The sequence below is a fragment of the Bubalus kerabau genome, chromosome 4, assembly GCF_029407905.1.
Source record: "Bubalus kerabau isolate K-KA32 ecotype Philippines breed swamp buffalo chromosome 4, PCC_UOA_SB_1v2, whole genome shotgun sequence".
Lineage (NCBI taxonomy): Eukaryota > Metazoa > Chordata > Mammalia > Artiodactyla > Bovidae > Bubalus > Bubalus kerabau.
The window spans coordinates 80,946,810-82,092,575 of record NC_073627.1 but is presented as its reverse complement, the minus strand read 5'-3'; the positions used below and the strand labels follow the sequence as shown (position 1 = coordinate 82,092,575).

Below are 1,145,766 nucleotides of genomic sequence, written 5' to 3'. Positions count from 1 at the left end.
CCGGTGGGCTGCCGGTCCCCCAGAAAGTAAAGTCGAATTGATGGCTGTGAATTGTTTTGTTTGTTTTTGGCAGGTAGCGGGCGTTCAACAAATACTTGATGAATGAGTGGATTTATTTATGACACAATTCAGTGTACTGTAACTTCACCCCAAGTGTCCTTAGGCATTTTCCTTTCCCACAATATATAGTGATCGCAGTTTTGTCTTCTTTACATATAAGCATTTTCTCAGGCATGATTTTCACATCTTTAAAGATCCTATTAGCCAGTTGCACAATGTGAATGAGTGGGGGTTTTACTAACCTTTAAAAATATATTATTTTCTGATGTGTTGTAAGATTTTTTTTTTTAAACCTCGAGTTAAATCAGCCTTTTGGTCTGCACATGTGTATATTCAGGTTATTTGCTGCAGATGAGTAGCACTTAACGTTTTAAATCTTTATAAATATCGAATAGCATATCTTTATCATTCAGAGGAAGAAATACACAAAATGATTCTCTCACACCTGTACTCTCTGTGGAAATAGACCCCTTTGTGTTTTATGCTTATATCAGACACCAGAAAAGTTATCATTTGTCTAGTTCCTACTGTGTCTTTGGTGTTGTGCTTCTCAGCCTACATAAAGAATTACGCCCAATCCTCCTAACATGTTTAGATATAGATATCGTCATCCTTGTTTTACAGAGGATTTGACTAAGGTTCAGACAGATTACCCAAAACCAGCTGGCCAACGGACTCAGGCCAGTTTTATGCAATTCTAAGAGCCCACTGAGTTCTGAGAATACCAGGCTGATACTGAGTTGATGACAGTCTTTCTCAGATAACACCTAGGGGGGATAATACCAACACTTGCAGTTTAGAGTAAGATTGGGACTCAGAGTAAGTGCTTGAGAGAGGAATACAGTGCCAAGAGCAGTTTTTCCTACTTCAACATTCTGCCTCAAGACAAGATAACTTCCCTTGTCTCCAATTCCTCTTGGAGACAATGGAAATTGTTTCTGGCTTTGTGCAACATCAACCCTAGAACAGCTATGCTTCCTGTGAGAGATATAATCAAACACCAAGGCCTAAATTCTGCATGGCCATGAGAAATAAGATACATAATGAAAGTGGCTCTGTATGCAGGATGCTTTATAGTTAGTAAATGTGAGTTTTCCCCCTCACATCTAATTGAACAATTTCTGTAGGCATTGTGCAGCAGTAGCTTATATGTCTTTCAGAGAATCAGAACAAAAAAAAAAATCCAGTTGCAGGGACAAAACAGTTGTGACAGTATTGTGGTTCATGGTATTTGCATGCTCCAAGGTGTAAAATAGGAAGACAGGTATCCTCACACATTGATTTCTTCAGCAAACCAAAGAGAAAATGGAGTTAACTATGTAGTAAAAGTGTTAGTTGATAGGTTGGGTCCAACTCTTTGTGACCCCATGGACTATAGCCTGCCAGGCTCCTCTGTCCATGGGATTCTCCAGGCAGGAATACTGCAATGGGTTACCATGCCCTTCTCCAGTAATGTGATCCGTATTAGCAGCTGGAAAGGATGGCTTGGGAGGACTTTAACCCTTAATCCCTCCAAGTTCTGTTAACCCAAATAAACCACCCCAAATATTAATAACTATACTGTTTAAGGGCAAGTAGGTTTTGTTATTGAAACACATCTTCAAGCAAGACCCTTAGTTCCTCATTTCCAACCAGAATGATAGCCCTAAAATCTTATTTAGAAATGCGTGAGCTCACCACCAGTCCACATATAATTAAGGAGCAATTATACAAAAAGGCTTTGCAACTAAGGGAGCCATGAAGCACCTGGCTAAGAGTTTGGGCTCTGGCATCAGAGCTGGTGTATTGTCTCTGCCTTTGGCTAATTATTAGATTTTGAACAGTACTTCACTTTCTTGCCTCAGTTTCCTCAGCTGCAAAATAGCAAGCAGAGTAAGTTCTCAAAGGGTTCTGTGAGGCTTGCCCAGGATCAAGAAAGCTAAGAATTTAGAATAGCATACTCAAGAGATAGGGACTCTGATCTCAGTAACAGAAGCAATAACAAATGACTCATCAATCTCTTCAACAATGTACATATTTATAATTCCAATAAATAGGCAATCAGAACCCAGGGGACCTTTCTGCTACATCACAAATGTCAGTTATGGTCAGGGAACCTTTCCTCCATCTTCTGTTTATTACTTTATTTCAGAAACGTGTTATGTGCTGCTTCTGGGCTGGAGCTGGGGACTTGTTGACTACCTCCCATTTACCAAGATCACAGCAAATTAGATTCAGCTGTGACTGATGCGGGCACTCCACTGTTGGACATGGATGAGAAATATTGCTGAATAAACCACAGTGAGTTTAATTTCTTTCAAGTAAAAAGATTTTATGTGGTTGCCTTAACCATTGCAGACTTAACAATATGTAGTTTAGTTTACTGTTTGGTGGGAATAGGAGTGAGCCAACCCCCAAATGAGGTACTTGCAGTTGGAATCTTGATTCCTGGATATATCAAGTTAGTTCTGTGAGTTAGTGTGGATATACATGGTTGAGAAAGCTCTAGTGGGTCCATGTTTGGAGCTCACAGTCTCTAGTTCTAATGATGCTCAATGTAGGCAGTGACCCTGCACGAGAACATCATTAGGATCCAATATATGTTTCTTTCTGGGTCCTCTGTGGGACTTATTCTATAGGCAAGTCACTAAGCCTCTAGTGGGAGGAATCACACCATTGGCCAGATATTAACCTCCGTTCCTTCCATATTGGTGATCTGAAAACAAGTTGTGAATGATCTAAGGCTCCAGATGAGAGTCTCCGAGGGAAAACTCTCAGTTCAAGACAGTCTCATGTAACCCGCAACAAGAAGGGCAGAAAGAAGCAGGACGACAGGCATACCCTTTTCTGTTCTTGGCATGCTGTGTGGCATGTGAGATCCTAGTTCCCTGACCAGGGATTGAAGCCATGCCCCCTGCATTTGGAGTGTGGAGTCTTAACCACTGGACCACCAGGGAAGCCCCCCGTTTTCTAAATTCTTAGACAAGATCATTAATTAACTTCATATGAAGTTTTAGCTTGAAAAGTTTATCCTCCTTTGATGGAATTTAGGTGCAGTCAACAGTGCACAGTGATGGGTCTGGTGCTGCCCTACTGGGTGTCTGAGTCGCAGTGACCAGAAACAGGTGAAAGGCAGCAAGCTCAATGGCAGTGACTCCCTTACTGACCCTGTGCTTTCCAGACCCGTCTCCCTGAGCACATCTGCCCACGGTTACCTCTCTGCTCGCAACTCTCAGCACTTTTGTGTTTATACTTGTACTTTATTGTACTTAATAGAATGTTGCTTTGTAAGTAGGTTCCTCATTTCCTGTGTGTCTTCTGCCTCTTAACTTTATCCCAGGCTATTTGAGGCCCAGGGCAGAGTACTTACAGTTTCGTCTTCTGACTCCTTTCTTTGGATTGGCAAATGCCAGATGGATGATTGAACTATTTCACTCCAACTATCATTATCCTTAGACCAGACACCTGTGGTGTAAGTGCTTCTTTTGAAAATAGTTTTTGTCTTTATTTAAGAGTCAGGGTTGCTCTGTGTGAGTATCATGGTCCCTCTCATTTAAAGTGGATGAGGAGCTGTGAAGGAGACCATCTCTTTTTGTCATCCATGTCATCTTTTCTATCTCCCTTCTTCACAGTTTCTTTAACCAAGCAAAAAAATATAAAAGCCCAATTAATGACTCTGGACCAATCTTGGGTCACTTAAAAATTTTTTTTTTAAAAGAAAGATGGTATGGGGAGGGAGGAGGAAGGAGGGTTCAGGATGGGGAATACATGTATACCTGTGGCGGATTCATTTTGATATTTGGCAAAACTAATACAATTTTGTAAAGTTTAAAAATAAAATAAAATTAAAAAAAAAGAATAGTATCCTTCTTAAAATAAAATAAGTTACAGTTCAGTTCAGTCGCTCAGTTGTGTCAGACTCTTTGAGACCCCATGAACTGCAGCACGCCAGGCCTCCCTGTCCATCACCAACTCCCGGAGTTCACTCAGACACACGTCCATCGAGTCAGTGATGCCATCCAGCCATCTCATCCTTTGTTGTCCCCTTCTCCTCCTGCCCCCAAATCCCTCCCAGCATCAGTCTTTTCCAATGAGTCAACTCTTTGCATGAGGTGGCCAAAGTACTGGAGTTTCAGCTTTAGCATCATTCCTTCCAAAGAAATCCCAGGGCTGATCTCCTTCAGAATGGACTGGTTGGATCTCCTTGCTGTCCAAGGGACTCTCAAGAGTCTTCTCCAACACCACAGTTCAAAAGCGTTAATTCTTCGGCGCTCAGCCTTCTTCACAGTCCAACTCTCACATCCATACATGACCACAGGAAAAACCATAGCCTTGACTAGACGGACCTTTTTTGGCAAAGTAAAGTCTCTGCTTTTGAATATGCTATCTAGGTTGGTCATAAGTTTCTTCCAAGGAGTAAGCGTCTTTTAATTTCATGGCTGCAGTCCCATCTACAGTGATTTTGGAGCCCAAAAAAATAAAGTCTGACACTGTTTCCACTGTTTCTCCATCTATTTCCCATGAAGTGATGGACCAGATGCCATGATCTTCGTTTTCTGAATGTTGAGCTTTAAGCCAACTTTTTCACTCTCCACTTTCACTTTCATCAAGAGGTTTTTTAGTTCCCAGGTATACAATATAGTGATTCACAGTTTTTAAAGCTTATAATTCATTTGTAGTTATTATAGGGGCTTCCCAGGTGGCACAGTGGTAAGGAATCTGCCTGCCAATGTAGTAGGTGCAGGACACTCCCTAGGCCTGATAGATCCCTTGGAGGAGGAAATGGCAACCTGCTCCAGTGTTCTTGCCTGGAAAATTCCATGGACAGAGGAGCCTGGCGAGCTCCAGTACATGGGGTTGCAAAGAGTCAGACATGACTGAGCATACACATCACATCATCATAGTTATTATAAAATATTAGCTACATTCCCCATGTTGTACAATATATCCTTGTGGCTTATTTTATACATCATGGTTTATACCTCATAATCCTCTACACATATCTTGCCCCTCCCCTCTTCACTCTCCCCTCCTGGTAACCACTAGTTTGTTCTCTGTATCTGCCTGTCAGGTCACTTAGTTTTAAAATGTTTTAACACCTGGGGAGTTTTGATATTTCCTCCTTCTTCAAAATCATCTTGACCAACTTGGCCCTTTTTCTTCTGTGAACATGAGGACCAACTGGCCTGTGAACTTCCACAAATAACCCTTTTAGATTTTTATTGGTTTTGTGTTGAATTTATAGATCAGCTTCTTGTCTTTCCATTTATGAGCATGGTCTGTCTCTCTACTTAACAACTTCTCTTGTACTCATGAATTAGATTTTATAGTTTTCTCAGAAAAGACACTTTCCATCTTTTGGGAGTTTTTCCCGAGTTATGTTTTAATTAGGTTCCATTGAAATTATTTCTTCTAAAAATGACATTTTAAATTATTTGTTGCTAGTATTCAGTTACGGAAAAGGGAATGGCACCCCACTCCAGCACTCTTGCCTGGAAAATCCCATGGTTGGAGGAGCCTGGTGGGCTGCAGTCCATGGGGTCGCGAAGAGTCAGACATGACTGAGCGACTTCACTTTCACTTTTCACTTTCATGCATTGGAGAAGGAAATGGCAACCCACTCCAGTGTTCTTTCCTGGAGAATCCCAGGGACGGGGGAGCCTGATGGGCTGCTGTCTATGGGGTCGCACAGAGTCGGACACGACTGAAGCAACTTAGCAGTAGCAGCAGCAGTATTCAGTTATACTCATTTTGTATGTTCATCTTCTTTTTTGACATAAATAATTAAAAGCAACAAAACAAATAATCCCCAGACAAGAAGGTACTAATCATTTTACTTTCATGTCCCTTAACTTTCAGCAGCTGCTTATGTTCTTTATAGTGTCCAGGGTCCTTAGAATGGCTCTCAAGGCTCTCCCTAATCTGCTTCCAGTCGACTTCGCAAGACTTCATTCCTCTTGCCTTTTCCCCTGTTGCTTTCTGATCCACCAGCATTCAGTGCTCTGTAACCATTCGGTTATCTCAGCCTGGAATGCCCTTACCTTCTGGTTGTGTGTAAAGAAATCTTGTTAACTGCAGCCACGTGGTGTCATCTGCAGGAAGGAATTAATGTGTCTTGTGCACCGTTAATCTCCACTATTAATATAAAAGCCAAACTCTTTGTCATTTATACTTTACATTTTTAGGGCAAATAATGGTCTTATTTAATAATATTGAGGTTAGAATCTTTTGGAGAGGGTTGTGTGTGTGCTCAGTCGCCCAATTGTGTCTGACTCTTTGTGACCCCGTGGACCTGCCAGGCTCCTCTGTCCATGGGATTCTCCAGGCAAGAATACTGCAGTGGGTTGTCACTTCCTCTTCCAGGGGATCTTCTGACCCAGGGATCGAACCCATGTTTCTTGAGTCTCCTGCAATAGCAGGCGGATTCTTTACCACTGAGCCATCTATAAAGCCTTTGGAAATGGTTTCTGGAACACTATGTAGGGTTTAAAGGTATTGGCTTTTAGACTTGAATCAACCGAGGCTTGAATCCCAGCCCAACCACCTTGTAACTTTGGGTAAGTTATGTAACATCTTTTTTTTTGCTTTTGTTTTTCGATAAAGGGTTTCATAAAGAGCTTACAGACTAAGAATAGGAAAAAGAGATTGCCTTATCATTCCACATCACAAAAAAAAGCATTTTTTCCTGATAACATGAATTTGGCCCTGTCCCAGGAAACAGCAAACAGGCCAAAGTTAAACAGGCAAGCAGGACTTTCTACAGCTACTGTGACAGGGAAGAGAGACAGAAAACTCCATGAAATAATAGTTGGAAAAGTTTTTAAGAGCTAAGATCTTTAAGCCCTAAAGAGAATCTTAGGTTATCTATATTTATTAATTGCCAAAAGAATAAGCTCAAAATTCTCCAAGCCAGGCTTCAGTAATATGTGAACTGTGGACTTCCAGATGTTCAAGCTGGTTTTAGAAAAGGCAGAGGAACCAGAGATCAAATTGCCAACTGGATCATCAAAAAAGCAAGAGAATTCCAGAAAAACATCTATTTCTGCTTTCTTGACTATGCCAAAGCCTTTGACTGTGTGGATCACAATAAACTGTGGAAAATTCTGAAAGAGATGGGAATACCAGACCACCTGACCTGCCTCTTGAGAAATCTGTATGCAAGTCAGGAAGCAACAGTTAGAACTGGACGTGGAACAACAGACTGGTTCCAAATAGGAAAAGGAGTACGTCAAGGCTGTATATTGTCACCCTGCTTATTTAACTTATATGCAGAGTACATCATGAGAAACTCTGGACTGGAAGAAATACAAGCTGGAATCAAGATTGCCGGGAGAAATATCAATAACCTCAGATATGCAGATGACACCACCCTTATGACAGAAGGTGAAGAAGAACTAAAGAGCCTCTTGATGAAAGTGAAAGAGGAGAGTGAAAAAGTTGGCTTAAAGCTCAACATTCAGAAAACGAAGATCATGGCATCCGGTCCCATCACTTCATGGGAAATAGATGGGGAAACAGTGGCAACAGTGGCTGACTTTATTTTTCTGGGCTCCAAAATCACTGCAGATGGTGACTGCAGCCATGAAATTAAAAGACGCTTACTCCTTGGAAGAAAGTTATGAGCAACCGAGATAGCATATTAAAAAGAGAGACATTACTTTGTCAACAAAGGTCCGTCTAGTCAAGACTACGGTTTTTCCAGTACTCGTGTATGGATGTGAGAGTTGGACTATAAAGAAAGCTGAGCATTGAAGAATTGATGCTTTTGAGCTGTGGTGTTGGAGAAGACTCTTGAGAGTCCCTTAGATTACAAAAAGATCCAACCAGTCCATCCTAAAGGAAATCAGTCCTGAATGTTCATTGGAAGGACTGATGTTGAAGCTGAAACTCCAATACTTTGGCCACCTGATGTGAAGAGCTGACTCATTGGGAAAGACCCTGATGCTGGGAAAGATAGAGGGCAGGAGGAGAAGGGGACGACAGAGGATGAGATGGTTGGATGGCATCACTGACTCGATGGACATGAGTTTGGGTGGACTCCAGGAGTTGGTGGTAGACGGGGAGGCCTGGTGTTCTGCAGTCCATGGGATTGCAAAGAATTGGACATGACTGAACGACTGAACTGAACTGAACTGAAAAGGATAAGCAGTCTTTCCCTTATCTTCACAATAGGAGATAGCTTTACAACCTGGAGCAAGACTGCCTGCATACTGAAGGTAGGCTCCTTCTCTCTCATGGAGATTGGGAGAGGGGTTGCTCTCTTCCTTGATGTATATATTTCAAAGGTATGATTCCAGGTCCTCAAGAAAGACATCCTTGGGTTGTTAAACTTGCAAGAGACTTAAAAAATTTTTGCATCTCTGTAGGGAAGATATGGAATTTACCTTGACAAGTTTTCTAAGGTAAAAACTCTAAAGCAAGAGTGATAGGAAAAAAAAGAAAAAAGAAAAAAAAAAAGAAAAAAAAAAAAAAAGAGTGATAGGGACTAGAGTCAGAGAGAAGCCAGTCTGAAGTTTAGACAACTGAGGGGAACATGAAGGCCATCTTCCCATCTTGATCAACTCATAACTGGATCACCACTTTGAGGTAGCGTGAGAGAGACAGAATTCAGTTATGTTCCCGAAAAATAGACTGTTTCTAAGTATAGGGCTGTGTGTCTGTGTGTGACAAAGAGAAGAGATAGAGAGAGAGAGAGAGAGAGAGAGAGGGAGAGAGAGAGGGAGAGAGAGAGAGAGAGAGGGGGAGATTTGGAGAAAGAATGAGATGGAAAGAGAATTATTTTTGAGAAAATAGGACATTTTGAGATAATGAGTTGGATAGCATCCCCTACTCAATGGACATGAGTTTGAGCAAGCTCCAGGAGATGGTGAAGGACAGGAAAGCCCAGCGTGCTGCAGTCCATGGGGTCACAAAGAGTTGGACACAACTGAGCAACTGAACAACAACAAATAAATAGAATGTTGGTAAATATCAGCAAACCAAAATGAAGGACCATTAAAATGATTAGAATTCTTGAGATCCAGAAAGACTTGAGTAAATTTTCCATTATATGTATTAGATCTTATTAAGTAAGTCACTAAATAAAATATTATGGTTTTATCAACAGGTATAGGTTTTTCCAGTAATGTTTCCAAAAAAATTACAATTTCTTTTTCAGTCTATCTCCTAAAGCAATGGTATGCCATCCAATCTTTTTTAAAAAAAATTTGTATAGCTTTTTTTTTTTAATTTTTAAAATTCTGGCTCTTCTGGGTTTTTGTTGTAGCATGTAGGCTTTCTCTTGTTGAGGCAATCAGATTCTCTAGTGTGGTGCATGGGTTTAATTACCCCATGGCATATTATGGCTTTGTCAGTAGGTATAGGTTTTTTGTGAAAACATTGTTGGAAAAACCTGTACCTGTTGACAAAGCCATGTCTCTTAATTGCCCTGTAACATGTGGGATCTTAGTTCCCTGACTAGGGATCGAACCCAGGTCCCCGAGTCCCCTGCATTGGAAGGTGAATTCTTAACCACTGGACCACCAGGGAAGTCCTACCATCCAATCTTGGGTTGTAAAAGTGGAACTTGATGCTAGAGCAAGGCTGATGACATTGTCCTTTTTACAGACCTCTCCAGTTTTTTTTTTTTTAATTTAAATTTATTTATTTTAATTGGAGGCTAATTACTTTACAATATTGTATTGGTTTTGCCATGCATCAACATGAATCCACCACGGGTGTACACGTGTTCCCCATCCTGAACCCCCCTCCCACCTCCCTCCCCATACCATCCCTCTGGGTCATCCCAGTGCACCAGCCCCAAGCATCCTGTATCCTGCATCAAACCTGGACTGGTGATTTGTTTCTTAAATGATATTATACATGTTTCAATGCCATTCTCCCACATCATCCCACCCTCTCCCTCTCCCACAGAGTCCAAAAGACTGTTCTGTACATCTGTGTCTCAATTGTTCTCTCGCATACAGGGTTATCATTATCGTCTTTCTAAATTCCATATATATGCGTTAGTATACTGTATATATAGCAACACACACACAAATTGTTTGCTTGTTTATTTGTTGTAGGAGATGGTAACAGATTACTAGATAATAGTACACTGTTTTCTGATGTTTGTTAGTAATGCACTGTATTTATTTAAATTATTTTTAACCTTTGATCCACTTCACCCATTTCTCCCACCCTCCCCCACTCACTACCTCTGGCAACCATATATCTGTTCTTCACATTTACATGAACTTGTTTGTTTTTTCCCATATTTCACATGTAAGAGAAATCATATAGTATTTGTCTCTGTCTTATTGTTCACTCAGTCGTGTCCGACTCTCTGCAACCCCATGAACCGCAGCATGCCAGGCCTCTCTGTCCATCACCAACTCCCGGAGTCCACCCAAACCCACGTCCATTGAGTTGGTGATGCCATCTAACCATCGCATTCTCTGTCGTCCGCTTCTCCTCCTGCCTTCAATCTTTCCCAGCATCAGGATCTTTTCCAATGAATCGGCTCTGTCTGTCTCATTTCATTTAGTGTAATTTGCTCAAAGACCATCTGTGTGTGTGTGCGTGCTAAGTTGCTTCAGTTGTGTCCAACTCTTTGCGACCCTATGGGCTGTAGCCCGCTGGGCTCCTCTGTCCATGGGATTCTCCAGGCAAGAATACTGGAGTGGGTTGCCATGCCCTCCTCCAGGGGATCTTCCTGACCCAGAGATTGAACCTGCATCTCCTGTGGCTCCTGCATTGCAGGCGGAATCTTTACCAATGAACTGCTAGGGAAGCCCCAAAGTCCATCCATGTTGTTGCAGATGGCAAGATTTCCTCTTTTTTATAGTTAAATTATTTCATTATATAGAGCCACAATTTCTTTGTCCATTCATCCACTGATGGACACAGGTTATTTCCATATTTTGGCTATTGTAAATAATACTGCAATGAACATGGGAGTACAGATGTCCTTTAGTATTTTCATTTTCTTTGGATGAATACCTAGAAGTGGAATTATTGGATCATGTGATGACTCTATTTTGTTTTTTTTGAGGAACCTCCATACTGTTTTCCATAGTGGCTGCATCAGTCAACATTCCCACCAACAGCATAGAAGGGTACATTTTCTCCATATCCTCACCAACATTTATTTCATGTCCTTTTTGATAACAGCCATTCAAAACAGTTGTGAGGTGGTATCCCACTGTGGTTTTGATTTGCATTTCCTGATGATTAATTACTCTGAGCATCTTTTCATCTACCTGTTGGCCATCTGTATATATTATTTGAAAAAATGTTTATTCAGATCTTCTGCCCATTTTTTAAAATCAGATTTTTTTTTTTGCTGTTGAGTTATATGAGTTCTTTAAATATTTTGAATATTTTAGCCCCTTTTAAGATGTATGATTTACAAATATTTTCTTCCATTCACTGGATTGCCTTTTCTGCTCATGGTTTCCTTTGCTATGCAGAGGCTTTTTAGTATAATGTGGTTCCACATACTTATTTTTGCTTTTGTTGCTTTTGCTTTTTTGGTGTCTGATTCAAAAAAAATCATCACCAAGACTTGTGTCAAGGAGCTTACCACTTGTGTTTCCTTGTAGGAGTTTTATGGTTTCAGCTCCTGTGATCAAATCTTTAATGCATTTTGAGTTAATTTTTGTGTATGGTATAGGATAGTGGTCAAGTTTCATTCCTTTTCAGTTTTCCCAACACCATTTATTAGAGACTGTTCTTTACCCATTATGTTTTCTTGGCTCCTTTGTTGTAAATTAAATGACCATACATGTGTGGGTTTATTTCTGAGCTCTCTGTTCTGTTCAGTTGCTCTGTGTGTCTGTTTTTAGGTCAATATCATACTATTTTAATTACTATAGTTTTGTAATAGTTTGAAATCAAAGAGCATGATACCTCCAGGTTTGTTCTTCTTTATCCAAATTACTTTGGCTATTCAGGCTTTTTTTGTGACTCCACACACATTTTAAGATTATTTGTTCTGTTTCTTTGAAAAATGCCATTAGAATTTTGATAGGGATTACACTGAATCTGTAACTTGCTTTGGTAGTGCGGACATTGAACAATATTGATTATTCTGAGTAATGAGCACAGAATATCTATTTATGTCTTGAATTTCCTTCATTAATATCTTGTAGTTTTCAGTATATAGTTTTTTCACCTTTTTGGTTAAATTTATTACTAGATATTTTATTCTTTGTAATGCAATTATAAATGGGATTGTTTTCTTTATTCTCTTTATGATAGTTATTGGTGTATAGAAATGCAGCAGATTTTGTGTATTGATTTAGTATCTTGCAACTTTACTCAATTTATTAGTTATAATAAATACTAATAAGAGACAAAGCTGACATTATATGATGATAAAGGGCTCAATCCAAGAAGAGGATGTAATATTTTACAAGTTTTATACACTGAACATGGGAGCACCTAAATATTTAAAGCAGATGTTAACAGACTAAAAGGGAGAAATGGCTAGCAACACAATAATAGCAGTGGATGTCCATTCTGAAGGAGATCAGCCCTGGGATTTCTTTGGAAGGAATGATGCTAAAGCTGAAACTCCAGTACTTTGGCCACCTCATGCGAAGAGTTGACTCATTGGAAAAGACTTTGATGCTGGGAGGGATTGGGGGCAGGAGGAGAAGGGGATGACAGAGGATGCGATGGCTGGATGGCATCACTGACTTGATGGATGTGAGTCTGAGTGAACTCCGGGAGTTGGTGATTGACAAGGGAGGCCTGGCCTGCTGCGATTCATGGGGTTGCAAAGAGTTGGACATGACTGAGCGACTGATCTGATCTGATAACACCCCATTTACGTCAACAGATACATCATCACACAGAAAATCAATAAGGAAACATTAGCCTTAAATGACGTTAGAACAAATATATACAGAACATTCTGCACCTTTGTGTGCTAACAAGGTGTGAGCTCTTTCCACATTATCAGCTTCAGGTGAACGTAAGTTTTATCTCCTCACTAGACTAAGCTTTCTGAGAACAGGGGGCTTCTCGGATTCAGCTTTGTCTGCCCCTTTGCCTCTAAGCTCAGTGCCTTGCCCAGGTTAGAGTCTCAGTAAATGGTGAATGCAATTTAACCTAAGAGAATTCCCACCAGGAATGAGGATAAATTAAGAAAATTTCTCCAATCAGTGCATAGATTTGACTTTGGAGAATTTTGCTTAGCTCCAAATATAGTACAGATGATCTTAATAAAGAAAAGCTTAACTTGAAATGTTATTGCATTGTTAGGTGACACAGGCTGCTTGCATCAAGATTTCTAGATAAACATTTCACACACGACTAAGTGAAAAGGATGAGAAATTCTGGCATGTTATTTTTAACTGGCAATTGTACCCATGGTGTTAATCATCAGTTAAAGCTTTTGTTATGAAAGATAAGAAAGAATTGCTTTTATGAAAGTAATGGAATTTGACAAGTTGTTATCATGAAGGTTAATTTGGACTCTTTGTGAGAGCAAGTAACTGAGTCACAGGCAGTAAGTCTGTTGTTAAAAACATAAAAAGGAATGAGTTATCATGTCATTGTTTTTCATCTTAAAGAATGATAGAGAGATACTCATCTTTTTAGTAGCTTGCCTGGGAAATTACAGAATGTCTTTTTTTTTGCTGTAATTAAGATTTTGCAACTTTTCATAGAAATTATAAACATACAGACATGTGTAAATCATTTAGTATAGAACAATAAACTCGATAGATAGATGAGAGGTAAGTTATTACTATGAAATCAAGTATTAGTTCTCTCTAGATTTATTTTCCTGCTCAGAAAGACTCATTATTTGCTTGCCCATATTCCATGTGCAGCGACATAAAAGAGAAACAGTGCTCAAACATTGCTCATCACATCTCAAGACTATCACCTGCTTTTACAATAGTGCTTAAAATAAAGAAGGAAAATGCTGCATGGAAAATCACGTAAGGATCTAATTCTAAAGCACTTTTTCCTCTAATGAACTATACATGATAAGTCAGGCGATGTGCATATTTCTTTTCCGAACACAGGGGAAAAAGAAAAGAAAACCAAGTGGCCCTTTTGATGAATAGCAAATACCTAATACCCTTCTAGTTTTGCTACAGCAAGATCCAATTATCTCCCACATTTCTTAACAGTTTTTACAAACTGCTTGTGTATTCAAGTACATGAAAAAAATCCCAGTGAAGAAGAAGAAAAAAAGGACAAAGTAAAGTTGCAGTCCAGATGATTTTTAAATGCCTAAATAATGTCATTGTGGAAAAAACACCAGAAAAAGTGCACTTCAAATTCATAGTTGGTCTAGGGCAGCTTGTCTACAGGCCAGCTCAGGCTGCCAAGTGCTTGTTAAAATTAATTATCATACAGCAGCTTCCTCGCTCTAAGTGGAACTCACAGAAAATGTGCTTGGAGTGGGGAAATGCAAATTGGGTGATGAGGTAATTTTATACTCTAGGGACAGATTTTCTTTTTTTTTTTTTTTTCTCATTTCACATTAGTTCTTGTTGGAAAAGCTTCATTATTATTTATAAAGCAGAACAAGCCCCAAAGCCAATCCATTTCCAACCTCATTGTCACTTTTCTGCATTCCAAACACCACTAAATTCCCAAATGAGTAGGCTAATTCTTTCCTTACAGAGCCATAAAACTTGCTTGGGGATATTACTGACTTAGGAGACAGCGCTTTATTCAAAATAAGTCTTATTCTCCAGGAAAAGCTTTCCAAACACCTTATTTCTAGGTGGCCATAACCCTGATGGAGGCTAAGTAGGCTTGCCTCCTATTTGTCACTATTGAATTTTGTTGCTTTGAGCACCTGGGTCCTACAGTGGTAGGGGGTCCTCGGACGCTTCAGAGTGATGCTTAGGACACAGTTAGCATTCTACTTGTCATTTTACATGTTTAAGATGCACTCCCGAAAATTGTTACTTTTCAGGTGAATTTGGTCCGTTAGAGGATAAATGGTACATTGAATACAGTATGCTTCTATTTTGCGATTAATCTAAACACTGTTACCTAATTATTTTCAAAGCAAAAGTGCCAGTGTTTGTTTAGAACCCAACAACAGGGATTTCCCTGGTGGTCCAGTGGCTAAGACCCCAGGCTTCCAATGCAGGGGGCCTGGGTTCCATCTGTGGTCAGCAGCTAAGAGTGTGCATCCTACAACTAAAAATCCTGCGTGCCACAACTAAGACCCAGCACTGTCAAGTAAATAAATAAATGTTTAAAAAAAGGAATCCAAAGGCAGCAAAAACATTCATTCTCTTTCCCCTTCCCACTCCTGCATCCTGACTCCAAACTAACGAAAGCCATAGAACAGTTCTTCTAGTGTGACAAGTTTAACTCATGTGAGATGAGTTTGCCTTGTCTGCAAATTTGTGGTTAGCCTCAGAACTAGGGGCTTGAAGATAAGAGATTTTCCATCTCAACATAAAAGCTTGCATCCAGATGATGGTGGTAGTGAGTTCCCATCACAGGAAGTGTTCAAAGGTGGGCCCCCTGTGCCAAGGAGGCCATTCAGGTGGGCAGTTCCAATCCTGAGCATCAGGGCAATGACCCCTCCCAGGTGCGTTCCCTCTTCCCTTCGCTATAGCCCTATTGTGCATGTTTAGTTGCTCCTCAGTCCTGCCCAACTCTTTGCTCCCCTGTCCGTGGAGTTTCCCAGGCAAGAATACTAGAGTGGGTAGACATTTCCTTCTCCGGAGTATCTTCCTGACCCAGAGATCAAACCCGTGTCTCTTGCGTCTCCTGCATTGGCATAAGCACTTACAAAGCGATATCTCTTTGTAAGTGTAGGACAGGAACAGAAACTTGCTGTTCCTCTCCTGATTCTGGCCAACCCATGCAGAGGAACTGTCTATGAAAGCTGACAAAGAGAAAAACTTCCCGAGGTGATGTGAAATTTTAAGTGAGAAAGCAATAAAATACAGTAGTATAACTTTTTGAATTGTTTCAGTGCAGACTCTGATTTCTGTGTACTATTTTTATTTTAAGGAAGGACTGAGATGACCAGGAAAACCTAATTTTGTGACATTATTCACTTTTTGATAATTGAGTAGAAAGGATGGAGCATCTCCTTCCTGCCTTCCCATTACATTCCCTTACCCTCAACCCCCATTCAGAAAAATCAGCATAATCAAGGTGGTTCTGGGAGAAAAAAAAAAAAAGCATTTGTACAGAAAAAGTTCACTTTTTTCTGTGGAAGAACTTTTTGTGAAAAACGTTTAATTTATATGATACCCAAGACTGAGCTCCAGTTTTACTTTCTCTGAAGCCTTTCTGGATGAGTTCAGCAGTAGGACTTTTCTCTCTTGTGATCTAGAAGTATATTTCCTTCAGTATTTATTTAGCTCTATTGTACACCATTGATAGGTATCTTTTTATCCAGGTGTGTCTTGTCTCCTCTAAGATCATATTCATGCTGGGCCCTGAGGCAGGGAAGTACAAGTCAAAGATGGAAATTTTACTCCAATACGACTTATACACCATGAGTTCCCTTCCTCCCTCAACCCCCATCAACCAACTCAGACACTGTGTCAGGCACACTGATGCTCATAATTAATCATTGTAGCTGGTTTAAAAGTGTTACTATAGTGCTGAACACAGGGCTTTCTACCTAGCAGGTAAACAGTAAATACATCTTAAGTATAATTTTATGAATAGGTAACACAGTCACCTGTTAAAAAATCAAAATGATCTTAAAATGAATACACTAGGAAATCTAGTTCCTACCTTCATCCTCATTCACTCTATTCTTCCTACCTTGGTAGGAAACCACTTTATTCTATTCCAGTTTTGTGTCTAGCACCTCTTTATGTAAATGCAAGCAAATATAAATATCTGTTCATTATACCTTCCTTTCTTTGATTAAAACGTCTCCGACTGTGTGGCCAGTTTTATACTTTTTTCATTCAACCATCTGCCATCCTTCTTTGTGTGTAGAGGGCTTCCTTGGGCTTCCCTGGTGACTCAGTAAAGAATCTGCCCACAATGTGGGAGACCTGGCTTCGATCCCTGGGTCAGGAAGATCCCCTAGAGAAGGGAATGGCAACCCACTCCAGTATTCTTGTCTGGAGAATTCCATGGACAGAGGAGCCTGGTGGGCTACAGTCCATGAGGTTGCAAAGAGTCGGACATGACTGAGTAACTAATACACACACACACACACACACACACACAGACAGAAGGCTTCCTCATTCTTTTTCTGGGCTACAGACTATTCCATTTTGTGGCTGAGTCATAGTTAGAGAACTGGTTCCCTTAAGATGGATATGTGAGTTGCTTCCAGGTTATTGCTATTACAAAGAATTCTGTGATGAATAACCAGTAATAAATATATGTTATTTTCTAAGTATGTAGGTATATCTTTAAGGCAACCCCCCAGAAATAGACTTGCTAGGATAAATGCACTTATCATTACAGTTGTTACTGAATTTACTTTCATTGGTGTTAAATGATTTTCACTGCCTCCAATAGTGCATGAAGAGTCCATATTTCTTCACAACTTTGCCAGCCAAATGTTTAAACAAACTTTTGGATGTTTGCAAATTTGACAGGTGGGAAACTGCAACTTAGTGTAGTATTTTTTTTTTTTTTGCACCGCTTTTACTGTGACTGCAATTGAAATCTTTTCATATATTTAAAGATCATTCATACGTGGCAATTTTTTCTATTGGATTGTTGGTCTGTGTTTTTTATTTCCAGCAATTTACTATATATTATAGAGATAAGCCCTTTGTAGCATGTGTTGAAATCAAATTTCTAGTATTTTATTGTCTTTTGAGTTTGTCACAGAATTTTTTTTTAGTATTTTTATGTAATGAATCAGTTGATCTTTTTTTTTGTTTGTTTTATGACATCTGAATTATGAGTCATAGTTGGAATTGCCTTCCTTTCTCCAAGATCATAAAATTTTTCCATTTCTTGTAGTTCTTTATGTTTCATGTACAGTCTTTGATTCATTTGCAGTTTATCCACGTGTATAGTGTGACATGGGGATGTAGCTTCATCTTTCCTTCCCAGAAAATCACCCAGTAGTAATCCAGAAATATAGATTGATTATAAACAGCTGTGACCTATTTATAGTTAAACCAGTATATTGATTTGTTTAATTCAGAGAAACAACTGATCAGATTAGCAAAGCCAGAAGCAAGCCAAGAAACAAACATATAACCAACAAAAAACAAATCAACAGATTTCTTTGTGTTTCCCCTTCACCTGCATTTGATCTTCATGAAATGGTTTAAAAAGAGTTCTGTTAAACATAGTTCCTAACAGTGAGGTGCCAGACACGGTACTAGGCACCGCACATGTCACCTCTGACCTCTTTACCTCTGATCCGTCCAGTTTCATGTCAGGTGGTTTTATTATCCTCATTGTGCCCGTGAGAAACTGAGCCTCAGAGAAGTGAAGTGATTCGCTCAAGAAAAACTAACTTCATCTATGCAGAAAAGTAAAGAGAAAGCCATTTAACCTTGTCACATCCTTTGGGCTTTTCACTCTGCTTTTAGGTCAGATTACTTGATTATGATTGCCTCTATTAAAACTGAAGATCTAACCTATGCAGAAATGAAATAAATTTTCTATTCGGAGTGGGTGACCCAAGTGACACTGACTTGAGGGTGAACATAAAAAGTAAAATAATGTTAATACTGACCAGATAACTTACGTTATGCTTGAAGTGTAAAGGTGTATGAAACAAATTATATGTAAAACTCTCATTATATATAATATAGCTTTCAGACATTTAAGTTCAAAGAATGGCATTTATTGGAATTTTGTTGTGGAGTTTCTTAACGTGAGAAAGACTCAAATTCTCAGCTTTGTGTCTCAGTTTCAGTGTTTTATTTGATTCTTTCTTTGAAAGATGAATTGTTCATGTATTTCCATGATGCAGAAGGTTATGTTTTACCATAAGCCTAAAAATAAAACCGTATATTTTCACAACTATCTGTTAATCCCCTAAGTCTCTGGGGCACACCTGTTAGACTGCAGTGGGCCAGAAATTGGGGCATCTGCGGCAGTGAACGCACAGGCAGGAGCATCGTGGGGCTGGCTAGTGAATCTGTGATAGGGTGTCTACTGTGACCGTGTTGGTCAGGCCAGGAGGTGATGCCCTAACTGGGAGGAGGACTAAGGTCTTAGCCAGGCTGAATGAGAGGGGCATCCAGTGAAAACAAAAATAGGACTTTGAAGTATAGGACACTGCTCACCAAAACAGCAGGCAGATTATTTCCAGTATTTTAGCAAGTTGAATCTGAGACCAGCATGCTTTAGCAGAGTCTAGCTTATAAATGTGGACACCCTCACTTCTGCTTGAAGCTGCTGTGGGATTGTATGCCTTTAAAATGGAAATTATAATTAGTAGCATTTTTTTTTTTTTGCAATTTGCTTTTTTCCCCTCAAGATATATTTTTGCGATATGTCAGGATAATACGTATGTTTGGGGATGGAGAGAAGGAAAGTAAAAGCAGGAGAATAAAGCATGACCCACGTACATACCTGCTCTGGGAGATGGAGGGGAAAGCAAGGCGGAGGGTGGGAGAGGAGCTTTCAGTCTGGGTAAGTGGTTGTTTTAGTCTCTGCACTTTCCTGTATATTTTATATCTTTGGAAATTTTTACTTTTAATTGTGGTAAGATGCACATAATATAAAATTTACCATCTTAACCATGAAGTGTACATTTTGGTATTAAGTATGACCACATCGTTGTGCACCCCATCTCCAGAACTTTTTCATCTTGCAAAACTGAAACTGTGTACCCATTAACCCACAAGTTTCCATTCCCTTCCCAGGCTCCTGGCAACCACCATTCTGCTGTCTGTTTCTATTTTTTCCTTCCAGTTTTATTGAGGCATTGTGTGTTTTTTTTTTTTTTTTTGACGATAAATGCATATCATCGTTTATTTAATGTTTAAGCTCTTGCACTAGATTTTTACAAGCTGGTGAACACTGACAAATTATTTCTCCCACAGATCTATAACCACTTGTTCCCGGACAGTATAAATATATGGTTGAGCTAACGTTAATACACATCACCATTTTATCAATTACATAATAAAACAAATTGTCAAGTATCCAAATATTAAGTTACACAGCTCAAAAAGTATATAAAATATTAAATGTCTGCTCAATTCATTAGCAGAAACCCACTTTTTTTTGCAAGAGAGGCTGGGAATCACACTTCAAACAAAACTAAGTTGGTAAACAACTTCAGGTAAGTATGAAAAAAAATTACAAGAATTTCAGAAATTTTGATTAAGAATTGTTTTAGTTACAGTAACAAAGTATTTCTACCTTTTAAAAAAATATTTACTGAATTAAAGCACATATTCTACATGTTCTGCACAAGACAAAGGCAACATTTTACTAAAAATACTTAATAGTCCCCTCCCATTCTTTTTTCAGGCCCTCCCTGTAAGTTGCACCCCAAAGTGCAAACATTAAAATGAACTGTAAGGCTTTTATCTGGAGACATTAAAGACATGTGCTTCTGTACAATGTAGATTTTCAAAATGGAGGCCTTCTACAACATAAAGTGAGATTTATAGAAAGATATTAAATAATCACTGTAAGACTTGGTTAATTAAAAAGGGAGCAAATCTGATGGATACTGGTATGAGTGTGGGAGATGTAAACATATTGTGAGCAAACAAACCTCATAGGCCCTATTTTCTATGTTTGAAATGATGCAAGGAATAAACCACATAAGGTCCAGAGTGTTCATAGTTCCTGGGATTTGTTCTATATGATACTAAAAATATACAAGTATTGTGCTGGGTATTTTGGCACCTAGTCTTTCTAAATTTCTTACATATTGGTAAGATTCTGGCATGGAAACAGATTTAATGACATGACTCAATACTGCATGATTTCAGGAAAGGTCAAATGGTACAAATTATAAGCACATATTAAATGCTGAACAGCAAGAATTCTTTACTAGTATCCAAATAGGTTGATCATAACCTGAACAGAGACTACAATTCTGCCAGGCCTATGGCCTGGTAAAACTGCTTTTCAACACTCCTTATGGAAGCTTCATCAGACTTATTCACCAAGTCAACCGGGCTATCTGCTATGTACGACAAATTCCATCCTGTCTCAGGTTCCACTTCCAATCAATGGCATCATGCACCCTGGTTTTATTGAATGCAACACAACAGTTGTTTCTATGCCCATTGGAGTCTTTGAAGCGCAGCCGCATTTTAGGACGATACTTCTCCAAATACAAAAGTTGCTTGCTGTTAAAAGCTCCTCGCCGCTTTTGTCTTATGAACTGTACTGCATCTTCATATTTCATTCCACCTTCAATTAATGCTAGGGCAACAAGCACTGGAGCTCTGCCAAGGCCTGCAACACAATGAACAGCAATACAACAACCAGGGTCTTCACGAAACTTAATTTTCACAAGACTTAACCAACCATCAACAATCTGGTTAGATGCTGGTGCGCCATCATCCAAAGGCCAATCAAGGACATGGATGCCTTCTTTCTCCACAAGAGTAGTGTCATAAGTCGCTTCACATACTCTTATGATTGTGGTAACTCCATACTTCTTAAGTTCCTCTATAAATTTGCTTAACGTTGCATTAGTTGGGTTGTGTGTAATAAGAAATCTCATGTTCCTGTATGTAACTTCCACAGGAGTTGGGCGGTTCATTCGAGCCATGTTAATTTAGTTAAAAAACACTCAATAGGGATATGAAAGAATTTAAAAAATTGAATACAGAAATGATGCAAAGAAACACAGTCAACTTTAATATACTCCACTTGAAATTCTCAGTGCTTTTAAGTATGAAGCTGGGAATAATGAATGAATGAACCTCTTAACAAGAAGCAGCAATTCTTCAATCCAGTAATACTGAGGCAATAGAAAGGAAGTGCACTGAGGTTTACCCCATCCAGATCAGAACTCTTGTATAAAAATGCTCTGTGGATTTCAATTCAACACTTCTGTGTCCAGGTTAACCAGTCTTTTGGGGGCTTCTTGGTTGAGCAGTAATGAATTTCTGCAGTTCACTTGTCTGCATAGAGGTCGTGCTGTGCCTGGCAGTAATCTCCACTGCCCTTCAGAAACGCCATAAATGTGTGACCGAGAACGCCACAGAACTGAGGAATATGTCTACTCATTGAAGATTGTGGCCTAACCATACAGCCGGTCCCGAGGCGGCGGCGGCGGCTGCGGGGCAGGGGCGGCGGCTTCGCAGGTGGCAGGGGCACCGGAGTTGGTCCTGCAGTGAGCGGCCGGGGAAGAGCGCAAGGCATTGTTAATATACAGCATTGTATAGGCTTAACGTGTACAGAACAATGATGTGATTTACATACATCATGAAACGATTATCACAGTACGTTTAGTGAGCATCCATCATCTCATTTAGATGCAAAATCAGAGAAATGGAAAAGGAGAAACAAATTTTCTTTATGGTAAGAACTCTTAGGATTTACTTTCTTAATTTTTATATGTAACGTGCTAAGTCACTTTAGTCGTGTCTGACTCTTTGCGATCCCATGAATGGTAGCCTGTCAGGCTCCTCTGTCCATATAGCAGTGTTAATTTATCATGCTGTACATTATATCCCTAGTACTTATTTGTCTTATAGCTGGTAGTTTGTGTCTTTTGACTGCCTTCATCCAATTCCCCTTCCTCCCACTCCCCTACCTCTGTAACTACAAATCTGATCTCTTTTTCTTTGAGTTTGTTTGTAGGTTGTTTTTTTTTTAATTAAAAAAAAAATTTTCACTGTGGCATGAGGCATTCAGGATCTTAGTTCCCAGACCAGGGATCAAACCCATGCCGCCTGCAGTGAAAGCTCAGAGTCTTAGAAATGGACCACCAGGGAAGGCCCTGTTTGTTTTTGAAGTATGTTTGACTTAAATATGTTAATTACTGTTATACAACATAGTGATTTTTTCCCATACATTTCAAAATGATAACTGCAATGTTTAGTTATGCTGTATCACAAAGATATTATTTATTGACGTGATTCCCCACACTTGGTTTATTTTATGCTCATGACTCATTTATTTTGCAGCTGGAGGTCTGTACCTCTTAATCATCCTCACCTATTTCCTTCTGGTAACCACCTGTTTGTTCTCTATCTCTAGCTTTGTTTCTGTTTTGTTGTGTTTGTTCATTTGTTTTATTTTTTAGATTCCACATATAATTGAAATCATACAGCATTTATCTTGTTTTGGTCTGACTTATTTCACATAGCATAATACCCTCTAGGTCCATCCTGCTGCTGCTGCTGCTAAGTCGCTTCAGTCGTGTCCGACTCTGTGCAACCCCATAGACGGCAGCCCACTAGGCTCCTCTGTCCCCGGGATTCTCCAGGCAAGAACACTGGAGTGGGTTGCCATTTCCGTCTCCAGTGCACGAAAGTGAAAAGTGAAAGTGAAGTCTCTCAAGTCATGCCCGACTCTTAGCAACCCCATGGACTGGAGCTTACCAGGCTCCTCCATCCATGGGATTTTCCAGGCAAGAGTACTGGAGTGGGGTGCCATCGCCTTCTCCGCTAGGTCCATCCATGTTGTGGCAAATAACAAGATTTCATTCTTTTTTATGGCTAAGTGGTATTCCATTGTATATGTGTACTATATCTTCCTTATCCATTCATCTGTTGATAGGCACATAGGTTGCTTCCATATCTTGGCTATTGCAAATAATGATGCAATGAACTTTGGGGTGCATATATCTTTTCTAATTAGTGTTTTTGTTTTCTTTAGATAAATATCCAAGACTGGAATTTCTGGATCATATGGTAGTTTTAATTTTTTGAGGAATCGCCGTACATTTTCCATAGTGTCTGCGCCAATTTATATTCTCACTAATAGTGCAGGAGGATTCTCTTTTCTCCACATCCATGCCAACATTTGTTATTTTTTGTCTTTTTTATAATAGCCATTCTGTCAGGAGTGAGATGGTATCTCACTGAGGTTTTGATTTGCATTTCCTTAGTCATTAGTGATGGTGAATATCTTTTCATGGGCCTGTTGGCTATTTTTTAATCTTTGGAAAAATGTCTGTTCAGATCCTCTGCCCATTTTAAAATCAGATTCTCTATGTTTTTGATGTTGCATTATATGATTTCCTTGTATATCTGGGATATTGACCCTTTATCAGAAATATTGTTTGCAGATGTTACTATCTTCTCCATTCAGTAAATGGCCTTTTCATTTTGCTAATAGTTTCCTTTGCTGTGCAAAAGCTTTTTAATTTGATGTGGTCTCATTTGTTTATTTTTGCTCTTGTTTCCCTTGCCTGAGGACATATTTCCAAATTTTGCTTTTGTTTCTCTTGCTTGAGGAGACATTTCCAAACAAGATTACTTGACATCTTAGATGTCAAAGAGAGCACTGCCTGTGTTTTCCTCTAGAAGTTTCATGGTTTCGGGTCTTACATTTAAATCTTTAATCCAGTTTGAGTTTATTTTTGTGCATGGTATGAGAAAGTAGTCCATACTGATTCATCTGCATGTAGTTATCCAGTTTTCCAACATCATTTATTGAAGACACCTTCTCATTGTATATTCTTGCCTGCCATGTTGTAGACTAATTGCACATACAAGTGTGAATTGTTCCTGCTAATCTGTTTGCTCTATATAGCTCATATAAATGGAGAGTCATACAGTACTTGTCTTTTTATAACCTACTTGTTTCACTTAGCATAATGGGTGCAAGGTTCATGCATGTTGTTGCATGTGTCAGAGTTACCTTTCTTTTCAAGGCTGAGTAATATTCCGTTGTATGTATAAATCACATTTTGTTTATCCACTCATCCATTGACAGACACTTGGGTTGCTTTAACATTTCGGCTATTACAAAAATGCTCTTAGGAGAATAGGTGTACTAAATGTCTCTTAGAGGCCTTGCTTTCAATACCAAAAAGTGTAGTTGCTGGATTGTATCGTAATTCTGTTCTCAGTCTTTTTGAGGGAGTGCCATACTGTTTTCCACAGTAGCTGCATCATTTTGTATTCCCACATATAGAGCACAATGCTTTCAGTTTCTCCACATCTTCACCAGCATGTCTTCTTTTCTGTTTTGCTTTGTGGTGTTTGAATAGTAGCCATCCTAATGGGTATGAGGTGATGTCTCACTGTGTTTTTGGTATTTTCCTGATGATCACCTATCTTATTTCAAAACATCTATATTGTGATCTAGGGTAAGGGAGATGAGTGGGTCTCAGCCGGTGCTGAATAAGGGGTGGAAGAGACAAGGGCCCAGTTGGGCAGGGAGAAGGGAGAGAGAAAGGCTGAACTGTTCCATGTCCCCAGCAGATGCAGGGTACAGTTGGGAGTACAGAGGCTTTTGGGGAAATAATAGCCCTTACCCACTGACAGAAATGTACTTGCTCTGGCAGTGGGGAGAGCTAGAGGGGTCCGTGTGCCTTTGTTTGGGTCTTTAACAGACATCACCTAAAGTCAGTGGTGGTACAAGCAAATTTAACACCTGAGTCAGTTCGGTGTCCCGCACACATGCTGATGGGTGCTGGAATTTCACACAGATGTCGTCGGTGCTCCCACGATGCCTGGTTCCCAGGGACATGCGTCCTTTTGCTCCCCATCCCTTTCTCATCACCTGTGCCCGAAGCCCCACCCATTCGCCGTGTGCTCCCTGGTCTGCGGGGAGCACAGGAAGAGTGTCACACTGGTCGAGCCTTTCCTGGTCCCCAGTAACCAGGGTAAGCTGAGACAGAGGACTCCAGCATCCATGCCCCTGCTCTGTCCTGTTGGAACCTGGTTACTGAGGAAAGTCATTCCCAGTTATGGCTGTCTTCTAAGCCCTGCCAGGGCCAGTTATGTGTGTTAGGACAACATGTCTATGATTTTACAGAAACTATTGCACACGAATAGAAATATCAGTATTTCTGATTTTCAGGCTTAGTGATATTCTTTGAGAATGACCAGAAATTGTCATTTATATACAGCTGTGTTCCATTTAGATAATGCTAGAGAACAGAGAATGACTTGGAAGAACATCAAGATTCATGGCTCTAGGGTCAATGTTTACCCCTCTCTAGTCAATGTAATGTTAAAGCCGCTAGCACAGCTTACATGAGGGAGAATCGATTCCTGCCCCCCTCCCCCCATTTTGTTGTTGTTGTTGTTAACAAATAATATAGGAAGTCCTGTGTCATTTGAGTGTATTTTGTAAACTTCTTTTTAAAAGGAAGAATGTAACATATATTCAGAAATATGCAATGTTCATAGGTACACAGCTCAGTGAATTATCACAAAGTAAACACACCTGGGAAGTCACCACCTGGGTCAAGGAAAAGAATATTACCAGCCTCCACTACCCCAGGAGGGACTTGTGAGCTTGTTCTCGGTCACTAACCCCCTCCCTCCACCTTCTGCATTGACTGCTAACAGGATTAGTTTTGCTTGCTTTGGAATTTTACGTTGCATATATTCTTGAAACCTTTTTAAATCAAAGCATCTGGAAACCGTTCCTTCTATGATATGCCATCTCAGAGGTAGAATAATTGTTTCTTTGTAGGTACCTCCATTGGGAAGATGAATAGCTAACTCCATAAATCATCATCAGAAAGATGTATTTGTAATTTACATGAGAAATCAGCATGAAGAATAACATCACAACCTTGTGATCTAACATGTGAACACAAATGGAATTATTAAAAACAAAGATGAATGAATACTGAAATTTTCCACTTGTGAATTAGCTGGTTCTCCTTGCTCTATACTTTCTATCTTGATAGTAAGGTGACTCTAACCTTAGGGACATAGTAGCATCCTTTTGATCATTTACATTTTTTTTCTTTCTACCAACTTTGTTCAAATGAATTTTCCATAACAAAATGTCTTAATATTTAATAGTTTAAAAGAGAAATGACTTCAAAACCAATAATATGGGGCTCTCCTGGTGGTCCAGTGGCTAAGACTCCACAGTGTCATTGCATGGGGCCTGGGTTCAATCGCTGGTTGGGGAACTAGATCGCACATGTCACAACTAAGAGTTCGCATGCTGCAACTGAAAGATCCCAAATGCTGCAGTGAAGATTGGAGATCTCAAGAGCTGCAACTACGACTTGGCACAGCCAAATAAATAAATATTTTTTTAAAATCCAATAATATGTAGAGAGGTGTCTATTTGGTGACATACTTCTGAAATGAAGACTGACCCTAATTCCTGGGAACCCATGTGAACATTCTGTTTACTCAATTGCAAGGGAAAATCAAGTGTGAGGTACAATGAAGAAGGAAAAAGAGTGGCCACATGGAATGTACCAGTCGGGTAGAAGGTATCATTCAGTGTCAGCAGTGCTGAAGCGTGTGTGTGTTGGTGGGAAGAGTGCATCTTGGAATTCAGGAATTATAGTAGTGCCGCCTGCTGATGCTGTCAGCAGATGATACTGGCCAGAGGTGGTTTGACGTTGGTAGGGTTTTCTCTAAAAATCAAAACAGTGGGGAAAAAAAAGTCGAGGTCACTCTAGAAATTTATATTGCTGCCCATCAGCTGCCACTGAGGGTAGGGATGAGTCACCATTTTGATGTAATGGGGACATTTGTGCAAAGTGCCATTCCAGGATTTCTGTAGAAACACTCTGCATGCATGCTCAGTTGCTAAGTCATGTCTGATTCTTTGTGACCCCTTGGGCTGTAGCCCACCAGGTTCCTCTGTCCACAGGATTCTCCAGGCCAGAATACTGGAGTGGGTTGCCATTTCCTCCTCCAGGGGATTTTCCTGACCCAGGGATAGGACATGCATCTCTTGTGGCTCCTGCATTGGCAGGTGGATTCTTTACCACTAGTGCCACCTGGAAAGCCCCATACAAACACCACTTGCCCTCAGACATTTGTCTTGTCTCCCCTGCCTTGCTGCCAGCTTAAGAACCACCCATGTTTTGAGTCTGTCTTGAGTAAGTTTATGTAAGATGTCTGGGAAGGGAAATGGGCTCCTGGGTTTCTCCCGTAGCTTTCTCTTAGTTCATTGGCACAACATAATTTTATGTGTTAGCTGATTGTCACTATTGATAGCACAGATCCTGACCTTGAAGGGAATGAAGTGCAGCATAGACACCTCTTAATTTCCTGACTGCAGTCTCAGTTTTCTGAGAACAGAAAACTCCCTCCAAGGCCTGTGCATGCTCAATTAACATAGAGGGAGTTTTGAAGAACACAGAAGAGGAAGCCACAGGCCCAGTTTGTTGTTTCCCTGCTTCTAAGTTTGAGTACTACCTCTTTTTCCTGAGCTTTGAGGAGAAGTCAGTACAAATCACTTATTTCAAGTTGTTTCACTTTGACTCTCTTAATAGTTGTCATTTGCTGTACTCTCGTAAATATCCGGACTATTACTCTCTTAATATTTTTCTTTAAATCAGTGTTAGTTTTTGAGATATAACTTGTTTTCAAGGAAGATTTTATTTCACTTCTATAAATAGAAAAACATGACACCTCTCATAAATGAAAGTCACATATAAAAATAAAGGCATTTCTTTAAAACCATCTCCCACTTTGGGAAATGGCTTAGAAGAGTGAATTTGGGATTTGCGAATCAAAGGACCTTGGCTTGGTTACTTACAAGTTCTTTGGTTTAGGAAAAATCACTTAACTTCTTTGAGTACCAGTCTCCTCAAAAGGAAAAAAAAAAAAAAAAAGCAGGGGAAATGATACTAATGCCCACTGCAAGATTTATGAGGATTAGAAATGACATATAATAACTGGCACATTTTAAGTGTAGGGATCCAGAAGTTGACCACTAGTTTTATAATTATGTCCTTAGTATTAGTCTATGAACTTGTTCTTCCTGGCTTTCTTCTGAAACTTTGCCTTCTTTCTTTGTCCAAGCAACATTGGCTAAATCAAGCTACAGAGGAAAACAGGTGACTTATTTTTAAGCCTAAATTCAAGCGAGTATGGCAGATGGAATTCTTCTCAAGTGCAAATGCCTTTTCATAGGCAGTGGTGCCTGGATCACTTTTTGGAAAAGGGCTGTGATCACAGGCTGTGATTGAGTAAGGCTGGCTGTCTGCTCCAAGCGTGGGACGCGAGAGGCTGATACTGCCTATTTGACAGCCCTTAACTCCTGCCTCCTCCACACCAGTCCCTCACAGCTTGCCAGAATCTGCATCTTGCAGGATACCTCTATTTCAGCCATAACTGCTTTAAAAGAGGCCCCAAGGTCCCTTCATAAATCACACTCATTAAGTCTATTTCCCGTCCTAAAAGTGAAAGTGTTAGTTGCTCAGTTGTGTCTTACTCTTTGCAATTCCATGGATTGTAGCCCATTAGGCTCCTCTGTCATGGGATTCTCCAGGCAAGAATACTGGAGTGTGTTGCCATGCCCTTCTCTATGGGATCTTCCCGACCCAGGGATTGAACCTGGGTCTCCTGCATTGCAGGCAGATTCTTTACTGTCTGAGCCACCAGGGAAGCCCTTCCCTCCTGAGGAGGTCTGCTAGAGCAAAGCCCTCTTGCATTCTTCAGATTCTGTCACCTCTTTCCCAAAAGAACTCACCCTCCAGGCCAGCTGATTCTTCTTGTTGAGAGAGAGAAGAGCTGCTGGTGTAACTGTGATTGTTCTATTACTTTCCTCGCTCTGTGATGTACGGTAAAGATTTAGCAAGTACTTGCAGGGGCTCCTTGCTGGGGTAAAGGGGACGTGTGTGCAGCCTGTGCCCCAGTTAGTGCTGGGGTCTCCTCAGCAGCTTGCCCAGTGGGCTCCTCAAATAGTTTTTGGCAGAGGGCAGCACTATCAGGAGTGACACAGTAGAAAATCATGAGACATGAAAGACTCCTTAGGACACTTCCGCTTCTGCTGGCTTGCCCTCTGAAATGAACCAGTAAACAAATCATGAAAACAAGAGCAGAATTATTCTTCTGGGATTGAAGGGCTTTGTCCTAGTAGGAAAAGAGCACTGGAGAAAGAAGTTTGACGAAGAATACTTAAAAGAACTGAACTTTCAAATGACGTTTGGCTGCTGACAGATTCTCAGAGCTGACATAGACATTTCTAATACTTGTCCATTACCGTTTAATACGATAGGTTAAGTGTTGCTTCTGGGAGCTTGGACTGTTTACTACCAAGAAGTGAAAAGATGCTTGTTATTTTGCTGATTACTTCTCTTTAGAATTTTCATAGCTCTTACATCCACAAACTGCTCCTTGGTAATTTTTCTTACTAGCAAACCCATAACCTGATTGGCTTTTCCTGAAATAGAGGGTGTTGTGAAGTCACTCAGGATACAGCTATGGTGCTGATGGGATCAATTAATGTGAGTCATAGCCCGAGGGAAGGTGTTTTGTGGAGTGTTACAATGTGACAAAGATGAGTTTAGAAATAATAGCTTGTTTTATGACCACATTTCACAATCTTGTTCACCCAGATATTTGTGACAGTCACTTTCTGGGGGAAATGTAAAAGGTGAGAGAGGAAGACAAACTGGCAAACTTTATGATTTAGAAGGAATCGATGTTTATCGACGAGCACTTCATCATTTCAGAGGGCTTTAAGAAAAGGCATCTCCTTTTACAGACAATGAAAAGGGACTGTTAGTTCAGATGGCATCACCCGAAAGCTCTCCACACCTCCTGCTTACTTCACTTTCCATTTTCTTTTTCTCCTTCTTGTTAGAAATCACAGCACCTCTGTGCGATTGGATTTGAAAATGACCAAAGAAGCTTTGACTAAAGGCCAAGGTTTGGAGAAGGAAATGGCAATCCACTCCAGTATTCTTGCCTGGAGAATCCCATGGACAGAGGAGCCTGGTGGGCTACTGTTCATGGGGTCACAAAGAGTCAGACATGACTGAGTGACTAAGCACTGCACAAAAGCCAAGGTTAAGTGGGTGTGTGAAAATGTGCTATTTTTTTAAATTGAATTTTGTGGCTGAGCTTTTATAGTTTTGTGGCATTCTTTGGGAATCTGAATTTGATTATTATGTGAAAATTTTCTAATACGATGAGAGGTTTGAGTAACTCGCTGTTGGAATTTTCTTCCTTAATTTCAGTTTTCATCCACAGTCTTCTTGACTCTAACTCTTCCAAGGGGCTGCCTTATTTCTGAGGAACACAAAACCTCTGCCTGGATTTAAAGACTGAATGTCTTTGTATCCCCTCTGTCTTCCTCCTCCTCCATCCTCATCAGGCTTTCTCTTTCATCTCTCGCAGACTGCATCTTCTCCTCTTCCTGTTTCTTTTCTTCCTTCTCGCTGAACTTTCACTCCATAAATCCATTTCCCAGACTTGACTTTCCTTTTACTCTCTCTGCCTCTCCAAATTCAGCAAGCCTCATTCAGGTCCATTTCTGCCAAGGGTGTCAGATTATTCCATTCCCTGTAAGTTCTCATTCTTCCGAAGTAGTTTTTAAAGCCGTGTTATCGACTAGAAATGAAACACAGACCCTATAGGTAATTTTATACTTTCTGGAAATAACTAAAATGAATTTCAATAATATATTTTATTTAATGTAATATTTCCAAAATATTTTCATTTCTGTCTGTAATTAAGATTATTAATGAGATAGCTTTATTTTTTCCTAAGTCTTACAAATCTGATTTATATTTTATTCTTATAACACATCTCAGTTTGGACTACTACATTTCAGGTGCTCAGTGTGGTGAGTGACTGCTGTATTGAGCCAGGCAGGTTAAGAGTTGGTACCAGATTCTACAGGAGGCACTGCTGCTGCTGCTGCTGCTAAGTCGCTTCAGTCGTGTCCAACTCTGTGCAACCCCATAGACGGCAGCCCACCAGGCTCCCCCGTCCCTGGGATTCTCCAGGCAAGAACACTGGAGTGGGGTGCCATTGCCTTCTCTGACAGGTGGCGCTAGTGGTAAAGAACCCATGTGCCTAGGCAGGAGTCATAAGAGGTGTGGGTTCGATCCCTGGGTTAGGAAGATCTCCTGGAGGAGGGAATGGCAGCCCACTCCAGTGTTGTTGTCTGAAGAATCCCATGGACAGAGGAGTTGCAAAGAGTCGGATATGACTGAAATGACTCAGCACTCACGCACCACATTCTCCAGCTCTCAAACACGCTGTTTCTTATTTCATATCTTTTCACTTGAACCAAACTGCAAACCAGTCCTTAGAATTGGAGGCTATATTTTATACTTCCTCTGTCTTTGTATTTCATTCCTGAGTGGACTGTAAGCTGTTAATAATTGCCTATTGATGGATTGGTAATATCATTGCAAGGAAAGTTATGACTAACCTAGATAGCATATTCAAAAGCAGAGACATTATTTTTGCCAACAAAGGTTTGTCTAGTCAAGGCTATGGTTTTTCCAGTGGTCATGTATGGATGTGAAAGTTGGACTGTGAAGAAAGCTGAGTGCCAAAGAATTGATGCTTTTGAACCGTGGTGTTGGAGAAGACTCTTGAGAGTCCCTTGGACTGCAAGGAGATCCAACCGGTCCATTCTGAAGGAGATCAGCCCTGGGATTTCTTTGGAAGGAATGATGCTAAAGCTGAAACTCCAGTACTTTGGCCACCTGATGCAAAGAGCTGACTCATTGGAAAAGACTCTGATGCTGGGAGGGATTTGGGGGCAGGAGGAGAAGGGGATGACAGAGGATGAGATGGCTGGATGGCATCACTGACTGTATGGACGTGAGCCTGAGTGAACTCCGGGAGTTGGTGATGGACAGGGAGGCTTGGTGTGCTGTGATTCATGGGGTCGCAAAGAGTCAGACATGACTGAGCAACTGAACTGAACTGAACTGAACTGAATATCATTCTTATCTGTGACCCCCATTTAAGTAAAACTTACTTCCACTATAGTGTCCTCATGCTTAAAATTTCCCTCCTCTTTCCTGTACATCTAGTATGATTCAATCACCGTATCACCTCTGTTTTGTTGCGGTTGAAACTTAGGGGGTCTGTGTCGGATGGGATTATAAGAAATAGATACGCTTTGTTTGCAGTTGCATTGCACTAGAGAGCAGCATTTTCACAGAACACTCATCACTCCAACAGCTCAGGCAAAACAGGGTTTATAGCTGAAGTCGGTGGAGCAGTTGCCCCACTGTTCTGTCACTTCCCTGGCGGAGACTGGCCAAAGGCTCCCAAGAGTCTCCTGGTCACAGGACCCAGCCGTGACTCAGAGGCTCTCCCGTTTGGTTCTGTAACAGCAAGGATACAGTTTTACAAGCTGAAACCAAATCACTGGCATGGAAATAGCTTGTAAAACTGCAGGGAGGGAAGGTTGTGGGGAAGGGAAGGAAGCCCTAGAGAGGACCAGTGAGCAGATGGGGTCCTGCAGTAGAGGATGCTTCCAGACTCTGACAGGGGTGCTCGGATGGGGGGAAGCAGGAGGAGATGACACCCCTTTTCTGTTCCACAGTCTCATGAACAATGTACAGTTGTGTGTTATTTCTAGCCCTCTCATCAATTTAATTGAAGGCAAAGGTCTCAAAGACAGAATGCTGGAGTTATAACTCTAGAACTGTGCTAATAAGCAGTAAGTCAAAGTCCATGATTTTTCTCATCACATAAAATTGTCATATTAAAGTTACAAATGTTATCTCCATACAGCCTAATGGTGAGCACCTCTTACAATCTTTATTAAGAATCTGTCAGTGGGCTCCTAAATGAACCACTTATTTAACTCTAAAGTCTTGTTTCTGTTTCTTATTGGTAAGATCAATCTTAGTTCCCTGTTTACTTTTTCTCCCCACATGATAGCAAATATATCTGCTACTGAGCAGAATTGCTTAGCTGGGCTTAAGTTTGCATTTTAAAAAATGTTCACATTCCAAACCCTCGGTACCTTCACAGGTGAGTAGAATTTTGACAATAAGGTCTCAGTGAAGTGAAAGTCACTCAGCCGTGTCCGACTCTCTGCGACCCATGGACTGTGCAGTCCATGGAATTCTCCAGGCCAGACTACTGGAGTGGGTAGCCGTTCTCTTCTCCAGGGGATCTTCCCAACCCAGGGATATAACCCAGGTCTCCTGCATTGTAGGTAGATTCTTTACCAGCTGAGCCATCAGGGAAGCCCAAGAGGACTGGAGTGGGTAGCCTATCCCTTTTTCAGCAGATCTTCCCGACCCAGGAATTGAACTAGGGTCTCCTGCATTGCAGGCAGATTCTTTACCAGCTGAACTACTAGGGTAGCCCCAAGTGGCTACAAGTAAGCCCCAAGGTCTTAGTATCACACTAATTCCATGGAAGCAAAGGTACAAGTCAGGACCCACATGGCTTCAGATGAAGGGCTTGGGAGCTTGCTGTGACGGAAGTGTGAAAATTCTGTCGAGCTTCTGCTGCCGACTTTTTTCTCTCAGGACAGTGCATGCTGTCCATGCCTGGCCCACTCTCTGATCCAGAGCACAGGCCTGGACGTGTGCATGCTGACTCTGAGGGGCCTGGAAATCACCCCAGTTTCAAAGCACACATACTGGCCACCTGATCCTGGCACTCTGAGTCAAGGGCAGCCCTCCTTTCATTCCTGTCTTTGTCGATGGCAGTGGACATGCCCACAGGTGAAAGATCTTGCTTCTTTATGCTAGTGTGTGGTGAAGCATAGTGTGCAGATGAGCCTTGTGATGATTATTTTTTCCTGCATTATGTATGCCTTGATTCGATTACTTGAAATGTAATTTTAAGTTTCTTAAAGCGAATAATAAAAAAAAATAGGATTTGTATTTTGTATGTCTTTGATTGTTAAATTTCATTTTCTAGTAATTTGTTTTTATTGCGTTTTATGAAAGTACTGGTCTTCAGTGTGCCCTTTGTCATAGATATTTGAGAAACTCTAGTTTTATTCATTGAAGAAGGCAGTGGCACCCCACTCCAGTACTCTTGCCTGGAAAATCCCATGGATGGAGGAGCCTGGAAGGCTGCAGTCCATGGGGTTGCTAGGAGTCGGACGTGACTGAGCGACTTCACTTTCACTTTTCATTTTCATGCATTGGAGAAGGAAATGGCAACCCACTCCAGAGTTTTAGCCTGGAGAATCCCAGGGACAAGGGAGCCTAGTGGGCTGCCGTCTATGGGGTCGCACAGAGTCGGATATGACTGAAGTGACTTAGCAGCAGCAGCAGCAGCAGTTTTATTCATTAGCATATAGAGGTGGCATGAGGTTTTTTTTTTTTTTGCCCTGAGAGTAGATTTTGATATGGGCAGGAAAAAGGAACCACAGAGCCCTGGAGACCAGAAGGAATAAAGAAGATAGGATATTGTTTCAGTGATAAAATGGCACCCTCATTATTTGGCCTGAGGCTTGCTCTTGAATCTATTAGTAGATCTACCATTCTACAAGCTCTTATTGAATATGTAATGTTTTCTATATTGAAGGCATTGTCCTTGGTGGTGCCTTTTCCTCTTGCTAAAGCTCCAGGTCAGTGGTTCCTGCAAACCTGGTGGCTATACATCAGAATCACATGGGAAGCTTTATAAAAATGTTTAAGTTCCAGGGCTCCATCTGAAAACCCACTGAGTCTACATCTTAGTGGGTGACATCCCTGAAGCTGTATCTTCAAAAGGTGATTTTGGTGCTTGGCTTGGGTGGGGTAGCTTTAGCCCTTGGTCATCCATTGAAATGAGGTCAAGTGGAATTAGCAACTACTGGAATATGAAAAATGTAACAAACTCAAAACGCATTTATTCAGTATTTTATTCTCTCACCTGGTGGATACAAAGAAGTTGTACTAACCGGGAAAATTAATGTTAATTTCTGTAACCAGAACACACACATCTCAATGGCTCAATATAATAGAACTTTATTTTTTGCTCTTATAGCATCCTGTGCAGACGTTCCTGGTCAGGCTGTTCTCCTGGTGAGTACTTCTTAAAATGGTGAATCAGAAATACAGGCTTTTTAAACTTGGTGCCCAGCCATCCTTACCACATAGCCTCTAGCTTGCTCATGAAGGGGAAAAAGAGGAGACTCATGCCTGAGGGAGTGTTTTTTTCTTTTTTTTTTTTTTTTAAGCCAGGCCTGCAAGTGGCATGGATTCCTTCTGCTCACATTGCCTGTCTAGGTGTTGTCATAACAGCTCCATTAAATGAAGGGGAGCAGGGAAATTAGATCTTCGTAAGTATCCAGGCAGCATAGAAGACGTTTTGGTGAATATGTAAGTATTGTCTGCGCTGCACAAGTATGAAGTGTAGTCTTTGTTAATATTTTAAGCAATTTTATTTCCTCCAAGGTAGTAGGAAATAAGACCACTGAAGAGATCTGGTTTAAGCAAATACAAATTTTAGTAGTTTCTATGAAGAGACCTACAAAGAGGGTTCTGCTCTTAATTCGACCTTTCAAATAGTAAATGGTGATAGAGGCATTTGATTTTTTTTTTAACTTTATTTTTGGCCTTGCTGAGTCTACGTCGCTATATGTAGGCTTCTCATTATGGAGGCTTCTCTTGTTGCGGAGCACAGGCTCCAGGGTGTGTGGGTTTCAGTAGTTGAAGCATGTGGCTCAGTAATTGTAGCTCGTGGGCTCCAGTGCGTGTGCTCAGTAGCTGTGGCCCACAGGCTTTGTTGCCCCTCGGCGTGGGGGATCTTGGTTCCCTGAGTAGGGATCGAATCCATGTCCCCTGCATTGGCATGTGGATTCTTAACCAGCAGACAGCCAGTGACGTCCTGAGGCATTTGATTTTGTATTGTAAATTATAGCATCAGTACCTTTAATAATAGGTGTGTATTGGCCACCTCCTGTGGGGTTTTCCAATGCTGATGTTGCCATTCTACATTCTAGATATTTTGAAGTCAGGTTCTCGTTTGATCTACCTATATGGTCTTTGATAGAAAAAGATTCCTTGATGGCTGGTGACAGTACAGGAACAAGCTAGATCTTAAGTCTCACTTTCCAGGTGATCTCACGCGTTATCTTCCTGTCTCCTCAAGGTCCATCCTTTCTCACTGCCGTTACATTCCGTCTCCTATAGTAAGGGCCTCAGGAAAGTTTGGCTGGGGGAAGGTAGGAATGTTTATTTTTATGTTATGTTCCATAATGAACTGTACTGCTAGTATATTCATTTGGATTTGAATAGCTTCAATTATGGGGCTTCCCAGGTGGTTCAGTTATAAAAGAATCTGCCTGCCAAACAGGAGACACAGATTTGATCCCTGGGTTTGGAAGATTCCCCTGGACCAGGAAATGGCAATCCACTCCACCATTCTTGCCTGGGAAATTCCAGGGACAGAGGAGCCTGGTGGGCTACAGTCCATGGGGTTGCAAAGAGTAGGACACGACTTAGTGACTAAACCACCAACTTCAATTATTGTTGTTTTCCAAGTACCCCATATTTTAGAAAGTTTTAATTAATTTATTATTTGTTTTTTTTTTGGCTGTGCTGGGTCTTGTTGCTGTGTGTGGGCTTTCTCTGCTTCAAGTGGGGGCTGCTCTCTAGTTGCGGTACACCAGCTTCGTGTCTGTGGTGGCCCCTCTTGTGGAACAGAGGCTCTAGAGCGTGGGCTCCCGCAGTTGTGGCACTTGGGCTTAGTCGGCCCACAGCACGTGTAATCTTCCTGGACCAGGGATTGAACCCGTGTCCCTGGCATTGGCAGGCAGACTCTAAATCACTGGACTGCCAGGGAAGTCTCACTTCTTATTTTAAGATTAACATGGAATCTCGTAGACCTAGCACCAAAACAGGCGAAGTGGCCAGGACCAGAGTGCCTTGCCTTATAGTACAATGCCCTTGAGTTGATATAAATATTGGTTTTCTGTAAGGCTTCTCTAATATTCGTTTTCTTCAGACTTGTGAAATGTAAGTTCTCACCGGTGCTTTCTCATTTTTTCTTAATTATTCTTGAGTTGTTATTTACTTCGGGGCCAAAAACCTGAATCCTAGCTGCATCTTACTGAAGGGGTCTTTCTTGAGGCCATTTGCTTCCAGCCATTGAAAAGTCTAGAAGGTTAGCCCCTACAAGGGCCATCATCTCCTTTACAAATATTGACTGTTAACTGACTCCTTATTTGAGCAGACGCCAGGTGTTTGTGTGTTGAAATATGTTCTTTCAGTAAACTTTTTTCCCCATTAGTCCTCTTGTTTAGTGCCAGATGACCCTGGTCTTTCAATGGCTCTTCCAACATATGTTGTACATACATTGTACTTCTTCCATCAGTTCATCAAGGTTGGTCTCTGGTCACTGCATACATGAGGACACTTGTGAATTCACTTTTCTAGTGTGTTGATTCGGAGAAGGCAATGGCACCCCACTCCAGTACTCTTGCCTGGAAAATCGCATGGACGGAGGAGCTTGGTGGGCTGCAGTCCACGGAGTCGCTAGAGTCGGACACGACTGAGCAACTTCACTTTCACTTTTCACTTTCATGCATTGGTGAAGGAAATGGCAACCCACTCCAGTGTTCTTGCCTGGAGAATCCCAGGGACAGGGGAGCCTGGTGGGCTGCCATCTATGGGGTCTCACAGAGTCGGACACGACTGAAGCGACTTAGCAGCAGCAGCAGCAGCAGTGTGTTGATTGGTATCTGAGTCTGAAGAACTGGCATACACAACCCAGTCTTGTCCAGTACAAAGGAGCGTAAAGCTCCATGAAACTAGGTGATTGAAGCAGTCACTTAGCTAGTTAAAAAGTTAGGTGCAGTTAGAACCACCAGGTGATCTAAGTCCACATGTAAACATCTTATTGGGTTAAGAAGATTGGCTACTTAAAATCGTTTTCACTTATTAGGATTGTGGATGAGTAATAATTACCCTTCTGAGTAATTACCTTTTGAAGTAATTACACTCCTGGGATGTATCCCTAGGAAATATAATCTGACAGAAAAAAAGTTACATGTACAGCATTGTTCATTGAGCCATTATTCAAAATGGCAACAGTGTCCAAAGAGATGAATGGTTAAATAATTGATGATGCACTCAAATGATCGATTATAATATAATTGTTGAAAAGATAATTGATGACTTTATAGCAACTTGAAATACAGTCTGTAACATGATGTGAGATTAAAATATCAGGATACAAAGATGTGGGTTTTCCCACCTAGTAAACCAAAATTTCCTAGAAGAGGGAGGGACCATGGGAAGCAATCAGACAGTGATGAGGTAAAACTTAAGTGAGTCGCTTAAGTGAAGTCGCTCAGTCGTGTCTGACTCTTTGCGACCCCATGGACAGTAGCCAACCAGGCTCCTCCGTCCATGGGATTTTCCAGGCAAGAATACTGGAGTGGGTTGCCATTTAAAATCCGCTATATCTGTGAAGGGGTCTTTCTTGAGGCCATTTGCTTCCAGCCATTGAAAAGTCTAGAAGGTTAGCCCCTACAAGGGCCATCATCTCCTTTACAAATATTGACTGTTAACTGACTCCTTATTTGAGCAGACGCCAGGTGTTTGTGTGTTGAAATATGTTCTTTCAGTAAACTTTTTTGGACATTTGGAAATATGGACAAATGAAAGGCAAGAGAGGCTGGAAAGGTTGCAGTGTTATCCATTCATCAACTTCAATGCACCCACATTGTTGTAGATACTGTGAGGAAATAGAGAGAGAGATGGTTTTAAAATTGTTCCCCCATGGATACTTGTCTATACAAGGTCACAATTTCTTTGAGAACTCTTTGTTTACATGGGAGCATTTCAGTTATGAATATATTCAGGTGATATTTGAAATTTCTCAACAAGGTAAAACTTATCTTTTAAAAATGATAGCATTTTCTAGAACACACATGCTGCACATACAGTTACCAAATATTTGAATTTTAATAGTTCTTAGAACTAATTTCTGCCCTTGAATTGAGTTTCGGTTAAAATAGTCTAAATCTGTCTACTCTAGTAGCAAAGCTGAGGCTAAGCGTACCCCAAGGACTCATTATTTTGCCACTAAGCGAGTTGCAGAAATAATATTTATTAAGCTCCTGGGAGCATGTATTAAGAACAAAACAAGTTACTCCAAAGATGTGGTTTTGCAAGAAGCATACCCCAACTTTGGACATGGACTGTAAGGTTGCAGCACAGAAGCAAAAGGCCAAAGGGCACTCAAGAAATCATATTTCCCATTATCTTCTTTCATGCAGAACCTCAGCTAACTCATCCTAGAAAAATAAGACCCTGGTTTTTAATGACATCCAGGGAGGCATATTGTAATCATATTGAGGGATGGCTTCGTGAATGGACAATAAATATGTCTGCATAATGGTGTTACTACATTTGAAAAAGTGTTGCTCAGTTATTGCAAAAGCCTCAAGGATTAAAAATGCCTGTGTTAGGCACTGGCTCTGGGGTGGCAGTTAATTTTTCAGGATCTCTGTGGTCTATGTTCAGGGAAGCAAAACAGCCTCATACCATAAATTGAGCACTCTGATAATACACACAGATGCTTGTTATCTTAATAAAAATAAAGCTACAACTGTTTCTGCACAGGACTCCATAATTAAGTGTAGTTTTATCATCAAATAATGTGTTAAACATCTTCAGAGCAGCCTAGAAAACCTAGTAATCTCATTTGCTTATTTAATAAATATCTATTGAAGATAGCCAGCAGGAAGCTGCTGGATAGCACAGGGAGCCTATCCCAGGGCTCTGTGATGACCTAGAGGGATGGGATGTGGCGGGGGGTGGGAGAGAGGTCCAAGAAGGAGGGGATATATGTATACATGAGCTGATTCACTTCATTGTACAGAAGAAACTAACACAACATTGTAAAGCAATTATGTATATATTTAAAAAAACCTACCAAGTATCATATGCATATCATGCTATTAATATACAAAGTACCATCTTAGGTACTTTAAACCTTATGTACCACAAAAAAGGGGTCCTTCCCTCAAACAAACTTGAGGTTGGAGAGGAAACACAGATAACATGAGCCAAAGAAGTGTATGATAGAGGACTGCGAGGAGAAGCAGCTGGAGTTATTAGGGACCTTGAGCTTGGCCTTATATGTCAAATGTTCTCCTGGTAAGGACATTCATTCTCTCAACAAATATTTATACTGATTCAATGACATGTACCAGGCCCTGTGTTGGTAATGAGTGTTTAATGGTGAAGACTGATTTGGTCCATTACTCTTCACACTCACAGTGTGAAGAGGAGCTAGGCCTGAAACAAATGATCAGCAAGTAAAGCCCCCCAAAAGTCATCTCAGCAGTGCTCGGCTGATTCTGAGAGTGAGAACCCACTTCTTGTTGCCAGTGGAGCAGAGACTGCATCAGCTGTTCTCCCTGTAGGCTGGTGGGGAGCTAGGGCTTTTGTGAGATAAATTTTAGTTGGAAAATGATACTTTAAGAGAGCCTCCTGCTGCTGCTGCTGCTAAGTCGCTTCAGTCGTGTCCGACTCTGTGCGACCCATAGACGGCTGCCCACCAGGCTTCCTGTCCCTGGGATTCTCCAGGCAAGAGCACTGGAGTGGGTTGCCATTTCCTTCTCCAATGCATGGAAGTGAAAAGTGAAAGTGCAGTTGCTCAGTCGTGTCCGACTCTAGCGACCCCGTGGACTGCAGCCCACCAGGCTCCTCCGTCCTTGGGATTTTCTAGGCAAAAGTACTGGAGTGGGGTGCCATTGCCGTCTCCTTAAGAGAGCCTCCTAAGCACTAGCTTTCTGCCAAAAGTGACTATTCAGGCGGTTCTACTGCAGAGAAAAGGGGAGAAAAAGCCCTTCAAGGTTCACCTTTGTTATTACTGTACTTTGATCATTTTATCATTGGAACCTGTCCTTTGTTTGACATTGTGGCTGATTATGTAAGTCTGGAAAACATTCAATAATTCTCATTTCTCTAGTATATTATACAGTGTGCTATTGGTCTCTCCCCGTGAATGATAATATGTGAGCATCTATGCCATTATCTATAGTGTCCCATTTAATCCCATTATCTGTAGCATCTCCTTCTTATTATAGCACCACTTCAGGTTCCTGGATGCTGATATATGGATGCACAGCAAAGAAACTGTATTTAAAAATAATGATCAAAGCCAGGAGCGATACACTTCAGTGCCTCACTTCTCAGAATACCTGAGGCTCTTCCCTTTCAAGATGCTTCATTAGTGGGTATTTATTCCCAATTACACAGCTCACAGTGATAATGTATTAGTTTTTGATCCAAGTAATTTGCTGCAGAAGTTTATCTCATCAAGAAATTTGAGACTATCCCCAATGTAAACTTAAATAGTTAACTCTGGATTTCTGTATTTATGAGTGATGGGATATCGTGAATAAGTCAAACCCAGAGAAAATACACAAATGTAACTCTGAATCAGTGATTGTCAAACTGCACCAGTCCTGGGAACCGTTCTGAAGCATGATGTTGTGCATTAGCCTGATGAAAGGGGAGATGCTTTGCTTTAAAATGAGGTTGGAAGCTGGATATACCTACTTTTCTAGGCTGCAGGGAAGCTCCAAGGAGCCTCAAGTCTTCTCAGAGTTCTGAAGCCTCCACCACAGACCAGGGGGCCTCAAAGTGTGTGATCCATAGGCTCCTGTGGGCCGTAGGCGTCCTCCTGGTGGGCTGTGAAGTGATCGTTTTCATAAGAACATGATACACATTTCTGTAGATTTTCTTCTTCCCTGTATGATGCTGTGTGTGTGTGCTCAGTCATGTCCAACTCTTTGCGACCCCATGGACTGTAGCCTGCCAGGCTCCTCTGTCCATGGGATTTCCCAGGCGAGAACACTGGAGTGGGTTGTCATTTCCTAGTTCAGGGGATCTTCCTGACCCAGGGATCAAATCTGCATCTCCTGAACTGACAGGTGATTCTTTACCACTAGTGCCACGAGTATGTGGCTAAAAGCTACTTAATCATGATCTATCCCAGTTATTATAGGATACAAAAATTTGGTACTGTGTACCCTCGTCATTGTTTTTGCCTTTTTTGTTTTTAAATTAAATTATTAAAAAAAAAACCCAAAACAAAAACTGAGTTCTTTTCCTGTTGAAAAGTAGAAGCCCAAATTGTAGGTGGGTCTTAGGTTTCTTAGTTTACCCAAATGAGCTGCAAGGAAAAAATGTTTGAAAATCTTCCCCATAAAAATACATTCAATTTCTTTCCTGTCTACTTTTGGCAGCTAGTACTTGTCTATACAAGTAGACAAATGAGCATGTTTTCATTCCAGTACATTTTATTTCCTCTGTGGCCACCTTCTGATGGAGGTATGAAAAACCAAAATGTGGATAGCTGGAGGGAAAAGTAGAAACAGTGAAGGGCCCTATTAATGGAAGTAGTGAGACGTGAAAGAGCTTCTAGATGCTGAGAATACAACTGTGTAGCAGTTTATTGCTTTGTTTTGTGCAAATTCAAAATCAGCAGGAAGTCACTGCCCAGTTCCTGGCCATGTCCCAGCCTCACTAATCCTACCCTTTGCATAACCTAAGCCTCCTGACTCCCAGAGGCAGGATCAACTCCCCCATCATCTTAGAAAGCCATCTTGAATATAGCCAGGAGGGACATAAGTGGCTGCCACATACTCTCACATCTGCATTACTTTACTCTTCAAATTCTTAACCCGTTTTGTCACTCATCGGAAAAGTGGAGCTTTTCTGTGCATAGTGATACAAGCCTTCTAGAACGGTTCAGGGCTTCCCTGGTGGTTCAAATGCTAAGGAATCCACCTGTTATGCAAGAGACACGGGTTCTGTCCTTGGGTCTGGAAGATACCATGGTGCAGGAAATAGCAACTCACTTTGGTACTCTTGCCTGGAGAATCCCAGAGACAGAGGAGCCTGCTGGACTACAGCCCGTGGAGTCGCAAGAGTCGGACAGGACTGAGCAACTAACACCTAGAGTGGTTCCGGGACCAGTCATGTCAGCATCACCTGGGATTTTGTTGGGAAATGTAAAATCTTAAAGTACCCCGCTTAGACTCACTGAATCAAAACCTGCATTTTGGCAAGATTTCCAGGTGACTCCTGTATACATGAGTGGTAGAGAAGCACTTGTGCAAATGCGTTTCCCTTTCTTTCCATCCTAGTGGCTGCCTGTAGCCTTAACCCCCAGGGTACACAGCCGCCTCGTGGTGGCTGCCGTGCACCCCTGCCTGTTCCTGGGGCTACCTACTCACAGATTGGCTGTCACCATATTGGGCTCGGCTCTTTCGGTATTTTGCCGCCTTGTCTCAGATGGTGTTTCCTCTCGTTTATCTTCAGTTGTCTGCTTTGATGACTTTCAGGAAAGTCATACTACTAATATATCCAACTGGAATCTCTCCCAGTATGTGGAACTCTGCAATCACCCAGCGCCTGTCCACCCAGTCCACTGTTCCTGAATAATGTTAACCACCTCATTCTCCTACCCAGGAAACATCTTTAAATTAGATGTTAACCTGAAGAATTCTTTTAAAAGTGATTCTTTTTCTGGCTTCGCCACACCACTTGCATGATCTTAGTTTTCCAACCAGGATCGAACGTGGATCCTTGGAAGTTAAAAGCACAGACTTCTAACCACTGGACCACCAGGGAATTCCCTAAAAATGATTTTTTTGAGATTCTCCAGTGATTAAGTATCACCTAAAAAGGATTAAACAGAGTCCTATATACTATCTAAAAGAGACTTACTTCAGAGCTAGGACTGTGAGCCCACACAAAGACTGAGAGTGAGGGGATGGAAAAAGATATTAATGAAAACAGAAACAACAAGAAAATGGGGGCAGCAGCACTCACATCAGACAGAAAAGACTTTAAACAAAAGACAGAGACATTATACAGCAATAAAGGGATCGATGCAAAAAGAGGATATTGTACCTGTTAGCATATATGCACCCACCATAGGAGCACCTAAATATATAAAGCAAATAGTAACAGACATAAAAGGAGAAATTGACAATAATACACTAATACTAGGGGCTTTAACACCCCATTTACATCGATGGATAGATCATCGAGACAGAAAATAGAAAAGGCAGCAGCGCTTTTAAAAGGCAAAATAGATCAATAGGCCTTAATAGATATCTACAGGGCATTCCATCCCAAAACAGCAGAATATTCATCCTTTTCAAGTGGATATAGAATGTTTTCCATGAGAGATCATGTGGTGGGCCTCTCAGCATATTTAAGAGGATAGAAATTATGTCAAGTATTTTTTCTGACCACTAGAAACTAGTGGTATAAAGCTAGAAATCAGTTACGGAAAGAAAAATGGGAAAAGAATAAATGTGGAGAATAAATTACATGCTACTGAAAAACCAATGGATCAATGAATAAATTAAAGGGGAAATCATAATACCTTAAGACAAGTGAAAAATGGAAATACGGCATTCCAAAATCTATGGGCTGTGGCAAAAGCAGTCTAAGAGGGAAGTTTATAGCAATATAGCCCTTCAAGAAAAATCTTAAATAAACAGCCTGACCCACCACATAAAAAATTAGAAACAAAAGAATAAATGATGCCCAAAGTCAGCAGAAGAGAGGAAATAAGAAGATATAAAAAACAATGGAAAAGATCAATGAAACCAAGAGCTGTTTTTTTAAAAGATTAAAAAAAAAATGATAAACCTTTAGCCAGGATCACCAAAAAGAGGAGAGGACTCAAATAAAATAAATGAAAGAGGAGAAATAACAAGCAATACTACAGAGTTACAAAAAAGAGAATGCTACGAACAGTTACATGCCAACAAATTGAACAATCTAGAAGAATTGGACAAGTTTCTAGAAACATACAGCCTGCCAAGATTGAATAAGAAATAATCTGTTTTGTAACAAACAGATCATCATGAATTTGCGATTAAAAGTTTCCTAGAAGAGAACATTGGCAGAACATTCTGACATAAATTGTAGCAACATTTTTTGGATCTATCGCCTCAGGCAAAAGAAATATAAGCAAAAATAAACAAATGGGACATAATTATACTTAAAAGCTTTTGCGCAGCAAAGGAAATCATTGAAAAAATGAAAAGACAACCTACTGAATGGAAGGAAATATTTTCAAATGATATAACCAATAGGGGCTAATGTCCAAAATACATAAAAAGTCGATATAACTGAATATTGAAAAAACCCTCAAACAAAGAAACTAATCAAAAAATGGGCAGAAGATCTGAATAGACATGTCTCCAAAGAAAGACAGATGCATTAGGCACATGAAAAGAATCTCAACATTGTGAATCATCAGAGAAATACAAATCAAAACAACAATGAGATATCACCTAACACCTATCAGAATGGTATCCTTCAAAAGACTATAAATAAAAAATGTTGGCAAGGATGTGGAGAAAAGGAAATCTTTATACACTGTTGGTAGCAGCCACTGTGGAAAAATAATTTACAAGATAAAATTCCACAGCCACTGTGGAAGACAGTATGGAGGTTCCTCAGAAAACTAAAAATAGAACTATGACATGTTCCAGCAATTCCTCTCCTGGGTATATGTCTGAAGAAAACAAAAGCACTAATTCAAAAAGATACATGCATGTCAGTGTTTACAGCAGTGTTATTCTCCATAGCCGAGATACAGAAGAAACTTGTGTCCAGCAACAGATTAATGATTAAAGAAATGATAGTTACACACGCAGTGGAATATTACTCAGCCATAAAAAAGAATGAAAATTTTGCTATTTGCAACCACATGGATTGACTTGGAGGATATTATGCATGGTGAAATAAGTCAGACAGAAAAAGATAAATATTTTATGATATCACTTATATATGAAATCGAAAATAACACAACAAATTTATGAATATAACAAAACAGAAACAGATTCACAGGTATAGAGGGAAGGGTGAGACAACATACAGGTAGGTGGTTAAGAGGTACAAACTACTGTATACTAAATAAATAAGCTACAAGTACATATTATACAGCACAGGAAATACAGTCAATATTTTATAAGTTTAAATGTAGTACAATCTAGAAAAATATTGAATCACTGTTTAATTAATTTCACATGTGAAATTAATATATTATAAATCATTTCTACTTCAATAAAAAACTGTTGCTCATAACCAGCAAGAACAAAGAAGCAGTAAAATAGGCTGTTACACTGTTGATGTGAATGTAAACTGCTACAGCCTTTGTATAAGTTACTAAATTAAAACTGTACATATAAATATAAAAATATTAAAATCATTTGACCTCTTTGCAGTAGAACTTCTTGGAACCCATACTAAAAAAATATCATATATATTGTGCAAAGATGCACAAAGATGTATGTATGTTAGTTGAAGTATACTTTTTAATTATGAAAAATTAGAATAAGCCTAAATGCATGTGAATAGGGGAATAACTAAATAAGTTATGGCCCATTGATGTTTTCAATTACTCTGCAACTTTTATAAAGAATGAATTTATATATATAGAGAGAGAGGAAGATGTACTAGAGATTATAGACATGTTCCTCCTTAGGCATCATTTTATATACTCATGTATATATACATTTTTTCTCCAAGACATGTAATTTGATTGCGAAAACAAGTCATAGGATAATATTTATAGTGAAACTCAGTTCATTTAAGTTCAGTTCAGTCTCTCGGTCGTGTCCAACTCCTTGCGACCCCATGGACTACAGCATGCCAGGCCTCCCTGTCCATCACTAACTCCCAGAGTTTTTTCAAACTCATGGCCATTGACTCAGTGATGCCATCAAACCATCTCATCCTCTCTCGTCCCCTTCTCCTCCTGCCCTCAATCTTTCCCAGCATCAGGGTTTTTTCAAATGAGTCAGCTCTTCTCATCAGGTTGCCAAAGGACTGGAGTTTCAGCTCCAACATCAGCCCTTCCAGTGAACACCCAGGACTGATCTCCTTTAGGATGGACTGGTTGGATCTCCTTGCAGTCCAAAACTCTCGAGAGTCTTCTCCAACACCACAGTTCAAAAGCATCAATTCTTCAGTGCTCAGCTTTCTTTATAGTCCAACTCTCACATACATGACTACTGGAAAAACCGTAGCCTTGACTAGATGAACCTTTGTTGACAAAGTAATGTCTCTGCTTTTTAATATGCTATCTAGGTTGGTCATAACTTTCCTTCCAAGGAGTAACCGTCTTTTAATTTCATGGCTGCAATCACCATCTCCAGTGATTTTTGGAGGCCCCCCAAAATAAAGTCAGCCTCTGTTTCCACTGTTTCCCCATCTGTTTCCCATGAAGTGATGTGACTGGATGCCATGATCTTCGTTTTCTGAATGTTGAGCTTTAAGCCAACTTTTTCACTCTCCTCTTTCACTTTCATCAAAGGGCTCTTTAGTTCTTCTTCACTTTCTGACATAAGGGTGGTGTCATCTGCACATCTGTGGTTCTTGGTATTTCTCCCGGCAATCTTGATTCTAGCTTGTGCTTCCTCCAGCCCAGTGTTTCTCATGATGTACTCTGTGTATAAGTTAAATAAGCAGCGTGACAATATATAGCCTTGATGTACTCCTTTTCCTATTTGGAACCAGTCTGTTGTTCCATATCCAGTTCTAAATGTTGCTTCCTGACCTGCATACAGGTTTCTCAAGAGGCAGGTCAGGTGGTCTGGTATTCCCATCTCTTTCAGAATTTTCCACAGTTTGTTGTGATCCACACAGTCAAAGACTTTGGCATAGTCAATAAAGCAGAAATAGATGTTTTTTTGGAACTCTCTTGCTTTTTCAATGATTCAGCAGATGTTGGCAATGTGGTCTCTGGTTCCTCTGCCTTTTCTAAAACCAGCCTGAACATCTGGCATTTCACGGTTCATGTACTGTTGAAGCCTGGCTTGGAGAATGTTGAGCATTACTTTACTAGAGTGTGAGATGAGTGCAATTGTGCAGTAGTTGGAGCAATCTTTGGTACTGCCTTTCTTAGGGCTTGGAATGAAAGCTGACAAAAAGATAGGCAAAAAGAAAGGACATTGAAGGATGAACTCCTCAGGTTGGTGAGTGCTCAATATGCTACTGGAGATCAGCGGAGAAATAACTCCAGAAAGAACGAAGGGATGGAGCCAAACCAAAACAACACCCAGTTGTGAATGTGACTGGTGATAGAAGCAAGGTCTGATGCTGTAAAGAGCAATATTGCATAGGAACATGGAATGTTAGGTCCATGAATCAAGGCAAATTCAAAGTGGTCAAACAGGAGATGGCAAGAGTCAACGTCGACATTCTAGGAATCAGAGAACTAAAATGGACTGGAATGAATGAATTTCACTCAGATGACCATTATATCTACTACTATGGACAGGAATCCCTTAGAAGAAATGGAGTAGCTATCATAGTCAACAAAAGAGTCCGAAATGCAGTACTTGGATGCAATCTCAGAAACCACAAAATGATCTTTGTTCATTTCCAAGGCAAACCATTCAATATCACGGTAATCCAAGTCTATGCCCGACCAGTAATGCTGAAGAAGCTGAAGTTGAATGGTTCTATGAAGACCTACAAGACAATTTAGAACTAACACCCAAAAAAGATGTCTTTTTCATTATAGGGGCCTGGAATGCAAAAGTAGGAAGTCAAGAAACACCTGGAATAACAGGCAAATCTGTCCTTGGAGTACAGAATGAAGCAGGGCAAAGGCTAATCGAATTCTGCCAAGAGAACACACTGGTCATAGCAAACACCCTCTTCCAACAACACAAGAGAAGACTCTACACATGGACATCACCAGATGGTCAACACCGAAATCGGATTGATTGTATTCTTTGCAGCCAAAGATGGAGAAGCTGTATACAGTCAACAAAAATAAGACTGGGAGCTGACTGTGCCTCAGATCATGAACTCTTTAGTGACAAATTCAGATTTAAATGGAAGAAAGTAGGGAAAACTACTAGACTATTCAGGTATGACCTAAATCAGATTCCTTATGATTATACAGTGGAAGTGAGAAATAGATTTAAGGGACTAAATCTGATAGATAGAGTGCCTGATGAACTATGGATGGAGGTTCGTGACATTGTACAGGAAACAGGGATCAAGACCATCGCCAAGAAAAAGAAATGCAAAAAAGCAAAATGGCTGTCTGAGGAGGCCTTACAAATGGCTGTGAAAAGAAGAGAAGTGAAAAGCAAAGGAGAAAAGGAAAGATATACTCATCTGAATGGAGAGTTCCAAAGAATAGCAAGGAGAGATAAGAAAGCCTTCTTCAGTGATCACTGCAAAGAAATAGAGGAAAACAATAGAATGAGAAAGACTAGAGATCTCTTCAAGAAAATGAAAGATACCAAGGGATATTTCATGCAAAATGAGCTTAATAAAAGACAGAAATAGTATGGACCTAAGAGAAGCAGAAGATATTAAGAAGAGGTGGCAAGAATATACAGAAAAAATATACAAAAAAGATCTTCATAACCCAATAATCACGATGGTGTGATCACTCACCTAGAGCCAGACAATCTGGAATGTGAAGTCAAGTGGGCCTTAGGAAGCATCACTATGAACAAAGCTAGTGGAGGTGATGGGATTCCCATTGAGCTATTTCAAATCCTAAAAGATGATGCTGTGAAAGTGTTGCACTCAGTATGCCAGCAACTTTGGAAAACACAAGAGTGGCCACAGGACTAGAAAAGGTCAGTTTTCATTCCAATCTCAAAGAAAGGCAATGCCAAAGAATGCTCAAACTAGCACACAATTGCCCTCGTCTCACACGCTAATAAAGTAATGCTCAAAATTATCCAAACCAGGTTTCAGGAATACATGAACTGTGAACTTCCAGATGCTCAAGCTGGTTTTAGAAAAGGCAGAGGAACCAGAGACCACATTGCCAACATCCGCTGGATCATTGAAAAAGCAAGAGAGTTCCAGAAAAACATCTATTTCTGCTTTATTGACTATGCCAAAGTCTTTGACTGTGTGGATCACAACAAACTGTGGAAAATTCTGAAAGAGATGGGGATTCCAGACCACCTGACCTGCCTCTTGAGAAACCTGTATGCAGGTCAGGAAGCAACATTTAGAACTGGATATGGAACAACAGACTGGTCAAATAGGAAAAGATATGTCAAGGCTGTAGATTGTCACCCTGCTTATTTGACTTCTATGCAGAGTACATCATGAGAAAGGCTGGGCTGGGTGAAACACAAGCTGGAATCAAGATTGCCGGGAGAAATATCAATAGCTGCAGATTTGCAGATGACACCACCCTTATGGCAGAAAGTGAAGAAGAACTAAGGAGCCTCGTGATGAAAGTGAAAGAAGATAGTGGAAAAGTTGGCTTAAAGCTCAACATTCAGAAAACTAAGATCATGACATCCGGTCACATCACTTCATGGCAAATAGATGGGGAAATAGTGGAAACAGTGGCTGACTTTATTTTGGGGGGCTCCAAAATCACTGGAGATGGTGATTGCAGCCATGAAATTAAAAGATTCTTACTCCTTGGAAGGAAAGTTATAACCAACCTAGGCAGCATATTAAGAAGCAGAGACACTACTTTGTCAACAAAGGTTCGTCTAGTCAACACTATGGTTTTTCCAGTGGTCGTGTATGGATGTGAGAGTTGGACTATAAAGAAAGCTGAGCACCGAAGAATTGATGCTTTTAAACTGTGGTGTTAGAGAAGACTCTTGTGAGTCCCTTGGACTGCAAGGAGATCAAACCAGTCTATCCTAAAGGAAGTCAGTCCTGGGTGTTCATTGGAAAGACTGATGTTGAAGCTGAAACTCCAGTCCTTTGGCAACCTGATGAGAAGAGCTGACTCATTTGAAAAGACCCTGATACTGGGAAAGATTGAGGGCTGGAGGAGAAGGGGATGGCAGAGGATGAGATGGCTGGGTGGCATCACCGACTCAATGGACATGGGTTTGGGTGGACTCCGGGAGTTAGTGATAGACAAGGAGGCCTGGTGTACTGCGGTTCATGGGGTCGCAAAGTGTCGGACATGACTGAGCGACTGAACTGAACTGAATATATACATATATATATGTATAATTTTATAATGTATATTAGTTGCTCAGTCATGTCCGACTTTTGTGACCCTATGGGTTGTAGCCCACCAGACTCCTCTCTGCGTGGAATTTTCCTGGCAAACATAGTGGAGTGGGTTACCATTCCCTTCTCTAGTGTATCTTCCTGACCCAGCAATTGAACCCAGGTCTCCCGCATTGCAGGCAGAATCTTTACCATTTGAGACACCTATAGAAAGCAATAAAGGGGGAAAATTGCCCATACCAGACTGATGATAATTAGGGTCATGGTTATGATACCAAGCTAATTGTCATGGGAAAGTTCCAAGAGGAAACAGACAAGTTCCTCCTTGAGCCACATTTTCCTCATCTCAGAGTTCCTCAGGGTGGAGAGATGGTGAGGGGATAAAATACATTTTTTACTAAGATTTTTCCAACTGAAAATTCCATGTCAGTATCAGTTCAGTCTCTCAGTCGTGTCCAACTCTTTGTGACCCCATGAATCACAGCGTGCCAGGCCTCCCTGTCCATCACCAACTCCCGGAGTTCACCCAAACTCATGTGCATTGAGTTGGTGATGCCATCCAGCCATCTCATCTTCTGTCGTCCCCTTCTCCTCCTGCCCCCAATCCCTCCCAGCATCAGGGTCTTTTCAAATGAGTCAGCTCTTCGCATGAGATGGCCAGCGTATTGGAGTTTCAGCCTCAGCATCAGTCCTTTCAATGAACACCCAGGACTAGTCTCCTTTACAATGGACTGGTTGAATATCCTTGCAGTCCAAGGGACTCGCAAGGGTCTTCTCCAACACCACAGTTCAAAAGCATCAATTCTTCGGCGCTCAGCTTTCCTTATAGTCCAATTCTCACATCCATACATGACCACTGGAAAAACCATAGCCTTGACTAGACGAACCTTTGTTGACAAAGTAATGTCTCTGCTTTTTAATGTGCTGTCTAGGTTGGTCATAACTTTCCTTCCAAGGAGTAAGCGTCTTTTAATTTCATGGCTGCAATCACCATCTCCAGTGATTTTGGAGCCTAGAAAAATAAAGTCAGCCACTGTTTCCACTGTTTCCCCATCTATTTGCCATGAAGTGATGGGACCAGATGCCATGATCTTCGTTTTCTGAATGTTGAGCTTTAAGCCAACTTTTTCACTCTCCTCTTTCACTTTCATCAAGAGGCTTTTTAGTTCCTCTTCACTTTTGCCATAAGGGTGGTGTCATCTGCATATCTGAGGTTATTGATATTTCTCCCAGCAATCTTGATTCCAGCTTGTGCTTCTTCCAGCCCAGCATTCCTCATGATGTAGTCTGCATATAAGTTAAATAAGCAGGGCGACAATATACAGCCTTGACGTACTCCTTTTCCTATTTGGAACCAGTCTGTTGTTCCATATCCAGTTCTAACTGTTGCTTCCTGACCTGCATATAGTTTTCCCAAGAGGCAGGTCAGGTGGTCTGGTATTCCCATCCCTTTCAGAATTTTCCACAGTTTGTTGTGATCCACACAGTCAAAGGCTTTGGCATAGTCAATAAAGTAGAAATAGAGTTTTTCTGGAACTCTCTTGCTTTTCAATGAACAGTATGAAAAGACAAAATGGTAGGATACTGAAAGAGAGACTCCCCAGGTCAGAAGGTGCCCAATATGCTACTGGAGATCAGTGGAGAAATAACTCCAGAAAGAATGAAGGGATGGAGCCAAAGCAAAAACAATACCCAGTTGTGGATGGGACTGGTGATAGAAGCAAGGTCCGATGCTGTAAAGAGCAATATTGCATAGGAACGTGGAATGTTAGGTCCATGAATCAAGGCAAATTGGAAGTGGTCAAACAGGAGATGGCAAGAGTCAACATCGACATTCTAGGAATCAGTGAACTAAAATGGACTGGAATGAGTAAATTTCACTCAGATGACCATTATATCTACTACTATGGACAGGAATCCCTTAGAAGAAATGGAGTAGCCATCATGGTCAACAAAAGAGTCGGAAATGCAGTACTTGGATCCAATTCAAAAATGACAGAATGGTCTCTGTTCATTTCTAAGGGAAACCACGTCAGTATAGCTGCTTTCAAAATGTTTTCCAATGTGGTAATGTCATTTTGCATTTTCACCATCACTGTATGGGAATTTCAGTAGCCCTTCCTTTTTCAGCATTTGGTATTGTCAGGGTTCTTTTTTGTTTTGTTTCTTAATTTTAGTATATAGTGGTATTTCCTTGCAGTTTTGATAAGCATTTTCCTAATGCCTGATGATGATGAACACATATTTTTATGTGCTAATTTGTCATCTGAAATGGATCAGAGACCTAAAATCAAAACCTAAAAGTATAAAATTGCTAGAAGTAAATATAAGAATCTTTTTGATCTGTTTGCTTAGCTTTGAGCTGAGCTAATACGCAACGCTAAGTAAGGATTTCTTGGGATAAAAAACCCCTACAAAGCCATGTAAGAAAAAAGTTGTTAGATTGGACTTCATAAGAATTACAGACTTGCTCTGAAATAGAGCATCAAGAAAACAAAAAGATAAGTTATAGACTTAGAGAAAAATACTTGCAAAAATGCTTACCTGATAAGGCTTTGTATTCAGAATGCATGTTGCTAAATCACTTTGATCGTGTCTAACTCTGGGACCCCACTGACCGTGGCCTGCCAGGCTCCTCTGTCCATGGGATTCTTCAGGTAAGAATACTGGAGTGGATTGCTATTTCCTACTCCAGGGTATCTTCCCAGTCCAGGGATAGAACCTAGGTTTCCTACATCTCCTGAATTGGCAGGCAGGTTCTTTACCTCTAATACCACCTGGGAAGGCCTTGCATTCAGATTATATAAAGAATTTTCACAACTCAACAAAAAGAACACAACTGAAGAGAAAATGATCTAAAGCTTTGAATAGGCACTTCATCTGCTTCTTTTAATGTTGATGAAAATAAAAGATGAACTGTCCTTTTCCGGGCATTGATTAGTCAGTAGCTGGAGATTAGAATTCCAGTGCCGATGTAGCTACTTTTGCTATACTGTCCTTTTATGATTCTTATTTAAAATTTTTAGTAAGTGATTTGCCTGAGAATGGCTCATTTTTCACTACAAGTATATAATTATCAGAATTAATAAACACTGTGTTTAAAAGTGTAACTGAGTAGACCCATCCTATACGAAGTGTGAGCTAACTTTATCATTCATCCTTTGACAAGGAATTGGTCACCATTCTGTGGACAAGGATGATTAGGTCATCATCTCAGCTCTTTACTTAGATTTCCTCTTCCCCATGTTTAATAAAGTAGGAAATTCATAGTATAAACTCATCATTTCTCCCTTTGTTTTGGAGCAGGAGGTCGTACAGTCTAAAACAAAGTGGCTTTGCCATTCATTGGTTAGGCACCTATGTGGAATCAGAGAATATTCTAGAGGACTTTGAGTGGGTGAGATTTCTTAACCAACCTAGAATCCAGAGTAGCTTCGATTTGGGTGTGGATTTTCTGGTCTCTTCAGCTTGTTCCTGAATCTCAGGGACCACACAGCCTCTGGTATTAAGAGCAGAATTATCCTCAATACCCTCTTTCTTGCATCCTCTCTATTTTTCTCTCCCTATCAGCTCCTTTTCCAACTGTTTGTTCCCTCCTCTAGGTTTTGTGTTCCTCAAATCCAGTTCTGATGAGGCCCCAGACCTATGGGTGAAGGAGAGGAGAGGTATGGGGCTGACTCTGTGGTCTGGCCTCAAGGTGAAGCCAACCTATCCCTGATATTTTTAGGTTCCAGGCAAAAGTGCAAATGGCGACTCCCCTATAGTCTCATTGTTTGGATTGATAATTAGTCTTCATTTAGTTAAGAATGGTTTTTCATGTGGTCATGTATGGATGTGAGAGTTGGACTGTGAAGAAGGCTGAGTGCCGAAGAATTGATACTTTTGCACTGTGCTGTTGGAGAAGACTCTTGAGAGTCCCTTGGACTGCAAGGAGATCCAACCAGTCCATTCTAAAGGAGATCAGCCCTGGGATTTCTTTGGAAGGAATGATGTTAAAGCTGAAACTCCAGTACTTTGGCCACCTCATGTGAAGAGTTGACTCATTGGAAAAGACTGATGCTGGGAGGGATTGGGGGCAGGAGGAGAAGGGGACGACAGAAGATGAGATGGCTGGATGGCATCACTGACTCGATGGACGTGAGTCTGAGTGAACTCCGGGAGTTGGTGATGGACAGGGAGGCCTGGCGTGCTGCGATTCATGGGGTCGCGAAGAGTCGGACACGACTGAGTGACTGATCTGATCTGATGAAGTTGTTGGAATTTTGTCTGACCTTTCCATGGTGTGAATTTAATGTGAATAGTTCATTGCTTATTTGGAATGTTTTGATCATAAGTAACTCTCCATTATAAACAAAATTTGTAGTTTCACAGCCGTTAAGTGCATCATGCTCAACAGATGTTTGTTCACTCCCGTTGTTTTCAGTTTTTGTAAGTATAAGCGGGTGTCTCTTTCAAGAGTTCCAGCTTTCTCTTCGCCTGTTTTCTTCTCGAGTTTCATTATCATATATTCTGTTGCTATTCTAGTCTTGTACTCCTTTGCACTGACTGTGGTAGGGGGAATACTTATCCCGTTAAGATCTCCGTGTCTAAACCTTGGACCCTTTTTCATGGCGGAAAGCTGTGCTGTGAGGAATCAATCTGCATTTGTTTGGGCTGTACTGGGTCCTTGTTGCTCCATGGGCTTTTCTCCAGTTGCGGTGAGTAGGGAGTGCTTTGTATCTGCGGTGCACGGGCTTCTTCTTGCGGTGGCTTCTCTTGTGGCACATGGGCTCCAGAGCACGTGGACTCAGTGGTCGTGGCACATGGACTTAGTTGTGCCAGCATGTGGGACCTTCCCAGATCAGGGATCAAACCACCATTGTTGAATTTCTGGCCTATAATAAATCTGTATTGTTTTAAATTACTGAACTGTGGTAATTTGTTATAGGAGCAAAGGATCAAACACTCAAACACAGTTAACTTCATTTGCAGTGTACGGAATTTAGAAACATTTTCATCTAAAATTTAAGTTAAAATAAATGGAAAATTTAAAAAATTTTACTTTTAAAAACCTTTCTAGTAATGTTTATTAAATATTTGATAATACTATCAAAATTTTATAATATAATTAAAAGAAAACCAACTAATATAAAAATTTTAAATAAAATTATTTAAAGTTTTGAATTATTTTAGTTTAATTTTTATAAATTTGACCAAATCTTAAGTATTTTCATAATCATAAAAGTTTTTGCACTTCTCATGTTCAGTTTCCACCTAATTGCTAATACTTAAAACTCATTACATCTAAGCCTATGTTTACACAAATTTAAGGCTGCTATAAAATATTCAATATTGCAAAATGTTCCTAAGCAACCATGTTTAATTTTCAAAAACTAATCTAGCTCATAAGTACCTTTGGAAGTATGAATTGAAACATGAAGAGAAGCAAAAAAGATAGATACATGACAGTTGGGGAGCTATATTTCATTATGCAGGAATCTATTGCATTCACTTTATCTGAGAGGAAGGAGTTGACAAGATAATTAATTTGCCTTTTCTCTTACCTAAGTGCTTCTGCCATTCAAACATTCCCTCATCTAAATCGGTGTTTGTATCTGATTTCCACCCACAAAATTCACAGAATTCACGTGTATTTGCCTTTGGTTTTGAAGTCAGAGGGCCAGATACGTGGAGAATCATCTCCCTGGGGCTTGAAGGGTGTGAGTTGTGTAAACAGATTTTGTGGTTGTTGGTCATGCTGTGCCGGTGCTGAGCATCGGGTCCCAAGTGACAGAGGCACATGCATGCTCTTGATAAGCTGACTTGTTCGTCTGCTATATGCCAGGCTGTGTAAAGCACAGAGCCCACCGGAGTGACACCTCTTGTGGGCTTCAGGGCAATATTGAAATATCTAACACACCACCAGTTCTCTAGACCATGAAGAGCAATCTCCAGCTCATTGTGCTAACGGAGTGTTTTCTTCAGGGTTGAGTTGTATTACAAATGGTCCCCACTTAATTTTTTTAGTAACAGAGGTGCTGGGTTCCAGAAAGAGTGAGAGGAGGCATTTAAGGAAACCCATTTCCTCGTACTAGTGAATATGACTCACTTGCTGTTATCTCCAGTATTTTATTACTTGGGCTTTGCCCTGTTGACTCCAAATCCTTATGATTGAATTTGTTCCCTGACTTTCATAATACACTCATTCTTCGTTCTCTGTAGTTTCTCTCCCCTGCCACACTCTCATGTGACTGCACACCAGGCATTTGCAGTGGGCCTTGGCATCTCTGCTGTCCTGACTTTGCTCAAGACATCTCCCCGTGCCCTGGGCTGCCCTCATTCCATGCCAGCCAGCTCCCACCTCACTGCATTCACTTCCTTATTCTGTTGCGCTTGTTTTTATTTCATTGAAAAGCAAGGGAGTCCCAAGAAGATCCTGGCAATCTAAGTGTTCGTCTGAGAATTCTTCGCAGTGGTGGAATGAAGGTGGATGTTGTAGGTTTCGAGAGCAGGAGAAAGGGAGGTATTGTCCATATGCAAGTGTCCACCTGAGAGCTCTAGTGTAAGCAGTCCAGCAGGGCTGATGACCAGTTTGAACACCAGTGGGCCTAATAATGAGTGCCTATCACTCATTATGGAGAAGGCAATGGCACCCCACTCCAGTACTCTTGCCTGGAAAATCCCATGGACGGAGGAGCCTGGTAGGCTGCAGTCCATGGGGTCGCTAAGAGTTGGACACGACTGAGCGACTTCACTTTCACTTTCCACTTTCATGCATTGGAGAAGGAAATGGCAACCCACTCCAGTGTTCTTGCCTGGAGAATCCCATGGACGGAGAAGCCTGGTAGGCTGCAGTCCATGGGGTTGCACAGAGTCGGACACAACTGAAACGACTTAGCAGCAGCAGCATCGCTCATTATGGAGTCATACTTCATTATCTAACATTTATTTCAACAGGACATAGTGACATTATAACAAAAATGAGGATTGTTCAGATATTGTAGGACAGATATCAACATGGCTGCAGCTCAGCCATTAGTAAGCATCACTAATGCTAAAGGCCCTCTTGGTACCATCTGTGTGTGCACCCTGTTTGAATACTCTGAGCATATATACCTTTTGCACAGTCAGAGGGATGTTTTGTGCTTGTAGAACCTTTTGGGAAGATCAGGCCCAGCAAGCCAAGAAAAGCCTTTCTCTAGACCAGTGGTACCCAACCTTTTGGGCACCAGGGTCTGGTTTTGTGGAGGGACAATTTTTCCACAGACTGGGGTTGAGGCGATGGTTTCGGGATGATTCAAGTGCATTACATTTATTGTGTACTTTATGTCTATTATTATTACATCAGCTCCACCTTGTATCATCAGGCATTAGGTCTCAAGGTTGGGGATCCCCGCTCTAGAATAGTTCTAGGTTCTCTCAGAAGAGCTTGCAGAAGCAGAGGCTTGCTGGGAACTCCAGAGCAGAGCAGCTGGCTGACCTGTAACTCTTCACTGCCCACTCTGTATAGGATTTAGGAAAGGCAAGCATGGTGCTGTTTTCAGATATTTGAAGGACCTCCACAAAGGTCCTCCCTCTAACTGCTAATGTTCCTAAGCAATAACTGGCAATCTCAAAAGATAGCATAATATTAATAGAAGGCTTTTAAAGAGTGAAAAAGGAACCAGCAAATGAAAACTTCCTCTTTTTTTTTTGTTAATGAAAGAAAAGTTAAAAAAAACAAACAAACAGGAGTTCTGCAATATGTCAATTCTTTTTTTCTGTTCCTTTTCTTGTCTTGCAAACTTATTAATATAATCATAGCATAAAATCCTAAGACTGCTAAAAAATGCAGTTAAACACATTAAACTGGAGAGAGTGAATAAGATCTACCAAGCCTAGTCACCTAGGCTTTTCAACAGTTGAAGATATTTCATCCACCTCTGTAGACTGAACCCTGAGCCCTGCCCAGGTTTTAACAGTGATCCTTTTAAATATGGTATTCTTTCCCCTGCAAGAAAAGTCTGGCTCAGTTGTTCTCAGCCTTAGTTGCTTATGAAAAACAGGTAAAAAGCCTTTATAAAATACTAGTGCCTAAGCTCCAGACTTCCCAGGTGGTGCAGTGGTAAAGAATCCTCCTGCCAGTGTATGAGACGCAGGAAACTAGAGTTCAATTCCTGGGTCAGGAAGGTCCCCTGGAGAAGGAAATGGCAATCAGCTCTAGTATTCATGCTTGGAAATCCCATGGACAGAGGAATCTGGCAGGCTCCAGTCCATGGAGTCACAGAGGCAGGGACCCCTGAGCAACTGAGCACGCACAGGGACTTCTCTAGTGGTCCAGTGGTTGAAAATCTGCTTTGTAATGCAGGGGAAGTGGGTTCGATCCCTCAGGGAGCCAAGATCTGACATGACACAGAGCAACTAATCTCACTGCTGAGCCTGTACCCTGCAACTAAGACCCAATGCAGTCAAATAAATAAATAAACGACTCAGGTTCTGTTCTTGAGTTCCATCCAGGGTTCTATCAGTTCAGTTCGGTTCAGTCACTCAGTTGTGTCCGACTCTTTGCGACCCCATGGACTGCAGCACGCCAGGCCTCCCTGTCCATCACCAACTCCCAGAGTTTACCCAAACTCACATCCATTGAGTTGGTGATGCCATCCAACCATCTCATCCTCTGTTGTCCCCTTATCCTTCTGCCCTCAATCTTTCCCAGCATCAGGGTCTTTTCAAATGAGTCAGCTCTTCTCATCAGGTGACCAAAGTATTGGAGTTTCAGCTTCACCATCAGCCCTTCCAATGAACACCCAGGACTGATCTCCTTGCAGTCCAAGGGACTCTCACGAGTCTTCTCCAACACCACAGTTCAAAAGCATCAATTCTTTGGTGCTCAACTTTCTTTATAGTCTACCTTTCACATCCATACGTGACTACTGGAAAAACCATAGCCTTGACTAGGCGGACCTTTGTTGACAAAGTAATGTCTCTGCTTTTTAATATGCTGTCTAGGTTAGTCATATTTTTCTTTTTTTAAAATCAATTTATTCATTTTAATTGGAGGCTAATTACTTTACAATATTGTAGTGGTTTTTGCCAAACATTGACATGAATCAGCCACGGGTGCACATGTGTTCCCCATCCAGGACCCCCCTCCCACCTCCCTCCCCATCCCATCCCCCAGGGTCAAGCTACCAATGGTATTTTTCAGAGAACTAGAACATATAATTTCACAATTTGTATGGAAATACAAAAAACCCCTAATGGTCATAACTTTTCTTGCAAGGAGTAAGCGACTTTTAATTTCATGGCTGCAGTCACCATCTGCAGTGATTTTGGGTTCCATCAGTGGCTCTCAATTAAGGGCGACTTTTGCCCTCCTGGGGACATTTGGCAATGTCTGGAGACATTTTTGGTTGTCACAACTGGGAGGGTGCTACTGGCATCTAGTAAGTAGAAGTCAGGACTGCTGCTAAGTATTTTGTACTGCACAGGACTTCCCAGGTGGCTCAGTGGTAAAGAATCTGCCTCCAGATTGGGAAGATCCCCTGGAGGAGGAAATGGCAAACCACTCCCGTGTTCTTGCTTGGAAAATTCCATGGATAGAGGAGCCTGGCAGAGTACTGCCCATGGGGTGGCAAAGAGTTTGACATGACTGAGTGCACGAGTCACAATGCATAGGACAGCCCTCCACATCTATGATCTGACCCAAAATGTCAAAAATGCCAAGGTTTAGAAACTCTGATCTATTTCATAAAACAGGGGAGATAGACCTGAGTCAAAATACATCTGTGTTAAGTGAGTGGCTTTCTCTAGGATAGAGACAGGTGAAGTTGAAAGGACTCTTGTAATTTAAGGGTTATGGTTCTGCCTATTTTGTGTGATCCTAGAGTTTCTGACCATCAAGTATTTTATTTTTCTGAGACAGGAACTTGAGCCATAATTACGGCAAGGCTTGTGGGTGAAAGCATGCAGCTAGTGAATAAACCTAGCTGAAGCCTCAGCATCTAAATATTGATATGGCTGTGTTCATTCATTCATCAGGCAGCAGACTAGTCTTGGAGATTTGGAGATTAAGAGAACTTGACCTCACAGAAGAGACAGATATTAAACAAGTAAATAAAGAAATGGGCTTCCCAGGTGGGGCTAGTGGTTAAGAACGTGCCTGCCAGTGAAGGGCATGTGGGAGTCACGGGTTCAGTCCCTGGGTCGGGAAGATCCCCTGGAGGAGTGCATGGCAATCCACTCTAGTATCTTGCCTGGAGAACCCCATGGACAGAGGAGCCTGGTGGGCTACGGTCCATACAGTCTCACAGAGTCAGACACGACTGAAGCGACTTAGCATGCCTGCTGTAATAAGTACCATTAAGAAAAATAAAGTGGCTGCTGCTGCTGCTGCGTCACTTCAGTTGTGTCTGACTCTGTGGGGCGAGGGATAATTGTACATTATGGTGGGAAAGTTGTTGTTTTTCAGTTGCTAAGTTGTGTCTGATTCTTTGTGACCCCATGGACTGCAGCACGCCAGGCTTCCCTGTCCTTCACTGTCTCCCAGAGTTTGCTGAAACTCATGTCCATTGAGTCTATGATGCCATCCAACCCATCCTCTATCTCCCTCTTCTCATCCTGCACTCAATCTTTCCAAGCCAAGAAAAAAAAAAAGGGAAAGAGGACACAGTTTTAATATAATGCTCAAAGAAGAGTTCTCTAAGGATGTGGCATTTGATGGAAGCCATATTGATGGAAAGAAGTAAGCCATGTTGCTGCCTGGGGGAACCTAAACAGAGAGAATAGGAAGGGCAGAAACTTGAAATCCAGAAGCAGCAAGAAGGGTGTTAAGGACTGAAGTGGAATGATGAAGGAGAATGGTTAGAGGTGAGCCAGAGAGGTGAGTAGGGGCCAACTCACGAGGAGGTATGGTTCGTGTAAAGGAATGCTGAGGGCAGCCATTGGATATTTTGAGCAGGGGCTTGACAGGATCTGAGTTAAATTTTAAAACATCACTCTGGCTACTGTGTAGAGAATTGACGTGGCGGTGGGGGATGGGAGGGTGTTATAGAGCGAGGGGGAGAACAGTTAGGAGTCTCTTGAAACAGAACAGGCAATAGATGTTCTTGACTCAAGCAACTGGGAAAATAGAAATGGTATTTGTTGAGATAGAAAAGAGTAGGTTTGGAACAGATTTTTTGGTTTGTTTTTGAAATACTTTAACAGTCTTCAGTTTACAAAATGGTTGTGAATATAAGTAACTTATCCCCCTGAACCATTTGTAAGTTGCCAACTTAATGCCCCATCATCACCTTTAAATATTTTGTATACTTTAGTGTCCCGAGTATTTAGTAATCAAAGTATTCAAATATTTATACTCATGTGTTTGTTTATTATTAGTATTTCTACTAACAAGGATGGTCTCCTAAATAACTGTAAAACCTTCATCAAAATTAGGAAAATAATATTGATATACTTCTACCCTCTGATTCTCAAACCACCTTCAAGTCTTTACAGTTGTCTCAGTAATACCCAGAAGGATCCAGTTCAGAATCTTGCATTACATTTGGTTCTTATATTTCTTTTGTCTCCTTTAGTCTGTAAGAGTTTCTCAGTCTTTTATTGACTTTAATGACTATCCCTGTTTTCTGTGCTGCATAAAAAAATTAACATAAATTTAGCAGCTTTAAACAGTGCATATTTATTATCTCAGTTTCTGGAAGTCAGGAGTCCAGATAGGACTTAGCTTCAGGGTTTCAGCAGGCTGTGGTCTCATCAGAGGCTTGAATGCAGAAAGGTCTGCTTCATAACTCCTTCAGATTGCTGGAAGGTTGTTGCCAAAGACTACATTAGCTCCTGCAGTTTCTTACCATGTGGGTTTTTTCCAACATGACCACTTCATGGGAGAATCCTCCTTCAAGGACAGAAGCTGAGACTCTGTTGGCGTGATGGAGCCTTATACATACTGTAATGTAATCATGATAGGACATCCCATCAACCTTTGCTGTATCCTCTTGGTTCTGCCCAAACTCAAGAGATAGGATTGAACAAAGTCATTAACACCAAGAAGCCGAGATTATTGGTATTCATTTTAGGGTCTGTCTGGTACAATGACCTTGATGTTTTGAAGGATTACTTCATAGACTACTCCTCAATTTGGGTTTGTTTGATATCCCATCATGTTTATAATCCAGTTGATCTTCTTCCAGAATATTACAGATATGATTTTGAATTGTTCTCATTGTGTCTGGTGGCTCATGATTTCAGTTTGCCTCTTTATTTATGTTTACTTTGTGGCTCAGCTGGTAAAGAACCCGCCTGTAATGCAGGAGACCTGGGTTCCATCCCTGGGTTGGGAAGATCCCCTGGAGAAGGGAAAGGCTATACACTCCAGTATTCTGGCCTGGAGAATTCCATGGACTATACATATAGTCCATGGAGTTGTAAAGAGTTGGACACAACTGGGCAACTTTTTTTTTTCTTTTTTGTTTTTTGGCTTAAATGTGTCCTAGAGCTTCTCCACTATAAAGTTACTCTTTTCCCTTTTGAAATTAATAAGTGTTTTGTGGAGAGTGACTTTAAAACTATTTAACTCTCCCATTTCTCTTCTCACTTAAAATCAATCATCAACTTATTTAGTATGGACTTAGAGGTTTTGATTAAATTCAATGAGTTATAATCCACTACTGTAATTATTTATTTTGATGCTGAAATTTCCCCATATTTAGTCATGGAAAATCCCTTCAGAATGGCTTTTGTCTTCTCATATCTCTATCATTCTTTGAGTGCTTCCTTACTTTTGGGAACAGTGAGTTTCTGTGACTCATGTACTTTTATTGCCCCAATGCTGAAATCACCTATTACTCCAAGGAGCCCTGAACTAACAGAGAAAGATATAAAACAGCTGAATTCTGCAACCTAGTTGTTCTCATTGATGGTGAAGCATTGTTCTGAGGTGCTCTGAGAGGTCAGAGTTAGGGAATATTTACCTTTCTAGCTATCTGTCCTTATATGTATATCTGCATTTCCATATCTGTATTGAAGTCATGACTTTTCACCTATACCTACAATTTCAATACACTACCACAAAGTATATTCCAGTTTTTTTTTGTTTCCCATTACATATTTGTAACTCCTTCCTTCAACAGTGAGAAACTTGGCTCCCATTAGTCTTCTGTATTGTCTGATCAGTTATCCTATATGTGACCAATCTCACATTGTTGCTACACTACCGCACGAAAATACCCATCTTACCCAACACAGGCTTTGACATCCCTAGCTGGGCTGCTGTTATCCACCTCAACACCCCCCTCCCAAACCGTGGGCGCCCCCATCAACTTCCGCATGCTTCAGCAATCCAGCCTGAGTCACACCTGATTGTCCTCACTCTGCTTGGGCTCTGACACCTCAAATTAAGTGTTTTAATCAAGCTTTTGTTCCAAGGATCATAAGAGACTACTACAAGCAACTATATGCCAATAAAATGGATAACCTGCAAGAAATGGACAGATTCTTATAAAGATACAGTCTTCCAAGACTGAGCCAGGAAGAAACAGAAAATATGAACAGACCAAACACAAGTAATGAAACTGAAACTGTGATTAAAAATCCTCCAGCAAACAAAAGTCCAGGACCAGATGGCTTCACAGGTGACTTCTATCAAACACTTAGAGAAGAGTTAGCAGCTATCCTTTGGAAACTCTTTCAAAAAACTGTGGAGGAAGAAACACTGTCAAACTCATTCTATGAGGCCACCATCATCCTGATACCAAAACCAGACCAGTTGATCACAACAACAAAGAATTACAGGCCAGTATCACTGATAAACGTGAACACAAAAATCCTCAACAAAGTACTAGCAAACCAAATCTAACAATACATTAAAAGGATCATAAACCATGATCTAGTGGAATTTATCCCAGGGGTACAAGGATTTTTCAATATCTAAAAATCAATCAGTGTGATACACCACATCAACAAACTGTAGAATTAAAAAAAAAACACACACACACACACAACAGGTGGATTCTTTACCAGCTGAGCTACAGGGAAGCCTAAGAATACTGGAGTGGGTAGCCTATCCCTTCTCCAGGGGATCTTCCCAACCCAGGAATTGAACCCATGATCTCCTGCAGGAGGATTCTTTACCAACTGAGCTATCAGGGAAGCCCAATTGAAGAATGAAAACTATATAATCTCAATAGATGCAGAAAAAGCTTTTGACAAAATTCAACACCCATTTATGATAAAAACGCCCCAGAAAGTGGGCAGAGAGGGAACTTACCTCAGCATAATAAAGGCCATATATGATAAACCCACAGTAAACATCATTCTTAATGGTCAAAAATGGTAAGCATTTCCTCTAAGACCAGGAATAAGATGAGATGTCCACTCTCCCCACTATTATTCAACAGTTTTGGAAATCCTAGCCATGGCAGTTGGCAAAGAAGAAAAAAAAAGGAATACAAGTTGGTTAAGAAGTGAAATTGTCACTGTTTGCAGAGGACATCATAAAAAATCTACAAACAATAAATGTTGGAGAGGGTGTGGAGAAAATGTTGATGGGAATGTAAATTGGTATAGCCATTATGGAGAACAATATGGAGGTTCCTTAAAAATCTAAAAATAGGACTACCATATGATTCAGGAATCCCATTCCTGGGCATATACCTGGAGAAAACCATAATTAAAAGAGACACATGCACCCCAATTTTCATTGCACCACTATGTACAATAACCAGGATATAAAAGCAACCTAAATGTCCATCAGCAGAGGAATGGATAAAGAAGATGTGGTGTGTACACACAATGGAATGTTACTCAGCCATAAAAAGGAAAGTAATGCCATTTGCAGCAACATGGATGGACCTAGAGATTGTCATACTGAGTGGAATAAGTCAGACACAGAAAGACAAGTTTATGATATCACTTAAATGTGGAATCTAAGAAAAAGGATACAAATGAATTTATTTACAGAACAGAAGTAGAGTCACAGATGTAGAAAACAAATTTATGGTTACCAGGGGATAAGGAAAGAGTAGGGATAAATTGGGAGATTGGGATTGACATATATACACTACTATATATTAAATAGATAACTAATAGGAACCCGCTGTATAGCACAGGAAATGCTACTCAATACTCTGATGGCCTATGTGGGAAAATACTCTTTTAAAAAAAGTGGATATATGTATATGTGTAACTGAATCACTTTGCTGTACACCTGCAACTAACACAACTTTGTGAATCAGCTATAGTCCAATAAAAAGGAAAAAAAAAATGAGAAAAGGACACTGCCTGGAGGCGGAGGGAAGCTTTTGTTTCTATTAATTGTTATAATTCTCTAACACAAAGTGACAGCTTTTTTTCTTTATGAAAGCAGCCACCAATATTATTATGACATCCCTTGAATATTAAGGCTCAGCTATGTTTATTTGTTGATTAATTGTGTAAATAAAATGTATGCAACAAGAGAAGTCATGACAGACACCCATTTTATGACTCTAATGAGTTGTGCATTCCAAGGCTCACTTTTGCTTCCTGACGTCATGGTACTAATCCCTCTTAAAAATATCTAGAGACGAGAGCAGAATTTAGGAAAGACAAAGAATCTTTTTCTTAGAGCAGCTGCCTTCCAGAAAGAAAGGATGCAAGAAACAATACACTGACGTAAAGTTTGGATTGAAGTTCTTTGTTTGTGAATTGGTAATAGCCTTTTTACTAGAAAACCGTGAAACTTTTTAAGAGCATTAGTAATTGGGAATGTTTAAGTCTCCAGAAGTGTAAGGGCTGATACTTGAGGGTGATGAATCCTGAACTCATTGTGGGTTGTGATGCCAATTTCTTCAAGAGATACCGCAGCTGACTAAGATAATTTTTTTTTTTTAACCAAATAGCCCAGGGGGAAGATATATTTGAGATTCAGGGTGCATCTTTCATTGATAAGTACAAAACAAAATGAAGAAACAAGGTGAATTTGATTGTCAGCCATTTTTATGATTCTGCTAATCTTTGTAGCCAAGTTTCAACAGCCCAAATAGGAGCAAAGCAGGCTCTGCATTTGATTGGATTCAAAGCCCAAAGCCATTTGAGTGGATTCCAGCGCACATTAAAGACGGTTTTGGAAAGGTACTTGCAGTTTTTACAAGATCATTTTCTTTTTGTTTTCCTCCAATATTTCTAACACGCACAAAATATACTTTTGAAATCAGAAATCCTTTCCCTTTCTTGTCAAAACTGGATAAAAACAGTTCCAGAAACAGAAAGACATTTGGGCTTAGGTCCAGGATGCATCTGGTGGTGTGCCCATTACCTACCTCCCGCAACACTGGGACAGGGTACAGGGGCAGCCACAGCTGGAAAACGAAACTGTTTAGACCAGCTGTTCTCTAATCGTGTGTCAGTATCACCTGGAAATTAAGAAATGAAAGTACTCTAGCCTCACCTCAGACCTTCAAAATCAGGAACTCCAGGAAGGGGGGCCAGAAGTCATATCTGGTTTTTAAACCACTGTGTTAGAGTAAGCTACAGTTGACAAATGTTGAATTCAGTAGATTGTCTCCACCTCTCCACGTTTTCCTCTCAGAACATGAAGAGTTTCTGTAACTCTTAACACCGTGAAAAGTAGTGAAAGTGTTAATCACTCAGGCGTGTCCGACTCTGCAACGCTGTGAACCGTAGCCCACCACGCTCCTCTGTCCATGGAATTCTCCAGGCAGGAATACTGGAGTGGGTTGCCATTCCCTTCCCCAGGGGATCTTCCTGACCCAGGGAAGGAACCTGGGTCTCCTGCACTGCAGGCAGGTTCTTTACTGTCTGAGCCACAAGGAAGCCCACTTACCACCATGGAGGCTACTAAGTTTTGAAAACATAACTTTTTCTTGTGTGTTTAAAGAAATACTTTTCACACTCTTTTCTCATACGTGGCCTGTATGCTGCTTAATACAGGAACTGGTGGGTGGTAATGACAGTAAATATTAGTTCTTCTTTTCTTGTCTCTCAGATATTGGCCTGCTATTCATTAACCAAAAGAGATGGAGATAAGATACTGGTACTTCTAAATGATCTAATGGTAATTTCAGTGAGTAAATGGATAATTATTCTTTATATAAATTGTACTCTTCAATTCAGTGTTTCAAATATGGCAATTCTAAGAGCAAAGCAAATGAAACATAACATATTCTTTATCTTCCTGAACAAACCGATGTCTTTACATCAATAGAGTACTTTTAAAATTAGGATTAAACATACATCTCATATTTTTCTGAAATTCCTATATTTTCCCCTTAAAAGCAAAAATTAAATACCTGTTGTCTTTATTATCCTTTCAGAAATTTTTAGCACTTTCATTTTCACATGTGTGCAAGTATCCACATGAAAACTGGATATCTAGACAGTGTTCCTCATGGTCTCCATTACTGTAGACCCTGCAGCCTTTGACAACCCACATTTCAGATAAATGTCAGTACTGCTGCTATGGCACGTATCTATTCTAAGGGAAGACCAGCAGGATGTATGAGAATACCCACATTTTGCATATCAACAAATCTAAATTGTGCTAGTGTTTACCTTAGCCTACCTAGCCATGGTTCTCAGTACTAGACCTATGCAAAATCATCTCATGCTCTTGTTTAAAAATTCAGAATCTGTTCATCTCTTCAGATTATTGATTTAGTATTTGGGGACTGAAATCTAGAGGAAGAATATAGATCATCGATAAGCATGAAGGTGTGCTTTGTGATCTCGGTGAGGTAGCAGTGAGCAGTGATGTGAAGCAAGATCTTCATTCCCTGCCCAGAAATTGGACCTGGGTAGCTTGGATGAGACCCAGAAATCCTCGTCACCAGACCAGGAAGGGCTAGAGGCTAGAAGCTATTTTCCCTGGAAATTTGCCCCTAGTGAAAAATGTGTTTAACATGGAGGCAGAAACTGTGAATGTAGGTACAACGTTTATTATTAGAGACGTAGCACAACAACAAGTGGGAGAGCATATGGAGAAGTGGTTTGTTTAGTTAAGACAGAAGCAAGGCAGAGATGCAACCCGGAAAGAAAGGGGTGTGCTTCGGCTGCTAAGTCGCTTCAGTCGTGTCCGACTCTGTGCGACCCCAGAGACGGCAGCCCACCAGGCTTCCGGTCCCTGGGATTCTCCAGGCAAGAACACTGGAGTGGGTTGCCATTTCCTTCTCCAATGCCTGAAAGTGAAAAGTGAAAGTGAAGTTGCTCCGTCGTGTCCGACCCTCAGCGACCCCATGGACTGCAGCCTACCAGGCTCCTCCGTCCATGGGATTTTCTAGGCAAAAGTAGGGTGCCATTGCCTTCTCCGTCTGGCGAGGAGGAGCGCAGTGAAGAGGTGGTTAAGTCATTTATACAGGGCAGTTCTTCCGGGTCTTTGTCTTCCTTCAGGCCAATTATGTGGCTTCTTTTTCCACACCTGACCTACCTTTGAACCCTCTGGGTGCTCACATACCCCTCACCCAAGATGGATCTCGAAGTGAAGGCTTCTGGGAGAAGCAGGACTCATTATGGCCTTGTGTTATCCCTTTTGACCCACAAAGGGCCTTTCTATGTGTGTGTAGTATCTCCCTTGTCCCAAAAAAACTGAGAGCAGAGATGCTTTAATTCTTTACTCAATCAGACTTTTAACTGTCTTTGTCCTAGCCATGACTATTACCTTGACTATTGCCATGATTATTACCTTAAGGTGTTTACAAGAGACAAACACTGGCTATTACCCTGTTTCTGCTGTTAGTTCCATTTCAGAGGGCAAACGGGAGGCTGATTGTAAATGCCTTAACTTGAGCCCATCTATCTTTTGTCTCAGGAAATGCTAACAGTTTAAAGTATCCAGCCTGAAGCCCGCTTCTTCGTGTCCTGTGAAATGCAAACAGGCGGCCAGTTGTAAATGTCTAACCTGGAGCTCTTACATCATTTGCAGGTCTTCAGGAGCCAGACACTGAGAAGAACAGTCTGGGGGTCTCCCTTGATTCTGTGCCTATTAACATTCACATTGGTGTAAGAGGATTTGTTGCTAAATGCAGAAACCCTCATTCCTGCCACCATTCAGATATCACCCTGGGTGGTGGTGGGTGGAAGGGTTAGGAGAATCTTGTGAACAGATGGTACCTTTCCAGGATCAGGCTTCTTGAACTGGTTTTGAAACACCCTGAATGAAGGTAGTAATGTCAGGAGCTCGCTTCATGAGATTCTGAGCACAATGAGCCCTCAAAATTCAGTGACCGCGTGCATCACCAGTGAGGAAGACAGCGGTCTCTTCTGCACTCTGGCCTTCTTTCATAGGAATCTCTGGGAATATCCAGAGACACGAACATTTGTGTGGACAGTGCCGTTCTCAGGATGGCTAAGGCGAGTGGTCAGGTTTTTCTGGCTGACTCTGGAAATGTGATGTGGGTGATGGGGAGTGGACCGGAAAAGGAGAATCTGGGCTCTGAGTGGGGACTATCCTAACTTGAAATACATTTAAAGGACTTCTTCTATATCTCAGAAATAATAATGGGACAGCTTGAGGGCCAGGCTAAGTTCTTCATATTATTTTAGCTAGGTCTATTAAGGCAGAAAATACTTGGGCCTTGTATTTTATGAACCCTGGTATGCGTTTTTTTTTTTTTTTAATCTATCTTAGGGGAAGTCATTGTACTGAAGGGGCATCACTCACTGATGTTGTTAGATGGATGTTGTTGGATGTTCACTCAGGACAATTAAAAACTGTTGGGTGCCATATAAAACAGAGCAGTGTTATTTCACTGCAGGAGGCTTTTTCATACCTGAACTCGTGAGGAGGTGTGTGAGTGACGGACACTGCAATCCCTGGCCCGCTGGTGAATTCAGCCATTCAGAAGCCAGCAGTGTCCTGGCTGCGGGTGGTCTGCAGGAATTCTTTATTCCAGCTACAAAAATTCAATAATTATACTGTGTTCCTGAAGTATTTTATTAACTTCAGTTCAGTCACTCAGTTGTGTCCAACTCTGCGACCCCATGGACTGCAGCACGCCAGGCTTCCCTGTCCGTCACCAACTCCTGGAGTTCACTCAAACTCATGTCCATTGAGTCCGTGATGCCATCCAACCATCTCATCCTCTGTTGTCCCCTTCTCCTCCTGCCTTCAGTCTTGCCCAGCATCAGGGTCTTTTCCAATGAATCAGTTCTTCACGTCAGGTGGCCAAAGTATTGGAGTTTCAGCTTTAGCATCTGTCCTTCCAATGAATACTCAGGACTGATCTCCTTTAGGATTGACTGGTTGGATCTCCTTGCAGTCCAAAAGACTCTCAAGAATCTTCTCCAACACCACAGTTCAAAAGCATCAGTTTTTCGGCACTCAGCTTTCTTTCCAACTCTCACATCCAACTTTCTTCCCAACTCTCACATCCATACATGACTACTGGAGAAACCATAGCTTTGACTAGACAGACCTTTGTTGGCAAAGTAATTATTAACATCAGTTGAAACAGTTACCTGGGGGTGATGACAAATAACATACTTATAAAATATAGAGAAAAATCCTGTGCTGTAAGAGAGATCATGAGAAGGACAGAAAGTTTGCATCAGAATTGAAAGGACCCAAAGCTTTTGACTTTGGGAGATTGCAGCTCTTTGACACAAGTAAGAGCTTCTTTCACGAGAGCCACCGTTTTGTCCTGGTGGATTCATTCATTTATTAGGTGGTGTGGATGGTGGGGTTGGGCATCCATAGATGAATCATTGAGTCATCATGGTTTCTTGGAGGTTTCCTGGAGGCCAGGAACAGATGCTTGTCATGGAATGTGGGATTGCTTCCACTATTATGCACATCAGTGATTTTTATCTGGTAGAGAGAATGAGCTGATGGGGCCTCAAGGGCATTCTTTTACTTGTTGAAAATGAGTCATTGGCTTTCAAGTAGAGATAACTAAGCACCCAAAAAGTTGTAAATAATAAAATACATCTAAAGTGTGTGTACACCTATGAAATGCTTAATAGTTTAAATTAGAGAAGAAAAATAACAAGTGAGTTATGCCTTTTCCCCCCTCTCTTGAGGATCTCTCAAACTTTTATCCTTCTTGCTTGAGAACTGTAAAAGTGATCAATCTTAAGTTGGGAAATGTTTTCCTAATACAACTAACTATGATATATGGGTATAATAAATTACTGGAATTTATTGAATGATGACTAAGTGAATTCAGGTAGCTGCATGAAAAATCTATGTTTTTTCATGCAGCTAAATATAAATAAAAAATAAATAAAATAAATAAATAAAATAAAAAATAATTTGAACATTTAGGTAAATAGTGATTTCACTGAATGCCAATGATGTCTCTGTAATGATAAAGATTAGGAGGGGCCCAGCTTTATGATAAACTTATTGTTTTAAAATTGACATTATTGCAGTATAATTAATATGCAATAAAATGCACAAGTTTTAAAAGTGTTCAGTTCAGTGACCTTTTGCAAATGTACACAGCTGCGTGTCTGCCCTCTCAATAAAGACCTTCTCATTACTCCAAAAAGCTGCCTCATGCCTCCGTGTAGTCAGCTCTCTCTACTACCCCTGTCTCTACCCTCAGTCAACTACTGGTCTGCTTTCTGTTACTGTAGATTAGTTTTGCTTTTCTAGAATTTCATCCAGGCTGAATCTTACACTCTCTTTTGTGTCTGGCTTCTTTCTTCAGCATAATAATATTGATGTTCATTTGTTGTTACTCGGATCAGAACTTCATTCCTTTTCACTGCTTGAGTATTATCTGTTGTGTGGATATGCCATAGTTTGTTTCTATATTTTGTTATGGATGGAATTCTGGGTTGTTTCCAGCTTTTGGCTATCATGGATAAAGCTTTCATGACCATTTCTGTGAGTCATTGTATGGACATGTGTTTTTATTTCTTTTGAATAAATATATGGAGTGGAATTGCTGGCTAAACATTTCTGTTTAAAATTTCTTTATTTATTTTGCTTGCATCTTTTGTGATTTGGTCTATTTTAGCCTCCAATAAATACCTCCATATTTGCAATACAATTATTTGATCAAAGTTATTCTGATAGAAAAGAGCCATTGTCTAATTTTCTTTTTAGTTGATGTTTAACTTGCTGGGCTCTGGAAGTAGTCCAGATCCACTGCAATTTCTTTTGTAGTGTTGCCTCTATTTCAGGAAACTGAAAGCATGTCTTAGTTTATAAGGGGAAAAGAAGAAATACTCTCTGTGGTAAAATTTAGAAAGACAAGAACTGGAGACAGAGGGACAGTTGAGTGTCAGAATCATCAGCAAATGAGTTGGGTGGAAAGACTTGGTCGGCAAAAGGATTAAGATGAGCACAGAGGCAGGAGACTTAAGTCTCTTGAATAAATACCAAAGGGTAAATGCTGAGCACAGAACAGACTTCATAGTCATGCATATGCAAGACCTTTCCATCTTTCAAATATGGGAAGTGACAAAACACCAACATATCACTTTACCCTGGGTTCTTTAGAAATTCTCCGAGATGATAACTTTTAGGAAATGATACTTTCTCATGAAAAGAAAGCAGACGTAGGGTCTTTCTTTCTTTCTTTATGGCTGTGCTGAGTCTTCACTGCTTTGTGCAGGCTTTCTCTAGATGCAGATTCAGGGGGTTGCTCTCTCCTTGTGGTATGCAGGCTTCTCACTGTGCTGTCTTCTCTTGATGCAGAGCATGGGTTCTAGAGCCTGGGCTTCAGTAGTTGTGGGGCACAGGCTTAGTTGCTCCAGGGTGTATGGGATCTTCCCAGACCAGGGATTGAACCCATGTCCCCTACAACTGGGAGGCAGATTCTTTACCACTGGGCTGCCAGGAAAGTCCCAGTACATTTGTTTCTTAAAAGCACATTATGTTGGATGTTAGAGAATTCTGCCACATCAGAAGGATTGTTTTTTTTTCTACAAAACAGATTTTTTTTTTCTTGCCTTCTCTTAAATCCAGATATAAGCTAGTTCCATCTACTGCTTGAAAGCATCTTTTAACACGGTTTTGTAATCAGCATTTGTTTGCCTAAAAGGCACAGTTACTCATATCAGTTCAAGCAAAAATGTACATGGAAAAAAAATATAAGGCTGTGTCACTAAACTAAGGGTAGGAAGTATGGCCAATTTTCATGGGCACTGGGCCAGGAGGTGGAAAGCCAGTGGGAACTCAGGAGTTCTGTCTCTGACGCTGCCATTCTCTGAACCTTACTCTGTGTCTATGTCTCCTTCACTGTGTCTCTATTATAGTGCAGTATGTTCTTTCAGCTCTCATTCTCTGCAAGTCTCCTTCATTCTCTCCTCTACTGGATGGTTTGAGCTTCTGATCCATAGCCTCAACTCCTTTTTTTTTTTTTTTTAACTCCTTTATATTTTTTGATGTAGACCATTTTTAAAGGCTTTATTGAACTTATTACAATATTGCTCTGTTCTGGTTTTTTGGTGGTGAGGCATGTGGAATCTTAACTCCCTGGCCAGGGGTCAAACCTACACCCCCTGGACTGGATGGCAACATTTTAGCCACTGGACCACCAGTAAACTCCCTCTACTCCTTTTTAATGAGGCTTTCTTTGATACCAATTCTGATTTCAACTCTACATAGTCTTTCAGCTTGTCCTGACAATAATCTATGTGTCTAAGAATTTAAATTCTCAAGAGATAAAGAGAGAGAATCCCATTGGTAACAGAGAGGCCAATAGGTTAACAGGCATAGAGAAAGCTCTCCATCTTTTGTCCAATACTATGGCTATGATAGCTCATAGTGTTCTAAGCTGGTCAGTTAGCCCTTCCCCTTTAAATAAGGACCAGGGGTGGGGGAACTTAAAGAAAACTTGGGCATGGCTGGCACAACAGAATGGTATGTCTGGTATGAATAAGCATCTACTTACTGAAAGTGGTAGAAAAGCTGTCATAGTAGGCAGCAGTCATCTAATGCTTCCAGTAGCAAGAAAAGCAGGCAGGCCAGTAGACCAGCAGCATCAAACTATGCACTTAGTCATACTGCAAACTTTGTAGTTATTTTGAAAGAACATTCTTTCCTCAAGTCTAATTAAAATTGACTAGATTGCCAATGGCCTCCTAACTGATTTGACTTAAAACAGCTACCATTAATGCATATTGGATAAAGCATGAAGAGTAAGCACAGAGGTGAGTCAATTTAAGGGATAGTGTCTCAGAATCTGCATAGTATTGAAGAAAATATCTGAGTTTGGCCATGTCTGCTACATTGCCATCATCCCATCCAGCATTTTAGGATCCAAGCCATGAACTTGGAGCCTATATTTTGACTAGTCTAATGTGTCATAATACTTGGATTTAATGGAAGCCAGCTATCAGCTTTGGGTTACTTTGTCTTTAACTCATCAGGGTGTAAATGGGCTTCAAGGTAATTTTTAATCTATATGTAAATTAGCTGTTTCTATAACAGCCGTAGTATGAATTTGAGTATTTGCAGACAAGAAGAATTGGATGCAAGCAATATTTTGAAAATAATGTCAAGAAATAGGCTGTACAAATGATACATGACATTCAGTGAATTTGAATATAGGTTATATTAAGACACTTTCAATGAAATTATTGTCAGTAAAAACTTTCTGGGGCTGATAATGCATGAAGTAATGTCTAGAACAGAAGGTGAAAATAAGATTTTATTGGAGGTTGTCAAATGATGCTAAAGGTCATACAGTAAAGAGCTTCCATTTGGCAGGTTTTATATAAAATTTGATTGTATTTTACTGAATTTATTTTTTCTTAAATGGTAAAGTGCCTTAAATTTAAAGTGATTAAAACTCTTTGGCTTTTTGACATGAAAATGACATGCTTTATCTATTATTTAAAACTAAGTTTATTAGTCAATAAGCTTGTCTTGTATTTCTCTCTGTAGGCAGATGAAAAAATCATGAAATCTTTATTTTTTTCTTAATTTTGATCAGTGTGAAAGCTGCTTATTTGATCTCCTAAATCTTCTAATCAATTATTTCTTTTTTAAGGAACAGTGTAGCAGGAAAGGGCAATGGCAACCTGCTCCAGTACTCTTGCCTGGACAGTCCCATGGACGGGGGAGCCTGGTAGGCTGCAGTCCATGGGGTCTCTGAGAGTCGGACATGACTGAGCGTTTTCACTTTCACTTTTCACTTTTATGGATTGGAAAAGGAAATGGCAACCCACTCCAGTGTTCTTTCCTGGAGAATCCCAGGGACAGGGGAGCCTGGTGGGCTGCCGTCTATGGGGTCGCACAGAGTCGGATACGGCTGAAGCGACTTAGCAGCAGCAGCAGCAGCAGTAGCACAGGGAAATGTTCTGAAGGACATTAGTGAAAGTTGTTATTTAGTCATTAGTCATGTCTTTGTGACCCCCTGGACCATGGCCCACCAGGCTCCTCTCTCCATGGGATTTCCCAGGCAAGAATACTGGAATGGGTTGCCATTTCCTTCTACAGGGGGTCTTCCCGCCCCAGGGATCAAACCCAGGTCTCCTGCATTGCAGGCAGATCCTTTACCTCTGAGCCACTGGTAATAAAAGTTACAGATGTTCAAAATTCATTAAAAGTTCAATGAGTATTAAGTCTCCAAAAGTACAAGGAACACAATAGAAAGCATGAAAAGTACAGAATGGCTTATTATAACTACCATTTTCCCTTCTCTAACAATTTAGTTAAATGGAAGGTGGAATATTGTCAGAGGCAGTGTCTATACCAAAGTTAACTAGTAACTTCAGACCACACAACTTGACCTTTTTTAGTTGCAATTGGTTTTAATTCAGTATGCTTTGAATTCATTTCCAAAGGGGGATAAATACATTTGTTAATAACTAGACCATTCAGGTCTGACCTAAATCAAATCCTTTATGATTATACAGTGGAAGTAAGAAATAGATTCAAGGGACTAGATCTGATAGACAGAGTGGCTGATGAACTATGGACAGAAGTTCGTAACATTGTACAGGAGACAGGGATCAAGACCATCCCCAAGAAAAAGAAATGCAAAAAAGCAAAATGATTGTCTGAGGAGGTCCGACAAATAGCTGTGAAAAGAAGAGAAGTGAAAAGCAAAGGAGAAAAGGAAAGATATAAGCATCTGAATGCAGAGATCCAAAAAATAGCAAGGAAAGATCAGAAAGCCTTCCTCGGTGATCATTGCAAAGAAATAGAGGAAAACAATAGAATAGGAAAGACTAGCGATCTCTTCAGGAAAATGAGAGATACCAAGGGAACATTTCATGCAAAGATGGGCTCAATAAAAGACAGAAATGGTATGGACCTAACAGAAGCAGAAGATAATAAGAAGAAGTGGCAAGAATACACAGGAGAACTGTACAAAAAAGATCTTCACGACCCAGATAATCATGATGGTGTGATCACTGACCTAGAGCCAGACATCCTGGAATGTGAAGTCAAGTGGGCCTTAGAAAGCATCACTACGAACAAAGCTAGTGGAGGTGATGGAATTCCAGTTGAGCTATTTCAAATCCTAAAAGATGATGCTGTGAAAGTGCTGCACTCAATATGCCAGCAACTTTGGAAAACACAAGAGTGGCCACAGAAATGGAAAAGGTCAGTTTTCACTCCAATCCCAAAGAAAGGCAATGCCAAAGAATGCTCAAATTACCTCACAATTGCACTCATCTCACACGTTAGTAAAGTAATGCTCAAAATTCTCCAAGCCAGTATTTAGCAATACGTGAACCATGAACTTCCATATGTTCAAGCTGGATTTAGAAAAGGTAGAGGAACCAGAGACCAAATTGCCAACATCTGCTGGATCATTGAAAAAGCAAGAGAGTTCCAGAAAAACATCTATTTCTGCTTTATTGTCTATGCCAAAGCCTTTGACTGTGTGGATCACAATAAACTGGAAAATTTGAAAGAGATGGGGATACCAGACCACCTGACCTGCCTCTTGAGAAATCTGTATGCAGGTCAGGAAGCAACAGTTAGAACTGGACATGGAACAACAGACTGGTTCCAAATAGGAAAAGGAGTACGTCAGGGCTGCATATTGTCACCCTGCTTATTTAACTTATATGCAGAGTACATCATGAGAAACGCTGGGCTGGAGGAAGCACAAGCTGGAATCAAGATTGCCAGGAGAAATATCAATAACCACAGATATGCAATTGACACCACCCTTATGGCAGAAAGTGAAGACCTCAAGAGCCTGTTGATGAAAGTGAAAGAGGAGAGTGAAAAAGTTGGCTTAAAGCTCAACATTCAGCAAACTAAGATTGTGGCATCCGGTCCCATCACTTCATGGCAAATAGATGGGGAAACAGTGGCAACAGTGGTTGACTTTATTTTTGGGGCTCCAAAATCACTGCAGATGGTGACTGCAGCCATGAAATTAAAAGACGCTTACTTCTTGGAAGAACAGTTAAGAGCAACCTAGACAGCATATTAAAAAGCACAGGCATTACTTTGCCTACAAAGGTCCATCTAGTGAAGGCTATGGTTTTTCCAGTAGTCATGTATGGATGTGAGAGTTGGACTATAAAGAAAGCTGAGCGCTGAAGAATTGATGCTTTTAAATTGTGTTGTTGGAGAAGACTCTTGAGAGTCCCTTTGACTGCAAGGAGATCCAACCAGTCCATCCTAGAGGAGATCTGTCCTGAGTGTTCATTGGTAGGACTGATGTTGAAGCTGAAACTCCAATCCTTTGGCCACGTGATGTGAAGAGCTGATTAATTGGAAAAGCCCCTGATGCTGGGAGGGATTGAGGGCAGGAGGAGAAGGAGACGACAGAGGATGAGATGGTTGGATGGCATCACAGACTCAATGGACATGAGTTTGAGTGAACTCCAGGAGTTGGTGATGGACAGGGAAGCCTGGCATGCTGCAGTCTGTGGGGTTGCAAAGAGTCAGACATGACTGAACTGAGCTGAATGATTGGAATTATTGTTGTCAGGATTGATTTAGGTCTAAAAGCATTGTCATTAAGATCAGTATTAAATGCCCTTTGGATTAAAGAACTCCTGTACCTATCAAGTTACTATTTTGATTGTCCAGAGATGTTTAACACCCTTGTTCTTATAATATCAACTGAAAGGATTTTAAACATTCTTACTTTATTTGTATTTTTATAACCCCCTGGCATTTAACTACCATGCTGGATGATTCTCACTGTGAAGCCACTCTCATGAAATTGTATTCTTGCTGGGAAATGATTTTATTGCATAAGAAAATGAATGTGCAGAGACCAGTGAGCTGTGTCCACTGATGGACTATAATTTGCAGACTGTGATGTCAAAGCAGATTTGAGATTTGTGACAACAGTTGGGGATTGCACTGCTCTCCACTCCTGTGGCAGCAATGAACCATGCAATCTCATTCCACGTTTTGCACACATGAGTTTAGTTTACGTAGTCATATATGGAGAGCTTTCATGAACACAGGAAGTATTAACAAGGATTAATGTGTTGGCTCTGCGTATTTCATTACAGTCCTGTTGGCACTGAAATGTTTTTATCCATTGTCCAGAAGGAGCAATTGTATCCCATTCCATCAAAGGACTGAGAAAGGGGATGTTTACCACTGCCCAAAACTGTTTACTGCTGGGCACAAAACAGTAGCTATTATTATTACTGAACCTACTGTCAATGTTTTTTGATGACTTTGCCTTAAAAATAGGATGTGTTTTCTGTTGACTTGTGCACTAGGAAGTTCTCTGTCTTTAACAGTTCAAAACAGTTGGGTGTAAACCAAATTGATTTGGTTACCTTTTGAGGAAAGAGGCATTGCTGCATAGAATTTTTTTTGTTTGTTTGTTTTGTTTTGTGCTCATAGTTTGGAAGATAGCCTGCTGGTTTTGGAAGCCACATTCTTTCAAGAACCTTTGTGAGTCTGGGTCCCCCAGGAGGCAGTAATGCTGATGGAAGGCAGAATTTTGCCCCTGTCCTCCTGTGAACCCTACCCTCTGATGGCCTGCTCTGGGTTATGCTACATTAAATGGCTAAAGGGGCTTTGCGGATGTAGTTCAAGTTAAGATCTTAAGATAGGAAGGTTATCCTCAATTGTCCAGGCAGGTTCAGTGTAATCGAACAAGGCTTTGAAAGTAGAAAACTTTCTGGAAAACTTGCTGGAGTCAGAGAGAGAGATGGCATAAGAAGAAATCTGACCCATTTAAAGCATCAGGAGGACTACTGCTGTTGCTGGAGGAGACCACATGGAGAGCTAGAGAAAGGAAATGGGCAGCTGTTAGGGGCAGAAGCTACCCCCCTTCCTTGTGTCCCCAGGATTACAGCAGCAAAGAAATGGGAACCTCAGTCCTGCAACTGCAAGAAACTGAATTTGGCCAACAATGTGAGTGTGCTTGGGAGCAGATTCTTCCCCAGCACCTTGACTAAGGAGCAACCCTACCAACACATTGATTGTGGTATTGTGAGACCCTCAGGAGAGGATCCAGCCCAGTCCACCTAGACCTTTGACCTTTAGAAGCTGTAAAATAATATATTTTCATTGTTTTAGGTCATTATGTCTGTGATAAATTATGATTGCCTCAATGGGAAACTAATATAATGTCCATCCCTGAGAGATCTCCAGATACAGGTCTAGTATTTCTGTTGCAGGGAAAAGCCAATTCTGACTCCATGTTGGAACTGTTTCTTTGATTTGCTTTCTGTTACTTTTGTTATTATTGTCATACATAGTGGTCTGCTTCAGAGAATCCTGCCCCTCTGCCTGACTGTTAAAGTAACTGCCTTTGTTCAGGACTCTGTCTACCTGTGGAGGGCAGGAAGGAAGAACTTAACACATCCCCTGCCCATGGTTCTAGCCTGTGGTTCTAGGAGATATTTGCAAGATTAATGGCCTTTTTATAATACTTTGTTTCCTCGCCTCCCCCCCCCCCCCCATCTGTGTTCTATAAAAGAACCTGGCATCTAGACCTTGATAAGTTGGTTATTTTGAGACATTAGTCTGCCATCTTGTCTGTTAACTGGGTTCTTCAAGTTGTATTCCTTTCTTCAGCACCTCATCTCTCAGATTTATTGGCCTGTAGTGAGGCAAGCAGAGCAAGCTTGGACTTGGTAACATTTCCACTGGTCAGATTTCATCTATTAATACTTCCCTGGTGATGTGTTCCTTGCCATTTAAATTCAATTCTTGTAACTCCTGGTCCACCCTGTGATTTGGTATAACAACTCTTAGTATCCTGTAACTTCTAGGATACATACAAGATTCTTGTAACACCTGTGATAGCCTATAACTTCTTTGATTCACACAAAATGAGTCTACACAGGTAGAAAGTGTAGTTGGGGAAACCACTTATCTAATCCAAGTAACCTGTATCTCTAGAAAATGATGAAGTTACATCAAAATCTATTTTTAAAACATGCTAAGTATCTCTTTCCTACCTTCATACTTTCTGCTGACAGCCTCCCTCCCCATGAGCAATTGATTTTTAGTGGTATGCAATTTAGATTTAGAAAACTGAAATTTGTCATATGAGACCATAATGTTAGGCTACTTCAAGGTTGTCATTAACAAACTCAAACATTACTTACTCAACAGAGAATTGCCTCTCCTTGGTCCACTCTAGCTCAGAGAGCAAATTAACTCATTTGTTTTCTCAGAAATTTGCTTCTGGAGTTAGATGGGAAGAATATGAGTTTACAGCTGAGTTAACTACAGCTATGAGAGCCCTTTCCATTAATTGCTGGCTCTTGCAGGAAGCGTATTATAGCCATTACTTCATTTCCTTTGCCAATTTTTGAAAACACCCAGAGGTTTAATAAGTGAAATGTGCCTTTGCATTCTGAAATAAATAAGCAGGACAGCCAATTAAGGATACATGCATATGAATCAAATTTTTCTTCAACATTTGTGCTTGTGGGAAGAAAAATGATGTAGAGGGCATTTGTAAAATTTCCCACAAAATGGGTAGGGTTGGGAGGTTCACTGGATTAAGACTGGCTACTCATTTCCCACTCCAGTATTCTTGCCTGGAGAATCCCATGGACAAAGGAGCCTGGTGGGCTACAGTCCGTGGGGTCACAGAGTCGGACACGACTGAGCAACTAACACACACACACCCCGCCACACACACTCATTTCCTTAGCTTTGAAGTCACAGAGCTGGGCTTGAATCCCAGTTCCATCATTTACTGACTTTGTGAGGTTGAGTGACTTACTTAGCTTTTCTGATCTTCAGTTTTCTCATCTTTGCCGTGGAGATAATGTCACATACCTTGAATCTTTAAAGTACTTGGCACAGTTCTCCCAAATGACCCTCAGTAGTGGTGCTTTCAGTCAAGACAAGTCAAAGTTCTTTTCTAGTTCTCTGCACACAGCACGTTCTATGTAAAACTTTAAGCAGATAGAAATCTCAGCTCATTTCTCCCCCTAAGCATGGTTAAGCATGGTTGAAAGTTTTCTATACCTCCCAAAAAGAAAAAGGATGACAAAATAAAACAGACAAGAGAGAAGGGATGTACAGAGGAAAGGCGCATGACAAGGACAGGTTGTACATGGAAACTATGCTGTATTAGCTCTCAGAACTTAAATCACTGACGTTTAAATATCACTGACATTTAAATATCACTGTTGTTTGTCCCCTAGAGCCAAATTATTTTGAAAAGTCTTTAAATATATTTTTAAAATCTTTTTTTTTCCAGGCACTGTCTATGACATGTTAACATGATATCTTTCAAGTCAAATGTCAGTCTTGAATCTGAAGTTACTTCTTGTGCATCTGAGAATAGAAATTGAATTTCTAATGTGCTGTGTTTATGGTGGTAGCAGGGCATGTCAAGACAGGTCTGAACATAAAAGAAATGATTGTTTCACCTTTTCTGAGAATCTCAGAGAACTGTCTTCTTAAATAGAGTGCTAATCTTTTTCCTATGATAGAAAGTTACATTGTAAAAAAATTCTTCTCTGCTTAGATATCCATCATGCCAGCAGCCATGTGGGAATTTGTTCTTTATCTTAGTGGAGGATGTTATGCTGATCATTTTGGGTAAAGAAGAAAACAAAAACACTGTCTTTTAAACAATAGTTTTTCAAAAAAAAGTATTTTTCTCTTTAAAAATAACTTAAAATATGAATCTCAGGTGAGTTTTTCTTTGCTGACAGAGAGGATATGTTAAACTGTTTGCAATAAATAAAAGACATTCTTTAATATGAGGTGGAAAGCCTTTCCATGTCAGAAGTACTGACTCTAGAGTCAAAAGTCATAAAAACCCAGAGTGAAAGTCATTCTGTTGTGTCCGAGTCTTTGCAACCCCATGGACTGTAGCCTGCTAGGTTCCTCTGTCCATGGAGATTCTCCAGGCAAGGATACTGGAGTGGTTTGCCATACCCTCATTCAGGGGATCTTCCCAACCCATGGACAGAACCCAGGTCTTCTGAATTGCAGGCAGACTCTTTACTGTCTGAGCCACCAGGGAAGCCTTAAAAACTCAGAATTCACCTTCAGTCCCCTATCTCGCTCAACCCACACACTCAGGATCGTTAAGTTCTACCTCTTCTTCCTATCTATTTAGTTTTTCTCACCTCTGCAACTCCACTTCCTCCATTTCCTCCTGCCTAGACTTTGCAGGTCTTCTAACTGGTTTCCCTGTTTTCAGTATTACCGCTGCCCCTCCTGCCACCACCGCAGTTCACCTCCGTAGTTCTGTTAATGTGATCTATCTGAAACAAATCAGATCAGGTTGCTCGCCTACTTGACTACTGACCAATTTCTATTGCTTAGAGAATGAAGACCAAACTTAATGCTTTGCTGTGTCAGGAGCTCATGGTCTGGCCTTTGGCCATTTCTTTTTTTTTGACCCCATCCTCAAGCCCTGCACCCCACCTCCAACTTGCTATTTCCAGCATCTGTCTGACTGTTTCTTTCTCTGTATCTTGGCTCTATCTATTTTGATTAACCCCCCATACCCCGATTTTCCTTATAAACCTGCATCCTCTAGACTGAGCTCAGTACTAACTCTCTGACTCTCCCTGCCCCGCCCACATAGACCTGACTCCCCCCACTTCAAGTCCCCTCTATGTTCTGTAGAGACCTCTGGACATGGTGCCCACCATATATTTTTACATTTGTTTCAAGTGACCATTTCTCAGTTCTGGGCTTAATCTAATTGAGATTAAAACTGCACCTTATCTGGCAAGGAGTAATGTGCTTGGCATCTAGCATGCACTTATTACATTTGTGGAAAGGAGGAAGGAATGGAAAGATCTGGATGGAGCTATATGCTTGCCAGCTGTAAGAATTCTGAGAAGGCATGTAATGTCTCTGAGCTTAGTTTTATTCACCTGTAAAGTGACAGTAATGTTGTCACCCCTTTCATTGAACTTAAAACCCTTCATACATTGCCTGTTAGTCCCAGCTTTAAATACCATCTGCGCTCTGCTTTCCTCTGTGACCTCATTTCAGACCTCTATCTGCTTCCTTCCCAGTTTTTTCAGAGGAATTTACCTTCTGAAAGTTTCCAGAGTATGCCAAGCTGTTTGTCCACCCTGTACAGCCCCCTTGCACACACCACCGTTACTCTTGCTGATTTCTCTGAATGGGAGGTGCTACCCCAGCCTCTGCTGGGTTGTCTGTTTCTCATCAAACAGCACCTCCTCTTGACTCATCCCCTCTCTAGAGTAGGGCTCCCTGTGTATGTCTGCTTATTTGCTTTGCTTTATAGTATTCTTACCGACTCGATGGACATGAGTTTGGGTGAACTCCGGGAGTCGGTGATGGACAGGGAGGCCTGGTGTGCTGCAATTCATGGGGTCGCAAAGAGTCAGACACGACTGAGCGACTGAACTGAACTGAACTGATAGTATTCTTGTTTTTTTCCTCTTTATATGGTCCTCTGTACTTACCATAAGGTCTTTGTTCACTCTGTTTTTTTTTTTTTTTTTTTTGGTTGTATTTCCTTCCCACTGTAATTTCAACTTCAGGTGGGAGGCAAAGATCATTTGTCCTGTTTGCTATTTCTTTCCGAGGGCCTGACACAGAGCAGGTTCCTCATAAGTACTGATATATGAACCAATCTCCAAGGGTGATTTTCGAAGATCGGTACAGTATGTGATTCAAGTTTATAAAGCAGAAGCTCTATACAAATGTGAAGCATGGTTGTTATCACAACTGGAACAGACATAGAGGAACCTGGGAACATACCTTTCATTCCCCCAGGAAATGAACATGCAGCTTGACAACCAGTAATTACTCATTTTCCAAGTGTGGATTAGTCCAGCAAGAGAGGGTTCCTCTAGGCCAAGGGCAGATCTTTTTTCCTTAACATATTTTCTTCCATAAGTTGACTAGAATATGGGTGATAAAGAGGGCATGCTAGTATTTTTTCTTTCTTTTTAAAAGATACTTAGATATGTCTTAAACTTTAAGTTCTCTATACACAAATTTCTTTGCTACTGAAAATTGAAATATGGTCGTGGTTCAGCCACTAAGTTGTGTCTGACTCTTGTGACCCCATGGACTGTAGCCTGCCCGGCTTCTCTGTCCATGGGATTCTCCAGGCAAGAATACTCGAGTGGGTTGCCATTTACTTCTCCAGGGGACCTTTCTGACCCAGGAATCAAACCCAGGTTTCCTGAATTGCAGGCAGATTTTTTACTGACTGAGCTATGAGGGAAGCCCAACTGAAAATTGAAATAGCACATCAAAACTTTTATTACAGTTCAGATTTTTGAAAACCAGAGAATGTGGTTCATATGTGCTATTCTAATTATGCTCTGGTCAAGCTACCCACTGTTTTCTTTACATTCCTTCTACACAAGTTAATTAGCTTCAAATCCTTGATATTGAGTTTCATCTTCAAGCTTCTAAAATACGCAGTCCTTGAGACCTGTTGGGCTTCTTTTGGTCGAATCAAAAAGTGGAACTAAAGTATATTCAAGTCATGCAAATCCAAACTACATGTATTCTTAATGAGTTACCTGTATCGAGGTAGAAAAGACATCTTAGAACTTACAGGTTATCAAAATTTTAGAATACAGTCTGTCCTAGCGTGGGGTAGCTTTCCCAAGCTGCTGTATAAGGATGCGAAAATTACTGGCAAGAAACAGCAGCACAAGAAGTACAGGAATAAGGATTATGGCTAAACTGACTCTGTGTCATGATTATGCTTCACGTTAGTATCCTCGGCGAGATCTCTGTGACACGGGCAGCCATGACAGCTACATCGAAATCTGTCCATTCTCGATTCAGTCTCAGCTTCCGTGGTTCTCTGTGAAGCGGAGGAAGCTGGTATTCAGTAATGCACCATCCTTTCCACCCTTTCTTTCCGGGCAGTTAATAATGTCCTCACCTCTCTTCCTGTGGGTATGTCTCCACCAAACCCTTGTAAGTGCTTTTCTCTGTCCTGTCCACCCTGCTGGGGTGGACAGCCCTCATACTTTCATCTGCTAGTATTAGCATTCATCTGTAGATCTTACCTACAGCAATTTGAGTGACTTTTTATTTCCTCATTCCGCCCCCACCCCCATTTATGAATTGGAATTCATCTGAAAAAAAAAAGTTATTTTTTCTCTTCCATTTGCTTGTTTATTCAAGCAGGTATTTATATCAGTATAGATCCATGTATATTAAATTACTTTATTCTGTGGGTCATAATACAATGCTATCGTTATTTTCTTGCTCAAATTGTTTCATTTTTTGGCCACTGTCAGCTCTTTCCGGTCGGCTCCTATGTCCTTTCCACATCCCCCCTCCCCATCCTTCCTTGAGCACTTGTTTACTTTTATGAATTAAAAGATGCTCCAGACTCATTCAGTATTTTTCCTGCCTCAGCTTTGGAATCCGCCACTTCTTCAAAGAAACACTGTGGTTTCTTTCATTAGAGAATGGCCTTTAGAAACTAAACTGTGAGTAATGAGTGTGCTCATTGCTACCAGGGTATCATTTTCTTCCTTTTCTCCTTATTTGTAACTTCTTTTCTGAACATGAGAAACTTGGTCCTTATTATCTACAATGTAGTCACTTATTTTGTTCAACTCTAGTAGAAGATAAAGTAGTTTCAGAATTGATAGCTCATATCTCTGGGAAACAAATTTGCTGACTAGAGTACAGGATTAGTTCACAATTTGAAAAACCCATAATACATTTTGTGTTAAATCAGTATCTGAATTGTGATCACTGTTATTATATTTTAGCTTTTATTTTTTTTCCAAGGGAGGAAAACTTGCACAAAGTATTCCCACACAAACCAGAGGGTGCTTCACCTTGTTTATTACATTTCCTCAAAACTTCAAAAATACTCTTTTTATCCAGTAAGTTTGTTTGGAAATTAAGTTTGGAAAGATTGTATTTAATAAATAGTTTAGTTTTTTACATATGTTCATACTTTACTGTTTTAGAAAGTTTATGTTAGTTCTAATTAAAAAGTTGAGGTTGTCACTTAATTCCTTTAGGTATATTTGTTGTTGGTGGTGGTTTTTTTTTCTTAGTCAGGAATAGCATCCTTCCCAGTATGTGAAGCTGTACACTTGCCCTAGGGAAGCATGACAGCTGTACCCAAGATGCAGGGGCCCAGATGGACAGACTGGGTAACTCGCAGCTCTAACAGAATGAAGGCAGTTTCTCTTTGTGGGTGGCAAGCGTATGTGTCCACTCAAATGTTCATATATGCAGGCACACACGTGTGCACTTACAGACGTGTGGCCACACATGTAGTCCAGGCCAGCTGCTTATTTTGCAAATCGGTCTCTGCATCTCTTTAATGGGAGAAATTTGTTTTTAAAATTTGTTTTGTGTTTTAAACATCTACACATTCTGAGGAACCTTTAAATGTGTGTGTACAGTTACCTGAGATATTTTGGAATTCTCCTTTGCCATTGTGTTCATAAACAGCTTACAAGTTACTCAAGGTAATAAGCTACTTCATAGTGATATCTTATATGTTGATAGTAAATGGCATTATCTAGTTTGACCCTTTGCTTTACTTATCATCCTTGGCTCTGATTAAGTTTTGGTTATTTCAAGTATTCTTTTAAAGATAAAAAATTTCCACCCCTGACAAAATAAACCTTCAGGGATGTTAAGAATGATGATAATCCCAAAGAGGACTCCCCCTGCCCCTAACTGCTCCTCTCGCCTAACACAAGATTTGAAGCAGTTGCAGCTTTGTTAAAATCACTAGTCATTAAAAGCTCATCCTTTCTCCTGTGATACACATTCACTGATGTTTTGTTTTTCAAAAGGATGCAGCGTGCACATTTTTGTGAGTTGATTGAAGATCCTCTGTTTTTGTTCAGTTTCACATTTAGAGAAATGGGATGCCCCAAAAGAACACCACATGCCTCTAACAGCAAGCCAGTGCCAGGCCACTGTGCATGACCAATGAGCCTGCCACTGCTCCTCTGTTTCCATCTGATCCACAGAGACTTGATGACAAGGCTGTGATCCATGGGATGCATACTAGGTCAGAATCAGAAGACCTGGTTAGGAAACTGGTTGTTGATCTAATGAGGGGTGACTTTCAAAGCACGTGTGCAATATTTGGTACCCAGTTGGTCCTCAGATGTTGATTTACACATCTGAAATTTAAAAGTAAAAGCTGTAAAAGTCAAAACTTACTATATTTTACATACACAATTTCATAATGGGATAAAAATACGCTATAAGAGGTTGGGCTTTTAATAATGCAATACAGTGGATCTCTTAATTCTTAATTTAAAAAGTGTAAAAAGATGAATGAATCTAGCCTATAATTACTCTGCCAGGTTACAAGGTATAAGGAAGTAATTTTAGAATAATGTATAATTGTACTTTAAACCCTAGATTGCATTAAGTCAGAGGAGTAATTTTTCAGGTCTCCTATGGTAGGGTTAATTTTTTCAATATAGAAATGTTTAATTCATCATGCAAAAATTTGTGTGTATGTTAGACCTCTTTTCCATGCCCTCAGTATTCCTTGCTTCCGTCTCCCCATGTTCATCCATAGCATACATGCAGTGCACTTGTGCATGCTTGTTCATACACATGTGCAAGCATGTGGGTACACACACACACACACACACACACACACACACACACACTCTCAGAGTACCTGCAAACTAAACCTAAAGTGTTGGTTGCTCAGTTATGTCTGACTCTCTGCAACCTGATGGACTGTAGCCCACCAGGCTCCTTTGTCCACGGAATTCTCCAGGCAAGAATACTGGAGTGAGTTGCCTTTTCCTTCTCCAGGGGATTTTCCCGACCCAGGGATCAAACTCCGCTCTGCTGCATTGCAGGAGGATTCTTCACCGACTGAGCCACCAAGGAAGCCCTAGACTAAAGGCAAGCAGGTATGATTGGTCACCATTTACCTTATGATTTGGATTTTTAAAAAAAACCTCTCTCTTCTATTTTTCTCCTTTTGAGAAAACTAAAGATAAATGAATTAACATCCTCAAATTTACTGGCCTCACGCATTTGCTTTCTTCCCTTGCCTGTAAGCCTCCTAATCTTGCCAAGGTTTTCTACTATCTGCATGTCAGATGCAGATTACAAGCCCCCAGGGGCTGGATTCACACTAGCCTCTTGGCTTTTTTACAAAACCTTACATAGCCTTGTCACTGGCTTGATGCTCAAGCAAATAATGCTAGCATCCGTAGTAAGACCTTTGCACTGAAAACTGGAAATTCAACCACAATGAACATGCTGAGAATAAAATCAGGCACTGCTGTAATTATTAGGTCAGAGGCAGTTAAGCACAATTATTTCTGTACTGAACAAAGACAGGTGGGGATGTGGCTGGCTTTCCCATGAGAGGGCAAAGTGGGTGAGGGCTGGGGATGCTCAGTCTATAAAGCCCACACGCGTCCAACACCCACATGCTGCCTCCTAAGTATTTTTCCCATCTATGCTTATTCTTTCTCTTTGTTTCTAAAAGCAGTCCTAAATTGCTTAGCACTTTTTTCTGCTCTTTAAACTCTTTTCTGTGCTTGCAGGCAAGGACAGTAAATTAAGCATATCTAAAGACTAAATGCTCAAAATCACCTTGGATAATTGGCTTAAGGGCTTGGAACATACTTTTCCCTCCATTTCTAATCCTCATGCTACTTCTCCTCTGAGGGTACATCTGTCAATAGTTGATGGAGCTTTCTTGGGTAAGTGAGCTGTTGCTTGGGATGTTATAAATCATATTTGGAATCAAGTGTATTTTCAAGCTGCTTTTAAAGTCTCAGTGCTGCGCTAACCGAATAGAAAATGCTAAATGTTTGAGGGAGCAGCTCAAGCCGTGCTAAAGGCATGAGCTGGACTTCAGGAAACAAATGGAATTTGTACCCTTGCAGAAAAGAACACATCTCTGATCAGAAAAGCATGCAGGTCTGGCAAGGGCCTTCGGAAGGAAACTGCTTGAGTACCTACTGGGTGCTGAGCACGGTGTCCTAAGATTCCCTGATTGTGCCTGACTCCCCTGGCAGGTGTTTGATCACTGTTGCACAGGTCAAGCAACTGAGGCTCAGAAATGTTGATAATATCCTCAGTGCACGCGGTCAGCAACTGATAGGCTTAAAATTAGAATCGGTTGGACTGTGAAGTGCTTGCCCTTCTCACTCCACACTAAGTCAGATGTAATCTGTGATAGGGTCTTCAGTCAGTGGCATCCTGATACTTTTCACGTTTGGCTTTGAGAGTAAGGCCAGTGGCCCCTGTCCCCAAACCTAACAGCTCTCTCAGCTCTGCTTCAACCAGTGCAGCTCTGCTTTGATCTATTTTATTTTATTAGTTTTTAATTGAAGTATAGTTGATTACACTCTTTCAGGTTTACTGAAAAGTTATTCATATATATATATAATTTTTTTTTCTTTCAAATACTATTACAGGTTACTATAAAATGTTAACCCACCTGGCCAATGCAAGAGGCATAAGAGACATGAGTTCAATCCCTGGGTTAGTAAGATCCCCTGGAGGAGGACATGGCAACCCACTCCAGTATTCTTGCCTGGAGAATCCCACAGACAGAGGAGCCCTGGTGGGCTACAGTCCATGGGGTTGCAAAAGAGCTGGGCACAACTGAAGTAGATGCAGATTACAAGCTCCCGGGGCTGGATTCGCACTGGCCTTAGTACATAAGATGTTAAGTATAGTTCCCTATGCTATACAGTAGGTCCATGTTGGTTATATAGGTTTATGTAATAGTAGTGTGTATCTGTTAAACCCAAATTCCTAATTTACCCTGCACTCTGCCTTTCGCCTTTGGTCACTGTAAGTTTGTTTTCCATGTCTGTGAGTCTATTTCTGTTTTGTAAATAAGTTCATCTGTATCGGTTTTTTTAACCACATAAAAATGATATCATATTTGTCTTTCTCTGCCTTCGCTTAGTATGATAATCTTGCAGTCCATCCATGTTGCTGCAAATGACATTATTTCATTCTTTTTATGGCTGAGTAATATTCCATTTTATATATGTATCACTTCTTCTTTATCCATTCATCTGTAAATAGATATTTAAGTTATTTCCATGTCTTTGCTGTTGTGAATAGTGCTGCTATGAACATAGGCATATGTGTATGTTTTAACATTAGTTTTGTCTGGATACATGCCCAGGAGTGATTGCTGGATCATATGGTGGCTCTGTTTTTAGATTTTTAGGAAACTGCAGACTGTTCTCCACAGTGGCCGCACCAACTTACATTTCCACCAACAGTGTAGGAGGGTTCCCTTTTCTCCACATCCCCTCAGACTTTTATTTGTTTGGTATACAGAGCTTTGGCATGACACTTATCAACATTTTTGGTAAAAAAAGCTTCTGCTGAAAGAAGTTTAAAGGCCACAGCTGCATGAGAAAAGTAAAAATCAACTTTATAAAATATAGTGCATGTAAGAATGTGTTTGATATGTAAAAAAACTGAGAAGTCTTTTACTTGTTTGTCTCCTTCAAAAGACACGCCCAAAGAACAGTCTGCACTGGCCTAAGTCTAAGTATTGCTGCAGGGAGAGAGCTGAGCATGGACTCAGGAGTCCTAGGCTTTCAGTTTTGATCAGACGTGAACCTCCTGTATGCTGATCCTTTCCTCAGTTTTCACATTTATGGACTGGGATGATACTATTAATATTTGTCCTACCAATCTCAGAATCATACTGTCATGATCAAAGGAGACCAGAGATAAGTAGTTTGAAAAAGCAAGAACCTGGCTAAAATATAAGGTATTTCTTACTACTGCATTTTCTGTTTTTTAGCAATTGATCTGAATATTTTAATCTTTCAGTGGCACAATGGAAGAGTTGAGGGTACTTTAGTATGGACCGTATGGGGGTGTAAAAGGCATTAAACCATTCTTAAAAGCTCATTCAGAACAATTATTTTAGAGATTATGGTTTATTAAGTTCATTATATTCACCGTTGAGTTTTAGTTATTCACAGTTTTGGCTTCTGGCGTTTTTTAAACTTTCTAGTGAAGAGGTGCAACGTGAATCCCTCTGGCTTTTGTCTTTCTTCCAAATTGTCAAGGCAAGTCTGTGCTACATGTGAAAGGATGAAATGACTGATTTGAGACCAGAACTACCATCTGACGCCACCTGATTAAGGTGAAGAGGACTTGCCTCCTGCATGTCTGTCTGCTTGTCTTTCTTCCTTCTTTCCCCTCTCTTCCTCCTAGTTTTCTTCCCTCCTTTCCAGCAAACATTTATTAGACACCAGCTATGCATGCTCAGTCGCTTTAGCCGTGTCTGGCTCTTTGTGACCCTATGGACTGTAGCCTGCCAGGCTCCTTTGTCCATGGGATCCTCCAGGCAAGAACACTGGAGTGGCTTGTCATGCCCTCCCCCAGGGGATCTCCCTGACCCAGGGATCGAACACGCATCTCCTGCATTGCAGGCGGCTTCTTTACTGCGGATCCACCGGGGAAGCCCAGGTACCAGCTACATGCAACCTGAATAGAAGATAGTGTCTGCTCCAAAGGCATTCAGTCCAGCATCTAAACAAATACCCACTTCACTGCGGTCAGTACTGTGCAGATCTGCCTTCCCCTTACATGACACCGCTGCAAACAGCTGAAGAGCCTGGAGCACAGGATGTCCTCTGTGCCTGCTGGGATTGAACGGCATTTCTTGGGAAACGCTTAGTTACTAACAGAGTGGGTGATTTTCTCTCCACATTTCTTCACTTCTTTGTTTCTAATTCCTCTTGAACCCACTTGAAACCTACTCACTCTCTCAGGCCTTGTCGGTATACATGGATGTTCCTCTGATAAAATCCTGAGGCCTTTCTTTATTTCGTGTTCCCTTGGTTATCCCAGCTGCAGCTCTCCTTTGACCTCACAAAGACCTCCAGTCTGCAGGCCCCTACTTCCCTGATCCTCCTTCCTGTTCTTCCTCTGCGCCTTCCTGCTGATCCCACTCTTACCCTTTTACCTCCTTCTCACTCCCTCTCTCTTCCTGTCCTCCCTTTGGGAAATTAGGGACCAGAAGGTTAGATCAGTTATGATAGGAGACCTGGGGAGAATGAGTGGAGATACTTGAGAAGAAAAACAAAATTGAGAACCAATAGTTTAATATTTTAACTGTCTTCTCACTCTTACACTGAATCCTCTTCAGATTTTCTGTAACATTCTCGACTTTGATTTTCAATTATTTTGGCCTAGAGAAGAAGCAAATTGTTTCTAAGTACGACCTGTGGGAGCAAGCTCTTTTTGCAGACAAGATGGCCATTGATAGAGCTTGTCTGGGTGTGCAGTTAATGTTGCCTGGCACGACCAGACCTGTCTCAGGAGGATGCTGTTTCTTGAAGGTGTTCTGTGTTTCTGCAGTTTTAGGACAGTAGTGCCAACAAGCACTTCTGACAGCAAGGCCAGGTCTGCAGTATACTTCAGTCTAAGGGGTTGTTTGCTATGAATTAAAATGAGAATTAAATTACAGAGAAAGAGTGAAATAAATGAAAATTGCATGAGCCTACTTGATCCAGCTCTGTACTTAATCATATCCACTTTTCCCTGTAGGGCTGTTTTTCTTTCTTGATTGCAGGTGGCAGGCCCATGCTGTCTTGGCAGGTCTGGGTCAGGGGGAACAAGTCTTCAGGTCTCAGGGAGGTCTGCTAGCGTTCCCTAGAGGTGTACAGAGCACACTGCCTTTGGAGCCAGACTGCCCTGGTTCAAATCTCAGTTCCATCACTTTCTGTAGGTGAGCTTGGACAAGTGACTAATCTCTCTAAACCTCTTTTTGTTTGATTTTTTAAATTACAAGACTTTACTTATATAATCATTAGTTATAAGACTTGGAACCACCTGAATCACAGAAAAGGTAGGGAAAATTGGGAGTATAGAATGTATGTTTTCACATGGTTGAATGTTTAAACCTCTTTTTAAAAAGTTTTTTTGTAAAATGGACAAATAAAATGATCCTTGTCCCAGAGTTGTATGAGCTTTAAATGAGATCATGATAGCTCTGTATCTGTTATACCATGATAATGATAATATCTGGCATTTATTGTAGGTATTAAATTTCCCACAGAAAAATGAGATGTAGGACACTAGAGGAAAGTAAGCTCTTCCTCATTCACCTGAAGTTAGGTGTTTTTCCAGGGAAATTTATATCACTCCTGTTAGTGTTTGTTTTTCTTGAAATATCGCCAGATGATCATACTAGCTAAGAGTCAGATGCTGAGATGACTGTTTTAACTTTAATAACTCATTTGATTCTTCTCCTAATTCTGCAAGGAAGGTGAAAGATAAGACTTTCTTATCTTTGCAAAGAGAAGACTAGTGAGGCTTAAAAATGTTAGGTAATTTGTCTTAGGATTCACACCTAGGTCTTTCTGCCTCTAAAATCTACATTCACCTCCCACAGCATGGCTTTTGATCAAGTAGCTCATCTTTTCTGAAATCACCTGCCACTTCCATACTGGAGATAGAAATGTTCCCTTTTCTACCTCCTTAGGCAGTTACTCAAGATTCAGGCAGTTAATTTATTCCTGTGTCTTCTGTGAATTCAGGGATCCATAGCCTTCTGACTGTTTTCCCGTAGGAAATGCCCTTTGCAGATCTAAAGCAATTCTTTCTCTAAGGATAGGCTCAGAACCAAGACACATCTTCTCTAGTGATGATGAATACTCTGTCTAGTGTCATATGGCTCTCTCCTTTTATGAATTTTTATTTGTGCATTATAAACAGTATAATATTGAATAGCACTTAGTCATATCTTAAACTGAAATAGTAATCAGCACCTCATTTATTGAACACTTGCTTGTGCTAAATTGTTTATAAGCATTATCTCAGTTTATCTCATGAGAACCCTACTAGTTAGGTTCATCTGTTATGATCCCCATTTTGCAGGGGAAGAAACTGAGATGTAGTGAGGCTAAGTGACATGCCTAAAATTACAAAGATGGCGGCTCCAGGATTCAAATATTCTCACTCTGGAGCCCAATCTCTTACTCAATGCATCTGCCACCTCCTTCAGTCTTGTGCTCTCAAATGCAACGTGAGGTGGTCCCTAGCATGAATCCTGTAGGACCCAGCACTTAACGAAGGGAGCCTGAATGATTGGTTTGTCAGTGGATGCTTTGAGTAACTATATTGTGCTTGGCATTAAGGATGATTCAAAGGCCAATTCTAACCCTCACCTGGCTATCTTCCTAGGGGCATATCATACCACATAATCCATAGGAAGTGCTTCGAAGTCCCTCTGGCCTGCAGAATGAGGGATGGGGAGATATTGACTTGTAATTAAAGACAGGGAACAAATCAATGGATGGGTGTCCAGTAGCTTGAATTGATGATACTGTTTCCACTACTCCATTTCTGATGGACATTTGGATCCACCAATCATGTTTACCTTCATGGCTTTTGGGAGAAAATGTTTCAGTTTCTTCCATGTCTGAAGAGAAATGCATGCAGCTATTTTCTTGAAAAGATGAAGTTGTGCACGAATGAGGAGATCATTAACAAGGAGGTTAAGGAAACAAAGGAAATTGCAATCAATGTAATCTGGTTCTCTGCATGTCAAATCAACATAATCACAGCAGTTGCTGGAGTGTTTACTATATGTCAGGCACAGCTCTAAATACCTTTCATGTATTTCGCTTGTGGAAATGGCAGCCCACTCCAGTATCTTGTCCGGGAAGTGCCTTGGACAGAGGAGCCTGGGGAACTATAGTCCATGGGATCGCAAAGAGTCAGATATGACTGAGCAGCTAACACTTTCACTTCTTTTAATCCTCACAACAACTCCACAGGGTAGGAATAGTTTTCTTCGGATTATTATAGTTTTATAAATGGTCTCAGAGAGATTAAAAAATGTGTACAAGTTCACACAAGGCCAAGCATTATCAGTTAGTTGGCCTGACACCGGTAAACAAATTCTAACCTCTTACTGTCTCTGGTAGGCTGGAGAAGATGGAGGGTAACTTCTCCTTGTGGGTTTTAATGGGGAGGGGACAGGAAAGTGAACAGAAAGAGAAAGGACTTGCCTAACATGTGGCTTCCCTGATACCAAGCTCAGTTGGTAAAGAATCTGCCTGCAATGCAGGAGACCCCAGTTCTATTCCTGGGTCGGGAAGATCCACTGGAGGAAGGATAGGCTACCCACTCCAGTATTCTTGGGCTTCCCTTGTGGCTCAGCTGGTAAAGAATCTGCCTGCAATATGGGAGACCTGGGTTCGATCCCTGGGTTGGGAAGATCTCCTGGAGAAGAGAAAGGCTACCCACTCCAGTATTCTGGCCTGGAGAATTCCATGGACTGTATAGTCCATGGGGTCACAGAGAGTCTGACATGATGGAGTGACTTTCACTTTCACTCTCAACATGTGTTGAACTCCCATTACCATGAAGGCACTTTGTATACCTAAAACTCCTTAAGATAAGTATTATTTCTTTGCTTTACAGATGAGGAAACCAGACTGCAGATGATAAGCAATTTCCTCAATATCACTCTGTTGACAAGTGTGGAACTTGGCTTTGGGTCAGCCTGTCCTCTTCCTTCCACCTTGGAAGGTTTAAATAGGAGACCTGTTTTGTTCCATAAGGTATCTATGATCCATGGCAATATATAAATTCTATGCTCATTTCCTTTTGATAAATAGCTTATGTCTTGGAACAGTATTTCAGTAAAAAAGTGTATTTGCTGCAAAAAACGGTTTAATAAAATTTGAGTGGTACAGTGGAACCAAAGGTCACCAGCTGGGTCAAGGTTGAAATGTGGTGTTTTTCAGGTTTCCATATCCTATCCTTAACTCTTTCATCACTAGTTATTTGGGGAGGTCATAAAACTACTGTCTCTTCCTGGGGTTTACTTTCTACAATGGAAGAGCTGCATGAGATGGTCTCTATGTCCTTTACAATCATAGAATTCTGTGATGGTTTCAAGGCCAAACTGCATAGAGTCTGAACTTTGGAAATGCCCTTGAGTGCCCCAGTTCCATCTCCCATACCCAACGCAGGCCCTCACATTGCTTGGATTCTTACCCCAGTCTCTTGGTTTTCTTTAGATTTCCAGTCTTGCTTCCACACTCCTAACAAGTATCTTGTTTGAGACATTCTTGTATTATACAAGACTAAATAACCCATTAAAAAATGTTGAACTATTATGAAGCTCTTCACTTACTTGGAGGAGATGTGGAATTATCACAAGTATGGAATATAGGACCACCAGTCCTCATCTCAAACATTTTAGTAATGACCATGTCTTCATCTAAAGCACAGATCTGACCAGGTCACGTATGTGCTTCTGATCCTTGAATGGCTTTGTCCAAAGGATCACATCGAAGTTCTTTTCTCCCTCTCTGCTTTGCCTTGTCCCTCGCAGCCAGCACTCTGTGGACACGCTGTGCTCTTCCTCACTTGTGTCTGTGCCATCTGCCCAGCGTGCCTGGCCACCTGGCTTGTCCTTCTTCATCCGAGATGTCTCAGCTCTAGTGCAGCCTCCATCAGGCCCCTTCTTTCAGGCTGAGGAGTGGACCTGCCTTGTTCTCCAGGCAATACTACTGCCTCTGTTTATCTTGCAACTACATGTTTTCTTGGTTTCTCCCTCCAAACAACAAGGTCTGTGTCTTCCTCATTTTGTATTCCCAGTACCTTGCATGGTCTCTGGTGCACAGTACATGCTCAATAAATGTTTGCTGAATAAAGAAATAGATTGACCTTTCATTGATAAGGAAATAGCAGCTTTTAATCGCTAAGGCATTCTTCTTTTTAACCACCTGAAAGTTCTTTGTCTCTTGGCCTAAATTTTGACCCCTGGAATTATTCAGAATAATTCCTTTTCTTCCAGAACAATACAATTTTTTCAGTATTTGAATTTGGCTAAACCATCTAGCTGAATATGATTAGTTCTTTTTTTTTTAATTTAATTTTATTTTTTAACTTTACAATATTGTATTGGTTTTGCCATGTATCGAAATGAATCTGCCACAGGTAAACATGTGTTCCCCATCCTGAACCCTCCTCCCTTCTCCCTCCCCATACCATCCTTCTGGGTCATCCCAGTGCACCAGCCCCAAGCATCCAGTATCATGCATTGAACCTGGACTGGCGACTTGTTTCATATATGATATTATACATGTTTTAATGCCATTCTCCCAAATCATCCCACCCTCTCCCTCTCCCACAGAGTCCAAAATGTTCTATACATCAGTGTCTCTTTTGCTGTCTCGTATACAGGATTATTGTTATCATCTTTCTAAATTCCATATATATGCATTAGTATACTGTATTGGTGTTTTTCTTTCTGGCTTACTTCACTCAGTATAATAGGCTCCAGTTTCATCCACCTCATTAGAACTGATTCAAATGTATTCTTTTTAATGGCTGAGTAATACTCCATTGTGTATATGTACCACAGCTTTCTTATCCATTCATCTGCTGATGGACATCTAGGTTGCTTCCATGTCCTGGCTATTATAAACAGTGCTGTGATGAACACTGGGGTACACGTGTCTCTTTCCCTTCTGGTTTCCTCAGTGTGTATGCCCAGCAGTGGGATTGCTGGATCGTAAGGCAGTTCTATTTCCAATTAGTTCTTTCATATGTCTTCCTGTGCCAGTTTTCACATTTCCTTACCACCCTACCTGGCCTTCCTCTTAACATGAGATGCCCAGATCAGAACTGAAGATTCTAGGAATTATTCCAAGTGGCAACCGACCCCAGAGGAGCAATCCCCTCTTCTGCCTTGGACCCTAAACTTAAAAGTTACTGAGAAGTTGCATAAAATAGCAACTGACTTTGCCAATGCAATACATATAATAAAATATACATGTAGCAACATGTATTACCATATTTTCAAAGGAGTAAAAATGTAACAAAAATACCAAAAGGCTCCTGGTGCTTTACCTTGTGAGTTACTTACAGTAACCCTGGAGTGGGGGTAGGTACTGGTGTTGTTATCACCCCATGACAGGTGAGGAAACTCAGAGTGAAGAGACGGTAGTGTTACTTTTTGAAAGTGAGTGGTGGGGACAGACTTGAGTCCTGGACTGACTGTGGACTCATATAGAGTAAGTCCCATGTTCTAAAGCACTGATGGCCTGTGGGCTCTCTGTGAGCTTCTTGACTCAGTGCAAAGTGTACTTGTTTCCAAGCTGAGGTACTTAATTGTTGTCATGCCCTCAAAGGAATCCTTGACTCCAAAGAAGTTATGAACCATTGTGGTAAATAAAGGTAGACTGACATGGAGCTTGTAGCCAATTCAAACACCAAGTTCATTTTCCTAGGCTATCTACCACTCTTAAGGGGCTTGCTTGGTAGCTCAGCTGGTAAAGAATCCATCTGCAATGCAGAAGACCCCAGTTCGATCCCTGGGTTGGGAAGATCGCCTGGAGGAGGGAAAGGCTACCCACTCCAGTACTTTTGCCTGGAGAATTCCCATGGACAGAGGAGCCTGGCAGTTCATGGGGTTGCAAAGTCAGGCACGACTGAGCGACTCAGCACATAGCAGTCTTAGTTTTCTTCCCTTAACTTGTATAACCAGTTTCCTGGGTTTACCTTTAGCATTATTGGCTTATCTCTGCTGAATTTCCTCTTAGCAGTTCCGTCTATCACAGGGCCATTTCTTTTCACTAGCGCACCCCTGTTAACATTTGATATTTAAAAAGAATGATCTATTGAGCACTGTCTCTTTATCTTTATTGAAATCATTGCTGAAATGAGGGCTGACCCAGGGGAGGGTTAGTGGCTATGAAAATCTTTTGCATTTATTTTTCTCCTCAGATTGCTCCCTGGGAGTTCAAGAGTTAGTCTAGATAATCTGTTGTTCTCAACAAGTGGTAGCCTTGCTGTGTCTCTAATTCTAGATTTCCGAGAGTACACTCACCATGCTTTGTACACGAGGCTCTGTCTCAGTGTGGTGTGTTCCACAGGCCCTTCCATCAAAGGCCTGATGATTAACCGAGAGTCGTTTTCTTCTTGTAACTTTTTTTAAAAAGTAATTTTTATTGGAGTATAGCTGCTTTACAGTGTTGTTTTTTTCCTACTGTCCAGAAAAACGAATCAGTCATACATATACATAACCCCCCTCCCTTTTGGACTCCCGTTCCCATTCAGCACAGTGCACTAAGCAGCGTTCCCTGTGCCATAGAGCAGGGTCTCATTGCTTATCTGTTTATGCATAGCTTCAGCAGTGTCTTCTTGTAACTCTTTGGAAGTATATCCCATCTCCCATGAATCCCCAGCCATTTCTCAGAAACCAGACTTCTGTGCAGTATCAGGTCACAGAAATGAGATCAGCCCCAGTTTTTCCCTGCAAGTTTTCAAGTTATTAAGGAAAAAAAAAACCCTACAGAACTCTGTTATTAAGTTTGGAACAGACTCAAGTCTTCCTGTTTATCTTCCAACAAATTTGCAGTACTGCCTGCATCTGAAGACAGCAGAATATCCTTCAAATATATGTATTTTCATTTCTGGAAGAAAAATGACCAATGGCTTTTGCTTTTTCTTCAGTTGTTATACTGCATTTTTTAAAAATCTTCTTTGTGATTGGTAATAATCTACACCTTTGCATTATTTTTAATCTTGTAGTTCTTGTACCTATGTTTTGTCATCTCTGATTTTCCTCCTTGTTAACAAGTGTTATATTCATGATGTTCAGGTTTTATTTTATCCCATTTTTCAAAGTGATCTTTTCCCATCAAAAGGCTGATTGAGTCTGATTCTCCCATTGCATTTCCTCTCCTCTACCTTTTCTAATAGCATTTGGAACTATTTATTCCCCTCACTTTGATGTGAATTGTGTTGTTTTTGTCACTACTCAGAAAACATGTAAGTGTTGGCTCATGATTGCCTTTAACTTTTAATAACTTTCAGCATCACCCCCACCTTCACGAGCCAAGTAAGTGCGTAAGTTCCTCCATAGCAATCACCACTTTGCCTATCTTTTTCTAAACTGGGAGACACTGGACTCTTTGGCCTTTATTCTAGAGTCTTATGGGGAAGACATTTTCGATGTTATTGTTTCAAGGCTTACTTTTCAAAAGTTTTCATTATATACTGGGAAAAAAAAACTAGACTTGGGTTTGAGTCTCACCTGGATCACTCACTAGCCTTGTTCGACTGGGCACCTCACTTTTCTTCTTCAGTCCTGCAGGATGGCCCTGCATTTAAAATGGAGTAGCAATGCCTGCCCCACACTGCCCAGGGACTATTGATAGCATCAGTTGAGATGAACAATATGAAACACTGTTAATTACACAGCCCTCTGTAACATTGGGGCTTCCCTCGTAGCTCAGCTGGTAAAGAATCCACCTGCAATGCAGGAGATCCCGGTTCGATTCCTGGGCTGGGAAGATCCCCTGGAGAAGGGAAAGGCTACCCACTCCAGTATTCTGGCCTGAAGAATTCCATGGACTGTATAGTCCATGGGGTCACAAAGAGTCGGACATGACTGAGTGACTTTCACTTTCACTTTCTGTAACATAGCAGGTACTGTCTTTGCAGGCAAAATAGTGCTAGGAATTACTGTGCATACTCTTGTCATTCTCAATCATGCTTAATATGTCATAATTTCTAAATATATAGGATTTAGATAATTTATATCTAAATTATAGGATTTTGAATTCCTGTTTCTCCTCATATGTCTCTGCCATTTCTGCTTCTCAGTCTTTCTTGTTGAGGACTCAGGACCTGGTCCTCACTTTTTTCTTCTCAGTTACCTCATCTTTATTTTTATTTAAAAAGAAAAAAAATCTTACTGGAGTATTACTGCTTTACAGTGTTGTGTTAGTTTCTGCTGCTGCTGCTGCTAAGTCGCTTCAGTCATGTCTGACTCTGTGCGACCCCATAGATGGCAGCCCACCAGGCTCCCCCGTCCCTGGGATTCTCCAGGCAAGAACACTGGAGTGTGTTGCCATTTCCTTCTCCAATGCATGAAGGTGGAAAGTGAAAGTGAAGTCGCTCAGTCGTGTCTGACCCTCAGCGACCCCTGGACTGCAGCCTACCAGGCCCCTCCGTCCATGGAATTCTCCAGGCAAGAGTGCTGGAGTGGGGTGCCATTGCCTTCTCCGTGTGTTAGTTTCTACTGTACAGCAAAGTGAATCAGGTATACCTCCACACATATACCCTCCTTTTTGAATTTCTTTCCTATTTAGGTTACCGCAGAGCACTGAGTAGAGTTCCCTGTGCTGTACAGCAGAGTCTCATTACTTATCTATTTTATACATAGTATCAATAGTGTATATATGTCCATCCCATTCTCCCAATTCATCTCCCCTTTCCCCCCTTGGTATCCATATGTTTGTTCTTAGGTCTGTGTCTCTGTTCCTGCTTTGTAGATAAAATCATCTATACCAGTTTTTTCTGGATTCTATGTATAGGCATTGATATATGATATTTGTTTTTCTCTTTCTGACCCGGTCCCCATTTTAAGTTCAGTCATCATTTTGCTAGTGCTCAGGCCAGTGAGCGCTTCAGCCCTGCCCAGGCATCCTCGATAGACAGAATCCTAGATGTGGTCAACAGCATGCCTTGACTTTGATTTTTCATGTCTCAACATCCGTCCTTGGCCCTGACTCCAGGTGCAGTCTTGTGACTTGCTTTGGCCCGTAGAGTATGAGCAGATGTGCTGGAAGCAGAGCCTTGAAAACTGCGTTGGTGACTGTGTTGCTGATGCCGTGTGAACAGGCCCAGCTTACCTGCAGGTCCTAGGAGGAGCGAGGGCGACATGTGCGCTAGAGTGGAATGTTCCAGTCGCCCCAGCTGAGGCCAACCCGTATCAGACAATAACCAGCTGACCCCAGGTATGTAAATTTTCTCTGCCAAGATCACTAGAGTGATGCCCAGCTGGCCCTCGAGAATGTGAACAAAGCATTTATTGTTTTATGGCCCTGAAGTTTTGAGGCTGCTGCACATTTTAATTATTGAGTAGAACGTGGGTATAGTAGTTCTCATAACCGCCTGCCTTTAAACCCTGCCTAGTCTCAGAGCTTGTGATCCTGAAATGTGTCATTATCGGCAAAACTCAGGGCTTCACAGGTGGCACTAGTGGCACAGAACCCACCTGCCAACGTGCCCAGGCTTAAAGAGACGTGGGTTTGATCCCTGGGTTGAGGAGGGCTTGCAACCCACTCTAGTATTCTTGCCTGGAGAATCCCATGGACAGAGGAGCCTGGTGAGCTACGGTTTATGGGGTCAGAGAGAGTCAGATACAACTGAAGCGACTTAGCATACATGAGGCAAAACTGAAGTTTCATAAATAATAGAGGTCTAGGGAAGGCATGACTAACATACTATTAAATATATTTTTAAATGCACAGGTTCTTCAGCCTCAAGAGCCTTCTCCAGGGGGGCGGGTAACCCATCTCTTGAACCACCTTCATTTAGTTAAGGAGAAATGACTTTGGCATTGCAATTTGCTGAAGCAAAGCCTCATACACATTAGGCTTTTCAGAATGTGCCACTTTTAAAAGTTTTCTATGGACCTTCTTAGTCTGAAATGAATGCATTTTTACTCCTATTTTCCCTCTTTTCAAATGTCAAATTTCTGACTGTTAAAGTTACAAGTCTTAACTCATCTTTCTATATTTTCCCTTAATCTCTCCTTCCTGTCCCCACTCCTTCACTGGATAAAGGTGCTGCCAACTGAAGGAAGAAGGTTGGAAGCCCATAAAGAGAGATAGACATTAATTTTAGGGCTGAACCCCCTGTTTGAGCCAAGTCCCAATTCATGAGACAAATAATGGGCAAAGAGACTATAAAACACCAAGCAAGTGTAAGGGCAGAGGGGCAGAGGGAGCCAGGACTGCAGAGAACACTGCTACACTGCGCTGGGGTTTGGGCCTGCTGTGCTTCTAGGCACATGGGGCGTTGTATTTTTCCTCTAGGCTTCCCAGATGGCTCAGAGCAAAGATTCTGCCTGCCAGTGCAGGAACTGCAAGAGACGTGAGCTTGATCCCTGGGTTGGGAGGATCCCCTGGAGAAGGAAATGGCAACCCTTCCCAGTATTCTTGCCTGGGAAATCCCATGGAGAGAGGAGCCTTGGTGGGCTACAGTCCATGGGGTTGCAGAAGAGTTGGACATGACTTAGCAACTAAAGGACAAAAATTTCCCCTCTGCCTCAGAGCCAGACATGACCCTGTGACTTGCTTTGGCCAATACATTGTTCCTGGAAATGACATAGGTCACTTCTGTGTTGAAGCATCCAATTATTGGTGCTGGACTTTCCAGCCTGCTTCTTCTCTTTGTAATCTGGAAGGCTGAGCCAATGTGCCAAAGACAGCTGTCAGGCGAGAGTATTCTGGACTCGCAATGGATTTTGAGTGAGGAATGACATTTTGTTGATCTTGTGGGCATTTTTAGTACAGCATAACCTGCCCTACCTTGAGTAGAGTAAGTGTTGTGTTTCCCATCTGGATGACTGAATTCACAAAGATTCTCGTGTCATTCAGCATGGGTGTGAGAGGTAGAGAGGGCTTGAGAACAGATCCTAAGTATCCCATTGCCCTGGGGAGATGTGGGGTAACAAGTGAACCTTGCTCAGTTCTGGAATAAAAATGTCTATTTTAGTGGAGAGAGAAATCCAGGTATCCAGAGGGGTCTCAAGGTCATGACAAGGGGAGGCAGCTGTCAGTGGCGGCAGGGGCCATGCAGTGTGGGACCAAGTGCGTGGAAGCCTGTATGGAGGTTGGCAACACAAAGAACCAGACAGGATTATATGTACATCCACGAATGCCACTGCGTAAGCACAGAGACACGCTCTCGTAGATATTACATTACTGTGTAAACAGTGGAGTTACAGTCAGCCCCAGGGAGAAGACAAAAGGAGACAGTCCCTAATGTGATTGAGTATAAAATAGATATAACTAAGATAATTACTGACGTGGTTGAGCTTACTTAGAAGTGCCCAGATTCAATTTTCTATCAGGAAACATGCAGAGCTTGTGATAGAAATTATTTCAGTTATAAAGAAAAATCTCAGGACTTCCCTGGTGGTCCAGGGGTTGCAAATCCACCTTCCAGTGCAGGGAATATGGGTTCAATCCCTGGCCTGCGAACTAAGATCCCACATGCGGCAAAGCCCAGGCACCTCAGCTACTGAGCCCACACTCTAGCGTCCATGAGCTTCAATTATGACTAAATAAAAAAAAAAAAACTGTGAAAAAATATTTCATGGTATGAATAAATGACATTAAAAAACCTCTAATATTTGCAGATCTGAGCTCGTGGGTATGAAAATCAGGCGTGCCTCATATTTTTATAAAAGAACTGAACTAAACAAAACTTTCAAAGAATGGGATTTAATGATTTTATTGGGGAACACAAAGCCATGTTATTTTACAACATGGTTGTGGTTGTTGCTGAGGAATTATTGTGGTCCCTCACCCTGCCTGGCCTCTTGAGAACCTGGGCTATTGGACATTGGGCTATATCTACCTAGCTGTCCTGTGTGGTCAGCTTCTGTGGCTTAGGCATTTAGCCCCTGGATTCCTGTGGTGGGTGGGTCACTAGCCACGTGCTGGCTTCTTTAGGGATAAAACCATGAGATCAGGCCGCTTTGCCAAATGATCAGCCGGCCCGCTGCCTCTTGGTGTTCAGTGGCCCATAGCATTTGGGCTCCAGAGTTGGATATATCAGGTTGTTTTGTTGGTTAACATTTCCTTGTTGGTGTAGAGGCCTTGCAAAAAGCATTTAAAAAAATCTATACCTGAGATTAAGATACAAAGGTATAGAACAATGCCATAATTTTTATTATGTTACACATTTGATAAATATTCAGAAAAATAAAATTAAGTTGCAAATAGTTTTAGCTCAACAGGTTAAAATAATCTGTCAAATGCCAAGAATGTGGCAAAGAAGAAAAATAGCATGCCTGGAGTGATGTAAAAAAAATCTCAAAAGAAGTTGAAACATGAGAATAAATTGTTTCATTACCGTATTATTATATTAAATCTACGTAACACTTCATGGGGACAATTTATGTGGGTGGATGAGAAAACTAGATGCAGAAAATAACTTAAGTCATGTAACCAGTAAAGTAGGAGAGCTGTTTTTTGTTTTGTTTCTAACCATCAGGTCTCAGCTCCTTCTAATTTAGTTCCTTTCTGAATGGATTTCATAGCATCTGGTTTGGTGGTTTGGAGACTGTGCTTATGCTGTTGGTGTTCCTGATGGGTGGTGGTGGTGTTCAGTCGCTCAGTCGTGTCTGACTCTTTGCGACCCCATGGACTGCAGCACGCCAGGCTTCTCTGTCTTTCAGTATCTCCTGGGGTTTGCTCAAACTCATGTCCATTGAGTTGGTGATGGCATCCAACATCTCACCTTTGTTGGCCCCTTCTCCTCCCACCTTCAGTCTTTCCCAGCATCAGGGTCTTTTCCAATGAGTCGACTCTTCACTTCAGGTGGCCAAAGTATTGGAGCTTCAGCATCAGTCCTTCCAAGGAATATTCAGAGTTGATTTCCTTTAGGATTGACTGGTTTGATCTCTTTGCAGTCCAAGGGACTCTCAAGAGTCTTGATAGGTGAGATTGCTTTAGGCAGACTTGGACGAACACTATCAGAGTTTTCATTTATTGGTATTTTTTCTTGGATGGACTGTGGTATGGGGAGGCAGCCTCAGATGCTGCATAAACAAAATCCCCACATAAGTTTGCCACGTCAGTGTTTCTTTGTCTTGGCTGTGCATTAGATTCGCCTGGGAAGGTTTTTTAAACCTTTCTGATACCTGGGACCCACTTCAGTGCAGTTAAATTGCAATCCCTGGGGATGGAGCCTGAGCATTTAAAAAGGATCTTTGGTGATTCTCACGTGTAGTCAGGCCTGAGAACCACTGGCTTAAGTTAACATTTCAACACACTGAAAATCAGATTCTAACAGGATAAAGCAATTAGCACAGGTGCTAAGTCAAGCCGCTAAGCAATCTGTGGTATCACAACAAGTAATCAGCTGTAGGAGGTAAAGAAAAGAACTCTAATCAGTCTTTAGGAAGGACCGCTGGGATTGGTACCTCAGTATGTTATTCCAGAACTTGAGAAATGCATGAGCTCTCAGTTTCAGGATTGGCATTGAAATGTCTTACCAGTTCAGATTTTTGAAAGTGAGAAGGGGGAAAATAAATTAGGAAACTCACTGGGGACTGATGCTTTGGAATCTTCTCAAGCTTTCAAGTTTGTGAAGCAGTGTCTGATCAGGAATGGCGTGTCTGCATATTCATAGAACCATGATCAAAGAGGAAGCCTTGTGTACCAGGCACATGCTCAGGGCTGAGGACACACCAAAGCCCATCCCTGCCAGAGAGGACTTTTACAGTCTATCTAGAAAGACTGGATATGTATTAGGAGTGACCTTAAAGTTAGGGGACGGAATCCTCCAAATAACTGCATTTAAAACCCAACTCCTCGTTTAAAGTCATATCTTATGGTTAAAAAGGTGTTACATTTAATTATAGTAAGGTATCCTAAGGACTTCTCAGGTGATGCTAGTGATAAAGAACCTGCCTGCCAGTGCAGGAGACCTAAGAGATGTGGGTTCCGTCCCTGAGTCAGGAAGATCCCTTGGAAAAGGGAATGGCAACCCACTCCAGTATTCTTGCCTGGAGCATCCCATGGGCAGAGGAGCCTGGCAGTTTACAGTCTATGGGGTCCCAAAGAGTTGGACACAACTGAAGTGATTTAGCATGCATGCATGCACAGGACATCCTAAATGTTAAATGAGATTACACATCTCAAATCATATCATATTGTGAAAAAAATTAAATACCATCACCTGTTTCCCTTATCTGTGCTTCTGTTGAATACCATCTTTTCAATTTTACCTTTTAAAAAATTTTGAAGTCAAGATGAGTTAAATGTTTTATTAGTTTCAGGTATACAGCATAATGATTTGATATTTTTATATCAATAGCTTATACTCCATTTAAGGTTATTACAAAAGATTGGTTATTTACCTTTGTAAATGACTCAATTCATCTTCTCTTTATCTTTAGTGTCTTCAGTTTGGGTATTTCTTACCTGGACCATAGGGAGAGTCATACCTGCTTGTAGCTTTTTTGAATTCTAGTCACTCTCATGCTAGAGAAGCCACAAGATCTGCAGGAAAAGGTTTAACACCTAAAGTGTGGTGTGCATACGACCCTGTGGACTGTACCCCACCAGGCTCCTCTGTCCATGGGATTCTCCAGGCAAGAATACCGGAGTGGGTTGCCATTTCCTCCTCCAGGGAGTCTTCCCCATCCAGGGATTGAAACCGTGTGAACTTAGTCATGTCCTAAGTCTCCTGCATTGCAGGTGATTTCTTTATCACTGAGCCACCAGGGAAGCCAAAAGTGTGGCACACAGCCTTAATTATTCATGCCTTAACTAGCCACGTTTGCCTCATTTGGCAGCTAATTTAGAAATGCAGAATCCCCAAGGCTCTACTTCATACCACGTCAACCAGAACCTGCATTTTAACAAGACCCCTAGATAATTGGTGCATGTAATACAGTTTGGGAAGCACTTGTGTGTCAGAGGGCTGTTAAAATCTGTCTTCAGCCTACTTTACTCTCTTTCTCCTTCTAGCCATTGTGTATTCCAGAAATACCAAACATACCTCACAGGGACCATCCTTCTCAATACTGTCCTCTTTCTCTGGAGCAGTTTCCTTTGTCAAGTGTTCCCTGTCACTTTCTAGAGAGTCAATCCTACCCTCTTCTAATGACTTTCATTGTGTATGGAAGACTCTAGAGCTGAGATTGCTTCTTTACCTGTTGCTTTCACATGTCAGATGGTTATTACCTAAAAAGCGAGCGTTATATGTTTCTCATCTCAGTGTCTCTGGTTTGTAGTACAGCAGGGCACACGACCCTGAGCATTTCAGATTCATTGCTCAGAATCTGATCTGATAAAAGCTGCAGATGTAATTCTGCTTCAGGTTCTGGGATGGTCAAGCCTAAGAGAGTCTATTAAGCTATCTTATTCCTTGTAATAGATTAGTTTTAATTTTCTTCAGTAAAAGCCAGTGGGTATCCATATTTTCCCAATTTAATAGCTTTCCTCTTTATCCACAGTGCCTTCATTTTGGCCCAACCTTCTGCATTGGGCTTTTAGGTTGTATCTTAGTTTTATAACTTGGAGTTGTAACATAGCTCCGACATCAACGGGAGAGTAGGAAGCAGCTGGTCAAGGGTCATCTGTCCTCGTTGCTCTTTGGACTGGCAGCCCCTGCTCTTTCCTAGCTACACTTGGTCCCTGGAGTCTTTTGCTGGACTGCATATGCTTTTTATAAACAGGAGGGAAGGGGACAGGGCACAACCTGCAAAAGACTGACATGGCCATAGGACATGACAAACTGGTTAGAACCAGCTAGGTGCAAGATGGTGGAAGAGTTGACTTCCAGCAGACCCTGAGCCTCATCACACACTCCTTGTGATACACTAGCATGCTAAGTGATACAACCACTGTGCCTTGTTGGTTCCAAGGCCAACTGTCTAAGACCAAAATGTGGGCAGTAGCCCAATTCCTGAAAATCTTTGCCCCTTCCCTCAATAATAGAAATGATCCTCCCACTCATTAGTCAAAGAAATTAGCCCATACACTTACCATGCCATATTATGAGGCTCTCTCTTTCACCTTCTGAGATGGTCCACATTCTGTCTGAGTGTGTTTCTCTCTAAAGAAATCCACTTACTGATCATTTCATCTCCGAATTCTTTTGTGAAGAACCTCAAATTCACCGACAAAAGTTTCATCTGCCTAGACCCTCTCCCTCCTGCTTTTTCTAAGATACTCTGCCTGTTGTGTGAATTTTCTGACCTTTTACATCCTCCTTAAACTATCTGAGTTTTCCCAAGGAGAGGGTTGACAGGTTTAGCAATTAAAAGGATACCCAGTTAAATTTGAACTTCAGATAAACTATGAATAATTTAAAATATAAATATGTTTAAGACTTTGCATGGGATATACTTATAGTAAAAATGATTTGTCATTTATCTGAATTTAAATATAACAGATTACTGGTGTTTTTTTCTGCAACTCTCCGAAAGGTTGTTTGGGAATCTTTGAGAAACTCACACCCTTTATCTTCCTGAAGTGAGGAAGTAGAATTGCCACCAATATGAAAGAGAAAGGGAAAAATCTGGGGGAAACAGTCATGTGTTAAGATTTCATGGTGTTATCCAATTGAAATAACTATACTGAGTGTATATAATGTACTCATTTCCAAGCAAAAGAGAAATCTTTAGTGGTATACAGAAACTTTGGAAATATTTCATAGGTACTTTGAATTTTCAGTGAAGTTGGTTTCAGTAAAGTTGGGAAGCAGCAGAGAGTGTTAGTAAAGGGTGTGTGTTATGGACGGAACCCCCCGCATTCTAATCCTGACTCTATGTGTGTGTGCATGCTAAGTCACTTCAGTCATGTCCGACCCTTTGCAACCCTATGGACTGTAGCCCACCAGGCTCCTCTGTCCATGGGATTTTCTAGGCAAGAATACTGGAGTGGGTTGCCATGCCCTCCTTCAGGAGATCTTCCCCACCCAGGGATCGAACCAGCATTACTTACATCTCCTGAGTTGGCAGGAAGGTTCTTTACCACCAGCACCACCTGGGAAGCCCAGTCCTGACTCCACCACCTACTAACTGTGTAACCTTGGGCAAGGTCATATCTTCTGGGCCTCAGTTTCCCTCCTCTGTGAATGGAGATAACAATTGTATCTGCCAAACAGGGCTTTTTTGTTTGTTTGTTTGTTTGTTTTTTGAAGATTAAATGAGTTAATCCATTTTCTGTGGCACATGGTAAACACTCAATAAAAGGTTACCTGTCAATATTCCTCCTGCTACTATATGATTCTCCCTAGTCACTGTGCTAAGCATGTTTCTAGGAAGACTTTGGCACCCCACTCCAGTACTCTTGCCTGGAAAATCCTATGGATGGAGGAGCCTGGTAGGCTGCAGTCCATGGGGTTGCTGAGGGTCAGACATGACTGAGCGACTTCACTTTCACTTTTCACTTTCATGCATTGGAGAAGGAAATGGCAACCCACTCCAGTGTTCTTGCCTGGAGAATCCCAGGGATTGGGGAGCCTGGTGGGCTGCCATCTCTGGGGTCGCACAGAGTCGGACACAACTGAAGTGACTTAGCAGTAGCAGCAGCAGGAAGACTTTTATATTCGAATACCAGTACCTTTGAGAAGAATAATAGGTAGGAACAGGACTTCAGACACAAGTGTGGTGTGAAGCTTGCCCCAGGTGATTCAGACAAAATGCCTGTGGTCTTCCCTGGCCTAGCTGACTACCAGTGACTTGAGGGGCTGCATAAAACAAAGTTGCACAGTATCTTATACTCTTGAGCTCTAAGTAGATAGACTCTTTTCACATTTATCCAGTGTCTTTATAAAAATGTAATGTTTTGAAGTGGTTTTTGCTTTCTAAGAAGTATACTGAGCACAGGGTGGAGGAAACAGAGTAAATGAGATTCTGTTTTGGTTGTTTTAACCTTATTTTCCAAATAAATTAAGAGACAGATGCACTTACAAAGGAATATTTTATTAATTTTAAATGCATGCTCATCTCCCAATTGCCCACTCCAGTATTCTTGCCTGGAGAATCCCAGGGACAGAGGAGCCTGGTGGGCTGCCGTCCATGAGGTCGCACAGAGTCAGACACGACTGATGTGACTTAGCAGCAGCAGCAGCAGCATCTCCCAATTATAGTGTAAAATAGATAGCTAGTGGGAACCTGCTATAAAGCACAGGGAGCTCAGCTTGGTGCTCTGTGATGACCTAGAGGGGTGGGGTGGAGAGTGGGAGGGAGGTCCAAGAGGGAGGGCTTCACTGTACAGCAGAAACTAACACAACATTGTAAAACAACCGTGTTATTGCTTAGTCGCTAAGTTGTATCCTATTCTTTTGCAATCCCATGGACTGTAGCCCACCAGGCTGTTCTGTCCATGGGATTTCGCAGGCAAGAATACTGAAGTGGGTTACCATGCCCTCCTCCAGGGGATCTTCATGAGCAAGGGATCGAACCCACATCTCCTGCATTAGCAGGTGGATTGTTTACCCCTGTGCCATATCTACCCACCAATGTGGGAAGATCCCCTGGAGAAAGAATGGCAGCCTGCTCCTGTGTTTTTGCCTGGGAAATCCCATGGACAGAGGAGCCTAGCAGGCTACAGTCCCTGGGGTCACAAGAGTTGGACATGAGTTAGCAACTAAGCATGCATGCACATACACCAGGAGGGCAACTATACCCTAATAAAAAATAAAAATACAAAGCAATGCATGCTAAAATGTGTTCATTTGAACTATTTTAAAATTAAATTAATATATGCCTTTTATTTAGGATTTTTGAAATTTAAATATATAAGTAGTCCTTGGTAGTTATAGGAGAAAAGTCAGTGAAGATAAATAAAATAAGAAAAAGCCTCAAAGATGAGATGGAGATAAGCCCTGTAGATATTTTATTGTAGGCATGTGATGTTTTGAATAACTAGAATATCTGTACAGTATATGTGTGTGTTAGTTGCTCAGTTGTGTCCAACTCTTTGTGACCCCATGGACCATAACCCACCAGGTTCCTCTGTTCTTGGGATTCTCCAGGCAAGAAGACTGTAGTGGGTTGCCAGTTCTTTCTCCAGGGGATCTTCCCCACCTGGGGATCGAACCTGGGTCTCCCACATTGCACTCAGATCCTTTATCATCTGAGCCACCATAAACATGTGTGTGTGTGTATATATATATATATATATATATATAAAACCAGTGAGTTATCTTATATGATTTTTTATTTGATTTTATTACTTAACTAAGTCTTGTAAACATGTTTTTTTTAATATAAGTGGTGTTAATGCAAAAGATTTGAATAGTCTAAGATAGTCTGAAGAATTCTGAAATGCATAACAATTACATGGGTGAATTTGATTATGATGTTCCAAATGATCTGCCAGATATTTTAACAAGTAACAAAACCACTAGAATTTTCACAATATTCAAAATGTCATAATTTTGTAACGCTAAAATAATTAAAGCAGTTATAATTATTTAATGCTTCTGTTAAATGCTAAGACCCTAACTCATTCACTTGTTTATTTGTTCTTTTATTCAGTTGTTCAGTCATTTAAATATGATTGAGGACATTATAGACACTAGGTCTATTGTTATTTAGTCACTCAGTCATGTCTGATTCTTTGCTGTCCCATGGACTGCAGCACACCAGGCTTCCATGGTTTTCACTGTCTCCCCGTTTGCTCATATCCATTGAGTTGATGATACCATCTAACCATTTCATCCTCCGACACCCCTTTCTCCTCCTCCTCCACTAGGTATGTAGTGGTTAATGAAATGGATATGGTGCATGCCCTCCCAGAGCTTAAAATCTAATTTGACGTAGGTAATAAAGAAGTATACAAACAAATTAATGTATAATTGAAAAATTTGATAAGTAAATTAGTGGGTTTTGATAACAGATAATCTAGAGATTACTGATTAGAACAGGCTTAGATATAGTACAGTCAGTAAAGAATCTGTCTGCAGTGCAGGACACCCAGGTTTGATCCCTGGGTTGGGAAGATCCCTTGGAGAAGGAAATGGCAACACACTCCAGTACTCTTGCCTGGGAAATTCCATGGACAGAGGAGCCTGGCAGGCCATAGTCCATGGGGTCGCAAGAGTTGGACCTGACTTAGCAACTAAAGCAGCAGATACAGAACAAGGGAAGAACGGTTGTACTTGGGGCTCAGTGTTCTAATTCTCATCAGAAATCAGTGAGGAAGCGTCATTATATTCCTTCTACAGATGGAGACTGTGAGACACAGAGAAGTCACATAAACAGGAAATCATGCTGCCATAAAATCTAACCGTGGTGTGAGAGAACATTCTGAAGTGCACGTTTCCATTTTTACTGGTTACCCACTAGGCCATTCCTGTTAATAGGGCTTTTTGTAATGCCAGAGTAGCCTGGAGTGATCCCTGGAGGTTAAAGTCACCTGATGTGCATAATGAGTAGTGACAGGTTCCATTCAATCTTCCTTTCCCATCTTTTATTTATTAGGGAACAACTCTGAATTGCATTTTAATGAGAGAAGGAACTATTGACTTTGGGACAAATTTTGGAACATTTGGAACAGTGGATGCATGAATCTATTTTAGCATCTTTACCAACATGAATTTGGGTAGCTGAGATTTGGGGATGAATGGAAGAGCATAGTTCAGGCTCATCAGTGCTACTAAGCCCCTGGGTTATGGTGACGACTATGGAGGACAGATCCCCACGCTTGGACAGTGAGTGGTGCAGCAGACAGAATAAAAATCCTGTAGAAAATAAGAACTCCTCCCCTCTAAAACAGGAATCTAAGATGTGCACTTGAGTGGGTGCTCACATCCCATAGGTTTAAAAGCTGGCCTCAGAGCATCTGTGATCAGGACTAGAATCTTCCCCAGAAAACGGCCCTGTGTGTACGTTAACACAGAAGTTTGACTAGGTAATGGAGTCCCAGTGTTTTGCTCTGTATCATGGCACGATCACAGTGTATTTATCTTATGTAATTTCCCATACAGGTATTTCGATTTTTCTTCCATGATTACAAACAAGAAGAAAACCCAATCAATAAGGTGTCTAATTGAATAGTATATCTTGTTGAATCTGGAGGAAACAGAATAATTAGCTGTTGGCTATAAACCATCTGAATGTTGGAGAATATTTTTCCACCTGGAGAGACCTTGGAAAGGGTGGCTATGGATAACACCAGAAAACTGTGTCCTCCTCCCTTTTTATAGTTGAAGAAATTGAGAAGGGGCCGCTGATACTCACTTTGGCCAGAAGCTCCCCCCATGAAGTCCTTTCCATAGAAGAGGGCCACTATCCTGTTGCCATTGTGAGGAACTTCACAACTATTTATTAGTCGTCAGACCCACTGCATTGGCTTATATGCGACTGAGATCTTCATCTTAACTCTGAAATGGGTAACTAAATCTATAGGGCTTGGGGTGTGTCTTAGATACCCTCTAAACCTTCTTGGGTTTGGGTGAACTCCAGGAGTTGGTGATGGACAGGGAGGCTTGGCATGCCGCGGTTCATGGGGTTGCAAAGAGTAGGACATGACTGAGCAACTGAACTGAACTGAACTGAAACCTTCTTGATAGTCAAGGAGAGAGGCAATGGGATTTTAACTGGAACTGGCCTTGAGACCTGAAAGACCATTTATTGGTACAGTCTGTAAGGCAGTTTAAGATTAGCTGGTTGAATGCCCTGTGTCACAGTTGAGAAGTTAGATGTTAAAAAAAAAGGCAAATTCCATGTCAGGTCACCTTTAAGTAGATGTTATGAAACTTTAAATACAAGTTACTTTTCTTCTTAGTGGGAGGCTGCTGAAGATTGCTAAGGTGACTCCCATTTATAAGGAGCCAGAGTAAAAGATCTTGGCAGCTATTGTTCCTGGTAATCAGTTCCTTCTCTCCTATCCTGAAATTACTTCCAAGGTAGTTCATAAACAGATTTACACTTATTTTATGGCTCTCTGTTTAATAGTACCTCCCCAGTCTGAATTTTGCTCAAGATATTTTACCAACAGGGCTTAATTTATTGGCTCTATTAGATATGGATATCAAGTTAGAGAAGGCTTTGAAGTGTTTTTTTTTTTTTTTTTTTTCACTAAGAAGATCTGCTGGATTTTTAAGCTCACATCTGTTATCATGCATTTGGCAAGAACTAAGTCTATTATTTTCCTTGAGAAACAATAAAATGTGATACAATTCTAGTACCTCTCCTAGTACCTGGTATATAATAGACACCCAGTGAACAATCAATGAGCATTTGTTTATTGACAATTTATTTAAAAATTTATTGGTCATTTACTCTGACCAGACACCATGTCTTACACATAAAGTCAGTATAATACATCCCCATACTTCTATGGATGAATGAATGACTCTACTGAAGGTCATTATTATATAGGAGGAAGCATCTGTATAAATAATAGAAGAAGTAAGTGGAATAAGATGAATGTTTGATGGCTAAAAATAAAAGTACAGTTAAAATATTAAGGAAGGAAAAATTGCTTCTGTCTTAAGGTAATAATGGTAAACTTCATAAAGGAAATTCTCTCTGTGCCCCACCCAGGTATGTCACCAACTTTAGAGTGTAAATGACACCTGTCACCTCAGTGTGCCACTTGGGCTAAAGGAAACATTTAATGTTGGAGTTATCCATGTTTCTGGAGAAGGAAATGGCAACCCACTCCAGTATTCTTGCCTGGAAAATCCCATGGACAGAGAAGCCTGGCGAGCTACAGTCCACAGGGTCACGAAGAGTTGGATATGACTGAGCAACTTCGCTTTATCCATGTTATTTCTTCAACATTATGAAAGGTTGGAAAGATTTGGTGTTTTTTAATCGCAGAGCTCATTAGTCTTGAGCCCGAGCTTCAGTGAGTCTGTCCCAGATGCTCACAACAGTAGTTGCTTTCTCTACAGAATAACGTGAGTTGTTAAGAGAGAGGAAAGTGAAGGAGAGGGAGAGAAAAATCTCTTTGTAGTGACTTTTTAGGAGTTCTCTAAATAGACAGCAGCAATAGAACATTATGTAGGACTTGAAAAAATATCCAAATGAAGGTTAAGTAGACAGAGTCAATTACTTCTGATCCAATCTTAAGTGAAATAAAAACAGATCTAGAAATACACATGAGAAGCAATAACTATGGTAAATACATACAACAGAGTATGTGGTAACAGACTCCTGAGAAATACAGAAATGCATTGTAACAATTGCTTTAGGATGGAGAAACCATTTTTTAAAAATTCCAACAATGATCATATTTTAACTGTGAAAACAGAAACTTAATTTTTTAAAATTAATTTTTATTGGAGTAATAGCTTTAAAACTTTACTTTTTAAAGAGAGACTTGACGTTTAGGAGAAAAACCTTGCAGGAAAATGAATCCCCTTTAAGATCATACCAAGGAGCAGGGAGAAGATCTCTTCACTTAGCTTTAGACATTTTGTCGTAAAGGATGGAGAAATGCTTTAGCTCTTTATCTTGCTGCAGTGCTGTTTGATATGTGCACATTTGATATGTGCTCATAATACCAACAACGGCACCCCACTCCAGTACTCTTGCTTGGAAAATCCCATGGATGGAGGAGCCTGGCAGGCTGCAGTCCATGGGGTCGCTAGAGTCGGACACGACTGAGAGACTTCACTTTCACTTTTCACTTTCATGCTTTGGAGAAGGAAATGGCAACCCACTCCAGTGTTCTTGCCTGGAGAATCCCAGGGACGGGGGAGCCTGGTGGGCTGCCCTCTATGGGGTCGCACAGAGTTGGACATGACTGAAGTGACTTAGCAGCAGCAGCAGTAGCAGCAGCAGCATAATACAGAAGTATTATTTTCTGAAAGCGTTCTGAAACCATGCTAGTCTTAGTGGGTTCAAGGTCACACAGTTCATCCTGCATACATGGCTCCTTGGAGGCAGGTTAAGGAGACCACACAGAGCTGACTGCTCTTGGACACACCCCATTATTGAGGTTCAGAGAGAGCTCAGTCAACACTGTGATGGCTGATGTGAACTAGCAGAAAAGGCCGCTAGGAACAAACTTCTACTAAAGTATCTACTAGCATTAGAAATCCTCAGAGTTAGAGTCTCCCTTAAGTCAATCAGTAACACTTGTTGGAATCCTGTCTCACCTCTTTCCAGGATATGGCTGACTCTGTGTTAGGATAAAACAATAGCACCTAAATTCTTTTTTTTCTAATACTCTTTCCAGAAGAGCACGTGTGCATGTGCTAAGTCTCTTCAGTCATGTCCGACTCTTTATGACCCCATGCAATTAGCCTGCCAGGCTCCTCTGTCCATGGGAATTTCTAGCCAAGAATACTGGAGTGGATTGCCATTTCCTTCTCTAGGGGATCTTCCCAACCCAGGGATTGAACCTGTGTCTCCTTTTTCTCTTCCATTGGCAGGCGGGTTCTTGACCGCTAGTACCACCTGATACCAACAGCTAAAACTTCTCATGAATAGCTTCAACTTATAATGCACAGTAGATTTATAATATAAACTATTTGTATAGTAATGATGATGAGGGCTGGAGTAAGTTCTTAGAGAAATGGTATATTTATTAAACTTTCCCTTTGTGATTTCAGATCTAAATTATCCCTTTTATGTTACATGGCTTAAAATTCTAGAATCTCAACTTCTTTTTTCCCAGAAGATTCAGAATTCTCTCCTTGAACAGATCTTTGATCTTAATTTTGATCCCTCTGAGACACAGTTATTTAAGGAAGCATTAATCTTGTTGGTCCCAACAAGGCTGACTTGCACTACGATTTCTGTATGTGTTTGTTACATGGCGTAAATAAGCCCTGTTTTCTTTCTGCCTGTCTTCGTAGCATCTGTGAGTTATGCTCCTGCATCAAGTTGTGTCTGAAGTGGCTTGGGGGCTTGACCAAGGCAGGGGTGAGTGTCATGTCCCCTGTAGGCTCCCTTTCTCTTAGGGGAGTTGGCCTTCAGTTTTTGCTCATCCTTCTCACTCTATGTTCCCGACCCTTCTCTTTACATTGGATTCTTTTTGCTGCATGGTCTTCAGATACGACACTCTAGTGTGTCTCTGTGGTTCAAGCAACCGCCACCCTGCTGTCCCTGGAGGGGACTTTGGAGGAAATGTCAGCCCAATTTCATTTCTGAAGCAACTGGCATCTCAAAATCTGCCTTCAGTCACCTTAACCCAATTTAAAACTTTCTTGTCCTCACAGCTTTTATAGATCAGCAGCATATGTCTTGCCTAGCCATCAACTCTAATAAGAGCAGACAGACTCGTCTCTCTGAAGGTTCCTGTGGAATCAGCCTGCATCCATGTGTCATCCGACACAGAACCCTTTGTCAGGTTGGGAAAGTGAAATTTATCAGTTTGAAAATAGAGGACATCCTCAGTGGAGTTGCAGCCGTGCCAGAGTTACACTTTCTTCCAGAAGGGAATACACAAACACAGCCAAGCTGGCAGGAGCAGCCTGGGAGTTGTTGACTCCCTTAGAGGTGGAGTCTAAGACCCCTGGGCCATCTGGCACTGACAGCGGAGTCTTGACCACCCATTAGCACGTTTCCTGGGCTGAGCATTGCCCTTTGGCTGAACCCTGTAAACACAGTCTAAAGCTGCTGTTGCTTTAGACCCAAGAGTGTCTTATCAGCACTTTTTGTTTTTATTGTAATGGCCTCCTTTGGTTCAGATGCCACGGTGCTATACCAGAAAGAGAAAAATAAGAAGAATAAGCAAAAATAAATTAAAAAAGCAGGCTGGAGATAATTATGTATAGCATAATCATTATTAGGTAAAAAAAAAAGGTGCTGTGTTAGAAGGTTGTATCACTTCTCGAGCTGACTCTGAATTAGGATAGAGCAAAAACAATAGCTCTTAAATTCTGTTCTCTAATATGTCCACCGGAAGAACATACCAGCAGTTAATAAGTTCAGCTTGTAATACATAGTGAAAGTGAAAAAGTGTTAGTTGCTCAGTTGTGTCTGATTCTTTGCGGCCCCACGGACTGTAGTTCGCCAGGCTCACCTGTCCATGGGATTCTCTACGCAACAATACTGGAGTGGGTTGCCATGCCCTCCTCAAGGGGATCTTCCCGACCTGGAGATCAAACCTGGTTCTCCTGCATTGCAGGCAGATTCTTTACTATCTTTACTGCGGGCTTCTACTGAGGGAAGCCTATCATATAGGCTTGTTTGAATAATAATAGTGATGATGAGGATAAAGTTATTTACAAGGTTATAACTAAACATTTTGCATATAACTACTCCTTCAATAATCTGTTGCCTCTATTGGATATTACATCAGAAACAAATGGACTTCTCAGGTGGCTCAGATGGTAAAGAATCTGCCTGCAGTGCAGGAGACCTGTTTTTGATCTCTGGGCTGGGAAGATCCCCTGGAGGAGGGCATGGCAACCCACTTCAGTATTCTTGCCTGGAGAATCCCCATGGACAGAGGATCCTGGTGGGCTATGGTCCATGGTGTCATGGTTGGACACTACTGAGCGACTAAGCAGAGCAGACTCCTTCAATACTCTGAAGAGGCCCGTAAGGAGGGAATTATCATCCCCATTTTACAGATGACTGAACTGAAGCTTAGAAAAGTGACTTTCTTGAGGTCACTCAGCTAGTCATCTCAGGAAACATAGTTTAATTGCGGGCCTTTTATGTATCAGTTAGTGTCTTATTAGGGAAGCAGAGTAGCTGTAAGTGACATGGAATAAATCAGTCACTAAAGGGATTCAATCTTTCTCAATTATGGGAGCTGGTGAAGTCTAAGGAAGGCCCTTGGCCCTGCCTCTCCAGTGGTAGGTTTGAAGTCACTGTTGCTAAGTCTTGAGAATTTGTTGTAAGGATACAGAGGTTTTTTTTTTTTTTTTTTTTTAATGGAACTATGGACCCCAATAAGTGCCTGCAGTTAGCAACTGGCAAGGCATCAGGATCCGAGGTGCTGATTAATTCTCTTGTCAATTTGTTCCTATCTCTTCTTCTCTCTCTTGGCACAGACTTTTGTCTCCATTTCTCTCAGAGATTTACTGCATCTTCTCTTTGCAAAGTGGTCAACAGAATGACTTGGTGCTGTGAATCCTCATAGAAATTCCAGGATTGCAGAATCTCAGTGACCTTACCTGGATCAAGGGTCCAATCAACCAGGAAGGAGTAGAGTGAAGACACGGAGGGTCATGGGTGGGCAGCTTCCTCCAAAAGTATGATGTAACTGTGATGGTTCTAGAGCTCTATAAAGAGTGAACACAGGAAGTGGTGACGGAAATGGGAGAGCCATGAACACCCTCTTACAGCTTCTCATTTCTGTCATTTGGGCCAGTGTGATAGTGTTGGAGGTGGACAGATGTGGTCAGACTTTGGACATTTATGAAAGTCGACAGGCTTTGCTAATTGTTTCTGAGACAGAGTCCCCTGAAACTGATCAGACACTGGAGTTGAAATCTTATTTTTTTTTTTCTTTTTAAAATATTGGGAGAATGGCATTGAAACATGTAAAATATCATGTATGAAACGAGTTGCCAGTCCAGGTTCGATGCATGATACTGGATGCTTGGGGCTGGTGCACTGGGACGACTCAGAGGGATGGTATGGGGAGGGAGGAGGGAGGAGGGTTCAGGATGGGGAACACATGTATACCTGTGGCAGATTCATTTTGATATTTAGCAAAACTAATACAATTATGTAAAGTTTAAAAATAAAATTTAAAAAAAATAAAAAAAATAAAATAAATTTTATTTTTTTAGAGAAGTTTTAATTTTCAAAGCAAAATTGAGCAGAGTATAGAATTTTCATGTATTCCTTGCTCCCACACGTGTACATCCTCCCCCACTGTGAACATGCTCTATATAGTGGTACATTTGTTACAAATGATGTTTTTTTTACCCATTTCATAGCTATGTTAGGATTCACTCTTAGTGTACATTCTGTGAGTTTTGACACATGTTTATTGACATGTATCCACCACTGTAGCATTAAACATAATAATTTCACTGCCCTAAAAGTCCTCTGTGCTCTCCTTATTCGTCCTTCCTTCTAGGTGAATACTGATCTTTTAACTGTTTCTATAGTTTTTACCTTTCTAGAAAGTAATATATTTGGAATCAGACAGTGTGAAGTCTTTTCAGATTGGCTTCTTTTACTTAGTAATATGGATTTAGGATTTCTCCATGTCTTTTCATTGCTTGATAGTTCTGGGAGTTTACTTTTTAAGTCAATGTATTTGTTTCCAGGGCTTCCCTGGTGGCTCAGCAATAAAGACTCCGCCTACCAGTGCAGGAGACACGTGTTTGATTCCTGGATTGGGAAGCTCCCCTGGAGACGGAAATGAAAGCTCACTCCAGTGTTCTTGTCTGGAAAGTCCCATAGACAGAGGAGGCTGGCCGGCTACAATCCATGGGGTCACAAAGAGTCAGACATGACTTAGAGACCAAACAACAACACAAAATTTGTTTCCAAGTGGATATAAAAATGAAGACGACCTTGGAAGGATTACATTCTGTCTGGATTTTCATGGTTTTCAGATAATTGTAGAATCACTATCGAGATATAACCCCACCACTTCTTGAATTCATGAAAACAGAAGAACAGAGATTACAAAATCTTATAAATTTAATTATATTTTAACCATAACCCTTTATCCAAATTGCATAGATCCTTTTGGAATGTGCTTAGAAAAGAAACTCAATGACCAGAACTCCCATTTGACAGATTGGGTTCATCTTTAGTTTTTCAAATGAATTGGGCTTAAGCTGAATAATTCTCACTATACTTGAGAATAACTACCCTCCCTCCCAGAAGAACATACATTTAAGTTGACAGTCTCTTGGTTCTGAATCTGCAGATGTCTGTATTTTGAACATACTGGGATAGTACTTACCACCTGTGCTGAAATTTTTGCAGACACTGGGGATTTGAGACCAAATGTCAGCTCCAAGTCTGATATTTATTGGCTTCAGTAACTCTTTCCTCATAACCTTCACCCAACCTTTAAATAGTTTGAGATTATTATATTTATCTGAGTGTTAGTAACAAAGTCATTACTCTGTGGTGGAGAACAGTATTTGAGTAACTGTGATGACTTGTTTCAATTCTAGAATATTGTACTTTTGTCATTTTGGGGCTTTCTAAGCCACTAACTCTTCCCCTTAATATATTGTAATAAATATATTTTTGTATTTTATCTTCATTTTTATAATTTCATCATCTTAAGTGAATTTAAAGTCATTTAACAAAAGGGAAAAGGGTAAAAGACTCTCCTTAGGCTCCTACACATTTAACTTCTAGTACTGAAATACTGTTATGCTGTTCTTATTTTATTGCACCTATTAATATTTATGTATAAATTCCTTTATAATATTTTCCAAGAGACTAAGTTTTAATATTATAGGCAGAACAATGTGACATGTATAATATAGTGAACGTTGAGGCAATTTACAATAGTTAGCCTGCAGGTAAGATACTTCTTAGCATAATATATCAGAAAAAATATATATCTCATCTTACTCCACAGACTTGAAATGGCTGCTATAGCCAAGCAGGTTTGAAAAGAAATGGTAACAAGCTTTATAGAAAAGGGTGGAACAGAATGAATAGAATAATCAGGGGCTGAGGTAGACTACATTGACTTGATGCTTATGGACTGATTTTGGTCAGATGTTCAGTTCAGTTCAGATCAGTCACTCAGTTGTGTCCAGCTCTTTGTGACCCCATGGACTGCTGCACACCAGGCTTCCCTGTCCATCACCAACTCCTGGAGCTTACTCAGTTAAAGCTTTTTATATCTGATCAAAGGGGTACATGTAGACACATTTCAATTAATTGATTTTTTTGTTCTTCTTTCATAAACGTTGAATATGAGTCTTAGGCATATTAAGCAGCTTGTCCAAAGTCATTTAGCAGTGAAGCACTAAAAGAACTAATGAAAAGAACAAAGCATTACATCTTAATTCTTAGATTTTCCATTCTGTGCTTGTCCTACTGTAGGAAAAGGACTTATACAAATTTGGCCCATACTAGGTACTAAGTAAACACTTGTTGATTGACTGAAACACTAAGCCTCAGTTTTCTTATCTCTAAAATGGGTGTAATGAATTCTACCCATAGAATGGAGAAAATTGATGATTTACATGAAGATCCCTGAAAAAGTTTATCGAGAAGGCAAAAACTAGAGTCATCTAAGGATTTAGAGATTCTGGCTCTAGAGCTCCCTTGTCGTATTATTGTAAAACAGAATGTAAAAGCAGAGATGTGTCTCCTCATGGTTAGTCAGCATGTGGTTATAAGAGGAGAATATTGAAAGCATCATAAAAATTATGGAGAAGGAAGAGAGGCCACGCAAAGTTAACCTTGGGAAGAACAGAGGGTGACAGGGGCTAAGGGTGACAAAATTCAAGGCCACTGTCCCTTCTCTGCACTGGGCATCAGAGGATAATGTCGCCCCTTGGCTTTTGAATTCTCTGGTGCTCTGCTTCCATTTCTGCTTTTAACTTGCCCCCCCGCCCCTTTCTCTAAAGCAAGCCATCATGTCATCCCAGTGAGGCTGTGGGCTCACCGGCCGGTTAGAGTGCTGCCTTTATCTCATCTCCAGCATATGGTCTATGGGGAATAACCCTTCTATTATTTGCACAGCTGTTGAGTAATATTACGTTAAAACATTACATGCACAATTATGTTCAATTATATGAAATGAATCTATTTTACCTAATGCTTATTCTCTAGGGTTTGTGCATCTTTAGTTACAGGAAGTTTAGCACAGAACAGCAGATGGTATAACACCGTGTTTGTCAGCTAATAAATTTAAATGTCATGGCATGCTACTTTTTTTTTTTTTTTTAGCATATATCTCTATATATCTCAGTCAAATGCCTCAGCTCGCTTTTGAAGTAGAAGAACACCTGTCCTGAGCTTCATGTGTTTCTACCATCCTTTGGTGTGATGATGGGACCTTGGGGCTGGAGGGCACATGGCACGAAGCCGTGACGTGTTCTCCTTTGGTCTCTGGCTTCCCCCAGGACACCGCCTGTCAGAGGCACGTCTGTGACATTGCTCTGTCCTCCGCTCATCCGTTCTTCCAGCTTCTCATTCTCACCAGATGGTCATGGCTCTGCTGTGGCTGGGCTGGCTGTGTGCGCTGCTTGCCGTGATTCTAGCAAACCCCTCCGTGGTGTCCTGTAGCATTACATGTTTACTCTACGCCGTGTGGCTTGAGAAATTTCTGTTCTACTGGCTCAGGTGCTCGTGGGGGAGACAGATGTTTGTATTTGATATACAGACCACGGGGCAGGTATAGATGGCCCACCTCTTCCAGGCCCCTGCTCCCATTTCCTGCCTTGAATGGAGGTATTTCTTGCTTCTAGGCTGCTGTTCCGGAGAAGGCAATGGCACCCCACTCCAGTACTCTTGCCTGGAAAACCCCGTGGATGGAGGAGCCTGGTGGGCTGCAGTCCATGGGGTCTCTAGGAGTCGGACACGACTTCACTTTCACTTTCACTTTTCACTTTCACGCATTGGAGAAGGAAATGGTAACCCACTCCAGTGTTCTTGCCTGGAGAATCCCAGGGACAGGGGAGCCTGGTGGGCTGCTGTCTCTGGGGTTGCACAGAGTCGGACACGACTGAAGCGACTTAGCAGCAGCACCACTGCAAAACGGAGGAGGCTCACAAAGGCAAAAGACTGCAAGGTTACTGTTAGTTATATGAAATTTTTTTTCAAATCAAGAATTATAATTGGAGCTGGGAAGAAGTAAGGATGCTTGTTAAGTAAGGATTAGTTGGGTCTGAAATGGTTGCATAGTTACAAAGGGAGACCCTATAGTTACATAGTTACAAGGGGAGACTGGATGTTGTTCTAAGTACAGCTGGTGATGTCCTTGGGTCAGGTACAGCTCAAAGAAGTTCAGGTTCTCAGTGGTACAGGGACGTGTCAGAGACCAGATCTTTGATTACTGCCTGACTCCAGTCATGTATGCCTGAACTGTGGTCACTCCATTTTAATTTCAATTTGTCATCAGGACTCAAGACTTCATTTCTTTGAGACTAAGTATTCACTTTCTACCTGGATCTGAAAACTTCTATAAGAACATTATGTTTTTCAAATGATCCTGCTTTCTGCCTTCAGATTTGACAAATTCCTGTTCCTCTCTGACAACATGGACTGCACACTTCCTGAGCTTATGTGGCCTTTGAAGTGCACCGGAGGATGCCAGAGCAGTTCGGGTTTGCGCTGTGGACAGTAATGCCACGCCACATGCCAGGCTGTGATAGCTGGTCTGCCTGTGGACAGTAATGCCATGCCACATGCCAGGCTGTGATAGCTGGTCTGCCTGTGGACAGTAATGCCATGCCACATCGCAGGCTGTGATAGCTGGTCTGCCTGCCTTGAATGCTTATTTCGTTCTCTTTTCATCTCTGAGAACTTCTGCTGAGCCTCTGCTTTGTGAGATACACTTTATATGAAGAAGTTCATCCCATTCCCCCCCCCCTTTATCTACATCACCTGTTCTGACTTATGGTCTGTAAAGCTACTGAGTTTCATTAGCGGTTGGGGGTGAGGGGAGCGGTGAAAGGCAGGACAATGGAATGATGAAGAGCCCAGGCCATGGGGGCCCAGGTCTATTTGACACCTAATTCTGTCATATGTTGGTTTTCTAATGTTAGAGGAGTTTTTCCTCTTTCTGAGCCTCCATTTCCTCATTTGTAAAATGGGAATAATAAATTTTACTTAGGAGAAATCTTGTGGAAATGAAATAAATCATTTCAAGCACTTACCATAGTGCCCGATGGAGAGTAAACACAAAATGAATAGTAGCTATTATTACAGTGGAGCGAAACTAATTGGGGATCCAAATTTACTTACTGAGTGAGCATATGGAGCTAACAATGACAGCTAACATTTATCGAGCATGTGTGTGGCCCTTTCTCTTCTGAGGCCTATCTTCTTCTGTGGAGCTTATGTTCTAGAATTTCTGCAGTTCCCGCAGGTGTTGACTTTAGTGGACTTCTGGTGTGTGAGTCCAGCTATGTGGGGATCTGGGAGGAGGGGGAAGCACCAGGTCCGAGTTCAGATGTGGTTCTGCCACGTATTTTTGCTTTGTTTTAACAACTTACTTATCCTTTCTGTTTTGCTTCCTTATTTGCTAGTGGTAAAAATAACAGCTTCCTTGTAGTGAGCTGATAAAGGTGAAATGCTTGACCCATGGTAGGGAGTCATGCTGCTGCCTCCACCCCCGTTCCTTTTTCTTTACTTCCTCACTGTTCCCTACCAAAGCATTGGGCACTCAGTCGTGTCTGACTCTTTGCGACCCCATGGACTGTAGCCCGCCAGGATCCTCTGTCCATGGAATTCTCCAGGAAAGAATACTGGAGTGGGTTGCCATTCCCTTCTCCAGGGGCTCTTTCTGACTCAGGGTTTGAACTCCCATCTCTTACGTCTCTTTCATTGGCAGGTGGGTTCTTTACCACTAGTGCCACAACTGGGAAGCCCTTCTCTACCAAACTGACTTCTAACTGGCTGAAATTTTCCTCAAATAGAGCTGCAGGTTTCTAGACTGTGAAAATTCTTTCAGTTCAGTTGAGTCACTCAGTCGTGTCCGACTCTTTGCGACCCCATGAATCGCAGCACACCAGGCCTCCCTGTCCATCACCAACTCCTGGGGTTTACTCAAACTCATGTCCATTGAGTTGGTGATGCCATCCGACCATCTCATCCTCTGTTGTCCCCTTCTCTTCCTGCCTTCAATGTTTCCCAGAATCAGGGTCTTTTCAAATGAGTCAGCTCTTTGCATCAGGTAGCCAAAGTATTGGAGTTTCAGCTTCAACATCAGTCCTTCCAATGAACATTCAGGACTGATTTCCTTTAGGATGGACTGGTTGGATCTCCTTGCAGTCCAAGAGACTCTCAAGAGTCTTCTCCAACACCACAGTTCAAAAGCATCAATTTTTTGGTGCTCAGCTTTCTTTATAGTCCAACTCTCACATCCATACATGACCACTGGAAAAACCATAGCCTTCACTAGACGGACCTTTTTTGGCAAAGTAATGTCTCTGCTTTTTAATATGCTGTCTAGGTTGGTCATAACTTTCCTTCCAAAGAGTAAGTGTCTTTTAATTTCATGGCTGCAGTCACCATCTGCACTGATTTTGGAGCCCCCAAAAATAAAGTCTGCCACTGTTTCCACTGTTTCTCCATCTATTTGCTATGAAGTGACGGGACCGGATGCCATGATCTTAGTTTTCTGAATGTTGAGCTTTAAGCTAACTTTTTCACTCTCCTCTTTCACTTTCATCAAGAGGCTTTTTAGTTCTTCTTCACTTTCTGCCATAAGGGTGGTGTCATCTGCATATCTCAGGTTATTGATATTTCTCTCGGCAATCTTGATTCCAGCTTGTGCTTCATCCAGCCCAGCGTTTCTCATGATGTTCTCTGCATATAAGTTAAACTAGCATGGTGACGATATACAGCCTTGACGTACTCCTTTCCAGATTTGGAACCAGTCTGTTGTTCCGTATCCAGTTCTAACTATTGCTTCCTGACCTGCATACAAATTTCTCAAGAGGCAGGTCAGGTGGTCTGGTATTCCCATCTATTTCAGAATTTTCCACAGTTTATTGTGATCCACACAGTCAAAGTCTTTGGCATAGTCAATAAAGCAGAAATAGATGTTTTTCTGGAACTCTTTTGCTTTTTTGATGATCCAGCAGAAATTCTTTAGTCTTCAATTAAAGATATTAGTGTTTCTCTAAAACATCAGGTAAACTGAACTTTGTGCTCTGAGAGGGTAGTGATTTGACCTTGATCTTGTATCTTTGTTCAATGAGTTGAGATTTTTAGCTGAGTGCTAGAAAGTGTTAGTTGCTCAGTCATGCCTGACTCCATGTAACCCTATGGACTAGCCCACCAGGCTCCTCTGTCCATGGAATTCTCCAGGCAAGAATACTGGATTGGGTTGCCATTCCCTTTTCCAGGGGATCTTTCTGACCCAGGGATCAAACCTGGGTCATCTGCATTTCAGGCAGAATCTATACCATTGAGCCAGGGCCAGAAGGGAGTGGTAATGCTTAACTGGGGATTGCCTTCTTTTGTAGATTTGTCTACAACTTCTTACTCTGCTCCCAAGTCCTAGAACATGAATTTCTGTGTGTTTTATCCACATTCTTACCAAATCCTACTAAAGATGACATTATGTTTAATATGGATGAACTAAAAAGAAAAAATAGATAGCCATTGTTGTTGTTGTTGTTTTTGTGTAAGCCTGAGTAGGTGCAGTCTAGAGATCTGAAGCTTAGGCACTGTGTTATCAGGGATATGGAATCGTCTGGAAGTCTACTTTGATTTTTACCTCAACCTGAGTACTGCCAAGCACTGGCTTGTGCCAAACATCTTCTCTGACACCAGTAAGTTACTGATTTTGTGAGTGTCGTTCAACTAGGATATGATGGTAGATATTTGTGAGAATTTCAATTCAGGTGGCCTTGCTGTTCCACCTAGTTCTCTCAGGCTGCCCAGTTTCTGGGACTTCTGGGATCTGGTAAGCATCACTAGCTTGGAGGTGCTTCAGCTGCATAAACTTGCATTTACTAAACAGAAATCTTCAAACTTAATAATTTTGTTGAAGAAAGGCATCTTATTTCTTTTTCCTGGCTGGTGGCTTGGGAGGGTATCCATTTTATTATTGTTCCTCTCAGCCCTTTCATGCTTTATGCTTTTATTGAGAGTTTGAATAATAGTCTTCTTCTCTGTTTCCTTTGGAAAAGGTCATTGTCCACCCTCCCCATGCCCCACCAAGTGTTAGAACTATGACATAACAGTGATAGAGGCATTGGGACTTGAATAAACTAAAGGAACTAGAAAGAGAGTTGTTTCATGTTTAGGACATCAGGGGCTCAGTGGAATGATGGAGTTGTCAGGCAACTGGAAAGACAGGCTGGGTTTGGACAAGGAGGGAGAGGAATCTACTGCTGCTGCTGCTGCTGCTAAGTTGCTTCAGTCGTGTCTGACTCTGTGCGACCCCATAGACGGCAGCCCACCAGGCTCCCCCGTCCGTGGGATTTTCCCGGCAAGAGTACAGGAGTGGGGTGCCATTACCTCCTCCGCTACTGATGCTAGCAGAAAGTAAACAGTAGTAGCATGAAAAGTCAGGAGAAAAAGACCCAGACATAGAAAAAAATCTGTCCTCAGTGCTGGGCAGTGTTGTCCAGCCTGTGGCCGGAGGGAGGGGGTGTTATCTTCTTGCTGTTGGATCCTGGAGGGAAAGAATAGGAATGACCCATGAAGTGTAATGTGGGAGGGTCATGATCTGGCCTCAGTAAGGACAGGAAGGAGTCTGAGGAAATTGATTGGAATTTTCCTCTTCATACGGGGCTTGGGTATGAAGGTTTGGTTACTTTTTGAAATAGTTTTTTCATGTTTTAAAAGTTCATGCCCAGACATTCCCCTCCTCTGTGCTTATAAATTCCAATGGTGGGGAACAAGAATATTGCTTGATTGGAATGGGATAGGACAAAATATTTTCAGAGCCATGAAAGGTTTATGCTTTGATACAGGGATTTCTCTCCTAGAAATTGCTCTTAAAGAAATAATCTGATAAAGGGGTAAAGCTTTATGCACCATGATATTTGTTGCAGCACTGTCTGTCTTAGAAAAAATCTGAAAATTGCCTAAAAGTCCAATATTAGAAAAGCATGAAATAAGTTAAGCTCATCAAATCAATGGACTGTTCTGTAACCATTAAGAGTTATAATGGAAGAGTTTGCAGCAATAGTGGAAAAAATTGTTGATAACCTAAAATGAAAGCAAAACTACAAATATTGTGTCAGAGCTATATCCAACTGGGTAGCATTTATTTTCATGGTTAGGCAGAGATTAGAAGAATGAAAATAGAAACTTTGTGAGGGCGATGGAAATGTAGGTGATTTTGTTTGTTATCTTTTCAATGTTCTTTTCTACAGTTGCAATGTCTGTGCAACTCTAGAATTTTTTTTTTTTTTGACATGCTAAGGAGGAAGTGGAGGTTGGACACAAGAATAAAGGCTTTTAGTGATTCTTCCTTCCTGTTAAACCTGACCTAATTGAGATTTTGTTAACTCTGTTTACTAGTTCCTTGTTCTTTTGTTTTGCAAGAGGCTGGGACCGGTTACTAAGGGTAATTCCAGAGAGTTAAAAACAAAAATCTCTTGAGAAGTCAAGATAATATTTTTGTTGAAATGCAGTCGCAGCAGAAAGACACTGAATGTGGGTCAAGGAGCGATTTTCCAGTGGAAAAAGTGAAGATTGTTCTTGCAGATGCTGATGAAAATATGAGGTCTGCTGGATGTCAGCTTTCTCTGGGGACAGTGGATGAGGTTAGAGTTTGACCTTGAATATCCTTGAGAATGCACCGAGATTGGAGGCTAGCCCTGGCTTGATGAAAATGCAGATTCTTGGAGACATTTTGCAAATTCTGTTTATCTCAGTTATGGGGGTCGTGATCAAATATATCTCTGAGCTAAAAGAATACAGCAGCTCAAGGGCAAGGCTCGGCCTTAAGAAGCCTAAGAAAGGCTGGTGCCCAGTCCAGCCAGGAAGTGGTGTCAGAAGCAGAAGAAACTGGAAGCAGAGGAGGTGAGGGAAGCTGCCCTGGAGGTCAGCACTGGTCACCTTAAACAGGTGTGAGTGGAGTGGAGCGAGCTGACCCCTGTTCAGGAAGATTCTGGTGTGAACCCAGGCCACTCAGTGTGGGAAAAAGGGAAGCGTGGCAGGTGGGCATGGTGGCGGGGACCGTTGTAGCTATTATATTTTCTGAGGACTCAAAATAGGCTCTCGGGGCCTTGCATCTGTAATCTGTCCCCGCAGGGTCCCTGCATCCCCTGTACACAGTTGTACGCATGTAAGTACACGTCCATTTAAATGGATCCCTTCCCCTTTCTGTGTTTCAGTGTGTGTGCCTACTATGGGAACACGGAGGAGGAGTAGTTAGAGATCATTTAGTTCAATATCTTCACTTTTCAAAAGAAACCGAAGTTTTGTAGGAGAAAACATACAAGTCCTTCCTCTTCCTGTCTTTGGTCTGGGGCAAGTCAGTTCCCCATTCCTTGCCCAGTGGCTGCTTGACTGCCAGGCTTTATTGCCAGCCTGACAGCCTCCAGCAGGGCCTGGCACCTCTAGTTGTGTTTTCTGATTAAAAGCATGGCTTACGGAAGACTGGCAGAGGTCTGGTGTACTGGGAAGCAGTTTGACTTGGGTTTTGGGTGAGATTGTGAAGGTCTGTAATACCCCAGGATAAAGCACAATGGAGATATGAGAGCCAGCGGAGTGATCTGGAGAGAAGGGGTGGGAGGAATTGAGGGCCTGGTGAGTGGGGTTGAGGGTGTGTGAAGTTGGGGCACCCATGGGAGCATAAAACACTGAAATCCTGATTGCTCAGGTTCAGGGAAAATGGAAATAGTCATAAAAAGCAAGCATCCCTGTCTCATGGTGCAGCAAGATTGTGGTCCAGGCCATGTGGTTTATAATTCTGAAAAATCTCTTCACCAGAGCTCCTAGGGCCTAGGGTTCTGTTGGGGCTCTAGCTGATGTACATGCATGCATGCTAAGTTGCTTCAGTTGTGTCTGACTCTTTGCGACCCCATGGAGTGCAGCCTGCCAGGCTCCTCTGTCCATGGGGTTCTCCAGGCAAAAATACTGGAGTGGGTTGTCGTGGATCTTCCTGACTCAGGGATCAAACCTGCATCTCTTATGTCTCCTGCATTGGCACGTGGGGTCTAGGTGATGTATACTGGTCTCCAAAGTAGGAAACACTTCAGAAATAGGCTCTGATCTCCTTTGTCTCTTTAAAAGAAAACACTTGTTTTCTTATTTTTTCTTCTTACATCTTTTTTTTTTTTTTAAGAAAAATAATTATTTCTTTATTTGGCTGCTTCAGGTCTTTGTTGTGGCATGGGGGATCTTTAGTTGTGGCATCTGAACTCTTGGGTGGGATCTAGTTCCCCGACCAGGGATCAAACCTGGGCCCCCTGCATCGGCAGCATGGAGTCTTAGCCACTCCACCACCGGGGTAGTCCCTTCTTCCCTCCTGTGCAAATCCTTAGCACCCATTTGTTCTTCTGATGGAGACAATTTGTTCTTCTGATGGAGACAATCACAGATGGGGCCAAGGTCAACTGTAGGTGTGAGGCCAGAGTGGATGCAGGGGAGTGGAGTGGACCTTCTGTGGGAAATGGGGGGGCCAGGAAACAGGCCACGTGTGGCTGAGTCTCCATATCCTGAGTTAGGCCACTGAATCCCATCATGGAAAAGTGAGTTGCAGACTTGGTGAGAGCCCCCGAAGCCTGTGCTTTTTCATTTAGGGCAGGACTTGGTTGTCAGCATAGTAGAGTGGCAGCCTTTGGGCAGCCAGTTTCAACAGCAGCAGCAGGAGGAAAGCAGTGTGCATTCAGGAAGCGAGAGCTCCTTCTGGAGCTTTGCACAAACGGCCCTGTGTTCCTGAGAAAGCATGTGGAACAGAGGACCGCTAACTGCATCCATCCCCAGCATCTCAGTGACATCCATCGATTTCAGGAAACGATTTCTAGCATCACTTTCTACCGATTAGCAGAGGCTTGTAGACTAGGCATGAGGGGCTAAAGATGAGGAGTGGGAATTCCACTGGTATCAATGGGATAGGCTGTGAGATGACCCCGTCTATGAGGATATGGAAGAGCAGAAGTGAAACATTGAGGGTTGGTCCCAGTATCCTCTGCATTGTGTCTGAACCCCACTCTCCCTTGTGAATGTAACTGGCGTCCTGGCATCGACCGAGAAGTTCTCTCTAACTTGCAGAGCAGCAGACCCATTCCTGGCAGGAGCCAAGCTCTCCAAGGATATAATTCTAATGCACCAGGGGAATGATGTTTATTTTCCCTTCCCACCAGTGGGGAAATGGGAAGAACAGCTTTCAGTCCAGATGGCTAGGACTCTGCTGGAAAGAAGAGACCAATAGCAGAACATAAAGAGCAATACAGACCTTGTTTTCCCCTAGTCCAATCTGACCCATGGACGCTGTGTAGTCCTAACAACAGTAATAGCAACCAGTAATTGTTCTCTTAATCTGTGCAGTGCTTTTTACATATAGCATCTCACCTAATTTCACAGTAGCCTGATAAGGAGGGCATTATTATCCCAGCTTCACACAGGATGAATCAGGACTAGAAATGTCCTGTAAGTTGTTCAAGGTCACACAGGTAGTAATTGATAGAGTTGGTATTGGAACCTGGTCAGTCTGATAGGCTGTTCTATTCCAGTGGCCGTCATGTGAATCAGAAAGATGTTGGCCATTATAGATAAGAATTTGGGCAGATGGCCTCCAAGGTCCCTCCTATTATTCCAATTCTATAGTCCAAAGGAGTTGAAGGAGGATCTGTCTTATGGCCCATCTCACTGGGCGCTTTGCTAGATTTGTTGCTGGAGTGCCAGGGTGCAGCTGTCCCCGGGGGCTCTGCAGTCACCTGGAGTGCGCGTGGAGAGTGCGTTCACCGCTTCGCTCCCCGCCCTCTGTGATCTTGCTCCTAGCAGACAAGGCTGAGACTCTCTTGCCAGTGCAGCCCTGCAGGCCAGAAGTATCCTTGGGCACTCATGCAGACTGTGAGCAGCAGATCAAAGCATAAGGGCCCTGGAGCGTCTTGCAGCCCTGCTGGGATGCAGGTTCCTGCCCTGGGGCAGAGGAGAGAAACACAGCCTCTGGTGGCATAGCCAGAATGGTCGGGAAGGAGCAGGTGCATGCAAAGCCCTGTGCGTGCTGGAAAGTAATGGAGGCCGAACGTGGGGTCAGGACGTTATTATCCTGGGGTGACATCTGAGATTCTGGGAAGCTCTTTACGGAAATCTTCCTCTCCCCAGACTCCCAGGGGCTGAAAGTAGGTTATGAAGGGGAGAGACGGGGAAAAGGGGGGATGATTCTCCACCCTGAAAAGAGGAGCTGTGGGGGAGGGACTAGACTGCGGGATGACAGCAGCAATCAAGACTTCTTTTTAAAATTTTTTTCTTTTTTTAAAATTAATTAAAAAAATTTTAATTTAAATGTATTTATTTTAATTAGAGGCTAATTACCTTACAATATTGTATTGGTTTTGCCATACATCAACATGAATCCACCACGGGAATTTTCAATTTGTTTTTGGTGCTCTGGGTCTTCCTTGCTGAGCTGAGGCTTTTCTTTAATTGCGGAAGTGGAGTCTGCTCTTCCTTGCGGTTCTCAGGCTTCACGTTGCCCTGGCTTCTCTGGTTTTGGAGCCTGGGCTCTAGGGCAGGTGGGTTTCAGTAGTTGTGGCATGTGGGCTCTGTAGCTGTGGCTCCCAGGCTTCAAGAGCAGCCTCATTGGTTGTGGCACACGGGCTTAGTTGCTCTGCAGCATGCGGGATCCTCCTGGATCAGGAGTCCAACCCGTGTGCCCGGCACTGGCAGGAGAATTCTTATCCACTGCGCCATCAGGGAAGTCCTCAACTGAGACTTCTGAGGACTTATTTTTCTCTCAGTATTGCCTCAGCTAGAGGGAGAAGGTGGCAACATTCCAACTTGAAAAAGTTCCCAGAAGTTTGACTAAAGAAGGTAGAATTTATAAAATGCTTCACACCTCGGGAGTATCTCTGAAATCCTGGCCCTGTAAACTGTGCCTGGGAGATTTTGGCCAACCCTCAAGCATCTCCCAAGGGATTCTCAAGGACCCTGGACCCAGAGAGCACCTTCAGGTATCTTTGCAGATGGCTCTTTGCCTGCTTCTGCTTCTCACTGGAGCCGCTCTGAACTTCTGCCAGAGGGACTTTCCTCAAGGCACACCTGCTGAGCACCCACGGTGACCTTGTACTGCACACCAAAGCCAGTGTAAAAGCTTGGCTCTGCCAAAAATGTTCATTTCCTTGGAAAATAAGAATGTCTGGTATAAATGGTTTTTTTTTCCTCTAACAATTATAGTTTTACTTTTTACACATAGTAGACTCATAATTTTGATTTGTATAGGTATGAACTCTACATGTGATAAAGCATGATTGTGTATTTAAGGGAGCTGATATCTCAGACAGTAAGGAATCTGCCTACAGTGCAGAAGACCTGGGTTCGATTCCTGGGTCAGGAAGACGCCCTGGAGAAGTGAATGGCAACCCACTCCAGTATTCTTGCCTGGAGAATTCCATGGACAGAGAAGCCTGGTGGGCAACAGCCCGTAGGGTTGCAATGAGTCAGATACTCGTGACTCATTCTAACATTAACACACTAACATTCTAACACTTTCACTTTCACTTTATGTATTTAAACAGACATTTTAGGGAGCTGGAATTTTGGCTCCCAAATGCATTCACTCCAGTGTATGCCTGTTACTTCCAGCTAAGGAACCCCTTAAGCTTCCGGTTGTGTCCAGCGTTAACCCCTTAGCTGCTCAGATTGGTGGAAGCTTTCCATCTCCTTTCTCTTCTAACTGCCCCCTGTCCTTCAAACTGCACTTCTCTGTTCTTGTTGGCTTTTCTTTGTTAAGAATATCATCTCTTCCTCTTTTTGCTATTTAAATTATTTTTCCCTCTCTCATTCTACCCAAGGTCTCCCCACCTGGAGAAGCCTGCCCTGAGTACCATCCCTTCCCCTTCCCTCCTTTTTCATCCTAGAGCACTTAACAGTTTTTACCACCCAGTTCAGCCTGACTTTTTTTTTTTTTTTCCCTTTCTGAAAATCTTAATCAGTGTTCTTGTCTCAGTGGCTCAAGGGCATTTCTAACCTGGAGCTCTGAACTTAGTACAGACATGTCATTTTCTTCAAGGTGAGGAAGATCAATTACTCCTACCCACCCTTCAGCCCCTTTATTCATACAGATGTGGGAAGGAAGTGATTTATCTGATTGGTGAGTTTAGGAAGAATAAATCAGGTGCAAGTAGCCTCGCTCTCCCTACCCCCAAAACCCTCCTCTCTGCCTTGGGATGCCTCACTGCAGAGAATATTTTTCTCCACTGTTCTTCCAGGAGCAAGTCTTCTCCACTTCTACTGAGAAGTGTGTGCAAATTGGCCTAATTCTGTGTTTCACTTCCCAGCCTATTGGCTTTCTCACTAAGCCACATCTTTCAGTGTGACCTTTATCAGTAATGAAAGTGATATTTTGAACCTCAATCTGCCAGTTTCATTTTTCAAATTATTTAATGTTCAAATGAGGAAAAGCTGTAATATTATTTATTGAAGCTGCATGCTCTGGCGTGTCTGAATCTTTGCAACCCTATGGACTGTAGTCCAGCAAGCTCCTCTGTCCATGGGGTTCCCCAGACAAGAATACTGGAGTGGGTTGCCATTTCCTTCTCCTGCATTGGCAGGCAGATTCTTTACTACTGCACCACCTGGGAAGCCCAGTATTATTTCAGACCCTAAAACTAAGAAGTAATGGCTTTGGCCTAGGTGAGTTGAGGCACGAGGCACCCATCACCCAGAGTCCATGGCGGTTGCCCTGTGGCTGCCGGATCTCACTGTGTTTTGAACAGGCTGAATCTCAGGCTGAGACCCCTCCAGTATGAACCCTCAGCTCCCAGGTTGGGTCATCCGGTAATAGGAGCTCTTGGTATAACTTGTTTGAATGCTTAAATATCCAGGCCAAAAGAGGCATTTTGGTTTTGTCACTGTGAACACTGAGCTCTTCCTTCTGTTAAAAAGTGATCAAGAGGTTCAGCTACTGGAACCAGAAATGAGCCCAGGTCAGTGGGAGATGCTGGCTTTGTAGTCTCCCAGAGCTGAAGACCCAAAGTCCAGTCCATCTCAACCCTGGACCCCTATGGTCAGTTCCAAGTTAGAAACAGAGTGATCAGGTTTAGGTTTTACTTGACTATGGATATAGCTTTTAGAGTAAATATGGCCCCAGGCTACAGACTTCACTGCCTGTTTTCCTTGTCTCCAGTGTACAGAATTAGGAAGTTCCAAGAGATGTCCAAGAACCCTGTATGTGAGTTCAGGTGTTGTCATTAGGTCTAGAAGAGATTTAATGGGTTTGAGATTGGAATCACTAACAGAGCAACAGCAGCCCTGTGGAAAGGTTTAAGTTGCTCCTGGGGGATTTGGGTATCAGACAGATGGAAGAGCAGCGTTGGCTGCAGGGAGAATGGTTAAGCTTCATGCTGTGGTTGTGTCTGACTCTTTGCAGCCCCATGGACCGCACGCCAGGCTTCCCTGTCCTTTACCACCTCCTGGAGTTCGCCAGGAGTAAGCTTCATACACTCTGGTACTGTAGGCCGTGTACTGGTTTGAATGACCACGGGTTGGCAGATGACTGAGAAACCCTGGTATGCAAGTGTAGGAAGACTTCTCAGCAGACAGATGGGCCTCTAACTTAGAATCATGAGCATGTTTCTTTCAAGAGATTTCAAGGACAGACTCTGTACGTAGTGTCTGCTTATATGACAGAAGTCCATCTAGTCAAAGCTATGGCTTTTCCAGTAGTCATGTATGGATGTGAGTTAGACCATAAAGAAGACTGAGCGCCGAAGAATTGATGCTTTCAAATTGTGGTGCTGGAGAAGACTCTTCAGAGTCCCTTGGACTGCAAGGAGATCAAACCAGTCATTTCTAAAGGAAATCAGTCGTGAATATTTATTGGAAGGGTTCATGCTGAAGCTGAAGCTCCAATACTTTGGCCACCTGATGCAAAGAGCTGACTCATTGGAAAAGACTCATACTGGGAAAGATTGAAGGCAAAAGGAGAAGCAGGTAGCAGAGGATGAGACGGTTGGGTAGCATCACCAACTCAATGGACATGAATTTGAACAAACTCTGGGAGATAATGAAGGACAGGGAAGCCTGGTGTGCTGCAGTCCATGGGGTCACAAAGAGGCGGACAGGACTTAGTGACTGAACGACAACATGGACAGACTCTACTTAGGTCCCTCCCATGGGATTGTGTCTAAGAAGTGAAACGTGCCTTAACTCTCAGAGAAGGTTTTGCGCTTGGTATCTGCACATGTCCTTTGGGCTCCAGTTCTGCATCCCCAGCCCTGGGCACAGGTGCTAGAGAGACTGACTCATCCTAGTTTGCCTGGAATATATACCCAGTTTTAGCCCTGAAAGTCTGGCATCCTGGGAAACCTCTCAGTCCTGGGCAAACTAGGATGATTGTCGCTCTCTGGTGTGATGTATAAATGAGTGATCCTCATGTGAGTGGTGAAGGCATGTGAATAAAAACCATGGCCCCAGTGCAAGTATCATACAAGGAAGAAGCATAAGCTCTAGCCTGAGATAGTCCTGGGTTAGAATTCTCACCCCTGCGTAGTGACTGTGTAACCTTCAATGCCACAGGGTGTACAGAAAGATCTGAGATTGGGCTCTAGTATCAGGTGTTCAATACATGGTAGCTGTTGTGTGATTTGATACATAAAAGTGATGTTTCAAGATGGTTGTGATCAGATGCTCCTCATTCTGAAAGAGATACGCAGATATTTATGAGATCAGGGTCTATGAGATCAGGGACCTTTTTGAGGTCTTGATGTTGAGTGTAGTTTTATGATATGAGTCTTTCTAGGTTGTATAGGTTTGGAGGTATCTCTGTATTGCTCTTCATGTCACTGTGAAGAGATTTAGAAGAAGAGGAAAGACAGCAGGTTTCCCTCTCCTCTTCCAAAGCGTGTCCTTCATAAGTTCCTGTTTCTTGGGGGCTCATGGCAGCTATCATTTGGTGTGGTATGGATGGAAGGCTAGCAGTCCATGCTGCAGGGGACATAGTTGTATAGACTTGAAGAACCTTGGAGATTGGAGAGGCTTCCTCAGTGGCTTAGTGGTAAAGAACCACTAAAGGACACGGGTTCAATCCCTGGGTTAGGAAGATCCCCTGGAGGAGGGCATGGCAACCCACTCCAGTGTTCTTGCCTGGAAAATCCCATGGACAGAGGAGCCTGGTGAGCTACAGTCCATGGGGTCACAAAGAGTCAGACATGACTGGAGCAATGGAGTGCACACACAGAGTTTATCTAGTTCAACTCCTCTGTTTTATACTTAAGTTAACTGGGTGGGACCCAGAGAGATAAAGTGATTTGTCCAGTGTCGTACACTGAGTTAGTGGAGAGCTGGGACCAGAACTGAGGTCTCTCGATAGCTGGTGAGTATGTTCTCCACCATATGTATTTCTTCCTTTTGCACCATGACCATATCTTTCTTTATTTTCATTAGAACTTCCCAGGTGGAACTAGTGGTAAAAAAGATGCCTGCCAATGCAGGAGATGCATTCAGATCCTCTGGAGGAGGGCATGGCAACCCACTCCAGTGTTCTTGCCTGGAAAATCCTATGGACAGAGGAGCCTGGCAGGCGACACAGTCCATGGGCTCACAAAGAGTCAGATACAATTGAAGCGACTTAGCTTGCACGCACCATGGCCTTAACCTTCTTCATTTTGATTCTTGTTCATAGCACACTTTTCGACTGGTTTTGAACTTTGTACTAGTTCTCTATTTCTGGGTGACAGGTTATTACAAACTCAGGGCTTAAAGTGATACACAGTTGTTGTCTCATGGTTTCTGGAGGCCAGCAGTCTCAGTATGGTTTGGTTAGATCCTTTGCTCAGAGGCTCCCAAGGCTGTAATCAAGATTTAGGATGGGCTATGCTCCTTTCTGGAGCTCAGGATCCTGTTCCATTTACACGCCTGTCCATAGCTTAGTTTCTTGTGGTTGAAGGATTGTCTGCAACTAGAGGCCACTCCCTTGCTGTCTGACCCTCTCATAACACAGTAGCTTACTTCTGCAAGATCAGAAGAAGATTCAGAAAGCACAGTCCCTCTTTTCTAAGGGTGTACATCTGATTGAGTCAGGCCCATCCAAGATAACCGTCCTTTTGATTAATTCATGGTCAACTGCTTTGCGACCTTGATTACATCTGCAGTATCCCTTCAACCTTGCCAAATAGTATAACCTAATCACAGGAGAGAGATTCCATTACATTCATGATCCATGAGTGTGTCCTGCCCATTCTCAAGGAAAATGGCTTATATAAGGTGTGTACACCTGCGATCCTGAAGGCTGTCTTAGAATTCGGCTGACCACAGGGGTATAGATCAAAGAGATAAAGCCTCTATGGCAATTTGGTCCCCACTGTTGAAGGGTGATGCCTGAGCTGAGTGCTGGAGGATAACACAGAGGTTTCTAGTTTTCCCACTAACTTGCAAGTTATTGAGGACACATTATTCCTCCTTCTTTCAATCTCTAATGCTTAGCCCAGTGCCTGGTACATCATTAGGTACTAAGTTTCTGTTGTGGAATTAAATATACATACAAAAAGACCAGCATGAGCAACTCTTAGAGATTTGATAAAGAATTTTGAGTTCTAGAAACTACCATGGGGTCAGGTTCAGGAGAAAGCAAGAAAGAGATTATAAAGCCTCTAAGGCAATTTGGTCCACACTATTGTTCATGGGTTAAGAGACTCAGGTTTCCAGATCTGATTACTGTTGCCCATAGTATTGCTTTATAAAGCAGCCTGGTTAAAATGTTTCATTCATCCCTTTGGTGGAAGACCCTACTGCTGATCAGTCGACTGTTTATTTCATGGTCACTGGATTTTCTTGACTCTCAGATGCCTCTGTATCCACTGATGTCCTGAGACATATGGATTATTACCCCAAGGACCAAGTGATGCTTTAAAAAAAAAATCATTTGTAGGACCTTTGAAGGAGAATTGGGATTACAGTTAATATTCTTTAAGCTTAAAATGAGCTTCAGTCAAGAGGAAGAAGGAAAATTGCTTGTCAGACCCCACAGCTAAAGGGAAAAAAATGCCTGGAGTCTTTGAAAACTTTAGTTTGAAAGCATTTCTAGTGTTCAGCTCAGCTAAAGGGAAGGGTGCTTTGTCACAGAACAAATGACAGTTCTAGAAAATAGCAGCCTCTATGGCTTGCTGACACTGGGAACATAGATGTAGGAGGGGAAACAGGTTTGTGAAAAGCTGCCTTATTTGGAAAAAGCCTCGGTTTAAATAACATAAAAAAGGGCCGTGAGCTTTGTAAGTATAGAAATAAATAGAAACAGATATTCCGTAGCAAACCTACCTAGTGTATGTAAGTGGCCAGGATGAGAGGGTTGCATGGCACTGTTTTTTTTTTTCTATGCAAGTTTGAAAATATCTAATTCTGATGGATATTTAGTTTAACTTTATCCATCGTTCATTTTTTTTCTGTGTCCCCTACTCAAAATTTTCTCTTTTTGACATTTTCCAGTAAAAAAAACTTGTATAAAAGTAAAGTTGAATCTTCTATGTTATTAAAACTAGCAACAAAACCACATATGGACCCAGTCCCCTCACCCCCAGCAGCATCATCATTTAGGAAACTTCCCGAATGTGTTTTTGTTCTCTGTTGTATATGTGTGCCACCTGTATATATATTTAATGAACAGAGTCTCAGTTATTTCTAGAATTTTGTTGGCAGGACCCATCCCATAATAGGGCTCACTCCAACAAACTGAAGGATTATAAAATTTTTCTAGACCTAAAATTATATCTACCCAGTCTAAGAAACATAGCCTATTGAGATGCATCGTTTGTGTGCTCAGACCCAGACATGTCCAACTCTTTGCAGTTCTATGAACTGTAGCTTGCCAGGCTCCTCTGTCCATGGGATTCTCCTGGCAAGGATGCTGGGGCAGGGAATAGCTGCTATTTATTCCAGCTTGATTTAAACGGTAGGGAAAAGTAGATTTCCCTTCATATATATGGGGGTCAGAATCTCTGAAAGGCCAGAGTTTTTTTCATATAATGTACCTGGAACTTGAATGTGTAAAATGTGATCCTGTGAATTGTTTGTTGAAAATAGAATGAGTAGATCCCTCTAGTCCACAAGAATCCATATCTTTAATAAGCATCCCAAAGGTTCTGATGCAGGGTATCTATATTGAGAGAAATATGACTGGAACATAATTTAGGGGAGCAGAGCCAGTTTTTAAGGAAAGAAAGAAAAGTTCAGGAAGGGTATTTATAAATAGAAAAATAAATAAGCCTTAGGTTCATTGTGAAAATCAATGGTGAAATCTCTGTTGCATGTGCTGTTGTTTTTAGATTTATGTTCACCGCCCCCCATAAGTCCAAAGCAAGCGCTCTGAATTTATATTCTCAGGAGTCTTCCTAATACTCAATGAGCTCTAAAGCTTTGCTTCAGTAATGCTTGGCCTTCTTCATTTCCATCTCTGCTGTGTTTTCACTTATCCTCCTATTTTGTAGGTCAAAGAGAGCGGACTCTGGGGTTCTGGAAAGGAACTTCCTTCCTTCCTTCCAGCATTCTAAATACTTAACTTGCTTTAGGTTAGGGCAAAAGCAAGGGTACCAAGTGACATTTTTAGCTTCTGCTAAAGGGCATTTTTTTTTTGGGGGGGGTGAAAGATCGAAAGCTTGCCCAGGGTTCTGAATTTAAAGATTCCTTCCTTTGTCCTTCTGCAGTTCTCGTCAGATCATCTATGTTCCCTCAGCATGCACTCTAGAAATCCATGACATTTTCATGTGAAGTGAAATGAAAATCTGCTAAGCCCCTCCATGGCATTTTCTGACAACCATCTTTGAAAAGGAGAAAAGGAATTAATTCTTCAGGGAGGCTAACTGTGTTACAGAGGTATTGACTTCCCCTCCCTCCCCTGGAGGGCTTACCCACCTGATTGACTTCAGTTGACCCACATGGGAGTTTCCCGAACCCATAGCTGTGGCCCTGACTTTCCTTCTCAACTTCAACCCTACCCTTCTATCTGATTGCTGGCCCCACATGTCTTAGCTGGGAACCTCAACAATAATAAAAACACCCTTATTATCTCCCTCTGTGCAAACCAGTCACCCTTCCTTCCCTACTTCTGTTATTCACTCTAAGCTCCCAGGTAAGAAATATGAAGTCATATTTCACTTCTCATTCTTCCATAATTCTACAGATGGTCACTCACACAGTTCTGTTTCCTTTATAACCTCTTTGATATACACCTTTTTTTTTCTATTGCACATTCTAACTCAAACTCTTCATATCTCACATTTGAAATATTGCAGGAGGCCCTTAGACCCTTAACATCAATTTCGACTTGTTAATGACTTGTCTGACACAGCTGCACAAACCCACATAGGATGAATGGGAAAAGAATCTCTCCTGAGATTTTGATAGATTTAATTCTGGGTTTGCAGTTTCTACACCTTGGGCTCACCAATTTACTGTATCTAACACAGTAAGTATCCACATTTTGGAAAGCTTTCCCTCAGCTGCAGTTAGTTTAGCTGCCAGAGGACGGTAGTGTACAATTCTCCCTGTTCCGCACATGACCACTTCATGCAAGCCCACCCATGGTCTCTACCAACCCCCAGTGGTCCCTCTCCTAGACCAGAGTTGTCAGACCTCTGTTCAGGAAACTGGAGCAAGGTAGGAGAATCTTTAGAATCTCTAGGAAGGCTTGTGAAGGCAGGCCTTGCAAAAATAGCATTCAACCACTGCACACTGGAAAATAAAAGCACATAAAACCTGAAGAAAACTGTATACGCTCAGCCCTGTGTTACTCAGATGTTAGTTGGAGTTCCTGTAACTCTTGTGATCTGAATTAACTCGCCTTGCATCTCCCATGCCATAGACAGTGGAAGTCCCTAAACCCCCTTGGAATTTCTGCTACTCATTAAGTGTGTCTTGTCATCCCCTTAACGCGTTTTCATCCCCAAACTCATGCAATTGCCAGTGAGTCTACTAGACTCTGGGAGAAAGTTTTGCTTCATCTTGGTGGATGTTTCAGCTTTCTGTCCTTACATTGAGTCCCTATCTTCTCCTGGTCCATCTTTTCCTGCCATCGCCTCCCTGTTGAGTTGCCTTCAGAAGCTTCAAGTTCTGCCTTCTATTTTACAATTTTCCTTCCCCCTCTGAGCATTGGTGTCAGCTAACCCTTAGTTCTTAGTTCAAGTTGGGGTAGGGGGAGTGGGAGCTGACTTCCTTCCAAGGACTTAGCAGAGTTTTGTTTTTTCCAAGTCTCTTCTTTCCTTGACATATATTTTCCTGTTAGCTGTTAAGATGAAAACATTGTCTCCATGTTGGTATGTAATATAATGATAGATATCATATGAATATATATATATGTGTTCTGAACATTTGAAAGTGAAAGTTGGAGTGGAAGTGTTGGTCACTCAGTTCAGTTCACTTCACTTCAGTCGCTCAGTCGTGTCCAACTCTTTGCGACCCCATGAATCGCAGCACGCCAGGCCTCCCTGTCCATCACCATCTCCCGGAGTTCACTCAAACTCACCTCCATTGAGTCGGTGATGCCATCCAGCCATCTAATCCTCTGTTGTCCCCTTTTCCTCCTGCCCCCAATCCCTCCCAGCATCAGAGTCTTTTCCAATGAGTCAACTCTTCTCATGAGGTGGCCAAAGTACTGGAGTTTCAGCTTTAGCATCAATCCTTCCAAAGAACACCCAGGGCTGATCTCCTTTAGAATGGACTGATTGGATCTCCTTGCAGTCCAAGGGACTCTCAAGAGTCTTCTCCAACACCACAGTTCAAAAGCATCAATTCTTCGGTGTTCAGCCTTCTTCACAGTCCAACTCTCACATCCATACATGACCACTGGAAAAACCATAGCCTTGACTAGACGGACCTTTGTTGGCAAAGTAATGTCTCTGCTTTTGAATATGCTATCTAGGTTGGTCATAACTTTCCTTCCAAGGAGTAAGTGTCTTTTAATTTCATGGCTGCACTCACCATCTGCAGTGATTTTGGAGCCCCCAAAATAAAGTCTGACACTGTTTCCCCATCTATTTCCCAGGAAGTGGTGGGACCAGATGCCATGATCTTCATTTTCTGAATGTTGAGCTTTAAGCCAACTTTTTCACTCTCCTCTTTCAGTTTCATCAAGAGGCTTTTTAGTTCCTCTTCACTTTCTGCCATAAGGGTGGTGTCATCTGCATATCTGAGGTTATTAATATTTCTCCCGGAAATCTTGATTCCAGCTTGTGTTTCTTCCAGCCCATCGTTTCTCATGATGTACTCTGCCTAGAAGTTAAATAAGCAGGGTGACAATATACAGCCTTCACTCAGTTGTATCCAATTCTGCAATCCCATGACTGTCCATGGGGTTATCCAGGCAAGAATCCCTACTCTAGGGGATCTTCCTGACCCAGGGGTCAAATCAGGTCTCCTTAATTGCAGGCAGATTCTTTACCATCTGAACCATCAGGGAAGCCCCTGAACATTTGAGTAAAATCACAAATAGAAAATATTCTCTCACCACTACCCTCCACAGACACACTAAGGAAATACACCAAAATGTTAACAGTGGTCATCTCTGAGTGGTGGGATTATCGATGGTTTTATGTTTGTCCTTATCCTTTACCGCATGCAATTTTAACGTTTATATGTGTATTACTTTGTAATATAGAAAGCCAGAAAATATATCTGAACGATAATAGGGAGAGTGCAAAAAGCTGGCACGCTGTCACAGAAGGCAGGGGAGGGGAGGCCTGGTTCTGGCTTTGCCCTTTGTGACTTGGGGATCACTTCTCCACTCTGAGCTACTGGGGACAGAGACCTGACCCTTATATCTGACAGGTGGTGGTCCTTGTTGATTTTGAAACGGTTGTTTGAGTGCAGTGGTGGGGACAATTCTGATTAGCAAGTGGGTTTGTATATTGTCGCTCACTCACTCAGTCATGTCCGACTCTTTGCACCGCATTGACTGTAGCCTGCCAGGCTCCTCTGACCGTGGGATTTTCCCAGCAAGAATACTGGAATGGGTTGGCATTTCCTCTTCCAGGGGATCTTCCTGACTCAGGGATCAAACCCACGTCTCCTGCATTGGCAGGTGGATTCTTTACCATTGAGCCACCTGGGAAGCCCTGAGTTTATATATATAGTCTGCAAGAAATAATTGACTTGTAGAGCAATAAGCCCCTTCAAAGACTTAGTAGTGGAATATCTTTTTCTTTATTTTTCTGGACATGAAAATCATATAATGTCATCCCCTGAATTAGAATGGGTAGGGCAAAATGGCTTCATTGTGAATCTTGGGGTTCATTGTAATGTCTCCTCTGGAAAAGGCACAGTATAACTTCCTATGCTGTAGCTGACATTTAATGCTTTCTGTTATTGACGAAGGTGATGCTGTTTATCACTGGGGATCAAGTTAAGTTCATGGGTTTTCCCTTGCAAAACCAGACAAGACTTTTGAAACCTGCATCACCCCTCCTCATGTGAGTCCTCTTGTGACTAGAGGACCCATTTTCAAGACGGCCAGCCAGGACAAGGGCATATTTGTGCTCTTGAGAACACAAGGTTTGAATCTAGACAGACAGGGAATTACATTCCAAGATTAGCTCTTGCTGGCTTGCTACCTTGGGCAGGGGTTCAACCTCTGAAATCTCAGTTTTCTCGTCTATATATGGAGGTAGTGGTGCCTACCACATTGATTAGTTGCTGGAATTAAATGGGGCAGCATACGTCCACAAAGGTATCTTTCATCTATAAATGTCAGTTCTTTCTCTCGAAGAACTTTAAAGAAGGAAGCAGAGCTTTTCTACCCATGCCCTTGGGGTTAAATTTGTGACTTTGGCCCCCTAGGCAGCACCAGCTAACTGGTCCAGTTGATCACTAAGCCATCCAATGTGTCATGTGCATTTCTTACTTGGAGGCATTTTTTGTCTTGATATATTTATATCATATTTACCTGCATCAGGTAAAAATCATTTATTGGACCATTGTCTTCCCACTCTGACACAGAAGCAAAGGCTTCCCATATGCCACAGTGTCACCTATGCAAATAGGCCCCTGCTTAGCCAGCATGACACACATCAGGTTGAACAGGACACCCGCAGGGGCTTGGAGAAGATACCATCAGGAATCAACAAGAGGCATTCTGTATATTTCCAATTTTGGCTTTCCCATCTCCCCTTCCATCTCAAAATTTAGTCCCTAAAGATACAGCATCTCATGCGGTAGGGGGCTAAAAAAAGTTGTTAAAGGTATTCCTGCTTTTGACCCTCTTGTAGCTGACAGAGTCCCAGAGTGAGCAGACCTCATTTTCTAAGGCAGAAGCGGAGACCCCAAACGTTGCTGTAGCAGTGATGCAGAGACGACCAGCAGGTGGCGCTGCTGCTCCATGTGTGTCTCTTCTGAGGCCCACAAAATGGCTCAGGGAAGAAAGTTGCATTTTCAAATGATGGAGAAGCGTTTTAATGATGCCCGAGCAAGCGTCTGCTAAAAAGAGTAGCCCCTTATTGTGTCAGTCAGAAGTAAGCTCCCCTGGAAGGGGCTTAGCTCATTTGACCTTGGAAACCAAAGGCTTAGCTCCACCAACAAGAACAGAAATCAGAGGGAGATTTGCAAAGAACATAGCTTTCCATTCCCCCATAGAGAAATAAGGTTAGTGGTCTGGAGACAGCAAGCAAAAAACAGCACAACTAAAGATATTAGCCTTGGGGTTAATGTGGTTGGTAAGAGCCACAAAGCCGGACTACATGCTAATTTGGTTGGTTAACTTATTACATCCTTGAGAGGATTCTACCCTCCCCCACACCCCGCCCCCAGACTGGATGAGGAATTCCCTTGAGCTACAGAGGTTTTTGTATTAGGAGATTAAGTAGCATAGAAAATTACTGCCTTGCATTTGTGCTATTGGAATGAGGGTGGTGTCAGCATTCCTATTTTAAGCCCTTATTTTCCAGGGTGTGAGTGTGCGGAGACCTGCAGATTCAGCCCTGGGACGCCACAGAGCAGGACATGTGTGGCAGTGGACAGGCTCAGGCAGACAAGCAGAAGCTCTGGGGCAGATGGGCTACTTGTGTTGACTCACTCTCCCTCTTAAAAACCACCACAGAAGTACGTTAAAAATCCACTGCGGAAATATGTAATGAGTTAGGAAAAAAAATGTTGCAGAAAGATTTTGTCGTGCAAAGATGTAGTACTCGTGCATGACAACGGAACTGACAAAACACACTTACTAGCTTTTAATGATTATTTGGGCCAGTGGTCTGTAAACTGAGATAGATTTCCATGAGACTGTAATGGCCCTAGAGGGTATCTGGGTAATAAATACACATTTTAAAAATTGGGTTGCACATGGCTATGAGCATTAGTCTGGAAGGCCAGCTGGCTGGATTATGTGACAACAAAGCCAAAATGTATGTATGTGTGTGTATATACATATGTATATATATATATATGTCTCACGGAGACTTAAGAGGTATGGGTTTGATCCCTGGGTCAGGAAGATCCCCTGGAGAAGGGCATGGCAACCCACTTCAGTATTTTTGCCTGGAGAATCCCATGGACAGAGGAGCCTGGCGGGCTACAGTCCATGGGGTCACAAATAGTTGGACACAACTAAAGCGACTTATCATGCATATACAGCATCTCACACTCTGTGTGCTCATGGCTGTCATGAGAGAAGGGAGGTAATACATACTCACAGAGGTTTTATTATGGTCCAGACTCTGTTCCATGTATTCGTTTACTTATTCTCACAGTGACTCCTGCAGCTATCCCTGTGTAATTGGATTTATTGTTCCCATTTTAGAGATAAGAAAACTGAGGCTTAAGTTTCAGGTGAAGCAACCTTCTTTGAATATTCAGTTGGTGGGTGCTTGACATTTAAACCTAGGTTCTTCTGGTCTGAGGCCCATCTTCTTTCCACAGTAATACCTTATGTATCTGCTCCTTAGAAGAGATTTGATTCAGTGGCTTAGTGTCAGTTTCCTCATCTACAGAATAAGGGTAATGTTTTCAGCTTCTCAGGGTGGTTGTGAACACGACTTAGCCCAGCGCCTGACACGCAGAAACCACTCCACGCATGCTCCCCATCACTGTTGTTACATTTGAGAGAAATGGAGACGAGGCCATGGTGAACCGTGTGCTTTGATTGCAGCTAGGCCTTTCAGCTTTTCAGGGAATTGTGCCACCGAAGTGTTAGTTCCCTCAATTTTCTCAGATTCATGAGGTGCAAGAATAGAGTACATGCATCGATTTTCCAGCCAATAAGTAGACATAGACCAAGAAAGGGAAAGAGGCATGGAAAATTGCACGTCAATACTCAGAGCAGCAAGGTGCTGGCAGTAATTGAGTGGAACCAGATGAAGTCACATGTGTGATTACTGGCTGTCCTCAGGGAACAGGACTATGCTGGTGTTCACAGTCTTTGAATGGACCAGGAGAGATCATGTAGATATGACATCTTCATCTCAAATCAGGAGGGTCTATTCTTCAGTAGACTATTACGCACGTGTGATGAAGTGGCTTCAAGGAACAGAAATGCTGCCAGACACTTTGACAGGAAGTCTACATATGTAGAGGTGGTCCAGCCTTACACAAAGTCCACTGGCCTCTCATGGGTGTCATGATGGCAGGAGGTCCTTCAGGCTCTGGACTGTGGAGGTCCCTGAGATACTTTGGGGACAGTCTCCAGTTTGGGGGAGTTCTTTGTGCACAAAGCTTCTTTATCCAGAAGGAGGAAGCATTCGGTGGGGAAAGGAGGAAAGCAGAAGATAGATACAAGGAGAGAGAAAAGGGCAGGGCAAGAAAGGGTAAGACTATGGAAGGAGAGCCAAGAGAGAAACGTGTGCTCCAAAGTGGTCACAAAGAGTGGAAGGTGACCCAAAGAAGAAGCTGCATGGGTCTCAGATTTTTGGCCAGTCTTGGGTGAGAATTTTCTGCACAGCGGTCTCAGACTCACGTGTACTGTGTGCACACGTACCCAGCCCATGCGTTCTAGAAAGGCAGATCGCTCACAAAGGAACTCTATGTGCCTGACCACAAGCTGCTGCCTTCACAAGCGAGACGATTCCTACTAAGTGCACCCTCCATTTCCCCTTATTAAACCTAAGGAAAAGACTCAGCAATAGGTCACATGCAGAGTAAGAGGCAGAGCAGAGGTAATAGCCTGCCCTTGCACTTCTGCTCTTTCCAACTACTCGTATGGTCAGTTACTCAGTCATGTCCAACGCTTTGCAATAGTCCACCAGGCTCCTCTGTCCATGGAATTTCCCAGGCAAAAATACTGGAATTGAGTTGCCATTTCCTTCTCCAGAGGATCTTCCCGACCCAGGGATCAAACCCACGAACCATCGAACCGTTGAACTCTTACATCTCCTGCACTGGTGGGCACATTCTAACTAGCTTAATGACGGGTAATTGTTTTCACTGTACTGTGAGATGTTGGTGGCAGCACCTTTTTCTGAGATTGGCTATGAGAATAAAAATGGACAAGGTCATTCATACACATGTATATATCCCCAAGGACATGGCCTTGTCCATAGTAAGTGCTCAAGAAATGTTGCTTTATCTTCACTCCTTCATTAAGCAGTCAGAACGCAGGCAACCCGGTGTCTCTCAGTCAGTTGCCAAGCTGGGCTTGTGTCAAACCTTCGCACTTTGGGGGAAAAAGATTTTTGTAGGAGAAAAACTTTAATTTTTATGAAATAGCCTCTAAGAGACCTGGGAGATTGCTGAGAATCGAGTCCTCGGTTTCAGTATATATAAAAAAACAATAGAAGCCTCTGGGCAAGGCAGGGTAATCAATTACAGGTGACTGTCATCCAGGAGTCGTATTTATTGGGAAGCAGTCTAGGAGCACAGCAATATTGAAACACAGTGTGAGTTGCGTGTTCCTTAATGGCTCTGGCCCTCTAGATGCAGGCAGATGTGTGGGATATAGGCTTCTTTCAACTACATTATTCCACCTCCTGAGGGAATTTCAATTCGGCTCCACGAGCTCATCTGCATACCATGCAGGTCATCGCTGGTACAAAGTGTGTCTTTGGAACAGACTGTGGTGAGACTTGGAATAAAGAATCAACTCCTGCTTAATGCAAAGGAAACACCAAAGCTAAGTAGAGGACTGTGCAAATTAACACCATCTGGGTTAATAAGGCCACTGTTGACAGAGCTTAGAATTGCTTCCGCAATTAAAGAGCCCAAGGAAATCTATATGTTTGTGTCTGCATGAGGACACACCAAATAGTAAGGAAGATTCTTGTTTCTCTAAAAATAAAAGCAGCGGGGCTTTACTTCCTACATTTAAAGGGAAGGGGGTGAAGTGAGATAACCTGACCCACGCGATGCCCCAGCCAGCATCCCTGGCAGCAGTCTGTTTATGGAGCAGCCAGGTCACAGCACCTCTTTCCCAGGGGATTCAACCAAGCCTTGGCACATTCCCTGGCATAGAAGGAAAGCACTCTTTTTTTTCCTCCAGAGTCCTGTGCCTTGCATTGAATAAACACTTGTTATCTTGTACTCCCTGAAGCTGCATTTTACAGAGTAGAAAGTTGAGGCACGGAAAAATCCAGAATCGTGGTCAGGGAGTGGCAGAGTTTGCATCAGGTGTGCTTTGCTCCTCTGTCTCCAGGGAAGGTGCATGCAGGCTCTTGGTTGTGGAATCAGGCTTGGTGGCACCCTCTGTTCTGTATTGAATGGTGGCCCTTGCAGGGTGGCCAGGCTGGCCTCTGAGTATAGCATCGGGTGTCACATCACAGACATGCCTGGAACTCTCCCAGACTCCTCTCTCCTTGCTCATAGCAATATATCTATGACAACTCAGTCACTTGAGTTGACTTATTTAACTTTTGCAAATAAAGCAAGCATCAGGTCAGCAACTTGATAAGGAAGTGGAACCCACCATGTTGCTAAAATGCCAGCAGGGAATGTCCTTCCTTCACTGGTGAGGTTGGAAGTCGGGGGCTCCTAGGATCATCCTCCCTGGCCTCTTCTGAGCGCGTCAGCCTCAGTTCTTTAATGTCTGCGTTCCTCAGCATCTTCTCCAGTTGCGACGTGTCCTCAGAGGGGGCTTACGTTCCAGGAAGCTTTTAGAAACCAGCTGTTCCTGCTTTTCTTTGTGGAGAGAAGTAGAAGAAACTGCAGTTCTTTCCTTGGTGACTCATCTTGATCTGTCTTTTCTGTCTTATTCCTTCCTGCCTCACACCAGGACTTCTGAAGTTGGGCTCCGCCCATGGGCTTCACAGACCCTCAGGAATTACAGGCAGATTTCTATGTGTGTGTTCACATGTTTCTGAAAGGAGTGTCTGTGGCTTTAATCAGATTCTCAAAGAGGTCTCGTGACCGTCCAGAAAGTTAGCTTGCATGGCTCTGTGATTTTCCCTTGGGGGAACAGATAGGGTGTTTTGGGTCTTGGGTCCTTTTTTCCTAGTATTTCTCTCCACTTTATATTCTGTATTATATTCAATGTTTAGATTTCTATAATGCAGTGTAATAAGTATGCCTGTTTGTTGCTGCCAACTTATTAATTTTGGACTCCAAAAAGGTGGGACAGTTTTTGTGGAGAGTAACTTATCTTTTTAAATGGTTGCATATTGGTTACCCATGGATCAACTGTGACCTGCAAACAGTGTTTTTTGGATGATTATAATTTTTCTTAACGGAGACCAATCGTCAAAAATCGAGAACCTTTTCCATTAAAATTGGGCTTCCCCTCGTGGCTCAGTCAGTAAAACATCTGCCTGCAATATGGAAGATCTGGGTTCACTCCGTGTGTTGGGAAGATCCCCTGGAGGTGGGCATGGCAACCCACTCCAGTATTCTTGCTTGGAATAAGCAACAATCCGTTAAAATTAAGGTTGTTGGCTTTTCATACATTTGAGGGACCTACCAATGCTAGGTTCATATTTCCACATGAAAACACAAGCTGGCTGAGTTTGTCCTCCAGCTTGCCCATCTCTACCTCTCCCTGCTTTCTCCCTGATGCCAGGGTCATGGGAGTTATTTCTGACAGCAATGTATTTTTTTTTTTTTCTTACAGTAGAAAAATATTTCTCTGTACCTATGGCTTTCTCCTTCATTTCCATGCTTCTTCCTGTAGGCATTTAAACTTAGGTTCCCTGGTTCTAAAATGTAGTGATGAGACTATGAGAAGAAAGGTGAAAAGAGTGAGTTTCTATGGGAAAAACTTGGTTTCCAGCCCAGATCTCCAGCTTCTCTGAATGTTGGCTGTTAACAGCTCACAGATTCCACGTTCTCACTTCTGCCACCTTGTTGGGAAATTTACTGCCCTTCCAGACTAAGTTACCTCCCAACACACACATCCCCCTCAGCCCTCAGCCAATGACTGGTTAACCCAGGATTCAGAGATAACAGGGCCTTGGCTGAGCAGTGTTTGTCCAGAGTTCCCTATGGGGTGAGGCTAATATGAAGCTTCCGCCAAGCTTCCCACCCTGCCTACCTCCTTGCTCCCCATCTTTTGAGGGCACCCTCCTGAGAATTCCTGCCGTAGGCTCCTTCAGGAAATCTAACCTGATGAGGTGCTATCTGTGAAGAGTTGCAGTAGAAATGGTGATGAACCTGTGATCAACCGGGTGAAGTTTTGTGATGGGAAAAGTGAGAGCCTGAACTGAAACAGTATTTTAAGATTCTTGAATTTCTTCTTTACAAGAATAATTCCTCTTCCAGGGATGGCAAATGCATTTTACCCCTCATCCCAATACCGTTAGATGGGTGTTCCCTACTTAGGGTACTTTATTGGAGATTTGACAGGGAGGCTCAAAGGGACAGAATCAGTCAGTTCAGTCCCTCAGTCATGCCTGACTCTTTGAGACCCCATGGACTACAGCACACCAGGTTTCCCTGTCCATCACCAACTCCCAGAGCTTGCTCAAACGCATGTCCATCGAGTCGGTGATGCCATCTAACCATCTCATCCTCTGTCATCCCCTTCTGCTCCTGCCTTAAATCTTTCCCAGCATCAGGGTCTTTTGCAATGAATCAGTCCTTTGCATCAGGTGGCCAAAGTATTGGAGTTTCAGCTTCAGCATCAGTCCTTCCAATAAATATTCAGGACTGATTTCCATTAGGATGGACGTGTTTGATCTTCTTTCAGTCCCAGGGACTCTAGAGAGTCTTCTAAAATACCACAGTTCAAAAGCATCAATTCTTCAACACTCAGCTTTCTTTGTAGTCCAACTCTCACATCCATACATGACTACTGGAAAAATCATAGCTTTGACTAGACAGACCTTTGTTGGCAAAGTAATGTCTCTGCTTTTTAATGTGCTGTCTAGGTTGGTCATAGCTTTTCTTCCAAAGAGCAAGCATCTTTTAATTTCATGGCTGCGGTTACCATCTGCAGTGATTTTGGAGCCCCCCAAAATAAAGTCTCTCACTATTTCCATTGTTTCCCCATTTTTGCCATGAAGTGATGGGACCAGATGCCATGATCTTAGGTTTCTGAATGTTGAGCTTTAAGCCAACTTTTTCACTCTCCTTTCAGTTTCATTGAGTCTCCTTAGTTGTTCTTCACTTTCTGCCATAAGGGTGGTGTCATCTGCATATCTGAGGTTATTGATATTTCTCCCAGCAATCTTGATTCCAGCTTGTGCTTCATCCAGTCTGGCATTTCGCATCATGTACTCTGAAAGTTAAATAAGCAGGGTGACAATATACAGCCTTGACATACTCCTTTCCCGATTTGGAACCAGTCTGTTGTTCCATGTCTAGTTCTAACTGTTGCTTCCTGCATACAGATTTCTCAAAAGACAGGTCAGGTGGTCTGATATTCCCATCTCTTTCAGAATTTTCCATAGTTTGTTGTGATCCATACAATCAAAGGCCTTGGCAAAGTCAATAAAGCAGAAATAGATGTTTTTCTGGAACTCTCTTGCTTTTTTGATGATCCAGCGGATGTTGGCAATTTGATCTCTGGTTCCTACGCCTTTTCTAAAACCAGCTTGAACATCTGGAAGTTCGCAGTTCACGTTCTGTCGAAGCCTGGCTTGGAGAATTTTGAGCATTACTTTGCTAGCATGTGGGATGAGTGCAATTGTGTGGTAGTTTGAGCACTCTTTGGCATTGCCTTTCTTTGAGATTGGAATGAAAACTGACCTTTTCCAGTCCTGTGGCCACTGCTGAATTTTCCAAATTTGCTGGCATATTGAGTATAGCAGTTCACAGCATCATCTTTTAGCATTTGAAATAGTTCAACTGGAATTCATCACCTCCACTAGCTTTGTTCATGATGATGCTTCCTAAGGCCCACTTGACTTTGCATTCCAGGATATGTGGCTCTAGATGAGCGATCACACCATCATGATTATCTGAAGATTTTTTTTGTATAGTTCTTCTGTGTGTTCTTGACACCTCTTGTTAATATCTTCTGCTTCTGTTAGGTCCACACCATTTCTGTCATTTATTGTGCCCAGCTTTGCATGAAATATTCCCTTGGTATCTCTAATTTTCTTGAAGAGATCTCTACTCTTTCCCATTCTATTGTTTTCCTCTATTTCTTTGGGTTGATCTGAAGAAGGCTTTGTTATCTCTCCTTGCTATTCTTTGGAACTCTGCATTCAAATGGGTATATCTTTTCTTTTCTCTTTTGCCTTTAGCTTCTCTTCTTTTCTCAGCCAATTCATAAGCCCTCCTCAGGCAACTGGAGAAGGCACTGGCAACCCACTACAGTGTTCTTGCCTGGAAAATCCCATGGATGGAGGAGCCTGGTCAGCTGCTGTCTATGGGGTCGCTAAGAGTCGGACATGACTGAAGCGACTTAGCAGCAGCGGCAGCCTCATGCTACGCGTGAAAAAAGATAAGGTCTTTTGGAAGTCAGGATGTTGGAGGGGGTGGTTTGCACCATTCCTATCCCACTCTTTTCTTCAGGGCTCAGCCTGGGTGTCCTTCTTTCAGGAAGCCTCCCAGGACCTACGAGGAGGTGCCTTTCTCTGAGCTTCTTCAGCAAATTGTGATGACTATATCGCCACATTTCCCAAATTGCATTTTAATAGTTATTGAGAAGCAATGGATGTCCATATTTAATTTGTGCAACCTGATAAGTTTCAACACATGAATAACCTGTAAAGCCATCTCCACCATTATGTTTAGCAATATATCCTAATCACTTCGCAGCCTTTCGGCTAAGATCAAGTGTGACAATATACTCACTCCTTCCTTAAATGTCCTTACACTCTTGGCGATCCCTCCTGGGAGTTCCTCCCCACCCCTCTCCCACTCCCGCCCTCCCCAAGCAAACACTGATCTGCTTTCTGTCACTGAAGACCAGATGGATTTTTTGAGAGTTTTATATAAATAAAATCATTTGCTATAGGTTACTGTTTTTTTATAATAATTTGGCTTTTTCTTTTAGTTTGAAACCTGTATTTCCCATTTTGAAGTCAGTTTGTCCAGATAAAATTGCCAGTGAAGATCATGTGGCAGGCCAGTGTGTGCTGCCTGGGAGCTTAACTTCTGATTCTGTCCCAGAGTTGTTCTAGTCCCTTCTACATGTCTGGGTCTCCCAGTGGAGTATAAGACTTCTGCTCAACATAATTAGTTTGAGGTTCATCAATGTCATGTGTATTAATGTTTTATTACTTTTTATTGCTGAGTATTCCATTGTATGAATATGTCACAATTTGTTTATCCATTCGTCTGTTAATGACCACTTGTAGTATTTATATTCTAAGTAAAGCTGCTGTGAACATTCATGTACAAATTAGAAGAATGGTAAGGCAATCCATAGATGAGGAGAAGACAGTTGCAATGCATGTATCTGAGAGAGGACTTTTATCCAGACTATGTAAAGACCGCTTTAAAACTCAGTAGTAGAAAAATAAACCAATAAAGAAATGAGAAAAGTATTTGAACAGAATAAGATATGGAAATGATAAATAAGTCCATGAAAAAGCATGTGAGAAGATGCTTAGCATCATTGGTCATTAGAGGAAGTTTAAATCAAAGCGAGATATCACTGCACAGTGATTAGAAAACCATTTGTATGTTTCTTAAAAAGTTATACCCACATCTACCATATAATTCAGCTCTGCTACTCATATGTACTCAGACTGAATTTTGATTTCTAATTATTTGACTTTTTCTTTCACTAGAGTGTAAGTGTAAACACTTTAAGATTAGGAACTTTTTTTTTGAATCTTATTTTGTCTTTTTATTTAATGTGTGTATTCCTAGAATCAAGTATCCTGCCTGGAGTCTGATAGTTACTCAGTATATGTAATCCTGTGAAGCCTATGTTGTCCTGATTGAAAGGTGGGCAATGAATCATATTCCAGAATTTGAGTGTGGCTGGGGAGGATTATCATTTTCAAAAACAAAGGGGATCATATGGTAGCTCTCAATGAACTTCTTTGAACTTCTTTGCAAAGCAGAAACAGAGTCACAGATTAGAGATCAAACATATGAACCCCAAGGGGGGGAGGTGGGGGTGGGATGAATTGGGAGATTGGGATTGACATATATACTATTGATACTATGTCTAAAATAGATAAGTAATGAGAACCTACTGTGTAGGGAACTCTATTTAATGCGCTGTGGTAACCTGAATGGGAGTGAAATCCAAAAAAGAGAGGATATATGTATGCCTATAGCTGATTCATTCTGCGATACAGTAGAGACTAATAACACGGTAAAGCGACTATACTCCATGATTTCCTTTGCATTTCTAGCAAGAGATTTTCCAGGATCGCCTCACCATGGCTACAGCCTCTGCTTATGGAGACACTTCCCAAATCATAATGAACACCAGTAGGCACCTTGCCTCCTTGGTGACACTTACCTATCTGCTTTCATAGTTATTAACGTGTATGAGACGGTTAAGTTGTTTAAGGGTAGAATTCAGTTCTGATTTATTTTTATGCCCCTCACAGCTTCTCATTTAGCAATTTGTACATACATTTGCTCAACTAAATATGGTGACTGGATGAATTAAATACAGCTTGACATCCCGAGCATGCTTTTTTACTCTCAGGAAATATGGGAGCTATATACAAAATAGACAATTATTCTGTCCTTATTTAGGTACTGGTGCTATCTCTAAGACTGGATTGAGAAAGTGTTAAAGCAAAATCCAGAAGTGATTTTCCCTGATATAAATGTTATTTATGCCCATCACTGAACATGTAGAAAATATGGAAAATGCAGTGTTAGTGGAAAAGTAAATGTTGTGCATGTCTTTTTGGAGGAGAGTCTGGCAACCTACCATATCTTTTGACATTTGTCTTTGGCTGCTCTGGGTGTTTGTCGTGTGTTGGCTTTCTCTAGTTGCTGTGAGCGGGCTGCCCTTCCTTGCAGTACATGGCCTTCTCATTGTGGTGGCTTCTCCTGTTGCAGAGCGTGGGCTGTGGAGTGCTCGGGCTTCAGTAGTTGGGGCTCCTGGGCTCTGGAGCACAGGCTCTATAGTTGTGGCACATGGGCTTAGTTTTTCCTTGTGGCATGTGGAGTCATCTCAGACCAGGGATTGAACCTGTGGCCCCTGCATTGTCAGGCTTAGTCTTTACCCCTGGACCACCAGGGAAGTTCCCCCAATTTTTAACTTATTTCAGTTTTTTATCTGATATGTCTATTTTAAGAAAATTATCCTGGCCTTCCATGCTTTCTCCTATGTAGTTTTTAGTGGTGATGGGACGTGGTTTTGTATCCACATTTTGTCATTTGACACAAGATTATTATGAAAGAATAATTTCTTTGTGTTGTTTCAGAGTCTTTTACATACCATTCTTAATGCCTGCATGACTGTTTATCATGAGATGGCACCACAGTTCTCCTCTTGTTAGCCATTTGGTTTCTTTGCTGGGATGGGAGTAACTTACAAATACTCTGTGACAGATATCTTTAGAATAAAGCTTTTCCTATGTATCAGGTTCTTTCCTTATTTATGCATATCATTTAATTGTTCTTTGGAAAGGTTTCCAAAAGGCATGTGCCATTAATTGTACCCCTAGAAATGCATGAGTATTTTAAAGGAAATTTTAATTGCTTTCAGAAATTCACTTGATTCTGAGTCAAGTACTTGGCTATAAGAAAGGACAGGCCAGGATTGATGGCTGTTTATTCAGTCCCTGACACCAGCTACAGAGCATCTTCCTGCTATGTGCATTTTATTTTCACTATTTGCTTATTAAATAAAGCAGAAGTTTAAATATAGCAGAAGACTAATGATTCTTTGCCACAGTTGATGTTCCATCAGTTACAAGCACTGATGAAGGATCAAAAGAATCTTGCAGTTCTGTGCTCTAATTTTTGCATCAAAGCCTTCATTTGGCACTCAAACATCCTTAATGATATGAAAGTATGGCAAGCAGTATCCTGATTAATTTATTTTCTCTGGTCTACACTTTCTCACTGCTTTCAAATAGCTACCAGAATCTCCTGAAAAGTGAAATTGAAGGGATTTAATGATCATCTTGCAGATAAAACAAAATCGCCAAATTTCTAATCTAAGGTTTGCCTTCGTCCAAGTAACAAGGCTTTTCAGCGTTATGGAGAGAGAGGTACAACTCTAATCGGGGTAGAAGAAATGGCAACCATCAATATGGTATGGGCTTTGAATTGTGAATAGGAGAAAAAGGAATAATAAAAAATGTAATAAGAGAAAGTGAATATGAAGCTCTCATCTTTCTTTTTGAGCATACTGTTGGCTCTTACATTTGTGAAGGGATTTATATTTACTTTGTTTTCACTGGAGATACTTATTTTTATCTTTATATTTCTATGTATGTGGGTATGCCTATCTATCTATCTATCCATTTATAAATAGCAGTGCTAGGTATCAAATGACTGCCTCTCTGCTCCAAGTCTGCTGCTGTTTGTGAGTTGTGATTTGGGGTGAACACTGCAGACATTTCACCTTTGAGAGCACGTTCAATATTGTTCAGTCGCTAAGTTATATCCAGCTCTTTGTGACTCCATGGACTGCAGCGTGCCAGGCTCCTCTGTCCTCCACCATCTCCAGGCATTTGCTCAAATTCATGTTCACTGAGTTGGTGATAGTATCTAACCATCCCCTCCTCTGCCACCCCCTTCTCCTTTCACCCTCAATCTCTCCCAGCATCAGGGTCTTTTCCAGTGAGTCAGCTCTTTGCATCAAGTGGTCAAAGTATTGGAGCTTCAGCTTCAGCATCAATTCTTCCAATGAATATTCAGCTTTGATTCCTTTAGGATTGACTGGTTTGATCTCCTTGCTGTCCAAGGGACTCTCAAGAATTTTCTCCAGCACCACAGTGTGAAAGCATCACTTTTTCAGTGTTCAGCCTTCATTATGGTCTAACTCTCACATCTTTGTGTGACTACTATAAAAACCATGGCTTTGTCTATATGGACTTTTGTCGGCAAAGTGATGTGTCTGCTTTTTATGCTATCTAGATTTGCCATACCTTTCCTTCCAAGGAGCCAAGTGTCTTTTAATTTCATGGCTGCAGTCACAGTCTGCAGTGATTTTGGAGCCCAAGAAAAGACAATCTGTCATGGCTCCCACTTTCTGCCCTTCTATTTGCCATGAAGTAATGGGACTAGATGCCACGATCTTCATTTCCCAATGTTGCTTTAGTGTCAGGTTTTGTCAATAGAAGGGGCTAGAGAGACACTGCGGCAGAGCAAAGAACAAAGCTTTTCCTCTGCACTTTTCTCTTCTTCCTTCAGCTGACCAGTTGCTCGTGGTGAGTGGGTGGCCCAGTGGCTTTTCATTTCCAGTTAGATTCTCCAGCACTTGGTAGAAATCTTCGTGCAGACCAGTTACAATCTATCGGCACTCCCTTGGGTACCTTCCGGTGAACCAGCTGTGCCCCATGGCACCTCAGTTGAACCTCACCAACGCCCCACCACATGACTCCAGCAGCTCAGCTCTGGCCCACTGCACCCCTTGAATTTAAGAATTTTTTGGTATAAATTATTTTTTTCCTGTTCAAATTCCTGATGTGATGTCTTGTTCCTGACTGGACCCTGACTGATTCTGCAACACAGTTACTGAGCTCCTGTTATGTTCCAGACTCTATGTTGACAGGGTTCCTGCCCTCAATGCCCCTACAGTTTCTGTGATGAACAAGTCAGGTGTTAGGCTTGGCAGGGAAACCTGTTTTAGGATGAAATGCATGGCGTGGGGTCAACGTGTTTACAAGGAAGTGACACTTCAACCCTAACTAAAAACCAATAGAAAGTGGCCAGATGAACAGGCAGGGGGATGCGTGTCCCAGCAAAGGAACTTGACAGCTTGTTCTAGACCAGTGTAAGAACTGAATGGCGGTTACAAGACCTACCACTTGGGAAGCACACTGCTGAGGGGCTGGGAGAAGAGGCCGAGATAGACGTGGAGGCCGGGTGTCTGGGAGCAACCACAGATGACCACGTTTGAGATTCTAAACTTGACTCAGTAGCCATGAAGGCTGTTGAATCATAATTTTTTAAAAATACATTTTTAAAAGATTTTTTTTATGTGGACCATTTTTTAATGCCTTTATTAAATTGCTTACAATATTGCTGCTTCTTTTTTTTGTTTTTAATATTTTGATTTCTTGGCTGTGAAGTGTGTGGGATCTTAGTTACCCAACTGGGAAACTAAGATGTGCCCCTGCATTGGAAGGGGAAGTCTTAATCTCTGGACTTTATATCAGGGAAGTCCCTCGATCGTAATTTAGAGTGGTGGTTCTCAGTTGAAACATGTAGGGTACTTAAAATCTGGGCTGACCCCAGACCAATTAAATCAGTCTCTCTAGGAGTCTGGGGTATAAGAGGTATCAGTAAATTTAAAGTTTAAATTTCTTCAAGTGATTTCATAGTACAGGCAAGGCTGAGAGTCAGTGATCTTGAGTAACCAAAAAAAAAAAAAAAAAAAAGACGGTAATGAGGATTAAATTACCAATTGAAGGACAAAGCCCATTTGTTGGTGAAAGTTTTCTAGTCTAAAGATTAAAGTAATCTATAATTCTGCTTCATTATGTCAAAGTCATTTAGAATTCCAGAGGCACTGATTTTGGCATTGTTGCCAAATAGAAAGTAGTTACAGGTGGCAAATATTTTTGATGTAAATTTCCTCTGATACTCAAGGCAAGGGTGATATCACTGTGGAATTAGGCAAATATTTAAAATGAAGAAAATTAATGCAGCATGGAATTTGCTAGTGAATTTTGCTTTAGTTTTTTTTTTTTAAAAGGCTTCAGATGGTTAAACAAATATTTACTAAGTGAGTAAATGAGTGAATGAATGACCTCTCTGTGATTTGATTTTAATTAAACAAAAAGGAGCGTATCTGCCACCTCTTGACTAAAATTAATTAAACATCAGTTTCTCATCGGAGAGTAACCTCAAGATAAAACCAGCTCTCAGAGCCATGTTTGACTAACTTAGGAAAATCTATATTTAGCAGGTGGGTGAGGACCACCGGTACCTTTGATTTCGTTTTTTTTTTTCCGGGCACTAAAAACTCAAGTCAGTTTCAAAAGAATCTTAAGCACTTTGTCTGGCTGCATCACCGCTTCTGTTGCTTTCTGACCTGCTGTGCTGACCTCCAAACCACGCTGTTTACCTTACTCGAGAGGCTGAATCAGATGTACCACCTCCAGAGACTACACAGGTTAAAGAAAATAAAAATCATTAGGTTTTGCATTACAGAAGCATTATAGGGAGCGGGGACTGAATTCATAATGTAGCCACTGCCGATCAGCTAATCTCTTTCAGTGGGACACGGTTCTTGTCGTCTGATCATGTGGGCTGACGGTGGACCCGCATGTGGCTCTCAACAGAGAAGAAATCAATTGGTTATCAGGGGTAGTCTAGTCAATCCATAAGGTAGCTGAAGCATGAAAATTAATGTTATTATAATTCCCATTCAATCGTATATCCCCTTCTGGGGTACTTATTTTCCTATCTATCTTTTGACCCTCTATTTTAGAAGATGCTGTTGTACATTTTTCTGTAGTACTGGGTTGCGTGCTTGCAAATAAACCTCCATGAGTGTAAACCCCACTGAGATGATAGTACCAAGCTCATTATAGAATACTTCCCTTTTATGCACCTGCCTAGTGAGGAACTAGGGTCAGAGCTGGGCTGTGCAGTCAGTGGTTTTGGAATTACATTGGACAGTGGCTTGGGTTTATAAGTCATTCCATAAAGAAAACATGTGACTGAATCCATGGTTATTGTAAAATATTATAATATGCTGTAAAGTAAAAGACCACATCATTCCCTGGGGTTTCACTGTACGTTATTTTGTACTCACTCAGCTCCCTCATGCATATTCCAGCTCTAAATTGCTGTGATACAGGAAACTATGTGTAATGGGATCTGAATTAGGAAAAAGTAGCAAACAAATATGTTCTCAGCATTATGTGTGAGTGGTATGTATGATGTATCATAATGTACGAATGGTGCCTGAAGACTCAAGAACAATTCTTAGTGGAACATAAAAGTAAGTGGAGACTGTTATCTTAATGACTGAGAGAATTAGGAAATCTCCTAGTTGCTCAGAGGCTCAATAAGACCCATCATTAGGGTTCCACTGATAATTACAACTATTTATATATTATTGGCTATGCATGCATGCTCAGTTGTGTCCAACTCTTTGTGATCCCATGGACTGTAGCCCACCAGGCTCATCTGTCCATGGAATTTCCCAGGCAAGAATCCTGGAGTGGGTTGCCATTTTCTACTCCAGGGGATCTTCCTGATCCAGGGATGGAACCCATGTCTCCTGTGTCTCCTGCATTGGCAGGCAAATTCTTTACCGCTGAGCCGTCTGTACTGACCTCCATTTTGCTTCTGGTAATACAATGCTGGATTCTTCATTAGTCAACTCATCACTTACATCTCTCATTAATAGTCCTATTGAAAATATTACCCAGCTATAAAGAGGAATGCATTTGAGTCAGTTCTAATGAGGTGGATGAACCTAGAGCCTATTATACAGAGTGAAGTAAATCAGAAAGAGAAAGACAAATATTGTATATTAACACATATACATGAAATCTAGAAAGATGGTGTTCATGATCCTATTTGCAGGGCAGCAAAGGAGACACAGACATAAGAACAGACTGGGTCATGGTGAGGGAGGGAGAGGATGGGATGACTTGAGAAAGTAGTATTGAAACATGTACATCACCAGCATGTAAAGCGGCTGCTGCTGCTGCTGCTTACTTGCTTAGTAGTGTCCGACTCTGTGCAACCCTATGGACTGCAGCCCCATCAGGCTCCTCTGTGCATGGGATTCTCCAGGCAAGAATACTGGAGTGGGTTTTCATGCCCTCCTCCAGGGGATCTTCCTGGCCCAGGGATCAAACCCAGGTCTCCTACAATGCAGGCAGATTCTTTACTGCTGAGCCACCAGGGAAGCCCATGTAAAGTGGATAGCTGGTGGCAATTTGCTGTATGCTTCAGGGAACCCAAAACCTATGCTCTGAGACAGCCTAGACAGGTGGGATGGGGAGGGAGGTGGGAGGGAGATTGAAGAGGGAGGGCACATGTGTATGCCTTTGGCTAATTCATGTTGATGTATGGCAGAATCCAGCACAATATCGTAAAGCAATTATCCTCCAATGAAAAATAAAAATTTTAAAATAGTCCCATTGGAGAAGGGAGGTAGAGGAAAGAGAATTGGGATGTATCAGTTCAGTTCAGTTCAGTTGCTCAGTCGTGTCCAACTCTTTGTGACCCCATGAATCCCAGCACACCAGGCCTCCCTGTCCATCACCAACTCCCGGAATTCACTCAGACTCACGTCCATCGAGTCAGTGATGCCATCCAGCCATCTCATCCTCTGTTGTCCCCTTCTCCTCCTGCCCCCAATCCCTCCCAGCATCAGAGTCTTTTCCAATGAGTCAGCTCTTCTCATGAGGTGGCCAAAGTACTGGAGTTTCAGCTTCAGCATCATTCCCTCCAAAGAAACCCCAGGGCTGATCTTCAGAATGGACTGGTTGGATCTCCTTGCAGTCCAAGGGACTCTCAAGAGTCTTCTCCAACACCACAGTTCAAAAGCATCAATTCTTCAGTGCTCATCCTTCTTCACAGTCCAACTCTCACATCCATACATGACCACAGGAAAAACCATAGCCTTGACTAGACGGACCTTTGTTGGCAAAGTAATGTCTCTGCTTTTGAATATGCTATCTAGGTTGGTCATAACTTTCCTTCCAAGGAGTAAGCGTCTTTTAATTTCATGGCTGCAGTCACCATCTGCACTGATTTTGGAGCCCCCCAAAATAAAGTCTGACTTTGTTTCCACTGTTTCCCCATCTATTTCCCATGAGGTGATGGGACCAGATGCCATGATCTTCGTTTTCTGAATGTTGAGCTTTAAGCCAACTTTTTCACTCTCCACTTTCACTTTCATCAAGAGGCTTTTGAGTTCCTCTTCACTTTCTGCCATAAGGGTGGTGTCATCTGCATATCTGAGGTTATTGCTATTTCTCCCGGCAATCTTGATTCCAGCTTGTGTTTCTTCCTGTCCAGTATTGGCTCTAGCTTTTAGGCTTAGCCATTGAATAACTATGCGGCCTTTGGAAATTCCTTTGCCTTTTGGTAGGAGATAGAGGTTTGGAGGGGATTCCAAACTTTTTAGCCAACACAAAGGAATCTTTGCTGGCAGAGCCTCTTGTAGATTCAGCTTCCTTTCCTTGTAGGCACTTCCCTTCTTTAAAGAAAGAGCCAGATCATTATTTATGATATAACCTTTTCTTTTGCTGGGCAGCTCCAAAGATTTAACAGATTTTATTTACATTGAGCTAAAATCTGTTCATATGTAACATCCATCTCTTGATGCTAGTTCTTTGAAAGGTGGGGTTTGGCACATAGAAAACACATGCAAATGTTAGTCATAATCATGCTAACTATTGTTAATAATCCCATGTTACATCACCACCTTTGGGGGGAAAAACTCTTTGAAAAGCTAATATAGCGGTAGAAGGAACCAATGTTTGGAGTTAGAAGACTTCAGCATGAATTCTACTTTCTAATGAAATGATTAGAAGGTAGAAGTATAAATTCTACCTTCTAATTATTAATTAGAATTGATTAATCTATTATTTATGAGACTCAATTTTCTTTTATCTACTATGAGGAGAATTTCTAGCTCATAAGATATTGTCTGTATAATGCTATGATTGACTTCTTATATTTTTTTGGATTTTGTTTTGTTCTATTTTTGTGGTGACAATCGTCTCATTCCTTATAAGTCCCTCCCTCCTTCAGTTTCAAGACCCATGAGACGAGTTCTGAAATGGCAGACCCACGGTAGCCCGTGCCCTTCTTTCTGTCTCTTCTCCCCTTCTGTTGCTGCTGCTGCTGCTAAGTCGCTTCAGTTGTGTCCGACTGTGTGTGACCCCATAGACAGCAGCCCTAGACTCCTCTGTCCCTGGGATTCTCCATGCAAGAGTACTGGAGTGGGTTGCCATTTCCTTCTCCAATGCATGAAAGAGAAAAGTGAAAGTGAAGATGCTCAGTCATGCCTGACTCTTAGCGACCCCATGGACTGCAGCCCACCAGGCTCCTCCATCCCTGGGATTCTCCAGGCGAGAGTACTGGAGTGGGGTGCCATCGCCTTCTCTGCCTCTTCTGCTAGCGCCTATTGTACCATGTTGATGTCTGCTTCCACCACTGTCTATGAGCTCATTGAGAGAAGACTTTACATCACTGCTTCTTTTCATCAAACTGAATTGGTTTACCTATATGTGCTGTGCTGTGCTAAGTTGCTTCATCTGCGTCCGACTCTTTGCAATGGGCCATAGTCCGCCAGGCTCCTCTGTGCATGGGATTCTCCAGACAAGAATACTGGAGTGGGTTGCTGTGCCCTCCTCCAGGGGATCTTCCTGACCTAGGGATCGAACCCACATCTCTTGTGTCTCCTGCACTGGCAGGCGGGTTCTTTACCACTAGTGCCATCCCTGGGAAGCCCTCGTTGACCTATAGGGAGCATTAATGTGAAGATCACATGTTATATTGCAAGTGAAAATAATTTTGAACAGATGCTGTGTCAGGTGAAATTAAGGCTGAATTGTTGCTATTGGTTCCCTGTTAAAGAAAAAGCACTCTGTTAGCATCTAGAAATACCATGATGTACTGTGTTTTACACCTGGAGTTAACATAATATTCAATGTCAACTATGCTTCAGTAAAAAATAAAAAGAAAAAAAAACCCATGATGACATAGTGAAGAGTAGAAGCATGTTATTTTCCGCTGATCTAAGATGGTTTCATAAACTTTTGTGTTTCTGAACCTAACTGATGACTGACTTTGTAAAACACACATAATTTTACTACTTCTTCCTTTCCATCCTACAGATTATTTCTTTTTTTAAAATATAAATTTATTTATTTTAATTGGAGGCTAATTACAATATTGTATTGGTTTTGCCATACATCATCATGAATCTGCCATGGGTGTACATGTGCTCTCCATCCTGAACCCTCCTCCCTCCACCTTCCCGTACCATCCCTCTGGGTCGTCCCAGTGCACCAGCCCCAAGCATCCAGTATCATGCATTGAACCTGGACTGGTGATTCATTTTATATATGGTATTATATATGTTTCAATGCCATTCTCCCAAATCATCCCACCCTCTCCCTCTCCCACAGAGTCCAAAAGACTACAGATTATTTCTAAAGGACTAGGGTAATTCCTGTAGAACTGTTTAATTCTGGAATCTCTGTGCAATTTCTTTACTGACAGAATACAGATCTCCTCTAAGTATTTGTAAAAAGGATCTTTTTTGTTGTCATCAAAGTGAGAATCTTTATTTGTTGAAATTCATAATGCAGATTCCTTCAACTCAGTACAACACCATTTCATCTTTTTTTCTTAGTTTCAATACTAGTATCTTCTTGGACAAGGATCAGAGCATTTTCCTGTAAAGGGCCAGATAGTAAATATTTTTTAGGCTTTATGGGCCTTAAGTTCTCAGTCACAACTATTCTACTCTGGCGCTGTAGTGCAAAACTAACTAGACCGTGTGTAAATGGTTGGGCGTGGCTGTATTTCAATCACACTTTACTTACAAAAGTAGGCAACTGGCCAGACTTAGCCATCAGGCAGTAGCTTCCTAAGCCCTGATTCAGTACGTGGCTACTTAGAGTGTGCTCTGTAGACCGACTGTCAGCGTCACTTGGGTGGGAGCTTAGTAGAGAGGCAGAATCTTAGACTCCACCGAGACCTACTGTCTGGATTGGAATTTTTCTTTTTAAAGATAGAAGTTGATTTCTCACTTACTTCCCCGAATGCGTTTTGATGAATGTTCTGGGTTCTCTGAGTGTTGGTGACTCTCCAGAGAACAAGGAAGAGAATGTGGAGGGTGTCCTGGAGATTTTATTCATTTCTTTTTGGCTGCATGCGGCCTTTCTCCAGCTGTGGCGAGTGTGGCTGCTCTCTAGTCACGGGGTGCGGGCTGCTCATTGCAGTGACTTCGCTTGTTGTTGAGCACAGGCTCCAGCTGCACACGGGCTTCAGTAATTGCAGCACAGGGCTTAGTTGCTCTGCGGCATGTGAAATCTTCCCAGACCAGGGATCGAACTGGTGTTCCCTGCATTGGCAGGCGGACTCCTAACCACTGGACCGCCAGGGGAGTCCCTGGATCTGCATTTTAGCATGAGTTCCAGGTGATACCCAGGCATGTGTGAGTTTGAGAACTGTAGATGAGTAGCACAAAGGAGACATCTGGGAGCATATTGTAGCGCGCCTACCGGGGTGGGCTGCCTTCTCAGAATGCAACTCGCGGGCCTTTTCCAGTCTCTCCTTCCTTTGCCAGTTTTCTTCCCCTGGTACGTTCTCACCCACTAACTGCCTGCTCTGCTTCGGCTGTCAGCTTGCCTCACCACCTCCTCAGCCTAGCAACTGCTCATTCCCCAGCTTCTCTATGTCCTCAAGGGAGGGTGTTGGGAACTCATCAGATGGAAAGGGGGTTTCGTTCACTTGCAGCGCGGCTCACTATGATTTGGAGGTGTGATTTGTAGATTACCCAGTGCCCCAGTGCCCCTGCCCCCCACCCCCTCTTCTGTGCCCGCCTCTCCTTTCAAGAGTCCATGTAAATGGAAAAGGAAGCTCCAGGAGCTGAGGTGGTTTCCCTTCCATGTTGTGATGCTAAAGAGCCAACACTCACGATGAACACTACTCAGTCACATAATAATGGTAACAGCAAGAAAAAATCCTAAAGAGTACCAGGGAGCAAAGCAATTGAGCTGTTCCAGCATTTTCTTAAATGGAGCCCGAAGGCCTTAATTATGATGTATGTGTCTTCAGGTAAGACTTTCAAGCAATTTGGAATAGGCAGTTATGTAATTTTCCTGCTGTTCTCTCCGCCCCTTTCTCTTTTATCTTTCTTTATTAATATAGACACCAATTGGAATGAAGGGGCCCACACGCAATTTTGCATCGATTCAAGTGGGTGCAAGTTGATTATTCAGCCCAGAAACCTGATTAACACTCTCTATCCCCTGGACTAGCCCACTCGCTGCATTTGCTTTTCTGCTTTTCTGGGGTGGAAGATGCCCTCTGCTGGCTCCTGCCATCCCACACTTAATACACACAGTGACAGACAACTTATCTACCTGGGGTCTGGTAGCTCTTATATATCAAGTCCTTGATGTGTGTTTGTTGAAAGCATGCCTTTTCTTCCAGGGCAGTACCTGACACCTGGTAACGGACCTTACTGAAATCTGTAATGTCCACCTCTTAATCTTTTTACTGTCTTGAGATACCCTAGCATGGGTCCTAGACAAAAATGCCCAGTAAAAAAAATTTTTTTAAATAATTTATGGTGCCTGCCACTGTACATTCATTTTCTCATTTAATTGTCACCATAAGTAGTGACTATTATGATCCCTATTTTAAAGCAAAGGAATCTGAGGCTTTGAGAGGGTAACTTGTCTGAAGTTACAATTAGAAAGTGGAGGAGCTAAGATTTGAATCCAGTGTAACAGAAATGGAAAGCCTCTTAACCACGAACAATACTGTCGGGTTCATGGTAGAAATTTAGGGTGTATGGGGTTTTCCAGTGACTAGCATTTTCAGAAGCTTGGAAGTATCAGTTGCAAAGTGAGTCCTGGATACGCACAGGAGGCTATCATGCATGGGTCATCAGGAAAGACATTGAAAGCAGCTCTGACATCCTATTAGTCCCACTGAAGTGGAGCAATGCAAAAATCCCTCCATTTGTCAGGGGTCCTAGTACAATCGGAAGCGTGGCTCTGGTAAACACATAAATTAGTGGTGGTTCCCCGCAGAGTTAGCAGTAGAGTCCCCGAGGTCACCTTTCACTTTCTCCTTAATAAAAGGTGTTCAGGCTTCTCACCAAAGCCTCTAATGCAAACCCAGGATTGCCAGCTGTGCTTCTTGGTGTAAACAGTGCATTAATGGTGTGAAAAATTGCAACTCACAAGCCCTTCCTCGAGCAACTGCAGGGACAAACAGGCTGCTTCTGCTGCCATGGGGGCAGGTCTCCTGGCAGAGTATACAGCTGAGAACTGGAGGAGCCTGGGTCACTTCAAATGCATGGAAATTAGCATTCTGTTCAGATTTCTGTGGTCATCAGCCTGAATATTTACTTGGAGCCCTGCTGTTTCAGGCAGTTACCGAGGCCAATAGACCTGGGAGAGAGAGGAGCCAGAACAACATCTCAGCTACTCTGCAAGATCAAACCTGAGAGAGCACACTGTATTTTTCCGTTCCTCTGATTGATAATGACAACACACCATTATTTATGGGTGGATGCCACAGAAGTTACCTTTCTGGATGGTGGACTGAGAAATGTGAAATCATTTTATGAAATTCAAGTGTTAAACACAAAGGCAAGAAGGATGCACTTCTGGTGAACACTGGATTTGCTCCTGGAAGAATAGAAGGGTCTGGGCAGACAAGGAGAGGAGAAAAAAGTGTGGTGAAGAGACCAGCATGTACATGTAAGCTGACAGCAGGTTCTGTCTTGAATGTCATGTTGCAAGCATTGGAGTGGAGGAGGCTACCAGGGTGGTTTAAATCCATTTCAAAACCGGCCGCGATAACTTGCAGCACCCACCTCTCCTGGGAAGACATACCTGTAACTGAGCCGGGGCGTTTGTTTCAGTCCGTCGACCTCCCTCAGACAGCATCTAACTTCCCTCATTCTCCTACTCTCCCATTGCTAGCCAACACCCTTCTATTGACACCTTTTAGTTCAGATCCATTCAGTTACCCAATAGATACCTATCGAACCCTTGCCACATGTCAGACACTGGGACACAGATAAATAAGATGGGCACTGCCCTCAATGTCTGGTAGGATGAGAGACAAACACAGGCAGGAAAAGGGTGTTATGGATGGATCCTGTGAACTAACTTGTATGGTGTATAGTTGGGAAGGAAGGGAGAAGGGAGCGGGTCCCCTCTGAGAGGGAATAGGATGGAGGCAGAGCAGGAGCGTCCTCAAGCAGGTCTCTGTAGTCCTAGACATGGTTATGGCTCTGCAGGGAACTTTGCATATTCCTGAGCTAATCTATTGCATCTAGTCTAGAAGGAAATCTTATTTTCCTTATTTCCAAATCAGTACTGGGTTCCATGCCAGGCACCGTGCTAGGAAGTGTGGATTTGGGAACTTACAGTCTAGTCTGGCAGCAGACATACAATTAATTCCCTGGGGGCTCAGCCGTAAAGAATCTGCCTACAATTCAGGAGACGCAGGTTTGATCCCTGGGTTTGGAAGCTTCCCTGAAGGAGGAAATGGCAACCCACTCCAGTAATCTTGCCTGAGAAATCCCATGAGGAATCCACAGAGGAGCCCAGTGGGTTACAGTCCATGGGGTTGGAAAGAGTTGGGTATGGCTGAGCATGCCTGCATGCATGCACAGAAGTCCAGTCCAGAAAAAAATTAGGTGGCCTTCACACGTGTTACTGTCTTGAAATATGTCTAGAATTCTTTGCCCCTGACCTCCTCTTCCACTTCATGGGACTAACTAGGACCCTGATTTCATGGTTGCGTCAAGTTGTTACTTGCTCTGCAAGCCATTACTAAGCCCCTGGAGGGTGCACTTCCTAGTTGGGTGCAGTCACATGATCTGTCTTGGCTCAGGAGAAGTAGGCAGAGTGACAGGCGATATACAGGTGGACTGGATGCCGCTGTTAGGCTCTCGGTGCTCTCCTTGTTCCTGTGCTTTTAACATTTGATGCCATTGGAGGTGATGACTGTCTTATCACCTGGGTCCCTGTGTTACCATGATTAGCAGAGGCTGTTGGTAAACTGCAGTGGACAACTAGGGTTAGCAAGGAATAAACTTTTGTTGTTTTAATTCTCTGAGATTGTGGGTTGTTAATTAGCACAACAGAACCCAGGGTGCTTTGTGGCACATTTTTTTGGGAAGGCCACCAAATTCCACTAAATAGGTTAGGTCTCTCATCTGCATGCATGATTGTTCCCTGCACACACTCCTTCATTTAAAAAAAAATCATGCTTTATTATGTGTTTAACAGGTTAGGCTCTAAAAGGAGGTGAACCATACTTGTCTTGTTTATTACCATATCTCTAGAGCCTAGCACAATGATTAGCATATATGAAATAAGTCCTTTTTGAAAGAATTAATGAATGAATGAGTGAACACACGAACTGGGGATTGTTGTATGGAATCATAACATTTTTGAAGAGACTCAGCTCTTCATATAAATACGAAACAGCTTAAAGTCCTGGGAGCCTGTCAATAACTTCAAAGCATTTTTCTCCTCCTCCACCTCTATTCTCACCACCAACAAGCTTAAGGTCAAATAATTCTAATTCCAATAAGACAAATTATAGTTCCCAAAGGAATCAGTTTTGCATGATCTGTTTGTTGGGAGCACGAATTTTCCCTTCACCGACCCAGAATTTGCTCCTTTGCCTTTTCCTGTGTTGGAGGAAGTACAGTTTCCCACAGGATGTTGCCCTTGGGCCTCCAGTTAGACCATGAGCCTCTGATGTGCTCAGTAGCTCACAGACTCTGGACCAACACACATCTCCTGAAAACATCTTTGATGAAGCTGCTCCCCTCCCTGCACAAACACAACAATTAACTAAAGCAGGTAAAATTGTGTCTTGGGAAGATAATGAGGTTTGCTTCCCTGCCTGTATAATTTTGCCTGTGTGTGTCTGGTATCCTGGCTTGGATCTCATCCAGCCCACCCCAGGGGAAACATAGCTGGTACCCTCCACAGCACTTTAATGAAGCGCCCGCCTGTGCTAAGAAAACATCAAAGTTGCTCCAGCTTCAAAACAAGTTAAATTTCGGCAGCTGCAGTTTGGGGGGGCAGTATAGGGAACTAATGACAAGAACACAGGAACCCCTACCATTGTGTGTCATGTGTATCCCTGGGCCCTGAGTTTTAGCTCATCTATTTCATATGCTATCTCTGCATTTAGTCTAGGACATAGGAAACGCTAGTGGTAAAGAACCCTCCTGCCAATGTGGGAGTCACGAGAGATGTGGGTTTGATCCCTGGGTGTACAAGATACCCTGGAGAAGGGCATGGCAACCCACTCCAGTATTCTTGTCTGGAGAATGCTATGGACAGAGAGGAACCTGGCGGGCTACAGTCCATGGGGTTGCAAAGAGCTGGACACAACTGCGGTGACAGCACCCAGCACACGGGAGGCACAGGGGACAGGCAAGCCGGAAGGTCCTTCTACTCTGGCTGGCGGTCCAGAGGCCTGTGTTCCTTGAGGAGACTGGGCAGCAAATGCCAAGGCCCCCACCAATCACTTCCAGCCCCTCTCACCTGTTCTTGTCCTGGCATCTCCAACAATCACTTCCAGCCCCTCTCACCTGTTCTTGTCTGGGCATCTCCAACAATCACTTCCAGCCCCTCTCACCCTGTTCTTGTCCTGGCACCAATCACTTCCATCCCCTCTCACCTGTTCTTGTCCTGGCACCTCCAACAATCACTTCCAGCCTTTCACCCTGCTCTTGTCCTGGTACCAATCACTTCCAGCCCCTCTCACCTGTTCTTGTCCTGGCACCTCCAACAATCACTTCTAGCCTCTCTCACCTGTTCTTGTCCTGGCATCTCCACCAGTCACTTCCAGCCCCTTCTCACCTGTTCTTGTCCTGGCCTCCAGCTGACTGACAGTCTCTTCTGCCTCAGGTATAAACCTGTTTCCGGCACTCCCTCTGAAGCCCAATGAGCATTCATGCACAGGGGCATTGGCTGCATGGCTGATGCAAGCATGGTCCATGCTCACTGCCTCCTCTCTCGTTAACGTTTGCTTCCAGTCCATCCATCTTGTTGCTAGTTTTTATTTCCCTGACTGTTTGGAATTGCCTGTGTTCTGCCATCATAGGACTACTCATCCTTATTTTCCAGTGACAAGGACAGTTTCCTTTGTACAATTAGGGGAAAACAAGTATAAATAGCATGATTTATAGACCAGAGTGCCCAGTGGGGTGGGGGCAAGCTCTGTAACCTCTGTAATGTTCATTTAGGGATACATGCAGTCACAAAATCAGGAAATGCAGAAGGTAGGTTGTCCATTCAATGTTATTTGTCTTCAAGTTGGAAGGACAATTCTGTTATGTTGAAGAACTTATTATGAAGCTGCGTCAGTATGATAGCAAATCCATTTGGGCACATCTGCAGGGGGAGGGTAAAAGCATAATTCTAAGGAAGGATGTCTGTTCAAGCCCTAGTAGACCTGTATGTTTCCATAGGTCCTGTGGCCAGAGACAGCGGCTTCATCCTGAACACTATTGCTCGGAAAGGAGCCAGGGCAGGGGCGGGTATATGAAGGAATCAATGATCATAGGCACTGAGACAGTGCATACAGTGTGCTTAAGAAATCCAAGCCATATGCCTGGTCAGTATCCTTTGCTTATATCTCAAATCAGTTTTTGAGTTCAGTTGATTGGAGGCTTCTGTTCAGAGTTTATTTGTGGTTCTGAGCCTGATCCCCTTGAACCACTCAGTCAGCAATTCAGTCTGTTTGTAAGCCAATGGAGAGCAAAGGGCCAGCATGTCTTATTTATCTTCTTTACCCAGTCCTTGGAAGGAAGCTGCACACAGAGGCCCTCTGTGTTTGTTGAAATTACTGAACTACTGAGTGGAGAAGGGCTAATACATGGTGAGCACCTACTGGGTGTGCTAGGCACTGATAATACAGTGAAGAATAGAGGCCTCTTTGCCCTCAGGAATCCATATTCAAGTCTTTCCTCGTGAATAATGAATGTAGAAAATGATCTGGACAGTGTAACACTGAATTGCCCGAGTTTGTGATTAATGGCTTGAAGGAGGTTTGTGGTACATTTTGGGCCATCTTTTCTTCTGCACATATTCTTAACCTGCTGGGAGAATGGAGAGATGGGCCTCCAGCATCCACCTGGATATGGCATGGAAACCTGAAACCAACACCTCATTTTCCCTTCTCTTGATCAATAGATGTTGACTCAGAGCAACGCACTCATTGATCAGGCTGGCTCCTCTTAGGGAAATGCTAATTCCCTGCTTTGGGGTTGATGGCTGGGATCATCTCACAAACACACCATGGGTCATGCCTGCAGTCTAAGATGTTGTTCAATAGCTCTCAGATCTAACTCTGTCACCTTAGTGAAAATGAGGCGGTAACAGAAGGCACCTGGGACGTTCTGAGTGGTCCCTCCTCATGCTCCCTCTTAGCATCTGTACATCTCTTTTCCATAGACCCTGTCGTTGCAGAGTGATCATTTATTGCTGTGTCTTCTTCACTTGGCTATGAGCTCCTTGAAGATCCAGACTGTTGTATGTGTCATTGACCCAGAATCACCTGCAGGGGGAGTTCAGAGCCACGATGCTAAGCGGGGAAGCATTCCCTGGCAGAAGCAAGGCAGTTAAAACCTCTGGCTTCCAGAATTGAAAGAGACATGTGTACCCCAATGTTCATCGCAGCACTGTTTACAATAGCTATGACGTGGAAGCAACCTAGATGTCCATAGGCAGATGAATGGATAAGAAAATTGTGGTACATATACACAATGGAATATCACTCAGCTATTAAAAAGAATGCATTTGAATCATTTCTAACGAGGTGGATGAAACTGGAGCCTATTGTACAGAGTAAAGTCAGTCAGAAAAAAACACCAATACTGTATATTAATGCATATATAGGGAATTTAGAAAGATGGTAATGACGACCCTATACACGAGACAGCAAAAGAGACACAGATATGAAGAACAGACTTTTGGACTCTGTGGGAGAAGGCGAGGGTGTTATGATTTGAGAGAATAACATTGAAACATGTATATGACCATATGTAAAATAGATGACCAGTCCAAGTTCGATGCATGAAGCAGGGCACTCAAAGCTGGTACACTGGTACAACCCAGAGGGATGGGATGGGGAGGGAGGTGGGGGGGAGGTTCGGGATGGGGGACACATGTACACCTATGGCTGATTCATGTTGACATATGGCAAAAACCACCACAATATTGTAAAGTAATTAGCCTCCAATTAAAAACAAACAAACTAACAAACTTCTGGCTTCTACTTTCTGTTTTTGGATGGCAGAGCCTGGTAGGCTGCAGCCCATGGGGTGGCTAAGAGTCGGATGTGACTGAGTAACTTCCCTTTCACTTTTCACTTTCATGCATTGGAGAAGGAAATGGCAACCTACTCCAGTGTTCTTGCCTGGAGAATCCCAGGGGTGGGGGAGCCTGGTGGGCTTCCACCTATGGGGTCGCACGAGTCAGACACGACTGAAGCGACTTAGCAGCAGCAGCATCAAGCTTAAAGGACATACCTGTTTTGGTCACACCTTCTGTGCTGCTAATTTGCTGAGATAAGCCCAGGAGTCCTCTTTGCCCTACACTTTTGAAAAAGTCAAACAGGAACCAGAGTGGGTCCTGGGAAAATCAGACAGGAAGAGAGGCTCATGCAGGGCCGCTCATTGCAGTGGCAGGGGTACCAGTCATGTGGAATATAATGTGAATGGTATGCCCTGGAGCTGCTTCTGTGAACACTTGCCTTCCCCCACCAGTGGTCACTTCCGTGTAAAGGGGCTGCCAGTTCTCCAAGATTAGAGAGAGGATGGGGATTTAGAACCATAGCCTTAGCAGTGTTGGCAGCAGCAACCTGCCGTGTATTGGATGGGTGACTATGCCTCAGGGCTCTGCAGTGGGGACAGTCAACAGGAAGAACACAAATCTAGGCATACTTTACCATCACTTACAGTCATTGTCTTGATATCTTATTCATCTGGTTATCAGCCTTAGGCAGTCAGCCCATGGTAGATCTTCAACAAGTGATGGGGAAGGACTCACTGGATGACTGCAGCTCATCCTACATAATTCCTCTTACACAATTATACACAGTAAGAATCATGAGTAAGGTAAGAAGACTTAAGGATACATTCAGACCTTTCATGCCCACTGATGGACTGGGTTTTCTGCTTTTGCTCTCACATATTCCATTTTCTTGACAAAGGTCCATATAGTCAAAGCTGTGGTTTTTCCAGTAGTCATGTATGGATGTGAGAGTTGGACCATAAAAAGGAGGCTGAGTGCCGAAAAATTATTGCTTTCAAACTGGAGCTGGAGAAGACTCTTACAGATACCCTTGGACAGCAAGATCAAGCCAGTCAATTGTAAAGGAAATCGACCCTGAAAGGGTTGGAAGGACTGATGTTGAAGCTGAAGCTCCAACACTTTGGCCACCTGATGCAAAGAGCCAACTCACTGGAAAAGACCCTGATGCTGAGAAAGACTGAAGGCAAGAGGAGGAGGGGGCAACAGAGGAAGAGATGGTTGGATGGCATCACTGACTCAAAAGACATACGTTTGAGTAAACTCAGGGAGATGGTGAAGGACGGGGTAACCGGGTGTGCTGCAGTTCATGGGGTCACAAAGAGTCAGACACGACTTAGTGACTGAACAACAAATCCCATTTTGAACATTTTAAAAAGAATATAAACTTTAGAATCATTTTCAGATTCTGGCTTTATTACTCGTATGGTCTTGCACAAGTTCTGAGCCACATTTTCCTCATCTGAAAAATGGGGATAATGTTACCTAGCATAGATGCTTGCATGCTAAGTCACTTCAGTTGTGTCCATACCTCTTGTGACCCCATGGACTGTAGCCCTCCAGGCTGCTCTGTCGATGGAATTCTCCAGGCAAGAATCCTGGAGTGGGTGGCCATGCCCTCCTCCAGGAGATCTTCCCGATTCAGGGATTGAACCTGTGTCTCTTATGTCTCCTTCATTGTCAGGCGGAATCTTTACCACTAGCGCCACCTGGGAAGCCCAGCATAAGTTGCTTAGTGGTTATTATTATGCTTATTATTATCTGTCCTCAAAACCTGCATCTTTGCCTCCTTTGTGTCCAGCACCTAGTTATCCTTTCCCACCGTGTTTGATTTCTCACAGACTTTTGGTATGACTGTGGTATGCCATGAGTTTCTAGTTTTCATCCTGACATTCTGGATCTGTACTGTCCAGTATGGTAGCCACTACCAGACGTAGATGGTTGAAATTTGAATTAATTAAATTAAGAGTTAAGCAGTAGGCACACTTTAAGTGCTCAGTGGATACATACAGTTACACGTTGGACAGCTAGCTATGACATATTGCATTACTGCAGAAAGTTCTGTAGTTCTGTGATGCCCTGGATACTCTTTTCTCTGACATCTGGACTGTCACAGATTGAGTCCCCCAGGAAACGGACTCGGTGGCAGAGATTTACATTCAGGAAACTGACTGGGGAGTGGTCTTGGGAACCAATCTGGGAGTGAGGGAAGTAAGATTAAGCAAAGGGAGAGGCTGAACTGTGAAGCACAGAGGGGGCCTCAGTGTATCTCAGGGAGAGCTCTGAACCTGGGATGGCTCTTCAGAAATACCTGAAATTGAGGCAACCATGCCAAACCTCTGTTCCCCTTCTCCCACAGTCATTGGATACTGGCTGACCCACTCTCCTCCTGAGGAAGGGGCATGTCCTTGGGGAAACAGATTTCTTCTTGTAAGGGGGCATCCCAGGGAAGGGACTCAGCTGTGAGCTGGCAGATGCCAACACTGCTCGCAGCTGAGGAATAAGTGTCTCGGTCCCGAAGGAGCAATGGGGTGGCTCAGCAGTGTCCCCTGCGTGGCCCCGTTGGAGCTTTGATGCTCTCTCACATTGTAGTCTGCTGATAACTGGATATCTTTGCTCGGGGCTTCTGGCCCATCGACTCCTTTCTGGGGCTGTTCTTGTCCAGTGAAACAACTGATGGGCCATAAATGAGAGCGTTTTTCAGAGATTCAACATTGTTTCCATCTTTCAAATGATGGCACTAATTAAAGCCTAAAGCAAGTGATTTTGGAGCCATATATATGTTATCTCTTCAGGTCTTAATCTTCTAACCTTTAAAATGAAAAGAAAAGGTGGAGTGAATAGAGAACAACCATGCAGCTGGGCATCAGCTGTCTTCTGCAGTCCAGTGTGGAGTGCTGAGCACAACAGTTGTCTTTGGGTGATTCTGATGTTAAGTAATAGAAATCAACTCAAGTTAATCTAAGCAAAAGGGAAATTTATGAGAAGGATACTTGTATATCTCATGAAATCCAAGGGCAACCCAGCTGGAGTCCCATCCATGCTGTTAGACCAATTATCATGTTAGGTAGAACCACTTTTCCCCCCAATCATACTCACATGTGGAAAGACCTCTGTTAATATTGGACTCTTGGCTACTTCCCACCCCTTCACTCACTCCTCCTTGGGGAAGGGTGACTTATTTAACTGGAGAATTTGGAAGAATACATTGGGCATATTTGGCTTACCCTCTTTTGGGGATCTACTGCTTGCTGAGAACATACACTCTGCTCTGCTTCTTCATCCTGTGTGTTTAAGATGCCTGGAAGGTGCTTTAGGGAAGTGCTGTGGTGTCCAGCACTGGCTGTGACTGGAAGGGTGGTTCTGCCTAACCTGAAGTTGTGAACTGGGACGCCAACTTGGTCATATACCTAAAGCTGCGGTCGCTAAACTGCATCACAGATAAAGGGGCGTTTTGATTTCAGTCTATATCCCATGTCTCCTCCTGGATTCATAACTCAGGCAGGGAAGACGGATCTTTGTATTGGGCCTTTTCCAACTCCATTGCATCTTTCTTCTTTCCATTTACTTCAGTTAAGCTTTTTCTGATTTTTTCATGAACGTGGGAGATGAATGGTTTCGCATTCTTCAGTTCCAAAGCCACTTGCAAAAACTGACTGGTAGCCTTGCAATCTCAATTCCAAATTCATGAGATAAGAATATCTGATTGACTTAACTTTGGTCAGATGCTCACCTTTGGTTGAAAAAACTGGGCACAACTGGGTGGGGAAAGTGAGTAGGTAAGCTTCCATATTACCAGTTCAGTTCAGTCACTCAGTCATATCTGACTCTTTGCAACCCCATGGACTGCAGCACACCAGGCTTCGCTGCCCATCACCAGCTCCCAGATCTTGCTCAAACTCATGTCCATTGAATTGGTGATGCCATCCAACCATCTCATCCTCTGTCATCCTTTTTTCTGCCAACAGAGGATGAGATGGTTGGGTGGCAATACAACATTAAAAGCCTACGTATTATAGAAATGACTTTTCTGGGTGGCAAACTAGCTGTCAGAGAGTGAGTTGTGACTTCCCAAAGCAGTCTTTTACACATCCGGGACAAAGGTTAGGTATTTTGGACCAATAAAATGTTTTCATTATATTGATTAAAAAGTGGCTTTTAAGTCAGTTCTTGTCATGGTGGTCTTCGTGCTTCTGTTGCTATGAATCTATATTCTTTTGAAATTGAGCTTTCAGCTCAGAGCTGTTTACATGCTGAACTCTAGATGGAGCCCTGGAAATCATCTAATTAAATAATTTCTTCAATCTGTTCCCCCCCAAAGGTCACATGCTATTGAAAGTTTTGCTGGGCCATTGTGTGCAAAGGAAAAGATAAAAGGGGCAAAGTCAGTATTTCATGGGACACAGATCAAGCCAACAGGTAGTAGATTTCCCTTTATTTAGAGTCAGATATCACCAAACTTCATACAAATGGTAGCCTTCAGTAGCTTTTCAAACCATCAGATAGTCTCTTACTTGAGTTGTGATGCTCCATAGTAAAATATATTATCAAACCAGAGCATCCTTTTTGCTTTTATTTCAGAGTAACTCATATTTTCTGGAAACCCAGAGCCTGCTCAAAGTAGTTTTCTTTAATAATCATTAAGGTCATCTGACCTATGTCACACTAAAGGCAGGCTATCGATGATGAGCAACCCTGCTGAGAAATTAATCTTCAATCAACATGTGTATATGTGTCCTCTAGAAGTCACCATTGATATTGTGTGGTTTCTTTTAATGTAGAACCGAGGGGCATGTTACATGTCAAGATGAAATCAATGTGAAATTGATGGGCTGAGAGGAATTTGGTCTTAAGGGCTTTGCAATACTATAACAATCAAGTTATTCTTTCCCTTGCCTTACTGAACTCTCTTATTTGCAGCAGCAAATTCTCCACGTAAAAGTCTGTGTTCGCTTCCAACATAATTCCTTTTTTTTTCAAATGCTCTTAACTTCATCATTATATTTATTTTTGTTTTATTATAACATTGATATCTGCTCACTTTTAAAGTTGGTAAAATAAAAAATGAGAAAGATGAAAAATTATTCATAATCCTACCATTATAACATTTTGGACTGTTTTCTACTAGTTTATTTAAGCTTTCAAAAATTGAGTTTATTTTATATCTGTAATTTTGTTTCTGCTTTTTTCCTAACTACTATTATAGCAGACATTAATCGTATTGTTATAACTGTCCTTTACACCCATAATTTTTAGTGACTGCGTGACCATTCTCCTTTTGTTGGATATTTTGTTTGGTTTCAATATTTACAAAAGGTTCTATAACTTTAGAACTGTATAGATGATACTACAATTTGTATATTAGATGTACATTTATATATATGTATATATGTATTTTTTTTCCTTCGAATTAATTCCCAGAAGTGGAATTGGAATTACCTGGTCAATGTTTCTTTTTAACATTCTCTCCTTGACTCAGACCCCCAAAGATTTGCTGGATGCTTGAGAAAGATATGCTTTCTTGGTCTGAGATCGTTTGGGGATCTATTAAAATATGTTCTCTTCATTTCAGCAACAATGATTACGTCCCCTTTTGCTTTGGACCTTTTTGAGATGTGTTCATTCTCTCTGGCCCCTACCCCCCAACACTCCCCAAAACGCACATGATTCCATCATAGAAAATGGGAAGTTCCTGCTGATCTTGTCTTAGCTGGGAAAGAAATCTGGCGGTTCTGAACACTATAGTTGAAAGTACAGGAGTTCTAAGTGATTTTAAGGTGATTCTTTTTTTCTTCTCTTTGGGCATGCTATACACATTTGCTACTGAAATCAGTGACCTCAGATGCCTGTGGAGTTACTGGGCTGGCCACAAAATTCGTTTAGGTATTCCCACGTTATGGAAAAACCCGAGCAAACTTTTTGTCCAGCCCGATAAAAACCCTGGGTGGGCCCTCGCGGGACGGAAGAGGTCACGGTGGCTTTGGAGTCATGATATCTGGCTCAGGCTCTGCTGTCCTGTCACCCTTGTGTCTGTTTCACTCCACGTGAAATGCTGTATTTCCTCTCAATGGCCTCATTCAGTCCTTATGGTGACCCCCTGAGCTAGCCATCATGTCTCCCATTCTATGGCTGGGAATACTCAGGGTGAGCAGTGACATAACTGCCTAATGATAGGCTTTAGGAAAATCAGAATTCTGATCCTACACATTTGTCATTCCCATTGTCCCAGGCTGTTCTTGTTACCCATGTTTCATTGAACAAGTACGTAACCCCTCAGAGTCTTACTCTTTTTAAGTTGAAGATAATCACACATACCCCACAGGGCTTTTGTGACAATCAGATGGGACAGTTTAAATTGAGTGTGCTACTTAAAGTGGAATATAAGTGTTAGGATTTATGAGCATGCTAATGAAAAAGGTGACTAATGTTGTTGGTTTTTCTTCCCTGCCGGGGGTATTGCTTGCTCACTTGCTCTCTTGATTTTATTTAATTTTGTTTCTGAACCAAACTTGGGTCCACTTGGTGGTCTGCTGACACCAGATGGTGGTGAAGGAAAGTGCATCATTTATTGCAGGGCGCCAAGCAAGGAGGGAGTCCAGGGCATCTAGTGGTTAAGAGACCTGAACTCCCTGAAGGCTTTCAGGGAAACGTTTTATAAAGACAGGGTGAGAGGGGGGGATTGTGGAGTGGGTGATCAGCTTGTGGACATTCTTCTGATTGGTCATTGGTGAGGTAATCGGGGCTCAAAATCATCAACTCTCTGTCTGGGGTCTATGTGCTTGTGGGGAGCATACAGTTAACTTCTTCCACCTGGGGGTGGCGGTTAGGTTTCTGTATCTGTGAAAAAGCTCAAAAAATATGGTTCAGAATATTGTCTGTAGCCCTTGAGGAGGAACTGAAAGTCTCTGACTGTGTATAATGGCTAAACTATTGTTATTTTGTCTTGCTTGACTGTTTTCCTATCTAACTGCACTTCCTCACTTCTCTGATTCAACTTATTCTTTGACCAAAGTTTTCCTACAGACAAAAGACAGGGACAGGACATGAGGGTAGTCCTATTCTGGGAAGGTCCCATAGGGCCTTGCTTGGTTACAATTTTATTTTTTAATTGTATATAGTTGATTTAGGCTTCCCTGGTGGCTCAGTGGTAATGAATCCACCTGCTAATGCAGGAGACCCAGGTTTGATCTCTGAGTCGGGAAGATCCCCTGGAGAAGAGAATGGCAACCCACTCCAGTATTCTTCTCTGGGAAATCCCATGGACAGAGGAACCTGGTGGGCTACAGTCCATGGGGTGCAGAGTTGGACACGGCTCAGTGACTAAACAATGACAACAGTAATTGATTTATAATGTTGTATTAGTGTCAGCTGTATAGCAAAGTGATTCAGTTGTACATATATTTATGTATATACATGTGTATATTGTTTTTAAAATTCTTTTCCCTTATAGGTTATTATAGGTTATAATGTTTACTTACATTGGCTCATATAGGCTCCTAAAAATTTTAAGATTTAATTTTTTAGTTCCCATTTTGTTTTCATTTTATCTGTTTTCTTTTTAAAATTTTTTCATCTAGTAAGTTTCAAGGAAATGAGATGCAAAAACAGTTAATAATTAAATGTTAAGGTATTGGATTAAAGCAGAGCAAGAGGTTTCAGTTCTTTTAATGTAAGTTTCTCTATCTCATCACTATCGACATTTCTGGGTGGGATAATCCTTTGCGGTGGGAGCCTCGCCTGCATGCTGTAGGAGGTTTATCAGCATGCCTGGTCTCTGCCCACTAGATGCCATTGGCACCCCCATCCCAACCGTGACAATGACAAGTATCTGCAGATATTGCCAAATGCCCCTTGAGAATAGGGTATGTGTTTGTTCCCATTTAAAAATTACTACTTTAACAGAACGTCTGTCTCAAGAGATGCAAATTTTATTTACTGGGATCTCGCTTTGACTGTTTTTATTCCTTATTATGTCAAAGGTGTAATGTAGGAGGGTTAATTCTGCAAAGGAAACTATCTTTAGCATTTATTGCCTTTAGCAGGTTGCCTTCAAGTTTTTGCAGCCTTGTTACTAGATGAACATCACTGTTGTCCTGATCGCCCAGACACTTTTCACTGACTGCCAATACCAAATCCGAGCGCAGGAAACAAGAAATAAAGAAAAATAAATATGCACACAGTTATAATGAGAAGCTTGTTCTGGAGATAACAGCTCCTGTAAGACTTCCCGTTTTTATTACCATTTTTGATCTCAAGAATGGATTGGTATTGTGCCAGTTTCAGTTCTTGTTACCATCTCTGTCACAACAGGGAATGAGCCGAATTGCAGTGCGGAGGAGAGTCCGCCACACGTGATCGTGTGGGGGCCCTGCTGACCTTGTGTTATTCCAGAGCGACAAGGAGGCACAGTCGCGGACCAGTGAAGACACGATCTCTGGAGAGATCGGAGGCCACTGAAGCCTGAGTGGCATGCGGTTTAGCCCTGGAGGTTCTGTTTAGCAGTCTACATTGCAGCCGCTCCATCTGTCCAGAGCACAGTATGGCACACAGGTATGTGACATCACTCGGAGGGAATCCTCATCAAGGGAGAGAGGAGACCAAGAAGAGACCTAATATCCTTAACACCTACAATGTGCCATTGGACTAAGAGCTTTACAGGCATTTGTTCACATAACCTTTACACCAAATGTATGATGTAAGTATTAGTATATCTAGTTTTTTACTCCAGGAAGTAAAGTAACTTGTCTAAGTTCAGGTAGAGCTTGGAGTTCAGATCATGGATTGAAAATCTCTATTTTTACTAACTCTGAGCACTTAATATTACTGAATTTTCAGATCTTTTCAGCTCATAGGAGGCTCAGTTCTTATTTTCCTTGTTGAGATTCTAAGAGATTTTGTCATTTAAGTTCTTTTTCTGACTCTAGTGTGGAAAATTCTGAAAGAGATGGGAATACCAGACCACCTGATCTGCCTCTTGAGAAATCTGTATGCAGGTCAGGAAGCAACGGTTAGAACTGGACATGGAACAACAGACTGGTTCCAAATAGGAAAAGGAGTACGTCAAGGCTGTATGTTGTCACCCTGTTTATTTAACTTATATGAAGAGTACATCATGAGAAACGCTGGACTGGAAGGAAGAAACACAAGCTGGAATCAAGATTGCTGGGAGAAATATCAATAACCTCAGATATGCAGATGACACCACCCTTATGGCAGAAAGTGAAGAGGAACTCAAAAGCCTCTTGATGAAAGTGAAAGTGGAGAGTGAAAAAGTTGGCTTAAAGCTCAACATTCAGAAAATGAAGATCATGGCATCTGGTCCCATCACTTCATGGGAAATAGATGGGTAAACAGTGGAAAACAGTGTCAGACTTTATTTTTCTGGGCTCCAAAATCACTGCAGATGGTGACTGCAGCCCTGAAATTAAAAGACACTTACTCCTTGGAATGAAAGTTATGACCAACCTAGATAGCATATTCAAAAGCAGAGACATTACTTTGCCAACAAAGGTTCATCTAGTCAAGGCTATGGTTTTTCCTGTGGTCATGTATGGATGTGAGAGTTGGACTGTGAAGAAGGCTGAGCACCGAAGAATTGATGCTTTTGAACTGTGGTGTTGGAGAAGACTCTTGCGAGTCCCTTGGACTGCAAGGAAATCCAACCAGTCCATTCTGAAGGAGATCAGCCCTGGGGTTTCTTTGGAAGGAATGATGCTAAAGCTGAAACTCCAGTACTTTGGCCACCTCATGCGAAGAGTTGACTCATTGGAAAAGACTCTGATGCTGGGAGGGACTGGGGGCAAGAGGAGAAGGGGACGACAGAGGATGAGATGACTGGATGGCATCACTGACTCGATGGACGTGAGTCTGAGTGAACTCTGGGAGTTGGTGATGGACAGGGAGGCCTGGTGTGCTGCGATTCATGGGGTCGCAAAGAGTCGGACACGACTGAGCGACTGATCTGATCTGATCTGATCTGACTCTAGTTAAAATTACAGTGGGTTTCTCATCCTTCTGACCCAGTGGGCTTGGACCAGAACATCTGGCTACACTGATCTTGCCATTCTCTGAACTTCCCATTCACTTAGTCTGTGCTGTTCATTGTCTAAATCTATCAGGGACTCCTTAGTCCTTTCGTGTGGCTGCTTTTGCAGTGTATGCCCATTTCCCCAGACTTAAGTTCTTTAAAGGCAGAGGTGATACCTCATACTTGGAAGGCAGTGTAGCATACTGGTTTAGGGCACAGATCCTGAAGGTAGACTGCCTGGGTTCAGATACCATCATTTCCACTGTATCAGGCAGGGTAGGCTGGAGTGTGTGTCATTAACAGACAACCCTAGACTGTGTGGAGGCTTGATACACCCAGCAAAGGTGTGTTTTTTGCTCATGGTAAGTGGCCCACTGAGGTTGGCAGGAGGCTTATAAGCATCATAGTCACTCAGAAACGTGGACCAGTGGAGGCTCCATCCCAGTACCTCCTCAGTGATCACCAAGCCAGGGCACAGATAACCTGGCAGATCACACCCTGGCTCACAGAGGCTCTGTGAGCGTGTGTGTGCTAAGTCGCTTCAGTTGTGTCTGACTCTCTGCGATCCTATGGATGTAGCCTGCCAGGCTCCTCTGTCCATGGGATTTCCTGGGCAAGAATATTGGAGTGGGTTGCCATGCCCTCCTCCAGGGGATCTTGCCAGCCCAGGGATCAAACCTGTATCTCTTACCTCTCCTCCATTGGCGGGTGGGTTCTGTACTGTTAGGGCCACCTGGGAAGCCCCCATAGAGTTTCAAGGCACGTTAAATTCTATCACTGCTCTGAGTAGATCAGAGGTATTTGCAAACATCTCAGGTCTTCTGTCGGAGAAGGCAGTGGCACCCCACTCCAGTACTCTTGCCTGGAAAATCCCATGGGCAGAGGAGCCTGGTGGGCTGCAGTCCATGGGGTCCCTAAGAGTCGGACACGACTGAGCGACTTCACTTTCACTTTTCACTTTCATGCATTGGAGAAGGAAATGGTATCCCACTCCAGTACTCTTTCCTGGAAAATCCCATCGGTGGAGGAGCCTGGTGGGCTGCCGTCTATGGTGTTGTACAGAGTCGGACACGACTGAAGCGACTTAGCGGCAGCAGCAGTAGCAGCAGCAGCAGATCTTCTGTAATTTCTTGCTAGCAGTGAAACTTGAGGCACGTTGTTTAAAATTTTTGTGCCTATTTCCTTTTATTTAAAATGCGGGTAATAGTAGTACTTAGGTCTTGTGAGAATTGAGTGTGACGTGTATGTAAAGTGCTTAGCGTGGATGGCGTCCAGCTCATTGCTGATGCGGTACGAGTGTTGGCTGGTGCTCCTTGTAAATACTTAAAGTCAGAGCTACTTGCTTGTTTCTTTTTATTCACATATCTACCTGGGAATCCAAAATCCTGAAGGTACCAGCACTGGCATGCTTCTGGGACGACATCTTGATAGAGTTACTTTCTGATCTTCTTTCATCTCTTATTCATGTAGGGACAGACATTTCACTAGTGGTTGTGTGTGCTGTTCTCTTGCCTTATAGCTTAGCTTTCTTCTGAAAAATCGATTTTACTGCAAAGGTTCGGCTATCGCTTTTCCACTGCAGTGCCTACCCCCCCTTTCACAGAAAATGGCATTCTAAACAACAGTTGATAGTTCAGAAGCATAATTACCTTTTGAAAATAAACTTCACCAGATGGGCCAAGTTAAATATCTGCCTAGGTTTGGTTTAGAGATTTTTGTTCTTTTGGTGGCTCAGATGGTAAAGAATCTGCCTAAAATGTAGGAGACCCAGGTTCGATCCTTGGGTCTGGAAAATCCTCTGGAGAAGGGAATGTCAACTCACTCCAGTATTCCTGATTCCATGGACAGTGGAGCCTGGTGGACTACAGTCCATGGCATTGCAGAGTCAGCTACAACTGAGCAACAAACACACACATTCTTATTTTCTGGATAGACTCCCCTAAATAACTTATCAGATCCTTAGCACTGTTGGGAAGGAGTTTTTATTGGCTCAAATTACTGTGCTCAGCACTGCTTTGGGGCCTGGGTGGGGTGGAGTGGGTGGGCGGGGAAGCATAGGATTACCAGCTGCTGAGCCCTGACAGAACTTTCAGGCTTTCCATCAGAAATTATTAGCATTAGTTAGGAAAAAGAAAAAAACGAGTTTTAGAAAAGCTGCCTAGAATAATAAAAAACGGGCTCTATTCTAATAGAGAAGAAATGTGGTTTGGCATCAACAAGGGAGTGGATAAGATTCAGTGTAACCAGAAAAATGCAGCTTCCAGCTTCATCCTGTGATCAAAGCAAATGTGTTCTTCTGAGTGGTTAGTTGCTCAGATATTTGCTTTAGCACACCCACCAGGGGGCCTCAGTGAGTTTTTTTTCTCTCTCCAGGAAGGATGGTAAATTGAACTTTGATCCAATGGTGAGTGTCTATTTGCATGATGTCTCCAGCTTTGTCTTTCTAAATCCACAGAGCCTCCTTCCATTCTATTTAGGGCTCCACCAAGCCCACTACAAGCAGGGGTTGCACCTGGTGCTTTGTGCTGACACACCCTGCCTTGAACTGAACCTTAACCTGATTCAGCTGGTGGTTTTTCTATAGCTGATTCTAATTCCTCTGGGATGTTGCCTCTCTGTTCACTTTCCTTTTGGTCATCTTTTGTACCCTTTCCTCTCTCACCATTTCTGTTGATCTCTACTGGTCTAGCTTGGATATCAGATTTTGCTTGAGTGTCATTCAGCTCAGCAGGCTAGGTATTATTTTGTTCTGTTTCTTGATGGAGGAAAATAAGACTAAAGCAAAAGAATGGGCTTCCCAGGTGGTGCTAGAGGTAAAGAATCTGCCTGCCAATGCGGTATACACAGAGATATAGGGTTTGATCCCTGGGTTGGGAAGATCTCCTGGAGCAGGAAATGGCAAACCTTCCCAGTATTCTTGCCTGGAAATTTCCATGGCTAGGGTCTGGTGGGCTACAGTCCATGGGGTTGCAAAGAGTTGGACACTGCTAAGTGCGTGCACACACACACACACACACACACACACACACACAGAGCAAGAAGGTGTGGGCATCTCAGCGTAGCTTCTGTGCTTGGCGCCCTGCAAGTCCTATGTGTTGGATCTGGGCTGGAAGTTAGGACTCACTAGTGGGTAAGTCACCCACTGACAGAAGTTTGACACTGCCGACGACAGCCTTGGAATTACCTGTCTACATATGGCATTTTGATTAACATAGCAACCCAATGAAGTGCTTGCCGTTATTATGTCCACTTTACAGTTAGGAAAAAGGAAGCCTGAAGAAGCGGAGGGATTGCCAAGGTTATACAGATTTGACTCGAGAAAGTCAGATTCTGAAGTCTGTCATCAAAATGAACGTTTGTGTCTCCTACAAAGTTCTTATGTTGAAACCTCATCCCTGCTGTGAGGGTATTTGAAGGTGGGGCCGTTGGGAGGTGATTAGATCCTGACGGCAGCGCCCTCGTGAATGGAATTAGTGCCTGTATAAAAGAAACCTGAGAACGCGCTCGTGACCCTTTAGTCATGTGAGGACTTGGCAAAAAAGATGGCCACGTGTGAATCAGGAAGTAGGCTCTCGCTGGACCCCGAGTGTTCAGACATCTTGATCTTGGGCTCCCCAGCCTCCAGAACTGTGAGAAATAACTTTCTGTTGTTTAGAAGCTGCCCAGTTGTGGTATTTTGTTGTATCAACCCCGTCAGCCTAAGACAGAGCCCGAGCTCTAAACCACCTGGTGATGAGATGTTAGCCTCTTTGGGTCTTAGTGTCTTCCCATGCAAAATCATTCAGTTATCCTGAGGTTTCTCAGTCATAGCACTACTGATATTTTGGCCAGATAATTCTTTGTTATGGCATTTATTTTGTATATTGTTAGACATTTAGCAGTATTTTTGGCTTGTACCCACCAGATGCCAACAACTCCCCTGCCTCCCTCGCCCAGTTGTGATAAAGAAAAATGTCTCCAGTCTTTGCTGAATGTCCTAGCCAGGGCGAGTTGGGGGTGGTGTGAAACTGCCCCTGGCTGAGAACCACTGGCCTCAATAATTTCCATGGTACTTTCCAGAATCAGCCGTCTATGGTTCCTTGTATGTTTCTCTGGTTTCCCTTTCTTAGTTCTGCTTTTGTGTTCTTGTTTATCCTTCTGTAAGTTAGGGATAATTAAAGTGCCCACCTTCACATATGGTTATTTTGAGGATCAAATGCTGTAATGGTGCTAGGTCCTAAGGACCATCTTGGGCACATTTAAGTGCTTGATGGAACCATCTGTGTTGTTAAAATCCTTGTCCCTATGAGCAGATTAACCCTATCTCCATTTGTCAGAGACAAGCTCTGTCTCAGCTCACTGTGAGGCGAGAGGAGAGAGGAACACAGCCACTCTGGAGACCTAAAGGAAGCCCTCCTCTGTCCTCTTGGTCTGCAGTCCATTTGCAGTATTGCAGGCGAGAGGTTCTTGTGGTTTGGGGGAAATAAGAGCAGACTTTAAGTGGAGTCAATTAATTGTAGCAAGTCACTCTCCTTTCAGTCAGATTTAGGTAATGGCTTATCTCACATGACCAACCCTGCTGTTCGTCATCTTCACTAAGAAAACCCTCTGCTGCTTTCCATCTGTGAATTCTGAAGAGAGGCTGATAGGTTTCCCTTGTTTAAATATGGCACAGATGTATTTTTAAGAACCCATTCCTCCTGAAGGGAGTGCAATTCACAGACTCGTACCTGAACGCTCATGTGATATACCGATACACTGTGGAGCTTGGTGAGGCCGTTTTTCAACCCACCCTAGCGCATTTTCTGTTTCTTTCCTTGGTTCTATTTTAGACTCCTACTTTACATACTACCTGCAACTGAGGCCAGAAATTATCTTCCCCAGAGAGAAAACTAAGAATATTTTTCTTCTGCAAAGTTTTAAGATCCTTCTCCCTTCCTCTTCATAACCAGACATATGTAATGTTCCCATTTACCTGAAAGATATTTATAGCTTTGCCTTCTGCTTACCTTTCAAACTGCAACCATTGGGTCAGCTATCTCTTTAGCCAAAATCTTTTTGGTTTAGAATGGATACATTCTAAATGGATACATGTATATGTATGGCTGAGTCTGGGCTTTCCCAGTGGCCCAATGATAAAGAATCCACCTGCAATGCAGGAGCCACAGGAGATGCGGGTTCGATCCCCAAGTTGGGAAAAATCCCTGGAGGAGGGCATGGCAATACACTTCAGTATTCTTGCTGGGAGAATCCCATGGACAGAGGAGCCTGGCGGGCTGCAATCCATGGGGTTGCAGAGTCAGGCACGACTGAAGTGACTGAGCACACACATGGCTGAATTCCTTTGCTGTCCCCCAAAAACTATCATAGTGTTGCTAATTGGCTTTACTCCAATATAAAAGAAAAAGTTTAAAAAAGAAGGGAAAAATTCTTGTTTTGGGAAATGAGGCCTTGTGAGTGGTTGAACTGGGCCAAAAGTCTCCTTTGAAGCCATAGTTTCACTTGCCTGTTGACCTTTTGAGGTGCTGCTTCAGGAAACAGCGTCAGGTACCTTCTACCTTTCTTGCACTATCTCGCCATCCTGTATCCTTTACAGTTTCTGTTCTGTCCTCTGCATTAGTCTCGTTCTTTCCTTCTCACTCTCGTATGATCTTCATTTACCATCCAGAGGAGGAAGAGGCAGAGAAGTGTGTTTCCTACTGCCTTCTTGTCCAGAGGGAACTTGTAGGCAAAGGCACTTCTCACAAAGATTTACTCCACAGACGATCGATCGTTGGATCTTGTCACGGAATTGAGTACTGGTGGGGGTGAACATCAAGTGTGCCAGGTTAAACATTAGTAATTTTAAAAAATTAGAGCATTTCTCAGACTTTTGAACATGGTAATATGAATTGTGAATTTTTAAGAAGAAAGATGACAAATTCAAGTTTCTCACATTTATTGCATATTCCTCCTTTTTACAGCAAAGGATCTTACAGTTTTTGGTGCAACACATTTTGGGAAGCAGTGTTCCAGGATATTTTACCTGTATTCTAAATGCTCCTTGAAATTCTATATTTTTGATATTTTAAAACCAAAATTTTCTTTCTTTTTAATCAAACAGTGGACCTTCTTATGGCTCGACAGAACATGAGTTTACAAAAACACAAAAAGCATAGCCTAGGTAGGATTCCTTCTTGAAAAGTATTAAAGAACACAATGCTTTGTGTTACTGATGTAATAAATGAGATGAACTTAATGAGGATACACCTGTGGAAAAGATTTTACTTCCTTAATGATGACTTTAAAAAGGCAAGAGCAGTGCTGACTTGCTCACCTCTCACTGTGTCTTGTTTAGACACGACTTTCCAGGCACTTTGAGTTAGAAAGTACTGTAGTTCCCCTGTACCCACAGTTTGGCTCTCTGTGGTTTTAGTTACCTGTGGCCAACTGCCTTCTAAAGTTATTAAATGGAAAATTCCAGAAATAAACAAGTCATAGGTTTTAAATTGCATGACATCCTGAGCAGCGTGATGAACTTCCCTCAGTCCTGGTCAGTCCTGCCCAGGACATGAATGATCTTTCTGTCCAGAGCATCCTGCTCATTATTCACTTAGTAGCCATCTGAGTTATCAGATTGACTGTCGTGGTACCATAATGCTTGTGTTCAGGTAACTCATTTTATTTAATGATGGCCCCAAAGCACACGGGTTCGATCCTTGCCTTGGGAAGATCCCTTGGGGAGGGCATGACAACCCACTCCAGTATTCTTGCCAGGAAGATTCCATGGACAGAGGAGCCTGATGAGCCACAGTCCATAGGGTCACAAAGAGCTGGACACGACTGAAGTGACTTAGCCCCAAAGTGCCAAGAGTAGTGGTGCTGGCATTTGAGATGTTCTCTTACTGTGCCTATAAATGAAACCTTACCACTGGTATGTATGTGTAGCAAAAAAATAGTATATATAGGTTCAGTGCTATTTGCAGATTCAAGCATCCATTGAGGATCTTGGAGAGTATCCCCTGTGGAGAAGGAGAGATTATTGTAGTGTCATTTAGGGTAATTAAGACTCATGTATGGATATGAGAGTTGGACTGTGAAGAAAGCTCAGCACTGAAGAATTGATGCTTTTGAACTGTGGTGTTGGAGAAGACTCTTGAGAGTCCCTTGGACTGCAAGGAGGTCCAATCAGTCCATTCTGAAGGAGATCAGCCCTGGGGTTTCTTTGGAAGGAATGATGCTAAAGCTGAAACTCCAGTACTTTGGCCACCTCATGTGAAGTGTTGACTCATTGGAAAAGACTCTGATGCTGGGAGGGATTGGGGGCAGGAGGAGAAGGGGACGACAGAGGATGAGATGGCTGGATGGCATCACTGACTTGATGGACGTGAGTCTGAGTGAACTCTGGGAGGCCTGGCGTGCTGCGATTCATGCGGTCGCAAAGAGTCGGACACGACTGAGCAACTGAACTGAACTGATATATGTATTTTTTATCTGATTTAGGGTAATGTAAACCACAGGTTCAATCTCACATCCAGTTCAGCCTTCTCCCTTCTCTCCGGCAGGCTGGAGTGTGGCTTGGGGACCTCTAATGGGGCATGTGGTGTGATTGTTCTTCTTTGCTATCTCCTGTTCAATTATTTCTCTTGTGTATCCTAAGTCTCATAGATTTGGAGGAAGCAGAAAGAAGACTGGAGGAAAAAAAAAAGGCAAAAGTCTTTTGCTTTGTCTTATTGCTACTTGCATATGGCTTACTGTAATTTATGCTTTCCACAATGGGTGTCTAAATGCTGGCTCTTTTTGTCTTGGGCATTGGTGGATATTCTGCAGGCTGACTGGACCACCGCAGTGCGCCCAGTAAGGGCAGTGCACTTTCTAACTGATTTCCTATAGCTTCTACTACTGCTGGTGCTGGACCCAAATCTTGGGCTGCTGGCCAGAGCACTTAAAAGGTGGCCCCTTTATCTTCCAAGGCATCCACTTAGTTCTCAAGAAATTGATGCAGCCTTACTGGGCAATCTGTCTTTGCTATGCCATCAAGGCTTCTCCAGCCTGACTCCTGCCTTCAGAATTCTCCAGATGAGAGGCAGATCTACTGTGGATGTGAAATTTCAGTGGATACATATCAAAGTCTCATGAAAACTTCTTTATCCCCCTTCATTCAGGTGGTGCACTGGTTTAGTTCTCCAAGTGTCTGCAGCTCAGGAAACATCTAGATGACCTGAGTAAGGCCAGCCTCCTTTCACACAAGGCTGTCACTCTGTGGACACTTTTTTGGCCCTTTCTTTTTTAATTTCTGAAGGGGGAGGCATTCTCTATCCTTTCCAAATAGAGGAGGGGCAAACAATCCATTGCACTTTCACCTCAGGAAAATCTCCTACAAATTCTCTCCTATTGCCTCTTGGAATTTCTTGTTTTCCCTTATTGAGACAATTAGGTAGGTGTTGGGATTAATAATCACTGGGGGCAGTTCTATTATTTTTATTATGATAAAACTAGCATTCTTTTTTTAAGGAAGTGATGAGGCATGAATCTTTATTATATAGTTTATTTTGTTACAAGCTTATATAATTTAAATTTCAGAGGTGGTTATATATAATTATCAGCTCATAAAATTCCTGAAATGTTAACAGTTGGCTCTTATGAGCTTGTGAGCTGGCTTCAGCATACCACTGCCAAAGTGATTTTTTAAATTAATTTTTATTGGAATGTAGTTGATTTGCAATGTTTCTGCTGTACAGCAAAGTGAGTTGGTTATTCATATACATATATCCACTCTTTTTTTAGATTCTAGCCCCATATAGGTTATTACAGATTATTGAATAGAGTTCCCTGTGCTATACAGTAGGTTTTTATTAGTTATCTATTTTATATAGTGTGTGAAATTAGCATTTTTTCTTACTGTTAACTTACAGTCTATTGAATTGCAATAGACAACAGGAAAAGGCTGATTTAGTTTCTCAATGCAAATATTCTTTATAATATTTTCTTTTGTTTGTGTTGATTAATTTCTAAAACAATTTCCATTGTCTGAAAAGTCTTTTGTTATTAGAGTTATTGCAATGTGAATACGTGCCTCCTTCATATGCTCTTTTCTTGTGCTCTCTTCCCAGGAGCAGCACATCTAGGTGAAACAGCATTAAGGACTCCCCAGCTCTTGCCACTTGATGGCTAAAGCGCGGAGTAAATGACTGCTAAGTGCTTAGAAGGGAGTTTATTAAACTTTTGACTAACACCACATGTACATGTACAGGAGCTAGAATAGTAAGCACTTAGTGGATTTTATATTTAATTTCAGGAAATGAAATGGTCTAATTAAACAATTCTGGGTAATCATTTTTAATTTTAGCTACCTAGAGCTGTATCCTCATTGGAAAAGACCCAGATGCTGGGAGGGATTAAGGGCAGGAGGAGAAAGGGGACGACCGAGAATGAGATGTCTGGATGGCATCACCGACTCAATGGACATGAGTTTGGGTAAACTCCAGGAGTTGGTGATGGACAGGGAGGCCTGGCGTGCTGCAATTCATGGGGTCGCAAAGAGTCAGACACGACTGAGCGACTGAACTGAACTGAGAGCTGTATCACCACACCAGTTCCGTGACCTGGTTGGGCTGGTTTCCCATGAAGTGTTAGTCTCTTGGTCACGTCCTACTCTTTCCCACCCCATGCACTGTAGCCTGCCAGGCTCCTCTGTCCATGGAATTCTCCAGGCCAGAATACTGGAGTGGGCCCTTCTCCAGGGGATCTTCCTGACCCAGGGATCAAACCCGAGTCTCCTACATTGCAGGCAGATTCTTTACCTCTGAGCCACCAGGGAAGCCCCTGTTGTTTGCTTGGTCTCAGGTAGTATTTTCTGCTGGCTTCTCCAACTGTGAGTCACTCCCTTACTTCTCCCGCCCCCACCCCCCCCAACTCCCCAGCTGTCTCTTTGGGCAACATCAAACTGTTGATTTTTAACATATTTGGTTAGCATTTAGTTGGGCCCAGGGAACTCTGGGTTAACTTCTAAAATGTGTTTATGATGCAAAGGAATGTTTTGTAAGCCTTTCACTCAAGGGAGGAATAAAAAGGTATAGAGGTTTGAGATTTTAAATAGTTGCCATCCCAGAAAAGCACAGAAACCAGACAAATAAGAAACCCAGGAGTCCAGAGGAACCCAAAGCCCACAGCTCTGTTTCCTCTTGAGTTGGGGGCTGACATTGTTTTGCCTTCACTCAGGCTGGGCTGTCTACTGGGAAAGCAGCACTAATACCTGTCAGGCAGGAACCCCTGAAGTGGACAACACAAGAAGCTCCTTTTATGAAGGCACTGATTTTCAAGTGTTCCAATCTCCTGGAGGTATGTTGTCATTTCTGAAGCGTTCACAACATGCAATGGCAAGAAAGAGAGCCTTTGTTTGCTCTATTTAAGGAGGAAAATTGAGATGCAGCTGGGAGAAGCAGGAAGCATCCAGTCAGCAAGATAGCAAGGAGAATTTATATTACATGGCAGCCTGTGGATGCGTTTGCTTTAGGACAGACACAGTGCTGCCTAAGCAAGGCAGGATGTAAATGATTTTTAAAAAAACAAGTGTTAACCCATGTTTTGACTTGAGGTGGTGCCCTGTGAACCTGGGTATTCAGTAAACGCTCTGAATGAATGGGGGCTGTAGTCCAGAGCTTGCTACAGAGCAAGCCCTCAATACAGTTCTTTGACGGTCTTGCTTGCTATTTTGTAGCATTCCCAACTTGGCATACAAGGAGCATAATAAAGTACATGTGCTGGCCTCACTTGTGTCTGACTCTTTGTGACCCCATGGACTGTAGCCTGCCAGGCTCCTCTGTCCATGGGATTTCCCAGGCAAGAATACTGGAGTGGTTTGCCATTTCCTACTCCAGGGGATCTTCCCGACCCAGGGATCAAACCTACATCTTTTGCATCTCCTGTATTGGCAGTTGGATTCTTTACCACCTAAGGAGGCCAATAAAGTACATAACGATAGAGAAGCTTTTCCATTATCCTGACTGCTAGTGCCACTTATAGCAGGATATGAGGAAAATTCATGGGGTTCCATTGTTTCCAGTGAACCACTTCATCCCTGATCATCAGATGTCAATGACATTCAGGAGGCCTTCAGAGCTCTGTGACTTCCTAGGAAAATCCAGCACGCTTTGCCTCAGCTCCATAGCCTCCTCACCTCTCCTGAAGTGTGTCAGCTCGTGTCCTCCTGGAAGCAGACTCCAGGGCAGAGTTACATGTGTGAGAGACTTATTGTGGAAGATGTCCATGGGAGATGATGGGAGAATAGGCAGACACAGGCAAGGAAAACCTCAGACCTAGAAACAGTTTTGACATCTGTAGGAAAAAGAGGGGGATGGAAGGAGATTGGTAGGGACACCCTCAGACTGTAGGGTGGCCCTGAGATGGTCTTGACAAGGGCAGTGTGGGGACCTAGACAAAGAGAAGTCCTGCAGTTGACAGGAATGGTCTTGTCTCTAGCACTTCCCCCTTGCTTGGTCTGGCTGGGAGTAACCCAGCAAAAGTGTGGTCTTGGGGTGAACACTGCAGTGGGTCACTAAGACGAGGCAGCTGGTGGTTGTGAGTTAAAATAAGGTTCCCCTGAGCAGGGGGATCAGAGCCGCTGGCACCCCACGCTGCCATCCATGACACCATCCACTACTTTACCAACTGTGAGGTGGATTCTAAAAAGAACGCTATCATTAGAATCCACATTCTATCAGACCTAATCATATTATGCTTTATAGTCCTGTTTGCCTCATACCCAGTCAAAAGCTTAAGCTTCAGGAAACCTATTGTTATTTCTTTGAGGTATAGTACAACAGATGTTTAATGTTATGTGAGTTTCAGGTACATAATATAGTGATTCACAGTTTTTAAAAGTTACATTCCATTTACAGTTATTATAAAATATTGGCTGTACTTCTGCATTGTACAATATATCCTTGTAGCGTGTTTATTTTTTACTTAGTAGTTTGTAACTCTTAATGCTGTGCCCCTATATTAACCCTCCCCTCTTCCGTCTTTCCACAGGTAACCACTAGTTTGTTCTCTATATCTGTGAGTCTGTTTTTTTTTTTTTCTGTTATATTCTCTATAGTTTATTTTTTTAGATTATATGTGTGCATGATATTATACAGTATTTGTCTTCTCTGTCTGACTTATTTCACTAAGCATGATACCTTCCAAGTTCATCCATGTTGTAACAAATGGCAAAAATTTCATTCTTTTTTATAGCTGAGTAATGCTCCATTGTGTGTGTAAGATGCATGTGTATGTATCACATCCTCTGTTGTCCACATGTAACACCCATATGGCATTCTTTTTTACTTATTATTTTTAAACTTTACATTTTGTCTTGGAGTATAGTCAATTAACAGTGTTGTAACAGTTTCAGGTTAACAGAGAAGGAACTCAGCCATACATATTCATGTATCCATTTTCCCTCAAACTCCTCTGGCATCCAGGCTGCCACATAACATTGAGCAGAGTTCCCTGTGCTATACAGTAGGTCTTTGTTGGTTATCCATTTTAAATAGAGCAGTGTGTACATATTCACCTCAAAATCCCTAACTATCCTTTCCCCTTTGACACTGTTATTCCCTGAATCTCTTTCTGTTTTGTAAGTAAGTTCATTTGTATCATTTCTGCTTAGATTCCACATATAAGGAATGTCATACAGTGTTATACATCTGACGGTGTTGGGTCTTAGTTGCAGCCCCTGGGATCTCTTGTTGTGGCATGTGGGCTTTTCTACTTGTGGTGTGTGGGCTCAGTAGTTGTGGCGTGTGGGCTTAGCTGCCCTACCACATATGGGATCTTAGTTTCCTGACCAGGGGTCGAATCTGCGTCTCCTGCATTGGAAGGTGAATTTTTAACCACTGGGCCACCAGGGAGGTTCCCTTGTGTGGCATTCTAAATATCTTAATGAGATTCTGACGCTACTCCCTGTCCACCCAAACCTTTCCACCTGCTCTCTTGACCTCTCAGAGTGTCATGAGCAAAACTGCCCATATCCTCAACTCTTTGAAGAATGTTGTCTTCCCCTTATTCTCACGGAACCTGACTTATCCCAAAGACAGTGCTTCCTTCTCAAGTGGTGATTATTTTTTGTCTCATAAGAATATATCCTAGTTATGGAGGAGAGTGGAGTGGACTAACTGCTTACTTATTATTTCTTTCTAAAATACATTCTCCCTCCTTCCTTTCTCAATGTAGTATCTCCTTTAAAGCAGTGGTTCCCAACCTTTTTAGCACCATGGACTGGTTTCGTGGGAGACAGTTTTTCCCGGCTCCCCATGGGGAGCGGCTCTAAATACAGATGAAACTTCGCTTGGTTACCCACCGCTTACCTCCTGTTGTGCAGCCTGGTTCCTAACAGGTCATGGACCAGTAGTGGTCCATGGCTCAGGAGGTTGGGTACTCCTCCTTTAAAGACACCGTCAAATGATACTCCATACTCACTTCCTTGTTACTATCATCTCTCAATCCAAGGTCACTCTCCTCATTCATAGAAGATTTAGTGCTGTCTTCCTTTTTACCACTACCTCTGTTTTTACTTTTTTTTTTTTTTTAAACTGGCTGATCTATCCAGTTTTCTGGCTGATCAGGTGGATGAATTATTCCTGGTTTGAGCTAGGGTCATCCTCTCTACTTGGCACTGGATCCTTCCCCTGCCTACTCAGGGACATGACTCTTAAAATTATCTCTTCTGCATTCAAACTGTGCCCACTTTACCACTGGATTATTCTTATCAGCTGGTAAATTTCTTATTTTAATTACATAATAAATAGTAATAAAATAATTGTTTTTTATTCTAAAATAAAGCCCCTGTCTTGACTTAACATTTGCCCTAGTTGTCACCCCATCTAATCCTCTCCTTTAAAGCAAAATGCCTCATTTATACCTAGATGTCCTCACGTCTCTCAACATTTCACATAGTTTTTTATGCCCTTATCTTTTCACCATTTCCTTCACTTAAGTTCAGAATCACCATACTCACTGGCTGCCTCTGCTCCTTCACTTTTGGTGGCTTCTCCTCCATTTCCTCTCCCTGGCTTTATTGAGATATAATTGAAAAATAACATTGAGAAAAATAATATTCATCTTAAGTTGAAGGTGTACAACATGACAATGTGATGTACATGTATATTGCAAAATGATTACCACAGTAAGGTTAATTAGCACATTCATCACTTTATGCAGTTACCATTTTTTTGGTGTGTGTGAGTATATTTTAGATCTGCTGTCTTAGCAAAGGGGAAGTGTATGATACAGTATTGTTAACTACATTCATGGTGCTGTGTATTAGATTCCCAGATTTAATTCATCTTATAAATGAAAGTTTGTATTTCCTGACCAAGTTCTCCCAATTTCTTCCACCCTGGAACTCCTGGCAATTGCCAATCTATTTCTTTGAATTTGACTTTTTTTACATTCCACATATAAGTGAGATCGTGCAGTGTTTATCTTCCTTTGTCTGACTTATTTCATGTAGCATAATGCCCTCAAGATTCATCCATGTTGTTGCAAATGGCAGGATTTTCTTCTTGTTTATAGCTGAATAGTATTCCACTGTATGTATAGTTGGCCCTCTGTGTCCGTGGCCTCCACATTCAAATATTCAACCAATCACAGATCTAAATATATATATTTTTAATTCCAGAAAGTTCCAGAATGGAAAACTTGAATTTTCCAGCAAACTATTTGCATAGATTAACACTGTATTTGTGTTTTTACAGAGCATTTATATTATAAGTAATCTAGAGATGCTTTAAAGCAGGGGTCCCCAGCCTCCAGGCCGCAGACCAGTACCTGCCCTCAGATCGGTGATGGCTTTAAATTAAAAATAAAATACATAATACATAAAAATACATAATACATAAAATACATAACCATCCTGAAACCATCCCCCTCCCCAGGTGTGTGGGAAAATTGTCTTCCATGAAATTGGTCCCTGGTTGGGGACCACTGTTTTAAAATATATGTGAGGATGTGTACAGGTTATTTGCAAATACTATGCCATTTTATATAAGGGACTTGAGCATTCTCAGATTTTGGTATCTATCAGTTCAGTTGCTCAGTCATGTCCGACTCTGTGACCCTATGGATTGCAGCACACCAGGCTTCCCTGTCCATCTCCAACTCCCGGAGCTTGCTCAAACTCATGTCCATCAAGTCAGTGATGCCATCCAACTATCTCATCCTCTGTCATCCCCTTCTCCTCCTGCTTTCAATCTTCCCCAGCATCAGGGCCTTTTCCAATGAATCTATGGAAATCCTGAAACCAGTTCCCAACAAATACTGAAGGAATGACTATAAATCCTCCTTCATTTTTTGAACTTAGAATGTTAGCATGCCTTGGGGTTCAGGCCCTCATATTTCTCTATTTACACCAACCTCTTAGCTGATTTCATGTAGATTCTTCACTGATCACTACATTCCTACATATAGCTGCCTAATGACAGTTCACCAAGTGCATATGAAACTAACCACAGCCAAATAGCATCACTGGTTTTCTTTTATCGTAGCATGTGCATATGTACATGCATATATACACTCCTGCATTCTTTCTTCATTTCAGGTATGACACATACTCCCCCAGTTGCTAAGACCAGCAGCCATGGGGCATGTTTAATTCCTCTCTCTCCTTCACAAACCATATCCCTTTGCTTTGTCAATAAATCCCATTAGCTCTAGCTTCAGATCATATCCTGAATATGATATCTTTTAGCCATCACCACTAATAGCATCCTGTTAATGCTCACCATCACTTCTCTCCTATGATTGCAATGATTTTCTCAGTGGTTTTTCCTTTCTAATTTTTCCTCACTGCTGCTCGTTCTCAACATCATAGACAGATTTTATGGAAATAAGATCACATTGTATGCCTTTGGGGATGGTCATAATCACTCCGGATATTTCAGTTTAATTGATAGAGAAGAGTATTACATTTAATAAAAACTTGCTTTGAACTTTCCATTGTTTCTTCCTTTTCATATGTCTGCATCTCTATCCACATACAGTCTCTAAAGCCTGACAGATCTTCCCACCACTATACCCACTCAGCCTTCACTTGGCCTTGCAGACCTCTGGCAAGAAATAACTCCTCCACGTCTAATATGATTCTCCCAGGCAGAGTTGGTTGTTGGATCATTTGTGTCTCACTATACATGATTTTCACCTCTTCATGGGATTTGCCTTATTCTTTTGTCAACACATTTTATCTATCATTTAACTTCCATTGGGCTGTTGGCTCCTTATATCCCCAATACTTTGGCCACCTGATGCAAAGAGTTGACTCATTGGAAAAGACCCTGATGCTGGGAGGGATTGGGGGAAGGAGGAGAAGGGGACAACAGAGGATGAGATGGCTGGATGGCATCACTGACTCCATGAACATGAGTTTGGGTGAACTCTGGGAGTTGGTGATGGATAGGGAGACCTGGTGTGCTGGGATTCATGGGGTCGCAAAGAGTCAGACACGGCTGAGCAACTGAACTGAACTGAACATGGTGTGGCACAGAATCATAGTAGGATACAGCATGTGTGTGCAGAATAATTAAGCAATGTGGTGTACAAATTTATGCTTGTGTTGTAGGGAGAATATGATCAGTGAGCATGATGTTGAATCTTTTCCTAAAAAGAAGAAGAAAAACAGTCCATTTAGGACAAGTTACTCAGAGTACCAAAGATTGTTGTCTCTTCATTAATGAAAGGAAAACATACCCATGATGTCTAATCAAAGAGAATGTAACTGGGTTTTCCTTATGAGAAAATCCTAAAGTTAGTCATGTATACCTTGGTTATAAAGAAATAACTAGAACTTTTCCAGCCTTTGAAAATGAAGGATATGAATCTGTTTGCTGACTTTAAACAGATACTTTCTTATGTTCTGTGGCTCCATGAATAACTTCTGTCTTGGTTTGGGGTAAAAGTAAACCAAAAAGCAAAAACTGTATGTTTGAAACAACCTTTCATTTCAAAATTATTGCTGAACTATAGACTCATTTTCCATTCATTTTCAAAAAACAATGTCTGCTCTGTGTAGTAAATAGTATTTTAATCTTTTCTGCAGAAGTGTGAGTGGTGTGCACACTAAGGGGTAATTCTGTAGGAATAGACTTTTAAATTCAATTCAGCACTTTTATTGAGAATGGAGAAGCTTAAAAATTAAGCCAGCAGGCATCCAAAGCCTGAGAGAACACTACTGGATGCATTCTTAATTAGAGCCAATAAAGTGTGTTTTTAGGGAAAGCTTTCCCACCGAAAGCTCAATGGCAGAACCCAGAAGAAGCAAACAAATTAAATTCTTTATATTAACTGCTTGGCACACTGCTTCTCAATGAGTTATTTAGCCCAACACGATAGTTGACGAAATTTCACTTTCAAAACTTCAAATAACCTGAAGATAAAGTACCAACTACTTGCACATTTTCCCCAAATACACAAGAATCCATACTAATTTCAAGTCTTCCTAGGATACTAGAAGAAAAGAGAATGCTGGAGTTGATGAGTTGAATGATGGATGAAGCCTCAAGAATTTTAGGTTTTGTTTTCATCACTGATTTTTTTTCTTTAAAAAAAAAAAAACTCAGCATATTTATGTTATGACTTGGAGTATTTGTAGACACATGTATAACCCCCATGCAAATACACAGGTACTGTTCATATGAGGCATGTGGAGCTTCTGAGAGATGTTGAGTACTGTATTTCAAATATGGTGTAATAAGTAGCATTTTAGTCTTTTTTGAAGATATATGAGTGGTGTACACAGCACAGTAAACTGATTACCTGAAGGTTAAATTAATCTGAGAATTTATTTTCCTCAGTTTGCAACTAATAAAACATACATGTACCTAATGAATTAAATGTAAAATATTATAGACCATTGTGTGATGAATATTTTACAATATTTTAGGTGTACAAAGTATTCATAAATAGATTGAATTGACATTCACTAGACTGTGAGTTTCTGAGGGCTTGTGCTTTATCTCACCCATACATCGATTCATTCATTTATTAATCCAACAAATGATTTTTAGAAATCTTATTTCTGAATTCCCAATACCTTGCACAGAGTTTTGCATGTAGTAGGTGCTCTCCTGTGTTGTTGAACATATGAGTGAATGAACAGTTACTAGTCACTCGTTAAGACTTGGGCTTTCGTGATGGCAGAGATGGTAAAGAATCTGCTTGCAATGCAGGAGACTCAGCTTCGATTCGTGGGTTGGGAAGATCGGGAATGGCTGCCCACTCCAGTATTCTCGCCTGGAGAATTCCATGGATGGAGGAGCCTGGCAGGCTGTTGTCTGTGGAGTCGCAAAGAATCGGACCCGACTGAGCAACTAGGACTTTTACCTAGACTTCCTTTCCTCTTAAAAAGCTTCCTAAACTTCCTTTAGAAGGAGAATACATGAGAAAATTATTTTACTATGTCTCTGCTCCTAGCATAGTACTTTCCACTTCAGTGACACTAAATAAATACTTGGGAGAAAAACTCAAAACTGTAAGAGATGGGAATATTTGGAGAGGAGAAAGATTAGGTTCAACAGCTAGGAGGTCTTCAAATATTTAGGTCTCCCATTGCATTTGGGAGAAAGATTAGACTTTATATTGTTGAACATGCTTTAATGAGGACCAGCTGTTACTAAACCAAACTTGCATCCATTTGCCCACGTGCAGTAAAGCCAGCCTGCTGGTACTATGCTGTGTTGAAGGAAAGGGCAGCATTTATTGCAAGAGCCAAACAAGGAATCCGGGTAGCTAGTGTTTAAAAAGCCTGAATCTTACTCTGAGTTTTACTTTGTTCCTTTTAAAGTTATTATGCATACCCGACAGGGCTTTTGTGACAATCAGGTGAGACAATTTAAATTGACTGTGCTATTTAAAGCAGAATGTAAGTGTTTGGAATTATAAGTATGCTAATGAAAAAGGTGACTAATGTTGTTCCACCCCCAGGGGATATTGCTTTATTTATTTGTTTAGTTTCATTACTGAACCAAGCTTGGGTCCATTTGCCTGTGGAAGTAAAGCCAATCTACTGACACCAGGGTTGTGGTGAAGGAAAGCATAGCATTTATTGCAGGGGCCAAGCAAGGAGCCCAGAGCAACTATTGCCTCAAAGGCCTGAACTCCTGAAGGTTTCCAGGGAAAAGTTTTTAAAGACAGGGTTAGAGAAGGGGGTTGTGGGTTATGTGATCAGCTCATGGATATTCTTCAGATTGGTTAGTAGTAAGGTAATTGGGAGTTAACATCATCAACCTTCTGGTTTCAACCAGTCCGGGATCTGTTTGCTTGTGGGGAGCATACAGTTGACTTCTTCCGTGTGGTGGGTCTTTCAGTATCTGCAAAACAGCTCAAAAGACATGGTTCAGGATATTATCTATATCCCTTGAGGAGGAACCAAAAGTTCTTGACTTTGTTTAATGGATACATTATTATTATTGTGTCTTGCTTGACTCTTCCCTTTTCTGAATTTCCTCACATCTCTGATTAAATTTACTCTTTGTAAATCAAAGAAGGCCCTAGAAGGCTAAGCTTTTTCTACAGGCAAGAGGCAGGCGGAACACATAGGGTAGGAGGTCTGTTCTGGGAAGGCCCCATAGAGTCCTGCTTGGTTGCACAATGAGTGAGAAGCTCCAGGAGGATTTTAGTTTATGATCTAAGAAGGTCCGGAACTGCTCTGGGATATATCAATTTCTATTTTTTTCTCTTTCTTTTTTAAAATATGAAAGTATGATAACACATTTACAGGAGACTTGGAAAATACAGAACAAAGTTACATATAGTCCCACTATATATTAAAATTATTTTTTTAAAGTAGATAAATTGAGATTTTTAGTTGGAGTTTCAATATCAAACTCTCAAATTAATAGGATAAATATACAGAAAAGTAGGATATAGTAGACATGAAAATCACCAAGAACCAATTCAACATAATTAATATTTATACAGTTTTCACACAATAGTAGGATATAGATTTTATTCAGGTTCCTATACACTGTAAGCCATGAGGCATTGGAACATATCCAGGGCCATAAAACAAAGTGCAAAAATTTCATGATCTAAAAGTATGAAATCCTGCAGAGTCTGTCCTCTTACCACTTAAAATTATGTTAAAAATCAATATCAAAAGATATTGGAAAATAACCCACATATTTTCAAGTGCAATGTGACATTTACCAAGAAACATCTTTGTCTTGGGGCTTCCCTGGTGGCTCAGCTGGTAAAGAATCTGTCTGTCATGCAGGAGACCTGGGTTCATTCCCTGGGTTGGGAAGATCCCCTGGAGAAGGGAATGGCCTGAAGAATTCCATGGACTATATAATCCATTGGAGAAGGCAATAGCACCCCACTCCAGTACTCTTGCCTGGAGAATCCCATGGATGGAGAAGCCTTGTAGGCTGCAGTCCATGGGGTCTCTAAGAGTCAGACACGATTGAGCGACTTCACTTTGACTTTTCACTTTCATGCATTGGAGAAGGAAATGGCAACCCATTCCACTGTTCTTGCCTGGAGAATCCCAGGGATGGGGGAGCCTGGTGGGCTGCTGTCTGTGGGGTCGCACAGAGTCGGACACAACTGAAGTGACTTATCACTATAGTCCATGGGATCTTTGATTTAGCCATTGAAAGTCTCAATGAAGTTAGAAGACAAAACACACAGAGGGTGATTGCAGAGAAGAAAGCATTTAAATAAGAAATTAGTATCAAAATGAGAAATTAATATCAAAGATACTTAAAAAATCCCATGTATTTGGAAATTGAATATCCACTTTTAAATGATGGGTGTGGGATACATCAGTTTCTGTTCACTGGAAGAATGTAATAACAGTGGAAAAAATGTGTTGAGCAAGCTGAGGAGAGCATTTCAGTCCCAGATGGATGTTTGAAGTGGACGATTAGCAAGGTTCCTTCTAACACTAGAATTCTTTGATTGAATAAAAGAAGAACAATGTGATCCCCCACTAAGACTCCACTTGAATAAAAGCATCTGATGGTTTAAGGCTATAAGTCTTCCCATAGCCTCTCTGGAAAATGTTCTATCTTCACAAAGACCCAGGTAAATGCAAAGCTAGGGAGAAATATTACTTGGAAAAGGCATTAATTTCCCTGGTTTCTTCCAGTACTTTAAGAAAACACTTTTGAGTGTCTTGCTTTAACCAGCTCCACGTAAAGTTTTAGTTACTACTGCTACAGAAAATTTTGTTTGTGAGTGGAAGTGAGGGTTGGTGATGGTCTTAGGGGTTCTTTAAGAGTGCCCCCTTAGATTTTTAAGAGAGAAATTGGTAAAAATTAGTTTATGTTAGTCTTTCTGGTTCTATGAATGTGTAGTCATATGAGGCTAAGAGCTGTCTTATTTCCTTGATGAAAGAGTTTTCCAGATATGTCTTTTTTTAGCTCATGCATATTACATGGACAATAAAAAAAAATAATTAGCTTCTATGTGAATAGAGAACTCAGTCTTTTCAGCATATCAATCTAATTATGTTTTGGAGAATTTCACATGAGTCTGGGGTTAATTATTAACCAGCAGTGTAGGTCAACGCTTAATGTTTAAACTATTATTAGTTTACAAATAATTATAAGCAAAAAAAAAAAATGTTTCCTCTGAAAGGCAGTGCTAAAGAGGAAGTAACATTATTATTTATAAAGTTCTATTTAAGCTCAATTTCTACGTTAAATTGCCACTGAAGTATTTAAATCGACTGCATTTGTGTTTATTGCCCAGCATAAAGCATGTAAACAGAATAATAACATGTGCTTCAAAGTAAGTACCTACTAATGTAATAAGTACCTGAAGAAATACCTAATTATTTTTTATGAACTTGCAATGGTACATGTGATATTTCATTATTTTATTGCTTAAGTAATCAATTATTCTTTTATTCTTATAATGGAGAAAAGGGCCACTGATGCAGTTTCAGTGGAGACTGTTCAAAATTCTCACTGAATTATTGATATAATGAAATCAATGAATAAAGTATCATAAAATTAGAGCTGAGGGAGCCAAGAAAAAGCAAATATAAAAGACTCTCCTGGAATTCATCCAAAAGGTAGAAAATTAAGAAAATTCACGCTTATGAATGCAATAGGAAGAAAAGAACTGTATGAGGTCCTGTGGTTCTGAATAACACATTGCAGACAGTTTGTTACACTGCAGATAGCTTCAATAAATATACTGAACACAATGAAATTTTAGTAATCAAAGATACATATGAACAACAGGAAATTTATTGATAGAAATCTCTTGTTTTATCTTTCATTGGATTACACATCACTTATTGTTTTTTTTTAAAAGTTATATATTTTTGTTTTTATAACAAGTTAAAGATATAGTGAAAAAATTCCACAAGAGATTTTTTCTAGTTATGGTGGAGTAGCTTATTGGAGATCATTGCTATCACTGAAGACAATGAAAATGCTGAATTAAAAAAAAACTATTTAAAGGCATGAGAGATCTGTTAGAGTAAGCAGGTTGACAGGGGCCAAGATTGTGGGAAAAGGGTAACTGCAGAGAGGTGAGCTGAACTTCTTCAGTGTCATTAATTGGGGAGGCACTTGCTGATTGTGAGTACAAAGCAAGAGGCTGTAAGAATCCATGGGTTTCCCAGGCAAAGGGGCTGTGTTGCAGGACAAAGTAACCAACAGAGGTTTGGGATCTTATGGGACTGCTGCTAAGTCACTTCAGTTGTGTCTGACTCTGTGTGACCCCATAGACGGCAGCCTACCAGGCTCCCCCGTCCCTGGGATTCTCCAGGCAAGAACACGGGAGTGGGTTGCCATTTCCTTCTCCAATGGAGAGACTAATAATTGGAGACTTTGGGGGCCAAGATCCAGTGAAAAGGGTGGTATAGAGAACACAAACTGATTTCCTTTTCAAGATACTGGTTGAATTCTGAACAGGGCACAAGACCAAGCAGAAGGTCTCTGAAAAACCAGGCAGATATTTCATCAGCCTCAAGATACTGATGTGGATAGATTCAGGACCCACCAGGTGCACCAGTCTCTCAAGTATGAAACCCTGGAGGCTTACACCCAGGAGCAGAGGTGAACTGGAGGTAAATGGGAACTTACCAGGGTGTTGCCCAGTTCAGCCTCAGAGGAAAGGGTGAACCTTTTCTGAAGGAAAATAATATATCGAGACTATATATATTTTACAGGTAATACCTGACGTTCAATAAAATGTTTCTAGGCATGCCAAGATACAAGGCTATAACTTAAAATGTAAGATTTTTTAAAAAAGAGTTTAACAGGTGATTTAGTTATTGGAACTAGCATAATAAGAGCTTTAAAATAACTGTTTAAGTAATACCCCACCAAAATAGAGGGAAATATAAATGAAATACGTAAGAACATGGAGGATTTCACCAGAGTACTAGAATATACAAAAGAATAAAGTAGAAATTTTAGAATTGAAAAATACAATAATTTAAAAAGTCAGTGAGAGATATTTTAAACAAAACACTGCACACAAGAGAAGGTCAGAATAGTGAAAGTAGAACAAAAGAAAACAAACTGAAGCTTAGAAAGAAAAAAGGCAGGAAATACAGGGGGAAAAAGCATAAGAGACATGTTCTAGTGAAAAAAATTTATGTACGTGAAATAGAAATCCTAGAAGGAGAAGGTGGAAATAATGGGGCAGGAGAATGTTTGAAGGAAAATTACAGTTCAGTTTCTCTCAGAAATATAAGCTGAAGAGTTACAATTTGTATTTTCTGTATTCATGTTTCCCTTAAAATTTAAAAGGACAAATACTTGTCTTATTACAGCAAAATTTGGTATTTTATGATGTGTATACTATTAATATGATACTGAAACTCTTGCCATATTGGCACTTAGCAGAAGAGCTAGAACAGAATGGCAAGTGTTTTTAGTTTTTTATTTTCTGACTTCAAAATTCTTTAAAAGTTTTCAATATAAAATATATGTCAGAAGATGAAAAACTGTAAGATCCCGTTATATGTGTCTGTATGCATTTGTATTTTCCAAATAAGAATATAATCGAATTACACATACTATTTTGAGTTAAACATATATTGTGGATATCTAGTTATATAAATATTTCAGATTTAGTAATGGATGCTTAATATTCCATAACTTATATATTAACAATTTGGGTTGAAAATATTTTTCAAAAAATATTTCTTTTTATGAACAAATAAAAGGCTGTTTCTTCAAGGGAGGTGATCAATATTTCCATCTTGGTGGTAGTGGTTTAGTTGCTAAGTCGAGTCTCTTTGTGACCCCATGGACTGTAGCCCGCCAGGCTCCTCTGTCCATGGGATTTCTCAGACAAGAATACTGGAGTGGGTAGTCGTTTCCTTCTCTAGGGGATGTTCCTGACCCAGGGATCAAACCTGCATCTCCTGCATTGCAGGTGGCCTTCTGCATTGCAATGGATTCTTTACTGCTGGGCCACCAGGGAAGCCCACTATCATCTCACTGGTTCTTTTTACTTCCTCATAAATGCAATTTGGGGGTAGTTTTCCCTTGGTGGCGATAGCACACTTAGGTTTTCTTCCATTCAAGTATATTTATGGTTTCCTTCTATATACCAGGGACTGTGCTAGACAGTGAAAGTAAGAGTAAACTGCACACACATATTTGCTGCCTTCAGGGAATTTCGCAGGAGGGTATATGCTGGACATGCTCCAGTGATGTACAGCAAGGTCTAGTGGAAGGAGGGAGTGATGTCAGGAAGGTGTTCCCGAAAGAAGACTCAGAGTGGGAGTAAGTTTCCAAGTGAACAGGGACAGGGGAGAGGTCTGTGTATGTGAGGAAAGATCATTAGGTTCAACAAAGGCTATTTTACATAATCTCAAAGCCTCATACTGTAAACTTTCAAAAGGAACAATTATTCTAGAAATTTATAGTGCCAATGTACATCTGTTATGCTTGGATAGAAAGCTGATTGACTATAGAACCTGGTGAATGGTTTACATGTAATATGGATATAAGTTTCCTTTAGATAAATGCATTCTTTTTTTTTTCCAGAGAATTTTGGAACATTGATTGACCAAAAGTCACAAGAACATGATGTCCTAAGGCAAAAATTTACTTGAAAGTCTAAGACAATTTGTGAAAATAAAGATTCCAAATAGCCCCTTCCTTTATTTATTTTTAAAATTTTCTTTATTTATATTTGGCTGTGCTGGGTCTTCATTGCTGTACGCAGCTTTCTCCAGTTGCAGCGAGAGAGGACACTAGACTAGACTCTTGTTGCAGCGTGCGGGCTACTGTTTGTTGTGGTACATGGGCTTCTCAAGGTGGTGGCTTCTCGTTGCGGAGCACGGGCTTAGTTTCTCTGAGGTATGTGGGATCTTCGCTGATGAAGGATCGAACTTGTGTTCCCGGCATTGGCAGGCAGATTCCTTATTCACTGCTCCACCAGGGAAGTCCCTATTCCCTTATTTAAAAATGCAAAATACCGTAGTCTATGAGGAAAATGAAAATGAGAAACGTTTATGGATCCAGGGTTGTTCTCCGTGTCCCATATCCTCGGGCACGGTTTGGAGGGTCATGTACCTGCCTCTGGGCAGCACACTGTGAGGGCAGCGTCACCGAGGCCACACTGGGGCAGCTCCCTGAGAGCTGGAGCAGAGCTGCAGTAGAGCCCAAAGCAGCCAGAAGCCACCAGACTGAGGCCGAGACTAATGGCATGACGACTCAGTTCACATAACTGAACAATCTCAACTGTTTTCTTGTTTTTTCTCCAGAGGGGCAACTTGAATAATGAAAATCTTGTATCTGCAGTGGCTTCACTTAGAGGTTGGAGAGATACTAGTATGGTTAACCAGAAGGTCAAACAAGCATCAGTTCAGTTCAGTCGCTCAGTTGTGTCCGACTCTTTGTGACCCCATGAATCGCAGCACGCCAGGCCTCCCTGTTCATCACCAACTCCGAGAGCTCACTCAGACTCACATCCATCGAGTCAGTGAAGCCATCCAGCCATCTCATCCTCTGTCGTCCCCTTCTCCTCCTGCCCCCAATCCCTCCCAGCATCAGAGTCTTTTCCAATGAGTCAACTCTTTGCATGAAGTGGCCATAGTACTGGAGTTTCAGCTTTAGCATCCGTCCTTCCAAAGAAATCCCAGGGCTGATCTCCTTCAGAATGGACTGGTTGGATCTCCTTGCAGTCTGAGGGACTCTCAAGAGTCTTCTCCAACACCACAGTTCAAAAGCATCAATTCTTTGGCACTCAGCTTTCTTCACAGTCCAACTCTCACATCCATACATGACCACTGGAGAAACCATAGCCTTGACCAGACGGACCTTTATTGGCAAAGTAATATCTCTGCTTTTGAATATGCTATCTAGGTTGGTCATAACTTTCCTTCCAAGGAGTAAGCATCTTTTAATTTCATGGCTGCAGTCACCATCTGCAGTGATTTTGGAGCCCCCCAAAAAAGGTCTGACACTGTTTCCACTGTTTCCCCATCTATTTCCCATGAAGTGATGGGACCGGATGCCATGATCTTCATTTTCTGAATGTTGAGCTTTAAGCCGACTTTTTCACTCTCCACTTTCACTTTCATCAAGAGGCTTTTGAGTTCCTCTTCACTTTCTGCCATAAGGGTGGTGTCATCTGCATATCTGAGGTTATTGATATTTCTCCGGGCAATCTTGATTCCAGCTTGTGCTTCTTCCAGCCCAGCGTTTCTCATGATGTACTCTGCATCTAAGTTAAATAAGCAGGGTGACAATATACAGCCTTGACGTACTCCTTTTCCTATTTGGAACCAGTCTGTTGTTCCATGTCCAGTTCTAACTGTTGCTTGCTGACATGCATATAGGTTTCTCGAGAGGCAGGTCAGGTGGTCTGCTATTCCCATCTCTTTCAGAATTTTCCACAGTTTCTTGTGATCCACACAGTCAAAGGCTTTGGCGTAGTCAATAAAGCAGAAATAGATGTTTTTCTGGAACTCTCTTGCTTTTTCGATGATCCAGCGGATGTTGGCAATTTGGTCTCTGGTTCCTCTGCCTTTTCTAAAACCAGCTTGAACATCTGGAATTCATGGTTCACGTACTGCTGAAGCCTGGCTTGGAGAATTTTGAGCATTACTTTACTAGCGTGTGAGATGAGTGCAATTGTGCGGTAGTTTGAGCATTCTTTGGCATTGCCTTTCTTTGGGATTGGAATAAAAACTGAGCTTTTCCAGTCCTTGGCCAGTGCTGAGTTTTCCAAATTTGCTGGCATATTGAGTGCAGCACTTTCACAGCATCATCTTTCACGATTTGGAATAGCTCAACTGGAATTCCATCACCTCCACTGGCTTTGTTCGTAGTGATGCTTTCTAAGACCTGACTTCACATTCCAGGATGTCTGGCTCTAGGTGAGTGATCACACCATCGTGATTATCTGGGTCATGAAGATCTTTTTTGTACAGTTCTTCTGTGTATTCTTGCCACCTGTTCTTAATATCTTCTGCTTCTGTTAGGTCCATACCATTTCTGTCCTTTATTGAGCCCATCTTTGCATGAAATGTTCCCTTGGTATCTCTAATTTTCTTGAGGAGATCTCTAGTCTTTCCCATTCTGTTGTTTTCCTCTATTTCTTTGCATTGATCACTGAGGAAGGCTTTCTTATCTCTTCTTGCTATTCTTTGGAATTCTGCATTCAGATGCTTATATCTTTCCTTTTCTCCTTTGCTTTTCGCTTCTCTTCTTTTCACAGCTATTTGTAAGGCCTCCCCAGACAGCCATTTTGCTTTTTTGCATTTCTTTTCCATGGGGATGGTCTTGATCCCTGTCTTTTGTACAATGTCATGAACCTCTGTCCATAGTTCATCAGGCACTCTATCAGATCTAGGCCCTTAAATCTATTTCTCACTTCTACTGTATAATCATAAGGGATTTGATTTAGGTCATACCTGAATGGTCTAGTGGTTTTTCCTACTTTCTTCAATTTAAGTCTGAATTTGGCAATAAGGAGTTCATGACTGAGCCACAGTCAGCTCCTGGTCTTGTTTTTGTTGACTATATAGAGCTTCTCCATCTTTGGCTGCAAAGAATGTAATCAATCTGATTTCAGTGTTGACCATCTGTTGATGTCCATGTGTAGAGTCTTCTCTTGTGTTGTTGGAGGAGGGTGTTTGTTATGACCAGTGCATTTTCTTGGCAAAACTCTATTAGTTTTTGCCCTGCTTCATTCCGTATTCCAAGGCCAAATTTAAATTTGCCTGTTTCTTGACTTCCTACTTTTGTATTCCAGTCCCCTATAATGAAAAGGACATCTTTTTTGGGTGTTAATTCTAAAAGGTCATGTAGGTCTTCATAGAACCGTTCAACTTCAGCTTCTTCAGTGTTACTGGTTGGGGCATAGACTTGGATTACTGTGATATTGAATGGTTTGCCTTAGAAACAAACAGAGATCATTCTGTCATTTTTGAGATTGCATCCAAGTACTGCATTTCGAACTCTTTTGTTGACCATGATGGCTACTCCATTTCTTCTGGGGGATTCCTGCCCACAGTAGTAGATATAATGGTCATCTGAGTTAAATTCACCCATTCCAGTCCATTTTAGTTCGCTGATTCCTAGAATGTTGATGTTCACTCTTGCCATCTCGTTTGACCACTTCCAATTTGCCTTGATTCATGGACCTGACATTCCAGGTTCCTATACAATATTGCTCTTTACAGCATCGGACCTTGCTTCTATCACCAGTCACATCCACAGTTGGGTATTGTTTTTGCTTTGGCTCCATCCCTTCATTCTTTCTGGAGTTATTTCTCCACTCATCTCCAGTAGCATATTGGGGACCTACTGACCTGGGGAGTTCCCCTTTCAGTATCCTATCATTTTGCCTTTTCCTACTGTTCATGGGGTTCTCAAGGTAAGAATACTGAAGTGGTTTGCCAATCCCTTTTCCAGTGGAACACATTCTGTCAGACCTCTCCACCATGACCCGCCCGTCTTGTGTAGCCCCAAGGGCATGCATGGCTTAGTTTCATTGAATTAGACAAGGCTATGGTCCTAGTGTGATTAGATTAACTAGTTTTCTGTGAGTATGGTTTCAGTGTGTCTGCCCTCTGATGCCCTCTTGCAACACCTACCGTCTTGGGTTTCTCTTACCTTGGACGTGGGATATCTCTTCACGGCTGTTCCAGCAAAGCGCAGCCACTGCTCCTTACCTTGGACGAGGGGTATCTCCTCACTGCTGCCCCTTCTGACCTTGAACATGGAATAGCTCCTCTAGGCCCTCCTGCGCCCGCGCAGCCACCGCTCGTTGGAGGTGGGTTTGTTCCTCCCGGCTGCCGCCCCTGGCCTTGGACGTGGGGTAGCTCCTCTCACCCACGCTAAGTGCCCCGGTTGCAGCCGGCCCTACTCCTGAAAGTCTTGAATGGTTCAATTCAGAAAGTGATCACAGTAATGTAATTGCTCCATCACTTTGTATTTTTTTATTTCACGGCAACAAATGCATGAGGGAGATATGGGTAGAAAGTGACATCAAAAATAAGATAATTCTGCTAGGTAACAAGAGAATTTGTGTATGAGACCTGTCAGATGCATTCTTTGATCATTTATTGATCCCCTGAAGTCAGTGAGATTTTAAATAAAGAGTTCAGCGTGTGTTGACAGTGTATTGGGTACTTCCTATAAATTAGATAGTAGAGAAGTCTATAGGAAGTTAGTGCTGGGTCTTCCTTGTTGTTGCTTCTATGTTTTTAATACCTAACTAGCTTGGTTATGGTTAATTTGTTTTTTTTTTTTTTCCCTTTAGTTTATTGGTATAGTGAATTATATTGATTGATTTTCAAATGATAAGCCAACCTTGCATTCCTGGGACAAATGCCTCTTGGTCATAATTTATTGTCTTTTTTGATGTAACACTAGATCTGTTTTGTTAATGTTTTACTGAATAATTTTTCATTCATGAGGAATATTGGTCTATGGTTTCCTCCTAAGTATGCTTTCAACTAGCTCATAAACTGGGAGGTTTGCTCCTCTTTTTTTCTCCCTGAAGGAGTTTATATGGAATTGATATTATCTCTTCTTACTTTTTTTCTTGAGAAATAAACACTCAATTTTATCAGGCTCAGACCAGGTGTCCCTGGGTCTTGAGGGCCCCTGTGTATTTGTCAGTTTTTTTCTCGATGTTCTTTTTGGCCTGTTTCCTTGGCCTCACGAGCTTTTTTTTTCTTCCTATAATGGGTCTCGGCCTTCTCCTTCCTCTTCTCCTCCAGGGTAGCTGTTTTTGCCTTGTACTTCCAGCAAATCTATACACCTGGCTCCCTCAGCAGAGGTGGTGGTGGTGGGGTACTGAAATGAAGTGATAAGGAAATGAAACCAGGGTGCCTAGGGGAGGGGTGTTGACAGCTTGTCCTACAAGACCTCAGAAATTTAGTAATTCAACTTTTCTCAGCAAGCCTAAGCTCGAAAGACACCGCAACTCCCTATAAAGTCTCCCTCTTCCTCCTGGCATATTGTTTCTTCTTTAAGTGTTTGACATACTTTATTAGTGAAGCCATTTGACTTGGAGTTTTTTGTGTTGTAGTTTTTAAGTATGAATTCAATTTCTTTAATACAATAAGCTATTCAGATATCTTGTTTTTCTTCAGTGAGCATTAGTAGTTTATGTCTTTAAAGGAATTTAATCCATTTCATTTAAATTGTTAACTTTATGCATATTAAGTTATTTGTAATATTTTCTTATCCTTTAAACATCTGTAGGGGGTCTTTGTTTCCTCTTTTATTTCTAATATCAGTAATTTGTCTTTATTTCTGGCTTGAGGTCTATCAATTTTAGTAATTTTTTTTTTTTCAAAATCTAGCCTTTGGTTTTATTGATTACTATAGTTTTCCCTTTTCAATGCATTAATTTCTACACTATTATTTACTTTTATGTACTTATTCTAGGCTTAATTTTTTGCTATTTTCTAGTTTCTAAGGAGAAATCTTAAATAAGTGGTTTGAGATCTTTACTAATGGAAGTATTTAATATAAATTTTACTAGAAGCACTGTTTTAACTGCATCTCACAAATTTTTATGTTCCATTTTAATTTTCATTCAGTTAAAAAGATTCTCTAATTTCCCTTGTAATGTATTTTTGTTAGAAGTGGGTTGTTTAGTTTTCAAATATTGAAGATTTTCCAGATAGCTTTCTGTTATTGGTTCCTAGTTTAATTCCATTATAGTCAAAGACCCTATTTGTAAGATTTCATTTCTCTAAGGCTTTCAGTTAGTGAAAGTTTCATGTAAACTTGAAAATAATGTATATTCTGCTATTGTTGCTAGTGTTCTATAAATGTCAGTCAAAATGGTTGATAATTTTGTTCAGGTCTTCTGTATCCTTACTGATTTTCTGTCAGCTTGTTCCATTGATTGCTTGGAAAGGAGCGCTGAAGTCTCTAATCAGAACTGTGGCGTTTTCGTTTTCTCTTCCGTCAGTTTTTGCCCCATGTATTTTGAAGCTCTACTGATAGGCGCAGAGAAGTTTAGTTATGTTTTCTTGGAGAACTGACTCTTTTATATTATGTGATGTGTCTTTTTATCCCCAGTAATGTTTCTTATTCCAGGGAACGTTGATTGTGATTGTTGCTGTTTCTAGGAGGTTACCAATCTGTTCATTTTCAGATCACAGGCTTCCGTTCACCTTCTGTGGGCAGTGTTTCCAATCGCGTTTTCTTGTTGTGCTGCTTGTCCTGTTCTAGCCTGTCCTGCATGTGTGCCTCTCAGATGTTCTGTGATCTGACCTGTGGTTGGAACCTTAGGTCTTTTCTTTCGCTTCTTCCCTTCCTTCTTGCTGCTTTGGGTCTCTGTTGCTGTGTGTGGACTTCTCTAGCTGTGGCCATCAGGGGCTACTCTCTGGGTGTGGTGCTCAGGTTCTTCTCATTGCCGTGGCTGCTCTTATTGCAGAGCATGAGCTCTGGGTACTCAGGCTTCAGTAGTTGTGGCTCACAGGCTTGGTTGCCCTGTGGCATGTGGACTCTTCCTGGACCAGGGATCGAACATATGTCCCCTGCAATGGGAGGTGGACTCTTAACCACTGCACCACCAGGAAGTCCTTAGGTCAGTTCTTGAAGCCTCAACTCTCATGCTTGGGTCTCTCATGTGCTGGCTTGGGGGTGAGGCTGACACTTATCTTTAGAGTAAGAGTCATCCCATACCTCCCCTGTCAGATTTCCCTCACCTTCTCAACCTACTAGGCCCTTTACCACATTCCTCTGGCCAGAAATAGGATGTTTATGTGGACGTTTTGGCTACCTGAATTACTGCTCAAACTCTGTGTGGTTTCCTTCCCTAAGTTCTGACTTCCCTCCACAATCCACTGTATTTTATTTCCTTTTCAGGGTCCTCAGGTAGTTGTTTTCTGTATTTTGTTAAGTAGTTTTACTTACAATGAGAGGTAATATAAGCTGTAGTGGAGTTTTCCCTACAACGTTGGAAGAGAATTTCTGCTGTCTTTTGAAAAGCATCTGGGGCAGGCTGAATGCTTTATTGTTATGGGACCATTAAGAATGGTGAAGTCTTCCTGACTGGGGGAGGACCCAGAGAAATAATAGTCATATGGGCTGTGGAAAGCTGTAGGGACAAGGGAATATAAAAGATTCAGGCAGAGCTTTGCCTGTAGCTGTTTTTCCTTCTTTTCCTCCCCTTGGTCCAAAGAAATTTACTGATTTTTGCCTGTAAAACTACTGAAAGAAACTGAGCCCATACGTTCACAGAGGATATAAATCTATTCTTCCCAGAAGTCTGTTGTCCAAATTTGAAATTGTTCATTCAATTGCTTTATTGCTCCTGCAAGACCACTCTTAGACCACTCTTTCATTCTTAGGGTGGGAATTGATTTTTCTTCTCTTATTTTGTCATGTGAAAGTACTAAGTATATTACCACCACAGAATTTTCACACATTATTTAAAAACCTCTTCACAATGTGAGAAGGTCTTGCATAGGCTTGTCTGCACCAGCGTGTAAAAACCTCCAGCTGCCTCTGAAATTGTGAAGACAAGTTCTGTTCCTCATTAAGTGCACAGATTAATGTCTGAGGAAAGTGAACACTTTCTACAGAAATCCTCCAAAATCTGAAGTTTTCTGTATTTAAAGTGACATCACCCTAACCTTCTACCCGTAATTATAAAAATTGTTTACAAAAAAAAAAATCCTCCTAGACATTTAAAATTAGTTAGGAAGCTAGTGGGAATTTTTTATTTATATAAGTTAGTGCTTTTTGAATAAGGTGGCTCAGTGGTAAAGAATCTGCCTGCCAATGAAGGAGATATGGATTCGATCCCTGGGTTGGGAATATCCCCTGGAGAATGAAATGACAACCCACTCGAGCCTTCTTGCCTGGGAAATCCCATGAACAGAGGAGCCTGGTGGACTACAGTCCATGGGTCACAAAGAGTCAGACAGGACTCAGCAACTGAACAACAACAAAAATAGTTACACTGAAAACATTGCTTTGTACATATCCTGCATAGATCAAAATTAGGATGACAGTTTACAGGCTGGTTTGGGGATGAAACACTAACTGATCTATACTTTCAGATTTAGCTTTACTATGTTTGAGTCTATATTTTATTTCTTCCTCATCCCCCAACTTCCTTTGATTCTTAACTTTCAAACAGTAGTCTATTCAGTAAAAAGTTTTTTTTTTTTTTAGAAGGTAGGCTATTCAATCCTTTTTTGTTGTTGTTGTTGGTAGTGGTGAAATACATTGAAATATTCAATAAGGAAAACTCAAAAATAAAGTATGATGGCATTTCCATAGCATTATTCATGAAATGGAAGGACTAATTCATTGGAAGGACTGATGTTGAAGCTGAAACTCCAATACTTTGGCCACCTCATGCGAAGAGATGACTCATTTGAAAAGACCTTGTTGCTGGGTAAGATTGAAGGTGGGAGGAGAAGGGGACAACAGAGGATGAGATGGTTGGATGGCATCACTGACTCAATGGACATGAGTTTGAGTGAACTCTGGGAGTTGGTGATGGACAGGGAGGCCTGGCGTGCTGCAGTCCATGGGGCCACAAAGAGTTGGACATGACTGAGCAACTGAACTGAACTGATTCATGAAATGGGCTTGTGCAAATATGGTACATACTGGACTCCACAGAAAGAAGAATTAGAAAGTAGGTGGGTATGCTGTTCTCTCAAAACGGCATGTCTGGGCATAGCTGGCCATGTTCTGAGAATAGAATCTAGGAGGGACCCTTCCCCCCTTGGTGTACATTTTTACAGAGCAAGTGTGATGGCTAGCTTGCCACTGGAGACAGAGATTGAGATAGACTGCCAAATAGTCTGGGCTTTAGAGCTGGTTGTTCATAGGATTTATTGGAGACCTTGGGGGAAGGTGAAGTCATGTCTAGCCTCTCCTTCTACAAGAAAGGCAGGACCTAGGCCCAGCTAGCTGACTCTCAGGCAGCCCAGAGAGAGCTCTAAGGGGGCCTTAGACATTCCTGCATGTCCTTCCACATATATTTTTTATGTACTTTCACATTTTGGATAATTTTACGTTTATAGAAAAGTTTCAAAGATAGCTGCTTTAGACTGAATGCTTGTGACAACTCAACATTTATATGTTAAAACCTAATCCCCAAAGTGATGGTGTTTGGAGGCGGAGCCTTTGGGAGGGGGCGAGGTGAACGGGGTGGGGGTTGCTTCCCAGGTGGCACTAGTGGTGAAGAAGCCACCTACCAGGGCAGGAGATGGAAGAGGGGATGGGTCTGATCTCTGGGTCAGAGGGCATGGCAACCCACCCCAGTGTTCTGCCTGGAGACTCCCGGGGAGAGAGGAGCCTGGAGGGCCACAGTTCACGGGATCACAAAGAGACACGACTAAAGTGACTTAGCAGGCATGCCCGCACGCACACACGAGGTGAATCTGATTCCTGCCCTTGTAAAATAGCTCCCTCTCGCCTTCCACCAAGTGAAGATTCAGTGAAGAGAGGACCCACCTATGACTCAGGAAGCAGGCCCTCACTAGATGACGAGTCTCTTAGTACCTTGATCTTAGCCTCCAGAACTGTGAAAAATAAAGTTCTGTTATTCAGACTATGGTATTTTTTGTTATAGCAGCCTGAACAGACTAAGACAGCGGTGCAAAGAATTTCTGCACATTCTTCACTCAGTTTTCCCTAATTGTAACGTTGCTATAGTATACGGATCAAAATTAAGAAGTTAGTCACTATTTACAGAACTTCAGGTTTATTCACATGTTGGCAGTTTTTCACTGCGGTCCCCCACCTTTCTGGCATCAGGGCTTGGTTTCACAGAAGACAGTTTTTCCGCAGACTAGGGCAGGGGTATTTTTTCAGGATGATTCAAGTGCATTGCATTAATTGTGCACTTTATTTCTATTATTATCACATCAGCTCCACCTAAGATCATCAGGCCTTAGATCCCAGAGGCTGGAGACCGCTGCACTAGGTCTTGTTTCTATTTTAGGATACCATATTTCATTTCATTTGTATCCATTGTTTAGATGGAAGAGTGAATATTGTGACTTTCTGTTACTGATAATTTTCTGACCATCACCCTCTGGCTATAGTCATAAGCAAAATTGTATGCTAAAGCAAACCAGTTGTAAAATTCAGTCAGGGAATATGCAGCATTGACATTTCTCTTTAAAGACTTATCCGGTCCAGGTGCCAGGTCTTGATCAGAATGACTGGAGGTGGTTGCGTGCATGTGTGGTCAGTTGTGTCTGATTGATTGCGACTCCGTGGACTGTAGCCCGCCAGGCTCCTCTGTCCATGGAGTTTTCCAGGCAAGAATACTGGAATGAGTTGCCATTTCCTACTCCAGGGCAGTTTCCTGACCCAGGGCTCAAACCTGCATCTCTTGTGTCTCCTGCATTGGCAGGCAGATTCTTTATCACTGTGCCACCTGGGAAGCCCTTGGAGGTTGGGACTTATTTTTATTCAATCCATTGTACTTAGTACAGTGCCTTGTACACCAGAGACATGCAGACCACGTTATACAACTGATGAACAGATGAGTGTCACTGGCTGATGCTTACTCATCCTAACCAAGCCTATGTGTCAGCATAGCAGCGCCACTTTATTTTCATAATTCAGATGGTGTCCTGGTGAATCTTTAGTTTCACAACAGTATAAATTCTTACAGAAAAGTGGAAATCATGCTTTGCCTACTTAAATTTTTTTTTAAAGCAAACCCAGTAGGTAAAACTATAACAACCCATTATTCGTATATAATACAGATTCTGTTGGACATTACTAGACACCACAACTACCTCCTCTGCCTCTATCCTGTTTTTCCTTTTTTTAAAGAAAAACTAATGTCTTTAGTGAGATTTTTGAGAAGTTCGATATTCAAGGAGATTTTACCTGGCCTGTGCACTTAAATGCATGAGGTTTTATTACAGAGTTCCACAGAGTCAAGTTATAAATGTGAAGAGGTGAGAGATGAACTAAGCTTGGATGATCTAAAGCAGGCCTGGAATTTCTGTTTCTGATAATTAAGAATGTGTATTTATAAAGGGTGTTGCTGACACTGGCCAAAGACATAAACACACACACACACCCTCTCAAAATCAACTGTGGACACACACACACACACCCTCTCAAAATCAACTGCTCTGTCAATGCATTTTGAAGAAAGCACCTGTAGTAAGAGTAAAAACAAGGCAGTGAACCCATTCAGTTCAGTTCAGTCACTCAATTGTGTCCGACTCTTTGCAACCCCATGAATCGCAGCACTCCAGGCTTCCCTGTCCATCACCAACTCCCAGAGTTCACCCAAACCCATGTCCATTGAGGCAGTGATACCATCCAACCATCTCATCCTCTGTTGTCCCCCTCTCCTCCTGCCCCCAATTGTGCCCAGCATCAGGGTCTTTTCCAATGAGTCAGCTCTTTGCATCAGGTGGCCAAAGGATTGGAGTTTCAGCTTCAACATCAGTCCTTCCAATGAACATCCAGGACTTATCTCCTTTAGGATGGACTGGTTGGATCTCCTTGCAGTCCAAGGGACTCTCAAGAGTCTTCTCCAACACCACAGTTCAAAAGCATCAATTTTTCGGTGCTCAGCTTTCTTCACAGTCCAACTCTCACATCCATACATGACTACTGGAAAAACCATAGCCTTGACTAGACAGACCTTTGTTGACAAAGTAATGTCTCTAAGCCATTAGAAACTGCTTTTGAGCAGAGAAATCACTAGCCATATAGAAACCATTTAAATTTAATTTAGCTGAAATAAAGTTAAAATCCAGTTGTACTGTCCACATGTCAAGTGCTCTAGAGTCACATGGGGCTGGTAGCTACTAGAATGGGCAGCAAGAACATTTCTGTTATCACAGAGAGTTCTACTTGCCAGGGCTGCATTCAGAGCTACTTGTCTGACACTTGCCACCATTTGAGAACTAAATGTAAATGATTCTGAAATTAAGTATATCTGGTTGCCTTGGTTGAGTTTAAAAGTTTTACTTTAATTCTGCTTAGGTTCAATCTGAGCAAATAGCCCTCATGAATGTGAAACCTTCTAACCAGTATTTCCAGCTGGAATTGTACCCATTTTTCCATTTTCCAAAACTGACAGATTTCCAGTGTAGATCTAATATTCCAGAAATAAGTTTCCAACTTTTATGCTCTAGTCTAGTCAATACTGGAGAAGGCAATGGCACCCCACTCCAGTACTCTTGCCTGGAAAATCCCATGGACGGAGGAGCCTGGTGGGCTGCAGTCCATGGGGTCGCTAAGAGTCAGACACGACTGAGCGACTTCACTTTCACTTTTCACTTTCATGCATTGGAGAAGGAAATGGCAACCCACTCCAGTGTTCTTGCCTGGAGAATCCCAGGGATGGGAAGCCTGGTGGGCTGCCGTCTATGGGGTCGCACAGAGTCGGACACGACTGAAGCGACTTAGCAGCAGCAGCAGCTAGTCAATACTGTTGCATTCTTCAGGGTTTATTCTAGTTATGTACTGGATGGGCAAGAGTCTGTCACACAGAGTGAAGTAAGTTAGAAAAAAAAAAGCAAATGTCATAAATTAACACGTGTGTGGAATCTAGAAAAATGGTACAGATGAACCTATCTGCAGGACAGGAATAGAGACTCTGGTGTAGAGAACGGACATGTAGACGCTGGGAGAAGGGGAAGCGGGATGAATTGGGAGGTTGGGGTTGACATACGTGCACTGCCATGTGTAAAGCAGTTGGTGGGAACCCGCTATACAGCGCAGGAAGCTCAGCTCAGGGCTCTGTGATGACCTACAGGCTGGGATAGGGGGTGGGTGGGAGGGAGACTTAAGAGGTAGGGGGATACATGTATGGCTCTAGCTGATTCACTTTGTTGTATAGCAGAAACTAATGCAACATTGTAATGCAACATTGTAAAGCAACTTTAACCCCCACTGCTCCCCCCAAAAAAACTGAAAGCTCTACTTCATGGTTCTTTTTATAACTAAGGTTATTTTTCAGGCCCGGCTCTTTCTTTCATACTGTTCATATTTTGCTGTCATTGCCCTGTGTTTGGCAGGGCATGGAAGTAGTGGGTACAGATTTGCGTGAAAGCATTCCCTGACTCCACCATTTGTACAGAAGAGAGCTACCATCGCTCTAAGACTGTTTTCTTTAGAAAGGCCTTCCTGTGGAGTGGCCTTTGGCTGGCAGCTGGGAACTGGGCTGTCAGGACATTCCTGATAGTCAACACTTAACTGATAAGGTTGATTTGTGTGCTTAGATTATGCAAATGTGATTTATGCTAAATATGTGTGTTCCTTCTTGGAGTCTGGAATATTGGTATGTACAAGGCAGAGAGTGCCTATGTGATTAGCCATCAATATAAACTTTGGGCACAGAGGCTCTTGGGCTTCCCGGGTGGTTCAGTGGTAAAGAATCTGCCTGCCAATGCAGGAGATGCAGGAGTCATGGGTTTGATCCTTGGGTGGGGAAGATCCCCTGAAGGGAAAAAATGGCAATCCACTCCAGTATTTTTGCCTGGAGAATCCCATGGACAGGGGAGCCTGGTGGGCTGAAATTCATGTGATTGCAGAGAGTTGGATAGAGCTGAACGACTGAGCATGCACAGAGGCTCTTAGGGGCTTCCTTGGGCAGAAAAATGCCAACATATAATGTGTTTTTGTTCCTGTGGGAATAACATGCTTTGCATGGTCCCTCATGGGAGGGAGAGAGCCCAAGAGAGCCTGTGTGTGGATTCCTGCAGACTCTGCCTACCTGTTTTCACCTATGATCCAGCTGTTTATTCTTCCTCCTTTCACACAATAAATCTTAGACATGAGTACAACTGTATATGAGTTCCATGTATCCTAGTGAATCTGTGAACAGGAGGTAGTTCTGGGGACTACTGACAGACCATCTTTAACAGGATTTGTTTTTGATTTTTAGAGAAATGATAAAATGTCTTTCAATGTGGGCTACTGAAAAGTCCCAATGCTCAAACTGGAACAGATTTAAATTCCATTCAGATTGCAAATATTGTCCTGAGGAGGTTAGAGAAAAATAATGTTTTAACTATATGTCAAGGTACCCAGCACATAGTAGGAATTTAAATGTTATTACTTTCATTTCTCTTTCTCTCATTCCTCCCACCCTTACCCCATTAGAATGCAGTGTTTTTCAGTGGGTGGACATTATGACACATTTTGTGTTGCCTGTTTTCCTGCTGCTATTTTCTTTGCACACAATATATTTAAAAGTTAGATCATTAACCAGGTTTGTTCTTTTGGCATCTGGTGTTTAAGGCAGTTTGAGTTTTCACTCCATTTTTTTTCATCACATGTTCCTACCAATTGAATCTCACTTGCTCTTTCTAAAAGGAGAAATATGAAATGCAGAGAGAGGGATCATTTTATGGTTTCAAAGCCAGCAGGGTCAAGTAGGAGAGCTCATAATTGAAATGTTAAATTTGTGTGGCTTTTCTCTTCTTTGCAAGAAAAAGAGAAGAAAAGAGGCCGTGACCTGAACCAGTAGCACTTTGGCTTGTGGAGAATGGTTGATGAGGCAATTATCAGAGCTCAGATTTCAGGTCTGGGATGTATGGGAAGGCACACAGGCACTGACTGGGGAAATCATTCAAGAAATTTCCTTGTTCTAACACTGCGCCCAGTGTTTAAAGTTTTTAGCTACTTGTTTTCTCATGAGATGCATGGAATAAGCATAGTTTATAAGTTGGGTCACTGACCAACCAGTGATCAAAGTATAAGTGACAAGGTAAAGGACATGCATGGTGATGCTCACTTCTCAGAAAAGGATATTCTTGTCTCTGATGCACAGTTACCAGTGACCCATTTTCCTTTCTACCCCTTCTCACTTTCACAAACCTGCCCATTTTAAACTTGAACCATACCTTCACAGTGTCCCAGTGAATATGAATATCTCCATGTAACAGTCTCTGCTGCTGCTGCTAAGCCGCTTCAGTCGTGTCCGACTCTGTGCAACCCCATAGATGGCAGCCCACCAGGCTCCCCCGTCCCTGGGATTCTCCAGGCAAGAACACTGGAGTGGGTTGCCATTTCCTTCTCCAATGCATGAAAGTGAAAGGTGAAAGTGAAGTCGCTCAGTCATGTCCGACTCTTAGCGACCCCATGGACTGCAGCCCACTAGGCTCCTCTGTCCATGGGATTTCCCAGGCAAGGGTACTGGACCGGGGTGCCATTGCCTTCTCTGGTAACAGCCTCTAGGCATCTCAAATTTACTGTATGCAAAATGAATTTAATTCAGAGGAGATGTTAACTTTTAGAGCAGGGATCCTCAGCCTCTGGGCCATGGACACTCTGTGGCCTATTAGGAATCTGGCCTCACAGCAGGAGATGAGTGGTAGGCAAGTTAGCAAAGCTTCATCTATATTTACAGCTAATCCCCATCACTCGCATTACCACCTAAGCTCAGAAAAACAAGCTCAGGGCTCCCACTTCTGGGATTCTGCATTGTCGTGAGCTGTATAATTATTTCATTAAATATCACAGTGTAATAACAATAGAAATAAAGTGCACAGTATGTGTAATGTGTTTGAATCAGCCCCAAACCACCCACCCCCCTAGCCCCCACCCTGGTCCCTGGAAAAATTGTCTTCCATGAAACCAGTCCTTGGTACCAAAGAGGTTGGGGACAGCTGCTTTAGAGAATACCTATTATGCATCACTCACAATATGAAGGCTACCTACATACATGATCTTACTTGATGTAGTTCCATACCTGAGATACCATGTCATGTCCTTGTAGGGGAACTAGCCTTGGGTGAGAGAAGCCTCAGTTAAGTGTCTGGGGATGTCTCTTCATTAGCCCACTGCTACTTCAGAGGTTGCATGGATTGAAATGGTGCCTGTTGATCATTTCCACTTGTGTAAAGCAGTCCCATGTAGGAACTGGGAGGCCTTTATCTCAGTCTCTCCACCTTTCTCGGACAAATTGTAAGTAGCTTGCAGTCAGCAGGAAAATCACTAAGTCTGGCTCTCCATTTCCAGTGCGGCTTCTTTGACGAACGACACAATTATAAAAGGGTCAGAAACACCCCAACTCAGTGTCACAGATTCCCAGTCCAGTAAATACCCAGAGGCCATTTCTCAAGTCTGAGGCTGTTTATTTGATGCATTTTGCTCCTTATCTCTTTCTCCTGCTGCTGTTTTCTTTTGGCTCCTGCCTTACCTGTTGATCACACATTGACCTTTTGGATGCCAGACACTTCTAAGCCCCATAGCTAACTTCAGATGTTATTCTCCCTCCTCTGCCTGCAATGTTGCCAAACGTTCTACTTCAAAAAACATTGGCCAGGAGTATGTGTGGTTATCTACTATTTGCTCACACAGGCAGTACATCCTGTAGTCCATCCACTCTCTCTCAATGTAGACTTCTGTTTTCACACATTGTAATCCACTGGCTCAGAGAAAAGAAGAGGGTTGATGCAGGTGCAGGAGAATTAAAAAAAAAAAAAAAAAGAAAAACATGGTTGTGTGATTTGATGTAACCCTGAGCATGTTAACCATGAAATTAAAATTGTAGGTGTATGGAATCTGTGGAATTTTTACAAACGATGAGTGTTGTGAGATTCTAGTATACTACCCTGCAGTCATCTTTGATGTAGCTGAGGTTAGATTCAGCCAGAGGAGGAGTGGCACAGAATAACAATTGTTGAGCCTCTATCATGGCTCCCTTATTTCTCAGACTGTCCCTGAGAATGGGTAATTGGTGAGAGTGGTTATTCAATCTAAGCCCGTCACCTGAATTGTCTATGAAAATGAGTGTTTATGAGTAGAAAAAAGTGATACTCTAGGGAGGATCAGCTCTTTGTTTTCTTAACAAGTGCTGTACAAACATTTCTAAATCAGTGGGATATTTTATTTTCCCTCAGATCAAATAGGAATCATTACAAAACAAACACCTTTGGGCACATTCTGGATATCCTCAGAGTAAAAAAAGATGGAGTCTTAAATGTGTCCTCTCTTCTTGGAGGGCCCTGAGATCGTACCCCAGAACCCTGGGACTTTGTGGACCAGACTGGGACTGTATGATTTGGTGGAGAGAGAGCAAATTCTCAAGTCAGATGGACTGGGAGTTTGAGTTCCAGTTCTGCTGATGCTACCTCTTGATCTCTGTAATTTATTTAATTTCCCTGGACATTTATTTTCTCAACTTCAAAAAAAGAAAAAAAAAGGCAAACAGTATTTATTTTAAGAGCTAGTTGTAAGGAGTAACACCTGGAGTAACAGGCAAATTTGGCCATGGAGTACGGAATGAAGCAGGGCAAAGGCTAATAGAGTTTTGCCAAGAGAATGCACTGGTCATAACAAAAACTCTCTTCCAACAACACAAGAGAAGACTATGCATGGACATCACCAGATGGTCAACACTGATATCAGATTGATTATATTCTTTGCAGCCAAAGATTGAGAAGCTCTATACAGTAAGCAAAAACAAGACCGGGAGCTGACTGTGGTCAGATCATGAACTCCTTATAGCCAAATTCAGACTTAAATTGAAGGAAGTGGGGAAAACCACTAGACCATTCAGGTATGACCTAAATCAAATCCCTTATGATTATACAGTGGAAGTGAGAAATAGATTTAAGGGACTAGATCTGATAAGTGCCTGATGAACTATGGACGGAGGTTCGTGACATTATACAGGAGACAGGAATCAAGACCATCCCCATGGAAAAGAAATGCAAAGAAGCAAAATGGCTATCTGAGGAGGCCTTACAAATAGCTGTGAAAAGAAGAGAAGCAAAAAGCAAAGGAGAAAAGGAAGGATATACCCATTTGAATGCAGAGTTCCAAAGAATAGCCAGGAGAGATAAGAAAGCCTTCCTCAGGGATCAATGCAAAGAAATAGAGGAAAACAACAGAATGGGAAAGACTAGAGATCTCTTCAAGAAAATAAGAGATACCAAGGGAACATTTCATGCAAAGATGGGTTCGATAAAGGACAGAAATGGTATGGACCTAACAGAAGCAGAAGATATTAAGAAGAGGTGGCAAGAATACACAGAAGAACTGTACAAAAGAGATCTTTGCCACCCAGATAATCAGGATGGTGTGATTACTCACCTAGAGCCAGACACCCTGGAATGTGAAGTCAAGTGGGCCTTAGAAAACATCACTACGAACAAAGCTAGTGAAGGTGATGGAATTCCAGTTGAGCTATTTCAAATCCTGAAAGATGATGCTGTGAAAGTGCTGTACTCAATATGCCAGCAAATTTGGGAAATTCAGCAGTGGCCACAGGACTGGAAAAGGTCCGTTTTCATTCCAATCCCAAAGAAAGGTAATGCCAAAGAATGCTCAAACTACCTCATAATTGCACTCATCTCACACACTAGTAAAGTAATGTTCAAAATTCTCCAAGCCAGGCTTCAGCAGTATGTGAACTGTGAATTTCCTGATGTTCAAGCTGGTTTTAGAAAAGGCAGAGGAACCAGAGATCAAGTTGCCAACATCCGCTGGATCATCAAAAAAGCAAGAGAGTTCCAGAAAAATATCTATTTCTGCTTTATTGACTATACCAAAGCCTTTGACTGTGTGGATCACAAGAAACTGTGGAAAATTCTGAAAGAGATGGGAATCCCAGATCACCTGACCTGCCTCTTGAGAAACCTATATGCAGGTCAGGAAGCAACAGTTAGAAGTGGACATGGAACAACAGACTAGTTCCAGATAGGAAAAGTAGTATGTCAAGGCTGTATATTGTCACCCTGCTTATTTAACTTCTATGCAGAGTACATCATGAGAAATGCTGGGCTGGAAGAAGCACAAGCTGGAATCAAGATTGCCAGGAGAAGTATAAATAACCTCAGATATGCAGATGACACCACCCTTATGGCAGAAAGTGAAGAGGAACTCAAAAGCCTCTTGATGAAAGTGAAAGAGGAGAGTGAAAAAGTTGGCTTAAAGCTCAACATTCAGAAAACGAAGATCATGGCATATGGTTCCATCACTTCATGGAAAATAGATGGGGAAACAGTGGAAACAGTGTCTGACTTTATTGTTTTGGGCTCCAAAATCACTGGAGATGGTGACTGCAGCCATGGAATTAAAAGATACTTACTCCTTGGAAGGAAAGTTATGACCAACCTAGATAGTATATTGAAAAGCAGAGATATTACTTTGCCAACAAAGGTCCGTGTAGCCAAGGCTATGGTTTTTCCAGTAGTCATGTATGGATGTGAGAGTTGGACTGTGAAGAAAGCTGAGCGCTGAAGAATTGATGCTTTTGAACTGTGGTGATGGAGAAGAGTCTTGAGAGTCCCTTGGACTGCAAGGAGATCCAACCAGTTCATCCTAAAGGAGATCAGTCCTGGGTGTTCATTGGAAGGACTGATGCTGAAGCCAAAACTCCAGTACTTTGGCTACCTCATGCCAATAGTTGACTCATTGGAAAACACCTTGCTGCTGGGAGGGATTGGGGGCAGGAGGAGAAGGGGATGACAGAGGATGAGATGGCAGGATGGCATCTCCTACTTGACGGATGTGAGTTTGAGTGAACTCTGGAAGTTGGTGATGGACAGGGAGGCCTGGTGTGCTGTGGTTCATGGGGTCTCAAAGAGTTGGACACCACTGAGTGACTGAACTGAACTGTAAGGAGTAAAGGTGATATGTAGAGGTGTGACTCACAACTGGTATTTAATGGATATTAGTTTTCTTTCAGTTAGCTTCAGTTAAGGTCCCTCCTTCAAGTTACAATAAGAAGAAAAAGTATTAAAAAGTATTAAAAGTATTAATAAAAGTAGTAAAAGTGTTAAAAAGTTAATACACACAGGATGATATTTGAGAGTTAGATTTTGACTGTTGCCTTAGGGCTTCTTCCATGTCTGAAGTTTGCTTTAGATAGGATTAGAGAGCCAGCCTAGAGAAGGTAAGAATGAGAGCTGATTAGGTGAGGGATGGGAAGAGAAAGCTTGTCATCAGGTAGAGGGAGTCATGGGGAGCAGTGGAAGTGAAGTCTGGTGTGGGTGTCCTTGTGAGGTATAGCGTGCATGCTAAGTTGCTTCAGTTGTGTCTGACTCTTTGCGACTCCATGGACTATAGCCCACTAGGCTCCTCTGTACATGGGATTCTCCAGGCAAGAATACTGGAGTGACCTTCTCCAGAGGAGCTTCCCGGCCTGTGTACCAAACTGGTGTCTCTTGTGTTTCCTGCATTGGCAGGAGGGTTCTTTACCACTAGCACCACCTGGAAAGCACCTGTGAGGTATAGAGGACAGTGAAAAGTGTCTGGGCTAAAAAAGGAACATTATAGATTGATGTACAAGGCAGGGGATACTGATTAAATTGTAAGTTATAGATTTCCCCAATAAATTTCACTAATTGGGATTATATGTTGATGCCCACTAACTGGGCTAGACCAGTTGTTTCACAGAAACTCAGAACTTGAACTGAGCTGGAAGGGGATTTATCCTTCTTTTTGGTCCACTTCCCTTGGTTTATGGATGAGGAAATGAGGCTTAGAAAGTTTAAGTAGCTAACCCAGAATCCTGCAGCAAGTTAGTAACAGGATCACTGTTCTGGTATATTTCCTCTGTAATACATTGCCTACTCCTATAGACTTTCCTTTTATTTCCAGGTCAGGCTGCACACGATTCTATAGTCTCCCTTAGCAACCGGTTACAATGCTCATGATCCAGAATATAATTCTCAAATGAGAAATTATGTTTTACATATATTTAAATCTCAGCCACTAAACATACTTTTTGATCTTTTCTAAAGGTCACTCTACTGGCAATAAACCTGACAGCCTTAGATAAATTAGTAGTGTGTTGAATGCAGTAACCCCTTATACATGAGGAATAAATTCATATAGATAAAAAGAAGGAGTTTTGACAAAGAGGAAAATCCGATGTCAAACCCCTTGCCAAACAGGAACCATAACCATCTGATTAGGAGCAGGAACATTAAGATACTTTTCCAGGTCTAGATCTAATCCAGTTACCATCACAAAATGTATTCTGGCTAGTGCAGAAAAAGCACACAGGCTGATTAGTGCCTTCATGAAGAGTTTTAGAAGATAATTTGAAATTGTAGCAAAGTCAAAGGAAATAACAGAGAAGGCAATGGCACCCCACTCCAGTACTCTTGCCTGGAAAATCCCATGGGCGGAGGAGCCTGGAAGGCTGCAGTCCATGGGGTCGCTGAGGGTCAGACATGACTGAGCGACTTCCCTTTCACTTTTCACTTTCATGCATTGGAGAAGGAAATGGCAACCCACTCCAGTGTTCTTGCCTGGAGAATCCCAGGAACAGGGGAGCCTGGTGGGCTGCTGTCTATGGGGTCACACAGAGTTGGACACAATTGAAGTGACTTAGCAGCAGCAGCAGCAATAGGTTATAAAAATGAAAATTAAAAGAGTAATAAAGAACTTAAAAATTAAAAAAATTAAAATTAAAAAATGATAATAGTAAAAATATATCAAGGAATTTCTCTGGAGCTGTTGAGGGCAGTGTGGGGTCAGTTCAGCTTCAGATAGTTCCTTGTTCCAGCTTATATTTCTTCTCAAGGTCTGTAGGCCTGTTCCAATCCTCAGTCGGTGTTAAGTACAGGATTTTAATCTGTTGCACCTGTCACTTCCAGAGCAGTTCCCTCTTTGTTTATTTTGGCCTCCTCTGTTTGCAAGTCTCTTCACTGTCTAATTTCCGACACAAGGGGGCGAAAGTGGTCACTTATTTAGGCTCACTTGTTCAGTTGTGTTGTGGGGAGGGAGGAACACTGCAAACAAATATCACTGGCGTGTGTGGGACATGCTTACAGTGAATGGAACATATTGGGTTTGCCCCAGCTCATGGCGGCATGTGCTTTCCCAGTCTACACTGCTCAGGCTCCAGGTTGCGCTGCAGGGGTGCTGTCCAAAGTGGGCCCTGTGTTTCGTGCACTTCCTAGGTCTAAGCTGCTCAGGTTGAGGTTCTCTGGTACTCTGCAAGGGCACAGAGTCAGTTGGGTGTGCGTTTTGTACCCTTCCCAGGTCGGAGCAGCTCAGGTGACCAGGTGCTTGGCGAGTGCACTGTCCCAGGTGGGCCACATGTCTTAATCACCTCCCCGGTCGGCTGCTTGGTTTCCCGGGTGTGCTGCAAGAGCACCGTCTCAGCTGTGCTGTGTGTCTCCTCTGGGGAGCTGATCTCTGGCTGCTACACTCCTAGCAGATGTCAACCATCCAGGATCCCAGAAAGACTTGGTTAGCAGTTGGGAGCCTGCACACAGTTTGATGGAGGATGCTGTCTCTGGGGCTGAGATTGCCCTTTGCCTTCTGGCTCTGGCTGTTGCCCGCCTGCCTCTCTACCTCTGGCGGCGGGGAGGGGCTGGTCTGCAGCTGGCTAGCTCTCCTTTGGTATTTGCTCAATCCTTTGTTCTGTGAGCAGGCCATGCTGTGCCTTAGGTTAGAGCTTTTCATGAGAAAGTTCTCTCTTTCTCTCTCTTTTTTCTCTCTCTCTGGCTATCCCACAGTTTGAGTTGCTATCTCATGTTAGCTCCTTCAGTTCAGTTCAGTTCAGTCGCTCAGTTGTGTCTGACTCTTTTTGACTCCATGAATCACAGCATGCCAGGCCTCCCTGTCCATCACCAACTCCTGGAGTTCACTCAAACTCATGTCCATCGAGTTGGTGATGCCATCCAGCCATCTCATCCTCTGTCGTCCCCTTCTACTCCTGCCCCCAATCCCTCCCAGCATCAGAGCTCCCTGATTGTCCTCAGGGCATTCAGGCCCAGTCCTTAGCTTAAGGACCAATGATGCAGTCTGCGCCTCCCTGCCCAGCCCCCACTTGCTGGTGGTGGACATGAGCTTCTGGGCTATTTCACTGCTGACAGTTATGGTTAGGCGTGTATTCTGTGGGTTTTTTCCCTCCCTGTTATTTGTTTTCCTCTGAGGTTCCAAAGCTCCCCACAGACCCACCTGTGAGAGGGTTTCCTACTGTGTGGAAGCTTCTCCTCCTTCACGACTCCCTCCCAAGGATGGGTCTCCGTCCCTAAATCTTTTGTCTCTGTTTTTGTCTTATATTTTTTCCTACTTCCTTTTGAAGAGAATGGGCTGCCTTTCTGGGTGCCTGGTATCCTCCGCCAGTGTTCAGAAGTTGTTCTGTGGAAGTTGCTCAGCATTCAAATGATCTTTTGATGAATTTGTGGGGGAGAAACGGGTCTCCCTGTCATATTCATCTGCCATTATAGGACTGCCTTCTGTCCCAAGGAAGTTTAAGCTTGCATGGTACATACATGTTCTCAGTGTGGGTTAGTATATGAACTATGTCTAAAACCCACAAAATTACTAAACAGTGGCTTATAGAGTATACAGTGAAAGCTATTTGTGTAATTTTTATAGTCAGTGTCATCAAGCTGTGATTATCTGATGAATCTGTCTCCCTGCTATAGGAGTAGGCTCCATCGTGACCTAGTTTCATAGGCAAGAGATCCTTTTTCCTGAGTGGTTCTGGAAACAATATTATAAATTTATATCTATATACCTAAACATAATAAAAATATGAATCTTATTGTGAATGCTCAAAAGGCAGAACATCTCCTTTATGATTGACATATTCTTTTTTCATCCATTGGTTCAGTATTTAATGAACACCTACGATTTGAGGAACAAAACAGGTAGCAGCCCTACAGAAATTAAGGTCTGAAGATTGAAGATACAAAATTAAATAAGCTATGAGCACAGAGGGTAAGCAATATGGTAAAGGAGGTACAAGGTGCTGTGGAGGTGAATAAGAGGGGCATGTAACCCATACCAGAGACTGGGGAAGTCTGCCTGTAGGAAGTGGTATTTTACTTGTGACTTGGTTGAATTCCTTAGCTAGCTAAGGGGCAGAACATGTCCCAGGGAGGGGCTGGTGTGAATAAAGATCTAAAAGTAAAAGACAAGATACACTTAAAGAAAAAACAGAGTGAGATATTCTTTCTTCACAAGTGTGGAATTTTTTTTTTTTTTCCTTTTGAAGATAATGTACATTGCTGGTGAGTGTAATGGTACATACTCTCATCCAGGGCTCTGTGTGCATATGCGCTCAGTTGTGTCCAGCTCTTTGCACTCCCATGGACTATAGCCTACCAGGCTCCTCCATCTATGGGTTTTTCCAGGCAAGAACACTGGAGTGGGTTGCCATTCTCTTCTTCAGGAGATCTTCTCAACATAGGGATTAAACTCGCAACCCCTGTCTCCTGCATTGGCTGGCTGGTTCTTGACCACTGAGCCTCCTGGGATGCTGGGAAGCCATCCTCCTGGGAAGCCATCCAGGGCTCATAGGAGTATAAATTGATGTGTTTTTTAGAAGGTAATTTGGCAATATTATGCCAAAGTTTAAAGGTATGTGTATATTTAATACGGTATTCTTTTGATACTGTAATTTTAGATACTTATTCTAGGGAAATAATTATAGATGTATAAAAAGATAAAATATCCTAGGTTTTGGTTTTATAAAGAGAAAATTTGGAAACAATAGAGAAATGGTTAAATAAACTATATATACTGAAAGATATCCTACACAGCTAATGAAAATATTGTCAAAACATCGAATTTTCTAGACCAGGGGTTGGCAAACTATAGTCAAACTATGACCACAGCATGACACAGTACTACTTTTTTAAGAAACTTTTTATTTTGAAGTAATTATGAATTCACAGGAAGTTGCAAACATAGAGTAGAAACATCCTGTGTATCATTCCTGTCATTCCATCAATTGGTTACCTCTTACATAGCTGTAGTACAATATCAAACCAGGAAACTGACATCAGTACAATGTGTGTGTGGATTTCTGTCATTACAGCCACAGTCCAGGTTATTCCATCATCACAAAGATTTCTCCGTGTTATCCTTTGATAGTCGTACCTACTTCTTCTCCCTTGCCACGTCTAGACCTTGGCAGTTATTAATCTGTTTTCCATTTCTGTAGCTTTGTTATTTTGGGAATGTTATGTAAGTAGAATCATATATTACCTTTGAAACTGGCTCTTTTTTCTCATTCTGTGTCATGTCCTTGATATGTATCTAAATTAGAAATATCTCGATAGTTTACTTCTTTTCAGTGCTGAGTGATCTTCCATGGTAAGGATCTATCAGATCTTGTTTAACTGTTTACCTATTGAAGGGGGTTTCCTTTTTTTTGGCTGTTACATATGAAACTGCCATAACCTTTTGTGAATAGGGTTTGATGTGGACACAGGTTCTCATTTGTATGGGATAAACAGAAATGTGATTGCTGAGTTGGATGGTAAGTGTATGTTTAGCTTTCTATGTAACTGCTGAGTGGCTATATCATTTTACAGTCCCTCAAACAATGCATAAGAGATGTAGTTGCCCTGCATCCTTGCCACCATTGGGTACTGTGATTATTTTTTATTTTAGCTGTTTAAATGGGTCTGTAGTAATATCTAGTCCAGCAAGTTCTTTGTTAGTATGTGGTTGGTACTACCACACAGTCTTGATTTCTGTAGCTATAAAATACATCTTAAAATTCGACAGAGGGATTCCTCCCACTGTAGTTATCTCTGAAAATTGTTTTAGCTCTTCTAGTTCCCTTGCCTTTTCATATAAATTTTGGAATGATCTTGTCATATTTACAAAAAACTGTTGAGAATATGACAGGAGTTAGGTTAAATGTGTATCAATTTAGGGAGAATTGAGATCTTTGCTGTGTTCAGTCTTTCATTCCATGAACACAATATGTTTGCTACCTGTTTTTGTAAATGAAGTTTTATTGGAGCACAATCATGACCATTCATTTATATATTGTCAAAGGTTGCTTTCTTGCTATAAAAGTAGAATTGAACAGTGCCAAATACTGTGTGGCTCAGAAGACTCAAAATATTTACTCTCTGAGTCTTTACAGAGAAACTTTTCAACCTTTGGTTGCAATCAATGTTTATGCTATATTAGTGAAAAAAGTATAAAATAGTATAAATGGTATCATAGCATTTTAACTTTAAATATGTTAATCACACTCATATGTCTACCTATGCATATTAAAATGACTGAAAGACTATGAAACAAAAATTTTAACCTTGGTTCTTTTAGGACAGTAGTATCATGGTGATTTAAAAATTTTTTGTTGTATGTGATTTTTTTTTGCACCTTCCACTTTCTATTCTAGCTAGCGAAAAATAATGTATCAGGTTAAGGAAGGATTTTGCTTTCCAGTCTCTCACCAGTTTTATAAGACTCTTTTCCTTCCAAGTAAAAAGAGACTTTCAGATTACAACAGATATGACAATCAACTGTTTGTGTTAGGGATACTGAAATGATGTTTTAACAATATGCCTTTTCAAAACACAGATGAATTCTCATAGGTTCATAACTTAAGCATACCCTTGGTTGATAAGCACAGATAAGAGAATGCCATAGATATTGACTCTTAATCCTTGGTGTTTGTTCTTGATAATAATAAAGGAGTGCTCCACCCTTGAGGTTTATTTACCAGCAACCCCATGCAAATGCCACATGCTTAAGCCTGCACACTGAGATGAGCAAATTGGTTATCGCTGAATGACTATTTCAAATTACAGAGATTAGCAAAATGAACATTTGCATGTTTGTTGCTGTAACCCATCTTAACGAATACTGACAAGCTTCTTCCAGTTCTGATAGGGCATCAACATAGATACAAGACAGATCAAATGGCAAGTCACACCATGAGAGTAACCTGCCATTTGAGAAACTGAAAGTAGGGCATAAAACCCAGTGATTACAGCAATGCTTTCATCTGGAAAGGGCCCTGATAGGGTCATGAAAGACCAGAGAGGTGTTTGGAACAGACCTAGGTCCCTGACAGGTTAATAACCCACTTCACAGAGTCACAATGTACCTTAAATTGACTGCATTCTGATCCTAGAATGATTATTTCTTAAACTCTCGGTTCTCAACCGTACTCTGAATGCTCATTTGTAGGGTGTGAATTAAAATAAATTAACATGATTTTAATATATCTAGGAATTATACATTAATAGTTCTTTGATCCTAACCACTGAAGAAAGTTGGTATGGGAAAAAGACAAAATTCTAAAAGACTCTAATCCTGCTCAGAAATAGGCACACATTTTTTGCAAATGAAGACGTTTATTACATCAAGGCTGCAGATGCTCGGAACGCCTTGTCATCCCTTTGCTTTCAGGTGATGCCCACACAGCACTAAGAACAGCAGAGATCTGTGAATTTTCTAATTAATCGTGATCAATATTGACAACCAGACAGCACTGTTCTGCCTCCAGAGTAGATTCCTGGCCCACGAGAATTCTGTTTGTCTGTCTACATTGCTCACATTAGCTGGTTAAATCTCTGCTTCTATAATATCAGCCTTAAAAAGAGAGGGTTAGGTATTTGCTCAACAGTAGAGAATGAATAAAAAGTGTTCATTCATTCATTTATTTATTTATTTTTAAGAAAGGTTGATAGTCACTCACTTCTATTCTTCTTGGTGTATGGGAATTACCATAATGAATAAGGCATGGATCTTTCTCAATAAGAGACTTAGAAATTATGATAAAAACAGGATGTATAATCATGAAAGTGTGTTCTAAGGCAGATATGTCATAAGAAATATATAGATTCAGTACACTGGGAATTGTAGGATGAAGACATCGCTCCTGTCTGGGGGGAATCTGAAGAAGCTTTCTGAAGGAAGTGGTCTTGACCAGGGACTTGAGGCAAGATGTGGATTAAGGCATAGACCACAGAAACAGATGCTGAGTAGTTATCTAGAGCAAGCTTAAGAAATGGCAGAAATTAAGGATTCAAGGGTGTTTGTGGGGAACTCAAAGGCAGACATGCATCCAGGTTTTAGGAAGGAATTGGAACTAGAGTTGGGAAACACTTCAGGAATAGAGAGAATTCTTTACTGCTTCGTTCATGTCTCTGAACAAACTTGCTTCCTTTGCTTCTTCATTCACAGAGTGGACTATGGGTACCCCAACTTTTTGACTGAAGAGAATCTTCATGCCCTACATTATGTCAGTTTCATGAACTACTGCTAGGAGAGTGAAGTCACACATAAACAGTGTCCTGGGGAAGATTTAGAAGTTCCTAGATAAGAGGTGATGACTTGCATGATGATCAGACATTCCCAAATGGATAGGTGCTGTACTGTGTATGAGGAATTGTAAAACAGTGCAGTTGGAATACAGATTTAGAAGGGCAGTTAGGGAAGGATAATAACTTTGGGGCAGCACTGAGAAGCATAGTGATGTGAAATAAATTATACTCTAGGCAATCAATTTGATAACACTGAGTATGATAAAATTATAGATTTCTTTTTGTCTTATTTTTGTATTCATTGATCTCACTGCATTATATGCACTTCTGTGAGACACTAATTTCTTTTGGATACAAGATGAATGATGATACAATGATTATAAATATTAAAAACGAGTACCGATGTAGGTAATAAAAATTTGACTTAAAATTTGTGTTATCTATTAATTTGTCCTGTAACCATCGCATATCCCCAGACCACTAAGGGTCCAAGTTTTCTACTGTAAAAAAAGGTGTGAGAAAATATGGGCTTCTCTTCTCTTCAGTAAGAATAATTGTACTACTTAAAGCAGATTTCTCTACAACCAGAAATTCTGAGTGATAGAATTATCTTCCTTGAAGAAAGGCACAATGTTGCTGACTTTGTGAATGTGATGTGCTCTCTCTCTTTTTCTTTTTTTCTTTGAATTTTAGGAATTTTTTTTTTTTTTCACTGTTTCTTGTGGCATTTCAAAGCATCCAACTGATCTGGATTTGAATTCCAGATCTGCTATGTAGAAAATGTTTGATTTAAGCAAATAAACTTATGAGGTTAAATTAGTAATACCACTTCCCTAAAGTTTTGTCAGAGCAAAATTACTCAATAAAATGAGTTTGGGAGATCATTTGAAAAAAAAAAGTGAGGATTCAATTAGAAAAGAAATGGCTCTTGTGTGCCCCTCATCCCACTTGTCCCATGCAGACTGTATTAAAGCCCTTGGATCCTTCCCTCTGAGGTTGGCCTGGACCTCAGAATCTTTCTCCATTCACAGGCAGCTCATAACACCAATCCACTGAAGGTGTCATTCAAGGCCAAAATATTTGCCGTCCCCTGACTGTGATTGTAAATTGTTAGGCTTTTATATCCCAGTGTGAAGATTAAAATTTTTGTCCAGTCTTCTTCTTTTACATATGACAAAACCGAGGCCCAGGAAGAGTGATTTGGCATAACATCACACGGCCAAGTATGCTACAGCCCAAGACCAGAGTCTTCTTTTGGCAATTTTAATGAAACAATTATCTTTGCTGTTATAGTCCTCCCTGAATGTGATCACTGAGCTTTGGTTTGTTTTTCTAAATACTTGCAATTGGAATTTCTGTTTTTTTTATTTTTTTTTAATTTTATGTTTTGTAACAAACTAATGGGACATAACTACTTGAGCTTACATTTTCTAGATGTAATCTGACCTTCAGTGGACCACGGCTGGCAATACTGGAAGTTAGCAATTAGGTGAAAGCAATTACCTTAGTATTGTGAAATTGGAATTTTAACCTGCTTATGCATAAATGAATGTTTTGTATTTTGGTGGCTTGTCCAAAAAAAAAAAAAAAAAAAAGAGATATAACTCTTAGTGAGCATTACCTGGTCTGCTTAGGAAGTCTGAGCGCTGCCCCTGTGTTCTATTACTCTTGTATTACTTTCCTCTTCTGGCCTGTGTGCCGTGATTTCTCAACAGCTGGGGGAGTACAGCCTCAGAATCCTAGAGCCACAAGGTTTTCTGTGAAGTCACCTGACTGGTCCTTGGAGTCCAGCAAGGTGAACGTAGTAAAACAGGAAACTTCTAAACTTATTCTGAGTGAACTCAATAAACGCACATCAGAAATTTATGTCTGTCTTTGGTACAGATCTTTGTTTTAGCTTATAAACCCCCTTTAAGTGGCACTCATTGCATTAGGTTGCAATTTTTTGTTCTTCTGTTTATCGTCCCTTGGAAACACTTGAGGACATATATTTATATTCACATATTTATCATCTCTTAGAGCACCCAGTACATCATAGGGGTTTGATAAATGCCCATTGTTCCATACATGGTACGGGAGGTGACTTGAATTCTGATTTGTTATACAGCATTTGTTGGTTATACAGCATAGTGGAAGCCTGCATCCTTTTGTTTTGCCCCTTCAGATGGGCCCACATCCCCAGCACAGGGACTCGTACAAAGTGACCCATCAGGAAATATGCATGGAATGAGTAGATGAATAAAAGATGACTTCACACTTTCTTAAGAGTCTATGCACACCTTCATTCTTGTGTTATCCTATATTTTCCCAGCTTGTATTGATAAATGTAAGACATTTACCCCATATAAACCTGTTCATGCCCTGTTAAATTTCAAAATATTAGTCATGTAGGAGATATAATAGGCAAAGAATCCCAATTATGTCATGGCTTTTCATGCTGGGTCCTTTGTTTACATTGCCAATTAAATTTAACAAGCAGTCTTGAGCATCTCTGTGTGCATGTCACCAGGGATAGGGCAGCTATTTAAAGATTTATCAGGGGAGGAATGACTTGACCAAACACCCACACTTGGTCACCTCTTCAATATGACCAATCCATGCTGACTTCTTGACAATTAGCCTGTTTCCTTTGATGTCTTGGCTTCCGCTTCTGCTGTTCCTCTACCTAGGCAGTGAAGCATCCTGTTGGCTATTCAGTCATATATCCTGGCTTTGAATTCTACCATCTAGTTTTGTGACCTTGGACAAGTTACTTTAGCTCTGACTCTCAGTTTCCCTGTCTTTAAAATGGGCATAATTATTCCTTCAGAGGGTGGTTAGGAGAGGAAAAGAGATAATGCACATGAAGTGCTAACCAGAGCACCTGGCGCTCAGTAAATGCCAGTTTTTTTCACTATTAGTGTGAACACGCTTTCATGCTCCATCTTGTCATACCTTACCCCGCCTTTAAGGCCTGGCTCCAAGGTTGCTGCCTCTGCAAAGATTTCTCTGATGCCAGCCAAAGTGATCTTTCCCTTTCCGAGTGTCTTTTGTATTAACTCACTTAGCCTTATAGTTACTCCCTCATTACATGGCACTATGCTATTCTCAATGGCCTGTGGTACACAGGTTAGCACTTGGGTATAAAGAAATTCCCCTGGAGAAGGAAATGACAATCCAGTCCAGGACTATTGCCTGGAAAATCCCATGGACAGAGGAGCCTGGTAGGCTACAGGCCATGGGGTCGCAAAGAGTAGGACACGACTGAGCGACCTCATTTCACTATAGAGAAATTCAGTAGCATCTTGCCTTGTTCATAATTTGCTTATTCCCTGCATTTGTCTTCTATTCAGACAACATCTAAGCAACATGTGCCAAAGACTCTAAGACAAAACACAGGATGTTTAAAAAACACAACTGAAGGGGCAGGGCCATGCCTTAAATCTCTCTCTCCAATTTTCTTCTCTTGTTAATTCCTGCTTTCAGTTAGCTTTCTGATTTAAACGAGCCCATTTTTTCTTTAAAAAGGCTATCACAGTCAGTTTTATGAGCATACAACAGTGTGACAGTCACTGGTTTGTGGTTTTCTGTGCCAGATTCACCCATGTTTGTTAGTCAAAATGCTCAGCGTTCTGTACAGCTGTATGGAATTGGCATTTCTATATTAGCCACATCAAATCAGCTTGGGAAATAGCCAAGTCCAGGGTCTTTATTCATTCATTAAGACAGTTCTAGGAAAATTGCCTCAAAGACTTGTCAGCCAACGGTAGGCTATGCAGTTCAGAGAGCTGCTTGCACTGTGTTGGTGGGAATCTCATTGCCTGCTTAACCCAGAGATTCCTGGCCCTCAGCTCAAAACACTCCAGCAAACTGAGAAAGGAATTATACGAATTCCAGGTGGTAGTTAAATTTTGGGATGAGGGTTTGTGTGAGAGAAGGGACATGGGAAGGGGAAGAAACAAAGGAACTTTCCAAAACAATGCTAACTCTCTCTCTTTTTAACTTGTTAGTGGTTACTTGGAGGTCAGTTGTATTGTTATTTTTTTATACTCTACAATATAACAATTTTAGATATACTTAATATATAATTTTTTAACACGGAAAAAGAACTGTGATCCTGGAAAAGACCTTGATAGCTGGGAAAGATTGAGGGCCGAAGGAGAAGGGGGTGACAGAGGATGAGATGGTTAGATGGCATCATCGACTCAATGGACATGAGTTTGAGCAAACTCCAGGAAATGGTGAAGGATAGGGAGGCCTGGCATGCTGCAGTCCATGGGGATGCCAAGTGTTGGACACGACTGAGCGACTGAACAACAACGATGAGTCTGCTGAGTATTATTTACTCCCTTGCCATCTTACTCCTGAATTCAAAATGCAGAGTCATCCAAGGATTCTAAAACTTAACATGGAAAGGTCGTCTGGTGATGCCCACCTGGTTGGCTTAGTTTACATGACTAATTCCTAGGGTTCTGTTGCAGGTGGCTCATGCACTATCCCAAGGGGCAAAGGGAGGTCAGCAGGTAGTCAGGTGGAGTCTGGAATCATCACCCCTTTCAACAACATTTGATTTCTGTTTCACATATTAAGATTCCAATTAAGAAATGGTTAAAGAGCCAGGAGGGAGGTCATAATGGTTCTTTTCTAATTTTCGAAGGGTATCTAATGAAATTAGGCTGATGTTTATGGCTTCAAAGGGAGAAGTAGGGTGAATGGGCAAAAATTCTTGAGAGGTAAGATTGAATTGCTACATCTCTGTTTACTTGAGGCAACCCAAGTTCATGGCTTTATGCTTGCTGCAGTTACAAAGAGCACCTTCTTTCTCTAAGTATACCAGTGTGAATGACAAGTTGTAAGGTCAGTCTAGTTATAAGGAATACTTTAACAGTTATATCTAAGATTACAGAGGACTAGTTCCCAAAGTGGGAACAGAAAGTGAAATAAATAATGAGGACCAATTAGGGAGATTGTTGATCTGTTGTTTCAAACTTTTTTTTTTTTTTAAGCAGAATTTCTTTTCCTCTGGTTCTTTAATCATTTCTCCTGAGGCATAGTTGGCAGATTTCCCACCTCTTGGTCTCTCTGCTCTTGGTATGTTTCCATTCCCCACCCCTCCACCCCCAAGTCTCTGGAAACAAAAATGATAATTCAGTTGGGGTCTACTCAGAGTGGATTGAAGAGGCTTTCAGAATTATAGAATGTTTGTAATAGAATGAAATACAATACCATTAAGCTCATTCCAGTAGGAATAGCAATATGGTGAACACTTACGTTCCATGTTTACATAAGAATCACTAGAGAATTTGCTGTGCATACATATTTCTAAGCCTGTCCTTAGAGGTTCTTTTCCATAATTAAATTTAGTAGGTTATTTTTATTAAGGAAGGAAAAGGTGGGCCAAATTAGGAGATTCTTAGTAGGTGTTTCTGGGATGATACCTGGGAAGCTGAATTTAAACAATATCTCTGGTGTTCTGTCTCTTGGCCATTTTGGAGAATCCTCAGGGGTCCCACTGGTTCCCCAGTTGTGGGCCATGACTCCCAAGGGTGCAAAAGATATGTCATTGTTTTAGTTATTCTAAATGCTGCCTTTTTTCTTATCAAATATCATTTTTCTTCCTCATTTAATAGTTGTTAAACCTGCAGGTGCTATTGCAATGGATAAAATACATGTTTAAGAATTATCTAATTTATAAAGCTACTTGTTTTTATGTTTAAAGTTTGTACTGAGAATACAAACTTCATCATGTATATGTCTGATACCTCGCTTTAGTTCATAATTAATTGGGTTCTTATAGTCTAAAAGATGAAAAATGAATTCATTTGACTTTACAGTTAAAGACAGATAAATCCAATCTCACAAACCTAGGTCATGGCCAGTGGTGTCCTGGTAGGTGTCTAATCACCAGCTGTCGGTGGAGGGTTGGAGAGAGAAGTGGAGGGTGGCGGGAGGGAGTAAAGAAAGCCCTGATTTGTAAAGTGTAACGATTTCTGTAGTGTAAATGTTTTCATTATGGCTACCAACCTGACTTTACTCAATGTGGAACTGAGAAAAGAGGGACGTGATTGGCTCTTGTTGAGCTAGTGCAAGCTGGCTCCAGCAGACCTCTGGGTCGGCTGAAAATCTAGTTCTCATAGCTAGTTTAGTGATCTCCTTTTTACTGTACAGATAAACCTGGCATGTTAAGAAGCCCTGGTAGCATATTATATATGGAATCAGGGGCTATCATTTTGCATTTGATTTCCAGAGCCACATCAGTGGAAAATCACCCATATCTGAATTCCTGTGGGTTTTCCTATTGCCTCTATTACACCTTGTTCTGACCTTACAGTTGCCAATTTTGGCTCTCCAGAAAGTTTCCACGGGCTTTGCCTTCTTCCTTAGCCTAGTTCTTTTGTGACAATCTAATATATCTTCAGGGTAGCCCCTCAGTAGGACTCCACTTTGATGAGGGTCAGCTTGCTTAAGTATGACTTTCAGGTTCTATCAGATCTGGTTTCTCAAGGATCATGAGACAAGCATCATTATCATAGACTCTTAATTTTTATCAGCTCTCCTTAATTCAGTGCTTTCAAAATCATTTTTAAAGAAACAGTAGTCCTTGTTGATGTTCAGTGAGCAAAAGTGTTTCATAGTTGATATGTTTGGATATCAAAGGTTTCATATTTGGACATGAGTGGGAAATGTGGCATACTACATCTTACAGCTATTCCCCTCTCCTCCCATGCTGGAGAATCACGGTCTGTTTTCACAAAGTAATAACTCTGAGCAGTCTTGCAGAGAGAAATTTACTTACTTTGGTCTGATTTTTGTTGCTCTTGTTCAGTCACTAAGTCACGTCTGAATCTTTGCGACCCCATTGGCTGCAGCATAGTCTGATTTAGCTTTTACAAAATTTATTCAAGCATGTACTTCTTCCTCACTGATCCTGATTTAAATCCCATGGAATATGCTTAGTGAAAAAATGATGTAATAGTTCATAGTAGTGTATATCTTACGACATTTCAAAATCCATATTCCATGTTGGATTACTTCTTAGTCCCCCATGTCTGAATGATGGCCACCTGGCACCAGTTGATTTGCTGATGGGGAAAGAGTGCTGTATTCTGAGATCAGTAATTGGCCCAGCTCTTCAGGTTTCGGTGGCCAGCCCTGTCTTTCAGAGTCCCTTCTACTCTACTGTTGGATGTCTTACCTGCATAAGAAAATGGTCTTCTGTATACAGAACCTTTTTCATTTGGAAGAACTACCAGACAATACTTCTGTTTTTCTTTACTCACACATACTCGACTAAAACAGGCAGCACAGAATGGGTAGCTGTGAATGAGGATAAGGAAATAGGGTTAGAAGGAAGTAGGATAATAAGGGACCTTGACAGTCAGGCAGAGCAATTTAAATGTGAAACAGGAAATAGAACAGTTACCTTCTTCTGTTTGAGCAGCTCCTTCAAGGGAAAGTAGTAATGCCTTGATTGAATCAGCTCATTTATAATGTATTGAATTGGCCAAGTGGTTTGTTTGAATTTTTCTGTTGCATTGTATGGAAAAACACAAACAGACCTTTTGGTCAACCCTATATTTCTTTCTTTTCCTTAGATAAATAGTATGGCTTTAAATTTGAGCATCAACACCTCATGTGACCCAGAAGAGACTACTGTTTCTTTATTTTATTTTATTTTACTTTATTTTTTTTAAATTTTATTTTATTTTTAAACTTTACATAATTGTATTAGTTTTGCCAAATATCAAAATGAATCCACCACAGGTATACATGTGTTCCCCATCCTGAACCCTCCTCCCTGAAAGCACGGAATTAAGGAGAGCTGATAAAAATTAAGAGTCTATGATAATGATAAACCTCTTTTTACACTCTTACTTTGGTAATCCTTGACTTCTTTATCTCTTTCTAAAGTGGTGCCCATTTGCTTGATTCATTGTAACTGTGCCATTTATTACTCAGCCTCAGGGCCCATAACAATAGTCATGAATTTCCTCATTGCACAGGGTGATATCCTTGGAGAGTCAAACCTACCTGGAAGGAACAATAAGGTGACTAATATTTTTTTCATGAGTGCTCAATGGGATTATATCCTTGCTTTGAATTTCTCTCTGATAAGACTTCTTGTCTTTGGGGAATATCTGTTCTGGAATTGGTTAAATCTCTATCTGCAGGGAATAGAAATATTTTGTCACCCATGATTGTTTTGAAGATATTTACCTGCCCCAAGAGCCAGTGAGAGAAACGTAGGAATCTTTTAATGCTGCCTTCTTCCACTGCCTCAGTCACCAGTATCTGCCTTGAAGAACTGCTTCCTGACATGAACGTCCTAGAGCCTGCCTCCTCTGCCAGCCTGGCCATGTGCAGACTGCCAAACATTTCACCTATTGCCCACTCACTGCTAGCCGTATTGTTCTAATATTCAGATCTTATCCGGTCAAATATTATTACTTTCTGTGTGTACCTGTTTTTGCAATCTAGTAGGGTCATGGTTGGGATTCCCAGGTGGCTCCATGGTAAAGAATCCTCCTGCCAGTGGAGGAGATGCAGGAGATGCGGATTCAACCCCTGGGTCGGGAAGGTCCCCTGGAGTAGGAAATGGCAACCAACTTTAGTACTCTTGCCTGGAAAATCCCATGGACAGAGGAGTCTGGTGGGCTACAGTCCATGAGGTCGCAAAGAGTCAGGTACAATTGAATGAGCACATACACAGGGTCACCGTATACTCATCCACTTACATGATTTTCTGGGAATTTACTCTCCCACTCAAACCTGATAGCAGATTTGAAAACATTCTTTAAAAGAAGCCACTGAATTTGGAGAGGATGTGTTGAAACCTTCTTAATCTTTTTGTTCCCTTGTGACTTAGCTGTGTCTAGGAACTCACAGTGGAACTTAGGAGGAGACCATGGCTGGAGTTCCTAAGTGATTAAAACTGTTGAGTCTGGTACTTCCTGATGACTAGTTGAACTGAACACACAGGTGTACTCAGTTCCCTGAACAGGTGAACTGGTGTTTTGCATACAGGTGCTTTGCCTAGTTTTAATTATTCCCATGTTTTCCCTGCCTTTTATCCTTGGTCCTGTATTACAGCTGGTCTTTCCACCCACAGTGTATTTGCAGGCACCAAGATGGCTCCGTCTAGAAGGTCAGTTCCCAGTACGAGCTCATGGCCCTCTCTCATTTATACCGTGCCTACTGCTTCCTGTTCATCCCTCTGGTACTGTGATTTCTGATGTTCTTATGTGGTGCTCACCGTTTCTTTTGGGCTGTGTGTTTTTTGACCTTTTGGACTCTTGCTTATGAACAATTTTCTGTCTTAAGCTCTTTGCCAAGCATACTCTCTGTTTTATGCAGTCCTCCAAATTCTGCTTGAATGATGCTCAGACTATCCCATACCTCTGTGAAAGCCTCCTAGCTGGGCTGGGCTCCTTAACCTAGGGAGGAGAGAGTTTCGAAATTTTATTTAGTATCTGAAGTCCTTAGTCCTTCACCTATTGCAGCCCAGGGACAGTGGATGAGGCCACCAAGATACTGTGGTAATGGAGGTCATGTTCTATCTGGTGGTGCTTATGGTGGAGACGAGGTTGCAGCCACTGAGGCTTCATTTGGACACACACTGGGATGAAACCTCTACCTTCCTCACGCTCATAATGCTATTGATCTTGCTGCTAAAGAAGTCCAAGTGGAACTCTAACAAACTACCAGGCAAATATCTACAAGTTCAATTTCACGTGTAAATTCAGGGTTTTGGGTCCTGTGAACACTCCATTGTTTTCCGGGTTGCAAAAGACATTTTTTTTAATTGAAGTTTCTGTTTATTGAAATAATTGCAGATTTACATGCTATTGTAGGAAATAGTGATCCCTCTGTTTGTTGGGGATGGAGAACTGAGCAAAATACATGATTCCCCTCCAGTAGCCTGGGAGTATCTCTTTAAGGTGTTGTATGAAGCTCTAAACTGTCTTATGATTGACGTGGTTGCTGGGCTCAAATGGAATTGAAGTGAGCGATGCCCTTATCTAGCTGAAGAGGTAAAAGGTTGGCTTCCCTTTTGTGATCATTTATGTTCTTTTGTTTGATTGCTCTGCTTAACATCTTTAATTCTTCATTTTAGGATAGGGCCATCTGCTGTCATCCTGTATTCTTTTTGGCTTGAAGAATTTTTATAGGCCCCTTTGTGACTGGGTTATAAACAATCACCTGTTAGCCATATGGGGATGTCTGTAGCTCATCTTTGACTTATGGGTGCCAGGCACCAGGGAGGACACATTTGACTTTAAGTGATAACCGCGGCGCTGAGATAGCAAGCCCTTGGGTCCATCTGGAAGCATTTAAATTGCTAATTGGCAGAGGCTGTGTATCACATGATAAAGAACCCAGAAGAAGTTGCAAATATGAGCAGACCCTCATTTAGAAACATCGGATATTCCTCCTCTGACTTTTTTGCGAGGTGCTTTAAATTACAGGGTAATTGGAGAAGTGAGAAGAAGCTAAATTGGGAGTGGGTTGCAAAAGACATTTTTTTAGTTGAAGTTTCTGTTTATCGAAATAATTGCAGATTTCCATGCCATTATAGGAAATAGTGATCCCTTGTATGCTTTTCTTTGTATTCCTCAGTGATAACATTTTGAAAAATTATAGTATAAAATCACAGCCAAGGTAGTCAAATTTGTTTAAGCCACTGATCTGGAGATTTCCCCAGTTTCACTTGTTATTTGTATGTGTTCTGTTCTCTTTGTCTCTGCGTATTAAATTCTATGCAATTTTGTCACCTGTATAAACTTGTGTCTCCACCACCACAGTCAAGATATTGATCAACTGCAATTACTTCCCCTTGCTCTTTTATGGCCACACTGTCTCCTGTTCCCATTCTCTACCTCCTCTAGTCTCAAACCTTTGGCAGCTACTAATCTGTCTTTCAAGGTTTCCCAGATGGCTCAGTGGGTAAAGAATCCACTCGCAATGTAGGAGGTGTGGAAGACATGGGTTCGATCCCTATATTGGGAACATCCCCTGGAGGAGGGCGTTGAAACCCACTCCAGTATTCTTGCCTGGAGAATCCTGTGGACAGAGGAGCCTGGTGAGCTACAGCCCATAGGGTGACCCAGAGTTGGACATGACTGAAGTGACTCAGCATGCACATGATCTTTCATTTCTAAAATTTTGTCAGTTCAAAACTCTCATACAAATGGAATCATTCATTGTGTAACCTTTCAAAATTGGCCTTTTTTTTTTTGCTAATTCTCTGGAGATTCATCCAAGTTTCTGTGTGTATCAGTAGTTCATTGCTTTTTATTGCTAACTAATATTCCACAGTATATATATATATGCTATAGCTTATTTGAACTTTCATTCTCTGAAAGGACATTTGAGCTGACTTCTGTTTGGGGATATTACAAATGAGGCTGCTAGAAACATTCATGTAGCAGGCTTCTTGTATGGATTTAACTTTTCATTTCCCTAGGACAAATGCTCAGGGGTGATTTTCCTGGGTCATAAGGTAGTTGAATGTTTAGTTTTTAAGACACTGTCACACTTCTTTCCCCCTGCCCCGAATGTTTTATCATTTTCCATTCCTGCTGCTTCACTGCTGGCATTTGGGTGTTGTCACTTTTTTTTTTTTAATTGTAGCCATTCTGACGGATGTGTGATGTGACCTCATTGGGGTTTCAGTTTGTGTTTATAACAGTTAATAATGTTGAACAACTTCTCATGTGCTTATCTGCCATCTGCATATCTTTTTCACCGAAATGTCACTTCATTTTCTTTGTGTCCTGCACATTGTCTAATTGTATTGTTTTCTGTTGACTTTTGAGAAGTCTTTATTTTGGATACTTAACTTTTGTCACATATGTCGTCTGCAAATATTTTCTTTCTACAGCTTGTCACTTCATGTTCAATGTATGGGCTTCTACAGAATAAAAAAATTGTTTCATTTTGGTGAGGCTCAGTTGATCAATTTGTCCTTTTATAGATCGTGGGGAGGGAGGAGGGAGGAGGGTTCAGGATGGGGAACACATGTATACCTGTGGTGGATTCATTTTGATATTTGGCAAAACTAATACAATTATGTAAAGTTTAAAAATAAAATAAAATTAAAAATAAATAAATAAATGAAAAAAACAAAAAACTAAAAAAAAAAAAAGAAAAGTCTGCATAGCCCTATTTCTCAAAGATTTCCTCTGATTTACTCTTTTGTTTTCTGGTTTGTTTCATAGTTTTATATTGACTCGCTAAATCTATGGTCTGTTTTGAGTTAGTTTTTATATAAGATTTAGGTTAAAACTGATCTTTAAGATTTTTTTTTGCCAATGGATATCCAGGTACTCTAGCACTATTTGCTGAAAAAGGTAATTCAGTGTAAAAAGGTTAAATTATATCAGTGTCAGGAAAATGTTATCCCAAGCTACTGTGTTACCCTGTAATGCACATGTTCACTGTGAGGCTTTTAAAGACCTGTAAGATCTTATAAAGGAAGATTCTGATTTACTCTGTACTTCATGGAGGGCATTACTTGTGTTTCCAAGTGACTTACAGCCTGTCCAGGGGTGGCCTAGTAACCATAAGAACATTCCTCTTTCGTCAGAAGATTGAGTAGAATAAGATGTGTGTCTCATTCTAATTCAAGAAGACCAGAAAGACCTTGAGTCCATTGCATGGTCAATAGAACAGGAAAGTACACCGCTAGCTTCAGGGCTTGTGGGCCTGGCCACCCTCCAGGGAACGGGTCTCTGCAGCCTCCATGTCTCAGAGGGGATGGAATAGCATTGTCTACTTGACCAACCAATAGAATGGAACATTCTGTCCAGCATCCTGCTTATGCTCTAGTGTCTCCAGAATGTCGGCAAACTAACCTACCCTAGTTTAAAATTTCCTGGCTCCTCTATTACCTCCAATTCAGAGGTCTTTCCTTCCACTCAGCTGTCACAATAAAGGTTGGCAGGCGTGTGTTTTTCAGCTGTGATGCTACAAAAAGTTTCTATAGCAGTCAAAACACACACTACTACTGGCCCCAAATCAAGAAATCCCTTTTCTTGGAAAGGTCTTCAGTTCCATGCCCTTTGGACAGCTGCAGTTCAGCAACAAGTGCCAGGGGAGCAGCGAGCCATCGGGGAAATGATACTAGATACAGCTCATAGGGTAGGAATTGCATCTAGTCCTCACTGTCCGGGGGACCTTAGATGGAGCCTCTGACCTCCTTGCACTCTTACCTGCTTGGCTATGCCATTGGGAGGCTCACATTAGACAGTAAGGATGACAGTTGTTGACCACGTCACAGTTTTCCAGATTGAGAATGGCCCTGAAGTGTGCAACAGAGGGATCCCCTGACTACTCAAGCCCTAACTGCTGGCTGCCTCCTCCCCACCCTCTCACTGCCCACTGGGCTAATTTAAAAAAAGAAGAATCTAGTTTTGAGAGGATATAGATCAGGAACTGAACACAGTGCATGCTAGCTAAATGTTCAGTAAATCCTAGCTGTCATAAGTGTTCTGTCATATTTCTTTGTACATTACTACCCTTTAAATCGGTGGTCCCCAACGTTTTAGGCACCATGGGCCAGTTTCGTGGAAGACAATCTTTGCATGGACTAGAGTGGGGGAGTGGTTTTGGGATGATTCAAGAGCATTACGTTTATTGGGCACTTTATTTCTATTATTATATCAGCTCCACTTCATGTCATTAGGCCATAGATCCCAGAGACTGGGGAACCCCACTCTAGATGACAAAGCTTGGCTGTGGGCTATGGCATAGATAGCGAACTGTCTACCAGACAGCTGTGCTCCCCTCTGTAGCACACAGTTGTCACTGGGAAGTCCTGGCCACCACTGATTACATTTCCAGAACTTTCTAGCAGCTAGACTTGGCCATGTGGCTGGGTTTAAGTCCAAGGCATATGAGTGAAAGTGATGTATACTACTTAAAAGATTGACCCCAAGAACTCCCCTGATGCTCTATGCTCTTGTTTCCTTCCTGCTGCCTGGAATGGTGGGGATTCCCACAGAGGCTCTAAAAGGAATGAAAGGAAAGCCTCTGCCAGACTCCCTGACATGCCAGGATGTCTATACAGAGGAGGACTGCTCTACCAGTCAGTTTCTCTCTCTGGGAAAACTTACCTGAGCAAGAAATCCATTTCTAATGGGCTTAATTGCATATTTTTATTTATATATTTTTGACAGCAGTTAGCCTATCATAAGTCATGGTTCACATTCTCATTTTCTATGTGAACATGTTGAGGGACTCCAGACGTGTAACATATTGGACTTGGCTCTTATGTTTCCCTTATGATGTGTAAACATCAAATTACACAGAGCAGTAGTGTCTCTGGTTGAAACAAATCAATCAGAACAACTTTTTATAATCTAGTCTTTCAAGACTACACTTTTCTAGAGTTGACTTTATTAAGTAAAATGAATGTAACCCACAGAAGTTCAGTTCAGTTCAGTCGCTCAGTCGTGTCTGACTCTGCGAACCATGGACCACAGCATGCCAGGCCTCCCTGTCCATCACTAACTCCTGGAGTTTACCCAAATACATGTCCATCGAGTTGGTGATGCCATCCAACCATCTCATCCTCTGTCGTCCCCTTTTCCTCCTGCCCTCAATCTTTCCCAGCATCAGGGTCTTTTCAAATGAGCCAGCTTTTTGCATGAGGTAGCCAAAGTATTGGAGTTTCAGCATCAGCATCAGTCCTTCCAATGAACACCCAGGACTGATCTCTTTTAGAATGGACTGGTTGGACCTCCTTGCAGTCCAAGGGACTCTCAAGAGTCTTCTCCAAAACCACAGTTCAAAAGCATCAATTCAGCCACCAATTTTTGAGCTGTATTTGATAGAAGGCATTTTTTTTCTTCAGAAGGAGCTTATCTAATCAAATTTTCTAAATGTGGCCCACATTTGGTGCAGTCCCAGAAACTGTAAACTCCTCTGTCTTTACTTTTTATTCTCCCCTGAGTTTGTCAGACATAGTGCCACTGCTGGCCCTTTGGACACATAGAAATCTTAATTTGGGCAAACAAGAACCTAGGGCTGGGAAATGCTAGATATCACATGGGCATTTGACTGCTGTTGTCACTTTGTCCTTTGAAGCCAAAGAGATCCAGGCTTAACTCCAGCTTAAACTTCAACAGGTCAGTGAAAACTGACCTAAAGACTCAGCTTCCTCAGCTGAAAGCAGAACTAATAATAGTATTCACCTTCCATGTAGGATGCACGGCATAATGTGTACAGATTGCAGAGATGTTTAAAATGCATCCAGTGAAAGTCAGTTGTTCTGTTTATAAGCATTCTTTGTTAATTGCACCAAAAGCAATTTAAAGCATTTCTGCCTCTTCGTTAAAATGAAATGATTTTGCTGTAGTATGTACAGTTATATAACCAGCCATAAAACAATGAGTCTACTAGGAGACTCCTCTCTGACTTGGGACCAGTGGTATATATAATTTTGTGTGTTTGCCTGTGTGTATTTGTGTGTGTGTGTGTGAGAGACAATGGAAATGCACATGGAAGCCGATGGAACAAAGTCTCTGAAATATTAAAAGAAAAACAACTTTCATCCCTGAATGCTAAAGCCAAGTGAATTTTTACTTTTTTAAGAAGCTTCCTTTGTAACTCTCCTGATTTCTTTGTGCAGATGTGAAGACCTTTTGCCTGATATCATATTCCTACTGCCTGAAGAATTTAACATTTCTGTAGTCCACATCTTCTGATCATGAATTTTCTCAGTGTTAAGTTTGTCTGAAAGTATTTTGGTTTAATTATTGCCTGGTGTAGTTACATCAAACCCCCTACCCTCTGCAGTGGGAGGAGGCCCATCGCTACACGGGGGTGAAATTACCTCAAGGCACACTGCTACAAATTTTACATAAATCTCTTGTTTCTTTTCCCCTAGAATGTCAGTCCCGTTAGAGCAGGAATGCTCTCAGAACTTAGTGTGGGAACATCTCAGCCACCTTTTCCTCTGCAGCCGCCATCTTGGCCGCCGCCTCCTTGGTTGCAGCTGCAGCCTGGCCCTCCTTTGGCTTTTCTGGTGTTCCTCCAGAGCCTTCATTGTCTGTCGCTGCCACCCATCCCTATCACACCCTTTTGCGTAGAAGGGTGATGCGACAAGGTTCTACTGTCGTATCTGCCCTGGTGACAGTGAAGCAGCCAGCTGCCTGTGGGAGTGAAGATGGAGAAGCAGGAAGTGGGGGTGGGAACAGGACAGACGGTCCAGGGCGGGACCACATCAGGGATGGGCAGGATGAGGAAGCTCAGCAAGTTGTGGCTACCTGGGACTCCTGGAGACAGAAGATGCCATTTGGAAAGAGGAAATGGAGCTGAGGAAGATGGTGATGGTGATATCACAACCTGGGATGGAGAGATGGATGTGGGGACAGGAAAGGTGGGGTGGGGACGGGTGTGTGTGTGTGTGTATGTGTGTGAATTTAAGAGAATTCATGACAGGCTGGTTTTGGAAACAAAACAACTTAAAAAATATTAAAGAAGCTGTTTACCAGGCAAGCGAAAGAGCCTCTAGGCTAAGGAGGATGTAAAGAGCATATTAGAAATACTGAGTTAAAGTCTTGGACCTGCTGATAAAGAGGTCTACACATTTATGACCAATTACAGGCTGTGTAACCTCTAAAATCTCATCAAATCATCTGAAAGGTGGAAAAAACATAACTTTTGTGATGGTTTATTTTATGTAGCAACTTGACTGGTCCATGGAATACTCAGATATCTGGCTAAACAATTTTTCTGGGTGTCTACAAGGGTGTTTCTGGGAGAGATGAGCATTGAACTGGTGAACTGACTAAAACAGATGACCCTCTCCATTGTGATTGGGCATCACTTCACCTGCTGAGCGCCCACCGAGGACAGAAAGGTGGAAGAAAGTTGAATTCTCCCCACCTGCTGCATGATCTGAGCCTCGGATCTCCTGCCCTGACTGGCACTCATTCTGTCAGCGCTCCTGGTTCTCGGGGCTTCAGGCTTGGACTGGACTTGAGCCATGGGCCTGCCAGCTCTCTGCCCTTGAACTTCACCATCACTTTTCCTGAGTCTCCAGCTAGTGGAGGGCAGGTTGTGTGACTTCTCAGCTTCCATTATCCCATAAGCCAATTCCTTAGATATGCAGGTTGTGTATTTCCTAGAGAACCCTGACTAATATACCTCCCTTGTATGACAGTTGATGTATCCAGTGCCCTTCTTCTGGACTTAGAGCAGAGGGTTCAGTGGTAAAGAATCTGCCTGAAAACTGCAGGAGACGTGAGAGATGTGGCTGATGCCTGGGTCGGGAAGATCCCCTGGAGAAGAAAATGGCAACCCACTCCAGTGTTCTTGCCTAGAAAATCCCGCGGGCAGAGGAGCCTGGCAGGCGACCTACTAGGCTCTCATCTCACCTCAGCTCCATTTCCTCCTTCCAGGTCGCATTTTCTGCCTCCAGGGAGTGAGAGGTATCCATAGCTTGTCCATGGGGTTGCAAAAAGCTGGACATGACTGAGCACGCACGCACAGACTTAGAGCATGCAAACCACACAGTGAGTGCTACTATTATTAGACTCATGAAGTTGGAAATCAAAATAGGATTCATCTGCCTTCCTAATTTAAATAAAGAGGTCTGCACATTCGTGACCTCCATGGCTCTTTTGGGGGTGTATCTGCTCTTTGTGAAGTCCATAATTTAATTCCCTAGATTTTGAGTAGAAGTTCTCATTTGCATGCCAGCCAGACATAGATAAATGCATGTATAGAAAAGGCTTGAATAGTTTTCAATATATTCTAATTATTCATCTTGGTGATTTTGTTTCATGGAAAATTCCTCAAAGAATTGAGCATCATCATCATTTGTCTAAATCAAGTAAACTCAGAATGTTTGGTAGGCTATTTGTCTGTGCAAATAGAACTACTCTACTGTTACAGAAATAACAGAATAACTTAGTCCATATTAAGCCACCTTCCTGTGTCAGATTTCTTTTCCCCCTCGTGTTCAGCTTTTACGCTTTACCAAACTTGAATTTCTAAAGCACACATCCAAGTGTGTCTCATCGCCAACCCTAACCCCCCAGGGGCTCCTCACTGTCAGAGGCTTGGTCTGACATGCCCGCCACACCTTTCCAGCCTCAACTCTTACATCACCCCTCAGAGACCTTATGTTCTAGAGAAACTGAGACATACTTTATGCCATGTCCCATACTTCCCCAGTGGGAGTGTTTAAATTCTACCCATGCTTGAAGGCTTAGCTAGAATGGCACTTCTGCCTTGCAGCTTTCTTTAATTCCCTTTCACAAAATCCAGGTTATCACAGCACTTTTATTTCACCTGTCTTGCAGCAGATTGTGCCTGCCTGTTTGTTTGCGTAACTGTTGTTTCCCTTCCTTCCTTCCTTCCTCACTGTGTATACCTACTATGTGTCACATGGCGTGCTACATGCCGAGCCGGCAGCCAGAAATAAAACAGGAAAGATCCATGTTCTTGTGGATGTGGACAAAGACAGCCAGCCCCTAATCAACCAAAAAGCAAATTTATAATCACAAAAGGAGTTGAGTACTGCCAAGAAAAGCACAGAGCACCATAAGCTAGCATAACAGGGATGCATCTAGGATTTAAAGTAGGGAGAGAGATTTTGGTCAGGGAGGTGGTATAGACCTGGTCTAGCCTACATGCAGGTACTGACAAAAGACACGAGTAGATGTCATACATTCAGGTGTCCTGATCCCCAGCCTACACCTAAACTGTTATGCTCTCCTGGAGAACTTATTAAAACACTCATATTTTCTTTGGTGCTCATCCATCTACCTAAAGAACAGAACACCTTGATTAGCCCCCCTGTTTAGCTAATTATCCCTTTATCCAAAATTTACTGTTTTTAAACCATCTGTGGGTTTCCCTTCTCCCTTTCTTCTTTCTCGTATGAATCCTGATACTGTTTTTGCTAAGTGCAAGTAACAATGATTACTAAGTTATTTTTGGTTTCTTCTATGTATAAGTAAATGCCATGCTAATAAATATCCACCTGCCACTTATTTTTTGGCAGAACTGCCATTTACTGAGCTTTGTTTATGTACCAGATGTCATGCTAAGAGTTTTGAATATATATTTTATCTAATTTTCGCAACAGATCTCTAAGATCAGTTATCATTCTTTTATCCTCAAAATGGAAGCTAAAACACAGAAAGATAAATCAAGAGAGGCCCAATATTTCAATGTTCTATTTGACTCCAACACCTGGGCTTTTAACTATGATGCCATATCATTCCCAGTGGTACAAGTTTCTTTAAGGGAAGGAAAATACTTCATCCATAGTGAGTCCTGACATGCGAGATGAAAAATCAGGTGGGATAAACACACTTGTTACAATGATATTTTAGAAATACAGGGGCTTATGCTGATTCTCTGAAAACCTGACTCTCAATTTTAAGGTCCCAAATCAGTCCAAATTCAGATACCAGGTTCCCATGATAACTGAAATAGGTCCAGTTCATAAGCAGTAACTCCAGATTTTTTTCAAGAGAACTGTTAGATGACCTTGTAAATATATATATTTTCTCTGAACATACTTTTACCAAGTAGATTTTAAATTGTTTTTCTGTGTACCCAGATATCTGTCTGCCTTCTCTCCTTTTCTTTCTTCTTGGTTTCATTGCTGTTGTATTTCCTTCCTTTTCCTGTTTCCTTTCTTTTCTCCCTCCTCCTTTCATTCCTTCTCTTCTCTGTCCATCCATCTTCTTTTTTCATTTAATACACGAGTCAAGGAGTGACAAAATAGTTGACATTTCCAGAAATTCTAAGGATCCTTGCCTCCCATGAAAATGGTTCTCAATCATTAGTATTCCTATAGCTGGGTTCAGGATCTGGCATATAAGTCATCTTAGTTGAATAATTTGTGCACCTGTTATTGAGGGTGATTTGTAACTTTATTTAGAAAGGAGTTTTGTTTTCTAAAAGATGATCAGAGGTACTACTTGCTTCCCACTAGAGAGAATTTCTAAAGCCTTCTGAAAGCATTCTACCATGAATGAAAAATGAGACTAGGTGATAAATATGTGGACCTTGAAACCTTAAACACTGAGATGCTCATCTGAGCCCAAACTTTTACAGCAGAATAACCTGATTAACTTCCAAGGTTTGACGTTTCCTATTATCAGTCAAGCCAGAATATCTCTTAAGGAAGAGCCATTTTGCTGTCTTGTTGGTGCTGTGCTTCAAAAAATCAAATAGGTGCAGACTGAAAGTAATCTTAAAAATTTTGTAACATGTGCTTGTGGGTATGTATTCAGATATACATGTGCAGAATGAAACTTAGATGTGACTGCATCAGAAGCAGTCTAATGATTTGGCATCCTAAAGCAATACTCTTTAAATACCAACATATAGTTAGTAATATAGGAGACCATATTGATAAAAACTATGCCTCTCTTTACATTCAGAATAAGAAATTTATTAAAATACCTGGATAAAATATTTTAAAGCTTTTTGTAGCCATTTCCTTCCATGGTTTTTAGCCATTCATAATTTAATAGTGTGTCTTAGTTCATAATTTACTAAGGAGAGAAGTAACTTACATGAATATGACTACAGGTTTGTTACAAATATTGTTTAAAAGTATTTTTTCTTTCCTGCTTGATGTTAGCTAAACATTTCCAATTTTACTCTGGTTCTAGTTGTTTATCTAGCTTTCCGTTGTTTAAACTGGAGCTTTATTGTATGTATTCATTTTTTTTTTCTTTTTGTTGGAGGGGTTGTTGTTTTTCTTTTAGTTTTAATTAGCATTAGTTGCTCAGTCATGTCCGACTCTTTGCAACCCCATGGACTGTAGCCTACCAGGCTCCTCTGTCCATGGAATTCTCCAGGCAAGAATATTTGAGTGGGTTGCCATTCCCTTCTAGAGGGAATCTTCCTGACCCAGGGACTGAACCTGGGTCTCTGCATTGCAGGTAGATTATTTACCATCTGAGTTAGTAAGGGAAGTTTTTATTTTAATTGTAGTTAATTTACAATGTCATGTTAATTTATGCTATACAGCAAAGTGATTCTGTTATACATACATACGTGTGTGTGTATATATATGTGTGTGTGTGTATATATATATGTATGTATGTGTATATATATACACACACACATTCTTTTTTAAAATATTCTTTTCTATTATGGTGTATCACAGAATATTGAGTATAGTTTCCTGTTCTATATGGTAGGACCTTGTTGTTTATTCATCTTGTATATAATAATTTGCATCTGCTAATCTCAAACTTCCAACCCTCCCTTCTCCCACCTACCCTTCCCCTTGGCAACCATAAGTCTGTTTTCTGTGAGTTTCTATTTCTGTTTCATAGATAAGTTCATTTGTGTCATATTTTAGATTCTAAATATAAAAGTATATATAGTTCTTTCTCTTTCAGACTTACTTCACTCAGTATGATAATCTCTTGTTGCATCCATGTTGCAGACAATGGCATTATTCCATTCTTTTTTAATAGCTGAGTAGTATTCTGTTGTGCATATGTACCATATCTTTATCCATTCATCTGCCAATGGACATTTAGGTGGTTTCCATGTCTTGGATATTGTAAATAGTACTGCTGTGAATATAAGGGGAATGCTCTTAATTTTTGAAACTTAGATAAATAACGTTTCTAATGTACTACATCATACTTTTTTCTGTTTCTTCAGTTTTTCTTTGACCTTCAACTGACTGCTCTCAGTGCTTATAGCTTGGATCAAGGTGCATGGAATAGAAAATTTTTATACTCATAAGTTAATAGCCAACAGTGAACATCTTCCGATCTGTGAGTTTTCCCACTAATTTGAGTTAATTTGAACTGGTTTAACATGTGAAGAGTTGACTCATTGGAAAAGACTCTGATGCTGGGAGGGATTGGGGGCAGGAGGAGAAGGGGATGACAGAGGATGAGATGGCTGGATGGCATCACTGACTCGATGGGCATGAGTCTGAGTGAACTCCGGGAGTTGGTGATGGACAGGGAGGCCTGGCATGCTGTGATTCATGAGGTCACGAAGAGTCAGACATGACTGAGCAACTGAACTGAACAGAGAAAAGTTTTCACACGTTTCTTCTTTCACATGGCAAAGAGGTTTTCATGTCTGTAGATTTACAGAAAGTTGAATCTGGCAGGATCTTCAAAGATTGTATAACTTTTTAGTTTTGCTGGGAAAAAAAAAAAGAAATTCTAGCTGGGACAGGTGCTGTGAAGCCCCCTAAACCTCCTGAAACAGGTCCCCTGATCTATATGCAGGAGAATGATGGTTCTGCCATGGTCTTTTTGTATTTTTCCCAGTTTTCAAGCTTCAGTGGCAACCAGGGAGTTTTTAAAGCTTAAGAGCTTTCTGACTGACTCTCTTCTTTAATTCTGATGGAGCACCACCGTGCAGTCTGGGAGCCACTTGTGGGATGAAATATAAATGGAGCTAGCCAAGAATTAGTTAAATACAGTGTAAATACTATGGAGAAGTAGAGTGTATAGAAAAGAAGGATTTGTCCTTGTCAGGGGGACTGGGGAAAACCTCCAGGAAGGCACAATTAAGCTGAAACCATCAGGATGTTTAGGAATTGTCCAACCAAGAGAGACAATTGCACCAAGAGCTCTATCATGAGAAACATCCAGTTGTTCTTAGAATGTAAGATTTTTGAGACCTTGGACTCTGAGGCTGACTGCCTTAGTGAAATTCTCTCCTTTAATAATTTGTCTGTTTCTGTAGGCCAGTCACTGAGGTTTTCTGTTCCTCACCAGTCTTTTCTGTAAAATTAGCATAATAATACTATAGGGGTATTATATTGTTATCATACTGTTATGAACATTCCATATGAGGCTTGAGTTAAATAATGCATTAAAGCACCTTCGTATAATGCCTAACCATCAGAATATAACAACTGCTGGCTGTTATTAACCCAGAACTTTGTAAAACATGTTTATAGACATCATATCATTTGATCCAATGCTTCCATCCTCAGTCCTCAGGACATAGTACCTCTGCTAATGGTACTATCATTGTTTTTGGAGGAAACAAGTAAGCACCATGGTCCCCTAGTAGGGGCCAGGAGTGTCTCAGAGAGAGAAAAGAGGTAGACCCTGGGTCTTAGGGTCCCGAAGAATAGGCAGGAATCATACTATCTAGACTGGAAGTGCATCAGTACTTAAAATGCAAGTAGTCTCTCAATAAGAAAGGAAACACATTTAAGGGACGAGGTTACATTAAGGATTTTGACAACATGACATTTATGGTTTAAGTGCCCCTCAGGAATCGCGGCCTCAAACTGTTCAGTAATGATGTAAAATGGGTGAGCAAACAATTCAAGTATTACTCTAAGATAATCTTAGCGGGAGCACGATGCTGTAAACAGTCCTCTCCACATCTCCGTTTTGTGAAGTAGCTGTTCATTGTTGTCCATTTATTCCTTTACAGCTCTAAGTCTTTGACTAAATCTCTTAGTATCTTCTAACAATTTTTGAAAGATTTTCTCAGGAAATCCAACATAAGATGGTGTGGGCTATTATACTAACTGTAAAGGATGTGATTTCTATTGTAAAGAGCATCTTTTTCGATTGCACACATTTAACCTCTTTATGTCTGGTATTGTGGCTCAGGTGAGGAAAAGTATGGTGGCATTCATTGTGATAATTCTACAGCATGGAACGTTGGTAGATGCTTGTATTGCTGATAAGTACATTATCCATTTGATCACATTTAATTCTCTGAACAGCTTTTCCCAGTTTTTACTTAGTGAAACTGAGACCTCAAGCAAGTTCAGGTAGTGACAGAGTCAGGACTTGAACCCAATTGTTTGGTCTCCAAAACGAGTGCTCTTGTCACTGAACTGATTTTTGCCTTGTTTTCAGAGCTTGCACGTGAATACAAGAGCAAGTGTTTTAGAGTTTGTAAGATTAGTAGACTGTAGAAGTGTATCATGGAGGACCCCACTCAACGTAGATTCAGTTCCAAGGAAGTATTAAGACTTCAGAGAAAGGCAATATTGCAGTAGCCACTGTGTGACCTACTGATCCACTGGGAGGCAGATGTCAGGGGTACAGAGTTAGAGTCAGCTACATGGCTCTGTTATACTTTTCATCCTGGGGCATTCCTCAGAGGAGAAAGGCCCATGTCCTCTGAAGGTCTTTGGGAACTTGCAACCCTGTTGCAGCAGACAGTTTCCAAGCATTTTCTGCTTAAGGCAGCCACTGACAAGTTGCTAATGATTCCCTTAGGGTCCCTCACTTCACTTTAAGGATTATTTCACTAGAATTTGAATCAGGGCATTTTTTTTTTTTTTTAAAGAAAATTCAGCTTGCTTTTTACCACCTTCCTTTGGGATTAAGTTAAGGAAACTAAAGTCATTATCTGCTTGTGGCTTTGCTGAATCAATGAATTTTACTCACTATAAACCCACATGAAGTAGTTCTTTTTCATGAAAAGATGGCATAGGCAGTTTTGAGCCTTGAGTTCTGAAGAATGCACAGAAAGCTCTCTCACACTGGTAAATTAGAGCTGACGACAAGGCATGGTGCAGAGCAGTGGTGGGGCTTCTCCTTTTTCAATGCTTTGAGAGCAGAGGTACCAAATCTTTTTAAAGTAAAATGATAAAAAGAGGGGCAAGGTTAGGAAGGGATAAATAACACTTGGAGATCACAGCGATGGTATGTTTTTCTTTGAATGTTGTTCTAAATTGTACCTTCTTTCCAGTTGCTTAAGATATCTTGTGTTCAAAAGGAATACAGCTTCAATAATCTTGCTTTTGGGGAGGGGCAAATATAATGGACTGCACACTTGGTTCAGGCTGAGCAGTTATAACTAGAAAAGCTATCATATTTTCTTAAATCTAAGACTTCATTGATTCTCAGATGTACCATATTATGTTAATAGATCACTGAGAGAATGAAATGCTAGCCTTCTGTAGCTTTGACTTGTGTCTTGTCTTTTTGATAGTTTTGGGAATTTCTCCTCCTTTTATTTTATTGCTTGGCACTTGGGAGTCACAGTCTTTTGCCCGTGTACCAATAACACAGTTTAATCTACATCTTGGTTTTATCTCCATCCAAAGAACATGTTTGTTGTCTAGTAAGATGTTGACTAAAAAGATACACAACATGAGAGTTGTGAGTTAAGTTTTATTTGGGGCAGAATGAGGACTGCAGCTGGGGAGACAGCACCTCAAGTAGCTTTGAGGGACTGCTCCAAAGAGGCAGTGGGGGAAGGTCGATATATAAGATTTTGGGGAAGAAGGAGTTCTATGCAGTCAAGCACTTACTTTACAAAAGGTTTTCTGCTAGTCATGAGGAGCTGATGTCACCATGAAGGGATTTCGTTTTTCTAGATGTGAGGAGATGCAAGGATAGGGGGTCATGAAATCAGTTCCTGAAAATATCTATCTAAAGACCTAGTCCACCAGTTTCCTTGGAGCACAGAGAGCCTCACTCTCCACCCTGAATTCCCATCAGGCCATACTGAAAGTCAGCAGCCGCAGCACAGGATTCAGTTCATCAGAGGCAGATGACAGATGCTCTTGTCGTTCAGTCACTGGGAAATGATCATTGCAAGTGCCAGTTTGTAGTTGACGTAAGAAAATGGGGAATTTCAATCATTACTCAGGTGGTAAACAATCTGCCTGCAGTGCAAGAGACCCAGATTCAATTCCTGGATCAGGAAGATCCCCTGGAGAAGGTAATGACTACCAACTTCAGGATTCTTGCCTGGAGAATTCCATGAACAGAGGAGCCTGGTGGGCTACAGTCTAGGGATCACAAAGAGTCAGACTCGACTGAGTGACTAGCATTTTCAGTTTAACAAGAAATATTTGCTTCCCAAATAATACCACATTTCCATGCTATGGCTCACTTCAACAAAATGATTCTGTTTCAACAGTAAACAACTTAGTTTAGTCTTTTTGAAGACAGGTAAGTTAGGCCATTTGATTTGTCATTACTGCCACTGGCCAACAATGATGATAAAACAATATCCCAAATTTGGAAAAGTTAAAAATGTGAAAAAAAAAAACCTGTGACTTAGAATTGATGAACTATGAGAGCTCATTGCCTAAACAGCCAAGAGGTGAGAAGACCATCCAGCTATGGGAATTTCAGTTCCATTGACAAGAAAGAATTGAAGCAGTGAGCTGGTAAACAAGAAGACCTTACTATTCCTCTCAGCTTGATTAAACTTTACATATATTTCTTCATGACTTTAGGCCCTGACTTCCTTTTTCTTAGTGCATATACTATAGAAAATTGCAATTACAAATTCTTTCTCTGATCCTTTGAGATGCAAATTTTCTACAACTCATCAACGTCTTCTTAAGGACCATCTCTTTGAAATGTAATCCTTGAAAGAGACAGCACCCCTATCTCTGTGTCTCTCTGAGAGGGTGGGAGCCTAAATTCTATAGGTGCCAGTTAGCAAACACAGATGGCCTAACTATGTGGACCAATCTCTCTGCCTAGTACTCCAGTATGTTTCCATTAGCTCATCCCAGATCTTAAAAATAACCAGAGTTGTTTCTTCATGCTCCTCTATGCAGTAGTCTTGAATAAAGGCTGCCTTGTACATGGTGACTGCAGCCATGAAATTAAAAGATGCTTGCTCCTTAGGGAAAAAGCTATGACCCACCTAGACAGTATATTAAAAGGTAGAGACTTTACTTTGCTGATAAAGGTCTATCTAGTCAAAGCTGTGGTTTTTCCAGTAGTCATGAGAGTTGGACTTTAAAGAAAGCTGAGCACTGAAGAATTGATGCTTTTGAACTGTGGTGTTGGAGAAGACTCTTGAGTGTCACTTGGACTGCAAGAAGACCCAACCAGTCAATCCTAAAAGAAATCAGTCCTAAATATTCATTGGAAGGACCAATGCTGAGGCTGAAACTCCAATACTTTGGCCACCTGATACAAAGAACTGACTCTGATGCTGGGAAAGATTGAAGGCAGGAGGAGAAGGGGATGACAGAGGATGAAATGGCTGGATGATGGCATCACTGACTTAATGGACATGAGTTTGGGTAAACTCTGGGAATTGGTAATGGACAGAGAAGCCTGGCGTGCTGCAGTCCATGGGGTTGCAAAGAGTCAGACATGACTGAGTGACTCAACAGACCTGAGCTATTTAAGTGAGCCAGAGCAGTTTTTCTTTTATACTAGAGTCCTGGTTCTAAAGAAATGGGCAGCATTAAAAGGATCCTTTATGCATACTTAGAAAGTCAAAATTCAAAGCAGAAAGTGCCTTTTCTAAAAAAAAAATAAAAAAATAAACACGTTTTTTGGTCTCCCACATAGCTTGTATAGTTTGTTTTTTGAGAGTAAAATCCCTGTGATATACTCGCCCCCTGTAGTATTCTCTTTCATTTCTTTTTAAATTAAATTTATTTATTTTTAATTGAAGAACAATCACTTTACAGTACTGTGTTGGTTTCTGCCAGACATCAACATGAATTAGCCATAGGTATACATACCTATGTCCCTTCCCTCTTGAACCTCCCTCCTACTTCCCTCTCCATCCCACCCCTCTAGGATGTTACAGAGCCCCAGTTTGAGTTCCCTGAGGCATAAAGCAAATTCCCATTGGCTATCTACTTTGCATATAGTAGTGTATATTTCTGTTGCTCTCTCCATATATCCCACCCTCTCCTTCCTCCACCCCCTGCCCTGTGTCTATAAGTCTGTCCTTTATGTCTGTGTCTCCACTGCTGCCCTGCAAATAGGTTCATCAGTACTATCTTTCTAGATTCCATATATGTGCATTCAGTTCAGTTCAGTTCAGTCACTCAATCGTGTCTGACTCTTTGAGACCCCATGAATAGCAGCACGCCAGGCCTCCCTGTCCATCACCAACTCGCAGAGTTCACTCAGACTCATGTCCATTGAGTCAGTGATGCCATCCAGCCATCTCATCCTCTGTCGTCCCCTTCTCCTCCTGCCCCCAATCCCTCCCAGCATCAGAGTCTTTTCCAATGAGTCAACTCTTTGCATGAGGTGGCCAAAGTACTGGAGTTTCAGCTTTAGCATCATTCCTTCCAAAGAACACCCAGGGCTGATCTCCTTCAGAATGGACTGGTTGGATCTCCTTGCAGTCCAAGGGACTCTCAAGAGTCTTCTCCAACACACAGTTCAAAAGCATCAATTCTTCGGCACTCAGCCTTCTTAACAGTCCAACTCTCAAATCCATACATGACCACAGGAAAAACCATAGCCTTAACTAGATGGACCTTTGTTGGCAAAGTAACGTCTCTGCTTTTGAATATACTATCTAGGTTGGTCATAACTTTCCTTCCAAGGAGTAAGTGTCTTCTAATTTCATGCTGCAGTCATCATCTGCAGTGATTTTTGAGCCCAGAAAAATAAAGTCTGACACTGTTTCCACTGTTTCCCCATCTATTTCCCATGAAGTGATGGGACCGGATGTCATGATCCTTGTTTTCTGAATGTTGAGCTTTAAGCCAACTTTTTCAATCTCCTCTTTCACTTTCATCAAAAGGCTTTTGAGTTCCTCTTCACTTTCTGCCATAAGGGTGGTGTCATCTGCATATCTGAGGTTATTGATATTTCTCCCGGCAATCTTGATTCCAGCTTGTGTTTCTTCCAGTCCAGCATTTCTCATGATGTACTCTGCATATAAGTTAAATAAGCAGGGTGACAATATACAGCCTTGATGTACTCCCTTTCCTATTTGGAACCAGTCTGTTGTTCCATGTCCACTTCTAACTGTTGCTTCCTGACCTGCATACAGATTTCTCAAGAGGTAAGTCAGGTGGTCTGGTATTCCCATCTCTTTCAGAATTTTCCACAGTTTATTGTGATCCACACAGTCAAAGGCTTTGGCATTGTCAAGAAAGCAGAAATAGATGTCTTTCTGGAACTCTTGCTTTTTCCATGATCCAGCGGATGTTGGCCATTTGATCTCTGGTTCCTACGCCTTTTCTAAAACCAGCTTGAACATCAGGAAGTTCATGCTTCACATATTGCTAAAGCCTGACTTGGAGAATTTTGAGCATTACTTTACTAGCGTGTGAGATGAGTGCAATTGTGCGGTAGTTTGAGCATTCTTTGGCATTGCCTTTCTTTGGGATTGGGATGAAAATGGACCTTTTCCAGTCCTGTGGCCACTGCTGAGTTTTCCAAATTTGCTGGCATATTGAGGTCAGCACTTTCACAGCATCATCTTCCAGGATTTGAAATAGCTCTACTGGAATTCCATCACCTCCACTAGCTTTGTTCGTAGTGATGCTTTCTAAGGCCCACTTGACTTCACATTCCAGGATATCTGGCTCTAGGTGAGTGATCACACCATCGTGATTATCTGGGTCGTGAAGATCTTTTTTGTACATTTCTTCTGTGTATTCTTGCCACCTCTTCTTGATATCTTCTGCTTCTGTTAGGTCCATACCATTTCTGTCCTTTATTGAGCCCATCTTTGCATGAAATGTTCCCTTGGTATCTCTAATTTTCTTAAAGAGATCTCTAGTCTTTCCCATTCTGTTGTTTTCCTCTATTTCTTTGCATTGATCACTGAAGAAGGCTTTCTTATCTCTTCTTGCTATTCTTTGGAACTCTGCATTCAGATGCTTATATCTTTCCTTTTCTCCTTTGCTTTTCGCTTCTCTTCTTTTCACAGCTATTTGTAAGGCCTCCCCAGACAGCCATTTTGCTTTTTTGCATTTCTTTTCCATGGGGATGGTCTTGATCCTTGTCTCCTGTACAATGTCACGAATCTCCGTCCATAGCTCATCAGGCACTCTATCTATCAGATCTAGTCCCTTAAATCTATTTCTCACTTCTACTGTATAATCATAAGGGATTTGATTTAGGTCATACCTGAATGGTCTAGTGGTTTTCCCCACTTTCTTCAATTTAAGTCTGAATTTGGCAATAAGGAGTTCATGATCTGAGCCACAGTTAGCTCCTGGTCTTGTTTTTGTTGACTGTATAGAGCTTCTCCATCTTTGGCTGCAAAGAATATAATCAATCTGATTTCGGTGTTGACCATCTCGTGATGTCCATATATAGAGTCTTCTCTTGTGTTGTTGGAAGAGGGTGTTTGCTATGACCAGTGCATTTTCTTGGCAAAACTCTATTAGTCTTTGCCGTGCTTCATTCTGTATTCCAAGGCCAAATTTGCCTGTTACTCCAGGTGTTTCTTGACTTCCTACTTTTGCATTCCAGTCCCCTATAATGAAAAGGACATCTTTTTTGGGTGTTAGTTCTAAAAGGTCTTGTAGGTCTTCATAGAACTGTTCAACTTTGTATACTATATTTGTTTTTGTCTTTCTGACTTATTTCACTCTGTATATAGGTTCATCCACCCCATTAGGATTGACTCAAATGCCTACCTTTTGATGACTGAGTAATATTCCATTATATTATACCACTTCTTCTTTATCCATTCATCTGTTGATGAGCATCTAGTTTGCTTTCATGTCCTAGCTATTGTAAATAATGCTGCAGTAAACATTGGGGTGCATGTGTCTTTTTCAGTTTTGGCTTCCTCAGGGAATATTCATAGTAGTGGGATTGCTGGGTCACATGGTGATTTTGTTCCTAGTTTTTGAAGGAATCTCCATACTGGCTTCCGTACTGTGTGTATCAATTTACATTCCCACCAGTAGTGCAAGAGGATTCCCTTTTCTCCACATCCTCTCCAGCCTTTATTGTTTATAGATTTTTTGGTGATGGCCATTCTGACTGGTGTGAGGTAGTTTCTCATTGTAGTTTTGATTTGCATTTCTCTAATTATGAGTGGTGTTGAACATCTTTTCATGTGCTTAGTAGCCATCTGTATTTGTAGCCATGAAATTAAAAGATGCTTACTCCTTGGAAGCAAAGTTATGACCAACCTAGATAGCATATTAAAAAGCACAGACATTACTTTATCAACAAAGGTCCATCTAGTCAAGGCTATCATTTTTCCAGTAGTCTTGTATGGATGTAAGTGTTGGACTATAAAGAAAGCTGAGAGCTGAAGAATTGATGCTTTTGAACTGTGGTGTTAGAGAAGACTCTTGGGAGTCCCTTGGACTGCAAGGAGATCCAACCAGTCAATCCTAAAGGAGATCAGTCTTGGGTGTTCATTGGAAGGACTGATATTGAAGCTCAAACTCCAATCCTTTGGCCCCCTGATGTGAAGAACTGACATTTGAAAAGACCCTGATGCTGGTAAAGATTGCAGGCAGGAGGAGAAGGGGATGGCAGAGATGAGATGGTCGGATGGCATCACCAACTCAATGGACATGAGTTTGGGTAACTCTGTGAGTTGATGATGGACAGGGAGGCCTGGTGTGCTGCAGTTCATGGGGTCACAAAGAGTTGGACATGACTGAGCAACTGAACTGAACTGATGTCTTCTTGGAAGAAATGTCTATTTAGGTCTTTTCTCCACTTTTAGATTGGGCTGTTCTGGTGTTTTTTTGCATGAGCTGCATGTATATTTTTGAAATTAATCCATTGTCAGTTGTTTCATTAGCTATTATTTTCTCCCATTCTGAGGGTTGTCTTTTACCTTGTTTATAGTTTCATTATCTGGGCAAAAGTCTTTAAGTTTAATTAGGCCCCAATTATTTATTTTTGTTTTTATTTCCATTACTCTAGGAGGTGGGTCATAGAGGCTCTTACTGTAATTTATGTCATAGTGTGTTTTGCCTATGTTTTCCTCTAAGAGTTTTATAGTTTCTGGTCTTACAGTTAGGTCTTTAATCCAGTTTGAGTTTATCTTTGTATATGGTATTAGGAAGTGTTCTAATTTCACTCTTTAACATGTAGCTATCCAGTTTTCACAGCAGCATTTATTGAAGAGACTATCTTTGCCCCGTTGTATATTCTTGCCTCCTTTGTCAAAAATAAGGTATACCCATAGGTGCATGGGTTTATCTCTGGGCTTTCTGTCTTGTTCTAATTCGTCTATATTTTTGTTTTTGTGCCAGTACCATACTGTCTTGATGACTGTAGCTTTGTAGTATAGTCTGAAGTCAGGAATTTTGATTCCTCCAGCTCCATTCTTCTTTCTCAAGATTAGTTTGGCTATTTGTTCCCCTGTAGTATTTTATTACTGGAAATGCTTGAGTGCAAATATGTTGAGAATTAAAATTCATGTTTAGAACTGTTCATCTTCATTTTTTAATCATAGGTATCAAGGGGTGAAAGAATATTCTTTCTGATCCAAATATCTAATTTTTCAGGCTTAATATTCCATAGCCCAGAAATACTGCTTCTCTTAAGATCACATTAGCTAGTTAATGGTCAACCAAAAACAATCCAGTGTTATTTCCAGTTGACCAATGATCCTCCACACTGAGCTGAACATTAAACACCTGTGGAGTTTGAAAAAATGCTGATGTAGTTTTACAAATCAGGATCAACTGATTCACAATCTCTTGGTTTTGGGTCTAGGCATTTGTGGTTTTTAAAAAGCTCACTGAGTCTTTTCAAAGTGCATCTAAAAAATGCAACCAGGTCTGAAAACTACCAGAATATGTTTTCTCCCTTTAGGTAATATACTAAAACCAAGCAAGATACTAATTGCTAGTTTATGTCCTGTACAGAGCAGCAGAGGGTAAGTTTTGAACACTTTTTAGCATTTCTTTTCAGTCACAAATTCTCATTCTTAAAGCACCAGTACTTCTCAGTTATTCCATTGCTTTCTTGCCCTAGAAGTGTGTAAAGTTTCATGTAGTCAACTGCTTGACTGGTTACGGTAGCTCACAGAACCTGGGAAGGTGGCCTTTTTGTGAAAGCAGATAGCACTTAATGTATTTTTGAAGCTGGTCTGTTTGCAGATTGAGCTGTTAGGCACACAAGGAAAGAGTTTTCAATGAACATTTCTATACAAATCTACCAGACTGCTGGCTCATAAGTCTGTACAGGTGATAGGATATTTTTTTGCAGGTGAGATATGCTTCATTAGAATGAGCTCCTAGGAAGAAAGGAACTGTATAAATGCAAATGATTATTTTTATTATACAAATAAATAAGCCTAATACAGTAATAATTGCAATTAAAGAGAAAGCCAGGTCCCAGTGCCCTAGAGAGCAACATCTTTGTAAGGAAATCTAATGAACCTTTTATAACTATTATTACATGTCTTAACTGTAAGATTTTGAGTAAGAATGAAACTTTTAGGTGGGTGTTGGCTTTTTTTTTTTTTAATCCATTAGACATAAATTAAACCAAACCAGGAGATTGAAGTGTTTCCTCCCTCTTCCTCCTACACCAGTGTGGGCTTAACCTCAATTTGCTGATGTTGGCAGTATTTGTACAAGCACTGCTATCTTCTAAAGCAAAAGCAATGCTACTGCGATGAGTCAAGGAAAGAATTAGAAACTATATATTTAAAAATCTGTCCTTTTATGAGCAATTTAAATTGGCAGGAAAAACACAATTAAGCAATTTCAAAGGTGTAATTTTATGGAGATTTAAACACTACATCTCTAAACACTGTTTTTAAGAAAGACATCGGTAATTAAGTTTTTCTATTATTTATAGTTCTAATCTTGGGGAGACAGTGGTGAAGAAAATTGCCAAGAATGTAATTTTTCACAAAGTACAGTTTGAAAATTCCCAGCCTAAAATGTCGAAACAGAAAAAGTGACAGTGCTTAGAGGTTTCAGATGTGGGAAAGAGCAGAGATGTCCTTCTAGCATGGCCCTTGATCATTAACCAAGGGAGTCATCAGACTCCGTGCCTCAGCTGGTGTTGGGAAAATGTCTTACCTGGAAGTAAGAGAGAGCTTGCTGGAGATACTATTGAGAGACCAGGAAATTGCCAGATGCCTTTAACCCTTCCATTTTCACACCCTATCTTTTTTTTTTTTTGATTTTATTTTATTTTTAAACTTTACATAATTGTATTAGTTTTGCCAAATATCAAAACGAATCTGCCACAGGTATACATGTGTTCCCCATCCTGAACCCTCCTCCCTCCTCCCTCCCCATACCAGCCCTCTGGGTCGTCCCAGTGCACCAGCCCCAAGCATCCAGTATCGTGCATCGAACCTGGACTGGCAACTCGTTTCATACATGAGATTTTACATGTTTCAATGCCATTCTCCCAAATCTTCCCACCCTCTCCCTCTCCCACAGAGTCCATAAGACTGTTCTATACATCAGTGTCTCTTTTGCTGTCTCGTACACAGGGTTATTGTTACCATCTTTCTAAATTCCATATATATGCGTTAGTATACTGTATTGGTGTTTTTCTTTCTGGCTTACTTCACTCAGTATAATAGGCTCCAGTTTCATCCACCTCATTAGAACTGATTCAAATGTTTTCTTTTTAATGGCTGAGTAATACTCCATTGTGTATATGTACCATAGCTTTCTTATCCATTCATCTGCTGATGGACATCTAGGTTGCTTCCATGTCCTGGCTATTATAAACAGTGCTGCGATGAACATTGGGGTACACACCCTATCTTTTTAACCTTCCAATATTAGGTTTCATTTTATAGGTACCTTTGACAGCATTAAGATCTCTAGTTACCCAGAATACTGGCAACTCCTAGTTTTTGAATCAGTTCCATTGCCCAGCTTTGCCATGTTTTTAATGCCTCAGTGAAAATCTGATTCCATAGTTTTTTTTCCCCTGAAGTTGCCCTCTTTATAAGTCTGTGTGACATCAGATTAGAGCTGAAATCTGCCACAGTGAGATTATTCAGAAGAAAAGGGAATCTATAAGTTCAGTTCAGTTGCTCAGTCCTGTCCAATTCTTGGCAACCCCATGGACTGCAGTGTGCCAGGCTTCCCTGTCCATCACCAACTCCTGGAGCTTGCTCAAACTCATGTCCATCAAGTCGGTGATGCCATTCAACCATCTCGTCTTCTGTCATCCCCTTCTCCTCCTGCCTTCAATCTTTCCCAGCATCAGGGTCTTTTCAAATGATTCAGTTCTTTGGATCAGGTGGCCAAAGTATTGGAGTTTTTTCAGGTTCAGCATCAGTCCTTCCAATGAATATTCAGGACTGATTTCCTTTAGGATTGACTGGTTTGATTTCCTTGCAGTCCAAGGGACTCTCAAGAGTCTTCTCGAACACCACAGTTTAAAAGCATCAGTTCTAAAGTAATTAGCCTCTAATTAAAATAAATAAATTTAAATTAAAAAAAAAGTATCAGTTCTTTGATACTCAGCTTTCTTTATGGTCCAACTCTCACATCCATAAATGACTACTGGAAAAACCATAGCTTTGACTAGATGGATCTTTGTTGGCAAAATAATGTCTCTGCTTCTTAATATGCTCTCTAGATTTGTCATAGATTTTCTTCCAAGGAGCAAATGTCTTTTAATTTCATGGCTGCAATCACCATCTGCAGTGATTTTGGAGCCCAAGAAAATAAAGTCTCTCATGGTTTCCATTGTTTCCCCATCTATTTGCCATGAAGTGATGGGACTGGATACCATGATCTTAGTTTTCTGAATGTTGAGTTTTAAGCCAAGTTTTTCACTCTCCTCTTTCACTTTCATCATGAGGCTCTTTAGTTCTTCTTTGCTTTCTGCCATAAGGGTGGTGTATCTACATATCTGAGGTTATTGATATTTCTCCTGGCAGTCTTGATTCCAGCTTGTGCTTCATCCAGCCTTGCATTTCACATAATATACTCTGCATATAAGTTAAATAAGCAGGGTGACAATATACAGCCTTGATGTACTCCTTTTCCTATTTGGAACCAGTCTGTAGTGCCATGTCCAGTTCTAACTGTTGCCTCTTGAGGTGCATACGGATTTTTCAGGAGACAGGTAAGGTGGTCTGGTATTCACATCTCCTGAAGAATTTTCCACAATTTGTTGTGATTCACACAGTCAAAGGCTTTGGCATAGTCAATAAAGTAGAAATAGATGTTTTTCTGGAACTCTCTTCCTTTTTCCATTATCCAGCAGATGTTGGCAATTTGGTCTCTGGTTCCTCTGCTTTTCTAAATCCAGCTTGAACATCTGGAAGTTCATGGTTCATGAAGCCTAGCTTGGAGAATTTTGAGCATTACTTTGCTAGTGTGTGAGATGAGTGTAATTGTGGGGTAAAGAGCATTCTTTGGCATTGCCTTTCTTTGGGATTGGAATGAAAACTGACCTTTTCCAGTCCTGTGGCCACTGCTGAGTTTTCCAGATTTGCTGGCATATTGAGTATAGCACTTTCACAGCATCATCTTTTAGGATTTGAAATAGCTCAACTGGAATTCCATCACCTCCACTAGCTTTGTTCATAGTGATGCTTCCTAAGGCCCATTTGACTTCACATTCCAGAATGTCTGGCTTTTTGTGTTTCTTCCGTGTATTCTTGCCACTTCTTTTTAATATCTTCTGCTTCTGTTAGGTTCATACCATTTCTGTCCTTTATTGGGCCCATCTTTACATGAAATGTTCCCTTGGTATCACTAATTTTCTTGAAGAAATCTCTGGTCTTTCCCATTCTATTGTTTCCCTCTGTTTCTTTTCATTGAGCAGTGAGGCAGGCTGTCTTATGTCTCTGTTTCTTATCTTTTTTATCTCACTGTAGAAGCCACTGGCAAACCACTTCAGTATTCTTGCCTTGAGAAGCACATGAACAGTATGAAAAGGGAATCTATAAAGGCTACTGTTAATCAGGGAATCTTGGGGCAGCTGGTTGTCATGTCTTTGCTGGCACACGACTGTCTCTGGAACTAGCTGATAAATCTGCTTCCTCATCTCTACAATGGCCTTTCAAATACATGAAGGTTTCTGTCCTGCCTCCTTTTGTTTTTTTCCAAATGTTTCTTCTTAAATTTGTGCATTTCTGATTAGACACCAGGGCTAGGTATATGTTTATTTCCAACTTTAAATTGAATACAACATCTTGTGAGGACACTTGGTGGATTGTTGGAATGGGGACCCCAAAGCCTGTTTTGCTTTTTTCTTGCGAAGAGAGCTCAGTTTCTGTTAAGCCTGTTTTTAGTTGTGTCCTACTCTTTGAAACTCCATGGACTGCGGCCTGCCAGACTCCTCTGTCCATGGGATTTCCCAGGCAAGTATACTGGAGTGGGTTGCCATTTCCTTCTCCAGGGGATCTTCCTGACCCAGGGGTTGAACCTGCATCTCCAAGAGCTCTAATTCATTTGAGAATACTTGCTTCAACTTAATCTCTCATCCTGACAGCATAATCTCTGATCTGAAAAGTGCATAGATTTCCTATACTATTCTTCTTGGCATGTTTTTCTGTCTCTCAGACCCTATAACCCACTCAGTCTTCTGTCCACAATTACCTGCCTTTCCTCACCTAGAGTCCTTAAGATGTGTGACATTCTCAATAAAAGAAAAGGAACCCAGCTGTGGTTGGTGACATGCTAAAATGGCCTTCAATTTTTCCTCCTCCTGGTGTCTATGTGCTATACAGTCCTCTTATTTTGAGTGTGGATATGACTGAATATGATGGGATAGTACTCCTAGGATGAGTTTATGTCATATGGCAAGTTGACTTTAAGAAAGGGAGATTGCCTTTTGTGAATAGGCCATAATTTGATGACTCCTTTAAAGGGACTGGAAAAAACTAAAAGTGGAGCTACCAAACGGGCTTCCCAGGTGGCGCTAGTGGTAAAGAACCTGCCTGCCAATGCAGGAGACTTAAGAGATATAGGTTAGATCCCTGGGTCCGGAAGATCCCCTGGAGAAGGAAATGGCAACCCACTCAATTATTCTTGTTTGGCGAATTCCGTGGACGCAGGAACCTGGCTGTCTATAGTCCATAGGATCACACGGAGTTAGACACGACTTAAGTAACGTAGCACATAGCACATATGGTCTTGAAATCCCACTCCTGGACATACCTCTGAAGGAAACTATAATTCAAAAAGATACCTGCATCTCTGTGTTTGTTGCAGTACTGTTTACAATAGCTAAGACAAGGAAGCAATCTAAATGTCCATTGACAGATGAATAGATAAAGAAGATGTGGTATATTTACACAATGGAATATTATTCCACCATAAAGAATGAAATAATGCCGTTTGCAGTAACTTGGATAGACCTAGAGATTATCGTAATAAGTGAAGTATGTCAAACAGAGAATGACAAATATCACTTACATGTGGAATCTAAAATTTAAAAAGATACAGATGAACTTATTTAGAAACAGAAGTAGACCCAAAAACATAGAAAACAAACTTATGGGTTACCAAAGGGGAAAAACAGGGAGGGATAAATTAGGTTGCAATTAATGTATACATGCTAATATAAATAGTAGATAACTAACAAGGACTGATTATGTAGCACAGGAACCAATTGTAATAATGCATAAGGGAGAAACATCTGAAGAGTGTGTGTGTGCATAATCACTGTGCTGCACACCTGTAACTAAGACAACATTGTGAATCAACTATGCTTCAATTTACATACACTGAATTAGGAAAAAAAGGGACTGGGCTCTTCCTGATGTCTGAGGTTTGGAGCAGGAGATGGATTCCATGGGAGAGAGATGGTCTGTTGCTTGGCTTTAAATTAGACGGAGTTGACTCGTAAGGATCTGAGGCCAGTGGCCAGCCAGAAGATGGGAACCCCGGCACACAGCCTCAAGGAACGAATTCTGTCAACAACCAAATGAGCTCGGAAGTGGATTCTTCTCCCAGAGCTTCTAATAGGAAACTCAACCCATCTCACAACTTGAGTGTGAGACCCTGAATAAAGAAACTTGCTTAGTCAGGATGGACTTCTGACTTAGTGTTATAATAAACAGCTGTTGTTTAAAGCTGCAAAGTCAGTGATTGGTTATGTAGTGATAAAAAACTAACACACCAACTCTCACGTGTTCTCATAGTATTCTCTTCAGTGGAAACAGCTCTCATCCTGTCACCTTATTGGCAGGTTCTCATCAGCCATGGGAGTTTCCTTCTGGATTGTTCTTTCTTCCCTCATGTTCTCTCGGAAATGGGTATCGAATGACTGCCTTTTATCAGTGTTCTGGCTAACTCTGGTTCAGTGCTTGCTGTCTTGGACAGGTAAAACATAAGCTAAAGTAACGCAGTAAATGTAGTTTTTTTTTGACATAAAACGCAGTAAATGTACTTTGAAAAAGTGTAAATCTTTTCGGAAGCAGAGCAGGATAGAAATAAATAAAAAGGCTAAAAATTAGACCCATCTCTCTACCACGGCTTTCTTGGCACCATCGTGTGATGATTAACACTTTGGTCTCCTGTATGAACTTGAGAGCGAGGGTCTGTGATCTGTTTATCTTTAAATGCTCAGTATAGGACTCGGTATATATTGGGTGCTCAATAAGCATCTTCTACATTTACCTCAATCGGAAGCATTTGCAAATGACAGGATTTACAGCTCGCTGAGATTCACTGAATTTTTCCTCCAAAGTTGAAAAGCAACAAAGAGAACTATCTTCTCAGAAAAACAGGAAGGGGCTGAGGTGTGTACTGCAGAGTAAATGTTTTCACAGAATCAGAAAGCAATTTTTCTGAAGCAGGAGGTGTTGGGTGAGCTCTTTCTGGGTGGGAGATAAAGAATAGAAAAAATCAAAATGAGACACCTTTAGGTTTTGCCATCGAGCAAACGAGACAGGAGGTGATAACACAGCATTGAGAACAGCTCTGAAAGTGTGTTTTCTCTCATCGGGGAAGGGCACTTTTTCTCCTTTGAGAGAGACTAGGTTATACACACAGATGTAGCTGGGGGATTTGTCCATGGTAAAATAGCCAAACTAATATTAAGAGAAGAAAATCCACTCTCAGCTGAAAGATGAATGGAACAAAGAGATAGAGACTGAAGTGCTGCAGGCAAGTCCAGGCTGCCCTACAGGGAACTCAGTTAGTACTTTCCTAACTCGGGCTGCCAGTTTCCCAGAGTGTAATCTGGGGACTATCCCACGGCAGCAGACAGTTGTGGAATAACAACAAGCAAAAGCAAAACTGACATTGCTCTTTGCAGTCTATCTGCTGTGTGCATGTGTGTCAGATCACTGACAGTCTCAGCAGTTGGGAAGACAGGCTCACAGGGTAAGTGACCTGCTGAAGGTTGCAGAGCAGATAACTGATATGGAGGACTGAGACTGAGGCTGGGAGTTTGATATCAGTCTGTGCTCTTCCAGAACATCAAATTGTCTCTCCAAGGAGGAAGCGGGAATAGAAAAATATTTATGCATCTTGAAATTAACACCCAGACTCCTCAGGGCTATGTGAGAATCAGGTGGAAGAGTTATGTTCTTGAAAAAGTCATTTAATTTATCTAAACAAAAGAATCCTGTAATCCAGTCAACTCGAGTAATCTTTGACCTCCTGACTCTAGCAATTTATTGGTACCTAAAATGAGTAATGTGCCAGGCCTGAGACACTATAGGAAATATAGAAATACAGACTCTCTGTGCCTGCATGTCACTTATTTAACAGACATCTGTTAAAAGGCTTCTTTGGGCCAAGCAAGTACTTGGAAATGCTATGTTAGATTCTGGGACAGTCTTCTTCAACCAACTATGCACAGATTTTTGTTGAAATTTGGCTCATAAATTCCCATCTTTGATGTTGGTTTTACATTAGTGATGTTCCTACAAACAAATCAAAAGATGCTATGTCTTTTATAAGTTTCTTTTTAAAAGCAGGAAATGTTAATGTTAAAAATGTCATGTTTAACTTGAAAGTAAAAATTCTACTTGTGTTTTTTTTTTCAATAGCTATAGATCATAAACCACTGACTATCTCTTTTTATTACAGAGAAGACCAATTGAAGATAATTTTTTTTATTTTATAAAATATTTTGGCAAATGAAAAATGTATAATTTATCTTTAAGGTCTGTTACTTAAAAAAAACAAACTTTGCCACTACATAATAAATATCTGTGTAGAACAAAGTTATGATTACTTACTGTCTCATTACAAAGTATTGCATTGCTTCTATCAATTGATATGATATAATCTTCAAATCTATTTATTGAGGCAGAAATGAAGTGTAAAACAATCCATTAAAAGTGAACAAATGATTGAGGATGTCACCCACAAGTTCCCTCCTTGTGGTAGAACTTCCAGGATAGTTGGCTTGCTATAAGTGATAAGCATTTCTCTAACATAAGGACAAGAAGTCCTTATATATAAATCAAAGTTCTCATATTTTCTCTCATTACCTGATATATCAACTTGTACCATTTTATACCAGTACAGTCCTCACTGCTTCCCTGACATTGTCCTCCCGCCCTCTTCCCAGATGAGTGGAGCTCAATTTGGAGAGCACTGGTTAAAAGGTGGCTCAGTAGTAAAGAACCCGCCTGCAGTGCAGAAGATGCAGAAGACATGGGTTCAATCCCTGGGTCAGGAAGATCCCCTGCAGGAGGAAATAGGAACCCACTCCAGTATTCTTGCCTGGGAAAGCCCATGGACTGGGGGCTTGGTGGGCTGCAGTCCATGGGGTCACAAAAGAGTTGGATGCAGCTTAGTGACTGAATGCATAATACATACATCATACATTTAAATAATAAATGTTGACGGCAGAAAAACTGAACAACACTTGTATGTGTAGGGAAGAAATTGGCAGAACTTCTAATCCAGCACTTCAAAACAAAGTTATTTGACACAACTGAAATTTTTGTGTTTGAGGTGGTTAGTTGATATGTGTGTGTGCAGCCTTTAATATTTTTATTTTCATATATCAGTACTTTATAACAATTTTTAATGAAATTCTTATTAATATAAATAAAATAATTTTTAATATATTTTATCTAACCATTTTACTAAACCCTGGTTACTTTTTTATTGGAGTTTAAATTTTCCTGGTATATGGTAAAATAATTAGCAAATTATTTTTCAATTTTTAAGTCACATGACTCATTTTCTAATCAAAGAGCATTTTCTAGAGCCTGTAAGATAAAATGAGTTCTGTAAATGTAACTTAGCAATTGTAGTGCAATGGTATTACTAAATAGCCTCTCATTATCCATTGGATTTAGCTCTGTGTACTGCAAGGTTCATGGCTTACCACTAATTGCTCTGTTTTTCATCCTCTTTATCTTGAGGAAATCTGCCTATTTAGCAGGTAAGTTTTAACCTGCATGAATGGGATTTGGTTCCTGGCCCTGTGTAGTTTTGTCCCAGTTATAATTTTTGCATGGTCATTCCATTCCTTCTATTCCTGGCAGTAATAGGGAAAGTGTTGTTTTACTCTGCTCATCTGGTCTTTGTAATTTCATGGTCCAGCAACAGGGGATCTGATATCTGTTAAGTGTCAGGAGTCCTCTGGCTGCCTCTTGATGCTAGGATTCTTGCATGTCCGTCATGATGATTCTAGTATCGTTTGACATCTAAGCCATCTGTCTCTTTGCCATTAATCTGACTGCATTTACTCAGGCCAGTGACTAGTGAGTTCAGTCATGAGGTTAAGTCGCTTGTGTCATTTCCTTTGCTTTTCCCTTTTTGGCAAATTCTTTGTCTGCAGTGTCTAGATAGGATGCTCCAGCTGTGAAACTGATGTTTACATATGAAAGTCTATGAAATTTCCTCAGGCAAAGTAAAGCAATGGATCTACAATGTCCACTGATGTGCTTTGCATACAAATGTGCAACTGAAGTTACCGGTTTTCTCCATTTTCGTTTAGTTGCTAAGTTGTGTCTGACTCTTTGCGACCCCATAGACTGCAGCCCACCAGGCTCCTCTGTCCATGGGATTTCCCAGTCAAGGATACTGAAGTGGGCTGCCGTTCCCTCCTCCAGCAGATCTTCCCAACCTTGGGATCTGAGGTGGAGCTGATGTAATAATAATAGAAATAAAGTGCACAATAAGTGTCATGTGCTTGAATCATCCCCAAACCATCCGCTCCCCCAACCCCACCCCCGGTCTGTGGAAGAATTGTCTTCCATGAAAGTGGTCCCTGGTGCCTGAGAGGCTGGGGACTGCTGCTCTCTAGGACTCTCGGCGTCCAGCACCTGGAAGCACTGGTGGAGCTGTAATCCTAGGTAGGATGTCCCATCATGAAAGCAATGTTTACAAATGAAAGTCCGTGAAGATTTCCAAGGGCAACGTAAAGTCATGGACCTACAGTGTCCGTGTTGCTTTTGATACAAATGTGCAACTGAAGTTACTGATTTTCCCTGTATGTGTCTGTAAACAAACAAACAAAAAGCTTTAAAAGCCTTTTTTTTATAAAAAAAGATTTTTTTCAATGGTCTCTTCATATTTATAGCATCTTTTGTATCTATGGCCAGATCTCTGTTTCTGTCTCAGTTGTGTACAGGCATGCACTCTTTTTCTCTCTCCCCCAGAACCTTTAGAAATTACAAGCTGTCATTTCTGTGCACTTCAGGAATCTCTTCTTGAGTTGTATGTGCCATTGAAAGAGAACTGTATACAAAGATGAAAAGAATTTAGAATCAATCTAATTTCTATTTGGATTGAAAAACAGATATTTCTGAATTCCAAGTGAGTTTTCCTTTTTTGTTTTACAATGCTTAAATAAAAAATATGGGGTAAATTAGGAAGATGGGATTACAGATACAAACTGCTGTACATAAAATATATGAGCAATGGAACTATACTAAAATAAGGAATGAAAATGTGTTGCAAAGAAAATGCTGGTTGAATAGAAAGTATTACTTCTGGTTTCTCCTGAGTTCCATGGCCCTTCATTAAGACCTGAAAAATCTGGAGCATTCTGAGTGCATAAACTTTTCATCTCTCTTGAATGTAATAGAACAATTTTAAAGAAATCCACAAATGAGCTAAATCAGATGTGGAGAAAACCTTTGAAAGGTTAGAAAAAAGTAGGGGGAAAAACCCTTAGAGTCCAGACCCTATCTTAATGCACAGTCCAATTGGAATAATGTTAGAGAAGATAGTTTCTATGAAATAGGGAGAAATGGCCCTAACTATAACCTCCTTATGTTGGATTTAGGAAAGTTTGTTCCCAGATTAAGATAGCTGCCCAAGAATCAGTACCAGGGAAAATGACTTTACTATAGAGAATATTGACCTGAAAATTTCCCTACCTAACCAGGATGTTGATAATATTCCTTTACTTTGCGAGTGTTCATGGTTTTCTGAGCAAATAGGTGGAAATACTTTTACCTTTTTGGGAGGGGATTAATAGATTACATTATAAAGGTTCATATTTAAAGGCATTCCTATTTCGATTGACTTATGGAGTGTTTATTAATAGGACTTCCATACTCCCAAGATAAGATAACTAAAAAATTCTTAGACTACAAAGGAATTTAACTTCTATGCTTTTAAATGTCCTGGCTTTTAAAGAAAGCTCTAGACTCTTGTTGGAGTTGTAACTCGGACAGAAAAACTTAGTTGCAAATTAATGAATATTGTTAGATTATAGTAAGTGATATCCAGCTTTTTAAAAAAAAAAAAACCCCACTGGGGAGGTTTAGTATTAAGTCTAATTGAAGAATTGTCTTCTTAGTTTTATTTCAGAGTAAAAAAATGAATATTCTTGACTGTGCCATTTATCATACTTTTCTGTCCCCTTTTCTATCAAGTTCTTTCACTTAAATTCTTCAAGTGTCCTAACTATATCATTTCCAAACAATTTCAGTGGTTGACAGCAAAATTTTCAGCTCTTGGGTGGACATCTGGCCCCAGACTTCTCTTGTAAAGTTCTTATAGCCATATGCATATATATCCACATTCCATTTTATAGTCAACATAGAAATATAACCACAATAATTAACTACTGTAATTAATATATCTTATAGATCCTCAAAGAAATTCACAGGAAAGGGGTTAAAATGGACTTGGAATTATGCAAGCTTTGGTCCAGTTATTTCTCATGAAACTATGCAGAGATCATTACAAGATCTGTTTAATTCACTAATTTTTGTCCTGTACCATAGTCAAATCAGCAAGGCAATGGGTAGCAACTATTTATCATAAATAGCACATTTGTAGACCTGCCAGATGCAACTCTCAGGGCGTGTGTGTGTGTGTAACTAGATCTGTTGTTCAGATGGCCCTCCTGTGCTTGCCACATCAAAACATAACCTCTACTTTTGATAAGGCCATTTTACCTTCTCATGTATTCAAAGGCACCCTTCCTCTTCAATTAGTACTAATTTATCTAGAGCCTGATATTTACCAGGATGTATCTATAACATTGAATATTACTAGTGTATTTGGTTAGGGTTAGGGTTACTTTGTTTCGAAGTTTCCAAACTAGAATGTCTGATCCTCAATTTAAGACTAAGACCCAGATAGCAAATGAATCAGCTTAAGTGTTAGAGACCTAACTTATACTTAACCCGGTACAGTAGCCCAGTAGTCCAACTTAGACCTAACTAGCAGCCATGTGTGTTAGTTGCTCAGTCGTGTCTGACTCTCTGTGACCCCATGGACTGTATGTAGCCCACCAGGCTCCTTTGTTCATGGAATTCTCCGGGCAAGAATACTGGAGTGGGTAGCTCTTCCCTTCTCCAGGTCATCTTCCCAACCAGGGATTCAACCTCAGTCTGCTGCATTGCAGGTGGATTCTTTACTATCTGAGCTACCAGGGAAGCCCCTGCCAGCAACAATAGTCCTGAGTAAAAGATTTTCTCTGAACTATTTACTAACCAATCACAGCAAAGCTTGTACAATGTCTAAAATATCATGTTGTGCCTGGATAAACACTTGAGGAATACAAAGCCATTATGAATTTAGAGGAAAGACCTCTTGATTATTTAAAGTTAACTGCTGTTAACCATGGAACTTACTCCCTTGATTAGGTCTTGGGCTTCCCAGGTGGTGCTAGTGGTAAAGAGCCTGCCTGCCAACGCAGGAGACTTAAGAGACACTAGCCTGATCCCTGGGTTGGGAAGATAGCTTGGAGGAGGGCATGGCAACCCACTTCAGTATTCTTGCCTGTAGAATCCCATGAACAGAGGAGCCTGGTGGGCTACAGCCCATAGGGTTGCAAAGAGTTGGACACGACTGAAGTGACTTAGCACGCACGCCAACTGAAAAGAAAACTGCACACAAACTGGGTTTCAGTTTTCCTGATGGCTTTTTGGTTGCTCTCACACTTTCTGACGTTCTCCTCTGTCTGACACATAGTTGATTATATGTTACTGTGCAGCCAGTATCCTAAGCAGATATTCAGCTGGTGATACAGAATCAAGAAGAGAGTCAACATTCCCATGGTCAACTCAGTTCTTCTGGAATCTGAAGTAGACTTAAGGGGAGACAGAAATTCAAAGGAAGTGGTATGGACCCAACTTAACTGAACCCATCAACGGGTCACCAGCAGCCCTAACTCCAAGACTGATGCGTTACATTCCTGAAACAGCAGTTTCCTAGAAACCCCTGAAGTAATGAAAATTGCCTCACTCAACAACTCTTATCTACTGCTAATGGATAAACTCTCCTCCTTGGCAGATTTCAGTCAATTAGGTGTGTTAAAGTGCTGCATTCCACAGACCTTCTGCAATGTTGCTTTTAAAGCATGGCCTTTGCCTTTGTTCAGTGAGATAATCTATACATGTTTTGTCTTCCTCATATATGAATTAATTTTTGTTGTTCAGCCACTCAGTCATGTCCAACTCTTTGCCACCCCATGGACTGCAGCACACCAGGCTTCCCTGTCCTTCACCATCTCCTGAAGTCTGTTCAAACTCATGTCCATTGAGATGGTGATGACATCCAACCATCTAATCCTCTGTCGCCCGCTTCTCCTGCCCTCAATCTTTTCCAGCATCAGGGTCTTTCCCAGTGAGTCAGCTCTTCGAATCGGGTGGCCAAAGTATTGGAGATTCAGCTTCAGCATCAGTCCTTCCAATGAATATTCAGGGTTGATTTCCTTTAGGATTGACTGGTTTGATCTTGCTGTCCAATGGTCTTTCAACCTGTACTGTTTACTCAGGGGTGGGCAACCTGTTATCTAAGGTCAGATAGTAAATATCTTTAAGCTTGGTTGTATAATTTTTGTTGCAACCACTCAACTCTACTGTTGTTGGCAAAATGACTGTGAGTGTGTGTGTGTGTGTGTGTGTGCGCGCGTGCTCAGTCGCTTAGTCCTGACTCTTTGTGACCCCATGGATCGGAGCCCGCTAGGCTCCTCTGTCCATGGGATTCTCCGGGCAAGACTACTGGAGTGGGTTGCCGTGCCCTCCTCCAGGGGATCTTCCCAACCCAGGGATGGAACTGACATCTCTTATGTCTCCTGCGTTGGAGGCAGGTTCTTTACCACTAGCACCACCTGGGAACCCATAGATAATATGAAAGTGAAAAAACAAGAATGTTTTCTTAATTAAACTTTATTTATGAATATTCCTTATCTCCATACAGACATATGAACATTTGTATCTTGAGATATAATAAAGACAATTTTATTTTTTCTTTTGTTTTATTAGGCTATAACTGACATATAATACTGTATAAGTTTAAGACATAGTGCACAATGACTTGACTTGCATTTATTGTGAAATGACCCAGTAAGTTTAGTGAACATCCATCATCTCATATAGATTAAGAAAAAATAGAAAAAAAATGTTTGTTTTATTCCTGTTATGAGAACTCTTAGGATCTACTCGGTTATCAATTTTCAAATATGTCACACAGCATTACTAACTGCAGTCATCATGTTGTACATTGCATCCCTGGCACTTTTTAATCTTGTAACTAGTTACCTTATAACTAGTACTTATTTATCAATTCCCTCTACCCCCACCCTCTGCCTCCATGATCACAGTCTAATCTCTTTTCCTATAAGTTCGATTTTTGCTTTTTTGTTTGTTTTTAGATTCCACGTACAACTGAGAGCATATAGTATTTCTCTTGTCTAACTTCTCTTAGCTTAACGCTCTCAGGATCCAGCCGTGTAAATGGCAGGATATCCTTCTCTTTTTTTTGGCCAAATGATATTTTGTTCATTCATCCTTCAGTGAACACTTCAGTTGTTTCCATATCCTGGCTATTGTAAATCATGCGGCAATGAACACAGAGGATACCTCTTCAACTTTAGGTAGAGTCCCAGAAGTGGAATTCTTGATTGTATAGTAGTTCTCTTTTTCATTTCTGAGAAAATTCCATACTCTTTTCCATAGTGATTGTACCAGTTTACATTCCCATCAACAGTTCACAAGGGTTCCCTTTTTTTCTACATCCTGCTCAATATTGAATATCCCTTTTTGTTTGATGATAGTCATTCTGATAAACCTCAGGAGGTATCTTGTGGTTTTGATTTGCATTTCCCTTGTGACTAGTGATTTTGAGCCCCTTTTCATGTATCTGTTGCCCATTTGTATATCATCTTTGCAAAAATTTCTGTTCAGGTGTTTTGCTCGTTTTCTGACTGGATTATAATGATGATTTTGCCAATGAGTTACATGAATCCTCATGAATTTTGGATATTAAGCTCTTATCAGATAGATAGTTTGCAAATATTTTTTCCCATTCTCTGGATTGTCTTTTAATTTTGTTGATTTATTGTTTTGCTATACAGAAGCTTCCTAGTTTGGTGTAGCCTCACTTGTTTATTTTTGATAGTGTTACTTGGGTTTTAGATGTCTTATCCAAAAAAATCATTGCTGAAACCCATGTCAAGGAACTTTCTCCCTAAGTTTCTTTCGAGGAGTTTTATGGTTTTCATGCTTATATTTAAATATTTAATACATTTTTGAGTTAGTTTTTGTGAGTGATGTAAAATAAGATTCTAGTTTCATTCTTTTTCATGTGAATATCCTATTTCCTTAGTACCATTTATTGAAGATACTATTTTTTCTCCACTGAGTATTCTTGATTACCTTGTCGAGTATTAGTTGACCATATATATGACTGCATAGGTTTATTTCTGGGCTCTTGATTCTTTTCCATTTTTTGGGGGGGATCTATGTGTCTGTTTTTATGCCAGTACTATGCTGTCTTTGATTACTATAGTTTTAAAACACAGCATGAAACCCTGATGCCTCCCACTTTGTTTTTTTTCCTCAGCTTTGTTTGTCTATTAGAGGTCTTTTGTGGTTCCTAATGAATTTTAGGATTTTTTCCTACTTCTAAAAAAATGATATTGCAATTTTCATAAGGATTGTATTGAATCTATAGACAGCTTTGGGTAATATGGACGTTTGGGTAATACTTGACATTTTAAGAATATTAATTTTTCCAGTTAGTGAACACAAGCTACCTTTTCATTTATTTGTGTCTTTTTAAAAAATTTCTTTCATTAATGTTATAGCTTTCAGTGTGAAAGTGAAATTGAAGTAGCTCAGTCGTGTCCAACTCTTTGCGACCCCGTGGACTGTAGCCTATCAGGCTCCTCCGTCTATGGGATTTTCCAGGGAAGAGTGCTGGAGTGGATTGCCATTTTCTTCTCCGGGGGATCTTCCTGATCCAGGAATCGAACCCGGGTCTCCCACATTGCAGGCAGACGCTTTACTGTCTGAGCCACCAGGGAAGCCCACCAGGGAAGCTTTCAGTGTAGGTATCTTTAACCTCCTTGGTTAAATTTATTCCTAAGTATTTTATTGTTTTTGATGATATTTTAAATAGGATCATTAAAAAAAATTTTTTTCAGATCATTTTTTGTCCGTGTATAGAAATACTACTGATTTTTGTATGTTAATTATGTATCCTACAACTTTACTGAATTTTTAAATTAGATCTAACAGTTTTCTGAGGAGTCTGTAGGATTTTCTATATATAAAAATCATGTCATCTGCAAATGAAGACAGTTTTACAATTTCAATTCTGAAGTCTTTTATTTCTTTTCTTGCCTGATTACTCTGGTTAGGTCTTCCAGTACCATGTTGAGTAGGAGCAGTGAATGAGCACCTTCCCCTTGCTCCTGGCCTTAGAGGAAAAGCCTTCAACTTTTCGTCATTGAGTATGACGTTAGCTGTGGGCATGTCACATATAGCCTTTATTTTGTTGAGGTACACTTCTTCTATACCTGATGTGTTAAGAGGTTGTTGTTGCTGTTGTTTTAATCATGAATGGATGTTGAATTTTTTCTAAAGCTTCTTCTGTGTCTATTGAGGTGATTGTAAGATTTCTTTCTTTAATTCTATTGATGTGATGTATCACATTTATTGATTTGTGTGTATTGAACCACCCTTGCATCTGAGGGATAAATCCCACTTGATCCTGATAATGTGTTTTAATGTGTTGCTAAATTCAGTTCGCTGGTATTTTATTGAGAATTTTTTCATCAACATTCACCAGGGCTGTTGGCCTGTAGTTTTCTTTTCTTGTAGTGTTCCCTCTTTGATTTTTTGAAAGCATTTGCAAAGGATTGGAATTAATTCTTCTTAACTGTTTAGTAAAACTCACCAGTGAGGCTATCTGGTCCTGAACTCTGTTCCCTTGGGAGAGTTTTGATCCCTCATTCAGTCTCCTTACTAGTAATTGGCCTGATGGTACTTCTAGTCCTTACTGATTCACTCTTGGTAGGTTGTATGTTTCTAAGAATCTTTCTATTTCTTCTTGGTTGGCCAGTTTTGATCGAGTGTAGCTGTTCTTAGTAGACTCTCATAATCCTTTGTGTTTCTCTCAGTTCAGTTCAGTTCAGTCCCTCAGTCATGTCTGACTCTTGTGTTTCTATAGTATTGTTTAATAATGTTGTTCAAGCCTGCTGTTTCCTTATTGATTCTTTAGGTGATCTATTTATTATTTAAAATGGGGGTAATAAAGTCCCCAGCCATTTTTGTATTGCTGTTTATTTCTCCTTTCAGCTCTGTTAGCTTTTGCTTTATATATTTCTGTGCTCTGATGTTGGGTGCATAAATGTTTGCAGTTGTTATATCTTCTTGATGGATTGACCCCTTTATCATTATATAACAGACTTCTTTGTCTCTTTTTACAATATTTAAAGTCTGTTTTGTCCTATATTAGTAGAGTTACCTCTGCTTTTTTTGCCATTTATTTGAAATATCTTTTCCCACCATTCACTTTCAGCCTATGTGTGTCTCTAAATCTAAAGCAAGTCTGCTTTAGGCTGTGAGTTAGCTTCTCTGCCTGGGAAGAATGGAAGGCCCACTTCAAAGAGCCTTCTGGATGTTCCTATTTAGACTTTCTAGTTGGGAGGAGCCAGACAGTACTCTCAGCAGTAGGTGGGATTATGAATTAGGTGCCCTGCCTAGGTGGACCAGAGGAGGTCTTCAAGCCTGGAAAGGCTCTTTGTGATCTTGACTCAAGCCAAGCTGCTCCCCAAGTTCCTGGCTGAGTAGTGCCCCTGGCTTTACTCTTTAGATGATCAGTTCTGCCCACTATACTCTCTGCTTGGACATTGCTAGTTAAGTTACTTCTAGGTGTTGTGGCTAACCTTTCTGGTTAGTTAGGGCCAGGGACTACACTTAGCTGTGAGCCCCTCTTTCTGGGCGGGGACAGATCAGGCTCCAGGACTGGAAAGGTTCTTCCTTTGAGGGCCTGAATCAGGAATCCTGCTGAGTTACCTGGTCAGACGGGAAACTAAACTCTTAGCTCTGCACGTGAGCCAAGCTGCTGGTTGGTACTACTGTTTCCACACTGCAGGTGGGAAAGTGGTCTGCCAAGATCCAAGTTCTCATTGTTGTGAAGTCCTTCCCCCTTCTTTGTCTCCATCAAATTCCCATTGGTCAAACCCTGCAGATTCTGCAGAGACCCTGGGTGGCCCAGCCTGACTAGAGAAGCTCACAAACTGATTCACAGCACTGGAGGAGCTGCAGGTCCACCCTTGGCTCTCTTTCCCTCATGAAGAACTGTGTTCTCAAGGGAGACCTCTTGGTGTGGTATTATGTCTACCTGGGGGAGGGGATGTGGTCATCGTGTGTGTGTGTGTGTGTGTGTGTGTGTGTGCGCACACGCCTGCACGCGCTCAGTCGTGTCCAACCCTTTGAAACCCTATGGACTGGAGCTCACCAGGCTTCTCTGTTCACAGAATTTTCCAGGCAAGAATACTGGAGTGGGTCACCATTTCCTGTTCCAGGGGATCTTCCCACCTGAGGGATCGAACCCGTGTTTCTTGTGTCTGCTGCATTTGGCAGGCAGATTCTTTACCATTTGCCACTTGGGAAGCCTGTGGTCATTGTGCAGGCAGATCTTTTACTTTTCTAACGTAGTCTGTCTTGGTCTCTGTGGTGGAAGGGATGTGCTTCAGCCTCGCTCCTGTGTTCCAGGATTTTCTCAGCCATGTATTGTCCAATAGTAGTTGTTACTTATTCTTATGATGTGGAGAGGAAATCAGGAAAGACTTATCTTGGTGATGCTACCTGTTATTTATAGGTAGTAAAATTTGGTTGGTTTTTGTATATAGTATTCTGTTATTGAATATTATTCTTTTGATTTATTTTAACCATTTGTTAATGTAAAAACTGTTCTTAGCTCATGGGCTGTACAGAGGCAGGAAAAGCCTGGATTTTGCCTGTGGACTGTCGTTTACCATGCCAACTACTCCAACTGGGTATTTCTGAGTTGTTCTTTGTCACAGTCTGACACGCAGAAAAATACGAGGAAACAAGAGGAACGTAAGGGGAAAATCTCCAAAGTAAGCTGATTGTGTGAAAAGAGGGATTGCCTGCTGGGAAATGTTCACCCTGAGGATATTCTTGGTAAAAAAATGAGAAGTGGCAAGGAAATGAACTGCAAGATGGGTTAGATATTTTTCTCATTTCTCCTTTTATTTTTTTCGTTTGATGGATTTCAAGCTTCACAATGGAAACTGCTATCACCTCCTTATTTCATAAACAGACTGCAAAAGGAGTTAGAAATACCATTTTGAAGTCATCCAACTCCTCTGGTATACACGCACTGCAGCATATTTATATCTTCCTGATGGCCTTTTCACCTCCCATGCTAATAGTGAATTAAATTTTTGTCTCAAAGAAGCAGAGCAGCGTAAGATTTTCTGAAAAATTGAGACAAACAGTGCTAACGTCTAGCAAGTGATTTCTTCAGAGTGCTTTAGGAAGAGGAAGAAATAAATGAAGGTTGTTGAATAGCTCCTATAAACTAAATATTATGTTCGTATGTGTGGAATGCTTGGTATACGTGTTTAGCACAGACTCAACACTAAATACATTAAACATACTGTATCAGTTATAATTATTACAGTCTTTTTTGATCTTAACAAAACATGCAATCAAAATACTATGATGTCTGCCTTGCACTTAGAGAAAATAAGGATTGTGAGAGTAAGTAGTTTTTGTCATGTTACATAATTAGTAAGTGGTAGCACTAGCTACGTGGTAGGCTCTCAATAAGTATTTGCTGATTTTTTTTTTTTTTTTGTGATGAGGACTCTTGGCATGAGATTTACCCCCTTAACAAGTTTTAAGTATAATATACAATATTGGTGACTATGGGGACAGCATTCTACAGCAAATCTCCAAGATTTAATCATCTTGAATAGTAAGCTTTGTAGGCATTAAATAGCAACTTTCAAATGGTGTGTTACTAAATTAGTGACTGAGTAAATCTACTGGATTTGAAGTCAGTTCTGTCTAATGTGAAACTTTCTTCTGCCTGCCACAGAGTGTATATAGTCTATCCAGGTGACAATTTTTATGCTAAAGGAGCTCCTTGACGTGCTTCTGGGGTCGTACCTGATGAATCCAAGAAAAGAAATTCATTAGCAGCTAAGGGAGAGTGAGCTTCTTGACCCAGAATAGTTTGATGCTCTTAAGGGATTAGCAGTGCCATGCACAGAGTTATGATTAGCTAAATAATTGGTGACACTTAACATGGGGCTTTTGCTAAGAGGCAAAAAATAAATAACACTATTTGTTGTTCATATAATTAGATTTTTCACCTCAAGTGAAAAAGTAAATTGAGCACAAAATGCAGTAGACCTGAAGTGGCTGCTGCAAGGTGATGTAGGTCTTCAATTACAGGACTCATCAGATGTAGGACTTCCAACTCACCAGGAGATGCTGCTTTGAATTCAGAAATGTTAAAACTTCTGAGGCAACAGATTACTGGCCAGTTCTGTAACCACCCTGGCCACCAGGAAATGGGAATCATTTAGACTGCTGCTTCATTAGGATGTGCAATCAAATCCCACTTGAGGTGCCTTGAAATAATTCCGCTGCTCTGCTCTGGGAACTCGTGTCAATCAGTGATCAGGGCTGCCCTTCCTTCCCTGTTCCCCACTCCAGCTTGGCAGCCGTGAACCTTTGCCATCAGAGATTTGCTAATGTATCAGCTCAAAGGCACACGTTTCATGTTTCTCGTGCCCTCTCATTTTCTGCCTCTCAAGATAGTACCTCTCTAAAGGATTCATTTCAGTGTTCCTGGTAATTACCCTACTCCTGAGGCAGTGGCTAGGAGACAGACTTCAGTGTCACTGGTCTCTCATTTTCCAAAATAGGATCGCCTATTGCCTTATCTGAGTGTTCTGGAAAATCATATATTTCCTGTGCTATCGATACTGTGACTCAAATTAGGAGGAGTGAAAGATTAGAAGAGAGGACGATTTTGTACTTGGGGAATGAGGTAAGGAAAGGAGGAGTATTCTGTGTTTCTTTGAAATATAACTTTAATAGCAATCAATCGTGGGCATAGTTACCTATAGCATCCAAGAAAAAATGTATTTTCTGATAGAACAGTTTAATTCCAACAGATCAACCATTCCTCTTTCAAGTCTCCCTAACTAACTAGAAACTGAAGAGTAAATTTCTTGTTGTTGACATAATGCTCTTCTTCTTTGTATTATTTCTGAATCTTTGTTTTCTGTATTTTCTGGTGTCAGTTTTTTATCTTATGAACATGTGCTCATATTTTAGTGTCAGCTGCCTCAACACTTTTTGAAAGTGGGGATGTACAAACTATCTCCTGAAAAAGAGTAAATGACTCAGACTGAAAGGATGCGATCTACTGATTCAGAACAGATACATAAGACCCTTCTCTGCTGCTGCTGGTGCTGCTAAGTTGCTTCAGTCGTGTCTGACTCTGTGCAACCCCATAGACGGCAGCCCACCAGGCTCCCCCATCCCTGGGATTCTCCAGGCAAGAACACTGGAGTGGGTTGCCATTTCCTTCTCCAATGCAGGAAAGTGAAAAGTGAAAGTGAAGTCGCTCAGTCGTGTCCGACTCTTAGCGACCCCATGGACTGCAGCCTTCCAGGCTCCTCCGTCCATGGGGTTTTCCAGGAAAGAGTACTTCTCTGGTTCTGATTTAATGTTACTTTTCATGGTCTGCTCTGACTGGTTATTGAATTGTGGGCTTATATTTAGTAGCAAATGGATACACCACTATTTGGCTTACGTAATTCCGAGTTTTGCTTAGAGTGCTGCCATCTGTAGACATGAACAAAAAGTTTCTCTGTTCACCAGCAAAAAGCCAAAGTAGAAGATCCTGAGCCATTGGCTGAGAAGCCTTGAGGACATTTGTAGAGATGACTTGGTAGAAGAGAGGCCAGTATATTCTGTCCCCCACCTCCCACCCCCAAGAAGAGAGGGCTGTGAGGGGTCTTCTGGGCTGGGACTGCATTAGGGAAGTGTCCCTATCCTCAAGGGCAGAAAAAGTTACTATGAATGATATTGCGATAGCTGTTCTATCTTTAAATTGCTGTGCCTATGGGGCCCCCATGGAAGGTGGTTTCTTATGTATTATGAAAGAGCAGGCCTTAGGAGGATGAGAAAAGGGGTTTTCTCCCTCTTTAAATTTGAGACTCTGTTTTTTTCCTTGACTGCACTTCCATTGGTTCTGTCAGTGTTTACTTTTGTTTTGGTGTTACAAGTTGGGTGAGCATTCTTCTGGATTTGCCTAGGACAGGTAGAATTTACTACTATCCCAGTATAATTATGACTAGCATTCCCTTTCACTTTCAAAAGTGTTTCATCTTGGATGATAAATCAGGTATGTCCTCAGTTAGGAGGTAAAAGGATGGCCCTGTAGGTTTTTCTCCCCATGCTACTGCTGCTGCTAAGTCACTTCAGTCGTGTCCAACTCTGGGCGACCCCATAGATGGCAGCCCACCAGGCTCCCCCGTCCCTGGGGTTCTCCAGGCAAGAACACTGGAGTGGGTTGCCATTTCCTTCTCCAGTGCATGAAAGTGAAAAGTGAAAGTGAAGTTGCTCAGTCGTGTCCTTTCTCCCCATAGGAAGAGATAAAAGATAGAGTGCATGTATATGGTGCACTGAGAAGGCAATGGCACCCCACTCCAGTACTCTTGCCTGGAAAATCCCATGGACAGAGGAGCCCGGTGGGCTGCAGTCCATGGGGTCACAAAGAGTCGGACACGACTGAGCAACTTCACTTTGACTTTTCACTTTCATGCATTGGAGAAGGAAATGGCAACCCACTCCAGTGTTCTTGCCTGGAGAACCCCAGGGATGGCAGAGCCTGGTGGCTGCCATCTGTGGGGTCACACAGAGTTGGACACAACTGGAGCGATTTAGCGGCAGCAGCATATAGTGCACTGATCACAGACCAGTATGTTGTCCTGAGCACTATGGGATGGGGAATGAGGAAGTCAATCTGGAGCCATAACACTGGGTAAAAGCAGGAGGGTCCCTCCCTGGGGACTGAGTCAGGCTGACCGAAGGAGGGGTCGCATGAGGCCAGGCAGTTGAGCAGGGGGCCTGACTGGGGATGTGATGTCTCCTGAGCTTCTTTCTTTCTGGGGAGTTTTCCTTTTGATTATTGACTTCCTGGCTTTATCAGTAAGACATAAAATAACCAAAAATTATATACTTTGGCAAGTGGCAGAGATTTAATAAATCTTAGTTTCCGTAGCCTTTAACCTTGCTTTCACTTTTTGCACATGGATGCCCAGAAGTTCTGTTGAGGTCCTGCTCCCATCTTTCATTTCTAAGGGTAGAGTCATCAGATTTTATTCTTTCCCAGGCACACTGTTTCTTTCAACCTGATGACAAACTCCCTCACTCAGTGACAGTGAGTCCTGGGTCTCTGTGGACGTTGGTCTTGTTAGGGTCCACTTGCATCTTGGGTACCCAGATGTAGCAAGCCCAATGCCTGTGAGGCCTGATACAGCTCTTCTTCATGGTTTCCCATTTTCATTGCAAAGGATAAGGAATTTACTCCAAGTAGGGTACTCAAAGCAGACATGTGAGAAATGTCACAGACCTCAAGGAGACCGGAGGGTATTGTGTTATCTGCTTGGCAGGGAAGATTCAGGACAAGCAGACTTCCAGAATTGAGTATACCTATATTTATTATGATACTCCTACATGCATTTGTTCTTTTTGTGAATTCATCAATTTTTTAATTTAATAATATTGTAGCATTCTTTTTTAAAAAATTATTTATTTGACTGCTTTGAGCCTTAGTCATGGCACACAAGATCTTCCATCTTCGTTGCAACATGCAAACTCTCAGTTACGGCGTGTGGAATCTAGTTTCCTGACCGGGGATCGAACCGGGGGCCCTGCATTGGGAGTGTGGAGTATTAGACACTGGACCACCAGGGAAGTCAGGTGTTCATTTATTGTCATTCACTATGTTGGGCCTTGGGGACACAGAGTTGAATAGATGCAGTTCTCCTCCTTAAGTAGCACATAGTCAAGAGAAGGGGCCAGAAAAGAAAACCAGGTTTATTGTGTGGTGCAATGTGTCCTGATAGGATTTGCCAGAATGCTATAGAAGCAGAGGAGGGACATATAAATCAGTTTTGAAAAGTCAAGGAGTGCTTCTGAGGATGGCTGTAGTTTTCCATCAAACCAGCGATCAATGAAATGGAGGTTGTCGTGAGAAGTGGTGCCGGCGAGAGGAAGAGAAATAACAGTATTGTGACTCTGGTCAATAGATGGGCATAAAGGGAAGTGCTGTTCTTTTAGCAGTGCTCTTTCAGGGAAACAGAATTCTGTGGTTATGCTGCATTAATATTATACTTTATTATTTAGGTTTTAAAATGGGAGGAGGAAGACTTGTCTTCTGTGCCACAAACAAATCGTATTCAGCATATGGTGGCATAGCCATACCTCTACCAACTCTCCTCACCAGTCACCTCAACCTGGTAGCAGTTAGGAGTATGGCGGGCTAGAGTTGTTCTTTTATCTCAAGCAATTACTGCTTACATTTGGATCCCATCCCCACCCTCCCTCCTTCTTATCCATACTTTTCCAGAGCTTTGAATAGAGAAGCTGGCCTCTCCTAGGTCTGTGACGAGGGAGAGAGTAGCCTAGTGACTTAAAAGTCTCTCGCTCAAATATAGTTTCAATTATTAAGGGAGACATAAAATGTACATAAAAACATACTTCAGGAAAGTATTTTTTTTCTATTGTATTCATTAAAGCCTCTAATGGAAGCCTTACCAGATTTCATTGCTGTGTAGTTTGTGTTGTGTAATCCTAACAAATGACACATGTCAAAGTTAAGCTTCTGGAATATAGTTATGACCCTCTAGTTATGACTCTCAAACTCTGAAAAAAGAGAATCCATAATGCTGTTGTGGCCTAGTAAGCTGTGAAAACATGTTTCTCGTGAATATTACCCTGTTCTAAAGACAGATTCGTACAAGGAATGACAAGTCCATCTGGCTTATAGTTAAAGTCATTTGGAAACTTGATAAAGGCAGAGGTTTTCAAACACTCAGGATGAGCTCAAATGTTTAGGATTCAAGGGAGATAGGCGACATCCAGGGTTTGAAATCAATGGAATTGTACAGCAATCAGACTATCTTTAACAATCCACATCTCCACCTCAAGCAATTCTTAGAGTACGCTTTCTCAGTTTATCTGATTGTGATACTTTGATTAAAAGTAAATTAGGTTATTAGTGAAAACAAAGATCTGATACCTCAGAGGAGTTGGCTGTCTTGCAGAAGGAAGGGAAGGAAGAATACTTGCAGGGAGATTGACCTGGGGAAAGTTGTGCGTCGTCAATAACTTAGCTATTACTTGCTGGGAGTCCGAAATCTTTGAATCTTAGAGCATTTTCTTCGCCTCATAAAATCACCAGAGCGCTCTGGTAATGTTGTTTAAATATTGATCATTTCACCCAAGAGGATTGCTTGTTATTTGTGCCTGATTGGGCAATTTTCTAAACTGAAATGACTTAATAATTGTGAATGGAAGAGTTTATTTCAGGTTTCCCCCTCGATTATGACATCTCCTGGGATGGATCATCGAAAAAGCAAGAGCGTTCCAGAAAAACATCTATTTCTGCTTTATTGACTATGCCAAAGCCTTTGACTGTGTGGATCATAATAAACTGTGGAAAATTCTGAAAGAGATGAGAATACCAGACCACCTGACCTACCTCTTGAGAAACCTATATGCAGGTCAGGAAGCAACAGTTAGAACTGGACATGGAACAACAGACTGGTTCCAAATAGGAAAAGGACTATGTCAAGGCTGTGTATTGTCACCCTGTTTATTTAACTTCTATGCAGAGTGCATCATGAGAAACGCTGGGCTGGAAGAAACACAAGCTAGAATCAAGATTGCCGGGAGAAATATCAATAACCTCAGATATGCAGATGACACCACCCTTATGGCAGAAAGGGAAGAGGAACTAAAAAGCCTCTTGATGAAAGTGAAAGTGGAGAGTGAAAAAGTTGGCTTAAAGCTCAACATTTTGAAAATGAAGATCATGGCATCCAGTCCCATCACTTCATGGGAAATAGATGGGGAAACAGTGGAAAACAGTTTCAGACTTTATTTTTCTGGGCTCCAAAATCACTGCAGATGGTGACTGCAGCCATGAAATTAAAAGACACTTACTCCTTGGAAGGAAAGTTATGACCAACCTAGATAGCATATTCAAAAGCAGAGACATTACTTTGCCAACAAAGGTCCATCTAGTCAAGCCTATGGTTTTTCCAGTGGTCATGTATGGATGTGAGAGTTGGACTGTGAAGAAAGCTGAGCACCGAAGAATTGATGCTTTTGAACTGTGGTGTTGGAGAAGACTCTTGAGAGTCCCTTGGACTGCAGGGAGATCCAACCAGTCCATCCTAGGGTAGATCAGTCCTGGATGTTCATTGGAAGGACTGATGCTGAAGCTGAAAGTCCAGTACATTGTCCACCTCATGCGAAGAGTTGACTCATTGGAAAAGACTCTGATGCTGGGAGGGACTGGGGGCAAGAGGAGAAGGGGATGACAGAGGATGAGATGGCTGGATGGCATCACTGACTCGATGCACATGAGTTTCAGTGAACTCCGGGAGTTGGTGATGGACAGGGAGGCCTGGTCTGCTGCGGTTCATGGGGTCACAAAGAGTTGCACAGGACTGAGCAACTGAACTGAACTGGGGATGGATGGCTCAAGCATTCTGAAACAGTAGTAATAATCAGGTGAATGTGTTCACTAAGAAAAGGGAGCCTCTTTCCACAGAACTAGCCAGCCAATTGTACACTTCTGTTGTTGTTTAGTTGCTAAGTCATATCTGACTCCTTTGTGACTTCATGGACTGTAGCCCGCCAGACTCCTCTGTCCATTGGGATTTCTCAGGCAAGAATACTGGAGTGGGTTGCCATTTCTTTCTCCAGGGGATCTTCCTGACTCAGGGATCAAACCTGCATCTCCTGCATTGGCAGGCAGATTCTTTACTACTGAGCCACCAATATAATTCTTTTACATGAGGCAAAAAAAAAGGAAGGCATTCATTCGTGTAACTAACATTTACTGAAAGAAAGCATTTGTTCTGGGGTATGTATTAAAGACAGTGCAGTATAAGCTTGACTAAAGAACACTCTACGTGGAAGGGTATGACAGCCTAGGGGAAAAGTCAGAACTAGACACAGAAGATCCTGCAGTGTGTTAAGTGCCCTAACAAGGGCCCATAAAGAATGTGGTGGAGCTCAGAGGAAGGAACTGCTCATTTGCCTGAGGTTGTAAAGCAAAGTTTTCTTGAGGAGATGGCATCTAACCTTGCCCCGAAGGTAGAAAAGGAGATAGACAGCAAGAGGGGAAAGGTATTCAAGGCATGAATCAGAAGTCCAGGGAGACAGTGCCGACAGGGTGTGCTGAGTTGTATCACGGTGGTGAAGAGATGGCCAGACCAGAGAAGGTCGGGGAGGACAGGATGGATGCTCCTGCATGCCAGGCTGAGGAGTTTGGTCTTACCCTGTTTGCAGCAAGAGCAATTGCTTCTTTCTTTACATGTAGGCAGTTGATTGAACAGAAAGTGCTCATTAGGGTCCAATCAGGAAAAAGCTTAATTCCACCATTGTCCTCTAAATCTGTTCTGTTTCTCTGCTTCAGTTGGGAAGATTTCACAGCTTTCTGTTGCTTTCAGTTATAAGTGATCAGAACCTCATTAGAAGCTCCTATGTGCTGTGAATGAAAAACTCTCATTCCTCCGCCTGTGGACATCTTCCCTTGACCACAGCTAAAACCTGACCTAGGTGCAGGAGACGGGGGTGGCGGGGGGAATGGGGAGGGTAGGTATGGTCTCTGAGCTTGGACTGAGAGGAGCCCCTCCTTCAGTCTGGCTCCTGGGTGGCTGTCTTTCTTCACCCTCCTCTCAGCCAGGCTGGTAGTTTTAATCCCCACCCCCTACCCCCATTTCTTACCTTCCCCTTGTCTCCCATTCATGATGCTGTTTTCTGGTTCCTTCATGGTTGGGAAGGAGAGGGAATGGCAGAGAGAGGCAGACGTGACTTCTACTTGGCTGGTGTGGTTTGCTTCTTGATTATTAATGCCCTTGGTCATTACAGACAGTGGCCTGCTCTTTCAGGGCATAACTTAGTGGATTTTGGGAAAGCCTCTGGACCTTAACCATGGACAGTTCCCGGGTGTGCATTATACATTCTCTAGCTGACATGGAAAAGACCCTGATGCTGGGAAAGATTGAAGGCAGGAGGAGATGGGGATGACAGAGGATGAGATGATTGGATGGCATCACCGACTCGATGGACATGAGTTTGAGCAAGCTCTGGGAGTTGGTGATGGACAGGAAGCCCAGCGTGCTGCAGTGCTGCGTTCAGTCGGATGCAACTGAACTAAACTGACTGAGCTGACATCTTCTGTCTCCTCCTCGGTGCCTACACCAATTGCATGACCACGTACGGAAGTGGACGCACCCAGAGGCTGATGGTGACTCTGCCTCCGAGCCCTTCACCTGGGCAGGCTCTGGTCAAGGCCCTGGGAAGCGTCCTAGCAGTGTTCACAGGGTCATGTGCTTTTGTAAAATGTGGAGGAGGTGCTGTTTTGACACAAACAGCTGTTGACTTTGTTTTCCCTCTGAAATACTTCTCCTGGTGGCTAGTGAACTGGGAGGGCTTGTGGGAACTTGAGGGAACTGACTAAGAGGAAGTTGATTTGAGATTTATTTAGTTAGGGTAGAGAGGGATATATTTGTGTGGTTCAAAAGTCACAAGATTTTGTTACCCATCCAACGTGAAAAGGCTTCTAGAGATATTCCAGTTGTCACTGTTACAGGAAGCTTAAGGGGCAGAGGTTTTACTAACATTGTGTCTGATGGCACCTGGTCACTGAAGCATGTGGCTCATGGAGAAGAAGCAGGATTTGAAACACAGGAGGCTCAGAGGTAGTGTGTGAAAAACCCTTCCAGATATTACAGATATGAAAGACACTGTTTAGAGTTTGCCCAACTTGATAATCTTAAAAACTCACTTTGCATCAATAAAATAATATTTAAAGCAGAAAGAAACTGTCTCAGCAATACACAGTTTTCAAAAGTCAATTCAATGACACCTGAGGGAAGACTAAGTGATCTTTCAATTCTTCTCTTGTTTCATAGGGAGCAGGTTTTGAAAGTATGCAGCCAAAAAAAATTTTAGGGAAGAAACTATTATGGAAGAGTGTCAGACTATTAATGAAAGTATTATTTTCTGGATTTATGCTGTTGGAGGCATTTGTCCAGCTTTTACAAATTTGTGTTTCATTCAGTTCAGTTTAGTCGCTCAGTCGTGTCCGACTCTTTGCGACCCCGTGAATCGCAGCATGCCAGGCCACCCTGTCCATCACCAACTCCCGGAGTTCACTCAGACTCACGTCCATCGAGTCAGTGATGCATCCAGCCATCTCATCCTCTGTCGTCCCCTTCTATTTAAAAAAAAAAAATGTTACTTTTTGGCTGCCCTGGGCCGTCATCGCTGTGAGGTCTTTTCTCTGGTTGCGGTGAACAGAGGTTACTTTCTAGCTACAATGCGCGGGCTTGTCACTGTGGTGGCTTCTCCTGCTGCAGAGCGCAGGCTGTGGGCGCTCCGGCTTCAGTGGTTGTGGCACGCGGGCTCGGTTGTTGCGGCTCCCGGCTCTGGAGCACGGGCTCAATGGCTGTGGTGCATGGGCTTAGTTGCTCCGAGGCACGTGGGATCTTCCTGCGTCCTGGATCGAACCCATGTCTCCCGCATTGGCAGGCGGATTCTTTACACTGAGCCACCAGGGAAGCCCTCCTTATTTTCTTATTCCAAATAAACCTTTAATTTTGTGGCTGGTTTTATATACATAAAAGTAGACTCCCCCAAATTCTATATGTATTTCAGCCAGGCCCCACAAAACCTCAAATATTCCTTTCTGATGGACTTATCCTTTTTTTTTTTTTTTAAGCTTTTATTTTCTAGTTTTAACATTTATACTTTCTCACAGAATTTTTTTCAGTTTTATTATTTCTTTTTACTGAAGTGTAGTTAATTTGCTATGTTGTATCCATTTCTGCTATACAGCAGATTGATCCAGTTATACTCATATATACATTATTTTAAAGAATATTCTTTTTCATTATGGTTTATCCTAGGATATTGATTATAGTTTTTTGTGCTGTACAGTAGAACCTTGCTCATTCATTCAATACGTAATAGTTTGCATCTGCTCATCCCAAACTCCCAATTCATCCCTCCCCACCCCCTTGTCCTTTGGGAACCACCGGTCTTTCGGTTGTGATACCTTTTCAGTTGGGTATCCTCTTCAGCAATCAGCTTTCAAGATGATTCAGGCTCAGTGATTTTCCGTGTTACTGAGGCCGCAGGAAATATTTACCTCCCTGTCTTACCAGACTCAGGAAGGGTGACTTGCTTCAAAGAACTTGTTCTCCCTCAGGTCCAACAGGCAGGCCAGTGAGTGTATGTGCTCAGCTCATCAAACCTCTAGCCTGGGGCACTGAGCAAGCAGGGTGCCCTCTGGCAAGGACTCTCCTAGCCCCAATCCTGTCTCCTACATGCCCTGTTGCTTTTGATGCTCCTTTCACTTACCTCAAGGCAGAGGAGAACAGGGGATGGAAAATGCCTTAGACTCATCCTCCGAGGTCAGTAACTAAATCACTGCAAATAAATCTGCTCTGATTATTCTCCTCAGTGATTCTGTAGCCTTCTTGGATGTGTGTGTTGGACAAACGTACCCAAACCCGTTTCACTGTCTTTAATAGGCAAGTCCTATAGGGTGTCTGAGCTTCCCTGATGGCTCAGTGATAAAGAATCTGCCTGCCAGTGCAGGAGACTTGGGTTCATTCCCTGGGTCGGGAAGATCCCTTGGAGAAGGAAATGGCAACCCACTCCAGTATTCTTGCCTGGGAAATCCCGTGGACAGAGGAGCCTGGTGGGTTGCAAGAGAATTGGGCATGACTTAGTGACTAAACAACAAACACAGTTTGTCTAGCACCTCTTTTTAGAGAATGGGGCAGTTGTTATCTATTGTCTGCAGCGGAAGGTTCTGAGAGGCAAATTGGGGGATAACAACTTTTTTGGAATGTGTAGTCCTTCCCTGCACCAAGGCTTTTAACTTCGTAAATAGGAAAAGAATCAAACAAACAAAAGGAATTCCAGGCAGATGATTCAAGCCAGTCAAAGGCAGTAAGAATAGAGAGAAAACTGGCTGCCTTTGGGGATCTCTGGGATGTTAAGGCAGCTACAGTAGAGGGTGTATGAGATGAAGTGCAAAGAAAAGGTGTTAGAAAAGGGCCATATTGTAACCTTTTGTGGGATGTTTCATTGTTTCCCCAAAGGATCAATGATGAAATCTAAGGCAGCTCTTTAACCTTTAGTAATTTTCCACATTCATTTTCTTTCTTTTATAGTTCCTTTACCTTTCTAACACCCTAAAGTCTAATTTTGTACCTCCACAGAAATTTCAGGAATCTGCTTTCATCCCTTAGAGTAATTGATTGCCAGAACACACCTCTTTGCCTTCTGAATCTCTTCCTCTCCAATTCGTCACAGTCTTTGACCACTTCTAACAGCAAACCTCTTTCTGTGAAAAGATTTAGTGTCAGAGGAATTAAGAAGCCCTTCATGGTCTTAAAAAAAAAAAAATCAAGATCTGAAATCAGAAAACAGGAATTATATTGATTGATTTTTTTTTTTTTTCTTATACCGTGCTAGGAATGTCACTCTCCACACCTCAGTTTGTATACCCTTTTAAGTTCAGAACAGTGTCAATATAGGTGTTTGTAGGTGAAAGATGGTGGGCCAGAGATATGGGTACTTTTGTTCTTTTCCAAATGGTTTATTGGACTGTATTCCATCGGATTCTCACAACAGTAATGAGAAATGTGTTTCCAGTTATTACATATAAAGAAAGAAAAATAAAGATAGAACAAGTGTGGGTTTGATCCCTGATTGGGGAGCTAAGATCTGACATGCCTAGTGGCTGAAAAAAAAAAGCAAGCAAAATGTAAAACAGAAGCAATACTGCAACAAACTCAATACACACTTAAAAAATTGTCCACATTAATTTTTTTTTTTTTTTAGGAATTTGGATAAGGAATTTGGATAAGGAAATTGGCTAAGGCCACTCTGCTAGTTAGGAGTAAAGTCAGGACCATGATTCTAACTTCCTAATGCACTTTTGTATGTGATGGTCTTTCCCTGAAAAGGCTCTGGACAAGGAAACAGAAGGGAGCAGAGCCAATGGAGGGAATGGAGGAAGTAGTGTAAGCATAGAGCTGGGCTATGGACTGGCCTGCCTGCTGCTACAGGAAGACTATGGGTAGCTTGAGACTCCAACTGTAAGCTTTGGCCCAAAGGAGTTGTTTGGAGAAGGAACAGAGTGGATCAGTCCCCAGAAATTTCTCCTTAAATGAGACAATTGGAGATGTCCTCCTGAACAGAGTAGAGGAATACAGTTCTGCAGCAGTTTTACAGTGCTATTTTGTATGTCTTTTTTTTTTTTTTTTTTGAGTATAGTTCATTTACAATGTGTTAATTTCTAGCATACAGCAAAATGATTCAGTTATACATATATCCACTCTTTTTTAGATTCTTTTCCCATATAGGCCAGTACAGATTATTGAGTAGAGTTCCCTTTGCTATATAGCAGGTCCTTATTATCTATTTTATATATAGTAGTGGGTATATCAGAGAAGGCAATGGCACCCCACTCCAGTACTCTTGCCTGGAAAATCCCATGGATGGAGGAGCCTGGTAGGCTGCAGTCCATGGGGTTGCTAAGAGTTGGACACGACTGAGCGACTTCATTTCACTTTTCACTTTTCACTTTCATGCATTGGAGAAGGAAATGGCAACCCACTCCAGTGTTCTTGCCTGGAGAATCCCAGGGACGGGGGAGCCTGCTGGGCTTCCATCTATGGAGTCACACAGAGTCAGACACGACTGAAGTGACTTAGCAGCAGTAGCAGTAGTGGGTATATGTCAGTCCCAATCTCCCAGTTTGTCCCTCCCCACCTATTCCTCCCTCATAACGATGTTTGTTTTCTACATCTGTGACTCTGTTTCTGTTTTGTAAATAAATTCATTTGTACCATTTTTTAGAAAAAGATTCCACATACTGTTGTTGTTCAGTCTCTTAAGTTGTGTCCCTCTTTGAGATCCCATGGACTGCAGCATGCCAGGCTTCCCTGTCCTCCACTATCCCCCAAAGGTTGCTCAAACTCATGTCCATTGAGTCGGTGATAACATCCAACCATCTAATCCTCTGTTGGCCCCTTCTCCTATTGCCTTCAATCTTTCCCAGCATCAAGATCTTTTCCGATGAGTCGCTCTTTGCATCAGGTGGACAAAGTAGTGGAACTTCAACATCCGTCCTTCCAATGAATATTCAGGGTTGATTTCCTTTAGGATTGACTGGTTTGATCATCTTGCTGTCCAAGGGATTCTCGAGAGTCTTCTCCAGCAGCACAATTCAAAAGCTTCAGTTCTTCAGTGCTCAGCCTTCTTTATGGTACAACTCTCATACCCATACATGACTACTGGAAAGACCATCCTTTCACGATGCAGACTTTTGTCAGAAAAGTGATGTCTCTGTTTTTTAATATGCTGTCTGGGTTTACCATAGCTTTTCTTCCAAGGAGCAAGCATCTTTTAATTTCATGGCTACAGTCACCATCTGCAGTGATTTTGGAGCCCCCCCAAATATAATCCACATATAAGCAGTTATCATGTGATATTTGTCTTTCTCTGTTTTACTTCACTCAGTATGACAATATCTGAGTTTCACTCAGTTAAACTTCACATGGATGACAATGGTCCATCCATGTTGCTACTAATGGTATCATTTCATTCATTTAATGGTTGAGTAATATTCCATTGCTCTTTTGCATCTTTAAGTAAGTTCCTTTTTTTGATAGTCTCAGTATTCTAATTGCATAAGATGAATTTTCTTAGAGTCATTAGGCAGAATAGAATGTCCACTATTGAGTGTTGTTAAAGTAAATGACATCTAGTGCATGATGTTTGCCTTTACTGTTCTTGCCTTACCTATATGTTGAGTCAAATTAGCTACAGCCAATTAGGCTATTTTTTGAGATTAAGGGCAGGAAGAGAAGGGGACGACAGAGGATGAGATGGTTGGATAGCATCACCGACTCAATGGACATGGGTTTGGGTGGACTCCGGGAGTTAGTGATGGACAGGGAGGCCTGGCGTGCTGTGGTTCATGGGGTTGCAAAGAGTCGGACATGACTGAGCGACTGAACTGAACTTTGAGACTAACATTTTAAGATATAACACAGCATAAACGGAGGTTTTATTCTGTCAATTTACTATTTTGATCCCTCTTCAGGATTTTATTTCTTAGCATATCTATCTAGATAACAGTCTCAGAGACCATAGAGACTTTGTATCTCATTCAGAGATTGTGTGACTGTCGAGGCCTCTCCACTTACTCTAGTTGGTAATTATTAGAATGCATCTGATATGAGCAGATTTAACAAATTATTTTTGTTAACTTTACACATAAATTTCTGAAATCCAAAGTTTTCTAGAACTGCACTTTAGCTATTATACAGAAGAGAATAATTTATTTTACATGCTGGGTGAGAATAAAAGCTATTACAATGAGTTTTCAGCATTTACAATATTTTTTTTCATGGAAAATGAATATATCACCAATTTTGTATCATTTTAATAATTTTGGTTGGCATACAATATAGTGTCTTGGCTGAAGTACAACAACAGATGTCTGCAAATTTTTAAGTTACTCATTTGTGCGATGAAAGCAAATATGCACATACAGATGTCTAGGAGAAGGGAAAGAAGACAGCTTTAGGACACTTATCCAAAAAAGGGCTACCTAGTGAGAATGGTAGCTTAAAAGGAAGTGATTTTGAATCTCTTGATTGTCAAACAGTGAAATAAAACCAACTCATTCCAAACAGGTTTGATTTATTGTGTTGGCCACAAATTTCATTTGGCTTTTTCTGTAACATTTTATGGAAAAACCAGAACGAAATTTGTGGTCAACCCAATAATGTAACAAATATTTTTTGATCACCTACCATCAGAAAATATCTTTGTGTGAGCACTAAATAGTCTGGAGTGGCTCAGTGGAGAATGCATGAGATAAGGAAGTGTGGATAAAGTTCTTGATAGACTTGGGCCTTAATCATATGGGACTTTGAGTCTTTGGACTTTCTTGTAAAGGCAGTGCAGAGCCACTGAAAGCAAGTGAAGGAAGATTAATTCAGAGGCAGGGCATAGAGTAAATTAGAGGAGAGACGGGAGATAGGTACGTTACTAGTATATTAGTACACATTAGGTTAATGGTACACTAGTATAGATCTTTAGGAAAGCAATCTACAAACCAGAACAACAGGGGCACTGTGCATTGAAAGTGTTGGGTGGTTTCACATATCATATTATACATGTTTCAATGCCATTCTCCCAAATCATCCCACCCTCGCCTTCTCCCACAGAGTCCAAAAGACTGTTCTATACATCTGTGTCTCTTTTGCTGTCTCACGTATAGGTGGGAGGGGGGTTCAAGATGGGGAACACGTGTACACCCGTGGCCGATTCATGTTGATGTATGGCAAAACCAATACAATATTGTAATTAGTCTCCAACTAAAATAAATTTATATTTTAAAAAAAGTGTTGGTGGGAGATACAAGAGATATTTAAAGCTGCAGTTTCTCAAATGTAGCAACTGATTGGTAGCAAATAGAAACATTAAAGATATGTTCAAGTACTTGTAGCCAGGGATATACTGATTGCATTATAAAAAATAGAATGTCTATTGATGGATGAATGGGTAAGGAAAATGTGGTCCATATAAATATATATACACACACAAATATGTACATATAATGGAATAGTTCAGTTCAATTCAGTCACTCAGTCATGTCTGACTCTGTGATCCCATGAACTGCAGCACGCCAGGCCTCCCTGTCCGTCACCAACTCCCAGAGTCCACCCAAACCCATGTCCATTGAATTAGTGATGCCATCCAATCATCTCATCCTCTGTATCCAGTCCTAAAAAGAAGGAAATCTTGCCATTTGCAATGATGTGGATAGACCTTGAAGGCATTATGTTAAGTGGATAAGTCAGAGAAAGACAAATTCTGTCTGATCTCACTTTCATGTGGAATATAAATCAATAAAACAAATGAAAATCCCCAAAACTGAGCTCATGGATACTGAGAACAGATTGGTAGTTGCCAGAGGCAGGGGGTAAGTGAAATAAGTGAAAGGAGTTAAAAAGTATAAGCCTGTGATTCTAAAATAAGTCCTAGGGATGTAACATATGGCATGGTGACCATAGTTAATTATATTGTAAATTTGAAAGTTACTAAGAGAGTAGATCTTAAAAAGTCTCATCACAAGAAAAAAAGAACTATGATGACAGATGTTAGCTAGACTTCAGGTCAGTTCAATCGCTCAGTTGTGTCCGACTCTTTTCGACCCCATGGACTATAGTACGCCAGGCCTCCCTGTCCATCACCAACTCCCAGAGTTTACTCAAACTCATGTCCATTGAGTCGGTGATGCCATCCAACCATCTCATCCTCTGTCGTCCCCTTCTCCTCCCATCTTCAATCTTTCCCAGCATTGGAGTCTTTTTAAATGAGTCAATTCTTTGCATCTAGACTTGCATAAATTTGCAATATATATAAATATCTAATCATTGTGTTGTATACCTGAAACTAATACAATGCTACGTGTCAATTGTATTTCAGTTTAGAAAACTGAGGTTAACAGAGGAAGCTCTTGGAGAATATGGCAAGTTATAAGGATATTTGGATCTAGTTTCTTATTAAGTGGGTGAAGTGTTATTTGGGACTTGGTGAAGAAGATGGGGCATTAGTGTATGTATTTGGAAATATTTGGAGGCATTACATTTATGGTGTGGTGAAAAAGCACTGGATGTAAGAGCTGGGGTTAAGTTTATAGACCTCCTAACTTTGAACCCCTAGGCAGTTGACTTCACCTCTCTGAGTCTCTCAGTTTCCTTCTCTGTATAATAAAAGAAGGTTGTTGGGAGTATTAAAGGAATTGCTGTGTTCATTTTAGAAAACTTCTAGTGGCTCAAACGGTAAAGAATCTGCCTGCAATTCGGTAGACCTGGGTTTGATCCCTGGGTCAGGAAGATCCCCTGGAGAAGGGAATGGCTACCCACGCCAGTGTTCTTGCCTAGAGATTCCATGGACAGAGGAGCCTGGTGGGCCCCAGTCCATGGGGTCATAAAGAATTGGACATGACCGAGTGACTAAGACAAAGATAAAGTATAATTGTATGGAGAGAGCTGATGGTGAATTTATGACGGGAGAACTAATGGGATTGCCAAGACAGTAAGTACAAGGAGATGCAAAAGGATTGCCAGGGAATGCCTGCAGTGATGTGTCTGAGGGAGCGTCGCTGGTAAAAGAACTGAGAGGGGCTGGCCACAGATGGGAATCACCTTGATGTCATCCAAGTCAACAGAGTTTCAGGAGTAAGTAGAAGGTCAATGATGCCAAAGGGAATCAAAGATGACTTGGAGGATCCTATTAAAAGGAACCTATTGAATATATATATAGTGTCACCAGAGACACTCAGAAAATCAGTTTCAACGAAGGTGTTGCAGCAGAAATCAGACGGATAAATGAATAGGAGGTAAGAATGCTCTCTGATGAGCTACTTTTGCCATTCACCATAAGCACAGCTCCTTAGTACACACAGGAAGGCCAAGATGCTCCTCCTCCTGGGTGTTTAGCCCTCTGTCCTGGTATCTTCAGTTGTCCTGTGAGAGGTGCAGGAGAGGCAGTGGGAAGAGCAACAAAACCAAAACTTCGTAACTACTCGTCCTGCAAATGAGTATGTGATACCGTTTATTTTGCCTTTACTCTTGTATCTGTAATTACAGGAGTGTTCCATCCACTTCTCCTCAAAAATAACCATACAAGAGCCAAGGGCAGATTGTATTAAAATGGTCATTTGTTTCATTCTGATTTGTCACCAAGCTCCTGCTGCTGTGTTCTGTATGGCAATACTTCTTCATATTCTGGATATTAGCCCTTGCAAACTCCCTCAATCATAATAGCCGGGGCTTCCCAGGTGATGCTAGTGGTTTAGAATCTGCCTGATGATGCAGGAGACACAAGAAACGCAGATTCAATCCGTGGGTCAGGAAGATTCCCTGAAGTAGGAAATGGCAACCACGCCAGTATTCTTGCCTAGAAACTTCTAAGGGCAGGGGAGCCTGGTGGGTTACAGTCCATGGGCTCTAAAAGAGTCGGATGTGACTGAGCACACCATCACCACCAGTATACTTCTCAGTCAAATCTGAATACCTTTCAGTCTGTGTGTATGCGTGGCAGCTGTTAGTGATATGGGTGCACATAGTTCTACGGAATGATCCACTCTGCCTTGCTTATAATGCTTGTGATTCAGAACACAGAAAAGTCTGTGTTCTTGTGTTCTGTTCATGATATGTTTTCTGTTTTATTTTTGTTTTTTATTGAAGTATAGTTGATTTACAATGTTGAATTAGTTTCAGGTATACAGCAAAGTGATCATTACATATATTCTTTTCCAAATTCTTTTCCTTTATAGGTTATTATAAAATATTCAGTATAGTTTCCTTGGTTATATATAGTCATGTGTATATATTCATGATGTTTTATGAAATATTTAGGATCTATATTTTGGGAACCATGAGAAGTCAAAATTTACCTTCATGTGAGAAGAAACTTAAATGTCCATTGAATTTGTCTTTTTCTTTTTATGGATAAATACCAAAGGGAAAATTAGCATGGTAAAATATCTCACATTAAAAATTTCCTTATAATCATAAGCAACACCCTAACAATGCTTAAAATCTTACATATATTGGTAATCTTTACTATGGTTAGTCTTTTATTGGGACAGAAAAAAAAAGTCCATTTTGCAGCACTAGTCATATGCAGGTGATTTGCATATGACAGATAGATATGCCCAATCACATGCCTTATCACTAATTGATTTTATTAGCTCTTAGGCCAGATAGGGTCTTCCCAGGTGCTCAGTGGTGAAGAGTCTGCCTACCAAGTAGGACATGCGGATTCAATCCCTGGATTGGGAAGGTCCCCTGGAGAAAGAAATGGGAACCCATTCCAGCATCCTTGCCTGGGAAATCTCATGGATAGAGGAGCCTAAATGGACCGTAATATACACAGGGTCACAAAGAGTCAGACAGAACTTAGCTACTAAAACAACAATAGGGCCAGACAGACGTTGACAGGCCAAAGAGATCAGATGGATCTACACAGAGGTTATCTATGATAACCCATTGTCTTTGCGTCTCAAGTTTCACCTTTATAGTAGTTAGATGAATTTGTGGCACAGATCAAAATAGAGTGTCTTGCAAAGAATATTAGAGTTGAAGAGGTGACCTAAGGGCTTAAATTCCTGATCTGTCATGAACCAACCATGTGTGTGACCTTGAGCAAATCACTCCACCTCCTCTGGCCTCGTTCAGTTTCTTCAACTGTAAAATGAAAGTTTGACTACATCATCTCTAAGGGCCCTTCCAAGTCTGTGATTCTCTGCTTAAGTTTTCTTTCTAGTTGAAAAGATGAAGGATTGAAGGATTGCCTTAGCGCTGAGCGAAAGAACACATGATTTTATGCGTGCCTGTCTCTCTCAAGAATCCACAGTAGGAGATTCAGGGCCTGTCACCTTGACACATTCATGTTTGAGCCGGCTCCCTGGTGCTTTTGTCAGCCGTGGGCTTTTCTTCACAGAAAGTGCCTACAGGCTGCAGCACTCTCATCTCTCAACTATCTGAACATCTTCTGCATTTGTAATCAGTTTTTTTTTTTTTTAAGCCCTGGTTTTCATTAAATGAGTTAAGTCACCTTAAGTGGCCATGAACCGTATGCTTCCCTGTACACTCAGAGATCCCTCAGGTGGCCCCCTTCAGATCGCTTCACTTCATGCATGCCTACTGACTGATCTACTCAATTCTCTTATACTCTTTCCCAGGTCCAAAGAATACTGAAATAAGATGAAGCTGAGTTCTATACAAAAAATGGCTTTATTCTTTGCCATCTCATTTCAATTTTCTCTTGTTTCTGGGTTCACAGGACCCTCAGGCTTCCAGACTCCTTCGTCTCAACATTTGTAACCCATGGTAGACTAATAAACTCATCCCTCTGCTAGGTACAGCTGGATCCATGTCCTCTTGGATCTGGTGTTGTGATAGAGACGACACCAGAGCCCAGGTCCTTTAGCATGTGTATTTCTGCTGTAACGAACTCTCTCTCATGACATCTTGGACTCTATTTCAATTGAAAGTATATGAAAAAGGGTCAGATAAAGCAAGGGATTCCTAAATCCTCTTTCCAGATAACCCTGCCTGCACTTTTAGGTGTCTGACTGGTCAATACCCATTGTTCTTATACTCATTCACACTACAAGTTAGTTCCTCTTTCCCAGAAAGGCCACCGCCTTTTGCTGTACTCTCTTGTGTCTTTGAAGCCTCTGTTACTACAAGAACAGCAAGGTACGATAGATAACCTTCAGTGCAAAAAAGATAACTTTATTCAATCTGGCCATAGATCTCTCAGAAACTCCCTGAAATAAGTCCTCTAAGTCAGTGGTCCCAAACCTTTTTGACACCAGGGACCTGTTTTGTGGAAGGTAGTTTTTCGAAGGACCAGAATGAGGGGGTGGTTTCACGATGGTTACACATTTACAGTATCCTTTATTTCTACTGTTATTACATCAGCTCCACCTCAGATCATCTGGCATTAGATCCTGGAGGTTGGGGACCCCTGCTCTAAGTGTTAGAAATATTACGGAAGGTTTTGCTCCCCTGGTGGCTCAGCTGGTAAAGAATCCGCCTGCAATGTGGGAGGCCTGGGTTTGATCCCTGGGTTGGGAAGATCCCCTGGAGAAGGGAAAGGCTACCCACTCCAGTATTCTGGCCTGGAGAATTCCATGTTCATGGTCCATGGAATCTCCGAGAGTCAGAAATGACTGAGCGACTTTCACTTTCACTTTGCTTTCTAAGTCATCCTAAGTAGTTACACTCAGGGATTTTTATCTCAGCCTGTATTCACCTCTTGTCTAAGTGCATAGCCTGTCTTTGCAACTGTTGATTTAGAAAGAATAGAAATTTTGCACACATTTGAACAACTGACTTCATTTTGGTTGTAGATTACACGAAAGCCTATCAGGTGTCATATTTGTAGGCTCAGCGGTAAAGAATCCTCCTGCAATGCAGAAGCCACAGGAGATGTGGGTTTGATCCCTGGGTTGGGAAGATCCACTAGAGGAGGACACAGCAGCCCACTACAGTACTCGTGCCTGGAGAATCCCATGGACAGAGGACCCTGCTGGGCTGTAGTCCATGGGGTCACAAAGAGTTGGACATGACTGAAGTGACTTAGCACTCATAGCACAGAAGGCAATCTAAAGCTGGACTTTTCCTTTTTTGTCCCTCAAAAGCTTACAATTCTGATTCTCTTTTTTTCTTGGAGTCTCCCTTTGTTTAGTTTGGGCTTTGTAGAGCTGAGGTTATGGAACCAGTATCTTTAGAAGGCAGACACGCCTGGTAAATCAGGTCATTTGGTTATAATTTATTTCTGTTTGTAGATTCCTTAGCCTTCATGAAGTCTTTGATTTTTTACAGCTAAGATTGAGTTATTAAGAGAACCACTTGTTCTTTCTTGGGTCAGAATGTTGAAGGGGAATCAATATCACATTCTGTTCTATTATGTTTTGGTAGTGATTGTCATCAATTAGTAAGGATTAACTTTAGGAATTAATTCTTATTAATTAATAATTTGTTAAGAATTAATAATTTGTTGCCTGGAGCACATGCTTCTCTCATGGTGTGTGTCAAGAGAGAGAATAGGATTTTTTCTGAAAGGGCAAAATATTATCATGATATTCACAAAGGGGTCTATGTCCCCGCCTCAAAGTTAAGATTCACTGTTGTAGAATAGTGTGACTCTGGAAAGAAGTTATGGTCTGTGAGATCCAGTAGAACTTTTCCCTCTCTCATAGACCATAGAACATATGATTCTAGTTTTACCAAGAATGGTGAAGATTTATGCCAACCATCCTTTGATATCCTGACCTGTTACAATGAAAACTTAACATCTGTCCATTCTAGGCAGCAGTAAGGCCCTTAGCTGTGTCACTGAGCTCCAGTGTGTTAGTTGCTCAGTCGTGTCTGACTCTTTGCAACCCCATGGATTGCAGCATGCCAGGCTCCTCTGTCCATGGAATTCTCCAGGCAAGAATACAGAGTGGGTTGCCGTTTCCTTCTCCAGGGGACCTTCCCAACCCAGGGATTGAACTGGGGTCTCCTGCATTGCAGGCTAGTCTTTCCGATCCGAGCCACCAGGGATGCCCAGCACTGGGCTCATCTCTGGTTTGTTCTGCTCCCTGCTGGCCAGACAAGTTTTTTTTTTTGACTGTACTGGGTCTTCAGTGCTGGTTGGCTTTTCTCTAGTTGCGGCAAGCCGAGGCTACTCTCTAGTTGCAGTGTGTGGGCTCCTCATTGTGGTGGCTTCTCTCATTGTGGAGCATGGGCTCCAGGTGCTCGGGCATCTGTAGTTGTGGCACATGGGCTCAGCAGTTGCAGCTTCTGAGCTCTAGAGCACAGACTCAATAGTTGTGGTGCCCGGGCTCAGTTGTTCCATGGCATGTGGGCTCCTCCAGGGGTCAGGGATCAGACACGTGTCTCCTGCATTGCCAGGTGGATTCTTTACTACTGAACCACCTTTGAGGCAACCAGTAAATGCTAAGAAAGCCAGCTATTCATAGGCTGGTGATAGATTTCTTAGGAACCTCCAAAGCGAAGCACACAGGAGGGAAAATTTTTAGTGAAACTTTTATCTTCAAGGGCAACTCATGGTCAACTCTTTTTTTATATCTAAGTTAGATTCTCAAACAAAGGAGAGAGTTAGTTTGCAGTTCTCCTCTCTTGGACCTCATTAGCCAAAATAATCGCTAACTTATTTGTTAGACCAAGTCTTTTTGGCTGGTCTTTGTGTCTCAGGTCAGGACTTATGGCTGGGAAAGAGAAATAAAAGTGCTATTCTAGTGTTAAAACACCAATAGAAAGCAAAAATATTTCTAAATGTATGCTTCACCGATAGGGTCTCTAATGTCATTTACGATTAAGTTTTCTTAGGTCCAGGGAGAGTAAAGGACCATGTGCAAGTAAAAAAGGTAGCTGATGGGGCAGTCTTATGTCTTTTTCAAATGGATGAATCTTGGCTCCTCAGAAGCCTATTGGACAGTTCTCTGGCAAGGAAAAAAAAAAAAAAAAGATTTATTTATACCCTTAACCCATACAGAAGGTTTAGGAATTTATAAACCAACAGAATCTCTTCTAGACTCCACAAAACCTTATTGTTTAGGGCCATGGAGAGTTGAAACTTCATAAGCTTGATTAATACGACTGCCCAACTTAGAAGTTCTTACCTGGCCAGACCCAGTGTGGAGTCTGTCTTCTACATTTATTGCAGCTACTATGACATGTACTTGGAGAAGGGCATGGCACCCACTCCGGTACTCTTGCCTGGAGAATCCCATGGACGGAGGGCCTGGTGGGCTACAGTCCGTGGGGTCGCGAAGAGTCGGACACGACTGAGTGACTTCTCTTTCACTTTTCACTTTCATGCACTGGAGAAGGAAATGGCAACCCACTCCAGTGCTCTTGCCTGGAGAATCCCAGGGATGGGGGAGTCTGGTGGGCTGCCGTAAATGAGGTCGCACAGAGTCGGACATGACTGAAGCGACTTAGCATCAGCAGCAGCAGCATGACATATACTAAACTGAGGCAACTGAACTGGAGTCATACTCTTATCTGCTCCTCTCCTGATTCCCTTTAAGACTGGGCCAGATTTGGACACACTTAGAACTCTAAAGAAAGCAGTCTCATTATATTCAGTACAAAGAAAGGAAAAAAAATGTAGAATTGTATATTCAGCAAAAATGGGTAACAGAAGGCAAAAAAATAAAGGGATGTTTTAATTTTTTAAACTTTTAATTTTGTATTGAGGTGTATATAGCTGATTAACAATGTTGTGATAATTTCAGGTGAACAGTAAAGGGACCCAGCCATACATATGCATGTATCATTTCTTCCCCAAAATCATGTCCTGTCTACGCTGCCACATAACATTGAGCAGAGTTCCACACTGCATGCAGTAGGTCCTTGGTTATCCATTTTAAAATAGCAGTGTGTATATGTCAATCCCAGACTCCCTAACTACCCCTTCCTCCCCATCCTTAAACCCAGCTACTGTAAGTTCATTTTCTAAGTCTGTGAGTCTCTGTTTTGTAAGTAAGTTCATTTGTATCGTTTCTTTTTAGAGTCCATGTATAACGGGCACCATATGATATTTCTCCTTCTCTGTCTGACTTACTTCACTCACTCTGACACTCTAGGTCCATCTGTGTTGCTGCAAATGGCGTTGTTTTATTCTTTTTAATGGCTGAGTAACATTCCATTGTATATATATACCATATCTTCTTTATCCATTCCTCTGTCAATGGGCATTTAGGTTACTTCTATCTCTTGGCTGTTGTAAACAGTGCTGCAATGAACATTAGGGCACATGGATCTTTTGGGGCTATGTTTTTCTCCAGATACATGCCCAGGACGGGGACTGCAGGGTCATATAGTAGCTCTATTTTTAGTCTTTTAAGAAACCTCCATACTTTTCTCCCTCGTGGCTGTACCAATTTACATTCCCACCAACAGTATAGGAGAGCTCCCTTCTCTCCATACCTAAAGGGACATTTTTAGACAAGCAGAATCTGAGAGCATTTATTGTTAGCAGACCTGTACTACAAGAACATTAAAGGAAGTTCTGTTCACTAAAGGAAAATGGTGTTTTATTCTTTAAGATACATGAAATTGTTTCCTTGATTTCCCTTTCTCATCTTTAATTTTAGTGTATAGAAATGCAGCAGGTTTCAGTATATTAGTTTTGCATCCTAGAATTTTACTACATTCATTGATGAGCTCTTATAGTTTTCTGGTATCATCTTCAGGACCTTCTTTGTATAGTGTCATGTCATCTGAGAACAGTGGCAGTTTTATTTCTTCCTTTCCAATTTGGATTCTCTTTTATTTCTTTTGGAGAAGGCAATGGCACTCGACTCCACTTCTCTTGCCTGGAAAATCCCATGGATAGAGGAGCCTGGTAGGCTTGCAGTCCATGGGGTCTCAAAGAGTCGGACACGACTGAGCGACTTCACTCTGACTTTTCACTTTCATGCATTGGAGAAGGAAATGGCAACCCATTCCAGTGTTCTTGCCTGGAGAATCCCAGGGACGGGGGAGCCTGGTGGGCTGCCGTCTATGGGGTCGCACAGAGTCGGACACGACTGAAGCGACTTGGTAGTAGTAGTAGTAGTAGTTTATTTCTTTTTTTCGCCTGATTTTTGTGGCTAGGACTTCCAACACTTTGTTCAAAAAAAGTGGTGAGAGTGGACGTTGTTGCCTTGTTCCTGACCTTAGAATAAATGCTTTCAGCTTTTCACCTTTGAATATAATATTCCCTGTGGGCTTTTCATATATGACTTTTATTATGTTTAGGTATGTTTTTGCTATGCTCACTTTCTGTAGAGTTTTTTTTTTTAATTATAAATGGTTGCTTAATTTCATCCAAAAGCTTTTTCTACATCTATTAAAATGATTAAGGGGTTTTTATTCAATTTGTTAATGTGGTACATAAAATGATTTGCAGGTATTGAAAAATCCTTGCATTTTTGGGATAAATTCCACTTGATCATGATGTATAATCCTTTTAATACATTATTTGATTAGTTTGCTGATATTTTGTTGAGAATTTTTGCATGTATGTTCATCATTGATATTGACCTTTAAATTTCATTTTTTGTGATATCTTTGTTTTCGGTATCAGGGTGATAATGGCCTTGCAGAATGAGTTCAGAAGCACTCCTTCCCCTGCAATTAAAAAAAAAAACTTTGAGAAGGATAGGTGTTAACTTTTCTCTAAATATTTGGTAGAATTCACCTGTGAAGGCATTTGGTTGTGAACTTTTTGTTATTGGGAAGTTTGTTTTTGTTTTTATTAAACTGATTCAGTTTCGTTACTAATAATTGGTCTCTTCATAATTTCTACTTCTTCCTTTTTCGGTCTTGGGAGATTATACGTTTCTAGAAATTTGTCCACTTCTTTTAGGTTGTCCAGTCACTGGTATATAGTTGTTCTCAGTGGTCTTTGACTGTCCTTTGTATTCCTCTGGTGTTGGCTGTAACCTCTCTTTTTCCATTTCTGACTTTATTGATTTGGGCTATTACTCTTTTTTTACTTGATGAGTCTGGCTAAAGGTTTATCAATTTTGTTTATATTTTCAGAGAATCAGCTCTCAGTGTCATTGATCTTTCTTTCCTGTGGTTTTTCAAGTCTCTGTTCTATTCATTTCTGCTCTGATCTTTATGATGTCTTTCCTTCTACTGGCTCTTGGCTTTGTTTGGTTCTTTTTCTAGCTGGCAAATATTAGAATTTCCTTCCTTTTACAGGCTGAATGATATTCCATTATGTGTGTGGGGGGTGTGTGTGTGTGTTTGTATGTATATATACATATACATATATATATACACACACACACACATATATATATATATACACACCATATTTTCTTTATCCATTCATCTGTCCATGGACATTTGGATTTTTTCCATATCTTGGGTATAGTGAATACTGCTGCAATAAAATAGGAAAACAGATACACATTCAAAATCCATTCTAGAACCATTTCAGCTCTAGAAATGGTATTAGTCGATCATATGGTATTTTAAGTTTCTGAGGGACCTCAATACTCTTTTCCATAGTAGCTGTTTCAATTTATATTCCCACCAATAATGTGCAAGTGTTCCCTTTACTCAGTATCCTAGGAGCCTTTTTTTCAGTACCTAATGAGTTTCATGATTTTGACCTTCCTGTGTTTCAATCTAGTCAGTGGAACTAACCAGCCACAGGTACTCAGTAAACATGGTTTATCTATGATGAAAGCACAGGGGGTAATTACTGGAAATCTCTATGTGGAAAAATTCATTACCTACTAATGCTCACCTGAACACTCTTTCTGATACTGTGTTAAAGAAGTATACAAAACAAATTAATCACTTCTACCACATATTATTTAGAATCTTTAGAGGAAGACAGTATTATAAACACTGACATCTGTACTTAGATATTATATTACAGGAGCCATTATGTGATGTAAAGGTATCTCTGGAAAGAGACCCAACATAGATTTACAGTGGGCTAGTTACTAACTTATGTGCTAGAGATGTTTGAATAAACTTGTAAACCCTTCACAGCTGAGGAAACTGAGGTCCCAAGAAGAGACATCCCCTTATGCCCTGTAATAGGGTGATGCAGAGAAATTTTAATCACCTTTCTATCTGGAATATTTATCTGAAAAAATAATTCCAACTCTGAAATAAACTTGCTAAAATTGCATATGCAGTTCAGTTCATCGCTCAGTCGTGTCTGATTCTTTGCAACCCCATGAATTGCAGCACACCAGGCCTCCCTGTCCATCACAACCCCTGGAGTTCACTCAGACTCACGTCCATCGAGTCAGTGATGCCATCCAACCATCTCATCCTCTGTCGTCCCCTTCTCCTCCTGCCCCCAATCCCTCCCAGTATCAGAGTCTTTTCCAATGAGTCAACTCTTCACATGAGGTGGCCAAAGTACTGGAGTTTCAGCTTTCTCATCAGTCCTTCCAGAGAACACCCAGGACCAATCTCCTTTAGAATGGACTGGTTGGGTCTCCTTGCAGTCCAAGGGACCCTCAAGAGTCTTCTCCAACACCGCAGTTCAAGAGCATCAATTCTTTGGCGCTCAGTTATCTAGGGCTTTTATTCACTCTTTTTGTCATTGCAGTTAGAGGTCTGTGGAGGTAAGGGAATTATAGATTTGGAAGTTACCTATAGCTGTAGCCATTGAGCTAAATTAATAATTCCTTCTAACTTTCATCTGAACTACTCTACTAAACTACACAGAATAACGAGTAAGTAATTTGGCTTCTGATATGTGATCTACTTTCCCCATATACATTTCTTTCTTATTTATTTGGACTATGTGTCTTTCTCCTTTTACTTTCTGTCTTTCTGGCTGTACCTTGGGGCTTACAGGATCTCGGTTCCCCAACCAGGGATTGAGCCTGTGCTTTCAGCAGTGAGAGTGCGGAGTCCTAATCACTGGACTGCCAGGGAATTCCCAAGGACTAGGCTTACTTTTCATACCCAGTACTGATACAAGCTTGTGGTCGGTTGCTTGTTTTAGTGGTGGCCTCCATGACAAATGGGCTTCACTGGCAGCTCAGTCGTCAAGAATCTGCCTGCTAATGCAGGAAACATGGGTTTGATCCCTGGGTTGGGAAGGTTCCCTGGAAAAGGGAATGGCTACCCATTCCAGTATTCTTGCCTGGAGAATTCCATGGACAGAGGAGTCTGGCAGGCTACAGTCCACAGGTTTACAAGAGTCGAATATGACTGAGTGACTAACACTTTCACTTTCCATGACAAATAATGATGGCTTGCCAGTTATTTTAATAATCAATATGTATCAAAAATATGTTCATCTTGATTTTGTTCTTTCATTTTCACAAATAGATAATAAACCGTGGTGGTGGTTTAGTTGCTCAGTCGCATCTGACTCTGCTAATCCATGGACTGTAGCCTGCCAGGCCCCTCTGTCCATGGGATTCTCCAGGCAAAATTACTGAAGTGGGGTTCCATTTCCTTCTCCAGTGTATCTTCCCAACCCATGGATCAAATCCAGGGTCTCCTGCATTGCAGGCAAATTCTTTACCAACTGAGCCACCAGGGAAGCCCTAATAAATTGTGGTAGAAACATTTTTTGTAGACTATTTAGTTTGCGCACAAATTTTAAGTAGAATAACTTGTTGAGTTAAAATATTATACCATTTGATATTTATTTCTTTAGTTCTTAAGAATTATTAAAGTCTACAGCTCACCTAAATCCTTTTTTTTTTTTTAAACTGGAGCTCATTATTTTGCAGTGGGATATCTGCTACTTTCTTTTCCTATCCTTTTCATTCAAACCTATGTCACAGGCAGAGCTAGTACTCTTCGCTCCTCTACCTGTGATACTCAGCAAGATGGTCTGAGTCATTGTTCTTCAAAGTCGAACTGTTGGAGAAAAGTGCTGGGGAGTCATGCGGATTATGTATCTCTAGTTACTGTAAAGAATAGTAGAAGGACTAAAATTAACATTTGTTGAGTCTACAGTTATTCTGTCACTACACCAAGCGATATATCTACCAGCTCACTAATCCTCATATCAACTTTGTTATGTATTGTGAACTCATGCTCAGTTGCTTCAGTCATGTCCAACTCTGTGATCCCATAGACTGCAGTCTGCCAGGCTCCTCTGTCCATGGGATTATCCCGGTAAGAATACTGGAGTGGGTTGCCATTTCCTCCTCCAGGGGATCTTCCCAATCCAGTGATCAAAGCAGAGTCTCCTGTGGCTCCTGCATTGGCAGGTGAATTCTTTACCCTTGAGCCACCTGGGAAATCCTATATTATATATTATCTTCATATTATTGAGAAAAACTGAGGGTTGGGAAAGGTTTGTCTGGTTCCAAAACTCATTATGTTTCTTTTTTTATTTTCTATTGCCTCTAAAATTGTTGGTATCTGAATAAGTAGGTTTGGAAATGAGAAAAAATAAGACTCTGAGATCCCTAAGGTGGGGGGTGGGGGTGGGTACAGATTTTTAATGGGAGATAAAAGTTACCAATGTCAGCGACTATAAACAATAGTAATAATACATCATAAAAGATAAAAAAAATGTTAAATAAGCTGTATGGAATTCATTAGGGATTAGACATGGTTCTCAAACTTTAATATGAATTAGTCAACTAATTTGTAAGTTTGATCAAATACAAATTGCTGGGGTGACTTTAGACATCTTGGATCAGAAACTGTTGGGATGGCTCATTGGTGATGATGGCCTCCATGATCCTATATTTCAAGGACACTGGGATAGAACATAGCTTTGACTATATGGACTTTTGTCATCTAAGTGATGTCTCTGCTTTTTAATACTCTGTCTAAGTTTGTCATAGCTTTTTTCCCAAGGAACAAGCATCTTTTAATTTCATGGCTGCAGTTACCGTCCACAGTGATTTTGGAGCCCAGGAAAATAAAGTCTGTCACTATTTCCACTGTTTCCCCATCTATTTGCCATGAAGTGATGGGACTGGATGCCATAATCTTAGTTTTCTGAATGTTGAGCTTTAAGCCAACTTTTTCACTCTCCTCTTTCACTTTCATCAAGAGGCTCTTTAGTTCTTCACTTTCTGCCATAATGGTGTTGTCATCTGCATATCTCTGGTTATTGATATTTGTCCCGGCAATCTTCATTCTGAGACAAATATCAATTATGCTTCCCTGGTGGCTCAGAGGTTAAAGCGACTGCCTGCAATGCGGGAGACCCGGGTTCGATCCCTGGGTGGGGAAGATCCCCTGGAGAAGGAAATGGCAACCCACTCCAGTACTCTTGCCTGGAGAATCCCATGGAGGGAGGAGCCTTGTAGGCTACAGTCCATGGGGTCACAAAGAGTTGGACACGACTGAGAGACTTCACTTTCACTTTCTTGATTCCAGCTTGAGCTTCATCTGGCTGGCATTTCACATGATGTACTCTGCATAAAAGTTAAATAAGCAGGGTAACAATATACAGGCTTACCATTGGGGGATGGTTGTGTAGTATCAACATATAAAATGGAGGCTTTGTCACTCAAATCCTAAATCTTTTTTCCCATTAAAACCATCATAGACTATATTGTACAGTTATGTTGCTAATTTTCCTTTGAAATATAAAGTATTTTAAGCTTTCTTTTTGTCAAAAGTGGTAATCTCTTAATGTATTAATACAAATAAAAACCTTTTTGTTGTTGCAAGATTTAGCTTACAAATCATTCAAACTGAAGTGAAAGAATTACCAGGTCATTGTTAATGACTTCATCTATTAAGAATATATGTATTTTTATAAAGGAAAAGCACTTGTAAATATTTAATCAGTACTACATGTTTGTTCTGCAGAAATAAAATGCTTCTTAGAGATTCTCTATAAATATTTTTTATTTTGGGGCTCAAATGTATTTTCTGTTGATCTATGGAATGTTCTGTACAAAGCTTATGGTTGTAATGTTCAGCCAGATATTTTTGTTTTTCAAATCTGGACTTAACTGAGTATATTTGACCATGTAAAGTAATGCTTAAAATTCTCCAAGCCAGGCTTCAGCAATACGTGAACCATGAACTTCCAGATGTTCAAGCTGGTTTCAGAAAAGGCAGAGGAACCAGAGATCAAATTGCCAACATCTGCTGGATCATCAAAAGAGCAAGAGAGTTCCATAAGAACATATATTTCTGCTTTATTGACTATGCCAAAGCCTTTGACTGTGTGGATCACAATAAACTGTGGACAATTCTGAAAGAGATGGGAATACCAGACAACCTGACCAGCCTCTTGAGAAACCTGTATGCAGGTCAGGAAGCAACAGTTAGAACTGGACATGGAACAACAGACTAATTCCAAACAGGAAAAGGAGTATGTCAAGGCTGTATATTGTCACCCTGCTTATTTAACTTCTATGCAGAGTATATCATGAGAAACACTGGGCGGGAAGAAGCACAGCTGGAATCAAGATTGCTGGGAGAAATATCAATAACCTCAGATATGCAGATGACATCACCCTTATGGCAGAAAGTGAAGAACTAAAGAGCCTCTTGATGAAAGTGAAAGAGGAGAGTGAAAAAGTTGGTTTAAAGCTCAACATTCAGAAAACTAAGATCATGGCATCCGGTCCCATCACTTCATGGCAAATAGATGGGGAAACAGTAGAAATAGTGGCTGAGTTTATTTTTCTGGGCTCCAAAATCACTGCAGATAGTGATTGCAGCCATGAAATTAAAAGACAGCCATGAAATTAATTTCTTTCCTTGGAAGGAAAGTTATGACCAACCTAGACAGCATATTAAACAGCAGAGACATTACTTTGCCAACAAAGGTCTGTCTAGTCAAGGCTATGGTTTTTCCAGTGGTCATGTATGGATGTGAGAGTTGGGCTATAAAGAAAGCTGTGTGCTGAAGAGTTGATGCTTTTGAACTATGGTGTTGGAGAAGACTCTTGAGAGTCCCTTGGACTGCAAGGAGATCCAACCAGTCCATCATAGGGGAGATCAGTCCTGGTTGTTCATTGGAATGACTGATGTTGAAGCTGAAACTCCAGTCCTTTGGCCACCTGATGTGAAGAGCTGATTCACTTGAAAAGACCCTGATGCTGGGAAAGATTGAGGGCAGGAGGAGAAGGAGACAACAGAGGATGAGATGGTTGGATGGCATCGTCGACTCAATGGACATGGGTTTGGGTGGACTCCGGGAGTTGGTCATGGACAGGGAGGCCTGGCGTGTTGCAGTTTATGGGGTTGCAAAGAGTCGGACATGACTGAGCGACTGAACTGAACTGAAAAATAATATCTTTGTTATTAAAATTTTGATTGCATAAAAAAGTGTACTACAGAGTAAAGATCACACAACTGGTAGTATTAAAGGAGTAAAACAGGGCCACCCCCAAAGCGTTCAACTCTCATGATCCGTGTTAAATTATTTAAGAACCCTGATAGAATTTATGAGGGATTCCTAAATAAAGCTGATGATTTTAAGGATATGCAGAAAACAAGAAAGGAGTCAGAAGTAAAGATGTAACTAGGTAGTCTTGGTTTTCCAAAAATGAAATGTAGAAGACTCTGGAATATGATTCAATAATGCTGATGGGGCCCCTAGGAAGAAATTTAATAAGATTCTTCATAAAGGTTGTTTTTGACCCACTTAAGAGGAAGCATTAATCATGAATACAACTGTGTCAGGAACAAATTAGGTTAGATAAAAGTTCACTTCATTCTTTCAAAGGACTACATAATTAGCAATTCCAGGGGAGAGTTAGGGCATCTTGGCATCTTGCATATACCAAAGCATTTGAATTCAAATCTGTACCACCACAGGCCATTAAAGTTTCAGACATTTTTCCTTCTAGGTTTGCTTAATTCCCTAATCTTCCATCTATCTTCAGCTAGATCAGGGCTTGCAATGTGGAGAAAAGCAGAGTGTTCACAGGGCAAGTGATCACTGTGGTGTGTCTGGGCTACCTGTCTGTCAAAGCAGACAGAGAAGGGCAAATTACCACACCATTACAAAATCTATAATTTGGATGTTTTGGTAGGAAATGTAAGTGAGGATTCCCTTAAATTAACTATTTCTATTTCATAGTATTTTTCTCACTTTTATATGCAATGCAGGAATCCCTGGTTCGATTCCTGGGTTGGGAAGATCAGCTGGGAAAGGGATAGGCTACCCTCTCCAGGATTCTTGGGCTTCCAGTGGCTCAGCAGGTAAAGAATCCACCTGCAATGTGGGAGACCTGGGTTCGATCCCTGGGTTGGGAAGATCCCCTGGAGAAGGGAAAGGCTGCCCACTCCAGTATTCTGGCCTGGAGAATTCCATGGACTGGATAGTCCATGGGGTCGCAAAGAGTTGAATACAACTGAGCGACTTTCACTTTCACATGCCTCATTATTAACTTTTTTTTTCCCTAAAAAATAATAGACATACATGCTGTAAAAAATTAAAGTTCATAGAGGCTTTAGAATTCAGAAAAAATATTGAGTCTTCTAGCTCTTCTATTCAAGAAAACACTGCTACTAATAGTTTTAATAGTTTTCCAGAAAAAAGTGTATTTTCCATATACTCAAACATGTTGAATCGTATGTACTCTTTTGTATCTCTTTTTCATTCAGTAATATGTCTGAGATGTTTCTATCCATATCTACACATATAAAATTCTTATCCTATATTTGTGATGGTCAGGACCTTAGCCTCCAGTCACATTTAGTACCTGAAATTGGCTACTTCAGCTTGTGATGTGCTCTATATGTAAAAGACACATATTGACTCTTGAACACTTAGGACAAAGATATGTGAAATATTCCATTAGTAATTTTGCAATATTGTTTGCCTTTGAAATTATATTTTGGTTATATTTAATTGAACAAAATGTTTATTAAAGTTAGTTTTACCCATTTGACTTTTAAAAACGGGGCTTAACAGAAAATCCAAAATCACGTATATGACTTACACATGTAGCATACGTTATATTACTATTGGAAGTGCTGTTGTGTATCTACAAAAATATAGTATATACTATGTGTTACAAGGAATAAAGAACACTCATATATCCAGGACTGTTTCTTACTCAGATGGTCGGCATTAGCGTGGCTGCAGCGCCTGTGGAAAGCTATCCATACGGGCTGGTAGGTAGCTGCTGATCTGAACCTCCAAGTACCTCTTACCCCACTGCCCCATCTCTTTGGATCTGAACCTCTCCAAGATTCAGGTCTTAAACATATAATGCCTGGAAAGCAAGGCACTGTTTGGACTCTGACACATTGCTATAGCAGTTTTCCCTTTAGATTTGTTGGTAGTTAGACTGTTTGGATTATTGTATATTTTGAATATCAACCCTGCCTATACCTACCACCCAGTTTAAGAATAGATTACTAATATTTCTAAAGCCCTTTATGTAGCTTTCCCATTAGGTTTTCATTTTATTTCTTCTCTTCTCCTCCCATAGGTTTAGAAATTTTTCTCTATAGTTTTGTTATAAAATTTGCACCTATAAATTACTTGGCAGTGATTTCAAATTTCTATATAAATGCAATTGTGGTGTGAGTATTCTTCTTCAACTTATATTTTTCATTTAATGTGTTTCTGAGATTAATTCATGTTTGAGATATGAATGTGGTTCTTTCTTCTATTCTGCTGACTAGTGTCCCTCTTTATCAATGCATTGTGTCCATTTTCTTCTCGGTAGATATTTGTAGCTTTTTGTTGCTGTCGTTATTCCGGTAGTGCTGCTGTGGACATTCTTGAACATATTCTTCACATGTTCAAGTTTGCCTTGAGTGGGGTTTTTCAACTTTTATTTTTAATCAGGATTCAGCATTATATGGGCTTGGCAGGTGGTACTAGAGGTAAAGAACCCGCGGTGCAGTGCAGGAGACATTGGAGACTCAGGTTTGATCCCTGGGTTGGAAAAATCACCTGGAGGAGGGCATGGCAACCCATTCCAGTTCTCTTGCCTGGAGAATCCTATGGACAGAGGAGCCTCCAGAGTTGCAGTCCATGGGGTCGCAGAGTCAGACACGACTGAGATGATTTACCACGGCACATGCACAGCATTATTTAGGTTTTGTGATGTGTAAGATGTATACACACATGTGATCTCTTCCACTGTCCTCTCTAGAGTGTAAGGTCCACCCTATACTCTCCCTAAAGAAAAGAGTTGGTCTGTTGGCAATTCTTGACCCTTTACTGTTCCATATAAGTTTCATAGTAGATTTCTTAACTTCCATGCAGGTCCTTGTTGGGATTTTGATGGAAATTGAGTGGTCAAGAGTAATTAGTGAATAGTTGCTAATAATGCTCTTCAGAAATTTGTCTACTTTTTTTCCCAAATAATTGTTGGCTTTACTTTTTCATCTCCTTTGTTTCATTCATTTCTTCTTCTTTGTTACATTAATTTTTACTTTTCTCCTTTTCTAACATAAGCATTGAAGGCTTAAATGTATCATCAAGGTTTTTGGTGCCTGTTCATAGTTCAGCCACGTGATCTTCTTCATTATCTGAGTCATGTATGTTGACCTTCCAACAGCCTGGCTGTTTCAGCAAAGAAATATTCTTAAATGTTTTCCTTATTTAAACATGGATGTCACATGGTACTTTGCCCACCTTTTGTCTTCCTCTTATTACCCAGCTTTCATTTTGAGTAAGAAATATTTGGCAATACTTATAAGCAAGCTATCTTAAACACATATTGTAACATTTTAATACAGTGCTAAAATTCTTTTAAAAAGTCAATGTGTTCTTCAATATCAAAATGCATTTTTATTAAAAAAATAACAAATTGACTAAAATTGTCAACTTATCTTGGGTCTAGAAGCAGTGTAGGTACATGCAAAAGTCTCAAATATTTGGAAGAGTGGAGTGCTTTTGAAAAATCACCATATCTCCAGCACTATGCTTTGTATTGGCTAATGGTGAGATAGCTCTTTTTGAAGCTGGAGTTGTTCCAATCTGAATGTTGTCACCATGGAGATAAGCAGAGAGCCTCTCTCCATCTTCTTTAGGACAAATGACCAGGAAACTCATCACTAGGTACTTTGCGGGGACCGCATCTCTTGGTACACAGATATATTTTCTGGGCAGACTGTCCTAACTCATTTTAAGTGGTTTCAAATTTTGTGTCAATTTAACTGTCAAAATGTGAAAAAAAAAATTAAGTGTGCAAGTTGAGCATTGAGTACATTGAGAATGAGTTTAGTGGGTTTTTTTAAATGCATTTTTTTTGCTTTTTGGTGTGCAAAAGATGTGTCTTACAAAACAAAAATACTGGAAGAGCCTGACCTGACCGGTCTGTGTCCACGTCTGTGTCCTGTGTTCACATGGAGGGCCTGAGGCGAGGTCAGCCTCCAGAGCACTTCCTGCCTTCTCTTCTTGCCAAAATTCTCCACTGCCTGGATGAGGTGGCCATTGATCTGTTGCTTCTGGTTTGTTTAGATGGAACAGATTTGGGCCCCACTCTTCCACAGCACCCCACCCCCAACCCTTGCCTCAAGTCAACACAGAGCTCAGGGAGTAGGTGAGGCCCATGGGGACTCAGGACCTGCCCCGAGTGCTTTGTCCTGAACTTCTAAATTAAAACTTCTCTAGACACCAAGCAATATGAATATACTTATCCATAGAAGTCTCTCAGACTTTCAGACTACAAGGAAATCAAACCAGTCAATCCTAAAGGAAATCAACCCTGTATTTTCATTGGAAGGACTGATGTTGAAGCTGAAGCTCCAGTACTTTGGCCACTTTGGCAAAGAGCCAACTCATTGGAAAAGACCAGGATGCTGGGAAAGATTGAGGGCATGAGGAGAAGGGGCTGACAGAGGATGAGATGGTTGGATGGCATCACTGACTCAATGGACATGAGTTTGAACAAACTCTGGGACAGGGGATCCTGGTGTGGTGCAATCCATGGGGATCACAAAGAGTCAGACATGACTTAGTAACTGAATGACAAATATCTATAGAAGAGGATACATTTTTAGAATAATTAAATGTATTTTTGGAAGGTTGGGAAAAGTGACTACATTTTTCATCTGCCACTGCTAAGTCGCTTCAGTCGTGTCCGACTCTGTGCGACCCCATAGACGGCGGCCCACCAGGCTCCCCTGTCCCTGGGATTCTCCAGGCAAGAACATTGGAGCGGGTTGCCATTTCCTTCTCCAATGCATGAAAGTGAAAAGTGAAAGTGAAGTCGCTCAGTCGTGTCCCGACTCTTTGAGACCGCATGGACTGCAGCCTACCAGGCTCCTCCGTCCATGGGATTTTCCAGGCAAGAGTACTGGAGTGGGTTGCCATTGCCTTCTCTGATTTTTCTTTTCATCTAGAAAATTTCAATTATTAAATTATTAAATTGTATTACTGTAATTAAAAACGTGTTCCTTGGATGTGCCGATCAAAAAATCAAGTACTAATTCTTGGTTCACCTCAGTGGTTAGAATTCATAGGACAGCCACTCCGGTTGGTCATTTTTCCTTTTTGATTTATAGTTCAGAGTCAGGCACTGGGAGGACCCTGAAGAAGTGAAGAGTAATTCTTTCTTTGCTGATAGGCAGCTCTGCTGTGGAAGAGGTGACATTTTTGTTACGTATCTGAAAGTAATGGAGCTGAAGATCTTCAGTGGCCTGAGTTTAATTTATATTGGTAGAGTGTACTCATATCCCCAGGAGGCCAGTGAACACTGTCAAGTCCCAGATGAGCATTTAGCTAAAACAACATTTCAAACAAGTGAATGCTGACATTTGCTGCTCCGTTCAATAAGAGTACAGAATTCTCATACAGTTTTTGACATTGTAACCCAGATGTAGACATATTATTGCAACCACTTGGTCAAGACGTGAGAATGAGATTGCATGAGAAAAAAAGGAATCCCAGGTTTTCTGACCTTTTAAGAGTCGTGTGGATCTCTGACCTGGAAGCAGAATCAAAAGAAGTATTGTGTTGGCCAAAAAGCTCATTCAGCGTTTCCCCCTGAACAAAATTTTTGTCCAACCCAGTATATCTGTGCCCCTCAGAGAAGCTATCCAAGAGCTTATAGGTACTGGTTGGAATCCTTCTTTGTGGCATAAGTGGTGATGACCTGAATTTAGCTTTCTCTGTAAAGGGGGAGAGGGAGAACCTAGAACTCATGTCCAGTCTCATGATAAGAGTTTGAATGAGATGGAGAAGGTAGAGGAATTGTTATTTTCTTGCTAGGTCTCTTAAGGACCTACAGATGATCTAGCCCTTTGAACACTGCTCTTCTGAAGACAAAAAGCTTATTCAAAACTTACATTTGTAAAACTTTTAAAAGACATTTATTTATCTTTTGACATTCCCATATTTGATTCACTGCATGTTATCACAAGATAATTAAGTGATGGAATTAAAGATGATATTGTAGTTGGGTACCTGAACAGTCCCCAAGCTTTTTAAAGGTAAGAAAGAGGCTTTAGAGAGTTAAAGCCCTAAGGACCAGCAACTAATATATTTCTTGCAAATCTTTTTTATTTTTCTATTATGATTGCTCTGATGAGCTGGTGTGAAGCAAACCAAGCTGTGTATCTCAGCAAAACATCTCTTGAAGTTAAGCTAGTAGTTATAATTACTTTCAAAGTCTTCAGGGTGTGGAAATCCAAAATGTACTTCCTGTTATAGATGATATGGAAATGGTGGAAGGGTAGAAATTGGACGATAGTATTATCCACTATTCTTGACATACTCAAGACATGGGGATCTTGCGGGGTGTTCTTGTTTAGATTACGTGGGGTGGGGGCTAACCCAACCCAGAAACTGACATTTCTCTTGTAAGCATGAAAGCAATGAAGCTCGTGCTTTTTTATGAGTTTTGCACCATTTGGGAGGATAATATTAATGTATGGTATTTAGAAATCTACACAGTTAAGTAGTTCTTTGAATCTATATAGAATTGCTAGGAGATTTCTAGGAACCAGGCAAAACTTTGTGGGGTGGTGATTTCTGTTTTCTTGCTACACAATACTTTTCTGCCCTAGACTGTTGATTCTTGAGAGAATGTTGAGACTCTTATGTAAACTTGAACAGAGTAGGGGAAATATTTGTTTTTAAGTTTCAATCTTTTCTTAAGTTTCAGCATGGTAGTAACCTTTGTCCTGGTGATCAGCAGAAGGAGATGTTCCCTAAACATCCCCCACTGAGAGAGAGAGGCAGGAAGACAGGTTGCTGCTGCTGCTGCTGCTAAGTCGCTTCAGTCGTTTCCGACTCTGTGCGACCCCATAGACAGCAGCCCGCTAATTCCAGCAATTTCGATAAATAAACAGGGACCCAAATGGGATCTTCTCTAATTGCCCAGGTGTTGAAGTGGAATATGGATTTGCTTTGATACTGAGCTTTCTGTACAGGAAAAGCCTTCTCTGGGCCATTTTGTTATGTGACTGGGGATTTCAGTGGATGTGATTTGGGGATTTCTGAGGTCATCAGCTAGGGAATCCATGTTTTTACAGTTCTTTCATAGCTCTAGAGGTCTGAAGGACAATAGGGTGCTGAGGAATCTAGAGGGTTGTGTGGTAGCTCTTACAGAGAGGGTTCTAGAAACCCAGCTAGAGTTGTGAACCAGTGTTGGGCACTAATGGGAAGACCTTGGATCCCACAAGCTTAGAGTTGGTTTAGAATCTCAAATAAATGCATAAATACATTTACATCTTCTTGAATGAAACCAGATTCTTCAGATTCAGCAGCAAAGGGAGAATTTCTGTATCTATAACCAGACTTTGTATCTTTTCTTGAGGGTGTTTCTTGGGAATTTCTGTTGCCACCATTTTGATGGTGTAGATGTATGGTATTGTTTCCCTGTGGACTTTCTTGTCTAAGAGGGAATCTATCCTTCTATTAACAGTTAAGCGAAAGTTGGGATGTTTACATTATTTGTGTAAGAGTTATCTGAAAGTTGGGGAGGAAAAAAAAGAGAAATAAAGAATAACATGCATCCATGGTTTATAAGAGATGACTGGCTTCTATGGGCACATGCCAGACTACCTGAATTTCAGTAGAGATGGAAGCTTAAGGGAAGAAAAGCCTTCACCTCCTTAACAGATAATTGATGGCAGTCTCCAGGAGTGACCATGCCTGTGTATAAGATTAGAAAATCACATAGTGATCCACAACTCATATGTACTAATATGAAGTCATTGTTTCAGAGCTATGTGGCAACTCCCTATATTACTTTTATTTATTTTTAGTTTACTGAAGTATAGTTGACTTAAAATATTATTAGTTTCAGGTGTGCAATGTAGTGATTTGATATTTTTATAGATTATATATTGGACAGAATTATAAAACATCAACTGTTATTTCCTATGTTATATATTCAGTTCAGTTGTTTAGTCACTCAGTTGTGTCCGACTCTTTGCAACCCCATGAACCACAGAATGCCAGGCCTCTCTGTCCATCACCAACTCCCGGAATCCACCCAAACCCATGTCCATTGAGCTGGTGATGCCATCCAACCATCTCATGTTCTGTCGTCCCCTTCTCCTCCTGCCCTCAATCTTTACCAGCATCAGGGTCTTTTCCAATGAATCAGCTCTTCGCATCAGGTGGCCAAAGTATTGGAGTTTGAGCTTCAACATCAGTCCTTCCAATGAACACCCAGGACTGATCTCCTTCAGAATGGACTGGTTGGATCACCTTGCAGTCCAAGGGACTCTCAAGAGTCTTCTCCAACACCACAGTTCAAAAGCATCAATTCTTCGGTGCTCAGCTTTCTTCACAGTCCAACTCTCACATCCATACATGACCACTGGAAAAACCATAGCCTTGACTAGATGGACCTTTGTTGACAAAGTAATATCTCTGCTTTTTAATATGCAGAGACATTACTTTTTATAACTTTCCTTCCAAGGAGTAAGCATCTTTTAATACATCCTTATAACTCATTTGTTTCATGGCTTGTAGTTTGCATCTCTTATTCCTCTTTACCTATGTCACTCATCAACACTCACCATCCCCCTCCCCCCAGATACCACCAGTTTGTTCTCTGTATCTATGAGTTTGTTTTTGTTTTGCTGTGTTTGTTCATTTGTTTTTTAGATTCCACATATCAGTGAAAACATACAGTATTTGTCTTTCTCCGTCTGACTTATTTCACTAACTATAATATCCTCTATCCATGTTGCTGCAATGAGCAATATTTCATTTTTTTTTATGGTTGAGTATTAGTCCATTGTACATGTGTACCACATCTTCTTTATCCGTTGGTCTATGACTAGGCCCTTAGGATGCTTCCATTACCTTGGCTATTGTAAATAATACTGCCATGAACATTGGCGTACATGTATCTTTTCTAACAGTGTTCTTATTTTCTTGGGATAAATAACCAAGAGTGAAGTTGATAAGTTATACGGCAGTTCTATTTTTAATTTCTTATGGAACCTCCCTGTTGTTTCTCCTAGTTGGCTGTACCAATTTACATTCCCACCCAAAACTGTACTAGTGCTTCATGCTCCCTTTTCTCTACATCCTCATCAACAATTGCTAATATTTTTGTCTTTTTGATAGCCATCTGACAAGTCTGAGGTGATATCTTATTGTGGATTTGATTTATATTTCCTGGCTCCTGAGTTTTAAAAGTAAGAAGTTGTAGTACTTTGTGCTATTTACAAAAATGTCAGATTATCTTAATACCCAAAAGGGTAGAATACTGTAGCCTCTTAGGGAGAAAATATTTGGGACTCTAGAATGGCCCAAAGTAAGGAAAGAAAAGAAGACAAGGCCTCAGAATTAAAGGGTCTAGATGCATCTCCACATATGGCTATGAACATGCTTATGACCAGATCAAGAGACTCTGGTGATGGGCCATCTGGAAAATAGACATCATTATTGTGAAATAAGGACATTTTTGTGAATTTGGTGTTTTCTTTCTTCTGAGTCTTATCTGGGCACAAACTTTGAGGTTGCTGGGCTGCTGGGTAATGTTTAAGGAATGTTCTGGCTTTTAAAGTTACATGTTAGCAATAAATGGGTTATCCCAATGGGGGAAAAATGTATTTCCAGGATACGGGTTGGGTTTTCCTCCTAGCGATAGGAAAGCAGTCTGGAAGAAAGGAAACAATACTTAATAAATCATGACAAGTAAAGATCTTGCCCAGATAGTCTGTGTTGACATCTTTGTTTTCCCCGTGGGACGCATTCTAGTGGAAAATAGCGTGTAGGTGAAGCCACTGTCGCCTGCCCTACTGTCTTTTGTATTTGTAACCGTATGTTTGCGTGTCGGACACTCAGTTTCACTGTGGACATTTAAGAAATTGATGTATATCTAAGGAAAAATGACAGCTATAGTGGAAAGGCTAGAATTCATATCAGATGAAAATCTTTGTTAAGTATTAGAAATATTTAAGTCAGAGAAGTGAAGATTAGAGCTCATTATGTAAATACTGCAAGCATTTCCCAGTGAAAGAGGAGTTTGTTCTGTATGGGTACAGAGGGTATGCTGGGTACCCTTACTTTCATGGTAAAATTTAAAGAATTACAGATAGACCTGTGCCAAAGAAACCCAAATAGTTTTGCAGCTCATCTGAAGTCAATCAACATACTTATTATGATCTAAGCATACAGATCTTTCTTTTTCATACACCCTTTAACCCATTGACTGAAAAGTAGTAAGTGACTCATTGACAACAAATGATTATTGAGTGCCCACAATGTGCCAGCCAGTAGTGATCATAACAGCCATGGTCTCTTTTCTTGCCCCTTTTGCAAAATCCAGGACTTTTATAAATTTTGCCTCTAATAGCACCTCTTTTGTAATCCTACTAACTTCTTTTAATCATCCCCTTTACCATGAAAGCGAGAAGTGTGAAAGTCTTAGTTGCTCAGTCATGTCCAACTCTTTGTGAACCCGTGGACTCTAGCCCGCCAGGCTCCTCTGTCCATGGGATTCTCCAGACAGGAATACTGGAGTGGGTTGCCATTTCCTTCTCAAGGGGATCTTCCTGATGCAGGGATCAAACCCATGTCTTCTCACATTGCAGGCAGATTCTTTACTGTCTGAGCCACCAGGAAAGCCCTTACCATAGTATATCCATTTATTAAAGCACATTTTATATCACATTGTGTTTAATTTTCATGGTTATTCAAGAGTCTCTTAAGGTTACTTTTCTCTTTAGGTTTACAAACTTATTTCCTGGTATATACAGGTGTCAAATACATGTTTTGTGAATTGAAGGAATGAAATTACAAACATGTCTTTCATGTCCCCATTTAGTAGGTTTATTTAAGGGGCAACTCTAATGCTTGTGTCAAAGACAAAACTTAAATACTTCTTTTCCCCATGCTTTTTATAATGAATGTAGATTGTTCTAGTGTTAGTATTGCCTGTACCAGAGAGAGCAGGATTATCATGGGAGGGAGCAAACCTAGGCCCTACTTGATCTGCTATTAAAATTAAATCTTATCAGTACTTATTTATGTTGTCAGTCACCAACAAGAAATGGCAACCCACTCCAGTACTCTTGCCTGGAAAATCCCCTGGCTGGAGGAGCGTGGTAGGCTACAGTCCATGGGGTCGCAAAGAGTCGGACACGACTGAGTGACTTCACTAGGTACTTCACTTACATACCATGAGCTTTCCTGGTGGCTCAGACAGTAAAGAATCTGCCTGCAATGTGAGAAGACCTGGGTACGGTCCCAGGATGGGGAAGATCCTCTGGAGAAGGAAATGGCAACTCATTCCAGTATTCTTGCCTGGGAAATCTTATGGACAGAGGAGCCGGGCAGGCTGTAGTCCATGGGGTCACAAAGGGTTGGCACAACTGAGTGACTAACACTTTCACTTTTACATACTATAATTGCTTAAATTCTCATAACCATCTGTAATTTGGCACATTATTAAGATGTTGGGATAAATTCTCAGAGATTAAATTATTTGTTCCCAGTTCTGTTCTTGATATGATTGCTAGAGTAGAAAATTGTGGTGTATCACTGAACTGGTATATTTGAGTAGATTGTTTTAACTTAGATCATGAAAGCTGTCACAGAGGGCCATCAGGTAATTCTTTACCACCCCAGGCCTACTGAACTTTAGTGGGAGAGAAATAATGATTATTATTGACCTATTTAAACCTTCTTTAAGTTGATGGAAATAATCATATTTATCTCAGAGGCTGTCAGTTACTCAGACTTGATCAAACTTCTCTAACTGGTTAAGAAGGCTGTTCTGTGGATGTAAGATGTAATATTCTCAGTTCTGGTCTTTCATGTTGATTTCCAAGACTGGCATTGGAGTCACTCAAAATGATCCTGTCAGTAACTGAGAGCTAGTCCAGCTCTTTGATTTCTTCATTAGTGTCTATACCCAGAGAAGGCAATGGCACCCCACTCCAGTACTCTTGCCTGGAAAATCCCATGGACGGAGGAGCCTGGTAGGCTGCAGTCCTTGGGGTTGCTAAGAGTCGGACACGACTGAGCGACTTCACTTTCACTTTTCACTTTCATGCATTGGAGAAGGAAATGGCAACCCACTCCAGTGTTCTTGCCTGGAAAATCCCAGGGACGGGGGAGCCTGGTGGGCTGCCGTCTATGGGGTCGCACAGAGTCGGACACGACTGAAGCGACTTAGCAGCAGCAGTGTCTATACCAGTGTCATTATTTTTCTGGAGATGCATCTTTTGATGGGATTATTTTAATTTTCAATTAGTTCATGTATTTATGTTATTGCTAAATGAGATAAAGATCAATATCAATTCTATTCCTATTTTTCATTTTTATAGATGTCTGAAGAATATTATTTACTGACAAGTAGATGGGAATGGAAGGAGTTTTGTGATGGAAATGTCACTCAGTTTAAAATCTTTTTGATATACATGACAAAAATCATATAATGATTAATCGTCAAAAACACTTTTAGGAACAGCTGTCAACTGATAAGTCCTTCAGTCAGTCTAGTTGAAGGCAAAGAATTGGCAACTCCTTGACTTATAATAGGATTAAAAAATCCAATTATTAGAGTCATTCATTTTCTCAACATTAATACCAGTATTTAAATCATCCATTTGTTTGACAGTTTAAGTTTCTTTCTCTGCAAAATGTGAATACTAGTCTGCCTATCTCTTAGGATTATCGTGTGATATACATGAATTATGTATTTATCATACTAATAAGAATTTCTCAATAAGTGGTAGTGATTTCATGATGCCCTGCCAATGCAGGAGATGTGGGCTCGATCCTTGGGTCAGGAAGATCCTCTGAAGAAGGAAATGCAACCCATTCCAGTACTCTTGCATGGGAAATCCCATGGGCAGAGGAGCCTGGTGGGCTATGGTCCATGGGATTGCAAAAGAGTTGGACACAACTTAGCGACTGAGCATGCTTGCATGTCATGAGTTTGGGTCTGAAGTAGGTAGGCAGTCTTAACTAAGGATGAGTGGGGCACACCACTGGAATATTCGGGAACAATGACTAAATAGAAAAGACATAGCACTATCAACATTCTGGTGTGTTTTTCATTTTAAAATAGATTTTCTTCCAGTGGAAACATCTCATCTGTTTGGGGAAAAGATTGGCAAAAACTAGGTTGTGTCAGGAGTCCACACCATGGGCTTTGGTTAAGAGAAAAGTCTAATCTCCAGCAGGGACAAAGTACAGAGAAAAAAATGAGTCAGAAACTCAGGTTTACAGGTGGAACCAACATAGCAGTGTAGTGTAGGATGTGTAATATGGGATGAACATAGAAGTGTAGTGTGAAAGTTTAAGGGTGGCTGTGGATGGGTATGCAAAGCTAGGTTTCATCTTCCCCATACATACATGCACACATGTGTAAACACATGATCAAGAGCCTAGAGAAGGGCAGGCAAATGAGTATCATCTCTAGTTCTAATTCCTGTGTTGGTAGAGGCTTTGAAATGGTGAGAAAGGTTTTTAAGGCCAGATATCAGTTCATTAAAGATAAACATTCTTGTAGGTGAGGTTAGTTAGCATACAAACATTCTTTGCATTCAAAGCATTCTTTGTCATGCCGGGCCAATGGCAATAAAATTAATTCTGTTGATAGTGATCAACTGTTTATTGAACTCGGTGTCTTGCTCAGGATTGGTTCAATTCCCATACAAGAAGGGTTTCAATAAAATAAAAGAATTTCCTTAATTATGTTCTGGATTCCGTAAGTGAGAAGCAGTACAATGTACAGAGTCATATGCTTTTAAAATCTCTATCCAATCCAAGGTTGCACGTGGAATACAAAGTGATCAGTGACTGTCGTTGACTGTAACAGTTTCCCTGGAGCGCCTCAGCAAGATACCAAAAACTAGGTGGCTTAGAAAACAGAGGTTTGTTTTCCTACAGTTCTTTCAGTTTCTTACACTCCTGAAGAGCAAAACTCCAAAATCAAGCGTTAGCAAGATTGGTTCCTTGTGAGGGCTGTGAGGGAGAATGTTGCACGACCCCGTCCTCATGTCTGACAGTATCAGGGATCCCTTGGTTTGTAGATGGATTCTCCATGTGTCTTCACACCATCTTCCTTCTGTCCAGGTCTCCCTTTATGACCAATTTTCCCTTTTTATTCGGACACAGTCACGTGGGAATAGGGCCCAGTCTAATGACCTCATCTTAACTTGATTATCTCCCCTATAAAAACCTATTTCCAAATAAGGTCATATTCACAGATGCTGAGAGATAGGAAGGACCTCAACATCTTTTTCAGGGCTATGTTGTTGCTGTTCAGTCACTAAGCTGTGTCTGACTCTTTGCAACCCCATGGACTGCAGCATGTCAGGCTTCCCTGTCCTTCACCATCTCCTGGAGCTTGCTCAAACTCATGTTCATTGAGTCGGTGATGCCATCCATCCCTCTCATCCTCTATTGCCCCCTTCTCCTGCCCTCAATCTTTCCCAGCATCAGGGTCTTTTCCAGTGAGTTGGCTCTTCTCATCAGGTGGCCAGAGTATTGTAGCTTCAGCATTAGCATCAGTCCTTCCACTGAATATTGAAGGTTGATTTCCTTTAGAATTGACTGGTTTTGTCTCCTTGCTGTCCAAGGGACTGTAATTCAACTCATAACACTGACATATCCTCAAGTAAGAAGTAGGCAAATCTTAGACTCTTAAAATCACCCAAGGATTTCCTTAGGAAGTAGAAAGACACTGAATAGGAAGCTTTTGTTTAAGCCCTACGTTTGTCACTTATTGACTATAATACCCCTGGAAATAATTCAGAAGTTTTAATCTTAGTTTTCTTATCTCTACAGTAAAATGTCATAGTTTTGTTCAAAGCATTATAATAAATGAGAAAATTGGTAATAATGATTTGTATAAACTGTGCTATACAGATACTATATGTACTTACAACTTTTATTAATGCATTAATTTTGTGCTGTACCATTCCTAGATTATTCTAAGCACTAAGTAAAACAAGTTGGAAGCTCTAAAGTGGCTAAATGACAAGTAGAAGCAGGGACCATTATCTGTATAATTAGTTCTTGAATTAGCAATGTATTTCATTATCAGCATTAACATAGTTTAATAACTGTTTATCATAAACATAATTTAAAATACATTGCTTGTCTCAGAGTTTCATGTATGGAATGATTTTCTTTATTAGTATATGGAATATTGAGAGCCATACAACTTTAAAAATATTTGCAGATATTTGGAAGAAAAACACTGTGTTGAACACCCATGGGGGAAAATATACTGCATTAAAGAATACACACACACACACACACACACACACACTTCTGGTGTCAAAACAATGTGGGTGTAAGAGTGTGCAGGGTCAAGCTGGGCTCATAACAGCTATGACTTAAACTACTGCTGGCTAAATGAATTTCCCCAGGCTTTTATTCTGCCTGCTTGCTAAAGGTTTTGGGGGCTGACAGATTGCTATTATGACCACTGCAGACATTGAAAAATGGCTTAGGAGAAACAGCCACTGCTAGGGAAAGACAAATAGCTCCCCAGGAGAGAGAGATTCATGCAAGAGGTCTTTAACACATATTCAACTATTTGAACCTCAAATATGTGTAGACAGTTCAGTATCTGGCAGATTCAGTACAGAAGTTACCTTCTAATTTTTCCTATTTTTCCCTCTTTGTCCTCCTTCCTCCCACTGATTCTGATACAACTTCTCCCCTGCTTTACACATCAAATAGAATCAAAAAGCAAATGAGCACTGCCCATTGCCTAGTCCCTGTACAATGTGACTTCATTAGTATGGTCTCTGTCCTTTATATGAGTAATAGTACAGATAGCTTTGAATTGAGCCACTGGAGAAAACTCTTGAGAGTCCCTTAGACAGCAAAGAGATCAAACTAGTCAATCCTAGAGGAAATCAACCCTCAATATTCACTGGAATGACCAATGCTGAAGCTAAAACTCCAATACTTTGGCCACCTGAAGCAAAGAACTGACTCATTAGAAAAGACCCTAATGATGGGAAAGATTGAGGGCAGGAGGAGAAGGGGACGACAGAGGATGAGATGGTTGGATGGCATCACCGACTCAATGGACATGAGTTTGAGTAAACTCAGGGAAATAGTGAAGGACAGGGGATCCTGGTGTTCTGCAGTCCAAGGGGTCACAAAGAGTTGGACACGACTTAGCCGCTGAACAACAGCAGCAACAGTAAAGATAGCTATATTCAAGACTACAACATGTGTATAAGTGCCAGCTATATTTACTCACTGGCATTCAGTAGATATTTAATAGCTAAACACAGCTCTGGACACTATCCTAAGTGCAGAGAGTAGAGCTGGAAATAGACAGATACCCTTCATGGGCTTTCTGGTCTAGTGAGATGGTAAACTTAGCAGACAGTTATGATATGTTGTTCAGATTGCACTGATTGGGCGCATAAGGGGTCTGTGGGAGTATAGTAGAGGGTTACCTTCCCTAGACTGGAGATGGGTGTGATGAAGGATAAGGAAGATTTCCTGAGAAAGGATTTTCACTTTTCCCATATTTGAAAGTGTGAGCATAGCAAATTTTATTCCCTTCCTCATTCTAATAAAGGAGGAGAGGAACATTCAGTTTGAAGCTGCTGCTGAGAAGACATATTAAGTCTTCATTTAGCTAATTTGGACATGTTCTTGACTGCAACTTGGCTCTTTCAATCCGTTTGCCTTAGCAGCCAAGTCGGGGTCCAGCTTGTGTGTAGGAAATACTGGTATTCTGAACCACTAGGGTATTTGTAGAGCTGTACTTCATTTGTCTCAAGCTTCCACCTGAGAAAAATCTCTCAACAGAGAGTCTGACACACCCACATTCATTCCATGCCTCAGAAGTACCCAGGATATCAAGTCTGAGGCAGTTCATCTATTTAAATATAAGAAAAATCAATAAATGTGGCAAGAAATATTGACCTTCAGAAACCCCAAATCCCACAATGTGTCTTGATCCTACCTGGATTTAAGTCTCATGTGACTCACCATTCCTGAATAAAAAATGGTTTTCATAGCAGAGGCTTTTGTCACCAGAAATACCACAGAAAAGCCAATTGAACCTCTCCTTTTGCTGGAAGGATTTTGGGATTGTCAACATTGGGTCCTGCCGGGGTCCAGCCCTGGTGGATCCAGGGAATTCGAAGCGGGGACGGCGTCGGCGAGGATCAGGAAACAACTGCTTAATTAAACTTTAATTAAGGATATAAAGAGTAATAGAATAAGGATAGTTCAGTGAGGAAATTCAGTGGAGAAAAGAGGCTGAAATAAGGGTAGCTCAGTGAGGAAATTCAGTGGAGAAAAGAGGCTGAATAATTCAGCCAGAAGGTGAGAGAAAGAACGACATGGGGATACCAAGTTTTGGTGAACAAGGCCCGCACTTTATTTTCCAAAGTAGTTTTTATACCTTAAGTTATGCATAGAGGATAATGGGGGAAGGGGTAGAGTCATGCAGCAAGCCAGGCTTTCTTCCTGCAAACTTATCATATGCAAAAGCTTAGGTGATTTGCATCATCTTCTGGCCCAGAGGCCTGTTAACATTTTAAGACCCTTTCTTCAGAAAACTTATTTTTCTCTAAAAGTGATTGGTCAGGAGCCACCCTCCAAAAGCATTAGATAAAGTTGCATTCCTACAGAGCAAAGGTGTGGTGGGCTATAACAAGAAAAAGAATTAACTCAAGGGTCCCAGGTTACAAACATTAAAGCTACTACTTACACCAATTATATTAATCAATACACTGCCAGGGACACAGCAGGTAAGGGATATGGAAACTTAGCAGCAAACATTGGCCCAACAAGTGAAAATCCCTTCACCAATACAATTTTTAGACAGTTTAGAACATCTCATGCCTCTCACAGTTGGGAGGCTCTGAGCAATCGCATGTGGCCAGAAAAACCTATTCAGGCAGGCTAGAGGACTTCCAAAGGAATTTGTAGGTTGAAACACTGTCACACCCAGGAACTTTATTAACTGGAGCTGTAAGTTAACTCTTTTTTCAGAGAGAGGTAGTGGGGGACAGCCCCCGTAAAGTCAGAGGTGTAGGTGAAAGCACAAAGCAGAAAGTAGGCAGACTCTGGTTTTGGGGGGTAGATGCTCGAGAATTTCCAGGGGGACTCCTGAGGCTCGATCCCGCCTTTGCATATGCCGAGCCTCCTTCCTCATGACCTCTGTCATGGGTGGAGCTCCTCACGCTGGCTCCCAGCAGTGATAGAATTCCAGTTGAGCTATTCCAGATCCTGAAAGATGATGCTGTGGAAAGTGCTGCACTCAATATGCAATATGCAATATGCACTCAATATGCAATATGTCGGCTCCCGGCAGGGTCCACCTCTCTTCAGCCATAATCTGTGTTATATATGCCAGCAATGTTGTGGCACCCTAATTATACCTTCCCTTATCAGAGAACTACTGTAATATTATGCTGTCCTAGTTCAATGAGGTAAACCTCAGATGGTTTTCCCTGCAGTAAAGGATTATTTGTAGTAACTTTCCTTGTCCAGAACTGCTTGGGAACAGAGTAGGGAGATATCTCATTTAAAGGAAGTCACAGTGGCCAGAGTAAATCACTCATGTTTTCCTTATAAGAAAGCTGTGGTACATATACACAATGGAGTATTACTCAGCCATTAAAAAGAAAACATTTGAATCCGTTCTAATGAGGTGGATGAAACTGGAGCCTATTATACAGAGTGAAGTAAGCCAGAAAGAAAAACACCAATACAGTATACTAACGCATATATATGGAATTTAGAAAGATGGTAACAATAACCCTGTGTACGAGACAGCAAAAGAGACACTGATGTATAGAACAGTCTTATGAACTCTGTGGGAGAGGGAGAGGGTGGGAAGATTTGGGAGAATGGCATTGAAATGTGTAATATCATGTATGAAACGAAAAAAAAAATCATGAATGGATGTTAAATTATAAAAAAAAAGAGAATGCCACTTTTGTGTTAATACACACTTTTATAAAAACAGGCATATATATCTGGCCTTTCAATTAATTTTCATTGATTTATTCTTAAAAGTAGCTCATTGTTTTAAATATTGTAATTTTGTAGTGTGTGTAATACATTTTCAAATTTACAATACATTCAAGTTTTTTAAAAGGGAATATATCAACTTATACTCTCATGGTAGGTTGTGAAAAGTCCTGTTTCTCTACATCTTCCCCAGTAATTGAAATGATCAGATTTTTTGGTTATTGTCAACCTGATAGCTGAAAAACAACATTCACTGTTTTAATTTGAATGTGCTCAATTATGAGTGAGGCTGAAAAGCTTTTTTATCTGTTTATTTTTAGTTCAGATTTCATCTTCTCTGATTTGTCTTTTATGTCCTGGCTTTGAAAAATAATTTTATCTTGTTTGCTTTAAAGAATTAGTTTATATATAGATAGATAGATAGATTACAATGCTTTCTTTTAAAAGTATTGTAAATATCATCTCCCAATGTCTTGATTTCCTTTTAATTATGTGTATGACCTTTCTCTGAGGACAGGAGTTTTTAGTTTTAATGTGGTCAAATTCAGGAGTTTTAATATATGTGCATTTTGTGTCTTGTTTAATTATACCCTCCCAAAGACATTCTCCTAAATTTTCTTCTCATTTTAAAGCTTTGGGTTTTTGTCCAGGTCTTTATTTTTGTTGGACTTCCCAGGTGGCACTAGTGGTAAAGAACCTGCCTAGCAATGCAGGAGACATAAAAGGTGTGGGTTTGATCCCTGGGTCGGGAAGATCTTCTGGAGAAGGAAATGGCAACCCACTCCAGTATTCTTGCCTGGAGAATTCCAGGGACAGAGGAGTGTGGTGGGCTACAGTCCATAGGGTCGCAGAGAACTGGACATGAGTGAGCAACTAACACTTATTTTTGTTATGGTTCAAGACTGAATAAATTATAAACTTGAAAATGTTCATATATTATGACCTAACAACTCTCCTTATAGGAATAAACTAATGAAACCTTTGTACATATCCAGAAAAAATTGTGGACTCAATGTTTTAAATAAAGCATAGTTTTTAACAGGCAAAAGGACAACAACTTGAAAGTTAAATGGAATGAACAATGATGTGTGGTAAATTCATGGGGCGGAATAGCATACAAACATTATAAGGGAAACATCATCAATGAAGATAGCGTTCAGATTTTTAAAAATGGGTAAAAGTAGCAGGTTACAGAAGAGCATGCTGTATGTATGTATGATAATTTTATATTTATGTTTAATGTGTGTATTGTGCTCAGTCGCTCAGTTTTGTCCGACTCTTTTCGAGCCCATGGACTGTAGCCTGCCAGGCTCCTCTGTCCATGGGGATTCTCCAGGCAAGAAAACTAGAGTGGGTTTTGCCATGCCCTCTTCCAGGGGATCTTCCCAACCCATGGATCGAACCCAGGTCTCCCGCATTGCAGGCGGAATCTTTACCATCTGAACCACCAGTTTAATATCACATGTAAAAACAACATTATATGTTCCTTTATGGTTATATATTAACATAAAAATATTTTAAAATGGCATGGAAAACTACCTGTGAAATCCATGATGGTAAAGACATGAATGTAAACATCTAAAAGCTTAATGAAGCTCGAGTGGGATGAAAAGGAGGAGACCCGCACTGAGGCATATATAACCAACCTGTTAAAAGCCCAAGATGGAGAGAATCTTGAAAGCAGGAGGAGAGAAGTGTTTCCTCACATGTAAGGTTTCTCAGTAAGAAAAATAGCATATTTTGCATTGGAAACTTTGGAGACCAGAAGGCAATGGGTGGGTATATTCAAAGTACTGAAAGAAAGATCTGTCAACCAAGAATCCTCAATCTGGCAAAACTGTCCTTCAAAGTGAGGGAAAAATTAAGACATTTGCAGATAAATGGAAGCTGATTATGTGTTCATTACCACTAGACCTATCCCGCAAGAAATAATAAAAGGAGCCCTACAAATTGAAATGAAAAGGCAAGACAGTAACTCAAAGCTGTATGAAGAAATAAAGAGCTCAGTGAAATTAAATGCAAGAGCATTTATAAAAATTAGTGGTACTATAACTTTTGTTTGCTAACTATACTTTTTGTTTTTTACATGATTTAAGAGACTAATGTGTTTAAAAATTAGTCTAAAAGTTAACATTATTGTAACTTTGGTTTGTAACTCTACATTTTCTTCTCTACATATTATAGAGATTAATGCACAAAAAGTATTAGTTTATGTTTTTAGATTCACGACAATAATAGAAAGGGGGTAGGGATACAGCTGTATAGGAGCACAGTTTTTGTGTGTTGTTTAAGTTACTGCTACTGCTACTGCTACTGCTAAGTCGCTTCAGTCGTGTCCGACTCTGTGCGACCCCATAGACCGCAGCCCACCAGGCTCCCCGTCCCTGGGATTCTCCAGGCAAGAACACTGGAGTGGGTTGCCATTTCCTTCTCCAGTGCATGAAAGTGAAAAGTGAAAGTGAAGTCGCTCAGTCGTGTCCGACCCTCAGCGACCCCATGGACTGCAGCCTACCAGGCTCCCCCATCCATGGGACCCTCCAGGCAGGAGTACTGGAGTGGCGTGCCATTGTTAAAGTTAAGCTGGTATAAATTCAAATTAGAATATTGTAACGTTAGGATGTTAAATGTAATCTCCATGGTAACCATAGAGAAAATAGAATGTACACAAAAAGAAACGAGGATTAAAATGTTTCACTGCAGAAAACATAAAAACCAGCTAAACAGGAAAGATGGCACAAGTGATAAAGAATCTGTGTGCCAATACAGGAGACACACGAGACATGGGTTTGATCCCTGGGTGAGGAGGATCCCCTGGAGGAGGAAATGGCAACTTGTTCCAGTATTCTTGCCTGGAAAATACCATGGACAGAGGAGCCTGGCAGGCTGCAGTCTGTTGAGTTGCAGAGTCAGAAGCGACAGACAAATAAGCACACAAATAAGAAAGTAGTAATGCAGGAAATGAGGGACAAAAAGCTATAAGCCATATAGGAAACAAAGTGACAGAAGTTTTTCCTTATCAAAATCATTTTAAATGTAAACAGATTAAACTTTCCAACCACAAAGATGGATAAAATGGATAAAATTACACGGCCCAACTATATGCTGTCTATAAGAGATTCACTTTAGATCTGAAGACATAAATAGGTTGAAAATGAGAGGATGAAAAAACATAGTCCATGCACATAGTAACTGAAGGAGACAGAGATGGATATATTAATATCAGACAAAATAGGATTTAAATAAAAAGCCTGTTAAATAAAAAGATTACAGGGGAAAAAGGAAGACATTATATACAAATACAAGTTTCAATACATCAAGAATATATAACAATTATAAATATTTATGCACAATAAAACTAGGCCATCCAAACATATGAAGCAAAAATGGACAATATTGAAGGGAGAAATAGACAGTAACTGTTGGAAATTTCAATACCCTACTCTCAATAAAGGATAGAACAACCAAATAGAAGACAGAAGTAAGGAATTATAGGACTTAACACCATAAATCCATTAGATCTATCTTTTAAGGAACACTCGATCCAACACTCTACTCAACCCAACAACAAGAAAATATATATTCTTCCGAAGTGTACATGGGCATACTCAAGAGAGACCATTTGTTAGGCCACAGATTGTCTCATTAGATTTTAAAAAGACAGATTTAATACAAGTATTTTCTCTGACTTGCAACAGGATAAAGTTAGATTTCAATAATAGAAGGAAAACTGGAAAATTCACACATATGTGGAAATACACTGAAAAAAAAAAAAGTGAAAGTTAGTTGCTCAGTCATGTCTGACTCTTTGTATCCTGAGGACTGCAGCCCACCAGGCTCCTCTGTCCACAGAATTCTCCAGGCAAGAATACTGGAGTGGGTAGCCATTTCCTTCTCCGGGGGATCTTCCCAACCCAGGGATGGAACCCAGGTCTCCCACATTGCAGGCAGACTCTTTACTGTCTGAGCACAGTCTTGATAGCCAATTGAGCATGAAAAAAATCACAAGAGAAACTAGGAAGTATCTTGAGACAAATGAAGCAGAAATATACCAAAAGTTAGGGGACACTGTGAAAACAGTGCTAAGTAGGCGGGATGGGGGTGGATTTATAGTTGTGAATCCTTGCCTTAAAACCGAAGGGAGATCTTAACACCGTACAGCCTGACTTTACAACTTAAGGGAATAGTACAAACTAGAAGAAGGAAGGACATATTAATACAAATTAAAGAAGAGATTAAAGATTAGATTAAAGGAGGTACAAATGAAATATAGGATAGGAAAACAATAGAGAAAATCAATGACACTGAAAAATTGGTTCTTCCAAAAGTTCAACAAAATTGAGCTAGCAGCATAGACTAAGGGAAAAAAAAAAGGCCTCAAATTATTAAAATCAGAAATGAAAGTAGGGGCAGCAGCCAGGTGTGTGCTGGTTGCACGGGCCTGTGCTCTTTCTCAGGCTTGACTGCTGGCACTGAGCTGTGTTGCAGGTGCTGAACTCGCCTCTGCTTCTTGTGTTGCTTCTGCTGCTTCTGGCCCTCTTGCACATCTCAAGCCTTCTGCCCTTGGTCCTTGACACTTGGTCTTTCAAGAATGTAATCGATGCAATGTGGAGGACACTAGCATCTGGAGGTGTATCCTTGGATGCAGTTGAGAGTGCTGTGTGTGAGAGCAGTGTGATGGCGCTGTAGGTTTTGGGGGAAGTTCTGACGACTTTTGAAAATTCTGAAGGTGGGACGTACTGCTGCTGTTTTATGTACATGTGGTGTAAAATTCAAGTCACATGGTCAGCTAGGAGATTTGCCAATTCCTAGAGCTAGGCATATGTTGATGATGCTACGGGGCCAGCCTTGGTCACTGGGGATGGTGATATGTTAAGTGTTTTCTACCAAGCTGAAGAATATATGAGATGACCCATTCATTACTTGATAAAAAAGTGATTTCAAGAATTCAGGCTGTAAAGTAGGCAGTCCAACACCTTCCAGGGTAAAAGCTGGGAGATGGATATTCTGTGCCTGCTCCGTCACCTCTGAGCCTTGGGGGATGGATTCGATGAGTATTCATGTAACAACTGCTTCATTGTTTGCTATAGCCATGTTGGATTTCTGGAATGTAAGCCTCATTGAATTCCAGACCTAGGTGATTGGGGTTCCTGACCTTGGGTGGCAGTGTTAAATGTTGGGGCACTACATGTGTGGTCTAAACCCTTCACAAGAAACCACCCAATAAGAAGGGCTCTGCAGACAGGGAATCTACAAAAGTGACCTTCAATCATAAAGGTAGGTAATTTTGGAGACTAGGTCCCATGATCCGCCCCCTGACATTTGGAGACTCAGGAAAGTCGGTGGTGTCATTTAGTCTGAGTGTGAATTTGAAGGCACAAGAATCAGGGGAACCAACTTTAAATCCTATTCCCAGGGCCAGAGAAGATGTAATAAGATATCCTAAATCAAGTAAGGAGTCAGGAAGCAAAAAGGGCCATTATATAATTTCTTATGTATCATTTATCTCTCTCTAAAAAAAGTAGTGGGCTATATAACTATTTTTTCATTATTTTTTTCATAATAGGTCCTATAAAGTTGGCCAAATAAGCACACCCTCACTTCATAGACCAAAATATCCTGCCAGTACTCCTAAAATTAGCACCATTCAAATAGTCACGCCAAGACCTAAATGTTGTTATAATAAGTGTGTCTGTGGGAAGAGTGGGTGGCTGACAGGGGAGTTTTCCTGTATTCTCAGGATGGAGTAAATGTGGCAAGGTTATTTTTTGTTTGTTTGTTTTTCTGTATTAAAGATTTTTTTGATGTGGGCCATTTTTAAAGTCATTATTGTTTTTGTTACAATATTGTTTTGGTTTTATGTTTTGGTATTTTGGCCATGAGGCATGTGAGATCTTAGCTCCCCACCTAGGGATTGAACCCACACCTCCTGCATTGGAAGGCAAAGCTTCAACCACTAGACAACCAGGGAAGTCCCTATGTGGCAATGTTTTAAAAGCTACATAAAATAAGATGCATGTTCTGATCAAAACCATTCCCAACTATGAATCATGAGAGGGGTACATACACCCTCTCAGTTCAGAGACAGAGCACCTGAGGAGGAGTGAGATGAAATAGCTCTGCAGTGAAATCCTTCAAGTCAGGGATAAAATCTGAGATTGCAGTCCAAGAAGTTCCCATAAAAAAATTCCTACAATGCTTAAAACATATGTGACACCAGCTAAATTATATAATTTCATAATTTGTACAATAAGAAGACAAGCAATGACATGCTTTATGCCTTGGAAAGGGGTGTCCATCACACATATTCAATACTATTATAGCTTGAATCTGTGTTATTCAAGATTGTCAGGTAGGAGATATTAATAACCTTTTCTATTATCATACGAAAGGATACTGGCCAGTTCAGGAATTCAGATGTCTTTGCTTAATATTACCAATGGAATTTCTTTTTGTTGAAAGTTTTGTAAAGAAAGCAAGATAATGTGAAAGAAATATAACCCACAGAATGAACAGTGCCTGTTAAACAGGAAATAAATATTTTATGATGTATTGTTATGTGGACTGCTCTTCACTTCCAGACTGCTGTTCATTTCCTTCTTACCAGGATTCAAGGGGCCCTCCATTTTTATGCAAACTACAATGTAGTCACTACTTTGATTCTACTTTTCAGAGCTTTACTCCATTGCAATCTAATTCCGTGGTAGTCATCAGTGTTTCTCAATGAGTATATCTAGCTTTCTTCCATTGAGACACATGATAGAATTGTACTTCTTGACTCTTCTGTGGTTAGTAGGGACATGATGACTTTAAAGGGACAGTGTGGTCAATTCTGACAAAGGAGGAGAAGTGACATGTGCCACTTCCAGGAGGAATTTCTGATTTCCTGTAAGGAATTTTACAGAGTGTTCTTTTCCCTTTGGGATGGCTACTGGATTGGCAACATCAAGATGGTGCTTTTTCCATCAGACTATGTCTCTCAGTGAGGAAAGATCCCCCTTCCAGACCCTTGATGAATATGTAGTGTGAGAAATGAATCTTCATTTTTCAAGCCATTAAGAATTGGGAGATTGTTACTGTAGCATCATCTAGCCTTTATTGGTTGATACCATGCATGCATGTTTGCTAAGTCACTTCAGTCATGTCCAGCTGTGCAAACCTATGGACTGTTACCCACCAGGCCCCTCTGTCCGTGGGATTCTCCAGTCAAGAATACTGGAGTAGATTTCCATGCCCTATTCCAGGGGATCTTCCCAACCCAGGGATCGAACCTGCATCTCTTACATCTCCTGCATTTGCAGGTAGGTCCTTTTCCACTAGTGCCAGCTGGGAAGCCTGACTGACATTTGTGCAGTGTGATATTTCATACTGCTAGATCCAGTACTTTGGCCACCTCATGTGAAGAGTTGACTCATTGGAAGAGCCTCTGATGCTGGGAGGGATTGGGGGCAGGAGGAGAAGGGGACGACAGAGGATGAGATGGCTGGATGGCATCACTGACCCGATGGATGTGAGTCTGAGTGAACTCCATGAGTTGGTGATGGACAGGGAGGCCTGGCGTGCTGCGATTCATGGGGTCACAAAGAGTCGGACACGACTGAGCAACTGAACTGAACTGACTGAAATACAGTTTCTCATCATGCGTGACATGCATGTCATGTCGTGTGCATGCATGCACAACCACTAAGTCGTGTTCAACTCTTTGTGATCCCATGGACTGTAGGCTGCCAAGTTCCTCTGTCTATGGGATTTTTCCAGCAAGAATACTGATGTGAGTCACCATTTCCTCCTCCACAGGATCCTCCTGATCTTGGGATCAAAGCCGAGTCTCCTGCATTGCAGGCAAATTCTTTACCACTGAGCCACCTGGGAAGCCCCAGAGAGGTCACATGTATATACTAATTATGAAATGATTTCAGTCTCAGCTGTTCTTGTTTCAAGTTCAGCTTTTAAAGAACAGAAAACTTCTGCTCAGACATAGCAACCTACCAAGGGAATTTATTGCTCAAGGATTTTAGTTACTACTTATCATCACATGGATGTTTCAGTTTGGTTCATTTGCTCAGTCATGTCTGACTCTTTGCAACCCCTAGCAGCACACCAGGCTTCCCTGTCCAACACCAACTCCTGGAGCTTGCTCAAACGCATGTCCATCGAGTCAGTGATTCCTCCAACCATTTCACCCTCCGTCATCCCCGTCTCCTCCTGCCTTCAGTCTTTCCCAGCATTGGGGTCTTTTCCAGTGAGTCAGCTTGTCACATCAGGTGGCTAAAGTATTGGAGCTTCAGCTTCAGGATCAGTCCTTCTAATGAATATTCAGGACTGATTTCCTTTAGGATGGACTGGTTTGATCTCCTTGCAGTCTAAGGGACTCTCAAGAGTCTGCTCTAACACCACAGTTTAAAAGCATAAATTCTTCGGCGCTCAGCTTTCTTTATGATCCAACTCTCACAACCATCTGTACATGACTACTGGAAAAACCATAGCTTTGACCAGACGGACCTTTGTTGGCAAAGTAATGTCACTACTTTTTAATATGCTATCCAGTTTGGTCATAGCTTTTCTTCTGAGGAGCAAGTGTCTTTTAATTTCATGGCTGCAGTCACCATCTGCAGTGATTTTGGAGCATAAGAAAATAAAGTTTATCACTGTTTTCATTGTTTCCCCATCTATTTACCATGAACTGATGGGACCAAATGCCATGATCTTAGTTATCTGAATGTTGAGTTTTAAGCCAGCTTTTTTGCTGTATGCATAGATGTATACAGATGCACAAAAGGCTAGCTATATGAGTGAGAACATATATTGCCCTCTAAAATAATGCTGTCTTCAAAATCCCACAGCTTTGATTGTGAATGTTTTATAGGCCTTGATGTTATGCAAGTGATAAATGGAAAATGTTTGGACTGAGTATTTTCTGGGAGATGCTTCCATTCTTTGGAAGTCTTTCATCTGTTGTTATCGCTCACATGAATAAGTGAACTTTGGTTGTAGTTGCTGGTTGTGGCTGTTTTATATCAATAAAAAAGTGAATTACATACATACATAATGTAGCCTGAATAATATTGAAAGGAATTTTAAGACCATCCTGTCTTCTTTGCCTGTGTAAAAATCTAGTAATTATCTCTTACAAGCTATTTTGCTATTCCTTTAAACATCCCCAAAGCACTGAAAAAAATCACTATATACATTAGTGGCATACGTAATGGTGACATCATTGAGGTACTAGAGTGATTGCCTCTGTTGGGAGGAAAAGTCTTGGATTCCACAGAGCTGATGCTTCTATCAAATATGACCTTGATAGAGAAAAAAACAAGAGTGCAGTGACTACTTCACAGGGTTAAAAACAGTCACAGTAAATGGAAAGAAAAGGGGCTATGATTCGTAAGGGGAAGGAAAAAAGATCAATGCTGCCTACATATATTGCATAATTTCATGGAATAATTTCTAATAAACAAAAGCTTTTGGAAATTTCATTTATGTAATAACCAGTGAAAATGAAATATGAACCCCAACAAAACCAAAAGGATATAGATAGGTATAGATATAAAAATCTAGGTTATTGATATATAAGATGAGATTTCAGGGGGAAAATTTGCTTATGCAATTACAGAGGCACCAGATATGCTATGATGTGGCCTGCCATTTACAAGCTGAAGAATCAGGAAAGTTGCAGTATAATTCAGCCCAAGTTCAAAGGCCTAAAGACCAGGGGAGATGATGATATAGCTCCCAGTCTGAGGCCTGAGAAAGCCCAAAGGCTTGAGAAGGGAGGGGAGCACATTGCCAGCTATTGGTGTAAATGCCAGGATCCAAAGGCCTGAAATCAACCAGGAGTTCCTGTGACTGGGGACAGGAGAGGATGGATGTCCCAGCTCCAGCAGAATGAGCATGCACCTTTCCTCTGCCTTTTTGTTCAAGTCCTTTATGGATTGGATGATGCCTGTCTGCATTGTTTAGGGTAGATTTTCTTTACTCATTTTGTAGATTCAAGCTCCAATTTCTTCCAGAAATGCCCTCACAGACCTCCAGAAATCACATTTTGCCAACTATCTGGGCATTCCTTAGCCCTGTCAAGTTGACATAAAACTAACTGTCCTAAACACCATCCTTGAAATGCTAATCATGAAATCCCTTCCTGTGGGGGCTGCTAGTTTTTCTTCTCTTGGTAGCAATGTTAGTGTCTCTTCCATTGTCTTCTGCAACTGCAGAATTATAACTTCAGCTACTTGCAGTCTCAATTAACTCCTCTCATCATGCTTTTCATGCAAGAATTTTGTTCATATGCTTCCTAGCTAGAACACAATGGGTTTTTCCACAATTATTAAGAATTATGGCTATGGTTCCTGGAGTGTTTCTAAGTTTTACCTAGTCCATTTGAGAATTAATGATTTTTTATATATTAGCACCTTTTATTTTATTTCCAGTTGTTTACCATAATGAATCAAATGGCAAAAGACTGACTTTTAGTGGTGACCACATGTTTTTCTACAAGGAGATCTATGGGGAAAAAATCTGATAAATTCCACCAAATCATTTTTCTTTTTATTTAATTTTTGTTAATTATATAGGTCACAACCACCCAATTTTGGGGATAGTGTTTTATTTATGCAGTTATTTTGTTTGGAATAAATCATATAATGTATTATATATAGAGATTAATAATAATTTGGGCAAGTAATAACGTTAAAATTTTTTTCTCTCCCTTATTTTTGAGTATTTAAAAGCTAGGAGGATTCTACAATGACTGATTCTTAGATTATTAGGGTTTGTGGGGAAACTTTTGGTGTCTTCTAATCCATCTCCTTCATGTAGTTAATATCTATTTTTTTCTCACCAACATATGTTTGCATTTTCTCTTCTAATAGCACCTGGACTTCTTTGAATTGTATTTGTGAGCATGAGACTCAGTCAAGCCAAAGTTTCCATGTCTCATCTTGGTCATGGTTGTTGGTTCAGGAGCTGATGTGGGTTCAGGTTGGATGAGTGAAACTTTAGGATTGCCAGCTCTAGGACCTTTGCCGAAACTATTGGGAAATGTTCTCTCGTTCCACTATTGTTACACAGCAGGTAGAATATCAGCTGAAGTTTCCAAAGGCCGTTTTTATATCCTGTTGAGAAGGGCCTCTCTGAAAAGGAAGGTCATACATAGGACGATGAGTGAAGGGTGGAGAGAGACAGGTCAGTAGTGTCCTGCTTAAGCACCGAGATGCAGCCTTTCCTGGAGTATGTGATCTAGAAATTTTGATTATGTGAGATAATCCAATTTTTAGAATCTAAAGTACTTTGAATTGAGTTTCTATAACTTAACAAGCACAATGAGCCCAATTTATATACTTTGTTATGTATACAAAAAAACTATGACCCAGAAAAGTACTGTGATTTGCTTTAGATTCACAACCCTGAATCAGAATCTGAAAGTGAATCCCGTCAATCCAGAGCCTTTCCATTCACACCCTTCCCCTTTAGAAGGGGACTGTTTGGGGAGCTGACAGTTTTCCATCATGTTCTACGTTTATTTTCCATCACTGACTATATTAGCCTCCTTGTGTCACACGCAGAATTAAGTTCCCAATCGTTTATGCTTCTGATATAGAAGGCAATAGACTGACAGATTCAGAAGGAATAAAAAGATGTCTTTTATTTCTGGATATTTGTCTTGTCAGAAATAAATAAGGCTGAGCTTTGATAAGGTGCCTTGTAAATAATTTTTAGACGGAATATACAGAACACTCACTCTGCCAGGGCCTATGGCAGCTATTATAAATTGAGGGGGTATGCTTTCTCTTATCTAAATGAATTTGAAAAGTTGAATATTTAATCTTTCTTCCAATATGAAGACTTTTAAAACTCTCCCTTCTATTCCAAAGTAAGGGCATTCTCTATGCCTTATTTTGATGGGAATCTTACTACTACATTGAATGGTCTAATTCTAAATTTAGGAGAACATAAGATATTGCCCTCTAGGTAAAAGGCATAGGAGGCACAACTCAAGCAATTCTTCAGTTCCCCCATGTGGCCATATAGCTATAGAGATATTTAGTAGTTTCAGTCAACCCTCAGGCCAACTCAGGAAAAAAATCACTCTTTGGTGCTTTACAAACTGGTCTTGACTTGAAGATTCAGTGGTTTAGTTGCTAAGTTGTGTCTAACTCTTTATCTCCCTGTGGATTGCAGTACACCAGACTCCTCTATCCATGGGATTTCCCAGGCAAAAATACTAGAGTGCATTGCCGTTCCCTTCTCCATGACTTGGAGAAAAGTTTTGCTGAAGATTCTTGTTGCTGAAATTCTGATCTGTCAGAATACCTGGGAGGGGGGCACTCATAGTATTACAGTGAACTTGTGTTAGTTTGCTGGTAAACAAAGTTTGCTCAGAAATGCAGTGTGACATTTCCTGCCATCTTTCTTCTTTTATGGAAGCATCGTCTTAAAGGTGGCATCAGAATGACACCAGTGTGAAAGGAACTAATTGCCTGTGAACCCAGCAAAAGTGCAGCAAGCAAGAAAAAAAAACAAAAACCAAAAATGAGCAAGAATAATGAAAAAACTAAACACAAAACCAAAACAAAACAAAAAAAAACTCAGACAGCTAAAAACATACATACAATACAAAAATTCCAATTTTAAGAATTTCTGTTTCCCATCCCATGAGTGAATTGATGGAAGGCAGAGATGATTTTCATTATAAGAATTTTTCTTATGAAATAAGACTTCTGTTGTTATTTCAAATGCCATTCAAATGCTGTTCAAGATCGATACTATTAGTCTCTGTTTTTTTAAAGCAGGGCTGGGGCTGGTTTCTTTCTTTGTGTACTAATACATAAATCTCATCTTCTAAATTTGATGTGACACTTGAGAGCTAACAGTTGGCTGGTAAGAGTTACCTGGGAAAGGAGTTGGTCTGTCATTCAGAATAGCTGGTTGCAGGTGTGGAAGGCAGATGCAGATCTAGCCACATTGCAGGCAGACTTGGTAATCTATTGACCTGAGGGCTAAGTTTAGGAGATCAAAAGATACTTTTAAGTCCACAGATGGAACTCAGTCTTTCAATGCAGTTCCTTCACATTTCTTCTGTTTTCTGCATTCTTACCCTCTTCCCACTAACATTTGGAATAAGAGTACAGTAGCTTTAAGAAGCAGAGAAGGCGATGGCACCCCACTCCAGTACTCTTGCCTGGAAAATCCCATGGACGGAGGAGCCTGGTAGGCTGCAGTCCATGCGGTCGCAAAGAGTCAGACACGACTGAGCAACTTCACTTTCACTTCTCACTTTCATGCATTGGAGAAGGAAATGGCAACCCACTCCAGCGTTCTTGCCTGGAGAATCCCAGGGACGGGGGAGCCTGGTGGGCTGCCATCTATGGGGTTGCACAGAGTCGGACACGACTGAAGCAACTTAGCAGCAGCAGCACCTTTAAGAGGAACCTAGTCCCATTTAAACTCTGCAGAACTAGGGAAAAAAGAGTGGTTCCATCGATTTTAGAGTCTTGGAGTCATGGAAATAAGTGTTCCTGGGTTGGACACTTTCTCTGAGATCACTCAGTAGGAGGGTGGAATTCAGAGTAGTTTACATTCATTAAACCCAGTTACTTGATTAGAGATGAAGAAGTGTTGAAATGTGTGTATGTGTGTGTCTGAGAGAGAGAGAAAGAGAATTTGTGTTTTATGATATGCAGTGAAGGAATTTTGAGAGGGAACACCACCACGCCTCTTAAAATATAGGTTCAATGTACCATTTAATGAATGGTACCCAGTCAGCCCCAATACTTGTGAGAAGCATTTCTTTTTCTTTAGAAAGTTCATGATGGTTCTCTAAAACATGAAATCACTCTGAAAAGGTATGAGTGAGTGAGTGCTATGTCATGTCTGACTCTTTGTAACCCCATGGACTGTAGCCCGCCAGGCTCCTCTGTCCATGGGATTCTCCAGGCAAAAATAGTGAGTGGCTTGCCATTTCCTACTCCAGGGGATCTTCCTGACCAAGGGATTGAACCCATGCCTCTTATGTTGGCAGGCAGATTCTTTACCACTGAGCTACCTGGGAAGCCACTGAAAAGTTATTTTTGTTGTTCAGTTGCTTAGTTGTGTCCGACTCTTTGTGACCCCATAGACTGCAGCACACTAGGCTTCCCTGTCCATCACTGTTTCCTGGAGTTTGCTCAAATTTATGTCCATTGAAAAGGTATTGATATTCCTAATTAAAGAGGTAGGAAACTGATGTTACAGAAAGGTTCAGAAACATCTTTGTCACTGATTGCCTTGATGGATAAGCCATATCAGAAACTTCACTCATATCCAAAGATTTATCTTTTATACTTTGGCCCTTTGGAAAGAGCAGACCCTCCAACACACAACACCAAGCCTCAAACAGGACAGACGGAAGTAAATGTTTCTGAGATCTCTGAGCAAGGAATAGCATGGATCAGTTTTGTGATGCCTGCCAAGTAGATTTGCTCAATGCGACACATCACTTTCCCAGGAAACTGTGGAGCTAAGAGATGCTTTGGAGAGTGCAGGAGGCAAAGTCTGTGGCTTACAATGAAATCAGTTGATCATTCAGGCTCTAAAGGTTTAATGAGATCTTTCGAATGCCTTTCTTTGCTGTGGGCACAGTGTTGCTGAAAATTATCTTCAGCTGTTTGCTGATAGATGCAGGTCTTTGTTATTTCTGTGTAGCTGGCATCATGGCAAATTGGGAAACTGAATTGCTCTAGTAATTTAACATTTTGGCCCACAGTTAGACACCTGCTTTCTCCTGACATTAGGATCATCTCTCTTTCTCTTTGGGTCTCTCTGCCAGCCCTCTCTTTGTCTTCTCTTTTTCGTCAAGTTTTCTCTCAAGATGTCCATAAAGAACTAGAACTTTGGAAGGACAAAGTTTGCTCAATTTGACAAGAAGGACACCTTGGCAAAAGTATAGGCTCTGTATTCTGCAGATGTTTCAGAGTCCAATTATAGACCAAGGAAAAGAAATAGATGAAACAGAAGTGCTCAGCAATGGAACACGCTAACCTCGATGATTTGCGTTCTCCTGCTCCTGGAAGTTTACAGACAGTAAATGGAGCATAGCGGTGGACAGCATGGATTTGAGAGACAGACTGCCCTGATTTGAAACCCTGGCTCTACCCCATGACAGCTGTTCACCTCAGGAAGCTTAATGCTCATTTGTAAAACGGGGACAGTAATACCGATCTCACAATGTGAGTATTAAAATACAGTAAATACAGATCTTTATAAAGTGACACACAGTAGGAACTATATGTAACTGTAGAAATTAGAAATACTGTAGGAAGAGTCTGGCTTAAGCAGCCAAACATATTTCAGTCCACATTCTGCTGTTCTTTTAGGAAATAATTATCTTAGGGGATGGTTCAGCGCGTAAAGAATCTGTCTGCAATACAGGAGATGCAGGAGACGTGGGTTCAGGAGATGCAGGAGACGTGGGTTCAATCCCTGGGTTGGGAAGATCCCCTGGAGGAGGAAATGGCAATCCACCCCAGTATTCTAGCTTGAAAAATCCCATGGACAGAGGAACCTGGTGGGCTACAGTCCATGGGGTCACAAAGAGTCAGACACAACTGAGCGTAGAGCATAGGCTTATATCTTTCTTGTATTGATTTTCATCATTCTATCTCAAGAGTTTCTTCTAAGAACCTGTGGTAGTACCACGTCATTACTTGGCTAATCAATGTTTTTTTGTTTTTTTTTTCTCTTTTGGTAGGGGTTAGCCACTTAAACTCTGAAAGTTAGAAAGTGTCAAGAACTGAATGAGGTAGTACTTGGAGAGTTATACACACCACCCCAATTTTGCCATTAATATTTTACTAAACTTGCTTCATCACATATCTATTTATCCATCAATTTTGACACATTATAATGTAAGTTACAGATATTAGTACATTTTATCCCTAAATATGTTGGGGATAAATATGTTCTGTAATAGCTCAGCTGGTGAAGAATCTGCCTGCAAAGCAGGAGATCCTAGTTCAATTCCTGGGTTGGGAAGATCCTCTGGAGAAGAGATAGGCTACGCACTCCAGTATTCATGGGCTTTTCTGGTAGCTCAGACAGTAAAGAATCTGCCTGCAATGTGGGAGACCTGGGTTTGATCCCTGGGTTGGGAAGATCCACTGGAGGAGGACACGGCAACCCACTCCAGTCTTCTTGTCTGGAGAATCCCCATGGACAAAGGAGCCTGGCAGGCTGCAGTCCATGGGGTCGCAAAGAGTCAGACATGACTGAGCGACTAAGCACACACACATCCACATAATTACTTATAGCTTAATTTTTTGCCATGCTTTTATTAGGCAAAATTTACATAATTAAATATACTTAGTGAAATGTATAAATCCCAACTGTACTAGTCTATGACTTTTGACAAATGCAGACACCTGTATCAGATCAGATCAGTCGCTCAACAGAATGTGAAAGACTAGGGATCTCTTCAAGAAAATCAGAGATACCAAAGCAACATTTCATGCAAAGATGAGCTCAATAAAGGACAGAAATGGTATGCACCTAACAGAAGCAGAAGATATTAAGAAGAGATGGCAAGAATACACAGAAGAACTAACTATACAAAAAAGGTCTTCACGACCCAGATAATCACAATGGTGTGATCACTGACCTAGAGCCAGACATCCTGGAATGTGAAGTCAAGTGGGCCTTAGAAAGCATCACTACGAACAAAGCTAGTGGAGGTGATGGAATTCCAGTTGAGCTATTCCAAATCCTGAAAAATGATGCTGTGAAAGTGCTGCACTCAATATGCCAGCAAATTTGGAAAACTCAGCAGTGGCCACAAGACTGGAAAAGGTCAGTTTTCATTCCAATCCCAAAAAAAGGCAATTCCAAAGAATGCTCAAACTACCGTACAATTGCACTCATCTCACACGCTAATAAAGTAATGCTCAAAATTCTCCAAGCCAGGCTTCAGCAATATGTGAACCGTGAACTTTCTGATGTTCAAGCTGGTTTTAGAAAAGGCAGAGGAACCAGAGATCAAATTGCCAACATCCGCTGGATCATAGAAAAAGCAAGAGAGTTCCAGAAAAACATCTATTTCTGCTTTATTGACTATGCCAAAGCCTTTGACTGTGTGGATCACAATAAACTGGAAAATTCTGAAAGAGATGGGAATACCAGACCACCTGATCTACCTCTTGAGACACCTGTATAGCCCAAACCAAATCAAGAAAGAGAGCATTGCCACAATCCTAGCAAGTTTCCTCATGCCCCTTTCTAGTGTTGAGTTTACCTCTAGTGGCAATCCCTATGTTGATGTTTTGTTACCATATTTTAGTTTTACCTGTTCTAGAATTTTATATCAAAGCCTAGGGTATGTACTCTTTTTGTGAGAGAATTCTTTCATTCAGCATAATAATACATTGTTACCACTGAGTAGTAGTTCACTGTATTTAAATATATGGCAGTGTTTTATAAAACTCTATTCTCCTGTTGATAAACATCTGGACTGTTTGCAGTTTTTGGCTATTACGAATCTATGAAATTTCCTCTACATGACATTTTGTAGACTTAATGCTTTCATATACCTTTGGTAAGTGCTTATAGTTTTTAAGAATTACAGTTAATGTACTTTCTTTTCAACAACTGCTGTATTGGTCCTTTAGCTATTTTGGTGGATGTGTAGTCATACCTCATTTGTAGCTTGAAGATGCATTTCTATGAAGAATGATTATATGGAGCAGTTTTTAGGTGCTTTCTACCCACTTGGTATCTTTTCCAAAGTCTCTGTTCAAGACTTTTGTTCATTTTTAAATTGGGTTATTTGCCTTTTATTACTGAGTTGTGAAAGTTCCTCAAGCATCCTCAAGACCAATCCTTTGTCAGATACTGTACATATTTTGTGAATATTTTTTCCCACTTTGTTGCTCGGCTATTTATTTACTTAATAATGTCTTTTTTTTAATGTTTATTTATTTAATTATTTGGCTGTGCCAGGTCTTAGTTGCAGCATGTGGGATCTAATTCCCTGACCAGGGATTGAACCCGGGCCCCCTACATTGGGAGCACAGAGTCTTAGCCCTTGGACCAGCAGGGAAATCCCTGTAATGGTGTCCTTTGATGAGCACATGTTTCTAATTTTTATAAAATATAAAACATCAGTTTTTTTCCTTTTGTGGTTATTGCTTTCTGTGTGCTGTTGATGAGATATTTCCTAACTTCATGTGGTAGCCCTACTTTCTTAGATGCTTTCAAATTTTGGCATCTGTAGTTAGATATATATTACACCCCCATTTTTTGCATATAATATGAAGTAGTGGTCAAAGTTTATCTTTTCTTTATGAATATACAGTTGTTTAACATCTTTTGTTACTTTGATTTCTTCATTAATTTCTTTGGTGCCTTTGTGAAAAAATTCAAAGGGTCTTATAAAGGTGGGCCTACTTCTAGACTCTCTATTTAGTTTTGTTGACTATATGGTCAATCCCATGCCGATACCATATTGTCCTGAAACTTCTTAGTAAGTCGGCATCAGGCAGTTTCTATGTTCCAGTTTTATTCTTTCTTTTCCAGCTTGCTTTTGCTCGTCTGTGCCATTTCCATATAATTTTAAAAATTGACTTGTCTATTTCTACAGAAGTCCTAGTGGAATTCTAATTAGGATTGCATTGACTTTATAGATTATTTTGGTAAGAATTGACATCTAAGCACTGTTGAATATCCCAATCCATAAGTATAGTATCTCTCTCTGTTTGTTTAGGTCTTCTTTAGTCACTCTGAGCAGGGTATCGGAGTCTTCATTGCAGAAGTCGAAGAGGTTTGTTTGTTAAATTTGTTTCCTAGTATGTATGCTATATTTTTGATGCTTTATAAATGAAAATTTTCCAGTTGATACCACTAGTATTCAAAAAAATATAATTGACTTTAACTATTAACATATCCTGCAACCTTTCTAAGTTTAGTTGTTCATTCTAATAGTTGTTTTATAGATTCCTTAGAATTTGCCATGTAAGCAGTCTGTGAATAGAGATAGCTGCACTCTTCTTTTATGGTCTTTGTTTCTTTCTCTTGCCTCACTGTAGTACTAGGACATCCAGGAAAGTGCTGAATAAATATATCAGGAGTGGCTAACCTTATGTTGCTCTAAGTTTCAGAAAAATCCTTAAATGTTTCACCTTTAAGTGTGATTTTAGCTCTAGGTTTATCAGGGATGTCCTTCATGAGATTTAGGAAATTCTTTTATATTTCCAATTGTTCAGAAGTTTCTGTTTTGGAAAGTGAAAGTGTTGTGTCTGACTCTTGCGACCCCATGGACTGTAGCCTGCCAGGCTTCTCTGTCCATGGGATTCTCCAGGCAAGAATACTGGAGTGGGTTACCATTTTCTTTTCCAGGGAATCTTCGTGACCTAGGAATTGAATCCGGGCATCCTTCATTGCAGGCAGATTCTTTACGGACTAAGCTATTCATGCCACTGTTTTTCCTACATCTTTTGAGTTAGCTGTATGCATTTTTCCTTATTCTATTAATATGATGAATTACAGTTATAGATTTTTGAATGTTAAAACTACCAAACATTTCTGGAGCAAATCCTACTTGGTAATGATGCAATACCATTTTAATGTATTTCTAGAGTTGAAAATATAAAAGATTTTGGGTTACCTGAATATAAAATTTTTCTCATTTATAAAACTGCTTGAAAATAATTGAATAGCTCAACAAAATAATAACACTTTGTCATGAGGTTTCTGATATATGTAGAAGTAAAATATGGACAGTAGTTCAAAGAATTGTGCAGATGAATTTATAATCTCATAGCAGTCATATATTTTACATGGTGTATTATAATATCATTTGAAGTAAAACTGAGGTATATTAAAGATGCATATTGTAAAATGTAGCATAATGACTGAACATAAAGCAAAGATATAAGGCCAATTAGGGAGTAATGGTAAAAAATAGAATTGTACACAACCCAAAATAAAACTGTAAAATAGAAGAAAAGAAACAAAAAGAAAAAAAAGAGGGAGAAATAGAAGGCAAATAACAAGACAGTTGATTTAAACCCAATGATATTGATAATTATAATACATGTGCATAGTCAAAACATGCCAATTAAAAAAGGTCATGAAACTTGATAGAAAAGATGCAACTTCTGATTTCCATGAAAACCCATTCTACCACTGTGATACTATATGATAGTTTTTACTTTAAGCAGCCATATGTATTTTAAAGAAAGTAAGGGGAAATTTGGTTTCTTTTGATTACAATTTCAACTTAATGAAATCTCAGTGAAGTTTTTCTTTTATGGTTAATTTCTGTGTCCTGTTGAAGAAACACATGCCTGTCTCCAAGAGGCACACTGTATTAGAGCAGAAGTCACATTTTCTGATTGCAGGTCTAGTGATATCATCACTATATCATGGTGAAAATCTGCCCACGGGAGTGCTGTGTTCATTGTCAAGACCCACGCAAATGCATTTAACATGTAGGTTCTTTTTTAGAGACCCCTGGAACACAGTCATTGCAGAAAGTACCTTCCAGTCGCTGGTCTCTAGGAGGTTAGGAGTTGTGCCCTGCAGCTGGGCATTCTTGCCATGGGAAGAGTTCCAGCCCAGGTGTCTGGCTTGTGAATGCCTGCGGCCATTTTTGCCTGCCAGAGGAGCGTTTTCAATGGCAGGTGCCCAAAGATGACCACTTGGCTCTCTCCACTTCCAGTCCTGTTCCCCATGGTCTGGACAGTTTCATCAAACTTGTTGTAACACATAATATGCACATGAATGGGTAAAGCACAAGCTTGGGTTAGTGTACCCTCATCCATCAGAGGAGTGAATGTTAGCTGGAGCTAGAAATAGGAGACTGGAGGAGGTGCAAGGAGAGAGTAAATGGAGAAAGACCTTCCATGTGTAGCATGTACATGGCTCTAGAGTGGACTGGGGGTATCAGTGTTTGGTTTTTCTAAATCCCAACCTGACGGAGAAATGAGTTTCAACTCTCCCCCACCCCCCATTTAGCTACACTCACTTTTTAAAGTAAACTTTTGTACAGAATAGTATTAAGAGATAAAATTCCAGCACCATCTCTGTAAAGCAATGGTGAGTAAAGTTAAGTAAGGTAAATGACTTAAAGGTCTACTCTTTACCCTCGGTGGAAGCCTTGAACACCGTCTAAAAGGATAGCAAATATAATTTGTTGTCAAGGTTGGGAAAGAAACCCAGTCAAATCTACACTATGTTATGCTAATTTACCTGGATAAAGAGCTACAATATAAGCATGATATTTCTAGAGAAGATTGTTGAATTTACCCATGTAATAGTCTAAAATTGTATAATGGCAAAAACAAAGCTAAAAGGGAAATAACAATCTAGGAAAACAGATTTTCAACACCTAAGGCACATGAATAACTCCCTTAGTTCACTAAGTGCCCATACAAACCAGTCACAAAAAGAGTGACAACCTTAAAAATAAGAGGAAAGCATAGAGACATAAGCTTATAGAAAAAAATAAACACACATATTAAAAAAACTCAAAATATTAAATGAAGGTCAACTTCATCACAATAAAAAAAATGCATATCAAAACAACAGTGAGATACATTCCATTGTTGATTGTGTTCAGAACTAGTGGTGAGAACATGAATAAAGGGAATCTTCATACTTTGTTGCTGAAGATAAAAATGACCTAGAAGTTCCTTTGCTAGGAATTTACTCTGTGGTTATGCTTGCAAACAATTCACCAAGACCTATCTCTTGGGAGAGAGTGGGTATCTCTTCTATATTGTGATGTTTTTCTCCCATGTTAGAGGGACTTATGCCAACATGAGACTATCAGTTCAGTTCAATTCAATTGATCAGTCTTGTTTGACTCTTTGCGACCTCAGGGACTGCAGCACACCAGGCTTCCCTGTCCATCACCAACTCCCAGAGCTTTCTCAGACTCATGTCCATCAAGTTGGTGAAGCCATCCAACCATCTCATCCTCTGTCGTCCACTTCTCCCACTTCCTTCACCCTTTCCGAGCATCAGGGTCTTTTCTAATGAGTCAGTTCTTTGCATCAGGTGGCCAAAGCCTTTCTTTACTCCCTCATTCATTCTTCCCAAGAGGTGTAGGAATGACATACCTGATTTGTGAGCTTGGAAGGAGAAACAGACATTTGCACCTCTGCCCCATCCTCTCACCCTTCTTTAGGGAACTTCCTGTCTGCAGGGAGTACATATTTCACTTGCTCCTCCAGGCTATAGTTCTGGGGGGGGGGGGCGTGTGTGTGTGTGTGTGTGTGTGTGTGTGTGTGTGTGTGTGTGTAAATATCAATAAGTCTGAATTCTGCATTGAATTTTAAGCCTCATCTGCAGTGTTTTTAGTAACAGAAGTGGTATTTTGGTCTCTGTATGCCTTAGTCTTTCTTTTTCTCTCATATTTGAGAACTATGGTGAGGCAAAAGGGATAAGACTTGAGAAATATGAAAAGCTATGGTTTTTCCAGTAGTCATGTATGGATATGAGAGTTGGACTATAAAGAAAGCTGAATGCCAAAGAATTAAGCTTTTGAACTGTGGTGTTGGAGAAGACTCTTGAGAGTCCCTTGGACTGCAAGGAGATCCAACCAGTCCATCCTAAAGGAAATCAGTCCTGAATATTCATTGGAAGGACTGATGCTGAAGCTAAAACTCCAATACTTTGGCCACCTGATGCAAAAAACTGACTTATTTGAAAAGACCCTGATGCTGGGAAAGATTAAAGGCAGGGGGAGAAGGGAATGACAGAGGATGAGATGGTTGGATGGCATCACTGACTCGATGGACATGAGTTGGAGTAAGCTCTGGGAGTTGGTGATGGACAGGGGGCCTGGTGTGCTGCAGTCCATGGGGTCACAAAGAGTCAGACATGGCTGAGTAACTGAACTGAATATGAAAGACATGGAATTTCAGATATAAAAGGAACCATAGAGGTTTTTACCTTGGCAGATTGATGAGACATTATGTGGGGTAATATACTGCCTTTCTAGAATCCTGTTCTGTTTTTAACTCCTGCAATTGGAATCCCTAGATTTTTAAGACTTATTTCACTTTTTTTTTACTTTTTATTTGTATTTGGTATAGCCAGTTAACAGACAATGTTGTGATAGTTTCAGGTGAACAGTGAAGGCACTCAGCTGTACATACCTGTGTGTCCATTCTCCCCCAAACTCTCCTCCCATCTAAGCTGCCACATAACATTGAGCAGAGTTCCATGTAAGTCCTTGTCATTTATCCATTTTAAATATAGTAGCGTCTTCACTTTCACTTTTCACTTTCATGCATTGGAGAAGGAAATGGCAACCCACTCCAGTGTTCTTGCCTGGAGAATCCCAGGGATGGCAGAGTCTGGTGGGCTGCCGTCTATGGGGTCGCACAGAGTTGGACATGACTAAAGCGACTTAGCAGCAGCAGCAGCAGTGTGTACATCAAGTGGTATTTTGACTTTAGCAAGATAACCAGCTTTTGACATCTTTGTCCTCTAGCTAATGGCTATTTTTTTATGTGCCACACCAGCCTTATGTAAACATTCAAGGGCATTAGGGAAGACACAGGTCTTAGAGAACATATATAGCTCTATACCTACAGTCCTCCAGAGAGCTAGTTCTACCTATGAACTACCTATGAGGGATCATCTTTGTGATAAACTTTGACTCTCAACTTTGCCAACATCAGTTGAGCACCTATTTGGATTCTATTGATCTTTGCAGGATCAGTGGGATAAGAATACAGTGGACTTGGTTACTACGTAGATAATAAATTAACACACAGCAGAAACTCTTATTGATTCAGTTATTTATGTGTCTGATGCAGAAGAAAAAGTAGAGCCTATTCTCTGACATCCCTCATCTTCTCCTCTGATCAGGGCACACTTTATTCTCCCATTATCTATGCCAGTGCCTTGTCAGAGCAAATAAAGATAAGGCAACCCCACTATAATTCTGTGTCAGCGCCTTTGCTCCTGTGTCCTTCTCGCCCTGCTCTGTCCATTAAGACCTCTTATATACCTCACGGCCCAGGGGTTGTCCAACTTCTTCCTTGAACTCACTCTTGATTGTTTACACTTGTCTTCTATGAACTTAGAACTTCATATCAAATGGTCTTGTAATTTTTTTTTAACTAATGTTTCTAATGAGTTGGCTTTAATTTGTTATAGACTCAGACACCCTGAGGGTAGCATTTTACTTGTTCCTTTTACCCTTTCTCTTTGTTAATACATCACAGTGTTCTAAAAGTATTCTATGACTTTTGAGTAGTTTATAATTTTCTAATTTAACAGATTATGAATCTGATTTTTTATTAATATTTGAAAAGTTAATATAATTTCCCTAACCATCACCAGGAACCATTTTAACTTTATTATCTAGCTTTCTTTCTATGCTGATCTTGCAGATCTACACTGTATATAGCATTCTGAATTCTGCTTTTTTTCCCTTACCATATAGCATCATGAATAAGTCCATGCAGCTATACAGTCATCAAAATTATCATTGTTATTTGTTGCATTATATTCTAGCTTATTGAAGGACCATAATTACCATGTGCTTTCCTTTTGTTGGACATAAAGATTATTTACAGTTTTTTGCTCTATTGTAAAACTGACATTGTAGAGCTGACAGCTTGGGGCTTCCCAGGTGGAATTAATGGTAAAGAATCCACCCGCCACTGCAAGAGACATGGGTTTGATCCCTGGGATGGAAAGATTCCCTGGAATAGGAAATGGCAACCCACTCCAATATTCTTGCCTGGAAAATTCCATGGACAGAGGAACCTGGCGGGCTACAGTTCATGGGGTTGCAGAGAGTCGGACACGGCTGAGCACACACACACTCAGAGTTGACATTGTCAAATGTGTAGCTTTTTAGGCTTTGTTATATTTTGAAGATAAATTCCCAGGATGTTAATGTGATTCATAATAGGTGTCAATAATTGAATGTCATTGATTTTGTCCCCAAACACTTTTGAGTAACTTCACAGGGTGAGTCACTATAAAATCTTCTCATTTTCTTTTAGTTAACAAGATCCACAAAGAATATTTATGCTTATGAAATCACTTTCTCCTCAATATCCAGCTTCTTTGGGATATGTGGAGGCACTGGAATTAAAGTCTGCCAGGACTCATTCCATGGTGTCGTGAGGAGTCGGACACGGCTAAGCGACTTCACTTTCACGCATTGGAGAAGGAAATGGCAACCCACTCCAGTGTTCTTGCCTGGAGAATCCCAAGGACGGGGGAGCCTGGTGGGCTGCCATCTATGGGGTTGCACAGAGGCGGACACGACTGAAGCAACTTAACGGCAGCAGCAGGACATAGACTTTTTCCTCTGGAATGTCAGAACACCAGAAAAAAACAGCAACAAAACCACCCACATTTTGGCTCACAAGGATAAAGCTTTCATGCAGAAAATCCTGTAACCTAAATAGCATTTTCTCCAGACACATGGCAAATATAGCAGTGTGTCCAGGGATATATTGATGGGTCCCTCTCATGTCTTCATCTGCATTTCAGCTTTGCTAGTTATTAAAAATGCAAGAAATTTTGTTGAAATTTATCTTAGGCTTACCAGCCTACCTTCCTTTACAGAAATAATCACAAACTATAAAACATGCAAGGACTGAAACAGAGTGTATGACACTCATATAGAGATGGTTGTAATTTAAGAGACAGGAAATGTAATTATGTGCTGCTGAGGTTCTTGTCCTTGCTTATGCAAGGGCATGGTAAATATAAAGTGTCCCTACCCCAGGCAGGGCCAAGTCTTGCTATAACTTGTTGGAGAGATCTCTAGAATTGAGATAGAAAACCACCTTTTCTCACACAGCATTTTGTGGACTGGCATAAACAGATTTGTATTTATTTTAGATGTGTTGTTGAATCAATAAGCCGATAAGTACAAGAACGGTCCATCTCCAAGCCTCATGCAGAGGCAATATAGTATCTCTGTTCTTTACATCTGGGATTTCTAGGTCATGTCTTTTTACCCTCTTTGTTCTGTCATGAATCCACTACAATATTCTTCAACTTAACAGACCAAATGGAAAGGAGACTAATATGAGTAGCAAGGGAAAGGAGAGGAAGAGAAGTAATCAGGGGCACACAAGGAGAGGCACCATCTTAATTCTACAATTACGAGGCCACAACTATTCCTTATCATTTGCTATTTTCGTTTCCCATTATTAAACAATTCACATTCCCCCTTTCTCTCTCCATTATCTCAGTCATAATTCCTTCCCTGATATGGTAATCTAAATGTTGTGAGAAGATAAGATTTGGGATGGTCTAAACTATGTGTGGAGAAGGCAATGGCACCCACTCCAGTACTCTTGCCTGGAAAATCCCATGGACGGAGGAGCCTGGTGGGCTGCAGTCCATGGAGTCGCTAAGAGTCGGACATGACTGAGCGACTTCACTTTCACATTTCACTTTCATGCATTGGAGAAGGAAATGGCAACCCACTCCAGTGTTCTTGCCTGGAGAATCCCAGGGACGGGGGAGCCTGGTGGGCTGCCGTCTATGCGGTCGCACAGAGTCGGACACGACTGAAGCAACTTAGCAGCAGCAGCAGCAAACTATGTGTAGTTTGAGAGAGTCTACCCTTAATGTTAACAGAGTGAGACAGGAGGTCGTTTACGGTATACTTGGGTTTAAACTCCTTGTGGTCCTTACTGTGTTGCAACAACAATATTTCCTGTTATTGTCAGTGTCAGTCACCTCAGCCAATCCCGTGAGCTCCTCCTTTTGCATAAAATACATGAGCTACAAATGTACATACTGAAACTCAGCTTTTATCTAATGGAAATATTAGCTATGTTCAAGTAGAAATGTCCCTCACACAAGTATTAAACCTGTGGACCAGCAGAGTGCTGAGTATGTTATCAAGAGACAAATATTTTGAGTGTGGACCATTAAATGTACCATCCAGAGGTACTATCCACATTTCCAATGTTTTGTTCCCAGATGTGTTCATTGTGTTGTGGAGGAAAAGACACATTATATTGGGCATGAGTTTAGGCATGTGTAGCACTTGTGGTAAAGAACCTGCCTGCCAATACAGGAGATGTAAGAGACATGGGTTCGATCCCTGGGTTTGGAAGATTCCCTGGAGGAGGAAATGGCAACCCACTCAATTTTTATTGCCTGGAGAATCCCATGGACAGAGGAGCCTGGTGGGCTACAGTCCATGGGGTCGCAAAGAGTCAGACACGACTGAAGCTATGTAGCACACAGCACACATGTGTTCTAAGACATCACTCCAAGGCTAAAAGATATTTTCTCCCATCTGGGATTATATTGATTTCCAATGCACTCCAAGGCTAAAAGATATTTTCTCCCATCTGGGATTATATTGATTTCCAATGACCTATTTTAATATTTTTCAATATCAGCCAGTTTGGGATGGTGAACAATATAATAAGACTTCTGGCTTCAGACAGGGTTTAGGATGAGGAGCCTGCTTAGCATCAGATCAGATCAGATCAGTCGCTCAGTCGTGTCCGACTCTTTGCGACCCCGTGAATCGCAGCACGCCAGGCCTCCCTGTCCATCACCAACTCCCGGAGTTCACTGAGACTCATGTCCATCAAGTCAGTGATGCCATCCAGCCATCTCATCCTCTGTCGTCCCCTTTTCCTCCTGCCCCCAATCCCTCCCAGCATCAGAGTCTTTTCCAATGAGTCAACTCTTTGCATGAGGTGGCCAAAGTACTGGAGTTTCAGCTTCAGCATCATTCCTTCCAAAGAAATCCCAGGGCTGATCTCCTTCAGAATGGACTGGTTGGATCTCCTTGCAGTCCAAAGGACTCTCAAGAGTCTTCTCAAACACCACAGTTCAAAAGCATCAATTCTTCGGCACTCAGCCTTCTTCACAGTCCAACTCTCACATCCATACATGACCACAGGAAAAACCATAGCCTTAACTAGACGAACCTTTGTTGGCAAAGTAATGTCTCTGCTTTTGAATATGCTATCTAGGTTGGTCATAACTTTCCTTCCAATGAGTAAGTGTCTTTTAATTTCATGTCTGCAATCACCATCTGTACTGATTTTGGAGCCCAGAAAAATAAAGTCTGACACTGTTTAGCATAGAGGGCTTCTTTAAAGAGTTTACAACTGAACTGAGAGTTAAGTCCTGAGAAGTCATTTGCTAGAGAGAGGGAGAGATCTCAAGAATTGAGATTGAAAACCACCTTTTCTGACCTGGTATTTTGTGGACTGCCATAAGAAGATTTGTATTTATTTCAGATGTAATCAAGGGCACACAAGGAGCAAGAATGTTCCAGGCAGAGGGCATAGAATATGCAAAGGGCTTGTGGTGGGAGAATGGATAGTGCATCTGAGGAATCTAAAGGTAAATACTAGGATAATGAAGTGCACAGACTGAATGAAAGAGGAGCATGAAATGAGGGAGATGAGGATGGAGATGTAGGTGGGGCCAGAGCATACAGAGCCTTAGAGGTCAGGTTAAGTATATTTGGTATTTATCCTAAGCATAATAAAAATTTATAAAATTGTTCTAAGGGTATGTATGTGTGTGTATGTGTATTCCTTCATCCTGCATGCACATGTTGCACATAGAAAAGTTTTTATATAATCAGATTTGCTCTGTAAAGCTTTCACTCCAGCTGTAGCATGGAAATATGGAGGACATGTTGCAAGGGTGCTGGAAAGGATACCCAAAGACTGTTGTGGGAGGGCCCATCAAGAGTATGAAAAAAACGGTGGTAGATTGGTGGCAATGAAGACTGGGATTAGTATATGGAATTCAAGAGATTTTCAGGATATAATTGAAGATGTAGAAAGATGCAGTTACCCAAGGAGGGAGTATAGAGTGACGACCAAAGGAGGGAGGTTGAGACTGGAGGAACCGCAGCATTTTAAGAGTGGAATGGAGGAGGGTACAGCTGTATAGGAGGCTGATGAAAACATCACAGAGGTCAGAGGAAACTAGGGGAGATTTCTGCCATGGAAGCTGAGGGGGGAAAGCTTTGTCAGTGATGGATTTGATTAATGGTGTTAAATGAAAAATGTCCTTTGGATTTAGTGCCAGAGAGGCATTGATTATCCTTCAGTTCAGTTCAGTTCAGTCACTCAGTCGTGTCCGACTCTTTGCGACCCCATGAATCATAGCACACCAGGCCTCCATGTCTATCACCAACTCCTGGAGCTCACCCAAACTCAGGTCCATCGAGTCAGTGATGCCATCCAGCCATCTCATCCTCTGTCATCCCTTTCTCCTCCTGCCCCCAATCTTTCCCAGCATCATGCTAAGTCAACTCTTCGCATGAGGTGGCCAAAGTATGGGAGTTTCAGCCTCAGCATCATTCCTTCCTAATGAACACCCAGGACAGGTCTCCTTTAGGATGGACTGGTTGGATCTCCTTGCAGTCCAAGGGACTCTCAAGAGTCTTCTCCAGCACCACAGTTCAAAAGCATCAATTCTTCAGCACTCAGCCTTCTTCACAGTCCAACTCTCACATCCATATGTGACCACTGGAAAAACCATAGCCTTAGCATGCGGTATTTTGGTGGATGGATGCAGGTGGAAGAGAGTGGGAAGTGAAGAGATAGAGCCAAAGGGATATTGGCTATTGCACACTATTTCAGAGATTCTGTGCCAAGGAGAGAAATCAGTTGCCAGGGAAGAATGTGGGTTAGTGGCTAGTGTTGCTTTAAAAGGAGACTTTGGTGAGAAAGGACACCTTTTCTCACAATAGTGCGATAGTATAAGTTTGCTGAAATAAATGAGATAGAATTCAGAGAAAAAGGGGGCCGGACAGTTCCTCTGTTGTGATAAGAGGGAAGAGAGTTTAGATGTAGGAGTCCTAGGAATTTGATATCAGGAAACCGAGGAATTCCCCCTTGATAGCTTTGCATTTCTGTGAAGTAGAAGTTGTCTTCCAAGAGTGGGGAGCCATGGGGAAAAGACTGGAGATTTAAGAGGAATTTTGAAATTGGTATTAAGGAAAATGAAATATGGAAATAATGATAAATGGAAAAAAGAACCAGAGCAGGACTGCTGGGTAGTGTTGGTGATTATGAATTTATACATCTGAACAAATAGGCTGATGGGTAGATTGTAGAGGATGGAGAAGTAAGTTCAAATGAATTCACTCAGGCAGGTGATTCCCAGACTGAATGGAACAGGTCTTTTGTTAAATACCTAAGGTGTGAACAGCTCATTTTCCAAAAATAGAATAGTATGTCCTTTTCTTAAAATAGAATAGCATGGCCTGCAGCGAGGGGGTGGTGGGTGTTGGGGAGGGGGGTGTGTTGGGGGGGAACCTAAGGAATTCTGCCTACTCTCTCCCTTAAATAGCAATTCACAATGTCCTTCATTGTACTGTGTGTCTGCGAGAAGTCTTAAAATGATTCAACTTGTTAAATTTTGTTTAAACTAACTCCCCCTGCCCCCTAGAGGTCTTCATAATCAGGCCTCTGCTACTTGTCTGTCTCCTAACCTACTGCCCCCCTCTCCATTTCTCCTGAACTATTTATATTTCTTTGAAAGGCCCCAACCCTTCTTTCCTCAATTCCTTGCTACAGAGTGTTCTCTTAGCCTGAACATCCTTTCCTCCACCCACTTTTCATATGACTGTCTCTGAGTAGAAATCACTGAGGCTGAAAAGCCTTCCTCCTCTTGCCCAGGCTTTGTGTCAGTTGTCTGTATTTGTCTGCTCTCCTGTCCTGAGGTCAGACCATCCTAACTCCCTGCTGGCTTGTAGACTCTGCCACTGAACTGTAAGCAGCTTGAAGCAAGGAAATTTGCCTGCTTTAGTGCTGTTTCCCCAGCACAGCATTCATTCAGAGCTCCTGTTCTCTCAGTGGCTGGGGAGCCATTGATGAATGGTCCTTCCTTTCACCTTTTACCAGGAAGGGGAGGGGTGCCCGTTTGCCAGAGATGCTAAGTCAGGTGGATCTGGCCCTGGTTGGGAACTGAGTCAGTAAGCTCTGGGCTGGTGCTGGAGCCTTATATTTCCAGAGTTAACTTTTGTCCTTGTTTTTCTGCACACAGTTACATATATATGCATGTCCCTATCATGCCTCCCTGAACACACACACACACACACACACACACACACACACACAATTTGCAGTTTCTTTTCTCAGCTTTTACTTTCATCTCCTCCATCAGCCCTAGATTCCTTATGGAGTAATGGTTGTTTTCATACTCCTTTTATTTATCATGATCCCTTTCCCTCCCTTATAATGTTTTCCAGAGTCATTCCTCTGGGCCTTTTGCCCTTTCATTTTGTCTTTTATTTCTTCAGCTTCTTTCTAGGCTGTTCAAAGCGCCTCCCAACAGACTTTCAGTAGGAACGTGGAGGCGCGCTTTGGCGGTGCAGATGTTAAACAATGGCAATGTTCAGTGCTTTTTTCCTTCTCTTTTTACTATAGGGACTTGCTGCAGACTGCGTTCCACTGCTCATTCTTTGTAAAAGTACCGCACAAGCAAAATGTTAATCAATTACAGCAGCAGAACTAATTAAAAGGCATGCATTATACATCTTGTGGACACACTCTTCATTAGCATAGATTCTCGGAATTACAGATTTGTGTCAGAGGGAATGAAAAGGAAAAATTTTTAAAAAATAAAAAGGCATACAGAAAACCGGTAACTTTGGTTTTCTTAAAATTTTTGCCACGTGTATCTCCTTGTGGATTCAACAGTCCCTTTCATTTTTTGTGTGATTTTAAAAGAAGCACACGATATTCCCTTTTTATATATTTAGAAAAATTCAATGATCCTTAAAATGATAAAGTTAATCCTGCTTTTACCCCTCAGAAGCTTAAATGATATTCAGTGAGTAGGTTTCTAGAAGCAGACATGTACCTTTAACTTAGTACTTCCATGATATATTCCAATAGACATTTGATTATGAATAGTTCAGTCACTGGCCTCTCATATTTGCAATGCCATTGCCTTCCACTCAGTTCTTATTCAAGAGCTCTGCTTGGTCAATAGCAAGACAGTCCAAGGGTTGAGGGAAAGGGCTGCTGAGAATTGCCGTAGAGTCCCTCCCAGTTATTTGACTTCCTTCTAAGGAGGATATGTTAGCTCAGGCTTTTTGTAATAGTTTGGACATAAAGATACTGGGCCACATATTGTCTGTGCTGAGAGTTCCCTTGTGCATAAGCAGCTCTCATAACTTGCTGTGTGGACACCTTCACGTGGAAACCAATCCGACAGTAGAAGTGCTCACATGAGGATGATCAGGCATGGTTTGTCCCTGAACCAGGCCATGTAATGACAGAATTCTGCTTTTAACCATGAGTATTCATATCACTTTTTAGTTTCTTGCCTCCTCCCAAAATTAGGATTCAAGAGTATGAAATGCTGAGTTGATAAAACTCTTCTAAGAGCTTTGCAACTTGTCCCTCTGTGTTTACTCCTGACCCATAGTCTATTCTCCACTTAACATCCAAGTGGTATTTAGGAAATATAAATGGGATCACGGTCCACTGTTGAGTACAACTCTCAAATGCTTCCCATCATCTGGGAGGAAAGTCAGTCTTCTCAGCGGCCAACTGGGCCTTCCTTGATTTGGCCGCTTCTCTGATCTCATTTCTTATCCCCATCTGTCTTTTCCACTTTGCTCTAACAACACTGGCGTGCCTGTTCCTTGGACATGTCAAACTCACTTTCTCCTCAGGACCTTTGCACGTGACCTTTTTTTTTTTCTTTTTGACAGTCTTATGTCAGATGTAAGTATGGCTTGATCAGTCAGTTCATCCAGGTGTCTCCTCAGAAAGGACTTCTCTGACTACCTTTTTTAGAATATAAGATAATACTTATGCCTACCTGGTATTATAGTGTCTGTTTATTTGAAATGTCTTCTATCAAAATGCAAGTTTCTTGTGGTTATGGGTTTTATCTCTCTGATATCTCAGTGTTTTTAATAACAATAGATGAGTACTTGGTACATAGTAGTCAGTGTGCATTTATTGAGTAAATGAATAAGTGCACTTGAGTGAATACTGGCATTTAGATTTGACCACTTATCAAATTCAAAAGGACCTGTTAGGCACATGTCTGTTAATGCAAGAGCTTGGGAGAAAACTATGTAGGAAAGTGGAAAATATTGTAAAGAGGTGAGGTTGGTAGGACAGTAATTCAGGATCAGGTAGGATCTGATACTTTATATAAAAAGAGTGACAATATTATAGATGCTCTTATCAAAACCTAAAATGTTCATAAGCATTCAGAGAAAAGAGCCCTCTTGTACCTGTAAGCTGGCACCTCTCTGGTATCACCATGTATCAAAAACTTTAAGAAGTTACATTAACTTTTGACTCAGCAATCCCATTTCAGATAATATAGCTTACAAAAGTAGTTAAGGTCATAACTAAAGATTTAGCTCCAAAGACACTCAGTACAATCATTGATAATAAGAGAAAAAAATTAGAAGCAGCTTAAATATCCAACAATATGGCATTGGTTAGATAGATTACAGTCCAATTAGATAGTGGAATTCTGTGCAGCCATTTAAAATGGAAAGATATTCACAATAAAATGCTAAGTGAAAAAAAGTTTATGAAACAATATGTACCCACTAAAATACATAAGTATATAGTAAAATTGGTTGATGCTTATGTTGACTTAACCACCTAAATATTACCAGTAGTTATCTCTTCATTTAGAGTGACTGGAAATTTTAAGTTTTCTCCTGTCTATCTGTTTTTTAATGATTCTATAAGGAACATTTGCTATGTGCATACTTGACACACAACAAACCCCACAAAGAATGAATTTGTGAGAGTTTCATGCATACAGGTTTGCCTGTGAATATGCTTCCCCATGCTGTCACCTGTCTGTGGGTTATGCACCCATTTATCTGACATACACTTAGTGAGCACCTGCTGCTGCTAAGTCGCTTCAGTCGTGTCCGACTCTGTGCGACCCCATAGACGGCAGCCCACCAGGCTCCCCCGTCCCTGGGATTCTCCAGGCAAGAACACTGGAGTGGGTTGCCATTTCCTTCTCCAATGCATGAAAGTGAAAAGTGAAAGTGAAGTCGCTCAGTTGTGTCTGACTCTTAGCGACCGCATGGACTGCAGCCTACCAGGCTCCTCCATCCATGGGATTTTCCAGGCAAGAGTACTGGAGTGGGGTGCCATTGCCTTCTCCCATGTAGTGAGCACCTACTGTATGCCAAACTCTGTATTAGGCTGCCCCTTCACTTGGGTTTGTTGACTTCATATAACACTTTCCCACCATTGTAGGCATTTCCCTGGAAGAGAGGAAGTTTTTTCCCACACCCATTTATCTCTTTTTCCTTGAAGATATTCCCAAAATGGTTAAGTATCTGTGTTAGCCCAATCCCAAGGCTTTTCCTTTTGGATAGCCCACTCTACTGAGACTTTTTTGACTGGAAGCGCTGCTTCTTGATAGTAAAATGGAGCCTTTGACCTGCAACAGTATCTTTTTAAGGTTGTCTCCTAACCATGTCACTGGACTGTTTGCTGGGCCCAGCTTCCCAGGACAGAACTGGTATACCTACCTTGCCTTCTATCATATAAGCAGGAGAGAGGCAGGAATAAAAGGCACCTTGCTGAATGACTTGCACACAGAGAAGCAGCTGAAGGACAAGCAGTGATGTGATACCTCCTTTTCTCAGTTTCTTACTTAAAGTGAAATCCCTTGAATATTAGCTGACACTGAGTAAGCACTCAATAAATACTTGAGTGATTTACCAAGAGTCCAGATGTCAGTGCATGTGTTTCTTATCTCACTGAAAGCACCCTAGACAAAGGTCCTTTTTCCTTCTTCCTTTTTATACCAACTTGGGACATGTTAAAATGTAAGGAATTTGGAAAGAGTACTATGTATAATGGGCTTCCTTGGTGGATCAGTGATAAAGAATCTGCCTGCAGTGCAGGAGACCTGGGTGTGATCCCTGAGTCAGGAAGATCCCCTAGAGAAGGAAATGGCAACCTACTCCAGTATTCTTGCCTGGAGAATCCCAGGGACAGAGGAGTCTGATGGGCTACAGTCCATGGGGTCACAGTCGGACGTGACTTAGCGACTAAACAACAACAATAATAACTCTGACCAATGGAAGCATGCTTTGACAAAATGACCAAGATGAGAAGGTGTGTGAATAGCACATGTTACATAGTAAGATTGCAAAAACACAGACAACCAGCCTGGCCCTGCTTAACATGCAGGCATTTAATTGGAAACCTAAATAATAAATTAAGCTTTCTGTGTTAGAATAACTCTCTGTCACTCGGCTTATCTGTCCCTGAATGAGATGAATTTCCATGGCGTGCTCAGATTGCTCTATTTGACACCTACAGGCAACCACTGTTAATGATTCTTTTCTCTCCTGGTAGCTGGAAGGGAGTTTTCATCTTCCTGGGGGATATGGTTGGGCCAGAGTCTCCACACATTGTCCATCTGCATCATTAACCTTTAAAAAGAGTGCAGTCTCCACCTCTCTTCTTTAATAATTAGCAGAAATTTCCTCCGTACTTAATACACAATATTCCCAAATTTGGCAAATGTGCTTCATATACCCCAAGACTTACATCCTTTCTATTAAAAAAAAAAAAAATGAAGGTCTGCAAAAGAGAGACGATCTCCTCTGTAGAGCACATGGGGTTTCCTCTACCTGTGGGGGGCACAGTCTAGTCTTGTCTTCTGTTTTATTTCAATCCCAGGAAAATCCATTCTCATCAAGAAAAATGTGTCAGAAAAAAGAACCCAGTCTGCTCTGTTGTAGGTGGGCTTTATAACCAATTTCCCAAACCAGCTAATAGGAGGAGGCTTTATCGGCATGAAGGCAGGAGAGTTTTGAAGGTGATGAGGAGCAGCAAGCTTTCTCCCTGTGGTGGTTGTGACCCCAATCACGGGGTGATAACTTCAAAGGAAGAAAAATGCCCCTTTGCCCTTTAAGATAGTCAATACGTTTTTACAAGCAGGCGCCAAAGAATCCACACTGTCCTCTCATTTAGTTTTTAATTAATGCCCAATTACAGTCGTATTTTCAGAGCATCCCTAGTTGGATCTCCATTAGCAGTGAGAGAGTACATCTGGATGGATATTATTGTGAAGAACACCAGGGGACTGAGTAGGAGATTCAGAGCTGCTGCAGGCGGCAGGGTGGGGTGGGGCACACACTGAAAAAATGAATCTCTACTGAATGGCGCATGCAGAACAGCCGTAAACGGAAGCCGCCTTATGAAATGATTATAAGGTTTTGTTCTACGTAGGGCAGTTTCAGAGTTGAGGAGTAGCATGGCAGAGTAGAAATAGGAGGATGTTGAAATTAGACAGCATTGGGTAGAAATGCTATAAAATGAGAAAAACTAGTGGTTGCCGGTGGGGAGAGGGAAGGACTGAGATGGGGCGAGATAGAGTATGGGATTAAGCGACAGACTACTCTGTATAAAAAATAGATAAACAACAAGGATATATCGAACAGCACAGGAAAATCTAGTCATTGTTTTGTAAAACTGTAAATGGAGTATAATCTCTAAAAATCTTGAAGCACTATGTTGTACACCTGAAACTAGTGAATATTATAAATCAACTATACTTCGATTAAAAAAATAGATAGTGCCCACCACTTCCGGGTTTCTGGGAAGATTAATGAGCTTGTTTTTATAAAGATCCAGGTACACAGTAGGTACCTAGTAATTGGTAGCCATTATTGCCTCTTATTGGAGAAGGCAGTGGCACCCCACTTCAGTACTCTTGCCTGGAAAATCCCATGGACAGAGGAGCCTGGTGGGCTGCTGTCTATGGGGTCGCACAGAGTCGGACACGACTGAGCGACTTCACTTTCACTTTTACTATTGCCTCTTATTTGTGTCTGTAAATTTCAGAGGATCATATAGACTAGACTGAGTAATTTTTTTTTTTTTTTTTTTTAAGAAGAAGAATGTGAACTTTTAAGGATACTTTTAAGTGATCATTCCCACCATGATCACTACCTAGGGCTTTCTCAGGCACTTTTCTGGCATCCTGAATGATGGAGGAGGCAGGTTATTTCTCCTTCTGGAGCTTTTTGGTTGGTACTTCACCAGAGAGAGCTGAATGGAGAGATGGAGCAGGAAGAGGAGGAGGAAGAGGAGCGGGGTCAGGCATGGACTGTGGTGGTAGCAGCAAGACCTTTGCACTCTAAAGTTTACTATTTAAAGAAGGCTAAAAAGAATGGTAAGAATTGTACTGTAATGATAACTGTGATTACGTTTGAAAGATAGGAGGATAAAGGATTTTTCCCCCTGACTTCTCGATACTTTCTACATTTCCTCGTAATTTTTATTGGTGTATAGTTGCTTTACAATATTGTGTTAGTTGCTGCTGTACAGCAAAGTAAATCAACCATACATAAACACATATCCCCTCCTTTTTGGATTTCCTTCCCATTTAGGTCATCACAGAGCACTGAGTAGCATCCTTTGTGCTATATATATATATATATATATATATATATATATGTATTTTTTTTTTGCAATGAGTCAGCATATATTAATAGTACTTTTATAATTAGAACAACTAAGCTAAAACAACCCCTTATTAATTACTTCATTATCCTATGTCTCGTTCTGGATGCTTCAAAGAGTGATGTTTGAGGAACTTAGCTGACTCTTGGCCCCATGTACACTAATAGGACATGAGGAGTTTAGAAGTTCAAATTGTGGCCTCAGAAATCAGCACTGCCCGGGAGGCTAGGACCCTAGACTCCTTTAGAGCTTATAAAAGGCAAGGACAGAGTGTCCTCTATAAAAGAATCTGGTTTTGTAAATACACCTCTAATTTTAGAAAAAAGAAAAGTTGTTTTACTTGAGGACTCGGACTCTTTCTCCCAGGTCCCTCCCTGATTTCTGGAGCATTGGGCTCCATGGCCTATCCTCTGATACTGAGTTTTGGTTCTCTGGGAACCTCAGTGAACACAAATAACTTGCGACAAGTGCTGGCTTATCACACTGAGCCTCGCGCCCTGGCTTCTGTCCTGTTGGCAAACCCAGGAGAAACAGCTACAGGGAAGCTTGTGGGCAGGGTGAGTGAATTTGAATTTAGGCTGTTATCTTCTTCAGACAGATGGTTTGGGGCTCCTTAGGTCAAGCAAACGGTCCTAGCAAACGCTGTGGTGCTTGTTTAGACAAAAACACTTTGATTGACATTTCTGCACCAAAATAACTATGGAGAACAAGCTAATAGCCTGGCACTTAGCCAATATGGGTAAGCCATGAAAATGGGACAGCTGACCTGGAATGTGAGCACATTTTGGATCATGAGGGAATATCATCTTATCTTTCTCTTTAGTGGATGGGGAGAAGGGCAGAGTCAAAAGAGAACTTGAAATGTTTGAGAGGAGCATCAGATGAAGGATGGCTCGTCTAGAAATTGGTTCAGTTCAGTCGTTCAGTCGTGTCTAACTCTTTGCGACCCCATGCACTACAGCATGCCAGGCCTCCCTGTCCATCACCAACTCCTGGAGTTTACCCAAACTCATGTCCATTGAGTTGGTGATGCCATCTAACCATCTCATCCTCTGTTGTCCCCTTCTTCTCCTGCCTTCAATCTTTCCCAACATCAGGGTCTTTTCAAATGAGTCAGCTCTTCGCATCAGGTGGCCAAAGGACTGGAGTTTCAGCTTCAACATCAGTCCTTCCAATGAATACCCAGGACTGATCTCCTTTAGGATGGACTGGTTGGATCTCCTTGCAGTCCAAGGGACTCTCAAGAGTCTTCTCCAACACCACAGTTCAAAAGCATCAGTTCTTCGGTGCTCAGCCTTCTTCACAGTCCAACTCTCACATCCATACAGGACCACTGGAAAAACCATAGCCTTGACTAGACGGACCTTTGTTGACAAAGTAATGTCTCTGCTTTTTAATATGCTGTCTAGGTTGGTCATAACTTTCCTTCCAAGGAGTAAGCATCTTTTATTTCATGGCTGCAGTTACCATCTGCAGTGATTTTGGAGGCCCCCAAAATAAAGTCAGCTACTGTTTCCACTGTTTCCCCATGTATTTGCCATGAAGTGATGGGACCAGATGCCATGATCTTAGTTTTCTGAATGTTGAGTTTTAAGCCAACTTTTTCACTCTCCTCTTTCACTTTCATCAAGAGGCTCTTTAGTTCTAGAAAGGAGTATATTAAATAATGATATTGCATAGGAGAGAAAGAAATTTAAGAGGTTAAGATTTTTGCAGACTTGTAACTCTGCAGATGTGTTGTAAAAAAAGAGAAGACACAGCTCTTTAAGAACTTTGGTTTAACAGAACGAAAAGTCATGTGTCATTGCAGAAAATGAATGACAATTAGGCCAGAGTCTTGAAGAATCAAGGTGCAGTAAAGTAAGGGAAAACAAGGAGAGGGTTTTTGTAGTTGTTGAAATCCTTTTTCATTTTTTATATTGACTTCTCTAACTTATCTTCCTACTATTGTTACCAGACCATGTTCATTTGCCTCACGCACAGCAAGTCAAAACCCTGAGACTCCAAGATTAACAGCAAAGAAAGGGCTTATATCCCCTCAGATCCACCTCCCTAAAGGTGAGGGGCTTGGGATATTTATGGGATAAAGAAATAGGATGGTCTTGGGAGTAGAGAGAGGTGATGGAAAGTAGGGAAAAACCAAGGTAATCTATGTTCTGTGCAGTATCTGAGTTGCATGCATTTTTATGGGATGTATGTTTAAAATGGAGGTGCTTAGCATGATCTGAAGGTGGAGTTTTTGGCTCCACCATGATGTCAAAAACATGATGTCAAAAGGTCATTCCTTGGACACCTGCACAGGTCCAGTTTTGGGGCCGGTTATCCCAAACAGTCTTAGCCAGTTAAAGCAGACACAGGTGACTCCAAGTTCCTGAAAACAATTCTGACAAACATTGTATTATTTGGACTAGGTGAAGGTTGTAGGGTAGACAGTTGACAACAAAATAACTAAGGCAAGCTTGCTCCATCAAAGTGCGCTGCAAGCATATGGGTTTTTAACAAGCGGGAAGACTAGCTCAGGAGTTTGTTAGTCACCAGTTTCTGTCAACCCTATGGTGTACCGTTTCAGGACAGGCCATGGTTTCAGTATTATATACTGTCTCTCATGCTCGTGGTAAATAAAGGTGATGGAACACTTGATTAATGTGCAGAAAGCAATTGCTATGGATGGAATTGGGCTTCCCACATAGCTCAGTGGTAAAGAACCCACCTGCTAATGTAGAAGATACCGGAGACGGGGAATCCTAGGGTTGGGAAGATCCCCTGGAGAAGGAACTGGCAACCCACTCCAGTGTCCTTGCCTGGAGAATCCCATGGACAAAGGAGTCTGGTGGGCTAGTCCATGGGGGTCGCAGAAGGATCAGACACAACAACTGAGCATGCACATATACACGCATGGACAGAATTATGTCTCCCCGCCCCCAATTCATATGTTGAAGCCTTAACCCCCAATGTGATTGTATTTGGAGATAGGGCTTTTAGACAGAAATAAAGGTTAAATAAGGTTATAAGAGAGGGGTGCTAATTAAATAGGGTTGGTGGGCCTAATAGGAGGAGACAGAGAAAGAGATATCTCCCTCTCTATATGTGTGTGTACATGGAGAGGCCATGTACGGACACAGTGAGAAAGCAGGTGCCTGTAACCCAAGGAGAGTGCTCTCATCAGAGACAGACCCTGTGGCACCTTGATCTTGGACTTCCCAGCCTCCAGAACAGTGAGAAATACATTTCTGTTGTTTCAGTCACCCAGTTCATGGTATTTTGTTATGGTGTTCATGCATGCTAAGTGACTTCATTCATGTGTGACTCTGCAACCCCATGGACTGTAGTCCACCAGTCTCCTCTGTCCGTAGGATTCTCCAGGCAAGAATACTGGAGTGGGTTGTCATTTCCTCTTCCAGGGGATTTTCCTGACCCAAGGGTCAAACCCGAGTCTCTTGGGGTTCCTATGTCGCAGGCAGATTCTTTACCACTGAGCCCCTTTGTTATGGAAGTCCAAGCTAAGATATCAGCAATGTTTTTGCTTTGTTTGGTACAGTTTTTCTAAATTACTATAGCAAGATCTTGGCCCAGGAATACTTCAAAAGCCAAGTTTAATTGTTTTCATCTAATTTCTTAAAGTTTCAACAACTGACAGATAATATCTCATGGCTATTTCCCATCACTAGCAGTGACAATTTTTGCTGAAAAGAAAAGAGTCATATTACTATGCTCCTTGGAAAGCCTATTTCTTCACACCCATCTGTCTTAAGTGATTCTGTGGTTGGCCTTGAATGTAGGTCCCTCAGAACGGGTTCATCTAGATTTTTTTTCAATTGTAAATCTTGAACAATTTTAGTTTACTGTTTCCCAAGTAGATATTTAATAATTGAGCTATAGTAATGAATGTAGGAGAAGGCTGAGCTTCTGTTATAGTTATGATTCAAATATGATTAGTAATGCAATACTATTATGAAATAGTAAAAGGATGAAGAGAAGAATAAATGGTGTTTTAGAACATTCAAAAGCCAAATACATTTTTTAGGAAAAGTATTTTATTTTTGTGTCTCAACAGATGAAATTCATAACCTTGTTTTCTGATAAGACAATTCAAACATACAAATCAATTACAACAATGTGTTTATCAGCTCTCCCCTCCCACCCTTGTATTTTAAAGCAACTGACAGTTTTGAAGGACACCAAGACAGTAGGGCTTAGCTAAACAATATGGCAATTAAAATTGGCCCTCTTAAGAAAATAATCACAATGGTTGTTGAAAAGAATTGTCCTTTGAGCAAAACAGACGGCATGAAAAGAATCATCATGACACGAGGATTATAGCTTGCCTTCCAACAAAAGGAAGAAGGAGATGTGTGTGAAAACAATGGTACAGAAAGCTGGGGAGTCGAACTGAAAAACAACAGAAAACCCTAGGCAATAGAGTGCGCCAATGAAATGCATCCCCTTGAAGATAGCCATTCAAACTCTTGTTTCATATTAGAATAACTACCCCACCCTCAGCACCTGGAAGTGAATCATTGCATAACCTTTCGTTAAAACTAGTTTAATCATTTTTCCAAGCTAAAATCTCTCAAAAAGAAGGGAATTTGTGATGATCTCCTGGACATCATATATTAGAGATAAACCAAGCTAATTGATGGTCAATGCCATTTTAGATTCTAATTATAGAGGGAGCTGACCTAGGCCTCCCTGGGGAGAAGGGTTCATATGCAGTGACTTCATCTAGCCACCCTAAATCCTGTAGCCCCTTTGTGTTAGAGCCCCAGTTCTCCACACCGTTCCCTCATGCTTTCACAGTAAACCTCACAGCACCCCTGTGAGGTAGGTAGTGTTATGGTCGTTTCTAGAGATGGGGATGCAGAGATGCTAAGTATCTTGCCCATTGAGAAGCATGAACCCAGTGACAGAGCCCTTAGAACTCTTACTCCGGATCCTTGTCTTTTTAGAACTTAACTACATGGACTCCCTGAGAGTGGATCATTAAAGCAGGTAGGTCCTTAAAGCCAGATTAGTACCTGGCCATTTGGACACTAAGGCCCATCTCTAAACTACATGATTTGAATGATGGAATGAGAAATCAGTTATGGTCAACGTGGAAGCCAAAGAAGTTAATATGGAGAAATGCAGGATTAAAGTTGGGGCTGCAATTGATAGCAGTTTTATTTATTGATGTGCTGTGAAGTTAGTATGATAGTGGCTACTCAGTCGGTGTTAAATGATTAAATCTATGAATGAGTAAATGAGTGAATGAATGGAGATTGTGCTTGTATAGGTGGAAAATTAAATTTTGTACACATTTTAAAACTAGAACTGGAGAAATCTGATTTCCAATTTCTAATCAAGAATGAGAAGGAAAGAGTTAAGTAGATTCCTAAATTTCCTGTGGGCATGTATTTGAACTAATACTGGCAGCATTTCAAAGGATATAGATACACAGACATTTAAAATAGCTGTTAATATATAATCTGTGTACTTACTGGTTTCAAATCTAAACTGTAATGATCACTATTAGAGGCATTGCCTCATACAAAAACATCATCCATTCACCTTCAAAAGAAAATTCCGTTATGTATACCTATTTTCTCATTGTCATTTATTTGAAAAACTTGTGTTTTCCAGTTCTTATCAAATCCTGTTTTGAAAATACATTGAACTGAAAACAATGAACTACTTCTCTCTTGAACTCACCAGCCAGGGAACACTTTTCGGTTACTTTCTATTTGTGTAAACCCATTTTTAAAAAATTTTTTATTCCTGAAGACTCAGACAGAAAACAGCTGCCATGTATCAAAACCAGCCCTGTGTTAAAACCAGCAATTTTTCTTTTTTTAATTGTAGTGCCATGGAAGGCTCTTGAGACCACTGAAGTAGAGGCAACTGGATTCTCCAAGTGTCGCTAAAATAGAAGAGCTTATGTAAATCAAGATGGTAGAGTTGAGTTGGTAATCTCTTTGCATTCACATTTGTTCTCTGTTTAGTAAATTAATTCCCAGTAGGATGTTTATACTGATGGTAATACACAGGCTTAAAGAAGCTCTGAACACCATGGTGTAGATTTGTGTGTGTGTGTTTTAAAAAGTGATTAACTTCCACAAGAGCACTGAATGTATATAATATGCTGTGCTTGGTCACTCAGTCCTGTCTGACTCTTTGTGACCTCATGGACTGTAGCCCACCAAGCTCCTCTGTCCATGGGGATTCTCCAGGTAAGAATACTGGAGTGGGTTGCCATGCCCTTCTTCAGGGGACCTTCCCAACCCAAGGATCAAAGCCAGCTCTCCCACATTGCAAGCAGATTCTATACCACCTGAGCCACCAGGAAAGCCCAAGGAAATTGGAGTGGGTAGCCAATCCCTTTTCCAGGGGACCTTCCCCACCTAGGAATTGAACCGGGGTCTTTGTAATCTTTTAGACTTTCATACATCCAGCTAATAGCCCATGAATAAAAGAATACTGTTGGAGAAGGAAATGACAACCCACTCCAGTATTCTTGAGTGAGAAATTCCATGGGCAAAGGAGCCTGGCAGGCTACAGTCCTGGGGTTGCAAAGAGTCAGATAAGAATTAGTGACTGAGCAAAGAATACTGTAGATTAAAGGTAGTGAATTGCCTCTGTGCTATGGCACCAGCATGCTTGATTTCTTGTGCTTAAGAATAATATGAGGAGCAATGCTGTGGATAGAAAAGGCTCATATAAATGAGGAGTATCTGGTAAATGAATTTATCTCCCAATGTGACAGCAAACAAAATTGTTCAATATATGACTAACTTTCACAATCATATATAAGATTTAGGTCTTTCAAGCAAAGAGATAACCCATGTAATAGTATGCTGTTTTTCACAGAGACTTTCCTTGGATTTTCATCTTTCAGACCCTGTCTTCTTAATGATTGAGTTCTGTTCTTAGTTTTCCTTATTAGAAGCAAACAGCATCATGGGAATTCTCAGATAAGCCATATATTTTCCATCTGCCTTTTCTTTTCCTTTATCTTTCTCCAGATGGTTCTTAGTATGTGTGGTTCTTAGTAATAGTATGTGTGTGTGTATCTGGCATTAAATGACATGTACTATATAGAGAGACTTATTGACATATTCTAATATTCTGAATTACATAGTTCAGAGTATTATGGAGTGATATAATGCCTGTATAGCTATAACAAGGGATTTCCTTCTCAATCTAATTTTTTTTTTAAATAGAGGGTCATAGTTTTTGCATTTAGGTGTTTATAAGGGTTAATGAAAGGCACGGGAGTGAGGAGCCCTACAAGCCAGCGTTTTCAATTTTTCCACCCATCAGTGGCAGAATTCCCAGGTGAATTTCCACTCAGGAATCCCATTAAGGTGTTTCAGTTCCCTCCTTAACTTGGTCTTATTCCACATTAATCTTCACATTTTGTGTTTTAGGTCTGACAATGAGCTGATTATGAAGAGAATATTGAGTTCTACAATATATTTATCTGCCTTAATGGGAGTATCTAGGAACTCTTAACTCTTATTTTAACTGTATCAAATGACATCTGGAATCACCTGGAGTGATATACTCATAACCAAGGAAAATGAGAGGGAGAAAAAGTCCAGCAACTCCCATCCCAACTCAGAACTCTGATGGGCTTCTAAATGTATGAAGCAACATACGGACAGAATGTCTTTATAAGGATAGAGAAGCCAGGCTGCTGAGTTGAGTATGCTGCTAAGTCGCTTCAGTAATGTCTGACTCTGTGTGATCCCATAGACGGCAGCCCACCAGGCTCCCCTGTCCCTGGGATTCTCCAGGCAAAAACACTGGAGTGGGTTGCCATTTCCTTCTCCAATGCTTGAAAGTGAAAAGTGAAGGTGAAGTCGCTCATTCGTGTCCGACTCTTCGGGACTCCATGGACTGCAGCCTTCCAGGCTCCTCTGTCCATGGGGTTTTCCAGGCAAGAGTACTGGAGTAGGATACCATCACCCTACTTCTCCGGAGTTGAGTATATTTAGTTCTTATTTAAAATTTTGACTCCATTATATTGTCTTCTTCCCTCTTATCCTTGTTTAAGAAAAAGTCCTGAAGTATTAGGGCTATCTTCTCCCTGATCAGGGAGTTTATTGGACAACCTAACTTGATGTATTAGTTGACAGAGATGTATCCCTAACTATTTATGGAAACATTTTTTTGTTTTGGTCATGCTAGTTTAGTGGTATAAAATGAAAGCCCACCATCAGGTGACACATAGCTTTGGCAATACCAAAAAAAAAAAAAAAAAAAAAATCTGCCAGGAGAAGGAAACCCCTTTCTGGTGGTAAGCTCTTCATCCTATAATTAAAGAATAGCAAGGTGGCCTTTTCTGAGAGCCTGCTGCTGCCTAGCGGTGATCTTGGGCTTTTTTGTCATTTATCAATATGGCTTCCAGGTTCCATCCTTGCCAACTGTCTGCTTCCTCCACTCACTCCCTCTTCACTGGAAGGCATCTAGCGTGAGCTCTAGGGGTGAAGATGAAAACACAGGATGACAGCTACCTGAGCATACCTCCCCAAAACCCGTTCCCTTAAGCACCAAAAGTAAAGAGAGAACACTTTTGCTCTCAGAAGAAAGATTGCATGAGGGCAGTTTTTACATGGTCAGTTCTTTTCCTCTTTTACGTTAGACAGTCTTCTTTCCTTTGTTGTCAACATGCCTGAAGATAAAAGACTTTTCTCTGTTTTAATTTTTTGTGCCTTCCTATCTTACACAACGTCTCAATCATAGATGGTTGGCTGAGTGAAAGCTGACTCATTGAGGATGACTAGATGGTCATGTTGTGTGTTTGGCTTGCTTGACCCTACAGTAGTTGTTCAAATATATTTCATGCCTAAAGTCATGGCCATTACTTGCCTCTGTAACCAACTGTAATGGATGGGATGATTTTGCAAGTGATACAGGATTTATCTTCAGTAAAGTAGAGTATTTTTCTAGTATACATGAAAGTGAAAGTCGCTCAGTCGTATCTGACTCTTTGCGACCTCATGGACTATACAGCCCATGGAATTCTCCAGGCGAGAATACTGGAGTGGGTAGCCATTCCCTTCTCCAGGGGAATCTTCCCAACCCAGGGATTGAACTCAGGTCTCCTGCATTGCTGGCAGATTCTTTACCAGCTGAACCACCAGGGAAGCCCTCTAATATGCATGGTATGACCTAAATTTGGATTTTCAGCAGGTCAAATCATGGCTCATTGGACGTTTTGCTTATGAAGAATATGAAAGCCTGGCCTCAGATTCCTCTCTGAGTGGTTTCCATTCATCCCAGCAGTAGATTGATTCCCCTGGGCCTACTGCTTCTCTGACTGGAGTTATTTATTTATAGATTATCTGATCTAATCACAAAGATATTTAAGTATTAAATATTAAAGTTAAAGATATTTAAGTAACCTTATGTTCCTCATGAGCAAGGCTCATATAACTGACCTCTCTCAATAGGGAGTATTTTCTGATAGATGACTCCAATTGTTTTTTTATTACATTTCATTTTTTCCCCTTAATAATAGCCAAATGGTTTTAACTGAGATATCATATGCTTAAGCCCTTTACATTAGTAAAGAAAACATGTGTTCTTAACTTATTTTACATGTTAATAAAATAAGTTAACTTGTTTTTACAAGTTAAAAATAAAACATGCCCACAATAAGTCAATAATAATAGTCAGTGATACACAAATATAAATCAAGGTACTTTTGTCATTAGCACTATTTTTTTTTCTTTTTCTTTTTTTTTTTTTTGAGAATAAAAACAAGCTATCAGGCATTAAAGAAAAAAAAAAGTTTTAAAGGTTGTTGGTTAGTAACTTCCAATCATGGGATATTCCCAGAATAGGACTTTGATAAGACATTAAAGAAAAACACACACACACATTCTGTTTCTCTTTTTCTCTTGCTCAAGCTTATCAGCTTTTAAAACAGTTACGTTTTATTTAAACACTTAAAAAAATCAAATCACCCTCCCCCTCATATTTATATATGTATATATAAACAATAGTATTTAAGTTAATTATTATCTGGGACATTTCATACTATAAGGAAAAGGATAAAAAGAACACAACTGACTTGTGTATCAAAGCAACACACGTGTGTGTGTGGTACACCTGATTTTATAACTGGGGAGGAGAAGAGCATGGTTCTTTCCAAACAGCCTCTAAAGAGTTTGTTCATGACGTAGCTTCTGTCTCTTGCCATCACACAGATATGTCTGACTCAGTGTGTTGCTGGACACACATTGTGGTAAAGATTGAATTTTTTTGTTGTTGAAAGTCTGATTTACTCTCCTGCATAATCATTGTTTGTTGATTACACTGCATTACAGTATTGATTTCATGGTAGTGGGGATCAAATATATTAAAGTAATTTAGAATAGGAGGTTTGCAAGGAAATGAGGAAAGCTAACATGGCAACTGAATTTCTGGGGTGATTTTTTGTTTTTTGGGTGTTTTCTGTTTTGTCCTTGTAGGATAGATACATCTTTGACGCTGACCCATTTGTAGTATGGAAAGTTATCTTTTGAACTTTTTGGAATTAATACAGTTGACCAATTTAGGAGAATGTGCATTTGCATGTTTGTTGTCTTCTAATGGCTATTTTGCATATTAAAGGTAAAGCCTTCCTTAAAATATGCAGTACTCTCTTGATTATGCCAGCTCTTTGCTCATTCTGTTAAGGCTATAAATAAAGCTTCTATTTAAGGCTGGCATTATATCAACCCACCTGCTTCTGAAAGAGAGAGAAAAAAAAAATCAGAATCATTCAACCTGCAGATTGCTGTCACCTTGTAATTATGTGAATGGTAAGTCTTAACTTTTAAGTGTTCTGTGAGATAGGCTGGAGGGCTTTTGAAAAAAAAAAAGGAATTTCCGGTTTAACAATTAGGAATTTCTGAGTACCAATGAAAGGAGACTTTTCCCTCGAGAGAACATTCATTGATAGGGTGTGACAGCAGCTGGGAGATGCCAGTGGTGGGGCAGGGAGAGCTGGAGAATGCGGAATCCTTTCAGTGGTGGCATCAGGAAAGGAGGCAGGAATTGGGGGTGGGGGTACCTAAGCTTTCCTGTCTCCGTGAGCTGTCTCAGGGGACTCAGTGGTCCATGCTCTCTTCCTCCTTCCTATTCAGCATGTTCTTAGGGAGAAGGTGGGGGGAGGGGGAGGGAGAAGAGGTCTTAAAGACTTTGGCCAACTGGAGAAGGACAGTCTGGGGTACATGTAAGTTTGTCTTGATTATATTCCCATATTTTGGAAGAGGAACATCAATTTCAGTTCAGGCCTGTTTTAGAAAATCAAAGCTTTTACAAACTTCCTAATTGTCTTTTTTTTTTTTTTGGTGCAAACATTTATCCTAGACAACTTGTTGAAAAACTTACAACACGGTTTCCATTCTCTGATGTTTTTTGAGAAAATATTCAGCTACGTTTACTGCTATCAAAACAGAAAAGCCAACGTCAGATTTGGAAACCTATCTTTAATCGTTAATGGAAAACGCAGTTTACTTGGCTAAATCTTGCCAATCCAGGCCGATGGCTCCTCAACCTCTTTTGCTAGGTAATTTAGCTAAATATTGTGGTGAATCGGTTCACATTTTGATCTTGTTCATTGTGAAACTGTCCTTCCCTGTAGCGGGACTTTTGCCGGAGTGAGACTGAGAAGGCTCCCCATGGAATGGTTTTTGAAGGAGTTAGGGGAAGAGTAATAGAGTTTCATGTCAAATGTTTGCCAAAGTACTAGGAAGCACACTCTGCTACCTAATGTGGAACTCAGAAATCAACAAGCCAGACAATACTTCATCCCTCAAGGCCTTCCGTAAACAACTGCAAGGATAACTCCAGAACTCCTCCTTCAGAAAATAGCAAGGATTTTAGTAGAAAGGAGAGTACTCTTAAAGCCAACTGTGGAAAGTCAATGGAAATTACCAGGCACCTGATGTCTTAGTCTAATGGGGAATGTTTCTAAGGCTTTACTCCCAGGAATAAAGGGATAAATCTTTACCTAAGTACTGTGTAGAGTGAATGGCTTTGGCCCCACATGTTTTGTTACTAGGTTCATGTGGCACAAAATCCATTTGGAATGGCTTATGTGAGTTCTATAAAGGTGACCTGGACATAGGTAATAGGGATAAAAAAGACATTGATGAAAGTTAAAGAAGATGCTTCTTCAGTTAAGAAGATAACTATAAAAATTAGAAAGGAAATAGGATTAAAATAGATTCACGTGTCCCCTTCCAACCTTTCTTTAGACTTTTGAGAGAGAGAGAGAGAGATATATATATATATATATATATATATATATATATATTTTTGGTCAGGACTTAGCCTTCTAAGTTGAAAATGTTTTTTTTTTTTCCTAGAAAGCTTCAAGACATATCTGTGATGCTGAATATCTTCTGAGAAAAGTTACTAAAGTTAAAGTAAATGTCTTGATGTGGAAATAAAGGGAAGTCCTGGAAGGGTAAGTAAATTTACATGGGGCTCCACTAAAGTTTTTTTCTCCAGTATCACATCCTCTCTTTTCTACCTTATATGTTTGTTCCTGATTGAGTTATGGAAAGTGACAAAAGTCAGGCTTAAAATTTAAGATTTGCAGGTGAGATTTAAATGATTAACAAAAAATCATACAAGATTATAATTTCTTCAGTTCTCCTCTGAGAACTGAAGAGAACAGATTTGACCAAACAATGGAAAAAGAATCCACCTTGAAGACTGTAGAGCAAATCCTGAATGCCTTTATACTACTGGGCGGGGTGGGGGTGGGGTTGTTGGCAATAAGAAAAATTTCTGAGAAACTTGAGCAAAGCTAGAGTTATGAAAATGTCCTCTGGGACTAGGAAGTACAAGTCTTGGCAATTCTAGGGTTATATTTTCAAACTTTGAGAATATTTGAAAAACCCATAAATGCAATGAAATTTTTAAAAAAGTAACATGAGAATTTGGAAAAGTAGAAATTACTTGCCAGAAACACATTAGGCCAAATCATTTGAGTGATCATACTCTAACAGAATAGATCAATTTTCTGACCATTAGGTCTTTAGCCAGGGAATTTTTCTTCTTGAAATTTAATGCCTGGAGAGTATACTTCATTGAAGATGCTTAATATGCACAGGGAACTGGTCAACCTAGAATTAAACGCTGAGCCAAACAACTGTATTTCTTCTTGGGATAGTTTGAAAAAAAAAAAACACTCTGGGAAGATTGATGAGCCCTAGATGCTACTAGGGGAAAATTTGTCCCATGTGCTGATGTAAGATATTATTGTTTGTCACACTCTAGTTGGATCTAATAAAGAGGTAAGCTGAAGTCACAAGGGAAAATTCCCTTTGTGAAGGTTGATACTAGAGCCTCAAAGTTCTAGTCGATGGAACCCAAGATCAAAGCTTTACAGTTATAAAAAGGAACCCAAGATCTGAACAGACAGAATGTAGAAAATCAAGTGGCCATTTCAGTTACCTGTAAATCCATTACTATGGTGCTTCAGACAAAGTCATAGCTCCTCCTAGAACTTTCTGGCCAGTTCATTTGTATGATCAGATCATTCATCCAAGTGGCATACTTTTTGGTAATCCATTCGAACCCAATTCAAATAGTAATTTTACTCTTCTTGGAAACATTGGGTTTAGGAATAATTCAGAAGAGCACAATTCCAGTCCAATGTTAACTGAACTGGGTTCTGTGAAACTCTAGTTTTTCAAGATGTTTAACAGTTATATCATGAAAAGAAGTGCCTCATGCTCAGATAAGTTGGAGAAACTTCAAGGTAAGCAAAATTAAATAACATTCATGTTTATTGAACTTCTTAGAAGATTTATTAGGCTCAAATATATTTTGAACCTCTAAGAGGTTGTTACAGCATGCATCATTTCCCCAACTTATTAGTTTATGAGACTTTTTTGGAAAGAACACTTATTAATATCCTAAATAACTTGTTCCAGGGATCACAGTATATAAACCCCCAAGAGAGTGCAGTCTCTTTACTTCCTGTGGAATAATAACTAAATCTTTTCATGGATGGGTTGACTTTAATCCAATTTCATTTGCCTAAGCTTTTTGGTCCACTTTTATTTTGACAGAAAATAGCAGAATCTCAAAGCCCTGTTATTAACTGCTAAATGTTTCTCTCTCTCTCTCTCTTTTTTTTTTCCAGTTGGACAATTAGTTAAATACTTATTCCAAACAAAGTACTCTCCACTAACTTTTGGAAGACTCTCTGTCTACTTTAACTTTGTTCATTTTTAAATTTGAAATATTTTGTTCCATTTCCATACAAGTTGGAACTGTGATAGAATTTATAGCAGATCTTGACTCATTGTTAGATATAAATAAGGTAATTTCCATAAGAGGAAAATGAATTTCTAAATGGTTTATGATAATCATCAGGAAAGTCAAATGAAAAATTACTCAGGCAGTCCATTCTTCAATCTTTCTATCTCATTTCCACCCTTTATTAAGGGAGAAATGTGTTTAAACATGCTGCTATCCAGTTGGCAAAACAATTTTTGGACCTGTCACTTTTTTATTGGGGTCACTTTTATTTTACTGAAGTTACTCAAAATTTCAAATACGCAAAAAGTCAGCTCTTTGAAAGTTAAACTTCCAATGTGATATGTCAAGAAACAAATGCCAGACACCTTCTATTCCATTTTACACACTGTACCAAAGGGTACTCTTTTTAAGATTCCTCTCAAAGTGTGAAAAGTGTAGAAATCTATCTCTTCTATGCTAATTAATTATATCACATGTCATGAATACACTATAATCAGTGCTTTCCCAGATCATATGATTATAGTTGACCTTTGAACAACCTGGGTGTGAACTGTGCAGGTCCACTTATACACAAATTTTTTTTCAACCATATATACTACATGTATTGATACTATGAGATCTGAGGTTGGTTGAATCCATGGATGCAGACTTGTGGGCCAATTATCAGTTATATGAAGATTTCAACCGCACAGGAGGTCATCACCCCTAACTAACTCCCATGTTCAAGGGTCAGCTGTATCTGCTTTGAAAACCACTGACTCAGCCTTCAGCCAAATGGAATTATGTCTCATTTGAACCAGATCACTGGTGGGAATGGCATGATGCCATTTTTTTTTTAAACTATAATATTTTCACTTGAGTAACAATCATTAATACAAACTGAATTGGACAAATTCATTCAGAGGGGTGAAAGTGTCAGCATAGTTTAACCTATTTATAGGAGTAAATGAGCTTTTCCTCAGTGGAGAAAAAAAAAAATATTAGTAAGTGCTTTTAAATCCACCTTATTTTTTGCCACTTCTTTATAAACAAGACAGAGTCTTCTTTGTCTACACCAGACAACTTTCAAAATAAAAATCAATATCTTCTCGGAAAGGAAGCAGGGAGACACCCTGGAGTTGTGCATTTAAGATGATACTGTGTGTAGAGTATTTGAATAGACAACATCAGAGGTGCAGTAGCCAGATGATTCCTCAGACTGGCAGTGACCCAGCCTTCAGACAACATTGTTTTTTAAACAGATCCTTAGTTGTATGGATCGCCCTGGTTTCTGTTGGCATCTGAGAAGAACTTATTATCCAGAGAGCTTTACACATCTGATTTTTTTTTATCTCAGCTATGAGCTGAATATTACCCTAGGAGTAGATATAAACATCACATCCTCTTCCCTTAGTAGCAATTGATGAAAGTAAAATCAAGTTGTGGTTAAAGGAGTAAGTAAGTTTCATTATTGACACCTACCTTGCATTTTACAGGTATAAACAGTGACACACCAGTTTCTGGAGAAACCAAAGGCTTCGTTACAGTAAACTGGTCCAATGTGGTATCACAAGTATAAAAAATATTCCATTCTGTATCAAAACTAGGCACATGCCTTTATTTATAGTAACAGAAGTTAACAGAGTTGGGCATTTTTGCCTTGGGTCCTATCTCTTGGCATCCTACATCAGACAAAACTCATCTCTCCACATATATCCACCCATAACTCCAGGGATCTAGTCTCAGGGTTATCTCTATGTAAAGGAAGGTGAAGTCACACTTTTGGGTCGATAGTGGTGTGTAACTAAAAAGCACAACCTCTCATTCATATTGCTTTAAAACATATACAGCATATATGTTTCCCAAAAAAAAAAAAAAAGAGTAAAGAATATACTGATTTCTTTGTGGTGTTGAACCAACAGTATGGGATGATGCAAGGCTTTTAACAAAGGAGAATCATAGATACAAATTTTTCTGTCGAGTATGGTTTAGACAAATGCGTCTTTTTAATACGTAAATCCTACATTGTAGGTTGTTCCTTTTGATTTCTTATTTTGTTTTTGCAGTGGTAGAAAAGGTTGAGTAACTGTCCATGAGCATGAGCCGAAGCTTCAGGTTCATTACTGAGATCCCCAGAATGCCAGTATTTGCAATGCAAACAATTTGTACCCCACTGTGTGAAGGGCTCTGACACATGCCTGCCTGCCTCTAGGTGGAGCGTCTCCATCACAAGTCCTCCTGCTGCTGCGGACCCTGCTTTGACACAGGGGAAGCTGCACTAAGCTGCCTTTTAACCTAGTACTTTTCTTGTGCCAGGCCATCTCACTGGTTACAGACAATGACACGGAAACAATAGTTGGAGCGGCCAACCCTCAAATCATTTTCATGTTGAACCTCCTGGGTCCAGCCACCTCCCCTTCCACAACAGCACCATTGTTTTTTCGGGGCACGTACTCAAGGTCAATGCTGTTTTTGTGTTTGCCTTTCCCTCGGCTCCACACAAAAAGGAGGAGAAAGCAAAATAACACCACTCCCAGGAAGGTGAAACAGCCCATGGCTGTCGACACCAGTATTGTCTTAAGGTCCAGGGAGAAAGTATTGGCATTGGTGCCATTGGAAATGGTGTCATTGGAGTCGGTCATGTACATAGGGGTCCTGTTGGCATAAAGGAAGCGGTCTGAAGCGAATCCTTTGACAGTTAAGGAGGCCGTGAAGGTGTCGTTCCCAGCAGCATTGCTAGCGATGCAGACATACATCCCGCTGTCTTGATCCTGGGCGAAGCGGATCTCCAAGGTGCCATCACCCAGCACGGTGGCTCTTCCATTGGACTTGGTGGTGATGAACCGCCTTCGAGGTGTCACCCAGGAGATCACAGGCTGAGGGTCTCCATCGGCATTGCATTCCAGCTGGACCGTCTGCCCCTCATCCACAAGCAGGTGCTGCAACTTCTTTTCACGGATTTTGGGTTTTTTGCAGGTGAAGTAAAAAGAAAGGGCAGTGCTGTGGAAATCTTTGAATGACCTCTCGCGGATAGTGTCTGGGCCAGCGCACATGGGCTGCTGGCCACCAAACTGCAGGGTTGGGTGCCGCTGCAGGATCCATAGGAGACGGCAGTCACAGGCCAGAGGATTGTTGTTAATGCTCAGGACCTCCAAAGCCCTCGGGGAGGAGAAGACATTCTCTTCCAGAGTTTCCAGAAGGTTCTGAGACACATTGAGCACACGAAGGAAGCGGAGCCCTTGGAAAGAGTGAGGCTCAATGGTGCGGAGCTGGGCCCCCACTATATGAAGCTCTTGGAGGCGGATCAGGTCAGAGAACATGCCTGCCTCAATAGTGCTGATGGGATTGTAGGAGAGGTTCAGATGGGTCAGGTAGACCAGGTGTTTAAAGGCAAGGAAGGGGATGGTGGATAGGTTGGTGTTGGTGATGGAGAGGGAGGTGAGGTTGAGACCATAGAGGCTGTTGGCAGGCATCATATCCAGCAAAGGCCAATAGTCAATCTCTAGATGTTTCAGGTGGAACAGTCTTTTAAAGGCATACACGGGCATGTTGTTGATATTGAGATGCTTCAGGTGCAGGCTGATGAGGCTGCGGAGGTGTGAGAGGGCTTCTGTGGGTACTGCAGTGAGGTTACATTTCTCCAGTGTGAGCTGCTCCAAGCTAAGCAGCCCACTGAAGGCCCGGTGTGATATATAAACCAAATCGTTGTCCCCCACTTCCAGAGACTTCAGGTTATGCAAATCCTGGAACATGTAGTCCAGTAAAATGACAATCTTATTCTCACTAATGTCAAGCTTGGTGAGGTTGGAGAGGCCCGTGAAGACCCCCAAAGGGACCAACTTTAGGCGATTGCCCTTCAGGCGGAGGGAACGCAGGTTGAAGAGATTGTTAAAGGCTCCTGGCTCCACATTGGCAATGATGTTGTCACTCAAGTCTATCTCCTCCAGCAGAGGGTAAGAGATGAATTCTTCGGGGTTGATGCTTTTCAGCCTGTTCTTGCTGAGGTCCAAGATTTTGGTCTCGATGGGAATGCCCTCTGGGATGGCGATCAACCTCCTCCTGTGGCAGCTAACAGATTTGTTCTGGGCCGAGCACTCGCAGCGAGCAGGGCAGCCAATGGTGGATCCCATGAAGATTAAGACCACAGCCAGACCCAGGAATGGCTGCCAACATGATAAGGCCGTGTGAAGCATGACTCCCCGTCTTAGTCTACACCTTGGTCACGGGCCTGCAGGAGAAGGGGCCAAAGAAGGGAGGAAGAAAAACTGAGTTAGGAAATAGATAGGCGAAGAGACATAAAGGAGACAGTGAGTACAATGAAAAAGACCCTAGATTTGGAGGGCTGCAGATCAGATCTGACCTTTAAACCTGACAGCTGCCATCATTAACATGATCGTGGGTAAGTTATTAATATTTTGCCTCCCTGTACTTCAGTTTTATTGGCTGTAAAATGGAAATAAGAGGGACACTAATAGTACCTTTCTAGAGTTATGACAGCTTCAGTACTGAACAACTCTGTACGTGCACTGCTGCTCTGCTAAGTCGCTTCAGTCATGTCCAACTCTGTGTGACCCCATAGACGGAAGCCCACCAGGCTCCCCCGTCCCTGGGATTCTCCAGGCAAGAACACTGGAGTGGATTGCCATTTCCTTCTCCAATGCATGAAAGTGAAAAGTGAAAGGGAAGTCGCTCAGTTGTGCCCGACTCTTCACGACCCCATGGACTGCAGCCCACCAAGCTCCTCCGTACATGGGATTTTCCAGGCATATTGTGTTCAACTCTCTGCGACTCCATGGACTGCAGCCCTCCAGGCTCTTCTGTCCATGGAGTTCTTGAAAGACTATTAGAGTGTCTGGCACAGACTGGTGCAAAACCATACATTTCACAAAAGGCTTTATTTTGAACTTAAAGGACAGAAGCAGAGGTCAGTGGCTAGGAGGACATTTATGCAGTTTGAATCAGTGTCTGTACCTCTGATGTTTTGATGTCATCCTCTTCAAAATGAAGCTAATAGAAGCTTCACTGAACATTAGGAACCTTGGGTTCCAAGTACAAAACAAAGTTACATTCAGTGAAAGAGGTTGAGATGTTTTACCTTCATATGTAAATATTCTGTTAAAGTGAAAGTGTTAGTCATTCAGTCATGTCAGACTCTTTGCCACCACACTGACTGTAGCCCACCAGGCTACATCCATGGAATTTTCCAGGCAAGAATACTGGAGTGGGTTGCCAGTTCCTTCTCCAGGGAATCTTCCAGGCCCAGGGATCAAACCCAGGTCTCCCGCATTGTAGGCAGATGCTTTACCATCTGAGCTACCAAAGTCCCTTTTAACTAGAAGGTGTGCCTCTTTCAGAATTCAGCAAATTTTGATTTATAGAGGGTTTTTCTTTTTTGAGGAAAACAAAAAAAATCCTCAAAATCTCCCTGACCTCTTCATGTTTATCATAGGTATGAGGCATCATAGTGGCTATGAAGATGAAAATTCTTTGAGATTATTGGGTTAAATATGTAAGAGTGGGAAGAGTCATTAAGAAAAAAAGTCTTTAAATAATAAATGAACATCATTTTTTTTGTATTCAAATTCAAACCCATTAAACCTGTTAAGCTGAAATTAAATAGATATCAAACAAGATTGGAACTGACTATGTTTTAAATGTATGTCATTAAGCAGACGCTGAACTTACTGCTCAACTGAATAGTGAGAAGTATGTTATGGAGAAGTATGAACCTGAGATCCCCAGGGGTGTGCTTCATCCACGGACACCATGTTTACTCAAGGGCAAGTAGTTTAAAGTAATATTTTTAGATATAAAGCTATTTGATAAAACTTCAGCATTCACTCCTGAATCGTTTAATAGTATAAATCTTCAATCAGTGTTTACATATGTCTATGTATATATAACTATGTCTATATCTAAACACATCTATCCATAAAAATGACAAGTAAGAACAAACTGAACAGTGAGTGAATCTCTAGAAAAAATGGCCTCAAAATGTAAGACAAAAGCAAAAATGCAGAAAGTGCTAGTAAAATCGATTAGAGGTGAGATAAGATTTAATTTTGCCACATCTTTTCCAATATTTCTTTGTAGATCAAACTAAAGTCTGTCTTGAAAACCAAAAGAAATTGACTGAGAAATTATTAGAACATAGAGAATAAGTAAATTAACATATTATATAATAAAAATAATGTATACATATGTAAATTATTTAGAATCATATAAATCATTTAGAAAATATTACTGTAAAAGATGATTCCAGTCATAGCAATTCTGAAAAAGTCAAATCTTTAGAATAAACTAAATAAGAAATACAGAGTATTACAACCATTCAGCCCTAATGAGGAAACAAAACTTACTAAAAAGAGGGATATAGTATATATTTCAATAGAAAGATTTAAAATTATAAAGATAATTCTCAATAAATACAGTTCAAAGAATATTTTTGGATCTGAAAAATTCTCAGGTTAATTTGGAAGAATATAAATATGAGACTAATCAGAAACATCAAAAATTAGTAATAAAAACACTCATGAAAAATTTAAACATAAATTACAAAACTATGATAAAAATGAGCATCATGCTGGCATGAAATACACAGTGAATGAAACAGACAGTAAAGAATTTTATCTAAATAGATTTGAGAAGTCAGCATACATGAAAAGTGGCATTTTAATCCAGTGAAAAAAATACAAATAACTAGGAATTTAGTGGGAAAAGTTGTACATCAACTTCACTGGTTCCAATAAAATAAATTCCAGATGAGGGATTAAAATGAAAGAACAAATAATATACCAGAAGAAAATTTAATTTTATAATAATAGAATTGAAAAGCCTTTTCTATGACGAAAGCTAGCATGCATGAAAGAAAAGAATAATCTATTCAACTGTGTGCATTTGAAAAAAATTTAGTATAACAAGCAAGTAAACACACACACAAAGGCAATTGCTAAAATGGAGATTATCTTTTAGGCTTATAATAGATAAGGGATTAAGCACAGTACTAAGCAAACAGTTCTTATTAATCCATAAGGACAAGAGGTGGATGTCAATAGAAAGCTAGGCAATGAGTGTAATAAAAGCTAAAAGCAGCTAATATATGAAAAGCTGACCAACTTCACTTAAACAGATTGACAAAGGTTAGTGACTGAAGAAACTGATATAAGAAATATAAACTGATGTAACCGTCAGGAGGTAGAGGTACGACAATGAGGGGTTAAATGATGCATTTAAGTTTAATACATTCATCTCTTTAAACCATTTTCTTAAAACATCTTCAAAACCACTTTACTGAGTAATGATTGACATACAGAAACTGTACAGACTGTACATACTTGATGTATACAATTTGAGTTTGGAGATAAGTACATATCCAGGAAATCATCACCACAATCTATACCATAAACATGTGTACCATCTCCAAAAGAGGGTGGACCTTTTCTTCTTTCCTAGAAATGTATCATAGGGAAATAATTTAACTAATGTGCATAGATATTTGGTGCAGGCTTGACTATAATATAGGAAACCTGGAAATATGTAATATTAGGATCTTAGTTATATGTTAAGATACAATCATACTACAGAATATGTGGTGGTGGTGGTGTACTCGCTAAGTCGTGTCTGACTCTTGCGACCCCATGGACTATAGCCTTCCAGGTTCCTCTGTCCATGGGACTCTCCAGGCAAGAATACTGGAGTGGGGTGCCATTTCCTTTTCCAGGGGATCTTCCCAACCCAGGAATTGAACCCAGGTCTCCTGCATTGCAGGCAGATTCTTTACCAGCTGAACTATGAGGGAATATGTAGCCAATAACATGGAAGACTTAGGTCTGTACTTGTTAACATGGAAAGATGAATAGATATATACCCCTTTTTGTGTGCATGAGTATATACAAACATGTGTATTTCTATGTGTATTCCTATATATAGGAGTATAAAATTTTATATTCCTATATATAGGAATATATGTGTATAATATAAATATTAATATATATTTAATATATAGGGATATAGAAAATATGTAACATATTATAATAGTATATATAATATAGGAATTTACATATAGGAATATATGTAATATAAATATATTACAGTATATTATATATAAATATATATTCCTATATAGAAATATAGAAATATTAATATTTATAATACACTCTGTATATAATGTAATTCATAATATATAAGTATTAATACATTAATATAATATATACATTTATATATATTCACACACAAAAAGGAATATATATTTCTTAATTTTTATATAGATAGATATAGGAATATAGTTATATATATGGGGTTTCCCAGGTGGTGCTAGTGGTAAAGAATCCACTCACCAATACAGGAGACATGAGACATAGGTTTGATCCTTGGGTTGGGAAGATCCCCTGGAGGAAGAAATGGCATCCCAATCAGAATCTGCCTGCAGTGCAGGAGACCTTGGTTCGATTCCTGGATCAGGAAGATCTGCTGAAGAAGGGAGAGGCTACCCACTCCAGTATTCTGGCCTGGAGAATTTGCAAAGAGTTGGATATGACTTTCACTTTTCCAGTATTTTTGCTGGGAGAATCCCATGGACAGAGAGCCTGGCAGACTACAGCCTATGGGTTGCAAAGAGTCAGAAACAACTGGGCATCTGAGCAGAGTCATATATATAGGCAAGAACAAAACTAGGAGTATATAATGACAATGTTGACAATAGTAATTATTTTGAGATGGAAATCACCTCTAATCCCTCCATTTTCTTATAAATTTACATGCATTCTATTTTCCCCACAATATAACTTGTATTACTTTTATAATTAGAAAATAAAACTATTTTGATTTTTGAAGTTGTTTTCATATGTAAAAAGTCATAGATATATTTAACAATAAGGGATCAAATTTGTGTTGACATTTCTGAAGATTATTTGAGCTTTCAAAAAAATCTTAGCATCAGCTTGCCAATTCTAAAATCTTGCTGGGATATTGATAAGAATTGTATTGAATCTATAGTTTTTTTGTGGAGAACTGATAGTGTGACAATGTTCAGTTTTTGAATATAATGGTACTCTCAATTTATTTAGGTCTTTAATTTCCTTCAGGCTTCCCTGGTGGCTCAGACGGTAAAGCGTCTATCTGCAATGCAGGAGACCCGGGTTTGATCCCTGGGTTGGGAAGATCCCCTGGAGAAGGAAATGGTAGCCCACTCCAGTATTCTTGCTTGGAAAATCCCATGGACGGCGGAGCCTGGTAGGCTACCATCCATGGGGTCGCAAAGAGTCAGACACAACTGAGCGACTTCACTTTCAGTTTCACTTCAATTTCTTTCAGCAAATGTTTCTTCCTTTTTAACTTCTATGCCTTTATTTTTGTACCTTTCTGTGTTTGCTATTACCTCTAAGATGATGTTGAGTAGAAGTGCTGAAAGCTGTCTGCCTTATTTTGTTCCCAATATTAAGATAAATCATTCTTTTTTTTTTTTTCACCATTAAGTTTGATGTTGGCTATGTTTTAGTGTTTTTTTTTTTTTTTTTTTTTAAATAGATGCCCTTCATTAGATTGAGGAAGTTCTCTTCCTAGTTAACTAGAATTTTTTTTTTTTTTTTTTTACCATAAATGAGTTGTTGAATTTTGAAAGATGCTTTTCTGCATTTATTGAAATGGTCTTATTATTTTTCTGTATTATTATTTCAACATGGCAAATAATATTAATTTTTTGAATGTTAAACCACTTTTGAACTCCTGGTATAAAACCCACTTTGTATGAAGTCTGTGTACATACACACTTATATTAGGTTTGTTTTGCTAGTATTTGGTAAATAATTTTTCTATTTCATGAGAATCTTTTCTCTGTCTTTTACATCTCTCATGATATGTTTATGTAATATTGGTTTTTTACATCTCTTGTGATATGTTTATGTAGTATTAGTATCAGAGTAATAGAGACCTCATAAAATCAGTTGGAAAATGTTTCTTTGGCTTCTGTATTTTGAAGGGTTGGTATAGGATTGTTATTTCTTTCTAAAATATTTAATGGAATTTACCTGTGAAACCAAGAGTTTTCTTTGTGGGAATGTTTTGAAGTGTAAGTCAATTTCCTTTGTAGATATTGAAATATTTAGATTTTCTATTTCTGTTTTGTGTCAATTTTGGTAATGTGTTTAAGGAATTTGTCTATTTCATCAAGATATGAATTTATTTGGCTGAAGTCAAAGTTTCCCTGTTCTTTCAAGCTCTGTAGGTCATTGCTTTTACTCTGGATATTGGTAAGTTGTACATTTCCTTTTTCTTGATAAGCTTTGCTAGAATTTTGTCAATTTTATTGAACTTTTTTTTTTTTAGTTTCCTAGGGTAGAAACTTAGATCACTAATTTTGGGCCTTTTTCCTCCTCTAATATAAATTTTTAAAATTATAACTATTCCTTCATGCATTTTATATCCTTTCATAAACTTTAATATATTTAAAAAGACATCAGTCAAAATTTTTTTCAAAATTATTTTTCTGTTCCCATCTTTGACCTATGTACAGTGTAATTTTGAGTTAACTTCCAAATATTTAGGTCTTTTCTAAATGCTGCTGCTAAGTCACTTCAGTCGTGTCCGACTCTGTGTGACCCCATAGACGGTGGCCCACCAGGCTCCCCCGTCCCTGGGATTCTCCAGGCAAGAACACTGGAGTGGATTGCCATTTCCTTCTCCAATGCATGAAAGTGAAAAGTGAAAGTGAAGTTGCTCAGTCGTGTCCAACTCTTAGCGACCCCATGGACTGCAGCCCACCAGGCTCCGCTGTCCATGGATTTTCCAGGCAAGAGTGCTGGAGTGGGGTGCCATTGCCTTCTAGATGCTGAGTTATTTATTTTTACCAATAAATGTCAGCCTTCTGAAATCTACTGAGATTGTCTTATGGATCAGCATAGGATCAATCTCTGACCATTCCATGTGTACTTAAATGTGTATTTGCTGTTTGGTGGTGTAGTGGACCACAAAAACTGTGAAGATTAGTATGGTTGCTTATGTTAATAAGGATTGCAAAAATCTTCACTTTTTCTATGTTATTCTATATATCAGTGACAGAAATATGTGTTAAAATCTCCAGCTATGAATTTGTCTACATCTCCCTTAGTTCTGTAGCTTTTTTTCCCCTACATATTTTGAAATTCTGATATTAAGTAGATGTTTAATTTCTGATTTAGTGATTTTTTTTTTATCATGAATAGTCCATCTTTGTCTCTAGTAATACTTTTTGTCTTTAAGTCATTTTGAATGATAAATAGAGCAACTTTAGCTTTTCAAGCTTAATGTTTCCATGGTATATATTTTTCCATATGAAACTTTCAACATATTGTTATCTTTGTAGTTAAAGAGCATCTCTGCCTTTTGTTAGGTTGCTAACTCCATTTAAATAGAATATAATTACTATATGGCTGCATTTAAGCATGCCATTTTATTATATGTTGGCCATCTGTCTCTTGAATTCTTTTGTTTCTCTCATCCTCCTATCTTCTGCTTTAAACAATTAGGTTTTAAAACGTATGTTTGTTTCTGGGCCTTTTGGCTAAGATCAAGTGTAGTTTTTAAGTGTGCATTGCAATTCTTTCTGTATTTATTTACATTATTTGTTGCTGTCTGAATTAGAGTATACATCTTTAATTTACCACAATTTATACTTTTTATCGAATTGCTTCAGGTAAAATATATAGTAGACTTGCAACAGTATATTTTCATTCACAAAAGTATAGTGAGTTCCAGACAAAAGGAACAGTATGCGCAGAGGCATGAGAACAATGGAGAACACCCTGTGATTGGGGAATTAAAATATGTAGTCCAGAATGGTTTGAGCAAACCCGGAAGAGAAATGGAGGGGAAAAGAGGCTGAGAGGTAATTAGAGGAGTGATTTACAAGGGGCTTGTAAACTGTGATAAGCTGTTTGCACTTTATCCTGAGGGCAATGGCAAGCCATTAAAGTGGTTTATGCTAAGGAGTGATATGAACAGATTTACATTTGGGGAAGATTAATCTGACCGCCATGAAAAATAGACTTGCAGGAGGGGAAACCTTGAAGCTGGAAACTCAGGAGGCCGTTGCATTATTCAAACCAGAACAAAGCAGGTTCACAGGAGTAGTCTTCAGTAAGTGGACAGATTCAAGAGGTGTTTTGAGGCCGAAAGAAATGTTTTCTTTATGGATTGACTGTGAGGGGTGGAGGAGAAGAGGCAAAGATGAGTTCTAGCCTTCTGACAACTGGATGGGACCTGGTGTTATTCACTGAGATGGCAAGTTTAGTAGTAACAAGATGAGGAATTCAAGTTTCTCAAATGTGTCTGTCACTGGGTCAAGATATGTGGGCCGAAGGATTTTCCACTCTTTGAAAGTAAAATTTTTCAGATACTTTTGGGAGTATTTCTTTGGTAGGGCTGGGAAAAATGTATATTTTATTACAGATTTTATGTTCAAGATAGAAGTTTTATTTCACACTTTGTACTTTTCATTTTGATTTATGATAAAGAATGAGCCATATAAATTCCACTGCTGAGTGTAGTTTTGTCTGCTAGAGTTGCATGATCTATATATCACCAGTTAGATAAGGAGATAACTGGCATCCTATTTTTGGTTTATTTCAGTAATGGTTTGGGAAAATGTTATTTCATTGTTTGGATCCCTTAATTGGGCTCTGTGTCCAGCATGGAAATGACAGATTTAACCATGGCTGCAACTCAACCAGAAAGGAGTTCAATGAAGGTATATAGCGTTGAGTATCATTTTCCTTAAAAATTTGTTCTTTTGGTTCCAAAGTGAAGGACCATCACAAAGAAGGATGGATAAGTGCTCAGCAAGCAGACAGCTCCTCCATTCTACTTCTGTCTTTCAGCTAAGCAGAAGTAGATAATATGAGGCCATATCTCATCGCAGTTCTTTGATGTATGTAGTTTGGAAACTGTGCAGGAAGGTTGTGCTTTATTATACTTATCACAATACTTCTTAGTTTTAGTCTAGAAGGACAAACTGCTGACTCCATTTAGCTTCCACTGTCAGCAGAAGTCTTACAATCAAAGCTTGCGCTCAATGTCTGACTGTGACCATGGTCTGATAAGATGAACTTCATTTCATTGAGACTAGAGCAGGAGACTAAAATCCGCAGGAAGCCAGCTAGGGCCTTTCCATTAATTCTGATCAAAGGCTGATCTTAATTCTGATTTTTGGCTCAATGATAAGTGCCTTTTTAAACCTAGTGTACGAAGTTGGGATATTTTCTTGCTTATATTTTTTGTGCGCTGAGTATATTTTGCAACTCATTGTATTAAAGCACGAAACAAACAAAACCAAAGGACTTCACAATGGAAAGACAGAAACAATATTTGAGTGCAATATGTAACTCTGAGTTTGACATCTGTTAGCTGTGGGATGTGGGTAAGCTGATACAATATCTATGATTCTCAGTATTTCATATGCTAATTTGTGGTCATAAAGCAGGATAAATGTGATGATTAAAGGTGGTGTGTGTAAGGTGACTGCCATAATTATTTTAATGGGAGAATGGTTTGTTGAAACAGTATCTGTCAGAACATAAAGCGTTGCCAAGGAGACATGGATTTCCTCTGAAGACAGATTTGGAAGATACTGAACAAGGAAATCCTCTAAAGGATGATACAGTTATAAAGAGAAAAAAAGGAGTTTGCAATAGCTATCATTTTAAAAAACATAAAGGAGAAGAGAAAGAGATGATGATGGCTGTGTGTTGTTTAAAAAGAAAACCTAGAAGAGAGACAGCTACTTTGATAGATGCTAAGGTGATGAGAAACTTCTTATCCTGAGAATTCTATGATTAATTTAGTTTCCTGACTGGCATCTGAACAAGGGCACAAAACAATAAATGGATAGCACAGAAAGCTCTTTAAACCTTCACACAAACAAACGATAGCTTTACTGGAAATAAAAAAATGAACCTATTTCCCAAGTGGAGAGGGGTGGGTGATGAGGCAGGGAGGTGGGGGAAGAAAAGAAAGTAAAGGATTTAATAGTAAAAAAAAAAAAAAGTGTCCAAAATATATGAGATAACTTCCAGGTGTCTAAAACCATAAATTCATAAATATTGGTCTGTGTCCAAATCAGATACTGAAGAGTTGTGACAGTTGTATAAAACATTTGAAAACCAAGAGAAATCAATTTTAGCGTAAGTTGTGAAAGTCACCAGGGTTACCTAAGTTCTTTGAAGGACCTGAGTGAACTTGAGATTGAACCCCAAAGTCCCCAACCTGGTGGGAAACACTGGACTTGAACTGTTTTTCTGCAAAATGAAAATTATCTTTCTGTGTGATTTCTAGTTACCCTCCAAAGTATTTTTACCTTTTTTCTCTCAACGTATTTTTGATAGGGAGGAAATGGAAACTTTCAACATCAAGACTCTTCTTTTAATATGCAAGGAGGAAGTGGAAACGGCCAACATGAAAGCCAAATTTGGAGGATATCTGATGTGTCTTATATTTTCTAAACAAAATGGGGTGATGAAATTGCTCAGTGGTTTATGCAGGTAGGTGAACAGTTATCTACCATTGTAGATATTAATCATATGCAGATGACCAATTCTGTAAATAGCTAAAGGTAAAATTTTGATCTTGAGTCACTTGAATGGAGACTGTTAGATGCTTGCAGTTACCACTTGATTTAAAGTCTCTCTCTATATATGAAAATTAGCTGTTAATATGATTTCATGCAATGAAATTTATGTGAAATCATACAGCTAGTAAACTGGACAAGCAGGACTCATGGATGTAGTTGCATAGCACCTTAAATTTCCCCCCCTGTTTTCCCTTTATAATTAATTCAGGAGAGGTATGAAGGCAAAAGAAGAAGGGGACGACAGAGGACAAGATGGTTGGATGGCATCACTGACTTTATGGATATGAGTCTGAGTGAACTCCAGGAGTTGGTGATGGACAGGGAGGCCTGGTGTGCTGCAGTCCATGGGGTTGCAAAGAGTCGGACACGACTTACTGCCTGAGGGCCCATGAGCCTCCCAGATGACATGATAGTAAAGGACTAATATAACATCCATACTGGCTTTATCATGCCTGTTGCCCTCATTGGCATGGGGAAAATTCATTTGTAAAAATGGTGGGTAAAAACCCATCAATGTAGAGAAACCCCAGTACAGCAGCAGCTTCCTTCCCTGTACCACAGAGAGACAATCAAGCCTAACAATTATTCTCTAGATTTCTTAGGAAGAAGTCAGACCAAAGTCATGGTGTGCCCTGAACTACAGTGGAAGACTGAAGGATTCCAGCAGAGCCTGTTGAAGCACTTACCTCCTGACCTGTGAAGAAAGGGTAAGCACCCTTCTTGCTTGTGAGTTATTTGCCTAAGATTATACAGCCCTAGTCAGTAACAGTGCAGGTGGCGCGAGCGGTAAAGAACCCACCTGCCAATGCAGGAGACTTAAGAGGCATGGGTTCCATCCCTGGGGTGGGAAGATCCCCTGGAGGAGGGCATGGCAACCCACTCCAGTATTCTTGCCTGGAGAATCCCATGGACAGAGGAGCCTGGCAGATTATGGTCCAGAGGGCCGCAAGGAGTCGGACACAACTGCAGCCATTTACCATGTATGTACAGTCAGTTATGGAGCCAGTATTTCTGTGCACTTTTTACTTCAAAGGCAGAGTTCTCACCCTTTACCCTGTACTTCTTCCATCCTTTCTCACACATTTTCACTGTATACAATTCATCTCAAAGAAATAGCAACTATAACTATTTTTGTTACAAAAAAATTTAATAGTAATGTTTCCTTTTAACAACAGAGAAAACCACAAAATTCCCTCATCCTCCCTCTGGGCTATGCTTTGGTATCTTTTTTCATGGTTCTGAAACGGCTTTCCACTGGACTCTATCTACTTCAAAACATGAGTTCATTTTGTATTCAAGTGACTAGTAAACAATTAGCAAAGCTTGTCCTAAGTCATCAATTAATAGTTTCTGTTTAATCTTTCCTGAAACCAGAGAGCCCTCTGTTCTTGTATTTATTTTGATCTCTTTGAAATGCAAATCATTTGCTCTTCTGCTCTAGTTCTGAGTCTCCTTTTGGCCTACATAGAAATACTTGGACATAAAGAAGATGCCTGTTCTAGTTAAACCTTTGAGAGATGAAAATGGTTTTTGTGTAGCTTTGAGATGTATCTCTTTGAAATTAATGTTATTAAATGTAGGGTAGTTGGCTCAAGATGCCTGATGGTCTCAGAAATATATTATGAAGTGCTTCAAATCTATACGGCAGTATAAGTTAATGGCTAAGAACTTAGGTATGCAATAATAAAAATGTGTTTATATCTTAGCCCTTTCTTAGTCTCAGTTTTCTTACCTCTAAAATGGGAATAATTGTAACTAAACTTGGGCTTCCCTGGTAACCTAGTAGGTTATTGTAACAGTAAAATGTGAGAGTGTATATGAAGTCGGCACTCCATACACGTTAACTAATAATATTGTTATTATTCAGAGAAAGAGAAACATTATTAAGTGATATCTCCTAGACATGTAAACTCTCAACTGAAAAGAGTACTTACAAACATTTCCCCAGTAAAGAGTTGCCTTCAGGGACATGCAATCTGAAAGCACTGGATTAGTTTATTAAGGTAGATATTCATGTCTGTTAAGTATCTCATATTACAAATGAGCAAACTGAGGTGACCACAATCTTGGGCAAAAATTCCTATTAATAAGTTACTTAAATCCCTCTGAAAATAGAGTTAGGAAGAGCTATAAAATAAATGCCTCCCTATGGAATGAAAAAAAAGGTTGGCTGCGTTCTGTGGTAATTATCCCTCAGGATCCACCGAGGCCAAGCCCTATGAAATATGTGACCACAGGGGTCCATTTCTTATTATTAAGAAATTTTACTTGGGAAAATAACAGAATTCTTCTCTATTTGATCTTAAGATTTAAGGATCTGAAGGGGCAACTACTTATCTATTGTTCCATGAAAAACTGGACTTTGAAGTGTGGGTATTCCCGGATGAAGGAACTCCCTCTGGAGATTACCTGGTTTTAATTAGTTGGTGCTGCATCACCAAGACCTTTTTGAAAGCTCCTCAGACAAGATAGCTTTCTCAAATCCCATATGGAACATTCTGGAAATGAACACATATAAATTTCTTCTAGCTGTTGTAACACAGTAGTTTAAGCCAGTAGTTTATTAATTAGTTCGGCTTCAAGAAACACTAAGGGACTTGTGCCTGTGCCTTTCGTAGCTCCACATTTTCCTAGACCTTTTAAGTCCTTGCCATGCTCCATTTTCAGATGGAGAAAGACCAAGAGGATTCCGGGTAAGAGGTTTTCATGAACCAAACCTGACAATAGCACTCATCATTTTTGCTGTCATTTCACTCACCAGAATTCAGTCATGTGGGTACACCTATGCATGGGAGTCTGGGAAATGAAGTTTAGCTATGTGCCTATGAGGAAGAGGAAGCAGGCTTGGTAAGTAGCTAGCTATTCTCTGCCAATATATAGAGATATAGATATTAAGTAACAATTTAGTATGCATGGCAGAGAAGGCGATGGCACCCCACTCCAGTACTCTTGCCTGGAAAATCCCATGGATGGAGGAGCCTGGTAGGCTGCAGTCCATGGGGTCGCGAAGAGTCGGACACGACTGAGTGACTTCACTTTCATGCATTGGAGAAGGAAATGGCAACCCACTCCAGTGTTCCAGGGATGGGGAGCCTGGTGGCTGCCGTCTACGGGGTTGCACAGAGTCGGACACGACTGAAATGACTTATCAGTAGCAGTAGTATGCATGGATATATTTTAAGCTTCTATTGTTTATTTATAAGTTAATTCTTGAAAGGCTGTAGGCATCTGGAAAATTATCTGTTTAAAATATCATTGCAGTTTTACATTCAGCGGTTTTGCTTGTATTTCTCCAAATGTAAAAAAAAAAAAAACAAATATCTTGCCACATGACAGTTATATCAATAAGCACCAGATTTGACCTGTAATTGCCAGATAGAGAATTGCACCTAAAATTTCCATTTATGTGCCTATTCTGTTAAGAACATTGTCATATTACTAATAATGACTTAGTATATCTAGGTATAACTCAGTCGTTTTTTGATTCCTGGGTGATAGGAATTTTATCATTTTTTTAGTGACTTTGTAGATGAGAAAATGAAAGCAAATGATTTTATTTTCAAGCCATATGGCAAAAAAGCTAGCTAAGAATGCATAATTTTTATATTCCAAGACAATAGATTTGCCTCTAATTTTAGTAGACACTTGGGGATTTTCCTTTATTTTAGCAATTAACTGATGACTGATGCGAAGAACTGACTCATTTGAAAAGACCCTGATGCTGGGAAAGATTGAAAGCAGGAGGAGAAGGGGACGACAGAGGATGAGATGGTGAAGGCCAGGGAAGCCTGGCGTGCTGCAATCCATGGGGTCACAAAGAATCGGAGGTGACTGAGCGACTGAACTGAAATTGATGACGGCCAAATGATTTCTTGAATTTTCTCCAGAAAAGAGTGGAAGACTGTCAAAAAAGAAAGTACATGCAGTTCAGCTCAGTAAACACATTCCAAGTACCTTCTGTGTTCAAGACAGAGAGCTACGGATGTAGAGTTGAGTAAATTTGATTCTTGTTCTCAAACAGTTAATAGTCTAGTAGGGAAACTGAATCATTAATTTGTTTACTGGACAATTTTCTCAAATTGGAATCAAATTACAATTTAACATCAAAGATGCATTTTACTGTATTATTTAATATGCTGGAATATTGCATAAAGCAATGTCTAGTCATGGAGAAGTAATTACATTATCTGTGATTCATCTCCTTAAACTGACTATTATATAGGAATTAAAATCATGGTTATGGGAGATATTTAATAACTTGGAAAATGTTTACATGCAGAACTGTTAAGTGAAAAAAGTGGGATATAAATTTATACCTATATTGTGAATATAATAAAGGGGAAATATCCTTATGCATCAAACAAAAGATTGTAAAAAAATACAACAAAGTGTTAGAATAAATATCCAGCAACACTCTATCAATTGTGTTTTTGTTTTAAAAATGTGTTCAACACGCATTATATTACTTTTGAAAAGATAGAACATAAAAATATAATGAAAGCACTTTAAAAAGCAATCACAGTAAGCCTCTGCTGCCGTGACTAACTGATACATAGACATGAACTAATGCACCTTTCACTTAATCAGCCCACATTACAGAGTAGAAGGTAGGTACCATTTCTGGTTACTATTTCTGTTTTCCCTCTCAGTATTATACTGCCCCATGACTACCTGATGATTTCCTACCATATATTATTTTTGTACATGTTGTGTCTTCCCTACTGGATTCTTTGCTTATTGACTTGACATCCAAGTGTGTTAATGAAATAGCAGCTTCAGCCACGGCGCCTCCGACCACAAGCATAGGGTCAGCGGGAAAGAAAGGATTCAAGTCATGGATGCTAGAAAGGGAATGACACATAAGCCTCAGCCTACATGGTCTGTGCGGTAGCTCTGTTCATATATGAACGTGCTTATTCTTGTCCTGAAGGGAAGTCAGTGCAGTGTGCTTATGCCCAACAGTGTCCTGTACAAAGCGTGGCAGCCCTTTAATACTGGGTACTAGGAACAGGAACATGATGTTTCTAGATACCAGGCCTTGGTTACCATGGCGTGATTCGTGTGGAGTCAGTGTGTGAGGTGCACTGATTATTTCAATCACCTCATTTTTAAAACTTACTTAAATACCCTAAAAGTAAGAATTCACTGTACAATTTTAATGGAAAACCAGAATGGAAAATAGTGAATGGAAATTAATTTTAAAAATATAAACAATGGAAACAGAATTATATCACATTCTAGTTACAATTTCTTGTCTTCCCAGGCTATGTGCCAGAGACCTGATCTCCATGTGGATAATGGTCAGGGATAGACAGGTGTTAAAACCAAGTCTTCTTCCGTATAATTAGAGGATTGACGGTACACTTAAAAGGGAGTAGCTTCAGCTCATTAATTCAGGGTTACTAAACATTTTGTACCTCCTAAAATGAGGGGATCACATTGCAATGCATCCCATACTTCGGGAAATACATGCAAGGCTTAGGCAATGAGCTTTTCACTTCTGATATTTCAGTTGTCAGAATTCTATAGGAGCAATGACACAGAAGGATAACTTCATAGCGCCAGATACCTGACAAGTGCTGGAAGAGGGACTTGCACCCAGGCCTCTGTCTATACTCCCAACAGCCTCTAACACCCTCTCCTCTCCACGCAGCACTGGGCACCTCTTTTCATTTTGCTGCCAATAAAGTATTCATGAATAATCTGTCATTCAATTGAGTTATTTCCAATGAGGGAATACAGAAATCACATCTCAATTTCCATTGAAATATATAAACAGGGCTGAAAACTGTCATTTATATATATATACATATGTGTGTTTTAGATTGGGTTGGTTAACTATGTGTCTCCTTGGAGACTATAATACATGTTTATATATACACACTACATATACAATGTATGTGAGTGTCTGTCTATGTATAGATATTTAGATATACATACTAGGAAGGCTTACATATATTTGCTAGTTTATATTTTGGTAAAAATCTCTAGAATCATAGGGAATCACATATTATGTTTACCTTTATGCAATATACATGCTGCATTCGGATAAACTGTCTCAAAAGAAAACCAATAAATGGCTCAGAAAACGAGATTTTTATGACTAAGAATGAAGGTGAAAAAGTATGAAAGAGCTTGGAGTATAAAACAGCATATATAAGGAAGGAAATCTAGCAATTTAAATTTGTTTCATGGAAAACAATGTCATTTGAGGTTTTAATTCATCCAATTCAGGGGTATAATTCATAGGGTATATTTATGTGAACCTCTGGTTGAGTATTTAAAACCAGGTGAAATCTTAATTGATTCTCAGATAATATCACTGTGATTTAAGCTAGACCAGTTAGTACCTAATAGTGTGTGGCCAGGCTTCAGCAATACATGAACCGTGAACTTCCAGTTGTTCAAGCTGGTTTTAGAAAAGGCAGAGGAACCAGAGACCAAATTGCCAACATCCGCTGGATCATGGAAAGAGCAAGGGAGTTCCAGAAAAACATCTATTTCTGCTTTATTGACTATGCCAAAGCCTTTGACTGTGTGGATCACAATAAACTGTGGACAATTCTGAAAGAGATGGGAATACCAGACCACCTGACCTGCCTCTTGAGAAACCTATATGCAGGTCAGGAAGCAACAGTTAGAACTGGACATGGAACAACAGACTGGTTCCAAATAGGAAAAGGAGTACATCAAGGCTGTATATAGTCACCCTGCTTATTTAACTTCTATACAGAGTACATCATGAGAAACGCTGGGCTGGAAGAAGCACAAGCTGGAATCAAGATTGCAACCTCAGATATGCAGATGACACCACCCATATGGAAGAAAGTGAAGAGGAACTCAAAAGCCTCTTGATGAAAGTGAAAGTGGAGAGTGAAAAAGTTGGCTTAAAACTCATTCAGAAAACAAAGATCATGGCATCTGGTCCCATCACTTTATGGGAAATAGATGGGGAAACAGTGGTAACAGTGTTATTTTTTTGGGCTCCAAAATCACTGCAGATGGTGACTGCAGCCATGAAATTAAAAGACGCTTACCCCTTGGAAGGAAAGTTATGACCAACCTAGATAGCATATTGAAAAGCAGAGACATTAGTTTGCCGACAAAGGTCCGTCTAGTCAAGGCTATGGTTTTTCCAGTGGTCATGTATGGATGGAGAAGGCAATGGCACCCCACTCCAGTACTCTTGCCTGGAAAATCCCATGGATGGAGGGCCTGGTAGGCTGCAGTCCATGGGCTTGCTAAGAGTTGGACACGACTGAGCGACTTCACTTTCACTTTTTATTTTCATGCATTGGAGAAGGAAATGGCAACCCAGTCCAGTGTTCTTGCCTGGAGAATCCCAGGGACGGGGGAGCCTGGTGGGCTGCCGTCTATGGGGTCGCACAGAGTCGGACACGACTGAAGCGACCTAGCAGCAGCAGCAGTAGCATGTATGGATGTGAGAGTTGGACTGTGAAGAAGGCTGAGCACCAAAGAATTGATGCTTTTGAACTGTGGTGTTGGAGAAGACTCTTGAGAGTCCCTTGGACTGCAAGGAGATCCAACCAGTCCATTCTGAAGGAGATCAGCCCTGGGATTTCTTTGGAAGGAATGATGCTAAAGCTGAAACTCCAGTACTTTGGCCACCTCATGCGAAGAGTTGACTCATTGGAAAAGACTCTGATGCTGGGAGGGATTGGGGGCAGGAGGAGAAGGGGACGACAGAGGATGAGATGACTGGATGGCATCACTGACTCGATGGACGTGAGTCTGAGTGAACTCCGGGAGTTGGTGATGGACAGGGAGGCCTGGTGTGCTTTGATTCATGGGGTGGCAAAGAGTCGGACACGACTGAGCGACTGAACTGAGAGAGAAAGCAATCTTAACAATTTCTGGTACAAATTATTTATAGGCCTTAAGTATATCCCCATATTATATTTCAAAATGATGACAGAGTATTACATGCTTACTTTATATGCATTATATTATTTAGTCCTCAAAATAATCTCTGAGATAGGAACTGTACTTTTTTCTGTACTTTAATTTTCTGTAGATAAGGAAACTGAGACTCTAGGTCAAATTTAATGCCAAGGTCATTCAGCCAAGAAGTAGTACAAGTGGTATTTAAACAGAGGTGTCTGTGGCTCTAAAGCCCTTGTTATTCTGGTAAAAGCAGCCCTGGGTGGTAGGTGGTATTATGCCTATTCTCTTAGAATATACAGTTGAGCCTTAGGGAGAGCAGAGGTGGCAGGGCAAGGATTCTAACCCAGCTCTGTCATCGACTCCAAAGCCAGCTGAGCTTCCTCCGCCCATCTTTGTGAAAACATAGGTCTGCCATAGCAGAGAAACAAACAGCTGCTTTCAACATATGTTATGAATTACATAAGCAGCATTTGTTATACAGTTGGTTTTAGCTTCACTAAGGCCTCATAATGTTTTATTAACATTGCATGTTCTCACCATAGCAAAACTCAAGGTAGGAGGGAAGTCCACACGTGTCTACTCTGGTGATCTAGGTTTTACATTATACAGGTAGAATGACCACAGAGGACGCCACCCAAATTGGGAGTGTCCTGTGAAGGGATGGGGGCACTATGCATATAATATTCTAGGCAACAGGAGAAAAACCCCAGCTGTCCCAGTCAAAGATGGCCACTACGCTGGGAGCATGTAGATTTCCCTCCTGATGGTCCTGCACGTGTTTCTCTTGGTTCAGGGGTTCTAACTAGTCTTCTGGATGCTTATCTCAAAACTGAGTTCTTTCAATACAAATATGAAGAACAAACACATTCTTTGATGTTGATTAATCTAGTTTTAGAAAAAAAAAAAGTCTAAGATCAAGTAAGTAGTCTGGGGATTAGAACTGAGCAAATTTTAATATTTGAGGGCTAGGATATCTTTACAGCCAGAGGACTAGAACAGTAAGAAGTTACTCTAAGTAAACAACATTGGTTGTTGTGTTCTGCTTGTGCTATGGGAAGAGTGATGCTTATGAATTCTATTAAATCCCAAGGAAATTTTGCTTTTGACTCTCAATTCTTGTCCTGAAGTTCAGTGTGAGAAATTCTGTACAGTGGACTGTCCTACTTTCTGCTGCTGCTGCTAAGTCGCTTCAGTCGTGTCCAACTCTGTGCGACCCCATAGATGGCAGCCCAACAGGCTCCCCCGTCCCTGGGATCCTCCAGGCAAGAACACTGGAGTGGGTTGCCATTTCCTTCTCCAATGCATGAAAGTGAAAAGTGAAAGTGAAGTCATGTCCGACTCTTAGCGACTCCATGGACTACAGCCCACCAGGCCCTCCGTCCATGGGATTTTCCAGGCAAGAGTACTGGAGTGGGGTGCCATTGCCTTCTCCATCCTACTTTCTACCAACAATCTTATAATGGGAAGCTGAGTTCAAAGACTTGGAATGGCCAACCAGTTATCAAGAAATCAGGCATGATGATATGCCAGGAAATAGACACATCATGAAAACAGATAACATGGAAAGGGAACAGGAAGGTTTGGACAATCTTATCTGACTCCTTAACCATAGCATGTAAACTCAAGAATTGTCAGTTTCATAAGGTCAAGGATAATACCTCTACCTACCAGCTATTTATTGAGATTTTTAAGTGAATTAAGTACATGGAGTAGTTGACAGACAGGAAGCCCCATAGCAAATCTTGGTTCTTTCCTCTTTTTACTTAAAATAGCAAAGGAACACCCCAAGTTCTATAACAAGACTTTGAATTTTTCATAATCATCTAAAAAGGTCAGAATTTTTCTTTTCTTTTCCTTTCCTCCCTCCGTTTTCCTTCCTTCTTTCTTATTCCATTTTCCTCCTTTCTTCCTACTCTCCCTTACCTCCTTCCCCTCTTATTCAAACAAAGACTTAAGATGACCAAAATATTATAAAATGTAACCTCCTGCATACACAAAACAATTTGATGGAATTAGAAACTTCTAAAAATTAATCATTATCAAAATTAACCATTTAATTAATCATAAGTTTGTTTATAAGACCTTCAGGGATGGATTTCAATGACCACCTCTCTCATAAAGCTAACACTTAAAGAATATACAAACTGAGGCGTGAATTTTTCCATGTGGAAAACAAAATTCTCTGTACCAGATACATGAATATTAACTTCAGGTAAAATGCTCTTCAAATTTAATTTGATTCCTTAAAAACAAAAATGTTGGAATATGTACATATGTTGTAAGTCCTTTACTATCCTTAGATGGAAACTTCTGTGTTACTGTTCATGTTTATTTTTATTCCTTTCTTTGACCCTCTCCCTGTAGGCCTTCAGTAATGGTCCTGAAATGGAACCAAAGTCACAGAAGAATTTATAAAAGGGGAATGAAGGTATGTAGGTAATAGAGTTGAGGAATCAAACTCCTTTGTTTTGCTTTAGGAGATGGTGAGGGCATCTGAGGATTTATTGTATGAATATAATTTTCCAGTACTTTTTAGCATCAGCAGCTGGGTTCCGGTAATTGAACTCTGATTACTGCATAAAGAAGTGAAAAATAGATGTTAATTAGATAAAATTGTCAGAAGAGAACAGCAATGTTTAGAAAACCTGGGACATGAGAAAGACAGGCTTTCTTCAAGTTTATTTAATGAGAAAAAGTTTAATCCTCTTTTCTCTGTCTTCCCAGAAGCCCTCCTAAGAGTCCTCCAACAACCTCTGTCTGTCCTGAACATGTCAGTGCTCCACGGTACAGAGTCTGGTGTAATGCTGACCTGTCCAATGAGAGAACCCTTGGGAGGCCACAGGCTTCCCAGCTGGTGCTAGTGGTGGAGAACCCGCCTGCCAGTACAGCAGATGCAAGAGACTCTGGTTTGATCCCTGGGCAGAGAAGACCCCCTGGAGGAGGAAATGACAACCCACCCCAGTATTTTGCCAGGAGAATCCCATGGACAGAGGAGCCTGGCAGGCTCTTGTCCATAGAGTTGCAAAGAGTCGGACATGACTGAAGCAACTTTAGCATGCTCCCACGCATCACCACCACCAATCCACAATCTCTTCACCAGTGAGGTCAATTTAAAGGCTTTATTATCTGACATGCAAGTAGAAATTTGGGGGTATTCTAGATGAAAGAGTTGAGTTTGCACTTTCTGGACCAGTGAGAAGGAAGGTCCTGGGCTGCATGATGCAATGCCGGAGAGAAGATGCTTTGAGCTGCAGTCCTCTATGACATTCCTCTGGGTCCCTTTCCAGTCTTCCTAGGATTGAGGTCAAATCTTTTATTTCTCTGCATTCTTTTATTAGGAGTCATCACAGTTCTTTAGAGAAAGCTTTTGGGTGGGTGTTGAGTGCGGGGCCCTGTGCAGTTTGTAGACGGAGAGGAATATATGGAAACATAAGGCAGAGTCAGCTTGCTATGAAGTCACCAAAGGCCTGCAGGCACTATTTACTGGGACAATGGGAAAGCCCTTGAACCAACTGCAGCACAATCCGCACAAGGCCAGTGACTGTTCCTTGCCACATAGTATTGCATGCTTTTATTTGGGATTATCAGAGCACTAAAAGTTCCCAGAGGAACAGCATTGTTCTTCCTGTTTACGGAATGCCATTTTTGACCAATAGTTGGGTTTCACAAACAAGAAGTAGGTAATTAAAACAGAATGTAATGCCTTTGATTTACTCACAAGTTGAAACTGCAGCCATCAGTAAGGTGAGGGAAGAGAGCTAATTTCTTGCTTAGCACTCTAGGGGAGAAAAGGGTCAATAGGGCAAATATATGAATACTGTTCCTCAACTTAAGTGGGGAATTCCAAGGCTATTTAATGCTAGAAAATCTCGAAATGCTACTTGATTTTTGGAAACATTTGCTATAGGAGTCAAAGATAGGAGATTTAGAAACAGTGTGATAACTTATCAAATGTGCCCGAGACATTCTCCACATGCTTCATTTTGTTGCCAGAGAAGTTATTAAATATCTAGACTTCTGATTTGCATTCTAGGACTATAAAAGTAAGGACCTGGGGTCATTTTTTCTTCACCATGTGTTTAGCTTTGGAGACTCTGACTACAGAAATAATTATTTAGATACTTAATAGTAAAGGGATGAGAGATAAATCCTGTGTGTCTAATCCACATTTTTGGTTACTGGCAAGAATTCAGTGATTAAAGCTAAGAAGTCAATACTGTGATTAACTTTCTATTTAATGTGCCAGTCTTAATAATGTACTATTTAATAAAATATCTTTCTTTTTAGCAGTGCCTGCCTGCCTGCTCAGTCTCTGCAGTTGTGCCTGTTAAGGACAATGTGTATGTTTGGTTTGGGATACCTGACCTACAGAAACAGTACTGTGTTGGTAAATGTTTAACAACCAGTTTTCTCCTGTTTTCCAGTGATTACTGATTTCTGTGATGCAAATACTCCCACTAAATCCCATACCTCCTTGACATAATATCAGCACATTTATATCAGCATATTGTCTCTTGCAAAGCTGGTACAATTTGCATCCAACATAGTAGTAACCAAATCCTACTGCTTTGAATTAAATAACTTCATATATACTAATAGGGCAATATTTTATATATAGAATATAATTTTGTATATAAACTGTGTGTGATCAAATGTGGCAACAAATTCCTTATATTAAAAAAAATTGTTACTGATTGGAGGGCGGAGGGACAAGATGGAGTACAACTTGAGCTCATCTCCTCTCACAAAATCACCAAAATCATAATTGCTGAACAACTATTGACAAGACTGGAACCTACCAAAAAAGATATTCTACATCCAAAGAAGCCACATTGAGACAGCAGGAGGGGTGCTTTAGTGAGATAATCAAATTCTCTCTCCACTGGGTGGGTGACCCACAAACTGGAAAATAACTATATCATAGAGGTTCTCCCACAGGAGTGAGAGTTCTGAGTCCCACTCCAGCTTCCCAGCTGGAGGGCTGGCATCAGGAGGAGCACCCTCTGGCTTTGAAGGCTAGTGGGGTTTGAGTGCAGACACTCTGGAGGACTGCAGAGACAGAGACTTCACTCTTGGAGGGCACACACAAGGTTTCTCATGCACTGGGACTCAGGGCTAAGCAGTGACTCCTAGGAAACTGTGCCAGACCTACCGGGGTCTTAGAGGATCTCCTGAGGAGGCGGAGGATGGATGTGGCTCAAACCACAGGTAGGGACAAGGATGTTGGTGGCAGAGCCCCAGGGAATATCCATCAACATGAACTCTCCCAGAGGTTGCCATTTTGGTGACCTGAAGTGAAAGTCACTCAGTCATGTCCAACTGTTTGCGACCCCGTTGATTATACAGTCCATGGAATTCTCCAGGCCAGAATACTGGAGTAGGTAGCCTTTCCTGTCTCCAGGGGATCTTCCCAACCCAGGGATCGAACCCAGGCCTGCTGCATTGGAGATGGACTCTACCAGCTGAGCTACAAGGGAAGCCCAAGAATACTGGAGTGGGTAGCCTATCCTTTCTCCAGCAGATCTTCCCAGCCCAGGAATTGAACTGGGGTCTTGTGCACTGCAGACAGATTCTTTACCAACTGAGCTATCATGGAAGCCCTGACCCCACCCAATAGCCTGCAGGCTCCAGCGTTGGAACACTTCAGTTAAAACGACAAACAGTGGGAACACAGCCCCACCTGTCAGAAAACAGGCTTCCTAAAGTCATCTTGAGTCCACAGGGGCCTCTAAACACACTGCTTGACATGACCCTGTTTACTAGTGGGGCTACACCCAGATTCACCCACTAGGGGGCAGACAACAGAAGAAAGAGAAACTACAACTCTGCAGCCTGCAGAAAGACCATAAACAGAGTTAAGTTAGACAAAATGAGACAGGAGAGAAAATCTTCCAGATGAAGGAACAGGATAAAATCCCAGAAGAACAACTAAGTGATGTGGAGATAGGCGATCTACCTGAAAAATAATTCAGAGCAATGACGATAAAGATGATCCAAGATTTTGGAAAAAGAATTGAGGCACAGACTGAGAAGGTATCAAAAAATGCTTAATGATAAGCTAAAAGATTTAAAGAACAAACAAAAGGAGATGAACAATACAATCCCTGAAATAAAAAAATATACTGGAAGGAATCAACATCAGAGTAAATGAGGCCAAAGAACGAATAAGTCACCTGGAAGACAGAATGGTGGAAATAACTGCTGTGGAACAGAATAAAGAAAAAAAAGAGTGAAAAAAGGACAGTCTCAGAGACCTCTGGGAAAATATTAAACACAACAATATTTGCATTATAGGAGTCCCAGAAGTGGGGGTGGGGGGGAGAGGGCCTGAGAACATATTTGAATAGAAAATCATCAAAAACTTCCCTAACATGGGAAAGGAAACACTCTCAAGTCCAGGAAGTGCAAAAAGTCCAATACAGGATAAGCCCAAGTCCAGCATGCTGAGACACATATTAATCAAATGGACAAAATTTAAAGCCAAGGAGAAAATACTACAACAACAAGGCAAAAGCAATAAATAAAGATACAAGGGAATCCCCATAAGGTTATCAGCTGATTTTTCAGCAGGAACTCTGCAAGCCAGAACGGAGTGGCATGATATATTTAAAGGGATGAAAGGGAAAAGCCTACAACGAAGAATACTCTACCCAGCAGGACTCGTTCAGACTCGAAAGAGAAATCAAGAACTTTACAGACAAGCAAAAACTAAGAAATTCAGCACCACCAGAACAGCTCTTCAACAAATGCTTCTCAAAGCAGAAAAGAAAAAGGCATAACTAGGAACAAGAAACTTACAAATACTCATTGTAATTTTGCTCACTGATAAAGGCAAATATTCAGTAAAAGTAGGAAATCATCTACACACAACTATGGTATCAAAACCAGCAGTTGTGAAAAGAGAGTACAAATGCAAGATACTGGGAACGCATTTGAAACTAAGAGACCAGCAACTTAAAACAATCATGTATAGAGAGAGAGTGCTATATCAAAACCTCATGGTAACTGCAAAGCAAAAATCTACAACAGATATACAGACAAGAAGGAAAAGCAGTTGAAACAATAGTAAAGATAGTCATCAAATCACAAAAGAAATTAAATGAAACAAAAGCACAACGATTTAAAACCTGTGGGATGCAGCAAAAGCAATCCTAAGAGGGACATTTATAGCAATACAGTGTTACCTCGGGAAGTAAGAATAATCTCAGGTGAACAACCTAGCCTACACCTAAAGCAACTAGAGAAAGCAGAGCAACCAAACCCAAAACTAGGAGGAGAAAAGAAATCAAACAGAGCAGAAATAGAGACAAAGAAAACATAGAAACGATCTATGAAAATGAAAGCTAGTCCTTTAAAAAGATAAAATTGATAAACCTTTAGCCAGACTCATTATGAAAAAAAAGGGAAAGCACTCAAATCAAAAAAATTAGAAATGAAAAAGAAGTTATAGCAGATACCACAGAAATACAAAGGATCATAAGAGACTACTACAAGCAACTCTACACCAATAAAATGGACACCCTGAAAAAATGGACAAATGCTTAGAAAGGTACAATCTCCCATGACTGAGCCAGGAAGAAATAGAAAATATGAACAGACCAATCACAAAAATTTGCAATTGTGATGGAAAACTTTCCAACAAACAAAAGTTCAGGGTCAGGTGACTTCACAGGCAAATCCTATCAAAGATTTAGAAAAGAGTTAACACCTCTCCTCAAACTCTTTCAAAAAGTTGCAGAGGGAGAAACACTCCCAAACCTTTTGTATGAGGCCACCATCCCCTGATACCCAAACCAGACAAAGATACCAAAAATAGAAAATTACAGGCCAATTGATGAATATAGATGCAAAAATCCTTGACAATAAAATATTTAGTATTTTACTAAATACTAGCAAAGAGAATCCAACAATACATTAAAAGGATAATGCACCATGATCATGTGGGATTTATCCCAGGGATGCAGGGAGTTTTCAAAATCTCAAATCAATCAATGTGATACACCACATTAAACAACTGAAGAATAAAAAAACATATGATTATCTCAGATGCAGAAAAAGCTTTTGACAACATTTAACACCCATTTATAATAAAAACTCTCCAGAATGTGGGTACAGAGGGAACCTACCATAGTGTGAAAGTGAAAGCTGCTCAGTTGTGTCTGACTGTTTGTGACCCCATGTACTGTACAGTCCATGGAACTCTCCAGGCCAGAACACTGGAGTGGATAGCCTTTCCCTTCTCCAGGGGATCTTCCCAACCCAGGGATTGAACCCAGGTCTCCCTCATTGCAGGCGGATTCTTTACCAGCTGAGCCACAAGGGAAGCCCAACCTCAATGTAACAAAGACCCTACATGACAAACCAGTAGCTAACATTCTTCTCAATAGTGAAAATCAGCAAGTATCTCATCTAAGATCACAAGACAAGGATATCCACTCATGCCACTTTTTATTAAAAATAGTTTTGGAAGTCCTAACCATGGAGATCAAAGAAGAGAAAGAAATGAATTCAAATTGGAAAAGAAGTACGAAACTGTCACTGTTTGTAGATGACATGATACTATACGTAGAAAATCCCCAAAATGCTACAAGAAAACTACTAGAGGTCATCAGTGAATTTGGTAAAGTTGCAGGACACAAAATTAATACACAGAAATCTCTTGCATTCCTATACACTATCATCAAAACATCAGCAAGAGAAATTAAAGAAACAATCCCATTTACCATTGCATCAAAATGAATGAAATACCTAGGAACAAACCTATCTAAGGAGGCAAAAGACTTGTACTCTGAAAACTGTAAGATGCTGATCCACATTTATGTAAAATATGAGAAAATAAATGTATCTTTGTATATGAATAAAACAGTTCTGGAAGAATACAAAGATAACATTGGTTATTTCCAAGGAAGGGAGCTGGGGCAGGAGAGAGGATGTTTATTATCTCTACTCTTGTCCATTTTGAATTTTGAATGATAATAAAAGTTCAGTTGTAAAATACGTACTATAAATATTATAAATCAAATATTATTATGTTTGTATACATAATACAGATCTGTGGGTTTTATCCAAAGCACACTAAATCAGAATCTACAGTAGCACCTGCTGAATCAGAGTCCTTGTGGTAGATTTCTAGACTATCTATGTAGTTGCCTTGGTAATCGTGATGGCACTCAGGCAAGCTCTGGGAGTTGGTGATGGACAGGGAAGCCTGGTGTGCTGCAGTCCATGGGCCTGCCAGAGAGTCAGACACGAATGAGTGACTGAACTGAACTGAACTGAACTGATGGCTTGAGCAGTGAGAGAGAACAAGGCAGGAAGGGCTTTTCCTTCCTGGCTCGCCACTTGCCTCGCTGCCCTTTGGTGACAGCAGATGAGGCTGGTACCTGAGTTTGAGTGTCACGTGGAGATCTGCTCGACTTCCCCACCAAGGGCGCTTTCCTCAACATCTCTGCCTCAAGCCTGCCTTCTGGGAAGGAAGGTGGACTTGTTCTCATAAGACATTCAGTTCTTCTCCAGTTTTGAGCCCAGTCCCTTCTTTGCAACAGAACTGTTATGTTACATCATGACTTAAACTCCTCCTTTTCTAGGTAGGCACATCCAGAGTTTATAATTGCATGGAATGATTTCTGAGGCCAAAATAACTTGAATTAAGAAACCTCCAAATAATAAAATCATAGCGAATGTATATGCCAGGCACTGTGCTGGATGCTCTTTGGGTCTCTCATTCACTCCCCACAACTCTACAAGAGAGGTACCACTGCCATCTGTTTAGCTGATGACATGATCCAATCTCAGAGCCCTTAAGAAATGGACTTGATGTCGCATGATCATAGCAGGTCTGGCTCTGTTGCCTCTGTTTTTACCCACTGCACTGTATGGCCCCCTCTTTCTAAACGTCTATTCACATGTTTTATCTTCATTTTTTTTTAAAGGATTTAAGTTGTAGGAAGAAGATTCATTAGGCTGGATGAAGGTGCGAATCTAAATGTTATACCCTCTCTACAGTTCCCAAGAGAGCAGAGGCTGGGCCAGGAGTCAGCCTTGCTGGAAAATTCTCTGTGTGACAGGAATACACTACGAGCTGAACCATTCCCATGGTAATTCGAAGAACCTTCAGTATATTTTTTGATCTAAGTTTGGTTTCAAGCACATAAATCTCTGTGAAAAATCCCCTGAGAAGATCCCACTGAGGCAGCAACAAAGACTCCTGTTCCAATCGACTTTTTATGTAAATGGGAAAAAAAAATGAATTGCAAGCACACACCTGAAAATTCATAAGAGACACTCTCACTCAGTAATTAATGCAACATTCGTGGAAATAGACTCTAGGCATTGTGCAAAAATTCAGACTTTTGTCTGCATTCTTTTCTTTGCAATAAAGCAGACGCCCAGATGGGAGGTACAGTGCTCACAGCCTCGTCATAGACACAAGGACGGGGAGGTGGCATTCACAGTCACTCCTAATGCTTAGTGAGGATTAAACCTCCCAGACAACCAGGGCAGCTTCACCTGCTGGGACTATTCCTGCCCCTCTGGATGACTAATTCATTACTTCAGGAGATAAGGACTCGAAGGGCACCCAACAGTTTTTTCTCTGCGGCTTCCTCTTATCTCCTCAAAAGAAAAATTCTGTTTTGCTTTTGCACTTTCCCAGGTGTTACCATGACTCCCCGGCTATTAGTATAAATAAAAATAAGCTATTTGGGAGCATCTATTACAAATGATAATATTCTAGGGAGAGCTCTTGACAACATATCCTCAGAAGACAAAGTTTATTAGAAATAAAAAGGCAGTGTGAATATGACGAACAGAAGCACTATCACTGTATACTTTGTAACAATTTACTACTGTGTTAGTGAAATATTTAAAGTGATTATCTGAACGGCTGCCCTATTACATGAGAGCCTGAATATGTCACCAGCCAATACAACCATCTGACAGTCTCACCTTGCTTTCCAGCAAACAGTTCATGCCAAAGAGTGACTGCAACAGTTTTTAACAGGAAATAAATGCATCTCAAATTAAATAAGTGCTGAGGCTAGGCATTAAGAGATGTGGCAAGCTGTTTGCCCCAGATCCAGGCTCTGCAGACAAGCCCCAGTGGGCGTCAAGTGCATACTTGACTGTTCTTTAGTGCTCTCTTCCTGGAGAGAGTCTACAGAAAGGACATCTCATCAAAGAGCTTTTCCCACCTGGCTACACTCTTTTGTCTCTTGTACCCTTTGCTTCTGGGATGGCATGTAAGAACACCTCATCTCCAGATTCAGCTTTGACACTGATTCCAACCTGAATTCTAAAATCTTTCCAGGCTTCTCGAGCCTCTAAATGAGCAGTCTTTAGCTGAACTGCAGTTCAATGCAACAGATACTCTGGAGCGACACTGAGCACGTGGCTAAAAATAGACAAACAGGTTCTACCTGTTAGAATTTACTTCTAAATGGAGTCTCTCCTAGAATTACTTATTATTGTCAATATAGAATCTAGCAAAAAGACCTAAGACACCACTGAACAGCCCCATAAAACTCCTCTCACACACATTTGGATAAATCTAATGCTTCAAAGTTGAAATGTAGAAAACATAGAAAAGTGGTTAATTCTTTTGGATAATAACAAGTATCATTGATTGAGAGCATAGTATATGCCATGCACTGCGTCAAGCACTTTATTCACCATTTACCAACCCTAAAAGGAACACTACCTTCGATTTATAGAACTCAAGGCTCAGAGAAGTCAGGTTACTGGTTCAAGGTCACACAGCTGCTAAAAGGTGGAATTGGAATTTGAACACTGACCAACCCTATTCCAAGGTGCATGCACTTAATTGCGAAACCAGAAAGAACAAATATGCTTCACAGTGTATAAGGAATCTAATCCATGGGGATGGTTACCCGAAGCACTGGGTTGTGTGTGTGTGCACTTACCAGGGAAGATAGATAAATCAGATATAGCTCAGTCATGTCTGACTCTTTGTGACCCCATGGACTAGCTCACCAGGCCCGTCTGTCCATGGGACTTCCCAGGCAAGAATATTGGAGTGGGTAACCATTCCCTTCTCCAGGGGATCTCCCGACCCAAGGATCAAACCCAGGTCTCTCTCATTGCAGGTGGATTCTTTACCATCTGAGCCATCAGGGAAGCCCCTACCAGTAAAGAGGATGAGATCAATTAGCAGTGCCAGATTAGTGGAACTCTTGTGCCGGGACTTGCCATCTTCATTTCCATTTTACTGTCCTTCAAGTCACTGATCTTAATGTCCTATTTTGGCTTCCTATGAGTTTAACTGCAATACTTTGACCACCTGATGTGAAGAACCAACTTATTGGAAAAGACCCTGATGCTGGGAAAGATTGAAGGCAAAAGGAGAAGAGGGCACCAGAGGATGAGATAATTAGATAGCATCACCAACTCAATGGACATGAATTTGAGCAAACTCCAGGAGATAGTAGAGGACAGAGGAGGCTCGGGGAGCGGGGAGCTACACATCATGGGTCACAAGAATTGGACACTACTTAGGGACTGAATAACAATGGGAAGGGAATGAACAAGCATGGGAAGGAAATAATGAAGTCAGAAGACCTGGCCTTTGCATACTCCTGGGTCACTCTTTCACTCATTGATCTGGGAGTGGTCACTTGCTGTCTCTGTTTCTCACATATGTGCTGAAGAAATTGATCTGGATGGTCTTTAGGATTTAGGTTAATTTAGCTGTTAAAAATTACCATGTCAACTAAGCCATTTTTGAATTATCTTGTTAAGTTTGTTTTATTTTGTTTTATATTCTCTTCTTGCTAGTAATCTACCTCAATGGGAAAGGAAAAGAGAGATGATGTATTTTATCTAATAAAAAGTAGAATCCTACACTTACTTCCCCTTCAGCTTAATTCTGCAATGCTGCAGCAATTTGGGAAAACATTCTACTGGGATCCTTTGGTATTAAGACAATAAGAAAATGAAAGATATCCTATCGTAACAAGTGGAAAACTTCTATTCTCACATATGAAAGAACAGAGGCTTACAAAGGAAAAAATTAAAACCAATTCTTTCTCAGAATTAAGCCAACTAAACGTGAGAACCTATTGAAAACCAGTGTCGTTTTATGTCCATAAACGTGTACTTCCTGAGAGGAAGGATCACACTTCATGCGGGTAGTCATCCTCTCTTGCTAATTAAGGGAGCTGAATTCCAGTTCCATCCAGCGTTGGCATATGAAGGGGACAGGGCCCAAGGTACACAGCGCCTATTTCCAACAGGAGCTATTCAGAGTGCTTTCGTGTCTATTTCCTTTGGTGGCAGGAATTTTGTTTTGAGCTGACAGAGGATGAGATGGTTGGATGAGTCAGGATGGCATCACTGACTCACTGGACATGAATTTGAGCAAACTCTAGTGAAGGACAGGGAAGGCTGGGGTGCTGCAGCCCATGGAGTCACAGAGTTGCACACGACTGAGCAACTGAACAAGAGACAAAGGTGCAAAGGAAGGATTGCTGTTCTGTCAGAAGAAACAAACAATGTATAGTAATAAACCCAGTCCAGAACAGAGGTAGAGAAAGGCACACCTCTGGCTATAATGTCCTCAAACTTGCAGGACACCCAGTACCTTTCTAGGCCATTGATTCATTCACTTTCTTGCCAATAAACTAGCCAGAAAATTCCTTAGTGAACCATCTATTTTGCTGGTTAAGTCTGAGGCACTCAGATTTCTAGAGAGATAGCTATTACTGGATAATCATCCAGGATTCTGGGCATTCAGTATTGTATACTATTATCATTATTTTTGCTTCTATGTCCAGAAGACAGGATGCATTGCCTTTGCCCGTAAAGGGAAGATCTTCAGTGTTTTAACCACCATGAACAAGATGATTAGCATGCCTTTTGCCATCTTTATGAAACACCAGATGTTTGCTTTGGCATTTTTCCAGCCCTCCTTGTGTCATCAAGCCTAACAATTCCTTCTTAATGAGCTGGGGTGCTGTTCCTTTCCGGTCCTGAGTAGGAGGGCTAGCCATCTCTTGACCCCACCACGCAGTTGCTTCGATTTTGGTCTAAGAGGTTGGCCTACCTGGGGAGGGTGAAGATATTCTTACACACATCAACTATGAGGCGGCTCAGGTATCTTTGGAGAATAAAAAGCAACAGAGGAAGTGCTCCTCAAGTGGTACTCTTTCTTGATGAGGACCCTGCGTTCATGTTTAGCTTCTAATGTGACATAATGAATCATGAACTAAAGATAATTGGAAGATTTGTGCCCTGTGTGCAGAACAGAAGTGTGATGTATGAAAGCAAGGCGCAGGCCAATTAGGAAAGTTGATCAATATTTATATTGCTCTTTAAGGGAAGGAAATAATCCTGATAGATTTTCCTTGGGATTGCTGATGATGAGTATGCATTTTCAGTCAACACAGAACATTTCATTGATCTCAGTCAGGCTAAAATTTTATTAACAAGTCAGACACTCATCTCTATGTTTCTGGAAGTTTTCTCTCTCTAAAAGCAAGTTAATACTACTGCCTTTTGTTTCTCTCTCCCTGAACTGACATTTAACTAGCTGATATGTGCTGAACACTTTCCCATCTATTGTCTCATTTAATCCTCCTGATGATGTTGAAATTACTATTTTTATCTCCATTTACAGCTACAGATACTGAAGCAGAGAGAGGATAAGTGACTTGCCCTTTATCACACAGGTAATAAAAAGTAAAACATGGACTCAAACAGATTTGTTTTTTTCTGACCCTGAAGTTTATGTGATTTCTGCAACCTCATATAGACTCCCAGAGGCAGAATGAGGGTAGTTTTGTAGCATGGCCTAATTTGAATGAAGATAATGAGAATTGTAAATGATGAGGCCAACAAGGGAATGCACCCAACCAGGCAGCGTAGGAGGTGTCCTAACCCACCCAGGAGGGCCTTGGGATGCTGCTCCTGTCTGTCCAAAAAGCAGTTTCCTGTCCATCTAGCTTAGTGAAGGGCCAGCAAGTCAAACATGGCACATCCACCTCAAGTGGCAGAATTTAGCACATGTGACCCTAAACCTTTCGAGAGTCACTTTGGTCTCTTGGTTTTTAGTGGCTCTAAAGCAAACACCACAGCATTTTTGAACAGTATCTTTACTTCCTGACTGTTCAGATTGAGTCTCCTCACTTTGTTCAAAGGCTGCTTTTAGACATCCATGCAACACCACGTTAGAGAATTTGAGGTTTAATCAATAAAATTGACTAGGAAAGAACGCAAAAGCCATGCTGCCTGCTTCCATGCTTGATTCACTGGGCAGACACTTAGTTCTCATCTTGTGTTTGATCTACAGACTCTGTGAAAACTGTAACTTTTCCTTCCTGCATGAAATTTTAAATTAGCGCTTGCTGTTATGTTCTGTGGGCTGTGGGGTCACTGTGGCCATCAGCTCCTGAAGCACAGGAGTTTTATTTGAGAAGCGCCTTAATGAAGATTGCATCAGAGGTCAGGGTTTTGTTTCTGTTCATTTTCTACATGTTGATGCCCTGTTCCCAAATGGGTGCCCTGATGCACAGTCTCCTCATAAACATATTACACATACTTTATAATCCGGCTGCTGCCAAGAATCTTTTTTTTTTTTTTTTAAGAAAGGAAATGTATTTCAGAAGCTAATGTGTGAGGGATTTCCAGAAATGTGGGAAACAGTTCTCTAGTGAAAACACACACACACACACCCCTATTAAGTATCTCCTAATAAGCTGGTTCTATTCTGAGAAATCTATGTCCATTAGCCTAACTCCCCTAAAACCCAATGTGGTAGGTTCTATTTTCTTCACATTTTATGCATGGCAAACTAATGCACAAAAAGGTGAAGTGACTTGCCTTACTTAGCTCACAAAGCTAGTAAGTAGCAAAACTGGGATATTAATACTAAGCAATCTAGCCAAAGATGATACCCTCAGTTGTCCCACTATCCTGGCTCAGAATTTTTCCTACAAGCAAAGCTGGGCATCTCAGACCCAGCTTTGTGATCTTGAACAAGTTGCTTACATGATGTTCAGCCTCAGCTTCCTATCTGTAAACTGGCTAACAATAATACCTACCCTTTATGATCATTCAGAGGAGTCAAAATAAGCATGTTTTGCAATCTGTAAAGTGCTACATACTTGTCATCCATCAGTTGTGGATACAGCACACAACACACCTTGTGTCTTTCCTACTTTGTTCTCTGTTGCCCTGACTCCATCCCATAATGCACTGGGTGCATAAAAACACATAATACTTAAAGTGGTAATTTCTAATTAAATATGTCTAAGCAGACCTCCAAATATCTTCCTAAATCATGATGTTAACAATTAATTAGTGTCAGGATGCATCATTTTGTCACAGAGAAAATGGGGAAATAATGTTAGAGCAGTGGGAACAAATTGTGCCATCTGGTTATGAAAAATACATGCAACTCAGAGTCCCGTAGATCTAAATGTTAACTCAAAAGATTATTAGTTAATATTAGAGATACTGCAGCTTCCCTGATGGTCCAGTAGTTAAGACTCCATACTCCCAATACAGGGGCATGGGTTGGATCCCAGGTCGGGAAACTTAAGATCCCACATGCTGCTTGGTGCTGCCAAAAAAAAAAAAAAAAAAAAAATAGAGATATTACCATCATAAAAGTAATGACATGGATTAGGACTGGTATTCTGTATATTAGTACATAGACTAGAAGTGCCTGTCAATCATTTGAAAGGGGGTGGGACTTTAACAGAACAGAGGTGCAATTAGGAAGTGAGATACCAAGTGGGTTAGGCACTGACTCTGGATTCAGAAGCATAGGTACAAATCTTGCATCCATCCAAAAGCCACTGAGTGTTTACAGGCGCCAGGCCCTGTCAAGTAGGTACTAGAGACACAAAAGCACATAAAGACATGTTTTTTGCCTTTCTGAAACTCTCCTGCTCACCCACTGACCCATGTGACCTTATCCCAGTCTTTCCATCTTACTAAGAAAAGTCCTGGTTTTCATATCAATACAAGGAAACAAGTAGTAAGTAATCAGAAGTAAAGATACCCTTTAGAGTTCATACAATTAATTGGAATAACACTTTAGATTTCTAATTCAGTGTTTTCTGCAACTGGATCTCATTATTTCTTCTGCACTTTGCAGCACTATTTGTTGTATTTCTTAAGTTTGGGTACGATATGCCAAGATACAAGTGATTAAATTTTTTCATATTCTGCTATGGTTTACCTTTTATGGCTATAGCACTTTCTTTTTTGCCCAAGATTAAACATGACTACTCTTTGAAAGAAATAGGTTAAAAAAAAGATAAGCCACAGACTGGATAATTTTTGCGACTATATATCTGACAAAAGGCTTTAATCCAATTTTTAATGAACTGTAAGTGATTAATTTTTGAGTTTTCCCAGATTGTTTTCTGTGCTTACCCACTAGTGGTGCCTGGTAAGGTCTACATTAGGGCCTACCCTTCTGTTCCCCTGAAAGATGTAGTCTTGGGCAGTTCCTGGGCTGTACAATGGAGAAAAGATAGAAAAGCAGGCAGGAAAGAGGACAAGGAGGGGAAGAAAAAACATGAACTTTAAGTTCTCACTGGTTTGAGAAGCACAGCAGTAACATGTGGGGCAGTGGATTGGGAAGAACCTAAAAAGGGATTTTAAAATTTATTGCTAGGGGATTTCCTGTCCCCTTCATAATACTGAGTAATGCTAGTTTGAGTTGTTTTAGAATTTTTCTTGGTTGCGGGGACTGTGTTCATTTAAGCACAATATTGCTCTGAAATTGATTTATGAGGGCCACAGCTTTATGAGCCTTGAACAGCTATTGCTTTCATCTTATTAGCAGTGGAAGGCTGCGGGTGGACCTTCCCAGTGCATCTCGAATGTGAGAGCCAACCAGGCTTTAATAGGTGAGCAATGAGCTGTAGCACATCCGCTGAAATCTACCAGGGGAAATGGTGTCCGGAAATGGAATCGAGTCTTCGGAACAATTGTATTGTTAAGTACAAATGTTCCTACTTCAAAACTTCCTTCAAAGTTTTGTACAAGGAAAACACACAATTTCACTTTCATGCCACCTGGTGGTAGAAACTAACAGTTCATAGGCCTGCACGTGGGCTCTGGCTTAAGGTCTGGGAGGAATATAGAAAGAGCATTGTTTATTTCATATGTGGGAATTTTTATCTCTCAATCCCCCTACCTGTATTAGGTCCTCCTCTGATTTCCCCATCAATAGTCTGTTCTCTACGTAAGCTACAAGGATATATGTACAATGTGGGGAGTATAGCTGATAGTTTGTAATAACGATCAATGGGATATACTCTTTAAAAATGGTGAATCACTATGTTGTACACCTGAAACATATAACATTGTACATCAGTTATGCCTCGGTTTAAAAAAAAGAAAGAGCGTTGTTCTCTTCTGGGCTAAGGAGATAGAAATCCACTGCAGGGCACTGATGAAGTCTGCATCAGAGTTAATCCACTTTCTGTGCTTCTAGCTCTGAATTAGACACCATAGTTAACACTTGCTCTAAAAGTTTACATTCTAAAAGCTGAGTAGGGTGAGGAAAATGGCATTAATTGAGAACTACTGCTTTATATTCATCCTCTATTTTTAAAATCCTTACCAGATTTTAATACCATCACGCATGTGGTGATATGTGGTGGTATTAGTAGTATTTCCATTTTACAAATGAGGAAAGACTTAGAGAACTTTAATGATCTGCTTAAGTTGAAATTATCATAGTGGACATTGGGGAGGAGCAGGGAATGGGCTATTTGGACTTTCTTGGTGGCCCAGTGGTAAAGAGTCTGCCTGCTAATACAAAGGACATGGGTTTGGTCCCTGGTCCGGGAAGATCCCATATGCCACAGAGCAACTAAGCCCATGCATCAGAACTACTGAGCCCACACTCCAGAGTCTGACAGTTGTAACTACTGAAGCCCGTAAGCCCTAGAGCCTGAGCTCCGCAATGAGTCAAGACAACATAATGCGAAGCCCATGCACCGCAACTGACGAGTAGCCACCACTTGCTGCAACTAGAGAAAGCCCACGTGCAGCAACAAAGAGCCAGCATAGCGAAAAATAAAAAAATTAAAAAATCTATTTCCCTTAAAAAAAGGAATGGGATAGTTAATGATAGGGTAAAAGCTGTAAACAATGATATCTTGGAGGAGAGGCTTGTTTAAGCACTTGTGTTTAAAAAAAGAAATTAATTGTATGTACCTCTTGACTCTCTGAATTATTTTAGCTTGACAGTGTAGGAGTGATATACATGAAATACACGAAAATGAGACAACACAACTGTTATGACATCCTTCTTTCCAAGTGAGGAGGGAGGTGTATCTATCAGTAGAATCTCATTCCTGAGGATGGGTGTCATAACACATCAGCTCTGTGCGTTCTGTATACACAACATGCGTTTATTTTTTCTCCCACTTCTTTTTGGTTCTGAATCTGCTTTTATGTGAACATGTGATCATTTTAGTCAAAATAATCATTCAAAATTTATAGTTGTGCAGGGTTCTGCTGTACACAATATTGCCTGCACTCAACAGTATATTCCTGTGTACTTAAAAATATGTTCAGAGGGTAGATCTCAGGGGGTGAGTGTTCTTACCACAAAACAAAGAACAAAAGGACAGAAGGAAATGTATGGAGGTGATGGACATGTTTGTTACCTGGGTTGTGGCGATGGTAACACAAGTGGACATGTATGTCCTAACACTGTGTGTACATTAATCGTGTGAAGTTTGTTGTGTACTAGGTATATATACTTCAAGAAGGCTAGATGGATGGATGCATAAATTATTTTTCTCTCTAAACAATTTAGCAAGTCCATAGCAAGGTATCAGGCATGCAATTCACAGGATACATTTGACATGAAAAGTTATAATAATCCCAGTTTTTCCCTCTTGTTCTTATATATAGCCAAGCTACTGTAGTTTGATTCTGGAAGTCCTAGACTTGAATCCTGCCCTGAACAGCTAACTGTGCATCTTTTAATCCATTAATGACACCAACTCTCTGAGTTTCTGTTTCCTCATCTGTAAATTGAGGGTAATAATACTTAACTCTCAGGAGTGTCACTGGTATTAACTCATAAAACATGAGAAAACATTTAGCACAATGTAAGTAAGGTACATAGTAAAATATTTGTGTTTCCCAATTAGTGTTTTTTGTTATTATAATTTATGATTTTTATTATTTTACAACTATTGTATTGGTGAAAGAAAGTAGTCTATATATACAAAAGTGTGAGTTACTCAGTCGTGTCCGACTCTGTGTGACCCCATGGACTGCAGCCCCCCAGGCCCCTCTGTCCATGGGACTTCCCAGGCAGGAGTACTGGAGTGGGTTGCAATTCCCTTCTCCAAAGGATCTTCCTGACCCAGAGATCAAACCTGGTTCTCCTGCACTGCAGGCAGATTCTTTACTGTCTGTAATACAAAATATATACAAAATCTCCCTATAATTTTCCAACACCCCCCTGCATATTCCAGTAAACAGAGGGGAAGAAAAGTAGATAAGAGATCCAGTGCAAACAGAGTGTCCTGAGGTGACCACCGCAATGGTGAGAGGCTGCGAGGAGAGGAATTAAACATGTCCTTCTGCCATTCTGACTGACTGGGATCACAGATTTTCAATTCTCTCTCCAGCTTGAGAACCTTCTTCCCACTGGGGAAGTTTAGAACAGAGGAGAGATGATGCTATTCTCAGGAATTCCTCTCAGAAAAGGAATTGCATTTAGGGGAAAGTATTTTTCTGGGTGAGGCATTGAGATGCCTGGTTTGGCAGCATTACTCTGTACAAACCCTGGGTTGCAACTGGATTCTGGAGGGAGAGAAGAAACAGACAGAGGGACAAGACAGAAGCCAGCCTGCTCTGACAGCTCCTAGTGATATCTTTTCTCTCACACAATCTTCAGTATATTCTCCAAAAAAAAAAGCGGGGTGGGGGAGGAAGGAAGGAAAAAATCACCCCAAATCTAGAAATGATTGCCTGGGGCTTCCTGGTGGCGCTAGTGGTAAAGAAAACACCTACTAACGTAGGAGACATAAGAGATGCGGGTCTGACCCCTGGGTTGGGAAGATCCCCTGGAAGAGGGTAAGGCAACCCACTCCCTGGAGAAGCCCCCAAAAACAAAAGGGCAGAAGAAAATGTGTGCAGGTGATGGACAGAGAGGCCTGGCAGGCTGTGATCCAAGGGATCGCAAAGTGTACCATACGACAGAAGTGACTTAATACACACTCACATGCCTGGGGCAAAGGGGAAGAGTACTCTTGAAGTCAGCATCCAGGATTCATGGACAAGTGGAGAGGCAGGAGGAAGTAAGCCATTCACAGCCATTATGAGAGTCAGTTTCATAATCTCAGGCTATACATTGGCTGTTTGAGCACAATTTAACCAGAGCTTACAAGAGGTAGCTTCCTGGTTGCATTCATTCATTCAACCATATTTACTAGGGGCCTACAAAGAGCAGGAAGCCTGGGGTCATCTATGCCTCAAGAAACCAAGGAAAGAAGTACAGGCCTGACTTTGAATGCAGGGGAAAGGAGGGGAGGGAGGTGCAAGCTGATCACAGCTGGGGCAGCAAGGAGACTTCCTTGAGCACTTTCTCCCCAGAGGCTCTAAAACCATTCTCCAGCTGATGTAGGTAGAATCATATATGCTAAAAATCAATCTCTTAAGACAGTATGTGATGTGATAATTTTTAAGTCCACGGTAAAAGGAGCTTGAGGATGAAGAGCATTGTAAAAAGGTGGAAAATGTGCGGCATTGGGTTACTGGAATGTTCTCCTAGCATCTAAAAGGATGCCATGCCATACTATCTGTCATATCCAACTCTTGCAACCCCATGGACTGTAGCCAGCCAGGCTTCTCCATTCATGGGATTTCCCAGGCAAGAATACTGGAGTGGGTTTCCATTTCCTTCTCCTGGGTATCTTCCCAACCCAGGGATTGAACCTGTGTCTCGGCATTGCAGACAGATTCTTTACTGCTGAGCCACCAGGGAAGCCCATATGAAGAGCTTAGAGTAGCAGTAGAGACTGAGTGAAGTCCCTAGTCATGTCTGAGTCTTTGTGACACCATGGACTGTAGCCTGCCAGGCTCCTCCATCCATGGGATTTTCCAGGCAAGAGTACTGGAATGGGTTGCCATTTAGTATTTTGGCCATGTTGCATAGCATGTGGGATCTTAGTTCCCTAATCCAGGATAGAACCCACAAATTCTGCATTGGAAGCTTGAGTCTTAACCACTGGACCACCAGGATATTATTACGAAACTCTTTTTAAAACCAGATTTACAAGGTTTATATTGTCATTTTTTTCTGTACTCTTCCTCTATTCCCTCATCTATAGCTACACTAACTTTATTGATATTTTTGAATGTTGTCAGATCTTTCCCACCTTAAGACATTTGGAATCTCTTTCTTCTTCTGCCCGGAAAACTCTTTCCTGGATCTTTGCCTGGCTTGCTCCTTGACTAAGTTCAGGATTCCTATCAAGGGTCCGTTCATTATCCTTTTCTCTCACCCTTATTTGTTGTCCAAAGCCTCTCTCACTCCCTGGAAATGTATTATTTGTTCATTTATGATCATCTAGTTTCCCAGTGGAATGTAAGCTCCATTCAGGCAGAGACTCTATCTTATCCATTGCATTGTCCTCAGAGTATACAGTGTGTTTTCAGTAAGCACTTTAAAATAAATAACCTACTGAACTGTGTGTGTGTGTGTGTGTGTGTGTGTGTGTACAGAAACTACAGAAGAAACTACACAATAAATGGAAGGTTCTGGCAAGCACAGGAGGATGGGATGCTTTGGGCAGGTATGAGGCACTCCAGAATGCCATCAACATCATTCACGTGGCAATTATACCATCATTATGTGTTGCTGGAACCAAAGTCCCATGACCAGAACAAACGAACACAGATAACTGTGAGTTAAACACTGTTCTGCACTCTTTCATATTTACTGTCTCATTTAGTTCTCACCCCAACAAGACTGACCTTTTTTCCATCTAGGCCAGATGAGGAAAGAGAGACCTAAAAAGGTAAAATCACTTAACCAAATTCATTCAAGAAAGTGGTAAAGCCAGCATTTGAACCCAAGTTTTACAACTTTGAACCTATTGTTTTTCCTCCTATTGCTTCGTTTTCCTTTTGTTGACATATACTTGACTTAATTCTATTAGTTTCAGGAATACAACATAGTGATTCAGTATTTTTATACATCATATACACCATACAACATTATTATGATATTATGGACAATATTCTCTTGTTGTTTTTACATTGCTACCAAAGTTAGGAAAGCTCATTAGGATGAAAGAGGAGGACAGAAAGAGAATGAAGAGGAATCCCAGCTTGAGAGGCTTCAACCCATTTCTGCATAAATCTACCCCTGGTGCTCCAGCATGTATTAAGTAGTCAGTCTTTTAAATGAATTGTCGATAAGGTTCATTTAGAAAATAGTACATGCATTCTCCTACTTTTACTGATGATGAAGAGGAAAAGTTAAAATTTTACATAACCTCCTGCTCGTTCTGTCTGTGTAACTCAGCTTGCTCCTTACAAAGTCTGGATTACATAGGTCACATTGTCTTAGAAAGTGGGGACTTAACAATACTAGTAACTGGAGCTTATCTCACTCACCCTTGTCCTGCTCTTTGCAATTGCCCAGCTCCCGCAAACCTACTTAATCATGCTTGTCCATGTAAAGGTCAGGCATCCCCCTTCCCGTCTTGACTGCTGTTCCCAAGCTCATGAAACCTCTTGGTTTAAACCAGCCTATTAGCAGCTAGTGTTACCCACTATAATCTGTCTATAAAAACTCTGTAACCCCTTTGTCTGGGGCTCAGAGCTTGAAGTGTTAACTCCTCTGGGCCCGCCAATGTAATAAACCTGAGTTCTCCAACTCTTTGAGTGTGGTGTTTGGTTTCTTGATTACTGGTTTCTGCGACATTTCTGGAGGCCCCAGCGAGAGTCCAACCATGCCGGTCCCCTGAGACGTCAGACTGGTGGCTTGGCCAGGCTGGAGCGAAGGAACCCTGAGACGAGGAGTCATGCCACCTGATGGTATTACAGGTTCTCTTTCAGACCAGTGTTCTGACTTTCCAGATGGCCAAGCCCTGACTGGACTCATTGGGGGGACGGAACAACTCACCAGGAATGGCCACAGGGTCAGGTAAGGCCACGGGGCTAGTCTCTAGTCAGGTCCTACCCCAACGGGTAGAAGAGACTGATCACCTCCTTGGAGCTCCCAGGAAGGGAGCATCATATAGGGAGAACTGGGGACTCAGGAGAAAGGAGGCATTGTGACTGATAACCTCCTTGGAGCTCCTAGGAAGGGAGCAACAGTTAAGGAGCCCTGGGGACTCAGGAGAAGGGAGGCATTGTGATAGCCTCTGAATGACTGCGAGTGTGTAATTGCTGATTGAACAGAGTGAGAGAAATTTTTCTTTTTGGAACTGCAAAACCAATTCTTTTTGCATATGCAATTAAAAACAACTAGTTTGTTAAAAGGCCTACCTAGGGAAAAGCTTGAAGTTAACCCTTTACATGTCCTTGAAATACACAGCCCACTTTGCCTGAGACCTCAGCTTTGGGCAAATTAGAACTTAAAGCAAAGGAAAAAAAAGAGGGGTCAAAAAGATTTTTAAATCTCAAAAAGAAAACTATAAGATCTCTGTCTCTATTTATGCATGTCTGCGTATGCCTTTTGTTTTTTCTGATAACATTGTTAAAGTTGTAAATGAGTTCTAATTTTATTGGCCTAGAAAAGTAACCGCTTACAAATCAAACAATTCCAAATACAAGAAAAATTAACCTAAATAAATTTCAGATTCATGTGAACTGGGAAATATTCAATATTAAGTATCTAGTATTAATGTTTGTTTGCTAATCTAATAAGGAAAGTAGGATGTTGTTTTTACTAAAAAGAGGTGTAAAAATAAAATTACATTTTACGAAGGGAAAAGAAAGTAGGTCTGACCTACAGGTGGCTGTTACAAAAAGTTATTAGAAGGTTTGTGGAAAGTGACCCTGAAGAAAAAGTTTTGTACATAGTTAAGATTGACAAAGTTTAAAATAAATTAAGTTTACCTAAATGAGTTTAAAGTAAGTTGGTGTAAAAACTTAAATTCAACCTTTCTCTCTGTTAAGAGGTCATATTTTCTTCAGATGTTAAACTGCCTTTAATATTAGATTTAAGTTTCTTTACCTCTTAATTGATCTGTTCTATGTTTACCTTTGAAATCTTTTGTTAACTTTGACTAAGTAAATAACTATTATTTCACAATGACTTATATACTCCTACCTGATTGAGTGTTATAAACCCTTTTGGTATTTATCAACAAAACTTCCTAAATAACTTGACTTCTAGTTATCTTTGGGATGCTTCAGAGGGCCCCTGAAACATCCCAGAGAGCTGTTAAGCTACCTGGGTTCATTGGACATGTTGAATTACATGAGAAGTAGTGTTGAAGGGGTGAAAAATCTTTTTAGGTTATACTGTATGGTTGATGTTACTAATATAGATGTCCTAAAATTATGTGAAATTCATATAGATCTGATATGCCCTGATAAAATATGGTCAATTATAATTCTAGTTATCATATTCAAGTGTTATGACCAAGTTTCTTTGTCAATTACAATAGAATCAGGTTTTAAACAGGCCTTCTATGGTTTTACTCTCATGCCTTTAGAAGAATATTGCTAGTTCTTCAAGATTTATGGAAAAGACTTTCTAAGATTAAGCAGATAAACAAATTTTGTTATTAACAGTAAGCTGGTACCAGACTGGAATTTGGTCTTCTCTCTGTTTAGAAAACAAAGTTTTCTTAGAATGCAGCTTTCGATAACAGATTATGAGTTTGTCTTTAAGTGATTTATATTTGTTTTTAAAATCTTTTTGTTACTTTGGTAAATAAAACATTATTTCAAATTATGGTACATGTAGACAAAGCTCATTTTGTTTCTAAAAAAAAATAACCCCTCATGGTTAGACCTTTGTTATCCTGAAGTCCTTAAAACATGGCAATAGTCTGCTCCTAAATCAGGAAATTAAAAATGGATAAACGACAGCTAAAAATCAAAGAGCCAGGGCTATGGGAAATCCAAGACAGCTGCTTGGCTTTTCCTGGCTCCCTGACAGACCTCATTTTTTATTTGATGGGTTAAAGCCTTCCCTGGCTACAGTTTTAATGCCCTCACTATGAGTTCTCCAAAAAAAAAAAAAAGAAGAAAAAGAAAAAATTATGTTTCACTGAATATTAAGTTCTAGTTTTGTTAATTAAGGTCTGTGCTTACTAAAACTCACTTCTGAGATAGTTCCTTGTTATATTGCTGAAAGGTTTAATTAAGTTATTAAAAAGGACACTCTAAAATTGTTTCTAAAGCTTATCTCAGTAACCAATCTTTGGATACAGGTCAGATGCTCCATGATGTATAACCAGGAGATTAACACTTGGCTATAATCATTTAACTGAGTCAGATGACCTGGGGTATACCGAGCTATACCCAATGAAAGTTCTTGACTTAAATTCTTGCTTGTGACATTACTAATAACTGCTAGCTATATTATTTTCTATATAGCTTGTTTCAGAAGATTATTTCTTTCGTTACCAGATGTGTGACTGAGTATGTGATAAAATGGTGATATGCAGTTCCATATGAGATCAATGATTGTAATAATGTATGGATGTGAGAGCTGGACTATAAAGAAAGCTGAGTGCTGAAGAATTGATGCTTTTGAACTGTGGTGTTGGAGAAGACTCTTGAGAGTCCCTTGGACTGCAAGGAGATCCAACCAGTCCATCCTAAAGGAGATCAGTCCTGGGATTTCATTGGAAGGACTGATGTTGAGGCTGGAACTCCAATACTTTGGCCACCTGGTGCAAAGAACTGACTCATTAGAAAAGACCCTGATGCTGGGAAAGATTGAAGGCAGGAGGAGAAGGGGATGACAGAGGATGAGATAGTTGGAAGGCATCACCAACTCAATGGACATGAGTTTGAGTAAACTCCGGGAGTTGGTAATATACAGGGAGGCCTGGTGTGCTGCGGTCCATGGGGTTGCAAAGAGTCGGATATGACTGAGCGACTGAACTGAGCTGAACTGAACTCTAGATATGGGAAGAAGCAACAAGAGGAAATATTTTCCTGGACCAAGAGGCTAGTAAGACAGCTATGGTCCAGAGAGTTTTGCTACTTACAAGGCCTGGTCTAGTGACAGCGCATTGAGTGGCCTGTTAATGGAATCTTTGTTAGACCTGGGAATGAGCTTCCCAGCACCGCGGGACACAATGACCATGAAATGCCCCCCAAACATGGTCAAATATGTGGCTATGAAGGGGCCCTGCTGACTGAAAGTTGGCCCGTGCCAGCTGCCTCTACAAAGATTAAATCATGACCGCTACAAGATGATGACCTTCAAGAACCCCTTGAAAGGAGTTGAGACAAAAAATAAGGCACTCTGTGCTCTGGAAAAAAACCAGAAAAACAGGCCTTCGGATAGTCAGATGTTTTCAGGTAAAGATTTTTATGAGTCCAGATTCTTAATTTAAGTTCTGTTTTTCTTTTTCAAAGTGCTTATAGTAAGGAGCTCACCACATTGCCTAAGAAATTTGGTGAAGCAAAATGAACAAGTGGAAGAATTTCTGCTCATTGATGGTATCTATTGCTTTCTCTACAGAGCTGAGAGAGATGCTAATTCTTCCTCTCTGGGATGATTCACTTGCGGTTTTCGTCTTTTTACCTTAGAACAAGCAAATGGACGAGGTGACTTCGAAGGTTACCCCATAAGCCCTCAAGATCTGTGCTCAGATGATAAATCAAAACAAAGATAGTGGAGGCTTTCATTTGGGCTCCTTTTCTCTGGCCAGCATAATTAGTGCTGCCCTCTTAAGCCAGGCAGATGCCAGGTTTTGGAGCATTCTTATTTGTGGAATACTAGAGTTGGCTGCCCGTGAAAAAGATACAAACAGACAGAAAGGAGAAGACAAGATGAAGGGCAACTTTGAACACAACTCAAATGTTGGTGATGCAAACACAATGATTATGTAACTTCATATTTCGCAGCCTAGCTGTCTTTCCCACCTCACAGGAGGCCTATGGACAGTAGAGCATTTCTGAAGAAAAAAATGGAGGAATATGATTTTCTTTGTGTCAGAAGTCCCAGGAGCTATATGCATTATTCTGTTGGAAATGGACTATCATATTAGAATATTATGCATTGCGATGCCTGCCATGAGTCAGCTGAGCTGTCTTTCATTTCAAAAATGTGTTCTTGCTCCCCATCTTCTTTCACCTGTCTCTTGATTTTCACAAGATTTCAGCTATCATCAAAACCATACACTCATTTCCACTGCTTTCTCCAGCTAAACTCACACCTTGATTATGGGAAATCCCCACCCTGGATATTCAGATTCATTTCTATTACTTTTTTGCTTCTTTCAAGTGACTTGCAAAGGTGCAGTTGGCTGTGGCACCAAGTAACGCCCCATCAGTTTGATGAATTTTGATTGACAAACACTCTTCCAGTCTTTTGCCCTAATCTATTACTGACAGTACTCTCATCTTTATACACTATCTCAAATCCTTATTTTTTCCCTAAAATTTGAATACCAATGAATCCCAAAGGGGGTGATATATATTTGAAAAAATAAGAAAGCATCCCAGCCACAGTAGCAGGGGTTATATAAATTATGATACACAGGCTCAAAGTCATATATGCATTTCATTCATTTACTTTGTTGTTCAGTTGCTCAGTTATGCCAGACTATCTGTGACCCCATGGACTACATCATGCCAGGCTTCCCTGTCCTTCGCTATCTCCTGGAGTTTGCTCAAGGCTGTTTACTTAACAATTATTTATTGAATCTAGGTACCAAATCCTGTACACACTGCTAGAGCAAAGGTAAAAGAAACTGTCTCTTGGTGGAAATAGTCTAGTAGATAGGGAAAAGCAGCAAGAAAGAAAAAAAAAAAGGGTAGTAGTTATAAAATAACTACTACAGTAAGTATTAAAATAGAAGTGAGACCAGACCTTGTAGTAACCAAAATACCCATCAGCAGATGGATGGATAAAAAAATATGGTACGTGTGTACAATGGAATATTACTCAAACATAAAAAAGAACAAAGTAATGCTATTTGCAGCAACATGGATGGACCTACAGGTGATTATACTAAGTGAAGTAAGTCAGAGAAAGACAAATATATGATATCACTCATGCACAATCTAATGTTTTAAAAAATGATACAAATGAACTTATTTACCAAACAGAAACAGACTGACAGATATCCAAAACAAACTCATGGTCACCAAAGGGGAAACATGTCAGGCAGAGGGATAAATCAGGACCTTGGGATGAACATAAACACAGTACTATATATAAGATAGATAACCACTAAGGAGATCAACCAGTCAATCCTAAGGGAAATCTACGCTGAATATTGGTTGGAAGGACGGATGCTAAAGCTGAAGCTCCAAAATTTTGGCCACCCAATATGAAGAGCCAACTCATTGGAAAAGACCCTGATGCTGGGAGAGGTTGAGGGCAGATGGATAAGGGGGCAATAGAGGATGAGATGGTTGGATGGCATAACTGACTCAATGGACATGAGGCTGAGCAAACTCCGGGAGATAGTGAAGGACAGAGACGCCTGGCATGTTGCAGTCCATTGGGTTGCAAAGGGTCAGACGTGACTTAGTGACTAAACAACAGCAACAGATAAGGTATAGCACAGGGAACACTACTCAATATTCTGTGATAAGCTATATGAGAAAGGAGCTTCCCTGGTGACTCAGACAGTAAAGAATCTGCCTGCAGTGCAGGGAGACCTGGGTTTGATCCCTGGGTCAGGAAGATCCCCTGGAGAAGGGAATGGCAACCCACTCCAGTATTCTTGCCTGGGAAATCCCATGGATAGAGGGGCCTGGCAGGCTACAGTCCATGGGGTTGCAAAGAGTTGGATAGGACTGAGTGATGTTTTATCTTATCTGATAGGAGAGAAGAATCTAAAAATGAATGGATATGTGTATATGTATAACTGAATCATGTTGCTGTACCTCTGAAACTAGAACATTTAAATCAACTATGCTCCAATAATATTAAAATAAAAAAAATAAAATATAGGTGAAAATAGTATGCTTTACAAGAATAGAGGAGGGAGCAATCAATTCAGTTAGAAAACTACAATGACTAGAAAACTAGGCATTATAGAAGCTCATGTAGTTCTAGGAAAGAGTTTAATGATATAATGTATAGTGAATAAATAAACTTGAATTAATGCTATGGACACACATGACATATGGGTGAGTAGGGGAAGGTGAAGGCAATGAGGGAAGATGAAATCAATGGGTTAAAGTGATAGATTTCTAGTGGCAGGGTTATGTTTTGCTTTGCTTTCTCTTTAATTTTTTGCAATAAATGACAATTTGGTAGTGGTTTAGTTGCTAAGTCATGTCTGACTCTTGCGATCCCATGGAGTGTGTAGCCTGGTAGGCTCCTCTGTCCATGGGATTTCCCAGGCAAGAATATCGGAGTGGGTTGCCATTTCTTTCTCCAGGGGACCTTCCCAATCCAGGGATCGAGTCTGGGTTTCCTGCACTGCAGGCAGATTCTTTTCCAACTGAGCTACCAGGGAATGGAGCCCTGTGTGAAGCATCGCTTTCTAAAATGGATCTTGTCTAAATAAGAGGTGGCACAAAAACAAATTCACAGACTTCCTGTAATATGCATGTGAATCTGATATGTGGGTCCATCTTAGTGTCACTGAAAAGGCCCCATGTGAGAACTAAAGCAACTATTTTCTCCTTATAGTAGCTGGCGTACGTTGTCATTAGGCAGGAAGTCAGCTGTAGAATCAATAATTCTCTGGATAAAAGGCATTAACTGCTCAACCATGGTTAATGTGAGGGATTTAATGACTAATGTGATAAATTTATGGATGATGCTAATATTTGCCCAGTTTTCTGGAGGTAGGATTAGCATTTGAATTATAGTTTAATTTATATTAATATATATTTTTATGTATAATGCCATACATTTTATTTGATGATTTATTCCTCTTTTCTTGGGACAATTTAAAAGTATCCTAGGTTAGGAAATAGAGTTTGCTTTTTTGGTAGCTAGCATTTTGAGCCTGGGATCGTGGATCATTTGAGTATTATCCTTGGTTCCTCACGAATAATATGTTAATATTAACTCTGATTTCTTCCTGCTCAAATTTTACTATTTATCATTAAAAATCCATATCAAGCTGCACTCCAGTGAAATCTTTTCTGTCAACAACAAATTCTAAGTGGGAGCTCTTTTTCCTTTTCTTAATTCCTATTTCTTTAAACATAGGTTAATAATTAATTGTTTCTTAATATCTAAATATTTATATGTACTAGTCTTCACCACTATACTTAATTATAAATTTCTTGAGGGGAGGTAATTTTATCTTATATCACTTACCCTTAGTACCTAGCTTAGGGCTAAAAGAATATAAAGAGCTTAAAAATGCTTATTTTAAAAAAGATTGATTTATACTTTCATAACACACACATACGTATCTATTACTTTCAGCTCTAGTGGACACAGCTTTCAAAAATCCTCTTGTATAGGGATATGTCCAATTGAACTTTTAATTTCCCAAAGTGGAATTTAATATCCACATACACACTACCGGCCAGATTCCTTGCAAAACCATCAGTTACTTCCAAAACATAGTGGTTCCTGCTGGTTTTATACTAAATTTTATCCTAGTCCTGGACAACTTGCTGTGACATCTATAACTGGGTGAACTACAGAGGCTACTCAAGGTCAAGCCTAATTATCCACATTTGCACCCACCTGTGTGCTGTGCTCAGAGACTCTTTGTGACCCCATAGACTCTAGTCCATCAGCCTTCCCTGTCCATGGAGTCTCCCAGGCAAGAATACTGGAGCGGATAACCATTTCTTTCTCCAGGGGAATCTTCCTGACCCAGGGATTGAACACATGTCTTCTGCATTGGCAGGCAGATTCTTTACCACTGCCCCATAGGGGAAGCCTGGTAGATGTGAAAGACTTTAAGATGCGCATTTGTTCATTAATGGAGGGGCATGCTGTTCTCTGCAGAATTTGGCAAAACTCCAGCTGAAATATAAGGGTATTCATTTTAAAGTCAAGTTCCCAGGTCATTAAGCACTTTGAGAATCGATAGTCTCTGTAGTAAGAGAGAATTTGCATCCAGGTGAGCTCCAATCTGGCTCTGTTCCTAAAAGCTGTGTGACCTTGGGCAGTTCCCTTCCCCTTGTGGAGCCTCAGGTCATGCTCCTGCTCAGTCACTCAGTCTGTCAGACTGTTTGTGACCCCATGGACTATAACCTACCAGGCTCCTCTGTTCATGGAATTTTCCAAGCAAGAATACCAGAGTGGCTTGCCATTTCTTTTTCCAGGGGATCATCCCAACCCACGTCTTCTGTGTCTCCTGCATTGTAGATGGATTCTTTACCACTGAGCCATCAGGGAAGCCCCTGCGGAGCCTCAGACCCCTGCCTAGAACACAAAGTTGTTTTACTAATGGATCACTAAGTACTGTCTTTGCTCAGACTATGATTCACTATTACTTAGCTGAATACCTAGACCTAATTTTTATTGTGCACTTACTATGTGTGAGGCAATGCATTTTTATGGGTTTGCACTATGTATCAGGCGGAAACTGAGTTTAACCACAATGAAGATATATTTGCTAAAATATATATGCTTGCCTTGTCTGAAAGCTACTGAGCAGCCAGTATCTTGTTCTCTCTTCAAAATCTAAAATAAGTTGGATGCTCCTTTAATGCAGTCATTTTCCTGTCACTAAGCAAGTCATTCATCCTTAAACTGTGTTCAGTGGAGCAGCTGATACTCCTTCCAAAGGTTAGGTTTTAAAGGTGTTTATTCTAAGTGGATTTAAGAAAATGAGCTCACACAAGCTTTTTTAATTTTTTTTTTCTGAACTGGACATCAGTCTATGATTTAGTTGCTATTTAAAAAATTATAATGTGTTAGTTTTCTATACACTTTACTTGATACGTACTGCGGTAGCCTGTCTCCACGATGACAGCCATCAATACCTTTTTCCCCTGTACCCACTTCCCTTAAAAGGGAAGTTCTGCTCCTCTTCGTGCTTGAATCTGGGCTGGTTCATAACTACTCTGACCAACACAATGTAGAGCAAGTGGTGCCATGTGGCTTCTGAGTCTAGGTCATATGAAGCTTTTCTACTTCCACCTGAGGCCTTTGGAATGCTCACTTTGGGGAGGCCAGCTGTCATGTAAGAAGCCCAGCTGCTCTTAGACCACTATGCTGTGGAGAAGTCCAAGCTAGCCTTGTGAAGAAGTTTCATGCAGAGATGACCAATCAGGTCTCCACCAGTCCAGCCAGTGCAGCCTGAGCACCAGTAAGGATGTCTTCAGACAACTCCACTTCAGCCAGAATCTGACTATAAGTATACAAGGACTCAAGTGAGTACTGCCCAGCTGAGGCTAGAACTACCAATGCATGAGAGAGAAGAGTAAATTATTACTTTGAGCCACTACATCACTCTAGATAAATACAATAAGCTCAAGAGACCACAGTGGATAGAAATTTATTCCTTACGTGCCCTACATGCATTTGATTCTACTAGAGGGTTCAGATTAGGGGCAGCCCAGAATTTCCTCTTATTTTATTTTATTTTTTGTGCTAGTCAAATGTTGATAGAGTAGAGCATCCAAGCACACTTAGAATGCAGAATCAAGAGTCAAAAGGTCTATAGAGACCAAACTCAAATATACCGAGAGAAAGAAAGACAATGTGCCTGGGACCTCAGGTTCCAAATTAGTGCACGTGGCTGGAAATTAAACGAACAAAATACCAAGACAGAGAATCTAAAATGGATTAGGAAGGTCATTAACCAGAAATCATAAACCTCATAAACTAGCATGGAAGAATGCCTGGATGAGAGGATGATGGAAGAGAGAAAGCAATTATGCTTTGTGTGTAGGTGAACCTGTTAGGTAACTGACAATCTGAGTTCACAAGCCCCTTCAGCTTAATTGCAGTGTCTAATTGTGAGAGTGTGTGCATGTACATATGTGGGGGTGTGAGAGGCCTGACAAGGAGGAGACTCATTGGGCCTTCTGCCCTGGAAGCAATAGATTTATGGGTGGGTGATTAGTTTCTTCTGGTGTCTCCCTGGAAGAGACTGCCATCCAGGCTGCTGGGATGCCCTGCTAGGAGTCTTTGTCTGAAATCTTGAGAAGTCAGTGGTCATGATAATGGATATCTTTAAGTCTAATAAAAGAGGGACTGTCCTAAGGAATGTTAGAGCATGAGAAAAGATACTGATTTCTAGGACTTGAGAACTGTCAGACACATGTTATTTAACACAGCTCTAAAGGAAAATGTACACTAAGAGTGGGCAGAATGGATTTTAAATGATAAAATTCTCCTCTCAATAGGAGATCCTCTATGGGCGTGCATGTGTATGAAGTCGCTTCAGTCGTGTCTGACTCTCTGGGACCCCATGGACCGTAGCCCACCAGGCTCTTCTGTCCATGGGATTCTCCAGGCAAGAAGACTGGAATGGGTTTCCATTTCCTTCTCCAGCAGATCCTTTATAGGTGATATCAAATAATTGTTACACTGCTTGAAATGAGCTTTTGAGAGGATTGTTTTCCAGAACTTCTTTCTTAGATATATAACAATGATGTGCTATTGATTTTAGATACTTAACAGGATAAGCTCAGTGAAAAGACCAGGCATGAACCAAGGAGAGCCTGAACACCACCATTCACTGAAGTGCTCTGGAGGGGTATTATGGCCTGAGAGGTAGGGAAGAATGGCATTATTCCAAAAGCAACATGTAAGTTTCCTTTCTAACCTGTAATAGGTTTTTATCTCAAATGGCGTTATAAAGAATCATTAGTTTTATTGAGCAGCCTTCAGTAAACAGTCTGTACATATTATGGAGCCAAACAGTGGTATTAATAGGCCTAAAAGAAGAAGAAAGAGAATGAAGATTGGGTGTTAGCTTCCTTTTGGCTCCTTCATTATAAATTTAACAAATCTGAGTCAGTGGGGTTCAAGGAAATGCCTTAATAACAATATTGTGGAAAATCTTTTGTTGAGACATGGGACTTTTGGATGGTTCTTTGTTTATCATATGGCTAACTGGATTTGTTAGAATACAGCTTCTGCATTCTTGACACCCTATGCAACCAGTCAAGCGCCTATTGAGTACCACCTGAAAGCCTAGTGCTGCAACTGCCATAAAGCAATAGTTCTGACAGTAGAATTAGTAGAAATCTGTAAGTCGTGAGTATGAGTGTGAAAGTCACTCATTCGTGTCGGACTCTTTGCAACCCCACGGACTACACAGTCCATGGAATTCTCCAGGCCAGAATACTGGAGTGGGTAGCCTTTCCTTTCTCCAGGGGATCTTCCCAACCCAGGGATCAAACCCAGGTCTCCTGCACTGCAGATGGATTCTTCACCAGCTGAGCCACAGGGAAGCCCCCAAAGTAGGGAAGCTATCATTCAAGTTGACAAGTCTTTTTTATTTGCCGAGAAAGCACATATAAAACAACTGCTACCTGTCCTCATAATTATTCTTCACTGCAGCCTGGAAGGAACTTTACTCAGACTCTCAAGTAGAAGTCACTGTACTATGTAGTACCTAAAATTCATATAAAACATATTCCCACCTGCCTAATCATTTCCTCCTGATGTGTCAGCTTAATTCTCAATTGGACAGTGACTAAAGCTGATGTCCCTTGCAAGACAGTACCAAATGACTTTCCTAAGATATTTTAGATTGATCGTTACACAGCAATTCAGTCTTTAATTCTAGACTGTAACCGTCAATGTCTGTTTACACAATTTTATAGAAAGTTTCTTAATCTACTATGTAAGGTTTTCAATAAAAAAAAAAATAAAAAACATAGAACCCTTTGTCAGTTGAAATCTTATTCAGGAAGTCCCGCCTCTGAAATAGATCAAAGTGAGCTGTCTGAAACAGACTGCTAGATTCCCCTTCCCATCTTGCCAAGGCCATAGGAGCACCTCCACATAACTCCCAGGACCACACAGAGCAGCTGTGAACGGTTACTAATCTAAGAGAGCTAGAGATTCTTAGAACTTCTAGGTCAGAAGATCTCTTAGAGATGATCACAAATGACAGAATACTAAATGAGGTGAGACAAAGAAAGGCAAATATTTTATGATATTACTTTTAGGTGGAATCTATAAAAGGGTACAAATGAATTTGTCTACGAAATAGAAAATATAGATAAAACAAACTTATGGTTACTGGAGGGAAGAGGAGAAGGGATAATACTGGGAGACTGGGATTGACATGTACACACTACTATATACAAAATAGATCATTAATCAGGGCCTATTGTATACCACAGGGAATTCTACTCAATATTAAATAATGGCCTATATGGGAAAAGAATCGAAAGAAAAGTGGTCATATGCACATGCATAACTAATTCACTTTGCTGTACACCCGAGACTAATACAACATTGTAAAGCAACTGTACTCAATTACTTTTTAAAAAAATGACAGAATAGCAGAACAATAAGAGTTTTGGAGCTCAACTGGTTTACCTGCCTCCATTCACAAATAAGAAAACTGAGGCCCAGAAAGGTTGCAAAATCCCAGGACCCTTCACCATCCGCAGCCACCAATTGCTACTTAGTGGCAGACACAGGGTTAAAAATTAGGACTGCTGCTCTATGTCAAACACTCTTCTTATTTGCAACTCTTTTGGAGGCATTATGTACAGGGAAAGTGGTAGGATCATTTGGAAAGGAATTATTTAAAGTAGAGACACTCTCTAGTCAAGAAGAGGAAGTTTGAGACAGGCAGAACAAGAATGGACAAATGGATCCTCTACCTTACTAGTTCGTCTTATGGACAAAACAGGGAGCAATTGAATCACTGTCTGTAAGAGGCTTCCAATTTATTTAGATAAAAAAGAGGTTAAAAAAAGAAGCTCTACGACTTCTGTGATGTTCTGAGAAGCCTGATCCAAGTGATAAGAAGTTTACAAAAATATTGATTGATAAATTGAAAGTTACACAAATTAGTGACAAAAAATTGCTGCCCCATAATCACAGAGGTTACAGATGAAAGTTAGACCCTCAGCCAACAACAATCGCACTTATAAAAGCTTGTTTATTTTCCCTAGTAAAATTTTCATACACTTTGGGAGGGGGTGCTCATTGCTTTGCAGGATGCAGAGCTGAGCTGGGGCACAGCTGGCCCATCCATCAGATTGAATATTACAGTGTGAGCACCACCAACATGGGTAACCCATGAACACAGATAAACGATTCCTGGGAGCGTGTGGTATAGGCAGTTGGATGTACCAATATTGTTTTTTATCCAACTTGAACTCACAGAGCTCAGTACATGTAAATTCTCTCTTCCCTATCCTCCCTTCATTCCTTTTCTTTTTCTTTCATAATTCAACTTATTTCAACATATGAGAAATAAGTTGTATATGTGTGTTTAGATTAACTAGATAGAAACTCCATATTTTTTCCTAATCTTTAGTAGCCATTTGGATTCATATTTCTATCACATTTAAGAGAATGGCATACTCATGTCTATAAAAGTCATCCATTAGCAAACAGTTCTAATCTAGAAAGCACAACTGAGAAAGCGGAAATGGACTTTCTAACTGTGCCAATTCATTTATTTTTTTTCTGTTAAAACCCACTAACACAACACTGTAAAGCAATTATACTCCAATAAAAAAACACTATAAGTATATTAAGGAGAATTTTTCAAAGAGGAAAACATTCATTCTCATCTTCGCATTAGAACTGCTCCCATTTGTCCATGTTTGCATTCAATCTGTGTTTACATTCTTAGGTATTTCTAAAATAATTGAAATCTTGATGTGTCATATAATTTTGCTTTCTATTTTGATCACTTTGCATAATGTAAGCATCTGTCTATGTGGCTACCTAGTCTCCTTATCAGGGTAAACAAAGCCAGCACATGTGATGGGGAGGTAGAAGGACATGAAAACTAGTAATCTTGGTTGGAACCAAGATTCTCTGTCTTTTGAATCTCACTATATCAAACACTGTACTTCCCTGGTAACTCAGTAATACGGATCTGCCTGCCAATGCAGGAAACATGGGTTTGATCCCTGGGTCAGGAAGATTCCCTGGAGAAGGAAATGGCAACCCACTCCAGAATTCTTGCTGGGAGAATCCCATGGACAGAGGAGCCTGGTGGGCTACAGTCCATGGGGTTGCAAAGAGTAGGGCATGACTCTGTGACTAAACAACAAAACTACAACATATCAAACAGTGAGGAAATGCAAATGCTGCTGATTTCAAACTATTTTTTTTTTAATTGCCCATCTGAATAAAGGGAGAATTTGAGCCCATTACATGGGTAATTTAACCAAAATGTAATGTTTTCTTTTAAAGGAAAATGACTGCATTAACCTTCAGTTTGAGAAATACAACTTGTATGATATCCCTCTTAGAATACTGGAATCACTTGCTTTTTACTAACCTAGCTTTTTGATACAGTGCATTGTTTTTAAAAATTAAGCACTAACCTAATCCTCTTTAAATCACTTCCTATGATGGGTTCTTGAAAGCTTTGTGTTGTTTTATATACTTTAAAATGCCAGACAGAGTTAAAGTGTATTATTTAAATACAGCATATTTGTGAATAGACAAATGTCGATTCATTTCTTAAGGGTAGGGACTTTTGTCTGATTCATTTCTCTTGTCTTCACAATTTCCAGCACAAGGATATACAAATAGTATATGATCCATAAAAGTTCACGGAACTAAATTGATCTTAGCTTCAAAATAATCAGTTACCAGGAGACAGACATATCTACCTGATAAAACTAAGCCGATTTGCAACCTAAGTTTTCAGGAGTCATTTAGGGCATGCGCCATTCAGCTTCATTGGTGGAAATATATATACTCAAATCTGAAAAATCTATTACCTTGAGTAATTTTGCCATTTCAGTCACGGATTAAATCAATTAACTGATTTCTGACTCTACAAGGATTTGGATCACTTGGCCTTTTATATTCTGTCACTTTGTTTAAATTCAGTTTGAGTTTCTACATATTCGTTTACTTTATAGAGAGTGTGTATTATATAATACCCAGGTCGGAAAAGAATTCCAAATTAAACCCAGGGCCCCTGATGTATCCCCTCAGAAGACTGACTTTCTCGTAACTCCATCACCATCTGTTTTCGTATATGTGTGTGGTTACCTGATTATAGTATTTTCCCCTGAGTCTGTGATGGCCATGGGAGCAGGCGCTTCATTTTTGTGTATTATTTTATCCCTAGAGTTTTGTACAGTCTCTGGTCCATAGTGCATATTCAAGAAAGGCAGTTGAACAAATTACTGAAATCCAAAGGAAAGCAGAATTGGAGCTGAGTTTTGAAGACAGGTGAAAGAACTGAGATTTCAGCAGGATGAGGAAAGGACACCAGGTAGGATGATGGCTTGCAGTGGGGGTTCGGGTAGGGGTAGAAAGATTAGGGGTGATCCCTAAGGAATCATGCTTAATACATCAGGGGCCTCTGAGTCTTACGACCAGGTATGTACATACCGGGAGTTCTTTCTGAAAACAGGTTTGGGTTTTTATCTGACTTGATTTCTGAAACCATCAAGAAGTCCAAAAATACTGAGTAGGCATGGATATGGGAGGCTTGTGTTCTTAGACACATGCAGTTAGGCTGTCTTTGCCATGTAAGAGCAAATTTCCGTGATGCACAGAAATAGGCAGTGTTTCTGAAAGTGGCCAGTTACTGGGTGCTGTGGTTCCCTCCCCTGGAAAAAGAAAAAGTTTAACCATTTGCCCAATAGCACAAGGGACCTCCCTGGTGGCTCAGATGGTAAAGCCACTGTGGCTCTGCCTGCAATGCGTGAGACTCAGGTTCAATCCCTGGCTCAGGAAGATCCCCTGGAGAAGGGAATGGCTACCCACTCCAGTATTCTTGCCTGGAGAATTCCATGACAGATGACCTGGTGGGCTACAGTCCATGGGGTCACAAAGAGTTGGACATGACTGAGCCACTAACACTTTCACTTTTCAATAGCACGTGACTTTCACCTGGGTAAATTTTTTCTCTTTCCCAAAAGTAAAAACCTAAGATCATACAAATTCAATGGTCAGTAAGATAGGCAGGTAAGGCATTTCCCACTGGTCTATAAAGTTCTGTGTCCACCATGGACACATTAGATGTTTGGAAAATATGTAGCCATTTCAACCTAAGGCAATTTGAGTGCTGTGTTTTTTAATCCTGGCCTGGTGAGGGACTAATCATATCCTGTGCTTCTCAACTTCTCTGAGGTGATGTCAGAACAAATGGAAGGTTCTAGAATGTTCCTCAGGTCCTCCTTTCTCTTCTCTCTCCCTTTCTCTTGCAGTTCTGTGTTCCATCTCTTTTTTTACCCAAAGTTTTTATCTGTTTCACCATATGTCCTTGGATATGTGATATCCAGTGTCCCAAATTGGTGTACTTATTTTGTACATAGGAAGTTCAGTGTTTACTTCTTCCCAAAGATTTATTAAAAGAATGTGTGTATTTGGTTGCTCAGTTGTGTCCCTCTCTGTGACCCCATGGACTGTAGCTCACCAGGCTCCTCTGTCCATGGAATTCTCCAGGCAAGAACACTGAAGCCGGTTGCCATTTCCTTCTCCAGGGAGTCTTCCCTACCCAGGGATCAAACCTAAGTCTGCTGCATTGCAGGTGGATACATTACCACTAGCACCACCTAGGAAGTCCTCAAAGACTGTGGCTGCTCCCAAGTGTCCCATTGGGCTGTAGGCCTGTATATTTTGCATGTGTTATGTTTGGGTGATTTTTATCTGAGATTCTCTTCAGCTACTGAGGGGAGTGAAATGACAGCAAGTTGGATATATTTTGAATACATTATTTTTGATATATTTTTAATACATCATCTTTTATTTTGATTGTAGCTTTGATAGAAATACATTTTGCAAATCCCCACCTCTCCAGGGCAGACAAGTCAAAAAAGAGGAAAACACATCTTGAAAAAGCATCCAAAATGCATAGATGGCCTTATCATTCTGAGATAGTCAGTCCAGCCCACTACTCCTTCTTTGTCAGATTTCTGTTAAAGCTATTAAGAATGGATTCAGTGGACTTCACTTCCTGTCTGTCTTCCTAGAGATGTAAACCCCGGTAGCATCAGAACCATATGAATAGGGACTACATGTACTGATAAGCAATCATCACTGGGGTTAAAAAAAAAAAAAAAGGATGATAAGGTCTAGGACTATCACGGGCAAAGACATTAAGATTTATTTCCAGTGTTATCTGGAGTTTTGCTAGCCATGCAAAGCTTCTTCTGGGAGAGTAAAGGGAGGCGAAAAGCATAAGGACAGAATATATTCTTTGCAAACATTTATTAATCAAAACAGGAAACTGATTGCCCAATTGAAACACACTCACAGAATCAATTTTAAATGGAGAAAAAGGCACAGAAAACATGGACCTTTTGAGAATTAAAAGGAAGAAATTCTTACCTAAGATTAAAAAAAAATAATCTCTACCAGAGATCAAAATAAAGAGAGGCTATGAAAGAGAGGAATTGTGAGGAGATTGCTTTTACAAATGATTTGGGATTGAAATAATTTATACGGCTTATATTCTGCCATTGAACGCCAAGATGAAAAATTTATAGAACTGTAGAAAATGGGCTGCATTAGATCAGAAGTCTAAAAAATAGAACATAAGCTCAACTCCAGGCCCAGTGAGATTTCAGTTTTATTAGGAAATACAAGTTGTCCATGAAATGCAATTTTAATCATGAAATTGATGATGTATCTGAATGCCAACAGATCCTTCTAATGACAGTCTCTTTTGCCCCAGTAGGTCTACAATGATTTCTCAAAGATGAAAACTCTCTTAGGGAACATTCCTACTATGTATTATTTCTTTAGGGCATCTTGTCTGAAATGAAAATTTCAAGGCATCAGGAGATAAACTCAGTTCAGGAGATAACTAGCAGACCAAAGAAGGCTAAAATGGTTTATCACCATCATCCTCCATAGTTCTATGTCTCAGAAATGCCTTCCACTGAAACTGATGGCAAAGTCTATTTAGGATTTAGTATTTAGGATTGAGTATTTAGTATTTAGGATTGAGCAAATTTAGAGAGCCACTGATCCTGCTGAGCTACTGAGCTGGTCTCATTCATTTCATTCATTCACTCATTCATTCATTGCAATAATTATTTACTGAACACCTGCTATGTGTCAGGCACCGGACTAAGTGCTAGGGATGCTGAAGTGAACAGACAGACAAGACACCTGCCCTCTTGTGACTTGTATAGCAAACTTGAATTTCACTACTCTGCTAGTTTGCAGTTAAATTCTTCTTCAAAACCAAGAACTCCTTTTTCAAACAAATTCACACAGAGAATAACAGACTCTTATAGATTGAAGGGGTCTTAGAAAAAAATCTTGGAAGCAGGTCATCTAGCCCAACTCCTTAACCTAAAAATAGATGTGAAATCTAGAGTCTCTGGTCCTGGGTCTCATTGTCTTCATCACAATGAGGCCTGAAAGCCAGGAAATACTGACATGCACAGCAATAACTGGAACCTAAGAAAATGCTTATAGAAGAATTGAAAACAATTGCATTGGTAGAAGAGGTAGACCAGAAAGGCAAAAAAAATGCAGAGCCATGTATGAGAAAAGCAAAGAAACTGTCTACTAGCAAATAGCCTTGTGACCACGACACCCCAAATGAGGAGCAAACCTGGCTGTGGAGATGTCCTTTTAATCATTTCCCCTCCCCTCAAAATAACCCCACTTATCTTTATTTCTGGACCACTGAAATGGCTCTATTGAGGATTAAACTGAAATGTCCTGTGTGGACTCTCTGTCACTGGCTACCCTTATGAATAGAACAAAAAATGTGTTGGGGAAAAAAAAAGAGAAAGTAAATGATTTTATCGTTTTTACAGTTAACTTCCCACAAATTAACTCATACCTATTAAGAGTCTGTACAACTGAAACTGCATACATGAAAGTTGCAGAGCAATGTACAGTTTCCTAAATATTTCCTGAGTATAAAAATGATCACATCTTATTTTCACAATGACCCTCTGATGGTTGGATGGACAACTACATCAATTTCTGGTCTACGGGTGAGAGGAACATTTAAGTAAAAAGTCAAAACAAATCAAGATTATAGACCAGGTTTTCTGGCTCCTGGTTTGGTCTTCCCTCCATTGTATCAACAGCAGGCTAAGGTCCAAAAGGCTCAGCAGGTGGACTCTTTCTCTGCTTATGATAACATTCATGCAGTGTATTCCTAGGAGCTTGGACAGTGCAGATGCTCAACGCATGTTTATTGAATAACCATTTTTATTTTGAAATCAAGGTCTTTTATTATATATTTTAACACTGCTCCCAGCTTTCCTGACATCTGTCAGGAAAATTATCCCACCCTACTCTCAACAGAGGCCTGCAGAAGTGGGCATACTTTCTGCAAAAAGCAACAAAGCAGGGAGAAGCTCAAAGGGATTATTTTGAGTTGTGAAATGATGGAAAATATTAAAATTAACCTAATTTACTTACAGTACTTCTCAGTGTTCTGTTATTCACTGACCCTGTAGCCATAACTTACCTGCTTTTACAAAATATGTGTCTATCTTATGCATATAGATGACAAATAATATGTCTAGTATATAATGTAACCTCCCTGGAGAAGAAAATGGCAACCCACTCCAGTATTCTTGCCTGAGAAATCCCATGGACAGAGGAGTCTGGTGGGCTACAGTTCATGGGGTTGCAGAGTCAGACCAGACATGACTGAGCCACTGTTTCCACTGTTTCCCCATCTATTTGCCATGAAGTGATGGGACATGGAACAATAGACTGGTTCCAAAGAGGAAAAGGAGTACTTCAAGGCTGTATATTGTCACCCTGTTTATTTAATTTATATGCAGAGTACATCATGGGAAACACTGGGCTGGAAGAAGCACAAGCTGAAATCAAGATTGCCAGGACAAATATCAATAACCTCAGATATGCAGATGACACCACCCTTATGGCAGAAAGTGAAGAGGAACTACAAAGCCTCTTGATGAACGTGCAAGAGGAGAGTGAAAAAGTTGGCTTAAAGCTCAACATTCAGAAAACTAAGATTATGGCATCTGGTCCCATCACTTCATGGGAAATAGATGGGGAAACAGTGGAAACAGTGTCAGACTTTATTTTTTTTGGGCTCCAAAATCACTGCAGATGGTATTGCAGCCATGAAATTAAAAGATGCTTACTCCTTTGGAGGAAAGTTATGACCAGCCTAGACACCATATTAAAAAGCAGAGACATTACTTTGCCAATAAAGGTCCATATAGTCAAGGCTATGGTTTTTCCAGTGGTCATGTACGGATGTGAGAGTTGGATTGTGAAGAAAGCTGAGTGCTGAAGAATTGATGCTTTTGAACTGTGGTGTTGCAGAAGACTCTTGAGAGTTCCTTGGACTACAAGGAGATCTAACCAGTCCATCCTAAAGGAGATCAGTCCTGGGTGTTCATTGGAAAGACTGATGTTGCAGCTGAAACTCCAATATTTTGGCCTCCTGATGTGAAGAGCTGACTCATTGGAAAAGACCCTGATGCTGGGAGGGATTGAGGGCAGGAGGAGAAGGGGACGACAGAGGATGAGATGGTTGGATGGCATCACTGACACAATGGACATGGGTTTGGGTAGACCCTGGGAGTTGGTGATGGACAGGGAGGCCTGGCATGCTGCGGTTCATGGGGTTGGAAAGAGTCGGACACGACTGAGCGACTGAACTGTACTGAAAGTAGAAAAGCAGAAACACAAATACCCATCAACTGATGCATGAAAAAATATATATAAAAATTATTTTTGGTGATAAAGACAGATAAAAATTTGATCTATGTTACAACATGGATAAACCTTGTGAATGTGACATAAATTAATCACAAAAGATCACGTATTCCATGTATATAAGATGTCTACCAGAGGCAGAAAGTGAGTTTTGGCTGAAAGGGGGCTGAGGCATGAGGGGAATAAATAGGAGGATGAGAGCCAAAGTGTACTGGGTTTCCTTGGGGGGTGAAATGCTAAGTTGCTTCAGTCGTATCAGGCTCTTTGTGACCCTATGGAACATAGATTGCCAGGCTTCTCTGTCCATGGGATTCTCTAAGCATGAATAGTAGGTTGTCATTTCCTTCTCCAGGGCATCTTCCTGTCCCAGGTCTCAAACCCACATCTCCTACATCTCTGGCATTGGCAAGCAGGTTCTTAACCACTAGCACCACCTGGGAAGTCCCATGGGGGTGATAAATGTTTTAAAATTGATTGTGGTGATGACCGGGCAGCTCTATGAATATTCTAAAAACACCGAGTTGTTCACTTAAATGTATGTATATTCAACAAAGACCAAATTGTTCTAATATTTTAAAAAGTCAAGCATACATGACTTTTAGGGAGGTAGTTTGTCTGAGCTGTAACTGTACTGAGTCAGCAACTCAGCAAAACATTTTGAGTAAAATCTGACATGGAAGTGCAATGTAAAAAGCAGAGAAAAACTCAGTTTCCTGGTTCAAATGCAGGTGAAGCTTCTAGAGCCTTCTCATGCAGTTTATTCTTGAGTTGGCCTGCACATCCTCAAGCACTCAAGAACCTACCTGCCAATGCAGAAGACAAAAGAGATGTGGGTTCTATCCCTGGGTTGGGAAGATCCCCTGAAGGAGGGTATGACAACCCACTGCAGTATTCTTGCCTACAGAATCCCATGGACAGAGGAGCCTGGTGGGCTACAGCCCTTAGGGTCTCAAAGAGTCAGACATGATTCAAGTAACTTAGCTCAGACACAACTAAAGCAACTTAGCACACACACTCAAGAAAATTTCCAGCTAAAGACCGGGATATTCACTGCCCTTCTTTACTTTTCAATTCTTTTTTCAATTCCCAGGAGGAACTGAAACTAGCTACACTGCTAAGGTGAAGAGGCACACACGCTGGTATTCTGCCCTGCTATTTCTGCAGTGAAGATTTCATGCCTTGACCTCTTGCAAGCTCACGTTAGTCATCATTTCTAGAACGTGTGACTTCCTCACCACTGGCAGGAAGCATTTAACAGGAGGCTTCCTGTGTGCTGTTTTGGATCTGTCAGGAATTCTCTGCTCCTTATTAATTCCTGAATATTCAGGAAGTAAGAGGAGAGGCAAGCCTCTCCCGGGACTGGGGAATCCAGGCATTTCCTTCATTAGCATTTCTATATGGTGATAAGTACCCTCTTCCTTCTTGTGAAACATATGGTAAAAGTGATTGTTTACAAATCTCTCTCTTTAATATGGATTACCTATGTTTTGTAAGTCTGGAATTTTAATCTTTATCTTTGCTGAGAATAACTACTTTGTAAGACAGTATATATGCCCACACCATGTTGATTAAAACACCTTTGCTCCATCAGAGCTCTGGTCCCCGTGTCTGTCTTTCTTTCTCTCTTTTTCAGGCTGATCCCCTGGAGCGCAGAGGCTCTCTGAGTTCACTTTCCTGCCCGGGTTTCTAAGACCCTCTCGGGAAGGTGCTATGCACCTTCACCCCATCGAGAGGGTGCGTGAGGCCTTTGTGAACAGAGCAAGCCCTGTGCAGGGGCTTTATTGGCTTTCTGTGTAAACCAAGGAATATCAGCCTCTTTCTCTCCTTTACTTTCTTATCGTTGACTCCGGACCACCAAGTTCTGGTCCACCAAAGGACCTCAACACACCACCTCCATGTAGGATGTAGTTGCCACCCAGAAATTATAGCAAATTAATCTAAAGTCTTTATTAAATCATTTGTAAAAGCACATGAACACAGTTGGTGTCCCTGAGCATTTGAAAAATTAAATTATTCTTTAGAATTAGTCTATTGAGCTAGAAGAAAATAAAGAACACTCATGAAAGAGGGAAAAAGTGACAAAAATTCCAATGACGAATGGTTTTTAATTATAATTGCATAATAGTCTCTTGATACAAGTGCCACTTAGTGCTTTGAGAATTTCTGCCACTGATCCGTTAGTCCCCTTCATACATGTTCAGGCACCCAGAGTGGAGCACAGAAGAATATCAGAACATTATCTAACTGCACTCAAGTGCCTTGAATTACATCATTTTAATGGCACTCCTAACCATCCTACTGTTAGCAAAAGCTGGGAGAATGAGAAATGATAAAGTCACTTCTAACTAACATTCTAGTGAATATTCTAGTTTTATGCTGGGATAGAAAAGAAGTAGAATATAACATAGGTAACATTTACTTTATGGTAATATTTTACTTTTTAAAGTTTCTGATGGTTATGAATGATGCTTCTACAAACATTTGAGTACTAGTTTTTATGTGAACATAAATTTTCATTTCTCTGGATCGAACCTGGGTCTACTGCATTGTAGGCAGATTCTTTACCATCCGTGCCACCAGGGAAGCCCATAATAAATTCTTAGACATTGGATTGTTGGATCACATGGTAATTGTATGTGTTGAGAAAGTCTGACTGAAAAATCCCCATGACATACTTTTGTCTGTGATGGTGGTTGTATTTGTTTCGTGTGTTACTATTCATAGAACTATGTGTACACTTGGAGTCCACAATTTTTAATGGAGAATTATTTAAATTTTAAATTATAAAAGTATGTAGGACAAGTGAGGCAATAATGTATTGAAAATTTTGTACTAAACAATTTTTTTGCCACCAGAGATCATGACCGTGAGAGGGCAGAGTAGAGTAGCTTTGATTTTAATCAACCGAGGAAGTCAGATTAGGCATTTTCACAAATAATATGCAATTTCACGGCAATAATCACAAAACTGGAGCTGTTTTAGTACCTTTTCTATTTTCAAGAGGAGCTGTCATTTAGATGATGAGCCCAACTTCCCAAAATATGCTAGGATGAGAGAGGAGATGTGAAGAAATCTTGATCTTTTAGTTTTCATTCATTCATTACTTCCCTTAACAAATATATATTGGATCCAACTACAGAGCACAAACTGAGTGTTTGGGATTCAATGGTGAGCGAACTGGACTCTGAAGAAGTCCAATAATCACAATAGAATAAGCCAAATAACCACACAAGTATTTAAGTAGAAATTGTGCTAGCCATTTTCAAGGGAAAAGAAAAGAACCCCTCCACTACCTCCGCCAAAAGACATCAGGGATATTTCAGGGGAATATATTTTTTTCTGAAGTTCAGAGAAGGCTTCCTCAGGGAAGTAACATTTGAACTTAATTTTGTGACCAATGACCTTCATTTCCTCATTCCAATTTCCTGTTTTCTTAGCATTCCTGCTAACATCTATGAATAATAAGCTTAGGGTTACTGCTTTAGGTTACAAATGGGATCTAAAAGTATATTAAAACCTGCCAGTAGAACCAATGGTCGGGGCTTAGGCAGCATGGTGAGAAAAAGCTTGCCATTACCTTCAAGATTTCTGATGAAGTTCCCACTATTGAGCAATATTTACACCAGATTATTTGAGGTCCAATGTGAGATGTGAACACTCTCATCCCCTAGGCTGCTTTGATGCTCTGAAAGAAAGGTTTAATTCTTAGACGTGTTATCTGGGAACAGAAAGAACGTGATGTGTATCTGATAAACATGACATTTCCAATCAGAGGCAGTAGTTCTATTGAAAAATATCAGTCTCCATTGCAATGGATGAGCAAACCAAAGCTCAGTATGGCTAGGGAGCACAGGGTAAAGGACTATGGAGGCGAGGGTGGGATGATGTGAGAGAATAGCCTTGAAACATGTATATTACCATATGTGAAAGAGATCGCCAGACCAGGTTCCATGCATGAGACAGGGTGCTCAGGGCGGTGCAGTGGGATGACCCTGAGGAATGGGGTGGGGAGGGAGGTGGGAGTGGGGTTCAGGATGGGGAACACATGTACACCCGTGGCTGATTCATGTGAATGTATGGCAAAAACCACTACAATATTGTAAAGTAATTAGCCTCCAATTAAAACAAATTAATTTAAAAAAAGAACTATGGGAGGAAACAGAGGAAAAACAGAACCTTGATTTGGTCTTTCTCCTCTTTTTGGTGAAATACAAAACTCATCTATTAAACAAACTGAAGGCAATGACAAAGAATATTATGAGTGACAAATAATATAATCAGACATATTTAATCTGAATGCCAAAGAAATCCCAGCAACAGTGCTTAAAAAGTAAAAAAAAAAAAAAAACAAAAAAAAAACAGTGTTTATATTGATGTGGTAGAGTTATGACAGGTTTGTAATTTATCTATTTTTTGCTTGTCTATACTTTCTAAGTTTTCTTCCATAAATTATTTTTCTCTAACAATACAAACATAATAAACATTTTGTAAAAACTTACATTATTATGGACTTCAAATCTTTAAGTCCAATCAAATCTTTAAGTGCATTGATTATTTCTTTGGCTGTGTCCAGTCTACTAAATTCCAGCTGAGCAATTTCAAATCCTAAGTGATGATGCTGTTAAAGTGCCGCACTCAATATGGCAGTAAATTGAAAAACTCATAAGTGGTCACAAGATTGGAAAAAGTCAGTTTTCATTCTAATCCCAAAGAAGGGCAATGCCAATGAATGTTCAAACTACCGCACAACAGCACTCATTTCACATGCTAGCAAGATAATGCTCAAAATCCTTCAAGTTAGGCTTCAACAGTTTGTGAACCAAGAACTTGGCTTCAGAAAAAGTGGAGGAACCAGAGATCAAATTGCCAACATCTGTTGGATCATAGAAAAAGCAAAAGGATTCCAGAAAAACATCTACGTCTGCTTTATTGACTACCCTAAAACCTTTGACTGTGTGGATCACAACAAACTGGAAAATTCTTCAAGAGATGAGAATACCAGACCACCTTACCTGCCACCTGAGAAACCTGTATGCAGGTCAAGAAGCAACAATAAGAACCAGACATGGAACAACGGACTGGTTCCAAATTGGGAAAAGAGTACATCAAGGCTGTACATTGTCAGCCCGGTTATTTAATTTATATGCAGAATACATCATGCAAAATGCCAGGCAGCATGAAGCTCAAGCTGGAATCAAGATTGCCGGGTATACCGGCACCAGTAATACCTTATGAGCAAAACTACATGATTTTAAACATTGAAGTGTTTTAAGCACTACTGTCTACAGTTGTGAACTGTGCACTCTACACAAGAACATCCATCCTAGGAGGCAAGAAAGGATGGCATTTAACTTGTACAGAGGTGCCCTGTGGACTGACAGCAAGAACTTGCCAATTATAGCCATCCTACAAAAGTGTCTAGTGGCCCTTCCCAGCCTGGTTTGCTGGGTACATCCAGACCTACCCTCAGAATCTCTCCACCCTGATGAAGATTTGATAGAACTAGACCATCAGCACAGAGCCTCTGCACACACTTCACCAATTTCTAGCCTTGCTCCCTGGGAAGGTCAGAGCCTCTGACAATGCCTTCATTTTTATTGTGTCTCCTGTTGCTTCTTGCCTGTCTGGAGCCTGGTTGACTAGCTAACATTTGAAAGCAACAAGTGTGTACCCATGTTCCACAGTCATAGCGCTTTTATGGACTTCATTGTTCTGGGGAGCCAAGTGGTGAATATAAACTTGAGTGGAAGAGAGAAGGCTTGTGCGAGGCAGCCAATGTCCCCAAACTGGAGTCAAAGGTTGCACCTAACAGGGGGGTTGAGCAATACTCTCCCAGCCCTAATCATTAAATCAGGCCCTTGCAAGACGGCTGGGGTTGGTGGTATAAAATCTAACAATGAATGTGGTACTGCACCAGCAGTGGGCAGCCCTCATTTGTTTTGCTGCCTAGCACTAGGGCAAGATCATTGTTTATGATGGCTCCAAGGCAGTAATCATTTCACATAATGTGAAGATTTTTTTCACTCAATTTACTCTCATGCTTTGGGCTGATGAGAATAATAATGACATGTTGATTACTCGTTCCTTGACAGATGATGCTAAGAAATGCAGGGCGCTGCTCATTCCTAACCACCCCACCCTGCCTTAAATATCATAAGGTTGTGATTGGGAATCTCATTCAGTCACTACTCTCTCATCCCAAGGTTTCTGACACCAAGACCAAGACAACATATATCTCTCAGGGGCCCTCAATTCCTGCAGTCTGCCCTATGGGATAATTTATGCTGATTTGTTTTAAAGAGACAGGCATACATAATTCATGTCCTGTGCATTGTGGCTTTTGGTCATTGAAAATACTATCTTTCTCTTGGCAGCGCTTGCAGGAACCAGCTACAATAAACATTTCATACCTCAGTGGACACTCTTTTCTCAACTAATAGGAGCCTGACTTAAATGTAGGCTCCATCAGGAGAGGAATGTATTTAATGGTGAATTCAGTTGAGCATTTTCTTCCCTTCCAAAGCATAAAATGAGTTTATTATCAGTATTAATAGTTGGTTTTTCTCAAAAGGAGTCAAGGTGTGAATGGGCATGAAAAGAAAATTAAATTGAAACTCTTGGTGGTTTCATGGCTGGAGGCCAGTTGAAAACTCTAACTTAATGGCTGCTTTTGAACTAGTTGGGAGAATTTTAGGGTCAGAAAGTACACAGATTTGAAGGGAAGCATCAGGGCTGGGCTTCTCACGCAGAAGGCAGAAGGCTGGACAAATTGGAGACTCCTATGGGTTTCAGGGGAACTGCTCAGGATGGCTGAATTTATACCTGTGAAGATTACAATGGTATTAAGTATAAGCTACACAAGGAGAGTGGAGAAGGAAATGGCAACCCACTCCACTGTTCTTGCCTGGAGAATCCCAGGGACAGGGGAGCCTGGTGGGCTGCTGTCTATGGGGTCGCACAGAGTCGGACACGACTGAAGTGACTTAGCAGACTTAGCAGCACACAAGGAGAGCCGGAGTGGTCTTTTAAAAGCGCAAATCTCATCAAGCTCCTCCTCTCTCAGGGTTTTCCATTTCGCAGGGCTTCGTCCCAAGGCCAACATGCCTGCATGTTCAGGTCTCTGCTTATGCTTCGTCCTCAGCAAGCTTCCCCCTGCCCTTCGTAACTATGCTGCAGCTACTCAGGCCTTCTTTCACTTTGTCTATAACTGCAGGCTTTAATCCAAAAAACTCTTGCTCTCTCTGCAAAATTTCATCGTAAGGAAAAATTCCTATTTACTCTGGCAAGTTTAAGTCCTCCTGTTAAATGCGCCCATGCACAATTCTGCTCCTGTAATTGTCTGATTATTTGAAATTTTGGGGGTGTCCTTGTTGTTTGGTCACTAAGTCTTGCCGGACTCTCTGCAACCCTATGGACTGTAGCCCGCCAGGCTCCTCTGTCCAAGGGATTCTCCAGGCAAGAATACTAAAGTCAGTTGCCATTTCCTTCTCCAGGGGATCTTCCCAACCCAGGGATTGTCTCCTGCGTTGCAGGCAGATTCTTTATGGCTGAGTCACCCAGGAAACCCCTGTAATTGTTTGATTATTTGAAATTTTGAGGGGTGTCCTTAAGGACTGTAAACTCCAAGGGCACCTGGACTCTGATTCACAGATGTAGCCTCTGAGGGTATAATCTTTGATAAAATAGTTGCTGTAGGAATAAATGAATAAGGGCAGTTCAATTCAGTTCAGTCGCTCAGTCGTGTCCAACTCTTTGTGACCCCATGGACTGCAGCACGCCAGGCCTCCCTGTCCATCACCAACTCCCGGAGTCCACCCAAACCCATGTCCATGGAGTCAATGATGCCATCCAACCATCTCATCCTCTGTCGTCCCTATGACTATACAGTGGAAGTGAGAAATAGATTTAAGGGACTAGATCTGATAGAGTGCCTGATGAACTATGGATGGAGGCTCGTGACATTGTACAGGAGACAGGAATCAAGACCATCCCCAAGAAAAAGAAATGCAAAAAAGCAAAATGGCTGTCTGAGGAGGCCTTACAAATAGCTGTGATAAGACGGAAAGCGAAAAACAAAGGAGAAAAGGAAAGATATAAACATCTGAATGCAGAGTTCCAAGAATAGCAAGGAGAGATAAGAAAGCCTTTCTCAGCGATCAATGCAAAGAAATAGAGGAAAACAACAGAATGGAAAGACTAGAGATCTCTTCAAGAAAATGAGAGATACCAAGAGAACATTTCATGTAAAGATGGGCTCAATAAAGGACAGACATGGTATGGACCTAACAGAAGCAGAAGATATTAAGAAGAGGTGGCAAGAATACACAGAAGAACTGTACAAAAAAGATCTTTACGACCCAGATGAATAAGGGCAGTGGTTCTCAAACTTTTAGGACATCAGGATTACCTGGGCAGCTGGTTAAGGCACAGATTGCCTGGCCCCTACTAGTTCTGATGCATGGGGGTGGGACCCAAGACTTTGCATTTCTAATGAGTTCCTGGATGGTGCTGGAACAGCACTTTGAGAACCACACAGTATAGGGAAGCCCTTCCACAAATGTGGGCTTCCTTGATAGCTCAGATGGCAAAGAATCTGCATGCAATGTGGGAGATTTGGGTTTGATCCCTGGGTCAGGAAGATTCCCTGGAGAAGGGAATGGCAACCCACTCCAGTATTCTTGCCTGGAGAAAATCCATGGACAGAAGAACCTGGTGGGCTACAGTCCACTTGGTCACAAAGATTTGGACATGACTGAGCAACTAACTGGAGAAGGCAATGGCACCCCACTCCAGTACTCTTGCCTGGAAAATCCCAGGGACGGGGGAGCCTGGTAGGCTGCAGTCCATGGGGTCGTTAACAGTTGGACACGACTGAGCGACTTCACTTTCACTTTTCACTTTCATGCATTGGAGAAGGAAATGACAACCCACTCCAGTGTTCTTGCCTGGAGAATCCCAGGGATGGGGGAGCCTGGTGGGCTGCTGTCTATGGGGTCACACAAAGTCGGACATGACTGAAGATGACTTAGCAGCAGCAACAGAGCAACTAACACTTCATTTTTTCCACAAGTGCATCCTTACCATGGGAAACCCTGAGTGAGGAGATGTGCATTCTGGATCCATCTCTGCAACTAACCAGCTGGAGGTCCTGAAGCAGTCCCTTATATTTTGTTCCTAAATCAGTTAATCCTTTTGCTTCTTCCTTTGCAGGATCCCCTTCACAGCTCTCTTCCTCCCCTTCTACATGGGGACAGTATAATCTGACCTTTGGACTATTACACTGCTGCCTATGCGTGCTCAGTTGTGTCTGACTCTTTGAGACCCCGTGGACTGTAGCCTGCTAGACTCCTCTGTCCATGGGATTCTCCAGGCAAGAATACTGGAGTGGGTTGCCATTTCCTCCTCTAGGGGATCTTCCCAACCCATGGACTGAACCCAAGTCTCCTGCATTGGCAGGTGAATTCTATACCACTAAGCCACCTGGGAAGCCCTCAGCCTATTATAACCATATCCTAATCATTTTCTTGGCCCCGCTGCCTGGCCTTTGAATCCCTCATTGACTTTACTGCCAGTATTGAGTGCATCAGAGGCTATCATGATCATTCCTGCCTTGATCTAAAATCTTGCTGGAGAGATCAGGATTCAAGGTTTTTCACTATCTAGACTTCCTGCCCATCTGCACCAATTCAACACAAGACTTCCCATAGCATTTACCGTATTGCCTATCGTTCTTGACAGGCTATCAGCTTCGTGGAAGCAAGCACCACGCTAGCCTTGTCTAACTAATGTATACTTGACCCTACCAATTATTTGTTGCATCATAAAACATTACTGAACAGAAAGGTCAATGAACAACAACCTTTTCCTTCTGTAGAACACAACACTCCTAGAAGGCACTTAACCTGTGTTACTCTAAGCCAGATCTCTTTTAATCACTATATACATATCAGTTTATTTAATCCTTGTAACAAGCACCCCCATTTTATATATAAGAAAATTGAGGCACAGAGAAGTTAAGTCATGAGTCCAAGGTCTTACATGTGGTGACCCCAGGATTCAAATCCAGACATTTGGTGATCAAAGTTCATGATCTTACCTACCATGCTATAGTGAACAGAAAAGTGAAAGTGAAAGTCACTCAGTTGTGTCCAGCTCTTTGTGACCCCATGGATTATACAAGTCCATGGAATTCTCCAGGCCAGAATACTGGAGTGGGTAGTCTTTCCCTTCTCCAGGGGATCTCCCCAACCCAGGGATCAAACCCACTTTAGTAGTCCAAATGATGCCTAACATTATGTGGGCTGCCAGAATATAGAATATGCTGGTGCCAGTTTGAGATACATATAATCACAGAAAAATAATTTATTATGTGCAGGGAACTGAGACATTCTGGGGAATCAAGCATGAATGGGACACAGGGAATAAGGTGAGAGGCAGCCTGGTACCACAGATGGAGTCAGACAACCCACATTCCACCGCTTTCTGTGTCTTGTGAGCTTGGGGGAGTTATTTAGTCTTTTTGAGTCCATTCCTCCAAAGTAAATTCCATTCCACAAGGTATCCACCAGGGCTAAACGTGAAGAATGTGTATGAAAACCTTAGCACCAAACACATAGCACCTCTTTAGTAGATGGCAGCTAACATCCTGGCCCTGCCCTTGAACAGTTTCCAGGAGACAGGAATTGAGAGTGATCCTCTTGAATTAAGAATTTAGCTACTATAAACAGTGGCCACCACATATCCAACACAGAACACCATTATGTCTAGGGTAGGTTCCAAAAGCTATACAGCAAGGGTGGGTAGCATCCAGTTAGTGAGGGAATCAAATTTAAAAGTGATAAAATTATTCACCAATGAAGTGGTTTTTTTTTTTTTTTAAACCATCCACTTAATAGTTATTGAGTGCCTAGGTGTTAGAAATTGCTAAGCACCCAGAATTCAGAAAAAAGAAAATAAGGACTTCCCTGGTGATCCAGTGGTTGGGAATCTGCCTTACAGGGTAGAGGACGCGGGTTTGATCCCTGGTCGGGGAACTAAGATTCCACATGTTGTGGAAGAACTAAGCCTGCGCCACAGCTACTGAGCCGCGTGCTCTGGAGCCTGTGTGCCATAGCTAGAGAGCCCGTGTGCTGCAACCACTGCAACCCGTGTGTTCCAGGGCCTAAGTCACAACTGCTGAGCCTGCGTGCTACAACTAAAGAGTCCATGCACCCCAAGGAAGGAGCCTGCATGGCAGTTAAGACCTGACACAGCTAAACAAATAAATAAAAAATTAACAGAAAAAAGAAAATAGTGTTTGTCTCGCTTCTCTCCAAACTATTTTATTACTCATGCTATAGTCGATCTTCTGGCATAGACACCCTTGAGAATGATTAAGGATACTTATGCGAATGAGAATATTAAGAACGATTATTTTTGCTGAGTTTTGGCTCAGAGGAAACATGCCAAAGAACTTGCATATGAATGAAGCTGGAAGGCTTTGGTGGAAGTTTAACGTAGACCTTCATTTAGGTAAGTACAACACAGCCATATAAACTCTAGACTTCATCCATCTTCATCTTCTGCTGCCTCAACTATCTAAGCTTCTCTACCTATCATAGCAACAGAGTTATATCATGGTGGTTGATAGGATACTAGGCACATTTAAAATATAAAGGCTAGAAGTAGGGGTTGAATTAGTCTATATATTATACTTACCATATACCAATGTATATACAAGTACCCACTGAAGACTTTACCAGTGCATTATCAATATAAGAAATATCTATACATGTATATTTCTATGCATGGGTGCAATACAGATACACACTCAGCACTTATTTGTAATCCAAAATTTACCTCTTCTGAGCCTATGGGGACAATGGAATCTTGGTGCATCAGGCCCCAAGGCAACCATCAAATACTTCACAGAGCAGTACTTACTAGATGCTTACTAGGAAGGCTCACAAAAGCTTTCAGAAATAGGACTGTTAGGCCTAGATGAAAGTGAGTATGTAAAAGGTCCACTATGGAGAGAACTCCAGCATTGTGCCATTCTCCCTCTGAAGACAGCTGCTTAATTCTTATTTTGTTTCACAATTTAAAATGTCCAAAAAACACGGCTTCTTAAAGAATCTTGGTGCAAATGGTAAAACAATTTAAAAATCTAGAACAGTGATTTTCAAATTTTATTATGTATTACTATCACTAGACTACTGCAAGATTGCAAGGTGAGACCCACCAAGTCATCATTTCTTGAGGTTGGGATCCAGGAATCTGAATCTTAACAAGCATCCCCACTGTTATTCTGCCTTTGATCCATGGCCAACACATTGAGAATCACTAAGGTGTAAATTAAACACAGGCAGGGTACTCCTCAGAGCTATTCAAAAGACAAAGAGCAGAAAGATGCAAGGCTTGTGGATCTATGGCGATAGAAATGGTGAAGAGTGCTTTGAAACTGAGAGGAAGGTAGAGAAATTTAGCACACAGAGTGCCAGCACCAGGAGGCGCTATGAAAGGAACCACATCTGTAACACAGAGAAGAGTCAGAAATAAGATGAAGGAAATGGTATTAGGAGATAGGGAAAGTGACCTGAGACAGGCAAGAATAAAAGATAAATTTGAAAAGCATAGTCAAAGCTTATAATAATTAAGAAATAGCAGATTATTATTTTGATTATAATTATTTTATAAACTTCTCTGAATGGTTATTTTCCTACTTAAAATGAAAACTTTTTCCCCCTGTGGTTCAAATAAACCTTCCCCCTGCCCACAGACACATACCCACATATGCAAGTCTATATATGTTCTGCATTAATTTCATCACTAGCTGATGGGAGCTACTAGCTATTTTAAACATTAAAGATAACTTTCATGGGGGTACTGTGAAGATTAAATACACTAACATGTAGGAAGATCTTAGAGTCTCTGTCAAGTAGAATAAAAAGGCATTTATTATTATTAATTATTAATGTGCAATTATGTGACTTAGCATTTCGTGTTAGATGGATCAAGGGTGTAAGCCAGAGAGCAAAGCATAAAGGCACAATAGTTCCGCAGCCACTAGAGAAGAAGCAAGGTTCCTTTTGAAGAGAAGGACAGATTTCCAGTGATGAGTGTAAGAAAATGAATCTGGAATCCCAGAAATCAGAGAGGATGATTCAAGGCCACCACGGAGCAGAAGACAGAAGTAAAGCTGATCTCTAAGGAGACAGTATTCTGACCTATTAAAATCTTCCTTATACTTCAGGCCATATCTGGCTGTCACTGAAGCTGCAGGTACGGCCAGAAATTATGGGGAAGTAGCACTAGTGGTCGGAGAAGGCAATGGCACCCCACTCCAGTACTCTTGCCTGGAAAATCCCATGGGTGGAGGAGCCTGGTAGGCTGCAGTCCTTGGGGTCGCGAAGAGTCGGACAGGACTGAGCAACTTCACTTTCACTTTTCACTTTCATGCATTGGAGAAGGAAATGCCAGCCCACTCCAGTGTTCTTGCCTGGAGAATCCCAGGGACGGGGGAGCCTGGTGGGCTGCCGTCTATGGGGTCGCACAGAGTCGGACACGACTGAAGCGACTTAGTAGCAGCAGTAGTAGTACTAGTGGTAGGTATGAACTTGGCCTTGAATGATTCATGTTCAACACAGAGAGAGACATGAGAAAATGGTCTTCCTTGGGTGAGGCTGCTTCTGAGATTTGGAAGTATCATCAGTCACTAAGTGCTGTACAACTCTTTGCGACCCCATTGACGGCAGCATCCCCGGTTTCCCTGTCCTTCACTATGTCCCCGAGTTTGCTCAAACTCACGTCCATTGAGTCAGTGATGCCAGCCAACCATCTCATCCTCTGTTGTCACCTTCTCCTCCTGCCCCCAATCTTTCCCAGCATCAGAGTCTTTTGCAATGAGTCGGCTCTTTGGATCACGTGGCCAAAGTATTGGAGTTTCAGCATCAGTGTCAGTCCTTGCAATAAATAATCAGGGTTGATTTCCTTTAGGATTGACTGGTTTCATCTCCTTGCTGTCCAAAGGACTCTCAAGAGTCTTCTCCAACACCACAGTTTGAAAACATCAATTTTTCGGCACTCAGTCTTCTTTATGGTCCAACTCTCATATCCATACATGACTATGGAAAAGCCATGGCTTTGACTATGCAGACCTTTGTTGGCAATGTGATGTCTCTGTTTTTTAACATGCTGTCTAGGTTTGCCATAGCTTTCTTTCCAACGAGCAAGTGTCTTTTAACTTCTTGGCTGCAGTCACCATCTACAGTGATTTTGGAGCCCAAGAAAATAAAATCTGTCACTGTTTTCACTTTTTCCCCATCCATTTGCTGTGAAGTGATGGGACCAGATGCCATGACCTTAGTTTTTTGAATGTTAAGTTTTAAGCTAGCTCTTTCACTCTCATCAAGAAGCTCTTTAGTTATACATTATAGAAAGTGCATATTTACTTTACATTAATTTCCTTTTATCAAATAATGTGGAATTTTAATTAATAGACTTGATATTTACATAGTGACTAGTAAGTATAACACCATAAACCAACAGACACAGTGTTATTTAAGGAACTAATTTAGAAAAAGTCTTACAAATCTTCTGAGAAATAGAAAAATCTTACGACTTCACCCAAGATAAAAAAAAAAGAAACAAAAAACAACTGGCCCAGAAAAACTCCCCTCCCTTATGAGCCGAATATCAGGCAATCGCAAATAGGTAAAATGGGTTGGAAACACAATATAAATAAAGCACTGAGTAGCCGATGTGCATTAAGTATCTAACAGCATATATTAAGTGTGCAAAGTGTTGGTATCACAGTGACCCAGCAGAAATGTACCATCGCTTCAGTCTCAAGGAGCAAGTCACTCAGATTTTTCTCTGAAACTAATTAGTAGTATTTGAGGGCAAATTCTAACATGTTCTGACGCTACTATACATTATGAACAACAGGCCAGGATGTAGTTTGAGAAGGTGGTGCTGGTAAGAGCAAAAAGTGATGAGGACTGGTCCATTAATGATGGAAGAAACAGACAATCTGTAAAAGGCAGACAAGGATTCAAAATGACACAATGAAGCCATTTAGTTCTATTTCCAAAACATTATAAATTCATGTCCTTTTACAAGTGTGGAAACAAATCAAAGCAATGGACTGTAGCATTCCTTTGTTGGCAAACTATACATGCTTCCTTTGTACCTGCAGACTCTGATATACATCTTTAGGTACAGGTAGGGCCTCAACTAAGGTTTGGTAATGATGCTACTCATTCACAGATTAGTTAGTTACATAGGCTGCTATTAAGTGCATACTGATGTGTTAGGCACTCTTCTCGTGGCAGGGAATACTGAAGTGAGCAACAGGAAAAATCCTGGCCTTCATTGTGCTTCCATTCTGGTGCCCATGTCAGGGGAAATCAAAGTGATTAAGATGCATAGAAAAGTTTCACGGTAAAAATCAAGCAGGGAAAAAGGAAAGGCAGTGTCAGGTGGGGAGGTGGCAATTTGAGATGGAGGCTAAGGGCCTTGTATGAAATGACATTTGAGCAAAGACATGATGGCAGTGAGGCAGCAACTATGGTGTATTCAGAGGAAGAGTATTCCTGACAGAAGGCACAGCAGGTGCCCACGATGGAGACATGTCTGGCCTGTTTGAGAAATAGCAGAGGGCAGCGAAATGGCAACCCACTCCAGTACTCCTGCCTGGAAAATCCCATGGACAGAGTAGCCTGGTGGGCTACAGTCCATAGGGTCGCAAGAGTTGGAAAGACTGAGCATGCAAGCAACTTAGGGGGTGGTGAGAACTAGATAGAGGGAGATAGGGGAGTGAAATGAGCCAAATCATGAAGGTCTCCTTAGGCCATGTGATCTGTGATGGATGAAAAACCATTGCAGAGTTTGGCAGGCCTTATAATTTTAAAGGATCACAAGAGATTCTAAGGTGGCAAGCACAGAAACAGGGAGCTTCAGAAGATTATCAGAATGAAGCTGATGAGAGATGACAAGGCTTGCACCAGCATGTGGAGGTCAAGGTAAGAAGAGGCTGGATGCTGAATATATAATGAGGGAGACCTGATAAGCACTGGGGGAAGAACGAAGAACCCAAGATAGATCCCAGACCAAATAACCAAAAGGATAGAAGTCAGTAATGCATTCTATTCAATAGTGCATGTAACTGGACTTTATCCACTGAAAAAGATTTCAATTTAGAATGGATACTAGAAAACTAAGTTTGGGGCTTCAGTGGTTATGGATTCAGTGAGTTGGAAAACGGTCACAGGATCCATCAATCTCTAAAGATATTGAACAGAAGAGACGTTGCTGTCTTTCAAAATCAAGTTCTGTTAGGAACTACTGGGTCCTTCTACCTCGTATTACATTGCAATATCAATGATGGAAATTCAAATTCAACTTCTTAATATATAATAATACTAACATTTGGACAGCAAGGAGATGAAACCAGGGAATCCTAAAGGAAATCAACCCTGAATATTCATTGGAAGGACTGATGCTGAAGCTGAAGCAATACTCTGGCCACCTGATGCAAAGAGCTGACTCCTTGGAAAAGACCCTGATCCTGGGAAAGATTGAAGGAAGGAGGAGAAGGGGGCAACAGAGGATGAGACAGTGGGATGGCATCACTGACTCAATGGATATGAGTTTGAGCAAACTCTGGGAGACGGTGAAGAACAGGGAAGTCTGGAGTGCTGCAGTCCATGGGGTTGCAAAGAGCTGGACATAACTGAGAGACTAAACACCAACAAATACTAACATGTGGCAGTTGACAAATCTATCTGGTCCACAAGCAGAGGTGAATCTGGGATCATATTGTTCAAAGGAAATGAGGTATCATCTGGTGATTCTTTCATCCTCTCTCCCCACATCACTGCTGCCCACATGGTCTTAAATATTCATGAATGGAAAGCTTCTGAACTCTTGAGAAGAACAAAATTAAAGCTATATGGACCTTTTCGAAACAGAAATCAAATCTTATCCACCCTTGGATTGCCAGGGCCTACCACAGGGCCTGACATGTAGGATGCACTCAATAATTATTTCTTGGTGAAATATTTATCAGGTTTAGGGGTAGGAGGGCCAGATGTCTATCTGAACCAAAGAAAAATCTGAATTAAGATAGTTTGTTTTCCTAAGGAAGAGATGCTATTCTAAATAGTCAGGAATGGTGACTTAATAAAGTTGTACCTAACAGAGGTCCTCAGGGAACAGGCTTTAATGAAAAGGTAAGAATAGCTTATAATTAGTATTTCAATCATTTCCATGTGAGTGTGAGCTTGGAAACAATTTATTCTCTTGACTAGCTTAAATAGTCCATTGCAAGTGTGTTTACCATATCATTTTGCTTAGCAAACATTATTTTCTAGTTGGTACAAAGCTAAACTTTGGCCACCCTGTCCTGATAACGTAGACATTCTGAATCCTGGATCTACGTGTGCATTTTTGACAAGCTGAACTTCCCAGGGCCACAGTGCACTTGAGAGTAAGGAGGAAGGAGAGAGAAAGAGGTGTCTTTTTGAGAACAATGATTTAATTCATACAATCCCTTCCATATATATATATATTTTTTTTTTTTTTTGAATCTGATGTTTGATTCTATGATAGTAATTAAAGAATCTAGTTTAGTGAAGCTTTATAGTGCTAGGTCAAGTTTTCCACATAGTCAAGCTCCTTCTTGGCTAATGAGCCTTTAAAATGGAAAACAAAAACAAAAACCAATGAACTTTTCCTGGAGACTGGGATTGTATACAGGTGTGATTTCAGTGGTGGGCTTGTCCTGGGTATTGGAGACACGCACTAAATAAAATGGGACCATCGCACCATGTTTTACTTTCTGTGTTTTGCATGAATTAGGAAATTGGTCTGTGCTTCTACCCACACTTCAGCAGAAGCAAATGGATTTTGATGGAGTCAGATTGCCTTCCTTGGAACCTGGGGTCTGCCATGTCCTTGCTATGTGACTTTAGTTACTTAACCTCTGCAGAGCTCCGTTTCCTCTTCTATGCAATGGGGACAATGAAGTATCTGCGACACAGCATTCTTGTTGGGGTGGGATTACTTGAGATAATTATAATCTGCTGTGTGGGTGTCAGCTACGATTATCGTTCGTCCAGGGTTTCATGGGTACAGTCGGGAGAGCCCTGCCAGCTCCCTCTCAAGTCTGCATCATAGCAAACTGTTCACACCTATCTATCAAAGGAAAACAAAAGATTATAGGGATATATTAGAGATTCTATTCCTAAATCTACTGGGCAAAACCATACTTGGCCATAATCCTCAGAGCCCTCCTAAAATCCCTGCAATCTGGTGTGTTATTGTGGCAGCCCACAGCGTGGAAGGCAGGCAGGACCTATTAAAAGTTGTTTAGAGATTAGAACTCAGAGAACAGCTGGGTACCTTTGTTACTGGCAGGCTGCTGACTCAAAATGATGAAGGGAAAAAAAAACCCTCACTGGGATGAAGAGAGGAGAGAAAAACCACAGAGCAGAGGGTAGGAAAAAAAAAAAAAAGCGAAACAGATTTGGCCTTTGAAAACAGATTGCTCTGCTGTCCCGTCATGAAGTAGGTGTGTGGGCATTCACGATTCCACACAAGGTCTAATCCATTTCTTCGGGGAAAAATAAAAGGAAACAGGATAAAAACCCAGGGTCAGGTGCAGACCGTTCCTCTTGCTACTCCGCCTGAGGAGGCATTTGTTGCTCTATTTCTATTATAAAAGTGCACACATGGCCCTCGCTAATCCCTGCCCAGCCCCACTTCAGCCTCTGGGACCACAGGAATGTTGACCACAGAAAAGCTCCCCACGGGGAAGCGGAGGAAGAGGCTGCCCTGTGGACAATTAAATGTGTGATTCACATAACTAAGTGCTCACCCCTCTGGATTCCAGGCACTCGGCTCTTTGTGAATTCAGTTATAACTCAGAGGCAGGTCACAGCAGTATCTTCCATCCCTCATTGCCTTCAGGCATTCTCACTGGGTCTTTAAAGTAGCTTGCTGAAGCACGCATATGGATTTTCTTAACCTCTTTTACAGGTGAAAATGCTGAGACCCTCAGTGGTCAAGCAGCCCACCCAAGGTCACAGCACTAGTGGGTGACAGATCTGGAATCCTGGAAAAAGAACCTACAACCCACTACAGAATCCATACTGACATAAGCAGATCTTGCCGGAAAACACACACCTACAGTGTAAGGATGAAGAAACACTATGCTGTCCGAACACTCTTCTTCGGTTTAGTCATCCAGCCCAAAATGCCAGTGACATGAGGGGAGCAGTGTGAAACACAAAGGATGCAGTTTGAATACATGACTTTAATCTGTCCCACCTTCTCTACCATGTATAGAGTAGATAGCTAATACATGGCGCAGGGAGCTAAAATAGATAGCTGTATAGCACAGGGCGCTCAGCTTGGCGGTCTGTGATGACCTAGAGAGATGGGATCAGGGGCGGGAGGGAGGGAGGCTCACGTGGGAGGGGACATTTGTATGCTTAGAGCTGATTCATGCTGCTGAACAGCAGAAACTAACACAACACTGTAAAGCAATTATTCTCTGATTAAAAAAGTGAAACCAAAGACAAATGAACAAAAAAGCCAGAGCCTTCTACCAAGCTTCACCCTCTCTTGGGTGAAAAAACAATCTAAGCCTGAACATTTCAGGATAGAGCACCCTTGGTAGCCTCTTGCTTTCTCTGATTATTTTTCCAAATGAAATTCCTGCAGTTCGCCCCTGGGATGAGCAATGAATGTGCTAGGAAACTAGAAAACAAGGCATCTACAGAAGCCAGATCTACTGCATCTGATACTACAGAGCCTGCCCTCTTCAGCATTTGCTTCCACAGTCCCCTGAGTTATTGTTGCGGCTTCTATTGTGTGAGAATAGATGTGTCTATACTCCCCCTGCACATGTCCACTGGGCCCAGCCCAGTGTGTTACACTAAACAGCTGTTCATTCATTCTTTCTAAAAAAAAAACGCTCACTGAATTTTTAATGCATCCTCAGGATTACATTTATTAGATTCTTATAGTTGAAGAATCTCAGATATGATGCGAAGGGGGAGATGGGCCCTCTGAAATGGGAGAGTTTTGGGGACACTGGCAATTCTAGGAGGAAGATCTCAGGAGTCATCCAAGGCTCTTGCCCACCTGCACCCCCTCACTGCTCTGCCATACTTCAGTCAATGGTAGTAATAGACATAGAAGTAGGGGTGTAAATTGCCATGTAACAATTTCACAGGCTTCTAGAAAGCAAATCCATCAAGATATCAATTATGTAATTTCATCACATAGGCAGCTCTTTACAGGAAACTGCCCTCATGAGGAAGCCCCCTTTCTTGTCACTTCAGCAAAGCTCTATTGTGATGAACTTTTAAGCCAGGCACCCCCATACTCTGATCAACTCTGGCCTAAGCACACATTGCAAATCTTTTAGTCACACAATAGTTTGCCTAACTTGTCGGCTCTTTCTGTAGATCAAAGAAGTTGATAGGAAGAATAAATAACAGATGATCAGATCTCTTTCCTAGCTTCCCCTCCCGTAATTTCATGAAGAAACTGTGTGACTAAATTGTATAAATGAGATAACATCTAAAGGACAATTACAAGAAGCTGATGAACCTCCACGCAGTGGGGGATGGACACGACTCTGACTCCCCATCTCAGTGACTAACTGAGTTTAACTCTCTTCTTCCCATTAAAACTTCCATGGCCAAACAGAATCTTTGGAGGTGATTATAGGGGGAGCACTGAGTCTACCATCTCCCCAGATTGCCAGCATTCTGATTAAAGAAACCTTTTCCCTCTCCCAACATCTCCCTGTCTCATATTGATTTTTTCAGTGGCAAGCAGTCAGACTTGATTCAGTAACAATCATGGAATGACTTTTTTTCTCCTAGTTTTGTATATTTTGAGAATGGATTCCTTCCATACTGGCAAAATCCCAACCATGACATGAAAATTTATTAAGTGCTTCTATTTCACTGGGGATTAGTACCATTCTGTATGAGCTTGTTTCATCTGTGAAATACTAATAAGTGTAAAGAAATAACCAGGTTGTTGTTTAGTTGCTAAATCGTGGCCAACTCCTTTGTGACCCTGTGGACTGCAGCTCGCCAGGCTCCTCTGTCCATGGGATTTTCCAGGCAAGAATTCTGGAGTGGGTTGCCATTTCCTTCTCCAGGGGATCTTCCTGACCCAGGGATCAAACAGGTCTCCTGCTTTGGCAGGCAGCTTCTTTACCACTGAGCCACTTGGGAACCCCAAGAAATAACCAGGATCATCTGCTAAATCTATTAGGAAGAGGGCAGAAGACTTTGCTGAGTACAGTAAATTAGAGCTTAGTGTGAATTTGACCCAAGTCTTCTCTCTTTGAAAGATGTTTGTTTAGCATATCGTGATTTCACTACCACTCCCCTCCTACCCCGTTGCCCCATCCACCACTTTCCTCTGGGCCATTATGGATTCTATTCTTATAAACACAATTTTAAATACCAGTCTCTCTTTAAAAAGGGAAGTTCATTTTTATGAACTTTTGTTGGTTTTCCTTCTGTGAAATGCCTTAGTGAGGCCTCATTTGCTCTGGAGGTCTGGGGGCCCTCCCCACAGTCTAGGCGCCTCTTCCTAAGTGAACCAGCTTCATTTCCCCTGTTGCTCCACCTTAAACCTGGGAGGCGTTTGTTTCCGGGGGCCAGGGCTTGCCCAGGCGTTCAGCTGCCTGCACACCAGCTGCTACTCCATTCCCTGGTGTGCATCTTGTAACAACACAGCTCCTTTGCTGGTTGTTGAATAAGGAGAAAGGCAGATGTGAAAGGAAGAAGAAAGCTGATTATTCATTTTCTTTCCTTTGGAAATTCTGCTTGGGGATCCTGTTCCTATTTAGAATGTTCCCCCAGAAACCCATTCCACTTAGCACTCTTGCTAGGGAGCATTTTCTGTCAATTTTCCAAAATGTATATATTCCAGGCAGTTGGTTGGAGGTTTTACCTGGATCTTGTTAACTAAGCTCAGCCTGCCTCTTCTTTGTACCCTAAGAGCCTAGAATTTTACCAACTCACAAGGAACTCAAGTACCCTAATGTATGATCCTTGAAGGATGCGTGCATGCTAAGTCGCTTCAGTCATGTCTAACTCTTTGTGACCCCATGGACTGTAGCCTGCCAGACTCCTCTGTACATGGGATTCTTCAGGCAAGAATATTGGGAGTGGTTTGCCATGCTATCCCTGGGCTTTGCAAACTAGCCTAAAACAATGATAGTATCTCTTGGCTATAGAACAGAGAATTCATCTCATTCTGGCTTGGAGAACAAGGATTTATCTCCTGGGACAAGTTCTCGAGGATGATAGCCAGTGACCTGTCATTTTTCTCTTAGGAGTTCAAAAACAATGTTTAAGTAATAACTGCTATCTTCTATTTTTCAGAGGCTCATTTTTTTCCCCTCTGACTTGTTTTGGTTCCAGTCTTTAAAAGCAGTGTTATTGCTGCCCTGCAAATAGGTTCATCAGTACCATCTTTCTAGATTCCATATGCATGTATTAATATGCAATATTTGTCTCTGTCTTTCTGACTTATTTCACTCTGTATAACAGGCTCTAGGTTCATCTACCTCATTAGGACAGACTCAAATGCATTATTTTTTTATAGCTGAGTAATATTCCATTATATATATGTACCACAATGTCTGTATCCATTCGTCAGTCAATGACCATCTAAGTTGCTTCCAAGTCCTAGCTGCTGTAAAAAGCGCTGCACAAGGAACTCAACCCAGTGTTCTGTGACAGCCGAGGGGTGGGATGGTGAAGGAGACAGGAGGGGGCTTCAGGAGGGAGGGGACATATGTATACCTGTGGCTGATTCTTGGTGATGCATGACAGAAACCAACACAATATTGTAGAGCAATTGGGCACACACACACAAAAGCAGAACCCAGCTACCATTTCAGATGGATCAGTTAGAAATGGTGAATAAGCAGCAGGTGCAGATTGTGGCTAGGTGTGAGCACCAGAGTCCCTTCCCAATCCACAGATATTGCAAACCACAGACCAAACAATATCCATGCAACTCCAGTGCCTGCTTGGATATTGAAATATTTTCTAAAGAAGCAACAATCATATATTAGCTTACAGCACCTGCCCTCCAGGAAATTCAACCCTCGGGGCCTTTGGGTACAATGGCCTAAAGGTGCTTTCATTTTCCTAGTTCTTGTCAGCATACCGACACACACTTGATACGTGTTCTTTCTGTTTTATGATTTATGTTTAAGAGGGATTTGTATAGGCAAAGTGGATAAAGCCATAAATTTTCTTACAGGTCATATTTTAAATGACATTACTTTGAAATCACAACCTGTGTTCTCACTGTGACTATCAGCCTTTCTCAAAACAATTCAATAAATAATGTCAAGGGCAGAGTTTCATTTATGAAGGCCTTTCACAGTTAATAGGACTTCCTCAGACAACTGTCATAGTGTTTCTGGTATGCATCAGCATGTAAAGGAATCTATTGTTAGTAACTATGAACTAGAAGGGTAGAATTTCTGTTAAATTCAAAATAAGTTGATAATTAACCACACATGCTATTATACATTACCCATTCACATAATTAATGAAAATTCTACAGGGTTGTCTTCAGTGGAAGCATTTAAACATCTTAGTGGGTCTACTCTGAATAATTACATGTATTTTGGGGACAACAATATTATTTAAAATTCTAAGTCTGTGTTAGGATACACAAACTGAAGTGAAACCAATCTTTCCAGTGTACAGAGCTGACATCACAATAGGGCTATGTTTATTGAAAATGTATAATTTGTTTAGAGTTAGGAGTGTCTATATGAATGTAAAAGCTTCTCCTTATCAGCTTTTATAAATCCTCTTGCTTTGATTTCCTTATTATTTAAGTAATGAAAAAACAGAAACAGCAAAACTATACAATGTATGCATCAGTTCAGTGCAGTTGTTCAGTTGTGTCTGACTCTTTGCAACCCTGTGGACTGCAGCATGCCAGGCTTCCCTGTCCACCACCAACTCTCAGAGCTTGCTCAGACTCAAGTCCATTGACTTGGTGATGCCATCCAACCATCTCATCCTCTGTCATCCCTTTCTCCTCCTGCCTTCAATCTTTCCCAGAATCAGGGTCTTTTTCAATGAGTCAGTTCTTCACATCAAGTGGCCAAAGTATTGGAATTGCAGCTTCAGCATCACTCCTTCGAATGAATATTCAGGATTTATTTCCTTTAGGATTGACTGGTTGGATCTCCTTGTAGTCCAAGGGACTCTCAAGAGTCTTCTCCAACACCACAGTTCAAAAGCTTCAATTCTTTGGCACTCAGCTTTCTTTATGGTCCAACTCTCACATCCATACATGACTACTGGAAAAACCATAGCTTTGACTAAATGGACCTTTGTCAGCAAAGTAATATCTCTGCTTTTAATATGCTGTCTAGGTTGGTCATAGCTTTTCTTCCAAGGAGCCAGCAGCTTTTAATTTCATGGCTGCAGTCAGCATCTGCAATGATTTTGGAGCCCAAGAAAATAAAAGTCTCACTGTTTCCATTGTTTCCCTATCTATTTGCCATGAAGCAATGGGACCAGATGCCATGATCTTAGTTTTGAATGTTGAGTTTTAAGCCAGCTTTTTCACTCTCCTCTTTCACCTTCATTAAGAGGCTCTTTACTTCCTCTTCACTTTCTGCCACAAGGGTGGTGCCATCTGTGTATTTGAAGTTATTGATATTTTCCCTAGCAATCTTGATTCCAGCTTGTGCTTCAGCCTGATCTTTCGCATAATGTACTCTGCATATAATTTAAATGAGCAGGGTGACAATATACAGTCTTGACGTACTCCTTTTCCTATTTGGAACCAGTCTGTTGTTTCATGTCTGGTTCTAACTGTTGCTTCTTGACCTGAATACAGATTTCTCAGGGGGAAGGTCAGGTGGTCTGGTATTCCCATCTCTTGAAGAATTTTCACAGTTTGTTGTGATCTCACAGTCAAACGCTTTGGCATAATGAATAAAGCAGAAGTAGATGTTTTTTCTGAAACTCTCTTGCCTTTTCCATGATCCAGCGGATGTTGGCAATTTGATCTCTGGTTCCTCTGCCTTTTCTAAATCCAGCTTGAATGTCTGGCTTGGAGAATGTTGAGCATGTGAGATGAGTGCAATTGTGTGGTAGTTTGAACATTCTTTGGCATTGCCCTTCTTTGGGATTGTAATGAAAACTGACCTTTTCCAGTTCTGTGGCCACTGCTGAGTTTTCCAAATTTGCTGACATATTGAGTGCAGCACTTTCACAGCATCATCTTTCAGGATTTGAAATAGCTCAACTGGAATTCCATCACCTCCACTAGCTTTGTTTGTAGTGTTGTTTTCAAGGGCCTACTTGACTCGACATTCCAGGATATCTGGCTCTAGGTGAGTGATCACACCATTATGGTTATCTGGGTCATGAAGATGTTTTTTTGTATAGTTCTTCTGTGTATTCTTGCCACCTCTTCTTCATATCTTCTGCTTCTGTTAGGTCCATACCATTTCTGTCCTTTATCGAGCACACCTTTGCATGAAATGTTCCCTTGGTATCTCTAATTTTCTTGAAGAGATCTCTAGTCTTTCCCATTCTATTTTTTCCCTCTATTTCTTTGCATTGATCACCAAGGAAGGCTTTCTTATCTCTCCTTGCTTTTCTTTGGAACTCTGCATTCAAATGGGTATTGCTTCCTTTTCTCCTTTGCCTTCAGTTCAGTTCAGTTGCTCAGTCGTGTCCTACTCTTTGCAACACCATGAACCGCAGCATGCCAGGCCTCCCTGTCCATCACCAACTCCCAGAGTCCACCCAAACCTATCCATCGCATCTGTGATGCCATCCAACCATCTAATCCTCTGTCATCCCCTTCTCCTCCTGCCCTCAGTCTTTCCCAGCATCATGGTCTTTCCAAATGAGTCAACTCTTTGCATCAGGGAGTTTCAGCTTCAACATTAGTCCTTCCAATGAACACTCAGGGATGATCTCCTTTAGGAAGGACTGGTTGGATCTCCTTGCAGTCCAAGGGACTCTCAAGAGTCTTCTCCAACACCACAGTTCAAAAGCATCAATTCTTTGGGCACTCAGCTTTCTTTATAGTCCAACTCTCACATCCATACATGACCACTGGAAAAACCATAGCCTTGACTAGATGGACCTTTGTTGGCAAAGTAATGTCTCTGCTTTTTAATATGCTGTCTAGGTTGGTCATAACTTTCCTTCCAAGGAGTAAGTGTCTTTTAATTTCATGGCTGCAATCACCATCTGCAGCAATCTTGGAGCCTAGAAACATAAAATCAGCCACTGTTTCTACTATTTCCCCATCTATTTACCATGAAGTGATGGGCCCAGATGCCATGATCTTAGTTTTCTGAATGTTGAGTTTTAAGCCAACTTTTTCACTCTCTTCTTTCACTTTCATCAAGAGGCTCTTTAGTTCTTCTTCACTTTCTGCCATAAGGGTGGTGTCATCTGCATATCTGAGTGGTTGATATTTCTCCCAGCAATCTTTATTCCAGCTTGTGCTTCCTGCAGCCCAGCATTTCTCATGATGCACTCTGCATCTAAGTTAAATAAGCAGGGTGACAATATACAGCCTTGACGTACTCCTTTTCCTATTTGGAACCAGTCTGTTGTTCCATGTCCAGTTCTAACTGTTGCTTCCTGACCTGCATACAGGTTTCTCAAGAGGCAGGTCAGGTAGTCTGGTATTCCCATCTCTTTCAGAATTTTCCACAGTTTGTTGTGATCCACACAGTCAAAGGCTTTGGCATAGTCAATAAAGCAGAAATAGATGTTTTTCTGGAACTCTCTTGCTTTTTCCATGATCCTTTAGCGTCCCTTCTTTTTTCAAACATAACCTTATGTGCATCAGGACCCAGAGACTCCACAGAGACTGAGCCAATATATGCATATACTGTGGGAATTTGGCCATTTGATACCTATCTTTCAATTTTGAAAATTGATTATTGCTGGAACAATGCCAAAGTTAGGAATGTAATTTATTTATTTAGTAAAGTGCTTTGAGACTTAGGAAACCTCTCTGCTGCATGTCAGGAAAGAGTTAAATAATTTAAATGAGCCCCAAAGGGATTTTTCTATTGAGGAGGCAGCAATTATAAGAGAAGCCAAAGCACCACATATTAAATGAGACTATTTTGTTTGGTAGGGCTTCCCTGGTGCCTCAGATGGCAAAGAATCCTCTTGCAATGCAAGAGACATAGGATCTATCCCTGGGCTGGGGAGATCCAGAGAAGGGAATGGTTACCCACTCCAGCATTCTTGCTTGGAGAATTCCATGGACAGAAGAGCCTGGTGGGTTACAGTCCATGGGGTCACAAAGAATCAAATATGACTGAGTAACTAACACTTTCATTTTGTTTGGTGGGCAAAAGGGAAATTTTTGAAAGGGAAAACAGACAAAGATTCTATAGAAACGATATGCAGTTCTGAGGTACACAATTCCTCTTATCAGCAACTGACTGATTAATTATTCCTTTTTACCCCAAACAGAAAGATATAGGAGGGTCCCAGGTCATGGGAAAGAAAAGGATCCATTAGAACAGAACAGGCTGAACAGCAGTTTTAGCCTGGTAGCCAGATTCTTGACTGGGTTCCTGGTTAGCCAAAGCATGGTTGTCAGGAAAACCAGAAAGATTGAAATTATTAATCTAGTTCTGTAGACCTATGGCTGAGGATAGAGTTGGTAATCAATGGAGATGATAACATTTTGGCAAAAACTGGTTTGTATTAGAAAAGTGTCCAAAGGTGGCACTTTGGGAAAGCTATGAAGAAAGATAAGTGAAGTGAGAATACATTAGCCCAAAGATTGGTGCAACCTAAGCTATACTGAGATGGCTTCTAAGTAGTTAATTAGACAGAGGAAAGTAATCCCCTTTCAGACTGTACTGAAATAGCATGAACAGAAAAATGCAAATAGACAGGTGTGTAAGATGAAAGACAAGGTAGGGGAAAGGCTCCTTAACAAGTTAGTTTAAAAAAATTCAGAAGAAGGATGAGAAGCCAGAATATTTCTAGAAATAGGAAGTGATGACTAGCTTAGTCTGGACAAGAGGTTCTAAGGAAAAATTGAACCCAGAAGTTATAAAAGTGTCAATCTCTGCAAATGAAGAATTGGTGTTTAATGAGAAAGTTATAGTGCTCACTGCAAATAGTTCTATCAGGGTCTCTGCCCACATCTTGATAGACCTATGTATATTTTATTCAAGCTGCTGCTTTTCTTATTGTAGGTGAATTCCTAGAATTTTCAAGGTTCCAAATTCAAGCACTCCATTCAAATGGTGCTAATGTAGGAAATTCTCCAAGCCAGTTTTCAGCAATATGTGAACCGTGAACTTCCTGATGTTCAAGCTGGTTTTAGAAAAGGCAGAGGAACCAGAGATCAAATGGCCAACATCCGCTGGATCATGGAAAAAGCAAGAGAGTTCCAGAAAAACATCTATTTCTGCTTTATTGACTATGCCAAAGTCTTTGACTGTGTGGATCACAATAAACTGTGGAAAATTCTGAAAGAGATGGGAATACCAGACTACCTGACCTGCCTCTTGAGAAATCTGTATGCAGTTCAGGAAGCAACAGTTAGAACCAGACATGGAACAACAGACTGGTTCCAAATAGGAAAAGGAGTACGTCAAGGCTGTATATTGTCACCCTGCTTATTTAACTTAGATGCAGAGTACATCATGAGAAATGCTGGACTGGAAGAAACACAAGCTGGAATCAAGATTGCTGGGAGAAATATCAACCACTCAGATATACAGATGACACCACCCTTATGGCAGAAAGTGAAGAAGAACTAAAAAGCCTCTTGATGAAAGTGAAAGAGGAGAGTGAAAAAGTTGGCTTAAAGCTCAACATTCAGAAAACGAAGATCATGGCATCTGGGCCCATAACTTCACGGGAAATAGATGGGGAAACAGTGTCAGACTTTATATTTTTGGGCTTCAAAAGCACTGCAGATGGTGACTGCAGCCATGAAATTAAAAGACACTTACTCCTTGGAAGGAAAGTTATGTCCAACCTAGATAGCATATTCAAAAGCAGAGACAACACTTTGCCAACAAAGGTCCATCTAGTCAAGGCTATGGTTTTTCCAGTGGTCATGTATGGATGCGAAGAGTTGGACTGTGAAGAAAGCTGAGCACCGAAGAATTGATGCTTTTGAACTGTGGTGTTGGAGAAGACTCTTGAGAGTCCCTTGGACTGCAAGGAGATCCAACCAGTCCATTCTGAAGGAGATCAGCCCTGGGATTTCTTTGGAAGGAATGATGCTAAAGCTGAAACTCTGGTACTCTGGCCACCTCATGCGAAGAGTTGACTCATTGGAAAAGACTCTGATGCTGGGAGGGATTGGGGGCAGGAAGAGAAGGGGATGACAGAGGATGAGATGGCTGGATGGCATCACTGACTCAATGGCTGTGAGTCTGAGTGAACTCCGGGAGTTGGTGATGGACAGGGATGCCTGGCGTGCTGCGATTCATGGGGTCGCGAAGAGTCGGACACGACTGAGTGACTGAACTGAACTGAATGTAGGAAAACGCTGAGGTGGGTGGAACGAAAAAACTTTTTGGTCATGTCTGCTGACTCAGTGTATGGAAGCAACTGTGAGTTGGGGCCCTAGTTATATAAACACAAGATTTGCAATAAATAGGAAGCCTCTCTGAATTAGATCCAACTTAACAAGGCTGGGAGGTCTTCATGGCTCCAAGCCACTGCTCTAGCTCCCTCTCTTCCCATTTCTTGACTCACATGTTATATTCAAGTAAAACTAAATTGCTTGCTACTTCATAACTTTGTTTGCTATTTACTTTGCCTGGAATTGATTTCTCTGAATCATTTGCCTGGTGGGTGCCTGTTCACCCTTCAACAAGTCAGCTAACATTTCACCTCCTTTAGGAAGCCTTCCTAGAGTTCCTGGACAATCTTAACTAGTCTTTATTTTGCATGAGCTTTGTACCTTACAGGCTTTTAAAAAACATTCTTGCATTTTCCCACTCCATTTTGTCTGTTACATGCTCATTCCCTTTGTGGTCTGGGGACTCTTTGGGGGCAACAACTGTGCCATGATTGCTGACATATGCCACAACTATCATGGCTGGGGCTCAGTGAATCACCTTTTAGTGAGTGAATGGAAATATTAGAACCCAGGAACTCAAATACGAATCACCAAACAGGGTCACCTTCAATTCTATCAACTTTTCACGAAACATCTGCTGGGCAACTCCTTTTTAAAATTTTATTTTTTATTTAAATATTATTGATTTATAATATGGTGTTAGTTTCAGGTGTGCAGAGAAATGATTCAGTGTGTGTGTGTACAGATATATATATATATATTCTTTTTCAGATTCATTTCCCTTATTACAAAATATTGAGTATAGTTCCCTGTGCTATACAGTGGGTCCTTCTTGCTTATCTATTTAATACAGTCGTGTGTATATACTAATCCCACCCTCCTTATTTATCCCCCCTCCCTTACTTATCCCTCCCCTCTTTCCCCTTTGATTACCAGGACAACTTCTTAAACTACATTCTTTTGTGAATGGGCGGGCAGTTATTTTACTAAGTGCCAGGTACTCTAAGTTCTTACATGAACACCTTCATTTACAGGGTCACCACCACCTTGTGAGGTTAGCGTTATCAATATTTTCCTTTTAGGTGAGCAAACTAAGGCATGACAAGGCCAAGTAACTTTTCTGAGATTAACACAGACAGTATCTTCCCACGTGGCACTAGTGGTAAAGGACCCGCCGGCCAATGCAGGAGACATAAGAGATACTTACTAATGCAGGAGACATAAAAGATGCTTGCCAATGCAGGAGACATGAGACATAAGAGAGACATAAGGTTTGATCCCTGGGTCAGGAAGATGCCCTGGGGGAGGGCATGGTAACCCAGTCCAGTATCCTTGCCTAGAAAATCCCTTGGACAGAGGAGCCAGGCAGGCTACAGTCCATGTCCATAAGGTTGCAACGAGCTGGACACGACTGAATGACTTAGCACATGCACGCACAGCACATCAGCTGGACTAGAACTGAAGCAGAAGGACGAGTTTCAGAGCTGAACTCTTAACTGCTAGGCTGTACTACCTCAACAGTGAAAGAACTGATGAATGCAGGCTTCCTTTAGCTACTTCTGGAAAATGAGCCTGCAATTTCATTTTCTAAGATGATAAGAGGCATTTTAGCCTAAGCGACCCAACATTTATAATGAATTTAACTTGAGACCATGCCAGGACAGACATTTATCATGGTTCATTTAAGTAACTGTTCATTAAGTGGCCGGGGAAAAGGAAACCACTATGAGACCAGAGGGGGCCTCTAATGAGAAAAAGAGAGGGATGTGGGAAACCAAGAATCTGAGACATTGGGAACATACATTATAGAGAATTGCAGAGATGTGCACATGTCTGTGTTCATGAATTTTAAAAGCTATGCTTATAAAATTATAATACATGTGGTAGTACAGAGGACTGCTGAGATCACAGGAAAACACTCCATCAAACAAAATCTATTTCCAAAATACACAGGTTTTTTTTTTTTTTTTTTGCTTGTATTTTTTAAACACTGTGAAGGATATTCACAAACCACAGCGATATATTAAAGCTCCTAGCTGTTTTCTGTATTCACTTCTCTTAGACACCATGGTTGCCTGCTTCCTAGCATTTGTCTTTAAATCTCTTCTGAATGAACTTTCTGAATTTCTTTTTCCTGTTCCACTATTCTTCATGATCCTGTACCATGAAACCCCAAAAAAGGAGCCTGTCGCTGAAAGAAGGCAACGTGGGGGAAAACATTTAGGGCATGGCCTTTCCGCAGGACAAGGAAAGAGGACTTCTATATATTAATGATTGTTTCGCCCCTTCTCAGAACTGAAATACAAGTCTATGCTGCCTGCCCATGGGCCTCTGCCATCTGGACATTCATGAAGTATAACTGTCTATAAATGTTTCTCAAAGGAATAACGCTGTGCCCTTAATTTCAAGAAATGAGGCTAACAACAACAACAACAACAAAAAGATTAATAAGCTTGATATTTCCATTTAAAAAGTTTTTAAAGCTCTACATAAAAATGTAAAGAGAACATCAGATTTTCGTTTAGGCAAAATGCAAGAAAACATATTACTAAATACACATTCTAACTTATAATAGGGACACAATTAAAGGTGGTGAGGGGGAGGGAGAGTAGTAGAGAGTTTACCAGAGGTCGTGCGCTCTAGGCTAGCTTTAAGCATCAGGGGTGCGTGCGTGTGTGCATGTGTGTGTGTGTAAAAGTATCAGTGCGTGCATGTGTGCTCAGTCATGTCCATCTCTTGCGAGCCTATGGACTGTAGCCCACCAGGCCCCTCTGCCGATGGCATTTCCCAGGCAAGAATATTGGAGTGGGTTGCTATTTCCCTCTCCAGGGGATTCCTGACTCAGGGATTGAACTCTCGTTTCCTTCAAGTCTCCTGTATTGCAGGTGGGATTCTTTACTGCTAGGGCATAATAAAAGTTTGAAAGTGGAGTCCTTTACGATTCCACTGATTACCTTTAAGAATTTAGAACCCTTTGTTAAACAGTCTCTTATCTGGGTGGACCTGCTCTTCACCAGAAGCGGAACGGATGAGAGTATTTGTGAGTTCCTGGCATATACTATATGAGTGTGTGAGGGCCAACTCAGTCACCATTAAGTCCTCAATTCTGATGTCACTTGATCAGATACCTCAATGTAGCCTTTATTTCCTTCCTTCCTTTCTTTTGACAGTAAGTTTATTTACAGACATATATTCCATAGCCAAAGAAAAACCAGTTATCGCATCATTTAATTTAGAAAACTGAGGGAAAATATACCTGAAAGATCTATAGGCAACAGGAATGTTTTCCTTTTACTGTCCTTGAAAGTTCTTAGAGTTCCTTAAAAAAACATGTTGACTATGTGAAGCAGTGTTCCAACTCAAATGGGATAATATGCTCTTAACACTTGAGGTTTGAGGAGACTATAGATATATTTTATCATTATCATGGCAGGGAAATACAGAGAGAAGAAATTATTTTTATAGTAGATCTTTAGCAAAAAATTCTAAGTAGGAAAATAATTTGCTCTTTCAAGAGCAATATTTATCTTTATGTATTAAGTTAATCCTAGAGGAGGAAATGGCAACCAACTTCAGGATTCTTGCCTGGAAAATACTATGGACAGGGGAGCCTGGCAGGCTACTGTTCATCGGGTTGCAAAGAGTCAGACACAACTTAGCAACTACACATTCCCCAGGCAGAATGCAGACCTGCTCAGAGAGCAGCCCTGAGGTTGTTAGCTTTTATGGGCTAGGTAATTTATTTATTATTATTTTCAATTAATCTTTTTGGAGTACAGTTGCTTTACAATGCTGTGTTAGTTTCTAGTGTACAGCAAAATGAATCATCTGTATATATATACATATATCCTTTCCCTTTTGGACTTCCTTCCCATTCAAATCACCACACAGCATTAAGTAGAGTTCATTATATGTGGAATCTAGAAAAAATGTATAAACAATCTTATTTGCAGAGTAGAAATAAAGACACAGACATAGAGAACAAATGTGTGGATACCACGGGGGAAGGGGTGGTGAGAGGAATTGGGACTGACACATATGCACTATCGATACTAAGTATGGATGGCGCAAGTGGTAAAGAACCCACCTGCCAATACAGGAGACATAAGAGATATGAGTTCGATGCCTGGGTCAGAAGCTCTCCTGGAGAAGGGAATGGCTATCCACCCCAGTATATTTGCCTGAGAAATCCCATGGACAGAGAAGCCTGGCAGGCTATAATCCATAGGTTGCAGAGAGTCAGACATGACTGAAGCAACTTAGCCCAGTACAGCACATGTGAAATAGATAACTAATGAGAATATTGTCTTTCAATAGTGTCCTAATTAAAATTTTGGTCCTTAATATACACAAATGCCAGTGCCCATGTATCTGACAGTGAGGCCCAAGAGGAGGTGTCTTTCTGCTGTCTTTTCTCTCTGGAAATACCCTCTCTGACCCTCAGCTTTGTGCCTTCTGCTAAACATCAGCTCCATGGGGTCGCAGATTTGCTCATCTTCACACGTTTGCTGCACTCCCAGAAAATGGGAACTTTATGAAAACATATGCCAAGCCCGAGCTATGTGCTCATCAGCACGAGATAAGGTGAGCTATTTTATTTTGGTCCTGGGAGATTTTTCAAAACCACTTTTCTCTATTCCTTGCATTTACAGTATAAATCAAATATTGAATGATTATCTCTCCCTTCCTTCCAAACTACATTTTGCCTTCTTTCCTGTTATTTTTCTGTTGATGTTAGCAAAACAGATTGCTTCATTAAAAGTTAGTTGTGATCTTTTCAATTCCTCGCCAAAGAATTTATTGCTTTTGCAGCAAAGGCAAATGACTAATCATTTGTCTTGAACAATATGGCTTCGTGTTTGACTGGGAAGTCTTCAGAACCAAAAACGAACCTGGATATCAGAAACTGCTGAATAGGAAGTTTCTTAGCAATAGCTCAGTGTAACTTCCTTTCCAACTTTTACTGGTTTAAAGACTGCTTGAAGTCTTTCTCCTTTTGGCGGGGTGGGCTAGGATAGGGCAGGCATCTCGTAAGACAGATCACTCAATTATTAAAGCACTTTTCTTTGTACTTCAAATGAAAAAAAAATTTCTTTCTCCTTTTTTGGTTCATGGCAATTCCTTTCTCTAATATGACAAAGTGGTTTATAATGCAGCTATGGATAACAATTCTATTGTTCTAACATTTAAAGACGCCTGCCTACCTCCAACATCACTGCTGTTTAGCTACTGCTAAGTACTCACAATTCAATAGCTCCTTTGACTATACTGTCTCTAAATCTTAAACAACATTTCAAGAAGTTTTATTCATTCCATTTTACTGATAAGAAAACAGAGGCTCAGAGAATCTAACCAACTTTTCCCAAAACACAAAAACTAATTAGCAGAACAAGAACTTTGAACACAGGAATGCTTGGCTCCAAAACTTCATTTTTTTCCCCCACCACAAAATACACACTGCCCTTTTCTTGATATACTGCCACTACATTTCAGGCACTGAGCTGGATGCTGTAGCGATAAAGGGATAGTGGGCCCTTAAGAAACGATCAGTTTGGCAGGGAAGAAAGTCACACACTGACAGTGTCTGTGGCAAGAAGACTTCATCAGGCAAAGAATCTCATTCCCTCACCAGGTGTAATCATACCACAGCGCTGCTTGTGACATTTCTTCCAGAGAACCCAAAGCCTATAGAGAGTGAAATATCAACAAGTTTCCACTGCGGACAGCTGAAAAAATGTCCTCTCCAAAGATATCCAAGACCTGCTGTGTCTGGATCTAACATCTGTTTCTTCAGACTGCACCTCATTAATGACTTTCTCAGAGTTTGGAGGTAGGTGAAGCCAATAAAGACTCATACCAAAGCACCCAGAATTCCTGACTTGGGCCCAGATCAGCAACCTCCCATGAGTTCACAAGGGGTGATGGGGGACAGTGGGATGGACAGATGGACTGTTGTCTTAATGTTCAACTTGAATAACTAAAGTGCCTGCAAGCCCTCTTTTTCTATGTGCTCTGCATCTGAAATCTACTCTGAAGTGCCCTTCCTTGAGGAAAACTAATAATGCTAATAATATAGGGTGTGCTGGGCGTCTATGTGTACAGGTATGTAGCACATGTGGGGGAGAGAGAGAGAGAGACTAAGAGACAGTAAGAGAAATTGGCTGTGAATAAAATGGAAGGTCATTTTAAGATTTTTAAAAATCCATCCCAAATGAGCATTCACATTAAAAAAAAAAATCTCAATTCTGATTTACTGAAACTTACAGTCCATCAACCATGGAAAGAGAATCACAGAAGGAAAAGGTAATTTAGACTTAACCAAACCAAATAGGTTATATTTGGTAGTGATGACTTGGGCCCAGAGGATTTAGGCATTTGCTCAAGGCCACACAAATAACTACTGACAGACTGTAATTTATGAACTTTTTCCTTCTCCATGGAGCCTTATCCTACAACATACAAGTTTGCTGTTAAAATTATTGCAATATGGAAATGTTTACCACTCCCAAATGCCAGGTGTAAGATATACAATACAATAGGCATTAACCATAAGTAAAAAGAACAGACATTTTGGAACATTCTTCTAAAAACGGCAAATTACTTTAGGACCATCTCCTTTGCAGTAACAGTCAATGAAGGACAGTAGAAAGGAAACAGGTGTTATATTCAGACAGAGGTGGGTTAGAAGCTTAGCTCTGTAACTTCCTAATTGTTACGATTTTGGTTAACTTGCTGAAGTTCTCTAAAATTAAAAATCAGAGACATCACTTTGTTGACAAACTTCCATATAGTCAAAGCTATGATTTTTCCAGTAGTCATGTAGGGATGTGAGTTGGACCATAAAGAAGGCTAAGCACCAAAGAACTGATGCTTTTGAATTGTGGTGCTGGAGAAGGCACTTGAGAGTCCCTTGGACTGCTAAGACATCAAATCAGTCAATCCTAAAGGAAATCATCCCTGAATTTTTATTGGGAAGACTTGATGCTGAAGCTCCAATACTTTGGCCACCTGATGCAAAGAGCTGACTCATTGGAAGACTCTGAAGCTGGGAAAGATTGAAGGCAAAAGGAGAAGGGGGAAGCAGAGGATGAGACGGTTGGATGGCATTGCCAACTCAAGAGACATGAGTTTGAGCAAACTTCAGGAAATAGTGAAGTACAGGGAAGCCTGGCATGCTGCAGTCCATGGCATCGCAGAGAGTCAGACTCGACATAGAGGCTGAACAACAACAACCAAACTTCTCTAAACTGTGTTCCCTCATATGCATAGAGGGGCGAGTAAAATGTACCTCTGTACATGCTTCTAAAGGTTTAATTAACTAAAGTGTGTGAATTACCCAGCTTAGTGCTGGTACAAATGTTAGATACTGCCTAAGACCAGTAAAAATGGTAATGAGGTGGATGAAACTGGAGCCTATTAGACAGAGTGAAGTAAGCCAGAAAGAAAAACACCAATACAGTATACTAACACATATATATGGAATTTAGAAAGATGGTTATGATAACCCTGTATGCAAGACAGCAAAAGAGACACAGATGTATAGAACAGTCTGTTGGACTCTGTGGGAGAGGGAGAGGGTGGGATGATTTGGGAGAATGGCATTGAAACATGTATAATATCATATGTGAAATGAATCACCAGTCCAGGTTCAATGTGGGATATAGGATGCTCGGGGCTGGTGCACTGGGATGACCCAGAGGGATGGTATGGGGAGGGAAGAGGGAGGGGGGTTCAGGATGGGGAACATGTGTACACCCATGGTGGATTCATGTTGATGTATGGCAAAACCAATACAATATTGTAAAGTAAAAAAAATAAAAATACTTCTGTTATTAAAAAAATGGTGGATACAAATGAATTAAGAAATGTTCATAGCAACAGTATTTACAATAGCTAGGGCAATGAAGCAACCTAAATGTCCATCAACAGAGGAATAAGATGTGGTACATATATACAATAGAATAGCCACAAAAAGCAACAAAATTGGTTCCTTTGCAGAGATACGGATGGACCTAGAGATTGTCACACAGAGTGAAGTAAGTCAGAAAGAGAAAAACAAATATTGTATACTAATATATATATGAGGAATCCTGAAACATGGTACTGATGATCCTATTTGCAAAGCAGAAATAGAGATATAGACACAGAGAACAAACATATGGACACCAAGGGTGGAAAAGAGCATGGGAGGAAGTGGGAGATGGGATTGACAGTATACATTACTGATACTATGAATAAAATAGATAACTAATGAAAACCTACTGTATAGCACAAGGGAACTCTATTTAATGCACTATGGTGACCTAAATGGGGAAGAAGTCCAAAAGAGATAGGATATATGTATAGCTGATTCATTTTTCTGTACAGTAGAAACTAACACGGTACATGTACATGGAGACATAAGAGATACGGTTCTATTCCTGGGTTAGGAAGATCCCTCCTGGAGGAGGGAATGGCAACCCACTCCAGTATTCTTGCCTGGAGAATCCCATGGACATAGAGCCTGTTGGGCTACAGTCCATAGGGTCGCAAAGAGTTGGACACGACTGAAATGACTTAGCATGCACACATGCTGAAACTAACATGATATTGTAAAGCAACTATACCCCCATAAAATTAATCAAAAAAGATATAAATTAATAAACCTAATAAACTGAAAATTATAGCAAAAATAAATGAGTCGGTGTCTGCGTATTTTGTATTTCCTTTTCTTCCATTTGTTTTCAATTAAAAACTCTGAAGCATTTCCTGATAATGGTTGTTCTTCAAATAATGAAAATAGAAAATTCACTTCATTAATACCTTTTAATCTCCACCAGAATCACAACCTACAACTTGCCCCTTTGTCTATTCTCTACAGAAATCATTATGCTCCTTATTGAATTGTCAATTTGCATAAAACTGTGAAGGCCAATGATAGGGTTTTGGGAGAAAAAGTATGAAAAAGTCACTGGTACACACTGGGAGTTTGATGATGAGATATGTCTTTGTCATGGGAATCTTTTTAATGCTATTTTCCTGGTTTCTTTGAATTTTGTAGAGATGTTACGGTAAAGAAAGTGACATAACCAAAGGCTACCATTGTTCCACCCTTGAATCCTGGCATTAGCTTGTACAGGTATGAAGGGAAGCTATAAAATTCAAGGGATTCTTTTTCCTACACATTACATTTCATTGTTTGCCTTAGAGAAAACTACACATCTTTAATTATTTTTCAGTGTTTTGTCTTCATTTCAGAGTCTCACCAGAATCTCAAGATAGCACACTCTTCATTCATATTCTGTGATGAACAATATCTCACATTGTTTACCACCCCTCCCCTTCTTCCCAGGTATGTCATCTTTGCCCCCTTTCCTTTTTCCATGTAACAGATATTAATAAATATGTGAATGACAATTCTGAATAATATTGAGATGGGAAGAGTGATGAATGAAATCTTACCTCCTCTCACATCAGTAGAGATGGAAATTGCCAGGTACCTGGTTTAGTAGCATGGGGAGGGGTGAGGAGAGGAAATACTATAAACATTTCTACAGAAAGCAAGTACACATCTGGGGTCTAATGCAATATGAATTTAGTACATTTCATAAATTGAATCAAAACTGTGCCCAGATAGCACGCATGCTCAAATTGGGGCACCCTGCCTGGCCAAGCCCCTGACGTTAATGAGACACTCTGCAGGACACCCTGGCTTCACCAACCAGACAAAGAGATGTCAGTGTATCCCTTCCCCCCGGGCATTCGAAGCTGGCACTTATTTTCAAATTTCCTTCCCACCTGGCAGGGGAAACACTTTCTCAGACACATGATAAAACTGCAGCATGGAGTGGGATAACGAGACTCTGGCAAGGACTATTTCAGAGAATGGTTGTGCTCACCAGTGGCACTGACTGTGTGCCTTCTACACACACACACGCACACACACACACAATCACTCAAGAGCACTGACTACCTCTTTTTATGCCACAGTGAAGGATTTTCATCTGACAAGGCTCATCCAAGAGAAATTTGGCAAGTAATATATAGCATGTAAAAGGAATGTGGTTGGGGGAGAGGGGCTGGGGATTTGGAGACCGCAACTAAAATCATGCAAATGCATATTTGCTTCCTAATATTACAAAAAGAACACTTCCTTGCTTAAAACCCAGAAAGCATAGGGAGTCCTGTTCCATTAAAAAAAAAAACAAAAAACTACACACTTCTTTATGAAAAGTTTCAACATGTAGAAAAGAATGGGATAATGGGCCCTCAGGTACCCATCTCCTAGTTTCAACAATGATCAAATTATGGCCAATTTCATTTCCTCTATCCTCTCCATCTCCACCCAATCCTCTTCCTTTGTACTATATTAAAAAAATCTTGATATTATTTCCTCTGTAGTACTTCAGTGTGTATATAATATATATATATATATATATATATATATATATAACTTTTAAGAGCCAATGTTACATAAAAAATAAATAATTCTTTATTATCATCAAATATCCATTTAGTGAGTGTTTTAATTCTCTCAGTGTATTCTTTTTGTTGTTGTTACACCGCATTTGGATCAGGATTCACCTAAGAGTCTGGCATTGTAATTGGTTGTGGATATATATTTTATTTTCCTTTTAATCTGTAAGTTTTCCCCACTTGGTTTGAAGTAGCTTTTGAATTCTAAACTCCAGGTCCTTGCACTAGGAGGTGCAAATCTGCCTTTAAAACAACCTGTGGCGACTTCAATGTCTCAATATGGAGCAATGGTTAAATAAAAAGTGGTTGTATGCATTTGGTTAACTATCGTGCACAGTGTAGTTGAAAGAGTGCCCTCCCTGTGAAACCTAGGGCAGGTTATATTTATCCTCCATGTATCTGTTTGTAAAATGAGAAAAACAATTAAATTAATCAAACTCAACATATACTTTTATCTCCAATCGCAGTGTTAGTTACATAACACCAGAGCATCATTTTAATATGTATAATGCATACAAAATGTAAATGGGCATATTTCTGTTGTTATTTAGCCACTAAGTCGTGTCCAACTCTTTGCGGCCCTATGGACCAGAGCCTGCCAGGCTCCTCTGGCAGGAATTCTCCAGGTAAGAATACTGGAGTGGGTTGCCATTTCTTCCTTCAGTTACTCTTCCTGACCCAGGGATTGAACTCACATACCCTGCATTGGCAGGCAGATTCTCTACCACTGAGGTACCAGGGAAGCCCAGACATTTTATTTCCTCCTAAAATCATGTTAAATTGTAGCTGAGCAGTTGGTGCTTCAGGGAAACAGAGAATGGAGATTGCCCCAGACTTGTGGCATCAGGGGTCAGCCTTGTGTCACAACAGACTTTCCTAAGAACAGGGACAATCTGAAAGCCAAGTGTGTGGAGCAGCGGCATGCGTTTCTACATTTTAAAGTTTCCTTTTCTTCATATCAAGAGTTTGGCCTTATCCAAGTGTTCTCTGTTTGGTTTGGTTTCAGTTTTTTAAGTGCACAGAAAATACAAAATAGGCAACATGATATGGTAGTTCTAACCAGACAGGAAGAGGAAAGGACCATTCTATCCACAAAGAAGAAGGGAGAAGAATTTGATGAAGAAGGTGGGATGCTTGTGTGTCTTGACTTCTCTGAGGCAGATATTTTAAAGGCTGGGGAGACTCTCCTATAGGTTGAAGAGAAAGTGTTGCTTTTTTTCCATTTGAAACAATCTCACTTCAACTCAGTACCACATCCCAAGTAATACAGGAAAGATGGTATAAAACTGGTTGGTGAAGATGGCTAGATAGATGACCTTAAAACAGTTCTGACTCCCTCTGAATACTGCATGTATGCTCCATTCCAGGGGCCTCAATGTCTCAGCGGGCTCAGAAGAGTGGATGTGGGGTTTCTGAGAAGGTCAGTGAACCAGCAGAAGCCAGGCATTGGAGTAAATGAAAACACCTGAGACCTCTTCCCTCATTACCATGATCTCACATAAGCCATTTACCTGCTCACTCCAACCCATTACCCCCCAAAACCCCTCTCAGATGCCATCTTGGAAGGAAGACAAGGGAGGAACAGAGCTCTAAAACACTGAGCATTTATCTTTAATAAACTCAGTCATCTATGGAATTATTAAACCCAACCATGAAAGGCAGAGTTGAACTTACTATTTCACACATACAGACTGTTTAGCTGTAGAAGACCAAGCTATCATCATTTGTCAGCTTTTCCATTTACCTACTAGATTGATGAGAAAGATCAAGTTGGCTCCAGAAATTTAAAAAGCTGTATTCTCTCAGCATGTGTAAGTGTATCATGTTCTGATTCCCTAATCCACAATGAAAAGGGAAAAGAGCAGTATTCAAAGTATGATTATAATCATATAAAACAAAGCTTCAGAAAAAATGTGAGAAAAGAGTCATTACAGATGTAATCTGTACAAACAAATGTCTACAAATCACAAAAAGTAAATAGTAGTTGTATTTGGTTTGGGCAGCCTAGGGTGCTGGTCTTCTCTGTCTTATTTAATCATAATACTTTGTATGAAAAGCATTTTCCAAACTGCAAAACTTATTGTCTTAAATCCATTATGTTAAATAAGCAATGATCGAGCACTAATGTTTCACAGGCATGGCACTAATCACCATGGGGAATACAACGATGGATAAGATGTGGCCCCAATGCCAAAGGAACTCACAGCATGGTGGAACAGACAGACAGATAAGTGGCAAAGGGAATTCAACATCCATTGTTCCCCAGCTATAAGAAATTTCAGTTTTTCCCATAAACTCCAAATCACCTCCAGAGGACTTTAGTTTGATGGAAATAAAGGCATAAAACTAGTATGCTAATTTGCATTTATACATCTATCATTTGGGGAAAAATACACATATAATAAGGATATGCCACACTTGCACTAGTGGACACAGCGTGGTGTGTATGTATGAGACACTTGCAAATATTTATTGGAATACTTGAAGTTCAGCTGCAGCACTGTCTCACAGTTGACATCATGAAGTCATCTGTTGGATGAAACCACTTTATAATGAGGTTCCTTTTTGATTTCAACAATGAACTTCCCTTAGATGTAGTACATGGTTGGTATCGCATTGACATGTAAAAGTGTACCGCATGACAAATAGAAGAAGATCTAAACTTTGGAGTTTAAAAACAAAACAAAACATCAGACTTTATCTGGGCTTGCCTAGTGGCTCAGATGGTAAAGAATTCACCTGCAATGCAGAAGACCTGGCTTCAAGCCCTGGGTTGGGAAGATCTAGAGAATGGCTACCCACTCTAGTATTCTTGCCTGGAGAATGCTATGGACAGAGGAGCCTGGCAAGCTACAGCCCCCATGGGGTTGCAAAGTGTCAGACAAGACTGAGTGACTAAAACACACACAAACAGAGTTTACCTAGGTTAGCAGTTCTCAAATTTTAGCATGCATCAGGGATCACCTGGATGGCTGGTTAAAACAGACTGCTGCCTCATTTCTGATTTCTTAGTCTGGGGTGGGGTCCTCTAATTTGCATTTATAACAACCTTGGTTTCTGACTGATGCTACTGTTTATGGACTTGCACTTGAAAAGCCATTAATATACATCAACGTCTTTTGCAATTTAGGAATCACTTTTCTGTAATCTTTGCTATCTGCTCAAATAATTCAAAGGATGATACACTCACTGAATTGCAAGGAAGCCAGTTTCCCTATTACACAGGCTAATTTTATAAGAATTTACTGGAGGCAAAGTCTGTCTCCTTAAAATCTTTGTTCACTATGTGTATATTCCTTTCTGCACTAAACAACAACTCCAATATCTTCTCTTAACCAAGCTGAAAGTTTCCATCCTTTAGCTGTTTATTCTACATAATTCCTCTTTATCTACCATGCTATCATCCTCTGATGAAGCATCTAGTTATAAAGACCACTCTCAAAACAGGGGGCTGAGAACACAATATTTTAGATACTGATCCACTGGTACTATCTCCTTTCCATAAGCTGACATCATATATCCATGAACAAAGAACTGGGTTTTATTACTTTGTCTAGAGCAATAATACCACTTTATTAGCTGATAACTCTGTAGAAGACCTGGACTCTATTTTTACATTCTGAACAGGTATCTTTCCTTATCCATTTGAAATATTGACCTTGGCACAAGAATTTTGCTTTTATTCTGGCTTTTATTTTATTCTTGCTTTTATTTTATTATTCTATTTCATTATCTCAGTAGAGCATAATTTCAGTTTACAAAGTGTAGGACGGTGGTTAGTTGCACTGCTTTTGAAGTCAGACTGTCCTGGTTGCAAATCATAGCTCTATTGTTTAACAGTTATGTGGCCATCAACAAATTATGTGACCAGCCTAAACTTCAGCTTCCTCATAGGCATGGTGGTAACAACAGCTACCTTACAGCGGTCTTTCAGGAGATACTATATACAGAACACTTAGTATAACGTCCCATGCTTGTTACATGCTTAGTAAATGTTAGCCATTATTATTTTATTAAAAGCAACCCCAAACACTGTTAGTCACTCAGTTGTGTTCGACTCTTCATGACCCCATGGACTGTAGCCCATGAGGCTCCTCTGTCCGTGGAATTCTCCAGGCAAGAATACTGGAGTGGGTGACCATTCCCTTCTTCAAGGGATCTCCCCAACCCAGGGATTGAACCTGGCTCTCCTCCATAGCAGGTGGATTCTCTACCATCCCAGGTAAGGTTTATACTATACAAAGTAAGAGCAAAAGTCTTTATGGAAAACTACAAAGCCTTATTAGAAGTTTCTAAAAAATTAAAGTAATTATAGTTTTTGCCTTGGTGAGACTGGAAATTATCAATCTATCTGTTCAGTCCATGGAGATTTACAGACTTAACACACTTTCAATCAAAATTATGATATGATTTTTTAAATTGCAACAAAATTTACATGAAAAAAATGAGAAGAGGCGAAACAGTGTTAGACAATCTGAAAAGGAGGAGAGAGAAGGGAATCTAGTCCTACCAGACTTAAACTTATACGAATGCATTAAAACTTAAAACAGTGGTATTGGCACAAACATGGAAAGACACACCAACTAGAAAAAGTGGAGAACAGAAGTAAACCCAAAATGTATGCAGAAAGTGAAGTCAGTTTTCCCAAATGGAAGGGCAGAAAAGACTGATTTAATAAGTGGTATTAAGGTAAAATACAACAATTTAGAAAACCAAAGTGCACCCTACATAAGAATCCAAGGAGGAAACAGAGGGGTGTGCTGCCACAACTGAAAATACAGAAGCTGAAAGACTGTAAGGAGAAAATGATGCAGATTGCATTTTGTCATATAAAAAGAACTGAGTCAGAAAAATATTACTGAAAATGTCAGACAAATGAACGTTTATAAGAAGAGTACATTCAAATTCTGAAGGAAAACCTCAAGAACCCAAAAATCAAATAAGCCATAACAATACAAAAATTACATAGAGACATATAAGTTATAAAGAAATACAGAAGACCATCCTTAATGAAGCCTGAAGATACCTTTAAGCACCTATATAAATAGCTAATAAATGTTTAAAATGGTATTTATTGCTGGTTAATGTTTAAGGAATCTGTTGTTTTCACTTACTTATAATGATCATTTAATTGGTATATCCTTTTATGGAAGGCAGTATATTAAGAATAATAAAGATGTATATAATCTGATCCAAATTTTAGACTCCAGAATTTCTCTTAATGACAAAAACGTATACACAGAATAGCTATGTATGATTCCAAAAGACTGAAAAAAGCATAAATGTCCAAGATTAGAGAAAGAGATTTAATAAAAATCAATTCAGCAAAATATTACATAGTAATTAAAATGATAATTATGAAGACATGAAGAATTATACAGACATGTTTCAAACACTATCATTAATGAAAAGAGCTCATGTATGCTTTCTTCTTTTCACATTTTACATGAACACAGGATGTATTTTGTGCTGAATGTAACAAAGTAAATGTGGGTGTATGTAAAATGCATAAAGGACAAACAGTATTAGAGGAGCATTATTTTAATTCTAAATTATCACTTATTTAAGCATTACTCTTGAAAAGTTTTACATCCTGTTTCCAGTATAAATAAAAAGTAATACTGAATTTAGGCTCTGTCACACAATTTAGGTATCTCTTTCAACTGAAAATTTGTGTCTGAAAATAGTGTACACAAAGTCTTTACACAAGTCAGCAATGTGCAATGTGGCAACATCGAGAGCTCTGTGCTCTCCCATCACCCACACACTGACCCTCCTGCTCAGTCGTGTTCGACTCCTTGCAACCACATGGACTTTAGCCTGTGAGACGCCACTGTCCATGGGATTCTCCAGGCAAGAAAACTGGAGTGGGTTGCCATGCCCTCCTTCACACTGACCCAGCAAATATTTACTGTTACTTTGATTCTACTCTGAATAAATAGTAAAGACACAATATGGTCTCGGCTTTGATGGTGGAATGAGACAGACAGACATACAGACATAATTGCCTTCACTCAGTCGTGTCCAACTCTTTGTGACCCCATGGACTGTAGCCTACTAGGCTCCTGTGTCCATGGGATTTTCCAAGCAATAGTACTGGAGTGGATTGCCATTTCCTTCTCCATCAGACATATAAAGTGATCATTAAATTCTAAAGTAGGTTCTCTATGTATGTGCCTCTATATCCGTTTTGCAAATAAGATCATCTATACCATGTTTCTAGATTTCACACATATGCGTTAATGTACGATATTTGTTTTTCTCTTTCTAACTTACTTCATTCTGCATGACACTCTCTAATGTATGTACACCAAGTGGGGAAAGGAGGGCTGAGATAAGCTGGGAAATTGGGATTGAGATATATATATATATACACACACACACACATATATATACATATGTATATATATATGTATACACACACACACACTATTGGTACTAGGTATAAAATAGACAACTAATGAAAATCTACTGTATTTCAGGAAACTCTACTCAGTGCTCTGTGGTGACCTAACTGGGAAGGAAATCCAAAAACAGAGGAGATAAATGTATATGTACAGCTGATTCACTTTGTTCTGCAGTAGAAACTAACACAACATTATAAAGCAACTATGAAAAACGTGAAAACATTAGCCGTTCGGTTATGTCTGACTCTTTGCAACCCCATGGATTGTCATCCATCAGAATCCTCTGTCCATGGACTTCTCCAGGCAAGAATATTGGAGTGCGTAGCCATTCCCTTCTCCAGTGGATCTTCCCAACCCAGGGATGGAACCCAGTCTCCTGCATTGCAGATGGATTCTTTATCATCTGAGCCACAGGGGAAGCCCAAAGCAACTATGCTTCAATAAAAAATGAGTTGAAAAAATTATAATGTAGGTATAGCACTAGAGTTATACCAGGCTATTTAAAAAATACCAAGGAGGTATCTAACCCATCACAAGTGGTAATAAAGGATACTGGCTCTGAGTTCTACAGAATTAGTAGAGTTACCAATATGGCAAGTGGCTGGTGGAAAGATGCCGAGAGCAGGCAGGAAGGTGAGAAATAGCATGGTGAGTAGAGACGACTTTGCTGCTGCTGCTGCTAAGTCGCTTCAGTCGTGTCCGACTCTGTGTGACCCCATAGATGGCGGCCCACCAGGCTCCCCCCATCCCTGGGATCTCCAGGCAAGAACACTGGAGTGGGTTGCCATTTCCTTCTCCAATGCATGAAAGTGAAAAATGAAAGGGAAGTCGTTCAGTCGTGTCTGACTCTAGCGACCCCATGGACTGCAGCCTACCAGGCTCCTCCGTCCATGGGATTTTCCAGGCAAGAGTACTGGAGTAGAGTGCCATTGCCTTCTCTGAGAGACGACCTTAGCAGGGTAGAAAAGGCAAAGCCTTCAGGGTATGTTTAAGACCTGTTTCTACCATTATTGACTGGGTAATGCAAATCATTTCCTCATATAAAATACAAATAACTCCACCTACCTCACACACTGACATAAGGATTGGAGGAGACTGTGTATGTAAAGGAAGCTCTGAAGTGCCTGACAAGGAGCTGGCCCTCAACAGATGAAGTGCTGTTTCAAGGGCTTCAGTGTCGCTGAAGGATGAGACAGGAGACATTCAGATCATAGAGGGCTTCTTTATCGGACTTAAAAGCCTGGACCTCACACCATAAATCACTGATGCCTCTGACGGATTTTAATCAGGAAAACAACATAGTTAGGTTTGCTTTTTAAGTGGGTCACTCTGAAAACTGACTAGAAGTTAAATTTGATGGGGTGGAGACCTACAGTAAGAAGGACACGTAGTGGATTGCTTTAATAATTCTGGAGAGGATGCTGAAGGCTTAATATGGGAATGGAAGTGAAGGGAAGTTTGGAGAAATAGTCAGCAGGTATAACAGGTAGGACTTTGTGATTATTTAGAGGCGGGAGAAAAATGAGAGGAAAGTGAGGTGTCAACATAGCTAGCTGTCTAGAATGGGTGGTTAAGGGGATGGTGATACAGCAACTAAAATGAAAAATAAAAAGGAGGAGCAGGCTGAGGAAGATAATGAGTAACTGAGTGCCTGCAAAGGCCAAGCACTGCTGAGTTCTGAGGTTACCAAGATGAACAAGACAAGACCCCTCTCTGTAGAGAGCTCACTTTCTGTCAGGAAAGACATAAAAATACAGATGAAGGAAATACAGTTTTGTTGTATACAGCCAACTATCTGGATTCTTAACAAAAACAATTACATATCTAATTGTGATGGAAATAAAGGAATTATTTCACAAGGAAATGATCAGACAAATCCCAATTAGGAAATATTCTGGAAGACAATCTGACTCTTCATAAGTATTAATATTGTGAAAGATTTTTTAAAAAGAGAACAAGTTCAATGTCGAAGGACACTAAAGAGGCATGAAAATTAAATGCTAGGTATGATTACTGGTTGTTGGTTGGATACTAATGACCCCCACTGCCAAGGAATAGTTAAAAGGATATTAACATAATAACTGGGAAAATTTGAGTAAACAAGTCAAATAATACTATCATATCATTGTTAAATGTCTTCGGTATACTAAAGCTATTATGGTTATGTAGAGGAGAGTTCCAGGTATTCAGAAATAGATGCTGAAGTAGTTAAATAGTTAGGGTAATATGTCATGATGTCCATAACTTATTTACAAACATTTATGCTATTTAAAATATTTTTGCATTTCATATGATGATATGCATCTCATATACAGATATTATATGAATCTATATGTAGATATTATATGAATCTACATGCAGATATTATATTAATCTACATGCAGATATTATATGAATCTACATGCAGATATTATATGAATCTATATGCAGATATTATATGAATATACATGCAGATATTATATGAATATACATGCAGATATTATATGAATCTACATGCAGATATTATATGAATCTATATGCATATATTATATGAATCTATATGTATATATTATATGAATCTATATGTAGATATTATATGAATATACATGTAGATATTATATGAACCTATATGCATATATTATATGAACCTATATGCATATATTATATGAATCTATATGCATATATTATATGAATCTATATGTATATATTATATGAATCTATATGTAGAGAGCACAAGTGTGAATATGACAAAATGCTCAAATCTGTAATTTTAAATTTATTTTATATTCATTTTATTAGTCTTTCTCCCTTCAACTAAAATCATCAAATATGATAGCATATAAAAGTCCAAATCAGTAACAAGTGTAGAAGAAATTTAAGAAGGATGACACAAAGTTGTTTAGGTAAACTCTTCTTCCAAGATTTTCTCCATGGTTTCATTTTCCTACACATGACACTCTGTGAAAACCTTTACTCTGCAAGAGTTCTGGCTTTGACAGTTAGGTGAGCCATGTTCCAGGTTATCATGGAAACAGACACCTTTGATGTCATAACTCTGCACAATCAGCTGGTATAATTTTGTTTTCTCCAGTGGGAAGGCTGAGGCCATAAAAAAGAAGGATACACTCAGATACATCATTGGGATAATTTCATAACACATATGACAAATACCTCCTGCAGAAATGCTAACCCATTTTCAAAGTGTCTCTCTAAAGCATTCTACAACCTGAAATCTTGTCTGTCTGGAATCAATCCTAGCAAATTCCACTTATTGAATACTCCTATGTACTAAGAACTATGGCTGGTATTTTGCATATATGATATTAATTTATCCCAAATTTTTTACTATGTACCAGTCTCTATTCCAGGCACTGGAGACACAGCGGTGAACAGATATAAGCCTCTGCCTCCTGGAGCTGAATACATCCCAATGATCTCATTCAACTGTCATTTATGATTTCATTTAATCTTTGCAATATACCTGAAAGGGAGTTTTGGTGAGATTTCGAACCTTGCCTAATGCTATAGTTGAATTCCAAGTCTACTCTTTCAAATTCCAAAGTACCATTTTCCTTCTATATCACCCTTCTTTCCAATAATTCAGCATCATTGGAATCTGAAGAATTTGCAGCAGATGATGAGATGGTTAGATAGCATCATTGACTCCATGGACTTGAATTTGAGCAGACTCTGAGAGAAAGCGGAGGACAGAGGAGCCTGGCATGTGGCAGTTCATGGGGTCACAGAAAGTCAGATGTGACTTCACAACTGAACAACAACAAAGAGTTAAACAAAGAGCTGATCAAGAACAAATTGAGACTTTTCATAGAAACCAAATTAAAAAAAATAGGATATACACAGTCTGTCTAAAATTATGCAAGGGGTCTTGGGGACAAAGCTTGCACAGGAAAGTGTTGCAATTTCTTGTACCTAACAATAAAAATAAGTATAGAGTATTCAAAATCACAGTTACTCTGGGCACAACAGGTGTTGCCTCAAATTCCATGTGTCCTCCCTCTCATTACACAGTTAGGGCTGTTTCCTGCTCCGTGCTCACTCTGAAATGCTAAGGAGCTTTGCATCAGTAGTGGGTGAACTGGGCCTAGTCAGTGATCCAGATTTAAATTTTAATTCATTAAAGAAGCATGCGGTTCTCCATAGTCAATTGAGCAAATAAAAGTATGAATTCTGAAAAAGACAAATCCCAATTTATTCCTATGGCAACTTGATCTTTGACAAAGTTGGCAAGTGTTGCAAGTGGGAGAGCTGTTTAATAACAAAAACAATAATCTTGGAGAATGGAAATGTGAAGTCCTAATACCAGCAATTAGAAGTAATCACTTGTTTATTAGGCTATCATTTGAACAACACTATTTCCGCTTCAACACAAACCACATTGCTCACATCTCATGCATAGGAGGCAGGCTCCACCCTAGGGAACATGGATGCTTCCAAGAAGAGATTAGTTTGGGGACCTCTGGTTTTCACTACTGAGCACAACAGTTTCTGCGATACTCCAGGACTGGCTTTAGCACCATCTGCCAGAGAAGACAGGATACCGCCCAGGAAGCCCTTTAACCAATCGCAATTTGTTGTTTCGTCACTCAGCCTGTCTCAGCCTGTCCGACTCTTTGTGACCCCATGGACTGTGTTCACCAGGTTCCTCTGTCCATGGGATTTCCTAGGCAAGAATACTGGAGAGGGTTGCCATTTCCTCTTCCAATGGATCTTTCCTGCCCAGGAATTGAAGCTGTGTCTCCTTCATTGGCAGGTGGATTCTTTTCCACTGAGCCACCAGGAAAGCCCCTGCCAATCCCAAGAGCAGACACCTAATTGTGCAGCATAAATTTCTTTTGTGAAGTTATGGCATGCATCCTCCAGGGTGGGACTGAGAAATTAAAGCTCTTTCAGCTAGCAAAAGACTCTGCTATTTACTCCCAAGCTGTCTGACAGGAAGGGCCCTACAATAACAGATAATAATTAAAGCCCCCTAAAGGCCAAGGTAAGTGGGAAAGAAGAGATTCGTCCATTAATTCTCAAATGTGTGAAATTGGCATGAAAGGGTTTCCTCAGAGGAAAATATCAGTTATATGGAAATTTTATGTGTCAGTAATTCACGCTTGCAAGTGCTAGATAGTAGACACCACAGTTTACTTATAGTGTTTCAGCATAAATAAATGTATGTATTCATGTAAATTCATGTAAATATCAACAGATATTTACTAAGCATCTACTATGTGCTTGGCACTATGTAGAAAATGGAGATAAAAATGGTAAGAGAGTTGTGCATCCTGTTCACATGAAACTTTTAGTCCAGATCATGGAAAAGAAACAGAAGAAAACAATAGACTAGGAAAGACTAGAGATCTCTTCAAGAAAGTGAGAGACACCAAGGGAACATTTCCTGCAAAGATGAGCACAATAAAGGACAGAAATGTTATGGACCTAACAAAAGCAGCAGATATTAAGAAGAGGTGGCAAGAATACATGGAAGAACTATACAAAAAAGATCTTCATTACCCAGATAACCACAATGGTGTGATCACTCACCTACAGTCAGACATCCTAGAATACGAGGTCAAGTGGGCCTTAGGAAGCATCACTATGAACAAAGCTCGTGGAGGTGATAGAATTCCAGTTGAGCTATTTCAAATCCTAAAAGATGATGCTGTGAAAGTGCTTTCATTCAATATGTCAGCAAATTTGGAAAACTCAGCAGTGGCCACAGAACTGGAAAAGGTCAGTTTTCATTCTAATCCCAAAGAAGGACAATGCTAAAGAATGTTCAAACTACTGCAGAATTGCACTGATCTCACACGCTAGCAAAGTAGTGCTAAAAATTCTCCAAGCTAGGCTTCAACAGTACGGGAATCATGAACTTCCAGATGTTCAAGTTGGATTTAGAAAAGGCAGAGGAAACAGATCATATTGCCAACATCAGCTGGATCATAGAAAAAGCAAGAGAGTTCCAGAAAAACATCTACTTTTGCTTTACTGACTACACCAAAGCCTTTGACTGTGTGGATAACAACAAACTGTAGAAATTTCTTAAAGAGATAGGAATACCAGACCACTTTACCTGCCTGAGAAATATGTATGCAGGTCAAGAAGCAACAGTTACAACTGGACATGGAACTAGAGACCAGTTCCAAATCAGGAAAGGAGTACGTCAAGGCTGTATATTGTCATCCTGCTTGTTTAACTTATATGCAGAGTACATCATGTGAAATGCCAGGCTGGATGAAGCACAAGCTGGAGTCAAGATTTCCAGGAGAAATATCAATAACCTCAGATATGCAGATGACACCACCCTTATGGCAGAAAGCGAAGAACTAAAGAGCCTCTTGTGAAAGTGAAAGAGGAGAGTGAAAAAGTTGGCTTAAAACGCAATATGCAGAAAACTATGATCATGGCATCTGGCCCCATCACTTCATGGAAAATAGATGGGGAAACAGTGGAAACAGTGACAAACTTTATCTTTGGGGGCTCCAAAATCACTGCAGATGGTGACTGCAGCCATAAAATTAAGACGCTTGTTCCTTGGAAGAAAAGCTATGACCAGCCTAGATAGAATATTAAAAAGCAGAGACGTTACTTTACCAACAAATGTCCATCTAGTCAAAGCTATGGTTTTTCCAGTGGTCATATATAGATATGAGAATTGGACTCTAAAGAAAGTGAGCACTGAAGAATTGATGCTTTTGAACTGTGGTGTTGGAGAAGACTCTTGAGAGTCCCTTGGACTGCAAGGAGATCCAACCAGTCCATCCTAAAGGAAATCAGTCCTGAATGTTCACTGGAAGGACTGATGCTGAAGTTGAAATTCCAATACTTTGGGCACCTGATGTGAAGAGCTGACTCTTTTGAAAAGACTCTGATGGTGGGAAAGATTGAAGGTAGGAGGAGAAGGGGACAACAGAGGATGAGATGGTTGGATGGCATCAGCGACCGGATGGACATGAGTTTGAGTAGGCTCTGGGAGTTGGACAGGAAAGTCTGGCATGCTGCAGTCCATGGGGTCACAAAGAGTTGGACATGACTGAGAGACTGAACTGAACTGGATAGTCCAGAGAGGAATACAGAATGATACATAAGCAAGACCGTGTGATAAGTCTTAGAGAGGGAAAATGTAAGGTGTAATTGGAGTCCCAGGGAGGCTTCCTAACACAATGTGGAGTCAGGAAACACTTAGCAGAGCAAGTGACTTCTACACTAAGTCCAGGAAAAGGGGCAGGAATTAGATGACAGGGATGGGAAGAGAGTGGATCCAGCAGCAGCAACAACAGGCAAAGAGAATGTGAGATTCTGATTTAATAATAGGTCTATGTTGGAAGAGATGGAAATACCAGACCACCTGACCTGCCTCTTGAGAAATCTGTATGCAGGTCAGGAAGCAACAGTTAGAACTGGACATGGAACAACAGACTGGTTCCAAATAGGAAAAGGAGTACGTCAAGGCTGTATATTGTTACCCTGCTTATTTAACTTATATGAAGAGTACATCATGAGAAATGCTGGGCTGGAAGAAGCGCAAGCTGGAATCAAGATTGCCAGGAGAAATAGCAATAACCTCAGATATGCAGATGACACCACCCTTATGGCAGAAAGTGAAGAGGAACTAAAAAGCCTCTTGATGAAAGCGAAAGAGGAGAGTGAAAAAGTTGGCTTAAAGCTCAACATTCAGAAAACTAAGATCATGGCATCTGGTCCCATCACTTCATGGGAAATAGATGGGGAAACAGTGGAAACAGTGTCAGACTTTATTTTTTGGGGCTCCAAAATCACTGCAGATGGTGACTGAAGCCATGAAATTAACTCCTTGGAAGCAAAGTTATGACCAACCTAGATAGCATATTCAAAAGCAGAGACATTACTTTGCCAACAAAGGTCTGTTTAGTCAAGGTTACGGTTTTTCCAGTGGTCATGTATGGATGTGAGAGTTGGACTGTGAAGAAAGCTGAGTGCTGAAGAATTGATGCTTTTGAACTGTGGTGTTGGAGAAGACTCTTGAGAGTCCCTTGGACTGCAAGGAGATCCAACCAGTCCATTCTGAAGGAGATCAGCCCTGGGATTTCTTTGGAAGGAATGATGCTAATGCTGAAACTTCAGTACTTTGGCCACCTCATGCGAAGAGTTGACTCATTGGAAAAGACTCTGATGTTGGGAGGGATTGGGGGCAGGAGGAGAAGGGGATGACAGAGGATGAGATGGCTGGATGGCATCACTGACTCGATGGACATGAGTTTGAGTGAACTCCGGGAGTTGGTGATGGACAGGGAGGCCTGGCATGCTGCGATTCATGGGGTCCCAAGGAGTCGGACATGACTGAGCAACTGAACTGAACTGAACTGAACTGATGTTGGAAGTGGATATTGGTACTTTTAAAGAATACAGATTTAGATGCCAAAGGCAGGAAAGAATCTGAGATACTCGTCACTTTCAGAACTGATTGTGTCTTCTCAGACCATGAGCTGTTTGCAACTGGCGACTATGGCTCCTGCCTTTTGTTATAATTATTGTGGTCATTTTTCTATAATTAGCCACAGAACAAATGTTCAATAAAATATAAACCACTGTTGATGAACAATAGCCATGGGAGAGAAAGGAAGGGCAATTACTACCCAGTCTGTGCTTAATATCAGTTACCAGTTGTTGAGGGTATGTTCTAAGTCCTTCTGTCTCCAGGACTTAGCACACGGTGTGTCACAAGTGCTGAATAAATACATATTGAATGAACAAGTTAATTTGTATTGCAGAGATGAGGAAAACGAAGCTCAAAGTTTCTTATTTGGGGAGGTCACAAAATCGTGTGATTCAAGACAAAGCTCCAAAAACTGATTCTATTACACCATGTTCATGAGATTTGTCCAGGTCACTCTATGGAAAATGACCCCCTTAGATACCTTGTCTTTCAGGGCCATGGGGAATGGTGACCCATTTGTCACTTTGGTGAAAACTTTATCCCCTCTACTAGCTAATGGAACCATTCAAAAGTGTACCCTCATTGCAGACACCTCTTAGCCCACCTTCTCCCACTGACCCAGCAACCTGTGGAGGGGAAGGTTTGTAGCACAGTTGACAGAAACGAAATCCCAGGAGTGGGATTTTTTGGTAGAATAGAGCTGTGCAGAGGTGTACTCTGGAGAGAAATGGAGGGTACCTGGAGCAGAACTCAAGATGTCCATGCTGAGAGGATCATTGGGAACCTGGGCCCTTCATGTACTCATCATTAGCATAGCAAAAAAGTAATGGCCACAAGAAAAGAGAGAGGGCCAGACAAATTCCTGGAGGACCAGGAACCTTCTCTTTCTTTCACTAAGTTGAGCTAGAGGAGCTGTGGTTGCCAGTCTTTCCTTGTGACTTGACATTTTTATTGGTTTGGCTATTTTTAACACTTTCAGAGTCTACAGACTGTGTAGAAAGATCAATAGTAGTTGATAAAATTAGCAGTTGATAAAAGGTATGTTTGAAAAGACCTGCCTTAGGTTCCATGTGTTACTGCCACACCCATATAAGTATGTAGAATATTTTTCCTATCTATACCTTAATTAACATAGCATCTATTACGGGTTTTAGAGAAGTAATATATATTTATTGACTAAAGCGTGAAGTTTCACAATCTATATGTATCAAAATTTTAGAAACAAGAAACTTGTTTATCACCCCACTTTCCTTCCTACCTTTAAAATAAAATAAAACAAGGAAAAGGCATTAATTTGAATTTGTCTTCCCTTTGGTGAACAGGTTTTATTGCTCTATAAACTAATTTCTTAAAAAGTATAGTAAATAGTTTTATACATAAAAACAAAGGCATCATATTGATATTATCTGTGGGTATTGAATTTTAAGTAGAGATGATCACATCACAGAATATAATCTCCAAAGATTTTTAACTTTCACTATAACCTTAAGTTTTCATACTAAGCCTAAGCTTTGGATTTTTGTACTGTTATTTTAGAAATACAGCCTTTTTAACTATCTAAGCTCTATTTTCAAATGTTCCTCCATTTTTTTTGCAGGCCTCATACTTCAGTGCTATATAAATGAGCATGTTTTCTCCTTTTCTCTAAAAATGTAAATTTCCTTACATGGGCTTTACCAAAACAGAACTTGCTTTCTGATTAGAACAAACCAAAAATACAGAAACCCACACACACCTCCAATAAAATATACAACTCCCAAAGAGGAACTTAGATTTCGATCAAGAATTTCCAGAAATCATAGTGTGCTTTACTTAAAGAATATACTTTAAAGCAAAATGCTGAAAATTCTTTCCATTTTTTCCTTGTGATGTATCTTCACGTATGAATTAACTTCTTACATTCCTGCAGACTTAGCTCCTCATGAATAAGAAGGCCTCAAATTATTTTCCTTTTCCTTGCACAAGTATGGTCTTCTCCTCTGTTTTTAAATGGCTCTACAGTGTCTTGAGAGAGCAGACACAGGTGGTGAGGAAAGAGCTTCTCAATGAACAAGTCCCAGCCATGGACTCGGAAGGGTCAGGCCACTGTAGGCACTGCCCACTTTCGCCGTGTTCAATAACGCATCTCTGTTGTATAAGGGCATTTGCAGCAAGACTGCTTGCATAAAGCATTTGAACTTATGTAATAGGGGGAGTAGAACCCCACTTTAGTAAACTATGAAGTCATTTTGTGGCTTCCATTTTGAAAGGGACTCTTCATTGGGATAATAAGATTTCAGCAAATTTTTCTCATAATTTTTCATTTATTCATGAACTTGTATAAAAAAGCAGCCTTGCTTTTGAGTTTAAGTTAGGTTTTTATGGAAGGAAAAACTTAGGAAAATTTTTTTGTTAACCATCTGCTATGTTACTTCAGATTTTTAATTGTCTTTCTTTAAAGATATATACTCAAAATTTGTTTCTCTTAAAAATGTAGATAGCTTTCTTTAGTTCCATTTGCAGCCTTTGGATATAATTTTATTTAGAAAAACTAAGTGTAAAAATAAAGCCTTTTCAACTGTTTAAGCTGTACTTTCAGCACTTAAACTACTCAAGACTAAGTTTTACTTAGTCTACGTGGTTACAACCTGTATTGGTTTAGGAGTAGGTGTATGGCAAATGTTTAATTTTTTAACTTTTATTGGAATGCAGTTGTTTTATAATGTTGTGTTAGTTTTTACTGTACAGCGAAGTGAATCAGCTATACGTATACATATACCCGCCCTGTTTTAGATTTCCTTCCGGTTCAGGTCATCGCAGAGCAGAGGCGAGTTCCCTGAGCTATACATTAGGTTCTTATTGGCTATCTAGTTTATACATATAGTGTATATGTATGTGTATGTGTATATATCCCAGTCTCCCCATTTATCCCACCCTCACCTTTCCTCCTAGGTATTCACATATTTGTTCTCTAAGCCAGTGTCTCTATTTCTGCTTTATATATAAGATCTTCTGTGCCAATTTTTTCACAGTGCATGCTTTTGTTCCTGTCTTAGTACCCTTTCCATGGGAAAGCATCCATTCCCACAGTCTTTAATAAATTATGTTCATGTGGCTCATCTGATCCGCTCCACAACCCACCCCTTCATATTCCAGTGATGCTCCAGTGATTTGTAGATGACCCAGGCCTAAGTAGTCCATTCCTGGCACAGTGAGTCACCCAAGCCAATCAGGCCATGCAGGAGCTATCAGGGAAGACACACCTGCGGATCTGCAGCCCTAAGAATGACCTTGGTGCTGATGCCAGCCATTCTGTTGGTGTATGAAGGAGAAGAACCCATGGCTTAAGCTTACACGAGTGGCATTTGTGCCACTTGCAGAGGATCTCAGTCTATACAGAGAGAAGTCGGGGTGCCAGCACGGGTTTTACAATGAAGTGTCATAGTGTATTTGACATATGCACTCACTCAGTCCCATTCTTTTAAGAATGATAGAATGGAATGACCTTATATTAGAATATTATACAATTTTAACAAAAATATGGTATTAGATTTTAAGGGATTACCTTAATTTAGGTTAATCTCAGAAGTACTTTCCACAGATGGTGCTATATAAACTGACTGAAGAACATCATGAAGTAAAATAAAAATCTATATGATGATATAATGTTTGTTATTTGCATTTTGAGATAGCAGCTGTTACATTTGTGAATGAGGTTACTGATGATCCACCAAAAAATGTGAACTAACCCAAGCCAGTTCGTCTTGTTTACCTGATAAGTTATTAGTTGTAATCATTTTATTTCAATTTATTTGGGGTGAAAGATTCCCTTGTGGCTCAGCTGGTAAAGACTCTGACTGCAATGCAAGAGAACTGGGTTCAATTTCTGGGTTGGGAAGATACCCTGGAGAAGGGAAAGGCTAGCTACTCCAGGATTCTGGCCTGGAGATTTCCATGACAGTCCATGGGGTCCCAAACAGCTGGACATGACTGAGTGACTTTCACTTCACTTCCCTTCATATCCCATGCCTAAACTCATTTCGGAACCACTAAGTTAAACAAAATATGTTGTTTTTAAACTGCAGGTCTTCTTAGAACTCTATGTTAACGTCTGTTTTAAACCTACATGAGGGAAACAGAATATTTAACCTTTGGTGGGTTGCCGTCTCTGGGGTCGCACGGAGTTGGACACGACTGAAGTGACTTAGCAGCAGCACCAGCAGCAAGCTTATTTAACCATGGAACCGTTTACTACTAAACATTTTCAGGAATGAGTGTTCTATAAGATACATTTTGGGAAATTCCAATCTATGTTGTTAAATTGAGCCTGTGTATAGTGTTTGCCAGTTGCTAATACATGTTAAAATAACTATCCAAGTACAGAAGGGATCTTTTTCAGTTCAGTTCAGTTCAGTCACTCAGCCATGTCCGACTCTTTGCGACCCCATGAATCACAGCACGCCAGGCCTCCCTGTCCATCACCAACACCTGGAGTTCACTCAGACTCACATCCATCGAGTCAGTGATGCCATCCAGCCATCTCATCCTCTGTCGTCCCCTTCTCCTCTTGCCCCCAATCCCTCCCAGCATCAGAGTCTTTTCCAATGAGTCAACTCTTCACATGAGGTGGCCAAAGTACTGGAGTTTCAGCTTCAGCATCATTCCTTCCAAAGAAATCCCAGGGCTGATCTCCTTCAGAATGGACTGGTTGGATCTCCTTGCAGTCCAAGGGACTCTCAAGAGTCTTCTCCAACACCACAGCTCAAAAGCATCAATTCTTCGGCACTCAGCCTTCTTCACAGTCCAACTCTCACATCCATACATGACCACTGGAAAAACCATAATCTTGACTAGATGGACCTTTGTTGGCAAAGTAATGTCTCTGCTTTTCAATATGCTATCTAGGTTGGTCATAACTTTTCTTCCACAGAGCACAATAAAGGACAGAAATGGTATGGACCTAACAAAAGCAGAAGATATTAAGAAGAGGTGGCAAGAATACACAGAAGAACTATACAAAAAAGATTTTCATTACCCAGATAACCACAATGGTGTGATCACTCACCTAGAGTCAGACATCCTGGAATGCAAAGTCAAGTGGATTTAGGAAGCACCACTATGAACAAAACTAGTGGAGGTGATGGAATTCCAGTTGAGCTATTTCAAATCCTGAAAGATGATGCTGTGAAAGTGCTGCACTCAATATGCTAGCAAACTGGAAAACTCAGCAGTGGCCACAGGACTGGAAAGGGTCAGTTTTCATTCCAATCCCAAAGAAAGGCAATGCCAAAGCATGCTCCAACTACCACACAATTGCACTCATCTCACACACTAACAAAGTAATGCTCAAAATTCTCCAAACCAGGCTTCAACAGTACCTGAACCGTGAACTTCCAGATGTTCAAGCTGGATTTAGAAAAGGCAGAGGAACCAGAGATCAAATTGCCAACATCTGCTGGATCATCAAAAAAGCAAGAGAGTTCCAGAAAAACATCTACCTTTGCTTTATTGACTATATCAAAGCCTTTGACTGTGTGGATCACAACAAACTGTAGAAAATTATTAAAGAGATGGGAATACCAGACCACTTTACCTGCCTCCTGAGAAATCTGTATGCAGGTCAAGAAGCAACAGTTAGAACTGGACATGGAACAACAAACTAGTACCAAATCGGGAAAGGAATATGTCAATGCTGTATACTGTCACCCTGCTCATTTAACTTATATGCAGAATACATCGTGCAAAATGCTAGGCTGGATGAGGCACAGGCTGGAGTCAAGATTGCCAGGAGAAATATCAATAACCTCAGATACACAGATGACACCACCCTTACGGCAGAAAGTGAAGAAGAACTAAAGAGCCTCTTGATGAAAGTGAAAGAGGAGAGTGAAAAATTTGGCGTAAAACTCAACATTCAGAAAACTAAGATCATGGCATCTGGTCCCATCACATCCTGGCAAATAGATAAGAAAACAGTGGAAACAGTGACAGACTTTATTTTTTTTTTGGCTCTAAAATCACTGCAGATAGTGATTGCAGTCATGAAATTAAAAGACGATTGCTCCTTGGAAGAAAAACTATGACCAACCTAGATAGCCTATTAAAAAGCAGAGACATTAGTTTGCCAACAAAGGTCCATCTAGTCAAAGCTATGGTTTTTCCAGTAGTCATGTATGGATGTGAGAGTTGAACTCGAAAGAAAGTTGAGCACCGAAGAATTGATGCTTTTGAACAGTGGAGTTGGAGAAGACTCTTGAGAATCCCTTGGACTGCAAGGAGATCCAACTATTCCATCCTAAAGGAAATCAGTCCTGAATATTCATTGGAAGGACTGATGTTGAAGCTGAAACTCCAATATTTTTGCCACCAGATGTGAAGAACTGACTTATTTGAAAAGACCTTGATGCTGGGAAAGTTGAAGGCAGGAGGAAAAGGGGCTGACAGAGGATGAGATGGTGGGATGGCATCAATGATGGGATGGACATGAGTTTGAGTAGGCTCTGAGAGTTGGTGATAGACAGGGAAGCCTGGTATGCTGTAGTCTACGGGGTTGCAAAGAATTGGATACGACTAAGAGACTGAACTGAACTGATAATGCCTGCCAGTTGCTAATACATATTAAAACAACTATTCAAGTACAGAAGGGATCTCTCGTTTTATGCATTTTATAAGTCACCATGCTGGAGAATCAAGAGTACAGAGATTTGAATAGAAGTTCTACTTATTAACTGGTCTTTAAGCCTATTACCTCCTAAGTTTTTAGTAAAAGTCAGACAGGGTCTTCTCTGTGTCTAGGTTACACTTCTGCATGTGTGTGTGCTCAGTCACTCAGTCAAGTCCAACTCTTTGTGACCCTATGGTCTGTTCCCCACCAGGGTCCTCTGTCCAAGGGATTTCCCAGGCAAGAACACTAGAGTGGGTTGCCATGTTTTCCTCCAGGGGATCTTCTGACCCAGGGATTGAACCCACATCTCCTGCATTAGCAGGAGGGTTCTTAACCACAGAGCTACCTGGGAAGCTCCAGGCTATCCTTCTAGTTAACTCTTTATTCTTAAAGTGAAAGTGAAGTGAAGTTCCTCAGTCGTATCTGGCTCTTTGCGACCCCACGGACACCAGGCTCCTCCATCCATGGGATTTTCTAGGCAAGAGTACTGGAGTAGGTTGCCTTTTCCTTCTCCAGGGAACTTCCCGACCCAGGGATCAAACCCAGGTCTCCTGCATTGTAGACAGAAGCTTTACCATCTGAGCCACCAGGGAAGTCTCCACCTTATTCTTAAAAAAAAAAAACAAAAAAAAAAAACCCCAAAAAACTAGCTAAATCTTGCAATCTTCCCTAATGTCCTCTTTGTTCCTGTGTTCTGTTACATCATAGCATAGATCACACTACACCATAACTCTCTTTTATTGATTAATTTCCCCTGTTAAACTTTGAGCTACTTTAGAGCCACAATATGATTTAGCCATTTTTATATCTCTACAGACAAAGCACAGTGCCTGACATTTAGTAAGTTCTCAGTGAGTGGTGGTGCCAGTCAGAAAGTGATCCCTCTTAGCTGCTTATGCTTACCAGTGGATAACTCCAGCTGCTAGTTGATAGAAAAGGTTTAAATGGTCAAAATACTTGATGATATCATCATCAAAATTAATTCCTGTAGTCTTCAAGAAAGGATGCTCTCACTACTAGGGAGTGTAGCAGGGGAGGTATAATGAGATCAATGCCATGCGCAAAAGATAACCTATTATGATTATATATGTGTGTGCTATAATCAAGAAAAAAACCTTTAATCTCTATGGATACATAACATTCTCATCACTCATATGTGGCGAGGTATTGCAAAAGGTATCCAAGTATTTTTAGGCAAGAGAGGAAGTGCTATCATACACAGGTATAAAAATAGTTTTAAAAGACCTAATTCATTCCTTGTTTTTCAACATACTGCAATTTTTTAAGTTAAATTTCAATTTCTGTTACCAGGCTTAAACTAAATAAATATCACAAAGTAGACACATGACTTTTAAAAAATTCCTTGCAAGCAAACCACAGTTTGAAGATAAAGCAAAAATGCAAATTACATAAGCACAAATGAACTATAAGAAAGAAAGCGAAAGTGAAGTCGCTCAGTCCTGTCTGACTCTTTGCAGACCCCATGGACTGTAGCCTACCAGCCTCCTCCGTCCATGGGATATTCCAGGCAAGAGTACTGGAGTGGGTTGCCATTTCCTTCTCCAGGGGCTCTTCTCAATTCAGGGATTGAATCTGGGTCTCCCACACTGCATGCAGATGCTTTACCTTCTGAGCCACCAGAATTGACTTTCCTCCAATTTCTAGTATAAACTTTAGGCTGATTTAAAAGGTAAACACAGTAACAATCTAATTAGGGGAAAAGAATCTCATAAAATTCCCAGCTGATCAAGAAATTTTGAAGCATGAACTTAATTCTTATAATAGATTAGCTGAGATTAGTAGATGATGGGATAAAGACATTGCAATTGCTAAGACATTGGTAATATATCTTACCCAACAAATCTAGTCTACTATTTAACACATTATTTTCTAGGTGTGTAGTAATTGTATATATACACCGCTGCTGCTGCTGTTAAATCGCTTCAGTTGTGTCCGACTCTGTGTGACCCCATAGATGGCAGCCCACGAGGCTCCCCCGTCCCTGGGTTTCTCCAGGCAAGAACACTGGAATGGGTTGCTATTTCCTTCTCCAATGCATGAAAGTGAAAAGTGAAAGGGAAGTTGCTCAGTCGTGTCCGACTCTTAGCAACCCCATGGACTGCAGCCCACCAGGTTCCTCCATCCATGGGATTTTCCAGGCAAGAGTACTGGAGTGGGGTGCCATTGCCTTCTCCGATATATACACTAGTCATTATATATTGAAATAAAGCATATTATTTATGAGATGTGTTATTTATATATTTCTTAAGCACTAGGGAAAAATGGGATGGTGTGGGATAGGAAAGGGATTCTGTCTCATTGTGAGTAATCGTTAGGCCAATGCTTTGTCTAGTCTTCTCAGAGGCACAGGCTTGATGAGTCCACATATTTAAGTGCAGAAACAGATAGAAAAAAATAAGTCAAGACTGAAAAAGAAGTGGGAGATGGTGCAACTTCAGACAGATCTGAAGCTAATACAGTTTATCCAACTTTCATGGAAAGCATCCTCCTCAGCATTGACCTGTGCTGCCCACAAGACCGGGGACTACCTTCTGATTGCTTCCTTTTTTCCTACTAGAACACTTAACCGAGGAATCTGTATTTTCCACTTTAGGGCCAAACAGTCTTCAATATCTATTCAGTTCTAGCACTGTATTCCCTAAGATATGTATGAAAGTATAATATAATTTCTAAATGTACCTCTTTAGAATAATAGCTACCAAGATATAATTCACATTTAAAACAAACCACATACATAAAATGTACAATTCAATGGTTTTCAGCATATCCATAGAGTTGTATAACCGTGACCATATTTTCAACAATTCTCCGAAAAGTCTTGTACTCATTAGCAGTCATTCCTCTTCACTTTTCCCACCCACAGCCCTACGCAAACATGAATCTACTTTCTGTCTCTGTCAGTTCAGTTCAGTTGCTCAGTCGTGTCCAACTCTTTGAGACCCCATGAACCACAGCATGCCAGGCTTCCCTGTCCATCACCAACTCCCGGAGTCCACCCAAACTCATGTCCATTGTGTCGGTGATGCCATCCAACCATCTCATCCTCTGTTGTCCCCTTCTCCTCCTGCCCTCAAATCTTTCCCAGCATCAGGGTCTTTTCAAATGAGTCAGCTCTTCACATCAGGTGGCCAAAGTATTGGAGTTTCTCTGTCTCTGTAGATTTGCCTCTTTTGGACATGGTATATACCTAATGTAGCAGAAGGCAATGGCACCCCACTCCAGTACTCTTGCCTGGAAACTCCCAGGGACGGAGGAGCCTGGTGGACTGCAGTCCATGGGGTCGCTGAGGGTCGGACACGACTGAGCGACTTCACTTACACTTTTCATTTTCATGCATTGGAGAAGGAAATGGCAACCCACTCCAGTGTTCTTGCCTGGAGAATCCCAGGGACGGGGGAGCCTGGTGGGCTGCTGTCTATGGGGTCACACAGAGTCGGACACGACTGAAGCGACTTAGCAGCAGCAGCAGCAGCATACCTAATGTATTTTTAGTACTATGTTTACTCCTTATTCTGCAAAGTTCTACCCCAGTTCAGAAGGATGTAACTTTGCTCTGGCATTCTCTTGCCCTGACAGAAACAAAGTACAGACCTACGACAGGAAGCCCTCAGTATTCAGCTAGTTTCTAGAACAATCCAAAGTTGAAGAATATAGCTAGTAACAGGTCATAATTGTTTGTGTGTTTGGAAATGGAGGAATGTAATAAAATATCAGTTTTTGTTTTCAAATAAAATATTTAATAAAATATCAAATATTCATAAAATATCCTATTTTTGTTTTTAAGCCTTATACATGCTTATAAACAATACCTTTGGAACATTTTCCTGGAATATTTTTTTAATTGTATCCAGCTAGTTTTTCACATAATATTATATGCCAGGCACTATGTTTGATTTTTAAAACAATCTAGAAAGTAGGTTAGTACTATTATTTCCATTTTAAAGATAAGAAAATTGAGACTCACAGAAGTAAAGTGAGCTGCCCCAAGTTACACAGCTTGTTCATGGAAGAAATAAGAACTGAATTCAGGTCTTTACTCTGCATCATGTGTACTTTCCAGCATGTTACATTTCTACCCTCAGACAACCAGTCCTTCTGATAAAAAGAATTTGTGCAAGAACTAAGTCGATAAAAGCAATTTATACTTCTCCAAGATTTTTTTTTTAAGTTACCTATGATTACAGTTCAGACAATTCTGTATGCAACAGAAATGCTTCACTGTAATTGATAATATGGGACTGAGGCTGTAGCATCTAGTTAAAAAAAAAAAAATCCCTTTTCCTGGTTTGCTGGTTCCCCCAGTGGCCCCAAATACAGAAGAGCTTAGACATTTGAGCTCTAGTATCTACCATTCTCCTCATTCACACCTCAATACACAATTCTCTCTCCTGGTTATTAAATCCCAGTGAAGCTTGTTGCAAAATAAAAAAAAATAAGAGAAAATAACATGTAGTCATTTTACACAGCCTGGAGTTAGAAATTCAGCATGGGGAGAAGAAAGAAATGAGGGGAAAAGAACTGGCAGATTACAAGGTCAGCCTCCATTAGCAGCCACAGTGACATAACAGTATCAGAGAAATGTCTGATCACCTTACCAATCATTGTGGGCTCTTGCTGTGTTAATACAGTGTGTTCCAAGTAGACTGCTGCTCGTCTAGCTTCTGAGTGCCTTTGGCTTAAAGACACTGACATTTCCAGGAGGTGTACACATTTAACCTGGGGCAGGAATCATCTTCTGCAGTAAGCAGCGCTGCCTCTATGCAGATGGGGTTTCCAGAGTCCACTGGTACAAGTCCTCTGTGAGCGGAGACGGGCCAAGCCAGGCAACACTGCGTGGATGGATCAGCCGGGCTTGTCTTGGTACAGTAACCTAATAAACTTAAACTGTGCAAGACACCGCTGGTGCTGAGAAACCCAGTTGTTCATAGCAACAGGAGGTTCTCCAATAAGGTTGGTGAGAAATTCAAGGGTCCTGTCTGCTGGTAATATCCGGGGCACTACCTCATCCACTTAATTAACCCCCAGAGAGCTAGCCAAGAAACTGCTCTGATTACAAAATAATGGGTCCACCAGGCACAATTAGTACCCAAGTAAAACATGGCAGTTTGCGTGTAAAAACGATTGAAGTAAACAATCCCAGGCCCTGAAAGGGGCTTGCTTCCTAATTAACCCTTAGAGGGCTCATCTGTTTGCCGAACAAAACTCAGCCCCAAGCCTCTGCCAACTGGCATGATGGAGAAATGGTTTTTGCATCAGATCTTGCTAGGCAAGGCACTGGCAGGTGGAAATGACTAATCCCTGAAGACTTACACCATAAAACACTTGGAAAACACACAGGGTACAATGAATTTATTAAAGAGAGGATGTATTATGGAGAATGAGTCCTCGAAAGAGTCTTGGAAAAATCCAAATTCTTAGAAGAACAGCCTCCCTGCCTGCCCTTGTTATTTGAGGACAAGACATGTTTTCTTCTCTTTGACAGCTCCATAGAAATTAGTATAAGATCCTCCACACAGGATCTATAAAGCCTAACTCGTGGGTGTAGTTTTTTTAACAGCAAGATTGGAGGTGATAAAACTGTTGATTTTTTTCACTCTACATTAAAAAAATTAACCAACCACTGTCTCAAGATCAATCTTAATAAGCACATTTTTATTCTATATTCTGATGAGAGTTGTATTTCTTTTTTCATCGCTCTATTGCAAGTCCCTACAGCAATGCTCCATATTAAAGCAAGTGTTTAAAAAAAAATGCTCATTGTATAAATGTGTGAATGGCCTAAAAAGAGGCTACTGTGAATAAGGGGTGGAGGAATTGGGCAGCAATTATCCAAAAGCACGTATTTAAGTGGTGCCTGGTTAAAAAAAAAAAGGGCAAATCATTACATACACTATATTGTGTTGGGTTTATCAACTTTAATTGTGTGTGTATATATAGATATATATGATATCTGTATTAACTTTTCAAAGTATACAATTTCTAAACATCTAAGAGAGTCAGATTCAGGATATTGGTTACTGAAATAAGCAAACCTCCTCTGTTAGTCCTCAGATTTTATGTCTTCCTGGGATAGGGGAGAACATGCGCTAGATTCAGTATAGTATGATGGTAAAAGGTAGCATTTTTGGAGCCATAGGCCCTGATTTTGACAACTGACTTTGCCAAAATTTTGCTATGTAGATTTTAAAATTATTTAAGTGTCCTAGAGTATAGTTTCCTCACCTATAATAAAAAGGGCTAACAGTCCATTCTGAAGGATCAGCCCTGGGATTTCTTTGGAGGGACTGATGCTGAAGCTGAAATTCCAGTACTTTAGCCACCTCATGTGAAGAGCTGACTCATTGGAAAAGACTCTGATGCTGGGAGGGATTGGGGGCAGGAGGAGAAGGGGATGCCAGAGGATGAGATGGCTGGATGGCATCACTGACTCGATGGACTTGAGTCTGAGTGAACTCCGGGAGTTGGTGATGTACAGGGAGGCCTGGCATGCTGCGATTCATGGGGTCGCAAAGAGTTGGACACAACTGAGTGACTGAACTGAACTGAACTGAACATCACCTACTTTTATTCATGGACAGAGGAACCTAAAGAGCTACAGTCCATGGGGCTGCAGAAGAATCAGACATGACTGAGTGACTAACACTATTCAAAGGGCTCAATAACTGTTAATGATGATAATGATAATAAAATTTTGATTCTGATGAGAAAAAAAAATCATGGCAGTACCTTATAAATGACACCCAGCAACATTCAGTTGTTCGTAGGTATAAGAAAGAACTTTGATGGAGTGTTATATATGCATACACATATGCACACATACATGCAGATAATATTCTCAATATAAATTTAGACAACAAACCAACAATAAAATCAAAGAGTTTCCCTTATGGCTCCTGCTATGTCCAAAATTGGAGAAGGCAATGGCACCCCACTCCAGTACTCTTGCCTGGAAAATCCCATGGACAGAGGAGCCTGGTAGGCTGCAGTCCATGCGGTTGCTAAGAGTCGGACACGACTGAGCGACTTCACCTTCACTTTTCACTTTCCTGCATTGGAGAAGGAAATGGCAACCCATTCCAGTGTTCTTGCCTGGAGAATCCCAGGGATGGGGGAGCCTGGTGGGCTGCCGTCTATGGGGTCGCACAGAGTCAGACGCGACTGAAGTGACTTAGCATAGCATATGTCCAAAATAGCATATCAGAGGGATGTGGCTTGTACAAAGGTACTACAGTCTGATTCGTGCAAAGGCCCTGTAAATCTTAAGTGGGGCAGAATCAGCACCCTTTTCCCCTTTTTTACTTTATCTTTAAGCAAAGAAATCTACTGACTTGGGACACCAAAGAGAATCTGGATTTTTTCTCAAGATTTTGATTGTTAGATCAGCTGGCATGTATCATAGTCTCTGAATTTTTGTGGTCAGTAATTAAAAGATGCTTACCCCTTGGAAGGAAAGTTATGACCAACCTAGATAGCATATTGAGAAGCAGAGACATTACTTTGCCAACAAAGATCCGTCTAGTCAAGGTTATGGTTTTTCCAGCAGTCATGTATGGATGTGAGAGTTGAACTGTGAAGAAAGCTGAGCACCGAAGAATTGATGCTTTTGAACTGTGGTGTTGGAGAAGACTCTTGAGAGTCCCTTGAACTGCAAGGAGATCCAACCAGTCCATTCTGAAGGAGATCAGCCCTAGGATTTCTTTGGAAGGAATGATGCTAAAGCTGAAACTCCAGTACTTTGGCCACCTCATGCAAAGAGTTGACTCATTGGAAAAGACTCTGATGCTAGAAGGGATTGGGGGCAGGAGGAGAAGGGGATGACAGAGGATGAGATGGCTGGATGGCATCATTGACTCGATGGATGTGAGTCTGAGTGAACTCTGGGAGTTGGTGATGGACAGGGATGCCTGGCATGCTGTGATTCACAGGGTCACAAAGATTCAGACACGACTGAGCAACTAAACTGAACTGAACTGAGCAGAGAACAAAGCTTGGGAATTATCAGTGGTTGCTTATGTTTCACTGGGTCAAAGGAGTACTCAGAGCCTGGTTTGTATTTGTGTGTGTGGCATGACTATTTAAGGGACTTCCCTGATGGCTCTGCATTAAAGAGTCCACCTGCCAATGCAGGAGATGCAGGTTTGATCCCTGGTTCAGGAAGATCCCCTGGGGGAGGATATGGCAACACACTCCAGTATTCTTGCCATGTCTAATTCCAGGGACAGAGAAGCCTAGCATGGCAGGCACCAAGTGTCAGACATGACTGAGTGATTAATCACCCGTGCATGACTAAATCTATGTTCAGGAGTGGCACCATTGCAATCCCAATAAGAGGTTATGAGCGCATGCTTAGAGGAACAGCTTCTCAGCCAAGCTCCTTCTGGTCCTGAAATTGTATCATGACCTCAGCCCCTTTGGGGCTTCCTAGGCAGAAACCTTAGCTAGGAGAATAGGAATACTCCTGAGGATAGAGCCAGGTGTCTTTCCATATGAGGTTCAAAATCCTGGGCTTAGTCTTTCTTTATTAAACTGCCATTGAATGATAAGATTTAGAGGGAAGAAATGTATTTCTCTCCAGAATAAAATTATCTTCTGTTCTTCCTTCAAGGCTGACTTAACAAGATCTTTGAAAAATAGAATGGGTCTTAAAGAAACCCATCTGGCTTCTGAATGCCAAATTTGCTCTAAATTCTTGGGAGTCAGGCTAGGCTGTCAATATAATCTGAGCCATAATGTGTTATTCATGTTTCTCTGAGGTCATCAATGTCTTTGCTTGCTATTCTTACCATTCTTCAGGATAATGGTGCTTAGTGAAGCAATTTCTTTTTAACTCCTATCATATGCCTAGTTACAGGCTAGAGTCAAAAGGCTATTGTAAAGTTCTACACCTCATTATCATCCTTCCTCCAGAAGTTTAAATACAACTTAGACCTCTCCACCCATCTTGTCTCTTGTTTAATAACTAATATCTGCAGATATGGACTATGACCTCAGTCATCTTATTTTATGCCAGCACTCAGTTTTAAAATATTCAGGATCATACACTTAAAAAAATATTTACAAGCATAAAATATTTTCACAGTACCGGACCATTTAAAAATCTTTGTGAAAAATTAAATATCAGCAACTGCCAATTGGATATCTAGGGATGCACTGTTAAATTGCACCATGAGAAAGTAAGTTACCAGTAAGAATACTGCACATTTACCAAAACTTAAAGGTACTAGAAAATTCCACAAAAATCTCAGCTGTTACCTTTACTGGATTCAATGTGATACTAAGGACTATTAGGTCTCATTGACAAAAAAAAAGTATTTGAAAACAAGAGTGCTCAGATTTTTGTCCTTTCTTGGAAAAAGTTGCAAATCTGGAGTTACTGAATGGGTGTTGGGAGTCCAGTCATGCCATCAACAAGCCAGTGATCCTGGAAAATTCACTTTGCCTTAATGGGCCACTTTCTTCCTACAAAACATGGGTTTCAGGGTTGTGTGGATCCAAACCTTAGTACTCTCAATAAATGCCAGGATGCTAAGAATTCCTAGGTTATAAGCAAATCTTGGGTAAAAAGTTTAATTTTGAGAAGCAAAGGATGTGGCACAAACCATGAGTCTTTAATGACATGATACTATTGCTACCATCTCTCATTTTATGGGCAATTGATAGTTTAAAAGTCATTTATTAATGCATAAACTTCTTCGATCATTTCAACAATGCTAGTAGGTAGATATGTTGGGCTTTCAAATCTCCATTTTACACGCAACAGAGGATCAGTGAGTTCAGGTGACACCTACTGAGACCTCTGTCTCTTAAGACATGGGTTAATTCTCTCCCTTATGTCCTAAACTTAGGAGTAAGGCTGGTCTCAGGAAAGATACTAAGCAAAGTTACAGCACAGCACTTTTAAGCATCAAGTAATTCTCTGGACTGACTGAAGACTTTGTCTCCTCTAGAGTGCCTTTATTTACCTCTTGATTGAATCGCCAAATTGTTCAAACTTTAGAGAACCCTATTTTTTCTTATCATTCATTCATTCATTTACACATGCATGTCAGGCTGCCATGACAAAACACTTTAGACTGGATGGCCTAAACAAAAGAAATGTATCGCAGTTTTGGAGGCTGGGAAGTCGAAGATTGAAACGCCAGCAAAGCAGATTTCAATCTGAGCCCTTTTTCTTGTCTTGCAGGTGGCTGCCATCTTGCTGTGTGTTCACATCTTTGTGCCCACGGGAGCGTGAGGTGAGGTGGTGGTGCTCTTCTTCCAAGGGACTAATCACATCTCATGACCTCATCTAAACCTAATTATGTCCCAAAGACCCCATCTCCAAATACCATCACACTGGGGGTTAGGGCTTTAACATATGAATTTTGTAGGGACACAAACCTTTATAGTCTGTATAGTGCATGTATTCATTCATTCGCTCATTCATTACAAGGTTAGTCATAACAACTATTGTATTTCTATCTTCCATATCAGGAAGCCAAGTCTCAGAGAGAGAAAGTTAACTTTTCAGCTTGGTTTTAAACCCAGGAATTTTGAATGTAAATCTAATTCTCCACATATAACATAGCAAGGTAACGGGAAAGATACAAAAGCATTCATTCATACAAAATATTTATAGAAAATCTGCTAGAAATTTTCTAGCTAGAAAATCTGCTATAGAAAATTTCCCACTACAGTTCCTGGGGATACCCAGTGAATAAAACACACAGCATCACACTGTCCTTTTAAGCTTATATCTAGAACTTTTACCCCCAGAATGCAGTTTGAAAGTACATGTGAACAAAAACCTAGAGTATAGGGAAGCAGGAGGTAAAGAGCCATGTGAGCAGTGAAGGTAGGAAAACGCTACGGAATTTCAAGGCTCTAAAGACCAGCTTCCTGTAGGAAAATCTCAGAAAGTTTCTCCACAGAATGGGAAGCTGATGAAGTGAAGTTTGGAGGACAAGTGGATAAAGATGTAAGTGAGCAGGAAAAAGAGAATAGAGGGCCCACTAGACTATCAATTCCCTGAGGAAAGGGGTTTTGTCCTTATATTAAGGGTCTAGGACAGTTGCTGGCATTTAAAAAGTGCTCAATTGATTAAATTAGTAAAGGAGAGCTGCAAGCATAGAATATGAGTGGCACCCTGAATGAGGGAAGATAAAGCTCAAGGTGTGTCTATAGGAGCTTCCATGGAAAGAAAAGATTGGTTGCCTTTAACCTAAAAATCACAGAGAATATATACTTATTCACTTCACTTGAAAACAATATAATGTGGGAATTTGTGTCTCTACTTGACAGATAAGGAAATTAAGGCTCAAAGATATTGTACACCTCACCCACAATCAACTAATAAATGAATGATGAAAAATTAATATATATATTACATATCCACATCCATCTGATTCTAAAGCTTCAGTTCCTACTCTTGACTCTGGGAAGAAATATAAATGTAGATATAAATATAGATATAAAAATATATTTAGGAATTGTTATCCCAGAGGGAAAACAAAAAGAGAGTCAAAGACAGATCATGTCATAAAATGACTATATGATTTGCCGATGAAGGTCCATATAGTCAAAGCTATGGTTTTTCCAGTAGTCATGTATATGTAACAGCTGGACCATAAAGAAGGTTGAGCACCAAAGACTTGATGCTTTCAAATTGTGGTGCTGGAGAAGACTTTTGAGAGTACCTTGGACGTCAAGGGGAATCAAACCAGTCAACCCTGAAGGAAATCAACCCTGAATAGTCATTGGAAGGACTGATACTGTAGCTCCAATACTTTGGCCACCTGATGTGAAGAGTTGACTCACTGGAAAAGATCTTGATGCTGGGAAAGATTCAAGGCAAAAGGAGAAGGGGGCGGCAGAGGATGAGATGGTTAGATAGCATCACTGACTCGATGGACATGAATTTGAGCATACTCTGGGAGATAGTGGAGGACAGAGGGGCCTGGCATGCCACAGTCAAAGGGGTTGCAAAGAGGCAGCCATGACTTAGTGACTGAACAGCAACATATGACTTTGAATCATTCTGCTCTCAAAGTCTTTGCATCCTATCATAGGCTGCATAAGCCCTCATAAAATGTGCACATAACAGTCAAGATAAAGCACAGATTTTGTTGGAACAAGAAATGCCCATCCTGGATTTCCCTGGTGGTCCAGTGGCTAAGAATCTGCCTGCCAATACAGGGGACACGGATGACATCCCTGGTCCAGGAAGATTCCACAAGCCAGGGGGCCCTGTGACTACTGAGCCCATGTGCTGCAGCTACTGAAGCCTGCATGCTCTAGAGCCCATGCTCCACAAGCAGAGAAACCATCACAATGAGAAGCCCACGCATTGCAACTAGAGAGTAGCCTTTGCTCACCACCGCTATAGAAAACCCATGCCCAGCCAATAAATAAATTAATAAAATTTAAAAAAGAAATGCCCACTCTATCTTCATTACACTCCTACACGTAAGTGCTTACTTACAAATATCCTCTCTTCCATCCACCAGCACAAAGCATGATTTATTTAAGTGAGTCATAAAGATTGCCAAATTCTTCTATTTTCCTGCTCTTGTGGTTTCTTGGAGGGTGACTAGTTTATTATTCGTATATTAACACCCATGGTTGATGTCTTGCACACACTGCGGACAGAGTCTGGACACTACCTTTTCTATTCTGCATTCTGAGAATCATCTTCCTTAAGAAAACACAGCTGTAGGCACACCTCCCAACCTTTCTCTTTGGAGCGATTCCAAAGAGATGGTCATGCAGGAGAATATTAAGCAGAGATTACACCTCTTGGCCTAAGAACATTTCCCATCTCTGAGTTTCAGCAGATAAATAAAAATTTTCAAAATCTCAACCACATAGCTCACTTTATGTAGTGACTGCTTGGTAAAGAAATGAATCCTGACAACACAAAGTAATACTTCACTAGGCTATACCATCAGGCCAAAAGGTTTAGTGCAATTTCTTTGCATGTGAAATCATATATGCCTTTCCAGCAGGGCTTCAAAATATTCCACTTTTTGATTTGAGCTTTTAAACAATAACCACTTGATAAATGAAGCAGAAACTCTCCCTCTAGATTCTTCGTTGCTGTTGTTGGTTTTTAATTGCTAGGAAGTGAGGCAGCAACAGAGTAAATATTTTTTTGTTCATTTCATCTGTAACTTCACCAGTACAGACACCCTGGAGTTTTGCTCAGATATTGCTGCTGAGGGGCCAGGAGCTGCTTTGTTGTTTAAATATCCGAGACTAGTTCACTTAAAGACCAGAAAGGGCAGGGATTGAGACCTACCAGGACTCACAGACCTCTGAAAACACAAGATGCCATCTGGGATTTCCTGTCTGTCTCCGGTCTACATTTGGTGGTTCAGACCAGTCTCCACTCTCCAGTAACCATGGACTGGTTTGGAATTTACTTAAACTCCCTTGGTCTTTGGTTGGACTTCTTAGTTCATGTCTACATTCTGATTCATGGTATCTTCCTTACACACACTGGGCCTGAGCTTACTGGATCTGGATTTCAGCAGATCCTAGGTCTAACTCTCCTTTGGACCAGCCACTTGGCTTCTCAGTGGTTCTACTAGTATTTGAAGGAGTGGAATGCACATGAAGTGAAACTCCTTAAAATCAAAGGCCATCTGTTAAGCTAGCTGCATGCGTGCTCAGTCGTGTCCTACTCTGTGGCCCCATAGACTATAGCCTGACAGGCTCCTCTGTCCGTGGGATTTCCCAGGCAAGAATAACAGAGTGGGTTGCCATTTCCTCTTGCAGGGATCTTCGTGACCAAGGGATAGAACCTGTGTCTCTTGCATCTCCTATTTTGGCAGGCAGATTCTTTACCACAGGCTTCCCTGGTGGCTCAGCTGGTAAAGAATCCACCTGCAATGTGGGAGACCTGGGTTCAATCCCTGGGTTGGGAAGATGCCCTGGAGAAGGCAATAGCTACTAACTCCAGTATTCTGGCCTGAAGAAGTCCATTGACTGTGTAGTCCATGGGGTTGCAAAGAGTCAGACATGACTGAGCGACTTTCACTTTCACTTCTTTACCACTGGCATTATATGGGAAGCTGGGCCACCTCAAAGAAATGCCTTAATTTCTTCCAGCCTCAGTTTGTCTATTTAATGAGAATGGGAATAACTGGCCTGCCCCAGCCATGTTGCAGGGATTCTATAAATTGATATATGTGAAAGAGCTTCATAAAATATGAAGTGCCCTTTCTACAGTTAAAACATATCAACAAAAAAATTTTCCGGTTTGTTCTCTGCTGCCCTCTCCTGGTTCCCGGTTTCCATCACTAAGATTTAACGGGGGCGGGGGTGGGGATTAACCCTTTACATTTTGATAGCATCAGTGAATAGACCAGTGAATAGCATCCGTGACAGGAGAAAGCTTTTTGTTTTTTTTTAATACACCTTGTTTATATATATATATATATATAGTATGTTACACTCATTGGTTAGGGTTTTCCTAAAATCTATTCACATTTAGAGTGCAACTCTTCTGAATTATTGAATATTTTCAACTCAGATTTCTTTATCTGTTTTTCAAATCAGTCTCATTTTCTGTGCTATCAAGATCATTTTTTGATGCAGATTTTCCTTAAAAGCTTTACCACTTTTCCCAAGATTTTCTTCTAAAATATCAGCATATCTATTTTTACTATTTATGAAGCTGGGTTTTCTTAATTGTATCAGATTGTTTCAATGGAAGAAAGGACAAGAAGGACTCATTCTTTCCTTAAACGATTTACTAACAGAAACAAAGGAGTTCTGCTGTGTATCACACCACCAGGATAACAAAGTTTATAATCAATGATAAGTGCTTCACAAGTGCTGCCTAGCTGACAACAGTTGAAAAAGGTGTCATCTATTACAAGATCTACCTCGATTTTAGAGAAAACAAACTGTGAAAATTGATGGATGTCTCGTGTTTTTGATCCTTTATTATCCATGATCCTTGCAGTCGTGGTGTAAAACCATCCAACTGGTTTTGCAGTGACTTCAGGATATGAGGAGATTTTAGCATGCCCAACATTCATTCACTGGCATGTCATGCCAGAATCCTTTATTCCACTGACCTTTATTTGGTCATCTACCATATGTCAGATAATCCACACCTACGCCCTGCAGTTATGCCCTTGGAAGACATAGTTTTTGCCTTTCAGAAACCACAGCTTGTAATGAGTGCTCCTGTCCCATGAAGAGGGCATTCAAGTTATAGACCAGACTGGTACATAGAAACTTACTGCAGGACTACTCCTGGAGTACTCTGTTGATCCAAGCTCCTCAGTTTAGAGATGAAGAAACTGAGAAAACAGTACCTTGCCAAGGTCAGCCACATTTACTAAACAATGAATGGGCTTCCCAGGAGGGGCTAGTGGTAAAGAATCCAAATGCTAATGCAGGAGACATAAGATGCAGGTTTCATCCCTGGGTCAGGAAGATCCCCTGTAAAAGGACATGGCAATCCTCTCCAGTATCCTTGCCTGGAGAATCCTATGGACAGAGGAGCCTGGTGGGCTGCAGTACATAGGGTTGCAAAGAGTCGGACACAACTGAAACAACATAGCAAAAATAATGATAGTTGTATGTACTACATGTTGGAGTGTTTTTTTGGTCCTGGAATAATTTAAGAACCCATATTAGTGAAAAAGATGAACACTACTGATTTTAATAAATTTAACTAAAAGAAGATTTGTAATGAATTCATTTTATTTTGGTGGTTTATTTTATATATGGATAAGAGATTGGGTACAGTATGAGTCATTTAACCTTTTGAAAAATTCTTCTAAATTATGTAATTTTATTTTTTAATTACAGAAAAACTTATACTTAAATTATATCTATAATGTATTATGTATAAAAGCCACGAAAAGTGCTAAAAGAACACCCACATTAAGAAATAGGGTATTTCATTTATCCTTGAAGCCTCTTAAAGGGCTGTTCTCCTCTCTTCCCCTAATAAGTCATCAGCATTTTGAACTTCTATCATTCCCTGGACATTTCTTCATAGCTGTTATACATATGCATGTATCCTGAAATACTGTTTAATTTTACATATTTTTAAATGTTATATGAGGGGTATTGAAGCATATGTATTATTCTCACAACAATTTTTTTCTGTTCAACATTATGTTGATGAGACTCATGCTGATAAAATGAGCTGTTTCATTCATTTCACTGCTCTTTAGTTAACACTGAACCACATTTTTTCTATTCATTCTATTGATGGACATTTGTTGGTTCCAGTTCTTAGTATTATAATCAATGCTGTACATTTATTCTGTTGTACACATGTAGAACTCTTTCTAGCTTAAATATAGAGGAAAATAATTTCTGGGTTACTGAATGCCCACATCAGCAACTTTGCTGGATAATTTATACATATACCAGAAACAAGAAAAATCTCCTTTCTCTACTGCCCATTGAGACCTGTTATCCTCTTTTAAAACTTTTTTCAATTTGGTGTATCTAACAGTAGCCCATTGTGGTATTAATCTGCATTTTCTTGGTTAAAAATGAGACAATATCCTTTAATGTATTTATTGGAATGTTCTGTTTTCTCTTCTGTGAAATACTTGTTTGTTCTTTTGCCTTTAAGTGTTTTTCTTTTAAGTAGTTTGTCTTTTTCTTATTAATTTGAAAAAGCTCTTCATGTATCATAGATATTAATTCCTTTTTGGTTTTACATATTATAAATATCTATCATTCTGTGGCTATACATTTTTTATATATCTTTTGACAAGTAGTTTACAATTCTAAGATAGTCAAATATATTTTCTTTTATGATTTCTGATTTTTGCATCATATGTTAGTTTGAGGGAAATACCTAGGTTTTTTTTTTCCCCATAGAAATTAACAATTGCTCCAGTAATATTGCCTGAATAATCTTTTGCCTAGTGGTCTGCAATATTATGTCTCTCATATTATTCTATGGCCAGTTTGCATACTCACTCACCTGTGTGTCATGTCCTAAATAATATTTTTTCTAATCAAGTTTTGATATTTAGTACTACAACTAATCCTGCACTTTCTTCTTCATGAATTAACTTTCACTGATCCTTTGTTCTTCTATATATCTTTACAATTATATTAGGATTAACTTGGAAATGAATTTGATTAATCAGATTTTTTTCTCATTCCAGTTTTTCCTTCTAATGGTTTGAAATTTTATTCATTAATTTCATTCTGTTAATTGACCCTATTAAAGTGTGAATATGAATGAAGTGAAAGTGAAAGTGTTAGTATCTCAGTCATGTCTGACTCTTTGCCAACCCATGAACTGTAGCCCACCAGGCTCTTTTGTCCGTGGAATTCTCCAGGCAAGAAAACTGGAGTGGGTAGCCATTCCCTTCTTTAGGGTATCTTCCCCACCCAGGGATAGAACCTGGGCCTCCCACATTGCAGGCAGATTCTTTACTGTCTGAGCCACTAGGGGAGCCTGAGAATACTTAAAAGTCTAATATTAATCAGTGTCTTTAACCTCCTCTCAAATAATAAAAAGATCTTAGAGTACATTAAATTCCTAACCCTCTCCTGGATTACATTAAATTGCTTCTCAACAGTTTACCTTAAACTTTCTTTAAAATTGCAGCACTATTTACAATAACTAGATGATGGAAGCAAGCTAGATGTCCATCGACAGATGAATGGATAAAAAAATTGTGGTATATATACACAATGAACTATTACTCAGCCATAAAAAGGAATGCATTTGAGTCAGTTCTGATAAGGTTGATGAACCTAGAACCTATTATCCAGAGTGAAGTGAGTCAGAAAGAGAAAGATAAATATCGTATTCTAATGCACATATACAGAATCTAGAAAAATGGTACTGAAAAATTTATTTTCAGGGCAGCAATGGAGAAACAGACATAGAGAATAGATTTATGGACATGGGGAGAGGGGAGGAGAGGGTGAGATGTACAGAGAGAGTAACATGGAAACTTACACAACCCTAACCACATGTAAAATAGATAGCCAAAGGGAATTTGCTGTATGGCTCAGAAACTCCAACAGGGGCTCTGTATCAATCTCTAGGGGAGGGCTGGGGAGGGAGATGGGAGGGAAGTTCAAAAGGGAGGGGATATATATATTCTTATATATACCTATATATATACCACAAATCAGCCATAGGTATATATTCCTGTTGAGGTTTGACAGAAAACAACAAAATTTTGAAAAGCAATTATCCTTCAATAAAAAAAAATTGAGAAAGAAGAATGGAACTGGAGGAATCAACCTGCCTGACTTCAGGCTCTACTACAAAGCCACAGTTATCAAGACAGTATGGTACTGGCACAAAGACAGAAATATAGATCAATGGAACAAAATAGAAAGCCCAGAGATAAATCCACGCATATATGGACACCTTATCTTTGACAAAGGAGGCAAGAATATACAATGGATTAAAGACAATCTCTTTAACAAGTGGTGCTGGGAAATCTGGTCAACCACTTGTAAAAGAATGAAACTAGAACACTTTCTAACACCATACACAAAAATAAACTCAAAATGGATTAAAGATCTAAACATAAGACCAGAAACTATAAAACTCCTAGAGGAGAACATAGGCAAAACACTCTCTGACATACATCACAGCAGGATCCTCTATGACCCACCTCCCAGAATATTGGAAATAAAAGCAAAAATAAACAAATGGGACCTAATTAACCTTAAAAGCTTCTGCACATCAAAGGAAACTATTAGCAAGGTGAAAAGACAGCCTTCAGAATGGGAGAAAATAGTAGCAAATGAAGCAACTGACAAACAACTAATCTCAAAAATATACAAGCAACTCCTACAGCTCAACTCCAGAAAAATAAATGACCCAATCAAAAAATGGGCCAAAGAACTAGACATTTCTCCAAAGAAGACATACAGATGGCTAACAAACACATGAAAAGATGCTCAACATCACTCATTATCAGAGAAATGCAAATCAAAACCACTGTGAGGTACCATTTCACACCAGTCAGAATGGCTGCGATCCAAAAGTCTACAAGTAATAAATGCTGGAGAGGGTGTGGAGAAAAGGGAACCCTCTTACACTGTTGGTGGGAATGCAAACTAGTACAGCCACTATGGAGAACAGTGTGGAGATTCCTTAAAAAACTGGAAATAGAACTGCCTTATGATCCAGCAATCCCACTGCTGGGCATACACACTGAGGAAACCAGAAGGGAAAGAGACACGTGTACCCCAGTGTTCATCGCAGCACTATTTATAATAGCCAGGACAGGGAAGCAACCTAGATGTCCATCAGCAGATGAATGGATAAGAAAGCAATGGTACATATACACAATGGAGTACTATTCAGCCATTAAAAAGAACACATTTGAATCAGTTCTAATGAGGTGGATGAAACTGGAGCCTATTATACAGAGTGAAGTAAGCCAGAAAGAAAAACACCAATACAGTATACTAACGCATATATATGGAATTTAGAAAGATAGTAACAATAACCCTGTGTACGAGACAGCAAAAGAGACACTGATGTATAGAACAGTCTTATGGACTCTGTTGGAGAGGGAGAGGGTGGGAAGATTTGGGAGAATGGCATTGAAACATGTGTAATATCATGTATGAAACGATTTGCCAGTCCAGGTTCGATGCACGATACTGGATGCTTGGGGCTGGTGCACTGGGACGACCTAGAGGGATGGTGTGGGGAGGGAGGAGGGAGGAGGGTTCAGGATGGGGAGCACATGTATACCTGTGGCGGATTCGTTTTGATGTTTGGCAAAACTAATACAGTGTTTGAGGTTTAAAAATAAAATTAAAAAAAATTTTTAAAAAATTAAAAAAAAATGTATTTGTAGTTTTGGAAATTTACCATTATTACGTTCATTTTTTCAAAGGATATTTACTTAAATCTACCAACATACGTGTCATTTTATTTGCTCATTTTCCTTTTTTTAATCTCAGATTTTACTCTGGTATCTTTCTGTAATATATATGTCAAAGAAATATATTTTTTGGAAGCATACATCTCTTGTTGGCAAACTTTAATTTTTAAAATTTTCTATCATTGCATTAATTTTATTATGGTTCTTGAAAAGACAGTTCCACTGGGTTTAAAACTTTAGATTGACAGTTCTCATTTGTATCCATTAAGGATTTATTCCACAGTCATCATCTGGATTCCACAACTTCTGCTGAAAAGTTACCTGTAAAAACTCGTTGCAGATGCTACAGGAACCAAGTTTTCTCTCTGGTTGCTTTTGAGGGCTAAACAAAGGAGTCCCTCCTTGAAATTCTAAATTCTGCTCTCTCATTTTGATCTTCAACAAAAGACACTAAAGTATTGTAGTAAATTTGGAAATAGGAGTTATTCAGCGACCATGGCGAGTAGGAACACTTTTCACTAACATTTTTCACATGACTGAATAAAGTGTGACTGCAGAGCTCAGAGGGTTTTATCTCATAACAGAACTATAATGAGTCACTCTAAGACAAAATCACTTGCTGATGTAGACGTATTACCAGAAAAGTCTGAAATTAACATGAGCACTGACAGTCCGTGGAACACTAAGATGAGTTCCCACTAACTGGTATAGACTTACTGCTCATTTGTAGAGTAAATGAAGGAATATTCAGCTTAAATACATCAACGTGTTCTATAAGAAAAAACAGTTAAGTCAAAATAAAGAGGTGGAGTGCATTGAGTATGACTGATTTCTAAAAATTACATATAAAATATGTTTTTATCTGCTCAAATGAACTTTAATAAAATATATTCATTTTTTAATACTATCTTAAAGGATGGGCTTCTCTCTTAGCTCAGTCAGTAAAGAATCTTCCTGCAGTGCAGGAGACCTGGGTTCGATTTCTGGGTTGGGAGGATTCCCTGGAGAAGGAAATGGCAGCCCACTCCAGTATTTGTGCCTGGAGAATCCCTATGGATGGAGGAGCCTGGCAGGCTACACCCCAGGGGGTCGCAAGAGTCAGACGTGACTTGGTGACTAAACCACCGCCACCATAGTAAAGCATAGGTGTTAGACAGCTGAGGAATTTGTATATAAGTTATATATTTTTCAAATTTTACTAGCTATATTTATTCACTCATGGATTTATTCATTCACTCAAAAATACTAAGGTCTTCTGTGTTCTGGGAATCCATGTTGCTATTCAATTAAATTAATCAAAGCCATTCCCTTATTTTTTCACAGAAAGAGCAAACAGAAACCTCTTAGACTATGTAGGAATCACAACATAAGTGTGCTATTTAAGCACCACTGGGGGAAAAATAGTTTCATTAAAACGCCAGCTAAATTCAGCAAATGAGTTATAAAAACTAATAACTTAAACTCACTCCAATGCTACCCAGACATTTTTACAAGGCTTTGCTATATTCTTTGATATAATTTCCAGAAGAAAGGAAGGAAAGAAAGAAAGGGAGGGAGGTCGGAAGGGAGATATCTTAAGAAAATGAAGAAAGTATCCTCAATCTAATGATAAACTCAATTTCAAATTTCAGGTACTTCCCTTTGTCAAGTCCATTTATCCTACCATTTCTTTGAAAGAACAGGCCTAATTTGATTATGATTAAGCCTAAACTTTAGAGAATGAAGTAATTGTAATTTATGTCACATATATCATTATACGTAAGTGGTGGTTAAAAGTATGTATTTTTTAGAACTTAAAGCATAGCAAATGAAAAAAACAGATATGGTGCCTGCCTATGCTGGTGATATGTTGACAGAGGAAAACTTAACTCCCTTACATCTACTTTGGGTCCATCATCTGTACCAATGAGAAGGATGGTCAGGCTGGTAAGAGAGGGCCACACTTTAGTGTGAGATTATGGAAGTCCAATCAAGTGAGATAATTGTCAAGAAGTGAGTGTCTCCTTCCCAGATGGAATTGGGGTGAGATTGCAACATTGCTAACAGCAATATTTGAGGAATATGTAGAGAATAGGTACTAAAGGACTGAATGGGACAGTATCTTGATTTCCAAAAAAAACTTAGTAAAACTTCTCAATATGATTTTAAAATAGACTATTTAAAAAATAATTTTGTGAGTAATTAGAAGTGGAAATCATAGGTGCTGACGAATATTCTCTAATAAATTATAACTGACCTTGCTTGATTTGGAAGTAAAAATCTCTAAATGCTTCTCCTAGTGACATCTTATAGATAGATGGGGAACATACTCAGTTAGCGAGTTTGTTTTAAAGGGGACAGAATAAAGATGAAAATATAGTTCAACACTTGGTGGATACATAATGAACAGTAATCAAAACATGTTGTAATATCTAAAAGGAGGGAAATCCCTGGTGAAATGGTAAAGCCCTTCAGGTCCTTGTCTGATCAACACTTTTAGTATGGCTTGGGTTAAGAAACATGAGTTAAATTTGCAAGTAACAAGAAACTGGAAAGAATACTAATATCTTTTATGGCAGAATAAAAAAAAAACAACCCACCCTGAACAGACTGGAAAGATGAAATTAAATACAGATAATTGGGAAGTGTAACACTTGAATATAAGCATGACTTAGTAAAATTTATCAGTTTAGAAGGTAAAAACACCAAAGTGTTTGGAGTGTGTATTCAATGCAAGGATGTGATGATAAAATTCAGTTCTACTATCTGTATCAAAAAGACCCCAAGAAGGACTCTGTCAGTACAAGTTAAACTCTTCAAAGGCACGTTCAGGTATTTCTTTTTATTTCAGGTTTCCTATACTCTTCCTCTCAGTTACTCTAAAAGTACAAATAATGCTGTTATGGATTATACTACTTTATGTTCTTAAAACTTGCCCCCCTCTCCCTACACACACACACTCTTTTTTGTTTGGTTCAGTGCACACTAAAGCATAAAATTTTTCCAAAGCTCCTCTGCTGCACCTAATTCCACATGTCTACTTGTTAATACTTGCACCCTTTTTATCAAGAATAAATGTCAGCTCCTGGAGGCTGGATTTTCTTAAGTTTCTTTCTAAGTCCCTTTCTTTTCTCTATAAACATATGCTCCCCAGATAATTCTGATCAGTTTTAAATGGCATTTTCATGATCATGATACCCATAATTACACCTCCATCTCTGACCTCTTCATTGATCTTCAGATTCACATATCCTGAATCCTTGACATCTTCACGTGAATGTCACATTAGACATAACACAGCTCCAAACACATCATGTGATCTTCCCTTCTCTTCTGTTTGGCTGTCAGGGTACGCATCTCAGTGGATAGCATCATCCTCCACCCAATCGTGCACCCAGTTATCACCTTTGATAGAGTGTCCTCTCCTTCCAACCTGCTCATCATCAAGTCTGTCAGCTCTACCTCCAGAGTAATTTATGATAGAAATCAATTCTGTCCATCTTCACAGAAATACCATAGTCTAAACCCATAAATCTTCCCTTATTTCCAAAACCTTCTATGTGTCTCTCCAATTCCATTTACGCCTCCCTTAGAAACTTCTCCAAAATGTAGCCAAAGCTATCTTTCAAAGCACACATCAGATCTTCTTATATCCCTGTTTGAAATCATCTAACAAGTTTTTATTGCGATGAAAAGACTATCTCATTTTCTGTCAAGGCACACGAGCCCCTACATGGTCTGGCCTGGTGGCTTGTTTTCAGCTGCTTTTTCTCTCGCTCTCACTTCTTCATCAGAATCAAATCACACCAGATCTGCTTCTGTTCTTAGAACACTACAGATTTATTTCTGCTTCAGACTATTCCCTTTGCCTGGAATTCTCTGCTTCAAGGTTTTTAAGTGGATGTTTTCTTCTTGTTATTTTGAATTGGATAATTCTTGGTCATGGGGGCTATTCTGGATATTGTAGGGTGTATAACAGCATCCCTGGCCTTTGCCCATCAGCTTCAACCACAACTTTCCAGTTGTGGAAACCAAAACTGGCCCAGAAGTTATCTCTAATGGAGCTTCACACTGTAAAGGAGTGGTTTTTTTTGACATTGGTATTTTATTTACGTCTAGCTAATACACAAAATTATTTGGAGGAAATCACTTCTTATGATGGACCATTGCAAAATCCTCAAAAATAAAATAAAACATATCTGAATTTTAGAGTTGGCGATGGCTTTTATGATGGTATGTAATGGGAATGTTAGTTCAGGCTCAACTGTAACTAACACTCAGAACTTAAAAAGGGTATTTTATTCAATGACAATTCATGGTCATTTCAAATACAAAGCTCAGAGAAGTTCTGAATAGAGAACATATAGAATACATAGATGGAGACAGCTGTTTTGATTGTCAGCTCTGCTACTTGCTAGCCATGTGACTTTAGGTGAATCTGCTTAATGGAATTGAACATCAGTTTCCTTCTCGGTACAATGGGAAATATCATCCCTTTCTTTTAGAAGTCTTGTAAAGATTACATGAAGTAATGCCTGAAAACGACCTGGCTGAGTATATAGCACAGAACACATTCTCTTTGAATGGTGGCAATTTTCCCCTGCAAAGTAAGTGCAGTTTTCCCGCCATACAAAAGTAGCAAATATAAATGTGTACACTGGAACAGAATCGATATGCATTGAAAATACAGAGGGGATGTCTTTATCATTCCCATACAAATAGAATTTGACAGAAGTCAAGTATCAATGAAGGCACTGCTTGCTGATTACACACTGGACTTCTTGATCATAGACACCTTCTTAATTAGCTCTGCTCTTTATGCTTGACATGTGCTATAACACTTTCAAATTCTGATTTAATAATTTCATTTTGTTGAGGTATGTCTTCCTGCAAGAAGTGGGGATGTTCCTATGTCACCTTGGCTTTTGAAGCACATCAAAGGTGAATAAAATAGAAAATCATCTTCTGATTAAGGCTATCATCTTCAATTGCTGATTTTGAAAGACTTCATCTCAAATCGACAGCAAAGTATCATGCCACATGCACACAAGTACAATAACCAATTCACACCCAAACAGTACAAAACCTTCAATATGATTAGGAAGTGTCAGATTAAAAATAATAACAACAACAACAACACAGAACTTGCTGTTGATTGTCTGATTTAAGATCAAGCCTTAGTGGTTTAGCACAAACATAAGTCACATCTTAACAAAACTTCTCTTTTCTTACAGTGAGTGGATATGCCTTCCAGCTATAAAACATGGACATAACATTTGGGTGGGGCTTTCCAAAGAAACATTTTGAAAATTTCAGGAGATAAGTGGCAAATAATAAGAGATTTGAAAGCTTTAACATGGGCAATCAAAGCCTGTGTTTTTTTTAAATTTTCTAATCTGAGCTTTATTATTTCTTTTCTAGCCTCCTTGTCATAGTAGGGAATACTCCAGTTAAGAAAAGGAAAAGTTCTCGCTTTCTCTCCTCTCACCTCCACTCTATCACTCTGTCCCTCCCTCCCTCCCTGGATCTCTTCCTCTCACTCTGAATTTTTCTGACTCTTAGTACTATGTTGCTTCAGTCATGTCCGACTCTTGGAGACCCTATGGACTATAGCCCGCCAGGCTCCTCTGTCCATGGGATTCTCCAGGCAAGAATACTTGAGTGGGTTGCCATGCTCTCCTCTAGGGGATCTTCCTGACCAGGGATCAGACTTGTCTCTCTTGTGTCTCCTGCATCGGCAGGCAGGTTTCCTCTTTGTATGGATCATCCTAGTCCTACCATCTCATCATCCTTCAGCGAGGAAAATCAGAGACAGAATTCCAGATGCCCTTTTGGAACTGTGCAAACTTATATGGCCTCAGTTAGTGGGCTCCAATTTTCCCTGTGGAATCACCACAATAACTTAATTTTTCACTTATTGTCCCCACCTCCAGGTATACTGTGTGCTCCAAAAGCACCTTGTGATTCCCAGGTCTTGATCCTGACCCATGATATCAATATTGTAACTACCCTTCCATGTCTGCTTCCCCGCTCATTTAAAAGCACCTCTGAGTGGCTTTCCTAGTGGTCCTGAGGTTAGGAATCTGACTTCTAGTCCAGGGGACATGGGTTCAATTTCTGGTTGGGGAGGATCCCACATGCCTTTGATCACCTGGGCCCATGCATCACAACTACTGAGCCTGTTTGCTACAGCTACTGAAACCCGCACACCTAGAGACCACCTGCTGTAACAAAAGAAGCCACCACAATGAAAAGCCTGAGCACTGCAATGAAGAGTATCCTTCAACCCGCTGGCTCACTGCAACTAGAGAAAGCCCATGAGGAGGAATGAAGACCCAGTGCAGTCAACAACAACCACCACCAAAAAAAAAAAAAAAAAAAAGAGAGAGAGAGAGAGAAAAAAAAAAAGGAGAGAGGGAGAGAGGGAGGGAGGGAGGCGGGGGGAGAGAGAGAGAGAGAGAGAGAGAGAGAAAAGAAGCATCTTTCAGGTTTCAGTGCCCATCTTTAAGGGTAGGATTATACTTGCACGTTTTTCTAACCATCATGTCTGTAAGCAAGATTCTCTAACAGGGCATGTTTTGGTGAGCACAAGGACCTCCCTGTGGTAAGAAGTCTGAGAATGAGTATCAGACTAGTACTTGCTCGAACATAGCCCTATGAGGCTTTATAATCCCTGGCTTGACCTCCGTCCCCTTCTGGTTCGTAGACCATGTTCAGATGCTTTGAGTGGTCAGTGCTCTCAGGTGGCTGAGCCACTGGTTGGTGGTTAGAACCTACTTCTAGAAGTTTCCATTCTGTTTATGAAAAGACTCTCCTCCAGAGTGGTCAGATTTCAAGAACAGATGCCACTTCCTCCTCATACTTGACTGCTGCAGTCTGTTTATTACTGAACTGACATCAGTGTTATGGCATTATAAAATTTCCTTTGCATCACAAACAGAAAGCCTGAAATTACACTTCGCTTTACCACTCCCTGGTGGCTCAGAGGTTAAAGCATCTGCCTGGAATGTGGGAGACCCGGGTTTGATCCCTGGGTCGGGAAGATCCTCTGGAGAAGGAAATGGCAACCCACTCCAGTACTCTTGCTTGGAGAATCCCATGGAGGGAGGAGCCTGGTAGGCTACAGTCCATGGGGTTGCAAAAAGTCGGACACGACTGAGTGACTTCACTTCTCTATACAGTTCCAGGTTAGTGTTGGCCTCTGAAGATGAAATATAAAGTAACACATATGAAACATCAGGCACAATGCCTCATATGGAGTAACTAACCAATCTGAGGTCTTTTTCTCTCTCAGTGTTGGATACTACTGCCACATTAAAAGCACACATACCAAATGAAATGAATGTATGACCTTGAGAAGGACATCAGGCTTTTTTTTTAAATCCATAGTGATCACTTTTTCTTTAGAAGTATTAACTATAATAACAGAAAAGCCTGGAATTGAAAGTGAGGAAGTGAATAAAACACAGTTAAGATGACACATGTGTTGGGAAATTCATATAATATGAAAAATTGTACTCAGTGTCACATCAAGATTAGGATCCAGTTTTTAATTAACTAATCAAGATTATGCTGTCATTTTTACTCCATTGTGTCTATCTTCCCAGACCTTCTTGGATCTTAGAGCACTATCTGATGAAATATTAATTAAAAGAGAATTGGTACATTCTGAAAGGAGACGGTGGGGAGAAAGAGGGTGTGGCTATACACACAGACCCCATAGCATACTGACTTAAGTATTTTTTTGTTACAGTCTGGTTTGGGTTACATTTTTTTCTAAAAGATACAACCTTTGTTAGCACCAGAATCATTCTAGTTCAACTCTTTGTTTTCTCTGTCTTTTCAAAAAAATTTAGAAGTATCAGTGACCTCGCATCTATTATACACCTTCAAGTGCCGAACACTCACCAGACAACTTAAGGCAGGAGGATAGACGATAAGTAAAATGTCTGTAATAAGCAGATGGGCTTCCCTGAGGGTTCAGCAGTAAAGAATCTGCCTGCCAATACAGGAGATGTGGGTTAGATCCCTGGGTCAGGGAAGATCCCCTGGAGAAGGAAATGGCAACCCATTCCCGTATTCTTGCCTGGGAAATCCCATGGACAGAGGATCCTGGCAGGCTATATAGTCCATGGGGTTGCACAAGAGTCAGACTCAACTTAGCAGCTAAACAACTACAATAAGCAAACAGGCTATCTCTCCATTTCAACAAACTAACCACATAGATATCAATCACACATGCTAAAGTGAAGGAAGGAAATGATTGGTTAATAGGCAGGTAATAAGTGCCAGGTACTCATCAGTATTATTTAATTCCTCAACCTAACCAACATATTTTATTAAAAACGTATGAGGTAGACATTCTTATTCCTATTGAACACACGAGGAAACTAAGGCTCATTTTGCCCAATGTTACAAAGTAATAGATGAAAGATATGAAATCTAAACCTCCCAATGCCAAATTATGTTTATACTATGGTCTTTGACCTAAAAATTTTTTTTTAAACTCTTGGTTAGTTGTGTAATGCCAAAGAATTGCCTTGCACATTATAGATGCTTTGTCTAGGACTACTGGACATTGTTGAGGTCTCTGAGTCAGAGTCTGGATATATAATTCCTTTCAGAATGAAGAAAGTCAGGGGTTAGGATGGATTTCAAATAGCTGCGAGTCTGTAGGGGATGAAGATATGAAAGCTTTTTTTGCAGGAGCTGGTATACCGGCATTGACTCAAGGTTATATCTACCAACTGACTGTAGTACCAGACACTCTGTTATCATTTTACACACAATCTCTCATTTAATCTTCAAACTAGCCCTTGTGCTAGGAAGTACTATTAATAATTTTTTACAGATGAGGACTTAGAGACGTAGAACAGTCAGATAACGACTTAGGTCACCCAGGGTCCAGCTGACCCTGAATTTTATGCTCATGAACATTGTACTAGAGTTTAAAATTAACATTACACTATATTCTACAATATATGCTATGCTAAGTCACTTCCGTCATGTCCGACTCTGTGCGACCCCATAGACGGCAGCCCACCAGGCTCCCCCGTCCCTGGGATTCTCCAGGCAAGAACACTGGAGTGGGTTGCCATTTCCTTCTCCAACGCATGCAAGTGAAAAGAGAAAGTGAAGTCGCTCAGTCTTGTCCGACTCTTAGCAACCCCATGGACTGCAGCCTACCAGGCTCCTCCGTCCATGGGATTTTCCAGGCAAGAGTACTGGAGTGGGGTGCCATTGCCTTCTCCGTCTACAATATATAATACTTACCAAAAATTTTATTGCACTGAGATGTAAATGTCATACCCTAGAAGTCTTATTTTATCTGGAGCTCCCAGACCATGAGAACAATAGGAGAAGGGTACCTTCTAACTGACCCATCCTCAGTTCAGTTCAGTTCATTTCAGTCACTCAGTCGTGTCCGACTCTTCGACCCCATGAATCGCAGCACGCCAGGCCTCCCTGTCCATCACCAACTCCCAGAGTTCACTGAGACTCATGCCCATCGAGTCAGTGATGCCATCCAGCCATCTCATCCTCTGTTGTCCCCTTCTCCTCCTGCCCCCAATCCCTCCCAGCATCAAAGTCTTTTCCAATGAGTCAACTCTTCGAATGAGGTGGCCAAAGTACTGGAGTTTCAGCTTTAGCATCATTCCTTCCAAAGAAATCCCAGGGCTGATCTCCTTCAGAATGGACTGGTTGGATCTCCTTGCAGTCCAAGGGACTCTCAAGAGTCTTCTCCAACACCACAGCTCAAAAGCATCAATTCTTTGGCGCTCAGCCTTCTTCACAGTCCAACTCTCACATCCATACATGACCACAGGAAAAACCATAGCCTTGACTAGACGGACCTTTGTTGGCAAAGTAATGTCTCTGCTTTTGAATATGCTATCTAGGTTGGTCATAACTTTCCTTCCAAGGAGTAAGCGTCTTTTAATTTCATGGCTGCAGTCACCATCTGCAGTGATTTTGGAGCCCCCCAAAAATAAAGTCTCACACTGTTTCCACTGTTTCCTCATCTATTTCCCATGAAGTGATGGGACTGGATGCCATGATCTTCGTTTTCTGAATGTTGAGCTTTAAGCCAACTTTTTCACTCTCCACTTTCACTTTCATCAAGAGGCTTTTTAGTTCCTCTTCACTCTGCCATAAGGGTGGTGTCATCTGCCTATCTGAGGTTACTGATATTTCTCCCTACAATCTTGATTCCAGCTTGTGCTTCTTCCAGCCAAGCGTTTCTCATGATGTACTCTGCACATAAGTTAAATAAGCAGGGTGACAATATACAGCCTTGACGTACTCCTTTTCCTATTTGGAACCAGTCTGTTGTTCCATGTCCAGTTCTAACTGTTGCTTCCTGACCTGCATACAGATTTCTCAAGAGGCAGGTCAGGTGGTCTGGTATTCCCATCTCTTTCAGAATTTTCCACAGCTTATTGTGATCCACACGTCAAAGGTTTTGGCATAGTCAATGAAGCAGAAATAGATGTTTTTCTGGAACTCTTTGCGATACACAAGAATGGAGGAGGTGTGCCTTTTACATCTCAATCTTAAACAGCATCTTTTCTGAGGGAATCTGAGGAACTAGAACTGTCACAATCTGGCTTTAATAAGCCAGCAGAGTTAGAAAATAATTTAGCACTGATGAAATACATTTCTGATGTATCAAAAACAAAACGAGAAATCGTACTGGGTCAGAAATGGAGAAGCAAGATTGTCCAGTGTGAGTGATCTCTGCATTTCTGGAACCAGTGCTGGTCAGATTCAGACTCAGAGGTAACACTGAGACAGAGTAGCCCCGTGTCATTTCAACTCTCCCAGAAAGAAGGACCTGGCAAGAAGGATAGATATCTTGCTACCCCATGTGATTTATCAAGATGGCAGGATCCATTTAGGACAGATAAAGTCCCCAGTATGGAAATAGAAATCCCCTAGAACAGCATTTTCTTGGACAACAAGTAAAGAGAGATGAAGTAAGGAGCACCTAGCAAATGTGTCACCAGGCAGCAGGAAACTTAGAAAACGGGATGTGCTTATAAGTAAAACAATGTAACTTAGCAGGACCTCACAGAGCTTTGATGAGCAAGGGGGAGGTCCTTCGCTGAATCCTCTCTTTAGCTCCTCTCTGAAGTGTCTAGATGATAGTATTCGATGCACATGTCCTGAGCTGTTCTGCAGATGTGAAAACCCCCTACCAAATGGAAGAACTACTTGATACCATGAGCACATAGCCCCAGGCCTCCTGGAGCCCCTGACTGATAACAATATCCCCTATGACACCGCCCTGTTACTTCACCATCAGCCAATCAGAGAGCTGTGAACAAGCTGGTCACAGACCCTGTGACCACCCACCCTCATCTGGCTTTTAAAAGTGCTTTGCCAAAATCCTCAGGGAGCTCCAGGCTTTTAGAGCATGAGCCACCCATCTCCTTGCATGGCTCTACAATAAACCTCTCTCTCGTCCAAACTCCAACGTTTCAGTTTGGCTTCACTGTGTCAGACACACGAACTTGCTCAAAATGAAGCTTCTCTCTCTGCACTGAGATGAGAAAATCTCTGAGACAAATTAGTGAGTGAAACAAGTTTAAAAAATGTACATGTGCAGTGCATTCAGATTTATATTAAAATAAGAGATGTAAACAGCTGTATAAAATATTTGATTTTGCTTATATGTACTATATACATGCTATATGCACAGGACAGTCTGAAGGGATATGTCCCATTTACATCTGGACAAGGGGCCAGTGGAGAGCAGTGTGGGGGGGAATTGCTTTTCACTAAAACCATTTTATGTCCCACAACAAGCACACACTACTTTATCTGAAAATAAATATTTTTAATAATAAAAGAAAACATATATGTGTTTATGTGCACAGATGTTTCTGAGCCAAAAAAACAAACACCCTGGAGAAATGCTACACTCTTTTCAGGATGAAAAGATGATGCTGGTTTAGATTCAAAAAAAGAGGATAAAACTCAGAAACTAGAGAGAAGAGAAGCAGCCTGCATTCTACTGCTTCACTCAAAGCCATGTGTCCTGAATTGCAATATTTACAAGACAGGCAGCCAATATAACTAACTTGAAAATTCAGCTTTGCTTTCTCAAACACCTCCATCACTTTCCCTCATTTGAATCAAAGAATAGATTTATGGACATTCGTATACGTGCAAGTTGAGCTTGATTAGGTCCCAATATCATTTCACCAGCCTAAAAGTAAAGAGACTTTAAAGCTAGTTCACATATACTTTATCTTGAAGTTAACAACTTTGAATTTATATATGTCCAAAGTGAGCTTGATGATAATTAAAAAAAAAAAATCACAAATAGGATCATGAACAGTATAGCCAGGCCTGAATGTTGGGAGAGTGAAGACTCAAGTCCTACCTTAGCCACATGCTTCTGAGACTTCTGTGGTATCACTATATTCAGTCTTCATATCATCTACCTCCAGGTCATCATCTTACTGAAGTTTCCTTCAGTACAGGGAAAATTTAAATAGCAAGTGTGCTAAATTGATTGCAAAAACGGCTCCAATTCTTTCTCTCCCTGTATCCATAATCCTTGTGATATGACTTTTAAGTGAAAAAGAAAGTCGCTCAGTTGTGTCAAACTCTTTGTGACCCCATGGACTATACAGTCCATGGACTTCTCCAGGCCAGAATACTGGAGTGGGTAGCCTATCCCTTCTACAGTGGATCTTCCTGACCCAGGAATCAAGCCAGGGACTCCTGCATTGCAGGCTGATTCTTTACCAACTGAGCTATCAGGGAAGCCCGTAACTTTTAATTTCCTCTCATTAAAAGTCTACTTACCCCTATTCACAATAGCCAGGACATGGAAGCAACCTAAATATCCATCAACAGAGGAATGGATAAAGAAAATGTGATGTGTGTGTACACATACACACACACACAGATACACACAGACACAATGGAATATTACTTAGCCATAAAAAGTAACAAAAATGGGTCATTTGTGGAGACATGGATGGACGTAGAGACTTTCATACAGAATGAAGTCAAAGAAAAAAACAAATACTGTATATTAATGCATAACTGCTGAGATACCAGGCTAGGTCATCAGAAGTGCCCATGGGCTTATGAATAATAATAGCCAGTTGTTGTTTTAAATCATTTAGTTGTGAATTGTTTGTTATACAGTATTATTGCAACAAGGCATAAATTATACAGTAAGGAAACAAGGCAGTTAAAAGTTTTTTTTTGTGTTGTACTAGCAATTGTTCTACTTACCACTTTTATGAATATTTCTATTCAATAAAAATAGCATTTCTAAGCAGAATTATAAATGGAATGGGGCTTTCTAGGTGGTTCCAGTGGAAAAGAACCCACTTGCCAATGCAGGAGACATAAGAGATGCAGGTTCAATCCCTAGGTTGGGAAGATCCCCTGGATGAGGGTGTGGCAATCCACTCCAGTGATCTTGCCTGGAGAATCCCATGGACAGAGGAGCCTGGCGGGCTACAGTCCATGGAGTTGCAAAGAGTTAGACATGACTGAAGTGACTTAGCACACACATAGCATACATGTAAGTAGAATACATTTAGGAGAAAATTATTTTTCTCTTGGGTTCCCTAAGTTTGAAAGGTTACCTGTCAATTAAAGTCATATTCTTCCATTCTCTAAATATTCAGTCTTGGTCCTCTTTGGTGGTCCTTTTCCTGGAATGACTATGTACTGTACATCCCTATATGTAAAGCCCAGGACTCAGACACAGGAGGAGCCAAGGATCCAACACACATCTTTGTCCCCTTCCCCCCACCTATTCCTATGTCTTTGTCAGCAGCTTTGAGCCAAGCACACAGACAGCCTTTAAGAGGGCCTCTACACACTTCCTGAGACAACCACATCTGAAAGGGCATCTTATCAGTTCATGTTTCCAGATCTGTGACATGAGTGTCTAGCTGTAAATACCAGCGGGAGGAGCCTTTTGGTTGCAGCAGTCCCAGTGGCATACGGGCTATCCAGACATCTGCAAACCAGAGCTTAACCAACATTCTATGTTGGCTCTAGAAAAGAACTAATCATCTTGTCTGCTCAGCAAAGAATTCAATTCATGACTTGCTGAATACCAGCCTACCAGATTGGAGAAGGCAATGGCACCCCACTCCAGTACTCTTGCCTGGAAAATCCCATGGACAGAGGAGCCTGGTGGGCTGCAGTCCATGGGGTCGCTAAGAGTCAGACATGACTGAGCGACTTCCCTTTCACTTTTCACTTTCATGCATTGGAGAAGGAAATGGCAACCCACTCCAGTGTTCTTGCCTGGAGAATCCCAGGGACGGGGGAGCCTGGTGGGCTGCCGTCTATGGGATTGCACAGAGTCGGACATGACTGAAGCGACTTAGCAGCAGCAGCAGCCTACCAGATTAATAGTCCGTAGAAGATTTTCTTTTAAATATATATATATATATATATATATATACAGTTGGCCTTTGAACAACCCAGTTTGAACCAGAGTAGGTCCACTTACACGTGGAGTTTTTTCACTAGTAAATGCTATTACACTACATGATCTGTGGTTTGTTGAATCAGAGATGTGGGTGAACCAGAGATATGGGTGTTGACTATAAGTTACAGATTTACAATTATCTACCATCCTCTCCCCACAACCTTGCTCAAGGGTCAAATGTATGTAAAATCATTTAATATAATTAAGGGTTAAATAACAGCAACAGAGATGACCCCTGAAGTTCAGATAAATTCTAGCAAAATACTGCACCTGCTTCTAGACTTCACATTTAGACCCTAGCTGAAACTTCTATGCCCTACAGATTCTGGCTCTCACTGTCAAGCTACTACAAGAATATTTAGGTACAAATTTTATCTTTACAAATGCTATAGTAATCAGTATTCCATCTGGTTCTGGCCATAGGACTGGACAAGGTCAGTTTTCATTCCAATCCCAAAGAAGGGCAATGCCAAAGAATGTTCAAACTACTGTACAACTGCACTCATTTCACATATTAATAAGGGTGTGCTCAAAATCCTTCCAGCCAGGCTTCAGCAGTATGTAAGCTGAGAACTTCCAAATATACAACTGGATTTAGAAATGGCAGCAGGACTACAGTGGATCACATTGTCAGCATTCATTGGATCATGGCTAAAGCAAGGGAATTCCAGAAAAACATCTACTTGAGCTTCACTGACTATGCTAAATCCTTTGACTGTGTGGGATCACAACAAACTTTGGAAAATTCTGAAAGAGATGAGAGTACCAGACCTTTCCTGTCTCCTGAGAACTGGACATGGAATAATTGACTGGTTCAAAACTGGGAAAGGCTGTGTATTGGCACCCAAGTTATTTAACTTTTATGCAGAGTACATCATGTGAAATATGAGGTTGGATGAATCAAGCTGGACTCAATCTACCCTGAATATTCATTGGAAGGACAGATACTGAAGCTGAAGCTCCAAGACTCTGGTCACCTGATGCAAAGACCTGACTTACTGGAAAAGACCACGATGCTAAGAATGAAGGCAAAAGGAGAAGGGGGTCCAAAGGGTGAGATGGTTAGATAGCATCATCGACTCAATGGACATGAATTTGAGCAAACTTCAGGAGATAGTGGAGGACAGATGTACCTGGGATGCTGCAGTCCATAGGTCACAAAGAGTCAGACATGCCTGAGCAACTGAACAACAAAACTGGTTCTGGCTTCCTGTCCCCTCTCTCCACTTTGTGGTCCATGGATGAAATTCTGGCACCTCTATGTCCAAGTCCTCTGGGTATTGATAAACATAGTGTGGAGCATGGTAATGGCCATACAAATAATGCCCTTAGTATGGAATTAAGATCAAATCTGGAAAAAACTGGAAGGCAATTTTGACTAAGAGCAAGCAGCTTCTTTTCTTACTTGTGTGAGTTAATAATAAGGATGTCACATCCTTTAATGATAGTGAACATTTTATAACAGAGGGTAATAAAAATGGTTAGTTTATTGAGCCCTTGTCATGCACCAGACATGGGACTAAGTGCTTTATATGCTTTTAATTTGTATCACAACTTTATGAGTTAAGTGCTCTCACCATTTCCATTTTATGGAGGGGTAAGCGATGCCAAGAGAGGCTAAGTAACTTGTCCAGGGTCACAGAGGTAGTTTGTGATAGCAGTAAGATTTAAAACTCGAGTAGTTAAACCTCCAAGCACTTGCTCTTCATCTCTCGGCTAGTTACCCTGGCTGCAGTGTGCAGTGGGGCTGCGGCTCTGCCATTCTGTGAATTCTGAGATGAATTCGAAGACTCTGCTGCCTAAGAGATAGGCACGTAAGAGGCAATTTATACAGTACATTTTCTTCCAGAATGAAAGGACTCATTTCCTTGTCACCGTGCTGCAGACACCTCTGTGGAAAAAAATCCCTGGTCATTACCAGGAGTATTAGTGGCAATCTCTGACAAGAAGCAAAGGTTTCTTTGTTCTGATAATGACAGAGATGGGCTTTTGGGTGAGGCAGACTATGACATTGCAATGTGGCTTGCTTTCAGCATACCAAGATCTTAGGGTCACTGCGAGACTTAAAAGAAGTTATTCACGAACTGTATTTACTGCAGTAATTATCACATAGTAAGTACTCATTAAACATCCATTTTCTTCAACTATCACTTTTGCCAAAACTTGTAATATTTTTCCAATTAAATATTAGTGTCAGTCACATTATGACACTTTTCAACACTGTAGAAACCCTTTTGTTCCAGGAAAATAGTATGTTAAAAGCTTCTAGGCTGAAAATACAGTATATGTTGCTAGCCTAAATAATCGCTTTCCATTAGACCATCATTTTTACACTCTCAACCCAGGAGCATTAGTGTTGGCAGACAGAGCCAGGAGAGAAAGCAAGGGCTGCTGACCACATCCTGGGAAGATCTTGAAATGTGAGTGCCTTTCCCAGAAGCTAGACATTTTTTATTTGACCATCTACAACCATGCATAACTTGGAAGATCCAGTCAGAGGCACTTTTTAGGAGCTTGTAATAAAGATACATGCTTGGGGAAGAAAATTCTGAATTCTCTAATGTATTTTGGATCTGGTACCCAGCAGAGGACCTCGTACACCATAGATACTCAATAAGTAGGTTTTGAACTAGGAGTTCTTGGAAAAGATCAACTGGCTATGTGTTATTTATAATTAGTCTGAAATATCTCTTCAAAACTACAATTATTTTCCAAAAATTTGGTATAATGGATGTGACCCACTTAGGGAAGAAAATGTCTGAGAGATACATAAATTGACTACCAATGGAGGAAAAGTAACAATTTAAAAAAAGTACCTAGATAAGATGCTGAAAACAATGTTAGCTAAATGTTGCCAAGTGAATACTTCCCTACTATTGCTCACATTTTAATAAGCTATAACAAGTAATAGGAAGTAATGTGTCTATATCTTTGTAAGAACCCTCCCCTACCTCCACCATACCCAGAATCTCCCACAGTATATTATATGTCAGAGCTTACACTATATGAAAGATAGCTTGACCATATCCTCTCAGTTTGGTGAATACCTATCAAGCTGTTGAGAAATGGAGTATTTCCTGCCAGGCCAGTAAACAAGGATATCATGGCATTAGTCATTCTGGCCCTCTGAGTGTGAATTTCTGAGCCCTAAGGGCACCCAGGAAGGAGAATAATACCTGTGACCGGGCACCCGTGAGGCTGTAGCCACTTCCTGTATTGAACACCGAGTAACTCAGGATGCGAAAAACATAGGACACTTGCCCAGATAGCTGCGATGCATATGACAGGAATTATTTCAGTGAGTCCAGTCTCTTGCATCTTCCCATACAGAGAAAAGTGCTAAATTCCTTAACTTGGGGTATCTGGTTTTAATTCACAAAAATATTTTCGATGTTCAGACTGTCTGTCCTTTTTTTAAACCTCTATATAACCTTACTCCTTCCCACCCCACCCCCTCGCTCCCCCATGCCACCTCCTTGGACCACTTCTCTCAGGGTTACTTGAGATGCTGTCTCCTGTGCTTGAAGTCCTAAAAATTCCCACCGAATTAAACGGAGATCTCGGCTTTTAGGTTGTGACTGTTTTTTTAAGTCTACATCGCTTTTTGCATGATGGAGCAACAAAGAGAAAAGGGGGAAAAACAAATGTTTCATTTTTTTTATACATTTTAGACTAGGAAAATCTGTTCTAAAAATGTGATTCCATGTATCTAATTACCTAAGGGAAGGGACTTACGTGTGCTAAAGATGAATATTGATAAATTTTTCCATTAGGCACCCTAATATATTCAATAAAAAAGTGAAAGCTCGGTCGTGTCCAACTCTTTGTGACCCCATGGACTGTAACCTACCAGGCTCCTCCATCCATGGGATTTTCCGGGCAAGGATACTGGAGTGGGTTGCCATTTCCTTCTCCAATTATAAGCTACATATTAAAATAGTGCTTAGTTTTCATGTCTTTCATTAACATATCAGTTGAAACAATAGTGAAAAGTAGGACTCTCCTGTACCACACTGTTCTCCCATTCTATTAGGCTCTCAAAGTTCATTGTGAAGTTCATAGTACAGTACAGTAGCGGAAGTCCTTCCATTTAAATTAAGGTTGTTTGGAAGCATAATGTGCCCTAAGTGGTCTCTTAGTAGGAATAGGAGATAGGACATAGGTGGACACTAGTTACATAAAACCCATTTTGGAAGTAATTAGAAGATAATCAGACATATCTAAACCAATAACATGATATTTTAAAAATTTAATAACACTCTAATTAGAATTTTACAATTAAAAGTTTAGCATTTACACTATGTCTGAACTCTAGAAATTTCCCGTTCATATTTTTGGAAGAATAATAATACTTTCACTGTACCTACAAAACCCTTGAAAACTAATATACATACATTAGCATAAGAATCCATACAACCTCCAGCAGGGCCCCACAATCACTGAAATCTTCCACCTTTACAACTCAGTTAGCACAACGGGAAGGATCTGCTCCCTCCCAGCTACCAAAGTAGGTTTAAAACTCGGGGGAGCTGCCTGGAAGGTGGTGAGATATGCTGGACATTGAGTTTAAGGAATATCCACAAACAGGCTTTGGTCAATTTTTCATTTGTTCTAAAAATGTATTTTTAAAAGTCTATTATGTTCCACACTTCTTTGTCACTGTTTTCTTAAATTTGCCCCACTGGTTTGGCGTGCACTTCACCCGATTCTGTCAACCCTGCATGGTGCGCTTGTGTTGAATTATATATACTTCTTAGCACCCAGCCTTTCCTGATGCAATGTAATTATATGCTTAGAGCATGGGTCCTTTTTCCTCTGTGCGTTTAATGTCCTCCTGTAATTTTGGTATTTTTATGTGGGAAACTGTGAAACAGAGCAAAACCCTGTGGATTCCTCTTGGGTACAAATCCTTCCTATGCCCTCTGTTTCTTGTTTTCAGGAAATAGCCTTAGTTTGGCCTCCTTGAACGTCCCTCAGTATCAAAGAGCACGTTCAAATAGTTGCTTCTCAGGGAAGGGATGGAATGCAGAAACAGAGGAGCAGCAGTCAAGAAACACTAGTGCAGCTCTGGGGCAGAGCCCTCAATGAACACACAAAACAAAATACCTCTGAGTTCTGAGTGCAGAGAGTCGAGTGGGCCTCAGGAAGCATCACTGTGAACAAAGCTAGGGGAGGTGATGGAATTCCAGCAGAGTTATTTCAAATCTAAAAGATGATGCTGTTAAAGTGCTGCACTCAATATGCCAGCAAATTTGAAAAACTCAGCAGTGGCCACAGGACTGGAAAAGGTCAGTTTTCATTCCAATACTAAAGAAGGGCAATGCCAAAGAATGATCAAATTACCACACAATTACACTCATTTCACATGTATGCAAAGTAATGCTGAAAATTCTCCAAGCTAGGCTTCAAAAGTATATGAACTGTGAACTTCCAGATGTTCAAGCTAGATTTAGAAAAGGCAGAGGAACCAGAGATCAAATTGCTACCATCTGTTGGATCATTGAAAAAGCAAGAGAATTCCAGAAAAAAAAAAATCTACATCTGCTTCATTGACTACGGCCAAAGTCTTTAACTGTGTGGATCACAATAAACTGTAGAAAATTCTGAAAGAGATGGGAATACCAGATCACCAGACCTGCCTCTTGAGAAACCTGTATGCAGCTCAGGAAGCAACAGTTAGAACTGGACATGGAACAACAGACTGTTTCAAAATTGGGAAAGGAGTATGTCAAGGCTGTATATTGTCACCCTGTTTATTCAACTTAAATGCAGAGTACATCATGCAAAATGCCGGGCTGGATGAAGCACAAGCTGGAGTCAACATTGTTGGAAGAAATATCAGTAAACTCAGATATGCAGATGACATCACCACTCTGGCAGAAGGGAAAAGGAACTAAAGAGCTTCTTGATGAAGGTGAAAGAGCAGATGGAAGAAAGCCAGCTTAAAACTCAACATTCAAAAAACGAAGATCATGGCAATAACAAAGGCAGCCAAAGATTGCACCATATTGACAAGGGTCCGTAGCTTATTTGGGACACAGAATGTTTCAATAATGAGATGATACTGTGATGGGAAGAAATGGCAAAGATGTTTGTATTATGGACTGTTTTATATAACTTTCAGGCTAAGGGTATATATTTCATGCTACAATGATACTAGTGGACACAAAATATTTTTAAAAAGCCATAGAAAATATAGGTCACACTTATTTGGAAATCAAACCATTATGCTCAGACTATAAAAAGATCATATGTACTAGGCAGGGCAATAGCAGTAGTAACAGTATTACTGGTTAAATTACAGAATATACACACACAGATTCTTCAAATTGACCTTTGAAAGGTCAAGGTGATTATTTTGGTTATCTTGTTACCTCTTCAATACAATCATATGTTCTGAGATTAAGCATATCAGTGGGGCAAAATAATAGCAATGATTTTAAAATGGCATTTGAAACATTACAACAAAGTCTCAGTAAACAAAAAGACTTATTTTTGTAAAGTATTTGTGCAATTTATCTGAGATTTCTTGCTTTTTTTATTTTCTTATGAATTCCATGAGGGAGGCTCACATACTGTGTGATGAAGACTAGAAGACCCTAAGCTCCATCCTCTCCCTTAACTCCTACATTTAGTCAGTGAATATGTCTTGCTGATTTCACCCACTGGCATATGTTACTGTCCATTCTCTCCATCTTAACTGCCACTACCCTGGCTCAAAGTACCACTGGATGTCACCTACCTGTCACCTCACATGACTTTTTGCTCCACTCTCCAGTACGACCTTAAGAATTAAAATAAGATTCTATTTAACACTCTAAAACCCTAACTACCCTGTTGGGATACTGACTTATGTGGATAAAGTGGCTTTTGAGGCCAAGAATAATCCAATTCTAGCAAACCTTCTCCCTTGAAGTCACTATGGTCTAGCCCTTCCTACTCTCTCGTCCAGTGTAGGCCCTTCCCTCACACTGATCCCTCTGTCTGGAATATTGTTACTATTTCCTCACTTGGCCAACCATTGTGTATTCTTCAAATGTGGCCCTATCACTTCCACAAAACACACATTCTTGGCCTCAGAATTTACGGTACTTCTCATAACTCCATGTAATTCTCCTTTTAGCACTTAACACAATTCAAAATATATTTGTGGAATAACTTGTTTTATTTATTTTTTTGTTAGACTGTAAACTGCAGGGAGGAGGACTTCATTACTCATGGTTTTGTTTCACACGTAGCATTATACTTAAAACACAATTGGAGTTCAAAACTTATTTGACAAGTGAGGGAATGAATAAAATCAGTTAAGAGGGACTTCACTTCCCTGGTAGGCCAGTGGCTAAGATTCCATGTTTCCAGTGCAAAGGGGCAACATTCAATGCCTGGTCAGCAAACCAGATCCCACATGCCACAACTAAGACCCAGCAAAGCCAAATAAGTAAATAAAATATTTTCTAAAAAATCAGTAAAGAGTGCATGCCTCAATGAGAGCCTCTCTTCATATACTACTAGCTGGATCACTCAGCATAGAACACGGGATTCTTACTATGGGGTCTCAGGGTGGGTCAGGCACTATTTACACAGAGAAAAGGCAATGCTCCCTGCTTTCCAATAGCTAACTCCAGTTTAGTGGGGGGTAGGCAGAAGCAGCAGTAAATGGAGAAGACAGAGTATAATGTAGTTAATGCTAACATGAAGATGTGAACAATATTGGGTGGACCGCAGAAAAATGAACATGTGCTGAACAAGGAACTAAAGTTCACTCTTCTGCAAGGATGTAAACTGTAGTTACGTCTGAGTCTTGCAAAGAAAATTAACAGAGAATTCAGTGTTCAGAAGAAGTCAAGTCTCATCAGCCAAAACTGCCATCTCACTTGTCTGTGGCCATTAATGGCTCCTCATCAATATAGAACCAAAGCAAGTGGACCCCTGTGGAAATGAGGCTACAGTTACCTTCCTTAACCCAGGGGACATCACCTCTCATCCTCCACTCTCACCTCTTTTGTCTCCAGTGAGTTGACTCAATTCCCATCCCATCAACTCCTTCAATAACTCATACCTAACATTGAGGGCGCTACTGGGATTGAGCTTTGCTTAGGATTTCCTTCACTCTGAGTTATGCTGTGGGGTCTGCTCTCTCCCCCCACGCCTAGAAAGTCCATTTTGACAGCATTTTAGAGCCAATGCCTCAGCCAATATATGAGTGAGTAAAGACCTGGAGCCGGGGGAAGAGGTGAGAGGAGACTGAGGGAGCAACTGTTCTTGAATACGTTCCACAATTACACAGTTTTTTTTTTTTTTTTTTTAAAGGTGGCAGCAGTAATATTTATGTTCAAATATGATTGTTTTACAAAAAAAGGTAAAAAGAAGTTACTGGAGGCATCATAAAACTGAGGCAATGAGACAAGGAGAGAAAGCAGTACAATGATGCTCATTTTTTATAAATACTAGCTCCCTCTCTAATCTAATACCAGTACTATTCCCCTCTCACCTCTGGACTAATCCTTTCTATTGATAGTCATTGCCTACATCAGCGGTGGGGTATCCGTCCATGCCATTATGCAGTATTCATCCTAGATGCAAATCTTGAGTATAGTTATGGTTTTCAGCTTTTGATTCATCAGTCCTGAATTTGCTAGAGGCTATGCATTTCTACTAACAGAGCAACCAAATGTTATTCTACAAAATTAAAATAAGACTGCACTTCAAAATAAACTATAAACATGATTTTAACTAGGTCACTTCAAGGCTATGGCTAAGGGGAGAAAAAGGCTTCTAATTGCTTGCTATTGTAAATGCTGCACAGTCCAATACTTCACAGTGTGAAGAGTAAATTAGAACAACTTTTCATTGACAAAGATTAAACTTTTTCATCATTCCCAAGTTCCTGGAGATTTCCCCCACTGCTTCTATGTGTTTTAAGCTTTTCAATTAAATCTCCTGGGTAGTGGTTGTAAGAATGCCCACTGACAAGGGAATTTTTGTCTCTAGGAGAGTTAAACTATGTTAATAAGTTTGTCCTGGCTATTCCTGTATATGCTGAATCTCTCAGTGATGGTCCCTTATCAGCACACACTGCTACAAAGCCGAGCACAGCTTATATTACCCTGCCATCGGAACTGAACTAACGATAAATTTAGTTTTGGAAGAGAGTTTGTGAAAAGTCAGGAAGTCAAGAACAGTCAACCTTGATAACTCACTTGTTTTCCCTGGGATAATTTATTTTGACATTTAGGATTATGCGCCAGGAATATAAACCCTGGTGAAAAGCCACTGTAGAATGGTATGACAAATACAAGCCTCTGCTTTCCAATTTTCCATCAACTTTGCCTCCAACTCACCTTGATCCCTCCCACTGAGTGTTTGGAATGCTTTACTGGGCTGCCACAGAGACCGTGCTGGAATCACAACGGTTTTGCTCTGTCCCTGGGCTGGAGCAGTCAATTAAAATCAGCTTAGATGAAGCCCTGGGAAAGGTTGTATTCTTTTCTATAAAATATTTCTGGTGGGACTAAGGGAAAAGACAGCTTTCAATTTTAAACTGGATACATGCTTGAATGAAAGATCCAAACACCCATGTGAGACACTGGCAGTGAGGAAGATTGTGGTAGAAATAACAATAATATTTTAAATTCAAGTATTAATTCTGATCGAAAAGCACAAGCCAGAGAAGGGAATCCCAAGCTTCCAGGAATGAAGTTAAAAAAAATGAATTCATTTAAGAGATCTTTATTTTCTAAAACCCAAATCTGCCTTAAGCAAGAGAATATCTGCAAGGTATTACAGATGGGAAAAGAGGGCAAACAGATCAACAATTTTATTTTAAATATGCTGTATATGTTTAATTAGTTTCAAAACAAGGATTAATGTGAGAGACTATAGCTGGGAAGGTAAAGGGATCAATTTTTTTTTTTTTTTTAATGAGCAGCTTAAAAATAAGTTCAGTTCATATTTGACAGACACTTAAAACCCACAGCCTCAGTGATAAACTGGAAATCTAAAACTATAAAAAGACATACAACTTTGATCCCTTTTTCTCTCTCATATGAATGAAAAAAATATTCACCAGCATGTTTTCTGGGCTTCCCTGGTGGCACAGATGTTTATGAATCCACCTGTAATGCAGGAGACCCGGGTTAGATCCTTGGGTTGGGAAGATCCCCTGGAGAAGCGAGTGGCTGCCCACTCCAGTACTCTTGCTTGGAGAATTCCATGGACAGAGGAGCCTCGTGGGCTACAGTCCATGGGGTTGCAAAGAGTCAGACATGACTGAGCAACTAGTTTTCTAAGCTTTTATTCATAATAGCTTATAGCTTTTATGACTACTTTAAAAATGGGATGCAGGAAAACCTAAGGGACACCCTTCTGTGGAAAGCTAGTAGTCTGGTATTTACCAGAAAACAGATTTGGAAGTTAGAGAACTGTAGAAGCAGGGTGTTTCAGGGTGATCATTCTGAAGATCTCTGCTTGGGATCCTCCAAGGGATCCACAGTGAATTCAAGATACTCCTTTGTTTTGCCATATTTTTCTACTGAGTTCAATTTAAAATATGCTTATATCTAGGCCATTAGCATTCTTCCTAATTTAAATCAGTCATGAGTTCAGGAGAATTTCTTGGTACATATTTCTGTTAACAGAGTGTTTGAAAATGAAGGTATGTGATCTATAAAAATAATGTTTAAGATTCCTTGAATTTTAATAGACAGTTGAAAAACATAATTAAGTTAAAAAGTAAAAAGAAAAGTTTCTGTATTTTTGTTCATATGGATTGTGACAGATTATAAAAATGGTCATGACTCTTTGCAGCTCCTCTTACCAAGAGGTGGAGTCTTTAGATCTTTATCTCTCAAGTGGGTTGACTTTTGTCTTACTGAGGTCAAAGGACTGTGGTGGAAATGAGGCTGTCTGAGTTCTCAGTCTGGGTCCCAAGAAGTTTTGCCTGCATCTGCTCTATCTTATAACCCTGAGCCACCATGCCATCAAGCCCAGATTAGCTTCTTGAATAACGAGAAATACTTGGTCAACTTGCTCTCATGCATCCAACAGCCAACAACCCCAAGAAACAGAGATGTTTGTTCATCAAACAGATGAACTGTTGGGTCTGCAGTTATCAGAGACACCCTCTAGGAGAGAGATTAAAATTACCTCCTTTATTTTTTTTTTAATTTTATTTTATTTTTAAACTTTACATAACTGTATTAGTTTTGCCAAATAACAAAATGAATCCGCCACAGGTATACATGTGTTCCCCATCCTGAACCCTCCTCCCTCCTCCCTCCCCATTCCATCCCTCTGGGTTGTCCCAGTGCACCAGCCCCAAGCATCCCGTATCGTGCATCGAACCTGGACTGGCAAATCGTTTCATACATGATATTTTACATGTTTCAATGCCATTCTCCCAAATCTTCCCAACCTCTCCTTCTCTCACAGAGTCCATAAGACTGTTCTATACATCAGTGTCTCTTTTGCTGTCTCGTATACAGGGTTATTGTTACCATCTTTCTAAATTCCATATATATGCGTTAGTATACTGTATTGGTGTTTTTCTTTCTGGCTTACTTCACTCTGTATAATAGGCTCCAGTTTCATCCACCTCATTAGAACTGATTCAAATGTATTTGTTTTAATGGCTGAGTAATACTCCATTGTGTATATGTACCACAGCTTTCTTATCCATTCATCTGCTGATGGACATCTAGGTTGCTTCCATGTCCTGGCTATTAGAAACAGTGCTGCGATGAACATTGGGGTACACGTGTCTCTTTCCCTTCTGGTTTCCTCAGTGTGTATGCCCAGCAGTGGGATTGCTGGATCATAAGGCAGGTCTATTTCCAGTTTTTTAAGGAATCTCCACACTGTTCTCCATAGTGGCTGTACTAGTTTGCATTCCCACCAACAGTGTAAGAGGGTTCCCTTTTCTCCACACCCTCTCCAGCATTTATTACTTGTAGACTTTTGGATCGCAGCCATTCTGACTGGTGTGAAATGGTACCTCATAGTGGTTTTGATTTGCATTTCTCTGATAATGAGTGATGTTGAGCATCTTTTCATGTGTTTGTTAGCCATCTGTATGTCTTCTTTGGAGAAATGTCTATTTAGTTCTTTGGCCCATTTTTTGATTGGGTCATTTATTTTTCTGGAGTTGAGCTGTAGGAGTTGCTTGTATATTCTCGAGATTAGTTGTTTGTCAGTTGCTTCATTTGCTATTATCTTCTCCCATTCTGAAGGCTGTCTTTTCACCTTGCTAATAGTTTCCTTTGATGTGCAGAAGCTTTTAAGGTTAATTAGGTCCCATTTGTTTATTTTTGCTTTTATTTCCAATATTCTGGGAGGTGGGTCATAGAGGATCCTGCTGTGATGTATGTCAGAGAGTGTTTTGCCTATGTTCTCCTCTAGGAGTTTTATAGTTTCTGGTCTTATGTTTAGATCTTTAATCCATTTTGAGTTTATTTTTGTGTATGGTGTTAGACAGTGTTCTAGTTTCATTCTTTTACAAGTGGTTGACCAGAGTTCCCAGCACCACTTGTTAAAGAGATTGTCTTTAATCCATTGTATATTCTTGCCTCCTTTGTCAAAGATAAGGTGTCCATAGGTGCGTGGATTTATCTCTGGGCTTTCTATTTTGTTCTATTGATCTATATTTCTGTCTTTGTGCCAGTCCATACTGTCTTGATAACTGTGGCTTTGTAGTAGAGCCTGAAGTCAGGCAGGTTGATTCCTCCAGTTTCATTCTTCTTTCTCAAGATCGCTTTGGCCATTCGAGGTTTTTTGTATTTCCATACAAATTGTGAAATTATTTGTTCTAGCTCTGTGAAGAATGCTGTTGGTAGCTTGATAGGGATTGCATTGAATCTATAGATTGCTTTGGGAGTATACTCATTTTCACTATATTGATTCTTCCAATCCATGAACATGGTATATTTCTCCATCTGTTAGTGTCCTCTTTGATTTCTTTCACCAGTGTTTTATAGTTTTCTATATATAGGTCTTTAGTTTCTTTAGGTAGATATATTCCTAAGTATTTTATTCTTTCCGTTGCAATGGTGAATGGAATTGTTTCCTTAATTTCTCTTTCTGTTTTCTCATTATTAGTGTATAGGAATGCAAGGGATTTCTGTGTGTTGATTTTATATCCTGCAACTTTACTATAGTCATTGATTAGCTCTAGTACTTTTCTGGTGGAGTCTTTAGGGTTTTCTATGTAGAGGATCATGTCATCTGCAAACAGTGAGAGATTTACTTCTTCTTTTCCAATTTGGATTCCTTTTATTTCTTTTTCTGCTCTGATTGCTGTGGCCAAAACTTCCAAAACTATGTTGAATAGTAATGGTGAAAGTGGGCAGCCTTGTCTTGTTCCTGACTTTAGAGGAAATGCCTTCAATTTTTCACCATTGAGGATAATGTTTGCTGTGGGTTTGTCATATATAGCTTTGATTATGTTGAGGTATGTTCCTTCTATTCCTGCTTTCTGGAGAGTTTTTATCATAAATGGATGTTGAATTTTGTCAAAGGCTTTCTCTGCATCTATTGAGATAATCATATGGTTTTTATTGTTCAATTTGTTAATGGGGTGTATTACATTGATTGATTTGCGGATATTGAAGAATCCTTGCATCCCTGGGATAAAGCCCACTTGGTCATGGTGTATGATCTTTTTAATGTGTTGTTGGATTCTGATTGCTAGAACTTTGTTAAGGATTTTTGCATCTATGTTCATCAGTGATATTGGCCTGTAGTTTTCTTTTTTTGTGGGATCTTTGTCAGGTTTTGGTATTAGGGTGATGGTGGCCTCATAGAATGAGTTTGGAAGTTTACCATCCTCTGCAATTTTCTGGAAGAGTTTGAGCAGGATAGGTGTTAGCTCTTCTCTAAATTTTTGGTAGAATTCAGCTGTGAAGCCGTCTGGACCTGGGCTTTTGTTTGCTGGAAGATTTTTGATTACAGTTTCAATTTCCGTGCTTGTGATGGGTCTGTTAAGATTTTCTATTTCTTCCTGGTCGAGTTTTGGAAAGTTGTACTTTTCTAAGAATTTGTCCATTTCTTCCTCGTTGTCCATTTTATTGGCATATAATTGTTGATAGTAGTCTCTTATGATCCTTTGTATTTCTGTGTTGTCTGTTGTGATCTCTCCATTTTCATTTCTAATTTTACTGATTTGATTTTTCTCCCTTTGTTTCTTGATGAGTCTGGCTAATGGTTTGTCAATTTTATGTATCCTTTCAAAGAACCAGCTTTTGGTTTTGTTGATTTTTGCTATGGTCTCTTTTGTTTCTTTTGCATTTATTTCTGCTCTAAGTTTTAAGATTTCTTTCCTTCTACTAACCCTGGGGTTCTTCATTTCTTCCTTTTCTAGTTGCTTTAGGTGTAGAGTTAGGTTATTTATTTGACTTTTTTCTTGTTTCTTGAGGTGTGCCTGTATTGCTATGAACTTTCCCCTTAGGACTGCTTTTATCGTGTCCCACAGGTTTTGGGTTGTTGTGTTTTCATTTTCATTCGTTTCTATGCAAATTTTGATTTCTTTTTTGATTTCTTCTGTGATTTGTTGGTTATTCAGCAGCGTGTTGTTCAGCCTCCATATGTTGGATTTTTTAATAGTTTTTCTCCTGTAATTGAGATCTAATCTTACTGCATTGTGGTCAGAAAAGATGCTTGGAATGATTTCTATTTTTTTGAATTTACCAAGGCTAGCTTTATGGCCCAGGATGTGATCTATCCTGGAGAAGGTTCCATGTGCGCTTGAGAAGAAGGTGAAATTCATTGTTTTGGGATGAAATGTCCTATAGATATCAATTAGGTCTAACTGGTCTATTGTATCGTTTAAAGTTTGTGTTTCCTTGTTAATTTTCTGTTTAGTTGATCTATCCATAGGTTTGAGTGGGGTATTAAAGTCTCCCACTATTATTGTGTTATTGTTAATTTCTCCTTTCATACTTGTTAGCATTTGTCTTACATACTGCGGTGCTCCCATGTTGGGTGCATATATATTTATAATTGTTATATCTTCTTCTTGGATTGATCCTTTGATCATTATGTAGTGACCATCTTTGTCTCTTTTCACAGTCTTTGTTTTAAAGTCTATTTTATCTGATATGAGTATTGCTACTCCTGCTTTCTTTTGGTCCCTATTCGCATGGAAAATCTTTTTCCAGCCCTTCACTTTCAGTCTGTATGTGTCCCCTGTTTTGAGGTGGGTCTCTTGTAGACAACATATGTAGGGGTCTTGTTTTTGTATCCATTCAGCCAGTCTTTGTCTTTTGGTTGGGGCATTCAACCCATTTACGTTTAAGGTAATTACTGATAAGTATGACCCCATTGCCATTTACTTTATTGTTTTGGGTTCAAATTTATACACCGTTTTTGTGTTTCCTGTCTAGAGAATATCCTTTAGTATTTGTTGGAGAGCTGGTTTGGTGGTGCAGAATTCTCTCAGCTTTTGCTTGTCTGAAAAGCTTTTGATTTCTCCTTCATACTTGAATGAGATCCTTGCTGGGTACAATAATCTGGGCTGTAGGTTATTTTCTTCCATCATTTTAAGTATGTCTTGCCATTCCCTCCTGGCTTGAAGAGTTTCTATTGAAAGATCAGCTGTTATCCTTATGGGTATTCCCTTGTGTGTTATTTGTTGTTTTTCCCTTGCTGATTTTGATATTTGTTCTTTGTGTTTGATCTGTTAATTTGATTAATACGTGTCTTGGGGTGTTTCGCCTTGGGTTTATCCTCTTTGGGACTCTCTGGGTTTCTTGGACTTGGGTGATTATTTCCTTCCCCATTTTAGGGAAGTTTTCAACTATTATCTCCTCAAGTATTTTCTCATGGTCTTTCTTTTTGTCTTCTTCTTCTGGGACCCCTATGATTCGAATGTTGTAGCATTTAATATTGTCCTGGAGGTCTCTGAGATTGTCCTCATTTCTTTTAATTTGTTTTTCTTTTGTCCTCTCTGATTCATTTATTTCTACCATTCTATCTTCTAATTCACTAATCCTATCTTCTGCCTCTGTTATTCTACTATTTGTTGCCTCCAGAGTGTTTTTAATTTCACTTATTGCATTATTCATTATATATTGACTCTTTTTTATTTCTTCTAAGTCCTTGTTAAACCTTTCTTGCATCTTCTCAATCCTTGCCTCCAGGCTATTTATCTGTGATTCCATTTTAATTTCAAGATTTTGGATCAATTTCACTATCATTATTCGGAATTCTTTATCAGGTAGATTCCCTATCTCTTCCTCTTTTGTTTGGTTTGGTGGGCATTTATCCTGTTCCTTTATCTGCTGGCTATTCCTCTGTCTCTTCATCTTGTTTAAATTGCTGAGTTTGGGGTGTCCTTTCTGTATTCTGGCAGTTTGTGGAGTTCTCTTTATTGTGGCATTTCCTCACTGTGTGTGGGTTTGTACAGGTGGCTTGTCAAGGTTTCCTGGTTAGGGAAGCTTGTGTCGATGTTCTGGTGGATGGAGCTGTATTTCTTCTCTCTCCTTTCGAAGAGTTGGGCTGCTTTGCTGGGTGCCTGATGTCCTCTGCCGGCATTCAGAAGTTGTTTTGTGGAATTTACTCGATGTTTAAATGCTCTTTTGATGAATTTGTGGGGGAGAAAGTGTTCTCCCCGTCCTACTCCTCCGCCATCTTGGCTCCTGCCCCCAATTACCTCCTTTATAAATAACTCAAATTCTCTGTCTTAGGTCCTCATTTTTGGTTTGAGGCACAAACTCATCCAGATCGCTCTTCCAGACCTTCTCCTAATGTACAGCCCACTCAGAGCACTATCTCAATGAACATCTCATTGACTTACTTTCTTTTCAATTACAATGTCACTATGATAAGACAGAGCACTCTAATTTCTCTTTTGTGCTAAAAATAATGACAATCATTCTGTAGTTTTGTCTGCTTTCTTTCTGACTCTTTCCACAGGACTTGTACATTTCTTCCTGCATTTACTATAATTGAGCTCTGATTCATTTTCACTAATGTTGTTCTTCTTTCTCTGGTAATGCCAGTCTGATCAACAAGTGTCATTCAAAAGAAATAAAGGAAATGTTCTAATTTTATTCTAGAAATATGGTCTTCATAATTAAAAGATAAAATACAGTATGCTGAAAAGAAAGGTAGAATTCTTCCTCGCCCCAATAGAAAAATGAATGTGCTAATAATATGTTAACTGCTGGGTTTGCTATATAATTGAAAACATCTTCTTTTAGGCATTGATCAATTTGCCGTATGTATATCCTCTGAGGCATGGGGACCCAGACCTGACTTATCATTTCAACATGATTGCAATTAGAGTGAGGAAGTCAGATTGGCACACGTTATTCTCTGGGTATGCAGTAATGGATATCTAGAGGAAAGGTAAGAATATGCATGAACAGCTGAAGACAAAAATACTCTACTTCTGTTTACCCTCTCAAGAACTGTTCTGAAACACCGGGGGGTGATTTTTCTTGTACTGATGAGAAGTCACATTATTAGGAAGTGTTCAGAAAATGCCAGTGAAGCTCTCATAGAATATAAGCTCTTTTTCTTATTTGGCAAATATTCTCTGGTTTCCTGTTTGTGCCAGGCACTATTCTATGCTCTGAGAGTATCACGATGAACAAGGCAAAACAGTGCTCTGATGAAGCTTATATTTTAGTCTATGAAGATAAAATAATAAAAATCAAAGACAAATAGACAAATAAGAAAAATACTAACTGATGATTTACAGAAAATTCAATAGGGTGATTAAATAAAGAAAAAATGGAGAGGTGCTTTGGTCTGAATTATGTCTCCCCTAAATTCGTGTGTCTTAACCCACTAATGTGATTGTTTTGGGAGATAGGCTTTAGAATAAGGGGGTTAAGGTTAGGAGAGGTCCTAAGGATGGGGCCCTAATCTGACAGGATTGATGTCCTTATAACCACAGTCCCCAAACTTTTTGGGACGAGGGACCAGTCTGGTGGAAGACAATTATTCTATGGACTGGGGTTGGGGGGATGATTTCAGGATGATTCAAGTCCATTACTACTGTATGTTTTCTTTTTAATCTAATGCTGGCACTGATCTGACAGTGGGTAGAGATGGCCCAGAGGCTGGGGACCTCTGTGCAGAAGAGAAGGATCTTGGTCTCTCCCTCTTATCCCCCACCGAGTGCACAGACTGGGGAATGGCTCTGCCCATAAGGTTGGAAGCTTCATCATGGACTTCAAACCTCAAGAACTGTGGGAAAATAAATTTCTATTGTTTGAGCCACCCAGTCTATGGTACTGTTTTTCCAGTTTTATTGAGATAAAATTGATATCTCAGTCAACATTATGATGCAACATTGGGTAACTTTATTATTATTATTTTTTTGTGTATGCGGTGGTTTTTGCCATACATTGACATGAATCCACCATGGGTGTACATGTGTTCCCCAACCTGACCCTCCCTCTCACCTCCCTCCCCATCCCATCCCTCAGGGTCATCCCAGTGCTGCTGCTGCTGCTGCTGCTAAGTCGCTTCAGTCGTGTCTGACTCTGTGCGACCCCATAGACGGCAGCCCACCAGGCTCCCCCGTCCCTGGGATTCTCCAGGCAAGAACACTGGAGTGGGTTGCCATTTCCTTCTCCAGTGCATGAAAGTGAAAAGTGAAAGTGAAGTCGCTGAGTCTTGTCCGACTCTTAGCGACCCCATGAACTGCCGCCCACCAGGCTCCTCCATCCATGGGATTTTCCAGGCAAGAGTGCTGGAGTGGGGTGCCATACCAGCCCTGAACACCCTGCCTCATGCATCAAACCTGGACTGGCGATCTATTTCACATATGATAATATACATATTTCAATGCTATTCTCTCAAATCATTGCACTCTCGCCTTCTCCCACAGAGTCCAACAGTCTGTTCTTTACATCTGTGTCTCTTTTGCTGTCTCGCATATAGAGTCATCATTACCTTCTTTCTTAATTCCATATATATGTGTTAATAAACTGTATTGGTGTTTTTCTTTCTGACTTCAAACCTCAAGAACTGTGGGAAAATAAATTTCTGTTGTTTGAGCCACCCAGTCTATGGTACTGTTTTTCCCGTTTTAGTGAGATAAAATTGATATCTCAGTCAACATTATGATGCAACATTGTATAATTTTAAGGTGCATGACATGTTGATTTGATATACTTCTATATTGCAAAATGATGACCATCAGAGTATTAGTTAACAACTACCTCCATCAGGTCATATAATTAGCATGTCTATTTTTTTTCTTCTGGTGAGAAGACTGAAAACCTACTCTTAACCTTCAAGCATATAATACAGAATGAGTAACCATAATCACCATGCTTGGGATATACATTACATCCCAAGAACTTACTCATATTACAACTGGAGTTTCTACACTTTGACCACTATCTCCCTATCTCCCCCACCCCTAGTCCCTGGTAACCACAATTCTAGCCTTTCTTTCTAAGAGTCAGGCCTTTTTAACTTCAACTGGTGATGTTTTGTTATGGCAACTCAAGCAGAGAGAGACAAGAGGCAAGCTCACACAATTTTAAAGAGATTCCTTATAACTCTTATTTTTTTCTAAGTTGACACAAAGACACAAAGTATTCAACCTGGCAATTGCTCTTACTATAAATTTGAAAATGTTTAATTGTCTTCTCCTGGCCCAGTGCACTCCACCCTTCTTCAAATGAATACTGTGAGAGAATAAAGAAGCCTGAGTAGACAGACAACTCTATTCCGTCTCACTTCTCACCTAGGAATTTACTGTAGAGGCTACATGGCTATGGACTGTGTGTATATTCCCGATTCACATCCACATGCCCAATTCATTGCTCATATTTAACTTACTTCTTCCTTCCTCTCTTCCCAACTTGCTCACTCTCTTCCCCCTCCCCATCCCTAGAGGAACCACAATGTAATCTGAAATTCAACAGTGAAACAGTTCTGTTCACTATCTGCGAAGACTTTGCCAATTATTTAAACTGTATAGATCTTAGTTCTTTTATCTATAAATTGGGGAAAGAATAGTTAGATCACAGAGGAATAGACAATAAGATACAAATAAAAGTGCCTTGCCCATGGAAAACAGTGCTATTTTATTTACTGTTATTTCTCCTTTCCTATCTTAGTCTAGTCTCTCGTGCTTGTGCAACTAGACCGACACAAGCAAAAGAGCCTAGGCTGTCTCATGGTGTTTGCAAAAGGTATTTCTTTATCTGGAATATTCCATGTGTCTCTCCTCCACTCCCTAATCCCTCTGCCTCGTGAACGCTATGTGGTTTTTCAGGTCTCACTTGGCTCCTCTGTTGTAGGTCTTCCTGACACCAGGCACCTCTCACTCATCACAGTTGTCTTCACACTTGTTTGATTGTTCAGTATCTGTCACCCAAGAGTCAAATTTTTACGAAGGCCAGAATTATAACTGTTTTGTTCCCTATTATATCCATAGCACATATCACTGTTATTAGTATAGAAAAGTGACAAAAAATTTAAAAACCTTCATTTTAATAATTTTCTTCAAAATTGCCTATTGAAATGCCATATGTAAGAATATAATGTGACCTTGGGAAAGTTACTTAACTTTGTATCTTGATTATTTTTAGTCTGTAAATCATGGGGTTGGGTTAATAATAACCAAGGTTTCTTCTGCAGCTACAAATCTATGAGTATCTTTACTTTGCATATTTCTGGGCCACCCCATCCCATTTGTTTCAGTAATTCCTTCTACTTTACTCCCAGTGTTTGCCCACTTACCCCCAATAGTTACAGGACAGAGTGTTTTTTAACAGTAATTTGAAAACCTAAACCTTTTCCTAGCTGCCTAGAGAACAAAGCAAGAAAGACCAGTGCTAATTCACCAAGACAATCTCAGATGTAAACTTCAGTCAGTGGGTTTGCTCAGCCTTATTCGTGCTTCATTTTTAGGGGCAATACGTGCATCCCCCCCCCCCCACCCCAGATATGAAACATCCCATATGCTTGACCACTTTTGAAAATAGGCAAGTCATAAACGCCTAAAATTCAAAGCTACTGCAACCCCCCTACACTCATCCCTTCTCAGAAAAAGGAATCCATTTTAGAAACCCACTTCATGTTTCAGGACACAGAACTAAAGAGCCTAAAGTCGAGTCTGTGCGAGTTGCTCTAAAAGGAACACAGATATGAGAATAAGAGCAGTGCGAGTCCATTGATGCTCAGACACAGATGCGAGCAAAAAGCCAGTGGCACTGCCAGAGCCTTGTTCAAATGGGTGCAGATAGAGGCCTTAAAGCTTCCCCTGAATGAGCCTTCCTTTTGCCTGCGACTCTGAAAGCTCTCTTACAGCTACAATACCCAGCTACTCAATACCAAATGCCATCTTTGAAAGGGAATACAGACTCTGAGGTCCCTTTAAAGTTGTAATTAGGTTGTTTCCCTTATGAAAAGGCTGGAGGAAAGGGGTATATAAGCCAACTCTCTCGTCTCAGATAAAATTACCTTTGAAGAGTCTCAGGCAGCCAAGTGTGCTCCCACTATTAAACAGCATGTCACACCTGATGCAATGATTTAATGCTCTGGTACACTCCCACGTAAGGAGGGCACAGTGGAAAACTTCTTTCTCCATGCACTGGCCCTGAGCTTCTATACACACTTTATGGCACCTTCATCTCATTTAGAAATGTCTGCTAGTCATGTCAACCCAGCCAAGAGGGAAGGGAGAGAAAGAAGCATCAGACTTACTCAGGAGTGTAAGTTGTTGGAACCATAGGCTTCTCAGTGCTGCCCAAGTTACTTCTCCTGTTAGGTTTGTTAGGAATGAAAAAAAAAAAAAAAGACAATAAATAGTATAGACTGCCACCTGACTCTGTTAGCTTCTGGCAGCAAGAGTCTCAAAGGATGAAAACTAATAGTCCTTGAATACTTGCTAAGTGTCAAGAGCATTCTAAGCACTTTATTGGATTTTCCCATTTAATGCATCAACTCTGTGAGATAGCTACCTTACCTATTTTTTTTAGAGACTAGGAAACTGAGTCATAGCAAGATACACTAATGTGTTAATGATCACACTTGGGGATCAGCTTCAAAGTCATCCCATCTTAAGCTCATGCTTTGTCTCCCACTCTATGCTGTTTAAAAAAAAAAAAAAACAAAACAGAAGAAAGGGCCAAGATCACGAATTTCTCTTTCTGTGAGCTTACAGGAATCACAAGGGGAAAAATGGCTCTAGGGAACTTTTAACTCTGACCAGCTGTCTCATTGACTTATAATCATATTTTAGGAAGGGAATAATTAGAATGAATGTAGCTGGTTCAGAGTAATTGTTCTTCTAATTATTCATTTATTCATTCAACAAATATTTGTCCCCTTCCTCAAGGAGCTTAAAATCTACTAGAAATGGGGGAGATAGGAAAAAGATAATTATAGTGCAATCAACATAATTTAATAAGGTAACATGTAAAGGGCTTCCATGTTAATTGTTCAATGAAGTGTAGCTATTTTGCATTTTAAAAAATAGGAAAGAATGCTGCAATAGCGATATTCATGGATTTTTAGAGGCACATAGAGGGGAAGGATAAATAATTTCTGGAGAAGTCATGATATATGAAGGTGATACTTAAGCCATATCTTACAGGATGAGTAAGTGTTTATTAGTAAGACCAGGCTGAAAAGTATAACAATAACAACACACAGGAACTATAAGAATAAAGGTGTGAAGAATCAAAGTGTCAAGAGAATGAGTGAGTGTAGGCTGAGTGTGCAGGACTGGCAGGAAAATACTGCAGGTCTTACTTCTCTGAATAGCAGATTTGACTTAGAGTGACTTGAACCTACTTGAATGTCATATAATACATACAATGCAAAGTATCAAATTGTCTCAATTTTCAGAAACCTTGAAAGTGAAAGTCACTCAGTTGTGTCCGACTCTTTGCAACCCCATGGACTATACAGTCCATGGAATTCTCCAGGCCAGAATACTGGAGTGGGTAGCCTTTCCCTTTTCCAGGGGATCTTCCCAACCCAGGGATCGAACCCAGGTCTCCTGCACTTCAGGTGGATTCTTTACCAGCTGAGCCACAAGGGAAGCCCAAGAATATTAGAGTTGGTAAGCCTACCCCTTCTCCAGAAACCTTAATGATGTTTTCCCATCAAAATTAAATTAAAAGCATAATGCTAGTTTAATAAAGATAAGGCGGTGTTTTTAACAGTATGCTAAGTCGCTTCAGTCGTGTCCGACTCTGTGTGACCCCATAGATGGAAACTCACCAGGATCCCCCATCCCTGGGATTCTCCAGGCAAGAACACTGGAGTGGGTTGCCATTTCCTTCTCCAATGCATGAAAGTGAAAAGTGAAAGTAACAGTATAGAAACACTCAATAAGCTACCCAGTTTGGGGGGTGGCAAGTAGATACAGTGTGGGTGTATAGAATCGGAGAGTTTGACAGTGGGCATGATGAGAACTGGGCTTCCCAGGTGGCACTCCTGCCTGCCAATGCAGGAGATGTAAGAGACATGAGTTTGATCTCTGGGTCAGGAAAATTCCCTGGGGAAGGACAGGGAAACTCACTCCAGTGTTCTTGCCTAGAGAATCCCATGGACAGAGAAGCCTGACAAGCTACAGTCCATGGGGTCACAAAGAGTAGGACATGACTGAAGCGACTTAGCACACACACATGCATGATGAGGAGATGTTTCATTATTTTTGGAAGGTTTAGTAATCAAGATATTATCTTCATAGAAAACCAAAATAGGCATAAGTTCTAATTGCATTACACATACACAGTTAATTTTTACGGTACCAAAGATATATACCCCTACATAAGTATTCATTATTTTTGTTCTGAGTTTTTGAAGATTTAACTCAAATGTATCATGTGAAGCTCTTACAAAAATATATGAAGTATACATCAAGTATAGTACAAATTACAAATGTATGATGAATGTTTTGCAAGACAGAAACCATCCTTCTCATGAGTCTGGGATCTTAACAGGAAAAGAATCTTCTGTTTAGCAACCTAAGGCAAAAAGTTCTCAATTATTTGCCATCTTATATAAAACTTAATGTTATATATTTATCATGAGGGCTTTGAAATTAATTTGAAAATAATTTACCCTTGATCCTTGAATTTTTACTACCCTGAATTAACGAAAATCTTGGTTAAAGCATTTCACTTTTGGCAATAAAGTAAAAAATAGTATGTGTGTGTATTTAAGAGGCTTATTTCTTCTGTGAGCCTGTGATAACAGAACATACTTTGAATAAATTCTAGCAAAGTCTAAGTTTTGAAAAGGAACCACAAGTCAATCAAAAGATTTCAGCACCTAGGACAGCAACCACAAAACCTGATAACCTAGTAGGCTGCTAACCTAGAAAACTCTGAATCATAGAACACTAGAACCAGAGGCTGTCGGAGAAAAAGTCGGAAAATCTCATTATAGATGAGAAAACTGAGGTCCAACAGCCATAACATAAGCTCACCCAGGTAGTTAGTGTCAAGATAGATTTAACATCCACCCAGATGTACTTCAGTTCTTTTCCCCTTGTGTTCTGTGTCACTCAAAAGTCCTAAGGGTTGTGGCTTCCCTGGTAGCTCAGTGGTAAAGAATCCATTTGCCAATTCAGAGACATTAGTCTGATCCCTGATATGTGAAGACCCTACATGCCACAGAGTAACTAAGCCTGTGCACCACAGCTACTGAGCCTGTGCTTTAGAGTCTAGGAGCTGCAACTACTGGGCCCACATGCTACACTACAGCTACTGAAGCCTGCACACCCTACAGCCCATGCTCTGCAACGAGAAGGCACCACAATGAGAAGCCCGCACACCACCAGGAAGAATAACCCCCCTCAAAGCAAGTAGAGGAAAGCTGAAGCAGCAACGAAGACCCGGCACAGCCAAAAATAAATAAATAAAATTATTTTATTTATTTATTTTTTTTTAAAAAGCTCTAAATGTTGCCCCCTTGAAGGCCAGAGCCACATTTGGACCATTCTAGTATGCCCATAAGTCTAAGTCTTTGTACACATTAAAGGCTTAGAAATAATTTATTTACTAAACAAATGTGAATTTCTCAGCCTGAATGAGCTGAATTCCTATGGAATGAACGCAAATGATTAACTGGAAAATTTTACAGGATTAAGTTCTCAGTTTATCAGTCAATCTCCCTGGACCTGTCTTGGAACTCCAAGGTGAATGCATTAGTCATTGTCTGTATAAAATGCAGTACTGTGTTGGCTCAGAGAGTTAGAGACTCATGTTGAAAAGGCTGGGGTTAGGGGTTCAAATTATATGCAAGTTGTTCATATTAGATTGCTTGAATGCATGAGCTACTATCACCAGCTGGTCTCATTCTCAGAAAGAAAACAAGAAAGTATTCACACAGGTTAACTAAAAATATCTTTCTTAACTGAAAAATTTCTTAAAAATATAATACTTAGGCATAATGAAGTAGTTTAAAAGCATAGGCTCTAGAACTTAACTCTCTGGAATTGAATCATAGCTTTATTACTTAAAATATGTGTAATCTTGAGTAGGTTTATATAACCAAGGTGACTATAATAATGATAGATATATGATTTATAGGGATGTGGTGATGATTAAATAAAGTATCTAAGGAAAGTATTTGGCATGGTGGCTGGCACAGAGTAACACTCAATGAGTAGTAAATTTTATCATACCTTGTACCTGATATTTAATTCTTCCTTCTAAGAACCATGAATTACTTACCCCCTGAATTTATTAATTTTAGAGAACTTCAGATGTATAGTCTTGCTTTTGGGGGTAAACATAGAGGACTTGATTAATTAAAAGTCTAAAATATATTTGTCAAGTTGTCTCTAGTAAAATTTTAAACCAATCACCTCTATTATTTTACTCCTAGAAATATGAGTAAATGAGCTGTGGGAAACAAGCAAAAAATGCTCTAGATTTTTTTTAAAAATTATTTTAAAAAAATTAATTTCTCTGTTTTAACTGGAGGCTAATTACTTTACAATATTGTGGGTTTTGCCATACATTGACATGAATCACCCACGGGTGTACATGTGTCCTCCCGTCCTGAATCCCGCTCCCACCTCCCTGCCCATCTGATCCCTCTGGGTTGTCCCTGTGCACCGGCTTTGAGTGCCCTGTTTCATGCATTGAATTTGGACTGTCATCTATTTCACATATGGTAATATACATGTTTCAGTGCTATTCTCTCAAATCATCCCACCCTCATCTTCTCCCACAGAGTCCCAAAGTCTGTTTTTATATTTGTGTTGCTTCTGCTGTCTTGCATATAGGGTCTAGATTTCTTTGAACCAAGATAACCTCAATTCATTTATTTTACAGCTCAAACTCCCAGTTAAAATACTGTGTTTCCTTTCGTCCCATATACATATTGTGGAGAAGAAAAGATAGGGGGAAAGTGGAAGACATTTTTAAAATGCAGCTTAAATTTGAAAGATTTGAGCTATACTTAAATTTCAGTGGGGAGTGGCTCCTTAAAAGGTAATATGGCAATTTAACAAGTAAATTTCCCCTAAAACAAGCTGGAAAAAAAATAGAATTTATGCTAATGGAACTGAGGAGGGAACTAAATACACTATAAAAGCCTAGGCTGCTATCCCAAGGACAAAAAAAGATGTGGAAAACCAATCTAAGGTAATTCAGTTCATCACAAAAACACATTGTCCAATTGGAGGTACTGTGAATAATACCTTAACGCCTGTCACAATAGATGGTGATGGTCTTTCTCTTATTCCTTTACGCTCAGGCAATCTCTTTGTGCAACTTTATTTGTATAGTTAACAATCTGAATGGGAGAGCTCTTGTGAAGACTTGTGCACTGTTATTGTTGCCAGGGAAACTGGGTCTTAATTTCTCGTGGCTGAATGCCAAAGAAAACTGGCTACCTAGAGGGGAAAAACTTGGGAACACAGGATTTGTTGGAGCTTTTTAGTGTTTGAGGGTCCTGTTTTGGGGCTTGCAATTTAAAGTCAAATTGTAAGCTCCCTCCTTTGCTCCATGGGATTCAAATGCTAAACCAAATAGCAGTTTGATTTTCAGCTGATGCAGTAATACAGTGATTATCAGTCACAGCAATCTTAGATTTAATATGGAAAAAAAAAATAATGAGTGTAAGTCTTTGTTCAATTCCACTGGAAGCAACCCATCACTATTTTTCTGACAGCTCAAATCAGCTTAGGGGGAAAAGCCTACTCTTTCAATTTAGAAGATTTTCTTGCCCAGACCAGAGAGCTTTATGTAGGTGCTTTTGTGAGGTATTCTTTAATGCCTCACAAGAGTGAGTATTTTGTGTGGAATGGAAGAAAACGCAAGAAGCAAACCTGCCTGGATTTTTTAAAAAGAAACCAAACCTCGTATCAGTATATTCGAAAAGATCCATTCTATATCAATTTATTTAGACTGTTTCAACTTGAATTTTTTGTCTTATTTTTCCTAAAATTAAATATTTTAGGTACATTAATATACAAGTTTGCAGTCCCCTGGCCAAAATAGAATCCAGACTGTAAATTTATAACAAAAGCATTCTGTAAAATAAACTATAAAGAAGTAAGAACAAAGTGAAAAGAAATATGGGGATAAAGTGCTAGAAAGAGTATGTGTACAGGCTATAATCTGTCTCAGTGCAGAGGCTTTTATTCCCTAGGGGCATATAGATTTTTCAATAAATTTACATAGTTGTAACTAAACTGAAAGTAGCTTTTGAATATTAGTAAAGGTCTTTGATTTTATTTCACCCACATGGAAGGCAACAACCCTAAGATGCTCTTTTAGGACTTTTGCTCTTTTCCTGTTCTCAGAAAGGAATTTAACCTTCTCCAAGTTTAAATCCTTTATCTTTGATTACCCTTACTTCCTTCTGTATTGCTGTCTTTTTTGTTGTTGGACTTGGTAGCACTCCCATGGAACCTTCCGGAAAACAAAAGGACCTGTCCTTTTTGTGCTTGGCGCTTCTGCAGCTATTAGATAGGCAATCTAAATGAAATCAGCTGGGTCTCTTGGCAGTAAGCCACAACGACAATGGGACAATAGAATCCAAAATATGTCTCTTACAAGAATGTTCCAGAGAAATACTCCAAGGTTTATGAAATATATCTTTGAGAAGATTGTTTTATTTAAAGGATAAAAAAAAAAAAAAGCTTGTCTAAAGACTAGTGCATAAAGAAAAACTGGGCGCTTAAAAAATCCAATTTCTTGTCATTACTCCACTAGAATATGAATCAGTGAAAAGAAGCATGAAAACTTCAGAACTACTGAATTATATATACAGCCTTTGTGCTATTCAAAATAAATATCTCAGAAAATGTAATACTTAATGCTCTTTTAAGTTGATACGGATTGAAAAATTCACAGCGTTGCCAAAATAAATGCCACCATTCTCATTTTATATACGAGAGAAGATAAACTAATAAATGAATGGACTTACCTGGAAAAAAAAAAAATCACAGCTAGGAGAGGACAGAATTCTTGGTCTCATAAAACTAGCAAATGATACTTCTTTTTACTTACTTTCTTAAATTCAGTATCTTCAAATATCTTGAGATAAGACATAAGAGAGCTTAATACAAAAACAGTGGTACGTACGCTGGTTTGAAAAGCCATTAAAAATAATTGTTAGGAAAGATAAACGCAAGTTCTAATGCATTATTATTAGCACTACAAAGGTTTTTTTGAGAAAATATGTGAAGATGTGTTAAGAATTTATAGTGAGCTATATATACAAACATGAGGATTAAGAGAAGGAAAATAACAAATGTTTAGTGTCTGCTATGTTTCAGATAAATATAAAATCTCACTGAAACATGCATTTGGTAGGATTGATTTCACCAATATTATTTTATAAAGGAGAAAACGGGGACTCAGAATTTTTCTCTAAGCTGCCCAGAGTCATAGAGGCCTAAATGGAGTTAGAATCAGATATATTTGGTTCCTAAACCCTTATTTTCCCACCATGCTACAAAAGAGTGACTTAATGTATTTCATTATGAAAATTGTGCAATCATTCCTCCTTCTGGACTGCTTGGGAATAAAAAGCAAGCCATTCCCAAATGATGGCAACTTGGCCTTCTTCCTGACTTTTCCACTTCCACAGTACCTTCGCAGTATTAACAAAACACAGGCTATGTTTTATAATGTATGTAGCTTATCTCATGTGCTTTTGAGAGTTCTATTTGCAACTGTTATAATTCTTTACTCCTGAGAAATTTGTTATGAAGGAGGTGTGGAGAATACTTGCCTTCTGGTGTCTGTGTTTTCTGATGCTAGGATTAGAAATATTCCATCAGTCAGAATATATATATATATATATATATATATATATATAGCATATAAACAATTTATTTTCTGTTTTTTTAACCCTTTGGATCACATACTCACCATTTAAAAAATACTAAGTTACTCATCAATATTTTCTTTTTTCATTCTTGAGCTTTTTTTTTTTTTCCTTTTTTTTTTTTTTTAAATTGGGACCAAAGTTGAATCAAATAGTTGAAGAGACTTAAATAACACTGAAGAGAGGGAAGACACCACTTCATAGTTGTTAGGCTGTTTAAAATTGCAACTAAAAAAGAGTACTATTTCTTCTAGCTTCAAAGAGGTAATCTTGAAAGTGAAAGAACATGTTAATTGCTCAGTTGTACCCATGGACTGTAGCCCACCAGGCTCCTCTCTCCATGGAATTCTCCAGGCAAGAATACTGGAGTGGGTAGCCATTCTCTTGTCCAGGGAATCTTGCCGACCCAGGGAGGGAACCCAGGTCTCCTGCATTGCAGGCAGATTCTTTACGATCTGAACCACTAGGGAAGCCCAATTAGGAGATCATATGCATGTTTCAAAAAGGAAATCAATTTAATTAACAAAATATGCAGAAGTAAACAGCTTAAAAAAATGGACTACACGGACTTCCCTGGTGATCCAGTGGCTAAGACTCCATGTTCCCATTGCAGGGGGCCTGGGTTTGATCCCTCATCAGGGAACTAGATCCCATGTGCCGCAACTAAGACTTTGTATGATACAATTCTGAATACTTCAGCGAAGACTGAAGGTCCCACATGCTGTGACTAAGACTCCACATAGCCAGGTCAATAAATATTTTTTAAATGGAGTATAAACTTAGATTTATATTGCAGCATTATTCACAATAGACAAATATGGAAATAATCTAGCTGTCCATCAATGAGTGAATGAATAAAGAAGATGTGGGATGGGAAGAAATATTAATTCACAATGCAATATTATTCAGCCAGAAAGAAGGAAATTCTGCATTTATATTTCAAATCTGAAAAAAAATAAGTCACAGATAGTAGAAAAGACACTGTCAGGGGCTGGGGAGTGCAGAAGATCGGGGAAAGGTGGTATAAAGGTACAAACGTTCAACTATATGAGGATTAAGATTTGAGGATCTAATGTAAAATATGGTGATTATAGTTGATAGCAGTGTCTTGTATAATTGAAGTTTGTAAGAGAGTAGAAATTAAATGTTCTCACCAAAACCAGCAAACAATATGTGAGGAGATGGATGTATTGATTGAATGGGAGAATCTTTCCATAATACATATGTACACCAATTTACTATGCTGTACTTATATATTTTACATCTGTATTTGTCAATTACACTTCAATAAAGACTGATTAAGAAGCTTAGGTTTACTTCCATGTGACTATGAGGGCAACATACACTTCGTTCTGGCCTTGTCGCCAGTGATCTGCATGATCAGCAATGTCTCCTCTCTCTATTATCTCAGTCGCAGGCATATGCTTTCCAAATCTGCACCTTCTGGGAGAAAGGATACCTTTTGAAGATAAGAGGCCTATTTTGAGTCAAGAATACACTCCCTTATGTAGTCCTCAGGGTACAGAGTGTGGTGTCTAGCACACACTTGGCACTCAAAATGCTTTTGTAATTGACCTTGTTACTAAAATTAAACAAACTGTGAACCTTTTTATAAAAGTAGGATAAGTATCCTTTGAGACTCCCCGAAATGACGTTTAAAAAACTACAATTCTTAGCATGGAAAAGGCACAATAAAATTATGGGATATTTTACGGGATAGGCCTTGTCTTAGTCTATTTCTGGCAGTAGAAATCCCCATTATGATGGAGATGTCATTCATAGTTGGCATATTACCGTGGATTCTCTCAAGGCATGACTTTCCAGTTGTTGTTTAGTTGCTAAGTTGTGTGACTCTTCTGCGACCGCATGGACTGTAGCCCACCGGGTCCCTCTGTCCATGGGATTTCCCAGGCAAGAATGCTGTAGTAGGTTGCCATTTCCTTCTCCAAAGGATCTTCCTGACCCAAGGGCCTATTCCTTGAAGCATTTTCTTGCTAAGAGTCTTTGGTCTTATGGCTTAGCAGCCATTAACCTTCTTCATAATTGACATTTCTTACCCCACCTGGATTCCAGAAATCTGATTCCACTGTATTACTTTAAGAACTATGTTTGAAGTTAGCCTATTAAAATCATGCACTAAAGTTTAGGAATAAGATTTAAGATAAAACTTTGGGAGAACTAGTTTAATTTCTTTTTATAGGCATAAAAGATTGCACTTCAATTGTTTACCATCCCTGGTAATCTCAGAGTCAAACAGTTGCAAAGAAAGAAAGTTTTTCTTGAGCACAGACATATTACATATATAATGGTACACAGTATACCATCTGCACGTTCCTATTAAAAGAGAAGAAAGGACCTTGGGGACAAACTATATTTATCTTGTTTTTTCCTTCTCTTTTGAACAGTTTCACACATATGGTCCAGATATAATTTTTCATTTACCTTTGAGTAAACAGAGCTCAAACTTCTTTCCTCTTATGAGTTAAAATACTAGCCTCATTGGTAATACCCCTTTGGCTATCAGAGAAATGGGATCACTACCTAGGCAGCTGCTAACATGCATTAGCGATGGATGTGCTGGGACACACACCAGCTGTTAGAACGAGGTAGAGCATATGCAGGAAAGAAAAACAGGAGCAATATTACTCAGCTATTAAAAAGAATGAAATAATGCCATTTGTAGCAACATGTATGGACCTAGAGATTGTTATACTGAGTGAAGTAAGTCAGAGAAAGAAATATCATATGATATCTCTTATGTGTGGAATCTAAAAAGAAATGACACAAATTAACCTATTTACAAAACGGAAACAGAGAACAAATTCATGGTTACTGGAGGAAAGGGTGGAGGGAAGGGATAGTTAGGGAGTTTGGGATGGACATGTACACACTGCTATATTTAAAATGGGTAACTGATAAGGACCTACTGTATAGCACAGAGATCTCTGTTCAATGTTATGTGGCAGCCTGGGATGGGAGGGAAATTTGGGAGAGAATGGACACATGTATATGTATGTCTGAGTTGCTCTGCTATGCACCCGAACTACCACAAATATACTCCAGTATAAAAAAGAAAGTTAAAATAAGAAAAGGAAAAGCAAAAGCAAAGCAAACAAACAAACAAGAACAGCAGAAAGTAGCTGCCTTCCTTCTGTGGTCCTTATCTTGGCTTTTTATTCAATTCAAGCAATCTGTAGTGAAAAAAATAGAATACCAGTAATATTTTAAGTGACATCTGCTCAAAAGATGATGACATGTTGTGTCATAAAACAGAGGGCTGTGTATTATTCACTAGTCCTACAGGATGAGATAGATACCCACAAAGAAGGAGGGTTGGCAGGGAACAGTCTCTGGAAGGCCATTTCAAATCTCTCAGTGTCAGAGGGAGTTGTACTTCTGGTAGATCATCCAGAACTCTGGAGCCAGAAGACACAGTCAAGTACATATATATTCTTCAGCAAAAATACTGGAGAGAGTAGAGAAGGAAGAAAAATGTGTATATCCACAGGCTATTTAAGCTTCTTGGTGCCAGAGGGAAATTGGGGCAATAAATTCCTTGCTCAATCAGTAAGTCATGTCCAACTCTTTGTGACCCCATGGACTATAGCCCGCCAGGCTCCTCTGTCCATGGGATTTCCCAGGCAAGAATGCTGGAATGGGTTGCCATCTCCTCCTCCAGAGGATCTTTTCGGACCAGGGATTGAACCTGCGTCTCCTGTGTCTCCTGCATTGCCGGCAGATTCTTTACTTGCTTAGCCATCAGGGAAGCCCAATAAATTCCTTACGACCTTTCAAAAGCCCAAGAAACATGCAAATACATTGGTTTAAAAGAAAATGTGGGGCATGTGGTTTCTGCCACAACTAAAGATATGTAATAGATGGCTCAGACCAATAGCTATTTCATGTATTTACAAATGTGAGAGGGTTTGTAAACAGAACAACTCAAATGTAACACATATAAGAATTCTTCTTAGCAACTTACATGCTGATTACTAAAGTGGCCATCTGGAAATCGATTATGGTCAAAATGTCTGCCCAAGTGCTGAAGCTGGGTCTATGGTTCCCCTAGTACTTTTTTGGAGCCAAATTAGACCCAGCCTTATAACCATATGCTGGTGACTATAGAGCTTTCTCAGAATTTTGTCCCTGGGACAGAAGATGTTTCAGTTACAGATCCTTAAGGTACACTTAGATTTCCAAGCCCAGGACTTGGAAAATAAGAAAAGAAATACAGAAGAAGAAACTGAGGAGTGACGTGTGTGTGTGTGTGTGTGTGTGTGTGTGTGTGTGTGTGTGTGTGTTTAAACAAGAGGATGTTGGGTTGAACCCATGAAACTAAATGATGACATTAATGAAAGACAATAATATTGCCTGAGGCTGATCAATCACTGACCACAGAGCAGTTACTTCCAAACCCACTTCCAGAGGTTCAGTTTTTACATTCCCCAAATGTCTCTAATTACCAGCACACTTATCCCATCATTTCTGATAAATATTCTCCAGTGAAAATTGAGTACCCACCAAATTATCCCTGTTCTCCATACCAATAGGATCTTAAATTCTAATCATTCAAATTAATCTGAGCGTGGCTGACCTAAATGAAGTGCCTTAAGTATTAAGTAGCTCAATAACCTCAAGAAGAAAAATTCTGATGAAGGGCCAGAAGAATCTCTGTCCTTTGCAACAGTGTGTGATATTAATTCCTCTTGTCATTTTTTGTAGCCAAAGTATGTGAAGTTATCATATTATGTACTGTATCTCAACAAAATGAGTTACAGTAAAAATTCATTTCTAAAGATTAAAAATTCTAAATACCTATATTTTATGAGCTGTGGCCACCTTATAAATGACCTGGAATGACCACAGAACAGCCCTATCTGTCAGGCTATTTGGAGGAGGTCCAATCAAAAGAACATAGCCAAAAATGATGGCTATAAGGAGGAGTGAAATACCAGCCTGACTAATCAGGTAGATTGAGATAAACCACTGTAAGCTCTTTACCATCTTACAGGGAATCTCCCTTAAATATGTTTCTGTCCCTTTATTTCCATGTCCATGTGAAAACCACTATTACATGATATTCCTAAATATGAATTACATGTTTGAGATGGTTTGACTTAAACTACAGGCTAGTAGGCAGAGATTAAGTTCACTTTGGGGTTACCTGGGGGTGCCTCAAAGCAAGAGGCAGTCACACAATTAGAGGCTTGGGATGTTCAGTGGGTAGAGACTTGCCATAGGCATTCACAGGTCACAGACAGAGCAAACAAACATCAATTTGAAATGGAAGTGACAAATCAAAAATCAGAGTATTAGTACTAGTTTTTTGGGGTGTTAAATTTGTCAGTATGGTTAATTGCTCTTCAATTGGACAACAGTGGTGAGGAATAAGATATTACTCTCCTTTATAGAAAGGATGCTCTCTGCCTTTATTTTGGTTTGTTCTTAGGGGCAGGGTACAAAGGAAAACGAAAAGGAAATAGGTCTTTAGCATTTTTGTGTGTGTGAATGAAGTACTGTTTTAGATACTTCACATGCATCCTTTATATATTAGTCTGTACTATCTTAGTAAAGGCTCTTTTAAAGATGATTAGATTGCTGGTTTTTTTGATATTGAGTTGCATTGTTTGTTGTTGCTGTTTTAGTCACTAAGTCATTTCCAGCTCTTCAGTGGCCTCTTCGACTGTAGCCCACCAGGCTCCTCTGTCCATGGGATTACTGGAGTGAGTTGCCATTTCCTTCTCCAATTGAGCTGCATGAGTTCTTGTATATTTTGGAGACTAATCCTTTGCGGGTTGCTTCTTTTGCAAATATTTTCTCCCAACATCTTGAGGTTGGGGGGAGAGGGTGGGATGAATTGAGAGAGTGGCCATGATATACATACACTGCCATGTGTAAAGCAGACAGCTAGTGGGAATCTGCTATATAGCACATGATGCTCAGTTTGATGCTCTGTGATAACCTAGAGGGGTAGGATACAGGAGGTGGAAGGGAGATATAAGAGGGAGAAAATATATGTATACTTCTAGCCGATTCACATTGTTGTACAGCAGAAACTAACACAACATTGTAAAGCAATTATACTCCAAATAAAAAACAATAAAGAGGAAATGGAGACTCACCAAAGTTCCTTAAGTACTAGGTGGGAGAAGTTGAATTGGAGCTCAGGCCTGCCTGATTCTGTCTACAAGACTGGCCACTAACAACTCCTTCCTTCACTCTATGTACCTGCCACAGCTTTGATCTAGAAGTGGAGACTACTGTCCCCTCCCTTGAATCTGGGATGGCTTACTGACAGCTTTGGCCAACAGAATACATGTATAGTATATACTGGGACTTTGGAGGTCAAGCTTCAAGAGGCTGTTTTTCTCTCAGAAGACAGTCACAATATAAAGTATAATTCTGCTGTTGAAGAGATAATTCCTGGAGATGAGAGACTGCACAGCCCCAGTCAAGCTGCCAGAACCCTTACCATATGAAGCAGAGATAAACTATTCTCATTAAGCCCTGACCAGCTTGCTGAATTACGGGCAAAAAAATGGACGCTGTTGTTCTAAGGTGTTAAGTTTTGGAGAGGTCTGTTATACAATAATAGATAACTGAAAAAGATGACAAAACTCTATTTCTTCTTTTGTGGTACTCACTTCCTTTTATCTATACTTTAACTATGAATTCAGTAAGGCAACTTGAGGCTGAGTCAAAGGGGTACTCAGCATGTAGCAGTGGAAAAGAACCATTCTAAAGGTTCTTATCATTTTAAGCAAGAATGCACTGAGTAATTACAAAGTGCCTGGCATCATTTCGAAGCATTTATCCTCAAAACAACCCTGTGAGGTGGGTACTGCTTTTAACCCCTATTGTACAGGTAAGGAAAGGGAGGCACAGAAATGTGCTTGGCAGCTAGAAAGTTGTACATCCAAGATCAAAACGTTGCACCCAGAGTTCAGAGTCTCATTCTCAATTCTTAAGCTGTATTGTCAGGACTTTCTTGGTAATGATACTGGAATGCAGTCAACTGAAAAAAGTAGCTATAGCAAGAGTTCAACTTTTGTAACTGAAAACATAACATTTGATTTTCAAAAGCTACACTATATACTACCCTGAAGAACTTTCCTTGGAGAGGAGATGTAGAAAATGCACCAAAAAGTACTTAATGGTTGCAATCCCCAAAACACAGAGTTAGGGGATAGAGGGAAGATCTGCTGCTACATTGCTTCAGTCATGTCCAACTCTTTGGGACCCCATGGACTGTGGCTCGCCAGGCTCCTCTGTCCATGGGATTGTCCAGGCTAGAATACTGGAATGGGTTGCCATTTTCTACTCCAGGGGATCTTCCCAACCCATGGATTGAACCCATGTCTCTTACGTCTCCTGCATTAGCAGCTGGGTTCATTACCACCAGTGCCACGTGGGACGCCCAGAGGGACGATCAGATAAGAAATGGAAGGATAAGGAATACAAGCTCTGGGATGTGAAGAGCCTTCTCTCTATGGTGGCCTATGTCCTTGACCATATCTAAAGCCATTCCACAGAATGGAAATAAAACTGGCATGTACAATAACAGTTTTGCTGTACTTTTTCTGAGTTGCTGCAGAGTTTGGAATCAGAAAGTCCTGGTCGGAATAGTGATTCACCACTGAGTCACTCTGTGACCTTAGAAAGTTCCTTTATCTCTCTGACTTCTATGGAGAAAACAGAGATGATAATGTCTAACCTGTGGTGTTCTTGTGAAGATTAAAAGAGATTGCCTATGAGTGTATGTGCATATATCTCTACGCAATTGTTATTATTATGTATTGTTCATGCTCCTGTAACTCTGAACCAAAATTAGAGGTGATAAATTAGAAGCTTAAAGAAAAAAAAAACCTAGACGATAAGAGAGTGAAGAAACCTGGATCAGACAATAAGGCTGGAATCAAGAAGAAAGCATGATTCTTCAAAAGTCAAGAGGGGAATTCAGTCATACAGCATTTTCACTGAGGGTCTCCATTTAAACAATCTAATCAGATTTATACTTTCCCTAATCTCCACATGTAAAATCCAACTAGGCAGTGCATTAGTGAACTTTCTAGGAAGCTCCAGTCAGATGTCAGTCTTGCTTCATGGATTCATAGGGTGATTGATGAAAAAATACCCATGGAGCTTATTGGGCTCCAGCCTTTTATTTCACAGGTAAAGGAAGATCAGAGAAGGACAAGAACTTGTGCAAGGAGACCCAGCTTGTGAATGACACAACAGATACCAAGACTGAGGTTTTCTGACTCCTCAGTACGTGTCTTTTGACCAGAAGTTTTTCTCGGGTGAAAAAAGAAACTAACTTGAAATGGCACTGATTTGTCCTGGTGATTAGTACTGCACCCAAATTAAAGCTTATCACCAAACACCACACAGGTTCAAATAAATAAATCAAAAGAGCATTTCTCTTGTGTGTATAGGAGGTAAATATCAGCCCCATTATACTTCCCCTGCCTTTATTTTTCTTAATTCTAAAACTCACTATAGTACATAGTTCTAAGAGTAGACTTAACTTAAGAAGTAAATATTTATAAATTCTCAGCCAAAGTTGGGCAAAGGTTTTTTAGAGTGGTTTAGTCTGCTTAGGATGTGGAGCTCCACATCTGGCTCTTGGACCCATCCTTTACTAGTCTCTGACCTTCAGTCTGGGCCAGTGCTGACCGTGAACCCTGGTGACATACAGCTCTCACCATCAGCAAGACAAGCCCGATGGCAGAATTCCCTTTCTGTAGTTTTTGTTCCATTGTGTAACTGAGCACTCCCAGAAGCTTGGGCTCTGCCTCTCCTCCAAGTGTCCTGATTTCTGGAACAGTGTCCAGGCGCACACCTAATGAGAGATTCCCAAGGGGACACTCTTGGTCAGATGCTTAGAACAGCTAATCCAATCCTCTCCCTCCTATAGTCCTCCAAATAGGACAGATCCTCCCTAGGTGAACAGATCTGGTCCATTTACCCAACTGTTCCCATATGCACTGTACCCATCTTCTGGTAAGCTATGACTCAACTGCCTGAACTAAGGCTAGATGGGGCAAAAGAAAAATTTAAATAGCCAATTAATTTCTATTAGTTGTCCAGCTGTAAATTTGGAAATTTTCTTTGATCAAACATACTGGTATTTGGTATACAGATATTTCTGGTAATTGAAAAATACACTGCCATAAGTTTTTATTTTTATTCTATTTTTGGTTTATAAAATTGAAAAATGTTTAATACTTGGAAAATAAAAAAGCAGATAAGAGAAAAATGTGCTTTGCATTTTATAGAGTGAAAAATAAAAGAGATTTTTAATTTAACCCAGAACATAGGAACCTTTCCAGTATAAAAACTCACGTTCCTGCGGACTTCTTAGTTGACTTTTTTTCCCCTTAAAATGCAAGAAATCACAGAATAAACTCTTCAGACTCTCACATGCTTCAGGGGCCCATAAATATATTTATTGATCTTCAGCTAAACTCTTGGGGATTTTGTCAGTTCTAACCTTGATTCCCATGTGCAATAGAGGACTTTTCTCGATTTAGAAAAGTCTCCATTTTAGGTGCTGGTTTGAACTTCATACCCTCTAAAATAGATCTTAAGACTCCTCATCAGATTTCTGAAACTTGCTGCTTATTTTCTGATTCAACTGTATTTGTTCAGCTGTGACTGTGTTACTTTTGGATTCAAGAAGGTCAACTACCGATAAGTCTGCTATTTGATTCTCCCTCTGACTGTGAGACTGTAGAAGGTATTTAAGCCTCCACATGGAGGGTGTATGTTAGGAGGCATTGCCAGATTTGCTAAACTTTAGTTCTTTTTCTTCCTGATCTAAATTCAAGTCAAGTTTTTGTGAATCTCTCCCCATGTGTCCAATAACAATAATCTTTTAGAAGTATTTGTAAAAATAGGGTATTGTTCCTACCCCTAGGAGTTTACAGTCTAGCTGGAAAAACAGGCCACGTACACATGCTAATAAAAAACCAACACTATCAGAGAGTACATAATAAAAATCATTAAAAAAATCATAGTTTGTGCTACTGTATGGAAATTAAAAAATGGGAGGGTTATCTTCACTTAAGAGGAAGGGAGCTTTATCATAAAGCTAATTTAGCTAGTACTTGGGCTAATGCAGCAGAGTAAGACATTCCTGTTGGCAGATATGCTAGACTAAATGTTCAGAGATGGGAAAAGTTCAGATTCTGAGAAGCAGTTCTGTTTGGCTTCAGGAAAAAGTTTATGCATACATGTCCCTATGCAGTGACTTCCAAAACATGGCCCATATCTATATTTGTTTTGATTCTTTCTTTCCAGTTAGAACCTGTACAATACCCAGCCTGATATATTTAGAATTCCACAGTATGTCTATGCTTTCCCATCTTTACATTGATTGATGTTTCTTCCTTATCTTCTTCCATCCTGATTGTCCCACCCATCCCTACCTTTCTCCATCTCTCCTCATAATGAAGATTAAAAAAAGCATAAGAGTTTTGCTCTCTGTTGCCAACTCTAGTAAATTGACAGAGTTTGGGGAGATTAATGTATAGGCAAAGATTTTCAAGTCACTTTCAGATTCAGAAAAAAAAAAAAATCCACGATTGATTAGTGACCAAGGTGTGACCTTGAGAGTAGTGGTCCAGATGCTCTTTATTTTGCCCACACTGTTGTTTAAGGTCTAGAAAAAGTAACCATCTGCATTCTTCTTCTTCTGAACATTTTCTTCCTTAAAATTTCTACCGCATTTTCTATTTATTTTATTCACTTAATCTCCCATTTGATATGCTTGCAGTTGGCTCATCACTGACTAAATAGACTCATACTCCTTCAAAAGACTATCTCACTCAATATCTCTTTTTTTATCTCCCCCAAATGCTAGCACAGTAAGTATAGTAAGTATATGCTTAACAAATATTTCATGAACTAAATATAATATAGGCAAGAAGGAGGATCTAAGGCTGAAAAAGCAAATGACAGATGGATTATACTTATAGAAGCATAAACAAAATAGTTCAGCTGGTAATTGTTCTAAAATGGTTTCATGTACATTGGTCTGTTCACATAATAATCAGATGCTGGAGGGCAGAAGTCCTTAAATACAACCTCATTCACAGATTCCAGTGATAGTCGGTAGATGACCCACCATCTGGGGGATGAGTCCTTCTATTGGAAAGAGTCAAAAGCAACAAAATTTGTTATGTGAATCACACCTCCAAGAGGCTTTCAGGGAAATTTGCATTTGGAGAGTGAAAAGGAATTGAGCAAAGTGGAAAGATAGACCTAGGATGAAAATTCCTCAAGGAGGAGAGAAAGGGCATAGATTTGAGGGATGAAGGCTTGAAATCCAAGATCAGATCTTAGCCCTATTACTGAGCTCTGCCATTCAATCATTGTGTCCTTGGGCAAACTAGGTAACTTCTCTGAACTTCAGTCTCAACCACTGTAAAAGAAACATGGTTATACTAGAGCCAAAAAGCTCAAAAATAAATAATCAGTCCAATGTTAGTAACTTATTTACTAACATTAGACTGCAAAGCTAATATTAGATTGCAAATATAACTGTAAAGTTTGCCTGTGTATATATGATCTTTTCCTGTGTTATATATTTACCATCTATGTTTCCTCTGACCCTGATTTTGTTTTCTAGTTTATTGATCGAACTATTAAAAAGCATCTCAAAATTATAGTCCAACATAAATGGGCTATAAATATACAAACCAAGTTGTATCTGTTTGTAGAGCTATTGGAAAATAAAATGGGATAATGTCTTTTTAAAAAAATCGTTCACAGAGTTTAATAAATGTGATTTTCCCAAGCCCTATTATATCTTCCCATCAAAAGTATGATTTAAAGAGACATTCTAAATCAAGAAGGCAGATGCCATGGATTATGGCTGTCAGAGTGGTAAGCATTTCATGTATTTCAACTAGACCACTTTCATTTCTATGGCCGGTTCTTTAGATTTCCTGAAGTTACACAGTAAATTTTCAAGTACAACTTAAGTTATCTAGTAACTTCTTTCATCATTTTTATTCCTTTATTTCAGTCTATCATTTTAATAAATCAGGTTTTTCACATGTAATAAAAACACAAATGCTTTCAGTTTTTGTGTTTTGACTCAATGAAGAGACTGAGTTGAAGTCTGTTGTTCCATGAAGGGGAAAATACTTTGTGTTTTTAAGGTCCCAGAGCTTCTCATGCCCTTCCTTTGGATGATATGCTTTTCAAGGGGAAAACAAAGCTGACCTTGACCTGTTTGCTTGCAGTGGGCACTTTTGTGAATATAAACAGCAGAAACTTGTTCCAAACAGACATCACGTCAATGTGAGCAGACACTCCTGTCCATCAGAAGGCAAGCTCCACATTCATAAAGAAAAATCAGTGAGCTGTGGGTCAGGCTTTTAGTGCACACAGTTTTTAAGAAACATAAATGCCCAAAGATTAAGCAACTTACAAGTCACAAAATAGAGAGGAAGGCAGAAATAGGTATCTGCCTCATTATATCAAACCACAAAGCAGCTGACATTTACTAAGAAGAGGATTATTTGATCAAAACTGTTCAGGAAAGCTAAGACTATCCTATTCACAAGTAACCTTTGAAGAGATTAAGAAGACAAAAGAACAAAAAAGGATATGAAATATTTAATTGTGTTATTCTTGAATATGTATAACTATTAAGGAAACACCAGATATATAAATAGCACATTATACATTGAATGCCACTTCTCAATCTCCTTTGCTGGCTCCTCTGTCTTATTTATTTTTAAATGTTGGTGCCCTTTAGGGTTTGGTTTGGGGAACTTTATAGTCATTAAACTCTCCAAATATGATTCCCTCAAATTTTGTATTGAAAATGCCATCTGTAATGTACTGATATTCAAGTTAACACTTTCAGTCCACAGCTATTACTTTAGTTTCAGATTTTCCCATTTCTTCTCAGATATCTTAAAATATTATTCAATATACTAAAATGGTGTGTCCAAAAAAAACCTTCTATCTTAGTCCCTTCAAATTAAAAAAAAAAAAAAAAAAAAGGAGTGTTCCTGGATTACCTTTTCTCTTCTACATGCCACTCCAATCCACCAAGTCCTATCGGATATGAAATACAGCTCAAATCCAGTGACTTATCTATCATCTAGCTTCCATGCTGTTGACTTAGCCACAATTATTGTAGCCTGGACTACTGAAGTCATTTCAAATTCTTTTCCTTATTTCTACTCTTGTCTCCCACAATTCATTTTTCACTTGGCAGCCACATGGATCATTAAAAAAGAAAAATGAGAAAGAAAATCAATATAACGTGATTATAGAGCTCATATAGTTATCGTTTACCTAAAAACAACTTATCACTCTTCTTGGAGACCATTAAGCATGAGGAGAACAAAGAAATGGATATACATTAAAAAAAAAAAACCCAAATCCAAAATTACTCAATTGCTGTTTTTCCAGAAATATGAGGAAACAGAAGCTACAACTCCAAGTAATATTTTATTGCTGCTAAGATCTTGCAGAACCACCTGGAAGTGTGGGCAACCGAGTGCAAAGTGCCTAGAGGCTCAGAGGTAACAGATTCCAAAAAGCACAGCACACATACACCCCCTAAGTATGAGGACTTTCTTAAAATGTAAAACTTAAAGTTGACATTGGAGCTACAATAAACAGGACTGAGCTCTAGGGAGGCTGGCCTTTGAGAGCGGCTGTCAAGGTGATATATCTAATAGTAGTGGAGTATCAAAGACAGTGCCACTGAAAACACCATCTACAATTGAAGATTGCCTTGGACCACAGGGGTGTTTCCCTTAATGCCTGTGAGTGGTGAAGGAACTGGGACAAGGGTCTGCAGATCTGGCAGCAGCAACTACTGGATGTCTTAAGCTTTGAGGGCCAAAAGGAAGTTGGCTACACAGGGAAGAAACAGTCTACATCGAAAAGAAGAAGGGGGAGCCCTTTGATTATAAAGCTACCTATACCACCAAACAGGAACCTCTTGCAAATAGCTGATTCAATGACAAGTAACAAAGCAGCACCAAACATACTTATAAGGCTTAGTCATCAAGACACTCTATGAGGGACTTCCCAGGTGGGACAGTGGTTAAGAATCCACCTTACAGTCTGGGAGATGTGGGTTCAATCTCTGGTCGGGGAATTAAGATCCCACATGGTGTAGAGCAACTAAGCCCATGTGATGCAACAACTTCTGAGCCCATGTGCTAGAGCCCGTGAGCCACAACTCGAGAGGCCCAGTGACACCACTCGAGAGCCAATGCACCCAAATAAGTAAATATTTTTAAAAAGAGAAAAATAAAGCAGATAACTAAGAAAAAGATACTCTGTGAAGAAGGTGGTAAAAAGCAGCAAATTACACCATTTTGGAATATTCTCAAAAGATTCACAATGGAGCACATTTAAAAATGTTTTTATTTCACTACACACAAATGTATGAAGTGATTGCCAAGAACAGAAGCTCTTAAAGAAGAAATATAAGAACTCAAGGAAAAGACGTTAGGACAATGAGAAGAGATGAAATATGAACTGATGGAATTCAAGAGAAAATTCTTTCCCGAGAAAGAAGTAAAATTACTAGAAAAAATAAAAAGGCAAGTTTAAGGGGGGCACATGAGAAAACAGATACAATAGAAAACATAAAAATAGACTCAGGACAAAAATGGGGAAAGCACAAATAAAATCCTCTTGCATTATTTTATTTATGAACTCCATGGCTCTATTATCTATTCAAAAGTAAAATTCCAAACAACAACAAAAAAATCATATCACTGCCATTCTTCAAACTCTCCAATAGCCACTAAAGGACTATGAGTAGTATAGATTTGGGTACTGAGAGTGGTTCTGGAGGAACAGAATATTTAGGTTTGTTTTCTGAATTGATACCGGGATTTCTCGAATTGACTCTCTAATCTGATTAAAGACATTTCCCATAGTAAAGAGAGCACTGATAATACACAGCATGATCTGACACCTGGGTATGCCAAAAATCTCCATTAATCCTCTTTGCTGAGTCACTTGAAAGTGAAAGTGAAGTCACTCAGTGGTGTCCAACTCTTTGCAACCCCATGTACTGCTGCCCACCAGGCTCCTCTGTCCATGGGATTCTCCAGGCAAGAATACTGGAGTGGGTTGCCATTTCCTTCTCCAGGGGATCTTCCCGACCCAGGAATCAAACACAGGTCTCCCGCATTGCAGGCAGACACAGGCAGACACTTTAACCTCTGAGCCACCAGGAAGCCCAGACTGAGTCATTTGAGTTGTGTCCAACTCTGTGACCCCATGGACTCTAGCCTGCCAGGCTCCTCTGTCCCTGGGGATTCTCCAGGCAAGAATACTGGAGTGGGTTGCTATGCCCTCTTCTGGGGGATCTTCCTGATCAAGGGATTGACCCTGAATCTCTTAAGTCTCCTGCATTGGCAGGCACGTTCTTTACCCCTAGCACCACTTGAGAAGCCCTAGACCCTCTTTATCAACCATTTATTAAGAAATACCATGCTGAGTTACTGTGTACATGACACTTTTGAACATTTTAAGAAGAGCAATGACTTAATGAGATTAGCTTGTTGTCCCAATGTCACTGGACAAAGTGGAGAAATAAAAAGATGAGATCGGGGATTCCAACTCCCAATTTAAGCACTGCACACACACACAAAATCTGAAGCCTTTTTGTGTGTCCTGAAGGAGACCTTTGTTTCCTACAGCCTTAGGGCTGAAATCCTTGAAAATCAAAAGCAGAATATCATTCTGTGACTGACTGAATTACGAAGAAACCTGAATTTCCAGTCTTTTAGGGTACTTAATAATAGCCTTGATTGAAAAAGGATGGGATCCTGTAAATTGGGGACATATGGGAAGACCCTGATGAAAGTGGAGACATTGAGTCTTTCAAGTCTGATGCATCTTCTTTGCCAAAGATGCTTCCCCAGCTGCAGTGGGAGTAGCCTGCTCACTTCCAGTAGAAGTAGCCTTCCCAACCTCAGGGTAATAAACAGCCTCTGCATTTCCTTTTAATGGGATTAATTTTCATTGCTGGAGGAAACAGTAATGGTCTCCTCTGAGTGAGTTGTCAACCAAAACAATGCTGATTGTCCTCTGGACACACCACCCATTTTTGAATCTAGACTTGTACCCGGATTCAAGTCCCAGCAGGCCTCTAAAGGTGAGGTACATACTACTACAACCATGAGGAGGTGCCCTCCAGTACTATTTGAGTTTTCAAACTTATAAAGACGGACCTGGGGAACACGTGTTGGAATGGACACTAAGGTTGTGGTATAATGCTTGAAGAAACAATGCTGAATTAGGGTGAATTTATTGATATAGGCTCATCAAGCTGAGATTCTAAATATAATGTTGTAGTTCAAGGAGTCAGAAAGGGCTCAAACAGGTTGGGCGGTTGGCTGAAAGAGGGACCAAAAAGGTGTTCCTTAGTGAGTAAATGACAAGTTCCTGATCTGACTTGGTTTAATACAGAGGGGAGGGGGAGAGAGAGAGAGAGAGAGTGTGTGTGTATGTATACATGCTCAGTCCTTTCCAACTTTTTGTGACCCCATGGACTGTAGCCCACCAGATTCCTCTGTCCATGGGATTTCCCAGCCAAGGATACTGGAGTGGATTGCCATTTCCTTCTCCAAGGGATCTTCCCGACCCAGGGATCAACCTGCATCTCTTGCATCTCCTTTATTAGCTGATGGATTCTTTACCACCTGGGAAACCTTAATAATACAAAGGGAGGGATTCAAAGGTTTATGGAGATTAGATGTTGGAGTGGATGTTATTTAAGACATACTCACCCACATTGGGAAGGTCCAGAAGACATACTTTTCACCATTACTGTGAGACAGAAATTTGTGAGCAGAGCTCTGGTATTTTTGAAGAGATTTATGATCACTGCTCTCTGTAGGTCAGTGGAGAATAGTGAAAATTTTCAAGTACAATGAAAACTACTGTCACTGACTGGGATATTTAAATTCAATGGTAGTAACTGGATCCTGGGGTGGCAGGGACCAATGACAGCACTCAGCTGCCTGAAGAAAGGTGGACATGGTTAGTGTCATGGACAGCAGTCAAAGAGCAAGCCAGCCTTACAGCATTGGCTGGTGGGTTATGCTGTTCTTAGGAGTGAAATGGATAGAAAACCTACTATAATTCTCAATTGACCTTTGTAAGCAAACAAGTTCTATATCAAGTGAACAAGTCTAACCCGAATCATGAAAACTGAAACTCAAGCCCAGTCGATTTCCAGTATTGAGCCGGTTTGCAGACCCAGAAATCTTTGAGTAAAGGGGAGAATAGGTCCTCTTGAGGAAGGATCCAGGTACACTGCCCAAATTTTATACTGTCAGTCTTTTCAGGACCTTTGCCAAAGGGACCTATAGGACTTTCCTGGTGGCAGAGTGAAGAATCCACATGTCAATGTAGGGGAGATGGGTTTGATCCCTGGTCTGGGAAGATTCTACTTGCAGAGGAGCAACTAAGCTCAGGCACCAGAACTACTGAGCCCTTGCTCTAGAGCCTGCGAGCTGCAACTACTGAAGTCTGCACATCGAGAGCCTGTGCTCTGCAACAGGAGAAGCCACCACAATGAGAAGCCTGTATCACAGCACAGACTCGCCCCCACTCGTCATGACTGAGAAAGCCCGAGCAAAGCAAGGAAGACTCAGACAGAAATAAAAATAAATAAAATTATTTTCAAAAGGGGGGGATTTACAGCCTTTTTTCCCCAAGGTAACTATGCACTGGGGAAAAGAAAATGATCAGATCTTTTGGGGACTACTGGATACTGGCTTTAAACTGACACTGATTTCAGATGACTCAAAACATCATTCTAGTCCATCAGAGTAGTGTCTTATGGAGCTCAGGTGATCAATGAGATTTTAGTTTACATCCATTTCACAGTGAGCCCCACTGGGTCACCCAAACCATTCTGTGGTTATTTCTCCAGTTCCAGAATGTACAATGGGAGCACATGTATTTAGCAGACAGCAGAATCCCCACATTGGTTCCCTGACCTATGGAGTAAGGGCTATTATGTGAAGGTCAAGCAGATTCCACTAGCACTACCTCTCGCTAGGAAAAAAACAAACCAAAAGCAACACTTTATTTTTAGTGTCACTATCAAGAACTCGAAGAATGCACAGGTGGTTATTACCACTACATCCCCATTCACCTCTACTTGGTCTGTGCAGGAGACAGATGGATCTTGGAGACTGATGGTGGGTTATCACAAACTTAACCCGGTGATGACTCCAATGGCAGCCTGGCTATACCAGAGTCGGTTTTATTGCTTGAGAAAATTAACACATCCCCTGGTAACCGTTATGTAGTTATTGATCTGGCAAATGCTTTTTTCTGCCATACCTGTTGATAAGGCCCAACACAAGCAGTTTGGTTTCAGTTGGTAAAGCCAGCAATATAACTTCACCATCCTACACCATGGATATATTGACTCTTCAACCAAGTCATACTTTAGTTCATAGAGATCTCTTCAATAAGATATCACTCTGGTTCCTTATACTGATGACATTATGCAAATTGGATCTAGTGAGCAAGAAGCAGCAATTCCTCTAAACTTGTTGATAAGTAATTTGTGTGTCAGAGGATGGAAAATAAAGGCAACAAAAATTCAAGGGACTCCTCTTTGAGTAAAATTTCTAGGGATCTAGGTGCATGGCGTATATTGAGATATCCATTCAAAACTGAAAGATAAGTTGTTATATCTGTTTCCTGCCTCAACCAACAAAAACAAACAAACAAACCCAGGCAAAACACTGGGTGAGCCTTTTTGGATTTTGGAGGCAATATATTCCTCATTTGGATATGTTACTCTGGTGCATTTACTAGACCTAAAAAAACTGCTAGTTTTCAGTAGGGATATAATAAGAAAAGGTTCTACAACAGGTCCAGGATGCTGTGCAAGCTCTGTTACTTGAGCTATGTAACCCAACAGATGCAATGGTAAATGAGGTATAAGCGGCAGATAGGGATGGTGTTTGGAGATTTTGACAGGCCTCTATAGGTGAATCACAGTGCAAGCTCTTAGGATTCTAGAACAAAATCCTGCCATCCATTGCAGAAAAACATTATCCTTTTGAAAAACAGCTCTTGGCTTGCTATTGGGCCTTAACAGAAACTAACATTAACCATCAGTTCAGTTCAGTTCAGTCGCTCAGTCATGTTCGACTCTTTGCGACCCCATGAATTGCAGCACGCCAGGCCTCCCTGTCCATCACCAACTCCCAGAGTTCACTCAAACTCATATCCATTGAGTCGGTGATGCCATCCAGCCATCTCATCCTCTGTCATCCTCTTCTCCTCCTGTCCCCAATCCCTCCCAGCATCAGAGTCTTTTCCAATGAGTCAATTCTTCACATGAGGTGGCCAAAGTATTGGAGTTTCAGCTTTAGCATCATTCCTTCCAATGAACACCTTGGACTGATCTCCTTGCAGTCCAAGGGACTCTTAAGAATCTTCTCCAACACCACAGTTTAAAAGCATCAATTCTTCGGCACTCAGCTTTCTTCACAGTCCAACTCTCACATCCATACATGACTACTGGAAAAACCATAGCCTTGACTAGATGGACCTTTGTTGGCAAAGTAATGCCTCTGCTTTTCAGTATGCTATCTAGGTTGGTCATAACTTTCCTTCCAAGGAGTAAGTGTCTTTTAATTTCATGGCTGCAATCACCATCTACAGTGATTTTGGAGGCCAAAAAAATAAAAGTCTGACACTGTTTCTACAGTTTTCCCATCTATTTGCCATGAAGTAATGGGACCAGATGCCATGATCTTCGTTTTCTGAATGTTGAGCTTTAAGCCAACTTTTTCACTCTCCTCTTTCACTTTCATCAAGAGGCTTTTGAGTTCCTCTTCATTTCTGCCATAAGGGTGGTGTTATCTGCATATCTGAGGTTATCGACATTTTCCCCGGCAATCTTGATTCCAGCTTGTGTTTCTTCCAGCCCAGCGTTTCTCATGATGTACTCTGCGTATAAGTTAAATAAGCAGGGTGACACTATACAGCCTTGACGTACTCCTTTTCCTATTTGGAACCAGTCTGTTGTTCCATGTCCAGTTCTAACTGTTGCTTCCTGACCTGCATATAGGTTTCTCAAGAGGCAGGTCAGGTGGTCTGGTATTCCCATCTCTTTCAGAATTGTCCACAGTTTATTGTGATCCACACAGTCAAAGGCTTTGGCATAGTCAATAAAGCAGAGATAGATGTTTTTCTGGAACTCTCTTGCTTTTTTGATGATGCAGGAGATGTTGGCAATTTTATCTCTGGTGCCTCTGCCTTTTCTAAAACCAGCTTGAACATCTGGAAGTTCATGGTTCATGTTTTGCTGAAGCCTGGCTTGGATAATTTTGAGCATTACTTTACTAGCGTGTGAGATGAGTGAAATTGTGCGGTAGTTTGAGCATTCTTTTGCATTGCCCTTTTTTGGGATTGAAAGAAAACTGACCTTTTCCAGTCCTGTGTCCACTACTGAGTTTTCCAAATTTGCTGGCATACTGAGTGCAGCACTTTCACAGCATCATCTTTCAGGATAGCGGCCACCAAATTTCCATGCAACCTGAGCTGTCCATCATGAACTGGATGTTTTCTGACACCCCCAAACCAGAAAGCTGGGTATGCATAGCAACATTTCATCATCAGGTGGAATCAGTATATACATGACCAGGCCCAAGAAGGCTCTGAATGCATGAGTAATTTACATAAAGAGGTGGCCCAAATGCTCAGGCCACTCCTGCTCCACCGCCTTCTCTCTCCCCACCAGCATCTACGGCCTCATGATGAGTTCTCTAAGACCAGCTGGCAGAGAAGACATAGGCCTGGTTTGCGACAGCTATGCACAATATGATGGAGAAGGCAATGGCACCCCACTCCAGTACTCTTGCTTGGAAAATCCCATGGACGGAGGAGCCTGGTAGGCTGCAGTCCATGGGATCGCTAGGAGTCGGATACGACTGAGCGACTTTACTTTCACTTTTCACTTTCATGCATTGGAGAAGGAAATGGCAACTTACTCCAGTGTTCTTGCCTGGAGAATCCCAGGGACTGGGGGTGGGGGGGGGGGTGGGGGGAGCCTGGTGGGCTACCGTCTATGGGGTCGCACAGAGTCAGACATGACTGAAGCGACTTAGCAGCAGCAGCAGCAGCAGCATGCACAATATGAAGGCACCATCCCACAGTGGACAGTTATAGACCATAGACCTTTTCTAGGACATCCCCAAAGGATAGGTGAAGGACAGTCCTCCCAGATGGCAGACCTTTGAGCTCTGGTTGTTCACTTTGCTTGGAATGAGAAATGGCAAGATATGCAATTACATAATAATACTAATTCATGGGCTGTGGGTCAATGATTTGGCTGGAAGTTCAGGGACTTGAAGAAAATATGGCTGAAAAATTGATGACAAGGAAATTTAAAGAACATATATGTAGATGCACCTCTTTGAATGGGCAAAGAACATGAAGATACTTGTGTTCTATGTGAAGGTTCATCAAAGGCTGACCTCAAAAGAGGAAGATTTTAATAATCAAGTGCTCTGTGCACACCAGTCAGCTTTTATCCCCAGCCAATTCTATCATCATCCAATGGGTTTATGAGAAAAAATGGCCATGGTTGCAGGGATGGAGGTAATGCACAGGATTAACAGCACGAATTTCCATTTCCCAAGGGTGACTTGGTTACACCTATGGCTGAGTGCCCAATCTACCAGCAGCAGAGACCAACACTGTGTCCTCATAGGCACCATTTCTTAGGGTAAGGTAAATATCCAGCTACTTGATGGGCAGTTAATTACCACTTCCACCATGGAAGGAGCAGCATTTTTTTTTTTTTCCTAATGGAATCACACTCTGGATACAGATTTGCTTCCCCACCATGCTATACTTCTGTCAAAAGTACCATCTGTAGACTCACAGAATGCCTTATCTGTCATCAGCAATATTCCACATAGCACTGCTTCTGGTTAAATAACTCACTTCATAGCAAAAGAAGTATGACAATGGGTCTGTGCTCATGGAAGTCAGTGAACTTACCACATCCCCCATGATTCAGAAGCAGATAATTTGAAAGAATGGTAGAATGACCTTTTGGAAACTCTGTAACAGTGCCAGCTAGTCAGCAATATCTTGCAGGACTGGGACGAGGTTCTCTAGAAGGTGATGTATGCTCTAAAGCAGTGTCCAATACATGGTGCTGTTTCTCCCATAGCCAGAATTCACAGGTCCATGAATCAAGGGGTAGAAATGGGCACTGCTCACTATTGCCTTAGTCACCCACTAGCAACATTTTTGCTTCCTGTTCCTGTGACCTCAAGCTTGCTGGCCTAGAGACTTTAGTTCCCAAACGAGGAATGCTTTTACCAAGAGAAATCACAACAATTCCATTAAACTGGAAGTTAAGATTTCTACCCAGTTACTTTGGACTCCTCGTGCCTGTTAATCAATAGGGAAAGAAAAGAGTTACTGCAGGACCTGGGGCAAAGAATCCTGAATCCCAAGGGCAGACTGGCATGCTACTCAACAATGGAGATAAGGAAGACTACATCTGGAATACAGAAGATCCCACAGTCTCTCAGCACTACTATGCCCTGAAATTTAGGTCAATGGAAAATTGCAACAACCCAACCTAGGCAGGATTACAAATGGCCCAGAACCTTGAGAAATGCAGATTTGGATCACCCGACCAGTTAAAGAACCAAGAATGGCTTAGATGCTTGCTCAAGGCAAAGGATATACACAAAGAGTAGCAGAAGGAAATTATAAATACCAGACATGACCAGTTACAAAAACAAAGACTATAAGATGATTCCCCCCCACCCTTATTTTGTTATGAATGTGTATGTGTGTATTACACACACTCTTCTGGAAATGTAGTGTGTTTTGGGTTATATGCAAGATAGTTATATCATGATAGGCAGAGCTATGATCTTTTTATAGTCTTGGAGATTAAGTATGATTAAAGATGGATATGGATATCAAGTCAGCAGGGGTGGACTTGTGATGGTTAATTTTATCTGTTAACTTGATTGGACCATGGGGTGGTCAGATACTTGGTTAAAGATTAAACATTATGAATATGTCTGTGAGGGTATTTCTGGATGAGATTAATATTTTTATCAGTAGACAAGTAAAATAGATTGCCCTCCCCAATGTGGATGGGCCTTATCCCATTTCTTGAAGGCCTGAAAGTGAAAGTCCCTCAGTTTCACTACTCTTTGTGACCCCATATGCTGCTAAGTCGCTTCAGTCGTGTCCGACTCTGTGCAACCCCATAGACAGTAGCCCACCAGGCTCCCCCGTCCCTGGGATCCTCCAGGCAAGAACACTGGAGTGGGTTGCCATTTTCTTCTCCAATGCATGAAAGTGAAAAGTGAAAGTGAAGTCGCTCAGTCGTATCTGACTCCTAGCGATCCCATGGACTGCAGCCTACCAGGCTTCTCTGTCCATGGGATTTTCCAGGCAAGAGTACTGGAGTGGGTTGCCATTGCCTTCTCCATGACCCCATATAGTCCATGGAATTCTCCAGGTCAGAATACTGGAGTGGGTAGCCTTTTCCTTCTCCAGGGGATCTTCCCAACCCAGGGATCGAACCCAGGTCTCCCACAGTGCAGGCAGATTCTTTACCAGCTGAGCCACAAGGGAAGCCCAAGAGTATTAGAGTGGATAGCCTATCCTTCTCCAGTGGATATTTCCCACCCAAGAATTGAACCTGGGTCTCCTGCATTGCAGACGGATTCTTTACCAACTGAGCTATCAGGGAAGCCCCTTGAAGGCCTAAAGAGAATGAAAAAGCTGAGCAAGGGAAAATTTACTCCCTCTGCTCAATTATTACCTCATGAGCAGGGATATTTTTCTTCTGTCATCTGACTTGGACTCCAACTGGAAGTTGCATCATTTACATCATTAGCTCTCCTACTTCTCATGCCTCCAGACTCAGACTGAGACTATACTATTGGTTTCTGGGTCTTCAGCTTGCCTACTGTGGTTCTTGGGACTTCTCAGTCTCCATAATTGCATGACCCAACTCCTTATTACTACACACACACACACACACATATATACAGACATCATACTTATACATATGAAGTCCACAGAGAGATTATATATTTTTACTATATTTTATTGGTTCTGTTTCTTGGAGAACCATAGCACATACATAACATAATTAAATGAAATTTAATATAATTGTATGTAAGTTGAGTGTCAGTTGCAATATCTAATTAAACATACATTAATATTAATGTAAGTCTTGAACATATTGGGGAGGAAGCAAAAGCGCTTAATAGTTAAAGTGGTTGCAGAAATCTTGCCAACAACTCTGCTCTTATAGGCATTTTAATTAAAGCCAGCCCTTCAGAATCGCCCTCCCTAATCTTCTCCCCAGAAAGCTGGTTTATGATTGTTCTTGTGTCCTTGTGACTCATATTTAGGGTCTGGAATACTGGGTTTGAATGAGCCAGAGGTCTAGAAGTTTTCTGGTATAATTTAGGCTGCAGCATATATTTTTTCCTGATTTTAAATATATTTTTATGGATATCTTTACTGGAATTTTTCAACATAAAAAATCCAATAACTGTTTGATGGAAAAATATTTTTCTAAAGTCTTATTTGCTCACTTGCTCTTATAATAAGTGACAATTATTATAGTTTTTTTCTTATAATGATAGACACAGTACCTCTTAAGATTTTAGTCATTTCAATAGCAATAAAGCCGATATAGCAAACTTTATGTAATGATAACATTGTTTACTTTTCCTTTAAAAAATATTCTGGTATATCTTTTGTTTCATGAGGACAGAAGAGTTTCTAGAGAATTTATGCAAAGTAAATCACTCACACCTGGATAATTAGACAAGCTGAGCAAAAGAAACTCAATGTGAGAGTATATTTCTGTTCAGTTCAGGAATTACACACTTTCAGGAAATAGAAATAAAATTCCTCTAAGATACATAGCTACTAATAGCTTTACTCCTAACAACTTTATGTTATCAAGTTTATCCTTAAACCCAGAAAGTAGATATAATCCCAATCTTATTGGCAATGATAATAAATCTTTGAAAAGCTAATAAACTTGCTAAAGATAACTGTAACACCAAAATCAAAGTCCCCAGTGACTAATGTCTGATCTTAGCCCTACTTTGCCAACAAAGGTCTGTCTAGCCAAGGCTATGGTTTGTCCTGTGGTCATGTATGGATGTGAGAGTTGGACTGTGAAGAAGGCTGAGCGCCGAAGAATTGATGCTTTTGAACTGTGGTGTTGGAGAAGACTCTTGAGAGTCCCTTGGACTGCAAGGAGATCCAACCAGTCCATTCTGAAGGAGATCAGCCCTGGGATTTCTTTGGAAGGAATGATGCTAAAGCTGAAACTCCAGTACTTCGGCCACCTCATGCGAAGAGTTGTCTCATTGGGAAAGACTCTGATGCTGGGAGGGATTGGGGGCAGGAGGAGAAGGGGACGACAGAGGATGAGATGGCTGGATGGCATCACCGACTCGATGGACATGAGTCTGAGTGAACTCTGGGAGTTGGTGATGGACAGGGAGGCCTGGCGTGCTGCGATTCATGGGGTCGCAAAGAGTCGGACACGACTGAGCGACTGAACTGAACTGAACTGAACTCAAGACTATCTTACTTTAGTGACTTTCTCCAAAGATTAAAGGTCAAAAGAAAAAAAAGAAAGTGAAGTCGCTCAGTCGTGTCTGACTCTTTGCAACCCCAACCCCATGGTATGTAGCCTGCCAGGCTCCTCCATCCATGGGATTTTCTAGACAAGAATACTGGAGTTGGTTGCCATTTCTTTCTCCAGTTTTCAAGTAACCCAGAACATGGCTCAGTTTCTCTCCTTGGACTCCTCTGATTTTTTCTTTTGCTTTTAATGCAATAGCATCTGTAATAATTCAGAAATCTATTAAAATACATAGCTGAAGATTATAAAATGTGCTTTGTCTACATGTATACTATATGAGAGACAAAGAAAGATGCCTTTCCAATACAATTAGTCAATGACAGAGCTGGGAATTAAATTTTTAAAAATTCTGTTCATCTCATCAAATGTAGAATTGACCCCCTTTTTTTTTTTCACAAGGCCATTTTTCACATTTGAATTCAAGATAAGTGATGTAGTGACATAATGTAATTTTCTTTCATTGCCCTCAGTCTTTGATTAAAGAACTCACAGCCTTGCTTTGAAAAGCAGACTTTTTCAGTGACTCATTAAACTAATCATGAACTTTATTCTGTTTCCTTTTATGATAGTACTTACATCCTTGACCTCTTCTGAGAACATCATGTAAAAGGTTAATAATGCTATATTAATGAGCATATAAAATAGGTGTCATAATAATCAATCCTAAAGAATTTATCTAAACGAGTATATCCAGGGTCAATTTAACAAATATAAATCAGTAAGTCTGCAAAAGACTAGAATTCCAAAAATGCAAACCTTCTCCTACATTCCATAAATGAAAAATCAAGGGATAAGGAAGGTGAGAAAAGTATCGCCCCATAACCAGTATGAAAGAATCATTATTTGCCCAAGAAAAGAGTGGATTATTTCTCCCTTGAAAGTTTGTCCCTTCAACTATCAGTGACCCTTAAAAAGGCCTGGCTTCTAGGAGGGAGTGGTCTGATCAATCATGCCTGAAGCTATTTTTCAGGTTAGTTAGGTATCAAAAATCTTGGAGTAGCCTTCTTGAGTATATCATTATCTGCTCCCTCAGAGTGAGAGCCATAGTTGTCTAACTCAGTGATACAGGGTCTGGACCTTAGCAATAACTATATTGGTATCTCAGTTATTACTAAAAAGAAAAAGTCACTCGAGTTATAACCTTGGCCATTAGCTTTTGCTCTTGGCAAAAACAACCTTAGCTTCTAACAGCTTTCTGGAGTTGGTTAAAATGCAGGTTACATACACTTATTTATACTATATATATACATATATATACATACACAGACACACACACGGTGGGTACATATGCATACAGAATAAGGTCTCCTTAACTCAAATTATGTGAGTGAATATATCCTTTTTAATTTGTTCCCTTTTCTTGTTATCCAATTATTATACCAGTCTGGTATATCAGCTACAAAACTGGATATTCACTGGGGCACCAAAGGAGAAAGCAAAACTGATAAGAGGAATGTAGATTTTAATTAAAGGGCAGAAAGTGAAGCATTTTTCATGGTTAACAATAGAAATGCTTAGATTCTTGACTCTCTTCATTGAATTTTTTTCTTCCCACTGTTAAATTTAATTTAAAACATAAGGGAATTTTACTGCTGGAAAGGTTTATAGAAATTGCTTACAAAATACATTGAGATGTGCATATTGGAAATTAAGAAAGGTATCATAAAATAAAAAAAAATGAGAGAAAACACAATGAACATTATAAGCATAAGCACAGAGAAATCTATGCTTTCATTTTGGAGGTAAAAAGCCAAATTGGATAATTCTGAATAATCCAAAAGTACCACTGAATTCATATTAATGAACTTAGATAACATTTCATCTCATGATTATTAATTGAAAATATTTATGTCATATTTTCATCTTACAAGCACTTCTTTTGAATTCCTTGAAGTATCTTTGAATAAAAATTATTTTTATATGAGAATGGTATGCATGCAGATATAGACAATAATTTCAAGCTAACCTTGGTCCCTCAAGCAAAACAAAATCTTAATGTTCCATCTAAGAAAATCTAAATCTTGAAGATCTAAAGAGTTGGACTTAAAAACAAGCAGATATCTCAAGAAAAAGAAAATAAAACTTCTGGGTTATTGTGAAAAGTTCATGAATATTTTCCATAGACATAGAGCCAAGGGAGGCCAGACAAGGAGAAGCACCTTTCCCTCCAAATTTCTAAAACCTGAAAAGCTTGATTTGTAACACAAACTCAGAGGTGTTTACTGGGTGGATCAGGTATTATATATGATATGCATATGATAGCATGGTTTAAAGCCTGCATACTTATTAAATCACTTGTCCCTGACACTTACAATTCCTCAGCAGACATTATATTTACCAAAAAAGAGGAACCATACTTCTTATCACATAATCTTTGAATGCACACATATCGCTTAAGGGCTTTCCAGGTGGCACCAGTGGTAAAGAACCTGTCTGCCAGTGCAGGAGACACAAAAGATTCAGGTTCAATTACCAGGTTGGGAAGATCCCCTGAAGGAGGAAATGGCAACCCACTCTAGTATTCTTGACTGAGAAGTCCAGTCAGTTGATGGGTTCATAGTAGGACACAACCAAATACACACACGCTCACACGCACACATAGCTTAAATCTCATTTCCTGCCATTTCTTTCTGTTCTATCCTCACTGAGCTACTGCTACATAATACAGCTGGATCTTTGCCCATAAAATTCTCACTGCAAACCATTGTCTCTCTGGGAAACTTCTACTCATACCTGAAAGTCAAATTCATCTTTCTACTGCTCCCTGAATTTTCTCATAGCATTTTATACATACATTCTCTAAGTTACTTAAGAAACTATCTGGTAACTGGTTAATATGCCTTCCATACTAAATTATATGCTCCACAATGACAGGGCCATTCTCAAACATGAATGTACCTCTAATGCCTATTATATGGCTTGACACATAGTAGAAAAATCAAGATTTTTTTCCCTAAATAACTGAAAAATATTCTTTGACCATTTCTTTATTCCATAGTGTACCTAATAGAAGCCTTAATCAACAACATAAAATTAAGTTCATATTGGAAACATATGATTGAGTCCAAACCAATAATGTTCAAATTAACATGTGATTGAGATTCCTAATGCAGGAAATTGCCTTAGCTGTTCAACAAGGATGAAGGAAGTTCTTGTTAGCTGATTAGAGAAGTTATTTCTGTTATGGTAGTAGCCGGAGTTGAGATCTAGAACAAGTTTTCATTTACCAATATTTCTGAAATAATGGGCTTGGCACTCACTTTAGAATTTTTAGAAATATGCCCTTTACTAACTACTCTTGGTTCCTTTCATTGGTTGTCAACTGGGAGCAGAATCATCAACCCCAGGAGGGATATTTGCAGATGTGGTCTAGGGACACTGGTTGTCGCAACATTGGAGGATGCTAGTGGCATTTAGCTGCCAGGAGATTATACCTTGTAATGCTTGGGAAAACCTATGTTAAAAAAAAAAAATGTCCCCCCCAAACCAAAATGCTTCATTATGTAATACAAGTGATACAAGAGTTATTTTGTATAAATTTGAATTACTAACTTCTGCAGATTTTATTATACCGTGGGATACATTCCAATCTCATGTTAGTCTATGCATGTAATGACATCTCATTGTCACACACAGTTCTTAGAATTGTTAACCAAGTAGAAGCTTTATTGGAAAATTGTAAGAAAAAAAAAAATAGATAACCCTTCTCCAGCACATTTCCTGGTTGCTCTGAAAACAAGAATTTCATGGATGAATTACTAATAGAAAATACTTTTGTTGCCCAATTTTCTTCCTTTGCTTGAATACTTCAAAGACCAGTTTCCTTTGAAATTGATCAAGGTTTACTTCCCCTCACTGTGGCAATTAAAGTTACATACCATACATTATTGATGTACATGGCTAATGATGTTTCCAGAAATCCCTAATAATTTTATCCTCTAAGAGGGAAAGCAATAAAGCTAACATCTGAAATCAGATATGTGTAGCGTGTCCTTAAAATAAGTATATTAAATAGAGAAAGAAATTAGGCATGGGCATTATTGATAGATCTGAGTTTGAATTCTAGCTACAACATATTTCATAAATATAACAAAGGATCTGGATCAGAAAAATGGCAGATAAGATGAATAATGTCAAAGAAAACAAACACTTTATCAACAGTTTTAAACATCTGAAGAAAGACTAGGCTAATGAAATGAAGGGTATCCATTTATTAGTGAATAGCTAGCATTAATTTGCAGAGAAGGCAATGGCACCCCACTCCTGTACTCTTGCCTGGAAAATCCCATGGATGGAGGAGCCTGGTAGGCTACAGTCTATGGGGTTGCTAAGAGTCGGAAACGACTGAGTGACTTCACTTTCACTTTTCACTTTCATGCATTGGAGAAGGAAATGGCAACCCACTCCAGTGTTCTTGCCTGGAGAATCCCAGGGACGGGGGAGCCTGGTGGGCTGCCGTCTGTGGGGTCGCACAGAGTCGGACATGACTGAAGCGACTTAGCAGCAGCAGCAGGGGCATTAATTTGAGGAAAGAAGACTCAAAGCACCTATCCCTAAAGATTTTGGTTTAATTGGCAGAAATATCATAAAGTATTAATAATTCCATCTGATGAGTTAAGGACACTTGCCCCTTTAGATCACCAATAATCCCATTTATATGGTTCCCTTCATACCAAGTAAATTTCTACTTTGTCTTTTCATACTGGTTTTCCTAACTGACCAGATGATCTAAGAACTGTGATTTAGTTGGCAGTCTTAATTCTCATTATGGATTAATAACTGTCTATTTGGTTTATATGTAGTTTTGTTACTGAAACTTACTCAAATAGATTTCAATTTGACCAATTCCATATATATGGGGAAAACTGAATTTCTGGAATAAATACCCTCAATTGGCTATTTGTACAGATCCCACCAGATCCCCACTGACTGGTAAGTGACTCCTATTCAGAAATCAACTTGCATTTTCTATAACTGCAGCAACAAACAGAAAATTTGGAGAAAAATCCCTGGGTAATTATATTAGATCCTTTAGCTTTGTACACCAATGGAATATTTAAGTTTAGTGTCCTAGAGAATCAAAAACAAAACAGCAAAACTGATAAGTCAAACACAGATTTGGATGACTGAAAAGTGAAGAGCCAGCCAAACACTTTAGATAGAGAAACAACAAGTGCTATTTTGATTTCACATAGATACTTCACATCTTGAAGTTGATAATCCCTTTCATTTGTGCATGTGTGCTGAGTCTCCAGTCATGTCTGACTCTTTACAACCCTATGGATTTTAAAGCTCTATGGAAGCCCAATAAAATCACACCTCTTTTCACTTTCAAGTAGCAGAGGATCAGAGTTGTAAAATATGTTGGCAAGTGACAGTTGCTCAGTTGTGTCCAACTCTTTGGAACCTCATGGAATACTGGAGAGGGTAGACTTTCCCTTCTCCTGGGGATCTTCCCAACCCAGGGATTGAACCCAGGTCTCCCGCAGCGCAGGCGGATTCTTTATGGCTGATCCACCAGGGAAGCCCAATACAGCAGTGGGTGGCCTACCCCTTCTCCAGTGGATCTTCCTGAACCAGGAATTGAACTGGGGTCTCCTGTATTGCATGCGAGTTACCTACCAACTGAGCTATCAGGAAAGCCCAACATATGTTGGAAGGAGCAGGCAAATGAGCCAAAAAACTTAAAAGGGTCAGGAATTAGAGAGATAACTAGTGAATCAAGTTGTTCCACATTTTCAGGATGGACTGAGCAACGACTAAGAAGAAGGAAGTTTTCAGTTTAGTTTTAGGTGTGAAAGACAAACACCAAGGGGAAAGAGGAGGTATTTCGCATAGAACAAAAGCACATAAATAGAAGGCTCAGTCATAAAAATGAGAAAATGAGGTTTTGGAATCAATAGCAAGTAAATATTTCTAATCGCAAGAACTGCCTAACAAATTACGACTACTACTTTTGTTTTTTGTTGCTCAGTTGCCCAGTTGTGTTCAAGTCTTTTCTGGATTCCATGAACTGGGATTTTCCAGGCAAGAATACTGGAGTGGCTTGCCATTTTCTTTCTCCAGGGGACTGAACCTGAGTCTCCTGCCTGCATCTCCTGCATTGCAGGAGGATTCTTTACTGCTGAGTCACTGAGGATTACTACTGCTCCTGCGTAAATCACTCATAAGAGAAGGCAACCAACAGCTTGAATTCCCAGGAGATGTTTTCAAGAGCTATTTCAGTCCAAAGGAAAAACTCAGTTAAAGTCAAAGTAATTCTTAAATCTTTTAGGTCAAAGTAGTTTTTATAAAAATTTTGGTTTTGATTTTTGTTGTAGCATATACTTAACTTAGAAAGGATACTAACTATTTGTCCAGAAATGTCTTAAGTTGACAATGTTAGTAATAGAAATGTAGGATGTAGATAGGTGTTTAGGTAGTCAGATAAAATTATGGACATAGATGGAAGAGTGAACAGAAAACCAAATGAAAAGATAAAATTAGCTTAAACCCTCTAAAAATTAATTGATTTTTAAAATTCTTTAACAATTGCATTAAGCGTCTTGTGTTATAGTAAGATCTGCTATTTCCTCTAAGCTTTATTGTGAATGATATAAAGTATTTTGAATGAGAGAAATACACATTTTTTTTTCAGGGTTTCCCAGATACAGGCTTATCTTAGTTAGCACAGTGTTTCTCAAACTTGGCTAGAAATCAGTATTCCTGGGATACTTGTTAAAGGAACAAATTCCCAGGATCTATACCAACTCCCTCACAGGAAACAGAAGTCTATCAGGGCAGGAGTCTGAGAATAGGAAGTTTTAAAAAGCACCATTGAGATTCGTATGGTTCCAGGATTCATTGTAACAGCATCCATAAATACGGGAGAATGAGTTTCAATATGAAAGCTTTTTCTGAGTCAATCTCAGTTTTGGGGAAACTGGGATAGTAAGTGGTAGACTTTATCTGCTGGGTATACATTCAGTTCAGTTTCCTTTGAATGGCCTAATGCCTACTGACTATGTTTAAACCTCTGCTTAAGTGCTAGAGGATGGGGCAGGGTAAAAGGAGGTAGAGAGATACCAAATACCACTGCCAAAAGACAAGACTCCTGCCTATAGAGAGCTTATAGTCTGGTTTGGCAAACGAATAACAAAGACAAATCAAATCTTATGCAAGACAGTATATGATAAAGCATTTGGGAATTGAGGAAGTACAACGATAATGTAAGAAGAAATTGTGGAAATTGATGAACAGAAACATCAAGTGACCTACCACTCCAAGTCAACAGAATTACCAATAGGAAGGAAGGTACTTTCCATTTCCAAAGACCACGTTACTACCCAGCAGGAGGTATTCTCCTCACCTGGCAACAGCCCAGACAATGAGAGACTGTTACAGCTTAGCCAGTGAAATGCAAGTATACTTCAAGCTCCTAGTTACTTCCTTCCACTGGACTCTTTGTATATAATAGCCTGTCTGAACTCTTCCTCTACTCTGTAGCACAATATTCCTCTTTCTTTTCTCTAGCCTTGTCTGTGGTCACCACAGATTGCATGCCCCAGATCACAAATCTTTGCTGTTAGGAAATAAACCCATTTTGCTGGTAAAATAACTAGCTGTTTTATTGGTTTAGGTCAGCATAATGGTATCAGTATGGACTTGATTTGAATCACAGGTAAGAAACTGATGGATTCCTGTAGCTAATTTCATCCAGTGAGGATATTTTGCAATACAAACTTTTGAAAGGTAAAATTGCAACACCTGGGTATTCACCCTACTCAAAGAAATGAACACAGTGAAGAACAGAGGCAGGATTAAGTGTGGGAAGCCATCAAGTCACGAAGGAGGCCAATGAAGCAAAGCAACATAGAACCTTTGCTTCTCTTCTCTCTGTCCTTCACTGTTTTGTTACAGTGTTCTCCCAAACAGTATTATTAGGCCGTAGAAAGAAATGCTGTGCCCTTACGTGGTTTCAAGATGGGGGCATATGAGGAATCCCCAGTGATTACTGGAGGATACTGGGGGTGGGTAGGAAAGAAGGTGATGGCTGAGAGCAGATGACTCAATGATAACTACAGAGGGTTTGTGTTAAGTTACTTAAGTCATGTCCAGCTTTTTGAGACCCTATGGACTATAGCCTGCCAGGCTCCTCTGTCCATGGAATTCTCCAGGCACATATACTGGAGTGGATTGCCATGCCCTCCTCCAGGGATCTTCCCAACCCAGGGATTGAACTTGTGTCTCTTATGTCTACTGCATTGGCATGTGGGTTTTTTTGTTTTTTTTTGTTTGTTTGTTTGTTTTACCACTAGTGCCACCTGGGAAGCCCACAGAGAGTTTAATAAACTCAATAATTTTCAGTCTAAACTAGGAGGTACTAGGGATTTATTTGCAGACTGTAGATATTTTAAGCAACTCTGTAATACTGCAGAGAATGAAGCAGCCTACAAAATTATGTGTTTATACAGTATCCTCTAAGATTGTCAAATTGCTTTCTCAAGACTACCACATTATCATCTTAAAAAAAAAAATATTTGATTTATAGCTAGAGTCAGAACTTGGTATCAGCACTCAATTTAGTTTCAGGATGTGTTTCTGACCTACTGTTGTGAACACTTGGAAAACATTTGCTCCATGTTTGAGCAAACTATGTGTTAATTTCTTTTCTTCCTCCTCCTCCGCACATTTCCTCTCTTGCCTCAGCAAATGTGAGATTTGAACAGAAGGTCTTGAAGTTCCCAGTTTTATGCATTCTTGAAACAATTTTAAAACACATTTTACATTTAAAAATTTCTTCCTTTTGATGTCAAGAAGTGCTCTGTGGGGCTGCTGTGTATGGAGGCCTTTTTGTCTCCCATTTCCTTTAGGCAAGGCCAGGCTCAATGACCTTCTCTGAGTTCCAAAGGGTAGAACAGTTGGTAATCAAGAGAGGAGCAGCCAGGAAGCCAACTGAGGCATGACTAAAGGGATCAGAGAGGTTAGGAGACCAGACCACCTTAGACCCTGCATGCACCCTAATCTTGTTGGCAACCCCACCCTTTTGAAATTTTGCAGAACAAGAATGCAGGACTGTTACTGCCTTGATCCTTATCTTATACCCCGCCTGACTATGTAATCTCTCCCTACTCACAGGGAGCGGGGCGCAGTCTTGAGGCATTAGCCTATCGTGTCCCCACTTTGCCTGACACAGTAATAAAGCCATTCTTTCTTTCTCTATGGCTCTGTCTCCATATTTTTGTTTGGCGTTGGAGCAAAGAGAGTCAATATTTTGGCAACACCTTCACCCTCCTCCCCCTGTACCTACCAATGAATAGCTTCAACTAAAATGGCATTAACGTCATGTTTCTCTCCCAGACTCAATACCCTAAGATTCCTTGATTAGAATTCTTTCTAACAAGGGCTCTCTCTCTCTCTCCCCCAAGCTATCTGAGCCTGAGCCCCTTTGGCTGATTTGCTCAGTGCTATGGTTCAGTCTGTAAAGAATCTGCCTGCCATGCAGAAGATGTGGGTTTGATCCCTGGGTCGGGAAGATTCCCTGGAGAAAGAAATGGCAACCCACTCCAGTATTCTTGCCTGAGAAATCCCATGGACAGAGGAGCCTGGCGGACTATAGTCCATGGGGTTGGGCACGACTTAGCTACTAAACCACCACTACATGGTTAATCCTGTTTTCCATGTCTTTGTTGAACAGACATATAGGAAGGGGTAAAGTTGAATGGCAGTGCCAAAAAGGATTGAATAAAATTCCACTTTTTATTTTTAAATAGCATCTTGAGAGCAAGTTTCACCCCCACCTAGCGTATGGCAGCAATCACACAGGAGCACACAGTCCTCATCATTTATGAACTACCAGCTGGTCCACAATCAGCCCCCTTCAGATGTAACCGCCCACAGGTCAAGAGCTCGCAGTGGGTCCTAAACTTCCTCGATAGTCCACAGAGCAGTAGTTCTCACTGGGTTCCTCTTTGCAACAAGCTCTACCTTTAGGATGTGTCAGAATTCGGAAGGAGAGAAGCCAAAGCAATTCTTACATAATCATCTGACCTGACTGCCACCCACGGTAATCTCAACATTTTCAGAAATGAACACATAAAGAGTGCTCACTGTATGTGATATGCCAGGCCCTCTTCAGAGAAGTTTGGCAATACTGACTCACCCGATCCATTCGATCCTCAGAAGAAACACAGGAGTAGCTACCATAATTATGACCAATTTACAAATGAGGACACCGACATATAGAGAAGTTAAACAATTTACTCAACATCATACAGATAGTAAGGTTTCCAGAAGAGGGATATTAAGTCTTTTACCCAAAAGAACAGGTAATTTGATTTTCAGAAAAACCATGTGAATCAAATCAAATTAATAAATATTTTGCGGATTCTTTTCTGTTTTCTATGCTTATAATTTATTCATCTCTAGAATATGTGGTTGGGCTAAACTATAAGCCAACTCTAGATAACACGAGGCAGTAGGGTAGATAAGAAGATAGGTGCTGAAATTCTGAAAAAGGTCACTGGTGGCAGCCTTTTGGTGAAGTTGTAATACCAGGAGGATCAGACTAATGTCTAGAAAATTCCTTCTAAAAATCCTTTGTCTTTGCTATGGATTAAATTGTAACTTTACTAAAGCAACAAGAACTCTTAGACTTATCTTGTTCTCACCTATTGGCAGGTGGAAGATATGAGACGCTCTCTCCTGAAGACTTGATGGAAAAGAGAGGAAAGAAAAATTAAAAGCAAGAATAAGTTAGCAGTAAAAACTCCAGAGTTTGTGCTTTAAGAGAAACTAATAAAATGAATAACCACTAGTTAGCCTAAGAACAAAGATACAGAAAGTACAAATACTGATTGTGTTTTGATAAGGGAAAAGAATCACAGCTATAGAGGAAATTAAATGTTTGAAAACCTAGATAAAACGATTGATTTTCTAGGAAAACAAGCTATGAAAATTGACTTAAGGAGTAATGAAAATCCTAAACAGGTCAATAATCATGGAGGATATTAAGAATGTTTTCAAAGAGCTACTTCTTGAAGTAGTGCCAAACATGGTTTCAAAATTAATTTTAAAAAGTAATTCCTATGATAGTTAAGGTAAGTCAGAATATAACAAAATACAATAAAATAAAGGAAGATTCCTAATTGTTTTATAAACCCAGAGTAACATTTATACCAAATCATGAGAAAGTTAACACATCCAAGTGACAAAATTACACTCATTTCACTTATTATGATTAATGGGGGGGGGGGTGCGGGGGCGGATAACTAAACAAAATCCAGCAGTATATTGAGAATAATTCAGTATGACCAAATTTAATTTATTGTTGGAAATCCAAGATATTTCAGCAGTAGCATAGCAATAATTGTAAATGACTATTAGAACTGATCAACAGGAAAAGAACATATAATCCCTTTACTAGATGCTTAAGAGGTATTTGATGGAAGCCAAAATTTCCTTAATAAATGAGGATTATGTGATGCTTTAACATGAATTTATATTGATGCATGCACACATGTACCGGCATGCACACTAAATATACGTTTGATATTTAGACTTGATGGTGACATTCTGGAAGTACTGCAAATAAAGTCATGATCAAATTAAGAGTAACTTATCATTAAAGCTGTTTATTATTATTCTGGAGGTACTGAAAAGTTGGACACTAGTACTATGAATATTTAAATAAATAAGAAAATACTATAACCATTAAAAGTTGATATGATTTTTAGTACAAAACCCAAATAAAATAATTTTGAATTTAACAAGAGAACTTACTGAAAATGTTTTATATTCTAAACAATGACTCAGAAGAAAATTTAATGAAAAAAAATCCTAATTTCTATGACAAATAAAACCACAAAAATTGTGGAGAATTAACTTAAGAAATATAGAGGTTGTAAAAATTATGAACTAATGAAGACCTGAACAGGAAACATATTTTGTTCTTGAGCCAGATAATTCAGTGTTGTAAAGCTATTTATGTTTCCTACATGCATCTAGAAATGAGACACTGCCCTCCCATTAAAATACCAACAAAATTATTTTAGGATTGATTTGGAAGAATAAATATAGAATGATGCACAGATAAATCTTAAGTGTAATCAGGACTTAATAAATCTATCAAGTATAAAGACCTAGAATGATCAATAGAGTATGAAAATGAAATGAAAGTGTTAGTCGTTTAGTCACATTCAACTCTTTGAGACCCAGTGGATTATGGCCTGCCAGACTCTTCTGTCCATGGAATTCTCCAGGCAAGAATAATGGAGTGGGTTGCCATTCCCTTCTCCAGGGGATCTTCCTGACCCAGGGATTGAACCCAGGTCTGCATTGCAGGCAGATTCTTTATCATCTGAGCTACCAGACAAGACCCCAATAGAGTATGGCATTGACTAGAAAATAGATTAGTGGAAGAGAAGACAGAACTCCAAAACAAACCCAAGTATATGTAGGAATTTAATGTGTATAAAAATGACATCTTAATTTCATAGTTATTAAGCTATTAACTGTCAATGGGATGAGTGGAAGCTATTTGAAACAAATAAAGTTAGGGTCTTTGTTTCATACACAAAATTCAGAGTGGATCAAATATTTAAAGGTAAAAAATGAAAATACAAAAATTCTAGGAGAAAATTTAAGTGGATATAACTGCTGATAGGAAATGTTTAAAATATGACAAAACCACTGATAATTTAAAGAAAAACAAAAATTACCTATTAGCTTACTTTAAACAACAACTTGAGAAGAAATTGACTTCAATATAACTGATTTCAATAGAAACCAAAGGACCAATATCCATAATATATAAAATGCCTAAGTATCAATGAGGAAAAGGATTATAATGTACAATGCTCAAGATTATTAAGGGAGCTATAAAACCTTAATCAGAGAGCTCACTGTGTCATATGATAAGACATTTATTGCTTCTGGGAGTTTAAATTAGCACACTCTCCTACAAGGATATCTGGTAATATCTAGTAAAATAAATATTAATAATTTTGACCTAGCAATTCACTTAGTAAATATTTGGACCCAATCAGAAAAACATTTCTGCCCCCCTCCCCCTTGCCAATTGTCACGTTGGAAACAGCCTGAATGCCCATTTGTGAGGGTTGCATATATATGTTATGGTATATCACTATACATGGAGATAGTTTTCCATGTGTGGAAACAGTAATAATTCTAGTATATACTATGTATATTAGAATTACATATTGTATAATTATAGAACATAGGCCTTGTCTAGATTATTTTTGCTATAACCCAGAACACTGACGTTCAGTAAATGTTTGCATGTCAAATTAACAAATGTGTTATATGTTAAAAGTAAATTGTAAATGGCATGCAATGTAAAATATTTGTATAAAAAGTTTATCTCATTTAAAGTAATACAGTAGTCTTTAAGATACTTTCACTTTCTAATTTGTCAATGTCTAAAAATTTTCACATTTTAATAATAAACATGCAATCATCTATGATTAAAATATTAAGAGCAGAGAGTGCTTCTCTATTCCTCTATACTGGAGCTACACTATTTGGTGCCACCTAAAGTTAAATTTGTTGTGATTAAATTAGCATCAGATAGTGGGACCCTGTATTACAGAACAATGTTATATTCTGGGAAGGGGGAAAAAAAAGAGGATGCTTAAGAAATTTTCATTAAAGAAAGCAAATATGATGAAGATAAGATTTCCTGAGTGGGCATTTACCAAGCACCTTCACACACATTCACTTAATTCTCATATTATGACTTGTCTTTTACGGATGAGAAGAATGTTTAAAAAGAATAAAGAATCCATAATCAGTCACAGAAAATTAACACTTGAAGTTGCTTTAATTACTTCATTCTATTTCTGTGTGCTAAGTCACTTCAGTTGTGTCTGACTGTGTGGTCCTATGGACTGTAGCCCACCAGGCTCCTCTGTCCATGGGATTGTCCAGGCAAGAATACTAGAGTGGGTTGCCATGCCCTCCTCCAAGGAATCTTCCTGATTCAGGGATCGAACCCACGTCTCTTATGTCTCCTGCACTGGCAGGCAGGTTCTTTTCCACTAGCACCACCTGGGAAGCCCTAGCGCTATGACAAATACCACTGTGTAGCAGGTGCTTCTAGGTGGGGAGATGGATCTTTTTGGTGGAGAAGGAAGAAGGAAGGCAGAGCACTGGAAGGGGAAATTCAAATTTCTATCTACAACATAATCGTATAACCTACAAGTTATGACCAGGATTATTTGTTTACTTGTAATATTTTTTTTTCACCCATAAAGAAAAATTGAGACTTTGGGTCAAACTACTAAGGCAGTGTTTTTCTACTCAAAATAAAGCTCCACTCCTCTTCCATGGGGCCAAACTTCAATTTGTAAAGGTTATAAATTAAAGATGAACACAAGCTGGTCCAAATATAAAGACATTTCAGGAAAAAATATGGCATTTCCATTTCTGTATTGTTTGGTCTGCTTGGATACATGACTATGAGTGGGTTTTTCTTTATAAAGACATGAGATAGATTATTATTTTTCTGTTATGGGGGAAATTCACAGGGCTTATTCATAGAGTATTATATTCCTGGGTATCAAAATTACTTTGTACCTGTATTAAATCCCTGTGTTTCCATGATGAAAAGAAAGCCTCTGTGCTCTAATGAATGATACTGTGCAATTTATAATCAAAGGTTATGAATTTCCACTTCGCAGCATTCCCTTTTCAAACACCTACAGACTTTCAATATGTGTTCCAACTACACTTACCGAGATTAAAATCTCATCCTAATAATGCCCTAATATTGGATTACAAGGAAGAACATAGTATCAGGTTGGAATGAAACAGATTTTTTCCAAAGAAGAAAATTGAAAAAACAAAAACAGAAAACAGAAAACTTAACTTGCTTCATTTCTTACTGTAAGGAGAAGTTTTAGAAATAATTTACTTGTTCATCACTGAATCCCTAGTTGTTAGGAGGCAGAAGTGAAAATATATTACAAATGCTATTGAATTTTAATCCTCCTCTGTGAATTCCAATCAGAAATTCTTATTTGTGTGTGTGTGTGTGTGTGTGTGTGTGTGTGTGTGTGTTAGTCGCTCAGTCATGTCTGGCTCTTTGCGACCCTGTGGACTGTAGCCTGTCAGGCACTTCTGTCCATGGAATTCTTCAGGCAAGAATACTGGACTGGGTAGCCATTTCCTTCTTCAAAGGATCTTCCTAACCCAGGGATCAAACCCAGGGCTCCTGCATTGCAGGCAGATTCTTTACCATCTGAGCCACTAGGGAAGCTTTAAACTTCATTTAAGAAAAATATGTAATCCATGGACATAAGATGATTTCCAGCTTTGGGGAAACACATTTATCTTGATATTATCATAAATTTATTATAAGAATCCAGTTGCTCTATGCTTAGATTTCCAGCAAATTCAATAAACTGGAGCTGGAAATCAGGAAGTAACAGGAAGGAGATGCCACATGCAACACGAAAGATCAGGCATGAAAAGTTATGCCTCAAAAAGGGTCCCATATCTTTCTACTTAATCGTAGTTTTCTTCTTTGCACATAGTCTTAACAAGTCCTATTTCCTTATGTCTACTCTATTTTTCTTTGGTGTCTACCCAATAGTCAGAATGGTCTTTTTAAAATACAATACTGTTTATGTTACTTCTGGCATAAAACTTGTGCAGTTGGATATGCCCAACATCTATCTGTGGAGATGAATTACTTTTTTCTGTAAAATGAGCTCCATTGAAATGACAAAATAAATATTAAATTGCAAATATTTATCTACTTATAATTAAAATACAGAATTGACTCTGGATTTGAGGAAACAGATGAAACAAGATAGTTTGTCCAGGTGACTAACCACTACTGATTTGAAGCCCTTTTCCCTAAGGAGTCATTTATTAAAACAGAAAATATCTTCATTGAACAAATATCTATGAAGATTTGGGGATTCTATCCTTCCTTTTTGAGTCTAAAGGTTTTTCTCCCATTTCCTCTTACATACCTCTTAATTATATATCAGACTTCAAAATAGAGAATATCCTCCCTAAACTGGAGACAAGTAAAAAAAAAAAATGCTATTCCCTTCAGCAGAAATTAACAGGAGTCACTTTAATTCAGTGAGAGTAACCACTCCAAGGAATGTTTTGAAATATGCAGTAGCTCCATTAACACTGTTAAAAAAAACAAGCCCTATGTGTCAGGCAGTGTACTAGGCATTTAAAAATAGATGCTCTCATTCAATCCTCAAACATTTACATCCATCTTATCACATAGGCATTTTAATTCCAATTTTGCAAATGAAATTTGGAGAGACTGAATCTTTCCAGTGATAATAAGACATCTGGCAAATCTCAGGCAGATGAAAATATAATTTTTAAAAGGTTTTTTTTGGAATATCATAAAGCAAAAAAAAAGTTACTTTGCTTTGAGTCTAGGAAGATGAAGATGAGACAAGAATAATTTATTAGTATTCAGCCAATAATATCTAGTATATATACAATATCTTTATTTATATAAATATCCACTGCATCAGGTGAACTTGAGCATACCAATTGCTAAAGAATCAACTCTTTAATGAAGCAAGGATGTACCTGCTTGGATGAATCATACTCCTTATGATGCTGATAATGCTAGATTATATTGTAATTTACTGAGCACTTTCTAAAAGTTAAATGTTGGGCTATGCTGTATGCATTATTTAAATTTTGCAACTCTACGCAGCATGTATTCTTATTCATTTTTTTAAGATTAGAAAACCAGTGCTCATTATAGTGTAAATAATTTCTTTGAGGAACAAAACCTCTGGATTGAGGCTGATGGTTTAGTCACTAAGTTGTGTCCGACTCTTGCAACCCCATGGACTGTAGCCCACCAGGCTCCTCTGTCCATGGGCTTTTCCAGGCAAGAGTACTGGATTGGATTGCCATTTCCTTCTCCAGGGGATCTTCCCAACCCAGGAATTGAACCCAGGTCTCCTGCATTGCAGGCAGATTCTTTACCAACTGAGCTATGAGGCTACTGTGATTCCAAACCCCTGTTCTTTACTCTGGCATGAATACTGCCTCAACAACTGCCTAACTGCCCCAAACCCATTCCCTTGCCCTAATCCTGTGCTGACCTGGCAAGCTCCTCGTTAGACTTTTGGTTTCCCAAACTTAGCCAAGATACTAGCCTAGATCATGAAGATTTGAGCTTTTTGAAGGTAGTCACACACACTGTACCTGAATGGGGTGATCTTGTTAATTTTACTAATCACCCAAAGTAAATTTAATTATCTTTGACTCTTATTTCCCTCTGACTCATTACTCTCTGAGCAAATGAAAATAAAAAAAAAATTTTTTTTCTGTGACCGAAAAGCTTAGAAACAGAAACACCGCCTTCATGCGAATCCCAACAACTTTGATTGTCTCTTTCTGCAAGTCCTGGTAGTTTATCAATACTGGTTTTTGCACAGTCTGCTGACACAACAGGAAGGCTTCTAATGAAGTGCCCCACACTCCTGCCAAGTTTATTCACAGGAATTTTCTCAGAGGAGTTGTTGCTAATAGAAGCAACGTCTCTGACGTGCCAATGAATAGTTCTTGAGTGAGAGAAAAGGCACCAACACAGAGTTAGAGACAGGAGGGCCCTTCAGGTGGGTTAGGGAAGACAGGAAAGCAGGTCTTGCTCTCGCCATCCATTTCCTCCCTCCACCTCATGCCTTTTCTCCAGCTTGTCTGCTCCTTATCTTTCAAAATTGGATTAAAACCACCGCAGGGCTCAGCAGACCATGACTAATGAGAAGGCTGGGAGTGGGAGGGAGGCTTCTATTAGGATCTTTCTGGGGCTGACAATGAAGGGCCAACCTGGGCATCAACAAAAGGAGATTGCCTCCAACCGCTGTTTCCACTTAGAGCTCCTCAGCGTGGGATACAACAATTCCCAAGGACGCCCTGAGCAATGAGTTTCACAGGGGAAATCATCTGACGGTGCAGTTACAGTACAGCCAAGGAACCATCCTTAACAAAGTATCCATTAAAGAGGACCTGACTAGCTCCAATATTCACTTTCACTGTGAACACTTATTAAGGGCTAGCATCACAAACATGCCTTTATTTATTTAGATTATTCTGCATTCCTTTATTTTGCTTGCGGAGTACATATGCAATAGAATGCTGTGGTGGTGGTGATTTCGTCTCTAAGTCATGTCTGACTCTTGTGACACCATGGACCATAGCCCGCCAGGCTCCTCTGTCCATGGGATCTCTCCCAGGCAAGAGCACTGGAGTGGGTTGCCATTACCATCTCCAGGGGATCTTCCTGACCCAGGGATCAAGCCCATGTATCCTGTATTGGCAGGTGGATTCTTTACCACTGAGCCACCAACCGAATGCTATATAAATTAAGAAAAAGCTTGAGCACAGAGAAAAATATGAGTAAAACAATAAAACAGCTAAAAGAAAGTCACACATAGGCACATGTATAAGGACAGACTTGAATAATCACTTAATTCTCAACAAAATTCATTATTTTCATGCTTGATTTAAAGGTGTAACAAACTTCACACACACATAAAAATGGTGATTGTAAATATTTTCTTATTTTGTTACCTGGACTGTAAATTGGCATATAATGGAAAATATTTTACTTGTTTTATGAATTATTTAAAAAGTGATCCACACGGTATGTTCCCATAAGTATTACAAGTGTGTAAAGGTCTGAGGTGAATTCACAGAGAGTTAAAATATTGAAATAATGCTGTGGTGCATTTTAAAGTGAAAGTTCCCATAGCTCAAGAATAATAAAAAGGTAACTAATTCTTTGTTTCAGACAGGTTTTTATAGGCATAAAGGCAGATTTTCTTTATTCTTAGATAATTAATTTATGAATGTTTTCTCTGCTATAAATTTTGTTTATTTTCACATCTGAACATTAGGAAAAATACTAATTTAAAAATACAAATACACTCTTAAATTTCTTTATGACCTTCTAGGATTTCCGGGAATTATTTATAAATCTGAAAAAAATCATTTCTGCTTTATCTGCTAAATAAAGACAATAAAATGATTTCAGATAAGCTTCAGGAAACTAAAAACATTTGATATAAATGATTATATTCCTGTCACCTTATTTTGCTTGCAATGTGTATATATATACATACACACACACACATATTTATGTATGTGTGTGTAGGGCCTTACCTGGTGGCTCAGTGGTAAAGAATCCGCCTGCCAATGCAGGAGATGTAGGTTCAATCCCTGGGTCAGGAAGATCCTCTAGAGGAAATGGCAACCCACTCCAGTATTCTTGCCTGGAGAATTCCATGGACAGAGGAGCCTGGTGTGCTACAGTCCATGGGTCACAAAGAGTTGGACACGACTTCATGACTAACATACACACATCAGTTGTGAAGAGTTAATAGGCTCACTGTCTATTCTAGGAAGCGTGGAAGATATGCCCAACTGAGCATGTCAGTATGTTGCTTCTACTGATTGTGTTCTAGTGGAATCTAACAGAAGTCATCTCCATCTTGTGTGATGTTGTGAGAGAGGCTTGCAGTGATTTTCTGAGAGGCCCTCTCATTAGAAGGAATGCTGACTCCCTCAGACCTATCCTATTAAAAAAATAAATGAAAAAGATGAAGAAAAACTGAAATGAAAAAAATTCTGGCTGCCAAATTATTTACTCCCTGACCTACATCCAGGGATATGGACAACATGTCATCCTAATTATCTACTACCTTTCTGTGGCTTTATATCAGGCTCCACTCAAACTCACATTTCTAGATTGTCCTGTTAAAGACAAAAGTCAGAATCTCTGTCTTTTCTGTTTTATCCTTACCTCCTCTTCTGCTCCAGCTCTTCATCTCTGCAATTTGATACTCTGCAAATGTGCATTGTTAATGCGTTCATCCTTCTACATCCATTCATTTATTCCCTGAATATTTAATGATAAGCTCCTAAAGAGAAGTACGCTGTTCCTGTTTTGTTCGTTACTCTACATTCAGTTGCAGGAATAGTGCTTGACAGTATCGCACAGTAGTTACTGAATGAATGAATGAATGAACCGAGTGCCAGGCACCATACTGATTGTTGGCTTTTGGCTGCACATTCCCATCGATCTGTCCGGATTCCACTATCCTCCCTGATTCCCTGACTAGCATCATGAACATCCATGTCCCTGCACAGTGTCTGATATTATTCAATCTTCAAGTTCCTTTCTTTCTAGTGTCTTTAGGTGGGGACTTCCCCAACCAGCCCTGGACCCCCAAAATCACATTCATTACATCTATAGCTAGACTAATGTTCTGGACAAAGATTAAAAACAGAGGGCAAGATTAGTAATTTAAATACATAATACCTTTATAAAATGAAGTGATTTCTATTAGGCTCTAAGTTGTATAAATATATCTTTGCTTTTAATTATAACAATTAACTGTTGGTACCATTTCTCTAGTAAAGCCAACTGCACCTTATAATACCAGAACCACTTGAAAAAAAATCTTATAGCAAGTAAGGGAAAAAGATTGGGATGCGTGATATTAAGAATATAATTAAGAAGAAAAAAAATGTTGGCAGTGCACTTTAATATTGTTATCTACAGTTATTTTTCCAATTAATGTACAAAGTATATAATAAATGTAACTATGATTTTTCAACAAGTGACAGAAATATATATTTTATACACAAACTCACTAAAAAATTACTTAGTACCAGTATAAACTAAAAGATAGTATTTGCCTCATTTTTGTTGATTAAAAAATAAAAGACAAATTGAGTGACCTTCCTAAAGCTAGAAAGGAAACCAGTTATTACAATTTCCCATCTCTATACATATTGCAAATAGAGTGAGAAGGATTCGTATATACAGGAGCCAGCTAGTATAGAGGATAACTTAAATTATCCAGTGAGATGCACTTATATCTTAGTCAAAGTCTGTGAGAATATTAAAAATGATAATTCAGAACTTTTCATCACCAGCTATTTTGACAATTTTATTACATTCCTATGAAGATTTACATTTAAAATTGATTTAATAATACTAAAATCCATTCTTTTCAGTTAACTACTGGTCAACAAGTAGTCATGGTTTTCCCAAAGTGCAATAAAATCATTTCACTAAAGTATGTTAGAATGTATCATCAAAACAACAAAAGTAAGTGTTGGCAAGGTCCCTCAAAATTTAGAAAAATAACTGCCTATGATCCAATAATCTCACTTCTGGAAAAACACCTCAAGGTAATTACATCAGTATTTTGAAGTGGTCTCTGTACTGCCATGCTCACTGCAATATCATTCATAACAGACAAGGTATGGAAACAACCTCAGTGTCCATTGGTGCATGAATGGATAAAGAACATGTGCAAATGTATGTGTGTTTACCCATAGGTATCTATATGTATACACACACAGTGGAATATTGTTCAGCCTTAATAAAAAGAAAGAAATCTTGGAATGTACCACAACATGGATGAACCTGGAGAACATGATGCTAAGTGAAATAAGCCAGACACAGAAAAACAAATACAGTATGGTCTCACTCATACGCGGAATCTACAAAAGTCTAACTTATAAAATCAGAGTACAATGATGGTTACTATGTGAAATAATGGACATGTTACTTAGCTTGACTGTGGTGACATCTCACAGTGTACATGTACATCCAAATATCACCTGTATACCTCAAATACACACAACTTTTATTTGTCAAGTATACTTTAATATCAGTGGGGTAAAAACATGCTCCAACAACATCAGCAGCAACAACTATCCTATTATATTTCTATTAATAGTTCTATTTCTATTCTAGTAATAGAAAAGTAGTAAAGTTGAAGTCATATTCTGAGAAATCTAGGAAGAGCTGAGTCATCTGCTATGAATTCAAAATTTCTTTCTAGTTTTATCTCAGATCCTACAATTTCAAAAACAGTTTGAATCTAATTCCACAATACATTTATGCTTTTTTCCTGCACTTTTTTGGTGACATGATAGAAACCAAGATCAAACTAATTAAGACAAAAAGAGGATCTTCATTACTATGCAGGTGCTTGAATAAATTAAGGGCCTCCCTTCCCTTCTATGCATTTATGTGCATAGGTATCTATCAAGTATATTTCAGTACCACTGGATGTATTTCATATACCAGCACAGTTGAAAAATCATAAGAAAAGACTGACTCACCTGGCTTAGGTGAGATACATATTAGGCCAACCACCTAAAGCTAAAGAGGCAGAAATATAGTGTAATATGGAAGGCTTCTGAGAAAAACACTGCTTCCACAAAGTTGTAAGCCTTTCCTCACTCAAGAAAGAAATACTAATGAGACCGAAGAGCAATTCTATGACACTATTGAAAAACATGAAATGTAATTATTTACTGTGGGTTAAAATTTGTGTTTTAGGAATGTACTTTGCATGTTTTTCTGCATTATTTTATCTTCTTGTGAACTACTCTGTTCCAGAGAAAACAGTGGCAGTCTTGATGGGGTTCTAGGATCCCAGTATACAGCAGTAGAGGCAATCACGTACAGGAGTCTTAATTTTGATATGATTGTTCATGCATGTTAGCACAACCATAATGCATTAGAGCATAGTGAACACTCTCATGGGGATATGGGGGAGTGCACTGTTAAACACTGGTGAGAATGAGAATGAGAACGGGGGGGCGTTGCTCATGGGAAACCAAGAGCTGAGAGAGACTCTGAGTAAACAGGTTGAGGTGTTTAGATTTTATTCCTTTGGCAACAAGAATAAATTAGAAAATTTAAAGCTGGAGAAAGTTACATTCTCATCTGTGTTTTAGTAAATAACTTTTAGAAGGAGTGTGAAAGATCAGTCAAAGGAGCAAGAAACCAGAGGCAGAACAACCTCTTCATTAGTCTATAATAAATATGCCAGAGAGGAGGGTTGGCTACATCTTTATCTGAGAGACATTTAAAAGGAGGCATCCACAGAATGTGGAGTTAAGTGGGCTTGAGTAAGAGGGAACCAAGGTAAGGGAGGCTGAATGGGAGCTACTGGGTCCATGCTAAGAGAATGGACCTCTTGTAGGTACTGCATGGTAATCTAAAATCAATGTGATACAAATGCAAAGTCTCCCTGTCTTTTAATACACTGTAACAATATTTGAAATAATCCAGTGGTTTGAAACTTCATAAAGGGATTCCAAAATGCACACAAAATGACATGAATTCAGATTGAAAGATATGGAAAAATTGAATCAGAAGGCCTAAGAGTAATGTGTCATGGTACTATATGCTGTTTCTTTCAATAACTTTACTTGTTCTTAAGCAAAGACAAAAATAAATAAAAATAAGAATAATACATGTTCAAAGATCTACCAACAACATTAAGATCATGATGCCAAGTTCCTCTTCCTTCTTGGTGGACTGTGGAGTCTGCCCACTTCACTAATCGCCATCACACACACCATATACCTACAAGCACAGTTTTCTGCCTCACCAGGCTCCAGCTTGCCTAACTTACAATTCACTGGACTTCATTCAAACTCTATTAATGCTTAACGGTACATTTTTCCACGGCAGTCGTAAATTAAGAGGTCTTTTGGCCCTGCTTATAACACTAATCAAGGTGCAAGTAAGTAGGTCAGCACATACTGGTTCAGGAAATGATTCTTCCTATTCTTTTATCTAAAGTCAAAAATGTCAAAATCAGGAAAAACACTTTCTCTAAATGTTAGAGATTATCCTTTGAGTAAATGCAGTAAAAAATATTCCACCAGCCCTATCATAGACTGGAGTTAACACTTAATTTTTAAAAACAGATAGGGTGGTGTCTATCTATATTGTTCACTTTTATCCCAACTGGAGGTGACTATTTTGACCTCTGCAGGTACGTTACAAATTTAGGATTCATGATCTTTCATTCACTAATTCACCAGATATTCAGAGATCATGGAAAGTGTGTCAGGCACTATTGTAGACACTACTGTAGACATATAAGATGATAATGAATATATTAATAGAATATAATTTTTAGTGTTAACTTTTCTAAGAATTTTCCACTTATTAAATATTCTTAAAATGTTATGAAGTCTGGAAACATTTATGAACTCCATTTTAGAAATGAGAAAATAGAGAAGCATAGAGAAATTAAATAATTTGTTCATAGATACATGGCTAAAAATGCACTGAAGCTAAGATTTGGAGACAAGTTATCTGTTCCTAGCACCCTTCTATGGTAAAAGGTGAATAACATTGGAAAGTTAAAGACAAAGGTCTTGAAGAGTACAATAGAAGCAAAGGCTATCTCGGATATTAGGAGATCCAAAAAGCCATTAGAGGAAGCAATGTATGCAAAATATTGTTACTAGTTTATGCCTTTGAGACGGCTGGTCCACTCCCATACACGTGACTAGCAGTACTTCATCAGGGTAAGCTCTTGATATGAGTTTTAGCCCCAAGTCTTGATCTACTCCTTCAATTCTTGTGCACTTTCCTGGAAAGTTCCTATGTCCTGTTTCCTCTGCTCCTTGTCTCCTGTCTGGCATACTGATAGAAGTTCCCATTCATCACACTGAATTATTGCTGACCATTTCTCCTTCCTTACAGTTTTCACTTTTCAACTTAGCTATGACTCCCACCCAGCCCTTGGGCAAGCTTTGCCTCCAGTCACTACGGCTCTTTGATGCAGTGAAACAACAGACTCATCTCTGGGCAACTTTCAGGTTGGGCCCTTTTCCCCCGTGAATCTCTAAAATGTAAAAACTACACCTACAGGCCTCTTAATTTTTAACTGTGTTTCTAATTTTTACAAAGACACTTTAAATGCAAACTCAGACTTCTAAAATAAGGACAAGAGCAGAATCACAAAATTAACAAGGTCTCTAAAGAACAAGGGTTTTTATGGTTCATTGTACATCATTTGTTCAAACTAGAAGTGGATCAATAGTGTTTTATTGGTCCTTTTCATGTTAAACTTTTGTTAATGGTACACTAAATTGTGTTACTTTGCTGCACTTCATTGCACAGACCCTCTGACACACTGGGGAGATTCAGGACCAGAAATCTGAAGTCTAACTATGGAGGGAGGTGAGGTAGAAAAAGGATACAGGATAATTTATCACTTTCCTTTCACTATTCACTTGGAGGTTTTACACAAAAGATGCCTAGTTTTCTCCGTTCAAGTTATATAGCAGTTTAACCGAAAATAACTCACAATTTCAAGTTCATTATTACCATGCCATTCCCCATTTACTATCAGATTTAAAATAAGGAAAAATAAATACAAGAAAATGAAATCTGAAAAAGAAAAACCTTTGAGCCTATTAAATTTGTGGTTGCGCCTGTAATTGTCTTCCTTTTCCCCCTCATTCCTCCTGAGCTGTTTTTTCCCCTCTAAAGTAGTTGAGGGAGGTTTGTTTTCAATGACTTTATTTTCCTCTTGCTCAATTTACCAAATCTTACTCTATAAAACAATTTCATGTTCAATGATTAGAATATTGATCAATAAATTTACCAGCTCTGAAAATAATCTATTTCATGTATCAAAAGAGTATATTTTGTTTCAAAATCTTACCACAGAAAATAGATAATCTTTAAAAAATAAAAAACAATGTAACAAAGCTGATATTTACAAAACACAAAAGCACCAAAGACATCAATAATACACCCCCTACCCTGCAGGCATAATTTATACCTGGTAAACATGATCATCTCTCAAAAGATACTTAAAATTTCCATGCATGCATTTATTCACTCAACAAATATCTTCCAGTAACCAACTACCGACAACATACTATTAAATATGAAGACAAAAAAGACACAGTTCGTCTACAGAGCTTCTAATTAAAGAAAAATAGACAAAAGACTTACAGTTTCTCTGCGGTGGAGCTTAAGAACTTGTTTTCTGGAGCCAAGCTGCTCGTGTTCAACTCCCGGTTTTGCTACTTACCAGTGCTCTAAGCGGAGAAGGCAATGGCACCCCACTCCAGTACTCTTGCCTGGAAAATCCCATGGATGGAGGGGCCTGGTAGGCTGCAGTCCATGGGGTCGCGAAGAGTCGGACACGACTGAGCGACTTCACTTTCACGCACTGGAGAAGGAAATGGCAACCCACTCCAGTGTTCTTGCCTGGAGAATCCCAGGGACGGGGGAAGCATGATGGGCTGCCGTCTATGGGGTCGCAGAGAGTCGGACACGACTGAAGTGACCTAGCAGCAGCAGCAGTGCCCTAAGTCTCAACTTCCTCAGTAGAGAAAGGGCTGAGGGGCGTTAAGAGCTCCTATCCCATGTGTTTGTTGTGAAGGTTAAATGAGATGCGGTTCACCTGTGCTTGGTGCAGTAACTATTTCACAGTGATTAAGCAATAGGCTTACGGTGTACCTCATGATACTAAAAGACTCTCATTTGCACTCACGAAGGTTTGGAAGCCACGGAACAAGCAAATAAAATGGTTCAAATGAAGGAATGATCCCTTTTTGTTTGGTATTAGAAGGATGCTCCAGAGAAGGCAATGGCACCCCACTCCAGTACTCTTGCCTGGAAAATCCCGTGGACGGAGGAGCCTGGTAGGCTGCAGTCCATGGGGTCGCTAAGAGTCGGACACAACTGAGCGACTTCACTTTCACTTTTCACTTTCATGCATTGGAGAAGGAAATGGCAACCCACTCCAGTGTTCTTGCCTGGAGAATCCCAGGGACTGTGGAGCCTGATGGGCTGCCATCTGTGGGGTCGCACAGAGTTGGACATGACTGAAGCGACTTAGCAGCAGCAGCAGCAGCAGAAGGATGCTCAGGAAGACTTGATGGCATTAAGGACAGACAGTAAAGGAAGAATTAAAATTGAAATTTATAGAGATGATGTAGGGGGCAGGAAAAGAAGAATACAAATTAAATGTAGAATATTTTTTAAAACTTTAGAAAATGGAAGAAGTGTTACCTTCCAGGACTGTAAAATTTGACACTGGACAAATATGTAATGAGGCTTTCTCTAATCCATGGTGCTATCAATTATATGCATGTGTGTATATATATATGTATGTATATTTATCCCCCCCCCCAAAAAAAATAATTCTGGCATCTTGTCCTTGTATCTTGGAGGAAAAAAACAGGCCTGTGAGCCTAGCAACTCCTGTCTAAATTAAGATCAGCCACTACTTCTCCTAATCATATTATTCATGCCAGTTGAATTACCTACTCAGGTGTGACTTGTTTGTCACCTTTGTGACCCTACGGACTATAGCCCGCCAGGCTCCTCTCTCCAGGCAAGAGTACTGGAGTGGGTTGCCATGTCCTGCTCCAGAGGATCTTTTCTACCCAGGGATCAAACCTGGGTCTCCCACACTGCAGGCAGATTCTTTACCATCTGTGCCACCAAGGAAGCTTGGGGTCTGCTAAATGCCATGAACAATCAGTGAGGACTCACATCTCCATCCAGCCAGAACTCAAACTTCTCTCAATTCTCTGTGAATATGAGACCTGTCCGTAATAAAGCTTCCTAGTTGGCTTTTCTCTAGTCTGTGGAATCTCAACCTGTGTGTACATAGTTTATCACTCAGGAAGAGATTCAAGGAAATGATATGCAAATTCTTAGAGCTTTCCTTAATATGGCTCCTCCTTCTCCAGTTCTGCATGTTATAAGTTTCAGAAACCTTAGCTCCCTCAACCTCTGATCCACATCTACTCAACGTTTTAAGACCTTAAGGCCCTCATGGTCTGTTGGGAATAGTCCGTTCTGCACTGTGATCTGCAAAGTTCCACATAAATCCTGGGTCATCATAGGACTCATCTCGCTTGTTTCTCTTTGTAAGGAGCACAATCTTTCTCTGATGTTGTCTAATTTCTGAAAACAGTTGTTTTATATATTTGTCCATTTTTCTATTTGATTATGGTGAGATAATAAGTCTGGTCTTAGCTCTCTCCATTATGACTGAAGCAGACATTACTCAAATTGGCGTCCTATGGATGAAAAAGCAGCCCAGGTGATTCTTTCCTTAATGGTTGATATCTACATGAAAGCTTGAATATAGGGTTATCCAGTCAAAGAAAAGGGAGAAATCCTTTTTAGGTAGAGAGAACGGTGTGTACAAAATAATGGATGATAAGAAAGAGTTTGCCGCCTGCTGGGAATGGTAAATACCTTAGTATAGCTGAAGCTTAAAGGGGGCTTCCCTGTAGCTCTGACAGTAAAAAATCCATCTGCAATGCAGGAGACCCTGTTTGATCCCTGGGTCAGGAAAATCCCCTGGAGAAGGGAAAGACAATCCACTCCGGTGTTCTTGCCTGGAGAATTCCATGGACCATGGGATTACAAAGAGTTGGAAAGGACTGAGTGACTAACACTACTACTGTAGCTGAAGCGTACAGGGTCTTTGATGATCTCTGAAGACACTGGATGTGATGCAAAGGGCAAGGGAAAATCACTAAAAGGTTTTACACAGGGAATCACAAGATCACATGTGTGGCGTTGGAGAGAATGATAGGAATGTGGATATTAGCATCAGTTATCTTTTAGCATTAGATGATGCTAGACTGAACCTACATAGTGGCATTAAGGATGGAAAGAAGCAGACAGGTTTGGGAGGTTTGACAGTCAGTGCATGGCCTTCCCTAGGACAGAGCAAGAATCTATAGTTCAGGAAAGAAGGAACGAAGAATCCTTCCCTGCCCTTCAGTGGTCAAATATGTTGTTTGCAAAGTGAAAATTAACTCCTAGAAAAATTTCATAGCTGAACCTTTCTATCTGTTTGTCTTTAAGTACCTACAAATCGACAGTGCTCCTCAAAAGATCACTGTCTATGTATATGGGACTTCAAGGATAAAATCAGGGAGGAACCCTAGATCTGTTATATCCACCATCAGGACCAGCTAAGATATCAGGTGTTAGTCTAAGGGGGAAAAAAAAAGTCCAGAAAGACAGAAGACATCTTTAAGGACCTTTATCTTACTGTCTTCTCTGAAGACAATTCTTATTTTCCCCTTGACTTCACCCAAAAGCATGGTGTTTTTCATTAGGACTGAAATAAAGACTTGTATTTGATTCAATCTATAGTTCTAATTCTGCTACTTTCATTATCTTTTTCTCTTTCTTCTCTTCATGTCTTAATATATATCTCACACACATGCACGCTGCATGCATACATATACATAGGCATGTGCATATACATTGACACACACCATGTCATACATTTTTTATGCTGGAAGCTCCACCATAAAATTGGGGTCTGTCCTTCCTGATTTTTCATCTCTATCACACAACACAGGTTCTACTCTCCAAAATGTCAGTGAAATGAATGCATGTACGTTAGACAGGAAGTGAAGAACAGTGTTTCATATGTATAGGAACAGATCCTGAAACATCTGGAGTTGTAAAAATAAAAACAAAACAAAACCAGAATAACAGTGCCGAGAGGAAGAGAGGGATGCCACTTTTGTATATTTGTCTTAGACTTCTCTGCCATAACAAAAGTACCATAGACTGGGGGTCTTAAATTACAGAAATATATTTGTGCATAGTTCTGAAGGCTGGTTGGTCCAAGATCAAGGTGTTGGCTGATTTGCTTTCTGATAAGGATTTTCTTCCTAGCTTGAAGCCAGTTGCTTCTTCATCATGTCCTCATATGGTGGAGAGATAGAGAACTTTGGTGTTTCTTCTGTTTTTTTTTTTTTTTTTTTTTTTTTTTTTTTAATAAGGGCACCAGCCCTATTGGGTTAGGGATCCACCCTATCGTTTGTGTTTTTAGTGGCTCAGTCATGTCTGACTCTTTTGCAATTCCATGGACTGTAGCCTACCAGGTTCCACCTTTATGACTTCATTTAATCTTTACTATAGCCCCACAGGCCTGATCCCTAAATATAGTCATTCTGGGGGCTAGAGTTTCAACTTATGAATTTTAGACGGATCAATTCAGTCTACAACAATAAGCATGCTTATTGAAACTTTGACAGTGTTCACACATCCAGTACTTTCATGTTAAAGTGTTGCCAAGCTTTTCATACCCATTACCACCTTCTAAACTATCACACATTAGAAATGCGGGTAGTGCTTTGGAGCCCAGTGTCTTTGGTTTGTTGCATTAAGAGTCTGCACAATGACCTAGAAAGAGGCTTCCTGTTCAAGCCAAATGACCTACATTTGAATTCTAGCTATGACACTCCCACTTTAGGGCAAGTTATTTACATTCTCTGAGACTCAGTTTTCTCACCTATAAATTGGAGATAATAATCCTATCCTGCTGTTAAAAAGCCTAAATAAATAGGAAAATATTTGAGCCATGAAGATTGGGCAATAAGTAAAGGGCCTTTCAACTTCATTCAATCTAGTTATTCGTGTCAATGACAACCATCAAGGTTTCATATCTTATTAGTAGGGTTCATAATAATAGGCATTTACTTTGTGCCCGATATTGCTATAAGCAACTTTATCCACATAAGTTATCTAAATTAGTACTCACCAAAATTCCCATGAAGTAGTTATTATTATTACCTTAAGGAAATAAAGACAGCTTCTACTGACTCATAACAGGAACTAGTGGTTAGGTTAGAACTCAGAGGTAAAAAAAAGCTTGACAATGTTAAGGCAAGCAGTCCCTAAACTTTGAGAAGCTACTTTTGAGTTCTTTGAGGTCTGGGAATCAGAGAGAAGGTGAGTTTTCCTTTAGCAGCTGCCCCTGCTTCCAAAGAGGTCACGTGTTAGTTTTCTATTGTTACTCTAACAAATTACAGCACATTTAGTGGCATAGAACAGCACAGGTTTATTCTCTTACAGTTCTGGAGAGCGAATGTCTAAAATGGGTCTCAGGGCTGCATTTCTTCTGGAGGCTTTAGGGGAGAATCCATTTCCTTGATTTTCTGGCCCCAAGAGACTTCCTGCCTTCATTGGTTTACAGCTCCACATCACTCCAAAATGTTTACCTCATCACATCTCCATCTCTGATTCCGACTCTCTTCCCTCCCTCTTTTCTAAGTGCTCTTGTGAGTATATTGACCTGGATAATCCAGGGTAATCTTTATATTTTAAGATCTTTGCTTCAATGGCATCTGTAAAGTCCATTATGCTGGTTAAGGGAACATATTCAGAGATTCTGGGGATTATGAAATGGAATTCCTTGGGTCAGTCAGTCATTCAAGTCTGATTCTTTGTGATCCCATGGACTGGAACCCACCAGGCTCCTCTGTCCATGGAATTCTCCAGGCGAGAATGCTAGAGTGGGTAGCCATTCCCTTCTCCAGGGGATCTTCCTTGGGAGGCCACTGTTCTGCCCAAAGATAACTACAGGCACTATCACCTCCATTCCACAGCGGCTTATAGACTAGAGGGCGGGCAGTCAATCTAAGCCAAGCCAATCAAGTTGTTTCTTATTAAGACACTAGGGTAAGCCACCGGGCCAGACATTAAAACTTCTTACAGAAACAGGGCCACAGTCTTCACAGTGAACCAAACCAAGTACAACCTGCAACTGGAGAGACGGGTTAGGGGTGGAGATGACAAGGAAACAAAGAATCTCAGTCTGCAGGCAGGAGAATGAACAAACTCGTAGAGGGAAACAGAATTTTAGGATGTCTTTTGTTAACAACCTCTTACAAAATCTAGCCTTAAAACTCCTGTTTCTTGCAACTAGACTAGTTTGAATTACTGCCATGCTTGAGCAGGGTGGATGTTGTACCTGAAAGGACTTTCACCAGTGCTAAAACCCCATCACATTGTGGACAGCAGTTACTGCAGGCATCACAGAGGGTGAGTGGCTCCCAAAAAAACTGAAAATGTAAAGTCTCTTGGGGTATGGACAGAAATCCCCAAATCCAGGACAGTAGGACTTGCATACCATCCAAATATGTATTGGGGTTTTCTTTACTCAATAATTTGTTGTCATTATTTCCCCTCCCAAATCCAACATTGTACTGTGACTGAAGAAATGGACCTCTGGATCCTGGGAAGCCCTCATGGCTGAAATATAATAAAAGCATCATTTCCTAGCACTGCAGTGGCAGCTGCTGCTATAGCTAATGCGACAGGGGATTCACCAGCACTATACTAGCACTTTCCATGCATTATCTCACTGGGTCTGTATAAGAACCCTACAAAGTAGAAGCATCATCTTCACTGCAAACATTTGAACATGGGTCTAGTCAAGGCTATGGTTTTTCCAGTGGTCATGTATGGATGTGAGAGTTGGACTGTGAAGAAAGCTGAGTGCAGAAGAATTGATGCTTTTGAACTGTGGTGTTGGAGAAGACTCTTGAGAGTCCCTTGGACTGCAAGGAGATCCAACCAGTCCATCCTAAAGGAGATCCATCCTGGGTGTTCATTGGAAGGACTGATGCTGAAGCTGAAACTAAATACTTTGGCCACCTCATGCGAAGAGTTGTCTCATTGGAAAAGACCCTGATGCTGGGAGGGATTGGGGGCAGGAGGAGAAGGGGACGACAGAGGATGAGATGGCTGGCTGGCATCACCGATTTGATGGACATGAGTTTGGGTGAACTCCGGGAGTTGGTGATGGACAGAGAGGCCTGGCATGCTGCGATTCATGGGGTCACAAAGAGTCGGACGTGACTGAGCGACTGAACACAACTGAACTGAATCTTCACTTACATGTTAGATATTTTGTGATTAAAACATCTTCATCCTTGAATAGTAAATCCATAATCAAACTGATATGAAGACTTATATGGAAAAGGAGCCTTGAAGGGAAATTCTCAAGGGAGAATGGAAGCAGGAATGTTAAGAGTTCTCAGGGCTGAGACTGTACGGTATGGCTTCCATTCATTGTCTTTCAGCAGGATATCCTTAAAAAAGAATCCCAAAACTCTTTTTCCTAGTTTGTTTCTTTTTTTTTCGGTGGGGTTGGGGGTTATTGACAGAAATCTTGCACTTTTTGCCTTCTACAAATGAATGCTAAGGAAAAGAATACAGATTGAAATATTGCCTTTTGCCTATGGGCTATTACTTACATGCATGCACAACTCTTAACCCTCCAGCACTCAGGCTGACCTCCCCTGGAATCCAGCACATATAATTACAAACTTATTGAAACTATTTTCTTTGGCTGTTACATTCAGCTCCTGGGTGCTCAACTGTTTTAAAATTGTGCAGTCTGAACGCCCCAATTCAACAGAGGCAGTTTCCCCTTCAGAATACTCTCTTTGATTATAGTTTTAAAGACAGCTTAATATTTCAAGTGTCTTCTTTCTTTTTCTATAAAAAATGAGATGCTTTAGCATTACTGGAGCTTATCAGTGAATTAGAAGTGGAAAACAACAATTAAGTATCTAATAATACTCTGCCTAAATCCCTGCTTCATTTTCCCCACATCCTGTACCTTCAGTTCCAAAAAGACCTGGCAGATTACTCTCCTTAAAATGCATTTATATTTGCCATTTGCTCTCTTCTACAGCAGGACTTGATACTGTGAGGCAGACAGCTGAATTCTAGGGGAGTAGAAAATTGAAAAGTGAGATATAACAGGAGAAAAATAATTGAAGAAAAAATTCTTTATTGAGGCTTATAGGAAAAGAACCAACTTTCTGAGTTACACATGAAAAAGTGGAAGACTATAAGAGAAGCGATTCATCTACCACCAGATAAACAGAAGGTGTATTTCCAAGGAAGAGGCTGTCCTACTGGGGATATGACCATCATCCACTTCAACTTTTGGTGAATATGCTCTTATAGAGAAACCATAAAGTTTCAGTTCAGCTCTAGAAATGCCATACAATGTAAGTGTTCTGCCACGTAGTCCCTTTAATCACAGAATGACTATCAGAATGTTTCAGTTTTACTGAATGTATAACAAATGAAGAAATATTTTTCATTGATTTATTTAGCCTGTGTGCTATACTTAGTCGCTCAGTTGTGCTCAACTCTTTGCAACCCCATGGACAGGCTCCTCTGTCCATGGGTATTTCCCAGCAAGAATACAGGAGTGGGTGGCCATTTTCTTCTCCAGGGGATCTTCCGGACCCAGGGATCGAGCCTGTGTCTCCAGTATCTCTTGCATTGGCAGGCAGATTCTTTACCACTGAGATACCTGGGAAGCCCTTATTTAGCCCCCATCAGCCTAGAGTCTGATATATACTGTCCTGGATACATTTTATCTTGTTTAGCCACTGGGTAAATTTTTGTATAATGGAGGATATAAATTATTCATTTAAAGTCAGAAAACATTAACTTCCTTATCCACCTACTTTTTCAATGGCTAAAGTATGAACATGGTATTGAAAGTGGCTGGATACTGCCAACTCTGCTTAATTCTGTTAACTTTTTTTAAATTGATAAAAAGTATTCTTTATTTTTAAAATGCTTTTTATTGAAGTAAATTTGACTGAATTTTATTCTTTATAGTTTACATAGCTAAGGGAATGATATTCAAATTGAAGAAATCTATACTATATAAATGGAGAAGGGAATGACTACCCACTCCAGTATTTTTGCCTGGAAATTCCATGGACAGAGGAGCCTGGTGGCTACAGTCTATGGGGTCTCAAACAATCGGATATGACTAAAGTGACTTAGCATGCACACATGCATACTATACAAAGCTGAGATCTTTTAACATAGAAGATAATAAAATAAATACCTGCTGAGGTATCACTATGGACACATTAAGCAAAGGCTTACCAAGGCTGACTTTTTGCAGGGGAACAGAACAATGAAAAAACGGCACAAATCATATTTCTATTAAGCTATTCCAAAGACTGCTTGCTCAGGAGAGGCTTGGCTTAGTGAGGGTGACAGCTGCTTGGTGTGATCCATGACATTTCTAAAATGAGATCCCCATCAGAATTTTAAGACTTCATTCCTTGCATTAATTGTAAATGTGCAATAAAAGAAACATTTCCCCCTTGAAGATGGAGATGGAAACCATGATATCAACATATAATGGGTCAGAACAGTGCCATGTGAAAATACTCACTTTCAGTTTATAAAATACACACTATCTCATGATACTTGTTCATGCTGTTTCATTTTCATACATGTTCAAGCAAGAGAATCTCTCTTGCTTTCTCTGTCTCTCTCACATACACACTCTACATAAACATAGGCACTTCTTCCAACTAGTCATTGCTCAACTTTCATATTTCAGTTTGCTGCTGCTGCTGCTAAGTCACCTCAGTTGTGTCCGACTCTGTAACCGCATAGACGGCAGCCCACCAGGCTCCCCCGTCCCTGGGATTCTCCAGGCAAGAATACTGGAGTGGGTTGCCATTTCCTTCTGCAATGCATTTAGACATAACCTAATATAGGGAGATGGCACGGACTCAAGTCCATCGTGTGCTTCTCCTAGCTTCTATCATTGCATCCTCTACTCCCATCACAACACACATCACGCTTGTGGCGATCATCTGAACACTTTTTTGTATCTCCTGATAGATGATAAACTCTGCGAGAGTGGGAACAATATCTGTTATACTCCTAAATTCAGTTGCTGCTCCATGAAAGGTATTCAATAAATGTTTAATGAAATTAATGCTTCAGTGAAAGAGCTTGCAAAGAATGACTTGTAGTCTATAATGGAGCTTATTGAACTGATGAATGTGTTTAATGATACCATGTGCCAGTCTGTCAAGGGTATGTTGGTCAATGATAGAAAGATGATTGTCATAGAGACAAAGGGTAGTAGTGACCTTGCAACTGCTTTTAGAAGAAGCACCCTTACCAAGGCTCCAGTTCTGCTGGTCTGACAGAAGATGCATGCTCATTACTGAAATGAGTGTGTCAGGCTACCCAAGCCTGATGTTACTAGATATTTGAATCATGTAAAAACAAACAAACAGACAAAAAAACAAACAAACAAAAAACCCACTTCTTTTGGATCTGTTTCCCAGGTGCCCCAAAGCAAACTTCTGAATATAAATCTAGTATGGGGTGTTACTATGAGCAACTGTCCCAGGAGAGGCAGAGAGAGAGAGAGAGAGAGAGAAAGCAGACACATTTCACCCCTACTTTCTATACACTTACGAATCAGATTCCTGGGCCTGCAAAATAGACAGCAAGACCTAGAAAGACCTAGAGTGAGTTCATGAAAGTAATGTCTATAATGGTCTGCCCATCTGTGTTTTCAGCTGGGAATTCTGACAATGCAACCTTTTGTCTTGTCATTCAAACTTCTATATTAACAGCTAAATAAATGAGAAGACCTCCAAACAGTAGATTCTGAAATAGAAAGCCAAATAGAAATATATACATTTTCCTACATTTCCTGTTATTGTTAGAAATCTAAAAGGTTTTATTGAGCACAGAATATCCTGAATTCTTAATTATGCCATGTGAGGGATATATATGATGCATTACACAATATTTTCCAAATTCAGAATTTTTTAAGGAAAAAATATTATACAGTCTAAATTCGATCAATTTATTCCATTACTTACTCAGAGTGTTAAATTTTTAATGTTTGAAGTCCTTATGCCACAAAAACAAAAGTAAATTTAAAAATTAAATGCAAATAAGACTGAAAAATTAGAATTAACAAATTAGTATAATGAATGATGTTGCTTTTTTGAAAGCATAACTACCATTGTACCTAGAACATGAAAGTCATGGCTAGGGAAGATTCTTTCACTTTTTGATGTGCATGTACTCTTACGTCTTATGTAATGTAAACTCAGGGAGAAAAAGAGACAGTGAGAGTGCGGGGAGGGGAAGGAAAAGAGGGAAGCAGGATGGGAGGGGGGAGAGAGAGACTCGTTGTCTATTTTGTTAATCACTCTGTCCTCAATGTAAGATGCCTACACATGGTAAGTGTTTGATAAAAACTTGTACGATTAATAAAGGAATAAATTTTGTGACTGCTTTTCTCTTTAAATTTCTGTGCAGTTGCTGTGGAGGCAACGATATCATTTGAAATTTACTCAGTGATGGTGCTTCATTTTCCTATTCAGTAACTTTCTGTCCTTTACTCATTAGTCAGGACAATAAAATTAGTACTATTTGGCATTATTGTAAATTCAAACATGGTCATCAAAACCAAGCACTGAGACTTTGTTATAATGTGGTCATTAAGATGATCTGATGTATACTTCATTCTTTCTGGAGTTAATTCTCCACTGATCTCCAGTAGCATATTGGGCACCTACTGATCTGCAAGCTCATCTTTCAGTGTCCTATCTTTTTGCCTTTTCATACTGTTCATGGGGTTCTCAAGGTAAGAACACTGAAGGGGTTTGCCATTCCCTTCTCCAGTGGACCATGTTTTGTCAGAACTCTCCACCATGACCCGTCCACCTTGGGTGGCCTTACACGGCATGGCTCATAGTTTCATTGAGTTAGACAAGGCTGTGGTCCATGTGATCAGATGGGTTAGTTTTCTGTGACTGTTGTTTTCAGTCTGCCCTATGATGGAGAATGCCAAAGAATGCTCAAACTACCGCACAATTGCACTCATCTTACATGCTAGTAAAGTTATGCTTAAAATTCTCCAAGCCAGGCTTTAACAATATGTGAACTGTGAACTTCCAGATGTTCAAACTGGTTTTAGAAAAGGCAGAGGAACCAGAGATCAAATTGCCAACATCCACGGGATCATCGTAAAAGCAAGAGAGTTCCAGAAAAACATCTATTTCTGCTTTATTGATTATGCCAAAGTGTTTGATTGTGTGGATCACAATAAACTGTGGAAAATTCTGAAAGAGATGGGAATACCAGACCCCCTGACCTGCCTCTTGAGAAACCTGTATGCAGGTCAAGAAGCAACAGTTAGAACTGGACATGGAACAACAGACTGGTTCCAAATAGGAAAAGGAGTACATCAAGGCTGTATATTGTCACCCTGCTTATTTAACTTCTATGCAGAGTACATCATGAGAAATGCTGGGCTGGATACAGCACAAGCTGGAATTAAGATTGCTGGGGAAAAGGAGTACGTCAAGGCTGTATATTGTCACTCTGCTTATTTAACTTATATACAGAGTACATCATGAGAAACAATGGGCTGGAAGAAGCACAAGCTGGAATCAAGATTTCTGGGAGAAATATCAATAACCTCAGATACACAGATGACACCACCCTTATGGCAGAAAGTGAATAACTAAAGAGCCTTTTGATGAGACTGAAAGAGAAGAGTGAAAAAGTTTGCTTAAAGCTCAATATTCAGAAAACAAAGATCAGGCATCTGGTCCCATTACTTCATGGCAAATAGATGGAGAAACAGTGTAAACTAGCAGATTTTATGTTTTGGGGCTCCAAAATCACTGCAGATGGTGATTGCAGCCATGAAATTAAAAGACGCTTGCTCCTTGGAAGAAAAGTTATGACCAACCTAGACAGTGTGTTAAAAAGCAGAGACATTACTTTGCCAACAAAGGTCTGTCTAGTCAAGGCTGTGGTTTTTCCAGTGGTCATGTATCGACGTGAGAGTGGACTATAAAGAAAGCTGAGCACCAAAGAATTGATGTTTTTGAACTGTTGTGTTGGAGAAGACTCTTGAGAGTTCCTTGGACAGCAAGGAGATCCAACCAGTCCATCTAAAGGAAATCAGTCCTGAATACTCATTGGAAGGACTGATGCTGAACCTGAAACTTCAATACTTTGTCCACCTGATGTGAAGAACTGACTCACTGGAAAAGATCCTGATGCTGGGAAAGATTGAGGGCAGGAGGAAAAGGGGATGACAGAGGATGAGATGGTTGGATGGCATCACCGATCAATGGACATGAGTTTGAGTAAACTCCAGGAGTTGGTGATGGACAGGGAGGCCTGGTATGCTGCAGTCCATAGGGTCACACAGATTTGGACACGACTGAGAGTGAACTGAACTACCTGAACTGATGTATACTTACAGTTTTATTTTCAAACCATAAAGACAAACTCATAATTCTGGATTTGATCTTGAAACAGAAAAAGGGCATTAATGAAAAAACTAGTGGAAAGCAGGCTGGAGTTTAGTTAATAGTAATAAACTGATGTTCATGAATCTCTTGAGGCATAAACTGATTTTGTTATATATACATACCTCAGAATACGTAAGGGGCCAACATGAAATAACAGGAAGATGGAACAGGGTAAGGAAGGATATGGGAGCAGAGATGAAGACATAAGGACAATAAAAGAACTGACTAAACCTGGGCAGAGAGTGAGGATTGAGGAAGAATGAGGTCTAAGACTGTTTAAGGGAACTTGAGGTTTGATAGTGGTGGGTATGGCTGATTAGCCTTGAAGAGCAGTGAATTACATCTGACTGAGTTTGAGATATGAAGACAGAAAATGAGTCTTATTCATCTTTGTCCCAAGAGGCTGGCACAACACTGAACCAAAAGAGAGTATTTATTAATGTGTGGCAAATAACTTTGCATACTTTTTCCATTATATCATTGGGATAAATTGTTAGAAGCAGGATTTCTTGATCATATATATACATACACATATATAGGCTTCCCAGGTGGCTCTAGTGGTAAAGAATCAGCCTGCCAATACAGGAGACACAAGAGTCATGGGTTTGATCTCTAGGCCAGGAAGATCCCCTGGAGAAATGGCAACCCACTCCAGTATTCTTGCCTGGAGAACCCCATGGACAGAGGAGCCTGGAGGGCTACAGTCCATAGGGTCACAAAGAGTCAGACATGACCAAAGAAACTTAGCATGAGATTTTTGTGAATTTTAAAAATTATTTCTAATATGTATAACCAATATTGCCATTGCTTAAATGTACCATGTAAATAGACACATATCTTTCATATATATACACTGGCAGGTTGTTTTCTACCAGGTAAGTATTGTATATGACCACATCTGACTCAGTCAGTGTGGACTGAGAAAAATGCAGTCTACTCTATGTATTCCATACATAAAAGGTTTTAACACAGGGAAAGGGAGGGAGGCTGGCTTTCATAATCACTGGCATTACCAGGAAAGCAAAGTTGAGGACAACCTTCACCCAGAATTTCAGCTTGCAGCAACAAAGCCCATGGTTCTCAGTGGGTCACCCCAAGAACCTCTGGAGGCACCCAGCAACCATCTCAGTCTGCAGCCTCATGTAGATGATCTTCAAGATACATCTGGAAGCCACTTCCAACTCTACACCTGCTCAGGGGACTAACCACAACTCCAGAGAAGGTTACCTCCAACATTTTCTCTTCTTCCTTCTAAAGCTCATAAATTCCCCTCATTTTCAGACACTGACATGGAACCATGGGAGAGGGAAGTTCTCAGAATTGTAATTTTAACCTCTCTGTGAGTCAGACAATTGAACACATCATCTTCAGTGTAACACTAGTAACCTAATGAGTGATGTCTCATTGTTAGAAGAATTTTGTTCTTATTCACATAATATAGTGATATATCAAATATGCATGCATGCAAGTAAGTTGTTTCAGTTGTGTCCAACTCTGTGCGACCCCAAGGACTACAGCCTGCCAGGCTCCTTTGTCTATGAGATTCTCCAGGCAAGAATACTGGAGTGGTTTAGTAAGCCCTCCTCCAGGGGATCTTCCTGACCCAGGGATCAAACCCGTGTCTCTTATTTATGTCTCCTGCGTTGGCAGGTGGGTTCTTTACCACTAAGCACTACGTGGAAAGCCCATACAAAATATTTGGAACTCTGTTCTAGAATGGTGTGACTATGACATACAATTCTTGTCCAGAAACAGACTCAGTGCCCCCGCCCACCTGGGAGTGCACTTCTGGGCCACATGTGGCAATCATTAGGGCCAATACTCAGTTATACCTGGTCTGCAAGATAACAAAGCATCCAGGTCTAGTTCACGCTTATTAAGATGTTTGTGCTCAAACCTCCCAAACACCATGAGATATTTGGTTTGTAGCTGACCTGTGAGCTTCCCTGGTGGCTCAGACAGTAAAGAACATGCCTGTAATTCAGGAGACCCAGGTTCAATTCCTGGGCCAGGAAGATCCCCTGGAGGAGGGAATGGCAACCCACTCCAGTATTGTTGCTTGGAGAATCCCATGGACAGAGGAGCTTGGTGGGCTACAGTCCATGGGGTTGCAAAGAGTTGGAAACAACTTAGTGACTAACACACATAGAGATGACCTGTATTAGCTCCAGCAATCTAGGCTATACTGGATCACACGCTTATTCTGGTCCCAGCCTAGGTTCTGCTCCTAATGGTGAAGGTTAAGGAACTGACACGCCTGTGTATACACGGATATGACCTCTTTAGTCCAAAAGAAGCATCTTAAGGGCAGGGATGACATCACTTTCACTCTTACCTCTCTTCCAAAAACAAACAAAAATGATATATGTTACATTCCTCCTGAAAATAGTTCCACCCACAGCAACTCATATTATTCAAGATAAAACTCCAACTCTTAAGCACTGCATTCAAAAGTCTTTACCGACATCCTTCCAACCTATCTTTTGAATTCATCTTCTCATATGTTTTTGACCGAGACTACTTTGTTATGCTTTTGTACTGATGCTCACACAGTCCCTTCTACCTGGGATGTTCTTATCTAGAATATTTTTATCCTTAAAAATTCCCTTCATAGAGCCCAGTCTGGCCCTCTGTGATGACTTGGAGGGATGGAGTTGGGGGAGCGGAGGGAGATTTGGGCGAGAAGGGATGTATGTATAATTATGGCTGATTTGCGTTGTTGTGTGGCAGAAATAAACACATTACAAAAATTTAAAAACAAAAAAAAAATAATATCCATTTTTTTTCCATTTCAAAAAAACCCAAACACTCCCCTCACAACTTTCAGAGAAAGCACAATATATCACTCTAGCCTGAAAATTCTCTAAAATATGGCTTCTTTGCCCTGAATTAATTGTGATCCTTATTTCTACAACACCAGTGTGCATTGTCTGTACATTTTAGTAGCAGTTTTCACACTGAATTTTAATTGTGTAGATAAGATACATATCCTGTTAGGTAGTTATATCCTTGAGAGTAAAATAACCTACAATTTAGTCTTTAGATTTTTATCACCAAGTGGATTACGCTCAATAAAGTTTTAATTGTCTGAAATGAATAAAAGTCTGACACATGTAATACTTCAGTTTACAAAATACTTCCACATGCATTATTTCACTTAATCCTTATAACAACCCAATGAGGCAGATATCTTTATTATTTCTATATTCTAGATGAGGAAATTAAAGCGGCAGGTTATTTAGAATCTGCTCAGCACACCAAACACTCACCATCAATACTCTTTGATGGATGGCTCAATGCAGACAATTGCTCACAGCTCCCTGTGCTTTTACAGAAAACAAAAACTCACAGTCTTCATTGCTGAACTTGGTGTCAGCAGCCTATACTTACTATATGTGGTTCAATCATTCAAAACTCAAGACTCATATTTTCAATCTTTCATTACAACTTCCTACACAAATATGACTTAATCTACGCTTTTGACCTCATCTTGGTTACCTTTCCTGTAAGGTTAGTATCGTAACACTGATGCATTTGTCAAGTCTCCTGAATCCTGATACGATTGAAATAGCATTTACCAAGTTTTAGGCATCCCTTAAAATTTAGGGGCTGTATAAATGCAAATGCCATTGTAAAAAGATGGGGATGCAGCTAGAGAATGTGTTTCTTATTTCTACATGAAAGATTCCCTCTGTTGTCATCTGATAAGATTTTCCTACTTTGCTGTTTATTTAGATAAAATTATAGGCAACTTTGGTTGCCTATAATTTTGGTAAAGGATGGAATATTTGAGTATACATATGAATAGAGACAGGCCAGAAAACCTTGAGTATGACTATTTTGCTGAAATGTGGCAAACAAAAAGGTTGTGAATAAAAACTGGCCGGAGTTCTAAAAGACTGTCACTCTGCAGCCCAGACACGTTGAATATTCCTAGAGGAATTAGAATGTATGCCTTCTGGTTTCCCAAATCAGTTGCGTCAGGAACTTCTTGATCAATGGCATGTGCTCTGCATGTTAACGCACTTCAGTTGTGTCCAACTCTTTGCAACCTTATGGATTGCAGCCCACCAGGCTTCTCTGTCCATGGGATTCTCCAGGCAAGAATACTGGAGTGGATTGCCATGGCCTCTTCCTGGGAAATCTTCCCGACCCAGGAATTGAATCCAGGTCTCCTGCCACTCCTGCACTGCAGGCAGAGTCTTTACTGCTAAGCCACCAAGGAAGCCCTTCTAGATTAATGGACACATGTCCAAATCTCCAGTCCAGTATTGATCTTTATGCACCTCTCTGAGCACTGGCATCTTCCTCTGTAAAGCGGAAATAAAAGACGTACCCTTCTCCTAGGGTTCTTTCATGAATGCCATATGATGGAGAAGGTAAAGCTTAGCACAGTGCCTGAAACATATTCAATGTCCAATTAATACTGTTATGATACCCTATGGTGGGAATAAAATAACATAAAGAGAGCAACATAAAGAGAATGGGTTCATAATGCCAAGGAACCAGGCACCCTGCTTGACATATCATTTCTTTTTTACAAAAACTCTGAAGTCAGTTTCTATAGCATCTCCACTTTATAGACAAGGAAACTCCAGTCTAAACAGTGGGTGATTTGGAGGTCTTTCCATTCGTTCAGTCTCTAAGTTGTGTCTGACTCTTTGTGACCCTATGGATTATATCTGCAGACTTCTCTGTTTATGGGGGTTTCCCAGGCAAGAATACTGGAGTGAGTTGCCATTTCCAGGGATTCCTTCCCAGGGATTGAATCCACATCTCGTGCATCTCCTGCATTGGCAGGTGGGTTCTTTACCACTGAGCCAACTGGGAAGCCCCAATTTGGAGGTCTTACTCAGGCACTATCATCTCTCATAGGTGACCCTGCCAATAATTCACTATTGTACACTCATCCGCTTACTCTTTGCATTTTTAGTCTTCTTTACATGGGGCATCTGTTTTAGACTTCCCACTCTCCACCTGTTATTTTGAAGTCATGCAAAAAACTATGCAAATGGAGATGTTTTTTTCCTTTTAATGCCCTCTGTATGGATCCTGAAGTCCTAAGAGCTATGAAGCCCACTTGTAAATCATCGTCAACTATCAGCTTTCCATCACTTTATCTCTGCCTTACTCCCTGAGCTTTACTGGGTGGAAACTGATTGGCACAGCATTGGCTATCAGCCTGACACTTCAGGGTATTAAACCATGGGGTGAAATCAAGCTGCAGATACTAGTGGCTCCCGCAGGGTTGTGATAAAACTTAAATTACAATTCAGAGAAGACACTGTATGAAATGCCTGGGCTCTTACATACAGTGAGAGGAAACTTGAAACCACAACTTACAGTGTCACTGAACTTGCAAGGCAAACCACTTCACATGAATAAAATATGCATTCAAAATATATAACAAAATGGCAATAGATGCTTCTGCAAAAACTTGCAAAATATTAAATATGGATAAAGGATCTTAGTTAATTTAGATACCACAGGTGTTTGGGTTTTAAAGTGCTACAAGCATTAATATTCATTATGGAAATATGATTTGATAACCAGAGAAGGAACAGGAACAAAGCTTTGGTGATAAGAGGAAATTATCTTCTCAGTGTTCAGGGAACATTTTGCTCTTCATTTTCACAAGTCAGAGTTGACACTAAAAGTTATGTTCCCTTTAGACTGAATTTTCTTCTATAAAAGTGCTCTTTTCATAGCTTGATTCTTGTGTTTTTATTTTAGCTATTACAATATAATTGACTCTAGTCAAATGCATATCATAGACATTATCATTGATAGCTGGAGGGTGTTCAATCCAAGAAACTTTCAGGAGTCAAGTGAATAGAACAGCAAAATAACTTTTATTAGCTTCTTTTTAGGTTGGAAATGGTACATACTCCATTTTCAGTTTTTCTGAATCCATGCTCCATTGGGCCATATCAGTTTTCACCTTTAACATCAGCCAAATAGATTTGAAAGGAGATAAATTGAGATTCAGAGGATAATCTAGTTTTTGAGGATATGATAAAGCCTACTGAAATGAATTGAATAGCAGCTTGGAGCAGTGTTAATTTTTTTTTTTTTTAATACATGGAATTGGTGTCTGTTAGAGCCACTTATTTAAAGGTCTTCCATATTTTATCAAAAACTGATACTTGAAAGGATTTATAGCATTGCCGATAGAATAGTAGAGCTAGATTACTGTGTTTGGGGAAGTATTCAGTTTTAACTCATTTCCTTTTATATCATATAACAAATGCATGGTATTTTCCCTTAAATACTCACTACAGAAACACACAGAATCCTAAGCTTACAATGTCTTAATCATTCTGTTTTCTCTTTCTTACTTTTCTCCTTACTAGAAAAACTCCTTACTAAGAGTAATTATCTGACAGGCATTCACAGCTAGGACTCTTTGGTACACTGAATTTGAAAAAAAAAAAAATCAAATAACTCCTAAAATAAACCTTTGAAGTGAATCAGCTATTTTCTTCTTCCTCTAGGTGCAACTAAGATAATTGTGGCATCCAAAGTCCATAACGACGTTAACCCTCATATCTCTCTTTTCTGTCCATGTCATTGATCTGCCACTCACTATGTGACCTTGGGCAAGGAGCATTCTTTTGGTGCTTCAGTGTGGATTAGGGAAGTGAAAACAGATAATTTTTGTATAACCACAGACAGCACTTCAAAGGAGGGAAAGCACTGGGATAGCAGGGAAGAGTCTGTTTTATCAGTGGCCACTGGGCCGCCTCCATTCCATGTCCTGACTCCCTCTGGGGAACTTTATTTCAGTGGCTTTGTGCCCAGGTGTATCTTCAGAGATAAGGAAGATCCCCAGTGAACTCTGCAGCACTTTGCTGGAGCATCTGTCCTGTACACTGGTGTGAACCTATCTATTTTGTGGATTTTAAATTTCCAAGTATCTATTATATGGTTGGAGTTGTTGTTACTGTTTAGTCACTAAGTCGTGTCCGACTCTTTTGCGACCCCATGTACCATAGCCAGACTCCTCTGTCTATGGGATTTCCCAGGCAAGAATACTGGAGTGGGTTTCCATTCCCTTCTCCAGGGGATCTTCCCAACCCAGGGATTGAACACTCATTGTAGGTGGATTCTTTACCATCTGAACCACTAGGGAAGCCCCAGGTATAAATGATTGCTAACAGCTTAAAAGTCTGCTTTTTCAGACAAAAAACATGGCACCAAAGACAAGATTCAGGCAATAGCTGGTGAGCAAAAGCTTTTTTGGAGGAAACAAGGATGGCTACCAATTCTACTTATTTGATAAATATCACTTTCATTCTTTCCTCTCCCAAGAAAGAGAACCCTAGGAGTATCCCATATATTAAACACACACACATACGGACACACACACAAACAGGGTGTGCACTATTTGCATAGGAAATGGATAAGCAATTTATTGTTCACCAGTCTAGCTAATGTGGTCACATTGGAGGGTATATGCTGATGCAGTCTCCTATGTACTTTCATGGAAACAAAATCACACAGGAAATTAAGATCATCTTAATAGGTGAGGAGATCTACTGTTTGATTTTTATCAGATTCAGGGAGAGACTCACTTGCCTAAACCTCTGCTCTAGAGGCTAAGATAAATTGTCACCACTGGCCAGCACAGATACTGGGCCTGCAGGAAGGCAACAGCACAGGAAGGGAGCCTGCTGGTCTGGGGCTCCTCTGAGCTACAGTTCTTACCACCAACCAGCACATCCATGGACCTCAGGTTATATTTTTTGGGCTGCCTGCAATAGGCAGGTAACTTGCCAACAGGAGGTGTATATTAGTTAATCAAGTAGAGATGTTGTGCGATAAGTTTTCTAAGATCAGGAATTGGAGGACAAACCAAATCCACTGCTGCTTGAGTAATGTTATCTCATCGAGCACCTTAAATTTTCTAGGCAAAAGGGATCGCTTAGGCCATTCATTCTCAAAGTATGATTCTCCAAGCCATTTGCATCCACATGGATATTAGAAATGTAAATTTTTAGAAACGTAAATTGTCAGGCCATACTCCAGACCTAGTGGACTATTACAGAAATGCTAATGGCAGTCCCAGCAATTTAGGGTCTGGCTCTCTAGATGATTCTGATGTACATTCAAGTTTGAGAATCATCAGCATAGGCAGTTTTATGAAGTTCAGTGAAAATTTTGAAACTAATATCCAGGCCCAAGTCCCACTTATAACTCATTGCAAGTCACAGAACATAAGGTCTGTTTAGATTTATTGAGTGCCAACAGCAGGGCCAATTCTTGTGTCTCAGTGTCTAGAATCATTGGTGAGTAGTGTACACAGAAATGTAGGCTTTACACAGGGCTTAGCAACCATGACTCATGGGTGATATTGAGTTCACCGTATGTTTTTGTAAATAAAGTTTTATTGGAACACATCCATTTATTTACTATACTTAGTGTCTATGCTTTCACAGAGCAAGGGCAGAGATGAGAAGCTGTTGCAGAGACCTTGTAACAGGTGAGGAGAGTTCCATAATGTGACGAGAAAACTTGCAAGAACACTGCATGAAATTCCACTATTAGATTCATACCTAGTCTATAAATATGTTAAGTGTCCCTACAATGATTATAGAGTACCATCAGCCAAAACTGTTGTCTTTTTGGGAATGAATATATAAAAATTGGGCTATTTCAGAAGGCTATAGCAAAAACCCACGAAGATGAGTCTAGCTTGGTAAAAACTGGTTGGGAAAGAAAAGAGAGGAAAGAGGTTTGGAATAGGACTGGCAAATACATATGTTGCAACTTAACTTCTCATGCAAAAGACAGACATAACCAACCAATTTTAATGCTCCTATTCTCAGAGCCCTAACTGGACCTTATGACTGTTTTCTATACAGTCTCTAGGCAGCCACTATGGATCTTCTGGAGCTGGTGCTTTAGAGGAACTTATTCCTGGATTCTTGGATTAAAGGATAAAATTGGTAAGAGCTGCCATGAAGTGCTCTCTAGACCTCATGTGGGGAAATTTGGGTTAACCCAGGAGGGTTCTCAGGGAGGAGAGATCACCTATGAAGACTATTAATGAGGAAAGAGGAGATAGAAGGGAAAGCAAATTCCAGGCACTTTCATATACACTGTTTCCATAATCCTCTCTCTGCTCCCACAACTTAGATACCACCCCCTTTCAGGCTACCCATAGCTCTTGAGTAACTTGCTGGAGGGAGGTAACACAGCCAGTCAGTAATACAATGGAGCACATCCAATCTGACACTAAAGCCCATAGTTTTCTGCTACAGCTTCTACCACTATACTGGTTTGCCTAAGGCTGCACTATTCTTAAATTTCACATCTGAAAATGAACTTGACGGTATGGTATATCTGAATTAAGGACTCAGAGTGACAGAGGCAGATAGTTCGATGATAAGAGCAGACCGACAGAGACAGAGAAAGGTAGAGAGAGACTGGCTGGGAACAGAGTTCAGAAAGTATGTGCATATTTCCTCTAAAATGAGAAAGTAAACAATGACAAAGACCTTTAACATCAACCTTTCACTAAGTAAGCAAGATGGAAAAGGCCCAAAATAAACGTAGCCTCTTATACACAGCACGAGAAAACAGCTGCTGCCTCGTCGTACCCAGGAGACAAGACAAATATTCACGTACAAATCCTTCATTCTCTGGAGAGCATACTAACAGTGTGGTGGCTGATGATAGACAGGAGGAGTTAAAAAATAAACTCTCCCCAAACTCTGGAGAGACAGGATCAGAGGTAGATTTTATGGAGAGGTGAGAACTGTCAGGAAGGCTCAGCTACTCTGAACTAGCACCCATCATAGGGGCCAGTTTTCCTAAAACAGCATCTTTTGAAAATTATTCCTTTGATCTAAGCATTGCCCTCTTCTAGACTGCTTTTTTAATGTAAATAATTAAAAAAAAAACCACCAGGGATTGAATGACAAAGGGTGAGCTGTAATGTCTTGCCACATAAATTTTAATTTTTTCAGTATTATACACAATGCAAAACACCTGAACCATCCTTACTTACCTTTACAATTGTACCAAATTCTGTCTTATAGATACCATAACACTATGCCAGTGTTAATCAGATGTGTTTCCCAGAATACTCATTCCGCATAATTTTCTTTGATTAACAGGTAGAATGGTAAAAAGAAAAAAAAAAGTAAATGTAGAAAATGTTACCCATTTTATTCCCTTCATAAATATATGGCAATCAGTAACAAGCCATAGATGGCTCTGTGAAGCCCTACAGTAATGGGATTTAACTAATTTTTGCTCAAATGTATGTGTCCAAGAGTCTTTACTCCTACTCCCCACCATTAGCATGCATTAGAAAGCTGGTATACAGTCCTGGAAGTTGGACTATCATAATATAATCCCTAGCTCTTCTTTCCATTTACAGATTTTTCTTCTAAATCTGAAGCTTTGAAGGCTACAAGCATGCCTATGACTTTATCACCCATTAGAATTCCCTGTGTGTGCATGCTTACTCATTCAGTCATGTCTGACTCTTTGAGACCCTTTGAACTGTAGCCCCCCAGGCTCCTCTGTCCATGGCAATTCTGAATTACCTGGGAGACTTTTACAAAACAGTTTTGTTGACATTGCTCTGGATCAGTTATTCTAAGGACTGGTGAGGAATCTGGATTCTTTACCACCATGCTGCCTGTGAAGCCTATAACAAGATACAACAAATAGAGCTACTGTTCTAGTGTCTATGTATCTTCTATCAGGAACTCCTGATGAATAAAGAGAGAAGATAAACAGAATTCAGAGATGACTCCAAAGTTTTGGGCTTGTACTGTTATATGGTGAGGACTGTCATTAACCAAGAAGGGAAAGAGTGGAGGAAGAATAAATTAAAGGGGAGGTGGTGAAGATCAGGAGATCAGTTTCTGACATTTTAGGTCTGTGATGCTAACTTTATCCTAGAGTTCATGGTAAAGATCTGAGGTGGGTGTAACTGTTTTAAAATTAAAGAGAGAGAAAAGGAGTTATTTATTTTTTGGGTTCCACAAATGCATGCATACTTGCTAATTTACACAGTGGTACATAACTGATTACTCCTTAACACATGTGACAGCAGTATCTCCAAGGCTTTTCCATAGTATACAATTCTGATTTAATTTTATGCTAAAACTGGTAAAAAATATAGTAAGGCCTCAAGACCTATAAGTATTCGGTGTGTGTGTGTGTGTGTGTGTGTGTGTTAGTCGCTCAGTTGTGTCTGACTCTTGGCGATCCCATGGACTGTAGCCCACCAGGCTCCTCTGTCCATGGAATTCTCCAGGCAAGAATACTGGAATGGGTTGCCATTTCCTTCTCCAAAGTATTCAGTAATTGTCTTATAATTCTAAACTGTGAGTTGCTTCCTTATCTTTTCCCTTGTACTAGTCACCTAAGACACTTTCATAGCTTCCAGTCTCAGCTAGCCAAGCTTGTCATTAGTTGCTCTTTAAAATGGGTTCATTAATCCTTTTAAATTTTTCTCTGCTATTTGCTATTGACTTTAAATGTTTCTACTTGGCCCAATGTCAGGTCAAATGGTTTCTTCTACTGCTGAGAGCTTGAAACTTTTGAGTGGAAATGAATGGCTGAAGGGCTTTTCTAATGAGCTAGGCTAAAGTCATTGCTGATTTTCACTTGGTCACTCAGAGTTTCTCTTTGTGTGTGAGTGAACATCTGAATAACTGTTTGTTTCATTGTTCAGATAATTCCTTCTAATAACAAATGACATATGGCATGTCTTTTAAAAGAGAAATTGTTTCCTTCTCTCAGGGGCATCATCTCCTGATTCGTCAACATCACATTTATAAACAGCCCCTTTTTGTTAGTGGCCACACTCTCTTACCACCAGCTCCTAGAGGAGAAGCACTGTAGTAAGAGGTGCGACGAGGCCAGAGGCAAGAGATTCGAGGCTCCCATGTTTCTTATAAATTTGCCTGGGAAAAACTCTGCTCCAGGAAAGCAAAATTTACTATTGTCTTCTTCTCTATAACCAAAACTTGAGAGGAGTGATTTTTTTTTTTTCTACCACTGTTAAGATGACAGGAATTTCCTAGACATTCCTGATGGTTTCTAAGAATAATGTCTGGAAAAGGGGAGAAGCCAAGGAAAATGCAGCAACAGTCACCATATCAATAGCATATGATTCTCTATTCCTAGAATTCAGAAATAATGTCAAAGGGGTTTTCTAGGCTGGAAAGGTGCCACTCTCATTTAGGTATGCTTACCATGACAAAATACGTGCCAAACTTAGAACAAAGGACTTTCAAACTGATTTTTGGAACGCGATCCATCCTTAGTTGCTTATAAGGGAAAAAAAGAATATGTCTTAAGAAATTGTTTAAGATTGGGAAAAGATTAATTGTTTAAGATTTAGGAAAAGATTTTAAAAAATGGGTCTGAAGGTTTGTATCAGTTAAACAGAGAATCATGGCAAAGATTAGAGGCTTTGTCCTAGAAAGTTCACATTCTTAGGCCAATTTTTGTATTAGCTGTAGGCTGTCCTGCAGGTTCAGAACAAATTTCCTGAGATTACTCTTATGTATCTTCCCAAGCCACACAAAGTGAAAGATAGCCAGAGCACCAGTCATTTTTCTAATGTTAATTAGGAGTGAAAGAAGCAAAAGTTAAGAGGTGATTAAATTTTAATGCCTCAACGAGTGCCTAACATTCCATGGATAACAGAAAGCTTAAAAGGTGTTGTGATCAAGTCAGCCACTCTTGTTGTGTGGTGTGTATGAACTCTCACATGGTATGCGTAAAAAGGGTGGTGGGTAGTCATGAGGGAAAAACAGAGTGAAGAGTTGAGGAAAAGAAAATAAGTGAAACAGTATTCTCTATTATTAAGAAAGGCATGCTTAGAGAGGGTGCTGTGAACCAAAGCTCTCTTAGCCTACTGTCCATGGACCCCTTAAGCATTGTCTCAGACTGTAGCATTATAAATTTTCCACATCTTTAACAAACTTAGAAATTCTGATTCAGTATGGGCAAAGATATCATGTTTTCAATCGTCTCTCCAAGTCCACAATGAATATGATGCCACATTACATCTTACCTATACCGTCAGAATTTCTGAGCTGATCTGTCTATAAATAGTGTTAATAAACACCCCAGACTGTAAAATTTGGGATGTATATGCCTTTTCCTTAGGAGGCGATCCATAGCTTATGCAGCATCTCATGGGGTTCCACAACCTCCCTAATATGCTAAAAACAGAAACCACCACAAAAAAATAACTGAGTGAAGGAAATCAAAGTTGCTGGTATTTGCAGTTTTTCTATTAATTCAATCTGCAGGTAAAGGGAAGCCATTCATCACAAGGAGTTGGGGAAGGGCAAACCAAATAAACTCTTGAAAATTCTGAAAGAGATGGGAATACCAGACCACCTGACCTGCCTCTTGAGAAACCTATATGCAGGCCAGGAGGCAACAGTTAGAACTGGACATGGAACAACAGACTGGTTCCAAATAGGAAAAGGAGTACATCAAGGCTGTACATTGTCACCCTGCTTATTTAACTTCTATGCAGAGTACATCATGAAAAACGCTGGGCTGTAAAAAGCACAAGCTGGAATCAAGATTGCCAGGAGAAATATCAATAACCTCAGATATGCAGATAACACCACCCTTATGGCAGAAAGTGAAGAGGAACTCAAAAACCTCTTGATGAAAGTGAAAGGGAAGAGTGAAAAAGTTGGCTTAAAGCTCAACATTCAGAAAACGAAGATCATGGCATCCGGTCCCATCACTTCATGGGAAATAGATGGGGAAACAGTGGAAACAGTGTCAGACTTTATTTTTTGGGGCTCCAAAATCACTGGAGATGGTGACTGCAGCCATGAAATTAAAAGACACTTACTCCTTGGAAGGAAAGTTATGACCAACCTAGATAGCATATTCAAAAGCAGAGTCATTACTTTGCCAACAAAGGTCCGTCTAGTCAAGGCTATGGTTTTTTCAGTAGGTCATGTATGGATGTCAGAGTTGGACTGTGAAGAAAGCTGAGTGCCGAAGAATTGATGCTTTTGAACTGTGGTGTTGGAGAAGACTCTTGAGAGTCCCTTGGACTGCAAGGAGATCCAACCAGTCCATTCTGAAGGAGATCAGTCCTGGGATTTCTTTGGAAGGAATGATGCTAAAGCTGAAACTCCAGTACTTTGGCCACCTCATGCGAAGAGTTGACTCATTGCAAAAGACTCTGATGCTGGGAGAGATTGGGGGCAAGAGGAGAAGGGGACGACAGAGGATGAGATGGCTGGATGGCATCACTGACTCGATGGACGTGAGTTTGAGTGAACTCTGGGAGTTAGTGATAGACAGGGAGGCCTGGCGTGCTGCAGTTCATGGGGTTGCAAAGAGTCGGACATGACTGAGTGACTGAACTGTACTGAACTGAAACCAAATAAGGACAACTTAACTGATAACACACACTTGTGCTAAAGAAGTATCCAAATAGTTATAGAATGATACTAAAAACTGTGAGAATTTAATAACTAAAGTGCCAAACAGATATCTGCTCTTGCTGTTTAGCTCTTCATTGACCAAATAATCTGCAGTTGCATAAGCAGATGGACTGAATTATCTTGCTCTTTGCCAGCCAGATGCCAACTAGCATCTGAAGGCAGCCCGTCTTAAGCATCAAAGCAGCTGTTCAATCTTTATTTCTTTCTTAATTTCTTTAAAATGATTGGCCAGTCTCCAATCACAGCCCCCTGAACAAAGGTTAAGAGAATACATGAGAAAGGTCCATGGCTTACTTGCTGTAGCCATGCAAGGCTGGGCTGTCTGCCAAGGAGACATCTCCGTGTAAAAATAGATAAATGAATGAAATAACTCCTGAGCATTGTGGTAAAGGAAGGAGGTGTTCTAAAATCAAGTGTGCAGACTTCCACTTTTTTCAAAATGTCTGACTATTTATTGGAAAGCTATATAAACTTACACTTATAATATAGTTCATAAAGCAAAAGTACAGATCTGTTGCTAAACTAGGATTCTTTATACCTGCTGCTACGTGACCTCACCTCATGCCTGCTAACTATGATTTCATTCCCCAACCAACATCTCACAAAATCAAGTATCAGTTTTTGCCTAGGCCACAAAAATATAATTTATCATTTTCAGTTTATTTATCTAGCCATTCCTTCCTTACTTTTCTCTCTTTCCTCCTTCTTTCTCTGCCTCTCTCCATGTCTTTCTTTTTCTTTCCTTCCCCTCTACAAATATTTAATGAGCATTTATTATATACATGCTCAATACCAGAAACATGATATGAGCTTAGGAAAACAATGTGGAATGCATAAATATCACTAATAACCCATATGACGAATCTAATGGTAACATCTATATCTTCATCTTTCTTGACCTCTCAGCAGCATTGAAAGATTTAATCTACTACCTCTTTTGTGAAACAGCATTGTCTTCTGACTTTCATAAAATTACAATGACCTGATTTTCCTCTAATTCACTAGCTACTTTAAAATTAATTTTCTGGGTCTTCATCCCCTACCTGACCACTAAATATTGTTCAAGTGCATGTCCTAGGGCACCTTCTGTTTTCTATCCAGCTATCTCCTCTACTCCTTGGGCTTTATATACCATCTGATAACTCTCAAATTTTCATATGTATCCCTGGAGTCTCCACTGAGTACTAGATTTGTATATCTGACTGCCTACTTGATATCTGAATATATCTAAAAGGAATCTCAGTTTTAATATGATCAAACCTAAACTCCTATTGCCTCTTCCTCATTCTTCCTCATCATAATAAACAGCACCACCATTTTCCAATTGTTCAAGTTTGGAATGTAGAAGTTATCTCTCAAATGGATGTGTATTTGTGTATATGTGTATGTGTGCTTACTAAGTCACTTCAGTCGTGTCTGACTCTGTGCAACCCCATTGTAGCCCTCCAGGCTCCTCTGTTCATGGGATTCTCCTGGCAAGAATACTGGAGTTGGGTTGCCATGTTCTCCTCCAGGGCATCTTCCCAACCCAGGGATGGAACCAGTGTCTCTTACCTCTCCTTCATTGGCAGGTGGGTTCTTTACTACTAATGCCACCTGGGAAGCCCCACATATGTTTATATGTATATTCATGTATGGGGCTTCCCAGGTGGCTCAGTGGGTAAAGGATCCGCCTGCCAATGCAGGACATGCAGGTTTAATCCCTGGATCAAGAAGATCCTCTGGAGGAGGGCATTGCAACCCACTTCAATATTCTTGCTTGGAGAATCCCATGGGCAGAGAAGCCTGGTGGGCTACCGTCCATAGTGTCACAGAGAGTCAGACACCACTGGAGTGACTGAATGCACATACTCATATATATATAAATATGCTACACAGATGTGTATATTACATGTATATACACAATACATATATATATATATAAATAGAGCTAATATTTTAGTATTTTTTTCATATTCCCCAAGTATATCAAATAGGGACTCAGCAAATGTACATTGAAATAATTACTTATAAGTCTTGAACATAAACAACCTTCTTCAGAATAAATTCCAAATCACTGGGACCTTTCCTTTGTAGATATTCGCCTACATGACTCCTTGCTTATCAGTGGTCATGGTTCCTGCCTGTTTCCTTGGAGCCTCTGCCCACCCTCCATTTTTTTGTCTCTGGTATGGTATGCCATTATTCTTGAACTGGCTGACAGTGACCTGTATCTTCTACATATAGATGAGAACCTAAAGTCAGTTTGTTTCTACATAAATAAATGTGACTATTGCAAGAATCTATGGGTCAAAAAAGTTTAAAACACTAAATGTTTATGCATATTACTGGTTTTATTTCTGATTAATCAGTTTACAAGAGTGGCCAAACTGGGTTCTCTTTTGACACAATGCATATAGAACAATATTTTATATATGCTTTTGGTTGTATCATTTTGAAAATGTGCTTTTCTATTATATAGTTTTGTCTTTGAAGCTGTTGCTTTCTTCCCACGTGGTATTAAAAAAATTTAACAATTTCAACTGTACCCATTGAGCCACATACTAAATACATTAAGGGCAAGAGATAATTAGGAGACAGAAAAGAATCTAACTAGTTGTCATAATATATGCTGCTGAATTGCTCATATTTGATGATTACTGACTTAGTAGAAATTTAATTTATTCCTAGAGGAGTCAAGATGCAAAGATAGATTACCCTGATACTCTCAAAAATTTATGCTGGAAGTTCAAATGGTTTGTGAAACTTTTTATGCTATGACTAACAATATTATTATAAATATGGTTTCTACCCCATTGCTTTTTCTCAGAATAGTCCCATTCATTTTTAATGTAACAGATAGATTTACAGATATAAAGGGTATCTTCCATTTACCATGCTATTTTAATGGAAAATATGATTAATTAGAAATTTCTAGTTCAAACTCACTGTGTCACTATTCAATTTTCTTAGCTAAGTTACTTGAAATGTATGAAAAATGACTTAATGTCTCCTAAGATTTTTTAAATATTAAAAATATATAGAGACAAAAGATATATTTACTTGAATGATTACACACTCAAAATGTATTTTAAGTAGACAATGCTGTCTTTAATGTTCACTGCTATTGATAGAAAATTTTTTTAAAAAAACATTTTACTTACATGATCTCTACTTTTCAGCTTTTCAGCAATGAAGGAATTTATTAATGAGACATATATATATAATGAGCAGGTTTTTAAAGAACCATGATTTAGCAAGTAAATGCAGCTTAATACCTTACAAGCGTACCTCACAAAGTGGTACCACACTTTGTGGTATAATAGGGTTGCTGCTAAGTCGCTTCAGTCGTGTCCGACTCTGTGCAAACCCATAGACGGCAGCCCACCAGGCTCCCCCGTCCCTGGGATTCTCCAGGCAAGAACACTGGAGTGGGTTGCCATTTCCTTCTCCAATGCATGAAAGTGAAAAGTGAAAGTGAAGTTGTGTCTGACTCTTAGCAACCCCATGGACTGCAGCCCACCAGGCTCCTCTGTCCATGGGATTTTCCAGGCAAGAGTACTGGAGTGGGGTGTCATCGCCTTCTCCAATAATAGGGTTAAGACATATTTAAGGAAATATCAAAAGAGAAAAATGTAAAGAGTTTGAACTTTATAAAGTAAGCACTAAGTAAACATATATTCTATAGTTGGACAATGAGGGAAGGGAGAAAGTGGAAATATACTAATTACCTCAAGATTCATAAAGGGCCAATAGAAACTGTTTCAAGAAATATAAAATTAAAAGTTTTTATATAAAATTATTGTACTAAATTAACCACTAGAACTAAAATACAAACCATTTGTTCTGGTAAGTTATTGCTGTAAAATAAATCATTTTGAAATTCATTGGCTTACAACAGTAACAATCATTTTACCATTTCTGTTCTGTGGGTGGGGTATTTGGAAATGACTCACCAGCAGTTCTGTTCAAAGTCCCTTACGTGATTCCTATCATATGGAAGCTGGAGTTTGAAGAATGAAGGGCTAGAGTGAGTAGGGATTGTTCAGGTGTCCAGCTCTCTGCATGTTTTCTGTAAGTTAGTTGGTCTCCTTACATCAGGGTGGTCTCAGTGCACCCAGACTTTTACATGGCAATTGCCTTTTTCCAGAGTGAACAGCCCAAAAGAGTAGAGTAGAAGTGTGTGGAATTTTTATGAATTTGCTTTGGAAATCATATAGCATCTTTTTTACATTAATTTATTGATCAAGGTAAACAAAGCCCACTCCAGGCTTAAAGGAAGTAGACATGTAGGTACTCCATTTTCCCAAAATGCGATTGTCAAAATCCAGTAGTAAGAAGACCATATGGAATGAAAGATACTGTTGTGGCCATTGATAGAGAAGATGATCTGTCACACTTTCTATTCTATCAGAAGACATAATAACAAAGGAAATGGAATACGGACTATGAAATTTGAGTTAAAATATAGTAATAGTAGCTTACAAATAGCTGTGAAAAGAAGAGAAGCAAAAAGCAAAGGAGAAAAGGAAAGATATAAGCATCTGAATACAGAGTTCCAAAGAATAACAAGGAAGGATAAGAAAGCCTTCCTCAGCAATCAGTGCAAAGAAATAGAGGAAAACAACAGAATGGGAAAGACTAGAGATCTTTTCAAGAAAATTAGAGATACCAAGGGAACTTTTCATGCAAAGGGCTCAATAAGGGACAGAAATATTATGGACCTAACAGAAGCAGCAGATTTTAAGAAGAGGGGGCAAGAATAAACAGAAGAACTGTACAAAAAAGATCTTCATGACCCAGATAATCACAATGGTGTGATCACTCACCTAGAGCCAGACATCCTGGAATGTGAAGTCAAGTGGGCCTTAGAAAGCATCACTATGAACAAAGCTAGTGGAGGTGATGGAATTCCAGTTGAGCTATCTCAAATCCTGAAAGATGATGCTGTGAAAGTGCTGCACTCAATATGCCAGCAAATTTGGAAAACTCAGCAGTGGCCACAGGACTGGAAAAGGCCTGTTTTCATTCCAATCCCAAAGAAAGGCAATGCCAAAGAATGCTCAAACTACTGCACAATTGCACTCATCTCACATGCTAGTAAAGTAATGCTCAAAATTCTCCAAGCCAGGCTTCAGCAATACGTGAAACCGTGAACTTCCTGATGTTCAAGCTTGTTTTAGAAAAGGCAGATGAACCAGAGATCAAATTGCCAACGTCCACTGGATCATGGAAAAAGCAAGAGAGTTCCAGAAAAACATCTATTTCTGCTTTATTGTCTATGCCAAAGCCTTTGACTGTGTGGATCACAATAAACTGTGGAAAATTCTAAAAGATGGGAATACCAGACCACCTGACCTGCCTCTTGAGAAACCTATATACAGGTCAGGAAGCAACTGTTAGAACTGGACATGTAACAACAGACTCGTTCCAAATAGGAAAAGGAGTACATCAAGGCTGTATATTGTCACCCTGCTTATTTAACTTATATGCAGAGTACATCATGAGAAACGCTGGGCTGGAAGAAGCACAAGCTGGAATCAAGATTGCTGGGAGAAATATCAATAACCTCAGATATGCAGATGACACCACCCTTATGGCAGAAAGTGAAGAGGAACTCAAAAGCCTCTTGATGAAAGTGAAAGTGGAGAGTGAAAAAGTTGGCTTAAAGCTCAACATTCAGAAAACTACGATCATGGCATCTGGTCCCATCACGTCATGGGAAATAGATGGGGAAATAGTGGAAACAGTGTCAGACTTTATTTTTTTGTGCTCCAAAATCACTGGAGAAGGTGATTGCAGCCATGAAATTAAAAGACGCTTACTCCTTGGAAGGAAAGTTATGACCAACCTAGACAGCGTATTCAAAAGCAGAATCATTACTTTGCTAACAAAGGTCCATCTAGTCAAGGCTATGGTTTTTCCATTGGTCATGTATGGATGTCAGAGTTGGACTGTGAAGAAAGCTGAGCACCAAAGAATTGATGCTTTTGAACTGTGGTGTTGTAGAAGACTCTTGAGAGTCCCTTGGACTTCAAGGAGATCCAACCAGTCCATTCTAAAGGAGATCAGTCCTGGGTGTTCATTGGAAGGACTGATGCTAAAGCTGAAACTCCAATACTTTGGCCACCTCATGTGAAGAGTTGACTCACTGGAAAACTCATCAGAGTTGACTCTGATGCTGGGAGGGATTTGGGGCAGGAGGAGAAGGGGACGACAGAGGATGAGATGGCTGGATGGCATCACTGACTCGATGGACGTGAGTCTCAGTGAACTCCGGGAGTTGGTGATGGACAGGGAGGCCTGGCGTGCTGCGATTCATGGGGTCGCAAAGAGTCGGACACGACTGAGTGACTGAACTGAACTGAAATGAATAGTATCCAACACTACGTGCCAAGTATGTATCTAAATTCTTTACAAATATTAACCTAATTAATTCTCACAAAATCCTAAGAAAGATGATAGTAATATCACCATTTTATAGATGAAAGAATTGAGGCAAGAGAGAGAAAATAAATTGTCAATGTCTCTACAGCTAATTGGTTGTTGAACTGGGATCTGAAGACAGGAGTCCCTCTCTGGAGTGTATTCTCTCAATGTTTTAATCATAATTGTCTCTTAAGAACAGAATTAAGACTAATGTAATAAAAAGTGGCTAAATTCACTAGTTAGGAGGAAAATCTCCCAGATTCATAAAAAGGTAAACTTCAATTAAATGTTCCTGAAAAATATATGTAAAACAAAGTGCAACCAAAATTAAGGAATGAAAAGAAAGGGTAAAATACCTGCCAATACAAACAGCTACAATGAACTTTTAACTACGTTTAATTCAAAGCAAAAAGCTCAAACAAAAGCAAAACCATGATGAGGGTAGAATCCTCAGAGATCTAAAAATTGCTCATGTCTAAGCACCAAACAATATAACGTTTATGTTCATTAAGCAAACTATAGATGTATATGAAGTAATCAACTGAAACACATATATAGCAGAATTACTCTTCATCCTTAAAATACTATTTATTCCTCTTTTCATCCTTGACAGAGAAAATGGACTGAAATAAAAAAAGTAGAGATCATTAATACCAGGGAAAAGTAAACAAAAACACAAATATTTGCTTTCAGGAAATAAAGAGAAAAAACATACTGTCTTACATAACTTTTGAGGCAAAATGTAAATGAATGACAGAATATTTAGAAAATAGTTCTGAACACACTACAGATCAAATGTATGGGTACCAGTTAACACAAAGATTCCAGAAAAGTGTATGACATTTGATAGCTATCGGTTGGATGTAACTTAAATAATCTTGATGGTTAGGTCATCTCTATCCCTGTTTATTTTTGCCCATCTTAATATATTATGAAAGTAGTAAAAAAAAAATTGAGAAATATATCTTTGGTTAACAATATTGTTAGCGACAAAATAGGTAGACCATTATAATCTAATTCTAGAAAAATAGATAATAAGTATAATTATATGAGAAATATAAGAAATGATAGTAGAAAAATAGCAAAAGAAACACAATGTTGAAAGACTCTGAAAATACTACTTTTATCAACTCTAGACAAATCTGAGAGTTTGGGTGAAATAGATAATTCTCTAGCAAAATAATCTTACCAGAATATATGAATTATTGTAGTAAACAGAACTAGTTTGCTGCAACGGTGGCTCAGAGGGTAAAGAGTCTGCCTGAATATGGGAGACCTGAGTTTGACCCCTGGGTTGGGAAGATCCCCTGGAGAAGAAAATGGCAATCCACTTCAGTACGCTTGCCTGAAAAATCCCATGGACAGAGGAGGAGCCTGGTGGGCTACAGTTCACAGGGTGGCAGAGTCAGACACGACTGAGCAACTTAACTTTTTTTTCAGACAGAACTGATCTCAAAAACTTGCACTAATATCTCCCCTCTCCAAAAATAAATGAATAAATGATTTTTTAATAAATAATTAGTTTAGAGTTGTGAAGGTTTTTCTAAGTATTATTCAATACTGAAACTATTAAAAGGAAAAAAATGTATAAATTCAATGTATAAATATTCAAGGGAATTTGCATGGCATAAAAACTGTCAAAAAATAAATGACAAGCCAGAAAAAACATACAGTGAGTCTTCTACATATGAACCTTCAAGTTGCAAGCTGTCAAAGATGTGAATATGCATGCCAGCCCCTATATGTTGGGGCTGCTGCCCTGTACTACTGTGCTTTTCAAGGTACTGTACTGTAAGATTATATGTTTTATTTTTTGTGTTTTTTATGTATGTATTATTTGTGTGAAAAGTATTATAAACCAATTATAGTATAGTACAGTACAGTACAGTACTATATAGCCAATTGTGTTAGTTGGGTGCCTAGGCTAACTTTGTTGGACTTAAAAACGCACTCTTGGAATGGAACTTAGTATGGAAGGGACTTACTGTATTTGGAATTTAGTCCACAAAGGACTAATTACCTTAAAGACCTCTTTCAAATTTTCTAGAAACAGATAATTGTCATAAAAGAAAGCACAGTAGGTTATTGATCATCCTCATTCATTACAAGAGAAATGAAAAGTTAATCTACAGTGAGACACAATGTTTTTGCTTAATATACTGGGGAAAAATGAGAAAAGTTTAACAATATACTATCATGATAAAAGTGTTGGTAGATGTGTAAATGGGAAGGGAATTTGATTAAAATTTTGGGATGGCAATTTGGCATGCCTATCAAAATTACATGTAGACAGACTTTCACACAAGCATTTTACTTCTTATGAGTTTATCCCACAGATTTATATTCGAGGAATAACACAGAGAAATAATGGGAAGAATCTAACTATCCATCAATAGTGGTATCCCAAAGTAAATTAGTATGTTTTGTTTAAAATAAAGTGTGAGTTCTACATGGATGGACCTAGAGATTGTTATACAGAGTGAACTAAGTCAGAGAAAGAGAAATATCATATGATGTTGCTTATGTCGTAAAACTGGGGCTTCCCAAGTGGCTCAGTGGTAAAGAATACTCTTGCTAAGCAGGAGACGTGGGTTCGATCCCTTGGTTGGGAAGATCCCTGGAGAAGGAAATGGCAACCCACTTCAGTATTTTGGCCTGGGAAATCCCATGGTCAGAAGAGCCTGGCAGGCTACAGTCCATGGGATTATAAAGAGTTGGACGTCACTTAGCGACTAAACAACAACTGCATATATGCGATGTCTAAAAAATGACACAAATGCACTTATTTACAAAACAGAAACAGATTCACAGACTTTGAGAAGGAGCTGATGGTTACCAAGGGGGAAGGTGGGGCTGAGGGATAGGTAGGGAGTTTGAGATTGACATGCACACAGTGATAACATTTAAAATAGATAAACAACAAAGACCTGTTGCATAGCACAGGGGAGGTCTGCTCAATATTATGTAACAACCTAACTGGGGAAAAATTTTGAAAAAGAATAGATTCATGTATATGTATAACAGAATCAATTTTGTGCAACTGAAACTAACACAATATTGTTAATCAACTATACTTCAAATTTAAAAAAAAGTGAATCTTATATATACAAAATGTAAAAAGATTTTTCAATATATGTTACAGAAAGATGTACACAGTATTTTACCACTTTTATTAGATATAAATGTGCATGTATATCCTTACACCATACACTTGGATATGCATAAACTATCTTTGGATGATATACAAGAAGTTGGTAACAGAAGTTGCTTTCTGTGTAAGAGTAGCAAAGGAGACAAAAGTGAATTTACTTTTCACTAGCCATATATTTGTGTTTTTCAAAATTTTTACTATGTAAATGAATACCCATGTAAAAATGGAGAAAATATTCCTATTTTTCAACTCATTTTGCCATTTTTTCCTTTTTTTTTTTTATATGTCAATTGTCTTTTTAAACTGAAAATGTCTTGAGAAACTTCTAGCTGCTAAGAGGTCTTAATCACCAATAAAAATAATCATTTTTTTTCATTATATTTTTTTTTTACTGATAAAAACTGTCCATGAGACATTTTATACTCTTGGAAGATAGGAGCTAACAAAAATAATGACCCTCCTGTTTGCTGCATTTCCAAATCCCAGCTTAGTAAATTTAGGGCCAGTTTGTCATTATGTCAGATATAATCTCATCATTTCATAGGACCTCAGATCAAAATGGACCTTAAATGTCATGTCTAATGCTGTCTCTTTAATGCTTTCCTGACAAGTGGCTCAGCTTCGGTCAAAAAATATGAAAGTTTTGAAATTTTCTTTGTCATATTTAAAAATTTTATTAAAAGATTTCCTCAGAATATTATGAAGATATACTAGATAATTTCTTTTCCATGTACAGTTGGAAAAAAAATAGTCACCATATACAATCTTGCCTCTCTGTGAAGCTCAATTTTGTTAGAACACTACTCCTGTGTATACACATACCATATCTCATATTACATAGCACTGCAAACTCCTACTGATTTATCCAACATCCCTCCAAGACTGTTACATATATTTATTCCCATGCCTATTTAGTACATTGCCTAGAACATAATAGGTGGCTAATGAATGCTTTGCGATGAAGGCATGTTAGTCAATAAATCTAAAGGTTATTTTTTTCAATATGTTCAGTACTTTGGAAGGTGGTGGGCTATTTTTGTTCTTTTTGAGGTAATTCAGTTTGATTCTCACAATTCAAAAGAATGTCTCTCTTCCTGTCAATATCTGTCTCTGCTAATCTGAATTAACCAATATCTAGTAAATTTCCTATTCTCAAACTGACATCACACCAATGATAATAATGACACTAACAATTACATAGTTATGACTTCCAGAAGTACAGACAAAAAGATAACCAAGCAAAGACCTTCATGGTTATTCTGTGTGAGTTGAAATTCAGTTTTAAGTATCAGGTGAATGGAAGTTAGGGAAAAAGACTTCCTGTGTAAAATGAAATTTAAGTATAAAATAAGCAAACAACAATCACAACAAAACACTCTTTCCAAAAGAAAAAATATTATTTCACAAGTAACACATAGCTATTACGGGATATATGATGCAATAAATGTCTAAGCTATTGTAGTTCCTGCCAATAAGGGTTTTAAACTGCAAAACAGTGACTAAGATAACTTTTCCTCTAGAGTTATCTTAAGCAAAACAATAGTCCTCATGTCTAGGTTTGAGTTGGACTCAAATGACTTCTCCATCTTTCAGTTTCATGGCATCTGGTCCCATCACTTCATGGCAAATAGATGTGGAAACAATGGAAACAGTGACAGACTTTATTTTCTTGGGCTCCAAAATCAATGCAGATGGTGACTGCAGCCATGAAATTAAAATATGCTTGCTCCTTGGAGGAAAAGCTATGACAAACCTAAACAGTGTATTGAAAAGCAGAGACATTTCTTTGCTGACAAAGATCCATATAGTCAAAGTTATGTGTGAATGTGTGGATGTGAGAGTTGTACCATAAAGAAGGCTGAGCACCACAGAATTGATGCTTTTGAACTGTGGTGTTGGAGAAGACTCCTGAGAGTCCCTTGGACTGCAAGTAGATCAAACCAGTCAATCCTGAAGGAAATCAATCCTGAATATTCATTGAAGGGCTGATGCTGAAGCTGAAGCTCCAACACTTTGGCCACCTGATGCGAATAGCTGACTCACTAGAAAAGCCCTGATTCTGGGAAAGATTGAAGGCAGGAGGAGAAGGGGATGATAGAGGATGAGATTGTTGGAATACATCACCAACTCAATGGACATGGATTTGAGAAGGCTCTGGTAGATGGTGAAGGATAGGGAGGCCTGGCGTGCTGCAGTCCTTGGGGTTGTAGAGTTGGACACGACTGAGTGAGTGAACAACACCACTTCTCAAACTTCCTTTCAGTTTCATGATTTTATTGCTTCATGAAAGAGAAAAAAATACCTCCAAATCTAGAAGAAATTTCTCTATGTTTTTGAGAGGAAACACACTGACTTTATTCTCATTGAATAAAAGAGAACTAGGTCATGGAGATTAGAGCAATGATTTTACCAAAGTAGAGACAGTTTTCTTAGGGAAAAATCAAACATTTACATATAGCTTCAAAAATACAATCACTTCTAAAAATTCAGGATTTAGTCAGAATACACTGTCAATAAAGATATGATTCACATTTTGAAAGATGTTCTTGATAAAAAATCAGCATGTAAGTTTAGTTGTTCTGTGAAGTCAAATTTAATTGCAATAGATCTATTTAATATAGAAAGGATAGAAATGATACATAAGTAAATACCCTCCAAGTATCTATTTTGTACTACAAATTTCTGCATACTGAATAATATCAGCATTTAAAAATTCCCATGGTAAAATATCAAAAAATAACATGAAATTTATTCAAAGTGACTTTGGTTAAAAATAATGCATTAATTTTGATGTATTTAAATACTAAGGTGATTCTCCAGATATATAAATATCTGGAGAATCACCTTAGTATTTAAATATATATATATATATGTTCTCCAGATATATATATATATTTATATATAAAATAAATAAGTCACTGTGAGAAAACCCTGCCCTGGTTACCAGCTTTAATTATTGGGCTGGAAGATTCATGTTTTGAGGGGTTTTTTTTTCCCCTATTCCTGAATTCCAAATCATACTAGTATCATTGAGATTCTGAAGTCTCTGTTGTCATTTTTTCTTTCCTAAGGAGGAAATTGTGCCACAAGAGCCAAGTCGCCCTCTGATGGTGTGCTCCTCCCCACCCCACAACCCTCTTCTTTTCCTTCCTCACCCCTAGTCTCCTCCTACTTCTCATCTTTCTCCTCTTTCAAAATTCTCCCATTACCTTAGAGAAAGCCATAGAACAAGCCCCGACAATGACTGCTACCCCTTGGTCCTCCTGTCTATCTCATGGGTTGGTACTAGTTCTTCAGTTCTCAGACTTGAGAGTTCATCAGAATCATCTGGGATACACCCTTTAAATGCAGGCACCCCTACAGTTCAGTTTTCTAGGGTCATTGTAGCAAAGAACCTTGGAGTGGATGGTTTAAAATCCAGAAATTTATTGTCTTACAAGTTTGGAGGCTGAATGTACAAAATCAAGTTGTTCACAGGATTGGTTCCTTCTGAAGTCTGTGAGAGAGGATCTGTTCCCCATTTCCCTCATAGCTTCTGCTGCTTTGCATGTTCCTTGCATTGTGGATAACTGCCTTCGTTTTCACAAGGCATTATTTCCGTGTGTGAGTGTTAAAATTCTCCTTTTTATAAGGACACTGTTCATACACTCTATTACAATGACTTCATCTTAGCTTGACTAATCACATCTGCAATGATCCCATTTCTGAGATGGATCACATCCGGAGATACAGAGGACTAGAACTTCAAAACATGAATTTGGGGCAGGCAGACACACTTCTATCCATAACTCCCCTTTTGAAAGTTTGATCCAGTAAGTCTGAGGTGACAACCAGCAGACTATATCTTCAACAAATATATCTGGAAATTTGGATGCAAGAGGTAATAGCTAATTATTTTTTGAAAATCACTGAAAAGACTCAGAAGCAAAAGTTGACTTATTCATTTTTAGGGTAGTGATTCTTTCCTGGAGGTGGTAGCAATGTTTCTTCTGACTTTTTCCACTTGAAAAGCTTTGCACTAACATTTCCTTTAGAGTCGTATATTCTGTTTAGAAGCAAAACAATAAACAGACTTGCAATGCAGAAAATCCTGACTCAAGTGCTGTTCCTATGACTTCCTCATTCATTAGTGTATTATCTTGGGCAAGTAACCTAATTTTTGTGAGACTCTATTTTCACAAATGCATAATAGGGATAATCTGAGTTGGGAGAAATATAGTAAAATTTCTAACTTTGTGTCTGGCACAAAATAAATTCTCAATAAATGGTAGCTAGCACTCTCCACCCTAAGCTTGGGTCATGGCATGGCACAAAATAATATTCTTGGAGTACCTACAGGAATAGACACTTCTCAGATAAATATTCTCCAACTAAACATTTCGTTAACAGACGATGAGAAAAGTCATCCAAAATGATTCTTACTTTGGGGATCTTCCTGAAGGGCCAGTGTCTAAGACTCTATACTGACAAAGCAGGGGGCCTGGGTTCAATCCCTGGTCAGGGAACTAGATCCCACATGCCACAACTAAGAGTTTGCACACTGGAACTAAAAGAATCCATGTGCTGCAATGAATATCGAAGATCCAGAATGCTGCAACTAAGACCTGGGGCAGCCAAATAAACAAATAAAAATAAATTAAAAAAAAATTCTTAGTTGATTTATTGCACAAAACCGTGCATGCTTGGTGTACTAGAACATAAACTCTGTAAATTGGGGGCTTGGTTTTGCCCACCGCTGTCACCTTAGCACATACTGCAGCATTATTTAGTAGGGGCTCAGTAAATAATCGAATACATTTGAGTAATTAGTGAAACAAAAAGCCGGACATAATTCCATTCTTCAAATTACAAAAAAAGTATAACCTCCCAGGTATAATGATTAAGGCTATATTTTATAAAATAATACAGAGTGAAAAAAATTACATGACATTAAGTATTCTCATAAAAGATAATTTTAAATGACAGCATAGTATTTCAGTGTGTTTAGGTACCATAATTTAATCTTTTTTTTGGAGGGGGGAGGATTTTGGTTTTCCTGTAATATTCACTCTTTTGAGCAATGCTTTGGTATTGTTGGTAAGCATTAGTTTCTTGCGATAAACCCCTTGGAGTTGGCTTGGATAGCATATAGATGGATTCCAAGTGTGACAGTCCTGGGAGTGCCCCGTCTTGTGGGCTGTTACAAAAAGAGGTCTCCCTCTGGCTTAGGCTCTGAAGAGGGGAAGGTGGTGAGTCATGTAAAGAGTGAGGAAACTGGAATGATACCTGGAAGACTTCTGAAAAAAAAAATCAAGGGCTGAATTGTGATAATTGGAAACCTTATTAAGGTTTCTATAATGAATGAATGGACTCACAGGAAATATATACTGAAAAATAAGACAATAATAAAACAATAAATAAAATCAGGAAAAAATGCCGTGTCATACAAATTATTAGCATCAATGGAATAAATAAAATAGATAACACCTGCCTCACAAAATATTATAGTTGGAACACTTGTTATAAGCTTCCTGAAAGCAAACAGCACAAAGACTGAATTCCAGAGCATTCAGTGGAATGCTATTTCATGGGGATATAATGGGTGTAAAATGAAGCAAATATAGGAAAAGGGATTATGTGACCAAAACATTTGGGAAATAATGGGCTACAAAACTCGACAATTTGGTTTTCCTGTGGTTCATCAGAGCCTGTACTATTTTGGTCTGTACTCCAAGTCTCCAAAAACGGTCACGGAATGTATATAGTATATAACCTTTTCAAACTTACTTGATACCAAACATTTTTATTCACTGAATGTCAGGAGGGACTAGTGTCCCGTGGAACACCTTTTAATATTGGCTTCCAGGAAGTCAAAGCCAGGTTACAATGTCACTGTAGCAACTATTTTTCACTCAGTTGTATTTTTCGACTTCATTCACATCTCTCTCTATATATCTGTATTTATATCTTTTGCGCATACATATGTATATCTCTCTATATAAACTTTTTTTGGTATACATGTACATACATATATGTGTCACAAAACACATACAACATCTTATTTTATTGTATTCATTTCCTGTAAGACATTATGAATCTTCCATGGAATTCTCTGTGGAAAGAATTTATTATTAGTTATCTAAATAAATAATGCTTATTAGTTTTACATTTGTGTTCTAACTAAAGGACCCATTCAGACAAATTGTGAAATAGTAATGCTCTTTCTCCATTTGTATTATTAGCAAATATACTTTCCTTTGTTTTTGTATCATCTTTTCCATTATAGCGCTATGATTTCTTACTCACATCATGCTCTGAAGTTAATTGTTACTAAACTTTTTCTTACAAAAGCTTGAGTCATAACTGCCATACCACATGTGGCTAGTATACGGGAGTAACACTAAATGACCATCCCTAAGCACCAAAATCTGGATTGACATTTTCTTTGTCAAATATTATTTAGGCTAATTGAATTACTTAAAATGAAATTGCTCTCAGGAAAATTAATATATTTAATGTTTAACCACAGGGTCTGATTTAAGTCCTCTGCCTTACATATTTACAGTTACCGATGACTTATTTTTCACTCTGCTTAAATGCAATGCTTTTAAATATGATCACCTGTAAACAAACATTATTCATAAAGGTACTTTCAGGTTAGCACTGAATTTCATGCAGTATATTTACCAATTTTCCACTGTAAATACATCAATTGGAGGAATCAAATCCTGTTAAATAGGATTAAAGACTATTTAATATCATTTAGGATTCTTAAAAAACAATTTCATAATTTTTAGTTACTTTACATAAATTGTAAAGGATTTATAAGGATTTCAGACAAGTTGACTCATGCCTTTAAAAAAAATCTTTCCTCAAATTCTATTCCTTTCTTAAGAATCTGTTTGATTTCTTGTGATGAGGAGGGATTTGTCATGAAAATAAAATATATCTGACTAATAAATTCCTCATTAAGAGAATAAACCCTCTCCTCTCACCTCCAATATCTAAAAACACAAAAGATCTCCTACATTCTATACCATATTTCTTTTTATCAATTCTCAACCTGATTCATTAAGAGTAAAGGATGTTCTCATATTTGTAGTTTATATATGTTATCTCAACTCTGGAATATGAGTTATAGGGACCCAAGAGAAAAGTCCAGAAAGAAATTTTGGGAACTGCTGAATCTGAAGACATAAGCTTTTGGTGCCATGCCTAAAAATAATTAGCTATGTTTAATTCCAAAAATAGAATTCCACTGTCTGCCAACATTCTGAGACCTGAAGGAGAAACTCGAGTTTTTTGTTTTTTAAATGAAACTTGGCTTGATAAAGGACAGAAATGGTATGGATCTAACAGAAGCAGACGATATTAAGAAGAGGTGGCAAGAATACACAAAAGAACTGCACAAAAAACATCTTCATGACCCAGATAATCACAATGGTGTGATCACTGACCTAGAGCCAGACATCCTGGAATGTGAAGTCAAGTGGGCCTTAGAAAGCATCACTACGAACAAAGCTAGTGGAGGTGATGGAATTCCAGTTGAGCTCTTTCAAATCCTGAAAGATGATGCTGTGAAAGTGCTGCACTCAATATGCCAGCAAATTTGGAAAACTCAACAGTGGACACAGGACTGGAAAAGGTCAGTTTTCATTCCAATCCCAAAGAAAGGCAATGCCAAAGACTGCTCAAACTACCGCACAATTGCACTCATCTCACACGCTAGTAAAGTAATGCTCAAAATTCTCCAAGCCAGGCTTCAGCAATATGTGAACCGTAAACTTCCAGATGTTCAAGCTGGTTTTAGAAAAGGCAGAGGAACCAGAGATCAAATTGCCAACATCCACTGGATCCTGGAAAAAGCAAGAGAGTTCCAGAAAAGCATCTATTTCTGCTTTATTGACTATGCCAAAGCCTTTGACTGTGTGGATCACAATAAACTGTGGACAATTCTGAAAGATGGGAATACCAGACCACCTGACCTGCCTCTTGAGAAATTTGTATGCAGGTCAGGAAGCAACAGTTAGAACTGGACATGGAACAACAGACTGGTTCCAAATAGGAAAAGGAGTTTGTCAAGGCTGTATATTGTCACCCTGTTTATTTAACTTATATGCAGAGTACATCATGAGAAATGCTGGGCTGGAAGAAGCACAAACTGGAATCAAGATTGCCGGGAGAAATATCAATAACCTCAGATATACAGATGACACCACGCTTATGGCACAAAGTGAAGAGGAACTAAAAAGCCTCTTGATGAAAGTGAAAGTGGAGAGTGAAAAAGTTGGCTTAAAGCTCAACATTCAGAAAACAAAGATCGTGGCATCCGGTCCCACCACTTCATGGGAAATGGATGGGGAAACAGTGGAAACAGTGTCAGACTTTATTTTTCTGGGCTCCAAAATCACTGCAGATGGTGACTGCAGCCATGAAATTAAAAGACGCTTACTCCTTGGAAGGAAAGTTATGACCAACCTAGATAGCGTATTAAAAAGCAGAGACATTACTTTGCCAACAAAGGTCCGTCTAGTCAAGGCTATGGTTTTTCCTGTGGTCATGTATGGATGTGAGAGTTGGACTGTGAAGAAAGCTGAGCACCGAAGAATTGATGCTTTTGAACTGTGGTGTTGGAGAAGACTCTTGAGAGTCCCTTGGACTGCAAGGAGATCCAACCAGTCCATTCTAAAGGAGATCAGCCCTGGGATTTCTTTGGAAGGAATGATGCTAAAGCTGAAACTCCAATACTTTGGCCACCTCATGCGAAGAGTTGACTCATTGGAAAAGACTGATGCTGGGAGAGATTGGGGGCAAGAGGAGAAGGGGACGACAGAGGATGAGATGGCTGGATGGCATCACTGACTCGATGAATGTGAGTCTGAGTGAACTCTGGGAGTTGGTGATGGACAGGGAGGCCTGGCGTGCTGCAATTCATGGGGTCACAAAGAGTCAGACACAACTGAGCGACTGATCTGATCTGATCTGGCTGTTCCTTCTGTTCACATGGAGCCCAAGTAAGTAGGTTGGAAATTTAAGGTCTGCCTTTTGGCTTAAGTGAATGTTATCAATTGGTTTTGGTTTCCAAGACCATCTCAAAATACAGTTCCTTTTATACCAAATATTGGACTTGTGTCCATTATTTTGGGCTTCCCTGGTGGCTCAGACAGTAAAGAATCTGCCTGCAGTGCAGGAGACCTGGGTTTGATTCCTGGGTCAGGAAAATACCCTGGAGAAAGGAATGGCTATCCACTCCAGTATTGTTGCCTGGAGAATCCCATGGGCAGAGGAGCTTAAGTGGGCTACACTCCATGGGGTCGCAAAGAGTTGGACATGACTGAGCTATTATTTTGGCCCTAGCTTACTTTGTATTAAAACTAATATAAGAATTCTTACAATTGTTCCTAAAATGTTTAGTGTTTATAAATACATAATTGCCCATGTATATCCTAATGCAATTAAAAGAGACTTTTATGTTTAGAATTTTAAGTTTGAGTTTAAAAATCCCCACAAGCCTTAGAGCCAAAAACAACAGACCTCTGCTACTACAGCTCCTGGGGGGAAGGGGGAGCTCATATGCAACTCTTCACATTTTCTTCACATTTTGATACAGACAACACTCTGTTAAGCCTGTTTAAAGTATTTTATGATGACATATCTTGTGGTGAATCTTCTTTATCCAATGTGCCCATTTCTCCACAGAAAGGAGGTAAGAGGAGCCTGGAATTATGAGCCTTCTATTGCAAAGTTCTGGTGGGGGTAGCTAGCGGGTAGACTCATGTGTAAAGTTGGGGAGATTCATAGCTAATTCTCATTTCCTGTGTACAAAATTGTACCTATTTTTTTCCCATTTATTTTATCTGGTTTCTTGGAGAACTTTCCTAATTTAATTTCTAGAGAGTATAAAGCTCCTATCTATTACAGTTGAGTGAAGAGATGGGGGCTTCTGGATGCTTTTTGTACAGGTTTTCAAATGATATGGCAGTTTTTATACTCACTCACTCAAGTGTTCAGAGGTACATGATGTCTATAATTCCTGAGCATTTGGGTAGACTTGAGTCAGTTCACTTCACAGGGGTATCACCTTATGCCTCCTGCAGGTATTTAGGCTGTTCCTAGAATCCCATGGACGGAGGAGCCTGGTGGGCTACAGTCCACAGGGTCACAAAGAGTCGGACACGACTGAGCGAATCCTTAGTCCTTAGTCCATAGTCTGTTCTACTAAGTCTTTAGCACTTGGTCATCTACTTTCCATTTCCTACCATTTTATTGATTATCACTTTTCTGCTGTTATATCGTCTTTCCTTTTCTTTGTCCTTTCTGGGTTTGTTCCTGTATAGCTAAATTAATGAAGTTTTAAGAGGGAGGAAAGATAAATGGATGTGTTCCATATGCCAACTTTCTTCTTAATCCATTTATCACAGAGTGCAAAACTCTTAATAAGCTTATGTAAGCTCAAAAGCAGTTATGAAATTGTGCTGCCAATCTCCACACACTATACTGACATTTTTTAAAGCTTTCTCTCATAGATCTTATATATCCACCTTCTAAACATTTCCTGATGATGTTGATTTTAGTTTTAATACATTAGAGATTTTCATATATCAAACATATATTGAATACCTGATATATGTGATACATGGTTTGGTGCTGGAAACATTCTGTTAGACTCACTGTATATCTTATTCTTTCTGTCTCACTCTGTTTGTTGGTGTCATCTGTCTGGAGCTTATAAATCTAAAGAACTCTTTCCAGTAGCTCTTAGCTTCAGCTTCCTTTGGGAATTTCTGTTCATACTGCAATTGGTCTCATGACATTGTTGGTACTTCCTGGTTATAGTGCTCATATTCTCTGAACTAAAAGTCAGGATCTATTGCCTGATGGTCTTACAAAGAATTTTTGTGTCCTGACTTGTGGATTTATTTTAAAGTATAAAAATCAAATCACTGTTAGTAATAGTTCAGTTTAATAAAACTTTTGAATTATGGGCCAACATTAAGCTAAAATGAAAAAATAAAGGTATCTTTGTCTTGGAGAAACTTAAGGTATAAGTTCATAGTTAATAAATTTACTGTTCAGAAAGAGTACATTTATAGACAATCAGAACTATTCTAGAACACTTCAGGAGTATGGTGAAATAATGGTGTGACTTGATTAATAAGTAATGGAAATATTTAGTAAATGAACACCTTGGTGTATTTTATATTTTACTTCAACTGATAAGAAAACAGATTCATCCTCTCAGGCTTATAATCATGGGAAGACAAGCTATAAAGCTATTCACATTGAAACATGTAAAATATCATGTATGAAACGAGTTGCCAGTCCAGGTTCGATGCACGATACTGGATGCTTGGGGCTAGTGCACTGGGACGACCCAGAGGGATGGTATGGGGAGGGAGGAGGGAGGAGGGTTCAGGATGGGGAACACATGTATACCTGTGGCGGATTCATTTTGATATTTGGCAAAACTAATACAATTATGTACAGTTTAAAAATAAAATAAAATAAAAAAAATTATTGTTAAAAAAAAAATTCCAACAACTTCTCTACTTAGCTTTAGGGCTATAAGCATAAATAATTCAAAAGAACTTCCAGTGAGCTTACTCTAAAGCTATTTTAATCAAACAAAAAGAAATCCTGAATGAATTTTGTTCCTTCTATAAAGTCAGAAACAATCCATGTTCTGTATGGCATGAGTAAATCACATTAACTTGTTTATACTAAACTCAAGGCCCAATTATTTCAATGTTTTTTCAAGTTCTAATGGCTTTGGGTTCTTGGTGGTGGCTACATCTCCAGCTGTGTTTCTCAGTGACTTTAGGCATTGAATCAGTAGATTATAAATAAACAAAAAAAGCTGAAGACAACAATTTGAACCATTTCCCTACACTTTAGTAGTCACTGGACCACAGATTTCTAAAGTAGAACTTAATAGAGTAATTGGGAATTGTGTTATTTTCTATCCTTGAATTCTATCAGTTTAATGGGATATTGTTAATTCATGGAAATTAGTTGAAAGAATTTTAAAAATTGGTTTTCTTTATAATAGATGTTATCCATATGAGCTAATAAGCTGAGAGATACAATAAATGTTTTGTGATACTATAATCACCAGCAAGTTTTATAAAACTAAAGAAAAAAATAAAGACCCATAGTACTTTAAGTGGAAGGACTGTATGTCCTTAATAAAATTGAATTCAAGCTTCCACACTTCTATAAAATTTGAGTAGACAAATGAATCAGTAGCTCTAGAATTGGTAGGGTTTTATGAACTCATCTCTGTGTTCTAGATACTGTTTCTGTGACTATTTTTTGGTATTAGAACAAAAATTTTAAAAAAAATTCATTTCTTTATGAGACTTCTATCCAGTTAGAGAGTTTAAATGCAAAAGTTAATATCATATATCCAAGAAAGAAGCATCATTCCCAGAAGGTCTTGGGAAGGCCATATGGAGCCAGGAACTGAGCTCCAGTGTGGTATTATTTTCATGACAGACTTTGAATAATATAGATTCTCCCAAGATGCCACTGCTTGTATTTCTCTGATGGTGGTTGAGAAAATGCATAATTTCACAAGCACTCTGAATTTCCTGTTTAAAATCAATCCATCTTTGCAATTAAACCACATCTGCATATTTTTAAACCTTGCAACACATATATGCAGCTTATATAATATTTATTTATTCTGTCTACCAATCAAGTCTCTACAAATATAGATTAATCAATGGGTTCTCACAATTAATTACTATAGCCCAGAAGGAGTCAGTTACTCACCAGTTAGGAATCATGACCTAGATTACTTGGATTTACCAGGAAAATGTAAATTCCATCTCTGTTTTTTTCTTTTTTTTAGTTTGAAGGCAGTTGTATTTCCTGGCATTGAGTCATAACACAAATCTTCACCTCTAGGGAGCATCTATCAAAGGGTCTACCACTCAGGTAGTAGAATAATTTTGAAGGTGTGCTTTCAAAGTCTTTCTGCCATACTTAAACATAGGAAAAGGGAACTGTTGGTCTCTTTTGCAGTCAGGCTTTTGTCTCCCTATCCCTACTCCAGCGAATTGGTAGAGTTGTTAAAAAGTTGTTAATTTGATTAGTCTAGCCTGATAAAATGATGGTAATGAACATATCAGTTAGAGTTATGCTTTTTGAAAGGTGGGAACCCATATTTTATGAAACTTTTCTTGCATTTATTGTTTGAAATAGGTAAGTAGAGCCAGGTAGGGCTTGAACCCTAAGGACAAGTCATTCATATTTGTGTGACTTATATTCTCTTTTTTCTCTCTGCCATCCACCTTCTTTCAGAAGGTAGGAAATGTATATTCTTCAAATATAGATTCAGAGAGAGTTACTCCCCCATATTTCTTTGTTGTTTGCTTTAGTCTTTTCTTCCTTTTTTGCTTCCTTGGTAATCCTATTTTAAAGGCTGAGGTCAACAACCTACTTAGTATTCTCATCCCTAAATGTGACTTAGATCATCTTCAGGGTGACAAACCTGTAGTTAAGAATAAAAGTTTAGACTTTTGGCAGGAAGGTCTAATTGGAAAAGATGCTTGTTCCTTGGAAGAAAAGCTATGACAGACCTAGATAGTATATAAAAAAGCAGAGACATTACTTTGCCCACAAAGGTCCATCTAGTCAAAGCTATGGTTTTTCCAGTAGTCATGTACGGATGTGAGAGTTGGACTATAAAGAAAGGTGAGTGCTGAAGAATTGATGATTTTGAACTGTTAGTATTGGAGAAGACTCTTGAGAGTCCCTTGGACTGCAAGGAGATCAAACTAATCAATCCTAAAGGAAACCAGTCCTGAATATTCATTTCAAGGACTATTACTAAAGCTGAAACTCCAATACTTTGGCCACCTGATGCGAAGAACTGACTCATTGGAAAAGACCCTGACGGTGGGAAAGCTTGAAGGCAGGAGGAAAAGGGGACGACAGAGGATGAGATGTTTGGATGGCATCATTGACTCCATGGACATGAGGTTGAGCAAGCTCCGGGAGTTGGCGATAGACAAAGGAGGCCTAGCGTGCTGCAGTCCGTGGGGTTGCAAAAAGTCAGACACGACTGAGTGACTGAACTGAACTAAAAAGAAGTAAGTAGTAGAATGAGGTCTTTAGAATTATAATTTAAATTTTGGATTAGTTAAGTGATTTTGAATACAGTGACTTTGAGTTTTAGTTGTCTCATCTGAGAAATGTAGATGTATTTTAATAGAAGTAATGGGATTAAATAAGTCTGAATGTATGAAGGTGACACTGTCATGAACAGGATCACCTTTACCATCATCACTTCTCTGTGTTAAGTGTTGTTTTGTATACACTTGATTTCATTATTATTAGCCCCAATTATAAATTAGAAAATGGAAGCTCAGAGACCTTTAAATGTCTTCTCTAAGATAATAGGGCAAGTGCAGGTCAGAGACAGGATTTGAACTCAAGTCTGTCATATTCTAAGGTGCATACCCTGAACTACTCTCTGGTATGGTCTCCTGCACGTTCCCTTTATTAACATAACTAGCCTCATTCTGTTCATGCATAATGTGTGCATGAACTGGATTTAGGGGAGAAGTTGTGTATCCTCTTTTAGCTCTGAGGTGCTGAAGGTACTTGACTACACGTACACGCTGAACAAAATGATGATTTAATCATGTCAAGTTGAATTCATGTATCAACTAGCTCTGAGTTGTCCAAAGCAATAGCTACCTTTATAAGTGGCTATTTAAATTTAACTCAATTAAATAAAATTTAAAAATACAGATCTTCAGTCACACTAGTCACAAGCCACATGCAAAAGCCACATGGAGCTAGTGGCTACTGCAATGAACAGTACAAATACAGAATAATTTCATCACTGCAGAAAGATCTATTGGGCATCATTGAACTAAATGAGTTTCAATGGGAATATGAACAAATTTGTTTATCAAAGAGTTTGTCTATTCACAAATCACAGAAGACACTTAACTAGAAAACTCTTGTGTCACATTCTAACATATACACATACATATCTGTAGACTCATGGCTATGCAAACAAAATACAGACACTGAACATTCATTCTGCAATATTTTTCTTCATGGTTAACCTGAATCTGATGCTGCATGAACAGCTTTGCCTGTGCAACAACATGTTTAAGCAAAGCACAGAAGATACACTTATTAGTTATCCATTTCAACAGATTCTCATCTTGAACATTCCAAGATATAGACAGGCCTGTGAAACTGCAGAAACATTTAGTCAGCCTCATTTTTTGAAAGTTCCTAGAGAGTTCAATTGTTGGATAAGCTTCAATAAAGGGGGAAGGGAAGTTATTTAAGAACTGTGTTTTTCTGGAGGAAACTTAACAAGGCAGGAGAGATGGCGTTCTGATATATTGAGCCAATCTTCAAAAATAGTCCATACAGCCATAAAGATATGGAAAACGAAAAGCCAGAGTGATCAAACAACTTCAGGAAAATAAACAGATAAGCACAAAAAAATGAAATGAATCAGCATACCTTTATTCTGCCTGGTTTCCTGAGAATTTATATAGCAGCTAGTGACAGAAAAGTGACTTATTAAGAAACACATACATTGTTTGTTCTTGGGTTCTACTTGTTGTTGCTGTAGTTTGGGTTTTTTCTGTTTAAAGGCAGCAGAGGCTATTTGTGTAACAAACACAAACTTCCTCTTCTTTCTGTTTGTCAATAAAAGTAAAATTATTACCTCAGTTTAGAAACGGCCACTTTTCAATTACTTAATAAAAATTAACGTCTCTAGGAACCACTATATATTAAGTATCTTCTAGAGTTGCCCATTTATTTTAAGCATTGCATGCATGTACTTATTATCTGTGTAGTACTGGAATCATTTGCCTCTCGACAATGGCTTTTAAATAATCCTACCATCAACACTGCAGGGTGAGTGTGTGGAAACAATATCCCCGTTACGTTATTGTTGTTTAGTCGCTAAGTCATGTCCAATCCTTTTGCAACCCTCATGGACTGTAGCCTATCAGGTTCCTCTGCCCATGACATTATCAGGTAAGAATACTGGAGTTGGTTGCCATTTCCTTCTCCAGGAGATCTTCCCAACCCAGAGACTGAACCCACATCTCCCGGATTGGCAGGCAGATTCTTTACCCTTGAGCCACCGGGAAAGCCTTAATGGAAAAAATAGATATCCTCTAGCTTGCATTTTGTGATTATCAAAAACATTCTAAATATGTAACATTTCCTGATTCAACCTTTAATGCCTATACTTAAAAAAAAAGGACAGCATTTTACGATTTGTTATAGGTATACACTTAAAATGGGCTTATGAGAGATTGAAAGATTATGCTTGACATTTATATTCAGAAAAGCAAAATAAACAAAAATAAAAAAATAAGTATTTTTTCCTAATTTCAACAGAACTTTGAGATATTAGACTGAATACAAATGTTAATTTAGAGAAAGCAAGAGCTAAAGATAGAGGTTTAAGAAAAATATGTTGGTACCTTGCATGCTTGTGTGCTAAGTCACTTCACTTGTGTTTGACTCTTTGTAATCATATGGACTGTAGTGTGCCAGGCTTCTGTGTCCATGGGTTTCTTCAGGTAAGAATACTAGAGTTGGTTGCCATGCCGTCCTCCAGGGGATCTGCCCGACCCAGGGATTGAATCTATGTCTTCTTACATCTCCTGCATTCGCAGGTGGGTTCTCTACCATCAGCGTCACTTGGGAAGCTCATTGGTATCCATAGTAGCAAATAAACTCATCTTGATTAAGGTTTCCTTTATATTCACATGCATAAAATCAATGGATTAAAAAATGCTAATGGCTTATGACATTCCCTTTGTCTAGAAATCTACTCTTGTGACATCTGACAATTGTTGAAGTTTTGCAGGTATTCAAGGAAGTCATGGACAATCAAAGGTAACAAGGAGAGGACCCAGCACAGAAAATAAATAAATAAAATAAAATAAAATAAAAAATGTGAGCACCAGAGGGATCCGGTATGCATCCCTACTGTGCTTTTTATGGAGAATTTTCTAAGCAAAAAATTTTTAAAGCAAAAATCTCTTGCTTCTGCAGGAAATGCCAAATTCTTATCATGGTTGTTTGATTGTAAGAAAGTCAGGACATCCTAAGTGTGGCTACTATGGCTGCTTCTCCACTACCAAGGCCAGGATGTTACTAGAAAAACTCACAGAAGACAATTTCAGAGGTGGGTTGTCTGGCTTTGGTATTCAGTATTAAGGTCCTTCTTTAGAATTCATACACACGTTTTCTACAGGAAAACAAGACACACAGAGGTCATCACCCCAATTCATTCCACACCTGCAAAATTTCAAAGTTTGTGTTTGAGTGATCAGCACATGGTAGAAGGGCAAAGTGCTAGAAAAAGCTCACCTAATGAATTAGTGTAGGAAAATATGGGCAGTCAAGTACGGCCAAGAAGGTTTCAGGAGTCAACAATGATTAGAAGTCAAGGGGGGGGAAATGTCATGCAAATAGCAACCAGAAATTGAAATATATGCTCATTTGCACATCTGAATTAGTACTTTTATGGTGAAGGCAAAGTGTTCACCGTGGTGCTTGAATCACATTTTTGACCTGAAGAACAAGTACATCTCTTCTTTTTATGTATTGAATGGTTCAGTCTAATCAAACAACTGGCAGGCCAAGGGCTGAACAATAAATTCAGTCTAAAAGAAATGTTTCCAAGCATTGTGCTAGTGTGTGTGTGTGTGTGTGTGTGTGTGTGCGCGCGTAGAGGGGAGGGGGTGGTATGGACTGAATTGATGGAAATGTCTAATCCATTACATCAACATGGTTATGGCAGCATATAAAATACACAGGACCAGAACTCATCATGGAAACACTCTTCAAAGTCATGGTATTGATTTCAATTATGATATCTTTCTTGCTAATGCATTCTGTGTTCCTGTTGGTGGTCAGAGAGAGCAGGATTAAATCAAAGTGAAAGCCATACCTAAAGTGAAAAAAGCCTTCATGTAGCCCAAAGAGAGAGAAAAGAAGCAAAAGCTGTGAGCTAGAAGAACCATTCAGAGAAATGTGCTCAATGGCATGAAGTTTAAAATCGCCCATAAATATGAATACATTATCCATCTTTTTCTCTCTTGGCACTTCTGCAGTTGACATTACCACTGTCTGCTGTGTTAAGATTGGGAGAACTAAGCTGGAAAATGTGATAGCAAATCCTTAACTCAAGCAGCAGTATATGGAGCAGGCTGTTAAACTGCCATGTTAGCAGAATGCATAAATGTCAACATTATTTTAGAATGATTTATTATATCCATAACAGTCAAAATAAATAAATGTGGCCCGATAGTCCACAACCCATGGATGGCTTCTCTAATTCAGGATTTTGCAGATGACATTTTCTATTAGGATGACATTTCAGACCTTTAAAAATAAAATTTGGAATTTTTGTGGGGATTTCTAATGTTCTTGGCATATTATTTCAATTATTCTAGAAGGAGGGGTTTAGTAGAAAAGTGCTATCAAGTAGTTAAATGAAGAAAGGGAAGAAAAAAAGACGGTGACATAATTCGCTTAGATAGCCATCACTGCAGAAATGGCAATTGCAAAGGTGATTGCATTGTAAAATGTCTTTCTTCAATATGATTGCTGCGTTGACAACATAAACACTCCTACAGATGAACTTCTCCTGAACAGAAATTGAAGAGCTAGGATAGCTATGTGGGTTCAGAATGCAAAATTAAAAGAAAAAAATTACCTGCATATATATTTAAACATTCATTTTTTTAGTTTTTATGGAATACAGCATATTTTCTATGGGGATTTTAAAATTAAACCCCAATAAAGTATTCCACTGGCAGCAATATTTTTAGAACTCAAATGGCCCATTTATGATCATTATGAAAGTTGCTGTATTTCATAGTTTGCCACCTTTAAAATAACACATCATTCATTCTGAACAGGTGGATCAAAAAATGAGAAATTTTCCAAAATGTGAAAGAGAAAAAGATATTTGGAAGAATTCATATAATTTTTTTTGCATTTTATAAACAGAGAATGGTATTAAAAATACAATATGATTGTTCTGGGCTTCCCTAGTGGCTCAGATGCTAAAGAATCTGTCTACAATGCAGGAGACCCAGGTTTGATCCCTGGCTTGATTAATGAGAAGGGCCAAATAAATAGATATTAATACAGTTACACAAATCATTGGTGCTGATGTCCTTAAATTTATCATAATATACATATATAGTACATATAATACATATCTACTATATATAGTACATAATATAAATGAATTGAGTGATGTATTGTTTTTATACAATTATTTTAAAAACCACAACACCTTATTTTGGGTAAACTTCTGAAATAGGAAATCCCAGTAAAATTGATAACACTAAGCTAACACTAAGTGAAATAGTTCCTGTGTCTATCTGGAGTAATACTCGGGTATACTATTAAAAAATTTTTAAAGAAAATTTGAGATTTAAAAAGAAAATGGCAAATGAAAGGTGAAAATGTTTGTGCACATTTTCCAAATGTAACAGTTTGGTTCATATACTTTTGCACAGAATACTTTTCACATTTTTCCTCTGTATGAGCAAACACCACCATAGAAAACATCAGTATTTTAAAACAGAGTCCTGGGAACAATTTTTCTTGAGATATTTTCCTTCTTTTAGTGTCCTTATTTTTTCAAACTACATTTTATAATCTCCTTTATTGCCCTGATGTCCAAAAGAGCCTTCACATTTTGAATCCTAAAATATATTTGGTGATAATAATGGATCTTGGACCAAAAGACCCTCTTCTAACATTTCAGCTCTCAGATACTGAGAAAAATACATGACTATGTGAAACAGGAACTTCTTTTTAATGTGTGAGATTAACAAGGAAAAAAAGAATATGTGACCACTGAAAGATGGGTTATCTTATTTTGTGCTGGTCTTTTTGTTACTTTTTGTATAAGGTACACATGTGAAAAAAAATAAGATAATTATCTATTTATTATGAGACTGAGGCGATGAGTAAACTACATATCCTAATGAAATGGTGTGGAAAAAGAGGAAGGAGATCTATTCTTAAAGCAGTCTATAATAGAGACTATACATAAGAGCTAATGTGGAAAGGGACAAAGGTGAAGGCAGAGTTATAAGTATGCATATCTATATCTGAAGACTAGAGTCTGGGCTCTGGTTCTGATATATGATATCTATTGTTGCTGTTGCTAAGTCGCTTCAGTCATGTCCGACTCTGTGCGACCCCATAGATGGCAGCCCACCAGGCTCCCCCGTCCCTGGGATTCTCCAGGCAAGAACACTGGAGTGGGTTGCCATTCCTTCTCCAGTGCAGGAAAGTGAAAGTGAAGTCGCTCATTCGTGTCTGACTCTTCATGACCCCATGGACTGCAGCTTTCCAGGCTCCTCTGTCCATGGGATTTTCCAGGCAAGAGTACTGGAGTGGGGTGCCACTGCCTTCTCCAATATGATATCTAACCCTATGCAAAGTTAATAATTTAATCTGGAATTTTCAGTTTTTTCCATTATATAAAAGTGGACCAGGCTGACTCAAAGAAAATTGAAGTACTAAAGCTGATTAGGTATGCACTTATAATGCAGACTGAATCTTCCTGGAACCCAATCTGACAATCGGGGCCAATCTGCTTCCCAGCTGGAAAATCTGCTCTCCCAAGGTCATCAAAACCAAGGCTGTTCTGAACTGAGTTACATGTACACTGCCATGAAGAACAGAGATAAATAAGAATGTCCTCTAGTTTTCTGCTATCATTTCATTCCCTGATACCTTTGGCCACAACTCTACCTTCTCCAGGACCTTGGGTGAGGACTATAAGATCCTGATAGATTAATGTCCTCTCTTTCCCTTTTGCAGGCTGAAGTCTTCCTTGAGCCTCCATCACTTCACAGGTAGATCATTTATCATTACAGATACAGGATCAGGTTTCTACTTCTGATTGTTACTTATTTCAAATATCCTTTGACCACACTTTGCACATTGGCTTGGACAACCTGAAACTTTTCTTCACTGGTGACAATTTACCAGAGTTCTAATCATTTACCTCTCTGAATGCCATTGGAGTCAAGCAGGCAGACACTCAGGTCTCCTGGTGGCATCTACAATGGACTGGCTTTTGCAGAGTTAAGATGACCTGACCCAAGGGCTACTGGCGAGTCAGTGGCCCCATCTTATTAAGTACCCCAGGACAATTCTTGAAATTCCACTGAAGTAGAAAAGTAATATTTTGGATGACTTTATGCACCAGGCACCTTTGTAGGCCCTGGGCATATAGAAGGGAAGTAGAAAATAAATAATCTGTGCCTTCAAGAAGCTTAATACTCAGAACCACTAGCTGTTTTCCTCACACTTCTTCTTTCTTCTGCCTACATAAAGAATGGATGTTTAACTTGGGGCTCAGGTTATACTCCTTTATATTTCAAAATGATAAATAGGCTTGCCTTATTCCTTATTTTAGAGTTTCTTTTTTTAAGGTCTCATAATAGGAAAAATAGTGCCAAGTAAAATTTCATATTATCACTGTCAAATTGTCAATATATTTATTTTTCTTGTTGGAGGCAATGTGAAAACATATTACTTAAATTAAAATTTTCCTACAGGAAACCTGTCACATAGACCTTTATCAAGATTATATTATGGTTCTGTTTTGGCAAATAAGTTTAACATGCTTCAAAAAGCTATCATGAAACATAGCCTAGATATGTGGCTTTTCTTGTGAATTTTGTGTTTATACCTTTTATAGTCTTAAAGAGATGATAGTACCAGACCATCTTACCTGTATCCTGAGAAACTGTATGTGGGTCAAGAAGCAACACTTAGAACTGGACATGGAACAATGGACTGGTTCAAAATTGGAAAAGGAGTACAACATTGCTATGTATTGTCACCCTGCTGATTTAACTTCTATGCAGAGCATATCATGAGAAATGCTGGGCTTTATGAAGCACAAGCTGGAATCAAGGTTCAGTTCAGTTCAGTTCAGTCACTCAGTCGTGTCCAACTCTTTGCAACCCCATGGACTATAGCACGCCAGGCTTCCCTGTCCATCATCGACTCCTGGAGCTTGCTCAAACTCACGTCCATCGAGTTGGTGATGCCATCTAACCATCTTATCCTCTGTCATCCCTTTCTCCTCCTGCCTTCAATCTTTCCCAGCATCAGGGTCTTTTCAAATGAGTCAGTTCTTCTAATTAGGTGGCCAAAGTATTGGAGTTTCAGCTTCAGCATCAGTCCTTCCAATGAATATTCAGGACTGATTTCCTTTAGGATTGACTGGTTGGATCTCCTTGCAGTCCAAGGGACTCTCAAGAGTCTGATTCATGGGAGAAATATCAACCTCAGATATGCAGATGATACCACTCTAATGGCAGAAAGTGAAGAGGAGCTAAGGAGCTTCTTGACAGGGATAAAAGGGGAGAGTGAGAAAGCTGGCTTAAAATTTGACATTTAAAAAACTAAGATCATGACATCTGGTCCCATCACTTCATGGCAAGTAGAAGGGGAAAAAGTGGAAGCAGTGACAGAGTTATTTCCTTGGGCTCCAGAATCACTGTGGAGAGTGACTGCAGCCATGAAATTAAAAGGTGCTTGCTCCTGGGAAAGAAAGCTATGACAAAAACCTAGACAGCATATTAAAAAGCAGAGACATCACTTTGCTGACAAAGGCCCATCTAGTCAAAGCTATGGTTTTTCCAGTAGTCATGTATGAATATGAGAGTTGGACAGTAAAGAAGGTTGAGCACTGAAGAATTGATGCTTTTGAACTGTGGTGTTGGAGAATACTCTTGAGAGTCCCTTGGACTGCAAGGAGATCAAACCAGTCAGTTCTAAAGGAAATCAACCCTGAATACTCACTGGAAAGACTGATGCTGAAGCTGAAGCTCCAATACTTTGGCCCCCTGATATGAAGAACTGACTCATTGGAAAAGACTTTGATCCTGGGAAAGATCGAAGGCAAGAGGTGAAGGGGTTGGTACAAGATGAGATGGTTAGACAGCATCACTAACTCAAGGGACATGAATTTGGGAGATAGTGGAGGACAGAGGAGCCTGGTGGGCTACAGTCTATGGGGTTGCAAACAGTCGGACACGACTAAGCAACTAACACACACACATGCATATTATAGATAATCAGTCTCAAACTGTGTTCTGTAGAACAAATGGAACTGATAGGTACTGTGTACAAAGTTTTCATAGACTAATTAGATTATGAAATGCCACACACCATATTTTCCTCTAATAGATTCACAATGCAGATTAAAATATTAGGGACTTCCTGGCAGACGGGTGGTTAAGACCCAGTGCTCCCAATGTAGGGGCACAAGCTCCATTCCTGGTGAGAGAACTGGATTCCATGTGCCACAACTAAGACCCAACAGGCAGATAAGTTAAAAAAGAATTACAAAAATAAATAAAATGAAGATGTTATAAAAAAAAGATTAAAATGTTGAAATCTAAGTACTTTTGTACGGAAGGGGAAAAAAAAAAAGCCTGACTGAATGTCAACACAATGTTTTCCAGACTTATTTAGCTATGTAATACTTAAAAAAAATGTAACACTGCTTTTCAGAATAGGTAAACCATATAAAATCATTTTGCTGTTTATTTGTCTTCTGTCATACAAACTGAAATTCTCCGGGACAAGGCACTCTTGGCATCAGTAATACAAAGCACGTACTCATCCCAATAGGTACAAATTAGTGAATAAAATACTACTATGAATATTTTAAAAACACTAGACTTATTTGGAGTTGTGTTCAGAAATGGTTTTGACTAGAAGCTCTGAACATGACCTAAAAAGAGTTGAAGCTTTTACTTTTCAAACCAACTTGATCTTCTTATTGTTTGTTCACCCGTTTGTTTTGTTGGTTATAAGTTCAGTTCCTACATGGGTTGGTTAGATTGCTCCTATCTATAAGGTACCTAAATCCTAGATTTCTGACCCATAAAATCACCGTCACATACCTCATAAACACTTACAACTGATCTCCAGGAAAATAGAGGTGAATGCCACTGCTTCCTCGCTAAATCTGTACCTCTATTGCAAAACAAATAAGACAAACAAGTATGCTGCCACTTCAAAGGAAAAAGACCTCCCAGAAACAAACAAAAATTATGCATTATGACACATTTGTTTCTCCTAATTGGTGTGTGTGCCTGCTAAGTTGCTTCCGTCATCTCTGACTGGGAGTGGGTAGAAATGTGGGGATCAGAGACACAATCTATGAAGAAAGCATATTATTTTGTGGTTTGCAGTCAAGTGAGAAATACTCAGGGAATTTTAAAAATTACTAGTAATAAAGGGGGATATTAAAATTCTCACTTATTGATCTGAATTAAAAAATGCAGGCAATGTGAACTGCAGCTATTTCTGGACAAAGGGTAAAACTAACATATTCAATGCTTTGTCTCACAACATAAAAAAAAATGAATAAATGCTGAAAATTAATCCCTGATCATTCTTATAGAGTCAGGAAGCACTTTGATTATCTCAACTTTATTTTACACTCACTACTATACCCAGTTATCCACTATTTTAAGTGATTGCTTATTTCCTCCAGAATACACTAAGGCATACCCACCTCTGAATATTCTAGTATAAATCCATTTTGGAAAAATACACTTCACATTCATCAGAAAATTGTATCTATATTACCTTCTGTAAAATGTACTATGGGTTTAGTTTTGAGATATGCTATGAATCCCACTTCAAAAGGGAAAATCCAGGGGCATGAATATATTCATTTCAAAAATAAAAATGAAATTCTCACAACAAAGAAAGACAAAACCATATACCTGAACACATTTCTTCTTTGATTAATTATTCAACAGTTACATTTTTGTGGCAGAATTGTTTCCCCATTCAGTAACTTTGAATCCAGTTCTACTCTGATTAAAAAACATGGTGAATGTAAGGAAGCACTGAATATTACTTTTTAAATATTGCTGTAACTTGGTATAAGTGTAATTTAAATACAGCATGAAAATAAATGACATTTTCAGGTGTAATATGACATTGTTCCTATAAAATTCCAGTCTAAGTCATAAATCACAGCCTTCGAATCAAATACATAGGTGCAATGAAGCATTTCTAGCAAATAACTCATTTTAACAATGAAAAACCCATTGACATGCAGGATTTTGCAATCAGAGGTTCTCAGCTGCTCACCTTAAAATTAAAATTTCAGTCAGGTAAGGGCAAAATGAAGAAATCAGCATACCTCAGGTTTTATTTTAACCAAGACACCTTCTGAATCTAATTAAAATTAGGTGTTTGTTTCTTTGTCTGAACCACCAATTCCTATAATTGGGGTCCATGTAATTTGTTTGAGGAGGCCTTACAAATAGCTGTGAAAGAATAGAAGTGAAGAGCAAAGGAGAAAAGGAAAGATATAAGCATCTGAATGCAGAGTTCCAAAGAATAGCAAGGAGAGATAAGAAAGCCTTCCTCAGCTCCTCAGCCATCAATGCAAAGAAATAGAGGAAAACAATAGAACAGGAAAGATTAGAGATCTCTTCAAGAAAATTAGAGATACCAAGGGAACATTTCATGCAAAGATGGGCTCAATAAAGGATAGAAATGGTAGGGACCTAACAGAAGCAGAAGATAATAAGAAGAGGTGGCAAGAATACACAGAAGAACTGTACAAAAAAGATTTTCAAACCAAGATAATCATGATGGTGTGATCACTCACCTAGAGCCAGACATCCTCAAACATGAAGTCAAGTGGGTCTTAGAAAGCATCACTATGAACAAAGCTAGTGGAGGTGATAGAATTTCAGTTGAGCTATTTCAAATCATGAAAGATGATGCTGTGAAAGTGCTGCACTCAATATGCCAGCAAATTTGGAAAGCTCAGCAGTGGCCATAGGACTGGAAAAGGTCAGTTTTCATTCCAATCCCAAAGAAAGGCAATGCCAAAGACTGCTCAAACTACCCCACAATTGCACTCATCTCACACGCTAGTAAAGTAATGCTCAAAATTCTCCAAGCCAGGCTTCAGCAATACGTGAACCATGAACTTCCAGATGTTCAAGTTGGATTTAGAAAAGGCAGAGGAACCAGAGATCAAATTGCCAACATCTGCTGGATCATGCAAAAAGCAAGCGAGTTTCAGAAAAACATCTATTTCTGCTTTATTGACTATGCCAAAGTGTTTGACTGTGTGGATCACAATAAACTGTGGAAAATTCTGAAAGAGATGGGAATACCAGACCACCTGACCTGCCTCTTGAGAAACCTTTATGCAGGTCAGGAAGCAACAGTTAGAACTGGACATGGAACAACAGACTGGTTCCAAATAGGAAAAGGAGTACGTCAGGGCTGTATATTGTCACCCTGCTTATTTAACTTATATGCAGAGTACATCAGGAGAAACGCTGGACTGGAAGAAGCACAAGCTGGAATCAAGATTGCAGGGAGAAATATCAATAACCTCAGATATGCAGATGACACCACCCTTATGGCAGAAAGTGAAGAGGAACTAAAAAGCCTCTTGATGAAAGTGAAAGAGGAGAGTGAAAAAGTTGGCTTAAAACTCAACATTCAGAAAACTAAGATCATGGCATCCGGAACCCATCACCTCATGGCAAACAGATGAAGATACAGCAGAAACAGTGGCTGACTTTATTTTTCTGGGTTCCAAAATCACTGCAGATGGTGATTGCAGCCATGAAATTAAAGATGCTTACTCCTTAGAAGGAAATTTATGACCAACCTAGACAGCATTGAAAAGCAGAGACATTATTTTATCAACAAAGGTCTGTCTAGTAAAGGCTATGGTTTTTCCAGTGATCATGTATGGATGTGAGAGTTGGACTATAAAGAAAGCTGAGCGCCGAAGAACTGATGCTTTTGAACTGTGGTGTTGGAGAAGACTCTTGAGAGTCCCTTGGACTGCAAGGAGATCCAACCAATCTATCCTAAAGGAGATCAGTCCTGAGTGTTCACTGGAAGGACCAATGTTGAAGCTGAAACTCCAGTACTTTGGCAACCTGATGCAAAGATCTGACTCATTGGAAAAGACCCTGATGCTGGGAAAGATTGAGGGCAGGAGGAGAAGGGGACGACAGGGGATAAGATGGTTGGATGGCATCACTGACTTAATGGACATGGGTTTGGGTGGACTCCGGGAGTTGGTGATGGACAGTTTGGCCTAGCGTGCTGCCGTTCATGGGGTCGCAGCTGGACATGACTGAGCAACTGAACTCACTGAACTGATAATTTGTTTTAATAAATATTTAGAGAACTCTATATGTGCAGAAAAGACTGAGTAGAATGAAAGATGAGTAAGATCAATCCCTGCAGTTAAAGAGCTGAAAAATCTAGAAATGAAGAAAAGTCATGTACATAAACAGCATAATATTCCTGTATACCATGACAAGTTGCCAAAATTAAGGTATGAGGTGAGGGAGATATCATATACTTTTAAAGTAGATAGGCTTCACTAGGTAGAGGAGACCAAGGAGGTATTCAGGGGAGCAGCTGCAGTATGACCAATTTGGATAGATGAATAAAATTATCAGGTATCTCCAAAGAAGTGAACAGTTCAGTTGCAGGATAGTGTGATGGCTTGAAGACTAGAATCACCTGAAAGGAAGAATGCAAAGAAACTGGAGTAAGAGGGTCTTAACTTCTAATTTGAGGAACTTGTACTGAGTTAGGCAAGGAGCTACTGTGGACTGTTGCAGCATCCTGACTACAGGACAGACTGAAATGATGCTGTGCAATAGAAAGAAGAACAGGATGGTTATCAGGCTAGATGGGATGGCAGGAAAGAAGATGGAAACAAAAAGAAAGGTTTAAAGATCAAAGCAACAATCCAGACAAGATTTCAGGAGAGCATGAACTCTGACAGTGGTTATGACAGTGGAGAAAAGGGGATGGATGCTGGAAACTTCACAGAACTTAAAGCATAAAGACCTGGCTGCAGATTGTATATAGAAAAAGAGAGAGAGAGAGAAAGAAGCTGGTTCTAATACTCTGAATTTGGATACATATTGTAATACTATTAAGCAAAATATGGAATTCAAATGTATGAATTTATCCTCAGAAATAAGATAATGAGTTTGGTTCTGGATATTTTGAGTTTGGGATTGCTAATGGTACCTGGTAGAGAAGACTACAAGGAATTATAGACATAGATTGGATTAATATATAAATGTGGAAGTCATCTATGTACAGGTGGTAGTTGCAATCATTGGGATAGATGAGACAGCACAATTAGGGTACAGGAAATCCTATACCTAGGGTTTTATAAGATAAAAGTGTTTTAACATCTACTTTTGATGGGACAGGGAGAAGATCAAGAAAAGAGAAGGGCCAATAAATGAGAAAGAAAGTAGCAAAGAAAAAGAAGATACCTACAAATTAAGAAGGAATATGTTAGATGCTTTTGAACTGTGGTGTTGGAGAAGACTCTTGAGAGTCCCTTGGACTGCAAGGAGATCCAACCAGTCCATCCTAAAGGAGATCAGTCCTGGGTGTTGGTTGGAAGGACTGATGTTGAAGCTGAAACTCCAATACTTTGGCCACCTGATGCGAAGAGCTGACTCATTGGAAAAGACTCTGATGCTGGGAGGGATTGGGGGCAGGAGGAGAAGGAGATGACAGAGGATGAGATGGCTGGATGGCATCACTGACTCGATGGACATGAGTTTGAGTGAACTCCGGGAGTTGGTGATGGACAGGGAGGCCTAGGGTGCTACAGTTCATGGGGTCGCAGAGTCGGACATGACTGAGCAACTGAACTGAACTGAAACATACTGAAGGATATAAAATATTATTGGGAAATACTTTAAAAAACAACATAATTACAGGGATATATTGCACTCCTGTGCGATGAGACTGAATATTTAAAGAATAGCTATAGATGTCAAATTTCTTCAAACTACAGTGTATGTTAAAATGCAATGCAGATCAAATACCAACAGGACTTTTCTAGAAATTTGATAAAATTATGAGGATAGTTTAACTTGCTAAACATAACACCAGATAAAGGATAATACTGACAGTTTAAATGCAGTGAAAATGAAAATTTCTTAATAAGAGAAAGCAAAACAGGCAGCCACAGAAAGAGGAATGATGGAGGAGACTAAACCTAAGGACCAGAATTAAATCAAATGACCCAGGAACAGTATGGTTAATTAACTCATTGGTGGTTTTCATCAGAAACAGAGAATTCAATGTGTAATTGACATTAGTTAGTCCAAGGCCAATTTCTCATAAAATTTTTAGACCTAGATTTGGTTTTTAAGATTTATATTGTTTTCAGGTATATAGATTTGCTGTCTGGCAGACCAACATTCTAATGGTAGAATCAGTTGGGTCACATCTCTAACATATGGGTTGTTGTGAAGATTAAATGAAATAATACATATAAAGTGCTTAGCACAATGTGTGGTACATAGCAAGTACTCAATATAGCAATGGGTACTATTATTACATGCAATAGCTCTTCCAATTTCAGATAAGGAATTTGAAGCTCTGGTAATTGACAAAGATCTAACAGGAGCTGGCAGAACAAGAACTAAAATCCAGAAATTCCCTGAGGTCACAGGCTATATTTAAACCCTAGTAAGCTTTTGGTCCTGCTTCATTAATACCATGAACTATGATTACCCTGCTGTGCATAGAATAGGAGCCCACGTAAAGGATAAAACAGAAGTTCAGCTTTTCTTTGCTGTTTTCCTCTAAGTTCTTTCACGTTATCTGGTTCAGCTATAAGTTAAGTGAGAATGGCACGTTACACATTTAGTGATAGTTTTCTAAAATGGAAATTCAGAATCTATATAGTTGTTCTGTTCTTCCCTTCTATGTAGTTGGTATGTGTTGTTTAACAATAAAGCGGTGTTCTTTTTTGTTATGTTAACATTAAATATTTAGACTACCCACCAAGTGATATTTGGAACTCAGCAATTTTAAAAAAAGCATTAAAAGGTTCCTAAAAGAACTATTTAGAATCCCTCTAGTTAATAGTCACATACTATGTAATAGAGTTACAAACAGATCTTCCACTAGAGGGCTTTTGGTCTGGTTACAATCCTTTCGCGGATTTCAGTGTGAGCAGTATGGATGCTTAGTTTAGCATCTGACTGGTATTCAAAGGAGGGCTACAGAAAGACGGCAGCAAAGGAGCCACGTCTACTGAATACCTGAAATGCAAGCCACGCCTCCCAAAGCCACGCCCCCTCCACCATCCGTCATGCAGCAAAAGCATGAGACACTATGATGGCAACAGGCTATTAATTAATTAACCAACGTAAACAAGGCTTTATTTTTTTCTCAAAAATAAATAAATAAAAGCACAGTTTATGTAAAGTCTCATCTTAATGGTTCCATCTATTTACAATTCACTAAACACTGTACCAGCCTTAGTAAGAGATGGATCATCTAGTTTTGAGGCAGGTACCTACCTAAGGGAAAGTTCCCTTCCTCTTAAAACAATCTAGTATAAATTCCCTCTGCACAATATCCTAAGAAGGAGGCACAAAGTCACTGGAGGAAAACTTGTACTACATTTTATGATTTTGTAAGGCAGCTCTGCCTCTATCTTTAGAACACTCTCTGTGTTAAAGAGATCAACTTTTTTATTCATCCAACTTTCTATATAGCCTCTACCTTTGATCTTGGTTTTGCCCTGTGGAATTACACAGACTCACTCTGATCCCTTTAGCACACAACAATATCATGACTTCACTCCACACATATAGGCCTTCTTTTGGTTTAAATATCTTTTATTCCTCAGGGGAAAACGTTAGGATTTAAAATTTTATACCTAGGCCATTATTGTTTCTATTAACAAGCAACACAGTGATATTCACAGAAAAAGTCAAAGTTCAGAAAATATTAAACCTATGTGTCATTCTTTAAAATACTATCTGCATCTATGTTTAAGTAGCTTGACATTTAAGTTTCAAGAGTGGGGAGCTATGTTGCAAACTTATTTATGATAAATATCAAAATTGCTTAGTTATAAAGTTAAATCTAAAAAAATAGCTGAAGATGTGTTGACAGCATTAAAAGTGTGAAAAATTATTCTTAAACTAGAATAAGATTTAGAATAGAATATGATTTTAAAATATTTTGGAGTTCTATATACACATATTTAAAAAGAAAAGAATGGGGAAAATAAAAGTAGGCAAAATTTCTCCTCCTAACTATGGAGAAAGTTAAAACATACCATTTTGTTCTTATTTCATTAAAGAGGTGATTAAAAAAAAGTGGCAAAGTTCAAACGGTGTACACATATTTCCCAAAATGTTGAAAATAGAGCAAATAATCTTGGGTTATAGCAATAAATACATGGTACATTTCCAGTAAAAAGTCTCTGATAACTGTACAAGGAAAAATAAAATTCTAATATATATGGTTTACAAGAAAATCACTTAAAATAAAAGTAGAAACAAATATTAGAGTAGCAAAGAAGAACAAAAATTCCAGGAACGAGAGCGCTAATTTTAGACAGAAAATCATACACCTTGTGAACACACAAAAAAATGTGTATCTTAGTAAACATAAAATATCCAGTAACACAGTCACAGAACTTGGGAACTGAATAACTTAACATCAAAGTGTACACAACAAAACTAAAAAATACAATGATGATCAAACAGAAATACATCATTAGTAGGAAAACTCAACACATTCTTTCTCAGTTTTTTAATAGACAAAGTAAAAATAAAAATCAAAAATTAAGTTATAGGAATTTAAACAAGATTAATAAAGTAAACATTGAACCACATACCACCCTAATAGATAATTCATCTCTTTTCATGTTTTCATAGTTCATTAATAGAAACTGATAACAGAAATAATTATAATTTAATTGACTTCCATAAAAGAACATCTTGTACAGACAAATGATCAAAAAAAGGCAATCAAAGAAAAATAACAAAAATTCCAACAAGGGACAAAAATTACTTCTCACTTCTCTTAGGTTTAAAGAGAAAAATCAAAACTATAGTTGCACAACTACAGGTTGTATTAGAAGTGAAAACAATTAAAATATCTTTTAGAAAAACATGAGATATTAACCAAATATACTCTCAACTTCACATTTATACCTTTAAAAGCTTTTTAACAGACAATATAATAAAAGGAATAAAGGAAATTAAACTTTATATTAGAGAATTTGCAAACAATTTATTCAACAGATTCAATGAAAGAAGATGAAAAATTATTTATATTTATATATACACAGAAATCAATTAATCTAAATGTGAAAAAGGTTGAATTCATAAATTAATTAAAAATTGACTCTTCAAAAAAATAAAAATAAAACGGGTAATCTCCACAAGGGAAGCCACTCAAAACTTAAAGGTGTAGATAGGTTTCTAACATTAGAAAGGAAAAGGTAATAGATCTCATCTCTGTCATATATGAAATTATTAGTTCTATTTCTGAGGTCTAATGTCTTTTATAACCTAATATCTCATGTTTCAATTACAGTGGCTTTATAATGTTATTTGATATTTGATAGGGTAAATCCCTGGGCTTCCCTGATGGCTCAGTAGTTAAGAAGCTGCCTGCCAATGTAGGAGACGTGTGTTTGATCCCTGGGTCCAGAAGATCCCTTGGAGAAGGAAATGGCAACCCACTCCAGTACTCTCGCCAGAGAAATCCCATGGACAGAAGAGCCTGGCAGGCTATAGACTACGGGGTCACAAAAGTGTCAGACATGACTTAGCGACCAAACAGCAGGGTAAATCTCCACCTTAACAACTTAAAATACATTGAATATGACCATCCAGCTTTTATTTTTAGTAAATTTTAATTTTAAATTATTGAAAACCTCAATATTTATTGAGATTTTAACCGTGCAATAAATATATAAAATAATTTACATTTGTAAAGTTCATCTTTCCACACAGGAAATGAATTTGAGTACCAGTTTATTTCCACCTTCTTGTACATTTAACAAAAATGCTTTGTTCTTTCCCTATAACATTCACATATTTCTTACTACAGTTAACACTTAAGTATGTGTTACACATTTTGACATCAAAATTTTTCCCATCACAATTTCTTGCTTATTTTTAATGGTATGTAGGGTTAGACTAACAAATCAAAAGGTAATAAAGCAACTTTACTAGTGAAACAAATCATATATATATATTTTTGACAAGTATCAGAATTTCAAGTTTGGCCATTATTTACTCATCACATTTCTTAAATTCCTATCATAGAAGATAATGAAAACACATAACACGGAGATCTCAATATACCATTGGAAAAGCTTTGATCAGGATTGAACAGTGGAAAGCTTGAGGATAGAGAGTAACAAGATCAAGAGATTAGCCTTGGAGAGAAAAAATGCTATCTCTATGATCAGAGAAAAATGGTAAGGGTGTGCCAGAATTAGAGGGTGAAGGGGGCCTGCAAGTTGATGGACTTCAGAAAATGTGCTTAAAAATAGTATGTGTAGGAGAGAAATTTTCCCTGTATAGAAGTCATTCACTGATAAACCATTTCCAAGTAAAACTGAACTTTTAGAGGAACGATGTGGGAAAATTAATGTTTCTATTGAAATTAAAAATTATAAATACTTAAATTTGCTGAAATATTAAAGGGATTTTAGATATTTTCATGAAAAGGAAGTGAGAAATTATTCTCACTTACAAAATTAAATAACAAATAAGATTAATATTTTCAGCCATGTCATACATTTGGAAACCTGCATAAAATGGTATCCTCAGTTCTAAGATATAGTACTCTCTTCCTTAATGTGTTTCAAAGGACATATTCCCACATAGGTATAGTAAAACTTTCTATTTGTGTAATGATTTTGTAAGGCTACTTGCAAAGTTCTATTATCTTTCACCATATTCTGTGAGATAAGTAAGGAAAAGGGGCCATTAACTCCCTTTTACAGATGATACCATCAAGACACTCAATTCCAATGACCCTTAGCATGATTATGATAAAAAGGCCCATTCTGAATTCTAGGCATCTTATCAAGAGGATGCTTCCCTTGCTTTAGTTATATGTCTAGCACTATCCTTTATACTAAAATGTTCTCTAATATGTTCAGTGTTAGTATTTAAGGTTTATATTTCATGAAAAAAATTTAGTACAAAAACATCCTTATACTGTCAAATTCAAACCCCATGCTAATAATGTCTATAAAACTATCTCTTATATATGACATCTTTTTCATGGAACGCGGCATGGAAAAAAGCTGAAAAATAGCATTATTTGGAAAGAAGGCCATGCCAATTGCATTGCTGTGAATATTAATAACAAGCCTCCCATTTCAATGGAAAATATCTTAGGGTCATCCAAATCTGGAATGATCTCTTAAGTCTTTTAGAACAAATTAAGGGATGGGGCTTCCCTGGTGGCTCAGATGGTAAAGAATTCACTGCAATGCAGGAAACCTGGGTTCAATCCCTGGGTTGAGAAGATCCCCTGGAGGAAGGCATGGCAACCCACTCCAGTATTCTTGCCTGGAGAATCCCCACGGGCAGAGGAGCCTGGGGGGCTACAGTCCATGGGGTTGCAAAGAGTTGGAGATGACTGAGTGACTAAGCAGCAGCATACTTCTCTTAAGACAGATACTGTGACAGCTTAAGTATGTATGTTTCATATCTCCATTAATATAAACGACATGTATACTATAAACAACATATATATCTTTGTCCTCTACTTCATCCCTTGTTAAGAAAAAAATGATAGACAACCTAACTGAACAAACTTGAGCTACAGTGAGTTTGGGCAGTTAAACATATTCTACTTCCTATTCACAGAATTTTTATACTACAGATGCCATTAGAGTCTTAAGTTACATTATCAGAAGTTTAAGTATATCTGGGGCAGAGGAAAGGCAACTTCCTAAAACAACCAACATACGATTCCACCTCCGTGAGAAAGACACACTGCAGTGGTAGGAAGCACGAAGAGAATGTGAAGGACTACTATCAGAAATGGATAGAAGGGCAGGCTCAGAGCCTGATTGATAAAACAACAGCTACTTCAACAAGGAAAGATACCTTCTATTTCATTCTCTGCTCCTCCTCCTGCAGGGGCAATGATCCCACCTCCCTCCAGTCTCCCAGGACCTCCTGCCCAGGGATGAAGCTAGCACCCCACATGGGGGGCCCTCCCATGATGCCAATGATGAGCTCTCCTCCTCCTGGGATCATGCCAGTGGGACCTGCTCCTAGAATGAGGCTGCCTATGGAAGGCCACATACTCATGATGCCTGGGGCCCCAGTGATGAGACCTTCTGCCTGTCTCATGATGGTGCCCACCTGGCAAGGAAAGACCTGACCAGAAAGATAAAGACATTGGAGAGCCTCCTCATATCAATTTTACATGACTTGCTTTACTTCATTAGAAGATCATGGTGCTGTGACTTGGGATGTTTTCTAAGAGAATAACAAGGAAAACTTGTTCCCCCTTCCTATCAAAATGAGACTAGTTTTGGAGGGAAGTAATGCAACCAAAAAAAACAAAAGTGATTTTCATTTGTATTGTGAAATGTGAAAATAAAATTTTCAACTCTTTAAAAAACAATCCTGTGGGAAATCATGTAATCAACACATATATAAAAGCCTGACTTGATTAAAACAGAAAACCAAAATGATAGGTATCACTATAGAATAGTTGGGTGAGTGTAAGTTTGACCTGCAGGGTTACTTCCATTTAACACATATTAAAAGTTCCTGTGCTGATTCAGTCAGTAAAAGTAGGTTTCTTATTTAACAATGCTAGTGTTGAGAATGGAGAAGGCAATGGCAAGCCACTCCAGTACTCTTGCCTAGAAAATCCCATGGATGGAGGAGCCTGGTGGGCTACAGTCCATGGGGTCGCCATGAGTCGGTCGCGACTGAGCGACTTCACTTTCACTTTTCACTTTCATGCAATGGAGAAGGAAATGGCAACCCACTCCAGTGTTCTTGCTTGGAGAATCCCAGGGACGGCAGAGCCTGGTGGGCTTCTGTCTATGGGGTCGCACAGAGTCAGACACTACTGAAGCGACTTAGCAGCAGCAGTGTTGAGAAATAGCAATTTTTATAAACAAACTAGAATTAGAGATCAGGCTGCAATCAGCTTTGAAATACCAAGCTGGGAGATAGTTATTAATCATTGAAAAGAAAAAGCCAAATAATAAGCTTTCTAGAGCTACTCTAGACCATGGTGTTACTTAGAACACCTCCTCCCCTCACCCAAAATATTTGTTGTTCAGTAATTCAGTTGTGTCCAACTCTTTGTGACCCCATGGACTCTAGCACTCCAGGCTTCCCTTTCCTTCACCATCTTCCAGAGCTTACTCAAACTCATGTTCATTGAGTCAGTGATGCCATCCAACCATCTCATCCTCTATCGTCCCCTTCTTATCCTGCCTTCAATCTTTCCCAGCATCAGGGTCTTTTCTAATGAGTCAGTCCTTTGTAATAGGTGACCAAAATACTGGAGGTTCATCTCCAGCATCATTCCTTCCAATGAATATTCTGGACTGATTTCCTTTATGATTGACTGGTTTGATCACCTTGCAGTCCATAGGACTCTCAAGGGTCTTCTCCAACACCACATTCCAAAAATATCAATTCTTTAGTGCTCAGTCTTCTTTATGGTCCAACTCTCACATCCATAAATGACTATTGGAAAAACCATAGCTTTGACTAGATGGACCTTTGTTGGTAAAGTAATGTCTCTGCTTTTTAATATGCTGTCTAGGTTGGTCATAGCTTTTCTTCCAAGGAGCAAGCATCTTTTAATTTCGTGGCTGCAGTCACCATCTGCTGTGATTTTGGAGCCCAAGAAAATAAAGTCTGTCATTGTTTCCCATCTATATGCCATGAAGTGATGGGACCAGAGCCCAAGAAAAGAAAATCTGTCACAGCTTCCACTTCTTCCCTTTTGCCATGAAGTGAGGGGACCAGATGCTATGATCTTAGTTTTTTGAATGTTGAGTTTTAAGCCAGCTTTTTCACTCTCCTCTTTTGCCTTCATCAAGAGGCTCTTTAGTTCTTCCTTTTCTGCTATAAGGGTGGTGTCATCTGCATATCTGAGGTTATTGATATTTCTCCTGGCAATCTTGATTCCTGCTTGTGCTTCACCCAGCCTGGCCTTTTGCATGATGTACTCTGAATATAAGTTAAATAAGCAGGGTGACAATATACAGCCTCGACATACTGCTTTCCCAATTTGGAACTAGTCCATTGTTCCATGTCTGGTTCTAACTGTTGCTTCAACATGTACACATACAAATGTGCACAATTACATATATTAACATATACATGTTAACATATATTAACATATACATGTTAACATATATTAACATATATCAACATATAACATATTACATATATTATACATATATAATATGATTTGTGAGAAGATATTTTTTAGGAAAAATAAGGTGCAGAGTAAATTTTACTTTAGAAAATACCTTTGCAACATTGTACCTATCTACCTATCTATCTTCCTAAAATCAATTTGATTCATGTGGCTATTTATTCATAGGAAAAATCTTTGAGGTTTTACCCAAAACCCTCTAGAGTAATTCGACCTGAAGATGTATACTTCTTCTGATGAAAGTATATTTTCCTATGCTGAAAATGAAGTTTAATGTATTTGATATACTCAGACCAGTGATTGAGTTTGGATCAGATATTAATCTTTATTTTTCAAGTTTCTTAGAATAACTGTGGCTATAAATGTGTTTAATAGGCTTACTACACATGAACTGCAACAAGAATTATTTAAAACTAAAAATAAAAGAAGAAGGAAAGTAAGAGGATAGTCTTTCTTTTTTTCTTCTTTTTTTTCACAATCATGTGCTTTACAAAAGAAGGTTCCTTAAAATAATTGGCCATAAGAGATTTTTCTAGATTGAAGTAGGTTGATTGAATAATCAAATTCCACAGCGTAATGGAAATAATAAACCTGCTAAAGCCCAACTTTGCAAAAAAAAAAGCCCACTTGAGTTTATTGGAGAGAATTTTGTATCAATGCTAAATGAAATAGCAAGCATGCAAGAATAATTACTTTTACTTACTGTTCTCATTAAAGAAAAAAAATGAGTTATCATTCTTTTAGTCAGAAATAAAAATTCTTTCCCTATCATTACCATTAACTTGACTTGTTTTATAATTTAGAGAAGAAATCCTTTAAAATTCTTTCTTGAAGTAAAAGAAGGAATAGGCAATTTGAATCAAACAAAAGGGGGCACTTTTTCTTTGATCTAACAATTATCTTAAGTTTTTGACAAAAGTGCTACAAATTATTCTGATGGGAAGGGCAATGTTTGGGTGCCATGACTATTATGCTTCAATTTAACATTCACTTTCAGACATGAAAAAATCTGACTATAAAGACAAGGGAAAAAAAACGTTCTGTTTTCTCACTGTGGGAAGAAATGGAAGTTGACTAAAAGTGAGTATTACTTGAAGGCCCTGTCCTCATGGACCTTACAAACTTGTGGTTAGGAAAGTAAAGGGTTTGGCATGATGGTAACATCTTTTTGAGTTCTCATAACACAGTGACTTCCATGCCACTGTTTTCAAAATACGCAGACAGACGTTGGTTTCTGGGAAGATGGAATGGACGTACTTTCCCCTATTTCTCTCACTAAGTGCAACTAAAAATCCCATAGCGTATACACAAAGTGTTTCTTTTCCCTAATATATGTAGATTTGGAGCTGAAGAACACAGTAGCATGGAAACACCAACAACAGGTACAGACCAAAATAGTGCCAACAGAAGTCTCCCCTCAGGGATGCAGGGGACACAGGTTTGATCCCTGGCCGGGGAACTAAGATCCCATATGTCAAGGAGAAACCAAGCCAGTGAGCCACAACTAGAGAGTCCATGTGCTGTGATGAAAGATCCTGCCTGCCGCAACTAGGACCCAAGCCAGGCAAATAAATTAAATATTTCCTTTTTAAAAGTCTGCCCTCCAGTGAAAGGGCCAGGCAAGGAGCTGCTGAGCAAGACAGGAAATTTGAAGAAAATAATGGTTCTGCTCCAGGCAAAGACTACGGAAAAACCTCTGGCCCCACCTATACTCATGACAGCAAGGGCTGAATGGGGAGGCCAGGCGGCTAGTCCGGAGGGACTATAACAAAGCCAACACCCTCCCCAGAGTGGAGTCAGACAGGGAGCTGAGGTTTTCATCTCTATCAGTCAGTAAGGAAAGGCCAATGGAGACCCTGTGAAGAGTTGGTTCTTCCACCCACACTGGGCAGTAATGAGGTGCTTCTCTCCTTTGAGGGGTTGTCAGAGGAGGACTGGGGAGAGTCAGGACATCTACCATTACCCAGTGGTGGCGAAGCCATGCCTACCATGGTATCAGTGGACAACAAGTGGGGAACAAGAACGCCCGTCTCCATCTACAGGAAAGGAACCTCCCTACCCAGTGAATATATGCCTAGAGGTCACCTCCAACTAGAAGTAATAAGGTGCCTTCTCCGTTTCTCTAAGGGTAAACACAGATTGGAAAAAAAAAAAAGAATTTTCCCTGGTGCAAAAAGGGAGACTTTTCCATTCCCCTCCCCTTGCTTAGAGAATTTGCTTTAGAAAACTTTTATTTGTGATTCTGCCCCTTTGAGCAATATGTACATCTTTTTGAAAGCTAAATAAGCCTCTTGCCAGTGTCGAAGAACCTAGGAACTTTTTTTCACAAGGACCTGGCTGCCCTCTCTTTGAAACTAAATCATCAAAGAAGATAACACCTCTATCCCCAGTTTCCATGGAAGGACAGAAGCCTGAATTTCTCAGGATGGTGTAAAGCTACCTCCTGTCCTATAGATATGAGAAGTTTAATTCTCATTTGGATAAAGGCACTTAGGAAACACAGATTGTCACCCTAGTTATCAGGCCAATGTAGGATGAACTCTGTGTGACAGATATTAAGTCCTCTTATGTGAGAATTAGTTATCATTTATCCTGAAAACATGAAGGGTATGGACTGTATCTCCTAGTTATACAAAAGGCTGAGATTTCTTTCTGTTTTTGCAGTCTCAGAAGATTGCCTGTGATACGCATCACAGTCTAGTTTCAATTATTCAGTGACAAAACTGTTGTCTCGTCTCTCTTTGGGGAGAATTTTTTCTGGGTTGGCAGAATATTTTATTATTGATTATATTTTACTAAGAGTAAAAGTAAAAATGATTATGCTAACATACTGATGTTGAAGGGGCTCAGAGCAATCCTCCTCCCGAGTGTCACTTTTGCATACGAATTACACTGACCTGAAGTTGACAAAGACTGACAAAGTTGACATTGACAAAGACTCAGGAAAAAGGTGTTTTGTTTTTCACCTTCGCCTTAACTGGCTAAAATAATTTAGATAGATGACCTGGTACAGGGAGAAAGCTATCACAAGAGATTAAAACAACATGGACCAGGTGTGGTAAGCTAGGGGGAAGCCAGCACGGCCTATTTGTTCAAAGTCCTCTCTGTGTCTACTGTCTCTGAATGGCAAGGCGAGCATTTGTTTACCAAATAATTGCTCTTTCCATCTTTTTGTGAATTGCCTTCCTTTCTCTTGAAACTGCACACTTCCATCTCTTTTTCCTTAGCTCAGAATGGCATATGAGCCTCAACTGCTTGCCTGTTAGGGAACCTCTCATTGTCTCTGTGGATTTCCTGTACATACATCATTTTTTCTTTTCGTTACTTAATTTACATTTTTCTTTTCGTTACGTCAATTTAACTAACAGACTAGCCAAAAGAACCTAGAAGGGTAGAGGAAAATTTTCTTCCCCTACAATAAATAAGTTAATGTATTCTCTATAAAATAAAGTAATATAACAGCACGCTAATATATATTAATAACAGGGAAAATAAATCTCAAAATTTAAAAATAAATCAGAAACAGAGAGGGATATATATAATGCTAAAAGGGTCAGTTCTTCAAGAAGGTGTAGCAGTCTGAAAAGTGCCTACATGTGTGTGTGTGCTCAGTCGTGTCTGACTCGTTGCAACCCTATGGACTGTAGCCCACCAGGCTCCTTTGTTCATGGCATTTTTCAGGCAAGGATACTGGAGTGGGTTGTCATTCCCTTTCTCAGGGGATCCTCCCAACCCAGGGACTGAACCTGAATCTCCTGTGTCTCCTGCATTAGCAGGCTGATTCTTTACCACTGAGCCACCTGGGAAGCCCTATAACAAACAACAGAACTTCAGAATAGCACAGAGATTATGGGTGAGATTGTATATCTGAAGTTGATCTCATTGGAGAAATAATAGAGCAGAAAGAAGAGTGGAAGAGAGGATGGAATATTAAAGCAAGAGGAGATCTTGATTCATATGTAAGTTTTATCACTAAATAGCTATGTGACCTTGGACAATTCACTTATCTTTCTGAACCTCAGTTTCTGCATTTTTTGTAAAATCTACAGTTACATAGATGACTCACAAGTTTCTTTTCAGTCTAAAATTTTAGATCTCTCTGAGATCATGTAATTTTGTGTGTTCTGGAAATGGATAATTTTGAGAACAAGCACAAATACTTATAATGAGAGTTTTTAAAGTAGATTTTTTTTTTACATTCTTAAAAGAATTTTGGAAATGGTTTATACAGAGATAATAATATAGATGGAATGGAAGTTAAGAAATCATAGTCAACAAGTTTTGAAACAAACCACATTGTAAATATCTTACTCTGAAAATAGCATACCACTTTTGAAATGGCCTTAGCATATACTAAAGAACACCCTGAGCATAATGCCAAAATTCACATATGAATAGTAAATTATTTTTAAAATGGGAACTATGGTTGAGAGAAATTAGCAGATTGTACTTCCATTCTAAGCCTTGAATCATGAGTTATATTTCAAGAAAAATCCAGTCAAATTAGAGCAATCAGTGAAAATACATGTTCTATTTTACTACATATAGCATTATATATAGTATGTATGTACTCACAGATGTATATTATGCCATAATATATATATCATAGTAGATACATATTATGCAATATAATAGTATCAGAAAATGCTACTCTATTAAAAACCTTAGGGACTTCCCTGCTGGTCCAGTGGTTAAGACTTAGTGCTTCTGCTGCAGGAGGAACAAGTTCAATCCCTGGTTGGGAAATAAGATTCCACATGCCCCATGGCCAAAAAGTTAAATGAATAAATGGGCCAAAATACTTTAAAAATTTTATAAATAATTTCCTTCAACACCTACTTTATACCAGTGAGGAGATTAATAACAGCATTTGAGTGACATAGTGAGCAATATACAAAATGAGGGGGATCCTGGTATTTCATTACATCCATATCAGTTCAGTTCAGTCGCCCAGTCGTGTCTGACTCTTTGCAACCCCATGGACTGCAGCACGCCAGGGCTCCCTGTCCATCATCAACTCCTGGAGTTTACTCAAACTCATGCCCACTGAGTCGGTGATGCCATCCAACCATCTCATCCTCTGTCATCCCCTTCTCCTTTCACCTTCAATCTTTCCCAGCAACAGGATCTTTTCAAATGAGTCAGTTCTTTGCATCAGGTAGCCAAAGTATTGGAGTTTCAGCTTCCACATCAGTCCTTCCAATGAACATTCAGGACTGATTTCCTTTAGGATGGACTGGTTGGATCTCTTTGCAGTCTGGGTACTCTCAAGAGTCTCCTCCAACATAACAGTTCAAAAGCATCAATACTTCGGTGCTCAGCTTTCTTTATAGTCCAACTCTCGCATCCATATACAACTACTGGAACAACCATGACTTTTACTAGGTAGACCTTTGTTGGCAAAGTAATGTCTCTGCTTTTTAATATGCTGTCTAGGTGGGTCATAACTTTTATTCCAAGGAGCAAGCATCTTTTAATTTCATGGCTGCAGTCATCATCTGCAGTGATTTTGGAGCCCCCCAAAATAAAGTCTGTCACTGTTTCTATTGTTTCCCTGTCTATTTGCCATGAAGTGATGGGACCAGATGCCATGATCTTAGTTTCCTGAATGTTGAGTTTTAAGCCAATTTGTTCACTATCCTCTTTCACTTTCAAGAGTCTGTCAGGAATATAGTCAAGTCAAGATGTAGCTGCTGCTATGCTGTAGTCAGTCATTTCTGACTCTTTGTCACTATATGGATTGTAGCCCATTAGGCTCCTCTGTTCATGGGATTGTCCAGGCAAGAATACTGGAATGGATTGCCATTTCCTCCTCCAGGGAATCTTCCCAACTCAGGGATTGAACCTGCGCCTCCTGGTTCTCCTGCACTGAAGGCAGGTCTTTACCACTGAGCCATCGGAGAAGCCCTCAAGATGTATCAGTTCAGTCACTCAGTTGTGTCCGACTGTTTGCGACCCCATGAATCACAGCACGCCAGGCCTCCCTGTCCATCACCAACTCCCGGAGTTCACTCAGACTCACGTCCATCGAGTCAGTGATGCCATCCAGCCATCTCATCCTCTGTCGTCCCCATCTCCTCCTTCCCCCAATCCCTCCCAGCATCAGAGTCTTTTCCAATGAGTCAACTCTTCGCATGAGGTGGTCAAAGTACTGGAGTTTCAGCTTCAGCATCATTCCTTCCAAAGAAATCCCAGGGCAGATCTCCTTCAGAATGGACTGGTTGGATCTCCTTGCAGTCCAACGGACTCTCAAGAGTCTTCTCCAACACCACAGTTCAAGAGCATCAATTCTTTGGCGTTCAGCCTTCTTCACAGTCCAACTCTCACATCCATATGTGACCACATGAAAAACCATAGCCTTGACTAGATGGACCTTGTTGCCAAAGTAATGTCTCTGCTTTTCAATATGCTATCTAGGTTGGTCAAAACTTTCCTTCCAAGGAGTAAGCATCTTTTAATTTCAAGATGTGTATTGGGTGTTAATTTAGAGTAACTTAAATAAATGGTGCCACGTTCCCTGTATTCAAAATAATTAAACAAAAGAAGCTGGCATTTAAAAATAAAAGTTCTATAAGCTATGTGTTAGCATGAAAAGTAAGTAACAAGTAAGTATTTTCAGAACAACTATCAAACCTAACTTCCTCATGTTTCAACTTGCTAAAAAAAAAAAAGAATACATAGTTATTATTTTCCTCTATAAATAGGTGGAAAAATAAAGCAGAAAAAAATAAATGGATGTTTCAAGTCATTATAGTACATATATTGATTTTCATGGGGCATTAGAACAGATGCACATTTCTTTCTTTGAGAGTACAGTTTCATTAAATCTTAAAAGTACACTGTAGGATATTGACAAATGCCCAATGAGAAATTCTGTCAACAAGCGTTTTCTGACCACTTAACTCTGCAGGGCACTATATTAAACACAATGAGACGTCACAAAAGAAATGCAAGGCATGGCCCTTGGGTTTATGGAAATTAAAAACAAAGACTGGTGCATACTTTAGAATTTAAGATAATCTGTTGTAGTAGGTGAGCAAAGGAACATTCTTATTTCCTTCACTCAGTCAAGAGGTAAATATATTCCTAGCTATTCTCAGCAGTAAGTTAAACGATTCCTCTTACTTGCATTATATTTTTGTAACCATGTTTTTAGTAGTTCCTCCTGGAAATTAAATAAATGTTAAATGAAGAAAATCTATTCTCAAATTCAAACAACAGAATCAATTAAGATGGTAGGAATTAAAAATCCCAGGGTTTGGAAGCAGTCCAACTTGGGGCCAAATGGCATTTTCACCATTTTAACCATGTAGCCTGGGGAACTTTAACATCCCCTCTGATCTCAGATCTCATTTTCCTCATTTCTTAAACCAGGCTCATAAAAGGCCAACCTAAGAGCATAATTGTAAAAAGTAAATTATACATAATTACATATTAAAGTGTTTAGTATACTACCTAGTACATAATAGTTGCTTAGTAAATTTTAGGTGTCATTAAAATTAATAATAACAATACGACTGTTATTTATAAAATTTGGCAGAATACAATAAGGAACATTTATATTTAGGTATGATTTCCACTGTACTATTGGAATATGACAATAAAATGGGATTAAAAAAACCCTAAAATATGCAGAAGTGTTTCCCTATTTTCTCAACACCTTCTTAATACACTATATCCAGTTTTTCAGAATAAAGAGACTACTTTCAGGTCCCTTGTTTTATCTGCCTAGATGAAATATAGACACATGTATTTATTTCACATCTAGTACAAAGAATATATCATCATGACACTCAATGAAGAAAAATCATAGAGTTTGTAGCAATTGATGACTTTCAGCAACACTTTAAATCCCATGAGAGGGCTCACTTCCAACATACCCACCTTGTAACTTATCTATAAAGGTTCCAGGAAATCTGCCCTTTTACTGAAGGACAATTTTACTTTTGGCTAGAGGATAACTTTCCCTGAAGGCTGCCACTCAAACAACAACTTTACAACCAACCAATAGGAACACCAAGTCTAATACATACATTCATGTAGAACCTAACTTCTACAGTTTGCCATTGACTACACTCCATTATTTGTCCTGGACAATGATACTTCTTCCTCTCAATTTTATGTCAAAATAGTTGTGAAAATAGGTTTATATACAGCCCAAGGAAACTAATGAAATTTTTTGGTCTTGTTTTAGAGGCACTCGAGATTACTTAGCTATTTCTAGACTTAAAGTGACATCTGTACAGGTGTTACAGACAGGAATCTGTTGCCTCCTTAATGCAAGGTAGAGTTCTAGGACGTGGGAACTTAAAGTAGGCAAGTTTTCTCATGCAGATTTCTTTAGTAATGTAATAGGCTGAAATTAACAAATAAATAGATGAAATAATAGGTTAATAATGTAATTTCAGGTAGTATCATGAAGAAAAGGAAGCAACAATAATGGGATAAGAATGATGAAATATGGGGGAGGGGGCTGTACATTCCATGGGGTACTTTTGGAAAGTTTCACTGAGGAAATGATGTTTGAGCATAAACATAAAATGATATAAAGCAGCCAGCCACAAGGATAGGAAAAGAACATTCCAGACAGAAGGAAGAACAAGCATCAAAGAACATGATACACTTGAGAAACTAAAACAATTCATTAAAATGAAACTAATAGAGTAAAAATCTTAATTCTTTTAGGTTAATTAAGGCAATATGAAATTTTTATTGTAGAAAATTTGGAACATACAGCAAAGTATAAAAATAAACATTTTACATAAACTATTTAAAAAGTTTTCGTATTTGGGTATATATCTTTCCAGAATTTTTAGATACTTACATAGAAAAGGGAAAAGCATAAAATACCCTACTGTGTATAATTTTTATTCTACCTTTTTTAAAAACTTAATTGATTAGGAGGACCTAATCTATTCAGTCATTAAAGTAATTCATAGACATAGTTTATAGGGGCTGCATGTTATTCCCTCATACAAAAGCAGTGTCTTTTATGTAATCAACCATCCATGTTGGATCTTTAGGTTGTTTTTATTTTATTTTTCTATTTATTTATTTGTTCCAAAAGAAATTCTGTAATCAGTATTTTTATGAAAATATCTTTGTCACAATTTTATATAGTGTCTTGGAAGTTGGAAGTAAGATTCATTTTGATCTTTAACATTAAAATAGTAAAGAGCCTGTCTTAGTCTCATTAGACTCAATACACATTTAATATAAAACAAAATCTTTTAAAGAGACTTTTTAAAATTTATTATTTTGTCTATCTGTCATGTATATACATTTATATGCCCACTGGTCTTTTAAAGAATTCATCAACACGGAAGACCATTCTAATCTGCAGGAGAGTGGTCATTAAAAAAGAAAGGATTCTGTGATTTACAAGACATCTCTAGTAAAATGACCTCCCAGAGACTCACTAAAATTATGACTAACAGAAGTCTTTGACTAAGGATTTAGAAAAAAATCTTAGTTTCTTTACAGTTCAGTAACAGAAAATAATTATAAAGGTAAGATAACATTTTAGCAATGATGGATCTATTGAAATTTGTACTTACAGCTTTATTTTGAGCTACCTTGATCTCCACATGTGTTTCACCAACTCTTTCTGATCCACATGGTTATTTATTTTCTTTCTAACTTATCCTAGAGCTATTTCTGCCCACTGGAGGAACAACATCAATAAACTGCAAGATTTTATTAGGTTTAGCCAACAAATGTTGATTTTTCCTGTTGGGTTTAATCTGTTGGTCTGCTCTCATGGTGGTTCTAATACGTCATTTAGTGACCTTTCCTTCTCTATATTCTAGAGCCAATGTAATATTAATCCTTTTATGTACTTACAGTGGAGGATCAATTATTGATGTGCAATTGTCGTTCCTGATAATTATGGTGTTATTGATTAATGCATGAAAACAGACACATAGCTAAGCAACCAAGGCAGTACACTAGAAGTTAAAGAATACCAGATTTGATTCGCTTGTCTTCCATTGATTTGGAAGACCAACTTGAATAGGCAACTTAACCTCCTTCCTAAGAAATATACTCTTATGGTGATGCATCTATGTTCTCTGTCAAGTGGGAATGATGCCTTGTATTGATTTTTTCCTTAGATGATGAAGTATGTGTCTAATCAAGCTCATTTTAAAGCACTTCACAAATACAAAGGCTATAAAAATACTGAGTAAGGCTGCTATGCTCACTGGAATAAAAATGTTCCTGAAAAATATATTTCTAACTAAGGGTTGTAAGAGAAAAAATCTCACTTCCATCCTAAGAGAGAAATACCTCTGTCACTCTGCCCTTGTTTTTTGCCAAGGGTGAGAACTGAGCAAGAAATGTACAGGTACTAGGATGAATACATCTGAAGACAAATTAGATAACTTATTTTCATATAAACATATTAAAAGACCATTATAGAAAACTGTGTCGGCCTAAAAATCATTGAAAACAAAAACACACACACCCCAAGACTCTTTTTTTTTTTTTTTAAATATTCTGTTCAACTTGGGCTTCTTATGCATGCTTCATTAAAAATATCTTCTAGGAATTTCTTCCCAGTCTTTTGAGACTAACAACTATCCCACCAGAGAACTCTCCCAGAGAGGTTTAGAAATAAATCTGAATTCCATAGCGCGATGGAAGCTGTGAACTATGCCACAGAACATCTTTCACAGTCATTGGGGTATTTATTTTTCCTCCTCTCATCTGTATGTTCACTGACTTGCCAACCATACCAAAGCTTATACCATGTGTAGAAGTCATATCCAAGAGGAATTACTTTTTTCTTCTGAAGCCTGGAAGTTTAGGCATGCATGGCTTTAACTTTTCAAACAAGGCAGTGAATATTTCATAAGTTAAGAAATTTAAAGAAAATCTCAGGAGGATTGGTCCCGGATCACCTTTCTTTGTCTTTTGGGTATATATGAATGGGTTTTGTTTTTATTTTATTATTTAAAATGCTTGTGATTTTTTAGAATTTGTCTGTATGCATGTGCAAACCACAGCACGTACTGGTGAGAAAAAGCTTTGTTCAGGTACTAGCCTGTGAGTGTTGTTTCCTGGTCCCCCTAGTCTTGGTACCAGGATTCTGATATTTAATAGACTCTGCCATTGAGAATACACATAATTTCTCCTTTAGAATGCCCACCAATGGGCATTATAATTATGTGACAATCCATGTACACACTGCTATCTTCAAAATGTAAAACCAACAAGGACTTGTTGTATAGCACATGGAACTCTACTCAACGTAATGTGGCAGCCTGGATGGAAGTGGGGTTTGGGGGAGAATGGATTCATGTATATGTATGGTTGAATTCCTTCATTGTTCATGCGAAATTACCACAACATTGTTAATTGGCTAGGAAAGCAAAACTTAAAGTTGCTCAGTCATGTCCAACTCTTTGGGAACCCATAGACTATACAGCCCATGGAATTCTCCAGGCTAGAATACTGGAGTAGGTAGCCTTTCCCTTTTCCAGGGGATCTTCCCAACCCAGGGATTGAACCCAGGTCTCCCGCATTGCAGGCAGATTCTTTACCAGCTGGGCCACAAGGGAAGTCCAAGAATTCTGGAGTGGGTAGCCTATTCCTTCTCCAGCAGATCTTCCTGACCCAGGAATGGAACCAGGGTCTCCTGGATTGTAGGCAGATTCTTTACCAACTGAACTATATACCCCAATACAAAATAAAAAGTTTAAAATTTGAAGAAAAAAGACAAATGTGTGACAATAAGAATAAAATGAGACCTTGCTGAGATTAATTTTACCCAAAATACATGATTGTGGTAGGATATACAAATACATTCAGACTCTTAATTCAATTTTCTTTTTCTTCTTTTTCTATGTCATATAGGAAGGAAGGTACTGGAAGAAGTATTTTTCTTCACATCCTGGAAAGGTTTGGGGATGAATTTCTCCCAGCCCTATATCAGAAGGAATGATAATTTTGCTTGCTAATACTTTGGAATCTGGGTTTAGAGGTCATATAAGGTCTATGAGAAAACAGGTTTGTGAGAGAAGGAAGAGATAGAGGGAAAGAGAGAGAAGGAGAAGAAAAAAGGGAGGAGAGAGAGAAAAGAAGACGATGAGAGAGAAGGAATGGGGAGAGGGGAAAGAGAGACAGACTCATTGAAAGAAAAAAAAAGGCTTTTTTTCTCAGATTAAAAGGAAACCATTTGAGGTAGATGGGTAGGAAAGGATATAAATTGGCCCCAAAGATCCCAGAGGAATTGTTTATGAAAGAAAAAAGGAAGGCTGGTGAGTGAAGTTCAAAAAAGAACATTGAAAGAGACATTATCTGAAGGTCTAGTAACCACACAGTAGCTTGGCCAGTATGCATCCACCTCCAACCCTGATTACAGCTAGACTCTCCCTTTCCTGACCCCAAGGCCTTGGATAGTTAACCCTCCCGTCTGCATCTGGAACTAACATATCACAACCTGACTATCCAGCAAAAATGATGGTTGTCTTTGCTACAGAGTTTAGTAGCATATCAGCAATATCATCTGACATGGGCACCATATTTTTAAGACACCTCAGACACTTGTAAGAGCAAGACTGAGCAGGGGGCCCTCACACCCACTGATACTAAATGTGAGATGGACCAGACCTGAAAAAACTCCAGGCTCCATAAACTCAGAGAAGATGATGATAAACTCAATGGATAATACGTTAACTGTCCTAAAGAGTGAATGTATGTATGATCATACACACAAAGATGACATACACTATTCAGAGTGGTTCAGATGGCAACTTAAAAATAAATTATTCACACTTGGCAACTGGTAAAACAGGCTGAACTGCCTATGAGAACTACTTCTGTTCTTGAAACTTCTTTGTATCATCAGCTAAATCTTTCCTCTCTTCCATGTTTCAAATCCTATCCTGCTCTGTGTCAGAATGGTGACTGAATTATATCTTTTCACACTAACTTCAGAGATTTCTTAGCCTCTAAGACACTCAATGAAGCTATGAGCCATGCTGTATAGGTACGCCCAAGATGGATGGGTCATGGTGGAGAGGTCTGACAAAATGTGGTCCACTGGAGAAGGGAACAGCAAACCACTTCAGTATTCTAGCCTTGAGAACCCCATGTACAGTAAGAAAAGGCAAAAAGATAGGACACTGAAAGATGAACTCCCCAGGTCGGTAGGTGCCCAATACCCTACTGGAGATCAGTGGAGAAATAACTCCAGAAAGAGTGAAGAGACGAAGCCAAAGCAAAAACAACACACAGTTGTGGATGTGACTGGTGAAGGAAGCAAGGTCCAATGTTGCAAAGAGCAATATTGCAAAAGGAACCTGGAATGTTAGGTCCATTAATAAAGGCAAATTGGAAGTGGTCTCATAGGAGGTGGCAAGAGTGAAAGTCGACATTTTAGGAATCAACGAACTAAAAGGGGTGAATGGGTGAATTTAACTCAGATGACCATTATATCTACTACTGCAGGCAAGAATCCCTTAGAAGAAATGGAGGGATTCTTGCCTGCAGTAGTAGAGTACTTGGATGGGATCTCAAAAACAACAGAATGATCTCTGTTCGTTTCCAAGGCAAACCATTCAATATCACAGTAATCCAAGTCTATGCCTCAACCAGTAATGCTGAAGAAGCTGAAGTTGAATGGTTCTAGGAAGACCTATAAGACCTTTTAGAATTAACACCCAAAAAAGATGTCCTTTTCATTATAGGGGACTGGAATGCAAAAGTAGGAAGTCAAGAAACAGCTGGAGTAACAGGCAAATTTGTCCTTGAATTATAGAATGAAGCAGGACAAAGGCTAACAGAGTTTTGCCAAGAGAACACACTGGTCATAACAAACACCCTCTTCCAACAAGATAAGAGAAGACTCTACACATGGACATCACCAGATGGTCAACACTGAAATCAGATTAATTATACTCTTTGCAGCCAAAGATGGAGAAGCTCAACACTGTCAGCAAAACAAGACCAGGAGCTGACTGTGGCTAAAAATCATGACCTCCTTATCGTCAAATTCATACTTAAATTGAAGAAAGTAGGGAAAACCACTAGACCATTCAGGTATGACCTAAATCAAATCCCTTGTGATTATACAGTGGAAGTAGGAAATAGAGTTAAGGGACTAGATCTGATAGACAGAGTACCTGATGAACTATGGATGGAGGGTCATAACATTGTACATGAGACAGGGATCAAGACCATCCCCAAGAAACAGACATGCAAAAAATCAAAATGGCCATCTGAGGAGGCCTTACAAATAGCTGTGAAAGAAGAGAAGCATAAAGCAAAGGAGAAAAGGAAAGATATACCCATTTGAATGCAGAGTTCTAAAGAATAGCAAGGAGAGATAAGAAAGCCTACCTTAGTAATCAGTGCAAAGAAATAGAGGAAAACAACAGACTGGGAAAGACTAGAGATCTCTTCAAGAAAATTAGAGATACCAAGGGAACATTTCATGCAAAGATGGGCTCAATAAAGGACAGAAATGGTATGGACCTAACAGAAGCAGAAGATATTAAGAAGAGGTGGCAAGAATACACAGAAGAAATGTACAAAAAAGATCTTCCCAATCCAGATAATCACAATGGTGTGATCACTGACCTAGAGCCAGACATCCTGGAATGTGAAGTCAAGTGGACCTGAGGAAGCATCACTATGAACAAAGCTAGTGGAGGGGATGGAATTCCAGTTGAGATATTTCAAATCCTGAAAGATGATGCTGTGAAAGTGCCGCATTTGATATGCCAGCAAATTTGGAAAACTCAACAGTGGCCACAGGACTGGAAAAGGTCAGTTTTCATTCCAATCCCAAAGAAAGGCAATGCCAAAGAATGCTCAAACTATCACACAATTGCACTCATCTCACATGCTAATAAAGTAATGCTCAAAATTCTCCAAGCCAGGCTTCAGCAATACGTGAACTGTGAACTTCCAAATGTTCAAGTTCATTTTAGAAAAGGCAGAGGAACCAGAGATCAAATTGCCAACATTTGCTGGAAAAAACAAGAGAGTTCCAGAAAAACATCTATTTCTGCTTTATTGACTATGCCAAAGCCTTTGACTTCGTGGATCACAACAAACTGTGGAAAATCTTCAAGAGATAGGAATACCAGACCACCTGACCTGCCTTTTGAGAAATCTGTATGCAGGTCAAGAAGCAACAGTTAGAAGTGGACATGGAAAAACAGACTGGTTATAAATTGGGAAAGGGGTACATCAAGGGTCTATATTGTCACCCTGCATATTTAACATATGCAGAGTACACCATGAGAAATGCTGGACTGGATGAAGCACAAGCTGGAATCAAGACTGCTGGGAGAAATATCAATAACCTCAGATATGCAGATAACACCACCTTTATGGCAGAAAGTGAAGAAGAACTAAAGAGCCTCTTGATGAAAGTGAAAGAGGAAAGTGAAAAAGTTGGCTTAAAACTCAACATTCAGAAAACTAAGATCATGGCATCCAGTTCCATCACCTCATGGCAAATAGATGGAGAAACAGTGGAAAGAGTGGCAGATTTTATTTTTTGGGGGGTTCCAAAATCACTGCAGATGGTGATTGAAGCCATGAAATCAAAAGACACTTACTCCTTGGAAGAAAAGTTATGACCAACCTAGACAGCATATTAAAAAGCAGAGATAGTATTTTGCCAACAAAGGTCCATTCTAATTAAGGCTATGGTTTTTCCACCAGTCATGTATGGATGTGATGGTTGGACTATAAAGAAAGCTGAGCACCAAAGAATTGATGCCCTTAAACTGTGGTTTGGAGAAGACTCTTGAGAGTCCTTTGGACTGCAAGGAAATCCAACCAGTCCATCCTAAAGCAGATCAGTCCTGGGTGTTCATTGGAGGGAGTGATGTTGAAGATGAAACTCCAATACTTTGGCCACCTGATGTGAAGAGCTGAAAAGACCCTGGTTACATTTGAAAAGACCCTGAGGCTGGGAAAGATTGAAGGTGGGAAAAGAAGAAGACAACAGAGGATGAGATGGTTGGAGGGCATCACTGACTCAATGGACATGAGTTTCAGTAATCTCTAGGAGTTGGTGATGGATAGGGAGGCCTGGTGTGCTACAGTCCATGGGGTTGCAAAGGGTTGGACACAACTGAGCAACTGAACTGAACTAAAGACATTCTGATCCACTTTAAGAGCAGAGTCTTATCACAGGTGAACAGGGACTTTCAGTCTTATGAGACTGACTCTTTGAAGTCACAGCATTTTGCAAATCATCAGGACTTCCATGTCCTCACACCAGGATGCAGACCTGAGAGAAGTACTCAGGTTTAGATCCTGGTGGTAGTAACACCCATTCAACAGATCTGGACCAGAGTCCTCTCTCTCGCTGCCTGTCTACCCACAAGCTGTGGCATAGGTGGATTTATTTCTTGAGTTTCTCTCCTCTAATGAATTCTCTGAAAGCAACTGATGCCTTATCTCAGGGCACCTTCTCTCTTAGTCTTACATTCTGTTTTCTCTGGAATGTTGCTGATGTCTGGGGTTTCATATAGCAACTAGGAGTTCAACGTTCAAAACTAAATTCCACATTGAATGCTATCTGAACAGAATTTAGTAATACTCTTGTGGCACCATCAAAAATCCTATGTCACCATCGAAAATCCTAGGTCTGTTTAAGGATTTAATGCACCCATCTGAGTATCACATGTAAATATGCAACATGATGCCCTAGAACAGACTGCTTTATCAGTGGCACTTTAATTAACACTCCATTATGTATAACTTGACAACTCTGAGACTAGATTCTTCTATGGAAATAGTAAGAATTTCATACAATTTGATCCTCATGTTAATTTAGGAAATGCAAGTAATTTAGGAAATGCAAGTTATACTTGTTCACAATGGTAAATGCAATAAGGGAATGTATATTGTTTAAAAATGAAAATTGGCATTTAAAATTATCTAAATTGGGAGAGATTTTTAAAGTCTTCTAGGCAAAGATAAATTCAACTTCACTCTTTCCAGCTATGCTTAAATCCTTCCAAGAACAGTGATGTCACAAGTCAATAAGAAAGCTCACAGTATTTCTATCATATTTACAATTATATTTGAGTCATCACATCTATCTTTGGATTTGAATACAATAGGACTTTCCTCCACTGTGTAGAAGATTTATATCCACAAAATCTCACTGATAGCTAACTCTGGAAAAAAAAAATCTGGACGGTCCTTTCCATGTTCCCCAGAGGATTTCTTTAGATTTCAGTGTTTTTCAGACTAAGGAATTGACATTCATTTCTTACCAAGTGAAAAACATGCCTAGAGAAAAAATAACCTGCCTCAAAATTGAATGACACCATGTTACTGAAGCAAAGAACCAGGCCACTGCCCAGTGATGGTGATTATAGACTGCAATATAGAAAATTAGTACTTGTTAAAAAGTGGAATATTTGATATGTTAAGCTGTCATTAACAGTGGGTTTTATTGTGAGAAGACGTAGTTTAATGGACGAACTTTGGCCCCTAAAAGGTATAAATTAATTTTCTAATTTGGCAACCATTTTGCTAGTGATCAAGGGCAAGACATTTAATTACTTTGCTCCTTCATATGTTGAAATATATACACTCAGATTTTTAAAGGGCAGTATGAATTATATATAAAACAAATCCATTTATGTGAAGATACTAAGCAAAAATCAGAAAACAAAATATCCACCTATACATCATCTGCGTAGGATCTTACTTTTAGGACTATTTCATCTTCCTGTGCTTGCTCCATTTTCTTAAAATGGATACAATTATAATATGTACTTTGAGTTGTTAAGAGGAATAACTTGATATGTTTATAAATCACTTAGAAAAGTATCTGATACCTAATGATGCTTAGCAATTACTTATATGATTATCATTTACTACTTATAATGCCCTACAAAGGATGAAGTTTTTTCCTAATGTTGAGGATAATTGTCAAGAAAAACCATGGGATTTGATTCCAATTTTACTGTAAAGTAAAAAAGAGAAAAAATGAGCCATGAAGTCATCCTTGGAATAAGAGTATAAGGAAACAAATGGCTTATTGAAATACATAGAGTTACATTTTTAAAAAGTTATATTTACATAAAAGTCCTTTACAATTGCTTTCCAACTGTACGGCTTTTCTCTGAAGTCTCATATTTTTCTCAGTGACCTCTTAACAGATCTGCCAAATAGTAGAACTAGTTTGAAATGATGTTTTGAAAACTAGAAATAATGTAGGCTCCATGGGGAAAAGAGAGGGGTACAATTTACCTGTCTGTTCTGATTAGAGCTACTAATTGGATGTGAAGGTATATGTGCATAAAAATGCTATGCTCCAATAAGAAGGGAAAAACCCTAAAATACATTTTAAAAAACTTGATATGGATTCATAATGGCCAACAAAATTTTAAAAACCATCTAGTAGAGGCTTTTATTTAAGGTTTGAGTCATTTCTGAACATTCTTGCTAGCTGGCCATTCAGATTATATTTTCATACCATCATACGAAACTGGAAATTTGCATGTGTGCTAAGTCGCTTCAGTCATGTCCAGCTTTTTGCGACCCTATGGACTGTAGCCCGCCAGGCTCCTCTATCCATGGGATTCCCCAGGTAAAAATACTGGAGTGGGTTGCCATGCCCTCCTCGAGGAGATCTTCCTGACTCAGGGATCAAAACTGCATCTCCCACAACTCAATGCAGATTCTTAACCACTGGACCACTGGGGAAGTACTGGAAATTTACCGTTTCCCAAATCACCTCAGGCTAAATTTAGGCACGAGGAATGCAGTGGAAGTAGCACAGGTTTGGGGTGTAGGGCACCCTGGGTTCATATTCTGGCTCAGTCATACACATTGAGTGTCCTCCATAAAAACAGTGGTGCTAAGCAACTCCAGTACTTTGGCCACCTCATGCGAAGACGTGACTCATTGGAAAAGACTCTGATGCTGGGAGGGATTGGGGGCAGGAGGAGAAGGGGACGAGAGAGGATGAGATGGCTGGATGGCATCACCGACTCGATGGACATGAGTCTCAGTGAACTCCGGGAGTTGGTGATGGACAGGGAGGCCTGGCGTGCTGCGATTCATGGGGTCACAAAGAGTCGGACACGACTGAGCAACTGATCTGATCTGAAGCCTTAGATTCCTCCATGTAAAACATGAGTGGTGATCTCCACCTCTGATAGTTCTCTGTGTTAACGCAGTTAGGCCAGATATTCGATTAAACACTAATCCAGATGTTGATATGAAGATATTTCACAGATGTGGCTAGCATCTGTAGTCAGTTGGCTTTAAGTAGATTACCTTAAAAATGTGTGTTGATGTTCAAGACCACAGCATCAACTCCTGCTGAGTGGCAAGCCTACTGGTGTATTCTACAGATTTCAGACAGACTCAAGACTACAATAAAGTCCCAGCAAAGTTTCCAGTCTGCTGGCCTGCCCTCCTGGTTTTGAACTTGCCTGCCACTAACTCATTCACTCTCTCTTTCTGTCTCCATCCATATAATTATTTGTATATGTATATATGTATAATATATATACACACAAATATATACTTACATACTCATATATATGGGTCTTCCCTGGTGGGCTCAGATGGTAAAGAATCCATCTTCAATGCAGGAGACCCAAGTTGACCCCTCATTGGGAAGTCCCCTGGAGAAGGGAATGGCAACCCACCCCAGTATTCTAGACTAGAGAATTCCAAGGACAGAGGATTCTGGCAGGCTTACAGTCCATGGGGTCACAGAGAGTTGGACACCACTGAGTGACTACATACATTTATATAAAGGGATTAAAAAATGTGGGCAACAATAAATTATATCATTTTCTCATCAATTGTGCTTAAATGCCATTGGGAACAGTGGCCTCATAAGTTTCTATGAAAGCTCATGTGGTTTTCATTGTTTATAATAATATTTGAATTGTTACTGTTCTCTCTTCTAAGGGATGATATATTGGTGTTGTCTTCCTGGAGAACTGTGATTGATAGACTGTCTCATAGGAATAGCTCTTCTAAGGATACAAAGGTACTCTATACATCTGACTCCTCGATGGCCCCTTCCCAAACATTATCTGAAAAGTATCTCCCTGGAGCCTCCCTTCTAGTCAAAGTTCTAATACAATAAAAAGAACATCTGATCCTAGCTTGGATCTGGTTCTGTAAATAGTATGATTAAGTCAACTGACAAATTTGATACGGAATGTAGATTAGGTAAAAGTAGATAAAAGTATCACACTTAATAAGTGCACTGCATTTACATAAGAGAATATTCTAATTTTTAGGAAATACACACTGAAGTACATAAAGGGAAATGGGGTATGACATATGAAACCTACTCTCAAATGGGTTCAGAAAACTTGTAAAAAAAACAAAACAGATAATCATAAAGCAAGTACAGAAAATGTTAATGATTGCTGCTGATTCTGGGTAAAGAGGACAGAGAACTCTTTGTTTTATTCTTATAACTTTTCTGTATGTTTAAGATAATGTTAAAACAAAAACTTTGAAAATGCAAAAAAAAAAAAGAGGAAAATGGCATCAGTTCAGCTCAGTTCAGTTGCTCAGTCATGTCTGACTCTTTGTGACCCCATGAATCGCAGCACGCCAGGCCTCCCTGTCCATCACCAACTCCCGGAGTTCACTCAAACTCATGTCCATTGAGTTGGTGATGCCATCCAGCCATCTCATCCTCTGTCGTCCCCTTCTCCTCCTGCCCCCAATCCCTCCCAGCATCAGAGTCTTTTCCAATGAGCAAACTGTTCGCATGAGGTGGCCAAAGTATTGGAGTTTCAGCTTTAGCATCAGTTGAGCGCCAATTCTTTGGCACTCAGCTTTCTTCACAGTCCAACTCTCACATCCATACATGACTGGATAAACGATAGCCTTGGCTAGATGGACCTTTGTTGGCAAAGTAATGTCTCTGCTTTTCAATATGCTATATAGGTTGGTCATAACTTTCCTTCCAAGGAGTAAGCGTCCTTTAATTTCACGGCTGCAGTCATCATCTGCAGTGATTTTGGAGCCCCCAAAAATAAAGTCAGCCACTGTTTCCACTGTTCCCCTATCTATTTCCCATGAAGTGATGGGACTGAATGTTGAGCTTTAAGCCAACTTTTTCACTCTCCACTTTCACTTTCATCAAGAGGCTCTTTAGTTCCTCTTCACTTTCTGCCATAAGGGTGGTGTTATCTGCATATCTGAGGTTATTGATATTTTTCCCGGCAATCTTGATTCCAGCTTGTGCTTCTCCCAGCCCAGCGTTTCTCATGATGTACTCTGCATAGAAGTTAAATAAGCAGGGTGACAATATACAGCCTTGATGTACTCCTTTTCCTATTTGGAACCAGTCTGTTGTTGCATGCCCAGTTCTAACTGTTGCTTCCTGACCTGCATATAGGTTTCTCAAGAGGCAGGTCAGGTGGTCTGGTATTCCCATCTCTTTCAGAATTTTCATAGATGGACCCAAACCAAAACTGTGGAGTGATTAGCACCCCTTTCAGGGCACCTGAACTAATTGGTAGCTGACAACATATTTGTGTGTGCTCAGTTGTGTCTGACTCTTTGTGACCCCACAGACTGTAGCCCACAAGCTTCCTCTGTCCATGGGATTCTCCAGATAAGAACACTGGAGTGGGTTGCCATGCCCTTCTCCAGAGGATCTTCCTGATGCAGGAATTGAACCCATGTCTGTTACTTCTGCATTGGCAGGCAGGTTCTTTACCACTAGCGCCACTTGGGAATCCCCAGTTGACAGTACCCTTTGGCTAAGTTTAAAGGCTTGAGCCTGTCTGGCTCACCAACAATCCTCTTCCTCCAACACTGGCTGAGACAGTGTCACATTCCAAGTGGAAAGAGTGGGTGAGCATATGGGATGACCATAATGGAGGTTGAAGATGAAGAAACATGTGGTCATTCTTCCATCACTAGCTTATGTTCTCATATGTGAATGATTTAATATTAGGTTTAAGACTGGATGTAGTTTATTATAAAAAATGTCTTTTCTTTAACATACTTGCCATTTGTATATCATTTCAAGATGCTTCTTAAGTTCTAGCTCATTAAACTTTTGTCTTGAATGAAATGAGGCACCAAGATTACCCAAAAGGACCAGTTTGATGGAATCACCCCCTGGGGCCATTTACTTGGGGGCACTGTAAGGAGGTGGTCATAAATGCAGTACATCACTTGAACTGTAACGTGTCTCATGAAGAATGAACATTACTCAGAGGACTGCTACAAGAAGCTTTACAACTTCCAGATGAGCTGTCCCGTTGTTTTCTCTGATGCAACTAATAGGGGCCCACCTAGTGGAAAGACTCAATGGACACGAATTTGAGCAAACTCCAAGAGACAGTGGAGGACAGAGGGGCCTGACGGGGTGCAGTCCACGGGGTCACAAAAGAGATGACATGACTTAGCGACTGAACAACAGTGAAAGGGCAATGCTATGCAGACACTGCTGTTTTCAGAGCTAACCTGGAATCTCCAAGATCTTTCAAAACTCGGCTTCCTAGGAAACATGCATTTGATTACACACCCTACAATTTCATGTCAAGTTAACAAAACTAACAGGGATTTGCCTTGTCTCTTGTTTACTTCAGAATTCTGTCTGGATGTCCATCCATCTCACGGGTTCTTACTTCTCTTTTTCTTGATATCTGAGGGCTGTGTCCTCATGAGGCACAGGTAGTCCAAATGGAAAGATAAAACCCAAATCAGGTTCAGAACCTTGCTTTATTATGCTTCTTCAGGAACTATAGGAACTTGGGTAAGTATGTCTGTAACTGGCTGAAAACCTTTCCCTGCTTAGTCATTCCTGGTTCCTGAGCCCTGAGTAAGCCATGGCCATTCTTAATGCCCATCTCAGAGTAGCACATACATCATTGTTCCACACGCCAGGACAGCCACGGACATCTGAATGTGCTGTACTTCCTGTACATCTATATTGGGCAAACCTTTCACCAAAGTACAGAGGAAAAGTTAAAAGTTAACAGTCTTTAACTTCAGAGTACAGGGAGGAACTAAAGAATGAATTCTTCTTCCAGGGCTCCAGATGGTGGAAAATGTCCTGTTTGTGTAGAGGAGTCCAGATGACTTCATAACCATACCTTTTCTGCTGTAGCAAAGGTCCTGCCTGTCTCAGTTTCAACTTCAGAGTTAAGATGCTTCACAAGTCTCTGTTATTGTTTAATTTTATTTTTTTCTGTTCTTGCAAAAGGGTTTATCCATTAGAATACTAAGCATTTCTCCTTTTAAATCTTTCTCATTCCCTGTGTGGCGCTTCCCAGGTGGCTCAATGGTTTAAAAAAAAAAACATCTGCCTGCCAATTCAGGAGATGCAAGAGATATGGTCAATCCCTGGGCCAGGAAGATCCCCTGGAGGAGGGCATGGCAACCCCCTCTAGTATTCTTGCCTGGAGGATCATAGGCACAGAGAAGCCTGGCAGGTTACAGTCCATGGGCTTGCAAAGAGTTGGACATGACTGAGCAGTCATGCATGCATTCTCTGTCTAATCAATTTTACACAAACCTGCTTAATTTATCTTCCTTCATTTTACTCCTTTGCCTTAAAAAATAACTAAATAATAATAAAAACACAGACCTTCACATAGAGAAGACATTTCAAACTTTTATCTGGGCTTTAAACTTCTCTAAAAATTGCTATAACTTTCCTTCTAATAACTTTCTTCCTGTCCTTTTCCATGACTCTCCACTCCACTCCTGACACACTGCCTCACATGTTCTCTTCCAAATACACCATGTACTCTTCCATCTTGCTCTCTTTGCTGATGGCAATCACGCATCTGCAGTGTCATTTAAACATCCACCTGAGAAAAGCCCACTAATCCTTAGGCTCAGTTTCAATGTCTTTCCTTTTATGAACACATCACAGTTACCCCAGGCATACAATTTTCCCCTCTTATGTATCTCTGAGGAGTTTTCACATGACTACCTGCCCTTTCTTCCTATCATGGGCAAGGGATCCTAGTTTCCTTCCAGGACCTGGAGTCTAGAGCCAGACAATACAAGGCCAATTCTTGACTCCTCCATTTCCTGGCTCATGATCTGGGCAAGTTACTTATTAATCTCTGGGAGCCTCAGCTTTCTCATCTATAAAACAGGTATTTAAAAAGGTACCCACCTTGTATAGATAAAAACTAAATGTGTTGATATTATAAAAAGCACCTGGACTCATGCTTTGTGGCACAGTATCTGTCATGTGAGTATCTGCCAATATGAATATTACTGACATATACTCCTCCACACAAGCAGATACATAGTGCTTTGAATATTGGTACTCTAAAAATATAGGTCAAAAAATATAAAATGAATCAAGGTAGATTTTGAAGATGCGTTCTTGACTTTATACAGAAATTCTTCTAAAGAAGGGACAGATTGAGGTGAACTGATTTTGAAGTGGATGATTTCCAGTTAATGGTTTTTGGGGGTGGGTGGCTCAGAGGGTAAAGCATCTGCCTACAATGCGGGAGACCTGGGTTCAATCCCTGGGTCGTGAAGATCCCCTGGAGAAGGAAACGGCAACCCACTTCAGTACTCTTGCCTGGAAAATCCCATGGATGGAGAAGCCCGGTAGGCTACAGTCCATTGGGTTGCAAAGAGTCGGACACAACTGAGCGACTTCACTTTCACTTTCAAGGATAAATAAAAGTTTTAACTGCAAAAAGATCAATCTGTGAAGCTATCTGAGCTAAGGAATGCAAAATCTCCTATTCATAAGATATTCAAAGTCATGCAGAAGCTGATGACATACAACCCTCAAAAAGAGTTTGGATGACAGAGCAAAGAAGATAAACCATCACCTTCCAGGTTAGAAGGCTATTGCATTTATTGAGCTGGGTGGTCTCATATGAAAGCCAGTGTGCAAGAAACCAGGGGTCCTATATTTTATCTCTGATCTTATCAATGAATCCATTTTGAGTATAAAAAGATTTCCTTTGTTGCCTAAAATAAAACCATGGTGATATTTCTTTCCAGGATGCTATTTTACAGTTTGTAAAATAATACATATCAAATTGACACAAGGGTATAAAGTTAAATTACATCATGTTTTTCATCAATTGCCTTTACCAAAAGAATGAAAATACATGAGGTCAGGACTACATACAACACACATTTTTCCCAGCTGTCAAAATAGAATGACAAAGGACTCTTTGGGCATTCTACCTCAGTATTTGGAAAAGTACCACTGATTACTATATTCTTCAGTTATGCATAATCTCCATGGAATAATAAATTCTGAATCCAGAGTTGGTGTACAAGTCCTTTGGGTTTTCTCACTTGTCTTTCTGATCTCAACTACTCACTTCCTACATTCAGGGCAATGCAGTGGTCATACAGAAGACCTGCACTCCTCAGAATGTACCTGCTCTTCCTGGCCCTTCTATCTCCGCACAGGTCAAACCTCTTTTTCCCTCCTGCCATAGTCGACTCTCACACATCCTTCAAATTTCAATTCAGGTATAACGCTTTCTCCTCTCTAGATTTTTTGGAGCAAAGTTGACCATGTCCATCTCTTGACAGTGCCATGATCATACCACTGTTTTCCTCCTACTACAATTACTGATTTACATGTTCTTTTCTTGATCTAACTATGAAGCGCCAGAAGACTGAGTCATGGACCAATTCATCCCTTAATCCCTTGTGTACAGGACAAAGTAGGTCTTTACTAAATACTGTTTCAGTGAATTCATAGATAAACTCCTATCACTTTTTCTCAGTGGAATTTTAAGTTCCATGTGTATGTAAATCCCCTACATATTCAAACTATCTTACCTTTACATAAACCAGGTCTGTCTTTTGTCCATTTAGAAAGTCACAAATGTTCATATATACTTTTGAAGATGCTTTCTTTTTTTCATTCTAAATTCTCCGCAAAATTACTTGGGGGTTTTAGGGACAAAGTAACAGCTCTCAAACTTAATATTATGGCCTGAAGTTTGATAGCAAAGCAGGTTTTCAGAACTTGAGAACTGTCTCTAGTCAACAATTCCTCCCGCCAAATAGCTGATAGCCAAAGTGTATTCCCATATGCACCGCCATCTATGGTACTGGAGTATTTTTTTTTATCTCCCATTCGTCCTTCCATGAACCCATTCACCAATCCATCTACCCATGTAGCCAACAATTGCTATGTAAACACAGCCTACCAGGCACTGCACTCAGGACTGGAGATCCAACGATTAAAAAGGCAGAGGACCTGTCTTTACATAGCACACAGCAGGCAGAAGAGAGACAGGCCCATAAAAAGCACCACAGATTTCACAATGAGGTAAGTGCTACTGGAGAAGTGTGCCGGGTACAATGGGTGAAGTACAGGAAAAGCAGAGACTGGGAGAGTTTTTAAAGAGAAATTTGAGACTATTTCATAAGCCATACCTCTCAGGGTCTGAAGAAACCCTGGTGTCATGCCAAGTCATCCTTTCCACTGATTTCAGCCAAGGACCACGAACCGCATCCTAACCTTTGCACCATCTCTCTCAGTTGTTCTCAGTGATCGCTGGGGAGCGCTTTATTTGAAAACCTGAGAGCCCTTTCCCCTTCAGCCAGCCTGCAGGGTGATGGCAACATGGGAGCTGAGCCTATCAGTGCTCCTATCAAGCAGCTGAAAAAGTTGTAGCCCGTGAGTCATGGCTCTTTTCATGTGCTTCCAGGTCTGTGGGAGGAGAGGCCTTTGGCTGGCAGCACTGGCAATCTAGCACCTATGCTGATCACTTGGGGAAAGAAAGATGCTATCACCACCAGAAGAGCTACAGAATCCTCCTACCTCTCTCAAGTGTGCCTCTCCCCAATGCCATGGGGAGGCCATGCCTCGAAATAGCGTGAGAGCCAAAACCCACATTTTCGGGAAAAAAAAGGAACAAATAAATTAAGCTTCTGCCACCCACCTCCCTTCTGTGCAGCTCAGGAAAACCAAGTGAAATAAACAAGCAAATTAGAGGCTGGTACGTGAGCGTCAGATCACGAACATGTTTTGAAGGCTCTGCCAACCGTTTCTTCCTGAATTGGGTTTGTTCTGGTGGGGAAGATAATAATTAGTGATCATATTACTAATATTGATGCCTAATGTCTATTGAGAACTTACCGCGTACCAGACACTAGGCTTACAATTTACATGCATGCCTATTTAATGACACAAAGAGAAAGTACTATGATAATCTAGACTTTTATCTAGGGAGTCTGGGGCTCGGAAGGGTCAAACCAATTTGCCCAATTTCACAGGTGTCGTAGCTAGCTGAGCAGACCCTGTGACCATTAATATCTTAAATCTGTTGCTCTTAAACAATATGTGAGTGTGTGCTAAGTTGCTTCAATCATATCTGACTCTTTACAACCTTATGGACTGTAGCCCGTCAGGGTCCTCTGTCTATGAGGATTCTCCAGGCAAGAATAGTGGAGTGGGTTGTCATGCCCTCCTCCAGGGATCTTCCTGACCCAGGGGTCAAACCTGTATCTCTTGTGTCTTCTGCATTGGCAGGCGGGTTCTTTACCACTAGATTCGCAGGGAAGCCCTTAAACAATACGCTTTCCTTAAAATTAAGGAAAATATTAAGGTAGGATTGTCAGAAGCATAGATATTATTCCCTATCATGAAGTACTAAGCAACCTATAAATCTGTGTGATGTTTTTGCAATTCAACAGCATAATGCTCTTGACCTGGAGTCATTCCCCCTTACATTGTATTTGCAGGAGAACAAAAAGTACTTAGGACTTCTAAGATAATTAAGCACAGAGGAATAACATTTTCCCAGTTGCTGCTAGTTTGCTTAGGCAGTGTTTTAGTCAAATTACCACCTTTACATACATGCACTTGCAAATACCCTTTTTTCCCACTAAGAAATCAGTTTTAAATTATTTAGCAAAATTTAGAATTCCCCATGCCTAATGGGGGACAAATACTCTCAATGTCTGTAGTCTGCAGTCTAACGGGCTCCCAAGTGAAGAAAAACACAGCTCTATAAGTAAATAAGAAATCAGGTATTTTTCATTTAACAATTATTACTGTTCTTCAGAGACAACATAGAATGTGTAAGTAGGGTATGATAGAATAACTTCAAAAAATTAACATACCTGAAGGGAAGGTGATTTAACTAGCGTTTACCACTTTTTTCTATTTGAATTGGAAATCTAACAAGAACCAGCTCTCTAAGGAGACAGCAAGAGTGGCAAGTGGGCTAATAGACCAAGGAAAAGGCTTCCCTTGGTACTGTGAATGGCAAAAAAGAAAGAAACTCAAGCAAGGATGCACTCATTCTGATGCTTTAAGTACTGGAGGGAGTTGGAGAGGAGAGAGGGTCTCCAAGAAGCCCCTGAAACGTTTCTGCTCAGGGGGCTCAAGCATCATCAGCATGACCCAGGAGTTCATTAGTAAGAGAATCACAGGCTCTATTTCAGGGCTTTTGAATTAGAATCTGCATTTTAACCTAATGGGTGCTTCCCTGGTGATTCAGTGGTAAAGAATCCACCTGCAAACACAGGAGACACAAGAGATGCAGGTTTAACCCCTGGGTTGGGAAGATCTCCTGGAGAAGGAAATGGCAACCTCCTCTAGTATTCTTGCCTGGAGAATCCCACAGACAGAGCAGTCTGATGGGCTACAGTCCATGGGTCACAAAGAGTCAGACACAAATGAGCACCCAAATGATTTCTAAGCACAGTGATGTTTGAGAACCACCACTCCAAACACGCCAACAGAGTCTACTCTAAGCACCTGCGAGAGGAAGCGAGGGCTCGTGCCAGCTCAAAACAACTGCGATCAGGTATGAATGTCCCTGCAACCCTACTTCTCCTCCCCACTCACCATGTCATCAAATACCAAAGCCTGCCCTACAAACCCTACAAACCCTCTAGCTGGACCTTGTCTCCCGTAGCTCTCTGCTTTCTTCTCTGCGAACATGCTCAGCTCACTCCTACTTTCCAGCCTCTGTAGCTGCCAAACCTTTTGACTCTTTCATGGGTTTCTCTTTCTCACAGGCCAAGTTTCAACTTGAATGTCTTCTTCTAAGAGATGTCTTCCTAACAACCACACTTTTCTGAATTTACTTTCTTGATTCAACTTACAAACACTGAAGACACTTTATTTATTGTTAGACTTACTGCCATTGGAAGGACTGATGCTGAAGCTGTAGCTCAATACTTAGGCCACCTGATGTGAAGAAATGACTCATTGGAAAAGACCCTGATGCTGGGAAAGGTTGAAGGCAGGAGGAGAAGGGGACAACAGAGACATCACTCAGTGGACATGAGTTTGAGTAAACTCTGAAAGATAGTGAAGGACAGGGAAGACTGGCATGCTACAGTCCATGGGGTCACAAAGGGTCAGACATAATTTAATGACTTGAAGAACAAATACTTTATGTAAAAAAGAATGAGGACAGCCTTTGACAATTGCCTCTCTCAGTTTTTATTCTTTCTCCTTTGTATTCTTATGGCCCCCGCCTCCGAACCTTGACTAACAACAAATCACAAAATTTATAAAAACTGGTTTCAGAAGAAATGTTCTGGCCATTTTTTGGATGCTATTACATCAATGACACTGAGTAAGTGGCCCAAGGACCAAAAAACCCTCCTGTTATTCCAACAAGAGTTACGGCAGCTGAAGATGGCAAGTGTACTTGAGTCAGACCATTAGGATTGGTACCCTCTCCTTTTCTCATCCTGTAGAATCCCAACCCTGCTTCAAATAGGAGAGTCACCTGGTCTTCAGGCGCTACCTGAGCACATCACTTGAATAAAGCCTTTGACCTCTCTTTGAGTTGCTTAAGTTAGCTTCTTTTGAAGTTTTGTTAGATGCCTTCTCCTATTAGAATTATGGCCCTTTTCATTACTCTTGATCTTTCCAGTTCTCCACCATCATTAGAACTTAGGATAATGCCTCTCACATGGTAGTGGCTCAATCCATATTTGTGGGATGACTTTTATTTCAAAAGGGACACCAACTCGTCCTGAACTCTCAGTATCACTGGTTTTTGTCTGTCATGTGAGCTGACCACATGTCCTCTTCCTCTTTGACCTCCTTCCTTGGAAAAGATGATTTATTTCATACCCACTAGTTATCTTGCTCTTGAATGCAGCTCTAGTAAGTGACGCTCTTCATGATACTATTTGCACTGGTTTAACTGTCTTAGTTATCACCTAATACTGTCAGCGGAAAAAGCAGAGTGGTGCTTTTGTATAGACAAATGAAACTGGGCTAAAATTGACCACACCTGAAAAAGAGAAGCCACAAAATTCTCTGGAGTCTTTCATTCAAGAAGAAAAAGATTGCTTTGTGTATTGGAAACTAAGCTCCTAACAGTAAGCACTATTTCACAAGCCCCCAAATACACCAGAATGCAGGGAATTCAGAGAACCCCAACACAAAAATTTCTAAGCTACCCATCAGAGTACCTCAGCCTGAATTCCGCCATATTGTGTCTATTTTGCTTTGCTCTCTACTATTTCATCTAATTAATTATTTCTCTACAAGAAGAGGTTGGAGTTGTTATGACTTTGGGTAACCTAGATCCAGGGAAGGAAGGGAATACAAATGCCAACACTAGGTCTTAATCCCTTGGCAGCAGCTGCGCCTCAGGGAGTAGTTCCTGGCATCCCTATTAATGGAGTAAGCCTGACAGAAAACCGTGCTCTTCCAACATGCTAATATTTAGACTAATAAACCTAGACACCAGGGTTAGAACTAATTTCCTTAGCAAATGTACCAGGCATAGCTATTAACCCCCCACGTAGAGAGCAATGGACAAAAGGTGAAGCCCACTTTCCTTCAGATCCTAAACCCCACCTGATGGCCAACACACTGAGCAGGGCCCAGACCTGAGCTTCAGAGAACAGTTAAGAATCCATGACATCAAACCAGGGGCAGAAAAGATGGGGAGAATTGGATAAATTTGAGAGCTATAACGGAGTTACAGTTAATACTTACTGCAAATGATGGAATACCTGAACATACCTATAGAATTCATGTTACAATATAACTTCAGTGACCTAAGTATAAAAACATAGTTCCAATTGTAAATATAAAATATTATTTCTGGGAGACTCATTTATTTTCAATCATTTCTCTGTTCTACCACTGTACCTTATCAAACCTCTATTGTGTTATTCCAAAGCCCATTTCTGAAAGGACATTTAAAAGAAGGACTAATGTCTCATTTATGACGATTTTTTTTTTCTTCTGGAGATCTGAAAATGCATGACTAATGTTTGGGTTAAAACTGACATCAAAGTATATTTGATAGCACAGTCTAATTTTTTTCACTGATTCCATAAATAACTTGGAAAATTTCCCCCAGTTTCTATTAGGAGAAGACCCCATCATGTTTAATTTGCTATCTGAACTGTACAACTTGAAGATTTTCTTTCATTTACCTCTTAAAATTGTATTTATACACCAATTATTTCAACTCCCCCAAATTCATACATATTTTTATTAGAATGTGATTTCTTTGGGGGCTGTTCTTGCTAAGTCAAACTGACTCAGAAAGAAGAAGTGAAGTTAAATTTATGTTTTACATGAAGCAGTGAGAAGGGGTAGCAACAAGCTTGCTTCTTCGTAAGTGCCCCCCTTTAACAACTCCCAACACAGACAGGTGCGTCTGTCTTCCAACCAACCTCAGGAATAAGCCTTTCCCCATCACTACTGTGATCCTTCCTCTGTTTGGGTCATTTCAACAGTAGCTTATGCCCTTGGCATTTCTCCACTGTCTTCATGGAAATTTTAACAGACTCTCTGAAACTAATTAAGTTAGGTGCTTACAAGTATTTAGACTAGAAAGAAGATTCCTCCTCTTTCAGTAGTAGAGAAAACCTTTATTGATTTCCTGTCAGGGGGGGTATCTTCACCTCTAAGCCCCAAGTCATGTCGATTCCCAGTCCAGGAGGCTGGTCTTGTCTACTCTGAAGTCCATTTTGTAAGTAAACCAAGTCAAGCCTAATCACCCCAGTCTGATCTGCCATCAGAACTTCCTTTGCCAGCCTCATCCTCCTTTATAAAACCTATTTCCTTTCTCCCTTCTTATCTCCTTAACACTTAAACTCCTGGGTCACAGAAGGTACAAGGATGTGTCGTTGGTAAAGTACAATGCCCATCATCTCCCATAGCATTAACACGAAAAGCTGAGCCTTGCAAGTATGTATGATATTGGCAGATTCATCAAAAGCTAACAAAATAAGACAAAAAAAAAAAAAATAGAAAATTCCAGGCCAGGGTCTTCAAAAATATAAAGGTAAAGTGAATATCATTAAAAGAACTAATTTTGAGAAGTGAAAGATCACCATTAATGTTCTATCTTTATTTAATACGAAACCAACATTATTGTATCCAAGGAAATAAACAAGAGAGGGGAAAATACCATGGGAACCTGACCCCAATGTGATCAGGTCACTGACTAAAACAAAATTAGGCAAGGTGAAGTGTTGGAGTAGTTTGTGAACCACACACATCTAGTCTCAAATCCCGGCTCAACTGCTACTGAGTCACGTTGGGCAAGTTACTTAAACTCTGAGTCTCAATCTTGATTTAAGGAAAACAAACATAATAACACTTCCTCACAAAGCTTTTTGAAACTAAAATAAACTGTCCAAAGTGCTTACAGTGTGGCTATGGATCATGGGGTTATTATTATCTGAAAAATTCTGAAATCTTCATATCAGGAGCCTGCTATTTTTAGACTTTTGAGATGATGGAGATACAGGTGTCTTAAATTTTGACCCAGTATCCATTTATAGCGCCTCTGCTCACTATCCCCTAATGTAAACAGAGCTATAGTCAGTCACAGTGCTATGTTCGTGGTCTCCCAAGAACCACAGACCAGAGATACTTCTTCTTTGACTTTGCTCATCTTCATCTTTCAGTCCTGCCACTCACCATACCTTCCCTTCTTCTATGTCTAGATCTAGTGCTTCCTGCTTCATGAAGAATTCCCAGATTGTACTGCAGTTCAGTTAACTCACCTTCCTGTAAATATCTTTTAAACATGTAACCTGTCAGAAAGATACCCTGGAGAAGGAAATGGCAACTCACTCCAGTGTTCTTGCCTGGGAAATCCCATGGACATAAGAACCTGGAAGGTTACAGTCCACAGGGTCAAAAAGAGTTGGATATAGTTAGCGACTAAACAACAACAAACCTATCACGTGCTATACCCTATGTTGAGTCTTTCTCCAGGTATTTTGTGGGGCAGGAAATGGAAGCCCATGCCAGTATTCCTGCCTGGAGAATCCCATGGAAAGAGGAGCCTGGTGGGCTATATAGTCCATGGGGTCGCAGAGAGTCAGACACACATGCATTGAGTATTTCGAGTATCACCAAAGGGAATCAACATGGATTCAAAGATATGTCTAGTCACTACTATCATCTTCTGTCCCTCCTTCCTCTTTGTTAATAACACTGAGAGTTCAATTAGCAATGCCCACCTCCACTGGTTACTGATGCCTCTGTAAGACACCTGTGATGCTTCCAGATAAGCATCTAGGTATCATATTATCCAGTGGTTATGCAAGCATCTGGCTATCATATTATCCAATGGTTTAACCCACACTGGACAATATTCCCAAGGCAGAGTCAAAGATAAGGCTTCCATCCTTTTTCTTATCTTCTATTAAAGGATAAAGGGCTTCTCTGGTGGCACTAGTGGTAAAGAACCTGCCAATGCAGGGAGATGTAAGGGACACGGGTTCCATCCCTGGGTTGGGAAGATCCCCTGGAGGAGGGCACAGCAACCCACTCCAGTATTCTTGCCTGGAGAATCCCATGGACAGAGGAGCCTCATGGGTTAATGTCCACAGTGTCACAAAGACTCAGATATGACTGAAGCAACTTACCACACACATTAAAGGATGAAAGCTTTTGCCCAATAACTTACAGGATTGACATCTCATGAATAGTAATATCTTACACAGTAATTTCAGTTCTATGTCACTGTTCTTTGTTTCTCCTTGAAACAAAATTCTCATATGAGTCAGTGGTGAAAGGAAATGCTATGTTAGGGATTCATTCAAGTCACTCATGACATCATGCCTCACCTCTGATGACTAAGGCTGACTTACTGGGTCAGATTTCTCTACTGATTCTCTTTGTTTAAATTGTATCCTTCCAGGAGGCCCCTCAATCCTTCAAAACCACCAACTTTGGCTGCTGGCCCTAAAGAATCTCATATTTTCAGGTAAGAATCTGCTGAATGGCTCTAAATTAGGCATGATCTTAAAACACACTACATTCATATCATTTATGAAATTAATAATTTACTCCTTCATTTTGTAATTTAACCTTTGTGTATGGCTTTTATCTCCTCTCTGCATCTAGACCATAAGTCCTTTCAGGACAGTGAAGGGAGTATGAAAAGCCCTTAGAAGCAAAGCACTATGTCATGACATAGTAGATATTAATACATGTCTTTGTGAAGTTTGAAGAAATGTTTAATAGAATCTCACAGTTATTTCAAGATGTAGATGAAAGTCAAAGAAAAAATATTTGAAGATGATGCAGAAAACTCTCATTACTTAATTCAGCATTTATTGAGGAGCTACTAAATATTCAACACTTCAGCAGGCACTGGACTGCAATGCACAAGACATACACCAGCACTATAAGAAGCCCTCAGTCTAAAAAAAGGAGTTGTTGCTGTTGAATCACTAAGTCGTGTCCAACTCTTTCGTGACCCCATGGACTGTAGCCCACCAGACTCCTCTGTCTATGGGATTTCCCAGGCAAGAATACTGGAGTCAGTTGCCATTTCCTTCTCCAATGAAGGAGTTAAATATGTTACAAAGTATAACACTGCTTTAGTGATTATCAGTTCAGTTCAGTTCAACTCTCTTCAAGAGTTCCCTAGCTATTTTGAAGTAAAGTTATTAATATAAATATGAGATTTATTTGAAAAATCACTCTGTCAACATATATCAGTTCAGTTCAGTTCAGTGGCTCAGTCGTGTCTGACTCTTTGCGACCCCATGAATTGCAGCACGCCAGGCCTCCCTGTCCTTCACCAACTCCCAGAGTTCACCCAAACTCATGTCCATCGAGTCAGTGATGCCATCCAGCCATCTCATCCTCTGTCGTCCCCTTCTCCTCTTGCCCCCAATCCCTCCCAGCATCAGAGTCTTTTCCAATGAGTCAACTTTTTGCATGAGGTGGCCAAAGTACTGGAGTTTCAGCTTTAGCATCAGTCCTTCCAAAGTACAACCAGGACTGATCTCCTTTATAATGGACTGGTTGGATCTCCTTGCAGTCTGAGGGACTCTCAAGAGTCTTCTCCAACACCACAGTTCAAAAGCATCGATTCTTTGGTGCTCAGCTTTCTTCACAGTCCAACTCTCACATCCATACATGACTACTGGAAAAACCATAGCCTTGACTAGATGGACCATTGTTGGCAAGGTAATGTCTCTGCTTTTCAATATGCTATCTAGGTTGGTAATAACTTTCCTTCCAAGGAGTAAGTGTCTTTTAGTTTCATGGCTGCAATCACCATCTGCAGTGATTTTGGAGCCCAAAAAAGTAAAGTCTGATACTGTTTCCCCATCTATTTCCCATGAAGTGATGGGACCGGATGCCATGATCTCTGTTTTCTGAATATTGAGCTTTAAGCCAACTTTTTCACTCTCCTCTTTCACTTTCATCAAGAGGCTTTTTAGTTCCTTTTCACTTTCTGCCATAGGGTGGTGTCATCTTCATATCAGAGGTTATTGATATTTCTTCCAGCAATCTTGATTCACAACAGGTACAGATTTAGGCTAATATGAGAATACAAACATGCAAAGAAGCCCAAGAATGTTAGAAGTTAGTGAAATTTGATTCTTACAAATAAACACTGGGAACTACTGATTAACTCAGATCACCTGATGTATGATCACCTATGTGTGACTTCTCTTTCAAGTTTAGTTCCAATAAAGACAAACTTCCTTTTCTCTTCTTCCAGGCAGAGGGTTCACAGTGGAAATAAAACAACAGGAAGCTATTTAAACAGCAGGATGAACTCAGGGGTTGGTAATGCTCTGGGGGCAAGTCCTTATGTACACAGCAGTAACTATGCATGGCAATCTCACCCACATCACAGAGAATGAAAGAACTGGGTCATTCTCCCTGCACAAGTCAAGCAGTGGTGAGTAGTTAGGTGCAATGCTCCAGGTCAGTGCCCAGTTTTACAAAATGACTCTTCTATCAAACAACCATGACATATGTTTCTCTAAAAGCCACTGATTCTTCTCAGGACAGAACCTGAGTTGACTCAGATTAGAATATTAAAACCCAGTGATTACTTTATGAGCAATAACCCTGATACTTATTTCCTTATTTTCATTAATGACAGTAACAGACACAACATGAGGTTTATTATAATTGTCTGTGGGTTTCCCAGGTGGTGCAGTGGTAAAGAATCCTGCCAGGGCAGGAGATGTGAGAGATGCAGATTCAGTCCCTGGGTCAGGAAGATCCTCTGGAGAAGGAAATGGCAACCCACTCCAGTATTATTGTCTGGAAAATCTCATGGACAGAGGAGCCTGGTGGGCTACAGTCCATGGGATCCCAAAGAGTCGGACATGATTAAGCATGTGGGCAAAGGGAAGGGATAAATATCTGCAGTAGTCCTTTTTAAGAATTTTATTCCAATACAAAAGCATCTAATTTGACCTGCCACCTCTGAGGAGTAGCTGCCTAAATTTATTATCGGACATGGGGAGCCTTACTAGAAAAAGAACATAAAGTTAGTGTAGACACAAGGGCACAACTGGGTGATTCATACAAACAACTGAAGGGCACTACAAAAGTCACTTCTTACCTGTAAGAAGATGATATTACTTTTAAAATAATAGAGTATTTAATTGAAAAATATAGGAATTTTACCCTAATGTTTGAAATGTAATTTCAAATTTGAATTTTCAGTTTGATTTCTACAATAAATAAGAGATGGTATTCCCATTTTAAAGAGATGGGGGTACTAGACCACCTTGCTTGTCTGCTGAGAAACCTATATGCTGGTGAAGAAACAACAGTTAGGACTGGACGTGGAACAGCTGACTGGTTCAAAAGTGGGAAATGAGTATGTCAAGGCTGTATATTGTCACCTTGCTTATTTACCTTCTATGCAGAGTACATTATGTGAAATGCCAGGCTGGATGAATCACAAGCTGGAATCAAGAGGCAGGAGAAATATCAACAACCTTAGATACCTGTATGATACCACTATAATGGCAGAAAGTGAAGAGGAACTAAAGAGTTTCTTCATGAGGGTGAAAGAGGAGAGTAAAAATGCTAGCTTGAAACTCAATATTCAAAAAACTAAGTTCACTGCATCTGGTCCCCTCACTTCATGGCAAATAGAAGGGGAAAAAGTGGAAGCTATGACATTTTCTTTTCTTGGGCTCCAGAATCACTGCAAACGGTGACTGCAGCCATGAAATTAAAAGATGCTTGCTCCTTGGAAGGAAAGGTATGACAAACCTAGACAGCATATTAAAAAGAAGAGACTTTATTTTGCCAACAAAGGTCTGTATAGTCAAACCTATGGTTTTTCCAGGAGTCATGTACGGATGTGAGAGTTGGATCATAAAGAAGGCTGAGTGCCAAAGAACTGATGCTTTTGAACTGTGGTGTTGGAGAAGACTCTTGAGAGTCCTTGGATTGCAAGGAGATCAAACCAGTAAACCCTAAAGGAAATCAATGCTGAATATTCATTGGAAGGACTGATGCTGAGGCTGAAGATTCAATTCCTTGGCCACATTATGTGGAGAGCTGACTCACTGGAAAAGACCCTGATGCAGAGAAAGATTGAAGGCAAAAGGAGAAGGAGGTGGCAGAGGATGATATGGTTATATAGCATCAATCACTGACTCCATGTACCCAAATCTGAGCAAAATCTGGGATATAGTGTAGCAAAGAGAAGCCTGGCATGCTGCAGTCCATGGGGTCACAAAGAGTTGGACAGGACTTAGTGACTGAACCCCCACAATAATAGTAAATAAGAGACTGCATATCTTTTTGTTTTAACCATTGAAAGCCTATATTGACCACTAAACATTTTCAGTGTAGTAAAATGCCATATGCATGTTATTTTCTCAGCTCATCAATTCATTCATTTATAAATACACTATACACATTAACAGACTATTAGATACTAGATTGTTTTTTTTTTGTTTGTTTTGTTTTCATGAGTGAATTTACTACAATAGAAAAGACCAGTACCCAACCTAGGATGTATATAGTCTGGTGAAGATGGGAAAAAAGATGTGGACAGCCTTTAATATCGAGAAAGTAATATCAAAATGATGCTCTGTTGCTAAGTGAATCACACCATCCTAAGCCAGATCTACAAGACTTGATTTTGATTTGTGACACATTTGTTTCTAGACTTAAATTGCAAGTGCCTTCCTGGCCTATTCAAACCACAGTTACTGGATTTCTGCAGGTAAAAAAAAAAAATGTACATTTGAACCTATAACTGTTTCTAAACAGGAAACAAATGCCTTGTGGAAAAGGCAAGCTGAATTTCCTCTTGATCTTTAAAATCCAAGCATTTGGGAAAACATCAATGTCTAGTCACAGGGTTCCATTTAAAGCATGTCCCTGATTAAATTTCAGAAAGCATGTCAGATCCAGAGGCCAGTCAAAGACTCACCTGGGTGGAATATGATTAGACTTGGCAACTAGAATGGTACTTAATGCAATTACCTTCTGATTAATTAGAGACCATAGTTTGAAACAAACTATTTCTAAGATATGAATCTTTTAGTAGTAAATATATCATATTGATGAGAATGAGTTATGGGACACATCTCACCAGGGTGAGAGAAATATAACTCATAGGTGAATGATGTACAGAATTTAGGACAAATGAGATCAAACTGTAATTTATCATCCTCTCAGGACAGGTTTTTTTGGAAAGTCTCCAAATCATGTATTTCAGAAGGTTCCAGCTTGATTAAGAATTCTATTTGATGAAAGATCAGATGGAGAAAACACTACCCTTTCTGCTGGTGAAGCGTGTTTTCATTCTACTACAAACTCATGCCAGGAAACAAATGTTATTTTTCAAATAAAAATTATTATGTTAGCTAAGATACTGTACTATAATAACTGTATTTGTTTGGCTTATATCGGATCTGATTTGATAATCAGATTTGCCTTAGCTATGTCCAGGAGATGCTTGGGAATAGAGTAGGGGACTTTCTATTAGGTACAGATTTGAGAATTTAAAATGTTAGGATTTGGGGCTAGGAAATTCTCTGATGCCTCTTACAGTGTTTCCCATTTGCCAGCCACCAGCTATAAAACCTATGTGCAATACATTCACTTTTGCATACCCGTAGCGACTAGTCAATCTAATCACACTAGGACCACAGCCTTGTCTAACTCAATGAAACTAAGCCATGCCCGTGGGGCAACCCAAGACGGGCGGGTCATGGTGGAGAGATTTGACAGAATGTGGTCCACTGGAGAAGGGAATGGCAAACCACTTCAGTATTCTTGCCTTGAGAACCCCATGAACAGTATGAAAAGGCAAAATGATAAGATACTGAAAGAGAAACTCCCCAGGTCAGTAGGTGCCCAATATGCTACTAGAGATCAGTGGAGAAATAACTCCAGAAAGAATGAAGGGATGGAGCCAAAGCAAAAACAATACCCAGCTGTGGATGTGACTGGTGATAGAAGCAAGGTCTGATGCTGTAAAGAGCAATATTGCATAGGAACCTGGAATGTCAGGTCCATGAATCAAGGCAAATTGGAAGTGGTCAAGCAAGAGATGGCAAGAGTGAATGTCGACATTCTAGGAATCGGCGAACTGAAATGGACTGGAATGGGTGAATTTAACTCAGATGACCATTATATCTACTACTACGGGCAGGAATCCCTCAGAAGAAATGGAGTGGCCATCATGGTCAACAAAAGAGTCCGAAATGCAGTATTTGGATGCAATCTCAAAAACAACAGAATGATCTCCGTTTGTTTCCAAGGCAAACCATTCAATATCACAGTAACCCAAGTCTATCACCCAATCAGTAACGCTGAAGAAGCTGAAGTTGAACGGTTCTATGAAGACCTACAAGACCTTTTAGAACTAACACCCCCAAAAGATGTCCTTTTCATTATAGGGGACTGGAATGCAAAAGTAGGAAGTCAAGAAACACCTGGAGTAACAGGTAAATTTGGCCTTGGAATATGGAATGAAGACTAATAGAGTTTTGCGAAGAAAATGCACTGGTCATAACAAACACCCTCTTCCAATAACACAAGAGAAGACTCTATACATGGACATCACCAGATGGTCAACACCAAAATCAGATTGATTATATTCTTTGCAGCCAAAGATGGAGAAGCTCTATACAGACAGCAAAAACAAGACCAGGAGCTGACTGTGGCTCAGACCATGAACTCCTTATTGCCAAATTCAGACTTAAATTGAAGAAAGTAGGGAAAACCACTAGACCATGCAGGTATGACCTAAATCAAATCCCTTATGATTATACTGTGGAAGTGAGAAATAGATTTAAGGGCCTAGATCTGATAGATAGAGTGCCTGATGAACTATGGAATGAGGTTCGTGACATTGTACAGGAGACAGGGATCAAGACCATGCCCATAGAAAAGAAATGCAAAAAAGCAAAATGGCTCTCTGGGGAGGCCTTACAAATAGCTGTGAAAAGAAGAGAAGCGAAAAGCAAAGGAGAAAAGGAAAGATATAAACATCTGAATGCAGAGTTCCAAAGAATAGCAAGAAGAGATAAGAAAGCCTTCCTCAGAGATCAATGCAAAGAAATAGAGGAAAACAACAGAATGGGAAAGACTAGGGATCTCTTCAAGAAAATCAGAGATACCAAAGGAACATTTCATGCAAAGATGAGCTCGATAAAGGACAGAAATGGTATGGACCTAAGAGAAGCAGAAGATATTAAGAAGAGGTGGCAAGAACACACAGAGGAACTGTACAAAAAAGATCTTCATGACCCAGATAATCACGATTGTGTGATCACTGACCTAGAGCCAGACATCCTGGAATGTGAAGTCAAGTGGGCCTTAGAAAGCATCACTACAAACAAAGCTAGTGGAAGTGATGGAATTCCAGTTGAACTACTCCAAATCCTGAAAGATGATGCTGTGAAAGTGCTGCACTCAATATGCCAGCAAATTTGGAAAACTCAGCAGTGGCCACAGGACTGGAAAAGGTCCATTTTCATTCCAATCCCAAAGAAAGGCAATGCCAAAGAATGCTCAAACTACCGCACAATTGCACTCATCTCACACGCTAGTAAAGTAATGCTCAAAATTCTCTAAGCCAGGCTTCAGCAATATGTGAACCGTAAACTTCCAGATGTTCAAGCTGGTTTTAGAAAAGGCAGAGGAACCAGAGATCAAATTGCCAACGTCCACTGGATCATGGAAAAAGCAAGAGAGTTCCAGAAAAGCATCTATTTCTGCTTTATTGACTATGCCAAAGCCTTTGACTGTGTGGATCACAATAAACTGTGGAAAATTCTGAAAGAGATGGGAATAGCAGACCACCTGACCTGCCTCTTGAGAAATCTGTATGCAGGTCAGGAAGCAACAGTTAGAACTGGACATGGAACAACAGACTGGTTCCAAATAGGAAAAGGAGTTCGTCAAGGCTGTATGTTGTCACCCTATTTATTTAACTTATATGCAGAGTACATCATGAGAAATGCTGGACTGGAAGAAACACAAACTGGAATCAAGATTGCCGGGAGAAATATCAATCACCTCAGATATGCAGATGACACCACCCTTATGGCAGAAAGTGAAGAGGAACTCAAAAGCCTCTTGATGAAAGTGAAAGTGGAGAGTGAAAAAGTTGGCTTAAAGCTCAACATTCAGAAAACGAAGATCATGGCATCTGGTCCCACCACTTCATGGGAAATAGATGGGGAAACAGTGTCAGACTTTATTTTTCTGGGCTCCAAAATCACTACAGATGGTGACTGCAGCCATGAAATTAAAAGACGCTTACTCCTTGGAAGGAAAGTTATGACCTACTTAGATAGCATACTCAAAAGCAGAGACATTACTTTGCCAACAAAGGTCCGTCTAGTCAAGGCTATGGTTTTTCCTGTGGTCATGTATGGATGTGAGAGTTGGACTGTGAAGAAGGCTGAGCGCTGAAGAATTGATGCTTTTGAACTGTGGTGTTGGAGAAGACTCTTGAGAGTCCCTCGGACTGCAAGGAGATCCAACCAGTCCATTCTGAAGGAGATCAGCCCTGGGATTTCTTTGGAAGAACTGATGCTAAAGCTGAAACTCCAGTACTTCGGCCACCTCATTGAAGAGTTGACTCATTTGAAAAGACTCTGATGCTGGGAGGGATTGGGGGCAGGAGGAGAAGGGGATGACAGAGGATGAGATGGCTGGATGGCATCACCAACTCGATGGACATGAGTCTCAGTGAACTCCGGGAGTTGGTGATGGACAGGGAGGCCTGGTGTGCTGCAATTCATGGGGTTGCAAAGAGTCGGACATGACTGAGCGACTGATCTGATCTGATCTGATCTGAGCGACGTGTATCATTTTCAATTTTTAAAATCTAACTCTTAGGAACTCAAAGAATATATGTACTCATTTGTACCTCAGTTATTGCATACAGATTGTTTTTGTTCTTCTTGTCATTCCATTTATTATAGTTTCTTACTTGCGTTGCAATAGTAGGTATATTATGTAATAGGGAAAAAAAAAAGTTGAAATCCAAGATTTCAGGTACACTTTACTTAAGGCACGAAATGAGAACAAAAGTGTTCTTAGGTATATCTAACATTGTGAAGGGTGTACGATAGACAGAGGGAAGTTTACTGAGCTTTAGAGCCTAGGTGAATTCCAATAAAGTAGAATCATAAAAAGCATTTAAACTCTTAAAACTTTTCTATCAAAATTAGTTTTCAATCTACTTTGAATTGTTCATGTAAATACCATCACTTTTATGAAATCACATTTTCGAGTCACATTTCAATACCATCTGTAATATTTCCAGTGCTGGAGGTAGAATTTTTGTTTTCAATCCCAATAATTTACATCATATTTGTCAGCCCACATCGTTTTTACTAGATATTCTAGAACTCGGTGTTCTTTTTAACCATGCCATAATGGCATTTCAACAAAATAAGGCAAAGGGGAGTCTAGAATGTGATTTCCAGTCTTCAAAACTGACAAAGCATTAAGTGAGTAAGTCCTGACATAATTTAGAAGAAAAGGCATATGTTCATGCCTACATGTCACCGCTGTGAGATAAAGACATTCTGAGAAGACAAAGATGATGAATAAGAACTGGTCTCTGCCTTAGAGAACTTACATTCTAGTGAGAGAAACAGGTGTCATAGAAGTATGTTTTAGGAGTTAAGATATACACAATAGGGGATGAAAAATAGTGTGCTCAGCTGTGAGGTCAAAGAAGGAAGGAAGTGTGATGCATACGAAGTGTGAATCTCACAAGATAAGAAGTCTGATCACAGAGAACTTCCCAGTATATGATAAAGGGTATGGGAAAAACACGTTGATGCTTGCTTTTGCTTTTCTTTTTTTTAAGGAGGCCAAATACCAGAGAGATTTTTAATTGGTGAACTACCTACACTTTACTGCTTAGATGCCCCCTCCTCATCTGGCCAACACAAATCATGTGCATCTTTATTTATTTATCTATTTTTGACCTCACCACATGTGGGATCTTAGTTTCTTGGCCAGAGATTGAACCCACATCCCTTGCATTAGAAGCACAGAGTCTTAACCACTGGGCTGCCAGGGAAGTCCCTGCTTTTGCTTGTGTTTCTGTTCAGACTCCATGAACTGCAGCACACTAGGTTTCTCTGACCTTCACTATCTCCCTGAGTTTGCTCAAACTCATGTCCATTGAGTCAGTGATGTCATCCAATCATCTCATTTTCTGTCACCCCCTTTTCATCTTGCCCTCAATCTTTCCCAGCATCAGGGTCTTCCAAAGTAGTGGAGCTTCAGCTTCAGCTTTGCTTTTAGTAAGAGAATTCCTACTCTTTCTCTGAGGCTCAGCTCTGGTTCATCTCCTTCATGAAACTTCCCCGAGGTTTCAGGTCCACCATGACTTTCTTCCTCTGAATCTCTGCAGTTCTTCTCATCCACCCAAGTTCTTGCCTGACACTTAAAAGTACTGGCTTTTTCCCTTTTCTGATAATATTGCATATTTGCTCTGCTTGTCACTGGCATCATAAACTCCTTGAAGACAAAGCTAACATTTAAGAGTTGAGATTTACAACACTGCATTTAGTTTCAGATGTATAGCAAAGTGATTCAGTTATATATATCTGTGTAACCTATAATGGAAAATAATCTAAAAACGTATACGCTATTGTTTTTCAGTCGTTCAGTCAAGTCCAACTCTTTGCAACCCCATGGACTTTAGTCTGCCAGGCTCCTCTGTTCATGGGATTCTCCAGGCAAGAATGCGGGAGTGGGTTGCCATTTCTTTCTCCAGGGGATCTTCCTGACCCAGGGATCAAACCTGGGTCTCCTGCATTGCAGGCAGATTCTTTACCAGCTGAGCTACCAGGGAAGCCCATATATATGGTATATATATAAGTTTTCAGATTATTCTCCATTATAGAGTATTACAAGATACTAACGGAAGTTGAGGCTGTAAGCCATTAAGCTATGACATTTAAAGAAATTGGGTAGAGACAGTCTGTAACATATGTGGAAAGGAAAGCGACTGAAATTGAGACTGCTTCACCAGGCCCAGTGCCCCTGCAGAAAAGACTAGCAAAAATCTCCTACTGATGGTGCTAATAATGGAGTCTGACAATAATTGCCTTTGGCTTCATAATTAGGCTGCATTTTGAATGTGTAAAATGTAGCCTGTGCCTGGAATTCTATCTACTACCAAGAGTGTGAAAGTGAGGTTACCCTAGAAAAAGTAATTTCCCGGTAAAAAGCACTCTGTCTATAGGAGTTGCCTTAAAATTATAATGTCTCTCTTATCATTAGCAAGGAGAGGGAGAACATGTCCAGGTTTTGCTTGAACAGATGAAAAAAAAATGATAACTTCAATGATGGGAGTAACATATCTAGGCTTCCCTTGTGCCTCAAATGGTAGAGTCCACCTGCAATGCAGGAGACCCAGGTTCGATCCCCGGGTTGGGAAGATCTCCTGAAGGAGGGCATGGCACACCACTCCAGTATTCTTGCCTGGAGAATCCCAAGGTCAGAGAAGTCTGGTGGGCTATATAGTCCATGAGGTCACACAGAGTCAGACACGACTGAGTGACTAACACCCACGCACACACACAACATATCTAGAGAAGGGATGCTACTGGACATAATGATCTGCTTTAATTGAAATGCGCAGAAACCCAAAGAAAGAAATGTTAGCATGTTCTTCAGGCAAGGGGGATAGAGAGGAGAGATGTGAATATGAGAATGTGAGGAGGGGAGGAGGAGAAGAGGAGAAAGGAAAAGAAAGAGAAAGTGGAAGGAGAGAGGAAAGGGGACAAAAGGAAGAGGAAAAGAAGAGAAAAAAGAGGAAGAGAAAGAGATGGAGAATGAGCATTCATCTGTCCAAGGTCTGTGTTCCTAACGCCAGAATTGGCATCTGGGGGAAAAGGTGGGTCAAAACCATTCACTTTCCTCTGTGTATCAATAATCCTGCATTCAAGGAAAAATGTGGCCCATGTGGTAGGCAAACCTAAACTCTTTCTCTTTGAGCCAGGTCTTATCACAAATAAGACACCTGCAAATGCATTTGGCTACAAAACTCTTCACACAAGGAACACACACCTCCAGGCCAGTTTTCCATAGAATACATGTTAGAAAACAATCCATTTAAATCAATCCATGTAAATGCTCTGTTATGGGAAAGAAAATCTTATATAGATGAAACGAATATTATTCAAATGATTTTAATCTAGTCATTCAATAAGTTATAGGTATACGACTTTATATATACAACATCTATGGCAAGAAATATATATGAAGTGTGTACATATATTCACCTTTGTTGAAAAGGAGCAGTTTGTTATTGACATTATCATCAGCAAATATTCGTTCAGAATCAGGGCCTGTCATAGCACCAGTAGTAACAGGCCCTCTGTAAAATGAAACACTATGGGTTCTACCTCTCAAATCACTTTCAAAATCATAGACAAGCTAAATACACACACATGTAACAAGAAGGAAATTACACAATGTTATAAAAATTTCTTATACACTAGAGCAAATTCACACCTATGTATAAAGGCACAGGGATTGGAATGTTAGTTTAAGAACTGAAAATTAGGATAATAATATAATGGAAAACTCACTCATGTTTATAAAGAGGAGATCTTGGAAGAAAAACTCACCCTGACACACATTAGCTGTGTGAGCTTGGGTAAATTACTAACCTTCCTAAGTCTCAGTTTTTTTTGTCTTGAATATACATGTAATTTTGTCTACACTGCAGGGTTACTGATATGAATTACCCGTATTGATCTAAACATTCAACTTAGGGTGGTTGTCATTATTTCATTGCCGTTGTCACTGCTGGATTCAACAGGATGAGACATGATATATATGAGTCTTGGTTATCCTTCCCGTTCCCACTTCTGCAGAAGGGACTTTGTAAAGATTGTCTCCAGCAGCATCTTAATTTCATGCTAAATCTTATACTCAGGATGAATAAATCCTTTCTAATGAAATGATCCCCACCCCCAACACTCAGGGATTTCCTACCACTCAGTCCAAACCCTTGTCATTTTGTCAAGCTGTTAACTCCTGGCAGGACTCCCCTCAACTTGCCAGTTAACTCCGTAGTCCATCACTTCATTGCTACTTCCGTCACCACAGTGCCTCCCTAAATTCCTTCTCTTTCCACCATGGACTTCCTCTGTGCCTCTCTGAGGGCAACAGAGAGCTGCTGATGGAAAATGAGCTGCTCTCTAGTCCTGGCTTGCTGCCGACACCCACCATCCAATCTTAAAAGGCCCTTCTGCCAAAGCCTGGTTTTATTTGCCCTTGGTTGATTCCTTTTCCACATCCCACTGCTGCTTTCTCATCGTGTCTTCCTTCATGCCTCAGCTGATGATCTGGATTCTGCCTTTTACTGACACGGCCAGGGCCACTCAAAACCAATAGCCTACAAAGCACCAACCAGAAATTCATGAAATTGCCTAGCATTTATCCCCACTAATCACCTAGTCTGGTTGTAAGATTAATCATGATAATTAAGCTTTGAAGTATTATTGTACTGTGTAAAATGTAGTTTTAATTCTAAATTTTCATTTCAAAATTCATGGCTGTCTCTCTTATAAAACTCATGTAATAAAGAAGAGGTTAAAGGCATAATTATATATACCACTTGGTTAATGGCAGGGTCCTCTAAAGACAGTCTCTATGAGTGTGTATTAAAGAAGTATTCCCAAATAGAGAATCATGTCAACAGATAAGGACAATCAGTTTGCTATTGTAGGATGCAACAGGCCTTCCACTACTTCCAATTGGATCCATATTCCACTGGATACAGATCCAATCAGTAGTAGGTGACATTTCACTGTGCTACACCACTTTATACAAAGGACTTTGTGTGTGTTAGTTGATCAGTCATGTTTGACTCTTTGTCACCCCATGGACTATAGCCCATCAGGCTCCTCTGTCCATGGAATTCTCCAGGCAAGAATACTGGAGTGGGTTGCCATTTCTTTCTCCACAGTATCTTCCTGATGCAGGGATGGAACCCAGGTCTTCTGAATTGCAGGCAGATTCTTTACCGTCTGAGTCACCAGGGAAGCCCAAAGGACATTTAGCATCTGTGGATGTTTTTATCCGTTGGGAGTAGACAGTGTCCTCATTTTCAATGTGCTTTCTTTTTTAAAAAATTTTAAAGACTATAATTTGGTATGGAAAATCACTTTGGTGATCTTTGGTTAAGAAGAAAATGATATTTACTTCAATATCAGCAACATGATTACAACATGACCAATAACAGAGTGATAAACAGGATTTTATCTCAAACACTAACGATACTCAGATCTGTCATCATTCTAAGAAAGACCTTGTTACTATAATTAGACCTAGATCTCTTCAAAAAGCCTAAGGAAGAGAAATGCATATATAAATAAATAATAATGACCACCACCACCACAATACGTACTGAGTGCTTATAGGTATCAGGTATTCTGCTAAGCACCTTTACATCTCATTTACTTCTGGGAAAAGTGGGTAAAATATTCTGATATTTTGCTGAAAACAAGTGGATTTCTAGACAGAACTGCTACACATATAGATTGCAAATAATAATAATAATAATAATTAGAACCATAATGATAAAATAATTAGAACATTATATGCTAAGTCACTTCAGTCATGTCCAACTCTGTGCAACGCTATGGACTACAGCCCAACAGGCTCCTTTGTCCATGGGATTCTCCAGGCAAGAATACTGGAGTGAGTTGCCATGCCCTCCTCTAGGGGATCGTCCCAACCCAGGGATTGAAGCTTGTCTCTTGCATCTCCAGAGTTGGCAAGCGGGTTCTTTATCACTAGCGCCATGTGGGAGTATCCTCAATTAGAGCTATAGCATTATTAGCATATTTACAATGTATCAAATATTCTGCTGAGTATCTTAGAGCATGATCTCATTTAATCCTCATGATAGCCCATGGAACCCCTACTGATAACTTTATACTTCCTATTGGAAATCAAAGTTCTGAGATAACAAATAACCTGTCGAGGATGATATAACTGTTAAGTGTCAGAGTTCAGATTCAAACCCAGCTCTTAATTAAAGCCAATGCCGATAAATATGATAGAATATTTACAGACACAATTAGCTATAATCTGCCTCCTCAAAGTAGAAGAGTGTAGCTTGCTAGCATGGCAGTTTTTCAGTGATTTCTACCCAGAGAAGTCCACACCTAAGAGCACAGAAAGCATTTGAAATCCATAAAAATAAAAATGCAAAGTCTGTGACAGTTTGTAAGAGAACCATACTTCATTTATAAAGGCAATGAGATATTTAGTAAATGTTTTTCTCTTTTTTCTTGCTTCTTACTGTCAGACTAAATCCTCCAAACCCCTAGACCTTGGGTACTATTATATGTCATTATGTGATTGAAAAAGATCTGTTACTAAATAATGGCAGTATTAAAAACATGAAACACTAAGATGCCCTTGATGTAACAATGGACAAAAAACTCAAATACCAATGGTCCCACTAACAAGAGAGAGAGATTTCCAACTTGTAAAGACACTGAAGTAATGAACTTGATTTGAAGCCCAAGTTTTGATATTCGGTCATTCACTCAGCAGATGAGTTTATTGAATTAGTATGTGGCTCTGGAAATAAGATCCTAGAGAAAAAAGACAAAGACCCTAGTAACAAGAATATAACGTCTTAGTGAATCATATGCCTCATTAAGTAGGCATATTTGGAAAGACATTCTTGTTTTTTTCCCCCAGACCATAAGAGAACTTCTTTGAAAGATAGATAATTCAGTCATACAAAATGCACTGAATTCGGTGTATGATTGGGGAGCTGTATAACAGCAGTAATGTTATGTAAAATAATTGGCCTGAAAGTGATGCTATGAGTTAGGGGTTTCCTACAGCAGAGGTGTTAATGCACCCAGACTCATTTAAGGGTTGTGTCAAAGACTGTTGGGCTGCAGCTTCTTTTCACTCGCTTTGTGTCTTCTTCAGGCTCCCTTCCCCAGTTATTTTCCATGGCTTTAAAGTGTCCCCTATTATTTTGACCAAATGTGCCCTGTGATGGAAAGGACGTGAGACTTTCAGCAGAATTACTTAATTAGGTTTAAGTAAGCAGTCTGGGCCAAGTAGGGTAGGTTTGCTTTCTAGCCATAAAAATGTGCCTGCCATGCACGCTGTGTTCCCAAGGAGTGAAACAGTGATTGATGTGATGATAAAACGAGGAAGGGAAGGATAAAGCCTGAGAGATAAAAGTCTCAAAAGGGAAATAAAAGAAGGAAGCAGCTGCCCCCATCTTAATTGAAGCATAAATTTCAGGAACAGGATCTGAGGTTTAATTTCAAGTGCATATTGGGGGGAGTGGAGAGAGAGAGAGAGAGTGTGTGTGTACTCTTGCATGTGATGAAAACCATGTAAGTTAAATTCTTTTCATCCTTTTATGAAGAGTTCTCATACCATTTTTAAAGCAGGAAAAATTGCAAAGTTAGAGGTTTATGGATTATCAGCGAGAGGCGTTCATTTAGTCAGCATTTAATAGAGACTAACAGAATCAATGAACGGCAGGAACGGCACTGGTGATACAGCAGACTTGAAACCACAACTTTCTGCACTCAGGGAGCTCAATGGTTTCAGTTTATCTCTTTTCTCTGCACATACTTTCCTTGCTTGTTCCCCTACTCTCTATCAGAATTCTTTTCTTATAGATTGCATTATACATTACTTTCATATTTTTATCCAAGATAACCATGCATCCAAAACACTACAGTCCAGACCCAAACTGTATGTCCCACCTCTTTTTTGATTCTCCCCTGTCCTCCAGTATCCAACTTCCATTCTCCAAGCATAACATTTATTTTTACACCATGGTGACTTTGCCATAGTTGCCCCTAGAATGCCTTCATACCCATTTCCTATCAATTACAATTCTCCTCACTTTTCAACTGTGCAGCTGAAGTATCTCTTAAGCCTCGAAGACCTTTTAATACTCCTATCAGTTTTAAACAATCCTTCATTTCAGTTTCTAGAGAATTTTGCTTGAAATGCACCATTAAACTTTTTAGTTCCTTTTGCCTGGAGTGAGCCATTTAGTGTCTGTTTTACCCTGTGTGAACTCTTTGAGGACAGGGCTGGGAGGATCACTGATTTGTTTCTGGCCTCATACTGTTTTACGTGTGGTTGAGGTTCAAAGGGCTTCCAGGTGGCTCAGACTGTAATGAGGGAGACCTGGGTTCAATCCCTGGGCTGGGATGATCCCCTGGAGAAGGGAATGGCTACCCACTCTAGTATTCTTGCCTGGAGAATTCCATGGACAGAGGAGCCTGGTGAGCTATAGTTAATGGGGTCGAAAAGATTCAGACATGACTGAGTGCCTAATGCTTTCATTTGACACTCAAAACATGCTCGGAGGGTAAGTAAACTTGTAGCAAAAAATATGTAACATTCATATGAGGCTTTTCATTATGGAAATAGCTGCTGCCCTGAATTCTTAAAATTTTATTTTCAGAAGACCTCAGAATAAGAACGGTGGCACAGGTGAGAATGTCCACACTCTCTGCAGAGGGTAAAGGAGACACTGCCTACACAGGTAGGACTTAAACGCTTTCCATGAACCACCTTGGAAACTACAAATTCCATTACAGGGGGCATGCTATTATCAGAAGTGCTTTGCAAAATCTGACCTTTTATAACCTGTCTTTATAGCTTAATATTGCTTCTCTGTACAAGTATTCAGTAATGTAACATTGAGATTAGGTAAACTTTTACTTTAAAAATGCTTTAAGAAGGAAAAGTTCCTTTTAGGCTAAGGAACAGTGCAAATTTTTATGACTTTTTACAAACTTCCAAGAACAGAATTCACAAGCCTTGACAATCTTTTAACTTTATGGAGAAGCTGACATGCATCACCATAACAACAACAAAAAATGTAACTGCCATTCTTACAACAGAGAACGAAAACAAATTTCAAACTAATATAAGTATAAATCCATAATGTATACAGTTTCTGTTCATTTTAAAAGAGTCAACCTTTAACTGAGAAAATATTTGAATTCACTGTCAAATCTTTTATGTCCAGAGGCCCCTTCTAAAGTTTTCATTTTTATATAGAACAGTGGAATTTATTATCTCTGTATATCCTAATCAACAGGACTCACGTTAAAGGACTCTCTAAGAGAAGTTATGTTTCTTTATGATTCTTAGATCAAAAGTATTGCTGTACACTTTTCTCTATATATTGATGACTTATTTCAAAAAAATATTCTAAAGAATAAAAACACTTGTCTCACAAATAGAGAAGAGCTCTTTCTTTAATAGTTACATTAATACATGATTATTGGCCTTAAAAATAGATTTAATTGCATCCCTCCCCTTTGTGTCTTTCTTCTAAGTCTGATGTTTTAACATACAACCCAGTTTTAATGAAAATATTGAAATAAACATAATTAGGATCAAATTTATTTTGGACTAATAAACTTAAGAATATGGAAGCCTATCATGAAGTGTTCTTGCTGTAATTTTTTGCTAGATAACAATGTAATGAAGCATGAAACTAGTTGAGGTTTATCCCACAAATGCATCCTTCTTGTTGATGTCTCTTTTATCTACAGACTTGAAGAACTCTTCCAAATATGGCTAACCCAATTTGCCACAAAGCAGGACAAATAGTTACCCACTAACCCCATTCATCAAATAAGGATTTGTGCCATGAGTTTGCTGATCTATACTATTTCTAACAAATTCAAAAGCCATGACTAATTTGAATTTCAGACTCTCAGGATATCATCTTATAGACAAATAAGTTACTAGGAGATTGAGAAGACATATGTATTAAACTTTAGAAAGTCAATTATTTTCAAGCATTATCAAAATTCTTATATCCAAATAATTATCTTAGCCTATAATTTTCAACTGAGTTCCATTTGCTTAATTTTCAGAAAATAAAAAAGCTGTATTTTTCAAAAAACAAACAAACAAAAAACACCAACTGAAAGAGTTCAAGTTTCCTAAATGATTAAATTTTACGTATATTTTCTGTTTCGATAATTGAACTTAAAGGAAATCTTGATTTGGGATTCATAAAATTTTGATATAAGAGCTCTGATAGTTTTAAAATCAGAAGATAGGAATAATGTAGTTGCCCCAAGTAACTGTTACTAACAAATTTTAATTATGTTATAGAGAAGGAAAAGAGTTAAAGAGAAAGATAAGATCTGATAGTTGAAAAGAGATTCCAAAATGAAACAGACAAAAGTCCCAGAAACTAGTTGAATAAGAGCATGTGTTACATTTTAAATTCCAAAAACCACAATGGACTAGGTCATTATGTTACCATATCAAATAATACTTAGATGAACAGAATTTAGAATGATAAATACTTTCAAAAAATAAAATGCAAAATAATGATATACTTTCTAAATTGGAATAACTTTGAAGCATATATGTAAGGTCATATGCTGTAAACTGCAACACTTTCCCTACTTAACCTTCAAAAAGTACAACTGCTTATTCCATTATAGTTCAGAGTAGTTCCTTAAAGAGGAAACTGCCTTAGCTTGCAATCTGGGGCTATTGAATTAAACCATCATCCATAGTATCTTGTGTCTGCTTTATGTTATCTTAACTCCTCCCCTCCTCTTGAGAAAAAAGAACTCAATCATTACTATATCCATTCTCCTGAATTCAAGGGAGCACCATTCTTCAACAACCTGTTGAGTGGACTTAGAAAGCAAACAGAGAAGTTACACATTATTCAATACACCTTGGCAGCACTCTAAAGCCCTTAGAAATGCCTAAACAAATGATAAACGATCAGATGACTCCCTCAAATCTTACCTGGTTTACTCTCTTTAAAAATCCAACCCTTGCTGTCTACCATGCAAAGCTCTTGACCACTGGATGAAATCCACACTGGGTAGTAGATCATGATAATTCCAACACGTCATGGGCAGCAGCATCTCTCAGAATCCCACATGTCATCTCCTTGAAACAAACCTGCAACAAACAAGGCATTTTTTTCATCTAACTGAAAAATAGGGAACCATGTCCTTGGTTCAGGAGGCATCACTACTTGATCAATAAGGGAATCATAAAGGAGAGTATGAGGAGCAATAAATGCCTCTCAAGATGCTGATAAACATTAAAGCCAATAGACCGACATTTATGTGCTACAGAAGGTGTTTTGGCAGGGTGCATGTTCCTCTTTATGTTACTATAGATCTATTTAAGCTGTCGGTGTAAATAAATATTATTGATATCAAAACTCACACATTTTATAGTGCATACCTCTTCTCCTTCATGTAGGTGACCACTTGGAGTACTCAGAAGTATTTTTCTGACTCTATTCATAATATTCTCAGGTTAACTGGTAATGAGGTTCAACAGGACAAAACCCATCAACAGCTAAAAGAAAATCCATAATAATGACCTAGATCAAGGACACTTACATCTGTGAGTTCTAACATTCCACTTCAATATTCCCAACATAAAAATTCAAACATGTCTGCATGATAGTGTATGAGGAACACCTCTGATGAACATATATAAGGGGCTTCAAATTTAGCAGCCTCCATGATCCAAATCAAGATAGACTACACCAGACAGTCACCAACACAAACATGCAGTAGCCAGAGTCTGTACACAAAGGAATGACCAGGAACCAGGAAAGTAATTAGATAACTAATATTGGGGCAATCTACTGCTGCTGCTGCTGCTAAGTCACTTCAGTCGTGCCTGACTCTGTGTGACCCAATAGACGGCAGCCCACCAGGCTCCCCCGTCCCTGGGATTCTCCAGGCAAGAACACTGGAGTGGGTTGCCATTTCCTTCTCCAATGCATGAACGTGAAAAGTGAAAGTGAAGTCGCTCAGTCATGTCCGACTCTTAGCAACCCCATGGACTGCAGCCCACCAGGCTCCTCCGTCCATGGGATTTTCCAGGCAAGAGTACTGGAGTGGGGTGCCATTGCCTTCTCCTTGGGGCAATCTACCACACATTTAATGCTTAAACTATTTATACTCATATAAGTAAATATGGTATTTAATCTTCATAAGCATGTTTAGCTTCCATTTAAGGAGATAAAACTCCATGTATAATCAACAACTCCTGATTGTACAATTGCACAGATACCTGGCACATAAATAACTGTGTTCCATAGAAATTTAGAAGGATTCTAATGGATAGATTTCTTTATTGGTCTTCCCAGGGTAGGCTTTCAGAATGACTAGATATTTTTTTTTAGCTACCACAACCATATTTAGCTATGTATATACTAAAAAATTTATTATTATTATATTTTCTAAGTGGTGCAGCAGAAATGGTTGAGAGGTTGTTCTAAGCCAGTAAGGGGACTCATGTGAATGGTTATGTGTGGCAGATTAATGAACACAGGTGTAAAAACTGGCTTTAACAAGCAACAGAATAATATATCCTCATGGATTTGTGAATAGAACTTCAACTAATATTCCCAGAAGTCCATGTGGAAACTTGAAGAGACAGGAGTGAGATAACCAGAAGTCCATGTGGAAACTAGAAGATACAGGAGTGAGATAACCTATATTTGTGCCATTTCAGCAAGAATGGTAAGATAGCAAGCAGTTGAACTCAAATGCATACATCAGAATAAAATGCAACACTTCAAAGTAAGTCCTTAAAAATCAAGACATGTGTACCTGGACCCTAAGTGACCATTGTGCAATTCAAAATTCAAGTGTTGTGTTGATGCTATTCATGTCAAACATAAATACCCATACACCCAAATACATACATACGCATAACAGTTGAAATTGTGAAAGCTACTTATTCAAGTTCTGGTATTCATGAAGCAAAATTTTTAGTTAACTTCTGGACACAAATGTTCCTATTCATGCTCTAAATTATTTTACTTTTCTTCTTAGAGGATACTCTGTTGCTGCTGCTGCTGCTAAGTCACTTCAGTCGTGTCTGACTCTGTGCGACCCCAGAGACGGCAGACCACCAGGCTCCCCCGTCCCTGGTATTCTCCAGGCAAGAACACTGGAGTCGGTTGCCATTTCCTTCTCCAATGCATGAAAGTGAAAAGTGAAAGTGAAGTCGCTCAGTCGTGTCTGACCATTCGCGACCCCATGGACCACAGCCCACAGGCTCCTCTGTCCATGGAATTTTCCAGGCAAGAGTACTGGAGTGGGGTGCCATTGCCTTCAGTTATCAAATCAAGTCTTTTATAAAACAGATCCATTTCCACGACTAGTAATCCTTTCCTGTCTCTTGGGGGACAAGCAGGGTATTAGAAGAAGTCATATACAGGTAGGCTAAATGTCAGGCAAGTGGAAATTAAACATAATCTTCAAGCCACCAAACTGACTTTGAAGTGAGGAATCTTTGAAAACTAGTTGGTTTGGAAGGACCCACTTGTGACCTAATGTGATTCCTAAAACTTCAGTTCTGCCACTTAGTATACAAGAGTGAAACTAAGTAAATCAGCGTAACTATTTGCTTTCTAAAATGGCTTTATCTCACTATACATAAATGATGTTATTGATCTCTTCTTTGAATGGATAGGTTTTCTGTGTGTGTTTTAAGTAATGAATTAAAAGATTTTCTACTGACCATTGAACTCTAATTCATTCATTAACCCACTTATTCATTCCACAGATTTTAACTGAGCACCTCAGTTGTGCCACCTAAGGGTTAGGTACCCAAATACACAATGAAAACACACTTATTCATTCCATAAAAAATTTACTATTTATTCTATTCTGATTTACTGACATATACTGGTACCCAAGAAATGAAGCAGCATTAGACCAAATTAAAATAATTGGTTTTATTTTATATCCCAGCCACTATATGATCAGACAAAGAGGTTATTAGGTTTGCCAGTGAGTGAACCATTATAGACCAAGGGCTACAACACAAAACGACTGACTTACCCAGTCAACTTGTACACAGTCTGTACTGGATGTGATGGTTCTGTGTCACTCTCAAGCCCACTAACTGAGTGAGTCATGATGATTCAAAAAATCCAACCAATTAGGTTCTGACAGTACATTGACATTTCTGGCATCCAACACAGAGTCAGTGCCTCCCACATGTGTGTATTAGGCATTGCGGTACAATCTTGTGTGGCCTGTGTCACAAGTCAACAGATTTCGGTGCAGGTACTGTTATACAACACATTGCTTCACATAATGTTTGTAATATTATTTTCTCAAAGAGGATATATAACATTAAATGCATGTATTTTCCTCAAAGAGAAGTTCATGAGATGTTCATAAGAAACACTAATTCTACAACATTGACTTGAATTTTCAAGACCAATTTTTAGAGTGAAAAAAATATAAAACTTTTCACTTTCCTCCCTTCAGATATGATACTGAATAGGAATATGGAAACAAAAGACACAGATTATACTTCTAAAAATGCTCTTTAGAAGTTAAGGAAAAAAATAAAGACATTTTACTAAAATCAATATGGCTTCCAAACGGTTCCATTTTCTTCTATTTTCTCATCTTTTGTTTTTTGGATCTCTGCTTATACTGAAACTAGTTTGAAAACACTTTTAAAAATAAATGTTATTCTTATTTTTGAGAGATTTGTATTCTTTAAAAATAATTTTGAATGAGTATATTATATCGTATATAATTTATACCTCAATAATGTTGACTTACAACTTTTAAATGCATTTTTTTATCATGTTCAGGGAGGTTCTAGATAGGGGCATGAGATACAGAACCTATTGACAAAATGCTATTGTATTTGAATCTAAAATAAAACAAATCTGCAATAAATTTTTTATACAGTAGAAGAAATTCAACATTCACAGACCCTACTTTCTTGTTTCGTGGTCTGGCCTTAAGTGCTCTGTAGTTGAATTTTGGCCTTCTTTGTCTTTCTTTATGCATACTACTACTGTCCTTCTAGTTTATATTATTGCTTGGAAGAAAGCTTTCCCCAGGATCCCTCTAGCACTGAGGCACATATTTCATAAGACATTGATTTGTACTTGTTGATATGATGCTTTTTAAACTTTACCTCAGGGATGTGCTTCATGACCACCATGGGCACGTTGCAAAGCCCTCTGGTAGCCAATGAAACCATAGGAATGCTCAGCATTCTATGAGCTCAGTGCATTTGTTAAATGACTGTTTGGTACATTTTGCAAGCCTTGTATCTAAGTTACTCATTTTCCTGCATAAACCTCAAGAATACAAACATCAAGAATGTAGGAATAGGTAGGTTATCAGTGATTAAAGTTATGAAGCTTTTGGCCTTATGTGTTTCAAATCTGTACCCTTTGATCAGTGATATTGGAAAAGGAAAGATGCCACTATTTTTTAAGTAACAGATTTATTGCTTCTAGCTTCTTTTCTTTTTCTTCATTTAGTCAAATGTAAACATTATAGATTATTTCCCAGCAGGCAGGGGTGGGTAAATAATAAAAATCACTGTTAACTGCTATCTGCTTTATATATAGTTTCTCATTTAATTGTCTCAAAGACCATGTGAAGTAAGTATTACAATAATGTCCAACTTATGGTGGTGAAAATAAAGATCAGAGATTTTAAATGATTGCCCAAGGGCATAGAGCTTTTGAAAAAGAGAGCTGGGTGTGCAGTTAATTGATACTATGGTACTGTCAGTTTTAAATTCTTATAAACTGAATTTGAGAGATTTGCTCAACCTACTGATTAAAATCTGAGTGTCTGGGAAATGAAGTGACATCTCAGAGATCATAAGATCATAGCAGGTCTGGATGAATACCCAAACTCAAGATGTCCCTGTCTTTCTAATACACCACTCTCTTACCTAGCTTTCTACACATGGTGTCTAAACAACTTTATAGATCTCCAATTCAGTTGTGTTTATTTTATTATTTTTTTTAAAATTTTATTTTATTTTTAAACTTTACATAATTATATTAGTTTTGCCAAATATGAAAATGAATCCACCACAGGTATACATGTGTTCCCCATCCTGAACCCTCAAGAACCATGTTTGGGGTAGGTTTTATTTTAGAAAGAAGATGCCAAAGCCAATAAACAAAATAACAGGATTTCTGAGTACTCAGTTTTAACGGAGCTTAATTTTCTGAAATCAACAAATGATATTGTTCTCTCTCTCTCTTAAGCCAATTTATTTCCCAACGAAAAAAATATATAGACACCAGGAGAAGAGTGTGTTGATGGATTGTGACAAAGTGTATTATTAGATTGAACTATAAATAACACAGTGGTGTTTTGCTGATGCCCATTTGGTATGTTTAGCTCTGTTATTAGTAATTGCATGCTTAAAATAATATTCTAAGATATCCAGTTAATGTTTTTATTTCAGAAGCCCAGCAGGCAGCCTCTTAAGTGACATAAAACAAAATCTAGGGTAATTCAATCTACATCTGAGAAACCAGTGCCTGATACTCAAACAGTTCTTTGTGTCTGCTCAAAGACACCTAATTCTGAATTGATTATGACCTAGAAAATGCCAATTAAGATAGTCCACATTCTTCTTTGATTTTTTTTAAAGGAGGGATTCTATTACACTTACAAATTCTCCACAAATGAAACATGTCTCCATTCTTTTTCATTCCTTTCCTGTTCTCACTTTTCTCCATTCCTTCCTTCCCCTCTTCTCCTTTTCTGTTCCTTCACTATCTTCTCTTCTTTTTTTCCTTCCATACTTCCTTCAACCCTCCCTTTGGTTTCCTCCCTGTTTGTCTTTTCAGCTCAACAGCGTTTTAAGAATCTGTAAGTTCTAATAATGTGCTAGGCTCTGAGCATAAGGCAAGTACAGATTTAGTTCAAGAGGGAGGGGACACGTATATAGCTATGGCTGATTCATGGTGATGTATGGCACAGGTCAATATAATATTGTGAAGCAATTTTCCTTCAATTAAAAGTAAATAAAATTGGGAAACCAAATAAAATAATTAATTTAAATTTAAAAAAGAAAGCATAAAAAGATAAAAGATAAAAAAATAAAAGATTCATGTACTGCCCAGGTATTGCCCACAGTCTACTAGGACGGACAGAGAAGTAAGCTGATGTATTATGGAAGAGGGGCAGGGGTCGAGCCTATATTAACTTTTCCAGAACATGTCAGCCTAGAGTAGAAAAACAGTGTACATCTTGACTCTAGGTGGCTTGGCCTGGTCAAGTGAGAACTTACAAACAAAACTGAACCCGAAAGTTCCCAAATACCTCACATTCTGAGTTTTCTGTATTTCCCTGGTAGCTCAGATGGTAAAGAGTCTGCCTGCAGTGTGGGAGATCCGAGTTTGATTCATGGGTCAGGAAGACCCCCTGGAGACGGAAATGGCAACACACTCCAGTATTCTTGCCTGGAAAATCCCATGGACAGAGGAACCTGGCAGGCCATAGTCCATGGTGTCGCAAAGAGTCAGACAAGACAGAGTACCTAACACACTGAGCTTTCTGTGGCTTAGGAAGGGATCTTACAAATACTCAGGACTTACAATCAAATGTCTCAGGGTCAGTCACATGACTCAAAGATGAACACAGCTTGGTTGACTACAACCAGAAGCCAAATGGACAGTCAATGGTGAAGTGAAGAAAGCAAGCTTAGCCTAAGAGCATCATAAACATATTAAACACTGCTTTTTCAGAGAGAACACTCTTGTTAACAGGTTTTGGTCACTTGTCACCAGTTTAAGATGCTGCTTTACAACTATTGAAGAGTCACTGCCCATTGCTGTCTACATGTTGGTCCCATTTCCCCACCTATTGGCAAAATCCATGGTAGGTAAAGATTTCTCAAGAAATCTTTCTAGTGGAGGAAAAAAGTCCTTTGTATTAGCTTCTTAAAATCATCAAAAACTGCATTTCATACTGTAGATTCCTGGGCACCACTCCAGAATGAGACTCCATTTTTGGAGTGAAATTGGAAATTCTGCAAATGACAGTTTCCTAGATTGTACAAAGATACATTACTGTTTAAGAATCACTATTAGTGATTTAAGAATCACTATTAGTGTTTAAGAATCACTATTCTAGAACAAAGCCTGTTTTTGGCATTTCTAAATAAGGTCCCACAAGTTTTAATTTATAACATCTATTTCTCTTTTACTTTCAAATAAATACATCTATTTTGGAAAAAATATTCTTCCTTGAATTGAATAAATTGAGAAATTTCCTTTAAAGATCCACCCTTTTTCTTCAAATATTAAAAAAAATGTATTTTAATGTTCCATATGTGTGCAATGTTCATCACTCTTATTTAATATAACTTTAATTTTTGATAACTAAAAATACTTCTTAAGGATAGAAAGAAACCATTATCGGCATCTGGAATCATTGCTAATAGTACAGATTAGTCATAATAAGGAAGGAGGAATCAAGTTCTCTTTGGTATAAGGCAGCACTGTACCTACAGTGAGAAATAAGAAATGAAGGGAGCATAGTGATCTCAGGACAACTTCCCTTTCATGGAGGAGAAGTTTATGTCTCTCTACATGACCACCCTCATTAACAGCCCACAGATGGCAGGAGTCTGACAGCGATTACTGAGGGGATCACGTTCACTTCCTGATGGGATGCACTCAGCATTTTTGAGATGCCACAGCTCCTTTCAGAGGAGTGGTGGTGGTGGTTGTAGGGTATTTCAGGAGTTAGAGAGCATTTGAGAAAGAAGGGTTAGGAAAAGAACACGTAATTGGCAGGTAACCACTGTGAATTAAGGTGTTGTGGTGGATGCTTTACTCATGTGTTCATTTCATCATTACAGCAAACCTAGGAGACAGATGTGATTATTCCTACCTGGTGACCGAGAAAACCTAGAATCACTGAGGATAAACAGCTTGCCTTGGGTCAAAAAGCCAAGAGAGAGAAGCAGAATTTACACTTCTGACTTCTTAGTGGCATCGGCCATGTTTTGTTCTAATAGAATATGTTATAGATTGTCCTATGAATTTGCTTTTATAATCACTTCAAGAATAAACCCAGATAGACCATTTCTCTCTTTTATTTGTATTTCTAGACTTTCCCTTTTCTGAACACTTTCCCCAACATCAGGTATATACACATAAAATACGAGAGAGATAATGCCGTGTTTGTTTGTTTGTTTTTGGCTGTCCAGGAACCAACACATTCCTCTTCCAATTAGGTCCCTGATTTTTGTTAGGAAAGTAGGACAGAGCTTGTACTATTATTGCATTCTGCATTATTAACATAAGGATAAAGTTGAAGGGAAGGGGAAGCCTTCTTTCTATTGCTGCTGGGGAATGAGGGGAGCACAGATGTGATATAAACTTGGATGCTTAAGGGAATGATACATAAATATATGACATATATACACATATTATATATATAGCTACATATATATTATATATGTGTGTGTGTATGTATGTATGTATGTATGTATGTGTGTGTATATATATATACATATATATATATGTATGACTCAGTGGTAAAGAATCTGTCTGCCAATGCAGGAGACACAGGAGACGAGGGCTGGATCCCTGGGTCAGGAAGATCCCTTGGAGGAGGAAATGGCAACTCACTCTAGCATTCTTGCCTGGAAAGCCTCATGGACAGAGGATCCTGGCAGGCTACAATCCACGGGGTCACAAAGAGTTAGACACGACTAAGCAAGTGTACACACATATGTGTTTTATATATATATATATATATAAAGTGACTAAAAGAGTCGGTTTTCGGGCAATGTGCTCTGTTTATTTTTTCAGCTCCTACCTTCCCGTCCACGTTCTTTTCCACATGCCTATTTTGTAAAGTCTGAATCTCCTTTGGCTAAGTTCATTTTAATGTTTAAGAGAGCCAGCATTATTTTCCAATACTTGTAACTAAAAATCCTGACTGACATAGAATTTTGCTTTTTAAAATTGATAAGAAATCTGCTAGGACTCAGCTAGGAGACTGACCCAAAGTAATATGAAGCATGTCAAAGAGAAACAAAGAGGAAAGAAAATCAGGGGGAAAAAAATACTGAATAGAGAGACTGAGGCTGAAGTTATGATGTATTTAGAAAAATTACCAAAAACAAGTACAAAAACAAAAGCCAGAAAGACGGTGTCTGGTAAATTTCAAATCAATGTTTTAAGGAGAATGTTGAGAATGACTTCCAGATACAATTAGATAGCTAGCACAACTATTCAATAAAGATACATTAAATTTAAAGTGATTTGCTTCACAAACAAATGGAAAATGAAATTTAAATAATGATGGTACTGATGAAACTGTCTAGAGGGCAGCAATGGAGATGCAGACATAGAGAACAGACTTTTGGACTCAGTGAGGGAGAGAGGATGGGATTATTTGACATAGTCAGGATGAAACATACACATTACCATATGTAAAGTACATAGCTAGTCTGGGGCTCTGTGACAACCTAGAGGGATGGGATGGGGAGGGAGGTGGGGAAGAGGTTTAAGAAGGAGGGGAGATATGTATACCTATGGCTGATTCATGCTGATATATTGCAGAAACCATCAAAATTTTGTAAATTAATTATCCTCCAATTAAAAATAAAATTTAAAAATAATATATTATTGTATCACAAAATATAGTACTTAAAGAAATTCATCAAAAAATGTGTGTAATCAGGCAGAATTCTAACCCAGCCTCCATGGTTTGTGCCTCTGGGGAGTAAATGTTGATACAGTCCCCTCCCTTTGAATGTGGGAGAGACCTGTGAAAATGAGTTGTTGCTTATGATTAGATTACTAGTCAGTTGCCATTGAGTTAAGCAAAAGGAAGATCACCCTGGTTGGGCATGACCTAGTCAGGTAAGCCTTTAAAAGAAGGTGCAGTTTCAGAGAGATGCCTTTAGTTGGCCTTGAAGGTATAGCATCCAGAAGTTCTACAGTCCAAGGAAATGAATTCTGCCAATAGCCATCTGAGCTTGAGGGGAAAAAAAACCAAAAACCTGAGTTTCAGAAGTGATCTCAGACATGTCTGATACATGATTTCCAAGCTCTGATAGCTTAGGCAAAGGACTCAACTACACTAAGTCTAGACTCTGAACCTATAGAAATTGTGAGATATTAAATGGATGTTGCTTTAAGCCATTCGATTAGTGGTGATTTTGAAAACATCAGTAGAAAACTAATACAACCTATAATGTCTCTACACTGAAAACAACAAAAATATTGTAAGAAAATTAAAGATAATTTAAATAAACAGAGAGATACACTATGTCTATGCGTTAGAAGACTCAATGTTTTTAAGACCCTAAGGCCCTTTGAGCTGATTTATAAAGGCAATACAATATAATCACAATCCCAGCAGGCTTGTAAACAAAATAGAAATTGTGAAGCTAATTCTTTAATTTATACAAAAATATAAAGGATATAGGCAAAGCCAAAATAAATAAAAAAGAATTAAAATTAGGTAATTTACTGTATTTGGCTTCAAGGCTTCCTATAAAGTCACAGTAATTAAGATGTGGGTTACTGATACAATGATACACAAATGGATCAACTGAAAAGAACAGAAAATCTAGAAATGCATCCACAATGATACCATCAATAATTTCAACAAAGCATATAGAGTAAAAATGTAGACATAAGAGATACACAGCAAATGTAGGTCACTGGTTACATGAAGGGCAGAAAGCAGAAACGACTGCAAAGGAAGATTCAGCATCATCTATAAAGATCTGCTTCTGACACAACAAAAATGAAAACAACAAAACTGAACTAAGTATCACAAAATGACAAAAATTGTTAACCTGGGTAGAGGTGGATTTACAGGCTATGTTTCACTATTTAGATTTTTTATGTTTGCTTGAAATCTTTCTTTCAAAAACTACTCTTTCCTTTTGACTCACAATTTCCACAATTTGAGTTCACACAAACAATCTATATTGACTTAAAAAAATTTTTTTTGTATCTATTTGATATCTTTCCCACATAAGAGAAATATGATTTCTATATAATTATCAAAATGAGATGTCTTCTCTGTGAAGTTCCAAGTTTTCCTGGCATTTGTCGTTCTGCACAAAGGATCTATACCTACATACTACCAACAGCTGATGACTGCTGCCATGCAGTGATGTTTAATGCTTATCTCACAGGGAGCGATCAATCGCTGCACTTCTGATCTAATCCACATGGACACTTCTCTGCTTCGGGTATGGCCTTTACTTGAATGTACATTCAGATCTGCAGAGCTGTGTGAAGCAGTGATATTTGTGGTTGGATCTGATGCCCTTTAAATGTTCTCCCAACTCAGATACAGCACTGGTAACTCACAGTAACTCACATCCAACCCCTTTTGGACTTCAGACCTTTACTTCCGCCCACCTATGCTTCATGTTCCCTGGCTATGAGACAAGCACCTCAGCTTCAGGCGATTCACAATTAAACTAAATAAATCCCTTTATGAGATGTCTCTTTTTTTTTATATTTTACATTCATGTCAATGAATGGTGTTGCTAGCCACACAGATGCAGAAACCCACAAAACAGGTAAGAACAAAAAACAACATTGAGAAACACATGAAACAATGGAAATTACCTTTTATTCCTCCTCCTTCCTTACTCCCATATCTAGTCAGCAATAGGTCATGTTTACTATAACCCTTAAATATCTTTGAACTCATCCCCTTGTCTCTTTAGACTGCTAAAACTATTTCCAAAGTGGTATTCCAGCCCAAATCCAGCTTTCTCTAAGCAATTGCTCTTTGAAATATAAATCTCACCATCATCACCAATATGATAAAATCAAAATTTCTTGACTATGACATACCATCCTTTATTTTATGAAATCCGTTCATCATCTAACATACCGTGGTAACTTCCAAAACACGACACGCTGTCCTTTGTTGACCTGATTTTGATAGGCTACTTCCTCTTTGAAAACTTGCCTTGCTTTGTTTATCTGGCAAACTAGTCTTAACTCCAGCATTACATCTTTGACCAAAGGAATTCCCGGGGCTTCCCAGGTAGTGCTAGTGTCAAAGAATTTGCCTGTCAGTGCAGGAGATGCAGGAGACACGGGTTTGATCTCTGGGTTGGTAAGATCCTCTGGAGTAGGAAATGGCAACCCACTCCCGTATTCTTGCCTGGAAAATTCAATGGACATAGGAGCCTGGAAGGGGACAGTCCAAGGGACCCCAAAGTCAGACATGACTGAGAACACACACACATACATGCACACACAAGGATTCCTGTAGTAACCTATCATACTCAGTTACCAGGCTGAACCTGAATCATTTGTAAAATGTCCATTTCTCCCCAGTAGACTGCTGCTACTGCTAAGTCACTTCAGTCGTGTCCGACTCTGTGCGACCCCAGAGATGGCAGCCCATCCGGCTCCCCCATCTCTGGGATTCTCCAGGCAAGAACACTGGAGTGGGTTGCCATTTCCTTCTCTAATGCATGAAAGTGAAAAGTGAAAGTGAAGTCATTCAGTCGTATCCGACTCTTCACAACCCCATGGACTGCAGCCTACCAGGCTCCTCCGTCCATAGGATTTTCCAGGCAAGAGTACTGGAGTGGGGTGCCATTGCCTTCTCTGCCCCAGTAGACTAGGCCTCCTTAATATCAAGGATTCTAGGCAATGTTCATCTTTAAAAAGAGCACTGAGATCGTCAGTAATAAGTACACAATAATTGCGGTGTGGAAGAAATAAATAGTTACAAGTATTAGGGGAGGAGAAGACAGAGAAAATGAGACTGAGAGAGAGGTATTCCCATAATTTAAAAAAAAGATAGGAAATAACTATCATATTTAATATGATAAAACTTGAAACAGAAGAAAATCTGTTTCAGACCTGATTGGGACAGAAATTTGGGGGACAGCATAGTTCACATCCAAAATTTTAGCAAATCAAATAAAAAACATAAGAACATAATACATATGCTTAGGTTAGGTTAGGCTATGATAGAACAGAACTTTGTTAATTGACAGTGGGAATGCTGGATGGTACAGTCACTTTGGAAGGTAGTTTGGCAGTTTCTTGCCAACTAAACATAGTCTTCCCATATGATCTAGCAGTTGGTTTCTTTGTTATTTATCAAATGCAGTGAAGACATATTCCCAAAAAAACAGGCATGTGAATATTTATAGCATATCTTGGTTCATATTTGCCAAAATATGGAAGCAACAAAGAGGTTCTTCATTAGATGAATGCGTAAATACACTGCGACATATCTATTCAATGGAAGATCAGCACTAAAATGAAGTCCTATGGTTCAGCACTACAAAACAAAAACAAAATTATCAAGCATTAAAGAGACATGAAAGAAACTTAAATGCATATTTCTAAGTGAGAGAGGGCAATTTTAAAAGGTAATATACTATATGATTCCAACTATATGACATTCTGAAAAGGTGAAACTACCCTAAGAAGATCAGTGGTCACCAGGAAGGAAAGAAGGAAGGAATACGTGGAGCACAGTTGATTTTCAGGGCAGTGAAACAGCTCTATAGGATTACATAATGGTGGGTACAGGTTATTATACATTTGTCCAAACCCAGAGATTGTACAACATCAAGAGTGAACTCGAATGTAAACTATGGACTTTGGGTGATTATGATGTGTCAATGGCTGTCATCACTTGTAACAAACGTATCATACAATGGGGGGTGTTGATGGTGATAGAGATGCTTGGGTGGCATCACCAACTCAAAGAACATGAGTTTGAATAATCTCTGGGAGTTGGTGATAGACAAGGAAGCCTGGCGTGCTGCAGCCCATGGGATAGCAAAGATTCAGACACAACTGAGCAACTGAACTGATTGACTGATATATATATATATATAATATATGTAAGACATCAATATTAAGTCGGGTTTATCCCCCCAATTCTACATACTAAAAAGAAAATATCTGGAAAAGAAATAAAACAATCACAATCACATCAAATACAGTAGGTTGTTTCCGTGTTCTAGCTATTGTAAATAGTGCTGCAATGAACGATGGGATACATATGCCATTTTCAGTTTTGGTTTCCTCAGTGTATATGCCTAGGAGTGGGATTGCTGGGTCATATGGTGGTTATATTCCTAGTTTCTTAAGGAATCTCCATACCGTCTTCCATAGTGGCTGTATCAATTTAAATTCCCACCAACTGTGCAAGAGTGTTCCCTTTTCTCCACACCCTCTCCAGCATTTATTGTTTGTAGACTTTTTGATGATGGCCATTCTGACCGGTGTGAGGTGATATCTCTTTGTAGTTTTTATTTGCATTTCCCTAATAATGAGTGATGTTGAGCATCCTTTCATGTGTTTGTTAGCCATCTGTATGTCTTCTTTGGAGAAATGTCTGTCTAGGTCTTTTCCCCACTTTTTGATTGGGTTGTTTGTTTTTCTGGCATTGAGTTGTATGAGCTGCTTATATATTGTGGAAGTTAATCCTTTGTCAGTTGTTTCATTTGCTATTATTTTCCTCCATTCTGAGGGTTGTCTTTTCACCTTGCTTATAGTTTTCTGTGCTGCACAAAAGCTTTTAAGTTTAATTAAGTCCCACTTGTTTATGTTTGTTTTTATTTCCGTTACTCTAGGAGGTGGATCATAGAGGATCTTGCTTTGATTTATGTCATTAAGTGTTCTGCCCAAGTTTTCCTCTAAAGTTTTACAGTTTCTGGGCTTACATGGAGGTCTTTAATCCATTTTGAGTTGATCTTTGTGTATGGTGTTAGGAAGTGTTCTAATTTCATTCTTTTACATGTAGCTGTCCAGTTTTCCCAGCACCATTTATTGAAAAGGCTATCTTTGCCCCATTGTATATTTTTTCCTCCTTTGTAAAAAAAAAAAAAAAAAAAAGACTTCCCTGGTGGCTCAGACGGTAAAGCATCTGCCTACAATGCATGAGACCTGGGTTTGATCCCTGGGTGGGGAAGATCCTCTGGAGAAGGAAATGGCAACCCATTCCAGTATTCTTGCCTGGAAAATCCCATAGGAAGAGCCTGGTAGGCTACAGTCCATGGGGTCGCAAAGAGTCAGACATGACTGAGGGACTTCACTTTGTAAAAAAATAAGGTACCCATAGGTGCATGGATTTATTTCTGGGCTTTCTCTCTTGTTCCACTGGTCTATGTTTCTGTTTTTGTGCCAGTACCATACTGTCTTGATGACTGTAGCTTTGTAGTAATCTGAAGTCAGGAAGGTTGATTCCTCCAGCTCCATTCTTCTTTCTCAGGACTGCTTTGGCTATTAGGGGTCTTTTGTGTTTCCATATGAATTATGAAATCTTTTTGTTCTAGTTCTGTGAAAAATGTCTGTGATGTTGGTAATTTGATAGGGATCACACTGAATTTGTAGATTGCATTTGGTAGTATAGTCATTTTCACAATATTGATTCTTCCTACCCAGGAACATGGAATATCTCTCCATCTGTTTATGTTGTCTTTGATTTCTTTCATTAGTGTCTTATAATTTTCTGTGTGCAGTTCTTTTGTCTCCTTAGGTAAGTTTATTCCTAGATATTTAATTTTTTTTGTTGCAAAGGTGAATGAGACTGATTCCTTAATTTCTCTTTCTGATTTTTCATTGTTAGTATATAGAAATGCAAATGATTTCTGTGTATTGATTTTGCATCCTGCAACTTTGCTAAATTCACTCATTAGCTCTAGCAATTTTCTGATACTATCTTTAGGGTTTTCTATGTACAATAAGGCCTCTTTTGAAATTAAGTAGCCAGCTCACTGGCTACCAATCAGGTGTATAATATTCTTTATCTGGATATTCTTTTTCTTTATATCCATATAGTGATAATTACCTAATCAATTAATTATTTTACTGTAAAAGTATATTTTCCTAGAATGACTATTCTTTCAATTGGTCAGTTTTGTCCCCTCCCTTTGCAGATTTTGAAATAAAATTGTGATATAGGGCCTTAACAGATTTGATTAATTTGTTTTTATTTTTAAGTTTCAAATCATGAAAATAAAAATGATAAGGAGGGAAGGAGGTGGATGGGATAGTGGAGGAGAGGCTTGTCCAAGAGAATGGGAAAATGATGAGTAGAAACAATGAAATTTGAAGGGCTATGAAGGAGAAACTTTTCAGCTATGAAATTAAGGCATATGATTATGAATTAGATTTTGAAGTTGATGTAAACTTGAAAAGTATCTGCATAAGAGGATTACAGGAATAAATTTATTAACATACATAGGGTACTGTGTAGTGTTATAATGTTCTATTCTGATTAGGGGACTTTGTATTATTTTTAAAATTAGTAGGTTATATTCCTATAAATCCTTCTCTCCTTTCCACCAAAAACATATTTCTGCCTTCATACAAGACTGAATATAATTACTGTAGTTCCAAGAAAACGTTGATAGTTTTCTTAACATGTGCTAATGTGAAATAAGCTCACATGTGGGTTATTGCTGTTGCTGTTTCCACTTGAAATAATCACTTACATTACTCTCATCCCATAGGAAGTTTCAAAGTGGAAGATATCACCTTGTGCCTTTACAGTTAATCAGAGCTCTGCTGTGTCAGGAAAACGGAAAATCTGGCCTTCTTGTTTTTAATGACCCAAAGGGAGTTATCCATTACATTAAATGCCACAGCAACTCACAAAATATAAAGGATTTAAGGCAGAGACAATATATCATCCCAACTTTTCATACAAATAGATTAATAGTCCAGGTACCAAGCAAAATACCAACAGAGAATAATCCTGACACCTGTTCTGAGGACTGATGAAGAAACTACACTGAGTGGAAGTTTAATCACTGATTTCCTACGGCACAGCCAGTTTCCTAATGAGACCACATGATTACAAGTGAGAGGATTCATATCCTTGGCTAATACATAATTATATCTGGAAGTATAACTGCTAAACTAGGAAACAATCATTTCAAGAGGATACTTTTCACACACAAAATAGATATATTTAACAAGGGGGACTCTGGATTCCTATTTACAGATTTAATATCATAGATTCAATTTAAGAAATATCCAAAAGCCCCAATTAACTATTTACTTTATGTAAGAATAATTTTTTTTAATTTATTTTATACTGGATTATAGTTGATTTGGGCTTCCCAGATGGTGCTAGTGGTAAAGAACCGCCTGCCTATGCAGGAGACATAAGATACAGGAGTTCGATCCCTGGGTTGGGAAGATCTGCTGGAGGAGGGCATGGCAACTCACTCTAGTATTCATGCCTGGAGAATCCCATGGAGAGAGGAGCTTGGTGGGCTACAGTCCATAGGGTCGCACAGAGTCAGACACAACTTTAATGACTTAGCATGCACGCACATAGTTGATTAACAAGGTTGTGTTAGTTTCAGGCATATAACAAAGTGATTCAGTTATACATGTACATGTATCTATTCTTGTATAAATTCTTTTCCCATTTAGATTACTGCAGAATAATGAGCAGAGTTCCCTGTGCTATTCAGTAGATCCTTGTTGGTTATCTATTTTAAAAATTAGCAATGTGTATATGTCAATCTCAAACACCCAATCTATCTGTCCCACCCCTACTCCCCTGTGCTAACTGTAAGTTTCATTCTCTGAGAGTCTGTTTCTGTTTCGTAAATAAAAGATTGTTTGTATGTTTTTTTTTTTCAAGAGTCTACACATAAGCGGTATCATATGATATCTTTGTCTGACTTACTTCACTTATGATAATCTCCAGGTCCATTCATGGTGCTACAAATGGCATTATTTCATTCTTTTTTAATGACAGATAATATTCCACTATAGTGTATATATGTATCACATCTTCTTTATCCATTTGTCTGCTGATGGACATTTAGGTTGCTCCGCTCCCATGTCTTGCCTATTATAAACAGTACTGCCATGAACATTGGGGTACATACATCCTTTCAAACTTTTTTCTCTGGATATATACCCAGGATTCAGATTGCTGGATCATATGGTAGCTCTATTTTTAGGTTTATAAGGAACCTCCATACTGTTCTCCATAGTAGCTGTACCAATTTACATTCCCATCTACAGCATAGGAGGGATCCTTTTTCTCTACATTTTCTCCAACATTTATTGTTTGTAGACTTTTTGATGATGGCCATTCTGACTGGTGTGAAGTGATACCTCATTGTAGTTTTGATTTGCATTTTTGGATAATTAGCAATGTTAGCATCTTTTCATGTGTCCCTTGGCCATCTGTTTGTCTGTTTTGGAGAAATGTCTATTTAGGTCTTCTGTTCATTTTTTGATTGGATTTTCTTTTTTTATACTGAGCCATATCTCAACATTCAAGAAATGAAGATCATGGCATCCAGTCTCATCACTTCCAGTCCCATGGCAAATAGATGGGGAAAAAAAGGAAACAGTGACAGACTTCACTTTTTGGGCTCCAAAATCACTGCAGGTGCTGACTGCAGCCATGAAATTAATAGATACTTGCTCCTTGGAAGAAAAGCTATGACCAACTTAGACAGCTTATTAAAAAGGAGAGACATTACTTTGCCTACAAAGGTCCAGCTACTCAAACCCATGGTTTTCCCAGTAGTCATGTATAGATCTCAAGAGTTGGACTATAAAGAAAGCTGAGCACTGAAGAATTGATGCTTTTGAACTGTGATGTTGGAGAAGACTCTTAAGAGTCCTTTGGGCTGCAAGAAGATCAAACCAGTCCATCCTAAAGGAAATCAGTCCTTAATATTCATTGGAAGGACAGTTACTAGAGCTGGACCTCCGATACTTTGGCCACCTGATGTGAAGAACTGACTCATTGGAAAAGATCCTGATGCTGGGAAAGACTGAAGACAGGAGGAGAAGGGGATGACAGAGGATGAGATGGTTGGATGGCATCACTGACTCTATGGACATGAGTTTGAGCAAGCTCCAGGAGTTGGTGATGGACAGGGAAGCCTGGCGTGCTGCAGTCCATGGGGTTGCAAAGAGTCAGATAAGACTGAGTGACTGAACTGAACTGACTGATATGAACTGTGCTTCCATAGGTAGGTTTATTTCTAGGTATTTAATCCTTTTTATGTTGTGTGCATGCATGCTCAGTTTTGTCTAAATCTTTGCAAACCTTGGGACTCTAGCCCACCAGGCTCCTCTGTCCATGGGATTTCTCAAGCCAAAACACTGGAGGGGGTTGCCATTTCCTTCTCCAGGGTTATCTTCCTGAGCTACAGATCAAACCCACATCTCCTGCATTGGCAGGTGGATTCTTTTGCCACTGAGCCACCTGGAAAGCAATTATTCTTTTTGATGCAATGGTAAATGGAATTAAAAAAAATTTTTTTCTGTCTGATCTTTAGTTATTAGTGTATAGAAATGCAACAGATTTCTGTGTATTAGTTTTGATGAAACTTTAGCCAGACTCATCAAAAAATAAAAATAAAAATAAAAAAGGAGGAGAGGGCTCAAATTAATATACTTAACAATATAAAAGGAGAAGTTACAATGGACTCCAAAGAAATACAAAGGATCATAAGAGACTACTACAAGAAATTATATGCTAATAAAATGAACAACCTAGGATAAATTTACAGATTCTTAGAAAGGTACAATCTCCTAAGTATGAACCAGGAAGAAAGAGAAAATATGAACAGATCAACCATGAGTACTGAAGTTGAATATGATTTTAAAACTCCCAACAAACAAAAGTCCAGGACCACATGGCTTCATAGAAAAATTCTATCATACATTTAGAAAAGAGTGGATTCCTATCCTCCTGAAACTACCTATTTTTCTGAAATTATTCCAAAAAATTTCAGAGGGAGGAATACTCCCAAACTCATTCTATGAGGCATCATCACCCTGATAACAAAACCTAACAGATACAACAAAAAAATAAATTATAGGCCAATATCACTGATGAACACTGTTGAGGAAATTAATAGAAATAGTCTTGTTCAGGCTTTAGAGGCAACGATAGGCTTTTGACTGAACAGAGACCCTGAAAGGAGTTACATGCTAAGCTGCTGACCAGCAAAAATGGGAAAACTAGGTCTTGGGAACCAACACTCAAGGAAGGGAGTAAGTCACAGGGAAGGGAGTAAGTCATGGAGCTTTCTGGTCCTTAAGAATTTGGCTAGTTCCTGAGATTAGCAAACATTCTGAGACTTTGAACTAGAGATACAAGCATTTAGCATAATAGCCAGAGCTGCATCTTTGCATGTAAGCTGATGATTTTCAGCTTGCAGCTTGGCAATAAAAGCAGGATTCCTCTGGATGGCACTCTGGGTCTCACCCATGGGATGGAAGCACTGTCCAGGATTTTCTAATTGGGAACTCCATGTTGCTATTCGAGGGATCTCCCAGCATTTCTTAAACCAGGGTGTAACTGCCCCTCCAATTTGGTGATGCACCTTTGATTTCTTGGTGTGTTGCTTATGTATCTTTTAATTGGAAACTCAAGTTTGAATCTGTATGTGTTTCCCCAGTTTGGTGATACATAAATCTGTTTCTTGATATTCTAGTTGCATATTGGGAACTATCTTTCCAATTTGGTAATGTGTGTAAATATATCTATAGTGTCTATATATGTGTGTGTGTGTGCATATATATACACACACATATACATATATACATACATATATACATATATATATATATATATATATAATTTGTTGTTGTACAGTCGCTCAACCATGTCTGACTCTTTGTGACCCCATGGACTGAAGCATGCCAGGCTTCCCTGTCTTTCACCATCTCCCAGAGCTTATTCAAACTGATGTCCATTAAGTTAGTGATGCCATATAACCATCTCATTCTCTGTCATCCCCTTCTCCTCCTGCCACCAGTCTTTCAGGGTCTTTTATAATGAGTCGGTTCGTCATGTCAGGTGGCTAAAATATTGGAGCTTCAGCTTCAGCATCAGTCCTTCCAATGAATATTCAGGGCTGATTTCCTTTAGTATTGACTGGTTGGATCTCCTTGCAGTCCAAGGGACTCTGAAGAGTCTTCTCCAACACCACAGTGCAGAAGATCAATTCTTCTGTGCTCAGGCTTCTTTATGGTCCAACTCTCACATCCGTACATGACCACTGGAAAAACCATAGTTTGATTATATGGACCATTGCTCGCAGTGTAATGTCTCTGTTTTTTCATACACTGTCTAAGTTTGTCATAGCTTTTCTTTCCAGGGGCAAGTGTCTTTTAATTTCATGGCTGTAGTCACTGTCCACAGTGATTTCAGAGCCCCTCAAAATAAAGTTTTTCACTGTTTCCACTGTTTCCCCCTCTATTTGCCATGACATGATGTGACCAGATGCCATGATCTTAGTTTTTTGAATGCTGAGTTTTAAGTCAGCTTTTTTACTCTCCTCTTTCACCTTCCTCAAGAGGCTCTTTAGTTCCTCTTCACTTTCTGCCATGAGGGTGGTGTTATCTGCATATATTAGGTTACTGATATTTCTCCCAGCATTCTTGATTCCATATCATGCTTCATCCAGCCTGGCATTTTGCATAATGTACTCTGCATATAAGTTTAATAAACAGGGTGACAATATACAGCCTTGATGTACTCCTTTCCCAATTTGGAACCAGTCTGTTGTTCCATGTCCAGTTCTAACTGTTGCTTCCTGACCTGCATACAGATTTCTCAGGAGGCAGGTAAGGTGGTCTGGTATTCCCATCTCTATAAGACTTTTGACAGTTTATTGTGATCCACACAGTCAAAGGCTTTAGCATAGTTAATGAAGCAGAAGTAGATGTTTTTCTGGAATTCTCTTGCTCTTTGTATGATCCAAAGGATGTTGGCAATTTGATCACTCATTCCTCTGCATATATATATACACAATTTGATCACTGGTTCCTCTGCTATATCTCTTACTATATTACTTATCCTCATACTGTAATTTACTATTAACAGAATAAACTTCCTTATTTCTCATTTACTAAAGTGTAAAGTTATTTTGCTAGTGAATCCCCTGAACTTGAAAATGAAAGTCTTTCAGCAGATCATGAATCTTTCAGCAGAACAAATGTAGACACAAAAGTACTCAACAAAATACTAGCAAACCAAAGTCAATAACACATTAAAAGGGTCATCACCCATGATCAAGTTGAATTTACCCCAGGGATGCAAGGATTTTTCAATATATGCAAATCAATCAGTGTGACATCAAAAACTGAAGAATAAAAACCATGTGATCATATCAACAGATGGAGAAAAGGCTTCTGACAAAATTCAACATCCGTTTACGATAAAACTCTCCAGAAAGTGGACATAGAGAAAACATAGCTCAACAAAATAAAGACCACATATGGCAAACTGATAGCTAACACCATACCAACAGTGAAAAGCTCAAAGCATTTTCTCTAAGATCAGGAACAAGACAAGGATGCCCACTCTTGTCACTTTTATTCAATACAGTTTTGGAAGTGCTAGCCATGGCAATCAGAGAAGAAAAGCAAATAAAAGGAATTCAAATTGGAAAAGTAGAAATAAAACTGTCACTATTTGCAGATGACGTGATACTATACATAGAAAATCCTAAAGATGACACCAGAAAACTACTAGAGCTCATAAATGAATTCAGTAAAGTTGCAGATACAAAATTAATGCACAGAACCTGTTGTATTTCTATACACTGACAATGGAAAAACAAAGTCAGTCAAAAAAGACGGTATATACGATGCTTTGTGAAGGAAGCATTTGCTAAGCTTCGACTCTAAAAGGTTTATTAAATTTTGGAAAAAGTAGACAATATTGATTTTCCTAAGGATGATTCAAATTCCTAATGTTGCACATGCAAAGACTAGAAGAAACTGAAGTCTGCCAATCATTGCCCTCATCATCTTTAAGGCAGTTCATTCTTAGACTGTGGAGCTCAGAAGCTGCACACTCTTGGAAACACTTTCAAACATTTTTTATCTCAAATCCTATTTTGAGGAAAGTTGCTTCTCAAATTCAAGCTTTTAAATAAAATCAGTGTCAAGTAATATATATTTTCTCAAATGCAAATTGAGAATTAGGAGACTGTAAGGAGCACCAATGAATATTTAACTAGAAGTTCTCTCTGTAATATCAGTCAGCTTGATGGCATTTTGTATGTGCACATGAATGGGTCTTGTTTGAAAAGGGCCTTATAAAATGGATAGAGAGACTTAGATGCTAAATATCACGAGAACTTTAAACAGTGTGACCAGTGAGAAATCACTTTTAATCTTATATCCTATAATAACATTCCAGGAGGGAATTCTACACTTGAATGCAGCAAGAGCTATGGTTTACAGTGAGCAAAAAGTTGATTGCAACCTTCCAACTTGAAACTCAAAACAAAATTTTAGACATCAGAGTCACTGGATTTTAGAACAGCTAAGAAACCTAATTATATACTTTAACTCCTCCCTTCCACCTTTCTCCTGTTCCTTTCTCAAGAAGTAATTGAGTACATTCTATATTCAAGCCACTGACTTCATTTTACAGCTAAAGAAACAAATATTGAAAAAGATAAAATTGTTCCCCCAAAGTAATCTATCTGAGCAGGGTATTTCTTTATGACCATCACAAAATTTAGTTTGACAGTCTGTCATTCCTTGGATATGTCACATTGTTGTTTAATCGCTGTTATCTCCAACCCTTTGCAACCCCATGGACGATAGCATGCCAGACTCCTCTGTCCTCCACATCTCCTAGAGGTGACTCAAATTTATGTCCATTGAGTCAGTGATACTATATAATCATCTCATCCTCTGTTATATTAAAAATTAGAATTTATGAACCTCAATATAAAACAGTGGAAAAGATTAAAATATAGAAATATGTTAGGAAAGAAAATAGTTTATGATATTCAAATAATTTCCAAACAACCAGTGACAACACAACCTGAGACAGATCAATAGAGATACACTCTTGATCTGATGTATATAATATAGTTTTGGTGTATAACTTTTCATAGAACAAACATTTATATTCTAAATTTATTTCCTGTGCCTCTTTTATTTCTCAAAAATTCCTGACTGATCAGCTGTTTTCATTTTTTTTTTTCCTGAAAGGGTGTAAACTATCTTTATCACTTGAAAAGATATATTTATAATGTCTAGGTTTTAACAAAAAGAAAATAGAATGCTTAATTTAAGCATTAGGAGAACTTAGCTAGTGTTGTTTGTTTACAGGTTTATATCATCTTATCAGTACTATCAAACTGGACTGTGTCACTCCCCAGAGTGTATGAGAATGCTTACTGGAGATCAGCAAGAAGATTTTAGAACTTCATTTATATTTTTAAATTTGATCCGTTTCTAATTTCTATTTTATGTATATGTGTTAGCTTCAAAGTACCTAATTTCCTTTATAGGGTATACTAAAGGTAAATGAGTCACAAAAATGTAGAGTAGTTTATGGGTTAAGTGTAAAGTTGCCAAGGCCAGGATGAATCTAAAGTTTAAAATAGCTCTGTCACTTACCACTTGACTGTGTGATACTTGGCTAAATTTATAAACCTTTCTTTGCCTCAAATTCCTTGTCTGAAAATACTGGTGATAATAAATAATAATATTTCTCATTTTATAGGATCACCATAAACTTTAAGTGAGTAAATACATATGAATTATTTAGTATAGCACTTGGCAAGTAGTAAATATCTGATAACTATTAGTTACCAAGAGCAATAACTACTATGCATACATACTTTGTAAATAGTATAAAAACTTTTAAATTTTTATAAATGTAAACAATTAAATATATAGAGAGATGTAAATAGATAAGTGAAAGTGAAAGTGTTAGTTGCTCAGTCATGTCTGACTCTTTGCAACCCATGGACTGTAGCCCTCTGGGCTCCTCTGTCCATGGAATTCTCCAGGCAAGAATACTGTAGTGGATAGCCATTCCCTTCTCCAGGGGATCATCTCGATCGATTCAGGGATCAAACCTGTGGCTCCTGCATTGCAGGCAGATTCTTTGCAGTGCAGTCTGAATAACCAATCTGCAAGCCCACACAGGTAAGACAATACGTATTTATGTTAAAACTGAACATCTATTGAATTAAGTTCTGTGTTAGAACTGGAGGGAATTCACAATTAGTAAGACACAAACTTTGTCTTTTAGGGGTTTAAGGTCTTATGGAAGTCAACAATAGTGTCCAAGGAAGACTTAAAAGTGGCTGAAAAATGTTTCCACCTTAGATTATACATGTTGTTTTGTAACTTTATTTTATTAGTAAAATTTTTACAGACCACTGTGCGTGTGTGTTCAGTTGGTAAGCTGTGTCTGACTCTTTGTGACCCCATGGACTGTAGCCTTCCAGGCTCCGCTCCTTTGTCCATGGAATTCTCCAAGCAAGAATACTGGAATGGTTAGCCATTCCCTTCTCCAGGAGGTCCTCTCGATTCAGGGATCAAATTTGGGTTTCCTGCAACACAGGCAGATTCTTTACTGTCTGAGCCATGAGGGAAGGCCAAAGATCCATCAAGGTAAAATGTGTCGAATAGTTAAAAGTAGGACTATTCTAGGTGAGATAAGGTTGAGGTAGCCCATGAGAGTTCTATGAAACATAATTTCAAATTTTAATATCGTGAGGTTGAAATTTCAATGGATTGAACTGCCGTTTCATTACTCTAAAAAACAGAACTTTTGAAAAAGAAATGTTTTCAACAAGCACTAATAATATTTGCCTTCTCCCTGTCTGCTGTCCTTATTCACATAAAAATGGGTTGATGGTAGCGATGAAATTCTATCTTAATGTACACACAGTACAAGAACAACTAGCTGTATTAGCAGTTACTAACTTTCCAAAAGGAGAGGGCAAGGGCACCTCACTCCAGTACTCTTGCCTGGAGAATCCCATGGGTGGAGGAGCCTGGTGGGCTGCAGTCCATGGGGTCGCGAAGAGTTGGACACGACTGAGTGACTTCACTTTCACTTTTCACTTTCATGCACTGGAGAAGGAAATGGCAGCCCACTCCAGTGTTCTTGCCTGGAGAATCCCAGGGACGGGGGAGCCTGGTGGGCTGCTGTCTATGGGGTTGCACAGAGTCGGACACGACTGAAGCGACTTAGCAGCAGCAGCAACTTTTCAAAAGTTCCCAGTCTACTAATTGAAGTCACATTTTTGTCTGCCACATAGAGTGTGGGCCAACTTTCAGAGCCTCAATAATGCAGCCCATCAAATCAAGCTCCAGCCTGTGTAGGCCTAAGCATATCAAAACAAGAAGAGATAAAAAGGCAGCTTGAATGGCCAGTCTCTCAGACATCTGTGCACTGAGTCACATTAAAAGCCCATCAGCAAGTAATGCACATATGCTGCAGTCATATAAGAAGCAGCAGGAGTTGAAACAGCCATGTGGCCCTTCAGCCCAAGATTCCCATGTCGTTTCAAGGTTCAGTGAATTAATACCCTGCTACAACTAGACTAATTTGATTTACAATCAGAACAACAAAGACTCAAAGCACTTCAACCCTCATAAAACTCCTAACAGATGCAAAGAAAAAAAAAAATCTTTAATATCCCTATACTCAGGACACCATAAACTGAGTCAGAACTCTGCAATGCAGATTAGTACTTGAAAATAGTTAAGCAGAGTATGAACATCAAATCAGACACATATTTCTATTTATGCTATTGATTTATTCATGATCATGTAACACATTGTTGTCTAAATCTCAAAATTTCTTCTTTGGAGGAGAAAATAAATATTTGCAAAGTATGTACCATGGTCATCTTGGTAGAAGCCTCACAATAACTTTGGGAGCCAGAGATTATTTTTACCAAGTTCAAAGAGGTAAAACGACATGCCCAAAGTCATAGGACTTCCAACAATCAGCAGCAGATTATGACACTTGTTTGGCTGGAGCTAAAGCTCAGGCTTCTCTACAAGTATAGTCAAAATTACCTGTTTAGTTAGACGCTTCAAAGGGCAAAAGCTTAACTGTTCTAGTGATGAGACTATGTCTGGCATTATTGTTGATGTGGTGTTTAATTAGTAGGTGTATCCCACAAGAAAGCCTAATATTTGAGAACATGAGGTCATAAACAGCTACCTTTGGAAACGTTCATGTTACTAAAAACTGTAATAATAATAAAACCATCATTTCTTGAATGCTTTTTCTAATCCAGGAACTGTTCCAAATAAACACTTAAGAATACATGATTTCATTTAACCTTGATAAGAAGCCTTATTATTTTCCACCTTCTACAAATTAAACACTTAGAAGTTGAGCAACTTGCCACATTCGTATGACCAGTGAATGACAGAAACAGCCTTAGTACTAAAGATTTAGAAGCACATTCCTTTAGTGAATAATGAAAAATTCCTTACACTGATTGACAATTTACCTTTTGTATTTATTAAGATTGACTCAGTTCAGTTCTGTTGAGTCGCTCAGTCATGTCCGACTCTTTGCGAACCCATGAATCGCAGCACGTCAGGCCTCCTTGTCCATCAACAACTCCCAGAGTCTACTCAAACTCATGTCCATCGAGTCAGTGATGCAATCCAGCCATCTCATCCTCTGTTGTCCCCTTCTCCTCCTGCCCCAAATCCCTCTGAGCATCAGAGTCTTTTCCAATGAGTCAACTCTTCACATGAGGTGGCTAAAGTACTGGAGTTTCAGCTTTAGCATCAGTCCTTCCAATGAACACCCAGGACGGATCTCCTTTAGAATGGACTGGTTGGATCTCCTTGCAGTCCAAGGGACTCGCAAGAGTCTTCTCCAACACCACAGTTCAAAAGCATCAGTTCTTCAGTGCTCAGCTTTCTTCACAGTCCAACTCTCACATCCATACATGACCACTGGAAAAACTATAGCCTTGACTAGACGGACCTTTGTTAGTAAAGTAATGTCTCTGTTTTTTAATATGCTATCTAGGTTGGTCGTAACTTTCCTACCAAGGAGTAAGCGTCTTTTAATTTCATGGCTGCAATCACCATTTGCAGTGATTTTGGAGACCAAAAAAATAAAGTCAGCCACTGTTTCCACTGTTTCCCCATCTATTTCCCATGAAGTGATGGAACCAGATGCCATGATCTTAGTTTTCTGAATGTTGAGCTTTAAGCCAACTTTTTCACTTTCCTCTTTCACTTTCAACAAGAGGCTTTTTAGTTCCTCTTCACTTTCTGTCATTAGAGTGGTGTCATCTGCATATCTGAGGTTATTGATATTTCTCCCGGCAATCTTGATTCCAGGTTGTGCTTCTTCCAGCCCAGCATTTCTCATGATGTACTCTGCATATAAGTTAAATAAACAGGGTGACAATATATGGCCTTGGCGTACTCCTTTTCCTATTTGGAACCAGTCTGTTGCTCCATGTCCAGTTCTAACTGTTGCTTCCTGACCTGCATACAGGTTTCTCAAGATGCCTGAGAAGGTCAGGTGGTCTGGTATTCCCATCTCTTTCAGAATTTTCCACAGTTTATTGTGATCCACACAGTCAAAGGCTTTGGTATAGTCAAGAAAGCAGAAATAGATGCTTTTCTGGAACTCTCTTGCTTTTTCCATGATCCAGCAGATGTTGGCAATTTGATCTCTGGTTCCTCTGCCTTTTCTAAAACCAGCTTGAACATCTGGAAGTTCACGGTTCACGTATTGCTGAAGTCTGGCTTGGAGAATATTGAGCATTACTTTACTAGCGTGTGAGATGAGTGCAATTGTGTGGTAGTTTGAGCATTCTTTGGCATTGCCTTTCTTTGGGATTGGAATGAAAATGCATCTTTTCCAGTCCTGTGGCCACTGCTGAGTTTTCCATATTTGTTGGCATATTGAGTGCAGCACTTTCACAGCATCATCTTTCAGGATTTGAAATAGCATCACCTCCACTAGCTTTGTTCGTAGTGATGCTTTCTAAGGCCCACTTGACTTCACATTCCAGGATGTCTGGCTCTAGGTGAGTGATCACACCCTTGTTATTATCTGGGTCATGAAGATCTTTTTTGTACAGTTCTTTTGTGTATTCTTGCCACCTCTTCTTAATATCTTCTGCTTGTGTTAGGTCCTTACCATTTCTGTCCTTTATTGAACCCATCTTTGCATGAAATGTTCCTTTGGTATCTCTAATTTTCTTGAAGAGATCTCTAGTCTTTCCCATCCTGTTGTTTTGCTATTTCTTTGCGTTGATCGCTGAGGAAGGCTTTCTTATCTCTCCTTGCTATTCTTTGGAACTCTGTATTCAGATGCTTATATCTTTCCTTTTCTCCTTTGCTTTTCACTTCTCTTCTTTTCACAGCTATTTGTAAGGCTTCCTCAGACAGCCATTTTGCTTTTTTGCCTTTCTTTTTCTTGGGGATGGTCTTGATCCCTGTCTCCTGTACAATGTCATGAACCTCGGTCCATAGTTCATTAGGCACTCTATCAGATCTAGTCCCTTAAATCTATTTCTCACTTCCACTGTATAATAATAAGGGATTTGATTAGGTCATACCTGAATGGTCTAGTGGTTTTCCCTACTTTCTTCAATTTCAGTCTGAATTTAGCAATAAGGAGCTCATGATCTGAGCCACAGGCAGCTCCTGGTCTTGTTTTTGCTGACTGTATAGAGCTTCTCCAGGCTGCAAAGAGTATAATCAATCTGATTTCAGTATTGACCATCTGGTGATGCCCATGTGTAGAATCTTCTCTTGTGTTGGAAGAGGGTTTTGCTATGATTAGTGCATTCTCTTGGTAAAACTCTACTAGCATTTGCCCTGCTTCATTCCGTATTCCAAGGCCAAATTTGCCTGTTAGTGCAGGTGTTTCTTGACTTCCTACTTTTGCATTCCAGTCCCCTATAATGAAAAGGACATCTTTTGGGGGTGTTAGTTCTAAAAGGTCTTGTAGGTCTTCAAGGAACCGTTCAACTTCAGCTTCTTCAGCATTACTGGTTGGGGCATAGGCTTGGATTACCATGATATTGAACGGTTTGTCTTGGAAATGAACAAAGACCATTCTGTCGTTTTTGGGATTGCATCCAAGTACTGCATTTTGGACTCTTTTGTTGACCATGATGGCTACTCCATTTCTCCTAAGGGATTCCTGCCCACAGTAGTAGATACAATGATCATCTGAGTTAAATTCACCCATTACAGTCCATTTTAGTTCACTGATTCCTAGAATGTCAACGTTCACTCTTGCCATCTTCTATTGATTAGAAAGTATTAACTGACAAAGAGACAGAGTGTAGGAGTTTCCCCTGGTGTCTCAGTGGTAAAGAAACCAACCATCTGCCAAAACAGGAGATGTGGGTTTGACCCCTCGGTCAGGAAGATCTCCTGGAAAAGGAAATGGCAACCCACTCTAGTATTCTTGCCTGGGAAATCCCATGGCCAGAGGAACCTGGTGGGCTACATGTCAGTATGTGACTTAGTAACTAAGTCAGGCATGACTTAGTAACTAAACAACAACAATGACAAGGAGACTAAGAAACATTTAAAGCAACAGACACAGATGAATTCAAATTTAACATAATATGATGTATAACTGGTGAACTGTGACTTCTATATGGATTTTGAAAGAACAGGGATGGCCAGCCACCTTCCTTGGGTCCTCTTCTCCTCTGACCTCAGATCCAGCAATGGTGGATTGAGTCTATCTTACGGTTCTAATCTCTCCTCCTTCCTGCATCTCATCTCCCTGTTATAGCTGGGGAAAGGATAACATCTCATCTCAATGCTTGTAGTCTTAAACATATCAGCAAAATTGCTATGCCATATAAGGAAAAATATTCATGGGTTTCAGGGATTAGGGTGTGGAAATCTCTGGGGCATAGAAGGGTGTGTATTTTTCTGCCTATCATATGCCTATACTGATACAACACAGATGAATCTCAAATTATTACCCTAAATGAAAATGCAACATATTGCATGATTCCATTTACATGATATGTGGAAAAGGCAAAAGTATAGATGCAGAAAACAAATCAGTGGTTTCCAGGGACAGAGGATGAGAGGAGAAGATTCACTACAAAGCAGCTTGAGGCAACTTTTGGAGCGATGGAATCATCTTAGATCTTTCTTGTGGTGGTAGTTATACTACTAAACACATTTGTCAAAATTCACAGAACTGAACTCTAAAATTTCACTGTATATAAATCATATTGTAATAAACATAATTCAGAAAAATTAAGAAAAGAAAAATATACTATTGCTTCACCAAGGCATTTCAAATATCGAGATGCTAGAATTTTAGAATTATAGGGTAATTTTATTAATATAGTGAGACCAGGTCCCTAATTTTCAGAGATTTTCCTGATTTCAAACCTTCTCCTAGATATTTTCTGATTTCAAACATTGCTCCCATGGAACTTCAATTATGTCAATATTTTAGCAGGCAAAATATATTTCTTATACCCAGGAAAAAATCCCATCATATTATCAGTTGTTCCATTCTGGGATTCGATACATAACTGTCATCAATTTCAAAGGTCACATAGCCTATTCCCATAATTTTTAAAGAAGAAAAAGCCAGTGAGATCGAATAATTTGCTTGAGGTCACATATCTCATTAGTTTGAGAGCCAGAAGTAGAACTCAGGTCTCCTAGCTCCAGTCTAATACTCTTTCAGTGAACCGAAGGATGCATACAGATCTAAGAGAAATTGTAATTGTTTCTGTCAATCCCTATATTTAAGCATTAATGAGACACCTGTGTAATTAAACACATTGTGAATGGCATTGGAGTTAGCACACACAATTGGAAACAATTTTAGCAGTTACTTTTACTTTTTAATATATGTGTACTGCTCTTGGGGCTTCCCTGGTAGCTCAGTTGGTAAAGAATCAGCTTGCAGTGCAGGAGACCTGGGTTCGAGCCCTTGGTTGGAAAGGTCCCTTGGAGAAGGAAATGGCAAACCACTCCAGTATCTTTGCCTGGAAAATGCCATGGACAGAGGAGCCTGATGGGCTGTAGTCCATGAGATCACAAAGAGTTGGGCACGACTGAACAGCTAACTTTCACTTTCACTGCTCTTGGACCTTGGAGGAATAACGTTAGCGTTAGACTTAGGATTTGGTCAAACGTTTGGTGTTGGCTTTACCAAAGTGTTATAGGAATAGGTTGGGGACAGTAGCTTTGGCACAGAGCACAGAAATTGAAAAGGCAGAGACAGTGCTATATTGCATAGTTTAATGAGGAGAGCCAGATCATTGCATGAATGGCGGTTTGTTGTCTTCAAAATACCTCTTCTCAAAGATGCTATTCAACAGAGGACTCTCAATCGAGACTGAGAATAGGGCTTGTTTACCTACCAAGTCCTTCAAACATCTGTTCCCCTTCTGTTTCTTGTGGTTAAAAATCCTGTTTCATCATGGCAGGACATTGAAACTCAGGGAGTACTTTCAGCTAGCTTCAAGTAATAAACAGATTTTTACAGTACTGAATTATAGTATGATCTGATTGACGGCATCAATAATGAGATGTACTTTGTCTTGCAGCTGCCAATCTGTGGCATAAAAGCTCATTTAATCACATTTCTTAGGATGAATGAGTTTAGGTTGCTTTAATTTTTACTACTTTAAAGCCAATTTTAATAATTTAAAAAAATCCATGCATTTGCACTCATTCACACCCTTCTCCCACTCAAACTAAAACATTCACTTTGATTAAAGAAATGCTTAACCAAGAGTTGAACATGAATTATTCCATGTGTTTGTTTATATCTGTCCTGAGGAAATACCCAAGCAAATTGCCTACTGAAATTTTAGAATAAAAAATCTGAGATTTGCTTGGGAAGTGAAACATTTGGCGAACATGTTGTCACAGTAAGCAATAGCAGGCTTCCTTGGTGGTTCAGATGGTAAAGAAATCGCTTATAATGCAGGAGACCTGGGTTCAATCCCTGGGTTGCAAAGATCCCCTGGAGAAGGGCATGGCAACCCACTCCAGTATTCTTGCCTTGAGAATCCCCATGGACAGACGAGCCTGGTGGGCCAGTCCATGGGGTCTCAAAGAGTCGGACACAACCGAGCAACTAAGCACACACAACCCAAAAGCCTAATGTGTTCTAAGTAGAGAAAACTCACTGCTGATAGCCAAGAAGAAACTACCTAAAAGACATATAGAAGCTAGTATGATAGAGACTGAAAGTTCAGTCAGTTCAGTTCAGTCGCTCAGTCATGTCCGACTCTTTGTGACCCCATGAATCACAGCATGCCAGGCCTCCCTGTCCATCACCAACTCCCGGAGTTCACTCAAACTCATGTCCATCGAGTCAGTGATGCCATCCAGCCATCTCATCCTCTGCCGTCCCCTTCTCCTCCTGCCCCCAATCCCTCCCAGCATCAGAGTCTTTTCCAATGTGTCAGCTCTTTGCATGAGGTGACCACAGTACTGGAATTTCAGCTTTAGCATCATTCCTTCCAAAGAAATCCCAGGGCTGATCTCCTTCAGAATGGACTGGTTGGAACTCCTACAGTCCAAGGGACTCTCAAGAGTCTTCTCCAACACCACAGTTCAAAAGCATCAATTCTTCTGCACTCAGCTTTCTTCACAGTCCAACTTTGAGACTAAAAGTTAGGAAGCCTTAATTCAAGTTTAGTCTACCATCAATCATAACATTCCATATGATATGTAAAAAATTTGTGCGCTGTATTAATTAAGGCTCTGGTTGCAAGAAACCTGAAAAGTCAACTGTCCGTTGGGTAAAGAAAATGTATTAGAAATATATTAGGAGATGACAAATTCAATGGGAATGATGGAGATGCAGATCTTAAAAATAGGAACACTATGGGTAGAGCCAGAATAGAAACTATAGCAATTATCTACTCGATATGATCAGATACCAAACATCAATTCAATTATTGGTCTGCTTCATATTCAATCTGCATATTGGATGCATATGCTCAGCTTCTGTCAGGACATCAAACCAGTTAAGTAAGGAAGATTACCCTCAGTCAAGCACATCCACTAAAGAAGAGAGAATTTTCCCAAAGGTATTTCAGTTGATATTAGGATGAGAAATGAAATGCCAGATAAGGGACACAAAAACAAAACTGAAAACAACTATTTAAATTCAATGCATGATCCTTCATACATCCATCTATAAGATTTATTTTGTAAATAAAGTTAAATAACATCTCTCTGATGGCTTTTCGTTCTACTTCAGTTCATTTCAGTCACTCAGTCATGTCTGATTCTTTGTGAACCCATGAACCACAGCACCAGGCCTTCCTGTCCATCACCAACTCCCAGAGTTTACCCAAACTCATGTCCATTGAGTCAATGATGCTATACAGCCATCTCATCCTCTGTCATCCCCTTCTCCTCCTGCCTTCAATCTTTCCCAGCATCAGGGTCTTTTCAAATGAGTCAGTTCTTCGCATCAGGTGGCCAAAGTATTGGAGTTTCAGCTTCAACATCAGTCCTTTCAATGAACACTTAGGACTCATTTATTTAGGATGCACTGGTTGGATCTCCTTGCAGTCCAAGGGACTCTCAAGAGTCTTCTCCAACACCACAGTTCAAAAGCATCAATTCTTCAGTGCTCAGCTTTCATTATAGTCCAACTCTCACATCCATACATGACTACTGGAAAACCCATAGCCTTGATTAGACAGACCTTTGTTGGCAAAGTAATGTCTCTGCTTTTTAATATGCTGTCTAGGTTGGTCATAACTTTCCTTCCAAGAAGTAAGCGTCTTTAAATTTCATGGCTGCAGTCACCATCTGCAGTGATTTCGGAGCCCCCAAAATTAAAAGTCTGCCACTGCTTCCACTTTTTCTCCATCTGTTTGCCATGAAGTGATAGGACCGGATGCTAAGCCAACTTTTTGACTCTCCCCTTTCACTTTCATCAAGAGGCTTTTTAGTTCTTCACTTTCTACCATAAGGGTGGTATCATCTGCATATCTGAGGTTACTGATATTTCTCCTGGCAATCTTGATTCAGGTGTGTGCTTGATGTACTCTGCATATATGTTAAATAAGCACAGTGACAATATACAGCCTTGATGTACTACTTTTCCTATTTGGAACCAGAGTCTGTTGTCCCATGTCCAGTTCTACCTGTTGCTTCTTGACCTGCATACAGATTTCTCAAGAGGCAAGTCAGATGGTCTGGTTTTCTCATCTCTTTCAGAATTTTCCACAGTTTATTGTGATCCACACAGTCAAAGGCTTTGCCAGTCAATAAAGCAGAAATGGAAGTTTTTCTGGAGCTCTCTTGCTTTTTTGATGACCCAGCAGATGTTGGCAATTTGATCTCTGGTTCCTCTGCCTTTTCTAAAACCAGCTTGAACATCTGGAAGTTCACGGTTCATGTATTGCTGAAGCCTGGCTTGGAGAATTTTGAGTATTACTTTACTAGCATGTGAGATGAGTGCAATTGTACGGTAGTTTAAACATTCTTTGGCATTGCCTTTCTTTGGGATTGGAATGAAAACTGACCTTTTCCAGTCCTGTGGTCACTGCTGAGTTTTCCAAATTTGCTGGCATATTGAATGCAGCACTTTCACAGCATCATCTTTTAGGATTTGTTATAGCTCAACCGGAATTCCATCCCCTCCACTAGCTTTGTTAATAGTGATGCTTTCTAAGGCCAACTTGACTTCACATTCCAGGATGTCTGGCTCTAGGTGAATTATCATACCATCATGATCATCTGGGTACTGCAGATCTTTTTTGTACAGTTCTGTGTATTCTTGCCACCTCTTCTTAATGCCTTCTGCTTCTATTAGGTCCATATCATTTCTGTCCTTTATTGAGCCTATCTTTGCATGAAATGTACCCTTGGTATCTCTCATTTTCTTAAAGAGATCTCTAGTCTTTTCCATTCTATTGTTTTCTTCTATTTCTTTGCAATGATCACTTTGCACTGATCACTTTGCACTTTCTTATATCTCTTGCTATTCTCTGGAACTCTGTATTCAAATGGGTGGGTATATCTTTCCTTTTCTCCTTTGTTTTTTGCTTCTCTTCTTTTCACAGCTATTTGTAAGGCCTCCTCAGACAGCCATTTTGTGTTTTTGCATTTCTTTTTCTTGGGGATGGTCTTGATCCCTGAGTCCTGTACAATGTCATGAACCTGCATGCATAGTTCATCAGGCACTCTATCAGATCTAGTCCTTTAAATCTATTTCCCACTTCCACTAGATAATTATAAGGGATTTGATTTAGGTCATACCTGAATGGTCTTATGGTTTTCCCTACTTTCTTTAATGTAAGTCTGAATTTAGCAATAAGGAGTTCATGATCTGAGCCACAGTCAGCTCCTGGTCTTGTTTTTGCTGACTGTCTAGAGCTTCTCCATCTTTGGCTGCAAAGAGTATAATCAATCTGATTTCAGTCTTGACTGTTTGGTGATGTCCATGTGTAGCGTCTTCTCTTGTGTTGTTGGAAGAGTGTGTTTGCTATGATTAGTGCATTCTCTTGGCAAAACTCTACTAGCCTTTGCCCTGCTTCATTCTGTACTCCAAGGTCAAATTTGCCTATTACTCCAGGTGTTTCTTGACTTCCTACTTTTGCATTCCAATCCCCTATAATGAAATGGACATCTTTTTGGGGTGTTAGTTCTAAAAGGTCTTGTAGGTCTTCATAGAACTGTTCAACTTCAGCTTCTTCAGTATTATTGGTCAGGGCATAGACTTGGGTTACTATGATATTGAATGGTTTGCCTTGCAAACAAACAGAGATCATTGTGTTGTTTTTGTGATTGCTTCCAAGAACTGCATTTCAGACTCTTTTGTTGACTATGACGGCTACTCCTTTTCTTCTAAGGGATTCTTGCCGACAGTAGTAGATATGATGGTCATCTGAGTTAAATCCATCCATTTACAGCCCATTTTAGTTCAGTGATTCCTAAAATGTCAACATTGACTCTTGCCATCATCTGTTTGACCACTTTTACTTAGAAGAAGTAGATTCAACTTAGAATCTAAGAAGTAGAATCTTCTTAGATTCTAAGAAGAAGTGGATTCTACTTAGACTAATCCAACTTATTTCCATTGGTTTACCAAGCTCCTCTCCCATTTTGTCTTGTAGGAGTCTCTTTTTCCTCACTAATCTTGACAAATACTGGCCTTTTTCCTCTTTTTTAGAAACGCCAGGCTCATTCTATTCTTGAGCCTACCAACTGTACCATTTCCCTGGAATGTTTTTCCTGCTTTACTTTTCATGGTGAATCCTTCTTGTGTTTTGGACCTCAGCTCAAATGCCTTCTCCTCAGAGAAGTCTTCCCTGACTATCCAACTTAAAATTAATCAGTAACTTTCTATCATACCACACTTCTTTTACTCACTGCTTTAAAATATAGATTTTTTTGTTTGTTTCCAACTAAATCAGAGGAGTCCATGAGAATAGGAAACCTCTTTGCATATTGGACAGTTTCTAGATCTAGTAGGCACTCAGAATATATTTACTTTATGAACAGTTCTCACAATAAATATATGCAATAGGCCTTACTATTTTTACTCTATAGAAGAGGAAATCAAATTTACAAAAGATAAGAAATTTGTGTGTCATAAATTTATGTACAGCATCATTCAAAGTCAGATCCATCTATCTAGATCCAAGCCAGGCTCTTAAATGCTGGTGTATGCTGATTCTGTACCATTAGCTGTGTGACTTGAGGTGAGTCACTGGACAGAAAAATAATTTCCCAGTTCTCTAGCACCATAATCTTTTTTTTTCTTCTCTAAATAAAATCATATATACAACCTTAATCATTTGCTCCTTTCCTATGTTAAAAGATATAATATTTACTTATTATGAAATCAACCAGTGGAAATCATAATGTTGTCCTGTGAAACACATTTTAAAGACTTATTCTGGTTGTATATGTTCAAAAAAATCCAAGTTAATGCATATATAGTGGCAAATGGTGAACTTTTAAAAACTGACCTACTTGAAATCTCAGGATATTCATCAGTTAGTGATATGAGAGGAAATACTTTACTGTAACTGTGCCCTGAAGGAGGTTAACCTGTACACACGTGCTTATGTATTTTTGGGCCCCAATCTATTAAAATTTGATGTATAGCAGTACTATACAGTACTAAGAGTGGGCTATTGTTATAACCTCTAAAAGATACTTTTTACATGCTATATATATAAAGAAAAATGTGTGGAATTCTGGATACATCCTAAAAGAATTTATCATTTAAAATGGGTGGGCCTAATGGTATTCAGCATCGTCTGTAAGTCGCATACTCTGTAAGCAAATTCTGTCTTTTGATAGAACTACATTCACTCTGACAAAAAATATATAGGAAGCAAGCCTCAAAGACCCAAAACTTGGGTCTTGAAATAAGCTGTAAATACTCCAGAGCAGCATCAAAGCAAATATGCTTTCAGAGAACTGTAGCAGAGCATTTTTAGGCTGACAGATGCAGGGCAGTAACCAGTCACAAGGATTCATCAGTATCTGCTTTAAAAAATAGAAGGGTAATAGTACCATACATCAGAATAAGAGGATGAGAAGGAATAATTGGACACATACTTGTAAAGAAACTGATAGAAATAATGCACGGCATTATTAAAAAAACACATATGTGTATGTGCATGTGTGTATACTACTAGTTATGAAAGCAGACACATAGGTTAATGAAGTGAACCAGAAAGCTGAGTGATACAAATACATTTTTAAGTATTTTCCTTTCTTTGTATATTGTATAAAAAGCCATGAACACTTATATAATCAAAAGCACTGGTGTGATATACTGCAGAAACTTTAAAAACAGAACTTTAGATGGAGACAAATAATTAGGGGCAAAGGATATTAACTATCAAACTAAGGAAGTTTAGGGTTCTAAGCCTTTCACTAGCATGGGGCCCTGTCAACGTGAATTCCTAATTTTGTATTAGTAATTTTTCATGAATTTTCTTGTTAATAGCACCACCACTGTTACCTCTGCACATTTTATAAGCTTCAGACCCCATAAACCTGAATCTGTCTCTGGTTTCAGTACTGAGTTTCCAATCATGACAGAAGCTGGCATATTTATTAGTATCAGTGTGAGTATGAAGGGGTAGTTGAATTTCATATGTCTCTCACACTTCTTATCAATATCTTTCTCGCTATTCTATTTTCTCTCTAAACACTGTATTTCCTGTCCCCCTCAAATCTCTCTCTCTCAATGATTTTTCTTTCTCTTTCCCTCCCACCCTCTTTCTTAGTTCTTTTTCCAATTCTCTCACACATAGTTTTTTCAAGCTCTTGCCTCTTCTTTTTTTTTTTTTCTCTCTCTCTCTCAATCTTCCTCCTGTCTTTGTTTCTCCATGTCTTTGCTTCTCACTCTATCCCTTCCCTCTCTTTATCTCTCTCATACTTACCAAGGCAGCCTTACATTTCCCCTCTGCTTGACTAAACTTTATACAGTCAATTACTTCCTGACTATAGATCCCTGACCCCTCTTTTCCTAGAGCATTTACTTTAGAAAAATTATAAATTCCTTCTCTGCTCCTATGAGATGTAAATCTTCTCCCAGCCTCTTGTCAGTTTTATAACTCAGTAAAGTCTTTCTCTAGGACCTGGAAGTTACCTTTTGAAATGTAATCATCAAGGAAAATTGTGCCCCTAGCTCCCAGTCTACACGGGAGGGTGGAAGCCTAATAAGCACCAGTGAGCAAACACACATGGCTTGATTACTCAGACCAGCCACCAGCATGTCCTCCAGTATTTTTCCACCAGCTCACCTTAGGGCTTAAAAAATCCTACACCTTTTGTTTCAATGAGTTGAGTCGGTCTTTCTCCTCTATTGCAATAGTTTGGAATAAATCATCCTGCCGGTTTGGCTCCATCCAGTGCAACTTTTCTTTGACAGCTGTTGCTGCTGTTGTTCAATTGCTAAGTCATGTCTGACTCTTTGCAACCCTATGAACTGCAGCATGCCAGGCTTCCCTGTGCTTCACTGTCTTCTGAGTTTGCTCAAATTCATGTCTAATACATACATAGAAATGATTTGTATGATGTGGCAGATAAAGCATTTAGTTCTAGTGCATACTAATGTCTTTCTTTCCTCAGACTCTTTAGCTTTGCTGTTCTAGCCTCCCCAATTCTTCATTTCCCTTCTGTGTTCATTAAAATCTGACTTTCTTTGATATTCTTATCTATAAACATTTACCCTTCTGTATCACTGTACCTTGTTTGTTTCTTATACAGCTTTTGACTACAATTAGTAATCACTTTATTTGTTGTTGTTCATCTATTTATTGCCTGGTTCTTGCATTAGACTGTACATTCCATGTGATCAGGAGCCATATTTGAATTGTTCATTTTTTTTTTTTAATCCTCAGAACTTCATCATGACATCCTAACACATAGGGCACACTCAATAATGTGTTTGAAAAAATGACTGAGGACTTCCCTAGCAGTCCAGTGGTATGATTCCATGCTTCCACTGCAGGGGACACAAGTTTGATCCCTGGTCAGGGAACTAAGATTCTGCAATGCAGTGTGGTGTGACCAAAAAATAAGTAAACAAACACTGGACATTTTTTTAAAAAATGACTGAATAAAACATATCGAGAGTATATTTTCTAATCCTAAGTTAGAGTCTCTTTGATTTACTAATATCAGGAAGGTTTAACATTCCTTTGAGGATCATATTCAGAAGCATATTGGCACAATATGTAACATATGTGATGATTTTGACATGATGGTTGCATATTTCATCCCTGGGCACACAGATACCAATTCTGAGAAAGGCACCAAGGGAAGGACCTCATTTAGCTCTCCACACTCCTTAGCCAACTGCCTCCGTCCCCACTCACAGCTGTAATTAAGTGAGGAGGAGGCTCAGGACCTGCATGCAACGTGGCGGTTTCAGGCCTGCTGTTGTTGTTCAGTCGCTAAGTCGTGTCCAACTCTTTTGTGACCCCATGGACTGTAGCCCTGCAGGCTCACTGGCCATGGGATTTCCCAGGTAAGAATACTAGAGTAGGTTGTCATTTCCTTTTCCAGAGTATCTTTCGAGCCCAGCGAACAAATTCAGCATTTCAGGCAGATTCTTTACCACTGACGCACCTGGGAAGCTCACTTTCAGGCCTGAGGAAGTGCTTTTCCAAGCTTATTTTTTGAGCTAAGATGGAAAATCACTCTCATTTTTGTCTCCTGTCTAGCATAGTCTAATACCACTTCTCACTCAGAGGGAGGTCCTGAGGCTGAAAGATTTTTTTGCCCTAGAGTTTAATAATAACATGCCATAACTCCTATTATAGTCAAATGTCTGCTTTTCAAAAATAGAAATAAGCACTCCTGCTTCTTCCATCCTTAGGTTAAGTCTTCACTGATATTAGACAGGTATGGGGTTTGTATTATAATAAAATAATTGGTTACTTTTAATTATATCTGATAAAATGTACCAGAATGTGTTCTTTTAAAACACGATGACAATGCCAAAATCACTTGTAAAGAGAGTTAGATAAATATACAACATACACTCTTTAGGGTCCTAGATATTCCTTTCAAACTTTCCGATTCTATTCATATGTGCATCAAAAAGTTCTTACCAGGAGAATAATAAAAAATGTGAAGTAGGAAGTATCATAATGGAAGATCTTGAAGAAAGGGGAAAATTATGTTGGGGAACCAGGAGAAATCACTGCGAAAAGGCTCTAGAGTTCATAAGATGAGCAACAGGAGCAAGAAAATAGTTCTCAGGCAAGCATGAAATGAAAGTTCAAAAAAAGCAGTTATTTGCCTTTTGATAGGTAGAGAAAGAATATTAACAACACAGTATCAAGAAAGGAAAAGGCTGTCAGTGATACTATGTAAGCCAATTAGTATGGAAAAGTCTAATGTTTTCTGATAACTAGATAAGAGTTCCTTGTGAAGCAAGGACAACACTAAATAAATAACAAAGGACATGATGAGATACTTTCACAACCGAACACAGGCCTTCAGAATTCTCATGAAATACGTGACTTTTATCACTAAGGAGCTGGCTATTATTTTGAGAACCATGGAGTGCAGAAGACACTTCCAGAGATTAAAAAAGGACACAAAGTCATCTTTGGAAATGAAAACAAAAAACAAAAAATGGCATAGTGATAGCAGTTATTTAGAATACTAACCTTAATTTCAGTCATGGGAATGGCATTAAAACAAATCATTAGGACCTTAAGTCACTAAGCACAACATTAAGAAAATCATATTATGCCAGATCTCTTTAATTTTCTTCATTAAGGAAGTAATACGCTGCACATAAAAAACACGATATGTAATCTTTCAGAACTCAAATACATTGCAGTATTCTATTAACTTTTTAGTAAGCTAAGAATATCATCTTAATATCACACACTGATCAGGTTACTAAGTGATAGGTAAATCATGGCCCAGGGTTTGTTGTCAGACTACAAAAAAATGGTGAACAATGTCCCCCTGGGATCAACACTGGTGCCATTTCACAAAACAAAATATCTTATAAAAATCCTTTACTTTGTTGACCCAGGTAGCCTGATCACACCAGTTAGTGAATACTCATAGAAAGAAATTAATGGTCCAGTAGTCATTTATGGATGTGAGTGCTGGACCATAAAGAAGGCTGAATGCCTAAGAAGAATTGATGTCTTTGAATTGTGATGCTGGAGAAGACTCTTGAGAGTCCCCTGGACTGTGAGGAGATCAAATTAGTTAATCCTAAAGGAAATCAACCCTGAATATTCATTGGAAGGACTGAGGCTGAAGCTAAAGCTGAAATACTTTGGCCACCTGATGTGAACGGTCATCTCACTGGGAAAGAAACTGATGCTGGGAAAGATTGAAGGCAAAAGGGGAAGAGAGTGGCAGAGGATGATGGTTAGATAGCATCATGGACTCAATGGACATGAATCTGAGCAAACTCCAGAGATAGTGAGGGACTGGGAAGCCTGGTGTGCTGCAGTCCATGGGGTCGCAAAGAGTTGGAAATGACTTAGCAACTGAACAACACTGGTCTTGCCTGAAACTTCTCAGGCTCTAGTTCCCATCTATTTCTTAGGCCTTAACCCTTACAAAATCATACCACAAATATTCCTTTGGTGTTTCACTCATGCCCATGAATATTTTCCTATATTTATTTTCTCTAGGCACTTGCTAAGTTACAAAAAGGGCTCCCAAAAAAGCAAGTCCCCACTTGCCAAAGAATTCCAGATTTCTTTATGGTTTCATTTGTGCTAAAGTCATTTTGGTTCTGTCCAAAAGTAAGGACAGCCCTCTTCTCCTCTTATGAGAATTCTGCCTGATGGTCCAAAGCAATTTCTTACTTCCTTATGTCTCATAAAGACCCTCTTGAAGGCAGTCCCTTTTGTTTCTTACTGAACCCCTTTCTCTTCACTGGGCTCAGACTTGAGGGAATGGGGCTGAGTTAGGGACAAATATCATTCTATCTCTTCAGCTGAGTCATTATTTCTGACATCTAAATTTTGGCTCTTTTTCCATCCTAACCCCTCATTCCCTGATGTAATACATATGTACAGACATGTCTGAGGCAGATTTTTGGTTCGAGCCTGGATGTGCTAGCACACACACAAAGGCTCTGTACCATTGTTATTGCTATTCTTTCTTTCTGAAATAGCCCTTTTCCCTACCCTCCTCTCCTCTCCCTCACTACTGCCCCCACTAACATTCACCCATCCTTTGGCTAATTCTAGCTTATCCTTCAAGACTTCATAGACTCATGGCATTTTCCAAAATTAGATATACCGTCTCCGTGATCCTATAATATCCTATGTATATCTCTACTGTTATTATTATCTATTTATATATTTAGTTTTTCAATTAGATAATATTTTATAATTTTTATACATTTTTAAATAGACTTTACTTTTAGCATTCCATGAACTGAATTGTGTCTCCTCCAAATGTATATGCTGAATCCTTAACTTTCCATGTAATGCTTTTGGAGATGAGATCTTTGGGAAGTAATTAGGGTTAGACTAAGAAAGCTGAGTGCTGAAGAATTGATGCTTTTGAACTGTGGTGTTGGAGAAGACTCTTGAGAGTCCCTTGGACTGCAAGGAGATCCAACCAGTCCATTCTAAAGGAGATCAGTCCTGGATGTTCATTGGAAGGACTGATGTTGAAGCTGAAACTCCAATACTTTGGCCACCTGATGCGAAGAGCTGACTCATTGGAAAAGACCCTGATGCTAGGAAAGATTGAGGGCAGGAGGAGAATGGGACGACAGAGGATGAGATGGTTGGATGGCATCACTCAATGGACATGGGTTTGGGTGGATCCTGGGAGTTGGTGATGGACAGGGAGGCCTGGTGTGCTGCGGTTCATGGGGTCACAAAGAACTGGACATGACTGAGTGACTGAACTGAACTGAAAGCCATGAGAGTGAAGTTCTTGTTATGGGATTAGTGCTCTTTTAAGATGACACATGAGATAACTTGCTCTCCTTCTCTCCCTCTCTCTCCACACACACACACACACACACACACACACACACATGAGGTCATGTGACCACACAGTGAGATGATGTCACCTTTAAGCCAAGAGAAGAGACCTCAGGATGAAACTTAGCACCTTGATCTTAGATTTCCCAGCCTCCAGAACTGTGGAAGATAAATTTCTTTTGTTTAAACCACCTAGTATGGTATTTTGTTAAGGCAACCAGGGCTAAGATAGAGACATTTTAGATTTATAGAAAAATTCAGCAGAAAGTATAGAGACTTCCTAAATTCCCTCTCATCACTCCCCAACAAGTTTTTCTAATTAAAACACCATATATTAGATGATACATTTGTCACCATCGATGAGCTAATAGTAATTAGTTTCAGATGGTAATTTTTTTAACCTCCATATCTAGTTCCTATGGTTGTGCTCAATACATTGTAGGCACCAATTTTTATTAAAATAATGAAAAACCAAAAGAATGAATGTCTCTGACACATATGACTTGGCCAAAATGTGATCTATCATTGTGAACTGCTGATTATCTTCCCTCTGTCACCACCCTGGATGTGGTGGGTAAACAGATCTACACTGGAGCCTGACTTCATAGCATCACTTAAGGTCCTCTGTTATGCCATGCCTTGCAGTATGCTCCTCTCCCATCATCACCACCAAAGACAAGTAGTATTCAAATTTCACTAATTATTACAATATTGAGAACAAATTTGGTACTAGAAAGTAATTTAGGTAAGCTTTAGATATGAACTCTCATAATGAAGTCTACCTCACTCAAAAAAATAAGACAGAGTTTCCAAGGAGCATCCAGATTGGGTAGGCTCCTGTTCTTATCTCCAATCCTCTTTTAGGTTTCTCTCCTCTCAGCATCCCCTGCTTAAGACTTAAACTGTATTTTTTTTCTTCTGTCACCTTTTCTTCCCATTGCTCCCCAAATCATTGCATCATGGGCCCAGGGAGAGCTTAGAGGGTTTCTTCTTCTTTGTCAGAGAGCAAACCAAGACCGACTTGCAAACACAAGATTAAGAGTGATGATAAGCATTACAGACCACTACAGACAGTTACTTCTGGAAGGTTCTGAAAGAATGCCTGTTAACATGTTCATGACTCTACCATAGCATTTTACTTTCAGCTCTGTAATATGAGAAAAGCACAGAGCCTTGAACAAAGTAAGCAACTCTTATACAATTTTTGTTGATTGGATTGTTACAAAATATAATCTGAGTGGCACAATGTCCCTCTTTTTCAGAAAGGCTCTTCTTGGAAGAAGGTAGGATATATAATGGGTTTCCCAGGCTGCTCTAGTAGTAAAGAATTTGCCTGCCAATGCAGGAGACGGAAGAGAAGAAGATCCCCTTGGCTCCGGGAAGATCCCCTGAGGAGGAATGGCAACCCACTCCAGTATTCTTGCCCAGAGAATCCCATGGACAGAGGAGTCTGGTAGGCTAAAGTCCATGGAGTCACAAAAGAGCTGGACACAGCTGAGCACAGGGTATATAATAATCTGAACATTTAGTGATTATGTCAGTAATGTGGGTTTTACCAGTGATAAAAATATTTCTTACCATTTAAGGAGCCACCTAATGAGATGGGTTTTTAAAATTGCATCAACACAATTAAATGAATATTGCAATTTTAACAGTTTTCCATGAGGTCTAATGAAATATGTCTTTAAAAATGAGTCTTCCACAATATAACTGACTAAATAATCTAGTTCTTTCTTGACACTGAAATGATGTAGGATTCAGAGCCACACTGTCTGACATACTACATTTTCTTTCTTTAACTCAGGTCAAGTTTCTAGTGTCAGTATTTAAAGTTTTAGGGAAGGTTAAAAATGCTGAGAAACAAAATGAAAGCTGCTACATTAAGTAAGATTAAGTAGATTTTATTATTGTAGGCCTTTCCAGAGCTTGTAAAGTCTAATGTGAACTCAAATATCTGAAGGGGGCTAGATGACATTCTGAAAAAGGCAAAAATAAGGAGATAGTAAAAAGATCAGTGATTTCCAAGAGGTAGGGAAGGAGAAAAAGAGATAATAGGTAAAGCAGAAAGGATTTTTAGGACAATGAAACTGTTTTTGACATTATAATGGTAGATACATGACATTATACATTTTTCTAAAGTCATAGAGGCACAACATCAAAGAGTGAATGCTATACTAATGCATGAACTGCAGTGATGATAACATGTCAGTGTAGGTGTATAAATTGTAACGAAGGTACTACACTGGTGAGACTGCTAATAACTGGGGAGGCCATGTATATGTGGCATCGTGTGTGAAAGTTGCTCAGTCGCATACGATTCTTTGTAACCCCATGGACTTTATAGTCCATAGATTTCTCCAGGCCAGAATATTGGGGTGGGTAGCCTTTCCCTTCTCCAGGGGTTCTTCCCAACCCAGGGATCACACCCAGGTCTCCTGCATTGCAGGCGGATTCTTTACCAGCAGAGCTATCAGGGAAGCCCTGTATATGTGGAGGAAAGGGCATATAGGAAATCTCCATACCTCCCACCTCAGTTTTGCTGTGAACCTAAAACTGAAGAATAAAGTCTTTAAAAAGCACTAACAAATACATTTTGGAAATGTTCATAAAACATTACATTAAAAAAAGTAATGAATCACATAGAGCATTTTTGTTTTGAGGAAACAGAAATTTAGACCTTAAGAACTTGTCTGCAACTACAGGGTCAGCAGGCTGCAAACTGGCTTTGGTTATAGTTTCTAGTTTAAGCCACTACACTGAGCTTCCTCTTCAAATCTCCCCTGAACTGAGACTCACATTTGGGATTCTCTAGACATGAAAATAGAATATGTCGTTAGTGGTAGAAATCTCTTAAAAGGGCACTTCTCATACCATCCTACCATGGTATTATCTAAGTTGGCACTCTTAAAATGGGATAAAAATTAAGTACCGCAAGGAAAGGGGATGGGGAACATGCACGGTAACTGCCAACCTCAATATCAAGACACGTTCTTATAAAAATCTCACTGGTTTCTTCCGTCCAAAGAGAATAAAACAAAAAGAAATTGCATGGATTTTGACTGAAGCAAGAACCTTGCTTAATCAAAAGGAAGTGCATCATACCAGAAAGAATATTTAAATCCCTAAATGAACGTCTAAGAGAAACCTGGGTAATTCTGGCCCAAGAAAGCCCATAGGAAGTGAACTGTGAAAGCACATATTAGTCTGGGGGAAGGGCTGACTCATAGACCTCTTGCTTTGTTTCTGAGCTCTGTGGTCTGATGACCAAGGATAATCTTAAGGGGGAAATGAGGATCAGGTAGATGGTCTCACCCCTGATGTTTAAAGCTAGCTTTTTTTAGCAGGAAAATGAAAATGTTATGATACAGAAATACTTATCTTTAATTTGTGCAGTTTTACTGATTAGAATCCAGCTGGTCTCTCTAAAAAATCAGCCAGTGAGAAGTAGAAGCCTGTCTATAGGAAATTATTAAATATGAGCTTCTTTTTATTTTCATTGAAATAGAGTAGATATATAATATTATGTTAGTTTCAGGTGCACTGCTGAGTGATTTGTCATTTTTATACATTACAAGATAAATTACCACAGTAAATCCAGTAACCATGTGCCCCCATGCAAATTTATTATAATATTATTGACCATATTCTTATGCTGTATATTATATCCCTGAGGATTATTTATTTTACAGCTGGAGATTTGTACCTCTTAATCTCCTACACTTATTTCACCCAACCCCTTTCCCTCTGGCGACCACCCATTTGTTTTCTTTTCTATGAGTCTGTTTTCACTTTTTTTTTTGTTTTTAATATGGTATTTCTTTTCTCTGTTTGACTTATTCCATTTGGCATAATATCCTCTAGCTCCATCTATAAGATTTCATTCTTGTTTATGGCTGAGGAATGTTTCATGATGTGTGTGTGTGTATGTGCATGCGTGTGTGTGTTTGTGTGTATACCACTTGTTCTTTATCCATTCATATGGAAGGTATATTTTGCGTTTTTGAGGAACTTTCATACTGTTTTCCATAGTGATGCTGAATTTACAATCTCACCAACAGTGTACTAGGGTTCCTTTCTATCCGCATTCTTGCCAACACCCGATGTTTATTATCTTGTTGATGACGGCCATTCTGATAGGTATGAAGTGGTATCTGACTATGGTTTTGATTTGCATTTCCCTGATGCTTAGTGATGTTGTGCATCTTTCTGTGTGTTTGCTGGCCACCTATATGCCTTCTTTGGAAAAAAAAAATTCTATTCCAATTCTCTGTCCATTTTTTAATTGGGTTGCTTTTTTTGATGTTGTGTCATATTAGTTATTTATATATTAACCCTTAATTAGATACATCATTTGTATATTTCTTCTCCCATTCAGTAGGCTGACTTTACGTTTTATTGATGGTTTCATTTGATATAGCCCCCATTTGTTTGTTTTTCTTGTTTCCCTTGCCTGAGGAGAAAGATTAAAAAAAAAAAAATTGATGTCAAAGAGCACATACTTAATCTGCTTATATTTTTCTCTAGAAGTTTTATGGTTTCAGGTATTCATGTCTTTAATCTATTTCTTTTTGCATATGATGTGAAAAAAATTAGTCCAAATTCTTTATTTTGTATGCAGCTGTTCAGTTTCCCAACACCATTTATTAAAGAGGCTGTCTTTGCTTCACTATATATTGTTGCCTATTTGATAATAGATTAATTCACCATGTAAGTGTGGGTTTGCTTCTGGACTCTCTTTTCTGTCCCATTGATCTATGTGTCTGTTTTTGTGCCAGTTTCATATTGTTTTGAATACTGTCGTTTTCTAGAATAGTTTGGAATTAGGGACTGTGATACCTCTACTATTGTTATTAACTCTCAAGATTTCTTTGCCTATTTGGGATTGTTTGTGTTTCTTTGCATATTTTAGAGTTATTTGTCCTAGTTCTCTGAAAAATGCCATTGCTATCTTGACAGGGATAGCACTGAGTATGTAGATTGCCTTGGATAATATGGTCATTTTTGGACTTCCCTGGTGGCTCAGATGGTAAAGTGTCTGTTTACAATGGGGGAGACCTGGGTTCCATCCCTGGGTCAGGAAGATCCACTGGAGAAGGAAATGGCAATCCACTCCAGTACTATTGCCTGGAAAATCCCATGGACAGAGGAGCCTGGTAGGCTACAGTCCATGGGGTCACAAAGAGTTGGACACGACTGAGCGACTTCACTTTCCTTTCACTTTTCTTTCCTACCTGTTACAATCCATGAGCACTGTATACCTTTCCATCTGTTTGTGTCATCTTCAGTTTCTTTCATCAATATATTTCTCTAAGTAAAATTCTTTTACCTCCTCGGTTAGATTTATTCCAAGGTATAGTATTGGAGGTAGAGACCCCTGAATACTCTAACTTGCCAAGTAAAGTGTTCTTGGCTGTAGATTCTTTTTCTTTTTATCACTTTGAATATACCATGCCAGTCTCTTCTGGCTTTCAGGGTTTCTGCTGAAAAGTCAGCTGATAGCCTTTTGGGGTCCACTTGTATATAACTAGTTGTTTTTCTCTTGTTATTTTTAAGATTCTCTCTTTACACCCCTCCTTTTTTTTTTTTTTTTTTTTTGCCATTTTAGTTATAGTTTGTTGTCATCTTAAAGATGACCTCTTTAAGTTCATCTTTGGGATTCATGTTTGGGACTCACTGTTTCCTGGACCTAGATGTCTGTTTCTTTGCCTAGGTTAGTAAAGACTTTAGCTTTTATTTCTTCAAATGTGTTCTCTGTCTCTCCCTTTTCTTCTGTTTATGAGACTCCTATAATACAAATAGTATTCTTGGGGGTACTCCACAGGTCTCTTAAATTGTCCTTAATTTTTAGACTTTTTTGTTCTTTTTTCTAGTCAGTTTGGGAGATTTCCACTATTCCAAACCATTCATCCATTCCTCTGTATCATCTAATCTGCTGATTCTTTCTAGTGAACTCTTTGAAATAAAACTATTGTATGCTTCAGGTCTGCTGGGTTCTTCTTTATATTTTCTAACTCTTTGTTGAAATCCTCACCATGTTCATTCATTCTTTGAATTTGGTAAGCATCTTTATGATCATTACCTTGAACTCATTATCAGGTAGACTGCTTATCTCCAGCTCATTTAGTCCTTTTTCTGAGGTCCTGTCTTGTTCCTTTGTTTCTCTTTATTTCATGTGTTACTTTGGTTGGTCATGTTTCCTAATCTTAGAGAACTGGCCTTATGGAGGAGGCAGCCTATGTGGCCCAGCCGCACACTCTCCTCTCATCCAGAACTCAATGTTCTATGAGTGCACGCTTCTCAAGTGGCAGGGACAGACCGGGTGCGCTGACCGACAGCACCAGCAGTAGAACTGGCCGGTGAGACTGGCCTCCAGTCTGCTTAGCTCTGAGGCCTACCTTGTGCACTGGCTGTGGGCCTCATAGAGGACAGGGCAGGCTTCCAATGTGGTTTGCTGTTTGGCCTGCTGATAGATGGTGCTGTGTCCCTGAAAGACTGGCTACATGGCCCAGGAGACACACAGCTGCTGTAGGCCCACTTGTGGGTGGGACAAGCTCTAGTCTAAGAGCCTAGAAAAAAGATTTCAAACTGGCATTTGCCAGAGCCGGCGTCACTGTGGTAAAATGAGCTCTCCCAAAGGGCTGCCACCAGTGTCTCCACCCATACTAGGAGCCCCACTTCCCTTTCCAAGACTCTCCAAAATCAGCAAATGGGTCTGACTCAGATTCCTTTCAAACTGCTGCCTCTATGCCAGAACTTTGAGCATATGAGATCTTTTAAATGCCCTTTATCAGAAAAGTTACTGTTGTTTCTTATAGCCTTCTGGCTCTTCTGAATGTCAAAGCTAAATATTTTGGGGCCTTTATCTTCCCTGTGCAGGACCGCAAGGCTGAGGAGCCCAATGTGGGGCTTGGACCCCTTGGTCCTTGGGGAAAATCTCTGTGGTTATGAGTTTCTGACCCAGGGGTATGGTTCCTGATTATACCTCTTCTTTGTCCCTCCTACATGCTTTATCATAGCTCCTTCTCTATAATTTTAAGAAGAATCTTTTCCACTAGTTTCAGGACATTCTCATAGATAGTTGCTTCATAAGTTGTTGTAATTTCAGCATGCCCCTGGGAGGTGAGTTTGGGGTCTTCCTACTTTGCTGTCTTGGTCACCCCTTATAATATGGGGTTTCTAACAAGTCAGGAGTCATAGGAAAATAAGAGTGATTAACTTAGGTAAACATCATGACCAGGCCTTTGTATTTCAACCATTGAAAGCAAGGACTTCTATTTTGGAACACAAATGATTAAATAGGAAAACCCTTTGATTTAATAGAAAAAAAATACAGCTGCTGCATAGCTTCTTTAGAAGAATGAGACCTTTCAGGGTAAGGGTAATCTAGGTCAATCAGCAATTCTACAAGGACACAAGAGAGATTTTTAAAGGGCAGTTTTGTATAAGGTTAATCTATGTGGGCGGCTAAGGTACATTCAAATGTAAAACACTAAGACATTTAGGATAGCTGCCTGGAAAAGTCAAGCCACAATGGTAATCTGATAGAGCAGATAAGAGACTTTTTTTCTTTCCAGTCCAATGCTAACATAGTCTTAGTTTTCAAAGTACATCAAATGAAAAATGTACATTGCTCTTCAGGAAATTAAACTAAATTGAAAACCACCAATTCTCAAGTGTGCATATTAAGGCTATGATGTACTCTAAGGATATTGTTAATGAACTTTCAAAATGTTGTCATTTCAGGGTCTTGCCGTATCCTTTGGTTTCTGTATATATAGCTCTTTAAAACCCATACAAATGCTATGTAAGACACTGTAAAAGGATATCATTCTCACTGCAAATTGTTTAAAAAGTGTACATGAGCAGACATCCTCTCAGTGCATTAAACCTAACATTATATCCATTTGAAAAAAAGCAAAGGAAATGAAAATATTGCTTACAAATGACCTCATTATATAATTTTGTCAGCTCACTGTTTCATAAAAGAAAAAGCCATAATACTGGAGTACAGTAACATTAGAAAAATTATCAAGAATTTATGTAATGTTGATTTATATTTCAGGTTTGAAGATTTGAAGAAATGATTATAGGCTTCCCCTTGTGCTGCGGGATTTGCTTCCTTGCAAAAGCAGGAGCTGTTTTTTCCCTGAAGCCTTTTCTGAACACAAAGTACTTTCTCTGGCAGATGGATGTTGTGGATACACATGTATGTTAAGTACTTCAAGAAGTTAAATAGAGCATAAGAAATAGAATCACCTAAGAGCCTTCAATCTTATTAGGAAAATAAGAAGCACAAGCTAAAAAATCATCGTATGACTGAACAACCTCTATTTTTATAACCTAAATCCATATTTCTATTTCTTTTGATAATTAACAAACTAAACCAACTATAAAATAAATAGCATTTGACCAATTAAAATGTACATTTCTCAGATGAGGAGTATTTAACAAACATAACAGAAAAAATATTCACAAGGTACCATTCAATGAAATAGTCTAAGTTTCTTTATCTAAAATTATATACTTGACCTCTGTCTGGGCTTGCTTTCTAATCCAGGAAATGTGATAATAATGGTATCTACTACATAGAGGTTTTGTGACTTAACTACTTCTAAGGCACTTATATATAATATCTGGTATACAGTATATTTTAAATGAGTATTTTCTTTAGAGAATGGGCTTGGGCTGGGGTTGTGAGGTACAGTGGTTGAGTGGCAACTGTCTGTGGAATCCTTTGCCTGGCTTTTTGAAACGATGAAGCTGTTGTGAATCTCAAAGGAAATGAAATAAAGGGCCCCAAGGAGCTGGGCTTGCTCTTTCTATGGCCAGGGCAGGTAAAGGAGCACTGAGGCTATGAAAGGATCTTGAACATTAGTGCAGTGGACACAATGATAACACCCAGCTATGAAGGAGGGACCTCCTCGAGGCCTTCTTGTTGTTCAGTCACTAGGTGGTATCTTACTCTTTGCAATCCATAGACTGCAGCACACCAGGCTCCCCTATCCTTCACCATCTCCTGGAGTTTGCTCAAACTCACGTCTACTGAGTCAGTGATGCTATCATCAACTTGAGGCTTTGACACTTTTAAAACACCAAAATTCAGGTACCAACACAGAATAGGAGTGGTGTTAGCGGGTGGATAGGGACCTTGGTGGAGGAACTCCAGGAATGACTGCATCAAAATTGCCTATCAAGCCAGTGAGATAAAGGCTAGGAGTAGAAGTTATTTAGAGATAGTAAAGAAACATATATTTTGTGCCTATCTCTGTTGGCAGAGTGAGTTTTAGATCCACTAAAATTATTATTATTTTTATTATCTTTCTTTCCCTCTAGCTAGTCACCAACTCTGATCTGTGCTCACAAGGACTTTCAAGGTAGAGGACTTTCGCTGAGGTCTAGGAGGCAGAGCTGGTATCACATCACAATGCATGCCAAATGCCAGAGAGACACCACAGAAGTCTAGCATTTAAGGCATCATTAAGTTCTATACATATTTGTGTTAAAGGAGTTTTTTTTTTTTTTCCCCCTACATCTTCTTATCTGAGAGAAAACTGAACATGTAAGTGTACAAAAAAAACCCCCAGAGATCTCAGCATGTAGCTCTGAGGGACTTTAAGCAAGGCAGTTCTTTAATTATTAATCATGTGCCATAATATACATGTGAATCTTACATTCTACTACACAAAATATTCATGCCTGTTTAATGTGAAAATTAAGGTCCTCCCACATACCTACTATCCCAGATCCTCAAGTTAAACTGATTTCCAGGAAAACATGCTTATCCTGTAGGTTTGTCTGCTGCTTGGCCCATGGCGATGGGGTTCCCTCAATAGCAATCTTACTCCAGTTTGAGAAGCATGTTTTGTTTTTCTCTTAAAAATACTCATTAATGATTTTTAAGGTTGTAGAAACAGTACTTGCTAACAGATAACAAGCTGAAAAGCATAAACAAAATATTCCAAACATGACAAAAACTCAAGTAGAAAGTCATGGTTGAGCTTCGCAAAAGGCATTTCCTTGGGTTCTATGGGACAAAAGTTATGAAGGCCTGATATTTACGAGAGGTTCCAAACTAAGAGGGTTCTTCACTGTAAATCCAGAGTGATATTTTTCCCTTTCAATTTTTTTTTTAGGGATTGAAGATAAGTATTTAAAACTACACTGGAAGAAAACCATTGAAAGGATAAGTGGAAACTACAGTTTTGTATGTAGCCATTAGTGTCTGAATGTGGCTATTAACAAATCATTTAGAAAATACTGAAGTTTAACATTCATATTATTATCTGTTAAGCCTCTATTCATGATAATTCTTAAGTGTTTGAATCCTGTTAGCTAGTGACTATATCTACCCTCCATGAAACAGTAAAAACATGTTAATCAAATTAAAATCAATTCATAAGTTTTAATTGTTGACTAACAGAGTATATCATGAGGAACACTGGGCTGGAGGAAGCACAAGCTGGAATCAAGATTGATGGGAGAAATATCAATAACCTCAGATATGCAGATGACACCATCCTTATGGCAGAAAGTGAAGAGGAACTAAAAAGCCTCTTAATGAAAGTGAAAGTGGAGAGTGAAAAAGTTGGCTTAAAGCTCAACATTCAGAAAATGAAGATCATGGCATCCAGTCCCATCATTTCATGGGAAATAGATGGGGAACCAGTGGAAACAGTGTCAGACTTTATTTTTTGGGCTCCAAAATCACTGCAGATGGTGACTGCAGCCATGAAATTAAAAGATGCTTACTCCTTGGAAGAAAAGTTATGACCAACCTAGATAGTATATTGAAAAGCAGAGACATTACTTTGCCAACAAAGGTTCGTCTAGTCAAGGCTATGGTTTTTCCAGTAGTCATGTATGGATGTGAGAGTTGGACTGTGAAGAAGGCTGAGCCCCGAAGAATTGATGCTTTTGAACTGTGGTGTTGGAGAAGACTCTTGAGAGTCCCTTGGACTGCAAGGAGATCCAACCAGTCCATTCTAGAGGAGATCAGCCCTGGGTGTTCTTTGGAAGGATGATGCTAAAGCTGAAACTCCAGTACTTTGGCCACTTGCTGCAAAGAGCTGACTCATTGGAAAAGACTCTGATGCTAGGAAGGATTGGGGGCAGGAGAAGAAGGGGACAACAGAGGATGAGATGGCTGGATGGCATCACTGACTCGATGCATTTGAGTTTGAATGAACTCCAGGAGATCGTGATGAACAGGGAGGCCTGGTGTGCTGTAATTCATGGGGTCGCAAAGAGTCGGACATGACTGAGCGACTGAACTGAACCTAATAAGAAATATTTCTCCATGTATTACATTTCAATTATATACTTTCAGTTCCCATGACTTTAATTTTGACAGACATTTCCTTCCCACCCCCACATACATATACAAACAAGCAAAACTAAAAATCATTGAAATGATGCCAGACAGGAGTAAACAGGTCTTGGAGCCTGACCTAAAACATACTCTATAAGTGTCAAACTCCTTTCAAGTCTTTTGTTTCTTTCTAAAATCTATATAATGATATTCCATTTACTCTCTTAATAACAACAAGATGTCCCATTAATAAGATGTCCTATTTTGACCTTTTGCTAACTTAACCTCTTTTTTGGAATAATAAAGTATACATTATCAATCAATAAAAAAAAATTAATGGATTTTGACTTCAATGAAACTAGTGTAATAATGAACCACTGAAGATGGCGGAGGAATAGGACAGGGAGACCACTTTCTCCCCCACAAATTCATCAAAAGAACAGTTAAACGCTGAGTAAATTCCACCAAACAACTTCTGAATGCTGGCAGAGGACATCAGGCACCCAGAAAGCAGCCCAGTGTCTTTGAAAGGAGGTAGGAAAAAATATAAGACAAAAAAAGAGACAAAAGAGGTAGGGACGGAGCTCCATCCTGAGAAGAGAGTCTTAAAAAGAGAGAAGTTTCCAAACACTAGGAAACACTCTCACTGCCGAGTCTGTAGTGAGCCTTGGAACCACAGAGGGCAACATAACAGGGAAAAAAAATAAATAAATAATTAAAACGCACAGATTACGTGCCCAACGGTAACTCCCCCAGTGGAGAAGCAGCACAGATGCCTGCACCCACCACTAGCAAGCAGGTCCTGGGCAGGGAGGCGCCGGCTGCATTGCTTGGAGTAAGGACTGGGCCTGAATGCCTCGAGGGCAATCTGAGGGAACTAACTTGGGCTAGCAAATCAGACTGTGGGATAGCTACCACGCAAAAAGCCCTAACCTAAGACACCACCAGGCCTGCTCACAGAACAAAGGCCAATCCCCCTCCGGTGACAGACAGCCACAGCCGGAAGGGGGCAATCGCAGCCCCAGAGAAACATTATCTACCAAACTGCAAGCAGGCTTCTTTGCTAACTAAGACTTCTAGGGGTTCTGGATGGTCAACGTCCGCCTGAGAAGGTGCACCAGTTATACACCCCGAAAACTGAGCGGGAGGGATGGGGGAGGCGATAAGTTGCAGCGACCACGCTCGCCAAACACCTCATCATCTGAGCTGCTCGGACCTGGGAAAGGCACAAAACGCAGGCCCAATTGAGTCTGTGCCTCTGAGGACTACCAGAGTGCCTGAACCTGAGCGGCTTAGACCTGGGAGGTGCATGCAGCCCAGGAAAGGCAGCGGACGGTTCCTGGGGGAGCAACCTAGAGACTGAGCAGTGTGGGCAGGGAGGGCACACACGCGGTCAGCGGGGGCAGGCCCAGTGTGGCTGAGACACTGCGAGCATACACCAGTGTTATTTGTTTGCAGCATACCCCCCTCCCCACAGCGCTACTGAACAAGTGAGCCTAAAAAAGTGTCCACCACCGCCCCCTTGTGGCAGGGCGGAAATCAGATACTGAAGAGACCAGCAAACAGAAGAAGCTAAAACCGAGGGAACCGCCTTGGAAGTAACAGGTGCAACAGATTAAAACTCTGTAGTTAGTACCAACTATATAGGAAGGGACCTATTGATCTTGAGAAATATAAGCCAGACCAAGGAACTATCCGAAAATGAACTGACCCCACACTTCCCACAACACCACCAGAGAAAGTCCTAGATATATTTTTACTATTTTTACTACCATTCTTTTTTTTTTTTTTAATTTTAAGTCCTCTATTACTACTTTAATTTTCATTTTATAACCTACTATTAGTTTGCAAAAAAAAAAAAGAGATCCTATTTTTTAAAGCAAACTTCATATATATTTATAATTTTTGTGACTTTTTTCTTTCCTTTTCTTTAATATTGTATTTTTTAAAATCCAACCTCTACTCTAGATTTTTAATCTTTGCTTTTTGGTATTTGTTATCAATTTTCTACCTCTAAGAACTCAATCTTCAGTACCCATTTTTACTTGGGAGCGAGATTACTGGCTTGACTGTTCTCTCCCCCTTTGGACTCTCCTTTTTCTCCATCAGGTCGCCTCTATCTCCTCCCTCCCCCTTCTCTTCTCTACCCAACTCTGTGAATCTCTTTGTGTGTTCCAGATGGTGGAGAACACTTAAAAAACTGATTATTGGCTGGATCTGTCTCTCTCCTTTTGATTCCCCCCTTTATCCTCCTGGCCACCTCTGTCTCCTTCCTCCCTCTTCTCTTCTCTCTATAACTCCATGAACATCTCTGAGCAGTCCAGACTGTGGACAGCACATAAGGAAGTGATTACTGGCTAGCTTGCTCTCTCCTCTTTTGATCCCACCTCATCTCATTTGGGTCAACTCTAACTCCCTCCTCCCTCTTCTCTTCTCCATGTAACTCTGTGAACCTCTCTGGGTGTCCCTCACTGTGGAGAAACTTTTCATCTTTAACCTAGATGTTTTATCAATGGTGCTGTATAGATGGAGAAGTCTTGAGACTACTGTAAAAATAAGACTGAAAACCAGAAGCAGGAGGCTTAAGTCCAAATCCTGAGAATACCAGAGAACTCCTGACTCCAGGGAATATTAATAGACAGGAGCTCATCAAATGCCTCTGTCCCTACACTGAAACCAAGCACAACCCAAGGGCCAACAAGTTACAGAGCAAGACATACCATGCAAATTATCCAGGAACACAGCCCTAAGCTTCAATATACAGGCTACCCAAAGTTAATCCAAACCCATTGACATCTCATAACTCATTACTGGACACTTCATTGCACTCCAGAGAGAAGAAGTCCAGCTCCACCCACCAGAACACCGACACAATCTTCCCTAACCAGGAAACCTTAACAAGCCACCCATACAACCCCACCCACAGTGAGGAAACTCCACAATAAAGAGAACGCCACAAACTGCCAGAATACAGAAAGGCCACCCCAAACACAGCAATATAAACAAGATGAAGAGACAGAGGAATACCCATCAGGTTAAGGAACAGGATAAATGCCCACCAAACCAAACAAAAGAGGAAGAGATAAGGAATCTACTGATAAAGAATTCTGAATAATGATAGTGAAATTGATCCAAAATCTTGAAATCAAAATGGAATCACAGATAAAAAGCCTGGAGACAAGGATTGAGAAGATGCAAGAAAGGTTTAACAAGGACCTAGAAGAAATAAAAAAGAGTCAATATATAATGAATAATGCAATAAATGAGATCAAAACACTGTGGAGGCAGCAAATAGTAGAATAATGGAAGCAGAAGATAGGATTAGTGAAGTAGAAGATAGAATGGTAGAAATAAATGAATCAGAGAGGAAAAAGAAAAACAAATTAAAAGAAATGAGGACAATCTCAGAGACCTCCAGGACAGTGTTAAATGCCCCAACATTCGAATCATAGGAGTCCCAGAAGAAGAAGACAAAAAGAAAGACCATGAGAAAATACTTGAGGAGATAATAGTTGAAAACTTCCCTAAAATGGGGAAGGAAATAATCACCCAAATCCAAGAAACCCAGAGAGTCCCAAACAGGATAAACCCAAGGCAAAACACCCCAAGACACGTATTAATCAAATTAACAAAGATCAAACACAAAGAACAAATATTAAAAGCAGTAAGGGAAAAACAACACATAACACATAAGGGGATTCCCATAAGGATAATAGGTGATCTTTCAATAGAAACTCTTCAGGCCAGGAGGGAATGGCAGGACATACTTAAAGTGATGAAAGAAAATAACCTACAGCCCAAATTACTATACCCAGCAAGGATCTCATTCAAATATGAAGGAGAAATCAAAAGCTTTACAGACAAGCAAAAGCTGAGAGAATTCAGCACCACCAAACCAGCTCTCCAACAAATGCTAAAGGATCTTCTCTAGATAGGAAACACAAAAAGGGTGTATAAATTTGAACCCAAAACAAAAAAGTAAATGGCAATGGGATCATACTTATCAATACTTACTTTAAACGTAAATGGGTTGAATGCCCCAACCAAACGAATGCCCCAACTGGCTGAATGGATATAAAACAAGACCCCTGTATATGTTGTCTACAAGACCTACCTCAAAACAGGGGACACATACAGACTGAAAGTGAAGGGCTGGAAAAAGATATTCCACGCAAATAGAGATGAAAAGAAAGCAGGAGTAGCAATACTCATATCAGATAAAATAGACTTTAAAACAAAGGCTGTGAAAAGAGACAAAGAAGGACACTACATAATGATCAAAGGATCAATCCAAGAAGAAGATATAACAATTATAAATATATATGCACCCAACATAGGAGCACCACAATATGTAAGACAAATGCTAACAAGTATGAAAGGGGAAATTAACAATAACACAATAATAGTGGGAGACTTTAATACCCCACTCACACTTACGGATAGATCAACTAAACAGAAAATTAACAAGGAAACACAAACTTTAAATGATACAATAGACCAGTTAGACCTAATTGATATCTATAGGACATTTCACCCCAAAACAATGAATTTCACCTTTTTCTTGAGTGCACATGGAATCTTCTACAGGATAGATCACATCCTGGGCCATAAATCTAGCCTTGGTAAATTCAAAAAAATTGAAATCATTCCAAGCATCTTTTCTGACCACAATGCAGTAAGATCAGATCTCAATTACAGGAGAAAAAATATTAAAAATTCCAACATATGGAGGCTGAACAACACGCTGCTGAATAACCAACAAATCACAGAAGAAATCAAAAAAGAAATCAACATATGCATAAAAATGAAAGAAAATGAAAACACAACAACCCAAAACCTGTGGGACACTGTAAAAGCAGTGCTAAGGGGAAGTTCATAGCAATACAGGCACACCTCAAGAAACAAGAAAAAAGTCAAATAAATAACCTAACTCTACACATAAAGCAACTAGAAAAGGAAGAAATGAAGAACCTCAGGGTTAGTAGAAGGAAAGAAATCTTAAATTAGGGCAGAAATAAATGCAAAAGACAGAAAAGAGACCACAGCAAAAATCAACAAAGCCAAAAGCTGGTTCTTTGAAAGGATAAATAAAATTGACAAACCATTAGCCAGACTCATCAAGAAACAAAGGGAGAAAAATGAAATCAATAAAATTAGAAATGAAAATGGAGAGATCACAACAGACAACACAGAAATACAAAGGATCATAAGAGACTACTATCAATAATTATATGCCAATAAAATGGACAACGTGGAAGAAATGGACAAATTCTTAGAAAAGTACAACTTTCTAAAACTGAACCAGGAAGAAATAGACAATCTTAACAGACCCATCACAAGCATGGAAATTGAAACTGTAATCAGAAATCTTCCAGCAAACAAAAGCCCAGGTCCAGACTGCTTCACAGCTGAATTCTACCAAAAATTTAGAGAAGAGCCAATACCTATCCTACTTAAACTATACCAGAAAATTTCAGAGAAAGGTAAACTTCCAAACTCATTCTATGAGGCCACCATCACCCTAATACCAAAACCTGACAAAGATGCCATAAAAAAAGAAAACTACAGGCCAATATCACAGATTAACATAGATGCAAAAATCCTTAACAAAATTCTAGCAATCAGAATCCAACAACACAATAAAAAGATCATACCCCATGACCAAGTGGACTTTATCCCAGGGATGCAAGGATTCTTCAATATCCACAAATCAATCAATGTAATACACCACATTAACAAATTGAAAAATAAAAGCCATATGATTATCTCAATAGATGCAGAGGAAGCTTCTGACAAAATCCAACATCCATTTATGATAAAAACTCTCCAGAAAGCAGGAATAGAAGGAACATACCTCAACATAATAAAAGCTATATATGACAAACCCACAGCAAACATTATCCTCAATGGTGAAAAATTGGAAGCATTTCCCCTAAAGTCAGGAACAAGACAAGGGTGCCCACTTTCACTACTACTATTCAACATAGTTTTGGAAGTTTTGGCCACAGCAATCAGAACAGAAAAAGAAATAAAAGGAATCCAAATTGGAAAAGAAGAAGTAAAACCCTCACTGTTTGCATATGACATGATCCTCTACATAGAAAACCCTAAAGACTCCACTAGAAAATTCCTAGAGTTAATCAATGAATATAGTAAAGTTGCAGGATATAAAATCAACACACAGAAATCCCTTGCATTCCTATACACTAATAATGAGAAAATAGAGAAATTAAGGAAACAACCATTCACCATTGCAATGAAAAGAATAAAATACTTAGGAATATATCTACCTAAAGAAAATAAGACCTAAATATAGAAAACTATAAGAGGACACTAATAGATTGAGAAATATACCATGTTCATGGGTCTGAAGAATCAATATAGTGAAAATGAGTATACTACCCAAAGCAATCTATAGATTCAATGCAATCCCTATCAAACTACCAATGGTATTTTTCACAGAGCTAGAACAAATAATTTCACAATTTGTATGGAAATACAAAACACCTCGAATAGCCAAAGCTATCTTGAGAAGGAAGAATGGAACTGGAGGAATCAACCTACCTGACTTCAGGCTCTACTACAAAGCCACAGTCATCAAGACAGTATGGTACTGGCACAAAAACAAATTTAGATCAATGGAACAAAATAGAAAGCCCAGAGATAAATCCACACACCTATGGACACCTTATCTTTGACAAAAGAGGCAAGAATATACAATGGAGAAAAGACAATCTCTTTAACAAGTGGTGCTGGGAAAACTGGTCAACCACTTGTAAAAGAATGAAACTAGAACACTTTCTAACACCATACTCAAAAATAAACTCAAAATGGATTAAAGATCTAAATGTAAGACCAAAAACTATAAAATTCTTAGAGGAGAACATAGGCAAAACACTCTCCATCGTAAATCGCAGCAGGATCCTCTATGACCTACCTCCCAGAATATTGGACATAAAAGCAAAAATAAATAAATGGGACCTAATTAAAATTAAAAGCTTCTGTACAACAAAGGAAACTATAAGCAAGGTGAAAAGACAGCCTTCAGAATGGGAGAAAATAATAGCAAATTAAGCAACTGACAAAGAACTAATCTCAAAAATATACAAGCAACTCCTGCAGCACAATTCCAGAAAAATAAACGACCCAATCAAAAAATGGGCCAAAGAACTAAGTAGACATTTCTCCAAAGAAGACATACAGATGGCAAACAAACACATGAAAAGATGCTCAACATCACTCATTATCAGAGAAATGCCAATCAAAACCACTATGAGGTACCATTTCAGGCCAGTCAGAATGGCTGTGATCCAAAAGTCTACAAGCAATAAATGCTGGAGAGGGTGTGGAGAAAAGGGAACCCTCTTACACTGTTGGTGGGAATGCAAACTAATACAACCACTGTGGAGAACAGTGTGGAGACTCCTTAAAAAACTGGAAATAGAACTGCCTTATGACCCAGCAATCCCACTGCTGGGCATACACACCGAGGAAACCAGAATTGAAAGAGACACGTGTACCCCAATATTCATCATAGCACTGTTTATAATATCCAGGACATAGAAGCAACCTAGATGTCCATCAGCAGATGAATGGATAAGAAAGCAATGGTACATATACACAATGGAGTATTACTCAGCCATTAAAAAGAATACATTTGAATCAGTTCTAATGAGGTGGATGAAACTGGAGCCTATTATACAGAGTGAAGTAAGCCAGAAAGAAAAACACCAACACTGTTTACTAACACATATATATGGAATTTAGAAAGATGGTAACGATAACCCTGTATGCGAGACAGCAAAAGAGATACAGATGTATAGAACAGTCTTATGGACTCTGTGGGAGAGGGAGAGGGTGGGATGATTTGGGGGAATGGCACTGAAACATGTATAATATCATATAAGAAATGAATCACCAGTTCAGGTTTGATACAGGATGCTTGGGGTTGATGCAGTGGGATGACCTGGAGGGATGGTATAGGGAGGGAGGTGGGAGGGGGGTTCAGGATGGGGAACACGTATATGCCTGTGGTGGATTCATGTTGAAGTATGACAGAACCAATACAATATTGTAAAGTAATTAGCCTCCAATTAAAATAAATAAATTTAAATTTAAAAAAAAGAAATAAATAGAAAAAAAAATAAACCACTATATAGTATTAATTACAAACCATTATTACAACTACTAATAAAAATTAGTTAACATTATTGCATTAGACTTTGTACTATTTTTAATTTATTATCCATTTTAATTTCCTGAAAACTATTTATGGTAGGTAGAATTCAGAAATTTGAAACCATGCATTAGTTTCTACATCTGAAAAATGGGACAGTAGTAGAACTCATCATATAACCATTATGAGGTTAAATGAAATTATGCATTTAAAGTGTTTACTGAAATGACAGGCAAAATAGTAAGCCCTCAGTAAGGATTCATGGCTGCGTAAGTACAGAAGTGCTGTAGCTGCAAACATGTTGACTGTGGGAACACATTTTAATATTAACACATTTTCTGAACCTAATTTTACTTAGGCCCATTAAATAACAATTTTAGCATCTATCAACTGAGAAACTATTTCAAGGCAAAGCTCTGAATTCAATGATGCTTTAAAATAAATTTGCCTTTTAATTACTATAATAAAATCTGCAAGCACCTGAAAAATGGTAGTGAATATTTATTGTTTCTAGGCAATGGTTGGAACAATGCAAGAACTGAATACAAGAACCTCATCTCCCTCCTTGTCAGAGATGGGAAGCTCTGCTCACTGCAGTGAAAGGTTCCACACTGGGCAACTCTGTTCAGTGGAGCCACTGGACCTAAGCTGTCCCCTCAGTTCCTATAGCCTGTGTAGCCTCAGGTCCCTACAGGCTCTACTTTGCCTCAAACAGCCTCCCAAAGCCTGGCCATTTGAGCTCAATCGGCCTCTTCCCTGGCTGGACTCTGCTTAAAAAAAGATATGGTCTGTAAATCCGCAGCTCAGTAAAACAGGAAAACACTACAGCTGCACACTGATTTACACCAGGCAAAACCGCATGCTAGTGATGAGCACAAACCCTGATGACGGGGAGACCTAGGGTTGAATTCTGACACTCACTCTGTGACCATGGGGATACATACAACAATCCATCTGAGTCTCAGTTCCTTTATGAATATAAGGTGGATAATTCCTCACTCATAGGGTTAGTGTGAAGATTCAATGAGACAAATTATGCAAAGCTCTCAAACACAATGTCTGGGATGTAATAAGCCTTCAATCGAGTAGCTGATTTTATACTCATAAAAACAGGAACAAACTCAGCAGGACATATGCTTCATGAATTGCACAATACTTGAAAACACATTATATACTCCCTGAATGGAGTATAAAGTATTTATAAATATATGAAAATTGATTTGAAGTCAGAATGGTATTATTCCAACATACATCACACTGAAAGAAATAGAGCAATGGTTATTTTGGAATTCTATTGAGTGGAAAGAGGAAACCTGTGAAGAAAAGACATCTTTTTTTTACTATCTTTCTTTACAAACTTTCTGAACAGGAGTGACCTAGTAAATGGCTTTGCTTTGTTGGCTTATTTAAACTCAAATAGTGGATGTAGCTGAGAAGAATGTGGCTAATTTCTAAGCAGTACAAAATAATTCAAGGAAAAAAAAATACTCTATGGAATAGCAACTTGTCTTCAGAACATAAAGAAGAGTCATGGGTTTCTGATGCTCATTATAGAAAATAGGTGAAGTAGTGAGAACATTTTAATCAAAAAAATTGTTATTAGGTCACTCAGTACTATAATAGATGAAGTAATCACAAGCATATTTTAGTAATCGAATCATTTCATCATGCCGTTTTGCTTTTTAAAGAATCTAGCTACAAACAACAGAAACATGAAGGCTTTTTCTTCTCTCTTTAAAGGGCAAATATAATGCACAGCAATAAAATAACCTAATGAGTCCCTAGAGAAAAATACATTGGGAATTAAAAAACTAAGGAGAGCAAAGACTAATTTCTCATTACCTACTGTTATCTAGATGAACAAAGAAAGTTCATAAAGTAGAACAAGCAAGTTTTCAACCAAGATAAATCTTTGCCTACTACAATAGATATGCCTGGGCTATTTAAAATTCACCTCTATCACATACACAAAACTAAAACTGCAACTGTACTTTTGTAAAATATGCTGACAGCAGATATAACTAGAAAAAGTGTTGGCAACCTAATAGAAGACAGTGGGTATTTATTTCTATCTCCTACCTTACCCATTATTTCTGTCAAATGTTACTGCTATATATGTTACCAATCATTTTCATCATGTGTTGCTGCTATATTTTGATATTCAGACTCACTTAAATCAACCCTTTATTGTTGCAATAATATTGTTCCGTGAAATATCAGTGACGGTGACTTCTAAAACACAGTGCAGACAGAACATTAACTGAGAAAAGACACACTCCATAGCGTGGAGGAGTCATTTCTCCATGGTAAGTAGCTAATAAAACAGTTGGAAAAATACAACAATGAAAACATATTGAAAATAAATATACTTAGGAAAGATGTGACTGCATAGCATTTGCTGTTTTCTTAAAAGTATATCCATCATCTGAAAGGTTAATAATTATGAGGTATATAATGCTTTACACTTTACAAAACTCTTTTCAAAATATAACCATATTTAAACAATGTGCAAACCCTATAGTGTTTGTAGCTTCCCCTCAGGCTCACACAGTAGACAAATACCTCAGACTGGTTTCCCAACCACAAATCCATAGAGGTCTCCACCCTACAATCAAGTTCACAGAAATGGGTCAACTTAAGTATCCCATCAGTGCTAAACTGTAGAACGTGTCCCGTACACCCACGATGGAATGACACCTTTAAGTTCTTGCCAACCTCAGACTCTCTCTGTGACATACATTCATCATTCCCTCTCTCTCTCCTTTTCTTCCCTGTGGGATAGAGTCAGGACGAATCACGAACAAGCACAAAAGCTACAACTCACCTCTGCAACACAGCTCCAACTACCCCAAAAGGAAGGAAACGTGTTCCTTAAAACTTAAAGGAAAAACTCTGTCTCACCTGAGAAATGGAATATTAATTCCTTCCCTCTGAAAAATGCTAATTATAGAAATGATGAGTCTTCCGTTTCTAAATTTCAAGGCTCTGAAAGGCAAAATCTGCCACACGACTGTCTCTCTACCCTGCTGGCTTGTCTACACTCTCTTGCTGGTTTTAACTTCATCTTCTGATCTACAGTTTCACTTGTCCTTTACCTTTTAATGTCTATATCCCCATTGTCAAAAAGGTATTTCTACTGTAAGTTGTCTTGAATCTTACATATATGTATAAATCTTACCTATTTGCTTACCATGTACAGCAAACATGAGAACAGCAGTGCTGTGTGCTACTCCCAGCTTCCCATGTCCTCCCCGACCAGATACATAAGTCTGACCTCAGCTACACAACAGTGACCATCACCAATTGGTGGTACTAGAATCTCAAATCTGCAGTCAGGTTCCCTCTTGGCTGCTTTTGAATTTTAAGCTTTTGGTAAAATTCCTTCCTTTCTCCCTGTTTGACTTCTCGCTTAAAACCTTAGAGTTCAATTCTATGATTTCAAAATGTTTTTTCCATAACAAAATAACTTCAGGTAAATACTATATACCAGGAGAAAAAAAACTGTTACTAATTAAAGCATATCCTCCAGAGGCTGTGAGAATAAAGGACTCACAAACATAGTTTAAATAGAATTAATTTCATTTGCAAAGGATCCTGCATGCTTAAAACATGATTCTATTTGTTTTAAACATACTCTGTTTTTATTTTTAAAGAGAAGGGACTAGAAAGAAGCCCCGTGAGTGAGCATTTTCTCCTCATTAAAACCAGAAAGCTCCCCCCTGGCCAAAACTCTCCACAAAAAAACAAAAACAAAAAACTAGCTAGAACTCATCTTGCTATTCCAGGCTATCAAATCCTTCCATTTGTTTCAGGCAAGTGGTTTTATTAAGGACACTGGATGACAGCAAAAGGCTTTTGCTGGGTGGATGGAGATTTCCAAGGGATTGCAGAATGGATTTAATGTTGTGCTCTACTCACAACACAGAATCTCCATATGGTCATTTTATAAATCATATGGCAATCACTTTCATCAGAGTTTCCCACAGAAAGTGAAAGCTGCTTAGTCATGTCTGGCTCTTTGCAATCCCATGGACTGTATAGTCCATGGAATTCTCCAGGCCAGAATACTGTAGTAGGTAGCCTTTCCCTTCTCCAGGGGGTCTTCCCAACCCAGGGGTCGAATTAGGACTTAGGAAATAAGGAAGCATGGAGTCAAGCATGAGATAAAACAGATAAATATTGTCTGTTTGGAAATTCAGAACACCATTCGGGGTATTCAGTGTAACAGGGCATGTAATGAAGGCATATAATGAGATAATGACAAGTTAAATCCATTTTACTTATAGTCAGTAGACAAAGTGCCAATAACAGCAAATACTGTTGATGGAACACACACACACACGCACACACACCCCACAAACAAACAAAAACCAGGCACATCTCTTCCATTTCTTGGACTGCAGAGCTCTAGTTCTGCTTACTATGTAATGGAAATAGCATAAAGAGTAGGGTTGACAAGAAGGTCTGAGATAAAAAATTTTGAGGGCTCTGGCAAATTAAAAAAACTGAAGAAATAGAAATTGTCTTGTACACATAATTATTTATAAGCAAGATGCACCCCCCCCAAAAAAAAAAAAAAAACCTTGTGGGGAGACATGAGGATTTAAACTCATGTTTGAGACTCGGATATCCTAAACTCTGTCCAGTTTCTCATTAGAATAACTCCATCAATATAATAAACAAACAAACCCCATATGCTATGCTAAGTCACTTCAGTCGTGTCCGACTCTGTGCGACCCCATAGATGGCAGCCCACCAGGCTCCCCTGTCCCTGGGATTCTCCAGGCAAGAACACTGGAGTGGGTTGCCATTTCCTTCTCCAATGCATGAAAGTGAAAAGTGAAAGTGAAGTTGCTCAGTCGTGTCCGACTCTTAGCGACCCCATGGATTGCAGCCTAACAGGCTCCTCCATCCATGGGATTTTCCAAGCAAGAGTACTGGAGTGGGGTGCCATTGCCTTCTCCGAAAAAATCCATATACTTGCTGAAAACCAGGTAAAGATCTTTCTTATGTACCTTTCTCCTTGAGATGTTAGATAAGAAAGGGTGAAGGTGAGAAACAAGTGGAGGGAGTTTGGGCCTCGGCCTCCCACTGATTCTGCAGAACACAAAGAGTTTCCACCTGCTGCCATTACCTGTTGGGAATGGGAGGCACCGAGAGGCTCACAGTCAATACTGAGTCTGTAGGTTGTAAGAACTGTCTGGCAAACTAACCAGAGGATGTTATAAATAAAACATGTCTATCAGGGATCAAGGAGGAATAAGCATTTCTGACTCAAGCATCTTAAAGTAGTCAACACTAAAAATTGCAAATTTTCCAAAACTGTCAGCCAAGGATGAAAATTTCAAAGAGAAATTTCCCCTGGGGGAAAAAGTTCTCTAACAACCGCTAATATCTCTTTCTGCCCATAGCCCTATTCTCAGCTCTGTAAACTACTGGGCACCAGTCCTACTGGTGCGATTCATTTGAGAGAGGGAGAGGAAAAAGTGGGATTCATTTGAGAGAGGGGAAGGAAGGCATTTTCAGATTTACAGCATTCAGATGATATATTCCTCATGTGTCCTTTTGATGAAAATCAAAACCACTTGGAAAGGTATTCTGATCAACCAGTCAGTGAAAGCAAGGTGCAGGAAAGGGAAGATACCACATACAATGATGAGAAGACAAAACCAATACTAATTAGAAATGTCTACTGCCTGGTACATAGAAAACACTCAATACGTAATATGTGAATCCATAAAGCATGCACACACAGCTACTAGTGTGCTGTTTGAACCTAATGTCATATAAAGACATAATTCCTGAAGGAGATGGGCATGTAAAAGAGAACAAAAGAACAACATTTTCAGGTAATTTCAATGATACATGGGAAGATGGGAAGGTATTAGCTTGCTAAAATATTCACCTTACAAAGAAGGAATCCCCTGACAACATTTTTTTTCTGGAAGTTAATAAGGAAATATACATGTGTGTGAGTGTGTGTGTGTGTGTGGGTATATATATATATATATTTAAACATTTAAAATTAATGGTATAAAGAATAGAATCAGAATGTAAAATCTCCAAGTCATGGGGCCAACAGGATAATAGTTGGAGGGCATTAAAGACCAAGAATACTTGGCCATCATTGGAAAGGTTAAGAAAGAAATAAAGAAAGTGAAGTCGCTCAGTTGTGTCCGACTCTTTGTGACCCCATGGACTGTAGCCTATCAGGCTCCTCTGTCCATGGGATTTTCCAGGCAAGAGTGCTGGAGTGGATTGCCATTTCCTTCTCCAGGGGATCTTCCCGACCCAGGAATCGAACCCGGGTCTCCAGCATTGCAGGCAGACACTTTACCGTCTAAGCCACCAGGGAAGTATAGGAAAGGTTAGGACATCAAAAGAAGAAAACCCTAAGAAATCATAAAAATAAATAACATTAAACTAGATTAAAAGAATGAGATCAGAAAATCAGTTATTCCAATACAGGTTGACTAGCTTACATTTTCCTTTAAAAGAAAAATTTAGTTTATGATCAAAAGAAATGTTAGCTATTTGATATTAGCAAGAATCATACTAAAACAAAATACTATTTTGAGAAGAGTAAGAGTAAAGATGTAGACATATGTGTTAGTCAAAAGCAAAGCAAAAAGTGAACAATATTAATATCTGAAAACGGAACTCACAACTAAGATTTTGCATTCTATTGTAAACTCTATACAAAAGAATACAAATGCAAGCCATGGACCCTTATGCACATGGCAGAAACACATAAAATGTTAAAAATTATTTAGATGATATCTAGAATAACATAAAATTAAATTTGTAAGGGGAGTTTAACACAGAATTTTAAGACAAACAGATCAATTATTCAAAACATAAACTGGGATGCACAGTATCTAACAAGCTTGATTTAGTACTGTATGTTGAAACATGAACCCTATAAACAACAACTATACACTTTGTTCCATACACACACACACACACACACATATGTAGAGTATATTTATAAAATTATTAATTGCATTAGGCCTAAAAATAAAAAAATAATAAAATCAAATTTAATATCATTGATAATACAAGAAAACAATTAGTAATACTTTAAAAAAAGGAAAATAGGATACTGAAAGATGAACTCCCCAGGTCTGCAGGTGCCCAACATGCTACTGGAGATCAGTGAAGAAATGACTCCAGAAAGAATGAAGAGATGGAGCCAAAGGAAAAACAATACCCAGTTGTGGATGTGACGTGATAGAAGCAAAGTCCAATTCTATAAAGACTAATATTGCATAGGAACCTGGAATGTTAGGTTCATGAATCAAGGCAAATTGGAAGTGATCAAACAGGAGATGGCAAGAGTGAACATTGATATTCTAGGAATCAGCGAACTACAATGGAGTGGAATGGGTGAATTTAACTCAGGTGACCATTATATCTACTACTGTGGGCAGGAATCCCTTATAAGAAATGGAGTAGCCATCATAGTCAACAAGAGAGTCCAAAATGCAGTACTTGGATGCAATCTCAAAAACAACAGAATGATCTCCATTTGTTTCCAAGGCAAACCATTCAATATTACAGTAATCCAAGTCTATGCCCCAACCAGTAACACTGAGGAAGCTGAAGTTGAATGGTTCTATGAAGACTTACAAGACCGTTTAGAACTAACACCCAAAAAAGATGTCCTTTTCATTATAGGGGACTGGAATGTAAAAATAGGAAGTCAAGAAACACCTGGAGTAACAGGCAAATTTGGCCTTGGAGTACAGAATGAAGCAGGGTACAGGCTCATAGAGCTTTGCCAAGAGAACACATCAATCATAGCAAACACCATCTTCCAACAACACAGGAGAAGACTCTACACATGGAGATCAGCAGATGGCCAACAACGAAATCAGATTGATTATATTATTTGCAGCCAAAGATGGAGATGCTCTATAAAGTCAGCAAAAACAAGACTGGGAGCTGACTGTGGCTCAGATCATGAACTCCTTATTGCTAAATTCAGACTTACATTGAAGAAAGTAGGGAAAACCACTAGACCATTCAGGTATGCTCTAAATCAAATCCCTTACGATTATCCAGTAGAAGTGGGAAATAGATTTAAGAGATTAGATCTGATAGAGTGCCTGGTGAACTGTGGATGGAGGTTCAACATTGTACAGGAGACAGGGAGCAAGACCATCCCCAACAAAAAGAAATGAAAAAAGTCAAAATGGCTATCTGAGGAGGCCTTACAAATAGCTATGAAAAGAAAAGAAGCAAATAGGTGTTTTTCTGGAACTCTTTGCTTTCTTCATGATTCAACAAATGTTGGCAATTTGATCCCTGGTTCCTCTGCCTTTTCTAAACCCAGCTTGTCCCTATGGGAGTTCTCAGTTCATGTACTGCTGAAGCCTAGCTTGAAGGATTTTGAGCATAACCTTGTTAGGATGTGAAATGAGTGCAATTGTACAGTAGTTTAAACATTCTTTGGCAGAAAAACATCTCTGCATCACTGACTATGCTAAAGCTTTTGACTGTGTGGATCATAACAAGCTGGAAAATTCTTAGAGATGGGAATACCAGACCACTTTATCTATCTCCTGAGAAATCTGTATGTGGGTAAAGGAGCAACAGTTAGAACTGGACATGGAATAATGGGCTGGTTCAAAATTGGGAAATGAGTAAAACAAGGATGTATATTGTTACTCTGCTTATTTAAGTTACATGCAAAACACTAGGCTGGGATCACAGCTGGAATCAAGATTTCTGGGAGAAATATCAACAACCTCAGATATGCAGATGATACCACTCTAATGACAGAAATTGAAGAGGAATGAAAGAGCCTCTTGATGAGGGTCAAAGAGGAGAGTGAAAAAGTTGGCTTAAAACTCAACATTCAAAAAACTAAGTTCATGGCATCCAGTCCCATCACTTCATGGCAAATAGAGGGGGAAAAGTGGAAGCAGTGACAGATTTTATTTTCTTAGATTCCAAAATCATTGTGGACAGTGACTGCATTCATGAAATTAAAAGACGCTTGGTCCTTGAAAAGAAAGCTATGACAAACCTAGACAGGGTGTTAAAAAGCAGAGACATCATTTGGCTGACAAAGGTCCATATATCAAAGCTATGGTTTTTCCAGTAGTCATGTATGGATGTGAGAGTTGGACCATAAAGAAGGCTGAACACTGAAATATTGATGCTTTTGAACTGTGGTGCTGGAGAAGACTCTGGAGAGTCCCTTGGTCTGAAAAGAGATCAAACCAATTTGTCCTAAAGGAAATCAATGCTGAATATTCATTGAAGGACTGATGCTGAAGCTGAAACTCCAATACTTTGGCCACTTGATGTGAAGAGCTGACTCATTGGAAAAGACCCTGATAGTGGGAAAAATTGAACACAGGAGGAGAAAGGTACGACAGAGGATCAGATGATTGGATGATATCACTGACTCAATGGACATGATTTGAACAAACTCAGGGAGATAGTGAAGGGCACAGGAGCCTGGTGTCCTATAGTTCATGGGGTCACAGAGTTGTACATGACTTAGTGACTGAACAACAACAACAACAAAAGTTTATTACAATGAAAATGGGATAATTCAAAGTGGTACTTGAAAAATTTATATATAATCTTAAATGCATTTATGTTTAAATAAGAAAAATTTTAAGTCCCCAACTAATCATTTACTAAACTTAAGAAATTCAAAAAATGACAATGAAGTACTTTAAAAATGTAAAAATGTATTTAAGAAGGAATTAATAAAGTATAATTATATAAATAGATTAAACAGATAAAATGGACAAAAGTAGACTTGATAACCAACAAAATTGTTTTTTTAAAGGACAACAAAATAGACACTCTCCATAATATTGAATAAAATATAAAAGAATATTTAAACATGTATCATTCAAAAAGGAAGAAGCAAAATATAAAAATAAAGCTTTATTAGAATATATTCAATCTTCACTAATACTAAAATCTGGAAAATTGTGTTAGCCATGAAAAAACTGAATTATAAAATGTCAAGAAGTTCCAGTTAAAATGTCAATGAGATAAATAAACATTACAAAAAAGAATGAACACTCAAAACCTATCCTCTCACAAGACAATTAGGTAAAGGCCCAGTTAATTTTTCTGTAAAACTTTCAAAGGATGGAGAAGTCCTGGGCAACTTCAATTATATTAGAGCAGCTTTTTCTTTAAAAGGTCAGATAATAAATTACAGTAGCTTTGAGGACCAGGAAGTCTCTGTTGCAATTACTGAACTCTCCTGCCATAGGTTAAATGCAAGCCTAAACAGATAACATGTGATTCAATGAGCATGACTGTGTTTTAATACAACTTTATTTACAAAGCAGATGGTAAGCAGATGTTGTCCTGTAGGTTATAATTTGCCAATTCTTGCCCTAGCATAAAGAGATAGATAATTCTGCTCAGGATTCTGTAATAAGCTAAACAGGAAATGAATTTGAAAAAGAATATATACATGTATAGGTATAACTGAATCACTTTGTTGGACACATGAAACTAACAACACTGCTAATAGACTATGTCCCAATATAAAATTTTATTTTAAGTTAAAAAAAGAGATAAAGATTGCCTAATTCATTTTATAAAGGTCATATAAAATCAGGAACTAAAATTTGATCATGATCAATCACAAAGGCAATAATATTAATCTCATTTGGGATTACATAAGCAAAAATCTTAATTGAAAATTAACAAGTATAATCCAGTAATATACTAAAAGAATAACACATTGATTAGTAGGATTAATCCTAGCAAGACAAAGACAATTTCTCTTAAAAGATCTATTACATTAGTAACTCTTCATATTAAAAAGGCAAAGAGATAAACATAATCTTTATTGATATTCCAAAAACATTTGAAAAGGTTCAATATCCTTTCAGGAACTAATAAAATTTGAAAACTTTTATAACATAAATAGAAACTTTAATTAAATTGAAAAGTATTTATCTAAAACCAACTGCTGAAGTATTTTTAATAATGAAATACAAGATACATTCCAGAATAAGACAAGGAATCCTGATACTAGTTTTATTATTTAGTATGCATTATGATAATAAATAAGAGGTATAAATGCTGAAACAGCAGTCTAGCAAGATAAATTGTTTAAAAGTTTTTAAATAGATTTTCCCATACATTAACTTTATCCAGGTATGCATTACAGTATATTTAAAAATTATCTTTATAATAAAAACAAAATACAAATGCTTTATTAAACTTAATAGGAAATATACATTTAAAAATGGTAAAAGAAACATCAAAATAAGAAAATCAGTGAACGTACTTAAGAACTTTCTGTGAATGAGCACTCCATTTTGCACAGCTGTCTCTCCCAAAATTAATACATAAATGCTATTCAATTGCAACTAAGATCCTAAAAGTATTTTAATGAGGGATGTTGGTAGCGAGGAAGGTAATTTTATAGATCAAATACACGAGAGATGAGATTAGTCAAGAATATAATAATAAAATGACTTGGGGGATTCATTGGATCTACTATATATTGAAATATGTTTTAAAGGAAAAATAATGATTGGTCATAGTACTGAATTCATCATAGACAAAGAGATTCCTGGAAAATAATACAAAATTCAAAGAACTAAATAAATATAAACTATATATAATATGGTAAAAGTAACATCCCAAACAAGTGAGGAAAGATTGAATTATTAATAAATATTCTTGGGACCACCTGCTAACAAAGTTTATAAAACTTTTCTGGAAGAAAATTGGCAATATATAGTTTCTAATACACGTTTTCCTTAAAGTAGGTTGACTTTAAGAAACTTTCCCAGGAAAATATCAGATAATTGCTTGGTTACGCTGCCTTTTTATTACGTAGTGAGTTGTAGTAGGAGAAATGAAAAGTAGTCTAATGTCTAACAATTAAAATTAATTAAATAAAACATAGTACAACCCCAAAGTAGAATATTTTTGCAGCTATTAATGATTTTTTTTCAGTTTTTATTTCATATTGGGGTATAGCCGATTAACAATACTGTGATTGTTTCAAGTGAACAGAGAGAGGACTCAGCCACACATATGCGCATGTATCCATTCTTCCCCAAACTCCCCTCCCATCCAGGCTGCCACATAACACTGAGCAGGATGAGGTGCCAATAGACTTTCCCAAGAAATGCTGAAGCTACCTCTAATAGAGAAATTCATTCTAACTTTCGCCTAGCGGATGCTGACCTTTTATACACATCAGTCTAATGGATAGACATCTACTATTCTACTTGCCTGTCTTTATATTTCATCTATTTTTTCTCTCATTATTCTAGGATTCATTAGAAAACCCAAACCTCAAATGATTCTCTCTGTGTGTAGACACACAGAGAGAATATAGGTGGGTGTGTGTTGTTTTGGAAAAGTTACCATTTCCAGAATAACATTTGGCCCCTAAATAAACTGCTAAATATTTCTGCATTCTCTTCCTAGGTGTACTAGACGCCAGCTGAAACACACATTCATTTCTACTTCTGAAGCAACAAAAGATTTCTTGAGGAGAATAAGTGAAGACAGGTCTGAAAAGTTACATATGGACCCTTTCTCTCCACACAGATGGGTGTAGGTCCCTAGAGAGCTCTGTGGACTCCTCTGGAACTTAGTTCTGCATGCTGATCAGCCAGCTCTAGGGGGGTTCTCAGTGAAGGATCGAAACTGTAGGCTAAGAAAGACTAGTTTTGTGCAGTTTCAGCATGTAAGACTCACACTACACTCTTTGAGGAATGTGGTCTCCATAATGGCATGTAAGTGTGTGCATGAAGAGAAAACATCTTTTACCCATGATTTGATGTATGCCACAAGGCTAAGTACCATTATGTAACACAAATCCGCAAGAAAATCTTTACTGGTCAAGTGAACTTGGCCTGGCAGAGAGTGATAAATATGAACTGAGAGATTATATGATAGAAAGCAGATTTACAGGAAACTGCCATTCTAGTGTTTAGATGTTCAATCACTTTTAGCATCGATAGAGAGCTATGAATGTAGCCAGAGATGATGGATGGAATTATCTCTGAAAAAAAGCAAACAATTATAAACCCCTCATCCTTGTAGTGGTGAAAGTGTCTTAACTGTAACACATCAGTCACAAAGATATTTGTTTCCGGCTACTATAAACTAAATAAGCATCAAAGTGGTCCAGTGATACTACAGATTTGAGGGTTAACACAAACTATGGAATATCATACTTATTTCCCTAGTTCCCATCACGAGTTAATTTCTCAATCATTTCTCTCTAGGTCCTTTGAAAGACACAGCCTCCCATGTCCTTAGACCCAGAACTAAGGCACATTATGAACACTTGATACTCATGAGGAACTTTAACAGGCATGCCCTCAGTCCATACTAGTCACTGATTAGAGAAGGTTCTTCTGCAGTGATACAAGCTGTTCATGAGAAAGTTGGATAAGCTGAATCAGTCACACAGCAAAGACCAAATCCCAGGTCTACCTGTTTCATCATAAAATCGATGTTTTTATCTACTACACTATGCAACTGTTTCAAGGAAAATAATTTAAAGCTAGATAAGAGCTTCCACATTTAAAAGGAAATTGCTAGAGTTGTAAGACAATTTAGAAATCACTTAATCAAATGGCCTACCACTAGAGATATCCCTTGTGCCACATCCTTAAGTAATGATCACCCAGTCTCTGCCTGAATGATCCCAGTGACAGGTGGTCATTATTCCATTGTTTGTTAGTTTTTTGTTTTTGTTTTTTGCTGTTGTTTTCATGGGACATACCATGTCCATTCATTAGAAAACCATATTTTCCAAAACAACAACAACAAACCCTCCAAATTTTACTCTTGGTATTTCCAAATTTGATCTATAGTTCAGTTCAGTTCAGTTCAGTGGCTCAGTTGTGTCCGACTCCTTGCGACCCTATGGAATGCAGCACGCCAGGCCTCCCTGTCCATCAGCAACTCCTGGAGTTTACTCAAATTGATGTCCATTGAGTTGGTGATCCATCCAACCATCTCATCCTCTGTTGTCCCCTTCTCCTCCCTCCTTAAATCTTTCCCAGCATCAGGGTCTTTTCCAATCAGTTAGTTCTTCACACCAGGAGGCCAAAGTATTGGAGTTTCAGCTTCAGCATCAGTCCTTCCAATGATTATTCAGGACTGATTTCCTTTACAATGGACTGTTTGGACCTCCTTGCAGTCCAAGGTACTCTCAAGAGTCTTCTCCAACACCAAAGTTCAAAAGCATCAATTCTTTGGTGCTCAGCTTTCTTTATGGTTCAACTCTCACATCCATACATGACTACTGGAAAAACCATAGCTTTGACTAGATGGACCTTTGTTAGCAAAGTGATGTCTGCTTTTTAATATGCTGTCTAGGTTGGTCATAACTTTCCATGCAAGGAACAAGTGTCCTTTAATTTCATGGCTGCGGTCACCATCTGCAGTGATTTTGGAGCCCCCCAAAATAAAGTCTATCACTGTTTCCACTGCTTCCCCATCTATTTCCCATGAAGTGATGGGACCAGACTCCATGATCTTAGTTTTCTGAATGTTTAGGCCAGTGAACATTAAAGTGAGCTTTAGGCCAACTTTTGCACTCTCCTCTTTCACGTTCATCAAGAGGCTCTTTAGTTCTTCTTCACTTTCTGCCATAAGGGTGGTGTCATCTGCATATCTGAGGTTATTGATATTTCTCCCAGCAATCTTGATTCCAGTTTGTGCTTCATCCAGTCTAGCATTTCTCATGATGTACTCTGCATATAAGTTAAATAAGCAGGGTGACAATATATAGCCTTTATGTACTCCTTTCCCTATTTGGAACCAGTCTGTTGTTCCATGTCCAGTTCTAACTGTTGCTTCCTGAGCTGCGTACAGGTTTCTCAAGAGGCAGGTCGGGTGGTCTGGTATTCCCATCTCTTTAAGAACTTTCCAGAGTTTATTGTGGTCTATACAGTCAAAGGCTTTGACATAGTCAATAAAGCAGAAGTAGACAATAATAGTCAATGTGCAAACATATAATTTGGATATTACAAAAGCAATTTTATAGTTGATTTAGGAATATGGAGAAATAAGAATAGCTTAGGACCATGGTAGACTTTTTTAAAATGGCTGAAGAATTTCTTCAACCATATTTTAAACAGCAATATCTTCATCTCTGTGACAAAAATTCCCCAAAAATAAAACCCATTCTGATTATATCTAATAGTAGAATGTACTTAGAGACAGCTTTAATTATTAGAAAGCTCATTCTTCTATTGACCTGAAATCTTTCTCCCAGAAGCTCTTAGTATTTGACCGTATTTCTAACCTCTGAAGAAACAACAGATACGTTTACTTTCTCTTCAACTGAGTGATGACATTACTTCTTGGAACAGAAATAGAGAAGGAGGGGATAAAAACTACTTCAAGATTTTTAAAAGTGCTATAAGCTAACTTCAAAGACAAACTGTTCATTAATTTTTTAAATATCCATAGGCTCCTATGTAATTAGTCTCCCTTAGCTTTGGGTTGGCCAAAAAGTTTGTTTGAGCTTTTTCCATAAAATGCTACAAAAAAACCTGAATGAACTTTTGGCTAACCCAATAGTTAAAACAGATGAAGTACATTAAGCCTCTTTCATGCTTGTAAAGTGAGTTAAAACTTACTTATCTCACAGGTTTTAAATGAATAGTGTGTAAAATGGGGACAATTAGAAAACACAGATTTTTTTTTACTAGTGGAAAATCTAGAAGTTCTTCAGTTACAGAAATAAAGCAAAACAAATCAATAAATCAATATTTTACATTGAGGGACAGCTATTCTTTGGTCTTCTCAATGATATAACTTCATTACATGGTGTACCCTGTGGTGAATTTAAAGAGCAAATATTAAGTATCAGAAGCTTTATGTGCAACATTGATCCCAGACAGGTTGGTTTTTATATATAAAAAGTATTCACTCTCAAATAGAATCTTAAATGTGCTATGTTTTTGCGGTGAGACATCTCTTTGATTATAAATATTATAAAGCATTTAATATAAGCAAGAATTGGGATGCAGATACCATATAGCAACATTTTCATTTTAGATGATTTTTTACTCAACAAATATATTTCAATCAATAATAAAGTACTATTTGTTTTGTATTTTACAGCTTCACTCATACATAGTTTAAGTGCTAATTAAAATGTCACATAATATTTTTAAAAAGATATCAAGTGGAAAAGAGTAGGGAAGTATGCATGGAGCAAGGATTCTACAAATTCTGTGCAAAATTTTTTCACCAACTATTCCCAACATCTATTACAGAATCAATATATGTTAGCTATATTGATTACATTATGTGTATCAAGTAAATAAACTAAGAAATTAAAGTATATTATCTATGCATTCCTTGGATGCAAAAGAGTAACTTAATTAAAGCCTTTAACAACTGGAGATATTTTTATTAGTGCTTTAAAATCTCAACTAATTTAATTAAAAGGATAGATTCAGAGTAATTATTTTCTCTCTCCATTTAGACTATTAAAACTACTTCAAAACCATTTTCTTCTTTTTAGCTTGAAAAGCAGAATAAATTATAATAACTATAACAAGAAAAGTTCTTCAGCTCTTTGTGCCAGGCACTATTTTAATTGATTTGCATTAATTAACTCATTTAGTTGCCACAACAGCCCTTCCAGGGAGGTATTATTATTATCTTCAATTGTAGATGAGAAAACCAAGGCATATGAAGTTAAATCACTTTTTCCAGGGTCACAACTAGGAAGTGGATTCTAATTCAGGGAGTCGACCTGCAAGTTTACTTAGGTCACAAAACAATATCTCCTGTCATCTAGGATAGTACCTAGCTCATGGTAGATTCTAAATCATTATTTTTCAACTGCTCAGTCATGCCTGGAAAGATTAGTTCACCAGATACTATAGCAATGTGTGATGAAATGTAACCAAACCTTTTTCCATGGGTTTCAGGATGAGAACCCTTCAGTGAAGCAACTTAGAATTCAAAGAGGAGCCTTGCAGTTCATACCCGGACAGGAGAGAGATACAGCAGGGGGAACCATAACACCTGGAGCAGGGACACGGGCCACTGGTAGAAAATGTAACTTCTCTGCCTGTTAGTTTCCTAATTTATAAGTTGAGGAAGATGCTGACCAAGGTGGTGGTGGTGGTGATGCCCATGCCACTGGACTGATGTGAAGAAGACATGTCTGGTACAAAAGTACACACTCTATGGATCCTAGGTACAGTAAGTCTGCTGTGAACATGCATCTGGTTCCAGCAAGGAACCAGAACCTGTGCCATCAACGTCAGGCATGAATGAAGTTGCAGCTTGCCCTCCATCTCCTATTGCTGATGATCCTTCAGCTCTACCATTTCCCACCTCCTCTCCCTCCTCTAGTCAGTAACTCTTCTTGCCTGTTCCCTTGATGCCAGACCCTGTATGCCTGCTGTTGTACTTTACTACTGTACTTTTCAAGCTACTGTAAAGTTAAAAATGTTTTCTTTATTTTTGGTGTTTGATTTTTTATTTATTATTTGTGTGAAATTACAAACCTATTAGAGTACAGTACTATATAGCTAATTGTGTTAGTTGCATACCTAAGTTCATTGAACTTAACGAACATGCTTTCAGAACAGAACTCGTTTGCATGTATGTAGAGGACTTACTATATTATCATCATTACTATATCCCAGCTTTTTTAGCTGACTCTCTTCTGAGTACACAACTGCTCAAGGCTAGGGAATTTTTTCATCCATCCGAAAAAGAGGTTATTTGGGCTGATTTGCCTGTCTTGTAAGAGACTGAATCCAATACTGTAAAAGGGGAATCTGTATAAGTCTGTTCATATTCATTAGCTGTTGTCAAGGCTTGCTAATTTCAGATTGTTCTGAGACACTAGGGAGAGAAAGGCGGATCACAGAATGCAAATTTTCATATGCTAGATGCCCTTGAAAGTCAGTAATTCTGTTTCTGTGAAAGTGTTAGTCGCTCAGTCATGTATGACTCTGTGACCCCAGTGACTGTAGCCCGCCAGGCTCCTCTGTCCATGGAATTCCCCAGGCAAGAATATTGGAGTGGGTCACTATTCCCTTCTCCAGGGGAATCTCCCAACCCAGGGAGTGAACCCAGGTCTCCTGAACTGCAGGCAGATTCTTTACAGTCTGAGCCACCAGGGAAGCCCTTCTGTTGCCTGTATCCTCTATCAAACCCCAAACTCCACTTCCGGAAACAGGGACTGAGAGAAGCTGTCTCCTGCATCTTTCTGGGTTTTGAGTAGGGGGTGAGCGATTGCCCTCCTCTGCCCTCCACTGTCAGGGACAATTGGTGGGCAAGTCCTTCACATTCTTGCAGTTTAGAAAGCCAGTCACAGCTGCCTCCTTCTTTCATCTCAGCCCTCATAAGAATGCACACAGCAAACAGATTCTGGGCATAAGCTGTCCACAGGACACTAGTCTTTCTCCAAAAGATACCTCCTTCCACATTGTATAATTTCTGGATCAAATTAACATTGACTCTCATGATTGCCAAATACAAAACGGACAACACACTGATCCCAGAGTAACACCTCTTTCCCTCGACTCACCCACACCTGCCCTAACCCTGGCTCTGAGATTCCAAAAATACATGGAACAATTCATTTTCTAACTATATTCCCTATAGAATCAGAAATACGTCTTTAGCATGATACTCTTTTCATCTCAATCACTGCCATGTGAGTGACAGAACGCAAACAGATTGATGGGACATGTTGCAAAATTAATATCTAAAAGAGAAATAATATGCAGTTGCTTTCACCGCCCCCCCCCCCAACAAGTCCCTTTAGGATCTACAAAGGAAAAGCCATAATGCATTTACAATACACGTAGTTATAAAATGAAGACATAGAGACACTAAGACTTTTTGGCAAAGGCTGACAGGGTAATGCACAACACTGGTTTAGCCTCATCGCTTGACTTCACAGACACACTTGCTACTCGGAATCAATGTTCTCTCTGGTGCTGACCTCCCAAAATTGGCCCACAAGCACTGGTTCACTCTAGGAACGGAGGCAGTGAGGTGCATCACTGCAGATAACTTAGGTATGAATTGTGCTTTTGTTATTTGCTACCCGTCTGGGTTGAAATTAACTATTTAATTTTTCTAATCTTCAGGAGGATCATCTATAAAGCATACACACTACAAAATTTCTCCTAGAACTCTAGAAGAGAATGTCATTGTAACCTACTTAGCACAAAATTTAGCACTTGGTATGAGCTCACAAAATGGTGATCATTAACGTAACCACTAAACAGCGGATACAACTTAGGATTTTAACTATAACTAGCTACTAAGTAGGGCAATATGTGCATGCTAAGTTGCTTCAGTCATGTCCTACTCTTTGTAACCCTATGGGACCTTAGCCCACCAGGCTCCTCTGTCCATGGGATTCTCCAGGCAAGAATACTTGGAGTGGGTTGCTGTGCCCTCCTCCAGGGGATTTTCCCAGCCCAGGGATCAAATCCGAGTCTCTTACGTCTCTTGCATTGGCACCCAAGGATGCTGCCTGCTTGCTATCTTGCTTCTCCTTCTCGCTCACCATGCTTGTCACTACCTCATCTTCTTCATTCCTATGTATGATTTCCAAACACAATCAGAAATATATAGGGATAAACTGAGAGGGCATTGGAGGCAGAGATGTAGGATAGCATGAAAACAATCATATGTAAATATTAGACAACATATTTTAAACTCTTTTTTCCTATAAGTGATGTGCTATGGTATTTTCTATCCTGTAGTCTGTCCAACCCTATCCTATCCTAGCTTATCCTGTTCTGCCCTGTCTTATCCTATCATATCCATTCCATTCCAGTCAGGATGGCTAATATTACAAAGAAATGGAGAAAGGGAACCCCTCATACTTTGTTGGTGGGAATGTAAATTGGTAAAGCCACTGGAGAAAACAGTGTGGAAGTTTCTCAAAAAACTAAAAATAGAACTATCACATGACCCAGCATTTGTATGACTGCATATATATCTGAAAAATCTGAAAACATTAATTTGAAAAAATATATGCCTCCACCCTGGCAATGTTCATATCAGCATTATTTACATTTGCCAAGATACAGAAGCAGCTTAAGGGTCCATCAACAGATGAATGGATAAATAAGATGTCACACACACACACACACACACGCACACAGTGGAATACTTCTCAGCTATTAAAGAGAATGAAATTTTGCCATTTGCACTAACATATGGATTTGGAGGGCATTATGCTAAGTTGCCTGGAGAATCCCAGGGACAGGGGAGCCTAGTGGGCTGCTGTCCATGGGGTCGCACAGAGTCGGACACGACTAAAGCAACTTAGCAGCAGCAGCATGCTAAGTGAATGAGATAAAGAAAAATTCTGTATAATATCACTTACTTGTGGAGTCTAAAAAATACAGAAAACTAGTGTATATAAGAAAAAAGAAGCAGACTCACAGAGAACAAACTAGTGGTTACCAGTGGGGAGACAGGGTGGGAAGGAATATAGGAGTGAGGAGCGGAAGGCACAAACTACTGGATCTAAGAAAGACTTACGAATGTATTGTGCAACATGGGGGGATAGATATTCTGTAATGACCGTAAACAGAAAGCAATATTTAAATATTCTACCACTTTTTTGATTTAAAAAATAAAAAATGCTGGAGCCATCACTAAACTGATTTCATAATCCTATAATGAATCATGAGCCATGATTAAGGCACTGTTCTAGATCCCCTGTATCTATTCTATTTAGAGCAGTCAAGGTCACAGCTTGCTACTGCTAAGTCAGTTCAGTCGTGTCTGACTCTGTGCGACCCCATAGACGGCAGCCCACCAGGCTCCCCCGTCCCTGGGATTCTCTAGGCAAGAACACTGGAGTGGGTTGCCATTTCCTTCTCCAATGCATGAACGTGAAAAGTGAAAGTGAAGTCACTCAGTCATGTCCGACTCTTGGCGACCCCATGGACTGCAGCCTACCAGGCTCCTCCGTCCATGGGATTTGCCAGGTAAGAGTACTGGAGTGGGGTGCCATTGCCTTCTCCGGGTCACAGCTTAGGGCCTTGATTTTTCAAACCAGAAAAAGCTATCTGCTTCAGCAAAGCTCTTTTTCTCCTTTCCTAGACTGTGAAACTAGATGGTTATTTAATCATTTTACAATTTTTTTTTCTTTCTGTTGCACACATTATTTCATGCATTTTTTAACAGTAACTTTATGAGTTCAGTAAAACAGACTTTTATAGACTTCTTGTAAAGATGAAGAAACTGAATCTTAGGTTGAGTGCTTTCTGAAGGTCACACATCTTGTGATTGGCTCTGCTTTAGAATCCAGACTCATGTTCATCTCTTCTCTATTTGCTTCTCCAAGAGCAATAGAGTATCACTTAAATCTCAATTTCCTAAGTAAATACTATTTGCTAAAAATACAGATTTCTGGTTCCCCTTCATACGGAAGCAGAATCTCTAGAGCTGGGCATGTGAATATATGATTTCAAAATGGTCCAGAACTGGTATAGATCGAACTAAGTGTATATTCTCACTACAGAGAGAGAGAGAGACAGAGACAGAGAACTTCTTGGGGCTTCAGTAAGGATTGTGCTATTTTGTTTCAAAAGGATGTGAGAAAACACAGCTCCAATACTTTCGCCACATGATACCAAGAGTTGACTCACTGGAATAGACCCTGATGGGAAAGACTGAGAGCAAGAGGAGAAGAGGGCGACAGATAAGATGATTGGATAGCATCATTGACTCAATGGACATGAGTTTGAGCAAATTCAGAGAGATAGTGAAGTACAGGGAAGCCTGGCATGATGCAGTTCATGAGGCTGCAAAGAGTCAGACACAAGTTAGAGACTGACAACAAGAAGTCAAATACAACTGAACATGTACAAATTATGAATAAACCAAGTACGAAGACTGACTAACAAGAACCAGAACACAAAAACCAAGCCTGTCAGGAAAGTCACTTGGCTTTGAATTGGACTCGAATTCTTCTAGCAGCTAAGATAAATTAAAAGTGCTTTAAAAAGATATTATATATATATATATATATATATATATACACACACACACACACATATATATGCATATATATATATTTTTTTTTATTCTGACAGTATTATTTTGGTTCTAATTCTTCCAGCATCTGAGCAAAAGAAAAGATGTCTGCTACATTTCATGTTCTAAGTCAGAACTGAAGGAAGTACTTAAACATATGGGTGCTGAGGAAGTCTACAAGTTTGGACACTACTCCTAGCATTAACAAAATTATAATATCAGTAGCAACTGAGTATCTATGCACAATAAGCATGATAAATAGATTTTTATATTTCATATTCATAAAATTGTTAGGATGCATTTTCAACTTTATGGATAAGGAAACTAAAGTTTAGAGATTTTAATCAATTTATCCAAAGACATACAAAGTAAGTGAAAAAACTGGGACTCAAGCCCAGCTACTTCATCTCTAGAGCTTATATTCTGCTGACTCTCAGAAAAACGGTATAAGTGAAATAACCATGACTCACATGCATCAGTCCTTTGAGGAGAGTGAAAGCAAAGATGAGAAAATAGAGAAGAGGAACAGTGTGTGAGAACATCAGAAAATCAGGCTGAATCAGCCATTATTTACCAGGAGGTGGCAGTGCATAGCTCCTGTGTGTATGCACTCGTGTGTGCGTGCATGCTAAGTCACTTCAGTCGTGTTCCACTCTGTGCGATCACATGGACTCTACATGGGATTTTCCAGGTAAGAATACCAGGGTGGGTTGCCATGCGCTCCTCCAAGGGATCTTCTGGACCCAGGGATCGAACTTGAGTCTCTTATGTCTCCTGCACTGCAGGCAGATTCTTTACCAAAGCGTCTGCCTGCAATGTGGGAGCCCTGGGTTCGATCCCTGGGTCGGGGAGATCCTCTGGAGACAGAAATGGCAACCTACTCCAGTATTCTTGCCTGCAGAATCCCATGGACGGAGGTGCTTGGTGGGCTACAGTCCACGGGTCGCGAAGAGTAGGACACCACTGAGCGACTTCACTTTCTTTCACTTTCTTTACTGCTAGTGCCAGCTGAGAACCTGTGCTGGGGTACAATTTGATTTGACCCAATACAGGACATGTAGACATGTCTTCCAAGTCCTGGATTATCTCTGGCTCCCAATGACAAGTGTTTAGGTAATACCCGTACTAACAGAGGTCTGAGTTTCTTGAGAAATATGAAAAAACTCAGTTTAATAAGTTCTAAAATGTAGAACATAGGGATTTAATTTTTCTTTCCTTGGGTCACATATTAATCATCCCCATTTGATTCACTAGCATTAGCTAATTAGACGAGACTACGTGGGTATGTTCACTTGAAAAAATTCTTTATTTCAGACAAACTGTATTTAAAAAGAAATTCTACTAGTGTCTTCATGATTAATTTCTGAAACTTCTGTTCTATATTCATTAGATATCTTTAGGCTGACAATGATTTTTGTGTAGAGATATTTTGTTATATGATAAATAAGATACGATTGAAATATTGTACGCAATTATATACATGCCATACTATATATCTACATCCATACCTATATTTTGAAGGCTTAAGGAGTTTTGCACCCTTTGTAAACTCAGCTTCCTTTCCTATAAAGAATTGGACTCCTGGATTTGGCTCCCATGTCTAAGACCTGAAAATATGTCCAAAATTGTATGATGTGTTGTCTGAGTTTCTTGGGTATAAACTGAAAAACTCTTCTACATGTATTGATGCTTTATATATAAGATCGGTTTTTCCTACAATAACCTTTTATACTATATACCCTGCTGTGTTGTTACATTTGTATTATGTCCATTAGACAAACGTACATGAAGATATATTCTTTGCAAAGCCCTTAGCACAATGCTCAGTACTTACTAAGTGCTAAGAAATGCTTCTCTCCTTTCTTCCTTTCTAAACCCAAACCCTTCTCCACTGTATGATCTGCGTCTGTCTCTGCTTTGTTCTTCTTCCGAGCCCATATTCACACTATGTTTTCAGCACTGCCTTTATCCCCAAACAGGAGATTGTTTTGAAATTGCCTTTTTGTTAAAGAAAGCTCAGAAGAGGAAATATGTGTTGTAATTATGTCCGTTAGGTACAAAAATGTAATTTCTCTATTTTCTCTCGGTCATGTGAGGAGAAATATTACCACTTTATTTCTCTTCTGTTTTAAAATAGTAGTTATTCTAAGCTTCCTGAGAGACTGTAATATACTGTGAACTATAGAATGCAGTCCCCCTAGACTCCCTCTGACTCACTGAGATGCTTTGCATGATTAGATATTATAGGCTATTCTATGAGAGCAAAGGATGTACCATCCATGACTGAGTAGAAATATTTTTTCATTCTTTTGTACAAGAGTTTGGTTGTTTTCAGATGCTGTCTCTCTGCTCTGAGAACCATCTACTGCTGTTTGCTTTATTTTTCCTCTATATTGCTTTCAAACTGGGATACTAGGTAAGATGAACACCACAGTCAAAATGGCACCATGCTGCTGAAGCTGACATCAAGCACTTTTGGTGGTCCACAGGAAACAGCATCACTTTATTCTGTGTTTAATGTCTAAGACGGGGAATCGGCCGAGGCACCTGCCATTTTATACAATTCTCTAATCTTCCTCTTTATTAGCTGTCTGGCAACATCATTACACTGACTGCGTGGTTTAAATCTTGTTCACTCTTGTAATATAAAAAGACAAGGGAATGTCTCTGAAGAGACGAACTTAGCCTCTTCTACTGTAGACAGTTTTTTTTTTTTTTTCCAATGTAATTTTCCTTGAAACAAAACTGGTTTTATATTTTCACAGGAAAAGAGACAATCTCTTTGCCTTCTGAGTAAGTATTTTGCATTACAATTGTCCAGATGTTCAAGATGCCTACTGAAGCTTTCTCTGTTTAACAGCTAATTCTCTAGATCAGTTGTTTAAAAAGGCACATATTATAGTATATATCCTCATTCATTTACTTATTTATTTCATTCATTCAAATAACATCTATGGAGTTCTTGCTATGAATCACACACTAGGCTAGGTACTGTGAATACCAAAAAGAAAAAGGATACTTTTATTTGAGCAAACAAATAGGGAAGATAAACTTACAAAAAGATAAATTGTAACACAACACGTTAAGTGTTACAATGTAAGTATGAGCCTAATGTCCTAGAAACACACAAGGATTCCTGTTCAAGCTTGAATAGGAAAGTAGAAGATTTCACAGAGGAAGAAGAGTTATTTGAGTTCCATTTAGCCAGTGTGTGTCTGTGAGAAGATAAGGGGGAAGGGCATTCTTAATAGCTTAGTGTGGCTGGAACAAAGTAGCTTGGTAGGAGAATACGACAGAAGACTGGAATGCCACTTGGATCACAATGTGAAAAATTAATTGGAATTAATCAACTGGAATTAATTGCCTAGGGAAGGGATGGCTAATATAAATATGGCTAAAAGGTAAGAACTGGATCTGGGCTACAGAGGTGGCCCGTATCTTCAAGCAGTGCATAATAAGTCGCTTCAGTCATGTCCGACTCTCTGTGACCCCATGGAACTGTAGTGCAGCAGGCTCCTCTGTCCATGGGATTCTCCAGGCGAGGATACTGGAGTGAGCTGCGATTCCCTCCGCTAGAGGACCTTCCCAACCCAGGGACTGAACCTTTGTCTCTTATATCTCCTGTACTGGCAGGCAGGTTCTTCATCACTAGCACTACTTGGGAAGCTCCATCTTGAAACAGGCTTCATAGCAGAAAAAGAAGGGCCATTACTAGATGGCAAATCTGCAACATCCTAGATCGTGGAGCCACACTGCTGTCTAAAAGGGGGCTCTGGCTGGCCTGAGTGAGGGGAGAAGCAGCAGCAGCATGGGAAGAGGAGGACAACTGAAGGAAATTGGGAGAAAGCTAAGCCAGGGAGGGCCAGAAAAAGACGAGGCCACAGAAAGCAAAGAGTGGTTTGGGGTAGGGATTTTTCACTTGTGTGGGAGTTTAACCTTCACTTTCAGTGTTAAAGAATCAGAACAAGAGCTAAGAGCAAAGTCCCCAACAGTCAGGAGCCCAGTTTTTCCCTCCTCCTCAGCCTATGGAAAGTGTACCTAGTTTGAGACTAACCCAGGAGCCTTAGAGGGCTTCCCAGGTGGTGCTAGTGGTAAAGAACCCACCTGCCAATACAGGAGACTTAAGAGATGCAGATTCGATCCCTGGATCAGGAAGATCCCCTGAAGAAAGACAGGGAAACCCACACGAGTATTCTTGCCTGGAGAATCCCATAGACAGGGGAGCCTGGTGGGCTGCAGTCCATAGGGTCACAAAGAGCCGAACACGGCTGAAGCGACTTAGCATGCACACAGAAGCCTTAGAGCAGAGAGAGGAGAGAAAAGAAGGGTGTGTCCAGGTGGAGGAATTAAACAAATCAGTTTCTGCTTGCATGTGTGATGAGGATGGATTCCATAGCAAACGAACGCTGGGTCTGTCCTTTCCCAAGAGAGCTGCACTTCTTTCAAATGAGATGTTAGAAGTCTGCCCTTGAAGTTTATGGGAGTCTTCAAACTTTTTCAGTGTTAAATCTAGGGTTACATTTGGCTGAGATGGTTGCAATTCTGGTTTTTTTTTTTTTTTTTTTGCATTTTTCTTAATGCTGAAAGCAATCAAAGCCTATTGCTTTCTCTTAAATCTCTGCAGCCACTGTACTAAAAGAGCTATACCCCACCTCTCTGCTGGTCTCTGCATATGCGGAGTGGACACAGGACATAGCATCATCAGGGCCATGGAGGAAAGAATGGAGAACATTAACTGGTTGACCCCCTAGTGTTAGCATTTCCTCTGTATTTCACCCCTGTTCATGATCCTGAGGCTATGTTGGAAAGACTACCATGGAGGAACTCACAAGTTACCCGTGCCTTGAGTACAACATGTTTTATAGTAATGTTCCTCCTTATATTTAGCTGGTTATGTTTCCGCGATCCTTCTGGCTTCTTACTTTATCACTTGGTACCATAGGCTTAATCAGATCTGTCTTCCACCTGCTGCTGCTGCTGCTGCTGCTAAGTTGCTTCAGTCGTGTCCGACTCTGTGCGACCCCATAGACGGCAGCCCACCAGGCTCCCCCGTCCCTGGGATTCTCCAGGCAAGAACACTGGAGTGGGTTGCCATTTCCTTCTCCAATGCATGAAAGTGAAAAGTGAAAGTGAAGTCGCTCAGTCGTGTCCGACTCTTAGCAACCCCATGGACTGCAGCCCACCAGGCTCCTCCATCCATGGGATTTTCCAGGCAAGAGTACTGGAGTGAGGTGCCATGGCCTTCTCCACCTGAGACCCCTTCATATATTTGAAAACAGCTAACACACTTCTCAGCTTCTTCAAGAAGGGAATGCAAATGGATGGTGGAAGACTCACTGCTTTCTGTCACATATTAAGCTGGGATCATTCACCTGACTTGGCTCCTTTATGACGAAGATCAACATGAAAATAAATAAATAAGCAAACAAACCAGGAAAAAATAAGAAAAGAGAAATGAATCCCAAGGTAAGACCAAGATTTAATGCTAGAGTAAATTACACAATTAGTTGTATCAAAAATACATTTAAATTGAGCAGTGCTGTAATGATACAGTAGTATTACACTAATAATACCTCACCAATGGATTCAATTAGAAGTGAATCCATTTCTCTGCCCACTACACATGCTTCCTCTGCCTAACTGCTACTAACAGTGCAAGTCTGAGTCCATCACCATCCTCCTTACTGTACATGCATACAAGTATACATGCACTTATATGTATATAAATGTATACTCATATACAGAATATAAATGGCTGAGACAAGATTTACTAACATGTGACTACCCTTAGTATTTCCAGAGTCTGTTTTGATTTTAATTTCTCTCACTGAAAAATCTGGATAATGTGCCAAGATAAAATCAGACTGATGGGAGAGACAGAAGGAAGGTTTAGGCAGAGAATCCAGGTTGAACAACATAATCAAATGTTGGAAGAAGAGAAAGAGATATACACAACAAAATTGTGAGAACTGGGGCATAAGAGGAGTTTAATATTTTGATTTGTGAAAACATTCAAAATATTGCCTGTTGTAAATAAAGGAGAGATGGGAAAAGGAGTTATTAATTTGATCATCTTAAATGATCTATGAAAGAGTCAAGTGAATATCAGAATTCTCTTTAATTAATAATCATTATGTAATCTGTGCTTTTTGAATAACACTCTATTTAAAAGCAAGGAAAAAAAATATATATATTTTTTATAGCCGTCTAAATTTGTGGTACTCAAATCTAAACACAATGTTCCTGGTGTGAAAGAATCCTAGTACTAAAGAGTCCTGACATGGAAATAAACCTACATCCTATTTTCACATACACAGGAAGGACAAAGATAAATTAGATTTAGACTCTGTAATAAACAGGAAATTTGTGTTTTTTTTATTTGCAATCTTTCTTCTATATTTGAAAAATATGGAGACTTTTCATTCTAATAACATTCAGTCTCTGTACTCTTCTTTGGAGAAGGAAATGGCAACACACTCCAGTATTTTTGCCTGGGAAATCCCATGGACAGAGGAGTCTGGTGGGTTACAGTCTATGGGGTTGCAAAGAGTCAGACACAACTGAGCGACTGAACATGGATGGACCCTTCTTGCTATCTGCTCAAAGATACATTCACATTTTCCAAAGGCCTTCTCTATCTTTACCATTTGCTCTAATGATTCAGATTGTAAGTCACTAAGCCCAAGTAATTCAGCTCAATGGAATGGATTAAACATTTCTTTTTGACTACCTTCCCTACACTCTTGTCCTAAAATATACATTTATGCCAGTAGAGACTATTTCAATGAGTTAATTTTTTGATATGTTCATTCTTTCTCTAATCCCATAGTAAAGTTGAAAACAAAGCAACCCCTAGACAACCCCAGAGCAAAACAAAAGCCTAATCATATGTGTTTGCTTTTTGGTCACCTTCAGGGGGAGGGTCTTCTATAAGTAATGTAAATAGAACTCAGCGAGTTGGAAGAGGTGAGGGTTCAGTGCTCTTGACAAGGCTTAGATCAAAATAAGCTGTACAATATTTACTGATTTAGAACTTTCTAAATATGGTTAAAATGCACAGAAATTGTAGCGATGAGCTCTACCCTTACGGAACTCTTGATAGAGTCAGGGAAGTAAGACCCTTTGAGAAGGGCTTAACAACAGAAGATGAATGACAATTTCAGGCCCCAGGATGGTATAGAATGCAGTGTTTCAGAAATAGTTTCCATTCCAAACAAGACCTTCCTGTCTTGGTGAAGGACTGCTTGGTGGTTGAGGTTCAGGAGTGAGTAAGGCAATGTGATTGTGGTCCTTATTTGGACACTAGTGTATTCCATGACTTAGAATAGTTAACTTCTATGTGCCTGAATTTCATTATTTGAGGGAAAAAAAGGCTAAAATGAATACTAGTTTAAAGTACTTTTTAGATATACAAGTCTGTAATGGATTCCCTTTCATAAGAAGGGCATGAGCAGACCTACAGGGGATCACACAAGTCATCAGAAACTCCTGTGTATATAAGGGACAGAGTGCTCAGGGATAATGTAGGGATAGACTAGATGTCACAGGCAGGTTCAATCAAAATGTCAGTATTTCCTTGAGATGGGTCTGGGACCATCATGATTTATTTCTTTCAATTCCTCCTTGACCATTGTAGTTTCCACAGGATTAGAGATAATTGTTTTATCATGTACTGTGGAGTCAGTTGGAGAAGGCAATGGCACCCCACTCCAGTACTCCTGCAGAAAAATCCCATGGATGGAGGAGCTTGGAAGGCTGCAGTCCATGGGGTCGCTGAGGGTCGGACACGACTGAGCGACTTCACTTTCATTTTTCACTTTCATGCATTGGAGAAGGAAATGGCAACCCACTCCAGTGTTCTTGCCTGGAGAATCCCAGGGACGGGGGAGCCTGGTGGGCTGCTGTCTATGGGGCCGCACAGAGTCGGACGCGACTGAAGTGACTTAGCAGCAGCAGCAGTGGAGTCAGTGTGAAGACCATAACTGCGTGGCACCCCGTGATGTTTCAGACACTGATGGATGAGACTACTTGAGACTACAGAGCTGTGCTACCCCTTTACCCGTGTGTGTTTGTAAATTAGGTTTTGAGTCTTGCTAACTCAGAGGCCAGATGAAGACCTTTCAGTACTATCCTGCTTTACTTGGATTATGAAATACCTGGCAGTTTCTATGACACTGAATTAGAAGTGCCATTTTTTCCTGTTGGATCAAAGCAGGCTCTTTCTCTATGAAAGGTCAAAGTTTAACCTGTATACATACTTGCCAGAACATGTGTCAAGATGAATCCAAGGATTTATGTGGGGAGCTGACAAATCTCCCCTCCTTATGCCATCAGCCTGGTGGACCCTGGGGTATCTGTTGCCTCACTGAGAGAGGCTGAACAGAGTAGGATCTGTTCACTCCAACCTCTTGCATTTGGGCTTACCCTGAGCCCCGGCACCAAGAGGCTCCTGTTGGATGGCCTTTGCATGTTGGTGACACGGTCTGGGGTCAGTGACCAGTCTCCACTGAGGGAGGGATGGCTTTCCTCTAATATGCCTGGATGCCAGCTACATAAAACACTCTGTAGGTCTCACCAAGAGAAAGGGGCTCTAGCTGCATTCTTTTATATGGTTCTTCCACTTTGCCATTTTTATTGCCATGGAATAATAACTTCCAATCTTTCCTGCAGGTTTCCTCTCTTCCACCAATCTTCATCAGCCTCCCGTCCATCTATCAGGCCTCACATCACCATGAATGAAGGGGCTCTCTGCACACAAAGGCACAGACAATGCTAGTTTCTGTCCGAGTGAGATTTGGAAGTTGGCACCAAATCTCTCCTTCCAATGACTTCCTTCTTGCTATCACTCATTCTGTTCTCCACTCCTACCCCACCCCCAGCAATCACTCAGATTGCTTACTTTTCTCACCTTGGTGATGTTTATCAAAATCTTATATTTAGAAAAAAAAAGTAGATACTGTTTGCTACCAGAAGATGTCCTAACTTGATAGACAGTCCCAGGTTATCTATAATTTCACAGGCAACAAAATGTGACCATAAGGTGAATACATACATCTCTGATGGGGAAAATGAAAGATCATGTCCATAGAGAAGTTTATTTCAGAGAAGTGAAGATGCTGCCTGCTTTGTAATAACAGTAATAATAGAAAAGTAATAATAATGGCAACAATCATTTACTGTATTCTTACAATATGTCAAAGTGATTTGTAAACACACAGTCCCATTTATTCTCTAACAACCTTATGAAGAATGTAGTCTCATTTCTTTCATTTTACAACTGAAGAAAGCAGGGACAAGAGATGTTAATAAGCTGGCTCAATATGCAAAAAATATATGGGTAAATAACATTCAAACTCAGGCATGCTGATTTGAGAAACCAACTTCTCAGCCACTACTCAGCACTTCCCAGTAAGTATTATAATTACATAGATTAATGGCTGAGATAATTTAGACTTCTTTAGATTAAATGAGTTAAATTAGATTGGCAGATAGTCACTAGAGTCCCTTCCAATTATGAAAGTTATGTTTGTGAAAACCTCTGGCAGCAGAATTTTCTGTTGAGGACCTCAAGACTTCAGTTTTTGTTTTTTTTTTTATTCTTTTAATGCTTTACAGGAAATCAATTTTAGTAAGGAAAATTAGAAAGCCTCTTTTAAGTAAATATAATAATGTTCATGATAATAAAACAATAGGAACATTCCCTCAAAATTAAAACAATATTTAGAGCATGAGTTTATAAATTTCTATTCACTAACCACTGCTGATTTAGCAGAAAAAAATTAGCAGAAAACTTTCAGTCTCTGTTTCCCACGAAGTTTGGTTCAATCTACCACTGCCATTCTTACAAAGGAGCCATTTCATGTGTATTTTGAATGCCTTGCTTGTTTTCAAATATAATGTAATAACACACTTGTTCCTGAAAGTCTTAAGATTGCTTAAATTGTATAGGGAAAGAAGGCCTATAGCCAGACTTTTGAGAAGAGATAACTGATATTATAGATTACAATAAATAGATTACTACTAAACTATGTTACAAGAAAGAAGAAGAAAGTCACTCAGTCATGTCCGACTCTTTGCAACCCCATGGACTGTAGCCTAGCAGACTCTTCCATCCATGGGATTTTCCAGGCAAGAGTACTGGAGTGGGGTGCTCCCGCATTGTAGGCAGACGCTTTACCATCTGAGCCACCAGGGAAGTCCACCTAAACTATGTTATAGTAATCTATAAATAGCAATGCATCTCACATAATAGTAAAAAACATCATACAGTTTATTAGTATGAAGAGAGGAGTTATTTGCTCATTGTCACACTAATGGTTTTCTCTCCACCATAATGGTTTTCTCTCAATTATTTGGGACATATCTGAGTGCATAACTGAGCAATGTGCTGGAAACACTGCTCGTGTATCAGATATAGCAAGTTAAATTGAAGATCTGTGATAATAGGTGAAGGTTTATTGTCAGAGATATCAAGGAACATTGGAAAAATGTGTGGGATTGGGAATATGGTGAAGGTCAGCTTCCAGTGGTCATGCATGGATGTGAGAGTTGGATTGTGAAGAAAGCTGAGCCCCAAAGAATTGATGCTTTTGAACTGTGGTGTTGGAGAAGACTCTTGAGAGTCCCTTGGACTGCAAAGAGATCCAACCAGTCCATTCTGAAAGAGATCAGCCCTGGGATTTCTTTGGAAGGAATGATGCTAAAGCTGAAACTCCAGTACTTTGGCCACCTCATGCGAAGAGTTGACTCATTGGAAAAGACTCTGATGCTGGGAGGGATTGGGGGCAGGAGGAGAAGGGGACAACAGAGGATGAGATGGCTGGATGGCATCACTGACTCGATGGATGTGAGTCTGAGTGAACTCTGGGAGTTGGTGATGGACAGGGGGGCTTGGCATGCTGTGATTCATGGGGTCGCAAAGAGTCGGACACGACTGAGCGACTGAACTGAACTGAGCCAAACACGGTATGAATAGAGGAAAATCAGGCCACAGGGCCTTGTACGCAGTATGTATGTAATAAGTATTCACTGAAAAAAAAAATATGAATGGTGGATGGATGGCATGATGAAGGAATAGAGTAGAAAACCACTGAATATTTCAAATTTCACAATTTTGCCAAGGATTTTATCAGATTATATTCAGTTGCTACATTGTGCTTTGTAACAATTTATGTTGTACTTCTCCATCCACGAGTGAAAAAAATAAAAGCATAATGGCTTCTAATCACTACCTGTGAAAAACTAAGGACACTCTACTTCTTTCATACTCTGCTTCATATTAATAAGAGGTGTTAAAACATCATGAAAAGTACCAACCTTGAAAGCTGCATTCTGTTTCTCTCATATCACCTGCAAAAAATAAAAAAGACAAGGGGGAAAAAAAGGAAATTTAAATGAAAGCCAATTAAGGCAACAGCAGTAAAAATAGCATTTGTTAAAAAAAAAACTTTTAGCATTTTTTCCCTTGACAAAGGAGACACATTTAACTGTGAAGAGAGAAACCCTCTGATGAAACTTTTTCTCCCCTTAAACTATTTTTTAAAATATTTTGTGCTTTTTGTATTTTGTTAGTTTGCTTTTTAAAATTTCTTAGGGGCATAGCAATCATGAATGACAATGAGGAAAGATACAGGGGGGATGTTTACTAAAAATGATTAGATATAAGGAAAAATTACATAGGCAGGACTTAATCAACCTATGGAATTCTGCATCATGAGAAGACTGATAAATTCAGACAAAAGTGCTTTAAGAGGCTATTACAACTTATTCTCGGGTCCTGTGTTTCTACCCTTGAATGCTAATTAGAACACAGGCTCGTGCTACCCATCTCTTCTCACTCCCCCGATAATCTATTCTCCCTTATGGACCAAGTGATCATTGTGCTGTTTATAATAACTGTTCTACATTCCTTATGGAAATTGCAATTGTGATACTGAATATTCAAACTGCAAGCCACTTTTCTCAGGGAAATTGTAATTATGATAATGCACTATTTACCCAACTGATGTTTTGTAGTCATTGTTCTCTTTGAGGAATGGGGAGGTGAGGGAAAAACACTGAAATAAAACATCCTGTTGGGATCTCAGATATGTATTCTGGGAAACCATAATAATAATAGCATTTGTTATATGGTAGACATGACACAATCAGTCTGCCATGCATATGACATATGGGATATTATGTACAGTTATATGTGAATTACACACATTTCTCATTTACCCTACCTACCAAGCCCATAAGGTAACTAACATTTTTATTAAAATTTTCTAGGGTCCACAAGAATTAAAGAATTTACCTAACATCACAGAGCTAGTAAATCAAGAACATCCCAAAGTTAACGTAAAAATTATACTATTTCAAAAAATAAAATTCATGGCCAATCACTGAATCTGATTACATGAGCTCCTAGGAACATGGGAAGTGGATCTCTACTAACTCATCTCATTTCTCTGACTTATTCCTACTTTGCCAGATCTCTACAACCAGTGCCCCGAACAAAGAGGGGAGGCCTATCATTTCCCCCTTAGGAATTCAGCAGCAGTTGTTTAGGACTTTTTCAAAATTAACAAGAAGTGATTGAGGAGCTACCATACACAGTACTTTGTAGATATGCTTTTTTATCTCATAACTCTTCAGGCAAATATTTTCACTGTGATTTTCTTAATAAGGAAAATGAATCATATCTGAAGTGATTAATTTGCCCAAATTTTCCAAGTTGGTCTCTGTTCTTTTAACTTGGAAAATCAACTAGTCCACCAAAAAGTAATGAAGATGAAATAGAACCATGGAAATTAAGGGCAAACAAAATAGGAAATTAAAAAAGAAAGAATAATAAGTACATAAATTAGTGAGATGTTAGTAGACCACATTCTAGCCACTGGCTTACCACCATCTTATGCAGCTTAAACAATTCTGGGATCTAGTCTTGGTCCTTCTGTTAGCTTCTGATTCCTGTTTCTTATCCTTGCCCAAGAAGTTCCATTTTCCTCTTATATTTCTTTTTTAGGCCTTAGAATAACCTTCCCTTTGCTCTCTTGGTGGAGGCCATCTATTTGATTCAGGCCACACAATATATATTTCTATTTCCCCACAGCCTCATAAAGGCTGATGAGCTGCCTACGTTGGCAGTAACAGGGATCCGTGCTGAGCTTCAATTTCAGCACTATCCATAGGGAGCCCAACCAGCCACGTGATAGAAAGCTGATTATGACACTGGACTCCTGCCACCTTAAGAACAGTGATTCATTTTGACCTGAACTAAAACCAGTTCTAAATAAGGGTTTGCTTATCTGCCAGCAGAGCCTTATTCATCACTGTTATCCAAGAGTACCTGATTCATCAGTACACAACATGGCATAATATTACCTCTGACCAATGAAAGTACAGTGGAAGTCAGCAGTGTATATATAATCATGGGATCCACCTATCCTGATACATATGGCATGAGCTAGAAACTGCTGGCCTGACAGACATATGGAATAGCCTTTTGGAGGGGCAGCTGTAGCACCAGCTTGGAAATGATGTCCTGTGATGATGGGTGCCATGTAAAGGATGTGGGAAGCACACTAACCCATGACCATTCTTTGGTATTTTATCTCCAATAGATAGGACTCCCCAGATGATGCAGTGGTAAAGAATCTGCCTGCCAATGTGGGAGACATAGAAGACCAATCCCTGCATCAGGGAGATGCCCTGGAATGGGGAGTGGCAACCACTCCAGTACTCTTGTCTGGAAAATTTCATGGACAGAGGAACCTAGCAAACTATAGTCATGGGTTCCAAAAAAGCTGGACATGACTGAGCATGCTCGCATGCACACACTCCAGTAGACAGATTACATGGGTCTAGGAAACAAGGGGAGGAAGTAGAAGTAGTCAAAACTGACATCACTCCCAGTGGCCTAAATGGGGAATCTGTGCTTTCTAACCCACAAATTTAAACTCTCCGCGTCTAGAGATCCTGGTTTTCAGAGGGAGTATGCTTCATGAGGGGCTTTTCTCATAGCTCAGTCAGTAAAGGGTCTGCCAGCAATGCAGGAGACCCGGGTTTGTTTCCTGGGTTGGGAAGATCCCCTGGAGAAGGAAATGACAACCCATTCCAGTATTCTTTCCTGGAGTATGCCATGGACAGAGAAGCCTGGCGGGCTGCAGCATATGGGGTTGCAAGAGTTGGACATGACTGATTGACTAAGCACACGCACACGCTTCATGAGAGGACACGGGAGGAGTCTCACTGAACTTTAGGATGTACCTCATATCCAAGCACTTTGGGTTCCTTGTGCTAGGAGACTGACACAAAGAGAGGAGTCGTACGATTAGGGATAAGTAATCATCATCAGGAAGAGGGGCTACTGTCAGATAACAAGGGCAGGGAAGAATTTGTAGTATTCAGGTGATTCACTGGGAATTTCTTGGTATTTCCCTATTTTTGATAATAAATGGACAAGTGCAGCAGCCATGGCCTAAGAAGGGACTTGTGAGGAGGGGTTGAGACCCCTCAGTAATGGCCTGTTCCACCCCCAAGGTAAGCCATATGGATCAGTAGAAGTGCTGGTTAAGGATACCCTAGGACAGTTAGTAGAAGAGAGAAAAGAATAAAAGGAGAGTAGTTCTCAGATGTGTCCTTGAAACTAGCTGCACTGGCATGGGCTGGAGTTCTAACCTTCCTCTTAGGGGCTTTGCCAGGAAAGGAGACTTACCAGAATGCTGAAGGGGCTGTTCCAAGATGCGATAAATGTAATACATGAAGCATAAAGAGCCAAGAGTCACAGGAATAGACATGGTAGATGCTGCAGGACAGAACCCAGATCTCCCTCAGGACAAGGCACTCATCCCCCAGCTACCAGAAGTACTGGTTCCTGGTGGCTCACAGTGACTCTTTCTCTGGGGATTGTCCTCATTCCACCAAAGGGAAGTGCTTGACCCAAGATCATTCACCTTCCCACAGGCAGCTCACTTCTAATGACTGATCCTTATACAGATACAAGGGCTTCCCTGGTGGCTCATATGGTAAAGAATCTGCCTGCAATGCAAGAGACCCGGGTTTGATTCCTGGGTTGGGAAGATCCCCTGGAGAAGGGAATGGCAACTCACATCAATATTCTTGCCTGGATAATGCCATGGATGGAGGAGCCTGGTGGGCTACAGTCCATGGGGTCGCAAAGTGACCAGCTAAGTGCTTTGACTGAGAGACTAATGCTTTCACTTTCTTTCACTCATATGGGTAGAAAGACCAGGCCCCTCTTTGGCCTTCTGGGACACCTATAATTAAACACAAATACACTCTTCAACAAACTTCCTACATCAAAACCTCCATCTCAGAGTCTGTTTCTTTGGAAAACTGACCTAAAGCAAGAATACAAATTCAGAATACATGGAACTGAGAATTGAACACAGATATGACTGGATCTAAAGTCCATATCCTTATTCATCTGATCTTCCCATCTTCCACAGAGAACAGTTTAATCTAATTTTCAACATATTTTTATCTAGGCAGTAAACACAGTTGATAATGATATGTTTAAACCTGTAAATTAAAAAGCATTCTTCAGTGTTACCCAATGACTACAATTATACTGCTGTAGGAATATTAATCTAATCTATTTATGTCTCTTAAATTCCAGACTGAGATAAATTAGTAGATACAGAAATCTCTATCTGTATATCTACATTTATGAATTTATAGCATTATATTAAAATATATATGCACATATGTGTATGTATCTGTGCATATATAGGGTTTCCCTGGTGTTTCAGATGGTACGTCTGCCCGCAATGCAGGAGACCCAGGTTCAATCCCTGGGTCGGGGAGAGCCCCTGGAGAAGGAAATGGCAACCCACTCCAGTCCTCTTGTCTAGAAAACCTACAAAATATAATTCAAGACTAATTTCAAAGATAATTTGAGAAAAATTCCTAATTATGCTAGTCTATTTTTGAAGAACAGTATTCTTTTAGTCATGCCATTTTCTAGGGAAAAAAAAAAAAAAATCCCAAACTGCTCTGTTTTGGAAAACTTAAAAGATAAGTTACAGAACAAAGGCTTAAATTTTCTACCATAAATGTAAGGATTTTATCAGGCATGAAATGTAGTCTGAACAATTTATGGTCCAGTAAAATATTACTTCAGGCAGGCTTTACAATCAGAACACAGAATCCTGTTACCTAATTCTGTGTAATTTTGAGAGACTGCAGTTAGGATTTTACAACAAGCAAACAGTTCAACTCAGCAGTCATCATCTTTCTGTAATCTCTTGTCTGGAATTATATTGCTTTAAGCTGTTTCTAAAGAAATTCCAGATCACTAATTCCTTTATTTCATTTGCCCACTCTTAACTCTGGGTGACATTATCGTACTCTTCTATTTAAACATACATGGTATTCTTGGTTTACTCATGTGATTCCATAGAAACGCTGCACTAAGGGCTCAGCATGATAAATAAACACAAGACAAAATCTGATAAACTGAGACAAGAAAGACACTTGCCACAGTGAGGCAGAAAATAGTTGTTATCCATTGAGGAAGAGCCTACCAGTTGCTGGTGCTTGGCACTGTAACCAGCAACGTGGTAAATACTTGATAAATATCTTGGTGTGAGTAACTGAATATGTATATGGGAAGATAAAATAAAAGGGAGAGAATGGATGGGACAAAGATCACAAGTGACTGAGTGATGAAATAAAGGTAACACAATGCATTTGGTGAGAATCATTATCTAGTGGTAAAGAACCCGCCTGCCAATGCGAAGACTAAGAGACCAGGGTTCAGTTCCTGGGTTGGGAAGATCCCCTGGAGGAGGGAATGGCAGCCCATTCCAGTATTCTTGCCTGGAGAATCCCATAGACAGGGGAGCCTGGAAGGCTATGGTCCATAGGGTTGCAAAGAGTTGGACACAACCTAAGTGACTTAGCAAATGAGATTATAGATATTATTTATAAACTAGTCTTTCATATCACTCTTTCAAAATAAAATAAGAAAGCCATATAGTAAAACTATGAGACTCTCTATTCAGTCTCCACTCCTCTCTACCCCCAAACACTACATAATATAGAATGGTTTAGAATTTAGAAGTCTCCAACCGTTTTGGCCACAGGGGACAATTTCATGGAAGACAATTTTTCCATGGACCAGAGAGGTGGGGATGGTTTTGGAATGATTCAAGTGCATTACATTTATTGTGAACTTTATTTCTATTATTACTACACTTCAGATCATCAGGCATGGGATCTGAGAGGTGGAGAACCCATAGTTTAGATAAGAGTATAGAGCTGCGCTATGAGAGTTCTGAACTAGCTACAGCATAAGTTCTCCCCTACAAATGCCATGGCAAGTTTTATTATTACATCTGTTCCATATAGAGTAAGGTAGGGAATGAGCTTGAATTGCTTTTCAGTAGTCATATCAATATGAAGTACTGCTTTTTGTTTTGAAAAATCCACAAACAATTGGGACACAATATAGGAGAAAGGCTAAATTAGTAAAGAAAATCAAAATAACATTAATACAAGAAATCACTGAAAGAATTGAACGTGAGCACAGGAAGCATGTGAGCTGTTTTGGAACATCAGAGAAAACATTATAAAATTTTCCCTAGAGATATTTGAAGTAACTAAGGAAGAATACTAAAAACTGTTTAGAGATGGTTTGTGCCTTAAGACAAAAGTTGGTGAATTACAGACTGCCAAATCTTGCCACCAATTCTACGCTTTTTATTTAGAGACATTAAAAACACATTGTTTTTGTCTGCTTTATTGCTACAGTAGCAGATGCGAGGAGTTGTGACAGAGATCATACACCCCACAAAGCCAAATTCATTTACTACGTGACCACTTACAGGAAATGTTTGCCGGCACCTGCCTTAAGAAAGAGTCACTCATTCATTTATTCATTCATTTAGCAAAGATATTTCAAGAAAATATACTCTTTCTAAAATGGGTCAGACCCTGACAATACACAGGTAAGACAGTTTTAGCCCTGTACTAATTTCCCTGCCACCAGACATAAATTATGTGACCGTCAACATATTTTGGAGAAGAGCAGATCACAAAATCTATTATTGACCTCAGTGCCTTCAAAGGTTTCTTTCAACTGTGAAATTCTTTAAAAGGGGAATTGTTATGGAGGAAAAAGTCTTAAAAAGCAGGTAAATGAAAACAGATGAAGAAATAGGGAGCTTGGGGTTCCTTCAGTTACGGGGAAGAGTCAAGGTAAATGATCAGAGAATAAAGACCAGTAAAGTTATATCAGTATATGGGGTAGAGTGAGTACAGAGGACATATGTCTGGATAGACCAAAACACTGTATGTGAAAGATATTCTTTGTCAGGCTTGACAATTTTTCAGCTTATTTCAGACAACAGGAAGCTATAAAGTATTTTTGAAAAGGGGTAGTATAAAGAAAGTGAAACTCTGGGGAGATCAATTTGACATAGATATGTAGCATGGATTGGAGGTGAAATATAGAACAGTTGCAGTACAGGCTTAAAATAAGCACAAAATACTAAAACCTGGATGGGAAGAAAGAAGCAGGAATGCATGTGTATTTCACATGTATGGAGCGTGTTGGGTCCACAGCAACTCAGGCTCATTAGGCAAAAAAAATTAGAGCAGGAGCTGGGTGTGACTAGGGTTCTGCATCTGGATGTGTATTATTTCTTCCCAGAGCCAGAAAAGTCCACTGTCCATGGCCCAAAGGAACATGGTAAACTCTACTGTGCTTGGAGTCAATATCCAAGAAAGTCCAGCATGATGGGTAGAAAATAATGCCGTTTGGAACAGGATCCCTGACAGTGATGATGACTAATAGAAAGTGTTTGGACTTTCAGAGAGGAAGCCATCATCATTTCCAGGGCCCTAGTTAATGAACCGGAGAAGGCGATGGCACGCCACTCCAGTACTCTTGCCTAGAAAATCCATGGATGGAGGAGCCTGGTGGGCTGCAGTCCATGGGGTAGCAAAGAGTCAGACACGACTGAGCGACTTCACTTTCATTTTTCACTTTCATGCATTGGAGAAGGAAATGGTAACCAACTCCAGTGTTCTTGCCTGGAGAATCCCAGGGATGGGGGAGCCTGGTGGGCTGCCGTCTATGGGGTTGCACAGAGTTGGACATGACTGAAGCAACTTAGCAGTTAATGAACAACTGAGAAGAGGATTGTATCAAGCCTGAAAACAAAACACAGAGCAAACAAACAAACAAAACAGTCCCCTACTCACCTAGAGCCAGACATCCTGGAATGTGAAGTCAAGTGGGCCTTAGAAAGCATCACTACGAACAAAGCTAGTGGAAGGGATGGAATTCCAGTGGAGCTATTTCAAATCCTGGAAGATGATGCTGTGAAAGTGCTGCACTTAATATGCCAGCAAATTTGGAAAACTCAGCAGTGGCCACAGGACTGGAAAAGATGCATTTTCATTCCAATCCCAAAGAAAGGCAATGCCAAAAAATGCTCAAACTACCGCACAATTGCACTCATCTCACACACTAGTAAAGTAATGCTCAAAATTCTCCAAGCCAGGTTTCAGCAACACGTGAACCATGAACTCCCAGATGTTCAAGCTGGTTTTAGAAAAGGCAGAGGAACCAGAGATCAAATTGCCAACATCTGCTGGATCATGGAAAAAGCAAGAGAGTTCCAGAAAAACATCTATTTCTGCTTTATTGACTATGGCAAAGCCTTTGACTGTGTGGATCACAATAAACTGTGGAAAATTCTGAAAGAGATGGGAATACCAGAGCACCTGACCTGCTTCTGGAGAAACCTATATGCAGGTCAGGAAGCAACAATTAGAACTGGACATGGAACAACAGACTGGTTCCAAACAGGAAAAGGAGTACGTCAAGGCTGTATATTGTCACCCTGTTTATTTAACTTATATGCAGAGTACATCATGAGAAATGCTGGGCTGGATGAAGCACAAGCTGGAATCAAGATTGCTGTGAGAAATATCAATAACCTCAGATATGCAGATGACACTGCCCTTATGGCCTAAAGTGAAGAGGAACTCAAAAGCCTCTTGATGAAAGTGAAAGAGGAGAGTGAAAAAGTTGGCTTAAAGCTCAACATTCATAAAACCAGGATCATGGTATCTGGTCCCATCACTTCATGGGAAATAGATGGGGAAACAGTGGAAACAGTGTCAGACTTTATTTTTTTGGGCTTCAAAATCACTGCAGATGGTGACTGCAGCCATGAAATTAAAAGACACTTACTACTTGGAAGGAAAGTTATGACCAACCTAGATAGCATATTCAAAAGCAGAAACATTACTTTGCCAACAAAGTTCTGTCTAGTCAAGGCTATAGTTTTTCCAGTGGTCATGTATGCATGTGAAAGTTGGACTGTGAAGAAAGCTGAGCGCTGAAGAATTGATGTTTTTGAACTGTGGTATTGGAGAAGACTCTTGAGAGTCCCTTGGACTGCAAGGAGATCCAACCAGTCCATTCTAAAGGAGATCAGTCCTGGGTGTTCTTTGGAAGGACTGATGCTGAGGCTGAAACTCCAATACTTTGGCCACCTCATGTGAAGAGTTGACTCATTGGAAAAGACTCTGATGCTGGGAGGGGTTGGGGGCAGGAGGAGAAGCGGATGACAGAGGATAAGATGGCTGGATGGCATTACTGACTTGATGGACAGGAGTTTGGGTGAACTCCGGGAGTGGTGATGGACAGGGAGGCCTGGTGTGCTGTGATTCATGGGGTCGCAAAGAGTTGGACACGACTGAGTGACTGAACTGAACTGAAAACCCAAAAAACAAAAACTCCAAGCAAAAAAAAGAAAAGCTGGAAATTCGACTGTAGAGTTTTAATTAACATGATAGAAAAAGCAAAAAGATGTTTCTCTGGATATTTGTGTGCCAAGGGCAGCGAGAATAATTCCAGGCCCCACTGGTTGGTGAGTTTGAGGCTGTTGATATGATATATAATGTGGAGCTGTGTGTGGCTTTGCATATAGGTAGCAAATCTCAGGAAATATAAGCACTTCTCAGGGAATAATTATAACTGCCCTTTTCAATTTGGACTTGACATGTATATTGAATATACAAGACCATACTTAATGTCTAAATGGGTATCATCAAGAAGGAAAAAAAAAAGGCAATGATCTTTTCAAAGAAGGTCAGATACTTTAAGGTCCTCATTAGTCTTAGATTATAACCATGACTTAAAAAAAAAAATCTTTACCTTCCACCCAGAGTCTACTCAATTGTGTCTGATGAAATTGTTTAGCGTAGAGAAAGTTGACCCTGCACTGACAACTGAGGAGATCATCCAGATGGCCATTTATATTGCATTTCTAACCTAACCATCCTATTGTACTGAGAAGAAGCCCACAACTGCCAGTTTGGGGAAGACTATTAACCACATCACTAGAATGTTGCCTTGTGGATCAATAGACTTAGAACATCATTCAAATTTTGTATCTTAAGTGTTTTTTTTGCCTGTTTACATATCCAAAAATGTATACATACTTTTAATGCACATAGTGATCATGTATTGAGTAGGTCACAGTAAAAACAGCAGAATCTTTGGGGTCAGACACACCTAGGTTGGATCCCAGCATCAGTACATATTTACAGGGAAATACTGGGCAAGTTCCATAGCTTCTCTGAACCTCAGTTTCCTTATCTATAAAATGGCAATAATTAAAAGATACTTGCCCCTTGGAAGAAAAGCTATGACAAACCAAGACAGCATATTAAAAAGCAGAGACATCACTTTGCCAACAAAGGTCCGTATAGTCAAAGCTATGGTTTTTTTTTTCCAATAGTCACATGAGGATGTGAGAGTTGGACCTTAAAGAAGACTGAGAACTGAAGAATTGATGCTTTCAAATTATGGTGTTGGAGAAGACTCTTGAGACTCCCTTGTACAGCAAGGAGATCAAATCAGTCAATCCTTAAGGAAATGAGTCCTGAATATTCACTGGAAGGACTGATGCTGAAGCTGAAGCTCCAATACTTTGGCCACCTAATGCAAAGGGCCGACTCATTGGAAAAGACCCTGATGCTGGGAAAGATTGAAGGCAGGAGGAGAAGGGGACAATAGAGGATGATATGGTTGGATGGCATCACCGACTCAATGGACATGAGTTTGAGCAAACTCTGGGAGATGGTGAAAGACAAGGAAGCCTGGTGTGCTGCAGTCCATGGGGTCGCCAAGAGTCGGAGAGGACTGAGTGATTTACCTACCTCAAGATTTGTTTTGAGAAATAGTGAGATGCTATACAGATAGTGGGCTTTCCTGGTGGCTCAATCGGTAAAGAGTCCACCTGCAGTACAAGAGACCTCGGTTTGATCCCTGGGTTGGGAAGATCCCCTTGAGAAGAGAATGGCAACTCACTCCAGTATTCTTGCCTGGAGAAGCCTCTAGGACAGAGGAGCCTGGTGGGCTGCAGTTCATGGAGTAGCAAGAGCTGGACACGACTGAGACACTAAGCAGAGCACACACTGATAGTGCCCAGCATTTATTAGACATAAAGTAAGTATTAGCTCCTTTTCTTCTTTGATAATATTACTGAAGTATTAAACTATCAGTTGATTGTATTTATCATCTGTGTCATTCAAAATATAAAAGTATTATTAGAATATCTCAAATGTCTAGAATCCAGATATTCTCACATGAAATGATTCACATGCAAAGATTCACATGAAAAACTCTTTACACATGTCTCTGTAAAACCATCACATCAATAAATTATATATTAAATGAGTTTAGCCAACTACCTAAACACACTGTAGACCATTAATAGGTGTTCATTTATATTAAGGACAGAAATAATATCCATAGAGAGTTAGTTGAAAGCCAAGTAAACACATTTAATATTTCCTTTGCTGTACGTCAGCAGTATTCAGAGCAAAGCCCTGAATCTCACAGGGCTCATTCATGTGCGATCTCTGGCTCCTCAATGGCTGGAAACCTCATACAGGAATATTATAATTAAGTTCTGCAAGCCACGTGCACATTTCAATGGAAAGCACTAAAGCATAGGGGCTAATAACACTCGCTCTACTTTGAGACAGCCTCCTCATGCTCGTCAACTTACTGTGTGATCTTTGACAAATTTTTTAACTCCTATGCTTGTGTTCTTGATCTGTAAAATGGGAGTGGTAATAAAAGAGCATCTATCTCACTGGACTCCAGTAAGGATTAAATGATGAACAGCAATTAATGTGTTTGATACTTTGGAATCACCAAATAAATACTATAATAGTTTCTTTCATACTTTTTTTTTTCCCAAACAAGGTTTGTGGAGATTTATATCATACATAACAATTAGAAGAAAGACAAAAAAAAAAAAAAAAGGGAATCCTGTTGTAAAAGGTCATAGGTGTAGAGGCAGGGTTTTCTACCCTTCCTCAAGCCCAATCTAGAACCAAGTTTCCTGGTTAAAAATCTTAATTTGCACTTGCCTGGTGGCTTAGACGGTAGAGAATCTGCCTGCAGTGTGGGAGACTAAGATTCAGACTCTGGGATGGGAAGATCCCCTGGAGGAGGAAATGGCTACCAACTCCAGTATTCTTGCCTAGAGAATTCCATGGACAGAGGAGCCTGGTGGGATGCAGTCCATGGGGTTGCAATGAGTCAGACATGACTGAGCGACTAAGACTTTCACACACACATGTGCCCTGTAAGATGAAGACTATTCACTCAAGTGTGCGCTTCAGGCCGTTGGTGGGGTGGCCTTTGTCCATCTTACAGGAAGTACTCAGCCTTTAAGCGGAAGTACTATAGGCCTTCATCTTTTCTGTGCATAAGAGCAGAGATTTCTGGGCTTCCTCTTATCTTTCTCTATGGCCCCTTTTCTACCTGGAATGCTTTTTCTTCCCTTCCTTAATCTCCCCAAAATGACCATAGAGTGTGGGAAAGGCTTATTAGGAAAGGAAGTATGTGGACTTCTTGGAAGAAGGTTTTCAGAAAAGGACAACATATTCAAAACAGTAGAAACTGGTGGGAACAAGCAACTCCTACAGCTCAACTCCAGAAAAATAAATGGCCCAATCAAAAAATGGGCCAAAGAACTAAATAGACATTTCTCCAAAGAAGACATACAGATGGCTAACAAACACATGAAAAGATGCTCACCATCACTCATTATCAGAGAAATGCAAATCAAAACCACTATGAGGGACCATTTCACACCAGTCAGAATGGCTGCGATCCAAAAGTCTACAAGCAATAAATGCAGGAGAGGGTGTGGAGAAAAGGGAACCCTCTTACACTGTTGGTGGGAATGCAAACTAGTACAGCCACTATGGAGAACAGTGTGGAGATTCCTTAAAAAACTGGAAATAGAACTGCCATACGACCCAGCAATCCCACGGCTGGGCATACACACTGAGGAAACCAGAAGGGAAAGAGACACGTGTACCCCAATGTTCATCGCAGCACTGTTTATAATAGCCAGGACATGGAAGCAACCTAGATGTCCATCAGCAGATGAATGGATAAGAAAGCTGTGGTACATATACACAATGGAATATTACTCGGCCATTAAAAAGAATACATTTGAATCAGTTCTAATGAGGTGGATGAAACTGGAGCCTATTATACAGAGTGAAGTAAGCCAGAAAGAAAAACACCAATACAGTATACTCACGCATATATATGGAATTTAGAAAGATGGTAACAATAGCCCTGTATACGAGATAGCAAAAGAGACACTGATGTATAGAACAGTCTTATGGACTCTGTGGGAGAGGGAGAGGGTGGGATGACTTGGGCGAATGGCATTGAAATATGTATAATATCATCTATGAAATGAGTCACCAGTCCAGGTCGATGCACGATACTGGATGCTTGGGGCTGGAGCCCTGGGACGACCCAGAGGGATGGTATGGGGAGGGAGGAGGGAGGAGAGTTCAGAATGGGGAACACATGTATACCTGTGGCAGATTCATTTTGATATATGGCAAAACCAATACAATATTGTAAAGTTAAATAAAATAAAATTTAAAAATAAATAAATAAAAATAAAAGGAGAAAAAAAAAAAAAAAAGAAACTGGTGGGAAGGCCTGTGGCTTCCAGACAGTGGGAAGACAAGCTCCCCACTTAGAAGGAGGCGGTCCCTACTGAGAATCTCCCAGTGAGTGAAGCCATTAACATAGACAGGAATTTGGAGTTGAGGGAATAAAAGGGGGTTGTCAGCTCTAAGCCCCAGCCATTAAATTAATGTTGAATCTTGATTTATGCTAATGACACTTAGCAATGTAATTCTCTGTAAGAGCATCTGTACAATAGCTCAGATATTCCCAGAGGTGTTTAGAGAGAGGGAGTAAGTCAACCAGATAATATTGTGTGAAATTAATTAAACAGGGACTTTAATATAAGGATGCTCTGAATTGGAAAATACATCTGGTTTGTATAAACATTTTCTTTCACCTCACCTGCAGTATTTAGGTTTACCTAGAATTCTCATGGGAGAAGAATTTGGGGTAGAAAATTCTATGATCTTATGCTAATGCAGAAAATTTTATAAGTCTTGAGAGTAGGACTGCATCTATTAAATCCTTCTCATATATTTCATATTCACTAAAACATTATACAATATGACATGTGGAAATTTACAAATATTAAATTAGTAGTAATGGACATGAGTTTGAGTACACTCTGGGAGTTGGTGATGGACAGGGAGGCCTGGGGTGCTGCAGTCCATGGGGTCATAAGAGTCGGACACGACTGAGCGACTGAACTGAACTGAGGGTACTGAACTACTGATTTCTACTGCAAACGGTAGTTCAGTTCAGTTTATTTCAGTCGCTCAGCCATGTCTGACTCTTTGGGACCCCATGAATCGCATCACGCCAGGCCTCCCTGTTCATCACCAGCTCCCGGAGTTCACCCAAACTCATGGCCATCGAGTCGGGTATGCCATGCAGCCATCTCGGCCTCTGTCGTCCCCTTCTCCTCCTGCCCCCAATCCCTCCCAGCATCAGAGTCTTTTGCAATGAGTCAACTCTTCGCATGAGGTGGCCAAAGTACTGGAGCTTTAGTACTTTGGCCAACTCATGCGAAGAGTTGACTCATTGCAAAAGACTCTGATGCTGGGAGGGATTGGGGGCAGGAGGAGAAGGGGACAGCAGACGATGAGATGGCTGGATGGCATCACTGACTGGATGGACATGAGTCTGAGTGAACTCCGGGAGCTGGTGATGCACAGGGAGGCCTGGCGTGCTGCGATTCATGGGGTTGCAAAGAGTCGGACACGACTGAGCGACTGAACTGAACTGAACTGATGGTATTTTCATAACCAGAATTTTAATTTTGTATCAGCTTGCATATGTTTATTGTTGTTCTTTTCTCTTGGCACGTTTTAAAACTATAATTTTTAACAAAAAATAAAAACTTTTAAAATACCATATATTTCTTAAAACATTACCTAAGATTTATCTACTTTCTTATTTAAATATTTATGCAAACTGTTCCTGGCATGGGTCTTTAGCAGAGTTTCAAAGGCTTTGTATGATAGAGAATATCATCCTCTCATTTAAATAACAGCTGGCTATGAAATATTATGTTTTCTGTGCTTTTAATACTTTAAATGCACTCCACTGTTTTCTGGCATTAAATGTTGCATATGAAAAATCTGAAGTTGGTCTGATTTTTGTTTCTTTTGTTCATTGTTTCTTCATTCAGTTAATATTTACTAAGTAGTTACTATGTGATACAGTAAGTTAGGCACCAGGGTCCAAGAGTATACAGAGAGGCCCATCTACAATAATTCTGGGTGGCCGTCCTCTATTGAAACATAAGAATATATATATATATATATATTTACTTTTTAAAAACTTTATTTTTAATTGAAGGATAATTGCTTTACACTATTGTATTGATTTCTGCCAAACAATAAACATAAAAGTTGTCTACATTCCAGTAGTCATTTTATATTCGATATTCTTTGCCATTTAAAAAGAGACATTAAGTGTTTGTGGAATAGAAACATGGGATGCATCTGGGTTTTACTTTTCCCTGGTCACCTAATTCTTACCCTGAATCTACTTACTACTATTTTTTGGTCAATTTTAATAAGTAAAGCTGATTTCTCACCTCACCAAATGGATGCTTTGGAAAATCACAAGTGAGTGGAGGACTCCTACAGACCAGCCAGTGAAACATGGTAGTGGGAACAGTCAATAAACCAATGGCGATGGAGAAAATTGAACAAAGGGAGGCCACAGCAAGCAGAGAAACTAAACACTCAAAACACTGATACCCAAGGCCACGGAGTAAAGGAATAGAGAGTCATAAACATTTTGACAGCTCCTGTGGGCATCACTGACTTACAGGACAGCATAATGACAGACACAAAATCTTAGAGTTGACTTTACTGTCATCTACCATTTATCGTAACTTGATAAACAGGAGGTGGCTTAGATCATTTCCACCACATCACAGCTATTATGGAAGTCTGTATAAGATGCTAACATTTCCTCAAATATGTTATTAAAGACATTGGCATTGTAGACCTATGGTATGAGACCTCCTTAACATTTCTTTAATTATGTGATAAAGGAGGAGGAAAATGCTTGGGTACAAAGATAAAAAATAAATAAATAAAGAAGCATGTGTCTTGGTGTTTAAGCTACTAATACAAAAATACCATAGATGGGATGACTTGAACAACCAGCATTAATATCTCACATTTTAGAAGGCTAGGAAGTCCAAGATTATGTCACTGGGAGCTGCGATGTCTGGTGAGGCCCTCTTCCTGTTCCAAAGATGCTGGTTGTCCCAGTGTGAAGGAACTCTTTGGGGACTCTTTTTCTTTCTTTTTTTTTTAAAATTTATTTATTTTTAATTGAAGGACAATTACTTTACAATATTGTGTTGGTTTCTGTCAAGTATCACCATGAATCAGCCATAGGTACACATATGTCCCATCCCTCTTGAATTTCCCTCTCACCTCCCTCCCCATCTCACCCCTCTAGATTGTTAGAGAGCTCCAGTTTGAGTTCCCTGATCCATACAGCACATCCCCATTGGCTATCTAATTTACATATGGTAATTAAGTTTCCATGCTACTCTCACCATACATCCCACCCTCTCCTTCCTCCCCACCCACCACGTCCATAATCTGTTCTCTATGTCTGTATCTCCATTGCTGCCCTGCAAATAATTTCATCAGTACCACCTTTTTAGCTTCCATATATATGCATTAGTATATGATATTTCTTTTTCTCTTTCTGACTTACTTCACCCAACTGACAAAGGATTAATTTCCAAGATGTACAAGCAACTCATACAGCCAATACCAGAAAAACAAACAACCCAACCAAAAAGTGGGAAAAAGACCTAAATATACATTTGTCCAAAGAAGACATACAGATAGCTAATAAACACATGAAAAGATGCTCAATATCGCTCATTATTAAAGAAATGCAAATCAAAACAGCCATGAGATATCACCCCACACTGATCAGACTGGCCATCATCAAAAAGTCCACAAACAATAAATGCTGGAGAGGGTGTGGAGAAAAGAGAACCTTCTTGCACTGCTGGTGGGAATGCAAATTGATTCAGCCACTATGGAAGATGGTATGGACATTCCTTGAAAAACTAGGAATAAAAACACCATATGACCCAGCAATCCCACTCCTAGGCATATACCCTGAGGAAACCCAAACTGAAAAAGACACATGTAATCCAATTTTCATTAAAGTAATCTGGATGTCCATCAATAGATAAATGAACTATAGGTTCTCTACAGAGTTTAAAATAAAAAAAAAATTAAATATGTAGTAACAAATATCATATATTAACACAAATATATGGAATCTAGAAAACTGTTCTTGTTTGTAAAACATAAAAGAGACATAGATATAGAGGACAAATATATGGACAAAAAGGGGGAAAGGGGGAGTGAGTTGAATTGGGAGATTGGGATTGACATATATACACTGTTGATATGTACAAAATAGATAACTAATGAGAACCTACTTTATAGCTCAGGGAATCCTACTCAATGATCTATGGTGACCTAAATGGGAAGGAAATTAAAAAAAAGGGGGGGATCTAACTATCTATAACTGATTCACTTTGCTGTACAGCAGAAACTAATATAACATGGTAAAGAATTATACTCCAATACAATTAATTAAAAATAATGTTTATAAACACTGTGTTAGAAATAAAGATTTATGATTTAATAAGGACTGTGTACCTACCACCCAGTATAAGCAACAGGACACATCCTTGACCCTTAAGGCTCCCACATGTCCATCAGTAACTGCAAACACCAAATTTATGTTTTCCTATTCCCTCACTCTCCTTCACAGCTTACCATACTGGTCAATATCACTAAACATAGTATCCTGGTTTTCATGGTTTTCAAGCTTATAAAACTAGACTTGATTTTTTTCCCCCCTCAGGATTATGTCCCTAAGATTGATTCATGTTGTGCAGCTAATTTTATTTACTCTTATTGCTAGAGAGCATTATTTTATGTGAATATACCACATTTCCCCCTCTGCCCACTGTTGAGAGGCATTTGGGATTTCCCCAGCATTTTGCTGTTAAAAACATTGCCACTTTTAATATTCATGCATGAATATCAGGTTTGGGCATCCTGGGACACAAAAAGAAGAGCTTCTCAGAAGGCAATGGCACCCCACTCCAGTACTCCTGCCTGGAAAATCCCATGGACGGAGGAGCCTGGTGGACTGCAGTCCATGGGGTCGCTGAGTCGGACACGACTGAGCGACTTCACTTTCACTTTTCATTTTCATGCATTGAAGAAGGAAATGGCAACCCACTCCAGTGTTCTTGCCTGGAGAATCCCAGGGACAGGGGAGCCTGGTGGGCTGCTGTCTATGGGGTCACACAGAGTCGGACACGACTGAAGTGACTTAGCAGCAGTAGCAGCAGCAGCAGAGTTGCCAAACAATAGGAATGCCTGAGTTCACATTCACTATGATATGCCAGTCTGTTTTCTAATTCTGTTAACTTGAACCATGGACTTTTAAATATTCTGTTCATTCCATGCCTTTTAGTGTTTGCCAATCATGTATCTTACTCTTGATTTTAATGTATATTTTTTGGCTACTACTGAGGTTGATGATACATGACTTCTCATCTATAAATGCCTTTTTAGGTATTGTGTGCTTTGTGATTTTTTTTTAACTCTGATCTCACATTCCTTGAGTAATTATTTGATGTAGTAATTTCTTGATGCCTGAGCCAAATGTGGATTCACCCAAATATAATTTGCATTTCTTTCCTTCCATTCACATAAAAGCTTTATCAAGCTTAGCAACTTGAAGCTAAAGATTAGGTTTGAGGGCTTGTTGGGAACCCCCAAGAAGAATGAATTCACACATGAGGACCTGCTTATGGTTATCAAATTTCTCAGGGATTTTTTTTTTTTTCTACACTGAAAGTCAAGCTTCAAGGACAGCTATTATTCTTGCTACTCTCTGGAGTGTAGATAATCTATTAGTAACTTACATGAAAGCAAGGGCGCACAGCCCTTTAAGTTACCAGATTCCTGGGCATGACAACCATGACACAGAGGCATCATTTTCATTTACTCAGGACTTCCAGACCTCAGCACCCCAAAACTTTTAATCCATCTCCTAGAAAATTTCACAGTCAACTCCACTTAATGATGTATCCTCCAACAAGGAGCCTATTCATCTTTCTAGACAACAAGCATCTCAACTCCAACAAACAAACAAACAACAACCCTGTGATCAATTCATTCAGAACTTTGCCATTAGAAACGTCTAGAAACTGTTTTAAATTCAACAGAAATCTAAGATTTCATTGTGCAGTGGAATAAAAATTTTATTTTGAATTACCTATGGAGGGCACTAGATGTTTCTAGGTTGAGATGAAATAAAGTCTTAATCTATCCTTGGCATCATGTTCCACATTTTATATTCCCCTTTCTCTCTTCCTTTGTCAGGATTTGGAACAGTACTAAAAGACCCTGAGTTAATTTGATCAGTTAATCAAAATATTTTAGGGGTCTGGACAAATTTGCATCTCTTGTAACCGAGCAATCTATTTTTATTAGAATCAAGCTCAGGTTTTATAGCTTGATAAACCACTTGACTAACACTAGCTACCAATTTTTTTGAGTGTCTACTATCTGCCAGACAATATGTTACTGTTTTACATACATTTTAACCATTATAGCTCTCCATGATGGCCCAAGATCCCTTAGGTTAGTAAATGCCTGAGCTGTATTCTTCCACAGTCTCTGCCTTACCCTCTACCACCTGCCACGCATCATGAGAAAATAACATCCCATTGTTCAAATCCAGCAGGTGACTACAAAATCAAATTATCTTTTTCAGCACAAACAGGTTTCAAGTTGTTTGGCAAATAACAATGGAAGAACCTTTTTACTATGAAATCTTAATTCATATCCATACATAGTAGGTATTTATTCTGAAGCTGTATATTATTAAACAATTATCTAGTTAATTCACTTTATATATTAATCTACCAAGTATGGAGTAAAAAATGGCACAGCAGATTTTTCCAGCTTTGGTGTTCATGAACAGCTTCCATTGGTCTCCTGCTATTAAAAGATTGATATATGCACAGCAGAACAGAAAAAGGTTTCCTTTGAATGCCATATAAATTAAAAAAAAAAAAAACTTCATAAAGGAGCTTATAATCATAGTCTGGTAGACCTTGATATATATATATATATATATATATATATATATATATATATCTGCCATCTCCTAAATGTTCCTGTGCATGTTTGAATTCTCTCAGGTAGAGAGGATTTAATGAAGACACAAATGCAAAGCAATTTAATTCTTCAGAGCTGAGAATTTTATAAACAAAAGGTATTGTCACTGATGCTCTTGCTATTATTCACTCATGGTATAAGAAAACCTACCAAATGTAGCTAAAGTATAAAACTGATCCAACCTAGAATATCAGTGAAAAAGCTTTTCTTCTTTGCTCTTCTATCTTAGCAGCATTAGCTTAAAAGATGCTTGAATTACTTGACAAGTCAGAAAGAACTATTGTTACAGACAGAAAAGTAATCTATATGCAGGTATGGGTCCAACAATATACTACTCTAAGACATGTGAAACCACTAAAATACAGATATGGGTAATTGTCAGAGTAATTTTAATTCATCTTTCATTTGCTTGCTTATTGACCCATTAACTTATATCCAGTTTTATTTTAAAATCAACTTTATATTGGTATAATGTATGTGTAATACAATTCACACAGTTTGACTGTGAAAATTAATGAGCTGTGACAAATTTAGAAATTCAAATAATAACTACCACACTGATTAAGACAAACGACGTTTCCATCTCCTCAGAAATTTCTCTCATGGTTCTTTGCATAGACCCAGTTTTAAATCTTTAGAAATCAGATCTATGCTTAAATAGATGCTATTATCTTGGATTGAAAAAAAATCCAGATCCTGGATTTCTGCCTGGGGGATGAGGATTAGGGCATGGGGGGGGGATCATATCTGTTATTCTATTATTTATGAGTTATCATTTCCTCAGAAAGGCCTTCCCTACTCTATCAGCCTTATTTTTCTCTCCTATTGCACCTTGTTTTTTCCTTTATACTTTTTATTACAATTCATAACTCTCTATTTATTTGTGTATGTATGTAAGAGTGTGTGGTGTGTTTATTCAATGTCTCTACCACTCACTGGACTTGAAACCTTCCAATATTAAGAATCATGTTTTCTTCTTTTTCTATTGTTGATATGTTCTTAATGATGCCTGACACTTTCCTGGCAAAAGATAGTGCTCAAAAATGATCTTTGAATGTACTAATAGACAGCTAATTCATTTAAACAACATTTACTAAGTACCTACCATAGGCAGGTAGATTGCATTGTACTGGAGATCTAAGGGTGAAAAAGGATTTTAATAAGCAGATCTTAACTTATGTTGAATCCATAATTATGTGGCTATAAAAAAAAAAAAAACCCTCAGCTTTTACCGTCTTATTCATTACTATCACTAAGTTTCTACTGTATGCATGGTACTAGGTGAGTTACTTGATGCATATTAATTTGAGAATATTTCAAAAGTAGCCACAGATAAGCCTAATCTAATAAATTTTTAATTATTTGAAGCTTTGTTCCAAAAATGTAAATTTAGGAATCAAATACAAAATTCTATAATGAGTTATTTTCTATTAATTCAGAGTAGAATATCCACACAATAGAATGACTGCAACTGTTTTCAATGATAAAATGTGGATCTGACTATTAGAATTTAAATGAGTTGTTTAACAAGTTATGGGTTTTTTTTTTTTCAGCTCTAGCTGGAGGGTATACTCACCCCAAGGGTGAAATTCTGAATCTTATTGAGGGAGAATCTATCATTAGGGCCAATCTTAATTAAGACAACCTTGTGAGAAAGCTATCTGAGTGGTGAGTTTCAGGAAAAAAAAAAAAAAAAAAAAGTCTCTTAGATAAAAATTTGCCTGAATCAAGCAAATAGATGACTTTACATTTGAATTCAAGACAATCTACTCCAGTGTTTACCTTCTTTAAATGAATGTTTCTAATAGCTGCACTGCACCATCTACTACGTACTTTTCCAGGCACTGGGAACACAATAGTGAACGAAGCATGAACACTGCCCTCACACAGCTCACATCCTAGAACATGCGATAAGAAAACTGATGTTTACCAGCATCTGGTAGAGCACACTTTCTGTTAGCTCATCATGTCCTTACAGTACCCTGGGAGTCCAGCTTGCAAATGACATCATTCTCTTTTCATAGACATGGGAACTGAAGCTGAACCGCTAAGACTGGAGCCTACACCTTCTGACTCAAACCTGATGTTTTGCTGACTGCCAAATCAATGAAACCTTCAAATTTCATCCTTAATGTAGAAGATGTGGTGATCATACTAACATCAATAGAGGGAAATACAAGGCAAGACCATTTATCAGGAAGACAGGAGTGGGTGGTGGTTGGTAACAAAAGACAGATGTTAATAAATAGCTATAGAGTGAAATGCAAAGCAAGATCGACTGTCAGATGCTAACACAGAGCCTCACCATGTAGAACACAACAGCCTGACTTCCGTCTTCTAGCAGCTTCCATCCCTCAATGGCTTTATATGGAGACTGCAGAGCCCCAGGGTAGCAGGAAGGCCAGAGATACCAGAGAATTCACACTAAAACCCTTCTTTCAAGCAATCATAGGATAATGACTAACAGGAGTTGGTAAATGTATATTCTTTGCTCCTTAGATGGGTAACTCTGAGAAAAAAATCTTCCTATGCTGGCTGCCAGAGTTCAGCTCATCGAATTAGGTTCCAGTTACAGGAGAGCTGGGCTTCCCTGGTGGCTCAGATGGTAAAGAATCTGCCTTTAGCTTCTTTACCATCTGAGCCTTCTTTACCAAAGGAGGCTCGGGTTCATTCCCTGGGTCCAGAACCCCTGGAGAAGGCAATGGCTACCCACTCCAGTATTCTTGACTGGAAAATCTCATGGACAGAGGAACCTGGACAGAGGAATCGGACACGACTGAGTGACTAACACTACAGGAGGGCTAAGTTGATTGAGGTCACATCCTTTACTGGCTCCTTTTTACTCCTTGTCTCACTCCCTACCAATGATTCTTAGGATTAACTCCTGAACACATTCCCTTTGTACTGGACGCTGTGCTTGGGGGAACCAAGGCAAGTCTATCAATTGATTCACAAAAGTGAGGGCACCTAGCCAGTAGCCCTAGAATTAATGGATGAGTATCAAAGCCATCCTGATAAATCCAAAAATCTCTTGGAGTGTTTCATTCTGCACAGAATCGATGAACTTTCCCTTTGAGGAATTCACTGCAATATTCTCTAATTCTGAATGCTGTCAGGGATATGAAATGTGGTTTTGCTTACAAATCAAATAGCAATTGATTCCTCCACCACCAAAACAGAATCATATCACAGTGAAGAATGCCCACCCTCCCCTTTCTCCCACTGCCCCCCACCAATGTTTTCCTCTCTCTCCTCCACCTCTTTCTGCCTCCTTCCATCACTTCCTCCCTAATTTTACTATTTCCTTCCTTTCTTCCTACAGAATATATAATCTTACCTAAATCATAGCTTTTTTAAAAAGAGACGTTTCTTTAGTTAAGAAAGTAGGGAGATACAAAGTAACTGTTATTATCTTTCCTCCCTTGATATCTTTTGTTTTCTAAAACTCTCTGAAGATTTATGGAGGTAGGTAGAGGTACTAAGAAAAAAAAATATTATTAGTCTTGAGCTGTACCTGGAGCTCTTTTTTATTATCCAATACAATACACATAGATTCTTATTAAGAAAGAAAATCCTCTGTGAAGGAAATAATCCATTTCATTTTCCAAATGAGCATAGCACAGCTAAGAGAAAGAACAGAATTAACAATAGAATTCTCAGCCTAAACCCCTTGTCATTGCCTTTAGTAAAATGAACACAGGTAGAGAATGTATTAATTTCATTATAAGATAGAAGAACTAAATTCACCTTATATTTTTGTATTTAACTCCTGTTTGGCATGAGGCTATTGCTATCTCATTTATTAAATTATCAGAGCTCAAACAACTACCTATCTTGGCACTTGGGAAGAGAAAGACTTCCTTATTTTATTAAAACACATAGAATCATTGACACAGGAAACAATATTAACCTGTCCTTCATAAAGTTCCTGCTCGTAAGTCAGTCCCACGTCATCATCACAACCGGTAACTGTCCACACTTGAAGCCAACAGATGAAAGCCCTTCATTCTATTCCCTAAAGTAAGCTCAATAATCACAAATTAACCTTGGTCAGTTATGTGCTTACAAGAAATACAGGTGATACAAGAAAACTATGTAAATAATTTATCAATAACCAACTTTATTCAAGAAATTCAAGGTGAGATGTGTTGGAAAATATCACTTTCTTAATTGTGATATTACTTCAAATTGGCATTCTCTTTTTCAATGCCAACATATTAGATGTTTACAAGAAAGAACAGGTGTTCATTGCCAAGAATGTGGATATTGTATAAAGTATATTTCAAAGGCATTTCAACTGTGATATTGAAGTAAAAGCCAAACACACAGAAGTAAAGCCGCTTCTACAATAACAGAAGTGAAACTATATTTAGGTTCATACTGCTCAGAGTGGGAAGCCTGGCCCCCTCTGTGTACATCAGTATGGCAGGATTCATACCAAGCCAATGGACAAACCTGGTGCATGGCTCCAGTTCAGGGGTAGGTAAATCAAAGTATTATTTATATAAAAAAAATAAATTGACACATATTATGGCAGACTCTACTTCTGATACAAATTTATTGTTATGGTAAACCAGGCTGCAGAAAAAAAAAATAGCTATTATAATGAACTCAATGCAATTAAATTTTTCCATGCAAAAAAAATCATATAGATACAAGGTAAAGTTGAATGCAAAAAGCTGACTGTATAACTTCTTGAGATAAAGTATTAGCATTCAGTTACATCTTTTGATTGCAGATGATCCATTTAGTTTGTTGCCCAAACCTCTGTAGGCCAAGTTCACGGCTCTGGCATTGAGGATATTTTTATGGAAAATTCTGAAAAGCACTTATTAAGTTTGGTTAGTAGTGGTTGTAGGAATTCCAGCAAACATTCCCTCTTGGCACATAAAAAATTCATATTAGATCTTAAATTCGGCTCTTTGGTCTTTGATATTTAGATTCATTTGGTAAAGCTGGAAATGTGCCCTATATCACATTCCTATCAGTTTGTCTCAGTTAAAAAACGTACTAAAACTTAAAATGTTCATTGGGCAACAGGAGGCAGGAAAGGCTCAGTTCACCACCACCAAGCACACTGAGCCCTTGGTAACATAACAGAAAACTGAGGATCCCTTCCAACTAGGTATACGGCACTTCACTTCTGACTCTCCATTTCCTCTCTGCAAAATGTGGTAGATTATTTATTCAAAAGACACATAGAAATTACTGCAGGCCAAGTGCCACTCTAAGCAGTTTGCACGAATTGACTCATTTAATCTTACGGCAAATGTCTGAGTTTTAAGTGCCACGAATAATGTGCAAAATAAATCCAAGGAAGGAAAGAGAGAGAGAGAGGAGTAAACTATTCTAGAGAGTCTGGTCAGGATATGTTATTCTCTTACTTAATATTTTATATGATACATTTGGAGTTGACTACATAAAAAAGTGACATTTGAATAGTCCTGACTAAATTAAAGGGCCATCCATGTAACTTTATGGGAGAACAGTTTCAAGCAGACAGATCAGCAAGTGCAGAGGCTCTGAGATGAAAAATATGCTTGAGCGGTAGAGAACTAGTAAGCTGGCCAACTTTCCAGAGAGAAGTTAGTGAAGAGACCAGCGAGCAAGACTACAGGAGTAGGAGATGACATCAGAGAGGAAAACGGTTTGGGTTTACTTTATAGTTGGTGGAAACAGAATGATTTACCATCCTTCCAAACTGATTTTGCAAGTATTCTTCCAGTCTAGCCTGCTCCTGGGTGGGGGTGTGTGTATGTGTGTGTGTGTGTGTGTGTGTGTATACATATACACACTTACATTTGAAATAATGTACAGACAGCCACTCCTCAACTGGGAAAAATAAATCATGATGGAGTAGTGGGAAACGTAGTAGTAGGGGAAAAGGAGGAGGGAGATAGGAAAGAGTAGCGCTCGGATTATTTTACTACCTTACTTAAAATTCTTTCAACAGCTCTGTGGTCTATAAAGGGAGGCAGTGCTGAGTGACTGTCGGGTAAGACCAGCAGAGGTCAGACTACTGAATCTATAGCATATTAGGGACAGGTGATAATTCCAGGGACTGAGTTATCTAGCTCACTAGTACTTGGATTTAGAAGGTGTTTAATAAATGGGTTGATTTTATCAGTTGTCAAGTGCTAATGGCACTTTAATATCCAAATCCATTCGTTTTACTTTCTAGTACAAGTTTAACAGAAATCCTTTTCTTAATTTCATTATGAATAAATCTGTAGTCATTTCCTTGCTTTGGTTCTTTTTTCTAGAAATTGGCTTAGATAATTGGGAGTAAGAACTGACTTAGGTATAGTTTGGCTAAAAGGAAAAGTAAGGTAATTTGCTAATAGGGATTAAAATCTATTCAGAAAAGAGCTAAGCTATAAAGGTAGAAAGTGAAGTGTTTTCAATATGCAAATAGGGCCAATAGACTATTATAAAACCACAGAGCAAGCTGAGTAGCAGAAATCTACACTGTCAGTTTATTAGAACAGGTAAGAAGGTGAGTGAGGACCAGACATAGAGAGAAGGCCTAAGGAGAGGCTATGTACCTTGCATAATCCTCTGCTTCTATAACCTGGATTTTCTTTATATTTTTATTCATTTAGGAAATTTCTTTCTTGAAGAAGGCATTCAAATGGTATTTAGGAGATTGATTAAGTTAAATATCTCAAGAACTGTCACTTCCAATGTTCTGATGATCAGATCATGGTGCTATTACTTGTAAAACTCCTATCTCACATTCAATTTCCCTAAAACACAAAATTCAAAATTCTAATTTCATCTCGGCTCTTTCAGTCATGGTCCAGCATTCAAAGCAGCAATCATAGAGATATTTCTACTCTTGGACAGGAAATGGGATTTATTGTTCAAAGGCATTTGCCTGAACTCTGGAGAGTTTGGTAGCATCTTTTCTCACCTCCTTCATTGTCAACAAGATTAGGTCATTTAGATATGCTCCCCAAGAAGAATCTCTGTCAAAGTGAAGTTCTGCAAGACTGGACCCAAAACAGTGACTACATATATATTCTTCTTCAAAGATGAGGAGCCCAAGAAAGTGGACACATAAGTTGGAAACTTGTGCAATATAAAGCAATAGCCTTAGATGTTTATACAACATTTGACCCAAGTAAAATTCTAGGAATTTATCCTGGAGAAATAATAAAATAAATGTGCACATTTTTTTTATCACAGCATTAACTGTGAAAGTGAAAAACTGGAAAGAATATAAATATTGACAGTGGTAAACTGGTTAAATAAGTTATGGCTGACTTACAGACTTTCTTTATGAAATATGTGTGCGTGTGTGTTAGTTGCTCAGTCGTGTCCAACTCTTTGTGACCCCATGGACTATAGCCCGCTAGGCTCCTCTGTCTATGGAATTTTCCAGCCAAGAATACTGGAGTGGGTTGCCATTTCCTTCTCCAGGGGAAATGAAATATAATTCAATCAATAAAAGAAAAATTCCCATAACTGCTGAGAACAATTACAAATAGAAATATGGGGTAAAATATAATTTGAAAACCTTATTAAAGAAGAAAGATACCAATGACCAGAAAATAACGTGTCTGAAATGTACATTTAAACCAAAAGTGATATCATTTCCATCCCGATATAGACTATATGATACCAAAGGTTTAGTGTTTCCTGTGACGGGCAGGAAAGTTTTGTGATTAGAACTGGCCTGGAACATTAGAAGAATTTCCAGGGAGGCAGAGTGGGGAATTATGCTAATTAGTACATTGAATTATGGAATTTGACCTAAAGGCACTTAAGATTCACTGTTTCCAGAATGCTAAAAGATATATTTAGATATATTTGCTGTGGGAATGTTTTAAAAATACTATCTAATGAACATATTAATAGTATTTATTGAAGAATCATTATTCTAGGTAATGATTAGCCAATACCATACCTGGATTAGAATTTAGTTTACAAAATGGAAAGACATGGTCTATGGCTCAACAAAAAGCTGTTCGTTTAATCATGCAGCCTGATTCTGTTGGAAGTGAGTAGCAGTGGCAGGTCCATCCATGTGGACATAACAGCTAGACTTCAGAATGCCATGGAGGAAGCTAAAACAGACTGGCTTTATTGTAACCCTCTGGCAGCAGAAAGACCAACCTAAGATACAATCATATCTTTGAATGGCAGTCTATTTTGAGGAAGAGAATTTATCTGGAGTCAGAAGACGTGGATCCAAAGGTCAGATCTGCCATTTATCATCTGTGAAGGTGAAGGTGAAGTCGCTCAGTCGTGTCCGACTCTCTGCAACCCCGTGGACTGTAACCTACCAGGCTTCTCCGTCCATGGGATTCTCCAGGCAAGAATACTGGAGTGGTTTACCATTTCCTTCTCCAGGGGATCTTCCCGATCCAGGGATCTAACCCGGGTCTCCCGCATTGGAGGCAGACACTTTAACCTCTGAGCCATCATCTGTGAGAGCTTACAAAACTCATGAATTTTCCTGAATTTCAGTGCCAGTGGTGTGCAGAATCTGACTCATATGGGCTCGTGGAGCCAATCATGAACACCTCCTCCCAGGTCAGTGTTCAGTGATGTTACATTAGAAGTCTGAAATTAAGCATGATGGGTGTGCTTGTATCATGGAACTAGCAAAAATCATAAACCAGGGCTCCTCCCACCCAAACGAGTTGGTTGTAAGACATTGCCAGTACATCGCTGGTTTAAACAATGGGCTTTTGAATAATTATGAATGGCCACTCTGGTCTTTGTATTTACATGCTTGTTTAGTTTGTCCATTTATTTTGTTTATTCATATTTTTTTTATATTCCACACATAAATGAAATCATATGTGACTTTCTCGCTTCACTTAGTATCATATCCTCAAGGCTTATTGTCACAAATGGCCAGAGCAGTGGTTACCAGAGAGAAAAGGGGTGGGGGAGAGCAAAATGGGTAAAGAGGCCAATTACATGGTGACTGATGGAAACAAACTTTTTGATGGTGAGTATCGTACAGCGAATACAGATGTAGAAATATAATATTATATACTTAAAGCCAATATAATACTATACACCAATGTTACCTCAATAAAAGTCATTTAAAAATAATGTGACTAAGGGATTTAAAAGCACCTTGTAAAACAGCATGCATTGGGAGCTTTTGTTAATAATATTCCTCTATGCATCGTGCTTTGATAGCTTAAATCCAGAACAAAGAGTTAACAACAACATCCTTTACTTCTAATGGGAAAAAAAGAAATAATTGAGAGAAGAAGGTAACTAATGACACTGAAGTAGGCTTCCTAGAACTTAAAACTTTGTGGGGGTGCAGGAAAACATGAACAGAAGATGAAAGCTAAAAGAACAATCTGAATTCTGAATTAGATAAAGGGAACATTCTGAAAAAGAAATCAGGCCAAACTATGATAGTAATTAAATTTTAGGCAGAACTGCAAACAATATAAAAGATATATTATTTAATGTTCTAGAAAGGTCAGATGAGATCTCCTGAAATAATTTTTTCCTTTCTATTTCTTTCACTGATATTGAATCAATGTGACTGCTCTTACCAATAAAATAAATACACAGAAATGTGTTTACATTATGAACAAAAATGTACACATTGTTTAGACATGAAAAAATAAAATATACTATTGGGCTATTGTATTAATAATTCTGCATGTAAAGGGAATTCAGTGACAAATATAAGACTGTAAAGTGTTCTTTGAACTAAGAAAAAATATAGTGAGGTTTGAAGGGGAAGACAAGTTTTTTGCAATTAAGGGATCATAGGCCTCACTAGAGCATAGTCGGTTAGTAGCTCAGTCATGTCCAACTCTTTGTAACCCTATGAACTGTAACCTGTCAGGCTCTTCTGTCCATGGGATTCCCTGGGCAAGAATACTGGAATAGGTAGCCATTTCTTTCTCCAGGGGATCTTCTGGACCCAAGGAATGAACCTGGGTCTCCTGCATTGCAGGCAGATTCTTTACCATCAGAGCTACCAGGCATAAGTAATTCCAAAATCCCACCCACATGGATGGAGTCAGTGTCACGCCAACTTGTCTATTTTCTCATTTTATGAGCACCTTCCAGAAAAACATCTATTTTTGCTTTATTGACTGTGCTAAAGCCTTTGACTGTGTGGATCACAACAAACTGGAAAATACTGAAAGAGATGGGAATACCAGACCACCTGACCTGCCTCTTGAGAAATCTGTATGCAGGTCAGGAAACAACAGTTAGAACTGGAAATGCTTCCAAACAGAAAAAGGAGTACATCAGGGCTGTATATCGTCACCCTGCTTATTTAACTTATATGCAGAGTACATCATGAAAAATGCTGGACTGGATGAAGCACAAGCTGGAATCAAGATTGCCAGCAGAAATATCAATAACCTCAGATATGTAGATAACACAACCCTTATGGCAGAAAGTGAAGAAGAACTAAAGAGCCTCTTGATGAAGGTGAAAAAGGAGAGTCAAAATGTTGGCTTAAAACTCAACATTCAGAAAACAGATCATGGCATGTGGTCCCATCGCTTCATGGCAAATAGATGGGGAAACAGTAGAAACAGTGGCAGACTTTATCTTTTTCGGCTCCAAAATCACTGCAGATGGTGACTGTAGCCATGAAATTAAAAGATGCTTACTCCTTGGAAGGAAAGTTATGACCAACCTAAACTGCATATTAAAAAGCAGAGACATTACTTTGCCAACAAAGTTCTGTCTAAAGGCTATGGTTTTTCCTGTGGTCATGTATGGATGTGAGAGTCGGACTATAAAGAAAGCTGAGTGCCAAAGAATTGATGCTTTTGAACTGTGGTGTTGGAGAAGACTCTTGAGAGTCCCTTGGACTGCAAGGAGATCCAACCAGTCCATCCTAAAAGAGATCAGTCCTGGATGTTCACTGGAAGGACTGATGTTGAAGTTGAAACTCCAATACTTTGGCCACCTGATGAGAAGAGCTGACTCATTTGAAAAGGCCCTGATGCTGGGAAAGATTGAGGGCAGGAGAAGGGGACAACAGAGGATGAGATGGTTGGATGGCATCACTGACTCAATGGACATGAGTTTGGGTAAACTGCAGGAGTTGGTGAAGGACAGGGAGGCCTAGCGTGCTGCAGTCCATGGGGTCACAAGGAGTTGGACATGACTGAGCAACTGAACTGAACTGATTACCATACAACAAAAGAAAAATAAAAACTTGACAGCAGCATTATAAAACCATGACAAAATTCTATTATTTTTAATTATTTCTCCCCCTACTGTTTATTGAAAAAAAAAAAAAGTTATAAAATATGTGAAAAGAGGGATAGTACCTCTTGTCCTACCAGGATTCTGACTGATACAGTAATAATGATGGTCTTGGTTTGGCTTAAAATGTTGTTGTGGTTTACTCACTCAGTCATGTCAGACTCGTGCAACCCCATGGACTATAGCCTTCCAGGCTCCTCTGTCCATAGAATTCTCCAGGCAAGAATACTAGAGTGGGTTGCCATTTCCTTTTCCAGGGCATCTTCCTGACCCATGACTCAAACCCATGTCTCCTGCATTGAAGGTAGATCCTTTACTACTGAGCTATGTGGGAAGCCTAAAATGCCATTATTTAAACTCTTCAAAACAAACTGAAGCCCTACCTTATCTTTAAACAAAAATGATATGGCAAAAATTTTGAGGAATTATTCCAAAACTGCCACTGCTTTATAAAAAGAAAAAAGAGTGACCTTAGAATTCTCCTGAAATCCCAAAGCAATATGCTTGTATTTTAATCTAGTTTGGCAAGTAGCAGAGTTTGCATAATAGTGATGAGATTCCTGCCTATAAAACTGTAAGCCTGTTGGAGATGAGGGACTGGGTATTACTCAATTTTACACCCTCTAAGCACTTGGCACAGTGATTTACACACAGAGTGTGAAGGTAAGACTTTATAAATTAAATTGAATATTTTTCTGGGCATGAGCTCTTTTCTCCCCCTAGCTTTGTATGCAGAGATTAATTTACACTTCCTGCTTTCTCCATTTATCTGATAATTTTTTAACCTAAATTTGGATGGATAGATGGATAGATAGATATAGATACAGATGGATAAAGGAGAGTGCAGAAGCTGATCCAATGGGCCAACATCTTTCCTCCTTAAAGAAAAAGTGAATATGGGCAATACTCATGCAGGAATATTTTTTTCTTTCTGGTGAACGGTCATAATTATGCCCACTACATTTCTTAAAAAGTGCTCATGCTACTCTTTATATTACTCAGTATAGATTCCTGCATCATATTTTTCTTTTTTCTTTCAGACCACAATAATAACTGAACTTTCTTTCATTGCTTGAATGTTCTTTTTAATTTTTTATATTAAGCAAATAATACATTGCTCTTTTGTATCACAAAGGAATACATATATTCTCCAAACGATTTGTGATAGGAATTTAAAGGACAAATCATCTCACTTATTAACAAATTTTTTCTTTTTTAAAAATATATTAAGCCTAATATGTACTCTATTTCAAATATTTCGAAACTAAGAATATCATAGGGGATTCCCCAGTGGCTCAGGGGTAAAGAATCTGCCTGCTAATGCAGAAGATGCAGGTTCGATCTCTGGGTTGGAAGGATCCCCTGGAGTTGGAAACGGCAACCCACTCCAGTATTCATGTCTTGAAAACTCCCATGGACAGAGGAGCCTGGCTGGCTACAGTCCAAAAGAGTCACAAAGAGTTGGACATGACTGAGCATGCAGGAATATTGCAGATTTTATTGATATTTCCTCTAAATTGTGTTACTGAAAAGACTATTCAAAGTGTTAAGAACAAATTCCTACAAAAGATTATTTTACAATTGTCAGTCACAATGAAATGAATGAAACTACATTTAAAGGAAAAAATAAAAGATATTAAGTATAAGAACAAATGATACTACCATGTTGAGTTATTTCAAACTTGGCTTGAGAAGCTAAATGTTGCCATCTTGGGATGCATAATTAGAAAGGACCTAATTCTTTTGAAATAATCCAGGGGATTTTGTTTCATTTGAGTGCCTGCATTCAGGCTGAACTTTGACAATCAGCTGTTTATCATCATCTCACTTTGTGTATTGACATTTTGCCACTGTAAATATGACAAGGCTGAATCATTTCATCCACAGTGACTTTCAGTGACCTCTGGAGGAGGAAGTTACAGCTGTTGAAAGGTATGAAGGAGCATAACTGTTAATACAAGAAATGGAGCTGCCCTAGTTTTCACTGCAAAATTCCAGGAGGCCCACAACTTTCAATTTGGCATAGGAACCCTTGAACTGAGGAATTTCATATGGAGCAGGTCAGAGGAGACTGAATTTTCAATTAGATTAAGAGATTAACTCAACCAGGAGGAATGTGCTTTTCTCTTCAGGAACATATAAAGGTTCTTCGAAACAAATCCCTGCCTAGGAGAACTTGGTTAAGAATAAGAACTTAGTTAATTAAGAACTTGGTTAATACAGAAGCTCTTGGTTAAGTTTGTTGATACTTTAATATTGTACGGGCTTAAACCTTTGTAAGAACATCAATGTATATTAAAGTAACTTGCAATTTAATTTAAACTATTTTATTTTTATTCTCCCTCGGGCTTTTGAAACACTGCATTATTATTCAACATTGCTATATACGTAGGTGTCTCCTTAATTGAAATACAAACAGGTTCTTCAAAAAGAGCTATCCTTTTGAAATACCTATTGTATTTAGCTCTAAAGCTGAGTCTCCACTCTTTTTTTTTTCTGGGGAATTCAGAACTATCACCTCCACCTCAGTTTAACTCGGTATTTCTAGTACCATGCTCACCATCTCCTTCGTTGAACAGATTTTCCTCAATTCTTAATTGAAAATCTATTAATTTTATCTCTATCAGAGTCCCTTGGACTGCAAACAGATCAAAGCAGCCAATCCTAAAGGAAATCAACACTGAATATTCATTGGAAGGACTGATGCCGAAGCTGAAGTTCCAGTACTTTGGCACCTGATGTGAAGAGCCGACTCATTGGAAAAAACCCTGATGCTGGGGAAGACTAAAGGGAGAAAAAGGTGACAATAGAGGATGAGATGGTTGGATGGCATCTTCGATTCATGGACGGGAGTTTGAGCAAACTTCAGGAGATGGTGAAGGACAGGGAAGCCTGGTATGCTGCTGTCCGTGGGGTTGCAAAGAGTCAGACACAGTTTAGCCACTGAATAACAAACAACAACTATTACAATTAGCTTTACAACATTGATGACAGTAGAAACACAAACTCCTTCATTCAAGAGGGTAAAATAAAGTACAATTACTGCATCATTGTTCAGTTCAGTTCAGTTAGTCGTGTCCGACTATTTGCGACCCCATGAACTGCAGCATGCCAGGCCTCCCTGTCCATCACCAACTCCTGGAGTTCATTCAGATTCACATCCATCGAGTCAGTGATGCCATCCAGCCATCTCATCCTCTGTCGTCCCCTTCTCCTCCTGCCCCCAACCCCTCCCAGCATCAGAGTCTTTTCCAATGAGTCAAGTCTTCACATGAGGTTGCCAAAGTACTGGAGTTTCAGCAATAGCATCATTCCTTCCAAAGAAATCCCAGGGCTGATCTCCTTCAGAATGCACTGGTTGGATCTCCTTGCAGTCCAAGGGACTCTCAAGAATCTTCTTCAACACCACAGTTCAAATCATCAATTCTTTGGTGCTCAGCATCCAACTCTCACATCCACACATGACTACTGGAAAAACCATAGCCTTGACTAGACAGACCTTTGTTGGCAAAGCAATTGTGCTGTTTTAATTATCCATGGAAAACAGCTTTAGAGACAATTGTTTTTGGAATACAAGCTATTTCTTTCTATTAAGTTTTCAGCCATTGAATTCTAGGCTATTTCAGACCTCCTTCTCTATCAATATTTAAATCTCCCTCAGTTGGTTATATGATCTCTCTTCCTTCCATGTCATTTTTCACCAACAATGTGGAGATTAAAGGCTAGTTAATTCCTTTACTCATTTAACCTAAAAGAATCTATTAAGTGACAGCTATTGGCAAGGCACTGTGGTACTTTAATTTCTAATATGCCAACAGCTTTCTAATTAATCTCTGTGGCTCTACTTCCTCCTGCAGTAGCAATGCATTAAAATTCTTATCTTTTTTATCTCTTTGTTTCCAAAATTTCAATAATGTACCATGATTGCCCATCAGTTTTGATTTACATTCAAGATTTCTCATATGTAAATTAGACTTCTACTAGCTACCTGTCCAACTTTGCCTTCCACGATTGCCAACTGTACTTAATCTAGGATTATTACTAGCCAGGTATATTAGCTTGCTATTCTCTGCATACATTCTTTATCTTCTTGCCTCTTGAACAATAAAACCATATTTTTCAAATCAATTAAAACTACAGGTGAAAACAACACTCTCTAATCTAACTTCACTCAGATTCTTACTCTTTATACTTTAGAAAATTTGCTTTAGGATTTCTCAAAAAACAGGAGGCTATATGCAACATATCCTAAGCAAACTGTTCTTCTTTTAATGTCCTATTTATTCTTTAAGGTATGAATTAAATAGTCAACCAGGATAAACATGCTTTCACATGAAAAGGAATTGAGAAGGAGCCATTTTAATCCTTTCTTCCCAAAAACATCAGTCTTGAGGAAAGATACCAGACTGGTCAGAATAATGAATCTCCAACTGCATTGTCCTATTGAAACTTGTCTTCTAGAGTTCATGATGACTCTATAATCCAAACAATCAGAATTGCCACTAGCAAAAACCTTATCTAATCTCTTCATCTCTGCATTGAGTGCTGCTGCTAAGTCACTTCAGTCATGTCCGACTCTGTGCAACCCCATTAACGGCAGCCCACCAGGCTCCCCCGTCCCTGGGATTCTCCAGGCAAGAACACTGGAGTGGGTTGCCAGGTTACTCAATTAATCTCTGGTTACAGGAGCTAAGTATTACAAGAGGATATGGTACCTCTTACCTTGTTTTGTTTTGTTTGTTTATTTCTAGGAACGTATATATACACATGTGTAGATACACACACACACACACACACACACACATATTCTAAAATGTATTTGTGATGGTTTTGTGGAATGGGATATATCAATAAACAAAGATGTAACAGTCATCAGTGACTTGGGGCCTCCAAATGTGAATGAGGACCCTCAAAAGGGAAAACAAAGCCTGTGATCCAGCAGATGCCACCCCCACTCCATCCCCAGCGATTGCTGAGGAGCTCTGAGGAAGTTCAGAGAATGTGAAAAACCAAAAACACCCAGGATGCTGGCCTTGGATAGCAGAGATGCATATGAAAGGAATGACTTCAATAATCCCAGACTCTTGTATCTTCCCATACATAGAAGAGCACTGAATTCCTTAACTTGAGATGTCTGTTTTTCCTTAATTAACGGTAATCTTTGATGTTCACACTGCTTACTCCCCTTTGTTACAAACTCCTGTATATCCTGACTCCATCCTCTGCCTCCTCAAAGCAGGTTCTCAGGGCTACCTGAGATGCTGCCTCCTGGGCTTGAAGTCCTAACATTCCCATCAAATAAAACACCCTCTACTTTCAGGTATTTTTTAGACAACAGTTAGTAATGATTTATAAACTACCAGGATTAGAAAAATAGTAAAGAAAGAAGGAAAAACAGGACAGAAGAGAAGGAAAATGAAAGAAAAAATAAAGAGAAGGAGTGATAAAAGGAATAAAAATTGAGGCAAATATATAAAAAAAAGAAAAGAGTAACAGCCAAAGTCAGGTTATAAAACTAATCATTTATGATATAGAAAATCAATTTCCTTGTAACTCAGCAAGTTGTTGCAGAAAGGAGAAGCAACCATGCATAAAGGTGCTATTCAAAAGCTATGATTACTCATTAATGGATGCCTCTATCTGGGGACAGTTGGTTAAACAGAATTAAAGAGAAGGACTCAGGTTCTGCAGCTCACCCAGTTCCCTATACTGGGACAGGCTCATCAGAGAGGAGAGGTTTCTAAGGCCACAAACAACTTGAGAAATGAAATTTGGATTTGGTGCCAATACTTGCAAATTTTCTTAAGGGTTCCTGCTAATTTGCAGCAGATAACAAACAAGTGTGAAAGTGTGAAATGACATATGCTAGAGGGAAGGGTGGAAGCTGGGAGAGAGGAAGTAGAGGAAAAGGAAGCATGCTATTTTAAGAGGATGCTTCATGTCTTTATAATTAACTGTTAGCCTTTTTCCTTACATTATTGTTTACTACTCAGTTCAGTTCAGTTGCTCAGTCATGTCCAACCCTTTGACCCCATGGACTGCAGCACACCAGGCTTCCCTGTCCATCACCAACTTCAGGAGCTTGCTCAAACTCATGTCCATTGACTTGGTGATGCCATCCAACCATCTCACCCTCTATCATCCCTTTCTCCTCCTCAATCTTTCCCAGCATCAGGGCCTTTTCAAATAAGTCAGTTCTTCACATCAGGTAGCTAAAGTTTTGGAGTTTCAGCTTCAGCATTAGTCCTCCCAGTGAACACTCAGGACTGATTTCCTTTAGGATGGACTGGTTGGCTCTCCTTGCAGTCCAAGGGACTCTCAAGAGTCTTCTCCAACACCACAGTTCAAAAACATCAATTCTTCGGCACTCAGCTTCCTTTATACTCCAACTCTCACATCCATACATGACTACTGGAGAAACCATAGATTTGACTAGACGGACCTTTGTCAGCAAACTAATGTCTTGCTTTCTAATAAGCTGTCTAGGTTGACCACAGCTTTTCTTCCAAGGAGCAACTGTCTTTTAATTTCATGGCTGCAGTCACCATCTGCAGTGATTTTGGAGCCCCAAAAAATAACTTTTTAATTCTACTACTTTTTAATTTTTATTCCTGGGTTGTCCAAAAGGTTTGTTTGGGTTTTTCCATAAGCTCTTCTGGAAAAACCAGAGCGAACTTTTTGTTCAATCCAACAAATAAATGTGTGTCTGAGTTTCAGCCATAAACCCCCGCAGAAGCAAGAAGACCACAAAATTCACTCTAAAGAAGACTTCTTAGTTGGCCAAGGCATCCTAACAAAACAACAACTTGGAAATCAATGTGCATTTGATATAGTATAGAGGCAGCTGGTCCTCTACATTATAAAAAATTTATTTATAAATAAAATAAATAACAATTTATTTGGCAAAATAAATCAGGATGGAGTACTGGGAGACACAAAAGTAGGGGAGAAAGGGGAGAAAGACAGGAAAGAGAAGTAACCTGATTATTTCACTACCATGCTTAAAATTCTTTCAGCAGCTCTGTGGTACATAAAGGGAAGCAGTGCCGAGTGACTTTTGGTAAGGCATTTGTCTTTGGAACTATACAGCCTGCATTCATCAGGTCTGGTTAGTAACTCATGGGGAGACCTTGGATACATCATTTATCCTCTTTAATTTTTAGTTTATTCATGTGTAAAGGAAGGAAATATTATTAATATTTACCTATGGTGAGATCACTTTATCAAGCATTTTGTACACTGTTAGAGTGTGTACTCAGTCGCTCAGTTGTGTCCTACTCTTTGTGACCCCATGGACTATAGCCCGCCAGGCTCCTCTGTCCATGGAATTTTCCAGGCAAGGATACTGGAGTGGGTTGCCATTTCCTCCTCCAAGGGATCTTCCTAACCCAGAGATTGAACCCCGCAGCTCCTGTATAACAAATCAGAAACACTCAAAACGTCTTGAGTATCATCATTATTATTACTTGGAATATAGATCGGAAGATTTGGAAAAGCCTTCATTATAGAAGGTGAGCACTTGGGCTCACAGATGTTTTCCAACTTTCTGAAAGTCATCCAAATAGGAAGATGGCCTTTCATTCCACAGCCCATAGCCCCTGTATGTGACAAAAGAATGCCTGCTTTGAAACTCATAAATAAAGAATTTAGAACATTTGCATCATAGGCGGTGGCTGAATTTCTAACATTTTCTCCAAAAGATTCTGTAAACATTATTAGAAATTAATTTCATTGTCTTTAGTGTCATATCTTCCTCATTACTGAATGATATGAGGAACACAAGACAGATTTCCAATGACCAGTCCCTCCCTCATATGACCTTAACTCCCACTGGGTACCTGTTTACAAAATTCTTTTCATGTTGTAATTTTTCTAGAAATCATGGTTCATGTATTCAAATTAATACTTTCTGAGAACAAATAGGAAAGGTTTATGTTGTGTGTGCAGTTACTGATGGTACTTATTTTCTGTGCTTCTGCTATGATATAATTTCCTTGTCTAAGTTCTCACTCAAAGGACTTACACAGAGTTCAGCCAAGGCCATCTTTCAGAAAAACGGGCCAACATAATTTTTAATACCCCTATCAGCTTTCCTTTGGGGAAGAAAACATCAGACCCATCCCATTCATTTCTTTTTTTTTTCCATTAATTTATTATTGATGTATTCATTTTGAACTTTGCTGTTGATAGTGGAGTTCCTGAATGACTTGACTTGAACCTGATGTGGCTTTCTTCGACAGTGTTAAATATATTTCCTATATATTTGAGATTCTGAATATATAACTGAGTATATATTCAGAATATATAACTGAATATATAACCTATATAACTGAGATTCTGAAATATAGCATTCAGATTTTGATGAAGGCTTAAAATGCAGATTTCTTATTTCAAAACTGACTTGACAGATATGCAAGTGTGTGTGTGTGTGTGTATGTGTGCATGCACAGGTTTATGATATTTTAAAGCCATTGTAAACAGAAACAGCACCAATGATCACACGGTAAGAGTGCCCAAGATACCATGAAAAAGAGCATGCTGGTCCGGTTGTTACCCTGCTCCTAGTGGCCACTAGAAACAGAGTCATCGCGTGCCAGAGTGGAATGGAGGTCAGATTTCATCTGGTCCATTAATGTTATTCCACTAATGGTGAAGCACACCCAGGGAGATGGAAAACATACATTTTGCTATTGAGAGAGGGAAGAGAGAGAGAGAAAGAGGAGGAGGATGAGGAGAGGAAGGAAAGGAGGAGGGGCAGGAAGAGGGGGAGGGAGGGAAGGGAGGAAGGAAGGGAGAAAGACTATAGAGCACAAAAAGTTAAAATTCAATTCAGCTGTCTTAAAAATTTATTCATTTTATTTTATGATATGGATATAATCAAATTACTAAGCAGATAAGCTAGGAGCTATAAGGACCACTCAGAGTTGAATAGTTTTTTGTTTTATGGGGTTACTGATTAAAAAAAATAACAAGATACTGCTCATATTAAAAGTGCTAAGAGCCTTTAGCAGGACTGCGCAGGCCTAAAGATAAGAATGTCCCCCCAAACCAGCTAAAAGGCTACTTAGATTTTTTTGTTCAACTAAGAAAACAAGCACACTATAAAAAACAAAACAAAGAGTGTCAGAGCGAAGAGTCCCATGAGATTTTCTATGACTTAAGCCCTGGCGTTAATGAGAGCATGAAGCTGCTGCTTCAGGACTGCCAGTGGCTCATTATTTCCAAGATAAAGACCCAAAAGATATAGTAAGGCGAAGTTTGATTAGAATTTATACTAGAAAATTCTGAACAACAAGCACGGTAAGTGGGAAATGTGTGGTGTATATTTTATTTGCTTTTTCTCACAACATAAGCTCTGACAGTTTACTCAGATAGCTTGAAACTCCAATTATTTTTTCTTCTGATATCAGTCTGAAAAGTCAATTGTTGGGCAACAGTTTCTACATGTGTCTTAGAACACTTCTGAAAATGAAGTAAATGTCCACTGCTTCTCAGTAATTAATTGCTGAAACAGGTCTGGTGCTCTTACAAATAGCTTCCCCCTCCGTGTCACACTCAGGGGACCCAAACGCTGGCTGAGATTCAAGAAGCTGCTAAGAGTTCACAGGCACACACCTCTGAAGGCTGCTAGCTGCAAGAATAAATTCTCAATGCAAGCTGTTCATATCTAGGAATTTTCTTTATTCCTTTAAATATGCCCGCACATTATGATGAATCAGGTGTTCGGGGAGAGCATTTAAAAAAAAAAGCATGAATTTATAACTGGCTATATAAAAACAAGCTCAAATCAGTAATTTACAGACCAGATTTTCCTGAAAAAAAAAAAAATGAAATTTAATGAATTACATATTCCGTTTTAGGCTTTATGGCAAAAATCTAACAACGACCCAAAGGGGCCAAAGAATTTTCTGCTTGGCTTTCTTTTGCCCCAGTTTTTCACTGTGATAGAAATCATATAACATAAAATTGACCATCTTAGGCATTTTAAAAACCACTTGAGATATGATTGATATGTAAAGTGCTGTATATATTCAATGTATACAACAACTCAGTGAGTTGTTATATGCCCATGAAACCATCACGATGGTCCTTTGACCATTTTGGAATCAGGTTGATTTTTTGTTGTTGAGTTTTAGGAATACTCTATATATTTGGTATAATAATCCCTTATCAGATATGTGATTTGCAAATATTTTCCCCATTCTGTGGCTTGCCTTAGTAACCTTGGGGGGCACAATTTGTTCTTAAATTCTCCTGAAATCCAATTTATATATATATATATTTTTTTTTTTCTCTTGTTACTTATGCTTTTATTGGTCACATCCAAGAAATCATTGTCAAATTCAATGTTGTAAAGCTTTTAATCTTATGTTTTCTTCTATGAGTTTTGTATTTAGGTCTTACATTTAGGTTCCTGATTCAACCTTAGTTAATTTTTTCATATGGTGTTTGGTAAGGGTCCAACTTCATTCTTCTATATATGGATACACAATTTTATCAACACCCTTTGTGGAAAAGATTGTCCTTTCCCTATTGATTGGTCTTAGCATCTTTGTCAAAAATCATGTGGCCATACATGCCAGGGGTTATTTCTGGAGTCTGTTCTATTCCATCTGTATATACGTCTGTCTTTATGCCAGTACCACTGTTTTGATTACTACAGTTGCAGTAAGTTTTGAAATGAGGCAGTGTGAGTCCTCCAAATTTGTTGTTTCTCAACATTGTTTGGGATATTTGAAATCCCTTGAAATTCCATATGAATTTTAGGATGAATTTTTAAGTTTGTGCAAAATGTGCTATTGGGATAATTCTTGCAATCCATGACATGGAATACCTTTACATTTATTTATTTGCTTTTGAGAATGGCATTGAAACATGTGTAATATCATGTATGAAACGAGTTGCCAGTCCAGGTTTGATGCACGATACTGGATGCTTGGGGCTGGTGCACTGGAACGACCCAGAGGGATGGTATGAGGAGGGAGGAGGGAGGAGGGTTCAGGATGGGGAACACATGTATACCTGTGGCGGATTCATTTCGATATTTGGCAAAACTAATACAATATTGTAAAGTTTAAAAATAAAATTAAAAAAAAATTAAAAAAAAATAAATAAAAGAAAAAAGAAGAAAGGTTAATAGAAAAAAACTTTTTAATTTTGATAAAATAGATCAATATTTGTATCAATATTTAACATAACAGTTATCATTTTATCATTTTTAAGAACACAATTCAATGGCAATAAGCACACTCACACAGTCGTGCAACTATCATCACTGTTCATCCCCACATATTTTCATCTTCCCAAATGGAAAGTCAGTACCCTTTAAATAATTTTATCTTCCTTACTTTAGAAATGCTTTGCAATTTTTTTTTTTTTTTTTTTAGTTTTTTGGCCACACCATGTGCTGCACGAGGGATTTTAATTCTCTGACCAAGGATCAAACCTGTGCCCCTAACAGTGGAAGTATGGAGTCTTAACCACTTGACTGCCAGGGAAGTCCCTGCTTTGTATTTATAATTCTACAAGTCTTTTTTCCTTTGTTAATTTCTAAGTAATACTTTGGATGCTATTATAAATGAATAATAAATATATTATTCTATTAAATATAGGTAAATATATTTAATAGATTATTATATTATATTTAATAGATTATATTTAGATTTAAATATATAAAAATATATTATATTTATGGATTATAAATTATAGATTATATTTATGGATTATAAATTATAGATTACAAATTTATAGATTATAAACTTATAATTATATCTATATATAATTTATATATACAATTATATATATTATTAATTACATATATAATATATATTATATAATATAATTTGTATAGATTATAAATTTATTTATAATCTATATAAATTATAAATTTATAGATTATCAATAAATATATAGATTATATTTATATTCAATAGATTATATTTATATAATATATTTATAATGTTATAAATATAATATATAATATAATAACATATAATAATAAAATCTATTAAATATATTATATTATATATTAAACATTAATATATTAAATTATATTAAATATATTATATTTAGTAGATTAAAATATAATAAATATATTTAATATAATCTATATAAATATGCTATTATACATGAATAATAATAAACTGCTTTCTTAACTGGTAAACAGAAATCTCCCCCAAAAAGGAAAGCCTTGGACCTGATGGCTTCATTGGTGAATTTTCTAAACACTTAAAGAATAGAGGGATGGTGCAGGGAGGGAGGAGGGAGGAGGGTTCAGGATGGGGAACACGTGTATATCTATGGCGGATTCATGTTGATATATGGCAAAACCAATACAATATTGTAAAGTTAAAAAATAAAAAAAAGAATAACTAACATCAATCTTTCTCAGACTTTCCCCCCCAGAAATGAAAAGAACATTCCCTAACATATTCCATGAGCTCAGCCTTTTCCTTGATGTCATAGTCAGACAAAGATACTATGAGAAAATAAAATTATAGACAATATTCTTTACAAACATCAATGCAAAATCCTCAAGAAAACTGAATTCAGTAGCATATTAAAAGGATTACACACCAAGACCAAGTGTCTTTATCCCTGGAATTCAAGAATGGTTCAAAATATGAAAAAAATTAGTACAAAAATCCACATTGACAGAAAGAAGGAAAAACAGATTATAATAATTTCAACTGTTGCAGAAAAAGCATTTGACATGTTTAATACCCTTTCATGTAAAAAATACCCAACACAGTAAGTAAAGGAGAAACTATCTCAATATAATAAAGAAATATAATAAGAAATTATTAAATATAAGAAATATAATAAGAAAAACACAGCAAATAACCTACTCCATGATGAGAGACTGAATGCTTTTCCTCTAAGATCAAGCAAAAGGAAAGGATGCTCAATTTAGCCACTTGTTTTCAGCAGAGTATTGATGTCCTAGCCAGAGCAACCAGACAAAAAAGAAAAGAAAAAAAAAATCCAAATTGGAAAGGAAGAAGTAAAATTATCTCTACTCATGAATTTATGGTGATACTTTATATGTAGAAAACCCTAGAGACTCCACAAAAACTCTTAGAACTAATAAGTGAATTCAGCAAAGCCACAGGATACAAAGTCAACACACCAAAAAATCAGTTACATTTCTATATTATAACAATGAACACTCTGAAAAAGAAATTTGTGGCGGATTCATTTTGATATTTGGCAAAACTAATACAGTTATGTAAAGTTTAAAAATAAAATAAAATTTAAAAAAAAAAGAAAAAAAAAAAAAAGAAAATAGCATTTTGGCCTTTTAAGATTTCACATAAAAGTATGTTTGGAGGCAAAACTGAGGAAATAATATCAACCTATGCATTAGAAAATTTGAATTGTCATTTAAAATATAACATTCATAATAAATTTTTAATTCATTTTTGTCTTTTTCTTAAAATGATAAATATGATCATTTAATTTTCAATATGTTGGGGGTTTCTCTGCAATTTAAGCTTCCATTTTATAATTGGAAAATGACTTGCCCAAGTCTTCACAGCTAGGGTTTTATTCATATTCTATGCTATCTGCTTCCCTTTGCATAAAATTTACATATACAACTGCATATAAATGTAATTGAGGAAGAGTAGAAAAAGAACTCAATTAGGCTTAAACCCTCTTTCCTTTTAATCCTCCTTCTCATAGCTCTCTGGTAATGGATAAATCATTGCTCTCACTGGGTTTGATTTTCCTTATCCAGAGAAAACACAGAAGGGACCCTATTTATTTAATCTGGCCTGCATAGATTGCTACAGTTTTTCTAGCTATGCAACACTGCTGAATGGTTCAGAAGATACTTGAGGGACAATAATTGAGCACTGGGGGCTCAGTTATGAGTAAGTTTAGCGTGGCAGTTGCTCTGCAGGTAGACGGTGGACCAGCCGTTCTTATTTCCATGTACTTCATTGTAGAGTCTAAGCTTATGTCTGTATTATAATTGATACTCAATTATAAGATTCATTTGAAGTCAGGATTCTGCCACTGCTGATTATTACGATGATCAAGAAGACTAGCACTTTGAAAAGAGGCTTTTAAAAATGTAAGAGGTATTAATATTATAATTTAATCAGCATTAACTTAATAATAATTTGAATCCAATGTTAAAAGTCTCTTAATAAAGTGAACTATAAAACTGTCTCTTTCAAGACATATATTAGCATGGGATCAGAGTCACACATAAGCAAAGCAGCAACTTTTCTTCTTTTTTACGAGTATTTTTGACAAGTGAAGGGAACAGACTTCACAAATTTTACCCCATGGTCTCCCATTCTAGACTTCCAGCTATCAAATATAAAAATAATGTCTTTAAAAATAGTGCTTTGCTTTTGTTTTGGGGGTAGAGAGAGTCCCTAAATTTTTCCAGAATTTTATTAATGTCTAAAGTCCATAAGACTGTTTGATTCACCCCTATTTATTCTGATCCAGCCCTTGAAGGAGATAGAAACACATAAAACTATTGATGAGCTGAAAAATATTATATGTATAATAGATGTGTATGCATGTGTATGCTTATTAAAACATACATGCATATACAGATAGGCTTCCCAGGTAGCTCAGTGCTAAAGAATCCATCTGCTAATGCAGGAGACACAAGAGACGCAAGCTTGATCCCTGGGTCAGGAAGATCCCCTGGAGAAGGAAATGGCAACCCAGTTCAGTATTCTTGCTTGGACAATCCCATGGACAGAGGAGCCTGTCCATGGGGTTGCTAAGAGTCAGACATGACTCAGCAGCTGAGCATGCATGCATAAATATAAAGATATAGAAATGTTTCAGAATAGTTTCCCTTACCAAGTGCTTCCTAGCTTTTAAAATCTGCTGCAATTATCTTAGTTTGGGCTACTATAATCATTTACTAGAGATTGGGTGGTTTAAAAACAAATATTTATTTCTCATAGTTCTTAAAGATAGAAATCCAAGTTCAGGGTGCCATCTTGGTCAAGTTCTTAGTTAATGACCAATTTCTAGTTTATAGAGGAGTGTCTCCTTGCTGTGTCCAAAATGTTGCAGAAAGTGCTAGTAAGCTCTCTGGCTTCTGCTTACACAGACACTAATCCTATTCATGAAGGCACCATCCTCATGATCTAATTACTCCCCACAAAATCCCACCTCCAAATAGTATCATATTGGGATTAGAGTTTCAACGTATGAATTTGATGGAGGATATAACATTCAGTGAATGGCAACAGTTTGAAGGGGCTGGTGTTTGGTAATGGTTTTCCAAACCATGAGCTGGTATAGAATAAGGAGATTAGAGAAATCATACCTTAAAAATCGTGGATTTAATATTTACAGTTGTCTTTGCTAAAAAACCTGCAAGTGCCTGACATGTAATAATCTATTAGACTGCTGATTTTGGGTCATCTTCTGATGGATGGATAAGGGAAGGGGGGGCATTCCTGATACTGGGCAATGAATCATTTACTAAGGAGTGAACCACGCTGACTTACTATAGCTTAATCGCTGCTCAGCTTCACTGTTTTGTGGGTTTGCCACAGAAATGATGAATGCTTGTCTCTGAGAAACTGATGGTTTTACACCAATAATATATCTTTAGAAAGTCATTAAAGATATGTATTAAGATTTGCAAGTAGAGAATTATTGAAAAGTTATTTATTACACAATAGCTTTGAAGATAACTCCAGAGTCCAAAAATAAGGAACTATTTAAATAAATGCATAGCATGTCTAAACAGTGAAATTCTGCATTTTAAATATGACACTGTAGGATAGCATTTAATGATATGGGAGGTTAGACATTAACTATACTCTAAAGTGCCAACAGCACACTATATTATCAGGAAGGAGCAATAAACATTAGAACAGAAGAAGACATTGATATGTACCAAAATCCCTCATAATAGCAAATTCTTCAAAATTCATTTAGAATATAAATCAACTCAAATGCTAATTCTGTTTTTAGGTCCCTGCCTGTCTGTTTCTACTTTGACATACTAAAAACTTTTTTTGAAGACAGCCAGCCAGGATGATGCATTTAAACTGAAATTTGAATGTTAACACTTCCCAGAATGGCATCCCATTCCATTGACGGTAAATCCCATCAAATTTAACATGGCCTGCAAGGCCCTGCTAAACACCACCGCACCTGCCTGCTCTCTCATTTCATGATGTTCTCCCTGAAACTCACTCAACTACTATCACATTGACACTCTCCAAAGATTTCCCCCAACTCAGGGTCTCTGAATATGATGTCCTTTTCCTTGTAATACTCTCCAGTTTCTCATTTTTCAAGTTCCAGCTTAAATGATATTTCCTCAAATACACTCACAATCTCAGCTAAAGTAGGCCATTCTATAGCTTACATCACTTTCTGTAGCAACAGTTTTATTAGTTTTATCTGTCTGTCTAGCCTTTGGAGAAAAAGTATCAGACAATGAATTCTGTGACAGTTGTAATCTTACCTTTTCCACATTTACCACAGATGGCACATAGTTGGTGCTCAAAATAACTGTTACGTGAATGCATGAACAAAAACCTTATCATTTTTGGTAAAGTCATATAAATTGTGGTTATGACCTCTATTACAATCAGAAAGATCAACCATAGTTTAAGACTGTTCAGGTTTTAATTTTTGTAGAGTACAATAAGTCAAAGTTTTGAACAAAATTAGCTCCATTTACCTGTATAGCTTCTACTTTATCCAAAAGTGATTTTAAATATTGAGGATTTTTCACATTATTCAATGACTGTATCCAAATCTTAGGCCAAATGCTTATAATAGTGATCTCAGGAGCTACAGCAGATATATAAACAATCTGGCTTCTCTGTTTGCCAAACTAAAGCCATAAAATTATATTCTTTTTAGTCAAATTAAACATTTCCTGTTAAATAAATACACATCTTCATTATCCACTTTAATGAAAGATTCTAGATTAATAAGCTTGGATAGGAGTTATCACTATAATCAACAGCATTCCTGAAAAAGAACAGAATTACTATGGTTACTCCCCTTTATGGTTGTTCCTGAATTTAAAACATTTACACACACTGAGACATCTTGTTTCTCAGAATATTTTGAACATGCACCACTTACTAAAATATGTCATCTCCTCACTATCACTTAAAACAGATTTTTAAATTAAATTTGCTTCAAGAGATATTACCTTTTGTGAAGTATTAATTATTTTTAAAGAGAGATAGGGAAACTCAAGATTATTAAGTGCTCCAGATGAACTACAATGAGTGGTTGTCTCCCATCCCAGCATATGCATCTCTGAATCCCATGTGCGAGACCCTCAAATCATCTATCAAGAAAAAAAATTTCGACATTATCTCTTCACATCAAGTATCTTAGACAAGATCAGACCCATCTGGAAAGCAATGGACAGTGGAGTGATTTTGCTCAGAGGACTCCAGTCTAAGAAGTTGCTTTTATTAGGCTATATTTAAGCTGTGAATGTTAAGATAAATGCAGGTAGTATACCATAAAGTTCTTTGTAAATGTAACTTTTCCTACTATACATTCAGAGATTAGGATTATATGTGCATATTCAATTATATGCATGCACTCAATTAGTTGTACTCAATTAGATAAAAGAAATACATGGACATACACATATGGATTTTATATACCCCCAACTCTTTACAAATTTATTTCAAGTATCAACAGACTGTTTCAGTTATGTACTGATGTAAGACTTATAGAAAAGAGTCAGTTAAGAAAATGGTTAGTCTATGAAGGACTTTGGCAAGGCCAAATTGTCCTTCATTTTCTTTTTCTTTTTTTTTTTAATTTTTTTATTTTATTTTTAAACTTTACATAATTGTATTAGTTTTGCCAAATATCAAAATGAATCCGCCACAGGTATACATGTGTCCTTCATTTTCTAGGGCAAGGAATGGTTAGGGAAGGAAATTTCAGGTCAGTGGAGTGGGCTAAACTAAGCTCTATTAGGAATGGCTGTAGCTCCATGGAGTTTGGTTACACTCCATTAAAACACAAACCACGAAAATCAACACGGTGCTAGGCTCTGGTATATAGGGACACATAAGTGCCCAATTCTGGTCTGTAGGAATGTCCGATCTCAGAGGAAGAGCTGTAAGTAAGAAAAGATTATTATAATGCAGGGCATCACACAATGAGGTAGTGAATTGAAATCTGGAATTTAGTCTGGAAAGATGAATTTCAGGGATAAATTTAGAACTAAAAAGAAAGCTATCAACACTTGGAGAGACAAAAGAGTTAATTAGTTCCCGTAGGGTTGCTCTGCATAAAGTTATTTATGTAAGGTCCTTAAAAGGACAAATGGTATTAGTTGAGGTGTTAGAAAAGTGTATCCATGCAATTACACACTTGGTGAAGAAATGCTTCCACTTTCTCAGCATTCATTCCAAGGAATGAAGAAAGTTACTGAAGGACTGCAAAGGACTGGGATGCTACTCCTTTTTAGTGATTCCAAGAATGACAGAGAAAAAAATAAAATTTCTGATAGGATGCTTTTGTATCTTTCCTCTTCTTTTGATGTCACCATTAGCAAAGAAATTTAAAATTTTTATTTTTTATTTATTTATTTATTTTTATTTTTTATTTATTTTAGATTTTCTTTTTTTTTAATTTTTTTTAAAATTTTATTTTATTTTTAAACTTTACATAATTGTATTAGTTTTTCCAAATATCAAAATGAATCTGCCACAGGTAAAATAGCTCACTCTCATGGTCATGGAGCTCACAGAATTGCCACCGCATCCTCACTGACATCTTCAAGACCTGATGGTGGTTTATGAATCAATGACAGTGAGCTAACACTCAACTCAGTTATTTTGGAGTTTGGTACTGTATGAGATAATAAATAAAATATAGCTGGTATTTTAAGACTTTGACTCTAAATTAAAAATTTCAGATCTAAAGTTCCTATATTGATCTAAGAAGTAGCTGAATCAACATGCAGAGATTTCTGGCATTCATGCTTTTCATGTATTTCCTTCCCCTCTCCTTTTCTTTCTTTCCCAAGTAGAAGATGGGGTTAATTGACAAAAAGAGATCAAAACAAATGGAGGAGAATAAATATTCATATTAATTTGAAAATTAGACACAAGAGAAATTGAAAAAAAAAATAGTACTTCTTTCAAGTTCCACATGGAAGAAAGCACGAGTAATGTTCTGATAGTGGATTAGTTCATTTGTGGACTAGACAGAAAGAAAAAAAAGAAATAAAATGGAAGGCTCCAGAGACACCGTTTTCCTCACCATCCTTTTAATGACTATTTATTATGTATAATAAATGGCTCGATGCCTTCAAACAGAAATATACAATAGGGAATTTGATACAATTGCAGTTACATACTTACTACATAAGAAAACTAAAGAAAATGAAGATTTCAAAGACAGATACATGCTAATGATTCTGTAGAGATTAAATCCTCAGGTTCCATTCTAAAAGTTATTGTTAAGTGTGCCCTGAGTAGGACGGACATCAGCTCAGGTGATTCTCATGTAGTGGTCCGCAGATCACACACAAACACTGCTATCTTCCTTCACTTAGCTTTTCTAAGTGTAATAGTTTAGTAGCAAACACTGGTAAGGGGAAACTCATCTCTACTATTACAGACTATCTGTCAAATTTGTAGCTTGCTAAATATTCCCTCCTTAACATAAAATAATAAAGTACTGAAGCATTAATCACATATCAGTTCAATTCAGTTAAGTCACGTCCAACTCTTTGCGACCCCATGAACCACAGCACGCCAGGCCTCCCTGTCCATCACCAACTCCTGGAGTTTAATCAAATTCATGTCCATTGAGTTGGTGATGCCATCCAACCATCTCATCATCTGTCGTCCCCTTCTCCTTCTGGCTTCAATCTTTCCCAGCATCAGGGTCTTTTCAAATTAGTCAGTTCTTCACATCAAGTGGCCAAAGTTTTGGAGTTTCAGCTTCAGTATCAGTCCTTCCAAAGAACGTTCAGGACTGATTTCCTTTAGGATGGACTAATTGGATCTCCTTGCAGTCCAAGGGACTATTAATCACATATATGTGGGATATTAATCACATATATATGTATTTTAAAAGCATTCTACATTATTTTCTTGTTGGATTATGTTTTTATAATACTTATATATTATAATTCTAAATTTAAAAAAATGTAATAGCTAGGGTTAGGTGTTGTGGAAGAAGATAAGGAAGAGATTAAAAGGAACAAGAAGTTTTGACTTCAAGTTCCTCTGCTTATTTCTTGATTGAATGACCTTTAGCAACTTTTTATTTACCCATAATGAAGGAAATGAATGACATCTTTCTATATCCCTTACAAATCTTAATTTCAATAATTATATTCAGTGGCAATTGAAGACATATAGTTACTTATCTAGTTATTTATATATAATATGGTAGAACACGTTTTTAAGTGTGGTGCTATAGTTAAATGTCACAATGAATAAAATAAAAGCTCTTTAACACATTTTATTTGTGTTTTAGAGCAGTGATAATTAATGACATCCAAAATGTGGCCTGAAAATGATTATTTAATAATATAGAAATGTATATATTACAGAATTATTAAGGGGTGATGATTTTGTAAAGAAAAAAAATCCCTTAATTATGTAATTTATGGTTTATAATTCCCTGAAAAACATGTTAAGCTATTTCAAGTTTCATGGTGAACTCTAACTGACCTCTCAAAGCCCTACTCCAATACCAACTTCAAGACTTCCTTAAAGTAACCAATCCATACCCTCACTTTCAGATGCTTTATCAATCTTTGTGATACTGTATATCATATATGATTTCCACTGTTGCACGGATCATACTGCGTGTTGTTTACAGTCCTATTTAGCCTTCTACACTATGAGCATCTTAAAGAGGAGAGGCTCAGTTGTATTTGTCTCTGTATCCCTCATCCTGAAGAAAACATGTAACATAAGGTAGATTCTGAATGGATGTTTGTGAACGAACACATATGAATTTATATTTGTCTTCTTAGATAAGTGTACTTTTTAATACTTAGAGCAGGAACAAGGGTACAGAATTATAACCTTTGACTTAAAGCACTGAAAACTGTACTGGACCATCATTCTAAGAATGCCTAAGAGGGTTCCCACTTTTCCCTCATCATGCTTACTCTTTTAAACTGGCAAATTCTTTCAACTATCAAATTCTTTCAACAATGTATTTGATGTTCCTAAACATCCATTAGTGCCCTAAACATCCATTTTCTCGTGTTATAAACATCCATCTAGTGTTCTTGTTGGGTATGAAAGCCCTGAGCATTAAAGAGAATGGTCCTAAATTTAGGACTTGAGTCCTAACTTTCCCATTTATTAACTACATAATGTTAGAAAATATATTTTATTTCTCTAAGACATACTTGCCTCATTTTCTCATCTGCAAAACAAGGACAGAAACAGTACTTACCCTTCCAAATTATGTGAGAGGCTTAAAACAGAGCACTTAGATTCAGTACTTAGCATATAGAAAATATTTAATAAATGTAAATAGAGTCTACAAACTTTTGGTTTTAATAAAAATGTTTTGATTACAAAGGAATCTTTGATTGTAAGAGAAAATGCCTGCACTGTTCCATCATACAAACCTTTTTCTGTCATGTTAAATGCTAAATTATCTTTAAAAAATCTAGAATGAATATTGTTGATTTCAACAAATGCATTCTTAGCACCAATACAAATATTCATATGCATTTTTCCTTTGATCAACAAATGCAATTAATTTATACAAGTTATTTCCTAATTTTAATCAACTCAACATTTACAGAGTAAATTCTTCATGATTAAAGTACAGTATTGTTTTACAAAATTGCTGAATTAATATTATTGCCTTATTATTTTACTGTCTCCTTTTGTGTTATTTTTAGAGGTTAGGTTGTTTTGGTATTAGGGTTACTGAAATGAACAGAAGAGATTCCATCTTTGTCTCTGATTAGCCAATGGTATAAAAACTATTTGCTTCTCGTGTTTTGCTTATTTTAAAAACCTTATTCATGACTTCTTGTTTTTTCCAAATTTATTTATTTCCAAAGAAATGCATATTTATCAAACATTTACTGATAGACTTTTCATATATATTATTTCATTTTTGTAATACTCACTTGTAGTTAGTAAGTATATTATATTCGTTATCATTAGCCTCATTTCTTTGATGTGGAAATATATTCAGAGGGGTTATTGGCCTAAACTGGACTGTTGAAAAGATATTTATATAGGCCAATCTGACTCCATTAAGACATCCTATTATTAATCACACAATGCAAAGTAGAATGAGACTGACTAATATATATATTTTTTAGTTCTACCAGTTTATTGCTACCAACCATCACCCTCCACCCTCATGCACACATGCTCAGTCATGTAACCCCATGGACTGCAGCCTGCCAGGCTCCTCTGTCCATGGAGTTTTCCAGGCAAGAATACTGGAGTGGGTTGCCATTTACTTCTCCATAAAAACAAAAGTTAAAATGTGGAGATAGATGAGAAAGAAATATCAGTTTGCAGTCATATAATTCTGAAATAAATGAAATTTAGCAAAAAGGGTAAATGCAGCAATTTTAAAATTATATTCAGGAAATAATTTTAGCAGTTTTAAAATTTGTATTCCTTATTGTTTCAGACACATAAAGGTTAAAGGGGTGACTGATTTTTATTAAATTTGAATATAAATCTCAATGTATACTTGAAAAAAATAAATAAAATTTACATTCCAAAGAAACTAAATTTGCAACATTGCCAATCAAATCAATATTATAAGGGAACAAAATTAAATAAACAAATGTCATATATACATATAAAATTCCTTTCAAAATTTATTGAAATATGGGATGGAAAAAGAAAATGAATAATAAAAAGTAATAAGTGGGCCATCAATATATAATAAGTTCACAAGTCATACTTTAAAATATATATATATATAAAGTAATTACATTGTAGAAAAATTATAAAGGAAAAATTTAAAATATCATCAACAGCAAATGATACATTTGCAAGTTTGGCAATGGTAGCAGCAAAAGTTAGGGAATCCCTGGCCTCAAATTGGGAGGGTATATAGTTCAGTCCTTTGGTCATTTACTATAGTTCTCATATTTCCATATTTGTAACCTCACAGAGAAACCTCAGACACGCAGATGGTACCACTTTACTGGCAGAAAGCAGAGGAACTAAAGAGTCTCTTGATGAAGGTGAAATAAAAGAATGAAAAAGCTGGCTTAAAACTCAACGTTCAGAAAATCAAGATTATGGCATCCAGTCCCATCATTTCATGGCAAATAGATGGGGGAGGAAATGGGGTCAATGTCAGATTGTATTTTCTTGGACTCCAAAATCACTGCAGATGGTGACTGCAGTCACAAAATTAAAAGATGCTTGCTCCTTGGAAGAAAAGCTATAACAAATCTAGATAGCATATTAAAAAGCAGAGACATCACTTTGCTGACAAAGGTCTGTATAGTCAAAACTATGTTTTTTCCATTAGTCATGTACAGGTGTGAGAGTTGGACCATAAATAAGAGTGAGAAATGAAAAACTGATGCTTTGATTTGTGGTGCTGGAGAAAACTCTTGAGAGTCCCTTGGACTGCAAGGAGATGAAACCAGTCAGTCCTAAAGGAAAGCATCAGTCTTACATTGGAAGGACTGATGCTGAAGGTGAAGCTCCAATACTTTGGCCACCTGATGTCAAGAGCCAACTCATTGGAAAAGACCCTGATGCTGGGGAAGATTGAAGGTAGGAGGATGAGGGGACAACAGAGGATGAGATGGTTGTATGGCATCACCAACTCAATGGACATGAGTTTGAGCCAACTCTGGGAGAAAGTGAAGGATAGAGAAGCCTGGCATGCTGCAGTCCATAGGGTCACAAGGAGTTAGATGTGACTTAGCCACTGAACAACAACACAAAGAAAATCTCATTGGCCAAATAAAATTACAGCCCCAAAATATCCAAATAAAATGACACGAAAATACAAATCAGACAGTGGCCAAATACTCTAGAAGTAATCCTCTATTTTTTAAAACCATCAAACTTCTTATTTAGGCCTGCCCACTAATAGGGCTCTTTTTCATTACAAAGTCCGTCTTAGGAAGCATAGGTGACATTTTCTTCTTGATAATTAGCAACACTATTGTATAGTTACAGTAGGACTATTCCATCATGGTTAAACAGTTTTCAATTTAAACTTATTAGCTAGCTATAAAGCCTGGCTTCATCTATTAGACAATGATGTATTTTTCTACATATTGATTCCTGCGTAGCACATGTATGTCACTGTTTGTAGGGGAGACAGAATGAGGGACAGCAAGGGGATTATTTACATTCACTGCCATTTCTGGGGCTGGGGCCGGAATTACTGATGGGCTATGGGTCACAGGACTGGACCATAGTGTCCTTGTTCTCTATGAAAGTGAAAGTCAGTCAGTCATGTCCAACTCTTTGCAACCCCATGGACTATATAGTCCATGGAATTCTCCAGGCCAGAATACTGGAGTGGGTAGCCTTTCCCTTCTCCAGGGGATTTTCCCAACCCAGAGATCGAACCCATGTCTCCCACATTGCAGGTGGATTCTTTACCAGCTGAGCCACCATGGAAGCCCAAGAATACTGGAGTGGGTAGCCTTTCCCTTCTCCAGGGGATTTTCCCAACCCAGAGATCGAACCCATGTCTCCCACATTGCAGGTGGATTCTTTACCAGCTGAGCCACCTTGGAAGCCCAAGAATACTGGAGCGGGTAGCCTATCCCTTCTCCAGCAGATCTTCCTGACCCAGGAATCAAACCAGGGTCTTTTGCACTACAGGAGGATTCTTTACCAACTGAGCTCAGGGAAGCCTGACATGTTCTCTCTGAAGGACATATAAACCATATTCAAGGGGAGTAGATATAAAACTTTACTTTGTTGTTTTTGTTTAGTTGCTAAGTTGCTATGTTGTTGTTTAGTTCTTTTATGTCCAACTCTTGCAACCCCATGGACTGTAGCCCACCAGGCTCCTTTGTTCATCGGATTTCCCAGGCAAGAATACTGGAGTGGGTTGCCATTTCCTTCTCCAGGGGATCTTCCTGACCCATAGATAGAACCTGTGTCTCCTGCATTGGCAGGCAAATTCTTTACCACTGAATCATGCAGGAAGCCCTTAAAACTTTACTGCTGCTAAGCTACTAAGTCACTTCAGTCGTGTCTGACTCTGTGCAACCCCATAGACGGCAGCCCACCAGACTCCTCCATCCCTGGGATTCTCCAGGCAAGAACACTGGAGTAGGTTGCCATTTCCTTCTCCAATGCAAGAAAGAGAAAACTTTACTAGAGCTCAGGAAATTTTACCCTTACCCCTTTGCTGTCTTTGTGTCAAACTCATAGCCTGGTTGTGAAGTACAACAGCCCTACAGTGTGAAATTTATGGGTAATTGATTTGGACTATCTTTTCCTGTATTCATCTTTATTTTATAGCCATATTGAAAAGGATTGAATTTTTCCATCTGGTATATAAAGTCTCTGTGACTTAAGACTTTGAGATATGAATGTTAAAATGACTAAATGACTAAAAACATTTAGAAAATGACTAAAACCACTAAGTGTATTTTAAAGGTTCTGTAATGATTGAAGATAATATAGTTGGTGGTGCTATGCATCAACAAATTAAAATTTAAGATTTCTCAGGGTAAATACCAAACGGCCTTTCTCCTGCTCCAATTTTCCTGATCACTATGGAGTAAAGGTAATTACAGTTATAGAAAAGTGCAGACTTAAAAAAAAATTTGGAGATGATATAGCAATCCATAAAATCTTTGTAAAACTTTTCCTTTCTGAGTAGAGTTAAGGTTGGTATCATGGACTCATGCTATTAATTTTCATCAGCCATTTGCTTTTTTACATTGCCTGTCATGCTAACTTCTAAGGAAATTAAGCTACTTGTATCATCACTTCCAGATAATCCATGGTCAGATGGCAAAAAGAATGACAATATTCTTTGTGAATATTTGAAGAAGAGGAATATCTCGTCCTGCTATTGAAATTGGCCTGGCTTTGAAACTTACTATGTCTAAAAGACAGTGAAGAAAGTGAGGCTGTGCAAATCCTCACCCTAGTCCTCAACAGCCCTTTCTTATATTGCTGCCACCATGAGAATAAGCCCAAGTTAGATGATAGAAAAGAGACCAAGTGGAAGAGAACCAAGGCCCCCCAGCCAACAGCCAGTTAACTGTCAACCACGTGAATGAGAATGATAAGCCCCCATTTATCATACTGACTGACTATACACAAGATCAGCAGAGCCCAGCCAAGATGAGAAGAACCACACAGAAGAATTGTGAACTACATACATGGTAGTTGCTGTTGCCACAAGATTTTGGAGTAATACTTTATGGAGCAACAAATGATCCTTAACGTCATGCCATTTTAGTACTAATAGCACACTAGTTATTGATATTTTTGTACCATAACTAGTTTCTCTATAATTACAATCAGGCTAGATTTCTCTTTCATATGCTTTGTAAAATATGGGGCTAAATAAACCTATACTCATGTTACTGTGTTCTACATGTAAAGATTGGGGTTACACAAGAGGCAGCCTCATACAGTAGTTAAGTGGTCAGGTCCTAGCACTACACAGATTTTCTCTGAGCCCTTCCCACCACATACTGGTTCTTTGATTTTAGACAAATGGATAAATTTCTCCATTTTTTCTTAGAAAATAAGTATAATAACATCTCCCTTATAAAGCTATAATAGGGAGAAAATAGCATACTTAATCTCTCATGTGTAGTAGGCATTCAATGGATACTTATTTTTAAAATTTGTAGCACACTGCAGTAACATTGATGTTTTTGATTAATATATAATTCCAACTCCTTTAATTCCCATAGCTTATCTTTTAATGCCTTTATATTCTGTAACGAAAAAGAAACTCATAGAGCTTGCTATGTGAAAGAAACTATTGTTTATGCTTTCAGTACTGCATGAGGCTGCAGGTCTTCTACTTTTACCATGATCTGGAACATTTCCATCACACGATCACATTTATATGGGTCTAAACCAACATTAGAGCCTTCTTATTTGTTTTTTTTTTTATACTCAGAATCAAGTCAAAAGGAAAACTGTGTTTAATGATTCAAACCAATAAAACCAGAAATTGTGTTTATTAAGACATCTTTTCCAGGGAGTAATGTCTTAATACCCAGTGCACTAGCTACCTACCACCTGTGAATCAAATGCAATTTCACAACATGAAGGCTGGACAGAAATGTCAAAACAGGAACTCTTTCAGAGAGCAAGTTCTTTTTTTTTCTTTTAAATTAATTTATTTAGTTTGATTGGAGGCTATTTACTTTATAATATTGTAGTGGTTTTTGCCATACACTGACATGAGTCAGAGTCTGACTATGGGTTTTTGTTACTGCTAAATGCAGATAAATCACTTTCTTTTTGAGATCCCTATTCAGCCTGTTTCTTTTTGAGATCCACTTTTGCCATATTTTCATTTCAAGATTAAATTTATCTGTAACTAGAAATTGCTTTACTTTAGAGAGTCAAGTCATTCGTTTTGAAGTTGAACACGTTTAAGATACTCTGAATTGTATCACTGAATCAACTACTTAAAATTCTTCTTGTTGCCATTATGAAGGTCAAATGGAAGAGGAATACACAAACACTATAATGCAATAATAAAATATATCCTATCAATAAATATTTATAAAAACTAAATAAAACATGTCCCCAAATGTCTATACATATATGGCTATATATGAACACATGCATCTTAAAAGATGTCATGTATGTGAATAGTTATTATAAAATAGTGGATGGGTCACTAGCTAGATAAACAGAAAATATACCTGAAAAGCTGCCTCAAGTCAGGAATTTAAAGTACCTCCTCCTAATTTAAAAAACTGAACTTAGGAAAATGAACACAGTTGTTCATTAAATTCAGACAATCAATAAGAGAGGTGTGTGAGGCATATTAGAAATCAGATAGGTGACAGTTTTGAAATCCAAGAATACAGTCTATTTTCTTTATATTTCCAGAGGATAAGTAACTGCCTAGCTTACTAGAAAAATGCTGTCATTTGAAATATACAGGGGATTTATAATACTAGAACTGATCTCAAATATCTGAAAAATAATTATTTAACTGATGTTTTTAAATAAAATAGTATGTTCAGTGACTCAAAGCTTGTATTTACAGCCATATTAATTTGGAAAGTGGGAAGGATGGCAAAACTTCGTATGGAATAGCACAGTTCTACCACCATTGAGAGAAAAATAATTTCATATAACATTTGGCTTTGTATAATTCGGTGTTCAGCTTTGGAGAAACACTATCAATAGAGGTTTTAAAATATATAGTATATTGCTGGAACTTCCCTGGGGGTCCAGTGGTTAAGACTTCAGCTTTCAATGCAGGAGGTGGGGATTTGATGTCTGGTTGGGGAGCTAAGAACCCATGTGTCTTGGGACCAAAACAAAACATAAAACAAAAGCAATGTTGTCATAGAGTCAATAAAAACTGAAAATAATAGTCATTAAAAATGACCATTCATTAAAAATGGTCCACAGAAAAATAAATCTTAAAAAAATAGAATATGTAGTATATTGTAATGATGTTTTTATACCCCTTGCCGTATTTATAAAAGATGAGAGCAGAGATGCTGCTCCTGAGAAGTAGAGGACTTAAAATGGAGGTTTAAGGTCCATTGGAAAGGATGAGGCTCAGTAGATATTGTCTGAAGGTGTTTGAATGAGAGGAAAATGCCCCAAGCATCTTTTTTTCATTCCTGCACTGTTTCTGTTAATTGCAGCAAGAAACACACAGCATCACTGAAGATCCCTTGGAAAGGATGAGGCTCAGTAGATATTGTCTGAAGGTGTTTGAATGAGAGGAAATGTCCCAAGCATCTTCTTGCTTTCATCCCTGCACTGTTTCTATTCACCGCAGCAAAAAGCACAGAGACTATCATCAACTCATCAAACTCTTCTTTGACAATGAAGATCCAGTTCAGATGTTACTTCTTCCTCTCTCTCCTCTAGAACCTAATGGTATGTGGTTCAGATTTTTATTGTGACTCTTATTATATTTTACTATAATTTTCTTTTAAAAGATATCCTCTCTCTCGCTCTCACTCTCTCTGCCATATTGGTATCCTTTCAAAGGGAAAGGTCATTAAATTTTCATCTCATTCATTCATCCATTTATTCAACAAATAGATGGGTACCTAATATAAGCCAGATATGATACCAATGACTAATTATACAAAAAAAATTAAGATACCAATCACAATTTCTACTATCAACAGCCATTGTATTTAGTTGGGAACACTGAGTGGTACATATATGATTACCGTATTGCCTTATATAAGCTATGAGAAATAAAGTGGTATGAGGTCATGTAGGGAGAACCCTTAAAATAAAGCCAGGGAGTTAAACAAAGGTTTCTTAGAGGACAAGGCACTTCATGTGAGGTTAATGAGATGAATAGGAGGCAAAAGTGTGTTTATAGACTTGTTGGTGTCCTAGAGCAAATTAGAAAATAGGAAAAAAAATCACCGTGGCTGAAGCACTGAGTGAATGCCATACCTATTATTCTTACACAGGTATTGAGGTAGCAGGACCTCAATAAATGCTGAATAAAGACTGAATAAAGCTCGGAAGACAATGCTGCATGGTTGACAGATCTACAGAATGGAACATCAGTTTACGTGACCCCAGGAGGTGGAGACAGAGAATAACAGCAAGTGAGTGTAAAGTCTTCCTCTCTCCATCATTCAGCCCAACAACATTAGCCGGTAAAGACTCCCAGGGACACGTCAATGTATGCTCTGTCTGCAGGGGAGGGGAGTCAAGAATAGCCTATTAACAATCTTTTGAACAGTCAAATACTGCAATAAGTAACCAAAGGCTGGGACACAGGGGCATTTTAGAAAACATGCTCAGTGATTCCTTATGTCTCACATGCTTTAGATTTCAAAGAAATCTTTCATTTTTCTATTTATTTTTCTTTCATTAAAAAAAATACATAAAAGATGCATATATGTAGAATTAGGAAAAAATAGCCCAGATGAACCTATTTGCAAAGCAGAAATAGAGACACAGATATACAGAAAAATCTATGGACCTCAAAGAGGGAAAGAGGGGGATAAATTGGAAGACTGGGATTAACATATTCACATTACTATGTATAAAATAGATAATCAATGAGAAGCTACCACATAGCACAGGGTGGTAGGGGGGAAGAAGGTACAATCTGTTTGTAGGATATAAGTTAACCTAAAAAATGCATTCCAGTATACAGTAGGTGCAGACAAATACTGTGATTCCACTTATATGAGGTACCTAGAGCAGTCAAATTCAGAGTCAGAAAGTACATTGGTAGATGCCAGGGGTGGGGGGTGGGGAGGGAGAATGGGGAGTTAGTGTTTAATAAGGACAGAGTTTCAGCTTAAGAAGGTGAAAAATTTAGGAGACAGATGATGGTGAGAATTGCACAGCAGTGTGTATGGACTTAGTGCCACTGAAATGCATAGTTAAATATCAGTGAAATAGTATGTTTTATATTATGTGACTTTTATCATAATTGTGTGTATATGGTTAGTTGCTCAGTCATGTCCAGCTCTTTGCAACTCTTTGGACTCTAGCCTGCCAGGCTTTTCTGTCCATGAGATTTCCCACGCAAGAATACAGGAGTGGCTTGCTATATCTTACTCCAGGGGAATCTTCCTGACCCGGGGATCAAACTGGCTTCACCTGCATCTCCTGCATTGGCAGGAGGATTCTTTACCCACCGAACCATCGGGGAAGCCCCTACCACAATTAAAAGCACATTAAAAACACTACAGGAGGATCCTTCCTGTATGCCAGACACTGTGCTAGATACTGAAGATACCAAAAGACATAGACCAGAGAAGACAAACTCACTAAGTACTCCCTTCTCAGGGCTCTGATGTAGATGAATAGCAGGAACCTTGGGTGGGTTTCTCACAAGTCAGATAACCCAGCTGCTACTCTAAATGTTCCTTCTTAGGAGATACGTAAGCTGATATGAGTGAATAAGATCTCTTCACTCAGGCACAGAGCTATTAGTATTTATTGAATGCCCATTATATCCTTTGCATTTGATGCAGATTCTCTTCTTAACCCTCACCATAACCCTATGAAGTAATAATCTTCATTTTGCCTTTTATGAAACAAAGACTGCTTATTTAGGAAGGTTAAATCATTTGCACAAATTCATATAAGTAATAAGTGACAGAGATTGATTCTGCAAATGTTTGTTTCATTCTAAAAGCCTCAATTGTGAGTTTCTACCCTAAAAATGCTTTCTTGCCATGCATATCATGATTCTATTCCATAGACTGTTTTATGTGAATGTAAAATCAGTCCAAGATAAGTATCTTAATAATACATTCTAGACTATATTCTACACACCCCAAATAATATCACTTCTGTGCTCCCTCTGCACTGACTCTGAGGATATAATACAATCAGGCACACCCAGAATAGGAACAGCATGAAATGTGTATGTTCGTTTCTCCAGGATCTCCTAACATGGTGAAATATTCCTTAATCATAAAAAGGTAGCGGGTTGAAACCAGTTATAGCCATGCATCACTTCCTAATTTAAAATGATGCCTCTCCTAATAATGTAATTTCACAGAACAATAAACAAAACCGCCATCTATTTGGTTTTTATATTTCATCTGTGCATCAGGAACAAGGGTTTCTGATATGTGAGAGGATTCTTTGGGCAATCTTTGAGAAAAGTGTTTAAGGAAGTCACAATGTGAATAATAAGTGAGGGCAGAATGGGGATCGTGTCTGCCTTCATCCTCTGCTTGATAAAGCAGCATGACTGCTTTTCTATAGAAGAAGGAAGCTATGGGGTTGTTTCAGCATTCTCATTTCCCCCAAAGAAGGTTATTTTAGTGTCTAATCAATTCTCTGGTTCAGCCAAATGGTTAATTGCTGAGAAAGTCATCTGATCAAAGCGACTGGACCTTATCAACTACTTGACAATGCAGTGGGGTTTTCCATTATCAACCTCAATTGACTCAAAAAATGGATGATTATTTAGCTTTAATCAGGCCAGTGAGGCTATTATAAAACTTGACTCTGCTTTTCATTGGGGCTACAGTGGACTCGAATGGAGTTGCCATGGATTATAGTAGAAGGAACACCATCTTTGGAATAAGATGTGAATTTCAAACTACCTCTGTCATTTATGAAGGCGTCCCTGATGGTTCAGTGGTAAAGAATTGGCCAGCAATCCAGGAGATGTGGAGATGCAGGTTCAAACTCTGGGTAGGGAAGATTCCCTGGAGAAGGAAATGGCAACTTGTTCCAATATTCTTGTCTAGAAAATCCCATGGACAGAGGAGCCTGTCAGGCTACAGTCCATGGGGTCACAAAGAGTCAGACATGACTGAGTACCCACGCACACCTGTCATCGATGAATGATTTCTGACAACTGACTTGACTCTTTCAAGGATATGTACCCTCATCTATACACGAATGAAATTAATATCTACCCAATGTAGGGAGAACATAAAGTAGTATTAAATAGTTAACTATTTAATAGTTAACTCCTAGTTAACTCCTAGTTCCTCCTAGTTCTCCTAGTTCTGTTCTATTATCTTTGCAATCAAAAGGCAATCCTAGCAATATGAACAGGTAGCTGGAGAGAACATGACTCTTCATCTTGCCTTAACTTTCTGTCTAGCTTGTTAAATAACTTTGGTGGAAATAAAGCACACTATTTACTTACATACTTCTCTGACAATTGTATCACAGCAGTGGAAAATGGAAACAGCACTATTCTAATAAATCATCTTAACAGCTCAGTAAAGTTTTAATGTTGCCTTAGCACTTTTATCTGTTTAAAGAAAAATGAGATAGAAATAGAGTATTCTGCTATTATTCTACCTCTGCAAGCTTGCAGAGCACATTGCAAAGGCACTGTGCATCAAGAATCCATTGTGTACCCTGGACTTTTTCTTCCCAAAATCTCACAAAAGATTTAAAGTTAGACCAAAAAAGTGATAGTTATAATAAAGCCCTTTCTTCCCACCATGGCCTAAAGGCTACATATTAGTTCCAAAGACATGACTTTGGGTTATGAGTCAGATTAAGAAGTTGCATCAAGAAACATTCTTACTCAAGTGGATGAGGTCCACATTCCCTTAACTATTCCATAATATGCAGTGGCAAACTAATACTATGGAGCTCTGCATAACTGATAACATTATTTGGGGATGTTCAATAAGTCAGTGTCCCCTACCTTTTGCAATTGGGAGCTTTGAAATGCTAGAAATTTGCAACAACATGGCACCCCACTCCAGTACTCTTGCCTGGAAAATCCCATGGACGGAGGAGCCTGGTAGGCTGCAGTCCATGGGGTCGCGAAGAGTCGGACACGACTGAGCGACTTCACTTTCACTTTTCAATGTCATGCATTGGAGAAGGAAATGGCAACCCACTCCAGTGTTCTTGCCTGGAGAATCCCAGGGACGGGGGATAGACGGTGGGCTGCCATCTACGGGGTCTCACAGAGTCAGACACGACTGAAGCAACTTAGCAGCAGCTGCAGCAAAGATTCTTGCCTGGAAAATCTCATGGACAGAGGAGTCTGGCATGCTACAGTCCATAGGATTACAAAGACTAGAATACAGCTGAGCACACATACACACACACACAAGGAATCCTTTAGTAGAAAATAGTGGTAAAAATAGTCTTCAAGTTCCTTAGACAAAACTCAGTAATGACTAGTCCCACTGCCACTAAAGGCCTTTGACTTTATCTTCTCTCAGTCTGTTTTTTGGTGGCTTCTTAACCTTACCAAAGATGCTACCCATGGTATTCAATTGTCCCTGAGTTCATGCATTTAAGTTGAGAAGAGAAATAAAGAGGAAGAGAGGCAAAAAATTGAGGATCGCCCAGAAGGTGTTGAACAAGATTTGTGGTTCGATTCAACAACTAGGTATTGAATCACTGCTTTTCCAACCTCCTGAGGTACCTACAAAATGAGGTAGATATAGCTCCAAATTGTTCACACACTGAGTTGGATATATATGTCTGATTTCCAAAAGCCACTAGAAAGGTCTGAGTAAGTTATCTCCAAGGCAGGAGAGGAGGGAAGATGGTTTCCTACAGTGTGTGTGTGTGTGTGTGTGTGTGTGTGTGTGTGTGATTTTAGGTAGTTTAATCCTCAAAGACTCATATGCATATATTTTATTCCAGTGCTGATCAATGGATAACAGCTGCCTGGAACACAGTGTAAAAGAGGCCCCTGAGGTTGTTTGTAGGCTTGACAGAAGAGGGGCCAGGTCAGAGGATCAGTGATATGAACAAGGTGGGTGAAAGGAGCAAATTGTGTTTTCAGTGTATCATCCCAGGGCCTACAGGGTAAAATTCAGGCTTACTAGTACGGCATAAAAGATGCATATTCCATGTTGCATCCCGTGTTCCGGTACCGTACACAAGGATGACAAAGTGCTTGGTTACTCTACCTGCCATGCTGTTCCACATTTTTGAACCTCTATTTATACAACTCCCTTTTCCTGGAATAATTTACTTCCATTTCAAGATCTTTCTCTTAGGGAAAATCTCTTTCAAGTTTGAACTCAAAAGACTTCTGACATCATTTCCATCCTAAGTAGATCTGACTTCTTCTGTCTCCCCACATTATCCTACAAGAGGACTTCAGCATACAGTTATAATAAAGGGGTTTGTTTTACACTCATTATCATATTAGTGATCTATTTCTGGGCAACAGATTGCCCTAAAACTTAATAGTTTAAAATAACAACAACTCTTCTTTATGTGAGTAGTTTAGGACTGTCTCAGTTGATGGCTCTGGCTCAAGGTGACTCATTAGGTTGTGGTCAAGGTGTCAACTGGGATTACTGTCATTGCCAGACTTAATGGAAGCTGAAAGTTCACTCCCAAGCAACTCATATGGTTGTTGTCAAGCCTTAGTTTCGGTTATTGGACCGAGGGCCCTGGTTCTCCATCATAACAGTGAACCTCTTTATAGGGCTTCTCACAACTGGCAACTTGATTAGCTCAGAACAAGTAGTTTGAGAGAAATAAAGAAATGCCAAGGCAGTAGCCACAGTCTTTTTAAATAACCAATCTCAGAAGTGGCACTCATCATATTTGTCAAATGTTATTTATTTGAAGCAAGTCCAGTAAGTTCAGCCCACACTGATGGGGAAGAGATTCCACAAAGGCATGAAAATTGTGTCAGGAATCACTATAAATCATCACAGAGTCAGTCTATCACATTCAGTATTTTCCCTAACTGGGTTGAAACCAAAATATTGCTCTGTATTTTCCTAGCATCTGTCTAATGTTTGGCACAGTAAACAATGAAGAAAGGAAGGAGGAGAAAGAGAAGGTAAGAGCCATCAAAGTCAAATCATAAATTAAGTCCCTTAACAACTGGAAGGAAAAGGCACGGGCGACCCACTCCAGAACCCTTGCCTGGAAACTCCCATGGATGGAGGAGCCTGGTGGGCTGCCGTCCATGGGGTCACTGAGAGTCGGACACGACTGGGCAACTTCATTTTCACTTTCATGCATTGGAGAAGGAAATGGCAACCCACTCCAGTGTTCTTGCCTGGAGAATCCCAGGGACAGGGGAGCCTGGTGGGCTGCCATCTATGGGGTCTCACAGAGTCAGACACGACTGAAGCGACTTAGCAGCAGCAGCAGCAGCAACTGGAAATGACCAATCTATAAAACTATTGTTCAGGAGAGAGAAACACAATTTGAATATCTTAGCCAAGACTGAAATTACATGGACTTTCTAGCATTATGGCCTTTGATTATGCCATTTAGCAAAAAAAGAATTTGTAGTTTAGAACTGCTATATAGGTCTGGAAAAGAATCTCTGAATTTAGAAATATAAAGACTAATTATATTCATTTTCCTGGTTCATAGAGGTTCCTTGTAGTATATTTTATGACCAAAAGGCCCTGTGGCTGAACACTGACATTTATGGATGCAGTTTTATGTAATAAACAGAAGCTCAATTATCTTAAATGGGTTTTCTTAAGTGCTATATTGAAAGTGAACTCTAATTTAGGCTGATTTCTCTTCAAATGATGAATGTAGAAATGTCAAGTCTCTCGCTTTAAAATACTTGATATGACATTTTTCCCTTTGAAATATAGCTCTCACTCCATCCCTCCCTTCCTCCTTCACTCTCTCCATAAACATGTAGGTGGTAGGAAAACACAAGTGATTAAAATCTGGTGCCTACTCTCAGAATCCAGCATGTGTACATCCAGATATGCATGCAACCAAATAATCAAAATATAATGTGAAATAATGATTATATAATGTGAATAAAGTATAATGTGAATGTAATAAACAAAATACTGTAGGGTCATAGGAAAAGAGGGATCGGCTTTGTCTGGAAGAGATCAGAAGATAATAGATGAGTTATGCTGCTGCTGCTGCTAAGTCGCTTCAGTCGTGTCTGACTCTGTGCGACCCCATAGATGGCAGCCCACCAGGCTCCCCCGCCCCTGGGATTCTCCAGGCAAGAACACTGGAGTGGGTTGCCATTTCCTTCTCCAATGCATGAAAGTGAGAAGTGAAAGTGAAGTCGCTCAGTCGTGTCTGACTCTTAGTGACCCCATGGACTGCAGCCCACCAGGCTCCTCTGTCCATGGGATTTTCCAGGCAAGAGTACTGGAGTGGGTGCCATTGCCTTCTCCATGAGTTATGCTACAGACTTTTAATGATGAAATCTATAGAGTGTACACAATGGTTTGATATATTCCTTAAAAGAAACCAGTTATAGGAGGTAGTTATGTTATGTTATGGTAGGTAGTTTAGTTTTGGGTCAAACTTCTTGAAACTTATTTAGTTCTAGTAAAAGCCCTCTTTGACATTAAAAGACTTTATTTGAGATGAAGTTGTATAGGATTTCAATAAATTATTCTGTCCTAATGAGCATCAATTTATTTTTTTAATAAAAAAATAAATTAGGAGCATTTCAACTGCAATTTCAAGAAAAAGAAAAGGAACTAATGATGGAAGAATCACAAAGCAGAACTATTCCTGTTCCTGCTCAGAGAGGCAACTGTAATAGTTTCCAGTTCAGCTTAACTGTGATTGATTTCATGGCAATTTAAATGTATAAACAATACATTTATTCACACGAGTTAATTTGATTGCAACTTCAGAACTAACAAAGGGCAGTTTGAACACTTTCAGATCTGAATTCTGTTTCAATTTTCTTTGCTTTTATGGTCACATTAATCCTTAAATTAGAATAGGAAAAAAATGTTGTTATAAGATACAGTTCGACTATATTAATTGTACTTTCAAGATAAAGGATTCTGATGTTTGTATTTAATTTTGATTAATTTTCATAATAGAACATTGCAGCTAAAAGAAACATTAACTCCAGCTTAACTATATTTTCAATTTATTATCAATCAAATATACTGAAAATTAAACACAGTTCCATTCAGAGAAAACAAATGTTATATGAAGTCTTATTTTAATTGAGAACTAGAATGAGTGTGAAATGACATGCATTTGCCCAATTAAAATATGCATTTTAGCATTCAAAATGGCTATCAACTCTTGGAAAAGAAGTAGATTATAAAAAGGTGGGATAGGAAAGAGCGGGTATGGTTTGTTGGGAAGACATCATTACATACGACTTAGAGTTGAGAAAGTGTATAAAATATGATCTAGTGGACAGACTTCCTCAATTAAAAAAGTCAGGCTGGTAATCTGTCTCCTCTTTTCTCAGCTACCATACTCATTGCCTATATTAAAGGGAAGATTCAGATCACTGAATAGAGACCAGTCTATAAAGGTATTTCCTTTCTTAATCATTTAACATAAAACATTTGCAAATCTTCTATATGCAAGAAAATCAGATAAATTAAAAATAGTCCTTTTAGCTAAGGCCTTATGACCCAGTAAGAGAAGACAGATCTCATTAAGTCTGGAATCATGTTGATGACAGAGAAGGCAATGGCATTCCATTCCAGTACTCTTGCCTGGAAAACCCCATCGACAGAGGAGCCTGGTGGGCTGCAGTCCATGGGGTTGCTAACCAGGGAAGCCCGATTTCTTAAAGGGGGTGAGGTAGGTAAATCTCAAATATAAACTTGAGAAATGCCATTTTTTCCCCGTATTAGGTTTCTTCAAGCTGGAAGTCTTCTGTTTCAACATTCTCCATAAATGTTTTATTCTCTTCTTCTCTTTGGTCCAAAATCATCATAATTTCTTCAAATGAGAAGACTGAAATAAACAGATATGAACTTTATTTTCTCTTCCTTCTCTAATCCATCATTTAAACTCACCTCTATTTTATCCTCTACTTTCATTCATAGCTTTGATATCCTTTCTTCTTTTTCCTTTTTGAATTATTTAATAGCTTTTTTCTATGCAAATATTCTATAAGGAATAGAACATTTATACAAAAAAAGAAAAAGAAAAAATAAGAGGGAAAACCCATTGAGCAAACCTACCAAGAATATATTTTATAGACAGACAGCTTAGACTCAACCCACACTTTCCTGAGCCAATGTGACCTCTATATTTTTCTCTTCTTATATTTCCATTCACTTAAAAAATATTTCCCACTTTATAAATGCCCACTTTTTGTTTTTTCTTCAGCAGATGTAACTTTTGGGGAAAAGAAGTATATCACATGTAGATTTGTTTTTTGTAAAAAACACACAGTGAACATTCAATGCATAAATATTAAAACAAAGACACGAAGGAAAAGAGTTAGGCATGAGAGACCAAATTCTACAAGGTATAAGCACTAAGAACTATTAATTAAAAGAAAAACTTTATTTTATTGTAAAATAACTCAGTTATAGTTTATCATAAATTATTTTAAATGTAATTTGGTGATCTTGAAGTTTTAAAACGACATAACCTAAGAATTACATCTATCACATCTATGGCAGGGATGTCATTAAGCATAAAAAGAAGCATTATTGTGCTTTGCTAGTCTAGACGATCCCTAAATTAGCAAAAGTTGTGATGCTTCATCTTCCAAGTCTAAGAAATGCTAAATAAGACAACAAATAATACAAGGGCTGCCCACAAAAGTTATGATGAGCTCAGTCATGGAGTTTGATTCTCAACTGTCATTCCATCTCACTTCAAGATTTCTGCAGAAGACTAATGAACACAGAATGAGAATGTAACAGAACTGACAGTGTAAACTGGTTGCTGGAATGTAGGCTTATATATCTATCCCTTGATCTTTATTCTTAATTTATAGGGTTATAATGAGAATATATTCTCTGTTTTTGTGCATGAAACAGCTCTCTTCTTGAAGAATGGAGCATCAGACTAGGGAGGAAAGCCATAAAAACAAAAAACCAGTAATATTGCAGTTATTATGTGCAATAGGGTCAATAAAGTGAAAGTGAAATTACTCAGTCATGTCCAACTCTTTGTGACCCGAGGGACTGTAGCCTACCAGGTTCCTCCATCCTAGGATTTTCCAGGCAAAAATACTGGAGTGGGTTGCCATTTCCTTCTCCAGGAGATCTTCCCGACCCAGGGATTGAACTCAGGTCTCCCACAATTGTAGGCAGATGCTTTACCGTCTGAGCTACCAGGGAAGTCCATAGAGGATCCATATAGAGTCAACAGAGAGTAATAAAATCAATATAAAAGATAATGGAACAAAACTTGAAAAAGTACTGGATAAATCTATAGAAATAGTGGACTTGGGAGCAGGTGAGGTTTTAGAGGAGTAAATATGTAGTGACTGACAGGCTGGTTAACATTCTTTTCATTTATTTTACTCTTAGGTATACTGTCTCTGTCTGTCAGCAGTGATTCACAGTGAAGAGCAGTTACCAAGGTTTTCAACCTGAAGTTTACAGGGGAGCCTGGTGGGCTGTCGTCTCTGGGGTCACACAGAGTCGCACACGACTGAAGCAACTTAGCAGCAGCAGCAGCAGCAGTTCCACTTTCTGTTCTTAACATAATCAATAGCCTGCTTTATAGTATCTCAGAAACATTTGAATGAATTATCCAGAGCAATAACATGCAATTACAAGGACTTCAGATATTTTTTTTAACTTGATAAAAGTCAGGACTTAAATTTACTCTTTAAGTAATAGTGCTGATTATCCCCCCACTATCATCTTGATCTCTTTAGGAACTTTTGGGAGCCTAGGAATATGAAATATTAATGGAGATTATTTTCTGCCGAGATCTTTGTAATCTTGTCATTCTAATTACTGACCTTGGATCTAAACACATATCAAAACACCTGGATAGTTACTGGATTAGTTAAGACCATGGCGGGAAACAGGCATGATTGTTTGATGGGAGACATGAATAAGAAAAAAAAATTTATAAAGGTGGACAAGGTGTGAGAAAGAAACAGGATATTGCAACACTTCCGGAATAGCAAGAGCAGGAAGTCCTTACTACCACAAGGCTTTACCCAAAGGAAACGGTCATTGAGACATTGAAAGCATAGGTGCCTGTATGAACAGGGCCACCTGACAGGAGCTGTAGCCTTTAGTAAAGAGACAAGTCCATTCTGTGAAGACCTGGCGGAAAGTGAACAAGGGATTCAATATCCCAACCTCATCCATCTCCCCACTGTTCATAGCTTGACAGTGTCTTCATTATCTAAACTCAGAAAGCCAACAACAAGCAAACCACACATGCCAGCCTTCTAGGACTATAGAAAGGTGCTTGCATACTCAGTCGCTCAGTCGTGTCTGACTCTTTGTGACCCCATGGACTGTAGCCCACCAGGCTCCTCAGTCCATAGTATTTTCCAGGCAAGAGTACTGGAGTGGATTGCCATTCTTTCTCCAGAGGAATATTCCTGACCCAGAGGTCAAACCCATGTCTCCTACTTGGCTGGCATATTCTTTACCACTGAGCCACCTAGGAAGCCCTTAATGATAAAGAGGGGGTTCTGGAGGACAAACATAGCATATTTGGCACAGAAGATCCTTTCATAATTTGTTAAAGCAGCAGGGTAAACTCTGGCAGGCAAATTCATTTTTAAGAGTTTAAATTTTCATTGCTATCACTGTAGAGCTATTTTCCCCTCTCTCAAATATATTTAATATAAGGAAAAATGTATTTTTTTCATACAAGAATTAAAAGAATTGATTCAGGAATATTATAAAGTTGGAAATATTGACTTTGGTTCCATTAATCTAGTTTTCTCCTTTCCTTGTTCACCAAAGCCTAGGTCTTTCGTGATGGTTCCCTCTCCCATCACATTGGCCTCTAGAGCTATTGAAAAATGGTATCACTTAGCTACTCTTTTTCTCTCCCAAACCAGCTATCAGCAACTAGTGCTAATGACATAAGCTTGCAAATCTTCACTAATGCCTTTGAAGCTTATAAAAGCACAACACCTTTGCCTGACATTTCAAAAACCCAGGTATGGAAGATAGTTTTGATGTCTGGGATAAAAGAAAGAAGACTGTCATACAAATGCCCTGTGAGCCACGCCCAGTAAGCGAGACTCCTTGGGGTAGTCATCATGCTGTTGGTCAAATATTTGTGGTTCTCCTAGAATGTGGTGTCATTGCACCTTCTTGTCCACTGTGGTTTGGTATGGTCATGCAATTTGCTTTGTCCAATAAACAAGTATTGATTATGGGAGGAAATTTTAAAATCCAGTGCCTGGTTCATATTTTTAGCTCCTTCTCCCTATCACAGTACTAAGCAATGTTCAGATAGTGACTCCTGTACAGCCAGGATCCTGAACTGAGTATAACTTGATGGGAATATGCCATCAGCAAGCAATACATCTCAGCTGTTTTCAAAACTCTGAAATTCGGTGTTATATGTGACCATGGCATAACATAGCTCATACAAATTGACAAAATCCTCAGGGAATTAATTTACACCATGAATATCTTCTTTGTATGCAATGATACTCTGATTTCCCCCAAACTCTGGTTTTTATTATTTTGTTTTTAAAGTCCAAAAATACACTCAGGGGCATGTACATTTTGTGAACAGATTTATCTGATATATATGTCTGATATATCAGGGAAGGCTCAAGAAATTTCTGGAATATTAACTGCTCATACTTAAGTGATTATTTTATATTTCACAAGTCAAAGATACAAAAATTGTGTGAATAGTGTAATTATACAAAATAACAGTAATGTTATCAATAGAGCTCACAAGGACATTTCTTAAACATGTGCTTTTAGAAAACCCTAAAGACTCCACTGGAAAATTACTAGAACTAATCAATGACTATAGTAAAGTTGCAGGATATAAAATCAACACACAGAAATCCCTTGCATTCCTATACACTAATAATGAGAAAACAGAAAGAGAAATTAAGGAAACAATTCCATTCACCATTGCAACGGGAAGAATAAAATACTTAGGACTATATCTACCTAAAGAAACTAAAGACCTATATATAGAAAACTATAAAACACTGGTGAAAGAAATCAAAGAGAACACTAATAGATGGAGAAATATACCATGTTCATGGATTGGAAGAATCAATATAGTGAAAATGAGTATACTACCCAAAGCAATCTATAGATTCAATGCAATCCCTATCAAGCTACCAACAGCATTCTTCACAGAGCTAGAACAAATAATTTCACAATTTGTATGGAAATACAAAAAATCTCGAATAGCCAAAGCGATCTTGAGAAAGAAGAATGGAACTGGAGGAATCAACCTACCTGACTTCAGGCTCTACTACAAAGCCACAGTTATCAAGACAGTATGGTACTGGCACAAAGACAGAAATATAGATCAATGGAACAAAATAGAAAGCCCAGAGATAAATCCACGCATCTATGGACACCTTATCTTTGACAAAGGAGGCAAGAATATACAATGGATTAAAGACAATCTCTTTAACAAGTGGTGCTGGGAAAACTGGTCAACCGCTTGTAAAAGAATGAAACTAGACCACTTTCTAACACCATACACAAAAATAAACTCAAAGTGGATTAAAGATCTAAATGTAAGACCAGAAACTATAAAACTCCTAGAGGAGAACATAGGCAAAAAACACTCTCCGACATACATCACAGCAGGATCCTCTATGACCCACCTCCAAGAATATTGGAAATAAAAGCAAAAATAAACAAATGGGACCTAATTAACCTTAAAAGCTTCTGCACATCAAAGGAAACTATTAGCAAGGTGAAAAGACAGCCTTCAGAATGGGAGAAAATAATAGCAAATGAAGCAACTGACAAACAACTAATCTCAAGAATATACAAGCAACTCCTACAGCTCAACTCCAGAAAAATAAATGACCCAATCAAAAAATGGGCCAAAGAACTAAATAGACATTTCTCCAAAGAAGACATACAGATGGCTAACAAACACATGAAAAGATGCTCAACATCACTCATTATCAGAGAAATGCAAATCAAAACCACTATGAGGTACCATTTCACACCAGTCAGAATGGCTGCGATCCAAAAGTCTACAAGTAATAAATGCTGGAGAGGGTGTGGAGAAAAGGGAACCCTCTTACACTGTTGGTGGGAATGCAAACTAGTACAGCCACTATGGAGAACAGTGTGGAGATTCCTTAAAAAACTGGAAATAGACCTGCCTTATGATCCAGCAATCCCACTGCTGGGCATACACACTGAGGAAACCAAAAGGGAAAGAGACACGTGTACCCCAATGTTCATCGCAGCACTGTTTATAATAGCCAGGACATGGAAGCAACCTAGATGTCCATCAGCAGATGAATGGATAAGAAAGCTGTGGTACATATACACAATGGAGTATTATTCAGCCATTAAAAAGAATACATTTGAATCAGTTCTAATGAGGTGGATGAAACTGGAGCCTATTATACAGAGTGAAGTAAGCCAGAAAGAAAAACACCAATACAGTATACTAACGCATATATATGGAATTTAGAAAGATGATAACAATAACCCTGTGTAGGAGACAGCAAAAGAGACACTGATGTATAGAACAGTCTTATGGACTCTGTGAGAGAGGGAGAGGGTGGGAAGATTTGGGAGAATGGCATTGAAACATGTAAAATATCATGTATGAAATGAGTTGCCAGTCCAGGTTCGATGCATGATACTGGATGCTTGGGGCTGGTGCACTGGGACGACCCAGAGGGAGGGAATGGGGAGGGAGGAGGGAGGAGGGTTCAGGATGGGGAACACATGTATACCTGTGGTGGATTCATTTTGATATTTGGCAAAACTAATACAGTTATGTAAAGTTTAAAAATAAAATAAAATTTAAAAAAAAATTAAAAAAAAAAAAAAAGAAAAATGTCTTATAGCTCCTCAGAAGAATTTGGAAATATTCCCACTCTGAAAAATAATTCCCTAAATTATGAGGCTGGAAGGTTACTTCTGATATTCCCATATTATTGGTTTCATGAGTTATTTATTTATTTATTTAGTTTCTTAAACCATCTAGAGTTTTTTTTTTTTTTCCTAAGTTGAAATTATGTCTTTTAGAAATACTGTAGGAAGGAAACAAGGAAACAAACAAACAAAAAACCCTGAAAGTAAAAGTAATTTAACTTTGGATATAATAACTAAACGGACATAAATATCTAAGCGAATGTTTTCTGTTTCAACCATGACTGTTCGATGGAGTGAATAAACACACAGGAATCACATTAAAGTAAAATTTATCAGCTGAAACATACTACATATGCCTCAGTGATTAACAAGAATATTTTATTTCTATCAGTTATGCAAACTGAGAACAAGGTATTTTAAGGTTTTCCCAGTTCACATATTAATTCAGAATATATCAAATAATTTGAATGAAAATGACCTAGAGGCATATCTCGAAAAGTCCATATACAAGCACAGAATTATAAACTCATTGGCCTTTTTGTGCTGTATTAGTCCATCCTCATCAGAAAGTTTACCATTAAAACAATGTTCAGTTAAATAAAGAAGCCTTTTGCTTTTAAAGAGAAATTTGAAATCTTTGCTAATGATTGATGGAGTTTACCTTAATGTTCTCAAACCTCATGAACGTCAAATTTACCTTGGGCACTTATTGAAAATTCAGACTCCTCTGTGACTCCAAAGAGCTTGATTTGGTGGTCAGAGGTCAAATTGATCAGGTTATTTCTGATGCAAGCCTAGTCATTGACCATTGAGAAACATAGCCAAGACAGAGCCCTTACAAGGGTATTGGACATTGATTTTGTCCATTTGCATCACACATTTTTAGTTAACATGCTTTCTATAAAATTCTCTTCTCTAACAACAAAGGAGAAAGGAACATATTATCCCACTGATTTATTTTCCTTGATGAAGAGTAAATTATTCATTTTTTATTAAATGAGTAAACCATTTACTATTCAAGTCACATATTATTGGACATTTTTTACAAGCAAATAACTTCTCAGAAATTCTGTGACTGTGAAAATTAGACTGATAACTTGCTGTATTTAACACTGTGTTAATGGTATCTGACTTCACTGAACACAGACACCCCCTAATTTCATCCACTGTTTCTTATTGAGAATAATCTTCAGACTTTACATTGATTAGACTATTTTATTATTGTTTTATAAAAACTTTCTCACCACTGGCAATGCCTTTGTAAATGTATCTCTATTTGACTTGTATGAATTCTATAAGCTCTTTTATTTTCCCTGGGAACCTCTGAGACATTTCCTGAACATATAAAATATTGTTCAGTTGTACACATTACAAAAATAAATGGACCTTACTAATTGTCATTTGGTCAGCTTACTTTGCATTTCTGTTTGTTTCTTCTTTAAAAACATAAGAAATACATGGTGTAATAATTGAAAAATAGCAAAAAATGAATAAATGAATGACTATCCCCAAATCCTTCCACTAAGATACAACTACTCTTAAATTTTGGCTTTGTATGCTTTTATAATTTTTTATCCTATGTGCATATAATTAAAACATTAAAAATCATGATAAATATAATTAACACTATTGTCTGTTATATATGAAAGTCAGTGAGAGAGTAAATCCTAAGAGTTCTCATCACAAGGAAAAAACATTTTCTATTTCTTTAATGTTGCATCTACATTAGATGATGGATGTTCACAAAACTTATTATGGTAATCATTTCAGGATGTATACTCAGATCATTATGCTATGCACCTTGTGCTGTATGTCAATTATATCTCAATAAAACTAGAGGGAAAAAGTAATAAAAACAAACATCAATCATCTGTTATTCAACCTGCTTTTTTCCCTATTAACCTGTTTCCTTCTTCAATGCTTACCACCTATTCCTCTATTTCATCTTCCCTGTTTTATTGTTTTGCTGCTCCTAGGCTGATTCAGCTATAACTGACCTATAGGACTGTATAAGTTTAAGGTATACATCTGTGATGATCTGATACATGTATAGACTGCAAAACGTTTACCAAAACAAGGTTAGTTAAACATCCTTCATCTCAAGTTTATTACCTTTTTATTTGTTACTGTTATGGTGAGAACAGTTAAGATCTATTCTCACAGAACTTTTCAAGTATGCAGTATATAATTGCTAGCCCTAATCATTATGCTACAGTCTACATTAGATACCTGGGACTTATTCTTCTTATAACTGTACATTTGTACCCACTGACCAATATGTCCCAATTTCTCCCACCACCTCCAGCCCCTGGAAACCCATTCTCTGTTTCTATGAGTCTGATGTTTTTAGATTCCTCATATAAGTGAGATAATACGAAGTTTATCTTTCTCTCTTTGACTCATTTCACTTATCACAATGCCTTCAAGGTCCATCTACATTGTACAAATGGAAGGATTTCTTTCTTTTATATGACAATAATATTTCATCACACACAATACATACAACACACACACACACACACATCACACTTGTATCATCTATTTATCTGTTCATGGACACATAGGTTGCTTTCATGTCTTGGCAATTGTGAATAGTGTTACAATGAACGCAAAAGTATAGATATGTCTTAGAGGTAGTGATTTCATTTCTTTTGGTTATATGCCAGAAGTGGGATTGCTAGATTATACAGTAGTTTTAAGTTTTTGAGGAACCTCCATCCACATTACTTGTCACAGTGGTTACACCAGCTTACATCCTACCAACCATGCACAAGGTCTTTCTTTCTCTATATCCTTGCCAGCTCCCTGTTTCTAGAACCAAAGAAGCAAATGCTTCAGTTACATGCATTTACATTCTTTCCTTTCTTTAAACATACATTCTTCTTACAAAGACAACCAAGAGATTTTGTTCAGGGAGCCAGGGTCCTCTGCTGAGAGTGATGAGGCTCATCTATATTTCTTTAGAATCTTGATCGGTGTCACACTTGTGTACATTCTTGTGTCAGTGATATATCCACATTACAAATCATTGTCTTTCATTAGTTGAGATCATAATCCCATGATTTTAAAGGTATGATGAATCTTGTGGTAGAGAATCTGCTTCCTTTGGTGGAGCTTCATTACATGGTATATATTCTTAATATACTTGATATTAAAATGATGAACCTGAACAATGTAGTTTTTAACAAATGAGGATTTCTACAGGAATGATCCCAACATGCATGTTCTGATAAACTTCAAAGTCAGGACTACCTCAGTTATAATTTTAGATGGATCATGGCATATACACATGTAGAAAAGGAAAGAATACTATATTAATGAGTCAAATAGACAATGAATGTACATATGAAAGAGGGATAGAATGGCAAAGTGTGAACAAGTGTGAACTCTTATACCAGTTGTCCTATTTCTTCTACTAAGCACTTATCACTGCTTATTAAAGGATCTAACTGGGTAAGTGCATTAAAGTAACAACAATAATAATAACAGCTAACATTTCTCCAGTGCTAACCATTTACCATGTATTGCACTGAGCTCTTTATGTGTCATGCCATTAAGCCTCCCAACACCCTGTGATTAACTCATTGAAGTTAAGTAACTTAGCCATGATTACAAAGGTAGTAAGTCTCTGGAGTGAGGGTCCAGAGCCTGTGCTCTTAACCACTCCGTGGTGATAATGTTATTAATAATAATATGTGCTCTGAAAATGCTGCTTCTTAAGCCTTTACTCTCAGAAACTATCATTAGTTCTTGATTCACTCAAGTTTGAGCCCCTTGTCTACAGGGATGGTGAAGTTTCTGTTCTGCAAAACAACAATTTCTTAACTGGTATTTACCACTTTCTGCCCAATGTCCCCCAAGGATGGAAATTCATGGGCCATGCACCTTATCCTGACCATTCTGAGGATTGCAGTTAAAGCCACAGATTGAGCTATCCTCCACAGACCCAGCATAACAGGGTATAACTTGGATTTGCCTCTTTTGGAAAAGGAAATAACTGGAGAAATAGCTATGTACACCATAGTAGGCTTGTAAAGGAGACAAAACCATGTCACCAGCTGCGGTGCTCTAGAAACATTTAAGATAATTAAATATTTTATTACTCACTCATCTTAGTAAAGTGTTGCAGTGTTATGTGCAGTTACATCTAAAAAAATATAATACATCACATAGTATCCTGAGCTGTCAAAGAAACATGAACTTCACTTTTGGAAGGGAAATCTCAAATGAAAATTTAAGGATAGGATGGAAAAAAAAAAAAAAATGCACCAGCCTAATCACAAAGTTACCTCCTGGTGGCAACATTTTTTAAGATGAAATCCTATGGTTATAATTAATTCCTTGATTCTCTTTTAACCCAAAAGGGAAAAGACCATGATTAAGGATTATGATTTATTACTTCATATTTCTAAAGGTATTTACATTCAAAAAAGGAGAGATTCTACCTGATCTCAGATATGCCTAATTCTCCTGATCTGCACAAATATATAGTACTTGAGAAGAGACACTGAAATTTTAGTATTATTCAATAAGACAGAGTAATATATAAAATAATATGAAAAATACACGATTTAGGGAAAAACTTTTTCTTTGATGTAAGGATCCTAGGGAATGCATACTTTTCATTTTATCTTGAGTAAACTCATTATGATTATTATTGCTAGCACCAGGCTACAGAATGAAACACAAGTGATAGAGCCTCATATTTTGCAGCTAAAGAGTCAGAAGAGCAAATTTTAAACCACAGAAACTGAACCTGTTCCACAGTCCATTTTGCATTGTACACGTCTCTCTGGTATGTTATCTCACATGTGTAAGTATTTATATTGTGGAATATATACCGCAGAATTTCAAATACTGAAATGTTTGACCATTTTAAGCTATGTTACAGAGGATCATAATGTTGAAAACCCACATTTTGAACAAGGTCCAAATCCCTAACACTCATTAGCTGTTTGTCCTTAGGCAACTATTTAATTAACATCCATCCACCCAGTTGAACAAGCCTTGACTTTTTTCTTTTTTCTCATCGTCTCACTCAATCCATTACTAAGTCTTGCCAGTTCTATTTCCTAAACTTCTCGACCCCATTCACTTGTCTCTGTCCTCTGTGTCATTACCTGCTCCAAGGCACGTGGATCTTTCTCCTTCACTCCTACAAAAGCATCCTAACTGATACCTATCCATCCTCTTGTGTTGTTTTCTCGTCCAGTACCGAAAGAGCAACCAAAGTGACCTTTTTACAGTACGAATCTGATTCTAGTTCACTAGTTAAAATACAAATAAGCAAATAACACTTTTGTTTTCCCATTTTCTTTAGGCTAAAATCTAAAATTAATAGGTGGTCTGCAAGAAGGCCGAGCAAGAGCCAGAATCTCCTTTCTCTACTCCTTTTTCCTCGTACCGCAATCACATGAGCCATCTTTGATTTTTCTAAAATGTGTCAGACTCCTTTCCCAGGTCAGGACCTTTGCAGACATTATGATTCTCTTTCTGATTCTGTCCTCACCTCCCCCACCCCACTGCCAACCTCTCCTTGGCTTTCAAATTCTTCTTCAGGACTCCCTAAGCTTCCATTTTACATCAGGTGTACTTTATAATCTCATACTGCTCTGGATTTCTCTGTAGCACTTGTCACAGTTGTGACCAACTGACTTGTTCCTTAATCAGCTGCACAGGATTCCTCCAGTGAATTAATGGAAATCCCATACCCCATCGAAACACAGATTCAGTGGACCATACGCATCATCTCTGCAAGAGACAGAACAGGCAGTTGGTCAATAATTGTTGAGTATATAAGTGGAACTCTGACCCTCAGATTCCCTTCTGTGCAATGGGATAATAAGTATGTTTATTTCATAAGAGTTTAATGAAGATTGATAAGATATCATCCCTAATGCAGAAAGCATAGTGCCTATCACACAGTAAACACTATCATGTTTGCTTTTTAACTTGATAGGTTTAAAAAAAATACTGGAGGATAATTGCTTTACAATATTATGCTGGTTTCTGTCATATATCAACATGAATCAGGTATACACATGTTCCCTCCCTCCTGAACCCCCTCATCTCCCCCTTCTAGGTTGGCACAGCACACTGGGTTGGGCTCCCTGTGTCACACAGGAAATTGCAACTGGCTACCTATTTTACAAATGGTAAGTTATATGCTTCCACGCTACTTGCAATTCATCTGGCCCTCTCCTTCCCCTGCTGTGTCCACGAGTCTGTTCTCTATGTCTGTGTCTCCATTGCTGCCCTGCAAATAGGTTCATCAGTATCATCTTATATCTGTCAGTTCCTGTGATGATACAACTTATATTGTTTATTTATTTTTACTTTTTTTGGTAATAATAATTAAAATTATGGACAAAAAAGACCAAATTAATTACTTTAAATACTTAGAAGCATATACTAGCAATGGAAGATTAGAAAGATAAATTAAGGAAATAATCTTATGTATCATCACAAGAAGAATAAAATACTTAGGGATAAACCTATCTAAGGAGACAAAAGATCTTTACTCAGAAAACTACAAGGTATGGATGAAAGAAATCAGAGATGACAGAAGCAGATGGACAGATATACGATGTTCTTGGATTGGAAGAATCATTATTGTGAAAACGACTATACCACCCAAAGCAATCTATAGATTCAACACAATCCCTATCAAATTACCAATGGCATTTTTCACAGAACTAGAATAGAATATTTTTACAATTTGTCAGAAGACTCCAAATAATCAAAGCAATCTTGAGAAAGAAAAAATGTAGCTGGAGGAATCAGGCTCCCTGACTTCAGACAATACTGCAAAGCTACAGTCATCAAGACAGTATGGTATTGGCACAAAAACAGAAATACAGGTCAATGGAACAAGATAAAAATATCCAGAGATAAGTCCACACAGCTATTGTTACCTAATCTATGATAAAGAAGGCAAGAATATACAATGGGGAAAAGACCATCTCTTCAATAAATGGTTCTAGGAAAACTACACAGTTACATGTAAAAGAATGAAATTAGAATACTCCCTAATACCACACATATAAGTAAACTAAAAATGGATAAAAGTACTAAATGTAAGGCCAGATACTACAAAACTCTTAGAGGAAAACATAGCAGAACACTTTTTGATATAAATTACTGCAAGATCTTTTTGGATCCACTCCCTAGAGTAATGAAAATTTAAAAAATAAATAAATAAGCAAATGGGATCTAACTAAACTTAATAGCATTTGCATAGCAAAGGAAACCATAAACAAGACAAAAAGACAACTTTCAGGATGGGAGAAAATATTTGCAAACAAAGTACCAACAAAGGATTAATCTCCAAAATACACAAAGAACTCATGTAGCTCAATAAAAAAAAAACAAAAAACCCAAACAACCCAATCAAAATATAGGCAGAAGATCTAAATAGATATTTCTCCAAAGAAGACATATAGATGGCCAAAAAACACACAAAAAGATGCTCAACATCACTAATTATTAGAGAAATATAAATTCAAACTACAATGATGTGTGTGTGTATGTATGTGTGTATATATATATATATGTGTATATGTATACATATACATATGTATATAAATGTGTATATATATACATATACACATATATATGTGTATATGTATATATATATATCTCAATGATTTACTTTGCTGTACACTTTAAACTAACACAACATTTTAAATCAAATATACCCCAATAAAAATTTAAAATAAATATTTAGAGGATAGTCATTTATTTGGTATAAACCCAGCATATTAGATAAAAACTATCAGTTTTTACTATTTTTGAAAGGATTAACAGGGCCTTCTATATTGTCTTTAAGTTACTTGATTGGTCTACTAAATCCTTTTTATTGTTATATCACTTTGAGAAAAATAAAAAGAATACACGTTGATTACAGTAAAACAGTGAAGAGCTCTCATGATATTTTTGTGGATAAGATAGAGGATTATGGTCATATTGGAGGATTCAGAATGTGCTGATTTCAACTGATGCCAATCAAAAGAGAGTTCTCTATTATAGTTCCTTTTCTATTCATTTTTATTAATGAATTCCTTAAAGACAGAGAAACTAAGCTTCTCCTGTGAGATTATTACTTGGAGCTAAGGATGAGAGAGTGGGGGAAGGGAGGGAGATAGTTAGTCTGTTTACTGGCAGAACTGATTAACATCCAAAAATAACTTGAAAGGATAGAATAAAAGGACAATTAAAAACAGCATTAAAATGCTGCATGGGTTTGAAAACTGTACAAATACAAAACAGGGAGGACTTTCCTGGGTAAATAGAAGCTGGTATAAGGATAAAACCTACAGCTTTTAATGATTAATGATGTGATGGTGGTGGTGGTTTAGTGGCTAAGTCATGTCCAACTCTTGTGACCCCGTGGACTGTAGCATGCCAGGCTCCTCTTCCATGGGATTCTCCTGGCAAGAATACTGGAGTGGGTTGCCATTTCCTCCTCTAGGGGATTTTTCCAACCCAGGGGTCAAACCCAGGCCTCCTGCGTTGCAGGCAGATTCTTTACTGACTGAACTCCAAGGGAACCCTGGCTGCTAACACAAGGAAAAGGAATTTTTCCAATAGGCATTTCGTTAAAAATTAAAACAAAGAAAGGAAGGACTGACAAACCTGACCCTTTTTCACCCTTCCAAATTCATCCTTTTTCAAAAGCCTCAGCTTCACAGTTAAACAATAGCAGCCACTATATATAAAATATCATTTTAAAACTATCACAACAATAGACATATAAGCATGTACAGAGTTGGAAAGCATTTTGCCTATACAATTTCAAGTCTCACTCTTTTAAAGTCTTTTTACTAAAATACTTACTGAAGGAGGAGGACATCCATTAAAAATGTATTGCAAACTCACCATACATATAAACTTATGCACCAAGGGGAACTTTAAGAGGGGAAAGACATCGTTCTTGATTCCAAGAAATTTACAATTTCGAACAGGAGAGGATCCAAATGCAGATAAACATAACATATATGAGAAAAGAGAATGAGAAAAGAAGGGAATGCTAAACATGCTGATATTGAAAAGAAGGAGATTTACTTCCTTCTGATCATGAAGAATAGATGACTTCCAGGTGGAGGTGGCTTTAACTTATGCTCTGAATGACTGGTAGTATCAGACATGGAGGGAATAGTATTATCAGATGGAAGGAAAAGTGTGAGAAAAGCATGGCTCCGGTAGTAACTACAGTGATTATGGGAACAGTGAATAGTCCAGTTCCACTGAAATGCAGGGCAAGTGAAAGGAAGTGGCAAGAGAAGCAAGAAAAGCAACATCACTGGTAGTGAAAATCATTAGTGGCATGTCAAAGAACTAGAACTTATTTTACAGGCAATGGTGATTTTAAATAGATAGATATAAATGTATACATATTTGAAGTGTTAAAGTTTTGCTACATATTTTAGAGCTATAATTTTGAATGAGAGAAGTCTCAATTCTGAGATTGACTATAGAAAATAAATTAAATTATATAACCAGCTGAAATGCCTATCAGTTTCTACCTGTCTTAGAAAGTTGGCTGTGGCTGAACCTCTTTTCCATACCTCTGGTCACTGGGTTGAAGGGGGAAGGGTGGGACTGTTTTCTGAATCTTTAGACACACAGCGACCACCATTCCACATCACTTGTGCATCACACCTGTGCATTACACTGTCACTTGTATACCATTTTCTATGGAAGCTGCACCAATTTACATTTCCACCAACAGTGCATGAAGGTTCCCTTTTCTCCACATCCTCACCAGTACTTGTAACCTTTTTTTTTGTTTTTATAATAGTCATTCTAACAGGTGTGGGATGATTATATTTCATTGTGGTTTTAATTTGCGATGATTAGTAATGCCGAGCACTTTTCATGTACCTGTTGGCTATTTGATTGTCTTCTTTCAAGAACATTATCTCTTTGCTATCATAAATCCATATATTATGTGCATAGCACAGTGAGGGCTGTCAGTGGAAATGCTATTATAAAAAAAAAAGCACAACTTTTATGTTTTCATGAATGTTTATGTATAACAACTCTGCTAGAAGATATTCTGGATGTTTTTATTTTATACTATTTTTATGTTATAAAAAATTGGGAGCTGCGTTAGGCATTACTGACAAAAAACATTAGGGAATTCCCTGGTGATCCAGTGGCTAAGACTTCACACTCCCAATGCAGGGGGCCTGAGTTCAATACCTGGTTCAAGACTATATCCCACATGCCACAACTAAAAGTCCATATATGCCTCAACTATAAGGTCCTGCCTGCCACAATGAGGACCCAGCAGAGCCAAATAAATAAATAAAAATTTAAAAAGTTAAGCCATATAAAAATAAATGATTAATACGTATATTTAAATAGTCCAGTCTTCTCACTGATTCTATCACTTAACTGCAGTGAGTAGCATGAATAAGCCCAAGTCTTATCCTTCATTTTGAATAGAAATGGTCTTATGAAATTGTCATGTGTTGAATAGGGCATCTGGAGTGTAGTTTAGGAGACAAGTACAACTTCAAAGAGAAAAGAGACACAAATTTCAAATGGAAGTGTGAAATTGTATCAAATTGCTTAATAAAAATATGGATGCATGCACCTAACCAATAAGGATCAATCATTAGTTCCAGGTCTTTAACGCTCCTCTATGTTTCATAAGTACGCTACTTTGGAATGAGGTTTCAGTGATCCGTATGATCATGCTCCTTTGGACACTGCTGTCAAAATTATCTTCCCTCAGTATTTTAAAGTAATAACTCAAGAAAAACAATTATACTATTTAGGGTAAAAAAGAAGAGAAGTGATAATGGAGTGCTTCTCTGACATCCCAGTTTACCATCTAACTCACTACAGGAAAATATGTTTAAAAGGTGGGATAGAATGTCTACACAAATAATTTTGCCAAAATTTTATTTGTTTTAATTGAATGAACTAGTGAATTCAATAAAACCACCAGATACATTCCTTCTGATTACTTAATATTCACCAAATAGACAAACTCAAGTTTTTGTTAATATTAAAATCTTCATTTTTGCCACCAACAGTGTTAGTTTTGAGGAGGAAAGGTCTCAGTCTATTTTAAACCTGATGCTCATTAAATACATATGACAATAGACCTTCGTGAGCAATATGGATGGTGTCTCAGAGTGGAAGACAGATAAATATAAATGTGTGTCTGTTTTCACCTTGGCAGAATTTTGCTGTTCATTTGTATGAATATTCTGTTGTTATGTCACATACTATAAAGAGACTTCTTATAGAGTGTGAATTCAGAAACATCTATGCTCTCAAATCCTTCATTGGAAGGACTGATGTTGAAGCTGAAACTCCAATACTTTGGCCACCTGATGCGAAGAGCTGACTCATTTGAAAAGACCCTGATGCTGGGAAAGATTGAGAGCAGGAGGAGAAGGGGACAATAGAGGATTAGATGGTCGGATGGCATTACCAACTCAATGGACATGGGTTTGGGTCAACTCTGGGACTTGGTGATGGACAGGGAGGCCTGGCATGCTGCAGTCCATGGGGTCTCAAAGAGTCAGACATGACTGAGCGACTGAACTGAACTGAACTGATGCTCTCAAATATAATAAATATAGGTTTAACTATAGTTTTAAATAATTAGGCCTTGTTCTATAGAATTAAAATTGGAAATGTCCAAAATAATAAACATTAAGCAATTTTCAAGATTAAATATTTTAGGGCTTCCCTGGTGGCTCAGAGGGTAAAGCGTCTGCCTGCAATACAGGAGACCTGGGTTTGATCCCTGGGTCAGGAAGATCCCCTGGAGAAGGAAATGGTAACCCACTGTTTATAAAAACCTAATTTCATATAGTTTAAACCTTTACATTTCTGTAATTATAAAAATATACTGAAATGGTGAAATTTAACAGATGAAAAACAGTAACTTCTAGAAAGGTAGAGTACAAGAGAAAAATACAAACACATAAATTATAGGGGAAACTCTGAAATTGTTTTCAGATAAGTAAAATGGTCCAATTCACATTTTAGAAATTTATACCAGATTTCTAGAACATAACCATCCAGATGAGTGTTGAAGCCTGTATTTAATCTCTATTTTCATTTTATTTACATGCTTCATTTAATTACTAATTTATCCAGTGTTTATTTCTGCTGTTTCAATTACAATCACAACAAATAAGATAGATGAAATGGATGAATAGATGTGCATTTTTGGTCTATCTGTGAATTTTTGGTAATGCTTGAAAGTAAAATTTTGAATTGTTGTTGTTTAGTTGCTAAGTCATGTCCAACTCTTTGCAACACAATGGACTGTAGCCCACACCAGGCTCCTTTGTCCATGGGATTTCCCAGGTAAGAATACTAGAGTGGGTTACCATTTCCTTCTCCAGAGGGATCTTGCCGACCCATAGATGGAACCCATGTCTCCTACTTTGGCAGGTGGGTTCTTTACCACTGAGCCACCAGGGAAGCCCCACATTTTGGATCCAGTCTATTAAATTACAAATTGAATGGAACATTCAGATGCAATTTTAATTCCAAGACAAAGAAATTTCATTTATGTTTCTTTGATTTCAGATTTTTACTTCTACAAAGGATTTTACTTTTAAAAAGTTTAAAATCACTATATAGTTCAGAGAAGCTTGATTTTTTTTTCCAGAAAGTAAAAAGGTCCCATCCATATTTCTAGGAAATCATACCAGATTTCTTGCTAATGCTAGAATAGATTTATTCAAATGTATGTTGAGTCCTCTATTTTATTGATATTCCTGTTACTCAAGATATTTTCTGAACTCCTCTTTGGTATCTAACTTCAGAGCTCATGGCACATTATTTAAATAACTTCCTAATTCTGTGTTGAGCATCAGTGAGATTAGAGGGTTTGTGTGTGTGTGTGTGCACCATTTTTTTTAATCCTTCAGATGACTTTTCTGACCAATGCAGATATAAATATTGACCAATGCCTTCAATCTTTACTCCAGCTATCCCACAGTCTGCCTGTATTCTTGGCAGCATGGATAAAATTAGAGGACTGAGAAGACTAAGATGGACTAAGAGCTTGGAACTAAGCTCTTCATAACACTTGTAGAAATCATTCTTGTGTACACACACACAATACTTAGTGTAGATTTCTGATCATGAAACTTCAAGATAAAGACACTTGTATTGCATGAGATAATATGAAAGTGTGGGAAGCAATACTGCAAAAGGAATGAATTCAAAGCAGTGAATTATCATGGCTAATTCCTTTAAATAGGTTTATACACTTGACAGAAATCATAGAAAATGGATTTTTCCCCCATAATAAAGGATCAAAAACATTTCTGAAACTACTCTTTTCCCTTTGGGACAATTTTAATACAGATGAAGGAGCTTTAGAAGAATGAGTTAACAAAAAACACTACTTAACCATCTGCTAGAACACAACGTGGAACGTTTTCAATACCTCTCAGCTTGCTTAACTGAATTTCAGAATGCAAGCATTAGTATTAAGAATAAGAACTAAGGATTTCCTGAAATCATTTTGCTTTTATCCTTGCTGTCCCTAGTATACTTTCCAACCCCTTCACTAACTCTCTCTATTGCTTTTCCATTCCCTGAAGTTTAAAATTAAATTTATGTTTATTTGGCTTATAGAAAACCATAATGCTTGTCACATGGAGAGAATATGAATTATAAAAATAATCACGAGGGGACATTAGTTTAGGGACAAAAGACATTAACATTTTTTCCAGAATATGAGGCTTGTATGTCTGCTGTTGTATACTGGTCTATCAAAGGAGTTCTTTCTTTGTCCTAACTGATAGACACTATTGGTAAAACTGGATACATTTCTAATATAAATCTAATGTATTTTTATAAAAAAATTATTCACAAAGTCATTTGAACATGAGCATGATTTCCTATCTAAATGCTTGTGTGAGGACAAATCTACCCTTTCTCTAATGTGCTTACAGGAAAATTATATAAGAAGCAACCCAAACAAGTCTGTAGTCAAATGACAAATAACAAAGACAACCAAAACCAATGCATGAGTACAGGATGCAATTAAAGTCAGGAGCCAAAGGGGAAAAGGGGTGTAAATACCAAAGTGGAAAATAATAGTAATAGCACAATAAAAGTGTTTCAAGAAGGAACTATAAGAAGAGTAACACATTTATTATTTAAATCTTTGCTCTCATTACAGTCTAGGAGAAAAGGGCATGCTACTTTCTTGATTACAATCCATCAGTGTTATTCTAATATACAAAGGGGCAGGTACAAATTTCTTACACAAAATATTAGAGCATTCTTGAGACAGCCTTTACCTAGTTCTGAAATCTCATCTCCCACCTCCCCCTGCCTTGCACAGCACACTCTTGCAATACTAAACATTTTGTGGTTCCCTACCCACACCATGGAATCCTTTATCCATACGCTATTCTCTCTGCTCACGCTGACCCAATATCTGGAAGACCCCTGTTTTCTCAGGTGCCAGACGTACACAATAATCCTTAAAGACTCATCTCAACATATTAGTCCTTCCACATCCCATATTCCCCATGCATTTTCTTCCCTTTCATTTTTATCCTCAAATTCTGTTTCTCAAATAATAATGCATATTTGTTGGTACATTTCATTCATGGGATAATGGCTAGTAATTTTTGAGTGTTTCTTTTACAATGGGTGCTGTATTAAGTGCTTCACAAACATCATGCTTTTCAATCACCACATCAACTTTCTTAAAGTAAGTACTATTACTGATAAAGTAAAGTAATTACTGATAAGTACTATTACTGATAAAGTAAAGTAATTACTGATAAAGTAAGTACTATTTTACAGATGAGCAAATAAAAATATCAATAACTGAAGTCACATGCTGATTGGTGTTAAGACCAAGATTCAATCCACACGTGTCACAGAAGCTGGCCCTGCTCCTCAGTTTATTTACTTCTACCCCTAACCCAAGCATCACTTCTATAGTAGGCTGCCTCACTTACAGCTCCCCCAGACTTTGCTGGGAGTCTCCATCTTCTCTGTATCTACTACCTCAGAGGCACGGTACTATAACTTCCAAATGCATAAAATGAGGAAGGAGAGAAATAAATCAAAAATATGGAGAACACCAAAGGAGAAATTTGGACTTTCTGAAGTCTCCTTTCACATCAGATGCTTGCTCAATTCTGAATGCTCCCTTTCCAGAGTACTATATGGACAAGTGAGTGTTTTAGAAGTTCTGTGAGAAACTGTCCAGGGATGCACATATTGGAACCAGGGTCATCTTTCTTTCTCTGCCCTACACTGTCACTTTGGAGACCCATGAAGATTCTTCTCTCTGATATGCATGACACAAACTGGACATAGAGATATATGTAATATTCATTAATCTAAAGCTTCTAATTCAAGGAATGTCTGTGAAAAATATAAGGAATGATCTGGGAGCAGGCTTTTCCATTATGAAGGATCAGCAGTCTTTATACACAACTTTTATGAACCCTCTTGCATCCATTCCTCATGGGTATTTATTCAAAATAATTTGAACTCTTTCTACTCAAAGTCTTTTCATCACTTCCTGAGTTTGGGACCTTCCAGAACTTTGGGAGTAGGAATCATATTCTACAATCTATAATAAGGAGAGGGCACTGGCCTGAAATTGCTGAAGTGCTGTTATGTAGCTTTTTGTTGTTGTTTAGTTGGTAAGTTGTGTCCAGCTCTTTTTCAATCCCATAGACTGTAGTCTGCCGGTCTCCTCTGTCCACAGAATTTCCCAGGCAAGAAGACTGGAGTGGGTTTCCATTTCTTTCTCCAGGGGATCTTCCTGATCCAGGGATCAAACTTGCATCTCCTGCATTGGCCTTTACCATCAGAGACACCAGTAGCTACTTAAAATCATAAATGAACATAATCTATCTCACAGCTAATTCCAGATGCAAAACAGTCAAGTACTCTGTTATGGAAACACAAAACTCTAAAGAGATCAGGAAGAAACCTTGACCTGTTGCAGTGATTAAAAAAGTGCTGATGATCTCTGTTTTTCCGGTACTCTCTTGCTTTTTCTATGAGGTGACATATGTTGGCAATTTGATCTCTGGTTCCTCTGCCTTTTCTAAATCCAGCATGAACATCTGGAAGTTCTTAGTTCATGTGTTGCTGAAGCCTAGCTTGAGAATTTTGAGCATTACTTTGCTAGTGTGTGAGATGAGTGCAACTGTATAGTAGTTTGAGCATTCTTTGGCACTGCCCTTTTCTGGGACTGGAATGAAAACTGACTTTTTCCAGTCCTGTGGTTACTGCTGAGTTTTCCAAATTGGCTGGCATATTGAGTGCAGCACTTTAACAGCATCATCTTATAGGATTTGAAATAGCTCAGCTGCAATTCCATCACCTTCACTAGCTTTGTTCATAGTGATGCTTCCTAAGGTCCACTTGACTTCACACTCCAAGATGTCTGGCTCTACATGAGTGCTCACACTATTATGGTTATCTGGGTCATTAAGATCTTTTGTGTGTAGTTCTGTGTATTCTTGCCACCTCTTCTTAATATATTCTGCTTCTGTTATGTCAATACAGTTTCTGTCCTTTTTTGGGCCCATCTTTGCATGAAATGTTCCCTTGTTATCTAATTTTCTTGAAGAGATCTCTAGTCTAGAGAATTCCAGAAATACATTTACTTCTGCTTCATTGACTATGCTAAAGCCTTTGATTGTGTGGATCACAACAAATTGTGGAAAATTCTTAAAGAGATGGGAATTCCATACCACCTTATCTGCCTCTGGCAAAACCTGTATGCAGGTCAAGAAGCAATAGTAGAATTGGACATGGAACAATGGACTGGTTCCAAATTGGGAAAGGATTATGTCAAAGCTGTATATTGTCACCCTGGTGATTTAACTTATATGCAAGGTACATCATGAGAAATGCAGGGCTGAACAAAATACAAGCTGGAATCAAGATTTTGGGGAGAAATATAAATAACCTCAGATATGCAGATGACACCACCCTTATGGCAGAAAGGGAAGAGAAACTAAAGTACCTCTTGATGAAGGTGGAATAGGAGAGGGAAAAACCTGGCTTAAAACTCAACATTCAACTGTTGCTGGACATCTAGGCTTCTTCCATGTTCTAGCTATTGTAAATAGTGTGGAAATAAACAATGGGATAAATGTGTCTTTTTCAATTTTGGTTTCCTCAGGGTATATGCCTAGGAGTGAGATTGTTGGGTCATATGGTGGTTTTATTCCTAATTTTTTAAGAAATCTATCAATAGATGAAATGGATAAAGAAGCTGTGGTACATATACACAATGGAATATTACTCAGCCATAAAAAGGAACACATTTGAGTCAGTTCTGATGAGGTGGATGAACCTAGAACCTGTTATACAGAGTGAAGTAAGTTAGAAAGAGAAAGATAAATATCATATTCTAATGCATGTATATGGAATCCATAAAAATGGTACTGAAGAATTTATTTACTGGGCAGCAATGGAGAAACAGACATAGAGAATAGATTTAAGGACATGGGGAGAGGGAAGAGAGGGTGAGATGTATGGAAAGAGTAACATAGAAACTTACATTGCCATATGTAAAATAGATAGCCAATGGGAGTTTGCTGTATGGAAACTTAAACAGGGACTCTATATCAACCTAGAGGGGTGGGATGGGGAGGGTGATGGGAGGGAAGTTCAAATGGGAGGGGATATATGTATACCTATGGCTGATTCAGGTTGAGGTTTGACAGAAAACAGCAAAATTCTGTAAAGCAATTATCCTTCAATTATATTAATTTTAAAAATCCTTTTGTTTATTAAAACCCTGCAATTAATACTGACTGTGCATTGGAAGAGGCCTTGAGTATAGGCCTTGAGTACAAGTATAAGCTGGAACAAGGACTCTCCAACACTGAACTGACCCCACACTGCCCACAACAGCACCAGAGATATTCCTAGATATATTTTTACTATTATTACTTTTTAATTTTTTTAAATTAAGCTTTTTATTACTCCTTTAATTTTCATTTTTATGACCTACTATTACCTTGCAAAAAAACCTACTATTTTTAAAGAAAATTTCATATGTACATATTTTTTGTGATTTATTTTGTTTTGTATTTTTAATATTGTATTTTTGAGAGTCTAACCTCTGTTCTAGATTTTTAATCTTTGTTTTTTGGTATTTGTTATCAATTTTGTACTTTTAAGAACTAATCTTCAGTATCCATTTTCACTTAGGGATTTGATTACTGGGTTGATTGCTCTCTCGCCTTCTGACTCTCCCTTTTCTCCCCCAGGTCACCTCTATCTCCTTCCTCTCCCTTCTCTTGCCAACTTAACTCTGTGAATCTCTGAGCATTCCAGGCTGTGGAGAACACTTAGCGAACTGATTACTGGCTAGATTGCTCTCTCCCCTTTTGACTCTCTGCCTTCTCCACCTGGTCCCCTCTATCTCCCTCCCCTTCTTCTCTTCTCTCCTCTCTGTAACTCTTTGAATCTCACTGCATATTCCTCGCTGTGGAGAACTGTTTCAACATTAACCTAGACATCAACTGTGCTGTGTGGACGGAGAAGTTTTGAGGCTTAGAGAAGGAAATGGCAACCCACTCCAGTATTCTTGCCTAGAGAATCCTGTGGACAGAGGATCCTGGTGGGCTGCTATCCATAGGGTCACACAGAGTCGGACATGACTGAAGCAACTTAGCATGCATGCATGCATCAGAGAAGGAAATGGCAACCCACTCCAGTATTCTTGCCTGGAGAATCCCAGGGACAGGGAAGCCTGGTGGGCTGCCATCCATGGGGTCGCATAGAGTCGGACATGACTGAAGTGACTTAGCAGCAGCAGCAGCAGTCCTGAGGCTACTGTAAGAAAAGGACTGAAAGTGAGAGGCAGGAGACTTAACTCCAAAACTTGAGAATGTCAGAGAACTCCTGATTCCAGTGAACATTAATAGATAAGAGCTCACCCAAAAGTCTTCGTACTTACACTGAAACCAAACTCCATCCAAGAGTCAACAAGTTCCAGAGCAAGACATACCATGTTAATTCTCCAGCAAAACAGGAACACAACCCTGAGCATTAAAAGACAGGGTACCCAAAGCCATGCTAAACCCACAGACACTCCAAAACTCACTACTGGACACTTCATTGCACTCCAGAGAGAAGAAATCCAGCTTCACCCACCAGAACACAGATGCAAGCTCCCCCAACCAGGAAACCTTGACAAGCCACTAGTTCAACCCTATCCACAGGGAGCAGATTCCACTATTAAGAGGAACCATGAACTTCCAGCCTACAGAAAGGGCACCCCAAAACACTAATCTAAACAAAATGAAAAAGCAGAGAAATATTCAGCAGGTAAAGGAACATGATAAATGCTCACCAAACCAAACCAAAGAGGAGGACATAGGGATTCTAGCTGAAAAAAAAAATTCAGAATAATGATAGTAAAGATGATCCAAATCTTGAAAATAAAATGGAGTTACATATAAATGGACTAATAACAAGGACTGAGAAGATGCAAGAAATGTTTAACAAGGACCTATAAGAAATAAAGAAGAGTGAGTCAATAATGAATAATGCAATAACTGAGATAAAAAGAATTCTAGAGGGAACAAACAGTAAAATAATTGAGGCAGAAAAGAGGAAAAGTGAGGTGGAAGATAGAACAGAGGAAATAAATGAAGCAGAGAGGGGAAAAGAAAAAGAATTAAAAGAAATGAGGACAACCTGAGACCTCTGGGCCAATGTTAAATGCCCCAACATTCGAAGCATAGATGTCCCAGAAGAAAAAGACAAAGAGAAAGGGCATGAGAAAGTACTTGAGGAGATAAAAGATGAAAATTTCCCCAAAATGGGGAAGGAAATAGCCACCCAAGTCTAAGAAACCCAGAGAATCCCAAACAGGATAAACCCAAGGCAAAACACCCCACTTCAGTTTAGTTCAGTCACTCATTCATATCTGACTCTTTGCAACCCCATGGACTGCAGCATGCCAGGCCTCCCTGTCCATCACCAACTCCTGGAGTTTACTCAAGCTCATGTTCATTGAGTTGGTGATGCCATCCAACCATCTCATCCTTTGTCACCCCCTTCTCCTCCTGCCTTCAACCTTTCTCAGCATCAGGGTCTTTTCAAATGAGTCAGCTCTTCCCATCAGGTGGCCAAAGGATTGGAGTTAAAACTTCAAAGTCAGTCCCTCCAATGAATACTCAGGACTGATTTCCTTTAGGATGGATTGGTTTTATCTCCTTGCAGTCCAAGGGACTCTCAAGAGTTTTCTTCAACACCACAGTTCAAAAGCATCAATTTTTTGGTGCTCAGCTTTCTTCACAGTACAACTCTCACATCCATACATGACTAATGGAAAAACCATACCTTTGACTAGATGGACCTGTGTTGGCAAAGTAATGTCTCTGCTTTTTAATATACTGTCTAGGCTGGTCATAGATTTTCTTCCAAGGAGCAAGTTCATGTTAATTTCATGGCTGCAGTCACCATCTGCAGTGATTTTGGAGATCCAAAAAATAAAGTTTCTCACTGTTTCCCTATCTATTTTCCATGAAGTGATGGAACCAGATGCCATGATCTTAGTTTTCTGAATGTTGAGTTTTAAGCCAACTTTTTCACTCTCCTTTTCCACTTTCATCAAGAGGCTCTTTAGTTCTTCTTTGCTTTCTGTCATAAGGGTGGTGTCATCTACATATCTGAGGTTATTGATATTTCTCCCGGCTATCTTGATTCCAGCTTGTCCTTCATCCAGCCCAGCATGTCTCCTGATGTGCTCTGAATATAAGTTAAATAATCAGGGTCACAATTTACAGCCTTGATGTACTCCTTTCCTGATTTGGAACCATTCTGTTATTCCATGTCCAGTTCTAACTGTTGCTTCATGACCGGCATATGGATTTCTCAAGAGGCAGGTCAGGCGGTCTGGTATTTCCATCTGTTTAAGTATTTTCCACAGTTTGTTGTGATCCAACAGTCAAAGGCTTTGGTATAGTCAATAAAGCAGAAGTAGATGTTTTTCTAGAACTCTCTTGTTTTACAATGATCCAATTTTGATATCTGGTTCCTCTTCATCTTCTAAATCCAGTTTGAACATCTGAAGGTTCATGGTTCACATACTGTTTAAAAGATTGGCTATATATAGCATATATATAAACCCCTAAATATGCTGTCTACAAGAGACCCACCTCAAACCAAAGGACACATACAAACTGAAAGTGAAGGGCTGGAAAAACTTATTTCGTACAGATGGAGACCAGAAGAAAGCAGGAGTAGCAACCATATCAGATAAAATAGACTTTGAAATAAAGACTGTGAAAAGAGACAAAGAAGGACACTACATAATGATCAAAGGATTAATCCAAGAAGATGTAACAATTATAAATATGTGCACCCAACATAGGAGCAGGTAAGGAAAATGCTAAGAAGTATGTAAGGGGAAATTAAAAGTAACACAATAATAGTGGGAGACTTTACTACTCCACTCACACCTATGGATAGATCAAGGCAATATAAAATTATCAAGGAAACACAAGCCTTAAATGATATAAGGACCAGTTAGACTTCGTTGATATCTATATGGTGTTTCATCCCAAAACAATGAATTTCACCTTTTTTCTCAAGGGCACACAGAACATTCTCCAGGATAGAGCATATCCTGGGCCATAAATCTAGTCTTGGTAAATTCAAAAAAATTAAAATCATTTCAAGCATCTTTTCTGATCACAATGTGGTAAGATTAGATGTCAAATACAGGATAAAACTACTAAAATACAAATATATGGAGGCTAAATAACACCTTTTTGAATAATCAACAGATCACAGATGAAATAAAAAAGGAAATAAAATTTTGTATAGAAAAAAATGAAAACAAGACAACCAAAAACCTATGGGATTCAGTAAAAGCAGTGCTAAGAGGAAGGTTCATAGCAAAACAAGTTTTACCTCAAGAAACTAGAGAAACAACAAATAAATAACATAACTTTACACCTAAAGCAACTAGAAAAAGAAGAAATGAAGAACCCCAACATTAGTAGAAGGAAAGAAATCATAAAAATCAGGGCAGAAATAAGTGGAAAAGAAACAAAGGAAACTAGCAAAAATCAACAAAACTAAAAGCTGGTTCTTTGAGAAGATAAATAAAATATAGAAACCATTGCTGCTGCTGCTGCTAAGTCACTTCAGTCGTGTCCGACTCTGTGCGACCCCATAGATGGCAGCCCACCAGGCTCCCCTGTCCCTGGGATTCTCCAGGCAAGAACACTGGAGTGGGTTGCCATTTCCTCCTCCAATGCATGAAAATGAAAAGTGAAAGTGAAGTCGCTCAGTCGTGTCCGACCCTCAGGGACACCATGGACTGCAGCCTACCAGGCTCCTCCGTCCATGGGATTTTCACCATTAGCCAGACTCATAAAGAAAAAAAGGGAGAAGAATAAAATCAATAAAATTAGAAATAAAAATGGAGAAATCATAACAGACAACACAGAAATACAAAGGATCATAAGAGACTACTATCAGCAACTATATGCCAATAAAATGGACGACTAAAAGAGATGGACAAATACTTAGAAAAGTATAACCTTCCAAAACTAAACCTGGAAGAAATAGAAATGCTTAGCAGACCAATCACAAGAACATAAATCAAAACTGTAATAAAAAATCTTCCAACAAAAAAAATACCAGGACCAGATGGCTTCACAGGTGAATTCTACCAAAAATTAGAGAAGAGCTAACGCCTATCCTACTCAAATTCTTCCAGAAAATTGCAGAGGAATGTAAACTTTCAAACTCATTTTATGAGGCCACCATCACCCTAATACTAAAACCAGAAAAAGATGCCACAAAAAAAGAAAACTACAGGCCAATATCACTGATGAACATAGATGCAAAAATCTTCAATAAAATTCTAGCAAACAGAATCCAAGAAGATGTTAAAAAGATCATACATCATGACCAAGTGGGCTTTATCCCAGGGATACAAGGATTAGTCAATATTCACAAATCAATCAATGTGATACATCATATTAACAAATTGAAAGATAAAAACCATATGATTATCTCAATAGATGCAGAGAAAGCCTTTGACAAAATTCAACACCCATTTATGATAAAAAAAAAAAACTCTCCAGAAAGAAGGCATAGAAGGAACATACCTCAACATACCTCATATATAATAAAAGCTATATATGACAAACCCACAGCAAATATTATCCTCAATGGTGACAGATTGAAAGCATTTCCTCTAAAGTCAGGAACAAGACAAGAGTGCCCACTCTCACCACTAATATTCAACATAGTTTTGGAAGTCTTAGCCATAGCAATCAGAGAAGAAAAAGAAATAAAAGGAATCCGGATTGGAAAAGAAGTAAAACTCTAACTGTTTGCAGATGACATGATCATCTATGTAGAAAACCCTAAAGACACCAGCAGAAAATTACTAGAGTTAATCAATGAATATAGTAAAGTTTCAGGATATAAAATTAGTACACAGAAATCCCTTGTATCCCTATACATTAACAATGAGAAAACAGAAAGAGAAATTAAGGAAACAATTCCATTCACCATTGCAACAAAAAGAATAAAACAGTTAGGAATAACTTGACCTAGAGAAACAAAAGACCTATATATAGAAAAGTATAAAACACTGATGAAACAAATCAAAGATGATACAAATAAGATGGAAAAATATACCATGTTCATGGATTGCAAGAATTAATATAGTGAAAATGAGTATAGTATCCAAAGCAATCTATAGATTCAATGCAATCCCTATCAAGCTACAAATGGTATTTTTCATAGAACTAGAACAAAAAATTTCACAGTTTGTATGGAAACACAAAAAACCTCGAATAGCCAAAGCAATCTTGAGAAAGAAGAATGGAACTGGAAGAATCAACCTGCCTGACTTCAGTCCACACTACAAAGCTACAGTCATCAAGACAGTATGTTACTGGCACAAAGACAGAAATATAGATTAATGGAACAAAATAGAAAGCCCAGAGATGAATCCATGTACCTATGGTCATCTTTGACAAAGGAGGCAAAAATATATAATAGAGAAAAGACAATCTCTTCTAACAAGTGGTGCTGGGAAAACTGATCAACCACCTGTAAAAGAATGAAACTAGAACACTTTCTAACACCTCACACAAAGATAAACTCAAAGTGGATTAAAGATCTAAATGTAAGACCAGAAACTATAAATCTCCTATAGGAAAACATAGGCTGAACACTCTCTGACATAAATCACAGCAAGATCCTCTAAGACCCACCTCCCAGAGTAATGGAAATACAGCAAAAATAAACAAACAGGACCTAGTTAAACTTCAAAGCTTTTGCACAACAAAGGAGACTATAAGCAAAGTGAAAAGGCAGACTTCAGAATGGGAGAAAATAATAGCAAATGAAACAACTGACAAAGAATTAATCTCCAAAATAAACAAGCAGCTCATGAAGCTCAATACCAGAAAAATAAATGACCCAATCAAAAAATGAGCCAAAGAACTAAACATACATTTTTCCAAAGAAAATATACAGATGCCTAACAATCTCATGAAAAGATGCTCAACATCACTCATTACCAGAGAATTGCAAATCAAAACCACAATGAGGTACCATCTCACACCGGTCAGAATGGCTGCTATCAAAAAGTCTACAAACAATAAATGCTGGAGAAGGTGCAGAGAAAAGGGAACCCTCCTACAGTGTTGGTGGGATTGCAAACCAACATAGTACAGCCACTATGGAGAACAGTGTGGCTGCTGCTAAGTCGCTTCAGTCATGTCCGACTCTGTGCGATGCCATAGATGGCAGCCCACCAGGCTCCCCCGTCCCTGAGATTTTCCAGGCAAGAACACTGGCATGGGTTGCCATTGCCTCCTCCAATGCGTGAAAGTGGAAAGTGAAAGTGAAGTCACTCAGTTGTGTCTGACTCTTAGCAACTCCATGAACTGCAGCCTACCAGGTTCCTCCATCCATGAGATTTTTAGGCAAGAGTACTGGAGTGGGGTGCCATTGCCTTCTCCGGGAGGAACAATGTGGAGATTCCTGTAAAAAAAAATGGAAAAAGAACTCCCATATGGCCCAGCAATCCCACTGCTGGGCATACACACCGAAGACCAGAATTGAAAGAGACACATGTACCCCAGTGTTCATCGTAGCACTGTTTACAATAGCCAGGACATGGAAGCAACCTAGATGTCCATCAGCAGACAAATGGATAAGAAAGCAGTGGTACATATACACAATGGAATATTACTCAGCTATAAAAAATGCATTTGAGTCCATTTTAATGAGGTGGATGAAACTGAAGCCTATTATACAAAGTGAAGTAAGTTAGAAAGTAAAACATCAATATAGATAAGAGCATATATATGGAATTTAGAAAGATGGTAACAATAACCCTATATGCAAGACAGCAAAAGAGACACAGATGTAAAGACAGACTTTTTGGACTCTGTGGGAGAAGGTAAGGGTGGGATAATTTGAGAGAATAGCATCGAAACGTATATTATTACCACATTTGAAAGAGATGATCAGTCCAAGTTTGATGCATGAAACAGGGCACTAAATGCTGGTGCACTGGGACGATGCAGAGGGATGGGATGGGGATTTGGGATGGGAGTGATTCATCACACCCGTGACTGATTCATGTCAATGTATGGTAAAAAAAAAAATCACAATATTGTAAAGTAATTAGCTTCCAATTAAAATAAATTAAAAAAAAGTGATGGCATCCAATCCCATCACTTCATGGCAAATAGATGGGGAAACAATGGAAACAGGGACAGACTTTGTATTCTTGGGCTCCAAAATAACTGCAGAGGGTGACTGCAGCCATGAAATCAAAGACACTTACTCCTTGAAGAAAAGCTATGACAAGCCTAGACAGCATATTAAAAAGCAGAGACGTTACTGTGCCAACAGAAGTCTGTCTAATCAAAGCTATGGTTTTTCCAGTAGTCGTGTATGGATGTGAAAGTTTGACCATAAAGAAGGCTGAGTGCTGAAGAACTGATGCTTAAGCTGTGGTGTTGGAGAAGACAGTCCCTTGGACTGCAAGGAGATCAAACCAGTTAATCCTAAAAGAAATCAGTCCTGAATATTTGATTGGAAGGACTGATGTTGAAGCTGAAACTCCAATACTTTGGCCACCTGATGCAAAGAGCCAACTCACTGGAAAAGTGAGTCTTTTCCTGTGTCCTGAGTCTTTCCCTGATGCTGGGAAAGACTGAAGGCGGGAGGAGAAGGGGATGACAAAGGATGAGATGGTTGGATGGCATCACCAACTTGATGGACATGAGTTTGAACTAGCTCTGGGAGATAGTGAAAGACAGGGAAGCCTGGTGTGCTGCAGTCCATGGGGTCATAAAGAGTCATATATGACTGAGGGACAGAACAACAACAACATGGTCTCTGTATATGATATTTCTCTTGCATGGAAACAGAAACTTTCATTTGACCAGGTCAAGTTATATATCTCATCACATAGTGCAATGAAAGAAAGATGTTTTAAAGAGGACTAAAATGATGGTAAAGCACGGTGAAGTCCTCAGATATGTTAATGAGACTAAATGCTATATCAAAATCTTAAATCCTCAATATTGTCACCAAGTCATGAAGAACATTTTTACCTAAATGCTAGTTTAAGAAGTCAATATTCTACTACATTATTGTAGCTTCCTGGGCCTAATATAGTGTGAAATACATGTTAAGAACTCAAAAACCACTTGCTGATTAACTTGTCTATTTTTTTATTTCAGCCTTGTTATTTGTCCTGGGCAAACTCTTATCTTACTCATCATGAGAAATGTCCACATTTCAGTTATATTAACTAAATCGCTGTTAATACAGCTGTGCTGCTCTTGTCATATCTAGAAATATTACCAACAATTTGAGAAACTTTGTAACTAAAACTCTATTACTCCCGTGATACTCTTAGGATCTGAACTTCCCTCTCCAAAATCCATTTTCCTGTATGTAGCTCTTGTTAGTTGTTTTCTGATCTGTGCTTCCTGGTACTTGTTTGATGACCACTTCCAGGCTCACCAAACTTCAGACAAACCCTCACATTCTCCTCCATCCTATTCTTTTTTTTTTAATTTTTAATGGTAAATTGTTTTATTTCTTTGATTGATAGCAAAGTTCAATATTTTCTCTTTTTTGGCATTTGTATTTTGTCTTCAGTTAATTGCTTATGTTTGAACAAGCTCCAGGAGTTGGTGATGGACAAGGAAGCCTAGTGTGCTATAGTCCATAGGATCGCAAAGAGCTGGACATGACTGAGTGACTGAACTGAACTGATTATCAATTTTATTTTTCCTAGGGCTCTTCATATATCAAGATATCTCTTCCATATTGCAAATGCTTTTCCTGATGGTAGTTTGCCTTTTAATTGTGTTTTTGATGTTTTATTTTACATTAATTTTTCATTGGAGTATACTTGACTTAAATGCTGTGTTAGTATGAGGTGTAAGTAAAATGAATAATTTATACATATACATATATATACTCTTTTTAATATTCTTTTCCCAGAGTAGAAATTCTACTAGAGTACTGAATAGAGTTTCCTGTGCTATACAGTAGGATTTTATTAGTTATTTATTTTATATATAGTAATGTGTTTATGTCAGTCCCCAGTTTCCAATTTATCTCTCTCCCCTTTCCCCCGGCATTACCCCTTGGTAACCATAAGTTTGTTTTCTACATCTACTTCTATTTTGTAAAGTTCATTTGTACAATATTTTTTTTAGATTCTCCATCCTACTCTTGAACTTCTCCTTAATCAACTACACACTCTTGAAAAGTCTGCCCTGGCCACACACACTAACCACATGGTTTATTTTGAATGTTACACCCCAACTAGATACTTTAAAAATTGGAGAAGAGCAAAAGCCAAAAGAAACTATGAAGTATCTAAAATGGCACATGCCTACTTTGTGTACTCTTGTATTTAGTCACTAGGTTGTGTTTGACTCTTTGCTTCCCCGTGTATTATAGCCTGCCAGGCTCCTCTGTCCATGGGAATTCTTAGGCAAGAATACTGAAGTGGGTTGTCATTTCCTTCTCCAGGGGATCTTCCCAAGCCAGGGATCAAACCCTTGTCTCCTGCTTTGCAGGCAGATTTTTTTTTTTTTTTAAATTACTGAGACACCAGGGATGCCCATGTGCCTGCATTAGGGGACTCTGGATACAGAGGCAAGCTGACACAATATAGAGCCCAAATGTGAATTATGATTCTGCTTTATAGAAATCCAATGCGACAACCTGGATTTTTTTTTTTAAATAAGCATCAGCAAAATAAAATCCTAGCACCACTGGGCATTTGTTCTATTCCAATGTTCCCAACAGGACACTGCAAGATTATTTTGCATTAATTTGCAAAAAAAAAAAAAATATGCTTAAAATATGAAAATGACTTAACTAAACTCTAAAGAGCAAACCAAACAGATTCCAACATGATGTTCTGGCTCTTTCATCTGAAGCTCTGGAATTACACATTTAAAAGGATAGGAAAGAATATTCAACACAAACTGTGTGCTATGTATTTCACTTTTTACTGAATCTTCACAATAACTCCATAAGTTAGGTATCTGTATATCTATCTTACAGTTAATGAATCTAAGTTTAAGAGATTTAGCAACATGTTGAAGGTCAACAGGGATGAATGGTGGTAATTTTTGCCTCATTGGGTTGTTGAGAAGAAAAAATGGAATTGTGAGTGGAATCGATATCAACAAACATTGATTGAGTCTCAGGTGCCACAAAATTCTACCTGTATTATCTCATTTAGTGGTTTTAAGTGGGCAAAAGGACATTCAGTGTGACTACCAGTGGGGACCTAGGTCCTATGTAGACTTTTGTTCTTCCAGGTTAGTATTAATGTCTTATTTACAGTTGCACTCTTAGTTTTAGACAATATTCCTGACCCACATAATAGATGTTCAGGAAATACTGGATTTATCAAAAGAAACATTATCATGTGATGTTCTTGAAAGAGGGTTGCCTGGAAATATTTAAAGACTTAAAATGTCTATACCATTGTCATAATACTACTTTATGTGCTTTCTAATTTGCAGTGAAGAAAATACATTTGCATATTGTTACTACTGAAGAAAATATCTGAAGTCACACCAGAGAATTTATAAACATGAAAAAATATATCCAGTAGAAACCAGCAAGTGACTGACAAAGTTCATTTTTAAAATTTATCACATAAGACATTCATATCTTAAGCATAATAAACTGAACATAAATTTATTTTTCTGAGTATAAGGAATTTACTTCAATGTCAACAATAATTTCATTTTTTGTAAATTCTTTAATCTGTACATTTGAGTGTGTTTCTTACTTTGTCAATTGCTATTCTGTCTGCTCTCCATTTTGGACACTGCCAGTAGACCTGATTTAAATGGACTGATGCTGAAGCTGAAACTCCAGTACTTTGGCTACCTGATGTGAAGAACTAATTCATTTGAAAAGACTCTGATGCTGGGAAAGATTGAAGGTGGGAGGAGAAGGGGCTGACAGGATAAGATGGTTGGATGGCATCACCAGCTCAATGGACGTGAGCTTGAGTAAACTCTGAGAGTTGGTGATGGACAGGGAGGCCTGGCGTGCTGCAGTCCATGGGGTCACAGAGTTAGACACAACTGAGCAACTGAACTGCACTGTCTCTTTGTAGTTTAGGAAAACAGACAATAGAGCCAGTTGGAATTATGCTGAATATGAGAGCAAATGTATTATGGGCAAAAACCCACTAGAGGTATGATATCTGTTTTTAATTTCTTAATCCTTTTAGAATCTTAGGTCCAAAAATCAATGACTTAAAAATAAGTGAAAGATTGGTGTGTTTGGAAAACTACCAGAGAACTATTAGAAAAATACAGTCTATGCTCACTAATACATATTTCCCAATACTGAACACTCAGCCTTTCAGTAGAGTAAGGCTTTAAAAATCCGGATTATAGATTGCTTGCTAAAAATGATGGGTGTCACTAGGATTATGCATAAGAATAGAAAAAAGTAGGGAAAAAATGAGGAACTGAAAAACTCCAGGCAAAGGAGCTAGACAAATATTCTTTCAATCAGAAGATATTATGTTAAATTCAGTACATTTTTAACTGGAAATTTTACTTCTCTTGTTGGGAATTAATCCCTTTAGTATATGGGTATTTGGAAAGAGGTTGTAAACTGGATAGTATTCCATGAGAATATATTTCTTCCAGCCTGGAGGACATGTTGGGGGTAAGTTAAGAAAAGATAAATGAGTAAGATCTCAACTTCATAATATAAGATTAAAAATGTCTAGAACCCTATGTTTCTTTTCTTCAGGTTCACTTTTTTAAAAAAGTTAATTGAGAAAATTAATGAATTTTTAAAATTAAAGTCTGGAGGTTAAAAGCACCTAAACACCATTGCAACTACAATAGGATCCTAAACACCTAGGTACAAATCCACTTTGCTTCTCCTTCCTCCTCCTCATCATCTTCCTTCACTTTTTTTTTTTTCCCCAAGAGAAATCTATAGTCAGCCATAAATGTTTGATTCACTGTATAACAACAGAAAATGACAGAAGATAGTACTGGAAATTGAAGTTGACTTATAGGAATACAAATCAAAACGATGCTCCAGATGGGCATTTTGAAATGTATTACACAATCTCGAGATGGTAAGACACTTCTTGATCTACCTCAGCAGGAGCCTAATGTGCTACACAAGCCCTCTTTTCACAATCTAATGTCTCTCCCACCCATTTATCCCTCACCGTCAGTTGTTTGGAGGACTTCTGGAACATAGTGTGTTCCAGCCGTGTAGGGCGTCCTAAATTTTTTCACTTATTCTGTCAAAGATAGTAACACATTTTATGTCAAATAAAGTGCTCATGACCAGGCTGGGCATATAGCCTTTTCTCCAGATTAAAAAACAATTATAAACTTAAAAATAATGGAAAGGAATGCTGTATTCTCAAAATATGCAAAACATTTGCTCTAATGAGTATTGAACATTTGGCACTGGTGTCCAAAAAGATAGTCCCTATCTTCTGAATTAGCACAGCTTGTGAATTAGTTATTAATGCTTACATCTGGGATCACAGGGTACAGGGAGAGATGGCATGTGTTAGTTTATGCAAGCCTAATAAAAAACAAGGTTTAGGAAACAACAACAACAACACTGTGTCTGACTCTTTTGAACCCATGGACTGTAGCCTGCCAAGCTCCTCTGTCCATGGGATTCTCCAGGAGGAATACTGGAGTAGGTTGCCAATTCCTCCTCCAGGGGATCTTCATGATGCAGGTGGTCTAAGGTTCTCAGTCAAGAAAAAGTAATTGGTATGAGATCTGTGACACTACAGTGACTGCTGGAGCTCTACTTACTTAATTTTTGCAACTATTCTTTGAGTTAGAATTAATAGTCCATTCTATGAATGAGGTAAATAAGTCTCAGAGAATAAGTACCTTGGTCTATAACTTGGTCTAAGATCATAAAACTATTACCAGTAGAGATGAGATTTCAACTATGATCTATTTCTGCCAGAATGTGGTCCACTGGAGAAGGGAACAGCAAACCACTTCAGTATTATTGCCTTGAGAACCCCATGAATAGTATGAAAAGGCAAAAAGATAGAACACTAAAGGATGAACTCCCCAGGTCAGGAGGTGCCCAATATGCTACTGGAGATTAATGGAAAAATAACTCCAGAAAGAACGAAGGGATGGAGCCAAAGCAAAAACAACACCCACTTGTGGTTGGGACGGGTGACAGAAGAAAGGTTCGATGATGTAAAGAGCACGTTGCATAGGAACCTGGAATGTTAGGTCCATGAATCAAGGCAAATTGGAAGTGGTTAAACAGAAGATGGCAAGAGTGAATATCAACATTCTAGGAATTAGTGAACTAAGATGGACTGGAATGGGTGAATTTAACTCAGATGACCATTATATCTACTACTGTGGGCAGGAATCCCTTAGAAGAAATGTAGTAGCCATCATAGTCAACAAAAAGTGTGAAATGCAGTACTTGGATGCAATCTCAAAAATGACAGAATGATCTCTGTTCATTTCCAATGAAAACCATTCAATATCATGGTAATCCAAGTCTATTCCCCAACCAGTAACGCTGAAGAAGCTGAAGTTGAACAGTTTTATGAAGACCTATCAGACCATCTAGAACTAACACCCAAAAAAGATGTCCTTTTCATTATAGGGGACTGGAATGCAAAAGTAGGAAGTCAAGAAACACCTGGAGTAACAGGCAAATTTGGCCTTGGAGTACAGAATGAAGAAGGGCAAAGGCTAATAGAGTTCTGCCAAGAGAACGCATTGGTCATAGCAAACACCTTCCAACAACATAAGAGAAGACTCTATACGTGGACATTACCAGATGGTCAAAAGCGAAATCAGATTGATTATATTCTTTGCAGCCAAAAATGGAGAAGCTCTATACAGCCAGCCAAAACAAGACCAGGAGCTGACTGTGGCTCAGATCATGAACTCCTTATTGCCAAATTCAGATTGAAATTGAAGAAAGTGGAGAAAACCACTAGACCAATCAGGTATGACCTAAGTCAAATCCCTTATGACTATACAGTAGAAGTGAGAAATAGATTTAAGGGACTAGATCTGATAGACAGAGTGACTGATGAACTATGGATGGAGGTTCATGACATTGTACAGGAAACAGGGATCAAGACCATCCCTAAGAAAAAGAAATGCAAAAAAGCAAAATAGCTGTCTGAGGAAGTCATACAAATAGCTGTGAAAAGAAGGTAAGTGAAAAGCAAAGGAGAAAAGGAAAGATATACCCATTTGAATGCAGAGTTCCAAAGAATAGCAAGGAGAGATAAGAAAGCCTTCTTCAATGATCAATGCTAAGAAATAGAGGAAAACAACAGAATGGGAAAGACTAGGGATCTCTTCAAGAAAATTAGAGACACCAAGGGAACATTCCATGCAAAGATGGGCTCGATAAAGGACAGAAATGGTAGGGACCTAACAGAAGCAGAAGATATTAAGAAGAGGTGGCAAAAATACACAGAAGACTGTAAAAAAGGATCTTTACGACCCAGATAATCATGATGGTGTGATCACTCACCTAGAGCCAGACATCCTGCAATGTGACATTAAGTGAGCCTTATGAAGCATCATTACGAACAAAGCTAGTGGAGGTGATGGAATTAAAGTTGAGGTATTTCAAATCCTGAAAGACGATGCTGTGAAAGTGCTGCACTCAGAGAGATTGATTTATCTATCGCTATGTTGGCACCAACCAAAATTTCTTAAATTTTTGTTGAAGTATAGTTGAATTAGAATGCTGTCTCCAACTGAACATCTCCAACATGCTTTGACATAAGGGGAAGTCTGAGTGGAAAGAGATGATAATTCTAACCAGTGATGAAAGCACTGGAGAAGGCAATGGCACCCCACTCCAGTACTCTTGCCTGGAAAATCCCATGGATGGAGGAGCCTGGTAGGCTGCAGTCCATGGGGTTGCTAAAAGTCAGACACGACTGAGCGGCTTCACTTTCACTTTTCACTTTCATCCATTGGAGAAGGATATGGCAACCCACTCCAGTGTTCTTGCCTGGAGAATCCCAGGGACGGGGGAGCCTGGTGGGCTGGTGTCTATGGGGTCGCACAGAGTCGGACATGACTGAAGCAACTTAGCAGCAGCATGAAAGCATTATTTTTTGGAATTCTCTGGCAGTCCAGTGGTTAAGACTCCACATTTTTACTGCTGAGGACCTGGATTCAATCCCTGGTTGGGGAACTAAGATGGTGCAAACCAGGAAAGGAGGTTGGGATGGCTATAGTAAACAAAGAATCCGTAGCTTTTCATTGGTGAGTCTTAGCCAAGAAAGAAAAGCAGTCTTTCTTCTTCCTGTTGGTCTCTGCTATTGTTGCAGGGTGTGAAAGCTCCCCCTTCTGGTCTCCTGACTCTATTTAATTAAAGCTTCTGTTAATTAACTTTTTACAATATTTTATCTGTTTATGTCTGTAGTAAAATACTCTCTTTCATACCCAATATCAGTGCCTTCACATTTTCTTGATCAGTATAGGTAAAGGGTTTATTAATTTAATTAGTCTTTCCAAAGTATCGATTCTTGACAATTGAGTCTATTATGTATATGTCTCTACTTATTTTTTTCTACTTTCTTTGGGCTAAATTTGAAAAGAATTTTTCCCTAACTTTTTGAAATGGTTGTTTAAATCATTATTTTCAGCCTCTTTTCTAATATATGCATTTAAGGTTATATTTTCCCCTTTAATTATGTGTTTAACTGTATTTTGATGTTGTCATTACTTTCTAGTTTAGTTCCACTGTCCTTAGAGACTATAATGATTTTAGTACTTTGAAATTCAGTAAGACTTGCTTTATATCTCAGCATATGGTCAGTTTTATAAATGTTCTGTAAGTACCTAACAGGTCAAATTTGCTCATAATATTTGCATTTTCCCTATTGATTTTGTCTGCTTTATCTGTCATTGAGATACATGTTTAAATTTTCCCATTTTGATTGAGGATATGTCTATTTTCTCCCTTTAGTTCTGACAATTTTCATTGCACATTTTGAGTATATATTGTATACATACAAATTTGGAATTGTTAACTTTTTTTTTTTGGCCATGCCTGCAGCTTGTAGTTATCTTAGTTCCTTGACCAGGGATTGAACCTGGGCCCTCCATAGTAAAAGTGCAGAAATCTAACCACTGAACTGCCAGGGAATTCCCTGGAATTGTTAAATCTTTTTGATGACTTTAAATTTGAAATATGAAATGTCCTTCTTTATATCTGGAAGTTTTTCTTGACTGTGTTTGTGTTATATACATTTTACCATCCTTTTACTTTCATTTTTTGGATTCCTGATTATGGCAAAATATATGCTTGATTTTTGTAAATCTTCCATGGTTTCATGAAAAGAATACATACTTCAGTGCTAGTGTGCAAGGTTCTGTGTTTGGCTAAAGACCAAGCCAGTTGATTACATTATTAATATATTAATATCTTTGATTTTTTTTTGTCCACATATCTATTAAATTCTGAAAGGGGTTTATGAAACTCTATTATAATTGTGTGTGCATGTGCATGTGTTTCTAACCAAGTTCTTGCATTGTTAAGTGCTTTTGGACTTTGGTATTCAATATTTATTTGGTGCATAAAAGTTTGTCATGATTATCATTACTAGTTCGTGGAGTTTACCACCTTTATCTTTACATAATATTCTTTTTCACAGTGTTTTGGCTTTAATTTTTCTATGGTTGATATTAATATTCTCATTCTTATTTTTCATTTGTTTGTTTGCATTTAGGCAAACGTCAGAAATCCTAAATAAACAGTTGTCTCCAGATCCCCGCTGTGTGCTAGGTAATGTGAGGTGAGGAGGTTAGCAGTCTGTGCAAAAGACAAAGTTTCTTGCTTTCAGGAGTTTCATTTTAATTTTACTAATGGCATATCTCATTAAGAGTCTGGCTTGCATACATATACTTTTCCAGCAAGTCTCCTAATTTGAAGTTTTTCATCAAAGAGTATAAACAAACAAAAATCTACACTGAAACAAATATCTAATCTCTGAAACAGTAAAATCAATTATTAATACAGAACTATCAGCTCTAAAATGACAATAATGGACTTATTATAAATTGTAGAAATATTAAAGTGGTTTTCTAGAGTAGGGTGCTTACTTAACCAACAGAAATGGCGCAGTGGGCTTAGCTAAGTCGAAGGAACTTTGGCAAGGCTGGTGGGAGCTGTATGAGATGTTAACAAAGGTACACTTGATTATTGGGGTTATTTCCAAGGTACAATTAATGTTAAAGTTGTATTTGCTTTTAATGTATTGCACAGGAATACAATAAGAATTAATGTCTGTAAGTCCCTTGAAAACTTGTAAAAGTGGCAAATTGCTTTTACTACCACAAAGACTCAAAAATCTATGTGACACAGACAAGTATATAAGTATGATGACAATTGAGAAATGGAATATTTCCTGCCATATCAATAAACAAAGATGTCATAGCCATCAGTGATTAAAAAAAAAAAAAAAAAAAAAAAAAAAAGAAAGTGCTGCACTCAATATGCCAGCCACATTTGGAAAACTCAGCAGTAGCCACAGGACTGGAAAAGGTCAGTTTTCATTCCAATCCCAAAGAAAGGCAATGCCAAAGAATGCTCAAACTACCACACAATTGCACTCATTTCACATGCTAGTAAAGTAATGCTCAAAATTCTCCAAGCCAGGCTTCAGCAATATGTGAACTGTGAACTTCCAGATGTTCGAGCTAGGTTTAGAAAACGCAGAGGAACCAGAGATCAAATTGCCAACACCCGCTGGATCATTGGAAAAAGGTAACAGAGTTCCAGAAAAACATCCATTTCTGCTTTATTAACCATTCCAAAACCTTTGATTGTACTGATCACAATGAAACATGGAAAATTCTGAAAGAGATGGGAATACCAGACCACCTGACCTCCCTTTTGAGAAATCTGTATGCAGGTCAGGAAGCAACAGTTAGAACTGGACATGGAACAATAGACTGGTTCCAAATAGGAAAAGGTGTACATCAAGGCTGTATATTGTCACCCTGCTTATTTAACTTATATGCAGAGTAAATCATGAGAAACGCTGGGCTGGAAGAAGCACAAGCTGGAATCAAGATTGTGGGGAGAAATATCAATAACCTCAGAAATGCAGATGATTCCACCCATGTGGCAGAAAGTGAAGAGGAACTAAAGAGCTTCTTGATGAAAGTAAAAGACGAGAGTGAAAAAGGTGGTTTAAAGCTCAACATTCAGAAAACTAAGAGTATGGCATCTGGTCCCATCACTTCATGGCAAATAGATGGGGAAACAGTGGAAACAGTGGCTGACCTAATTTTTCAGGGTTCCAAAATCACTGCAGATGATGACTGCAGACATGAAATTAAAACACACTTACTCCTTGGAAGGAAAGTTATGACCAACCTAGACAGCATATTGAAAAGCAGAGACACTACTTTGTCAATACAGGTCTGTCTAGTCGAGGCTATTGTTTTTTCAGTGGTCACGTATCAATGTGAGAGTCGGACTGTAAAGAAAACTGCTGCTGCTGCTAAGTCGCTTCAGTCGTGTCTGACTCTATGCAACCCATAGATGGCAGCTCACCAGGCTTCCCCGTCCCTGGGATTCCCCAGGCAAGAATACTGGAGTGGGCTTCCATTTCCTTCTCCAATGCATGAAAGTGAAAAGTAAAAGTGAAGTCGCTCAGTCATGTCCGACTCTTAGTGACCGCATGAACTGCAGCCTACCAGGCTCCTCCGTCCATGGGATTTTCCAGACAAGAATACTGGAGTGGCTCGCCAGTGCCTTCTCTGAAGGAAAACTGAGCGCAGAAGAATTGCTGCTTTTGTTTTTTTTTTTTTTTTTAATTTTATTTTATTTTTAAACTTAACATAACTGTATTAGATTTGCCAAATATCAAAATGAATCCGCCACAGGTACACATGTGTTCCCCATCCTGAACCCCCCTCCCTCCTCCCTCCCCATTCCATCCCTCTGGGTCGTCCCAGTGCACCATATACACAATGGAGTATTATTCAGCCATTAAAAAGAATACATTTGAATCAGTTCTAATGAGGTGGATGAAACTGGAGCCTATTATACAGAGTGAAGTAAGCCAAGAATTGCTGCTTTTGAACTGTGGTGTTGGAGAAGACTCTTGAGAGTCTCTTGGACCACAAGGAGATCCAACCAGTCCATCCTAAAGGAGATGAGTCCTGGATTTTCATTGGTAGGTCTGATGTTGAAGCTGAATCTCCAATACTTTGGCCACCTGATGTGAAGAGCTGACTCATTTGAAAATACCCTGATGCTGGGAAAGATTGAGGGCAGGAGGAGAAGGGGACGACAGAGGATGAGATGGTTGGATGGTATCACCAACTCAATGGACATGGGTTTGGGTGAACTCCTGGAGTTGGTGATGGACAGGGAGGCCTGTCATGCTGCACTTCATGGGGTCGCAAAGAGTTGGACTCGACTGAGTGACTGAACTGAACTGAACTATTTCTAATTGTTTTAAATATATTAGTTCCACTCTAAATATATATGCATTTTACATATTTATAAACAGAAACATATTGCTTTTCTTCCAAAGTTATCCTTCATCTTAATACTAATCTTTATCTTAGCTTAACCTTCATCCTAAGTCATATAACCTTCCAATAATAGAATCAGACAAAGTATATGTACTTCCCAGGCCTAACACTATCCATCACTGCACTGGCAAAGAGAGAACAATTCTAGAGCTTCCATTATTACTGCCAGAAAGCATGCTAGGGTCCCCAGGGTGATATTCTTCTTTCAGTGCAAATAGCACAGAATCCTACAGATAATATGGTTTAAATAATGCTTTAGGAATGAATAAAAACCCTGGTGCCATTATTTTCATTTCATGATCAATAAAAGGGGTCATATGCTTCTCTAACATTTATCATCCTCTAACCAAAAAATCTTATACTGGAGTTTTCAATGATGTGTTATTTTGAAAAGAGATCAAGCATACTTGGTGCATGAACAACAGACAATAAATAGGGGGAGAAGGGTGGTGCAGGTTTCTATAACTTGTCTCTTCAATCATTATAAGAGAGGCCTAAAAATTCACATCATTTGTATATAAATGACTTTAGTTTGTGCTGTTATGTATTAGAAGCATGAAAAGTCTTTTAGAACTGTTGCTCAGACTCAGAATGTTTGTGCTGGAAATACCTTTAGAACAGAAACATCTATTTGAATTACTCTTTCCCACTATAGATCAGGAAATAGAAGCGCAATGAAGTAATGTAGATGCATAGAGTAACTTGGTTTTTGAGGAGGAGAAATCAAGTTCTGTGCATTTTTTCAAGGGACGACATACCATACTAGCCATATACTATACTAATACCACATCCTCTCTGTTTAGATTTGGAAAATTCCCTACCCTAGGATTTCTATGCCCTCTCAGGGACAACTCACAGAGCAATATCATGCATTTGTTTTGATCTGAAGTTATACAAGACAGCATTTGTCTGCAAATTGTGGAAACCACATGTAGGGCTGGATACTGTAGACAGAGCAGCCTAGAGCTAGAAGATCACATGTTAGGTTAGGGAACCATGCATTTCAGTTTGCCAGGGACAGTCCTAGTTTACACCATTATCCCCACGCAATTTTTTTTTTAATTAAAACCATAAATTTTATTTCAGAATGTACAGACTTGATCTTTTTTGGGGGGGTGTACGCTCTCTATTTTTCTTACATTTATATTGTTTTAAAAATAACAACTGGAATGTATAGATTCTCATACACCATTGTGTGTTTGTATGTGTTTTGTTTTAATTTATTTATTTTTCATTGAAGGATAATTGCCTTACAGAATTCTGTTGTTTTCTGGCAAACCTCAACATGAATCACCCATAAGTATACATATATACCCTCCCTTTTGAACCTCCCTCTCATCTCCCTCCCCATCCCACCCCTTTAGGTTGATACAGAGCCCCTGTTTGACTTTGCTGAAACATATAGCACATTCCTGTGGGCTATCTATTTTGCATATGGTAATGTAAGTATCCATGTTATTCTTTCCATACATCTCAGCCTCTCCTCCCCTCTCCCCATGTCCATAAGTCTATTCTTTGTCTGTTTCTCCATTGTTGCCCAGTAAATAAATTCTTCACTACCGTTTTTCTAGATTCCGCATATATGAATTAGAATACGATATATATCTTTTTCTTTCTGACTTATTTCACTCTGTATAATAGGTTCTAGGTTAATCCACCTCATCAGAAACTGACTCAAACATGTTTCTTTTTATGACTGAGTAATATTCCATTGTGTATATGTACCAAACTTCTTTATCCATTTGTCTGTTGATGGACATCTAGGTTGCTTCCATGTTCTAGCTATTGTAAATAGTGCTGCAATGAACAGTGGGATACATGTGTCTTTTTCAATATTGGTTTCCTCAGGGTATATACCTAGGATTGGGTTTGCTAGATCATCTGGTGGTTTTATCCCTAGTTTTTTAAGGAATCTCCATACTGTCTTCCATAGGGGCTGTATCAATTTACACTCCCACCAAGAGTGTAAGAGCATTCCCTTGTCTCCACACTCTCTCCAGAATTTATTGCTTATAGACTCTTTGATGGTGGCCATTCAGACCAGCGTGAGTTGAAATCTTATTGTAATTTTGATTTGTATTTCCTCTAATAATGAGTGATGTTGAGCATCTTTTCATGAGTCTGTTAACCATCTGTATGTCTTCTTTGCAGAAATGTCTATTTAGGTATTTTCACCACTTTTTGATTGGGTTGTTTGTTTTTCTGGCATTGAGTTCTATGAGCTGCTTCCGTATTTTGGAAATTAATCCATTGTCAGATGTTTTGTTGGCTGTAATTTTATCCCATTCTGAGGGTTGTCTTTTCACCTTAGAGTTTCCTTTTATCCTTATCCATTAGATGTCAGACAGAATGCAAACCACAATCACAGAAAACTAACCAATATGATCACATGGACCACAGCTTTGTTTAACTCAATGAAACTATGAGTCATGCCCTGTAGGGCCACCCAAGACAGATGGGTCATGGTGGAGAGTACTGACAAAAATGTGGTCAAGAGAATGGCACATTCCCTGGAAAAGGGAATGGCACACCACTTCAATATTCATGCCTTAAGAACCCCATGAACAGTGTGAAAAGGCAAAAAGATAGGACACTGAAAGATTAATTTCCCAGGTCAGTAGGTACCCAATATACTATTGCAGATATATAGAGAAATAACTCCATAAAGAATGAGAAGACAGAGCCAAAGCAAAAGCAACACCCAGTTGTGGATGGGACTGGTTATGGAAATAAAGTCCAATGCTGTAAAGAGCAATATTACATAGGTACCTGGAATGTTAGGTTCATGAATCAAGGAAAATTGGAGGTGGTCAAACAGGAGATAGCAAGACTGAACATCAACATTTTAGGAACCAGTGAACTAAAATGGACTGGGATGGGTGAATTTAACTCAGATGACCATTATATCTACTACTGTGAGCATGAATCCTTAGAAGAAATGGAGTAGCCCTCAGAGTCAAGAAAGAGTCCGAAATGCACTATTTGGATGCAATCTCAAAAATGAGAGAATGATTTCTGTTATTTCCAAGGCATATCATTCAATATCACAGTATTCCAAGTCTATGCCCCAAACAGTAATGATGAAGAAGCTGATGTTGAATGTTTCTATGAAGAACTACAAGACCCTCTAGAACTAACATCCAAAAAAGATGTTCTTTTCATTTTAAGGGACTGGACTGGAAAGGTGGGAAGTCAAGAGATACCTGGAGTAACAGGAAAATTTGGCCATGGTATACAAAATGAAGCAGGGCAAAGGTTAATAAAGTTTTTCCAAGAGAAGACACTAGTCATAGCAAACACCCTCTTCCAACAGCACAATAGACTTTACACATGGACATCACTAGATGCTCAATAATGAAATCAGATTGATTATATTCTTTGCAGCCAAAGATGGAGAAGCTCTATACAGTCACCAAAAACAAGGCTGGGAGCTGACTGTGGCTCAGATCATGAACCTTTTATTGGCAAATTCAGACTTAAATTGAAGAAAGTAGGGAAAACCACAAGACCACTCAGGTAGGACGTAAATAAAATCCCTTACACTTATATAGTGGAAGTGAGAAATAGATTCAAGGGATTGGATCTGATAGGCAGAGTGTCTGAAGAACTATGGACGGAGGTTCATGACATTGTATAGGAGGCAGGGATCAAGACCATCTCCAAGAAAAAGAAATGCAAAAAAGCAAAATGGTTGTCTGAGGAGGTCTTACAAATAGCTGTGAAAAGAAGAGAAGCAAACGGCAAAGCAGAAAAGGAAAGGTATACCCATCTGAATGCGGAGTTCCAAAGAATAGCAAGGAGAGATAAGAAAGCCTTCCTCAGTGATCAATGCAAAGAAATAGAGGAAAACAATAGAATGGGAAAGACTAGAGATCTTTTCAAGAAAATGAGAGATACCAAGGAAACACTTCATGCAAAGATGGGCTCGATAAAGGACAGAAATGGTATGGACCTAGCAGAAGATATTAAGAAGAGGTGGCAAAAATACACAGAAGAACTGTACAAAAAAGATCTTCACGACTCAGATAATCACGATGGTGTGATCACTCACCTAAAACCAGACATCCTCGAATGTGAAGTCAAGTGGGCCTTAGGAAACATCACTATGATGGAGGTCATGGAATTCCACTTGAGTTATTTCAAATCCTAAAAGATGATATTGTGAAAGTGCTGCACTCAATATGCCAGCAAATCTGGAAAACTCAGCAGTGGCCACAGGACTGGAAAAGGTCAGTTTTCATTCCAATCCCAAAGAAAGGCAATGCCAAAGAATGCTCAAACTACTGCACAATTGCACTCATGTCACATGCTAGCAAAGTAATGCTCGAAATTCTCCAGTCAGGTTTCAATAGTACATGAACCAAGAACTTCAGGCTGGATTTAGAAAAGGCAGAGGAACCAAAGATCAAATTGCCAACACCAGTTGGATCATTGAAGAAGCAAGAGAGTTCCAGAAAAGCATCTACTTCTGCTTTATTGACTATGCCAAAGCCTTTGACTGTGTGGATCACAACAAACTGGAAAATTTTTAAGAGATGGGAATACCAGACCACTTCACTTTCCTCCTGAGAAATCTGTATACGGGTCAAGAAGCCACAGTTAGACTTGGACATGGAACAACAGACTGGTTCCTAATTGCAAAAGGAGTGTGTCAAGGCTGCATATTTTCACCTTGCTTATTTAACTTATATGAAGAGTACATCATGCAAAATGCCAGGATGGATGAAGCACAAGCTGGAATCAAGATTGCTGGGAGAAATATCAATAACCTCAGATATGCAGATGATACCACTCTTATAGCAGAAAGTGAAGAAGAACAAAAGAGCCTCTTAATAAAAATGAAAAAGGAGAGTGAAAAAGTTGGCTTAAAACTCAACATTATTTCTCCAAAGAAGACATACAGATGGCTCACAAACACATGAAAAGATGCTCAACATCACTCATTATCAGAGAAATGCAAATCAAAACCACTATGAGGTACCATTTCACACCAGTCAAAATGGCTGCTATGCAAAAGTCTACAAGTAATAAATACTGGAGAGGGTGTGGAGAAAAGGGAACCCTCTTACACTGTTGGTGGGAATGCAAACTAGTACAGCCACTATGGAGAACAGTGTGGAGATTCCTTAAAAAACTGGAAATAGAACTGCCATACGACCCAGCAATCCCACTGCTGGGCATACACACTGAGGAAACCAGAACTGAAAGAGACACATGTACCCCAATGTTCATCGCAGTACTGTTTATAATAGCCAAGACATGGAAGCAACCTAGATGTCCATCAGCAGATGAATGGATAAGAAAGCAATGGTACATATACACAATGGAGTATTACTCAGCCATTAAAAAGAATACATTTGAATCAGTTCTAATGAGGTGGATGAAACTGGAGCCTATTATACAAAGTGAAGTAAGCCAGAAAGAAAAACACCAATACAGTATACTAAGGCATATATATGGAATTTAGAAAGATGGTAACAATAACCCTATGTACGAGACAGCAAAAGAGACACTGATGTATAGAACAGTCTTATGGACTCTGTGGGAGAGGGAGAGGATGGGGAGATTTGGGAGAATGGCATTGAAATATGTATAATATCATGTATGAAACGAGTTGCCAGTCCAGGTTCGATGCACGATACTGGATGCTTGAGGCTAGTGCACTGGGACGACCCAGAGGGATGGTATGGGGAGGGAGGAGGGAGGAGGGTTCAGGATGGGGAACACATGTATACCTGTGGCGAATTCATTTTGATATTTGGCAAAACTAATACAATTTTGTAAAGTTTAAAAATAAAATAAAATTAAAACAAACAAACAAACAAAAACTAAGACCATGGCATGTGGTTCCATCACTTCATGGCAAATAGATGGGAAACAATGGAAACAGTGAGAAACTTTATTTTTGGGGGCTCCAAAATCACTATGGGAGAAGGCAATGGCACTCCACTCTAGTACTGTTGCCCGGAAAATCCCACGGATGGAGGAGCCTGGTAGGCTGCAGTCCATGGGGTCGCTAAGAGTCAGACACGGCTGAGTGACTTCACTTTGACTTTCCACTTTCATGCATTGGAGAAGGAAATGGCAACCCACTCCAGTGTTCTTGCCTGGAGAATCCCATGGACGGAGAAGCCTGGTAGGCTGCAGTCCATGGGGTCGCACAGAGTCGGACACAACTGAAGCGACTTGGCAGCAAAATCACTGTAGATGGTGCCTGCAGCCATGAAATTAAAAGACACTTGATCCTTGGAAGAAAAGTGACCTCCTCCTTCTCGGTGAAGGTCATCATCAGCTTTTTACTTTATGGTGAGGGATGTAGCTAGAAAATTAATAGCTCACTACCTTAAGATTTTCAGTAGAGCATTGGTTTCACTGTAATTGTTACTTAAATTTCATGTTTTCTTTTTTTTTTATTAAATCTAAAAAAGGCATTTATAAAATCACATGAACACTTCTGTATTTCATGCATGTTACTTAACTGTTGGAATGGTGCTACACATTGATCAAACATTACTAAAACTTTTACTTATACATAATTAATTCCAAACTAACTCTGGTACTAAGACACAGAAACAAAATAGGTGGATTTGATTTAACAATAACAGACTCAATCTCAGCACTCTCTCCCTTCAATTATATATTAAACTAGCAAACAATGTAGAAGGAACACTGTTGACATGAAGACTTTGCTGACTCTGGCTTCTCTACGATGACAGACTCAGAACAAATTTTTAAGTTACTGAAGTCTTCTATATCAATGCTGAAATCATATTCAAAACAAAGCATAATTCCCTAAATACCACAAAGTGCACTCACTACTTCGAAAGTGAGGTGATATCACTGCTCTTAGTTTGAATAAAGAAGTGAATAAAACCAGAATGAAATTGAAGTAAATAATATTATTTGATATTATTATTTTTAATGAGTAGAAACTGGCTGATCTACTGAAACTTTTTTAAAAGACTAGTTCAACAAGGTACTTACTGGCATCATATAATACAAATAAAAGTCATGTAGTAAGTTAGTTTTTTTACTTTGGAATGGCAATCTTGTATTATATTCAAAAAGCATTTGGATCAAAAGTTAAAAAAAAATATCAAACAGGAAACTAGGAAGTTCCAAGTTTCTATTCCTTCACAAGAAGAAAGAACATAACACATTACTTGAAAGAATCTTATGAAAACTCTGGAAATCAATGATACAGTAACCAAGCAAATGCTCAGTCAAGACAGTGAAGAAGTGAAGTGAAGAGAAGTCGCTCAGTTGTGTCTGACTCTTTGCTACCGCATTGACTGTAGCCCACCAGGCTCCTCGGTCCATGGGATTTTCCAGGCATGAATACTGGAGTGGGTTGCCATTTCCTTCTCCAGGGGATCTTCCTGACCCAGGGATCGAACCCGGGTCTTCCACATTGTAGGCAGACGCTTTACCGTCCAAGCTCAATCAAGAAAAGGCACATTCAAATCAGTAGGGAATTTTGTGGTGTTTTACTCACGCTTGTCCCATTCCCTCATGGGTATAGCCTTACATAGTCAGGGAGAAGTGACCCGATTCCTAGTTCCCTGCCTCAAGCTAGAATGAGCAGAGTAGAATATATTTGCAAAGTTCTAACCTGTCTGCACTCTGACAAAATAATTTCTGTCTCACCTGACTCAGAGCTTAGACGGGGAAGAGCAGCAATGTTTAGATTTCAGGTCGGAAGCCATGTGAAGCGTGGCAGGCCTACAAAACCGCAGGGGCCCTGCAGTTTCACAGAAGCCTGAGGTAAGGTGACAGGCAGAAAAATATCATAGGATATCTAAGACATTGAGAAGAAGCTGGAATAAGCCTCTTTGGGAAATTAAGGCCTTGAAAACAGTGACTAACATCAGCAAATTACTGGACTAGGAAGCTCCAGGCTCTTATTCCCCTACAGGAATATTAAATCAACTATAGATTGATGAAGATAGTTTTATGAAAGCCCTAAAGACAAATCAAAGATCTACAGTTTGGACAGACTAGCGTAGGGAAGAAAGTATATACACAAATACCCAGACAGGACACATGCCCAGAAAAGACCTGAGAAGGTCTCAACCTTTTACTGGGCTTATTAGTGATGGTCTTTTGTACAGAGACAGTCTGCGATCACTGGGAGAGAAGACGACTTCTTTTACAAATGCCTGATTTTCAACAAAAGACCACAGGCATTTAAAGAAACAGAAATACGCCCCATTACAAAAGGTTAAACTGGTGACTTTTTAAATCTTGACGTTATTTCTTTTGTACTTGGAAGTTTATACCTTTGACCACCTTCATCCTCCTCTCCTTCCTTCCTCCTCTGGGAACCACACATCTGATCCAGCTAATTTCTGATAACATGGCTTCATTTTAGCAAAAGCATGCCACTTGACAACACAGTATCAAACTATGCACTTCCAAATTGTCTCAACAATGGAACAGCCAAGCTCTCACACAGTTTGGAAACTAATACTAGTGGAAGCAAAGGAACCATGACAGAGCCCACCAGAGGAAATGGCTGGTGGAGTGATGGAGCTTCACACAGGCTGCATGGGTGAGAGCCCTAGGCACTTTGTCCAAATCCTGCTGCCCTCCTGGATCACTCTTATGCCTACTACCCACTGCCATCCCCAGTTTCAAATGGCTGGACAGATAGTTTTCCCAACTCAGAAATGGACAGTGCAATCATTCTTCTGCAATAAATTCTAAACAGCATGATTTAGCTGTGATTCTACAGTCATAAGATTGCTTTGTACCCAATGAAACCAGACAAAATGGATAGATGGTAATCCTTTAATTGGCTAATGGGAAATTAAAAGTTGGGCAAAATTGATAGGTTCAATTTTCATCAGCAGATAATTGTTATTAGAAATAATATCCTAGAGGTCAAAATTTTAATCTTTTATCTTAAAACAGGTTTATAAAAAAGGGAGGAGGAAGAATGTAGAGAAGTGGGAAAACGAGGACCATCCAGAAATGAAAAACTGCAATATAAAATTATGCTTGTTTCTTTTTTTAACTATTATTCTTAATTTTGGAAAAAATACCCATGAAATAAACATGATCATCTTAACCATTTTGGTCTACAGTTCATTTTTAAGTCACTAGTGGCATTAACTACATTCGCATTGCTGTGAAGCCATAACCACCGTGTATCTGCAGAACTCTTTTCATCTTGGAATGAACTCCTAAACCCATTAAACGACAACGCCTCATTCACCTGGAGTTGTTTTTTGCAACAACTAGAAAAAATGCTGTTTCTTGTTGAAAAGAAAAGGTACAAACTCTCCCTTTTTATTGAAGCATAGTTGCTGTATGATAAGTTATAAGTATGTGTGCGTGGGTGTTAAGTCACTTCAGTTGTATCTGACTCTGTGACCCCATGGACTGTTGCCTGCCAGGCTCCTCTGTCCATGGGATTCTCCAGGCAAGAACAGTGGAGTGGGTTTCCATGACCTCCTCCAGGAGATCTTCCCAACGCAGGGATCGAACTTGTGTCTCCTACAGCATCTCATTGCAGGCAGATTCTTTACCACTGAGCCACTGGGGAAGACCAAGTTACAGGGATACAATAGAGTGATCCACAATCTTTAAATTTATAGTTATTATAAAGTATTTACTATATCCCCTGTGTCATAAATATCCTTGTAGCTTATTTTGTATATAAGAATATTTGCCTCTTAATGCCTTAATTCCTCTCCGCTATCCCTCTCCCCACTGGTAACCATTAGTTTGTAGTTTGTTTTCTGTATCTGTGAGTCGGTTTCATTTTTGTTATATTCACTGGTTTTTTGTATTTTTTTAGATTCCACATATAAATGATATCATACAGTATTTGTCTTTCTATGTCTGATTTATTTCCCTTAGAATAATATACTCCAAGCCTTTCCCTATTGTTGCAAGTGGAAAAATTTCATTATTTTCATGGCTAGGTGGTATTCCATTATTCCACAATATCACACGCACACACATTTAGGTTGCTTCCATATCTTGGAACTTCTAAATAATGCTTCTATAAACATTGGGTGATGTATCTTTTTGAAGTAGTTGGCTTTTTTGGGAGTATTTGCTTGTTTGTTTATTTTGGATACATACCCAGGAGCGCAATTGCTGGTTTATATTGTAGTTCTAGTTTTCCTTTTTTGAGAAAGCTCCATACTGTTTTACCTGGCAGCTGTACCAATTTACATTCTCACCAGCAGTGTATGAAGTTTCTGTTTATTCCATATCCTCATCAACAATTATTATTTGTGCTCTTTTTGATGGTAGCCAGTCTGATGAGTGTGAGGTGATATCTCATTGTGGTTTTGATTTGCAAATCCCTGATGATTAGCATTGTTGAGCATCTTTTTAAGTGCCCATTGGCCACCTGCATTTCTGCTTTGGAAAAATGTCTATTCAGGTCTTCTTTTGGCTATTTTTTTATATTAAGTTAGTTGTATGAGCTATTCATACATGCTGAATGTTAACCCCTTATCAATCATATCATTTGCAAATATTTTATTCATTCAGTAGGCTGTATTTTCAATTTATTGATAGTTCCCTTGCCATACAAAAGTTTTTAAGTTTAATTAGGTCTCATTTTTGCTTTTATTTCCTTTGCTTTAGGAGGCAGATCAAAAAATACTGCTATGATTTATGTCAAAGAGTGTGCTGCCTGTGTTTTCTGCTAGGAGTTTTATAGAATCCTGTGTTGCATTTGTTTTTAATCCATTTTTACTTTATTTTTGTATATGGTATTGTTCTAAATTCATTGATTTACATGATGATGTCCAGCTTTTCCAACACCTCTTGCTGAGGAGACTATGTTTTCCCTAAAATAAATTCTGTCTCCCTTGTCTTAGAATAAATGATAAGAATTGAATGGGTTTATTTCTTAGTTCTCTATTCTGTTCCATTTATCTATATATCTGTTTTTGTGCCATTACCCTACTGTTTTGGTTTCTGTAACTTCGTAGTATAATCTGAAGCCAGGAACTCTGATTCCTCTGGCTCGGTTCTTTCTGAAGACTGTTGGCTATTTGGGATCTTTTGTATTTTCATTCAATTTTTAGAATAATTTGTTCTAGTTTTGTGAAAAATTCCATTGATATATTGATGGAGACTGCCTTGCATCTGTTGATAGCCTTGAGAACTATGATCATTTTAACAATAGTAATTTTTCCAATCCAACAGCAAACTTTCTATCTGTTTGTATCATCTTCAGTTTCTTTCATCATTGTGACACAGCTTACCAAGTGCAGGTCTTTTATCTCCTTAGGCAGGTTTTATGGCTAGGTAGCTTACTCTTTTCGATGGAATGGTAAATGGGATCATTTCCTTATCTTTCTGACAGTTCATTGTTAGGGCATAGAAATGTGTAAGGAATATTTTAAAATTTTAATGACATTACACACAATTGTTACAAGGAGAAAACATGATTCAGAGGAGGCACAAAATTGCAGTTTCATAACTGATCCTGACAACAACTCAAGTAAATTGGGGTCTGCATTAGATGTAAAAATACAGCAATTTCAGACTCCTTTATTTACAAGTAAACTATATGAACAGCACAGTTCTGTTTGTCAAAATCCCTATTCTGAGAATGTCATCATGGATGAAGAAAGCTAGGTAGGTAGCTAATGCACACAATTTTTACTTAACACAATAAGAATTCTAAATGAAAATTAGAACTAGGGGCCAACACCAAATATGAGAACAAATTTCTGTGTATTAATTTTGTATCCTAAATCTATTAAATACATTGATTGGCTCTAGTAGTTTTCTGGTGGTATTTCTAGAATTTTCTAAGTGTAGTATCATGTCACCTGCAAACACTGACAATTTTAATTCTTCCTTTCCAATTTGGATTCCTTTTCTTTTTTGTCTGATTCCTGTGGACAGGAATTGTAATACTATGCTGAATAAAAGTGGCAAGGGTGGACATCCTTATCTTTTTTCTGATCTTAGGGTAAATGCTTTCAGCTTTTCACCATAGAGCATGATGTAAGCTGTGGTCTATCATATATGGCCTTTATTATGCTGAGGTATTTTTCCTCTATGCCCATTTAATGAAGAGGTTTCTTTCTTTCTTTCTTTTTTTTTTGACCATAAATGGATGCTGAATTTTGTCAAAAGAATTTTACCCTTCTATTGAAATGTCATATGGCTTTTATTGTTCAATTTATTAAAGTGGTAAATCTCACTGATCAATTTGCCATATTGAAGTCTTTGCATCCTTGGGATAAATCCAACTTGATCATGGTGTATGATCCTTTTAACATATTGTTGGATTTGGATTGCTAATATTTGGGTGAGGATTTTTACACCATGTTCATCAGTAATATTTTGTTGTTATTTAGTTGCTAAGTCATGTCCAACTCTTTTGCAATACCATGCAACATAGCCTGCCAGGCTCCTCTGTCCATGGGATTTCCCAGGCAAGAATATTGGAATGGGTTGCCATTTCATTCTCCAGGGTATCTTCCCAACCTAAGAAATGAACGCACATCTCCTGCATTGGCAAGTGGATTTTTTACCACTAAGCCACCTGGCAAGCCCTTGTATTTATGTGTGTGTGTGTGTGTGTGTGTGGAGAGAAAGAGAGGGAGGGAGGGTAAAGGAAAGAAGGATAGAGTGGGTGTTTCCCACGTAAAATCATCAAGATACACATTCTTCTCAAGGCCACATGGAACATTCTTTAGGTTATATCACATGCTAAGCCACACAATGAACCTCCATAAATTTTTTTTAAAAATTGAAATTATATCAAACATCTTTTCTGATTACAACATTATGAGACTAGAACTCAATTACAAGAAAAAGCTGAAAAAATAAAAAAAAAAAACATGTGGAGGTTAAGTAATACCTATTAAATAATAATGGATCACTAAAAACATCAAAAAGGAAATAAAAAAATACCTGCAGACAAATGAAAACAAAGATGTGATGATCCAAAACCTATGGAATACAGTAAAAGCAGTTCTAAGAGAGAAGTTTATGGTGATACAAGCTTATCTGAGAAAACAAGAAAAATTGCAAATAAGCAGCCTATCCTTATACCTAAAGGAAGCAGAGAAAGAAAAACAAATGCCCTAAGTTAGTAGAAGGCAAGAAATCATAAAGAGCAGAAATAAATGAAATAGAGATTTTTAAAAAGAAAAGATCAATGAAACTAAAAGCTTGTTCTTTAAAAAGACAAACAAAATTGATAATCCTTTAACCTGACTCATCAAGGGGAAAAAAAAAAAAAAAAAAGGGAGAGGACCCAAATCAATAAATTCAGAAATGAACAGGACAAGTTACAACTGACAATACAGAGGTACAAAAGACCATAAGAGACCACTATGAACTACATGTCAATAAAACAGACAACTTAGAAGAAATGGATACATTCTTAGTCATGTACTATTTCCCAAGAGTGAACAAGGAGGAACTAGACAATCTGAACAGACAAATTACCAGTAATTAAATTGAATCAGTAATTAAAAAATTCCCAACAAACAAAAGTCCAGGACCAGATGACTTCACAAGGGAATTCTACTAAACATTTAGAGAAGTTAGCACCTATTCTCAAACTATTCCAAAGAATTGTAGAGGAAGGAACAGTTCAAGTCCTTAATATCACTGTGATACTAAAACAAGACAAAAATATCAGAAAAAAATAAAATTACAGCCTAATATCACTGATGAGGCTTCCCTGGTGGCTTGGCAGATCAGCCTGTAAATAAATAGCACTTATATATACATGCTATTGTTTTAAATGTCTGATTTCTTAGTTTCAAATGCATTTTAACAGCTCTGCATTTGTACTCTCCTCTCATAATTACTGTTTTCGATATTGTGTTTTGCATCTAATTGTTTTTTGTATCCCTTAATTGCTAACTGTGGATAGAGAATTTTACTATTGTGTTTTAACCTCACTGCTAATGATTTCCTCCTTTTACTGTATGTTTGCTTTAACCAATGAGGTTTTTAATTTTGTAATTTTCGTGTGTCTATTTGTGGCCTTTTCTTTTCTGCCTAGACGAGTTCCTTTAGTATTTTGTTGTAAAGTTGGTTTGGTTGTGCTGTATTCTTTTACCTTTTTCTAGTCTATAACACTTCTATTCTCTCCATCAAATATGAAGGAAAGCCTTGCTGGGTAGAGTATTTTTGGTTACATATATATCGAGAGTCCCTTGGACTGCAAGGAGATCCAACCAGTCAACCCTAAAGGAAATCAGTCCTGACTATTCACTGGAAGGACTGATGCTGAAGCTGAAACTCCAACACTTTGGCCACCCAATGCAAAGAATTGACTCATTGGAAAAGACCCTGATGCTTGGAAAGATTGAAGGCAGGAGGAGAAAGGGACGACAGAAGAGATGGTTGGATGGCATCACCAACTCAGTGGACATGAGTTTGTGCAAGCTCCAGGAGTTGGTGATGGGCAGGGAAATCTGGTGTGCTGCAGTCCATAGGGTCGCAAAGAGTCGGACACGACTGAGTAACTGAACTGATATATATATACATATAGGTTTTTTTTCCCCTTTCATCACTTTAAATATCTCATATCATTCCCTTCTAGCTTGCAGTTTCTGCTCAAAAGTCAGCTGATTGCCTTATGAGAGTTCCTTTTATGTTACTTGTTAACTTAGGCTTGCTGCTTTTAGTATTTTCTTTCCAGTGTTTGCTATTTTAATTACAATCTGCCTTGGTTTCTTCCTCTTTCAGTAAATACTGCATGGAACTCTCTGTCCTTCTTGAAATAGGATGACTATTTCCTTCAAATAGTTTCTCAGTTGCCCTCTCTCCCTATTCTCCTTCTGAGACTCCTGTAGTGAGGATAATAGTGTGCTTGACCCAGAGGTCTCTTAAAACTATCCTCATTTCTTTTAATTCTTTTTTCTTTCTTCTGTTCTGCTTCAGTGATTTCCACTACTCTGTTTTCAGCTGGCTGATCCATTCCTCTGTATCATTTAATCAACTTACTATTCATCCTTCTAGTGTATGTTTTCATTTATTTATTGTACTCTTCCCCTCTGTTTGGTTCTTTATATTTTCTAACTCTTTGTGAATAATGTTTAACTTCTCACTCTGCATCCATTTCTTCTTCTTCTGAGAGAAGAATGGATCATCTTCATGATCATTATTCTGGACTCCTTCTCAGGTAGATTGCCTACGTTCACTTTACTTAGTTCTTCTTGGGTTTTATCTGGTCCTTATGTGGAACATGTTCCTCTGCCACTTCATTTTTCCTAAGTTGCTGTTTGTATCTTTATGTATTTGGTAGGTTAGATATGTTTCCCAACCTTGGAGAAATAGCATAATGTAGGAAACATTCCATGCATCCCAGCAGCACACTTCTCTCTTGCCACACAAAATGTATGCTCTGGAGTCTCCCCCCCTGAGGGCTGTCTGAGTCCCGTTGTGGTGAGCAGACTATGTCAGCAGTCTGGTAGGCTTGACTTATTCCTGGTTTGGTTTGTTGCTAGGCCCTGCCGTGTGTGAAGGCTATTGGTTACTGGTTGGTACCACCTGGTCATGGGAAGCTGACTACAGAACCCCAGTGGCCCCCATGGGTTACTGTTGGCTGACTGCTGGATGGATTCGGTGTCTGGAAGATCCATGGCTCTTCTCCACTCACTGGTAGATTATGCCAGGTTCTGGGGTTAGTGCTGTACTTCTGGCAGGCAGCACAATGACCTGAAATGTGTTTGCAGGGCCCAAAGCTCTTGTCCTGAAGTTTGTGTTGGCCTGCTAGTGGGGAGGGCAGGCCCCAGATATTCCCAGGGCATGGTCTGGCATGCTGAGGACAGGATGAGTCCACGGGTTGTATGATTTAGTTTTCCTGCATGTGGAATCTACCTCTTAGTATGTGAGGCTAGTCAAGTCAAGAGCAGTCTTCCTGAGAGCAGAATCAGAGCCCATGTGATTCTGGGACTGATCTCTGCCTGCTCATGGATGGAGCTTGTTCCTGGGCCCTCTGATAGGCAGGATCATGCTCCAGGTTGCAATGGGCTCAGGAGGACTTTAGGCAGACTGCTGGCTGATGGGTGGGGCTGTGACCTCATCTGATGTGTTGCTTGGCCTGAGAGGCTCCAGTACTAGCACCTACTGGCTATTGGGTGGGCCCATGTTTTGGTGCTAAGGAGCTAGTGGGAGGATCCCCTAGCTGTCAACAATGGTGCCTGTCAACACCAGTGTCCACGTGGCAGAAGAAACTCTAAAAATTGCCGCCAGGGTCTATGTCACACCTGCCAGTTCCCCTGCCTCTTCAGGAGTCTCTCCAAGACAGTAGTAGTTTTGTGTGGTTTTGTATGCTTCCTTTAAGAGGGAAGTCTCTATTTCCCTCAGTCTTGTAGGATTCCCCAAATTAAGTACCACTGGCCTTCCAAGCCAAATGCTCTGAGAGCTCATTTTCCCAGTGCAGGACTCCTAGGCAGGGGAACCTGATTTGAGGTTCAGAACTCTCACGCCTTTGGGAGAACCACTGTAGCATAATTATCTCCAGTTTGTGGTTCACCTACCCATTGCTATGGGACTTGACTATATGGCAAGGTCACCTCTCCTATCATCTCATTGTAGTTCCATGTTTTTAGTTTTAGAAGATTTTTTCTGGTAGATTCTGGCTTCCCTGGTGGCACAAACAGTAAAGAATCTGCTTGCAATGCAGGAGACCTGGGTTTGATCCCTGAGTCAGGAAGATCTCCTAGAGAAGGGAATGGCTATCCACTCCAGTATTCTCACCCAGAGAATTCCATGGACAGAGGAGCCTGGAGGGCTACAGGCAGTAGGGTCTTAAAGAATTGGACAAAACTGAGTGACTAACACTTTCACTTTTTTCCTGGCCTTTTTAATTGATGGTTGTTCTGCAAATAGTTGTTGTTTTGCTGTGCTCTGGAGAGGAGGTGCGCTTAGGGTCTTGCTACTCTGCCATCTTGGTCAATCTCTCAATAAGCTAAATTTTAAAGTTGGATGATATTGCCAGGCATGCATACATTTAAAGACATGTTTTTATACAGTTTTTCATTATCTACCATAAAGAGGAATTTTAGATCCCTTTAGACTGAATGTTCATTCAGTGAAGGTTAATAAAGTTATGACCTTTCTTTAAACTCCCTCCAAATTTCCACTTGCCTTTTAATTTTGGGGTATCTAGGGGATTGTTCATCTGAGGCAGCAAAGACACTCTTCTCAGTCACCATGGAAATGCTAATTAAAACTATAATTAGATACCACAACACATTCACCAGAGTGCTAAAATAAAAATTTCTTGTAATTTCAAGTGTTGGTAAAGAGGTGAAGCAAGTAGAACTTGTATACGCTGTCAGTGGGAAAGCCAATTAGCACAACCAGTTTGGGAAAGTTGCAGTATCTACTAAAAATGAACATATATGCAACGTATAATTAATAACATATCCAAGAGAAATGTGCATATCCATGTTCCCAAAGACAAGAATGTAAGAGCCCAAAGTGGCCATGATAAAATAGTATATAGCATTGAAAGGTAAATTATTACTGCTACACATAGAAGTCTCACATAAGTAATATTGAGAACAGGCCACACAACAAAACATGTACAAATTCTATCATTCTGTTTATGTAAAACTCAAAGAAAGGTGAAATAACTAATGGCATTTGAATTTAGGAAAACTGCTATCTTATTGAGGATTGGGATTTATAATTTTGGAAGAAAAAGAGCACCTTCAACTACATTGATTTTGTACTATTTGTTAATTTGAGTGGTTAACACACATGTCTGTTGGTTTTGTGATAATTTATTGAGCTGTTCACTTATAATTTGTGCACTAAGCATATTTTTAAATAATCTTTAATTAATCAATTATATATGATTATACCATATGCCAGATAACATATATGATATTAAAATAGAAAAATAAAAAGCACTTAATTATTCTACTGATGCATAGACTTCAAGTGTTTTTTTTTTTTTCTATATGAATATTCATACATGGGCACTTAGCATTGATAGTTTTTCTAACAGAAATTATCAAAATTGTTTAACAAAAATAAGAAAAGCTGAGTAGACCAAGCTTCTATAGTCTTGGAAGCACTAAACATTAAAAAATAATCTACCAGTTCCAAAATAACCTTTCACATTAATTTACCACTAAATTTTCCTAACTTTTAAAAAATATGGAATTCCCACACAATATTGGATGCTTGGGGCTGGTGCACTGGGAGGACCCAGAGGGATGGTATGGGGATGGAGGAGGGTTCAGGATGGGGAACACATGTATACCTGTGGTGGATTCATTTTGATATATGGCAAAACCAATACAATATTGTAAAGTTAAAAAATAAAATAAAATTAAAAAAATAAAATAAAATAAAAATAACTTCTATTATTTTTCAAAAAAAAATCTATCTTAGCAAGTAAATTTGAGAGGGATAAGACATGCTTTTCATTTTTTTTTTTCTTGAGCAACACTTCTTTCCCTTGTGATTTGTTTTTGTTTTTTTTTTTTCCTTGTGATTTGTTGATTAGGACTTCTTTTTATTTATTTGTTTCCTCTCTTTTCATGGATAATTACCATGTTTTATTTGTTTGCCATATTGGTAATTATTTTTTTCCTCATAATTTTCATCATTGTCCTTATCTTCTGCATTCTAAAAGTGCTTCTTCAGTCTTCTTTCCATAAATCTAATTATGTTAGTTGTTGCCTACAAAAGTGAGTGAAAGTTGCTCAGTCATGTCTGTTTCTTTGCGACCCCATGGAATTCTCCAGGCCAGAAGACTGGAGTGGGTAGCTGTTCCCTTCTCCAGGGGATTTTCCCAGCCCAGGAATCGAACCTAGATCTCCCACATTGCAGGCGGATTCTTTACCAACTGAGCCACCAGGGAAACCCAAGAATACTGGAGTGGGTAGCTTGTTCTTCTCCAGAGCATATCTTTCTGACCCAGGAATTGAACTGGGGTCTCTGGCATTGCAGGCAGATTCTTTACGAGCTGAGCTACCAGGGAATTCCCTCACCTATGAAGTTCAATTTAATTCTTCTATTATGTTTTCTGTTTCCTTTTAATCCTTTGTATTTCAACTTTCTCAATGTTAATGGCTTGTATTTCTAAGTTAATCAATGCATATGTTAAGGATAAAATACAATTTTCTAAACTATCTTTCTGGTTTTCATATTAACTCATTGATCTACATATGCTTTACCTCAGGTTTTCATTCCCCACACTAAAGTAATCATTGTCAAGATCAAGATTGACTTTGATTGTGTTGTTGCTATTGCTTCTGTATTTGAGAATGTGAGAAAATCCATTGAAGGGTAGTATTTCTCAACAGACAAGGCATAAGACTGACCATTAGCCCTTGGTCCTACTGATAACTTGATTTTTCTGTATAAAGCCTCTAAGCTTCACAGTTGAGTAGACTGTGAACAATCTCCGGCCTAAATTCCAATGAGTATCAGGCATTCAAAGCCTCTGTTAGAATGCTAGTGAACCATCCTCTCTCCACACTCTGTCGTTCTCTGATCACACACATACACAATATTATTACTATCGTCACTAATCCCATTATCACCACACCTGCAAAACCTATCTTTATCCTTGGTTACAATGCATTTCCATAAGTCCTTCCTTCCTTTCTACCCTTTTCAGAGGGATCAGGAAAGATAATGCTAAAATGGATACAGATATGAAGGCACTGATTGAAGGGAGGTGCCAAGATACGGCTGCTTAACTCTTTGTCATACCAATCATGCATCCTGAGTTAGCAGGCAGAAAGTAAGTGAGGAACACAGAGTCTCGCTCTCTATTACTTAAGGCCATGGGCTTGCTCTACTTCAGATGGCAAATTTTAATTTAGCAATATGGAGTCTTCCCAGAAGCTAATAATAGATTGGTTGAAAGTCTCAGTTTTGAATTTTGTCATAAATTTTCATCTTTATCGCACCCTTATAGCCATTTTAAGTTGTGTTAAGGACTATTAATCTGGTAGAACTTCCAAACAACAACTGACATCTTAAACTGTGATTAAAAAACCAACCCATCAGCATCATTTGGAGAAAAATTCAATCTTCCTCTAATATTTACTCACAACCAAAAGTTATTCCTGAACATCTGTGCAATATTACTTTGACACAGATGGCAAAATAGTTATTAATAACATAGCACATGTAAATATTTGGATTCATCTCAGTAGAACTGAGAAAGCCACAAAACTGTCTTATGAAGTAAATTTTCATTGCTGACTCAGTGTTCATTTTACTTTGCCCCCAAAGTGCTGTAATCTTCTTTGGTACTTTTTGAAATAAACAAGTAACATTTATTTTCAGACTTTTTTAGTGTAGTGGGGAGAGGAATTCATTTACATTTCATAGCTGGCCCAGATCGACTTTATTTCTTAGAATTATACAAGGTCTATACACTGTTCAGGAAGTGACAAGGCCCAGCCTTCTAAATACAACTTAACTTCACTTTTCAAAGAATAAATAAAATGAAAAAAGAAGGGGAAAAAACATATCATGAGAAAATCAGCAGCATATAAAATTTTTTTTAAGTCTTGGTTTCTTATAAATAAAAAGAAATCATCTTTATAAACTCAACTTTTTTTTTCATGTTAATTGTTTTATATAACTCTTTTAAGATACTTTGTTATGGTCAATTCCCTTTCAATGATTGAGAACAATTCAATCTTTTGTCCCTTAGATTATAAAACAAGCTTCTTGCTGTATGTTGAGGCAATAGGAGCAGTATGAAAAGACATGGACTAGAAGCTTGAATGTAGATTTACTGTCTGGTCTACAGGTTGGTGCCAATCTCCACATGCTAATTGGTCTGTATCATGAGAAGTGTGGAAACAGAGGACAAGCATTAGAAACTTTTATAGACATTTAGTAATTTTATGTCTGTAAGATAATGACGAATGATAATAAATATGTGGATTTGTATATTTTAGCATATTATATTTATATGCCTTTTAGTCATTTCCTAGTAATAATTTTTTAGCAATTTTATAAAAGCATTCAGTCTATAATGGATTTAAATGAATTAACAGTGACTGACCCTTAACCACAGGGTCTGAGAAGCACAGAGCTATATGCACATGTAATGGATTCGTCATGCTGGACCTCAATTTCTCCATCTCTAAAAATATGAGAAAATATCCCAACTTTGTCTTCCATAGAGATTATATGGAAACTAGACAGAATTACTTATTCATAAATTATTTATAAGCTCTAATGTGAAGAGCTGTCTCATTGGAAAAGACCCTGATGCTGGGAAAGACTGAAGGCATGAGGAGAAGGGGGCGACAGAGGATGAGATGATTAGGTGGCATCACCGACTCAAGGGACATGAGTTTGAGTGAACTCTGGGAGACAGTGAAAGACAGGGAAGCCTGGAGTGCTACAGACCATGGCATCACAAAGAGTCAGACACAACTGAGCAACTGAACAGCATAAAACTTCATATAAGTATATGGCTGTTATATTCTAAGTAATAATCACTTGGGAAACAGCACAGTATCTTAGCTAAAAGCAGCTTGGTATTTATTAGATGCCTAATACATGTCTTTTGGCTTTCTGCATAAACATAAGAACAGAAACTCAGGCATCAGACAGAACGACATTCAGTTGTCACAGGAGCAAAGTGTGATTTAACGCAGGCCACACATCTTTCAAAAGCACAATTTCTCCATCAGCAAAATGAGAGTAATAATAGCTTCAAACTTAAGGGTTGTTGTGATATGCAATAAAGTAATGCAGCATTTAGTATTTAGTACGTGACACATGGAATGCATTCAATAAATATTAGTCATATCTTTTATCTCCTCTTCTTTGCTAAGGAAATGCTCAACTGTTCATAGGCAATTTCTTACTTAATTCATAGGAAAATACAACAAGGAAACAACCATAATCTCCATTTTAAAATTAGAAAATAAGACTGAAAGAATTAAGGAACTTTCACAAAGTCACAAAGCTACTTTAAATCCCTGTCTGTCTGTAACAGAATTGGTGACTTTTCCCACCTAATGCCATCTCCCTAAGGTATTCTAAGTAATGAGAATAAATTTGATAGGCAATATTTTAGAAGCCTTCTCATTTTTATTTATAAGCTCTGAGGATATTTTGTGTAAGAAATGGCATCAACAGACTTAATAATGCATAAAAGAGACACCCATGAACCATCTCTTTCACTTACCAGTTTGACTCGTCGGTCTCCTCATGCTGGGGCACTTTTAGTATACTCTCTAAGTCTCTTTTCATAACCTTGTTTCAAGGCTGCCAAAACATGCAAAAAGAAAAATGATATTTGCTTCTGGAAGGATTTCCATATATTAGTGGCCAGAATAATAATAACTCAAATTTACATAGCATGTTTTATAAAGCATTTAAAGAAACACAATAGGGATTAACCTTTTCACATGTTTGGTGTTTTGCATCCTGAAAGCAAATATAGTATCATGCTTTACCCTGGAATTCTCAGAACATGACAAAGTATCTATCATCTAGCCATTCATTAAATTCTTTCCTTTTTTTTTTTTTTTTTGTTAAATAGTTGAAAGAAGGAAACTTATGTTCAAAAAATTAATATATTTGAAGATTTTCAATCTTCCACTTCAGAAGACAAAATGGTATTTTGTTATAATGCACTTGTCTGAAGAGAAGAAGAAAATAAACCTGAAGGAGAAAGTATTTTTTGCTATGCCAATAAATCTGACATTTCAAAGGATAAAATTTGACAATGAGGTCAACATGCAAGACACAGATTATTCTGCATAGTTTCAGTATTTAATAATTATTGAATGAAACTAAAAATCTATTATCAAAAATAATGACTATATATTTATACAGGAAATTTAAATTCAATGAATTTTAAGTATGAATTTACTTTTGGAGTAACTATACATTTGAAAAAGGGAAATAAAATGTTCTTTTTAGATTTAGAATGTCTTTCCCATTGTCCTAATGCTACTTTCCAACTCTGCTCAACTCTCCTCTGCAATCCACAAAAACAGAGAAAGATAAAGGAAAGAAAGATTAGTAGACAAAAAAAAAAAAAAAACCACAAACAGTAAATGCTATCCTAGGATAGTGTTTATTAACCCAAAAATAAGTGTAATGAGATGAAGTGTTTCTTAAATTAATTAATCACTGGTCTTCTAAATCATATTTTATACCATTGTCTCTTTGATATTGTGACTTTTTTGACCAATAATAATAGTCATATCATATCATAAGGTGATGATAACTATTTTTTTGCTTACAATGTATCAGGAATTGCTTTTTATCATTTTATAGGAATTGTCTAATTTAATATTTCAGATCAGATCAGTCGCTCAGTCGTGTCCGACTCTTTGCAATCCCATGAATCGCTTAACATCAGGCCTCCCTGTCCATCACCAACTCCCGGAGTTCACTCAGACTCATGTCCATCGAGTCAGTGATGCCATCCAGCCATCTCATCCTCTGTCGTCCCCTTCTCCTCTTGCCCCCAATCCCTCCCAGCATCAGAGTCTTTTGCAATGAGTCAACTCCTCACATGAGGTGGCCAAAGTACTGGAGTTTCAGCTTTAGCATCAGTCCTTCCAAAGAAATCCCAGGGCTGATCTCCTTCAGAATGGACTGCTTGGATCTCCTTGCAGTCCAAGGGACTCTCAAGAGTCTTCTCCAACACCACAGTTCAAAGGCATCAATTCTTCGGTGCTCAGCCTTCTTCACAGTCCAACTCTAATATCCATACATGACCACTGGAAAAACCATAGCCTTGACTAGACGAACCTTTGTCGGCAAAGTAATGTCTCTGCTTTTGAATATGCTATCTACATTGGTCATAACTTTCCTTCCAAGGGGTAAGAATCTTTTAATTTCATGGCTGCAGTCACCATCTGCACTGATTTTAGAGCCCAGAAAGATAAAGTCTGACACTGTTTCCCCATCTATTTCCCATGAAGTGATGGGACCGGATGCCATGATCTTCGTTTCTGAATGTTGAGCTTTAAGCCAACTTTTTCACTCTCCACTTTCACCTTCAAGAGGCCTTTTAGTTCCTCTTCACTTTCTGCCATAAGGGTGGTGTCATCTGCATATCTGAGGTTATTGATATTTCTCCCAGCACTCTTGATTCCAGCTTGTGCTTCTTCCTGCCCAGCATTTCTCATGATGTACTCCGCATATAAGTTAAATGAACAGGTTAACAATATACAGCCTTGACGAACTCCTTTTCCTATTTGGAACCAGTCTGTTGTTCCATGTCCAGTTCTAACTGTTGCTTCCTGACCTGCATACAAATTTCTCAAGAGGCAGATCAGGTGGTCTGGTATTCCCATCTCTTTCAGAATTTCCCACAGTTGATTGTGATCTGCACAAAGACTGTGGCATAGTGAATAAGCAGAAATAGATGTTTTTCTGGAACTCTCTTGCTTTTTCCATGATCCAGCAGATGTTGGCAAGTTGATCTCTGGTTCCCCTGCCTTTTCTAAAACCAACTTGAACATCAGGAAGTTCACAGTTCACATATTGCTGAAGCCTGGCTTGGAGAATTTTGAGCATTACTTTACTAGCGTGTGAGATGAGTACAATTGTGTGGTAGTTTGAGCATTCTTTGGCATTGCCTTTCTTTGGGATTGGAATGAAAATTGACCTTTTCCAGTCCTGTGGCCACTGCGGAGTTTTCCAAATGTGCTGGCATATTAAGTGCAGCACTTTCACAGCATCATCTTTCAGGATTTGGAATAGCTCAACTGGAATTCTATCACCTCCACTAGCTTTGTTCGTAGTGATGCTTTCTAAGGCCCACTTGACTTCACATTCCAGGATGTCTGGCTTTAGGTCAGTGATCACGCCATTGTGATTATCTGGGTTGTGAAGACCTTTTTTGTACAGTTCTTCTGTGTATTCTTGCCACTTCTTCTTAATATCTTCTGCTTCTGTTAGGTCCATACCATTTCTGTCCTTTATCGAGCCCATCTTTGCATGAAATGTTCGTTTGGTATCTCTGATTTTCTTGAGGAGATCTCTAGTCTTTCCCATTCTGTTGTTTCCCTCTATTTCTTTGCATTGATTGCTGAAGAAGGCTTTCTTATCTCTTCTTGCTATTCTTTGGAACTCTGCATTCAGATGTTTATATCTTTGCTTGTCTCCTTTGCTTTTCACTTCTCTTCTTTTCACAGCTATTTGTAAGGCCTCCCCAGACAGCCACTTTGCTTTTTTGCATTTCTTTTCCATGGGGATGGTCTTGATCCCTGTCTCCTGTACAATGTCATGAACCTCATTCCATAGTTCATCAGGCACTCTATCTATCAGATCTAGGCCCTTAAATCTATTTCTCACTTCTACTGTGTAATCATAAGGGATTTGATTTAGGTCATACCTGAATGGTCTAGTGGTTTTCCCTACTTTCTTCAATTTAAGTCTGAATTTGGCAATAAGGAGTTCATGGTCTGAGCCACAGTCAGCTCCTGGTCTTGTTTTTGCTGACTGTATAGAGCTTCTCCATCTTTGGCTGCAGAGAATATAATCAATCTGATTTCGGTGTTGACCATCTGGTGATGACCATGTATAGAGTCTTCTCTTGTGTTGTTGGAAGAGGGTGTTTGTTATGACCAGTGCATTTTCTTGGCAAAACTCTTTAAATTGTAAATTGTTGTAAATTTAATATTTACAGCAGCCCTATAAGGTAGGTAACATTAACCTCTCTATATTTTAAAGATGAGAGATCTCAGGCTCAGTTTTAGTAAATTAATAAAGAGTCACTGCTAAGAACCAATAAAGTAGGATTTGAGCCTTTCCCTGTATGACCTCTATGCAGGTCAGGAAGCAACAGTTAGAACTGGACATGGAACAATAGACTGGTTCCAAATAGGAAAAGGAGGATGTCAAGGTTGTATATTGTTACCCTGCTTATTTAACTTATATGCAGAGTACATCATGAGAAACGCTGGGCTGGAGGGAGCACAAGCTGAAATCAAGATTACCAGGAGAAATATCAAAAACCTCAGATATGCAGATGATACCACCCTTATGGCAGAAAGTGAAGAGGAACTAAAAAGCCTCTTGATGAAAGTGAAAGAGGAGAGTGAAAAAGTTGGCCTAAAGCTCAATATTCAGAAAACTAAGATCATGGCATGTAGTCCCATCCCTTCATGGCAAATAGATGGGGAAACAGTGTCAGACTTTATTTTTTTGGGCTCCAAAATCAGTGCAGATGGTGACTGCAGCCATGAAATTAAAAGATGCTTACTCCTTGTAAGGAAAGTTACAACCAACCTAGACAGCATATTCAAAAGCAGAGACATTACTTTGCCAACAAAGGTCCGTTTGGTCAAGGCTATGGTTTTTCCAGTGGTCATGTATAGATGTGAGAGTTGGACACTCAAGAGTCAATATTTATCGCAGGCTTAGGTCATGCTGATGGTGCTCATCCACTGACTACATATTGGGTCAGATCAGATGATAGCTCCAAATGATTTAAAATTCAAGTTGTGTGTATATGTGTGTATACTATCCATGTGCAAAAATATTACAAAATAAATGAAAGTGAAAAGTGAAAGTGTTAGTTGCTCAGTCATACCCCATTATTTGGGAGCCCATGGACTGTAGCCTGCCAAGCTCCTCTGTCCATGGAATTTTCTAGGCAAGAATACTAGAGTGAGCAGCCATTCCCTTCTCCAGGGGATCTTCCTGCCCATGGATGAACCCATGTCTCCCGCATTGCAGGCAGATTCTTTATCATTTGAGCTACCAAGGAAAACCATACTATTAATAATGAGTTTTAAGTTTACATTTTCCTTGTTTAAAAAGTGCCATTACTGTGAGCTTTACAATATTAAATAAGCATATAGCAAACTTTACATATTTCTACTTTATTTTGTAATTTATTAATAATTATGAATAAATAAACATTTTCCTTGCTTTGAAAAATGTGATCTCACCTAGTGCAGGCTCCCAAAATTCAACAATATATAACAAAATAAATAAAATACTGCCTTTTTGTCACTGGTTAAGATTTTAGATGGGGAAATAGTGGAAACAGTGTCAGACTTTATTTTTTGGGGCTCCAAAATCACCGCAGATGGAGACTGCAGCCATGAAATTAAAAGACGCTTATCCTTGGACGGAAAGTTATGACCAACCTAGATAGCACATTGAAAAGCAGAGACATTACTTTGCCAACAAAGGTCCATATAGTCAAGGCTATGGTTTTTCCTGTGGTCATGTGTGGATGTGAGAGTTGGACTGTGAAGAAGGCTGAGCACCGAAGAGTTGATGCTTTTGAACTGTGGTGTTGGAGAAGACTCTTGAGAGTCCCTTGGACTGCAAGGAGATCCAAGCAGTCCATTCTGAAGGAGATCAGCCCTGGGATTTCTTTGGAAGGAATGATGCTAAAGCTGAAACGCCAGTACTTTGGCCACCTCATGCGAAGAGTTGACTCATTGCAAAAGACTCTGATGCTGGGAGGGATTGGGGGCAGGAGGAGAAGGGGACGACAGAGGATGAGATGGCTGGATGGCATCCCTGACTCGATGGATGTGAGTCTGAGTGAACTCCAGGAGTTGGTGATGGACAGGGAGACCTGGCGTGCTGTGGTTCATGGGCTTGCAAAGAGTCGGACACGACTGAGCGACTGATCTGATCTGATCTGATGTTGAGTTTTTAAGGTACAGAAATTAGTTCAAGATTATATGACCTAAAAGTAGTAAAACTGAGATTCAAATTTAACTATGTTAGATTTTATTCTTATAATAAAGTAAAAATTGATATTTTTTGAAGAATCAAGTAAATACCTTCCCTGATGGAAAATATTTTAGCATCCAATAGTATTGCAGTAGTAAACATAGGACTCAACCTCTATATTACATGCTTTATTAAAAGAAAATATTTACATTAAAATAAGAACTATTTGCAAGAGCACAGGAAAAGTCATTATAAACTTTACAGAATACTGATTCTAGTCCTCATTTCCAAAGCTTAGCAAGAGATTTTTTCATTGCTAAACATTACTTTATTACTTATGATGACTTCCTAAAAGTATGATTTTATCACTGTTGAAGGGATGAAGAAACTAACTAGATATTGAAAGATAGAAATTCAATAGTCGTGTATACATATAACAAGGATATGCTTATTTCTGACCTTTTCAGCTAATTTCCAAGTATCAACATATTCCATAAGCAGGTTCAAATTCCACTAAAGAAATAGCCACTATTGGGTATACCTACAATCACCATTTCTCCCATTTTAAGTACCATTATTGAAGCATATTTTACCTATGGATTCATACACTCATACACACACACACATGCACACACATATAACCATACGAGGTAATTTTTTGAAGTTATGAGTATTGTATTTTGGAAAAACTTTAATAGGAGTACTTCCAAAACATAATTTTAATATCAATAATAAATTATTCTTATCTAGTTCAAAAAATTGGAGAAGGAAATGGCAACCCACTCCACTATTCTTGCCTAGAGAATCTTGTGGACGGAGGAGCCTGGTGGGTTGCTGTCCATAGGGTCGCATAGAGTCGGACACGACTGAAGCGACTTAGCATGCATGCATGCATTGGTGAAGGAAATGGCAACCCACTCCAGTATTCTTCCCTGGAGAATCCCAGGGATGGAGGAGCCTGGTGGGCTGACATCTATGGGGTCGTGCAGAGTCGGACATGACTGAAGTGACTTAACAGCAGCAGCAGCAGTTTGAAAGATGATGTACTGCCAATGATTTCACGTGAGGTTCTCTTAAAGTTCCAAAGAGTTGATATTATAATAATTGTAAGTTATAATGGTTTCTCTTACATTCAGTACCAAATAAAAAACTTCTAACATAGAAAAGGCATGGTCTCTGCCTGATACAGTAATAAGGCTCATTTCTAAAATAAGTTTAAGAACTGGCCAGTTTTCATTTTCTTCATTAGTTCTGAGAGCCAGCCTCTCATCTTCTTTGCCTGTATCTTCAAATGCTTTCTTCAACAAACTCTTTGTAAAGAAGCACATCAGTGCCTCCATAATACTGGGCACCATGATTCTGATTATATTTCCAAATCAATTATTCAGAAGTTATTCCTTTGAAAGTAGTTGTGGAATCATTCAGGAAATTCCTGGTGCAAGACCCAAGTACAGGGATAAAAATAGCAATTGTTTAGATAAACTTCAAAGAGTAGAAAAAAAAATTGTATATATAAATGTGTTGTTGGGGTGGAGTAAGTTTCAATATCTAGGGAGAAAGTACTGTTAGGAGGAAGAATCCAAGAATTTTAATATCCTTGGGTTAACACTAGAATTTCTGACCACCTCCTAACAGGCTTCTTTGGCCACCTGATGTGAAGAGCTGATATATTAGCTCTTAGGAGAAATGGATAGGAGAATAGATTAGGAGAAATGGGTAACAGAAGATGAGATGGTTGGATGGTATCACCCACTCAATGGACATGAGTTTGAGTAGGCTTCAAGAGATGGTGAAGGACAGGGAAGCCTGGCATGCTGCAGTCCATGGGGTCGCAAAGTCAGACCAACTGAGTGACTGAATAACAACAGGCCTCTTAGATTTCAGCCACTTAACTATTCAATCTACATACTCCTAAAATGCTTCCATAGTTCCTAACCAATATTCTTATATTAATTTTCCTATTATTTATTTTTAATGTCCAAACTCACATGTCAGGCCTTGATGTTCTTTTATAATCTACAATTTGAAAGAAGGCAGATGGACTTTTCTGAAGAAACAAAGGATGTTGCTGCCATCCTTTAATCCATAATGCCAAATCACCTTTATTACTGCATCCGATTTTTAGCTGAGTCAATTGCCTCAACAATAGTGTTTCTCTCTTTCCCTGTATCAAGTCCTTAGCCAATTTCACCAGATTAAGTTCTCTAAGTCAAAGCCAGAATCCTGTCAATCCTTTCCCAAAATGTTTTTAAGGCTCCCCCTTCTCTGCAGAATAAAAGGGGAAAATGAAGCCAATTTCAAACTCCTAAGTCTGGGCTCAAAGACTTCAACTATCTTTGACCTTTTCAGATTCATTTCTGCAAATGCATAACGCAGACATGCTTTGCAAACTGCAAAGATCTTCACCACTGTGAGCAATTTCATTCTTAAAGTAAATCTGTGAAGTGAGACTCCTGAAACACAGAGATGTTGTAACTGCCTTGAGTCTTTGGTTAAGCTGATAAATGGTGGAAACCAGGTTTCCATCTTTTACCCGGAGTCCACATCGCATACAATGTTTTTGTCATCGAACTGAATGATTAATCACTTTTTGAAATACTTTATTTTCTTTTCTCTGAATACAGACTTGTGCTGTTTTTCACCTGAAAAGATAGTGAGGTGTCAGAGTGAGAGTTCATGCCTATCAGAGGTTATAGAGATCTATCAGGCGCAGTTTGAGAAAGATTTTTACCTAGTCCATGGAACTCTGCCAAGATAATTCTATCATCTGGTAGTAGCTTCCTAAGTTTACAGATACATCATGTAAGAAGAATTAACCAGCTTCCAATGGGTTCCCCTGGTGGCTCAGTGGTAAAGAATCCTCCTGCCAATGCAGGGAATGTGGGTTCGATACCTGCATCAGGAAGATCCCCCAAAGAAGGAAACGGTAACCCAATCCAGTATTCTTGCCTGGGAAACCCCATGGACAGAGGAGCCTGATGGACTATAGTCCGTGGAGTCTCAAAAGAGTTGGACACAACTTGGTGACTAAACAACAACAACATCAGCTTTCCATTTCAAAACCTAAGAGTTTTAAAGTATCCAAATCTCCTTAGAGCTACACAAGTTTAGGACGGGTAGGTTCATTTACTATAATAGAACTTTTCTTAGAATTGTTTCTCTTTAAATTTATTATCATCATTTATCTAAATATCTATACCATAGAGAATTTTACTGTTGTTTCTATCTCCACAGCAATGGACTATCGATAAAGTGCTTTTCTGTATACCGCAGGCATTTTGGAAATAGCTCTCGGATCAAACTAAATGAGTTCCAGTATAAATACAGAACCTGAGACCTTGCAGACGGCACTTAGCAAGATATTGGTGTGACAGCTAGGAAGATGCAGTGTGACCCTCTGCAATTGATGTTTTGTATTGAGTGCAGGGTCTAATAAAATGAGTTCTATCATAGAACTTGTGTGTTCAGTGAAATCTGTATTAAACCTACATATGAGCTTTGACTGCCGCTTAAGTGAAATTAAAAAAAAAAAAGGATAAAAGACGAACTATAACTGGAATGGTAGTTTGAGTCACATTCAAATCTCAAATTAATTGTTAAATATGTACCTTCTATCCTAATGAAGGTGAGAAGTGAAAGGATATTGCTTTATATATGTTGCCTCACAGTGAACATTATTTCAGTATGATTTGAAATATGATTTTATTTTAAAACCTCTGGCACATTTTACAGTTTGATTCATTCTCTATCACTTTCAAAGCTGTATTTCATTAAATTACACTTGTTTTATATAAGCTGCTCTGAATATCTACTGTTGACCTACAAAGATTGAGGGGACAAGGATTTATTTTAAATACATTCTACTTCCTTCATGTAGATCAATGCAGACAGCCGCCTAAAGAGCTATACTGTTTCACTGTTACAGGAAAAAATTCACACACTAGTGAGTTAAGTAGAACGGAAGAGAACATCTCAGGATAACAGGCTCCAAACCTAGAGTATATTATACAGAGTGACGTAAGTCAGAAAGAGAAAAGCAATTATATTAATGCATATATATATAATCTAGAAAAATGGTACTGGTGAACCTATTCACAGAGCAGGAATAGAGAGGCAGACATAGAAAATAAACTTGTGGACACAACGGGGGAAGGAGAGGGTAGGACAAGTTGAGAGAGTGGTACTGACATATACATGATCGTGTGTAAAACAGAGAGCTAGTGGAAAGCTGCTGCATAGCACAGGGAGCTCAGCCAGGTCCTCTGTGATGAGGGCCAGGATGACGGTCAGGTGGGTGGAAGGCTCTAGAGGGAGGAGATACATGTATACTTATAGCTGATTCACACTGCTGTGCAGCAGAAGTCAACACAATATTGTAAAGCAATTATCCTCCTATTAAAAAAATATATGTTATTAGAAAAGATAACAGGCTCTATTCTATCTACATCCTCAGCAATTAATCACTAGGCTCCATGGGATTCTCCAGACAAGAATACTGGAACAGGTAGCTATTCCCTTCTCCAGGGCATGTCCCTGATCCAGGGATTGATCCCTGGTCTCCTGCATTGCAGGAAGATTCTTTACCATCTGAGCCACCAGGGAAGCCTCCTGGTGTCAGCAATGGCTTCTAATGCATCATGTCTCCTAAAATGCTCTTCATCTGAGTGAGGTGAGTGAGAGAACTGAATGAGGTTTGGTTGTCATAATTTGGATACAACTTAGAGACAGATAACCACACAGTCTTAAAGTCAGAAGTAACTCGGGTCATTCGGGCTTTCTCCCATTTAATACTGGGATACTGGCTTTTGCTGACAAGGTTCCCCAGTACAGCTCCAATGGTATGAAAAAAAAGAGTTGAAACAACAACTCAAATTATTGCCCTTGTACCTGCCATACACTGGTCCAAATTCTGCCCTCTGGAACTATTCAGAAAATATAGAATCCGAGTTTCACATGGCAGCTCTTCAGATAATTGAAGGAAGTTATCATCGCCCTGCAGGGAACTGGAGCATCTTTCTGACTCAACATCACTACTTTCCAAACATAAAATGACAGACACATTCCTCACATGACAGGCTTCCAGACATTTCACCAGTCTGGTCACCTTCTTTTGGATGCACTTCCATTTGTCAATGTCTCCTTTTAAAATGTCTCGAACATCCTATGACATTTCTGAAGCTTCCAGCAGAAATGGAATGCCCTGAGAATAACAGTAAATTTCTCTCATCTGTGAAGAGTGGCGAGACCTAAATTTAAAGAAAATTTCCACTTCTCAAAAGTAGACAGAGAGAGAACTAACCGTTAGAATATTAATAGATGAAAAATTCACCTCTAAGCTTGCTGATGTTACAGAGTGGTATCTGAGAGAATGTTGTCTATAGTGTGTTGCCTGCAACCCACCCACAGGCAAGACTCATTAGATTGCCTATACTGTTTGCTAAATCCCCCAAATATTGGACTCCTCCTAAGACAAATGACCTGGGTCACGATTCTCCAGCTAAGTCACCTTGGACAAGTTGCTGACATACATGGTTTCAAGTTTATTCAGTACTATACTGGTGATTTTCTCTGTCAATCTGACTGGATCACGGGGTGCCCAGATATTTGGCTAACAAATGTTTTTAGGTGTGTCTGTGAGGGTATTTCTGGTGAAATTAGCATTTGAGTTCTTGGATCTGATAAAGTGGTTTGCCCTCTTCCATGGAGTGGACATCACCCAATGTGTTGAGGGCCTGAATAGCAGAAAAAGTTGGAGAAACAAGTTAGCCCTTTCTGCCTAATTGTTTGAGATGGGACATAGATCTATTCCTACCCCTGATACTCCTGACTTCCTGGCTTTCAGACCCACACTGAACTACACCAAAGGTTTTCCTTGGTCTCCCAGCTCACAGAAACCAGATCTTGAGACTTCCAACCTCTATAATTGCCTGAACCAATTCCTTGTAATAAATCTATTTATATATATATATATATTATTGGTACTGTTTCTTTAGAGAACGCTAACACAGTCATCAAATGAATTAAATATCTCTAAGATTCTATGTAAACTATAATTTGTTCTGATAAGAAATTTCAGCATTTCAAAATTTCTTGTCAAGAGTCATATCTTTGATTTTAATTTAGCCCAGATGTAACGTTTCATCTTCAATAAAATCTGAGAAAATGTTTTGCCAGTTCTCATCATATTATGATTCAAGTATTAATTTGTTGGTTCACCTAGCAACTTACTTTTGTGCATATGTGAACCTATCACAGTGCTTGGCAATATGGATGATACAAAGAAACATAATTGTAGCTCTTTCTCTTGAATTTACAAGAGAAACCATCTAGTATTTACAGTATGTAACAGTCTAGTTATTATATTTAAAGCAGTAAAAATACGAATGTCAAATGTTGATAGCAACAAATGGTAATGGAATTCAGAGTAGGGAAAGATCAACATGGCCTAAGAAGATGGAAAGGATTTCATGAAGGCGATGGAAGGAGACAGGGCACTTGATGAACTGGGAGAAAGGAGTATTCACAGCCTAGTCAGAGTGATCAAGCTTTTAAAGAGCCCTCTATTGATCTAGAAACTGTGTGGCAACTGCACATAACAGCTCTGAAATGGAACAACTGGGTAAGGATCCAAATATAAATACTGGATTTTAGCAACTCCTTGTATACACAACATCCCACTCTGCTTAGTTAACAAGATATAACCATCAACTACATGGTTTTAAAATCCCTATGGGGTCTGTGCAAAATCATAAGTAAAAAAAGAAAAAAAAATCAAGAGATACAAAAACAAGAGGGTACTGATATCTACTTTTGGAGTTTGACTATAGATACATTAATAAACTATATATATATGTATACATATATATATATACCTATACACATGTATATATGTATATATATGGTATATAAACTATATATGTATACAAACTGTATATATACATACGTATATATACATATACATATATACATATATTGTGCAGTATATTATGTACCGCACAATTGCACTCATCTCACATGCTAGTAAAGTAATGCTCAAAATTCTCCAAGCCAGGCTTCAGCAATATGTGAACCGTGAACTTCAAGATGTTTAAGCTGGTTTTAGAAAAGGCAAAAGAACCAGAGATCAAATTGCCAACATCCACTGGATCATGGAAAAAGCAAGAGAGTTCCAGAAAAACATCTATTTCTGCTTTATTGACTATGCCAAAGCCTTTGACTGTGTGGATCACAATCAACTGTGGGAAATTCTGAAAGAGATGGGAATACCAGACCACCTGACCTGCCTCTTGAGAAATCTGTATGCAGGTCAGGAAGCAACAGTTAGAACTGGACATGGAACAACAGACTGGTTCCAAATAGGAAAAGGAGTACGTCAAGGCTGTATATTATCACCCTCCTTATTTAACTTATATGCACAGTACATCATGAGAAACGCTAGACTGGAAGAAGCACAAGCTGGAATCAAGATTGCCAGGAGAACTATCAATAACCTCAGATATGCAGATGACACCACCCTTATGGCAGAAAGTGAAAAAGGAACTAAAAAGTCTCTTGATGAAAGTGAAAGTGGAGAGAGAAAAAGTTGGCTTAAAGCTCAACATTCAGAAAATGAAAATCATGGCATCCGGTCCCATCACTTCATGGGAAATAGATGGGGAAACAGTGGAAACAGTGTCAGACTTTATTTTTTTGGGCTCCAAAATCACTGCAGATGGTGACCACAGCCATGAAATTAAAAGGCGCTTACTCCTTGGAAGGAAAGTTATGACCAAGCTAGATAGCATATTCAAAAGCAGAGACATTACTTTGCCAACAAAGGTCTGTCTAGTCAAGGCTATGGTTTTTCCTGTGGTCATGTGTGGATGTGAGAGTTGGACTGTGAAGAAGGCTGAGCACCGAAGAATTGATGCTTTTGAACTGTGGTGTTGGAGAAGACTCTTGAGAGTCCCTTGGACTGCAAGGAGATCCAAGCAGTCCATTCTGAAGGAGATCAGCCCTGGGATTTCTTTGGAAGGACTGATGCTAAAGCTGAAACGCCAGTACTTTGGCCACCTCATGCGAAGAGTTGACTCATTGCAAAAGACTCTGATGCTGGGAAGGATTGGGGGCAGGAGGAGAAGGGGACGACAGAGGATGAGATGGCTGGATGGCATCCCTGACTCGATGGATGTGAGTCTGAGTGAACTCCAGGAGTTGGTGATGGACAGAGAGGCCTGGCGTGCTGCGATTCATGGGGTCGCAAAGAGTCAGACACGACTGAGCAACTGAACTGATATATATATATATATATATATATATATAAACTATATATAGCTCTGAAGAACTATAGTTTTTCACTTTTATAGGAAAAGCTTCACACACTGGTGAGTCAGGTAGAATTGAAGAGAACATGTCAAGATAACAGGCTCTGAATCTAGTGTATATTATACAAAATAACGTAAGTCATAAAGAGAAAAACAAACATACTAACACATTCCATGTACATGGAATCTAGAAAAATGGTATTGATGAACCTATTTGCAGGAGTACAGACATAGACGTAGAAAATGGACTTGTGGACACAGTGGAGTAAGGAGAGGGTGGGATGAATTGAGAGAGTAGCATTGTCTGTGTGTGTATATATATATACACATACACACACACACACACACACACATATATATATATATATATATATATATATATCCAATAGATACATATTTGAAAATAAAAGAACTTGAATTTGTCAACTGGCTTTGGAGGGAGTGACTCTAAAAGCTCAGCTACTGCAAATCATTATTTTCAGTAACCTCTCCAACTGGTACAGCAGACAATCCATGATTTTAATCATGGGGCCAAGTGACACAGCTCTTGATGATCAATTCTGTGATAGGAGCAAAGGCACAAGCCTTCACGATCAGTTTCCTACAGATGGGGAGAGCTGAAGGTATCCTTCTGATGCCTGATTAGGGATCCAGCAGAACTGACCTGTTGGGTCTGGCTGCTGACCTCTTCCACCAATCTCCTTGAAGGTAGCACTAGCTGCACTTGGCACAGAGGAGACAAGTAAAAGGTTTTGTGCACCAGTTTCTTATACTCAAGTGAAGTAAATGTAGACCCATTATCAGAATGAGAGTGCATCACAAATGACTGAAGCAAAGTAACAGGTGCTCAGTAAATATCTACTGAGTGAGGTTCATAGAAACTAGAATTTCATTGTGTCACTTGGATAAAAAAATGCATTTATCACAATCAAGAAATTATCCATGGAAAATTTTCCCAACTCCTTCTCTCCCTAAAAGAAAATACACACAGAGACAGAGGCACATATGTATGTCCTCATGTGTACATAGGTGCCTGTGTTGTATCTTTCCTGCTGCTTTAATTTCTCTTTTCAAAAGGTATTCCTTCATGCAAGGAAAATTTTTCTCCTTTTACAAGGAACAGTGTGCTGATCATATTAGGGCCCCAACTAAATACTCCTCTCATCTTAACAAAAATATATTGTCTTTATCTTTAGCTCATATTTAACTCATGAAAGCCATCCCAAGTTCCAAGGAACAAAATAAGTGGAATTTTTAAAAGAATGAAAATAATAATATAAAATATTAATCTGTGGACAAGAGACAGAGCTTATAGTCCTTCTCTGAAGAGCTGAAATATAGAGCCAGACTCCCTTTTAGAAGGTGCTAGTATTCTTTGTACTGAGGAAACTGACTTAGTTGAGACACACAAAGAAACTATTCAACATGCTCAGTGCCAAGGATAGAAGGCAGGAGCAGTTCCAGAGGAAGATGGCATCAAGTTAGTGTGATAGGAAGGTAGAGGATGGAAAATGTCAACAGTCATTGGACAAGACCCTGATGCTGGGAAAGACTGAAGGCAGGAAAAGAAGGGAACAGAGGATGGATGATATCAGATGATATCAGAGACTGGATGATATCACTGACTCAAAGGACATGCGTTTGAGTAAACTCTGGGAGCTAATGAAGGACAGGGAAGCCTGGTGTGCTGCAGACTATGGGCTCGCAAGGAGTTAGACATGACTTAGCGACTGGACAACAAATATATTATATATAAATACACACACACACACACACACACACACACACACATAGTGAATTACAGAAAAAAAAAAGTAGACTTCTGCTTTGTATGAAAGAAAGCCCAAAGTTACTCAGTGACCTACGAGATAAAATTGTGGCAACAAACACTGGCTCCCTCCTTTTATCAAATTTATTTACTTTTGGATGTGCTGGGTCTTTGTTGTTGCATGCGGGCTTTCTCTAGTTGCAGCGAGCAGGATCTACTTTCTCATCGTGGTGTGTCGGCTTCTCATCTGGTAGCGTCTCTTAGTGCAGAGCATGGGCTCAATAATTGTGGTGCATGGGCTTAGTTACCCCAAAACATGTGGAACCTTCCTGGACCAGAGATCAAACCCATGTCTCCTGCATTGGCAGGTGGATTCTTAACCACTGGACCACCAGGGAAGTCCAAACACTGGTCCCTTTGTTATAGGGAACTAGCATTGTTTCATCCTCTGTGCCTTTTCAGAAGCAATCTATCTTCTAAGAGTGCATAGAACAGTGGAATCTTTTGATAAATATTTTTTGGTATGCTTCTTTCACCACTGCAATTTGGAGAATGTGTTGTTCTGTGCTTAGTCATTCAGTCATCTCCAACTCTTTGCAACCCGATGGACTGTAGCCCACCAGGCTCCTCTGTCCATAAGGATTCTCCAGACAAGAATACTAGAGTGGGATGTCATGCCCTCTTCCAGGCCATCTTCCCAATCCAGGGATCAAACCCAGGTCTCTCACATTACGGGCAGATTCTTTACCACCCGAGCTACAAGGAAAGCGCAAGAATACTAGAGTGGGTAGCCTATCCCTTCTTCAGGGGATCTTCTTGACCCAGGAATTAAACCGGGGTCTCCTGCATTGCAGGCAGATTCTTTACCAGCTGAGCTACTAGGGAAGGCCAGTTTGGAGAATACATTATAGTATTTCTGGACTACAGATAGTGTGGTTTAGCATAAGTTGATCCCATTTTGACAGGTCTCATATGACTATTTTAGAAGCCACTAAATAGAGTTTGGGTCATAGGCATGATAATTCTCATATTGAAAATTTTAAGGAAATTTGTATAAAAGTATTTGAAAGCCAAATTTACCAGAGCTAATTCAACATAATCAATCCTCCTATTAAACAATCTTTGCTCCTACTCAACCCACCTAGAATATGTGTGAAATACCAAGTTGCCCAGTGGAAGACTGAGTAAAGTGTACACAAACACCCATAATATACCCACAATTCAGTTTAGTCGCTCAGTCGAATCTGACTCTTTGTGACCCCATGAACTGCAGCACTCCAGGCCTCCCTGTCCATCACCAACTCCTGGAGTCCACTCAAACCCATGTCTACTGAGTAGGTGATGCATCCAAGCATCTTATCTTCTGTCGTCCCCTTCTCCTCCTGCCTTCAATCTTTCCCAGCATCAGGGTCTTTTCCAATGAGTCAGCTCTTAGCATCAGGTGGCCAGAGTATTGGAGTTTCAGCTTCAAAATCAGTCCTTCCAACGAACACCCAGGACTGATCTCCTTTAGGATGGACTGGTTGGATCTCCTTGCAATCCAAGGGACTCTCAAGAGTCTTCTCCAACACCACAGTTCAAAAGCATCAATTCTTCTGCGTTCAGCCTTCTTCACAGTCCAACTCTCACATCCATATGTGACCACAGGTAAAACCATAGCCTTGACTAGACGGACATTTGCTGACAAAGTAATGTCTCTGCTTTTTAATATGCTGTCTAGGTTGGTCATAACTTTCCTTCCGAGGAGTAAGCGTCTTTTAATTTCATGGCTGCAGTCACCATCTGCAGTGATTTTGGAGGGCCCCAAAAATAAAGTCAGCCACTATTTCCACTGTTTCCCCATCTATTTGCCATGAAGTGATGGGACTGGATGTATGATCTTATTTTTCTGAATGTTGAGCTTTAAGCCAACTTTTTCACTCTCCTCTTTCACTTTCATCAAGAGGCTTTTGAGTTCCTCTTCACTTTCTGCCATAAGGGTGGTGTCATCTGCATATCTGAGGTTATTGATATTTCTCCTGGCAATCTTGATTCCAGCTTGTGCTTCTTCCAGCCCAGCAAGAGCTTCCTCCATACCAATAAGAAAGATGAATATAAGCAACATAAGTCTCAATCTTTTCTGTCCTGTGACATCTCAGGTCTGGGAATGCAGTGAGCTGCATTCAGATTTGATCCTAATTTACTACTGATGTGGCATAAATGTTAAATACTGCTGCTGCAGACATTAACCCAAACTCCTTAATTAGGGATGGAGATGATGGAATATATTTTCAGCTTAATTACCAAGCTGGTCTCAGTCAATAAAGGTTAGCTATTTGATAAGGCTTCTCAGCTATTAATATGACCCACAGTGTATAGATCAAAAAACTACATAAAACAGGGGGAAAAAAACGAATTGCTCCTACTTAATGGTTCCATACCCTTAAATATGGCCCTACACACATCTATTTTGCACATGTACATATTCTTCCCTATCAAACCAAATAACAATCATTTACTAGGATAAACTTTCTTCTACTTTTGCCAAAGAGATTGTCTTGTGTAACAAAAGCTACATAGGACATGAGGATGAGAATTACAATCAGTATGGATTCTTAATTTCTTGTGCTTTTTAAAACTTGACAAGTATTTGGGAGTGCCCCTAAAATTTTGAAAAATCATTACAAAGGGAATTTGAAGATGTGTAGTGATATCCAGAGTTTCTGGGGAGGGGTTTTGGTAAAAACAACAACAACAACAAAAAAAAACTCTCTTTCTCTAAGCTTAGGAGACCAAGCTCAACATGAAGACAGGGAATTTCTGAATTAAATATGTTAGTTGTACTAGTGCATGTTCATGGACAAAAGGATGGCTAAATTGAAGAATATTTTAAAACCTTAGTTTAAGGAATGGACTACTGACAAAAATTTAGAACTCTGTTGAGCACATATTACATTCCTCATTCTGCCTTAAGTCACCCTTTGAGGTATTCCTTGCAAAATGTATTGGATAAAAGCAAATAAAAAAAAATTGCATTTATGTGATTTTTTTAAAGCATTCAACTTAGTTTTAATCATCAGAGTTTCCCTCCATCCATACTTCACTAATTTATAGAAACATTATGCAAATTATGCAATGTTGGTAATAAGAACAGTTAACATTTAAGATTTTAAACTGACAAAGCAGATAATAGACTCTTGGTGGGAGCAAAAATGCTTGTGTGTGTTAGACAGTGACGTCTGGCTGTGCCCAGAGCATCAGCAAGTGTGTTTTACAGAAGAAACAGACAATTTAACTATTCTAGTGAGCATGTTAGAGGGTTACTAGGTCAGCTGTTGAGAGAGTTCTTCTTGCGTCTGGACCTAAAATTGGTGATGAAGTAGAATAGACTTTGTCTTTTGTCTGTTCAGTTCTCTGAGAAATCCCGTAGAGAAACAAGTTAATTGGATCACCATTTTGGCCATTTTTGGATTGACCAAATTCCTCCCATACCACTAATATTCACAAATGTGGCAAGATAATGACTGTTAATAGTATCAACAAGCACAACAAACAAGCAAGCACTGAATTAAGTCTTCTAATAGCATCAAGGCAGTCAGCAAAGTTCCAGATTGGTATAATGGTGTACGTGGTATGCTATTTTCAAATCCTAAGATGGTTAAAGATTCCATATAGAAAGCAGACTCAAGGGAATGCCTAATACCCAGGTCCCATTATAACATGAAGGTTAAGCCAATCTTATATTGCAGGAATTTAAGAAAAGGAAACAATACTCAGGCTCAATACTCAAATATTAAGGCTGCTGCTGCTGCTGCTAAGTCGCTTCAGTCGTGTCCGACTCTCTGCGACCCCATAGATGGCAGTCCACCAGGCTCCCCCGTCCCTGGGATTCTCCAGGCAAGAACACTGGAGTGGGTTGCCATTTCCTCCTCCAATGCATGAAAGTGAAAAGTGAAAGTGAAGTCGCTCAGTCGTGTCCAACCCTTAGCGACCCCATGGACTTCAGCCTACCAGGCTCCTCCGTCCATGGGATTTTCCAGGCAAGAGTACTAGAGTGGGATGCCAATTGCCTTCTCCAAAATATTAAGGCAGTTGTTCCCAAATGCAGTCAAGAGCCTGCTCCTTAGTGGAGATACAAAAATCTGATCAAGAGCTTGTTAAAAAGCAGATTTTTTATTCTCCACTCCAGAAAGTTCCGATTAAGTAAAGGTGAGTGAACTAGAAATGTGTGTTTTACACCCCAGGTAAAGCTGCTAGGAAGGTAGGTTTGTGAGCAACTGGGTTAAGCACTTTGCTCAGAGTCCTACGTTCAGTGAGTGAAAATGCCAGAACAAGGAGAAACCATTTTCCCAGGGCTTCGGTTATCACAACAGACGCCCTAAATGTAATGTGGAATTAATTCAGTCTATTTATTTGTAAGACAATAGACACAAAGAAATACTCTTGGACTAAATTAAGGAGCTCAAACTATGGCCACTATAAAACTTACACCTTCAAGATCAATACCTTGATGGTTATCAGTAAGGGTGGGGAGAAATGGCATTCCTATTCAACCCTGAGATTGTACAAATTAGTTCAACCTTTCTGAAGTACAATTTTTCAAGGTCTACTAAAGCTACCAGATTATTGATCATAAACTATAATCTAATAATTCTACATTAAGAAAATCATTCTATAGATATGCCTCTCATATAGTCAAAAACATATAAAAAGATAAAAATTTTTGTGACTACAAAAATCTGAGAAAACATACAAATCCACCTAAATAGAAAATAATATATATAGTATCATTTCATTTGTTTATGATATGAATATGGTGATGCATGTAATGAAAATTCCCTGAAGGATACATGAGAAATTCTTAGTGGTTAATTTGGGGGGGGGGTGAATACAGTGGGATATTGGGGTATGTATTAATTTCCTGTTGCCAGTGTAACAAATTACCACAACCTTTGTGGCTTAAAACAACAGAAATTTATTCTCTAAAATTCTGGAGTTAAGAAGTCTGAAATTAGTCTTATGGGGCTAAAAGTTGGAAACAGAGCTGGTTCCTGTTGGAGGCTCCAGGGGCAAACTTATTGCTTTTATCTTGAGCTTCTAGAAGCTACTGGCACTCTTTGGCCTACCATCACATTACTCAAACCTCTGCTTCCTTAGTCACCTTGCTTTCTCATCTGTCTAATCTTCCTTCATTTCCCTTAGGAGGATCCTTGTCATTACACTGAGTCCACCTACGGGGAGATACAAAATCCTTGATTAGTCTACCTACAAAGTCATTTACCAAGTAAGGTAATATTTACCAATTCTGGTGACTAAGAGATTACTACTGGGGGAGAGGGAGGCAATATTCTATCACAGGAAGGATGTGAAGGTACTTTTTATTATGTGTTCTTTTAAATTATGACTTTTTAATTTTTAATTAGAGGATAATTACTTTACAATATTTTGATGGTTTCTGCCATGAATCAGCCATAGGTATACATACATGTGTCCCTTCCCTCTTGAGCCTCCTTCCCACTTGCCTCCCCATTGCATCTCTCTAGGTTATCACAGAGCAATGGATTTAGGTTCCCTGTGTCACACAGCAAACTCCCACTGATTACCTATTTTACATATGGGAATTTATGTTTCAATGCTACTCTTTCAAATCATGCCACCCTCTTCTTCCCTCACTGTGTCCAAAAGTCTGTTTTTTATGTCTGTGTCTCCTTTGCTGCCTTAAAAGTAGGATCATGAGTATTATATATCTAGATTCCATATATATGCATTAATATGTGAGATGTGTCCTTTTCTAACTTCACTCTGTATAATAGGCTCTGCTGCTGCTGCTAAGTTGCTTCAGTCATGTCCAACTCTGTGCAACCCCGTAGACGGCAGCCCACCAGCCTCCCCCGTCCTTGGGATTCTCCAGGCAAGAACACTGGAGTGGGTTGCCATTTCCTTCTCCAATGCATGAAAGTGAAAAGTGAAAGTCAAGTCACTCAGTCGTGTCAGACTCTTTGCGACCCCATGGACTGCCGCCCATCATGCTTCCCCGTCCATGGGATTTTCCAGGCAAGGGTACTGGAGTGGGGTGCCATTGCCTTCTCCGAAAATAGGCTCTAGGTTCATCCATCTCATTAGAACAGACTCAAATGCATTCCTTTTTATGGCTGAGTAATATTCCCTTGCATATATGTCCCAGAACTTACTTATCCATTCATCTGTTGATGGATATCTAGGTTGCCTCCATGTCCTAGCTATTGTAAACAGTGCTGCAATGAACAGTGGTGTACATGTGTCTTTTTCAAAGATGGTTTCCTTGAGGTATATGCCCATAGTGGGATTGCTGGGTCATATGGTAGTTTTATTGCTAGTTTTTTAAGGAATCTCTATACTGTTTTCCATAGTGGCTGTATCAAACTGCATTCCCACCAACAGTGCAAGAGAGTTCCTATTTCTCCACATACTCCCAACATTTGTTTGTAGACTTTTTCTTGATGATGGCCATTCTGACTGGTATGAGATGATACCTCATTGTAGTTTTGATTTGCATTTCTCTAATAATGAGCAATGCTGAGCATCTTTTCATGTGTTTATTAGACATCTGTATGTCTTCTTTGGAGAAATATCTGCTTAGGTCTATGCCCACTTTTTGATTGGGCTGTTTGTTTATTTTAATCATGTTTACATACCAACTTTAAAATCAAAGCTGGGCAAACATTCAAAATAGAAACCTGTGTCATTCTGAGAAAACTATGATACATCTAAACCAACCAGAAGAACAACAATTCATTTTTAAAGTATGAGGTATTTATATTTCACTTTGATCTAAAGTGGATTTCAGTTCAGTTCAGTTCAGTCGCTCAGTCGTGTCCGACTCTTTGCGACCCCATGAATCATAGGCACGCCAGGCCTCCCTGTCCATCACCATTTAGGCAGTTACAAAACAGGTACCTGTACTAAAATTAATAAAAATTTTAAAAGTTATTAGAGCTACAATAACAAGATAAGAGAATACTGACTGCTATAAGTTAAAATTACTTACTTTGATTGGGAATGAATCTTGGCTCTGGGTTTCCTCCTGACAACTAAAGCATTAAAAAAAAAAAAAACTGAAGAAAGAAAAGTCACCTTATTCCTGTTGTTGGCAAATGAGGAAATATATCAATCACCAGGAAGAGACAGATTTTTCTGGTACTAAGCTCTATGGAAAATTTCTCATGTGCATCATGGTATGGGAGCATTTGGTATTGTTGCAAATATATCTTTGGAAAATAATTTACATCAGCCTTCAAAAATTTGGTTTCAGCCCTCTCAGCTATGCCCTTTATAAGAGAGATGTGGACAGAAATTTTTTACACTGAGTTGAATTCCATCAGGTGCTATGCATCTTGTAAGTGCCAATGAATATAAGTGGGATACAGGGAAAATGTCTGATCAATCCACCTGAACTATCCCATCTCCCAGTTCTAGTGTCCTGAGGGACAGCTCTCTATGCCAAACAAATATAGTATTAACAACAACGTACAGCATTAACTCATATGCTGAGAACTTGAAAGCTTTGTGCTAGCCTGGAGCACATTTTCAGAAAGACCCCAAAATCACTGCAAAGTAAGGGTGTAATATAAATGCTTCCACTGTTGTAGTTAAGGATATGCTATAGGCAATCTGGAGCTGCAGAACATAGCTTCAGGTTACAAGAAAAAACCATACAGTTCTGTCAAGTCCGATTTTGTTGTTTTCTTTAAAACCATAGCTTTAAAAATATTTTTGGGTCCCTTCCAAAAGCTGTTAATTATCCCATCCTTTGGAAAGATGCATGGAATAGCTTCAGTTCAAGGGAACAGACCTAGAAGGACTGTGAAACATCGCTACTATACAGAATACTTAGAAAGATCTTCTGCCCATCCTGGAGAGAAGAAGAAAATATATGCTAAACTGTCAGGAACTCCTAAAAGAAACATGTGTTAAACTACTTCAACATTGAGGAATCATCCTAAAAAACACTGGTAGTTTCCTTGGTTTTAAAAGTTTACCTACTAGTAACCAATTTTATTGGTCTAGCTACCAATAACAGAAAACCCATACAACTCTATCAGAGAGGGGTTTATTTGTCTCAAATTCCTGGGCTGGTTGAGATGTTTAAAAATGTACGTCATTTTGGGAAAAATGTATGTTGTTAAGAACAAAAGAGTTCTCATTTCTCCTGATCCATAGTCCTTAGTTTCAGACTTTATCCTATTATATTTCTATGCAACAATTTGCACTTTCAGGTAGCCAGAAAGGGAAGTGTCAGAGAAAGAAGGACAAAGGGCTTCTATTTAATGAGGCATTGTCTTTTTTTTTTTTTTTTTTTTTAATGAAAATAACCCCTCTGTTAGTATTTCTACCTACATTTCTTTCAGTGGAATGTAATACATGGTCACCTTTCAATGCCAGAGGATCCAGGGAAAGAATGTATAGCTGACAAATTGCTTCCAAAATCAATACTGTAGTCAAATGAGGGTGGCTATTGGGTAAGCATTTAGCTAAGCATACCACAGCCATCTAATGAAGATATAATAATAAATTTGGGGAGCTATATTGGTAAATGTGGTATCTACTCGCTCTATCTCTTCAAGAGTTCCCCAGCTATCTTGAAGTAAAGTTATTAATATAAATATGTGATTTATTTGAAAAATCACTGTCAACATATATCAATTCAGTTCAGTTCAGTCGCTCAGTCGTGTCTGAATCTTTGCGACCCCATGAATCGCAGCATGCCAGGCCTCCCTGTCCATCATCAACTCCTGGAGTTCACCTAAACTTATGTCCATCAATTCGGTGATGCCATCCAGCCATCTCATCCTCTGTCGTCCCCTTCTCCTGCTGCCCCCAATCCCTCCCAGCATCAGGGTCTTTTCCAATGAGTCAACTCTTCGCATGAGGTGGCCAAAGTATTGGAGTTTCAGCTTTAGCATTGTTCCTTCCAAAGAACACCCAGGACTGATCTCCTTCAGAATGGACTGGTTGGATCTCCTTGCAGTCCAAGGGACTCTCAAGAGTCTTCTCCAACACCACAGTTCATAAGCATCAATTCTTCAAAGCTCAGCTTTCTTCACAGTCCAACTCTCACATTCACACATGACCACTGGAAAAACCATAGCCTTGACTAGATGGACCTTTGTTGGCAAAGTAATGTCTCTGCTTTTGAATATGCTAACTAGGTTGGTCATAACTTTCCTTCCAAGGAGTAAGCATCTTTTAATTTCATGTGGTAGGTGTTGTGATAGGGCATCAGAGGGCAGACACACTGAAACCATAATCACAGAAAATTAGTCAATCTAATCACACGGACCACAGCCTTGTCTAACTCAATGAAACTAAGCCACGCTGTGCAGGGCCACCCAAGACAGGCGGGTCATGGTGGAGAGGTCTGACAGAATGTGGTCCACTGGAGAAGGGAATGGGAAACCACTTCAGTATTCTTGCCTTGAGAACCCCATGAAAGAACCCCATAGAACAGTATGAAAAGGCAAAATGATAGGATACTGAAAGAGGAACTCCCCAGGTCGGTAGGTGTCCAATGCTACCTGGAGATCAGTGGAGAAATAACTCCAGAAAGAATGAAGGGATGGAGCCAAAGCAAAAAGAATACCCAGTTGTGGATGTGACTGGTGACAGAAGCAAGGTCCAATGCTGTAAAGAGCAATACTGCATAGGAACCTGGAATGTTAGGTCCATGAATCAAGGCAAATTGGAAGTGGTTAAACAGGAAATGGCAAGAGTGAATGTTGACATTCTAGGAATCAGCGAACTGAAATGGACTGGAATGGGTGAATTTAACTCAGATGACCATTATATCTACTACTGAGGGCACGAATCCCTCAGAAGAAATGGAGTGGCCATCATGGTTAACAAAAGAGTCCAAAATGCAGTACTTGGATGCAATCTCAAAAACGACAGAATGATCTCTGTTCGTTTCCAAGGCAAACCATTCAATATCACAGTAATCCAAGCCTATGCCCCAATCAGTAATGCCGAAGAAGCTGAAATTGAATGGTTCTATGAAGACCTACAAAACCTTTTAGAACTAACACCCTCCCAAAAAAATGTCAACATATATACAGCCTGTCTATTAAATTCTAAAATTATGAGTTAATAGAGCATTTAATTTAGAATGACTATTAATAGACATTTAGACTGACATGACGTATGTGTCTAGTACATGGGAGATATAAAAGTATACAGGTGTATGACAAAGATAGAATAAAAGAATACTAACCTCTGTGGGATTGAGATTAAGGGAAACACTCAGAAATAGTCAAGACCCCAGGACACATATTTTTTGCTCAAAGTCTTTTGGAAATTTGTTGTTCTTTGTTCTTCTTTTTTTTTTTTTGATCATTAAATCTCAGAAAGAAGACTAACCTACATGGACTTAACCTATATTTATAGTGTTTGTATATATCTCTCACAAGAAACTAGCCTTGGTTCCATATCCTAGAGACAAGGGGACTTCTCAGGTGGCGCAGTGGAAAAGAATCTGCCTGCCAGATTCTTGTGGATTCAATCCCTGGGTTGAGAAGATCCCCTGGAGTCGGAAATGGCAACCCACTTCAGTATTCTTCCCTGGAAAAATCCATGGACAGAATACCTTGACAGGTTATAGTCCATGGGGTTGCAAAAGAGCCAGAACATGACTGAGTGACTGAGCACGGGCACCACAAAGAGAAGCTGCTCACCTCCAACATTTTATAGCTGCTACAATTTTCATCTTTTTTATTTTTTTCCCTAAGTCATAGGGACAAGGGAGGATCAGCTGGAAATGCAGAGGAAAAATTGAGAATGACATTGCCTAGCTTTGGTGTGAAAGAGAGATGGCTTGCCTATTTTCAAAAGTACTCAGTCCAGAACATGCTGTATCAAGAAGTAGAAAGATCTCTGTCTTACCTGGGGCTTTTTATCTTATTATGTAATATGTATACATGAATGTACATGATAAAGTCCTGGGTGATCATAGTCCTTGGGAAAGCTGGCCAGTTAATATGCTTCTCCTGTCTTTTGCTCATAAAAAAATGGAAGCAAATTTTTTGTTCTAATTCAGTGAGTTCAATTCAACTTCCTGGGACCAATTACCTCTATTTTATTTCAACATTAACAGGTTCAAACCAAGACTTATCATTTACTGGCTGAATGACTTTGAGTAACTTACTTAAATTTACTAATCCTGATTTTCTTCAAATATAAAGTGATGAAGGTAAATTTCTGAAAATTAAATGATATGACATACATACAGACACCTAGCGTAATACACAGCCATATTAGTTGCTAAACAAATGGCATTTTTTTCACCTTTCTCTCATTGAAAAGCCATCACTTTACAGCCAGGGCATTTCCACAGATACTTGTAAAATGATCTCTCTTCTAAAATCCCATTTCTTTGATTCAGTCTTTCTAGATTAGTCAGAGGGTAGTGCCTAACTTCCTGGATGTCCCTACTGGGGTCATTACTTGCACAACCACAAAGATGACAGAAAGTATGTTGCCTTCTAGAAACTTCTTTTGTTGACAGTGAATGAAAATAATGCCAATCTTGAAGGCAAACTGTGATCCCAGAGAGTTTCCTTAGTGTTTCTTTTCACCTTAACTGGTAACTTCTCACTCCAAGCAAGAGCAGGACACATTGCTCCTATTCCTGTTTTGTTCTAACATCATCCTTACTCTTTTAGACCTAGGATGAAATCCTGAGTGGAATCATCAGGCAGGTGTTTGACTTGGAAGGCTACTAGAACTGGAGCTAGGGCTGAAGAAATAGAATTGTGCTTCTGGCAATTCATGGAGTCAAGTAAACATCAGTGCCTGCAGACCAAGAAAATCCACTACTGACATATCTCCTCATACTAAACATCCTGTGCTCCTTTCTAACTACTAAGCAGAAGCCCCAGTAATCACAATCTATATTCCTGTATAGATAGAAAGGCAATGGCAAAGAATGCTCAAACTACTGCATAATTGAACTCATCTCACACACTAGTAAAGTGATGCTTAAAATTCTCCAAGCCAGGCTTCAGCAATACATGAACCGTGAACCTCCAGATATTCAAGCTAGTTTTAGAAAAGGCAGAGGAACCAGAGATCAAATTGCCAACATCTGCTGGATCATCGAAAAAGCAAGAGACCTTCAGAAAAAACATCTATTTCTGCTTTCTTGACTATGCCAAAGCTTTTGACTGTGTGGATCACAATAAACTCTAGAAAATTCTGAAAGATGGGAATACCAGACCACCTGACCTGCTTTTGAGAAACCTGTATGAAGGTCAGGAAGCAAGAGTTAGAACTGGACATGGAACCACAGATTGGTTCCAAATAGGAAAAGGAAGACGTCAAGGCTGTATCATGTCACCCTGCTTATTTAACTTATATGCAGAATATATCATGAGAAATGCTGGGCTGGAAGAAGCACAAGCTGGAATCAAGATTGCTGGGAGAAATATCAATAACCTCAGATATGCAGATGACACCACCCTTATAGCAGAAAGTGAAGAAGAACTAAAGAGTCTCTTGATGAAAGTGAAAGAGGAGAGTGAACAAGTTGGCTTAAAGCTCAACATTCAGAAAACGAAGATCATGGCATCTGGTCCCATCACTTCATGTCAAATAGATGGGGAAACACTGGAAACAGTGGCTGACTTTATTTTTCTGGGCTCCAAAATCACTGCAGATGGTGATTGCAGCCATGAAATTAAAAGACGCTACTCCTTGGAAGGAAAGTTATGACCAGCCTAGACAGCATATTAAGCAGAGACATTACTTTGCCAACAAATGTCTGTCTAGTCAAGGCTATGGTTTTTCCAGTGATCATGTAAGGATGTGAGAGTTGGAGTATAAAGAAAGCTGAACGCCAAAGAATTGATGCTTTTGAACTGTATGGTGCTGGAGAAGATTCTTGAGAGTCCCTTGGACTACAAGGAGATCCAGCCAGTCCATCCTAAAGGAGATCAGTCCTGGGTATTCATTGGAAGGACTGATTTTGAAGCTGAAACTCCAATACTTTGGCTACCTGATGCGAAGAGCTGACTCATTGGAAAAGACCCTGATGCTGAGAAAGATTGAGGGCAGGAGGAGAAGGGGACGACAGTGGATAAAAGATGGTTGGATGGCATCATCGACTTGATGGACACAGGTTTCAGTGGACTCCGGGAGTTGGTGATAGACAGGGAGGCCTGGCATGCTGCGGTTCATGGGGTCGCAAAGCGTCGGACATGACTGAGCAACTAAACTGAACTGAACTGAAGAGACATTACTTTGCCAACAAAGGTCCATCTAGGCAAAGCTATAGTTGTTCCAGTAGTCATGTATGGATGTGAGATTTGGACTATATAGAAAGCTGAATGCCGAAGAATTGATGCTTTTGAACTGTGGTGTTGTAGAAGACTCTTGAGAGTCCCTTGGATAGCAAGGAGATCCAACCAGTCCATCCTAAAGAAAATCGGTCCTTAATATTCACTGGAAGGATGGATTCTGAAGCTGAAACTCCAATACTTTGTCCACCTGATGCAAAGAACTGACTCATTAGAAAAGCCCTGATGCTGGGAAAGATTGAAGGTGGGAGAAGGGGATGACAGAGGATGAGATGGTTGTATGACATCACTTTGAGTAAGCTCTGGGAGCTGCTGATGGACATTGAAGCCTGGTGTGTTGCTGTCCATGGGGTCTCAAAGAGTCGGACACGACTGAGTGACTGAACTGAACTGAAGTCAAATTTGCTGAAATTTGAGGCAAGATATATCTTAAGAACTGTATTACAAAAAGACAAATAATTGAAATGTAAAACAGAAGATTTAAGAGGAAGAATGTTTCAATATTTTTTCAGAGGAGTATTATAGATGATGTGGAGAAAATAGTTTTTTAAATAAAATAGAAAAAAAAAAAGATCCCCAAATTGAACAAAATATATTTTCTGCAAATGGAAAGGAGATTACCGGGGAAAGGGGATTACACAGAAAACTAGAAATGGAGAAATGTGACCATATTTCAGAAACCAAATAATAAAAAGCTACACACACACACACAAAAACAAACAAACAAACAAACAAACAAAAAAACCCTCCACTATATTCAAAGATATGAGAATCAGGTTATGATATTTTAGAAGTTACAGTGGATGATGTCTTAAAAAACTTGATCCCATATTTAGCAAAATAGCAGGTAGTAAGTAGAGCTAATGAAAGGTATTTGATAACGTTCTATTTAGCAACAGAAAAAAAATTTTTTTTCCAAAGTATGTACCATAGCAAATTGAAAAAATATATATACTCCTGAATATATATTTTGTTATAATGTAAATTTGGAGCAAATTTTTCATCATTATGCTTGTATGAAAATATAATTGAAGCATCACACATAACTGGTTAGCAATCAGGAACTATTTATTTAGACTATGGATAAGGGAGGGACAGGTTAAAAAGAAGTCATACTGAATTACTTGATTTGTTTGAATGCGATTATATATACTAATTAATTCCTTCCAGATGTTGGTAGAAAAATAAAACTTCAAAGTTTAGCAAAATCTTAAGAATCATTACCACTGAAGAGCCAAAATAGGACCAATAAAAATAATGAAACAGGGCAAAGAACGCCCCATTATTTCAATAAAGACAAGAGAAAACATAAAAAAGTCTAACAAGTAAAAGCAAAAAAATAACCTAAGCTAAGGTGCTAAATAGGAAAAGGAGTACGTCAAGGCTGTATATTGTCACCCTGCTTATTTAACTTATATGCAGAGTACATCATGAGAAACGCTGGGCTGGAAGAAGCACAAGCTGGAATCAAGATTGCTGGGAGAAATATCAATAACCTCAGATATGCAGATGACACCACCCTTATGGCAGAAAGTGAAGAGGAACTCAAAAGCCTCTTGATGAAAGTGAAAGAGGAGAGTGAAAAAGTTGGCTTAAAGCTCAACATTCAGAAAATGAAGATCATGGCATCCGGTCCCATCACTTCATGGGAAATAGATGGGGAAACAGTGTCAGACTTTATTTTTCTGGGCTCCAAAATCACTGCAGATGGTGACTGCAGCCATGAAATTAAAAGATGCTTACTCCTTGGAAGGAAAGTTATGACCAACCTAGATAGCATATTCAAAAGCAGAGACATTACTTTGCCAACAAAGCTCCATCTAGTCAAGGCTATGGTTTCTTCTGTGGTCATATATGGATGTGAGAGTTGGACTGTGAAGAAGGCTGAGTGCCAAAGAATTGATGCTTTTGAACTGTGGTGTTGGAGAAGACTCTTGAGAGTCCCTTGGACTGCAAGGAGATCCAACCAGTCCATTCTAAAGGAGATCAGCCCTGGGATTTCTTTGGAAGGACTGATGCTAAAGCTGAAACGCCAGTACTTTGGCCACCTCATGCGAAGAGTTGACTCATTGGAAAAGACTCTGATGCTGGGAGGGATTGGAGGCAGGAGGAGAAGGGGATGACAGAGGATGAGATGGCTGGATGGCATCACTGACTCGATGGACGTGAGTCTGAGTGAACTCCGGGAGTTGGTGATGGACAGGGAGGCCTGGCGTGCTGCGATTCATGGGGTCGCAAAGAGTTGGACATGACTGAGCGACTGTACTGAACTGAAGGTGCTAAAAGTAAGTCCAAAAATATCAGTGACCAATATCATATTATTTTCAATTTTTGTGTTTGTTCAGTCATCAAGCCGTGTCTGACTGTTTGTGACTCCATGGACTGTAGCCTCCCAGTCTATGGGATTTTCCATTCAAGGATACTGGATGGAATGGGTTGCCATTTCCTTCTCCAGGAGATTTTCCTGACCCAGGTATTGAACCTGCGAACCTGTGTCTCCTGCATTGGCAGGCAGATTATTTTAGTGCTGAACCACCATTAAAAGCCAGAGACTAATAATGTTGGGGAGGAAAGGCAGAGACAAGAAAATTCAACTGTCTACCCACAACCTGTTTACAAGAGATACACCTAAGAGATGTATGTATCCATACCCATCCTGCAGGGAGGGAGGGAAGAAGGATAGAAGGAAAAGGAAAGGAAGAGTTGATAATAATCTCCCTATCTTTGATTTCCAGGTCTGAAGATGAGAGAAGAAATGGCAATAAAGCATCATTTTCTCTGGCATCTGACACTCACTTTCCATGGATTTTCCTCATTAGATTTCCATGACACCACTGTCTGCTGGTCTGTATGTGTCCTTCTTTACCTATCTGATCTCATAGGCACTTGCTTATTCTCCACTCCTTAAATATCAAAATTTTCAAAATTCCACCTTTGACTGCTTTCCTGCCACACCATCTTCCCAAACAGTTTCATTCACTCCTGTGGTTTCAGCAACTGAAGACTCACATTATTTCCAAATCTTCTTGATGAAATTCTAATTTTTCCATCCAAATGCTCACTCATTAATATTTGAAAGAGACCCTAACTAAATTCAGAATGTTCAAAAATATGTGTTATACTTTTGCTTGACTCTCACAGCAACCCCATCTTAAAGTTATATATAATAATAAATTATAAGTATTTTAGAGGATTTAAAAGTGTGTCAGATGATGTGAATATTATAGTGATATTTGTTATTCAGCAGGTTTGACAAAACAAAATTTTAAATCAGAAAATAATTGAACTAATAATGTCACCCAGCTCTAGAATATTTTATAATTTTATATAGTACAAGCCAATAAATGTAGCAGTAAAAAACAGTCTTTGATACACAAGTATTGCTTTTCAGTGCCATAAAATTGTACTTTTGGGAGAGAGGCACATTATAGTTTAAGTGAAGCTCTTCATTAGATAGTATGAGAAAATGAGCCATGAAAGGAAGATGGAAAAGCCTCCTTAATAGTTCCTGTGCAGATAATGTAGGCCAAAGACAATCAATAGCCATGCCTCATTTATTTTATGTCCATGAGCACTTAGAGGCAAAATGTTAGTGTTTGCTATTCTGTTGGCTTGGCCTTGCTCTGCATCAGTAATGAAAAAATGGATTTGCATATTAAGGTGTAATTTTTTATGAATTTAACTCGCATAACAAGCTGTTATTGTTAACCAATACGAAAAAAAAAAAACAAAAAACAAAACACCTCTTGTATTACCTTCGGGTCCATTAAAGTCACCTCTAAGCAGCTTGGATAATAAATTTAGTATGTCTCCAAAATGAGCTAATCAATGTAAAATTTCATAAATACTTTATAAAAATATATTAACTGTACATAAAAATGAAGAATTCCATAAAATACCTAATTTAGAAGCTGTCACAATAATTGATGAAGGCAATCCTAAAATCAGCATACTTTAAAAAAGATTATTGATGATGTTTCCATCTGAAACACACCTTTAGCTATTATGTATAATGGTCTACCTGGTACCACCTCTAGGGTGATGGCATATTGAAATATATGATACATGCCTATTTAAAGTCCAAAGTTTTATTCATTATTACCATTATATTTATGGGAACAGGCTTTTGGTAAGAAATCTGAGGTAAATAAATTTATGATTTTCTAAAAATTGGTTTTCCATATAAAATGGATTAATATTTACTTTTATGTAAGATAAAGGAATCTTAGACATTAGATTCTGACCTGGCAATAATAGGAAAAACAAAGGGAAAAATGAAAACCAAAATCAGAAAGGCTAACCAATAAATAAGACAATAGGAAAGGCAGAAAAAGAGCAGATGGCTTGGGTGTAAAAGTAACACTGGGAGTTCTCCTGAAATTTGTTGGAGAGTTCACTTACTACCTCTGGATTCCAAACTTCAAAAGTGGGAAACAGGGTAAGATTCTATGCAACAGAAAAATTATCATCAAGGTAAGATGAACAGTGCATACAGTCCAATGATTTATTTTGATTTTAACAGTTACAGTTTAACAATTATAGTCAAAATAGTTTCAGGAAAAAGTTTATTTTCTTTTTTTTTATTTAATTAATTAATTTATTTATTTTATTTTTTAACTTTACAATATTGTATTGGTTTTGCCATATATCCACATGAATCTGCCACAGGTATACACATGTTCCCTATCCTGAACCCTCCTTCCTCCTCCCTCCCTGTACCATCCCTCTGGGTCGTCCCAGTGCACTAGCCCCAAGCATCCAGTATCGTGCATCGAACCTGGACTGGCAACTCATTTCATATATGATATTATACATGTTTCAATGCCATTCTCCCAAATCATCCCACCCTCTCCCTCTTCCACAGAGTCCAAAAGACTGTTCTATACATCAGTGTCTCTTTTGCTGTCTTGTATACAGGGTTATTGTTATTATCTTTCTAAATTCCATATATATGCATTAGTATACTGTATTGGTGTTTTTCTTTCTGGCTTACTTCACTCTGTATAATTCTTACTCAAGTTTAAAAAGCTAAGAAAATGTTCTAGATAGAATAATGCAAAAAAAAAATTTATTTCTTCCATTTCTTACCTATATTTTCCTGTATACTTATGTACTTAGTCTCCATAGTATTTTGTTTAACATTTAAAACATGTTAGATTTCCAAATGGCTGTCCCATTTTCACTAGTATTTTTAATTTACATATACTTACATTGCAATTTTCAAATATATAGTAATATTGGTAGGAAAACAAAACTTTTTATAATATATGAGACATGGTATGGCATAATATTTCACAAGAGGCCTATTTCAAAAGAAGCATAGAAGTTACCAGTGCAGACATAAGGCTTATAAACTGGGAAGAGAAAAAATAAGTCCCTAATGTGTCATATTTACAGTGGCACAGTTCTAATGTGGTTGTTTGTAAAGTGTTCTTTCACTCGTTTCTAGTCTCATTGTTATTTTGCTTCTGGATTTTTACTGTATTTTTTCCTAAAGAAAATGCATTTAGTTACGTCATGGAAATGATAAAACATTAATGTTTTTCACAAATTATGCATTTGATATGGGCCAGATGCTAGAAATAGTTAAGGGGGAAAAATCCCATTTTCAGTATCCTAAATCAGTTTATCAGTTAGCTGAGAAACACAAATTCAGAAATGAGAAAGATGTAAAGAGGAAAGGTGTACTTGATGAAAAAATTAAGTGGTATAAACTCAAGTGAAATTAGCAAGGCTTCACAGAGAAGTATACTTTGGAAGTATGGCTTGAAAGAAGAAGTGGGGAGCCTTTATAAGTAGTGGAAAGCTCATGAGCATAAAAGGACACCAGGAAGACCAAAAGGAACGGAGTGAAGGATTCCAAGTTAGGGAAAGATGGGAAACCATATTATTTAACTAGATGTGAGTCAATTTAAGAAGGACTTAGAATATCAACAGGCTTCACTATTGGCTCAGTTGGTAAAGACTCTGTTGGCAATGCAGGAGACCCAGGTTCAATCCCAGGGTGGAGAAAAACGCCTGAAAAGGAAATGGCAATCCACTCCAGTATTCCTATCTGGAAAATCCCAAGGACAGAGGAAGCTTGCAGGCTACAGTCCCTGGGTTCACAAAGAGTCAGACATGACTGAGTGACTAATCCTAGAATACCATAATGAAAACATAAAACAATCCTAGTGACAGCAGAAAGGGAATGTTTTAATGATACTGGTTAAAATGTTGGTCAGTCAGTACAGTCGCTGAGTTGTGTCCAACTCTTTGTGACCCCATGGACTGTAGCACGCCAGGCCTCCCTGTCCATCACCAACTCCCAGAGTTTACTAAAATCCATGTCCTTTGAGTCAGGGATGCCATCCAATCATCTCATCCTCTGTCATCTCCTTCTTCTACCACCTTCAATCTTTCCTAACACCAGGGTCTTTTCAAATGAGTCAGCTCCTCCCAGAAACTGGACAAAATACTGGAGTTTCAGCTTCAACATCAATCCTTCCAATGAACAATCAGGACTGATCTCCTTTAGGATGTACTGGTTGGATCTTCTTGAAGTCCAAGGGACCCTCAAGAGTCTTCCCCAACACCACAATTCAAAAGCATCAATTCTTCAGTGATCAGCTTTCTTTATATTCCAAGTCTCACATTCATACATGACTACTGGAAAAAATCATAGCTTTGACTAGATGGACCTTTGTTGGCAAAGTAATATCTGGGCTTTTTAATATGCTGTCTAGGATGGTCATAACTTTCCTTCCAAGCAGTAATAGTTTTTTTAATTTCATGGCTGCAATCACCATTTGCAGTGATTTTCGAGTCCAGAAAAATAGTTTGCCACTGTTTCCCCATCTATTTGCCATGAAGTGATGGAACCAGATGACATGATCTTAGTTTTATGAATGTTGAGCTTTAAGCCAACTTTTTCACTATCTTCTTTCACATTCATCAAGAGGCTCTTTAGTTCTTCTTCACTTTCTGCCATAAGGGTGGTGTCATCTGCATATCTGAGGTTATTGACATTTCTCCCGGCAATCTTGATTCTAGCTTGTGTTTCATCAGCCCAGCGTTTCTCATAATGTATTCTGCATATAAGTTAAATAAGAGTGTGACAAGATATAGCCTTGATGTACTCCACTTCCTATTTGGAACCAGTCTGTTGTTCCATGTCCAGTTGTAACTGTTGCTTCCTGATCTGCATACAGGCTTCTCAAGAGGCATGTCAGGTGGTCTGGTATTCCCATCTCTTTCAGAATTTTCCACAGTTTGTTGTGATCCACACAGTCAAAGGCTTTGGCATAGTCAATAAAGCAGAAATAGATGTTTTTTCTGGAACTCTCTTGCTTTTTCGATGATCCAACTGATGTTGGCAATTTGATTTCTGTTTCCTTTGCCTTTTCTAAAACCAGCTTGAACATACAGAAGTTCAAAGTTCACATATTGTTGAAGCCTGGCTTGGAGAATTTGGGGCAGTATTTTCCTAGTGTGTGAGATGAGTGCAATTGTGTGGTAGTTTGAGCATTCTTTGGCATTGCCTTTCTTAGGCATTGGAATGAAAGCAACTTTTCCAGTCCTGTGGCCACTGTTGACTTTTCCAGATTTGCTGGCATATTGAGTGCAGCACTTTCACAGCATCATCTTCCAGGATTTGAAATACCTCAACTGGAATTCCATCACCTCCTTTAGCTTTGTTCGTAGTAATGCTTCCTAAGGCCCACTTGACTTCACTATCCAGGATGTCTGGCTCTAGGTCAGTGATCACACCATCGTGATTATCTGGATCATGAAGACCTTTTTTGTACAATTCTGTGTATTCTTGCCACCTCTTCTTAATATCTTTGGCTTCTGTTAGGTCCCTACCATTTCTGTCCTTTCCATGAAATTTTCCCTTGGTATCTCTCATTTTCTTGAAAAGATCTCTAGTCTCTCCCATTCTATTGTTTTCCTCTATTTCTTTGCATTGATCACTGAGGAAGGCTTTCTTATCTCTCCTTGTATTCTTTGGAACTCTGCATTCACATAGGTATATCTTTCCTTTTCACCTTTGTCTTTTGCTTCTCTTTTTTTCAAACCTATTTGTAAGGCCTCCTCAGAAAGTTATTTTGCTTTTTTTCATTTCTTTTTCTTGGGGATGGTCTTGATCCCTGTCTCCTGTATAATGTCATGAACCTCCATCCATAGTTTATCAGGCACTCTGTGTGTCAGATCTAGTCCCTTGAATCTATTTCTCATCATACCTGAATGGCCTTGTGGTTTTCCCTACTTTCTTCAATTTAAATCTGAATTTGGCAATAAGGAGTTCATTATCTGAGCCACAATTAGCTCCCAGTCTTGTTTTTGCTGACTGTATAGAGATTCTCCATCTTTGGCTGCAAAGAATATAATCAATCTGATTTCATTATTGAGCATCTAGTGATGTCCATGTGTAGAGTCTTCTACTGTGCTGTTGGAACTGGGTGTTTGCTATGACCAGTGTGTTCTATTGGCAAAACTCTGTTAGCCTTTGACCTGCTTCATTCTGTACTCCAAGGCCAAATTTTCCTGTTACTCTAGGTGTTTCTTGACTTACTACTTTTGCATTCCAGTCCCCTGTAATGAAAAGGACATCTTTTTTGGGTGTTAGTTCTAAAAAGTCTTGTAGGTCTTCATAGAACTGTTCAACTTCAGCTTCTTCAGCGTTACTGGTTGGGGCATAGACTTGGATTACTGTGATACTGAATGGTTTGCCTTAGAAATGAACAGAGATCATTTTGTTGTTTTTGAGCTTGCATCCAAGTACTGCATTTCAGAATCTTTTGTTGACTATGATAGCTACTCCATTCCTTCTAAGGGATTCCTGCCAACAGTAGTAGATATAATTGTCATCTGAGTTAAATTCACCCATTCCTGTCCATTTTAGTTCACTGATTCCTAGAATGTCAACGTTCACTCTTCCTATCTCCTATTTGACCACTTCCAATTTGCCTTGGTTCATGGACCTAACATTCCAAGTTCCTATGCAATATTGCTCTTTATAGCATTGGACCTTGCTTCCATCACCATTCACATCAATAACTTGGTGTTGTTTTTGTTTTGGCTCCATTTCTTCATTCCTTATGGAGTTCTTTCTCCACTGATCTCCAGTAGCATATTGGGCATCTACCGACCTGGGGAGTTCATCTTTCAGTGTCCTATCTTTTTGCTTTTTCTTACTGTTCATGGGGTTCTCAGGGCAAGAATACTGAAGTGGTTTGCCATTCCCTTCTCCAGTGGACTGCATTTTGTCAGAACTCTCCACCATGACCCGTCCCTCTTGGGTGGCTGTACAGGGCATGGGCTCATAGTTTCGTTGATTTAGACAAGGCTGTGGTCCATGTGATTAGATAGGTCAGGTTTCTGTGACTGTGGTTTTTAGTGTGTCTGCTCTCTGATGGAGAAGTATAAGACACTTATGGAAGCTTCCTGATGGGAGAGACTGACTGCTTGTAATGTGGGTCTTGTTCTGATGGGCTGGGCCAAGCTTGGTAAATCTATAATTCAATTTTCTGTTGATGCATGGAGCTGTGTTACCTCCCTGCTATTTACCTGGGGCCAAACTATGGTGGATGTAATGAAGATAATGGTGACCCCCTTTAAAGAATCCCATGCATGTACTGCTACACTCAGTGCCCCCAATCCTGCAGCAGGGCACCTCCAACCCACGCCTCTGCTGTAGACTCCTGGACACTCACAGGCAAGTCTGGGTCAGTTTCCCGTGGGGTCACTGCTCCCTTCTCCTGGGGCCTGGTGCACAAGATTCTGTTTGTGCCCTCCAAGAGTCTTTTTCCCAGTCCTGTGTAAGTTCTGGCACCTCTATGGTGGGGTTAATGGCAACCTAATACTCAGGACTGATCTTCTTTAGGATGGACTGGTTGGATCTCCTCGCAGTCCAAGGGACTCTCAAGAGTTTTCTCCAACAACACAGTTCAAAAGCTTCAATTCTTCAGCACTCAGCTTTCTTTATAGTCCAACTCTCACATCCATATATAAATACTGAAAAACCATAGTCTTGACTAGACTTTGTTGGCAAAGTAATGTCTCTGGTTTTTAATATGCTGTCTAGGTTGGTCATAACTTTCCTTCCAAGGAGTAAGCATCTTTTAATTTAAAAGATTAAGGTTAAAATATTAAGCAGTTGTAATAATTTGGTCATACGTATTGAGCAAATTACCTGATGTTTAAAAAGCAATTATCACTGGAAAGATTCTAGGAAGGGTAAACCGAAGGGGAAACATGAGGCAGTTTTTAATGGAACAAAAGAGATCCTCAAAACTCAGAAGTGACTTTCAGGTGGGGCCAAAGGCAAACAGTAAACAAATGTTCTTCTGCATCTTTGATTTAATTTCTGTGGAAAACATTAAGGTTTAGTCAAGCAAGAGTTAAGAAAGTTGTGGAAATTTTGCTGGATATAATTTATAACACCATAACATTTTTTCAGGTTTTGGTAAGCTAAATGTCTGTTTAGTTAAGGTCTTAAATAGTGACCAATGACACACTGAATAGGAAGGTCTTACACTTTTATTATAAGCCAATTCATATGCTTTTTTAGAAATAAGTCGTTATAAAGTATAAAAGAATATTCAATAGAAATAAGGCTTTTGCTCCCCAGAGGACATTTATAGTATCTTTTATGACCTTAGGTTAACTGATAACATTTAGCAACTAATACTGTTTGGCCACCCCATGGACTGCAGCCTCCCAGCCTCCTCTGTCCATGGGATTTTCCAGGCAAGAGTACTGGAGTGGGTTGACACTTCCTTCTCCAGGGGATCTTCCCTACTCAGCGATTGAACCTGGGTCTCCCCCATTGCAGGCGGACGCTTTACCCTCTAAGCCATGAGGGAAGCCCAATACTACTCTTTAATAAACCTTAATTCTGAACCTAATATTAGGAAAAATCAACCTAACATAATTTTCAGATTCTTTATCTATTGACTCTTGTGATTTCCATTTAACTTACTCTTGCATTCAGTCTAGTTCAGTTCAGTCACTCAGTCATCTCTGACTTCTTGTGACCCCATGGAGTGTAGGACACCAATCTTCCCTGTCCATCACCAACTTTCGGAGTTTGCTCAAACTCATGTCCATTGCGTCGGTGATGCCATCCAGCCATCTCATCCTCTGTTGTCCTCTTCTCTTCCCGCCTTCAATCTCTCCCAGCATCAGGGTCTTTTTCAATGAGTTAGTTATTCCCATCAGATGGCCAAAGTATTGGAGTTTCAGCGTCAGCATCTGTCCTCCCAATGAATATTTAGGATTGATTTCCTTTCGGATGGACTGGCTGGATCTCCTTGCAGTCCAAGGGACTCTCAAGAGTCTTCTCCAACACCACAGTTCAAAAGCATCAATTCTTTCGCACTCAACTTTCTTCATGGTGCAACTCCCACATCCATACATGACTACAGGAAAAACCATAGTTTTGACTAGATGGACCTTTGTTGGCAAAGTAATGTCTCTGCTTTTCAATATTTTGTCTAGGTTGAACATAGCTTTTCTTCCAAGGAGTAGGCTTCTTCTAATTTCATGGCTGCAGTCACCATCTGCAGTGATTTTGGAGCCCCCCCAAAATAAAGTCTATCACTGTTCCCATTATTGCCCTATCTATTTGCCATGAAGTGATGGGACTGATTACCATGATCTTAGTTTTCTGAATGTTGAGTTTTAAGCCAGCTTTTTAACTCTTCTCTTTCACTTTCATCAAGAGGCTCTTTAGTTCTTCTTCACTTTCTGCCACAAGGGTGATGTCATCTGCGTATCTGAGTTTATTGGTATTTTTCCCGGCAATCTTGATTCCAGCTTGTGCTTCATTCAGCTCAGCATTTTGCATGATGTACTCTGTATATAAGCTAAATAATCACAGTGACAATATACAGCCTTGACATACTCCTTTCCCAATTTGGAACCAGTCTGTTGTTCTATGTCCAGTTCTAACTGTTGCTTCTTGACCTGCATACAGCTGTCTCAGGAGGCAGGTCAGGTGGTCTTGTCTTCCCATCTCTTTCAGAATTTTCTACAGTTTGTTGTGATCCACACAGTCAAAGGTTTTGGTGCAGTCAATAAAGCAAAAGTGCATATTTTTCTGGAACTCTCTTGATTTTTCAATAATCCAGTGGATGTTGGCAATTTGATCTCTGGCTCCTCTGCCTTTTCTAAATCCAGCTTGAACATCTGGAAGTTCACAGTTCACATACTGCTGAAACCTGGCTTGGAGAATTTTGAGCATTACTTTGCTAGCATGTAACCACATATTGGTTAATGAACTGTATACCTTCCAATTTTATCTCTTTGGGTTAGTAATAGGGAAAAGGTATAGTTTTAATAGCTTACCATGAACAGTGTCTGATTCGTTATCTCTGAAGAAGATTTAGCTTTGGGACCAGGGAACAGGCTTGATCACTTGAGAGCTTTTGTGTAGCAGTGTTTTATTAAAGTATAACAAGAGACATGAAATTAAGAGACGCTTACTCCTTGGAAGGAAAGTTATGACCAACCTAGGTAACATAATAAAAAGCAGAGACATAACTTTGCCAACAAAGGTCCATCTAGTCAAGGCTATGGTTTTTCCAAAGGTCATGTATGGATGTGAGAGTTGGACTGTGAAGAAAGCTGAGCGCTGAAGAATTGATGCTTTTGAACTGTGGTGTTGGAGAAGACTTTTGAGAGTCCCTTGGACTGCAAGGAGATCCAACCAGTCCATTCTAAAGGACATGAGCCCTGGGATTTCTTTGGAAGGAATGATGCTAAAGCTGAAACTCCTGTACTTTGGCCACCTCACGCAAAGAGTTGACTCATTGGAGAAGACTCTGATGCTGGGAGGGATTGGGGGCAGGAGGAGAAGAGGACGACAGAGGATGAGATGGCTGGATGGCATCACTGACTCGATGGACGTGAGTCTGAGTGGACTCTGGGAGTTGGTGATGGACAGGGAGGCCTGGTGTGCTGCGATTCATGGGGTCGCAAAGAGTCGGACACGACTGAACTGAACTGGACAGGGGACAGAGAAAGCTTCTGATATAGACATCAGAAGGGGGTCAGAGAGTGCCCCCCTTGCTAGTGTTAGCAAAGGAGTTGTATACTTTTTTAATTGGTTATTAACAATAAATGAAAAGAATGTCTCAAGGTTATTAAGATCTTACTAGACCCACTCCCACAATCTACATGTTAAGATGACAAGATTAGAACAAAGAATAGAAAGATTTTACCAGAGCTTCTCCCACAATATACATTCTAAGATAACAGGATTAGTCAGAAGGTTTTCAAGGAGGAGAAACTGTCCTCAAGCAGGATACATTGTTGTTATATAATCCTTAGTACAGAGTTTAAGCTGAGTTGTTTTGTTGTGTAATCATCAGCAACAGGCATAAAGGGAAAAAAAAAAACCCAAAACATTTTATGTGACTAAGACTAAGGAATGCAGGAAAAAAAAAAAAAAAAAGATGTTTGTCCTTTCCTCCTCCTTGCCTGGCGTGCTGTGATTCATGGGGTCGCAAAGAGCACTGAGTGACTTCACTTTCACTTTCTATACTTTACTAACAAAGGTACTTTAGGTAAACTCAAAACCCAGAGGCTTAGTGTGTTCATTTATTAGGTGTGAATATTAGCCTGTATTCAGCATGTTCAATTTTAAGATTAAATTCTAATGTATTATTAATGGAACTCATTCTAATTCTTGTAAATGATTTAGAACTACAAAAGTATACTTGGCTTTCTTAAAGCACTAACTTAAGAATTTAAATACTATTGACATAAAACCATCAATACACATATTTCCCCTCTTGTTACTTTAGTTCTTGCTTGTCCGTTTATTCAAGTTCAAGAATTTTGTTACATTCATTTGCCAGCAGAATATAGCTTTAATATATCATTATGAACATCAGAAAGTGTTCATTTGCATGTGTTATTCTCCAGGGCTCAATAGTTGAGTGATCTTTTACTCGGATGACTTGTAGCAGTACTTTAAGATGTCACCTTCAGGCATGTACAAAGTACTAAAGGAAACTGGAGAACTAAAGCTCTTTCTGTTTTCTACCATCTTCTTTGTTTCAGTTCAGTCCCTCAGTCATGTCTGATGCTCTGTATCCCCATGGAGTGCAGCTCGCCAGGCTTCCCTGTCCTTCACCATCTCACAGAGCTTGCTCAAGCTCATGTCCACTGAGTCGGTGATGCCATCCAACCATCTTATTATTCTGTTTACCCTCCATCTTTCTCTCCCTTTGCACTCTCTTTCTTTGCTAATGATTTTTTTTTTAAGTCTAGCTTTTATGTGGAATGATTTTTCTGCCTTTTTTGCACTTATATTTAACTGAATACTGGAATTGGGCTTCTATTAACCCCTACATTTCATCTTGTGTTCCAGAATATTTCCTCTCCTTGACTAGTATGTAGAAGGTTGGCTATTTGAGTATTTTTCTTGGGGGTGGAGGGTAATATTTGCAAAAATTCTATGTCTTTCTTGTTGTATATAATATAGAAAACCCCATTTTGAGAGTAGAAAGATAATGAAATATTAACAGAGAGAAAACAACGTTTGCTTATCTTTGCTTATGCCCTTTGGGTTAGTATCTTACCTTACCTGAGCATAGATGTCACCATCTGTAGTACAGAAATGAGAACTTTATGGAATAGTTGTGTGACTACATGAAATAATGTGCCAAGAATCTAGCAGAGAGGCTGTGATACTGTACCTGTACTTTCCCCAACCTAGAACTTTACAGTTCTGGTCTAAATTAGTCTCACTCTACCTATAATTTCATCTCAGGCTCTTGCTTGCTCCCCTGAGTGAGATTCTTTCTACTTTGCATACCACTCCTAAAAGCTGAGTCAAGCTTACTTTCCCCTGGTTACCCTTCCATTAAGCGACTGCCCCTGAAATTGAGGTTTTCACTCCTCTTTTACAGAAAGCACTTTACATAATGAAGTGTGGCCATTCTACCACAATCTTTATGGCTTAAAACTACTTCCTACTACTGCACCTCCTGTCGGCTTGTTGCCTTTTAATTCAAGATCTGACTGTTGATCACTGTTTTAAACCTCTGCCTGAAATATTTTTTTCTGGCTGGATATTTTTCCAGTTAGTGTATTATAACCATTGTCTCCACTGAAGGTGCTTAAGAGAAAACGTGGCTTCCCATGTATTATTATAAAATGAATTGGGCCCCTCCCCCACACTCAGATGTTGAAGACTTCACATCCCTGATAAGACAGAACCTATGGAGGTAATAAATGTTAAGTGAGGTCATAATGGTGAGGACTGGTAGGACTGGTGTCCTTATAAGAAGAGGAAGCAATGTCCTCCTGGACACAGAGGAGAAGCCATCTGAAGATACAGTGAAGACATATCTACAAGCCAGGAAGAACGTGCCAGAAGCCAACTCTGATAGCAAACTTCATCTTGGACGTCTAGACTCCAGAGCTGAGAGAAACAAATGCCTGTGAGTTAAGCCACCCAGTGCTGCAGTATTTTGTTATGACAGCCCCGGCAGGCTAATCCACACAGTCTAGGTTTCAGTTATTCTGCTATTTCAACCAAACCTAAGTACTTTTGCAGAGAAATAAAACAAGTAGCCCTTCGATCAGTTTACAATAATTATAGCATTTCATGAATCGATATTAACATAGGGACATTTGCTCATTTTGCACTGTGATAGAAGACTCTTGTCCTCAGGCAGATTACAGCCCTATACTTTTTAGTGCCCGACTATTTATTATGGCTTGGAAATGTGAAACATTAAATACATTTGTGGAAACTGAGACATGCTATTGATTGAATTCACTAAAATAATTTCTTCAATATAGTTATTATTGTATATAACTCTAGTGAAACAGTCTAGCAGTTATCCCTATATGCAAACTTGTTGTTTTTTTTTTTTTTGGCAAGCAGACAAATGAAAGTTGGCATATGTAGGTATTCCCATCTTGTCTGCCTATCAATCATCAATTTGTATTTATGTAAAACATATTATGGGTTAACTCCAGGTTAAATTATTACACTATCTCACAATAAATATTTTTAAAATTGAAATGTACTTAGTACAGTGCTTCCAGAGAAGGCAATGGCACCCCACTCCAGTACTCTTTCCTGGAATATCCCATGGATGGAGGAGCCTGGTGGGCCGCAGTCCATGGGGTCGCTAAGAGTCAGACAAGACTCAGCAACTTCGCTTTCACTTTTCACTTTCATGCATTGGAGAAGGAAATGGCAACCCACTCCAGTGTTCTTGCCTGGAGAATCTCAGGGACAGGGGAGCCTCGTGGGCTGCCGTCTATAGGGTTGCACAGAATTGGACACGACTGAAGCGACTTAGCAGCAGCAGCAGCAGTACAGTGCTTCAAATTCAGTGTTTCCAATAAAAATGGCAAAGCTCATGATTTTCAGGGTGTTCCCCTATATTCTTAGCTTCTGGATTTGTCTGTGATCTTCCTGTTTATATCTCTGTGTGTGTCTGTGGCCAGTGATGTCCGACTCTTTGTGACCCCACTGACTATAGCCCACCAGGCTCCTGTGTCCATGGGATTTTCCTGACAAGAATACTGGAGTGGGTTGCCATTGCCTTCTGCAGGGGTTTATATCTAAGTGTATGCAAAATACAAAATTACAGAAAATGCACTTTCACTATAATTTGTGTTTTTATTCAATGTAAAGAAATATTTGAGTAAATATTTTCATCTACGCTTTTTTGTCATTTGAGTTCTACAATGAGATATTTCCTTAAACTTTTTTTTCTTATAATATTTGGGCATTGTTACACAAAAACACTGATGATTCTACTTTTGCCAACATTGTTTTGTAAACTCTGAAAATCTTCCATAAAATTTACATGAAAATAGTCTATTTTTCTTCCTTATGTGCATACTATGCTTATGTTACAAATATTTTAGGAAGGGATAGCCAATGAAGTATTTTGGGAAAAACTAGAAGGTGATCAAATATAAAATGGTTATAAAGGGACATAACAACTTGGTAAATGCGGGTGTAGTAAAATTCACATGTTTATTGCTTCATTCCCAAAGTGGGGGGAGCTTCTAATATAGGTAGGATCATATCAAAATGATTTGCGTATACTTGACTATGTTTCAATTGATGGTTTTGGAAATAAGAGAGGGATACACTGTCCTATAGACTCAGCCATGTCTTAGGTTGTGATGGAGCCACAGCTGCTTCAAAAGGCACAGGGCCTGGGTGTGCGTTCCTCATGGCTCCATTTCTTCCTAGCTGAGACCCTGGGGAAGGAACTTAAATTTTGCAAGGTGCATCATCAAATCTAATATGGTATAACTATAGCATTTACTGCATAGAAATGAATAAGAATTTTTTTTAAAGTCAATGAGTAAAAACCATTGAGGAATATCTGACACCATCAGCATTAACTTGTTATGGACACTAATTTCTTCCACTCTTTTTGTGAAACAAAACAAAACAAAAAACATTCTATCCCGAGCAGTAAGAGCTCAGCTTTAAGAGTCTTCTCTGTTAGGCTTCCCTGGTGGCTTAGATGGTAAAGAATCTGCCTGCAATTCAGGACACCCAAGTTCAATCCCTGGGTCGGGAAAATCTCCTGAAGAAGGGCATGGCAACCCACTCAATTATTCTTTCCTGGAAAATTCCATGGAAAGAAGAGCCTGGTGGGCTACAGTCTATGGGGTAGCAGAGAGTCAGACATGACTGAGCAGCTAACACTTTCTCAGGTTTAGAACCTGGATCAGATCTCATGTCAGCATCCTCTTTCTCTGTCAGATTCTAAAAGGTATTTGAAAATACTAAAACCAGTAAGACCTGTTCCGAGGTCATTGTTCCTTTCTTAAGTTTTAGTAACAATGCGAATTCAGAGCAATTCCAAAGTCAAGTATGGTAGGGGCTTGTGCTGTCAGCCTGAATCTATGGTGATATGTACAACTTGATAATCAAGGTGTTGAAACAGCTTGGCAAATATCACTTAGGCCCTTCATGCCTGGTAGGCAGAATAACCACCTCAATTTTTCAAGGTGATTAAGCTGATTAAGTAAGAACACTGTGATTCTTCATTCATCTATCTCCACTTAATCAGATGGAAAGGTCTCTACCACAGATAAAGGCATTTATGTGTTGTAACTTAATGTTTCTCTTCACTTTCTTTCCCCTCAACCCCCCCACCACAGCCAGGACCCCTTCTAAGAGAGCCAGAGGGTTAACAGAACACTAATTCAAAGCCCCTCATTTCAGAGGTGAGACATTTCCCTCTTTCTTTTTAATTGAAAACATTTAACAGACTTTCTAGGAAATAAACGCTAGAGCACTAACCTCTGAATGCCATTTAATCACTTGTTTCAATCAATTCACATGTTTATTCATGAGAATTGCTCTACCTGTTAAGTGTTGAATTAAAAGGATTGGAGGGGAGGAAGACACCATTAGGAAAACACCCAGAAAGTAGTGTTACCTGAAACATTTATGAACATCTATTGCAAACACTCTTAAAACCTGGTAAATTGCATTTTAATTATTTTTGTAAATGTATTAAAGTTAAGGAGCATTTGGAAAGCAGTCATCTAGAATTGAGGAGGTATAAATTAATCACATGGTTATACTGAATATTCAGAAATCCTTAATGGAGCAATAATAATTGTCGAGCAACATTAGAACTTCTTGGCACATACTTGGGGATGCTTAGAGCATATTTTCACACTGAGGAAATGTTTACTTTACCCAGCAGCCTATTTCCCCCAATAGAAACACAATAAAAATTCAAACACAATAAATCATTCCCAAGGTACAGAGATTCAAATGCCACAAGTGCTTTGATTCACTTTGCTTCAAGGGTAGAATTTATAAATTGAAGAACTTTTACATTTGTTAGAACATAGCACTCTGGAAATGAGGAAAGCAAAGCAAATTGGATTCTGGGATCTTATTTGAGTGTCACTCAGCATTACCCTTGGCACTGAGTCACTGGCATCAACAGTGGGGGCAGAGCCGTTTCACCTCTACAGTCAGCAGGAGACCCTCAGAGAGAGTCAGGCACAGAAAGGATCTCAAAGGGCCCCCAGAACTTGCCTCTACCTTTTTGAAAGGGAAAAATGAATTTGAGAGATGAAGTTAATTAATTCTGGCTTCAGACCCTGATGCTGGGAAAGATTGAGGGCAGGAGGAGAAGGGGACGACAGAGGATGAGACGGTTGGATGGCATCACCGACACGATGGACATAGGTTTGGGTGGACTCCGGTAGTTGGTGATGGACAGGGAGGCCTGGCGTGCTGCGGTTCATGGGGTTGCAAAGAGTTGGACATGACTGAGCGACTGAACTGAACAGTCAAAACAAACCAAGAAGAAAACAGGTTTCCTGATTTCCAACACAGTTTGTTCCTCTTCACCATTCAAAAAAAAAAAGACAAAGATCACTGTGCATGTGTACACTTTTTTTTTTCACCAATAATGAATGAATCACACACATTGGCTTAATCTGTGTTACACTTTCTACTTTTTTTATACTATTAAATCCTATAAACATTTTGCCTGTTTAAAGAATATCTGTTATCACAAGGTCTTTTCTTTTTCACTTTTATTTTCCTCATCTCTTCAATAAACTGCTAAAGTAAATAAAGAGCTAGTGCCACTGATATTGTTACTCAATTTGGACCCTGTATGTTTGGAAATGCTGAGCTGTGCCTAACTCCTAAGATGTTAAAGTATTTATAGAACACTCCCTGCTCTACTTAACAAATCATTTGTTTCTCATGTACTGTGGTTGCTACCATCAAACTTCTGTATCACATTTATGGAAACTCAAGATGCTACAAAAAGTTACAGCAGCATAAATGAAGTTGTAGATGACAGATCTTCCAGATAAGAAATGTTACTTGTATTCTGCATCCTTCACTATACTTAAGATTTTCATGAAGGAAAACTATCTATAAGCCAAGTCTGTGGATTTTCTTTTCATCCTCTTCACTTGACTTTTATGCAGAGAAGTAGATTTTAATTTTGATGGATTCAAATTTATCAGGGTTGATGGAACATGTTTTTGGTGTCAAGTCACAGAACATTTTGCCTAAGACTGGATCCTGAACATTTTTCCTTGTGTGTGTGTGTGTGTGTGTGTGTGTGTATGTTGACCTCAGGTTTTCTATTTACAAATTTATTTTTTGTTTAAACTGTGAGGTTTAGGTCAAGCTTCATTTTCCAGTTGTTTTTTTTTTTAACTATGTATAAGAATGCTATTGATTTTAATGTTTTGTATTAACGATATTTTTATTAGGCTTAAGAGTTTATATGTAAATTCTTTTGGATTTCCAATATACACACCACATTATAAGAAAAAAGGTAGTTTTTCCCACCTTCTTAATTCTTGTACCTCTTCTATTTTCTTATTGCTTTGCTAGAATCTTCAACAGAATACTGAATAGAAACAGAAATGGCAGATGTCCATGTGGGTCCTTTCCTGCCTTTAAGAATTTTTCTTACATTTTATTATTAATCATTATAATATAGGTCTTTATAGATAAAGCAATTCTCTTTTACTAGTCTATAAAAAATCTGTTTTGAATATTTATTGGATTTTATCAAATATTGTCTGTGTATAGTAAACTTCAGGAGTTGGTGATGGACAGGGAGGCCTGGTGTGCTACAGTCCATGGGGTCACAAAGAGTCGGACACAACTGAGTGACTGAACTGAACTGAACTGATGGAACAGATATGGTTCCATTCCTTTAATCTGTTAAGGGATTTTCTATGATGATTCATTTTTGCCACTCAAGAACAAATCTCTCTTGCTTTTATTTTCTATTCCTGTATACACACATACACACACATACATATATTTAGGATACTGTTAAAGCCTGTTTAATAAAGATCTGAGTGGCAAACTCTTAAATATCATATATTTGAAAATATCTTTTTTGGGCTTAATCTCATAAAGTGCTTAGCTGGGTATACAATTTTATTTGCTTTTTCTTTCCCTAAGCCCACTGAAGATATTGATCCTTCATTTTCTGCTACTGGTGAAAGATCCACAGTTACAAGTCTACTGCCATCAAAATGAAAATATTCTGTCCTTCCTTTCTGGCAGCTATTCAGATTCAATTTCCAAAATTTCTGATTGGTCTTATTCTATATTTATCTGTCCATTTGGTGTTTCTTACTCTTATATTTTAAATTTTAAAATTACTTTAACTTTGAGCATACTAGGCATCCTTAGTTTTAAGTCTTTGTTAGATTTTTTCACTTAATTAAGTTCACTGGCAGTAAATCCATATTTGAAATAATGATTTTTATAAAATTTTTACTTACAAGTTTGATTTTGTAGTAGACATTTTTATTATTCTCTCTCTATTCCTATTTTATCCATCCTTTCTCCCTAACAAATGTATCAGTACCTTCACCTAGCCCTTTGGGTACCCAGCTAACTAGTCTGGTGAACAAGCTGTCACTCTGTTTCCAATCTCCCTAACTTCATGTTTTCCAACAAAGAATCAGGATTGGAATGTTTCAATTCCCTCCAAGTCCACAGGAGGTGAGCCACAATATGCCATTACCAGTTTCCACCCCAAGTGTCTGGACAGCTTCTCAATCACCACTTTGTTACTTTTCTAATTCATGGAGGTTTTCTGTTTGGTTTGTTTGTGTTTTTATAATCCAGCTATGTCTTTGCTTTCTCCCTTCAGATTTTATCAAATTTTGCTACATACTAGATCCAAGAAAGTCCATCAAAACATACTTGACATCTTGCCCTGCATAGTCCCATGCTGTCTTTAGCTCACTCTAATTAGGCTTTCATCTTCGCAGGAAACTTCTTGGCAGAGTCACCAGTAAAACATCCATCCTGACAAATCTAATGGTCAGTTTTCGTCTCAGCAGTAGCTGACAGAAGTGATCATTTTCTACTTGCTGATGTATTTCTTTCCGTGTTTTTCAGGATAGTCTACCCTTCTTATTTATCTCTGAGTGAATGGCCTACATGCAATTTCCTTGCCTGGCTCAACTTTCTATTGAATTTTAATAATTGGAGTGTCCCAGTGCTCCTCAGATATGTTTCCTCTTCCTCTGTAATTACCTATGTTATCCCATAGAGCCATGAATTTTCTATATATACATATTATATAATATATAAATATAGTATATATTAAATAACGTATACTATATATACTATAATGTACAATTCTAACAAATTATATAATACAGTGTGTGTATATAAACACACACATATATAATATATCCTGTCAATATTATATCCCTATTTTTTCTCCTCTTACCGCTTGAATAATTTATACACTATTTGTTTCTGCATATCCACTTTAACATCTAACAGTCATCCCACACAAAAACCACTGAAACTACTAAATGAATCCATCAAGGTAGCAGGATACAAGATCCATATATAGAAATCTGCTGTGTTTCTTTACACTGTCAATGAAATATCAGAAAGAGAATGTTAACAAAAACTCCTGTTTAAAAGCATGTCAAATAGATATCTAGGAATCAACCTAACCAAGGAGGTGAAGGATCTATATGCTAAGAACTATAAAACATTGATGAAATCAACTAAAATGATATCAAGAAATGGAACAATATTACACAGTCTTGGATTGGAAGAATTAATACTGTTAAAATGGCTAGCTATACTTACCAAAGCAACCTATACATTTAATGTGATCCCTATGAAGTTACCCCATGACATTATCCACAGAGCTAGAAAACATAATCCTAAAATTCATATATACACTCGAAAGACTCAGAATTGCCAAAGTGATTGTGAGGAAAAAGAACTAAGCTGGAGGCATAACTCTCCCAGAGTGTACATACGACAAAGCTACAGTAATGACAACAGTGTGGTATTGGCACAAAAACAGATATATGGATCAGTGCAACAGAATAGAGATCTCAGAAATAAACCCACACATGTATGGTTAATAATCTTCAACAAACGAGGCAAAAATAAACAATAGAGAAAAGACAGTCTCTTCAGCAAGAGGTGTTGGGAAAGATGGACAGACTCATATAAAATAGTGAAGGTAGAATATTCCCTCACATCATACATAAAAATAAATTCAAAATGCCTTAAACACTAGTAGATAAGACATGATACCCCAAAACTCCTAGAAGAGAACATAGGTTAAATATTATCAGACATGTATTATAGTTAAGGTTTTTTTAAATCAGTCTCCCAAGGCAAAAGAAAGAAAAACAAAACTAAACAAATGGGACATAATTAAACTTAGAAGCTTTGGAAAGCAAAGAAAACCATCAACAAAAATGAAGACACAACCTACAGAATGGGATAAAAGTTTTGCAAATGATCAGACTGACAAAGGCTTTATTTCCAAAATGTACAGACAGCTCATACCACTCAATATCCAAAAAACAAACCAATCAGAAAGTGTGCAGAAGACCTAAACAGACAGTTCTCCAACGAAGACATACAGATGGTTGCCAACAGCAACATGAAAAGATGTTCCATGTCCCTCATTATTAAAGAAGTGCAAATCAAAACTACAATGAAGTTTCACCACATACCAGTCTGATTGGCCATCTTCAAAAAGTCTACAAATTTGCTGAAAAGGATGCAGAGAAAACAGAAACCCTTGTTGGTGGGAATGTAAATTGGTGCAGCCACTAAGGAGAATGGTATGCTGCTACTGCTGCTGCTAAGTCGCTTCAGTCATGTCCGACTCTGTGCAACCCCATAGACGGCAGCCCACCAGGCTCCCCCGTCCCAGGCATTTCTTAAAAACTAAAAATAGAGTTATCGTAGGATAGAGCAATCCCACTCCTTGGTATATCTACAGAAAAATGAAAGCTCTAATTTGAAAAGATATATGTACCTCAATGTCCATAGCAGTGCTGCTTACAATAGCCAACACATAGAAGCAATGTAAGTGTCCATCGAGAGATGAATGAATAAAGATGTGGTATCTGGTTCCATCACTTCATGGGAAATAGATAGGGAAACAGTGGAAACAGTGTCAGACTTTATTTTTCTGGGCTCCAAAATCACTACGGATGGTGACTGCAGCCATGAAATTAAAAGATGCTTACTCCTTGGAAGGAAAGTTATGACCAACCTAGATAGCATATTCAAAAGCAGAGACATTACTTTGCCGACAAAGGTTCGTCTAGTCAAGGCTATGGTTTTTCCTGTGGTCATGTATGGATGTGAGAGTTGGACTGTGAAGAAGGCTGAGTGCCGAAGAATTGATGCTTTTGAACTGTGGTGTTGGAGAAGACTCTTGAGAGTCCCTTGGACAGCAAGGAGATCCAACCAGTCCATTCTGAAGGAGATCAGCCCTGGGATTTCTTTGGAAGGAATGATGCTAAAGCTGAAACTCCAGTAGTTTGGCCACCTCATGCGAAGAGTTGACTCATTGGAAAAGACTCTGATGCTGGGAGGGACTGGGGGCAAGAGGGGAAGGGGATGACAGAGGATGAGATGGCTGGATGGCATCACTGACTCGATGGACGTGAGTCTGAGTGAACTCCAGGAGTTGGTGATGGACAGGGAGGCCTGGCGTGCTGCGATTCATGGGGGTTGCAAAGAGTCGGACACGACTGAGTAACTGATCTGATCTGATGCATGTATATGTGTGTGCATTGTGTGTGTGTATATACATGTGGGTGTTAAGTCACGTCTGACTCTGTAACCCTATGGACTACATATAGCCCACCAGGTTCCTCTGTCCATGGGATTCTCCAGGCAAGAATACTGGAGTCTCTTATATCTTGCATCTTCATAATTTGTGTCTTTAATAACTTGTATCTCTTAAATGCCCTGCATTGGCTGATGGGTTCTGTGGATTTACCTTAAGTATGATGGAAACTTCTTGGATAGTTTTAAACAGGAGTATGATGTAATATGATTTCTGTGGCTGCTAGATAAGAGATAGAGTATAGGGGACAACGGTGGAATCAGGGAGGCCAGTTAGGATGCTACTGTAGGAAGCTAGACAACAGAAGATAATGGTGTGGACTAGAATGTTAGGTCAAAAGTTATGTTTTAACCATATTAGGCTTAGATGACTTTCAATTTTTTTCTTTATTTAACTAGAATTGATCTATGATATTGTGTTACTTTCAGTTGTCAAAACCTGACTATTGTTTTAGGTGTACAACTTCAGATTCTTTTCCATTATAGGCTATTACAAGATATTGAATATAGTTCCCTTTGCTATATAGTAGGTCTTTATTGGTTATTTTATATATATATATATGTGTGTGTGTGTGTTTGTGTGTGTGTGTGTGTGTATAGCATTATATGTATGTATGTGTGTGTGTGTGTGTATATATATATATATATATACACACACCATATATATAGTATGTATTTTTTAATCCCAAACTCCTAATTTATTCATCCCCGCCTCTTTCCCCTTTGGTAACTGTGTGTGTTCTATTTCTATGAGTCTGTTTCTGTTTTACAAATAAGTTGACTTGTGTTTTTTTTTTTTATTTTAGATTTCATATATAAATGATATATAATATTTGTCTTTCTCTGCCTGACTTACTTCACTTAGTATAATAATCTTAGGTTCATCCAGGTTGCTGCAAATGGCAATATTTCATTCTTTTTTATGGTAGAATAATAATCCATTATATGTGTGTATGTGTGTGTATGTGTGTGTGTGTGCATGTACATATATACACCATGCCTGCCAGTGCAAGAGATATGAGAGAAATGGGTTTCATCCCTAGGTCAGGAAGATCCCCTGGAGGAGGGCATGGCAACCTACTCCAGTATTCTTGTGTGGAGAATCCCATGTACAGAAGAACCTGGGGGGCTACAGTCCATAGTGTCGCAGTGAGTCAGACATGACTGAAGTGACTTAGCATGCACGCACACTTACAATGGCCCTAGAAGACTTAACAGGTCTCACCACTATCATCAGAGAATTCTTTCCAACAGTCTTGGCATTCTTATTACCTTTTAGAATGTTACCCTGGACTAATAATGTTTCTTTCCCAAATCTTTGCCTAGTTCTTTTTATACATCATTCAGTTACTGTTTAATTGCTACCCCTTAAAAAGGTCTTCTATAATCACCCTAGTTAAAATACTCTCCTGTCACTCCTTTGTCCTGAAATTTCTTTTTCAGTTTATTGGATATTCTTTTTCTGGAATTCTTGAAGTATAACTGACAAAATTGTAAGGTATTTTAAGTATATATCATGATTATTTGATAACATATATATTGTAAAAGAATTGTCATCTAGTTAACATACCCATACACGTGTGTGTGTGTGTGTGTGTGTGTGTGTGTTAACACTTAAGTTCTACTCTCCTAGAAAATTCCCATTATACAATACAGTGTTATCAACTATATCCATTATTTTATAAATTAGATTTTCAAACCTTATTCACTTTGCTATTCTTTTATAAAGCCTCAATTATTATTGGATATTGTAATATTTATTGTTTAAATAAATTAAGCAAAAAATATTTACTTGTTTCTTGTCTATCTCACCCACTTGCTTTCAAGTTCCCTGAAGGTAGGTATTTGATTTCTCTTATTCACAACAGTTAAGCCTGACATCTAGAAGAGTGTCTAGTACTTAAGAGACATTCAATAAATATCTGCAGAATTAATAAATTACAGCATTCCACCAATGATTAGGAATCTAATTAGACTGATCAGCTGACACAACTCCTATACAAAGGAAATGGTATATAGTATATTTTTATATCTGGCAACCAAAAACATAGAGAAATAAATATTTTTCAACTTTTTCCATTAAATTTCCTTTACTTTAATTCTAAAGTAAGAGCACAAACAACACCATACAAAATGTTAGCTGTCAAGGCATTTCACAAAACAGTGGCTAAGTCACCCTTTGATTCCTTTTGACCTGTGCATTTTGGATTTCCAGCATTTCCATTCCCAATGGCTGGATGTATGGAAAATCTTTACACCTCTAAATTCAAATTCATTCCAAATGAATGATCTTGTCTCTCCATTGACAGCTGTGCCTAATAAAGCCTAAAATTTGAGAGACTATTAATTCTCTGAATTATTTGTTGTGATAGCAATATTCCATTGAAGGTCCTCTGACATGTCTTTAATATATTCTAAACTCTGTTAATATTTTTTAAAAGCCATTGAATTGTCCTCTTTTAACTGGTGAACATCACTGATTATAAATTACACCATAATAAAGGTGTTAAAATAGCAAAATAAATAACACAACACTGAATTTTAAAATGTGATACTGGAAAGGCACACCATATTATGGAGAAAAGTGACTCAAACATTAAGATATATGTTTGATGATAAAATTACTAGACATTAAAAATAAAGGAATAATTCTTTGAGCACCCATTCAGGAAAAAATAACTGCTTTACAATGGATCAAATATCAGACTGGTATCAGGTTTCTTAACAGCAACATCTATGAAAGAGCAAAGCAGCAACTACAAAGCACTCAGTTTAGTGTCCATGTTCTCTCGGCCAAACCGTAGATCATTTATTAGGTTTCCTGAATCCACTGCTATCAAAACTGATGTTCTAGATAAACCCCAATGAATTTAGGGTCTTCTAATAATATTAAGGTAATAGAAGCAGAGGATACCTGTGTTACTAAGAGCAGACCCAAGGGCCAAATGACCTCCTACCACTGTGGACAGACAGACCCTGGATTTTTCATTTGTTGAATCCATCTCAGACAATATCTGAGTTGTCTGAGTCAACCTTTCCAGTTAGATTTATTATTTATTTTATAATGTAACAAACATTTCTGAGCTTGTCATTGCATCTTCTATATGAATTACTTATTTCTTTAAAAGATTATAGCAACTTTCCTAACAATTAAAATAAATGTTTGTCTCTTGGGAGCATTCAAAATAAGTATCTACTATATAAGGCAGTTTGATATAAACCACCTTCTATCTTACTTTGTTAAATTTTATATTATATTGAGATCATGTAGAGTAGAAAAATCAACTCTAAACTGCTCAGTAAAATCATTTAGAAATCATTTTCTAGAAAAATAGTAAGAATCCAGGCTTTTTTCCCCCCACAGAAATAGAGTCATGTTATGCATTCCAGATATCAAGGGACCTTAGAGATTATGTCATCTCAACTTTTCATTGTACAAGTGAGTGAATTTGGCCCCTTGGAGAATTAATGACAATCACATAATTGTAGGGCTGGGACCATATTCTAGGATTTTGGTTGTCTCATTTAACATTCCTTATATAACCTCCTTTCTTGTTGAGATCTGTACTTGTAAACATTTCCTTATTGTATTCATTTCACAGATATGCACCACTCTGTCCTAGCTAGTCTTTGCAATTCAGGAAACGTGAGGTAAAGAAGACAGGTAAGATCCATGTCCTCTGGGAGTCACTATTTCTTGATCACACATGGCTTTTGCAAAGATTCACTAAAGACCCTCCCATGACTCTTCACTACACCATTATCTTCCCAAGCTCCACTTTCTTCAGAGACCCAGGGCATTCCTATTCTGAGCTATAAGCCTGAGGCAAATTCTTCAGGAAGCCTTCCCTGCACCCCTCACTGCCCCAGTCTGGGCTACAGGCCCTTGCTTTGTGCTTCCTTATGGGGTCACACAGAGTCGGACACAACTGAAGTGACTTAGCAGCAGCAGCAGCACTGTATGCTTACCTCTGTCAGAGCATCACAACTTGTAAAGGTGTTCGTCTACTTCCTTGTTATTCCTTCCTCTTAAACTATGGCCTCCTTGAGGCCTCCTAGTGCTCTGTTTGTTCCAATATCTCTAGTATCTGCATAGTACCTGGAACAGAATGAATGCTCACTAAATATTTGCTGTTGTCTAAATTGAGAATGAATGCATAAACATAAGGTCTTATATGAACCCTTTACATCTCACTGTCAATGAGTTTAAAGAAATTAATTTCTCCCTGTAGAGTTGCTATGCTGCATGCTTAGTAGCTCAGTTGTGTCCGACTCTTTGCAACCCCATGGACAGTAGCCCACCAGACTTCTCTGTCCATGGGGATTCTCCAGGAAAGAACACTGCGCTCTCTTCCAGGGAATCTTCCTAACCCAGGAATTGAACCCAGGTCTCCCACATTGCAGGCAGATTCTTTACCATCTAAGCCACCAGGAAGGCCCCCAAATACTGGAGTGGGTAGCCTATCCCTTCTCCAAGGGAATGTCCCTACCCAGTAATTGCAGGAGAGCTGGGGTCTCCTGCATTGCAGGTGGATTCTTTACTAGCTGAGCTACCAGGGAAGCCCCTCTGGTAGGATTACTTGTACCTTAATAGCTCCAAACTAATCATTAATAAATAATGTTGAAACTATCCAATGTACTTCTAGGACTGCAGTTGACCTTGGAACAACACAAGTTTCAACTGTGGTGAGAACACTTACAGGGGATTGTGTGTGTGTGATAGTACACACTGCAGTAACAACAACAATGGAGCTTTCCTGGTGGCTCAGTGGTAAAGAATCTGCCTGCCAGCGCAGGAGACACGTTCGCTCTCTGAATCAGAAGGATCACATGGAGAAGGAAATGGCAACCCGTTCCAGCATTCTTTCCCAGGAAATCTCACGGACAGAGAAGCCTGGCAGGCTACAGTTTCCATGGGGGTCACAAAGATTCAGATGCAACTTAGTGACTAAACAGAAACAAACACACTAGAGTTACTATGCTATAGTAACTATATGGTTGAATATAGTAACTATAGTAACCATAACATAGTAACAATAGTATAATATAGTTACTATAGTAACTATAATATAGTAACTATATGGTTGAATCCATGGATGCTGGATCACAAATAATGAGAAATCATGGATATAGATGAACCACATATATATAGAGGGCTAATCGTAAGTTATACTATATTGCTACTGCTTAGAGGGTGGGTGCTCATAAAACCCATGCTATTCAAGGGTCAACTGATGTCATGTACTCTCTACACGTCTCTCAGCAATGGACAGCTCATATCTACACAACCCTCTCATCTGATCAACTAGGATAAAATGCTGATGCTGGAATTTTAACACACACGAGATAGGCTTCATCGAACTTCTGATAAAATTACTCTGGTTTTCTGTTAAATGCCAAGCTGATTTAAAAATTGCCACATGATGACTTGCAGCTAAAGAAATCCATGATTTAGAACTTGGATGCTTGCCAGAAGGTATTTTTCAGAGTTGAACTCTTGTCTGTGATTAAGGGACAAAGGTCTGCGGTCTACTTTCAGAAACAGAAAACCATAACAACAAAATCCTCAATGAAATAAAAAACTCTACACATTCCAGTTTAGTTATTACACAGGCCAATTTATAATTCTTTCTCAGCTGGAATCTGATATCATAGAGTCAATAGATTCATTCAGATCTAAACTTCTATCTTTTCACTGGGGCATGCTCTCTAATTGAACACTGCTTATACTTTGTGCTGGGAATGGGAAAACACTCCAGGATGTCTCTGCATTAAAGGAATCTATGGGGGTTGTACAACATAATTGTCTTTGAGTTGTATTACAAATAACTCCACAGGAGACACTAAAATTGGCCTACTATCTAAATACTAAGAAAAAGAATGTCAATACTCAATCTAGTATTTGAGGCAATGATATTATTTGGTCTTGTCATGAAAAAAAAAAAATCATCATTTTCTCAAACAAGTGAACGCCTTATTTATAATACAACATACTTTCTTCATTTTTCTCCATCATTAAGCATTAGGTGTTGTTCCAATTATTGGCAGAAATAGACCCGTGACCTTCTTGCTGGGGTTCACATGAGTATCATTCAGAGTAATTCTAAATCAGAGGAATAGTTTTTGAAAGTTAATCTTGTTTCCTCCTTTTCTTCAGGAATTCCAGGTTGAAGCCATCAGGCTCCCATCTGGTCACTAAGAAGATGTTTAAGGCCACTTTCAACACTATACTGGTCAGTCTCCTTTCAATATCACAAGTGGAATTATGGGAAAGCATATAAACATACTGCTGCTGCTAAGTCACTTCAGTCGTGTCCAACTCTGTGCAACCCCATAGACGGCAGCCCACCAGGCTCCCCCGTCCCTGGGATTCTCCAGGCAAGAACACTGGAGTGGGTTGCCATTGCCTTCAAGGTGTAATTAAAGTAAATCTATCCTGATGATGAAGAAATATTTTTAATATAATTTTACTTATATTGGAGTATACTTGATTTACAATGTTGTATTAGCTTCAGGTATACAGCAAAGTGATTCATTTATACATATACATATATCCATTATTTTTCAGATTTTTTTTTCCCATTTAGGTTGCCACATAATATTGAGTAGAGATCCCTGTGCCATACTGTAAGTCTTGTTGATTGTCTATTTTATATATTAGTGTGTATATATTAAACCCAAACTCCTAACATTGTAAATCAATTGTACTCCAATATACAATAAAAATTAAATTTAAGAAAATAATAATTTATCTAGAACAGAATTTAACATTAGAAAGATTAGGATTAAATCCCTATTGTTCTACATATTAGTTGTATTACTGATTTAAGGCTCAGCTTACGCACAAACAATTTTGCATTTTAAATATGATACATGCCAAGAGTCTAAAACACTTGTTTTCACACATTAATAGTTTAATGTACTTTAGTCCTTAGTTCATTCTTCACAACCAACAGTGTACAATTTCATAGTGAACAGTTAAGGTAGCCATCTCTAATTCAAAATGGCAAGCTTCCCTGAGGCTTCAAAGTCCTACCTAAACTATCCCTTCAGGCAACTATTAGGATCAAATGCAATTTTTTTTTTTTTTTTTTAATTTGCCACCCTGTTTTAGCTACTCAGTTTATTGCTCTGGGAGATATAAACAAGTTTGAAACACAATGTTTTCTGTAAAAATCTTGAATCTGGTTAGTTAGACAAATAAATATAAAATAATGAGTAGTGTGAGGTTGAAGACCAGCTTCTTTGAGGTTTATAAGTCTATAATTATAAATTCAAAGGAGTAATTTATATGGTAAACTTAAAGAGGATGCAAGAGTGGAAAAGGCTCTTAAAAAAACATGTTTTTAAAAATTCTATTTGTTTCCTTCTTCCTCTAACTCCACTTGCTAACTTCTCTGGGCATCAATTTCTTCCTCTTTAAAATAAGCAGATTAAATCTGACATGGTGTTTTCCAACTCTATCATTCTGTGATTAGGTCTAAAGGAATCAGTTGGAATGACTGGAAATTTAGGGAGTAAAAGAGGGTCTACAAAGCCTCTGGAATGAGCATTAAAAGATGAGTTGAGTTCAGGCTGGTAAAAGAGGTAAAGAAGGCAACCCAGATGAGAAAATACTTATGAGCAATGGCTCTTGATCAGAGGCTTCTAGACAAATTTAAAAGCATGATAATGGTGATGAGGAGGAGGATGCAAAAATAGTTGAGATTATAGCAATACATCACAACACACCATCTGCCATTCCATTTTAAGCAAATCACTCCTCAGGCAATAACTGCCAGAGTTTACACAAAATCTACAATACGTTTTGCTCAAATAAAACCATCTACAACTGGAATGCCTTTGCCCCAACAACAACAGAAGAAAAGGAGCGTGAGGTCTTCATTAATATGTTAATTTGCCCATTTCCTAGCTGCGTTAACATAAAGGCCCTATGCACAGGTTGACCCAATTAACACCATATCATTGTTTCCTTCAAACTGCAGAAAGTATCTCCCCCAAAAACACTGTATGAAAAAAAGAAACCTGGGAGGATTTGAGATTTCATGGAGAAACAGGATTAGATCTGTAAGAATAGACCTATCAGGTCTGGTTTTAATCACTAAATAAAAATCAGTAACATATTACATAAAGACATTGATAAGATATTTTGAATGAGTATTATTGACATTTTGACACCTGACTTTCATCTGTCATCTTCTGATCATGATACATTTCTCAGGGTTTCCCTTCTCCAAAATTTCAATATTTATACATATGTCTATTTTACTGCATAGTGCAAGTATGCATACACACTCATTCATATCTGTCACTTTGAGGACCCGTGCACCATAGCCCACCAGGTCCCTTTGTCCATGGGATTTTTTCAGGCAAGAATACTGGCGTTGGTTGCCATTTCCTACTCAAGGGGATCTTCCTGACCCAAGGATCAAACCCGCGTCTTCTGGAGCTCCTGCAGCTCCTGCATTGGCAGGCAGGTTCTTTACCCTGTGCCACCTTGGAAGATATTAAGTGCATATTAAAAAGCATCATCTTTCGTACCTAGTCCTTTTTCCTAATGTGTCATACCATGCTTCATAATTCCCATATGCTAAGTCTTGCCATATTCTCAGAGATGCAGTGACTAGGCTTGCCAGATTCAGCAAATAACTGCAAAGTGAAACTTCAGATAAACAATAAAAGTATTTTTAGAAAAATGTCCCCCATATAATATTTAGGACATAACTTGCATACTGTTTATCTCTAATATATATAACTCAACATCATGGACTTGATCTGGCAACCCTGTGACTGAAATGATTGATGAACAAAAATCATTTCTGAGCAAATATTTCTTAAGCCTTCTCCACAAAATTCAAAATGATATATTATTAGTTCCCCATACAGTAATGCCTCATCAAAGTGGATACTCACAGCCTCTTTTATAGCAACCTTAACTCCTTCCATCCCACATAATCCTAGAAGTTCTAAGGCTATGGCTATCTTTGCTACTGTCCTTTGATTGACTGAGTTTTGAGACTATATTGCTCTATTATGCTTTATATACTTTTTCCCCTTTGCTAAACATCAGTGTTCTCTCTTTTTAATTTAGCCTAACAATTTGCATTGTCAGATTTCATATTCTTTTCGAAATATAGATCGAATAAAATTTGCATATACTCTCCTAGATTTTTGCATACATTTTGTAAGTTATCTTTGTTAGACATCTATAGTTTTCTTTGACTCAGTCAAAATACGAAGACAAGAGATAAAATCAAACATGTTTATATAAAAGTACTATCAGCAAATTGCCATTAGGGTATATATTTAATTTCCAAATGCTATTCACTTTATTTTCACTAATGTGGAAACATTATGTAAACCACTGATTTTGCCATACACTAAGGACCAGCTCTTGAACTTTACAGAGTGGTATAAAGGAAATTTAGTTTAAGTCTTCAAAGACTGAAAAAAAAAATAGATTTTTTGTGTGTGAAAATTCTGGAGCATTTCCAACACAAAACTTTAAGCAGCAATGAATTATTCATTTTTATTTGGAGAAAATTATGGACTAACAGCTTAATAAATAAAATAGTATGCTAAAATTGTACTATTGGTATCTAAAGACATAAAAATGAATTTTAAACTGTTATGAGAGCTTTCTACCTTATTTTACAAACTGGTAATGTTTCAAGAAGAGTCATTCAGATTTACAAAAATGAGGCAAGTATAAGTGGCAAGATACTGAACCAAGAGCAGAGTCTCTCATTCTCATTTCTTATAAAAGCAGAAGTCAGATGATATTTAATAGAGGTTTCCTAACTGTGCTTTCTCATCTGAAAAGTAGGGATAATATCTTTTCAGAGAGCTTGGGTTGAGGGAAAGAAAAGTGGAACAGACATTCCCTATTTAATCTCTTTTTCTCTGGGTCCACATTTTACCTATAGCAGAGGAACTTACACCACTCATTTTCCAGAAGTGAGGCTGGAGGAGTGAATGCAGGCTGGGTGGACAGGCGAGGGGAATGAGCGATGGAAAAAAAAGGAAGAGAGGAAGGTTTGAGTTCAACAAATCAGTTATCAGATCCTGCTTTAGATAATTTCTCATATTCAGCTGAAGGAGATGATGAGATTTTAAAATGCCAAAACAATCTTTTTGTTGTTGATGATTTTTTTTTTTTTTTAATTCTCAAGATTACTCCTCAGATGTTTCTTCCTAAATGCACTTTTCCCCCAGGAAAAAGCAGGCTTTAGACACTTCCATTTGTTACATTAGGAAACAAAACAAAGGCTTTGAACCTGCCTTGGGAATGAAGATACTTCTTCAAGTTGACATTCCTTAAACATTCATTGTCTATTTATTCAACATTTGGTGGAGAGGTGAAACTAACAAGAAAGAAAAAAAGTAGCATCTCCAATTATACTCAAAGTTTGATCCCCAAGTCCAGATCTCCAAATGGTTCAGCTCTGAACTCAGCTCAAGACAGGAGAGTTAACCCTACCAGCCCACACTCGGAAGGCTGACTGTAGAGGCCAGAGGACAGCATCAGAAAACTTTCAAATATGCAGACTCTCCCCGAGAGTTCTTATGAATAAAACTTCCTCCATCATACATTTCTAATGATGTCTAATGCCTCCAATGGACGAAATCCAGCCTGCGCTTTGTCAGTCTTGGCAAGGCAATACCTTGGGCCCTGTTCATGAAACTTGTCATCATACAAGGAAGGACTTAGGACATAAACGTGTCATTGGAATCCTGATTGAGTTGAGAATCTCAAACTTAGGTTGTTTAATTACAACAGGTAATGAATGAGTTGGAGAAGGCAATGGCACCCCACTCTAGTACTTTTGCCTGGAAAATCCCATGGATGGAAGAGCCTGGTAGGCTGCAGTCCATGGGGTCGATAAGAGTCGGACACGACTGAGTGACTTCATTTTCACTTTTCACTTTCATGCATTGGAGAAGGAAATGGCAACCCACTCCAGTGTTCTTGCCTGGAGAATCCCAGGGACAGGGGAGCCTGGTGGGCTGCCGTCTCTGGGGTCGCACAGAGTCAGACACGACTGAAGCGACTTAGCAGTAGCAGCAATGAATGAGTTAAGTGCATTATCTGGCAGTGCTGAGGTCTGAAAGTGACTGCAGATTGTACATATCATTTTTTGTCACTAGATTGTGCCTTTGAGAAAAACTATGCTTAGAACAAGAATTGTTTTTGTTTTCCTTTAAATAAAAGAAGGTCTGTAATACAATGCTGCTGCTGCTGCTGCTGCTAAGTCACTTCAGTCGTGTCCGACTCTGTGTGACCCCAGAGACGGCAGCCCACCAGGCTCCCCCATCCCTGGGATTCTCCAGGCAAGAACACTGGAGTGGGTTGCCATTTCCTTCTCCAATGCATGAAAGTGAAAAGTGAAAGTGAAGTTGCTCAGTCGTGTCCAATCTTAGCGACACCATGGACTGCAGCCTACCAGGCTCCTCTGTCCATGGGATTTTCCAGGCAAGAGTATTGGAGTGGGTTGCCATTGTAATACAATGGGAGATTAGTAAATGGTAGCTAATATTTTACTTCAGTATTTCCAGCACCTAGAAAAGTATCTGAATTAAGAGATATTCATGAAATATTTGATGAATTGGTGAATTAGATTAAACATGATGGCATTTTTTTTTTTCTGTTTGAGGAGTGGTATTATTTATTTCAAACTTAAATATCTATTGGACATTGGAATTCCATGTTAAAGATGAAGTTACATAATAAAAATGAAGCTCCTCTGTGAGTCTAGCTGCTAAACAAATCTAATATATTAACATGCTACTGCTAAGTCACTTCAGTCGGGTCCAACTCTGTGAGACCCCATAGACGGCAGCCCACCAGGCTCCCCCGTCCCTGGGACTCTCCAGGCAAGAACACTGGAGTGGGTTGCCATTTCCTTCTCCAATGCAGGAAAGTGAAAAGTGAAAGTGAAGTCGCTCAGTCGTGTCTGACTCTTAGTGACCCCGTGAACTACAGCCTACCAGGCTCCTCCGTCAATGGAATTTGCCAGGCAAGAGTACTGGAGTGGGGTGCCATTGCCTTCTCCAAATATATTACTATAGTTAGGCTCTTTCAACTTAAGGGTTGTGAACCAATTGGTATAAGTAATTGAAAATATGATTAGCAATTTATCTCCTTCATATCACATTAGTTAAGGAGACACCTTAAGTGGGTTCACAGTTCAATATCACCTAGTTTTCATGAAATACCATTCTGTTCTTTTTGACCAGTTGATACTTAAATACAATTCAGGGATTCATAGAGGATTTAAAAGATGAATTTCCATTGATTAAAAAGTATGTCACAAGAAATATACTATATAAATTGCTACGATTAAGTGACTCACCATTTTTTGGTACTGTTAATGAGTAAGTGCATCACCATTTATTGATACCGGTAATGAGTACATTCTTTGCCCCGGCATTGTTGATAAGAATCCTATTTTCATTCGCACAAAGCCACAATGGCTCACTATGGGGATGTGTTAGGTGGGTACCGGGTAAACAGAAGAACTTAGGCCATGCTGAGATGGCAGCTTCTGTTCAACTCCATCCAATTTTTGCATGAAGGGACAATATTCCTAGTTTTACTATTGCTTTTGACCTTTCCATGGACTGGATTTTTGACTCCTTCCAAGTTTTCTAACGTTGTCAACTAATTCTATTGACAAACCAACAACAACAAAATTGTCAACAACACTGAATCACTGAGGCTAATGCAGTTGAAGGTCTTTATCCAGTTCACAGCATTCCAGCTTGTTACTGCTGTTCTATTTTGCTTTCCAGAATGCTATGCTGAATCTATTGCTTTCTGTCCTTGATGATTTCTTTGGTAACAATGCATGTTCTTCTGGTTTAGGTGAACCCATAGGAAACTGGTACTTGCAACATTAACTCTGTAAAGAAAATCTGAGTCTCTGTATTAATTAAATATTGGTATACTGCTGCTATAAAGCAAACAACTACAAATTATCAGTACTACACAATAAATGAGCATATATTTCTTGCTCATGAGTTTGTAGATCAGCTGGGGTGCCTACGCTTCAGGCTACAGTATTTGGAGCAGTTCTACATGTTGCCTGTTGGAGAGTTGCCTTTCCTCCATGTGTTTAGCATCATCTCCCAAGAGCCAGTAGGCTAGTGGGGCATATTTACTTTATGTGAAGGCAGAGGCCCAAGAGAAAAGTAGAAACATGCAAGCTCTCTTGAAGGCTTTGAGCCTGGTAAACTGCTGTTTCTATCTACATGGTGGTGGCAGTGGTTTTGTTGCTAAGTCATGTCTGACTCTTGTGATCTCATAGACTGTTGCTTGCCAGGCTTCTCTGTCCATGGGACTCTCTGGGCAAGAATATTAGGTGGGTTGCTATTTCTTTCTCCAGGGGATCTTTCCAACCCAGGGATCGAACTCGCATCTCCTGCATTGCAGGCAGAATCTTTACCGATTGAGCCACCAGGGAAGCCCTTCTATCTACATACCATTGGCCAAACAAGTCACGTGGCTAAGCCCAAAGTCAAGGAGAGAAGAATTCACTTTTCCCAGGATAAGTCATGGCAAGAACGTAGATGCAGGGAGGGAGGAAGACTTAGATCCAAGCATTCAAACTATTAAATACTATACAGTTTCTTGCTTTGATAATACCAGAGGTCATTGACTTTATTGATTACATGTTAAGGTCATAGACTGGAATCTTTTCTGGGCCCTCTGGAATTTTTCTTTCTTCTATTTGACAACAATATCTTGTATTATAGCAATTCCACCTTGAGTTTTCCATTTCTCACTAACACTCCATAATCTTGTTGTTCTTATTTTCCGTTCTAAGAAATTGGTTTAATTTCCTGTCTTACTTTATATACAACACTGCTTACTTAAAATGTTTGCTTCCCTTAAAAAAGCCCATACATTCTGAAAAATCAGCAAACTAAATAGCTATTAAATTATTCTACTGAATTAAATATAGAAACTTAGAGCAAACGAATAGAAATTAACATTGTAAAATCACAGAAAAAATATCTGTATACTTAAATCTTGCCTGTATGGCAGCAGGAATGCAGCTGAATTTAAAACTTTAGTTATTATTCAAGGTACATTATTCTGGTGTTTTGCCAAAAAAAAATTAAAAGGCTGTTCCTTTATTTTAAAATGGTTGAGTAAAATTTTTTAAATTGTATACATACATTTTTAAAAGCACAAATGTAACAGGAAAAGACAGTATATTATCTGTAATTTAAACAGTGACTTTTCTACTTGACCCCAAAACTCCACTCCAAAGAAATTACTTCAGGGAAATGGTTAGATATGAGGTCATGTATTTGCTTTTGAGAATGTTCACTGCATTTTTCATTATAGTAACCCATATGGAAAAATATCTAGAGTCCAACAATTCAGGAATTTCATATAAATTTCATCATGTTCATAAAATGGATAACTAGGTTATTTTGAATCATGCTTTATGAGAATGTAAAGTGGGCAATGGGCATAATATAATTTGCATAAGGGTAAAATATTTTCAAAATTATATTTAATGTGTCTTAGATTTTTACAGGAGTCACAGATTATACTGACATTCTGATAAAAGCTATAAACCTCCCACCTAGAGAAATGCACTCATGTACACAAACAACAAAATGGCACGCAACTGGGGCTGGGGGTATGAATTTCTGGCATTTTTGACATGTTGGATAAAGAAAGCCTGATAAATATTGTGATGATTAAAAAGAAAGAAGAAAAAGAAAAAGGGAAAGAATTGTATCTATTTCTTTATTTACAAAAAAAGTTTTCATACACTTTGAAAATATTTGGGAACTTCAATAGCAAGTGGGGAAAAGTTTTGCCACAAACACAGAGATACGGTGAGTAATACCGAGTCCATACACACATGTGCATACACACACTCACAGAGCCAAGTCAGAGAGCTGCATTTCCACATCTGCAGGTATGAAGACAAAGGGAGTAGCCAAATCCACAACAGGAAGTGTCACTGATATCATGACGGTTGAAGTTTCAAGGACGATCTAGTCCTGGGCTTTAAACGCTCTTGGCGATAGATGATGTGACCTCTGGCCTCAGCTAAGCCAGAGAGCTGGACCTGAGACTCCTGCACAAATGAAGTTTTCTTCTCCAAGGACTATGGTGGCATTTTGCATATTTTATTATTTTGTTTTTAATAATGGGACAATACTGATTTTTGATGGTGTCTGGTCACTCAAGATTCAGCAGTTTGAGTGTTCTAGACTATAGACAAATTTAGGTAAAGGGTATGGACTCTCATCTGAAAGAACAGATACCAGAGACTGAAGATGTACGTGTTTATCCATGCTCAGTGGCTGAGTCATGTCCAACTCTTTGCAACCCATGGACTATAGACTGTAGCCCACCAAGTCCCTCTGTTCATAGGATTTCCCAGGCAAGAATACTGGAGTGGGTTGCCATTTCCACCTCCAGGGGAACTTCCTGACCCAGAGATCAAACCCGCATCTTCTGCATTGCCAGGCAGATTCTTTACAACTGAGCCACCTGGGAAACCCCCGAGACTGAAGATATGCACTGCCAATAACAGATTTTTAATTCTCTGTGCCTAAGTATGGTAGGGAAACTTTACAGACATGATATCCAATTTTACATGATTTTTATTTTTCTAGAATTCCTTCCACTCCTTCCTTCCCTCAAATAACTCAAAAGTGAACACATGTTCACTGGTTAGGGATTCTTAGCCCTTAAAAAAATAAACTCTGTTATTGCCTCAACTATTTTAAGTGTAGTCACAGTTTTATCCAGGCAATTTTTCAATATTTTCCAGTTAAGAGGAAAAGTAAGGTCACTGAAAAAATATAACTGCCACTGTGCATCTAGCAGAGTTGAGCAGCAACGCACGAATGACTAGAATACCTCCACTTGCCCCAAGCCAGTCATGTGGGAGAACCTTGAATAAGCCAGTCACGCGCAAGAAACAAAGGTGGACAGAGGTGGTTGAATGGGTCACTGAAAGTGCCTTCAATGCTGAATGTATTCAGTGTGTTCTAATTCCATAAAAAACCATGATAAATGTAACTCCAAGTCAAGAATCTACTCAAGAGCGCATCAATAAGCAACCAGCTTGACAGAATTTGAACAGACCCAGGTGCCACCAGTAACCACACTGAGTTACAAAATATGGCACTTGGTCCCGTGTAACTTTTATGGCGAAGTGATAACTGACTGTTACAGATGTGCGACCAGTGTGATTTAAAAACTTTAGGGAGCTGTGGAAATGTGAGAATGAACAGAAATACTTTCTAGGGTTACAAGGCTAGTTCTTATATGTGGTTTAGAATCAGCCTTTTCACTCGATAGCATTATAACACTATGGGTTCTGCAGTCAAGCCGACCAAAGTTTAATCCATTCTTCAACTCTTAGTGGCAGTGGAACTCCGGACAAGTTACTTCACTTATTGGAGAGTCGGTTTCCTCATCTGTAAAATGGCAGCAACCATCCTCTTTGTCTTTCTGTTGATGATTAAAAGAGACAACGTGCAAAAGGGCTTTGTCTAGGGTTGGATACAATAATTACTCAATAACGTGAGCTCTCTTCAAATGAGTTCTTGTAACTTCCCTCACTGTACCACATCAGTCTTCTCCTAGTCACTGCTAAAATATTCCTTATTCCTTTCATGTGTAAGCACATGAATTCCCACAACGTCTGATGTGAGCAGGCAGAACTTCAACAGATAATAGACACATGTCTCTCACCAAGAAAGGATGATAATAGCTACTGTTCATTGAGGAAGTGACTTGTGGTAGATACATGAAATGTGATGTATTGTGTATCATATACATTTGACTAGTTCTCAGTATAATCATTGTTTCCTTCTTTTAATAGATAACAAAAAAGGAGAAATCATTGATGCTAGTAACTAGCAGAGACTGACCTCAAATTGAGATCTCTCAGACTCTAAATTTAAGACACCTACTTCCAACAATGTCTCTGTTGTAGGTCGACTTGTGTCCTCCCCTGCCCCCAGATTCATGTTAAAGTCCTAACCCCAAGTATCTGAGCTATCTGGAAGCAAGGTTATTAAAGATGTAATTCCTTAAGATGAGATCATACCTGATAAGGATGGGCCCCTAATCCAACACGAATAATATCCTTACAAAAAGGGAAAAGATGGACATAGGCATACACATAGGAAATGCCACATGAAGTTGGAGGCAGAAACTGGGTGATGGAGCAGAAGCCAAGGAATGCCAAGGATTGCCAGCAAACCACCAGAAGCCAGGAGAAAGACTGGGACAGATTTTCCCTCACATACCTCAGAAGGAGCCAACACTGCAGACACCTTGACTCTGAACTCCTGGTCTGCAGACTTTCAGACACTGAATTTCCAAAGTTTAAACCACCTGGCTTGTGGTACTTTATTATGTCAGGCCTAGTAAACTAACACAGTCTCCTCTTTTCTCATTCCCTTTCATTAGTATTATCTGCATATTGATTCTTTTCATATGTAGAATACCAAGTAATTTTGATTATTTTTGAGGCCTTCCAAAAACTAATATAATTTATTTAGAAAAATGGTCATGAACTTCCAGCACTATGGTAGTCTAGGTTACTCAAAACCACCTCCTTCTATGAGCATAGAGGAATGCTGGATAAAATAAGAGCAAAAAATATTTCAAAACAGTTAAATTGAAAAGAAATACAAGTTAGTCAGAGCTGAAGAGAAATTTAGTAAACTAAAAATAGAACTGAGGGTATTACCTGGAATTCAGCTCAGAGAATCATTTAGAGATAACTGAAGTTAACACTTGAAGGGAAGGATATGATGAAAAGTAATAATGCATGTACAACATTAATTCAATAAGGGAACAGACAGAAGAGGAAAGGGAGAAGCAATATTAAAAGTGCAAATGGGAACTTCCCGGTGGTCCATGGGCTGAGTCTATGCTCCCAATGCAGGGGGCCCAGGCTTGATCCATAATCAGGGAACTAGATCCCACATGAGGCACTGAAGACAAAAGATCTTGTGTGCCAGAACTAAGACCTGGTGCAGCCAAATAAATAATTAAAATAATAAATTTATTAAAAAAACAAAGTGCAAAGGATTCAAAATTACCCATAATTGAAGAAAGGCATGAGTGTTGAAGCAAAGCAATGAGTATCAAACGTGATGAATGAAGGACAAACCCATACTTCAACATTTCATTAAGAAACTTCCTAAATATAAAAACCCCTAAAATTCCTAAAAAATAATGACTACTATATTGAAACAGTCCTACAATCAACCTCAATAAAGGAGAGAAGACAGGGAAAGTATACATTTAATGTGTAAAAGGAAAAGATCTGTCACTCTAGAATTGTATATCCAGTTGGACTTTCCATCAAGAGTGAGGTCAAAATAGACATTTTCAGTCAAATTGCAGAGAATGTAGCACTCACAGATCTTACTGAAGGAAGTGCTACCAGAAGCACTTCAACAGAATAAAATTTAACTCAGAAGAAAATGCTGAGTATAAAATACAATAACAAGCAAATACATTAATGAATGTATTGGTTATAAAAAGGATTGAAAATAATGACTCAGTTTAAGGGCTTATATTCAAAATAGAGATAGGACAGAGCTGACGGTGCTGTTTCTAAATGTAGGCCCCTCCCTCTTTCTATAAAAATTCTTGCCTGGTTGAATGTCAGTAGTGGGGGGTGTGGTGAGGTGGGGTGGGGTGGATCAGTTCAGTTCAGTTCAGTCACTCAGTTGTGTCCGATCTTCGCAACCCCATGAATTGCACCACGCCAGGCCTCGCTGTCCATCACCAACTCCCAGAGTTCACTCAGACTCACATCCATCGAGTCAGTGATGCCATCCAGCCATCTCATCCTCTGTCGTCCCCTTCTCTTCCTGCCCCCAATTCCTCCCAGCATCAGAGTCTTTTCCAATGAGTTAACTCTTCACATGAGGTGGCCAAAGTATCAGCATCATTCCCTCCAAAGAAATCCCAGGGCTGATCTCCTTTAGAATGGACTGGTTGGATCTCCTTGCAGTCCAAGGGACTCTCAAGGGTCTTCTCCAATACCACAGTTCAAAAGCATCAATTCTTCGGCACTCAGCTTTCTTCACAGTCCAACTCTCACATTCGTACATGACTACTGGAAAAACCATAGCCTTGACTAGATGGACCTTTGTTGGCAAAGTAATGTCTCTGCTTTTGAATATGCTATCTAGGTTGGTCGTAACTTTCCTTCCAAGGAGTAAGCGTCTTTTAATTTCATGGCGGCAGTCACCATCTGCAGTGATTTTGGAGACCAGAAAAATAAAGTCTGACACTGTTTCCACTGTTTCCCCATCTATTTCCCATGAAGTGATGGGACCAGATGCCATGATCTTCGTTTTCTGAATGTTGAGCTTTAAGCCAACTTTTTTACTCTCCATTTTTCACTTTCATCAAGAGGCTTTTTAGTTCCTCTTCACTTTCTGCCATAAGGGTGGTGTCATCTGCATATCTGAGGTTATTATATTTCTCCCGGCAATCTTGATTCCAGCTTGTGTTTCTTCCAGTCCAGCATTTCTCATGATGTACTCTGCATATAAGTTAAATAAGCAGGGTGATAATATACAGCCTTGACAAACTCCTTTTCCTATTTGGAACCAGTCTGTTGTTCCATGTCCAGTTCTAACTGTTGCTTCCTGACCTGCATACAAATTTCTCAAGAGGCAGATCAGGTGGTCTGGTATTCCCATCTCTTTCAGAATTCTCCACAGTTTATTGTGATCCACACAGTCAAAGGCTTTGGCATAGTCAATAAGCAGAAATAGATGTCTTTCTGGAACTCTCTTGCTTTTTCCATGATCCAGTGGATGTTGGCAATTTGATCTCTGGTTCCTCTGCCTTTTCTAAAATCAGCTTGAACATCAGGAAATTCACGGTTCACATATTGCTGAAGCCTGGCTTGGAGAATTTTGAGCATTACTTTACTAGCATGTGAGATGAGTGCAATTGTGTGGTAGTTTGAGCATTCTTTGGCATTGCCTTTCTTTGGGATTGGAATGAAAATTGACCTTTTCCAGTCCTGTGGCCACGGCTGAGTTTTCCAAATGTGCTGGCAGATTGAGTGCAGCACTTTCACAGCATCATCTTTCAGCATTTGAAAGAGCTCAAGTGGAGTTCCATCACCTTCACTAGCTTTGTTCGTAGTGATGCTTTCTAAGGCCCACTTGACTTCACATTCCAGGATGTCTGGCTCTAGGTCAGTGATCACACCGTTGTGATTATCTGGGTCATGAAGATCTTTTTTGTACAGTTCTTTTGTGTATTCTTGCCACCTCTTCTTAATATCTTCTGCTTCTGTTAGGTCCATACCATTTCTGTCCTTTATTAAGCCCATCTTTGCATGAAATGTTTCCTTGGTATCTCTAATTTTTTTGAAGGGATCTCTAGTCTTTCCCATTCTGTTGTTTTCCTCTATTTCTTTGCATTGATCACTGAGGAATGCTTTCTTATCTCTCCTTGCTATTCTTTGGAACTCTGCATCAGATGCTTATATCTTTCCTTTTCTCCTTTGCTTTTTGCTTCTCTTCTTTTCACAGCTATTTGTAAGGCCTCCCCAGACAGCCACTTTGCTTTTCTGCATTTCTTTTTCATGGGGATGGTCTTGATCCCTGTCTCCTGTACAATGTCACAAACTCATTCCATAGTTCATCAGGCACTCTATCTATCAGATCTAGGCCCTTAAATCTATTTCTCACTTCCACTGTATAATCATAAGGGATTTGATTTAGGTCATACCTGAATGGTCTAGTGGTCTTCCCTACTTTCTTCAATTTAAGTCTGAATTTGGTATTAAGGAGTTCATGATCTGAGCCATAGTCAGCTCCTGGTCTTGTTTTTGTTGACTGTATAGAGCTTCTCCATCTTTGGCTGCAAAGAATATAATCAATCTGATTTCAGTGTTGACCATCTGGTGATGTCCATGTATAGAGTCTTCTCTTGTGTTGTTGGAAGAGGGTGTTTGTTATGACCAGTGCATTTTCTTGGCAAAACTCTATTAGTCTTTGCCCTGCTTCATTCTGTATTCCAAGGCCAAATTTGCCTGTTACTCCAGGTGTTTCTTGACTTCCTACTTTTGCATTCCAGTCCCCTATAATGAAAAGGACATCTTTTTTGGGTGTTAGTTGGATGGGAGGGGGGAAATTGGCGTTTGGACAGAAGTCTCCCTTTCCCCACTCCTGCCCCCTCTCCCAGTCCACCCACCCAGTCACACACACATCCACACACACGACATGAAAAATGGGAGAGACAAGTGATTGATAAGATTCTGAGGTCTTTGTATTTGGTTGAGGACAAAGTCGATATCTGTTAATTTTAGACACGGTTAGGACAAGCATTTCTTAAGTATTAAATCATTAGATTTAAGACTCTCACTACAAGAATACACATAAAATAAGAACTTCAAATTAAACAGGGTATAAAGGAGTATCAAGAAAACAACTCAAAAAAAGAAAGAGAAAATAATTTTTAAAATCAAAGAAAGAACAGCAGAGGAAAAAAATACACACAAAATAAGGTAACATATCCAAATAGGTCATTATTCTCAAAAAAATGTGGTGGATGGATAAAACTTCCCAGTTTTAAGTCAGAGATTTTTCAAATGTCTTTTTTTTAAGATATGTTTATAGCAGACACACCCAAACATAGTTTCCTTGAGCAAGTTTGAAGTGAAAGATAGCAAAAGAAAACAAATCAGGTAATACCATTCTAAAAAAGGTATGGTGCAATATTGAGACAACATTGATTTTAAGTAAGATCTATTTTAGAGTGGTTTATTTGATCAGCATGTAAGCAACATGATGATGAAATTTTTCTATGGCATTAATCAATATATCCTAAGTTTAAATATATAATAAGTAGTACCTGGCACATATGTGTTCAGAAATGTTTGAGTGAATGTTGAATGAATATTAATAGAAAAAAGTATCAGAGAGTTAGTACCATTCTGAATCTATATGGCATTAACAGCCTCAAAAAATAAACAAGCACTCCTTATATTTTTAATATATGAATACAATTGGATATGAGCATACACACATACGAAATTTTAGAAGAAACAAAGGCAAGCAGTTTGCAAGAAACAGTGAACCTTGTAAATAAATCCTCATACCATCTGCCAGACTGTGCCACCTGTTGGAGCTAGACAATGTAATGCTAAATTACAGGTACTGTGACTCATACCAATGACACTGTTGTGTAATATCATGCTTGTGTTCTCGTCTCTGCTTATTTAATAAAGGTATGGGGTGCACAGATAAATCTTGTTTCACTGAGTCCCGGATGCTAACAGGACAAGGTGATCTTCAAATTCTGTTTTCAATGTGATTATGTGGCTGTCTCCTTCACATCGCTCAGTAGCATCTGGTGAGCATGCAATGTGAATTGCTAATTTCAACTCTAGCTGTAAAATGAGTCCAGATTCAGCAGAGAATGCGGAAGCAGCTGGTAAACAATATGAGATCCCACAGGCTTCACTAGCTGGATACACTTCAACAGGATGCCTGACTCATTTTTATCTCATCCTTTTCTCTTATCCAGTGATGCTGCAAAATTTGACAAGCATTTCTAGAAAGAAAGCTTGGATTATGATCTGTGGATGGAGGGAGTGATTTCAAATCCAAAAGAAATAACACAAGTCTGAAAAAGCAAACCCTTATTGCCTTTTCCAGAACTATCACATGTGGCTACAGCCATGATGAACTCACTTTTCATACCATTTCTCAGGCCTCTTTGCAATTATCTTCTGCATGAAATAGAAAAACTCACTCAGTAACAATTTTGTATCTGTTTAATCAAGGAATGATCTCAGTCACTAGGACTTAGTAATAAAAGTCTGCAGGTGCCATCATCACCCCACTAAGCTTACAGTTTAAAAATTAGGTTAAATCTATATCTGAGGGACTTCCCTGGTGGCCCAGTGGTTGGGAATCTGCCTGTCAATGCAGGGGACAGAGTTTGATCCCTGGTCCAGGAAGATCCACATGCCATGGAACAAATGCGCCTGGTGCCACAACTACGGAGCCCACTCACCCTAGAACCCGCGCTCTGCAACAAGAAAACCCACTGTAAGGAGAAATCTGGGTGCAGCAATGAAGACGCAGCATAGTCAAAAATAAATATATTAAAAAAAAAAAAAAAAACGCTATGTCTCAGCAAGATGAGATTTGTTTTGCCATCAGAAAGTGTTCCAGTCTGCACCTTGTCATCACAATGTCATTGGCTGGGATCTTGCCCAGGTGGATATTTACTTAACCTATTGCTCTGAGCTCTGAATCCTTATAAACTTTTGTTTTTCTCATGTTTCCATTAAAAAGAGTCTTTTATTTCTTGTGGCTTTGTTTTCCTACCTACCTAAGAGGCAAGTTCATACCAAAAGAAAGGTAAAAACAACTGAAGCTATGCAATATTTCCCAGCAGAAAACCATTTCATCCCATTATCTAAGAAAATGTCCAGAAGTCAGTGGAGGAGTTTAGTAGTTAACTTACCTCAGAATACTGAAACAAACTCTGTGATTTTTTCAAGATGGAGAATAGCTTTGGCTCAGCAGTGAAATTCCTGGAGGTGGGCATGGCAACCCACTCCATTATTCTTGCCTGGAGAATCTCATGGCAGGCTACAGTCCACAAGGTTGGAAAGAGTCAGACATAAACTGAAGTCACTTAGCACACGCAAAACAGTGAAGTTAAAAACAGGTGCTTCTCCTAAGGAGGAGGGGCACTTTTCTAACACAGGTTTATGTAATTTGGTGAAGTTAAGTGGTCCTGATGAGAATGGCTTAATTAATCAGAAACTCTGCTTTCAGAATAACATCTACCAGCAGAAGAACAAATTCTCAAGACAGCATCATGGATAGAAAAATAAGGAGAAGAGTCAACTTTCCAGATAGGGAAGAAAATTTCATGTTTGGTTACTCAGTTTTCAGAATCAGAGGTCTCAGAAGCCATGTTTATTAATTATACATAAAACAAAGTAAAAAAGTCTGGTGAAGCAACAAACATGCTCTCATTTCTCTGACACAAATGCCCAGAAATGCACATTAAACAACCAAACTGATGGCATCTCCTTTGTGGACAGCAAAAATCACTGCAAGGAGTAGCTGGCCAAGTTCGGATTATAAAAATAGAACCTGCCCATTGGGTTCTTCAATATGGAAAATCAGTACCAGTGCTGAATTTGTCAACTTAAAATTTAGAAGAACTGCATATTCTAAAGGAAAATAAATATTAGAAACTTATCTTCTTGGTGAGAGAGGCCCAGGGACCTGAGATAAGCTATTTTCAGAGGAGGGAAAAAGCTGCTACAGTGTTACTCTTGATGAAGACTGTTACATATCGGGTTCTCTAGCAGATGCTAAAATGGTGTTTTCAGTGCAAGAGGTTCACTAGGTATTAACATCTATGAAAAGAAAGGTAAGAATCAGGATTAGGCAAGGAAAGAAGCCAAGATGTGATGCCGGAAACAAAACCTCAGGCGGGGAACTCGAGAGTGGAAACTGCCTGAGAAAGTTGACTCGCAACAGGCTGAAATGGTCGTTTCTGGCTTGCTCAGAAACCAGCTGCTAGAAGCACAAGAGGTGGAGTGAGGCACCCTCTCCAGTTAGAGTGGAGCCTGAAGCACACGCAGCTGCAAGGCGTGTGCTGATAGCTCTCCTTGCAGCTGGACAGCAAGGCCTTCCTTGAAGCAGAACCTGGGCAGCACATCTCCACATCTACCAAAGAACCCTAAAGAGAAAGTGGCTCTCTGAGACATTCTTGTTTCCTGGATGCCCAGAAAGCATCCACACAAGGATGCCCAAGAACCAAATTTCAATGTTTTACATTTTATGCTCATTTAGACAGATGATCCTTTCTGCCTTCACCTCTGATTGACCTCAAAGAGTTCTCTTTAGTATGATTAAGAATCATCTAAGGCACCTGTTGCAAATACAGATTATTAGCTAGGATCATGGGTGTATGCTTGGTCACTCACTCCTGTCTGACTCTTTGCGACCCCATGGACTGTAGCCTGCCCCAGGTTCCTCTGTCCATAGGATTTCCCAAGTAAGAATACTGGAATGGGTTGTCATTTCCTACTCCAGAGCATTTCCCTGACCCAGGGATTGAACCCACATCTCCTGCGTCTCCTGCATTAGCAGGAGGATTGTTTATAGTTGAACCACCTGGGAAGCCATTAGGTAGGATCCCCAAGGATTAATTCTTGGAAGCAGCTCTGAGTTCAGGGGTTAGGATTTTTGCATTTCAGCAGTATTGCTGTGGGTGAGAAAAACACTTGAAAAAACATCCCTAAAGCTTCAGTAGACTCCACTTCATTCAAAAGTCCCGTACTTAGAAAGTAGAGGGCATTTGAGGAAAGTGCACAAAGGAGGAGAAAGAGAAGGCAAATGAGCACAAAAACAGTGGTCATGAGGCGAATACCAGGGGGGAAGCAGGCTTCAGGGACAAATACAAGAAAATGTGAGTTCCTAGTTACAAGATAAATGACTCGTGGGAAAACAATACACAACATAAGAATATAGTCAATATTACTATAATTATTTTGGGATTCCCAGGTGGCTCAGTGGTAAAGAATTTGCCTGCCAATGCAGGAGACGCGAGTTTGATCCCTGGGTCAGGAAACTCCCTTGGAGGAGGAAATGGCAACCCACTCCACTGTTCTTGCTTGGGAAATCCCATGGACAGAAGAACCTGGTGGGCTCTAGTCTGTGGGGTTGGCAAGAGTTGGAAGCGACTGAGCACACACTGTGATTATTTTATGCAGTGGCAGGTTTTAGTGGACTCGTGATGGCCATTTTTAATATATTTGATTACTGGATCACTATGTTGGGCACCTGAAATTAACATAAAATGCACATCTTCAATAAAGAATATATGTAGTTGCAAAAAAGAAAAGAAAATGTGTCTTTTGCCAAATGTTCCAGAGTAGATAAATTAGGGGGAAGAAGGGAGCAGACCTTTCTAAAATGCAAATAAGATGTCAAATGATATATGTGCTACATGAGGAAATGACAACTGCATATAAAAACACAAAAGAAATATGAGACTTCTGAGTATCAAAGTTATCCAGGGGTCTTTAACAGATTTAACAAGCCTCTGAATGTCCCACTTACAACTTGATCAGTCTAATGCCTGTTTAAACCTATGCTTTATTTAGCTTATAATCAAATTCTTATAAATCTCCTTTATGTTGATATTTAACTGTAGAACAGTACAGTTCTGGGGCCAAGAGAAAGTTTTAAGGGCTACTTGTTATCCTTCTTTCAATGTCTTTAAATCATTTTATTCATTATTCAAAAAGCAGTTCTGGATTATCAAGAACTAGATCTCTTCATTTATGCCCTGTGAATAAATTTGACACATTTATGTAGAGCACTGAATAATTTAATGAATCGAGGCCACTTGGAACTGAGCAACACTCATTTTCAGAATGCTTCAGAATTGTTATGGATATTTTAGTTTAAACCCAGAAATGGTGACAAAAATGTATTAACAACAAAAAATGTAGATATATGAATCCATAAAATCTCCAACTTAATTCTTCCATTTTTAGCATAAGTCTACATGCTTTTTATTTAACACTGCATGCAAAGCATTAAAAATGCTTGAGAGAATGCAGAACAGTTCATTTTAAATAAAATATGTTTTCTTGCTTTTAATCAATAATGTAAAACTCAGTGTTGCTTCACCAATTTCAAACTAGTCATTCAGAGGGGATGAGATGGCACCTAGTGACATATTTCATGTCAACATGATCTTGAATCCTTTGTTAAATCATAAAAACAAACAATGATGATCCCTGCAAAAAGAAACTTTAACAATTAGTGATAAGGGCTTAGGTTTGATGAGCTCATTTTTATCAGATACTGTCGCCTGCTCTTATTGAGCAACTTCACAGATAAAAAATGGCTGTATCTGGGAACCTTAGATCTAAGCAGAGGGAGCTCTGTTGAGTGACTTGCACTTAGTAGGTGTTGGGTTCACAGAATCCCTGCACTGATCTCTGTAAACTTCACTGACTGATGTTCCAGGTATATTGAACCCTCTCTGAAGTAGACCAGCCACTTGTCTGTTCACACACTTCTGTTCCATCAGCTGGTCCTTCCATCAACAGGAGTCAGTGGTGTTTGCGAGGACCCACCAGGGAGTCTACAGTGGGCACTCTCACCATGCTAGTATCCTTCTCTCTTGCTCTCCACAAAAGAGCCAGAAACTGTTAGAGCAAGATGAATGTTAAACCCCAGTTTTATTAATGGAGATCTGTATCTACTAAGACTCATTTCCTGAATAGCTCTTTGCTACTTTGCTATATCATTATAAAATGTAATTGAATTATTTAAGGACACTCTGTTTCTGAAGCTTATCTCACTAATCTATCTTTGGACAAAGATCAGATGACTAACGACCTACAACCAGGATTGGAAAAAGACATAATTTAAGGGACTATCTCCAACCTGGATGGAAGGACTTTTTATCAGGTACTCTTGGCTAGCTCATGTACACTGATACTGAAAGGATTCATATTTCTCACTTAAAAAGGACCCTGCACCAGACTGGACTACAGAGGGGACTGCTGATCTCAAACTCACTTTAAAACAATGCTCAAATAGAGGAAGAAGGAGACAACATCAGGAGTAGACAGCCTGCCCGAGATCTTGGACCCGATTTATATGATCATTTATAATGATTTCTTGACTTCTTGGACATCTGCATATAAATCAAATGTTTTCTATCATGGACATAGTCCTATGCTAGTTTTAAAAATCAACCCAATTGTTGGGTTTGCCAGTTACCAGTATCTGCTGCTGCTGCTAAGTCACTTCAGTCATGTCTGACTCTTTGCGACCCCATAGACAGCAGCCCACCAGGCTCCGCCATCCCTGGGATTCTCCAGGCAAGAACACTGGAGTGGGTTGCCATTTCCTTCTCTAATGCATGAAAGTGAAAAGTGAAAGTCAAGTTGCTCAGTCGTGTCCGACTCTTTGCGACCCCATGGACTGCAGCCTACCAGGTTCCTCCATCCATGGGATTTCCCAGGCAAGAGTACTGGAGTGGGGTGCCATTGCCTTCTCTGTACCAGTATCTAACACTTCTAATTACTTTGGTGGATTTCTCCACTCCAAGGCTCTGATTGGATAGCCCCTAGGAAATTTCTTTTAGAAGAAAGAGAGTTTGGTCGTGTTCTGTCTACTCACAACATCACTAGATGGGATCCTCTCACCTGGCCTATTAATAATATCTGCTCTGCCCCTGGCCATGTTAATTGCTCAATTGTGTCCGTCTCTTTGCAACCCCATGGACTGCAGCCTGCCAGGCTCCTCTATCCATGGAACTCTCCAGGCAAGTTCTTTCTTAGAGTCACTAAAACTCAGAGTGAGTTTCAATCAAAAGCTAGGTTTCAATCAAAAACTGTAACCTCTAGTCTACTAAAAGGAAACCTTCCACACACACACACAAAAAGTAGCAAACTATATTATCAGTATAGCATCAGAAATGTCAAGGCAGTATGCAGGTGTACACTGAATTATAATATTCAGAAACAAAGAGTATTACATTAGATTTACTATATTATATTGAGAAAAAATCACAAGAGATATAATACTTAAATGTAACATTGGGAATTCCATGGTCTCCTACTGTTTTTGAGCTAGAAAGAGGATATGGATGATTACCTAATTTCAATGTCCACATGTAATAAATTAGCAAACAGATTCAGAGGGTCTAGATTACTTCTTTGGGACCAGGAGCTATGCTGGTTATCTTAGATATTATGTTCTTTATGTAGTTCTCAAAACAAACCAAAGAGAATTGTGATTTGCATATGAGAATTGCTTTCTTCACTTTATAATAAGGAGTCTTGCTATACGTCATCCAATTATTAGCTGCAGAGATTAAAATCAATTCTGTCTTACTCCCAAACTCACTTTTTCTGCCTATGTCAGATAGTATAAAGGGACCAATAAAATTTTAATTGAATTGAGGGGAGGCAGACAAGGTAGTGATTCTTTTAAGCTAACTTTAATTAAGAGAAGGAGTTCTAGTGATAAACCCAGTGACTTCAGGGGCCAGGCAGGAGGCCTAAGTATGTGAAGGAATCATGCCTATTACAGGGCACTGTGGATTTCTTACTTTTCCTAAAGGCATTCCCATTCAATTAAAAAAATTGGACTGCCCCAATAAAGCATATCTGCCAGAGGGTTACCAATTTGCAAGTTCTGAAAGGAAAGAAAGGCAGTATCTGGGCTTGGGATAGAGGCAGTACAATATGTAGGAAAGCACGGTAAAAAGATAAACAAGATTTAAAAAAAAAATCTGGGATTGGTTGATTTAAACATATTCAAGAATGTTTTACTTACTATACATAGGGAGGGCAGACTGGGCAGTGAAAGTAGAGGGAGAGTGGAAAATGAAAAAAAAAAAACAAGTCTTGGTAGTAGTCCTTAAATGCCAGCCAGCGTGAGAAAGAAACATACTTAGAGGACCTCCCTGCTGGTCCAATGGTTAAGAATCTGCTTGCCAACGTAGGGACAGGGGTTTGATCCCCAGTCCAGGATGATGCCACATGCCATGTGACAGCTAAGCTACTGTGCCACATCTACTGAAGCCTGTGTGCCTAGAGCCTACATTCCACAGCTAGAGAGTGGCCGCTGCAATTAGAAGTCCACACACTGAAGCTGAAGAGCAGCCCCCACTCGCTGCAACTAGAGAAAGTCTGCACACAGCAACAAAGACCTAGCACAGCCCCAAATAAATAGATACATAAACAATTTTTAGAAAGATCTTAATAGAAAATCTTAATTAGAAAAAATACACTTTGAGATTTGCCAAAGATTCTCTTAACTCTGTGTAGGTATGCATTCTGTATGTTAGGTCTTCATAAGAACCCTTATACTTCATAGATTTGTTGAATCTGTATTGGACAAATCTGCAATTAATTGGAGATAAACAACTTCCCCAGTGTCACGAGGGAGATAACAAATGAGGAAGCCAAAATTCACTTGTGTCTGTCTGAGTTGACAAATAATCCATATAACCCAAAATGTTTTCTATAAGAAATAAAAGATCCAGGTTGTGGTGTAGGAGACTTCTGCAACTGGTCAAAGATTGAGTGAAGAAATACAGTTAGGTAGTGATTATGGGGTCGCGAAGAGTCGGACACGACTGAGAGACTTCCCTTTCATTTTTCACTTTCATGCATTGGAGGAGGAAATGGCAACCCACTCCAGTGTTCTTGCCTGGAGAATCCCAGGGATGGGGGAGCCTGATGGGCTGCCATCTATGGGGTCGCACAGAGTCGGACACGACTGAAGCGACTTAGCAGCAGCAGCAGCAGCAGCAGTGATTATGAGACCAAAAAAAGAAGGTGTATTTGATTAAAATGCTAATTATAATAACCAACATAGGGTTACATACTGGGTTGGCCAAAAAGTTCCTTCGGGCTTTTCCATAAGACACTATACAAAAACTTGGATGAACTTTTTGGCCAACCCAATACTTAATAGAAATCACCATTACTATAAGTACTTTTCACATATGAGCTAATTTTATTCTCATAAGAAACCTATGTGATAAGTACTATAACAAGCATCATTCCCATTTTACAGATAAGAAAACGAGCACTAATGTCTACACAATGAGTTTAAGGGTAAGCAGAGAGAAATGGTGAAACATGTAATTTTATTTTTATTTTTTTATTTATTTTTTTTACCTTAACCTACAAATTTAATTTATATCTTAACCCATTACATTTTATGATCACGATGACATGACTATTTTTAAGTATATATGCCCTGGATGGCATCACAGTAACATTAGCATAAATAGTGTATGTTAGTTCCATTTACATAAATGTTTTAAATTGTGACAATTATTATCATTAGGTGCATTAATAGGGAGTCTTGTTCTCGGAGAAGGCAATGGCACCCCACTCCAGTACTCTTTTTTTTTTTTTTTTTTTTTGCTTTATGAGAGGTTTTCTTTTTCCATCAAAATAAACCAATTTGCTCTTAACCAAGAGAGAGTGAAATACCTTGATAAATTAAGGGAAATGTGAAAAGGGAAAAGACCTGCAGACCCATTACTTTTCATTTAACATAAATATGTCTTTGATAGATCAGTTCAGTGTAGGTAAGCAGAATGATAATGAGGTCAAATATCTGCATTCAAACCCTCAAGAAGTTTTATAGTCATCCTAAATTGCATTTAGAACCTTACCCTTGAATCCCCATCAAATATCTCAAAACTGCAGGGAACCCAACTTGGAAAATCTGGTGGTGCAAACCAAATCCATCAAATAACTCTGAGTGAGCCTCGCTAGAAAAATAAAAATAGATAGTGTGATCCTTTGATAATAAACATGCATCCATTGTCTTTACATATCCTACTGCTTATTGCTAGAGCCCAGAGTTGAGTGGTAAACTGGTTTCCAATTAGTTTATGTGCAAAATCAAGTGTTTTCTCTATCTAATCACTATGTGAATAATGTACAAATGAGGCATATATCTATTCTATAACCTTCCTTTTTTTTTTCTTCCTCTTTCACAAGTTTTGCTAAGTTACAGAAATTATGTGAAAAAGTTTAGTAATCATCTAATGAAAACACTTTGGGAAGAGATTCTGTTGAATGTTGCATTTCCATTTCTCTGATATAAATTTCAAAGTCAGACTTCCATCAAAAAGAGGAAACAAAAACTGCCATTAACTAGAGACAGGGAATTTACTCTTAATGGAAACATTGAATTACTGCTTTCAAAACTAAACCATAGAAACAATCTTAGCTTCTTTAAGAAAGGATGAAGACTCTTTTATTTTTTAAATGAGTATATGTTATTTTTATTTGCCTTAAATGACACATGGAAATTAAGAAGAGCCTCCTATTAAATTTGGAAAACTCAGCAGTGGCCACAGGACTGGAAAAGGTCAGTTTTCATTCCAATCCCAAAGAAAGGCAATGCCAAAGAATGCTCAAACTACCGCACAATTGCACTCATCTCACACGCTAGTAAAGTAATGCTCAAAATTCTCCAAGCCAGGCTTCAGCAATACGTGAACCGTGAACTTCCAGATGTTCAAGCTGGTTTTAGAAAAGGCAGAGGAATCAGATATCAAATTGCCAACATCTGCTGGATCATCAAAAAAGCAAGAGAGTTCCAGAAAAACATGTATTTCTGCTTTATTGACTATGCCAAAGCCTTTGACTGTGTGGATCACAATAAACTGTGGAAAATTCTGAAAGAGATGGGAATACCAGACCACCTGATCTGCCTCTTGAGAAATTTGTATGCAGGTCAGGAAGCAACAGTTAGAACTGGACATGGAACAACAGACTGGTTCCAAATAGGAAAAGGAGTACGTCAAGACTGTATATTGTCACCCTGCTTATTTAACTTACATGCAGAGTACATCATGAGAAACATTGGGCTGGAAGAAGCACAAGCTGGAATCAAGATTGCTGGGAGAAATATCAATAACCTCAGATATGCAGATGATATCACCCTTATGGCAGAAAGTGAAGAGGAACTAAAAAGCCTCTTTATGAAAGTGAAAGAGGAGAGTGAAAAAGTTGGCTTAAAGTTCAACATTCAGAAAACAAAGATCATGGCATCTGGTCCCATCACTTCGTGGCAAATAGATGGGGAAACAGTGGAAACAGTGTCAGACTTTTTGAGGGTAGCTCCAAAATCACTGCAGATGGTGACTGCAGCCATGAAATGAAAAGACGCTTACTCCTTGGAAGGAAAGTTATGACCAACCTACATAGAATATTCAAAAGCAGAGACATTACTTTGCCAAGAAAGGTCCATCTAGTCAAGGCTACGGTTTTTCCAGTGGTCATGTATGGATGTGAGAGTTGGACTGTGAAGAAAGCTGAGCACCGAAGAAATGATGCTTTTGAACTGCGGTGTTGGAGAACACTCTTGAGAGTCCCTTGGACTGCAAGGAGATCCAACCAGTCCATTCTAAAGGCGATCAATCCTGGGATTTCTTTGGAAGGACTGATGCTAAAGCTGAAACGCCAGTACTTTGGCCACCTCATGTGAAGAGTTGACTCATTGGAAAAGACTCTGATGCTGGGAGGGATTGGGGGCAGGAGGAGAAGGGGACAACAGAGGATGAGATGGCTGGGTGGCATCACCGACTCGATGGACATGAGTTTGGGTGAACTCCAGGAATTGGTGATGGACAGGGAGGCCCGGCGTGCTGCGATTCATGGGGTCGCAAAGAGTTGGACACGACCGAGCAACTGAACTGAACTGAACTATTAAATAGACAAAGGATTGTAAGGAATGAAATACAATACCAATACAATACTAATAAGAATTTACACGGAGGCTATGGAATAGAATTCATAATAAACAGGTAAAAGGGAGGCAACTGGATTTCACACACAGAAAAGAAGGTTAAAAAAAAAAAAGAAAAAGAAAACACTGCTGATATATATAAAGTAAGTAGTGAGAAAAACAAGCCAAAATCAATAGATTTATCTGTATTGCCTTTCAAAGAAAATTATAGGACTAGAGCCAGTAAATTTCTAAGTTTATATATAAATCTGAGTAAAATGCTCTATATTAATAGTATGTTACAGTTATTTTGGGTAACAATAACAAAATCAGCCTGAGGAAAATTCAAGCCAAACAGGAAATTTATTAGAAGGAGACAGGCTATACTGCAGAAGACAAGGAAAAGCCACCCAAGCAAACCATCAGAAAAGCAGGTAACATAGGGACCTCATAGGTTCTCACTAAAGATGCTAATTGAAAATTTAAAGAATCATGATCAGCTTGTTAGAGATTCAAAAATTACAGCTCTTTTTACCCCTCAAAACCAAATTTTAAATCTGAGTTAGAGGTTCATCTTCTGACCAGTCAGCTTTGAGCAGAGGACTGTCTTCTGGGACAGACAAGGCAACTAGGGTCTACTATTTGAGAAGAAATTTCTAAGATAAGATTTTGAGCTAATAATTTTTATAGTAAATGTAATTGCTATTTTTAAAAGGCATCTGAACATTACATTGGATTTCTGATTCAAGAATAAACTAATTATCTGCAGTGCTAAGACAGAAAAAAACATGATTATGTGTTATTGCAAACTACAGACCTGACAAAATCACTGTAAAAATGTAAACTTGGAATTGTTACCACCTCTTTTAATATTTTCACCCAAGGAATACTGACTATGATACAGTCTACCTATTTTGTATTAACTGATGTTTGTGAATTGTAGTGCTGGAGAAAACTCTTGAGAGTCCCTTGGGCTGCAAGGATATCAAACCAGTCAATCCTAAAGGAAATCAACCCTGAATACTCATTGGAAGGACTGATGCTGAAGTTCCAATACTCTGACCACCTAATGGGAAGAGCTGACTTATTGGAAAAGACCCTGATGCTGGAAAAGGTTGAAGGCAAAAGGAGAAGAGGCCAGCAGAGGTTGAGATGGTTATATAGCATCACTGACTCAACGGACATGAATCTGAACAAACTCTTGGAAACAGTGAGGGACAAGGGAGCCTGACATGCTGCAGTCCATGGTGTCACAAAGAGGTGGACACGACTTAGTGCCTGAACAACAGCAACCAAGGAATACTGACTACAATTTAAAATGCATTTATTGAGTCTACACATCTATTTTGTATAAATTAGGTAATATTCCAAAAGTGTAGAAAAGGTCAGAAGACAGTAAACACCTGTTTTTACTATCTAGATATAACCAATATTTTATCATGTACAATGTTAACCCAACACTATAGTTCTTTAGATTTTAACTTTAAAGAAAAAGGATTCAGATATAATTAAACCATTCCTCTTTCCTTCTACTCCAGAAGTAATCATTTTCCTGAAGGTGTTTTTTACTATTCCTATGCATTATTCTGAATAATTTACACATTTCCAGATATCTAGAAATACTGTATATCATTGTTGTGTGTTCTAAATTTGCATAAATATTATCATACTCACAGTGTCTATCACCAACTGGTTTTTATCATGCAATAGCATACTTGGGGCTGGTGAACTGGGATGACCCAGAGGGATGGAATGGGGAGGGAGGAGGGAGGAGGGTTCAGGATGGGGAACACATGTATACCTGTGGCGGATTCATTTTGATATTTGGCAAAACTAATACAGTTATGTAAAGTTTAAAAATAAAATAAAATTTAAAAAAATTAAAAATAAATAAATAAAACACACACACACACACACAAAAATAGCATACTTGAGTGAGTCATGTTAGTACTCATGTAGTTATGATTCATTCATCTTAAATACTAAATAGAATTCCATTGCATGACTCTAAACATATATATTGACAGATATTGAGGCCGTTTTAGTTTTTATTACTTCCTGCTTGCCTATGTATAGGAATGATGCAATAAGAGTTAATACAGAATTATCCTAATCAACACATCATGCATAAATAGTTCAAATAGAACACAAAAAAAGAAAGAAGGGCTTAGAAATAGACATATACATAAATGGAAGCAAATAACAGAAGCTTCTTGGGAATATGATAGAATATTCAATTATTCTGAAAGCACGTGAGAAAAAAATATAAAATGTGATTCACATTTGCTTAATACACTGCCCAAAACCAGTATCAAGATTACCATGACACAGAAAACTATATAATTTTAGATAATGCTTATGAACCTGGGGGAGAGTGAAATTTCTTTAAAAATATACAAAAAAAGATAATAAAGGAAAAGATCAATAAATTGGATCTGCTTAAAAATTAATACTTGTATTTATATTTGTATTATTTAAAATGCATAACTAAAAATGGCAAAAAAATGAGATGACATTTTTAAAATATGCAATATACTTTTGTATATTAGTATTAAAAAAGATGTAAAAACTTAAAAATAGACTAAGAACCATAATTCAGAAGAAAAATGTGTAAAAGTTAAAAATAGACAATTATTCTGTGAAAAATGTAAAATTACACTTTAATTTTAATAAATGTGATATTCTGTCATTAGATGGGATATTCTATTCAACATCATCAGAGAAAAATATTGAAGTATGGTATTAACAAATGGCCAGTAGATATATGTAAGAACAGGGGTCATAAAATGCTATTTGGAATTTAAGCTTTCCAAACATGGAAATTATGTTTCTTATATATGAGAAACATTTATAAGAATGATTATTGCAACACTTAAAATCAGAGGCAAAATGTTTATCAATAGAAAAATAGTATATTTTTTGTTGTTTTTCATAAACTGGAGTAGCAAACACTAGACTTTTCATTAACTGGAGTAGTAACCAGCAGTAAAAAATAAGTGAACTAAAGTTATGTGTATCCACACTGAGAGCTCTCTATAAAATAATGTTTTACTAGATTCTTAATTAAAAAAAATACAGTATGGGAAGAGAACAAGATGGCAGAGGAGTAGGTGGACGCGGAGCACATCTCTCTCCATGGATACATCAGGAATACACCTTCAGACACAGAAAATGCATGCAAAACACCAGCTGAGAGCAGACAGGAGTACCGGACCAGCAGAAAGGAATATACAGAACCATGCAAAACTCATAGGATGTGGGTACTAGGGGCACAAACAGGAGTGTTAGTAGGACAGGACCTGCCCTCGGCGGGTGGGGGAACTGAAGCAGGATCTGATCCCCACATGGGGGCAACTCTCTGAGTTAGAGGAGAAACATTTAAGGCTGAGAGTGAAACAGCTGACCTGTGGCAGCCTAAATGGAATGAGAATCAGACAGTCCTTGATGCAGCCATACATATCCCGGACAGAGATGCAGGTCCCCTGGAAGGTGCAGCAGCTGGGAACTGGAGTTTAGGGACTACGGAGCAATCCCAGGGCAAGGGCTGCTGTTGACTGCGGAGAGACTGATCAAGGGGATGTGAAGGAGGAAATTGTGGTGGGAAATGCCTGTGGAGGAAAGCCGGGCAGCCATGGAAAAAAGGCGATACTGCTGAGTCACTTGTAGCGGGTGGATCCATCACCACAGCTTTTCTCTCCCCAAGTGCCGGCATCGGCAGCTACACAATAGACAGGCTGCCCCATCAAACACTGAACTACAGAGTAGGACCCCACCCAGGGTGCCCCTTTAAGTGCCTGACATGCCGATCTAGAGTAGTAAACACCAGTAAACACCATCTACAGAGTAGGACCCCAGCCAGAGGGGCCCCTCTATGTATCTGAACAACAGAGAAAGACCCCAGGCAAGGGAGCCCTCTAAGTGTCTGAATGGGCTGAGCTAGGGAGACTGGCCCATGGACGGAGGAGCCTGGTAGGCTGCAGTCCATGGGGTGGCAACTGAGAGACTTAACTTTCCCTTTTCACTTTCATGCATTGGACAAGGAAATGGCACCCCACTCCAGTGTTCTTGCCTGGAAAACCCCATGGATGGAAGAGCCTGGTGGGCTGCAGTCCATGAGGTTGCGACTGAGCGACTTCACTTTCATGCATTGGAGAAGGAAATGGCAACCCACTCCAGTGTTCTTGCCTGGAGAATCCCAGGGACAGCGGCGCCTGGTGGGCTGCCCTTTATGGGGTCGCACAGAGTCGGATATGACCGAAGCGACTTAGCAGCAGCAGCAGGGAGACTGGCCAAAGAGGCCTTCTGATTGCCAGCTACAAAAGGCTCAAAAAAAAAAAAAAAAAACACACTCTCATAGGGCCATAACTCCTGGGGCGGAGGCAGTCTGTGTCCCTGAACACGTTGTGCTGCCAGGGTCCTCGCAAGCCAAGCAGCTGTGCCGCCTTCACATTCCGCTCTCATGGGGGCAAAGCTGCCACAGACAAAAAAAATTTTGTGTCTATGTGTGCAGGGTCACTTAAGTCATGTCCAACTCTTTGCAACCCTGTAGACTGTGGCCTGCCAGGCTTCTGTGTCGGGGGGCAGGGGGGTTCTGCAGGCAAGAATACTGGAGCATATTGGCCAATACTGGTTGCCATTCCCTTCTAGAGCACTATATTTCCTGCTGCCCTAGCTGCCAACCCCCCAGAGTACCTGGTGCTGCCAGAACCCCTGCAAACCAAGCAGCTGCACCACCTCCACACCTGGCCCTCACAGGGGCAGACCCAAGTCCTCCAGGGCAGCCTTAGGAGCAATCCCCAAGGGCCAACTCACATGCAGAGGTGGAAATAAAACCACAAGTAAAAACCAGGGGCACTGTGGCTGACGAAAAAGACTCAAACCTTCCCAACAGCTGTATAAGCTGCAGATTAAACGCACACAATCAACTAGGCAGACGCTGTGTCTATGGAATATATAAAAGGACATTGAGAGTTCCCACAAAAGAAAACGCACTAGTTCTGACCGCTGTGGACACTGGAGGCAAGAACACACAGGAGCAGGACCAGATTAGAATCTGAGCTGCCCCACAGCAGGTCCAGAGATCAGCACAGTGCATCCTAGGGAGCTGAGGTGGACTGTGACTCCCAGAGAGGGAAAGAACTCTGACAGCAGTGACTCCAGAAAACATTTGAACATTTATTATTCTTATGTTTTCACTTGTTCTGTAGGTTCTTTTGGATTTTTTTTTCCTTTTATTCTTTTTTTTTTTCCTCCCTCTGTTGCAGCTGTTGATTTTATTTGTACTAGGAAAATCTAATTAGGCTTTTGAGCTTTTTTTTTCTCTCAGTTACATTTTTTATTGTTGTTATAAACCTCTGCCTCTACGTTGGGGATTTGCAGTTCCGTGAAGTTTTCCTTTTATTCTTTCTTTTCTCTTTTTTTAATTTTAATTTTTAAACCTATTATTATTTTTTTATATTTATTCTTTTGTTTGCTTTTCCTACTGTACTTTTCCCCTTGCACCTAAACTTTAATGTATATAAATCTTCTCTATCTACCCCTATTTAACTTTGGATATCTCTTCTTTCTTTCCTTTCCTTTCCTCTCAACATATTTGTTAGTTTCATTTTCATTGCTTTATTCCCCACTTGGCACCTTGCTTTAGTTTTGTTATCCAGTTTGTGCTTTAGTTACTTTTGTTCTTAACTGGTAAATATAATTTTTTATTTCCTTTCTTTGCTGGATCAATCTATTGTACTTTATTTTAGTTGGATTGTTTTGACATTGTTCACGGGTGTATATGTATATGTGAATATTCCATTATTTTAATTATTATTTGCCTGATTTTGTAACTGCCATTTATCTGGAGTTCATCTTTGGTTTCTTATTTTTGGGTATTTTTTTTTTTTTACTCTCACTTAATGCCATAACAAACCACTTGTGGAATCTTCATTCCTGACCAGAGATCAAGCCCTGAGCCTTTTGCGTGGGAGCACTGACTCCAAAGAGAAGGCAACGGCAACCCACTCCAGTACTCTTGCCTGGAGAATCCCAGGGACGCGGGAGCCTAGTGGGCTGCCGTCTATGGGGTCGCATAGAGTTGGACACGACTGAAGCAACTTAGCAGCAGCAGCACTAACTCCAAGACTACCAGAGAACTAACTTTAGGGAGCATCAAATAGATACTCCCTATTTGATAGAGAGTATCAATAGAGAAAATCACACAAAGGAAACCAAACCACTTGAACACAAGACCCGGCATCACACAACCACCAGCAGAACCCTGGGCAGGACATCTCATCTAAACAACATAAAAAGCAAAAATACAAACTCTATCCTCAGCAACAGGATTCCCACCTGACTCAGCCTTGCCCATCAGAGTAAAAACACCAAACAAAAAAACTCAGCGCAAATCTCACCCTACACAAACCCCTGGACCAACCTTAGGAGGGCAGAAACTAAAAGGAAGAAAGAATTCAACCTTGAAGCCTGGGGAAAGGAGAGCTCAAACACAATAAGTTAGAAATATATATATATAATGAAAAGGCAGAGAAATACTACACAAATGAAGGAACATATTAGAAACACAGAAGTCCAAATAAATGAAGAGTAAATAGGCAAACTACCTGAAAAAGAATTCAGAATAATGATAGTAAAATGATGAAAATAATCAAAAACCTTGAAAAAAAAATGGAGAAAATGCAGGAATCAATTAACAAAGACCTAGAGCCAGGCTTCAATAGTATGTGAACAGTGAATTTCCAGATATTCAACCTGGATTTAGAAAAGGCAGAGGAGTCAGAGATCAAATTGCCAACATCCACCGGATGATCGAAAAAGTGAGAGAGTTCCAGAAAAACATCTACTTCTGCTTTATTGACTATGCCAAACTCTTTGACTGTGGGGATCACAACAAACTGTGAAAAATTCTTAAAGAGATAGGAATACCAGATAACCTGACCTGCCTCCTGAGAAATCTGTATGCAGGTCAAGAAGCAACAGTTAGCACTGTACATGGAACAAAAGACTGGTTCCAAATCAGGAAAGGAGTTTGTCAAGGCTGTATATTGTCACCCTGCTTATTTAACTTATATGCAGAGTACAACATGAGAAATGCTGGACTAGATGAAGCACAAGCTGGAATAAAGATTGCCAGGAGAAATATCAATAACCTCAGATATGCAGATGATACCACCCTTATGGCAGAAAGCAAAGAAGAACTAAAGAGCCTCTTGAAGAAAGTGAAAGAGGAGAGTGAAAAAGCTGGCTTAAAACTCAACATTCAGAAAGCTAAGATCATGGCATCCAGTCCCATCACTTCATGGCAAATAGATGGGGAAACAGTGGAAACAGTGTCAGACTTTTTGAGGGTGGCTCCAAAATCACTGCAGATGGTGACTGCAGCCATGAAATTAAAAGACTCTTGCTCCTTGGAAGAAAAGTTATGACCAACATAGACACCATATTAAAAAGAAGAGACATTACTTTGGCAACAAAGGTCCATGTAGTCAAAGCTATGGTTTTTCCAGTAGTCGTGTATGGATCTGAGAGTTGGACTATAAAGAAAGCTGAGCAGCTAAGAATTGATACTTTTGAACTGTGGTGTGGAGAAGACTCTTGAGAGTCCCTTGGACAGCTAGGAGATGCAACCAGTCCATCCTAAAGGAAATCAGTCCTGAATATTCATTGGAAGGGCTGATACTGAGGCTGAAACTCCAATACTCTGGCCATCTGATGCAGAGAACTGACTCATTTGAAAAGACCCTGATGCTGGGAAATATTGAAGGCAGGAGGAGAAAGGGATGACAGAGGATGAGATCGTTGGATGGAATCACTGACTCAATGGACATGAGTTTGAGTAAATTCCAGGAGTTGGTGATTGACAGGTAGGCCTGGTGTGCTGCAGTCTAGGTGGTTGCAAAGAGTAGGATACAACTGAGTGACTGAACTCACTGAACGAACTAGAAGAATAAAAGAAAAAACATACAGAGACAAACAACACAATTAATGAAATTAAATATAGTCTGGAAGAAATCAATTGCAGAATATCTGAAGCAGAAGAATGAATCAGTGAGCTGGAAGATAAAATGGTATAAAAAAACTTCTGAAGAATAGAATAAAAGAAAAATAATAAAAAGAACTGAGAATAGACTCAGAGACCTCTAGGACAATATCAAATGCACCAACATCTGAATTATAGGGGTCCCAGAAGAAGAGAAAAAGAAAGGGCATGAGAAAATTTTTGAAGAGATTATAGTTGAAAATTTCCCCAACATGGAAAAGGAAATAGTCAATCAAGTCCAAAAGGCACAAAGAGTCCTATACAGGATAAGCCCAAGGAGAAACATGCCAAAAAACATACTAATCAAACTAACAAAGACTAAACACAAAGAAGAAATATTAAAAGCAACAAGGGAAAAACAACAACTAACAATACAAGGCAAACCCCATACATTTAAAATAAAGAAGATTACAAGAAATAAGGAAGGACACTACATAATGATCAAGGGATCAATCCAAGAGGAAGACATAACAATTGTAAATATCTATGCACCCAACACAGGAGCACCTCAGTACATAAGACAAACATGAACAGACATAAAAGGTGAAATTGACAGTAACACAATAATAGTAGGAGACTTTAACACTCCACTCACACCAATGGACAGATCATCAAAACAGAAAATTAATAAGGAAACACAAGTATTAAATGATATATTAAATGAGATGGATCTCACTGATATCTTCAGGAGGTTCCATCCAAATGCAGAAGAATACATCTTCTCAAGTGCACATGGAACATTCTCCAGGATAGATGACATCTTGGGTCACAAATCAAACCTCAATAAATTTAAAAAGGTGAAATCATATCAAGCATCTTCTCTGACCACAACACTATGAGACTAGATATCAATTATAAGAAAAAACTGTAAGAAACACACACACATGGAGACTAAATAACACATTTATAAATAACCAACAGGTTACTGAAGAAATAAAAAGGGAAATAAAATTTCTAGAAACAGATGACAATGAAAGCATGATAACTCAAAACTTATGGGATGCAGCAAAAGCAGTTCTAAGAGGGAAGTTTATAGCAATACAATCCTACCTCAAGAAACAAGAAAACATTGAATAGAGAACTTAGCTTTATACTTAAAACAACTGGAAAAAGAAGAACAACAACAAAAAATTAGAAGGAAAGAATCATAAAGATCTAAGTAAAAATAAATGAAAAAGAAATGAAAGAAACAATAGTAAAATTAAGAAAACTAAAAGCTGGTTCTTTGAGAAAATAAACAAAATTGACAAAGCTTTGGCCAGACTCATCAAGAAAAAAAGAGAGAAGAATCAAATCAACAAAATTAGAAATGAAAAAGGAGAGTTTACAACAGACAATGCAGAAATACAAAGGATTATAAGAGACTATTTTGAACAACTATATGAAAATAAAATGGATAACCTGGAAGAAAAGGACAGATTCTTAGAAAAGTTCAATCTTCCAAGATTGAACCAGGAAGAAATAGAAATTATGAACAACCCAATTACAACCACTGAAATTGAAGTTGTGATCAAAAATCTCCCAAAAAACAAAAGCCCAGGACCAGATGGCTTCTTAGGAGAATTCTATCAAACATTTAGAGAAGAGCTAATGCTATCATTCTAAAACTTTTGCAAAAAATTGCAGAGGAAGGAACACTGTCAAACTCATTCTGTGAGGCTACCATCACCCTGATATCAAAACCAAAGACAACACAAAAAAAGAAAACTACAGGCCAATATCACCAATGAACATAGATGCAAAAATCCTCCACAAAATTTTAGCAAATAGAATTCAGGAACAAATCAAAAAGCTCATTCACAATGATGAAGTTGAGTTTATTCCAGGAGTGCAAGGATTCTTCAATGTATGCAAATAAATCAACATGATACACCATATTAACAAACTTAAAGATAAAAACCATATGATGATCTCAATAGATGCAGAAAAAGCCTTTGACAAATTCAGCACCTATTTATGATTTAAACTTTTCCAAAAATGGTCATAGAAGGAACCTACCTCAACATAGTAAAGGCCATATATGATAAGCCTACAGCAAACATTATTCTCAATGGTGAAAAACCGAAAGCATTCCCCTAAGATCAGGAACAAGACGAGGATGTCCACTTTCACCACTATTATTCAACATAATCCTGGAAGTCCTAACTACAGCAAACAGGGAAAAAAGAAATAAAAGGAATCCAGGTCGGAAAAGAAGTAAAGCTCTCACTGTTTGCAGATGACATGATCCTGTACATAGAAAACTCTAAAGATAGAATTAGAAACCAACTAGAGCTAGTCAGTGAATATAACAAAGTTGCAGGATACAAAATCCATGCACAGAAATCCCTTGCATTTCTATATACTAGCAATGAAAAATCAGAAAGAGAAATTAAGGAGGCAATTCCATTCACCACTACAACAAAAACAATTCAATACCTAGGAATAAACTTACCAAAGGAGACAAAAGAATTGTACACAGAAAGTTATAAGACACTAATGAAAGAAATCAAAGGTGACATAAACAGATGGAGAGATATTCCATGTTTCTGGGTGGGAAGAATCAATATTGTGAAAATCACTATAGTACCAAATGCAATCTACATATTCGATGCATACCCTATCAAATTACCAATGACATTTTTCACAGAACTAGATCAAAAAGTTTCACAATACTTATGGAAACACAAATGACCCTGAATAGCCAAAGCAGTCTTGAGAAAGAAGAATGGAGCTGGAGGAATCAACCTTCCTGACTTCAGATTATACTACAAAGCTACAGTCATCAAGACAGTATGGTACTGTCACAAAGAAACAGAAACATAGATCAATGGAACAAGATAGAAAACCCAGAAATAAAGGTACCCATGCACCTATGGGTACCTTATATTTGACAAAGGAGGCAAGAATATACAATTGGGCAAAGATAGCCTCTTCAACAAATGGTGCTGGGAAAAATGGACAGCTACATGTAAAAGAATGAAATTAGAACACTTCCAACACCATACACAAAGATAAACTCATAATGGATTAAAGACCTAAATATAAGACCAGAAACTATAAAACTCTTAGAGTAAAACATAGGCAGAACAGTTGATGACATAAATCAAAGCAAGATACTCTATGACCCACATCCTAGAATAATGGAAATAAAAACAAAAGCAAACAAGTGGGACCTGATTAAACTTAAAAACTTTTGCAGAGCCAAGGAAACTTTAAGCAAGGTGAAAAGGCAACCCTCAGAATGGGAGAAAATTATAACAAATGAAACAATTGACAAGGATTAATTTCCAAAATATACAAGCAGCTCATACAACTCAATACCAGAAAAACAAACAACCCAATCAAAAGTGGGCAAAAGACCTAAACAGTCATTTCACCAAAGAAGACATACAGATGGCTAACAAACACATGAAGAGATGCTCAGCATCACTCATTATTAGAGAAATGCAAATCAAAACTACAATGAGCTATCACCTCACACTGATCAGAATGGCCATCATCAAAGAATCTACAAACAATAAATGCTGGAGAGAGTGTGGAGAAAAGGGAATGCTCTTGCCCTGTTGGTGGCAATGTAAATTGATACGGCCACTATGGAAGACAATATGAAGATTCCCTTAAAAAATAGGAAGAAAACCACCATGCGTCCCGGCAATTCCACTCCTAGACATACACCCTGAAGAAACCAAAATTGAAAAAGATATGTGTATCCCATTGTTCACTGAGGCACTATTTACAATAGCTAGAACAGGGAAGCAACCTAGATGTCCATCAACAGATGAATGGATAAAGAAGTTTTGGTACATATACACAATGGAATATTACTCAGCCATGAAGAGGAACACCTTTGAGTCAATTCTACTGAGGTGGATCAACCTAGAATCTATTGTGAAATAAGTTAGAGTTAAATAAGTTAGAAAGAGAAAGATAAAGGTCGTATTCTAATGCATATATACAGAATCTAGAAAAATGGTATTGAGGTAAATTGAAGAATTTACTTACAGGGCAGCAGTGGAGAAACAGACATAGAGAGTAGACTTGGGGACATGGGGAGAGGGGAGGAGAGGGTGAGACGTATGGAGAGAGTAACATGGAAACTCACACTGCAATATGTAAAATAGATAGCCAAGGGGAACTTGATGTATGTCTCAGGAAACTCAAACAGGGGCTCTGTATTAACCTCGAGGGGTGGGATGGGAGAGAAACGGGAGGGAAGTTCAAACGGGAGGGGATATATATATATATATATATACCTATGACCGATTCCGGTTGAGGTTTGACAGAAAAAACATAATTCTATAAAGCAATTATCCTTCAATTAAAAAAAATTAATTAATTAAAAAATACAGTATGGCATCAACTACAGAAGTTTAAAATATGTTAATAAATAATACACATTAATGTGAACTAATGCTATTCTTTAGGATTACATGTTCATGTAATAAAATTTAAGCACATACATCAAAGTGATAAGAACCCAAATCAGTAGTTACCTCTGAGGAAGAGGAAGTAGAATGAAATTCATGATGAACACACAGGAATCTAAAAATAGTTTGCAATTATTCAAAATCTTCAGAGTACACATATGTTCAATATAGCGTTCTCCTTTCATTTCAGCGTGTTAGAAATGTTTTATATTAACAGAAAGGCAATAAATTCATTGATTGAAGAGCTTCTTTTCCAAATATAACCCAATATAATGAGATAATCATTAAAGTGATTTTTGTTAATGTTTTTATCATTAAGTAGATGAATAAAATAAAACTAGAATACCTGAAATAGTCCCAACTATTCCATTAGAACTTAATATACTATTATTAATATACTTAGTATTAATATACTTAGTATATTCCATTAGAACTTAATATATGCAAATCAGTGAATACCATTAAAAATTGTCAAGATTAATGATTTGTTAATTTTAGAATAATTATTAATGATCTTATATCAATAAATTCCTCTATATGATATATTATGCAGTATTTATTTATGATTAGTTACATACCTAATTATCTATAACTATATCAAGTTAGAAATAAACAAACTAAAGTAATATCTGTGGTTTAACAGAAATGGAGTTCTAGGTGATTTTTAACATGTATAAAAGCTCAGTCATGTCCGACTCTTTGCAACCCCATGGACTGTAGCCTACCAGGTTCCACCATCCATGGGATTTTCCAGGCAAGAGTACTGGAGTGGGGTGCGATTTCCTTCTCTAGGAGATCTTCCTGACCCAGGGATTGAACCCGAGTCTCCCACATGGTAGGCATTGTAGGCAGATGCTTTACTGTCTGAGCCACCAGGGAAGATCAAAATAGTTTCTATTTTAAAGTTTTATCAAAATTAGATGCACTTGGTTTAAAAAGTTACATAATTATATGAAAAAGCCAGAGTCTACCACAACATAGAGTCTTTTCCAGAGGTAACTGCTTTTGAATAGTTTATATGATTCTATTGATATTTATCTGGGCTTCTTAGATGGTGCAGTGGTAAAGAATCTATGGACATGACTTAGTGGTTAAACCACCACCACCACACTCAGATCATCGGGGTTTTTTTCTAACTGTGGCTGGCTAGCTTGGAAGATACAGGCAGGAAGACCAGAGGCAGCTTTGAGTAGGTTGGTACACGAGCTTGTTCATGCTTTCTCAGTTCTCATTGCTATCCCTACTGTATGCACAGGTGCTGGAGAGTAGAGGGAATGATCTCATACTTTCTTTTTAACTGGTGAAAATAATTCCTTGGATTATTCAATTTCTCCAAGATTCTAGCCTTGGATCCAACTTAAGGGCATTCACTTTTTCTGGAAATGAGAATCTTCCTGGAGATGTAAATACTTTGCCCCTAAAAAACTTAGAAATGCTTACAAACATAAAAAGACTATGTTGCACATAACAAAAGTACTAATAATTTAACAGAAAAATGAAGAAAAGGGCACAGCACTGACACATAAAAATTTTGTGATTAACAAAAGAAGGACAGTTTTGTCTTTATTTCTTATATAAGTTGCACACATTGGAAGGAGGTAGTAAAAGTTACTACAGAATGTTTAGTCAAGAAATTTCATTATTACACAGTATATACTAAAAACTATTAGGTACTTTGGGGCTTCCCAGGTTTGCTAATGGTAAAGAACCTGCCTGTGTAGGTTTGACTCCTGGGTCGGGAAGATTCCCTGGAGGAGGGCATGGCAACCCACTCCAGTATTCTTGCCTGCAGAATCCCATGGACAGAGGAGCCTAGCGGGCTATAGTTCATAGAGCCGCAAAGAGTCAGACATGACTGAAGCAACTTAGCACACACACACATAAGGTACTTTAGTGGTCATGTTCTATAGAATTCTGGAACCTGAGGTTGGAAGAGATTACTACAAGTTATGTGATTTACAGACAACAAAAACCACAGGCAATAGCCTATTATGCATGGATTTCTACACGTGATACTTCTGGACTAGAGACAAAACAAAATGCATGGTGCCTACCTGGAAATAACATTCTACTGGGCAAAATGGAATATATATCCACAGGCTGCATTTGAGGACTTTCCCAAGGAAAGATCTGAATCTTCGTATTGAGACTTTGAGCAATGATTGTGGATTAAAAACTGAAAAAACAAATGTCTTTTTTTCCAGAGAATGTTAGTAAACTGTCAGACCAAATACTGGCAACTCCTCCAGTAAAATGGTGACAGTGTGTGTTTACTTGATGAGAGCTCCAGTAATTGGTCTCACTGCAAAGTGAATATATACATGCATCCTAAGGAAGTAAATGACTTAATGAATATTGCTGCTGTTGTTTAGTAGCCAGGTCATGTTCAACTCTTTTGCAACTCCATGGACTGTAGCCCACCAGGCTCTTCTGTCCATGGAATTTCCCAGGCAAGAATACTGGAGAGGGTTGACATTTCCTTCTCCAGGGGGTCATTCCAATCCAAGGATTAAACCTGTGTTTCCTGCAGTGGCAGGTAGATTCTTTACCACTGAGTCACCAGGAAGCCTAATGAATATTACCAATTCACATATTTAAGAGTAGTTAACCAGAATCAAGATTGCCAGGAGAAATATCAATAACCTCAGATATGCAGATGACACCACCCTTATGGCAGAAAGTGAAGAGGAACTAAAAAGCCTCTTGATGAAGTGAAAGAAGAGAGTGAAAAGGTTGGCTTAAAGCTCAATATTCAGAAAAGTAAGATCATGGCATCCGGCCCCATCACTTCATGGGAAATAGATGGGGAAACAGTGGAAACATTGTCAGACTTTATTTTTTGGGGCTCCAAAATCACTGCAGATGGTGATTGCAGCCATGAAATTCAAATACGCTTACTCCTTGGACGGAAACTTATGACCAACCTAGACAGCATATTGAAAAGCAGAGATATTACTTTGCCAACAAAGGTCCGTCTAGTCAAGGCTATGGTTTTTCCAGTGGTCATGTATGGATATGAGAGTTGGACTATGAAGAAAGCTGAGCACTGAAGAATTGATGCTTTTGAATTGTGGTGTTGGAGAAGACTCTTGAGAGTCCCTTGGACTGCAAGGAGATCCAACCAGTCCATCCTAAAGGAGATCAGTCCTGGGTGTTCATTGGAAGGACTGATGCTGAAGCTGAAATGCCAATACTTTGACCACCTCATGCAAAGGGTTGACTCATTGGAAAAGACTCTGATGCTGGGAGGGATTGGGGGCAGAAGGAGAAGGGGACAACAGAGGATGAGATGGCTGGATGGCATCACTGACTCGATGGACATGAGTTTGAGTGAACTCCGGGAGTTGGTGATGGACAGGGAGGCCTGGCGTGCTGCCATTCATGGGGTCACAAGGAGTCGGACACAACTGAGTGACTGAACTGAACTGAACTGAATCTGAATTATTACATCCCCCCCAAAAAAAGTCAATACATTATTTTCATGAGAGTTGGCAAACGCATTACTTACTTATTTCTTTACCTCTCTTTATTTTGAGGCATTGTTTACCATTCAAATCATCATCAAATGGATTTTATTTAAATGGAGGCTTTTTGGATTATTTCATTTTTAATGATGCAACAAAGCAGTAAAAGGTAAAGACATATGGACCCATAATGGAAAAGAGAGAGGAAGGAGTCAGAATTGCCACCTTTTAGAAAGCAGATAACTAAGAGTCAGTGTTTTGTTTGTTTTGCCAAAGTGACAGTGTAGAAAGAGAAGAAGCACCCCAATTTTCATCACAATACTCCTCAAAATTTAGTACTGGCCCCAGGTACTTCTGGCAGTAGAGAAAAAACTATGGCTGGAAACTCAAGATTGGCTTAAAGTTTCTTTAGAACAGTTAGGCTGCTATATCTCTTTCCTTGTACTTCAAAATGAGGTCACTGCTCCTCAGTCCTCTGGTAGAACAGAAGAGGTTTATTCCCCAGAAAGGAAAAAACCAAGGTTCTCTGACCTGGAAGAAACCAGGACAACAGAGTGAAACTGCACTGAGAGATCAGCACACTAAGTGTGAGACACCTTCCCCTGCCTGACTCCCTCCTCCAACTTAGATCCTTGCAAGCACCCTGGCAGCCACACAGTGTCTAGACAGGAGAAGGGAAGAGCCTTCTCCAGGGATCTGTCCCATCCAAGGAAAAAGGTCTAACAAAAATGACAGTAGGAATTCCTCAACCAGAATCAAATCAATGAGATCACAATGAGGACTCTGGGGTTAACAAGACCCACTCTTAATATATTAGCACAAACCCAAGAATTATTAGATACTTGAAGAGATCATCTTTTATCAAAAAGACTAAAATACAGAAAAAAATAACTTAGAGAAAAAGAAAAGATTATGCACAAAAATAAAATTTAGTATACGTGATTAATATCCTCAAAGATAGGAGGTTTTGTATCCTTGAAATAAGAACAGATTTTTTTTTTTAATGTTGGAAATCGAAACATGATAGTATAAGTGAAAAAATTCAATAAAAATTTTAGGGGAGAAATTTGAGAAGCTATTGCAAAATGAAAAGCAAAATTTCAGAGATGGAAATTAGGAAAAGAAAAAGAGGGAAAAAATGGAGAGCCAAGAACCAGTAGAGCTAACATCTTAAAAAAAATAGATGCCAGAAGTAAAAAGAAATAATAGAAAATATAGGATAGAAAATCATGAAAAGTTCCCAGAAAGGAAGAACACATGTTTTCATATTGAATAGACCCACCATGTTCCCAGTACTATGGACAGAAATAGACACATATAAGGTACATCAAGAAAAGGTAGTACTCAGGGAATAAAGGAAAGATTTTCAGCCTTTTAGGGAACATTCATGTGAAATAATATAGTAAGACTAGCAATACTGGAAGCTATTCATAGAAAACAACAGGACCAAGTCTTTGTGTGTCTGATGAAACAATAGGAGTTACAACCTAGCAGTCTATGGTCAGTTATATGTGAGTGTACACAGAAAGACTTGTATCTCCCATGCACTAATTTTCAGAAACCTACTGCAAGAGGTTTCCCACTAAAATGAGGGAGTAAACCAAAAAATAAGAAGATCCAGGAAACAGGGATCCAACATAGAAGAAAGGTGGAGAGAATGACCAATCAGGACATGATAGCTGGGGAGCAGGTTTGGAGATTTAAGAATACACCAAGAACAATTTGGAGCAGACCAGTGGTCATGTATGGATGTGAAAGTTGGACTGTGAAGAAAGCTGAGCACCGAAGAATTGATGCTTTTGAACTGTAGTGTTGGAGAAGACTCTTGAGAGTCCCTTGGACTGCAAGGAGATCCAACAGTCCATTCTGAAGGAGATCAGCCCTGGGATTTCTTTGGAAGGAATGATGCTAAAGCTGAAACTGCAATACTTTGGCCACCTCATGCCAAGAGTTGAGTCATTGGAAAGGACTCTGATGCTGGGAGGGATTGGGGGCAGGAGGAGAAGGGGATGACAGAGGATGAGATGGCTGGATGGCATCACTGACTCGATGGATGTGAGTCTCAGTGAACTCCGGGAGTTGGTGATGGAGGAGGCCTGGCATGCTGTGATTCATGGGGTCTCAAAGAGTCAGACCCGACTGAGTGACTGAACTGAACTGAACTGAGTGTCATGGATAGAGATGTCTTTAACAAGATACATTTACTGTGTGTTGCATATTTAAGTGTATTAAGAAGAGTTATATCCTGGTGGAGGTAGGAGAAAGAAACAGAAGCTCTTAGTTGTTATTACTATAAAACTAAGAAACTAATAGCAGCACAAAAAATAGTTAAAAAATCTTACCACAATAAGCCAAAAAAAAAGAAAAAGGACCAATATTTGCATACAAGGAAGAGTAATCATAATAGCTGACATTTCTGTGCTGTGTTCTGTTTATGTCAGCTTCACAAGGTAAACACTGATTATTGATTCAATCAATAATATGGCATGATAATAATGAGAAGACAAGGAGGGAAACATGCATGTGTATCAGGGGCTAAGACCTGTCAGGTTGGTGTTAAAAGAGACCTCAATTTGTATCTGCCCCAAATAAAAAGTCAATACACACTCCCCAAAATCAAGAAGTAGCAATAAAAAAATCATCGTATAGAGAGGTTTCATATAAATACCAGTGCGCATGTGTGCTCAGTTGTGTCCAACTCTCTGTGACGCCATGGACTGCCTGTCAGGCTCCTCTGTCCATGGAATTTTCCAGGCAAGAATACTGAAGTGGGTTGCCATTTCCTTCTCCAGGGGATCTTCCTCACCCAGGGATGGAACCCAGGTATACTGCATTGCAGGTGATGTGAATGTAAGTGGAGTAAAAAAAAAATGCTCACAATTACCAGTGAAGTTACCTTTACCTTTTCTCCATTTTCCTCAACTTTTGAGGCCCGGTATGGTTAATTCTATGAATCAACTTGGCTGGGCCATGGTGCTCAGAAGTTGGTCAAATATTAATTCTGAATGTTTCTGTGAGGATGTTTTTTAGGTGAGATTTACACTTAAATTGGTATACTTAGGATAAAGTAAATCACTCTCCATTACATGGGTAGATCTCGTCCAATCAGTTGTAAGCCTGACTAGAACTACAGAACTAAAGACCGACCTCCACTGAGCAAGAGGAAATTGTCCAGCCTGGTAGCCTTTAGACCTGAATAACAAAACGGGCTCTTTATTGGGTCTCCAGACTGCTGGCCTACACTGATTTTGGACTTCCCATATTCCATAATCATGAAAGCCAATTCCTTAAAATCAGTCAATCTCGCTCTCTCTCTCTCAATACATGTGTGTATGTGCATGAATGCTTAGTCACTTCAGACCTGTGGACTGTAGCCCACCAGGCTCCTCTGTCCATGAGATTCTCCAGGCAAGAATATGGAGTGGGTTGCCATGCCCTCCTTCAGGGTTTCTTTCTGATTCAAGGATCAAACTCGTGTCTGCCTGCATCTCCCAACCAGCCTATAGAAAATAAGTTTAAATTCTGATGACATCCAGCTAGTCTAAAAGTTAGGTAGAATTATTATTAAAAAAAAAAAATCAAAAATCACTCAGTGCTATTCACGGTCATTTGAAAAGAAATAGCTCTATTACAAGCTATGGACCAGAATAATACAGGGAGTCCATGGAACAAACACTTACAACAGCAAACATAATAAAGTGTTGGGGCGCCTCTAATAATCACTTTAATTTACTGAAGGAGATCTGTCCATGTTTCTATAATAGGTTTACAGGAAAATATATGGTATATGTTAGTAATCAGTTTTATAAATTACAAATAATATATATATATATATATATATATATATATATATATATATATATATGTATGGCTAATCAAGGTATAACAGAATCCAGAGAAGGAGGCTGAATAATTTGGGCTTTCTACTCCTGCAGACACATCTTCACACAGTGAGAAGGAAGCACTGAAGGCAGCTTTGCAGTGTGCTAATACCAGCTAATATGCACTTAATGAGGCTTCCAGCTGTCTACTTTTCAATTTGCACTCACTGAATTTATTTAGAGCTTTTTTTTTTTTTTTTAACTGCAAACTAATTAAGATACCCTCATCCTTTTTCCTTGCGGTATCTGCAATAGCTACATCGAACTTTTCTGGCACATTAGCAAATGATCCCATAAAGTGGGCAGTATAGTCAGTACAGACTGCAAAGGAAATACAAAAAGGATACACAGGGTGTGTTAAACACTGAGCTCAAATGCTCTAATAACAAACAAAGACAAGCTGAGTATTCTTACTGGTATAGATTTTCAGTTTTTTTTTACTTGATATTCAGTTATTTAGATGATTCTTTGGGGGAAAGAACTCTATGTAGTGAAACAATAACCATCAAAGATCAGAAAATCTCATTCTTTTTTCTTCTGGTGAATTATTCTCAGGCAGCTAAAGCCTTCCTGATCCCCCAAATTTTACAATACTCCAACCTAACCATATCTAAACCCTTATAATATATAAAGTCAAAAGGAATGCTCTCCAAGAATTCAATAATCTCCAACAGGAAACGAGCAATATGGAAATGCTCAAAATGGTCAAAAAGGAAATGAGCATTTACTTTTAAAAAAGGAAGGAAATTGGTTCCCACTAATCAAATTTCACCAAGAAAATGTATCTTTCTCTCACCAAGATATGGAAAGATAAATTTCCTCAAACCTTTTCTGTGTCATGCTAAAAGGGTTATCAATGAGGTTATAAGGTTTACAATGTTAGAGTTGCAAGGGTATATGTCTTTATAATGAGGTGAGTCTCTTTTTGATGTTGTAAAGGTGCTTTTTCATTCCTCACCCTCCCATCTTGCTGAAAGATCAGCCTTTTAAGAGTGGATTGTGAATTCTTCTGGTATGACAAAAGGAAACTAGTTCTTACTACGTTTGACATATAGTTACCACATTTAGTCACTGCAATACCATGGCTGTGTAAAACTTCTTTTCCTCATTTTAGAGATAAGGAAACTAAGGGTCAGTGAGATTCTGCCAGGCTCCTCTGTCCATGGGAATACTCCAGGCAAGAATACTCGAGTTTGTTGCCATGCCTTCTCCAGGGGATCTTCCCAACCTGGGGATCAAACCCAGGTTTCCCTCATCTCAGGCTGATTCCTTCCCGGCTGAGCCATCGCTGCTGCTGCTGCTGAGTCGCTTCAGTCGTGTCCGACTCTGTGCGACCCCATAATACTGTGTCCAAGATCCCATAACTGGTAAGGAAGAGACTTGGGAATTAAACCAGATCTATTCAGTTCAATTCAGTTCAGTTGCTCAGTCGTGTCCGACTCTTTGCGACTCCGTGAATCGCAGCACGCCAGGCCTCCCTGTCCATCACCAACTCCAGGAGTTCACTCAGACTCACGTCCGTCGAGTCAGTGATGCCATCCAGCCATCTCATCCTCCTTCGTCCCCTTCTCCTCCTGCCCCCAATCCCTCCCAGCATCAGAGTCTTTTCCAATGAGTCAACTCTTCCCATGACGTGGCCAAAGTACTGGAGTTTCAGCTTTAGCTTCATTCCTTCCAAAGAAATCCCAAGGCTGATCTCCTTCAGAATGGACTGGCTGGATCTCCTTGCAGTCCAAGGGACTCTCAAGAGTCTTCTCCAACACCACAGTTCAAAAGCATCAATTCTTCGGCGCTCAGCCTTCTTCACAGTCCAACTCTCACATCCATACATGACCACAGGAAAAACCATAGCCTTGACTAGACGGACCTTTGTTGGCAAAGTAATGTCTCTGCTTACTGTTTACTTTTCTATACTATATCTTCTCAGGAATTATCATTAACTTAAAACAGGGTGCTTAAAGCATTCTCAATTGGAACAACACATCTAGAATATGAGAGTTTCTATACTTAGTGACCAGAAATGATAAAGCTTTCTGTTTATGCCTAAATCCAAAAGCTATTCTGGACAATAAAAGAATAATCCCCTCTAAAGGCAAATTTTGGCAAGGAAAAAAATGCAGTCCAATTCGCTTACACTACAAAAATAGAAACACCTGTAATCTCAAATTAACTTTCTTTGTTTTCTGCAGTTCTATGCAAATGTAAATATGCAAAAGAACAAATCCTTGAAAGAGAAAATAAAAATGTACAGGCAACTGGCTGTCTTTATAGTTCTCTTAACTGATGAGTGCTTTCTCTGCTGGGACTCCTGAGAACTGCTCAGATTCTCTGACATTGGTCCTCCTGAAATCCCACCTAAATGATATCTTTGTGGAGACCATGACGCTCCGTCAGACAGTCTGGCTGACATATTAGGCTGCTGACCCCAGAACTGCTGGTGCTGAGCCGCACAAACCATCCCTTGGTTGTTTCCTGCCTAATCTGTGGTATCTCTGCCAACAAGTTTTTGAGGTGGCCAGAACTCCTCTACCATGAGCATGACAGTGAGCCCAGAATGAGCTAAGGCCCGAGCATCGATGAATGCAGTGATACACACGGCAGACAAATAGATGCAGTGATGAACAGAACCAGTCTCTGTGTGTGAATGTTGATATCAATTACAGTGATAAAAAACTGTTTTATGAGAGGCCATGACTATTCAGAACTTTATTTTAGGCGCTTAACACAGGGTCACCGTCATACAAACAATGAAGGAAAATGGGGGAGGGTAAAATAATTGACTGTCTTCTGTTGATTCATAGAGCAATAGTCTTGAACACGTAGGGAAAACATAGTTCTATTATTGGAGCATCCTATACCATGAAAAATTTTTAAGTCACTTTAGACAGTTTCCCAAGATTATAGGTATACACAGAAAATATAGAGAAATCTAGATTTGCAAAATTAATGAAACAGGGAGGAGATAATCCTTGATAAACTCATTCACTTTCTTATAATAAATACTCCATCTGACATGTGACACCTGTCAGGTTGACTAGAACCACCCCTTCTACTTCTGTCCTGGACTGTAACTACCAATTCCTATCTCTCACCCTCCTCTCTCACAGTGGCCCATTCAGACCACAACCAGAGTCTCCTAAAAAGCACTATTTGCTTTAAAATATTTTTTTACACAAATGATATTATTGCTCCAATGTATTTTTTTTTCTGGGAATTTTCTTCCATGCCTTCCTAACACAAGCTCCTACTAATAAACTTGCACTATCTAATATAGCGGCCAATAGCCGTATTTCAAGCCTAAATTTAAATTAAGTAAAATTAAAAATTCGGTTCCTCTACTGCACTAGCCATATTTCAATCCTGAGCAGCCACTTGTGGCTAGGGGCTATTATCTTAGACATAGGGAACTGTCCATCAATGCCGAGTTCTATTACTTAGCCTCTAAATCCCAATGTACAAATCTGCCTGCAAGTTCCAGTACAAACCATTCCCTCCAAGTGGAAAAGCTCTGACTTCTTATCCACTCTTCCAATTTACATTCCTAAATCTCATATACCTTTAAGGTTCAGACTGCATTTTATTTATTGCATTCTACTCCCTCCCTTATATGTTCCAGTCAGAAACAATCACCCGTTTTGATCTTTTGCATTTTGTTTATAACAGTCACATACTAAATCTGACATTGCTGCTTTAAAGAAATTTAGGAAAAATTATTATTTTCTTACTAATTTGGAAGGAGGCAGAAGGAAAAACAGAGAGAGAGAGAGAGACAGACAGACAGAGAAGGAGGAAGAGGCGGGGGGTAGGGCAACCATAGAGTTTTGTTCTCTTCTCAGAGAGCCTGTGCCTTATAGGCACTCAATACGTATTTCTAAATAACAAAATATAGTTCAAATTTTGAACATCATTTTTTTGCAATGAAAGAAAATACCATCTTGCCCATCTTTTTCATTTATAAGAAAGAAACTGAGGACCTGAGATGGTGCAAGCTGAGGAGATAGTAAAACTATGTAACAAGGACTCTGACATCAACCTATGAGAATGGAACCGTTCTTAGCACCAGAACTGGGTCTAAATCTTGGGTAGATCCAGGACTTTTACAAAAAACTTGGAGAGCCAGGAAAATATTGGGGGAGAGGCTTTTAGAGGCTTAAAAGCCTCTTTCCACCAGGACAGCAGTGCTTTGGGAGTTTATCTGAGCTTAGTGAACAGTTCTGGGGATGTAATTGCCCCAGGATCACATCGTTAGTAGAATTCGCCATAAGTCAATTTCAGTACAACTTTTCAGGAACATATCCACTGTGTTACATGAGACACCCACCTTCTGCGACACAGACACAAAATCCTTTCAGCTGCTAAATAGACGTGTGATCTTAATCCATTGCTATAATGTCACATGCATTTGCGTACAGATTATAACATTCTAGAAAACTGTTCCTTAGATGTTGTATTTGGGGTAATTGATGCTTTAGGCCTAAAAGTCTTAATAAGCTGACACTTTTATTTTCAGAAGTGCCTGCAAGGAGTGCAATTCTAAAAAATTATGTTCCAACCTGGCTGATTGGCTAATAAAATGAAAGTAGTTTGTAACAAATAAACAAAGGATATGGCATGCCTTGCACAGCTTTTAACATAAATGGGTGAAATCACTTCATTTCTTTCAATAAAAACATCTTGCACCTAAAATAAAATGCCTGATATTTATATAGAAATAGCATGCTTTTGTATAAAAATTCTTTGATAGCTCGTCACTGCCAACATTTAAAGAGTTATGACTGTTTAAAAATGGAAAACCATAGTTGTACAAAACCAATAGCTGATAATATCCCTTTTGGTGATAATCATACAGTCTTAAATAATGTTCACTTTGTAATTAAATGCATTACTTATTTATGGATTTTTCTTTATAAATGATAGGAAATAACCCCTCACAGAAAACAATAAATGCAACTGATCTGTAAAGTTGTCTATAAACCAGTAGTCATGTTATATTCAGTATTCTTTGTCATTTAGAAGAGTCATTAAGTGTTTGTAGAATACAAACATTTACTCTTCCCTGGTCACCTAGTTCTTATTCCAAATCTACTTAATTACTATTTTATAGTCAATTTTAACAAGTAAAGCTGATTTCTCATCTCACAAAATAGGTGCTTCAGAAAATCACAAGTGAGTGGAGGACTGCTACAGACCAGCCAGTGAAACGGGGTAGTGGGAACAGTCAATAAACTAATGGCGATGGAGAAAACGGAACAAAGGGAGGCCACAGCAAGCAGAGAAAATAAATACTCAAAACACTGATACCCAAGGCCATGGAGTAAAGGAACAGAGAGTCATAAACATTTTGACAGCTCCTGTGGGCATCATTGACTTACAGGACAGCGTAATGATAGATACAAAATCTTAGAATTGATTTTACTATCACCCACCATTTCTAGTCAAGGCTATGGTTTTTCCAGTGGTCATGTATGGATGTGAGAGTTGGACGGTGAAGAAAGCTGAGCGCCGAAGAATGGATGCTTTTGAACTGTGGTGCTGGAGAACACTCTTGAGAGTCCCTTGGACTGCAAGGAGATCCAACCAGTGCATCCTAAAGGAGATCAGTCCTGGGTGTTCTTTGGAAGGAATGATGCTAAAGCTGAAACTCCAGTACTTTGGCCACCTCATGCGAAAAGCTAACTCATTGGAAAAGACTCTGATGCTGGGAGGGATTGGGGGCAGGAGGAGAAGGGGACAACAGAGGATGAGATGGCTGGATGGCGTCACTGACTCGATGGACATGAGTTTGAGTGAACTCCGGGATTTGGTGATGGACAGGGAGGCCTGGCGTGCTGTGATTCATGGGGTCGCAAAGAGTTGGACATGATTGAGTGACTGAACTGAACTGAACCATTTCTTATAACTGGACAAACAGGAGGTGACTTAGATCATTAGACCACATCACAGCTATTAGGCAACTCTGTTTGAGATGTTAATATTACTTTTTCCTCAAATGTGTTATTAAAGACATTGGCACTGCAAGCTAAACATGAGTATTAAGTAGACCTATGGTATGAAACCTCCTTAATATTTCTTGAATTATGTGGTAAAGAAGGAAGACAGTGCTTGGGTACAAAGATTAAAAAAATAATAATAATAGAGAAAGAAAGGAGTATGTGTCTTAGTGTTTAAGCTGCTATTACAAAAATAGCATGGATGGGATGACTTGAACAACCAGCATTAACATCTCACAATTCTGGACGCTGGGAAGTCCAAGATCATGTCACTGGTAGAGCCAATGTCTGGTGAGGACTCTCTTCCTGTTTCAAAGACAGTGGTTGTCTCACTGTGTCCTCATGTGGTGGAACGGGTGAGGGAGCTCTCTGGAGTTTCTTTTATAAAGGTCTCAATCCTACCCTAAAGGCCACTGCCATGCTCATTGAGGATTTGGTTTCAACATGGATTTTAGAGAGACACAAACATTCAGCCTATGGTGCTTAGTGCTTCTTTGAATCAGCCCAGGCCACGGAAGCGAGTTTATGCAAAACTCCACATGGGATAAGAGACTGAGTTTATGCTTGGGGATTAGCAATGGGGCTTCTTGTTGTAAGAATGCCCTCTCTGCCTTAGCATATCTACCACAAAAACAAAACTGCATCTACTAGTCAGGTTTTTTATAGGTTAGCATTAAAAACAGTATGATTTAACATTGGATTTGGCTAACATTAGGACAGTCATTTAAAATATTTCTGAATTGTTTTTCATGTCATAAAGCCAGGTTTTCATTCATAGCAGAGCTATTTTTTGGAAAGGTTGCCTAGGTTCTTACTACGCAGACATGACTGTGAATGATATTCGTGCTTAACAAGATTCTTAATTTTAAATTGTAGTATCTAACCAGCTGAAGAAAAAGTTCTAGTGACATTTACTTGAAAAAAAAAAGAGAATAGGAAAAATAAATTCAAAATTATGAAGTAAATGGAAAAAATAAGAATTGAGCATATCAGACTCATAAATCCAGATGAAACAGAATGTGTCATTGGAATGTGAGACTACGAGAGAAATAAATGAGATGAGATGGTTGGAGTTATCTGAGCAACTTGGAAGAAATAAGCTGAATCCATTCAAGGTATCATAAAGAAACACTCTCATGACTATTTGTTAGACTATATTTATATGTTAGACTATTTTCCTTTTGGGGAGGAGGGGTGAGAGAAATAAACATCTTTTCAAAAAACTGTAAGTTCACAAGACCAGTTAGTTTCCTAACAGCTGTTGACATAAAAGCAAAAGTACTCCTTCAAGGTTCTCTTTTCCAGAATGAACAGGATGAAAATTTAGTAAAAAAGATGGTTTTAATTACTTGTCTTCCCTACACTGGCTTGGTTATTTATACAGAGCAAAATGCTCCTCATACCGAAATTTGCTAGTAAGAAACACTTTATAAACTCACACACATAAGGATAATCACTGCCACATGCTGAGAGCCCATTTACAGCAGACACTTTAGACTCATAATCTCTAATTCATAAAATGATTCTGTAAAATGGGAATGATCACCAGTCACATTATATAAATGAAGAAATGGAGACTCAGGGATGTTAAATGAATTGTGTAATTTCATGCCACCATTTAAACCACATACCACAAGATTTAAACCACATACTACAAGATTTAAACCACATAGTACATACGGGTTTTGATTATTTACTCCATATAGATGAACACTTTGCATTAGCAGAGATTAGAAAATGCCATTATTTTATTTATGGTGTGTTAGTCTTATCATTCATGAAATATTTAAAACTCTTCATGCTGTGACATTGTTCTATTTTGAGAGCACAGCAGCAATCAAGACAATGTCCACAACATCATGAATCAAGAATGAAGTCATTACTCATAAAGGACAAGGTCAGCATACTGGCCATAGTAAGCTAATTTGCTCCCACTTTGGATTTACTTTAAAATTTTTGCTTTGTACAGTGAGCTACAAGATTGTTCATGGTGTGAGAGCTTGGCATGTAGGAGTATTATGATCACAGTGGTCCCTCACTTGTAATTTGAAAATTACTAGAAGGCTATGTGAGCCAGACTGACTGCCTCGTCGGTCACCTGTATAAACTCTATTCTTTGCATGTAGGTCCCTCCTTCAGCTCTCATTTTCCAAAATTGTTTTTGTCTCCAGACTTGATACACAGTGTTCTCTCTTCTCTCTTCATAGTTCTTAACTACACAAGGAAAACATCTAATTAAGTTTTAGTTTCTATAAAACACAAATAACTTGCCATTATCCTTGGGTTGTATCTCTCAAGGCAATATTTATTTCATCAAAAGGAATCGATATATAAAAGGCCATATTTAGGGATAATATATGGATGCATAAAGATTTCCTGACAAACTTGCATGCACACAGTTCCTCTTCCACAGTCAATGGCCATCAAAGGCAGGGTCACACAGTCTATCATTAATATTTTTGAGGTACAGTTGACATGCAATGTTATATTTGCTTCAGCTACACAACTAATAATTTGATATTTGTATATATTACAAAATGATAATCACAATATTTAGTGAACATCCTTCACCATACACAGTTATAACTTTTTTTTTTCTAATGACAAGGACTCTTAAGATGACCCTTTCAAAATGACCCCCCATATTCACAGCTCCTGCATCTAGAAATATGAAAGGCTAGCTATCCCATTCCATTTCATATGTATAAAGGGCTTGAGATCTGTGGATTTTGGTACCTGCAGGAGGTCCTGGAACAAATTCTTTGTGGATGCCAAGGGATGACTATACTCTCAGTAACTTTTAAGTATGCAATGTAGTAAAACAAATCAACCCTGAATACTCATTAGAAGGATTGATGCTGAAGCTGAAGCCTGGCCTGCTGCAGTGCACAGGGTTGCAAAGAGTTGGACACGACTGAGCGACTGAACAGCGCAATATTGTTGACTGTAGCCATCATGCTGCAAATTAATTGTTTTATAACGCTAACTTTGTACCTTTTAACCACCTTCATCCCTTTTTCTTACCTCCCAACTTCTGCCTCTGGCAACCATCAATCTGCTCTCTGTATCTAAGAGCTTAGTTTTTGTTTGTTTTAGGTTCCACATTTAAGTGAGATCATATGAAATTTGTCATTCTCCATTGGACTTATTTCACTGAAAATAATACCCTCGGGGTTCATCCATATTGTTGTAGCTAAACAGTATTCCACAGTATTGCTTTCATTATCCAGTTATTCACTGATGGATGAATAGGTTGTTTCTATGTCTTGGCTGTTGCAAATAATGCTGCAATGTACTAGGGGACACGTATATCTTAAGGAGTTAGTGTTGTCATTTTCTTGGGATAAATATTCACAAGTAGAATTAATTGCTGGATCATATGATAGTTCTCTCTCTCTCTTTTTTTTTTTTTTTGAGGTAACTCCATCCTATTTTCCACAGTGACTGCACCAATTTACATCCCACCAATATTACACAACCCTTCCCTTTTCTCCGTATTTTTGCCAAAATTTATTCCTTATCTTTTTGACAAGAGCCATTCTGATAGTGTGAAGGGGATATCTCTGAGGTTTTGATTTGCATTTCCCTCGTGATAATTGATGTTGAGAATCTTTCCATATATTTTTTTGGTCATGCATGTGTCATCAGAAAAAAAGTTTGTTCAGATCTTCTGCCCATTCACTAGCCAGATGTCTTGTCGTTGTTGTTTCCTTTTTTGCTATTGAGTTGTATGAGTTCTTTATATATTTTGGTAATTAACCACTTGTTATATTACTGGCAAATATTTTCTCCCATTGTATAGGCTGCCTTTTCATTTTGTTGACTGTTTCCTTCACTGTGTAGAAGCCATCTGAGGCTTAGTTTAATGTAGCCTCACTTATTTATTTTTGCTCTTGTTGCCTTTGCTTTTCATCTTCAAAACCACCGTCAAGGAGCTGACTACTTATGTTTCCTTCTGGAAGCTTTATGGTTTTGGGTCTAACAGTCAAGACTTTAATCCATTTTGAGATAAGTTTTGTGTATGATATAAGACAGTAAGTAGTATAGGTTCATTCTTTAAACATGGCTGTCCAGTCTTTCCAATACTATTTATTGAAGAGATGGCCTTTTCTTTTCCCATTGTATAGTCCTGGCTCCTTCACTGCAAAGTAATTGACCATATATGCATGGGTTTATTATTTCTGGACTCTATATTCTGTTTCATGAACTAGGAGTCTATTTTAATGCCAATACCATACTGCCTTGATTCTTATAGCTTTGCAATATATATATATATATATATATATATATATATATAGTATACAACTTTGTAATACAGGGGAAAGTCATCAAAGGCAGGGTAATAAAACCTGCCATTATATTTTATTTTTAAGTCTAGCATTCTAAGGCACAAAGCAACAGATGTGATAACTTCAATTAGCTATGATTATATATCAGACGACCTTCAGCCAAATTCAAAATTGAAAGCTTTAAGGGAAAATGGAGATATCTTTCCACTATTATTCTTAAATATAATAGCAAAATATTCTGTGATTCATTCTTCTCTGTGGACAGAGCTCTCTGATATATACCTGTGGATAACTTCAATCCACAGATCCCTGAGAACTGCTCTGCATAACTAATACCCTAATACATAGTACAATAGTTGCATTCCAGTAATTTCTATAAGAAAAGTATATTATCTTTATTCAAGGAACCCCAGAAACTCAGTTTATCACTGCCCTTTCAAGTTTATGACTGGTGATATCCTTGGAAGTAAGGTTACTTGATAAAGATGCTATTTTACTGCCTAAGTAACTAAACCTCCTTGGCCACAATTCAAGACAAAGTCATTGTATTTTATCTTATTCTGTATATTCCACAGTTTTCATATCCTACAAGTGTATTCCATATCAATTTTTTCAATATTTGCTGGTAAAATAGTTGCAGGAATTTATTTTCCTATTCCTAAGAAGTAACTGTTTATTGTGATCCACACAGTCAAAGGCTTTGACAGTGCGGATCACAATGAACTGTGGAAAATTCTGAAAGAGATTGGAATACCAGACCACCTGACCTGCCTCTTGAGAAACCTATATGCAGGTCAGGAAGCAACAGTTAGAACTGGACATGGAACAACAGACTGGTTCCAAATAGGAAAAGGAGTATGTCAAGGCTGTATATTGTCACCCTGCTTATTTAACTTCTATGCAAAGTACATCATGAGAAACGCTGGGCTGGAAGAAGCACAAACTGGAATCAAGATTGCCGGGACAAATATCAATAGCCTCAGATATGCAGATGACACCACGCTTATGGCAGAAAGTGAAGAGGAACTAAAAAGCCTCTTTATGAAAGTGAAAGAAGAGAGTGAAAAAGTTGGCTTAAAGCTCAACATTCAGAAAACAAAGATCATGGCATCCGGTCCCATCACTTCATGGGAAATAGATGGGGAAACAGCGTCAGACTTTATTTTTTTGGGCTCCAAAATCACTGCAGATGGTGACTGCAGCCATGAAATTAAAAGACGCTTACTCCTTGGAAGGAAAGTTATGACCAACCTAGATAGCATATTCAAAAGCAGTAATGCAAAAGCATTACTTTGCCAACAAAGGTCCGTCTGGTCAAGGCTATGGTTTTTCCAGTGGTCATGTATGGATGTGAGAGTTGGACTGTGAAGAAAGCTGAGCACTGAAGAATTGATGCTTTTGAACTGTGGTGTTGGAGAAGACTCTTGAGAGTCCCTTGGACTGCAAGGAGATCCAACCAGTCCATTCTGAAGGAGATCAGCCCTGGGATTTCTTTGGAAGGAATGATGCTAAAGCTGAAACTCCAGTACTTTGGCCACCTCATGCGAAGAGTTGACTCATTGGAAAAGACTGTGATGCTGGGAGGGATTGGGGGCAGGAGGAGAAGGGGACGACAGAGGATGAGATGGCTGGATGGCATCACTGACTCGATGGACGTGAGTCTGAGTGGACTCCGGGAGTTGGTGATGGACAGGGAGGCCTGGCGTGCTGCGATTCATGGGGTCGCAAAGAGTCAGACACGACTGAGCGACTGAACTGAACTGAACTGAAGAAGTAACTGAATAGATTATGTTTCAAGTGAAAGAATAATGACACAATAAAAGCTGAACAATCTTAATTAAGCTTATTGAAATCAAGGCAACCCAGAAAAAAAAATCTAGATAATGGACCTATAAATGGAATTTCCTTCAGATTGACTATTTATCATCTGCCAAATGAAATTACTTACATATATACACCAATTCTACCCCATTTTGGAAACCTTCCAATTAAAATTCACAAAGAAAACCTTCAGACCAAGATTTTAGAGGTCCACCAAGGAAACTTTATAGTACAGCTGTGCTACCTCAAAATTTAATTCAAACAGACTTCAAACACTGTAAGAAAGTTTCAAATTATTCAGGATTTAAATTTCACAAGACTTTGCCAACATTCATTCCCAAATATACTGCAGAAACACGTTTATTTCCCTGTAACACTATAATGTAAAATGCCACAGGCCTTATGCATTTGAAACTTTTTGTCACATAATTGTTTTCTGCTAGATGCTAACATGATGTGTAAGCTAGTTTTACAGCCACAAATTACTGTGGCAGAGATATATTTTTTGATATTTTACTATTTGTTTTTCTCAAGAATAATAAGCAATTCCTACCTATATTCTAGAAGTGAGAAAATAGATGAACCATTTTCTTGACAAATAAAACATGAAAATAAATAATAGGCTGAAAACCTTTATAAATATATACTTTTGATGTTAAAATATTACATTAACAGCCAACAATTTTTCATGAATAGAACAAAACAAGAAATGTGCACTATAGATAATTTGTGAAAATGAAGATTCAATTTCAAAGAGAAATAGCTATTTCCCCCAATAGCTAATTTCTTAAAATCATGATTGACTTAAAAATTAAAATGATTATCTTCATAGACTTAAAGCCCCTTTGATTGATATTTAGTGAAAAATCTGATCTTTATATAAAAGTCAGAGGCAGATACAGACAGAATATGAGGTAGCTTTCACTATAGACTTTTAAGCTTAACCTATGGTCACAAAATGAATAGGCACCTGTGAGTGAATAAATGAATGAGTGAGAGTGTGTGTGTGAGAGAGAGAGGGAGGGAGGGAGGGAGGGAGGGAGAGAGGGAGAGAGAGAGAGAGAGAATGAGGCTCACTCTGGATGTGCTTTATAGGATAGACCTACCCTATCAATTATGTGATAAATTTCACTTGTATAACTATGTGAATTCCAACAGTAATTTTAGGTCTGAGAAAAGGTATACAGTTTTCATAAGATCCTAAATGGAACTTATGACTTTCTCAAATGGCTAGAAATCTCTTTACATCTAGCCTGTTGTTTTTATACATCAAAGTTATAGTAGAATATGTCAGTACATCTCCTAAGAGAGTCAGTGCTCTTTGCAGGCTGAGATCCAATGCTGACTACGGCATGTTTTGTGTTCAATGGTGGCTGCTGCTTGTAGTTTTTGATGCCTAGTTATTGAACCAATTAATGTGTACATTTTATCAAAGCTAATGATGTACTGAAAAATTGGATGAAGGAGATCCAACCAGTCAATTCTAATGAAATTAGTCCTGAATATTCACTGGATGGACTGATGTTGAAGCTGAAACTCCAATACTTTGGCCACCTGATGCAAAGAACTGACTCATTGGAAAAGACCTTTATACTGGAAAAGATTGAAGGCAGGAGGAGAAGGAGGTGACAGAGGATGAGATGGTTGGATGGCATCACTGATTCCAAGGACATGAGTTTGAGTAAGCTCTGGGAGTTGGTGATGGACAGGGAGGCCTGATGTGTTGCAGTCCATGGGGTTGCAAAGAGTTGGACAGGACTGAGCGACTGAACTGAACTGAAACATTCTTGGGAAATCACCATGAGGAGAATCCAACCTTTTATCCATTATTTTTTCCCTCTCAGGTGACTATTCTAGACCTATTCACTACATAGGCAGATACTGAGTTATAGGACATGGTAAGGTGAATTCACCAAGCTTTTCCTAATAAAGATCTAATATAACTCTGGGCTAGTGGAGAAGGCAATGGCACCCCACTCCAGTACTCTTGCCTGGAAAATCCCATGGATGGAGGAGCCTGGTAGGCTTCAGTCCATGGGGTCACTAAGAGTCAGGCACGACTGAGCGACTTCACTTTCACTTTTCACTTTCAAGCATTGGAGAAGGAAATGGCAACCCACTCCAGTATTCTTGCCTGGAGAATCCCAGGGACAGAGGAGCCTAGTGGGCTGCCCTCTATGGGGTCATACAGAGTCGGACACGACTGAGGCGACTTAGCAGCAGCAGCAGCAGGAATCATAACACCTGAATTCAAATCCCAGCTCAATCTCTCTACTTGAGGAACATAAGGCAATTTGCTCAACATTCTTGCTTTCTCATTCTCACTACATACACACATACACATATTATAGTAACTATGAGAAGTGATAGATGTGTTAACTAACCTATTATTTTGGTTATCTTTTCAAAATATATACATGTAATCGACTCATAATACTATATACCTTCAACTTACACAATGTTATTTGTTAATTATACCTCAATATGCTAGAGAAAAATACAATAGAATGAGCATAAGTTCATTTCAGTTCAGTTGGTCACTCAGTTGTGTCCAACTCTTTGTGACCCCATGGACTGCAGCACGCCAGGCTTCCCTGTCCATCACCAACTCCCAGAGCCTATTCAAACTCATGTTCATTGAGTCCATGATGTCATCCAACGATCTTATCCTCTGTCAACCCCTTCTCCTCCTGCTTTCAATCTTTCCCAGCATCAGGGTCTTTCCCAATGAGTCAGTTCCTTGCATCAGGTGGCCAAAGTATTGGAGTTTCAGCATCAATCCTTCCAATGAATATTCAGGACTGATTTCCTTTAGGATTGACAGGTTGGATTCCCTTGCAGTCCAAGGGACTCTCAAGAGTCTTCTCCAGCACCATAATTCAAAAGCGTCGATTCTTCAGCGCTCAGCTTTCTTTATAGCCCAACTCTCATATCCGTACATGACTACTGGAAAAACCATAGCTTTGACTAGACAGACCTTTGTTGTAAAGTAATGTCTCTGCTTTTTAATATGCTATCTAGGTTGGTCATAGCTTTTCTTCCAAGGAACAAGCACCTTTTAATTTCAAGGCTGCAGTCACCATCTGCAGCCATTCTGGAGCCCCCAAAAATAAAGTCTCACTGTTTCCATTGTTTCCCCATCTATTTACCATGAAGTGATGGGACCAGATGCCATGATCTTAGCTTTCTGAATGTTGAGTTTTAAGCCAGCTTTTTCACTGTCTTCTTTCAGTTTCATCAAGAGGCTCTTTAGTTCTTTGCTTTCTTCCATAAGGGTGGTGTCATCTGCATATCTGAAGTTATTGGTACTTCTCCCAGCAATCTTGATTCTAACTTGTGCTTCATCCAGCCCAGCATTTCGTATAATGAGCATTAAGTCTTTTTAAATGACACTTCAAGACCACCCAATATATCAACAGCAAAGTTAAAGAATTGAGTCCTAAGACTTTTCTAATATTTTTGGACTGTTATAAAATATTTTCATGATTAAACATTGCACATAGATAAAGAACATCATTTAGAAAACAAGCTAAACTACGTGCAATATTCATTCCTCAAAGTAAAATAGAAGCAACAAATGTCAAGTAACACAGGGTAATATGGAGACAATGATTATCAAGTGTTCCTTTTGAGGAATTTGTGGTCTATTTCAGGAGACAAACTTGTGAACAGATTTTCATCCAACTGCTAAGCAAACACAAAGAAAATGGCACCTAATTTTGAATGGCGAATCTGTTTAAGACTTTACAGAGAAGGTGATAACAGCCTACGGAAAAAAACAGTCTTCTTGTGAAGGGGTAAGAGGAATTCTTGATGTTGGAGATAGCAGACAAAGGGGCAGGAAGATACCTTGGGGTCTCCTCTACATTCAGGAGATGGTACTCAACAAGGAGGCAGGGTGGGGCTTATAAAGATAATCTACATAGGAATGAAGAGCACTTTGCCTCCAGGTTTTGGTTTTGAGCTACATTCTTAAAGGAGTGTGCCCAAAGTACATGGTCATTTGAGTGGGCGCTGGGGATGGGTAAGAATATTAGCAAATTCAGACTCTGCTTGCTCCAGGATCTCAACAGTTCTTATATTTCTCAGTTTGGTTTAAGAACTGGATTCAGTTTGTCTAATTAATCTTAGCCTTTGGGTAATGTTTTTTTTTTTTTTAATTTCAGAGTATGAGCATTGTACACTGGCTTTATATTTAGAGGTTAAGCATCACTTAATATTATCATGTGGAGAAGGCAATAGCAACCCACTTCAGTGCTCTTGCCTGGAAAATCCCATGGATGGAGGAGCCTGGTAGGCTGCAGTCCATGGGGTTGCGAACAGTCGGACATGACTGGGTGACTTCACTTTCACTTTTCACTTTCCTGCATTGGAGAAGGAAATGGCAACCCACTCCAGTGTTCTTGCCTGGAGAATCCCAGGGACTGGAGAGCCTGGTAGGCTGCCGTCTATGGGGTCGCACAGAGTCAGAGACGACTGAAGTGACTTAGCAGCAATGTTATCATAGAAACTTTTTCTACGCTTTGTTTTTCTGTTTATTTTGTAGTATAATTACTGATCACAAATAAAACTTTCCTCCCAAAACCCAATTTATACACAGTATTGGTAACTAGAGAAAACAATTTCTTTACTTTTAAATGGCTGCTGCATCCTCCTAACTGCAAAAGAAACTATTTTAACTTAAATTAGAAGAATGTCCTTTTGTTATCAGACATTATAGTCGTAAATTCCGTTAAAACCAACTACTCCATTCTAAGTACAAAGATCAATCTTTGTCTTCCTTAGGTTTCTTGGTGAATGCTAATTAACATTTCTCAGTATAACCTTAACTGTGACTTGCTGGTTCTCCTTGAAGGTCAACAAGCTCTTTTAGGAAAAATACGTACAAATCCACACTTTGTTTAAATGCAGACATAGCCTATTTTTAAAAAGTGAGTAAAATAGGTTAAGCTGAGATCTCCAGCTTGGATCTTGGATATTAAGGAGTTGTTTGTTTCCCAGTTATGGTATTACTTCTAAATAGCATCTGAGAATGCAGATTTAAGATAAGCTGAAACAAAGGTAGTGTGGGATTTATTTTATTAGGGTGTGTTTACTACACCTTAATAAAAGTCAATGTTTAAGTAATAAAAACTCTTAGTAGGTCCCATAGCATTTAAAGGCTTCAATTTGATTAGCCATCCTTTATGGACGTACCACATTGGACATTAAGTCAAGGGCCTGGACAAAGTGAGAATTCTGAGAATTAGCATCACCTATTGTGAGGCTTCTTTTTGCTGATTCCTGGCTTCTACTTGATGCTTTCATCATTTGCCCCACTTCCTTAGCCCATGAGAAAAATACATATTTCTCTGGAGTGGTTTAAGAAGATAAATTTCTGAGAGAAGAGTAATGATGTAAAACTATACCCATTTTTCATTAGTGTTAATGAAACCATATTGGTGTTTGTTGTTGTTGTTTAGTCCCTAAGTTGTATACAACTCTTTTGTGACCTCCTGGACTGTAGCCTGCCAGGCTCCTCTGTCCATGGCATTTCCCAGGCAAGAATACTGCAGTGGATTACCATTTCCTTCTCCAGGGGATCTTCCCAACCTAGAGATTGAACACAGGTTTCCTGCATTGGCAGGTGAATTCTTTACCACTGAGCCACCAGGGAAGCTCATATTGGCCATTAATCACTGACACAACAACACTTTAGTGTTAATTGTTTTCTATACTTAACTGTCAACCTATGAAAGGAAACTTTTGAGAATACATAGCAAATAACATCTACAAGTCACATTTGTGGGCTACAGCTGGAAACAAGGTTTGGAAAAGAGTTCAGAGATTTTTAATGGCTATGTTTTCTTGCAAACAATGTTACACAATCTCCCCAAGTAACTGAGTTAATATATTTTAATGAATCCAATAATAACAAAAACATAAACGCTATAAAGTGAGAGCAATGTGTTTCCAAGAACATCAGTGCACCTAGTCATTCACTGTTGACTATCCTTGAGGCCGATTTGAATGGGCCTTCAAATTTTGCTGAACTATTATATATTAGATTCCCTAATATCTTTTTTCCATAAATAATGGCTTTCCATAAACAATCGATTTGGGAGAGAATGATATGGCAGGAGATAAAGAGTCAAGAAATATCAAGCATACTCCTATTGAGAAATCACTCAGTCTTCTAAGCCTTAGAGTGAAGCACACATTATAAATATGACCATGCATCACCCAAAATTCACTTCTATGAAGCTGAGCAGGCAGTCAATTACTCTAACTCACACGGGATTTGTAGAGCTGGTCTTGGCTTTCATAAGGTAGATCAACATATGAAAACCCATGGTCTAATTGCCATCTCAAAAGAAGCAATACACAATGTGGGTGAGTCTCTGAATCACATGGAATAGAATCATTTGTCAAACCATGTTTCTCTGCTTTCATGAACCTAGTAATTGGGGAGAAGGGTTTTGAGGTGGGTGGAACACTGTGTTCTAGCAGAGAATTCAATTCTTTAAAATATGTGAAGACAGTGAGGGGTAAATCCAACATTTCTGACTATTACTTTAATGTTACCATCTGTGAAGAACAGCCACTCTCTTTATAATTATCCTCCAAGTCACAGACAAAAACACCATGAAATAAGCCCTTACTCCAATGTTAGCAAAGCCTTAAAAGTTACATCAATAATATCTCCATTTTTTAAATGTATGCAATCCTTTGACTTTCCTGGTGGCTCAGGTGATGAAGAATCTGCCTGCAATGTGGGAGAACTGGGTTCAATCCCTGCATTGGGAAGATTCCCTGGAGAAGGAAATGGCAATCCACTCCAGTATTCTTGCCTGGAGAATCCCATGGACAGAGGAACCTGGTAGGCTACATTCCATGAGGTAGCAAGGAGTCAGACATGACTGAGCAACTAACATTCACTCACTCAATCCTTTTACACCAGTTACCATTGGCTACCACAACCTCCTCTCTGCCACACATCATGGCATAGATATCCTTCATGTCAGAGATCTCTAGAGAAGGACCATGCTGGTAAGTCTATTTTAGTTCTTAACCACTTGCCATTTTGGGTATAAAAATCTCTGCTATCATGGGAGAAAAGTGACACATTAACTGAAGAAATAGAATGCTGTGGTTATACCATCTGCTAAATCCACGGAGGTGCCCAGCATGTATCAAGAATGCCCAGAACTTAGACATTCAAATAGTCCTTTATGAGAGGATACAGGAAGATATATCTTTATTATATTTTGATGATCAAAATTCAGCAACCTCTGGGCAGTAAGATAAGAAACCAATTTAGGATTTCAAAAAACAAAACTGAGCCATTACTCGCTTTGACACTCCAAATACTGGTATTTTTCACTCAGCAGCCATGTATAAGGATGCTCCTGGAGTGACATTTTAACCTTTTATAAAGTAAACATTATTTTCCCCTTAAACAAAATAAAATTCTGCTGCCTCTAAGACATTCTAAATAGGTAAATAAACCACTTCAAATGTTGAATTGGGAGAGACAAATGACAGCAACATAGCTCCTCTATTCTTAAAAATTGGAAGAGTGGTATTGAAGGCAGGGTCATGTACCTAGTAAGGCAGGAGAAAGAAGGAGGGACCTTGGGCAGCAGGCATTTGCTGATGAGTTCTTGGAGTGAATGTTAATCATTTTGTTACACAGAAACTTCTACCCAATAGATATATTCCGAGTTTCCTTGAGTGATGAAATATTCTGTGTGTGTATGTGTGTGTGTTCACCAAGAACTGACTCCTTCACCACTGAATCTCACATGAGAGTCAAACCCACATCCTATCAGTAAAAATTTTGTAGGAGAAACTGGAATACCTGTGGGTACACAATGTCTGACTCCACTATTTTTACCTTTTTTTCTTTAAAAATTTTTAAAGATCCGATCACTCACAAGGTAAAAGGGAAAATTCAAAAGCCTAAACCCAATATTTATACAAATAACATAGTACGTGAAATCATACACACATTGAAAGTAACATGCAGATGGACCTCAAAGGAAAGTTTATCTATAATCATTTTAATGTATGTCAATTATTAGGTATGCCAGTTTTCATATTGTTGCATTATATGCTGTAGGGATTCCTGTGTTAGATGCTAATTATAATGTAAACACACACAAATAAGAATGTGTACATCTATTCTGCCAATTAAGACACAGAGGTTTCCTATAATTTCAAGGGAAGTTTTCCTTCTAGTGATAATACTTTACAAGTATTAATTTACTTAATCTTATTTCTGAGAGCTGGTTTGCAGAACGCATGTTTATTTAATTATTTTTCTTTTAACAACCATTCATTTTAAGTGTGTCCTAATCTTTGTGCTATTTCCCACCACTTAGCTAATTTTAGTTTATAATCTTTCCATTACACAATTGTAAATACACAGAACATCATCTTCATATTGCACCTATTTCTTGGGTTGCTAGACATGTTCTATATTTAATGATTTTGTCCGGCACTCTTTAGGGAATTTGTCAGGATACCCTAAATGTCCTATATTCAGCCTTTTCATTAAATAACGCTAAAATATAAAGAAATCTTAAAATACCTTTAGAAGTGCTTAAATGACAAATGACAACACTACCTGAGAATTACATCTCCACAAGTAAACATCTGGACAAAGTTAATAGCTTGAGAGAAGACCAAAAGAGAAGCCTGCAAACTAAAAGTATGTAGTTTTCATATTGAAGAGGAAAAAGACTACAATGACTCTTGTTTGCCCAAAATCCCTAGTCAGAGATAATAACACCTGGTCAGCTCTCACATGCTGCGAACCTCAGCCAGCCAGGACAGCCTCCTGGTGGTCATGCTTCTGAAAGCCAGTAGTCCACAGAGCTTAGTCCAGAGATGTCAGCATGACAGCTAAACTCCACCAATCCCTAAACACTCCATCTTCTGAAAGACTCGCAACCCCTGAGCACCAGGTTTCCAAAATATTTATGTAAAATCAATCTGGCATCATTACCAGCGATTGTGCCTTAAGAATACAGCTCTCCTTTGCAGTCAATCAGAAGTCTGCATCACCTAATAAGTTCACTTATCATTATTAGTTCACAGTTCTTTCAATGATTCACTGGTTTTTATGGTTAGTTTTGAACTGGACTCGAGTTACTGGCAAAATGACACTGACACAAAATTATCATATTCAATCCTTCAATTTTTATAGTGGATGATACCATCTAATTTTTATTTGTGTATATACAAACAAGACAAAACTTGTCAAAATGCAAGCATGGAGTTCATGATGAATATCTGAAGCACTGGACAACTACTTAAATGAAGAAAAATAATTTAAAAATATGTTTGTACAGGATGTTTTCCTCAACTAGCACTGAAGAAAACCAATTAATAAAATTCAGAAGATAAAGTAATATCAGCAGAAATTGTACTCCCCATTCACTAGTATACCATCAGTTTTACAGCTCAAATGACTGCATATCCTGCTGTGTGTGTGTGTGTGTGTGTGTGTGTGCACGCACGCTCAGTTGTGTCTGACTTTTTGCAAACTCATGGACTGTAGCCCACCACGATCCTCTACTGACTGGATTTTATTGGCAAGAATATTGGAGTGGGTTGCCATTTCCTTCTCCTTCTTCAGGGGACCTTCCGGACCCAGGGGTCAAACCCACGTTTCCTGTGTTGGCAGGTAGATTCTTTACCACTGTGCCACCTCTTTGGAATTTTCTGATTCCAAAATTGCAAGAAAATTTTCAAGCATCAAAAGGAAATCTATACAAATAAAATATGCAACAGTTCCATTCACTTTTATAGAATTTATCAAAGATCTAAATGTCTCACGTTTTCCTGTTATAGCCATGGTTACTAATTATCCAATACAGAAAAAATTCCCTTTTGCTTCTGTAATATTTTTCTCCTGAAAAAGCCTTGCTTATAATCTTCCTGTCCCCCTTGGCTGCTTTCTTTCCTACTCTGTCCCTTGAGCTCCCTCCAGGCAGGGAAAACAGGCCAGGTGCTAAAAATGAGCCTTTCTGGAGCACGTGAGCAGGGGAAAGCAGGCGCCCGAGCCGGGCGCTCCTCCTCCCAGCAGCTGAGGTGGGGGAGGGTACCCTTCTGCGTGGCTGAAGTGGAGGGGGTCTGTGCGGCCAGGTGACCCAGCTGCTGTCCCTCTGTCTCCCTGAGTGACCGCTGACAAGGCACTGCCGCTCCTGGGCTGCGGTGCCTTCCTGGGCAAGAGGAATGAACCTCACTAGCTGATGGCAGGCCCCCTTCTCAAAGATGGGAGGAGCCTCTGCCTCAGTTTCCCCATCTGGACAGCAGAGGGCTCTGCCTGTCCCCCATTGATACCATTATGGAACCCAAGCTGGGGTACCCTATTCAGCGCTGACCGCCCCCCACGCACACACACAGCAGCTGCTCCTCCAACCACACCCCTCCTCCTGCTCCCCCACCCACAGCCCTTGACCCTGGCCAGCCTCCCCCTACACAGGCCACCAGATGGGCTCCTGAGACCCTCCCCACCACCACACACGGCAAAAGGCTGCCTATGTGCAGCTCATTCTGCTGGGGGTGGAGAGCGGGAGGGTGTACGCTAGACTTGGACTGGCAAATAGAGGCCTGGGGTGGGGGGTCAATGTTCCTCAGTTTCCTCCCTAACGACAATGGAATTTTTATAATATCTGAAAACTGAGGGGACTTCCCTGGTGGCTCAGACAGTAAAGAATCCACCTGCAATGCAGGAAATGTGGGTTCGATCCCTGGGTCGGGAAGATCCCCTGGAGAAGGAAATAGCAACCCTCTCCAGTACTCTTGCCTGGAGAATCCCTTGGACAGAAGAGCCTGGTGGGCTACAGTCCCTGGGGTCGCAAGAGTCGGATATGACTGAGCAACTGGCACACATAAGCCTATTGAAAGGAAAACTCTTCCAGATGAGACTACAGAAAAATGGTAAAATTTTTGCAGAGAATCTTTTATTGAATTAGAAGTTAATATTTTTTTAAAAAGTGCTCTTTTGTTGGATAGAATCAAAATACAAGCCGTTGGGTGTTTATGTAAAGGTGCAGACATTTACTCAAATGTAAACCAAAATATGAATGATTTTATGGATGATGCTGGCTGTCCTCATGTTCTGTGTTATACTGCTGAAACAGTATCAGTGTTCTTCCTATTGATACTGAACTAACTGTGGTGAAACTGTTCTCTTCATCATTTATACTGTTCCATTGTTCAAATTCAGCAATTAGATGATTTTTTGTGATTTTGTTTATATTCTGTAGTCTTCAATTCCTACATTAAAAAACCTGTTGGGTCTCCTTAACAAATGCAGTTGGGAACATTTCAATTTATTTGAAGCACTAAAATCATACTTTAGTTCTGAAGAAAAGAGCCTTCCAAATTTTGGTTAACATGCTTAATAATCCATTGAGTGAAGCTCACTTATTTCTTGTTCATAGTTCTCAATATCTCTTTAGTAAATTGAAATAAAATCACAGTTATTAATATATTCTGTTGCTTAAAAGAACTTGTTGAATGTATTAAAGAAAGATTTCATAAAAATTCTTTTAAGTGTATTCCTTTAAGTGTCAGGGGTGATATGACACTTGACACTATTACTTATGAACAGGAAAAATTCAACCTATAATGAATAATTATTATGGCCCTAACCATGATTTTTGTTTAGAGTAGATTTCAGTCTCTGAAGAATTTAATTTTTACATGCATGTTGTTAAACAATCAGCAGTATGAGAACACGTGGATGCATGAAATGAAATGAAATGAAATGAAGAGGAAAGAAACAAAAAACTCATGACAATGCTGTTTTGCTGTTTGTGGAGCACATTTTTAAAACCCATTGATCACTGCAAACAGACTAGAAAAGCAAGCTGTGTGATGAAGATGGTATTTAGTGCCTCAAAATATTAAATTTGAAGAATAATTCTCAGAGTTGTTAACTCTGTGCAAATAAATGTTCAGTCTACTGGCTCATAATATTAATATTTTATCATAAATGAATGGTCAATGGACAAAATAGATAAGTTACATGTGGCTACTGTAGAGCTATGTTACAATGTAAATAGAAGGTTGACTAATTGCAATAAATTTTTCAAGCAAATTGTGCAAAACATGGAACTGTTAAGAAAAGCCAGAACTCAGGAAAATGATATTACAGAAGGTATGCCATTTAGCTATACAGCTAAACAACAAATACTATTTTCAATAGAAATAAGTCCCATACAACGTTTTAAAATCTCTCTGTATACATTCATAGGCAAACTAGAAATAATTCTAATTTAACAGGGTATCCTATATTCTACTTGCTAAATCTGGCAACCGGAGCTGGTGAGCATGTTGTGTGTGCTAAGTCACTTCAGTAGTGTCTGACTTTGTGACCCTATGGACTGTATGCAGCCTGCCAGTCTCCTCTGTCCATGGGATTCTCCAGGCAAAAGTACCGGGGTGGGTTTTCATGCCCTCCTCCTTCCTGACCCAGGGATTGAATCCAGGTCTCCTGCATTGCAGGCAGATTCTTTACCATTAGCGTCACCTGGGACACCCCTGATAAGCATGACCAACCGGGAAACATTTTAATGTAGTTTCTTGGGCTGAGTTTCACAGATTGAGAGTACTGTATTATTCAAATCCCAGGACTCCATGAGAGGAGAGCTGGAGATACTATTGGGAAAGATTATTCATTTTAGAAATAGTAATTTTTCCATCCTAGTTCCAATAGAGATAGATTGCTTTTTTGGTTGGTTCATTTGGCAGGCAGGCGTCCTAGCTGTTGAGGAATGTCATTTTTGAGTATCTGCCTTAATGTGTGTGGGAGGGGAAGAGAGGGGTCCCAGCTTCAGATCATATCGTTGGCAAGTTCAAATACCATTCCACAGGGGGGCTGATAGCCAGTGAAGTCTGAAGTTTCTGGGTTAGACACACTTCCAAGGCAGTCTTGGCTTCTGAGTGGGTTTTCCACTTTTATTGTATTATTTATTTTTTGCCTGTGCTTTATGAGGACTTTTGTTGCGGTGGTGAGTCCTAAAGGACTTCTTTTATGTTCTTGTGACTCAGTAATGCTCTGCAGAGTTTGTTGGCTCCAATTTATTCAGCATTAGGTGTTTCGTGGAGAGAAAGGGTTTGTATTTCAGGATATCTGATCTTGTTAAACTGCAGCCATGGACATTTTATAAAGTCCCTTGAAAATGGAATTAAAATTGAGTTTCCTGGTAAAATTTAAAATATAACTTGTGTGAAACACTTTGGGGAATTTCTTGTAATTTTAAAATTGATTTTAATATTTCTCAGAGTACGACATGAACATTCTTTTAAGAGTCGTGTTTAAGTAGTCAAATAATTTCTATAAATCTTATGAGAATAAAAGTGCCATCTCCTAGCTGCACATCCTTCTTCCACATGTTCCACATCGCAGAAACAAACTTTGCACCCTGAATCTTGGCCCTGTGCCCACCATTCTCTCAGAAGATGCCAAGAGAACTGTGCTTGATTAAAGTGCGAATTGGATCTTCCAATTAACATTAGCATCTTTTTTATCTTTTGTAGTTTGACTTGCTTGGAGGGATGGGTAACCATAGTTATTAACAGCTACTAATTATATTCCCTGCTTCAGGCCCAATTTCTATTACTTCTCTTAGATTGCCCATTTCCTCCATAGATTAAGAATTCAGTTAATTCTGAGGCCAGATTATGCAATAATTAGGTGGTCTTCTATTTCCTAGTCAAGAATAAGAATGATAGTAAGGCTTAATTATTCATTAAGCACCTACTATGTGTTCAACTCAGAATTGCTTCATAAATATCACTACCCCCCGTACAGTGCAGCCTTACAGAGAAGATATTATTACCCTATTGGCAAATAAGAATGCTCTGGTTATATGTAGTACTCATTTTTTTTTCTTATATTTCTTACCAGCTCATAATGATATTTTTAACTGTCCTCTCACTCACTTTAGGTGGTCCTTTTTTGTCCTCCAAATCTGTTTTACAAAATAGACCAAATTGGTCTGGAGACAAAGAAGAATAGAATAGATATACCACCATAGTTGCCTGAATTTCTAAATATCCAGTGTCTTCACATTTTCTGGTAAAGGAGTCTGACTACTGCTATGAGGTTCCATACAACACTCTGAACCTTGAAAACTTCTCTTATAAGCCACATCTTAAAAGGAATGCATATCTTTCAATTACAAACTAAAATTAACTTGCTCAAGATCATATGACAAAGAAGTAATAGGTCAGGATATATAAACTCAGTTCTATGTGACTCTAAAGCCAGTGTTGTATAATTGTAATACATATTCACTTAAAGATGCTGCAACTGAAATTCTTAAAATTCACATATTTAATCCCAACGAACATAACACTTTTAGGTAAAATTTAAAAAAAAAAGATAAGCAGCTGCTAGATAACTTTCATATTTTGAGAAATTTATGTTTTCAGAGGATATGAATCACCACAGATACAGTGATTTAGATGAAAAGACAACTGTCAGAATGGGAGAAAATATTTGCAAATGAAACAACTGATAAAGGATTACTCTCCAAAATACACAAATAGCCCATACAGCTCAATATGAAAAAAACAACCCAATCAAAAGATGGGCAAAAGACCTAAATAGACATTTCTCTAAAGAAAACATATAGATGGCCAAAAAGCATATGAAAAGATGCTCAAGATCACTAGTTATAAGAGAAATGTAAATCAAAACTAAAATGAGGTATCACTTCACAGTGGTCATAATGGCCATCATTAAAAAATCTACAAACAATAAATGATGGAGAGTGTGTGGGGAAAAGAGAACCCTCTTACACTGTTGGTGGAAATGTAAAACAATATAGCCAATCTATAGAACAGTATGGAATTTCCCTAAAAAAACTAAAAATAGAACTACCATATGACCTAGAAATCCCCTTACTGGGCATATACCCGGAGAAAACCATATTTCAAAAAGACACATGCAGGATTTACAACAGGCAGGACGTGGAGACAACCTAGATGTCCATCCACAGAAAGGGCAAGTGCAAGTCGCTCAGTTGGGTCTGACTCTTTGCTACCCCTAGGACTATACAGTCCAGGGAATTCTTCAGGCCAGAATACTGGAGTAGGCAGCCTTTCCCTTCTCCAGGGGATCTTCCCAACCCAGGGACTGAACCCAGGTCTCCCACATTGCAAGCGAGGAATGGGATAAAGAAATTACAGTACCTATATACAACAGAATATCACTCAGCCATAAAAAAGGAACACAACTGAGTCATATGCAGAGATGTGGATGGACCTAGAGACTGTCACACAGAGTGAAGTAAGTCAGAGAGAGAAAAACAAATACTGCATATTAACACATATGTGTGGAATCTAGAAAAAATGGTATAGATGATCTTATTTGCAAACACAAAAAGAGACACAGATGTAGAGAACAAACATTTGGACACCAAGAGGGGAAAGGAGGGGTTGTACATATTGGGAGATTGGGATGGACGTATATACACTATTGATTCTTTGTATAAAATAGATAACTAAAGAAAACCTGTATAGCTCAGGGAACTCTACTTAGTATTCTGTGGTGACTTACATGGGAAGGAAAGTATAAAAAGAAGGGATATAAGTATACATATAGTTGATCAACATTCTTGTACATCAGAAACCAACACAACTATACAAGTAACTATATTCACATAAAATTAATGTAAAAATCAATTAGCATGGTTGATATTAACAATGAATTATAAAATTTCAATGTTAAAAAATAGTAAAACCAACATGGTAGAAATTAGACAGCACAAAAATACCCATGTTAGAGTATTACACAGATAATATCTATAAAGTAGAAGTGAAATTGTGTTTGTGGGTGTGTATAAAAAGTAAAATCAATTGCATAATCTAAAATACAGATTATTTAAAAGAAACATATTGAAAAGACATTTAAGTTGCTCTCTAGATAAGAGCACAATATCTTTTTTTTCTGTTCTTTTGCTAAATAATGAACTATTCATAATTAACCAAATCTTATTTAACCTAAGTATGGAGCTTAGAATTTATTTTTTAAAAATTATCATCCATCACAGTTCATTACCTTCAAATCTTCACATTTGTTTCAGAGCTTCTTTCTTTCTTTAATCCTCCACTAAGTCAAACTGCTTGCAAATACACTTTACAACAAATCTGTACAAAGGGAATGACTACTTGTACTTTTCATTTGTGCTTAAGCTTGCCTTGATCTGTAACTGTGATTTTAAAGTAATGGTTATACATTCTCAGTTATTTGATAAAGAGAGGGCTTATTTACAAAGTACAGCAGAACAGTGCATTCAGTTCAGTTCAGTTCAGTCACTTAGCCGTGTCCGACTCTTTGTGACCCCATGAATCGCAGCACGCCAGGCCTCCTTGTACATCACCAACTCCTGGAGTTCACTCAGACTCACATCCATCGAGTCGGTGATGCCATCCACCCATCTCATCCTCTGTCGTCCCCTTCTCCTCCTGCCCCCAATCCCTCCCAGCATCAGAGTCTTTTCCAATGAGTCAACTCTTCACATGAGGTGGCCAAAGTACTGGAGTTTCAGCTTCAGCATCAGTCCTTCCAATGAACACCCAGGACGGATTTCCTTTAGAATGGACTGGTTGGATCTCCTTGCAGCCCAAGGGACTCTCAAGAGTCTTCTCCAACACCACGGTTCAAAAGCATCAATTCTTCTGTGCTCAGCTTTCTTCATAGTCCAACTCTCACATCCATACATGACTAATGGAAAAACCATAGCTTTGACTAAACGGACCTTTGTTGGCAAAGTAATGTCTCTGCTTTTGAATATACTATCTAGGTTGGTCATAACTTTCCTTCCAAGGAGTAAGCATCTTTTAATTTCATGGCTGCAATCACCATCTGCAGCGATTTTGGAGCCCCCCAAAATAAAGTCTGACACTGTTTCCACTGTTTCCCCATCTATTTCCCATGAAGTGATGGGACCAGATGCCATGATCTTAGTTTTCTGAATGTTGAGCTTTAAGCCAACTTTTTCACTCTCCTCTTTCACTTTCATCAAGAGGCTTTTTAGAACAGTGCATAAGATTCACTATTTCAAAACTGGGTAATTACACCAACCAAAGCTTAAATTAATGAGTTTCCTAAATGGCTTAGGAAGAGAGATCACAGTATAAAAAGCACAGTTTGAAAGGGATGGAGATTATCTACTCCATCAGAGTTCCATCTCAACTATTCCAGAAAGATAGTTTTATATCTTATTTTCAAAATCTGTCCAAGAAAAAGATTTGAAGTTAAAATGTGTATTAACAAATAATCCCCCAAATGATTCTATTACTGATTTTTCATGTGTGAAATGGCACTGAAGAAGTGGTTTACAAATCAGAAATGACATTTGAAACCAGTTATTTTCTTGAAAATGTATGGTTTCAGGTGACGAGGCCCTCTTAAGAACTGCTATGGGTAAAGTCACAGAGACATTGCCTGAAAACTCAGTGAACTCCATTATGATCAGAATGCATATTTGTAGGCATTCAGTCACTATGGGGTCTAGGAAATTAATCACCCCACTGTTACCTGCCAATACTCACTTGGCCTCAGGCTTCATATTTATCAATTAGCATAGATGAGAAAAACTCAATGTATAGAAAAAAACCATGGGGAGTTAAGTCAGTGCTGTGCCATATTAAAGGAATGGACCCATTTTGAGAAAGAAACGCAGAATAGGACTCTTCACTCTTCACTGTTTTCCTAGAGTATATATTGAACTCAGCCTTCTCAATCTAACACTCATTTTTCACTCATCCCACTTCCATATCGTGTGTTTATCTGGATAGCTTTCTGAATAACTTCACTAAGTAAACTGCTTTACTAAGATGCATTTTCTTCTTCCCATCATTGCAAATGTTTCTGGCTGAACTCAAACTTTTTCCCAGTCTGGCCATGGCTGAACTCAAACTTTTTCCCAGTCTGGCCATCTTATTAATATTTAAAAGTTGCTAATGTCTCAGGGTTTACAGAATCAGTTCAGCCTGCGGTCTTTGCTCTCTAATCTTACACTTCATAGTATTTGCAGCACTTGTCACACTAAATGTCAACAGTGGGCATTCAGTAATTGCGTGTTGGTTATGAGGGGAAAAAAAACAAAACAAGTAAGATTTATCTTCAGGGAAACGAGCAATCCTTCATGTGGTATGAAAACAGATGATACTAGTTTACTTCAATAATCTCATCTATCAATTCTATTTGAAGGACCCAGAGGTTGAAGTAGAAACTAGGGAAGTAGGTACATTGCAGGGGAACCAGAGATAGACTTGTACTGTCATATGTATGTGTTTCTATGTTTGTATAAGTTCTCATAACCAGACCGTAGCTAATGGTAAAACATGGTGTTTGTAGATATTGAGACCAGTATACATAAAGATATTAGCTACAATGGTTTATTTCACATAAGGGAACAGCATAATGCTTTCTAAAAACAAAGAATTTTATGTATGTTCTGTTTGCACATAATTAGTTATGTATTTGCATTGTATATTGTGATTACTCTAAACACTAAATCCAAAATTCTGCATTGCATAGATAACTCAAGGAAACAGAAAAGTTAATGATACTTTTAAATGTGTTATCATGACTTTTGGTGAGGTCCTGAAGACAGCATAGATTTCCAAGGAAAGGATGTTAAAATGCTATCTTACTGAGTTCTGAACTTGGCTATTTCTTTTTTCACATCTGATCTTTGGTACAGAGGCTTATATCACAACACTGGGCTGGAATTTCTGTAGAGTGAAAGAATATAACCTAACTCTTGTCTTGGTCATAGGGTCCCAGTGAGCACGAGCAAGTGACTTAGTTCTAGTCAATAAAATGGACTAAACGTATTTGCATGAATATGAAAGTTGTTCCATTTTTTACATATGAGATGCAATAAAGAGTTTCACTTTTTGCCAAATCATAAACCAGTGTTTTACTTATATACTTCTTATAAAATCAAAATACTGACTTTTTCCCATGCTGAAAAATAAGAAAAATCAGTTCCTATTAGAATATATTCTGTAACAGAAGCATGAACCAGCCAACAATGCCTTTCATCTAATCATTATAAAGATTATCTAAAAATTTCATTGTAGGCTTTAGTGATAGATTACAAATAAAGAAATTCAACTATATTTCTGAACTAATTATAAATCCAGGGTTGTAAAACCACTCTAAAAATTAATTATCCTTAGGACTACATGACACCAATGCCTTCAGTATAAAACTATCATTTTCCTTGATTAACACGTAACATATATCCATTACCTGAAAGCTATCGTCTCATAGTATTGTCTCAACCACTCATTAATTACAGTTTCCAAATGAAAAAAACTGCTCCTTTCTAGGCAAGTAAGATCAAGAAGCAGGGGAACTGAACAGTTCTGTCCTATTCTAGCACCTGATAAACCAGCCAGCCTCCAGTGTGGGTGGGTCACTTGGGCCCAAAGTCACACATATCCCATTTATATTTCTTAAAGTGACAAAAAATGACCATTTACACTAGCATTATGCACAGGCATCTGCAAATCCTTTATAATCAACAACTGATGGCACCACTTGGATGTGTAAATGTATGAGACGAAGATATCTGACATACACAGAAGAGCTGAATTTACTGAATTACAGAAGGCTGACATGGAGAAGGCAATGGCACCCCACTCCAGTACTCTTGCCTGGAAAATCCCATGGACGGAGGAGCCTGCAGTCCATGGGGTCACTAAGAGTCGGATACGACTGAGCGACTTCACTTTCACTTTTCACTTTCATGCATTGGAGAAGGAAATGGCAACCCACTCCAGTGTTCTTGCCTGGAGAATCCCAGGGACGGGGGAGCCTGGTGGGCTGCCATCTATGGGGTCACACAGAGTCGGACACGACTGAAGCGACTTAGCTGCAGACATAAGATAGGTGACGTTCCCTGGTATTGTTGTGAACAGCACCCACTGGAGGTGTGGAAGCCAATGTTTGGAGACAAATTTCATTTGTAAGCAAAGGACAAAGCATTCACTGGCTTTGATAGTACAGCTTAGTGGAGAAAAAAGCCTGAAAAATTAGAATACAAATTCATACAATAGTTTGAGAGTCTCAAATTCAGATTCAGTCACTGCAATGGATTTTGTTAACTGGGAAAGTAATCAGAAAATGCAAGAATCAGCAAATGTAAGGTTTGGACAATCACTGAAACCTTATGTCTTAGGAACCTAATGCCATCATAAAAGCCAAACTTCCAACTGGACATGTGGGAGTCTATGCAAAACCCAGACCAAAAATTAATCAAGGCTACAGATGGATTTCACCTTAAACAAAGCTAGGCATCAAAAGCAAAACTAGGCTCAGAGGTTAGTTCTGAGAACTCTTCTGGTTCCTTGTCACTGGTATGAGATGCAGTTATTTATCAAGAAGCCCAAATTCAAAACCACACAGTGAAATACCTTTGCCTAAACAATGAGATGTTGCATAGTCACAGAAGCATTGTTTCCAAAAGCTAGTTTGCTGGGGCTTGGAAATTGTAAAATTGGATTTTTTAACAGCTCTTTAGTTAAGATCAAACAGATTCAAAAGGTGGTAAATATCATCAAGAAAAGACTGCAAAGAAAAGTTCTTATATACAGCTTATATCCATTCATACTTTTTCCTCTGAAAACTAACATACTCCGACTTCAAGTATTCTCACTTGAAAAAAGAGAACTCAGATGGATTTACGCATTGATGGAGAGATGTGTTCACCTTGGGTAAAGACAGAACTAAAACAAAAGTTTTAACAAACAAACAAGGTAAATAGTAACATGGCTTAATTTAAAAGATGACTTAAAATCATCTCAGTGGAAAATAAAAGGTGCCCAGGAGCCTGGCCGGGGCATAGCAGGGCAGCTAGGCAGTAGGCAGGACAGAGTAGGTCTGCTGCCAGTTCCGTGGTGGTGCTTAGCCCAGTGGCCAGGTGCATGCTGTTGGTACTAGCCACCCCTGTTCTCATCCTCTTCCGGATGGTGGAGCCTTTGGCTGCCCCATCTGTGGACTCTAGGACTGCATCATTCAATCCCTGGCTATCCTAGCCTTCAATGAGCAAAATATTCAGTCTCTCTTCATTAAGTCCAGGCTTAAGGGAATTCCTCTTTGGTATTTCTCATCACGGTGGTGTAGATGATGATGTATAAGAAAAACAGCAATTTGTAGCCTTGATCTTAAAAGGATCAAAAGCAAAATTTGTCCTCAAAAACATATTTTATGAACAGGACATGCCATCAAAGCACAGGGACAGCTTGTCAAACCATTAAGTTTTTCAACAAATCATTGCCAGGTATGTTAGTATGGGAATAGTCATTGCTACTTTTTATGTTATATAGAAATTACTCAGCTAGCTTATTTGAAGTTGCTGTAAGTTTTCCTTCTTCTTTAGAAGAGGCGATAACAAAATCTCTGCAATGAGGTGCATAAGTACCTGTGTTTCATAAGCCTGCCTGACACTTGTCTGAGACCCTAACCCTTGGCCTCTGTCAGCAGCTTCTCCAAACCTTCATGGCCCTCGGGCAGTGCCACTGCTTCATCACAAAGGCAATTGAGTTTATTACCTAAGTGATTCTTGCATTGTTTATTTGCACTATATAGAACACATTTCTTGCAGTGTCAAAGTATAATCTGTATCTAATAATAAATAGTACTTTTGCAAAGTGTGTGAAAACAAACCCATCAATGAGTTCATTAGTATTAAATCGTTTTGGTAACCGGCATTTTAAATGCTTTATATTGTGTAAAAAGCCTCGGTGACTTGTTAAATACATGTTTAAAATGTTTTACAATCACATCAAAAAAAAAGTTGGTTGGTATCTTTCTGTGAATGGAGAACAGATTTTTTTGTTATTTAATCTATTTTAAATAATGAAATATCTGACAAGTTTTCAGAAGTAAATTCGATTTGGGTAATAAAGGAAACTTATTGTTTAAGCAGTTTTCTTTAAAGAACTGTAATAATCTTTCTCTCCTTATTTGACAGGCCACAATTAGATGGAAATGTTTATCATTTATTCTATGATTAGTCCCCAAAACATTTGTTTTAATTAATTATAAAAAGCATATTTAACTGGACCATTAAGACAAGACCAAGTGATTTATAGAAATGTTTCTTTCTATGTTAAATAAGGATAATTTCAGCCATTAAACACAAGATTAGCTTGGAGACTCCTGACAGTCAAGGAAACAAGGGAAACAATATGTATTACCTAATTTTGTAAGTTGGTGAACTGAAGCATACCTGTGTTGGGTTGGAGCAAATCTACTTCTTGATGTAGTGGATTATAAATCACAGTAAATTAAATTGATACAAAATGTTCTGAGATAGCAAAATGCCTACAACTATGAAGTATGCTTGTGTGTGTATTAGTCACTCAGCTGTGTCCGACTCTTTGTGACACCGTGGACTGTAGCCCACCAGGCTCCTCTGTCCATGGGATTCTCCAGGCAAGAGTACTGGGGTGGGTTGCCATTTCCTTCTCCAAGTATCTTTAGATTCTACTACAGAGAGAGATCCCAGCTCCACCAAACCATTGCTGCTTAAAAAGATGATCATTTCGTAAAAAGAATGACGGTGACGTTTGGTTTGCCAAGGAAACTCTATAGAACGAAGAATCAGTTTATAGTGAAAAGGTGATTAAGGAAAGCAGATTTCTTCAAAATACATCATAACAGAAATAGTGGCTTAAGGAGCTTTTTCTGTTTGCTTGTGTTTTTCCTTAGTAATGAGAACAGGGTCAGCAAGAAATGAAATTATATTTTATCCTACCATTTTGACATGGTAATATTGCATTCAAGACAAGTTATCATTTACATCGTCTCATTGCTATATATTTATATCAATGAATCCACAGCATTGAGTGAAGATACAATACTATCTTTCCTTGAAACTAAAGCAGTGTATTTGTGATATTGAGAATGTCACAGCATTATTATAATAAACATTAGCAGCCACCATCTCCTCAGTCACGTGGATGCCACCGAAGCATGAGAAAATCATTTAGGAGGAAAGCCAGTCTGAATACAAAATAGAGTCATGCAAATACTGTTCCCTGAGAAACAAAATGATCCCGTTTAAGAACATACAGTAGGTCGAAGTGGGCTACAAAACAAGGATCTGTCTAATGCAGTTCTCCAGGGAAGCGGGTTTAATGACCTAAATAATAACAACCAATAATTAGCATGCTAGCCATTTGTGGATAAATATGCTTTTGAAGTGCTTAACGGCTCTAGAGCAGCCTGTTCACTTAACTAGTCTAAAGATCCCCTCCCAAAATCTTGTTTGTATCACTAATTTACACTCTGCATGGAAAAAAGGAAGCATTTCAGATATAAAGATAACATGACTTTAAGCCACACATTTCAGAGTGGATCCTAAGTCCATGGATTACCATAAAGGACATAGGAAAATTTTAAAGAACAAATAAATAAATAAAGGTGAATAATTTCGGTTCCAAAGTAGAACATGGTTGTTCTCTGCAAAGAGATCTCCCAGAGACTGTTGAGCTCTGTGGAAAAGGAAAATACACGTAGTATTCTCATGACACACCCAGCAGAACATTTTTGAGTACATTTTATTTATTCTTGCAAGGGAGCACCTTGAGCAGGGGGGCACATATTTTCATATTTTCTCCTACTGCACTGAACCATATGCTTTGTAGCACTTCAGAGAGCTGGAAGAGTGGAAAGCCCAGATTCATCATACAATCTTTTTTTGTGATAGCAACATGGTGTGAAAAGACATCCAAAGAGACATCACCAAGCATGTGCTACATGATCAAAGTCCTCATATTTAAGCTTACTCCCGGAAGAAACAGAGATTCCTCCACACAATAAGTAGCCAGGTGCCCACAGATCCTGAGATCCTAAAAATTCTGGCCAAGTTGAGTTACTTCTGTGGTCTCCTGTTGAAAACTATGTTGATTCACATTCAACAGTAGGATGATGGGGACTGGAGGTGCGGGAGCACCTCGGGGTGAATAGGGCTTGATGTGCTTGCTCTCCAATCAGTGTCACACAATCAGTGTGCACGACAATTAGCATCTTATTATGGTGTTTGCTTTCTTCCTTTTTGGTACTGCATAATCTGGTATTTTATCATACCACCTCATGTTCTTTAGCGGCTTCATGTGGCATTCATTGATTTGGAAGTCACTTCTCAAAAAAACTGAGACAACTCTAGCTGAGAAGAGGAAGTATCTGTGAAAGATCCAAGTACTCACTCAGAGCTCCTCATTCTAATTTTACACCAAAATCTATCAAGTCTGCAGCAGGTTGACCCATGAAAGTGAAGTTGTTAGTCACACAGTCGTGTCTGACTCTTTGCAACCCTATGTACTGTAGCCTGCCAGGCTCCTCTGTCCATGGGATTTTCCAGACAAGAAAACTGGAGTGGGTAGCCATTCCCTTCTCCAGAGGATCTTCTCAACCCAGGAATCAAACCAGGGTGTCCTGCATTGCAGGTAGATTCTTTACTATCTGAGCTACCAGGGAAGCTCCCTGTACTAGGTTAGAAGTAGCAAAATGGAAAAGCCTAGAATGGGTTTCATAAGGCAAGTGGAAAAGGCAGTTAACAGAGTAGGAAGGGACAAATTAGCTATACAATTCATGTAGAAGAACTTTATAGGCAAATGTTTTTCTCAGGTTGCAATCTTAAGACACAAGTTCTAAAGTAAGGATTAAAGTGCAAGAAATTCTTGAAGAAAAGAGCCAAGGAGAAGGGGAAGCAAATCAGAAAGTGTAAAAAAACAAGCAAACATGTAATTTCACATAAAATCTCAGCCTCAGCTTTATTCCACATGAAGGTACATAGAATATATTGCACCTCAGAGATTGCCCTATTGCAAGGCCCAAAGCATTGTTTTTCTTGCTGTTCCTTTATTGATTATTTACTGGTTGAGGGCCATGAGGGTTGG

At 39.4% G+C, this 1,145,766-nt stretch overlaps 2 protein-coding genes across 39 annotated transcripts; both read right to left on the bottom strand.

The window, feature by feature from the left end:
* Positions 1-19,882: 19,882 nt before the first annotated feature.
* On the bottom strand, positions 19,883-21,791 carry LOC129649886 (protein tyrosine phosphatase type IVA 1-like). The gene has a single exon (XM_055577832.1). It carries the CDS (start codon positions 21,692-21,694, stop codon positions 21,101-21,103), a length of 594 nt encoding a protein of 197 aa, XP_055433807.1. The 5' UTR covers positions 21,695-21,791; the 3' UTR covers positions 19,883-21,100.
* Positions 21,792-399,021: 377,230 nt separating this feature from the next.
* On the bottom strand, positions 399,022-1,080,744 carry LINGO2 (leucine rich repeat and Ig domain containing 2). Of its 38 annotated transcripts, none has more exons than XM_055577823.1 (6): positions 1,079,157-1,080,712; positions 1,059,620-1,059,749; positions 1,002,183-1,002,262; positions 866,072-866,104; positions 769,038-769,196; positions 399,022-401,659 (listed from the first exon to the last, which is right to left on the bottom strand). In XM_055577823.1, the coding sequence occupies exon 6, from the start codon at positions 401,622-401,624 to the stop codon at positions 399,804-399,806; it is 1,821 nt and encodes a 606-aa protein (XP_055433798.1). In that variant the 5' UTR covers positions 401,625-401,659; positions 769,038-769,196; positions 866,072-866,104; positions 1,002,183-1,002,262; positions 1,059,620-1,059,749; positions 1,079,157-1,080,712; the 3' UTR covers positions 399,022-399,803. The 38 variants fall into 38 exon arrangements, 5 of the variants coding, with proteins under 5 accessions (XP_055433798.1, XP_055433797.1, XP_055433799.1 ...); XR_008713371.1 differs by lacking the exons at positions 399,022-401,659; positions 1,059,620-1,059,749 and adding exons at positions 570,430-570,719; positions 582,271-582,327 and having other exon boundaries at positions 1,079,157-1,080,700; XR_008713373.1 differs by lacking the exons at positions 399,022-401,659; positions 1,059,620-1,059,749 and adding exons at positions 575,925-577,933; positions 582,271-582,327 and having other exon boundaries at positions 1,079,157-1,080,701.
* Between the last annotated feature and the right edge of the window lie 65,022 nt (positions 1,080,745-1,145,766).

What these genes read in the sequence shown, in the direction of transcription:
- LOC129649886 (XM_055577832.1), bottom strand. Translation starts at nt 21,694, where the DNA reads ATGGCTCGAATGAACCGCCCAACTCCTGTGGAAGTTACATACAGGAAC.
- LINGO2 (XM_055577824.1), bottom strand. Translation starts at nt 401,624, where the DNA reads ATGCTTCACACGGCCTTATCATGTTGGCAGCCATTCCTGGGTCTGGCT.